Source organism: Aricia agestis, chromosome 10, assembly GCF_905147365.1.
Source record: "Aricia agestis chromosome 10, ilAriAges1.1, whole genome shotgun sequence".
NCBI classification, from domain to species: Eukaryota; Metazoa; Arthropoda; class Insecta; order Lepidoptera; family Lycaenidae; genus Aricia; species Aricia agestis.
In genome coordinates, this window is record NC_056415.1 from 10546250 (window position 1) to 11699682 (window position 1153433).

At 36.2% G+C, this 1153433-nt stretch overlaps 24 protein-coding genes, 3 long non-coding RNA genes and 1 other non-coding gene across 51 annotated transcripts; 16 read left to right on the forward strand and 12 right to left on the reverse strand.

Moving 5' to 3' along the window:
* Positions 1-5797: 5797 nt before the first annotated feature.
* Positions 5798-47875, reverse strand: LOC121731303 (PDZ and LIM domain protein Zasp). 11 transcript variants are annotated; one of them, XM_042120680.1, is made up of 16 exons: positions 47696-47875; positions 30787-30891; positions 19232-19383; positions 18562-18736; positions 18217-18347; positions 17493-17584; positions 16000-16333; positions 15267-15455; positions 14817-14907; positions 14166-14313; positions 12194-12901; positions 9832-9970; positions 7737-7923; positions 7531-7651; positions 7165-7280; positions 5798-6007 (listed from the first exon to the last, which is right to left on the reverse strand). In XM_042120680.1, exons 2-16 carry the CDS (start codon positions 30889-30891, stop codon positions 5930-5932), a joined length of 2766 nt encoding a protein of 921 aa, XP_041976614.1. In that variant the 5' UTR covers positions 47696-47875; the 3' UTR covers positions 5798-5929. The 11 variants fall into 11 exon arrangements, with proteins under 11 accessions (XP_041976614.1, XP_041976608.1, XP_041976612.1 ...); XM_042120674.1 differs by having other exon boundaries at positions 9832-10774; XM_042120678.1 differs by having other exon boundaries at positions 12182-12901.
* Positions 47876-49654: 1779 nt separating this feature from the next.
* Positions 49655-61441, reverse strand: LOC121731040 (translocation protein SEC63 homolog). Its single transcript, XM_042120359.1, has 12 exons — positions 61226-61441; positions 60657-60988; positions 59558-59728; positions 58713-58919; positions 56698-56926; positions 56010-56303; positions 55629-55755; positions 55207-55442; positions 54569-54768; positions 52288-52453; positions 51155-51276; positions 49655-49810 (listed from the first exon to the last, which is right to left on the reverse strand). The coding sequence occupies exons 1-12, from the start codon at positions 61347-61349 to the stop codon at positions 49757-49759; spliced, it is 2262 nt and encodes a 753-aa protein (XP_041976293.1). The 5' UTR covers positions 61350-61441; the 3' UTR covers positions 49655-49756.
* Positions 61442-62327: 886 nt separating this feature from the next.
* Positions 62328-63620, forward strand: LOC121730912 (iron-sulfur cluster assembly 1 homolog, mitochondrial). Of its 2 annotated transcripts, XM_042120124.1 has the most exons (4): positions 62340-62446; positions 62573-62864; positions 62951-63228; positions 63507-63620. In XM_042120124.1, exons 2-3 carry the CDS (start codon positions 62573-62575, stop codon positions 63052-63054), a joined length of 396 nt encoding a protein of 131 aa, XP_041976058.1. In that variant the 5' UTR covers positions 62340-62446; the 3' UTR covers positions 63055-63228; positions 63507-63620. The 2 variants fall into 2 exon arrangements, with proteins under 2 accessions (XP_041976059.1, XP_041976058.1); XM_042120125.1 differs by lacking the exon at positions 63507-63620 and having other exon boundaries at positions 62328-62433; positions 62556-62864; positions 62951-63204.
* Positions 63621-73706: 10086 nt separating this feature from the next.
* Positions 73707-82780, forward strand: LOC121730896 (polyadenylate-binding protein-interacting protein 1-like). Its single transcript, XM_042120103.1, has 8 exons — positions 73707-74028; positions 74327-74547; positions 75037-75189; positions 75322-75540; positions 76296-76400; positions 79780-79948; positions 81980-82100; positions 82286-82780. The coding sequence occupies exons 1-8, from the start codon at positions 73914-73916 to the stop codon at positions 82374-82376; spliced, it is 1194 nt and encodes a 397-aa protein (XP_041976037.1). The 5' UTR covers positions 73707-73913; the 3' UTR covers positions 82377-82780.
* A 4280-nt stretch (positions 82781-87060) lies between these two features.
* Positions 87061-100939, reverse strand: LOC121730897 (D-2-hydroxyglutarate dehydrogenase, mitochondrial). Its single transcript, XM_042120104.1, has 9 exons — positions 100733-100939; positions 100438-100585; positions 100152-100349; positions 99823-100016; positions 92515-92683; positions 92153-92282; positions 90641-90797; positions 89237-89402; positions 87061-87713 (listed from the first exon to the last, which is right to left on the reverse strand). Exons 1-9 carry the CDS (start codon positions 100829-100831, stop codon positions 87454-87456), a joined length of 1521 nt encoding a protein of 506 aa, XP_041976038.1. The 5' UTR covers positions 100832-100939; the 3' UTR covers positions 87061-87453.
* A 1260-nt stretch (positions 100940-102199) lies between these two features.
* On the forward strand, positions 102200-103868 carry LOC121731281 (ribosome biogenesis protein BRX1 homolog). The gene is made up of 5 exons (XM_042120650.1): positions 102200-102381; positions 102458-102734; positions 102926-103209; positions 103285-103522; positions 103654-103868. Exons 1-5 carry the CDS (start codon positions 102265-102267, stop codon positions 103848-103850), a joined length of 1113 nt encoding a protein of 370 aa, XP_041976584.1. The 5' UTR covers positions 102200-102264; the 3' UTR covers positions 103851-103868.
* Positions 103869-105900: 2032 nt separating this feature from the next.
* On the reverse strand, positions 105901-120437 carry LOC121731278 (choline transporter-like 1). Of its 5 annotated transcripts, none has more exons than XM_042120647.1 (12): positions 120110-120337; positions 119487-120021; positions 119207-119379; positions 119020-119079; positions 118768-118935; positions 116159-116267; positions 111385-111532; positions 110939-111079; positions 110485-110647; positions 109930-110151; positions 109263-109402; positions 105901-106253 (listed from the first exon to the last, which is right to left on the reverse strand). In XM_042120647.1, exons 1-12 carry the CDS (start codon positions 120212-120214, stop codon positions 106250-106252), a joined length of 1968 nt encoding a protein of 655 aa, XP_041976581.1. In that variant the 5' UTR covers positions 120215-120337; the 3' UTR covers positions 105901-106249. The 5 variants fall into 5 exon arrangements, with proteins under 5 accessions (XP_041976581.1, XP_041976580.1, XP_041976579.1 ...); XM_042120646.1 differs by having other exon boundaries at positions 105901-106256; XM_042120645.1 differs by having other exon boundaries at positions 109243-109402.
* Positions 116575-121278, forward strand: LOC121731286 (39S ribosomal protein L55, mitochondrial). The gene is made up of 3 exons (XM_042120655.1): positions 116575-116579; positions 120693-120888; positions 121132-121278. Exons 2-3 carry the CDS (start codon positions 120697-120699, stop codon positions 121273-121275), a joined length of 336 nt encoding a protein of 111 aa, XP_041976589.1. The 5' UTR covers positions 116575-116579; positions 120693-120696; the 3' UTR covers positions 121276-121278.
* Positions 121279-122952: 1674 nt separating this feature from the next.
* Positions 122953-130075, forward strand: LOC121731285 (holocytochrome c-type synthase). Its single transcript, XM_042120654.1, has 5 exons — positions 122953-122998; positions 123103-123334; positions 128841-129077; positions 129176-129300; positions 129611-130075. The coding sequence occupies exons 2-5, from the start codon at positions 123167-123169 to the stop codon at positions 129846-129848; spliced, it is 768 nt and encodes a 255-aa protein (XP_041976588.1). The 5' UTR covers positions 122953-122998; positions 123103-123166; the 3' UTR covers positions 129849-130075.
* Positions 130076-130271: 196 nt separating this feature from the next.
* Positions 130272-135977, reverse strand: LOC121731283 (BRISC and BRCA1-A complex member 2-like). Of its 2 annotated transcripts, XM_042120652.1 has the most exons (8): positions 135899-135977; positions 135714-135810; positions 135333-135631; positions 134007-134182; positions 133059-133181; positions 131392-131455; positions 131119-131272; positions 130272-130853 (listed from the first exon to the last, which is right to left on the reverse strand). In XM_042120652.1, exons 2-8 carry the CDS (start codon positions 135784-135786, stop codon positions 130645-130647), a joined length of 1098 nt encoding a protein of 365 aa, XP_041976586.1. In that variant the 5' UTR covers positions 135787-135810; positions 135899-135977; the 3' UTR covers positions 130272-130644. The 2 variants fall into 2 exon arrangements, with proteins under 2 accessions (XP_041976586.1, XP_041976585.1); XM_042120651.1 differs by lacking the exon at positions 135899-135977 and having other exon boundaries at positions 135714-135874.
* Positions 135978-137711: 1734 nt separating this feature from the next.
* On the forward strand, positions 137712-144035 carry LOC121731284 (uncharacterized protein YJR142W). The gene is made up of 7 exons (XM_042120653.1): positions 137712-137905; positions 137986-138083; positions 138154-138294; positions 138628-138805; positions 140538-140673; positions 142558-142787; positions 143326-144035. Exons 1-7 carry the CDS (start codon positions 137821-137823, stop codon positions 143442-143444), a joined length of 987 nt encoding a protein of 328 aa, XP_041976587.1. The 5' UTR covers positions 137712-137820; the 3' UTR covers positions 143445-144035.
* A 4115-nt stretch (positions 144036-148150) lies between these two features.
* Positions 148151-155257, reverse strand: LOC121731280 (methionine aminopeptidase 2). Its single transcript, XM_042120648.1, has 8 exons — positions 155064-155257; positions 154733-154903; positions 154352-154512; positions 151535-151709; positions 151238-151446; positions 150896-150986; positions 150444-150618; positions 148151-148546 (listed from the first exon to the last, which is right to left on the reverse strand). The coding sequence occupies exons 1-8, from the start codon at positions 155200-155202 to the stop codon at positions 148294-148296; spliced, it is 1374 nt and encodes a 457-aa protein (XP_041976582.1). The 5' UTR covers positions 155203-155257; the 3' UTR covers positions 148151-148293.
* A 90777-nt stretch (positions 155258-246034) lies between these two features.
* Positions 246035-254984, forward strand: LOC121731206. The gene is made up of 4 exons (XM_042120561.1): positions 246035-246390; positions 249494-249662; positions 254796-254922; positions 254967-254984. The coding sequence occupies exons 1-4, from the start codon at positions 246249-246251 to the stop codon at positions 254982-254984; spliced, it is 456 nt and encodes a 151-aa protein (XP_041976495.1). The 5' UTR covers positions 246035-246248.
* Positions 254985-343862: 88878 nt separating this feature from the next.
* LOC121730977 (cAMP-specific 3',5'-cyclic phosphodiesterase) lies at positions 343863-817958 on the forward strand. 7 transcript variants are annotated; one of them, XM_042120243.1, is made up of 11 exons: positions 343863-343993; positions 361926-362328; positions 690289-690480; positions 696905-696940; positions 737903-738004; positions 746143-746204; positions 754350-754462; positions 795396-795489; positions 815817-815926; positions 816203-817339; positions 817615-817958. In XM_042120243.1, the coding sequence occupies exons 2-11, from the start codon at positions 362240-362242 to the stop codon at positions 817675-817677; spliced, it is 1998 nt and encodes a 665-aa protein (XP_041976177.1). In that variant the 5' UTR covers positions 343863-343993; positions 361926-362239; the 3' UTR covers positions 817678-817958. The 7 variants fall into 7 exon arrangements, with proteins under 7 accessions (XP_041976177.1, XP_041976174.1, XP_041976173.1 ...); XM_042120240.1 differs by lacking the exons at positions 343863-343993; positions 361926-362328 and adding exons at positions 456426-456548; positions 516611-516773; XM_042120239.1 differs by lacking the exons at positions 343863-343993; positions 361926-362328 and adding exons at positions 542534-542714; positions 550109-550361.
* LOC121730984 lies at positions 529983-531556 on the reverse strand. Of its 2 annotated transcripts, none has more exons than XR_006036174.1 (3): positions 531499-531556; positions 530353-530510; positions 529983-530271 (listed from the first exon to the last, which is right to left on the reverse strand). It is a non-coding gene; the product is annotated as an uncharacterized LOC121730984 (long non-coding RNA). The 2 variants fall into 2 exon arrangements; XR_006036175.1 differs by lacking the exon at positions 531499-531556 and adding an exon at positions 530923-531008.
* Positions 530266-533887, forward strand: LOC121730976. The gene is made up of 2 exons (XM_042120236.1): positions 530266-532332; positions 533248-533887. The coding sequence occupies exons 1-2, from the start codon at positions 530361-530363 to the stop codon at positions 533646-533648; spliced, it is 2373 nt and encodes a 790-aa protein (XP_041976170.1). The 5' UTR covers positions 530266-530360; the 3' UTR covers positions 533649-533887.
* LOC121730982 lies at positions 614967-616399 on the forward strand. The gene is made up of 3 exons (XM_042120247.1): positions 614967-615126; positions 615652-616060; positions 616238-616399. Exon 2 carries the CDS (start codon positions 615672-615674, stop codon positions 616053-616055), a length of 384 nt encoding a protein of 127 aa, XP_041976181.1. The 5' UTR covers positions 614967-615126; positions 615652-615671; the 3' UTR covers positions 616056-616060; positions 616238-616399.
* LOC121730981 lies at positions 616375-617159 on the forward strand. The gene has a single exon (XM_042120245.1). The coding sequence runs from the start codon at positions 616405-616407 to the stop codon at positions 617131-617133; it is 729 nt and encodes a 242-aa protein (XP_041976179.1). The 5' UTR covers positions 616375-616404; the 3' UTR covers positions 617134-617159.
* Positions 817959-818336: 378 nt separating the features above from the next.
* Positions 818337-819750, reverse strand: LOC121730983. The gene is made up of 2 exons (XR_006036173.1): positions 818593-819750; positions 818337-818439 (listed from the first exon to the last, which is right to left on the reverse strand). It is a non-coding gene; the product is annotated as an uncharacterized LOC121730983 (long non-coding RNA).
* Positions 819751-824931: 5181 nt separating this feature from the next.
* Positions 824932-831359, reverse strand: LOC121730980 (U2 small nuclear ribonucleoprotein A'). The gene is made up of 6 exons (XM_042120244.1): positions 831149-831359; positions 830902-831049; positions 830426-830590; positions 827674-827858; positions 825475-825624; positions 824932-825120 (listed from the first exon to the last, which is right to left on the reverse strand). Exons 1-6 carry the CDS (start codon positions 831228-831230, stop codon positions 825074-825076), a joined length of 777 nt encoding a protein of 258 aa, XP_041976178.1. The 5' UTR covers positions 831231-831359; the 3' UTR covers positions 824932-825073.
* Positions 831360-836310: 4951 nt separating this feature from the next.
* On the forward strand, positions 836311-837306 carry LOC121730829 (NADH dehydrogenase [ubiquinone] 1 beta subcomplex subunit 7). Its single transcript, XM_042120004.1, has 3 exons — positions 836311-836569; positions 836711-836879; positions 837173-837306. Exons 1-3 carry the CDS (start codon positions 836461-836463, stop codon positions 837249-837251), a joined length of 357 nt encoding a protein of 118 aa, XP_041975938.1. The 5' UTR covers positions 836311-836460; the 3' UTR covers positions 837252-837306.
* A 2098-nt stretch (positions 837307-839404) lies between these two features.
* LOC121730827 lies at positions 839405-864321 on the forward strand. The gene is made up of 22 exons (XM_042120002.1): positions 839405-840607; positions 841141-841293; positions 841469-841581; positions 841875-842022; positions 842364-842502; positions 844493-844623; positions 845110-845313; positions 845827-845970; positions 848284-848445; positions 849092-849218; positions 849804-849938; positions 850475-850682; positions 851308-851473; positions 854573-854734; positions 855046-856756; positions 856887-857085; positions 857485-857668; positions 859153-859331; positions 860381-860574; positions 860726-860920; positions 861008-862342; positions 863100-864321. Exons 1-22 carry the CDS (start codon positions 839831-839833, stop codon positions 863261-863263), a joined length of 6930 nt encoding a protein of 2309 aa, XP_041975936.1. The 5' UTR covers positions 839405-839830; the 3' UTR covers positions 863264-864321.
* A 2640-nt stretch (positions 864322-866961) lies between these two features.
* On the forward strand, positions 866962-880616 carry LOC121730828. Its single transcript, XM_042120003.1, has 5 exons — positions 866962-867060; positions 874881-875774; positions 879447-879522; positions 879857-880001; positions 880326-880616. Exons 1-5 carry the CDS (start codon positions 867025-867027, stop codon positions 880483-880485), a joined length of 1311 nt encoding a protein of 436 aa, XP_041975937.1. The 5' UTR covers positions 866962-867024; the 3' UTR covers positions 880486-880616.
* A 2191-nt stretch (positions 880617-882807) lies between these two features.
* LOC121730934 (deoxyribose-phosphate aldolase) lies at positions 882808-886284 on the reverse strand. Its single transcript, XM_042120160.1, has 6 exons — positions 886170-886284; positions 885830-886023; positions 885024-885150; positions 884498-884727; positions 883784-883930; positions 882808-883004 (listed from the first exon to the last, which is right to left on the reverse strand). Exons 1-6 carry the CDS (start codon positions 886189-886191, stop codon positions 882822-882824), a joined length of 903 nt encoding a protein of 300 aa, XP_041976094.1. The 5' UTR covers positions 886192-886284; the 3' UTR covers positions 882808-882821.
* A 29722-nt stretch (positions 886285-916006) lies between these two features.
* On the forward strand, positions 916007-916078 carry Trnad-guc. Its single transcript has one exon. It is a non-coding gene; the product is annotated as a tRNA-Asp (tRNA).
* Positions 916079-963291: 47213 nt separating this feature from the next.
* On the forward strand, positions 963292-965424 carry LOC121731208. The gene is made up of 3 exons (XM_042120562.1): positions 963292-963550; positions 964918-965169; positions 965417-965424. Exons 1-3 carry the CDS (start codon positions 963292-963294, stop codon positions 965422-965424), a joined length of 519 nt encoding a protein of 172 aa, XP_041976496.1.
* Positions 965425-1006787: 41363 nt separating this feature from the next.
* Positions 1006788-1106451, reverse strand: LOC121731272. The gene is made up of 7 exons (XM_042120636.1): positions 1106246-1106451; positions 1071858-1071995; positions 1034434-1034642; positions 1030604-1030739; positions 1010671-1010804; positions 1008982-1009384; positions 1006788-1007401 (listed from the first exon to the last, which is right to left on the reverse strand). The coding sequence occupies exons 2-7, from the start codon at positions 1071949-1071951 to the stop codon at positions 1007343-1007345; spliced, it is 1035 nt and encodes a 344-aa protein (XP_041976570.1). The 5' UTR covers positions 1071952-1071995; positions 1106246-1106451; the 3' UTR covers positions 1006788-1007342.
* Positions 1014158-1025013, reverse strand: LOC121731273. The gene is made up of 3 exons (XR_006036203.1): positions 1024876-1025013; positions 1022129-1022130; positions 1014158-1014167 (listed from the first exon to the last, which is right to left on the reverse strand). It is a non-coding gene; the product is annotated as an uncharacterized LOC121731273 (long non-coding RNA).
* Positions 1106452-1153433: the final 46982 nt, after the last annotated feature.

Genomic DNA, 1153433 nt, shown 5'->3' on the forward strand with positions numbered 1-1153433 from the left:
AAAAAAAATATCTGTACCTATGAATTCTTTCTGAATGCTTATCATTTTATAAAGATTTTTTTAAGTCTGAAAGTTATTATTATTTAATGCTACAAATTTCCTATGTGGTAGCATTTTCAAGCATCCAAGGTACATGATTCTGCTCTGTTGTGGAGCTAATAGATTCAGAATATTTGACAAAATGATTTGTCTGTTAGTGGTTAGGGCCCTAGTCCCCTTTTTTTTTCATGCAGAGAAATGCTGTGACGCATTGGGCCCTAGCCCCTAGGAGACAGCGACTTTTTGTAGTGATACAAATGCGCGACTGCATCGCTAAAAATGCTTGTGAGAGTAATAATAATTATTAGTTGCATTTTCAACGCGCTAAGGGGGCAAACAAGCAAACGGGTCACCAGATGGAAAGCAACCTCCGTCGCCCATAGACACTCGCAGCATCAGAAGAGCTGCAGGTGCATTACCGGCCTTTTAAGAGGGAATAGGGTAGGAAGGAAATAGAATGATGCAGACTATGGTGTGCGGCGAGACGGGCGAGGAGGCTGCCGTGACGCTCGGTGTTCCCACCGGATCGGTATGCGGTCCCCACGGGTATATCATCCACGTCAATAGTGTGGCTAATGTTCTAAAAATATCACAGAGGCTAAAAACAATGTACAACAAGATTTTGAAAATATCACTAAGTGGGCGCATGATAATGGAATAGGGATGATGACAAGGTCAAAGATTAGTGAATTTTGTTAATAAAATAAAGAAATCACGGTAAAAAAATAAGTGTTCCCAAAATTTCAGCTTGATATCATTTGTATTTTTTTTTGTTATGCGCCTTCAAAGTTGAATATTCAAGTCGATTTTTTTTTCAATTAAATTTCTTAATATTTGTATACAATTCGATAACTTATGCAACTAAAAGCAACTTTTGTTATGAAACCACTTTCATAAACGCAATATTTAATATACCTGTCGAACAAAGTTGTCTCCCGATGCGTACAAACTACGAAAGACTGACGTCATACTTTCGTAGCACTTTGTATGGAGCGTTTCGGGCAGGTCTTTTATTTTTATCTTTATGAGATACCTATTTGAATTGTCATATCTTGGTGAATTTTTAAGCTATCAGAGTCATTATTTCAATGATGTTTCTATTTTTAAGTGTCTTTCAATTACCGATAAGAAAAAAAAATAGTCATCATGCCTATTATACTTAGACCCAGTTTCATCAAGCAATGTTAAATAAATACTTAACGGCTTGGTAAATCAGTTAACGGCCTGTTAGAACTATCGAGCGTTCCACCATACGCTAATGTCATGTCAAATCGCCTAACACGGTGTTAAATTTTAATTCCTGCTGGGGAGGTCCGTTAAATATATAACAGGCCGTTATAATAGTCAAAACAACAACTTTTTAAAGACAATATCCAATATCAATAAAAGAATCTGTTTTTACTTTTGAGTGTTGCCGCCATGTTTCTCCACATCCTTACATATTATTTATTATTTTTCATGTTATGCATAATTATTTATTTTCATTTTGTCAAAAATTCAGCCCTCGGATTTTCTTTGACATTGCAAATACACTGACTTGTATCAAAATTACCAAGCCGAAATAAGTAAATAAAAGTTTGTATCATGATTCATGTTTTCAGCTTTGACAGATCATAATTATTAACCTGGTAAATTAAGAAGAACTATTATAGCGTAACAAATGTATGCGATCAGTGATATTTTAATTTGGTCGCATTATCTACTATTATACTACTATGGAAGAAAGTGACACATTGCAGCATACATGTCGTGATAATCTTGTACATTGCAATTTCGTCGCCTTATAACAAGAATGAACGAATTGATATATTTTGTTCACTCGTTGTTCACTTAACATTGCATTTACTAATCCGCTGTTAAATTTTTACTGTGGGACATAAGTATTTTAACAGTCTGTTTAACTTTCCAAGGTCCGTTAAGTAATGCCTTGTTAGGATTTAACAAACAGAGGTTGGTGAAATTGGGTCTTAACCTATCAAAAACTAAATGCATGCATATACGCTCACCCTATAATCGTTCGGCCAAAATGATACAGCTGCATGATATTGCTATCGTGGGTCACACATAATATGAGTGCTTACATAGCAATAAAATTAATTGTTCTTGTCGAACTATAGAATATGTTAACAGATTTAAATATTTAGGACTTTACGTTGATATAAATTTTAGTTGGATAACGCATGTAAATGAAATATGTAATAAACTTAGGTCATTACTAGGAAGATTTTAACTAAGCAAAATAGTCAGTAAACATACATTATTAGTTATTTATCACGCTCTAGCTGAGTCATTAGTGAACTATGGTCTTATTGTTTATGGCCGTACTTTCAACACACATTTAAGTAACATTAAAAATTTACAAGTTAGACTCAATAAATATTAAATCTAATCATTAAATATTAAAAGGCGGGAAACTATTTTAAGCCACTTTTGTATTTTGATTTGGAATAAACGTTTAAAAAAATATATATGGGAGGGTAGGGAAGGGAAAAGGGTAGGGTATTGGGCCTCCGGTAAACTCATTCACTCTGCGAAACACAGTGCAAGCGCTGTTTCACGCCGGTTTTCTGTGAGCCCGTTGTATTTCTCCGCTCGAGCCGGCCCATTCGTGTCTAAGCATGGCTCTCCCACGTCACAATGTAGCAACACAAACGCGCTACCGTGTCGGGCGATGGCGGTGACAAAACGGAGGGACTAGACTAGGGAGACGGTTCTAAGGTATTTTTATGCCGTTATTTACTGAATCGCGTTTGTAAAGAAAACTTACCGGGCAAGTGTAGACACCTTAATCTTCCCAGTTCAAACATACATAATATTCGACTATGTTCAATCGCAGCTTCCCGACAAGTGTCGGATATGCTATACGCAACTTATCTGGCAGATACTTCATCTGTCAGATAAGTTGTGGATAGCATATGCGAAACTTATCAGGCTTGTTGAGTATCAGTCGAATAAAACAAAGAAAATCCAAATGAGTGGAAACAGCAGCTATAGTGCGTCAAGAAAGTGAAGATTTTTTTTTAATTTCTTCACTTTCTTGACGCACTATAGCTGCTGTTATATGCTGTATAGTGGCAACATCGTAGTGTTATCCCTTTTTAGGGTTCCGTAGCCAAATGGCAAAATGGTACCCTTATAGATTAGTCATGTCTGTCTGTCTGTTAGTCCGTATGTCACAGCCACTTTTCTCCGAAACTAGAAGAGCTATACTATTGAAACTTTGTAATTAGATGTAATCTGTGAACCGCTTTAAGATTTTGATACAAAAATGGAAAAAATATTAAAACTTTTAGGGGTCCCCACTCCCCATAGATACAACTGAAACAAAAATAAAAAAAAAATCATCTAACCTATGCATGTGGGGTATCTATGGATATATCTTTAAAAATCATAGCGACTGACCGAACTTTCGGTTTCGGCCAGTTTCGGCCAAACAATCTAGTTTCGGCCTTAGTTTCGGTTTCGGCCAAAATACAGCCGAAACTTTCGGCCCCGCCGAAACTCATGCGTCGTTCGGTAAACTTCACAGTTAAATCGTGCTTGCTTGCCAACGAGGCCCCGGCAAAAACACAATTTTTGCCTAGTTTCGCTCTGTCGACTCGCACTTGACCGATTTTTTTTGTTTATTGATTTTTCCCTACGCTTACGTACAATTACCGAGCTGAATTCTAAATTTCAGCCTTCTAGGTCATCTGGAACTGGGTTAGAATTTTGATCTATAGGTCAGTCAGTGATAAAAATGTAGATTTTCGGACGTTAATATCTTAACAACCGTTAGAGCTGTGTTTATAAAATTTAGAGCATATATATTTAACTCGCATGTCTCATTATATGAGCCGAAACGTTTATGTGAAATAATTTCTGAACTATGAGGGGGTCAAAAGTAGCTGCAAATGGTTCGTGTAGTATTTACACACGGTGCTGCTCGCCACTTGCGAGCACTGCTTGTCTGCCAAGCCAAGGCTTGCTTAACATAATGCATTTTATTTTTCAAGAGGTATTTATAAAATCTATCACTGATTATTATGTATTATTATCGGATGTGGGTACTCTTTTGGTTATTAGATGTAACTTAATGAAACATTAATATAAGATAAAATATTTATTTAAGCTCACATTATTAGGTATAATCTTACGCATAACTATTTGTGGTTACAATAGTAATATAATAAAATAAATAATAATAATCAATTTTAATATAAAAGCATAATACATTAGAGTGCTGTATGCACAGTATTGTCAAAAGGGAATTACATACTCAGCATTTGTAGGTTTTTGTATTATAATATTATTACTTAACATAAACAACAAGTAGTATTACTTAACTTTAAAACAGATCTTGCCATAGTTTGGTGCACCAATATGTAATTTAATTCATTTGTTTCATTATTATATCTGTTATTGTTAGTGACAGTATATAAAAACATTCCGAAAGCTGTATACAAAGCCTTAAATCAAATTAGAGGTGTATCACATCATTGCAAGTAAATTGTAGTAAAAGCACCAAATTGTTAATCATAGTATTTAATGTAAAACGTGGTTATCAGTGCACTTATTATATTTACACCTATTTAAAGTTGCTAATTGCAAAAAGACGTCTACAAAACATTTTGTAAGAAATTTATTGGGACTGGATACAAAGTAACGAATTCACTTCGACAAAGATGACTAGTAAATAGATTTTAAATCAATTTTCTTATAATTAATTTATATTTTGTTATTTCTTTTTAAGTATTGATAAATAAGATTATATACAATTAGAAAGAAACATAATATGGCCGCATGATAATGCATTGGCATGTTGCTGAGGACTTCCTTTATCCCCCTCTTGCCTTTGACACTGTTTTTTGCAATTAAATTGTTGTCGTTTCTCGTTTCATCAACAGTTTTTATTTCAGAATTGTTTAAATAATGGTAACTCTCGACAGGTTTGTCAGCTCTTAATTCTAAACTGCAAGTATCATCTTTCCACAGATCGTTAGCTTTCGAGACATTTATTTCTTTTGTACCCCATTTAACTTCATAGGTTTGCTTTTCCGAACATTTATTTATACTTTCCTGTAAGTAGCTATCTATCTTGGATAACTTTTCTTGAACATCAGAATTAACTAGTGGACTATGGCTCCTTCTTAAGAAATCGACTCCCCTATTATCATCAAAGATACTGTCGTTAAGTTGTAGCACGTTATTATTTGGAATCGATAGATTTTCCTGGACGTTTAACGAAGGACTGTGGCTTTGTCTCGTCAGATTGATTCCCAAAACAGTTTTTTCTTTAGCTGGTGAAAACTGTGATGTTAGATTATGATTTTTTACAGATACCTGTGGACTCTGACTTCTTTTAGGCAAACCAATTTCATCGACACTTTTGTTTTCATTGAGATTTAGGAAATTGTCTTTACATACGGAATTCACGATCTTATAACTGGTTAAATCTTCATAGTTGTTTTTAATAAAAGACACCGGCTTAAACGTTTCCTTTTGTATTGAAGGTTCTTTCACATTTATCGCATCTAGATCTAATGGGACTGGTGTGAATTTGACTTTAATTACGTCTTCATACTGTATTGTTTCCGTTTTGATTATGTCGTTTATGTAGTCGACGTTTCCTGACGAAGCGTGGCCTTCAAAAACAGACGGTGACTCAGTCACGTCGTGTCGAGCCGAACTATGAACTCTGTCCACGGTTACTTTACTTAGTAACTTGCCATCTACACTTTTTATATCAGAAAGCATCTCTCCATCGAAGTGGAGGGGTGTTTCTAATTTTCTAGTCCTTTGTGGTGAAGGGGAGTCGATTTTAGGTTTGGCACTCGGAGTAATAGGAATAGGTCGAAATACTTTTGTAGTGTAAACAGTGTCAGTATTATAGAAAAATTCTTCGGGAGTTTTAGCGTGCGTGAGCTTTACAGAAGGGTCGGCCTCCTTTGGCAAAGAAGCTTTGTCCTTCGAGGTTCTTTTTGCACACCTGAAAAAATTAACAAAAATCCTGTACTAACATTAAATTATCAAAACAAAAAGTTTAAATGAATTTTAGTGATTTAACACAGGGCTACGAACTAAAAAGTAAAAACAACAGCGATTTTAAATTCTGCTACTGTTTATTTAACGTTATTAATTTCAAATGGAATGGTCCATTTCGCTATGTGAAATTTTGGATATATAAAAGAGATTCATCGTCTAGCTAGAGAGTTAGGGCTAGATTCTAGCCCCTAATCATAAAAATAATTAAAGCTAAATAAATCTACTTTCGTCATACAGGTTACTTTTGAAACATAGATTGACAGTGAGGAAAATGTTTCGATTTAAATATTTAAATATTTTGTGTGATTAGGGGATTACTGAATTCAAAGTCAAAACAGAATACTATTGAATTAGGTATTTAGGAAAGTGTATGGTTCTTTTAATCTTTTGATAAAGCTTTTTACATAAATGTAATAAGATTTTCAGACATACGAACGGGTTTAGTGTTTGTAGGAATCATACACTTTTGTTTAATAGGTTGTAAAGTATAATTACTATATAATATTATAATTTATATCATTGAACATAAAATAGCCAAAACAATCTCAATCATAATAAACGTATACGGTATAAACAAATACATCAAATATGTTTATACAAAACCAAGCATCTAAATAGATTAATCAACGTCTACTACTTCTACAGGAATCCACCCCAGTTTTTTGGGGGGTCAGTATATACAAATCAGTGGGAGGAGTTAATAAGTTTATAGTAACACACTCATTAGTTAATTTATGGGAAAACGATCACAATTTGGCAGCGTATGACGAGCTTCTTGAAGAATATTGTTTATTGTAAGATAATTTAGGCTCAAACTTTACTTTTGATAGACAAATTGGAGATAAAATTTAAAATCGTAAAGTACAAAGTCTAATTGTAAAGAATTTAGAAAAAGTATGTGACTAAAAAGAAATGTGCTAAACGGCAGTATCACGAATTTCGCATGATTTTAATTGTGTTTGTGCATTCTGCAATTTTCAGATATAAATCGCTATGGATATGATATTTATGCGATTAAAGAGAATGAAAAGTGAACAGGGGATAGTTTTGACCATTTTATGTCTGTACTTATGTTGTATTTAGGGCTCGCATCATACGCACCGTGCAGTTGAAGCACTGACTGTGGTAGTTATTGTTGAGCGCCTCGACCCACCTGTCGCCAGCCTCCACGGGGAAGCCACAAGCGAAACATTTGGTCGTGAACAACTCGTTCCAATCTGAAATTGTATGTATCATCATCATCATCATTATCATTATTATAAGTAGGTACCTTAGTTTCTGCGGTTGTTCTGATACCATTAAATGGGTCCCAGATATTATAATAATATTATGATCTATTAAAATACATAGTATATAAAAATGTTTTATATAAGTAGAAATGCCTGCAGAAAAAAGGGAAAAGTATTGTAGTTTTAAAAAAAGAATCGTTCGGGCAAATCTAACTGTATTAACTATTATTTCACTTACCAGCCTCGCAGTACGGTAGGCCATCTTCTAAGAAAAATGTGTTGTTGCCAAACACCTTTCCACAGTAGACACAGATAAAGCACTCAGGGTGATAATGCTTACCGATGGCGTTCAAGCAATCCTAGAAAATGAAATAATAAACAGTAGTATGTAGAAGCAAAGGATATCAAACAACAAAATTATAAAATATATAATGCAAGACGCACCCCTTTAATTTTTGCGTGGCATTTGTCGCAAGCCGGAGCAATATACTGTTCGAAACAATATTCGCAGTAGAGTTGACCATTCTCCTCGACAAATCCGATATCTTGTAATGGACGCCTGCATGTAGCATTGACGCAAATGAAGTGTTCAGGGCACCAAATACGACCCAGAGCTGTTATGAATGGACCCCTATAAAGAAAATATACTTTAAAATCTTCTGTATCGAATTTAAAGCAAGTCATAAAATAATTACGCAAATCACAACTCACATTTGCATTATGATAAAATACAGTATAATCTGTATTTTAGGAGCCTTTCCGCCGTACTCAGAGACATTTAATTACGATTAACCATCAATTTAATGAAGAGTTTGACAGATAATGTATGGAGCTTATGTCAAATTTTTAAATTAATTACATTTAAGTAATTAATGTTCCACTCTGAGTGCGGCAGTAAGTATCATCGATTAATCTTGATTACGCAATACGCAATTATTTTATGCTTGCAACAAATTGACGTTCAACAATTTAAACGGTTGTCGTTCAATTTGTTATTTAAACTCAACGAATGCAACAAATCAAAACATGCGGGATGCACTTTGGCTTAAGTGTAATTTATGTTATATGTATAATGTATATGTACTATATACTTAAATGTTGTTACCTTTGTATAGCTTTGTCGCATTTGTGACAAACTGGGTAGTGCCCATCAGTAACATCGCCCGAAGTCATTGTGCTTAAGGGCCTTGAAATAATTCGAGAGTCTCTTCTTCCATCATTGTTTCTTATATTTTTTTTATCACGACGTCTGACTACCACTTCTTCATCTTTGGAATTATTAATTAAACCGTTGGGACTGATTTTATCATGATCTTGTTTAGATATAGAATCAATAGTATTTTCGCTGGTATTGTTACCTATTGATTGTACTGCCTTGTATGAGTAAAGGGTATTATCATATAAATTATTAGGAAGTGTCGGTTTCTCCTCTCCATTATTTTCGATTTTCTTCAAATTATTATTATTGGATAGACCATTACTTTTGTTATCCTTACTTAAACCGTTTTCTTTTGATGGAAGGGACTCCAAAGACTCATTACTATTCGTAAATATTTTCCTTTTACTAATGTTGTTAATGCTATTGTTATCAGTGCTTAAATCTGATTTGAGAATATTCCGGGATAAACTTTCATTTAAGAAGGGCGAATTTTCGAATAATTTCTTCTTCCTTAAACTGTTTGTGGGTGGAGTTTCTGTCTTTCCTTTATTGGAATCATCACTAGAATATTCACTGCTACTACTTTTTCCCTTCGATCCATTAAAATTGTATGAACCGTTATCACTTATCTTTGTGTTTACATCCGCATTGTGTGACATTATATTGAGTGAGTGATTATATGGTGGGTGTGAATTTGGAGTACTTGAAGCTTGGAATGTAGGTACTGGCGTTGTGGGTAGTGGGGGTGGTACTGGCGTGTAAGAAGAATGATTGTTGGTCGTTTGGTTTAATGTGACATTATTTATAATCTGATTTATCGGCACCGGAGCAGGATTTGCTCCACCATATGTGTTGCTTTTATCAAAAGATTTATTGAATGAGCGGTTAAGCGTATTTTCTCTGCTGATTTCGGCTGATGTAGCATTGTCTGAGTTGAGAGGATGTTTTGTAACTACTGTGTCTTGAATTTTGTCTGCCATAGATTGAATATGGTCGGCGGGTTTTATTTTTCTTTGTATGCCAATCTCATATCCATTTAATGCCATTTTGGCCATTTTTCTTATGAGTCTTTCTTCTGCTGGACTTTTGAAGTCTGTTCGTTGTGGACTGCCGTTATTTTGTTCATTAGCTGTTAGAAAACAAAACAACAAAAATAAACAAACTGTTAATCTAGAAAACTCAACAAAAGCAGTTAAACATTTTAGTGCAAATGCAACAGTACAAAAATAAAGTTTTATCATAATATGTAATTTGTATTCACAAACAACAATACGCATAATAAGAAATTTTAGTATAGAATAATTTGAACTACGCGTTTAACGAGTCAACCTATAGTCATGCATCACACAAAACGACAATCATGCCCTAACACAAAATCACCTAATATTTCCATTGCAAGATCCGCAAAGTGGTACACGAGATCCGGGCAGGGCCGCTTTATTTAATATTCCCCTTCCACGTCTAGGAGCCGTTGATACACCAAAGTTTTTGCCCCGTGGAGTAACTCCTACACTGGAACCTGTCGACGGGGTAGGATCACACACTGGATCTTGGTTAGCACCAGAATTCAAAGGGTTTGTTTGATACATATCAGACTGTGTAATAGAACTTGCAACATTTTTATTAGTAGTATTAGAACATACATTCTGTTTAGGGAATGCCGTACTACTAATTGATTGTGAAGGGTAAACTTCCTTAGTATTAATAAAAGATGGCTGAATGTTAGATTCGATTGGTTGATATGAGCCAGAAGGTTGTGGGCCTTTTCTAATTTCTATTACTTTTGCTGATTGTTTCCGTTCGAATTCCTCAAAAGTCTTTTGAGTCCTTTGAACGGTGGTGTTTCCATATTCGGACACATTTTGTGATTCCATTTGCCTTTGAGCATAATTTTGTTTATACATAGAGTTCTCTTTGATACTCATATCTTTTTGATTATATCTTTCCGTTTGGTAACCAACATTCGAAAGCCGTTCTTCTTTTACAATAGACGGTTGAGAAGTAGGAAAATTCATAGAGTTCGCAACATTGACATTCATCAAATTACTTTGTCTATTTGTTGTTGCCTGTTGCTGCACTTGGTTAAACAAATTTGAGTTTGCTTCCTTAATACGAGGAGCTTGAGCTTTTAATCCTGATGGTCCTTGTGCCGGCGAACGAGACCTTGGTTTGGGCGTTGGTGATCTACTGCCTTCATCACTAGATGGATTATAAGTGTAGGTATCGGGTGCCAGGTGCTCAACAGTAATCAAGTTCATTTGGTAGTGCGGTATTATAGGCGCTGGTTTGTTAATTAAACTTGGAGTAGTAGGTCGACTTCGAGCTGGGGAAATTCGTAATGTTGAGTCATCTATTACTGGTTGGAACGTCATTGTGATTGGCGTGTCTTTGTGCTTATATTGAGGATGGGGTGTATACTCCAAAGGTGTTTTAATCTGTTCTGTTTTAATCTGTGGTATTTTTGAAAACTGGGGCGTTGGAGCATATGTTGGGGTTTCTTTAAATTTTGGTTCCACCGATTTTTCTCGTGGTTTACCCGGAGGTTCTGTGCTCGGGGTTACTGGTCTTTGAGGAATAGCTGGTGCATTAAACATTTCTGGAGTTACTCCTCGTTGTGATGGTAGTAATTCAAAGTTTTGTTGGTAGGGTGGAATACTATCTGGTCTGTGCAATCCAGATTTTGATCTAACAGCAGCGGATGTAAGTCTTTCTTTTTTGTCTAACCTTTCGAAATAATTCTGTGCTGATTTGACTGAAGAAAAACCGTGTGTAGTTAAACCAGATGTTGAAAAATTGGATTGTTCCACAAAATTTGATTGCATCGTTTCACAATTTCTATAAGAATATTGTTGCGATTTTTGGTAACTAGAACTAGACTGTTCTTTGCAAATTGACTTGATGTTTATTTGTTCTGAAAGTTTATCTGGTTGTGATGGGAAAGCTTGCTTAGAAACAGGCTTAAAAGCAGATACCTCCGAATTTATTTGGAAAGTGCTTGACTGTTCTGCTTGCTGATGAGAATAGGTTTTTTCATATTGATCAATACATATCTGAGCAGAACTTTGTGTTGCCAATGGGCGAATTATTTCACTTAATGTCTTAGAAACATCTGAATTCTGTACAGTTGATGATTGACTCTCATTTAGACCGAACACAAATGGACTAAATGGACGGTCTGGAGCAATGGTAAGTGCATCTTTTAATGATCCTCGTTCAGCAGTAAAACTTTTTACAGGTGTGAATGGTCTATCAGGTGCAGTTGTTAGTGCGTCTGCCAATAAGGAGCCCTCTACATGTGATGTATTGCTAATGAGTTTTGGTTCTACATTGATTTTGAAATCGGATGGAATATATGGAGTTGTTTCAAGGGGTAATTCTATCAAATCAATTGTTTCAGGTGGATTATATGTTTTGATTGGGGGAATTGGTGATACAGGGCGTTTAGGTAATTCGAATTTCAATTTTGGCAAAACCACAATTTCCTTTTCATTTTCATCACTTTGCTCTTGCTTTACTGGATTCGATTGGAGGTCAGATGAAATCTCCGTACTTTGTGGAGGTAAATTAATTGAAGCCATGATTGGTGCAGGATGAGGTAACGGTGAATATGGTCTATCAGGTGCAGTCGTTAACGCGTCCACTAATGATAGCGATGCGTTGTTAGAGTTTGATATTACGATATCATCACGTTTGATTTCGGTACTTGCAGTAGTTTGATTAATTTCCTCACTTTTTTCAGCACCTTGATTGGTTGTGTTAGTATCGCGTAGACCCTCGTTTTGAATCGAAACTGTTTCTTCTTTTTGAGCCAGCAACAAATTAGAATTAGTGTTTTCGCTTTTTTGTTGGGTAGATCTTTGCTGTTCTTCATTGTAATTACTTGTTTCTTCTTTTTTGACTTGCGATTGCTTTGTTTCTGCGCATTGCTCCATCTGGTTAGAACTTTCTTCTATAGTTTTCTGAATGTCAGACTTGATAGAACTTATTGTTTGATCATTTGGTTTCTTTGCTTCCTGCGCAGTTACATTTGTTTGATAAACAGCAACGCTTTGACTTTCCGAAGCAGCCTGCTGTGAAAAACTTTGAACAGTACAGCTAGATGATTGTTCAACTTTTTGAGATTGTTTACTTTCAACAATAGATTCAACTTTCGATGTTGTAGCTGCTGCTTTCGACATACTGGCAGCAGAGAATGATAAATTTGAAGAAAATTCTGATGTACTCTGCGATGTCGAGGTTGCAGAAACTTGAGCAACAGATTTTAGCTGTTCGCTTGCTGCTTGAGATGAAGATGTATTGCGTGCTTGCAATAATAAAGATTCCGTTGGGACTTTCGATGACAAATCAGTAGTTGTCGCTGGTTTACAGGTATTCGGTATATTTTCTTGTGTTGATGGCTCATCTTCAGGGGGATTTGGAGGGGGCCACACAATGCTTTTAACATTTTTGGCTGTTAGTAGTATTAGGTAAATAAGGTTGCGAGTAGGGAAAGAAAAACAATGAAGCAGATTAGTATTTTTTTAAACGGCTAAAATATTTATAACTTTTGCACTTTAAAATTATACAATCAAATAACCAATACGAATCTCAAAATGGCTGACTTCAGACAATATACTTCTCAGTCAAATTCAGTGCTTATGATGCGTAGCAGTTATTATACGTATTAAAAGCACATGATCATAAAATGTGCGAAAATGCAATTCAGTGATTAATTAATTATTCATTAACTAACACAGTCCATTGAAAAACTATAATCTTAAGATTTAATTAACAACGGACGGAGCAAATAACAGCTATTTATAAAGCTAAGCGCTAAAACAATTTTCTTTTATACCCTTAAACGTTTTATTTATTACCTTTATTAAGAAATGAAACTGGGGCCTCTGTCAAAATAAATATTCTTATTACATATTTTGTAATTTTTGTCATTATGTATATCGTTTATATTTCCATGTTAAGCAAATATTTTAATAGTCAATGATTTTAGTAATTTACTGGTATTTTTATAAAAATATACTAGTCGTATTATAATGAATTTCCTCTGCTCTATTCTACGTTATGTTAAAGTTAAATTGTCTAACATATAAATGTACGCCAAAGCCTCAAATTAATTAGATTATTAGCTCTTTACTCGTTGTAAACACCTTAAAAACTCTTGTAGATTAATATTACATGATGCATGACTACAAGACTACTTACATTAAGAAATACAATGATATTATGTCCTGCTATGTTTATCATTCAGTCTCAGTCCTATATAACACCTTTTTGTTTCCTTTAATTAAATTACTGATACATACTGTTTTTTGGACTACATTACTCTATTTATTAATTCTTTGCATTACATCATATTATGATGACATGTTAAAATATGTAGGTCCTATAATTTTAAATAATAAATATTATATTATTTTATGTACTAAAATCTAAAACTACAGCGTTATTCAAAGACTCGCACTTCGAAACTTGGTATGAATTCCTTATAATATACTTTTCTTGTACATACTAGTACCAGTCCAAAAGGAGAATAACATCGTTTGATATACAGTAGCAAATAAACTCTGTCGGTTGTTACAAATAATGATTATAGCGACGACATCCTAATAAGCTATCCAAAAATTACTAGAACATTACAAAACAGGCCCTACAAAAATGAAATAGAAAAAATAAATAAATTTAAAGTTCCTATTATAAAGCAAAAGTGACCCGCTTACTTGGCGCGAAAGGCATATGTGGGGCGGCGGTGGGCGCGTTGACGGGCCTCGCTGGTGATACGGGGCCGGAGCGTGGTGACAGCGACGGCGAATATGCCGAGCCGATAGATGAGCCAAACGGCTTCGGTCCCGACAGGTTGCTAGATGGCTGCAAAAATATCTTTGATGCAGTACCCAACCAGACTTTAGGCACCTTTGAAAGATAGCGCCGCTCTTGTAGAGCATTGTTTTTGTCATTGAGAGCACACCAGAGATGTGTTGCGAGAAATTTGTTTTTAAGATCCAATAGAATCGCTGCGCTGAATGTTGTCAGGCAAAAGAAGCGTTTCTATTGGTTCTCAAAAACACATTCCTCGCAAGTCGCAACACATCTCTGGTGAAAACGCAGCCTAAAGAGTGGCGAGTGGTAGACTGCTTAGTTGCAGTAATGACTAACGATGTTTCATGTTTGACACGGACGATGCAATACATGTTCGCGTGCAAATGACGTCCCTTTAGGCATTTAGGCACTAATGTAGCCGTTTTTATCAATGGCAACTATGATAGCCGCCAGCAACATTAATTATTCTCAACGGAGTTTGAAGTAGAGAACAACAGCCAGAAATGATACGGCATGATTAATAGTATTATATTTCATTCTTCAAAACTTACGCTGAATAAGGATGAGGAACCGTTGGTATAGTTGTTGGTAGCGAGCGGCGGTAGTGGGGTGGAGTAGGTATTGGTTGGAATACGTCCACCGCTGAAAAATATATTAAAAACATTAAGTCCGTGTTATGGTGTTACGTTTAAATATATAAAGGTCAAAAATATTTAAAATAATTATCTTAGGGCCTGTTTCACCGCTTCCTGATAAGCCTACCCACCACTTAATTTGACAGATGGAGTATGGTAAATCTGTCAAATAACCCTATCGGGCACCTTATCAGGAAGCGGTGAAACAGGCCATTAGGATCCTATTTTATTATAAATGCAAATTGAATGCGCCTCGAAAGTTTTTTTATCGTGTAAGTATGGGCGCAAAGTCGCAAATAATTATCAATGACTAAAAAAGATATAGTGGTGGCGGTTAGTCGACAAAATAGTATAAAAAATATTTACGGTGGCACGGTGACTGGCTCCAAATTAAGTGCTGGCGGGTTCTGGCGAGCCACGAGCTTAGCGTGTATGTCGCAGTACAGCTTGCCGTTTATGTTGTAGTAGCCCTGATTCTTAAGCGAGGTGCCACACGTCGAACATTTGAAGCATTCCACGTGTAAATTCTTATCCTTGATACGCACGAAAACGCCACTGCACAGAAGTAAAATGTGTGTTAGGTGGCATTCATAATATAGAAATAGAAACGAGCAAAATTAATGTATTTTGAATCGATACAGGAAATATAAAACATGACCTTGAAATACAATATCGATGGCATGAACCTAGATCTACGAACATTCATGCTTACCATAACTGTGTAACATATTTTTGCCAAGCGGTAAATCGGTACACGGTTCAATTAATTATATTACAGTACAGTGAATTGATGACATGCTGATGAGAGTTATTAGTATCGTGCGCTACTACACAGTGATTTGTGAGTGGTCGTAGGACGTATTTCATTATGTAACAGCGCGGCGATCCATGGCTAGTCGCAGCCATCGACCGTATAAAATTATCTGATTAATGATCTACATTTTCCATGTCGACTCTACTGAGAGACGTATATCATGCGGTATTTCGTCGTCTGTGAATTTCGAATATGTACAAAGAATGCCTCACAATAATAAACTACTAGTGATCTACACATTCGGACACGGTCGCAAACACTTCAGGCACGGCGGGCGCGTCTTACACGATGTAGCGGTAACACTCGTCGCAGTGGGGCGTGTCCTTGACGACGGGCAGGGCGGAGTCGGGCGGGGGCTGAGCGGGCGCGCCCAGGGCGATGCGGCCGTCGGGCAGCACCTGGTGGCAGCCTACGGGGATGCTGGGCCGGTGCGGTGGCTCCGGCGCCAGGCGCTCGGGCTCGGGCTGCGGCGTCTGCGTGCCCGTGGTTGCGCGCGGCACCGCCGGCTGCGGGGCGGTCTCCACGCGCGGGGTGCGCGACCGCGAGCGGTGCGAGCGCAGCAGGCTGCTCGGCGTCCCCGCCCGAGCCACGCTCGCACGCGAGTAAAATGGATTCGGCTCTGTCGTCACACCCTAACGCTTTACCCCGCTGATACTGTATAGTAGTATTGCGGATCCCAAGAATATCTTAGAATTTGCAATCATCTCACGCAGATTGAGCAAAATATAAATTGTTTAATAACAATTGATAAATTTCTCCCCGGCAAATATTGGAGTACCACTGCATTGAAGTCGACGAAGAGTAGAATGTAGATTGTAGATCTACCTTGCGTCATCAATCTCTCGACATTCGTCGACGGCATTTACTTCTAAATGTAGTGACAATCCAATTTTTGCTCGATGGTCTCTTAAAATTACAATATTATCATTTATCACAGAATGCATCAAGGACTTACAAGGTTCACATGTTCAGTTCATTGGGTAACATTATAACATATATTTTTTTTTGGATTCAGGTATAAAAATAAATGTCGTAACGTATATCAGGGGGTAAAGGTGTTAGCAAAAGGTACCGCGCAGATTAGACCGGGGGCGCATGCCATTTCCCTAAACAATTTGGAACCGCGAGTGTTTGCGACCGTGTCGGGCGGTAGTCGTCCGACTTACGTGATGAGTCTCTCGCACTCCTCGCAAATGTTTTGTCCGGGTGGCAGGCCGCCCGTGTTGTTGATGGGCGCATCGGGCCGCGTGACGGGCGCGGACACGTGTCGCAAACCGCTAACACCGCTAACCGGTGTCGTAGACATCGGCGGGACTTCGGCTACATGCCAATTAGGTTCTGATTAATACTGAGCTCGTTGTTGACCACAATTTTAGCAAGTAACACTGGTTCAAATTTAACCATTAACTACCTATTGTAAGTGTTATAAAACGTGATTTCCCTATATCAAAGGATTGTAGTGAATATATACAGTGAAAAGTTCATAACACATGACGTAACAGATGAATATTGGAACATTTTTAGAGAATCTGGGAATAACACCCACACACGCAATAACATGATTTATTTATTTGATTTCGGATTTAAGTTTTGTGTCAGTTATCATCAGAGGCACTTTTAGATTTTTCGTATTCGGGACATCTTTATATGTCTCTAAACATAGATCAGTCACTATCTCAAAAATCTCTTATATTCTTAGCCAATACAAATCATGTAGTAGAAGATGGTTGCGTGTGTGGGCAACAATATTCGGATAGTATAAATTGCGTATCTTATACCTGGCTCAGGATCGTTTTCAGCTTCTTGTAGCACCTTGAATACGGCACTCTTTTCTGCGTCGTACGTTTTTTCATTCTTTTTGAAATTAACTCTGTAAACATATTTGAAGTAAATTAGTGTCTTATGCCTTTTAATTACCTTCTAATAGCATTGTAGATTTCTTAACGTGTTTACATCTACTATAATAATAATTCGTGGCAGTGATGAGTGAATACATAAACTCCTGATAAACACAACCAAAACTACATTCCCTTGAACATTCAGAGTTAGCCAGCTACCTGTAAACAGGTGTTGCGTTTGATTTTTGAATGCTTGAACTGTTTTTTGAGTACACATACAGTAACATACGTTTATGTAAAGTCAGCAGTAATAATCGTAAAGTAATTTATTAAGAATTATTCGTAAACATTTACAATTAAAAAAACTCTTTCCACAGAGATTTAACTATTCTTAAACATAATATATGTTCTCATTCCCTAAGCAGTCAACAAATTACGTAATTATGCTTCATAATGCTCTTAAGAAATCAAAATGCAGATGCATATTATTGTTCAGGCACAAGCAATAACTTGGAACATGACTAACGATTTTTATTAGAATTTACGTCAAGATGCGTAAACAAGGATAGAGCTTCATTTCCATTTCGTTTCAAAATCTCGTATGTGTTAGTTCTCGTATCTATCGCAATATTGTTTATTGATACCAGCTTAATGAAATATTTACCCCAATACTCCGCCAGCTAACACCTCGGTTTGGGCGGAGAGTGTCTCGGCGATGGTCTTGTCACTGTACATGTTGACTGGCGTGTTGTACTGTTTGTTCACAATGCTCTTCACCGAGTCGCTTCCATTCATCTGTAAATCGAATTGCGACCTATTTTTAAGAACCAAACATTGAAAATCCGAATCTTAGAAGTTAGATAAATTGTCAAAGCGTTAGCATATTTCTAATCCTATTAAGGCTCAGGGACCAGGGTGTAGTTCCCTTTTTCGGGATCATTTTTTCAAAGATTATTATTTCTTGGTTTGTTCAATAATAAGTATTTGGAAACAGACGTATATTGCTTACATAGCCGAATGGTTTGGCAACGTTGTTGTGCCCAGATCCGAAGGCTCGGGATGGTTGTGGGGTGGCCTTCAACGACGTGGATGTTACTGGCACAGGGCTAGCACCGAGAGGACGCGAACCTGGCCTGGGGAGGCTACCAGTGGGAGTCACGCTAGGCCTCCATGTACTACCGCCGCTAAAAAGAAAGAGAGTTTCAAGTGTTTTAAAGCATTTAACCTGCCAAGGAGCCAAGGACTTTATTTCCAGAGATATAAAGCGAAGAAAATTCGTAGAAAAGTATAACTTAAACAAGAAAATGTTTTATTACGAAGATATATTGCTGTTGACCTAGACCATGGTTTATAAATTGTTTCAACTAGCACAAGTAACCTGATTGAATACGCTTACATAATGTTGCCTGGGACCATATATGTAAAGTGATGGTGTAACCAGTATTCCGTGATTCTTGATTAACTTATTGTCGATGTAGTTACTCAGTAAATAGAAGATTGAAGGTTATTGATATTCAAGGTTGTGGTAGTATTTCTAAGTTTTACGATCTGTTTCTTCTTTTCTCTTCTAACGGGTGTTGTATCCTTAGATAAATTTATAGGCATCTCCGTCATTTGGTCGGTTTATGGTTTGTCAACCAAATGATATCTGGCAATTTCTCTGATACTACTATATTTACCGTTGCACGGTGAGCTCGAGCATAGGCCCTGCGGCACGGATGGTGTCCTGGGCCTCTTGGTGCCGCAGTGTGTACACATCGGTGTTGTTGACGCGGATCAGCGCATCGCCCGCCTGCAGACCGGCGCGCTCTGCTGCGCTGCCACCGTTTACCTGGGAAATAACAATCGTAATTCATGATACGAGTTTAACCATTGGATTTCAAGGTTCATGAATTACCTCGTCTTTGATGTTGTATGTTTAGCCATTTTTTAAGGTTTTCATATTTTATTTCTAAATATTAACTCAAGATGCTACGAGTATGAGCGGTTAAGCTCGCGTAAGTCCCAACTGAGTAGTATTGCAAGAATTGAGGATTCTATACATTTTTGTAGTAATGTAAGCTATAATTTGACCATATTCAATGGTCACTCGTACTTTTCTTGACAATTGAGCTATACAGCAACTATTTTCTCTCCTAAATTAAAATTGAATTTTACTAGCTCAATAAGGCCATATTATGAGTTCGTGACTTCTCTTTGGTTTGGTTTGTTTACATAGCACGGTATTCATAGCAGTTATTGTAACTTATGCTGAAATCTTGATTACAATCGTAATTGGTAAGCTAAAATTGCACGTCGTGTGCGGTCCATATATAATAAATGGAAATAAGTTTATCATGGTTTATTTGAATATAATGTACCGTTTTAATATATTCTACATTTTCCGTATTAGTCATTAGGATAATATTCTGTTATTTATGGTAAAATTAAAATTATCATCAATATGACATTTAAAGCTACAAACAATATGAATATATTCATTTAGGACAATTTTGAGAACTATAAGGTTAATTCTATGTCTCATTTGCTTCCTAAGATGCCTTTCTGTATTACTTATTGTTTTTATCCTTTTTCGGCTGATATTGCATTTTGTTTCTTTTATTAATATATTTTAATTATTTGATATGAAACGGCACAACCGGTGCTACCAGTTTGCTGCCTTTATGTCTATTTTTGTATGATTTGTTTTTGTCGCTAGTTAGACGTATGCTCTTAATTCGTGGAACTACACTATACTTGGTGGTGACCTAATCCTTTGTTTTATTTATGAGGAAATTTTACCGTGTGCGTAAAGCTGCAACTGAAGGAAAGTCACCGTTGTTTGTTACGTATCAAAATTAAGAAGCAGTTTCAATCCTAATATTATGTACTTCTCCATCTCTAGTTCTATTAAGTAATACTATTATGAACTTATAATTCCTCCTAAAATTGTGCAACTGCTAAAAGAATTTAAGAACGCTAATGCGCAGATCGATCTAAATCGAGCGGCATCTCTAGTTAGGTCCAGGTATTTTTAGTCAGCATTCCTAGACGCAGGTACACTTTAGTTCGGAATGCGAAACGGCTGCAGGGAGCGGAAGGAAGAAGAGATGACGTCACGGTCACAATGAGATCAGCGCGAGCCACGTGTCTGGACGAGAGGATCCACTCGTTTTCAAACGACATAACTCGTATAACGACAACGCGTCCATCGAAAGTAAAACCATTTCTAGTACTAGAGAGTAGAGACAAAAGTAGCAATGGTGGAAATATAAAATGATTAGATGTCCCGCGCGGCTTCGCCCGCGTAAATTAGGAATTTTACAGGAACCGTACATTTTCCCATAAAAAATAGCTTATGTCCCTACTCCCTTCACTTGGTCTACTCTATATCTGTGCTTAATATTGCCATAAAAATTGCTCCGGTAGTTGGTAATTTCTTATATTTCCTCCGTTTTTCCCACATTTTCCTGAGTTTCTTCGGTCCTATTAGTCTTAGCGTGATAATATTTAGCCTATAGTCTTACTCGATAAATGAGCTATTTAACACTGAAATAAGTTTTAAATCAGACCTGTAGTTCCTGAGATTAACACGTTCAAGCAAATCAAAAGCTTCAGGTTTATTATATTAGGTAGGTGTTGATTTTTTAATTATCGCTTGACAAACTCGAGTCTCGATCTAAAAGACTATGAAAATTACCAATAACAGGGTCATTATGGGCTCATAAGTCATAACCATGGGACGATGCATGGTATAATATGGTAGTGATGATGATTAATGTAATTTGCATAGTAGCATATGCTTCCCGTTCTTAAAACAACGCCGAAACTCCCAAACTTGTATCTATAAAGAATCAGGAGTTCTCTCAGCACCTTCCGAACCACGGTATACCAGGTATACCTCGGTGCAAAATCTTACTTGTTGGTAGCATATGCTTAGAATACTTCTGACGAATCCGAAGTCACCACATGTTTCCCTATAAATTTTGAGGAGTTCCCTCGATTACTTATGGATCCTTCATCAGACTTTTGTGAATATAATACCAAATTGGGATGATACCCTATATACCAAAAGAAAAATTTTGAAAATCAGTTAACAAACGGCGGAGTAATCGTTGAACATAAGAAAACGAACATAACACCTCCCCCATTTTGAAAGTCGGTTAAAATTGTAGCCTATGTGTTATTCTGATGTATGAGCTATATTATTGTAAAGTTTCATTAAAATCCGTTCAGTAGTTTTTGCGTGAAAGAGTAACAAACATCCATACATCCACACATCCATACATCCATACATCTATACATCCAAACAAACTTTCGCCTTTATAATATTATAAGTAGGATATGCAAGAAACTACCATCAATATTAAATCATTTAAAAAAAATACATTTGAGTCCGGACTTACACAAATTACTTCTATTGCCATATCTGTCTTAATAAAGATATCAATTAATTTGCTTTTGAACCTGAAGAACGACACGAATTAAGTTTGCTAATTATTCTTGTACATCAACAAAGTTATTATTTGATTGATTATTATATTTTATATAAGGCGCTTCGGTTAGCTCTTTCGTTAGCTTATCTACAGTAAACATGAAATAATAATAATATATTGTAGAGAAGCGACCTCACCACAGTAAACTGTACTTAAGTGACACATACCTGCTGTTTTAGGTCAAATTATTATCTCCTTTGTTTCACAGTCACATTAAGACCTAAATTTTAATACCGGTATAGCAACACAAGGACAACTAAAAAGGTGTGCATACCGGTTTTTAATAGATACTCAGTTCTTTCCACTACGTTACGTGTCTTATCACTAAAGTGAACATACGCCTTCCACATTTATATGCTCCCCTTCCTATCTGTCAGCTGTCGAGAATTTAATGTTTCTGCCAACAGTAAAACTCGCATAGCCTTCCTTCGGACACTCGTTGGCAGTGACCTCGCTTGCCATCTACCCTCTGTACTTAAGACTTGGCATTGTGATATGTAATACATATTCTCATATTATACTCAATATACTAAAGATTGTGTATTGAAGTACTATTTTTGTCGTATAATAATTTATTTCCGTTTCATAGCCTCATGCCAAGGGATGATTCAGTGCAAATCAAAGTCTTTACTAAGTCTAAACGTCACGAAATATAGAGTTATGCTCTACCAACAACATATGCGTAGGTAACCATTAGCAGAATTTGCGAAAATATCACATAGTGATCGAAACTCTCATTTTAAAACCCCTCATCACAATACGTGTCTAAAAATAACAACAAGTATACAAAGAACTTATGTCATTTATCTACACATCAATGAAAGTAAAGTTGAAAATATTTCATTTTTTGTCGTATGGCAATGCCCTTAGCCTGCGCGTGCGCAGTCTATACAAGGCAGTGGAAATACAAGAACGGGAGATTAATGCAGGCCCGCCTGCCGGCTGAGGTCGCGCCATATATTTTTTATTTACTGTTTACTCCTTTTTTAAGTATTGAGTTCTCTAAAGCGCACGAGCCACAAACGATAATGTTATTTACAGCATTCTTAAAACACAGGAACGTGCAAGTTGGGCGACATTGTTAATGAGCATATGTTATTATTTATTAATTAAAACGTGTGTCAATGAAAATACATGCAATGTGTGTCAACTACACTTGCATGCATTTTCATTGAATTTTAAAAGTGCTAAGGTCTAGGTAAACGAGGGTTCAAGTCAAGTATTTAGTTAAGATCCTCCATAATATAAGTAAGTCCTCGATAGTCTAAATAAGTCTCCGGTCTAGACTCTAGAGTCTAGAGTTTAGACTCAAGAATTAAGATACTCAAGATGACGGTTTAAGTGCTTTCATGGTTATTGCTGTTAATGTTCCAAAGATGTTAAGTACACCAATGCAAAAGGAATTAAAGGAACAGACGCCATGCAAGTTATAACGGTTGTATTAAAAGTACTGAGAACGAAGGTAAATATAATTGTCATGCAATATGATAAATTAATTGCATAGTGATTTATTGCTTTGGAGATATTGACACTGATAATTTAGGAGCACGGCAATATTGTTCGAGACTGGAGCTACTATATAGATTTTAGATAATTGCTTTTGGATCTTTTATGCATAACTAACGATATTGGTAATATTTGTACTGACTTGTAGAGATCTCTGTATATTCTAGATAAGAAAATTTCAACAAGGAATAAAAAGTGAAAAAAAATTATGTCCTACATCCCTACATGCAATCACTAAGTACTCATAAATAAAATAAAATTGAGACTAGTAGATACTGCTTATAGATTCCCAAAAACGTCTAAACTTCCGCGTTTATATGACGTGAACTTGATATTATATGAACTAAGTACCCACAAGTAAACGAAGCTTACTTTTTCCGTGAGAACCACGTTGTAACTAGTGATTCATCTTTTATTTATTACAGATGAAAAACTAGCTTAATAGATGCAATTAAATTCTGTATTTGCACATAATAGAGTTTTAGTGTCAATGATTTAACCTCTGCAAAAGAATATTTACAAGACTGTAAAAACGAACGCTACGAATGCTACGATAGACACTATTGATACAAAAACACGCACAGTTAAATATATGACAAAAAAAAATTGGATTAGGTTTCAAGTTCCATGCATGTGGGGAAAAGTGTAGAGGGGCCAGAAGGATAATGTGCCTACATAATTAAAACTTAAGAACCCTAACACTGAATTGCAATGAAGAGTATTGTATTACGCAAGTAGACCGAACAAGAAGGGTGGAAACGATGAAACGAGAAGTGGGGTTAAGTTAAGTCTCAAATTGAACACAGGTACGAAACCAAAAGTGTGGAATTATTGGGTTCTGAATCAAACGCTTTAGAATGATCAGAAAACTATATTACAATATAAATAAATAAATAGTTAAATATAAGTAGATATTTACCTGTCAAATCGAATGCCAAATACCTCAAGATACATTACCAGAGCGAGATAAGAAAGAACTCAAGTAATTTGTTTCACCCACCCAAATAATTAGAAAATGCCAATGACGATAATCCACGGAACGTTGTCGCCGTGCAACGCTCCAATTTCAAAACAAATCCCTTCCAGTACGTGACTCAGATTGTGCTCCGAACGACAAACCCGACTGGTTGCGCAACTCCTGTTTGGCCAGTTAGATTAATAAGAGTGAATCTGACTCCTAAAGTCGGGAAACGGACCAGCATTCGGATAACGATAAACCTAATTTTAACGGATCTAGATTAAATATTCTGAACAACCTGGTGCACCAAATGGATCCAGGTTATGTTCATAAACATTCAAATCTAGTTAACTCGATGGATTCATAAAATTTAATGATCCATCTTTATTTATGGTACATCGCTAATCGTCCAACAACGGTCTATCAAGACCAGATCACGACTTTTGGCCCATATTGCTACTTCTTTCTATATTGTTTTTCTTATAGGAAGTGAATTTCTTAAAAAAAAACAATCTTAAAAATATTTTAAGCTTACCGACCTAAAAACGTAAATCAACAGTTAACTTGGCCAAGAAGTGTTTGACTGGATTTCCCAAACCGCTTTTTTGCGCGGCAAGGCTGAAAACTATCTTATATTTTCAAGATATCGTTTTAATTTTTGATTTTAAAAGTAAAACGTAACGCTTATAATTTGGGCCTATCCTTATTTTTTTTAAAATTATTATTATTTTCCAAGAAAATAAACATAAATAGGCGATTTCCAATTTTGGTGGCTTGTCGCGGACCTATTTTACTCAATATCTAGACCGATTAACAGAAAACTTGATACTGGATTAGATTTTTATGTAGTCGTTTTATATAGTTGACTCTTCATAATATGTGAATTTTATTGTACTAACTTCTGTAGTTCAGTTTTTATGACACAATTTAGGTCCGTCGCGGAGAATTTTTAAACTTTGGTGGGATTTACGAAACGTTGTTTCTACAAAATACCATTGATCCTTTAAGCATAAAAAATACGTCATTTACTTCATTTAGCCACACGCTTACCAGTTTAGGAGGTGGCTGTGGGCTGGGTCGTACCAGTTTCCAGCCAGAAATGAAAGAAAACCGTTTTATCACAAAACCCCCGATTTTATGCAATTCTGGTGTACTTAAATTATCCTACCTATCTATCCTATCGGTAGAGTTTTGGTTGGTTTATAGTTAAGTTAATGTGCTATAACTTTAGTGCACGTAGTTTTTTTTTTTTAAGATTATTTTTCAAGCGAATTCCAATTTTGGTGGGTAAGAGGGTGTGTAAAACATTATTTTTACAAAATATCATTGATTCTTGAAGCATAAAAAATACGCCATTCACTTCATTCTGTCACAAGCTAACTCGTCTAGGTGGTGGTTGTCGTACCAGTTTCCCGTAAACACCTAATCCCCAATTTTGGTGGAAACAAAGATTTCCACCAAAATTATATAAAAAATGCTAGTTGTTGAAATCCACTCGTTTACTGTTACGTATGATTTTAAAAATATTGTTTTTCATCTAGATTAGGTTTTGGCATTTAAGCATAATTTAAATTAATGTATGAATACATAATAATATTAAAATTTTAAGCAATATATTTTGTTCCTTAGATCTCTTTCTCACGTACACTCTTGTATTAAGTTTTACTTTTTGGCAAAATGAGCTCACTCATTTTGCCAAAAAGTAAAATGTTCGATACGTTAGAATTTTTTCATGCTTGAGTTTTCTTGCTTAGAATATTTGAAATTAACGAAGTGCATAATTATATCACGTGCGTATCTTCCGTCCATGACTCCATGAGACGTAAACCGCGTAACTAGAGCTCAGCTGTTGCTACCTTGAAGCCAATATACTTAAGCAATAAGCATGCATGATTTGATAGAGATTTTCTTGAACTGTGTCAGTCTTTCCATGTAAAAATTTTATACAAGTTAAGATTGTGAGTTCCGATTCTACCATGTAACAAGAAATCAAAGTTTAGGAGAGATAATGCTCCAGTAGATCTACGCTTAATAGCAATTTAACTAAATAAGCCATTCCGCTACTAATAGACGCATTATCATAAGTGTTACTGTTCGTAAATATGGGTGAGTGAACTCCTAAATTTGTTGAGGTTAATTACCTTGCTAGAAATAAAATGTTAACACGTGATAACTAGCAGAACTGCACAATTTTTATAAAATCTACTAGATGTTTGTCCTAGAAATATCAGATATAGAATATTAATATTTGGTAAGATTGATTGTTTATGATAGCCAAAGAGCAATAAAAATAAAATATAGATTTTTAAAGTGAGCAATGCAATGATAGCCTCAGTGCATAACAGATTTTGTGATAAGAGTTAAGACTCGATATCCAGATCATACGCCCGTCATGGGAATGACTTTTGCCTTAATGATGGGTTTGAAGATAGATATAATTATTTAGAAATCTTTTCTGTCCACTTGAAGTAATTTACATGCATGTGGTGTTGTTATTAATGTATTAGGTAGTCTAGCCTGAATATGAAAACATAAAAACGCAGCAAATTCTTCAGTTGATTACCCTCAATGGTCAGGTAATTCGAGACATCAGCAGTCTTTTTTAGAGATGTGCCGATCATGACTTTGGCCGACTAGCCGACTAGCCGATTAGTCGGCTGTAAAGAAGCCGACTAATCGGCCGACTAGTCGGCCAAGCCCATCATGGTTTCGGAAGTTTCCGTAACGCTTTTTTACTGCTGTTTCGCGGGAAACTCGCACACGCCGCCTGCAAACGTACGTTACTTTAATGTAATTTCAATAATAGCAAAAAAGTAAAAAGCCGATTCGGCACAAAGCGCTGACTATTCGCCGACTACAAAAGTGGCCAGATAGTCGGCTTTACCGACTAGTCGACACATCTTTTTTTAAATTGAACATCATATTTTAATTTAAACTAACATTTAGGGAAACGCTGACACAGAAATTATTAGTGACTAGGTAATTTAGTTTCTGTTTTTTTTGTGCAAAAAATAGGTTTTGATCACTTTTGATAAACAAAAGATTTTGAAACCTCTGTAACACTTATTTAAAATATTCGAGTTAACAGTCTTCAGCTGACGCGTTTAGCAATTACTTTGTCCGATAAAAACTGAAACGATGACGCCTTCTGTTTCCATTGTAATTGTAAATTCAAAGATACTTAATTATATTTAGAAAAAACATTAATAATAATAGATATTGATAGTCCGCAAACAAGGTCAGCGTTATTTGTTTTATGCACAGAAATGGATATAAACACACCGGCAAAATTAGAGGAACATAACAAAATTTTAATTTTTTTTTTAATTGTTCACTGATTTTTATATATTTATTTATTTATTTACTAATTGATTATTAAAAAATAAATTTTATATAAATTTAGGGCATAAAAACGTGAAAAATAGAAAAAATCAACAAAAATAAAAAAAATAAGAAAATCTTTGAAATTTCAGTAGTAAGTTTTTAAGATAAATTCTTCATTTTTATTAAAGAAATGCCATGTTAAAAGCGTGTCATGCTGGTGTAATCTCAAAATCAATGCTGGTGTAAAATCAAAATCTCAAGAGGGCCTGGATACGCCATTCCATGCTTGCATTTTAATTGTCAATCATTTCCTGTGGGATATTCTCCTACTTCTCCAATAGCGCCAACTCGAGCTCCTGGACACATTTTGGAGCTGGAGTTTTAACTCGTACCGTTCACCCATTGATGTGCCACACGTCTTCAATCGGATCCACATCCGTAGACCACGCTGGCCATCTATGGCTACGCCAGCATCGTTTAGGTAATAATGCCCGATTTTCTTACTCTATGGACGCACATAAAATTGAAATTACTACCTAAAACTGTGTAAAAGGCAGACCATGCAGTTCCAAGATGTCGGTGCTATAGCTCTGTATTGTCAAAGTACCATCATCTATAATCATCAGCTCCATGCGGGCTCCAAATCATATGCAACTCCAAACCATTACGAAGCCTGCATCATAGGCCACTGTTTCCGGTAAGTTTGATGGCCTGTAGCTTTCTAGATAATTTATCCACATTCTTTATCGCCTGTCAATATTGTATTGACAGAATTTGCTCCCATCACTGTACAGCACAAGATTTCACTCACTTGTCTAATTTTGATGTTCACGCGCAAATCTTAGCCTGGCTCTTCGGTGTCCTGTCTCAAGTTTTGGTGCCCTTGCTGGCACTTTTGAGTTTAATTTAACTTCTTTGAGTCTTCTTCTTACTGTACAATCACTTACACGTTCATCTTGGACCTGTTCCGACAGGTTTCGTGTCTACATAGCAGTTTGAGGTCGATTTCTTAAGTTTTGTTTCCTTACAAAATGGTCATCCTGAACCATTGTCACCCGATATCTGCCTTGTTCTCGTCTCCGAACGTAAGATCCAGTCTCTCTGAAGCGTTGAAAGTTACGATGAACCACGGAAGCCGACACACCTGGCCTGACTGACCGAACGGTAGGTGTGACCTTTCTCTATCGTGGTCACAGCTCTAGCTGTCGCAGATGCTGGGAAATCACTAATTTTGTATCTAAGCAATGTGTTCTTCCAAAAACCAAACAATCAAATGAGTTGAGCATACCTTGCACCCCGCTAAAGCGCCATTCTTATCAGGAACACTTACAACGTCAATAATCGAAAAACACTTATTAGGGCATAATTGCTATAAAAACCTGTCAACTTGCCAGTTTTGTTTAATATTTTATTTCTTGAATGAGCTTAGAAGCTATAAAAAAGGCTTTCATACAGCCCGGCCCACTTGAGTTCAAGTTTTGGCCCTTTTTACCAATGTTCCGCTAATTTTGCCAGTGTGTGTAGTTTTATGCCAAGAAACTGAAAGTTTCACGAAAAGCTCCTGATGAAAATAATGTTAAATCAGTATTTGTGAATATTGTGATTAAAAATATTGCATTTTGTTCTTATTATATTATTGAATCAAATAGCAACGGAGATAAAGAAAAAAAATGATCTAGCAGCAACACAGACAGCGTAGAAATGAATACTGAACATTATAAATGATGATGAGTTTCGAAACAACTTTAACGAGGCCGTCTAACAGTTAATGAGAGGTAAAAGCTTTATCCGATAACTAATCATCCGTTTGCGCATTGAAAAAAACGTGACAAATGTTAATTACTCGACTCCTTATCCTTCAACTGCACGAATGCCAACAACAACAGACGCTGAGTACGTTGCATGATAAAAACTCGTGGACTAGAACGTTAAATACGTTAACGGGTAAAACAAAATCAAAGTAAAACATCGATTTCTACTGCTCTATCCTCGTGATTATTTTCTGCTGGTACTTTAGCGATTTCAACTTGTTAACATTGCAAATATGATTTTAATTCCTAAAGAAAACTATAATATATTTGAAGTGTATACGCAAAAAGCGTCGCGTCGCTCGTCTCATTGCTTCAGGAATTTTTATTATAATATATCAAAGGTTAATTGAGTCGTTCAGTTTTTTGTCCAACGAAATGCAACACACCGGAGTGTATTGGCTGTGGTCGCAAGAGAGGTCGATACTCGATTGCCTGGCAAGAGTGGGCGTATTGAATAGGTACATGGACAACAAAAAACTTTTAAATAACTGTTAATATTTAAATTTCAAATGTAACGGATTCAAACCTCATTGTACTGCTCACAGTTTAACCTAACAATCTATTTGTTTTAGAGTTCTGACACCAAACAAACATAAAAGTTTATATAATAGCTCCCACACCGGTTTCGGTAACGTTGGCCGGTTTTGAAACCAGGCCAGCTACGCAGGAGTAATTTTATAGTGCCCAAGTGTGTGCGTAATACACAAGAGCACTCTCTATTCCTTTACTCTCATAACCCAGTGGGACGGAAGACCGACACGACCGGCGAGAGATGAGGCGCAGGACCGAATTTTTACATGCCCATCCGACGCATGGATCATCTTACTTGTCAGACAATCAGGTGATCAGCCTACTCATATATTATATAGCCTGTATATACATTTTATATAAGTATAAACTTTTCTTGAACCATTACAGTTAATCAGATTATTTTAATGTAGTGGACTAGGTTAAAAAAATGAGGGGATAATGAATTTCAAACTTCTTATTTTAAAATTATATGACAGGAAAAGACAGTTATAAACCTAATTTTTAGTTGACACAAAAAGTTGCAATCTGTGAGGTATTAAAGATCCGAAATATATCGTTACAAAAAACGTTACGTACGTAAACAAAAATAAACTTTAGGTAATGTACAAAAGTATTTGTAAATATCTTACCTTTTGGACAACTAGAGGTGTGCCAAAATCTTTTCCGCCCTGCAACCGGAAGCCGAGAGGTTGCTGGTCAGATTTGTTTAACCGCACAGTTAATAACTGTGCCATCTGAAATAAAAAAGTAGAGATTATTAGCAATTTCAAAATATAACTTAATACAACTGGTGATCCTAAAATAGAATAGAGATTAACAGAAACAAAATTAGGTCATCCTATGGCTTTATAAACATCCTCGTCCATATTTTCCTCTATGAGAGCGACCAAGTGTAATTATAACCTGGATTACACTTGCGCCGAAGCATAAGACAAGTCTGGCATTTGATTGACCTAATTGAACATTTATTTTCTCTCTCAAAGATTCACTGACCGCACTCACTAAACATTCGGACACTGTGATATATTTTATCTCATCCGAGATCTAACTTCGAATCAAAAGACATTAGTGAAAGGAGGCTAAGAGCTTTCGTTTTTTAGTACAGGGAATAAACAATAACTAATCATTTATCAGTTTTCACAAACTAGATTTCTCTTCGCTTTATACGAAATTTCATTAGGCAGGTTGGTACCGATAAAATCTACAATCGATGAACATTTCAAATGGTTTTAATTCTATTGTTCGAATATTATAATATTTACACATAGAACCTTTACTACTATTAAGACCCGACTTTCTTCTTTATCTAAGAGAACCGAATATGTACCTGCTAATAATAAAATAAGTTTCTACTATTTAGACTCATAATACAGTGTATATCATATTAAGGCGGGGATTAATCTCAATCAAAAACGATAACCTTGCACACAACCAAAGACCAAGCGTATACGCATCGCAATAAGATTTATTTTAGCTTAGCATAAAACTGTAGGTTCTCGGGCGGATCTTCTCTATTTTTCATGTTTTTTTTTAAATATCTTTGGAAATAAATATTAAGAAACAAAATTGTTCGGTTAAAGAATTTTTAATATAAATTTGCTAACAATTTATTCAAATAAAATGTACAATTATCCTAGTTAATACTTATATTTCGATGAAATAGAGTTTTTTCGGAGGTAAGTTTGTAAATTAATTACAGCCAAAGTGTTACGTTTTATTAAAAATGTTTATGGTTAAAGGTATTTTGAATATTGTGCTTTAAATCTCATATTTTTTAACACTTCGTTATTATATAGGAACTAGGTCAACCGGGAGTCACGGAATAACAAATTGGGGTTTATCCTCGCCTTAAGGGGTTTTATAATATTATACTCTTAAAATTTTAACTTATATTACAATATGTTTCATTTTGTAACTTTGAACTACAACGGTCAATAAGTTCACCACTCCATCGAGGCATTGTGAATAGTTTATTCACCTTAAAAGCTGAGCGTCTTTAATATTATAATCCTTATACTTTTTTGATTGACATCGCATAGCTCGGTGAATAATATAAAAACATCGCAACCAATGCTGCTTGATCGCTTGATGTCAATATTCCATAAGCTTTTCAATGTGCTACATCAATGTAAAATAAATCATTAACAAAGAACTCTAACAATTTTACAGATTCACTGAAGTACGCTTGCTAGGATTTTTCTGTATTATCCGGTGGCTTTAAAATCAAAATTAACGCACTCTTGGCGTCATAGTTTTGTGTTAATGTGATAATATATTTTTTACAATCGTATGAATTTATAAAGATATTCGTCTTATTAAAGTTATTCAATATTTTTATCATTGACAACGTACCGTACTTGGGATTACCAATGAGTCCTATTGATACAAATCTAATAGGACTTTCGAAAAAGGGTACTTCAAATTATTGTTGAGACTTCATTGCATACAATGTGAGTTTGCATTTCAATGCATCATAAACAACGTAGCGCCACACCGCTCCAGTCGGTCACACGTTGCTGACTATATCGTACACGCACCGTCTGCAACCTCAGACTGATGATATTCAATCTTCATTTCGCCAAATTATATGTCCTGGATCGCTTTATCTGCTTTGCTCCTTTAAAACATTATGTATTGCCTTTAGATCTCTATTACATATGTATCCCCATTTTGGTTCTCCATCTTTTCAGTGGTTTTACATGCGTGTACTTGTGTAATAATTCCATATCCTCGTAATGTTGTATTATATTGATAACGATGTTTAGATAAGTACGTCTTTTACCTTTCTCTACCAATATAAAATTTCAATGGGTATTTAGTATTTACTATATTTTATCAATTATTATTATCAACGTTAACTACTCGAAGCTTTTGTCCTAGGCAGATTTTATGTTTTAATAAGCTAAAATAAAATGTTTTATTATAATATTTTCAAATTATTTATTTTTTCCAATCCATAAACTATCAAACAACTTTTAACACGTCTAAATACTAATTATGAAATTATGATAGTTGTTATCGTCCTTGTATTAATCTTTGTCATTACAGGAGGAAATTTATTCCAAAATTCTTATGACACGTACATTTTCATGTAACCTTTCGTAGAAGTAGTTTATGGACTCATTGGATTTTAAATGATTATTATTAGTCATACGTAAATCGGTGACGTCATATTATGAGTGAGTAATCTGTAAAAACTGCGGCCGCGTCCAGTCGACCATCCAAATATTGGAGATGTTTTTACTTTTTTTTCGTCCTTATCAAGAAACGGATAGGTGTATTTAATTAGGTATGGAACAAACTCGATACGCAGCTGGTAGGTGTAACTGATGAGGCAGAATTCATTTCCTTAATAAAAGATTGCTATCTGAAGCTCTTCATAAATAAACACATCATCACAATATAATATTAAATGATAAGTCTTAATGCATTGTTGACCATAGAATAATGGATGCATGCGGAAATATAAACAGAAGCACGTGCAGAGGCTTCGATAACGACGGCTGGGATAAATCAGCGTTTGCACAGATGGGTTTTCTATCATGTACCAGTTAGACGGGCTATCAATAACCTCGATTTAGCTCGGTCCATGTCTACGCCATTATCGAAGCTATTGATCGATATTGTTCTAATGCTACCAGTATAATATTATTCGCTGAATATTTACGGTAATCTCTATTACCTACCTAAGCATGAAGATAGTTAACCATATTGTATTAAGTAAATATTCTAAGAACTTTATTGCAGGATCCTATTAAATCTGCTACTTCAACTGAAATATTTGTATAGTTGATATGAATTCTAACCATTATATTATTACATACATGCAATGCAAGAACTTTTTAGTTATTTATGCAAAGAAAATAATCTCAATTTGGTTCTTAATGTGGAGTAAGTAGTATCCAAACAAAATTCAAATAACGAACATGTTTTCTAAAGAATTCTATTTTAAGATTGCTAAGCAACTAACAACTTTACTCTTAAAATTTTATTTTCCGGTTATTTTTATGCCAGATTCGATCGCTGGTGAAAATTAAATTGGCTGATAATTACAAGGCGATAAAAATAACAGTATTTAAAAGCTCTCGAACGCTTCGGGAAACCAAATTCTTTAGCGATTCTGCTACAATTATATTTTGCAATAATTTAACCCATTTTATGGACGCGTCTACACTACGTGTGGCATTGGCAGAACACCTCAAAGTTAATGTCGACTGTGCTTATCTGAAAATAGATTTTTTGGCAAGCAGTAACGAAGAATACATACTACCGACGAGTTTAGCTCGACCAAATTATTTAACAGTAGGCGTCAAAAAGTGTTCACACCTAATAGTTAAACATCTTAGATATTAGGTGTTTGATAAACTAAAACAAATTATTAATTGTGCTTTTATTAGAAACTAACTTTAACTAGCTTGTGTCCATTTTTGTTAATGGCACAAGGAATTTTTTAATACTTTCCAGTGGCTACTGGCTGTGTCAGTGGTATGTACGATTCGTGGAAATATTATATCAGCAAAAACTTTATTACCATACGAAACCGTTCCACAAACCTATTTAAAATTTTAAATGCATGAAATATTTGAAATGTTTATAGTGCTGATGTCACTACGTCTATTTAGTTATTTAAACAGCTGCGTCCTTTGAGCAAACAAAACGAAATTTGATTCTACAGGCGATGTTTTGGAACGCCTTTCACTAATAGCTGGGATAAACCCATTACTCGCTACATTCGGTTGCGTATGGTACTACAAACCTATATCGAATGCCAGAGTCCGGCTGGATGTCGCAATCGCTGGCGTCTGTTGCATGTAAAGGTAACTGAGACGTGGCGCCACTCAAATTAGTAAATTCGCCCCTGCGATATGATCGGTGCACAAAGTATGTAATCTTCGAAGTCATGAATAATGGCCGATCGATCTTTATGCAACGAGCCACGTGCGTGAACTGAATTCCGTGAAATGTAAATTAAGTTCCAAAGAAATAAATGCAATCGATTAAAATTTACTTGGCGTTGCATCTACGGCTTCTATAACGGCCTACCATCTCTGAGCCAAGAATCACCTGAAACAACTACTTTTTTCCAAACTTTAATGTAGTGTATTCACAACTTTTTTGTATAGTACCTACCCAAATTAAAATCATAACATTGGTTTTAGGTATATTCCTAAATAAGGGTATAACAAAACAAAATGATAACACTTTAGGGTTCGTATGTTCTTCAAATACAGTTTACTGTAAAAGTAGTAGCGCTGAAAGAGTTACTAATTTGATTTATATGTTTGTATGAGAAAAGCCCTAATGTCACGAATTTGCCCATTCAAAATTAAAAAGGTAACTATTTCAGCGCTGCTTCTTTCACAGTCAACTCTGTACAAGGAACACATACAAACCCTAAAGTATTGTTATTTTGTTTTGTTATTCCCTGTATATTTTCTTATGATTCATAAAATAATTAATGGGCATCCCACTAAGCTGCTAAATGTTTCTTTACGTACATATTTGTTTTAATGACGCAATCATAAGGTGTTGCATTCCTTAAGCATATATCCTGACAAACCAAACAATGACCTTTTTGAATTTTATCACAGTTAACCCAAACTTATTGGAAACTAATATTGACTTATGTAGGTTATTGACTCTTGGCTGTTTACTTGTTAGAGATTATTGGCATTGCAAATTGATATTTTTTTCTGATAGTGAGCTAGCTTTTTAACCGACTCCCAAAAAGGAGGAGGTTATAATAATTATGTTCGTCTGTTTATATATATATATATATATTTTTTGTATGTTCAACCGTCAACGATCACTTCGCCTTTTCAAGATTTTTTCGCTATTGTATCGGGTTTAATCCGAATTTGTTACCATATTCATAAAAAAGGTGACTTGATGGAATTCCTCGCTATTTATACTGAAAACCCCATTTATCTGGATGATATTGTGATTTCGATTCATCTGAAGTACATATTTCAAAAGGAAACTTATAGTGATTTTGGATATAAAATGAAGTATTCCAAGTAAATCTTACCAAAAAGTCATATTTTGCACCAAGATGTACCATGGTTCGAAGGTGATTATAGATACATATTTGGGGGTATCGACGTTGTTTTAAGAATTGAAGGCATATGCTAATAGTACATTAGATTAATCATCATCATCGTCACTATCCTTACATCTTGCAACATCACATTATGAGTCTTTTATTAGTATTATTAGTGTTTTTCATAGTTTTTTTTACATCGAGACAGATATCTTTGATCATTATCCCGCTGTTTGTGGATCGATTTGGAAAAGTTTTGTTTTTGTATAGGGTATAATCCGAATTTGGTATAATTATTATTTATTACGAGGGTGATGATCCTATGATGGTATCTATTATACAGGGTGTAACAAAAATAAGTGATAATACTTTAGGGTATGTTGTATGAGCAATCAAGGGAAATACTTGAAATTTATAAAAACACAATGGTGGTTAAGATGTTACAAATAAGTGTTTCATAATAAATTTCAGCATCGCTTAGATAACTGCACGCATTTATCACAATTTCGCTTACAGTAATCTAATGTGAATAGTCAATAGTTAGCTTTCGTAGTGGTTATCTACGCATAAAGCCGTGGTCGTGTAGATAACTAAAAAGAGTAAAATTATTATTTTTTAACAAAAAATAATATTTTTACTCTTTTTTAGCCGGTACTGACTTTTATTTCATATTTTTTAGAATATATTATAGTTTTTTCCTTGGAAGTCGGGTTAAATTTTTTGCTAACAAATAATCGTTAGATACAGTTGTCAGTTACGACTTACGACCAAAATTTTGCGTTGTTGGTTTTCCAGCAATTCTACGTCATATTTTTAATAGTAGGTTCTTATATATGAAATTGGCGTTTTGTATGGGAAGAATATAAATTCTTATTTTTTTGTATGATATAAGTATTTGTATATTTTCAGGAGCGCCTTAGAACAGGTTTTAAAAAAGTCTTGTTAGGCTGGGGAGACAAGGGTATTGTTGTCGGCAATAAAAAGCTTACAAACCTTCGCTTTGCCGATGATATAGTTCTGTTTCGCGTCAGCCCAAACCCTACAGTCAATGTTGAAAGACCTCAATACGGCAGCCCTTGAGGCGGGACTTCAAATGAACCAATCGAAGACGAAGATCATGTCAAATAGCGCGAAACGTAAGGTGGAGGTAGAAGGACATGAGATACACTATGTCGACGAGTACGTTTACTTAGGCCAAATTACATCTTTCAAGAACAGGCAAGATAAGGAAGTAGACCAACGTATTGAAAAAGCATGGAAAAGCTTTTGTTTTATGAAAGATCTTATAAAAGGGCACCTTCCGCTTTGCCTAAAACGTAAGCTCGTGGACATGTGTATCTTGCCTATTCTGACCTACGGCGCCCAATCATGGACTTTGACAGTTTCAGAGAAGTCCCGACTCGGAGTCTGCCAACGAGCTATGGAACTCAGCATCCTAAGTGTAAAAAGGATCGACCGCGTCCGAAATACCACTCTGCGTTCCCAAACGAAGCTCATTGATGTAGGCAGAAAGGCAGCTAGCCTAAAGTGGAGCTGGGCAGGGCACGTCTCCCGTATGCACCCGGACAGGTGGGCGCGTTTAATTTCGGAGTGGCTACCGACTGGTCAGCGTAATAGAGATTAGAGGCCGACCCAAAAAAAGGTGGCGCGACGAATTGGATGCGTTCGACAAAGAGTGGCCAGTAACATCACAAGATCGCCAATTATGGAATAAAAGAGGGGAGGCCTTTGCCCAGCAGTGGGACACATTGGGTCCATAATAATAATAATAATAAGTATTTAATTACCTAATCAAAGTATGTACCATTGTTATCGATGCATTTTTGCCATCTTAAGGGTAGTTCGTTGATCCCTTTACTAAAAATAATCGGCCAAGTGCGAGTCGGAATCGAGCACGAAGGTTCCGTACCGGTATAGAGCGAAAGTAGACAAAAATTGTGGTTTTTGTATGGGAGCCCACCTTAAATATTTATTTTAGTTTAATTTTATTATTAATTATTAAAGTACAAATATAATTAAGGACTTTGTGAAAATTTCAAGTGCTTAACTGTTACCATTATTGATTACGAGCATGTATGGGAGCCCCCTTTAAATATTTAATTTATTTTGTTTTTAGTATTTGTTGTTATAGCGGAAACAGATATACACAATCTGTGAAAATTTCAGAAGTCTAGCTATAGCGGTTCTTCAGTTACAGCCTGGAGATACACATACAGACGGACAGAATCGAAGTCTTAGTAATAGGGTCCCATTTATACCCCTTGGGTACGGAACCCTAAAAACGGAGGGACGAGAGTTAATAAATTCTTTGAATGCGTTTTTTTTTTTTTATAATTATAAAATTGGGGCCGTCTATTTTTTTGTTATTTTATTATTTAGATTTTTCGCACCAAGGATAATTGAAATAATAGTATGAATTTTAATTAATTGTGGTCCATCACGCCATGGACACTTTTTTTTTTATTATTATTATTATATTTTTTTTAATATATATGTATATATATATATATATATATATATATATATATATATATATATATATATATATATATATATATATATTTATTGCTTTATAAATTGCATAATAATAATATTAATGTTTTGAACGGTAAAGTCCCAGTCGGTGTGGCGAACAGTAGATCCGACATTTTCCGATTTCCTTAGATTTTATGCTGCTCCACCCTTTGCCTTCAGATGTTGTGACATTGGCTTGGTGGAGAGGGGTCACTCAAGCTGGGTGGAGTTTCTAGGTTGTTAAAAAGATATCGTTCTGTGTCGAATCTACCCGCCATGTGGCTTAGGACTTTATCGTTCCTGTCTTTTATAGCCATTTTTATATTATAATCTTTTATGTGTTCGGTTGACACCTCCGTGGCTCTTTTTATGAAGCTTGCCACAGCGTCTCCATCAGTGTCAGTGTAATAGACACAGGTGTTAGTGTGCCGGGATATAGCTACAACTGCATGAGGAACGCTGTCATGGATTGCCAGCTTTCGGGACTTGGTCTGTATGATGATCACCGAAGGACTCGTTAATCCCTGAGCTTCATGGATTGTGAGGACGCGAGAGTCCGTTCCCGATCCATAGCCTGTATTAGTGAGGGCTGCTTTCTCCTCTTGTGTGTGGACAAGATACAGGGTATTTAGATCGGTTTTAGGTATTCTCGCTCCTGTATACTTCATTAGCTTCAGGGACCGCACAATTTCCTTCGATGAATAGATGTTATTATAGACCATGTTTAAGGCGTATGCCACATCCATAGGGCTCCTGTGTGTGCAAGACAACTCCTGGGTGATGCTGGTTACCAGGTTTGGACGAGTGTAATTAAGTTTAAAGAGGTTTTCACGCTCTATAAACGGAAGTTGGTTAATATCTCCAATGAGGATGACATCGTTGGCGCCTGTTAACTGATTCGCCATGACGATTGAGCCGAAATGGTTCATGAGGGCCTCGTCAACTATCAACCTTTTGTAGGTTCTTTGAATGCGGTTTGGACTGCCACATCAGAGTTGAACTTTTTCCTTGTAGGAAGTTAGGTATCCAAATTCCGAAAAAATGGTAATCTGTTAGAGCAAGGTCCAGGGAGTACGGTGGATGTCGCAGACATTCCAATTGCAGCTCCTCCAGTTTTGCGGGCGTCTGTTGTGCAGTGTGTGGTCTAGCGTTGTCCTGAAGCAGCAGTGGCCTAGAGCGATTGACCAGCCTTGGTTGTTTAGCAGCTAGTTCTTCCATTGTAGTTTGCAGTTGCTGACAATACATATCTGCCGTAACCGTTTGGCCAGATTTTAGAAAGCTGTAGTGAACGACACCGGCACTAGTCCACCAAACACTCACAAGTAACTTTTTATGAGTCAATTTTCGCTTAGGGCAGGATTTGGCTGATTCTCCAGGGGACAGCCATTGCGACGAACGCTTCCGATTATCGTAATGGATCCATTTTTCAACACAAGTAATGATCCGATTTAAAATCCCTTCATTATTGTGTCGGTTGAGCAATGTAACGCAGCAGCAACCTTTCAAGTTTTTTTATCTTCCCAATTTGCTTCAAGTGGATTAAAGCAGTTTTATCACTTAAACCGAAGCCTGCTGCTAACTCTGAAGTGGTTTCGATGGATCAGCTTCCACAATAGTCTTTAATTCTTCATTATTTATTTTGGTCTCGGGTCGTCCACGGGGCTTGTCGTCGATGTCGCCAGAACGAAAACGTTGGAACCAAAACCGTACCGTGTTTTCTTTTGCGACACCAGCGCCATACACATTGTTAATTCTTCGAGCTACTTCTGCAGCACTCGTGCCACGGTAGAACTCATATATTCGTATTTCGTTAGTTTTGATTATTCGTAGTATTTCGTAAATAAAGCGATATTTAAATTTTTCCATTGTGCGATATGAACGACTTCAAAAGAAAAATAATCAAGAAAAAACAAATGAATGACTGTTTTGGAAACTCAAATGTACCAAATAAATGAATACATAAATTGGAATTTAGATTTCTTAACCATAGAGGATATATTTGAGATCAAAGTGGCATGTATAACAAAACGCCAATTTCATATAATATAAGGACCTAATATTTTTATACGAGATGCAATATTATGATTAATATTAATTGAAAACAACTAAACACTAACATATTCCTGCTTTAGTTTTTGTTTGACTTGTATTAGAGCAGCTGTGGATGTTTAAAGAGGTAAGACTCAAAATAACATTTGGCTATTGCTTGAAAGAGTTTGAAGAAGACTTTACTAAGGGGTTCATAAAATGGCATTATAAAATCAAATATAGGTATTTTATAATGAATGCTTGTCCGAAAATTGTTGACAATGGCCTGACACAGGATGAAATTATATTTTCTTCAGTTTATACTTCTCCTAGGCCAACGTTATCATGGCCTCGGAATTATTTTTGAAGACGTGGGCGGAAACGTAAACTTGGCACTTCTCTACGCGACACGACGTCCGCGTCTCTCGAGGCATGCGTCGTTCGAAGCGAAAAAATTCAGATGCAAGCTGAAAAATCTTATGAGAAGTTATATAATTCCGTAATAATGTCAATAACCCCCAAATTAAACGTATGAAACCTTGATGAGAAGTAATATATATATAGAGAAGTTATGAAATTTCTGGCGAACCGCCAAAATAACAGTCAGATCTAAGATGCCCCTCAAAACATAACCTCACTGATAAGTACTAAAGTTTGTGTTGAATATTTATGACGTTGATAATACTATTAGAGTAAGAGCCTGCGATGGCTCCTTCCTCCGTTTCGTAAAGCTGAAAGTTTACCTGTTTGTGGCCTTTACAGGGGTAAGAACGACCAGCAACTATGGAGTTTCGGTCGCGGTTACTTTAGGAGGTATCCAGTTCTGAAGCTCTACTTGATCTTCCATAAAGATTCAGAACTTCAGAACTCCCACTGGTAGCGTAGATTTGTTCAAATCTACGCTACCAGTGGGAGCGTCAAGTTGCATCAAGCTGTCAAATGTCTGTTTTGAATCCAAACCATAAAGTTATATATTAACTAGCGGAATAGCGGAATAGAGCAACAATCTCGAGCTGTCCAACGAAACCAAAATTGGTTTTCATCTATGTGAAAAATATGTGTACGTATACACTTACACAAGCATGGGTGATTGAACATGAATTCTATGAGATTAAATTGTCGACGTGCGGCACGTGCCGACTGGACGTCAAAAAAAGAATGCTGCTGTCATGTATCACACGTCTCTTTTTAACACGCAGTGTTACTGATAGTGACATCTCTCTTGCTCAGGCCTTTGTTTCTCTATTCCGCTGGGTATAATAACTTTGTGATCAAAACACACATTTGACAAGTAGACGCTACCGCTTCGCAGTCGCCTGGTCGCGTAGGTTTGAACAAAGCAGCTCAATATCATAGCTTATATTCTTCGCGGTAAGTGGAGGAATCTCGTCTTCCAGTTCCGGACATTTTTCACAGCTGCCAGTCACCCTTAAACTTTTTTAAAGTATTAGACTTTGAGGGTGTCTAGCAGTGGGAAGCAAGTGTCAAAAATGTCCGCCACTGGAAGACGAGATTCCTCCACTTACCGCGAAGAATATAAGTTATGAAATTGAGCTTTACTCTTTCTGGAAGGTCAGGTAGACCTTCAGAACAATGGCAATAAATATATACGTGGGAGAGCCATGCTTCGGCACGAATGGGCCGGCTCGACCGGAGAAATACCACGGGCTCACAGAAAACCGGCGTGAAACAGCGCTTGCGCTGTACGTTTCGCCGAGTGAGTGAGTTTACCGGAGGCCCAATCCCCTACCCTATTCCCTTCCCTACCCTCCCCTATTACCCTATTCCCTCCCCTCCCCTATTACCCTATTCCCTCTTAAAAGGCCGGCAACGCACTTGCAGCTCTTCTGATGCTGCGAGTGTCCATGGGCGACGAAAGTTGCTTTCCATCAGGTGACCCGTGTGCTCGTTTGCCCCCTTATTTCATAAAAAAAAATATCCCAGGATAATATTATAGAGGTCAGGTAGACCTTTAGAACAATGAAAATATTATTTTGTAAAAGAACCTCAAGATCACACTAACATTTAAACACTATCAAAACACAATAACACGAAGCTTGAAATCGACTGAAGTAATGAAAACTTGCATGTTTATAACATTTTCCTGCAACTTGTTTATAGGGAAAAGTGAAAACTTCCTTTTTGCTGGTAATGAAATCGTTAAAGGTTTACAAAAATAAAACAAAATTCAGCCAGACCGACAAAAATAAAGGTTGCTGGCAAGGTAAAACAACGAGGACGGTGACAATTGATTACGTTTAATTGGCTCTAAAGAATTTGTTATGCCATGTGTGTTTTAATGGTACTAAACGGTTTACAGTCCATACAAGTGTAAACCTAGAAATCGGCGGTCATGATTCACGTTTTAAATACACCAGAAATCCCACAAAGTGACTAGCACACAGATTCATCCTTCGATCGTGGATTCTTGGAAATCTATTGTTATTCTATTGCCATGACGTGAGAGAGTCATGCTTCGGCACGAATGGGCCGGCTCGACCGGAGAAATACCACGGGCTCACAGAAAACCGGCGTGAAACAACGCTTGCGCTGTACGTTTCGCCGAGTGAGTGAGTTTACCGGAGGCCCAATCCCCTACCCTTTTCCCTTTCCTACACTCCCCAATTTCCTTTTCTACCCTCCCCTATTCCCTTCCCTACCCTCCCCTATTACCCTATTCTCTCTTAAAAGGCCGGCAACGCACCTGCAGCTCTTCTGATGCTGCGAGTGTCCATAGGCGACGGAAGTCGCTTTCCATTAGGTGTCCCGTTTGCTCGTTTGCCCCCTTATTTCATAAAAAAAAATGTGTCTCGCTCAACGGTGAGCTTATGAGGCTTGATCGGTTATAGGTTAAAATCACAAATATACTTATAGTTTATCGTTCATTATAATGTTCTTTACATTTTTGTTTACTTTTAAACACAGATAGGTAAGTACCTGTATTTAAACATTAATATTATACAGTTTACTTGCACAATAAACTGTATGCTTGAACGCTTACAGTTACTAAGTAAATCTCCTAAAATATGTCCGAACGTATGGTCAAGACTTTTTTGCTGTACTTATCATACTTACTCGACCCATAAGTTTTCTTGCTGCAATCTTAAAAATATTTTAATGCTGCCATAAACATGCTTTAAGGCTTTGTAAGTAACAATGCTCATATTGTTCCAGACGAAGTCTTGGCTTACGACCTAAGAATGAGTAAACGGATGTGCACGATTGATCCCGGTGCCATATTGGCATGTTTATGAATGGCACGTTCAGCCTCGTCTGTATCCAATTCACCCACTGACATCATTTCTGTGTAATCTACAATATATGGACCATAAATTCTGGAGCTGCCAATCCTTAAATATCCTTTTGAGAGTTTCCTCAACCAAAAGAACTATCGGCAAAATTAATTATCAGCGACTCCTGGCTAGCGGTTTATTCTACATCAAAATCGGGCACTATTTTTTCTTCTTGCAAAATATTTGTTGACCTGAGAGATAAATATTATTATACTATTATTAAATATATTTTAGACGGTATTGCTTTTAATGAACATTTATAGCCACTGTGTTCCGTATTGGAATTTGATTGTTTGTTTTGTTTTGCTTATCTCGACCATGAATCTATTTCGCTGTTGTAGTTCTAAGTTTCTAAACAGATTTATAGACCTCTGGACCTGTTTTAGATAAATATACTTTATCTCATATTAGGCAAAATTCTAAAACTATTAGTCAATATACCTTTAGATTATTCAGCCTTTAGTTAGTATTGCATTCGGTTCCTCGTATTGATTAATGTTGTGTTACCAGATACACGCTAAACGCAACAGTATGTTATCAAAAGTGACTCACGTTCTATAAACTGCTTCATAGTCCATACACTATAGATGACTGATAGTAAAACTACAAAAACACAACCAATTGTGGATGTTTAAACTTTAACCCACAACCTTGTATGCTATCTTAATAAATTCAAATCGATTTCTCGCATTCCCCTCGTCACGTCTAAACGTTTGTTTTTTGGATTATTGATGTCGTTATGACGAAACATTGAAGCATTTTAATGATGTATCAAATTCATCAGTCAGTACTTAACCGGTTTTGTTCATTTGTATTTATTATACAAAATTGTTATCAATATTAAGGTATGTTTTGCTTTATATAAAGCTATGAAGGTCGTCTATGTACTCTATGTAAACGAATACTCCTTGAACAATTTGATCCACAATGCGCTGTTAAACTTAATTGTATGAATATGAGCAAGTAAGTCTGTTCTAGTTCCTTTGTTTTCATCGTCTAGCTTGTAGTCTAAATATTGTACACACTGGTATTGTTGACCCACTAACAGTGTGTCATGTATATTTTGATGACTAATAGGAATCCTTTATGTAAGCTTCATTATTCATATTATAATACGCTTATAGCCTAATCAATAGCAATTTGTTTTCCAGGGAAGGTTCTATAATGTTTGGGATCCAATAAGTATAACATTTAACGATACATTAGTATTAATATTTTTCTGGAGACCAGTTTTACATCTTGCAGATATGGATATTTTTTTACATCTCATTTTGTCACGTCCGTCTAAATCGTTTAACCTTTCCGTTAGTGCTAGAACTCAAAAAGAAGAAAGATGACATAAGTATTTTGTGTACAAATTTACTACGCCAATGAAGTTGTAAAACTATATTTTTTTGAGTACTTACCATATTTTGGTCATTTAAGTATTTATTTATTTTAACCTCGGTGAGACTGTCAAGATTCGGGTTTCTTATATTTTCACTTGATATATTTTACTTATTTTTAATTAAAGGCTAAATTCTTAATAGTTCTCGGCAATCTTATTTTTTTCCATAAAATTGACAGACAATAATATTTATTATTATAGTGTCTGACTACTGCATACGGAAAACGACTATAGTTACTTGCAAAACTTAGAAACATGGTCGAATTTAAGTACTTCATTAGCGACACCGTGTACTTTATATAAGTATTAAAAGTCGAGTAAAGTTTTATTCGTAATCCCAAGAATTTAGGTCAAATTAAAGAAATTAAAGATAGAATATTCAAAAGGCTTTATGGGCTTTATCAATTTGTAATGTATTCTAAAGCTAGTTATGTAAATCGTAAGGAGATGGGACAAAACTTTCACCTTTTAAAGTTCTTAGCCGGTAATACGTTGAAAATTACAGGAAATCGCTTTAATATTGACCACTTTTAGATGTTTTATCATAATGTGATTATGTTTATTACATAAGTCGTGAATCATCCGATTTAACTCATTTGGTTTACAAATTGCAATATATTTGCATTTCTGTGTCAGGTCAATTTTATAAATATTCTTTTCCTTGGCCAATAAAAGCTGTATGATCATCGTTTTGGTCTCAATTTAACACCTGTAAAAATATTCCAATATTTCCAATTGACGGAATAAATCAGTAGGTAATTTTTACCAGTACTAGGTACCAGCCTTCATTCACTTTTAACAGCAATTTTCCAAACATTGTTTATATTTCGCCTGGAGCTGTGAAAAGCTGGATGCTTTTCCATAGGCGGCTTCTCGGTGGGCCTTTCTCTGAAGTCTCTAATCACAATTCTCAACATGTTTGCCTATAAAACTCAACAACGCAATAAGGAGTTTGTCCATTATCAATGCAATTAGCATACAGATAAACTGATCTGCACACTTTATGGAACCGGCTTCAGAGTGCCGCATCATTTACTTTACACAAGCATCTCTTTGTAAAATTTGCATTTCCTTTTTCCTTATCACGGCGTATTTGTAGTCAACAAAGGATAATGTTTCACGCTGTTTACTCGGTCGTGATCCTTTGTAAATGCAATCCATCATCAATTAAAAAGTCTTCATTTCTTTTAACTTGGACCTCTACTTTCTTATCATCGCATAGTGTCGGTTAAATCAATTGAAGCCTTTTTTCTGCTTCTCTAATAAAAACGTTGCTTTGAAGGTTTCATGTTTTTACAAGACGAAAGGTTTTGAAAGTAGGATCATTTTAAAATTCCCTTCGGTTTGGGCCGTTGCACTCTGCCTTCGGACCCGTCTAACCGGCCCATTATCAGTACGCGGTTCGATTCATCGCGCCAGCCTTGTAGCCTGTGGGTATTGCTGGGATCACCGAAGCGACTCCCCGCACCAGGGTATAAACATCAAGGATCACATTGGATTCACTCTCCATAATAATAATTTTAGGTCCGAATACAAGACGTGAATATTACTCGGTATTTAAAATAACTCCGCGTTTATTGGACTGACCAAGAACTGTCTAGACCAGATTGTGATTTAGGTTATGAACCATTGCAATAAGTTAATAAATCAAGTTCAAGGTCATATTTATTGTTTTCTCGGCTAAAACAATACGTCCCACACTTAGATTGAACATTTTGTGATTCTTTTTTCTTCTGGTATTTCTTTATTTTAAAAGCTCTTCAGTACCTACTAAGAGATAGAAGAATAACAAATTGGATTACATCATAATGTTTTTCATTAGATACCTACCTACTGTTCGTGAATGCTGAAACGAGGAAAACATCCTTTGGAGAAACCTTAGTAAGTACTTAATAAATAATAATTATAAAAATAAATGTTCTTAAAGATAAGTACAGCTAGGTAGTAGATTTAATAATATTTCAATTTACCAAGTTCCTCGTAACTATTTGCCGTCATCAGCGCATATCATAAAATTTTTACTTTTCAGTAATTTGCAAATTGCAAATGCGCTTTTTCCTGCTATTGTCATTAAAATATCCTGAATATTAGATATATACTAAAACCAGTGAGTAGGTATAATGTTCACACTGAACTAGAACAAAATCTTATTTTAGCGCGTTACCAACGAGCGCTATCGATTCCGAGAAACAGCTGTTTATTTTAAAACTACGATGCTGTAATACAATATGCGCAAGCAAAATCCTCGTCGAGGTAAATAATATTTTAATACTCACATTGGAAGTCGGTTTTTAGTCGATCGGGAGAGATTCTTCAATCGGCACTGTCAATCACTGGTTCAAAACACGGCGCGCTATCGTTTCCAAATAGGCGATCGCGCTCGCGGTGTATTTTTAGAGCGGTAATACGACACCGGGCGCGGGCGTCGGTCGTGAGTCGTGCGGATGCGGCGAGTGACGGCGCGCGATTGCGGCCGCGAGCGCGCGCGCTCGCACTGTCCCTCCCCCCGCGCCCCGCCCACCCCCGCCGCCTGCCTGCGCCCGCGCAGCCTCCAAAGGACGATACCCTCGGCCTCGGACCTCGGTACATCTCCACCGACATCCCTTTGTATAGTTGAGCACAATACACGACTTATTTTCAGGGAACTTTAAACTTTTAACGTCTTGCAAGTGGCAACGTGGCTATTATAGTTTTTTTTAATGACTTAGAACATAATATTAATTAAGACACTGATTATGGGAGAGTTAAGTCTTTATTATAATCAGATTTTGACCTAAATCCCACCCTAATTCTTTATCCCTAGAAAAATTGAAACTGGATCTACACATAATTAGGTTAATTTTCTTGGTGATTTTACCATGAAATATGTTATGTACGGTGTACCTATATAAATAAAAGAACATAACATAATATTATACACAGTATAAAATCAGCATATGCTTAATAAATAATTTATGCTGATTTTATATTAAGTAACAGCTGTGGTCAACCTTTTAGTACCTCAGTTACACAAGTTCCTAAGTACGGAGTGTAAAGGAGCGGACTACGTTTGAAACCTTTCAAGCAGTGTGACCATAATATGTGGCAGGTTCCTGCCATTTTGACAGGATTGGCGTCTTATTTTGGTCTATGGCATGATCGGTTGACGTTTTAAAAACTTGGCAGGTTTTGGCAGATTTGGGGTATGAAAAATAAATGTTATTATTGCATCTTAAATTTCCGACAATGGCAACCCATAGATAATTTTTGGGGTGCAATAAACAAAATGCGAAATTCTAACGGACAGTTGAAATATGCAAATATTTAAAATGTTTCAAAGGGATTGTTATGCTTGCCAATGTCCAACGCTTCATGTGAAAGATCAAAGAATGTTCTCCCAAATCAATTTAATCAAGACAAAAACTCGGAACCGTTTTATAAACAAACGAGCTTTTGCCCGCGGCTTCGCTCGCGTTAAGAAGTATTATTATATACAAACTTTTATCCCCTATTTGAACCCCTTGGGGTTGGAATTTATCAAAATCCTTTCTTAGCGGATGCCTACGTCGTAACAACTACCCGCATGCCAAATTTCAGCCCGATCCGTCCAGTGGTTTGGGCTGTGCGTTAATAGATCACTATGTCAATCAGTCAGTCACCTTTGAGTTTTATATATATATAGATATGTTGCATTACCTTCAAATCTACAAAAGAAATCTTGAATCGCATGAACAAATCTAAGTATGTATAAAGATGAAGAAATGGAAGAATATGATGCGAATAAAAAATTGCAATACTTATTGTCTGTCAAGAAAGTGAAGAAATTAAAAAGTGGCAACATCGTAGTGTCATGCCTTTTTTCTTAGATTGATTTGAAAGGGATGACACTACGATGTTGCCATTTTTTAATTTCTTCACTTTCTTGACAGACTATATTATATAATATATGTGTATCACAGACTATATGGAACTCCGGAGTATTATAAGTGTTTTGTGATATTATATATTTTTACTTTTCATACTTTAAAACAACAGTAAATAAAGTTGGAAGTATTTAGGCATTTTTTACTACAGGATTTGGCAGCTTTTTGACCAAAGTAAGGCAGGATCTGTAATTTAAATATGGTCACGCCGCTTTCAAGCACTTTGATTTGACTTTCCTTCTAGGGACATTTCATCAATGAAGTCCAACATCTCAGATGGTGCAAGAATATTGGGTTGTATATGCTACTGCATGTACCAATAAAAGAAATAACTAAATATAAAAGTTACTATATTCATCTTGCTTTCAAACCATACAACAACAGTATTTCAAGTACACCACATTAAAAACTCTATAAAAATAAATTAGTTTCAATTTATTCCTCTTCCACCAATTCATCGTCTGTAGTAAATTCACTTTCGTTGCCCCCCTGAAACAAATAGGAGTTGTTTTATTTTTTGAACATCTTTTTCATAAAATTTTTGGGAGTTTGGAAGTACTAGTAACTGATGCCCGGTTTCTAACCGACGAAAATTAATAATTACTTAACGCCTCTAGTCCACCGACGCTGCGAACTGCGAAATATGAATCTTCAAAACCAATGCGAAACAGGAATAGAGCGAGATGCAAAATAACGCGTTGTCGTGTGGCGGATGCGACAGTAAATCGGTTCGCCGCTGTTTCGTAGTTCGCAGCGTCGGTGGACTAGGGGCGTAAATGTGATGAAGAATTTGACATAAGCCCGTACATTAACAGTCAAACTCTTTATTTCCAGGTTTGGTTAGGACAATGCAGGCTGATCATCTGATTGTCTGACAATTAAGAGGATACCACAGCGGCTAGAGAAATGAAAAAAAAGTACGTGTAATATCTATAGCTGTCTCCCTTACCTCAAGCCTATACCGCAGAACGCGATAGAGACAACTGCAGAAAATCCAGAAAATCAACGATTCGTTGTCCCCTGATTCCTTCTCCAAAACTTAACCGATTTAAGTACTTTTTTCATTAAAGATTAAAAAAAGGCTTGAGCTGTGTTCCTATGTTTTGCTTTTTTTGTATAATCTATCCAAATCTGTTTTCTGGACGTTTGAACACAGTGGAAAATTTGGCCATTTTTTTGGGTTTTTGAACGTTCATATCTTATTTAATAATTAAATTATGAAAAAAAAGAAAACATAGGGACATTGTATTAGTGGCCGTAGATATTCAGGAAAAAAATTATAACTCTACTAGCATTATCCAGGGAGGAAACAGGGGACAACGTTTGTATGGAAAAAATGGCGGTGTGGAATCCTCTTAAGATGATCCATGCGTCGAAGGGGGGGCATGTGAAAAGTCGGTCCTGAGCCTGATCTCTCGCCAGTCGTGTCGGTCCGTCCCACTGGGTTATGAGATTAAAGGAATAGAGAGTGCTCTTGTGTACTGCGCACACACTTGGGCACTATAAAATTACTCCTGCTTAACTGGCCTGATTTCAATGAAACCGGCGACCGTCACCGAAACCGGTGTGGGAGTTATTATTATACGTAAATCCAGGGCTGCTGCTAGCACGAGTTCGGCGGGGCTAAAATGGTCACATTTAGCAATTCCTCTCAATAAATTCAGCAAATGAATTGTCAAAACTGTGAAACTGACAAATGTCAAATCAGTACAAAAATACAGAAATGAATTGCAATCAGAGTTGCATTATGCGATTTTAGAAAAATGAATCATATTATGATTCATATCATGATTCTTCAAAGCAACCATTTTAGCCCCGCTGCTTGTGTGTTACCTGGTCGTCGTTTTCGGAGTCCGTGTCGCTGAGGTCCCACTGCGGGTGCTCCGCCGGCACTGCTGCTGCCTCTTTCACGTCCAGCTTCATGTCCTGTTGCTGGTCCATGCCGATGTACGAATCTGTACAATACATTTTATTTAAAATCAGCGGCCATACTCCCGAAACTGCTACCTTAGTCCCAACAGAATCAGAATCGAATCGAGAACCGAATCAGCTCGAGCTGTCAGTAGCAGCTCGACTTGGAACTAATTCGATCTCAACGGATTTTCCATCTCGTGACAGCTATCAAAGCGCACGATCTTGCTGCGGCTCAATTTGGAACTAATCAGACTCGTAAATCAAATTGGTATCAGTTTCGGGGGTAAAACGCTAGTGTAGATGTCGGGAGTACCAAAACTACCAAATCCTAAGATATCTGTTTGTTCTTTCTAGACAAAATTTGTATGCAAAAGTTACAGTATGATGGCATATTGATAGAAAGCTATGTTTAGCTCAGTCAACAAAGTAGTTGTAGAATGCGTGAGCGGGAACCTAAGCAATTTCTGCAGGGACTTATTCAGGGTGGTTAGGGACAAAATATACTAAAAGTCCTGACGTCTAGGAGGTGAGGGAGGGAGGGGGGGGGGGGATATTTCCTAATTCCACCGGGGAGGGAAAATAATACCATAGCGGACAAAAGCTAGTACCATCAAGGAAATTGATTCATAGGCAGTTGATAAACCTACGTCATTTGGTCGGATTATATCAAATCAATATTAATAATTGTGATCGGTCGGATAGGTTTGAATGGTGCAACCCTGCATCTTCATCCACACCGGCTCCACAGTCCCCGATATTCTGTGGACGCATACTAAGTACTCACATACGGTTTTGCTCAATCCAGCAATCACGTAGAGTAAAAACCACGGCTCGAGCTTTCGTCCACACATTCAGCATTGCTCGATACTTTTACTCCAGGTCGAAGGAAATTACATATACTTAATTCCATGGAGCCGGCTCGATGCGAGCTTTCGAGCTGTGAGTTTTACGGTCCACACGGTGGTTATTGCTCGATTTGGAGTAAAACTATCAAGTAAAACCGTATGTGAGTACTTAGCAGTGGTAAATTAAGGTGACAAAAGCTAACATACCTGATCTGAGACAACACGCCAGCGTGTAGACTCCGGGCCAGCGCGGCGCCGTGAACCGCAGCTGCAGCTCGGCGGTGGCGGCGAGCGCGGTGACCGCCGCCGGCGCCGTCAGCAGCGTGTGCGACTTGCGGTCGCAGATGTAGCACCACCAGTACTCCTGCTTGTCCTGGGAATTTACGGAGGAATTGAGTAGATGTTTGAAACGACTGAAGACTTAAAAAGCTCCGCCCGGTGTAAGGTTTCAGTCCCGAAATCAGCGGGCAGCTAGTTATCTAGTCTATCATCTAGTACACCGCGCGGCGAGCGTCTTTCGACGCATGTCCATGTAAATCTATCCTTTGGAACGCGCCGCCGCCGCTCCCGCCCTGCTGCCTGCTGATTTCGAGATTGAAGCCTAAGACTGGCCATAGACAGACCGCATATTGCGGACATGTCCGTGTAGATCGCCGCGCGGCAAATCGGTTTCGACTGCAAAATACGGTCCGTCCATACTCCATGGCCCGCCAGACAGATGTTTAACACGACTACGGACTAACCGCCGTACTCAGAGACATTTAATTATGATTAAGCTTCAATTTAATGAAGAGTTTGACACATAATGTATGGGGCTTATGTCAAAAATTTGAATTAATTACATTAAAGTAATTAATGTTCCACTCTGAGTGCGGCAGTAAGATTCAACGAAGCTCCGCCTGGTATAAGTTCCTAGATTTTAGCAACGCTTTTTGTACTGTTGACCCCGATATTTTGCTGGCTATGCTTAAAGATGTATTTGGCTCAGATAAGGAGATCGCGTGGTTTAGGAGCTACCTCGTCGGCAGACAGCAATGCGTCCGCGTAGATGGTAAAGACTGGGTTGTGTGATGTAGATGTCGGATTGCCACAAGGCGGAGTCCTCTCCCCCCTACTCTTTTCGATTTTTATAAATTTTATAACACCTCTGCTCTCATGTCAGTTCCATTTATACGCAGATGACCTTCAAATCTACTCCCAAGCTGAGGTTACTGAAATTGATGCCCTTATCCGCAAAATCAACGAAAATCTTACTACAATTTTTAATTGAATTTTTAATTGAAGCATATCTCATGGACTTACTATTAACCCAATAAAATCTCAGGCCATAATCATTGGCAGCACTAAGCAACTAGATAAACTCAAACATCTTACAGTTCCTCAAATCGTTTTGAATAATGTAGCCTTAAATATAACCAGTGTCGTCAAGAACCTTGGCTCCGCTTATATTTAATTAAGAAGTTACAATCTATACTTTTTCTAAAATATATTTGTGCAATTTAGATTTAAATATACCAATCGAGTCAGAGTGTCGTATGTCAGATGGTAGTGAGTTCCAAAGAGTTGTGGCCTTAACGGTAAAAGAATTATAATAGTAACCAGATCGAGCAAGAGGTGTTTCCAAAATATTATCCCTATCAGAGCGTAGGCAAAAATTATGACTAGCACCTAGAAATTTAAAGCGTTCCTTAAGATAAATTGGTGCACGAGGGTCATACAGAACTTTGTAAAGGAGAGTGAGAATGTGCTCCTCGCGCCGTAATTTGATGGGTAACCACTTAAGTTTTCGTCTGTATTCGGTAACATGATCAAACTTGCGCAACTTTGGATCCGTTGGAGTTGATTGATCAGTTTCTCACTGAGATCAATAAGGCAGACGTCTGCATAATCAATTATTGATAAGAGAAGTGATTGGGCAAGTTCGATTTTGCTTGTAATCGGTAAGAAATTTTTTAACCATTGGACGACTACGTTCAGTGGACGGCAGTAGGCTGATGATGAAGTCAAAGTATGAAATCCTTTCTATTTCTGTTAGCTACCACTATCAAGATTTTTCGCAGATAAAAACGTTGTTCGTCTTATTAAAATAAAGTTACTCACAAAAATTATATTTAAAAAATTTGTTCTAGGGCTATACTATAAGTCGGGTAATGTAAAAAATCTCATTAGGGCTTATGTTATCATAATATTAAGCACACATAACGTTTTTTTTTAGCCGCACTGCGTTGCGACTAACAGTACTGACGTTTCTAGTCGCGTAGCGATGTTGCCGCGTAATAATATTGGCTGTAATGAAAGTGTTTGAAATTCTATTTGCCACCAGGTGCCGCTTTGTAGCCTTGGAGTCTATCGTGTCAAATAGGCATATTATCGAGACACATGACAGCTATATCGTGACAGCAGTTTGACACACACAAGAACAGTTTGAGAAACTCCAACAGCTTCCAAACTTCTCAATCCTTCAACATTCAACATAACAAACACTCACCAAGGGGAAGTAGGGACAGTGCACGGGGTGTGAGCTCTTGGACCGTCCCTCGAGCCGCTCCCGCTTCTGTATCCTCTTCTGAAACTTGTCCCACTGGTCGTCGTCGTCCTCGTCCGCCGGGGACGACTTGTCGCGGGACTCCTCGTCGGAGCCCTCGCTGTTGGAGCCTGACGCGTTCGATTCGTCCTCCGAGTCTGAGCCTGAATGACATTTTAAAATCCGAATGAGAATACTGTTTAATTTGATTGGAGAACAGATAGATTTGAATTCCTTTTATGTATATTGTGTTATCATATCTATAGTGGCGCACAAGCGAATGAGAATATTTTATATTACAATTTTGCTAACTGGTAACACATGTGACATGACCAACAAAACGTATTTTAATTACTTGTAAACATACTTCAAAAATAAAACGATAAGGCCAACTTGGTCAATGATTTAGAATGAAAGTCTTGCAGATTGAAAAAAGTACCATCAAAAAAATTGATTCATAGGCAGTTGATGGACCTATGTCATTTGGTCTGATCATGATAGTTCAATGTAAGTTGACATCTGTCGGCTGAGATTGACATAACGCGACGAAATTACGTAGGTCCCCCATCTGCCTATGAATCAACTTCTCTGATAGTACTTACCTTCATCCTCCTTTTTCTTTTCTTTATTTTTTTTCTGCTCGGGCGTGGCTGTGGGAGCGGGAGCGGCGGGCGCGGCCGGCGCTTTCGCCACTTGTTTTGCCGCCGGTTTTTTCGCCTTCTTAGACGTCTGTTTTTTATTCTGCTTCATCCAAACCGGCCGTTTGAACTGGTCTTTTTTATCCTTATCATTCTTATCATTTTCAGCTTTTTCTTCCTTATCTCCTTCTTCATTGTCTCTGAAAAATGTTTATAAAACATATAATATAATAAGACATATAATATTATAACACATTATTTTGTTTTTATGCACTTTAATCTTAAATTTTTAAATGAAAACTTCTTTTTATTTGAACTAAGTAAGCCTTTTACTTAGTTCAAATAAAAAGAAGTTAATAAAATAATGATTTAAGTTCTTGAGTCACTTTATATTATCTTTTTCTTTAATTGATGTATCTCCAAACAGCTCTTTCATGTTGGTTCTCTTGAGAAAAACTGTCACTGTGACTATTGCACCTGCCGTTACTACTGTAGAGTTCTCGTCGTCAATAACTGAAATTAGAACATATTATAATTAAAAAAAATTGAATATTTTATAATTAATTTACAGGAAGTATACATAATATTATAAAGCATCCATCCATTAAACCGTCCATAACCCTAAGTTTACTCAGCAAAACTAAAGGAGGCAATATTGTATAATATCAGCTACTAATAAGTAATAACTTTATCTTTTATTTTTGACGAGCGACAGACGACAGTAAACACTATACTAGTAGCAACATTGCAGAGTTTTGGATTATTACCTTCTGTATTGACTTGGAAGTGTATGTACGGCATAGTCCCTAAAACCTTCATGACATCTTCATATTGTTTGTCGTTGAGGAACCGCATCATTTGTCTTCTCTCCTCTCCCGGGAGTTGGGCTAACTGTAACAACGACTTGATGTGTTTCTTGCGGTTTATAAAGTATTTCAAGTGATCTTCTGTGATGTATGGTAACTGTAGTAGTGGTGATTTGTACTCCCAAAGTCCTTGTACTATCATTGGTGACATTTTCATACAATTTTCAATTGTCTCTATAGTAGGTAAACGAGGGACTGAAAAAGAAAATGAATTATGAAAATATTCGTCGTGTAATATGTTCGTCTTCGCCCAAACGGCGGAACCGATTCTGCTGAAATTTGGTATGGAAATACTTTGAGTACCGAGAAAGGACATATGATACATTTTATCCCGAAAAAATGAACGGTTCCGGCGCGATAAACGAATTTTGGCGCAACGGAGTTGCGGGCGTCATGTATTTAAAATAATGTTAATGATATTTTCATGTATGCTGCTTTACATAATCTAAAATTATAAGCATAATGTGTATGTATTAAAATATAATAGACAAGACAAGACTAATAAAGATAAGCAAGTAATGTGACACTATAATAGTGTGTAGCTTAAATAAAATATAATTAAAATGTAATTCATTGTTATATAACTTACTTCTTCTAGCATATGCGAGAGCAATCAACTGATTAACACAGTTGACCATTTCGACTATGAGGTCGGGGCAACGAGACACAATGTACCGTCTGTCAACTTCCAAAGTGTCTTGCGGTAGTTTCATCCTGGACAGATGTGCATGAAGGAGAGCCCTCGCCTTTATACTGTAGGGACGACATAGGGGCTGTTCCTTATTTTTCTCACCGAGGTTTGGTAGATCTCGTAGTAACTGTGATACAAGAACTCTCATAAGAAAGAACAAAAAAATGGATTAAGCAAACTAAAGATAAATTATTTCATAGAACATTGATAGCTTTAGGGCGATTCCGCTATTATATTCCGCTATTTACTCTAAATCACTATCTCGAAGTTGAATTTCATTACATAATATTGACTGTAGAACATAAGTTTCTATTTCGGTGCAAAAAAAAAACAACAATTTTGAAATAGTTTTCAAACATTATTAAAGGAAAATTGCCATGGTTACACCCGCGATAAAAAAGGTACAAAAGTTTAGTTTTCTCGCTAAAATTTGTTGTTAATAATTTAAAACTTTGTGAAAGGAAGGAGAAATGTGAGGGAAATTAGAATTAATCATTGGAACAAACTATTTTATTATTTTTAATAAAAAAAAACAGAACCTTTAAAGTGGTTGCGCCCGTGATTGAAGCAGTACAATTGGAAATGCAACAAATTATGTTTTGACTATTGTAGTGATTTTCGTCTTATTTAATATTATTAAGGTAAACAATAACGTTAGATTATATTTGTTATTAATACTTTACATGTAATTACAAGATTTATAAAAATTTGAATAGAGTCACATCGTGTTTTATATTTTTCGAAATATTTCATGTATTACTTGATAGATGTTTTAAAATGAGGATTAAATTCTTTTATTTTTAAATATTTTAGAAGAAATGCTACAAACGACAGGAAAAATCATAAATATTTAATAATTTTCTTTGAAAAAAATATTTTTACTTATAATTCTCCCCTATTCTTTTAAATTATAAATATAAATTTCAATCAAAGGTGTGCTGTAGTTCGGTTTTATAACAATACATCAAAAAAGGTTTGCTTAAGTTACATTATTTAATTGCTTTTAGTGATTTAGATGATTTCTTTTCTCAGATCGATAAATGACTGATAGTTAACAAATAATAAAATTTTAAACAGTATTATTACAATTTACTAATAATATTATGTATTGCATATCAAAAATGTAGAAATTAGTCGCAGACTTATGAATAAATTCAATTTCTTTAGACTCGTTGCGTCCGCGATATTCTGATGTTGCACCCGCGATCGTGAAAATTGTTAATAATTCCTAATACTAATTACTTAAATTAATTGTATCTAGTTAAATCATTTCTTTGCCTTATACACTTTTGAAGTATGGGTTAATAAATTACTAAAAGTTGCACAATTAGCAGTATTCTCAAATGAACTCGTCCGAGTTCTTAATAGAGGACCAATTTGGTTGCACCCGCGATAGTACTTCAAACATGTTTTGTGGCTTTTCTTAGATTTAATGTCAGTTTTCATTTACAATTTATGATTGAACTAGTTAAAATGTATCCCTTCAAAAGATAATTTATTAATAAATGTGTTTTATTTTGTTCGTACGTTCGTACGTAGGACACTTTAAGTGCGTCAAAATGTTGCACCCGCGATAATGGAATCGCCCTTTAGCAATAAATTTTAAATCAATTATATAATGCATTTGGGTGCAAGAATGCACACACAAACACACACACACACACATAAACATACACACATGAAACTTACGACAACCCAATCATTTTAAACTCTCCAATGGAATTTTTAATGGAACATAGTCTGGTACCCGTAACACAAGTCCTTCAGGTACTTAGAACGGGGCCAGACTGACGTGGTGTGAAGCGTCCATAATTTAATTTAATTAAATTTTAAAGATTGATTAATACCAAAAACACTTTTATACTACAGTGCATATCCATTATCCATACTTTATATAAATATTTACAACTTACCATAGGGACTTCATCATTATCAGTTATCCTTTCGATCACTTCAGAATTATGTCTGCGATCAAACTCACAAGAAGCTGCCAATATCATTAGCGCCCTTTTCAGTGGCATTGAAGGTGTTTTATGACAAAAGTAGAAGTACATCTGTGTTGTATCCAACAAAACTTGTTCTCCAGAAAATCTAATAGATCTGTACCACCACATACCAACCTGAAAAAAAATATGTAGAATTAAATAAATAATCGGCCAAGTGCGGGTTGGATTCGCGCACGAATGGTTCTGTACCATTATAGATGAAAAATAGTAAAAAATGTGTTTTTGTATGGGAGCCCCCCTTAATTATTTATATTTTATTATTAATTATTAACCCGTCGATTGTGGAAAAACGAAACACAATAGAATTTCTATTGTGTCAGTATTTTCTGTACATTTCAAATACCTACCTGTTGTCATCATTGATAACGAGCAAAAATTTTTTGAAAAATCATGTTTGCTGTAGCCTCCCTTAAATATTTATTTTGTTTTTATTATTTGTTGTTATAGCGGCAACAGAAATACATAATCTATGAAAATTTCAATTCTCTAGCTATTATATAGACGGACGGACAGACATTGTAGTCTTAGTAATAGGGTCCCGTTTTTATCCTTTGGGTACGGAACCCTTAAAACTAAAACAGCCATACTGCACACAACACAGAAGCAATGAAATAAGTAATTTGGGAAAGTCAGAGAAATTTATTCATACACATACAAATATATCTTATGAAAGAATATTTTATCATAATATTATTTGTTACCTATAAGTTATTTTTAATATATTGTTATTATTGTATTATTTAAATACTTACAGCTGTTGGTAAAGCCACCATAAACACAAGAGCGTACAGCCCAAGTACCCAAACACTGTTTTCTTTCTCTACAATCCAACTAGGTAAAGCTATTCCAAAACTCATAGCGCCAGGTCCATCTGGGTTACCATATTTTTCCCAGTTTCTTCGAGCTTCTTCATCTGTTAAAGCCTACAAAAATATTGTATAAAGTAAATATATCCACACTAATATTAATCTCCCTATTTGTATGTTTGTTACATCTTCATTCTGAAAATGCTGAATCGATTTGGACAGAGAGATACTTTTAATCCTGGGAATGGACATTTACCTCGGCATAACTATGTTTTGCTGAGGTAAAGTGTATGGATACCACACATTAATAAAATTATATAAAAATCTAATAAAAGTTTAAATAATATAATCAGTCTTTATTAATATGATGTATGATATATATATATGAATACAAATTAGGTTTTGTAAAATAATATTGCTGCTTGAACTATCAGATACTATTTCAATTGCACCAAACCAAAACAGTAAGAGAAAGTATCTAATACATATTGTATGATGTATGCCACACATGGTGTCTGACTCCCACTTTTGTTTTATTGACATTGAAAAATATAATTAGTGGTACACTCACACACACAGACAAATTTAAATAATTTCATCAATTTAAATAATTTCATAAATCCTAACTATGTTTTGCTGAGGTAAAGTGTATGGATACCACACATTAATAAAATTATATAAAAATCTAATAAAAGTTTAAATAATATAATCAGTCTTTATTAATATGATGTATGATATATATATATATATATATATGAATACGAATTAGGTTTTGTAAAATAATATTGCTGCTTGAACTATCAGATACTATTTCAATTGCACCAAGCCAAAACAGTAAGAGAAAGTATCTAATACATGTATGATGTATGCCACACATGGTGTCTGACTCCCACTTTTTGTTTTATTGACATTGAAAAATATAATTAGTGGTACACTCACACACACAGACAAATTTAAATAATTTCATCAATTCAGTTAATAATAATAATATAGTAAAGTACAATATGTATTGATTTCAAAAACTTAATTGTATTATATAACTTACTTGATATGCTTTGGTAAGTCTCATAAATGCTTTTTCGTCCCCTGTCTCTTTGTCAGGATGGAGGATTAAAGATTGCTTTCTGTAAGACTTCTTAATTTCAGCTTGCGTAGAACCAGGGGGCAGCCCCAAAATTTCATATGGATCAAAGTTGGACATTTCATAGTCAAACTGAGACACTTTAACAGCCAAGAATCCAAGTAGCACCCATCCAGATATAATTGCCAGCATGATAAAGAAATTTTTCACCTTTTTGTAAGGTTGTGACTGCTCTATTATTATTTGTTTTTGCTTGCATGGTGGACATTGACATTGTTCTGCTAACTTTTGGGGATCTGAAAGTGAGATATTACTTAAGGGTAAGCTTTAGTCCGTAAACAACTTATAGTAAAATAAATCTTACAAGCACTAAAATCTAAATCATAACCAAAAAACTTTCTCAATTAAACGACACTCAACACAAAACACTTAATTAAAAGGTACCGTAGTAAAAAATCTTATTCAGACTTTTATAAGTTCCCGCTTTTGGGAAAAATACAGTTTATATAAAAAGGGGAAAACATAAAACTCACCTTCTTTCCTTTTTCGTGGCCAATAATAAAATGTCGCCGGGACTAATATTAAAGCGAGGAATGATAGAACAAAGTAAAAGAATGTGGAACCACTTTCATCGTATTCAAACTTTTGTCCACCCATTGTTATAATTTAAATCGCAACTTACATTACTTTAACTTGTTGAGAAAATCATTAAAACCGATAATACGAACATGAACAACGAATAGCCTGACGTGTCAATAAATGTCAACTTTGTTTTTTTTGTGGTATATTTATTTATAGCTATGGACAAACGTGTGGTAATCCTTAATGAAAAATAAATTATAAAGCGCCTAATCTACACGGTTTCAAATTGTAATGTTTACTGATAGCAATGACTTTTTGAGATTTAATTTCTAAAGATTTTGAGATCGTTATTTTTCAGATTTTTTTGTTTTTTTTTTGTGCTGATGACAGATTGTAGATGACTGCTGTCAAGTGTCAGTGTCAATCAAAATGTCATTAATTTTTTTTCTTATAATCATTAGATATTCGCTATCGTGCACAATTAGACTGGGTTGCACCAACTAACGTTGACTTTAACCTTAACTATAACCGGAAAAATTGACAGATGTCGTATGAGAATATGGGGTGTTTGGACGCCATATTTAACTTTAACTATAACCACGCCTCTGGTGCAACCCAACCTTAGTAGGTAGCCGTGTTCGTTTCATTTTTTTCGCAGTTTGGCAGCTGACTGTCAACTTCATAATTGAGTGTCATGTTCAATAACATCTTATCAGTTCAGACAGAAATTGTTAGGATTTTATTGAACATGACACTCAATTATGATGTAATATCCAGAAACATGCTCTTAATTGTGTTCCCTCTAAAACTCCATCGAAAGTTTTAGTAAAGCGTCTGCCACTTTACCGAAACGACCGACTTGACTTCTTGACCATATTGACTTTATACTAATTCAACGTTGACTAGACTTTAGAGTTGAGACCTGACTGATTTGACGATTTAGAAAAAAATTTATTATAGAATATTGTTTTCCCGCCATAATACCTATTATACTCGACACTGGCCATGGTTATCCGAAGTGCCATTATAAGAAAATAATGACATTTTGATTGACACTGACACTTGACAGCAGTCATCTACAATCTGTCATCAGCATAAAAAAACGAAAAAAATCTGAAAAATAATGATCTCAAAATCTTTAGAAAAATCTCAAAAAGTCATTACAAATTAAGGTAAAATTAACATTGCTATCAGTAAACATTACAATCATAATGTGTTTGTTATAATAATTATGTAATAGCCTTATATGCAAGTACTAGAATGAGTCGCAATTACAGTTTTATTTTTCAATATTTTAGATGGCTACCAAAACTATAGCAAGTGCTACAGTAAGAGCCGTTAAAAAGCGCGTCTTACCATCTAGGGCTGCTTTGGTTCTAACACCATCAGCTGTACAAAAAGTCAAGGAAATTATGGCCAAGGATGATGCAAAAGGTTTCATAGGATTGAAAGTTGGAGTAAGACAGAGGGGCTGCAATGGACTCTCATACACATTAGATTATGCTAAAACGAAGGATAAACTAGATGAAGAAGTTAAACAAGATGGAGTCACTATAATAATAGATAAAAAAGCGCAACTAACATTACTTGGTATATAAATTTATATTATGTTTTCATCTGTCATTGGTCATTCTTATATATAAATATTTAATTCAAAATATATTTTATCTTTCCAGGTACTGAAATGGACTTTGTTGAAAACAAATTATCTGCAGAATTTGTATTTAATAATCCAAACATTAAAGGAACTTGTGGCTGTGGAGAATCATTTAGTATATAAATATAATCTGATTTTAGAATTTGCTATGTAATAACACTTTTATTAGCTTAGCACAAAGGCTTATGAAATTGTGCAGCTTAAAAATTCTAGTAAAAATGATTATTTGTGAAAAGACAAAATACAGAGGTTTCTTAATACCTGTCACTGGTATTAGTGTTATAATTTTATAATATAGTTCATGGCTATGAATAATAAAAACTATGGAAATGTAACTCCCATACCTCAACCGTTTTGAATTTGGTTCTTTTTTGCACACTTAAATATGACAATAGCTACAAAACACTATCATTCAAATTTAGGGAATAAAGCCGTTGACAGTAATTGTCACTTGTATAAAACACAAAATTCTGTACCAAATACATGCATTAAGTATGTATGGGTCACATTTTGTAGACTCGTGGACAACATTTTTGACACAGTTACTATTCCTTAGTTTATATTATTATTTGTAGGTTCATGGTCATATTTAAAGAATATTGAAAAAAATATTTTATCATAGGTACTTAGGTTTGTGTTGTTTAGCTTTTTAAAATTTATTTAGTTAATAAATATGTAAATAAAGTTAATTATTGTTGTTTTATTTTCCTAATGTATTACTTTTAAATACTACAGACTCTCCAAAATATATTTCGGAGTTATTAACAAAAAATGTAATACTTTTTTTTTTTTGCAACTTACTTTCTTTTTAACTTTTGCGCTTCCGATACATTTTTTTAAACGTCGTACTTCACAGCTTTATCTCTAAATTTCGCCATTTCTACTTCTCGCTTAGACCAGCGGTCGGCAAACTTTTTGCAGGCAAGGGCCACAAAGTGGCAAAACAAACTAAGGTCGCAGACCTCAAACTCGTATTAACCCTAGAAGCTCACTATACCTACACATAATGAAGGGAAGAAGTTTGTAATAAAATAACACAAACAGCTACGTTCTTAAGAGGCAATTACTACTGGCAATATTAGAAAACACTGTTTTTCATACCTACGTCATAATATAACTTAATCATAACCACTGAACTGACCTCCATTATTGTTTAATGGAGGTCGTGATCATAACACATTCACGGGCCGCAAGTAAGACGTTCGCGGGCCGCGTGTTGCCGACCGCTGGCTTAGACTAATAGACCAATTTGGTCTAAATGCTTTATAAATATTACAAAGCTCGAATCTTATATCTTTAAACGAACAATTCTTGTATAAAAACAGTAAAGAAAGTATCCGGCTAATCGTTAAACCGCCGCATTACAAAACGGCCCGGTTGTTTAAAACAGCTAGCCGTAATGTAATACGGCGGATTATACAATTCGCCTGCGACACATATATTACTTCTGCGAGGCCAATCAGCGTCGCGTTGGTCGGGCGCATCGACGCGAATTCGCACGGATGCGCGCGCCTTTTTCAATTGACAGTGGTAATATAGTGCGTTACAACTTTAGAGTTAAGGTTGAATTTCTTATATTCAGTTTTAATAATTCGCTTCGGTGCGCTTCGACTCTGCGCTAGTATAAATTGGCCCTTTAGGCTATTAATAGCTAGGCTACCAAACTAAAGATGATAATATGATATTTTATTTTACGTTCACTTCCCCAACAGTATCCATCTCGAAAATCACGAAGCCTTCTCTCATACGATTATTAAAACGAGACCATCAGTTGACGATTGGAGAAGAGCTTCCGTGATCTTTAAGCCTGACCGAGTCACTTGGGCAATTGACAGTTTCAAGCCTTACAAGACCGGCGGCGAGGATAATATATTGTTACGGTACATGGTATACGGACACGTGGTGCGCAATTACATACTCGAACCTTCTAGGAAGGTCCAATGTTTGTTTACGTGCTTACCCTTTATTTGTTAGCGTGTTTGAATTTAGACCTTATGACTGAGTCCATAAGGTCTAAATTAAATTCAACTTACTGCACTTATCGCAGGGACGGCAGTTTTATTGTGGTACATTCCCGGGCCTCCTAGAAATTTCCCACGGTTGTTTACTTGTTTGCGTGAATCGGGAAATTTCTGGAATTCGTCTCGCCATATAAAAAGAGCCGCAGGCGCGCCCGGCTAGTCAGTTCAATCAGAGCGATCTTCAAGGCGACATCAAGTGATCAATAGTGAGTGAACCAGTGAAACCTGCGACTTGGCTACGACCTAGGACAGTGATAGTGCTTAGTGATTGGACCTAGTGATTAGTGTTTGGACTTAGTGCTAAGTGTTGTGACCTAGTGTTTAGTGCAGTGTTAATAAAGTCTTCAAGAGAGTCATCAGGTCTTTCTCTCCAAATCCTCGAACCCTAGCACGTAACAACTGGTGTCAGAAGTGCGATTTGGAGATGCCATTGACTCCGAGAGAGGACTTCAAGGGGAGTGTCAGGACAAGGGCGCAGCGAGCTGCTGCCATTGACTCCGAGAGAGGAGTTGCGGAGGCCACACCCACTGGGGACCAAGCTCCGCCCACTGGCTCCGCCCACCGGGACACGCCCACTGGCCACGCCCCTCAGGCTCCGCCCACTTTGGGCGTGGCCACGCCCACTAGCTCCGCCCACCGGGACCCGCCCACTGACCACGCCCCTCAGGCCCCGCCCACTTCGGCCGTGGCCACGCCCACTCAGGCCACGCCCACTGGCTCCGCCCACCAGGCCACGCCCACTGGCTCCGCCCACTGGGCCCCGCCTGCTCAGGCTCCGTCGACCACCTCCATCCATCCTGCCACGCCCGTTGTTTCTGCAACCCCTCAAATGGCTCCTCAATTGGAAAGCATAATTGAGTTAATTCAGGCTTTGCAAGATTCTCAAAGGGCAATGATGGAGGCACAAGACCGCAGGTTCGGCGCTTTGCAAGAGTCACAAGAGCAACAAAAGGACCTCCAAGAGAAAGCGCTTCTGGCTATAAAGGATGTCAGTGACACAGTGACTACGCTTCGTAAAGATGTCGACGTAATCGACGAACGAGTTACCGGGCTAGGATTGGATATGGAAAATGTGAAAACCAACATCACCGAACTACAGAAGAAAGTAGTGCGCCTGGAAACCACAGGAGTCGCGACGTGTAGTGGAAATTCTGGAGTGGCACATGGGCCAAGAGTAAAAGTGCCACCATACGACGGTACTACTTCCTGGAACGCTTATCGTCAGCAATTCCAGACGGTTGCTTCTGCCAACGGATGGACTGACGAACAATGCCTGACCGCTCTTACTGTCGCGCTCAGAGGGCAAGCCTTGTCAGTCCTGGAAGCACATACAGGAAATGGGTTCAAAGACCTAATGGAGGCCCTTGAATCCAGATACGGGGAGCGACACCTGGAGCACGTGTTCCGTGCTCAACTTCGTGACAGAGTCCAACGCTCAGTAGAGGGACTACAACAATGGGCGTTGGAAATTGAAAAACTGGTCAAGAAGGCACACCCAGGAGCCGATTCCAAGATGATCGACACGAATATTGTACAAGCATTTGTCGACGGAATCAGGGACCTAGAGGTCAGAGCTGCAGTGAGGCTACGTCATCACACCTCGCTAAAGGAAGCATTGGCGCATGCTTTAGAGGTCGAGGCTGTTCGGCGTGATATACGGCAGACCCATAAGATTCACGAGGTGTCTGAGGAAGTCAAGGAGGTTAAGGCTCCTACGAAGAAGAATTTTGGAGTCATGTGCTACAAGTGTGGCGAGAGGGGCCATCTTCAGCTCAACTGCCCGCAGAAGGAGACTCAGATGGCAAGAATGAAAAGACTCGAAGAACGCATTGAACAAATAGAGCAGCGGAAAGGAACTTCGTCCCCTGTCCGGGATCAGGGAAACGAATAAAAGCCAGGACTGAGGGGCGAGTACTGGCTGACGCGGAGGAAGCCCCGATAACTGTTATCTCCCAAGCATGCAGCGGGAATAGTCTTGTGATTCAGGGGACTATTAACAGGACGGATTGCAAAATGACTCTAGACACAGGAGCCTCTAGAACGATAGTGAACCCAAATCTGGTAAAAACCGCAAGAAGGCACAAGAGGAGAATTAACTGTCGGCTCCTTACTGCCTCCGGTCAGCCAATACCCGTCCTGGGAGAAATGTCAGTTACGATTAATGTAGGGGGATCCTCATACCCTCATGACGTTATCGTGGCTGAGATTATGGATGATTGCATCTTGGGTTTGGATTTCATGAAGAAGCACAACTGTAGAATTAATGTCGCTGACGGAGTTTTCAAGTGTGGTGAAGAAGAAATTTTCATCCTTGGAGGCACCTGCGGGAAAGTTGAATGTGTAAAGAAAGTCATAATACCTGGACGTGCGGAAGCTCGGGTGCTGGTGAAACTACCGCCAGCTGGAAAGAAGAAGTCAAACAGATGCGTGTTAATCGAAGACACACCTACCAAGACATCAGCGCAAAAATTGATGACGGCAAGAACCCTTGTTAGTGGAAGCAGTAACGCTGTGGTCAGAGTTTTGAATCTTGGTGATCGCGAGATCTGCTTGAACAAAGGTGACGTCATTGGAAAGTGCGAGGAAGTTGTCTGGATGAGAAAGTGTAATTCGATCACAGGCTCAGACTCAGCAAACACCGGCAACTATGGAATAGTGACTGAGCTACTCGATGACTGCAAGAGTAATCTGACTTATTCGCAGAGCATGAAAGCTAAGAAGTTTTTACAACGCCACGCGAATATCTTCTCCAGTCAGGAAGGCGACCTTGGAAGAACGTCGATGGTTCAGCACAGGATAGATACCGGAAGCGAGAACCCAATTCGTCAACGAGCAAGACGGATACCCATTGCAAAGGAAAAAGAAGTTGAAGGCCTTTTGGAGGACATGAGAAGGCATAAGATCATTGAACCGTCTGCAAGTCCGTGGTGCTCACCGGTTGTATTAGTGAAGAAGAAAGATGGCAGTACAAGATTTTGTGTGGACTACAGACGTCTCAATGATGTCACCAAGAAGGACAGTTATCCATTACCTCGAATTGACGACACTCTGGATACCTTGAGTGGCATGAAATGGTTCTCGACCCTGGACCTGAAATCTGGATACTGGCAGGTGGAAATTCATCCAAAAGACAAAGAGAAGACAGCTTTCTCCACCGGTAAAGGTTTATGGCAGTTTAACGTCATGCCCTTTGGATTGTGCAACGCACCTGCCACATTTGAGCGACTCATGGAGTGTGTACTGGCAGGCTTAGTTGGAGAGGCTTGCTTAGTCTACTTGGACGACGTCATCATTGTTGGCCGCGACTTCGAAGACCATTTGCGAAACTTAGAACGAGTTTTCGCCAAAATAGAGGGAGCCAAATTAAAGTTGAATCCGAAAAAGTGTCGTTTATTCAGGAGTAAGGTGAACTATCTCGGCCATGTTATCTCCAGTGATGGAATTCAGACGGACCCGGAGAAACTAGAAGCAGTCCAAAATTGGCCAACCCCTAAGAACAAAACCGAAGTGCGGGCATTTCTCGGCCTATGCTCCTACTACAGGCGTTTTGTTAAGGGATTCTCAGAGATAGCCAAGCCATTACATCGGCTGACAGAAGATAAACGACAGTTTATTTGGGACGAGACTTCCGAAGATTCTTTTCAGAAACTAAAGAAACATCTGTGTGAAACACCAATCCTGGGGTATCCACAACCTGAAGGTCAGTTTATAGTCGACACGGACGCAAGCAACACGGCCATTGGAGGGGTGTTATCTCAAAAACAGGGTGAAAGAGAAGTTGTAATTGCATATTTCAGCAAATCTTTATCTAAGCCAGAGAGAAACTACTGTGTGACAAGAAGAGAACTCTTGGCTGTCGTAAAGACGCTACAACATTTCAGTAAGTACCTCATCGGCAGACACTTTTTACTGCGAACTGATCACGCAGCCTTGAAGTGGCTACTACAATTCAAGAACCCAGAAGGCCAAGTAGCTCGATGGATTGAACAACTCCAGGAGTATGACTTCAAGACGGAACATCGCAGCGGAAAGGCACATGGGAATGCCGACGCACTTTCGCGAAGGCCGTGTTCGGAGGACTGCAAACATTGTGTTAAGCAGGAATCTAATGAAGTAACATTAAAGTTAACGAAAACAAGTCCTTTGGGCCCATGGGAGAATGATGCTATGAGGGAGGCTCAAGAAACAGATGACGACCTTCGGCACATCATCACATGGAAGAAACGGGGTGATGAAAAACCAATCTGGAGTGAGGTTGCACCCACTGGCGCTGTCACTAAGGCGTACTGGGCGCAATGGGACAGTCTAATTCTTCAAAATGGAATACTTTACCGGAAATGGGAGAAGACTAACGGTAGAGAGTTCCATCTTCAGATAGTGGTCCCAAGAACGAGAGTACCGGATGTTCTCCGTGAAATGCATGATGGCGTATCAGGAGGTCATTTAGGAGTAAAGAGGACGTTAACAAAAGTGCGAGAACGATTCTACTGGTTGCATTGTCGAGACGATGTACAGGATTGGTGCCGCAAATGCACTACTTGCGCTGCAGTGAAGGGACCACAGACAAGGAGCCGTGGGAGCCTGCGCTTGTATAACGTTGGCGCACCGTGGGAACGAATCGCAGTTGACGTAGCTGGGCCATTTCCCGTGACGGAATCGGGAAACAAGTATTTTATGGTCGTCATGGATTACTTCACCAAATGGCCCGAAGTGTTCGCCATACCAAACCAAGAAGCTACAACAGTCGCTTCTAAATTAGTCGAAGAAGTGATATCTCGGTTTGGTGTGCCTCTGGAAATCCATTCTGATCAGGGCAGGAATTTCGAATCGCAGGTCTTCCAGGAAGTGTGCATAATTTTGGGAATGCATAAAACGAGGACCACCGCGTACCATCCACAGTCTGATGGAATGGTTGAGAGATTTAACCAGACCCTTGAGAGGCATTTGGCGAAATTGGTAGATGACAAACAAAAGGACTGGGACAAGTATATACCGCTCTTCCTTCTGTCGTACCGTACCGCCGAGCATGAGAGCATAAAAGCTACCCCGGCGTATGTCAATTACGGTAGAGAACTGCGAGTACCAGTAGACCTCTTGACAGGAGGGTCACCGGAGGAACCGAAGACCGTACCAGATTATGTCTGCGATTTAAGGGAAAAGATGCGCTATATACACGCCATGGTTCGGGAAAATGGGTTACAGTCAAGTGAGAACATGAAGACCAGATACGACCGGAAATCGAATACAAGCGGCTTCGAAGAAGGGTCACTGGTGTGGCTGCATAACCCAACTCGCCGAAAAGGCAAATCTCCAAAGTTGCAGACCAAGTGGGACGGCCCATACAAAGTGGTTACCCGATTGAATGATGTGACTTACAGGATTCAAAAGCAACCAAGAGGGACATTCAAAGTGGTACACATAGACCGTCTGGCGCGTTACCATGGCAGTAACAATGATGCTCGGGACGAGCATCTCTAAGAGGGGAGTAGTGTTACGGTACATGGTATACGGACACGTGGTGCGCAATTACATACTCGAACCTTCTAGGAAGGTCCAATGTTTGTTTACGTGCTTACCCTTTATTTGTTAGCGTGTTTGAATTTAGACCTTATGACTGAGTCCATAAGGTCTAAATTAAATTCAACTTACTGCACTTATCGCAGGGACGGCAGTTTTATTGTGGTACATTCCCGGGCCTCCTAGAAATTTCCCACGGTTGTTTACTTGTTTGCGTGAATCGGGAAATTTCTGGAATTCGTCTCGCCATATAAAAAGAGCCGCAGGCGCGCCCGGCTAGTCAGTTCAATCAGAGCGATCTTCAAGGCGACATCAAGTGATCAATAGTGAGTGAACCAGTGAAACCTGCGACTTGGCTACGACCTAGGACAGTGATAGTGCTTAGTGATTGGACCTAGTGATTAGTGTTTGGACTTAGTGCTAAGTGTTGTGACCTAGTGTTTAGTGCAGTGTTAATAAAGTCTTCAAGAGAGTCATCAGGTCTTTCTCTCCAAATCCTCGAACCCTAGCACGTAACAATATTTCCGGCCCTCCTACAACAGGGCAAGGACATTATCCTTCCTATGCTACTGAAAATATTCAGAGCAAGCTTTGCGTGGGGCTACATCCCATTGGCATGGACAAAGGTAAGGGTGTCCTACATACCCAAAAGTGGGGACAGAGACAAAGCTCTACCAAAGTCATACAGACCAATTAGCCTCACTTCTTTCATGCTTAAAACAATGGAGAAGGTGGTCAACCTACACATAAGGGACACCTATCTCACTAAAATGCCGCTGCATGAAAGACAACATGCCTACCAAAAAGGCAAATCTACCGAGACGGCCCTAATGGACTTGGTAGATCGGATTGATAGAGCAATTGAAGATAAAGAGATTGCGTTATGTGTCTTTCTCGATATTGAAGGCGCATTCGACAACACTTCAACCGGCTCTATCACAAATGGCCTGGCTTCAAAGAATATAGATCCAACAACTAGGAAATGGATCAAAGCCACGCTCGACAATAGGGTAGCCTCATCGACTATTATGGACCTGACACTCAAAATCAGGCTGACACAAGGTTGCCCACAAGGAGGTGTGCTGTCACCCCTGGAATGGTCCCTGGTAGTGGATGAGCTACTAAGGGAACTGAACCTCATAGGTTACTACGCTCAAGGGTACGCTGACGACCTGGCGATTATGGTGGTGGGAAAATGCGCATCGGTGGTCGCTGGGTTGATGCAGTCAGCACTAAGAGTCGTCGAGAATTGGTGCCAAAGGGTCAAGCTAACAGTAAATGCTGATAAGACGGTCTTGATACCTTTCACCAAAAAGAGGAAGTTGGAGGGACTAAGACCCCCAACACTCTTTGGGAAAACTATTAAGTTTGCGGGTGATGTCAAATATCTAGGAGTAATCCTAGACAAAGGACTCACTTGGAATAAGCACATCGAGTATATTACGAAAAAGGCTAGATGTGCTCTGGGTTCCTGTTGGAAGCTTGTCAGCTCTAAATGGGGTATTCGGCCGAAGGCAATGCTATGGCTATATACAGCCGTAGTGAGACCGATTACCACATATGGCTGCGCAGTGTGGCATAAAAAGGCTGAACAAGTAAACTGTCACAAAAGACTAAATAGTGTACAGTCGAGACTGGCATGTCTAATAATCACGGGTGCACTCTCGTCAACACCCACCGCTTCCCTCGAGGCCCTGATCAACTTAACTCCGCTTCCTCTGCTTGTTCAGATGGAGGCCAAAAAGGTGGCTCTCAGGGCCAGGACGGCGGGTGGGACGAATTGGGTCTCCACCCCATTTCGACAGCTGGAACAGTCTCTCAGTGACTCACCTATCATGGCCATGCCATCAGATGCCATGATCAAGGTGTATAGCTTTTCGAAGCAGTACCAGGTTTTTATACCTTCCAGGGAGGACTGGGAAAGGAAAAATCCAATCGATGTCCGCCCTAGCGACATAGTTTGGTTCACGGATGGATCAAGGAAAGACAACCGTGCGGGAGCCGGAATCTACGGAGGCAGGCCACCAAAAGGCAAATACGCCTGCTTGGGGGAGTTTGCGACCGTGTTTCAGGCTGAAGTCTTCGCTATCCTCGGTGGTTCACTAGAAAGCCTGGAGATGGCCCTAGTTAATAAAAACGTTTTTATCTTCTCCGATAGTCAAGCTGCACTTAAAGCACTGACTGCCGCAGAAGTCTCGTCCAAATTAGTTCTGGAATGCATTGAGACGTTAAACATGCTGGGAAGGAACAACAACATCCGCCTAGTATGGGTCCCGGGCCACAGCAACGTCCCCGGCAATGAAACCGCTGACGAGCTGGCTAGGCTTGGGGCCGAGAGTCTCATATATGGTCCAGAACCATTCTGTGGTATAACTCCCAGTACCACAAAGCAAGTGCTCAAGGAATGGGGTCACAGACTATGCAGGAAGCAATGGGCTGAGACCCCTGGCCTTGAACACTCCAAGGCCTAATTCCTGACTTCAACAAGAAACAATCAGAATTAGTGCTCACCTTGGGTAGGAACCAATTAAAAATCCTTACCAGAAGCCTAACTGGGCACTGCAAGCTCAACAAACACCTGAACAGAATGGGTATTTGTAACATAATGACTTGCAGATTCTGTGAGGAGGAGGATGAAACACCTATTCACCTTCTCCTCGACTGCCCTGCTCTACTACAGAGCAGGAACAGGCACCTTGGTCGCCACGAATACTCGTCCACAGAGGAAATTCGTGGCACCAACCCCAACCATATCGTTCAATTTATGAGCAGTATAGGGTTGGGGATGATACTCTAGTGCGAAGGAGTCACAATAGATCCTCATGGGTCGCAGTGACGTCAGGGCTACAGAGACCTGCCTTCTTTAAAAAAAAAAAAAAAAAAATGATATTTTAACCTTACGAAATTTCATTGATCTCTTCGATGAGATGAGTTATTTTCAAATGTGAGATTCGAGCAAGATTCGAGTCATTCGACCGCTCGCGCTATTCTGCAGTCGGCAGTCTGTCTGCAACATCAAATCCCATATTTCTTTAAAAAAAACGAATTTATATTATGAAAGTCGACACGACACGACATGATGCTGCATCTCTTTCTCAAAATGTATGTACTCCGGTAAGGTTAGGTTGGCATTTCTTGTGATTATAGCCCTTATGCCCTTGTGATAAAGACCTTGTCAGAGACAAATTATTTATCTCGATTATGACATTATCGTTTTTCTCTTTTACACAATCTACCTATCTCACAAAAATAACATGGAGGTGTAGCTGTGATGACTTGATGAGAAACGTTTACAAAGAAATCAAGTTTTGTCGTTGTTTACGTGTCTTTTGATATTATAATAAACGTCCACCACATTCGTAGTGCGGTTCATAACTCAGTTTATGGAATTTCAGCATAATCGCTATAAAAGAAAGTATATTTGTGTCGTAACTTTCATTTGATATGAATAACGGGGAGGTCGGAGGATCCAGAGGTAGAGGACGCGGCTGGAAACATCCTGAAAATAACCAGCCGCGCGAGCTGCGGCGACCCAAAAATGTCACCGATGAAGTTAAAGGTATCGTCTAAATAGCTTTTAACGTATTAACCTTATCTTTTCATAGAAAGCCGACAGATGTAAATAACTATGAAAACTTGTTTTTTTTGTTAGCTATTTTCAGGTGAAAGTTAGGATTTAATTCATGATGACGTAGCTGTTTAACGACAGAAAGTACACTGCCAGCCCAATAACTTGCTGGCAATGTTTTAGATATCATTATAATTAAAAAGTATAAAAAAGAGAAAGCTGAAATGTGGTCGCCAAAAATTGATGTGTGCTGCATAAAATTATATAATATAACCTCATATTGTTGTAGTTGAGCCAGTTAAGTCCAATCTATCAGCGGAAGCCAAGGAATGGTATCCCCCAAACTATGTCCCACCACAACAAGGAGTTACCTACTCATCAGATTCAACACAATACAGAGTGCCTCGCTTCTCCGTACAAGATAGAATTCTGAAGGCCCAAGACCAAAATTCATTTAATTTCGATGAGATGAATTATTCCATTGATGAAATGTCTAATTCTTATCTAAGGGTGAGTAGAAAATATGAAATTTTGGTTATTAAATAATAATATATGAATAATACATTGTGTATAGTACATTAGGACCTTGCTGTTTTTTTTTTTTTATGAAATAATAAATATAAAGCAAACGGATCACCTGATGGAAAGCAACTTCCGTCGCCCATGGACACTCGCAGCATCAGAAGAGCTGCAGGTCCGTTGCCAGCCTTTTAAGAGGTAATAGGGGAGGGTAGGGATGGGATTTGGGAAGGGAAGGGAATAGGGGAGGGTAGCTAAGGGAAACGGGTAGGGGATTGGGCCTCCGGTAAACTCACTCACTCGGCGAAACACAGCGCAAGCGCTGTTTTACGCTGGTTTTCTGTGAGAACGTGGTATTTCTCTGGTCGAGCCGGCCCATTCGTGCCGAAGCATGGCTCTCCCACGTATAAATCTCCCATGTATATAATTTTATATGGTAAGAATAGAATATAATATTAAAAATATTTTTATGTTCAACAGGAAAATATTGGCAACCTTATTAATGTAATGTGTGAAATAACATTAGATCCTGGGAAATTTGATCAACTGTGTGGTCAAATTGTGGATGCCTTTGCTTCAACCCTCAATGACGTTAGCTACACTAAGCCTCTGGTTGAGGCTATTGTCAACCAGGCAAGTTTTCATATCTTATCTATCAAATCAATTTCATATAAATAAAATAACATATTGACATTCATAAAGTTGTTTTAAATGCAATAGTAAATTGTAAACTGATTTTTTATTAAATTTTTTATCTGTTTACAGTCTATAGCTGAATCTAATTTCCGCTATAATGGAGCTCGTCTCTGTTCCATTTACGACTCACTTGACATAGCAGAAGAATCTACTTTCCGTGCATGCCTACTCGAGAGATGTTCAGCGGAGGAGCACAAAATAATATCTGGTATTGAGACTTCTGAAGAGAACATGCGAGGGTTTGCCATGTTCCTGGCAGAAATTTACACACAGCTTGAAGATAATCAGGTATTTACAATATTCATATTATGTATAGAGATTAACATAACTGTCAACTCTGGAATAAACTGTCACCAGCGGTGTATACAAACCTTCAAGAAGAGAGTGTCCCTCTTAAAAGGTCGGCAATGCACCTGCAGCTCTAATATTGCAACTTGCGAGCGTCCATGGGCAACGGTAGTTGCTTATCCATCAGGTGACCTATTTGCTCATTTACAGGGGGCAATTATTTTTATTTTATAAAAAAAAGTACACCTGCTTGATTTCATAGAGTTTCCTCAGAATTGAGAGAATGAGATGCCTAGTTAACTTCTGCCTGCAAGTGTCTAAACACACTAGGCCGAAGTTACGCGGCGTAAATTCCGCATGATTACGCCCGCAATGTATTTTAAATTACCGATGACACACTATTCCGTGCGTTGGACATTGCGGGACAAGGCGTAATCATGCGGAATTTACGCCGCGTAACTTCGGCTCACACTTATACTTGTTGTTATTATAACATACTTACATATCAGTGCAAGAGATAATATTATGTAAAATGATTATTATTATCATCTTTTAATACATAATATATTATGTAACTATTGTACTTTCTTGTCTCTTTTTTTGGTAGTCAATTAATACAAAATTGATATTATTAGCCTGTCAAGCAATTTTTCTAATGCTTCAGGAATGGGCAAAACAATTTGTTACTATTATAGTGTCTGTATACATGTAAATCTATTTATTAGTATGCTGTAACTAATTTTTTACTTTTACAGGGTGGAAGAATAAAATCTTTGGGGGAGAGCCTTTGTAAAGTATTATCTCATCTTTTGGATACAAACAAGGAAGTTAACATTAAATCTGTTTGTCAACTACTTAAAGTGAGTAATATAATATTTTGTCTTATATATTTCTTACAATTTCGTATTTCGTATTTAGGCAAGTGATTCCACTTTTCAATTATCTTGGCCTAATCTGACCTATGTGGAAAAAAAACCGGCCAAGTGCGTGTCGGGCCACGCGCTATTAGGGTTCCGTAGTACCGCTAGTTTTTATTTTATTTTTGTTTAGTCGATGAATGTACATTTATAACGTGTTTTACATTACTAACAACATCATCTCAGTTACTTTCAAAGGAAGTTGAACAAAAACTTACTTTATACTTTGCCGAATATTTTTTTTTTTAGTTGATTGACTATTATTATTTATTACTCAATAAAATATGAAGTCTTCTTAGCCGTGATAATTTTCCTTTTAAATTCAGCATATTTCCTACTCCCGTGAAATTTTTTCACATTTCCAGAAGCTATAGTTTAGATCGTTGAAGAAGGGGACACTGGACTCTAACGATTTTTTCCACTTTAAAACTTAATATTTCACAAACGGATCCCTAAATCGGAAAATGATCTATGAATACTCATAATATTTTTAAAAAACCTATCCAACGACACCCCACACGATGGGGTGGACGCGAAAAAAAATTCATCCCCACTTGATGTATAGGGAAGGTACCATAAAAAAATATATTTTTAAGATTTCGTGTTCCATTTTGTCGGCATCATTAATATGTGCATTCATGCCAAATTACAGCTTTGTAGGTCCTACAGTCTGTGCAAAACCGCGGACAGACAGACGGACAGACGGACGGACAGACTGAAACTATAAGGGTTACTTGTTGACTATGGAACCCTAAAAAGGCCTTAAAACAAGTGTGCTACTGCAAAGTGTTCTGCGATGTTTTCTTTTAATTTACAATATTTCAATAATAATTATGTACTTAAGGGTTTCACACACAGAGCAGTTAATGTATATTAATATAGATTACATCCCGGAATGTATAGCTTTAAATTATCCTAATGTATCACACACACAACAGGTACCAGATCCTTACATTTCAATGGTACCGCTTGACGCACTTTTCAGCTGCTAAGGTGTTATACAGGCTGTTCTTATTTTTAATGTTGTAATACTATGGACCCGTCGAGTTATAGGTCTACCAGGATCTGATGGCAAAGGATGGCAGATTTTCAAAAAATATCCTTGATCATTGGAGAAATTTTTATATTTGCATGTTTCACACACAGAATCAGCCGCTATTCTTAAGGAAAAAAATGGATCAAAATGTTTTATTCTAATTACCCAGGTATTGCTAGAGTCAATTTCTTTTCTCACTTTTTGCCATCAGAGTAGACCTATACTTGTTATTAGATTTACTAGATAACTCATCAGAAGATAATTCGGATTGTGATTTTGATGCGCGCATTGTTACATGTGTCAAAAACAGAACGATGTGGATTGAAGATTTGATTGAAAATATAGGCTCTGGGGGACAGACTGCCTGCAGTGCCTGCTGTGAAGTGATGTGCTGAGGTGGTAACACTGTGTGTCTCTGTCTATCATACATACATACATAAAATATGTATATTGTATATAATACTAGCGACCCGCCCCCGCTTCGCACGGGTATAAAATATATATATCCCTATTGTCACTGAAAAAATTATTAAAATCGATTCAGTAGTTTTGATTTTTATTAAAATTACTACCCGATTCCCGCATTAATGACCGGTACCGCTGCGAAAGCTACGTCCCGCAATTTTTAAATCTGTAATTTCTTCGGAAATATTTAAATCATATGCTGTAAAGGGCTATATAGATCTATATTAAATCAAAAATGTATTTAAAGTATTTAATTGAATAAGGATTAATGCCGTATTGGTTAAAATCGCTTCGAAAATTAGCCATTATTTGTAGGAAAAAGTAAATGACAAAAAAATGTTATTGTGGGATAACCGTCGCGAAGTTTTCTGTAGACATTGGCCGTGTTCGTCGGCGTATTTTTGGACAAACCTTTTATTGCGCATGTCCAAAAGATTTCATGGCAACGCCATAACAAGTTGCTGGTCAAGTCGTAAACAACGTCTTAATTGTTTATTCATGATTAGAATAATAAAAGCTAAACATAATTTATACATAAGACAAAATTGTCTAACAGCCGCACAAATAATTTATTTAACACTATGATAGTGTTTGATTATTTTATTTTGGAAAATATGGATATGGATTACTTGGAAAAATTTAAAAATTTAATTGTTTTTTTTTATGAAATAAGAGGGCAAACGAGCAAACGGGTCACCTGATGGAAAGCAACTTCCGTCACCCATGGACACTCGTAGCATCAGAAGAGATGCAGGTGCGTTGCCGGCCTTTTAAGAGGGAATAGGGTAACAGGGGAGGGTAGGGATGGGAAGGGAAGGAAATAGGGGAAGGTAGGGAAGGGAATAGGGTAGGGGATTGGGCCTCCGGTAAACTCACTCACTCGGTGAAACACAGCGCAAGCGCTGTTTCACGCCGGTTTTCTGTGAGAGCGTAGTATTTCTCCGGTCGAGCCGGCCCATTCGTGCCGAAGCATGGCTCTCCCACTGGTTTGTTCATTGCAACGCCACCAACAAATTGCAATTGGGTTAAATGTCAAGTCGTAAACAGTTGTCGTTGCCATGGCATGACATGATTTGGACATGCGCAATAACTAGGTTTTGCAGCGAATGCGCTAAAAATTACGCCGACGAACACGGCCATACTCAGTACATTATTTTGATAAATCTCGTAGGGTTCTGCCTGTGTTTACATCAGATTAGAAACCTCAAAAATAACAGTATTTCTCCACTATTTAAAGATTGTTATTATACTTATAAACCTTCCTCTTTAATCGCTCTATCTATTAAAGAAAATGGCATCAAAATCCGTAACTTTTTAAGATTAAAGGAAACAAAGGGACATGAGGATAGAAAAAGCGACTTTGTTTTATACTATGTAGTGATAATCACATAAATTTTTGAACATTATAATATGAAGATAAGAGATGTATAGTAATACACGGAAATGTATTGAGATGTATTTAGATGTATCAAAATATAAATGTATAGTTTCATATAGCTCTGTATCAGATACGAAGATGTAAAAATATACATTATAGCTGCTGTCGCGTGTGGTCTCCTGACGATTTCTCTAGAAAGATGTATCAAGATGCTGTAATGCTGCTCTGTGTGTGAAACCCTCATCAAATAGATCTGCATTACATAGGTCTCACCATTAATGCCTTTTACCCATAATAGATTTTTTAAATAGATATAACCCATAATGCCTTTATAAAAAAAGTGCCTGTGCCTGTATCTTGTGAGTTGTGATGTGTGAGACAATTAATCAGGCGTCGGTGTATTTACCGTAAGTAGCAATCAGTTGATCATCCTGTCATTGCAGTTGTCGGGTCTAGCGTTGGACGCGGACTGCCCGCTGGCGATGCAGGCGGCGTTCGAGCGGCTCAAGCGGTGCGAGATGCCGTGCGTGCGCGGCGTGCTGGCGCTCCGGGCCGCGCGGTGGGGGCTCACTGACTCCGCGCCCCGCGTGTCGCCCCATCACAATCATCACGGTAAGAGGAAATAAAAAAAATGAGAGGTGTCAAGAGACACCCGGATTCCAGTTAATTATTTGTTATGTTATATGTACCATCGAGGAAATTGATTCCTAGGCAGGTGACAGACCAACATCATTTGGTCGGATCATGTCAATTCAATGTTAACTGTGATCTGTCGGCTGGGTTTGACGTAACGCGACCAAACTACGTAGGTCCCCCATCTGACTAAGAATCAACTTCTCTGATAGTAGAAAAACCTGTATACACTAAAAAAAAGCGAGAGAGAGACAGAGAGAGAAAAACGCGCTAGCACACGGCTTACAACTATCATTTTTGCTATAACGTGATGGTTTTCTCATTATTCAGGCTAACTCACGTTCCGAAATTGAAACGAAAGCAAACCAAAGTTTAAACTTAATTTCGGACTGGGGCCACCGCAACCGCTTAAATTTTGCCGCGCATAAAACCTACCAAATACTCTTGAAGGGATCCCTCTTGTCGACACCCAGCATTAAACTTAACAATGTTAACGTTAAACGCAAGCAGTCGCTCTGTTATCTCGGGTTTTACTTAGAAAATAAACTTTCGGTTTTAGATCATATTATTCAGACCGGTGAGAAAGCTAAACGTAACTTTTATTCATTTACCAAAATTTCCACTTCAATATGGGGTCCATCATTTAAAACTCTCAAACTAATTTACTCAGCGACATTCCTAGGTACTATATGCTACGGGGCTCCCGTGTGGGCTGACCGAGCAACTATTGGTGCGGCTCGTCGCAAATTATTACAAAGCCAACGTCTTGCTCTCATATTCCTGTGTAAAGCTTACAGAACCACAAGTACCGAAGCTTTACCTGTACTAGCCGGAGTCTTACCCGTAGACCTTGAAATACAGCGTCGTGCGACTATGTACTACCACAATAAAAACATTACTAGCCCGGACTTTTTAAACGCTCGCGATAAACCAAAAATTGCTAGATTGTTTGAACCCTTAGATGATTCAGTACGTTTCCTATTGTCCGAATGGCAAACGCGTTGGGATAACTCCACAAAAGGTCGCCACCTTTATAACTTTTTTCCAGATATACGTCAACGGCTATCCAAACTCTGGATGGATATTGATCATTGCGTATCTCAATTCCTGACCGGTCATGGTAATTTTAAAGCGAAACTCTATGGATTTAAATTAGTAGAATCACCCATGTGCGAGTGCTCGACCGAAGGCAACATGTTTGAACAAACCGCCCATCATGTTCTCTGGGAGTGTAACCTCTGGCATAACGAAAGATCTATAATGCTTAATAACATACTTTGTAAATCTGGAGTCCTATATTACGATCTCGTAGACAGCGCAAGGAACTTCCGTGCCTTTAAGCGTTTTTGTCATATTTTCTCTCTCATGGTTGTAAAATGGCAGCCATTTTAGTTTTTCTCGGGCTTTCACACTAATCTGACCAGAACTGCTCTTGTAAATATCCTATGAAGATAAAAAAAGGTCTCATTTGATAGCTAAATTTGTGGACTACGCTTACACGGCAATATGTTATAAATTTCGTGGAATTAAACATAGAAAAACCCAAGTTTAAGAAAAAAAAATGTGTATTTTTTATTAATGGCTTTTTGTAAAAAATCTAGCACATTAAACTGGTTCTTTTGTATTTTTAAAAGATAGAGGAAGTTTTCATCTTCTTAAATTCTTTTACTTCAATGTTTTAAGTCAGATAGTTTAGAAGTTATAACGATTTTCTTATGATGAGGTGGTCAGATTAGTATGAAGCCAGAGATTTTTTTTTTTTAAATTGGAGAAAATTGACACTAATATAAGCCATACATCATGAGTTCAATTTTTTTCTCCCACTTTGAGACTTGTATACAAGAATTGCTCGTTTAAAGATATAAGATAAATAAAAACGCATAGTTTGATGCATTAAATAAACTCTACAACTTGACATCGACCATGAGGCAGAATTTTGACACTGCACGAAAATTGTAAGAAACCACTAAGAAACATTATAAACCTGGAAATAAATATTCTATTCTACAGGAATGTCATCTAACGGAGAGTCAGAGAGTGTATACCTGGAAGATGGACAAGTGCTTACTGCGGAGGAGGCTGCCTTCCTTGATACCAACCTTAAGGATAAACCTTATTACAAAGAGGAAGTGTATGTATAAATTACTTTCTTTTCCTTCACATAAAAGTTTATAACATGAGCATGTAATATATGATAACTGTGCACGTACAATGAGAATAATAAATATTGTTATTGCAAATATTTATTTTATATTACCTTTTACATAAAATTTAATCATTGTCTGAATTGTTTCATTAAGTTTTTATATTTTTCAGTGCTGAAATAGATGACGAATGGGAGATGGATGATGAAATGCAAGATGGCTTCTATGAATTCCTTCTGATGTCTAACCAGATCAAACGATAACCAACGAATGATACGTAGTAAACCAAATAGCTAAAGCTGGTCACTTGAGTTTACATATACAATGGCATGAGAAAATTACAAAAAAAATATAAAATGTTAATAAAATTTAAAAAGATTATAACATGACATGTGTCGGTGTTTAAAGTGCTTGTGTGAGTACATGGAGGTCACTAGATAAGTTAGAGGAATATATCCATATCTTCGCTCTAAGAATAGTGAAGTGGAATGACTTAAACAACAGAATGGGCCACGACAGCATCTATAGTATCAAGTCTGTGCTCGTGAGGGATAATTATTATTTTTAAACAAATTTGGAAAGTACACAGTCTTTTTTTCTGAGAATACGCTACAGATATTATTAGCCCCAATTTCACCAACGTCTGTTAGTGTTAACAGCTTGTTAAAATGTCATGTCTTCTCTTTCATTCATAAGAAAAACGAAAGAGGTAACGTGATACTAATTCAAGCGTTAACTTTAACAGTCGTTGGTGAAATTGGGGCTAAGTCTCTCATATTAAGCACAAGCCATAACTGAAAAAAAAAATGCATATTATTGTTTATTTGGCCTATATCATCATTTTCGGATAGAAGTGTCTAAAAACGTCAAACATTTGCCCTGTAATTATAGCTAGCATGCATAATGTAGACTTAATGTAAACAAAATATGTAGAAAGTAACATCAATTATAATAAAAAAAGAAGAAAAAAGACAAATATTTCATAGGATTTCGTTGGTGCTCTCAACAGTGCTTCTATAGATTAACAAAATTGCATAAAACCTACGCCGTAGCATAAAACGAAACAATTTATAATGCATAGTAATAGAAAATAATGTATGTAGTATTTTAATATTTTTTCACCTCCAATCAACCATTTTTAATATCCATAACATAGGACCTACATTTTTACCAAAAGGTGTTGATCCGTAATACAGTAATACCAATTTATATGTTTATTATGTCCAAATACTTATATATCTTATACCCCCTTACTAATAACAATTGTTATACACTGGATAATTAGATATATTATACGATGAGAGAGGCTTTTGCTTACGTATCAGACACGTTTGTGTCAAAAACATTGTATTAGGTACAGCTTTATTATTAGTAAGGGGAGTATTAAAATTCATCTTGTCCCATTACCCATAAGTAATTCAGTTACATATTAAAATTGTAGTTATTTTCGTACCACTAATAGACATTGATTTGTTCATCCTATTGAAACAAATATTTGTTTTAAAAATTAAATTTCTTCTGATTTATTCATAAGTCTTAGGCTCTGTCCCCATCAGACACGGCGCGGCGCCGGCACCGTGTTACGGCACGACGCCGCCACCGTGATACGGTATGGCGCCGCACCGTGTCACGGTGCCGCGTACGGTGCGTCCCTATTCAGTCAATATTTGCGCTCGAACGAGAGTGCTTGTCTGGATAATGGATATGGATCGCGAAAAAATTATTCTCTTGTTACTAAGACGAAGATTGAAAAAGAATCATTAAATATTTTTTGAAGTCGGTTAAAAAGAAACCGAGGAAATTTGATCTATTATTTATTATAGATAAAAATTCCTCGGTATACATGATAATATTTGCATTACGCGACTTTGATATGTATTTTCATATTATGCCTCGTTTAAGTTTGGACACAAATTTTGTTCGGAAGTTTCACCAGAATAAGAGCGCGCGGTGCACCGTACACGGCACCGTGTCACGGTGCGGCGCCGTACCGTATCACGGTGGCGGCGCCGTGCCGTGTCTGATGGGGACGCAGCCTTATATATGTCCGTTTGTTGTCTAGCATTGATGTTGAACAAAACCAATTAGCACCACTGTGTGAAAAATGTTCTGTGAATATTATTATTATTAGTTTTACTTTTTTATTTTTTTAGTGACGTGTCACGTGACTGATTGATGCAATTATTACCAGCCATTACAAAAGGGACGTTTTGTGTCTATATTGTTAATAATATTATAATAATTGTAGCTTATTTAGTTTAACTGAGAGAAAAAAAAATATAAAACTTATAAACCCTAAAAATAAACTCTGTCCAATCAAAGTTCCAAAGTTGTTTGTTTGTTTGAATATTGTCTTGATCTCAATGTTTTTTAAACACCTGTAACTTACTTTTTCATATTATTTATAGAAATTACAATTCACAATTAAGAACTATAGATACAGATGCTAAGTACCTGTTTTATTTTTTCGACCCTCTAAGTCTTATGTATGACGTTCACAAATTGTAATGTGTTTAAATGTAAAATTTTATTCTATTGTTATCAAAACGAATTTCTTGGCTTCCATACTGGTGATATGTAACTATGTCCTATGGTGATATATAGATGTCAACTATATTTTCAATATTCACTGACATTTTATATTGACGATACGTTAACTGTACGGTTTTATCTTTCGAGATAGTAAGGTGAAAATTATATTATGATCGTTAAACACTGAAATATTTTAAAATGTGTCGTTTGTCCGTAATTGATCAAATTTTATTAGTTTAAAAAGTACATTCTTTGATATTTAAAATATTAAATACTCGTGCTGAACGCACGTGGCGTTTTTTTGGCGCGGTGATAGTAGTAGCCGCCTAAAAACTCGTGATTGGCGCATAAAGTTAATATACCTAGCGGAATAGAGCAACAATCTCGACCTGTCAAACGAAACCGAAATTGGTTTACATCTATGTTTAAAAATATGTGTACGTATACACTTACACGAGCATGATTGAACATTAATTATTCTATGAGATTAAATTGTCAACGTGCGGCACGTGCCGACTGCCGACTGGACGTCAAAAAAGAGTTCTGCTGTCATGTATCACACGTCTCTTTTTACCACACAGTGTTACTGATAGTGACATCTCGCTTGCTCAGACCTTTGTTTCTCTTAGTATATTAACTTTATGGACTGGCGCCACCTAGTTGTTTTATGTCACTCATAGTCTAACTGCTGCACTCAGAGCTAAGCCCCATATATTATCTGTCAAGCTCTTCATTAAATTGAAGTTTAATCACCAAGTGTCTTTGAGTGCGGCCGAAACTGAGAAGTCAGTTAATGTTAATTTAAAAAATCTTTTACACCGTACAGTTTCTAAAAATAGTTACGTCGCCCTAGGAAATAAGAATGCCTTCAAAAGATGGCGCGTCTTACGCTATATTTTCATAGCGTTTTTGACCGCAACTTACTAATGAAACTACAGAGGATGAAGCGTGGTCTACGTAAAAATATTTAGTTTTATGCGGGCACTTCACATGGCTATTTGCATTTGCGTATTTGATGTATTCGCCAAACGATCACCATGTGTAGACGGTATGTTTGACAAAGTATTGGCCTTATTTCAGCCCATTTGACAAATATGACCAATATCAAATACACTATCCATACCTTAGTCGGTTTTCAAAATAAACCAGTGCTGTCAACTTGACAACAGACGGTATTTTTAAATTTCAGATGATTTTCAGCAAATTTTCATTCATTTTCAGTGTTGTATCGTGAGCGGAAAACAACATTTTGTATCCTTTTTGGAAATTAGTGGTCCAATTTTTTGTAATAAATATTCGAAGTCTATAACTGACATCCGACATTGTATTGGTGAACACAAACCTGATTTAAAAATTCTGGATCGAATATTTGCAAGTTTGCTATTTGACGGCCATGTGTGGAAGGTCGTATTGGCCTTTATTTGCTTGTTTGCGTATTCGTCAATAATGTAGCCAAATACAACAAATAGCCAATAGTAAATACATATAGCCATGTGAAGTGCCAGCATTACATAATATAAATATTTTTGCCACTCACTGGATATGGAGCGAGAGTATTCACTTCCATCCTACGTATTCAAAACTTGTGATATAGAGGATAACCTAATATGAAGATTGAAGATAAATTCATAGAGATATAACAACGCATGTTGTTGTTAAATTATGAAATCCATCTTCTATGAAAATAAATCACTAAAAATTCCCTGTGCCCTAGGTACGTAAGAAACAGTGTTTCATAAACCCAAATACTACAGGACTTATTTATGTAAACGAACATACATTACATGATCAAAATATTACTTTTTTAGTTTTTTTTTTCACCTAAATGCCTGATAAGAATTGAGAAATGATAATAAAAATCCTACATTCCGAGCAAAAGGCATTTGAAAAACTGTTTGTATTTATTCAACTCAATATAATATGACGTCTTATTATTTTCTGAACATTTCTCTCTAGACTTAACTTATTACCAAAATAATTTTGTTACATATTTTTGTTTTTGTCGGTTGGACTAGTGTGCGAATGTGAAATAGTTTGTAGTGTAACAGAAGCGACAAATCGAGCTGGCCATTTTCAGACTTAACCAGTCAACTTGTTTTTAGACGACGCAATGTAATAAGACATAAGTGTACAATAGGATAAAAAATTTCCTGGAAATGTAGCAGCAGCTTGATTTGTCGTCATGAGACCTAATTGCAATAAAAGTAATGTATTTTAATAAATCGAATAAACATTTTTCCCACAATTGTCAACGATGCAATAACAATTTTTGAATATTTATGTAATAATATCGTATTTATTCATGCAATTAGGCGAATGTTTATAATATTCCATTGTATTTTTGTTGCAGTGATATTATGAATGTTATAAGAATAAATGGATATTTTAATAAAAGTCATTTAAATAAATTGCTGTTTTATTTCAAACGATTATGTTACAACGATATAAAAATATTAAAAGTCTTCAAATAGAATAACAGGTTTAAGATAATATTTACAAGTCAGGTACTTACCACTTATAGCTGCTATACTCAACCTGTGGCCCGTCGAGACTATCAGTGGCCCGCGTAAATCGATAATTTTGAACAACATATTATTTCTTTTACCTCTAAATAAATAATTAATTAAAACTCTAATACCCCTAAATAAAAAAATAATTGCGGCACGTAACTCCAAGACTAAAAAAAATTTGTGGCCTGTATAAAAAAAGGTTGAGTACCGCTGCCTTATAGAGAATATCAACAATAATAAATATTATTCTTAGATATAATAAATTCATGTCGCGTTCGGTCTGTCGACGTTTTCTAGCTTAGCTCGGATCGGGCAATACTTTGTACGGGTTTAGTATACCGTTGGGATCCATAACACGTTTCATATCTCTCATGAGCTGCAGGGAAGTTTGGTCCTTGCTGTAGTGAATGTACTGGGGTTTTCTGAAGCCGACCCCGTGCTCGGCACTAATAGAACCCTTGTGTTTAGATACCTCCTCGAATATGAACGGTTCCAGTAAACCGTACACCTCCTTGCTGTACTCCGGCACAACTACGTTGATGTGAATGTTGCCATCGCCTGAAAAATTAAATAATCATTTTTGGACCATTAATTTTGTAAGGTTTATTAAAATTTACTCTGCAGTAAAGCACACGTATAATATTTTATAGTATTTTTACATCTAAGGGCCAACGCTAAAACACGGGCGGGCGCGGGCGCACGCGTCGGAAGACCGCCGCGGGCCACGAATCCGCGAGCATCTCATTTAGCGCTGCTAGTATAATTTTTATTTCGAGCGTGTACAGTTGTGTCGAGTAGATTACCATGGATTATTTACTACTTAATTAATTATTTAGCAAAAAGATGTCAACGGAAACAACGTCGATTGCGAAAAGCAGCGTGCACCATACCTATGGTACACAGATTATAAATATTTCCCTGTTCTGAGGTATGGTACATACTACAATATGTATGAAATCGTATGAGGTAAGCCTCACTACGCGGCAGCGACGCTACGCAGTACGCGATACAAAACATCAGTTCTATGAAATGTGAATTGTGAAGTGTCGCGTCGCGCGCTGCAGCGTACTGTCGCTTAGAGCGGCCTCGCCGTTAAATTGTTATGACTTAATATGGTATTAGTATTGTGGAAATAAATTCATAGGCATATGGCTTACCTACTATAATTTGATCACGTTATGTCAAACCCAGCCGACAGAACACAAGATGTAGGTCCGCCACCTGCCTATGAATCAACTTATGTGATTGTACAGTGTACACGCTGGACTGAATTTAACATGATTGAATTGATAGAGTTAAATGATAAATGAGACCGCAACGCGACGCGTAGATGCATTTCTAAGGACCAACACACACGTACCCATAAAGTTAATATACCTAGCGGAATAGAGCAACAATCTCGAGCTGTCAAATGAAACCGAAATTGGTTTCATCTGTGTGTAAAAATATGTGTAGGTATACACTCACACAAGCATGATTGAACATGATTTCTATGAGATTAAATTGTCAACGTGCGGCACGTGCCGACTGGATGTCAAAAAAAGAGTGCTGTTGTCATGTATCACACGTCTCTTTTTACCACGCAGTGTTACTGATAGTGACATCTCTCTTGCACAGGCCTTTGTTTCTCTATTCCGCTAGGTATACTTTATGCACGTACCACAACCACACCACGTGGTCGGGGCTCGGGCGTATATTTCGTATTGTAAATGAACTGGACTATTCATACGTACCACATTTTGCAGTCGTTCGGCCGGCCACTAGTTCGCTGGTTTTTGCGATGTGGTCGGTATCACACACGCGGTCGATAACGATTGTAAAATGTGGAACTTGTGAAAAGACCTATTCATATACAATACAAAACATACGCCCGACCACGTGGTGTGGTTGTGGTACGTGTGAGTTGGTCCTTAATTTGTATGGATTTGACAGATTTTAAGGCGTCTCACTCTCGTCTCACGCAATTGAGATCTGTCAAATCAGTAAAAATTTAGAAATGCATCCACGCGCCGCGTTGCACTTTGAATTGCAGACCTATAGAGTGCTTGGAGGTGTGTTAGAGGACGAAATAGTTTACTCACCAACATGCCCATATCCGTACACCTTGCAGTCAACAGCTCGCAGGCGGCGGCGCAGCACGTGGACCAGCTCGTAGTAGCTCCGCAGCGGCACAGACACGTCGTACTTGAACATGTACCCGCCATGCAGCGCCGCGCCCGCTATGCTCTCGCGGATGTTCCATATCGACTGACAAACAAAAACACATAGATTTAGGCCCAATTTCACGAAAGTATGTTAGTGTTAACCAGCTTGTTAAAATGTCATGTCTTCTCTTTCATTCATATGAAAAACGAGAGAGGATATTAATTCGATCGTTAACTTTAACAGACGTTAGTGAAATTGGGTCCAAGGCCCAAGCATTAAGGTCAGCGTTGCCAGACGTCCCGATTTTGGCGGGACGTCCCGATTTTTTCATCAAAATTAAATGTCCCGCGCGGGACAGGCTCAGTGATCAGTCCCGTTTTTCGGGGAAAGCCCGAACGTACGTGCAGCGTGCTGAGAAAGAAAGGAGCGTAATGAAGATAAGAGTGTGGGAGGTAGAGGGGTGGATTTTCTTTGGCTACTTTTGCTATCGATTGTCCCGTAAACGTTATATAACGCAAATAAAATGATAAAAATTCAAAAAAACTTTCGATTTTATACCTTTTTTTACTTTGTCCCGCTTTTGTATGGAGAATCCCGCTTTATCACTCAAAAAGTTCCAAAGTCCCGATTTTACCGTACTTACCAAACAACTCAACAAACATACCTACTCTCGAAAACCATATCTCTTCTTCTGGTACAGTCCGGTAAAAGATATAAGGCATAGTTGACACGGTAAGAGTATGACATAGATATAACGCGCTTCGCATACCTACTGCGTGCCGCATCGTATAAAAAAAACCGGCCGGACCGGACCGAAGTTAGACTCGCCCGTGAACGGTTCCGCAGCAGCAATAAGGTTTATTTCTATGAAATTAAAAGGTTTTTGATTTATTTTTATATTTCAGTCGATTTAATGAAAGTTAAAGTAAGGTTTACCATTTACCATTTATATTGTACGTATAAGAAAAACTACATACTTGCTAGATCCTGTTCAAACCAATTTTCGTTGGTAGTTTTTTATAGTAATGTAGGTACATCATATATTTTCTTTAGAATTATCATGTCCCTACTTTAGAAGTTACAGGGGGGGGACACATTTTACCACTTTGGACGAGTATCTCTCGCAAACTATTCTGGTTAGAAAAAAATTATATTAGAAACCTCAATATCATTTTTGAAGACCCCACACGCAAAGGTTAGATGAAAAAAAATATATAGGAGAGAAGTGACTGTGACATACGGACGGACAGACAGACAGACATGACAAATCTATAAGGGTTCCGTTTTTTTGCCATTTGGCTACGGAACCCTAAAAATCTGCTCAGTTAGCAGCACTGTACCTTCATTTTAGTTTCCTCGGCAGTGACAGTGCCGTCGACGATGAGGCCGCTGTCCATCTCGCGCGACAGGAATCGCGACAGTTTGTCGCTGTCGTGCTCTTCGTCGCTACCGTGTGTCTCTATTAACACGTAAAACGGGTATTCGCCAATCGGATTCCTAGAAAACAATTAAAATAGAATAGAAAATTCTTTATCTGTACAAAAACTAAACTAAATGACAGTATAAAATATGGTGAGACCGCACTAGGCGACATTACGCTGCAGCGGAGCGACGCGACAGATCACGGCCAAAAATTATTTGTTGTACATAACAACGTAAACTGTAGTCTGTACTACACGCAGCGGCGCTACGCGTAACGGGATACAGATAATAATTATAATATAGGCTCAGAGGAATTATACTATAGGTCAGTTCTATGAAATTTCAAGTGTCGCGTCGCTTTGCTGCAGCGCAGTGTCGCTTAGGCCACGGCCCCGAATTTTGCAGGCAGCGGGGCGGGAGCGGCAGCGTCGCGGGAATCCGTCTTGTACCTACGCCAAACTTGGTACTACTAATATATATTTTGTGGCCAAACGCCGCTTACGGCGCCGCTGCCTTCTAGGCCAGTTCCATATAAATATATACATGGGAACGCCGCTCCCGCGCCGCCGCCTCCACCGCCCCGCTGCCCGCTGATTTTGATGCTGAGGCCCAAGTGCGGCCTCGTAGATGCGGCCAAAGTAGATGATTTGAGGCTAGACAGATTAGCCAGATTGTCGATCACAGTTTCAGCGTAAATAGCAATTGAAATTCCTGACACTAAAGACTCTCTCCGGTCTCAGCTCTTGAATAATAAATCATCTTAATTATTAATTACCATCTTTTTTCCTCCGTTTCAGAAATGTTTATTATTAGATATGGTTATCTGTAAGTATTGTTTGCAAAAACTTTTGCACACCAAACATAGTAAACCTTATCAAAATCTTTACATAATATAATATACTTAATTGTTATTCGTTTCCATAACATTCCTTTAACTACAAGTAGATTATACCTTCATAATAAAATCATTTATTGCGAAATGCAGAGTATAGGGCTCAAAAGTTTTTGAGCCCTATTACAATGCAATATAGAGAAGGTCAAAACGTGATAGTTACATCGGTAATCTATTATAATGTATCATGTATGTACCTTTTTGACGTGGGAGAGCCATGCTTCGGCACGAATGGGCCGGCTCGACCGGAGAAATACCACGTCCTCACAGAAAACCGGCGTGAAACAGCGCTTGCACTGTGTTTCGCCTAGTGAGTGAGTTTACCGGAGGCCCAATCCCCTACCCTCCCCTATTTCCTTCCTCACCCTCCCCTGTAATTCCCTTCCCTACCCTCCCCTGTTACCCCTTAAAAGGCCGGCAACGCACCTGCAGCTCTCCTGATGCTGCGAGTGTCCATGGGCGATGGAAGTTGCTTTCCATCAGGTGACCCGGTTGCTCGTTTGCCCCCTTATTTCATTTAAAAAAAAAACCTACTTACGTCAATTTTAGGTTTTTTACTGTCGTGCCTATGGACAAGCTATCGGCCATTTCAAAGGCCGACAGTATTTCTCCAAGAGACGACTTCGCGCTTTTATACAGTTGAAGAACCGAGTCGAAACTCTCGACACCTGAAATTATTAAGTCATCTTAAATATGTATTTAGTTAAGTACATACAAATACAAATTTTTTATTGGCTACATTGGCAACAAAAGTTTTGTAAAGTATAATAATTCGTGTGGGTAACTGAGACAATTGTATGCCCCGCGCAAACATCTGAAATGATTACTTATAGAAAGACTGTTTGCTTCGTATGAGATTGTAACCAAAAAATAATTACTTACCAAAAAATAATTACTTACCAAAAAATCCTAGATTAACCGACTTGGGTAAAGATGGACATTGTATGGCCACCTTAGTTACAACACCTAAGGTGCCTTCCGATCCTATAAATAGATGTTTCAAGTGATAACCTGTATTGTCTTTCTTCAGAGTTCGAAGGCAATCTATTATTGATCCATCTGCTTTTACCTAAAAATTAGTAATACTATTGCCTTGAGAGCTTTATAAGTTTAAAACATATATTCATAATCAATTTATAATATATTATACTAGCTGTTGCCCGCGACTTCGTCTGCGTGGACTTTAGTTTATAGCGCGCAGTGTCAACAAAATTTGTGTCAAATTTAAAAACTTTTTAAAACCCTGGTAAGTGGTACCCCTCTTAGGGACGCGCTACACCGGAATGGCAGCGCTGAAAGTGCTCGCCTCGCCGCTGCCATTCCGGTGTAGCGCGGCCCTTAATTAATCAAAATACCCAAAAAAAGCTGTGCAGTGTGCACATAATATATACTAATATTATAAATGCGAAAGTATCTCTGTCTGTCTGTCTGTCTGTCAGTCTCGCTTTCACGCCAAACGCCAAAACTACCGAACCGATTGTAATGAAATTTTGTATACAGATAGTCTAAAGCCTGAGAATAGACATAGGCTACTTTTTTACTGGAAAAAAGGGTTGTCAGGGGGTGAAAATGCGTAAATTTGTTCAAATTAAGTTAGTTCCAAAAATTCATAATAGATGGCGCCGTGCGTCTTCTACATCGCGCTGACGCTTGCTCAAAAGTCTTTCTATAAGAGGTGGTATCATCTTACATTTAAGTTTCGATTTTTTTCGATTGTTATATCTATTCTACGGTATTAAATAACTCAGTACTTTATCTGTGCAGTGACGTAACCTTAAACCTATCAATGATAAATAGTTTATGGGTAAAGTTGTGTAATTGGGGGCTAAATAAGCTTTAGAATTTGGCATAAAATATAAAATTTAATATAAAAAAATGAAATACTTATTGTGTGCACACTGCACAGCTGTATTGATTTAAGGGGTACCAGGGTTTTTTTATAAAAGCTTTTGACACCAATTTTGTTGACATCGCGCTTTATAAACTGAAGTCCACGCGGACGAAGTCGCGGGCAACAGCTAGTAACTAATAAGTATGATTAGTTCTATGTTACAATGAAGTAAAAAATAAAACGCCATCTGTTGAATCGTATTAGAACTAAAATGTTCATTGCATCGATATTTATTTATTTATTTATTTATTTAATATTGGAAAACCAACAGCTTACAATTTTACTTAAATAGTTAAATTATAGATAAAACAAGAAGCCAATGACAGGTTTTCACCATTAACAAAGATAATCTAGCAAACAAACATGATTTTTTAACACAACAAACAAAATTCTGTGTAACTATAATTATATACTAAGGTTACAAAGTACAATGATGTTTAAGAGAATAGAATATAGAATAGAACAGTAATTATAAATCAATAGAAAATATTAATCGAAGAAGTTAAGGTTCAGTTTGTCTCTTGCATTCTTGGTCCGCAATGTATAAGGATCGAAAGAGAATTTTTTACAGACATTATTAAATTCAATGCTAGCTCGCACTAGACAGGAGTTACGTCTATAGTTAGAATTATAACATGGGATAGCTAGTGGTGGATTAAATCTACGTGGTCTAGTTGGTACATAAAAGTTTACTTTGCTGAGAAGGTCAGGACAGTCAATTTCGTTGTTAATTAATTTTAGAATGAATATGAAATCAGAAATGTACCGACGATTAAACAAAGTTTGAATGTGAAATTTTTTACAAAGGTTAAGGTAGTTATCTGAATTATAGTATATTTTAAGTCTGTAGCATAGGTATCTCATAAATCGCCTTTGTATATTCTCGATCCGTGTAATATATTTATCATAGCACGGGTTCCATACCTGACAGGCATATTCCAAATGGGGTCTGACGTAGGTGCAATACAGAATTTTGAGGGTTTTAGCATTTTTGAAGGGGGAGCTTAGTCTCATTATAAAACCTAGTGCTTTTGAGGCCTTCGCAATTATATGATCAACATGTGTATCAAACATTAGTTTAGTGTCATGATAAACACCTAGGTCACGTACAATATTAGTTCTTTGTATAGCGAAGCCCTTTAGATAATAGGTCGTCAGGAAAATATTAGTTTTTCTACTGTAGGTGATTAGTAGGCATTTTTGTGGGTTAAGATCTAAACGATTGTTATAACAATACTGGTCCAGACGGAGTAAATCAGCTTGTAACGCTTCAGCATCTTCGACGGAAGAAATAGGATAGAAAATTTTCATGTCGTCGGCAAAGTAAAGAGTGAAGGCATGTTTAAAACAAATATCGATATCGTTAATGAAGATGATGAAAAGAAGTGGACCTAATAGAGAGCCCTGTGGGACGCCACTAGGGATGGGAACCCAGCTAGACATGTAATTATTCACCACTACTGCCTGCGAACGATTTTCAAGGTAAGAACAGAACCACCTAAAAAGATCACCTCTGATGCCAATATTGTAAAGTTTAGTTTTAAGAATAGTGTGATCTATACGATCAAATGCCTTACTGTAATCAGTATAAACTACATCGACTTGATTACCTTCATCCATGTTCTGTGTTATAAAGTCGTTTAGGAGCACTAGATTTGAAACAGTAGACCTGCCAGTTAAAAAGCCATGCTGTGATTTACTGAAGACACTGCTTAAAGATGTATAAACTTGCCTGTAAACAATACGCTCCAAGACCTTCGCTAATGTACATAGCTTGGAAATTGGTCTATAATTCTCAATCTCAGTTTTGGATCCTTTTTTATGCACTGGAGTAATATAGGCCAATTTCCAAATTCTAGGGACTGTGCAAGATGTGATAGATTTAATAAAGAGTAGTGATACTGGTAGTGATATCGTTTCATAGCATTTGATTAAAAACTTAGGGGAAAGATTATCTGGTCCGGCAGATTTATTGGGATCAAGGTGCCTTAGCTGATTCTTAACAGAATCAAGTGTAATTTTAATTGAGTTAATATGTGAAGCGGACTCAGCATGGTTGATGCTTGCATATCCATCACTGTGACTAAGAATACCTAGATTTAGAAAAGATAACTGAAAGTGCTGAGAGAATGATTCGCAAATGGATTCACCGGATGAAACAATAGCACCATTCAAAGTCAGACTATTTGGGAGTATGTTAGACTTAGATCTGTGCTTGATATAATTCCAGAAATGCTTTGGATTATTTTTAATCGCCGATTCGGTACTTTGAATGTAGCCATTGTAGCACTCGGTTTCTAATTTTTTTACCCTAGTACGTAAAAGTTTAAAGGTTAATTGGTCCGATACCCTACCATATAATTTGAATTTATGAAGAAATTTATATTTTTGTTTAATCAGGCGCTTTAGTGCAGGAGTGAACCAGACTGGATAAGAGCTATGCTTCAATTTCTTAAGTGGGATATGTTTGTTTTGAATATTCTCAATACTTTCGTAGAAGAATGACACTGCATCTTCTAAACTCCTATGATTCAGTTCACATGGCCAGTTAATCAGGGATATTTCGTTATTGATTTTCTCGAAGTCTCCTTTGGTAAAATCATAGCGCATGGTATCAGCTGACTTTAAATACGATTTAATAGATAGGGGCACTTCTATGTTCAAAGCAGGGTGGTAGGTATCTAGCGGGACGAGGGGATCGAGACATTCACGGACGGAAACCTTGTCATTACATAAGACAAGGTCAAGTATTTTATTTTGTTTATTTCGTATGCCGTTATATTGATTAAGTGACAATATTTGAATTTCATTCAATAACAAGCATTCATCATTATTTGGAGCAGATAAATTGCTAGAACAGTAACAATCGACAGAGCTGTTATATACCCAATTAATTCCACTCAAGTTAAAATCGCCAATAACCAAAAAATTGTCAAGGGGACATTTAGCAACTGAGTCATTCAGCTTGATTAGAAAATTAGATAGTTGGTCCGAGAATGATCTAAGAAGCCCGAGTTTACACAAATACACAACACAAATATGTAACCTAATCGATCGGGAGCTACTCAGGTGATTACCACGCATGCTAATAGTAATCCAAAGGTCTTCCGCCGTCGAATGAAAAGTAGGTGCAGGTGCAGCCGATACATACCTTCGTACCGCAATCAACACCCCTCCGCCGCGCGCCTGGCCGGTCGTAACATAATCACGGTCTCGTCTCCACACTATATACTCATCACTAAAAAGTTCACAGTCTAGGAAATTATCAGTTAGCCACGTTTCTGTGAGTATAATTAAGTCGTACGTATTAAGATTTAACTGGCGATAAAATTCTATAGACTTAGTACGGAGCCCACGTACATTTTGGTAGTAGATGTTTAAATTATTCAAGCCGTCGTTACCCATGTCAATAAACAGAAATGTAATTATACGTATAGAAAAACACTAAATAGATATTAACAGGGTGAAATAGTATCGTAAATAGCAAGAATGGTAAACTGCTTACGCACGAGTCGCGATCACTGATAAGTAAAGACAATAGTACCGGCATAACGGAGTGAGCGAGCGAGATGGATTTACACGGGCAGTACTCAAGCGCGAGTGAGACAAACGTCTGTATTATATCGCGACCGTAGAAAACTAGATCATTATCAGAGATATTATAGTAAACATATATTAAATAAACTAATAGACCACGTAAATTTTTATTTTTTTGAGGTTTTATGTTGACAAAAACAATTATAGTGTTAGATAGGAACAAATGCTCAACAAAAGCTGTGCGAGCTAACAATATGGATGGGCGGTAGGCTAAATTGTAAACAAGAATGCAAGGGGTGCGCAACCTTTTTATACTATCACTGCAATTAAATAAAATTAAAATGAAATTTAGTTCACAATTATTACAGTACTGAGTGGTAAAAACAATAACTTTAGTAAGGTAACAAGTATTTACTCCAGTTTTTTTAAATCTAGTTCTGATCTTACAAGGATGACGCGTGACTCGGGATTTTTTCTTAAAAAAATCTTACACCCCTTGACCCAAGTGAAAGCGTAGCCTTTCTCCTTCGCCAGCAACTTTGTTTTATTCAGCAGTAGCTTGTTGTCCAAGGTCAGATGGTCGTTAATGAAAATTCTGCCGGTTCCATGCAGGTTTAGATCCCCCGGTGACAAATTACATTTCTTCGCTGCCGCAACAAAATCCTCCTTTAAATATCTATTATGAAGGGCCACGATGACTGGTTTAGGTAATTTATCGTTAGATGAAGGAATCCTGGCAACGTAATTAATCTGCTCTTTAGAGATAGGGCATTTAATAAATTTGCCAATGTTTGTGACTATCGTAAATAGGTTTTCAGATGAGGTCATAGGGAGACCTTTTATCTCGATATTATTTAGGCGCGAACGTTGTTCATTCTCACGTACAGTGCGTTCGAGACCGTCGATCCGCTGCTGGAGTGACTTGACTTCGTCGTTAGTTTTGAGAAGACCTTGAACCTCTTTCTCTAGTTTACAGATTTTATCCGTCGTAGACTCAAACATTTGATGTATAAAGTCAACCGACGTTTTGAGTTCGACCAGCTCAGATCTCAGGGAGGCAAGATCTGCTAGATCGGACTTGATTGACTTAATATCGGAGACCAATTCAGGAAGGGCCGCCATTTGAATACTTATACGTCTAATATCCTTCAAGACACCATCGAGATCAGAAGGAACTGGTGAAGAGGGGCTGGATCCACCTCCGACCGGAGCAAGAGTCTGCGTCGATCCCTTATTTTTACAAGATATACACTTCCAGTTATTTTTACGTTCTCCGAGCTTACGATAGCCTGATTCTGTAATCCCAGAACACCGGAAATCGAACCTATTCTTGCAGGTCGAACATTGCGGACCATCGATAAACTCAACATCACATTGGCTGCACTTAAACATCTTGCACTAATACGGATATTATAAAGACACAACAGAAAGAAGGTTATGCGCCCCTGACGTTCGGGACAACCGATACGCGTACACGAGTGCTCTGTTTGCTTGCGAAACGCAGACTGATATATTTCTGGATTTTTTATAATATTATACATAAAATATATTTAAGTAAAAAATAAAACGCCATCTGTTTTCATATATTAGAATTAAAATGTTGATTGCATTGATATATTTTCTGGATGGAATATAGGCCAACACTTGAACTCCTATATTATAGAGCGCCTTCTGTCATCAACTTGTCACATATATTAGAAATGCAGTAGGAGTTCTATAAGATAAGATAGATTATTATTATACCAAGTGATAATATTATTAAACATAATATTCTGACGTATTAAAAACTATAAACAAAAACATAATAACTAATAAGTATGATTAGTTCTATGTTAAAATGAAGTAAAAAATAAAACGCCATCTGTTGAATCGTATTAGAACTAAAATGTTCATTGCATCAATATATTCCTGGATTTTTTATAATATTATACATGAAATATATTTAAGATTTTTGAAATTTTATTTTAATACACATCCAAGACCCAGGAACATTTAAAACTTTCTGTTCCGCCTGCGGGACTCGAACCCAGGACCCCCGGGATGAGCGCTGGCCACGTGTAATGCGAATTCATTTTCATCGATATTTTCATGGAAATAAGATATTTTCCCACATCAAAATGTAGCCTATGTCCTTTCTCAGACTCTAGAATAACTGTGTACAAAATTTCATTGCAATCGGTTCAGTAGTTTTGGCGTGAAAGCGAGACAGACAGACAGAGATACTTTCGCATTTATAATATTAGTATGGATTCATAATAATAGTACACTTCTATCTGCAGCTGTCTCAATCAAAGTCAAGTCAAATCTCAATCCTATCTCTCTCTGTAAGGCTGCTGGAAGAGATTTCTATTAGAAATAAGCAGATCCTTTGTGTCATTTTATTGTGTATATTGTCCATATTGTAATTGTTTCTTGTGCACAGTAAATTATTGAATAAATAAAAATAAATATAAAGGATGTGTGTTTGTTATTTTTGTAGTTTTACTACACACTTACACAGACATATTTGATAGACAAAATTGTAAAAATTAGATAAACCAATAGAATTAATAGCATAACTTATTGGAATTTTGAATACTTATTTAAGTTATTATAATTAAATTAATGGAAGTTCATTCCGTCATTTAGTCATTTGTATTATAATAACATTCAACCATGTTAAGTTCGTGAACTCCTTATTTATTATACATTATCGACAGCAAAAAAGGAATCAAGCAATCTGGGTGCGCGGTAGTGCCCCCGCCAAGGGGAGCCAAGCGAAGCACAAGGGTTTTACTTACGGCCTCTACACCTAGTACAGTGCCTTGCAGATTCCCATACCGCAAGAGTCTTATGCCTCCAGCATTGGTGCTGATGTTACCACCAATTTGGCATGATCCTTTGGCACCAAGGTCTAATGGCATTATAAGATTTCGTTCTCGAGCATAATTATCTAGATTTTCCAGTATACAGCCAGCCTCACATACAAGAGCACCTTAAAAATTTAAATGAAATTGAAAAATAATGTTCATATTATCTCTCTTTAAATAATCTGTATAATTAAACTATTTGATTAGAAGTTATGTATTCTTTGTCATTATCTACCATTGATATATTGTCTAGAAATTACCTGAAAGTTCATCAACACTGATAATTTTGTTCATTAACATAAAATTAATGATGACTTCATCAAATACAGGCACCGAGCCTCCCACAAGTCCCGTGTTTCCACCCTGAGGGCAGACAGCTAGTCGACGCTCATTACAATACTTCAAAATCTGGGATACCTCTTCTGTTGTTTTTGGTTTTAAAACCACTTTCGATTGACCTTTAGGAAATTAAATAATAATATTTTTCTTTCATGCAAATACTTATAACATCTAAAATACAAAAATAAATTATATTATGTTATTTACCTCTGCAGTTTTTTATCCAATCAATATTATAAGGGAGAAGTTCAGACTCATCAGTCAGTACCCTTTCCTTGCTTATAAGTGATTGAAAGAATTTAACATCATCGTTTTTTAAAACTCCAAATTCCTTTCTTTTAACGCCATACTTTTCCTAAATTCAAATATGTACAAAAGAAACATTATGCTTTTTATCTAAGTTAAAACATTTTATATGTTAAAACAACATAATACAGTTAAATCGCTGTTATTATTAGTACATAGATAAAGAGAGTGTAAGTATAGAAAATAAAAATCTTACCGAAGAAAGTTGAGGCAGTGTTGAAAGTGTACGATTTAATTTATTTAATGTACATGTTTTAGTAATGTAAGGTGTAGAGAATAAATACCTAAACAACATTTCTGCTTAATATTATTGCTGCAAGATATTAGTTAAGCTTATTAAAAATAAATATTTCAAAATACAAAACCAACTTTTTATTCGTGTGCGTTGGCGCGTTGGCGTATCAGCAATTTATTTTCGTTTTGTTTTGACATAAAAATGATAAGACTTATCAGTGACAGCTGACAGCAGATTTTTTTTTTCTTCTTATAACGGCACTTCGTGGCCAGTGGCCATGGCCAGTGTCGAGTTTAATATTATTGCGGGAAAACAATATTCTTTAATACAACTTTTTTCTATATTATCGTCAGGTCAGTCAGGTCTAAAGTCTAGTCAAAGTCTAAGTATAAAGTCAATACAGTCAAGAAGTATAGTCGGTCGATTCAGTAAAGTGGTAGACGCTTTACTGAAACTTTCGATGGAGTTTTGGAGGGAACACAAAAGAACAAGTTTCTGGTTTTTAAATCACTTTCCCACGCTTGTGCACAATAACGAATATCTAATGGATGGTTAATATTAACCAATATTACACATTAAAAACCCAGGTAACACAATTTTAGGAAAATAATATAAAAACACAACATCACTCTTTCACATTCTCCGCAAAACCAGCAGATATTTTTATAATCGATACGGACCATGGAATTAATATGTACTGTACATATTAATTCCATGATACGGACTAAAAGAGCCCATTCACGGCAGGCCACCGTGCGGCGGCCGGCGTCACGCGCCGCGCCGGCTTATGTAGGATGGTGTTGGTGTTTCGCTTCCGTGTTGCAGGCCTGCACGGCGGCCTGCAACACCCAGACCCAAGCTCCGCCCACCACTTGCAGTGTAGTTCGACGCCCTGTGTGGCGGACTGCCGTGTAGAAAGCAGTCTGTCAGTCAGTCTCTGGAGTGAGGAGCGTGAATGTGGTTGCAGGACTGCATTCATTTTGTTGACACTTGACAGCAAAGAGAATAATGACAACTTAAATTGTTCCCTGATTTTCCTAAAATTGTGTTAATGGGGTTTTTAATGTCTTATATTGGTAGGCTATTAACCATAAGATATTCGTTATCGTGCACAAGTGTAGGAAAGTGATGCAATATCCGAAAGTTTCAGTGAAGCTTTAGCACTTTATTGAATCGACCGACTTGACTCCTTAACTCTATTGACTATTTACTTCGACTTTGACTAGACTTTTGACCAGACGATATAAAGAAACGATTCTGAAAATTGTATGCAACAATACTGTTTTCCCGCCATAAATTATAATGCTTGACACTGGCCATGGTTAAATAGCCGATGTGCCATAAAAAGAAAAAAAAACTTGTCCACTTTTGATAGCTTGTCAAAGCACCTGTTTGGCATCTGTCAAACACACCATACTAGTTATCTGTGAAACACGCGTTGACCATCATCCACGTGTGTTACAAATTTGGTGTATGTTCTAATAATTTAAAAAATGGTTAAAATTAAGAAAGAAAAAAAGAAAAGAAATGAACCAGTAGTACCAGCAAAAGATGAGAATGTTGTGCAACTTCCACCGATCCGAATGTCCGATGATCCAACGCCAAAACAGGCAAGTTTTCAAAACTCATGTTTATTTTGTATTAGGATGTGGTAAAGGATATGTTTTTATATTTGTGACTCTCCAGGTTAAATGGATTAATCGTCAACGAGTGCTGGTCTTCGCGGCCCGTGGCATAAACCACAGACATCGGCATTTAATGGAGGACTTGAAAAAACTAATGCCCCATCACAAAAGTGAATCTAAAATGGAAAGAAGCAAAAACTTATATGTTGTTAACGAAATCAGTGAAATGAAGAACTGCAATAAATGCATTTTATTCGAAGGAAGAAAGATGCGGGATCTATATCTTTGGATGGCTAATATCCCTAATGGTCCTAGTGCAAAATTTCTAGTAGAGAACAGTAAGTATACTGTTCTGTCTAAGTAATTAATTTTTATTAATGATTGGGCCGAACTGTTGACTTACCTACCTCTATTTATAACTTTTCTCAAGTTATAAGTGTTACTTACAACTTCAAAATGTACCTAATTAATTAACTAATAATCTAACATTAATCTGATTACTTACATAGTGTTATATTTTTTATTTCAGTTTACACAATGGGAGAGCTTAAAATGACTGGTAACTGCTTGAGAGGCTCAAGACCTTTGTTATCATTTGATCCACAATTCACCAAAGACCCACATCTTACTCTTTTGAAAGAGCTTCTGACTCAAATTTTTGGTGTACCTAAGCACCATCCCAAGAGCCAGCCATTCTTTGACCATGTCTATGCTTTTATGATTCTCGATAATAGGATTTGGTTCAGAAACTACCAAATTCTATCTGAAGATGGTGCTCTTGCTGAAATTGGTCCAAGATTTGTACTTAACCCAGTAAGTTGTTTGTGTGTTATATAATGTTAATTTTTTATTGTTTTTACATCATTTGACATTCATTTTTATTACCAGGTGAAAATATTTTCTGGTTCATTTGGTGGTGTAACATTATGGGAAAACCCTAAGTATGTGAGCCCAGCTAAACTAAGACAGGCCTTCTCCAAAAAAGCTGGAAGCAAGTATGAGAGAAGAATCGAAAAGAAAGTTATGAGCGAAGCAACAAGACCTGAGACTGGCTATCCCGACATAGAGGGAAGTGATTTCTTCAAAGGAGACCCAATTCAGAAAGCAGAGGATGTTGTTATTAAAGGTTGGTAAATTTTCTTTTGTAGTTTATAATTTAATAACCCCACATGTAAATAGATTGTCTGTACTGTTATATTGTCACTTACACTCTTTACTGAAAACCTAACCTAGCTCAACCTTTATTAAAATTTTTAGAGGAACTTATGGAAGAAGAGGACGAGGGAGTAGATGAAAATGAGAAACCTGCAAAAGGCATTAAGAAACCCAAGAGTAAACCTGAATTTGCTATCAGAAGGAAACAACTGAAAGCAAAAAGCAAAGCCATTTCAGATCAAATAAAGAAGAGAAAGCAAATAAAAACCATAAAAGGCAAAAAACCTGTAAAGAAATAATTATATTTTAGATACAATAAATACACAATTTAAAGGTAAAATATTTTTATTTCACAATGAAAGCATAAAGACATTTGTAGAAAAAATACAATGGAAGATTAATTTCATGAGGTAGTAGATATGAAAGCACTCGGAAACTATTTGATAATACAAATAATAACATTCAAAAAGTCTATTGAATGTGAAATATAAAAATTATTTTATGATTGCATGGAAATTCAAAATACTAATAATTGTTCTGCTTATAACCTAGAAAATATAAAATTATACAAATAATTAGTGTTACTTTTTCATTATGAAAGTACAAAACGCATCAAATGTGTGTCAGTCCAATATAAATGTGCAATAGCACCTAGTATTTATTATAAATTAAACTTATTAATAACGTATTTTTATAGTGGACGTATAAAATTTTGAGAATACTTATTCTTAGGACAGAAAATTTTTGAGACTCTAAAATTGAGATGTGTATTTCCTAATGTTTTATTATCACATGAAATAAGTGCTGGAAATAATAAAATTTCATAAACGCATCAATATAATTTTTCATTAAATTCAAAACATCTATGCTAAAATTCAAATTATAGTGTTTGAGAATGTAAAAAAATACTTGAAAGTATGTGATGAAAAAAGTCTTCCCCACCTAGATGCATTAAGTATTATTGTTATAACTTAAAATGTTGGGATAAAGTTTAGGCTGAATGTCATATTATGTTTCAGAAAATTATCAGCAAGAATCTGAAATCATAACAGATTACATCATAAGTAGAAGTAAGCCTCACAAAGCAGAAATAACATTAATATAACAGATATTCAAACGACACTTAGATTTTTGTGCTTTTTCAATACGTAAGTAAATTAACGATTACATTTAATGGAACAACATAGTGTTTAATGTTTAGGTTTAGTATAAATAGTTAACTATTTTAAATACATTCATAATCATAGGTATAAATGCTCTATTAAAATAGCTGTGTTAAAAAAGCAATAACCAAAAATATGCCCCAACACACTCAATTTATAGCTTTTGTATTATACAGCTATCGTTATTGATTACAAAAACAGATCATAATTAACAAAAAAATCAATAATTGCCTTTTAATATAGCAAAAATGCGGTGGTATTAAAGGTAAAGCAAACACATTTGTACTTATAAAGTAAAAATTATCGTCGTTGCGCCTGCCAAATCTTGTAGTTGTTTTTAGCATAAAGTTAATATACCTAGCGGAACAGAGAAACAAAGGCCTGAGCAAGAGAGATGTCACTATCAGTAACACTGCGTGGTTAAAAAAGACGTGTGATACGTGACACCAGCACTCTTTTTTTGACGTGCAGTCGGCACATGCCGCACGTTGACAATTTAATCTCATAGAATTGATGTTCAATCATGCTTGTGTAAGTGTATACGTAAACAAATTTTTCACACAGATGAAAACCAATTTCGGTTTTGTTGCTCAAGCTCGAGATTGTTGCTCAGTGCTCGATGCCGCTAGGTATAGTGTGTGTACCAAAAATAAGTGATAATACTTTAGGGTGTGTTCGTGTTCCTTGTAGAGAGTTCACTGTGAAAGTAGCAGCTCTGAAAAACTAAACAATTTTTTCACTTTTGTATGGGCAAGGGCCCGAGAGTCACGAGTTTCCCCATACAAAAGTGAAAAAAAAATTTGGTCTTTCAGCGCTGCTACTTTCACATTGAACTCACTACAAGGAACACGTACACACCCTAAAGTATTATCACTTATTTTTGTTACACCCTGTATATTAACTTTATGGTTTTTAGTCAAATTTTCAGAATAGACAATCAACTATTTTATTGAATGATTGATGGATTTATCAATAAATTAAAGGTCTTAGTTCATACATAATAAGATTTGCCACCATACTGCATTTTTAAAATTGACTAAAAACACATATTATACCCCAGTAGAGTTAGATTTTTTAAAAATTACTTATAGTCAGATTTTTTTTTACACCAGTATTTAGAAGAGGTCACAAATAGCTAAAATTCAAAAACTCGACCAAATTTTTAATTTTAAGCTATTCATGACCCCCCCTAAACATAGGTGCAAAAAAAAAAATTCTGACTATAATTAATTTCAGATTCCCACTAGGCTGAACTAACCTTACTGGGCTAGTAATATATACAGGATTTGGCAGGCGCAACGACGTTATGTCACATGATTCTTATGACTTAATGTAACTTCTCAAAAGAGATAAAATTAGTATTCTTTTTTAATTATTATTTGAGCTATTTGGACAATAGTCTCTATAAAATATAAATACCTAAAGCAAAATAATGTCTACAGTCAGCGTAAAGCAAGTCAAAAATACTTAAAGACTATTAAGAAATTATTCTAAAAGGTGCATAAGGTTATTATGGCAGGATTCCATTTCGAAAATTACCTGTGAATAAAAAAAAATGTAAGTGCTACCAGTGTAAAATTATTCTATGAGTGTATAGGCCGCGCAAATTACTCATCTGCCAATGCGTTGTGGACTCTGACGGTGAATTATTGTTATTAGTATACAAAATATTATGTAAGCAAGAAAAGTATGGTTCATTATTATTATAGTTTGTGCGTTCTAAAATGATATGCGTGACACATTATAATTGACAATAGTAGGGAAGTTTCCTAACAAAAATTCATAATTTAAAAATTAAAACCGACTTCCAAGGTAAAAACAATAAATTATATGAACTAAAAAGTATTAAATAATTTATTCTATCTAATAGTGCCTTTTTCCGAATTCGGCTAAAAATCAACTATTTCTGGGAGGCAATTCTCAGGATGTTCCCTTGATTACTCATGGTTCTCATCATCAGGTCACCACTTTGTGAAAATGGGACCAAATTGGAGTGAAACCTCATACAATAAAACAAAAATTTCGAAAACAAACGGCGAAGTAATCGTTGAACATACACAAATAAAAAAATAAAGAAAAATATCCACAGCCGAACATAATATAACCTCCTCCTGTTTGTTGGAAGTCGGTTAAAAATATCGAATCACTTCGTAAAGGAATTGCAATCGAAATTATCGATTTCGTACTGACATTTCAGTGGTGCCGGCGATTAAGATGGCCGCCCTTTTTTATCGGTTTGATTTCGATTCAACAGTGTCAATCTCTATTGACATAGGTTCCGTTTCATGCATGTTACATTTTTCAAATGTTTTCGTAACAATAATTTTATACTCCTATTTCACAGTTAATATTATCATTTTATATTAATAATTAATAAGTTAGCATTTAGCAACTTTTCATTTATATTCATTCGGGAAACATTTGTTTTTGTAGATGGAATATAATTTATAACATTTTGATTTTTTTCTTTTCTTGTAAAAAAAATCCGTAGCAAGGAATATGAGAACTGTCACCCATATCATCATAAAACGCACAAACTATAGTATATTATAAGCAATTAGGGGGGTATTACATTATCATTTATATATGATCATAACTATGATCATATATAGGATCCAATATATATGATCATTTGATAATATCTGTATATTACATTATCATATTTCATTGATCCAATTTACGTCATATGTGGTTTCAATAGCCAATGGAGAGCGCTAACGCTGACAGGTATTGACGTCAGGGTTACTAGATCTCAGAGAATTCGATTTGTCAAAAGACATCGTCATTTTTATTATGGCTTGTTTTTTGTTATTTCAGCAAGATTATCCAAGTATATAATTAGAAAAATAATGACATTACATTATTTGAAACATATTAACGAACAATAAATTAAAAACTCTTTTTTATATTAAATAACTGGCAACACCTATTTCTATGACCGTATTGGATCCAATCTCTCAGCAAATGTCAAAAATCTTTGATCAAGGAAGAAATGAATCATGTCTATATTACATTATCCAAGATCATTGACTCAATGATCTCGGATCGAATATATATGATAATCTAATATCCCCCTTAGACAGTAACATGTTATTGGTTGTTACTGTACATGCAGTATGACTTAGTTTCATTGAGAGATCTTAATGTTGTGCACGGCGTATATCATGATTCATGCAGTAACAATTATGAAATGTTGTGTGAGGGTGACCCTGGTGACCGTGCGAAAAAATCAAAGGTGTTAGGTGGATATACAAAAATAGATGACGCGACGTATAGTTCAAGGGTGGTTTCAAACAGATAATAAAAAGTGGAATGACTCGACAAAAAATTATAATAAGAAAAGTGAAGTGTTCCATCACTCCGCTGCAGTGTAGTTACCGCGCCTTTGAAATGTGAGCATTTTGTTTTAGAAATTCGTCATCGTCATTCTCTAAAGTGCTCTTTTATAATTTTGGACGTGGTGGTAATATGGACGTCCGCGGTAAAACGATAACATAGGGAAGTAAAATGTATGGAAATATTGAAGACGCTTTTAAATTTCCGTCGACGATAACTTTTTAACGTGCACGTTACAGGACATCACGACGTTTATAAACACTCTTCTGAACCGCACAAAACGTCCGCGGTGCGTAAAATCAAAAGGGCATTTAACGTACCCAACGTTTTATCGTGGAAGTCGGCGTCCACGATAACGTAACGCCCAGAATTATAAAAGCTCACAAACAAAATATCACATGCGATTGATGAAAGGGAAAATATTATTTTCAAATTAATTTTCGTTTTCACCAACCACCTCTTATCGTTAAGTGGGGAGTCATTTAAGTGTTTAGAGGTCATTTGGGTGTCTCGAATAGCCTTTCAAATTATGTTACATAAGTCGATGTGAATAGCACCAGGATATGTTTAGTATGTGACACATCTATTTACTTGCCTTTTTAGTTGATGTAAGATGGACAAACTACAGACCCTCTTAATACCCACACTTGTAATTTTACCAAGTATTTTAGGTCCTAAGGTCTGCGGGGCTAAAATGGTCGCTTTGAAGAATCATGATATGAATCATAATATGATTCATTTTTCTAAAATCGCAAAATGCAACTCTGCTTGCAATTCATTTATGTATTTTTGTACTGATTTGACATTTGTCAGTTTGACAGTTTTGACAATTCATTTGCTGAATTGATTGAGAGGAATTGCTAAATGTGACCATTTTAGCCCGGCTGAAGTGACAAGTATGTATAAGTTAAAATGTAATCATCATCAACATCTTTTAAGACAAAAATGCTGTTTCCTTAGCTCAGGGGTTCCCAAAGTGTGCGCCGCAGAAAGTAAAGAATGGCGCCGTGAGTAGATCCTCCATGATTATCCGAAACCACAAATATTATCATGAAAGGTGCTATTTATTTTGACTGTATCATTTTCAAATAGCTATCGCCGTGGGCTAAAAAATATTGGGAACCCTTGCCTTAGCTAGAAACTTAGGGAGTAGTTGGTGAAAACCAAATTTGGTTTTACGGTCAGTTGTTACTTGTCAGTAAAATCTAGTACTTGTTAAGGTCCTCCATTTCGGCGTCATTCGGCGTTCGCTTGTGTCCGCCGAGCTCGGCCAGGCGCGAGTGCTGCCACTGCCCGTCGCTGTTCATGTTGCGGTCCTCGCACACGCATAGGAATAGCGAGTCCACCACCATCTGAAATGCAATATCAGGGGTGCTATTCTCTTGCCTCGAATTTCGAGCGCAGGCTGTCCCTTTTGCGCGCATGCTGTGTCTCTAGTGTCAGGCGGCAGCCTGAGATCGAAGCGACAATCAAGGTATAAATAAGGAACTCGGAACACAGGTTGGAAAACACTGTTATAGACTAAGCAGTGGTACTCAAACTTTTTTATATGGGCCAAGAACACGTTTTGGTCCTGATGTCGCGGGCCGCAACCATTAGGGTTAAAAAATAACGTTTTTCAAAATTATTGATTTAAAAGTGTAAAAATTTTCACGACTATTACGACGACTTTGCACTATTCTTCAAGTAGGTGTGAATTTCAAAATGGTTTAACTTCACGCGGGCCACTGTTAAAGACTCCTTGTAGAGGATCTATTAAGCCGTAATTTTATTACCTAATTTTTTTAAATCTATTTTTAAAGGGGTTTGATCATTTAGTGATTAAGTCTTATAACCTATTTATAACTTAAAATATATATCAAAATATTGGAATGCCAACCTCATACAGTGACAGTATACAGTGGGCAATGAAGAACGAGAAGATACATATCACTAATGTGGGTACAGCGAAGAAGTGGAGATTGGAGTTTCTCTTGAGCAGTATGAGGCCGATGCTGCCAGTCACAGCTGTCACTATACACTTGCCGAGAAACAGTATGAAATCTCCCACACTGTTGATGGTAGCTACTTGTAACGCATTGTTCACTATAGTACTGAATGCCTGAAAATAGTTTCATGTTGTTAATTGAAGTATGAGTGCCCTATCAGAGAACATTTGGCCTATGTAATTTGGTCGAGTAATGTCAAGTTCGTGCCTACAGATAACTTACATTAACTTGACATTACCCGACCACATAATATAGATCCTTCATCTGCTTATAAATAATTTTCTACATGCACATTATGACGAAGCTCAAAGGGACGTGCCGCTTTTTCCACACATGTTTAATGTACGCTCACTCGCGCTGCGCTTGTCATAATGTGTGCGTATCTAAAGAGTTAAGACTTAAGAATGTAAAAGCGTATATAAATTATTATAAACATAAAATAATACCTTAGCAGCCGCCTTGCAAAAGTGCACTCGCTCAATAGTGATAATTGTGTACGCATTGTGATTGAGGTAACGTATGAACTTCTCCAGGCAGTAGAAGCAACATATGCCGCATTTGAGGCCGCACTTCGCACAATCAGAGCCTTTCTCCGCCCGCGCTGATAATCTGAAAAAGACCGATATTAGTGTCTGTTCGTCTTAACCGTTTAAGCGTGACGCTGAACCAATTATGATAAAATTTGACATGGTAATACTTTGAGTCGCGGGAAAGGGCACAGGATGGATTTATTCCAATAAATATACGGTTACTGCACGGTAAACGAATTTCGAAAAAACGAAATTGCGGAAAACATTTAATACGTAATATTTCCATCCTAAGCTTATGTTTTGTGTAAAAATATTATACTCGTAGTATGTGTAATGTGACTTACAAGACAATATCATTGCTATGACTTACTTCGCGTGTAAGTAGGTCAGGATGAGACGTGGTATCTTGAACAGCGTAATCAGGAACGAGCCTTTGGCTACGGAACCCAAATGGTACTTTAGTAGTTTGCCGATTGAGTACATCACTGGTGATGGATGTGAATTTGGCCCTCTGAAAAAGAATTGTCAAAATACAACATTGCATCGTTAAGTATCAAACACAGTACAAAGTCTTGTATGTAGTGTACATACTGACAATAATAATGTTTAACATTTAAACGGATTATATTTCAAATTGAAAAAGCATGAAGCAGTGAGTACTATTTGGTATTCTGTCTGTCTGTAACAGCTTATCTACTCTTTAACCGCTGAACCGATTTTGATGAAATTTTGTGTAAAGATACTTTGTTACTGGGGACATAGGATAGTTAAGTTAAACTCAATATCGCATTGCTAGCAAACTTGTTAATCTCTCACCTGAAGTACCAATGCGAGACAGCCCCAGCTATGGTCATCTGTTGGCATCCAAGTATGAACTCGCTGCCCCATATCAGAGAGATGAGGCACATCCACCACATACTCTTCACCCACACCGGGTCGAACTCAATACGCTCCAAAAAGTGTTCTAAAATCAAAAAATACAAATAGAGAACATTTTTTTTATTCAACCACAAATAGCAAGCGATTCTTATTCGTACGTAAAAGGAACATACTCATTTCTATGAGTATGTTCCTTTTACGCACGCACAACTTTTTATAAAATAGTTCCGAGAATATGAAAGGGCAATGCGCAGTGGTCGATTTTTATCAGATCTAGGGTGCTTGCGCTAGAATACACAACACACACGCTTTAGTGTAAATCGCGATCAAAAGGTGATACGTTATTGGCAGCAATTATATTATTACGTTCTTGTAGTAGCTGACTGCTGATGAAAGTAAATTGCTATTCAAATGTCACTTACTTTGAGATAAAGTATATTTATAACTAGGTAGGGCTAAATCAATGGATGTTTCATATTGTGTTTTTTAAGTTTAGTTTTATGTTGTACAAATAAAGTATTTTCTATTATATTCTATTTTATCCAGATACAAATTATACATCATATATATACTTAATATTATAATTCTACAGAGTTTGTTTGTTTGTTTGAACGCGCTAATCTCAGGAAGTACTGGTCCGATTTGAAAAATTCTTTTATTGTTAGATAGCCTATTTATCGAGGAAGGCTATAGGCTATATTTTATCACGCTAATATTAATAGGAGCGAAGAAATAGAGGAAAATGTGGAAAAAACGGGGAAATTATATGAAAGGGCTTATTTGAACGCGCTAATCTCAGGAACGACTAATCCGATTTGAAAAATTCTTTCAGTGTTAAATAGCCCATTTATCGAGGAAGGCTATAGGTTATATTTTATCACGCTAAGTCTAATAGAAGCGAAGAAATAGAGGAAATTGTGGAAAAAACGGGGGAAATCATATGAAAGGGCTTATTTGAACGCGCTAATCTCAGAAACTACTGGTCCGATTTGAAAAATTCTTTAAATGTTAGATAGCTCATTTATTGAGGAAGGCCATAGGCTATTTTTTTATCATGCTGAGACTAATAAAAGCGAAGAAATAGAGGAAAATGTAGAAAAATCGGGGGAAATTATATGAAAGGGCTTATTTGAACGCGCTAATCTCAGGAACTACTGATCAGAATTGAAAAATTCTTTCATTGTAAGATAACCCATTTATCGAGAAAGGCTATAAGTTATATTTTATTTCGCTAGAACTAATAAAACCGAAGAAATAGAGGAAAATGTGGAAAAAAAGGGGGAAATTATATGAAAGGGCTTATTTGATCGCGCTAATCTCAGGAACTACTGATCGGATTTGAAAAATTCTTTCAGTGTTAGGTAGCCCATTTATTGAGGAAGGCAATAGGCTATATTTTATCACGCTAAGACTAAAAGGAGCGAAGAAATAGAGGAAAATGTGGAAAAAACGGGGGAAATTATATGAAATTTGATGAATTATGTGAAATCTTAAGAACTACTAGAGCAATTTTTATGTTATTTGGCTAACATGAAGAATAGACCACGTGAAGGGACATAGGCTATTTTTTGCGGAACAATGTACGGTTGCGTGAAATTCCTAAATTACGCAAACGAAGCCGCGCGCGACATCTTTATGTAATAAAATTGTAGGAAATTCAATTCTGTACATTGAATATTTTTGTACAATAAATAATACTTGGGATGTGTCATGTGATCTACTATGCTAACGCGGACGAAGTCGCGGGCAACAGCTAGTTTTGTAATAAAAACTTATAAACGAGTTTGCCACATCTATTAATCCAATTTCAAGTAATTAGGCTAAAAGCTTTGCTAGTTTATTTTAATATATTAAGTTCAAAGACTGTATAAATGTGACACAGTAAATTTGTCATATCATGGTCCATGAGTCAGCAACCATCTCTAAATAGTATAAAACAAAGTCGCTTTCCGCTGTCTGTATGTATGTATGTATGCTTAGATCTTTAAAACTACTCAACGGATTTTGATGCGGTTTTTTTTAATAGATTGAGTGTTTCAAGAGGAAGGTTTATATGTATAACATATGCATAATATGGTAGAGAAACACTGATAATTTTAGAGGTTTCTAATGTTATGTCGTAAATAAATTCATTTTTTTGCGTTTATATTGCAAACGCTGGCTAAACCCTACGAGATAGATCAAAATAATGTACTACAGTATTGTACGCCTTAATAAGGTAAACAAAAAAGTCCGCGATGGTATATGTCTATTTCTTAGGGATAACTCACAATAGCCATTTTTGTTCTTTACTTTTTACGAAAAATAATGGCTTATTTACGAAGCGATTTTAACAATTTACAACATTAACCCTTATCCAAATAAACATATTTGGAAGCTAAGACATTAAATGTAGATTATAATTGTCTTTTACACTATACAATTTCAATCAATACTTTAGAAGTTTTCAAACGTATAAACTTACGCGGAATCAAAAAATATGTCGCGCGGCGGCGGCCGAGGGACATAGCGGTTACGGCGGAACCGGCCGGGGGCTCTCATAAGCTTCGGGCTTATGTTATTGTAGTAGATAGTGTATTTCGTCATTGTGTGGTTGTGCAGACGGTAACGCAGAGGAGCAACCACAGCGCTTTCTTTCAGATATTCATTGTTTCTGGTTCTTTGGTTTCTGAATTGTCGATAAAAATATATTTGACTTGGTTAGAAAAACGGACTTTTGTTTTTGCTTTGCGATTGGGTTATTTGTTGCTTTGTGGGTATTACTATACGATCATGCCTGGAAGACGTCGTCGTTCGAACATAGGTCGTAGTATAGTGAATTCCAAAAGAGCACGTTCAGTAAGAGATGAAGAATCGTCAACGGAACGTGAGACTCGCCTCAGCCAGAATAGTGATAGAAATCGGATACAGAGAGAAAGAGAATCGTCTGTAGAGCGTGAGGCTCGCCTCAGTCGGAAAAATGATAGAATTCGGATACAGAGAGAAAGAGAATCGTCTGTAGAGCATGAGGCTCGCCTCAGTCGGAAAAATGATAGAATTCGGATACAGAGAGAAAGAGAATCGTCTGTAGAGCGTGAGGCTCGCCTCAGCCAGAATAGTGATAGAAATCGAATACAGAGAGAAAGAGAATCGTCTGTAGAGCGTGAGGCTCGCCTCAGCCAGAATAGTGATAGAAATCGAATACAGAGAGAAAGAGAATCACCTGTAGAGCGTGAGGCTCGCCTCAGCCAGGATAGGGATAGGCATCGAATACAGAGGGCAAGAAAATCATCCGCACAGACACATAGCAACACCGAACAAAACGAACAACCAAACAGCCACAGACCCGAGAGAGTAACTAATTCATGGGTAAATAAAGAAAATTCTGCCAATTTTTGCGAAACTTTTATCGTTTACACAGCACAATAGGAAAAATCACCCGATTTTGAAACATTCTTCATTGGTGCTCCGCTTCTATTGGTCTTAGCGTGATAATATATTATAGGCTACATCCTACTAATATTATAAAGGCGAAAGTTTGTTTGGATATATGGATGTGTGGATGTATGGATGTTTGTTACTCTTTCACGCAAAAACTACTGAACGGATTTTAATGAAACTTTACAATAATATAGCTTATACATCAGAATAACACATAGGCTACAATTTTAACCGACTTTCAACATGGGGGAGGTGTTATGTTCGTTTTCTTATATTCAACGATTACTCCGCCGTATGTTACCCGATTTTTATATTCACAAAAAAGGTGATCTGATGAAGGATCCATAAGTAATCGAGGGAACTCCTCAAAACTTATAGGGAAACGTGTGGTGACTTCGGTTTCGTGAGAAGTATTCTAAGCATATGCTACCAACAAGTAAGATTTTGCACCGAGATATACCTGGTATACCGTGGTTCGGAAGGTGCTGAGAGAACTCCTGATTCTTTATAGATACAAGTTTGGGAGTTTCGGCGTTGTTTTAAGAACAGGAACCATATGCTACTATGCAAATTACATTCATCATCATCATCATCATCATCACTACCATATTATACCATTTCATAGTCTTTTAGATCGAGACTCGAGTTTGTCAAGCGATAATTAAAAAAAAATCTTTATTTTATTTCTAAAAATAGTTTGACGACCTCTGTGGCTCAGTGGTGAGCGCGTTGGTAGCTCAAGCCGGAGGTTGCGGGTTCAAATCCCGCCGACGGAACAAAAAGTTTTCAAAGTTCCTGGGTCATGGATGTGTATTAAATATGTGTATCATATAATTAAAATCTTAAATATATGTATAGTATAAAAGTATTAAATATATTTCCGTTGTCTGGTACCTGTAACACAAGTCCATCAGGTACTTACCACGGGGCCAGACTGACGTGGTGTGAAGCGTCCATAGATAAAAAAAATCTATACCTCCCTAATATAATAACATTGAAGAGTATGTTTGCTTGGACGCGTCAATCTCAGGAACTACAGGTCCGATTTAAAAACTTATCTCAGTGTTAGATTGATCATTTATCGAGTAAGACTATAGGCTATATTATATAATATATTATCACGCTAAGACTAATACGACCGAAGAAACTCAGGAAAATGCGGGAAAAACGGGGAAAATATTTTTTATGGGAAAATGTACGGTTTCTGTAAAATTCCTAATTTACGCGGGCGAAGCCGCGCGGGACATCTAGTAATATTATAATTATATATACATTTAATTATTGTACTTACTTTGTGTTGCATTTTGTGTTTGGATGCCGTTATTATTAGGAAGAGTGCCATTTATAATAAAATTCGTCTTATACGGTATACCAGGATAATTAGCTGTAGCTAAACATACCTAAAAACAGATTCTGATGAGAAATAAGAACAATGGAATATTTAGATTAAAATCTAAAATATGTTATGGTAAAAATTATAATCTTGAAAATATTTTGTGTAGTCAAAGTTATACACCAGGGGTCGGCAAGTAATTTTTGGTGGGGTCCGGATACTGTGGGAAAATTTTTACGAGGTCCAGAAAAATAAAATACACTTGTCCTGTGTCGCTTAAAAATATTATTTTAATTAATAAAAGTATATTTATACATATATACCTTATCTACGTATTAATTGATATTTGGTATACAATACTGTATATGAATATTTCGCGGTCCGAGATTCGACCTTTCGGCATTCGCGGTTCGCCTGTTGCCTACCGCTGTTATACACAACCAACAACCAGGGTTGCCAGATTGGGCGACAAGTAGCCAATTGGGCTATTTTGCGGTCCCCGGCGGCTACAAAAAATTTGGAATGGCGACTTATCGCCTGTTGGGCGACACGGTTTTTTACTTATCGCCTATTGGGCTACTGCCTACTATTGTATTTTCGTGAACGCGGCCATAATATCAACGAACGCAGCGATGCGTTGTCTATGCGCGGCCACTTCCACTCATAATCTGTGGTTCGCCGCGTGGGTGGCTGACGGCTGTTGAATATCATTCTGTTCAGGAGCAGAGAGAAGCAGTAGATATCATAGATAATACATATTATATATACTGAGTAGATACTAGATATGTTGGATCGTAATTTGCTCGACACCATCCAACTTTTTGCAGCAGATGACGATTAATATGCATAAAAGATTTTTTATTTGTAAATACATAATTTTAAAATAAATACATAATATGAATTATAGATTTTCATTGCTAAATATCACTTTTATAGTTGAAAAAAAAAACGCCAAAAATAAAAATAACTGGTTACCACTAATACAAATTTACAAGTAAGTATCCAATTAAACCAATAATCTTATGTTATATACATATACGCTTCTTGAATTAAACGAAGCAAGTCACCTTAAAACATTGATTAAATTACATGTAAATGTCGTAGGATGATTTGATAAATCCGTGTTTTCGCGAAATCCCTAGAATTTTCGCGAAAATTCTAGGGATTTCGCGAAAACACGGATTTATCAAATCATCCTACGACATAAATACATAACTCTAATGTAATAGAACAGTAGCATGCAGCATGATAATAATATTATTCATACGTTTTATTGACATTACGTTTAATTACCGTGTTTTTTTTTTATTGGGCTACTTTGGGCTATCTTTTTATCGCGAAGTGGCGATTTGACCGGTCTTTGATCTGGCAACCCTGCCAACAACTAGGTTATTTTATACTTCCTACCTTTGCTAGCCGTAACTTGTATGTTATGAGTTATGTTAGTGACCATTTCCAGAAGATATTATATTAGTGTAAACAAGTTACAACAACATATTATGAGTAAATAATGATCTATAGTAATATTTAAAATGCGGTAATATAATATTATACATTACAGTATTACAGTACAATATTAATGTAATTGCCTATTATGAAATAAATTAATGTTATAATATACCTATATATAGATAGCCTGATAAGACTTCTAGCGCGGATTATACTGCCATTTGTTATACTTTTATTACTTATAAAAATTGTGTTTGACCGTCAAGACCACATTCTGGCCAAATATTTAATTGTAATTTTTGTTTTCCATTGCCGAGTGACAATATGTAGGTCGTAGTTATTTTACATTGTACATTCTTATCTGCAACTCAGGCATTTAACGTAATGACATAACGACACGATATCGCGCACGTACATGAGATCATCGCTACGCGGGTACAGGGGATATGACTAATACAATAAATACATGTCTCCAATGAACATTAAATTTTAGAATATTTTGTAAGGCTACAAAAAAGTAGTCGGGTCAATATCTTCCATAACACTATAAATACGAAAGTGTTTGTCCGTCTATTTAAGAAAGAAATACGTAGCACCTCCATTGTGGGTATTGCAGACACAATAGATTTTCAATTGTTATACAGCAGCCGGCTGCCGCTTGGGGATTGATAGGTTAATGCTACATAAATTAAATAAAGTGGTTCGGCACAAACCTATCTTTTCCCTAAGTAAGGGGTTCCCAAACTGAGCACCGCAGCGCCCTGATGCCCCGTGGAAGGGCAAAAGGGGCGCCGTGAGTCGAAATCATTATCCGACGACCACAAATGTTATAAAATAAAATTATATTATGAATTATACAAAGCAGGATTAAATATTTATTATTATTTACCTGCTTAACCTAACTATAATAATCATTGATGGTACTGTTCAACATGAAAAAAATGTTTATGTATCTTTTTGTAATATCTAGGTAAAGAACCATGATAAAATATTGAACTTGTAACTGTACCGCAGGCTAAAAAAGATTGGGAACCCCTGCCCTAAGTAGTAACAGAAACAACCTGTTCTGCTATTAGTTTTAGGTTATCATCTTAGCATCATGAAAAATAAGTACTTACCACAACTGTAGACCAAAATGCAAAGAAAATCACCAGGAAGAAGAATGTGATAATAGGTTGTAGAAAGAGAGCCGGTATTGAGCCTAAACAATGAGCTGTTTCCTTAAATAGTGCAGCCAAAAATGACACACGACTTCTCATCACAAATACCAACAGCAATAAAATAATCTGTAATAGTATATTTGTATTAACAACCTTCTGCGCACAATTATATTCCACAGAATATGTATGGTAAAGATATTATAAGCTCACCGTTATGATTGTAGCAATAATTGAGTACCACAAAAATGCCTTTTCATTTTTCAATGATTCCTGAAAATTGTAATGTGATTTAATAATAAGTTCATTCTGCATCTATCTATTTTATTCTATTTTATTTGTGAGAAAGAAATACATTTAGAGACCTTCGATCATTAAAAATTTCAAAATAAATACTTACAGCTAAAAATATTGTTGTGTCGGTAAAATCTTTCTGCTTTGTCCTCAACTCATAATATGTATACCATAGCAGGCCTGTACCAACTACACTCGCTATTGATACTACTATCATGAATATCCATGATACTAGTGAAGCCAGCAGATGTAATATTGAAACCATTATCAAGGAAAAAACTAGAAATAGTACACAATTTAAAAACATTATTTCAAATTCAAAAATTAACAACAAGAACCACAATTTACTTCTCAAACTAAAACTACTCTTGTAGAGATATACTTACTAAAGGCTATAATAACACATATAATCATTTCTTTCCAAGAAGAGTATAAATCTGATAGCATTTGTTCAACAGTATCCCAACTGTTCAGCAGATTGTAGAAGTCTTTGAACACTTTTTGAGTGACATCCTTAGCTGATCTTGGAAAGCATCTATTTAAAAGTGGAAAGGACTCGTATACTGGTATAGTGGGACATGGTCCATAAGAACCATGCAAGTCTTTAGTATTATACACACTGTTCAGATTAGTTTCATAAGTACATAAGTTGGAGCCAGTCTCCTTGTAGAAATTCTGTAGGTCCGACAAGGTTTCCATGTTCTTGTTGGGACACTGCTTCACGCATATTTTGAGAGATCTTCTTAGTTCTTTCACATCCATAAAGAAAAGGTAAGATTTGTCCACAGTACTTATTCCAGATGATGGATGCTCAATCAATTTTTTATTGCTCTTGACTCCACAGGTATTACCGAAAGAATCGAATCCATTTATAAGGCGTTGAGGATTTCCATACATGAATGATATTATTGCAACAATGAGCTGAAAAAAAATTAAACTTAGAAATTTTTAACCAAATTAAATGTAACCAAACTATAATAATATAACTAAGGTGAAAGGATAATCATACCATTAAAATCCAAAAAATTATGTACAGAACTAGCCATAAAACATCTGTACATCCTTTTCGAGGGGTTTCATTTTGTGGAGAAATTTCACTCTGCGTGCAGCCCATTTTTTATATTTGGTATGCTTTACGTTTATAATTGTTAGAAATGTGACATTATTCTGTAACAAAAGCTCGGGGTTATTAAAAATAAAGTACTAATTCTAGAAAAACACTGCACTACTGAATCAAAATAAATGATTTGTTTACTGAAAATTGATGATCAGAAATACTTTAGGTAGTCCACAGAATACAAATGACTTTTCCCAACCTTTAATCACTCGACAGTCGACACTGGCAATAGTTTTAGTCGTCATAATTTAAAAAAAAAAAAAGGAGGCGTAGATTACTTAACAGATAACAGATGAAACTTGATAAATGACAGTAGTATCCCTAAGTAGTCTGTGATGACAGTATACAAATCCTATAAGCCACTCTGACATTGGCAACTAACCGAGGCGGCCATTTTTAAAAGAAGAAGAAGAATATAAAGTTACCGAGTTTTACTTTTAGGTTAAAATTTCATATATCCGTAAACTAATTTTAGTAAAATGTTTAATAATTTGCTTTCTGTTAATAAAATAGTACACAATTTAAACTTTGTTCGATTTATAAATAATAATGTTACAAGTATCACTAAAATCCATAGGGAGATTTATACCAGGATGTATCCAACAAAAGTGGTATTATCTAATGGTGCCTCCATAAACATAAGGTATCATGAGCCAAGGAAAATAATAAGAGTACGTACTATGCTATATTCACAACATTTTCTTTCATAATGCACCATGTAAATACACTTCACATTTGAGGTACCGTAAATAGCATAGAAGACCTTTATAAAGTTTGTATTTATAAGAATATTTTTATCTTTAACCTAGTCATAGAAATGTATAGAATTAGGTGCAGTTATAGTTAGTAACATTTGTTAATTTGTTTATAAATTAATATTAAACTTAATGCAATCAATTATTATTTATTTTTAGCTGCCTTTGAATATGAGTCTTCTGTCTGAAGAGGAAAGAAAGCTTCGTCTAGAAAAACGAAAGCCTAAAAGAAAAATTAAAGTGTCTGACACTTTGGAGGATAATTTCAACGCAAAGAAATATTTAAAGTATATTAAAAAATAGTTTAACTTGTATTAAATACAAGTTAAACTATTTTTTAATAATAAATTTTATGATGTAGCATAATTTAGTGATTAAATAAAAAAATACTATAACATTAAACACTTGAGTATTAAAATGAAAAATATATATATAAATAGTTATAATTAAGAAATATGCTATACTAGCTATGCCTCATATGTACTTATTTATTTTTTTGGAAGAAATCTGTCTTCACACCTAAATTGATTGTGTTGAAATTAGTAGGCGTAGCCAGGATTCTATATAGGAGGGAAAGGTGATGTAAAAAGTAAGTAGGGAGATTGAATGCCTTTCCTCTCACCCTGCAACTCCGCTCCATGTTTAGGTATGAAACTCGTGAGCATTACATTCAAAGATTCAAAGATTTTATTTGCAAACTAATAAGCGATTATAGGGGGGAGAGCAGCTGCCCCCCCTGCCCGTACCTCGCTACGTCCATGGAGATACTTTGTGTGCCAGGAAACTGGAAAGGACATAGGATACTTTTCATCAACACATTCAAGGCGCAACATAGTTGTGGGCAACAACAAGTAGTATATTATAAATTATAATATACTTGTGGTATATGCGTGGCTGCCACAAAGGAAGATATACCGACGTCCCGAGCGTCACGAGTTTCCCCATACAAAAGTAAAAAAAAATTTGGTCTTTCAGCGCTGCTACTTTCACAGTGAACTCTCTACAAGGAACACGTACACACCCTAAAGTATTATCACTTATTTTTGTTACACACTGTATACGACAGCTGAGATGTATCACATGGGCTCCGGCCTGACCGAGAATAACACCTCGCTCGGTCGGAAGATCTTCCTTTGTGGCAGCCACGTATTATTCCCACATTGGTGACCCTCGACAGAACACGCCTCCTTCATCATCATCACTCCCCCCAAGGAACACTCTCTACAAGGAACACCTACACACCCTAAAGTATTATCACTTATTTTTGTTACAACCTGTATATACCGACGCGCTCAGAAAACTTCGATAGCGCGATGCAGGAATGTTAGGCGAATTGTGGGTACCGCCACATACTTAATGACTTGTAGGTGGATCTTTAATCCACACAGTCTGCAGGGTAGGTTCCGTCTCAACTCCCAAGTCCCAATTCCCAACACCCAGCCTCAGAGTCTACTAATAAGGTTTTGTCAAACGTGAATTCTGAAGTAGGTATAGGTACACTATACAGTATATTTATTACTACTTTAGATAATATGTTTGTCTATCTGTCTGTTACATTTACTCACTCAAACCGCTAAAATGATTATCCCGAAAAAATGTACAGTTCCCGCGCGATAAATAATTTTGGCGCACAGCGCAACAGAGTTGCGGACATCATTTATAGGCTCTAATAACTACAGTTATCCCAATCCCCCTTTGCCGCACCAACCTGTACGGTATACCATAGACAAAGTATTATAGTCTATACTACCTCAATGCGGTATACCGTACCCTACACCGTACGGTCTAATAATATTATCTTGCTTCACTGTTCCAAGTTCCATGAGGTCCTAGATATACTTCATACTTGATACTCCATGCCGCCGTCACGTCCACCGAATGCCGATGCGCTTGCCGCTTTTTTGGTTCTCAGAGGAAAAAAATAGACTTGTCAGTTCACACTTCTGACAGCTGACTTGTCAATCCGCCATATTTTAGAATCTGTCATACGACACAGCATATTTATGAAAAAGTTCTTGTAACTTTGGTATGAAATTTGTTTTTAATTGTTTGATATATAATTAATTATCTTTAATTTTTAAGAAAACATTGTCTTGGTAATTATTGTGAGGTTTTAATTCATTGTTTCAGAATTTAAAATGAGTAGTGTACACGCCTAACCTTGTCAACTTACGTAAGGTAATCTAACGCAAAAATGGGAAACACAGTGACTGCAGAATCTCTCCATCCCCAAGTAACCGGTAATAATGAGAACCCACCACCTGAGTGTCCGATGCATAATAAAAATGCCCAAAAGGAAGAGGTTAAGAAACCACCCTCCGAATGTCCAGTCAGTGATAACAACATTAATCCTTATAACATGGTATGTAGTGTTTTGATTTTTAACTGCTTATTTCTCGGAATAAAGTATTCGATTGTCCGGGACTTAATATACAATAAATAAATTTCATGAAAATTGGTTCAACAGTTTGAGTAAACAGACAGAAAAACTTTCGCATTTATGATAATTGATAATAGTAATATAAAATTATTGCTTTTACCGAAACTTGGTTAAATGCTAACATTTCTAGTCAAGAAATCTTTGATAGTAGGTATATAGTAGTAAAGACAGACAATGTACCAATAGAATAAAAAAAAGATGGAGGTGGTGTTTTGCTTGCAATGGATAAGGAAATCCCTTCAGTTCGTGTATAAAAATGGGAAACTGATGATGAAAATCTGTGGATAAAAGTTGAATTAACAGTAGGCAAAACTATTAAAAAAATAGCGATTTGCATAGTATATTTACCACCACCAGTTAAATTAGAAACATTAACTCGGTTCTTAAATAGTATAGAAAAGGTAATCAAACAGATGACATCATAATTCTTGGTGACTTTAATCTGTCTTTCATAAACTGGTCTAAAAGTGCTGTCAACCAAAACATCATGATCCCATCTAATTATAGTTCACCTCTAGGACAGAACTTTGTTGACTTTATTTCAGCTAATAACTTACACCAAATTAATAGTAAGTATAAGCAATAGTGATATGAAATTTTTAGATTTAATACTATGTAATGTTCTTAACGCAATAATTGTATATAGACCCTTAGGCGATCTGCGTAAAATTTATAAAAACCATCCAAACCTATTACTAAGTGTTAATTATAATAATCAGATTAGTTCATATCTCCGTCCAAAGACTAATGTAAAGCTTAATTACCGTAAAGCTGACTATAGTTTAATATCACGTGATCTCAATAATGTTAACTGGTATAATATGCTATCAAAATGTAACTGTGTTGACGATACTGTTACTGAACTGTATAAGGTGATAAAAGAAGTCATCGAAGATCATATTCCCAAGCATAAGGTTAAAAGTAATAGGACACCCGTTTGGTTTAGCAGTAATCTGTGCAAGCTTTTAGCTGAGAAAGATGAACTCCGTAAGAGATTTCTTAAATATGGTAACCCCCGAGACAAAATTGAATTCGATCTACTACGCTCTAGATGTCATAAATTATATAATAAATGCTATTCGGAATACATAAATAAAATTGAATCCCAGATACCGAGTAATCCAAAGGCTTTTTGGAGCTTTATAAAAAATAAACGTGGTGGTCATTCGACAATACCTGCAGAAATGCATTTAAATACTGTAGTAGCTAAGTCTGGCGAAAATATTGTAGAATTATTTGCTCAACATTTTTGCTCGGTATTCAATAAAGATGTATCACCTAACACAACAATGGATACATCTGGCACTATCTCATATAAAACTATGTCAACCATTAAATTAACTGAAAGTGAAGTTTTGGCCACCATTAAAAAACCGACCATCTAAAAGGAGCAGGACCAGACTCAATCCCTCCACTATTTGTCAAACGCTGCGGGAAAGGCTTAGCTCAACCTCTCACCATGATATTTAATCGCTCACTAGAAGAAGGTAAATTTCCCCAAGAATGGAAAAAGGCCCGAATTGTACCTGTTTATAAGAAGGGGAATCAATCAGATGTATGCAACTACAGGCCTATTTCCATACTTTCTTGTTTTTCAAAATTATTTGAAGCTGCAATACTTCCAACAATCACTTCTTTCACTGAGCCTAATTTAACAGATCATCAACATGGTTTTCGAAACGGACGTTCCACTGTAACTAATCTTGTGCCATTTGTTTCCGATTTATGTGAGCGTGTAGATAATGGTGAAGAAATTGATGCGATATATACTGATTTTAGCAGCGCGTTTGACAAGGTGAATCATCGTCAGCTAATACAAAAACTCAGGAATTTTGGCTTTACGGGTTCTCTCTTGGATTGGTTTAAATCATATCTCCCGAATCGACCGCAAAATGTCGTTGTGAATGGTTTTGTGTCGCGTACGTATTGCGCAGATTCAGGCGTTCCACAAGGTTCCCATTTGGGTCCAAAGCTATTTTTACTATTTATTAATGATATTACATCCCGAATAAAATACTGTCTGAAATCTTTATATGCAGATGACTTGAAAATATATAAAATTATAAAAAATAGTAGTGACGTTGCTCAAGTCCAAAAAGATCTAAACGAAATAAAATCTTGGTGTGAGGGCATTTTCAAAAAAACGTGTACCCTTGCAAAAATATGTCTATATTTTTTAAGGTCATTTATTTACCTTTATTTGAATGTCATATACAAGGACAAATATTGAACTAATGGAATAAGTTAAAAAGAACGCTGAAAACGTTATATTATTCTGATATTATTGAAACAAAATCGAATTTTCGACGAAACATGTTCCGTTGTGCGACTAAATGTAAAATATAATTTAATACAAAAAAATACAGCAATAAATGGATTTCTTCGTTAATTTAATCTAGTGAAATGCATATTTAATTGTTTATTAAAAAAAAAATTTATAATTTCAAGGATCAACAAGAGTAGCAATTATTTTTAATCCATAGTGTGACTATGTGACCTACCCACTAGGTTATTTTTCATTTTTTTACATGAGTAAGTAATATTTAACATATATAAAGAAGTTTTTATAACACAAAAACCTTTAATTTAAACATTTTTATTGTTACACTACTTATAAAAGTAAAAAATTCTTTGATTTCATAGATTTAACTTCATTAATTAGAGGGACGAACAACTCATAATCATAAAGATGTGTTCACATGTCTACGAATTCCTAAGTTATTAATGACATCGGATTATATGCACGATCAAAGTGCCGAAATATCCATGCAAATATGCACGAAAAATGGTCGAAATATGCACAAAATATGCACAATCTAAAGTCGCTTAATATTAAAATTTATTATTTTTTTGAAGACTTTTCCGGTAGTGACATTAATAAAAGCGCCAATTTTTATAATTACATAAAGTCCAGGATTTTTAATTTCTTGAAATAAAGACTTTTTATTTATTTATTATACGCCAATAATAATTTCCTACCAACATTTTCCGATTGCAATCTTAATGCCCATGGAAGTTAAACTACCGAAATATGCACTATCAACGAAAAATTGCCAAAATATGCACTATCGCCTAAAAAGTGACATTATATGCATTTGCATATGCAAGTATGCAAATGCATATAATCTGATGTCTAGTTATTATAAATCTGCAAATATCAACGACACAAAATGATTTTCAACTTTACTGATAGAAAAGTAGTGGAAATAAAATCAAAGTTATTAAAAAAAATAAAACTTTTAGGTACTTAAATTTTAAATAGTATATTTGTTATTGTTAAGTAAAGTCGACGCCTTTATAATTTGGCTGTAGCGATATCGATTTTTCTCAGCAATGACTAAAGCTAAGAAATTAAAGTTCATTGTCAGTATTTAATCAATCAATCAAAAGTCACTTAATATTAAAATTTATAATTTTTCTTAAGACTTTTCCGGTAGTGACATTAATAAAAGCGCCAATTTTTATAATTTCATAAAATCAAAATATTTGTACGTTAATCGTACCAGTTTAAAAATCACCAATTTTCTTAATAAAATCTGTGAATTAAAAAATAATTTATTTAAAATGTGAACTAAGCCTTATGCTTTCCGCCTGTTGTGACTTGTCCGTTCCATTATATGTGACCATACGAAAAGTCACAAGTCGGAAGTCACGTAATATTACTTTCTTTTACTTTTAAAGTGTTTGTAAATAACCGATAATAGTTATCAAAATTTCATTTTTTTTACTAAATACTAAGCTAATTTTGCAACGTGTTAACAGTAAAAACAGTTGGAGAAAGTATAATAATGCTTACAAAATATGGTCACTTATCTGAACAAATAAACCGTTCCTGAAGAACCATCCAGCCTGCGTCCGCGTCTTGTAGCAGATTTTTAACTACTAAATTCAAATTGAAGTTTCTCGATGTACAATGAAATATAGTGCTATCATTTAGTGCCGAAAATATTTTTGTAGTATGTTTATAAAACTAAAAAAAACGGTCACTAAACCGAACATTCCGGCCGGGTTGTTTTTTCATGATTATAATTTTAATTAATTTGTAGTTAAATTATGTTAGATTTTTCAATAACAAGACATTCAATTGATACATTAAGTATTTAAGAATCTAACATATGTTTTTTTAAGTAACTTACTTTAAGAAAAAAAATAGTTATTAAAGATTTTGTTACAACTTCTGGGAAGGGGACAGGTGAATTTAATAGGTTTCGGTACTTAAAAATCCTTATAAATCTCATACTAAATAAAATTTTATACAAACGTGAATGTATTTTAATAAAAGAAAACTTGTTTTTGCTCCTACATTAAAATTACAAAATGTTAGTATGTAATTTTTTACAAATAATCTGTAGCGAAGTCAAGGGACAAGGTAAAAACCAGGGGTACACATTTTTTTGAAAATGCCCGTGACTCTAATAACATGATGCTCAACGTTAATAAATGCTTCCATATAAAATTTTCACGAAAAATAAAACCACTTGCTTCTGAGTATAAAATTGATGGCTCTATTGTAAAAGGGGTTGATGAAATTAAAGATCTCGGTGTAATCTTAGATAACAAATTAAAATTCATCAAACATTATGATAACATTGTAGCAAAATCCGCTCGTATGCTCGGCTTTGTTAAGAGAAACTCTAAAAATTTTAAGCAACCCAAAACTAAAATCATGTTATATAACGGACTCGTCCGTAGCCACCTTGAATATGGTAGCATAGTCTGGAGTCCATAATACGTAGTGCATTCTCAAAGGATCGAAAACATACAGCGGGCTTTTACTAGATACCTAGCTTACGGCAGTAGCGGATTTTCACATAGGCAACCATACGAGCAACGTCTGAATAAATTCGATATGGTCACCTTACGGAATAGAAGAATATTACTTGACTTGTGCTTTCTGTATAAAATTATCCACTGTAAGGTCATATGTAACAGTCTGCATGATCGTATAACCTTAAACATACCATACAAATATCCTAGAAATAAAATAACTAAGACATTTTATATTCCTCCCTGCAAAACTAATCTTGGGTTACAATCTCCGATGACTAAAATATTTGCTCAATATAATAAATAAATAAATAGTATTATTGATCTCGATGTATACCATGATAAATATTTTGACTTTACGAAAAAGTTAAGAGACTCATTTGTTTAAGTTTATATTATTTTATTTAATTAAAAATTTTGATGAATAATAATTACATAATATTATTGTTATTAATGCTATGTACACCGTAGTTGTTGTATGCATTAGATCATATAATACAAATTGTTATTTTAGTTTTAAGTAAAAAATGTATGCGATGTGGTTGTACTTTATCAATAAATGAGTATAAATAATTAATAAAAAAAAACTTACATTAGTTTGTATAATATTTTAGTTTATTTTGATGGACAATACTTTCTTTTATAATTATAATTATTATAGATGCCACCTGCTAATCAACAACCTGCACCTGATCAACCATTTCCTCTTCCAACTCAAAGACAAGTGTCAACAATACCCAGAGCCATGCCTGATGGTTCTACAGAGTTTTGGGTATATCCAAGTCAGCAGATGTTCTGGAATGCTATGCTTCGTAAGGGATGGAGATGGAATGATGATCAAATTAAACCCAAAGACATGGAAGACATTATCAGAATACACAATGCAAATAATGAGCAAGTATGTATTTTAATAAGCACTAAAAAATCAGACTAAAACTTCACAGTTAGCTAGCTTTTCCAACATGTTTTTTTTTTATATATTTTTTTTTATTTAAGGCTTGGCAAGAAGTCCTGAAGTGGGAAGCTCTACATGCAAAGGAATGTGGTCACCCAAGGCTCAAGAGTTTTGGTGGGAAAGCCTCTGATTACAGTCCAAGAGCTAAAATGCGCTCTTGGCTTGGGTAAGTCATTAATTTAGCAATATTTCAACATTATGATGGAAGCATTGAGAAAGTTCCAATAAATACACAGTAATGAGAAGTAAACAGAGAAGTTGATTTCTAGGCAGATGGCGGATCTAAGTAATTTGGTTGCGTTAAGTCAAGCCCAACCAACCAATCACAGCTAACCTTGAATTGACATAAGCAGAACAAATGACTTAGGTCCGTCAACAGCTTAGGAATCAATTTCCTCGATGGTACAATAAGTATTTGAATAAGTACAGAATGATACAAGTATCTGAGATTAATCATTATAATTATTGTTTTGCAGATATGAGCTCCCCTTTGACCGCCACGACTGGATTGTGGACAGATGTGGCAAAGATGTACGCTACATCATTGATTACTATGATGGAGGTGAAGTGGACAACAAATACCAATTTGCCTTGCTTGATGTCAGACCAGCGCTTGATTCTTTTGAAAACTGGTGGGATAGAATGAAGGTCATGTACATGAGATATCGCTATGAAATTGTGGGCGAAAAGGATGGAAGTAAATTAACCAACTGAATACAAATTTTACTTATATTCTTAGTTATTAGACATGTTAAATTAGTCCCCTTGAATTTTAAATTATTGATAATGTAACCAACTCAATGTTGTGTGGGGTTCTTCTGTCGACAGTCAGTGTCACCGCAGCAACTCTTTGTGATTGTTTTACTTAATTATTGATAAAGTATTATTGTTGACTATTAGGTTATAAAGATAACTAAATTAAAGGCAATATGTTGAAAGTTTATCCTTATTATGTAGGTCTGACCATTGTCTCATTATGTGCATTATAAATTAACCCTTCGATCGTGGAAAAACGAGACACAATAGAATTTCTATTGTGTCTCCATCACCGGTGACCGTATAGGGCTTGATGAATTAAAAAGTTAAATATAAGGTCACACTACTTTGTGTACTAACTGAAGTAATAAAACAGTCAGGTTCATTTAATCTTAGTTTTATTTTAAAAATCCTACCATAGCTGTAAGTGACAAAGTAAACAAAACCATTTATTTTAATAACTTGGTAAATTAATATGAAAATAAACCCGAATCATAATTAATGAATTTAATTTCGTAAATTTGAGTGTTAGTGTTTGGTTGCTATTGCCATATTTAACTGTGCGATAAGGAACCAAATTAAAAATGGTTGAAGTATGGGAGACTTTATGTTTCTTTACTTTTTATGATGTGACATGTACTTGACTACTTAAATATGAATAATTGAAACAAAAACAATTTAACATACTTTTTATCTATAGTATAATAGCATAATATCTTGTAATATGTTTGAAATTTTAAACTGGTATTAATGTTTAATTATCTATATCCAAAAGAGGTTGTGTTGATGTACCTTTGCACTCAGTCTTGAATATTTCAACTTGTTGTGCAATGTAACCTTCAAAGTTGTTGTATGGACAGCTTGGTAATACTTTTGTTCTGGGTTTTCTATAGGGGTAATTAGAGGTGCAATGATAAACAGATCGCAGTGTAAGCACGGGAGGTTTATCTGGAAATTGAAGACCTGTAAAAATATACAAATATATTAGTCGGTTCGCACTAACACCACACTGCTACAAATGATTTTAAATTTACAATGCACAATTTTAGTATCTCTTCATGGATTTATCTCAAAAAAACAACAGTGTTGCTGTGGGTTTTTATTCTAACACATTTTGTTGAGATTCTATAGTACTAGACGTGATGTAATAATAATAATTTTTTAAATTTTTATTTTCTAATTAATTTGAAAATATTCACTAAAAGTATTATAAAGGTTTTAAGCTTACCAATATCAATCTGTAAAATCCAGTGGAAATCATTCATTTCAAACAATAAAGCTACACTACTAGCATCATGCTCAAGTATAGCACCCTCATATTTTACAATTATCTGTGCCAGCAATTCCCTCTTCAGTTTATCATTATTTAGTAGATCTTGGACCTAGAATTCAAATTTAATTAAATAATATTTGAGAATTGAATTAAATACATATAAGTATAACATTTGAAAAAAAAAATAAAGAAAACCTTTTTACATTTATAATTTATACTTAAATTTACCTTTTTATTTAGTATTTCTGTAACCAAGGGCACATAATCCATGAGTACACCATTTTGATGCATTCTGAAAAAAAATATTGCATAAATAGTGCTAAATGCTTTCTAAACTATTAAGTAAACTAGAGATCGCCCAATGGTCGAAATTCGACCTTACTTGCAACGACATTAAGACTACTATGTACCTACCTATATTTTGTAAAAAAAATATTGACTTCATCATAGTTTTTTTCAATTCTTGTCTCTGGGACTAAGTGATCTCAGACTGGCCGTTTAAGCATTGTCTAATAGTAGAAAATAAAAAAACAATAATCCATTTTCAATGAGGGATTTTCCTATATTTTTAATTTGATTGTCAAACAGTTTCCATTTTAGTAACTAGATGGCGTATAGGTAGACAACTATCGGTAATACCAGGGAATACCATCAATAATTGCTACAAAACTGGGCAAAATAATGTAAAACTTGATACATTTCAACTTGAAAAAGACGCAATAATATTCCAATGAATAAAGTTATTATAACGATGTTTTAGCTAAAATTCACGGAAGAAATAGCCCTATTTACCGAAATTCACACCAAATGTCACAGGAATTATACATTTTGGTTTTGACAACATCTTACCTGCACTTGTGCAAGATAACGGATATTTAATGGCTAATATTTGACCAATAATGAATATCAAAAACCCAAATAACATAATTTGGGAAAAAATAACAAAAACCACACCAACAATAAAAAGTAGAAGAAGTTTGAAAGTGACATGCCCGCCACAACTCTTTCAGTTGTCAAGTTTCAGTTTGACAAATTTTTATTATGTCAGCGTGTTCCTAAACTATTACCAGTGTACTGGCCTAATCGCTTAGGCCAATGATCGCTTAGGTTTAAGATATTTTGATTTATGTCACACTTGACAGTACACTGATATTTTTTGGAAACACAACCCAAATGTAGTCAGTGATGCCAACCTGCAGATAATTTCAGATCGGTGAGGAACCAATAGAAAATCTAGAAGTATCTATCCTTACGCCATCTAGTTAAGATTGTTAAAATTAAAATTAAAAAATTTAAATGAAAATCCCTCATTTGTCAACTTGTTGTCAACAGATTTTAACCATAAATAAAAGAGTATAATTCGTATGTTTAGGCTTGTCACTCAAAAATCTGTCATCTTTTTAGTAGTAGTGTCGTAGTATGTGTAACGTTTTATTTGTTTAAAATATACAGTGTGTAACAAAAACTAGTGATAATTCTTTAGGGTGTGTACATGTTCCTTGTAGAGAGTTCACTGTGAAAGTAGCAGCTCTGAAAGACGAACATTTTTTTTCACTTTTGTATGGGCAAGGGCCCGAGCGTCACGAGTTTCCCCATACAAAAGTAAAAAAAAAATGTTGGTTGCCTGCCACTTTCACAGTGAACTCTCTACAAGGAACACGTACACACCCTAAAGTATTATCACTTGTTTTTGTTACACCCTGTATATGATAAAGGCATAATTTTAAAATAATATAACTGTGCGAAATTTCATGCACCTACGTTTCCCCATTTTTCGTAAAAAGGGTTACAAAGTTTTTCTCTCACGTATTAATATACGTGTTATATTAGTATACGTATTAGTATACCTAAAAAAATCTTAAATAAAAACCAAAATACCTTAATGAATTACTTACGGTGGTAAAGTTATGTTGCCAAGAACTTTGGTAAGGAATGGTGATAAAATCAACTCTGCATTTGTTGAATTAGGATAGCGAACAAGTAGCAGCGCTGTATCAATACCAGGATTTTCATTGATTCTAAAAAGAAATCCTTGAGTAAATATCATTGTTGTGCTTGCTGAACCCTCTATGTGGTTTTAGTCAAATTTTTCAGGGGTAAACAATAAACTATTTTATTTAATGATGGTTGGACTTATCAATAAATTAAAAATGCAGTATGGCGGCAAATCTTATCATGTACAAGCTTTTGCCCGCGGTTTCGCTCGCGTTAGGAAGTATTATATATACAAACTTTCATCCCCTATTTTAACCCCTTGGGGTTGGAATTTATGAAAATCCTTTCTTAGCGGATGCCTACGTCGTAACATCTACCTGCATACAAAATTTCAGCCCAATCCGTCCAGTGGTTTGGGCTGTGCGTTGATAGATCACCATGTCAGTCAGTCACCTTTTAGTTTTATATATATAGATGAACTAAGATCTTTAATTTATTGTTAAATCCATCAATCATTCAATGAAATAGTTTATTGTCTACCCCTGAAAATTTGACTAAAAAAACAGCATTTGGCAGGCGCAACAAGGATATACTTGAAGATAATAATAATATGACACTTTAAGGGTCAAGTCAAATGAGCGTAATTTGTGAATTGTGAGTTACAGAATTTCTGCCGCATAAATATAAAAAAAAAAAAATATGAGTCACAAAATTACGCTCATGTGAATCAAACAGGGCTTTTGTATGAACTGAATGCAGCAGAATTCTGCCGAAACCGAAATCCTGCGACTCAAACTCACAAATTACGCTTGTTTGGCTTTGCTCTAATAGTTTAGGTGACTTCATAGTCAACTTGAGAAATTGGTTAGAAAAGGTAAAACATATAAGTGGCAAAACAGACATCTTACCCATCATTATAGATTTCAGGTAGTCTGGATGTATCCACTTTAAGTTTAATGAGGAACTCAACTGTGTGATTGCCAACAAACACTTCAACATCTTCTTCCGTTGTAAGTGCATTGCCTAATAAAGCATTGTACTCAAATGATGCTCTAGAATTTGGGTCTTCATTTAATTTTTTTACCTAAAAATATTTAATTCATAAAATATAATATTTAAAAATATATATTGTTACGGTACATGGTATGCGGCCACGTGGTGCCATCTAGCGACAAACCAGCGAAACTTACCGAGGGAGCACAGGCAACATAAATCCCCTACTCAATACTGGATGGCAGGAGGTGCGCAAGTACATACTCGAACCTTCTAGAAAGGTTCAATGTTTGTTTACGTGTTTACCGTTTATTTGTTTGCGTGTTTACGTGTTTTAATTTAGAGTTTATGACTGAGTCCATAAGGTCTAAATTAAATTTGCTAAAAAATTCAACTTACTGCACTTATCGTAAGGACGGCAGTTTTATTGTGGTACATGCTCGAGCCTCCGAGAAAGTTCCCACGGTTGTTTACTTGTTTACGTGAATCGGGAACTTTCTGGAATTCGTCTCGCCATATAAAAAGCCGCAGGCAAGCCCGGCGAGTTCAGTTCAATCTGAGCGATCTTCGAGGCGACAACAAGTGATCAATAGTGAGTGAACCAGTGAAACCTACGACTTGGTTACGACCTAGGACAGTGATAGTGCTTAGTGATTGGACCTAGTGATTATTGTTTGGACTTAGTGCTAAGTGTTGAGACCTAGTGTTTAGTGCAGTGTTAATAAAGTCTTCAAGAGAGTCACCAGGTCTTTCTCTCCAAATCCTCGAACCCTAGCACCTAACAATATTTTATAATTATTAAATTAACTTGATATTTCAATAATAATCCTGCACAAAGGCCCATAGTTCTAAAGTTCTAAACAAGCTGTAACTGAAAAGCTCTATGTATTTTAATATTCATAGATTAATAAATTATTGGTCAGGTATAGTAGGTAAGGTAATAAGGTAAGGTAGGTAGGTGTTTTAATATTCATCCATACTAATATTATAAATGCGAAAGTGTGTCTGTCTGTCTGTTACCTCTTCACGCTCAAACCGTTGAACCAATTTTGCTGAAATTTGGCATGGATATACTTTATATGGAGGAGTTTTTATCCCGGAAAAATTTATGTTTCCCGGTTGATAAACGAATTTTGGCGCAACGGAGTTGCGGGTGTTATCTAGTAGATTACTAATTTATTTGTCAGGTATAAAAATATTTGCATTGTATGATACTAGGATAGTTAATTATTTAATATTACCTGATATGTTTTGTAGAAACATATTAACTCTGTCAATACATTGTTTAAACTCCTCAAGTTACTAGGATTCCATTGTGCTAGGCTTGGTAGACTTTTTTCAATAAAATCCTCGTCGACGTTACTAAAGAAACTATCATCGTCAAAACGAAAATCCGGAGCAAACCATGGCACAGACGAGTCAAATATTACTTCCCATTTTAATTTCCTTGAGCAATATGGTAGTAAGAGGCGAAATTGGTTATGGTTACCTTTTGAGTTGCTTCCAATTTTTTCTATTTCAATTTTTGACTTGCACAATCCTGAAATGATTGTCTTAGGGAATAATTATCTGCTACCAAGTAATTTTAAGTTCTATTTTGATTGTTATGCCATTTTACTCACCGAGTCGCAAGTCTGTGTATATTGTTTCAACATAAGGGCGAAATGCTATAGAAATATCGTCCACCTCAGTCATGATGAAGATTGAAGCTTGAAGAATGAAGGCCCACTTGAGGGTATTAAACCTTTATGAAAAAAAAAAATGAGTTGTGATTTTGTAATCAAATTAACAATAAAATTATATTAACTATTAAGTAGTGAGCCTTTCCAAAAATCAATCACGAAAGAACGACAATGGTTTTAACTTTTATTAAAATTTTAACTTGTGCAATTTATAAAAACAAAAATAATAATTTTTTTCTTCTTCTTCTTATTTAATTTTTGACAATAACGTTAGAACTTTTTCTTTTTGTTTTTTTTTTTTAGTAGCAGTCTAGTCCCAAGGTATACCAAGTAGGGTGAACATTAAGTGATTGGACAGTTCATAGTACTAGTCATTGGACAGAGCACAAAAATACTATTTATTATGGTTGCTTTAAAAACTACCTGTTTTTCTTTAAAATCAGGCATTCAAACAGGCAAAACAGGCAGTTTTTAAAGCAACCTTTATATAATACAGGATTATTTTTTCACCGGTACAATAAAGCCCGTCACAGACTTAGCTATAATATACAATGTGTCCCGACACCGGTGTCCGATCCTTGGCTCTCAAATTTTCTCTCTCTCTCACGGTTGTACAATGGCAGCCATCTAAGTTTTTCTCGGGCTTTCACAGTAATCTGACCAGTACTTGTCATGTAAATGTCCTATGAACATAAAAAAGGTCTCATTTGATAGCTTAACTCGTGAACTACGCTTACACAGGCAAAATGTTATAAATTTCGTGGAATTAAACATAGAAAAACCCATAAACTTATAATATATTGTCGAAGTTTATGGAAAAACCAAAGTTTCAGAAAAAAAATTGTGTATTTTTTAATTAATGGCTTTTTGTGAAAAATTTAACGTATTAAACTAGTTCTTTTTTGTTTTATAAAGATAGAGGAGGTTTTCATCTTAAATAAATTCTTTACTAGAATGCTTTAAGTCAGATAGTTTAGAAGTTATTACGATTTTCATAATGAAGTGTAGGTCAGATTAGTATTATTAAGTCAGAGAATATTTTTTTTGCAAAAATTGGAGAGTACTCGCAGAGTTACTTATTAGACTTCTGTATTTTTTAATAGTAATATAAGGTGTGATCTAACTGGGCCACTCAGGTTTTTTAGAAAAACTTAATAGGCTACTTGACCAACTTTTTTTCTTCATGCTAATCGCTTCTTAATCATTAATTTTCATAAAAAAAACTAATATTTTAATATTTTACACAGTAGAAAGTTAAAAACCCATAAAAATGTTGATTGAAAAATATGCCTTATAGATGGCGCCGAAAACACTGTCCGCCATAGTGTGCCATCATACGTTTTGTATTTTAATTTTTAAACTCTCTTAAACAGACGGGACTCCCGTCTGTCACGGAAGCTCCATACAGGGCCATGGACTGAAGGACCCCTGTATAGAGCCGCCGACAAGTTGACCCAGGACCCCTTAAGTTGGACAGGAGGCGTCCAAGGGCCGCGGCCGTCTTCTTCAATCGGGGACTGGTCACGTCCTACTCGGCGGCCTGCAACACCATTCACCACAAACTATATAGAATGCTAACGCATCCATTCACTATCCTGCTAAGCCAGCGGACTGCACGGCAGTCCTGCCGTGAATGGGCACTTGCCCCTTTGATGGTCCCAGGTCCCTATAGCGAGTAGCGACGCGCGACGCGACGCCATGATGAACTTTAGCGTTTTAGCGCGAAATGTTAAAACGAACTTTAAAGAGTGGTTTTTTCAATTTAAATAAGAATACAGTATTTTTTTTTTATATTTTAGGCATCTGTCAAATAAATACCTACATATTTTTCTAAAAATGTGTTGTGGCTTGTGGCAATAACTGTCATAAGTCATGACACTGAGATTTGTAAGTAAAAAAAATAACCGACTTTTGACAAATCAATTCCAATTTGTCAAAATAAATTTTATGGCCAAAAAAATTACAGAATTTTTGTACAACAATAAATAGGTGTCATCTTAAAATTTAAAAGCAATTACAAATTTTAATCATAAGTGTGAACCTAAATATGAAAGATATGACCTCCACAACCAAAAATACCGTTTCCGAGTTAATTCAACTAGCGAGAAAATTCAATTGTTTTTATTTACAAGGTGCGTTTTATTAGAAATTTGACGCGACCTCGCAATGTTTTCTTTAGTATACTAATTTGACCAACTATGCATGATTTTAGGAATTCATCAAGGAATTTGCAAGCCGTTCTTAGTTGCTGGTCATCAAGTAGGCCTCATCAGACCTGACGTTCTGAAGCACTTGCATCGATTTCCGGAGGTAAGTATTGGCGACGCATATAAGTTCTTATTGTTAAGTCATTAATATTAATAAACGTGGTTCTGAACAGGTTTTTAGGATAACTGGCAAATATGTTGAACTTAATCCTGCATTTAGGGACTACCAACAAAGAACAAGTAAAGTTGCTGAAGTCTTGCAAAGTCTTCGAAAGGAAAATGAAATATGCGCTTTGAAAGGCTGGAGAGATGAGGTATGTCAACTTAGTAAACTTAGCAAAACATATAATTAACTGTTTTATTATTTAAAAGTGTGTACTCTGAGTATGTGCTCTGTGGAATTATTTTATGATAGTCAGGAGCAACCCCACACTGCCTATAGCTCCACAAACTTCAGAACTAAATTTATGATTATTCTTTATCATACCATTTCATAGAAACTTATCAATTACAATTTCTGTACATATGCTTCTAAAGAAAGCCGTAACAACATACAATGCTTAACAATACTAGACTATATTGACCATAATATTATAATATGGAATTAAAAATAAAGAATTTGCTGACACATTATTATATATTTCCAGTGTTTTGAAGTCAGCACACCATTTTGTCATGAAAGTCTTCTGGAAATGGACAGAAGTGCAGTCTGCCTTTTTGGTATTAGAAATTACGGAGTCAGTATTAATGGTTATCTGTTTCACCCAGCAAAAGGTTTATGTATTTGGTTGCAGCAAAGAAGTTTTACAAAACAGACTTGGCCAGGTAAGTAAAAATAATATATTTTATGTAAGTATATTAAATACTAAAGTTGAAGGCTTTGTATTAGGTTTTAGGTTTCAAAACATGTTCAATGAAAGGATATTTGTATATTTTTTGTTGTGTTGACCTTTGAAACGTGTAAATTTCGCGTGTAGTATTCTAATCCCATTGTCGCGTCAGCATCGTGTGAAAACACTTGAGGGGCGCAAGTATTATAATTTTTTTATCATACTTACACACAGATAGATAATGTAATCACAACATTAAATAATTGCACATGTAACTGTTCCCTCTTGTTATTGATACATCCAGTTATTATCTGTAAGAGGTAAATATAAGAATCAAATTTTGCACTCAGTCAATAAAGTTTCCATGGCATTTTTATACATCCGCGAGGTTTATCATTAAGATGCACACGCATCGTTTTGTCGCCGTTATCAATGTGTTTGTAAAAATGTATCCCATTGCTCCAACTTCTTTTCCTACTCCTTTACTGTTCATGCAGTCAGATTGTGGAATTCCCTTCCCCATGCCATCCGTGATAGTCCTACTATTACTGTCTTTAAAAGACGCTTGAAAGAGCACTACCTCAATTCTGAATCCAGCCATGATTATTAAATATACATATAGAATGTATTTATTTATAGTATATTAAACTTAATTTATATAGTTTATGATATAGTATACATATTGTATTATAATATAGTAAGTATGTTATTATTATTATTTTAATTTAGTTGTATATTTCATTTGTGTTTATCTGTGCACACCCTATTTGATGTTTTCTGATCAAATTTCTCTTCTTAGGTCTGCTGGAAGAAATCTCTTTAGAGATAAGCAGTAGGTACCTGTTGTGTCGTCTTTCTTTATAAGTATAACTTGTTACATGTTTTTTGTGTGCAATAAACGGTTAAATAAAAAAAAAAATAATGTAATCATAACCAGTTATTTATTCAACATAGAAATTCTGTTACATTACTCCCAAAGTGTGCGCATAGAAATTTTCGTAATTTTTCGGCAACGGTCGTATTTCCCGAGCGTCGGAAGACGTCGCTGCAAGCGCTGTTTTAAACTTAACTTTAAGAAAAACAGCGCTTTGCAGCGAAGTAGAGGCGCCTGACGTTGCTTGGACGTTACCATGGTAACGCCGCGATGGCTTCTCGGTGACCGGCGACAGCGGACTGTCACCGGCTATATGATATTTACTTCTATTTCCTTTGAACAAGGTGCAAAATGCAAGTTTCATAGATTCGGGTGTTTTCGTGATTACGACAATTAGCGAAGATTTCTATGCACATTATTAATTTGGTAGTACTTACTGTACTTTATTAATTCACAAAGAATTCAAATCTATATTATACAAAAAATTGTATATTGATCTCTCGCTAGATTCTATTTTACTCGCACAAGATAAAGTTGCTATCGCGCTATTGAATTACAATAATTGGGATAGCAACATATTCATACGCTAGTAAAATTGATCTAGCCATAGTTTATTGTAACCATGTACTTTGTGCCTATCCTCTTAATGATGAAAAGACTTCGAGATATATTTAAAAGATGATGTGTTAGTTATAATATTTTCGTCCTTGTCTTTTAAGCCTCTTTTCGTACTCGACAGAGACAAAACACCGTATGTGTAAAGCATCTGCAAAATCCTTGTTTACACAGACAATTTTCATTATTTTTAATTTTTATTTCTTGGAATGATTCTTGATTCTTTAACAAATTATAGGAAAATGGGATTGTTTCGTGAGCGGTGGTCTGGCAGTAGGGTACGGGATAATGGAGACTGCTATAAAGGAAGTGGCCGAGGAGGCTTCAGTGGTCGGAGATTTGGCCAAGAAACTTGTTCCAGCTGGATGCGTTAGGTTTGTAATTTCATGGGTGTTTTTTATCGGCGGATTAATTAAACAGTTGTTAGGGTCCATTTCGCCTATTACAAAATATTTATGCTTAGTTATTTGCTTAGCCCCAAGGACATGAAAACCATAAGTCTGACTGAGAAAGGGTTTGGATTCGAAAATTTCCCATTGCAAGTTATAAACACTCGCCGCGTTTACCAATGAGTAATGACGGTGCGGTAAATTTAAGAATCCCGAGACCAACGGGATCGTCAAAAACACGCTAATACTGCTTTGGCTATATAGTATATACCACTAGCCACACATGACTGGCACAGCATAGTCTAAGCGATAAGTTGAGAATGGCAAAATATAGAGATAAGGGTCATAAAAATACGTGCGTTAGCTCATTAGATTCGGGAAGACGTCTAGAAAAATGTATCGGAAGCGTGTATTAGCACACAAAAATTGCAAAATTTATAAGCAAATTAGGTTGCAAAAAAAAGGTATTATGTTTTTTGTTAAAAACTCCGAAACTATTAACATTTAAGAAATTTAAAAAAAAAATCTTAAAGAAGAGGAAATTTCCATAAGAAAATCCCAACTCCCGGAATTCTATCTCTATTATTTATAATTTTAATTTAACGCTGAAAGTAAGCCTCCGCGCGGCATTTTTAGGTAGCGCGCGTGGCTTCAAAACCGAGCACGTCACACTGATTATTTTTTTAAAGGTATTAAATATTAATTTAAAATTTTCAAAAACTTATGGTGTATTCCGAACACTTCAAAGAATTTGCTTCTGTTGGGAATTTAACTTAAAGTTAATTTTTCAACTAATTAGACAAATGTTAACTAACGAAATTTTTTCGAACTTCCGTCCTCATTGTACTTTAAAGAAAACGTTTAAATAATTTTCGTAAAATTTTTCACTTCGTGGAGCCCTTGATATAAACATATTAACAAGATCACGCCATAAAAGTTAAAAAAATTTAATACTTTGTTTATAATCATTTTTTAACTTGAACAAAAAACTAGAAATCCACGTAATATTGTCAAAAAAAGTTGTTTCATTTATTATCACGTAATTGATTTCATATCAATGAAGGACAAGTAAAAAAAACAAAATCCGCCATTTGATAATAAAAAAATTATAAACCAATGGACTATTTCGATGCTTTTAAAAATTTTTTTTCTTACCTTTATTCTCTTGAAAATATTATGATTTTTAGAAACAAAAATTTTTCTTAATAACAATTTTTTATTGTTTATATTCGTTGTTTAAATTATTATTTTACAAAAAAATTTCCTCTTAAAAATCATGATTGATCGTCTTCCATATACTTAATATTTTCATATAAAATTATTTTTTATGAAAATATTATACGTATTTTTTACGCACGTATTTTTATGACCCTTATCTCTATATTTCGCCATTCTCAACTTATCGCTCAGACTAGCAGTCTTAGGTCCAATTTCACCAACCTCTGTAAAAGTTATGCTCGAATTAGTATCACGTTACCTCTCGTTTTTCATACTAATGAAAGAGAAGATATTAACACAACAGACGTTGGTGAAATCGGGTCTTAGTGTCTAAACACACCATGCCGAAGATACGCGGCCGAAGTTCCGAAATTACGTCGCGTTATATCGTATGAGTAGCGCATTGCTGAAGTACTCATGCCGAACTTCGGCCGCGTATTTTCGGCCTAGTGTTTAGACACTTAGGACCTGTTTCATTTCACCACTTTCTGATTAAGTTGAGAATAGGCTAATTCACAAGTCACAACTTTTTTGACAGATTCTCCATACTTGATCTGTCAAGTTTATTGGTGGATAGCCTATTCGTTACTTATCAGGAAGTGGTGAAACAGGACCTTAGTATTAAGAAATATGTATTTTAAACCTTCCCAGCTTCTACTTTGAGAGTGAACGAGGTCTGTTCCCGAATACGGAGTATGTATACGACTTGGAGATTCCCCTGGACTTCGTGCCTCAGAACGCTGATGGTGAAGTGGAGACGTTTGAGTTGCTGACTGCTGACGAGTGTGTGCAGCGAGCTCTGTCGCCCCACTTCAAGACAACTAGCGCACCAGTGCTACTCGACTTCCTCATCCGCAGGGGATACATCAATCCTGAAAATGGTAAGCTTGTTGTACACCTGAAAAGGTTTATATTATGGATATCTTTCACGAAAAAGTACACAATGAATTTTGATGAAAGGAGCATGTAGTAAAATGTCTACCTAGCCATTCTCTTTTTATTAATACATAATATAAAAGTTTAGGCTACATATCGTCGACATGAGATTGGTTTTGAACACGTCACACACACTAAATAACAGTTGTTCATAGAGGTGTAGGTTTTTAAATTTTATGGGTTAAAACCCCAAACCGTTATAATCTTTGGATATAACAAACAAGTGTTACTAGTTTATCTCGTTGAAAAGTTTGACACTTCAGTACTGCCATATGGCTCAATATTATAATAATTGAATTATTATTCCACCAGCTTTTCATGTTATGTGTTTCGATATCGTGACTGTGACGTGATGTTTAATGTTTTCAAATTATGCGAATTGTTCAACTAGTGTTATGTTATGACTTATGAGTATCAATCGTCGATGTTTTAATTTCTTTTTTTAAATTTTAATCGAAATTAAATGACATACAAAATTTTCAGAATCAAACTACAGACACCTAGTGGAGTTACTGCATGTGCCGCTGCAGTCTATCTACAACAAGAGTCACTCAGATTTTGTATCTAACGGAGATTTCTTAGAAAACAAGTTAAATGAATAATGTACTGCTTACTTTGTAGACACCTTAACAGTTTGTGTTATTTGTTTTAAAGACATAATATACTTCTTGAAAAGTATGTTTCGAATTACTTATTTACTCGTAAGTCGTAGCCAATATTTTGAACTGCTGTTTGAAAAGTTATGTTAAAATTATTATTGGACCAAAAACATTTTTGTGATTGTGGATATTGATAGTGTTAAAAGCGGAGGGAAAATACGAAATCATGATAGAATTGTTTGTTTATCTTGTAGGGCTTTAAATTATGTTGTGTTTGTTGTGTGATACTTTTAAAATCTAAATTTTAATGATGGACTTTTTTGTCTGACTGCGCCAGGCGGATTAGTATTATTTTTTTGTAAAAAGTTTCATCCTATGATTATGTAATAACCAATGCTTCAATCGATCATACATGATATATCATATTATTACCAGTTTCATTTCAGCAAATTGTAAGACTTCTTACAGACGAACGGCACGTGTCGGCGGCACGCGTCAGCGGCAGTCGACGGCACGTATCCGCGGCAGTCGATGGCAGTCAACAGTTCATGACGCTTGCAGGGGGCCTACCACGACGTTTCCCAAAACTATTATGTTTCCAGAACACTTTGTTGTAAGGCTACAATAACATTACCGTACTCACTTTTCAAATATAATTTTACTTATAAACAGTAAAAAATCTAAAACATCGTTATATCCGCTGTGAAATATCAACTTTTTTAAGATCGCTAGTTTGACGATAAAGTAATATTGGTCATCTGTCAAACGGATTATCGACTAGCCTAGTAAATGAAAGAGGTGTGTGGATGGAAAAGTCAAAAGCAGTAATTTTGACTTAGGAACTTTGTTTGGACTAATTATGAGATAAACATACTGGCTAGTCGGTAATCCGTACGCTGCCGATATAGTGGACGTACTGTGAAAAAGTTATCCGTTTGATGCAAGACGTTCGTTGCGTACGATACCGACCTGTGGACGCTTACCTTTACGCGGTTAGTCACAACTGCAAGCGTGATAAACTGTCGACGGTTGCCGTCGACTGCCGCCAACACGTGCCGTAGACTGCCCCCGGCACGTGCCGTTCGTCTGTAAGCGCTCTAAGGTGCAATTCAGTTTATGACTATAGGCCTAACGAATAAAACTAGTGCGTAGCGAACTTAGTATTAACCGAGTATTTGTATCGTTTACTTTATTTTAAAATTGACCAAGTGCTAATATATCGTAAATTAATATTAGGAAATTTGCAAGTTTTCACGATAGTTTAGCTAGGATTGTTTAATTTCTGTGATACTTTACCAGTTGTATATTATGTGGAATTTGTATATTTATCGTCTAAGACGAACCGGGATTCTTTTAATGTTCAGCTGGAATGCGAATTCCCGCAGATTACTTCCATAGTGTAAAACGGCAACGATCTAGTCATATGATTTGTATTGTAGTTGTTGTCGGTAACTCATTAAAATTCAATTCAAGTATGAATAATAAGTTTACTAATACTACTACTTATAACCTACTCTTTAACTCATCAATAACGGCGGTTCCCAATATTTGATCTATCTCTGGTTTGGCCCTACTAGAGATAGGAATAGCTCACATTAGACATTAGAGACATATATTTTATGTCAATTGTGAGCTATTACTATCTCTAGTAGGGCAAAACCAGAGATAGATCAAATATTGGGAACGGCCGTAAGATAATTTATGTACCATCGAGGAAGTTGATTCCTATGCAATTGACAGACCAACGTTATTTGGTCGAATATGTCAATTCAATGTTAATTGTGATCTGTCAGCTGGGTTTGACGTAACGCAACTAAACTACTTAGGTCCCCGATTTGCATAGAAATCAACTTCTCTGATAGTACAAACTGGATTCAAAGTAATCACTATTTATGGAAAGTTCAAACATGAGCAGTGCCTAAGTTCTTCCCAAAATAAGGTCATGTAAAACATTAGTTTTTATTAAAATTATTTTAATGCGAATACATAGTCTAAGAAAATTAGTTCCAAAATCGTCGATCAGACCAAACAATTCCTGTAGTTCTGAAAGTTGGTACAGTTATTCATAAAGGTGTCCAGATGAAGATACTAAAAGTAAGAGGAAAAGAGGAACACGAGCCGGCGGTGGGGGAGGAGGGGAAAGGTCTTTTTTCAAGGTTTTTGCTTGTGACTCGAAAATTATTTATATTCTATTTAGTGACTTCTACATTAATTATCTCCATTAAATTTACTATAGATTATAGAACAGCGGGCATTAAGTGTAGTCTTATCTGTAACGGCTGCTTGTAAAACGATTAAGCTTCTTATTTTTATCACCTTTAATACTCTGTATTTCCTAAAGTAATGATCATACAGTAAAAATGGTTTAGACGTAATTTATAGGAAATTTAATGTAGAAGTCACTAAATAGATATTATAAATAATTTTCAAGTCACAAGCAAAAGCCTTGAAAAAGAGACCTTTCCCCCCTCCCCCACCGCCGGCTCGTGTCCCTCCCTCGGGGACTTTTAGTATATTCATCAGGACACCTTTAGGAATAACTGTAGCAACTTTCAAAACTACAAGAATTCCTTAATTTTCTCAGACTTACACAATTTAAGAAAAAATCGTTGATTTTTCATGTCACTATTTACTATGTTTAAACGCACAAATTTATGAAATTATAATTGTCGTCATGCTAATAAAATTAACTGTACTCTCTTTAATTTATGATATTGAAATGGGATATTGTTAAAATCTATTTAGCTTATAGTTTCGTAATTTAATGCTTACAAAATCTCAATGCTTTGTAAATATACATTTATGTTTTTATCAATTCCATTGCTAGTATAATTAACAAGTGTGCAGAGGAATTTAGAATAATTGTAACTTGTATCATATTCTTCCATACGACATTGCAGTCTAATTCGAGTGCTATAAATAAAGAAGTGTAAGAAATTTCAGTTAAAATGCCTATATTATTAATGATTAATAGGCATTTTGCCTATTTACGTATACAAAATGTAATGCCTAGAGTTAGATCGCTTAGGGTAGTGTTGGATTACTTAATACGCTAGTGATATTTTAGGTCGTAATAGTTTTATATGTTTTTATGATATCGCAGTAGGTATCGGCGAGAGATTTCAACATTCAATATTTTATTAAATTAGATAATGTAAAGTCACTTCTATAATATTATTTATATTGGCAACCTTTTTTCGGGATCTTATTGAAAAAAAAAATAATAAAAATTATTAAAATACAATGTATTTATTTAACTGATCCTGTACTTTTGTGAGTTTAGAAACAAATGAACAAGAATAAAACTGGGGTAAGTGTCCACATTACTTGTCTTTACAATGCAACACATTACTATTTTTAAGCAGATTAACTGTACTGTATGGATAAGGGATAACAACATGTGGACACTTTCCATTAACAAATTATGTAATACGTGAAATGTAAATAATTCCTAAGAAAGTAAATGTTGAGTAATTCTATGAATTTATTTTGGCTGTTTTGAAACTTTAAATTTCACAAACGATATGACCTAACTATGGCTCTGCAATTTATTGCAGTATCAAGCACATTCGTAAAAATAAAGTTAGTTTTATTTGCTTTGAAAGCTAAATTTAACAATACAGTATAGTAATACATGAATATAAAACCATTTGTTCTTTAACAGAATAAATCAACACTTTTATTGGTATTGAAAAAATATAGCCCGATCAATCTGAGCAGGACAAGCACCCATTACCTGATACGGTTGTCGTACATTTTGCGAAAATATACCGAGAGCTGAAAAAAGGCGATCCTTTGAAACTTCAAAATATTTGAACTGGCACAAACAAAATATTCAAAGCAAAATTTTTGGTTACATAAATAATTACATAACATTAGCCATCACGGCAGCATACCAAAGTTAGCATTTTATTGTGACTGCAAGTAGGTAAGCGTTTATTGTACGTAAGAGCGAAAAGCTATCATACCGCCAATCAACTGGAATATATTAAAATAATATATTGTTATGAAAGTTATTCAACAGTATTGCCAGTTTTATCACTTTTCTATAACGAGACGCGCGTTAGGACTTAAAAGTTTTAACCCTTCATTCATACAAAAATATTTTTTTATTAAACATTTCACTTGCTTGTAGTGACCTAAATACATTAAGCTTGTATACTTTTAATCCTTACGGCTTGTACTTAAAGATCTTAGCGTCGAACTGCTAGATGTGTAACATCAAAATTGAAAACATGAGTGGATGAAGCGGTTTTTTTTTGTATAAATGGAGGCTTTAGGGCCGGGAAAATGATTTAAAATTATAAAAAGTTGATTCCTTGTATCTTAATACATATAACTCAAAGCCCAAAGGTGACTGACTGACTGCCTGAAATAGTGATCTATCAAAGCATAGCCCAAACAGTGGGCAGATTGAGTTGAAATTTGGCATGCAGGTAGATGTTATGACGTAGGTATCCGCTAAGAAAGGATTTTGATCAATTCTACACCCAAGGGGATGAACTAGGGGATGAAAGTTTGTATGAAACTTTGTCAATTTAAAACCGTTCGGGCTGCGACTTACCTAATTATTAATAATACTTCTTAATGCGAGCGAAGCCGCGGGCAATAGCTAGTAGCTTATATATTCGGCAGATGAAGTAAGTTACAAAGTTTGTTTAAATTATGAGAGAAAAATGAGTAATTAGAGCAATTACTCATTTTTTCTCTCTATGTTGTAAAATGTTAGTTACACGGTTCATCAACTCATGTCTTCAATTATTAACTCTTGTACTCTCTTTTCTGGTACGATCAATGTTAGTTTATCATAACAGACAAAACAAACTTGTATGAAGGAAGAGTTGATGGCTACTTAATAATCATCGCCACGGGAGACGACCTCCTTGCATGTGGGTCGAAGGAGGATGGTGTGCTCGAACTGCGCCGTGTACGAGCCCTTAATATCGCAAAGGGGTGGGTAAGGGTCGACTACGCCCTTATCGCAGAGATCTTTGAGGGCCATGGCGTAGCGCGAGGCCCCAGCACGCTCCAACCAGCGCTTGCAGAATGCCAGTGTACCAAAGTTCTTGTTGATCAGGTTCAGCAGTTGCTTGGATGATTGCAATCTGTAATTTTTGTCATGATGTTTAATGCCAACATTAATACACACACTGGCAAAATTAGCGGAACATTGGTAAAAAGGGCCAAAACTTGAACTCAAGTGGGCCGGGCTGTCTGAAAGCCTTTTTTATAGTTTCTAAGCTCATTCAAGAAATAAAATATTGAACAAAACTGGCAAGTTGACAGGTTTTTATAGCAATTATATAATAAGTGTTTTTCGATTATTGACGTTGTAAGTGTTCCTGATAAGAATGGCGTTTTAGCAGGGTGCAAGGTATGCTCAGCTCATTTGATTGTTTGGTTTTTGGAAGAACACATTGCTTAGATACAAAATTAGTGATCTCCCAGCATCTGCGACAGCTAGAGCTGTAACCACGATAGAGAAAGGTCACACCTACCGTTCGGTCAGTCAGGCCAGGTGTGTCGGCTTCCGTGGTTCATCGTAACTTTCAACGCTTCAAAGAGACTGGATCTTACGTTCGGAGACGAGAACAAGGCAGATATCGGGTGACAATGGTTCAGGATGACCATTTTGTAAGGAAACAAAACTTAAGAAATCGACCTCAAACTGCTATGCAGACACGAAACCTGTCGTAACAGGTCCAAGATGAACGTGTAAATGATTGTACAGTAAGAAGAAGACTCAAAGACGTTAAATTAAACTCAAAAGTGCCAGCAAGGGCACCAAAACTTGAGACAGGACACCGAAGAGCCAGGCTAAGATTTGCACGTGAACATCAAAATTAGACAAGTGAGTGAAATCTTATGCTGTACAGTGATGGGAGCAAATTCTGTGTACATTGTATTGACAGGCGATAAAGAATGTGGATAAATCATAAGGAAAGCTACAGGCCATCAAACTTACCGGAAACGGTGGCCTATGATGCAGGCTTCGTAATGGTTTGGAGTTGCATATGATTTGGAGCCCGCATGGAGCTGATGATTATAGATGATGGTACTTTGACAATACAGAGCTATAGCACCGACATCCTGGAACTGCATGGTGTGCCTTTTACACAGTTTTAGGTAGTAATTTCAATTTTATGTGCGTCCATAGAGTAAGAAAATCGGCCATTATTACCTAAACGATGCTGGCGTAGCCCAAGTGGAGAGGCCAGCGTGGTCTACGGATGTGGATCCGATTGAAGACGTGTGGCATATCAATGGGTGAACGGTACGAGTTAAAACTTCAGCTCCAAAATGTGTCCAGGAGCTCGAGTTGGCGCTACTGGAGGAGTAGGAGAATATCCCACAGGAAATGATTGACAATTAAAATGCAAGCATGGAATGGCGTATCCAGGCCCTCTTGAGATCCATAGAAGGCATTACACCAGCATTACGCGCTTTTAACATGGCATTTCTTTAATAAAAATGGAGAATTTATCTTAAAAACTTACTACTGAAATTTCAAAGATTTTCTTAATTTTTTGATTTTTGCTGATTTTTTTCTATTTTTCACGTTTTTATGCCCTAAATTTATATAAAATTTATTTTTTAATAATCAATTAGTAAATAAATAAATAAATATATAAAAATCAGTGCACAATTTAAAAAAAAATGAAAATTTTGTTATGTTCCTCTAATTTTGCCGGTGTGTTTATATTTTAATGAATAATAATGTTGTTTGTGTGTGTTGGAATTAGATTAGGCCATAATATGATTCTAGGAAACAAATGTCAAACAAGGAAATTCAACAACCTGTAATAAGAAAATTCTGTGTGACTAACTACACTCTCTCGCTGTTGTGTTTATGGCTTATTTTAATGAAAATTTGCAACAATATATATAAATTATGGCTACATTAAAATTACAATATATAATATGCTAATTTTTCGTTTCTAGTTATATGTATGGTAAAACCTCGCAAGTCACATTACTGTCACAAATGTTGGGTAAACATACCTTAAAGGCACGAAGGGTTGTTCAAAGTTCTTCATGTAGTGTGAGCAGTCCATGTCATCATGCACCTGACCCCGGCCAGTGGAGCCGAACGTCTCGATGGCGTAGAACTCGTTCTCCTCCATGCGGGTGGTCTCCCCACCCTTAACGATAGGCACGGTCTTGCCAGCATGGATGCCTGGATGGAGGTTATTATTTTATACGTAACAACTTTATTTTTATCACCCCCGGATGGTAAATGTAGGAACAGCAGGACATTACAATTTTATTACCCGGATAGCTAATGGAGACCGGAAAGGAGTTACTATGTTACCATACAAATCCTTACTAGATGACTACTTTTTTACAATACATATATACCCAAACATTTATTTTGTGACTCTAATATTTACTGACATCTTTAGTAACATAGTAATAGCAAACATGGTGACCATTACCATGCATTGAATACTTACGGTAGGGTCCAATGGAGTGTCCATTTAGATTACGTATAGGCTTCACTTGATAAACATTTCCATCTAATTCAACTTCATGCGATTCCATCACCTAAAAAATACATAAAAATGTCTCATTAAACACTTTATGGAATTATAATTATTTCTTAATCCATAAATCAATACACAATATAATAAACAGATAAAGAAATATCTATAATTCTACTTAACTGATTTCTTTTACCAATGTATAGCTAAGATTTCCCTAAATGGGATTCTGATGTATGTACCATGGGCAGAGCCGGAGCGGGCCAGTAATTGGTAGATATCTGTCCATAAAAACCAAAACTTATAAAAACCCACCTCCTGTACTGCAGCACCGACGTCACATAACCTCACATCAACACCAGAAGCCTTGATACCAGCCTCGGTGGCCTCCTGAACACCCTTAACCAGAGGGTCATAGCGAGGGTTAAAGTGCAGTGTGAAAGCACAATCAATGATTCGTCCATTTATGTGAGTGCCAAAGTCAATCTTTACAACGTCGTCATAGTTCAAAACAGTGTCGTCACCTAAAACCAGTGTTGTCAAGATTAAATTGATTAAAAAATTTTGTAGCTTTGTACTAATCTTAAATTAAGATGTCATAATATTATTTACCAGTGTTTGGTGTGTAATGTGCAGCACAATGATTACGACTGCAGCCAGTTGGGAAAGCAAGACCAGCTTTGAGTCCGTCTTCACCAATGAGACGCCTTGCAGTTGATTCCAACTCTTCACATATTTGAATCATAGACATTCCAGGTTTGATCCAGTTGCGCATATGTTTACGAGTCTGTAAAATTGTATATTACAATCAGTATGAAAATACAATTAAGTATGTAGTTTATACAAAAAGTTTAGCAATACACATTTAGGGGGGGTATTACATTATCATTTATATTGGATCATTTGATCATATCTGCATATTACATTATCATATTTCATTGATCCTATTTTACGTCATATGTGGTTTCAATAACCAATGGAGAGCGCTAACGATGACAGGTATTGACGTCAGGGTTACTAGATCTCAGAGAATTCGATTTGTCAAAAAACATCGTCATTTTTAATATGGCTTGTTTTTTGTTATTTCAGCAAGATTATCCAAGTATATAATTAGAAAAATAATTACATTACATTATATGAAACATATTAACGAACAATAAATTAAAAACTCTTTTTTATATTAAATAACTGGCAACACCTATTTCTATGACCGTATCGGATCCAATCTCTCAGCAAATGTCAAAAATCTATGATCAAGGAAGAAATGAATCATATGTCTATATTACATTATCCAATATCATTGACTCAATGATCTCGGATCCAATATATATGATAATCTAATATCCCCCTAAGGGGACGGAGGAGACGAAAAATCGGAAAATTTTCTATTTTCTTGAATTTTAAATGGGCATTAGTATAATGAATGCGAGAGTAGAACACCCGCGTGTCAATTCGAAATAGTTTTGATGCTACGAGCTACCAAAGTTCAGCGTGTTTTTGGCGGCCCGGAAGGGAAAAATCCATATTTCTCCAAAACTTTTACGTAATAAATAAAATTTTGTATACCACCTGAAAGCATATTAAATAAGGCATATTTCAAGCTTTTTTCCTGATTCGCCGTATCAATATTTTACTAACAATATAATAATTTTCATTTTTAGCTTTTTATTTTTTTTATCCAAAACTAAACAAAAGATGCAATCGAAAATATGGAAAAATTAAAGGTATACAAGCATTCTATACGCTTGTATTATTTGTAGTCTTTTTGTTTTCGCGTGACCACCTTGATTTTTTTAAATAAATACTAGAAATAATGTGACTATTTCTATTGCATTATTGACAGCCATCCATTGAAAGACGTATGGTGGCAGCCCTAGCGTAGGATTACACGATCAAATATCTCCATTTGCAAACGGATCTTACAGGTGATTTTTTTTGTGCGTATAGAATGCTTGTATACCTTTAATTTGTCGATAATTTCGATTGCATCTTTTGTTTGGTTTTGGATTAAAAAAATAAAAACCTAAAAATGAAAACTATTTTATTGTAGGTAAAATATCGACACAGCAGACAGGAAAAAAGCTTGTAATATACCTTATTTAATAGGCTTTCAGGTGGAATACAAAATTTTATTTATTATGTAAAAATTTTGGAGGTATATGGATTTTTCGCTTCCGGGCCGCAAAAAAACGCTAAACTTTGGTAGCTCGTAGCATCAAAACTATTTTGAATTGACACGCGGGTGTTCTACTCTCGCATTAATTATACTAATGCCCATTCAAAATTGAAGAAAATAGAAAATTTCCGATTTTTCGTCTCCTCCGTACACTGTGTAATGTAATATGTAGATATGATCAAATGATCATATATATTGGATCCTATATATGATCATAGAAATGATCCAATATAAATGATAATGTAATACCCCCCTTACACATGAGCCTTGAGCCATTTAATGTTGTTTCTTAAAAGATTTAGTGCTTAATAATACACCTACTTATTAAAACCAAATGAATTTTATAATTTACTTAGATGTATGCTAACACTGTTGGTATTTAAGTTTTTTTAGTGCTATTAATTTAGTCCAGCTGAAAATAGCTGAAAAGTGTTCCAAAAAATATGTAAGTATCTGTGTTGCAGCGCCTAAATCTTTTAATGTCAATTTAGTTTTTTATTTCTTAAAATCATATTTGCTATGTCATTTTTACAGGTGTTTTAATTATTTTTGCTAATAGGGATGATGACAAGGTCAAAGATTAGCGAATTTTGTTAATAAAATAAAGAAATCACGGTAAAAAATAAGTGTTCCCAAAATTTCAGCTTGATAGCATTTGTATTTTTTTTGTTATGCGCCTTCAAAGTTGTATATTCAAGTCGAATTTTTTTTTCAATTACATTTCTTAATATTTGTATACAATTCAATAACTTATGCACTTTTGTTATTAAACCACTTTCATAAACGCAATATTTAATATACATGTCGAACAAAGTTGTCTCCCGATGCGTACAAACTACGAAAGACTGATGTCATACTTTCGTAGCACTTTGTATGGGGTGTTTCGGGCAGCTCTTTTTATGAGATATTTGAATTGTCATATCTTGGTGAATTTTTAAGCTATCCGAGTCATTCTTTCAACAATGTTTCTATTTTTTAAGTGTCTTTCAATTACTGATAAGAAAAAAAATAGTCATCATGCCTATTGGTAGGCGGTAGGCAACATCTTGTTTTCGTCCATTCTCTTTTGCACTGTAAAGCTGTTCACTTGTTACAAAACTAATATATGTACAAAAGTTCTTCTAAATTACATTTTATTCAGTATCCTCAAAATAGGATCAAAATTAACAAAATCCAGTTTCAACATGAAACAATCTGAAACTTATTAGTTTATTGAAAAGGTTAATTAATATCCTCCAATAAAAATCATTCACCTGTCTATGAGCTTCAGCAGCATGTCTTATCTCCTGATAGATGTCTTGATGCATTCTATCCAAAGCTCTCTTCTCTTCACTTGAGAAGCGGTCTTTAGCAGTCCTCTCATCAATGCCCTCTGCTGGTCCATGTTCCATAATCTGGCCCTCCGGGAAGTTGCCTAGAATGTTTTTTCCCATTTAGAATAAAATTAAAGGTACCTAATATTTTTAAAAGTATTACTATTGACCTTAAGGAAGAGAGCATATTGTTCCCTTTTAAAAGGCCAGCAACGCACCTGCAGCTCTTCTAATGTTGGGGGTGTCCATGGGCAACTATGCGTTTGGGCTCTTATTTTGTATAAAAAAATATTTTTGAGTTGTTGGAAACAAAATTCTTACCATCTGGGAAAAGTTCGGCAATTGGTATGGTTGGAGGATCAGTCTGCTGGACACCTTTACCACCTTTTTTATTTTTCTTCTTTTTCTTATCTCCAGAACTTTCTTCTATAGTCAAAGACTGCGTCTTTTCAGCTACTTCAGATTGGGAATTTGTGGTACTTTCTGTTCCCGCTAAAATCATACAGCATGTTGGTTAAGTTGAAACAAACAATGTAATTGCAACAGTAAACACTTTTTAAAGAAGCTGTAACACGAAACAATAAATATCTTATTATTTACGATTATAAATCGGTATTTTCCGCATTATTCGTCTTCATCAAGTTAACCTAACCTGCCTTCTTCTTCTTTTTTTTCTTTTTCTTCTTCTTGGCTGGATCTTTGACTTCTGAATCTTCAACCCCATCTAACTCCTCCTGTTCGTCATTTTCCACTTCATTATTCTCAATTATTTCGTTTTTAATATCAGCCATGATATCAAAAATTATAAAAATAAATTCTCAAACGTCAAAAGTCTGCATGCGACTATTTTTTTTTTGGCTTTTTGGCAGTTGGCAGTTTGGCACTGACACCGGGGGTGTACTTTGCCACACACAAGGTAATATTCTTCTTATGGTGGCACTTCACATGGCTATTGGTATAATATTTAAAATATTTTGCTATTGGCTATACTTTGCATTTGGCTAAATTATTGACGTATGCAGTAAACAAGCAAATAAAGGCAAATACGGCCTTGCATATGGTGGCACTTCACATAATATTAAGTATTTGCGTATTTGATGTATTCGCCAAACAATCACCATGTGTAGACGGTATGTATGAACGCGCTAATCTCAAGAACTGGTCCGATTTGAAACATTTTTTCAGTGTTTGATAGCCCATTTATCGAGGAAGGCTATATGGTATATTTTATCACGCAAAGACTAATAGGATTGAAAAAATAAAGGACAATGTGGAAAAAACGGGGGGAAATTATTTGAAAGGGCTTACTAGCTACTTTTTTTAAAAAGATTTAATGACCTGGTAACGAGACCTTTAAGCCAAGTCTTTTTAAAGGGTTTTTAATTTATGTTATTTAGCAATAATTATTTAGCTGTTATTCGGCACAGATAAGAAGTAGACCACGTGAAGGATCATAGGCTATTTTTGTGGACTAATTTGTCTGTGGAATATCTAATTTACGCAGGCGAAGCCGCGCGATATCACGAGGTATTACACTAGACATTTTTTTTTCAGATTTTGCTAAGTATAAATGTGCATGCATTAGTACACTGGTCACTATACAGTATAGTTGATGCGTTTATGATTAGTTTAGTGCATAGGTTCTCAACGTAGGCGATAAAGCCCCCTTGTGGGCGTTTGAGACTTTCGGGGGGGCAGTAGAAGATCCAGAAAAAATTAGGGGACATTGAGATGGTGCAGATGGGGCGCGGGTAGATTAAAAAATATAGTCTAAAAAGGCAAAATAATACACGCTAATCACGTACCTACAAAAGTAAAATAAAAATTAATTTGTAGGTATTGTAATCATTTACTTATATCACGTCAAAGAATTCTATTTAAACATGATTTAAACTGAGGAAGTCTTTGTATCACGTGTACACGTATTTTGGCAGAATGAGCAATGGATTAAATGGCAATAGCTGTTTTAAATTCGCCACAGATTGTAGATAAAATTAAGATGGGGGCATAGAGTACCTATACATTATAGCAAGCTATAGAGTGCTTCTAACAAGGTAAGAACTGTAAGCACGAGTGTGAACATAATCTATACTAATATTATAAATGCGAAAGTATCTCTGTCTGTCTGTCTGTCTCGCTTTCACGACAAAGCTACTGAACCTACTAAAGCCTGAGAAAGGACAAAGGCTACTTTTTAACTGGAAAAAGGGGTTGTAAGGGGGTGAAAATGCGTAAATTTGTTCAAATTAAGTTAGTTCTAAAAACTCATAACAGATGGCGCCAAGAGTCGCCTAGATCGCCCTATCGCTTGCTCATATGTATTTCTATAAGAGGTGGTACCATGTTGAACTAAGTTTCTCGATTCTTTCGATTGTTATACACGTTATTAATTAACTAGCTGTTGCCCGCGACTTCGTCCGCGTTAGCATAGTAGACCACGTCACAAGTATTATTGTACAAAAATATTCAATATACAGAATTGACCTTCCTTATAATATTTAGATGTTCCGCGCGGCTTCACCCGCGTAATTTAGGAATTTCACGCCACCGTACATTTTTCCGCAAAAAATATCCTATGTCCCTTTACGTTGTCTATTCTTCATGTTTGCCAAATAACATAAAAATTGCTCCAGTAGTTCTTAACATAATAAGCAATTTCATATAATTTTCCCCGTTTTTTCCACATTTCCTCTATTTCTTCACTCCTATTAGTGTTAGCGTAATAATATATAGCTTATAGCCTTCTTCGATAAATGAGCTATCTAACACTGAAATAATTTTTCAAATCGGAGCAGTAGTTCCTGAGATTTGCGCGTTCAAATAAGCCGTTTCAAATAATTTCTCCCCGTTTTTTTCACATTTTCCTCTATTTCTTAGCTTTTATTCGTTTTAGCGTGATAAAATAAAGCCTGTAGCCTTTCTCGATAAATAAGCTATCTATCACTGAAAGAATTTTTCAAATTGGACCAGTAGTTCTTGAGATTAGCGCGTTCAAATAAGCCCTTTCAAATAATTTCCCTCGTTTTTTCCACTCTTTTCTCTATTTCTTAGCTCCTATTAATACTGGCATGATATTTGGCCGAAATGTGGTTATTTCCCCGGACACCTCTTTTAAACAGTATTTACGATAACGTCTTGCCAATTTTTGCTTTTCCAACAAGAATTTGTAAAAATCTGACTAACTCAAGTCCGTGCAAGAAACCGTGTGTATGCTTAGCGAGTTTTTATCTTTCGTTTATTGCTGCATGACTTAAAAGTTAAAAAACCCGGACACTTTTCAAAAACCCGGCCGAACGCACCCCGGACGCCCTTCAAAATAGGACAAATCCGGGGAAACCCGGACGGATGGCAACCCTAGGTAAAGCTAAAGTTGTGTAACGCAGCTAAGTTGTGTAAACTGTAAAGCTAAATAAGCTTTAAAATTTGGTATGAAAAGTTTAATTAAAAAAAAAAATATTATGTGCACACTACACGGCTGTTTTGGGTATTTTGATTTAACGGGTACCAGGGTTTTAAAAAGCTTTTGACACCAATTTTGTTGACACCGCGCGCTATAAACTGAAGTCCACGCGGGTCGCGGACGAAGTCGCGGGCAATAGCTAGTTTTCCTATAAGCGTCAAACGATGGCGCATGGAACATCACTAGACATGCGTTATACGTTTGACAAGTATCTATTATAGATCTTCTGCTTACGATCGGCACAATGGGGAACGAGCGATGGGCGCGTTCTATAGCTTGCTAATGTATACTCTAAGGATTTGGGGGACGGGACGAGCAAACGGGTCATCAGATCATGGAAAGCAACTTCCGTCGCCTTTTAAGAGGGAATAGGGTAATAGGGGAGGGTAGGGATGGGAAGGGAATAGGAGAGGGTAGGGAAGGGAATAGGGTAGGGTATTGGGCCTCCGGTAAACTCACTCACTCGGCGAAACACAGCGCAAGCGCTGTTTCACACCGGTTTTCTGTGAGAACGTGGTATTTCTTCGGTCGAGCCGACCCTTTCGTGCCGAAGCATGGCTCTTCCACGTATACTTCCGGAAAAACAAATAAAATAAGAAAAAAAAACTTTGAACACAAATACTTAGCTGCGGTTTAGGCAAATTCTGAAATAGCTTAATGTATAGTATGATAAAATTACCACTTTACATGCCATAACACCACTTGTTCAAATATGTAATATTGGGCGATAAAATTGATCGTCTAGGCCCTAGACGAAATCTAAATCCAGTCTAAATCCAGCCTAAGCAGGGCCCTAGACTCTAGGCTGGATTTATATTATGCTTCCGCGCGAACGCCCTGTTTGACCACGTTTGAGCTACACCGAGAGATCACAAGCAAATGAATGTAACTGTTAAAAACCGGTCAAGTGCGAGTCGGGCCGCGCGCAACATAGGGATCCGTAGTACCGCTAGTTTTTTTTAAATTTTTTGTATAGTCTATGAATGTACCATCGAGGAAGTTGATTCCTATGCAATTGACAGACCAACGGTATTTGGTCGAATAAGTCAATTCGATGTTAATAGTGATCTGTCAGCTGGGTTTGACGTAACGCAACCAAACTACTTAGGTCCCCGATTTGCATAGGAATCGACTTCTCTGATAGTACATTTATAAAGTGTTTTACACTACTATCAACATCATTTCAGTTACGTTCAAAGGAATTTGAAAGAAAAGTTTCTACTTCGCCGAATACTTAATTTTTTTAGTTGGTCGATTATTATTTGTTACTCAATAACTTATGAAGTTTTCTTAGCCGTGACAATTTCCTTTTAAATTCAGCATATTCCCTACTCCAGAACTTTAACGTTTTTTTCGGCTTTGAAACTCCATATTTCACAAATGGATCGGAAAATGATCTATCCGCCGTACTCAGAGACATTAAGTTATGATTAACCTTCAATTAAATGAAGAGTTTGACAGATAATGTACGGAGCTTAAGTTAAAATTTTGAATTAATTACATTTAAGTAATTTGTGTTCCACTCTGAGTACGGCAGTTAGAATACTAGTTATATTTTTAAAAAACCTATCCAACGACACGAAAAAATATATCATCCCCGCTTGATGTGTACCAAGGTGGAGGGTACCATAAAAATATTTTTATATACATATTTTATATAAGTACCATTTTGTCGACATCATTAATATGTACATAATGTCGAATTACAGTTACATTTGTAGTTCCTAACTCTATAATATAGTCTCTGAGTAAAACCGCGGACAGACAGACGAATAGACAGACGGACAGACAGACAGACAGACGGACGGACAGGTGGACAGACAGACCGCAATTATAAGGGTTCCTTGTTGACTACAGAACCTTAAAAACGGAAAAAATAGTAGAGCACTATGAAAGATATTAATTTTTAATTCTCGTTCAAAATGAATAGATATTTATTATCACTTGAAACGCGAAACAGATGTCTCTTAGCGCTACCGTTGAACTAATTATTAAGATGCGCGAATGAGTCCTTAGGATACAAGGGTAGGATGTTTATCGCAAATTAAAATTCAGTCCCCTCGAGATTTGCTACGAGTATTTTCTGCGTTATAATATTAGGTTGGGGAAAAAGTTTCTTCGCATTTTATATAAAAAATCAAAAGGTTTTTTTATAAAGTTTATTTACAACTGACTAAAGTACGTAGGTGCCATTTTGTTTGATAATTTTTTCTTATTTTCCTGTTCTGAAACTTTTTGCTATCTTGTTGGTAGGGACATGATCCAATTGCTATAAATATTTTGGGGCTTCTGATGAAAAAACTGCGACAAGTGGTTTTGGCTCTTGTGATGTCAACCTGACACTGCCTAAGGAATTCTGCAGCGACCGAAACAGGTGGAAATCTGAAGGTGCAAGGCCAGGACTATACGGCGGATGCATTAACACCTCCCAGACAAACTCCCGTAATTTTTGCTGAGTGGCTAAAGATGTGTGAGGTCTAGCGTTATCATGGGGAAAAACCACACCCCTTCTGTTGATTAATTCCGGCCGCTTTCTCTCAACTTCTTGCTTTAATCTCATCAGTTATTCGCAGTACAGTTCAGAATCGATGGTCCTGCCAGACGGTAACAGCTCATAGTGAATAATGCCCTTCCAATCCCACCACACACACAGCATCGCCTTGTTGCAAGTTAACCCGGGTTTCGCTACAGTCTGTGAAGCCTGAGCGGCCTTTGACCATGATCTTTTTCGCACGTTCTTGTCGTACGTGATCCACTTTTCATGACCAGTTATCAGCTTCTTCAAAAATGGTTAGGTTTCATTACGTCGTAAAGAATCACAAATGAGTACACGGTTCATTAGGTTTCTTTCAATGAGCTCATGAGGCACCCAAATATCGAGGTTTTTTGTGTACCCAGCTTTTTTCAAATGCGCCAAAACCGTTTTGTTGTCAGTCCCCAGTTCTTCAGCTACATTGAATCTACTAATAAGCCGATTATGCTCCACTTTTTAAAAAATGGCATCAGTTTCGACAAGAGCGACGTGCATCTTTGATATCAAAATTTTCGGATGGAAAACGCTGAGCAGCTTCCCATATATGCGCTACTTTCACAGATACTGCATTAGGTCCATAAACATCACAATTTTTTTTCGCGGCGTGTGTTGCATTTTCACCTTTTTTGTAATAAAATTTTAATGTATCGAACTTCTTCATTATAATCACTCATTTTAACAATAAGAAAAACAAATGAAAATCTCACATTTACCTAATTTTAATTAGAAATTGTCTTCTGTAAAATTAAAACTTTTTAATGATATCTAAATCAACCAGATACAATTGGTATAGCCCAAGAGATTTTATGACAAGTTCATACATACTATAATGCGAAAAGACTTTTTCCCCAACCTATTACAAATATAAAGTCTTTCATATGCCAGGTGAAAAAAGGACGACGCGGAATCATCGCCAAGTTAGTTTTTTCTTAATCTATATATTATACTAGTCTTATATATAAAAATGGATTTTCAAATGTGTTAGTCGCGCTAAAGCTCGAAAATGGCTGAACGGATTGGGCTAATTTTAGTCTTAAAATATTCGTAGAAGTCCAGGGAAGGTTTTAAAGTGACACGAAGTTCACCGGGACAGCTAGTATTATATAAAAATGGATTTTCAAATGTGTTAGTAATGCTAAAACTCGAAAACGGCTGAACGGATTGGACTGATTTTAGTCTTAAAACATTCGTAGAAGTCCAGGGAAGGTTTTAAAGTGACACGAAGTTCACCGGGACAGCTAGTATTATATAAAAATGGATTTTCAAATGTGTTAGTAATGCTAAAACTCGAAAACGGCTGAACGGATTGGACTGATTTTAGTCTTAAAATATTCGTAGAAGTCCAGGGAAGGTTTTGAAGTGACACGAAGTCCACCGGGGCAGCTAGTAACTCGATAATTAATAAATAACATTTTAAAAATCCGCCAGGTCAGTGTTTCAATGATAGAATTTTATACAATACTGTATTGACTTAACATATTAACTTAGTTTAATGCACGGTTATGGCAATATATGAAAAATTCGCGAAAATTAGATGCATCTTTGTGATTTTTATCTATCGAGACGTGTTTTCGCTCAGATCTAATTTTTGGAAATATAATGCTGTATCTATGTTTAGAAAATGAAACAATTCGGGGCTTATTAACATATATTAACATAGAAAATAATTTCAAGTATAAAAATAAATTATAAAATCGACAATATTGGGTTAGTTAATACATTGTAAAAAGAAATACTTCCTTTTACAAATAGCGTGATCGTAACGCACCGTGTTTACAAAAGCACGAGTGTGTACAATGTACATAGCTACAAGTTTGTATACACGGCGCGGAAGGTGTTCGAAGTTGGCATGGCAGTCGTTCGCCGCGGGTCCGCCGGTCGGCACGGTCGCGCTACGCCACCTCTACGAGCTACGCCGCGTAGCCACTTTGTTTATAACGTTACTATTCAAATTAAAAAACTAACCGCAGTATTTGAGATACAGTGCGTGTTTCACTACTTATGTTTACTTCGTGATACAAGGTGATAAAGAGTTTGTACAGTGATAATATATCTGGGTATCATTATTTATTTTGTCAACTGCGGATACAGTCAAAGGTGAGAATAAATTTTCGGTTGTCGAAATATTAAGGTTTGATGGTTTGTTTGGTTGGTACATTTGTTTGTCACGACGTATCGATTACAAAATGTACAGTGGTCAAATGCGTATTTCCTAAAAATACCTTCAAAAGTTTAATGTTTGTCCGTTATATTCAATACTGTGTAGGTAAGTACGTCTACTGAATATAATAAACTGTACAATGTATTTTATATTTAGTAAAGGCAGTTTTTATTGTAACCTTAGGGCCTGTTTCACCACTTTCTAATAAAGTGCCTAATAGGCTATTCACAACTTTTTTGACAGATTCTCCATACTTGATCTGTCAAGTTAATTGGTGGATAGCCTTATCAGAAAGTGGTGAAGCAGGCTCTTAGTGTTAAAAATGTTTTAGATACTCGACAAAGCAAACCAGGGGCCTTACTCCCGAAACTGGTGCCTTACTCCCGAAACTGATATCGATTACGATTTTCGATTTCAACGGTTTTTTTACATTTTTAGACATATTTTAGATGTCATCGACATAGTGTAAAACTTGCGGTTCAAAGAAGAATTATGGATTTTAAACAACAGTTATCATATGTTATCGCGATGTGTATAATGAAGTTTATTATTATTATCTTTATACATATATTGAGTTTTCCGGAGGTGTCTAGCTGAAAAAGTTTGTTAGTGGACTTATCCTAAAACCTTTCTGTGGAAGTTGATTACAACTTTATGTAACTTTTTGTGACTTTATACATACTATTTCTTTTGCTTTAGTTTAATTAACTTTTTCACGTGTTCGTTATCTTGGGTTTGTCACCGGTTGCAGTGCCACTACTGTAAACTGTTGCCTTTGCTTAAGAGGGTGACTAACCCAGAAAATCAAACATCGTCCTTCTCTCTTCACACTCAAGCCCGTCTTTCATATGCCAGGTGAAAAAGAACGACGCGGATTCATCGCCAAATTAGTTTTTCCTCAATAACTCGATAAATATACAACATTTTAAAAATCCGCTAGGTCGGTTTCTCAATGATAGAATTTTATACAATGTGTTAAAATATTAATTTAGTTCAATGCACGGTTATGGCAATAAATGAAAAATTCGTGAAAATTAGATGCATCTCTGTGATTTTTTTCTATCGAGAAAATTTTAAGATATCATGTTTTTGCTCAGATTGAATTCTTGGAAATATAATGTACGAGCTTTTGCCCGCGGCTTCGCTCGTGTTAAGAAGTATTATTATATACAATCTTTCATCCCCTATTTGAACCCCTTGGGGTTGGAATTTATCAAAATCCTTTCTTAGCGGATGCCTACGTCATAACATCTACCTGCATGCCAAATTTCAGCTCGATCCGTCCAGTGGTTTGGGCTGTGCGTTGATAGATCACTATGTCAATCAGTCAGTCAGTCACCTTTGAGTTTTATATATATAGATTGTTATATGTAATTTTAGAAAATGAAACAATTCGGTGCCTATTTTTAAGTATAAAAATGAATTATACAATCAAAAATTTTGGGTTGGTAGCCCCCTTAATTAACTTAATGGCATGTCGCCCCGATAGGAAAATTGTGTCGCCTTGCTGTGTCACTCAAATGCCGTTTAACCGGTATAGATTTTGGCTCTACCCTATAAAGTTAATATACCTAGCGGAATAGAGAAACAAAGGCCTGAGCAAGAGAGATGCCACTATCAGTAACACTGCGTGGTAAAAAGAGACGTGTGATACATGACAGCAGCACTCTTTTTTTGACGTCCAGTCGGCACGTGCCGTACGTTGATTTAATCTCATAGAATTCATGTTCAATCATGCTTGTGTAAGTGTATACGTAAACATATTTTTCACACAGATGAAAACCAATTTTGGTTACGTTTGACAGCTCGAGATTGTTGCTCTGTTCCGCTCGGTATATTAACTTTATGCTCTACCCCTAAGCGTTGAAAATCCCATGTAAGTACTTGTATTTTCCAGATTTAGAGAGTATTATCGTCTATGAGTCGTTATGATATAAATTGTCCTGCGATATTATAAATTATATTCTGTATGTTAGAAAAAAATACCTGAGTCTGGGTAGCCCGTTTTTTACGAGAAAAAGATATTCGCAGAAACCGTACTATTGTTTTTAAACTTAAAATAATATGTATATTATTTTTAGTTTGTATTGCACTATTCTTATTATTAGTTGTTCTTCTCCGTGAAATATGTATTATCTGTATATGCCCTTTTCTCGATCAAAATATTTGAAAGTTTCACCAAAAATACTGACTTGAACAGTAATTATGCACCCTAAATAATGCGAATTCAGCATACTATTTAAAGTTATTTGCGAAACTGTTTTACTGAACGAATAACTATTATTAAAATAGTATATCTAACAATTCCTTAGTTCAACAAACATACTACAACTTTTTAAAGGAAAACCATCACCTAAATTACTTTTAGGAACATCATTTATTCTAAATAAAACCCAATTTAATCATAAATTGTTATGTTTGTATAATTAAGAACACATAAAAATCATCAAGTGCTAATTTAACATGGACTAAACTTTGCATAGTGAATGGAAACTCAGTTTATAAACAATAATAATAAACAATCGGCAAAGAGCGAGTCGGATTCGCGCACAAAGGGTTCCTTACCGATATATTGCAAAATAGGGGTTGACAAGCTACTAAAGAAAAAAAAAAAAGAAAAAAACAACTGGCTTCAATTATGACACGACGGAGCGCCGCTACGCGGGGTTCCTACTTCTGGTGGGTTCACAAAAAATAACCACGATGGCTAAGGCGGGATAGCTCCCGCCTTAGCCATCTAACCTAACCCAATCAAGTCGATCAATTATTTAAGAATCATTAAGAAATTTATTAACCCATACAATTACAATATAGTAGTGAATTTTGATAATTTTTCTTAATTTTTAATTTTTATCAAATATATAGTTTTGAAATGATAAAATCTTTCAATTATCTCATCATAATTACCAAAAATCTTTGTCGCTAATACAGAAATCGATCAAGATATCTCTGTGGTCGCTAAAGAGTAAAGAGCGAGCACAGAGGCCCCAACATATTTTTCAGTAAAACAGAGAAACAAAAAGAAAATAAAGTTAGGTTAAAAATATTTTAGTTGCACGATTTATCAATTTGTAGACTTGTTTTGATAATAGAAATTGATTTTATTGTGGTGCACCTTTCGATATCGTTTTTAGAAATTCCGTTGTAAGATTGTCCAATTTAGAGTGCAAGTTAGTATTTTTGATAAACAATTAAAATTTTAGTTTTACAAATAATATATTTGATGTATGAACCATATTTTTGGTGTGAATTCGGTAATAAAGGTCGTCTCGTTTTGTATGATGTTTAAGTTTTTTTTGAAGGACATGTTCAGTTAATCAATTGTTTTTTTTTTTGATCAGCGTTAGTTTTTCTGGTATGCATTCAGTTAATTAGCGGGGTTAAGGTAGTGTGCTAAAAAATTATTCTGATGTGCATTTAATAATATCCCTTAACTAATTAATTAAAATATTATTGTAATAAGCATATTCTGTGTTAACAAGCTTATACTCGTAGTAATTATAATGTTTTCTCGCGTGGTGAACTTTCTAAGGTGTACCAGACAAACCTTGCAGGTTTAAGGTACATTCTCAAATAGATATAAGTTAGAATTGTATTACTTAAATAAATAAAATAATAAAATACTTTTTTCGCAATAAATGCCCCAGTAGTTTTGGAGTCTATTGCAATCAAACAATAAATGTTTTAACTTTTTAATAATAAAAAATAATATTGTATGAAGCATACAATTTTTGATTTATTAATCGTTAGTAGCTTCTAGTCTTTTGCTTCTAGATAGTTACTAATCCTCTTATTTATAAGTATCGTGCAGTAAACCGTGCATTACTAAGAATAATAATATGATTGATATACAATAACATTATGTATCCACGTTATTATAAGCTGTGGAAATAGTAGGTGTTTATAATGTATGAGGCAATGTGCTAGAAAAATTAAGTACTTAAGCTAGAATAAACAACGGTACATACCTATTAACATTATTATATTCTACCAGGTGTCTACCTAGCCCAAAGAAGTAAATAGTTCTTTTGATTAAAGTGATGAGACAGCAAACATATTATGCTCGAATGGAATTAAATGATGTTTATAAAGGACAATGAGTGCCCGTCCTGTCCTATGTAGACCGAATGACACAATAAATTTGGCACTCAACGGGGCACAAATCTACTCTACGTCGAATGTCTACGTTATTGCCAGTAAAAAGGCTAAAAGCTAAGAGACTGAAGGTACCGCTAAAATGCACTCTCAACATTATTGCTAACTTTTATTCTATCAAAAGTGTTGTAAGTCGATTTATTCCTTCTATCATCTTCAGTATAATTCGAAGGATTTTTGGTGTAAGCCTTGATATTATAGTGCTACGCAAACTTGCCAATAAAAGCTTAGTAGTTGTTGCGAGCAATAAGGTTGAGCTGGAATTCGTTTATCGCGTAACAGTGCATTTTTCCGAGAAAACTGTCCTATATCCTTACCCGAGACTTGAAAGTTTCACAATAAATTATTGCAAATCTATAATGTATTTTCCTGTTTGTTTTGTAATTTTCAGTATAATGATTGATGACTTTTTTTTAACCTAAATGTTAATAATAAGAACCTCAGTCCTATGCCAAATATTTTCTTAACTGGTTCAAGAGTCAAGAAGTCACAGATTACATCGCGGCTAAAAGCAAAGTTTTGTCGCGATATGATTGTGTCAAATGTTGAGGCTGTTGCGGCTTAGTGAGAAGGAAAACGAGCGGCGCATTATATTAGCTGACCCGCAATCAACTACCCCAATGACAATATATTATGCGGCAAATTCATACACATCTGAACCTCGTACGACACGATATTAATTATTGTAATCGTAGGTACCTGCATCCTCTACTTGATTGCTATTCGTATATTTGGATACAAAACAATATAGGAAAATATTTTGGACTCTATATTTACACGGAAGTATGTTAATAATTTGTTGGATACTAAATGTTTACAGATTTGTTTTTAATGGAGTCACATTTTATTCAATAGAACGATACCCCATGTGTAACCAGGTCGGGGTCACAAAGCTGATAGGGTAACAAAACATAATGTTTCACGATGAACAACAGTTCATACTTCATAGTACTATGTTTTAGGCAGTAGGCCGACTTAGAAGTATCCTCTGTACGTTTGACGTAGGTCGTAGTCATAAATTTAATATACCTAGCGGAATAGAGAAACAAAGGCAAGCGAGATGTCAATATCAGTAACACTGTGTGGTAAAAAGAGACGTGTGATACATGACAGCAGAACTCTTTTTTTGACATCCAGTAGGCACTTATAGGCACGTTGACAGTTTAATCTCATAGAATTCATGTTCAATCATGCTTGTGTAAGTGTACATACGACATACGTACACATATTTTACACACAAATGTACTTAAATCAATTTCGCTTTCGTTTGACAACTCGAGATTGTTGCTCTATTCCGCTAGGTATGTTAACTTTATGGTCGTAGAATGTCATATCGGCCGGCGCGCGCCGATTCTGCGTTGCTCAGCCGCGCCCGTTCATACTTCATGGCATGCTACAGCCATGGACGCCGGCAGAAATAATTTCCAAGGGGTGCAGATTTTTGTTTTCTTTCTTTTCATTTTACTTTTTACGAAAAACAGTGACTGTCTATTTACGTCAACAGAATACATTTAGTGCCGAAACATTACGAACCATAATATTTGTACGGCATGGTAAAATGATTTCCAATAGACGGCTTTTTATTTCAATAATACCTGTTGATCCCGAGATTCCCAAGGGGTGCAAGTGCACCACCTGGCACCCCCCTGCCGGCGCCCATGGCTACAGCGGTACTCGCACCGATTCGCCAGTTTGTTTGAAGTCGGCTGGTTCGTTCTATCTATCATGCCTAAAACATACTATAATAATATAATATCTATGGACGCTTCACACCACGTCAGTCTGGTCTTGTGTTATGTACCTGAAGGACTTGTGTTACGGGTACCAGATAACGGAAAGATATTTAATACTTTTATACTATACATAATACATATATTTAAGATTTTTATTGTATTATACACATATTTAATAAACATCCATGACCCAGGAACTTAAAAAACTTTTTGTTCCGTTGGCGGGATTCGAACCCGCGACCCCCGGCTTGAGCTACCGACAGCCCAGCAACTGAGCCACAGAGATCGTCAACCATGAACTGTTATTCATCGTGAAATGTGTTTTAGGTTATGTTTTATCTGCTGAGTCATCGACAACGCAGACATACGAGCACGTCGAAGTTTACAGGCCAGCGGGTTAGGTTCCAATCAGATAATACAACAAAGCTCGTGTATTCAAATTTTAGAGGATTAGCAAGGCAGATTACAAGGTAGATTACATTGTGATGTATCAGTCGTTATAGCTACTAAGGTTCACTCGGCGTAACTGGGCGGTTGCGGTCATTGACTCCCTGTCAAAAACTTGTCATTTTATATATAAACCGCGATCGACAATAACAGATGTTGTCAATCGCGGCTCTGTATAGAAAATGACAAGTTTTTGACAGGGAGTCAATGACCGCTATCGCCCAGTTACGCCGAGTGAATCTTAGTAATGTTAGTATTAGTGGAAGCTGTAACGACTGATCTTAGATCTATCTACAATCAGCTTACTACTTTCTAGTAGTAAGCTGATTGTAGATAGATCTAGTTTCTTAGTTTTTGCATTATACTTAATATTATAATTTGTTACACAAATTCTTGGTATTTTTTTCCAAAAAAGTTATTCTGACGTAATAAATCAATTAAATATCGTAGTTTTTATTATTCGTAGATATCGAGGTTATAAGATATTAAATTATTGTACTAGGTACATATTATGGGAAGTTTTAACAGGTTGTGTTTATATCTTTGTTAATTAAGATAATATTCACACAAACGTCATTTATTAGCAAGGATCAGCGAATGATTTTTCGTTAGCAGCCATGTTTGTGTAGCAACGTTAGGCCTTGTGAGAGTCTGTGTGACCATTTAGTACTTTTATTAGCTAGATATAAAAAAAAACCACTTAATTCTGTTCCTGAAATATATTGCAATATTGAATATGTTATGCTTCACCCTTAGACACGTTTTAAATACAAATACCTACAAGCATAATTAATTATCATTCTCTTCAAATCACATCGACTTATATAAACTAGAGATCGCCCAATGGTCGAAATTCGACCTTACTTGCAACGAGATTAGGACTACTACCTATATTTTGTAAAAAATATTGACTTCATCATAGTTTTTTTCAATTCTTGTCTCTGGGACTCGGCTGATCTCAGACTGGCCGTTTAAGCATTGTCTAATAGTATCTAAAATTAAATAAAAAAAAACAATAATCCATTTTCAATTTGTCAACTTGTTGTCAACAGACTTCAACCATAAATAAAAGAGTATAATTCGTATGTATAGGCATTGTCACTCAAAAATCTGTCATTTTTCCTAGTAGTAGTGTCGTAGTGTGTGTAACGTTTTATTTGTTAAAAATATATATGATAAAAGTATTTTTTTTACGTCCGTGGATAAAAGCATAATTTTAAAATAACATTAGATAGATGCACTCTTTCACCATATAAACTATAAATGTGCGAAATTTCATGCACCTACGTTTCCCCATTTTTCGTAAAAAGGGTTACAAAGTTTTTCTCTCACGTATTAATATATAGATGTTATAAATACTTACTGCATTTCTAAGCAATAATATTAGGAAAGGAACAGCTCTTCGTTTCCCTTTAAAACTTGTTCATAAAAGAAAAGTAAAGAAAACTATAAATCAACACTGAAATAAACTTTATGTTTGATGAATAACTTTAAGCTGGAAATGGTCATGGTGTACCACCATTACAACATAACACCTATAAATTAGTCATGAAAAATTACTATAATTTATTAGTTAGCGTGTTGCCTTATCTGAAAATGTTTAAGGAATAATGGAAAAGTACAAAGTTATTTGGAAAATTTTCTCCATCATACAATTTTTTTAAGTGGTTATATTTTGTATGTTTATGTGTGTTGCATAATTATAATTATATCTAGCCAGTGGTGTGGAAGGCTGTAATTTTATATGTTAATTTGAGCTAATTTTAACATTTTTACCCTTATAATGTACGAGCTTTCGCCCGCGGCTTCGCTCGCGTTAAGAGGTATACAAATATATACAAACTTTCGAAAGTTTGTATATATGGTTGGAATTTATTAAAATCCTTTCTTAGCGGATGCCTACGCCATAACATCTACCTGCATGCCAAATTTCAGCCCGATCCGGCCAGTGGTTTGGGCTGTGCGTTGATAGATCACTATGTCAATCAGTCAGTCACCTTTGAGTATTATATATACAGATAGTGGTTAATAATACATATTTTAAAGTTTAAACATTTATTTTCAAAGCTCTTCTGGGTAAAATTTGTAGAGTATGTTACTCATTACTTTTGATGATAAACATCACAATTATTATTTAGCGTGTGTCATAGTATCAAATAATAGTTTTAATATATTCAAAAACATGTAGATACGTGAAATTAAAATTTTATTTGTGACATTTAATTTATTTTGATCAAGGCTAAAATATTATATTACGTACCTGTCACCCACGTAAAATTTTAAAGGAAAAGCAGTATACTATGTCCTTTCCCGAGTCTCTCTCCATGTATCTCCATGCCAAATTTTAGCAAAATCGGTTCAGCGGTTGGGGCGTGAAGAGGTAACAGATAGACAGACAGACAGACACACTTTCGCATTTATAATATTAGTAAGTAGGTAAGTATGGATATCTAATAGTATAAATATTGCTAATCTAATAGTATAAAAGAACATATTACGTGAAAACGGTTTGGCTCGTCTGTTACTGCTCTGCATTTCAACCCAAACTTTTAAACCCAAACGTAATTTGCATTCATTACTGCCGGCCACTAGATTATGATCACCATAGTCCTACGTGAGCCTTGACTTCTGACCTACCGTATACGTTTTAAAGCGATTCCTATCGACCGCCACCTATTGTGCCATGGACAATAGCTTAGCAAAAATTGGCTTCAACAAGTGCGAGCGCCTTTACTGATAATGTTATGTTTTGTCCTTGTGTGTAAAGCGACTTTTTAGAGCTCCGTAGCCAAATTCCAAAAATCGGAACCCTTATAGATTCTTCATGTCTGTTTGTCCGTTCGTCCGTCCGTCCGTCCGTCTGTCTATCCGTCCGTCCGTCCGTCGGTCCGTCGGTCCGTCGGTCCGTCCGTCCGTCTGTTTGTCTGTCTGTCTCTCTGTCGTAAAGTAGGGGCATGATAAGTCTAAAAAAATATATACGATGTACATTACTATAAAAATTACCAACGAAAATTAGTTTGAACGAGATCTAGCAAGAAGTTTTTTTTATACATCATAAATGGTAAACCTTCATTTAACTTTCATTAAATCGACTGAAATATAAAAATAAACCAAAAACCTTTTAATTTCATAAAAATAAACCTTTTTGCTGCTGCGGAACCCTACATGGGCGAATCCAACTTGCAATTGGCAGATTTTTTAGCGTAGGGGCACAAACATTTGTATGACATTTTAGATATAAGACGTGTCCATACAAAGTGTGAAACTTTTAATTATTTTTATGTTTTATTAAGAATTATTCAAATATTTTCATTCTTTACAGTTAAAAAGTATAAAAGTATATATAAAATAGAAGTTGAATAAAGCTATGGTATAATTTTACACATTTTTTTCACGACATCTAAACGCACCTGCGCCATAACGTTTGCAAAATGCGAAGGGTTCCCACAATAGGATTGTTATCGGTTTCGCCAAAAGTATTATAGGACCTTAATGTTATATAAATCGATAGTTAAGTAGTGAAAATTCGGTATATGACATTTCTGGAGTGATTTTCCTCAATCGACCGTTATCTTCTTCTATTAGTTAATGATCACGTTTATAGGTCGCGAGGAAAGAGGAAATGCATAGAGTTTCTACAACATAATATTTGGAGAAAGTCCACTCGGTTCGTCGCCATTCATTAGGCAGCCAAGTTGTCTTTGAGGTCGGAGCTTCCTAATTACTTTTTAATGTTCCTAGTAAAGATCACTTAAAATACAGTTCAATACGGCCTATCAAGAAGGTCTGTTTCGGGAACTAAAGAGATTTTCATTAATTGATCCAAATTTTAACATTGTCAAATTGTTTTAAAGTGAAATTTATAATGTAGTTATGATTGAATTTGTGAAGCGACGACACGAATTCAGCGTGTAATAGAACATGTGAGCACTCTCGCCGGCTCGGGGCCGCCGAAATCCATCACACCAGCGTTACCCACTTCACTGAATACCGCTTAATCTGTGAAGCTAAATTGTTTAGATCCATCTAAAATAATTTAAGGTTGAACAAGTACTTGAATAAATTACTCACCCATTAGAGTGTAGTATTATATAAAAGAAGTGCGGTCGCAGCAAGACATTTAAAAGCCTGTCGTCAGATTTGGGGGAGTGAACACTGAACATACGTTTTGTGCCTATTGTTATTCGAAACCCCCGTCCCGAATAATAATAGGTACAAAATGAGTCGTATGTCGAATATCATTATATTTTGGATTTACTCTATTAATTAGCAAGTCTTTGTTGGTAAATCTATGTAAGCAAAGTCATCAGTATTGTGCCTAGTCATAACGTGGATTTTAGGGGGCCATGTCCCCTGCCCCTCGGATCGAGCCTGTAGGTAGTGTTGCCAGGTGTCCCGATTTGCGCGGGATGTCCCGATTTTCAAGGGTCTCGGGACGCGTCCCGATTTATACCTAATCGGGACGCCAAATGTGAATAAATCAAAAAGTGAAAAAGAAAATCATAAAAAAAAAATTAAGTAGGTAGGTGCGTAGTTTTTAATTTTTTACTCATCACATCACTATTTCAAATTCAAAATGGCATCAGCTTCACGTCACTTTGCATTGCATGAACGAGAGAGCGTAATGTAATGGATAAGAGTGAGAGAGTTGAGACGTGTGTATGCATTGCGAACGTCACTCAATCAATCGGTCAATACTCAATTCGGTCGGTCGGTCGGTCATTCGGCAATCTGCATTCTTGCATTTCGTTAACGTTTTAAAATGGTTTTGTGCCTTTTGTGTGTCTTTAGATTAGAATATTATAAAATAGTAAATAAAAAATTTGGACAACGATTAATTATAGGTATACGACTTTACGACTTTATTTTTTAATTTTCACTAATACAGCAAGCAAGACTGACTACTTGTTTTAGAATAAAGACATATTTGATATAGATAATATAAAACTAAACTTGCACTATTAATATAGAATGCAATAAATTAAACCCTAATTTAAAAACACGTTGTATTTTTGTTTGTCCCGATCTGCAACCCTAAATCCCGATTTTCTTGACCTCATGTACCGACTGAAAACAAATCGGACCTGGCAACACTACCTGTAGGCCTACTACGAAACCGTTCTTTGACTCAAACAATTGAACGAGAATGCCGCGTCTTGCTCTAACAACGTCATTTCACGTTTGTTAGAGTAGGACGCGCCATTTTCGTTCGATTGTTTGAGTCTCAAAACAGTTTCATGGTACGACCCCTGAAAAGAACTGTAGTATTATAATTCAAGCACTAAAGCATTTAATTCAGTGATTCTTTTAACAAAAATTTGAAATGGCTACATTAAGAAGATTCTCAAGTTTACGAACGGAAATCAGAATATTTTTTTATAATTATCTGAGTCTCAATTATCATATTTTCTGCTTTTTGAATTGTAATAAGATCAGAATGATATTATTTATGTTGTAATTGATATTGTACGATGCATAATAAAGTGATGGTAGATTCCGGTTTAATTGCATGTCATTGTTTTCGTCTCTTTTGTTACAATCTGCATCCTCCTTTATAAAAAATGAGCACGTAAGTACGATGAACGTTCACTAATTAAGTATCAAGATATTTTTTCGTTTTTGTTTATAAATTAACGTTGAAATATGCAAACAGGAACCTGTCATGCCCAGGTTTTTACCAGGTTAGGTATTTAGGTAGAGATATGAAGAAATATATAATAACTAGCTGTTGCCCGCGACTTCGTCCGCGTGGACTTCAGTTTATAGCGCGCGATGTCAACAATATTGGTGTCAAAAGCTTTTATAAAAAAAACCCTGGTCCCCTTAAATCAAAACAGCTGTGCAGTGTGCACATAATATTTCATTTTTTAAAATTAAACTTTATATATTATGCCAAATTTTAAAGCTTATTTAGCCCCCCAATTACACAACTTTACCCATAAACTATTTATCATTGATAGGTTTAATGTTACGTCACTGTATATAATATAAAGTACTGACTTATTAAATAACGTAAAATAGTAATAGCAATCGAAAAAAATCGAAACTCGAATGTGTAATGATACCAGCTCTTATAGAAAGATATTGGGCAAGTGTTAGCGCAATGTAAGAGACTTAATTTGAACAAATTTTCGTATTTTCACCCCCTTACAACCCTTTTTTCCAGTAAAAAAATATATATATATATACACAGCCGAACATATAACCTCCTCCTTTTTGGAAGTCGGCTAAAAAGTAGCCTATGTCCTTTAGACTATCTGTATACAAAATTTCATTACAATCGGTTCGGTAGTTTTGGCGTGAAAGCGAGACAGATAGACAGACAGACAGAGATACTTTCGCATTAATGATATTAGTATACATAACAATCGAAAAAAAAATCGAAACCAGAATGTATAATGATACCACATCTTATAGAAAGATGTTGGGCAAGCGTTAGCGCGATGTAAGAGACGCACGGCGCCATCTAGTATGAATTTCCAGAACTAACTTAATTTGAACAAATTTTCTTATTTTCACCCCCTTACAACCCTTTTTTCCGGTAAAAAAGTAGCCTATGTCCTTTCTCAGGCTTTAGACTATGTAGTATCTGTATACAAAATTTCATTACAATCGGTTCGGAAAGCGAGACAGACAGACAGACAGAGATACTTTCGCATTTATAATATTAGTATAGATAACCTGTGTATTAGTGGTATCTCTGAGGGTTAAAAATGTGTTTTAACCCTTGTCGTATAGTAAACATAACGTCACGAACTATACCGTATGTTATTATTAATACCGAATATAACAGTATAACAGTATAATTAATAAAGTAAAAAGTATTTGATTTATTGAATAAAAGTTTTATTTATAACATCGAGTCTATAAAAGGTTCTCTGAAGTCAATACATTTGGTGGAGCTCGTTTTATAAGTTAATTGGGATCGAAGTCGCGAACTCTACGAAATGAACTCGTAAAATGTTGGACCCTTCGTTTGATTGCTGTCTAACTAGCTACTAAGGGTGGGTTGCACCAGAGGCGTGGTTAAAGTTAAAGTTATGGTCAAAGTTATGGTTATAGTTTAGGCTAACTTTAACTTTAACCTTAACTTTGACTACAGAATTTGACATAATATGACAGCTGCTCCGACAAGGCTTGAAATGAACTTGGGCGGGGGCACTGCTGGTAAAGGAGAACTGTCAAAAATGGCGTTTTTTGTATGATGACAGCGTTAGTTCCTTTTTTCGCCACGTTTATTTAAAGCCTAGTCGAGCTCAAGGTTATGGTTTAATATAGCGTCCATTTTTGACTTTAACCAAAGATTAGTCATTTTGCATTCTAGTTATAGTTAAAGTTAGAGTTATAGCTAAAGCAAGTTGGTGCAACTTAAAGGACTAAAATAAACCGTGCGAGTGGATTTTAAATCTGTCTGGTTTCATTAAAGTAAGTCTTGCAGTAAAATAGCTGAGTTAGGTTTTTAGACAGGCAGCCGCAGCGCTTGTAGTATGCTAATGTCGGGGCGTCGCAATGTCACAGCGAGGGAGCATTCAGGACTCAGAAGACATCATTATGTTTAAATTATTTACTCTCTTTCAATTGATTTTTATTTTTATTCACTAGTGAAAAGGACACATTGATACATAGGACATTACTAGTTTATCAAAGTTGATGTTTAAGTAATAGTTAATTAAGTAATCATTAAAATATGGTATAGTTTGTATCGATATGAAGTAATTGTTAAATACAGTTCAGCCGTAAGACTAGTATCCCGTGACTTAGGACAAAACAGACTGTTATCTAGGATATACACGCAGTCGATCTTTTTTTTTTTTTCTGCGTTTACATATTCTTTTGCCTATTTCTTAGTTATTAGTATGTATTATGTAATAAGCTAAAACACGCGTTTCTTTATCTGCGGAAAATCCCAAAACAATAGTAAAATACATTTAACTTTTATCTTTTTCTATAAACATAAAGCACATCATTGTATCGAGTTAAGTTGAGGTTATTAGAGTGTACATTGTAATTATTTAAATGAATAGAATAGGCTTTGTATTTGAGTGGTCGTAGTAAGTGAGGTATGTACCAGTAATTACTATAATATGTAACCGCTCAGCCTTGGGAGCGACGCTATCAAATTAATTAGCTGTATTATATTCGTGACTTGACAGATCGCTCCTAAAATACTGGTTGTTTTCGTACAAAATATATAGTCTGAAGACCTCCTGATGGTTGGCGCAGTTATTTTACGCTGCTTCAGATTTTAAATAAGTAAATAAAAAAAACTTGAGAGGTGTCAAGGGACACCCGAATGGGACGAAATTATTTTTTATATTCAAAAAAACCTGTATACATATACACTAAAAAAATATTAAAAAAACGCCATCTATTAACGCCCAGGAATACTTACTATCAACGCCCTCTGCCCCTAACATGCAGGTTCTAATAAAAAGTGTCAAATCAATATAAAATATCGTTCAGTCTAGCCTTCAGATTTACGCCGAACGCGCGATAAGGAACTTCGTTCCAATAAAATATTTTTTTATTCAAAATGGGTATCATGATACACTTTTTGAAAGTCGTAGAAAGAACGAAGAAATTACGATGCCTACCACCAGTTAGGGAACTAACCCGGCGAGAAGAACCGGCGTAAGAAACTCGAACGGGGCCATCTTTTACTAAAAAATGGAAAATTACAAATTTAAAATAAAATAATATAACAATGTTATGGCTCACAGCTATGTAACAAAAATAAAAGTAAAGTAACTTGCATGGAGCCACCCTATTCCCAAGGTGTGCTGACTGCTGTCCTCGATGAAATCATTGACTTTATAATACGCTTTAGCACACAAACGTTCTTTAACTGCCTTAGTATCTTATTTACCCCATGAAATAAGATCACGGTATTCTTGTGTTTAGTTTTTGTCTCTATTTCATATTATTGTAAATAAAATATGTTTCATTTAATTTAGATTGAATTATAAAAATACAGAACCAATTTAAAGCAATCTTCGTTGGGGCGTTACTTGAGTTATGTTGTGAGATTTGCAGTTATAGAACGTATGTCTGCATAATATAGTTTAAATTCAATCCTAGAACCAAAACACTCATATTATACGCTTATAAGATGGCGCACGTGCGAATTATGTCCTGAGCTTTAATCCTTAATATTAGGTCGCATCCAAACATCGCCCAGATTGTCTACATAATGTATTGTGTGCGTGCTTCTATCCCGAACTCATGTTGTATCGGCGACTCATGGCACAATAAATAAAACCTCTATTGCCCCATATTTGTGTACCTGCATACTCCTGCCGATTGGGTCGACAGCAAATATACCTTATAAAGTTATAACTTTTATTAGTATTGCTCGAATATTGCTGTTCATATTGAATATGGAGTAGGGTTGTCGCCATCGAACGGCTAGATAATAATTAATATGCAGCGGAGCGATAAAATGTTTATTGCAAATAAAACCGACCTAACATAAAAGGTTACGAGATAATTGATAACTCGGCAATAGAATTTAATAGAGTCATCGCAAAATGAGCTTCACAGTTGTGTCAGATTTTGCGTCGTGTTCTTCCCCGTTGTTTGAGAAGGGGACATCCGGTGGATCGATTGATGGAAACCCTAATCACTCTGGCTCGTGAGGCATACAGATAATTTCGTGACTAAAACCTTTTTATTCGCAAACTCTCGTGAGTATTATGAAAACGGTTAAACACTATACACTTTACCCAAATTGGATTAATTATAACGTAGTAGGTGCGCGGTGTCTGTGTGCCCTTATTTAATACCGGCTTTCAATTAATTTACTGAAAAGCATGTAATCACTTACAAGAAGTTAAATCAAAATGTATTATTTAACATTAAAATTGCCCAATAGTTACGTTTGCTTAGGTTTGCTTAATGAAATAGGTTAGTTATTCTTCTTTGATAGAAGATAGAGCCTAGTTTACAAAATATTATATAAAATAACGAGCTTTTGCCCGCGGCTTCGCTCGCATTAAAAAGTATGTAATATATAAAATTCTCGTGTCGCAGTTTTCGTTGCCATACTCCTCCGAAACTCGATTCTCATGAAATTTTGTGAGCATATTGAGTAGGTCTGAGAATCGGCCAACATCTTTTTTTCATACCAAATATTATTTATATGGCAAAAAAACATTTGCCGGGACAGCTAGTTATTATATACAAACTTTCATCCCCTATTTAAGCCCCTTGGGGTTGGAATTTATCAAAATCCTTTCTTAGCGGATGCCTACGTCATAACATCTACCCGCATGCCAAATTTCAGCCCGATCCGTCCAGTGGTTTGGGCTGTGCGTTGATAGATCACTATGTCAATCAGTCAGTCAGTCACCTTTGAGTTTTATATATATAAGATATGCCTAGCTTATAAATGCTGATAGAATCGGTGAAAATATAATAAGGAAGATTATTTTATAACTAAGAGCTGCAGGTGCGTTGCCGGCCTTCTAAGGGGTAATAGGGGAGGGTAGGGAAGGGAATAGGGGAGGGTACGGAAAGGAATAGGGGAGGGTACGGAAGGAAATAGGGGAGGGTAGGGAAAGGAAAAGGGTAGGGGATTGGGCCTCCGGTAAACTCACTTACTCGGCGAAACACAGAGGAAGCGCTGTTTCACGCCGGTTTTCTGTGAGGACGTAGTATTTCTCCGGTCGAGCCGGCCCATTCGTGCCGAAGCATGGCTCTCCCACGTCAGAGATTCTAATGTCTTACGGACCTACCTGACAAACAGCATATTATACAGTGTGTAACAAAAATAAGTGATAATACTTCAGGGTGTGTACGTGCTCCTTATAGAGAGTTCACTGTGAAAGTAGCAGCGCTGAAAGACGACTTTTTTTTTTCACTTTTGTATGGGCAAGGGCCCGAGTTTGTTACACACTGTATATTCTGAGATTTGCTGATTAATCAGCGAGTTGAATTTCAGTTTTAGATATATACCCCTAGATTAACTTCTGAGTTCTGATATAAAAACATACAGTGAGATGTAAAATCAACCGTTTTGCAGTGTTTACTTTTCACAGCATTTTGTCGGTTGTGTGACGAAGGTCTGACAGAGCGTGTTGCGAGACAAAGCTCAAACTTTACCTCAGATACATTAAATTGTATAAAAGTATGTTTGAAACTCCATTGTGGGTCAGAGGGGGCACCTTCGAGACCTAGATATGCTTTCAGATACGAGTAGATGTTATTATAATACATCGACGCGATGTTATAAACAAAACAAGAGAAGTTATTATATTTTAATGTGGTATTTCAAAGAGCCATAAATCATTATTCATATACATATACACATTACTCTGTGTGAAATGATTTTTCGTAAAATCCTTACAGATTTAAGTGATAAAAAATATTATGTCCTTATCCGGGACTTACGGTTAACGCGTAGAGAAATAACCTATAGTCACTATTTTGCTTTGTTTCATTGTTTATCAAATGATAAACAATGAAACAAAGCAAATATGTAGGAATAGAAATAATAAAATTATTATTTCTATTCCTACAATAGTATGCATGAAACGTATGTAAAAATCCTCCTCGCCCCGTTATAAACTGTACGTTATGCATAAATTTGAAGCAAGAGGCTTATGTGGCACGATCGGCCCTCAGCCGTGGTCTAGTGCCTGTAGTATGTATAGATTCTTATACCGCACTACGTATACGTCCTTATACGCACGAACAACGCTCGTTAGCTATAGGGTTAATGCCTTTATATTTCCCGTATTATGCCTAATCATTCACGAATGGATATTGTAATAGAAGAATAGGGAAATAGGAGTTAGCCTAATTCCTATTGGCTACGTTTACATTCTCATAAAAATTAAAAAAGTTTTACTTTGAATTTTATATCTTGTAATATCTATGTGGTCGCTCTCAAACCCCAGGAACTTGTGATTTCCTCTATTACTGTCTACTACTATACATCGTTTCGATTCTTTTTTGATCTTTGACATAGATATACTAAATTAAATATTTTACCAGTAATTTAGTAATCTATATATTATATAAAACTCAAAGGTGACTGACTAACATGGTGATCTATCAACGCACAGCCCAAACCACTGGACGGATCAGGCTGAAATTTGGCATGCAGGTAGATGTTATGACGTAGGCATCCGCTAAGAAAGGATTTTGATAAATTCTAACCCCAAAGGATTAAAATAGGGGATGAAAGTTAGTAATAAATAATAATACTTCTTAACGCGAGCGAAGCCGCAGGCAAAAGCTTGTATAATATAAAATAATGTAATTGAACTTTGGCAATAATAATAATTTGCATGCCTCAGATAGGTTAGAATAAGTTTTACCTCCTGTATAATTCAAAATCAAAATCAAAAAAAAATCAAAAAATCTTTATTTTCATTAAATTTACATATTTGCAATGTGGTGGAGTTCTCCTTTTAAGTAGAACTTGTATTAGGAGAGACCCGCTCTATCGGTCTAACATGAATTACATTATGACATTACAGTGATTTATGCTTGTTCCATAATAATTGATTTTTTATCTAAGATATAAAGGCCTAGTATAAATTAAAGTTTCAAATGTGTGTGTGTGTGTGTGTGTGTGTGTGTGTGTGTGTGTGTGTGTGTGTGTGTGTGTGTGTGTGTGTGTGTGGTGTGTGCATTTTAGTGCTCTATTTATTTGTGTTACAGGTGTTGTAATAATAAAGGTATACTTATATATTTTATTTTTCAATATTATGTATAATTGTAATCTGTAACATCTTAATTACTTACTTAATCTGCAAATAAATGATTTGATTTGATCTTAATGTAGACATACTTCATTTAAAAGGTATATAAAGTATCTAATGTCACTTTATGTATTGCTAACTATTATTATTATTGCTAACTAACTTTATTGCGCGTGCAAATATTTAGCACATTAATGTATTATAGATTAACTTGGGTAGAATATATCTTACAATGAATAATTTAAATTTAGATTAAAATAAATTTAAACTGAGTTTAGCAGTACTAATATTATACTTTCGACAACTAGATATTGAATACAATAGATTTAACATAAAGTGATTAAGACGTCTGATTGTTTTAAGCCACCAACAGATCTAGACCTATAATGATATTTATAAATTCTATTTCAATCTGGAACCTTCTTGAGAGCAGTCTGCTATTAGGGTAAACTCACTGAGGGTCTTATTTAACAAGTAGGCACTCCCGCCCTTAGTTTTCTTAGATAAATATTGAATTTCAGTGATACTCTACAAAGATCCAATTTTCGGCAGAGAATATTGAGTTATACAAGAGGGCGTTAGGAAAACATAGCAATATACGTATTAAGTACTTAAATACGGTTACAAGGTAATTGTAGTGTCAGTGACCTCAGTGGCTAGCTTTGCAGTTATGGAATTCCGCTTTTTTCTATGGTGTGTACGTTTGCAATTACTGATGAATTCATTTTTTTTATGAAATAAGGGGGCAAACTAGCAAACGGGTCACCTGATGGAAAGCAACTTCCGTTGCCCATGGACACTCGCAGCATCAGAAGAGCTGCAGGTGCGTTGCCGGCCTTTTAAGAGGGAATAGGGTAATAGGAGAGAGTAGGGATGGGAAGGGAAGGAAATAGGGGAGGTAGGGAAGGAAATAGGGTAGGGGATTGGGCCTTCGGTAAACTCTCCATTGTTTGTGCTAACCCTGAATCCATCACTATCAGAAATTTCGTCCAAAAAGCTGGTTATGCAAAATTGCTGTTCATAGACGCGTTTCTGACTGTCTGTCAAAGGCTTGAAATATAGAGGTAACTTGTTAGTTGTTATTATTCTGTAGTATTGGTTTATTGCCAGTACACTGCAGTCCATATAAGTACGCCGACATAATGCCGACATATGCGTCCGTGTCGCGCTGAAACGGCCCTTCCTATTATACAATCCCCCCTAATATAAAACTTAAGTTACAGAAGAAATTGCAACAAACATAAAATTATAATGTTCGCTAAAATCTCAACAGTCCTCTCAGCGGACAATAAACGATCGGAAAACGTCCATGTTAATGGGTTTATGTCTGTGGGTTTTTATAAGGACGTCTGTCGTAAACATAACGACGCCGCTCAAAAGTGCCGCTAAGTAGCAGCAGGGCGGGTAGGGGAGGTGGAAAATCTACAAAACATTCAAAATTACTCATGAAATACGTGTGATATAGAAATGTCAAATAATTGTCTCGTACATTCTACCTCTCAGTGTGTCTCTCACATCACCTTTATTCCGACTACATAAGGATTATTCTTATAAAAACGTTGATGTAAAAGTCTAAACAGAAAGTAAGAAAAATACTATTTAAACTCGTTCTCAAGCGACTCAATCTAATCTACTCATTATATAAAATCGCACAGGATTTAATGCTTCAATCGGAAAAAAATACATGAGTTGAATTTTCGTTATATCTAAGGTTGACCGAGTAAGGATGTAAAAGAGGATTGATACGGTCGTTACGTGGTGACACGTTTGTACTACCCTCATAGTTAGGGAGCCCATGGAGGGATATTGTGACATTCTCAGGCGCTTCAGATTAAACTTGTACTAAGTCAAGTCCAAATGTCTTCAGTAATCATGGTATAAAAATAACAAATAAAACACAAATTCTTTATTGTGCGCTACTTTTTTTTTTTGCCTTATAAATATTTTTATCCATTAGACTTCTCAGATATTAATTTATCTTCGACAGGTTATGGTTCGGTCCTAGTTTTCGTAAATTTAATGATAGATTATAAAACAACAATTATTTTTCTAGCATTTTGATTTTAACATAGCCTCAAATCTTAGCACTAAAAATGCATATACTATGCTTTTTTCATATGAACTTGTCTATAAAACCTACTAAGTCTCTACAACATTAATTGAGCATGTGCACGAACGGCATTCTGGGATTCCCTACAATCATCCTCACGCCAACCCTCCGACCCTCTTAACCATAAAATATGCACTGCCCCATCATTTCCTCAATGTAAATTCAATAACTGCTTAATAGGATGCCCGAAATGAGGTTTACTACAATTAATTACTGATCAATTAATTAATAATAACCGGTTTTAAAACTTTAGGGTTTAAATAAAATTGGAGTAAGTAAGTACATAGTATTATAGTAAGCAGATAGTAAATTATTAGTATTATATTATGTAACCAGTTGTTGCCGATAACTTTCGATTCGATTATAGTGCTGTAATTGAACATTTTCCGTTACAATCTATTTTATATCTTCGGGACTTAAAGCACTCCCAAATTTAATCAAAATCAGTTCAGCGTTTAAGCGTGAGGAAATAAGATACAGTCAGCTGATAGACAATCAAACAAACAAATAGTGAGATACTCGTATACACTTTCGCATTAATAATATTACTATGAATTTTATCTGTAAAGTAATCAGTTCGTTGTTTATGATATTATATTTTATACTATTCAAATAATTTTTATGATAAAAGCAAATAAACTCAATTTATTACCAGCATCGTTTATTACGTTCGTTTTCCGTTATTGGTTTACAACTGCGGATTGTTTATTTCTCATTTCCGTTAAGAAAATACATCATTCAATGTAATTATAACAGCCAAAATTAACTCCGAACTATTCGAGATATTCAAGCGTTGAATAATAAAAGATGCCGAATATTTTGAGTGTCGCGGTATTAGTTGCGAAATCCTCCGGATATGTTTTGATGAAAACACCAATTTCTGGAAAGAATGAGTACTGAAAAGTTATATTTTATTCTTGAGTTATTGATAACTGTATGAATAATTCATTATTACAATGAAAAATGTAAAAATAACCTGAGTTATGTGGATATGTATGCGGGTATATATAATGGCATTCACATTGGCGTGACCGTGCCCCATTGTGGCATGCAACCGACAGCAGGCAGCCGGCACCGAGTCTGGACATTTGGACACGCAAATTGACTTCCAATTGCAGTTTCAACTTAACATGAACGGAATGGATTTTGTATTAAACTCGATCGTTACGGTTTTCCGTTTTATAGTTAGATTTGTGACTATAATATGAATAAATGCTTACATGTTAATGATGCTAGACATTAAATATTATGTTATTGGGAGATTGAGATTTGCTCGGAGTGCCAAGAAAAAACAAAACATAATTTAAGAAATGCGCCATCTCGGTACCAGCAATAAAAATAGCCAAATCGTTTTTTCTTTCCCAAAAACATAATAGGTATTATGTATTAATAGAAGTATCACCGTGGCTGAAAAATGGAGTAAGCATCTAGTTTAAGGTATGTGTTTGTTTTTGAGAAAAATGTCTAAATAGCGCTTCTTCAACCTAGAGGCTTGAAATCAACGAGAATTCATTTACTAACTAACATTTTGGTCAAGATTTCAGAATCACCAGAGACCAAATTGACTCAAACTGAAATGGAGACCGAATACCTTAATAGAACCAACGTTGATATGGGGGTTGACAAGATACCCATCCGTTTTTTGTTATTCAATTGAATTTTGGTGAAACTCTTAACAGATTCGCATGATATCTACATAATTACGGAAAACGAAACGAAACGAAGAATTAGTTAAGCTGAGACCGCACAGGACATTAAGTATAATGCAATGGAGCTACACGACGCCTAACATCCAAATATTCATTGGCTAAACATTTTAACGAAAAAAAAAACTAGTTTAAAGTATATTTACTCGTCACCTTTAAATTGTCCTCTTTCCAACAAAAAACAATTATCAAAATCGATTAGTAAGCGACAAAATTGTCCATGAACAAACAATGAAAAAGCATATTATATACGGTCAAATTAACGAACTGTCAACAGCAGTATTTCCGGACCTATACGATCTGCAAACCTTCAAGAAGAGAGCGTATTCTCTCTTAAAGGGCCGGCAACGCACCTGCAGCTCTTCTGATGTTGCCAGTGTCCATGGGCGACGGTAGTTGCTTTCCATCAGGTGACCCGTTTGCTCGTTTGCCCCCTTATTTCATAAAAAATATATGAAACCTTCATTGTGGAGGCCAGTTTAAAATTATGTGAGTCACGCCGCAATATACGGTAACGGAACTGCACGACGCGGTACTCAACGTTAACGGTTAAACTCTGGTCTCTGAAGTATCGTGTCTCTTAACTGCTATGTAGTTACGGCTAGTGCGGTTTCACCTTTAGCAGTTATTTGTGTTTTAATTATAATTCCTTAGTTATATTATAAAGCTGAAGAATTTGTTTGTTTGCTTGAACGCGCAAACCACAGGAACTTTTTGTGTTGGATAGTCTATTTATCAAGGAAGGGTTTAGGTCAGCTATCCCCAACCCGCGGCCAGTTAAACCATTTTAAAATTAGTGAAAGACGTGAAATTTCTTCCACTTTTAAATCGTTAATTTTGTAGAACGTTATTTTTTAACCCTAAAAAAATTTGTTGCGGTCCGTGACACCAAGACCAAGACATGTTCGTGGCTCGTATGAAAAAAAGGTTGGTAACCAATATGAGCAAAAAATCTGAGGAAAATGTGAAAAACGGCGAAAATTATTTGAAGGTCATATCAACTCATATCTCATGAACTACTGGAGCAATTTTTATGTTATTTGGCACTGAGTAGAGTAGAGCACGTGGAGGGACAAAGGCTATTTTTCGCTGGAATATGTACGGTGTCCGTGAAAATCCTATTTTACGCGGGCGGAGCCGCGCAGAACGTCTAGTATATTAACAATTGCCTCACTTTAATTAACTTAATGAAATACCGTTAAAATGATATCCCGTAACAATAAAAGCCATATCGGTGCTCTCAATAGCCGATGTTGTACATTTATGTTTTAATGAAGAGGATTATTTCTAAAACTCATTAACCCAGAAAATATATTCGACGTTCATAGAACAAAGTTTAAAATTTCATGTAATGAGGGATTAAAATACTGTATAATTTGTCGGCCGTAAACACATATTTTCCGCACACAGTTTCCGATTATTTTTTCCAAATTAGTTTTCTGTATTCGGAAATCCAAATGCATAGAATCAGTGGAAAATACATTAACTGGCTTCGCTTTTTTCCGGACGGAAAATATTCCGCACGTACATTTCAAGTGCAAGCCGGCGCTTTCACGCGTGAAATAAACGAACGTTTGTCCTAGTATCATGGAATTCCGAATGCGGAAAACTAATTCGGAATTCGAATACACTCATTTTGTACAACAGATTTCCTAATAACAAATAATTAGCTTTACATTTCTTTCCCTTTCGAATCATGTACCATTAGAAAAGTTTATAACTTAATCTTATATTAGTATAGATATATAATATCTATGTAATTTGTTTTGTCAAACCTAGCCGGTGGATCACGACTAACCCTACCTATTAACGTAGGTCCACTATCTTTTTTCTTTAATTTCTCTTTTTTCTTTTATGGTAGCACCGAATACATAAATACTACGTATGTTCTCTATAGTCTGTACTATAATTCTTAACCGCTACGTTTATTAGCTAATTACCTAACTACAATTATTTTCCTCAGTAGTTTCTGACTTACTACAAGGTGATTTTTTGAACGCTCATTTATTTTGTAGTCGTTGAACAATATGTTGAAAGTTTTATGAAAATTGGTATCGCGCTTAGAGCGTGAAATTGCCCACTCGTGATCGCGCAAAGAATGTAATAAATATAACACTTTTAGCGATACGCGGAATTTTACTTTACGACAGAATTTGTGACACATAAACAAGTTATTAGTCTTCTGGCTCCTATTTTACTGACTCGTGTTACCCTGCACCTGACAGCTATCTCAATATATTGAGAAGGAGACCTGAATATTAAGAGCTTTTATTGGTTTAGTTTACAGTATTGATAACATTAGGTAGGTACCATCAAAGAAGTTTATTTTTAGGCATATTATGTCTTACTTAAGTTATTTGGTTGGAAGTCACGTCAATTAATTACTATAATCTGTCAGCTGGATTTGATAATGATGATATAATAATAATAATAAGAATATCTATGGACGCTTCACACCACGTCAGTCTGGCCCCATGGTAAGTACCTGAAGGACTATATATATATGCTATATAGTTCGATCAAATGAATAAATTTCACTGGTAGTATAATGTACTTTTCACATTTCTTTAGTTTTCATGTGACCGTGAAAACTAAAGTAAAATTCATGTACCATCTAGTGTCGAATATGCATAATTTAAAAATTGAAAGAGCAGACCGTTTTACGTTGCAAACAAACTTTTCGTATAAGTGTAGCCACAAATAATAAGCTACTTGAGGTCAAGTTTTGTCAATTTCATTGAACAAATGCATATTTCTAGTAGAACTTGACCTAGAAAACTGAATTTCACCTTATCATCAATATGATTGATAAATAAAGTCGATTTGAAAATATGATTTTATATTTTTTTATTTGTACTGACGAAAATGGTTTTGCGGTTCTTCCGATTTGGATGTGACGTCATCACACTAGTAATTAAATATTTTTTATTTAACGCGCTCGTTATAATTATGTAAGTTTATCTGTACATAAATAATAATAATAATAAGCCTAGAAAGATTTGTAAAATATATCCCACCAAAAACATTTTCATGTAAAAATGTTGCCAAGATGAGAACATAATAATTTTATAGTTCGTCGTGTCAAAAAGTAGTGAGATCTCATGTAGAGCCAAGTTTCTAACCTTATATACTCAGCCCTAAATCTAAAAACCTTAATTTTACACTAAAGCGCGGCAAAATATTTGATATTAATATTATAATATTCACCCCCACGAGGAGAATCTAAAAACTCTACACATTAGTTAAAATCGGTGGCCTGGCCATACGTTTCTTCTGTCTGTCTCTAGGCTGTAACTCAAGAACGGTAATAGGTAGAGAGTTGAAATTTTCACAAATTATGTATATCTATTGCCGTTGTAACAACAAATACTAAAAATAAAATAAAAGTAATATTAAAGGGGGGCTCCCATACAAAAAACACAAATTTTTTACTAATTTTGCTCTATAATGGTACGGATATAGGTTAAGTTGGGTTTGATAATTTTTTTGTTGTTTTAGTACTAATATCATGTTACATACCAAATTTCAGCTTTCTAAGACTTCAGGAAGTACCCTAACAGTTTTGATGATCGGTGAGTCAGTGACCAAATTGTGGGTTTTTGGACACCTATAAAATCTATATAATAATAATAGCTACGATATTCAAACTTTGCGCATTTAATAACTATACCCATGTCACTATATCTTAAAAATTTCAACTATCTGGCATTATTCAAACCAAAGTTACGAGGGTTCAAAAATACGACGAAACGTTTCGAGAAAAGGTAGGTAGTGCCCTTGCGCGCTTCGCTTGGCTCATCTTGGCGGGGGCACTCCCGTGCCCCCAGATTTTCTTGAATAATTCTAATAAAACATCAGTTTTATATACTATCTCCATTTACTGTAGTTGGGAAATGAAATGGCCAAAACTTTTCTCCAAATGTTTTCAAGATTACAAATGATTTCTCATTTCTTATTTAATTAATTATTTTCTAATTTTTTGGCACTTCTAGTCTCGTACGTTTAGCACATTAAAATTTTCAACAAACAAAGTATAAAATACAAGAAATATGACGTCACACTATGGCGGACAGTGTTTTCGGCACCATTTAAAAGGCATATTTTTCAATCAACATTTTTATTAGTTTCTACTGTTAAAAATATTAAAATATAAGTTTTTTTTGTGAAATTGACTGACTAAGAAGCGATTAGCATGAAGGAAAAAGTAGGTCAAGTAGCCTATTGTTACATGTTTTTATCTGAATTTCTATCAAACTCTATTTTCATTTAAATTTTCCAAACCTTTTTAGAATTGACAAAAGCTTTCAATGAATGAGCAACATAAAGTAAAGCGAGGAATGTACCGATCCTTTGAATTCGCGTGACTTGGCTGCATGTTCTACGGCAATGCAGCTGTATCCTATTTATATTGGAGTAACGATATTACACGGCTAAGTTTTCATAAAACCTGCAATAACTAATGATATAATTCGATTTTGTAGATTCTAAGTTTTCAGTATTAACTTAATTAAAGAAAATTTTAATATGTACCAGGCTTCACCTAATCTATTCAAAATTGTCTTAGGTTACACATTTAATCTGAAACAAAATATGTTTTGTGTTTTTTTATTCTAAAACTAAATACAATAATCATAAAAATACAAATCCACACTGATTTCGGTTTTTGGTTTCAAAATTTCGGTCGCGGCTGGTTTAATTGAAACTGATATAAAATTCGACGCATCTAAAAAAAATTGAGTTAAAATTTGATGATAACTGATTGGGCACAATACAGGGGAATTATCTTAACTCTGAGAATATCGACAAATTATAACAAAATAATTTTGTACCGAAACGATTTAAACGTGTTATACAAATAAAACAATATTTGAATATCACTGTTGATCAAATAGTGGTTTCTACCACTGGAAAATTTTCGTGTATTAACACTAATTGATTGCACACAAACACTATCATACAATTATACGTGTAAGCCCTTAAAATTAATCAAGGAAAATAGGAACCAGTTTTACGGGCACGTGATACTGCATTGTTTTACTACTTTTAGCTAACTAAAATTACGCTATTATGCTGGGCCAATGCGGCCTAGTATGAAAATATACAATGTTTCTCTCCAACTTTTGAAAAAAAATTTTTTTCTCTGGCTTCATACTAATCTGACCTATACTTCATAGAAAAATCGTTATAGCTTCTAAACTATATGACTTAGGCCATTGAAGTAAATAATTTATTTAAGATGAAAACCTCCTCTATTTTTAAAATAAAAAAAAACAATTTAATGTGCTAGATTTTTCACAAAAAGCTATTAATTAAAAAATGCACAATTTTTTTTCTTAAACTTTGGTTTTTCTATGTTTGATTCCACGATATTTATAACATATTGCCTGTGCAAGCGTAGTCCACAAGTTTAGCTATCAAATGAGACCTTTTATATCTTCATAGGATATTTACATGAGAAGTACTGGTCAGATTAGTGTGAACGCCCGAGAAAAATTAAAATGGCTGCCATTTTACAACCGTGAGAGAGAGAAAAAATTTGAGAGCCAATTTGTCGATAAAATATGCCATATTAAAGGATTGGACACCGGTGTCGGGACACATTGTATAATATTGCATCTAAGACTTCTTTGTTTTACCGTAAGATGTGGTAATGATGGAAGATGTGGCTTGAGTGCCTTAAAAGGAAGATCTTCCGACCGAGCAAGAAGTTGTTATCACAAAGTCAATATACCTAGCGGAATACAGCAACAATCTCGAGCTGTCAAACGTAACCAAAATTGGTTTTCACCTGTGTGAAAAATATGTGTACGTATACACTTACACAATCATGATTGAACATGATTTCTATGAGATTAAATTGTCGACATGCGGCACGTGCAGACTGGACGCCAAAAAAAGAGTCTCTTTTTTTGAAGAGACGTGTGATACATGAGTATCACACGTCTCTTTTTACCACGCAGTGTTACTGATAGTGACATCTCTCTTGCTCAGACCTTTGTTTCTCTATTCCGCTAGGTATATTAACTTTATGGTTGTTATTTAGACGTAGTCATGACTCATGACAACTCCTTTCATAACCTCTAAACAAACTTCGATAGCGTCATTCAGAATTGCGCCCTGTTCGATCCGCATTTCATGTAATGAAAATTAGATGTTCTCCAATTATCACCACCCGATAAGCACACAAAATATCAACAAAATCCTTCCCACTTGTTTTGTCGTTTGACAACAAACGCTGCGCTATTAGAATTTATATTGCGTTATATACGTGTAATAAATGAGTACATGACGATATCGGTCTAATTCTGATGTGTTATTAGGGCTCATATTGGCCGATAAGCTTATTACATTTGACAATAAAAGACGTAATATTCGATACTCTCCTGGATTAATAAGTTTCTATTACGTTATACAATTTCTGGGGATTCGCCGATGGACACAATGGAGTCGATGTTCTTAATTATCAATCATAGCCACGTTACTATAGGGCAGGGGTCGGCAAGTAATTTTTGGTGGGGTCCGCATACTGTGGGAAATTTTTTACGAGGTCCAGAAAAACACACTTGTCCTGTGTAGCTAAATGCGTATACCTTATCTATGTATTAACTGATACTTGGTATAAAATATAAGTACATTACAATATTTCGCGGTCCGAGATTCGACCTTTCGCGGTCCGCATACGGACCGCGGTCCGCCTGTTGCCTACCGCTGCTATAGGGATTCTATCGTTTTGTGTACCCAAAACTTGGTTGCTTACCACCAGATAATATTATACTCACCTGCAAAAGAAACATCAGCATGCTCCACACACATTTAGTATTGACTTTTTATATTCTTCTTATGTTTGGGGAACATACTAGTAATGTCTTGACATTATGAATTAAATGAAATACAGATTATGAATCCAGATAGCCATTTTGAAGTTTGTGGCTGGCTTAATACTTGTACTTACCGAAGTTTTTAACTTAATAACTTGTAGATTTAAATAAAACCTTTGACGTGATTTGTCGGCTTTAGACGAGTTTTACAATGGTAATTAATTTTTTTTTCTTCAATATAACAATATATTCATAGTTTAAACATGTTAGACTGTTATTTAAATTTTACTTGCTAAATACAATATAGTTAAAAAGTTGGCAAATTCTTAACCGAGAGAAACAGTTTTAATTAATATCGAACAATACATTGACCACGAAAGGTTTCCTAGAAGAACAAACTCTAATAAAGAGAAGCAACAATTATTAAGTTTTTCTTGATACTGTTTTTGGGTAATACAATAAAAAGCGCTCAACCATTATTATTCTAGTTCGGAAAGTCTCGTTTGTAAGATAAGGTTTCACGACCCTAAAAGTTTTAGTTTGTTACAAACGTGGAGGACTCGGTTGACAAAATGTATTTTTTTTTGTTTCTTGCAAGATGTTTGCAAAGATATTATCAATACTGAATAGTTTAATATATCGTTTTGGTTCACAATTAATCATTATTAATAAAAACTTTTGAGTGAAACTTGATGTTATTATAAATTTTAGTAATTAAATTATTGTTCTTTTAACATTTATAACTAATTGTCCTTGTATGTCATTAAAGTATCTAATAATCATTGTACTCATATCACGAAGAAAGTATTAGTAAAGAATTTGGGGCCAAAGAGCCCTTGCCGCTTATAGACTAGCACGAGTCGGTGCATGAGTACCGAAAACTATTCCACCTCAATTTTTTTATGCGATCCTTTTCAAATTGCCCTCCTGATGATATAAATGCATGTTGCCATGGCGCAACCCGGTGCCATATTGTTTAAACAAACATTGTTTGCACAAATGCAAGGAATTGTTATTTTTCAACCGGACAATTTTTTTAAATATTTTTTATTGATATACCAATAAAAAAGGTCCTATGACTTTTCACGATAAAGTTAATATAGCCATGGCAACATGCATTTATATCATCAGGAGGGCAATTTGAAGAGGATCGTATAAAAAAATTGAGGTGGAATAGTTTTCGGTACTCATGCGCCGACTCGTGCTAGTCTATTATGCCTTCATCACAATTCACGATCCGTGTCTACGAACTTCGTAGCACTCTCGTAGACCTAAGCTACCGCGTAGCGCTACGAAGCTACGTGGCGGTCGTTTGCTTTGGCTAGCGAGGTTAGTGACCCCATGTGCTGGCCTCGGTTTTATAATTTATAGTCGTTCGTAATGTCTATGGATGATAATATCGTTATGAATGTTTGCTTAAAATTGATGAGTTTTATATGTATTTTTTGATAGAGCATGTTTATTAAGGTCTCTTTAAAAATATTGTATAATGTATAAGCTTATATTGCGCCCTAACATTGATTTTGTAACTTTTTATTGATAAATAGAGGATTAAAAAAATACATTCCTTAAAAAAATTGTATACTATTTAAAAAAGTTAAATTGAATTATATTCAAAAATATTTCAAAATATCAAAATCTTATTTCTATTCGTGTCAAATGAAAACAAATAAATAGATTTGGTAAAGCTATGCATCATGGATCAGGCGTGTGGATCAATCGGATTTTGAAATGAAAAATGGTCTTTGAATGTGTGGAATTCTCTCGCCATAGATCCCCGGCTGGCGTCAGAAAGGATGGAGGAATTTCAAATGCCGTTCGGGATTTTTGCTTTGCTGGATAAATGTCGCGAGACACAATAAAGACTTTTGAAATGTATTTAAATGTATAAATATTTCGTATCAATATCAAAATTATTGAATTAAATAAAAGTTTATTCAATAATGTTGATATTGATACGAATTATTGTACCTAAAGGCACATAATAATATGGTATTTCTAGGCTATATAATAATGCAGATTGTATTATGCAGCACCTCATCAGTTTTTATAGATCATGTTATAATATAATATATTAAAATAATTTATCTATTATATAAAAATAAGTCGGGTTTTCCTTCCTGACGCTATAACTCCAGAACGCAAGAACCGATTTCCACGGTTTTACATTCGTTGGAAAGGTCTTGAGCTCCGTGAGGTCCATAGAAAAAAAATTCAGAAAAAACTTCAAGAGAAAGGCAGGAAAACAGGGAAAATCATTTTATGGCAAAACAACGTTTGCCGGGACAGCTAGTCGTAACGTATAATGTTTTCGAATTAAAAATCTTTTCTGATAACGTTACGAAAACGTAGCTATAAATAATTGATCCCGCAGGTCTAACACTTCTCTATTAAATTAGTGACAAGTGGGAAGTATGATGAGATTGGCGCGATGGTGTCCGCTTTTTGTTGTAACGGTGCGAGCTCAACAAAGGTGTGCTCTATTTGCATTTATATTGACTCCACAAGAAAGCGCCGCAGAATTAAAATAAATTAGACGTCGTACAACGTGCATATTTTTGGGGTTGAGTACTTTATGCGTAGTAACTGGGCCATCCTTTTATGTTTATTACGCGTTTTAAAATCTGAATATATTGTGCACGGATTACCTGTTTTATATTACTTTTTTTTCATATATTCTAGTAAGCAAATTAAGTTAACTTGCTTATAATAAGGTCAAGTGCTTCGAGGTCTTTGTAACATTCATTGGATGAAGTTTTAGCTGGCTGAAAAGTAGCGCTGCGTTGCGCGATGCCGAGATTTCGATTTTACATATCTGCGACAAGTATACATCACCATAAAGCTTAGAACAAACCTACGCGTCAGTGACGGAGCGTCAAGTTGCGTCAAGTTGTCAAATGTGTTTTTTGTATACAAAACACACATTTGACAACTTGACGCTCCGTTTCGCAGTCGCCTGGTCGCGTAGGTTTGGCCTAAGCTTTAATATTCACCGTGTCTCTTTTTGGTATGACCTGTCCCTTACTTTTTTAAATTTTGTACAAAATATGTTTTTTTAATTTAAGCTTCCATATGTGCCTACCGCCTACGAGCATATAATGTGATGTAGAATGGATCAATCTCCAGTTGATTATACACTGATTCATGGCCGCAAGCGGTGATGACATTTTCATTATTAAACCCCAGTCACAGGACTCCGTGACCGACACTGATAACAGAATACCAAATTTCGTGTTCCATTCAATTAAATTGAGATCAACGAAAAAGTATTATGAAAACATTAATTACTAAATAAGGATTTAAGTTACTAAACGATGGCCGCAAGTTCGTTACGCAGAAATTCGTTTATCGCATAAAGTTATTATACCTAACGGAATAGAGCAACAATCTCGAGCTGTCAAACGAAATCGAAATTGATTTACGTCTGTATGTAAACATTTGTTTACGTATACACTTACACAAGCATCTTTCTAAGAGATTAAATTGTCAACGTGCCGATAAGTGCCGACTGGACGTCAAACATAATATGAAAAAAATTTGTTCTGCTGTCATGTATCACACGTCTCTTTTTACCACGCAGTGTTACTGATAGTGAAATCTCTCTTGCTCAAGCCTTTGTTTCTCTTTTCCGCTAGGTATATTAACTTAATGGTTTATCGCGCAGGAACCGTACATTTTCGGGATTGAAACTATTTTGTATCCTTTACCAGGACTCAATATATGTTTTTTATTATATATAGTATGGATTTATAATACAATCTTTATCGCAAAATCGTCTTTAAATGCCTTTGCCACGTTTGATATCTCTTATGGACTAATCATTTAAGTAGTCCATAAGAAATATTAAACGTGGCAAAAATAATTAGGTACATACATTTATGTGTACTTAATGATTTTTAATTTATTTAACGAATGGCTGACGGTTGTACATAGGAATTTGAAATATAATAGTAATAAAGCTTCATTAGTTAGAAGCTACAAGTTAAGCGTAATGTAACAGGTTTTTGGTATTACACGGCAGAAGAAAAACAGCAGCAGCCCTAATTATGAAATACGGTAAATAAATACATTTACGTTTCCATTTTATTTTCCAGCCCAAACATTTTTCAATTTATGTTCCGCTAATATAGCGTAGTTATTATATAAACGTAATGATTTGATTTTTCATTAAAAATGGTAGATTTTAAAAGTTTTTAGGGGCGTTATGCACTTTGTGGACTTTGTGGGATAGATAAAATAGTTAAACAAGCGTCAGGATACGTCGTCACGTGACCTGAACTAAAATTCGTAAGAAGAAGGAGGTTTTTTCTTCAGTTACTAAAACATAATTATATTTGAATTTGGGGTGCGAACCTTTGTGGCATATCTAGCCGCCGGCCATCTTGATTTTTTCCGAGCACGATAAAAGTGGTATATTATTTGGATAGAGGACACTTATATAAACAAAAAATGTTATAGTCATACGTGGGAGAGCCATGCTTCGGCACGAATGGGCCGGCTCGACCGCAGAAATACCACGTTCTCACAGAAAACCGGCGTGAAACAGCACTTGCGCTGTGTTTCGCCGAGTGAGTGAGTTTACCGGAGGCCCAATTCCCTACCCCATTCCCTTCCCTACCCTACCCTATTCCCTTCCCTTCCCTTCCCTACCCTACCCTATTCCCTTCCCTTCCCTTCCCTACCCTCTCCTATTACCCTATGCCCTCATATATATATATATATATATATATATATATATATATATATATATATATATATATATATATATATATATATATATATATATATTTTTTTTTTTTTTTGTATTTAGTGTACTTAGTGCAGAAAAAACTACCTACACTAAGTACACCTGAAGATGATTAATTTCGAAACCGGTCGTGTAATTTGTTAATAATTTCTTAATATAGTGGAAAAAGTGCACGCAAATATTGTTTTATTAGTGTTCAATATATATATATATATATATATATATATATATATATATATATTTATATATATATTATATATAATATGGTATCCTAAGGTGTCACGTTTCCGAGATATTTAGAAGTACAGAGTACACAAATGGCGATATTTACTTCCAAATATCTCGGAAATGTGACGCTTTAGGATACCATGTTAACGAGTATATAACATTTTTTGTTTATATAAGTGTCCTCTATCCAAATATACCACTTTTATCGTGCTCGGAAAAAATCGAAATGGCCGGCGGCTAGATATGCCAGGCTCCATACAAAAATGTTCGAACCCCATACGTTATATTTTTTTATAGTAATAAACAACTTGAAAGAAAAGTCTGCATAAATAATATTTTATTACACTCATATTTCAGTGCAATATCTGTGAAAGGTCAAGTTTTATTGCTTGCTTAGTGGCTTTTGGCACAGTCACTTTCAAGACATCACTACTTTGAGTCAACTAATAATTTCCAAGCACTTTTTCACACACTTTTACCAGAGCTTTTACCTCGATTCTGCTATAATAATCCAATATAATGCTCCGAATAATATTTTTTTTATGGATTTTTTTGGAGTTTGATCAGAAAGCGTTTTTACGTTGATTTGATATGGTATACAGGGTGTAACAAAAATAAGTGATAATACTTTAGGGGGTTTACATGTTCCATGTAGAGAGTTCACTGTGAAAGTAGCAGCGCTGAAAGACCAAATTTTTTTTTCACTTTTGTATGGGGAAACTCGTGACGCTCGGGCCCCTTGCCCATACAAAAGTGAAAAAATTTTTTCGTCTTTCAGCGCTGCTAATTTCACAGTGAACTCTCTACAAGGAACACGTACACACCCTAAAGTATTATCACTTATTTAATATTTTTGTTATAACACACTGTATATTGTAGTTTTATTATGCTGAGACAGTAATAAGGTAGGCTGATCACCTGATTGTCTGACAAGTAAGATGATCCATGCGTCGGATGGGCATGTAAAAAGTCGGTCCTGCGCCTGATCTCTCGCCAGTCGTGTCGGTCTTCCGTCCCACTGGGTTATGAGAGTAAAGGAATAGAGAGTGCTCTTGTGTACTGCGCACACACTTGGGCACTTTAAAATTACTCCTGCGTAGCTGGCCTGGTTCCAATTAAACCGGCCACCGTCACCGAAACCGGTGTGGGAGCTATTATTATATAAGGTATTTTTATTATAGTCGAAGCTGTATTCTGTCGAAATGTTGGATTTAAACATGATTAGAGTAGTACTAGAACATAAAGTTTAAGTATTTTTAAAGTTATACAATGTAATACAATGTAACTTAATGTACAATGTAACTTAATGTAAATAAATCTTAATGATTATTACGGTGGTTTGAATAAACTCAATATTTAATTTAATTGTTTGTAAGTCTCAAGACGTCTATTGACGTGGTGTAGATACAATATGGAAGTTAAAGGATTAAATGTTTCAAAACATGTCGTTGATAGAAATTAATTTGCGAGTTTAATAACGCATCGGGTACTTGGCCGGGGGAGAGAGGGAGGTATGTATGACGACCTCTGTGGCTCAGTGATGAGCGCGTTGGTAGCTCAAGCCGGAGGTCGCGGGTTTGAATCCCGCCGACGGAACAAAAAGTTTCCAATGTTCCCGGGTCTGGATGTGTATTAAATATGTGTATGATATAATAAAAAATCTTAAATATATGTATAGTATAAAAGTATTAAATATATTTCCGTTGTCTGGTACCTGTAACACAAGTCCTTTAGGTACTTAGCACGGGGCCAGACTGACGTGGTGTGAAGCGTCCATAGATATTATATTATTATTATATTATATATTATGTTCCTTGGTCTACCGCTACACCGCCTGACATGTATGGGTTCTTACATTTTAATTTAGTGTTTATGGTTTACTATTTTTACGGCTGCCTAAAGCAAATTGTTGCATTAAAGGGGGGTGAGCCAAAATCTTTTCGTTTTCGCTTCGTTATAGAATCGCCGATCAAAATGTATGGAATTGACATAAGACGAGTCGAACGTCAACGTCATATTAAAGAACCCTTATGTCAATTCCATACATTTTCATCGGCGATTCTATAACGAAGCGAAAACGAAAAGATTTTGGCTCACCCCCCAGGAATGTCGGTTGAAGTGATGACGAAACAGTTGTAGGCATATATACTTTTTAGGTAGAAGGGCCATAAGAATTCTCCCGCAGTCTTTCCAATTTTTTATTAGTAGTATAGTTTCGAATTCATTGTAAATGTACAATTAAGAGTACATTCAAATTCATAACTGCATATAAAATGCGAAGTAAAAATTCGTAGCGAGTATTAAACTTTTAACCTCAACCCGACAAAAAGAAACCTTATTAAAAGGCTAATAGGATTAAAACCGATTGTCACACAACGTAATAAAACCGCCGGTGAAACGGTTAAGGCTCCGACTGCATTAGGGGTAATCCTACGCGCCCGCCTGCATAAAATGCCCGGCTCGACTAATATGCACTTTGATAAAATGGCTTAGTGAGCGCAGATAGTTGGAAAAAGCTGTTAAAAGTTATTTCTAATTACATTTTCCACTATTTCTTGTACATTTCTAAGGTGTTCATCATTTCAAGTTTCATCATCATCATTATCATATCAGCCTATAGTCGTCCACTGCTGGAAATAGGCCCTGCCTATGTCCAGCAGTGGACGACTATAGGCTGATATTGCTTGCTGAGCTTTTTAGTGTACCTAGCTTTTTTCAAATGCGCCAAAACCGTTTTGTGGTCAATTCCCAGTTCTTCAGCTACATCGTAACTACTAATATGGCGATCTTGCTCCACGTTTTCAAAAATGGCATCAGTTTTGGGCGACCAGAGCGAGGTGCATCTTGGGGTATGAAGATTTTGGCCGACCTACTTTCGCTAAATGTGTTTTTTCGCGTTGCAATATCTTAAATTGGTAAAACTTTAGCAGCTCAAATCTTCGAAATGTGACACCTTACGCGGTTTTGTCCAAGATTATTTTTTGTTTGTATTGATGTTAGCTATCCATTTTTGAAAAAAATATTCGTGAACACGAAAAAACACATTTAGCGGACAGTAGGTCGGCCAGGCTCCATACAAAAATCTTCATACCCCTTTCCGGATTGAAAACGCTTAAACCAAATTTGCGCTACTCTCACAGATACTGCATTAGGTCCATAAATATCACAAACTTTTTCGCGGCTTGTGTTGCATTTTACCTGTTTTGTCATAAAATTTTAAAATGTATCGAATTTATTCATTAGAATCACTCATATTAACAATAAGGGCCAACCCTCACTTACCACAACCACACGACAACCACACGACGTGGTCGGGCGTATATTTCGTATTGTAAATGAACTGGACCATTCACACGTACCATAACCGCTCAAACTTATATTGAAAAGTTTTCGTGATAATAATAATTATTGTAACCGGCATCCTCAGGATGTGGACTCTACGAACAACGTCCGTTAAGTCTTGCTACGGTGTTGTGGCGAAACGCGCGTCGAGGTTTTCAACCTGCATGGTGGTGAGGGGCCTTGCACGGATTTGCCAACATTATTGCTTGTGTGGTGGTGGTGTTTGCAAGTTCTTGCATGCGAGTGTACGCATAGGCAGTGTGGGAGGAGGGAGGTGCTGTACGCATGCCTATGCGTACACTCACTTATTTACTTAAAGGTGGAAGTTGTTTTCGCGGAATATTGCTAAAAATAATAACAAACTAAATTTAGACCGTTATTATTTCATTTCCCGCTCGCCATTGTAAATAGCATAGACTTCGACAGTATATATTAAGTCTATGGTAAATAGATAGGAGTAGAATGAGGTAATATTTTTTTCGTGGGTATTTAACTTTTTTTTTCAAATGACCTCACTTTGTAATAGCCAGAATCGGCAGTTAAAAAAAACATAAATTAATAAAGCCGAAAAAAAATTTAAGAGTGGGTTGCACCAGAGGCGTGGTTATATTTACAGTTATGGCTAACTTAACTTTTATCTTAACTTTGACCACAGAATTTGACAGATGTCTGAATTTGAGTTTTTTTCTTTTGTTAAGGCTACAGTTAATGGAGTTGAGAGTATAAAAATGAATGACTTATGACAAAACTGTGCGCCATAGTTACGATTATTATTCATTACGGTTACAATAATTATTATTATCACGAAAACTTTTCAATATAAGTTTGAGCGGTTTTGGTTATCGTTAAATAAGGCGTCCATTATTGACTTTAACCAAAGATTTTGCGTTGTAGTTATATTTTAAGTTACAGTTATGGACCATAACTGTAACTTAAAATATAACTACAACGCAAAATCTTTGGTTAAAGTCAATAATGGACGCCTTATTTAACGATAACCAAAACCGCTCAAACTTATATTGAAAACTTATGGTGCAACCCACCCTAAGGGTTATTTTAGTGAGTATATTGTCTCCGTCATCACACTCTTAGGTAGGCGATTCACGCAGGAGCAATTCAAAAGAAGAAGTATTCCTTGTTCTATAGTCTATCGACATGTCAATTATAGCATACTTATTAGAAAATGTGGGTATTTGATAAAAAAATATTTGTTTTTGTGTCAAATTGAATTTGGAAAGTGTCATCATAGTGTTTTTATTTTTACAAATACGTGATAATTCGGCTATTATGGATATATGTTGTCGATTCAAAACCCTTATTTTATTTAGATCTACTTGTTATTATGCCAAAAATACCGAATATTCGTAACAAACAGGTAAGAACATTTTGTATGGGGAAAATTAAATTGTCGTTATTGGCATATAACTTGCAACTTTTTCATTATTTCTCATCTTTAAACCCTTCCCTGGACTTCTACGAGCATTTTAAGTCTAAAATCCGCCTAATCCGTTCAGCCGTTTTTGAGTTTTAGCGCGACTAACACATTTGAAAATCCATTTTTATATATATAGATTATATGAGTATGATAACATCATAATAATTATATTGGCATCTTATTCGTTCATATCAAGAATTTATTATGATTTATGATCAATCGTAATGAGCAAATATTATTTCGAGTTTTTCATAGAAAACTTTTTGGAGAGCCTCACAACTTCTTCGGTATTGAAAAGTATTATTAGAATTGGCTTTTACAAAGTTCCTAATAATTTAATGATCTTGTTGTTAGAATTACTAAGAATAATATTGATACTCAAAAAATACAAATTTCTTTCCGAGTAAATCCTTATCCTATTCGTTTTAAAATAAAAATAAATAAAAATTGTTTTATTTCCGAATAGATTTGTAACAAATACTTTCAGAACGTTGATGCTAATGGTGCCTACCACCGGTTCGGGAACTATCCCGGCGAGAAGAACCGGCGTAAGAAACTCGCACGGGGTCCCACTTTTTACCAAAAAAGTGAGAAAAAAATTATTCTTTTTTAAAATAAAATTTACAATTCTAACTTAAAATTATACAATGTCAACATCCATACATAATTGTAAGTCATAATATAATAATTTAGAAGTAGCCTTGCAAGGAGCCATCCTACTCCCAAGATGTGCCATCGTTTATGAAATCATTGACCTTGTAATAGGCTTTGGCACACAAACGTTCTTTGACTACTTTTTTAAATTTATTAAACGAAAAATTTTGAACGTTTTCTGGGATTTTATTGTACAGGCGTATACATTGACCTTTAAATGATTTACTAACTTTACTAAGTCTGATCATCGGCAAATCCAGCTTGTGCTTATTTCTGGTGTTCCTACAATGAATGTCACTTTTAGCTTTAAATTTACTTATATTTTTTCTAACATATATTACATTATCCAAAATGTATTGAGAAGCAACAGTTAGAATACCAATTTCTTTAAATTTATCTCTCAGAGATTCAAAAGAAGACATTTTATAAATAGAGCGTATGGCTCGCTTCTGCAGCACAAATATTGTATTAATGTCGGCAGCGTTTCCCCATAAAAGGATTCCATATGCCATTCTACTATGAAAATAACTAAAATATACTAATCGTGCCGTGTCTTCATCAGAAATTTCTCTGATTTTTCTGACTGCATATGCCGCAGAACTGAGCCTACCTGCAAGATTAACAATATGAGGACCCCACTGTAATTTACTATCAAGTGTTATACCTAAGAATACAGTGGTGTCTACCAAATTCATCTTCTCATCATTCAATAGTACATTGGTTTGGACTTGCCTAACATTGGGCAAAGTGAACTTTACACATTTAGTTTTACTGGAATTTAAAAGTAAGTTATTAGCATTAAACCAATGTACTATTTTTGAGAGAGCACTGTTTACCTCGTCGTAATTTGACTGTTGTCGCTTCACTTTAAAAATAAGTGAAGTGTCATCAGCAAAAAGTACTATCTCATTATCATTTTCCTTAACAAGTTACAATTTTACTATCGCAACTTCTGTCCTAAATCAAAATTAAGCCACAGAATGGTAACTATTTATGTGTTCAGCCTATGGGTACCGGGGTACTTAGCCAACTTTCATAACTTAAAGCGAAGTAAAACAATAAGACAAAAAGCAATATTTAATGTGGAGTTTGAAATAAGAAGTTACCGACAAGTATTCGAAAGTTCATAGTGTACGTAAGTATTTTTAAAGTATTTTAACTTCGATTTCAAAATAGAATGCTGCAAGTTATCTGTACTCAAAATTATGTTATATATACGTAACAAACGGCTAAAAGAAATACCCCAAAGATAAAATGCGAAAGTATGAAAAAAGATTGCTAATCATATTAATTCGCCTCTACTATCAGACCAATCTTGAGAGCTTATTATGACATGATTTATCGCTAAAATAGCTGATTATTATGATTAAAGGCTCTATTCAGAAATATTAAATGTCAACTTTTATGACGTGAATAATGGATGAGCGCTTTCTGCATACTTTTGATAAGTAATTGAAACCGTAAATAGGTGGGGCGTTTCCAAAGATTGATTTGGTTATTTAAAATAATGATGCCTGTAACAAATATACAAATCGATTAACTCATATTTATATTAATTTTGTGAATTTACCCATCTAAGACGTACAGCTTTTTCTATTAAAATTTCCTTAATTTACTTTGGCATTCAGGAAATATTATGTTTTCTATTGTTAAACAACAAATGAATATCAACAATAGGTTTTACGGCATTCATGAAAAATTATTGTCTTCCGAATAAAAGGGTAGCGCTAGACGTCTTTAAAAACCTTTTTTTTAAGCATTAGGGACGACTCAATAAACGCTGAAAGGGTGTGAGGGACGGCGGGAAAATGTTAATTGTGACAGTGACGCAGATGACAGAAATGACAACGAGTTACGAGGCGTCTTGGCATGTCATGGCGTGACACGGCGCCGAAACCCCGTCACGATGTCTGTTCAAAACAACAACACTTTATTAGTTTCATAACACAATAATTGTATTCTCAGATATTGTGAATCTATTTTGACACGAGTAGTATTTGAGTTTTGATTTATGATTCATATTGTTAGCGTGGGAATCTTCTAATGATAAGCGGACTGTATTTGACGTGTATATTTTGATATTTCTATATAAGTTAAGTCTATGTAAGTATAAGCAATTGGTAACGACTAGCTGTCGAGTCGGCCCGATGAAGAGTGGTAGCTGCGCCCGCGCAGCGTGAGGTGAAAGGGGTCCGCGAGCCGCGCCCCGCGCGCCCCGCCAGGGCCCGCTAAGGCCGCGAACACAGTCGCGCTGTTGTTTGCGCTAAGGGCGCGAACACATATGATGAAAAAAAGGCTTTGCTTGGTTCAATACTGCGTAGGGTTCTTCTTTGTCTTCTTTAGCCTTGCTAGGTTACATTTACGAAATAATATACCTATTACTTATTATGTATAAATAATAAACCATTAGACAGGGTGAATATTTCTTTCGTTTATATACTTTATAGTAGATTGATTCGAAGTAGCAGTTGAAAAAAATAAATATTATAATTTCGTGCAAATTCTGAGAAAGGGATAAAATTTATTTAATACTTTTTATTAGTTCATTGTTGAGAATAATCTTAATGTTTTTACCTTGGAAGTTGGATTCATATTTATAATAATAACAGAAAAAAATTAGGTAGGACTAAAAAAGTGAAGTGTTATAGAAAATAGGAAACGATATTGATTTCGAATATAAAGCCCTATAAGCTCACAGAAATAATGTCGTGATCCGTTACATGATGGGTTTAGAAATTTGATATCTTATAACGAATATATTTTGTAATTTGAGAGTTTAAATACATTTTCCAACTATCATAAATATCATTATATGCCGCCAATATTTTATTTATGAAACTGTTTCCTATTAGTCCATTGAAATAAATATAATCTTTCACAATAAAATACAAGTGCAAAACAACACATTAAAAGCTCATTCCTATGCGATATGAAAGGTCACCCTTTATAAAAACGTTTCGTTGTAGAACAGGATTTATTTCAAACTCATCCGTCAGCGCCACGTGTGTCCGAGCACCTGCAATTAAAGCCTCTTAAAGAGATTTCCACCTTTGTTTCCCTCCAGCTCTCCCCTGAGTAGCTGGTAATGACACAAACTTTCATTTGCAGCGGTCGGCGTACCCAGCGGAACAAGTATTTCATAATCCATTTGTTTTAAAAGTGAAGAATATAATTCATAAAGTAAAGTTATTCATATAGTAATAAGTGAAGAATAATTGTGCTTTTGACACCGATTTTCCTCAACTCGATCCTTTCTTTTTTTAGGGTTTCGTACCCAAAGGGTAAAAACGGGACCCTATTACTGAGACTTCGATGTCTGTCCGTCTGTCTGGGCTGTAACTCAAGAACCGCTATAGCTAGAATTCTGAAATTTTCACAGATTATGTATATCTATTGCCGCTTTAACTATAAATACTGCAAAAAAAATAAAATTAAGCCAAAAAAAACCAGTTTTTTTTGCTCTATATCAATAATAGCAACAGGTAGGTACTTGAGTTTTTCGCAAAGTCCTTAGTTTTATGTGTATTTTAATATTTTATAATAACATTAAAATAAAATAAAAAATTAAGGGGGGCTCCCATAAAAAAAAAACACAGTTTTTAGCCTAATTTTGCTCTATTATAAGCATTGAGATACTTGGCGTCAACATATCGAGCGAAGTCTAGTTCCGATATCATCTTGAGGGTAAGGCCAAATTAGCCTCGAAGAAGCTTGGCGTTCTTAACAGAGCGAGACAGTACTTCAGCCCGGACCAACATGGAATATTGTTCTCATCTCTGGGCAGGGGCGCCAAAATACCAACGGCTCCCTCTGGATCCAACGAAGGGCCGCTCGAATTCTTGACTGCCTTAGTGTTTCAAACAGCTTGGACCCCCTGGAATTACGCCGAGATGTAGCTTCACTCTGCATCTTCTATCGGTTGTATCACGGGGAGTGCTCTGAGAAATTGTTCGGAATCATACCACCTGCAACTTTTCGCTATCGTCCCACGCGAAAAACATACCATCCTCATCACCTTGATGAGTGGCAGTCTTCCACAGTGCGTTTTTCGCGTAACTTTCTGCCGCGCACTGTAAAACTCTGGAATGAACTGTCACCAGCAGTATTTCCGGACCGATACGACCTGCAAACCTTCAAGAAAAGAGCCTATTCCCTCTTAAAAGGCCGGCAACGCACCTGCAGCTCTTTTGATGTTGCGAGTGTCCATGGGTGACGGTAGTTGCTTACCATCAGGTGACCCGTTCGCTCGTTTGACCCCTTATTTAATAAAAAAAAAAATGGTACGGAACCATTCGTGCGCGAGTCCGACTCGCACTTGGCCAATTTTTTCTACTTGCCATTTTATGTCTCTTCTTTACAAATATTTCTTAGTTTTCGTTTGAGTTGGATAGGCTTCGAATCTATTAAAGTCTTGTTGAGCATTTTACTTTAGATAGCTTTTGAAAATATTTTTAAACTTTCAGAACTTTCGCACTTCTTCCGTTTGCGGTCACTTAGTCAGCACCGACCCGTTATTTCGTAGCTTTTGGATGCCTTAATAATTTGGACTGCAATATTGATTTCACATAAATATTTAATATTAAGCTCTTTTATTACCTACGTTATTTATAATGAAAGGCGTCAAGTCGAATTTCGTAACGAACAATGTAAAAGTAATAATTGAACATTGTTACTGGAACGGATAAGTTTTACGGCGAAGTTATAAAACGAAAGTTACTAATTGTGAGCCACTGTAAATAATTAATCCGACGTTGAATTTCCACTGTCACGTGCTTCGATTGTATTATACAGGTATTTTTTTTATCTCTTTTTATTTAGGGATTTTAGCACACATAGTGGCTATGTCAATCCCATCTTGTTTATAAATCAACTTAACACTTTTATTATAAGAAGTTATCTTATAATAAAAGTGTTGTATCAAAACTAAGTGATAATAATACTTTACGATGTGTATGAGTCCCCCGTATAAAGTTCACCGGGAAAGTAGCAGCGCTGAAACAGTAATTTTAAAAATATCCATACCCTTACTAAAATTATAAATGCGAAAGTGTGTCTGTCTGTCGGTCCGTCTGTCTGTCTGTCTGTTACCTCTTCACGCCCAAACCGCTGAGCCGATTTTGTTGAAATTTGGTATGGATATACCTACTTGAAGTCCTAGGAAAGGGGACATAGGATACTTTTCGTCCCGGAAACTGTACCATTACCGTGCGATAAACGAGTTTTGACGAAACTTCATACGTATACGAACGGGCGTCATCTAGTAATAGGAGTTTAATAAGAAAAAATACCGCAAGCTTTAAACTAAATTCAGTTCCTCTGTAACTTTTGCAATATTAAAGCGAATTGATAAACCCAAGTATTGGGCGCACAATGCACATAATAAAGTAAATAGGACCCAATTTTATCCACGAACAAATGATTAGCTTGACTAATTGCCCGTCGACTTTCAAAATTATCCGGCAGATAAAATGAATACTTGTTTGCCGAAAGCCTTATAGACGCTGTCACGCCATTCCTGTATAATTACTAGCAAGGGGAAGTATCGACCGAAGTACGTCGTATAAATTGTGAACTCGTACGAGCCACTCAAAACCGCGATCACGACGGCTCACTCTGCGGCCTCAAACATAAACAACTCCCCAATAAAATCTCCACAAACGTCCGTGTTAAATTGCATTTTATGTGGGTCGCTATTAAACATTTTTGTATCATAAAATAGAAGGAGATTAAACTCGGGCTCACTTAGGGATGAGTAACGCTAAATGTTTACAAAAACTACGAAGATCGTTTCAGCAAATTGTGAATTTCGTTTGTTTATTTTAACTTTTATCAAATACCTATATGTAGGTAAGTGTAATAGATATTTGATAAATGTTAAAATAAATAGTAATCACAATACCAAAGAGTTTTCAGTAAAATGAGAGCCTTTTACAACCAAGTTAGTTCTCGTAATTTTAACGTAATGGTACTTTTCACATCATTCTGTCCGAACTTCTGAGAACATTGTTAAGACAAAACATAACAGGGAGGAAAGGTTTCAAACTTTGTCCTTTAATTTGATACCATGATTGCCGACCCTTATTTCGGCGAACTTTCAACAAAATACTACGTATTTACCTCGGGATAAATCCGTCAAAGAGGATTAGAAATCTCCTGTGTATCGCTTAATGTGAAAATAGCATTACAAAGGTAGTTTATTTTTTGCTTCCCCAAAAATACAAAGAAAGTTTTTGTCGTTACTGAAAACTACGAGACAGATAATATATCTCTGTCACGGAGGAGCCGGAATACACTATCATCTGCAAATATGTTTAATATTTCGGGAAGACAATAATATCATCTCACTCGATACGTCGACCCAGTTTACCCAATTAAAGATATACAGACTTATGCTTTTAGCTGTTTTTAGCCTTGCTCGAGGTTCAGCTTGCTAAGGTGTACTCGGGGAATCGAGACAGTAGCGGTCATTAACTACCTGTCAAAAAACTTGTCACTTTCTATATACAGTACTCCCAAATGCATGGAAATTTTCGCTAATTGTCGTAATCACGAAAACACCCGAATCTACGAAACGTAAGAGCCCCAAACAATGCATATTTTGCATTTTGCACCTTGTTAATAGGAAATAGAAGTAAATATCATATAGCCGGTAGTTGCCTGCTGTCGCCGGTCCGTCAATAAGTGCTATAACTCACCGGGAAGCCATCGCGGCGTTACCATGGCAACGTCGAACGAAAGCGCTGTTTTTCTTAAAGTTAAGTTTAAAACAGCGCTTGCAGCGACGTCTTCCGACGCTCGGGAAATACGATCGTTGCCGTAAAATTACGAAAATTTCTATGCGCATTATCACTTTGGGAGCACTGTACCGCGATGAAGTGTCAGATGTTCCTAGTCTAACCGCCGTATTCAGAGACATATTTTAATTATAATTAACCTCCAATTTAATGAAGAGTTTGACAGATAATGTATAAGGCTTATGTCAAAATTTTATAAATTAATTACATTTAAGTAATTAATGTTTCACTCTGAGTGCGGCAGTAAGGGCGATATCGTATTTTGCATACTCGATGTGAACTGAATAATATGAAGCATATCACTTCAAACTCATAAAAAGTTGGAGATTATCTATTATTTATATTCTAAGAGTTACCAAGAGGTTTTCCGATGAATCTGTAATAATCTGCGTCTTTATAAGAGGCCAATTTTATTCTTAAATATTCTAAATACAGTGCGAGCATTTTTCATTTAGTGCCTAGACTAAAAAGGTCAATGGCAGCTACCGCCATGTTTCACCGAGCACAGTATAACAGTTTCTTTATTTCGCATTTTACATTTATGTAATAGAAATGAACTAATTAAAAACTTTTTAAATTGTCGTTTCTTGTTTTTCGCGCTACAAGCAAAGGATATTAAGGGTCTGTTTCACCACTTCCTGATAAGAATATCCACAATTAACTTGACAGATCAAGTATGAAGAATCTATCAAAAAGGTTGTGAATAGCTTATTAGGCACTTTATCAGAAAGTGGTGAAACAGGCCCCCAGAATTCTATGCTTGCGAGTATTTTTACAAATTAATATTGAACTCTAGAAACGTCTTTTCCGACTAAATTTTTTTGGGCTGATGCTAAAACATCTTGATACAAGATTTTTAAAAATGTTACGTCTTTAATAAGCACGAAATAATTATAGAAATATTTTGTAATTTGCTCCTTTTACTTATATCAGATCAAGCTCATATTTCCAGCTGAATAGAATTCGTAGCAGCAGCTATTTTGAGGTAATTAATATTATTACGGATATTATGCTATCTGAATAGCATTTAATCAGATGTGATAAATAGATGAGCGAGGTATCTACGCAATACGTTATATATACATAGTACGTGCTATATGTGTAGTGCAGATTGCTTATGTACCATCGGAGAAATTCTTTCATGTAACCTATGTAATTTGGTTGGGTTACTGTTATTCGCAACTTGTTGACAGGGCTAGACAACTTGACCAAATTACATTATAATTTAAAAAAAAATCCTATCCTTAGTACAGGTTCCCTAGAACAATTTTTTTCCTATCAATCAAATCAAAATATTAAATCCTTTCTATCTCTGTCAGCTACCACTTTCGAGAATTTTCGCAGAGGAAATTGTAGTTCGTCTTATCAAAATGAAGTTACTCACGAAAAATTTGCTTGATAGAAATAAAAAAGAAATTGATCTAGGGAACCCGGACTATTGGTAAAGAGTCGAAAATGTAAATTACGTCCTACTTTATAAAGTAACTGAATGTTCAGCACAAACTTCAGAGATTCGCAGCTCAGCAAATATTTGGCGTGCGACTCTCATGTGGTAATCAAATATGAAATAAGCAAACACGTCTTCTAAAAAAGGAAGATGCTACATACAAAATGCTCTCCTTCAAAAGTATGAGTTGCCACTTGGCAGGTTCCCTATAATTTCACTTATTAAATGCTTTCAGAGGCCTGTAAGAATTATAGAGATTACTGAGTATTAAATACTCAGTAATCTTTATTCAATTTTTTTTTCTGTGAGTCATCAGTCAATTATTGACTGATGACTCACAGAAAAATAATTGAATGTATGCTAATGACTGACTTCTAAGATTTTTCGACAGAATTAGTTTATTTATTCCACGAAGATATTGTTCGGCAAATGTTTTAAAAAGTACTAGTGGATAGATCTAATTTCTGTCAAAAAACTCCTGGAACCGACTATAAGTACTTAACTCTGTTGCGAGTCAGTAAATAGAGCCTGTTAAACATATAATTTCGTTAAAACAATTAAACATAATTATTTATGTTCATTTCTTTTGTTCCTTGCTAGCTCAAGTAAATTGTGGCACGGTGAATAGAAATCTAAAGTCACCGCAGCATTTAAAATGTAAATAGTTCGCGGAACAAGTTCAATTGAATTCACGTGCGGATTATTGTGCCGGCCGGCTCGACCGCAGAAATACCACGTTCTCACAGAAAACCGGCGTGAAACAGCACTTGCGCTGTGTTTCGCCGAGTGAGTGAGTTTACCGGAGGCCCAATTCCCTACCCCATTCCCTTCCCTACCCTACCCTATTCCCTTCCCTTCCCTTCCCTACCCTACCCTATTCCCTTCCCTTCCCTTCCCTACCCTCTCCTATTACCCTATGCCCTCATATATATATATATATATATATATATATATATATATATATATATATATATATATATATATATATATATATATATATATATATATATATATATATATATATATATTTTGTATTTAGTGTACTTAGTGCAGAAAAAACTACCTACACTAAGTACACCTGAAGATGATTAATTTCGAAACCGGTCGTGTAATTTGTTAATAATTTCTTAATATAGTGGAAAAAGTGCACGCAAATATTGTTTTATTAGTGTTCAATATATATATATATATATATATATATATATATATTTATATATATATTATATATAATATGGTATCCTAAGGTGTCACGTTTCCGAGATATTTAGAAGTACAGAGTACACAAATGGCGATATTTACTTCCAAATATCTCGGAAATGTGACGCTTTAGGATACCATGTTAACGAGTATATAACATTTTTTGTTTATATAAGTGTCCTCTATCCAAATATACCACTTTTATCGTGCTCGGAAAAAATCGAAATGGCCGGCGGCTAGATATGCCAGGCTCCATACAAAAATGTTCGAACCCCATACGTTATATTTTTTTATAGTAATAAACAACTTGAAAGAAAAGTCTGCATAAATAATATTTTATTACACTCATATTTCAGTGCAATATCTGTGAAAGGTCAAGTTTTATTGCTTGCTTAGTGGCTTTTGGCACAGTCACTTTCAAGACATCACTACTTTGAGTCAACTAATAATTTCCAAGCACTTTTTCACACACTTTTACCAGAGCTTTTACCTCGATTCTGCTATAATAATCCAATATAATGCTCCGAATAATATTTTTTTTATGGATTTTTTTGGAGTTTGATCAGAAAGCGTTTTTACGTTGATTTGATATGGTATACAGGGTGTAACAAAAATAAGTGATAATACTTTAGGGGGTTTACATGTTCCATGTAGAGAGTTCACTGTGAAAGTAGCAGCGCTGAAAGACCAAATTTTTTTTTCACTTTTGTATGGGGAAACTCGTGACGCTCGGGCCCCTTGCCCATACAAAAGTGAAAAAATTTTTTCGTCTTTCAGCGCTGCTAATTTCACAGTGAACTCTCTACAAGGAACACGTACACACCCTAAAGTATTATCACTTATTTAATATTTTTGTTATAACACACTGTATATTGTAGTTTTATTATGCTGAGACAGTAATAAGGTAGGCTGATCACCTGATTGTCTGACAAGTAAGATGATCCATGCGTCGGATGGGCATGTAAAAAGTCGGTCCTGCGCCTGATCTCTCGCCAGTCGTGTCGGTCTTCCGTCCCACTGGGTTATGAGAGTAAAGGAATAGAGAGTGCTCTTGTGTACTGCGCACACACTTGGGCACTTTAAAATTACTCCTGCGTAGCTGGCCTGGTTCCAATTAAACCGGCCACCGTCACCGAAACCGGTGTGGGAGCTATTATTATATAAGGTATTTTTATTATAGTCGAAGCTGTATTCTGTCGAAATGTTGGATTTAAACATGATTAGAGTAGTACTAGAACATAAAGTTTAAGTATTTTTAAAGTTATACAATGTAATACAATGTAACTTAATGTACAATGTAACTTAATGTAAATAAATCTTAATGATTATTACGGTGGTTTGAATAAACTCAATATTTAATTTAATTGTTTGTAAGTCTCAAGACGTCTATTGACGTGGTGTAGATACAATATGGAAGTTAAAGGATTAAATGTTTCAAAACATGTCGTTGATAGAAATTAATTTGCGAGTTTAATAACGCATCGGGTACTTGGCCGGGGGAGAGAGGGAGGTATGTATGACGACCTCTGTGGCTCAGTGATGAGCGCGTTGGTAGCTCAAGCCGGAGGTCGCGGGTTTGAATCCCGCCGACGGAACAAAAAGTTTCCAATGTTCCCGGGTCTGGATGTGTATTAAATATGTGTATGATATAATAAAAAATCTTAAATATATGTATAGTATAAAAGTATTAAATATATTTCCGTTGTCTGGTACCTGTAACACAAGTCCTTTAGGTACTTAGCACGGGGCCAGACTGACGTGGTGTGAAGCGTCCATAGATATTATATTATTATTATATTATATATTATGTTCCTTGGTCTACCGCTACACCGCCTGACATGTATGGGTTCTTACATTTTAATTTAGTGTTTATGGTTTACTATTTTTACGGCTGCCTAAAGCAAATTGTTGCATTAAAGGGGGGTGAGCCAAAATCTTTTCGTTTTCGCTTCGTTATAGAATCGCCGATCAAAATGTATGGAATTGACATAAGACGAGTCGAACGTCAACGTCATATTAAAGAACCCTTATGTCAATTCCATACATTTTCATCGGCGATTCTATAACGAAGCGAAAACGAAAAGATTTTGGCTCACCCCCCAGGAATGTCGGTTGAAGTGATGACGAAACAGTTGTAGGCATATATACTTTTTAGGTAGAAGGGCCATAAGAATTCTCCCGCAGTCTTTCCAATTTTTTATTAGTAGTATAGTTTCGAATTCATTGTAAATGTACAATTAAGAGTACATTCAAATTCATAACTGCATATAAAATGCGAAGTAAAAATTCGTAGCGAGTATTAAACTTTTAACCTCAACCCGACAAAAAGAAACCTTATTAAAAGGCTAATAGGATTAAAACCGATTGTCACACAACGTAATAAAACCGCCGGTGAAACGGTTAAGGCTCCGACTGCATTAGGGGTAATCCTACGCGCCCGCCTGCATAAAATGCCCGGCTCGACTAATATGCACTTTGATAAAATGGCTTAGTGAGCGCAGATAGTTGGAAAAAGCTGTTAAAAGTTATTTCTAATTACATTTTCCACTATTTCTTGTACATTTCTAAGGTGTTCATCATTTCAAGTTTCATCATCATCATTATCATATCAGCCTATAGTCGTCCACTGCTGGAAATAGGCCCTGCCTATGTCCAGCAGTGGACGACTATAGGCTGATATTGCTTGCTGAGCTTTTTAGTGTACCTAGCTTTTTTCAAATGCGCCAAAACCGTTTTGTGGTCAATTCCCAGTTCTTCAGCTACATCGTAACTACTAATATGGCGATCTTGCTCCACGTTTTCAAAAATGGCATCAGTTTTGGGCGACCAGAGCGAGGTGCATCTTGGGGTATGAAGATTTTGGCCGACCTACTTTCGCTAAATGTGTTTTTTCGCGTTGCAATATCTTAAATTGGTAAAACTTTAGCAGCTCAAATCTTCGAAATGTGACACCTTACGCGGTTTTGTCCAAGATTATTTTTTGTTTGTATTGATGTTAGCTATCCATTTTTGAAAAAAATATTCGTGAACACGAAAAAACACATTTAGCGGACAGTAGGTCGGCCAGGCTCCATACAAAAATCTTCATACCCCTTTCCGGATTGAAAACGCTTAAACCAAATTTGCGCTACTCTCACAGATACTGCATTAGGTCCATAAATATCACAAACTTTTTCGCGGCTTGTGTTGCATTTTACCTGTTTTGTCATAAAATTTTAAAATGTATCGAATTTATTCATTAGAATCACTCATATTAACAATAAGGGCCAACCCTCACTTACCACAACCACACGACAACCACACGACGTGGTCGGGCGTATATTTCGTATTGTAAATGAACTGGACCATTCACACGTACCATAACCGCTCAAACTTATATTGAAAAGTTTTCGTGATAATAATAATTATTGTAACCGGCATCCTCAGGATGTGGACTCTACGAACAACGTCCGTTAAGTCTTGCTACGGTGTTGTGGCGAAACGCGCGTCGAGGTTTTCAACCTGCATGGTGGTGAGGGGCCTTGCACGGATTTGCCAACATTATTGCTTGTGTGGTGGTGGTGTTTGCAAGTTCTTGCATGCGAGTGTACGCATAGGCAGTGTGGGAGGAGGGAGGTGCTGTACGCATGCCTATGCGTACACTCACTTATTTACTTAAAGGTGGAAGTTGTTTTCGCGGAATATTGCTAAAAATAATAACAAACTAAATTTAGACCGTTATTATTTCATTTCCCGCTCGCCATTGTAAATAGCATAGACTTCGACAGTATATATTAAGTCTATGGTAAATAGATAGGAGTAGAATGAGGTAATATTTTTTTCGTGGGTATTTAACTTTTTTTTTCAAATGACCTCACTTTGTAATAGCCAGAATCGGCAGTTAAAAAAAACATAAATTAATAAAGCCGAAAAAAAATTTAAGAGTGGGTTGCACCAGAGGCGTGGTTATATTTACAGTTATGGCTAACTTAACTTTTATCTTAACTTTGACCACAGAATTTGACAGATGTCTGAATTTGAGTTTTTTTCTTTTGTTAAGGCTACAGTTAATGGAGTTGAGAGTATAAAAATGAATGACTTATGACAAAACTGTGCGCCATAGTTACGATTATTATTCATTACGGTTACAATAATTATTATTATCACGAAAACTTTTCAATATAAGTTTGAGCGGTTTTGGTTATCGTTAAATAAGGCGTCCATTATTGACTTTAACCAAAGATTTTGCGTTGTAGTTATATTTTAAGTTACAGTTATGGACCATAACTGTAACTTAAAATATAACTACAACGCAAAATCTTTGGTTAAAGTCAATAATGGACGCCTTATTTAACGATAACCAAAACCGCTCAAACTTATATTGAAAACTTATGGTGCAACCCACCCTAAGGGTTATTTTAGTGAGTATATTGTCTCCGTCATCACACTCTTAGGTAGGCGATTCACGCAGGAGCAATTCAAAAGAAGAAGTATTCCTTGTTCTATAGTCTATCGACATGTCAATTATAGCATACTTATTAGAAAATGTGGGTATTTGATAAAAAAATATTTGTTTTTGTGTCAAATTGAATTTGGAAAGTGTCATCATAGTGTTTTTATTTTTACAAATACGTGATAATTCGGCTATTATGGATATATGTTGTCGATTCAAAACCCTTATTTTATTTAGATCTACTTGTTATTATGCCAAAAATACCGAATATTCGTAACAAACAGGTAAGAACATTTTGTATGGGGAAAATTAAATTGTCGTTATTGGCATATAACTTGCAACTTTTTCATTATTTCTCATCTTTAAACCCTTCCCTGGACTTCTACGAGCATTTTAAGTCTAAAATCCGCCTAATCCGTTCAGCCGTTTTTGAGTTTTAGCGCGACTAACACATTTGAAAATCCATTTTTATATATATAGATTATATGAGTATGATAACATCATAATAATTATATTGGCATCTTATTCGTTCATATCAAGAATTTATTATGATTTATGATCAATCGTAATGAGCAAATATTATTTCGAGTTTTTCATAGAAAACTTTTTGGAGAGCCTCACAACTTCTTCGGTATTGAAAAGTATTATTAGAATTGGCTTTTACAAAGTTCCTAATAATTTAATGATCTTGTTGTTAGAATTACTAAGAATAATATTGATACTCAAAAAATACAAATTTCTTTCCGAGTAAATCCTTATCCTATTCGTTTTAAAATAAAAATAAATAAAAATTGTTTTATTTCCGAATAGATTTGTAACAAATACTTTCAGAACGTTGATGCTAATGGTGCCTACCACCGGTTCGGGAACTATCCCGGCGAGAAGAACCGGCGTAAGAAACTCGCACGGGGTCCCACTTTTTACCAAAAAAGTGAGAAAAAAATTATTCTTTTTTAAAATAAAATTTACAATTCTAACTTAAAATTATACAATGTCAACATCCATACATAATTGTAAGTCATAATATAATAATTTAGAAGTAGCCTTGCAAGGAGCCATCCTACTCCCAAGATGTGCCATCGTTTATGAAATCATTGACCTTGTAATAGGCTTTGGCACACAAACGTTCTTTGACTACTTTTTTAAATTTATTAAACGAAAAATTTTGAACGTTTTCTGGGATTTTATTGTACAGGCGTATACATTGACCTTTAAATGATTTACTAACTTTACTAAGTCTGATCATCGGCAAATCCAGCTTGTGCTTATTTCTGGTGTTCCTACAATGAATGTCACTTTTAGCTTTAAATTTACTTATATTTTTTCTAACATATATTACATTATCCAAAATGTATTGAGAAGCAACAGTTAGAATACCAATTTCTTTAAATTTATCTCTCAGAGATTCAAAAGAAGACATTTTATAAATAGAGCGTATGGCTCGCTTCTGCAGCACAAATATTGTATTAATGTCGGCAGCGTTTCCCCATAAAAGGATTCCATATGCCATTCTACTATGAAAATAACTAAAATATACTAATCGTGCCGTGTCTTCATCAGAAATTTCTCTGATTTTTCTGACTGCATATGCCGCAGAACTGAGCCTACCTGCAAGATTAACAATATGAGGACCCCACTGTAATTTACTATCAAGTGTTATACCTAAGAATACAGTGGTGTCTACCAAATTCATCTTCTCATCATTCAATAGTACATTGGTTTGGACTTGCCTAACATTGGGCAAAGTGAACTTTACACATTTAGTTTTACTGGAATTTAAAAGTAAGTTATTAGCATTAAACCAATGTACTATTTTTGAGAGAGCACTGTTTACCTCGTCGTAATTTGACTGTTGTCGCTTCACTTTAAAAATAAGTGAAGTGTCATCAGCAAAAAGTACTATCTCATTATCATTTTCCTTAACAAGTTACAATTTTACTATCGCAACTTCTGTCCTAAATCAAAATTAAGCCACAGAATGGTAACTATTTATGTGTTCAGCCTATGGGTACCGGGGTACTTAGCCAACTTTCATAACTTAAAGCGAAGTAAAACAATAAGACAAAAAGCAATATTTAATGTGGAGTTTGAAATAAGAAGTTACCGACAAGTATTCGAAAGTTCATAGTGTACGTAAGTATTTTTAAAGTATTTTAACTTCGATTTCAAAATAGAATGCTGCAAGTTATCTGTACTCAAAATTATGTTATATATACGTAACAAACGGCTAAAAGAAATACCCCAAAGATAAAATGCGAAAGTATGAAAAAAGATTGCTAATCATATTAATTCGCCTCTACTATCAGACCAATCTTGAGAGCTTATTATGACATGATTTATCGCTAAAATAGCTGATTATTATGATTAAAGGCTCTATTCAGAAATATTAAATGTCAACTTTTATGACGTGAATAATGGATGAGCGCTTTCTGCATACTTTTGATAAGTAATTGAAACCGTAAATAGGTGGGGCGTTTCCAAAGATTGATTTGGTTATTTAAAATAATGATGCCTGTAACAAATATACAAATCGATTAACTCATATTTATATTAATTTTGTGAATTTACCCATCTAAGACGTACAGCTTTTTCTATTAAAATTTCCTTAATTTACTTTGGCATTCAGGAAATATTATGTTTTCTATTGTTAAACAACAAATGAATATCAACAATAGGTTTTACGGCATTCATGAAAAATTATTGTCTTCCGAATAAAAGGGTAGCGCTAGACGTCTTTAAAAACCTTTTTTTTAAGCATTAGGGACGACTCAATAAACGCTGAAAGGGTGTGAGGGACGGCGGGAAAATGTTAATTGTGACAGTGACGCAGATGACAGAAATGACAACGAGTTACGAGGCGTCTTGGCATGTCATGGCGTGACACGGCGCCGAAACCCCGTCACGATGTCTGTTCAAAACAACAACACTTTATTAGTTTCATAACACAATAATTGTATTCTCAGATATTGTGAATCTATTTTGACACGAGTAGTATTTGAGTTTTGATTTATGATTCATATTGTTAGCGTGGGAATCTTCTAATGATAAGCGGACTGTATTTGACGTGTATATTTTGATATTTCTATATAAGTTAAGTCTATGTAAGTATAAGCAATTGGTAACGACTAGCTGTCGAGTCGGCCCGATGAAGAGTGGTAGCTGCGCCCGCGCAGCGTGAGGTGAAAGGGGTCCGCGAGCCGCGCCCCGCGCGCCCCGCCAGGGCCCGCTAAGGCCGCGAACACAGTCGCGCTGTTGTTTGCGCTAAGGGCGCGAACACATATGATGAAAAAAAGGCTTTGCTTGGTTCAATACTGCGTAGGGTTCTTCTTTGTCTTCTTTAGCCTTGCTAGGTTACATTTACGAAATAATATACCTATTACTTATTATGTATAAATAATAAACCATTAGACAGGGTGAATATTTCTTTCGTTTATATACTTTATAGTAGATTGATTCGAAGTAGCAGTTGAAAAAAATAAATATTATAATTTCGTGCAAATTCTGAGAAAGGGATAAAATTTATTTAATACTTTTTATTAGTTCATTGTTGAGAATAATCTTAATGTTTTTACCTTGGAAGTTGGATTCATATTTATAATAATAACAGAAAAAAATTAGGTAGGACTAAAAAAGTGAAGTGTTATAGAAAATAGGAAACGATATTGATTTCGAATATAAAGCCCTATAAGCTCACAGAAATAATGTCGTGATCCGTTACATGATGGGTTTAGAAATTTGATATCTTATAACGAATATATTTTGTAATTTGAGAGTTTAAATACATTTTCCAACTATCATAAATATCATTATATGCCGCCAATATTTTATTTATGAAACTGTTTCCTATTAGTCCATTGAAATAAATATAATCTTTCACAATAAAATACAAGTGCAAAACAACACATTAAAAGCTCATTCCTATGCGATATGAAAGGTCACCCTTTATAAAAACGTTTCGTTGTAGAACAGGATTTATTTCAAACTCATCCGTCAGCGCCACGTGTGTCCGAGCACCTGCAATTAAAGCCTCTTAAAGAGATTTCCACCTTTGTTTCCCTCCAGCTCTCCCCTGAGTAGCTGGTAATGACACAAACTTTCATTTGCAGCGGTCGGCGTACCCAGCGGAACAAGTATTTCATAATCCATTTGTTTTAAAAGTGAAGAATATAATTCATAAAGTAAAGTTATTCATATAGTAATAAGTGAAGAATAATTGTGCTTTTGACACCGATTTTCCTCAACTCGATCCTTTCTTTTTTTAGGGTTTCGTACCCAAAGGGTAAAAACGGGACCCTATTACTGAGACTTCGATGTCTGTCCGTCTGTCTGGGCTGTAACTCAAGAACCGCTATAGCTAGAATTCTGAAATTTTCACAGATTATGTATATCTATTGCCGCTTTAACTATAAATACTGCAAAAAAAATAAAATTAAGCCAAAAAAAACCAGTTTTTTTTGCTCTATATCAATAATAGCAACAGGTAGGTACTTGAGTTTTTCGCAAAGTCCTTAGTTTTATGTGTATTTTAATATTTTATAATAACATTAAAATAAAATAAAAAATTAAGGGGGGCTCCCATAAAAAAAAAACACAGTTTTTAGCCTAATTTTGCTCTATTATAAGCATTGAGATACTTGGCGTCAACATATCGAGCGAAGTCTAGTTCCGATATCATCTTGAGGGTAAGGCCAAATTAGCCTCGAAGAAGCTTGGCGTTCTTAACAGAGCGAGACAGTACTTCAGCCCGGACCAACATGGAATATTGTTCTCATCTCTGGGCAGGGGCGCCAAAATACCAACGGCTCCCTCTGGATCCAACGAAGGGCCGCTCGAATTCTTGACTGCCTTAGTGTTTCAAACAGCTTGGACCCCCTGGAATTACGCCGAGATGTAGCTTCACTCTGCATCTTCTATCGGTTGTATCACGGGGAGTGCTCTGAGAAATTGTTCGGAATCATACCACCTGCAACTTTTCGCTATCGTCCCACGCGAAAAACATACCATCCTCATCACCTTGATGAGTGGCAGTCTTCCACAGTGCGTTTTTCGCGTAACTTTCTGCCGCGCACTGTAAAACTCTGGAATGAACTGTCACCAGCAGTATTTCCGGACCGATACGACCTGCAAACCTTCAAGAAAAGAGCCTATTCCCTCTTAAAAGGCCGGCAACGCACCTGCAGCTCTTTTGATGTTGCGAGTGTCCATGGGTGACGGTAGTTGCTTACCATCAGGTGACCCGTTCGCTCGTTTGACCCCTTATTTAATAAAAAAAAAAATGGTACGGAACCATTCGTGCGCGAGTCCGACTCGCACTTGGCCAATTTTTTCTACTTGCCATTTTATGTCTCTTCTTTACAAATATTTCTTAGTTTTCGTTTGAGTTGGATAGGCTTCGAATCTATTAAAGTCTTGTTGAGCATTTTACTTTAGATAGCTTTTGAAAATATTTTTAAACTTTCAGAACTTTCGCACTTCTTCCGTTTGCGGTCACTTAGTCAGCACCGACCCGTTATTTCGTAGCTTTTGGATGCCTTAATAATTTGGACTGCAATATTGATTTCACATAAATATTTAATATTAAGCTCTTTTATTACCTACGTTATTTATAATGAAAGGCGTCAAGTCGAATTTCGTAACGAACAATGTAAAAGTAATAATTGAACATTGTTACTGGAACGGATAAGTTTTACGGCGAAGTTATAAAACGAAAGTTACTAATTGTGAGCCACTGTAAATAATTAATCCGACGTTGAATTTCCACTGTCACGTGCTTCGATTGTATTATACAGGTATTTTTTTTATCTCTTTTTATTTAGGGATTTTAGCACACATAGTGGCTATGTCAATCCCATCTTGTTTATAAATCAACTTAACACTTTTATTATAAGAAGTTATCTTATAATAAAAGTGTTGTATCAAAACTAAGTGATAATAATACTTTACGATGTGTATGAGTCCCCCGTATAAAGTTCACCGGGAAAGTAGCAGCGCTGAAACAGTAATTTTAAAAATATCCATACCCTTACTAAAATTATAAATGCGAAAGTGTGTCTGTCTGTCGGTCCGTCTGTCTGTCTGTCTGTTACATCTTCACGCCCAAACCGCTGAGCCGATTTTGTTGAAATTTGGTATGGATATACCTACTTGAAGTCCTAGGAAAGGGGACATAGGATACTTTTCGTCCCGGAAACTGTACCATTACCGTGCGATAAACGAGTTTTGACGAAACTTCATACGTATACGAACGGGCGTCATCTAGTAATAGGAGTTTAATAAGAAAAAATACCGCAAGCTAAATTCAGTTCCTCTGTAACTTTTGCAATATTAAAGCGAATTGATAAACCCAAGTATTGGGCGCACAATGCACATAATAAAGTAAATAGGACCCAATTTTATCCACGAACAAATGATTAGCTTGACTAATTGCCCGTCGACTTTCAAAATTATCCGGCAGATAAAATGAATACTTGTTTGCCGAAAGCCTTATAGACGCTGTCACGCCATTCCTGTATAATTACTAGCAAGGGGAAGTATCGACCGAAGTACGTCGTATAAATTGTGAACTCGTACGAGCCACTCAAAACCGCGATCACGACGGCTCACTCTGCGGCCTCAAACATAAACAACTCCCCGATAAAATCTCCACAAACGTCCGTGTTAAATTGCATTTTATGTGGGTCGCTATTAAACATTTTTGTATCATAAAATAGAAGGAGATTAAACTCGGGCTCACTTAGGGATGAGTAACGCTAAATGTTTACAAAAACTACGAAGATCGTTTCAGCAAATTGTGAATTTCGTTTGTTTATTTTAACTTTTATCAAATACCTATATGTAGGTAAGTGTAATAGATATTTGATAAATGTTAAAATAAATAGTAATCACAATACCAAAGAGTTTTCAGTAAAATGAGAGCCTTTTACAACCAAGTTAGTTCTCGTAATTTTAACGTAATGGTACTTTTCACATCATTCTGTCCGAACTTCTGAGAACATTGTTAAGACAAAACATAACAGGGAGGAAAGGTTTCAAACTTTGTCCTTTAATTTGATACCATGATTGCCGACCCTTATTTCGGCGAACTTTCAACAAAATACTACGTATTTACCTCGGGATAAATCCGTCAAAGAGGATTAGAAATCTCCTGTGTATCGCTTAATGTGAAAGTAGCATTACAAAGGTAGTTTATTTTTTGCTTCTCCAAAAATACAAAGAAACTTTTTATCGTTACTGAAAACTACGGAACAGATAATACATCTCTGTCACGGAGGAGCCGGAATACACTATCATCTGCAAATACGTTTAATATTTCGGGAAAACAATATCTCGCTCGATACCTCGACCCAGTTTACCCAATTAAAGATATACAGACTTATGCTTTTAGCCTTGCTCGAGCTTCAGCTTGCTAAAGTATACTCGGGGAATCGAGACAGTAGCGGTCATTAACTACCTGTCAAAAAACTTGTCACTTCTATGTTATACAGTACTCCCAAACGCATGGAAAATTTCGCTAATTGTCGTAATCACGAAAACACCCGAATCTATGAAACGTATGAGCCCCAAACAATGCATATTTTGCATTTTGCACCATGTTCAAAGGAAATAGAAGTAAATATCATATAGCCGGTGGCTGTCCGCTCTCGCCGGACCGTCAATAATGCTATAACTCACCGGGAAGCCATCGTGGCGTTACCATGGTAATATTCAAGCAACGTCAGGCGCCTCTACGTCACTACCAAGCGCTGTTTTTCTTAAAGTTAAGTCTAAAACAGCGCTCGCAGCGACGTCTTCCGACGCTCGGGAAATACGATCGTTGCCGAAAAATTACGAAAATTTCTATGCGCATTATCACTTTGGGAGCACTGTAAAACCGCGATTGACAATGAAGTGTCAGTTTAACCGCCGTACTCAGAGTCATTTAATTATGATGATTAACCTCCAATTTAATGAAGAGTTTGAAAAGACAGATAATGTATAAGGCTTATGTCAAAATTTTAATAGCTTATTTTTTTTATTTTATTTTATTAAGATAACTACAACCTTAGAACTAACTATTTAAATATACAATGTATAGTTAACTAGAAGGTCAATTAAAGTTACCTACTTAAATACAGCTTAAATACTAAACTAAAGCTTAAACCGACTTAATTAGAGTATCTAAGTATAAGCACACATCATTTTAAAACATCTAATTACTATTACATAAATTTAACTAATACAATGTACTTAAACAAAGAAATAATATAAGAGAGGGTAGAGAAGAAAAAAAAAAAAGAACTTAGATTGCCTCACTACCATTTCATGGAATGTTGCGTTGAGGTAAGATACGGTTTAGTCACACTACAATACATACTTATTATGTTATAGATAATAATATAGAAACTATTACAACCAAAAATAACTTTGATTCCATTTACACTAATTAACATTACTTATATAACTTTCTAGCAGCAATAGGTATATCACATGCAAAGTCATAAAATAATACTCAAAATAAATTAAGATGAAATTAATGACCGCTCTCACCAGATAAAATGTTTTTTATTTTGTTCATAAAAGATTTTTTATTTCCAACAAAAATGTCAACTTCAGAAAAGTATTTATTGTAACTTTTTGCAACTCTTGTAAGTACAGCATTTTGGCCATAAGATGTACGATGCGAAGGCACACTAAGCATAGGGGTGTTTCTCGTGCGATAAATTGGTGTGTTAAATGTTATTTGTGCAAGCAATTCTGGGCAGTTTATACGCCCTCGCAGTATATCAAAGAGTAGGCTCATATTCATTAGAGAACGTCTATCCTCAAGAGATAGTAGGTCATAAGTCCGGCAGTTGTCTGTGTAGTTGGTAACTTTATTTTTAATTCTGAAATTTATATATTTTACAAATTTCTTTTGGATTCTTTCAATTTTGCTGATGTGGACAGCATAATAGGGTTGCCACACTTGACAAGCATACTCTAATATACTCCTGACATATGCGTAATAAAGTACTTTTAAACTAAGAATATGATTGAATGGTTTGCAAGTTCTTATAATAAAACCTAAGTTTTTGTAGGATTTACTTACTATCGAGTCAATGTGTTCAACCATATTCATTTTAGAATCAAATAAAACACCTAGGTCCTTTACTATGTTAACTCGTTTTATAGGAACACCATTAAACATGTAATTGTAAATTATAGGTAATTTCTTACGACTAAAAGATATGCATTGGCATTTACTTACGTTCACGGAGATTTTATTTTGTTGATAGTAATTGTATATTCTGTTTAAATCGTCTTGTAGTTTCTCACTTTTTTAAGTAATTAATGTTTCACTCTGAGTGCGGCAGCAAGGGCGATATCGTATTTTGTATACTCGATGTGAACTGAATAATATGAAGCATATCATTTCAAACTCATAAAAAGTTGGAGTTACCAAGAAGTTTTCCGATGAATCTGTAGTAATCTGTGTCTTTATAAGAAGTCAATTTTATTCTTAAATATTCTAAATAGAGTGCGAGCATTTTTCATTTAGCGCCTAGACTAAAAAGGTCAATGACAGCTATCGCCATGTTTCACCGAGCACAGTATAACAGTTTCTTTATATCGCATTTTACATTGTGTAATAGAAATGAACTAATTAAAAACTTTTTAAATTGTCGTTTCTTGTTTTTCGCGCTACAAGCAAATGATATAGAATTTTATGCTTGTGAGTATTTCTACAAATGTTAAATGCTAGAAACGTCTTTTCCGTCTTTTGGGCTGACGCTAAAATATCTTGATGCAAGATTTTTAAATGTTACGTCTTTAATAAACACGAAATAATTAATACGAAAAGTCTATTAAATCTTATTATATATTTTGTAATTTGCTCCTTTTGCTTGATCCGATATAAGTATCGGATCAAGCTCATATGTTCAGCTGAATAGAATTCGTAGCAGGAGCTATTTTGAGGTAATTAATATTATTACGGATATTATGCTATCTGAATAGCATCTAATCAGATGTGATAAACAGATGAGCGAGGTATCTACGCAATATATTATACGTGCTATATGTGTAGTGCAGATTGCTTATGTACCATCGGACAAATTCTTTCATGTAACGCAGATTAACCTATGCAATTTGGTTGGGTTACTGTTGTTGACAGGGCTAGAAAACTTGACCAAATTACGGTCTCCATCTGTCTATGAATCAATCCTATCCTTAGTACAGGTTCCCTAGAACAATTTTTTTCCCATGAATCAAATCAAAAGATTAAATCCTTTCTATCTCTGTTAGCTACCACTTTCGAGAATTTTCGCAAAAGAAATTGTTGTTCGTCTTATCAAAATAAAGCTACTCACGAAAAATTTGCTTGATAGTAATAAAAAAGAAATTGATCTAGGGAACCCGGACTATTGGTAAAGAGTCGAAAATGTAAATTACGTCCTACTTTATAAAGTAACTGAACGTTCAGCACAAACTTCAGAGATTCGCAGCTCAGCAAATATTTGGCGTGCGACTCTCATGTGGTAATCAAATATGAAATAAGCAAACACGTCTTCTAAAAAAGGAAGATGCTACATACAAAATGCTCACCTTCAAAAGTATGAGTTGCCACTTGGCAGGTTCCCTATAATTTCACTTATTAAATGCTTTCAGAGGCCTGTAAGAATTATAGAGATTACTGAGTATTAAATACTCAATAATCTTTATTCAATTTTTTTTTCTGTGAGTCATCAGTCAATTATTGACTGATGACTAACAGAAAAATAATTGAATGTATGCTAATGACTGACTTCTAAGATTTTTCGACAGAATTAGTTTATTTATTCCACGAAGATATTGTTCGGCAAATGTTTTAAAAAGTGCTAGTGGATAGATCTAATTTCTGTCAAAAAACTCCTGGAACCGACTATAAGTACTTAACTCTGTTTCGAGTCAGTAAATACAGCCTGTTAAACATATAATTTCGTTAAAACAATTAAACATAATTATTTATGTTCATTTCTTTTGTTCTTTGCTAGCTCAAGTAAATTGTGGCACGGTGAATAGAAATCTAGAGTCACCGCAGCATTTAAAATGTAAATAGTTCGCGGAACAAGTTCAATTGAATTCACGTGCGGATTATTGTGTCTGGCAATAAAGGCTCTATTGTATGCCACAGCCATGCCACCGTCACCGGTGATTAAGCCTCGGGAAATCGCATAGAATCGGTTAGAAAAATGTCGGATCGCATTTTAGGGTTGTGTTTTTGTAATTCAATTACATAAGCGCTACATCCATGTTGTACATTTGATATTGCGATAATAACGTTTAGATTTTAGATTTTTATAAACCCGCTGACAGAGCGAACAAAAATGACCAAGATTGCTGCAAACCATGTCGGCCAATTTGTTTTTCATATAGTTACAGCTACGTAATCGTTACGTTATCGAATGTCAAATATGGGAGCCCGGAGCTGTGAAAACTATCGTATAATAGGGAACTTACATAAAGGGCGGAACAGAGGGCACTACTAACACATGCAGTAAATAATCCAACCGGATTATTTACTGCATGTGCTATAGATAGAGCATACTGTACATAACTGTAGATAGAGCATGCTGAAATAAAATAGCTATATTTTAAACACAATTAAAGGTGCTGAAGTTATAGCATCAATAATTATAATTCTGGCAGCTGACATCTTTTACTTCAGTTACCTTCTCTCCAGTAATACCTTAAAAGAAGCTTGTAAGAGTTTCCTTACAGAGTCACACAGAAGCTTTAAAATACACTTTGTAATTAAATTTGTTTTAATGTGTAAGACATTATCAGTATTTTTCCTATTTATTGGAAAAGTTTTAAAATAAAAAGTAATTATCATTTCGTGAAATATTGATAAAATATATTTTAATAAGCTTATCATATTTAAAGGTAGGGAAATATTTTGATGCTTGGAGCATAATTAATTGACTTTGAACCTTAATACTGGTACTAGTCCGGGTTCCGCAAAACAATTATTTTTTAAATTACTATGAAGCTAATTTTTTGTGAGTAGCTTCATTTTGATAATACGAACATCAATTTTATTTGCGAAAAACCTTGAAAGTGGTAGCTAACAGAGATAGAAAGGATAATGCTTTGATTTGATGTTTACGAGACGTTAAACTTACGCCTGATGATGATTTGTTTCGAAACCGGTCGTGTAATTTGTTAAAAGTTGTAATAATATCTTAATATAGTGGAAAAAGTGCACGAAAAGTTGTGTTTTATTAGTGTTCAATATGAATTTCCACCAAGAACCGACAGTACAATCAATAACATACAATAACTAATAGTTTAATACTTTCAGCTAGTACCCACATTCATTATTGTGCTACTTATAGTATAGAGAACTTATTTTCACTATCTGTAAAAATAACTTGATTTATAAGCGCATTATATTTTTAAGTTGTGAAACTCAATAACAGCCGCCTTACAGACGGAACGTCACAAAGGTTATTTTTAATCTGTCCTCATTACGACGTTTATAAATCATCGAACCTTCCGCTAAAGGAAGTGAAATAAAAAAGCGCTTAAACTGGTCTTAAAATTTGTGAAATATGTTGAAAGTTTTATGTCCCGCAGGAGGCTTTAATGGGAGGTGGTGCCCAATTTACTTAATACACCTCCGATGTCGTAAACGTTGTGTTCGCTGTAACAAGCAATACTTCACCGGCACATTTGTATATCAGACGGCTATAAGGTAAACTAATGTAGTAAAGACTTACGCCGCACTCATAGACATAAAGTTATTACTTATGTAGTTATTTAAGAGTGACAGAAACATTTGAACCAGATAACAGAACCTTTATGAATATGAATGTTATGATAAATATGAATTACTAGATGACCCGGTGAACTTCGTATCACTTCTCTGCTTTATGAACCTTCCCTGGACTTCTACAAACAACTATTTCGAGACTAAAATCAGCCAAATCTGTTCAGCTATTCTCATTTATCAATATATAATTTTAGATTATATATTGATAAATGGAATAAAATTAAATATTGATAAATTAAATTCATGAATGCATGAATTTAAGAAGTTTCCTGCATGAGGTATGCAGGAAACTTCTATAGGTCCCATGATCAAATTGCTACCTTGGTAATCGTAGCACCTGCAGCGTGGTCAGAAAAGGGACGTCTAAAAAATTTAGATAGCTTATGTCGAGGGGTATCCGAATCACCTCAAAGTAGGTAGGTAGGTAGGTAGGTAGGCGGTCGGCGCGGCGGCGTGCGCCACCAAAGAAACACCACTCCGCTAACCTTCGCGCGCGCGGTGTCCATACGTTGGGTACCTAATTAAGCTACATTTACTCAGTGATCAATTGATTTTTTTTCCATCTAATATACGTATAGCCAAATATCACGTCCTCAAGTATTGAATATGTCTAACCAGTCACGCAGCACTTGTACATAATATTATTGTATTATATAATACGAGCTTTTGCCCGCGGCTTCGCTCGCGTTAAGTAGTATTTTTTTTTTTATGAAATAAGGGGGCAAACGAGCAAACGGGTCACCTGATGGAAAGCAACTTCCGTCGCCCATGGACACTCGCAGCATCAGAAGAGCTGCATGTGCGTTGCCGGCCTTTTAAGAGGGAATAGGGTAATAGGGGAGGGTAGGGAAGGGAAGGGAATAGGGGAGGGTAGGAAAGGGAATAGGGTAGGGGATTGGGCCTCCGGTAAACTCACTCACTCGGTGAAACACAGCGCAAGCGCTGTTTCACGCCGGTTTTCTGTGAGAACGTGGTATTTATCCGGTCGAACTGGCCCATTCGTGCCAAAGCATGGCTCTCCCACGTATAAAAAATATATACAAATTTTCATCCCCTATTTGAACCTTGGTGTTAGAATTTATCAAAATCCTTTCTTAGCGGATGCCTACGTCATAACATCTACCTGCATGCCAAATTTCAGCCCGATCCGTCCAGTGGTTTGGGCTCTCCGTTGATAGATCACTATGTCAATCAGTCAGTCAGTCACCTTTGAGTTTTATATATATAGATTATGCTCTGTCTATTTTAATTATTTTGCAAGAGGGTAATATATTCTATTTCTATTAATTTAATGTTCCATAAAAGCTGGTCATTATATTATGCTCTTGAGTACAATGGATAGTTTAGACACAATGTAGTAAGAAATAGGGGTGAGTAGAATTCAATAAACCAACATTGTTGTAAATGGCCACATACAAAGATGCTTGTGCTGGACGAAACGAAAATAATATTCCTAGCGTTCATTTTCTAAAACCTTTGCATAATATTTTAAATTTAGTATCAGAAAATCCTTTAGCAGATTGGTAGATTCGGTGCATCCATGTGGAGATGATGTTCGTTGTGTATAATAAGTTGTTATATTATCACAGGTATTACAGGTAAAGTGATTTTTCATTTTGTGGCCCGTGGCCAATATTGAAACGAATGCTGTTGCATACAAAAGACTCCGCTCTTATGACAATGTAACCCAAGTGGAAGATCGGGGCCTGTTCGTATCGCTTGAGGTAAGGAGGTATGACAGATTTACAGGTAACCATATTTTTTCGGCGTTGATTTAGGGCACCAATTTTCTTAATGTATGAGGTGGCTCCCACTGGTAGATATTAATTTTGGGACACATCGCCGAAATAATTTTCGTTGTCTACGTAATTCATCGTAAGTCCTAAGCGACATTATATTACTACGGACTTAAGAGATTTTCTGTAAAAGTAATTCAAAAGAGCTAAGTCTCTTTATTGTGTAAGAAGAAGTGAGTTTACTCGGAGCAAACACGTGTATACAGGACAAAGACCACGAAATATAGGAAGAAACTAGCTGTCCCGGCAAATATTGTTTTGCCGTATAAAATATTTCGATTTTCGCCCTGGATATTATTATATTGAAGTGACTAAATAAGTTTGTCACCATGGCAACGTCCATCGCTATCCCGTCACACAAACAATGGTCGCCGTCAGTCTCGAGTTGTAATAATTTACTATTATTTATTCAACAACTGCACTTATCAATATAAAAAGTAGATGTTGTCCGATTCTTATCCTAGCCGATATGTTCCTTAAGATTAACGAAAATGGGTCGAGCCGTTTCAGAGGAGTTCACGCATCCCGTGACACGAGCATTTTATATACCTATTAGATTATAGGAAATTAAAGACATTTATTTATGGTATCTATTAGAAGCATGTGAAAGTTTATAATATGTGGGTACATGGTTGAATACTTGTTATTCTTTTGTCCAAAATCTATTCAGACGTTGATAAAAGGCATAAGAGTAGTTTCGGACTGTGAATTAAAATACTTATTGCAGGCTCAATGGGATGCTGTATTTGTTACGCGGATAGGTTGATATTATAATAGGAAATATTTACGTTATGTTAAATAAATGAAAAACTAAACAATATTTTGTTCATTAAATTAGCGAAAAAAAGACAGGAAAGAAAATTGTACACTTTATTACTAAATTATATGGATCACACACTTTGGAAGTGTAGGAACTAATGGACAAAGTTTTATAGCTATCAGACAGTGTATCATCCACTCATGTTGAATACAAACAAAGTTACGCATCTGTGTTTTACATATTATAGAAGGTCTATTTTAGAAAAAGTACAAAAACACAATATAAAAGCATAGATCTCAGAATATTTTAAGTGTTATGTGATATTTCCTAAGCACGCAGATTGGCACCTACAATGAGTAATGTATACTTAGATTTCCTTTTTTGGTACATATATTCAGCGTATTATATTCACTAGCGGTTGCCCCCGGCTCCGCCCGCGTGGATGTAGGTTACCGCTGCAAAAAGCCTACCCAGAAAAGACTTTAATTTCACCATAATTTCAAAACCAAACTTCCAATTTTAATCATTCAAAGACCAATTAATATTATCGACATAAACTGTACTTAATGATGAAATAATTTATTTTGATAAGGATTAATAGCATGGGTAAAATAAATGCGTTTAAAAATAATCAAAAAAAAATCAACATTTTTAAAATAAAAAAAAGGTTATTTTGCCTCACTCGACATAGATAAGTGTAGTCTGTTGCGGTTTTGTAGGTATTTATAAGATCTACAATTATATACAACATTTTATGGTTCTATCTTTTATAGTTTAGGCAGCGTGCGCAAAATAAGTAACTTTTCTGGTTGATTTTTTACACCTTGCGTCCGAAAAACCCAAATATCTTACGAAACCCTATTTTTTTCCAAAATAAAATGTATCCTATGTTCAGCAGAAATAATGTAGGATTCCAATGGTAAAAGAATTTTTCAAATCGGTCCAATAGTTTCGGAGCCTATTCAATTCAAACAAACAAACAAAAAATCAAATCTTTCCCCTTTATAATATTAGTATAGAGTGTAGATTAGTGTAGATTAACCCATCAAGCACCAAAAGCTCACTGGTGAGCGAGACACAATAGAATAACAATAGATTTCCAAGAATCCACGATCGAAGGATTAATATGTCCGTGAACCAATCGAAGTACTCGTATGTACCAAAAATGCCCTCGCTTTTAGCGCAGATTCAGTTCTGCGTTTACACGCAAGGATTTATGTTTTTTTAATAGGAGTATGTTCTAGTTTTTTTCTTACACCTAGTTTTTTTTCTTACACCTAGATAATAAAATAGTGTTAAAATGTTCGCATCGCCGTTATCAAGTTAGTGAGCTCATAAATGTTGACGTGTGTGAGGCCACGGTGTTAATCGAGTGATAAATTGTTTAGTCTCTTATTAAATTAACGGGAGGTAGCTTGTTAGGGTCTAAAGTAAACGATGTATCTTTATTCAGGCTAACAATTTATACATAAGTACTAGTAGTTGTAGAGTATATAGACTCGATGTGTAACTTATAAGGCAGACCCTACGTGGCCTTACCTAATATAATATAGTAATTTATTTTAAAAAAGCTACGAATGACAAAAACTATAAAAATATAATATTGTTTGTTTAGATTGAATACGCACAGAAAGTACTACACTGATATTGAAAAAATTTGCCACATATATAGAGTAAGACATTGAGAAGATAGGTGTAGGTATGTAATATTTTGTCGCGGAAAATTTACAGTTACCATATAATTCTATTTGTAAGTACAAAGCCAGGAAAACCTCTAGTAGTGAATACTTGTATCAAATTAAGCAAACCCCAAAGTAAGTTCACAAAGGAGTTTTTACGTGATTACCTTCATATATCGTATTAAAGGTAAATAAGTACTGATTTCGAATCGACCTTTGCCTGAATTGAAAAAGGTTTGGTACGCAAGAAAGTATGAACTTATGCGTAAAGATTATTTTATTAAGGTAATAGGGTTTCGGGCGCCATTATGGATCGATGCGCATGGTAATGGGTTAGGTGCTACAGGTGTGAAAATATTAACTTTCGGGCCGAGACGATAAATCGTCACCGTGTTGAGTCATTCTACATTAAGGCGGCGTTTCCACTAAAGCGGAGCGGAGCTTAGCGGTGCCGAATTGACCAATCACCATGCCCGAAATCTTCGCTGTCATTTCGCTGGAATAGCACAATGGGGATTGTCCATTTTTTTTAAATTTTGCTCATTACAAAAACATTTCGAGGAATAAGGTCAGTGATCATTTTTCTGTATATAAACGAAAAAAATACCCAATAGTTACTTATATTTTTGAACAAATATGTTTAAACTTTGTTTGACCTTCAATGGCGTTAAATTAGCAATAAATTCGACCAACATTACGTTTCGAACTTTTGGTAAGCTCTCGTATCAGCTTTCACATAATGAGAACTTGCATTTGACGAACCAGCCATTATAAATAAGATTGAAAGAAAAAACATACTGCAGGGGTCAATTATTGGCCGCCGATGATGACGTCAGAGCGAAACTTTAAACATTTATTGAGAAAAAACTAGCCAATGAATTTCAAAATTATTTAATTTATATTCTTAAAATACCCTATTTTAACGAAAAAAAAATATCAAAAGTACATGTGACTTTTTTTGGACAATGCCCATTGGTCAATTCGGGCACCGCTAAGCTCCGCTCCGCTTCAGTGGAAACGCAGCCTTATCGAAGGCATCAATTGAATTTCACGATATACGTTACCCTGATGTACCATCAGAGAAATTGGTTCATTTGCAAATGGCAACCCACGTATTTTGGTCAGGTTATGCTCAGCCGACAGAATGGGAATAGACGTGGGAGAGCCATGCTTCGGCACGAATGGGTCGGCTCGACCGGAGAAATACCACGTCCTCACAGAAAACTGGCGTGAAACAGCGCTTGCGCTGTGTTTTGCCTTTTCCCTTCCCTACCCTCCCTTATTCCGTTCCCTTTCCATCCCTACCTTCCCCTATTACCCTATTCCCTCTTAAAAGGCCGGCAACGCACCTGCAGCTCTTCTGATGCTGCGAGTGTCCATGGGCGACGGAAGTTGCTTTCCATCAGGTGACCCGTTTGCTCGTTTGCCCCCTTATTTCATAAAAAAAAAAATACGACTAACATTGACTAGACGTAACCCGACCAGATTAGTAGATCCACTGTTTGTCTTTGTATACTTTTTTTTTATTGGTACATAGCGAACATAATTGATTAAAATGCTCCAATTAATTATTATAATAATTATATCTTAAAGTTAATCATTCAGTTTTCCCTAATGTGAGCCAAACACATGAAAATTCTTAGCATTAAACCTTTAGAACTTAACTCTCATACGAAACCTTAATCCTCATACGAAAATCATTAATACTTATATAAATTGCTAGCAATAACCAAAAAGTAATCATACAAAAATGTTTCGTATTTCGGCATCACTGACGTCGGACACGGGGTTTTTGTTCCGATAACTATAATATTGACTATTGTTTTCGCTGAAAGCCTCCATCAAGTCAACCAGGACCTGACCAAAAATCAATGTAATCCATTTAACAAAACAAATTTTCGCGTCAATTCACATATTTCACTGTTAAGCTGTGATGTGGAGTTGAACCTTTTTCGTTTGTAGATATTTTCTTAGCACACATTCTGAAATTTCAGTCGCCTTTGACATAAAGAAAACTCTAGTGCGACGGCCCAAACAAGATTAATTCGTTGGGTGTAAATATTATCGCCTCTTTAATATAGGATTACAGCATGTAATGTAGTCCATTCTGCTACATAATATGATTATATCGGTAGTAGCAACTAATGAGCCATTATACATGAAATAAAATGCAACGACAGCAGCTTATATTATAATGTTACGTGTTATAAAAGGGGCACAAAAATTCATAGCAATATAGAAGTCAAAGGTAACTCTTTCCAGCGCTGTTACCTTCTTATATTATAAGAGACACATACACTCTAAAGAATAGCCCACTTAGTTCTGTTCCACTCTACCTGTAACTGCACTACTTCGACACAAGGATAGACTCCTGCGTATCAATGACCGAGCTTATTATTTATATTATTATTTATAATTACTAGCTATTTGACCGAGCTTAGCTCGGTATTCAATAAAACACGAATAAAATGACATTTCCTAAAAATGATTCCTAGCTAGATCGAGTTATCGCTCCCGAAACCCTCTATATACCGTACTAAATTTCATGAAAATCATTGAAGCCGATTCCGAGATTCCAATTATAAAATTTATATATATATATATATATATAAGAATTGCTCGTTTAAAGATATAAGATATTAATTATATCAATTTATCAATCTATATATATAAAACTCAAAGGTGACTGACTGACTGATTGACGTAGTGATCTATCAACGCACAGCCCAAACCACTAGACGGATCGGGCTGAAATTTGGCATGAAGGTAGATGGTATGACGTAGGCATCCGCTAAGAAAGGATTTTGATAAATTCCAACCCCAAGGGGTTCAAACAGGGGATGAAAGTTTGTATATAATAATACTTCTTAAGGCGAGCGAAGCCGCGGACAAAAGCTCGTATCTAATATACGTTAATAATATTCCAGAAAGAGGCAGTGTAATTTTTTTTCTATAGGTAAGTACATAATATTATAGAATTACAATAGATATTATAGAAGTACGGTCTACACGGAACTTGTAGGCAAGCTAATTTAAAGGATAATAATAAGCGCGCTACTGCGATTGCATCAAGGTGGAGTCGCGACGCAATATAATCACGGATTATGGAACTTCTCCGCCTTTTAATGTCACCCGGATTAGACGGGAATATTAAAAATACATTAGGAGACATTCACACAAAAAAGTTGAGCGATTACTTCATAATGATTGACAAAGTATTTTGAAGTACTATCTCCATGTTCTGTATCTTTTCATGTTTAACTCCCATAAAAATTGTTGCATATAATATATTATTGAATGTTGGAATTTATTCCGATTGCCTGCTTGTCTCTTGGAAGTCACATAACTTAATGGAACTTACATAGTGCACGCTCCTTAAAATATCTTAATTAGCACGAGGGTACTATATTACATTGATTGACTGTTTGAAAAGTTGCCGTAAGACCTAAAAGAGTACAGAAATAGTGATGTAAGCGTCATATCAGGTAAATAGTGTATAATACGTACGTTTACATCATCGTGTGAGTGAATGTAGCAGAATGAAGTGATCAAACACTCACAATGTAAGTCAGCATTTGTCGGCTGACGGCCAACGAGTGCTCAGTAAATTGTGGAGGCATTCTATTTGTCGCTTACATGAAAACGCTCGTGTTCAATCCACTTGTCGCTTAATACATTCTCTACATCAGACGCTTTAAATACTCAATAGTGACTTATACAAGCTTTTTCCCGTGGCTTAGTAAGCGTAAAATACGCCTTTCGCTTCCACTTCCGCTCCCTCCTCCGCTCTCGTCTCCACTTAAAAAAAGACCAATTTAAATTATTAAATAAAAAAAGACGAGACAATTCGACCGATACATTTAAGCAATATAAAGTTGAAAAATAAAAAAGCATTACAAGCAGGGATGTTAGACGGCCACTTGGAAATCCTTGTATCGAGCTGGCTGAAAACTGGTATCGGAGACAGAAAACTGGTACGCCTGTGCTACGCTCCGGCGCTGCGAACACTGATAGACAAATTGTGTCGGAAGTGGCATCCCAGTGAAAAATAATATTTTAATTTCGTATACTGTTAATAGAGGACAGTAATCATCGAATGCACGGAAGAAATATCATTTTAAACATTTTATATGTTTACAATTTACTTACTTATTTTATTTTCTTTTTCAAAACTTTATTAAAATGGCTGCAGTTTTTGAACCCACCGCTAAAATAAAAGAAAACGCTCTTATTATTTTTTTATCAGTTTTACCTAATGTAAAAAACCTACTAGGTCTCCATGACGCTCGAGTGACTACAAAATTAGCACCTTCCCCTCCCCTACTAACATATTACGCTGATCTCACTGCTTAGTGCTTCCTAGAGTAGAATGTAAGAGCCAATTTATTTACGTGTTCCATTTTCCATTCCTAGCGACCTTTAAAGCGCCAACAACAATACATTCTAGTGTTCAATGTAATCTACCCTTCGTACCATTTCTCAGTACATTAAAAATTGCGGAGTGATTTCAATGCGACATTACAAATGACGTTGGCGGCACCTCCGACGCCGTGCCTCGGGTATAAATCACCTCTTTGTACCTCCTCCGCACAGCTGATGTATTAGAACATAGTAAAGGCAAAATAAATCTAAACCATACTACTATTAATACCAATTAAACTGGGTTTATTTTGCCGCAAAATAAACGCGAAACATTGTCCTTTTTCACTAGCTGTTGTCCGAAACTTCGTCCGCGTCAGCAAAATGTGATAAAAAAGGAAATGAAAAAGAGAGAAATTTTCCCCTTCCTTACCCAAATAGTAAAAATAGGAAATTGTTAAGTAGTTGATCTGATCACTTTTCATGAACCTAAACTTAAAGATAAAAACGCCAGTACTGTATAGAAAATCTTAAGGATAACGAATAAGAGTAAAATTATTATTTTTAAACAAAAATTGAAACCGACTTCCAATTTGACAATTGATTGAAATTGGGCCTCCGGTAAACTCACTCACTCGGCGAAACACAGCGCAAGCGCTGTTTCACGCCGGTTTTCTGTGAGAACGTGGTATTTATCCGGTCGAGCCGGCCCATTCGCACCGAAGCAAGGCTCTCCCACGTATAAAACTATAAAATATTCATTATATTATGTTGGTTTAATGGGGAGTGTTATTGTTACGACTATTGTAGTTTACCCGTTATAGTTGTAGCTATTCGTACAATTCTGTGTGCTGCAGTTAGCTCTAAATGCCTCTGGAAAGAATATTTATTATTCACTCTATGGGTTTCCGCGGTCAATATAGAAATTTCTGGTTTCCCCGTCGGAATTTTATATGAGGATTACGTTAAGGAGTTTAATACTATAATCTTAATATGTATTGTAATGATTTATATTGAACGTTTTAATAAAACTTGTTAAGTTCTTACTTAGTATCTTGACATACACAAGTTACAATGTTTCCATTGAAAAGCATTAGAGAGTATTAAAAGTCTTGAATAACTATACATTGAGCGGTATTTATTCGAACAGAGTTTCACCTTACACGTCTCAAAGTTATTTACAGAATGAATCAATCAATGCAATATGGCTGGCTTTTATACCATTTTACACAAAAGAAACGAACTGCCGTTGACAATTCAAATATAGTAAAATAATTAAAAATGCCTAAGAATAAGTTAAATACATAGTTCTAAATATTAATTAATGTACTTCCCATATTTAAGATAATTATTTACTTAAATATGAGAAGAGGAAGTTATAACTGAAGTAAATAATCCTTCCGCCATTTATAACTAACTATTTGTCAAAATCAGGTACCTTACTTATCACTATTTAAAATATAATAATCACTTATTAAAATTATATATTATATAAACATAATATACCGATTTAAATAAATAAATATAATATCATATAGCTTGTCCATTGACATCCGCTAACAAAAGTTATATGCAACATCATAATCCGTACCTTACCTAAAAATTATTTCGTTGAACCTGCCAATGTTATTACCTGTTTCTGTAGTAAACAATAAGACGTCATAATATTAACCTCTATTACTTAATAATATTATAATAAGTACTTGTATTACTTGAGAGTTGAAGAAGCTGCTACGAGTGCCCTCTACGAGTCTACGCCGTAGAGTGACAGCCTACGCCGTAGACTCGTAGATAACTAATTTATAGTAAACGTCTACAATGCCAATAAAATGTATTCGATATTCGTTATTTTATTTTTATTTATTAGTATGGCACCCACATTTCTGTTTAAGTTTAGTTTTAGTAACACGATTGTTCCTAATATATACAGTGTGTTAGTGTAAACACCGTTATCCTTGAAACCATCAAATGAGCCCGTCAAAATGAACAACAACAACTTTTGCTATGACAACAATGCTGGGAATTCAAAAAAGAAATGCTGTCTTCATACCCATACAAATTGCCGATCCGGGCATCCGTATGGGTATGAAAACGGCATTTTTTTGAGTTCCCAGCATTGTTCTCAAAGAAAAAGTTGTTCATTTTGACGAGCTCATTTAATGGTTTCAAGGATAACGGTGTTTACACTAACATCTTGCATAAATTATAAGGTGTAACGAAATTAAATGAACATACTTTAAGGTTTGTACGTGTTCCTTGTAGAGGAACACTGTGAAAATAGCAGCGCTGGAAGAGTAACTTTTTTACTTTCGTATGGGAAAATTCATGACGCTGGGGCGCTTGCCCATACAAAAGTGAAAAAAAATCTTTCAGCGTTACTGCTTTCACAATGAACTCTATATAAAGGATAAATACAATTATCACTTATATTATCACTTTTTTTTTATGAGAATAAGGGTGCAAACGAGCAAACGGGTCACCTGATGGAAAGCAACTTCCGTCGCCCATGGACACTCGCAGCATCAGAAGAGCTGCAAGTGCGTTGCCGGCCTCTTCAGAGGGAATAGGGTAAAAGGGGAGGGTAGGGAATAAAAGGAAAGGGAATAGAGAGGGTAGGGAAGGGAATAGGGTAGGGGATTGTGCCTCCGGTAAACTCACTCACTCGGCGAAACACAAGCGCTGTTTCACGCCGGTTTTCTGTGAGAACGTGGTATTTCTCCGGTCGAGCCGGCCCATTAGTGCCAAAGTATGGCTCTCCCACGTATAAATCTCACTTAGTTTTGTTACACCTTGTATAGATAACAATAAAGTAAGTTCAATCTATTTATCGATGGCTAAGCGGATCGAATGATCTTTAACGCAATTGGTCGCGTCCCGTCGTTGATTACTTTGAGTCACTCAACTAAAGTGTTTGTGTACGCGTTGGAGGAACTTTATTAGCGTGATCACACCCTCGTTATAAGCGCGTGTTTTTATTGCTATGGCATTTTGATTCATTAGTATCGGGAACACACAACATGATGTCTATTAATACTTTTAACAGTCCTATTAAGGTCAGTACATTGCAACGCGTCAAGGTGATTTAATGCATTTATGATCGAATTAAAATAAATTGATATTGGTAATTCATTAAAACACCTAAAATTCTATTAAATATTAAATAATCTCATTAAGGTCAGGTTTATATTGCAACGTGGCAATGCTTTGCATTTTTAAATGAGTTATTCAGAATTGGAATAGGCAGCTAACGCGTAGTCACACTCTGCCAGTTCAACGTATGTCTTATTAGCTTTGTCGACACTGTGCCTTTTTCTATTGGTCAAGGGCATGCGTTATAGCGCAGTCAACAGCGAACGTGAGGCATACCCGCGACGCATGCTCTCTGACCGTATCCAAAAAACAAAAATGACAATAGCTTTGTCCACACTGTGCCTTTTTCTGTTCGTCAAGGGCATGCGTTATTACTTATAGCGCAGTCAACAGCGAACGTGAGGCATGCCCGCGACGCATGCCCTCTGACCGCATCCAAAACTTCAAAAATGACAATATTGGCGTTGCGTTCCTTGACGCATTCAATTATTGAATGCGCCAATATGAAAGTTGATGACGAAAATTGAAGATGAAAGTGCACAGTGTGGACATAACTATTATGCACTTAAGTGAATTCAATTCATGAAATGATGATTTAAAGAATGCATTATACCTCAGCTCGTTGCAAAATAAACCGACCCTTAGTTGACAAAATTTAAACATAAACTCCTGGATCTCTAATATTAAGAGAGAGCTCAAAGTGTGAAGTAATAAGGATGTGTTAAATCCTTTGCCTACGTAAACAACCATGCTGTTGCATCGCTCCTACGTTTCAAAGTTCCGTTTTAACATTTACCGTAGCATAATCGCTTGGAAGAGGCGTCGGAGAGTTGTAGTCATCAATATTATAGAGCCCAAGTTTCAAAATCCCCCAACTTGGGCGCTTGGAAGTTTTAAATGCTGTTGAATTAATCTATTATGTCGTCCCGGGGTGGAACTATCGAAAATTGTTTTAGGAAGCACTTAATACTTATTTATAGGTGACTAGATGTTTTCCGCAAAATTAGTTCAGGCAGAAATTTGTTTATCGCGCACCAATCACATGTTGTTCCATCTTTTATCCTTTCCCGGGGCTCTCGGCTCCTCTCTCTCCGTACGGATAAGGGACTTAAATGTGAAAAGGAATCAGAACTACGGTTAGATAGATACAGTTTCGCATTTATAATATTATGGAAAAGATATAATATTCTTAGAAAGATTCAGCGGGAATCATTAAAACAAATACACATTTGCCATACGGCCTTTTATTATCTTACAACTAATAACAATCTAAACGAAAACTAATGCTCTAAAACTAAACTAACAAATTAATAAATTAATAAAATATTTATCAAGCAACAAAATAACACAAATTAACAAGATGGCTACTAATTTAGGAATTGACTACTCAATCGGGCAGAGTTTCCCCTTACCAAAGCGCCTTACCGAAAAAGAGGGAGTTAAATGATCATGCAACGACTTATATAGGCGCTTTTCCCCACAGTGCTGTCATCAGTAAATTGGTGTTGCCATCCTTGCTGCAGGGTGGCCACTATGCTAACAATATTGTTATTTTAATTTCTGATTGTCTTCTTCAGTTTTGTCCAATAGGCTTGTCAGAAACTATTAACTTAATTTACAAAACATTTACTTGTAATTTGTAGCCTTCAATACTATAATTAAATTATATTTACTCAGCAACAATGTATAATATATAAATAAACGACGACCAAACATTAGCAACCATTTAACACATAACTAAATTATTATTTTTATGACTTATGAAATAATCCTTGAATAAAAAGACAACTTTATATTTCCATCGTATAATAAAATAGGAAAATTATTGCAAAAGACGCCGAGCAGTTCCCGGGAGAGTGGGTAATTGGAGGTAAACACAAAGGCCGGGGTCAATGACCCCGGCACGCGAACTGCACCGCGTTTTTTGGTTCGTTAAACTACTTTTTTGTGGCGTAGCATTCTATTGTATAAGGCCAAACCGGCACAAATTCTTGCTGAATACTTTTACATATTTACCATTTTTCATGAAAATTGGGCTTCGTGTAAATTAGTTTCCTGTTATAATAAAGTATAGTTTCACGTTATGGATTAAAAAAAGTTTAGTAGTTTATGATTCTATTTTTTTTATACAGAACATCTTTAAGTCTGAACTGAGCTTATCTCAGTAGGCGTTTTCTAGATTCTACGTAGTCTACGGCGTAGAGCGTGTACAATGTATAGAGTGACCAGTTTAAGCGCGACGTTCGTAGCATATTAAATGTATGCTACGAGAGTCACGCTTTAAGTGATCAGAGTATAGTAACAATACCTCTCGATTTTGGTGTCAGGTTTGTTTCATATGAAACCACGCCCGACATTACCGCTTTATACCACTTGAGTGCTCAGATATTAAGACCAGGACCAGTAGTGTTAGCACGGCGACCAGCGGAAATGCGAAAGTATGGACAAACTGTGGAAATAAACCTAAGGTGCCGTTCCGATCTTTTTTCGTTCCGAAAAATTCAATTAAAATGCCACTTTATGACAGACTATAGTCACAAACTGTGGAGATAAACTTAAGGTGCCGTTCTGATCTTTTTTAGTTCCGAATAATTCAATTAAAAAGCCACTTTATGACAGACTATAGTTCTAAAAATTCAAATAATATCCTACATTATGACATATACTATAGTGTGTCATAAAGTGGCATTTTAATTGAAATTTTCGGAACGAAAAAAGATCGGAACGGCACCTTAGGTTTATTTCCACAGTTTGTCCATACTTTCGCATTTCCGCTGGTCGCCGTGCTAACACTACAGTTCCCAAACTTTGTCTACTGCCCACTTTAAGAGCAAATTGTGTTTTAGCGCCCCTTTGTTTCAATTTAAAATGCATTCCGATGAAATACATCACCCATAAGCCTCTATACAACACCTCAATTTTTTTAAGGGGCCCTTTAGACCTTCAGCGCCAACAGGGGGGCGTTATCGTCCACGTTGGGAAATACTGCTCTAGACTTTGGAGTATAGTGTGTTTGCACGATTTACATACGTACACGTTCACCTCACTAGCCACCGCAATCTAACTTAATAGACATTGCATTTACTTCAATTTCGAAAATTTTGGTTCTTAGACTAGCCAACTTCCATTCCTAATGTACGAATTTAGTTACCTAAGTACCTGGTTTTATGATGTGAAAACGTTAAACATTTATATTTGATAACATAAATGCAGTTTACTTTATGCGATTATAAATTCAACAGCAATATTATGTTAATGATATTTAAATCAGTGCGATTAACATTGTTAACGCTATAATCAATTCAATATCTTATTTTGCCTCAGGCAATACAAATGGAAATTAAGCGTTTAGCAAAATCAGTTTAGGCTGAAACAAGACTGAATTTGGCAATGGCTAGAAACAAAACAAAATTGAAAGATCATACTTTACAATTTTCATTGACATTTAAATGTTTAATGCCATTATATGTAACACTGCGCCTCGTTTTGGCGTGACCTGACCCCTAAATTACATCTTGTGGGTGTAAAACTGCATCGTTAGTCCCATAGTAAGCTCCATTTTCTATCAAATATCAAACAATATAAAAAACCACGACTATCGAAACTCAAGGTTTTTGTGGACAAGATTTTACTACTTTTCCGCATAGTATTAAAATATAATGGCCTGGATTGCCATACAATAAGGCTTCAACTTAAAAGAAAAATAAAGTATCTTCCTCCATAGCCTAACAATTTCTTTAAATCAGACAATCGATGGATATCTACTGAGGCGAACATAACTTCTCCTTACAAGGAGACAGGGTGGAGGAGGCAAATGCAGGGAACTTACTTTGCCAATTAAACTTGAGCGAGGCCATTTTGCTTCAGTGCATTGCGACTTGCGGTGCGTTGTGTCGTTGGTACGGAATATGGGCTAAGCAAAACTGCGATATAGCATCGTAAATATGTATATTGGTGTTCAAATATTGTTTTCGTGATACGACGTCGACACAGCAACGCGGTATTGTGGCTTGGCCTTAACGCAATGTATGCCCGGACGACGCGCGTCGAATGGAAGTCTTCCTATGACATAACATAAGACATAAGGTTGTCGGATAGTAAAAACCGACAGTCACTTTAAAAAAAAAAAAAAAAAAAAGGGCTTCATGACATGCAGTCTTTAATCTAGTCGGTTTTTATTCTATAGCTATTAAACAATAAAGACAACTTTAGTTGACAACTTAGGTCAACAGTGGCAACAATTGGTAAACAAAAAAAAAATGATAGTCCCCAAGACGGCGACAACGCAACGCGTCAAAACACCGCGTCTGACGCACCGCGACAGAGCAATGTGGCTCTCACCGGTAAAGACTGTACGCGGATGCCGGGAATTGCACCATAAACAACAAATTACACCAGATAAAGGATAACATTGTGCTTGACCAAGTTTAGAATCGGCTGCAGAACTCGAAAACCACCTAATAAAAGTAAAAAAAAAAAACAATGGATTGCACCCTAGGATGCGGATTACAGAAGTAAAAAAAATAGCAGAAAGTGTGAGATAATATTACCTTCTCTCAACTCTTTTTACCTCTTACGAATTTAAGGTCAAGTCACGTGCTCTGACGCGAGTTTAACAAAAAATGCATAACGCTGTTGAAAACTTTTAAGCTTAAATATATATTTATTTGTAAGACTTATAATAATTGTAATGCTCTAAAGTTAAATGTACTTATTGCGTTTTTTAATCAATTTTTCATTGTTACAGGTGCACTGTTCATCGATTTGGACCTACAATGGATTGAAGTGATATTAGTGACAAATGAAATGTGACAGAGTGTTGGTATTAGTATACTTGGAAGCTCAAACAGCGGTAGGTGACAGACGGGCGAAGGCTGTGAATAGGCAGATAGATGATACGAAATGTGACAGTGCTACAATACTATGCTAACTGCTAAGTAGTAGTAAATGTAGTGACAAGTAGGTAGGAGAAGTGACTAGGGACAATCGAATTTTTGATGTGTCGTGTTGTTATGGTACCAGTGACTATTAAAATGAAACTATAGGTGGTGGTGGTAAAGAAGTACAAATAGGGTCGGTGAAACTCGTGACGGTGGTAGAGATATAGTGGTGTTACGGTGATACGGTGGTACTATTCTACCATCAGCAATTAGGGACTGTGCTAAGTGAAACTCTGACGGTGCTAAGTGGTACTGTGGTATAGTGGTACTCTGGGACTACCACTGGGATACAGTGGTATAGCGGTGGTGCTCTGGAACTGCCATCACCGACAGTGATGTCGGCGTGCGTGGTGGAGGAGGGTCGGGAGGAGGGGGGTGGCGTGGACGAGGTGCCGGAGCGGCCGCGTCGGGAGGTGCTGCTCAGCGCGCGGGGCCGCCGCGCCTGCTCCGAGCAGGGCCCGCATGCGCCGCATCTACGTGAGTATAATGCTAGAATATATGATATACAAGGTGTTTCCCTTATACAATAGAGATCAGTCTGAAAGTAAAAGAAAGAAAGCAGCGCCGAAAGAGCATTTTTTTGGGTGATTTGTATGGGCAAGCACTCGGGCGTCATGAATTTTTTTATACAAATGTGAAAAAAGTTACTCTTTCAGTGCTGCTACTTTCACAGCGAACTCTATATACCCATAGACACTCTACAGTATTATCACTTAGTTTTGTAACATCCTGTAGTTAAAACCATGAGGCAAAACTTTAAATATTCTATTTCTTCGCATCCGCTGTTTATTTTTGTCGATGAAAAAAACTTGTGTGCAACGAATACTGAGTACTGATTATGTTCGTACTGCGCGGTTCCAAATCCTTAGCAAACGGGTAGCATAACTTTTGAAACGTTCGTAAATCGTAGCACGTTTCACGAATTTTACTATAGATATAAAATTCCCTCTATAAATATTAAGTGAGATAATATTATATTTCATACTAGAAATCACAAGTAATTTCACCAAAAACTGTGTATAACAACAATTTTTTGTTAATTTTCCGTCTAGATCCATATTATGACTTAGTGTAATAAATAGATAGATCCCTTAATTTCTACTTAGCTAAATAAACAGGCGAACTTGCTTGTTGAAAATAAATGCCTGAAATTGAATACAAGAAGGTAACCACTGGAATAATAGAGTATATTAGACACTGTTGTTCATCGTCTTATTGAATTGTTGTAGTAACTAGGACTGGCATAATTGGAGTTTTATGGCAGTATTAAAGAGCAGTTCCGTGTCGCCCTTCACAGATAAATTATCGCGCACTACTGATTTACGAATATTGCATTGTATGGTCGCTGACAGAGTCCATGTACCATAATTAGGTCTAATAACCACAGAAACACGGGATAAAAGTGATAAACCGTGTTTTTCGCTAAATTTACAATCATTATATTGGCTAAACAGCCTTGTCATTAATACGCTCAACATTCTGTAAATTTATAATATGTAGGTGTAGGTGTACTGGGCACGCTTTAATTTGAGAGTCAAATTATTGAGCTCTCTTTCTGCACTGTTAAACATTTGAATCCTAGACTTTATTTATCCTAATATATATTAAATATTAATTAATTTCAAGGATAACGAACAACTTAGTAATTAAAATGTTGTATATAAAATTACACATAAATAATTGCCGTAAGTTTCTGTCAAACGTTTACAACATTAATTTATAACTAAGTTGTAGGAAAAAATATTGAGGTGGTATAAGTGCTAAACATTTTATTTTTGAATAATTTCCTGATACAGTATTTTCTGAAACTGATTAGTTCTGCCATGAATTCAATATACATTTTATATACCATAGAATACTATAATTATAAAATAACAAAGCTAACTAGTCTATCGTTAGTATACAATGTGTCCCGACACCGGTGTCCGATCCTTTTCTGCCAGTTTACAATTACAGTGAGGAAGAGAAAAAAATTGAGAGCCAATTTGTCAATTAAATATGCCATACACACTGACCTCTGTATTATAGAGGTCAGTGGCATACATCATAACATTAAACGATCGGGCACCGGTGTTGGGACACATTGTATAAGAGGGTTTATAACAATACCTAGTTACTAATCTAACACTGATTTAGATAACATACTCAGTACTCACACCTAATATTTACAGGAAGTATGTACCTGGTTCTCATTAATGATGTTATTATGTCCTCGTGAGTGTTGATCAGTACACATAATAATAGATGACAATGTAATTGCACCGTGTGCTAGTATGTTGTGTATTTAATTAAAAACTCCACACTTAAAGCACGCTGAAGAAAATTATAGTTCCATAAAATAAAATATAATATTATACAAAATACAAAAGGAAACGATACTGTATTAAATTGTTTTTATTGCAGAGTAATAAAACAAAGTATTATTATTCATGTGTTGTATCTTTATGGACAGCTTTTTGAATACGTAATGTTTTACAATGTTTTAAATAGAGGCTTATCACGCAAACTCAGGGTTTAAAATTAAAATGTTTGCTTTAAATTACTGGCTTATATTTTATACGTTGACATTGAATTTATTTTATCATATGTTCCATAGTAACACTCTTAGTATATAATAGTCAATTTAAATGTACATTTTTTCTTCACTAAGTTATAGTGACCACATTTTCGGTGAAAAGTTGCTCGCAGTGTCGCTCGTCCCCGAGCGACCCTTTTCGCCCTAAAATGTTTCGTCGGCTTAAGTGTTCTGTTAATTTATTTGAGGTCAATTAATATCTCATGAAAATATATTACGACGGTCAGAATTTGGTACAAAAATGCGCGTAAATCTTCCAAGGAGATTAATCTTTGTGGAATCAATGTTTCATGGTTAGGCGTTCTTTGTGCATAGAGGTAATTTATGTAAAGTTACCTTTTCGTTATTGAATCGTTTAATTCTGGAAGTAGAGTAAAAACTTTGGTTAGGTTTAACGGAATAGAATAGTTACTGCATTATTTTGTAACCAATTCGGAAATAAAGCATACCTAATATTTAATTTCATGTAGTAGACTGTAGAGGTTATATAAGAAGCTAAATGTCGAAACTATCGGGTTGTTTAAATCAAGTAGATAATATATTATTCATGTGCCAGTCACATGGATACAAAATATGTAAATTCCGGTCCTTCCCAGCGCAGTCATAAACCGTAGAACTCTTTCGTCAAGACAGCGACGTCAGCACATTATTTCAGTCCAGTAAGTACGTTGGAAGTGTCAGCTACTTTACATAAATATACTGCCTCACCCCGATTCTGTCTGTTGCCGATTTTAGTGTCTGCCATACACGCTACGGTCTACCGGAGAGGTCCACCTGTTTGCACTGCGCAGGTAGACCGGAATGTGTGTGGGCTTATGCCTTATTTTCGACATAATATTATTACAAATGAGCAAAATAACATTATATTATATTTTCTTTAAGGGTTAACTTACACCCAGACTAGCGCGGTTCTGGATTTGCATCCGTAGCAGGAGTCTGTTTATATACCACAGTAATTATTTGCCTTCAGTCCTCTAAAGTAGTTTCTTGTATTTCAATCCACAGAGTCACACGGGACGTCGCACCTATGGGGCTCTAACAGCTCCAAGAAGGGCTGGAGTCGCAAGCGCACGTCGGCGCCGCAGATGGGCAACACGCAGGGCTCCATGCCGCGCCTCGGCCTCGTGCTGCGCTCGCGCCGCAGCTGGCCCGTCGCACCGCAGTCGTATCGCAGGTCAGTCACTTCGGCCACCACCAGTAGGTACACTGCAAACTGCGAAAAACCTATAAACTCTACTGCTTTCCGGACCAATACGACCTGCAGAAGAAAGCGTATTTAATCTTGAATGGCTCTTCTAATATTGCGAGTGTCCATGGGTGACGGTAGTTGTTTTCCATCAGGTGACCTGTTTGCCGGTTTGCCCCCTTTTTTATAAAAAAAAGGGCTGAAAGAATTATTTTTCGCGGTTCGCACCGTCAGTGTACTAACAGCATAAATGCGGTTTTGCCCTACGTCCAATCCGAACTTGAGATTAACGCATGACGGAGAGAAGTGAGGTTTACGAGTAGAATTCCCGATAAGTGCGTGAGTTATCATAGAAATAGTTCTGCATCTACTCCGTACCGTATTTTTACGGATTCATTACGGACGTAGTGCGAAATCGCTCTTACTATTTTTTATCAAAGCATACTTAGGCCGGTATAAATATAGTCAGTACTCAAGATGCATCTCGGTCTCAAGACGCGGTTCGGCTCTATGATTGGTCCAAATTTTGACAGTCAACCAATCACAGAGCCTGAACCGTGTCTTGAGACCGAGATGCATCTTGAGTACCGACTATTGATACCGGCCTTAGATGGGAATAGAATAAAGTGGGAGGCGTAGGATAGCCATGCTTCGGCACGAATGGGCCGGCTCGACCGGATAAATACCACGTTCTCACAGAAAACCGGCGTGAAACAGCGCTTGCGCTGTGCTTCCCTCCGCCTATTACCCTATTCCCTCTTAAAAGGTCAGAAACGCACCTGCAGCTCTTCTGATGCTGCGAGTGTCCATGGGCGACGGAAGTTGCTTTCCATCAGGTGACCCGTTTGCTCGTTTGCCCCCTTATTTCATTAAAAAAAAAAACAAGTGAAATTGTCGTTATTTCGTACTTTCGGTAAGACTAACATGAATGCTCAACACTTTTAAAACTATTTTGGCCTCGTGCCTTGCCGTACCGAAGGCACGATATTTACCTCTAATTTTTAGTCATGCGAACTCGTCTGGTAAAGTTTTTAATAATATATGTAGTCTATTTCGTTCTTTAATGAACAGTAGAAGTATTTAAAGCATATGTTAGAAACTACTCAAAAACCTTCAGAAAAGTTTGTAAAGCTGCTAAAGCCCTATATATAAAAAATAAAATTAAAAACTCTAAAAATAAAATCAAAACAACATGGCAGGTAATAGCGGGTGAGACTGGAAATGTCACCTGTCGTAGCTCTGATTTTGAACTATACTTTGAAAATAAAAAGATTACTAATGATCAAGAAGTTGCGACGGTCTTTGAAAAGTTTTTTGCTGACATTCCGGTCTCAACGACAAAAAATTTAAATTCTTCGTCTGAAGCTGCCGAAAAGCTACTCAGAGACAATGTAAAGGAATGTGATGTCAATTTTAAGTTTAGAGAAATTAACCCCAGAGATATTATTGATACCTTTAAATTGTTGAGTATCAAAAATACTGCTGATCTCTGGGGCATGTCCACAAAAATTATTAAATCAATAATTGACATCGTAGCTCCTCATTTAGCAATGATTTTCAATGACTGTATAAAAAATGGTGTTTTTTACCTGACTTAATGAAGCATAGCAAGATTGTTCCTTTATTCAAAGCCGGAACTAAATCGGATCCCACGAATTTCAGGCCTATATCAATTCTACCGACCTTTAGTAAAATATTTGAAAAAATTATTTTAAAACAATTACTAGTACATTTTAATTCTAATAATTTATTACATGATAATCAATACGGATTTACTAAGGGTCGATCCACAACGGATGCTGGTATAGGACTCCTTTGCAGTATTTTTGAGGCTTGGGAGGAGTCGCAGGATGCCTTAGGTGTTTTTTGCGATCTCTCCAAAGCCTTCGATTGTGTTGAGCATGCTACATTGATCAGGAAATTGCGCCACTACGGAATTAAAGACTCTGCTCTCAGCCTTTTGACTTCTTACCTTAAAAATAGGACTCAAAGGGTTGAGGTTAATAGTAAAAGGTCCAAAGGAACCAAAATAGAATTAGGTGTCCCACAGGGATCTATATTAGGCCCATTTCTTTTTCTCATCTATATAAATGACTTACCTTATCTAGTTAAGGATAATAATAATGAGATAGTGCTTTTTGCTGATGACACTTCACTTATTTTTAAAGTGAAGCGACAACAGTCGAACTACGACGAGGTAAACAGTGCTCTCTCAAAAATAGTACATTGGTTTAATGTTAATAACTTACTTTTAAATTCTAGTAAAACAAAATGTATAAAGTTTACTTTGCCCAATGTTAGGCAAGTCCAAACCAATGTAGTATTAAATGATGAGAAGATGAATTTGGTAGACAACACTGTATTCTTAGGTATTACACTTGATAGTAAATTACAGTGGGGTCCTCACATTGTTAATCTTGCAGGTAGGCTCAGTTCTGCAGCATATGCAGTCAGAAAAATTAGGGAAATTTCTGACGAAGATACGGCACGATTAGTATATTTTAGTTATTTTCATAGTAGGATGTCATATGGAATCCTTTTATGGGGAAACGCTGCCGACATTAATACAATATTTGTGCTGCAGAAGCGAGCCATACGTTCTATTTATAAAATGTCTGCTTTAGAATCTCTGAGAGATAAATTTAAAGAAATTGGTATTCTAACTGTTGCTTCTCAATACATTTTGGATAATGTAATATATGTTAGAAAAAATATAAGTAAATTTAAAGTTAAAAGTGACATTCACTCTAGGAATACTAGAAATAAGCACAAGCTAGATATGCCGGTGATCAGACTTAGTAAAGTCAGTAAATCTTTTAAAGGTCAATGTATACGCCTTTACAAGAAAATCCCAGAAAACGTTCAAAATCTTTCCATTAATAAATTTAAAAAAGTAGTTAAAGAACGTTTGTGTGCCAAAGCCTATTATAAGGTCAATGATTTCATAAACGATGGCACACCTTGGGAGTAGGATGGCTTCTTGCAAGGCTACTTCTTCATTATTATAGGACTTACAATTATGTATGTGGATATTGTATATAATATTTAGTTACAAAATTGTAAACTTTATTTTAAAAGATTAATTTTTTTCTCACTTTTTTTGGTAAAAAAGTGGGCCCCGTGCGAGTTTCTTACGCCGGTTCTTCTCGCCGGGTTAGTTCCCGAACCGGTGGTAGGCATCATGTAGGACTTTCTGAAAACATTTATTTTAAATTTATTCAGAAATAAAACAATTTTGATTTGATTTGATTTGATTTGAAGTACAAACTTTTTTCCATCCAATGAATCTATGAATAAATTAGGAGCCTATATTACATTTGCGAATTGTGAAGAACTTTTTTTAATCTAATTAAATAATTTACATTGAAAGGTACAAATTACTGAAACAGGCTGTTTTTGAATTGAAAAATATCATACAATTTTATAAAGAACCTGATTATTGCCGTAACTTACAGAAAAAGTGTAATAAAGTTATTAAATAATGTTAACAGGTTAAATGTTAAATTAATTAAGTTCAAAGTTGTTAAATGTGCAAAGATACAGAGTATAGTATAATATTATAATACATATTAATTAACTACAGGTACATTTGTCACCTCCCGACTATTTTAATAATATTAAATAAGTTTTAAGATATATTTTGTACTGTAAATCACTAAAAATAAAAATCAAAGTGTTAGAAACTATTGCAACTCTTCAACCCTTAGCAGTATTTGTTTAAAACTGTGTAATTTTGGAAACTAAAGTTCAAGCCAAGTGCAACTGTCAACGTCTGGACGAGTTCAAATTGGAGCTGGATTATTCTCGAGGACTGCCTAATCCCGGGGAGTATTGCTTTTAATTTTCATAGCAATTAGTCACCTTTTACAATTTCAACAACTACAAATCCACTTTACACCGCTCACACCCGTGAGCTACGTCCAAAATCACACTTGGCATAGTTTATTTCTCTCTTGGCTTGACGACTAGTGGAAGCGAAGTTGTAGATAAAAACAACAAGCCCAGACAAAACCAAAACTAATATTACTATACATACATTATACAAGCAAAAGGACATCCTCAATTATATTTAAAAATAAAGTTTCAAACCTTGATTTGTACAGTTATATTCAGGTTTAATAACTACTATTTAATCTGTCTATACTGTCTTCCATACTTTGTTCTTTGCTTATTCTTTATTATTAATCTTAAATCTTGCCTTTCAAATCTTTTGCTAACCTTTTCCCTCTAAAATTGACTGTACATGAGTTAAACTGAAATATTGAGGCTGGCTTTTGCATTGAAAGTAAAAGGTGATTTACACTATTTACAATAAAGCCGGTTAAGCCCTAACATATTATATTATAACTCATTTCAGTGCTCGGGGATGGATAGTAAAATGATGACTCGCTCGGCCGTGGCCCGTCGCACCGAGGAGCAACTTCGAGTAACCCTCATAGAATTAAAGCAATATAAAGAACAATGCCAAATGCTGTTAAGGGAAAGAGATGATAACGAAAAAGAAATAGAATCAGTAATACAAAAAAATCAGGATCTAAAATTAGAACTCAATAAGTTAAGTCTTGACTACGAGGACATTCTTACGAAAAACATTGAGTTACAGAATATTGTTGACGGCTTTGACCAATGCAGAGAGGAATATGAAGACTTTCTCAAGACCTCGGCTAACCTCAAAATCAAGCTGAGTAATGCCGAAGACTACATCTTAAAACTAGAAGAACAAATTCATGCTCAAAATTCCACCCAAACCCAAATCTTATATAATGAGCTTATTTGTGATAAAAGCAACTCTGCTTCTAACACTAAATCTTGTCAAAACATTTCTACAATTGATTTAACTAGTGATGATACCTTACCAATATGTACATTGAATAGTAAGAGGAAATTAAAGAAATATATTAAAATCAAAAAGTGTATTAAAAATTATTGTAAACTTTCAAAGAAAAATAAAAAATGTTTAAATAATTTATCAAAAGTTATAAATGAAAACAAACTCTTGAATAATAACTTACTAAAGTGTAATTTTGACATAGAGCAAATAAAATGTAACTATGAGGCTGATGTATGTAACCTACAGCAAGAAATTTCGATACTTCTTGACTCTTTGGATAATTTAAACAGAAAATATGCTTTGTCACAACAAGAAACGCAGAGGCATATATCAGCGATGAATGATTTACTTGAAGTGACTCGTTATAATGAGGAACGGGTTTACTCTTTATTGAGAGTCAACGGTTCCTCAGACAAAGTAAATCATTCTGTTTTGAATAGTATAACTGATATATGTTCCAGGCAGAAGGTACATACTGAATGCCCACAAATTGCTTTGTTCAGTGATGAATTAGGTAAGGACTTAGGTATTTATTTAAATAGGATGTGTATTGGACAATCATTTTCCAATTTCTGTATGCCTGGAGCTACTTATAGTGAAATAATGTGCAGGGCTTTGGCTATGACTTATTGTCCGAATACAACATTAATAGTTTTAGTTGGGAGGAAGGGAAAATTAAACAAAAAACAAATGACCGAATTTCTAGATAAATTATTTATTATTGAAAATATTAATAATGTTATCTTGTTTACTTTTCCCTATATACAAATGTTGCCAAAGAGATATAATAAAGAAAACTATTCTAGGTATCAACTGAACAGCCTAATGTATACTGCTGTAAATAATAATTGTATCATTTTAAATGACTCACATAAGCAATGTCAGGTTGTAGACATTAATAATTTAGATTTTAAGTTATCCACCATGACAAGAGATAAGTACTTCTTATCTAATTTTTATAAAAGACGAATAGCCAGGTTGCTATTTAACTTTTTAGATTTTAAACAAGCCAAGTGTTTGGCTTCAGAGACTACTGCTTCTATTGAGCAGAATTATACTAGTCATAATATTAACGAATTGGAATATGTTCCAAATATTTATTTAAATTAGATAATAAGACAATGGAGGACATCTCTTGCGGAAATAAATTTAGTATTGAAAATCCTACCAATAATTTGTTAGACTCAAATATATTAAGTAAGAATAAATGTAATTTGATTAATCTGGTGCATCAAAATTTACAAGGTATGGTAGGTAAAGAACTTGAAATTGAGTTATTTTTAAAGGAATTTAACATTGATATTATTTGTATATCTGAACACTGGTTCAGACAATATGAACTCACTTTCAATTTCAATAACCACCAGATAGCTAGTTCGTTCAGTAGAGAAAATGCCATTAGAGGCGGCTCTTTAATATTAATTAGAAATAATTTAAAATTTAAGGAACGTAAAGATATTGTGAGTCTCTCTATTGAACGAACAATTGAAGTAGCTTGCATAGAGCTAAGTCATCTTATTATTGTGGGTGTATACAGGCCTCCTTCAGGGTTATTTGATACCTTTGAACAAACTATGGAACAAATACTGTCAAAAATATGTGCATCTAACAAAAGGGTTATTATATGTGGAGACTTTAATATTAATTTATTGGATTTAAATTCCACAACTGTTAGATTCACATCTTTATTTAAATCATATAACCTTTGCAATTTGTTTCATGAACCTACAAGAGTCTGTGAGACCACAGCTACTTGTATTGATAACATATTTACAAATCTCATTCCCGATAAAAAAGAAATAATTAATAAGTTAAGCTCTGATCACTGTGGACAGTTAGCATCATTTAATGTCAATTGCGATAATAACGTAAAGGATAATCTTGTGTTTGTTCCTGTGACTACAAAACGTATTGAGCAATTTAGAAGTAAATTAAATTCAAATATTCAGTCATTGGGTAGATCAAATAGCTCAGATGAAGCTTTTAATAATTTGTTTAAGGTAATAAGAACACAATTTAATACAGTATTTACTTCTAAAACAGTTAGAAACGATAATAAAAAAACCAGATTTATTGAATGGGCAACTAAAGGAATTAAAATAAGTAGGCAAAGATTATATGAATTATATGATGAGAGGTGTAGCAACAGTAGTGAATCATTTAAAGCATATGTTAAAAATTATTCTAAAACCTTCAGAAAAGTTTGTAAAGCTGCTAAGGCTCTATATATCAAAAATAAAATTAAAAATTCTAAAAATAAAATCAAAACTACATGGAAGGTTATATCTGGTGAGACTGGAAACGTCACCTGTCGTAACACTGATTTTGAATTATACTTTGAAAATAAAAAGATTACAAATAATCTCGAAGTTGCGACGGTTTTTGAAAAGTTTTTTGCTGACATTCCGGTCTCAACTACAAAAAATCTAAATTCCTCACCAGAAGCTGCTGAAAAGCTACTCAGAGACAATGTAAAGGAATGTGATGTCAATTTCAAGTTTAGGGAAATTAGCCCTAGAGATATTATTGATACCTTTAAATTGTTGAATATTAAAAATACTACTGATCTCTGGGGCATGTCTACAAAAATTATTAAATCGATAATTGACATCATAGCTCCTCATCTGGCAATAATTTTCAATGACTGCATTAAGAGTGGTGTTTTTCCTGACTTAATGAAGCACAGTAAGGTCGTACCTTTATTTAAAGCGGGAATTAAATCAGATCCGACTAATTACCGGCCTATTTCGATTTTACCGACTCTTAGTAAAATATTTGAAAAAATAATTTTACAGCAATTACTGTTACATTTTAATTTAAATAATTTATTACACAATAACCAATACGGTTTTACTAAGGGTCGTTCCACAACGGATGCTGGTATAGGTCTTCTTTGTAGCATATTTGAAGCTTGGGAGGAGTCACAGGATGCCTTAGGTATTTTTTGTGACCTCTCTAAGGCATTTGACTGTGTCGAGCATGCTACTTTAGTCAAAAAATTGCACCACTATGGCATAAGGGACTCAGCACTCAGCCTTTTGACTTCTTACCTCAAAAATAGGACTCAAAGGGTTGAAGTTAATAGTAAAAGATCCAATGGGACCAAAATAGAATTAGGTGTACCACAGGGATCCATTTTAGGACCATTTCTTTTTCTCATCTACATTAATGACTTACCTTATCTAGTTAAGGATAATGAGATAGTACTTTTTGCTGATGACACTTCACTTATTTTTAAAGTGAAGCGACGGTAGTCAAATTACGACGAGGTAAATAGTGCTCTCTCAAAAATAGTACATTGGTTTAATGTTAATAACTTACTTTTAAACTCTAAGAAAACCAAATGTTTAAAATTTACTTTGCCCAATGTTAGGCAAGTTCAAACCAATTTACTATTAAATGATGAGAAAATGAATTTGGTGGACTCCACTGTATTCTTAGGCATTACATTAGATAGTAAATTACAGTGGGGTCCTCATATTGCTAATCTTGCAGGTAAGCTCAGTTCTGCAGCATATGCAGTCAGAAAAATTAGGGAAATTTCTGATGAAGACACGGCAAGACTAGTTTATTTTAGTTATTTTCACAGTAGAATGTCTTATGGTATCTTTTTATGGGGAAACGCTGCCGACATCAATACAATTTTTGTGCTGCAGAAGCGAGCTATACGCTCAATTTATAAAATGTCAGCTTTTGAATCTCTGAGAGAAAAGTTTAAAGAAATTGGTATTCTAACTGTTGCTTCTCAATACATTTTGGATAATGTATTGTATGTTAGAAAGAATTTAACTAAATTTAAAACTAAAAGTGATAGTCACGGTAGAAACACTAGAAATAGGCACAAGCTGGAAATACCAGTGATCAGACTTAGCAAAATAAGTAAATCTTTTAAAGGTCAATGTATACGCCTTTACAATAAAATCCCGGAAAACGTTCAAAATCTATCAATTAATAAATTTAAAAAAGTAATTAAAGAACGTTTGTGTGCCAAAGCCTACTATACGGTCAAAGATTTCCTAAACGATAGCACATCTTGGGAGTAGGATGGCTGCTTGCAAGGCTGCTTCTACATTTATTATATGTGACTTACAATTGTGTATTCATATTGTATAGATTAAGTTATTTACATTGTAAATTTTATTTTTTTAAAAGACAAATTTTCCACTTTTTTACTAAAAAGTGGCCCCGTGCGAGTTTCTTACGCCGGTTCTTCTCGCCGGGTTAGTTCCCGAACCGGTGGTAGGCAACATGTAGTTCAACATTCTGAAAATATTTGATTCAAATTTATTCAGAAATAAAACAATTTTTTATTTTTATTTTTTTTATTTTTTATATATGGGTAGTGCAGCGAAGGGCAAAGGGCATATTATAATATCTACTAGTTATAAGCCGAGCTTTGTGAGACTTGACTGACTGATAATAACACATCTACATATAAATAAAAAATTACTTCGTTAAAGCACAAATCAATAGACGTGATAGTTTTTCCGTAAAGTGTACCACAAAATGTAAAGATTGTGGGATATTAGTACTAGGGCTGGCTTCGCTCGCCCTGACTAGTGCGTTAAATTATCGTGAAAATTAAGCCATACTAAAATAGTATGTTATTGGAGTGTGGCTTGATTTTGGCGTTAAAGAAATAAATTATGATTATTTTGCGACGTATTTACCTCTTTCATAGATAATATTCGCTGCCCTACTCTCGTCATTTTCCATTAAACTTAGGCAGCTTTCTAAGTTTTAACCCTTGTGTCTCGACCAGTTTCAGTCTCTGGGGAACCAAAGCAACTTAGAGGACATTGTGACATAACTTTTATCTATTGGCAGGTCTTAAAATATATGGATTATAATATTTTCAAAAAACAACTTTTGCATCATTTTCAGTAATTTGTTATGACTCTTTCAATTTTAACTTACAACTTATTACAGTAGGCTTGCTTAGCGCTGATTGTAAAGCTTTGGGCTCAAATAGTATATAATATGCAACGATATTACCAGGTAGTCAATTTATTCTGCCGTATATAAAGCGCATTTTCATGGGTTGTTGGCCAAAAATATAGGTTCGCCAGTCGGATTTTAAAGCTTTCACAAATTCGAGCGCACGCGGTCTCATATGAATAAACTCATGTTATTTTCATGTAATAAAACCGATTACAATTTTTGTATTTGCGATTTTAGGAAATATTTTTAAATGCTGCTACTTTATTTCAAGATTTAGTTTGTCAGAATTTAAAAAAAAAAATGTGTTGGATTATTTAATATACTTAACAGATTTTCTCCAAATTTATCGATAGTGAAATCGAAACAACCATTTATTTAAATCAGTATTCAGTATCGAACTAAGAATTTACTTTATATGATGCAGTTTTAGAATAAACTCGTATTTTACTAAACTGAATTAAAATAAAATTCATTACAAAGAATCAAAGAAAGCGAAAGGAATTACTCGGGAAACCGATTGTAGATTTAATGTTTCCCCTCACATTTGTGCTGTCTATTTTTATCGCGATCAAATTTACTTACCAAGCTCGTACCTACTGAAATATTCTGAGGGGTCAGCTATTTTACTGATCGATTCACTAATAAATATTTAAACACGTTAAATACGAGTGTATCACCATAAGTACGTAAATGCTTTGCGTTAACATATCAAGCGAAGTCCAGTTGCGATACCATATAGAGCAGTGATCCCCAACCTTTTTTTCATACGGGCCACAAACATGTTTTGGTCTAGGTGTCGCAGGCCGCAACAAAAATTTTTTAGGGTTAAAAATAGCATTCTTCAAAATTAACGATTTAAGTGGGAAAAATTTAACGACTATCACGTACACTTTACGTTATTTTGTCGGTGGGCGTGAATTCCAAAATTGTTTAACATCACGCGGGCCACAAATACGGTCCTGGCGGGCCGCAGGTTGGGGATAGCGGATCTAGAGGGTAAGGCCAAGTTAGCCTCGAAGAAGCTTGGTGTTCTTAACAGAGCGAGACAGTATTTCAGTCCGGACCAACGACTATAACTCTACAAGGCGCAGTTTCGGCCTCATATGGAATACTCTTGTCATCTCTGGGCAGGGGGGCCAATTACCAACTGCTCCCTCTGGATCGTATCCAACGAAGAGCCGCTCGAATTGTTGACTGCCATAGTGTTTCAAACAGCTTGGGCCCCTTGGAATTACGCCGAGATGTAGCTTCACTCTGCATCCTCTATCGGTTGTATCACGGGGAGTGCTCTGAGGAATTGTTCGGAATCATACCACCTGCAACTTTTCGCCATCGCCCCACTCGAAAAACATACCACACCTTGATGAGTGGCAGTCTTCCACAGTGCGTTTTTCGCGTAACTTTCTGCCGCGCACTGTAAAACTCTGGAACGAACTGTCACCAGCAGTATTTCCGGACCTATACTTACGACCTGCACACCTTCAAGAAGAGAGCGTATTCCTTCTTAAAAGGCCGGCAACGCACCTGCAGCTCTTCTGATGTTGCGAGTGTCCATGGGCGACGGTAGTTGCTTTCCATCAGGTGACCCGTTAGCTCGTACGTATTATTTCATAAAAAATAGTAGTTGCAACGCTTCGAGTACAGTAAGACAAACATTTAATATAATTTCAAACGTTATGGAACTAAACAACATAAATATTTCAACGTGGAATAAGCGGATAATGCAAAGCTTCATTTCAAGTTCCGCAACATAAAAATGCTTCAGGGAGATTTGGACCATAAAAACGTATCAACAGAACGATTGTGGTTAGAGCTGCTCTGCCAGGTCGGAATGCCAATGTTCAGATTCCGTAATAAAACTATATCGTAGGCTTTTGGTGGATAAAACTTTGTTTGTATAAAGGAGTGAGCACACTGAGACGGGCCGTGCCGGGGCTCAGCGTGCCGGGGCGCATCGCAAAAATCCGCCTCCATACAATTTGTATGGAAGTGGATGCGCGTATCGCACACTGTGCCTGGGCGCATCGGCGCGGATTTTTGCTCCGCGGATTTCCGTAATGCGACACGGCCCGACAAAACTCGCTACGCCCCGGCAAGACCCGCTGCGCCCCGGCAAGCCTCGGCTCAAAATCCGTCAATGCGTTGCGCGCCGACCCGCCCCGGCACGCCCCGGCACAGTGAGCGTTAAAATCCGTCAATGCGATGCGACCCGACCCGGGAATAGTGTGCTATAACTCATTTTGCGCTGCGCTGCGCCCCGACCTGCTCCGGCACGCCCTGGCACGCGCCGACAAAGTGTGCGCGAACCTTTATTCTGTAATTAACTTTGTTTATATTATGTGTATGACTTAGTACAATAGCTTACCTAGTCTAATACCTAACTTGGACTAATACAAGTGAATAACTCTGAATATAATTAATTAACTTAATCGTGATGAGCTTAGAAGTCCAAACCACATCTTCTGAGACACGCCAACGCTTGCGAAATGTAATTAGTAATTACACGCGTACTAAATTCATACAATACATGCATATATTTGCAAACCAATTTATTCTATACAGTTAATAAGCATACAAAAATATAGCCTAGAATATTTATAGAAGAGAGATAACAGACACTAGGCAGACAGCCAGAAGTTGCGGTAGGTTATATCGTACCCGCAACTCTGCCTCAAGCGATGAGTGGAGCACCATGGGGTTTTAGTGGGTAGCAGGAGTCCCACATACCCCGGCCGATATCCCCAATTTGCCGGGGATGCGTAAAGCATTTCCCCATGTTAAAAAAGGCAGACAGCCAGAATACATTACGCTTGTACATTTTTAACAATAAAAGTTAACTATTATAGGCGTGCGGTGTAAGTTACAAGTCTCCAAACAATTTATTCAAGGTATTTACAAAGTTTTTCAATCTATCGCTTTCTTATTTCAAATTACGTATGTATTAATATTAAACGTTTATTTATGATATATCTCAACTTATTTCGATCTCGTTAAGTTGGTTTTCAAGTAATCTCTTGCGTATAAACCAATTTATTCTCGAGTAACAAGTTGGCTTTAACAAGTTTTTGATACTTTATTTTTTAAGTTAAAGTTTTTTAATATATTTTTTGGAGTCGTTTATTGAAGTGATTTTGTTATATTTGAGGCACAATGAATTCTGGGTCTGAATTTTTATTGCTTATGATTCGAAAAAACTAGCGACTTATGGCTTGCTTTATTACTACTACCTAGATTTCAAAGTACTCACTCAATAGTCAATAGTCAATACTTACTTTAAAGTCCTATTTTGCAAAATAACCAAAAAGCGATTTCGTAGATGAAAATACATCGCAAAATGAAGTGCCTATTATGATGAAGGTTTTAATTTAATGAAGTTAATTAATCTGATGGGCATCGACATTGATTGCGCTTCTCAATCTGCCGGGAATAGCCTCGTCAACGGGCCGCTAATGTTTATTTTAATCACTCGATTTCACTACTTTACGAGAACTACGTCGCTTTCAATTTATTACTATTAAGGTAAGTTCAGACTATGACCCAACGCGATGCGTTTGGATGAAGTTTAACTTGATAATTTTGTATAGCTTTTATCGTGGACTGTGAGCGCGCCGACCGAATATAATGTAACGAAAATAAACCTAACACCCACTCCGACTGACACAGCGGTGCGGCGGTGAAAGCTGTGCATCTTCTAACGTCGTCTAAGTTCGGCAGACTTCGGCACGATGTTTGTGTGCGGGCGACTAGACGTATGAGTGTAGACTAGCTGCTAACTGCAATAGCTTTACCGCGGCAATGCCCGAATGCGACACGAATTTTATTTAATTTTTTACTACATAATATAGGCCCCTCACAGATCGGGCAACTCAATATTCTAATTCTTAGTGAAAGTGTAGTTCAAACAGTGCTATTTTTCTCATGTAGCAGTGTTGGGACTTCCTAAAATATGACGAAGTGAATACATAAACAAATCTTCATAATGGGGCAAAAACTCTACATTCTACATATCGAATACGCAAAAAAGGGAAAACAAAAAGTTTTTACAAGGAAATATAAAGTGGGAATGATTTTTCCCGTGGCGACGTATTGTGGACGAGCTGTCGACGAACCTACGATGAATTCATAGCTATTAAATGATATTAATCCTTACGCCCTTGTTACAAGGTCCTATTGGCTGTAACATAATTTTGAACAGAATGTATGTTTTGTTTGGAGAGCCCTTCACACCCGAGACCCTACACGCACTTGAGTTTTTCTATATTTGTAACTAGGATTCTGCGATTTCTTGCGCGAGATGGACGGAAAAATCAATTATGTATCTTAGTAAGTATTAAAACTAATGTTTATATCTTCTTATATGAAAATAAAATCTAAGGAGTTTTCTAGATTAACCTGGTCTACCCCGTTAGTAAATACTAGCTACTAAATACTAGGTAAATACCTAACGTGAAATCTTAGGGTTGCTTCAGACCGCAACGCAACGCGTAGTTCATTTCTTTTATATGGATTTGATTTGATTTGATTGCAAGACGTTTCACGCAATTGAAATCTGTCAAATCCATACAAATTTATGCCGCGCCGCGCCTCGCCTCGTCGCGTTGCGGTCTGAATTGACCCTTATACTTACTTCGACTTTTTTCATATTATAATAACATTGTTAAAAATTAAAATATCTTAAATTCTTCTCTACAATTTGATTTTTATAAAAACTCATTAAATAGTTTGCCTCGAGGCTCGAGACGGCCTAAAACTTTCGCATTTCAACTTAAATAAGAATTTAACACGCCTCATCGTTAATGATAACAATGTTTACTTGAAAAAATTACAAGCCTTTTTTGAAATATTCAAGATTTTCAAGCGAGATTTTCAGCATAAGATATTCTGAATTAGAATGTTTAGCGATATTATCGCGAGCTATAAACTTCGTAGAAATGTGCTAAATACAGCAACGTATTACAAAGTAAACAATACGGATGTGCTACACACAGCATCTCTTTGTAGTTTGAAGTTGATTGTTTAGTAGTTTATGTGTATTAAACAAGCCACTTTTGTTTTATAGCTTGCTGCGTTTGATATTTTCAACCTGTTAGGCTACGCATAACTTTGAAACGAGCATGAGAACAATAATCATTATAACATGTCGTAAACCGGAGCAGATTTATTATATTTATATTGACAGCTAATAGCAGCAATCAATGAGGTATCACCACGTGATCGCAATGTACCAATAACAACATGTCCGATGACTGATGTACCAAAAACGCGTCGCGCGCGCACCCGCCTTGCTTGTACTTCACCCCACCAAAGAAATCTTTCTCCTTCAATTTTTGATCGGCGATCCTAATATGTCTGGTTTAAATTATAGTTGTTACCTGCGGCCTATAATAGGCATATATTTTGTTTCACAGTTTGCTACCTCTTATACGTTGAACCTGCTACTTTCCCTCGCTTGAAATTAAACTGTTTGTGTCAGTGTTGTTGCTTATTCTCTGAGTGAATGCTCTTTTATTGTTCGCCCCACATTTTTATAATGATTAAAGTATTTTCTTTTTTAATCTAGAAACGGAGCGCTGCAGATTCAATTTAGACTTGTAATTGAAATGAGCTGCTTTTAATATAATACCTGGATCATCATAATAACGAGTAAGTTGCTAATATTTTTAAATTGATTTTGTTATTATTTTAAGCAATATTCCGCGAAATAAACCTCAACCTTTAAGTAAATGAGTGAGTTTATGCATAGGCATGCGTACAGCACCTCCCTTCTTTCCCACACTGCCTATGCATACACTCGCATGCAAGAACTTGCAAACACCACCATCACACAAGCAATAATGCAGTTGGCAAATCCGTGCAAGGCCCCTCACCACCATGCAGGTTGAAAACCTCGACGCGCGTTTCGCCCCAACACCGGAGCATCCTCTGCTCTCGCCATCTCGGAGTGGACTCTACGAACAACGTCCGTCAAGTCAGGTTTTCAACCTGTAGGTTTATTTCCAGAATATTGCTTAAAATAATAACAAACTAAATTTAAATATATGGATTTCCGCAAAGTAACGCCTGATTCTATTAACTATGCTAATATTTTGTTTAGTTTTATAATTTGCATTGTCTTCTGTTTCGATACGTGAGCAGACAATAGGTGTATGAAAATGTAGACGTTATATCGAGAATTCAAAATATTGTTTTGTTAGAGCGGTGGCTGAGAAGACACCTTTTTGGGTCAGTGGGTGCGAATGTATTCTTAGCGTCAACAATAATAACGTGAGTTTATTTTACGACTTAGCATATGATAGGTAATAATATCATCACATGAAGGTGAACCATAAGAAACAACCTTAAAAATAAATGATTAAATCACGAGTGTATAAAAATATGAATCACAATAAACACGGCGCCAAATCTTACAAATACTTGAATCACGAAGAAAATTTGTGGCGTTTCTATGATTTGATTCCTTAGAAAATTGGTACGACGATAAATCTTTGCTTTCCCTGCTCTAGAACATGCCGGAGAAGTATAGTGCGTCAAGAAAGTGAAGAAATTAAAAAGTGGCAACATCGTAGTGTCATCCTTTTTTTGGGTTCTGTAGCCAAATGGCAAAATACGGAACCTTTATAGATTCGTCATGTCTGTCTGTCTGTCTGTCCGTCCGTATGTCACAGCCACTTTTCTCCGAAACTATAAGAGCTATACTACTGAAACTTAGTAAGTAGATATAATGTGTGAACCGCTTTAATATTTTGGTACAAAAATGGAAAAAATTATCAAAACATTTAGGGGTCCCCATAGATACAAATGACACAAAAAAAAATTTTTTTTTCATCAATCCTGTGCGTGTGGGGTATCTATGGATAGGTCTTCAAAAATTATATTGAGGTTTTTAATATTATTTTTTTCTAACCTAAATAGTTTGCGAGAGAGTCTCCTCCAAAGTGGTAAAATGTGTGTCCCCCCCCCTTTAACTTCTAAAGTAAGGGCATGATAAGTCTAAAAAATATATATGATGTACATTACTACAAAAACTACCAACGAAAATTGGTTTGAGCGAGATCTAGCCAGTAGTTTTTTTTATACGTCATAAATGGTAAACCTTAATTTGACTTTCATTAAATCAACTGAAATATGAAAATAAATCAAAAACCTCTTAATTTCATAAAAATATACCTTATTGCTGCTGCGGAACCCTTCATGGGCGAGTCCAATTCGCACTTGGCCGGTTTTTTTCTTAGATTGATTTGAAAGGGATGACACTACGATGTTGCCACTTATTAATTTCTTCACTTTCTTGACGCACTGTATACAACGAATCTACCATCACACGAAAAATATACCTTGTCACAGTCGGGCACCCCCGACTCCAAATTACATCAAAGGGTTACAATTACTGGTTTGTTAATTGTTTACCGCTGTCAATCCTGGCGACACAGAAAATAGTGGTGGGTAAACACCAAGATTTTTTGTTGTTCTAGCGTATTTTTTGTGCACTATTAAATTTTAATAATTAAAATTCATGGCGACACAGGAGAGATGGGCAAATATACGCTACAACAAGAGAAAGTAAGTAGTAGTGCCTAAAATTTCCACTCGTAGTATAGCAAACGCAATCGTATTCTATTTCCTAGTGGACTGGCGAGCGGCGGAAATTGGCGGAGTATCGAGGCCGCCTCCAATCTGTCACACGTTCGCTTCTGCCGCTCAACCCTTGCACTTTCTATCTAAAATATTATGCTTGCTAATTATGGAATATTCTAGAACGAATTCCTCGAAATTCGAATAATCTAGTCACTATTAATAGATCTGTGCGTCATTACACAGAATTTTTTTTTGGAAAGCTTGTCTTGTTTATCGCTTACGAATTTAACACTATTTTGTTATAAATTAAACACTATCTTGTTTCCATGAATGAAAGAGAACTTTTTAAAATACTATCTCTTGGGTTTTAGATACATCCTGTGTATACTCTCTGGAGCATTTTTTTTTTAAGAAATAAGGGGGCAAACGAGCAAACGGGTCACCTGATGGGAAGCAACTTCCATCGCCCATGGACACTCGCAGCATCAGAAGAGCTGCAAGTGCGTTGCCGGCCTTTTAAGAGGGAAAAGGGTAATAGGGGAGGGTAGGGAAGGGAATAGGGTAGGGGTTAGGGGATTGGGCCTCCGGTAAACTCACTCACTCGGCGATACACAGCGCAAGCGCTGTTTCACGCCGGTTGTCTGTGAGAACGTGGTATTTATCCGGTCGAGCCGGCCCATTCGTGCCGAAGCATGGCTCTCCCACGTATGATAATAAGGTCTGGAATATTAATTTATTTTATGTGGAGTGTTACACCTCGTACTTCTTAGTAACAAGGCCACTTAGCCCATATTACGCCCCTTTGTTAAATTTTTAGTTAATTTGTGTAGTTTAAAATATAAACGTTTTTAAATTTTTACATGTTTGTAGGTCGTTAGTTATATTGTAAGGTCACATGCATTGTTAATTTGAGCCATATATTCGTGATGTTGTTTTCGTTTAAACATAATGAAAATGTGAAATTTTCCAGTGTTTTTTTTACATGAGCATGCTGCTCATGTAAAAACAACACTGGAAAATTTCACTAGCAATAATTGAAAGGTTTTCACTTTTCCTAATGGAAAATGTTCCACAAAACCTGTGTCGAGCTGAAACATAGAGCTTTGCTGTGTGTTCTGAATTCAAATTGAGTTAGTCAAGAATTTCCTACCTGCGAACTAATTCTGAGTCAAATCTAGTCGGATTGTGTGGTCGAGCTGTGCACGCCATGACTTAAGTACCTACTCGTAAATATAGAACACCTCACTACAATTTAATATAATAATATATACGGGCCTGTCCACATCTCCACGTCACGACGTCGTCAACGTGGAACGGTGCGATAACGTGGCACGGTACGTTGACGTGACGTGCAAATTTATGTTAACGTTACGTAAGGGCCTGTCCACATGACGGGGAGATGTGGACAGGCCCTAAGCTCATCAGCTTTACACAAGACAATCTTAGATATTTATTTATCTTGTGACCGTCAAACTTGTGAACCGTTTTCGCAAATGTAACAATTTGTAATATAATATATAATCACAAATTCTCTGCTTGGTTGATAAAAAAAATCGCTTGGGGTCCATTTTAAGAAATTATATGACTTTTGCAGTCCACACATTAAACAAAAAAAAATATTTTATAAACAAAGGTAATTACAGTATTTATTTACATATCAATGAGAAAAGTTACAATTTTTGTTGCTTGTTTAGAGTGAAATTGGTGCAAGCTATTGTTCATCAGTGAAGTTTATTTATAGCCATTTGGTGACCCCTGCTCTACATTATATCCACTTCTTTAGATAACTCTTGAAATTCACCTTAACGTAAAATAAAAATATCGTCCATTTATTGTACAAAAGCTCAAGGAAAGTCGACGAAATTGCCCCATCGAATTCAAAGCAAAGATGCCAACGTTTCCCATAAAAATGACGAAACTCTATGAATCAATCAAGAAACGCGCGCAGTAAAAACACGACGCTATTTGTTAGAACGAAAAATATATTTCACGGCATCACTTCCATGATTAAAAACAACACCATGTGCTTCTGTTCGATGTAACTTTTTAAAATTTCAGCTGTAAATATTTGCGCAGAATCATGCGCTGTTTTATGAGCTGCTGTATATTAGTAATCGAAGGCTGCTGTAAAAAATAATTTGGAGTACACCTGTGCAGTGGCGGGACAATACCTAAATTTCATGTGGGCGGTAAATGTTTTGCGAGGCCCCCTGATGGATGACGGCATTTTGTTGAAAGAAATAATTTTTTGATATTCAATTTTTTATTTATATAAAAATATGAGTATCAAAACTCGGAAATCCTAATAAAATCCTTGTGGTACAAGGTCGTGGTCCCATGGACCGCGAGACCGTAAGGGGTGGCCCACCACGTCCATGCCTTCTTACGTCGCCTCTACACCTGTGGCATCGATGAGCGAGGCAGGATATATCGGCAGTCATTTTCTAAAAAAATACCAACGTGATCCATCATTTTCTAAGTAACTATTTACCTAATCAATCAGCAAATCTATATTGCTACGCTTAAGAAATATAGGTTTCTCTGAAAGCAAAAAGTTAATGATATTCCTAAACAAGAAAATGTACTGTGCGGAGGTATGACGAGTTGTTATTTATTAAGATAGATGTTTGATCCTTCTTGTAAACTTTGGTAGACAATCAGATTAATTGAAAAGTTTGAGAAGCGGTTCCGATCATTATAAATCCAAACTATTCCTTTCTCCAAAAAAAAGATAAAACTTGACTTTATATATACTATAAACAATGTGCCTTTGAATAAAGTAAACCTAATCCGGGACTTAGGGTTGATGTTAGATTCTTCTCTGCATTTTGATACACATATTGACAATATAATTAACAAAGCCTATCGCATGTACGGTTTCATACAAAGGTCCACCCGTGACTTTGTGAGACCATCGACACTATTGCTGCTATACAAGACCCTAATTAGATCACAATTAGAATACGCTATACCCGTTTGGAATCCTCTTTACGTCAAATATTCCGATAGAATAGAGTTAGTACAAAAAAAATGCCTGCGCACCATATTTTTTAAATGTAAACAATCTAAATTGCCATATAATGAGCTGTTAGACCATTTCAAACTTTTAAGCCTAAAATCCAGACGTACACTTCTTGATATCATGATGCTACATGGTTTATGTAATAATAAATATGACTGCTCTGATATCACCAATCAGATCTGCTTCTCGGTGCCGAGAACAATTTATCAGAGAAAAGCGCGACAATTTCAGTTATTCTTCACTAAAACGTGCAAGACTAATGCTGGTCTCCGTATCCCCCTACGTCGTCTTGTTGATACATACAACAAATACTTCACTAATATTGATATTTTTGCCCTTTCTGATAGTTTAAAATTTAAAAAACAAGCCATGGAGACATTGATCAAATTAGCGTCTGAAAATGAACTCTAACTTATTTACTTATTGAAAATTTTGTTTTATTTTACATGTAGTTTTTTTTTTTTTTTTTACAATGTACATTTTTATTCTGTGTTATACTTTTTTGTTTTTTAACTTTACATTGAAAATATCCTTTGTTTTAATTCTTTTTATTATCTTTAATTTAATGTGTTATTGCTTTTTGTAGTTTAGTATCTAGTCTTACTGTCACATATTTTTATCCATATATACGCTGTGCTTTCCGTTTTTAATATGCGAACAATGGTGTGGGTTATGTGTTTACCATTTCTAAACCATAGGTAATTGTAATAACTAAGTTTTAACATGTAACTGTTTATTGTTCCTAATAAAGAAAATAAAAAAAAAAATAATTATAAGTTTGAGAACTGCGCTAAAAAGTTACAGGCGAACACAACTTTCTATTGAGTTAGGTATTATATTGGTTAATATTGCTAATTTTATGAATAATATAATTTTAAAAATTACAGCATAGGACTTGGGACTTAGAAGTTCGAGTTATTCTTAAAACGTGTGAATATAGTACGGGAGCCCCAGAACATTTTTTTTTAATACTATCAAGCAAATTTATTTGAGTAGCTTCATTTTGATAAGACAAAAAACATTTTATCTGCGAGAAATCTTGAAAGTGGTAGCTAACAGAAATAGAAAGGATTTCATACTTTGACTTGATGGTCCTAAAATATGGATTCTTCTATTTGTAGGACAATCATGTTACTCCATTATATAATTAAGTTTTAACCTATCAATATACAAACAATTTGCTTGTTAGGGTTCCGTTTTAGGGTTCAGTAGTCAACCAAGTTTTGTTAATTATTATAGAACCCTATAACGGAACACTAACGAACAGATTTTTTGTATATTGATAGATTAGTAGTCCGTAATATTGTCCTACAAATAATATTTTAGTACCATAAATTCAAAGTATAAAATCCTTTCTATCTATGTTAGCTACCACTTTCGATATTTTTCGCTTGAATTAAAAATGTTGTTCGTCTTATCAAAATGAAGCTACTCACAAAAAATTTGCTTGATAGTAATAAAAAAAATGTTCTGGGGCTCCCGTACTGTATCTAGGAAAGTATTTAGATTATTAAATACTTTCCTAATAATTTAAGATTTAAGTAAGTAAAACTTACTTAGTAAAAAAAATTACCGTGAAAAATATAATAATATTAAGCGTAGTATTAAGCATAAAGGAAACCTGTAACGTAATTCGCATTGAAAATCATTAATATAATCAAGAACTGAGAATGGGAAATGGTTTTTCTTTTTAATTAGTTTTAGCGCCATCTTTGTTATTGCGTCTGAACTAATACGCTCCCTGGTCAGCGTGTAAAGTTACCTTTGTTTATAGATGACAGCTACACATGCGAGTTAGAACTTAGAAAGATAGCTAAAAGATGGCACTACAATCGCATATTTGAAATAGTAAGTCTGGGTTTGAAAACAATACATTTTAAATATTATACTTTTTACGTTCAGCCTACTTGCTTCAAATCGTACTATAAATTATAATAGCTGGTATAGGCATAATATTTGGAAAACATTTTGATGCTTAGGATTTGCGTCACAGATATCAGAAACAGTTGGTTTAATATCTCTATGATTTGCGTAGTCAGATCGTGGTCAGAAAAATAGAAATAAGAGGGCCCTGAAGAGAGAAGCCCGTAGCACGAGCTACACTTGCGCTACGAGATAAGTCCGGCGTTGAATATAATATACAAGGTGTAACAATACTAACTGATAGTTCTTTATGGTGTGTATGAGTCCACTATATTCAGATGAATGTCAAATTAGCGCTGATATATTTTTTTCAACTTTTGTATGGGAAAATTCCTGACGACTGAAGAGCTGCTAGTTGCTACCTTCACAGTAAACTATATATTAAAGGGGACACGTACACACCCTGAAGTATTATCACTTGGTTTTGTTACACCCTGTAATCTGTATAGCATTAATTATTATATTTGATCAAAACTTGAATCAGTTTAATAAAACTCAGCTCATAGACCACGGTTATTCATAGGCAGTTGACGGATCTACGTCGTTTGGTCGGATTATGTCAATTTAAAGCAAGTCGTGATCTGTAGCTGGGTTTGGCATAACTCGATCAAACTACGTCCGTCATCTGCCTATGAATCAACTTCTCTGATAGTACATTTAAATACAAATACGTAATAATTATATACTAGCTATTTGACCGAGCTTTGCTCGGTATTCGACAAAACACGAATAAAATGACATTTTCTAAAAATAATTCCTAGCTAGATCGATTTATCGCCCCCGAAACCTCCTGTATACTAAATTTCATGAAAGTCGTTGGAGCCGATTCCGAGATTCCAATTTTATATATTATATACAAGAATTGCTCGTTTAAAGATATAAGATATAGTAAATTTATCAAAAGAAAATGATAAATGGTTCATTAGTAGTAACTGGAAGCTTAGGATTACCACAATACTTACTCAAAGTTGTGCCGTCCTTTGATTAATAAATTCATGAATTTATTAGCTTAGTCGTAGAAACCATTTTAGATTCTAAATTAAATGACAATTAAAGCTGGAAACAGATTTAAATTTAATTAATATTTAAGGGAATTCGTTAAGGGAATTCGTAAATAACAACTACATTTTAAATTATATTTTGTAAGGGACATTTCATTCGTTATTCTTTATAGGTGTACCTCAATGTGTATAGGCAGAGTAGACAGAATGATATGTCTATTGTGGTATAGGTGTAAACGACCACTTCTAGTCTTACACGGACTGACACAAGGAGTAATGGAGAGAATAAACCTCGCATGATATATCGTCGCACGTAGTTCAAGCTCGCAATACCGTGTAAGATTCTCAGTCACATTTAATTGATTTAGATGAAACATAAATTAATGAATGAATAAAAAAAATGGGGAATAGTGAAATTTAATGTTTTAAAGAATTGTGCGCAGAGGCATGCCAAATAACAAAGAGAGAACTAACGAGCAAAAAAAATGAGAGGTGGCAAGGGACACCCGAATGGAACGAAGTTATTTCTATGTTCAGAAAACCTGTATACGTATACACCACTGACCTCCATTATACAAGTACGCTGGACTGATGATACCCTTTGAAATGACAGCTATTTTTTGTGCCCATTTGAAGCGGAATCATTCCCATCTCCCCCATTATTAGGGATAGGAACTAAATTTGACGTAAAAATGACGTTTGAAAGTCGCCATCATGTCGCCATATTGGCGCTGAAAGCAGTAGTGGGAGTATTTGGAACTAATACTAGTGATGTACAACTGTCTTTTCTATTATCGATGAAATGTTTCCAGATTCAGATAATGTCGACCATTAGGACAAAAATATTAAATTGAATAATACAAACGCTACATATTTGTAGTAAAGATTACAGACTTCCTCTCCGTAATTTAGATAGGCGTAATAAATTAACAACGATTTCATACGTAGATAACGTGAAGTAGCAGTACCTATCTATAATCCATTTATTTTTAGCAGTTAGCACTATGAAAAACTAAAAACAAAACTGAAGATAAGCTTCTAACGAAAACTATGTTGTATTGTATTTTCTAATTTCATTTCTAATATTATCAAAGTAGTGCTACAGTGTATCGTATTAAAGCTGAACAAAGCTGAATAAGTGTTCTGTGTGATTAGACCCTAACTAATCTCATCATATCCATACTAATTATATTATAAAGCGGAAGAGTTTGTTTGTTTGAACGCTCGAGCTCTAATTTCAGGAACTGCTGGTCCAATTTGAACAATTATTTCAGTGTTAGACAGCCCATTTTATATATTTTATCACGCTGAGACTAATAGGAGCTAAGAAATAGAGGCAAATGTGGAAAAAGCGGGGGAATGTATAACGTGAAGGATTATATAGGCTATTTTTTGTGGACCAATTTGTCTGTGTAATTAGATATTTACGTGGGAGAAGCCGCGCAGAAAGTCTAGTAATAATATAAAAGTTCCTTATTTATTTATGGATCTAGCATGCCAATTTTTATCGATTTACTTTATCTCATTTGATTCTCGCCATTTTGGCGCTGATTGCAGAAGTGCGAGGGAAATTAACTAATTGGATAATGCGATCCATATATAAATATAGAACGTTTGAATACATTTTTTTATTGGGGTGGAGTAGGTAAGGTATTGATAAATAATGAAAATATATGTGCGATACTTTAACATTATATTTTATTAGTTACCGTTACACAGTTACAGTCTGTCAAGAAAGAGTAGACGCTGAAATAAATTTTCCAAACATAATCACGATCAAATGGTAGTTTTGCGCCTTGTATTTTCACAGAGAACGTTTCAAATAGTAACGGCAAGCGGTAGTAGCAATTTTCGGATGCCAACCAGGCTTTTTAATTTTTTTCAACCATAATTCCAGTCTTCCTTCGTCAGACGGAAACCTGTCAATGAGGGATTTTCATTTATATTTTTTAATTTTAATTTTAACAATCTTAACTAGATGGCGTAAGGATAGACAGATTTTCTATTGGTTCCTCACCGATCTGAAATTATCTGCAGGTTGGCATCACTGACTACATATGGGTTGTGTTTCCAAAAAATATCAGTGTACTGTCAAGTGTGACATAAATGAAAATATCTTAAATCTAAGCGATCATTGGCCTAAGCGATTAGGCCAGTACACTGGTAATAGTTTAGGAACACGCTATCGCTGACATAATAAAAACTTGTCAAACTAAAACTTGACAACTGAAAGAGTTTTGGCGGGCATGCCACTTTCAAACTTCTTCTACTTTTTATTGTTGGTGTGGTTTTTATTATTTTTTCCCAAATGGTGGTTTTTGGGTTTTTGATATTCATTATTGGTAAAATATTAGCCATTAAGTATCCGTTATCTTGCACAAGTGCAGGTAAGATGTTGTCAAAACCAAAATGTATAATTCAGGAATTATACATTTTGTATTTTTTTACCGATATTTACCTATTTACGGATATTCACACCAAATGTCACAGGGACATTTGGTGTGAATATCGGTAAATAGGGCTATTTCGTTATAATAACTTTATTATCCTATTCATTGGAATATTATTGCGTCTTTTTCAAGTTGAAATGTATCAAGTTTTACATTCTTTTGCCCAGTTTTGTGGCAATTTTTGATGGTATTCCCTGGTATTACCGATAGTTTTCTACCCATACGCCATCTAGTTACTAAAATGGAAACTGTTTGACATCAAATTAAAAATATAGGAAAATCCCTCATTATTTTAAGAGCATAATATGTATTTGATAAAAAAATCCGTTATCGGAGATTTTAATACAATTATTATAGATATCGATAAGTTTTATCGACAGAAAACTCCAGCACTATTGAATTTTATTGTTTATCAAAAATCGGTAAAACAAAGGTAAATATGTGGTGAATACGGTATAATAAGTTTAGTGCCACATTTTTAAGTGCCTATATTATCAATAAAAGTTTAATATCGTAGAAATGAGCTGTTAAAATCACTTACTTGCGAAATGTAACCCCACATCCCTTTTTGTAACGTGTTTTACATAACATACACCCTTTCATAGTTTAACCATAGAGGAATTAAATGTTTAACTATGATTTATGAACTACCACCACTTATATATATATATACTAGCTGTTGCCCGCGACTTCGTCCGCGTGGTCTTCAGTTTATAGCGCGCGATGTCAACAAAATTGGTGTCAAAAGCTTTTATAAAAAAAACCCTGGTACCCCTTAAATCAATACAGCTGTGCAGTGTGCAAACAATAAGTACTTCATTTTTGTATGTTAAACTTTATATATTATGCCAAATTTTAAAGCTTATTTAGCCCCCCAATTACACAACTTTACCCATAAACTATTTATCATTGATAGGTTTAGCCCCAATTTCACCAACGTCTGTTGGTGTTAACAGCTTGTTAAAATATCCTGTCTTCTCTTTCATTCATATCAAAAACGAAACAGCTAACGTGATACTAATTCGAGCATTAACTTTAACAGTCGTTGGTGAAATTTGGTCTTAAGGTTACGTCACTGCCTGCACAGATAAAGTACTGAGTTATTTAATACCGTAGAATAGATATAACAATCGAAAAAAATCGAGACTTAAATGTAAGATGATACCACCTCTTATAGAAAGACTTTTGAGCAAGCGTCAGCGCGATGTAGAAGACGCACGGCGCCATCTATTATGAATTTTTTCAACAAATTTACGACCCTTACAACCCTTTTTTCCAGTAAAAAAGTAGCCTATGTCCTTTCTCAGGCTTTAGACTATCAGTATACAAAATTTCATTACAATCGGTTCGGTAGTTTTGGCGTTTGGCGTGAAAGCGAGACTGACAGACAGACAGACAGACAGAGATACTTTCGCATTCATAATATTAGTACAGATTATGTGCACACTGCACAGCTGTTTTTGGGTATTTTGATTAATTAAGGGCCGCGCTACACCGGAATGGCAGCGGCGAGGCGAGCACTTTCAGCGCTGCCATTCCGGTGTAGCGCGCTGCGCGGCCCTAAGAGGGGTACCACTTACCAGGGTTTTAAAAAGTTTTTAAATTTGACACAAATTTTGTTGACACCGCGCGCTATAAACTAAAGTCCACGCGGACGAAGTCGCGGGCAACAGCTAGTTATGAATAAAAACAATAATATATAATAAAGTAGGTATGATTAGTTCTGTTATAATAATGAAGTAAAAAAAAAAAGCGCCATCTGTTTTCATATATAAGAATTAAAATGTAAAAATATTTTCTGGATGGAATATAGGCCAACACAACACACTCGAACTCCTTAGAAATGCAGTAGGAGTTCTATAAGATAAGATAGATTGATTATTATTATAGCAAGTGATAATATTATTAAACATAATATTCTAACGTATTAAAAACTATAAACAAAAACATAATAACTAATAAGTATGATTAGTTCTATGTTACAACGAAGTAAAAAAAAGCGCCATCTGTTGAATCGTATTAGAACTAAAATGTTCATTGCATCGCGTCGATATATTTCTGGATTTTTATAATATTATACATAAAATATATTTAAGATTTTTGAAATGTTATTTTAATACACATCCAAGACCCAGGAACATTGAAAACTTTTTGTTCCGCCTGCGGGACTCGAACCCAGGACCCCCGGGATGAGCGCTGGCCACGCGCAATGCGAAGTAATTTTCATCGATATTTTCATGGAAATAAGATATTTTCCCACATCAAAATGTAGCCTATGTCCTTTCTCAGACTCTAGAATAACTGTGTACAAAATTTCATTGCAATCGGTTCAGTAGTTTTGGCGTGAAAGCGAGACAGACAGACAGACAGACAGACAGACAGACAGACAGACAGAGATACTTTCGCATTTATAATATTAGTATAGATATATATATATATATACAGTGTGTAACAAAAATAAGTGATAATACTTTAGGGTGTGTACGTGTTCCTTGTAGAGAGTTCACTGTGAAAGTAGCAGTATATATATATATATATATATATACAGGGTGTAACAAAAATAAGTTACCCGCGACTTCGTCCGCGTCAGCAAAATGTTAAATACATAGGTAAAAAATAAAAAAGTAAAAACAATGTCCTCTTCCTTTTTGGAAGTCGGTTAAAAAGTAGCCTAAGTTACTTCTTATTACATCAGCTATCTGCCAATTAAAGTCCCGTCAAAATCAGTCCAGCCATTTCGGAGATTAGCCGGAACAAACAGACAAACATACAGACAGACATTGTTATTTTGGTGTAAGTACCGTATAAATATTCATATGCATGTAGTAAAAAACGGTTATTTTAATATTACAAACAGACACTCCAATTTTATTTATATGTATAGATATACATGTATAGATTTCCGCGCGGCTTCGCTTGCGTAATTTAGGAATTTCACGCAACCGCACATTTTTCCGCCAAAAATAGCCTATGCCCCTTCACGTGGTCTATTCTTCATGTTTGCCAAATAACATAAAAAATTGCTTTAGTAGTTCTTAAGATAATAAGCAATTACATATATTTTCCCCCGTTTTTTCCACATTTTCCTCTACTTCTTCGCTTTTATTAGTTTTAGCGTGATAAAATATAGCCTATAACCTTCCTCGATAAATAGGATATCTAACACTGAAAGAATTTTTCAAATCGGACCAGAAGTTCCTGAGATTAGCGCGTTCAAATAAGCCGTTTCATATAATTTCCCCCGTTTTTACCACATTTTACTCTATTTCTTCGCTCATATTAGTCTTAACGTGATAAAATATAGCCTATAGCCTTCCTCGATAAATGGACTATCTAACAGTAAAAGAATTTTTCAAATCGGACCAGTAGTTCTTGAGATTAGTGCGTTCAAACAAACAAACAAACAAACAAACTCTGCAGAATTATAATATTAGTATAGATAGCGTGATAAAATATAGCCTATAGCCTTCCCCAATAAATGGCCTATCTAACACTGAAATAATTTTTCAAATCGGACCAGAAGTTCCTGAGATTAGCGCGTTCAAATAAGCCGTTTCATATAATTTCCCCCGTTTTTACCACATTTTCCTCTATTTCTTCGCTCCTATTAGTCTTAGCGTGATAATATATAACCTATAGCCTTCCTCGATAAATGGACTATCCAACAGTAAAATAATTTTTCAAATCGGACCAGTAGTTCCTGAGATTAGTGCGTTCAAACAAATAAACAAACAAACTCTGCAGAATTATAATATTATTATATTAGTATAGATATTACCTAATCGCGTAAAACCTTTTAAAACACTTTAAAACACGAAAACAATTCGAACGATTAAGCCATAGAGAATTAAAATAAATACATGGTTACCAATGGCTACGTCAAATTTAGTTCTCGGTCCTAATAATAGGGGCGCTGATTCCGCTTCAAATGGCACAAAAAAAAGTGGGTATCATAGATCCAGCGTACTTGTATAATGGAGATCAGTGGTATACACTCAAAAAAATTATGAAAAACGCCGTCTATTGACGCCCAGGAATACTAACAACGCGTCGCTATTTATTCTCAAAAACACCATCTAGTTGACGCACAGGAATACTATCAACGCCCTCCTGCTGAAGGACGCAGGTACTAATAAAAAAGTGTCGAGGTCAAACAGCCTCCTTTAGCAATGCCGAACGCGCCATAAGGAACTTCGTTCCAAAAAGAACATAATATAATATATTATACGCTCGAATCAAAAAACCTCTTCCTTTTTGAAAGTCGGTTAAACGTATAATATTTTTTATCTTTTACGATTTAAACTTTCTTGGGTATTCGGCGGTAAAACAAAGTTTTAACATACCTAAGGGCCATTTTCAATATGATTTTACTGTACTGCATCAAACACGCAGCTTGTTAAGTTTTTTCAGTGAAATCATTTCGAAAGGTAGCTACTAAATATACACAAATTGAAATACAAATACACGTGATATATCCAAACTCCACTAATGAGAAAGCAAAAGCGAATATTTGGAGATAATGAGTTGGACACGATGTTCGGTATTCCCCTGTGACTCGTATTGGTTCAATTAATTCCGGAATGAATATTGCTTCGGTCCGGATTAAATGAATCCGGAAAAACCTCGACAAATATGTACCAATACTCTAAAACGGAAATCTATCCATCTGCCATCGAAACGGAGAAAAACTCCAGTTTTTTTGTATATTGGGCTTAGCTTTTACCACTAGCGTTTATAAGTGGGAGAGCCATGCTTCGGCACGAATGGGCCGGCTCGACCGGAGAAATACCACGTTCTCACAGAAAACCGGCGTGAAACAGCGCTTGCGCTGTGTTTCGCCGAGTGAGTGAGTTTACCGGAGGCCCAATCCCCTCCCCTATTCCCTTCCCATCCCTACCCTCCCCTATTACCCTATTCCCTCTTAAAAGGCCGGCAACGCACCTGCAGCTCTTCTGATGCTGCGAGTGTCCATCGGCGACGGAAGTTGCTTTACATCAGGTGACCCGTTTGCTTGTTTGCCCCCTTATTTCATTAAAAAAAAACTAGCGTTGTATAGGGAAATCCGGTTTACCAACTTTGAGGTTGTGTACTGAGATTTTTAAATTAAGTAAGCCTTTAGTAATTGACCACTATGATAACTTCACTCTGCCAGACTGTAAGTTATACCCGATGAGAGTTAACTTTATGGTTCGTATTATTCAGTAATGGTTTTATTTATTGTTTTGATGGTACTATGGAAATAAATTTCTAATAAAGCTCTAACTCTCAGCTTACATTGCAAACAGTGATGCGATGTTAAAGCCATTAAAAATTGGTATACATTGGGCAGCAAGTCTGTCGATATAATGTAAAGTAAATAAAGTTCAGTTAAAAATCACTTGTAACGTAAACTGTTCCTTAGGGTTAGTTTACATTACACTAAACATCTAAAGAGTTTTTATTGCTCCACCGATGTGCCCTAATCTATTGTTTCTCCGAGTAACAGCATTGTTCTGGAATATGAGACGAAATCAGCAATTTTAGTGGTAATGAGGGTAGTTGGACATTAACGTGGATCGGTAACATTATGTTCTCACTGTGGACTGTGGGCGGACCCCGTGATAAATGCATATATCCTGAGCTAATGGCTAATGACCTGACGTTATCACCTAGTATACTAAGCGTTATTGGTAGTACGAAAATTTATAGAACGCTTTATTAAAGCTCTTTAGAAGTAAATAGAGAGTGGATGTATGCTTGATTTCTTGTAAGGCAAAATGTAATGAATGGATTTTGACCAAACTTGCTAATGTAGTAAGTTCTATTTTTTAGCCGTCAAAAGTAAAGCGTTGCTGTGGGATTATGACGTATCATTAGCTTTTGCCTACGGTAGATTAATCTAGCTTATTTATAGAATTAATTAAACTTCATTGGCAATCTGGCAATAGACTTTCAAATTATTTCGCCTTTAGTATGTCAAAGCTGTAAACCATTTATTCATTCGATAAAGCTTTTAAAAATATATTGGCAGTAACGTAAACACTAACTTTAATATAAGTAGCTAAAAATTTCCTTCCAGAAAACGAAATTTCGTATCTTCTTCTAAAACTGTCTAGGTATTCTACAAGTAACCTATATCTAGAGTAAGTTTACGACTAGATAGCTCGGACTTCGGAGCGGTCTAAATTGCCGTCGCGGAGTTCAGTGGCCGTCCTCAACTGCGGTCGTTTCGTTTTATTGCCCACATCTATTTTACACAAAGAATTTTTAATATCCCAAACCCATAATTTGAACGATTATACTTAAATCTCTACTAATGATATTATAAATGTGAAAGTAAGTTTGCTACGCTTTCACGGGAAAGCTACACTCAACCGATCAAAATGAAATTTTTTATTTAGCATGTTTCTGGAGGTATTGTATTAGCAGTGGCTAGAAATGCTTTATATTTAAAAAAAAATAACGAAAAATAAAAAAAAATAAGAAAGAATTTCTTTAAAATTACATCCTAAGGGGGTATAATAGGGAATAAAGGTTTACGTCCCAGGATTCGTAATAGGCCTAATTTTTTATCATGCTAATCGTTTGACATCATCCCTTTTCACAAAAATACAAATACAATCGGCCAAGTGTGAGTTGGACTCGAGCACGAAGGGTTCCTTACCATTATAGAGCAAAAATAGGTAAAAAATGTGTTTTTTGTGTGGGAGGCCTTCGTTATTTATTTTATTTAAATTTTATTATTAATTATTAAAGTATAAATACAATAATTGAGTATTTTGTGAACATTTCAAGTGCACATGTGTGGCCATTATTGACATCGAGCAAAAGCAAAAAAAACGTTACGTACGTTTGTCGTATGGGAGCCCCCTTAAATATTTAATTTATTTTGTTTTTAGTATTTGCTGTTATAGCGCCTACAGATATACACAATCTGTGAAAATTTCAGAAAAACCTGGAGACAGACGGACAGACAGACGGACAGACAGACGAACAGACAGACATCGAAGTCTTGTAATAAGGTCCCGTTTTTATGAGTTTGGTTTTGAGGTAGTGTAACGTCATGGAGACGTCAAAATATCGTAATCGGAAGTACCGTAAAAGCGTTTTCGTGAGTGCAAATTAAAAAAGTATAAAATCAAATCGACTTTATTTATCAATCATATATTTTATGATAAGTGTAAATTACGATTTTTTAGGCCAAGTTTTACTAGAAATATGCATATTTTCTTCAATGAAATTCAATAAGAGTCAAGTAGCCTATTAGATAAGGCAGCAGAAAAATAGCGGGAATGGATTAAAACCGTCAAAGAGCTCTATATTCGAGTAAACGATTTTTTTGACATTTGACCCCGACTCCCTGGTAACTGGCTAGAGTTTATAACCCTAAAAGTCCTGCAAAACTTTCCCAATATTTCGGTATTTGTATCACTTTATTCACTGTATGGAATTATTAATATTCTCGTCCTATTATTCGCTTAATAAACAATGAACCCGACAAGACTTTATAATCATATCGTTGCCTGCCGCCTGGCTTAGCAGCCTCATGAATTTTCAATATTCAACGGTTTTATTATAAGACAGCCAATAATCCACCAGGCCCGAAGCACGTGCCTGCACTGAGGGCAATGCAATTTGTATGGGGAAAGTGTCGTCTCCCGAGACAGTTTTCAGTCGATATGACATGCTCCACCTCATAACATCTTGTAATTGAATTCGCCTGTTTTATATTCTTTGTGTTAGCAGATGTTTTCTCAGCATTTTTTATTTGTATGTTATGTAAAATGCAGTTAAGGTTGCACACAAAACAGATTTTTTTTTTATGTTGAAAATTGATGATTTTATAATTCATTTTTATACTTGAAAATAAGCCTCGAATTGTTTCAATTTTCTAAACATAGATACTACATTATATTTCCAAGAATTCGATCTGAGCAAAAACACGATATAATCTTAAAATTTTCTCGATAGAAAAAAATCACAAAAATGCATCTAATTTTCACGAATTTTTCATATACATATTGCCATAACCGTGCATTAAACTAAGTTAAAATTTTAACATATTGTAGTAAATTCTATCATTGAGACACTGACCTGGCAGATTTTTAAAATGTTGTATGTATTTATCGAGTTTTTAAGAAAAACGAGTATTCCCGCGTCGTCCTTTATCACCTGGCATATGAAAGACGGGCGTGAGTGTGAAGAGAGAGGGACGATGTTTGATTTTTTGGGTTAGTCGCACTCTTAAGATTATCATTTTTTTCAACAAATCTGAAGTGCAACAAAAATAAAGCGCTTGAACTTACCTCTTATTTTCTATATAATTATTTCCATCTTATTTAGCAGTCGGTGTAAACAAAGTTTTCAGGTTGTAGGTTAATATTATGCTAAACAGTATATGATATATCACTGCATATGACCTTAACTTTGACATAAAAGCTAAAGCTCGCGTTAAGCCTTATGAAATATAAACTTTTTCGACAAAAGCGCAAATCTATAATATCAAAGCTCTAAAGTTTAAGCCTTTGAGCACAGACTTTTTCCGCTCGGAAAATCGGAAAAAGGCGCACGAGTTTGGAGAGGGAATGGAAATCACTGAATATTTAGATCATTTTGAATATTTTATATTATGAAGTAAAAATAACATTTATCACGTTTTAAGTAAAATTTTATTTTATAGGACTTTCTGATTAGCAATACTAGTAATGTGCAATGTTTAAATGGAAACAAATGAAATAAAAAAATATGGTGAACTTAATATTATTAGAACTCAATTTAACGGAAGACCTTTGTTCCTCGAAAATAATTACACAACGAATTAGAATAAAATAACAGTTGAAGGTAAAATTGAGAACATGATGAGTGATGAACACACAGCAGATGTTACGCTGACCGACCTCAAAACCATCTTAAAAATAGCTTCAAGAGTTACCATAATAACCAACCTCAACACATAATATGCAAGTTCTAACACAATATACAATAACGATATAGTTTTTCTCTAATTATTTAATTAAAGTAGATCAGGGGTTCCCAACCTTTTTTTGTCTACTGCCCACTTTGAGAAAAAATATGTTTTAGATTTTTCAATTTGAAATGCATCCAGATGCCATTTTCCCCATACCATTTTTTCAATTTGAAATGCATCAGATGAAATAAATCACCCCCCCCTAAGCCTCTACACAACGCCCCCATTTTTTTTCTGGGTCCCACACCGCCTTCAGACCTTCAGCGCCCACAAGGGGGAGTTATCGCCCACTTTGGTAAGGGCTGAACTAGATGAATACTTACATTAAAAAAACGAAAGAGTGCCGATCTGTCTGTCTGTCTAAAACTCTCTGTTACGTCTTCACGCTTCAAGCCCTTTACCCTATTCCCTCTTAAAAGGCCCGCAACGCACCTGCAGCTCTTCTGATGCTGCGAGTGTCCATGGGCGACGGAAGTTGCTTTCCATCAGGTGACCCGTTTGCTCGTTTGTTCCCTTATTTCATAAAAAAAACGCTTCAAGCACGTAACCGATTATGATGAGATTAGGTATGAAAAACTCCAAGTCCCTAGAAAAGACATAAGTTTTTATCTCGCAAAATGTACGGTTTCCGTGCGATAAACAAAGTTCTACGCAACGAAATTGCAGAGTAATGTATAGTTCCTCACATAACACTAACATTCGGTGCTATCATACATTCAGCCAGTTGATTAAAATTTTAAAAGGTCCCCAGATTAACTTCAGAGGGTTGAGTTTGATTCATTAAAGTGTTCTCAATTTTCCTACTACAACCAATTATAACATCACCTGACTAATCCTGGCCTTGGGAATTGTAGCCTAAAATAATCAGGTTAGTTATTAAAAAGTAAAATATAATTTCGTTATTTCGGCGAGACCTTTATGTAAGGGCTTAATTTCGTAAACAGATTAAAATGTGACCTACGCATGCGGGTACTCTTTTGCTCATAAAGAGAATAATATAATTTGGGTTGTGTATAAAATGTCTGCGTTCAGAATCTACATTACTGTGAAGGGGCCGTGACCGAAACATTTTTGAATTGTGTTAGTACTGCAGTACATCATCAGCGCATGACTTATACTATCAGAGAGGTAGATTCATAGGCAGATTGCGGATTAGTCCCACCAAACGACGCAAGTCCGTCAACTGCCTATGAATCAATTTTTTCGATGGTAGTCTGTCAAGAAAGTCATGACAGGCGGGAAAATTTTTAAATGAAATAAAAAACATGAGAACTTTATTAATTCGAGATAAAAATGTGCAAGGAGACAATATTTAAAATGTAATAAGCGTTCTCTGTGAAAATACAAAGAAAAAAAATACACCTTTTAAGGATGTATATAAGGTCCAATTCCGTAGTACATCCAATTAAATTACGAAAGTACTAAATCTGTAAAAAAATTGACAACCAGACACTTATTATTAATTATAACGATTTCTTATAATAGATTTTTAAAGAACTATTCGATATTTAATTATTATTGAAAAAAATGATGTAATTTGACTACCACAAATGGCGGCCTAGAGCTCGGCAAGACACAACTTTAAATGAACGTGGTGAAAAAAGGAACTAACGCTGCCATCATACAAAAACGACATTTTTGACAGCTCTTGTTTACCAGCAGCGCCGCGCTCACGTCCATTTATAGCTTTGTCGCACCCTTCGAAGGAAAGTTTTCATAAATTTCAATTTGAAATATTTCTTCAGAATTACCGGTGAACCCACTTTTTTTTGGGCTTAAAAAATCACAAATCGTACAAAGAAATTTCAAATTTAGGTCAGAATCTTTGAATTTATAAATGTTATATATACATCCTTAAGCGTGATTACGTATAGAAAATTTTTCCGCCTGTCATGACTTTCTTGACAGGCTATACATACAATTCATTCATTATAGGAGAACGCCCGTTGGTATGCTCAAAGAGAGTTAAGTGACACGTCCATTGTCCAATCATCTTCTTCTTCCTACTTCGTAAATTATAAAGACTTAGGGCCTGTTTCACCACTCTCTGATAAAGTGCCTAATAGGCTATTCACAACTTTTTTGACAGATTCTCCATACTAGATCTGTCAAGTTAATTGGTGGATAGCCTTATCAGGAAGTGGTAAAACTGGCCCTAAAACAATGAACTATCGAATACCAAATAAACAGTTCGATCATAGCAATTATTATCAACGAAGCCCCGACTTGTAACCCCGAGAAGTTCAAGCATCTAAATCAGGGATCCGCAAACTTATTTTGTCTACTGCCCATTTTGTAAAAAAAATATGTTTTAGCGCCCCCTTGTTTCAATTTTAAATGCATCCAGATGAAATAGATCACCTTTCAAGCCTCTACACAATGCCTCTATTTTTTCTGAGTCCCACACCGCCCTTTAGACCTCCAGCGCCCACAAGGGGGCGTTATCGCCCACTTTGGGAAAGATTGATCTAAATTAAGGAATCGAAGTTTTCGAGGTTACATAAAGGAGAATAGGAAAAAAAAAATGAAATTTGTTACAAGTTACCAACTCGTTAGACAGTACGCTCCGAGCTCAGGAATTTTTTGATTCTTTGTTTGTCCAGAATGTACTTGTACAACTTATTTTCATATAAAAATATTTAACTTGGACTAAAAATATTTTCGAACAAGTTGGGGCCTCGGGTGTATTTAATAGGGCATAATATTATCTTTTGAAATATTGAAAAAACATTTAACTACCAAAAAATGAAAACGAGATAATGTAGCGACAGAGGGTGTAATTTGTAGAGTCGGGTACGGTTTTAATAATTAAAAAAAAAATGAAAAATATAGGTAAACTTGTAATCTTAATTGTTTCTTTACTCGATAAAAGCGAGTGTAAATAAAACTTTACGTACCGACGGAATCGACCGGTTTGCGCACATAAAAATATTTTTATGGCGCGCTATAACATCTTCTGAAATTACGAAATCAATTTGGTGGGCTTTAAAAATCTTTGTCGTATGCTAATGTTTCAAATATCGACATTGCATCTATTTTAAGCACGTGAAAAGTGGGTTGGGGAGGTCTCGCGCGATGGGGCGGGGGTTCGCGCGGGGGGTCACGCGGGGTCGGACCCCCGGGGGGCGGGGGGGTCGACATTCAACAGGCTACGGTCGATACGCGGCGCCGAGCGCAGCGCCACGCGCCCGTGTCATTGCCACATCTGCCGAGTGCTGCCATGTGCTGCGGTAAGCTGCCATGTGCTGACTGCTGGCCCGCGGCAAAGCAAGTTTTTTACCCGCCAGGAGGTAATGCTTTTTCAGCGGAGAGCGGGCTCTAGTAACTTATCGGCATCAAGAGTTATCCACACATTTGTAAACGTGATGAATATGTTACAACACTCAGATTTTGGGCTTACTTGGGCAAGTTTAAATTTAACAGGTTATTAATAAGTATTCTAAGGAGTATGGTTATTAATTATTAATACTGGCAACATGAAAAATATATTCGATCTTTATATTTTGAGTTAAACATTAGCCAATATAACAGTCCAACCGCTATAGAAACAAATCACTAATGATTACGAAATCACACAAATCTTTTTGTATAGTTTTCACTTCGAAGTGAAGAGGCTCGTAATATGGTGTTTGGGGAAGGATTTTTCGAACGATGGCTCCGAATGTACGTGGCGGGTGTCAGGGATAAACCGCCACTTAAGTGTAATCTATAGTTCGCCCCAGACATGTCTACGACTAAACCCTGTATTAAATTCAACGGCCCAAGTTAAGTTATAAGGACTAAAAAGTTATTTCCATAAAGGTGAAGTAATACTTTACTAAAAAGTATTTGGAAACTTTAATACTGTATTAAAATTTTATGAGTTATGACTTAAATATTAACTAATATATCGGTACACCAATATAGCTAAAGTTACAAAGTAAATATCTATATATCTATACGTCTATACATATAAATAAAATTGAGGTGTCTGTTTGTAATATTGAAAGAACCGTTTCTTACTACATGTATATGAATGTACTTACGATACATATACCAAAATAGTATTTTTTACAATTTTTGTCTGTCTGTATGTCTGTCTGTTTGTTCCGGCTAATCTCCGAAACGGCTGGGGCGATTTTGACGGGACATTTTTTGGCAGATAGCTGATGTAATAAGGAGTAACTTAGGCTACTTTTTAACTGACTTTCAATAAAGGAGGAGGATATATTTTATTTTTTTATGTATTTTGTTCGGAAAAATTCTCTCTTTTTTTTTATCTTCGTCATCACATTTTGCTGACGCGGATGAAGTCGCGGGCAACAGCTAGTTCCAAATAAACCTCAGGGAGTTAATTAATATATAATAAGCTTGGATAGAGTATGTAACGTGTTTCCATATAAGAAAATTAGGCATCAAATATTTCATTATTCGCCCTTTACCGCGTAAATAAAGTTATTTACTTAATAGCGCTCAGCGTTTAATGTAATAATGTTCAAATAAGAACATTTAAACACCGAAAATGTGAGATTATGAAGTACGTTTCGCGATGAGGTAACATATTCGTTCTCTTTTCCATTTTATTTGCAAACTTTGCTTTAAGCGTTTATCATTAATTATTATCTTCTATAATATAAAAATGAGTAGCTGAATGTGTTGCTAAGCGCAAAACTCGAGAACGGCTGAACGGATTGGGCTAATTTTAGTCTTAAAATATTCGTAGAAGTCCAGGGAAGGTTTTTAAGTGACACGAAGTTCACCGGGACAGCTAGTCTAATATATAAAAATAAGTCGAGTTGTCTTTCCTGACGCTATAACTCTAGAACGCACGAACCGATTTCCACGGTTTCACATTCGTTGAAGAGGTCTCGGGCTCCATGAGGTCTATAGAAATTTATACGTGGGAGAGCCATGCTTCCGCACGAATGGGTCGGCTCAACCGGAGAAATACCACGTTCTCACAGAAAACCGGCGTGAAACAGCGCTTGCGCTGTGTTTCGGCGAGTGAGTGAGTTTACCGGAGGCCCAATCCCCTATCCCTTCCCTACCCTCCCCTATTCTCTTCCCTTCCCATCCCTACCCTCCCCTATCACCCTATTCCCTCTTAAAAGGTCGGCAACGCACCTGCAGCTCTCCTGATGCTGCGAGTGTCCATGGGCGACGGAAGTTGCTTTCCATCAGGTGACCCGTTTGCTCGTTTGCCCCCTTATTTCATAAAAAAAAATCTAACAGGGAAAATCATTTTATGGCAAAACAACGTTTGCCGGGACAGCTAGTGAATTATAAATAAAAGTACTCGTATTAGTATGACATTAAAATAACTCTAGCATAAAATATAATACTATGAAATCAGTAGAATATTAGTGCAGCAGACTAATGCTGAGTTGGAATCCATTTTTGGCGTCACTCAATATAATGTTGCGTTATTTTTGTTTTTTCGATCATTTTTTGACTTGACTTATTCTTATTCCTAGAAATCTCAACAAAACATAGCTTATTTTAAGGATAGAGTGGTTAAATATATTTAGATACAATTTTATACTGCAGATAGTTTTTACAGTTATTGGATAATTCTAAAATGGAGTTTCCAATTGAAAAGGCAGCTAGAAGGCGTGGAGGCCTGAGCGGGTCGCCGGGAAAGGCTAATCTAATTTTAAGGACATCCGCGCAGTAATCGCGGGCTAATTTTTATCGCCGGAGGGGAAAAGGGGTTATAGTGCTCATTATCCAATTCTATCCCATCTTACTTTCTTTAATAGACGTTTGCTTGAAGAAAGAACTTACCGACGTACTTAGAGACATTTAATTATGATTTAACTTCAATTAAATGAAGAGTTTCACAGACAATTTTGAACCCGTCGATCGTGGAAAAACGAGACACAATAGAATTTCTATTGTGTCTCGGTCACCGGTGACCGTATGAGGCTTGATGAATTAATTACATTTAATTAGAATTTAAGTAATTAATGTTCCACTCTGAGTGTGACAATAAATCTACCGTAATTGAGATATTCTTCTTGTAATCTTAATTTACGTTGCTACATACTATATATTATAAAATACTAAATGGCCGAATTGCACTTAGCCTAGGTCTACATCACGTTTATACAAAAATTAAAGTTATAAACAACTAGATGACGCCCGCAACTCCGTTGCGCCGAAACCCGATTATCGCGCAGGGACCGTGCATTTTTCTAGGACGAAAAATATTCTATGTCCTTTCCCGGGACTCAAAGTATCCCCACACCAAATTTCAGCCAAATCGGTTCAGCGGTTTGGGCGTGAAGAGGTAACAGACAGACAGACAGACACACTTTCGAATTTATAATATTAGTATGGAAGTATGGATGAATATAATTTGCCTTTCTAACGTCTAGGACAATACTTTGTATAATCATAACGTTCGTCATCTATATATACAGTTTATCTATTAGTAAGGGGAAAAATATTCGCTATATCTATTCAAGCAAGCGACAAAGTAACGTTTTCCTCAAAGGCTTTCACACCGTACAAGCGAATCGATCAACTTGTATAGGTCGGCAATAATCTATTGCTGATACTTTTACGGATCTAATTCATCATAGGGCAGAAGCAGACAGGTGGAAGCACTCGTAAAGTTCAGCACTTAAGGGATTGCCTTACGTTTCCTTATTTGTATTGAGTAAGTAATCCGTCTACATTGTTCAACGTCTTACCGAATAGCCACTTTTCATTTCTTTCTCAGATTTCATTAGTCAAAAGATTCCGAATACTGTAAGTGGTTTCGGCGAACGTAACTGCTCTGAATTTTAAATAGTTGTTTCAGCTTTTTACACTTTGGATTTGAAGATTTTAAATCACTGACACAAATTGATTTATTTTTTAATCAAGATCCAAATTGCATTGCGTTATTCAGTATGCGTGGTTTTTTTAAATTTTAACAAAAAAACCGACTTCGAACAGTAATTTCTTAACATGGAACCGCCTGTGAAGTATCTTTTTTTTTTTTTTGAAAAACCTTCTCCTTTTTTGAAGTCAGTAAAAAATTAACTACACATATTTTGGACGCATGATATAAAGACATAACTAAGCAGTAGTTTTTACTTTAGTTCAAAAAGTAAGGTATTGGATATCATTGACGGTTATATATTCTTATGTTGTTGGGAAATATCTTGCAATATGTTTCAATGTCCATTGTGGTATCGAGCAGGCATCGGTCAGGAGATATAAAGTCTACGTGTATTAGTTTTACAGAACGTACTACATTGTATCGTAACAAATGGTATTGCTCTGCGAAGACGGAAAATCGATACGATGAGCTGGTTTCTCACGGATACGTCTAGTAAATCTATAGTAGACTTTTATGGCTACACTAAAATATCCCAAGCTTTTATTGACGTTTATGTTACATTTATTATATTGGATGTGCTTTACTTTGAATACACAATGTTTTCGATGCCTAACAACTAACAAGTGATAGCTTCTCTCGACTTGAGACGTTTATTAATAAGAGAATATTATGCAACATAATGAAGTATGCTGGGGCTTGGGAAATTAAATAATACCCACAAAATATTTCTTATTTACTTTGCCCATAGCCTATTCCTTTGGGTACGCTACACAATTATCGGGATGATGACAAGGTCAAAGATTAGCGAATTTTATTTGTTTATAAAATAAAGAAATCACGGTAAAAAATAAGTGTTCCCAAAATTTCAGCTTGATAGCATTTGTATTTTTTTGTTATATGCGCCTTCAAAGTTGGATATTCAAGTCGATTTTTTTTTCAATTAAATTTCTTAATATTTGTATACAATTCGATAACTTATGCAATTAAAAGCAACTTTTGTAAAAAAACCACTTTCATAAACGCAATATTTAATATACCTGTCGAACAAAGTTGTCTCCCGATACGTACAAACTACGAAAGACTGACGTCATACTTTCGTAGCACTTTGTATGGAGCGTTTCGGGCAGGTCTTTTTTATGAGATATTTGAATAGTCATATCTTGGTGAATTTTTAAGCTATCAGAGTCATTATTTCAACGATGTTTCTATTTTTTAAGTGTCTTTCAATTACCGATAAGCAAAAAAAATAGTCATCATGCCTATTGACATTTTTTAGCTGCAAATAAACGTTTATTCTATTCTATTCTACATTACTTACGATAAAGTTATTTTATAAAACCGTAATATATCGAGTTATTTATATACGCAATATTTGATCCTCTTGTAATAGCAGCCAGAATCGATATTATTACCGCTAGATCCTACTAATATTATAAAGGCGAAAGTTTGTTTGGATGTATGGATGTTTGTTACTCTTTCACGCAAAAACTACTGAACGGATTTTAATGAAACTTTACAATAATATAGCTTATACATCAGAATAACACATAGGCTACAATTTTAACCGACTTTCGAAATGGATATGTTATGTTCGTTTTTTTATCGTCAACGATTACTCCGCCGTTTGTGAATTCCAATTTGGTACCATATGCATAAAAGCGTTGACCGGATATGCTACTATGCAAATTACCTTCATCTTAATCATCATCACTACTATAAACCATTATAGAACCATGTGTCGTCCCGTTTTGACTCTATTATTGGTACTTTCATAGTCTTTTATGATATATCACTTAAACCACAGGTAACACCGCGGGGCACAGCTAGTACTCTATATTCAAGCTCTAAAATCTATTATTCTGCTGTAACATTCCGTTGGGATAGTATTCGATACCGTAATTCAAAACAGTTACACAGCTCACCACGTCCGCCCTAACAAAAGGCTTTTGCATTCACATCCGAACAATGTATTCCCTACAAATTGGTATACAAAGATATATACAACTGCATACATTAAATGTATCACTATTAACCGGTATTGCGATAGCCATAAGGTCGAAATGAACCCAACCGATTGCTGAAGTAGGTACGAGAGCCTGCGAACACAAAATAAAAGGAATATTAGCACGAAGTTGGTAGCACTAATAGGAAACGAGTTATTTTACGTCACAGTATTTTTGCTCGCAGTAATATAATATTTTAAGTCTCCTCTTAGCATCGGACACTTTTCATCTTGATGTCTTTCAGCTGATTAAATTTTGTCTTTTTACTCCAACTTTAAAGTTTTGGATTTGTTGTAGAAAATTGTTCGTGATGTTTAATTTGTATTAGATACGTTTTGTATTAATTAATGTGTGGGTCAAGAAATGGGAAATTAAGTTTGAAGCAAATTAGAAAAAATCCTTAAACAATAATTTGTAGCAACGATTACCCGTTTCAATTAAAACATTAAAACATGCATAAATTAACAGAGCACCTTCCATCATAGAATTTCCTGAAAGTGAGACTTCGTGTTACAAGTACTCGTGTATTATTTTTCGGTCCTTCGATCGTTTTGATCGAAGTTTGAGCGTAACGATAGTAGGCTTTGATGTGACAGCCCGTCCAATAGCGTTTCTTTGCCATATAAAGTATTTCGCCCGTATTATTTTATTGAAGTGACTAAATTTATACGTGGGAGAGCCATACTTCGGCACGAATGGGCCGGCTCGACCGGAGAAATACCACGTTCTCACAGAAAACCGGCGTGAAACAGCGCTTGCGCTGTGTTTCGCCGAGTGAGTGAGTTTACCGGAGGCCCAATCCCCTACCCTATTCCCTTCCCTACCCTCCCCTATCCCCTTTCCTTTCCTACCCTCCCCTATTACCCTATTCCCTCTTAAAAGGCTGGCAACGCACCTGCAGCTCTTCTGATGCTGCGAGTGTCCATGGGCGACGGAAGTTGATTTCCATCAGGTGACCCGTTTGCTCGTTTGCCCCCTTATTTCATAAAAAAAATAAAATAAGTATGTCACCATGGCAATGTCCATCGCTATCCCGTCGCACAAAGAATGGTCGCCGTCAGTCTCGTGTTGTAATAATTTACTATTATTTATTCAACAAATGCACTTATCAATATAAAAATTACCCAGTAGCCAATTCTCAGACCCACTGAATATGCATATAAAATTTGGTTAAAATCAGTAAAGCCGTTTCGGAGGAGTACGCGGCCTAACATTGTGACACGAGAATTTTATATATAAGAGATTACATCTAGGAAGAATAAAATGATAGTTTTATACGATTTTATAAAACGAAGTCTTTCGAAGCAGCAATTTATTTGTGCACAAAGACAAGTTTCATCTTTCGAAAGTCAGATTCTGAAGGCTTTTAAACGTGACCTTATTAGTATAAAGGCAGCAAATTTTACTGATGGATAGGAATCGAATAAGTGATAAACCTGATTTGTAAAAACAGACCTACACGTAGTCGTTAAAAAGAGATCCCTATCATTCAGTATTCGGTAAAAGTGAAATTATACAATTTGTTAAGTAAAATCGTCGTCACAACTTAATGTAAAATGTAAAATAATTGCGAAATGAAAACAGCACCATAAAATTGTTCACAAGTAAGCGACAGACAGCAGGAAAAGATACGAGTCTATCGGAGCTTGTTTCGAGCTTGTCTATACATTTTATCATCGCATAATGATTCCCGTTACAAAAGAATCTGACGCAATATAGCGTTATTTTATTCGGCAATTCTAAATCATCATTTTCTGTGGACGGGAAAAATGTGTGTAAAGACCCATTACAATAGGCGATGAAAATCAATCTCGAACCTCTCTCCCGAAATTATGGCTCCATTGTTGCAAGCTGTAGATAATTTCTAATATTTTTAACGTAATATATTTTATGAATTAGTAAATTTTTGGAGCTTTCAGAAGTAAGGTTTCGTCATAAAAATGAGTGTTATACACTTAAGTAGAGATAAGTATTTCGTAGCACGTAGCTCCGTAGCCGTAGCAAAGTGTGCTACGGGATCTCGTAGCACAGGGGGCAGGGGCTTCAATAAAGTTAACTTAAGGTCGTCCCCCGAGCAAACGACCTTGACCATACATTTGCCGCGATGCCGAGACCGCACCAACACCCTATTTTTTTACTTATCTTAGTTCATAATTGACTTAAAACAATTAAAACGTGGAATATGTAGTTTATGATATCGTCGATCTATTGGCGTGCGTAGGGTGATGTTGAATGTATGCTTGAATTTTAATAAATTGGTTTTACTTTGGAAGCTGATATCATGAGTATTTATAAACAAAAATAGGAAAGGAATGTTCGTATACTGAAGATTATTGGCGTATGTTTATTATAATTTTGTAGCTTTCAAATTATGAGTTATTAAGCTCTAAAAAGCGGTAAATTACGGCATCTCCGTAGGGGGACCGCCTTAAGAATAAGAAAAATTAACGTTTGCTACCCGGCTGCTACTAATACTGAAAATAATAATAATAATATATTTTTTTATTTGCACATTAAAACATAGCTCAATACAAATATTATAAAAATAAAGGATTTGCGCAAATTGGCGGTCTTACCGCTGCTAGCGGTTTCTTCCAGACAACCAGCAGCTCAGATAAAAATATGACATACGATAAGAACAGTACATCACTTAAAATTAAAAATAACCTTAAAGTATTATGAATTTATAATCAATATTATAATACATAACTATATTAATTTCTTTCATAAAATCATACATAATAAAATATAATAATTTACTTAATATATAAAATAAAATAAACTACACAACATAATATAAGTATACAGATAATATAAGTACATGAATTAATAGAAGAATAGAAATAGAAGTAAAAACCACTGAAAGGGAGACAAAAATAAAAGGATTACAATGAAGGGGCAAGGCTTAAGTAATATTCTTTTAATTGTTTCTTGAAAATATTGATTGATTTAGACTTTTGGATGGTTTCGGGTAGTGAATTCCAAAGGCGATTAGCGGAAATGGTGAAAGAAGAGTCATAGAAAGAGGTTTTATGAGAAGGAAAATATTACCCATCTGCCAAGAAGGAGGGTTGTTTTTCGAGTGTATGTGTTCTTGATACATTTTATCATTTAAGAGTTGAAAGATTTTTGTTCTTAAAAAGTTCTTATTTCAAGTTAACTTTTACTATAACTAATATTTTTATCACGCCACTGTACGCTAACAGTAAAACACCTCTACGGCAGCAGAGTAGCCTAATCACCACAAGATTTAGAGATAAAATAAAGTTTAACGGGTCGGGTCCAGCGAAGTGCGGACAGGACGAAACTAGCCGTTATATAAATAGCGTGACCTCAAATTGCCTGGGCCGAACGGACGGACGCCCACACTTTTACATATATATTTTCCTATTACATAAATTAGCGATTGCACAGCTGATGATATTTAAAGAGCACAGAGATTTAAACGGGCTGTTATTTAGGATTTTATTTGGTTTAATTAGTTACGTAAGTTGTTTCAAAATGCGTTGTTGCCTCTCACCTATAATTAATCATAACATAATGTTTAATACTTGTTTTACCCGCAATTTTTTTAATTCTGAAACCAACATTAGTCGAATCGATCCAAGTGCCTTCTTAAATCTATACATCTATACATATAAATAAAATTGGAGTGTCTGTTTGTAATATTGAAAGAACCGTTTTTTACTACATGCATATGAATGTACATACGGTACATATACCAAAATAGCACTTTTTACAATTTTTGTCTGTCTGTATGTCTGTCTGTTTGTTCCGGTTAATCTCTGAAACGGCTGGGGCAATTCTAACGGGACTTTTTGGCAGATAGCAGATATAATAAGGAGTAACTTAGGCTACCTTTTAATCGACTTTCAATAAAGGAGGAGGATATATTTTAAATTTTTATATTTGTTCATACATATTTTGTAATTCCAACTTTCTAGCTAGCGCGATGCTTGAGATATATCATTATTGCCGCGGACGAAGTCGCGGGCAACAGCTAGTACATAATATAGTTTTAAATTCCTTTCCTTTCTTAAAATTCTTGAAAGACACGTTAGCCCATGACGGACTTATCCATACTATATACTATAAGTACTATAATAATATAATTAATGCGAAAGTATGTCTGTCTGTTACCTCTAACAGTAACTAAGTCCTAACCTAATCTAACCTAACCTAACCGCTGAACCGATTTTGCTGAAATTTGGTATGGATATACTTTAAGTCCCGGGGAATGACATAGGGTACTTTTTATTCTGGAAAAATGTACGGTTCCCGCTCGTTAAACTAATTTCGGCGCAACGAACGAAAAAGAGATGGATATATAATTCGTTTATGATTGACAAAAATCTGTTGTGCATACTATAAACAGCTATAGTGGTAGCAATGATAGTTATCCACGAAAACCCAACGCGAAGAGGACCATACATATAACTTAGATATTGTGTCCAATATCAAAACATATTAAAACTATAAACATGAAATAAAACGATGGCCAACTTTGACCGCAGTAAAAATATTTAGAGTGGACACTTAAACATTTTACAACAGACATTATGTTGTTACGTTAAACTTTATCACCCTAAACTGTAGTTAAATATCAACACTCGTCTCTCTTTCATTTTTTAATAAGCCAGACAAAGCAATTAAAACTTTGATGAACGTTAAAAAACATAATTTTAGGGAATTGCGCTAGCGGCTAGAAGAAGGTACATACGTTTTTCGAGTATTGTACTCGGCGAAACATGGCAGTAGCGGTCATTGACTCCCTGTCAAAAACTTGTCATTTTCTATTTAAACCGCGATTGACAATGAAGTGTCAGATGTTGTCAATCAAATTAAGAAAAAAGTCAATGGCTTTGTATAGAAAATGACAAGTTTTTGACAGGGAGTCAATGACCGCTACCGCCATGTTTCGCCGAGTACAGTATATTATAGTTTAATAACAAAACATTAGTCTGGATAGTGGATGTACAATGTACATATTATGCGTCCGCCCGAACGCGCGGTTTGGCGACATCACCTGGTAATTACAAGCAAATGTATACTTTATAGATTTATTTAAATAGCAGCTTGATATAATAGGTTGAAACACTACGGATTTTTGTCCCGGAGCACTTTAATAAATCCCGACGTTTCGGCTGCTTTACAGCGGCCGTGGTCACATAGGTTGAAACACTTACGGATCTTTGTCGCGGAGCACTTTTATTAATCCCGACGTTTCGGCTGCTTTACAGCGGCCGTGGTCACCGTGGTATTAATCATATTAATCCAGTCCTATGTTTTTAATTAATTACATGACTCGTTTACTTATGCTTTACGTCTTAATAAAACCTTGTTCAAGGAACTTTGTTAACGAAACTAAAACAAGAATATCGAAGCCCAAGGACTCCTTGTATAATCAATATTATCATGCATTATTAAGGTGGCGAGAGCTTTTTGTCCCAAGGACTAACTTTTATATTAAAATTTAACAATTAGTTGAACATCACTAAAATATATTGTATGCTGATGAAACATTTCTATGAAATGGCTAGCTACTGAAACTTTCTATGAAATGGCTACTTGAATATTCGATTAAATATTCAATAATGTCTTTAATTGTATGGCAAAAAGGTCGCTGAACGCTAAACTATAAGAAGGTCTCATATACATGTGTTTTGTTTATAAATAAAATATGTTTCATGTTCAGTCGATTTGGTATGACTTCGTGCGTGAAAAAGGAAATCTCGGAGGAACCGTGTGGAACTCTATATGGTTGTGTTAAATTACATAAAAAAACTGGTGCTATTTCCTGTAAGGGTCGGTTCACAATGCAATGTGATGAAGTGATGTAACGCGCTGCCATTCAAAACTTAACTTTATTTACATAAAAAGACGCACATTGATTTGACCGGCTTGCCATCCGCGGTGTAGGTCTACCTATTTTGAATGGCTCGTTTAAAAATGCATCGCATCTCCTCACGTCACGTTGGGAAGATTGGGAAACGTGGAAAAATTTAAAAAAGGACGATGTTGCCACATTGTCCTAATCCATCCTCTAAGGAGCCAATATACAATGCAAACATGCAACATCAGAGTTCAAAGCCATACTTCCATACTAATTTTATAAATGCGAAAGTGTATCTGTCTGTTTGTCCGTCTGTCTATTTGTTACCTCTTCATTAAGCCGCTGAATCGGATTTGCTGAAATTTGGCATTTTGGCCTTGAGTCCCGGGTATGGACAAAGGATAATTTTTATGCCGGAAAAGTGTACGGCTCCAGCACGATAAACAAATTTTAGCGCAATGGAGTTGCTGGCGTCCTCTAACTTATAAGTTAACTTAGTTGATGAAGATTACAAAAAATATTTTCTTAATAGTTATATAGACCTTTGTACTGAAAAATTAGTAATATGATGTAAATTTCATTAATCGTCGTCGAGAGAGCACACAATTACCTAAACAATCGCTTGTGTTTATATCCTCTTGTTTTTATCGTCGAGACATCGTAAAAGTCTATTTAACGGCATTTGTTACGCCATTACATTACCTGGAGATTGCAATTGAGCGCTTAGGAATACAAATATGTTATTTTGACCAAGTTTATAAAAACAAACTAGCTGTGCCCCGCGGTGCTATACGCTGCTAAAAAAATAGTATGGTTTCCGATAAGACGTTTTTCCGCAGTAAAATTTAGTCTTTGTGTTAGTCCAGAATGTCAGCTAACTAAACCATACAAAATTTCATCAAAATCACTTCAACCATCTATACTCCACTCGGGCTAACTTGTCGCTAGCGGTCATTGACTCCCTGTCAAAAACTTGTCATTTTCCATATAAAACCACAATTGACAATATCTGACACTTCATTGTCAATCGCGGTTTATATGGAAAATGACAAGTTTTTGACAGGGTGTCAATGACCGCTAGCGACAAGTTAGCCCGAGTGGAGTATAGATGTGAAAAAGTTATAATATAAGTATGATGATATTTTGTAAAAGGCATGTATGGCTAATGATAAATAAATACTACAGTATTATATTAATACTAAAGTATAAATACTACAGTTGACAGTACCTATTTATTAACCTTTAAGAATAAACCTGGAGCTTGCAACAGAAACACGTTTACGAATACATCCTACTAATATTATAAAGGCGAAAGTTTGTTTGGATGTATGGATGTGTGGATGTATGGATGTTTGTTACTCTTTCACGCAAAAACTACTGAACGGATTTTAATGAAACTTTACAATAATATAGCTTATACATCAGAATAACACATAGGCTACAATTTTAACCGACTTTCAAAATGGGGGAGGTGTTATGTTCGTTTTCTTTTTTCAAAATTTTTCTTTTGGTAGGTATCATCCCAATTTGGTATTATATTCACGTGTGTGGTGGTGATCTGATGAAGGATCCATAAGTAATCGAGATCGTGAGAAGTATGCTAAGCATATGCTACCAACAAGTAAGATTTTGCACCGAGCTATACCTGGTATACCGTGGTTCGGAAGGTGCTGAGAGAACTCCTGATTCTTTATAGATACAAGTTTGGGAGTTTCGGCGTTGTTTTAAGAACAGAAAGCATATGCTACTATGCAAATTACATTCATCATCATCATCATCACTACCATATTATACCATTTCATAGTCTTTTAGATCGAGACTCGAGTTTGTCAAGCGATAATTTAAAAAAATCTATACCTACCTAATATTATAAACCTGAAGAGTATGTTTGCTTGAACGCGTGAATCTCAGGAACTACAGGTCCGATTTAAAAACTTATCTCAGTGTTAGATAGATTATTTATCGAGTAAGACTATAGGCTATATTATATTATCACGCTAAGACTAATATGACCGAAGAAACTCAGGAAAATGTGGGAAAAACGGGGGAAATATTTTTTATGGGAAAATGTACGTTTTCTGTAAAATTCCTAATTTACGCGGGCGAAGCCGCGCGGGAAATCTAGTATTTTATAATGCCATCAATATTTATTTTTATCATAAGACATTAGTAAATTACATTTTGGCTCAAAGATAAACGAATATAACAGGTATATTGCTACCTATTAACGATGGTAAAGAAAGAAATTGCAAAGTAAATAATATAAAATATTAAAACAGGGAGTTTCATTGTATAATGTACCTATAAGTATAAGCTTTCAATTAAATACATCGAGCTTAAAAAACCTCTAAAAAGATAAATGTGAATGATTTTCTTGAAAGGAATTTTATCGCGTACCCTTTGGGCTTTATCTATGAAAAGAAATATTTACAATCTTAGATTGGATCAGGTGGGACCACCACTTTTGCTTTTATACAATTTAAAATGTTGGTTCTCTGTTTACTACTATTTGAGGCTTTTAAAAATATTTTATCTATATTTTATATATTGCTGCGTCAATGTCGGCGCTATGAAATTCTAGAACACGTATCGTAACTTAATATATAAAGAAACTTATAAACAATCAGAATCCAATAAAGAAAAACGAAATGGTTACATTAATTTAAAACATACAAAACATAGTGGTTGTGCACTTAACTTAATTATAATATATTATATACTTTTATTAATTAGTTAATTAAAGCTCTCAAATTATACTCTTGGTCTGTGTTGTGTGTGAAGTTATGAACTCCCCCGCGTAGTTCAGTTTATGGGAGTTTCTGCTCATTCAGTTAGTGGTACCAAAATTCAATATAAAACGCATATCTCTGATTGGTTTGCGTCTGAGTTGCCGTGTACTGACGGAATATAAGAATTTTCTCGGCCTGTTTTACCGGTTCGCTTGCTAATGGCGATCGAGGAGGAGGAGGATATTTGGTACCGTGCCGCCATTTTGTTGCCGTGGCTGCCGTTGGAGTCGACCTACCTGCTAGAGCCTGGCCGACGTTTCAACCGTTTTCCGATTTCGTTCCCCGTTCTACAGCCAGGAGAGTTCCTACTTGGGTTTAAAAGGTATACGACCTTTTCTCCTCTTTTAAACTAAAGAAGCTCACACTCTCACTTTTCTCTCTCTCTCTCAAGGGCAATAATTTTATTAAATAATATATTTCGTCATTATTTTTATTCGTAATCATAAGTGTCTCTGGCTTTTATTTGATATCTTTAGGCGCACAGGGACCTATCCCGTGACATTTGATAATTTTCCTAAGAAAGACTTGTATTTCAGCGTGTTGTCCATAATAAACGCTGTAGTATGTGGATTTGTTTGTGACTCTACTTTTGAACTCTTTTATGTGGCCGGCCGAAGACTGCTTCATGAATCTGAAATGCACGTACTTTGCTTGCATCTACTTTAGCGGAGCCCTGGTTGTCTACGTAACAGGTTAGTGGAGTTTTCATGCTAATACGCGGGACAAGTTTGGGATTTGAGAGCTTAGTCAGTAAATTTACGGAAGGTTCGAATTAAAAATCTTTTAAGATCCCGCCTGGTGAAGGCTATTTACACGCCTTGCCATTCCACATAGAATATTTAATTAAGATATTTAAATTGAGATTAAATTAATAGAATATTGAACTATTTAAAAAAACATCTCAGAGACGTTATAAAGTGGTCGCCTCGAGTCATAATATATTATTATCCAAAGGCGGGCCGATTAGACGTCCCTCCAGCCTGACCCGAATTCCGCCGTCATAAATAATTCATCGTGTAAATATTGAATGTATACTTTCATATACTAACATATTTATGTATTTTATGACATATTACGCTCCGTATGTTGCGATCTAAAATAATATCTCACAACGAATAGAGATATTATGATAAAACGCTTTGTTTCGTCTGAAGACACGAATCTTGTTGAATTAATTTTCACAAGGAAGATTTTCGAGAATATTTCTGTTTTGGTTTCCTTGTAGTGGGATCGGCATGGCTATTAAGCCTATTAAAGTGTTAGACAAAAACCTTTATTTAGTATTCGTCGTTTAAAACAAAATAACAAAGCGATTTACGCCATTTTGATCATTACGGCAAAGTAAAATACGTTAAGAGGGCGATTAACCCTGAAAATCAAACATCGTCCTTCTCTTTTCACACTCACGCCCGTCTTTCATATGCCAGGTGAAAAAGAACGATGCGGATTCATCGCCAAATTAGTTTTTTCTTAATAACTAGATAAATATACAACATTTTTTAAAATCCGCTAGGTAGATCTCTCAATGATAGAATTTTATACAATGTGTTAAAATATTAACTTAGTTCAATGCACGGTTATGGCAATAAATGAAAAATTCGTGAATATTAGATGCATCTTTGTGATTTTTTTCTATCGAGAAAATTTTAAGATATCGTGTTTTTGCTCAGATCGAATTCTCGGAAATATAATTTAGTATCTAATTTTAGAAAATGGAACAATTCGGGGCTAATTTTCAAGTATAAAAATGAATTATAAAATCGACACTTTAGGGTTAGTCGCCCCCTTAATAAAACTGTAACCCGATAACTCAAACCATAACCTTTGTTTACCCTGTCTCTTTTATGAAAATCGGATCAGAAGGTCAGATGCTTCGGTAACATTCATTCATATATTATACAAATACAGCCAAAATCACTTTTGATTCACCGTAGTCGGATGATTTTTTTTTAAATCGTTTTCGTAGTAAGAAGTAACTCTTAATTTTTTCGCAACCAAAACTATCTTTTGTCCTTTTCCAGTACAGACTGTATACATCTATGTATCATGCTTTCACATTTATAGCATTAGGATGTATAAACAATAATTAATTTGCAATTGGGTCAATTCATGAGAATAGTTATTCAGTGAACGTAGCAAGAAACCAGCCTTTGTCTACTCCTAATGACCCCCTCATTAGTTGTTCCATAATGTTACCTCTCGTTAGGCTTAAGAATACAACTTCCTTCGCCAACATTAATGAGACAATCCTTATTATGAATAGACAGACTAGTATTAAATCAATTTTCAGTGAAGATAAGCTTGTTTATTATATTTTTTTACTCAAGTTACTTGAGACAGAAAGTGTGACTTCCATTATAAAATATTTTATTCTATTTTAGGCTTAATAAATTAATATAGCTGTTTCGATGACCGACGTTGTCTTTATTTTTAATTAGCTTATGATATTCTCTCTTGGAGAAGAGAGATTAAACGTTTCTACAAATACATTATTTTCGAAAAGACCACTCTCACTTACTATAAATTTAAAGGTTGTCTGGCAGAAACTGCTGCTAGCAGTAAGACCGCCTATTTGGACATATTTTTTCTTTATTGTGTTTTTTAAGCTTTAAGTTGTACAAATAAAGTATTTTCTATTCTATTCTAAATATAAATCGAGATAAAACTTATTAGCGTGATGTGTTGTTAAAATATTGACGAAATTCATTTTCTTTTCGTTTTATCGACGGCAGAGATTACGTGGCGCGGTCTTAACTGTTATTATTCATACATGCTTGTTATAGAGTATAAACCAATGATTTCTAAAGTAAGGATGAAGCCTTCGAAACTTTGTTTATAAACTATCATCGGCCTTAAAGATTAAAGATTACGGAGACTTCTTTGTCCTGTCATGAGTCATATCAAGTCTCATTGTAGATGGCAAGTCATAATATGGCCCCAATAAGATACATGTATACTATCAGAGAAGTTGATTCCTAGGCAGACCTAAGTAATTTGGTCGCGTTAAGTCAATCCCATCCGACCAATCACAGCTAACATTGAATTTACATTTTAGTCGACCACATGACGTCCGTCAACTGCCTAGTAATCAATTTCCTTGATGGTACATAATACATAATATATTAACGATGAGACAGTACCTGTCTTTACTTTAGTAATAAGTCTACAACAGCGTGAATTCGAGCCATGCTTAGTTTAAGACAGAATTACTTTTATACTCAAATCTTATTTATACATAAGCTGGGATCTTGTAGGTTTTTTATTGTGTCGATATAAAATGAACGTTTCCCACCTTTTTTGCCTTTTTTATTCGAAATTTGTGGGATTTGACTTATGTTTGATATGTGTGGGATTTTACTTATGTTTGATATATATTCTAATGTTCTAAGTAGATAATAGTATAATATAAGTATTATACGCGTAAGCTTAAGCTTACGCGTAAATTAAGAATGCTGCAGCATAGGCTCTTAAGAGCCTATGCTGCAGCATTCTTCATAACTCTATTCCTATCACCTTTCATTTTATATGTATACTTATATCCTACATTTTAAAGATTGTCATCTACAATAATACACATGCTAGGACCAGTAATGCTGAAATAGCTGGCTTAAAAATTGAAAATATGTTCCATGCCATTCCTGAAATTCTTATTTTACTGGACCACTAAAGTAAATAATAGTCCGTCAATGGTACGAATAGAAATACTTACATTTGTATTGAAAAAAATATACACATTTTAATTCCATTTATTAATAACATTTTCAAGACTTTCAATCACCAAGTTTCTTCGTGTTAAGGTGCGATGTCGAACTTCGCCATATTTTCTCGTTGAAAGAGTTCCCGTGGCACATACTCTACGACAAACTTATTATAAAGTTTTGTAGTTCGTTGTTTCAGATTTGACCCAAATGGCTTTGAAAGTTGTCGACATATTATCACAAAATATATTTTATTAAAAATATGAAGGCAAGATATGTTTGTTTTGTTTTAAGTAAACAAGTACACCTTTAGACAATGACTTGTTCTATTTATGTTATGGTGTCAAAAGTACATTTTTATTATAATATTTAACATAATATAGATAAACTTATTAATAAGAGCTTGCTAATTGCTATACGAATTACTTAAATGACAAAGTTACAGTCTCTAGATTTATGTCAATTCAATACCGTATCAACAATAGTATTGGAGGCGTTAAGGCGGGATTATAGGCCACTGACGTTTTAGAATTTGAGGCAAACTAGCTCAATGTTGACTAGGTTCCGAAATAAAACTCAGCCTACTGACCATTGCTCAAGACGTCAAATTACGGCGCTGTACTATTGTACAGCCAGAATCCTGGGATATATTTGTGAACATACTCTATGATAGACAATCAGCCTCTGACGGACAGATTTTACTTATGTCATTATAAAATCAAATCGTTGCTTTTGTAAAATAACAAATCGTTCGAATTTGTGATCTAAACTACTTATTTTTATTATTATTATTATTTATCAAAAACGAAGCTGACCAGGACCTTCGAAATCATAATTTAAACATTTTTGTGTAAAAATATTTTTTCCTGCATTTATTTTCGCTGAATTCTAGTCGAAATAAAATTTTGAAAGTATCATTCTTTATTATTCTTTTTTTAGTAGTAAATGGATTTAAATCAAAATTCTAAGCTGTCAGGAACCTTGGTAAGGAACGTAACAAAGCTACAAAAATGTTTAAATGCCTATAATTACTTCTGGTCAAAGTTCTAGTGAAAATAAAAACATGAAATTTCACTAATCCTCGTTGTATACGGCCTTAAATAAACAACGCAGCTTATTTATTTTCCACCCATCAACGTGTTTGGCCACCCGCTGACCTTATAAAAATGTATTATACGGGACTGTAAGTCATGAGGCGCCTAAGGTTCAGGGCACAGCAGCCTCTATAGACAAGAAGGCAAGAGCTATTATGCCCTGAGCCGTAGGTGCCCCAACTTGCCCCACCATCCCCTACCTTTGTGGCTTCGAGCAGCCTTATTGTGAAATATTTATTCTATTCGTTGAGATTGTTGTTCTATTGATCTTATTTTTTCAGGTAAGTGCGGGGGATCATCCGGCGGCCCGGTAAATATGTAAATTATTGTTTGGTAAAAATTGGTTTTATACATTATGGTGTGCATAATTTTTATGTAAATATTAGCACAAAGTTTTCTTTCTTTCTTATGTTTGTTTGTACGAAAATCAGAATTTATTTCGGTCCGAGTCTCTTTCGTTACCCGGACGTTTTTGCTAGTTAACGCTTAACGAATTCGCGAAAAATTTCGTTACTGTGTTTTTAAGAATCAAAGTTTTAGGATGATTACAAAAGTTTTTATTGTGATGTTTCGAAATTCTAAGGATTGAAATGCTAAATCTATTAAAATGACTCATCAAAATAGCCTCAGCAAAATTTTGTTTAATGAAAAAATAAATTACGGTAACTTTCACATTGCTACAGTAATTTATTTTACTTCCTTTTCATTTTCACTTAGATATTCGGGAAGTTTGTAAACGATGTCCCTTAAAGTGAAATTTCGCTTTTTATGTGTGAAGTTTTTACCGCTTTAAATTAAAGCAGTGTGGACTGGAAGTTCTGTCTGTAAAGTTCGTGAATGTTGAGGTATTTATAAAGTGATCAGCTTTTTATGTCACCCGTCGGAAATTAATTCCTTCAGAGCAGTGTTTCCCAACCTTTTTCAGCCACGGACCCCCAGAAAACACAGTTTTCACGGACCCCCTTTATAAAATAAACAGCAAAAAAATCGGATTACGTATGGTCCAGAGATGACACCGCGGACCCCCAAACATATACTCGCGGACCTTCAGGGTCTGCGGACCACAGGTTGGGAAACACTGCAGTTTAGAGCTCTCAGAATTTGTGCTATCATCTATTTAATTAGTTTTCCAATTTTCACGAAAGTGCTGGGAGGTAATAAATGAACCGCTTTAGTGTTCAGGCCACGATTATTGAAGGAGCTTTTGTTGTTTTGGGTGAGTACTGTATGTTACCTTTACCTTTATTTTCTTAGGTACGTACATTTTAAAGCAACAAATACATAAGTTAACTTATACAATAATAAGTGAATACCAAAAATGGTAGATAATGCTTTAGTAAACATAACCTTTTACTGTTTGCTGAGGATGAAAGGTTGAAAATGTGAAATATTCATATTATTATTAGGAAATTAATTTCTTTGAGTTAGCAAGGAAATAATGGTTCGAATGTAGAGTCGTAAGAATAGTACCCTGTGCTATGTCCATTAAGATTTTGCGTAAATTTTTAGAGCGTAGGCTTGTTAAAAAAAGCGATGGTCCAAAAAAAAACACGAGTTGCTTCAAGGAATTGGGTTGGGAAATCACCAGGCGCATGCGCTTGTAATGTAACGTTACAGAGTCGGGCATTATCATGCGCTCCTTTTAATGATAGAGTGTGTAACATCTTGATACAACTTGTAATATCAACTGGCTAAGGAATGTTCAAAGTCGAATGTTACATTACACGCGAATGCTCGTCAGTTAGGGAGGTAGTATTGCATTGTAATACTCAAAAACTAATCTATAATATTATAATGTTACATTACAAGTGAATGCTCGCAGTGAGGGAGCACCTTTACATAATTTACCCCACTGAAAAAATTATGCTCATATCCATGGGGTATAAGAGTTATAGGCTAACTAACACTTATGCCCGTTGCAGACGATGCGCAGTAGCTTGCGCAAGTACTAATACTAAGCATATATTTTCATCGTGTGAACGCATTTTGCTTAGTGAAAGTGCGATACGTTTGAACGCTGGCGCAAGTACCTGCGCAAATACTCGCGCAAGCTACTGTGCATCGTCTGCAACGGGCATTAGTTAGCCTATAACTCTTATACCCCATCTGGGAAAATCATGAGTAACTTATCATTTTAACCAGTTTTTTCGACAGCGATATATTAATAATAACTACTAATTATAGGACAATAATTACATTTTTGGACCATCACTCAATATATTATTACCTCGATCGTGGAAAAACCAGACACAATAGCTGACCTATTGTTATCGTGGTCGCATGTGACCGCTTGGGAGTTGAAGCATTATGACGAAATTCGAAATAACGCAATATCAAGCCACCTTCTTTTAATGTTTATTACACAATATCAACGTAAGAGCCAATAAAAAAAAACCTTAGGATCTAGATTTTCAAACTTGAAATTGCCTCGAGAAAGAGTGTTCAAACGTCAAGTAACGTTTAGCGAGTTATATGAGTCAAAGGTATTTGTGGATTATCCCGAGGAATTGAAATGCCCGGAGACTTCGTTTCACAAGATTCGCAGACAACGGGATTTCCGACGAGTATAAGGCTGCGTTTCCACCAGAAATGTGTTGCGAGGAATGTGTTTTTGAGAACCATAGGTGGAAACGCAGCCATAGGCCGTCTGTTCACCGCCGCTGTCGCCGGCTGCGAACTATAATACTATTCTGGGTTGATAAAATGCCACTTTATGAACTAGGCTAGGTTTCATTTTCTCTGCGGTCGTGTATGACGCTTTTCCCATAGTTCCATCTTTAGCAGTTGGGGATTATTATTAGTGGGTAGTGCCGGGTGTCAATCTTACGTCCGCCCCGGGGAGTCCCACATACCTTGGTGGTCCTCCTCAGGCCCGCCCGCAACGCAAACAAAAAAGGTTTCATTTTCTTTCTTTTTGGTCTAGCGACCCATGCCGTTTCTGCAGTAGGGCTTTTATCAGCCCAAAATTATCTCGTCCCGTCCTGAGAACGATCTCCTGAGACGAGAAGGTCCGGCGACGGCGGCAGTGGATAAACAGCTTTACCGGACTGCGAATATGGCCGTCGCAAACTCTGAAAAGCTCAATTTTCAGTTTGCTGATGAGAATATGAAACGTTTGGAAATCCTAATCACAGCTGCTGACAGGAATTGAGTGCACTCGAAAAAAATTCGACTATAAAAATTTCGTCGCAATCTCGGGCTCTATTTTTGTTTTAACTGTTTGTTAAATTTAACCTTTATCTACTCAATATAATAATAATGTTAAGTCGATACATTTAGTTATTTTTTTTATTGAAAAACGTTTAAAAACATTATTGCTTTTAGATTATGTACTATTTTGAAGCTTTAAAATATTATATTTATTACTTATTATGATTTGGTAACCAGCTATTTTAATTAAAAAAATAAATTGATGAAGTTTTTCACCAAGAGAGTTAGTATAATATAAAAATTGCAGTTACATTATCATAACGTACCTAAATATGAAGTAGTTCTAGATAATATTGTGTAGTCTTAACTTTTAACTATTATTTTTAATTAAATCGCTACGAAGTACTCGAAGCTTCAACTAACATTGGCGCTGCGGAGCTTTTGTAGACAAAACAAAAGCAATATTGAAGACATGAGTGGATGAAGATGGGGAACTAACAATTTCAAAACTGACGTTTTTTTTGGGTACAAAAAACATCAGTAGGCTTTAGGTCCAGAAAAAATAACTTAAAAATCAGCTAAGTGCGAGTTCGACTCGCCCCTGAAGGCTTCCGCAGCAGCAATAAGGTTTATTTTTATGAAATGAAAATGTATTTGATTTATTGTTATACTAGATGATGCCCGCAACGGAGCGCCAAAATTCGTTTATCGCGCGAGAACCGTACATTTTTCCGGGATAAAAAGTATCCTATATCCTTTCCCGGGACTCGAAAGTATTTCCATGCCAAATTTCAGCGAAATCGGTTCGGCGGTTTGAGCGTGAAGAGGTAACAGACAGACAGACAAACAGGCAGACATAATATTAGTATGGATTTCAGTTGATTTAATGAAACTTAAATAAAGCTTTACTTTACTTTTATTTTTAATGAAGAATCAATTTTTTTGTAAACTTTCATAAAAAGTCATAGAACAAAAGTTGTTCAGAATGGGGGTCATTCGGCTTCCTATGTGTCTCGCATGCGTACGACGAGATATCTCACTCTCGAGTGTAGTCAAAACTACTCTGTTTTGACTAAGAGTAGTTGACATATCTATATATTAATACGTGAGAGAAAAACTTTGTAACCCTTTTTACGAAAAATGGGGAAACGTAGGTGCATGAAATTTCGCACAGTTATAGTTTATATGGTGAAGGAGTGCATCGGGCTAATATTATTTTAAAATTATGCTTTTATCATATATATTTTTAACAAATAAAACGTTACACACAGTACGACACTACTACAAGAACAATATTTAAAAAGTAATTACAACATTTGAAAATAGAACTCTTTGGTTGAAGAATACATTTTGTTCCATGTGACTGTCAATTATTTTTCCATTGTGGCGTCATTTTGAAAATTGCGTGTCTTCATTTGCCATGGATTTAACGCGTGAACATTTTCGTGCAATGATTTACTACGATTTTCGGCGTGGGCTAAATCAACAACAGTGCTTTATTCAACTCACCGCAACTTTTGGAGATGAAGCACCATCAAAAACCACTGTTTATCACTGGTACAGTGAGTTTAATCGTGGACGGTCTATGCTCACGGATGAAAATAGAGAAGGTCGCCCAAAAACAGCTGTTGTCCCACAAAATATAGATGCTGTGCGGGAACTAATAATACGTGATCGTCATGTTACATATCGCGAGATAGAGGCGTCCTTAGGCATAAGTATGACGAGCATACATAAGATATTACACGAAAATTTGGCTGTAAAAAAATATGTTCGCGTTGGATTCCGCACAACTTGACAATCGATCAAAAACGGGCTCGTGTCGATTGGTGCAAAAAAATGATAAAAAAATACAACCGTGGTACGTCAAAAGCCGTTTATAATATCTACATAGGTGATGAATCTTGGATCTATGCATATGACCCCGAAACTAAACAACAGTCAACGGTGTGGGTGTTCCAAGATGAGCCGAAACCAACAAAAGTTACTCGTGCAAAAAGTACTTTGAAGCAAATGGTCGCCTGTTTTTTTGGAATTAATGGACATGTGGCTATAGTGCCATTAGAGAATCGTAAAACGGTTAATTCTGAATGGTATACGACCATTTGTTTACCAGAAGTCTTTGAAGAAATAAGAAAGGACAACCGACAACGCAGAATCATATTACATCACGACAATGCTAGCTGTCACACCTCAGCTGAAACAACTCAGTTTTTGGAGGGTCAAAAGATCGAATTGACTGGTCATCCGCCGTACAGCCCTGATTTGGCACCTAACGATTTCTTTTTATTTCCATACGCGAAGAACAAATTACGTGGTCAACGTTTTTCGAGCCGCGAAGAGGCTGTTGATGCGTTCAAAATGCACGTTTTGGAGATACCTCAATCAGAATGGAAAAAGTGCTATGAAAATTGGTTCCAGCGTATGCAAAAGAGTGTCGATCATCGCGGCGAATATTTTGAAAAGCAATAAAACCATATTAAATGATATATGTTTGTTTCTTTTTTTAATTCCGGATACATAAATAGCAGCCCTCGTACTAGGAAAAATGACAGATTTTTGAGTGACAAGCCTATACATACGAATTATACTCTTTTATTTATGGTTGTCTGTTGACAACAAGTTGACAAATCGAAAATGGATTATTGTTTTTTTTATTTAAATTTAGATACTATTAGACAATGCTTAAACGGCCAGTCTGAGATCAGCTGAGTCCCAGAGACAAGAATTGAAAAAAACTATGATGAAGACAATATTTTTTACAAAATATAGGTAGTAGTCCTAATGTCGTTGCGAGTAAGGTCGAATTTCGACCATCGGGCGATCTCTACTAATAGTAGTTAGTTGATTAGTAAGAGTTTGAAATTGAACTGTCAATTTTATTTTATAAAGTTAGTTTTTAAATCGATCTATTGAAAGCAATCTGTTACATACTGTGTAGTATAAGTAGAATATCATTGCTGTGTAGTAATATTTTCTCAAAACAATTTTGTATAATTTCGAGTTTTTGAACTCCCAGTATTATAATAATAATGGACGCAGTAGACAAAGCATTTATCATCATAATATTATTTCTGAAGAGGGTCCCGTCTCCAGGGGCATCAGAGGCGAGTAAACAAAAGTATTTCTGTCATAAACAAAATTAATCGTCTAAAAGAAAATAAATGAAAGTTTAAATATTCTTATACTGGCGTGTCCCACCCACGAACAGTATATATTTATAACTAGATTTTGTCAGTGGGCAGAACCTATTATTACATCATCCTACGGAAATACTGTATTTTTCAGGATAAAAGATATACAGTGTGTTAGTGCAAAACAACGTTATCCTTGAAACCATCAAATGAGCCGTCAAAATGAACAACTTTTTCTATGAGAAAAATGCTGGGAACTCAAAAAAAATGCCGTCATCATACCCATACGGATGCCCGGATCAGCAATTTGTATGGGTTATGAAGACGGATTTTTTTGAGTTCCCAACATTGTTCTCATAGAAAAAGTTGTTCATATTGACCATTTGATGGTTTCAAGGACGGCGTTTACACTGACATCTTGTATTTTGTTAAATATCTAGTCTATATTTTTGATATTTTGATATATTATATACCTTTGATAATTTTATTAGTGTATCGTCACAATAGGTATCGTGATTTTAAGACAATTTTCAAGATTTAAAAGCTTGGGTTATACAAAACTACTGAAATATAAGTTTGATTAATATTATTTATTATCTAAGACTAAAGGACGCGCGTGTCAGAAATGGCTTAGGGCTTCAAAATAAAAGTATTGTATAAATCATAAACACCAGTAATAAGACTGGATTTATTACACTAGTAAATACAATACAAACACTTTAATACTTTACAAGTACAATTCACTAAGCTTTTCCTCATTTTCATAAGCAATCGAAACAACTTTTCTGAAAAACCAATTCTTAAGCTGAAAAGAACAGATATTAGCACTTTGATTTTAGCCAAAAGGCCTACTAGCGTTTAAACCAATAAAATACTTTAAATACTTAACTTATAACGATCTTTGTTCGAAGTACTGCCAATTCACATTGACAGGAGGCAGAGTGACAAGGCTTACGGCAAGAGAGAGAGTGAGCCCTCTCCATCAGACAACCCGCCTTATATACAATACCAATGACGTGTAACTCCGCCCCGCGTCTGACTACCCAGGATTTGCATCTAATATCATAAACACAATGATTTGTAGTTACAATCATCCTGGAAATCATCATAAATCAAGTATTCAATTATTAGATTTTTAATTAAATCATTTACTTTTTGTAACAAAAGTTTCATAACCGGAAACCTCAATTAATATTGTCTGTTTAAAGATAAAATGTTATAATATTATCATTAAATTATTAAATAAGGACCATTGTTACCATAAATAATTATTTCTTTTAAGACTATTATTCTATTATTGAAATAATAGCCATTCATATTCATAAATATGTTCAAAAACGGATAATATCTCACACGCGCAACTCCGTTGCGCCAAAATTTGTTTATTGCGCCGGAACCGTACATTTTTCCGGGATAAAAACTATCCTATGTCCATTCCCAGGACTCAAGTTATTTCCATACCAAATTTCAGCAAAGTCGGTTCAGCGGTTTAAGCGTGAAGAGGTAACAGACAGACAGATAGACAAACACACTTTCGAATTTATAATATTATATTAATATATTAATTATAAATCAACAACGTGTAAAGTAATGAATCACGTAAGAAATTAGTTTTACTTAGAGGGAGAGTCCGGTACATTCGCAACCCCGACACGTAGAGCCTATATTAATTATTTCAGCCGTGACCAGCAACGAATAGCGGTATAAAACTTACTCAGCTTTCTTTAAGAGGATTCCACACCGCCATTTTTCCCATACAAACGCTGTCCCCTGTTTCCTCCCTGGATAATGCTAGTAGAGTTATAATTTTTTTCCTGAATATCTACGGCCACTAATACAATGTCCCTATGTTTTCCTTTTTTTCATAATTTAATTATTAAATAAGATATGAACGTTCAAAAACCCAAAAAAATGGCCAGATTTTCCACTGTGTTCAAACGTCCAGAAAACAGATTTGGATAGATTATACAAAAAAAGCAAAACATAGGAACACAGCTCAAGCCTTTTTTTAATCTTTAATGAAAAAAGTACTTAAATCGGTTAAGTTTTGGAGAAGGAATCAGGGGACAACGAATCGTTGATTTTCTGGATTTTCTGCAGTTGTCTCTATCGCGTTCTGCGGTATAGGCTTGAGGTAAGGGAGACAGCTATAGATATTACACGTACTTTTTTTTCATTTCTCTAGCTGCTGTGGTATCCTCTTAATAACATACAATGAACCACTAAAGTTATAAGGAATTTGTTTCTTGCTTTTTAGCATCGAAACATACTTGCATTACTTTTAGGTGAAGTTTTGTAGGTACATATACAAAAGGTGATGCAGGAAGGACAATATCTCCTGCGGGTGAACCAAGATCTTTTCTTCATCGTTTCTTTATAGAATCGCCGATCAAATTACAGATTAAGAAAATCCTAGACTTCGGATTCGTGATTTTAACATTAACTCTTTCTTAAAATTAATATTTTTGATTTCTTAATTATGTTGCGCTTAACTGTACTTAAAGGAATATGTAATAATAGAAATGTTTACACTGCGGTTCGAATCCACTAATTCAAAAAAGTTCTTCTCTGTTTCGAACCGCGGTATCAATCGGGCAATTCTAAAAAAATTCTTCGCTGTTTTGAACCGCGGTTCGAAAATCTGTGGTGTGAACCAGCGAGAGGTCCAAATTTTAATAATTTTGAGGTTCCAAGAAGTAATTAGGTACAAACCTCGTTATCAGGTCGATACTTTCAGAACATAAAGCTGCTATTACTTAGTTAATCAAAGTTGTATAACACATTTTTTAAGAACTGATTATCATTTTTGGTTTTTATCACTAATATGAATGAATTTTAGGTCTTTACGAATGAATCTTTAATCGGATTGCGTCTAGAGTATTGAGTAATCTGTTTAGTTCGTAATCACCACGATCCAAAGGTAGAATTATCCCTAACCCAAAGGACTAGTCCACAAAGAGCGGTATAAAAATAACCCATATTCAAATATTTACATTTTGATGTCAAACGGGCCTAATCTCTTTAGAAGCATTATACTGTGCTAGTTTCTATTATTCGTAGTACTGTGATTTTTTTTCATTTCAATACACGTTAAATACATTCTATAAAAATAACTAAAGTTAAATACCTGCAGGTAGCAAAGGTCTTGAAATCTTCGGTTGGCTGAAATCAAACTCATTTTCTCATTCCAACAAAATAAAGACAACGAGATTTCAAAACTTATTTGTGATTCAATTTCATAGAAAAAAAAACTGTTTATGACAAATTTCGAGATAAATTCCCTTAACAACAATAAAGTATGACTACTTACTACTTATTTGCCCACACCTTTGTCCCGGCATGCCGAGTTTTATTTTATTATCGAAAAACAATAAATTCTTGTAACTCTCAAAAATACGTCCGAGGCGTTCAATTTAGGGATGGCTTTATTAAAATGAGATGAGGCCGGCTTTTTCGTGAACGATGACAAAAGTTTGTATAAAACCGTCGCCATTTGTAACACCGGCGATGAGGCACACCTGTTACCGCCGATAACACCAGCGCCACACGAATGAAAATTAAACCAAATAATATACAGCCAACCGAATATTATATTAAGCCAACCGAATATATAAGCTACTTCATAATATTTTATAATAAACCCTTAGCAGTCAGGCTATTGAGTGTTTCATAAAGTCTTCAATATTGTAGATTCAAAGACTTTAAACTTTATATTTTGTATGCCAATAAATATGCAAACTCCTTCCAAGTTCCTTACGAAAGCAAACTTATTTGGATGAATATGTTATAAACAGATAAGAGATTTTTATGCCATTATGACGATGAAATAAAAATTTAAGTATTACATGAAAAGCAGAGACGAAATATACGAAAACTAGTCTTTATCGACCAATTATTAAAACTGCTCGTTTTCTACTCAGCTAACGCAATATTCATACGCATTACCCATACGTTATCAAAATTTATGGTTTGACCCTTAAAGGATATCCCTTTTAAATTCCGTTTTCATACAAGCTAAAGGAAATCGGAAATATTTTACGTATTACTATTTTAAGTATAACGAATATCACACACGTAATTTAGGTTTGCAAAACTTTTCTTATGACCCAATTTCACCAATGACTGAAAGTTAGTGCTCAAATTAGTATTACATTAACTCTTTCGTTTTTCATATAATAATAATAGGTATAATAATAATAATAATATCTATGGACGCTTCACACCACGTCAGTCTGGCCCCATGCTAAGTACCTGAAGGACTTATGTTACGGGTACCAGACATATACAATATATATTTAATATTTATATTATACTAGATGTCCCGCGCGGCTTCGCTCGCGTAAATTAGAAATTTTACAAAAACCGTACATTTTTCCATAAAAACTTATTTCCCCCGTTTTTCCTACACTTCCTGAGTTTCTTCGGTCGTATTAGTCTTAGCGTGATAATATAATATAGCCTATAGTCTTACTCGATAAATGATCGAATCTAACTCTGAGATAAGTTTTTAAATCGGACCTGTGACTCTTCAGGTTTATAATATTAGGTAGGTATAGATTTTTTAATTATCGCTTGACAAACTCGAGTCTCGATCTAAAAGACTATGAAATGGTATAATATGGTAGTGATGATGATGATGATGAATGTAATTTGCATAGTAGCATATCCTTTCTGTTCTTAAAACAACGCTGAAACTCCCAAACTTGTATCTATAAAGAATCAGGAGTTCTCTCAGCACCTACCGAACCACGGTATACCAGGTATAGCTCGGTGCAAAATCTTACTTGTTGGTAGCATATGCTTAGAATACTTCTCACGAAACCGAAGTCACCACATGTTTCCCTATAAGTTTTGAGGAGTTCCCTCGATTACTTATGGATCCTTCATCAGATCACCACTTTTGTGAATATAATACCAAATTGGGATGATACCCTATATACCAAAAGAAAAAAATTTGAAAATCGGTTAACAAACGGCGGAGTAATCGTTGAATATAAGAAAACGAACATAACACCTCCCCCATTTTGAAAGTCGGTTAAAATTGTAGCCTATGTGTTATTCTGATGTATATATTAAGCTATATTATTGTAAAGTTTCATTAAAATCCGTTCAGTAGTTTTTGCGTGAAAGAGTAACAAACATCCAAACATCCACACATGCACACATCCACACATCCATACATCCATACATCCAAACAAACTTTCGCCTTTATAATATTAGTAGGATTACACGTAATATTTAATACACATCCATGACTCAGGAACTTTGAAAACTTTTTGGTTCCTCGGCGGGATTCGAACCCGCGACCCCGGGCTTGAGCTACCAACAGCCCACCAACTGAGTCACAGAGGTCGTGGAAATGAAATAGAAGACATGACATTTTAACTGGCTGTTAACACTAACAGACTAGGTGAAATTGGGCTTTAACATCCCTTGGAATTTTTAATTAGGAACGGTTTTGCTCCTTCATATTAAATTTACTATCAAAAATATTTTCAATATTACAGTGAGAGCCGCTTAAAAATTACGTTGAATAAAACCCACGCAATAAATTCCACTGAGAATGCTAATGGTGGACGAAAAATTGAAACTCCATACTTTATTAGGTTTTATATTTTGAGCAAAGTAAAATCATTTTATTTCCATACAGCGGTATCTTTCGTTTTTATCTATTTCGGCCGTTCCCAATATTTGATCTATCTCTGGTTTTGCCCTACTAGAGATAGGAATAGCTCACATTAGACAATTTTATGTCAATTGTGAGCTATTCCTATCTCTAGTAGGGCAAAACCAGAGATAGATCAAATATTGGGAACGGCCGTTAGTGTTTTAGGCATTTCCCAAAGACCTTTGGCATATTATACGTAGGTAGAATTTGGTGTCTCATTCTTGTAACATAATCTGCTCAGCAATTTTAGGTCAAATATTTGGGTTTCAGTTCAACGATTTTATTTGGCTGTAATATTTAAGGGTACATACTGCGTACGTGTGCACTAAGTTGAGCTCTGAATATTTATATTTCCTGAAATAACGTAATGTAGGATTAAAAAAAGTACCGTACAGTCACTACACCGTAACTTTCTGCCGCGCACTGTAAAACTCTGGAACAAACTGTCACCAGCAGTATTTCCGGACCTATACGACCTGCAAACCTTCAAGAAAAGAGCGTATTCCCTCTTAAAAGGCCGGCAACGCACCTGCAACTCTTCTGATGTTGCGAGTGTCCATGGGCGACGGTAGTTGCTTTCCATCAGGCGACCCGTTTGCTCGTTTGCCCCCTTATTTCATAAAAAAAAGTCAGTACAGTCAGTAGTGACGTAGTAATGAAAACTTTATCAAAATTACTTTCTTAAAGTTTGACGCTAAAAATGCTTTAAGAAATTGCTGCTTATTAACGTCAATAAACTAAATATGAATAACACAAAACATTTAGTACACACAATAAAACAAAACATCTAAATCCGTCCTCTTTGTCTTTAAAAGAAAGCTAAAGCTTTAATTGAAAAACCGGGCATAAGCCAGTTTGAGAATAAAAGTGAAATAGTACATTAAATTATAACTTAAGTAGTGCTACCGCATAAATGAACCGCAGTAAAATAAATCTTGAAAGAAAAACTCATTTGCGCCAGAAAAGTACATTAGAGGTTGGTTCGGCTTAAAATAACTCCGACATTATGCGCTGATTTTTATTTTATTAATCCTTTTGAAAATTTTATTTATGCTCCAGACGTGACAAAATTTAATCAGTAAGTAAGTACTGGGGGTCTACAGTGTCTTACTATTTAAGTAATAATAGTTATACGCTGCGTATAACTATACAAAGTTATTAAGGATTCTCTGGACCCTGGGGTATTAACCTGGTTATTTCGCTTTTGCAACACGTTACCAGTTTTGTTTGAGTTGCCACTTGCCACCTTTGTGTACATAACATACATAATGTATCTGTCTGTCCATCTGTCTGTCTGTGTGTTACCTCTTCACGGCCAAACCACTGAAGCGATTTTCTGAAAGGTATGGAGATACTTTGAGTCCCAGAGAGGGTCATAAAAAATATACGATACTTTTTATGCAGGAAAAATGTTCGGTCACCGCGCGTTAAACGAATTTTGGCGCAACGAAGTTGCGGGCATCATCTGGTTTACAATAAGCTATAAGCTATGTCCACACTATGCGTTTTCGTCTTCAATTTTCGTCATCTTCTTTCATTCAACATTCGTTTTTGGCGCATTCAATAATTGAATGCGTCAACGCAACGCCAACTATCATTTTAATAACAAAGCAAAAGTAACAAAACGGTCAGAGGTCATGCCTCGTGGGCATGCCTCACATTCGCTGTTGACTGCGCTATAACGCATACCCTTGCTTGACGAACAGAAAAAGGTAACCGTAATAAGCAGGTGATCAGCTGATCTAATCGTGTAATCCACTTTGACGGCGATCGTCTCGGTCGATCGGCCGGACGCGTGATGACAACTTAATCAGCTGCCTAGGCCCATCGCCTTCGCCCACTCATTGTTAACTAGAGATTAATTTTCCTTAAAGGCTTCAGGCTGAATTTCTGTCTAGAAAAAATGGTAAATACTAGAAATTAGCTTTGGGTTACATGTATTTCTGTTATATTGGTAAGTAGGTAGGTAAAGATTTGAAATTATTTGCTCAGGTCGTAAACCATAATGTGCATTGTGTTAAAGGAAACGACATGGATAGGTACTGATTTTGAGTGTATCAATTAGTGTGCCAATTAAGCTAATTTTTAACAAAACAGTATGTTTTTGATAAAGATTAATTAAGTAATTTTAATTTAAAATCCTATTAAATAATTTAATTTTCTACACTGTTTAAAATTCGGAAAAACCGGAATAGCGATGTTGAAATAAAAGCTGTGTAAAATAACAGTTATTATGACATTTCACTGTGAAATAAAATCGGTCGTTGAAACAACTCGAATTACTCGAACGTCCTCTTTATTTGGGACACTCAAATGAATTCGAGTATATTTCGGTTGTATTTAAAAAATATATCTAACTTGTCGAATTTACTACACAAAATATGACAATATTAGTTTAGGGCGAAGCCAAACGAGCGTAATTTGTGAGTTGTGAGTCGCACAATTTCGGCTTGCAGAAATTCTGCTGCATTCAGTTTCATACAAAAGTCATGTTTGATTCACACGAGCGTAATTTTGTGAGTCATGATTTGTATGAAAAGATACTCACGCGACTGAAATTCTGCGACTCACGACTCACAAAATTACGCTCGTTTAGCTTCACTCTTAAACATTTACTATTAGTTAAATTAAATTACTGATATTCTGATATTTTAAAAATAAGTTTTGACACTTCTGTTATGATTTATGTATTGTAGAGTTGGTTTCATAAATAGAGTTCTAAATTATTTTTTATTAATTATTTTTAATAACTTTAAAATTAAATAATAATAATATAGCACTAATTTAATTTAAAATTAAATAATAATATTATAATATTTTTATAGATTGTTTAATAAATTTTAGAGTTCTATAATATTATTACTTAATATTATAGAACTCCAAAATTTATGAAACAAACTCAACAATAAATAAATCATAACACTTAAGTTTTTCAGTAAACGGAACTTTATATTATAAAGGAAAAAAGCTAAAAGAAAAAGAAGAAAGCTAAAAGAAAAAGAGAAAGAATTTCATTTATTTTATATATAGTAACTCGTATTTTTTAAGATGTTTGTATCAAACGCTAGAATATACACATAACATTTTATTATTACTGTTATTATCATACTTTATTAGGTTCTACACGAAAACAGAGGAATGAACATGGAATTAATATTATAAAAGGGCACTAATATTGTTGGAGGTGCGATAGATGTACTATCAGAGAAGTTGGTTCCTTAGGATTTAGGAAGAAGGGGGACCTAAATAACTTGGTCGCGTTATGTCAAACCCAGCCGACAGATCACGTCATTTAACATTGAATTGATATCATCCGACCAAATGACGTGGGAGAGCCATGCTTCGGCATGAATAAGCCGGCTCGATCGGAGAAATACCACAGGCTCACAGAAAACCGGCGTGAAACAGCGCTTGCGCTGTGTTTCGCCGAGTGAGTGAGTTTACCGGAGGCCCAATCCCCTACCCTTATCCCTCCCCTATTCCCTTCCCTATCCTCCGCTATTAACCTATTTCCTCTTAAAAGGTCGGCAACGCACCTGCAGCTCTCCTGATGCTGCGAATGTCCATGGGCGACGGAAGTTGCTTTCCATCAGGTGACCCATTTGCTCGTTTGCCCTCTTATTTCATTAAAAAAAAAAAGACGTTGCGTTGGTCTGTCAACTGCCTAGGAATCAATTTCCTGGATGGTAATATGATATGAATGTTGATTTTTTTGCATCACTTTCGTATTTTTTCCTTCCCTGAACTTCTACTTACAAGAATTAACCAAACCGGGTGTATTGTTTGTAAAATCTATTTAGTAGTTTATGTGTGATGATTGTTGAACTTGTAGATTTTGTAAGTATTTTAGTACTCTACCATGTCCGCATGGGTACCGTAAAACGGGGTGACTAGAAATTCCAGGGTAGCGAGAAACATAAGTAGAAAAAAACTTAACGTAGTTTTTTCTACATTGAAAACACATAAGGTACATAATCTTTTAATGAAAACCAATATGGCTACCTAAATAGAATAAATTATTATTGCGTGTTGCATAAAGACGATCTAAAAGTAGATTAAATCTAATATTAACCAAATCGATGTTCGGTTTCATTAATTCTTGGCCCTAATCCATACAATCCGGTCAAGTTTAAAGAAAGATCGGTGTATAAATATCGCAACGTCCACGTTGGTAGACATTTTCTTAGTGAAACATTTTCCTTACATCCACAACGAAATAGTTGGGAGCTTGGGGATTAAGAAAACCAAACCTATATTTGGTCGGAAAATACTCAACTGATTTTGATGAATGATATTGATGTGAACAAGGAATAGTATAGGACATTATAAAAACACGCAGAAAGTTGCTGACAACAGCATTATTAATAAGATATCAACAATTTGGGGTTAGTTTTTTAAATATTAAGCATTTTACCTTACTTTTAAATTAAATTTAAAGTCTTTTTTTTATATAAAGGTTATAATAGTACTGGTAAATTAATTTCTAATTGACGACAAAATTCATTTTCTAGGAATTCCAATCGTCGGAGCGGAACGTGCTTCTGAGTTAAATTCCGAATATGCAAAATCTCGTCTTTATTCTTAAAAGTGTTCATGATCCGAAGTCAGACGGGACCGTACCACGAAACCGCTTTGAAACTCAAACAGTCGTACGAGAATATCGCGTCCTACTCTAACAAACGTGAAATTAAGTTGTTAGAGCAGGACGCGGCATTCTCATTCGATTGTTTGAGTCTCAAAACGGTTTCATAGTAGGCCCACAGAGGCGTTACGTTAATTTTATTATTCGATACGCTCGATATTGATTTGATTTGAGCCAAGAATCTCTCATCGCAGTTTCGGCGCTTCTATTTTGGTTCTTTTTAATTCCTTACATCTAATCCAAAGTCTCATGTACGCTATACGTACGCTCAAAACCGTGAATAAAACTTATTGGAATCTTCATTGTGATTTCTAGCTGCACAGGGCTGGGTTACATTAATTAATGTTGTGTTTCGGAGTGCTCTATTGCACCTTCATATTGCAGAAATCGTTAAGTGGTTGCGGCCTCGGTAGCCAATTTCAGATTCAAAATCTTAAAAGGTGTTAAAAATTTCACACAGAAGAAGGGAACAACTACGTTGTATACGTCTGAAAATATTTTTACGTGGGAGAGCCATGCTTCGGCAAGAATGGGCCGCCGGCTTGACAGAAGAAATACCACGTTCTCACAGAAAACCGGCGTGAAACAGCGCTTACGCTGTGTTTCGCCGAGTGAGTGAGTTTACCGGAGGCCCAATCCCCTACCCTATTCCCTTCCCTACCCTCCACTATTCCCTTCCCTTCCCATCCCTACCCTCCCCTATTACCCTAATCCCTCTTAAAAGGCCGGCAACGCACCTGCAGCTCTTCTGAAGCTGCGAGTGTCCATGGGCGACGGAAGTTGCTTTCCACCAGGTGACCCGTTTGCTCGTTTGCCCCATTATTTCATAAAAAAAAAACAAAAAAAAATATTATGTTTTATCCATCGCTCTTAATGCTGTACAGTTATTTAGTAAAAGTCAGTAAACACGTGCTATATTTTCTTTCCATTACCGCGTTCAGTGGGTTAAGATAGCCAATTAGCTGAAGGTTGGATGGCAGTCGTTATAGAGCTGGTTAGAAACGCTTTAGCTTTTACTACCTTTGTATACTGTTGAGAAAGAGAGAAATAATAATTATGTCAGTCATTCTACAAATCTACTGATTGTAGCTGTAGTTTTGTTCTGTTCTAAAACAGTCTAATCCATATTAATAATAGCTGTAGTTGTTCCGTTTTTACCACTCTTAAAACAATCTACTAATCCATAATCTTCATCTTAATCTATATATTCTTATATATAAAAATGGATTTTCTAATGTGTTAGTTGCGCTAAAGCTCGAAAACGGCTGAACGGATTGGGCTGATTTTAGTCTTAAAATATTTGTAGAAATCCAGGGAAGGTTTTAAAGTGACACGAAGTTCACCGGGACAGCTAGTCTTATATATAAAAATGGATTTCCAAATGTGTTAGTCGCGCTAAAACTCGAAAACGGCTGAACGGATCGTCTGATTTTAGTCTTAAAATATTCGTAGAAGTCCAGGGAAGGTTTTAAAGTGACACGAAGTTCAGCGGGACAGCTAGTATATATATAAAAATGATTTTACAATTGTGTTAGTAACGCTATAACTCGATAACGGCTGAACCGATTCTGTTAATTTTAGTCTTAAAATAAACCTTGAAGTCCAGGAAAGGTTTTTAGGTGACACGAAGTTCATCGGGACAGCTAGTATTATATAAAAATAAGTCGGGTTCGGTAGTTCCCGAACCGGTGGTAGGCAACGTAGTTTCTTCGTTCGACTTTCAAAAAGTGTATCATGATACCCATTTTGAATAAAAAGATATTTTATTTTATTTTATACTTCCTGACGCTATAACTCTAGAACGCACGAACCGATTTCCACGATTTTGCATTCGTTGGAAAGGTCTCGGTCTCCGTGATGTCTATGGAAAAAAAATCAGAAAAAACTTCAAGAGAAAAGCAGGAAAACAGGGAAAATCATTTTATGGCAAAAGTTGTTTTGCCGGGACAGCTAGTAATAAATAAGTTTAGATAACCAAAGTGGTAATTGATCAGTGCCCAACTTCCCGGGATAAATGTCTAAAAGGATCAGCACTTTCATAAAAATGTAGTAAAAACTTAAAACATTAGCAATACAGTATCTATTAGGTAAGAACTTTAGTTTTTACTACACCTATCTAGTTAACAGTAAAAGCAAGTTTTAAATAGTAATAATGGCATTCTAGCTGTTATCTACTAGACTACAGCTAGGCTCCCAGTAAGATAAGATAATATATTTATTAATTAAGCACTCGATCGCGGCTGTTTGCTTGCTGATATTATGTTCAAATAAGGGAAGATACATGGAGTTATTTTATTGATTTCTTACAATGCGTCGCTACATATTTTACATTTTGTATTTCTTGTATTGCAAAGCATACAATTTTTTCGAAACTGCAACAGTATATTGGCCTGATTATGGCTGTGATTTGGCTTCGAAGTCTTCAAATAGAACTGGCTAATATTGGGTAATAATAAATACATCCTTTTTCTTGGGTGAAACACTTTCTAACGTATATTACCTACGTCGTTACCCGTTGTTTATGCCGCTAAAATCTTTGCCCTCCAAGAATACGTTACATATGATACGTAGAATATTTGAACAGAAGCATAATAATATGACACATATTAACTATACTTCTGTTCGGTTTCTTTAATCTCAAATACCCACTCAACTTGAATAGCAATGATCGAAGTCTGTGAAGTTGTGTCTTATCACCTTATCTTTGTAGTGTGTTCATTGACCTTTATTATGTGCCTTTCGAAAAAGGAGGTAGTTATTCGCACATTTTAATTCGTCATAATATCAACGTTTAAAAAACAGTTGCTAAGAAAAACGCGTGAGACAAAAATGAATACAATGGACGGACGGAACGGATTGTTAATTAACATGTTATATTTTATTGAAGTAGAGCGTTTCAACAATGAAAAATAAAAAAGAGCAAATACGACACGTCGCCAGTTGTCAGTCGGAGCGACGTATTGTCACGGGTGAAACGGAGACGCTGATGAAACGTTCACGGTCACACGGGGAGTCAAAGCCACGCTCGATAGTGAATTGTTGGAAGTGCAGGCTAGCACGTCCAACACACGGACACCTGACCGGCAAGATGCACGCTCATCCATCCCCCGGGGTCCCAAAACAAAGTAAACCGAAATTAAAATAGAGGGTTCAAGGGTTAAAATCGTAGCTATGTAGCGCTATGTTCGTCCTGCTCGCTCGAAGCTCTAGGCTGTTGTGCGCAGCGCGCGGCTCCAGTCGCGGTCTGCCGGCCGTCGCGACGCTAGGGGCCGCCGTCGCCCGCCGCCGCGCGCGTGTCGTGTGCCACTCGAGATGCAGTGAGTTACTGTGACAGTAATCTGTGTCGTGTTCCCGCCGGGACCCACGGCCACGGTCAGTCCGGGCCCCCCCCGGGCCCCCCTCCGACCCGAAGCGGTGGAGCATCCCCGAGATGCGATGTGATGTGGTTCGATAGGGGCTATACGGTTGCAGCACGCGGCTGATCTTCGCGATAACCGAGATAACGTAATCTGATAATCACGTGGTAAAAACATTCATTAGCACTACGATAGTTTACTCACGGAATACGCCGCGCGAAGGTTACACGAAAACTCGATACAGTACCGTAAGGTGCTCCATCACGTCTCTCCCGATCGCTGAAAAATACTGAAAATTTAACTATAACCACACGTTTATAGTTAAAATATACTATAAGTGGTCGGCTACTTGTTGAATGTTTGCAAACATTATTGATTCGTCCGTCCACCAAATCGTCTAATAGTACCATGATTGGGCAGAATACACCGCGTACTACGGTGTAATATAATATCTTATATCGCCCGACGTGCTTTCGGATAGTGAATTCTTTATGTCACAAAGATTATGCAATGCGACGTATAAAGGCGTAAACGAGAGACACTGTGGAATTATGAGAGATTAAAGGAGAAGTTTTATTTTAGTAGCAGAACGTTTATTTGTAAAGTGTATATTTGACTACTTTATAATATACAATCCTCAAACGTTATACTCGATGTTACGTCTAACACGAGACATTTACTTTTTTTCCATTACTGTTTATTTCTGTTGTAGACGAATCTATCTGATTGTAGCGTAGACAAATCAAAGGTTTTCTTCCCCTAACCGAGCAAGTGTTGTTTAACATAATGATAACTGAATTTATCATATTAAATAATTATTATTATCTGTAATTTAATGCTTAGCAGGTAGCTGTTCACACTGCATTTTATTATGGATTAAACGTAACGATAAAACAATACATTTTGTTAGTTTATTTTCACGAAACGTGGAAAAGTTGAACAATTTCGACAGTGATAAATAATTATTTCAAAATTGCACAAATTGTTCGTAATACAATTTGCCATAATTTCATATTTAATAATCACATGCGAAATACTAAAACCACATATTTTCATATAAGTTTCATGCAGTCGAATGATTAATTTTGAAATTAATTTTAAATAGCCCTATATAATTTGATTTTATCAAAAAATATATTGCAATTTTGATAAAATGTCCACGTTAGTCAGTTGCCCAAAAAACTAATATTTTTCTGAAAGAAAAATCTTATTTTTCTGAGATTTAAAATATTTCTACACCAAAAACCGATTTAGCGGGAAGACGTAACAGACATAAAGAAACACTATCGCAATATATTATGTATGCTAGTCTGTAAGGTATTTATAATATGGGCCAAGATGCCTGAAATAAATGGCAAATAAATAAATAATATTAGTAAAAATATGAAGGCTCTCTCACACTATACAAGCTTACGTGCAAGTTTCACGTTTCAGCTTGCGTGTGACCTTGAAATACAGAACTTGCAATAACTGACGTGTACCGTCATACCGTCATGCAAGCACTTGCATAATGCACTTTGAGTTTATACTAGTGGCAGTATCAACATCAATTAGTGAGGAACACCTTGACTCAGTCACCTTTGTCTATTAAGCCAAGACGTCCGTGTCTCCACATATTTGCATTTAGACACCGCGTAGATTACTCCCAGTATATCGCCTTTGTCCGATAAATGGTTGAATGTAATTGGATTTGATATTGGGAATAGCTTACATAATAATATTATGGAGGATACTATGAGATTTAGTACAGAGACGGAACTATTTCTAGATTTTGATGGCAAATATTAGGACCAGGGATTTTGCAATAAAATACATAATAATTAAAGCTTGCCAGCCGAGCTTAGAAATATTGTAAAGTCGTTCACCCACTTTCAATTTTACTGCAGAGCAACGTGTATGAGGGGTCTAAATTTCAGGTATAAGATTAAGCCCCTCAAACACTCTGTGAATACTAAACGTTTTTTAATCAAATTAAAGGCCTTTTTCTTAACACATTTTTTTTATTAAAGACGGTTTTCTACATTTATAATGGCTTAGCATGGAGATTGGGGTTGGAATACTACGGCTCAAGTGTGGCTGACGATGAAGGCATCGATTTTCAGCTGAAGAACAACTTGAACTGGCTGCACGGGCGAGAGTCTTGCACTCGTTAATTTAGGTGTATAAGTGCTATTGTTAGAGAAATTCCAGTAAAAACGTTGTATTTATTCGATTGTTTATAAAGAAGTTCTGTATTTGTTTTGAAGTATAAACGTGAAGAGATTTAGGTATAGATTAACTAAGACTTTTTGTACTAACTAAGCCTTTAAATCCGTTGTGGATGATTTATACAGTACTTTCCAAAGCGAAGTAACCACTCCTCAAATACTGTAGTGCCTGGGACAAGATTTTTAAATGTCCGTATGGTTGCCCAAGCGCATACGGCATTCTCGCAACATAGTCTAGTCCAGAGGAAAGAACTAGTCAATACGTCTGGGACCAACTATGTGCGGGTTTCCTCACGATGTTTTCCTTCACCGTACAAGCGGCCGTAATTATGTACTTGATATCAGAAAATGTCTCATAGGTACACGCCTCCACCCTGGTTCGAACCTGCGCCCTCTAGGAGTGCGAACCGAAGGTCTACCCATTAGGCCACGGACGCTCTCTTTCTTTTTTGTACTGAATAATGTGTAAATTAGAACTGATAAAATAAATTGCCTATTTCATAACTGATTTAGTTACTTATATTGTAGGTTTTCACATCAGGTTTTCTCAATTTGGTAAGTGTATTCCATCATACTGTCGCCACAGACAAAAGTGACTTTTTGACAAGCCCCTATTAAACTTCCATTAAAAATCTTTCAGTAAGCGTTAAAAAAGTCGATGTTTATTGCTTGATGCTACAGAACACGAATAAGGGTTATTTCGTATTCTGTAGCATCAAGCAATGAACAGACAATACAATATTTCTTTCTCCAAATTACCATTGTGTTATAAATAAAGCTTCTTTATTTCAATGCAAAAATATTCGTAAAGTTTCCGTAAATTAGTGTTGCTATATTCCGTTACAAAGTCATGATTCAAAAGCAAAAGTTCGGCCTGTACGTTCGTTGCGCCGCATTTTCGAGTTTACGTAACTTTTAAGCTCAAAAATACGGTAATACCGAAATATAGGAATTTAAAAAAGCTTATTACCTAGCTAGTAGTTATGGAAGGCTCTTATTACATCATTATGACATATCTCTGCGGGGTCTCTGTTTTATGTTGGCAAAACTTACCACTTTGCTTCACTACACATATGAACATCTTTATTATATTTGTTACTTGCTTACTTACTCATCTACGCATACTCACACTGTATATAGTCATAACAAAAATATGTTACAAAAGGATATGCATACTAGACTATCATCATACTGGACCAGACGACACATAATGTGATGATGGTCCTAATATCAGTCTTAAAGACATAAAAGCAGCGGTACCAATATAATACTCGTCTTTACGTTGTGTTTTTAATTTCAATACCATGAGAGTATCTACTGTACGATTATTTTAATACATATACTGTGGTAGAGCATTGTATGTAAACCTGTATATATTATACATCTGGAGACAGAACGAAGCCAAATCGTTAAGGGGCTACACGCGTAGCACGTGGTACTTCAAACCTCCTCATACGGAGCTAAGTTGGTTTCGTGAGAAGCCATTAAGGCATTTCCAATTTACTTAAGGCTGAGCTTAGACTGTGTAGGCTAAGTGTTGGATTCGATCTTTCGTAATGCGTCTTAAATACCATTAGTACTTTAGGACACAGTGAAATTAATCCATTGATCTAATGACCTATCACTAGTATATATTGATCACAGAAATATTGATATCTTGTTTTCACACACACCTAAGTTGAGCCGGACACCACAATGTCTGAAAGGGTGAATGACCTGATTTCTCTGTATCTAGCGACCAGACTCAACTTTGTTAATTTCATTGGCTATTGCCGTGCTAGGCAATAATTAAAAGAAGCCAAATCGAAACGGTAAAGAAAATCTATGTAAAAGATTTTATGGGGTAGCTTTATGTTTGTAAGGAACCTTCCGAGTGAGAATTGACCTTTATTCAGCTTCTTAAATGTTATACGATCGCTTCCTCCCTTCTCACAATTCAATTATTTTTTATGGTTTGTTTTTGATTACTTTATATTGTATGTAAGTACGTCACACAACTTACAAAACTCATTTTAAGTGTGTTCGATACAAAAAAATATTATAATATTGTAAAAACTGTAGTGCTTAATATCATTTTGTTGTATAGAAAAATGGTTAAAAATAAAATTAAAACAATGAGCATAATTTAAATAATAGTACAGACGAGTAAATAATTAATTAAGTATGATGTTTTCACGCCCTTAATACGTAATTGAATTTAATTTACAATAAAATGTTAAAAAACTACCCTAAAACTATACGTAACTTTATACGTGGGAGAGCGATGCTTCGGCACGAATGGGCCGGCTCGACCGGAGAAATACCACGTACTCACAGAAAACCGGCGTGAAACAGCGCTTGCGCTGTGTTTCGCCGAGTGAGTGAGTTTACCGGAGGCCCAATCCCCTACCCTATTCCCTTCCCTACCCTCCCCTACTCCCTTCCCTTTCCATTCCTACCCTCCCCTATTACCCTACTCCCTCTTAAAAGTCCGGCAACGCACCTGCAGCTCTTTTGATACTGCGAGTGTCCATGGGCTACGGAAGTTGCTTTCCATCAGGTGACCCGTTTTCTCGTTTGCCTCCTTATTTTATTTAAAAAAAAACTGCTATATTTATAGTACTGCTATATAATACTAACGTTAGAGTAAATATCTAATCTCTCTTTTTGTATCTGACCTGAAGAGCCGACACAGCAGTCCGTTAGTTTTGTTAAAATTTTAACGGTGACCTAATTTTCGGTAGCTTGGGATTCTGGATTGAAAAACATTTTTAGTTATTTATGGTTTTAGTGTAGTTTAGTACAGTTTCGTTTCGTTCACACAAAACGACTTTTATTTTACTTGTTACTATGAACTGAAATATGCCTAAGTACAGTCATAGACCACACGTTGAAAACGACTAATGGCCTATCGCCTCCTATCATTTACAGGTGAAGATGTCGCTAATGCGCTCAGTAAAAGGATAACTTATAATAGGCCAAAGACTGAAAAATTACACTTGCCCGGCTAACAAAAAGTCCGCCAAAGACAAGTTCAGAATTAGGTTACGCAACAAAATCGTCCTTAAATCACATAACATGCTCAAATCAGTGCACGTCACGATGTTTGTCACCGGTACAACCGACTATTACCTAGTTAGAGTCGACAGGCACAAAAACCGCTCAATTGAGCCTCGCGACCGCTAAATAAGAAGTAATTGATGGCATGCTCACGCTATTGGTCGGCTGGCCCATACGCGGACCGATCTATTAGCTATTGTACTGACTATAATAGACCAGATTGTGCTGGATCAAAATGTATTGGCATTTCCATTAGTAGCTCATAATTTAGTAGAGAAATTGATTCATCGGCGGATCTTATTTGGTCGGATTCAAATAACCTAATTTTTTTTTCAAGTAAAAGCAGACTCATAGTAACAAACTCAAATTAAGTAGAAAGTGTCAGGTAATAAGGGTATGTGGAATGTGGATAGCACATCTCCACGTCACGACGTCGTCAACGTGGAACGGTGCGGTAACGTGGCACGGTATGTTGACGTGACGTGCAAATTTACGTTAACGTAACGTAAGGGCCTGTCCACATCTCCACGTCACGACGTAGTCAACGTGGAACGGTGCGGTAACGTGGCACGGTATAGTTGACATGACATGTAAATTTACGTCAACGTAACGTAACGTCGTGACGTGGAAATGTGGACAGGCCCTTAGTTTGTCGTTATCTGGGCTTGACATAACCCCAAATTAGATTCACCATCTGCCTAAATCATTTTTGCGACAGTGAATTCATTACTTTCAAACATAGAGAAATATCCTAACAGTCCTTTTTGACCATTTACATGCTGTTAACCTTAAACATACTATCGATTTCATCAAAGGTCATTTCAGTTAAGCTGCAAAAATTAATATTTCTTACTATACACTTAGTACAATGTTAATAGCAATATAATAAATATAAGCATAATATTGTATCTATCTGTTAAGTTACAGGGCGCCGGCAAAAATAATTTCTAGGGGGTGCAGATTTTAGTTTTCTTTTTTTCTTTCAACACTGATTGTCTATTTACGACAACAGAATATAACATTTAGTGCCGAAACATTACGAACTATCTTTGCACGGCATGGTAATAGGGTTACAGTCGGCTTTTTATTTTAATAATTCCTGTTGATCCCGAGATTCCCAAGGGGTGCAAGTGCACCACCTGGCACCCCCCTGCCGGCGCCCATGTTAAGAAAGATACAAAACAACCACGCGTAAGCACTAAACACCAAACTATGTTACTAGAATACTACATAATATTCTACTTCGAATTTTGGGGAATAGGTTAGCTTTTATCCTGGAAAAATTAAATAGTAGCCAGAAACTTCTGCCCCCGATGCACGATCATCGGAAAGTTCTCACGTAAAAAGTTCTCATATTCTGTCAGTATCACAGCGATTCATAAACTTTCCGTCGCGGGAATGAATCCCAAACCAAAGAGAATAAGTGACACTAGTTTTTTGTGGTAATAAGTGCTACGGTATATAATATAGCCTTGGTTATTCATCGCTGTCAGTATCAACAGAGTAGACAGAAGTATAGAGTATGCCGACGTAGAACTGATGTTGAAATTTTTAAATTTGACGTATTATGACGAAAATTGTCGCTAGGGTTGTTAAATTGTTACCTACGAATTAAAAAATATGAAATATTCGATGGACGTGTTCCTCTTTGGTCGTATTGTTGTTTTTGTTTTGGCACATGCGATTAAAATTGTCAGAATCCAAATTTGAAATCTTTATTTCAAATATTTAAAAATAAATTATATCAGCCAGCGCGAGGCACAATCCGTTCATAATCCTAGTGAAACCCGACGAATTTGACAGATATTGAAACCTGTCCGTTTCTTTGCAGTCGAACTACTGGTAGTTATGTCTATTGTGGTATCAAGATAAACTATGGGAAAATAATTGTCTCCAAATTTTCCAGCACCTCTTAATTTAATGAAAAAAATTTTTAAGACTAAGATTAGTCATTCCATACAAAAAAAAAATTTTTTTTTTGTATGGAATGACTAATCTTAGTCTTAAAATTTTTTTTGTTTCAGCTGCGTTTTAATCAACGAATGATTTTGAGTATTTCATTGAATATTAAAAATGTGCTACTCATTAAAAAAACTTGATACAAAACACTACTTACATTCGAGAAATCCAGTAAAAACTTCGAAAAAAGTACAAGTTATAGCAACATACATTAAATAACGCACAATATTGAAAAACCGAAAAGATACTAATCGCCCACAGACTATATAGTAATATTTGTCATTCAGAATGTAGCCAATATATCAAAGATCGTACCTAATGAAACTTCTTTGTACAAAAGTTCTCTGTATGTCAGCGAAATACGTTACATAATTGAATAAAGTTATTATATTCAGTGTGAGTGATTTCAGTTGTTGCAGTCCTTTGAAAAACCAAAGTTTACCCAGACAGTGCGTGCTAAGCGATTGGCTTTTGCTAAAATGCATAAGCATTGGACTATTAAGAATACTGGAAAGATGAAAACAAGTTATTTTAATTAAATTTTTTTTAATGATGAGGTAAAAGGCGTAACAGTAATATGACCCAATTGATTCAGATCCTCTAGGACAATTCACAGTTTGTTCACCGCAGGTGACTTGAAAATTTTGATGAAAGCTGTGTTGTTGAACGAGTGAAACCTTTTTCGTCGGTTACGATATGACGCGAGATTGGCCCAAAGGGGAATGGTCGATTACATTTGGTTGAAGGAAGCATGCGTCAAGAACAATACCTGCGAGTTTCGCAAACTCCTCTCCATCAACATCCTAGCTGAATAGTATCCAGGCGGCACCTGCATAATTACACACTAAAAAACACTTGCAAAAAAAAAGCCTTTTTTTTGTCTTGTTCACTATAAAAAGATTATGATAAGTCATAAGGCTAAAAAATTATTAACTTTTTTATAGAGAACAAGACACAAAAAAGGTTTTTTTTTGCAAGTGTTTTTTTTAGTTTTTTGCGATACTTTGGCCACCGACGGTATATAAACATAATATTATATTAATTATAATATTATTATAACGCCTGAATATAGCGTAAGACGTCGTAAGACCATAGCTTGATTGATCATTAGGTCAAAAACATTTTGTCTGAATTAATAAATAATAAAGTCTGCACTGCACATAATAAATCATAACAATTTTCATTCGAATAAATAGAGTTATTTCAAGTAAATTAAACTTCGAATAATATCGCTATCGTAACAAAGTTTGATTTATTACTGTAATTAATAATTCATCAAAGTTTAATGCAGGAGATTAATAAAATGCAGATTAATTAAAAACTCTCACTCGCATTTCAATTATTGGAGATCCGATGGCAGTTTATTTCGACAATTTATCCAAGCATCGTTTTTCGGCATGTTCCTCGATTGTAGCGAATTTACCATCGCGATTCGCGATCTTATCATGTCAAAATGTTGATTGAAATATCGTGATCTACAGATTGACATATTTTATTTTTATAATTTATCTTATACGAGTGAAAATAATGGATGTTTTTCAGAATATTTCCTTCAAAACTATCTGTAATTAGTATGTGAAAAATGTATCTTTTCTATTAAACTATGAGTAGAAATACTTCATTACCCTTTTTAAATTAAAATAGTTCTAAAGTTATAACTCTCCCGGGTGAAATTGGGGACAAAGTTTGGGTATTGATAACGCAAACAAAGGTGGCTACAGTTAAAGTTACGTTATTAGATAAGCCGTTATACGTCGCTCTAATTGTCAAATAATATCTGCCTTTAGTTGCGTTTGAATACGGCATTGTCTCTGAATCTAAAGTTACAATTTTCTGCTATTATAACTAATGTTATAAACGAATGAATTATACGGACAAAATTTATTTTACGTATCAATAATAAACCTAACCAATGACTCTACCTAGGTAGCACTGGGCAAACAAAATGTTATGATGATGAAAGGACTGACGAAATATTATGATAATAGATTAATATCTGGAGGCTGTTGTTCCTACCAGGTCCATGTTGTGGTTCAGATTCACTTAATTGGTTCCATGTTGGGTATAATAAAGACTAACATCGTCTGTGATCCCGATGAACTCTAAGGCCTTGTGTACAAATCTGCGGATCGATGTGATGAGAATTCTCAGGGAACTGATAAGCAAATAACAAAATTGCGATCCTATTTTGTGGCGAGATGGCGCAGACTCTTCGAAATCTTTTATGATAGTATGTCGTATGTGTCATGAATTGTTAGGTATATTATGCGGGGTATTTTAGATTCAAAATATGCTTCTGCATTACAAAAATATGGCAAAAATTATTAAATATAAAAAGTCCGTACCTGTTCGCGTCGCCTTTTTCTACGTGCTTTATGTACGAACCTTTACATTATAGTCGGCGATCCGACGCTCAATAAGACACGTTTTTAATGAAAACTTACAACAAGCCATTCGTAATTGGATGGAGACAGAAACATTTTATATTTAATTTTATTAACTTTCCTCTGGAAAGTTCCATTCTTTTTTCATATCAAATCAAACAAAGCACTTTGTAGAGCATTGAACAAAAAACATTTTATCCATCAAATGATAATAATAGGAAATGTTTTTTTTTTCTAAATATTAAATACTTATTCAGCGATCGGCATACATCTTTGCCGTGCGATAGCAGGACGGAGCTATGACTTTCTATCCTACAAATAATAAAAACTAAGGAAACGTAACTCTCATACCATTACCGTTTTAAATTTGGTTCCTTTCGAAATGTCATGTCAGTCATACCGCTCAAGGCCATTTAAAGGTACAATTCCGTGCATTGTACCTTAAATATTGCAAATGTATTGAAAATGTGTACTAGGTACACATTTTTGACAAGTATTGTAGAGCATGTTTTTTGACGGAGTTACTTTTCCTTTTTATTATTCGTAGATTCTATTCTATGCCACACCGGCGACCTAATCTTTCTCCTTTAAATTTTCGATCAGATGACGTGTCGCCTGACACGATTTGAAAATTTTTACCCATTCCAAAAAAGTGTGCAACAACCGCTTAATAAGTTTCCACTTCAAAAAGAATAATGGACGTAGTAAATATATATTATTTTTTTTTATGAAATAAGGGGGCAAACGAGCACACGGGTCACCTGATGGAAAGCAACTTCCGTCGCCCATGGACACACGCAGCATCAGAAGAGCTGCAGGTGCGTTGCCGGCCTTTTAAGAGGGAATAGGATAATAGGGGAGGGTAGGGATGGGAAGGGTAGGGAAAAGGGAAGGGAATTGGGCCTCCGGTAAACTCACTCACTCGGCGAAACACAGCGCAAGCACTGTTTCACGCCGGTTTTCTGTGAGAACGTGGTATTTCTCCGGTCGAGCCGGCCCATTCGTGCCGAAGCATGGCTCTCCCACATATTAGCCCGTTGCCGGTCACTATGATATATGGAGGTGCTTTGACTGTGCTTTCGAATCTCCGATGCGTATCTATCGAAAATCTCTGTTTTGCATATAGATGGGAAACCCTAAGGTCAGGCCAAGATATATGTTCTGCCGAGTTGGGAACCTTGTTACGATGTAGATAGCCTGTGGTTACTCTTGAATATTTATGAAATCTCTTTATTTAGAGCGTTCGTGGCCTAATGGCTAGACCTTTGGTTCGCACTCGTAGAGGCTGCAGTTTCGATCCCGGGTGGAGGCGCCGTGTGCCAATGACACATTTTCAGTACATAAAACGGACGCTCGTACGGTGAAGGAAAACATCGTGAGGAAACCCGCACATAACGTTGATCCCACACGTATTGACTAGTTCCATGTTGATAGATATTATTAATTAGAGGACTTTATTTTGCATTGCACACCATTTTAATATGGTAGAATGAAGGATTCAATTGTATAATATATAGAATTAAGACCAACCTGTACTTCATTCTGGCAATAAATGAATTATGAATTATGAGTTCTTTCCTCTGCAGTAGGCCGACTATGCGCGATTGTCGTATGCTTGGGCAACCATACGGACATTTAAATCTTTTCCTATGCATTACAGTATTAGTGGAGTGGTTATTTCGCTCTGAAAACACTGTATAAATCATCCACAACGGAAGCGAATACCTAGTTTATTATAAATACTAATAAATATTCTTTATTGTGCACACGCTAAGAAGATTTGCAGAAATAATTGGGTTCTCGCTAAAGAACTATATCCAAGCATATAATTATGGTATTAAATAGAGGTAAGTAGTTAGTACATAATAATTACAAAGTATCTAATTCTCTCAGCCAAATTATTCAGCGATTTGAAATGACTTGAACGTTGATAACATATAGACATACTTGCGCATATACCATCGAAGAACCATACAACATAAGACATTGACTCATAGGCAGATGCGAACCTACATTATTTGGTCAGTATAATATGTCAACTCAATATGATTCGAGATCTTTTCTCTGGGTTTGACATAACGCGTCAAAATCACGTAGGTCCGCCATCTCAATACGAATAAATTCCTCTGATAGTACAATATCAGTACGGATCGCTAGAGTCGAATGACGTTGGTAGCTACAGTAACAAAGAAGATAAAAAAATTGAGAAAACACCAAAAAAGTAAATCCCATGTTGTTTGACGTAAATCCATTTGAGGAGTATGTAATTATGTCGCAATCATTATTTACTTGTTGAACAAATAATTGACGTAATTTACACAATCATGCACAGTCAATTACATCTCATATTATCTGTAATATGTATTAAAGTAAACTACGAGTTAATATAATTTTGTAGTATTTTTATATGTAAGTATTTAGAAAATGTGCACGCTAACAGTATTCAGATTTTACATATTTACAAAATAAAATCTCTCGGAAATTTAGGTCATTGACTTCACAGCTGACTCTTTGATTTTTATAATACGAATTCAGTCCATTTTCATCTATTGTCAATTGAAAGCTGGTAAAAGGCACAGTATAGCAATATTAGTTAGGGATATGTCATATTGCTATACTGTGTAAGAGGTCAATAGCCTTCGCAATTTGTGAGAATTAAATGTTATGTCATTTTGAAAGTTTTTATCAAGTTTGTAGTTTTACTCATATACAGTTTAATAATTTATAATTTATGATAGTATTTTACTCCCAAAAACGTCTTGACATAGCAAAACATCGGCGTCAAACTTCAGCAATTGATTTTGTAAGGCTATAAATATTTAGCCTATGAAGCAGTGTTTATCGGGAAGTTATTAATAAAATCGGCCCGTCACGATCAATGGGCTGACGGGCCGCGTAATGAAAACCCTGTAACGGATTATGGCCAGTTTGCGCCAAGTTTTACATTTTGATTAATGAAATACCTCTGTATAGAAGGCTGATGTAATACACATCAATCTTAATTATAATAGAACCGCTCCCTTATTTTAATTTAATTTAGGTGTCGCAGGTCGCACGCTGGGAAGCAATTTATTTAGTGCCGAAGATTTCAAATTTAGGATAGGCTACGACTTAGATACGTGATATTATACGTTTGAGGTTAAGTCATAATACGCCAAAAAACCACCCCAAAGTTGGTGACACGTTTTTGGTGTGTTTGATTGTGTCTATGGTCGCTTAATCCCACTAATCCTACTAATATTATAAAGGCGAAAGTTTGTTTGGATGTATGGATGTGTGGATGTATGGATGTTTGTTACTCTTTCACGCAAAAAATACTGAACGGATTTTAATGAAACCTTACAATAATATAGCTTATACATCAGATTAACACATAGGCTACAATTTTAACCGACTTTCAAAATGGGGGAGGTGTTATGTTCGTTTTCTTATATTCAATGATTACTCCGCCGTTTGTTAACTGATTTTCAAATTTTTTCTTTTTTTATAATAAGGTAATATCCGAATTTGGTATTGTATTCACAAAAGTGATGATCTGATGAAGAATCCATAAGTAATCGAGGGAACTCCTCAAAATTTATAGGGAAACATGTGGTGACTTCGGTTTCGTGAGAAGTATTCTAAGCATATGCTACCAACAAGTACGATTTTGCACCGAGATATACCTGGTATACCGTCGTTCGGAAGGTGCTGAGAGAACTCCTGATTCTTTATAGATACAAGTTTGGGAGTTTCGGCGTTGTTTTAAGAACAGAAAGCATAATATGCTACTTTGCAAATTACATTCATCATCATCATCATCATCACTACCATATTATACCATTTCATAGTCTTTTAGATCGAGACTCGAGTTTGTCAAGCGATAATTAAAAAAAATCTATACCTACCTAATATTATAAACCTGAAGAGTATGTTTGCTTGAACGCGTCAATCTCAGGAACTACAGGTCCTATTTAAAAACTTATCTCAGTGTTAGATAGATCATTTATCGAGTAAGACTATATATGGCTATATTATATAATACGACCGAAGAAACTCAGGAAAATGTGGGAAAAACGGGAGAAATATTTTTTATGGGAAAATTTACGGTTTCTGTAAATTTCCTAATTTACGCGGGCGAAGCCGCGCGGGACATCTAGTCTTATAACTTAAATAATATAATATATTAGTCGCTTATTCTTTAGACCTTTTAAGAAGGAGACTAATCCTTTAAATAGAAGCAACATTTAAACTTACATTTGCGACAGCTGATTAGAGAGCGAAGTAAAAAAGTTTTAATTTTTAAACGGTTTTCACTACTAAAGTTGGCGTTGACTAATGGTTGTATAACAGCTGTCAAAATTTATGGTTCTACTAATTATAATTTCATAAATAACAGTTCTTTTTTAAAAAGTTAAAATGTAAAAGGCGCATCAGAAGCCTAAGCGCTTTAACATCTTTGTATGAAACAAATTGGAGTAAGTAGATTTTTTAAGTGGAAAAGTTGCTGTCGTGGAAGCAGATTATAATATAATACACCCCGTATTTTGTAAAGACTTTGTCTGTAGGAATAAAAAATCACCTTTTATTATGAAAGGGGTACGAACATTTTTATACGGAGCCTGGCCGACCTACTGTCCGCCATTGTATTTTTCCGCGTTCACGAATATTTTTTTTAAAAATGGATAGCTAACATCAATACAAACAAAAAATAATCTTGGAAAAAAACCGCGTAAAGTCACATTTCGAAGATTTGAGCTGCCAAAGTTGCAATAAGTATCTTAATTTGAAAAAAATATTCGTGAACGCGAAAAAACACAATAGCGGACAAGTAGGTCGGCCAAAATCTTCATGCCCCTTTTCACAGATTTTTTTACTTTTAAATTATTCAGCAGACAACTACTACCTTAAAATAAATTTTGACTATTAATTTATCATCCGATCGCCTTCAGAGCAGCTCTCGTTAGCCCCACGCAGCGACGATTTATTTGACTGCTACGATGTGAAATAATGATTTACTACGTTAATGTGCTTTGCATTTAAATCTATTCGTTAATTTTACTTTGACGTTTATGTTATTGTTTATTGAAAACATATTAATGAAGTTAATACAACAAAATAATAATACACAAAGCAAATCTAAGGCTCGATTGAATATATCGTTACATTGCTTTAGCGCAGGGGTTCCCGAACTTATTTTGTCTTTGACAGCAAATTATGTTTTAGCGCCCCCTTTGTTTCAATTAACCCCATCAACTCCCAATCAAATTCTACCGCGATAACAATAGATTTCCAAGAATCCGCGATCGAGGGATTAAAATGCATCCAGATGAAATAAATGACCCCCCAAGCCTCTACACAACGCCCCCATTTTTTTCTGGGTCCCACAACGCCCTTAAGACCTTCAGCGCCCACAGGGCGTGCGTTATCGCCCACTTTGGGAAAGACTGCTCTAGCATAGCAACCAAACCGCTCGTTGGCGCGGACATATATAAATGAAACCTAAGCTGAAACTCGATAGCGATGTGCGAGCTTTTATTTTTTAAGTTGGCGCAAAAGTGTCCCCATAATTTATTATCTCGCCGGTATTTCAACTATGCCTGAACAATTTACCAATTTACTATCGCTAGAAGACATAAACAAACTTTATTTCCCTCCGTAGAGAACGTTTTCTGGCGAAATTTGTTTTCGTCGCTTGGATTAACAAACCATAAAATCTAATATGATTTTGCATTTCTGAAAATTATGAGACATTAAATACATCTTAATATATAAAAATCCAGTGTCATGATGTATGTTCCCAATGAACTCTTCACCAAGTCAACCATGAAAGTTATCATTTTATTATAGGTTAGTTTTTATTTCGATTAATTATCCTAATATCTTATGATTAAGTAACAATAAAACAAAATGTGGCAGATCATTTTAGTAACGGTGATTTTGCTGTCGAATTGATTTTTTTAATTATTTATTCATGCCCATGTATACAAAGTCCTTCAGCGGCTTCAGCCGTATACAATCTATTACATTACCAATGCCCGCAATATCAAATAATTCAAGATATAGAAAAGTTAATTAAAGATAACGGTTAGCAGCACCTGTACGTGTGACTGGTACTATTTTCGACATTTATAATTCTACGAGAGACGCGAAGTACACTGGCTCCGAGCCAAATATCGAGCATCATCTTTTCGTCACAATACTAATGCACTTTGATGTATGATTAACAAAAATATACACAGTCATCGTAGTCAACACTGTTGATGGTTATCAAACATTTCGAGCTACTTATACACAACGGTTAGTAAATTGCTTTCCGTCGCATCCGGCTTCATGATACACGTAATAGTTTTCCTTTGAAATGGTTACGCAATTTTGCTGTAACTGCCAGTATAATGTTTACTATTTATTACTAATTAGATGGTTGCTTTTGGAAGTTTATATCTCTACCTAAATGTATGTTGGTTTTATCGCTTGCGCTGTGTTTCGCCGAGTGAGTGAGTTTACCGGAGGCCCAATCCCCTACCCTATTCCCTTCCCTATTCCCTTCCCTACCCTCCCCTATTTCATTCCCTTCCCTTCCCTTCCCTACCCTCCCCTATTTCATTCCCTTCCCTTCCCTTCCCTTCCCTACCCTCCCCTATTACCCTATTCCCTCTTAAAAGGCTGGCAACGCACCTGCAGCTCTTCTGATGCTGCGAGTGTCCATGGGCGACGGAAGTTGCTTTCCATCAGGTGACCCGTTTGCTCGTTTGCCCCCTTATTTCATATAAAAAAGATATTTAGCAACATTACTTTGCCTATGGGATAATAATGACCCAGGTAACGTAGCATTCTTTTGAGGGTTAACTTTTATTATTAAATTCATACACCTTTTTCAGATAGCAACCGCGGTGCTGTTTCAGTAATCAGCGAAATAGGATTGACCTTTATGTTTTACGTAAAGAATATTATTTTAATTAACGTAATCTACAAACTAAATAAATTACCTGCCAGCTGTAGGACGGTGAAGAAGCAAGCGGTACATTATAATTTCATTGTTAAACACGTTTATAAAGTTTTACAGCTCTAGTACCCAGCGTTTGTTAATGTTATCAGGCTTATTGTGGCTATCTAGATTGCGATATCATCCATTAAGTTGACGTTTAAACTTTAAAGCGGAAAATAGTTGTAAAACAGAATACCTTCAAAAGGTCTGCAATGGCGTGGCTGAATTTCAAACTATTAGCGAAGCAGGGACAAAGGGAGATTTACTGCTTCAAACTTTTTCGGATTTTTTCTCTTACCGTATAGCTCCTATTGAATTCGCAACCACTAAGCATTTTATTCAAATATATTGTTTTTTACTTTAGAATTTCATGACTTTTAATTTCTAAAGAAATGCGAGACTCTATCAATTTTCTACTTTCTTACAACTTGGACTGACCTTAAACATTTCTGAGACTGACCTCGGGATTATATTCTTTCATGTGCCAATGGAACTAGGTGATGCTTACAATAAAGTGTTTGTGTGAGTTGAAAGTGTTAGTGAAGTGCAAAAGTGGAGGATGCCAGTGAGCCCGAGTGTCGCGCGTTTGCTAGCAGGGTGCGTTGGCTAGCAGAGCGCATCGACTAGCGGGGTTTCTGGCTAGCGGAAAGTTGTCTAGCGGGAAGCTTGCTAGCGGGGAGTTGGCTAGCGCGGAGTTTTGACTAGCGGGGCTCGTTGGCTAGCGGGACACGTTGGCTAGCGAGGCGCGTTGGCTAGCGGGGCGCGGACGGCGTCAAGGTGGTTGGAGGAGGGGTGTTCCGTTGCTGCGTGCCCTGGTGCGGGGCGCGCGCGGCGGTGCCCGATGACGCCGACTATGCCCTGAAAGACTCCAGCCCTCCACTCAGCCACAAAGAATACGGTAAGTTTTATCTCTGTTTACACCAATTTTACAGCGGTTTCTTGAATTTTATATTCCTACAAGTCTGCCATTATTGTATATTTTATAGATAATTTCAAACTCAAGGAACCGCGATAAAATTTGCAGTAGTATCTAGTTTATATTATGTTACATATTATGCATATTCAGTTCAACGAGCAACGCTATTCGCCTGTATACCATGATAATTACATGACAAACTGACGTGGATCACAGCCAAACGTGCGTTAATATGCGCTAATAGTCGCAAAACCGTCTATTCTACGTTATTAAACGTACGCTCGCGTTATGCATACGTATGTCTTAATTTGACGCGTATGGTTAACTAAACATAATTAAAATTAACGTCGTTGTCCTAAAAGAGAATAGCATTTGTGCACTCTAGTAGATAGAGCAAAATTAAAAGTTCATATCAATTGTTTTATTTATTTTTATTTGATTTTACTTCCGCCATAAAACATGACCTTGACGTTTTAGTATAGGTACAAAAGATTTTTTGATGCATTCGACGCAAACCTCATACCTGCATCACAGAATACATAATTAGTATACCTGCATTCTAATTTCGAACATCCTATGGTTGCAGTGCTAGTATATTATACATATCTCCGATAGCATTCTAATGTTTTAAAGGATGGACTCAAAATTAAGGCACCTCTTCACAATGGTCCATGCTGATTGCATGGCCCTCACAGGCCGACGCCATTGTGTAGACGGGGTAATGGTGCATGATGGCGGACGATGTAAACACCAAGTGATCGTGGTCTACAGTTGACCATGGAGTGGGCCATCATGGGCCACTGCGTACTGGGGGCTTTAGAATACACAAATAAAAAATTTGAATTATCATCATTACGTTTTTAAAAAACGAAAGTGGCCATGACATGATTACTATATAAGCGATGTTTATGAGCTGTTGCGGAATTTTATTTTCCTTTAACCCATTAACTGAACTGGGAAATATCTGGAGCAGCAAATATTTATCATCGATAGTGTTAGATGAAGCCGCGGTTTATTTACAGAGTGTATTAACGATATTGTTAGTGGTTAGTTGTGCTAGTTAAATTATGACAGAGTGATGTAATTAGGAGTCGCACAATACACGATTAATGATCATTTTGGGGACTAAATGTTGCTAATACAATTTAATATTTGCTTATAATATTTAGAGAGTTGAAATGAGAGTATAATGAAATGAGAGTTAAAGATTTTAGAATGAACGAAGAGTCAGAATACCTCTAATAAAAAAATCAAAATGGACTCTTAAAACTAAAAGGAAATTGAAATTTTTCTTTTTTAATATAATGATAATAAAAATATTGAATAAACCCCCAAGCGGTCAAATCAAATACTTATGTTACAGAGATAATTTATTAATCGCATTAGTTGCTAATTACTATTCACAAATTCAAATACGCACAAGAATCGTACATATTATCCTAATGTAGACTGGGACTTCAAAGTTATTCGTACCAAAATTTGGTGTACCAGACATACGTGGAAATTCATATTGATATCTTACATTTCCCGCTCACTAAAAGATAAAATTCATAAAACAAGCTACACTGTCTAATGCTGAATAAATATTTTACCTGGAAACCGCTCTACGAATTATGGAATGGATATAATGGTAAAGAGATTGCAGTAGCTTAATGCGAGGTATATTGCGTTAAACGTCGGAGCGGTGCGGCCGGGCGAGTGCATCATACCTCCATTTAATTGCTTTCTAACGAGGTTCATTATAAAAATACTCAACTTCCATTAGAGATCGACGGTTTTAGCTTAGATGATTTCGATAATTTTCACACTAAAGCAGTCAAAAATGTTTGAGATTTTATTTGGAGATGCCTTGTACTATTAAATACTTAGTTAACGATGGCGTCTTGACTAGAACGAGTACTATTATATTTTCTGTGCTAGAACCCTGTTAGATGTGTTGCTCTTTGTTTCAAAACAACGGACAGCATCTGAACTGAATTAAGATCGCTCCTATTGATGGGTGTATATTAAGTTTTCAGATTTTAATTAAGAGTGAATTATAGAAAAGTAGTTTTTTGCACACCTTTATTTAATAATGGTTAATTATTATATTTCTAATGAAAATTATGATAAGCTACATATTATAATATTATAGAACTGTGCTTGATGTATGATGCATTAATAGAGGCATAACCTCCTTGAATTAAGCGGGAATGTGAAGCTGCACTTTGCAGTGATGTCTCTACTTTGACGTGGTCTATGGATCTCTGAGGTTCATAAATCTAGTATATTATAGGTTTAATACTATCTAATTGGGCTAAGAAGCTTTTGAACTATTTATACAACAACAGTAATATTGAAGCATGATTATATTGTAATGTTTAAACATACTCTCCTCCTCCTCATATTTTCTCCCCCTCTATACAGTCTACAGCTATCCTCCAGACTTAATTAATAGCCTTAAAATAATATTATACTTAAATAAATAAAAAATCGACATTAAAACTGCCACCTAAAGCCAGATCTGCAAAATATGATGAAAAACCAGACAATCACGTTTATGGGCTTATAAATCTTCGTTAATACAATTTAACCGGAAAACTTGTGGACTGTGTCAATGTGTGGATTGTGGAAGAAAACTGAAAATATAAATTCAGTTGAATATTTTAATTCTTGAAGTGTTTTTGAATATAATTCAAATATTTTAAGTACTTAGCGTTTTAATTACAGCTTATTAAAACGAACATTTTAATAAATATCACGTTATAAAAATATATAACTTCATGGCTTAATGCATCATTCACAACCAATAAAGATAATAATGATGCACAACTCACAAGTAAAATATTATCCACACAATATTATAAATTATTTAGATATTTTTAGGGTTCCGTACCCAAAGGGTAAAAACGGGACCCTATTACTAAGACTTCAATGTCTGTCCGTCCTTCTCCTTCTATCCTTAATAATTATATTTGTACTTTAATAATTAATAATAAAATTAAAATAAAGTAAATATTTAAGGGGGCTCCCACACAAAAAACACATTTTTTTGTGTACTTTCACTCTGTACTTACCGGTACGGAACCCTTCGTGAGCATCTGACTCGCACTTGGCCAATTATTTAAATATCGAAATCTACAGAAAAATATCAATACAATTTTTTGATGTTACAAATAAATATTTTAAGTGTTCTTAATTGATGTAAATCTGTCTTATTCGATCTCTACACAATGTACCCACGATGGACAAATCTAGGCGACCACAAAGGGTAGGACTTAGGAAGAAGGGATATTCGTCTGTGATTTGCCATACTATGCCCAACGTGTACATCAAATCTTACAACTCAAAACAAATTGTCCTGTTAATGATTTTGTAGCAATCTGCTTAGCAACTTTCTGCCCTATTGCCTTGCGCGCAGACACCGAAGAATCTTCACCGTAATTCCACTGCCGTTCCAACTTAAATACTGGTCCCATAATACGGGCTCGGAATACTAAGCTGAAATTTTAGTCGCTGAGATGAATTTCTACATTCTGTTGCTCGTGTCGTGGAGTTCGGGATTCCGGTTTAGTTTAGTGAAATAATCCGTAAAATAAACACGTTAATTTTAGCGAGGAAGTCAAGAGATTTTGTGGCTTTTATGGTTAATTTATACCCCTCTTACTTTGATAGGCTGGATAGCTTTTATCCTTGTCGGATAAGTTGAAATAGTAGCTCGATAGACAAGGACAAAACATTGGAAGTATGTGAGACGGAAATTTGAGGAAAACCACACACGTTATAGTTGGGGAGGGGAAGAGGGGATTTCGGAAGAAGTTCGAGCGTGTCAGATTATGCTTGTATAGGCTTCCGACATATTGTGTCTAGTTATCATGGTATAGAAATCATATTTCTTACGTGGTGGGTTAATTTTTTTTAATATTGAAATGTCATCAACAATAAAGAAAAATCTGTCAGATTAAGATAGGGGATGTTTAGTATACCCGAAAGAAGCTTCCATATAAAGCACTGATGATTCAAAGGTTAGGCAAGCCTGTAAATTTTGAAATATAAAAAATAAAGCTTCATATTTTCTTAACTAAGTTTCGCAGATATTTTCTGAATATATTTTCTATAGCAATTTTCTGAATATATTTTATATTTCAAAACTTTAAAATGGCCGCAGTTTCTGAACCCACCGCTAAAATAAAAACGCTCTTATTTTTTTTATCAGCTTCACCTAATGTAAAAAACCTATTAGGTCTTCATGACGTTCGAGTGACTATAACACAAATAGCACCCTCCCCTACTATTAAGCATGTTTACTGTGCTGATGAATGTACCACTTACTAGCACTTACAAATAATACGATAGACACTGCTAGCTGAACTACACTTAATCTTACAAAGAGGAAAACTTCGTTTGCATCAAAAGACTCCGGAATCATCAGGCAGATTTTTATTGATTATAAAAATCAATTAAATTAAAATTAAATGTATGGGAACCGAGCTACCGGGGCATGGAGTTGCACCCAATGCTCCAACAACTGGGAGTCCCATCTTCTACTCCACACACTCAGGAGTCTGTTTGGACTGTCCCGTACACGCGACCAAAGCGAGGCACATCGCTTACGAATAATTGTTTGGAAGCAGTCTATATGTGCCTCGGCAAACATGGTTGAGGCGCTACAGTAACGCGGCAGGCCAAACAGCATTCTCAATATATTATTATATTGCACTCGGAGCGTGCTAAGTGAACGCTGCGTAAATCTGACCCATAGGCCACACGTGTAGAATGACTGACAATATGCTCTGAAAAGTGTCATTTTGGCTTCCCTGCTACATCGTGCGAACCTACGTGCCAACATATTACCGCGCACACAAAGCGCTCTACGCTCCCTCTCTATGTCATCCGTATCTGACAGTGACCCAGTGACCCAGATATTTAAATCGGTCGACTCTTTTCAGCTGCACGCCGCCAAGAGTCACAGGAGGTACACTTCTGTGACTCCTGTCAGCGCCAGCACTGAAGACCATAAATTCGCTCTTGTTAGCGTTATATCTGAGCCCATGGTCCACCGCATACTCCTCACAGATACGGAGAAGCCTGCGTAAGGCACTGATAGATGGACTCAACAGCACCATATCATCTGCGTAACTGATATTATTAATACAAACGCCGTCTACATGACATCCTATAAAAGTGCTGTTGAGCTCACTTATCAGCCGATTCATGTACAGATTGAAGAGGCGGGACGAGCTTAACCCCCCCTGTCTCACCCCACACTCCAACCCAAAGCACTCCAGCCCATTTAACACGGTTTTTCTGATTGCTGTACCAATATTTAAATAAACCAACCAGTTCTTTGGGCAGAGTAGTCTCATCGGCTAGTTTTTGCCACAGCTTTTTATAAGACACTAAGTCAAATGCCTTCGACAAGTCCAAGAAGCAGGCGTACCGGAGTTTTCCTAGATGTGTAATACTGCACAGTCTGCTTGAGACAATAAATGACACTTTCTGTGGATAGGCCCAGCTGAAACCCAAATTGTGACTCATGGATATCTATATGCCGTTCCAGCCGTTTGTCAAGCAGGCTGTCCAGTATTTTAGCAGTCACAGTAGCCAGTGATATCGGCCTATAATTGGACATGTCGGAGGCATCCCCTGTCTTATTTTTCATATTGGGCACAACAACAGTAGACATCAAAGTCTGTGGCAGGTACTGATGACTAACACACAAACTGAAAAACATAGCAAGCACTCGAGGCAAGTGTATACCAGCATGCCTCAAATGCTCCACACTGAGGCCACCGTGCCCCGGCGACTTGCATATTATTAATAATGGAGGCCACCTCTTTTGCACTGAATTGTACATTTACGTCGGACGTAGCACGAGGGCCCCAATCTGGATGCTCGGTATTCTCAGCTATAGGGGAAGTTAACCTAAAATGCTGTTGAAAAGCACACGCTATACCAACAGTATCGTGTATACCCGCCACACACACAGGAAGACTCGGCTTCGGATTTAGCCTGTTTGTATTTTTCCAGAACTTGGAAAAAAAATTATCAGCATGATTTTTTGCAATAATATCCATTTTAATCTATAAGGCATTATCCTGACAAAACTTCAATTTCGCTTTAAAATCTTTCTGGTTTCACACATATTATTATTTAAAAAACCATGTCTAGGCTTACCAAAAGATACCCAGGACTGGAACCAAAGCCGAGCCTGCCTATGTGCACCACTAACATGCTTATTACAACCTGTTATGTACTTATATTTTTTATGATATTTACCCCTATAACATTGCTTCGCGGAATCCTTTAATATACATACAACGTTGGCATACAGTTTATCTAAAATTAATCTATGTTTAACATTCATACATATATTATCTGCACATTTACAAAGTTCGACAGGAAAGTCAATAAGTCGTAACCTATCATTACACGCTTCATTATACTATATTTATCTCTCTCGCCCCATATAACTTTGTTACATGTCACGCAGGGGGCTTCAATTTTAGTATTACATTTATATTACACTCTATAAGCAAAGGAAAATGGTCTGACCAGAAAACATTATATAACACTGAAACTATTAACTATTGTTTGCCGTGCGGCACTGGTTACAACACAATGATCGAGCCATCGTCTGCACCCGTGCACTTCGCTCACCAATGTATAAGAGTCCCTAGGTAAAACATCTAAATCGGCGCATGACCATGATTATTCAGTACAAAAGTTAATAAGTTCTCGAGAAAACAACTCACTGCATTAAAGTCCCCAAGGACGTAAACATATTCCATATTGCATGTTTCAATATTATTTTGAAATTATGCTTTTATCATACATTTTTTTAACAAATAAAACATTACACACACTACAACACACACACATGAGAAATTACAGATTTTTGAGTGACAAGCGTTAAATACATACGAATTATACTCTTTTATTTATGGTTGAAGTCTGTTGACAACAAGGTGACAAATGAAAATGGATTATAGTTTTATTTTTTGAATTTTAGCTACTATTAGACAATGCTTACACGGCCAGTCTGAGATCAGCTGAGTCCCAGAGACAAGAGTTGAAAAAAATACGATAAAGTCAATACTTTTTTACAAAATATAGGTAGTAGTCCCAATGTCGTTGAAACTAAGGTCGAATTTCGACCACTGGGCGATCTCTAGTTATTTTTAAGACATATTTTTTCTTTTTTTCAAATTCAAAATTTTATTTGCAACCAAGTACTTACATATATAAATCAACATACATCGACGAAATATACAACTTATGCCTTGTTCGGGCGTTTGCAAAACAATTACAAAATTATAATTTTAATAATTATTATTCAAGTAAGTATATTCTTATTTTTATGGTATTCTAAATTATTAAACGAAATTATCTTGTACATTAGTATTATCACAGCGGTATTATATTATCATAAAATATTAATAATACCTACTTAATATATTTTATGAACTTAACTTATACTCAAATTAATACTAAAATATTCTTCTAATGAGTAGAAGCAGTGTTTTATTAGATACTAGATTTCCCGCGCGGCTTCGCCCGCGTAAATTAGGAATTTCACAGAAACCGTACATTTTCGAATAAAAATAGCTATAAATACTCCTTTCACGTGGTCTACTCTATATAAGTGCCAAATATTGCTATCAAAATTGCTCCAGTAGTTCGTGAGATAAACCCTTTATAATATTTTCTTCGTTTTTACCACATTTTCCTGAGTTTCTTCGGTCGTATTAGTCTTAGCGTGATAATATAATAAAGCCTTACTCGATAAATGAGATATCTAACCCTGAAATAAGTTTTTAAATCGGACCTGTAGTTCCTGAGATTAGCGCATTCAAGTAAACATACTCTTCAGGTTTATAATATTATAAGTATCGATTTTTTTTAATTATCGCTTGACAAACTCGAGCCTCGATCTAAAAGACTATGAAAAGGCTCATAATCATGGGACGATGCATGGTATAATATTATGGTAGTGATGATGATGATGATGAATGTACTTATGCATGGTAGCATATGCTTTCCGTTCTTAAAACAACGCCGAAACTCCCAAACTTGTATCTATAAAGAATCAGGAGTTTTCTCAGCACCTTCCGAACCACGGTATACCAGGTGTACCTCGGTGCAAAATCTTACTTGTTTGTAGCATAATATACTTAGAATACTTCTCACGAAACCGAAGTCACCACATGTTTCCCCATAAATTTTGAGGAGTTCCCTCGATTACTTATGGATCCTTCATCAGATCACCACTTTTGTGAATATAATACCAAATTGGGATGATACCCTACATACCAAAAGAAAAATTTTGAAAATCGGTTAACAAACGGCGGAGTAATCGTTGAATATAAGAAAACGAACATAACACCTCCCCCATTTTGAAAGTCGGTTAAAATTGTAGCCTATGTGTTATTTCTGATGTATAAGCTATATTCTTGTAAAGTTTCATCAAAATCCGTTCAGTAGTTTTTGCGTGAAAGAGTAACAAACATCCATACATCCACACATCCATACATCTATACATCTAAACAAACTTTCGCCTTTATAATAATTATTAGTAGGATGTGTTTAGTTTTCTTTTGAACGAGGGTAATTTATTTTCTTTTTTTAGGAAATCTGGTAATTTATTGTAAATTTTGACGGACATTTAATAGGGACTTTCGTTAAGCATTTTTATTCTAGAGTAGGGTATGTGTAATTTGTTTTTGTGTCTAGTATTGATGTTGTGAGTCTCTTCTATTTTTGTGAAATAGTCTTTATTTTTAAAAACAAATAAACAAATATCCTGGATGTATATGGAAGGGAGTGTTAGAAGGTTATATTTTAAATTCCTGCGACAGTTAATAAAGTCAAATAATGACAGACTGGCCGTGTAATAATTATTATTGTCTAACAGTATTTAAGATTCAATACTTAAAAAAATCTTTTTTCAATTTAACAAAAGACTTCAACCATAAATAAAAGAGTACAATTCGTGTATATAGGCTTGTCTATCGAAATCTCCTAGTGTGTGTGTTGTAGTGTGTGTAATATTTTATTTGTCAAAAAATGCATGATAAAAGCATAATTTCAAAATAATATTAGCTCGATGCACTCCTTCACCTATAATTACTGTACAAAATTTCAATCACCTACGTTGCCGCATTTTATGTCAAAAGGGATCCAAAGTTTTTCGCTCGCGTATTAATAAATATATATATTTATTATTTTGGCACTAATGAAAAGTAGACTTGAGACTAGAAAGGTTGCTTTACTTTTGTATAACGGCAGAATATAATGTGTGACAATATCAAACCATTAAGCTTAACTTCTAAAGATGTAGAATAAGTAATAACAGTACATACTTTGTATAAAATTATTTTGTCCTTACGACCATAAACCTCTTGAAATAGGTTGTATAAAATATCTCTCAATATCTCTCTAAATACTCTAAGTACTTGTTTCACTTCACACGCCGTTCGCGGTGCAGCAATAATAAAATTTGATTGAACAACCTAAAGGTTTCAGAAGAACAAACATCTCATTACGACGAAATGTATATTAATTAACGTATCGTTTATTCGTAATATAAATTAGTGGTATAGAGCGCGACTCTCGACTCGGAGGTCGTGGGTTCGATTCCCGCGTTGGAAACATGTTATTTCCGAGATTGGTTAGGACAATGCAAGCTGATCACCTGATTGTCTGACAAGTAAGATGATCCATGCGTCGGATGGACATGTAAAAAGTCGGTCCTGCGCCTGATCTCTCGCCAGTCGTGTCGGTCTTCCGTCCCACTGGGTTATGATAAAGGAATAGAGAGTGCTGGCACTATAAAAATAATTACTCCTGGTTTCAATGAAACCGGCCACCGTCAGGGAAACCGGTGTGGGAGCTATTATAGGAAACCAGAACGCAGATTACTTGAAATAATCAACGTAAACCACAGCATACGTCATATTATTAGTAAACTGAAACAAATAATGTGTGTCCTTAGCTTATTCTTAGTTAATTGTTATTAGCTGTTCTGTCGCATTTGCCATACCAGCTAATTGAGGTAATTGAAAAATTGAATTCGGCCTCCAATAGACCATGTTTTATTCAAATTAGTTTACTGCCTAATATATTGAATAAATGTGGTTCGGGTAACCAATTGATAAACTAGAATGTACCAAATTTAAAAATGATTATGCAATGTAAATACAATTAATACTTTAATTATAATATGTACCATCGAGGAAGTTGATTCCTATGCAATTGACAGACCAACGTTATTTGGTCGAATATGTCAATTCAATGTTAATTGTGATCTGTCAGCTGGGTTTGACGTAACGCAACCAAACTACTTAGGTCCCCGATTTACATAGGAATCAACATGTCTGATAGTACGTGCAATTACAAACATGTAAATGAGGGTAGAGGGGTATAATATACGTCTATAATGACGTCGATTGTGCATACTACAGCTTATAGACTGAGAGCCAGCGACAGCTCAAAGTTTTCCTGTTTATTTCCTGTATAGAGGTAAGAGCTGTGACCAGCAAATATTGAATTTGAGTCGCAGTTATTTTAGAAGCTTTTATAAAATGACAAAAGTCGGACGGCAATGGCCCAAGAGCTAGCGACAACCAAACTTTGATGAAACACCATGATTGCTATTGAGAAACCATAGTTTTTCATTATGACCGAACGTAAATGGGTCCTAACGTTGAACTTACTCGTCCGCTAACTGAAACACTATAGGGCGTGGTTTAAATTAAATCAAATATTGACGGAAGTGGATCGATCGCTGCGTTACTTAAATTTGTGTTTTACGTGACACAGCTCACCGGCACGACACACCTCATTTTAAAACATAATTGAGTTTTAAGGTGCATTTACTTTAAAAGTTTTCATTAAGTTCTTTCAAATTCGATTAAAAATCTACATTTTTAACTTAAAAGCAGGGTTCGGGTGATTATGCATTCCCAAGTAGTGTAATAAATAGAAAGCAGAAGAAAGAGAAGAATAAGTAAGGAAGTTATAGGAACTAGGAGCCAAAGGCTAACAACCTAACTAGATTTTTGCGTCCCAAATTAGCCTGTGCGTTAATTAATTCTTCTTAAAACACCAGACTTCAGAGAATAGAAAAGAAGAAAATTTTATTCTGTAGGACTAAACATTTTTCTTTCGACGACCTCTGTGGCTCAGTTGGTGGGCTGTTGGTAGCTCTAGCTGGGGGTCACGGGTTCGAATCCCGCCGACGGAACAAAAAGTTTTCAAAGTTCCTGGGTCATGGATGTGTATTAAATATTATGTGTATCATATAATAAAAATCTTAAATATAATATGTATAAAAAAATTAAATATAAAAGTATTAAATATACATATTTCCGTGGTCTGGTACCCGTAACACAAGTCTTTCGGGTACTTAGCACGGGGCCAGACTGACGTGGTGTGAAGCGTCCATAGATATTATTATTATTATTTTTGAGAAAAAATTTTAAGAATTGCGTCAGTATCATGTTATAAAAGGAAATTGTGTTTAAAAGTAAATTTAAATTTTACGATTTTCAACCCTCTACAGCTAAGGTGGAGAAAATTGGGTCTAACTTTACATGTTTTGTATTGAGTACTTTTCTAACAAAATAATACCAACATGAAATCTTTATATTGACTCAAAATTGTAGTAACTAGATAAATAGAAAAACTACATAAAAATGTGTCTCGATAAAGCTTTAATTAATACTTAATTTAATAATTTTGTTAAGTATCATCACAAAGTGACAGGTTTGATTCTTAAAGTAAATAGTACCTACTTGTTTAAAGAAGTATATAGTTAGCAATTCTCTACAGTCCATACTAATAAACTAACTTCACAATTAAATATTTTAATAATAATGAATTAAAAAGAGGAAAAGGTTGTTTATTTGCAGCTACAAGTCAAACGCTAGTTTAAAAATGAGATAATAATGATGATTAATGTATGGTGACTTAACAGGGAATTAAGAGACTGCTTTGTATCAATTGAAAATGTACGGTTCCGACAGGGTTCTAAATCTAATATTATGTTCGTCGAAGCAGCGGTAAACATTACATTCTCAAACATTTTATTCGCAAATAATTTACTAACTGTTCAAAACTTTTGTTAAAATATCATTACGTAACCATAATGCTAGATAAATTATATAGTTTGTTAAAATGCTGTTCATAATTTAATTATTTAATATTAATTAATATAAATTATTAATCCGTGTGGTAACGAGTTTAGTATTTGGGATAATCCGTGAACCACACTGTCCCACAGCACTATTTTAGTTTGCGCCTTGCGGTTTGTCCCTTTACGTTGAGTTTGCTTTACTTTCAGTGATTTGGTATCAGGATATCATTATAATGTTAAAATCTATTAAAATATTAATTCATCAATCGGTCACCGGTGACCGAGACACAATAGATATTCTATTGTGTCTCGTTTTTCCACGATAGACGGTTTTAAAGCATAAGTACACGTAAAAGTGACTCTGTTGTTATGTTAAATCTGCACTTCTTAACCACCAAACCGATTTACATTAAATTTGAACTTTGAGTGTCGGAAAAGTAAATTATAATAATTATTATGATAGTTTGAATCAAAACGTACATTAACTTCTCGATGAACGATTCAGTGTGATCAAATTTCCGGGCAAGTTAAATACAATAAAACATTTTTTGTTATTTGCTAACAAAATCAAGGGAATCGAAATTCGCAAGGCCCTTCTGAAGTTCCAAGTTCAAAGTTATAAACGGAGGTAATCAAATATCAGAAATCAAGTCCGTTTATAAGATTATATATTACCATGATAACAAAGGGGTAGGTCAAAAAGTAAATGAAAGTATTATATTTTTCTTATTTAAAAACGACGTACTGGTCATACTTGCAGATTAAATTATAAATTTAATTTCTTACGTTAACGCGAATATTGTTTAATGTTTATAGTTTTAAGCACTTAAGGATTTTGTTGTGGAGCACTTTGAAACCCCGTTAAGTCGGAAAAGTCAGAAATAAGAAAAGTGCTCCGAAAACAAAATTCGTAACTTCGTAAGTGCTCAAAACTCTGATTAATTACCTTTACCGCGGTGTTACTTGTTAGTACTTAGTACAGAATACAGATTCACATAATATGTACTTGATACTACGTTTCGAATCATTTTGTTCTAATTGTAAGCAAAGCCCAGTTTATTGGCATCTATCAAATTTATTAATTGCGCAATAAACAAAAAATATTCAGAAAGTGTTAAATAATTATTACATTTTTCACACCCGAATTTCTACGTCATTATAACAAACATTGTTCAAAATAACATCTGCCGGATCGTAGTACAAGATGAACTGAAACAGTATACTTACCCCGTAGGCAGTACAAATAACACGAAGTTCAAGAGTTTGAGCGTTGCATTATACGAAGGATTAAAAGGATAAACGACCAACTCCTCAGTCTATACATTATTGACGGTTTCCTGACAACCTTGAAAGTTTTAATCGTACTTTAATTATGTTCGTCGTGGCGGTTTAAATAATATTATAATTAAAGACGTCAGTGAATGAAGCGGGTAACTAGAATTTTGCAACATAAGGACTATAACTCATTTTTTCCTTATACTTTGAACAAATCTTATAACTTATCTACTTCAGATGAAGTAGATAAGTTATAAGGTTTGATTCAGATGTATTAGCTAGATGGCTAATGTATCTGAATTCTGAGTCCACATTGTTATTTCAAACAATTTTACCAGTCCTAAAGCTTCCATTTTTATGCTAAAAATGGCAATTTTTCAATTGTTAGTTATCAACTTCATCCACTTACGTCTTCAATACATTTCTTATTTAAAAGGAGATTTTATTGCATTGAATAGTTCATTATTATGTAAGAAAATAAATTGCCTATTGTTTTTTTAAAGCAGAATTGTTTTAAAATGTGGATTCAAGAAGGTATGGCAAGATCTAAAAATAAAGTGCAAGCCAAATGAGACTTTTCTCTCATAATATTCTTATTATGCGCAGAACTTAAGTGGCTTCTGCTTTTTATAGATTTTGAAATCCTTATTTTAAGATCAATTTTAATCTCTGAATTGCTTTTGTCATTATACTTACCTTACAAGTATAATTCAGTTTCGTTGGGTCCATTTGTTTATCGTGCGGGGACCGTAAAGTTTTTCGGGATAAAAAGTATATAAGTAAGGCTTGAAGAGGTAACACACAGACAGACAAACACACTTTCGCATTTATAATATTAATATGAATGTTGGTAATTAGTTATTACAATAGAGTGATTTTCCTCTTTCGATCCCGGAAAAGTCACGGCCGGCAGTAGCCGATTGGGAATCGGCACTAAAATTGAATAGCAGTAAGATGTACGTTAGGCCAGTCACGTTTACTGCACTGTGTGAAGCAACATGTTTAGAATGTGTCTAGTATTTTTGACAGAAACAATTTCAAGAGATTGGAATACCCCAACGTGGGCCATGATACAGAACCATGATTACCACCGGGTTTGAAAGCAATAACATGCACAATTGAAGTCGATTCGTGGATAATTATGTTCGCTATTGCTTGTTATCCATCATTGGCAAATCTGAAGATGCCGCATACGACAAACAAATATTTGTATCTCTGACATTTTTCTCAATTAGGAATGGTTAAATACATATGGTTTCGTTTCGTATTGTTTCGTTTTCCTGAATGTAAATAGTAAACGTTGACAACTTGACACCCGAATATAATTTGTATGGAGCTGGTCTAGACGCGACGTCGCGGGTAATTGTGCGAGAACTCGCGAGTTGTTCTACGCTACAGAAGCGTGCTTATTTACATTACTACACGATTGTGTCGAATATTGCTTACCGTGTATAGTAGAAATTTTAACGTCAAAGTGTATTTAACCCATAAATCCCCAAGCGGCAGCCGGCTGCAGCATAACAATTGAAAATCGATTGTGTTCTGTGATACCTACGATAGATATGTAAAGATGCCCATTCTATTTTAGAAATTTCGTCTAGATGTCCGTAATTTTGATGTATTGAAAGCCGTTTACCACGTAGCTTAGGAATTCTAAATTTTTCAGAGATAGAAACTGTTCTGTGTCCACTCTCGGAACTAAAAGTATCTCTATGTATTTAAATTTTATCAAAATGGGTTAGATTAGCGATGTAGCAGATAGACACACTTTCGCATATTAAGTAATTATCTATATTCGATAATTCTGTATCGTAGTCATCAGATTTAAAGGATCTCAAATTTCATTAATTTTCAAATCGCAGTCGCCTAAAGCGACAGCAAGTATTCTAAAACTTTTGGCATTATGGACTTTGAATATGCCGTAAAACTTAAAACAATCCTTTGAAATCAAGATTTTCTAAGAATACGAATTTTAAATTTGGATTAAGTCGTTGTTCGAATAGAGAATGTGATATAATCATCATTATTATTATAATATTATCTGCCCATCCTATAGTAACTCTACAAGGCGCAGGATCGGCCTCATATGGAATATTGTTCTCATCTCTGGGCAGGGGCGCCAAAATACCAACTGCTCTCTGGATCGTATCCAACGAAGGGCCGCTCGAATTGTTGACTGCCATAGTGTTTCAAACAGCTTGGACCCCCTGGAATTACGCCGAGATGTAGCTTCACTCTGCATCCTCTATCGGTTGTATCACGGGGAGTGCTCTGAGGAATTGTTCGGAATCATACCACCTGCAACTTCTCGCTATCGTCCCACGCGAAAAACATACCATCCTCATCACCTTGATGAGTGGCAGTCTTCCACAGTGCGTTTTTCGCGTAACTTTCTGCCGCGCACTGTAAAACTCTGGAACGAACAGACTGTAACCAGCAGTATTTCCGGACCTATACTTACGACCTGCAAACCTTCAAGAAAAGAGGGTTTTCCGTCTTAAAAGGCCGGCAACGCACCTGCAGCTCTTCTGATGTTGCGAGTGTCCATGGGCGACGGTAGTTGCTTACCATCAGGTGACCCGTTTGCTCGTTTGCCCCCTTATTAAATAAAAAAAAACTTTCTAACCAAACCCACTATTTTTACGTACAGTTAAACTTTTTATTATTTCCTATGATTAACTACTTATTAATCTTGTTTATTATTATAGGTGTCATATTACTACTTACCTATATAATATTATTGTTAAATTCTTGTCGTCTATGGGCCTTCTGCCAAAAAAATATTTTTTGCCTCATTTGTTTCTTCATCATAATACAGTATATATCAAAGTATCAAACAAATTATAAGACAACGAAATGAGCAAAATGTAGACCAATTTTCCGCACCTCCGTCACAACCACAGATATAAATCAAGATAGAACGGCGACGTGCGTGCGTTGCTATTGTTACGTGCTAGGGTTCGAAGGATTTGGAGAGAAAGACCTGCTGACTCTCTTGAAGACTTTACTCACTAAGTCTAGATCACACAAGCACACACTAGGTCACAACACTTAGCACTAAGTCCAAACACTAATCACTAGGTCCAATCACTAAGCACTATCACTGTCCTAGGTCGTAGCCAAGTCGAAGGTTTCACTGGTTCACTCACTATTGATCACTTGTTGTCACTCCGAAATCGCCTTGATGATCGCTCGAACCGAACTGAACTGCCGGGCCGTCCCCTGCGGCTTTTTATATGGCGAGACGAATTCCAGAAAGTTCCCGATTCACGTAAACAAGTAAACAAGTGGAACTTTCTAGAAGGCTCGAGCATGTACCACCTAGCGCCATCTAGTTTCGAGTAGGGGATTTATGTGTAGTGTGTCCCCTGATCAGTTTCGCTGGTTTGCCGCTAGATGGCACTACATGTCCGTATACCGTGTACCGTAACACTATGGAATCGATCGTGTCAATTTTTGTTTTGCTTTTAGTTAGAATAAATAACTTACTCGTGGCAAGAAATACCTCCTTTTGACCGATTCACTTTCGTACTTCTGTTTTTACAATTAGACATTGCACAATGAGGCATTTTTGCACAACCACTCCGGTGTAATCAAGTCGAGACGTGCGCGCTGACTAAATGAACGTTCAACAATTAATCTTGCTCACTTGTGCAAGATGAAACACGCGTACTCAACTCGATTAGCCGTTCTATCTTGATTTATTTCTGTGGTCACAACTCACAGAAGCAATTACTACTTTAAAATGGCGGATTATTAAGGGGGATTCCGAAATTGTGAGGTAAAATGAAATACAGTATCGTTTCCACTTCGAAACACTCGGTAGAATGCGGATATTATTTATTAAAGCAGTACGCAAGATGGGGACGGAATACGTAATGGCTACTCATTAATTTTGAATAATCTGCGTCGTTTGTTTATTGTTGCATCTGTGCATCCAACACGCTCGTATTAATCTTGCAATTACATTAATCGGTGTTGTATTAATCTCGGTTAAAGCCGATAGACAGGCGTTAACAGGTTTGTATTACATATTACTATAGGAGTGAGCACACTGAGACGGGCCGTGCCGGGACTCAGCGTGCCGGAGCTCATCGCAAAAATCCGCCTCCATACAATTTGTATAGAAGCGGATGCGCGTATCGCACACTATGTCGGGGCGCAGCGGATTTCCGCTTCCATACAAATTGTATGGAGCATGCTGAGCCCCGGCACGGCCCGTCTCAGTATGCTCACTCCTACGAACACTAACACATTGATTATCATGGTATACTTTGGCGTAAAACTTGCCGTTAGGACAAACGCTCACTTGATATACGACAGCCTTAATAAAGATTATTGCGAGGCGAAACCCATGCGATACTAATAAATATTATGTATAGCGATATTCTGCCATGTCTCAGGCAAAAATACAATAACTTCTGTTGACAATTGATTTTAGTTGATTTTACACTTTTTTGACATGGTATATTTCGGTGTATGTCCATCATTTACGTAGTTGACACTTAACGTTGTTGTTTCCAGTCGCACCAGAGCCCCTAATAAACTCCCCCCGTCCGATCGGGCAGCAGTCGCCTCTCCCCGGCATCGAGGAGGAGGACGACTCGGACTGGCCGCTCGAGGACGCGACCGACGCGACCCTCACCCCGTCCTACAAGAGCACCCGCAGCAGCACCGACACCGCCTACACGTCCTCCCGAAGCTCCGGCAAGAAGCGCTTCGGCAGCCCCTCCTCCGTCAAGATATGCGTTTCCGCCGCGGCCCGGAAGTCTAACAAGGCCCGCAAGCGTGGCGCGGCCGCGCCGTCCGCCGGCCCGGACGAGCCGGCGTCCGGCAAGATGCAGGCCGAGCAGGGCAGCATCGGCGAGCTGCAGAAGTACCACGGCCGATACCTCAAGAGCCGCCGACACACCCTCGCTAATGTCCGGTGAGTTCATCTTACACCCGATTTTATTTTAGAGAGAGAATATACTAATAATTTATTTTACAAAAATTTACATAATATTACTATCTATATATATAAAACTCAAAGGTGCCTGACTGATTGATTGACATAGTGATCTATCAACGCACAGCCCAAACCACTGGACGGATCGGGCTGAAATTTGGCATGCAAGTAGATGTTATGACGTAGGCATCCGCTAAGAAAGGATTTTGATAAATTCCAACCCCAAGGGGTTCAAACGAGAGAATATACGTGGGAGAGCCATGCTTCGGCACGAATGGGCCGGCTCGACCGGATAAATACCACGTTCTCACAGAAAACCGGCGTGAATCAGCGCTTGCGCTGTGTTTCGCCGAGTGAGTGAGTTTACCGGAGGCCCAATCCCCTAACCCCTACCCTATTCCCTTCCCTACCCTCAACTATTCCCTTCCCTTCCCTACCCTCCCCTATTACCCTATTTTCTCTTAAAAGGTCGGCAACGCACTTGCAGCTCTTCTGATGCTGCGAGTGTCCATGGGCGACGGAAGTTGCTTTCCATCAGGTGACCCGTTTGCTCGTTTGCCCCCTTATTTCATAAAAAAAAAAAATAGGGGATGAAAGTTTGTATATAATAATACTTCTTGACGCGAGCGAAGCCGCGGGCAAAAGCTCGTTATTCATAGGTTTATAATAAATCCTCACGCTAAGCGTAGCCTGTAGGTCATACAAGACATATCAGCTCTAATGATACATTTTGATTGTAGTGCAATGCGGGACTATGGACTTTCAGAAATGCATAAAGTATTTGAATGTCTTATCACAAATGGAATAGAAATATATATATTTACTAGCTGTCCCGGCAAACATTGTTTTGCCATATAATTTTTTTTGTATGAAAAATAGATGTTGGCCGATTCTCAGACCTACTCAACATGCTCACAAAATTTCATGAGAATCGGTTAAGCCGTTTCGGAGGAGTATGGCAACGAAAACTGTGACACGAGAATTTTATATATTAGATTTTTATTTTATTTTACTCTGAGAACTCTTACAAACTAGCAAATAATTATAAGAAAAACTATTATGAGTTTATAACAAACATACATCTAATTACAAGCCTCTACACGTAAATTATAAAGACAGTGCAAGTCAATGTTTCTTATTATAAGGAAAAAATAACTTAAGAGGAGTCCACACCGCCCTTTTTTCCATACAAACGTTGTCCCCTGTTTCCTCCCTGGATACTGCCAGTAGACTAATAATTATTTTCCTGAATATCCACGGCCACTTGTACAATGTCCCTATGTTTTCTTTTTTTCATAATTTAATTATTAAATAAGAAACGTTCAAAAACCCAAAAAATGGCCAGATTTTCTGCTGAAGAAAACAGATTTGGCTAGATTATACAAAAAAAAACATAGGAACACAGCTCAAGCCTTTATTTAATGTTAAATGGAGAAGGAATCAGAGGACAACGAATCGTTGATTTTCTGCAGTTATCTCTACTGCGTTCTGCGGTATAGGCTTGAGGTAAGGGAGACAGCTATAGATATTACACGTACTTTTTTTCATTTCTCTAGCCCCTGGTGTATCCTCTTAAGTTACTCTTTTTACTATAAATTGGTCAGGATATTACATCAAAGACATCGTTGATTATATTCAAATTTCAAAGCAACACGATACCACTTTGCAATGCTATCTGTCTTTATAATAATACAAAGTTTTTCATGTCCCAAATGTACTAAATTTATTCCATACGTAGTTTGTAGTACAATCTTGTCATATAATACAATAACTGTACACCAATCAAACGTACGTCGTAATTTCAGATATACATAATGTACATTGTATATAGTATATACTATAGTATATACTATATACAATGTACATTATGTATATCTGATATATAATACAGATAATCACGTACAAAATTGATCATTAGATTGGAATCTCGTCTATGTATGACTATGTAATGACAGTGAGCTCTAATAACTTTGATGATTTACTGTCGTGACATTTTGAGCCTTATCCTCATAGTAATAGAGGCGAAATGCGCCGGTTCTAAGTGGGTTTGCTGGGGTTACCACTATGACCGCTGATCGAGATAGTCAAGGCAACTCTATTGTGGGGCCGTTTATTGATAGAGGCTATTGTTTTGACGTCCACAGCACATATAGGGGGTTTCGGGGGCGATAAATCGATCTAGCTAGGAATCATTTCTAGAAAATGTCATCATTTTCATCGGATACCGAGCAAAGCTCGGTCACACAGCTAGTAAATAGATAAATGACGACCGCAATTCCGTTGTGCTGAAATTGGATTATCACGCGTGAATCGTACCCTTTTCCGCAATGAAAACTATCCATTGTCCTTTCCCGTCTTCCGAAGTATCTCCATATGAAATTTCATCTAAAGCGGTTCAGCCGTTCGGACGGTAACAGACAGAGAGATTGACACACTTTCGCATTTATAATATTATTAGTACCTAAGTATAACCACAATAGACATAACTACCAGTAGTTCGACTGCAAAGAAACGGACAGGTTTCAATATCTGTCAAATTTGTCGGGTTTCACTAGGATTATGAACGGAATGTGCCTCGCGCTGGCTGATATAATTTATTTTTAAATATTTAAAATAAAGATTTCAAAATTGGATTCTGACAATTTTAATCGCATGTGCCAAAACACAAACAACAATACTACCAAAGAGGAACACGTCCAGCGAATATGTCATAGTTTTAAATTCGTAGGTAACAATTTAACAACCCTAGCGACGATTCTCGTCATAATACGTCAAATTTAAAAATTTCATCATCAGTTCTAAGTCGGTATACTCTATAATTCTGTCTACTCTGGTATAACTCTTTTGGGCTTCAGAACACATTCACACGAATAAGGGTTGTCGATGTATTATAATTTATATTATATTATTTTATTTTAATTTGCCACCAGAGGGACGGTAGAGTCTTTCGTGTCAAATGTTGTGTCAGACAGACATATGACAGGTATACCGTGACATGTGTAAGTTATTTCGTGACATTTTAAACATTCGCATTGCATTATAATTAAAACTTTTTAATCGGGACTTAGCGCGACTATCTAGTAGTAATGCTACTACGAGTACATACTTTTTGACGTCGAGAAAAAGTATGTACTCGTAGTAGCATTACACAGTGTATTTTTTGTCCAAAAAATTGGCCATGCCGTTTTTATTACTTAATTTTATAGGATTTATGATTATAAATGCAGGACGAGAACACCCGACTGCCCATTTCATATAGAAGACTGCAAATTAGTACTTGAAAAAAAATTCTATGGTTTCCAGAAAAAATATAGAAACAGCTATAGCTCAAAAGTTTGATGTTCTTTTAAGATTTTATAAATTGATCTAAATAGTGTCTTAAAAGCCCTACGATAACGAAACACATCCAGGCTTTATTTGTTCAAGATAACGTATTTATGACTGATTTTGTAAATTTATGTTTTAATTTTTTTAACGCCATGTCTTTTCATATTTGGATTTGAAACTAACACTGAAATATTCTTTTTATTGTTACTTATAACCCAAAAAAAAGGGATCTAAATGTGGCGGGGCACTGGAGTTATTCAATTTTATATTATTTTTGATAGGGTTGTTACCGTATAGTTAGTTGAATAATATTTGAAGTACTTAGGTGTTTATATTATGCAGTATCCTCATATTTCTAATGAAGTTCATAACTTCAACAAAACAAATGTAAGTCATTTTTATTACTTACTAGCTACTGCCCGCGACTCCGCCCGCGTGGAAATTCATTATGTTATCCACAGTTTACATTTTCTTCGCGTTATACTTTACTACTCTGTTCCCCTTTGCTTCACTGCTGTTCCACTCTTTAATATTGAGTTTTGAAGTCAGTCAAAAAATCTAACATAGTAACATGCCATGAATATACTTAAATAATATAATAATACTTAAATAATATAAGTATAAATATATTGTCTTGTTTGCATGTACTAGTCGAAAAACTGTGTGTTTGGTAGAGTATTATTTCAGGAATTTCAAGTGAAAACATAGTGTTATTCAATTACCTAGCGGTTCCGCGCGGCTTCGCTCGCGTGACATTCAATTTCTCTGGACCTTAATTTGATCGTTTTGGTATCACAAACAGACACTTATTTTTTTAATACTAAAGATTTATTTTTGTCCAATGAAAGTCTGATAATTTTTAATATTTTCTTTACTTACAAATTATTATCAGGCGTCGTTGTAAATACCTAATATTTTACTTGTTATAATACGTTACCCAATAAAATTATTTTAAAATGTTCATTTTTTTAATTGGAACCCGGTGACACCCGGTTCACGTGACGTTTTAGGACCAGAATAAAATCCGAAACCGAACCCGGTCTACACCGGCTACCTATTAAACAATAAATTTCCGGTTATACTTAAATCTATATGAGACCATTTTATACCGGAAATATAATTATAAAAGATTTTAAATGTCTCACCATGTGTACATTAGAAAAGTTTTAATTTGTTAAAAAAATCCAAGTTAGAATATTATATTGTAGGATTCAAATTAATATGAAAACTGCAAAGCTTTTGTAATTTAGCATTTTGCTTTACTGAAGTATTTTTATATTTAAAAACTAAAATAAAAGTAACCGTTTTAAGCTTTCGCGTTGCATTATAATTAAAACTTACTAATCGGGTCTTACTACTAGAATAATAAGTCACGTTAAGTCCCGATTAATAAGTTTTGAAAAGTAGCCGTTTTGGCAGAGTAGACAGAATGATAGAGTATGTCGACTTAGAACTGATGTTGAAATTTTTAAATTTGACGTATTATGACGAAAATCGTCGCTAGGGTTGTTAACTTGTTACCTACGAATTTAAAACTATGACATATTCGCTGGACGTGTTCCTCTTTGGTCGTATTGTTGTTTGTGTTTTGGCACATGCGATTAAAATTGTCAGAATCCAATTTTGAAATCTTTATTTTAAATATTTAAAAATAAATTATTATCAGCCAGCGCGAGGCACATTCCGTTCATAATCCTAGTGAAACCCGACGAATTTGACAGATATTGAAACCTGTCCGTTTCTTTGCAGTCGAACTACTGGTCGTTATGTCTATTGTGGCAGCGCTGAGTCGACGCAACGCGCCGTGTGGACTGGCTCAGGGCTCTCACGACTACACAAAATATATTCTTTACAATGAGGGATGTTTGGCGCTATATAGCCGTAGAGTCTCTCGTGTCAATTATTGTCGTAACTCGTATGAAACAGCTGTCATAATATGTTTAAAACTTTTTAATCGGGACTTAACGCGACTATCTAGTAGTAATGCACAGTGTATTTTTTGTCCAAAAAATTGGCCATGCCTTTTTTTGGGAATCTCATACAGAAATGTTATGTAAATAATTTATTAGCATAAATAAATTATATCAGCCAGCGCGAGGCACAATCCATTGATTGTGCCTCGCGCTGGCTGATATAATTTATTTTTAAATATTTAAAATAAAGATTTCAAAATTGGATTCTGAAAATTTAATTTGCATGTGCCAAAACACAAACAACAAAACGACCAAAGAGGAACACGTCCATCGAATATGTCATATTTTTTAATTCGTAGGTAACAAGTTAACAGCCCTAGCGACGATTTTCGTCATAATACGTCAAATTTAAAAATTTCAACATCAGTTCTAAGTCGGCATACTCTATCATTCTGTCTACTCTGGCGCTGCCGTTGCGTTGTTATACATACAAATATGAAATAACCAAGGTGTTCACACGGAGCGCTGCGTCGCGACAGCAGCGTGCAACGCACACATGACGGACAGCAGCAACCGAGACGAAGCGGGAGGAGGTGTTGACGTTAAAACTGCTTCGTAATTAACGTTGCGATGACGCAGTGCCCGTGTTATCGGCTATGCGTCGAACGGCAGCGCTGCGTCGACGCAACGCTGATGCAACGCGCCATGTGGACTGGCTCTAACGCGCGACAACAGTGGTGCGTTTGCGCCGAACATACGGCTATAATCCCATAGTAATAGGTGGGTAATGGTTATTAAAATTATTTCTCGTTTCGAACGTTAGGATAGGATAAGGCATCGTCGACCGAAGGCTACACACGAGCTACGTAAAAGTTGCAAGGATATTGTTTAAGTTTTCCTGTACCTTTGCCGTAATAACGTTAAAGTAGGTTACAGAGGTTAAGTAATAATTTAGTTTACGTTAATAATTTTTTATTAATTTTCATTTCATGTTAACGAGAATTACAAATAAACATATTTCCCGCCGATCGTTACAGTTAAATAAGAATTCGGTATAAAATCAAAGTCATTTATTTTATGCTATAATAAAATGTTCTGGAATAATCCGCGTTTGAACCCTATTTATAAATTCGCTTAGTGAAGCGACTTCGCTCTTTTTAAAGGTTTTATGTTGGGAGTGAATCGATATCTTCTACTAGGGCTGTCAATTGTAAATATACGGTATAAATATTGCAAAAATTTGGGATACTTGAGTGAAATATTACGTTTTCGCAGATATCTGTATTTTATTTTTTGTAAATTATATTGCGTTTTCTCTCTTTTTATGCTACATTTATTTTGGAAATAATATTAAATATTTTTATTAATTGGACGAATCGAAATTATGTGCTTTGCTTCTTTAAACCATACGTGGGAGAGCCATGCTTCGGCACGAATGGGCCGGCTTGACCGGAGAAATACCACGTTCTCACAGAAAACCGGCGTGAAACATCGCTTGCGCTGTGTTTCGCTGAGTGAGTGAGTTTACCGGAGGCCCAATTCCCTTTCCTATCCTCCGCTATTCCTTTCCCTTCCCATCCCTACCCTCCCCTATTACCCTATTCCCTCTTAAAAGGCCGGCAACGCACCTGCAGCTCTTCTGATGCTGCGAGTGTCCATGGGCGACGGAAGGTGCTTTCCATCACGTGACCCGTTTGCTCGTTTGCGTTTGCGTTTATCTCATTAAAAAAAAAGGAAAAAAAAAGAAAAAAAAACCTATCTGTATGATTTAGCTGAATATCTATAAAAAGTGAAGTCCCGACAACGTAACTTGAATACTTCTAAGGGCCGGCTTACATTATCTTAGTGTTTAGCAAAGTGCTTTAGAATAGTAATTTAGTTGAAATAATATTAAAACGCTACTTGCTTTAGTACAGATCTATCATCTATATTTAGTACAGAGCACTAAATCGCTTAAAGAACTTGGCTTTTAAGTTGTACTTAAATATTATGTACTTACTCTCCTAAACACTAAGATAATGTAAGTCGGGTCTAAAGGAGGAGTGAGCACACTGAGACAGGCCGTGCCGGGGCTCAGCGTGCCGGGGCTCATCGCAAAAATCCGCCTCCATACAATTTGTATGGAAGCGGATGCGTGTATCGCACTGCATTGTGTCGGGGCGCAGCGGATTTCCGCTTCCATACAAATTGTATGGAGGCGGATTTTTGCGATGAGCCCCGGCACGCTGAGCCCCGGCACGGCCCGTCTCAGTGTGCTCACTCCTTTAAGCCCCTAGCGGACGGCCGGAGACGCCCTTGTAACTGGTACACATCCGAAGAATCCCGGATGGATGCCAGCCCTAACCTCATACCTACATCCCGTTCAAGTTTATTTTGCTACCGAGATTCTTTGTCTGGCCCTTATGTCATCCGTATAAAGTTCTGTAAGAGGTTTAACAATTTTAGAAACGACTGTACCCAAGTCAATATCTGCTTAAGAGGGTTTTCAGGGTTTTCTCTCTTCATGGACTTTAGCAACATTGATTAAATGCTAAAAGGGACGAAAAGGCTAAAAAGATTGTAAGTACTTAAAATAGCTCTGAGGCCCACTTGAGAGTATTTGGGTTTAAGTTAACCCTTGGTTAATCATGATATTTAACCCTAGCTAACTTTAAATTAGATCTGCGAATCAGAATCAATTGAAGTGCATAGACCTACCTATAGTGTCACAAAAACTAAAAAGGTATGTTAGTGAGCTGATAATGTTTTTTTTTTATGAAATAAACGAGCAAACGAGCAAACGGGTCACCTGATGGAAAGCAACTTCCGTCGCCCATGGACACTCGCAGCATCAGAATAGCTGCAGGTGCGTTGCCGGCCTTTTAAAAATCCCTTATTTCCTACCCTACCCTATTCCCTTCCCTTCCCATCCCTACCCTTCCCTATTCCCTCTTAAAAGGCCGGCAACGCACCTGCAGCTCTTCTGATGCTGCGAGTGTCCATGGGCGACGGAAGTTGCTTTCCATCAGGTGACCCGTTTGCTCCCTTATATCATTAAAAAAAAAAAAAAGAGGGAATAGGGTAATAGGGGAAGGTCGGGACTAGGGATGGAAAGGGAACGGAATAAGGGAGGATAGGGAAGGGAATAGGGTAGGGGATTGGGCCTCCGGTAAACTCACTCACTCGGCGAAACACAGCGCAAGCGCTGTTTCACGCCGGTTTTCTGTGAGGACGTGGTATTTCTCCGGTTGAGCCGGCCCATTCGTGCCGAAGCGTGGCTCTCCCACGTCAAAAATGTATGGTATGTAAGGTGAGTTATAAATTTTAATCATCTTCGATAAGTCAGTTTTCAAAACGAAATAAGTTAGCCCATTCGGGAGCTACATACATGACCCGACTACCTAATATATAACTACTAAGTTTTAGTTAAAATATAAAAGTATGAAGCAGGCAAAATGTGCCTTATGAGGACTATCCTAAGTGCGTTTCTTAGTTCAACTTCTAAGTTCTAAGTGCAAGTTGGACTAACAAGTTATGAAAGGACATTTAGCTTTATTTGTGTTGGCAACTTTAACTTGGTACTTTAACACACCTGCTTATGCTCGATTAGGCTCTATTCTAATTTCTTAATGCTTTATTCTTTTAAGAACTTAAAATAACTGTTTTGATTTCTTAATGTTAAATTAAACGTTGACGACCTCTGTGGCTCAGTGGTGAGCGCGTTGGTAACTCAAGCCGGGGGTCGCGGATTCGAATCCCGCCGACGGAACAAAAAGTTTTCAATGTTCCCGGGTCTGGATGTCCGGTATTAAATATGTGTATGATATAATAAAAATCTCAAATATATGTATAGTATAAAAGTATTAAATATATTTCCGTTGTCTGGTACCTGTAACACAAGTCCTTTAGGTACTTAGCACGGGGCCAGACTGACGTGGTGTGAAGCGTCCATAGATATATTATATTATATATATTAAAGGGCCGAGTGAACTTCGTATCATTTCCCTCCCAACATATTGTCTTACCGTACAAACCCTGGATACCTGGACTTCCACAAATATTTCAAGACCAAAATTATTCAAATCGATTTAGGCTTTTTCGAGTTTTAGCGAGACCACAGAATAGATGATAGTACAAGGCGAGACTAAAAAAATAAAAATTCAAGGCGAGATTTATGATTTTTTTAATCTCTACAGTTTTGGTCAATACTCAATACTCTCAAGAGAATCTGATTGTACGCTGTTTAACTTTACGTCTTGTCTATCTAGGAGCGGCATCTCGTTACCATAAACTATCGCATTATGACTTTTTATACGTGGGAGAGCCATGCTTCGGCACGAATGGGCCGGCCGGCAATACCACGTTCTCACAGAAAACCGGCTTGCTAAAACAGCGCTTGCGCTGTGTTTCGCCGAGTGAGTGAGTTTACCGGAGGCCCAATCCCCTACCCTATTCCCTTCCCTACCCTCCCCTATTCCCTTCCTTCCCTAACCTCCCCTATTACCCTATTCCCTCTTAAAAGGCCGGCAACGCACCTGCAGCTGACGCTGCGAGTGTCCATGGGCGACGGAAGTTGCTTTCCATCAGGTGACCCGTTTGCTCGTTTGCCCCCTTATTTCATTAAAAAAAAGAACTGTAACCTAGCTTTTGTTCACTATTGTAAACCCTTTAACCGCCGAGCTTAAAATAAAATATATACATTAAATATATTATTAAAGAGCATTTTATAGAGGAGGCATCATACTTACGCTTAACCCGTCGTTCGTGGGAAAACGAGACACAATAGATATTCTATTGTGTCTCGTTCACCGGTGAGCGTATGGGGCTTGATGAATTAAGGAGAATAAAAGTACCAAAGTATTATGTTTTTACGTAATTTGTACTTTTATAGCATACTAGTACATGCCCGCAACTCCGTTGCACCAATATTCGTTTATCGGCCTGGAACCGTGCATTTTCCGGGATAAAAAGTATCCTATGTTCTTTACCGGGACTGAAAGTACTTATCTTCATATCAAACTTCAGAAATATTGGTTCAGCGGTTCAGGCGTGATCAGAGATAACTGACAAACAGACAGACACACTTTCGTATTTATAATATTAGTATTTAGTATGGAATATGGATATGGATAGTATAATATGGATTTTAGATTACTCCTTGGTAATAAATAATAATAATTAAGAACGAAGTAAGTTGAAACAATAAAACTCATTAGCGACGAACGAGGAAGCGACGTCAGGAACTCAGAATCGGTCGAGTGGACTTTATCTGCTCCATTTTCCTCCTGCACTCTAGTTGTGCCAATACCGGGACAAATCTACACCGAAATACAAGATACAACGGAAATCCTTTCCTTTAACAACCTCATTGTGAACGTGAGAACTTGACAAAGTTACATTTATTATTATTATAAAGAATTAAAAGTGTATTGTTTAATAATTGTAACATTTGACGTGTTTATAAAGTTTTCACGGCAATATCGGTTTTCCAAAAGTGTGTGACTTGTGTTACTGATGTGTGGGTTATTTTGAGGCACATCAAAATCAGAATGCCGCCACAATAGACATAACTACCAGTAGTTCGACTGCAAAGAAACGGACAGGTTTCAATATCTGTCAAATTCGTCGGGTTTCACTATGATTATGAACGGATTGTGCCTCGCGCTAGCTGATATAATTTATTTTTAAATATTTAAAATAAAGATTTCAAAATTGGATTCTGACAATTTTAATCGCATGTGCCAAAACACAAACAACAATACGACCAAAGAGGAACACGTCCATCGAATATGTCATATTTTTAAATTCATAGGTAACAAGTTAACAACCCTAGCGATAATTTTCGTCATAATACGTCAAATTTAAAAATTTCAACATCAGTTCCAAGTCGGCATACTCTATCATTCTGTCTGCTCTGATGCCGCCGATTGCCGCCTTAGGCCCTTTTCACATACATACGGTAGTACATAGTAGAAATGTAATGAGCTCATACACAATATCACCGTCGCCGCGCCGTGCCATGTGAAAGCTGTCTAAGTAGCACATACATTAATTCTACTTTGTACGACACGGCGACCGTGCTGCAACCGTATGCATGTGAAAAGGGCCCTATGGCCGCCATGTTGTAAATTGTCATTTGTTAGTGACAGTTTCACACTCGAACTAAGCACGTACTGTGATCCCAGTATCGTTTTGCAGGTGGCCGAAATGAAAACCTCTAATTTCATTTTGAATGACAAATCAGCAGCTTTGGAGAGTTGCTTCTTGATAAAAAATATGTAATTTGCAGTAGCTGTTGAATCCAGATGAATGTTATAAACTATGTCCACACTATACGCTTTCGCCTTCAATTTACGTCATTTTCTTTCATTCAACTTTCGTACTGATGTTGTTCATAATAATATGTAATGATAATATAATTTTCCATTTGAGTCTCTACATTATTTTAAAGCTTCATATTTCGTCTTTAAAATCTAATTTAAGAAGCTACAAAATAGCCATTTCTTTATATTTCACATACCTACATTTTAATTTACTTATTAGAAAATATTTAGTCCATTCGTTATTATAACGATATCAGTTTTTTAGGTTTCCGTGCACAAAGGGTAAAAACGGGACCCTATTAATGTGACTTCGTTGTCTGTCTGTCCGTCTGTCTGTCTCTAGGCTGTATCTCAAAACCCGCTATAGCTAGATTTCTGAAATTTTCACAGATTGTGTATTTCTGTTGCCGCTATAATAACAAATACTAAAACCAAAATAAACTTAAAAATTAAGAGGGGCTCCCATACAACAAAATATGTGATTTTTTTGGCTTTTTTGCTCTATATCAGTAATGGTAACAAGTAGGCACTTGCATTTTTTACAAAATACTCAATTATATGTGTACTTTAATAATAATTGGAAAATAAAAATTAAGTAAATATTAAGGGTGGCTCCCATGCAAAAAACACAATTTTTGCCTACTTGCGCGGTACGGAACCATTCGTGCGCGAGTCCGACTCGCACTTGGCCTATTATTCTTTGCTTTTACTGAAAACATGTAAATAAATAAATAAGTCCTTTGAAAAGATATTAATGTGAATTAGTTACTAAACGTAGTGGGGAATGACAACCATAAGGGTTTGTGTATAGAGCGGTAGAGAAACAGTGTCGGCAACACCCAAAACACACTATGCCAACCCAAAGCGACCACTGAAAATACAAAGAACAGGCAAAATAGAGAAGTTTCATTTTATTAAAGACTGTGGTGGCTTGGTTTTGGCTATAGATGATATAGATTAAAGATAGCTATCCATAGATATGGATTGAATCTATAATATTATTATTTTTTTTTTTTATTTTTTTTTTTAAATTAGGGGGCAAACGAGCAAACGGGTCACCTGATGGAAAGCAACTTCCGTCGCCCATGGACACTCGCAGCATCAGAAGAGCTGCAAGTGCGTTGCCGGCCTTTTAAGAGGGATCCACACCGCCGTTTTTCCATACAAACGCTGTCCGCTGTTTCCTCCCTGGATAGTACCGGTAGAGTTCTGATTTTTTTCCTGAATATCTATGGTCACTAATACAATGTCCCTATGTCTTCTTTTTTTTCATAATTTAATTATTAAAAAAGATATGAACGTTCAAAAACCCAAAAAAATGGCCAGATTTTTCTCCGTGTTCAAACACGTATAAAACAAAACTGGCTAGAATATACCAAAAAAGTAAAACATAGGAACACAGCTCAAGCCTTCCTTTAATTGTTAATGAAAAAATTACTTAAATCGGTTAAGTTTTGGAGAAGGAATCAGAGGACAACGAATCGATGATTTTCTTTTATTTTATTAGAACTTTTGTCGTGTTGTCTCTATCGCGCTCTGCGGTGGGAGACTTGAGATTGGTGAGACAGCCATACATTTTCAAAATACCTATTTTGAATTTCTCTCGCCCCTGGTGTATCCTCTTAAGAGGGAATAGGGTAATAGGGGAGGGTAGGGAAGGGAAGGGAAGGGAATAGTTGAGGGTAGGGAAGGGAATAGGGTAGGGGTTAGGGGATTGGGCCTCCGGTAAACTCACTCACTCGGCGAAACACAGCGCAAGCGCTGTTTCACGCCGGTTTTCTGTGAGAACGTGGTTTTTATCCGGTCGAGCCGGCCCATTCGTGCCGAAGCATGGCTCTCCCACGTATAAGTTTAGTAATTAGTATGGATAAATAGATATTTATCCATATGAATATTATAAATTCGAAAATGTGTCTGTCTTTTTGTCTTTTACCTCTTGACGCCCAAACCACTAAACCGATTTTGCTGAAATTTGGTATGGATATACTCAGAGTCCTGGGAAAGGACATACTTGTTATACCTGAAAAATGTACCGTTACGCGTGACAAACGAATTTTTGCGCAACTAAATTGAGGGCATCGGCTGGCGTCCACAAATTACGCGAGGTGTTTTTTAAAATTTTCTGACTCCCCTTCCCCCCTGGTGAGATTTCGTGAGATTTTATTCAACCCCCTCCCCCACCCCCCAATCTCACGTGAGATTTTTTTTGTGGGTTTCTTACGTAAACGCGTTGGATTGTTTGACAGTAGATGTATGACGTATAATGTGTAACTCTGATTGACAGTTGAATGGTAGTTTTTTTTATGAAATAAGGGGGCAAACGAGCAAACGGGTCACCTGATGGAAAGCAACTTCCGTCGCCCATGGACACTCGCAGCATCAGAAGAGCTGCAGGTGCGTTGCCGGCCTTTTAAGAGGGAACAAAATAGGGTAGGGATGGGAAGGGAAGCGAATAGGGGAGGGTAGGGGATTGGGCCTCCGGTAAACTCACTCACTCGGCGAAACACAGCGCAAGCGCTGTTTCACGCCGGTTTTCTGTGAGAACGTGGTATTTCTCCGGTCGAGCCGGCCCATTTGTGCCGAAGCATGGCTCTCCCACGTAAGAATAGAGTAGACGCAGTACACACCATTTTAAGTACAATTTTGATTTGGTAGCACCATAAATTAATATTTAATTACTAGTTTACACATACTTAAAGTTTAATTAATTATTTCGTAGTAAAACTGCATTAAATATTTAGGCGTGTCAACCTAATTTAACCGGTCGTCCGCCGCGCCCGACGAAGTCACCCGAATGACGTCGACGTGTCCTTGACAAACCTGTAATAGGTTTGTCAAGGACTAAACCCTGAACGAGTTGAACGAATCATTACAGTATCGACTACGAATATTATTATATCACTGCTCCGAATTTATTTGACTGCGTCAGAGTAGACAGAATGATAGAGTATGCCGACTTAGAACTGATGTTGAAATTTTTAAATATGACGTATTATGGCGAAAATCGTCGCTAGGGTTGTTAACTTGTTACCTACGAATTTAAAAATATAACATATTCGATGGACGTGTTCCTCCGTGGTCGTATTGTTGTTTGTGTTTTCGCACATGCGATTAAAATTGTCAGAATCCAATTTTAAAAATCTTTATTTTAAATATTTAAAAATAAATTATATCAGCCAGCGCGAGGCACAATCCGTTCATAATCCTAGTGAAACCCGACGAATTTGACAGATATTGAAACCTGTCCGGTTCTTTGCAGTTGAACTACTGGTAGTTGTCTATTGTGACTGCGTCGGCCGTCGCACGCTCCTTCCTGGGTCAACTTCAATTCAACGCTGCGGCTGTGAGGAAGAACAGTACCTCCAGCGTCCCAGCTTCACACGAATATTCCAGGAGAGTAGCCCTAGGGTCCATAAGTGACAGTCGCGTAGGAACTTTACCACGACCTTATAAATTTTGTGTCTCCCCTACCGGCCATGTTTAATTTGTATTTTTTTTTTTATTATACTTAATTGTTATCTGGACACCGAACTTTATAAACCCTGTGGCGGAGGTATTCCTTCCAGACCGGTTTTCAGTGACGGTGAAGTTTCATTGAAACCAAACCAGTTACGCAGGAGTAATTTTATTGTATTGTATTGTACTGTACACAAGAGCTGCTCTCTATTCAGTCAAAACGTCATAACCCAGACCCCAGTGGGACGGACGACCGACACGACTGGTGAAAGATCAAGCGGAGGACCGACTTTTTACATACCCATCCGAATCATCATCTTACTTGTCAGACAATCAGATGATCACTTGCATTGTCCTTACCAAAATAATTTAAAAAATAATTGGCCGATACTTTACTGTACTCGGCGAAACATGACGGTAGCGGTCATTGACTCCCTGTAAAAAACTTGTCATTTTCTATATAAACCGCGATTGACAATGGGCTAGGAACATTTGACACTTCATTGTCAATCGCGGTTCATATAGAAAGTGACAAGTTTTGGACAGGGAGTCAATGACCGCTACCGCCATGTTTCGCTGAGTACAGTATACTTATAAATGGGCGTATTATACACCTACAATCGATTTCCGTAATCAATCGATTCTGAAAATGTTGACGTACTATTTAACTAATAATTGAACAACCACTCTACATAAGGTATAACGAAACATAGTGATAATACCTTAGGTTGTGTACGTATCTCTTAAATAGAGTTTACTGTAAAAATAGTGGCGCTAAAAGAGAAAAAAATGTGCAAGCGCCTCAGTGTCATGAATTTTCCCACGCAAAAGTAAAAAAAAAAGCTCTCTCATCGCTGCTACTTTCACGGTCACTCTATACAGGTGACCCATACACATCCCAAAGTATTAGCACATAAATTGTTACACCATATAAGTTATAACCACTAAACTTATAACAATATTAGGAGTTAGATCAAACGGAACGACAAGATACGAAACGTTACGTGACGATGCGTTAAAACGACACAAAATGAAAATGTTACATAGCGTGACGCCCCTTGAAATTTCTATTGCTTGTTACGTCGTGTCGCATCTCATTACGTTAATATTTTATATCACTACTTTCGGTGTAAATTGTCCATAAAAAAGCACTTTAGCTAAACTCCACTCGGGCTAACTTGTCGCTAGCGGTCATTGACTCCCTGTCAAAAACTTGTCATTTTCCATTTAAAACCACGATTGACAATATCTGACATTTTATTGTTAATCGCGGTTTATATGGAAAATGGCAGGTTTTGACAGGGGGTCAATGACCGCTGGCGACAAGTTAGCCCGAGTGGAGTTTACATTATTTGCTTCTGTAAAAGATGCTTCATAATAATCTGTAAATAATAAACAGAACGATCTAAATAAAGAAAGCAACACATCTATCAGAACGTTAGAAGCAAAGCGTGGATGATTGGATGGACCGAAAAACTTGGTCGTTACGTGTCTGTTCACCTGTCCGGAACAATCGGCTCTGACAGGTTGTGAGTGATTCCCTGTTGCTCCCAGTTGCTCCCTGTTGCTCTCTGTTGCTCCCAGTTCCCTCCCTTGATAAAAATAGGATCGGCTTAACGCAACATCCCTATTTATTTTATAGCGATACTTTACGACTGACACAAACAATTTCTTTTTTATTATGGTTTTTGAGACGCCAAAACAATGAGCCTTTAAGTTATTTTTTTTTGAAAATTCACAGCCAAGTTGCGTCTTTTGGAGACCGTTATATAGGATTATAATATATAATTACATATAAGTTAAATTCATAACTAAATACAGCTATAAATAAGAAGTAGATGGAATAATGCTTTTCAAAAAAGGTAGCATAGCAAAAGAAAATAAGGGCAAACGATCAAACGGATCACATGATCGAAAGCGATAACAATCGCCACTGTCATCCGTAATACGAAAGCTACACTTAGTGCTAGCGAAGCTTCTTTTACGGTGGCAATCACAGTATAGGTCTATTCTTAGCCCGTCATCGCGTGGCCATTTTGTGCTTATTTTCATACAAGTAGTGTGCGTTTATTTTCTGGAATATTTCTATTTGTCAATTATTTCGAAGCACATTATGATACAGGAAAGATAGTCAATTAGTTAATGATATCGATAAACTATAGTTCAAGTGATGAGTATCCGTAAACACAAGTAAAAAGCTATGCAATTTTTATACCCAATTTATTAATTCATGTGACATTTTTAGCACTAATGCCTTATATAGCACAAATAAGGGATTCATAAACTTATAAATTATCTTTTTAGCTTACAAAAATACCGATTGAAAAGCCCAAAAAACGTTGTTCAAAACTTACGTATTTAATGTTAAATCCACGTGTTTGAGGCATTCTTTGACCATTCTTTTGGTTTATTATTTAGCGGAACCACAAAACTCATCAATATCTAGCATTAAATGTTCACTAAAAACCTTTATTAATACTTTTATTACATGAAATATGCAGACCGACTCCTTTGTTATGTCCTAGTAAGTAGGACCATAACATTACACGCTTTTGACGCTTATACACCGATATAAGGCTCTCTCCAGTATATAGTACCTCAATGAAATGACTATTTAATGAAGAATTTGACAGTTTATGTATGGGGCTTATGTCAAAGCTTTATACCAGCACAGATAAATAACTAAATACGTCTCTAAGTTTTTTTTAATGAAATAACCCCGGCAAACGAGCAAACGGGTCATGGAAAGAGGAGTCCACACCGCCGTTTTTCCATACAAACGTTGTCCCCTGTTTCCTCCCTGGATAATGCCGGTAGAGTTATAATTTTTTTCCTGAATATTTATGGCCACTATTAGCATGTTCCTATGTTTACTTTTTAAAAGATAAGAACGTCGAAAAACCCAAAAAATGGCCAGATTTTCCTCTTGTGTTCAAACACCTAGAAAACAAAACTGGCTAAAATATACAAAAAAAGTAAAACATAGGAACACAGCTCAAGCCTTGCTTTAATTCTTAATGAAAAAATTACTTAAATCGGTTAAGTTTTGGAGAAGGAATCAGCGGACAACGAATCGAAGATTTTCTGTTCTTTTATTGGAACTTTTGTCGTGTTGTCTCTATTGCGCTCTGTGGTGGGAGACTTGAGATTGGTGAGACAGCAATACATTTTCAAATACCTATTTTCAATTTCTCTCGCCCCTGGTGTATCCTCTTAAGAGGGAATAGAGTAATAGGGGAGGGTAGGGAAGGGAATAGAGGAGGGTAGGGAAGGAAATAGGAGGGAGTAGAAAAGGGAAAAGGGTAGGGGATTGGGCCTAACACAGCGCAAGCGCTGTTTCACGCCGGTTTTCTGTGAGCACGTGGTAATTCTCCGGTTGAGCCGGCCCATTCGTGCCGAAGCATGGCTCTCCCACGTCAAGTGCGGTTATACTTAGGATAATACTAAGTAAGTAAATAATAAATTTGCTCTCTCGTAATATTTTTAAAAGAAAAGCCTAAAGATGGCAAGTTGGCGCCCCTAGAGGATGGCGCCCGTGTGCATTGCACACATTGCACATATGGTAGCGGGGGCCCTGATTCCCTTATCATGTATGTTGTACCATAGATGCAAGATACCACGTCTTACCTTGGAACCCTTCCGTTGGGTTAACATCTTAGTGGTCCCTTGCCTATCTTATGGAAGCGATCTATAGTAATTGGGATAAAGTGAAATGTTATATTTATTTATAGGACTATCCGAAGCTGAAAGAAAATAAACTTAAGAGGTGTCAAGGGACACCCGAATGGAACGAAGTTATTCAAAAAACATGTCATACATATTATACACTCAAAAAAATATTTCAAAATCAGGAATACTATTAAAGCCCAGGGATACTAACAACGCGTCGGTTTATTCTCAAAAAACGCTATCTAGTTGACGCATAGGAATACTATCAACGCCCTCTGCCATGCAGGTACTAAAAAAAAGTGTCGAGGTCAAATATCGTTCTGTTTAGCCTATCTAGCCTTTACGCCGAACGCGCGAGGAACTTTGTTTCAATTTTTTTTGCTGCTGTAATAATGTATATTAGTCTTACGTGGATTATTTTCATAAACGCAATAACTTATGCTAAGTACTCACATACGGTTTTTCTCGATCGAGCAACAACGTCAAGCAAAACCCGCGGCTTTTCGGCGGCTTTTTTGCGGCGTTCAAACATTCAGCATTGCTCGGTAGTTTTACTCTAAATCTATATATTTAATTCCATCAAGCCGGCTCGATACGAGCCTTCGAGCTGTGACTTTTGCGGTCCACGCAGTAATTATTACTCGATTTGGAGTAAAACTATGGAGCATAATATAGGCATTAATTACGACATGAGATGTTGGTACACGACGAAAATGTATAGTGTTAACTTCAAAAATGCAAAATGTTTACTTGCGTTTTCATTGTTGTATTTTGTTTGGATTAAACAATTCCTTTTCGAATTTTATGTCGATACTAAAGATCGTAAAAAAGTTCATAGGAATTTATTAAACTATTGTTATAAAATATGTTTTAAACACGTGTAGAGCGTTATATTTAGTATCTATAAACAGAGTATAACACCTCGTAAAGCACATCATAAATTCCAGCCACAAGTTAATACTGTTACAATGTTCATAATCCGAGCATTATTATGATCATGTTGTAATATAAGTACCTAGGGAAGATGAAAACAGCAACCTACAGGATATTGCTTCACGAAGATATACTAACTGAACTTGTTTTCGGTACTATTTTGGTATTTTTTCGCTCATGCCTTAAGGGGGCGACTAACCCTAAAGTGTCGGTTTTATAATTCATTTTATACTTACTTGAAAATAAGCCCTGAATTGTTTCATTTTCTAAAATTAGATACTACATTATATTTCCGAGAATTCGATCTGAGCAAAAACACGATATCTTAAAATTGTCTCGATAGTAAAAAATCACAAAGATGCATCTAATTTTCACAAATTTTTTATTTATTGCCATAACCGTGCACGGTGCATTGAACTAAGTTAATATTTTAACACATTGTATAAAATTCTATCATTAAGAGGTCGACCTAGCGGATTTTTAAAATGTTGTATATTTATCGAGTTATTGAGAAAAAACCAATTTGGCGATGAATTCGCGTCGTCCTTTTTCACATGGCATATGAAAGACGGGCGTGAGTGTAAAGAGAGAAGGACGATGTTTGATTTTTTGGGTTAGTCGCCCTCTTAAGGCGACGCGTTGATAATTTGGCTGTAGCGATATCGATTTTTCAAAGCAAGCAATGACTAAAGGTAAAAAATATAGTTCATTGTGAGTATTCATCATGTCTTTGTCTTTAAATTATCCATAGCATAACACGATTGGTCAACTTTTATAACACAGAGTAATCAATCAAAAAGACCTCTGTAAAAAAGGGATTCTAATTTTGCCAATAGAGGAGAGTGATTTAAGCTTCCAAAATTTGTACATAGATTGGTTCAAGCATACACTTTTATTTGCTTATAGCTTGCATGAAATATATTCATATGGGTTTTAAATTATGCGACCTAAACCATTTTGTCGAGTACGCACTTTCCATTCCTTGCTGTTCCATTTCTTGTTTTCAAAACAAGCAATCTAAAACATATCCAGCACAGTTTTTAACTTTACTAACGCACCTTAATCAAACTAACTACCATATACTTAAAATTTCTTCGTGCGAATACGGCTGTGTGGAGTCTTAACGATTTCTGAACCAAGTTTTTTTGGTCAGTTTTCCCGGCGGCAGTATTAAATAGGCAGGCATAAGTAGTATATTTTCTCTTGTCGCTCCCAGAAAAACTTGGTATTTTTAATTTGGATGAAACTTATTTCTTCTACAGTTTTAATACCTTTGACTTTAAATCTTATATCTTTAAACGAGCAATTCTTGTATGTATATAATTGGAATCTCGGAATCCGCCCCAACGATTTTCATGAAATTTAGTATATAGGGGGTTTCGGGGGCGATAAATTGATCTAGCTAGGAATCGTTTTTAGAAAATGTCATTTTATCGAATACCGAGCAAAGCTCGGTCAAATAGCTAGTGTAATATGTTACAAAATGTTTGTTATGGATACCTCGAAAATTGCCAGTAGAAAAATAAAATCGAGTTTCATAAAATTTTCTACAAAATTGTTTACCATTGTGTCATCTCATCAATCATTTTAGTCTGAACCTATTTTCCACGTTTCCGCTTGCGCAGCATAATTCACAGAATCACTCCGCCGACACTCTACAATTCATGTATATTTGAAACCCGGAACTGTAAAAATGTGCTTGAAGCATCCAATTTCAACCGGTGCTTGAAAAATTTTGTATGAAATAATAATTTACTTTATAGAATAAAATAAATTCGCTATTTTCACCGTATATTTTGTGGATTTTCTGGTTATTCTTTGTAAAGTTTTATAAGCAACTTAACACGTAAACTTTTATATTTATCTCCAAGGTTTAAAACAAATACACAGATAAACTCGTAAAACAAAATCGGAGGTGGATGCTCTAAAGTGGAATAAAATTGTAAGATAGAGCGTGCATTTGCCAAGTGTATCAGGTGCAGGCAAACGGAGTCAATGGCACTATTTACGCGGATATCGCGAGATATTCGTTCACGATGTTATACGCCGATGCTCTTTATATCGTATCCCGAGGAGCGTTCGATGTAAGTGTTCGATGCATGTGTTACTGTTTATCGATTTCGCTTTTAGTTTTGACGGTGTATTGTGAACGAATTTAGATTTATTGTCTTCGTTTATCAAGTAAATTGCTCTGTTAACTTTGAAACCTAAGTCAATACGGTTAGAGTTAGTAATTGTAACCAATTATTATAATTCCCGATAGTTCCCAAACTACATAAAAACTAAAAAGTAATTATTTTTATGTAGTTTTGTAAAAAATGTATGGCTTTGCTTTTATTGTCTGTTATTATCATAGAAGACTAGATGACGCCTGCAACTAGGTTGCGCCAAAATTCGTTCATCGCGCGGGAACCGTACATTTTTCCGGGATGAAAACTATCCTATGTCCTTTCTCGGGACTCAAAGTATCTTAATGCCAAATTTCAGCAAAATCGGTTCAGCGGTTCGAGCGCGAAGAGGTAACAGGCAGACGGACAGACAGACTGACACACTTTCGCATTTATAATATTAGTATGGGAGTATGGATTATGATAACACATTACAGAATAACTATAACAATGACAAAAAATAATTTGCCTTTCATGAATTAGGTACAATCTATATATATAAAACTCAAAGGTGACTGACTGACTGATTGACATAGTGATCTATCAACGCACAGCCCAAACCACTGGACGGATCGGGCTGAAATTTTGCATGCAGGTAGATGTTATGACGTAGGCATCCGCTAAGAAAGGATTGTGATAAATTCCAACACCAAGGGGTTCAAATAGGGGATGAAAGTTAGTATATAAGAATTATATATATAAAACTCAAAGGTGACTGACTGACTGATTGACATAGTGATCTATCAACGCACAGCCCAAACCACTAAACGGATCGGGCTGAAATTTGGCATGCAGGTAGATGTTATGACGTAGGCATCCGCTAAGAAAGGATTGTAATAAATTCCAACACCAAGGGGTTCAAATAGGGGATGAAAGTTAGTATATAAGAATACTTCTTAACGCGAGCGAAGCCGCGGGCAAAAGCTCGTATATTATAAATGAATACAATATTACGTACAATTAATTCATCCAATATACGAGTATTATAGTATCTCTTCTTTTATTATCACTATAACAATTAATTAAACGTTATATTTTTGTGATTTTGATTTAATGGTATTGCATTAAAATAATCTCTAGATATTACTAAAACGAAAAGTTGCTGCTAATTTTTAATTCATTTCTACCGAGGAAAATGTTTTTCCTAAAGCACTTTCATGTGTCAAATAAGAAATCAGATTAGGCCTTATTTTTTGTGTGAGTAAACTCACAACTCCTTGCCAAAAGCGGTTAGATAAGAATAATATTAAATAGAGTTGTTTTTATATAAAATTGTTGTGCTTCCCTGAATTTTCCAGTCGTTTTACTACAAAGTAAGAAAAATTGTAACTTTGTTTTTATCGAATTTTATTTTGCAAAGTTTATGTAAGGAAGCCGTATTGAATTACAAAAGTTGTTTCAAACATCGTAAACATTTAAAAGTCACAAAATAGAAATAAAACAGCGATAAACGAAACAGAGCCTTCGTCGGATACAGCCAGATGAGACTAGAAGAAGCTTTAAGTTTAAAGATAAGCTATATAAGCTTATCTTATACTTACTAAACTAACTTAATATGTTTGTATAAGATAAGCAATGTTGCTAACTAATATCAGTACCTATTCAGGGGGTGAGCCAAAATCTTTTCGTTTTCGCTTCGTTATAGAATCGCCGATGAAAATTTATAGAATTGACATAAGCGTTCGTTAATATGACGTTGACGTTCGACTCGTCTTATGTCAATTCCATTACATTTTGATCGGCGATTGTATAGCGAAGCGAAAACGAAAAAGATTCAGCTAAATGGCCTGATCTTATATATTATATAACATCTGAATAGGTTCTGATATAAGTTATAGCAACATATTTTATTAAATCTTACTGGTTCTTCAGGTGCTTATCATAGTAACCTCTTTACTGATAAAAAGATTCACACTGTGAATTAATTTTTGTTCTAGCTATAAAATATTACGTCAGCTGACAAGTGACACGATGTTTCTAACCGTCTAACGTATCAGACGTGAGCAAAACTTTTTTTTTAAATCTTTTGTTCACGTCTGATGTCCACTTTGTTAATCTTTAATTACTTAAGCTTTAATTTAATGTACATTTTCATAGTATAAACTTCATACATTTTCTGTTAAACTCTGAAATTAAAGTTAAGTATTAACTTAAATTATGTATTCATTGAAAGTCCCAGATTGAGTGACTGTTCTTAGAAGCTCAGCTCTAAACTCATGCAGAATCTTTACGGGTTTGCTCAAGCCAATGTTTGGATTTACACAATACAAAATATGATTGTTCGAACGGCCGGTTTCAAAAATAGAGTGTTTTCAATAAATTAGAATTTATGTCCGTTTCCAGACAGCCGGCGCAGTGATGTAAACGTGCGGTGTAACTCTGTGTTTACACAACACAACAGTCAGTGGCTTGTAGCTACTTTTGGAGTCCGCCGTCTGCGTCGCGTCGCTACGACAGTCGCTCATAGCGTACCACTACTAGGATAATAATATACTATACTGCAACGTTTTCACGCGGAAAGTATCAGGTAGACAAACGAAATGTTTTGTTCGACGTTTCACGTTAGGGTCTAAACACTGAATTACGCCGGCGTAAATTCCGCCGCGTTTACGCCGCGTTTAAATTGCATACAAATTACGGGCCGAATACGAGGGGTGACACACTATTACGTCGCGTTTTGTATGCGTTTGACATTTGCGGCGGAAAAAACGCCGGCGTAATTCAGCCTAGTGTGTTTAGACACTTAGACAACTTTTCAGTCAATATGACGTGTGCGACATGTCAGATTTTGGTCAAATCGTTTTTAGTAAGTATGTGCTAGTGGCGCCCTCTCCGCTCTGACCTTTGCGACCTATTAATGTTATTGCTACAACAATATGACATTCCCATTTCCCACACTGGTATCGATGATCTAGCCAGTGTGGTTTGCAAGAATAAAATACTGTGCTCAATTATGAACACAGTATAGTAGACCACTTGCTCTCCTTTTTACTATCACTAGAATGGATAATCCGACCCAACCAGCTAGTGATCAGGTACGGATCATCTTTCGTAGCTGATTATATCAGGTGATCACTGATCGATATTGGAAACAATAGTTATTTATTTTGTAGACGTACTAACGCGAACGTGGAAATCTAAATTACGACCTTTATATTCTAAAGCACTTCACAAATAAACAATTGTCGCTACCGCTCTTGTCGTATTTCGTGACCATACTTCAGAGTTCAGCGGAGCTAAAATGGTCGCTTGGGAGAATCACACTAAGAATCATAATATGATTCTTTTTTTTTAAATCGCAAAATGCAAGTCTGCTTGCAATTTATGTCTACAACTCGACAAGTATTTAAATGAACGTGTCGAAAAAAGGAACTAACGCTGCCATCATACAAAAACGTAATTTTTGACAGTTCTCCTTTACGAGCAGCGCCAGCGCCCACGTTCATATATTTTAACCTTGTCGCACTGTAGTAATTCGTACTAATTTGACATTTGTCAGTTTGACAGTTTTGACAATTTATTTGCTGAATTGATTGAGAGGAATTGCTAAATGTGACCATTTTAGCCCCGTTGATACAATTCACGGATAATAATCTACATTATAATATACAAAATTTTATGTTCCATAATACTAGGACGGCCTTAGTGATAATAATATCAATAAGGCCGTCCTAGTATTAAGGGGTCAATCTATGACATATAGCTTTGTCATAGATTATAATATCACTAATTTGGATATTCGCCATCATTATTTAATGCAATTTAATGAAATCCAATGTAAGAAAGGAACAGACACATTTTTGCAAATTTACAACATTAGTATGTTTTTTAATACCCAACAGGTAACCAACAACCTGAAAAGGTTACGTTGGTAAAGTAATTTAAACATTCTTGAATTAACATAAACTTTAAATTTAAGATTCATGTTTTAGCTTCATTTATGTATAAGTCCCCTGGCCATCTAATTAAAGTTTTTGACAAATGCCCAAAGTGAAGCCTTCCTCCACGAAACGGCGGATGTTTGATAGACCCTACCTAATGGGAACCCTTATATTTTGATCAAGTTTCCCTTTTTTAGCCAAATAAGAAATTTATTTACAAGTAAATGTACTTGGGTCGTTAAATTTTTATGCCTCGTGGGAGATCCTCCTGTCAATAAAATATTATAACTTCCTTCTCACCGTTTTAGTCCATTGAAATGTTACAATTTTAGGACCGAATATTGCATTTATTAGACGACACAATTTTATTTTTGGGATATGTTGGAGGGGTCAATAGAAGCTTAACCTCAAGTTTGTGGGGTCGCCACCCTTATCCCCTGGCAGCCATCTTGAAAAAAGGGGTGACAACACTATTTTCGTGATATCTAGGAAACTATACGTGTTACAAAAAATTTGTAAAAACATAATTAGTTGTAAATTATTTTTCCTACCAAATTGTTTTTTGTTTTTTAACTTTTTACCTTAAAAGTCTCCCTTATTCCTCTTTTTAAGAATCTAATAAATCAAAATATATTTTTTACTACCTACATACCTACGGTTAAGCTTAGACAATTAACGCTCATTAAAATACATGTTTTTAATAATAATAATAAGGACTTTAACGTTCACCTGATAAATAACTTCTATATATTTTTAAACTGCACAATTCAAACTCGGAAATGTAGAGACTCAAAGATTCTTAAAATCACATTTAACCAAACAGATTGTGAGCGTTCATTACGGTTAAACGAAGCGACTAAATTGGATTTTGAAACTTTTTAATTCGATTCCGTATCATATTTTAATTCTATTTTCTGAGAATATAAATGCGGACTATTTCATGAAACCCGTAATTTAATGCAATAGTATTTGTATGGTACTTAATATTTAATATGATTGTCCATTATGTTATGTTCTTTTAATATTATAATACTAGCTGACCCAGCAAACGTTGTTTTGCCATATAAAGTATTTCGCCCATATTATTTTATTGAAGTGACTAAATAAGTATCACCATGGCAATGTCCATCGCTATCCCGTCGCACAAACAATGGTCGCCGTCGGTCTCGAGTTGTAATAATTTACTATTTTTTATCAAAAGAATGCACTTATTAATAAAAAAGTAGCCAGTAGCCGATTCTCAGACCTATTTAATATGCGTATAAAATTTGATAAAAATCAGTAAAGCCGTTTCAGAGGAGTACGGTAACTAACATTGTGACACGAGAATTTTATATATAAGATAAGATGGATATCCTTACTATACTACTTAGGTCCGATTCGACCAAACTTGAAGTTACACGAGTATATCATGAGAATAATTTTACTCTTTTAATTTACTCTACTCGTTTGCATTTTATTACCAAGTTACTAAAAGAGTATGAAATAAAATGTCAATTATAGTTCACAATGCACTGACCTCTATAATACACTGGACAGGCCGTACAAAATGACAGCTATTTCTTATGCCGATTTGAAGCGCCGCGGTGAGCGTACTGTGAACTAATTACATAGAAAATGACAACCGCCATTTGCAAAATAGTAGTTCCAAGTACACTCACTACTGCTTTCACATAGCAATCAGCGCCAATATGGCGACTTTTAAATAGGAATATTTTATTGATAGCGATCGTTTGACACCCTGTTGTGCAACTATCCTCAGTTTAATATTTACTCCACCAAAATAGCCCGTGTAAATAAGAAATTTTTTCCGCCTGTCATGACTTTCTTGACGGACTATATTATGTCTGTTTATAATTTTACGTCACCAAATCGGGAAAATACCTGGATAATTTTACATATTATCATAATGAGGGAAATTACAGCAGACTAGATCACGCCCGCAACTCCGTTGCAGCAAAATTAGTTTATCACGCGGGAACCATACACTTTTCAGCGATAAAAAGTATCATATCCTTTCTCAGGATTCAAAGTGTCTTCATACCAAATTTCAGCAAAATATGTTCGGCGGTTTGGGCGTGAAGAGGTAACAGATAGACTGACTGACACACTTTCGCATTTATAATATTATTATTAGCATTGAAGTATGGCTAATAATACATGTTAGAAATAATAGGAAATTAGACGTGACATACTTAATATATCAAATATTACAGAGCGAAACAGGAACAATGCTTCATGAAAGTTTAATTACAATAAAACATTTCTAACATCGAAATTAAATTTTAATAATATCTCCGTCCTCCATTCGTGTTGGGGGATTTAAAGTATTTAATGCTGCGGAAGCCATTTTGTTTTTATTCTCTATTCCTTTTATCATTGAAATAAAAGCCAAGAAAGCAAATAAAACATCTCGTAATAACATTTTAAGTATCTTATATACGTAATTTGGTTGTAACAAGTTTCTAATAAACATTTTCCATTTAACCATTACAAATCTTTATGCGCTCCCTAGACGGTAATAATTCAGCATGACATGCATTTACGTGACAGTATTCATTATTGCATGACATGACGATCGCGAAACGATCATGCGTGCACATGCACATATTGCAGGACGAAATATACAACAACTTGTCAATCAATGTAAAGCACGTAGTTTGCATGTCATTCGCATCAATCAATATAATAATCGATCATGCGTGCATGACAGCACGTAACGCATGCTGGATGATCGTCTAGGGTCCCTATAAGGTGATTACAAGACCTGTAGACGTGTCGTTAACAAATAATTTTCCACGATCGACATCATTTCTGTGTGCTAGATATAGCTTCGCAATCATGGTGACAATCATGGTTATTTATCATGAGTTAAAGCCCTAAATAGAAGCGAGATTTTATGTAGAGCCAGAGCAGTCATTTCATCTGTCTTAATATAATCTCATAAACAGGCTCATATGATATTGTTCCGTCATAAAATAAAACATTCCTTTGGCAGCAAGCGTGCGAAGTTTACATACATGAACTCCGTTTGAATTCATTTCGACCTGAACATATAAACTAAACCTGGAAAATGTTGCTATTATGAAATATATTGAAATATCAAGCATTAATCGCCCAGTAAGTAAATACAATTGACTTAAAATAATATTTTGTTTTTATTATGCCAATAAAATGCTAAAAATGAATCAAAATACAGTAAGTATAAAGAGTGTGTGCTTAGAACTAGTACATAATGAAGAATATCTAAAATAGAGTTGGAGAAGTCAAACATGCGACAGTCATTTTAGTTCCTAGAAAACGTAAAAAGATACAATGTTGCATATTTACACAGCAATAAAGTGGTAGACGCTTCATTTACTTTAGTTTGAAGTGCGCAAGAAGCACCCAGTAAACATTATACTAGTTATGAACTCTAATAGCATAATCAGTATCTTGATTTAATACTACTTATACTATATGAAAGCATTTCAAGTACATCTGCAAAATGCCGTCAGCGGTTTTGGCTTGAATAAATATTTATTCACGCCACTTATATTATCTAATATTAGTATGTATTATACAACATAATATATTTAGGATATATCTATACATAATATAAAACTCAAATGTGACTGACATGGTGATCTATCAACGCACAGCCCAAACCACTGGACGGATCGGGCTGAAATTTTGCATGCAGGTAGATGATATGACGTAGGCATACGCTTAGAAAGGATTTTGATCAATTCTACCTCCAGGGGGTTAAAATAGGGGATGAAAGTTTGTATATAACAAAAAGCTCGTGTTGTATAATCCTCTCTAATTTATTTTATCTTTTCCATTAAAAATATTACCCATTTGCATACAGAGTCGACGGGTGAAATTTAGATCTGTGTGTATTGCCTTTATCATAATATATTACATGGTATATTAGTGATCGAAGATTACAGGTCCTAATTGTGTATAATCTGGCTTTGAACTACGTAATTGGGTACTAATTGCAAAATTGCTCGTAAATCGCACCGTAGCTAAGTAGATTAAACTCAATCCATTAATTTTGAGCAATTACATTTACGGAAATCAAATGAACATATTTTTGGATGCATACTATCTATATTTGTTAATAAACAGTTCACGTTTAAACCACCGATTTGTATGAAATTAAGTATGAAGATATTTTAAGACATAAGTCCTGAAAAATTAATTATTTAATAGTGACAAAAAGTACAGTTATCGAATATATAATATTCAACGGAGTGAACAGTAGTAGGTATCAAGTAGAAAATAATATTATATGTAAGGAATTCTTGACTTAGGTTTTTTGTTTTCATGTCATTTATCTTAATTCCTTGACACCTTCATCGTGGGTATCGCAGACACAATAGATTTTCAATTGTTATGCGGCAGCTGCCGCTTGGGGATTAATGCGTTAAACAATAAACGTTAAAAAGTAATTTATAAATCAAATAAAAGTCATTAAAAGCGTTATTTTGTTTTATTTGTATTGTTTTAATATGGCTATTTTATTATAGATCGCTTTTATAGATATCAAAGAAACGAATCGTGGCATGTAATTGTAGGGCAACACGCCATTAATTGTTGGACACTTTGTTAAAAATCGATGAAATACACATTACACGTACCAAACTAATACATTTAATAACTTACTAGCTTTTGCCCGCGGCTTCGCTCGCGTGAAATTCGAAAATCGTGTACAATACGAATATTCTTGCAAATCTCCTTAAGAAACATGATGTTTTTCCAAGACCAAAAGTAGCCTATGTTACTCTCTATCCTTTCAACTAAGTCGATGCCAAAAATCAAGTCAATTGGTTGCTTCGTTAGGCTGCGAAGAAAGGACAAACAAACAAATACACATTTTTAATATTAGTATGGATAGCTGTTTCCCGCCACTTCGTAGGCGTTACCATAGTATAATAACGGAAATGGATAATTCTCTCCTTTTTATGGTCCCTTACTCAAATGGTAAAAAACGGAACCCGAGTACAAAGATATAATATCAGCCTGTCCGTCTGTCCATATCCAGGCAAAGCCTCCCTCATATTAATCAAATGACGCTCGAAATCTGTATGTTTCACATGTTTCACAATTAATTAATAACTTAGTTTGTTCCTAAGGAATAAGAATTAAAACTCAACACTAACGACGCAACATGTTTTTGCTTGGCAACATTACCAGGAGGGGGGGGGGGGGGGGGGGGGGAATGGGTGGGCGCAGCCGCCCCCCAAGTACCGGCCGGGGGCAAAGCCTCCCGCATGTTAATCAAACGACACTCAAAATCTGTATGTTTACTTTTGGTTAGATTAATTTCACTTTTAATAAATAACCTTTGAGAATTAATACTCAACACTAACGACGCAACGTGATTTTGGCGGCGCAGATGCTAAGTTTGAATAAGGCATATATATCTGCAAAAACCGTATTCAAATCGGATCAGTAGTTTTCGTGTTAAAGAAGAAAGTTTTATACAAAATCTTGCCCCCTCTTTTGTCCCCTTAGAGGGGTGAGGGGAAAAATTTTATACACCAGATGTTAAATTGGAAAATACAGTTAATAATATGAAGTTAGTCCATTGAAGAAAAAAGTTTAATACAAAATTTGACCCCCTCTTTGGTCCCCTTAGAGGGGTGAGGGGGGAAAAATTTATATACCAGATGTTAAGTTGGAAGAAGATAAATATATCTGCGAAAACCGTATTCAAATCGGATCAGTAGTGTTCGTGTTAAAGAAAAAAGTTTGGTACAAAATCTTACCCCCTCTTTTGACCCCTTGGAGAGGTGGGGGGAAAAATTTTTGTAAACCAGATATTAAGTTGGGAGAAGACAAATATATCTGCGAAAACCGCATTCAAATCGGATCAGTAGTTTTCGTGTGATGCTGGAACAAACATACAGACAGACAGACAGACAGACAGACAGACAGACAGACAGACAGACAGACAGACAAAAAACTAACCACAGTTTTGGCTTCTATAGCGATGTAGTAACAGCCCCCCGCTTATTATTTTTTGGATATCTTTAATGTACAGAATTGTCATTTCTACAGTTTTATTATATGTATAGATTAGATAACCAAAACATTCAATAACTTATAATATGAGAGGTATATACAATATATTATAGAGAGACCTATAATGCATAAAATACTTTAATGAACTATATTAGGATTAGGACATCATAGCCTATGCCGTGATCAATAGTTATTCTTTAACGTTTAAAATATTATCTGCGTTCGTCAAATTTAGTGGTTTCGGATGAAATTCATAAGAAAATTCAAGTTCAAACCGTTATAATATAATACAAGGGTTTCATATATGAAGTAGAATAAGACAGCCCATAATAATATAGTTTCCGCTAAATTCTAATGTTCCAAGTTCAGAAATAGATGCTAGTGCAGCTGTTAGACAACGAAAACCTTTTAGTTGCGCCATTAAAGGTTTGTTGATGTCCACATAATGACTCTAATGGACTTCCCCGTAATACACATTTCACATTGTTTTATTACTTTTCTTAGGATCAACAAAAATAAAATGTCTAAGTGACGTTTTATTACCGAGGTCCCGAAGGACGTGGCAACTTTTCCGCTACCGAAATTCGAATATTAAAGATTTTTTTACGATTTTTGGGTTTTCGGTTTCGCGTATTCAAATAAATTGATGCTACCCTTGAGATTACTCTTCGATTAGGCTTTTTGATATTTCTTTTGCCGTTAGCCGCCGCCGCCGCCTCACATGAGTCGGCTTGTGGTTTCGAAAGTTTAATTCTGTTTAAGAATTATATTTATCCACTCACCAGTCACCAACCACCAGCCAAAGTTCTGTATTAGTCGGGTCTTTGTTGTTTGAAACCTAAGCAAGGAGCAAAACAAAGCAAAAGCATGAATCGTTTCCTATGTGATAAAATAATATTTTGCAAAAAGTAGTCAATAGAAATAGGTATAATTTTAATAAAATCTTACAATATCAGCAAGTATATATTATAATATAATTTGATAAACTAGTAATTAATTCAAGAGAAAAAGAATGGGTGGAGTGAGAAACGAATGCTTTTAATTTACGAGGCAATCTTCACGGCTTTCGGAGACAGATTTACGATCACTAAACCTCAAACGCACTACATCACCGGCTACACCTTGCCAGAATATGACCAGCCTGATTCTAGTTACTCGCATCTCGGTTCCGCATTCCCGTAATCGCAAAAAGACGAAACTATTTCCCAGACCGTGCTTGTACGGCTGGGAATTTGCTGGCCAGGAGAATACACGAAAAAGTGGTACTGTCACAGAAATAAATCTAGATCCATTTCTGTGGGTACTGTTATGAATACTATAAATATATTTTACAGCAGCTACATTTAAAATATAAAATAAAATAAAATAAAATTTGCCTTTATTGCTGTAAACTTATAAAACATTATTTTACTATAACTTAATCTCATTTTAACTAAACATTTATTATACTTAAATTATTCTAAGTTTAACGGCGTTCGGGTGATTTCTTTTTTTTTTTTTTGCAACAGCTTGTCTTTCGACATAGGCCTCCTCCAAAGATTTCCATTTTTCTCTGTCCTTTGCAACTCTGATCCATTCTGTACCAGCTACCTTTTTCAGATCGTCTTCCCATCTTTTCGTTTGTCCACCTTTGCTTCTTTTACCGTCTCTTGGATACCACTCTGTTATTATACGGGTCCATTTCTCTTGCCTTTCTCTTAACATATGCCCTGTTCATCGCCATTTTAGTGTTCTATATACAGAATGTGCCTGTTTGAATTGTGTTCTGTTTTTTATGTGTGTTAGTTTTACTTTGTCTCTTCTATTGACTCCAATGATATTCCTTTCTATACTATTTTGGCAGACGCTTAGTTTATTTGCTTGGTTTTTTGTTAATGACCATGTTTGGCTACCATATGTTAAGCAGGGCAGGATACAGGTGTTGTAAACTTTTCTTTTAGCTTTCATAGGCATGTCTCTGTCCTTCATAACTTCGCTAAGCGACCAGTATCTCTTCCAAGTGTTGGCAATCCTTCTATCTATTTCTTTATCCATAGTTTTGTTGGGCGATATTAGTTGTCCTAAGTAGATGTACTCGTTAACATATTCTATTTTCTGCATATTTACTATGATTTCATGTGTTTTTGAGGAGTTAGTCATGGCTTTCGTCTTGCTGATATTCATTGACAGCCCCGCCTTCGCGCTCTGATCTGATAACTGTTGTAGCATGAGTTGTAGCTTTCTTGGACACTCGGAGAACAGTATCAGATCGTCTGCAAAGCGCAGATGACTTAATTTTTCTCCATTAATATTGAGACCATTCTCATCCCAATCTAGGTTTTGAAATATCCTTTCCAGGACTGCCGAGAATAGTTTGGGTGAAATAGGGTCGCCTTGACGGACGCCTCGCTCTATGGGGAATTCTTCGCCGGTTTTCTCCAATCTCACTTGTGCTGTGCTTCTAGAGTATATATTCCTCAAAGTTCTTATATATTTCAGCTGTATTCCCTGACTGTTTAAGGCTTCCCAGATGTAAGCGTGTTCTAACGAGTATGTTGTAACATTTAAAATAAAATATTGTAAATAGGTTGTAAAAAGGTCTACCTGGTAGATAAGGATTGTGGTGATAATAATGATGATGCTTGTTTGTTTACATACGACAATTTCTTAGTCGGCACGAAATGGTAGCAAAACAAGTGATAAAAACTTTTTTCATTACTAGTCATGGGTCATTTCTTTGGCTATGCAAAATAAAACAGATTAATCGGATATCATAATAATAATCAGGTATTATCAATCTTTCACTGTTGTAAATGGTAAGTGATTAAAGAAAGGAGTGCTATTTGTAACGAGGAAAGACCCTAAGAATGTTAAATAAAATTAACTGCCAGCAATAATGAGTATTTTTTTTATTTGGTATTCAATTTTTTTCACGGATAGAGAAAACTATGACTTGTGTCCCAACTAATCTCGTTACATAAATCGGTGGAACTACAATCTACAAGGCTCTCGGGACGTACATGTGTGTATAGTTGTTCCCTTGTGAGTTGTGACCTATTTGTACATGGGTATCGGCCGTTATTCATTCTCCACTCACACTCATTCATACTTTGCGAAAAACGTTGCGGCGTCAGAAATGTGTTTTCCGCGGGAGAAGGATATGACGTGGAAGCAATATACAGGGTGTTACAAAAATAAGTGATAATACTTAAGGTTGTGTACGTGTTCCTTGTAGAGAGTTCACTGTGAAAGTAGCAGCGCTGAAAGACCAAATTTTTTTTTTCACTTTTGTATGGGGAAACTCGTGACGCTCGGGCCCTTGCCCATACAAAAGTGAAAAAAAAATTTCCTCTCTAAGCGCTGCTACGTTCACAGTGAACTCTCTACAAGGAACACGTACACACCCTAAAGTATTATCACTTATTTTTGTTACACACTGTATAAATCAAAATCATAAGCAGCTTTGTTTCACAAAATATCAATGCGAAAACCCACAAAAATGGTATACTTTGGCCACTTTTATATTTTTCTTTGTTTATCCCATAAAGTTAATATACTTAGCGGAATAGAGCAACAATCTCGAGCTGTCAAACGAAACCAAAATTGGTTTTCATCTATGTGAAAAATATGTGTACGTATACACTTACACAAGCATGATTGCACATGAATTTTACGAGATTAAATTATCAACGTGCGGCACGTACCGACTGGACGTCAAAAAAAGAGTGCTGCTGTCATGTATCACACGTCTCTTTTTACCACGCAGTGTTACTGATAGTGACATCTCTCTTGCTCAGCCCTTTGTTTCTCTATTCCGCTAGGTATATTAACTTTATAGTTTATCCCAGTTTTGGAGTCCAAAATTACAACTGCTACGAATTTAAAATACCTGACTTATTGTTATGAAAGTAAAGTCGTATCTCCACTGACGTACTCATATAATAAAGAAACAGGTCTTCCTATGCACACTTCATTCTTAAACGGTTTCAAGGCTTAACTCAGTATAGTCAAAACACCACCAGGCCTAGCATGGTCACCATAGGAGCGGTTTCTTTCTACGGAAGAATAGACAAAGTGACAGTTGGACAAAGGGAATCCGCCATTTTATCACTAAAATCTGTCAGTATGTCGATTCTTTCCTAGAAACGGGAAAGAATCGACATACTGACAGTTGACGTTGTTATGCACGCCTGCAGGTATATCTATGGACACAACATTATTTTAGCGATGTTTAATACTTAACTCTTCAGGGTCTCTTTTAGGGCTATTTCCTCTATAATGATAGAAGTGATTTATACGTGGGAAAGCCATGCTTCAGCACGAATGGGCCGGCTCGACCGGAGAAATACCACGTTCTCACAGAAAACCGGCGTGAAACAGCGCTTGCGCTGTGTTTCGCCGAGTGAGTGAGTTTACCGGAGGCCCAATCCCCTACCCTATTCCCTTCCCTACCCTCCACTATTCCCTTCCCTCTCCTATACCCTTCCCTTCCCATCCCTACCCTCCACTATTACCCTATTCCCTCTGAAAAGGCCGGCAACGCACCTGCAGCTCTTCTGATGCTGCGAGTGTCCATGGGCGACGGAAGTTGCTTTGCATCAGGTGACCCGTTTGCTCGTTTGCCCCCTTATTTCATAAAAAAAAGAAATAGCCTCATAATATTATGAGAGACGTGAGTCATAAGTCATGACTCGTGACACGCAAACGTAAGATATTACATACTAAACCTTTCTTCAGCTTTTTTTGTTTTGCTCCTAAATTAGACATAATATTATTTTTAATAGTAGGAATACTAGAATAGCAATCGCCTTGACTTTCTTGGCAGACGGTCGGGTGATGTAGATTGTAGAGTGCACTATCTTTGTATCAACGCCGTATCGTTCGCGTAGTAAACAGTCATCTCAAACAACACTACACTATATATTGTGATGAGTATAAACAATTTGTGCAAGAACATTGTACTGTGATTGCACTGATACAATTTCGGGCAAAGTCTTTATAGACAAAGTATTATAACCGAACCGAGAAAGCTCAAAAGACGAAATTGGTAGCACCACGCGAGCAAACGTAATATTAAAATTAGTTTTGTATGTTTATTATGTCTAGATAAACTCTTCAACTTCTGCGTTTTTTAAGCCAGGCGTTCTTATCATTCACCACCTGCTAACTACCTACTAGGGTGAAGCCAAACGAGCGTAATTAGTTAGTTGTGAGTCGCAGAATTTCGGTCGCGTAAATATCTTTTCATACAATTCATGACTCACAAAATTACGCTCGTGCGAATCAAACATGACTTTTGAAACTGAATGCAGCAGAATTTCTGCCAGTCGAAATTCTGCGAAGACATGACTTTTGTATGAAACTGAATGCAGCAGAATTTCTGCAAGCCGAAATTCTGCGACTCATAACTAACGAATTACGCTCGTTTGGCTTTACCCATAGAGTCTCAACCGTAGAGGTCCTAGCTAACGTAAATAAACGTCCTTATTTCTCATAAACATAATACATAATATATAACTATTAACATCACAAATAATTCTGCCATTAGTGTTTACGTGAGAAGGAAACATTTTTGTCATAATTAATACCCACGTGTCTGGAAATATCACATTTACGCCCCAAGTCACATGCCGACGAAAATTGGTGAAATGCGAGGTATTTATTGGTGCTCGCCAAGAATTCGCTGTGAAAATTGTTAGCAGACTGGTGCTTTACTACTTACCTCAATACGTTATATGTAGGAGAAAAATAAAAGAAACATAAAATATATAAAACAAAAAATATATTTAAATAACAACTACATCACAAATAAACAAAATATGTATAATATACTTCGTTATGCATAATTATCATAAATTAATTATTACCATTATTAATTTATTATTATAAACATAAAACAACTTACCAGATATAGTTACAGGTTATTCTAAAGATAGTTCAGAGCAACGTCTTGCCGTGCCCAAAATCAGACAAGTTCTGATCTGTCGATAATAAGTAATCCCCTTTTTATAAACTTGTGAGTATAGAAAGGGAAGAGAACCGAGTGGGGGAGAGGTGTGTTCGTCTATGACGTATTGACAACTGACTATCCATCAACTGTCAACTGACTGTCCAAATGTCAATTGACTATTCAGCAACTAATAACTGACCATCTAACAAAAACTATTGCGGGAGCAATCATTTAAAAATTAAAATTAAAAATATTTCTTATTCTCCCACATAATATATTTTAGTACTTATTCCCAAATAACAATAAATAAAGTTTCACAGTACCGGTGTTAGGTATGTAAGGGTACTAAGGGCCTTCACCACTTTCTGATAAAGTGCCGAATAGGCAATCCACAACTTTTTTAACGGATTCTCCATATTTGATCCGTCAAGTTAATTGGTGGATAGCCTATTCGTCATTTATCAGGAAGTGGTGAAACAGGCCCTTAGACTAATAACATAAATGCAAAAGTCTCAATCTACCTGTCTTTTCGTTTGTCTGTCTTTCTATTACCTCAATAAGCTGAACTGATCTTGGTGAAATATTTAAGTATTGGACAGAAAAAAGTTCCGGACAATATCTAGGTGAACCTTAAACTAGGCCTTTACATCCGTTGTGGATGATTTATACAGTATTTTTTCAGAGCGAAGTAACCACTCCTCAAATACTGTAGTGCCTGGGACAAGATTTTTAAATGTCCGTATGGTTGCCCAAGCGCATACGGCATTCTCGCAACATAGTCGGCCTAGTCCAGAGGAAAGAACTAGTCAATACGTCTGGGACCAACTATGTGCAGGGTTTCCTCACGATGTTTTCCTTCACCGTACGAGCGTCCGTATTATGTACTTGAGATCAGAAAATGTCTCATAGGTACACGCCTCCACCCGGGTTTGAACCTGCACCCTCTAAGAGTGCGAACCAAAGGTCTACCCAATAGGCCACGGACGCTCTAGTAGTTGAACCTAAGTAACGTTTAAGTTATTTCACTTTCGGTAGACATCACGATGAAAACTGGTTTGTTCATAACGCTTTACCTACCTTTTCATTAATTATTCACTACAATCTACATTTCATCAACATGAGCAAAGCCTGATGAATAATAATAATTGTTCGTGGTATTCGACATTGGTAAAGTATGGTAAAATACGCGGACCTGTTGCTACCAGTGTCGTATGTCTCTGATATAACATGTGTGTAGTATTTTATAGAATTGGACGAGTATATTTTGCCATTTTATATTTACACACTATAGTACCAGTCAACTCTTTGTGAAATTATTTTAAGCCAATAAATAATGAGGACAACAATAAGACATCGGTTTCAATACGAGTCAATACAAATGACGAAATCCATACAACACTCGCACAATAGGCCAGCCCTGACAAAGGAATTTATTAATAGCGAGGAGGGGTAAGGAGAAAATTCATTTTGTGACTGAAAATATAAAAAATAATATAAACGGCCATGTGCGACTCCAACTAGAGCAATAAGGGTTCTTTACTAGGTATTTCGTGAACATTTCAAAATTTCAAGCTTACCCGTTTCCGTTATTGATTTCATTTGAGCAAAACATAATTAAGTAAGTAAACATTTTAACTGCCTAGCTATCGGGCTTCCTGGCCTGGTGACAGGCAGACAGCGAGGTCTTTTACCTTGTTTTTACCCAACGGAACCCTATAAAATATCCTTTAAGTAAACAGGCAGCAGTGGCAGCATCATGAAAAATTGTCTTTCTAAATCGTTTGCTTTTCAGAAATAAATTATATTATTATATGGAATATGGATTAATGGCATACAACGTGACCTGCATTTGCCACACTGTAACATTATGGCAAAAGATTTTCCTACTACTAGATATTATTGAAATTAGTTAATCGCGCGGGAACCGTACGTTTTGATAGGATGTAAAGTTATAGTCTTACGTATAGGTTCCACGAAAAATATTTAATCAAAATCAGGTCAGCTCCTAAGCATGCAAGGGAATGGGAGCAGACATAAATACTTTTTTATTTAAGTATTAACTAGATATATATATATATATATATATATATATATATATATATATATATATATATATATACACAAGAACTGCTCGTTTAAGAGGATACCACAGCGGCTAGAGAAATGAAAAAAAAGTACGTGTAATATCTATAGCTGTCTCCCTTACCTCAAGCCTATACCGCAGAACGCGATAGAGACAACTGCAGAAAATCCAGAAAAAGAACGATTCGTTGTCCCCTGATTCCTTCTCCAAAACTTAACCGATTTAAGTACTTTTTTCATTAAAGATTAAAAAAAGGCTTGAGCTGTGTTCCTATGTTTTGCTTTTTTTGTATAATCTATCCAAATCTGTTTTCTGGACGTTTGAACACAGTGGAAAATCTGGCCATTTTTTTGGGTTTTTGAACGTTCATATCTTATTTAATAATTAAATTATGAAAAAAAAGAAAACATAGGGACATTGTATTAGTGGCCGTAGATATTCAGGAAAAAAATTATAACTCTACTAGCATTATCCAGGGAGGAAACAGGGGACAACGTTTGTATGGAAAAAATGGCGGTGTGGAATCCTCTTAAAGATATAAGATATAATAAGATATTTTATTCCATACAGAAAATCAAGTTAGATTATATTTAAGCAGCGTTGTTTTACCCCATCTGAGCTCTTACTGTTAAGTACTTTGTTTATTTATAGGGCCAAAGCGAAGTTTATAAATGTCAATTTCTATATTGGTTCAGTCTGCTCTGTGGTAAAGGGATAAGAAGAGAATATTTTAAGCTTATTATTTTCCTCGTCTACAGGAGACGAATATTCACGTTTTCTTGTTTACGACACCTGTATTTATAAAATTTCACCCACGGGCCACGAGCAACAGAAATAAAATGTAATCAGAGAAAATGATAACAAATGATTATTATCACGATTTAAAATGCCTACGCAATAAGTTACTTTATTGGCTATAAACCAAATCTTGGCGCGGGTTCAGACGAATTAATTGTGTGAAAAGGCACGTGAGCGAAATTTTACATTTCGGCGCCACAGTATTACAATAATGATTTAGATTAATTAAATTGAGCTAAAATGTAATGTATATGATGTAGCTTCACTCTGCATCCTCTATCGGTTGTATTACGGGGAGTGCTCTGTTCGGAATCATACCACCTGCAACTTTTTGCTATCGTCTCACGCGAAAAACATAGTACCATCCTCATCACCTTGATGAGTGGCAGTCTTCCACAGTGCGTTTTTCGCGTAACTTTCTGCCGCGCACTGTAAAACTCTGGAACGAACTGTCACCAGCAGTATTTCCGGACCTATACGACCTGCAAACCTTCAAGAAAAGAGCGTATTCCCTCTTAAAAGGCCGGCAACGCACCTGCAGCTCTTCTGATGTTGCGAGTGTCCATGGGCGACGGCAGTTGCTTACCATCAGGTGACCCGTTTGCTCGTTTGCCCCCTTATTTAATAAAAAAATAAAATAATAATAATAATTATATTATAATACTATTGTACAGCAAATTTTTGTAGCACCTGCTTACCCAGAGTGTGAACAGCTAACATAACACAATCATACAGACAGACAGACTGAACCGCTTTCAACTAATATTAGTATAAATGATATAACACCAAACTACACCAGATAATATTTCATGAGTTTTATTTGTCCATCTGTCACAATCTCTCTAGCGGTCGGCTAGAGCTGAAACATCAGCGGGGACAAAATGGTCGCTTTGTATAATCATAATATTATGAATCGTAATATGATTCATTTTCTTAAAATTGCAAAATGGTTACTCTGCTTGCAATTCATATCTACAGATCGACAAGGCTTTGTATGAACGTGGCGAAAAAATTAACTAACGCTGCCATCATACAAAAACATTATTTTTGACAGTTGTCCTTTACGTGCAGTGCTCAGGTTCATAAAAAGCCTTGTCGATCTGTAGTAATTCGTACTAATTTGACACATGTCAGTTTGACAGTTTTGACAATTCATTTGCTGAATTGATTGAGAGGGATTGCTAAATGCAACCATTTTTGCCCCGCTGAAATAAGAAAAGTGCGATGTCGAACATAAGAAATCATTACCTTTTATGATAGAGCTAATTACAGTGAATGAAATACCGAACAAAAAGCCAGCGAGCTAATCGCGAGCGGAATTGCTACGTTCGATGAATGGTTGCGCTCTACTGGCTGCACATAGCTTGTTGCGGATGACAACCGCGCGCTCAAAATATATTACGTGGAAAATCTATGCTATTTAATCTTTGTTCGATCATTTCTGAAGATTTTTATGAGGTATGAGATTAATAATTCGAAGTGTCTAGTCGTCCGATTACCGGATGAATAAAATAAATCTTAGGCTGTTGCTAGTGGTCCGGTAATCGGATGATTTTTTTTTTTAATTCATCCGGTAATCGGACGACTAAGATTTATTTTATTCATCCGATTACCGGACGACTAGCAACAGCCTTAATAATTATTGACTTTGACGACACCTGTTCATACTTTTCAGTCGGAAATTCAGGATACCTGGGCCAACGTTTTTGATCTATATCGTAAGATAGATATAAGTTTTTCCTAACCAATAAAGAAGTTATTTACAAATTGTATACCATCATGTTTTACCACATTGCACATACCACTGTTTTCATTATTAAGTGACTATAATTTCTATTACAATACTAATCTTATATCTTTAAACGAGCAATTCTTGTATATATATAATATATTATAATTGGAATCTTGGGATCCGCTCCAAAGATTTTCATGAAATTTAGGGGGTTTCGGGGGCGATAAATCGATCTAGCTAGTAATCATTTTTAGAAAATGTCATTTTAGTAGTGTCTTATCGATTCATACCGAGCAAAGCTCAGTCAAATAGTTGTATGTAATTTCTACACGATGAGCAATGATAAAAACTTGCACTTAGCACTCTGAGGGCAGTATTGTTACTGCTCACAGTAAGGACTTATATAATCTCTTATTTGTATAAAATCGAGTCGTGCCCTAAAGGAAAACAGTAGTGAATAAATCGACTATATTACCAAGCTCGTGTTTATGTACTTACGGTGAGAAACGACAAAACCTCACACCCTCCGCTCTGAAATGCGCAAAATTTGAATAAACGTATCATGTGAGGTTCGGGTTTATAACGCTATAAAGTAAAAGATTTTAACGTAAGATATAATCTTAATATTGCAAGAACTATCTTCAATGTAAAACTTAGTCTTAGCATCAAAGATCATATTTTAACTTGGTAGTTAATATGCAACACAATATTCACCTGCAAAAGTTAGGTCATTATGTATGGGCGCGTCGTGGTTGAGTTCGTTATGAGCGTTATATCTGACAGGAAACTGCCGTGTACGGTGTATGGTTCTGATAAATGTATCACTATCACTTACTTATACATATTATTATAAAAAACAAAGTCGCTATTTCCCTCATGTCTCTTTGTTCCCTTTAATCTTTAAAACTACGCAACGGATTTTGATGGTTTTCTTTAATAGATAGAGTGATTAAAGAGGAAGGTTTATAAGTATAATAACATTAATTAAATAGAGGAGAAATGCTGTTAATGGAACTTGGCTTGATACTCTACCGCGTGTCTAGATGATGAATGTATCACTATCACTACATACTATTATAAAACAAAATCGCTTTTTTCCCTCATGTCCCTTTGTTCCCTTTAATCTTTAAAACTACGCAACGGATTTTGATGCGGTTTTCTTAAATAGATAGAGTGATTAAAGAGGAAGGTTTAAAAGTATAATAACATTCATTAAATAAACGAGAAATACTGTTAATTTTGGGGTTTCTAATGTGATGTCGTAAATAATTACATTTTTTTCCCGCTTACATTACAAACGCAGGCTGAACCCTACAGGATTTATCAAAATAATGTACTAAGTATTGTACACTATAAAAAGGTCTACGGAAAACTCCGTGATGGTATTTGACAATCTCTTATGGATATCCCACAATAACATTTTTTTGTCATTTACTTTTATCGGTACTTACTTCAAATAATAGCAAATTTTCGAAGCGATTTTAACCAATGCGGCAATAATCCTTATTCAATTAAATATGTACTTTAAATAGGTACATTATTGATTTAATATAGATCTATATTAAATCAATAATGTACCCTTTACAGCATATGATTTAAATGAATATTTTCGAAATTATTACATATTAAAAAATTGCGGGACGTAGCTTTTGCGGCGGTACCGACTAATGCGGTCCACGGGTCGTTAAATGTATATAATTAAAAACTACTGAATCGATTTTAATAATTTCTTCAGTGGTGCATTTGTTATTACATAAAATATATAATAACATAGGCTATAATATATTTTATGTATTAACAAATATAGTAGAAAAGTACGCAAGAAATCATTTCGAACAATCTAGAGAGATAAAAACTATTTTTTGCTGAGAGGATTTAACTACTATAAAAGTATTATAATATTTTAAATGTCTACAATTTTTTATTGTTTGGGGCAATTTAGCTTATGACAAAATAATGTTTGTCGGGTCAGCTAGCAAATTTTACTATAAACCACTAAATTTGGTATCGTATCTACTCCGTAGTACACGTAGTTAAATGTCGTTCATAACAAAACTCGCTCAATGTGGACTGATTCTGAAATCTGAGGGTGTTGGAACTCGGACGTCATTACGTTAAATAGCAATTAGTATATTTCTTCATAAATTGCTTTTGATATATCGCCTGCGATTTGTTCATGCCCAATTATTCAAACGCCAGATAAATTTCACGTTCAAGAAATATTCAAAACTAATTTATCATAGTTTATTTTTCAGGCATGCAATCTGCATGCATCTGCAAAATGTATCGTTAACTAATACATGAATTTTCATCACACGTTTATTATACAAAATATACAATTTATTTTAAAATAAAATGCTTTTCAACTATCCGATACTGTTTAATTAATATTTTTCAAAGCATTATTATAATTGTTTTTCATCAAAATGCTTCATGTTTCATTGCTTTTAACATCCGGTATCCCAGATTCAATAAAACATTTTCCACATTTTATTCTAAATTTACAATAAAGTGTGGAAAATGTTTTATTGAATTTGGGATACCGGAAAAGGAGAGACTCTATTAGGAGAGTACCACAATACATGAGCCCACTTACTAATAAACGCTGTATAAGCTTTGAATAGTTATACAGTGTTTTGTCTTCTTTAATCCAATTAAAAATGTCACTTGTGTGACAGGAACAAAACACTGTATAACTATTCAAAGCTCATACATTATACAACGTTTATTAGTAAGGGGGTACGTGATGAAATATTATATCGTTTAAGTACCTAAAAACTTTACTACGTAGCAAATCTTATACATAATACCAACAATCAAATTCATTTATTTTACAACTTACATAGAACGTTGTTTCCAATAATGTTATTTCGATGTAAACATATTGACAGTTTACGTTATAACCCCTCGGGAATTGATGGTCTGATTGATGTCCCCGTACGTAACGTACAATTAATTGATCGGAGCGATCAAACACCTCCCATTACCCATTTAAGTAGCATTTATCCCTTTAAACTAGATGACGCCCGCAACTCCGTTGTGCCTAAATTCTTTTATCGCGCGGGAACCGTATATAACCGTATTATTCTTTTTCTGAAATAAAAAGTATCCTATGGCCTGTGACTCCTGTCTATACTCTATATACGTGGGAGAGCCATGCTTCGGCACGAATGGGCCGGCTCGACCGGAGAAATACCACGTTCTCACAAAAAACCGGCGTGAAACAGCGCTTGCGCTGTGTTTCGCCGAGTGAGTGAGTTTACCGGAGGCCCAATCCCCTATTCCCTACCCTACCCTATTCCCTACCCTACCCTATTCCCTTCCCTTCCCATCCCTACCCTTCCCTATTCCCTCTTAAAAGGCCGGCAACGCACCTGCAGCTCTTCTGATGCTGCGAGTGTCCATGGGCGACTGAAGTTGCTTTCCATCAGGTGACCCGTTTGCTCCTTGCCCCCTTATCTCATAAAAAAAAATAGTCTATATTATAACTATCTTCATACGTATATAAATCTCTTTAACTCTGGAATGAACTGTCACCAGCAGTATTTCCGGACCAATAAGAATTACGATCTGCAAACCTTAAGAAGAGAGTCCCTCTTAAAAGGCCGGCAACGCACCAGCAGCTCTTATAATGTTGCGAGTGTCCAGAGGCGACGTTTTTTGCTTTCCATCAGGTGACCCATTATTAAGTACGTAAACTACAATTTTCCGACAACTTTTACAGTTGTATAAGAAAAAAATAACAGGCAGACAAACTCTCTTTGAAAATATTATTATTATTTGAAAGTTGCGCCTTTTTTGTTTCATTTCGATGTAGTACTGCAGCACTAAGAGACATTTGATTAAAGTGATGATGATTAAAGTTCAATTTAATGAAGAATTTGACAAAATTAATAATGTATGTGGGCTTATGTTAAAATCTTCGTTTAATTCCAGTTAAGAGGGCGACTAACCCAAAAAATCAAACATCGTCCTTCTCTCTTCACACTCACGCCCGTCTTTCATATGTCAGGTGAAAAAGAACGACGCGGATTCATCGCCAAATTAGTTTTTTCTCAATAACTCGATAAATATACAACATTTTAAAAATCCGCTAAGTCGATCTCTCAATGATAGAATTTTACACAATGTGTTAAAATATTAACTTAGGTCAATGCATGGTTGTGGCAATAAATGAAAAATTCGTGAAAATTAGATGCATCTTTGTGATTTTTTCTATCGAGAAAATTTTAAGATATCGTGTTTTTGCTCAGATCGAATTCTCAGAAATATAATGTAGTATCTAATTTTAGAAAATGAAACAATTCGGGGCTTATTTTCAAGTATAAAAATGAATTATAAAATAGACACTTTAGGGTTACTCGCCCCCTTAAGTATCTAATAAATCGTTTCTGAGTGCGGCAGCAATTAGTCTTATAAAGTTTAGGTTTTAACTTTGCTATAATCGATCGCCTAATATGCTATGGGCACTAAACGTCTATGTAATGTGTCCTTGTTATCCCGAGAGGGACAATTTGTGGGAGTTAGGGTAACTCCATTTGACCTCGCAACTATCAGTCTGAAAGCACAGTTTAAATTATACACAGTACACCACCTTAATATTATATTTTCGATTTAAATTCGAATACGGAGACGGGGCTAGTTTTGTGCGTTCCTGTGTCTGTACACGAGTCCGGTCACTTACTGCGGCGCAGCGTCCCAAATTGAGTCTTGGACTCTGACACAAGCACACGCCATTTTTTCCGATCTTGTGCGATATATTGTCATGTTTCAGCTAGCAACGTCCTTTTCTACGTCATCCCTCCAGCTTATCTAGGGCGGCCCACCACTCGGCGGCCGGTCTCTTGCCCCACGAGTCCCGTCGGTTCAACCTCTCTATACATAAGTACCTTTACGCACCAAACCTAACTCTTATCTGGGATTGATTTCAATATCATGGGTAAGTTACACTACTGTATGTATTCGTATTGTTTTGAAAGTTACATATCCCCTTCGATAAATACTAAACTAATAACTAAACTAATATCAAGTTTTTAGCCCTTCGATTTGCCACTGTAAGATATTGGTTTACTATATTAATATGTTGTTACATTAATTATTGGGATAAAGGAATCATGTATGAATAATGTGTATGAAAAAAAAAAAGATTGGATGCAGTAGGTATTTAGTTACTTTATTGCATCACTTTATGTATTACAAATCTATATCTATATCTTTATATATAAAAATGGATTTTCAAATGTGTTAGTCGCGCTCGAAAACGGCTGGACGGATTGGGCTGATTTTAGTCTTAAAATATTCGTAGAAGTTAAGGGAAGGTTTTAAAGTGACACGAAGTTCACCGGGACAGCTAGTATTATATAAAACTCAAAGGTGACTGACTGACATGGTGATCTATCAACGCGCAGCCCAAACCACTGGACCGATCGGGCTGAAATTTGGCATGCAGGTAGATAATATTATGACGTAGGCATCCGCTAAGAAAGGATTTTGATCAATTCCACCTCCAAGGGGTTAAATAGGGGATGAAAGTTTGTATATAATAATACTTCTTAACGCGAGCGAAGCCGCGGGCAAAATCTCGTTCAAAATATAACAAAAGTAAAATGTATTATTTGTATTAAATTAATTATTTAAATCTTAATTTAAATTAGCTTTATTTAAATCTTATAGATTATAGTCATAATCTATAAGATTTAAATAAAGGTCAATATATAATATGTTTCATGGACAATAAATCATGATCTTGTCATTTTTAATGATAAATCTGATTGACTAAATTAGAAAAAAATATTTGTCAGTCCCCTATATTGTCAAAGTCAACGTTTACCAACTTTGTCGTGTTTCCGAACACCAGTTTAATCCCTTCTGATTTATCTAGTCTTATACCCATGTTATACTAATAGAGTTACATAAATAAGAACATAAACAATGCCTTGTTTACTGTCGTTGATTATAAGAAATAAAATTATTATTTGTGTTTCTGTTGTTCTTTGATACTCATACTCAATCATCTTATTTCAGTTGATCTTGACTGCCAAGCCAATATGACTGATCCGGCTTATATAACCAACGCCTTTCTTAGTTTGCATAATATTATATTTTAAGCTTTCAATCCACACGCAAAATGAAGTATTTCGAGAAAAACTCTACATCGCGTCCTATAACAGTTGTCACCTACATAAAAGTAATTAAAATTCTTTCGGGACAATTTATTCAATTTTCCGAAAAATTCTTTGTTTTATTAAGAGGGTCCAAGCAGAATTCGCGTACAATGATTTTGTCAAAAATGTGCTTTTGGCGGGAAACGTAATTACGTGGGAGGACAGACGTCATCGTGGCGCTCAAAGATAGGCCTTATTATGACTGACAATAAATTTCCCTCAGCACGTAATGAGCTTAGATGAATATTTTAACCATTACTTTATTTATATTGTGGCTGCTACGGCCGTCTCGTAAGTTGAAGGATTTTAATTTTTTGTTCATGTATAATTTTACTTTTGATCTTGCTTATAAGCTGCTCAGGGAATGTGATTGCCTCAAAGGAAGATCTTCGAACCGAGCGAGGTACTATGCCATAGTAAAAGAACTATGCTCATTGCTCAACCCTCAGGCGGAATTTTCATTTCAGAAGTTGTATCGTCCCACCGATCTTAGGAACTTCGATAGCGCACAGGATTCTCTTATAGTTTGGTCCACTACACCGCCAAAATAATAGAGGAATGCAGAACAAACTTGTTCAAGTGTCTTTTTTTTCAGTCAAAAGGCTGTTTCAACATGTAGGGCAAAGGCAGCAAGAAGGATTAATTAGTCTTATTCTTCGTTTAGTAAGGCCAAATGAATCGTATAATATTTAACATACAGTTCATGTTATGGTTAATATTTTTTTAATCCTGATAAATTTTTCTTGCACTAAAACAAACCGAAGTTTTCTTTCCTCTTCAACTACTAAACGCATATTTGTGAGTAAAACAAAGATCTTACAGATCAAGAATTCAACGAAAAAAGCAAAAAAAACTATTTTCAATCAGCGTAAAACTTGTGAGAAGTTAGCGAGTTATTCCAGGCACGCTTGTAGATGCCTCCAGGAGTTTGTATTCATTAGGGGAAATCAAAGAACCCATTACAACATTAGTGAACAAATCCTCTACTTAGTCGAATATTTGAACCGAAGAAAAATTAAACTTCCTTTTGTTAAGTGAGCAAAAATTTACTCGCTAGTAAAATATTCATTCTTTTTATTATAGGTAAGGAAAGTAGATATTGTCTGCTTCATCTTCTTCATCTATTTATTATTATTATTAACAGCCGTTAGTGTCCCACTGTTGGGCAAAGGCCTCCCCTGCCTCTTTCCACGTGTCTCTATTCTTCGCTGTATTTGGCCACTCTTTGTCTGCAGCGTCTAGCTCGTGACGCCACCTTTTCTTAGGTCTACCCCTGTTTCGCCGACCGTTAGGTTGCCACTCCGTAGCTAGACGCGCCCATCTGTCCGGGTGCATGCGGGCGACGTGTTCTGCCCAGTTCCATTTTAAGCCAGCCGCTTTCCTGCCCACGTCCATAAGCCTCGTTTTGGAGCGCAGAGTAGTGTTTCGGATACGATCCATCCTTTTGACACCTAAGATGCTGCGCTCCATAGCTCGTTGACAAACTCCGAGCCGGGACTTCTGTAAGTCGGTCAAGGACCAAGACTGAACACCGTAGGTTAGGACGGGCAAGATGCACATATCGACGAGTTTACGTTTGAGGCACAGTGGAAGATCCCCTTTCATGAGTTCTTTCATGGACCAAAAGCTTTTCCACGCCTTCTCAATTCTTTGGTTTATTTCCTTGTCCTGTCTATTATTAAAAGATGTTATTTGACCCAAATATACGTACTCGTCGACATAATGCATATCATACCCATCTACCTCGACCCTACGTTCCGTGCTATTAGTCATGATCTTTTTTGAACTAAGTTAATATTTTAACACATTGTGTAAAATTCTATTCTTGAGAGATCGACCTAGCGGATTTTTAAAATGTTGTATATTTATCGAGTTATTGAGAAAAAACTAATTTGGCGATGAATCCGCGTCGTTCTTCTTCACCTGACATATGAAAGACGGGCGTGAGTGTGATTCTCTCTTCACACTCACGCCTGTCTTTCATATGGACGATGTTTGATTTTTGGGGTTAGTCGCCCTCTTAATATTAACATGACGGACCGTCGTTGTTTATGGATACTTCGCCTATACAAACAAAAAAGTTTTAAACGAAAAATAAAACTTTGCATTGTGATTAAAATGTGTACACTCCCAACGTCGACTGAAGTAATTACACAAAATAAACATCAAACAGTACAATACCCAGACAAGTTTAATTTACGTGCGTATGATAATATTCGCTAACTAACTACCGCTGACTACCTCAGACTACCGCCATCTAGCGGCCTGCTTCGACGTCTGTTCGTCTGATACATCGTGATTCAGATACGCTCCGATTTGCAGGATGGCTTGACCCTTTTTGCTAATTTACTTACGCAAGTTTCGATAGTGAAATTAGAAGTCAAAAATGTTTGAGATTTGACATAACACATCGCTAAGTGTCATGGCGCTTGCGTTAATATATCAAATCCGGTACATATATTTTGACATCTAACTATCAAAACTGGCAAAATATTATGTTCTTTGACTAAACACTCTGGACAACAGAAATCACGCTAATGTGTGCGCGCGCCCGATTTAGGCTAATACTTACATAAGAATTAAGTGTCCGGGTGCCATCGCAATTATCATACAACGCAATTCGATTACAATTTAGTATGTAAATATTGTAATCGTTCATACTTTTGGTATGTAAATATTTTGCAGAGAATATACAGTGTGTTTGTGAAATTGCCGATCCGGGCATCCGTATGGGTATGAAGACGGCATTTTTTTTGAGTTCCCAGCATTGTTCTCATAGAAAAAGTTGTTCATTTTGACGGTCTCATTTGATGGTTTCAAGGATAACGGTGTTTACACAAACACACTGTATACATTGAATATAAACAGGAACCTAGGCAATTACGATCTCAAGCTGAATAATAACTCAAATATGGTAAATATTCTCGTATGGGAAATTATCTTGGTATTACGTTTGTATGAGAATTGCGATGGCACCCGGACTCTTAACAGCATGAAATCTACTGTGCATTCTAAATTCTATATTATATAAAATCTATATTATGGTAATTAGCATTCATAAAATATATGTTTGCAACTGCAATCAAGCATATTAACCTGGAGTTTAATATGCTTGATTGCAGCTGCAAACATATAACTTTACAAAAGTCTCAACAGGTCAAGGTAAAGGTTTTATATTTTAACTGCAACATAAGGGTGCGTCAGTAAATTCAAATAAAATACGTTTGGTTTGAACAACTCAGGCTAATCACGTTGAAGTATCAGAGAAGTTGAATCACGACTTTTGACGAATTGATTGATTGACGATTTATTAAGTTGACACAATCAGGCCAAATGACTTAGGCCTATGAATAAATTTCTTGGATGGTACAACTTACTCATAAGTTCTTCCAGATTTAAATTATTTTATTTCAATAAAAAAGGAAAGTAGAGAAGTCACCTCTGGGTCGTCTGGATGATCACTAAACTGGTACCTCAACTACAAATATTTATTGAATACTTTTTGTCTGCACTTTTCATATTTCCAATTTTACAAAATATGCTTTAACTAACCTCCTAAAGTGGTCTTATGGCTTTTAAGAGTTTTAAGTGAACGCCGAATACCGATTGTTCATAGCCCATGATAGGCCACTGCAGGCCATAGTGTAGAGGTAGGGTTAGAATTTAAACAAACTATTACTCAAACTACAGGCTTCTATCCGAACTGTTGTTTGATCTGAAATTGTTGATGTTTTTTTTTTTTTTTTATTAAATAAGGGGGCAAACGAGCAAACGGGTCACCTGATGGTAAGCAACTACCGTCGCCAATGGACACTCGCAACATCAGAAGAGCTGCAGGTGCGTTTCCAGCCTTTTAAGAGGGAATACGCTCTTTTCTTGAAGGTTTATCGAAGTAATCTACTCTGGATTGGTTTCTACGGTGATCTTCAACAATATATTTTTATTATACTCTGAAGTCTGAACACTAGAAAATCTATTTATCTATATATAAGAAAATCTATATATAAAAATGGATTTTCAATTGTGTTAGTAACGCTAAAACTCGAAAACGGCTGAATGGATTGGGCTAATTTTAGTCTTAAAATACTCGTAGAAGCCCAGGGAAGGTTTTAAAGTGACACGAAGTTCACCGGGACAGCGAATATTTAAATGCCATTTTATGAGACGGGCTTTGAGGGCATTATTAACGAACTGCACTCAGTTTATGAAATTTCCGGCAACTCTGGACGGACGCTCGCTAATTTGTATTGAAGTGGCGGGTACCCGGTTTTAATACTGTTAACTGCTAAGTGAAAATTACGGATAACTATAGGTCTACCAGGATCTGATGGCAAAAAGTGAGAAAAGAAATTGACTCTATCAATACCGGGGTGATTGGAATAAAGTATTTTGATCATTTTTTGTCCATAAAGCGCTTGATTCTGTGTGTGATTAATGCAAATATACAAAATTATCCAATGATCAAGGATATTTTTTGAAAATCTACCATCCAAATTTGTCATTAGATCCTGGTAGACCTTTAGTGGAGTTACTAGCAAGAGCGAAATGATATTCTATAAGGATGCATTTTTTGAAATTAGAACTAACGCCACCATCTTGCAGGTTTGACATAATATTCTGTTCCACTTTTTATTATGACCCAGGGGAAACCCTCTGAGTGCCCCGGGTCGGGGATGTGCCTCAGTTAGACTGCCTTCACATTCAGTCGCGAGCCTGAATCCTGATTTTACTTTTAATCCAAAATTATTATTAACACTATAATGTAACGTATACGACTCAGTCCGGATTGTTTCAAACAGCAAATAAGCTTTCTCTACAAGCAATAGTCAAACGACTATTTTTTGTAGGTTCCGTATTAATTTTAGTATAGCAGTCGCGCGGCTGCCGCACTACTTGCGACTTTAAATATTGTGAAGGCAGCCTTAGCTGAAGCACCCCGGGGGTACGTGGGACTGGCCGACGAGAAGCGCTGAACCTACCTAAAACCTATAATGGGCATTGTCCAAAAAAAATCACATGTACTTTTTATTTTTTTTTTCGTTAAAATAGGGTATTTAAAGAATGTAAATTCAATAATTTTGAAATTCATTGGCTAGATTTTTCTCAATAAATTTTTAAAGTTTCGCTCTGACGTCATCATCGGCCGCCAATTGACCTCTGCATATGTTTTAAATTTCCTTTCAATCTTATTTATAATGGCTGGTTCGTCAAATGCAAGTTCTCATTATGTGAAAGCTGATACGAGAAGCTTACCAAAAGTTCGAAACGTAATGTTGGTCGAATTTATTGCTAATTTAACGCCATTGAAGGTCAAACGAAGGTTAAACGTATTTGTTCAAAAATATAAGTAACTAATGGGTATTTTTTTCGTTTATATACAGAAAAACGATCACTGACAAAATTCCTCGAAATGTTTTTGTAATGAGCAAAATTAAAAAAAAATGGACAATCCCCATTTGTCATCAGCAGATGTCCTAGATCACATCATCACACACATCAGCTGTTTCAATTATACCTGTCAATGTTATCCAAGTATTATTTTGCATGTGGTTGACGACTATTGTTCCTTTCATGTGTTATTTGAAGTGTCAGATAAAATTATTTTGAATCCACTCCCCCTGACAACCGCTTAAACGATCCTCATCGCAATTATTTTTACAAAAATAATGACCCGTATCTGGACACTCTTGTACTATCAGAGAAGTTGTTCATAGGCAGATGGCGGACCTACGTAGTTTGGTCGAGTTATGTCAAACCCAGCCGAAAGATCACGACTTACATTGAATTTACATAATCCGACGAAATGACGCAGATCCGTTAACTGACAATGAATCAATAGCATTCAATGGTATCACAATTCAAATGTATAATCAAATGGCACAATATTATTATGATTGACGTTTAAGGGTGGACGCTAGACCTATATCTGTGTCAATTAGCGATCATTTCAGCCGCTGACCGCTGTACTCCACCGCCCATTGAACCACTTCGCTGGCCATATAATACACCGAGCAATTTTCAAGCATTTTGTGCGTCCATCATGATTTATAGAAAATTTAATTAAAACTCAGCCATTTTTCGTTGACGATCAATCACGCGTAATTAATTTGTCCGACACGCAAAAGTAATGCGAAATAATAAATGCTGGAAGGATATTATGTTGTGATTTATTTTGAAACTAGCTGTTTTCGAGAGTCCATTCGAAGGCGGATTTACGATATGTTGAGATTAAAAATAAACTTTATGGACAGTTTACGAGCTATCGGTCTATCACATCCGCGATCCCATGTGAACTATCGATCTTTATCTAAGTAATAAATATTGATCATGGATTATACATCTGTGTTTTAGATATTTTATTAAATAATACGTATTGATGATAAGATTAATAAAGACAAGTTACAGCTTAATACCAAAGTTGTCAAATAGGGGTGGATAGTCGGACAGAGTGAAATTATAACGGTAAAAATTATAACGGTTTATTATATAACGAGTTTTTGCCCGCGGCTTTGCTCGCGTTAAGAAGTATTATTATATACAAACTTTCATCCCTATTTTAACCCCTTGGAGGTAGAATTAATCAAAATCCTTTCTCAGCGGATCTCAGCCTTTGTCATATCATCTACCTGCATGCCAAATTTCAGCTCGATCGGTCCAGTGGTTTGGGCTGTGCGTTGATAGATCACCATGTCAGTCAGTCACCTTTGAGTTTTATATATATAGATTTTAATGGTAAACGGTATAAATTATAATTGTTCGACGATCTCTGTGGCTCAATTGGTTGAGTGTGTGGCAGCTCATGCCGGGGGTCGCGGGTTCGAATCCCGCCGACGGAACAAAAAGCTTTCAATGTTCCCGGGTCTGGATGTGTATTAAATATGTGTATGATATAAAAAAAATCTTAAATATATGTAAAGTATAAAAGTATTAAATATATTTCCGTTGTCTGGTACCTGTAACACAAGTCCTTCAGGTACTTAGCACGGGGCCAGACTGACGTGGTTTGAAGCATCCATAGATATTATTTATTATTATTTATTTATTTAATTACTACGGAACCTACAAACAATAGTCGTTTGACTATTGTTTGTAGAGAAAGCTTATTTGCTGTTTGAAACAATCCGGACTAAGATAACAGTAGGTATTATTATTCACGACGTGGCTGAAGACAAAATTGATACTTTGATAAAAGCTTTTTTGTGTTGCTTCGAAGGCGGTCCAAATTATGTATTGATTGTCATTTTCAGGGTCGCGCGATTAAGGAAATGAAAACTATAGTTAATGTACTTTCTACATTGTAATTTTCAACATTATTCAGTTGTCAGTGTATATAGTCAGTCAATAAAGCAAATTAGGTACTGCGTGTTAACAATGGGTGTCTTTCGCTGGTTTTTACTTTTATAGAAATTAGCTGCAGTTTTTTGGACTATGTCTTTACGCCTGTTTTTTTCACTGCTGAACGTAATTCTCCCCAACGATGGCCGATTATCCTAAAACTTGCAACAGCGACTATGTAACTCGTATACTTGTAACTTTTGCCAAACAACACAATAATAATATGTGATGCCTGTTGCATAGCTGTCGCAGGCTACGTAATCACCCTGTCGATTTTGGGCAATCCATCTAGCTATAGAGTATAATATAGCGTATTACTATAATATTGTATCTTTAGTAGGAAGCTCTGCTCCTATCCTTGCTTATTACTCAACCTTACTCTAGGCATGTCCTTCTGCAGGCCTTTTTTTATCCCGTGGTAGTAGTTATTGGAGATTCGCATAGCGACGCCTTCGCACTCTCGTCCTATGCTGGCGGAGCGGAATGGAGGATGGGTCATTCTCTCTGTTCCGCTCCGCGACCTCTTTTTGTGAAAGGACGGTTTCACAGAAGGAGACCGCCGCCTGCCAGGCCTCAGAGCTCTCGAGCATGCAGCGAACCATCCTCGGGAGCGAGAAGTTCCTTCTGCAGGCCCGGTCACCCCGGTCATAGGCATTACCGACCTACTTCCATATCGGCGTATTAACCCAGCTATAATTATTAAATGAGCAATGTCAGTTATGTTCCCAAAACATTATGTTATCATGCCCGCGTTCCATTTGATGATAAAAACGATCAAAACACTCAAAATGCCTCCTATTTAGAGCTTTTTGGTTGTTTTTAACATTAACTAGAACGCGGGGAATATGTACTATCGAGAAAATTGATTCCTAAGCAGTTGACAGACCAACGTCATTTGGTCGGACCATGTCAATTCAATGTTCATTGTTATCTGTCGGCTGGGTTTCAAGTAACGCAACCAAACTAGGTCCTCCTGCCCCCATCTGCCTAGGAATAACCCTCTCTGATAGTACCATCAAAAAAAATTATTTATAGGCAGTTGACGGACCTAAATAATTTGGTCACGTTAAGTCAAACCCACCCGACAGATCGCAGCTAACATTGAATCGCCAACCAATGGAATCGCTTCATTGACGTGAGCTTGCCATGACATCGCTCAGCGCGGCGATGCTATTGGGTCTTAAAAACACATTCCTCGCAACACATCTCTGGTTGAAACGCAGCCTTAAAGCCGGCTAAATGTCGTCGGTCCCTCATCTGCCTAGGTTCAACTTCTCTACCGATACGACCTGCAAACCTTCAAGAAAAGAGCGTATTCCCTCTTAAAAGGCCGGCAACGCACCTGCAGCTCTTCTGATGTTGCGAGTGTCCATGGCGACGGTAGTTGCTTACCATCAGGTGACCCGTTTGCTCGTTTGCCCCCTTATTTAATAAATAAAATAAAAAATCTCTGATAGTACATGTAATATTGTCATATATTTTTATCTCTCAGAAGCACCTGCGAACATTTCAATTTCCTTAACTACTTACCTACATAATATTTCCATGAACTCCTCGGTGTCCACTGAAGTGGCTTGCCCGCTGTATTTTATTGGCTGTAAAAAATTTACATAAAGCTTCGGTACGAAACTCCTGGCAATTTTGTAATTTAATCGCTAGTTTTACGAAGTGCATTCGGGTAAAATAATTAAATTGAAGAAGATAATAATTTATATTTTGTTTTGTTTCAGTACGTTTCTAAAATTAGTTTATCCTTCTTTTCAGGTAAGAACGTGGTTTTTGTATCCTATGAAGTAAAGTTCTTCTATTCTAATGGAATATGTAAGTACTCAACATTCAGTTTACCTAATTCTTCCGTATATCAAGATTCAAGGAGAAAAGGCCATTGTAAAAGGATGTATCTATATCTTTTACAGCCAATTAATTATAGTTTATATTATTAAAATTAAAATAAAAATACCATTGAGGGCATGTTTAAATTTTTATTTTAGCAGCGCCATCTATGAGATGAACGGTGTAACTCTAAGATACGCTACATTGCTAAAACTACGAACCTAGCTCAGCTACGGGACACGCTAGTTTAGAAAAGCTTTCTCATAGATGTCGCTTTTGAGATAAATTAATGATAGGACAAAAATACAAAAATTTAAAAAGCCTTTAATAAGTCCAATTTCAAACAAAACCGGATTAGTTCAGTAGTAGTAGTAGATGTAGTAGTTGTTACTAGTTTTTTAGCCACCGTGTAAATTTGTTCGCCAGCTCCTCATTTTTAAAGATGTGTTGCTTTATGCTTACTTTTAAAAATGTTCCTGTTTAAATCTAAACTACAAAATGTCAAATCTTTGGTAAAGGACGCCATATTTAACGATAACCAAAACCGGTCATACTATCCATTTTTTTTGTAAAAATGTACTAAGTATCTATGGCTCAAAGTGTTATTGTTACTTAAAATAATATAACAAATATTTTTCCTGTTGATTTTTACGGATAATTCAAGTTTTATACTCTCAATCCCATTAACTATAGCTTTAATAAAAAATAAATGCAACAGAATATAATTATCTGTCAAATTATGTGCCCAAATTTAAGTTAGCCTTAACTATAACCATAACTTTGACCATAACTGTAACTATAACCACGTCTGTGGTACAACCCACTCTTAACTAAGTAGGTTTGGAAGAAGATCCAACTAGTATCATTATAAATCTATATTCTAATGGAACAGATGGCGTGGAGACGGTTTGTTGGAAGTTGGAATACATCCAAATTCCAAGCATTCGCAATTACCTTGTATGAACATGTTAGTATTACGATTTGTGCCAGATAACATTATTACATCTAATAGTTGGGGAGGGGAAGAGGGGATTTCGGGATAAGCTCGAGCGTGTCAGATTAAGCTTGTATAGACTATAGGCTTCCTACATGTGTCTAGTTATCATGGTATAGAAATCAGATTTCCACCATGTGAGAATTCAATAGGTATTTAAAAAAAATGTGATATTTGTTTTAAATATTGAAATGTCATCGGATCTGTCAGATTAAGATAGGAGATGTTTAGTATAGCCCAAATAAGCTTCCATATCACAATAGACATAACTACCAGTAGTTCGACTGCAAAGAAACGGACAGGTTTCAATATCTGTCAAATTCGTCGGGTTTCACTAGGATTATGAACGGATTGTGCCTCGCGCTGAAGATTTCAAAATTAGATTCTGACAATTTTAATCGCATGTGCCAAACACAAACAACAATACGACCAAAGAGGAACACGTCCATCGAATATTTCATATTTTTAAATTCGTAGGTAACAAGTTAACAACCCTAGCGACGATTTTCGTCATAATACGTCAAATTTAAAAATTTCAACATCAGTTCTAAGTCGGTATCTATATATGACGTTGCCAGAATAACTTGAAAATTTAACCACGTGAGCGGGATAACCCTTGCTGGATTCCGTATCATCACATCAGCCTTCCATTTTCCTCCTAAAAATGAGCCGTTTGAAATTTTAGTTTATTTTGTATACGAGAAAAACAACCTTTCTTTTTTTCCTGGGGGCAGACCCCAAGCATCTAATTACTTGTCAAATTTTACCCAAATCGGTAACATACCTATTATAAACATACAGACACAAAATAATATTAGTATGGAGGTTGAGAATGTGTATTTTCACAAATTTAATTTATTCATTTAAAATATACTAAATATAGATTTACAAAAATGCAAAAAAGGCTTTGAAATCCAACATTTAAAAATGGAATTCAGAAAATAAAAGTTTCATCATGGGCGGAAGCATAAAAGATAATTTAGACAGTCTCAAATGTAGACTCTACTGGTTTCTTTAAAGTTTTTGTTTACTAAAACAATTTGCTGTTGTTTTGCTCTTTCCAAACTTATACGTAATTTTATTTTTACTTTGTTTAAAAGGTATGACTGTACCTACGTACATGTAAGTTTAAAAACAATTTAATGTATTTTTTAAGATAAAAAAAATTACAAGTTGAAATTAAGAATAGTTAGTTGATGATACCAGCAAAATTTGCTGGCACCACATTTAATATAATAACTAGTTCGCGCATATTTAGCGCGGGAACTAAATATATTACTTACATAAAAAAATTCATTTCCCGCGACTTTAGTATTAACAGAAAGACAGACATACACACTTTTGAAAATGTAATATTAGCGTGTGGAATTTGGACCATAGCTAGGAACATTACTTTCACAATTACCACAAACAGAACAGATGTTCTTATTAGGGTACCGTATTAAACAATCCAAAAGGTAGTTTGGTACAGAAATGTAATTAGGTTGGCAATATGTACTCGTACTAAGAACTCATGCGTTTGTATCAGCCTGCTCTAATTGCTCGTAACTGAAATAATTTACTATTACTGTCTATAAGTATCAATAATAATCAGACAAGTGCGCGAGTCGGACTCGCGCACGAAGGATTCCATAGGTACCATTATAATAGCAAAATTAGGCCAAAAATTGTGTTTTTTGTATAGGAGCCCCCCTTATTTTTTATTTTATTTGAATATTATTATTAAATATTAAAGTACACCTTACACATAACTAAGGACTCTGAGAAAAATTGAAGTAAGTACCTGTTACCATATAGAGCAAAAAAGGCCAAAATCACGTTTGTTATAATTTATGGAAGCCCCCTTTAATATTAATTTTATTTTGTTTTTAGTATTTGTTGTTTTGCGGCAACAGATACACATAATCTATGAAAATTTTAACCCCCTAGCTATTACCGTTCTTGAGTTACAGCCTGGAGACAGACAGACAGACTGACAGACGGACAAACGGACTGCCGGACAGACAACGAAGTCTTAGGAATAGGGTCCCGTTTTTACCTTTTTGGGTACGGAACCCGAAAAATGAATTTCAATTTTCAATTTCTTAGTGTCGCTATAAGTCGAGAACAGCTGAACCGATTTGGCTTAATTTAGTATTCAAATATTTGTGGACGTCCAGGAAGGGTTTATACAGGGTGTAACAAAAATAAGTGATAATACTTTAGGGTGTATACGTATTCCTTGTAGAGAGTTCACTGTGAAAGTAGCAGCGCTGAAAGACGAAAAAATTTTTTCACTTTTGTATGGGCAAGCGCCTGAGCGTCACGAGATTCCCCATACAAAAGTGAAAGAAAATTTTTGTCTTTCAGCGCTGCTATTTTCACGGTGAACTCTGTAAAAGAAGCACGTACACACCCTAAAGTATTATCACTTATTTTTGTTACACCCTGTATACGGTGAGAAAATTTAGGAGTGATACCACAGAATAGATAATAGTACAAGTAATACAAAGTTCTTGAATCTCGATCACGGGTCATCTAGTTAGTATAACAATAATAATAAATGCAATCTGTTATTCATTTCATATCAGGAAGTATAAGAAATTATAGAAATAAAATGAAATTAACCTAAGTAAAATTAGCGGGGCTCCGTCACAATTTCTATAAAAACAATATTTTTTTATCAAAATAAGGGGGCAAACAAGATAACGGGTCACCATATGGAAAGCAACCACCGTTGCCCATGGACACTCGCAACATCAGAAGAGCTGCAGGTGGGTTGCCGGCCTTTTAAGAGGGAATACGCGCTCTTTTCTTGAAGGCTTGTATTTTATTGGTCGTACAGGTCCGGAAATACTAATTATTAGTTCAGGTATTCGAAATTTATTATATTATTATAGCAGTCGCTTTTGGTAGATATTATAAGTGATCAGAAAAGTCGTTATTGGTTGGTCGCGATTAAACAGTGGTCGGTAACGTGTTATTTATATGCCTGTACTAGAGAAACTTGGCGACAACAGTCAAGCAGCAGCACTCAAAGATATTTAATGATGATTCAAACTTCAATTAAGGCTGTATTCCCAGAAACAGACGATTTTCAAGATTTAAAAGTGACAGTAGACACAAAAATATGGTAATTTAAATTCTGAAAAAATACATGTGCTAGTTAAGGATCTAACACAGTAGAATTTATATTCCATTACACAACATCATGAACTTCACTCGATAGAAAAAAATCTCAAAATTACCTCTTCTTTTAACGAAATTGCCATACTATGTCCAAATATTCGGAATTTTCAGATAATTTTTGCACTGAATTATAGACAACGAATATATCTAGGGCGTTTCGTTTTTTTGACTCAATTTAATTGATGTATGAAAAACGACGATCAAAAAACTATAAATAACGCTTTCAGTCACACACTTCTTCGCTTCTTTAAACGAAATTGCCATACTAATTTGGGATTTTTTTCTATCGACTGAAGTTCATGATATTGTGTAATGGAATATAAATTCCACTGTGTTAGATCCTTAACTAACACATATATTTTTTTTTAGAATTTAAATTACTATATTTTTGTGTCTACTGTCACTTTTAAATATTGGAAATCGTCCGTTTCTGGGAATACAGGCCCTTAAAAAAGATTTTGACAGATATTGTATGGGACTTATTTCAAAATCTTCATTTCATTACAGTTAAATAATAAGCATACGTCTCTGTGCGGCAGTTAAAGCTGTGCGTAAAAAATGCCGAATTTAAAATAAAACAACAGCTGCTTCTTCGTAAGCTAATATTTTATATTAATAATTAAACATAAACGGTCTTTACGTTCGGCACCGTAAATAAAGGCTTTTGGGCTGAACGTGAATGCAGGGCGCCCAGTCCGGGCGGGGTTACGTAACCGGGCAGCGGTCGATACGCGGCATTTGACAATCATCTCATTGGGGACCTCGATTTTGGGGACCGAAATCGAGGTTTTAATTTTAAAATAGATTTAAAATGTATTTAAATTATTATTTCTAGCTTTATACCGCACTATCTGTGATGTCAATGATTGCGTGTGTGTGAAATGCGAGGAGGCCGCAAAGGAAGATCTTCCGACGAGCGAGTTGGTATGCCCGGTCAGGCCGAAGCCCACGTTTCACATTTATACGTGGGAGAGCCATGCTTCGGCACGAATGGGCCGGCTCGACCGGAGAAATACCACGTTCTCACAGAAAACCGGCGTGAAACAGCGCTTGCGCTGTGTTTCGCCGAGTGAGTGAGTTTACCGGAGGCCCAATCCCCTACCCTATTCCCTTCCCTACCCTCCCCTACTCCCTTCCCTTTCCATCCCAACCCTCCCCTATTACCCTATTCCCTCTTAAAAGGCCGGCAACGCACCTGCAGCTCTTCTGATGCTGCGAGTGTCCATGGGCGACGGAAGTTGCTTTCCATCAGGTGACCCGTTTGCTCGTTTGCCCCCTTATGTCATAAAAAAAAAAACGTGATACATTTCAGCTGTTGTGTATTATATACCGACGCACTTAGAAAACTTCGATAGCGTGATGCAGGAATGTGGCGCTAATTGTGGGTACCGCCACATCACTCCCCCGAAGACCAGAGGTAAAATTTTGAAGTCTTGTCGCTTGAGTCGCCAGTGCCAGAGATCCAGTGAGTCGCAACTGTTGCAGTGAGTCTCAGTACGTCGGAACCGTGAAGCTGCTGCACGGGATCTAGCGAGTCGGATAGCTGCCGTGTGGGACCGATGCTACGTGTGGCCAGGAGAGATGTGCTCTGCTTGCTGACCGGTGTGAGAAACCCCGATGATGCCGATGAGTGGTCACCCAGGCCGCGGTACATTGCGGCTAGTGGACGAGGTACCCATGAGGCGATGCTGGCTGGCGCGGTGCGGAGGGGTGGGGAGTGATGATGATGAAGATGGCGTGCTATGTCGGGGGTCACCAATGTGGGAACCGCGTGGAGGCCGCAAAGGAAGATCTTCCACAATACAAACAATACATGGATTCTACTAACAATGTAGAGTTAACATTCTATCTTTGTCCACCTACAAAGTACTTATCGACAGTTTGTCTATACTTTGTAGGTGGACAAAGATAGAATGTTAACTCTACATTGTAAAATATCCACAGAATCTTTTGTCTTCACATTTTTTCAACATAGTCTACCTAAAAATTAAATTTAGTTTAGGAAATAATATAATATATTATTATTCTTATTATTATTATTATGTAATAATTTAAACACGGTAGAAATATTATCCAACCGTAATATTTTGTTTGATAGCATAATGGACTGTTAGTAATATACGTACTCTTTGGTAAAAAATTACTGAGTTAAAAGTTAAAACTTCTCTAACTATTGTTTTGTTTACTCAGCATGAGATGTAAAATCGTAATTCTAATTTCAAGCTTAATTTAGTTTACGTTAGATTAAGGTTAACTATGCTAGATTTTCTTACTTTAAAAAAGTGTTATCACGTCAGAGCAAAGTTAATTTAAACTACAAACATACATTTGAAATTAAGGTCACGTAAGAAAACTTGACATTTTAAGCTTAGCGAAAAATTTTTCTTGCAGAAAATCTTATCTACCAACTAGCGACCCTAAACTAAATACACCATCTGCCGCACTTCAGATACGAATATTAATTAGTATTACTTAATTATTATAATTATATGAAAATTGTGGCATAATTAAGCCTCATACCTTATCTGTTAAAGTTCAAACTCTTCACAAAATTGAAGTTTAATCATCATAAAATGGCTTTATGGCGGCCTTTCGGCGGCGGATCTCTAAAATATTCACCCTTTTTTACTTAGCTGTAGTCGGATAAAAAGAAAGTTTCATTCAATAAGTTTGTAAGTTTCAGCGAGTTGGTCTGTAATTGTCGTGGAGGAGTGCCAAGCAATTTAGTTTGAAGACGGTCCCGGGGGTTCTCGCCGCCTAGATATTGCCCGCTACGAGTCCTTTAGATAACATTACAGATTTGCATATTATTATCGAACTGTCGATTACATTAGGGCTATTTGCGAATTATCTGTATTAGTTGTAGGGTAGGTTGTAGGTGATTCGTTCGTTTTGTTAAAGAGGTTGAGCATTATTTTTCACATATCACACAAAAATTACTTAAACAATTATGGTATTGTTATTCAACAATGAGAAGGCTATAAGCCCATTTAACATACGGGCTATTTTTCGTCATCATCATCAAAAGTACGAGTAAAATATAATGATTTTCTGTTTAACCTAAAACAAAGTGGATACAAGTACGAGCCTTGGGTCAGCTCGTATCTTGTATATAATATAATGAGCATCTCTGTAAACAAGCTTAGTCATATTTTTATTAATATTACCTACATCGACTTAATAAAGAACAAAAAAATGATAAAGAAAAATAAGAAAACAAAGAAAAAGATTTTATCTCAGAGTAATCTCGAAAAATGCTCAATTTGCTCTTATAGTTTGATGACAAGTCTAATACGCGAAAAAAACCCCAGCGAAAAAATTAGAAGGAGAAAAATAAGTGCCTAATTTATTTTTCTGTTATCTTTTTTCTTAAATCTTATAAAATATTTACTAATTTTGTATTTTTTTATTGAAGCGTAATAATATAATTTAGGAATCTCTTTACATTCATAGCCACTTTTAGTGCCACAGAAAGAAAGATGAAAATTTTAAATTCTTATCTTTTGGATGGCAGGATCAAATTCATATCACGATCCTAATGCTAATATATTTTATCTCCTTACTATTCCAAACAAAGTTAAATTAAGACTGTGGATGGAAAATTCGATACTTTATCAGCTGCTTGCGAATTTTCCATCCACAGCATAAGGCTGCCTTGCCACCAGAGTTGAGCGGAGCTATGTCGCGAGGAATGTGTTTTTGAAAACTAATAGAATCACTTCATTGACATGACTTTGCCATGACATCGCTCAGCTCGGCGATGCTATTGGTTCTCAAAAACACATTCCTCGCAACACAGCTCCGCTCAGCTCTGGTGGACAGTGAGCACTGAGCACACACTGACACTAAAAATAGTTTTTATAATGTTAACGCTTCTTTTCAGAATTCTGAATACTGATTGGTGACAACGTTTAAAATAATAACAGTGAGATGAAGCATGCCACAGAGTTCATGGCAAGACAACGCATGCCGGATCAGTAACGGTTAAAACTTAAAATGCAGAATTCGTTTGCAGCGAATGGTAATTGCTATACATATCCAATTATCCATACTTATATTATAAATGCGAAAGTGTGTCTGTCTGTCTGTCCGTCTGTATCTTACCTCTTCACGCCCAAACCGCTGAATCGATTTTGATGAAATTCGGTATGGAGATACTTTTAGTCCCGGGAAAGGAGATAGGAATCGTATGTCCGGGACTAAATCTAATCTAATCTAACTAAATCCTATGATAGGATACCTACGAATAATAAAAACTATAGGATACATTTTATACCGGAAAATGTACGGTTCCCACGCGATAAACGAATTTTGGCGCAACGGAGTTGCGGGCGTCATCTAGATAGGCATATTTGCATAGCAGAGATACGCTGCAAACATTCATTAGCCAACGACAGAGCGCTTTATGGACTACAAGTCCCGGAAAATGCAGAATTAATTAATTTATAATACGAGCTGCCGAAATTAAATCCAATCTGGATTTACTAAATTACCACTCAGCTTGAACATTGCCGGATGTGTTAATTAAATCAAATTGTTACATAATGACACCATTCATCTTAGTTTGAGTTTGGTTAGTTATAGTTTAGGTGACCACATGGTTTGACGACAGTTTGGGGACGTCAAATTATTATCATCAATTATAGCTATGTCCAATTATTATTGTCCACACTACGCGCTTTCGTCTTAAATTTTCGTCACCTTCTTTATTCAACTTTAGTTTTGGCGCATTTAGGGAATGCAATCCCGCATAATTTCAATCCCAGTATTTGCGGGACTGAACCATCACAATCCCGCTGGATCCCGGTATTTGCGAGATCCCGCAGGGTGGACTTAAACTTTTAAAATAAATCGTTATAATGACTTTACTTGATAGAACTTCTTTTATTCTTAGAAACATAAATAAAACAACAAATAAGACACTTTTTTAACAAGGGTTTATTAATACTTCGGACTTTAGATATAAAAATATTAAATAATGAATAACTAAACTTTTCTTGAAAATGACTACGTAAAAAAATTGTTAAAAAAAACTAAAAGACACTTTTTAACCATCTTATATATAAAAGTATGTTAAAAATGTAAATGTATTAATTGTGTCGTCTGCCAAACGGCTCCTGATATTCAACACAAGGTAGCCAGCAGCTGAAAAAGTTTGCTCAGCTTCCACGCTGGTTGGTACAATTGTCATTTAAAGTGAATTATAGGTGAATTGATGGTAAATTGCTTAGTGGGCTGCCTGTAGCCAGTTCACGCACTCCCGCGCGCAGCGTTACACATATGAATTACGCTTTTTGTAATCCCGCCAGTCCCGCGGGATCCCGCTAAATTTTCGACCGGGATTAGTCCCGCAAAATGCATGCGGGGATCCCGGTATTTCGAGATCCCGGTATCCTGGTATTGCATTCCCTAGGCGCATTCAATAATTGAATGCGTCAACAAACGCAACGCCAACATTGTTATTTTTGTTTTTTGGATACGGTCAGAGAACATATTAATATGTTTTTAGTCTCTTAAATAATTTTCTACATTCAGACATTTTGTGAACGATTAGGTATATCTTACGCAAATATAAAAGCATCTTAAACAAAACCAGCTCGATAGTTTATAGAAAAACTAATATCCGATCAGAAATTGCTTTCTGCACTGGTGTTAGCATTTGTACTCGAGTAAACTTGAGCCACATGAGTTTTCAATATTATCTCGACCGACTATAATAATTATATCATACAACAATACCGTTTTATAATTTCTAAAGTGTCAAAGTAAATGCGATGAGACATTGACCCTCTCAATTATTTTCATAGACCCATCTTTAAGGCGACGCCTTGATAATTTGGCTGTAGCGGTATCGATTTTTCTCAGCAATGACTAAAGCTAAGAAATTAAAGTTCATTGTCAGTATTCATCATGTCTTTGTCTTTAAATTACCCCTACCATAACACTATTGGTCAACTTCTATAACACAGAATAATCAATCAAAAAGACCTCTGTAAAAAATGGGATTCCTATTTAGCCAACAAAGGAGAGTGATTTAAGCTTCCAAAATTAGTACATAAATTGGTTCAAGCATACACTTTAATTTGCCTATAGCTTATATAAAATGTATTTATGGTTTTTAATTTACGCGACAAAAACCATTTTGTCGCTTACGCCCTTTCCATTTTTGCTGAATAAAAATTGCCCATCTAAAACATATCCAACATGGTTTTTTACTTTAACGCGGCGTCATCTTAATTAACCCTCTCAATTATTTTCGTAGATCTTGCTGTACTTAAGTTTCTTGAATTGAATTGATCTTTATAGCAATTTTTTAATCAAGCAATATTCATTGTTGATTAATTTAGTATTAAATAGGTAATATCACTAATACCAAAACAATTTAGAAAAGAGTACAAGGCGATACAAAATTAAATATGAAGTGGCGTTACGTCATATTGTGCCAGTTTTGTCTGCTTTTAATATCAATTAGTCGTTTCTCGTCTCATCTCGTATATGTGTGAACTACCCAGTACCCTCAGGCTATTATAATAGTAGGCACTTCCAAATCTCAGATTTCCAGTTGTAGCAGACGGGCAGGCCGCAAACCGCAATAGCTGAAGTATCACTTTCAGAACTTGGGCCTCATACGAGTATACGTAATTGAATGTTACGACATGGGCCCCAATTCTCGTACATCGAATGTCCCTTCGATCTCAGTTACTCGTACGAATATTCAAGACATCGACAATTTAACTACATCTGAGTAACTAGTAATTTAAAGAGATAAACCAGTCTTCAAAATTGCTCGGGGAATAAAAGTCCCGTTCTCAAAAACTACAGAACCGATTTTGATTAAAATTTGCAGTATACCTTAAGTTGAACAATACCTAGTACTGAATACAACAAAAAAAGAATTACTTAAATCGGACTTGTAGTTCCGGGGATATACAAACACAAACGTAAAAACATACGTACAATGTACATATATACATATTTATTACACTTTTAAAATTTGGAACATTAATTGTTCAGACATTGATATAGACTAACATAATATCCGAAAACTATAGTATAGGTGCTGCCTGTTGGTTAGACAGGATGGCCTCGAGGAGGATAGTTTGGGTTCAAAATAACATTCGAGTAGTGAGGATCAAGGCCCTAGTAGAGTAGACTTGTTATTAATAACAACTCCGAGAGCTCTGAATGTATCACGTATGAATACAATAGTAAATCAGGGGCGATGAACTACTTTATGGCGCTATGAAATTACAAAGTACATAATAATATACTTACTATATTATTTTACATTATTATTAAGTACTTTGAGTTTGTAAGTTTGGCACTTACCGAATATTATGGCACTATTTTAGTAATAATAATTATTTATAAGTACTTCTAGATCATTTTCAAGAATGTTTTTACTTGGAAATCGGTTTTTAAATTTTTGTAAAAGAAATATTATAAATATTTTCGCTGTGAATACAACAAACTAAATAACCGCCTACACGTGTGAGTTTTCCAGTTCAGTTTAGTAACACGCTATATGTGGTTTGTCCGAGTCTCAGTAATAACATTAGGTGTACAAGTAATTCTGTTTTACAGGCACACAGGGTGGAATAAATGTACGCTGCTTCTTTCTGTGTAAACAAGTTACAACAATCACATCACACTAATGTAATAAAGGCGTTTGTGACTGTGTACGTTTCTTCACGTCTAAACGGTTGGGGCGATTTTAATAAAACTCTGGATGTCACAATTTACTTTCCTCGCAGGTCACAGCTAGTTAGGATATTTATAACGATTTTACTAAACACAAAATGTTGCTTGCATCTTTGCACAAAATGGATACTATTTATCTCATATTTTTCGGGGATATAAATTACGTTATAGGGATTAAAGACTCAATTAGTGAATGCAGTCATTCTCTTGTTTTCGCGAGATCTCGGCCTCATCGGCCTCAGCGAGATTGATCTCGGTCGAAAAAAATATGAGATCCCGCAAGATTAACGAGATTGTACGAGAGCAGATAGAAACGTTATAAATAAAACGTTTAGCAGACGATTCTTTGGACAGTGTTTCTTAAGCTGGGTGTAGTCATTATCAAGCTGTAACTGTAACCTTTGTATGCACTGTAACTGGTGGAGTTCCTAACGGCTATAGTTTCATAGCGCGCTAGTTTTGACGCTACGTTATAACGAATGACGACAATGATCGAACGAAAATCGCACGCGATCGGCAGAGAGCGGGCGGCGCCGTACTAGGTCAGTGACCGCGTGATATCTTATAATATTATTTATAATAGCGCAGAGTCGAAGCGAATTCCCAAAAACTGAACACAAAAAAATTCAACCTTAACTCGAGAGCATAACGCACACATTACTTCTGCGAGGCCAATCAGCATTGGTCGGGCGCATCCACGCGAATTCGCGCGGATCGCGCGACTTTTTAAATTCTCGTGCTCGGGCCACACTAACGAGAAACGCCGTTAATTATCGCGTTAATTCTAAAACATGTTATAGCGTTATCGCCTTTACATGCCACTAATTAAAGGCGATAATGCTTTAACAAGTTTTAGCATTATCGCGATAATTAACGGCATTTCCGTTAGTGTGGCCCGAGCATAAGAAGTAATAAAGTGCGTTAACGCTTTGGAGTTAAGGTTGAATTTGTAATGTTCAGTTTTATTAATTCGCTTCGATGCGCTTCGTTTCTGCAGTAGTATAAATTGACCCTAACTTATTAAACGTAGCTTAGCGTCTTATGCATAGATTTATAGCGCGCGCTATTCGTTGTGAAGAAATAGCGCGCTACTTTTTTTTAAGCTATACGTTATATTAACCACTACTAACTGTAACCATAAAACATAGTGTGTACGTTTGTTCGCTTACTTACTGCGAGAGATACGCGTGCGCGTGCGGTTTGCCTCGATCTCATGTTTACAGCGTAGTACTACGTACTTACTTATTTTTTGTATCCACGTAACTGTAACAGACAAAAAGATGAACAAACAGACAACAAACTGATAACATTTCACACATCTAATATTGTTTTTTATTGATTTTGGGTTAAAAATATTAACACCATTTCAATTATTTTCATTTTTAGGGTTCCGTACCCAAAGGGTAAAAACGGACCCTATTACCAAGACTTCGTTGTCTGTCCGTCTGTCTGTCTATCTGTCTGTCTATCTGTCTATCTCTCTGTCGCCAGGCTGTATCTCAAAAACCGCTATAGCTAGACTTCTGAAATTTTCACAGATTGTGTACCTATATCTGTTGCCGCTATAACACTAAATACTAAAAACAAAATAATATAAATAGTTAAGGGGGGCTCCCATACAACAAACCTGATTTTTTTGGCCTTTTTTGCTCGTAATCAATAATGATAAGAGGTAGGCACTTGAAATTTTTATAAAGGCCTTAAATATAATTATATGTACATACAAAAACACAATTTTTGGCTTATTTTTTCTCTATAACGGTACGGAACCCTTCGTACGCGAGTCCGACTCGTACTTGGCCGATTATTTATTACATAGCCTTGCCTATTATTTATTGTTTTAGCAATCATACCCATACATCAATATTAATTAATCAAATAAACTTCAACAAATATATCGCCTCTGTTTGGATAATCCACAGACATCGTTGGGATGGCAAATTGATTGTTTATAAATATTCGTCGAAATCGTTACAATAACGCGTTAATCATCATTAATTTTGTGCTAGCGCTGGTAACGAAATATTATTTGCCAGGACTTGGCCAGGACATAATTGAATAATTCAATGATGATAGTTTCAATAATTGTAATGTTTATTGAGGTAATTTAAATTTCACATAGTAAATTTAAATAAACATGTAGAATGGAGAATTGATAATAATTAATGATTTGGCTACAAAGATTTAAGAGCCCATATGACCCTAACTTGACTACATACTTTAACCTAGATCTCAAAATCTGTAAGGTCTAGAAAACTGATTTTTTGACACAAGTAACTTCAGTTCATAAAGATTAAATGCTCAAGACGAAAACACGATTACTCAAAAAATGCTCGATAGTTTCTTTTTTACAAAAAACCTTGTTTTAGACACATTTTTGCTTGGATCTTCGAAGTTCGCTGTCTTTTCTTTAATATTTTTTAATATCTAAAAAGGTATTGATAAAACCTAAATTTGCTCAAAACACTTTTTTCATAATCATTATAGTTCGTCTTTTATTCAAGTAAAACTAACTCGGCGATGATTCCGCGCCGTCCTTTTTCACCTGGCATATGAAAGACGGGCGTGAGTGTGAAGAGAGAAGGACGATGTTTGATTTTTAGAGTCAGGTGAGCTCTTAAGGCACCCATGAAATGGAATCGTTTATTTTGGATAAGCTTGGATATAAAAAATCATACATAACAATCGCGCCATTAAATTGAGTGTCATAATTCAAATGTCAAAATGGACCCAAAAACAAAAGCACTGCAGTAGTTCCACTTTTGGCCACGCCTTTTGCATCTATATGCCATAATATTATGTACTTATTTATATTTTTGGGACTTATTTTAAAAGAAGATTGCATACATTTTTAGGGTTCCGTACACGGGACCCTATTACTGAGACTTCGATGTCTGTCTGTCTGTCTGTCCGTCTGTCTCCAGGCTGTAACGCAAGAACGGTAATAGCTAGAGAGTTGAAATTTTTACAGATTGTGTATTTCTATTGCTGCTATAACAACAAATACTAAAAACAAAATAAAATTAATATTTTAGGGGGGGCTCCCATACAACAAACGTGATTTTTTTTTAATTTTTTGCTCAGTATCAATGATGACAACGAAAAAAGCACATTTTTTTCTCATTTTTCTCTATAGTGGTACGGAACCCTTCATGTGCGAGGCCAACTTGGCCGATTTTTTATTCGATGGCGAAACGAAAACATATTACAAAATTGATCGTGCTTGGGCTTCGGTAATCATACCGTCTTACGGCAGTTTACTAATAACTCATTCTTTATCTGGTCTTAACGTCATGTTAGTAACTTCAACCGTAGTTAGGATTTGCCCGTAGTTAGAAGTTGGCTGTAGTTTCTAAATAACTTGGGCCAAGTTGCTGCAAGTCCACACAAAGGAATTCCTCTGATTTTTGTTACAAACTTAGATTGTTTGAGAATGCTAGATGTGTAGGAGTTTTAGCACTTAATACTTATAGGTTTGCACTAGTTGTAGGATATTTTACCCAGTAATTATTTATTAATTATAATGAGCATAAGTTCCATGAAAAGTATATACACAATGGCCACCAGTAGAAATGCGAAAGTATAGATAAACTGTGTTTTTTTTAAATGAAATAAGGGGGCAAACGAGCAAACGGATCACCTGATGGAAAGCAACTTCCGTCGCCCATGGACTGTATATAAACTTAAAGTGCCGTTCCGATCTTTATTCGTTCCGAAAAATTGATTTAAAATGCCACTTTATGACAGACTTTAGTCCTAAAAATTCAAATAATATTTTACTTTATAACATATACTATAGTCTGTCATAAAGTGCCATTTTAATTGAATATTTCTCGGTCGCGATTGGCCGCGGTAAATATCGGAACGGCACCTTAAGTTTATGTCCACAGTTTGTCTATACTTTCGCATTTATACTGGTGGCCATGCTAGGGCTACTGTAGTTTTAATAATTGGAATATTATATAAAATTATTGCCACGAAAGTTTTGCCTGCTCCCATTTTAAATTTGATATCCAGTATCGTTACGATTCTTTGGCTCTACCGAAACTCTTGCTTACCTCTCTGTAGTTAGGTTTGAATGATCGATCTGACTATAACTTTGGAACCAATCATGGGATGTTAAAACACTATCGACAAATGTTCTTATTCGCAAAACTACTTTCGCGTTATCGATGGGAAATTGTACTTTAATCTACACCTGTCTATCTCGGCTTTGTACGAGATGCGGGCTGGAGAGTTCCACCTGACAAAGGACTTGCCTCAAAAACATGTATTCGGCGATAATATCTTCGTTGACTCTATCTAGAGAATCTACCATGTGTTTTGTATTCAATTTATTTACAAAGAAGAGAGATTTTTAGTTTAGTTCATTCGTTAGATTTTTTGTACTCCGCGGCGAAGCAAAGTTTGCTTCACCGCGCTCTGGTTCTACGCTACCAAAGCGGTAGCGTAGAACCAGAGCACTGCGAAGCATTAACGTCATTAAGGAAATTCCCATAATTATTCCAACATTGTAACATATTTGGCCTTTTAATAAAAAGAGTCTAAAACGTTCGGAATGTTAACTTATACAATGTAGCAACGCAAAATAACAAAATGAACATCGTCTTCGCCAATTACGTTTTATTAATTAGTTTCTTTGACGAATGTTTCCGATATAACAGGGGCGGAAGGAAAGTTTTGACATGGCGGTGAGAATTCGTGATTAGACGAGGGTCACGACTCACGTATGCCAAAAGGCTCGATGTGGACGACTTTGAAATTTCAATTATAATAAGTCTCTTGTTGCCGAACTACATTTCGTTCGGCAACAAGATACAGTTTATAATTCAAATTATATTTGGGCGCTGTTAAGCAAATTTGTGTACCATACCACAAAAAAAATTACGTATTGAGTTATGAATACAGTAATGTTTTAGATGATTATCATTTAGAACAAGACTGCATTCATAACTCAACATTTTTTGTGGGTATAATAAACAAAAGCTTTTATAAACGTAGGATTAGCACTCGACTAAAGAAGATTCCAGAAAATGCTTAGAAATATGATTTTAATTCTGACTTCTAGTTATGATCTAAATAGAGGCAATACTCTTATGCGACTCCTCCGCTTTGGCCAGTGATGGAAAATATAATCACAAACTATTGTTTGTGAATATTTTATATTGTGTTAATTGTTAATCGAAGAGCATAAAATTCGTCGACGTCGATTGCATACTGACTACTGTAAGATGATAAGCTGCGTAAAGATGCGCAAGAGGGGCCTTTAAGAAGTAAGGATAAGACTCGGGAGACAACTCAAAATAACTCGTCTTAGCGGGGGCACTTCCGTGCTCCCAGGACCCAGATTAAATCGGTGAACTTTTTTCATAAGCCTGAAAAGAATATCACTAACCGAATTCCGAGTTTTGAACGTGCGAAATCGTGAGTTTTATGGAAGCTTTCAGGCAAGTGGTCCGTTGCGAACTTGGCCGATTTATTACCTTACGCGGTTGGCATTTTGCCACCTTAAAGGTTCACTTACATCATTCAAGGTCCCACTTTAATAGATGTACAAACACTGAAGCGAAGAGAAGTCTTTGCACTAAAACTCGCAGCATAAAATTGACATAATTTAGTATAATTAATATACTTCAAGGATAGAAAGATATATCATTGAAATTGCATCAAAGGATACAAAGAACAAAGACAGAAGTAAACTAGTCTTTAAATTAAAATGGGGATAATTTTCTCTGATTCTGTAGACAGCGCTTTTTGTGCAGCGGTTACGTCACGCGGCGCGCGGTCGATCGTGGCCCGTGGGGCGCACACTCAGCGAAACTCAACTTTTTAATACTCCCTTTGTTTCGAGTACGCTGTTGCTCTTTACAGAAGATTGTATCATACAATGTACTAGAAGGAAGCACTTTCGATAACATCTGTCGACTACTTTGTCTGACGTTGGAAATTATGAAAACTTCGTTTTACTATAAATTTTTGTAGCACTTCATAGGCTGAATATGATTTACGGTGGCGAAGTGGTAGGGTTCCGAGTCTGTGATAATAGGCATTTCAAATTTTAAAGCCTTTTTATACTGTCAATAAAATATGATACATATTATATTGCCTACATAACTGTAATAGTTCATACGTTAGAGAGCTAATAAATATATAGTGATTTCGTAAATTGCGCTCTATATCCTAGAGCCAGATGCTTGATATTTATTTTTTGGCAGCTGGAAGTTATCTATCCACTTGTGCTTTTGATTGACTATCATCATAAAATTAATTAAACAGCTGTTGAAAACTAATAAAACACAACTTTTTTTTTAAGTCGTTAAAAATATAAACTCCTGTAAAAAAAAAGAAAAATATCCGGTATTAGTCATTAGACGAAAAAAGTTCCACAATAATTAATTGTTTTGAGTAAAACTACATTTATATTACTGATTATTATTTTTGTTATGATTTTAAAACATGTATTAACTATTAACAATAGATAATTATGAGAGTGACGTATTGAATGCGGATCTCATGTTACGCAGCGATTATTGAAGAATATGACGTGCTTTGAATTAATTAATTAGATTATTAAATGTACCTCACTTCAAGCAACATTAATACTACTTCGTTTTTTCTTCTACTTGGATCTGGATTCTAGTCCGTTTCCTATTAAACTAAAAAACCAATGTGGAAATAAGTATTGAGAACAGAAAGCATTAATTCATCACCTTCAAAGTCATGATGTTGAGCTAGTGAAGCTTACAACTACATAAAACACTAGCTGATCCGACAACAGACGATTTTCTGTTTTGAAGTATTGTACTATCAGAGAAGTTGATTCCTAGGCAGATGGGGGACCTACAGTTTGGTCGCGTTACGTCAAACCCAGCCGACAGATCACAATTAATATCTTTTTGATGTTTGATAGGGACTGACACCGACTGGAGTCGGTGGAGGGAGAGTGGATTGGACAAGGAATTATGCTGCATTAATGTAGCATTAAATAGTGGAATTGGAGTATCGATGCCAATAAATTAATGTCTGCTACTAACCGGTTTGGGCGATGAGCTACCACAAAAGAATTTCCTTGTCTATAAAAAGTGGTTATTTGTTATCATTTATTTCTGACTCACTGTTTATTAAGACAGTTTACTTCTTATCAGCATAACTGGAAACTGGAGTCTGGCATACTATGGCACACTGACTGAAAACTATCTTACACCTATCTGTTTATAATTATTGTCTTATTTCCAATAAAAAATAAAGAAAATTCATCATCATCAAAAATCATAGACGATTTTAACAGTCTGCCTAAGAGTTACTTTCCTCTTCTATGTTTCTATGAGAAATGCCTTAACATCATGACATTTTCCATACAATAATACGCAAAAATTATACTTTTTCAGCTCTACTACTTTCACAGTGATCTCTACATTAAGGGATATACGAGTATAAACGTCCTAAAGTAATTTATTATCACTTTTTTGTACCCTGTATTTGATGGCCAAAATTTGACACAATATTCTTGCAGAAGCAAATTGTATTTTCGTGCATAAACTAAACAGTAAACATACGGTACAAATACCCAGATATTAATTTCAGTCTTGTGTAGTTAGAGCTGCACAAACACAATGCATATTTCTGACTTGTACACTGCACACTGTAGTTTGAAGATTCCAATTTCAATTTGAACGTTCTATGAAAGCTTCTGAAAACGTTTCTATTAATATATTTTTGTTTCTATCATAGGGAAGTAGTCAGCTCGAAACGCAAATAATTCAAAAGGGCAAGCCTGTTAGTATTTGTTATAACTTTGTTTTGAAACTCGGCCTAGTTTCGAGTTTCGACTGAAGATTGTGGTGATCAACTTTGGCCAACAATTTTGGTCTTCAATCTTGGTCAAAACACCAAAGTATTTGCAAGTGTGACTTTTGAGAAACCATTGGCGACAGCAATCGCTTACTACCAGGCGCTGCTGAAGCTCGTTTCATGATCCCCATCTTCTAAAAAACTTGATGACTTACCGAACTTCAAGGTGATTTTGCAAAGCATAATAAATTATATTGTATTGTATCAAATCTTTTCTTGTACGCAAAGCGCATAATATTAAGCTAAAGAGCAAAGATATGGCAAAAAGTATATTAATGTAGGGATGTGCTCGGAATTCCCAAAGGTTTTATATTGGGTCATACATAACACATAAGCCGGGTATCCGGGTAACAATTTAAAGCGACCCGTCACCCGTCACCCGCCGCTGTAATAAAAGATTCAGAGATATATATTTTAAAGAACGCCGTTAGACTTTGTGAGGAGCTTACAGTAATGGCACAAGCGAAGGAATACAGTAGACAATTTTGTAGTCCGCCTGAATCGGCGCACGCACACGAGGGCACACAAAACTGCGTTGCAGCGTCGCATCGTAAAAATCTGCGACGCCGCAGAACGCATCGTGGAAATTTCCGATGCGACAGCGCATCGTATAGAGTACTTAAGAGGATACCACACCGCCATTTTTTCCATACAAACGTTGTCCCCTGTTTTCTCCCTGGATAATCCTAGTAGAGTTATAATTTTTTTCCTGAATATCTACGGCTACTAATACAATGTCCCTATGTTTTCTTTTTTTTCATAATTTAATTATTAAATAAGATATGAACGTTCAAAAACTTAAAAAAATGGCCAGATTTTCCGCTGTGTTCAAACGTCCAGAAAACAGATTTGGCTAGATTATACAAAAAAAAGCAAAACATAGGAACACAGCTCAAGCCTTTTTTTAATCTTTAATGAAAAAAGTACTTAAATCGGTTAAGTTTTGGAGAAGGAATCAGGGGACAACGAATCGTTGATTTTCTGGATTTTCTGCAGTTGTCTCTATCGCGTTCTGCGGTATAGGCTTGAGGTAAGGGAGACAGCTATAGATATTACACGTACTTTTTTTTAATTTCTCTAGCCCCTGTTGTATCCTCTTAATACTTATCTTGAGGCTCGTACACAAAACTGCGATACAACGTCGCACATGCGATACATTTGCGAATTTTTAAAATGTTTACGATATTGGAATGTTTTTGCCTCAGATATTTGCGATGCGACATCGCATCGTAGTTCTGTGTACGAGCCCTTGCTTATCGTACATTGTCGTATCCGATGAAATTTTTGCGTTGCGAGTTGCGACATCGCATCGCATTTCTGTGCGATGTTGTTTTTGCGATACGACGCGATGCCGCAACACAGTATTGTCAATTGTGGGCCTGGCCTGGCCCATAGGTGTGATTGGAGATAACTTGATACAGAAAACTGTTCACTGTTTAGCGATTGTATACATGCCTTGAGCGGCTTTGATTTCTAATTAGTAATTAATTTAGATTTTGGACACTTCATAACGTACTTGTTTTATTGCATGTAATTAATTATTACTAATTATAATATCCCTTTTCCTTAACATGTCACATATTAAACCTGAAATTATACAAATATCTAATTTTAATGTTTATGAGGTAGGTATGTAATGCAGAAGCATAACAAATGACTTACTTATATATTATACTAATTTGTTTGCAACCTTATCAAAATGAAAATAATTTACAAACAATTGAACTCATCGTCAAGTGCAAAATATATGCATACGTAGTTGACCTACGTAGCTTTTGGGTAGTCCAATTATTGCTTTATTTGATCAATTCAACGGATTAACTTTATTACAGCTGGCCCAAATTAAAAGCCAGATAGGAGTAGTAAATGTTTTATTGGCATGAAAGTGCTTTATTACATGAGCTTCATCCTATCTCACAACCAGAGGCCACAAGTTAAATGCTATTAGCCTTGGCACTTTAGTCATGATTTATGAAAAGCTGTTAAATTTTTTTATTGATCATTTAACATGATACGTGGGAGAGCCATGCTTCGGCACGAGTGGGCCGGCCGGTGTTTGGTGGCACTTGGTTGATATTGTCATTTAGTTTTGACATGCGTTGATGCAAAACTGCAAAATATGTTATAAGTTAACTAAGTCCCACTGAAACGCCTAAACTAGGTACCTACTGACTTTGATGAATGAGGTGTCAGTACGCATTCGTTATGATGACCGCGAATGGAACTAGGCATTTTCGTATTTTCCCATATTTGTTAAAATACCTAAAATCACTTTTGTTTGTCTTCGAAACAGCACCTACATAGAATTCTATTAATAAAATTAAAAATGTTTTTTTTTCAGGTAAGTAAGGAGATGTTACAGCTGAACTTATATGCAAAGTGTAAGTATATGAAAAACGTATTTTTTTATAAAAAAATCTGCGACTGGCCTAAATATTTTTCACAACTAAATTTGTAATGGTAATTGGTATAATATAATGTTCGGTGAAAAGTAACATACATACAAATCAACATACATCTCAAAACTCTTTTATACTGTATCGTATAATAGAAGATTTTTGACACGTCTTCTTCTAAACAACGGATTACGGAGCAATGGAAGTGTCTAAAGGAGGATTGAGCCTTGCTCGATAAGCTCTCAGCTCTCAGTGTACAATACGAGGGTATGAGCATGTTTAATACTTGATGATCTTCAATACCAAAGGAGATGGTAAAGAAATAATGTTCGAACGCCCAAAACATATTATTACCACCATTTTTGACATTGTAAGGCCGGCCATAGACGGACCGTATCTTGCAGTCCGACACTGACTGCAAAATGCGGTAACCTTATTTGTTTTGTAGGTACCTTACCACCTTAACGCCTCCGTGGTCTAGTGGTTAGAGTCTCGCTCTCGACTCCGGAGGTCGTGGGTTCGAATACCACGTTGGAAACATGTTATTTCCAAGTTTGGTTAGGATAATGCAGGCTGATCACCTGATTGTCTGATCCATGCGTCGGATGGGCATGTAAAAAGTCGGTCCTGCGCCTGATCTCTCGCCAGTCGTGTTGGTCTTCCGTCCCACTGGGTTATGAGAGTAAAGGAATAGAGAGTGCTCTTGTGTACTGCGCACACACTTGGGCACTATAAAATTACTCCTGCGTACCTGGTCTGGTTTCAATGAAACCTGCCACCGTCGGTGTGGGGAGTATTATTATTATTATTATTACCTTACCAAAAAGTTTAGTACCAAGTACTAATACCACCAACCAACCACCAAATTTTGGCTTTGGTAAGGTTCTTTTGTATGGAATATGAACAGGTAATAAATAAATATGATACAGTAAAATAGGTAAGGGCTTGTTTAGATATTTTATTGCAGACCTCCTAAAAAGAACTGTGTGTGTAAACTTACAATAAATAAATAAATAAAGTAAAATAAGTATAAGATAAGCACCAAGTTATTTTACTCTAGTACCTTAAGACATTTTAGTATCTGAGTGAAACATTAATTTCTTTTTATCATCTTTGCAGACTTATTTTTTTGCGGCTCCTATTATGGGACCTCTATAGTTCAGAAGGAAAGGGACATTTTTTTTAATTTTATTATGTTTAAGGTTTTCTATATTTGTTAACAGGAAGGATTTACAATTACATATTGTTATGTTATGTTTTAGTCCAAATTCTTGCATCCTTGCAGATTACAATCTTTAGTTTTCAAAACCTAATCTTAAATGTGAAAGAATAGGGCAACACTAGAATTCCTGTCGGAAAATAGAACGAACATCGAAGTACGCTAGCAATATCAAGGAAATTGCAGACAAAGCTGGGATACATAACGAGGGTAATCGGCACGCTAGCTGTGCGATTTCGAAATACAGCAGTCAGTACCATCCACTTAGCTAATGGTATTAAAATGGATCAATTTTACAATGATCTAATTGAGACCACCCATAAAGTATAATAAGTACGTCACACGATTGTCATGATTTCATTATAATATTACTAGCTGTGCCTCGCGATGTTATCCGCGGTTTAAGTGATAATATTATATTATAATAAAATACTATTAAAAGTACCAAGAATAGGGTCAAAACGGGACGATACATGGTTTTATAATGGTTTATGGTAGTGACGACGATGATGATGACGAATGTAAATTGCATAGTACCCCAAACTTGTATCTGGGAGATTACGTGGGAGAGCCATGCTTCGGCACGAATGGGCCGGCTCGACCGGAGAAATACCACGTTCTCACAGAAAACCGGCGTGAAACAGCGCTTGCGCTGTGTTTCGCTGAGTGAGTGAGTTTACCGGAGGCCCAATTCCCTTTCCTATCCTTCCCTATTCCTTTCCCTTCCCATCCCTACCCTCCCCTATTACCTCTTAAAAGGCCGGCAACGCACCTGCAGCTCTGCTCTGCTGCGAGTGTCCATGGGCGACGGATGTTGCTTTCCATCAGATGACCCGTTTGCTCGTTTGCCCCCTTCTTTCATAAAAAAAAAAATCTATGTATAAAGAGTCAGGAGTTCTCTTAGTACCTTCCGAACCATGGTATACTTTGGTGCAAAATCTTACTTGTTGGTAGCATAATATGCTTAGAATACTGCTCACGAAATCGAAGTCACCTCATGTTTCCATATAATTCCCTCGATTTCTTATGGATCCCTTCATCAGGTCACCACTGTTATGACTTATGAATATGGTACTAAATTAGTATAACCTGTACACCAAAAGAAAAATTTTGAAAATCTGTTCACAAACGGGGAGTCATCGTTGAACATAAAAAAACGAACATAACACCTCCTCCATTTTGAAAGTCGGTTAAAATTGTAGCCTATGTGTTATTCTGATGTATATTGTATGAGCTATATCCACGGAGCTAATACTATTAGCTCCGTGGCTATATTATCACTGTAAAGTTTCATTAAAATCCGTTTAGTAGTTTTTGCGTGAAAGAGTAACAAACATCCATATACATCCAAACTTTCGCCTTTATAATATTAGTAGTAGGATAGTAGGATATTGTTCATTTCCCATACATTTTTGATATTTATCTTCCTTGTCGAATCTAGCGAAAGCAATATTATGTTATAAGACTGAGCTCTATTGATATAGTATTAGCGAACTGAAACACAAATATTATTTTGCAGCAAAATTCTTTACCTATGCGTTTCTGAAAGTATGTCACTTTAAAAAATCAAAATTTCGTATTACTTTTTTATCAATTAAGATAATAATTATTTACGCTACATTTTACTTTTCAAAGCCTGCTGGTTCGCTTGTCTTTTTCAGTAATGCAGCTTTTTCAATAAGCCAGACAAATAGACTTTATAATATCTTGATGTAGAGTATAGTAAGGGGTAATTGTATTCAATAACCTATACGATTATTGTAAACAGCAATACTACTCAATTAAAGTTCGATACATACAGGGAAGTGAAGTATTAATGATAATTATTTGTACTTTGTAAAATGTCTAGGTCACGGCAAACTTTATCTTTACTTTCACTTAAACAGAAAATAACTTTTATATTTTGCTCCCAATTTTTTATAATCCTATACAAGATGTTAGTGTGAACAGCGTTATCCTTGAATCCATCAAATGAGCCCGTCAACATGAACAACTTTTTCTATGAGAACAATGCTGGGAACTCAAAAAAATCTGTCTTCATACCCATACAAATTGCCGATCCGGGCATCCGTATGGGTATGAAGACGGCATTGTTCTCAATTCTTATAGAAAAAGTTGTTCATTTTGACGGGCTCATTTGATGGTTTCGAGGATAACGGTGTTTACACAAACACACTGTATATTTTATCCATCTGTCCGTCTGTAATCTTTTGAAGCTAAATCACTGAATCTATATTAACGTACGGTGTATAATTTTATAAGGAAGCTTTAATACAACGTTATCGGTATTTTGGTAATAATGCATAATATTTATTATATTACGTATAATCAAATACATAATATTATTACATACGTCATACATGCATAGAGTCAGATAATGAAGCAGTTTTTCCGATTTTATTACCATGCCATAAGGTTCAAAATTCAAACCTGTATGTTGCGTTTCACAGCCAACAGTGGACCGGTTGGACCGACACAAATCGGATAATAACCGCTCGTTAACGAATGATTAGACTCACAATCTCATTACCATCGCCATGTTAGGTTATATTGGCTTATTCATAAGGGGCTAGAAGTAGCAGATTAGCTGGGATGGAAAAACTACGTTAGTCGTAGACTGCAGCTAGTTAGCGACTGAGTTATTTTTTTATTTTTTGGCTAGACTTCAGCTTTAATAATATTAGTATGTATGTAAAATGCAACTCAATCCGTTTGTTTTTATGGAATAAGATAACGTGTACGTCATCGTCAATTACAAGGTAACGTTTTAGCAAACGATCCGAGTTTTTGTACGACGATATTGTTCTGTATTTTGTACAAAGGCTGAAATAATGCCCGAAGAAAAACACTTTAAAGTGTAGAAACACCTTTTGTGTTTAAAAGCGTTCGCCTCAAGCTAGACACAATAACAAATGCAGTTATTTTAATTGTCGTCAAAAATGAATCGGTTTCAACTTCTTTTTGTTGTATAGATGGTAGAATTAGAAAGTTAATGTGGGGTGTTTTACCAAGAGTATTATGGTAGAATTAGAAATAAATAAAATAAGAATAAAATGGTAGACACACTAGACATATTGAGGGAATTAGGAAGATAGTACACTGCACAGGATGTTCTTTGGAGTATTAAAACTTTCATGGGTGAATTATAAGTCGAGTATTAAAATAAAATTTAATATGGTGTCAACTTTACCCCTTATGAAAATGATAATATTATTTTTTTATGAAATATCATGGACTTCTTTTTCAAGTAAGAAAGTTTTTGATAAAAGTTGATTACGTTCAAGAAAATAATATAACTCTTGATTTTTAACCGACTTCCAAAAAGGAGGAGCTGTGGTTCGGCTGTGGAGATTTTTTGGATATCACTGTATTATATTTTTTTAGTATTCGTTGTTATACTGTGTTCGCGCGGATGATGTCGCGGGCAACAGCTAATCTATAATATGAATATTCATATTGCCTTCGACAGCAAAATAAGCAATATATTTACAATCTACTTATCTAATTGCTTACTCAACTCAAATGTCTTAACATATTAGGTAAGGCAATAAGTTTTTGCTATCGAGCAAATATCCCAGTTTTTGCTGGCATTGCAACAGACCGGCCTTGACGTCATGACAGACAGACAGACAGATCTACGGCCTACATAAATATACAAGCCGTGATTAAATCTAAGGTGTTTGAAAGAACAAATGTCATAAAACGCACGGAGGAGGTCGTAAAATACACATCGGATTTCTTTGAATCAGTAGCTAGTGTTTGCTTTGGGCGTATTTTCGGAATGGATTTTATCCGCCAAACGTTTTATTTTGACATGTATTTTTTAGCAGATGTGTTGAATATCATTAGCAAGTAATACTGAGAATATTGCTTGTTGGTGCTATTTAAAAGTTTTGTTTATTGTATTTTCCACCCCACATCTTCACTGCACTTCTAGTGAGCCTAGACTCGAGAGTGTTATTGACAGCTGTGTTGTGTGTTGTGACTTGTGACCACCAACAAGTCTACAGTTATTACATATTTTTATACTGTTACCTTGTACTAATATGTATTCTATGCCATCCCCTGAGCAAACGACCTTGACCATATATTTGCCGCGTTGCCGAGATCGCACCAAAATCCTATTTTTTTACTTATCTTAGTTCAAAATTGACCTAAAAATTCAAACAGCAAATATTGTAGTTAATGAAATTGTCCATCTATTCGGGTGTGTTTCAACTTTCAAATAAACGTAATTTGCAAATACTAGGGAGATACTGAATGTATGCTTGAATTTACAGCTAGAATTTGGGACAGCTAGTCTTATCTTATATATAAAAATGGATTTTCAAATGTGTTAGTCGCGCTAAAACTCGAAAACGGCTGAACGGATTGGGCTGATTTTGGTCTTAAAATCTTCGTAGAAGTCCAGGGAAGGTTTTAAAGTGACACGAAGTTCACCGGGACAGCTAGTTATATATAAAAATGGATTTTCAAATGTGTTAGTCGCGCTAAAACTCGAAAACGGCTGAACGGATTGGGCTGATTTTAGTTTTAAAATATTCGTAGAAGTCCAGGGAAGGTTTTAAAGTGACACGAAGTTCACCGGGACAGCTAGTTTTTATTATAATTTTGTAGCTTTCGAATTATGAGTTAATAAGACTCTAAGGTTGGGTTGATGGAAAGCAACTTCCGTCGCCCATGGACACTCGCAGCATCAGAAGAGCTGCAACTGCGTTGCCGGCCTTTTAAGAGGGAATAGGGGAGGGTAGGGAAGGGAATAGGGTACGGGATTGGGCCTCCGGTAAACTCACTCACTCGGCGAAACACAGCGCAAGCGCTGTTTCACGCCGGTTTTCTTTGAGAACGTGGTATTTCTCCGGTCGAGCCGGCCCATTCATGCCGAAGCATGGCTCTCCCACGTATGAACGTGGGAGAGCCACGTGGGTTGCACCAGAGTCGTGGTTAATGTTAAAGTTATGGTTGTAGTTAAGGCAAATTTAACTTTAACTTTAACCTTAACTTTGACCGGAGAAATTGACAGATGACAGCCGCTGGTCCAACAAGGTTATAAATGCACGTGGGCGGTGCGCTGCTGGTAAAGGAGAACTATCAAAAATGGCGTTTTTGTATGATGATAGCGTTAGTTCCTTCTTTCGCCACGTGCATTTAAAACCTTGTCGTGCTCTATGGTTATGGTTAAATAATAAGGCGTCTTGATGGCGTCCATTTTTAACTTTAACCAAAGATTTGACATTTTGCATTGTAGTTAAAGTTGAAGTTACAATTATAGTTAAAGTTAGTTGGTGCAACCCAACCTAAAAACGGTAAATTTGGCATCTCCTTAGGGGTAGCGTCTTAACTTTAAGATAACGATGAACCTTCTGACTGCGAATGCTATATTGGGAAACGCGAACTGCTTTTATATGATGAAAAGCAGCAGACTTTTTATGAACCACTTTCTAGAATATCCTAACATAATAGCGGCTTGAAAATATTGAAAAAAAAAAAAGTGTAAAAATATGTAGACGGTACGATAAAACTCGCTATCTTTATGCCTACGAAATCATAAAAAGCCTGTAAAATTATATGGCTAGACATTCTGCTGATTCATTACCCCGACGTGTGAATATCTATATTACGTTTTTTATATTTTAATTTTATGTATTACATAACATACCTAAACAAACATTACCATGAGCAATTAATTATTATTTATTGATATAATAAGGACATGAATATAAAAAAAATGATTCTAGAATGTATAATTAATTAGTTTATAAATAACAATGCTAACGGCATAGATTGCATAAACTTACTTCGAGGTATTTCTAGAAACTTAGAACTCCATACTAATAGTATAAAACTAGGTATTTGATTATATTATAGATTATAAGAAAGTATTTTCTTAAAATCTATTCAGAAATAAAACTATTTTTTTTTTTAATTATTTTATTGTGGTGTGCGATGCAGCGCCATGACATCAGCTGTGAATTCGTAATTTCACAGAAAAGGGCCGCAGAGCGGAACAGGGAGGAAGATCCACCCTCCATTCGGCTCAGGATACAGATTTCGGTAGAACAAAAGAGCAGAGATGTGGTTTTAAAAAGTTCTAAGACTTTGTCTAAAGGGGTTTTGGGTGTATATGGGAACCTTCTCAGCAGTCCCGGTGCCGATGAAAATGCTTCAGTTGGCCTAAGTTCCCTTATTTTGTTGGAAATCCTATCCCTTATGTGGTAGACCAGCCAATCGAGGTGGGCTTCTTGTGTTAGATAGTTTCAGGACACTATCCGTTATACGGCTGATGGCAAATGTTTTTAGTGGGTTGGCATGGTACCTACTACTCGTCCACTTATGAATGATAGAAAAAAAAATTGTTACGTTTTCTTGCTTTGAATTATAAGGATTAATGATTAAAATTTTGTTTTTAGTTAAAATTAAAATTCCAACTTTTCACTAAGTGAGCATTATTAATTTTTATTTAGTTGAAAATTAACTAAGCATACTTATAACCCTTTTTATTTCTTCAGATTTTATGCGAAAACTAACTAAATGCACTTAACAAGCAATAAAATTACACTTTTGAGAGAAACGTTAAGGGCGAAAAGTAGCTAAAGTAGTTTTTATTGAATATTTATTATAAAAATACATTTAAATTCATTAAAAATTATTGTTTAAGTAACTTTGGTATACCATCCAAGCAATAGCAAAAAGAAAAAGTTTATATCTCTCAACAGAAATCTGCAGGAATTTTTTGAATATTTTAAAACTTTAAACGCTCATATCTCAAAATGATGAAAAAGCTATCTGGAGAATTTTAGCTCTACGGGGACGTTAGGGTGCTTTTTATCTCGGAAAAATGTACGGTTTCCGCACGGGTTTTGGCGCAACGGAGTTACGGGCGTCATCTAGTAATATTATAATATCAAAAGGTATGGAAAATGATAATAGCCGATTGATAGCAGAAGCAAAGCTTCCTCAGCAAATCTATTTGAACTATTAAACCTTTGACGGAATACCGATAAAAATGATTGCCTTTCCGTCGTCCTTGCTTTACCGAGATAATCCTTGAAGATTTATTACAGAACAGTTTTTAATGACATATTAGGGGTCATCCATAAATTACGTAAAACATTTCCTTTTCCTTTATCTAGGGCAGGGTTTCTCAAACTTTCGGATCCACGAACCCCTGTTACAATTTCCAGGTAACAGCGAACCCCTGACTAACTAATGAAAACACATGAAGTGCCAAAAGAGTGCCGCGCATGCCTATGCCTGATCTTGTCGCGAACCCCCTGCCATCGAATGGCGAACCCATAGGGGTTCGCCAGCCCCACTTTGAGAAACCTTGATCTAGGGCAATTACTCAGTGCGTAACTGCATAACATTATATGCTTTTATGCTCCATACTTTTTTTTTAATGAACATTAGTGGTATGTTTTTAAGTGCCGAAAGTCGGAAGAACTTTGCTATAATAATATTTTTATGAAGTTTTGTGCTTCGATTTGCCGTTTCCATGTTTTTCTTTCTAAACTTATTATTTATCTGTTTGGTAGCCGCATAATATTATCTCCTTGCACATCATTTTCGTTTTGTCTAGTATTATAATATATTTACTTAACACCTTTAAAATAATAAAAAGTCAAAGAACCTCAACAATAAAGATTGTAAAAAGTAAGGTATTTGATATTAAAATGTGTTTTCATATACAACGAGAACACGGCTGCGTCTGGCTTCGTTCTTAATGCATATAAAACATGCTGAATAGCGATCTTTAGTCACACATCTCGGCTACATTATGGGGGAAATGTAAGACATGAGGCCTCTCTAAGCTGGCCAATCATGATGGACAAATACTGTCGAATATGAACGCTAGAGAGGCATATTTGTCTTTTATTGCTCATTTAAGAGATAATATTATCGTTTAGATACTCTTAACTCTTTGGTTAAACACTGAGTTTTTTAAACCCTCAAGTAATATCGTGATTTTTGTTACAAAACTAACACCGTGGGGTAAAATTTTACCCCACATCACAGAACATGGATCTAGTTAGAACCGCCATGTCGCTCCAATTTGTATGAACACGAGCGTGTCACTTTTTTCATACCTACTGTGACGTCACAAGAGCGCTTTAGTGATGGGAATACCCGTACGCGCGGAATCGATTCGAAGTCATCGCCGCGCCCCGTCTCTTTGGCCACTTTAATAGGTATATCGATTTTTTAATCGATTATTATTCGAGTTAATATACAGAGGAATGATAAATCTAAAGATACGTGCTTGCCAGGACAGCTAGTAATATATTATATTATTCTAAACTAAATCACTAAACAGGAACATAAATACATCTATACATCTATATACATATAAATAAAATTGGAGTGTCTGTTTGTAGTATTGAAAGAACCGTTTTTTACTAGATGCATATGAATGTATATAGGGTACATACACTAAAACAACATTTTTTACAATTTTTGTCTGTATGTCTGTCTGTCTGTCTGTCTGTCAGTTTGTTCCGGCTAGTCTCTGAAATGGCTGGAGCGATTTTGACGGGACTTTTTTTGGCACATAGCTGATGTAGTAAGGCATAACTTAGGCTACTTTTTAACCGACTTCCGATGTAGACCGATTTCCAAAATTATTTTGTTGTTGTATGAGATGTAGCCCGAATTTAGTAACATGATCACAAAAGTGATGTTCTGATGATGCAATCCATAGGACAGGACTCCTTAAAATTTATATGGAAACATATAGTGATTTTACGTTTTTCTGAAGGATTCTAAGTTTGAGAACGCGATGGCACGCGAAGTACATACACATGGCAATTCTAACTATATCCATTTCTGTGCCCCACATAAAAAATGATATACTTAATGGTTAAAAAACCAATATATTTATGATCAATTTATATATTAGCATATTATAAATCTATAGATAAATATAAAAAAGCATATTATAAATCTATTAATAAGCAAAAATCAACATTTGTTTAAGAAAATATCTTTGTTTTTCTAATTATGGAAAAAAGTATTTTCTTCTACAAAATTCTTAATTATAACAGTAAGAACGGTATAGCTTGACTTTCTTAAATATTTTTGAATTGGATATTGTTGGATAACTAATAAAAATTCAATCATAAATCTTGTACTTAATAAAATAAACAAAAAAAAATGTCAACTACTTTTCGGCAACAAAAATGTTGCAAAACTATATACGTGTTGAACACCGTGGGGTAAAAACTTACTCCATAGGTCTACACATTTCAAACGGATGACTTTTAGTCTACTACGAGTCCACTACCCTTTAATTAAAATGTGCGCTATACTGAGAATACTTAAAAGGAATTAATTAATGTACTTTCAATAGAAAAAATATTATAGCAGTTTTTATGCGAGTGGGGTAAAAAATTACCCACGATGTTACTTGAGGGTTAATAAAGTGTTTGTATTTGACTTGTGTTTGACCTCCATTCATAGAATGGCAGACAAAAAATTATAATCTGATATGTGTAATGTGAAGTCGTTTTTTTTTTATTTATTAAATAAGCAAACGAGCAAACGGGTCACCTGATGGTAAGCAACTACCGTCGCCCATGGACGCTCGCAACATCAGATGAGCTGCAGGTGCGTTGTCGGCCTTTTAAGGGGGAATACGCTCTTTTCTTGAAGGTTTGCAGGTCGTATCGGTCTGGAAATACTGCTGGTGACAGTTCATTCCAGAGTTTTACAGTGCGCGGCAGAAAGCTACGCGATAAACGCACTGTGGAAGACTGCCACTCATCAAGGTCATCACCTTGATGACCTTGATGAGTATGGTATGTTTTTCGCGTGGGACGATAGCGAAAAGTTGCAGGTGGTATGATTCCGAACAATTCCTCAGAGCACTCCCCGTGATACAACCGATAGAGGATGCAGAGTGAAGCTACATCTCGGCGTAATTCCAAGGGGTCCAAGCTGTTTGAAACACTATGGCAGTCAACAATTCGAGCAGCCCTTCGTTGGATACGATCCAGAGGGAGCAGTTGGTATTTTGGCGCCCCTGCCCAGAGATGAGAACAATATTCCATAGCCGAACCTGCGCCTTGTAGAGTTGTAGGCGTTGGTCCGGACTGAAGTACTGTCTCGCTCTGTTAAGTACACCAAGCTTCTTCGAGGCTAATTTGGCCTTACCCTCAAGATGATATCGGAACTGGACTTCGCTCGATATGTTGACGCCAAGTATCTCAATGCTAGGGGAGATGGTTAAAGATGTGCCCTCGAAACGAGGATAAACGACCATTGGTGACTTTTTAGTGGTGAACGCGCAGACTTGTGTCTTGGTGGGGTTGAATTGGACTAAGTTACGTCTACCCCATTCAGATACCTTCTCCAATGAATTCTCCACCTTAGACACAAGTTCATTTCGACTCTCAGTGACATTTTGCCGAGAAATATTAGGGGAGCCGATATATACAGCATCACCTGTACTATCATCCGCATAGCAATGAATGCCGTTGGTTTGTAACATGTCATTGATATGCAGTATGAATAGAGTAGGCGATAGCACACAGCCCTGAGGGACACCAGCATTAACAGACTGAGTTTCCGAGCATTCACCGTCAACTACGACTTTTATGCTTCTGTCTGCTAAGAAACTAGTGACCCACTTACATAATTCCTCGGGCAGCTCGTATGATGGAAGCATTGATAGCAGCGCTTTATGCCAAACCCGATCAAAGGCCTTCGCAATGTCCAAACTAACAGCCAATGCCTCTCCCTTCGACTCAATTGCCTGAGCCCAACGATGAGTCAGGTATGCCAAGAGATCACCAGCCGAGCGGCCCTTACGGAACCCGTATTGTTTGTCGCTTAGCAATCCCTGGCCGTCCAAGTATCGAAGAAGCTGGCTATTGATAATGGATTCCATTATCTTCGAGAAGAGAGAGGTTATAGCGATTGGTCTGTAGTTGGAAGGATTTGAGCGGTCACCTTTTTTGGGGATCGGGTGCACCAAGGCTGTCTTCCAGGAAGCCGGGACGATGCCATTGGAATAGGAGAGCCGAAAAAGACGCGTCAAGACCGGAGCCAACTCTGGAGCACACTTTTTCAACACAATAGGCGGGATTCCGTCAGACCCACTCGACTTTTGGATATCAAAGGAACAGAGGGCTTTTCGCACTGAGCGCTGATGAAACCGAATATCCGACATGATGCTCGTGCATCGCGGTATGGTCGGCGGTTTCTGCCACCCATTATCCAGGGTCGAGTTTGACGCAAAGAGCTTGCCCAGAAGATCGGCTTTGTCCTTTACGTTTGGGCCAATGATCCATTTCCTACGTGTAGGGATGGTAGGGTTGGCTTGCAGAAATTTCCTTCAATAGCTTTAGCCAGAGACCAGAATGCACGGGTTCCCGAGGGGAGGCACTTAAGTCTCTTGCCAATTCTATTGACGTGCTGTTGCTTTGCCCAAGTAATCTCTTTCTTGAGGGACCTAGAGGCAAGGTTGTACTCCTTTTTATATGTGCTGGTATTTAAATCCCGAGCATATTGGAATTATGAACCAAACCAGGGACGAAATCTGCCGCCAGTTGGCACTACAGAGGTCGGAATGAAAAGTTCCATCCCCCGCATCACCACATCGGCAACAGAGTTGGCAGTGTTGTCGGGATCATCCGGCGAGAAGCACACGTGCCCCCAAGGATAGGATGCAAAAAACGACCGCATCCCATCCCAGTCTGTTGACTTGCAGTGCCACACACGACGGTATTTAACAGCGCGCTGTCTTAACACCGTCGTAAGTGGCACAGAACTCCTTACAAGGTAATGATCCGATGAACCAAGTGGTGCGGTTACGGATATTTGGTAGCCGTCAGGATTTGAAGTCAGTAGGAGGTCCAATAAGGAAGGATTCTGACCATCCACATCTAGGATTCGCGTAGGCGTAGTAACAGGTTGTGTTAAGTCGTTCGCAAGGGCAAAGTTGCAGACAGATCTCCCCGCATGATCAGTTTTACTGGAATTGAGCCAGTCGGCGTGATCTCTGCGGATGGGATCTGCTGCTACACAAAATCTGAAGCAGCTTGCAGCAGCTCCAAGAGTCGGTCCGTCTCGGGGTCACCACTATGGGACCTATATAGGCACGCATAGACGCGAGGGTGGTCGTCGCAATCTATGCGGAGCCATAAGTTTGATAGGTCCATGACCTCAAGATTGCTAAGGCGGCGAGAGCTGATATCATCTCTGATATACACACACACTCCAGCTTTGGGTAGAAAGGAGTGCTCGAGGTAATACCCTGGGTGGGAAAGGTATGATGTGTCACTCGGAGATGATATCTGCGTCTCGGTTAAAAAGAGCAAAGCCGGCTTTGTCGTCTCAAGGTGGTAATGGACAGCATTAAGGTTGGATTGTCATCCCCTGATATTACAAAAGTCCATGTTTAATATCGAGGGGGGTGCCTTTGTGTGTTTGCTCTTGCCCCGAGCAGATTGGAGCGCAGTTTTGCCCTCCCCAGAATACGAGGGGCGGCCTGGACGTCCACGTTCAGTTCCAGGAGTTCCTGAGCCTGGACGTCCAGAGAGGGATTCTCCAACGCAGTTGGTACCCTCCTGGGGTAACAAATTGTTTTTCAACCGCGGCGTTTCTAGGGGGGTAGGGGATTGGGCCTCCGGTAAACTCACTCACTCGGCGAAACACAGCGCAAGCGCTGTTTCAAGCCGATTTTCTGTGAGGCCGTGGTATTTCTTCGGTCGAGCCGGCCCATTCGTGCCGAAGCATGGCTCTCCCACGGCCAAATGGCTCTCCTACGTACTTGTAGTTAAGTAATAGTAAAGTTTTACAACTACTTATGGAGTTACTAATAATAACTTACTAGAGTTACTACGTAAGACGTACTACTAGTTACTACAGTATCAACATGGTATAACTTATCAAACTTTACATATACATAGTTGCTTATAAAGCATTCATTGTTGCACGTTATCCGCCAACTAAAATATGCACATAATTTTATCAGCGCGATAAACGTAGTCGATTCGAGCTACTACGCGAACTGGCATCCGCGGGGGCGTACATACCGCAGCCGTAATAAGTTATAAGCGCGTGTGATAGGTCATAACGTCAAAATAATGGCACCGGGAACGTCTGTTTATAACGGACGGGGGATGATTCAGGTCGGCGCTTCGCTCGCATGATCAGCGCCGCTCGCCGCGCGGCAGCCACACCGACGCGGACGAGCGGTCTGCGCTGCGAGGCTGACAGTCCTCCCGTAACCGCGACTGAGCGCGCGCTGCCCCGCGCGCGGTGCGACGCCGCACTTGCGATGTTACACACGATAACGGAATAAAATAGCCGAGTGGTTTTATTATTTCGAATAAGGTAGTGTACAGTGTATGTGTAAAATTCCGAAACCTTGAAGCTGTGACATACGTTTTTTGTGCGTTTTTTATCGGCATTTTACGGTAATTACGGTGGCTGCGTGTGTTTACGTTCAGTTTTAAATCAGGAAGTGGCGTGTTAACGTGTGTATTGTTTTCGTATATGAGAATGTTTATTATTAAAATGTTGCTAGTGACGAGGATTAAAATTTCTTGTTTACGTACGTTCAAGCTATCGACCTTGGATTAAACGCTATTTATAAACAATTTACTTTTATCGATAAGTACGAAAACCTGTTTTTTATATCCAGCAGTCGTACGTCGATAAAAACGACAAAAAAAAACTGGCGAATGCACTCGTTGCACTTCGCTTCGAAGGTGGTAAAGTTGGAGTAAGTTATCTAAGTAATCTGCAGTAGTCTGGCAAACAAGGTCTATCGGAGGATCAACACGGCATACACTCGAACAGATAAACCGCTACAAAATAACTGGTAATTCGCTATTCACCGGTTGCGACTCTTATCGGTTATCAGTTATCACATAATGCGTTCTAAGTAGGTACCCTCGATTAATAAAAAAAATATTTTTATTAATCGAGGAAAAATAAATCAACAATTTATGTTAAATAAAAATAATATTTTTAAAAGATAAAACCGACTTCAAATTTGTACGTAATTGAGAATTAAAATTGCGTATCTCATAAACTACCAAACTGATTTCGACGAAACTTACTATATTCCCTAAGTTGGACAATACCTAGTACAACAAAAAAATAATTACTTAAATCGGACTTGTAGTTCCAGAGATATGCGAACACAAACATAAAAACATACATAGTACACTTACACGTACCACGTACATACACTTTTGAAATTTGGCACATTTGCTCAGATGCTGATATAAAGTAACATATACGAAAAATGTTCTGGGAATGTGCATTTCTGGGAATATTACATACTTAAGCATCGAATTGATAACCTCCTTTTACATTTTTTGCACAGCTACGTGTATCAGAAAAGGTAAACATGAATAATTAGCGCCAACATAATATATGAATCGACAACCTCAAAGTTATGAAATTTTTCTTTAAGTACCTAAGCAGGCAAAGAAATATTGTAAATTAATGGAAATTATGTTTAATACTCATGAAAACATTCAAAAACTTAATAAGTACTTTAAACAGTTACTTTAAAGTTTAATGTCAATAAGTAGTTATAATAGATAATAATGTAAGATTATAACCATTATCTATTCAAAATAACCGTAAGTATGTACTTGAACAGTCAACATAAGAAGCATATCGACGCTAATTTCTTGACAATATTTAAAACTATATATTTTGTATAATGTATTTATCTATCTTTGTAATTAATTCTTACTTTCAATAAAGTTATAATAGTCAATAGTTAAACGTTTTTGTTAGAAACAGTGGGCCTTTAACTACTAAGCAACGAAATAAGAACTCAAAACTCGTGGCTATTCTAAAAATACAACATATTTTATAATACAATTCTACACTCTAGAAATACTTACCTACTGAAAAGGGCTTAAAATCTTATATCTTTCAACGAGCAATTCTTGTATATATATAATTGGAATCTCGGAATCGGCTCCAACGATTTTCATGAAATTTAGTATATAGGGGGTTTCGGGGGCGATAAATCGAACTAGCTAGGAATCATTTCTAGAAAATGTCATTTTCATCGGATACCGAGCAAAGCTTGGTCAAACAGCTAGTATTCTTTAAATAAGAATCTGGGGTTCTTTAAAAGGGTTTGTCTTAAATAGTTTGTTTGCTGTTTTATTAACGTTATCCAATCAAAAACGTTTGTGAATAAATAAACTCCGGTTAAAAACCCTCAAAAACTAGACAAGAAAACCTTTTCTTACATTTTACTTTACTAGGCAACGCTCTCGTTGTAAAAGTTAAAACACAGACTCCACACTGACCTACTATTATGAAATTGTCACACTACTGCGATGGCTCTGAATTGTGCATGGTTACTACACTATTGCGATGGCTCTGAATTGTGCATGGTTACTTACTTTCCGAATATTGTATTAATTACTATAGTTGACCCGGCAAATATTGTTTTGCCATGTACCTTATTAGGCGAAAGTGTGTATGGGCACTACTAATATATATTCTGTGGTATGGGGCGAAGGTATCTCAAGTCCCGAAAAAGTCTTCTTTATAAAAACATAGCACATAATAATTATTTTATATAACACAGGGTGTAACAAAAGTTAGTGATAATATTTTAGGGTTTGTATATTATGTTCCTTATAGAGAGTTCACTGTGAAAGTAGCAGTGCTGAAAGATTTTTTTTTCTGATTTGTATGGGCAAGCGCCCTAGTATAGCGTCACGAGTTTTCCCATACAAAAGTGATAAAAAAATTTGATCTAAAGAGCGCTGCTTTTTTTTACAGTGAACTCTATACACGGGACTCAAACACACCCTAAAGTATTATCACTTAGTTTTGTTACAACCTGTATATATAAATCTAATATATAAAAATAAGTCGGGTTTTCCTTCTTGACGCTATAACTCCAGAACGCATGATCCGATTTCCACGGTTTTGCATTCGTCTCTCGGTAAGGTCTCGGGCTCCGTGAGGTCTATCGAAAAAAAAATCTGAAAAAACTTCAAGAGAAAAGCAGGAAAACAGGGAAAATTATTTTATGGCAAAACAACGTTTGCCGGGACAGCTAGTCTATAATAATGCCTACCGTACATTTAGCCTTTTTAAATAGGAAAACCTACCTTTTCATATTTCAGTCGGTTTTATATTCAGCTGGTTTTATTTATTTTTCTCTCTTGTTATAAGATTGAAAAATAGAAGCAGACTCGAATTTCCCGCGACGCGAGTATTACCTACGCTAAAGCTTGAGCTTTCGCATGTAGGCTATATTTTAGCAGTAACATATCGACGGTGGAAAGGCAAAAGTTACCAAGCGACATATAGCTATTTTTACAGGAGAGCCGTTTAAAAATTCGTTTTTTCTTTAAAAAATCGTAGAAAATTAGCTATTAGAGATATTTTAAAAAATCCAACGGATTTTTAAAGTATTTTAATGTCTTTATTAATTGGTTTATTAAAAAAAAGGTATTTCTGCATACTTAGCGTAGAAGTGGCGTTTGGTAACAATTTACCTAAATTTAGAAGCAGGTAAAAGTTACCAACCGACAAAAACGTTTTATCTTTCAATCTAGTAAATATATCTAAATATATATTTTTTTTCCAAATGGTTCGAAGCAAAAAGGGATAAGTAGAGATTTTTTTTTAATTGAACAAGCAAAGGGGTCTAAATTTCATAATATTCCATTACTATATCAAGCAACGTTTACTATACGACAAATAAAATTCTGTTAGTGTAAGTAATTATTTACCTGCCGCCAAATAAATTTGAGCTAAAACACAAAAGTTTTTACTTTTTAGACTCAGGGAGGAAATTTGCTCAGTATAGTTATGCAGCAATCGAAAATAACTGAAGTTAAACTGTTGAAGAAAAACCTATCAAGTATACAATATTTGAAATATGCCTTTGAATAAATGATTTTCAAACAAATAATTGAAGCCGAGTTCCTCGGTAAAAACAATATTCAGTATTCCAATGAACCATAACTTACTTACCGACATCTAAAATGTATGAAGATATATAGTTTAGGCTTAGGCCAATCGTAAAAATCGGCCAAGTGTGAGTTTGACTCGTGCACATCTCGAAGGGTTCCGTACCATTATAGAGCAAAATTTGACTAAAATAGGTTTTTTTGTATGGGATTATTTATCTATTTTATTTTAATTTTATTATTAATTATAAAAGTATAAATACAATTGAGTATTTTGTGAACATTTCAAGTGTTTCAATTCAATTCTTCCATGTCTTCAGTTACTCTTACAAAATAAAACTATGATAATTATTCGCTGACAAAGCAATTAAAAAATATATTATTGGTCTTTTTGTAAACTTAGTCATAACAACTAATAGATGACATCACAGAAAACGAATATCACTAATAGTAGACACCAATATGTACTAATAGTTGACATAGAACATTACATTACATTTAATATTTTTCCTATTATTAGGTCTTTATTTGCCGTTTTTCAAAAGATTTCATTTACTTCATCATAGTAACTACATGCATATAAAATATTATCCACGTTGTCTCCAGATTCTATCCATTCTTCTCCCATGCTAAAACTATCTTTCCTTTTAATTTTATTTTTCATATATTTTTTCCTAGTAAATTTATTTTCAGTCTTTAGTCTCCATGCTTCTCTTGCCTCTTCTTTTTCTTCTTTCTTTTCTCAGCTCTCCTTTTTCTTCGTTTTACTGCTAAAAAACTAAAGCAATCGATTTTTAGATCAGTACAAGGTCTAATATGTCCATTTTTAGGTACAGTAGTTCTAATTTGTTAGTTTGTTAATAGAATTATATTTTCAGAGAATAGTGATGATATTTGCAGTAGAATAAACTACAAAATAACTTTAGTATGTATTGCAAAATGATGATATGAGTTCCATGTCATCTATTAGGTTTTTTACATTTTCAAGTACTAACAGTAGACACCCTTTATATTTTTTAAATTTTTAGGGAAAATGGATAAAAAATCATAAATAAACATTAGTTAGTGTAAACAACATGACCATTAATCCAATGAAATCAATAGAAATTACAAAAAATCAAATAAATGTATTCAAAACTTACGTGCAAAATTTCGCCTTCCTTAACCTATTTGCTAAGAAATTGCCGAGCGCGTGTTGACGCGGTCACATTATTTACGAAAACTGATCCCATTTTAAAATTTTGTTCCCGAAGGCATCCCTAGTACATTTTTTCACGTCAACAGATAGCTTGAGAAGCTTATAAAATTTACAGTGTTGAGAAAAAATTTGAGTAATTCTTATTTTTATGGTATTTTTGTCGTAAGTGTCATCTATTAGTTCCGAGTCTACTTTTAGTGCTTTTACCTTAACTTATTTTGACGCCGTGTCGCTTGGTAACTTTGCCTTTCCACCGTCGATATTATTGACAGTTTGAAATATTAGTGTTCTTGTGTTGCAACCCAAGCAGAATTGGTTGTATACCTACTGTAGTCACATATTTTAGGTTTAAAATGTGTTGTATCAAAAAGTTTTGATAATAATATAATACCTACCTCTATATTCTTTGGTGCTCCTGTGTGTAATTTATAGTTCATCATCAACTGAGCGGAAGTTGATGATGATGGACTATAATAAATAAGAACACTCTCGATCATGTCAGCTTTCAAACAAAAAAGTATAGTTGACATAAATGTTTTAGTGTATGAAAAACCCACTATGTGAAGAAGTTTAGGCAAAAAACCATGAGTAAAGCTGAGCTCTAGACGCTTAGAAGGTCATTGACCTCGTACTGAACACATAACAGCTGATTACATAACATTTTCAATAAAACATTTTATCAGTATAATATAAGCCACTTGTTTTCTACATGTCTTTGTATATGAAACCCACTGAAATAAGAGTGCTTAGTCAAAACTTCCTTTGCTAGTATCGAATATCGATGGCGTAGTTAGGTGTCAGAAATGTATGGGATTTGACATAACACATAGTGCCATGACGCTTTGCAATGCTTTATGTCATATCTCATACACTTTGACTTAATGAAACTTTGTTATCGAAAGTGGAAAAATATGCATTTTATCTTACTACAAGACACAAGTGAACTACTTGCGACGAGTATACTTTTAACTTTATTGAAAGTTGCATTGTTATCGAATGACAATAATAAAATGAAATTTCTAAAACTCTGTTTTTAGAAATGCAGTAGATGTACCAGCTATAATATTATTTTAACATACTTATACTTCAAGTAAACAATAATAATAACATGATTTATGATACCAATTAAACATTCTCATAATATAATATTAATAGGTACAATGAATAATTTTATAAAATATTTTCCCACTCATAGTAAAGGATTCTGTATTTCGTAAAATATTGAAGTTAGGCCGCTATCAGAAAGCCGATTTTCGATACCTAATATGAACTTGTATTATATTAGTCTTATAAGTTAACTGAAATGATTTTGTGATCTACCACTGTCATATTACACATAATATTATTTAAATTTCTTTGACGTAACGTCTACACTCTACAGTCTACATAAAATATTTTAAAGTTTTCAAAATATTATTGAAGCTGTTTTTAACATTTCAAAAACTACTAAAAATAATTGTAACTTGCAAAGATAAATATAAATCTTGAGTCTTCTTTAAAATGTTCACCTTCCCACTGCACCGTTCCACGTCTAAGTCAGGCAGTGATGAGAGCTTTTACACCACCATGTCTACTGTCAAAATAAATACTTCGAATACACAATTTCTATGCATTCGCGGCAAAACCTACAGACTAAAGTACAGTTTGGCAGTACCTGCAGGTACTACCTACCAGCGTTGCTGGCAGAGGAGAACTGTCAAAAATGGCGTTTTTGTATAATGACAGCGTTAGTTCCTTTTTTCGCCACGTTCATTTAAAACCTTGTCGAGCTCAAGGTTATCGTTAAATATGGCGTCCGTTATTGACCATAACCAAAGATTTGACTTTTTATATTTAAACTGTTGTTTTTTTTACTTATTATTAAGCTAGTTTTTATTGTAATTTAGTTTTATTGTATTAGTTTATGGTTTTAATAAATAAATAAGTAATAGTTAAAGTTACAGTTATACTTAAAGTAAGTTATAAGTAGTTAAAGCAACCCACCCTTAGTAAAATAAGTTGTGGATTTCTTATTTTTGAACAACATTTTGTACAATTTATTATGTATTGTGTAAGCTGATGTTGTATAGTTTCATGGCAGTTTTAGCTTCATATTTTATAACAAACTTCAGAGAGACATAAGATGATGAATATTATTTTTAAATAATTTTGTAATTTTGCAATTTTAGAATGTTGCAAGTAGGTATAAAGTTTTGTTTTCGACTATTGTTTGCACCGTAATATAGGCTTTCATAGTAGGTATCTTGACTTCTAGTTCTTAAAGTAGGATACTTTGAGACCTAGACGCCAATATAACAAATTTCATCTAGAACAATTCACCGGCTTAAGCGATAAGAGATAACAGACAGACAAATGGACAGGTACACTTCCGCAGCACTAATATAATAAAATGAGGATGGATTCTCATTAGGGTATAATTCAATTGTGCTGAACATGACACTACAAAACACCTGGAATTTACAAACCATAGAATCATATTCCTTAACGAGTGTGTAATTTTGTTTCTGTAATTTATTGTTTGTGGCACTAATTGGCAAATTAGGAAGACAAAACAGAGGGTCTAGACAAGTGGCAAACGATTATCGTAAACGCCAACAAAATGTACATATGGGATTTGACATTCGCTAGCGAAGCGATGACTTATGTCAAGTCGCATACATTCTGTTGGCGTTTACGATAATCGCTTGCCAGTTGCCACTTGTCTAGTAGGGCTGCCCTAGTTGACAAGTGGCAAGCGATTATCGTAAACGCTAACAATATGTTTGCGATTTGACATAAGTCATCGCTTCGCTAGCGAATACTAATGTCAAATCCCATTATACATACATTTTGTGACGTTGGCGTTGGCGTTTACGATAATCGCTTGACAGGGTCTGGCCTCCTAGACAAGTGGCAAAACGCTAACGCTAGCGCTAACGCTACAAAATTTATGCGATTTGACATAAGTCATCGCTTCGCTAGTGAATACTAATGTCAAATCCAACAGAAAAAGGTTGGTCCGCCATCTGCCATTAAACTAGTTTCTCTGGTATAATAATCTTTGCAGTTTGGTCTCTATTAATTGGGGTACATATAAACAACACATGAGCTCAGGGCCTGTAGCCAAGAACATGTGTTAGCTAATAAGTATCTACTTAAGGCCATCCCCTGAGAAACGAACTTGACCTTACAATTGCTGCGTTGCCGAGGACGCGCCAAAATCCTATTTTTTTTTTACTTATCTTAGTTCAAAATTGACCTAAAAAAATTTAAACGTCCAGTATGTAGTTAATGAAATTTTCGATCAATTGTCGTGTGTTTCAAATAACCGTAATTTGTCAATAGGATATACTGAATGTATGCTTGAATTTAAATAAATTGGTATTGCTTTGGAAGCTGATATTTGAGTATAAAAAAAAAAACAAAAATAGGAAATTAATAACTATGGAAGGAACGTTATGACTGAAGATTATTGCTGTATTTTTATTATAATTTTGTAGCTTTCAAATTATGAGTTAATAAGGCTCTAAAAACGGTAAATTACTGCATCACCGTAGGGGGAGCGTCTTAACAGTCAAACGCAGAACCTGTAACTTACGGACACTGAAACTGGAGATAATGTTGCACAATTTCGTCAAACAATTTCGTCTAATGTCCCCGTCTGCACTAAACAACAGTTTCAGTTAACTCCGCAATACACATTTGTCCTCGATTTAAATTCCAACTAATGTGATGGTAAGCAAAATGACACAAGTTTGTGAATCGTTGCTAGCGAGCGTTTTATAACTTTTGACGTTAAGACAAATAGGCGTAATTTCTGTTTGTGTCTGTTTTGAGTATTCGTCAATTATTATAAGTTGTCATTTAATAATTTAAGGTACTCATATTCAAAATGGCGAGACGAGGCAAGAAATTTTATACAACTCTTGGCATTTTATACTGTTTTCTGCCTAGATTCGCCGATGAGACTAAAAATGATTACACCTACTGAGATTTGACGTAAGTAATTTAATTAGATAGCAAGTGGCAACTGGCATGATTTTCTTTTACGATTAGTAATCCAGAAATTATTTTCTATTTATAGTGAACTAAATTCTGTAAACAAGCCAAAATCACCACTCTAATGTAATCAAGTACTTCTTAGGCATCCATTACACGCGCATGCAAGTCAGTTGCGGCAGTCAATTCCGTCAACCATGAATTATGTTTGACTGATGGACTGACGAATGGTTTTAGACGGTCACTCAATTCTCTTCAGTTTTATGCCAGTCAAAGCCAAATTTTTCAAAGGTAAGTTTCTAATTTTTTTCCAATTTTGTCAGATGTGACAACACTCACTCAAAATTCGTGACTGATGGTTGCATGAAGCAAAAATCAAAATATCCAGATGTTCGTCAATCAACTTCAACCGTCTGTCACGCTCTTACACGGTAGGTTATCCATCAGTTACAGCCATGACTGTGGTAAAACTGACAGAAAAACCTACCGTGTAATGGATGCCTAATATTTTATAACATAATATTACCTGTTCTTAATAAAGCTTTGTTGCTTTTTCTCTACGGGGCTTGCAGAAGGGACGTAACTTGTGTAAAAAGGCAGAGGCAACAACTTGCCATCAGATATATTAGGAACCACATAACACCAGGCACTGTGGTGTACACCACGGTAATAAGCCTGAGTGGTATCCTTTTCAACAATAGACATAACAATACACTACTCGTATGGCTGACCCTAATGGCGGCTCTCGACATAGGCGAACGCGTTGGCCAACGCGTCTGCAGACGCGTTGGCCCAATGTGTAGAACGGGCGTTCGCGCGTTGGCCGTAGGTATTTAGACGTTGGCCAACGCGCGAACGCCCGTTCTACACATTGGGCCAACGCGTCTGCAGACGCGTTGGCCAACGCGTTCGCCTATGTCGAGAGCCGCCATTAGGCACTATGGGGATGTCCCCATTGTTTACATCCTTATGTTATGCATACGTCCTGCTGTCTTATCACCGTGTCTCATTAATTATTCCTTCTTTTTATTTTCTCTTTTTTATAATTTTGTGTCTTTTGCGTATGTGATGTTTAATTTCCTTCTTTGTATTGTAACGTGTAATTTATTATTGTAGTGTAATGCTGTGTCATACTGTTGAATAAACGTTATTATTATTATTATTATAGATATTATTCATTTTGCTCTTTAGCTGGTTCCATTTCATACAAACAGTAAATTCGCATGTTTCGACGACCAGATCTCGGAGGGCATTGACGTCAATCCGTTCAAACATTCTGCACGACATCAACGACGATGACAGTTGAAAATTGCAATGTAAAAAATGGATGGATGGACGCACCGTCAATGTATCTTAAATATCATTAAATGAGCAATTCTTGTATATATTATATAATTGGAATCTCGGAATTGGCTCCAACGACTTTCGTGAAATTTAGTGGGGGTGATAAATCGATCTAGCTATGAATAATTTTAAGAAAACGTGTGTTTTATCGAATACCGAGCTAAGCTCGGTCAAATAGCTAGTGATTGGTCTAGGTCTCGGGTATCACAAGACTAAGGACTAGGTAACTAAAACATACATGATGCAGCTGACAGAGCGTGTCGTCGCGGTATGTGGCTCACGAGTCACGAGTCACGACACACCTGGCTGGCTCCCGTTTTTCTGTAATTGAATGCTTAGAAACTGGGTCCAGTACGTTTCCAAATATGAATTCTATTTTAGAAGTGAAGGACTGATAAACAATGCAGGTGAGACTGCAAAAGATGGTTTTGTTATTACGCTTGATACTTTTGAGTTCTCTTAAACCTGCAGAGTATTTAAGTAGTACCGACTAAATTAACAACTTTGTTTTGACAAAGTAATCAAGACGGAACAGGATGAAACAAACAAATTATTATAATATTTAGCAATGCATAGATCTAAAATATTCTCTTGAATCTCTTGAATCCCCAAGCGGCACCGGGCTATCGCCATGGGCGTACAGCTGCCCCCCCCCCCCCCTGGATCCTGTTGACGTCCCTACTAAGTATCTTATGTAGTACTTTTATAGAAGAAATTATATAATTACTAGATGTCCCGCGCGGCTTCGCCCGCGTAAATTAGGAATTTCACAGAAACCGTACATTTTCGAATAAAAATAGCTATAAATACTCCTGTCACGTGGTCTACTCTATATAAGTGCCAAATATTGCTATAAAAGTTGCTCCAGTAGTTCGTGAGATGAACCCTTTCTAATATTTTCCCCGTTTTTACCACATTTTCAGGAGTTTCTTCGGTCGTATTAGTCTTAGCGTGATAATATAATATAATATAATATAGCCTATAGCCTTACTCGATAAATGAGATATCTAACACTGAAATAAGTTTTTAAATCGGACCTGTAGTTCCTGAGATTAGCGCATTCAAGCAAACATTCTCTTCAGGTTTATAATATTAAGTATAGATTTTTTTAAATTATCGCTTGACAAACTCGAGCCTCGATCTAAAAGACTATGAAAAGGCTCATAATCATGGGACGATGAATGGTATAATATTATGGTAGTGATTATGATGAATGTAATCTGCATAGTAGCATATGCTTTCCGTTCTTAAAACCACGCCGAAACTCCCAAACTTGTATCTTTAAAGAATCAGGAGTTCACTCAGCACCTTCCGAACCATGGTATACCAGGTATACCTCGGTGCAAAATCTTACTTGTTTGTAGCATATGCTTAGAATACTTCTCACGAAACCGAAGTCACCACATGTTTCCCCATAAATTTTGAGGAGTTCCCTCGATTAATTATGGATCCTTCATCAGATCATCACTTTTATGAATATAATATTAAATTGGGATGATACCCTACATACCAAAATAATTTTTTTGAAAATCGGTTAACAAACAGCGGAGTAATCGTTGAACATAAGAAAACGAACATAACAACTTCCCCATTTTGAAAGTCGGTTAAAATTGTAGCCTATGTGTTATTCTGATGTATAAGCTATATTATTGTAAAGTTTCATTAAAATCCGTTCAGTCGTTTTTGCGTAAAAGAGTAACAAACATCCATACATCCACACATCCATACATCTATACATCCATACATCCAAACAAACTTTCGCCTTTATAATATTAGTAGGATATCTATACTATTTGTTTGTTTGTTCTCAAAAACTACTGGACCGATTTTAAAAATTCTTTCACCATTTGAAAGCTACATTATTTACGAGTAACATAGGCTACTTTTTATTTTGGAAAATATAGGGTTCCGTAAGATATTTTGGTTTTTCTGACACAAGGTGAAAAAAATCAACCAGAAAATTTAGTTATTTTGCGTACGCTGCCTAAACTTTAAAAGATAGAACCATACAATGTTCAAAGTAAATGTAGATCTTATAAATATCTACAAAAATGTCCGCGACACACTATACCTATCTATGTCGATTGAGGCACAACAACCATTTTTTTATTTAAAAATCTTGATTTTTTTGTGGACTACATTTAAACGCATTTATTTTACTCATGCTGAGAATCCTTATCAAAATAAATTATTTCATCACTAAGTACAGTTTGTGTAGATAATTTTTTGTCTTTGAATGATTAAAATTGGACGTTTGGTTTAGAAGTTATGGTGAAATTAAAAATTGCGATTTACGCCCGTTTCGAAGTGGGCGCTAAGTACCAACTACCAAGGCGCGCAGTACTAGCGAAGATTATGACCGGCCCTGCAGCTGGTGAATTAGTTCATATACTTACCAAGAATACCAATGATCCCTACTGATATTACCTATAAGTACCCTTCAAAAGGCTCCAATTTCCTGTAAAAAAATCTTTTGCACTAACGATAAATAAATCCCAGGGTCAAACATTCAAATTAGTAGGAATAGATTTACGATTATTATTTTTTAACAAAAAATTGAACCCGACTTCCAAGGAAAAGACAATATTCTTAAAATGACCTAAAAATATGAAATAATTCTAATTATTCATTAGTGCCTTTTTCAAAATTCGACTAAATCTCAACGAATTCTGTACTATAATTTCCATCGTTTGAAGTAATAGTACCAATAATTGGGTCATAATGTGATGACCCATGGTGTAATTATGGTTGTGATTATAATGATGAATCAAATTGATGTGTTGACTTATGCTTCCAGTTGTTTAAATAACGCCGAATCCCCGAACCTGTATCTATAAGGATTCAATAGTTCTGTTCGGTACCTTCAGATTCAGGGCATAACCCGGTACGAAGTCTTACTTTTTGGTAGCATTCACCTCAAATGCTTCAGAAAAAATCGAAATCACTATATGTTTCCATACAAATTTCAAGGAGTCCTCTCGATTCCTCATGGATGCCATCATCAGATCACCGCTTTTGTGAACATGGTACCAAATTTGAATTCAACCCTGTACAACGACAAAAGAATCATGAAAATCGGTCAACAAACGGTGAAGTTATAACCTCCTCCTTTTTGGAAGTCGGTTAAAAATAATGTTTTACGTATGGGCACAGAATATAATATATTATTAGTAGGTATGGGTAACTTTACATTGCCCTATTACGAGTCGGGGCTCCCGACCATCAGTATATTTTGTTACAAAAATAACTAAACGTCAAATGTTGTTTATAGAGAAGCTATACAATAATCGCTTTAGTTATCTATCCTAAAACAACGGGTTGCACTCCGGGACTACCGTCAGAAGTGAAAACTTATTAATTATTATTAATTACATTTAAATATTCTCATCTTTAACAACTTTAACATCCACAGAAAGATAATCTTACAGCCTGCGGATAATGACTGCGACGTCGATGTTAATGTCGGTGTTTGTGAATTGACCTGGGAATCATTTTGCTGACCGTGTCTTTCCTGGGTAGGCTTTTTGCAAATTGCAGCGGTAACTGACATCTACGCGAGCGGAGCCGCGGGCGACCGCTAGTCGCTTATAAAAGGTATGAGCGATTCTTTCACAGAAGACGTAATAACTCGATTTGCCGAAGACCCTCGAAAATTACTTTTAAAAAAGACAACAAATTGCCGCTGGCAGAGAACCTGGGTACACCCATGGCTATCGTATTACAATTGAAAATCTATTGTGTCTGCGATTCCCACGATCAAAGTATTACGTCTCTCTAGTCTAAATATTAAGATCTTCCGGGCCCTTCTTTGAAGTTTTAAAATTAATAATAATTGTACCAAAACAGAAGCAAGCCTAAAAAACGTCTTAATTTTGATCATAATAACAATTGTGTAGTAAAGTACCGTTAACTCGCTGATTATAATTTATTTAGACACAATGATAATTTATTCCCACGTAATATTTATTACTACCCGTTTCCCGTAAATTCGTTGCAAACATTTGGTTTATCGCATAAAATCGCACAATTTTACGCAATAAAATTACTATACTACGAGTATGTACTTGCCCAAGATAACAAGAAGAGAAAACCTACAGATGGATAAAAATACTTATTGCAATTTACAAATTACAATATTCGTTCAGTGAGAATTTAAGTATCTGCTTTATTTAAATTAATCTTTAGGCTTTCTCAAACAATTATGTAGATGAGCAAAACTTTTAAAGTAAGTAAGTACCGTACCTACGTATATAATATCATAATATTCCAAATAGATTCCAAATAGTAAAATACTTAAAATATCATAATATTACTTATAGATGTTAAATATAATAATACTTAATAATATTATGATGTTGTCGATGGTTATTTGTGATATTTAAAAAATACAACATGGTAACTATACTGTACTCGGCGAAACATGGCGGTAGCGGTCATTGACCCCCTGTCAAAAACTTGTAATTTTCTATACAAAGCCGCGATTGACAACATTTGACACTTCATCGTTAATCGCGGTTTATATAGAAAATGACAAGTTTTTGACAGGGAGTCAATGACCGGTACCGCCATGTTTCGCCGAGTACAGTATAGATAGGTATTTTAATTAAGTGAAAATAGTTCTTTTTATTATTCTGTATACCTAATATCATAAAACTTGTACAAAGAGCAACTACCAACATACCAACAATTTTTATAATTTAATGATGTTGTGGTAATAAAAAATATTTTTTAATTAACTACATAATATAACAATATTTGTTGTGACTTAACATCTTATTTGATTAAATTAAAAAATATGTTATTTAATTATAATTAATCTTGTTATTAGTTATTACTTAAAAACTCATAGTATTTGTTTAAATTATTATTATTATAAGATACCTACTTAATAAGTCATAGAGAAAAAGTATCATAATCTGTACTAGGTATTTAAAATATTTAACCACCTTTTGGACTATTTTTTAAGCTTCTAAACTGATTAATTGGAACAGTTTGATACAGATACACAAACTGATATCACTAATACAGGTTAAATATCTGCGACCCCGCTTAATTCACTAATCAATCCAATCATTATTAATTAGGTAGGTATTAGGTATTATTGAAGATCAATCCACATGCTGTGAAAAGGGTGGAGTAGATGTTGTTTTTTGCAAGGTACGAAAAAGAGGGCAGAAGTTACAATTAATATTTCATATAAAAAATCCGCCTGAAAAGTACTTTCAGACTATATTCAGAGCCATACGGACAGGCTACATAATTTCGACAGACTTTGACAAGCCCAACCGACATATGACATATTTTAACATCAACTTGACATAGGTCGTGTTCGTCGCATAAAGTTAATATTCCGCTAGGTATGTTAACTTTATGGTTCGTCGGCGTAATTTTTAGCGCATGCACTGCAAAACCTTTTATTGTGCATGTGCAATTGTGATATTTGGCAATCATAGATGCCCCTCTACACGTTCGTATCAGCTTGTATTGTTAAATCATGGACCGTCAAACACTATTCGAACTCTTCAGCTAGCGAAACACCGCAAGCGACAAACATTACTCCTTGTTGCGCAGTTGAGTAAAATTCAGCGTACTTTAGCAAGAATTGACATCATTTCGAGATAAAAGTTAAGTTAAGCTTTGAAGCAGCGCTTAAGTTCGTAGCTTAATTAAATTCCTCCAGTAGTACTTACCTGATATTAGCATTTGGACTAGAAGAAAGTTAAAATAGTAATAATACTCCCCACACCGGTTTCGGTGACGGTGGCCGGTTTCATTGAAACCAGACCAGGTACGCAGGAGTACTTTTATAGTGCCTAAGTGTGTGCGCAGTACACAAGAGCACTCTCTATTCCTTTACTCTCATAACCCAGTGGGACGGAAGACCGACACGACTGGCGAGAGATCAGGCGCAGGACCGACTTTTTACATGCCCATCCGGCGCATGGATCATCTTACTTGTCAGACAATCAGGTGATCAGCCTGCATTGTCCTAACCAAACTTGGAAATAACATGTTTCCAACGCGGGATTCGAACCCACGATCTCCGGAGTCGAGAGCGACGCTCTAACCACTAGACCACGGAGGCGCGTTAAAATAGTATACCTTGCGTGAATAGTAGAGTAAGTTGGCAGCATAATATTATAGCTAACCTACGTTCCCAATAATTTTTTTTCTTCCTAATTTTTTGAAATATTTTAATCATTTATAGAAATTAAATAGATATAGGTACTTACTTAGGTCTATTCGGGTGATTGGTATTGCAAATCATGTTATAATATTATTATCTATATAAAATAATATAGTTTTATGATTTAGTTTTTTTAATAATAGACAAATTGTAAGGAATTTGTATAAAAGTTAATTAAAGACTAGTCTGTAGCTGTTAGACTAGTGGCACAGAATATATTATTATAATAGTATGCTAGTAGAGAGGTTTAATCCAAGTACAATCTAACAATACCGTATGTGTTTTCCAATACCGTTTTGAACAACAATTTTTAACGATGTGTGTAAAAGTGAAACGAAAAAGAACGTTTTGTGGAACGCTCATCAGCCGCGTGGATTATGTCAAGCCGTAAACCCTGTGTGGATCATTTCGGGTTATGCCGGAAACAATAAAAATTGTGTTGTAGCCAGATATATTCTTGTGATTTTTTACTGGGATCTTCAAACTACGAATCAGTAGGCCTACTACGAAACCGTTTTGAGACTCAAACAATTGAACGGGAATGCCGCGTCCTGCTCTAACAACGTCATTTCACGTTTATTAGAGCAGGACGCGGCATTCTCGTACGATTGTTTGAGTCTCAAAACAGTTTCGTGGTACGGCCCCAGGCCTAAAGGTGACTTTCCGATCCTTGCGGCAAGCGACCACGACCGACAAGAATTCAAATAAAATACTACTTAATCTATACATATAATAAAACTGTAGAAATGACAATTCTGTACATTAAAGATATCCAAAAAATATTAAGCGGGGGCTGTTACTACATCGCTATAGAAGCCAAAACTGTGGTTAGTTTTTTGTCTGTCTGTCTGTCTGTCTGTCTGTATGTTTGTTCCAGCATCACACGAAAACTACTGATCCGATTTGAATGCGGTATTCGCAGATATATTTGTCTTCTCCCTACTTAACATCTGGTGTACAAAAATTTTTCTCACCACCTCTCCAAGGGGTCAAAAGAGGGGGTAAGATTTTGTACCAAACTTTTTTCTTTAACACGAAAACTACTGATCCGATTTGAATACGGTTTTCGCAGATATATTTATCTTCTTCCAACTTAACATCTGGTGTATAAATTTTTTCCCCCCTCACCCCTCTTAGGGGACCAAAGAGGGGGTCAAATTTTGTATCAAACTTTTTTCTTCAATGGACTCACTTCATATTATTAACTGTATTTTCCAATTTAACATCTGGTGTATAAAATTTTTCCCCCACCCCTTTAAGGGGGCCGAAGAGGGGGTCAGATATTGTATCAAACTTTTTTCTTGAATAAACTTACATCATATTATAAACTGTATTTTCCAATTTAATATCTGGTGCATAAAATTTTTCCCCTCACCCCTCTAAGGGGACAAAAGAGGGGGCAAGATTTTGTATAAAACTTTTTTCTTTAACACGAAAACTACTGATCCGATTTGAATACGGTTTTTGCAGATATATATGCCTTATTCAAACTTAGCATCTGTGCCGCCCCAATTCCCCCCCCCCCATCCCCCCCCCCGCCCCCCCAAACTAAACCAAAACTAAACATACAGATTTTGCGTGTCGTTTGATTAACATGCGGGAGGTTTTGCCTCCGGCCGGTACTTGGGGTTTCTGCGCCCCCCCATACCCCCCCCCCCCTCCTGGTAATGTTGCCAAGCAAAAACATGTTGCGTTGTTAGTGTTGAGTTTTAATTCTTATTCCTTAGGAACAAACTAAGTTATTAATTAATAGTGAAACATACAGATTTCGAGTGTCATTTGATTAATATGATAGCTTTGCCTGGATATGGATAGACGGACAGGCTGATATTATATCTTTGTACTCGGGTTCCGTTTTTTACCATTTGAGTAAGGGATCATAAAAAGGAGAGAATTATCCATTTCCGTTATTATACTATGGTAACGCCTACGAAGTCGCGGGAAACAGCTATCCATACTGATATTATAAATGCGAAAGTGTATTTGTTTGTTTGTCCTTTCTTCGCAGCCTAACGAAGCAACCAATTGACTTGATTTTTGGCATCGACTTAGTTGTAAGGATAGAGAGTAACATAGGCTACTTTTGGTCTTGGAAGAACATCATGTTTCTAAAGGAGATTTGCAAGAATATTCGTATTGTACACGATTTTCGAATTTCACGCGAGCGAAGCCGCGGGCAAAAGCTAGTGACCTAATAATTATAAGTCACAGGTTTCATTTTCTACGGACATTGGTCTTGAGGTTCCCAAACTCCTTTGTTTCGTGGCCCACTTTTAAGGTGTTGGCATACTGCGGACCCCTGTAACATGCCCCCCCCCCCCCCCCCCTCTGCAAAGCTAATCCATGAAACTTGCTATTATTTTAAGTAAGTAACAGTTGCTGTGCTTTTCAACAAATTATCCGCCTATGCCAGGGATGGCGAACCAAATGGCACTCAACACGAAATTTTCAGCACGTCTTTGATCGCAAAATTATTATAGTGATTAGGGGCATTACATTTTTTAATACTCGCGATTATAAAGAAAAATATTATTTAATGGCACATCTATGACATCGCTTGAGAAATTATTCAGAAAAGTGGCACGTTTCCACGATATAGAGCCGGACGGGGAGCACCTGGACCACTCTAGCGACCTATGCCGCCGCTGCTTTGTAGTGACGTAGAGCAAAATGGAACCTATACCCTAGTACCCTATAACATAGTGACATTTTGTTTGAATTTTTGTCCGTTGCGGTGGCTTGCCGCAAGGATCGAACGATCACCTTTACGCATCGTACTCGCTGGCAGTAGGTACTTACAAATTGCTGATGGGTTTTTGGGTTTGACGCAGGCACATCAAGAAAATGCTGACGTTCTCGAATCCGATGCAGACACTGACCTCCATTATACAAGTACGCTGGACTTATGATACCCTTTGAAATGACAGCTATTTTTTGTGCCTATTTGAAGCGGTATCAGCGCCCCCAATGCGGGGGGAGGGAACTAAATCTGACGTAAAAATGACGTTTGAAAGTCGCTATATTGGCGCTGATAGCAGTAGTAGGAGTACTTGGAACTAATACTAGTTTCTACAACCAACAGCGACTAAGCGGCCATTTGCAAGTTACGTCAGATTTAGTTCTCTTCCTCCGCATTGGAGGCGCTGATTCCGCTTCAAATAGGCACAAAAAACAGTTGGGTATCATAAGTCCAACGTACTTGTATAATGGAGGTAAGTGGATGCAGTGGACTCCCTGCTTTTTTTAATGTTGTGGAATTTTATCAATGTTTTTAAAAATAAATTATCTTCTACAGTGTGTAACAAAAATAAGTGATAATACTTTAGGGTGTGTACGTGTTCCTTGTAGAGAGTTCACTGTGAAAGTAGCAGTTCTGAAAAATATTTTTTTTTTTCACTTTTGTATGGGCAAGGGCCCGAGAGTCACGAGTTTCCTCATACAAAAGTGAAAAAAAAATTTGGTCTTTCAGCGCTGCTACTTTCACAGTGAACTCTCTACAAGGAACACGTACACATCCTGAAGTATTATCACTTATTATTGTTACACCCTGTATAAATATCTTCTAGCTTTTATCTTACGGTTTCGCATAATTGTAACGTAATTTGACGATACAATTAGATGTAATAACACAATTACAGATAATGATTGAGCGTCGAAGTGCCGACATAATTGTTCAACACAATGGAAACAAGCCTATTATTTACGATCGACGATCGCAACATGTCCGCTTCGGCTAAAAATGTTTTACCTACGTCCAGAAAATTCCCTGATGAAAAGAGCTAATTTTAGGTACAGGGGCAATTTTTTGGGTTTTTAGTCGGCTAAAGAAGTTTAAGTTGGTACCATCCATGACAAAAAAGGTAGTAGAAGTAGTGTTATTAGTTACATATTAGTTTAATATTTACATATTACATTAATTTTTTTACACGCGCGCACGCGTCTTGTTAGCAGCATTTTGTGTGAAACTAATGAACAACGTAAAAAAAATTTTATAGTACCTAGGTACCTGTTCCAAAGTTTTTAAATATTTGTCCTGGCAGTGATAATTTTAGTTAATACCTAATTTAATAATAATTACTAAGTATGTTTTAACAGTTAATATTATATTGTCTTCGTATATTAATACGTATTAAATACTACCGTATACTTTTGGTAATTCTTATATTATTATCTTTACGATAAATCAACATTTAACGTAGTACAATATTATGCCTCTCTGTTAATTTAAAGTTACGGGAACGGCGTAATGGTAGAAAGCTTTTAAAATGAGACTACTTTGGAAAAAGATTACGAACTCAAGTAGGCAGTTTGTTCCCATTAGACAGGCTCGAGTCTCGAGAACAAATCCAGTTTGCTGTAAATAATAGTTACAACTTACACATGTACAAAACACATAAAACAATACTGCACCTTTTTGCTTTACGACTGCGCTTAAATTGTTAACAATTTTATAAATAGCCCCATTAGCGAAACCATTAACGACATTGTGCCATTAAAACTTTATGGTTCTGCGGTGTATGTAGTTTCACTTTCAGGTACACTTTTTTAACTGTTTTAATTTAATTTTTATGAGAATTTTCATACCCAAAGCATGTGGGGACATCAAATAATACTTAATACACGAATATCATTAAAAATTTAATAAGTTTTCTTTAGTTTCTTAATAATATAAAGGAGGTAGCGAAGGCATGTGTTTTTTGTGGCTGTTTTCTTTTCATGTTATAAGGTGAACTGATGATGTCTGCAATCTCGAGATATAACATTTTAAAATAGTTACGTAAAAACGAAGTCGCGGGCAAATTATAGTTATATTTTACACGAGTCCCGAACTCCCGATATATTGCTGATGCTTCCCTTCGTTTTTCATTTCGCAAACGGTTACTTCATTCTGTATGCATCATCTAGCGATATGCGCCGTCTCATTGGGACTAAGTGGTTTCCATCACTTTGCCAAATTGCCCTCCCTTTCGTTTGAAAATGGAATTAGAGTCCACGTAAGTTGTTCACTATAGTTCAAATGAAATATGATGTAACCAGCGGTCATTGTCCTTTCTAGTCTAGGAGCGATGAGTAAAATACTCACAATGCATTCTGTGAGCTTGAACAAAAAGTTTTACAAACAAGCACATATTTAATTAATATATGGGGTCAATGATCGCTACCGCCTAGATTGGCCTTGTACACTATACTCAAACTATACATTTACTAGAAAAATCAGGTTAAAACAATTGTAAAAATGCATGTTATTCGCATCGTCCACGTCATTATAAAAAATAGTATTTATTCTAAAAAATATTTTTTAAGTCTATGAATACTTAATGGCATGGAAGATAACAGCACTGGGAAAAAGAAAAACTTTTATACGCAAATCTTTGTTCGTGAAAAGTTTGAATTTTGTTTTGAGAAAGTTTTGTTATTTCTGAATTAGCTGTTGTTGTTTTGTTATTGATGATTTTTTCAGTTTTTTAAAAACATGAATTTTGAATTAAATTAATATAAAGCGCTCAGCTCGTCAGGGCGAGCAAAGCGAGCCCTAGTATATCCCACAATCTGTACATTTTGTGGTAAACTTTACGGAAAAACTATCACGTCTATTGATTTGTGCTTTAATATAGTAATTTTTATTTATATGTAGATGTGTTATCATCAGTCAGTTAAGGTTTTTTTATATGTTCTAGATGTGTCATCATCAGTTAGTCAAGGTGTGACGACGCGAGTCCTCACTCGGGTTTTAGCTAGTCAGTTATAATAACAACTTACCCTTGTAACTGCTTTAAATCGTTTAGATGTATACTGAATTTGGAAAATCGGTATGGTAAGGCGTAGGCGAATTCACAAACTACCATATTACACAATATAGCGAAAAGTGGTGAAAGATGCATTATTCGTTTTCTAGCTGGGAATCGAAGCGACTGAATTTGAATGTTTTTTGATTTTGGAATGTTCGTTCCTTGAAATGTGTCACGCGTTTGCGCGTTGTATAAGTTACAAAATAACGAAGGTTTGGCACTTGTCGGTTCCTGGCCTAATATATGAGCAGCGGCAAGACAGCGGCCCATGATAACGGAAATTACACAATTAAAGAGAATCCCTCGGCGACGACCCGGTTAGAAGTACAGTACATAATATATAATATCTTGGCATATTATGTCAAAAATTATTTTGCATAAGATGGGTAATGGAAAAATTTCCAAAAGAAAAGAAAAAAGAAAAATTTCCAATATATTTTTCCAATTTTTCAAATATTTTTCCAAGTTGAAATAGATCAACCAAGATTAGAAAATAAAACAAGATAACATTTTATTTATTCTTTTTCTTGGAAACTTCTATGATTTGTTGCATAAGCCGGCACTTAGACGATCAATTGTATTGTGCAATATCACGCTTCAATTTTATTGAACAGTTTATTGACAATTAGTAGATTAAAGGCGCGCGATGTACAATATCAACCCTAGACGGTCAATAATATTACGCAATACGTGATATGGCGCAATAAAATTGCTCGTCTAGTAGGGGCCGCTAAGATTATAGCGTTCATCACCGGTATTACTAAAGTCGCGTTAGATTTTTTCTGAAATTAATAATTATAAAAAGTTTTTTTTGCGCTAGTGTTTAGAAGAGGTCATAAATAGCTCAAATTCAAAAACTCAACCAAATCCGACGGGTGCGTTAGCCGCCATATTGGTTTGAAGGTTTTTGAAAATAGTTAATGAAATAATGAGGATTTTTGACCACATCTTCATTATTTTTATTTTTTCTTACAAACATGATAAGAATGTTGCAAATTTAATTCTCTACAAGTTTGATTCTTATACATTTTTACGGAAGTAATTGCAAAAAACAAGTCAAAGTAAAAATATAATTTCGCCTGTATGACCTGTATCTCGATTATCATCAAAAGAAAAAATTACAAAATCATTATCATGCGTGGTGTGAAGCGTCCATAGATATTATATTATTATCATTCAATTTCCTCCAACTTTGATTCTTATGATTTTTTTCAGCACTTAATCAATATTTAACACTTTTCGCACTAACGCTGGGTTGCACCTCCAGGCGCCGTTCTTTTACGTGGTATCCCTAACATGACCAAATATTTTTTTTGTCAGAGCGGGACAGTTACAGAATTTTGTCCTTGCATAATTTACAAGAAATCATTATAGGGTTCCGTACCCAAAAAGTTAATAATTGGCCAGTACGAGTCGGACTCGCGCACAGAGGGTTCCGTACCGTTTATGAGCAAAATTAGGCAAAAAAATGTATTTTTAATTTTAATTTTATTATCAACTATTAAAGTACTGATACTATCTATACTAATATTATAAATGCGAAAGTGTGTCTATCTGTCTATCCGTCTGTCTGTCTATCTGTCTGTCTGTCATGTCTGTTACCTCTTCACGCTCAAACCACTGAACCGATTTCGCTGAAATTTGGCATGGAGATACTTTGAGTCCCGGGAAAGGACATAGGATACTTTTTATCCCGGAAAATGTACGGTTCCCGAGCGATAAACAAATTTTGGAGCAATGGAGTTGCGGACATCATCTAGTTAAGTATATTTTGTAAATATTTCAAGTGCCTACGTGTAGCCATTATTGATATAGAGCAAAAAATGCCAAAAAAATCTAGTTTGTTGTATGGGACCCTTAAATATTATATTTGATTTATTTTGTTTTTATAAAATACATAATCCGTCAAAATTCCAACTCTCTAGCTATCACTGTTCTTGAGATACACCCTGGAAACAGACAGACGGACAGACAGACAGACGGACAGACAGACATCAAAGTCTTAGTAATAGGGTCCCGTTTTTACCCTTTGGGTACAAACCCTAAAATGGGACCCACCCTATTATTAAGACTTCACTGTCTGTTCATCTGTCTGTCTCCAGGCTGTATCTCAAGAACAGTGATTTCATTTCCCTTGCCCAAATTTTTCCTAACAAAATAAATTTAACATTTGATGGGGCTTCCATTTAACAAACACGATTTTATTGGCCTTATTTCCTCTAAGTAAATGCAAAAAGCTGCACTAAAACATTTGAAATATTCATAAAATATTTTACTGCATTTAATAATAAAATTAAAATAAAATAAATATTTAGGGTTATTTTGTTAGCTCCCATACAAAAATCACAAATTTTTGCCTATCTTTGCTTTATAATGGTACGGAACCCTTCGTGAGCGAGTCCGACTCGCACTTGGCCAGTTTTTCAGGCCAGGGTCTAATCTATGATCAGAAATATCCAGTTGTATCCAGTCGCTTGGGTCCCGGACTCCCGGTACATTTAAATCGTGTTGTATGAAGTATGTTTTAATTTTTTGTTAAAAATAATAATTCAAATAATATTTTGGAGTCGCGTCGGTAGAGCTGATGGTAGAAATTGCTTCATGGGCAGATAGAGCAGATGGGCAGATACCTTCATTATTTGGTCGGGTTATATCAATGGTGGGCCTGAGTTTCACATAACACAACTAAATTATGGACATATACCTAATACTTACCTACTGTTTGGATTGAAACTTGTGGAACGTACATTTTTTTCCACTTTATCGTCTTTGCTCATTTTACGCTCAAATCGTATCGAATATCGCATTTTCCGTACATTCCAGTATTTCGATACTTTTATACATACTGATAAGATTCGTACCGTATTTATAAACTCATTTCTATAAAGTACGGCGCGCAGTAAAAAGTCAGTCACGTACGGCTAACGTTGCTCCGATTCGATCCACATAAGCCTCCTCCTCCTCGACTCATGAATAAAAACCACACATAATTTCATTACGATCACACGGTATAATGGCTTTTTGTAATAAAATATCGAATAATATTCCAATAATACGATATTGGATTGTAGTTACGATTGGAATATTAATAAAAGTGTTCGATTCGGTGAAAGCGTATTTGTACAAAAAGAAATTGTAATACATATTAAACGGGTAGGTAACTCGATATGGTAATGTAACCAAATATTGGAGAACTAACTTGGAGACAAACAAAACTTTGCCGCTAAATAACTGAACATCAAACACGTTCGGCGATTTTGCGAAATCTAAGCAATTACTTTAGTTGTTCTACGGTGGACCGCATTGAAACGCTAATGAATATACTTACCTAAATGAGAACATAATATTTACCTGTAGGCTTATAAAGACACAATTTATCTAGGTACCAAATTTATGTGTCCATAATTATGGGAATTTTAAGACATGTAATAATATTCTTTCTTGGATGTAATAAAGTATCATATGGTTTCTAACTTTAAGCGAATTTTTATGACTGCAGTTAGTTTCACATAATATCTATTACTGGACGTTCCGCCCTTATAAATAAAGAATTGCGCTGGAACCCTACATTTTCCTCCAAAACAGTAGCTGCTACTGCTTATGTTATTCTAGAAAATCGAGTAGTTCGTGAGATGAGTGCGTTAAAAAACGGCTTCTCAGCTTTATAATATCAGTACAGATACTTTGCTAATGAAGTACATAAGGTAAATCCTTCAAGCGAGTTATGCAACTAATGCAATTAGGACAGACAACGCAAACTTCAGTGTTAGTAAGTCCGTCGCCGAACCGATCGCGTTACCATCAGTGATCCTCTTACATAAAACCCTCTACGTCTAAAATTTTGTAATAAGAGGGCTCATTAAATCTTCTTTTGTTTATACTTTAAGGGCCTTTGTCGGTGGAGCTTTTACCTTTTTTCTCTTTCCTTTAGCCCTATAATTTAGAGATTTAGGGAATGCCCTAATCTTTTAATCTCGAGATACACGTAGTTTTTATTTTATCTTTTCTCATTCATTTTCCCATTTATTTTTCTTTTAATGATGTTATCCTGAACAGTTCGGTGTGTCCTGTGAAAACCTGTTTTTAACGTAGGTACTTTACTACTTATACTCATTTGCTACGCTTTGTTATTTAATCGTCGATAACAAGTGCTTGTTAAAAATTATTGTGACAAAAACAAGAGAATTTACTCATACGCGTATGCGAAAACCACGTGACAAACGTCTAAAATTAATTCAACAAGTACAAGCAAATAAATTGACTCTCAAGTTGACATATTGACTAACAAATTTAGTTTTGTCGCTTTCGTATTTTAATGGCATCAAATTAGATCGTGCCAAGGCAATTCCTGATATATAAATCCAATTTGTACGTGAATTTCTTTAGGTGTGCCATGTGTCGTATGTAGAGATGTTTGTTTATAGAGCATTGCTAATTGATAAAAGCTATTATCGCAGTCTAATTAGTTGATACGTTGCTATTATAATACTAGCTGTTTGACCGAGCTTTGCTCGGTATCCGATGAAAATGACATTTTCTAGAAATGATTCCTAGCTAGATCGATTTATCGCCCCCGAAACCCCCTATAAAGTAAATTTCATGAAAATCGTTGGAGCCGATTCCGAGATTCCAATTATATATATATATATATATATATATATATATATATATATATACAAGAATTGCTCGTTTAAAGATATAAGATACTAGATGACGCCCGCAACTCCGTTGCGCTAAAACTCGTTTATCGCGCGGGAACCGTACATTTTTCTGAGATAAAAAGTATCCTAATTCCTTTCCCGGTACTCAAAGTATCTCCATACCGAATTTCGACAAAATCGGTTCTGCGATTTAGGCGTGAAGAGGTAACAGACAGACAGACACTACTTAAGTTCGGACATATCATTCAAAGCCTATTTTTTATGCCGGATGACCGGAGTCCGGACGTCGCATAGATAAACATTTTGGCCATTGCACTATGCGTACTCTTTCATATTTTGTGCACGAAATGGTACGTTTCGGCTCACGTGATTTTTACAAGAAAATTTTAAATTACATACATAATATAATTAACATTTTCGTGTGCGAGTGGATAATTAATTAAATATCTAATTTATTTAAATAAATAATTAAAGATCTAATTTATTTATTAATTAAGTCTTACTATGCAGCGAGTACTCGTGTTTTTTTACACTGAAGCACAAAATATATGGTACACATATTGTTTAGGTACAAAATATAACTGGGCATTTGTGTATCATTCTAGGTACAAAGAATTACGTATTGAGTTATGAATGCAGTCATGTTCTTTAGAAATTAGATTACTTAAAACAAGACTGTAAGTATTCATAACTCAACAAAAAAAATGTGGGTTTATAGACAAATGCAGCGACCAACCATAATTTGAAAGCTCAGATTATCTGTAGAAAAATATACTTCGATAAATAATCTGGGAGCACGGCAGTGCTCCAGCCAAGCTTTTTAGCAAAGGCACGGCCGTAGCATACTTTTCTCGAAGCGGTTCGCGACTTTTTCACACCGCCTTTACCTTCGATGTTAACAAAGCTAGCTTAAAACTAGCTTAACCTCCAAATTACATAACATTTCGATAAATAGTTTAATAGTTACGGATCTCAGAACAGGAAAATAAGGAGAAGTGTTATGTAGCGCCGTTTATATGGAAACCTATGTTATGTCGCCGACTTCAATGACACTATTATTGTCAGCATAGTGTCAACGGTACACGGTCTAGTGATGTCCGGTCTATCTACGGCGTCGATTAATTATTATTACGACGATATGGATGTATTTTGGTAGGTATTTAAATACTATTAAAAGAATGAAAGTGATAAATAATTAATATTACAGTCTAACAAAAACAACTTAAAGGCCGAAAGGGGTCATCAAGGAATCATCCATGATTACGAAAAACTTTTACTATGACAATTTTTAAAGTGTAAATGAATAATTGTATTTATACTTTAACAATTAATAATAAAATTAAAATAAACTAAAAGTATAAAATACTCCATTGTATTTATACTTTAACAATTAATAATAAAATTAAAATAAACTAAATAATTAGGGATTCGTACAAAAACACATTATTTTGCTCTATTATGATAAGGAAACTTTCGTGCGCGAGACCAACTAAAATACTAGGACAGAAATAGGACTAAAAGCAATGAAGGTAATACAAATCATTCTTCAAAGATGCACTAATTATTGTAAGTTATTATATGAGTAAGCATTAAGCACCACTTATCTTTCGACTATAAAATAAAACTTCCGCATATTTATAATAAATTTAGACCTTCCGCGCGGCTTCACCCCCGTAAATTAGGAATTTCAAAGACAAATTAGCCCAAAAAAATAGCCTATGATCCTTCATGTGGTCTACTTTTTATTTATGCCAAAAAACATAAAAATTTCTGGATGGTGCGTGAGATAAGCCTGAACTAAGTCTGAAAGAATACTTCAAAATTTCAAATCGGACTAGTAGTTTCTGAGATTAGCGCGTTCAAGCAAACAAACTCTTCAGCTTTATAATATTAGTGTTATAGATAATAACGCAACCGTATAAAAAATGTCGATACAAATATCGATACCAAAATCTGCATCACACCACATCACTAGTGCCTTAGTTTGATAGTTCACGGAACATTTTTCGTGAAGAATATTTTTTGTGAAGATTAATTGATTTTTAAATTAAAAAGTCGTATAAATTACAGTTGGCTGTGATAGGTGATCCCGCTATTTTTAAAATTCATAGTATCGCTGCAATTTTTGTAGGTAATTATAGCACAAGTCAGCATTTTGCTCACAATTTACGGCGTAGTGAAAACGTGTAAGCCGTGGAGTGATTGACATACGACTGACAATTTGTGCCCATATGAGCAGGATTTGGCGACATGTGACACGCTCTATAACATATCTCTTACTTCTAAAATCTGTGGTTACGTATGATCAAAGTTACTACATTTTGTCACTCACTGACTGACAGATCATCAAAATTCTAAGGTACTTCTAGCAGACTTAGAACCTTGAAATTTGGCAACAAGATAAGTTGTTATCCACAATGAAAGGAAAAATTATGACACTGGCCAAGAGCGAGTCGGACTGGCGTACATAGGGTTCCGTACCGTAAATTTGTATGGGAGCCCCCCTTAACTCACAAGTTTATGTACTTTTTATGACTTCTTATTAAAGTTGAAATACAATTAAGTATTTTCTGAAATTTTCAAAAACCTTACTTTAACTTAACTTAACTTAACCATTATGGATATAGAGCAAAAAAGGGCAAAAAACGTGTTTGTTGTATGAGACCCCGATTAATCATTTATTTTATTTTAGTTGGACTATTAGCTTTCATAGCGACAACAAAAATACATAATTTGTAAAAAATTAAAATATCTAGCTATTGCGGTTCTCGAAATCTAGCCTCGTGACACACGGACGGACGACAGACAGACAGCGAAGTCTAGACTCATTAGGAATTGGCTCCCGTTTTCATCCTTTGGGCAAGAAAACCTAAAAACTGAAAAGTATAATATAACTTTATTAAATAAAAGAAAATATTTTTATGTTTGTGGCTTTGCAAGAACATTAAAAATGAGTCTCGACTTCATAATAATTATTTTACGTACAAATGGAAAAATAGTGTTAACAAAGTTAACAATGAAACTATGATAATTAAATTCGATTAAAATATAAATGAAATCAGAACTGCGAATTACGATGTACACTCCATACTCGCTCGATAGATGGTGTAGCACTCCCTTTATATCGCGGTATCGCTTGTTTGCGGAGTATAATTATTATGGTTTAAAAAAATCCGGAATAGGTCGTAATACTCAATCGAAAGTAACATCAGTGCACGAATAGCCTCCTGAAAGTTCAAAAGTTGTTGGGCTATCGTCATAGAATTTGTACTTTGTAGAAGTACCTACCTGTTATCATCAATTAATTTTACGACCTAGAATATATACCTAGGGATAGAGAATGGGTGCTAAGCTAAGTACAGAAAAGTTTGAACGTGACCTGAAAAGAAAATAAACCTCAAAAAAAGAAATGAAATCCCACCAAAACATTAAATGTAAAAAGGAGCCAAGCAAAATATTGGCTTGGCAATGAGCACTAGAGAAATAATCAGCGACTGATTGGATTTATTGGGTACCATCGTCCACATGCGTCGTTACATACTAAAAACACTTTACGCTTGCCGTTTGTGTAAGTATGAACTACCCCAAATATGAAGTTTTATATTTGCTTTTCTTGTGCTCATTGCCGAGCCACTATAATAATTATAAAATAAAGAAAACTATTAATATATTCACTTAATGTTGATTTAAATTACAAAATAAGTTGAAGGCTTGGCTTGAATGTGATCTGAAAACTTTTTTCGATAGGTATATTGCATGGCTATGCAATATTTTGCTTGGCTCCTTTTTACATTTAATGTTTTGGTGGGATAATAATATTATTCTGTAAGTTGGCAGGATTTTTGTAATTGTAGTAAATACAGAAGCAAAACAATAACTTTATGAGTTATTGTTAATTTTGCTAAAACTATGTTGTTTTGTGTGTGTTAACTTGTTTTGTGTAAAACTAAAATTTTACTGTTTCTGTACGTGTACAATGTACATATGTATATAAAGTAAGTAGTTTTTTATATAAAATAAAAGTTGTTTTGTGTAATAAACAATATTACAATATAATAATTTTGGTTTTCAATTACTTTATGCAAATTACAGTAATTCGGATATCTTAAGAAATGTGTTATAAATTATTAACATTTTTTAACTGAACCGAATGACCCCGTCTTTAAAAAACAATTTAAAATATTAATATAATGGAATTTAATACAATTTATTGGTGTGAATTAGCATACACACAAAATTTTTAATAAGTCATAACTCATAATAATAAGTATTTATTTGAAGAACAACTTGCGTTTATTGTATTAATCTTCTTATATATAAAATTCTCGTGTCACAATGTTCGTTCCCGTACTCCTCCGAAACAGCTTGACCGATTCTCATGAAATTTTGTGAGCATATTAAGTAGGTCTGAGAATCGGCCAACATCTATTTTTCATACCCCTGTAATAAGGGTTGTTCACATTATTAAAAATGATGTATATGGCAAAACAACGTTTGCCGGGTCAGCTAGTAAAGTTATAATATTTATTACTTATTGATATCTTACATCTTAGTAAGTAATTGAAGCAAAACAAAAATACTAAAAATGAACACTCGCTATTAGTTGCATCAAATTATAAGTACTTAAGAGCCCATATGACCCTAACTTGACTACATACATTAACCTAGATCTCAAAATCTGTAAGGTCTAGAAAACCTATTTTTTGACACAAGTAACTTTAGTTCATAAAGATTAAATGCTCAAGACGAAAACACGATTACTCAAAAAATGCTCGATAGTATCTTTTTTACAAAAAACCTTGTTTTAGACACATTTTTGCTTGGATCTTCGAAGTTTGCTGTCTTTTCTTTAATATTTTTCAATATCTAAAAAGGTATTGATAAAACCTAAATTTGCTCAAAACACTTTTTTCATAATCATTATAGTTCGTCTTTTATTCAAGTAAAACTAACTCGGCGATGATTCCGCGCCGTCTTTTTTCACCTGGCATATGAAAGACGGGCGTGAGTGTGAAGAGAGAAGGACGATGTTTGATTTTTAGAGTCAGGTGAGCTCTTAAGTAAATAATTAAAGTCTCGAACTATAAAATAAAGTTAAACAAAAGTCACAAAACCGTCCGCTTCCCGTGCGATTAACGATTTTCGGCGCAAAGTTACACTGTGGGCGATAACAAACTTGCATTTTATAATAATTCTTGTGACGTATTATAATGTTTGTCCTCGACACCACCCATTATGGCAAGAGATGAGTCGACAATCGGATGAACACCGAGCACGTATGGCGCCCACACCAAATATACCAACTGCGAATAGACACTAAATATGCACTAATTGTTTTAAGTTTGTTTATAAGTGTAACAAAGAATTGTATTCATGTCCGACACCCAATACTGTATTTACGGTAATTTTTGCCGACTTCCAAAAAGGAGGAGGTTATACGTTCGGCTGTATGTATCTTTTTTTTTGTATGTTCAACGATAACTCAGCCGTTTGTGATCCGATTTTCAAAATTCTTTTTGTGTTGTATAGGGTTTAACTTGAATTTGGTACCATGTTCACAAAAGTGGTAATCTGATGATGGAATCCTGGAGGAATCGAGGGGACTTCTTGAAATTTGTATGGAAACATATGGTGATTTTGGTTTAATGAGAAGCATCCTAAGCATATGCTATCAAAAAGTAAGATTTTGCACCAAGTTATACCCTGGATCCGAAGGTACCCCACAGAACTTTTGAATCCTTATAGATACAGGTTCGGAGATTTCGGCGTTGTTTAAACAACTGAAAGCATAAGCCAACACATAAATTTATTTGATCATCATCATCAAAATCATAATTATGCCATGGGTCATCACATTATGACCCAATTATTGATGCTTTTCGTGATATTTTGCATCGAAGCAGATGTTGTTGATGATTATTTCGCTGTTTGTGGACCGATTTTCAAAATTCTTGTGTTGTTGTATAGGGTATAATCTTGATTTTGTATAATAATTACGAAAGTGGTGAGCTGATGATGGGATCTATGAGCAATCGAGGGAAATCCTTGAAATTTATCAAAAGACTCATAGTGGTTAAAATGTTGTTTCTAGAAACTTAAACATATGTTACGAATAAGAGAAAGTTCATACGAAGATGTCTCTTGGTCCAAAGGCACTGAACCTTTAAAGATAAAAGTTTTAAAATTGCAGCATCGCTAAGATAACTGCAAGCATTTACCACAATTTCGCTTGCAGTAACATAATGTGAATGTGAAGTTAACACTCGTAGTGGTTATTTACGCATAAAGCCTTATCTTGTAAATAACTAAAAATAGTGAAATTATTATTTTTAACAAAAAATTAAAACCGACTTCCAAGGTAAAAACAATAATAATATGAACTAAAAAGTATTAAATAACTTTTACTCTATAATAATGCCTTTTTCAGAATTCGTCTAAATCTCAACTATTTCTGTACATACTACTGTCATCATTACTTTGAAGTCGGTACCAGTCCCAAAAGCTTCAGATCTTCTGACATTGACTGAACTCACGATAAAATTTAAGCTGGTACCGACTTCAAATAATGAAGACTGTAGTATGTACAGAATAGTTGAGATTTAGACGAATTCTGAAAAAGGCACTATTATAGAGTAAAAGTTATCTAATACTTTTTAGTTCATATCGACGGTGGAAAGGCAAAAGTTACCAAGCGACATATAGCTATTTTTACAGGAGAGCCGTTTAAAGTTTAATTTTTTCTTTAAAAAGTCGTAGAAAATTAGCTATTAGAGATATTTTTAAAAATTCAACGGATTTTTAAAGTACTTTAACGCCTTTATTAATTGGTTTTAAAAAAAAAGGTATTTCTGTATACTTAGCGTAGAAGTGGCGTTTGGTTACAATTTACCTAAATTTAGAAGCAGGTAAAAGTTACCAACCGACAAAAACGTTTTATCTTTCAATCTAGTAAAGATATCTAAATATATATTTTTTTCCAAATGGTTCGAAGCAAAAAGGGTTAAGTAGAGATTTTTATTATTTGAACAAGCAAAGGGGTCTAAATTTCATAATATTCCATTATTATAACAAGCAATGTTTACCATACGATAAAAAAAATTATGTTAGTGTAAGTAATTATTTACCTGCCGCCAAATAAATTTGAGCTAGAACTCAAAAGTTTTTACTTTTTAGTGAGGAAATTTGCTCAGTATAGTTATGCTGCAATCGAAAATAACTGAAGTTAAACTGTTGAAGAAAAACCTATCAAGTATACAATATTTGAAATATGCCTTTGAATAAATAATTTTCAAACAAATAATTGAATCAGAGTTCCTCGGTAAAAACAATATTCAGTATTCCAATGAACCGTTACTTACTTACCGACTTCTAAAATGTATGAAGATTGAGTACAGATAATATAGTTTAGGCTTAGTCCAATCGTAAAAATCGGCCAAGTGTGAGTTTGACTCGTGCACAACTCGAAGGGTTCCGTACCATTATAGAGCAAAAATAGGCTAAAATAGGGTTTTTCGTATGGGATTATTAATCTATTTTAGTTTAATTTTATTATAAATTATAAAAGTATAAATACAATTGAGTATTTTGTGAACATTTCAAGTGCCTAGCTATTGCCATTATATGATAATATTGTGATGTACTAACATAGTTTTAAGTCTCAATTATATTTACTAACACTATGGATTTTTTGTTGTGATCCGAAATAAAAAGTTATTATTATTATTGATATCTAGCAAAAAAGGCCAAAAAATCAGGTTTGTTGTATGGTAAAATATTTTTTTTTAGAATTTGTTGTTACAGCGGCAACGGAAATACACTATCTGTAAAAATTACAGATGTCTAGCTGTAGCCGTTCTTGAGATACAGACCGGAGACAGACAGACAGACATCGAAGTTTTAGTAATAGGGTCCCGTTTTACCCTTTGGGTACGGAACCCTAAGAAAGCGCTAGCTACTATAAAATAAGAATTATGTAACACTTTTTAGTTTATTCATAAGAATATTAATTTTGTTTTTGCCAAGGAAGTCAGTTCCAATTTTTTGTTTGAAAATAATTTATTTTTCTCTTATTTACGGCTAGTCAAGAAGGAACCCTTATAGTTTCGGTCTGTCCATCTGTCTCCGTCTGTCCGCGGTTCTTCTCAGAGACTATAAGGCCTACAAAGCTGTAATTCGGCATAAATGTACATTGTACTTACATCTTAATCAATCCGACCAAATGGTAAGTATATAAAACCTTTAAATTTTTTGTGGTACCTTCGATGCACATTAAGCGGGGGTGATTTATTTTTTCCCCACCGTGTGGATTGTCGTTGGATAGGTTTTTTAAAAATATTATGAGTATTCAAAGACAATTTTCCGATTTAGGGATCCATTTGTGAAATATGAAGTTTTAAAATGGAACAAATCTTCAGAGTCTAATGTCCCCCCCTTCTACCAGCTAAACGGTTGCTTCTGGAAATGTCAAAAACTTCACGGGGGTAAGAAATATGCTGAATTTAAAAGGAAAACTATCACGGCTAAGAAGACATTCATGAGTTATTGAGTAATAGTCGATCAATTAAAAAAAATGTATTCATAGAAGTATAAAGGAAATTTTCGTTCAAACTTCAAATTCCTTTGATTATAACTGAGATGATGTTGTTAGTAATGTAAAACACGTTATAAATGTACATTCATTAAAGTGGCTGTGACATACGGACGGACAGACAGACAGACAGACAGACAGACAGACACGACGAATCTATAAGGGTTCCGTTTTTTACCATTTGGCTACGGAACCCTAAAAATAGAAAAATAGAAGTGTTACAAATAAAAAAAAAACAAGATAAAATTGTTCGATACATCAGACGTGGTAATAATTATTTTAGTGCAAAAATATGACGTCCACTTAAGTTATAAAAAATTATTTTACCTGTAGATTTGTATTTATAGCTTATAAATAAAAAAAAATACACTCGTCTCGGTATATATATAAATAACCTATAAGAAACGGCGACCGTTAGCCGCAGTAACTTGATGTTTGATTGAAAAATAGATTACCCAAAATAAGAGACGTCAGCCTTTTAATTTTTTAATCTTACAGAATTTATGTCCTTGATGCTTTATATATACGCATTGTTCACGACGATCAGCCCAGTCGCTTAGAAGTTACGAGGGTGCCCTTATCATCCCCTCGTGAGTCTCGAAGGTCCCTTCAAATCATACTAGCACGTACACAAAATATTAACGACTAGATGTTCCGCGCGGCTTCGCCCGCGTAATTTAGGAATGTCATGGAAACCGTACATTTTTCCGCAAAAAATTAAACCTATGTCCTATAGGTTTCATTTTTATATTCTTCATGTGTGCCAAATAACATAAAAATTGCTCCAGTGCGTTCAAATAAGCCCTTTCAAATAATTTCCCCCATTTTTTCCACACTTTCCTCTATTTCTTCGCTCCTATTAATTTTAGCGTGATAAAATATAGCCTATAGCCTTTCACAATAGTAGGCTATCTAACACTGAAAAAAATTTTCTAATCAGACCAGTAGTTCCTGAGGTTAGCGCGTTTAAATAAACCATTTCAAATAATTTATCCCGTTTTTTCCACACTTTCCTCTATTTTTTCGCTCTTATTAGTTCTAGCGCGATAAAAAATAGCCTATAGCCTTCCTTGATAAACAGGCTATCTATCGCTGAAAGAATTTTTCAAATAATTTCTCCCCGTTTTTTCCACACTTTCCTCTATTTCTTCGCTCCTATTAGTATTAGCGTGATAAAATATAGCCTATAGCCTTTCCCGATAAATGGGCTTTCTAACACTGAAATAATTTTTCAAATTGGACCAGCAGTTCCTGAGATTAGCGCATTCAAACAAACAAACAAACTCTTCCCAATTAGAATATTAAGTATAGATAAATAAATGAATAGGTATTTTTATTATAATATATAGGAAAATTCTTTGACTATGAAATTATATTTTATCGAAGTATTTTGTCGCGATCTGCCTTTCGAGAGAGAAATCTCGCCAATAACTTTTTAACGTATCAGTCAGAGTAGGTAAAATATAACAGAAGAATATGGTGTTCATTGAAGGAATGAACGAAGACTTCCCAAAATAATGCAATTAGTAATTTTTAATGGAAGCCGGCCACATTTGTTTTATACAAACTACCAGCTTCCATCGACCACGGACGTACATTTTTGGCGAAATGGACGTACCTTTAAGATTACTTTTACAAAAATGTACTACCATTATTCTATACAACGTACTTCGCTAAAGTTTAACGGTCTTAACACAAAAGATCAAAACATCTAATGAACAGTTCTTTTGAGACCATTATGTGTTGATTTTTTTTCTAATCAACTGTTCAACAGGTGTTTAAATCTTTTGTGGTAAGACCGTAAGTATTTTATCGTCAAAACAATGTTCCAAATTCAAAATGTAGTAAATGCAAAGTAAGTTTTTTCTGACAATGTTGCAATTTATACGGCTTAACAAAGCGCGTCTCGGCGTTTATTACCCGAAGACCCTAAACTGCTCTAAAGGGACCCGGACACATTAAACCGTTCATTAAGGATCGTTTAAATCCCCTTTTAATGTCCCAGAAGCCTCGGTTACACGATACAGTTAAATGTTCATACGGCGCAAACAATTTTTGTTGACTTAGGAGACTTTTAAAATAAATTGTACATTAATCCATTGAATTCTCATTACATAGTTATGGTATAGGCCAGGGGTCATCAAATGGCGGACCGCGGTCCTCATCCGGACCGCCGACTCATTGTGTCTGGACCAAGTACCTATATTCGAAGATGAACTTCTTCAAAAATAAATTTCGGTCTCGACTTACCGATGAACATCTTCAGGATTTAATGTCAATAGCATGCACTAATTTCACTCCAAACAAGCAACAAAAATAAATATTTTTTTACAAAATGTGTGGACCGCGAAGGTCTTTTCATTTCTTAAAACGGGCCCCGAGCGTAACTAATTGGTGGTGGAGGCTATAGCTAATATTTTAAGAGGGCGACTAACCCCAAAAATCAAACATCTTCTCTCTTCACACTCACGCCCGTCTTTCATATGCCAGGTGAAAAAGAACGACGTGGATTCATCGCCAACTAATTATAGAGACTTTTATTACTACTCAATTTTTATTTAGATACATTCATATTATACAAACTAAACACCACAGAAAAACATATTAAGTAATATTCACTATTTTCACAGCTATTTTGTAACATTATAATGAATTTATTGTTCTGAAATTAAGTTATACATTTTGCATTTTAAATTACTCATGATATTATTGCTGCAATAAATTACCAAGGTCGTAATTAATATTTTTTTACATAATATTATAACAAATAAACATATCTACTGGCTATTAAAGCGATGACGGGTCAAAATTTAAATAAAAAACAGCTATATTAAGCTACAATCGTTTCGATCCAAGCTTTTAAATTAGAATTGTATAAGAAAGTATGTAATATATTATATACATACGTCATACGTTATATACATACGTTTTATACGTGAGAGAGCCATGCTTCGGCACGAATGGGCCGGCTCGACCGGAGAAATACCACATTCTCACAGAAAACCGGCGCGAAACAGCGCTTACGCTGTGTTTCGTCGAGTGAGTGTGTTTACCGGAGGCCCAATCCTCTACCCTATTCCCTTCCCTTTCCTACCCTCCCCTATTACCCTAATCCCTCTTAAAAGGCTGGCAGCGCACCTGCAGCTCTTCTGATGCTGCGAGTGTCCATGGGCGACGGAAGTTGCTTACCATCAGGTGACCCATTTGCTCGTTTGCCCCCTTATTTTCATTATAAAAATACTGGAAGTATATTTTTTTAAAACATGATTATTGTAGCTTAATTTCAGACACTACTTTAATGTACTTAATTTTATTTTTTGTGTTAAAAAAAGTACTATTCTTCAGAGTTCATCTTGTTCCAAAATTGGAAAAACCTGGTGGCTTCCTGCGGCTTGGATATCAGGTCAGCTATGTTATGATCTGCAAAATAAAAAAATATTATTTAATACCTCGATCGTGGGAATCGCAGACACAATAGATTTTCAATTGTTAAAAGGCAGCCGGGTGCCGCTTGGGGTATTCTGTTTCTTACTGTATTTACAACGGACGTCAATGTATACACTATACCAGAGGTTCCCAAACTTATTTTGTCTTCTGCCCACTTTGAGAAAAAAAATATGTTTTAGCGCCCTCTTTGTTTCAATTTATAATGCATTCAGATGAAATAAATCACCCGCCAAGCCTCTACACAACGCCCCATTTTTTTCTGGGTCCCATACCCCCCTTTAGACCTTCAGCGCCCACAAGGGGGCGTTATCGCCCACTTTGGGAAAGGCTGCACTATACAGTGTGTAACAAAACATATTATAGTGATAATTAATACGGGTGTATAATTATTTCCCTCGTTTAAAAATCACTGTGAAAGTAACAGCGCTGAAATGATTTTAGACTTCTATGATTCATCGAAAAACGCCCAACGTTTTTTCATACAAAATTAAAAAAGAAGTAAATTTTCTTACAGTGTTTCTATTTTTTAAACTGAAGTCTTCATGCGGGACGCACACTCAACATTAAGTGCTATTATCACTTTGTATTGTTACACTCAGTGTAAGGTTCAGAACAGTTTAAAGTAGTAATTGTTAATTGTCAAAGTTATCTCAAAGTTTTAACCTTACTAAAAACAAACACAGAATAGAGAAATTAAAGAACGGTAAGATAATTTCGCTAATTTTGTTATTCAAATAATTCTATCACTTCAAACGTTAGAATGGCCAAAAAATATGTAGAGAAATTATTTGCAGCATATTATTAATCTTATCTATATTATAACAATACGTGAGAGAAAAACTTTGTATCCCTTTGGACGAAAAATGGGGAAACGTAGGTGATTGAAATTTTGCACAGTTATAGTATATAATTATGGTGAAGGAGTGCATCGAGCTAATATTATTTTGAAATTATGCTTTTATCATACATGTTTTTAACAAATATGTAAAACATAACACACACTACAACACACACACACATAGGAAAGATGACAGATTTTTGAGTGACAAGCGACGAATTATACGAATTATACTCTTTTATATTTTATGGTTGAAGTCTGTTGACAACAAGTTGAAAAATTGAAAACAGATTATAGTTTTTTTTATTAAATCTGAGATACTATTATACAATGCTTACAAGTTACACGGCCCGTCTGAGATCAGCTAAGTCCCAGAGACAGGAGTTAAAAAAATAATCAGCCAAGTGCGAGTCGGACTCGCGCACGAAGGGTTCCGTACCATTATAGAGCAAAATTAGGCCAAAATTTGTGTTTTTTGTATGGGAGCCCCCCTTAAATTATTATTTTATTTAAATATTATTATTAAATATTAAAGAACACATAAGACTAAGGATTGTGTGAAAAATTCAAGTACCTACCTGTGGCTTTTATTGATATAGAGCAAAAAAGGCCAAAAAAATCACGTTTGTTGTATCGGAGCCCCCATTAAATATTAATTTTATTTTGTTGTATTTGTATTTGTTGTTATAGCGGCAACAGATATACACAATCTGTGAAAATTTCAACTCTCTACCTATTACCGTTCTTGAGTTACAGCCTGGAGACTTACAGACGTTTATACGTGGGAGAGCCATGCTTCGGCACGAATGGGCCGGCTCGACCGGAGAAATACCACATTCTCACAGAAAACCGGCGCGAAACAGCGCTTACGCTGTGTTTCGTCGAGTGAGTGTGTTTACCAGAGGCCCAATCCTCTACCCTATTCCCTTCCCTACCCTCCCCTATTCCCTTCCCTTTCCTACCCTCCCTAATCCCTCTTAAAAGGCTGGCAACGCACCTGCAGCTCTTCTGATGTTGCGAGTGTCTATGGGCGACGGAAGTTGCTTTCCATCAGGTGACCCGTTTGCTCGTTTGCCCCCTTATTTCATAAAAAAAAGACAGACAGACGGACAGATAACGAAGTCTTAGTAATAGGGTCCCGTTTTTACCCTTTGGTACGGAACCCTAAAAAAGATAAAGTCAGTATGTGTACTTTAATATTTAATAATAAAAAATATTAAAATATAATAAAAAATTAAGGGGGGCTCCCATACAAAAACACAATCTTTGACCTGATTTTGCTCTATAATGGTACGGAACCCTTCGCGCGCGAGTACGACTCGCACTTGGCCGAATATTTTATTATTAAACATAGATGTGACAGGACGTGAAGCTATAAGCTGTAAGATGATAATAATTACTTGCATTACCACAGAATATAATATATTAGTAGTGCATTAAACTATAATATTCACTATTTTTATTTTTACTTACGCAGAAATTTCGTCTCAGTCTTCAGTGTTTGTGTCTGTAATTCAGTTTCATTCTTATTGGGTTTTAAATGTCTTAAATATCGCAGGTAATAGCGACATTCATTTTTGTAATGTCCTTTCCTCCCGCAATGGTGACATTTCATGCTGGTTCTCTTATTCAGTTTCTTGTTGTTGAGTTTATTTATTCCTCGTAGATTTTTAAAAACCCTCTTAAAATTGCTTTTTTCGGGCGCTGCGCTTCGCTTATGAATTTTGTTTTGAGAATTCGTATGCAATTCATTCTTAAGTTCTGCTTCGCGATCTAGTAGGCGCATTTTTACAGAAGTAAGCGTAATTTCATCTTCTGGGAGTACGTCGATTGTTGTCAATACACTGTCGTAAGCAGGTGGAAGAGTGAGGAACAGATGGACAACTTTATCTACCTCTGACATACTTCTACCAGCGCTCACCAGCTCAGACATTACAAGGTCGAACTGCATCAAATGTGTGTTCAAATCTTGGTCTTCGTCGAGTCTTAAGCTACCTAGCTTCTTTTTAACGACAACTAGTTTAGCGATACTTTTTCTCTCGAAAATGTTATCGAGCGCTGAAATAATCTGCCTCGAGAAAGATTCCGGTTTTACAAGACTCAAGTAAGCGTCAGAAAGGTATTCGATTATGACATTTTTGGCTGTGACTTCGGCTTTGTTCCATTGCTCGTCGGGTGTAGGAGGAACTGCTTTGTCAATAACTTCTATCACATCCAATTCGCTCAAGAGACTTCGTATTCTAAATTTCCAAATGCTATAATTTTCACCTGCAAACACTTGAATATTTCTATTGGTATTTTGCATAGTCACTTTTTTATTTTTTAAATTCTCACAAACTAAATAAACCACAAACGTAATAACGTCTATCTTAATCCCGTTTAAACAAGAAAAGTTTACTTAATGTTGCGCTTTCACTCAGCAAACACAGACGTACGTCTCAACTCTCCCGAGGGAAGCAGAGAAATAAACAATCTTTGTTGTAAAAGTATGAGTAAACTGAAAAAAAATACTTCGCGATAGAAATAGGCTATTATTTAAAGGGACCATAACGTTTTATGGCTTTGGGCTTATAAAGTGCCATTGAGAAACTCTTACAATTGTTTTTTAGACAATTAAGCCGCCAATCCATCGCAGCGCACGGAGAAAATATTATAATGTGACTATGTCCACTGCAACCCACGGACACGCTACGCACGAATTGACTCACGTAGCTTGCTCGAATATGGTCCACACGTAACTCAACGCTGGCCACGCTACGCATGCTGTGCAGGGGATACACGGAAGCGTGTACATAGTATTCAAAACTGTGCTGCGCCACAGTTGTACATAGTCGTGGCCGTGTGCATAGCGTGTGCTGCTGTGGAAACGTTGACCCACGTAGTCAAACTAATAAATCCGTGCGCCGCGCGCAGCGTGGCCGTGCACAGCGTGCGCCACGGTGGAATGGCGGCTTAACTTCACCATGCAGGATTAAGTATTAACATCTGGCAACCAAATGACTGTTAACGTGCTTACTGTTTTATGGAATTTGGCAGCTTCAAACTGCAAAATAATTTAGTTAGATTTGCCACTCAAATTTAACTTCCCCATAAACTTTTACAACGATACGCAATATTAGATTATAATGAAATTATAATATTAAAATATTGTGTTAATGTTTGTTGAGGATGTAAATTAGTGTACACTGTGTACAATTACTGTACACTGTACATTATATATTTTCGTTGTATTACATAGAGGAAGTTAATTGTTTACTCTTCAAGCTCATTTTTGTGGAATTTTGTGGAAACAACAAATTAAATGAATTCTTTGTTTTATGATTATACCCTGTCAATTATTAAAAATTATTTTACTTTTTACTTTTGCAGTGGTCTTCTTATAATTTTTTTTTTTTTTTTTTACCAACCTTATTATTATTTAGCGCAAGTTAATCTATACTAAGTATACAAATTTTATTGTTCTAAATTTAAGTCAACTTTTAAGTTCTTGCCATGCAGAGCTTAATTTTCACTTTGCTTTAGTTACTATTTATATTTATTAGTGGAAACTTGTTATTGGCTCTCAGTTTTGTAATAGTTTTAGTTATAGTTACTATTATGTAGCTGTAAGTTTTCCTAAGAAAATAAAAATAAAAAATAAAATAAATAAAAATTATTGTCTTCGGGATATGGGGCCGTTTGTGTTGTGTTGTGTGCGGTATTTTGGGGGAATATGGAATTGGGGATGATCATAGCGAAAGCCGAGAATTATTATAACGAGAATGAAATATCAAATAAGTCGGTCGTGTCACGTACTTGTGGGGTTTCATGAAACCAGTAACGTTATTATGTATGACCTAAAATATCGAGTTATTATCTAATACTAAAAACCGAGCTTTGTGTGGCTCGCATCGTTTTTCTGCGTGATAATAAACTAAGTAATAGTCTTTAGGGCAGTTTATTTTTTATATTTTTGGGATTCCGTACCCAAAGGGTAAAAATGGGACCCTATTACCAGTATTATAGTACTCTGTGCTATTACGAAGACTTCGATGTCTATCCGTCTGTCTGTCTGTGTGTCTCCAGTCTGTAACTCAAGAACCGCTATAGCCAGCCTTCTGAATTTTTCACAGATTGTGTATATCTGTTGCCGCTATAACAACAAATACTAAAAACAAAATAAATTAAATATTATACGTGGGAGAGCCATGTTTCTGCACGAATGGGCCGGCTTGACCGGAGAAATACCACGTTCTCACAGAAAACCGGCGTGAAACAGCGCTTGCGCTGTGTTTCGCCGAATGAGTGAGTTTACCGGAGGCCCAATCCCCTAACCTATTCCCTTCCCTACCCTCCCATATTCCCTTCCCTTCCCATCCCTACCCTCCCCTATTACCCTATTCCCTCTTAAAGGTCGGCAACGCACCTGCAGCTCTTCTGATGCTGCGAGTGTCCATGGGCGACTGAAGTTGCTTTCCATCAGGTGACCCGTTTGCTCGTTTGCCCCCTTATTTCATAAAAAAGGGGGGGTTATATATAAATTACTATGATATAGCACACATAAATGGGCGTGATAGTTTTTCCGTAAAGTGAACCAAAAAAGTGATCAGGTAATGGGATATACTAGGGCTTGCTAGTTGTTTGCTCGCCCATAATCAGGGCGATTGCGGCGGCGAAATTGTGACGTATTTACGCAATCTCTTTTAATGAGAATTAGTAAGTTCAAAGTATAGTGAACAAGATATAGTTAATTATTACTTAATTCATAATATTTTTTATTTTATTTCATTTCATCCCCTTGTCGCAAAGGAAGTTTAGGGCCTGTTTCACCACTTTCTGATAAAGTGCCTAATAGGCTATTCACAACTTTTTTGACAGATTCTCCATACTTTATCTGTCAAGTTAGGTGGTGGATAGCCTATTCGGCACTTATCAGGAAGTGATGAAACAGGCCCTTTCATTTTATCAGCCATGTAAAACTTTGTATTATTTTTATACTGTACCAAATGTCGCGTATTTGCTATGTTTAAAAAAAATAGATTTAATATGTTAATGCATTGGAAAGTAGCATATCTCACACTGAATAAAGTTAGTTAACAAATTAGTTTACAGCGTCGAAGAGCTAGGAGCAACTGATGCCGATATAAATAGTGTTACGTGCTAGGGTTCGAGGATTTGGAGAGAAAGACCTGGTGACTCTCTTGAAGACTTTATTAACACTGCACTAAACACTAGGTCACAACACTTAGCACTAAGTCCAAACACTAATCACTAGGTCCAATCACTAAGCACTATCACTGTCCTAGGTCGTAGCCAAGTCGCAGGTTTCACTGGTTCACTCACTATTGATCACTTGATGTCGCCTTGAAGATCGCTCTGATTGAACTGAATTGCCGGGCCTGCCTGCGGCTCTTTTTATATGGCGAGACGAATTCCAGAAATTTCCCGATTTCACGTAAACAAGTAAACAACCGTGGGAAATTTCTAGTAGGCTCGGGCATGTGCCACAATAAAACTGTCGTCCTTGCGATAAGTGCAGTAAGTTGAATTTAATTTAGACCTTATGGACTCAGTCATAAGGTCTAAATTCAAACACGCTAACAAATAAAGGGTAAGCACGTAAACAAACATTGGACCTTTTTAGAAGGTTCGAGTATGTACTTGCGCACCACGTGTCCGTATACCATGTACCGTAACACTACTCCCCTCTTAGAGATGCTCGTCCCGAGCATCATTGTTACTGCCATGGTAACGCGCCAGACGGTCTATGTGTACCACTTTGAATGTCCCTCTTGGTTGCTTTTGAATCCTGTAAGTCACGTCATTCAATCGGGTAACCACTTTGTATGGGCCGTCCCACTTGGTCTGCAACTTTGGAGATTTGCCTTTTCGGCGAGTTGGGTTATGCAGCCACACCAGTGACCCTTCTTCGAAGCCGCTTGTATTCGATTTCCGGTCGTATCTGGTCTTCATGTTCTCACTTGACTGTAACCCATTTTCCCGAACCATGGCGTGTATATAACGCATCTTTTCCCTTAAATCGCAGACATAATCTGGTACGGTCTTTGGTTCTTCCGGTGATCCTCCTGTCAAAAGGTCTACTGGTACTCGTAGTTCTCTACCGTAATTGACATACGCCGGGGTAGCTTTTATGCTCTCATGCTCGGCGGTACGGTACGACAGAAGGAAGAGCGGTATATACTTGTCCCAGTCCTTTTGTTTGTCATCTACCAATTTCGCCAAATGCCTCTCAAGGGTCTGGTTAAATCTCTCAACCATTCCATCAGACTGTGGATGGTACGCGGTGGTCCTCGTTTTATGCATTCCCAAAATTCTGCACACTTCCTGGAAGACCTGCGATTCGAAATTCCTGCCCTGATCGGAATGGATTTCTAGAGGCACACCAAAACGAGATATTACTTCTTCGACTAGCTTAGAAGCAACTGTTGTAGCTTCCTGGTTTGGTATGGCGAACACTTCGGGCCATTTGGTGAAGTAATCCATGACAACCATGAAATACTTGTTCCCCGATTCCGTCGCGGGAAATGGCCCAGCTACGTCAACTGCAATTCGTTCCCACGGTGCGCCAACGTTATACAACCGCAGGTTCCCACGGCTCCTGGTCTGTGGTCCCTTCACTGCAGCGCAAGTAGTACATTTGCGGCACCACTCCTGCACATCATCTCGGCAATGCAACCAGTAGAATCGTTCTCGCACTTTTGTTAACGTCCTCTTTACTCCTAGATGACCTCCTGATACGCCATCATGCATTTCACGGAGAACATCCGGTACTCTCGTTCTTGGGACAACTATCTGAAGATGGAACTCTCTGCCGTTGGTCTTCTCCCATTTCCGGTAGAGTATTCCATTTTGAAGTATCAGACTGTCCCATTGCGCCCAGTACGCCTTAGTGACAGCGCCAGTGGGTGCAACCTCACTCCAGATTGGTTTTTCATCACCCCGTTTCTTCCATGTAATGATGTGCCGAAGGTCGTCATCTGTTTCTTGAGCCTCCCTCATAGCATCATTCTCCCATGGGCCCAAAGGACTTGTTTTCGTTAACTTTAATGTTACTTCATTAGATTCCTGCTTAACACAATGTTTGCAGTCTTCCGAACACGGCCTTCGCGAAAGTGCGTCGGCATTCCCATGTGCCTTTCCGCTGCGGTGTTCCGTCTTGAAGTCATACTCCTGGAGTTGTTCAATCCATCGAGCTACTTGGCCTTCTGGGTTCTTGAATTGTAGTAGCCACTTCAAGGCTGCGTGATCAGTTCGCAGTAAAAAGTGTCTGCCGATGAGATACTTGCTGAAATGTTGTAGCGTCTTTACGACAGCCAAGAGTTCTCTTCTTGTCACACAGTAGTTTCTCTCTGGCTTAGATAAAGATTTGCTGAAATATGCAATTACAACTTCTCTTTCACCCTGTTTTTGAGATAACACCCCTCCAATGGCCGTGTTGCTTGCGTCCGTGTCGACTATAAACTGACCTTCAGGTTGTGGATACCCCAGGATTGGTGTTTCACACAGATGTTTCTTTAGTTTCTGAAAAGAATCTTCGGAAGTCTCGTCCCAAATAAACTGTCGTTTATCTTCTGTCAGCCGATGTAATGGCTTGGCTATCTCTGAGAATCCCTTAACAAAACGCCTGTAGTAGGAGCATAGGCCGAGAAATGCCCGCACTTCGGTTTTGTTCTTAGGGGTTGGCCAATTTTGGACTGCTTCTAGTTTCTCCGGGTCCGTCTGAATGCCATCACTGGAGATAACATGGCCGAGATAGTTCACCTTACTCCTGAATAAACGACACTTTTTCGGATTCAACTTTAACTTGGCCCCCTCTATTTTGGCGAAAACTCGTTCTAAGTTTCGCAAATGGTCCTCGAAGTCGCGGCCAACAATGATGACGTCGTCCAAGTAGACTAAGCAAGCCTCTCCAACTAAGCCTGCCAGTACACACTCCATGAGTCGCTCAAATGTGGCAGGTGCGTTGCACAATCCAAAGGGCATGACGTTAAACTGCCATAAACCTTTACCGGTGGAGAAAGCTGTCTTCTCTTTGTCTTTTGGATGAATTTCCACCTGCCAGTATCCAGATTTCAGGTCCAGGGTCGAGAACCATTTCATGCCACTCAAGGTATCCAGAGTGTCGTCAATTCGAGGTAATGGATAACTGTCCTTCTTGGTGACATCATTGAGACGTCTGTAGTCCACACAAAATCTTGTGCTGCCATCTTTCTTCTTCACTAATACAACCGGTGAGCACCACGGACTTGCAGACGGTTCAATGATCTTATGCCTTCTCATGTCCTCCAAAAGGCCTTCAACTTCTTTTTCCTTTGCAATGGGTATCCGTCTTGCTCGTTGACGAATTGGGTTCTCGCTTCCGGTATCTATCCTGTGCTGAACCATCGACGTTCTTCCAAGGTCGCCTTCCTGACTGGAGAAGATATTCGCGTGGCGTTGTAAAAACTTCTTGGCTTTCATGCCCTGCGAATAAGTCAGATTACTCTTGCAGTCATCGAGTAGCTCAGTCACTATTCCATAGTTGCTGGTGTTTGCTGAGCCTGAGCCTGTGATCGAACTACACTTTCTCATCCAGACAACTTCCTCGCACTTTCCAATGACGTCACCTTTGTTCAAGCAGATCTCGCGATCAGCAAGATTCAAAACCCTGACCACAGCGTTACTGCTTCCACTAACAAGGGTTCTCGCCGTCATCAGTTTTTGCGCTGATGTCTTGGTAGGTGTGTCTTCGATCAACACGCATCTATTTAACTTCTTCTTTCCAGCGGGCGGTAGTTTCACCAGCACTCTAGCTTCCGCTCGTCCAGGTATTATGACTTTCTTTACACATTCAACTTTCCCGCAGGTGCCTCCAAGGATGAAAATTTCTTCTTCACCACACTTGAAAACTCCGTCAGCGACATTAATTCTACAGTTGTGCTTCTTCATGAAATCCAAACCCAAGATGCAATCATCCATAATCTCAGCCACGATAACGTCATGAGGGTATGAGAACTCCCCCACATTCATCGTAACTGACATTTCTCCCAGGACGGGTATTGGCTGACCGGAGGCGGTAAGAAGCCGACAGTTAATTCTCCTCTTGTGCCTCCTTGCGGCTTTTATCAAATTTGGGTTCACTATTGTTCTAGAGGCTCCTGTGTCTAGAGTCATTTTGCAATCCGTACCGTTAATAGTCCCCTGAATCACCAGACTATTCCCGCTGCTTGCTTGGGAGACAACCGTTATTGGGGCTTCCTCCGTGTCAGCCAGCACTCGCCCCTTAGTCCTGGCTTTTATTCGTTTCCCTGCTCCCGGGCAGGGGACGAAGCCCCTTGCTTCTTCAGCTCCTCCATTTGTTCCTCGAGCCTTTTCATTCTTGCCATCTGGGTCTCCTTCTGCGGGCAGTTGAGCTGGAGATGGCCCCTCTCGCCGCACTTGTAGCACATGGCTCCAAAACTTTTCTTCGTGGGAGCCTTGACCTCCTTGACTTCCTCAGAGACCTCGTGGATCTTATGGGTCTGTCGTATGTCACGGCGAACAGCCTCGACTTCCAAAGCATGCGCCAATGCTTCCTTAAGCGAGGTGTGGTGACGAAGCCTCACTGCAGCTCTGACCTCCAGATCCCTGATTCCGTCGACAAATGCTTGCACAATATTGGAGTCGACCATCTTGGCGTCAGCTCCTGGGTGTGCCTTCTTGACGAGTTTTTCAATTTCCAACGCCCATTGTTGTAATCCTTCTCCTGAGCGTTGGACTCTGTCACGCAGTTGGGCACGAAACACGTGCTCCAGGTGTCGCTCCCCGTATCTGGATTCAAGGGCCTCCATCAGGTCTTTGAACCCATTTCCTGTATGTGCTTCCAGGACCGACAAGGCTTGCCCTCTGAGCGCGACAGTGAGTGCGGTCAGGCATTGTTCGTCAGACCATCCGTTGGCAGAAGCAACAGTCTGGAATTGCTGACGGTAAGCGTTCCAAGAAGTAGTGCCGTCGTATGGCGGTACTTTTACTCGTGGCCCGTGTGCCACTCCGGAAGTTCCACTACACGTCGCGACTCCTGTGGTTTCCAGGCGCACTACTTTTTTTTGTAGTTCAGTGAGGCCAGTTTTCACATTTTCCACATCAACCCCTAACCCGGTAACTCGTTCGTCGATTACGTCGACATCTTTACGAAGCTTAGTCACCGTGTCACTGACATCCTTTATAGCTAAAAGCGCTTTCTCTTGGAGGTCCTTTTGTTGCTCTTGTGACTCTTGCAAAGCGCCGAGCTTGCGGTCTTGTGACTCTTGCAAAGCGCCAAGCTTGCGGTCTTGGGCCTCCATCATTGCCCTTTGAGAATCTTTCAACGCCTGACTTTCAGCTTTTTGAGACTCCTGCAAAGCCTGAATTAATTCAATTATGCTTTCCAATTGAAGGGCCATTTGAGGGGCCGTAGAAACTACGGGCGTAGCAGGATAGATGGAACTAGTCGACGGGGCCTGAGCAGGCGGGGCCCAGTGGGCGGCGCCAGTGGGCGTGGTCTGAGTGGGCGGGGCCTGGTGGGCGGAGCCAGTGGGCGTGGCCACGCCCAAAGTGGGCGGAGCCTGAGGGGCGTGGCCAGTGGGCGTGTCCCGGTGGGCGGAGCCAGTGGGCGTGGCTTCGCCCAAAGTGGGCGGAGCCTGGTGGGCGTGGTCAGTGGGTGGAGCCAGGTGGGCGGGGCCAGTGAGTGGGACCTGTCCCTCAGTGGGCGGAGCTTGGTCCCCAGTGGGTATGGCCTCCGCAACTCCCCTCTCGGAGTCAATGGCAGCAGCTCGCTGCGCCCTTGTCCTGACACTCCCCTTGAAGTCCTCTCTCGGAGTCAATGGCATCTCCAAATCGCACTTCTGACACCAGTTGTTACGTGCTAGGGTTCGAGGATTTGGAGAGAAAGACCTGGTGACTCTCTTGAAGACTTTATTAACACTGCACTAAACACTAGGTCACAACACTTAGCACTAAGTCCAAACACTAATCACTAGGTCCAATCACTAAGCACTATCACTGTCCTAGGTCGTAGCCAAGTCGCAGGTTTCACTGGTTCACTCACTATTGATCACTTGATGTCGCCTTGAAGATCGCTCTGATTGAACTGAATTGCCGGGCCTGCCTGCGGCTCTTTTTATATGGCGAGACGAATTCCAGAAATTTCCCGATTTCACGTAAACAAGTAAACAACCGTGGGAAATTTCTAGTAGGCTCGGGCATGTGCCACAATAAAACTGTCGTCCTTGCGATAAGTGCAGTAAGTTGAATTTAATTTAGACCTTATGGACTCAGTCATAAGGTCTAAATTCAAACACGCTAACAAATAAAGGGTAAGCACGTAAACAAACATTGGACCTTTTTAGAAGGTTCGAGTATGTACTTGCGCACCACGTGTCCGTATACCATGTACCGTAACAATAGGTTAACGGTAGTTAAAGGATATAGGTTGGCTGATCAAAGCGAAGGCCTTGATCGACACGCGAGCTTTTAATTCATTTAGCGATTAATTCAATTATTTGCTTCTTTATTCGTTAAGCCTTTTTTTACATGGGGAAATGCTTTGCGCATCCCCGGCGGTTGGGGACATCGGCCGGGGTATGTGGGACTCTCCGAGGACTACTAAAACCCCATGGTGCTCCACTCCCCGCCTACGCACAGTCACTGGCACGATTAACCCACCGCAACTCTACCAGCCGGGCTAGCATGGCCACTAGTAGAAATGCGAAAGTATGGACAAACTGTGGACATAAACTTAAGGTGCCGTTCCGATCTTTACCGCGGCTAATCACGACCGACAAAAATTCAATTAAAATGCCACTTTATGACAGACTATAATATATGTCATAAAATAGGATATTATTTGAATTTTTAGGGATATAGTCTGTCATAAAGTGGCATTTTAATTGAATTTTTCGGAACGCAAAAAGATCGGAACTTCACCTTAAGTTTATCTCCACAGTTTGTCCATACTTTTGCATTTCTACTGGTGGCCGTGCTAGCCCGGCAGTTATTCGTCAAGCCTAGATTGCATAAGGCTTCAAGCTAAGCGCATGAAATACTAGATGGCGCCCGCAACTCCTTTGCGCCTAAAATAGTTTATCGCGCGGTATTACATTTTTCCGGAATAAAAGTAAATTCTATGTCCTTTCCCGGGACTCAAAGTATCTCCATGCCTTTTAGCAAAATCAGTTCAGTGGTTTGGGCGTGAAGAGGTAACAGACAGACAGACATACACACTTTCGCATTTATTATATTAGTAATTAGTAAGTATGGATGTTATAAATTGGAAAGTGTGTCTGACTGTTAAGAGCGCACCTGACGCTAACTTGACTACCTACTTTATCCCAGATCTCAATCTGTAAGATCTAGAAAACTGATTTTTTGACACAAGTAACTTCAGTTCATGAAGATTAAATGCTCAAGACGAAAACACGAATACTGAAAAAATGCTCGATAGTATCTTTTTTACAAAAAACCTATTTTTAGACACATTTTTGCTTCGATCTTCGAAGTTTGCTGTCTTTACTTTAATATTTTTTAATATCTAAAAAGGTATGAAACCTAGATTTGCTCAAAACACTTTTTTCATAATCATTATACTTAGTTCGTCTTTTATTCTAGTAAAACTAACTCGGCGATGATTCCGCGCCGTCCTTTTTCACCTGGCATATGAAAAAGACGGTCGTGAGTGTGAAGAGAGAAGGACGATGTTAGATTTTTAGAGTCAGGAGAGCTCTTAACTCTTCTCACTAATGGAAATTTTGGACCCTAGGAAATATAATAGTACCTATAGAAAAATTCGATTTTCGATGCAACAGAGTTGCAGATATCAAATATTGCTAAATAGTTAGATCACAAATCCTTTGTCTGTATGTAAATAATGTTCTACACGTGCTTGTAAAAATATTCATCAGGTTACTTAGGTTTTCGGGTACCTTGAAATGTAAAAACTTACTAACTTTTTTTTTAACAAGTAGATTTGTTAGGAATAAGGGTTATTTAGGGTATCGAAGTTGTACAAGTTCACCTTCAATACAGTCTTAGGGGCGATGAAACAGTGAAACGAATTTATCCGAGGCGAGTTTCTTGCGAATAGTTTGTTTCGTTGAATAAACTTTTGGGACAGCTTGAAGGTTTTATTGGGTTTTTGGAAACGAGTCCGGGATTATTAGTTTAACACGTTTAAGGGGACAGAAGATCTCATGAATAAGTAATTTATGTACAATAAGTTGGTACTCTGTTCTTGTGCTTGTTTTTGCGAGATCGCCGACTACCGAATACATAAATGATGATCCGTGTCCTCGCTCTTTTTCTTCAAATAACAAACGATTTCTATCTATTTTTTTATGAAACTGATAATAGAACATAGTTATTAATTTTATTGAAAGTAGTATGTATAATAATATCTGCTCAGTGAGCGGAAAAATAGCTCACAACGCGTAATGGGGATTGTCCATTTTTTTTATTTTGTTCATTACAAAAACATTTGGAGGAATAAGGTCAGTGATCGTTTTTCTGTGTATAAACGAAAAAAATCCCCATTAGTTACTTATATTTTTGAACAAATATGTTTAACCTTTGTTTGACCTTCAATGGCGTTAAATTAGCAATAAATTCGACCAACATTACGTTTCGAACTTTTGGTAAGCTTCTCGTATCAGCTTTCACATAATGAGAACTTGCATTTGACGAACCAGCCATTATAAATAAGATTGAAAGGAAATTTAAAACATACTGCAGAGGTCAATTGTCCGCCGATGATGACGTCAGAGCGAAACTTTAAAAATTTATTGAGAAAGAACTAGCCAACGAATTTCAAAATTATTTAATTTATATTCTTAAAATATCCTATTTAAACGAAAAAAAATATATATATGTGATTTTTTTTGGACAATGCCCATTATTGTGGTCACAGTGGAACAGCCATGACGCGAAATTTGCGTTGTGGCTCTAATGACAACGTCCACGACGCAATGAGTTTCTAAAATACTAGAGTAGCAATGTCTTACAAAAGATTCTCAGAAATGCGTAACCACTTTTTTGTTCAAAAGACAATGTCAAGTCATATATTCGTTATGTCATTATGTATGTGAGATATGCCTGCAGGCATCTTCGAAGTGGCAACGCGTTGCTACCGTAAACTTCCAATCTTACGTTACGTTAGTAACATAGAATATCATTGCCACGACGCGTTCTAGCAATCTCAAAAAGACCATCAAAAGAAGACGACTGCGCTTGAGGGTTGAGCGTCTGCGGTCTCGCCACAAAATTAACTTTAGTTTCTTTGTGGTGAGAGTACCGACGAATCTTCTTTGGACCTTTGAGGCGCCGGAATTCTGGCCGATGGATGTGGTCTACCGGAGGTTTCGGGGGAGACTCCAGAACGAAGCGCGTCACGTAGCCGTCAACACGAGACAAAGTGTAGTTTTAAGTATATAATAATAATATGTATGTTAGTCTGTAAGGTAAATGTATTATGGGCCTAGATGCCTGAAATAAATGGTCAAATAAAAAAAATACATTAACGCACTAAATTGATAAATAAAAATATTAATGGTTACTAGAAAAACAGTATAAATATTATTTTCGTTTTGGAACTTTGCAGAATTAAAAAACTTTTCATACTTACTTAAAAAATCGGTTATCGGTTCCAAAGTGCTTCAGCACTTTCGCACTTTTGTTTTTAATTTTTAGACTTTAGAGTAACTGTCATAAATAAAGATGCTCATCATAATCATACAGGAGTGCAATTATATAATTCTGCAAATAATTAATGCACTCCACTCTATTTCTCTACGTTCTTGAATATTCTGCAAAGTCTCAAAACGTTATAATCAATATTGACTCTATTTCTTTCGTTTTTTTTTCGTCCCTCGTGTTCTGAGTGTTGAAATGGAAATAATATTTATTTTCCAAAACAAACAAGGACTTATACAAAATGTATTATTTAACCAAATATATTGTGCTCATCCCCTATAGGCTATAACCTTTAGGTTCTTACGTGAAATTGCCTGTTAAGCCTGAGCATGTGACGTGGAAGACAAGTTATTTAATTAGTCGCACGAACAACGAAGCGCCTTCTGTTTTTATATCGCATGCGGCCCGGCGCGCAGCGTGCGTGTTCGGTTTACGTCAGGCGCACGCTAAGGCCGCGATTACGCCCCGCCTCTGACATTGACAGCTGTGCTAAGGTCGCGTTCGCTAATATCGAACAATCGCCGATTGCCCTTAATTTTATAGCCGATACTATAAGGAAAAGTTGCCCTTACGATTGTAGCCGTAACTGGGAAGGAAAAACGATTGTTTACGTTACAGTACAACGACTTTGTGGGTAAATTAGCCGTACGTGATGTGATACTATGTAGTATTGTAACATAGCGTATGTAAGCGTGACGAATAACGTGTAGCCATTACAAATTATTTGCACAAAATAATCTATCGATTATACTCGTACTATATTATGTTATGTCTAGACTCCAGCTAGTAAAAGCTACAAACTTACTATGTACGTTGCTTCAAAGTTAATAATTAAACTTTTTTTTATAGTTACGCCTACAATAAAACCCGTACATTTCCTATAAAAAAGTTCGTGTTGTAACTTTTTAAATCACCATACTAACTCTTGAAATATGTGTCAACAATGAGCGATCAACATTTTTGCGTTTGAAAAAGTTGTACAGTAGTTGGAGAGCGGCCAAAAATTTAGAATTTACTTTCGCATTGTCCCTTTCAGCACGGGCCACGGATAACATCTGTTCGCAGATATTGATATTTGAGTTTTTGTGTGGAGAAATATTCACAAAAGATTAGAAGTCCTATAGATAGAAGCATGAAGCCATACGTTGGCCCTGGTCATGTATTGTAAGAATTGTTAGGTAATATTGTGGTTCACCACGAAGGGTTTCTTTGCTATTAAGGTGACGCCGCGTTAAAATAAAAAACCGTGTTGGATACGTTTTAGATTGCTTGTTTTCTATGAGAGGCCGGCCCAGCCTTTCATAGAAAACAAGCAATGAACAGCAAAAAATGGAAAGGGCGTAAACGACAAAATCGTTTTTGTCGCGTAATTTAAAAACCATAAATACATTTCATATAAGCTATGGGCAATTTAAGTGTATGCTTGAACCAATCTATGTACAAATTTTGGAAGCTTAAATCACTCTCCTCTGTTGGCAAAATAGGAATCCCTTTTTTACAGAGGTCTTTTTGATTGATTATACTGTGTTAAAAAAGTTTACCAATCGGGTTATGCTATGGGTAATTCAAAGACAAAGACATGATGAATACTGACAATGAACTTTAATTTATTAGCTTTAGTCATTGCTGAGAAAAATCGACATCACTACAGCCAAATTATCAAGGCGTCGCCTTATAGTATAGTTTGTTTTTATGTTTATACATATTATTATTTAAAATGCACATTGATTGTATGGTTTCGTAGCACATAGAACACTAATCGGCCATACTTCCTTAGTAAGTAAACCTATTACTATCACGTTTCTATCGTGAACATCTCCAAAAGTTGATAAATTTAATGTATGAAAGTTTCATGATAGCAGTAACAATTAGCAATTTTAATCAGAGTCCATGTCTCCATTGCGCCCTAATACCGTACAATTATTCATTAAAACATAAATTACCGGAAACGGCGCTTTATCGCCGCGATAAAATATTATTGGTTGACGCCCAGTATCTTTAATAATGCCAATTTGCTTTTACGACGGTGAAGTAAAACGTCCAACTAGGCAGGGTCTTCTATTAGGCTTCGAGCCAACAGATGTGGAAATATCCGGCTAATTTATGGGGGTGATTTCGTATACAACCTTTGGACTTATGCTACTTCTGCTTTTGGCGTAAAATGTGCCACAATTGCGCTGCGTCTTTGTAGAGAATAAAGATTTATAGAGAAAACCTACTTTGGTACTTAAGGGCCTTTTCTTATAATAGAATATCATAGCTTAAGGGTTATATCGAGTCTATGATTAGCTCTACCATAAGTTTAAAGCTATAGTATTTTTCGATACTTGAAACCGACTACCGTAAATTTTAGTATGGCAAATTTTACAGCGCCTCTAGCGGTCATTTGAGGAACTATAATCGCCATACTAAATATTTACGTAGTCGGTATCGAGTATCGATAAATACTATAGCTTTAAACTTATGGTAGAGCTACAGCCTGTTAGCTACGCTTAACGTAAGCGGCTAAATCAAGTAGACATCTTATGACCTTCTATAATGATATAGATTAAAGATTTATATCTTTAATCTATATCATTATAGAAGAGGTCTATATAGATACCTCTTTTCTACAAACTAAGACTCTTTTGTGCTAAGAGTGACTGATGTCATAAAACTTATAGAAACACCTTTGTTTAACGTAGAACACTAGACAATTTCTATAAAGGGGTTCGAAAATTTTTGTATGGAGCCTGGCATATATACTATCTAGCGGCCGCTAGAAAATCAAAATGGCCGGCGGGCCATTTTGATTTTTTTCACGTTTTCTAGATATTTGGAAATATCTCGGAAACGTCACACTTTAGGATACCATGTTACATAACATTTTTTGTTTGTATAAGTGTACTCTATCCAAATATACCACTTTTATTGTGCTCGGAAATTTTGAAAAAAAAAATCAAGATGGCCTATGCCACAAAGGTTCGTACCCCTTTCTTTATCGTCGACGACATTGTATGTCTATTGCCGATATGTTATTGCTTTTATCGTCCCTAGATATAAATAACAATACTACATTCAGAACAATAAAAAAAGGTCGTTAAAGCATTACTTTATTGAATCATGGCATCCCGCAAAGATTACAAAAAGGTCGCGCGTTTACAGAAACACTTGAAAAAGTTCACCATGCCGACATATAAAGCTACTTGTGTTTGTGCGACCTCTTTATCCATTACTCAGACAGGTGGGGCGAAACAATATTCGTGTCCTTGCCCTTCCCCGACCATCGATAACCCTTGACATATTTATTTTATAGCCCGTGGCTCCGTAAACCATGCACCCTTTACTCCGCTAGTTGTATTATTACCGTCGGAGAAATTGATTCATAACATTATGTTGTTGGGGGATACACTTAATTTGGTCGAATTTTGGTTAAAGCTAGTCGACATAATATTACTAATATAACAACTTACAATTAACATTCTTGACTTGCAATGGGTTCCTGGACATGTTGGTAGGTATATTAGAGGTAACGTGGAGGCAGATCGGTTGGCAAAATTAGGTATACTACAGGCTGATTAGCTGTCGACAAGATTATTCCGAAATTTTAACTTTATTCTAAACCTGCAATAATTACTGTAGTGTATTGATAAATAAAGATGGACACGCGTACTTAGGTAGTAGGGGTGCTTGGAGTGGTCGCTCGACTTCGGTCTGGTGATCACTTCTTCACCAGCCATCACCAGAGTACTAGTGTTCAGTTACATGTAATATTCTGTGTCCAATTCACTCGCCCAGACTTTGTACATACTGTACAATTACGAGCAGTTGAATTTCGCCGGACCGCCCCCTGCACACTATCCGAAATATCCTTCCGGCGAGTTCGAGCTCACTCGGCTCAGTACAAAATGTAAGAGACAGCGCGGACGTTCAACTGTTTCCGATCAGAAATTTCGGACAATGTGCGGCCGCCGGCCGGGCTAACACGTCTTGTTGATGGAATGTGTCAAGTATCGGGACCAAAGATTGGCAGTTTTTGAAAAATAATAATTTTAATCTTTATGCGATGGGGCTCGTCACTCGTGCAATCCATTCTTTCTAAACCAACTTCCGAAGAAGCCAATTCGTTTTTCCGTATTTATGCTAATATCGATTATACAGTGTACATTTAAATATATATATTTATATTTATTTATATATTTGCCAAGCGTTTGACAGACACACAACACACAGCATAATAATAATACTCATATAATATATTACATAAACTAGTGTAAATTTAAGTAAAGGATAGCACCCGTTTCAAACCTTATTTCCGTAGTGACAGCTGCAGATCTTTGCATAAAAATATTATAAAATCGTGCCCACCCGATCTATTCTGTAGGCGTTTTGTTACGGGAAACTAAATTAACTTTACGATGAATTTACGATATTTATAAATAAAGCCTTTGAATCCTTATAATACTTTAGAATACGGCAAAGTTTAATAAGGAGGTAGGTATTAAAGGTTTATTTTGCTAATAAACTTAAAATTCAAAGGTCTCAACCGTCTGTAACGAGACAGTATTTTAGGATTAATGTCATTCTACATTGTCTCAAATACTCGTTGTCTGAACTGTCCCAAACAAGAGTTTAATCCACGCGCTAACTTCATTCATCATTGCAAGATTAATCATCAAATCCTCCTGGCTAAGCCATTCAATAATTCGCTAAATTATTTATAGCTATTATGGATAGGTAGGGTTTTCTTCTATTGAAATGTAGGTAATATCAATCAATAAATAACTATGTATACAATTAAACGGTAATAAAAGCAAGTTAACGATATTCTGCACTATAGACCGCCACGAGTGTATAACTATAGTTTGTGCGTTTTAAGATGATATGGGTGACAGTTTTCATGTTCCTTGCTACGGGTTTTTTTTACAAGAAAACAAAAAAAATCTAAATGTAATAAATTATATTCCATCTACAAAAACAAATGTTTCCTATAATTGTAAATGAATAAAAATGAAAAGATGCTAAATAGGCAGTAAATGTATAGCGATATGCTAATCTCCTTTTCAACCTCTTTTCTTGGTTCGGTTTTAACAGAAGGTTTAAAAGTGGTAAACCTGAGGTATCTGCGCTAAGTACTTACTTTACAAGAAATTCGGACATGCAGAAATTCTGCAAGAGTGTTTAACACCATGTCACCACTCACCAGTCACTGTAATTTAAGTATTCACAGCATGTCGCATGAGCAATATAACTATTTTAATTACACATTCCAATGTGCACGTTTCGGAACGTTTATTTGGGAAGTCCTATAAATTACCAAAATAACATACAAACTGCAGTTTGTCTTGAAAGTTGTCATAGCGAATAATTTATTTCAATTGTTTTGTGAAACTTCCTGTCACTATAAATTATATTTTTATACCCGTGTTTATTATAGGCTTTTATCGCGGATTTTGAGCGCAGCGACCGATTCAAGATATTCCGTAACGAAAATAAACCTAACACCCCCCACTCGGTCCGGCGTTGCCTCACTTGCCGTGCATCCTTTAACGTGTTTATGAGTGTGCGACTAGACGTATGCGAATTATAATGGCATAAGTTAAACTCACAAACAAATAAAATCACAATATGAGATTCTAATAAAATACTTAAATACTTTTAATGAAAAAATTACATACAAAAGCACTAAATTGGATACGGATACGTCCTTACTTTAAATACTTAAAAACGCACAAAAAACATATGTCCTCTTCAAAATCGAACAATAAAACCACTCGGCTCTCCAACTCAATGCTCTCTGCAGGTGATAATGGAAGTGATGTGTGTGATGGTATGATGAGTCGCCACCTGCGGGTGCCAGAGGTGCGGGTGTGCGGGGCGGACGAGGACGAGGACAAGCCGCCGCTGCCGCCCTTCGCCCTCACCCTAGCATCGATACCGAGGCGGAGACACTCCTGGATTTGTAGGTAAGTACGTTGTTCATTCGCACAAGAGGGCCAGACCAGTTGCAATTTGACCGACCCGTACGATGTGTGTCTTCAGGTGTGCCCGACAGTTTAACGAGGACTATAAACAGGACGAACACGTTCTAGAAACAATTAACGCAAGATCTTATCGGAAATGTTTTTTTTTAATAAAAGTTATTGCGTATTCCTTGCTAATAAAATGCATATTTTCTGTATTATGTTAAAGTACCAACTACCAACTCAGTTTTAGTCGCGGGGCAAACCGGGACATATTAAGACTGTTCTCTATCACTGAAAAATACGTACGGTTTTCCGTAAATCCATAAATATAAGAAAGATAATCTTGTAATTAAATATATCTTCTTGTTATCTCGATACATCTTCCCAAAAGAAATATAAAAAGTATTCTCATTGTCTGGCCAAAATTCCATTTCCACACAAAAGCAAATTCAGCCGCCGGAACTAGTTAAGAGGTACGGCCTTACTGCGAAACATTGAGCTCTGAAATCTTGGAAAAAGTGTTCCTTTCTCCTTTAAACAAAAATTACTTTTCTCTACAGCTGAAACATAATGGAATTAAGACTTGGTCACGTAAGTACTTACTAGCTGTTTGACCGAGCTTTGCTCGGTATCATCGCCCCCAAAACCCCCTATATACTAAATTTCATGATATATATATATATATATATATATATATATATATATATATATATATATATATATATATATATATATATATATATATATATATATATATATATATATATATATATATATATATATATATATATATATATATATATACAAGAATTGCTCGTTTAAAGATATAAGATTTAGTTAAGATATTTCATTGTGTAGTTTTGGTGAATTTTATTTTATTTTTCAGAGAGAAATATCCTTGTATATAAGGATATATTTCTCTGAAAAATAAAATAAATAAAACACTATACCTATATCCAGTTAAAGCTTCCAGTTAAAAAAAAAAAACTAAAATATTTGTATTTTCACATACTTACAGATTAGGTAGAGTAGAGATGTAGGTACACTATATTGCCAGCGTAATCACATATTTTATACAAATTAATTATTAAAACAATAAGGGCCGATTCACACCGAAATTGCAGCGCAGCGGCAGGCATTTTCAATGTCATATGATTTTAAACTTTATCTTCATTATTGTAATACGAGTACATAGTATCGCTTAAAAACTTGGAAATTCTCGCGGCGCGATTTCTCAAGCGATACTACGTATTACAATAATGAAGATAAAGTTTAAAATCATATGACACTGAAAATGCTCGTCGCTGCGCTGCCATGCCGGTGTGAATTGTGATTCGGCCTACTATAGGCCGTTCTTCCACTGCCGCCGTTACCGAGGACGAAATTATTTTGGGCCGATAAATTGCCACATTACGAGTATGATGTCATAAAGTCTAGTAGATCCTAGGTAGGCTTTAGCTTTAATTTTGCTCTACTCCACTACAAAGCAGCGATGGCATTGTCCGTTGACCAATGTCGACAGAAAATGAAACCTATAATGGCATTTATCGACCCAAAATAATATCGCTCCCGGTGACACTCCGGCGACTGTGTGGCAGTGGACAAAATATGACCTTACGATTACGCGGATTTCGAATGTTCCTGCTTACCCCTCAAAAATCAATATCAAACTGTTTTATTTCTGAATACATTTAAAATAAATATTTTCGGAATGTCTGCATGGTGCCTACCACCAGTTCGAGAACTAACCCCGGCGAAAAGAACCGGTGTAAGAAACTCGCACGGGGCCCACTTTTTACCAAAAAAGTGAAAAAAAATCTTTTTAAAATGAAGTTTACAATTTTGTAACTACAATGTCAACATACATAATTGTTAGTCTTATAATAATATAGAAGTAGCATCAGTTCCTATTACTTACTAGTTACGTAGCAGCTTTACGCCTGAAGTTTATTTCGTAGCAAACTACGAAATAAACTTCAGGCGTAAAGCCAAATAAAAGGCACTGACTGTTGTCCCCTCAGAACAAGAAAATTCTAAAATCTGTGGTTGCCCCCGACTTCATCGCGACAATACATCAAAGAAAAGTAGTTCTCCCCGTTTTTTCACATTTTCCCAATATTTCTATGTAAAACACTATAATATTGATTATGAACGTAAGTCGGACTGGCAGATATTAAAATAAGTTGTGTTTAACCGTAAGTTTTCAAACCTAAAAAAATAAAATAGGTAGGATTACCGAAATCATTAGCATTACTCTCCCATCTGGCTTTTCCTTAGTCAGCCAAAAGAGATTTAAGTACTTTTCTTATATTATTCTAACTCAGATAGACCACTTATCAAAGTCAGTTTAAGATTCGTAAGCATTTCATGCGGTCGATAGAGCTGAGCTGTGGAATTGGTTTCCCGAGCGATCTATACCGAGCCGTGCTTCGCTTACAACTCGAAAAGAAGAATCTTTTCAATCTTGAGACCGCAAGCCTTTAAGTAAAACTGTGTACGTCGTAACTTGGACTTGTCTTGCGGTCTGCGTGGCTGATCTAATTGAAATCAATTCATTTTATTCTAGTTAACTAAGCAGAATACTTCTGAATGAGCCTAATTTTTATGGACATTATTGAGATTATAAATAGAATATTCATTAATTATTATATTTCGTTTTTCGCCAGAAGTCTCAACATTGCTTTAGATATTTTTCAAAAATTATTCTCTAACAAGTTTTAATTTTTTGTGGTAAAACACGCATGACCAACTTTCCTCCAAAAAATGTGTTGAATGAAATACGTCTACTTGTCTCATCTAATTAGTAAGAACAGTGATAAGTGTTTCAGTTGTCGAGTTTACAGCCAATACAATTTTTTACCAAAACATTTGCTAAGTATGTCAAGGTGAGAATCTGAATGCGACTGAAAACGAAACGGAATCTAAAATTATAACACGATATTATCAACCATAACGGTTAGATTTTGTTTAAATGATTTATGAGAAAGAAACTAATTTTAGCAGCTTTTGTTTAAAAATATTAACGTATGTTAAGGGCCTGTTTCACCACTTCCTGATAAGTGACAAATAGGCTGTCCACCAATTAACTTGACAGATCAAGTATGGAGAATCTGTCAAAAAAGTTGTGAATAGCCTATTCGGCACTGTAGTGTATGCACTTAGTATATAATATAACTATCATAATAGTTATAACACGGTCTCGTGCTCATGGTATGTGGAGGGGGCACACATCAATACAGCGAGAGCCATGGGCGAGGGCGGATGTGTGCCGGAGACCTGCCAGTATCGTGTGTTACCGAGCCTGTGTAGTTATGGGACATAAGTAAATAATCCAGTACATCACAGGCACTTTCTCAGAAAGTAGTGAAACAGGCCCCAAATGTTCTTTTTTAAACGATGAAACTTCTACAGGAGAACTCGTTAGGGAAAATAGGTTTTCCAGAGCACACTATTTAGTTTTATTTTCTACAGCTGTTGTCCCTGAGGTATTTTTCAGAGGGTATCGACAGCTGAGCTTTTTACTGATTCCTGACGAGAAACAACAACGTATCTGAGCCCGTACCACGAAACGGTTTCGAGACTCAAACAATCGTAAGAGAATGTTGCATCCTACTCTAACAAACGTGAAATGACGTTGTTTGAAATCAATCTCAAGATAATAATATGAATACACTAAGGCCGATATAAATAGATATTATACGTGGGAGAGCCATGCTTCGGCACGAATGGGTCGGCTCTACCGGAGAAATACCACGTTCTCATAGAAAACCGGCGTGAAACAGCGCTTGTGCTGTGTTTCGCCGAGTGAGTGAGTTTACCGGAGGCCCAATCCCTAAACTATTCCCTTCCCTACCCTCCCCTATTACCCTATTCCCTCTTAAAAGGCCGGCAACGCACCTGCAGCTCTTCTGATGCTGCGAGTGTCCATGGGCGACGGAAGTTGCTTTCCATCAGGTGACCCGTTTGCTCGTTTGCCCCCTTATTTCATAAAAAAAAAAAAATAGTAAGTACTCATGATACATCTCGGTCTCAAGAGGCTCTGTGATTGGTTGGCTATCAAATTTTGGACCGATCACAGAGCCGAACCGCGTCTTGAGACCGGGTCGCATCCTAAGTACTGACTTTTTATACCGGCATTAGTAATACATAATATTGTCAGCTTTTACATTATTAGGCTTGACTAATCCCAGCTTATTGGCCAGAAGTCTGATGTAAATAAGCATTATGTTGTGTTTTCTTATTTAATAGGTAGTGGGAATTCCTTTTACCGACTGACTAGAGTACTGACTAAAAACATCAAAATAAAAGAAACCTCGAAAACCCTCGTCAATACTTAATTATTCTTATCAAAGTATCTTACCCACACAAAATATATTATAGGCAATGTTGTGTTTACAAATCAAACGTTGTTTATTATACCATTTGTCCTTGTTAACGTAACATATGAAAAGGCAATAAGCCGTGTTCAATAAACGAGGCCCTTTCTTGTAAAAGAAATCGGGACCGAAATGTATGCGGTAGGTACATATCTCCTTTATTAATATAAATGAACTATGTGGGCTCTTTAACACGCTTTTATTAGCTTGGGCTGTATGTATGTAACGGAATCTTTGAGGACGATTTTTACCTATCTCGTTGCAATAATTTGTTAAAATTTTGTTTTATTTTTTTAAAGCGTGTTTTTTAGCTTTTTTAAACTATTATTTATTCTTATTCTCCTGCTTCAGGACTTATTGGCACGGGTTTGAATAGCTGGTCGGATTTGAGCTTTTGGGTGTGATTATTAGTTTCGTTCTTGTCGTGGGAGTGGAACAATTATGTTCAGTTTTGGTCAATTTAAGTTAGTTCGATTGTGGGTCTTAAGGATGTAAAATTGCATACTATCTGAAATAATTTAAGTTCTTGCCTCAATAGTCTGACAACGTAAATGAATCCGATAAGGCAATTTAGTATGAAAAAATCGACTACTTAACACGTTCAGACCGGGGTGTACCACCGGTGGAGCACGGAGTACTCGCTGACAGGGCGGGGTGTACCACCGGTGGCCACATCACATCTGACTTTTAATGTACTAAGAAATTCGTGCCGCCTTGAAAGAGAGTATTGTAATTACCGTTCCCGCCCTGTAAAATCGACAAAGTTTCATAGTGTAGCTCAGGAGATGGATATCATTTCGGGAAGTCAAAAAAACAGGATTGAAAAATTGTACCTATTTATTAGGAACAAAATATGACAAAATCACGATAAATGGTACGAAATGCAAATTATTTATGCTGGATCACATTGAAAAAATGTCCATTTACAGGAAAACTAAATCAAACATGAAAAAAAAATAAAGACACTAGCTGTTGCCCGCGACTTCGTCCGCGTGGACTTTACAGTCGTTCCCGTACATCGATTGAGTCGAGTCGCTTACGCGCATATCAGAAAAGTATACTGTGTGGGAATCGCACATTTTTGCGGGACAAAAAAACATTCCTTGTCCCAGATTCAAATTAGTATCTCGCGATAAAATATAGCCTATAGCCTTTCTCGATAAATAGACTATCTAACACTGAAAGAATTTTTCATATCGGACCAGTAGTTCCTGAGATTAGCGCATTCAATTAAGCCCTTTCAAATAATTTCCCCAATTTTTTCCACATTTTTCTCTTTTTCTTCGCTCTCATTAGACTTAGCGTAATAAAATATAGTTTATAGCCTTTCTCGATAAATGGGCTATCTAACACTGAAAGAATTTTTCAAAACGGACATTAGTTCCTGAGATTAGCGGGTTCAAATAAGCCCTTTCAAATAATTTCCTCAATTTTTTCCACATTTTTCTCTATTTCTTCGCTCTCATTAGTCTTAGCGTGATAAAATATAGTCTAGCCTTTCTCGATAAATAGGCTATCTAACACTGAAAGAATTTTTCAAATCGGACCAGTAGTTCCTGAGATTAGCGCGTTCAAACAAACAAACAAACTCTTCCGCTTTATAATATTAGTATATATTGATGGTACAGAACGAAAATTATTTTTGATGAATCGTGTTGAAACAATCCAAACACATTGGTTTGTTATCACATGCAGAGCAAAAACTATTCACGCGTTTTGATTTTTTTCTAGCCATAGCCGCAGATTCGGTTGTTGTAATACGGTCATGACAAGGGCCTGTATCTCTTTCGGGTATTTCTAAGCATTCCTTCGGTTTTCGCTTACTTATGTTTTGGCTTCCGTTGAACAATCGGCTCACCTTCCTCTTCGGCGTCATCGGATTGATTATCATTGCTAGACTTGCTAATCATCTCTTTTATAATTTGTTCCCGGAATTCTAAAATAAGTACTTATTTTCTTTCCTTCTCAAAATTTCTGGTGAATAACCTAAGCATTTACTTACATTGTGCCACAAACAATCTCGATGGTACGTTTGCGGTACCACTTTAGGGTTTTTCTAAGGCTGATATAATACTAAGCCATCTGATCTGATACATCCACGCGTGATGAGTGATGAGACAAAACAATAATTGACCTATTATAGGATTATTAGATCGTTAGAAAGAGAGAGAATGCATAATCGTTGGCCGTGGCCACCGGTTGCGCACCCCGCCCGGCAGGTCTGTTGGTTTATGGGGCGGTGGTGTACCACCGGTGGCCATGTGAAGATTTGGCCCGTTTGGATACCACATCAGTTCATGAGGTCCCGGTCTGAACGTGTTAAAACTTTCAATGATGAAACTCTCGATCAATAGAAGGTCGGCGATCTGTAACCACATTAATCTTATACTGCCTAAAGGTTGTATGATTCGTTTTTGTGCCATTTCCCATTAGTTGTTGTAGGGGCGTATATTTCACCGGGACGCAAATGTCACATAAATTTGCTCAACTAGAACCTAATCTTTGAGTTGGCCCTACCCGTTTATTATGTCATAGCTATAAATCTTTACACTTCCTAACTTGAAACGAAATTTTACTCTTGAACAGAGCGGTTCTTTATAATTTATGATTAGGTATGAAAAATATGGCTGGAGCTAGGCTCGAGCATTCAATGGCATCTACAAAAACTTTTAATTTTTTCCTATTTTATATAATACGAGCTTTTGCCCGCGGCTTCGCTCGCGTTAAGAAGTATTATTATTTATTATATACAAACTTTCATGCCCTATTTTAACCCCTTGGGATTGAAATTTATCAAAATCCTTTCTTAACGGATGCCTACGTTATAACATCTACCTGCGTGCAAAATTTCAGCCCGATCCGTCCAGTGGTTTGGGCTGTGCGTTGATAGATCACTATGTCAATCAGTCAGTCAGTCACCTTTGAGTTTTATATATATACTACCTATCCCGGTGAACTTCGTGTCACTTTAAAACCTTCCCTGGACTTCTACGAATATTTTAAGATTAAAATCAGCCCAATCCATCCAGCCGTTTTCGAGTTTTAGCGCGACTAACACAATTGAAAATCCATTTATATATATATATATAAATGTATATATATATATATATATATATATATATATATATATATATATATATATATATATATATATATATATATAGATATATAGAAAGGAAACACTCCAAATTGGTATGGATTCTACGGATTCTATTGATAAAAGATTAATTAGAATTCTTCTTTTTCAGGTAAGTGCTACCTCAGACTCAGAGTATTAGCAGCTGGCGTGGACGTTCCGTAAGGTAAAATATTCATTTCACATTCACTTTGGCGAAATTCAGGGCCGGATTTAACCTAATAGCCTGCTAGCACACGTTGTTCGTGCTATGGGCGTCACTGTAGTGTCTCTAACTCAGGAGCGTACAATTATTTTCAAACATAGTTAACGGCTTTTTATTATGTACGAGAGAAATAGATTAACTGTAACACAACTTTTATACGTGGGAGAGCCATGCTTCGGCACGAATGGGCCGGCTCGACCGGAGAAATACCACGTTCTCACAGAAAACCGGCGTGAAACAGTGCTTGCGCTGTGTTTCGCCGAGTGAGTGAGTTTACCGGAGGCCCAATTCCCTTTCCTATCCTCCCCTTTTCCCTTCCCTTCCCATCCCTACCCTCCCCTATTATCCTATTCCCTCTTAAAAGGCCGGCAACGCACCTGCAGCTCTTCTGATGCTGCGAGTGTCCATGGGCGACGGAAGATGCTTTCCATCACGTGACCCGTTTGCTCGTTTGCCCTCTTATTTCATAAAAAAAAAACAGATTTTTATTTGTTTGGGTTATATTAAGTCAACGTTAGTCACGATATGGTCACGATCAATTGGCTAAGTTTGACATTAACCGAGCACATTAGCCCTACTCATAAAGTTAATATACCTAGCGGAATAGAGAAACAAAAGCCTGAGCAAGAGAGATGTCACTATCAGTAACACTGCGTGGTAAAAAGTACTTCTATCGCGTGCATTTATCTATTAATGAGAGTTGCGATGGAACCTGATATTTATTCACTCCCAATAATTAATTCAACGTTTATATAACACCTAGGATGTAAATATAAAGTCAGTGAAAGATGAGGTTAAAATTGCAACTAACATTTTTATGATACAATGTTTTCACGTTCCTACGTGAAAACATTACGCAGTCTTTTCAAAAGGCCAAAAGGCCAAGAGGCGTCTAATGACTTTAACACGTTCAGACCGGGACCTCATGAACTGGTATATGGTATCCAAACGGGGCAAATCTTCATGTGACCACCGGTGGTACATCACCGCCCCATAAATCGAAAGACCTGCCGGGCGGGGTGCGCCACCGGTAGACACAGCCAACGATTATGCATGAATAATTATGCATTATCTCTCTTTCTAACGATCTCACAATCCTATAATAGGTCAATTGTTTTGTCTCATCACTCATCACGCGTGGATATGTATCAGATCAGATGGCTTCGTACTATACCAGCCTTAGAAAAACCCTAAAGTGGTACCGCAAACTTATCACCGAAATTGTTATTAAATGCTTGGCTGAAGTTTGGAGAAGAAAAGAAACTAAGTATTTTAGAATTCTGGGAACAAATTATAAAAGAGATGATTAGCAAGTCTCGCACTGATAATCGACCCGATGACGCTGCAGAGGAAGGTGAGCCGATTGTTCAACGGAAGCCAAAACATAAGTCAGAGAAAACCGAAGGAATGCTTAGAAATACCCGAAAGAGATGCAGGCCTTGTTACGACCGTATTACAACAACCGAATCTGCGGCTATGGCTAGAAAAAAATCAAAACGCGTGAATACTTTTTGCTCTGCATGTGACTCATCAAAAATAATTTTCGTCTTGTACTATCAATGTCTTTATAATTTTTTTCATGTTTGATTTAGTTTTCCTATAAATAAACATTTTTTTAATTTGATCCAGTAGAAATAATTTGCATTTCGTACCATTTATCGTGATTTTGTCATATTTTGTTTCTAATAAGTAGGTGTAATTTTTCAATCCTGTTTTTTTTTACTTCCCGAAATAATATCCATCTCCTGAGCTACACTATGAAATTTTGTCGATTTTACAGGGCGGGAACGGTAATTACAATACTCTCTTTCAAGGCGGCACGAATTTCTTAGTACATTAAAAGTCAGGTGTGATGTGGCCACTGGTGGTACACCCCGCCCTGTCAGCGAGTACTCCGTGCTTCACCGGTGGTACACCCCGGTCTGAACGTGTTAAGATAATTAGGATAAAAAGCGAGTAAGTAAATTAGCTCTATTTTCTAACGTAAAGATTATTTTATTACGTAAAACAGTTGAATGTAATCAAAGAAACGCCGAAAATATGAAGTGCTAAAAGTTCATGTCAAATGTAAATAAAAGAATGTTAATGAAATTTCATCCGTCCTGATTGTCAGCTATCTTAATGTAATCTAGTTAAAAGGTTTTTTATGGTCAATACCCTCGGCTGAGGGCATCGTTACTTATGTGATTGTTTGTTGTCAGCCTATTTATTTTATTGCTTTTTCGTTGTCTGGTGTCGTCATGATCACTTTTGGGCGAGATAAGTGCCACGATCAAAGAAATTGGTTCATAATATTATGCTGATGGCGCACCGACACCGTAAGATGGTCGGGTTATGTCATCCGACACATCTCGACTGATATATTTTGTACTTGGATTATGTAGTACGGTATGCTGTATGACTAGTGTCTACCCGACCAATTAACGTAGGCTCGCCATCTACCTATGAATCAATTCCTCTATAGTAGATACATATTTTATCTCACTCAAAATTGTTACACGTCTTGTCTACATTATAGACCTGGATCCCAAAAGGATAAGACATAACTTACTTTCAAATGGATGAAACCATAGGTTCTTGGTAGTGCCTCGTGTACTTAGAATACCTGCGAATTTGTGTAGCTCTAGGTGTGACACCTGGTCAGTTACCAGGTAACAAAGTTGACTAAAAATGAGTCTTACTTTACTTCTTTTCAAATGGCTAATATTTATATATAATTTGTAGATTATTATTCTGAACTAGTATAATGTAGTGTAAGTGTATCAAAACTATTATCAGACGTTTTAAAAAATAACACACCTAGAGCTACACAAATTCGCAGATATTCTAAGTACACGAGGCACTACCAAGAACCTATGGTTTCATCCATTTGAAAGTAAGTTATGTCTTATCCTTTTGGGATCCAGGTCTATTATAAATTAAGTACTAATACGTTTCAATTCATCGATGTGAATTTGTAGCCTTCAAATTACAAAAGCTCTGTACTGCCGCTTTAAAACATAGCAGGTTTAGTGTAATATGACCCCTATATTCATTTATTACAATGTTATGTGCTACAAGCAATCATGTATTAAAATATCTTATTACAAGCACACTAAATTGGATCTCTGTTAATTTAATTTTTAAATCGATGTAAATTAGATATTTAATTTGAAATTCCAGTAAACGCTGAAACTGAAAAGTCTCTGTTCAATAATATATCATCCGATGGTCGATAACGCCATCTAGCGAAAGAGTGGCGTAACGGAAGCAGTGACGTGAACCCCGCGCAGTTTGCAGCAGCGTGACGTCGACACCCGCATCGCCGCGCCGCATCTGGGGCAACTTCACTCCCTTTCACCGCTGAACGCGTAATGGTTGCTAATATAACTGTCCTCACGTTAATAAATCATTAATTTTGTAATTTTTCGTACAATAAACGTAGTAATCAACAAGTCAATAAAGAACTTCATTGAAGAGTTCCTCCTGCTCCCGAACAAGTTTGGTCCTTCGAGCCGGATACAAGATACAAAGAGCCAGGCGGCAACGTGGAGCGTTACTTTGGAGAAGAGGATTATCCAGTCCAGGATTGTCGTCAAGTCGCATCCGGTCAGGTTACAAAACCCTTTTTCCCCATCCTTATCCAATATTTGCGTTAATATTGTTATTTTTTCCGTCTTAGTTGCGGTATTCCGCGGCGCCGGTGCCGCGTCAGGGCGTGGCTGAGCGGGAAACTGTAAGTACTTTTGCTTCCTATAACTTTCAAAATGAGTGACGATGAATTTAATGCGTTAGAACCTCCCCAGGGGCCTATGAAAACAAATGAAAGGGCTAAATCTCCTCGCTTAGGTATTAGCACAACCTCAAATAAACGTCTCGCTGATTTAAAAAAGCAGCGAGGTACGCTAAAAGGACGGCTTACGTTATTTGAGAAGTATATTTCGAAATTAGACAAATTAACACTAAATTTAAATATGAAAACAGAATTAGATTTACGAATTCAGTCAGCTTACAATTTGTTCCAAAGTTTCAATGATATTCAATGTGAAATGGAACAATTCATTGATGAAACCGATTTACCTACTCAATTAGAATATCGGGAGTCATTCGAACAACAATATTTCTCCATTATGGCTGAAGCGAAGTGCATGATAAATTCTAAAGATAGTGAACGAAACCAAGTTCCTTGTCAAGTTTTACATAATCCTGTGTCGGCAATTAAGTTACCAGAAATTAAACTACCAGCATTTGACGGTGCGTATGATCAGTGGTTGGAGTATAGAAATTCATATCTCACCATGATACATAATCGTAAAGATCTCAATGATATACAGAAATTCCACTATTTAAAATCATCTCTTAGTGGTACTGCCTCTCAAGTTATAACGGCGTTGGAATTTACTGCGGAAAACTACTTACATGCATGGGAGCTTATCGAAAATAGGTTTCACAACAATCGGTTATTAGTGCAAAATCACGTTAAAGCTTTGTTTACTGTCCAGGCTCTTCAAAGTGAATCATATATTCAAATTAGAAAATTGATAGACTCAACATTACGTAATTTGCGTGCACTAAAATCACTGAACGAGCGGACGGATACATGGGACACGCTAATTGTCTATCTTGTTGTATCTAAACTTGATCAGTCAACTGAACGCGAATGGGAAACTTATAAAGGTACTCTCGTGTCTAAGAATGATTCAAATAACATTAAATTAAATGATCTGTTAGAATTTTTAAGAAACCGTGCGGATATGTTAGAAATGATTAAGTCTAGTAATAATAAAGGTATTTCTACAATTAAGCATAATTACAGTGATACAAATAAGTTAAATTCTAATTTTAATAAAAAATATATAAGTAAATCAAATCACATAAACTCGCAACCTGTCACACATTCATACGTTTCTAATTCAAGTTCTAATAAACATAACTCCGAAAATAATAAATCTAGGCGTAATTGTGTTAATTGCGGTGGAGATCATTATTTATACTCATGTCCAAAATTCTTAAATTTGTCTGTGCAAGATAGGAATATAATTGTGAAAAATAAAGGACTTTGTCAAAATTGTATTCGTTCTAATAGTCACTCAATAAGCGAGTGTTCGTACGGCCCATGTAAAATATGTAAAAATAATCATAATACATTACTTCATAATAATAACAGCGATAGCGTAGGTAAAGCTGCATCTACGTCGACTATTTTGCATCCGTCGGCGAGCGTAAACAAATCAGCTGATGCGCAGGGCCTACGGTCCGAGCGCAATGTACTTACGTGTAGTGCCGCTGTGCAACCGGTTTTGTTATCAACGGCACTTATAGATGTTCCCGATATAAATAATTGTTATCATACAGTTAAAGCACTCCTCGATAATGGGAGTCAAAATTGTTTTATTACAGAATCGTTATGTAATCGTTTACAATTACCTATTATACAGTCCACAATTCATATTTCAGGTGTAGGACAAAGCGTTTCAAAAAGTTCTCACACTTGTAAAATAAATATTCGTTCAAAAGTTAATGATTTTAATACTAATATTCAATGTTGGGTTCTTCCTCGTATAACATCGAAGTTACCTTCGTTAGACGTTCACTGTAAATGTATACAGATTCCTAAACATGTTTCGCTCGCGGACCCTACGTTTAGCGTTTCGTCGGACATTGATATATTGTTAGGAGCGGACATATTTTGGGATCTTTTAAATAATAATAAGATTAAAATTAGCAGTGGTCCATATTTGTACGATTCCAAATTAGGATGGATCATCTCTGGCCCTCTTCATATTAATAAGTCGTTTAAACCTGAAAAAGTTCAATGTAATTTAGTTCAAATAAATAATCAATTGCAAAAATTTTGGGAGTTAGAAGAATTGACTGACTTACCAAATATCATGTCGAATGATGATCGTTATTGTGAGAAGTTATTTACAGAGACTACTAAACGTGACGAGTTTGGTAGATTTTTCGTTCGTATTCCTTTAAAGGAGTCACCCGAATTGTTAGGGGACTCGTACACTATGGCAAAAAATCGTTTTTTATGCCTGGAAAGAAAGTTAGATCGTTTACCTAACTATAAAAAGCTTTATTTTGAATTTATGCGGGAATATGAGGCACTCGGTCATATGACTCCAGTTGCATCAAAGGATATCCCGGATATACTAAGTAAACCGCATTATATCTTGCCTCATCATGGTGTTTACCGAGAGGATAGTGTCACTACTAAATTGCGTGTTGTGTTCGACGCGAGCGCGAATACGTCTAATAATAAATCATTAAATAATATACAACATGTAGGTCCACCGTTACAAAATGATATTTTGTCTATATTACTTAGATTTAGGCAGTATAAATATGTAGTGTGTAGCGACATCCAGAAGATGTACAGACAGATATTTGTTGAACAGGATCAACGTGTCCTGCAATTAATATTATGGCGGGAAGGTCGAGATTTACCTTTGCAATTGTATAAGTTGAACACAGTTACGTATGGTACTGCGTCGGCTCCTTTTCTAAGTATGCGTTGCTTACAACAATTGGCTTTAGAATGTGATGATGATTTAGTAGCCAGGACTATTAAGGATAATTTTTACGTAGATGACCTTTTTACAGGATCCGACGACCTTGACTCGTTATTACAGTTGTGTAATAAAATATCTGCAACTTTAAAAAAGGGTTGTTTCCCGTTACATAAATGGACTTTTAGTCATGACGTTTCTGCTGATAAGTGTAAAGACCTAAATGTCGGTGAACATCGCTTGTCAAAAACGTTAGGGTTAGGTTGGTGTACAAAAAATGATGAATTTTATTTTACAACTAAAATCTCACATAATGATACAGTAGTTACAAAGCGTTTAATATTATCGACAATTTCACAAGTATATGATCCTTTAGGTTTACTCGCACCTGCGGTAATAACAGCTAAATTATTGTTACAAAAGCTATGGTTACATAAACTAGATTGGGATGACGAAGTTCCTAAAAATATTACGAATGCATGGCAAGGCTTTCTTTCAGATTTAAAATATTTACGCGATATTAAAATACCTCGTTACGTGGTTCGCGGTAATTATATAGAACTTCATATTTTTACCGATGCGTCGCAAAGTGCCTACGGTGCGTGCGCGTACGTTAGATCGTGCCACAATGATTGTGAAACTACTGTACCTATTTCTGTGCATTTGTTGTGCGCTAAAAGTAAGTTGGCGCCGATAAAGACTGTTAGTATTCCCAGGTTAGAGCTATGCGGAGCTTTAATAGGTGCGAAATTGTATTGTAAAATAAAAAAGTCTTTATGTTTAAATTTTAATAAGGTTTATTTTTGGACTGACTCAACAATCGTGCTGGGGTGGCTTCGTATGTCACCTCATCTACTAAAAACGTTTGTACAAAATAGAGTCGTCGAAATTAATGAATTGACCGGTGATACCATCTGGCGGCATGTTAAGGGCACGGAAAATTCAGCTGATATCATAACGAGAGGTTCTACATTAGACACATTAAAGTATGATAATAATAATAACTGGTGGTGTGGCTCTACGTTTTTACGAGAACCTGTGGCTAAGTGGCCAATTTTTAATACTAATATTGAATCGTTATCTATTGATTTACCCGAAACTAAGCCTGATACAATTAATTTACATTCCATTCAAATTACTTCATTGATTGATTTTGAACGATTTTCGTCATTTATTCGTTTGCAAAGAAGTTGTGCATATTTATTGCGTTTTATAAATAACGCGCGAGTAAATACGCGCGGCAGTATAGGTTCGCGTTTAACCGGTCCGTTATCAGTAGACGAGCTGCAGCGGTCGCTCGATGCATTGACGCGGCTCGTTCAACAAGAATGTTTTAGTGAGCAATATCGTGAGTTAAAAAATAAAATACCGTTGAATAGTAATAAAAATAACAATAAAACTAATAAATTATTATATAAACAAATATCAGGCTTAAATATATTTTTAGATAAGTTTAATATAATTCGTATAGGTGGAAGGTTATCTAACGCGGTTGGATTTAATTATGAAAAGAAACACCCGGTATTGTTAAGTAATAAACATCGTTTCTCGAGGTTATTGTGTGAATATGAACACAAACGACTCCTTCACGCTGGACCTCAACTTTTAGTGTATTCTATGCGTGAAAAGTGGTGGATTTTAGGAGCTCGTAATTTGGCTAGACAGGTAGTACATAACTGTGTCATATGTAAACGAATGAAAGGGAGAACGTTGACTCCTCTCATGGGTAACTTACCTACTGAGCGACTGGAGCCCAGCTTCCCATTCATACAGTGTGGAGTTGACTATGGGGGCCCATTGTTCATACTGGATCGCAAAGGCAGAGGTGCTAAATTAATTAAAGCATATATTTGTCTATTTATATGTTTTACGACTAGAGCAATACATTTAGAATTAGTAGGTAGCTTGAGCACGCAGGATTATATTTTAGCATTAAATCGTTTTATAGCACGACGCGGAAAGCCGTACCAAATATTTTCAGACAACGGGAAAAATTTTGTGGGTGCTGAAAAAGAATTGGCAGCAATTTTTAATAAAACTAAAGATATTTCTGATTTTCTAACTAATAACCAAATTCGTTTAACATTCATACCCCCCTATAGTCCTCATTTTGGTGGGTTATGGGAGGCAGGAGTCAAGTCCTGCAAGTACCATTTGAGACGCGTACTCGGTAATGCTAAATTAACACGCGAGGAGTTTGAAACAGTATTAACGCAAATAGAAGCTGTTCTGAACTCCCGCCCTTTATCCCCTCTGTCCTCAGATTCTGACGATTTCCTCCCACTCACTCCAGCACACTTCCTGATCGGTCGACCGCTGACTGCGCCTGCCTGCGAGAACCTCACGACGATCGAGCCTACGAGACTGGGACGCTACGAACGTGTGGAGCAAATTAGACAACACTTTTGGCAACGATGGTCTAAAGAATATGTTTCAGAGCTCCAGCAACGAACAAAATGGAAGGACAACAATGAGGACATCACACCTAATATCTTGGTCCTTATCAAAGAGGATAATACTCCACCACTCAACTGGAAATTGGGACGAGTAACAGAAGTATTCCCCGGGACTGATGGAGTATCCCGTGTAGCTGAAATACGTACAGCGCACGGTATTATACGACGGTCTTTCTCGAAGATCTGCCCGCTGCCTGTACAACTGTGAAGACGAATATGTTGGAAGATCCTGGTTCTTCCAAGGCGGCCGGTATGTTCAATAATATATCATCCGATGGTCGATAACGCCATCTAGCGAAAGAGTGGCGTAACGGAAGCAGTGACGTGAACCCCGCGCAGTTTGCAGCAGCGTGACGTCGACACCCGCATCGCCGCGCCGCATCTGGGGCAACTTCACTCCCTTTCACCGCTGAACGCGTAATGGTTGCTAATATAACTGTCCTCACGTTAATAAATCATTAATTTTGTAATTTTTCGTACAATAAACGTAGTAATCAACAAGTCAATAAAGAACTTCATTGAAGAGTTCCTCCTGCTCCCGAACAGTCTCTAAAATAATGATAGGGACGCCATGACGACATAACATTTAAAACGTTGAACTTTATCTGTCGTACTGACTCTGAATTTTAAATGAGCAGACACTTCTTAAGTTTAAAAAGAGCGCTTAAAAGTACCAGGGGACAACGCGATGTCATTGACATTTCGTTAAAGTTTTTTATTAGGTTTAAATAAAAAATATAATAATATTATACGAAAAGTCCATCCTATACATATAAAGTTTGATATAAAGCCATCGATCAATCTGTAAGATTGTTTATTCGCGAGCGTTGCTGTTAGTAACTGCCGCACTCAGAGTGGAACATTAATTTCTTAAATATAATTAATTCAAAATTTTGAGATAAGCTCCATACATTATCTGTCAAACTCTTCATTAAATTGAAGGTTAATCATAGTTAAATGTCTCTGAGTACAGATGGGTAATGGAAAAATTTCCGAAAGAAAAGAAAAAAGAAAAATTTCCAATATATTTTTCCAATTTTTCAAATATTTTTCCAAGTTGAAATGTCAACCAAGATTAGAAAATAAAACAAGATTAGAAATTTATACTATATGAAATAATGAATTCGGAGTCATTCCGACTATACCTATGTAGTTTTGTGACATGCCTCATAGTTTTTTTTTTATAATTTGAGGCTGTCTATGGGCTGTCCGCCCATATCCTTTGTTATGTTATTTTGTTTTTCCTCATAGTTTAGACTTCGGACCATCGCTTCACAATAGTCCTCGAATAGGTGCATATAACGCATAAATGACATTGCTGCTGCCTGTTCCCCTAATTAACGCCTGAAACGTATTACGTTCACGTTTCAGCCTCTGATAATACGGGCATACCATTGTCATAAATTGACGACAATGTTGAAGAGCATAATTTTAAAAATATGCAGATCGACAATGCTAGAGAGCGATGGACGCGTAATTTTAAAGGTATTCAAAATTGCATATTGTGGTTATTTATGTGACATAATACGAATTGAGTTTTACTGAAATTGCATCGAGCTAGCACAATATTCTCATTGAAACGCTCAACACAAATGAAGACATGATGAAGTAGGTAACTAATATTTTACAACATATCAATTACTATGTTTTCCTTCTAATTTGAACAAACCTTGTAACTTACCTACTTCATCATTGAGCTAATAAACCTAGTTATATATAGAATCCACACTTTTTTATTGGAATGTAGTTCCTTATCGCGCGTTGCGACAGGGGTCTAGACCGAAAAAGTTGTAACGATGCTTTTTTATGAGTACCTGCATGGTATGGGAAGAGGGCGTTGATAGTATTCCTGTACGTCAACGTTTTTGAGAATAAAGTACAGCAACGCGTTGTTAGTATTCCTGGGTGTCTGTAGATTGCTTTATTTAATATTATTATTTTTAAGTGTATATTTTGTACATACAGGTTTTTTGAACATAAGAAATAACTTCGTTCCATTCGGGTGTCCCTTGACACCTCTCAAGTTTTATTTTATTCCTTTTTATTTTTTCAGTCTTAAAGTCTCCATTTATACAAAAAAATTACACGTTTCACATTGTTACTTACCCACTTCTTCCACTTACGTCTTCAATTCTCAATTTTCCAAACTATGTCATCGACTCATTCTCGTTATGCTAATATGATATAACAATTTATGAGTGAGTCGTGTCAGATTTGAATGGATGTTTTCAGCTGCTAGTTATAATTGCTATAACAATTGTAACTGCTGAATATGCATGAGAGCGGAGTTTGTCATTAGTAACACAATAGTCGCGCGTTTATCTCGCGCTATACAGAGATAGCTTTGTGATATACGAATGTCATATGAACAAAATGGAGTGGATTTTCCACTTGTTTTGTCTCGGGCGTCTTTATCTCATATATTAGTACGTGACGAAAAACCTCGGTTCTTCTGCGCATCGAAGAAAATTCTTCAGCGTTTCGTATAACGAATCACTAGGAACTGCAAATAGTATAAAAGGATTCGGCCAATGAAAATTGATCATGTTTTTATGTATCAACACCACCCAGTTCAAGCTGACATATTTTTCGGCAATGTCAATAGCAATTCTGTAAAATGCTAATAGGCAATGTGAAATTGTCAATTTGGCGCTACTAAGCGGGGCATGTTGAACCAAAATAATCGTTGGCTTTTACGCACGTACGTAATAGCCCTCCCAAGCACCTGTACCAGCGAGCTCGGTTACATAAGCATTGATTTTGGGAGCCCTTAATAAAATCTGACAGCCTAACAAATACACCGGCTGGTATCGACGCCCATTAAGGTGTGTACGCAATACGCGTCGGTGGGGAAGGAAAATGTGTTTTCAAATGAGTAGGGTTTTAGAGGAGAGATGTTGGATATAGCTAGATTTTATCGCCTAGAAATTACGCATTTACTAGAAAAAATTGAAGACGTGAGTGGACGAATTGGGCAAGAACAATTTGAAAATTGACGTTTTTTTTATTCATAAATCGAGGCTTTAGGACCGAAAAAAATATTATATGTAATAAAAAAATTTATTGTATGGATAGTCTGATATAATATTAGCCAGATGAATAGTTGAAGTAGGTTACAAGGTTTGTAAAATTATAAATGGAAAAAAGAGTGTACGCGATTCCGCGTCTTTAGAGTCTACACTACATTCTTACTTTTTTATTTTTTAATGGGTAAAAAACACAAGCAATGCAGCCTACGTCAAGTCACGTCTTCCGGTGGTGTCATCGGTCAAGACTGGAACGTCAACGTCTCATCACTTCACATCCGACCATGGCCATAGACGCAATATTTTTTCTTCTACAAACGTAATAATCTTATTTATTTTATATTTTGCATCTAACATCTATATTATACAGTCCACAAGTCCAAGTATTAACACAAACAAACAGTAATTATTGCCCTTATAAAATGTTAGTTATCAACTTCATCCACTCACATTTTCAATTATATAAATAACTTTTTTTATTACTTATTTATATTTTTAACTCTGCCACTTTTCGTACGCTTGGTGGTTTAGATTCGATGTTTAGCTTCACCAGTCTCGTAGTGCGTACGATTTCAGCTGTGGCCCCAAACGCTGGGCGAGCGGAAAACGCGCCCATTCGGAACATGAAAAGGCCTGTACTTATAATAATGTCAAACGACCATGCTAAATTATGGTGAATTACCCCGAAACCGTAGCTTGAATGAATGAACGGGATAGAGAGAAATTTATTACTGCGTAAAGATACAAAATTTTGAAAAAAAAAAAGAAATTATAGTCTATGTCACCCGTGGCATCGTAACTAATATTATATTGGCACCCCAATTTGTTAAAATCGGGTCAGTAAGTAATTTATTAACTGCTACTTACGAGGACACACACTCGTGCATACAACGTACATAGACTGAAAAAATCATATTTTGGCTTCGCTGTTAAACAAAAAAATCGTAGCAAGTAAAGAGATATCTTTAGTATCGAATTTTGGTGTTTATCGCTATTAGGGTGAAGCCAAACGAGCGTAATTTGTGAGTTGTGAGTCGCACAATTTCGGCTGGCAGAAATTCTGCTGCATTCAGTTTCATACAAAAGCCCTGTTTGATTCACACGAGCGTAATTTTGGGAGTCATGATTTGTATGAAAAGATATTTATGCGGCAGAAATTCTGCGACTCACGAATTTACGCTCGTTTTTTACCCTTCATCTCAAACTGTTATCACCCTCAAAACAATGATATGTAAACACTAAAATATTCAAGTGGAATTGTTGTAAATATTGGGAAATTGTCCAATCTGTGATGGAGGAAACAGCAGTTATTTGCCAATTACAGCTTCGTTCGTCAAACACGGTCGGCGCTAATAGACGTATATCGCCGTATACGGTATATGCGAGGGTTCGCAAAATTATGGCACGTGCCACAAATGGCATACACCATCTTTCGCGTAAAAGACACGCCTTACCAATTTTCAATTTTTGCACTAATAAAATTGAAATGATTTTAAACGGGCTGTGAAGTTATAAATCCGACATTATATCTGCTTTATCCCGGGGCACCAAATCTTCAAGTATGCATTGGAAACACAAATAAAAATAAAGTTATTTGATGTGCCATCAATCTATGACCTCACTAAAGATTTCTCTAATAAAATGGCACGTTCGTATTTCGGCTTTCCTGTAATGTACTGATGTGAACTGCTTGACGGAGCCAATTGGAACTTTCAATTATGTTAAATATCTGAAACGGTTATGGTATTTGTCTTTAAGAGATAGCGTTTGCTATAGAATATAAAAATATGTACTGAAAACGGTATTATTATAAGAATTTTTTTTTTAATGATATAAGGGGGCAAACGAGTAAACGGGTCACCTGATAGAAAGCAACTTCCGTCGCCCATGGACACTCGCAGCATCAAAAGAGCTGCAAGTGCGTTGCCGGCCTTTTAAGAGGGAATAGGGTAATAGGGGAGGGTAGGGAAGGGAAGGGAATAGTTGAGGGTAGGGAAGGGAATAGGGTAGGGGTTAGGGGATTGGGCCTCCGGTAAACTCACTCACTCGGCGAAACACAGCGCAAGCGCTGTTTCACGCCGGTTTTCTGTGAGAACGTGCTATTTATCCGGTCGAGCCGGCCCATTCGCGCCGAAGCATGGCTCTCCCACGTATAAAGCACCTAATGATAACACTATCACGATAATAATCGTTCAAATTATTTCAACAAATGTTCCGAATAAAAATTATAAAATTGAGAGACTTAGGGCCTGTTTCACCACTTCCTGATAAGGCTATCCACCAATTAACTTGACAGATCAAATATGGAGAATCTGTCAAAAAAGTTGTGAATAGCCTATGAGGCACTTTATCAGAAAGTGGTGAAACAGGCCCTTACAAGATTACTTTTAGATTCACTATCAAAAATTGTGCTTCCGATTTGCAATAATTGTTGCAAGCCAACATACTAGACTTATTTTTGAAAATATACGTTTGCCCACTTGGTAAAGCGATGTAAACAAAAACTACTTATTTATCTTCATTTGTTTGTTCTCATTGATGGCAACTTTGTCATTACAATGTCTCGTCAAAACCCGATGACAATTTTATTTTAAAGTGCAATAATGTTGCCAAGTTTTATTACAATAAACATTACCGACGCGACGTGATACATACACTTTCAGTAAACATCAGAGTTGTTACTTGTGAAAACAAACGTTGATATTTCTATTATTTCGCTTGGACAGTCTCCGTAATGCCAAGGGCAGGATACTGGACAAACATAATCACTATACAGAAAGCTGATACCCCGACAATATTATTTACGAAATAAGTCTGTAGCAAACTATACAATCCATAGCTGGTGTCCTATTAATTACACCTTAGATTTTTGTTTTTAAATTAATTGTAAATATTACCATGAACAGGACTTTCTGTATGAAGTCTTGAAGTGGCAATAATTAGGTGTTACTTTAATGTAATTCGGCCTCATCACGATGGATCATGATGATCAAATGCAATTATGCATGCAATTATGATGTAAAAGGGTCTTAACTTTTAACAAAGATATTATAATGTTACTAGACGTTCCGCGCGGCTTCGCCCGCGTAAATTAGATATTTCACAGACAAATCATTTCTCAAAAATAGCCTATGGTCCTTCACGTGGACTATTTTATTATTTGTGCCAAATAATAGAAAAAAATCTCAGTATAGTTCGTAAGATAAGCCCTTTAAAAAAATTCCCCCGGTTTTTCCACGTTTTCCTCTATTTCTTCACTCCTATTAGTCTTATCGTAATAAAATGTAACTTATAGCCTTCCTCGCTAAATAGGCTATCTAACACTGAAAGAATTTTTCAAATCGGACCAGTACTTCCTGAGATTAGCGCGTTAAAATAAGCTCTTTCAAACAATTTTCCCCCGTTTTTTTCCACATTTTCCTCTATTTCTTCGCTCCTATTAGTCTTAGCGTGATAAATGGGCTATCCAACAGTAAAATAATTTTTCAAATCGGACCAGTAGTTCCTGACATTATCGCGTTCAAACAAACAAACTCTGCAGAATTATAATATTAGTATAGATAAGTAATATTTTTGTCTAGATTATCTTTCTTATCTCAAAGACATTAAACGAATTAATTACATACTCAATAAATGTAAGCAGGTGCTCATAACAATATGATAGATAATATTATTAGACAAATATTTCGCGTGTATCTAGGACGTATTCCCTGGATATCATCACCGTTATTTTGTTATTGGAAAACTTGTTATTCGTGACAGTTTGCAAATATATTTGGATGGAATACTTATTCCATTTCAGTAGTAGTATTTATTGTGAAACTATAAAAATATACTTGACGAAATTTTAGTAGTCATAAGAATAGACGTTAAATTCCTTTTGAAGAATCTTCGGGAAGGAAATATTCTAAAATAGAATTTTGTGACTGTAGAATTCTAATGCAAATTGTCGGTGAAATATGATTTGGAACACTCAGGTGTGAGATCTCGTGTTATTTATTGAGGGAAACTGCTAAAACTGAAGTTTAGGACAGTGCGACATATTTGAAACTCTGCCACAGGTTATTTTGGTCGACGCCTGCGCGTAAACACCGCTCGTTAGATATTATTATTTCTTTATAGTTTATAATCATAAGATTCGATATAAATAGTCGGATACCTATAGAATCATAGAATATTCCGGTTCAATAGTCTTTATTGTGAGGCCAAGTGAAACAGACTATCGAATGTCATAGACATAATATTTACTTTTCATCTTTCTTGCATTATTTACCAAGTCTTTACAAAGATATGTAGGAGCTAATCTAGGTCCATAAGTCTTTACTTAGTAAATATCCAAAATGCTAGACTTGCTGGTTGCAAGTCTAGTATTTTATATAATTAATAGCACAACTTGTGTTATAGTTATGGATTATATCTACAGCAGCAGCTGCTGAGTTGCTAAATTGATAAGATGTGCTATAATAAGTCACTGTTCAATGACGTTGTATTCTGTTATTCCTTTATGTATTATAATATAAAGTAACAAATAAACAGTATAATAAGTTGATAGCATTAGTTCTCGAACTAATTATAGTGGCGTCCCTCTGTCGTCACGGTTCATCTGCGCGGCCTAATGGATCCCCGATCTCCCCGATCCAGTCATATTTCATATCTTCTATAATATACTCGAAGACTCACCATTAATCTAGGAGCGGCCGTCTTGGATTTTTTCGAGTTCGTCTTTTTTAAGTATTTTTTTCACTAAAACTACTTGTACTGTTATCTATTCTGTGCTAAAACGCAAAAATTAAAACTGTACCTTATAAACTAATAGCAATTTGTACTCTTACTGCTGCACTCAGAGATGATTAATAATAACTTAATTATTGTCATTAAATGAGGATTTTGACATAGGCCCCATACTTTATCTGTCAAACTCTTCATTAAATTAATAATTAATGTCTCTAAATGCGGCGGTTGGTTGGTAACGTACAGTTTTAATATTTTTTATAAGGTTACAACCTATATTATTATCTCTTAATATCAAATTAGGAAAAAATCTTCAAACATAATCTTCAATCTTCGCATTATATTATGTTTGTATATCCAAGCAACGCGTACCATATTGAAAATAATGTAAAGAAGTATATTTAGTACATAGGGGGTTTCGGGGGTGATAAATCGATCTAGCTAGGAATCATTTCTAGAAAATGTCATTTTCATCGGATACCGAGCAAAGCTCGGTCAAACAGCTAGTAATCTATATGAGCCAAAACTATGACATAAAATTATGATATCCAAATGGTTAACAACTATAATTTTAGCTCGGTGTTTTGAAGTTTTATGGCTTGATCTCGTGTCACGGGTTATCTTGTTTGCTGTGTATATTGTGTGATACGAGACTGCTCTCATTTTGATACACTAATCCGCTTACATCGAGATGTGGATTAAACTCCATTTTTAGGTCGCATTCGACGAAGATTAAAAATTCTATCTCGTATTCCAGTTAATTAAGTCAATTTAACTTTTTGCTCTTACGAAGATTTGGATTTGAATAAATTATGGTAGATGTAAATTCAAATCAAAGTATTCGAATCGAATTTCAATTGGAAATTGTGGACATAATTATAATGGTTTTTTACCTCTAACATGCAGTGGTATCGGCAAAGTCCAAACTTACTTTTTTTTTAGTTTTCTTGGGTTTCCCAATTTGAAAACAGAAAAATAACAAGTGAATCATGACTAATAGCCGAAACTGCGTAAATGCCGTTCAATTTATCTTGCACAGACATTTACAAGACAACAAGAGTTTTCGTTCGGAATTTCGCAACGGTGTATTTTCAATACTTTTGTTTGAGACGAGTTGCCTTTGAGTCAGAAAATTGATGAGTGACGTTGAGCGAGTGTCACAGAGACGTTCAAAATAGACACGGCATGGAAGAGCATGATCATATTTTATATCCCAATTTTGAGCCATTTCAGGGCTGTTTGAGGTACGACTTTGGCATACAATATGGTGCAATTAAAAAAAAACTGTCAAATATCTGACTTGCCGTGTCCTGAATTCTGAAGTCTTTACACTCGGAGTGTCATCTTTTCCTTCAGTGTTCCACGTGCGAACCGGCCGCGGCGCGAGGCGAGAGAGTCGCGTGCGCATCCTCCGACGAATATAACGTTCGAAATTAAAACATTTCGTGTGGAGTGCTGGAATTTCGAATTTGGAATTTGTGTTATTGTGCAGTGCTTGTGGACGTGTTAATTTAAATGTACGTTGAGTAAAGTAGCAATGAACAAAAGTGGCGCCATTTTCAGTCGACATATTTTCAGTGAAATCTGTAGTGTTTGAAAGTAAAGGTATTATTAACATATAGATAACAGAGAGGCAGTAGAATAATAATATTATTTGTAGTTCACAAAAAATATCTTTATTGACATAGACACTTCATGTTTTTGGTACTCGTAAATATGAGTGTTTGTAACCTTTCACTATATACCTCACTTATATAAGTAAAACTTCGTTACTACTACGCGTTCGTATTTACTTTTACAGTTAACATTTAGAAGTTAAACGGTTCATGTTAAAAACATGACTTGCGTAGTAAGAAACCATCACAAAGAAAGTGTTTGGCTTGATGAAAAATAGGTTAGGAAGAAATATCTTGTGTGTTTATCATAAACGGAAATAAACGAATGAAAATAGATCATTTTAAGCTCCGTCGTTTTTGTTTTTCTTTTTTTGATGCTTTCTCTTCCGTATGATATAAATTAAAAAACATAAGATTAGTAGGGTAGTAAGAAGATAAGTATATAGTAGAAAAATTATAAATATATAGTAGAAAAATGAATATAGTACATGAAATAGAGTACTATAATAGTACTCTATTTTATGTACTAAGTATGTAATTTTTTCTACTTCTACTCTACATTGCACTAAGTATAAAGTTCCTCTTGTTAGATATCATAAGATTATTATTCGTTAAATCTATATAACAAACTGTTACACTGTACTGCACAAGCAATGTAAATTGTATCTCCATTACCTTACCTTAGTGACCGATTAGCTAAAAGCAGAGCTTTGTGAGGTCTCGCTCTGCTGCTTTACTTGACTGACATGATGAGAACACATCTACATTATATTATAAATAAAAAATAGTATGTAAAAGCGCAAATCGATAGGCGTGATAGTTTTTCCGTGAAGTGTACCACAAAATGCTAAAGTTCTGGGATATACTAGGGCTCGCTTCGCTCACCCCGATGAGCTACGTATAAACAGAGAAATTGATTTATAGGCAGACCGCAGACCTATGTTAGTTGGTCGGGTTATCTCAAGTCAATGTTAGTCGAGAATCGAGATATATAGGATTCCGCCGGGGTTGATATAGCCCTACCCGATAACGTAGGTCCGGCATCTGCCTGTGAACAAATTATAATAACTAGTTATTTGACGGTTTCATTGTAGTTTATCAGCTCGGTATTCGATAAAACACGAATAAAATTACATTTTCTAAAAATGATTCCTAGCTAGATCGATTTATCGCCCCCGAAACCCCCTATATACTAAATTTCGTGAAAATCGTTGATATATATATACAAGAATTGCTCGTTTAAAGATATAAGATATGATAGTAAATCCCTACCCACTTTATGAACTTTTAACTATTTTATTCTTTCTAAAGTATTTAAATAAAAGCTAGTTTTCAAAAAGTTTTTTGCTTATAATTTATTCTACTACATTGTCCTACTAACATTGATTTAGCGAGCGCTGCTGCTTTGTAGAGGCGTAGAGCAAAATGAAACCCGTGGCCTAGGATTTTAAAGTCGCGGTCGCTTGCCGCGACAATCGGAAACTCACCTTTATTGTTCAAATTACTTACACATAAAGATTTATGTTCTTGATAATATCATGAATTCGAAATTTTATGATTGCAATTAAAATTACGTTCACCTAAACATTGCTCGTCTGATTTAGTCGTTAAATATAATAATATTTATTAGATGCTCATAATACAGAGAGTTAAATTCGTTATAATTTTATTCAGGGATAAAAATGAAAACTTTATTAATTGTTTTGTACCTGTAATTGTTAATTGAAATAAAATCTAAAGTTCTATCTGTTTTTTTTCCTGGTTTAACAAACGATAAGAATCTATTCGATTCCGTCCTTTTAGTCTGAAAATTTTGATGTTTTACTTAAATTTTCTTGTTCCTTATGATAAAGGATAAAAATGAAAACTTTATCAATTGTTTTGTACCTGTAATTGTTAATTGAAACAAAATCTAAAGTTCTGTCGTCTCGTGGTTTTAATTTTTTTTCCTGGTTTAACAAATGATAAGAATCTATTCGATTCCGTCCTTTTAGTCTGATGTTTTACTTAAATTTTCTTGTTCCTTTCCGAAATGTAATTGAACTTTTTTGTTACCGCGGTCAAACGATGTTGGAATTATAAGGCTGTTTTTACCCTATTTCCCCAGGCTGTAAAGGACTCTACACATGCTTTCTCTCCTCAACAAATGAAAAGAGAAATCTAAAATCTTCTGTCAAACTTTAGGTTCATGATTAACATAAAATAAGAATGATTTTAGTCTGACGTGTAAGCCTATGTATCCATCCGTATTCCGTTTATATTTTTTAATTTTCAAAATGTTTGTGCCCTAATCATAATAATATACACGTCGTGATAAACGCTAGAATTTGTATATTACATACGCCTCACATTCAAAATACACTTTCCCAATGATACAAATCAGCTCTTACACTTTTTATAAAAAAATAATAATTTGATCGTGTGTAATGGCGTGTAGGGACTTATTTATATTTTTGATGCGCACAAAAGGGACGACAAGTTTGTATTATAATATGCGACCCTTCCACATACAGTCTTATTATTATCAATAGCAAGCACGTGCTGCTTCTTGTAAAAAACCTTGTTTTATATTATTTGTTCATTTCAGAAAAAATAACGTTTTTATTCGTTAAAAAAGAAAACAAAAGTAACAGAAATTTACATTTGTTTTTTTTTCATGACGTTAAGATATCATCAGCCTTTGCCTTGGCTTCTTCTATCATGAAAATTTTAGCTTTAAATATACAAAGTAAAATTAACTACATATATTGTGCACTACGAAAATGTAACTTTCTAATCCTTCATTTTATTCCAATATCTTGATACTTGTAAAATGTAGGTGTTGAAATTGGAATCGTATATTATTAAGTAGGTTTATATTACTTTTGAATATTATATTTTAATCCAAATCTTTTGATATTAATTATCTTGTAGCTTACGATTATTTTAGATAGATGGCATTGATACCTCAATTTCTGAAAAATTTCGTTTAGTAACGGTATTACTTTAAAGATGCGATTTGTAAAATATATGTGTGGAGAAGTATAAATATTATGTAGGTTCTATATTAGCATAGACCCGAGTCTAGATTCCGAAACGAGGTCTCAAAATATCGATCTGGATCCCGGACTACAATGACGTCACTCGCTCGGTTTCGTTCGGAAACTAATTTCCATTTGGACCTTGAGTTGTATTTGTGATAATGGCTACAATTAATAAATAAAAAGGTTACAACGATATTAGATGTGAATGCCGTCCAACTCGGCAGCTGTCGCGGTTGGTTTCTGGATGGATGTCAATGACTGATTTGAGAGCTACTTTATTAAAGAGGTCATCATTCTTGGATCTATGTGGCACGTAAAAATGATTATTTCCCTTAAATATCTTTTTCAAATTTTGTTCTCATAGTAGAATAAAACAAACATTACGTTTAAAACGAACTGAGTTACCATAAATAAATAACTGAAAATAATAGTGCTCCGTGAGATATGAGATACTTATATCAATTTAGACGTCAATATCTTGATGTTCATAGTTTAAAAATCGAACCTTATAAAATCATGTCCCGGACGCTACAGTATTTGTTTGAAGTCTGGTTGCTTCGTTCGTAAAATATTGTACAAACCATCCACAACGGATGCAAAGGCCTGAGTTTTAAAATCAGATTATCTTTCTTTGCTGAATCAACGAATAGAAATTACCTATAGTTTCTCCGTTGCAGTAAGAATAAAACGTACTTATACAATGTTTATCTCTTGGATAAAATTCATCCTAAGGATAGGACATCTAAATAAAATTGATGCTTTCACGTCAATTTCAATGTCCAAATATTAGATGCTGAAACAATAGTAAGTACCAATATAAAGGAGTAAGTTTCAAAGCTTTCTGGAAATGTAAATAGCCTACTTTTTAAATTAAGATTTAGATAAATGTTTGAATTAAAGGAATGTTCAAACTGAATTCTTTTGTGAAACTGCGAATTTAAAAAGTATTTTGTGTTTCTTTAATAAAGAGGTTTGTTTACACTCTCGGCTAAGTTACTGTAGGCTTACTAATGGAATAGTGGAAACCCCTGCAGTACATCTTACAGTCATAACTATGAACTACAAGAGACGCAATTGTCCATCGTATATTATTATAATCTTTCAACGCATTCTGACTGGTCAAAAGTCAAAACTCCATAAGTCAGTCATTTAACTTTAGTTTAAAGTACGCGAGAGGACTAATAAAGTAGTGTTAGTTACTAAAATAAAAGAATCCGACATTATTTTGGCTACATATGGAATCCGTAAACCTACGTAAACAAAATAATATCTAACAATTTGCTTGTCAATATCGTTATTTGAAATACATAGTAATAGACGCTACTGTACTAGTTAAAATATTAACTAGTAGCAAAACGCATAAAGCTTGCTTCGTGACGTGTTTGCACCCTATGTAGCGTCAAATAATACATAATAATGTATTATGTGACGCTACATAGGCTGCAAACACGTCACGAAGCAAGCTTTATGCGTGTGGTCAAGTGTTGTAAGTCGCAGAATACCAATATTATCGAATGCGCACATCGAATATTTCTAGATCATGAGAAAATGCAGTATCATAAATCATAATAAGTATGTATATAATATCTATATAATAAAAAGTGAGCGAAAAACTTTGGACCCGACGAAAAATGCGGAAACGTAGGTGATTGAAATATTGCACAGTTATAGTTTATAATATGGTGAAGGAGTGCATCGAACTAATATTATTTTGAAATTATGGTTTGATCATACATTTTTTAACAAATAAAACATTACAACTACAATATGCACACTACCATCTTTTTGAATGACAAGCCTATACATACGAATTATACTCTTTTGTTTATGGTTGTAGTCTGTTGTCAAATTAAAAATGGACTGTTGTTTTTTTTTTATTATATCTGAAATAGTCAATACTTTAAACGGGGAGCCAAAAGAAGAAGATAATTCAATTTAAGATCGAATTTGGCGATCGATGGCAAAACATTGGACGATCTCTAGTATAAATTAAACTGTCCAGAAGACCAAATTGATTTTTCTTAAACTTAGGTACTTGTGGAGTCGCCATATCAAACATTAACGGCCGTTCCCAATATTCAATCTATCTCTGGTTTGACATACAACCGATCGCAGCTAACATGGAATTGAGATAAAATATATGTCTCTAATGTCTAATGTGTGCTATTCCTATCTCTAGTAAGGCAAAACCAGAGATAGATCAAATATTGTGAACGGCCGTTAGAGTCAATTCAGTCAGTAGATAGATGCATTTCTAAATTCGTATTGAATTGACAGATTGCAGGTATGACGTATCATGCAATTGAAATCTGTCAAAACCATACAAATTTATTATTTAAATTATAAATGCATTTACGTGTCGTATGATATTCTGCTGTGTAGTTATTACAAATATAGGATTGTAGACGGCGTCAAATATGCTATTTTATATCTACACATTCCTAATGCGCTTATTTTTCATATCAGTCTTACTAAAACAAATTCTAAAGTACAATTCCATTTGTTTTCAAGAGAGCCCAGCTCTACATGCTCTATTTTGGTCTATTTTCACCAAAATGCGAGGAAGCTTCGTGAGACGTCCTTCCTGCGGCGTCTTCCGAGCTGTGTAATTATTGTACACCCCCGGCGTCTGTGAATTACTACAAAGTGTGATGTAGAGCGGCGTAAATCGACGTAACCGAGCGTACAGACGAAGATCTTGATTATTAGAGTATTTAGATCTACTAGGTATAAATACTACACTTTTCACTCTATTACTATCTATTTATCAAAACATGAATTGTAAATTAATTGGTCTCGCTAAAACTCAAGAACGGCTAAACCCGTTTTACTAATTTTAGTCTTGAAATATTCGTGGAAATTCAGGGAATTATACGGTAGAAAATTTATGTGTCAAGCGTCGCGTTCACAGGTCATCTAGTATGTAAATAGTTCCAAAATATTAACATAAAAGAATATGAATAATAACTTATTTTACTTATTTCTTGTTTACAAAATTTACTAATAACTTATACAACACTTACGATCGTAGCTAGAGATATTGAATGACAACTTGAATTTTATTTAATTACTTTGTTTTTTAATTAGGGTGAAGCCAAACGAGCGCAATTTGTGAGTTTTGAGTCGCAGAATTTCGGCTGGCAGAAATTCTACTGCATTCAATTTCATACAAAAGTCCTGTTTGATTCACACGAGCGTAATTTTGTGAGTCATAAGTTGTGTGAAAAGATATTCACGCGACCGAAATTCTGCGACTCACGACTCATAAAATCACGTTCGTTTGGCTTCACGGTTTACCCTTAATCTTCTGTCAAATCTAATATATAAAAATAAGTCACGGTTTCCTTCCCGACGCTATAACTCCAGAACGCACGAACCGATTTCCACCGTTTTGCATTCGTTGGAAAGGTCTCCGGCTCTGTAAGGTTTATAGAAAAAAAAACCAGAAAAAACTTCAAGAGAAAGCAGGAAAACAGGGAAAATCATTTTATGGCAAAACAACATGTGCCGGGGCAACTAGTTCTTTATAAAATTTAAATTAAGTTGTCTCTTACTATATTTTTATGTATCATGAATAAACTAAAGGGATTTACTTCAGGTTTAAATTTTAATACATAAATACAATGGTCTCTGTTAACGTTAATTAGACTTTAGTAGAGATAGATAACGTTTGTTCTCACATCGATAGTATCCATAATGCTAAATTAATAACTGGTTGGCTCGTTTCTGGAACAAACAAAAGATGATACATCTCAGATCGATAAGCCTTTCCTTTGAAGTACGTCTAAACAAAATACTTTTCTTTGTTTAACCACTGTTATACGCTCTTTGTTATTCATGTAATATAAATAAAGTACTATTTTCTTGAAATCAGGTCAAAAGCGTTATATTTTTGATATACAGATAAAACGAGAGCGCTATATTTCACGGCCTAGCTCATAGTGTAACGTTGTTATTATGACAGCGAACTTTAGATGTAGTCGATTTCAATTTTCAGGGAAATCCTCCTACATCTAGCATAATTTATTATTATAATCTGTACAATACAAAATATACATCAACAAAATATAATATAATGGCTTATTTGTTTTACAAGAGTAGGCTATAAAGTATGTAGAGCTCAGTTTAAGGACTTTGATATTAATAAGGTAACAAAGTAATAGGACGTCGGTATTAGTAGTTATTTACGACCGCTAAAATAGTATTTGGAATTAGTAAATCAAAAATTAACTTCTTCAATTGCTACTTTACTCAAGTCACCAAATATTTTAGACACCAAAAAGTGAGAACCAAAAGTTGAGTGACCGAAAATGTAGCGCCAAGAACTCAAAAAAATAGTGGTGACATCTACACGAGAACTGTCGAATCGCTGAAACATGTTGCCGATTGCTGAGTCGGAAGATGGCGCCACTGCGACACCGGCGGCAAGCGCCAACCGCCACCGTCGACGGGACCGGCTCGTGACGGCTGAAGTTCGCGCCCTTCGACGACGGCGGGGTTGGACAGTCGTCGGCTCTGAAACTAGGTGAGTACGGGGTTCCGGAAAATGCCGTTAGATGGCGCTTTTACGGATTGTGTGATTGACAGCAATTTTTAATTGATATAAATGCCGATTTAAAATCAGGCGTTCTATAATTTAAGAAACAGGCAGTTTTTAAAGCAACATTAATCCATAACAGTGTTTTTGTGCTCTGTCCAATGACTAGTACTGTCCAATCACTGGTCATTTCACCCTACAGTAAATGATCTAAAAATACGTGATTTATGGTAGGTATTTAATTGAATTTTTTTAGCCTGAATTAGATAAAATATATTAGGTTCGACACCGAATTGTTGGCACTTTAAGAGTTCAGAGATCATTGCCATTGCAGAAATCATTGCCATTCCCAGTATTTTCAAAGGAAAATCTCAGGTGCCAATAATATGACTGTAAGGTTGTTGACATTATCGTGTGAATAAACTTAGTTTCACGTGCAAACAACATAATTAATAATTATTTTAAAACAAGCTCTAAAGCTGCATTCGCTTTATTTGCACCGAATCTCAATTGTTTTGCTAAGCTAATGAATAAAACGGAGATATACGGGTACGAGTTTAAAGTGTAAACATTGTTATCTAAATGTTTAACCTAAAATACTAACTCTATTTCGCCTCCTGGGAATCTAAATTTTCGTATACATTGTACGTAGCAACCCAAGCTGAACAGTAAATTAAAACAATACAGAATCAAAATTCACTTTAGGGTGCATTCACATTTATTTACCTTTTTAATAATGTACTCTACCTCTATTATGGAGTACTCATTACACGTAGTATAAGTTAGGTACATAGGTTTATAGACAGAACTAAGTTATATCTGGATCGGGTTATCTCTAGCTGATTTTAGTTAGGTTCCCAATAATCTGAAACCAGACTTAATTATGTATGACAGCATCTACAAAATAATATAATTAGTCATGCGGTCAATCTTTTAAGCGGTCAGTTTTGTTATTTGTGTTGTATTACAATTTACATTACATAGTTTGCGGTTTATACGTGGGAGAGCCATGCTTCGGCATGAATGGGCCGGCTCGATCGGAGAAATACCACGTTCTCACAGAAAACCGGCGTGAAACACCGCTTGCACTGTGTTTCGCCGAGTGAGTGAGTTTACCTACTATCCCCTATTCCCTTCCCTACCCTCCCCTATTACCCTATTCCTACTTAAAAGGCCGGCAACACACTTGCATCTCTACTGATGCTGCGAGTGTCCATGGGCGACGGAAGTTGCTTTCCATCAGGTGACCCGTTTGCTCGTTTGCCCCCTTATTTCACAAAAAGGGCGTTCTGACTGAGTCAGAATTGCTCCTGTGTGACTGACCGCTCGAACGTTAAATGCGAACGCAGAACGCTTGAACGCGTTATCGCTCTCTGTCTAATAGGTCCCTATGTAAATAAGTTACAAACCAAGACTGAACTTCATTAATCAACCCACTGAACTTCCTTACCTTGAATATTCAGGTTGTTAAACAAAAGAATGTAACTTTATATAATAAGTAATAATCTGTTTCATTGAAATCGCTATAACGTTGTAATATTTTGCCAAGAAAAGTAATGCGAAAAGTAGACCTACGTCATATTTTGTCTGGTATGGCCCGGGGGGTAAGGACTTTGTGGAATATTGTCGGAAATGTTTAATCAAAATATTGTCCTTTTGTGTTTGATCAATGTTACCTTTTTTTTCTAAATATAGAATGTGAATTACGTTTTATGATCATGTTTATCACTTAAAGAGTTTTTAAGGATTGTGATTTTATAATCGTCGCAAGCGCCATGTGACTTAGCTTAGCGTTGTCTTATCTCATACATTTTTGGTTCCTGACTTCGCTTTTGTAATTGTCAAATGTTATTCTAAGTACCCTAGATCTTTAGCTTGCATGTCTTTGCTTAGGTAAAACGACAAGGTTTGAAATAAAAATTATTAAACATTTTTGTTTTGTAACTTCGCCATCGAGCCATGTGTTGGCTCCACAGATGATAATCTGTTATTAATGTAAATTAATTTTGACATTATCTATGCAATACAGTTCGACAAGGCTTTAAATGAATATGTCAATGATGTGAATGGGCCGCGCCGCTGGTAAAGGAGGCCTGTCAAAAATGACGTTATTGTATGATAGAAGCAATGATAGAAGCGTTAGTTCCTTTTCTCGCCACGTTCTTAAACAGCCTTGTCGAACTGTACCTATACCTATATTATATAATAAGCGCTAAACAATACATGCATCCTCTATAGTCAAGGAGCCCGGCACTCAATACATAATATACGCAATTGCGTATCTGATACCTGAGGCATGTTGCTAACTGGATTACAAGCCCGTGTGACGCGTAAATGACTTATTGACAGACAATCTGCCGCTCCTGTATTACGTTAACCAGAATTGACAGGAACGCTTTGGTATTTACTTCTATAGTTAGATGTTACACCCATAGACTTAATATATACTGTAGCATTATAGGTTTATGGTTACACCTATGTGAATGTAAGCTAAGACAAAGCAAAGTCAAAATTTCGAGCTCAACTGACTTCCTAATGCTAAGTACTCACATACGGTTTTGCTCGATATTTTTACTCCAAATCGAGTAATAACCACCGTGTGGACCACAAAACTGACAGCTCGAAGGCTCGCTTCGAGCCGGCTCGATGGAATTAAATATATCAAATATGTTATTTCCTTCGATTCGGAGTAAAACTATCGAGTAAAACCGTATGTGAGCACTTAGCATTAAGACATACTTAAGGCTCTATATCGGCATAAAAGTGGGGCAGTTATAATTAGGACCTTATAGACCTTTCATTCAATACTTCCACAATATTTCATTAAATACAAGTATGTATTCTTAAACCGATGAATCGATTTTGATTAAAACATTTCACAGATCTTATGAGTCCCCAGAAGAGAATAAAATTTGTTTTTAACACAAAAATACTGTTTTTTCTTTAAATTAAATAATGGGTAACCTGATGGAAAGCAACTTCCGTCGCCCATGGACACTCACAACATCAGAAGAGCTGCAGGTGCGTTGCCGGCCTTTTAAGAGAGAATAGGGGAGGAAGGATATAGGGAAGGGTAGGGAAGGGAATAGGGTAGGGGATTGGGCCTCCGGTAAACTCACTCACTCGGCGAAACACATTGCAAGCGCTGTTTCACGCCGGTTTTCTGTGAGCCCGTGGTATTTCTCCAGTCGAGCCGGACCATTCGTGGCTCTACCAGATAAAGCATGGCTAAGGTTTTTGCGTGATAGATAATTTTCCCGGTTGAATGTTGGTCACATAACACATTAAATTAACAGATTTTGGCCGTACTCAGAGATATTTATTGATGATTAAAGATAAATTGTATGGAGTTTATGTCAAAATCTTCATTTAATTACGGTGCTGTAATTGATCTTCGTCTCTGAGTGTGGCAGTTAGAAAACTGTCATGCTTCGATAAGTACGTAGTTTATACCAATTTAATCTGTTTCCAAGAAATGAAATGGCCGTCCTTGTGTGGTGTTTGCTCTAGCCAGTGCTCTTGTTACCTTGTGGCGAGTGCCGACTAATATATTACAAAGCAAGAGGCCTTGAGCCTTCCGCATTTCACAGATACTATCCTACCTTTTACCTATTAAAACAGTTTGTTACGTAACTATACCTTTACATAAAACATTGCTAATAAATTGTATTACCAGTCGGTCGGTTGGATATTCTTACACTTCGATATGATGTTAGTGCAGTCTTGGTATAATACAACTACAAAACGGTATTCTTATAATACCACCGTGAAATAACGTATGATTGGTCAAAACTCCAAAAATATACAATTTTTGGAGTTTTGACCAAACTGGATCAAAGTCATATTATATGCAGTTACCCACTATATAACTATTAACTTAAAGAAGTCTAGTATTTTTAAATTTAAGTAGGGTTAAGTTAATGCTTAAACTTAATGTGAGCGCTGGTAACAAATCACAAAAGTGAACCGCCCCGTACATGACGACTAATTACTGCTCGACGGGCAACAATTCTTAAGTGAAATATTACTTTAATTAGTTTAGTGTTGTACTTAACATACAACTATTACTGTTGTACATAAATTCCAGCTTATTTGAGAATGGTGTGCTAAAGCTTAAGGCATATAAATAAAACATTTATATGGGGTAAATAACCACAATAAACTACCTTTATGGGTTTGTGTTATTATGATCATTGGCCACTGATAAAAGAACAAATTTTTATAAAAACCATTGTTTGTTTATAGGTCATGCATTGATCAATGATTACAAAATAGAGTCACGTTTCCATCTTTACAGCTGTTAAACCCGAGGGGAAAGCATAAGTACTACATAATCGTAATAATATTAAGGCCCCCACATACGGGAAGGTCGATCGGTGGTTCATATACTGATCACAGGCCGACCTGACCGTACAGCATGACTGGTGAGTGGTGAGACACGTTCAATACTCGAGGATGTGTAAAAAAATTCTGAGGTTTTTCGATTGGATTTTCATCTATCACTGGCGGTTTTGATTGGCTGTAAACGTCAAAAAGTTAATCGGTCAAACGCTCTTGTGAATAAAATAAGTCCTGAAAGCCTCAAAAACCAAGCATAAGCTGCGTTTCCACCAGAGATGTGTGCGAGGAATGTGTTTTGAGAACCAATAAAATCGCTTCATTGACGTGAGCTTGCCATCACATCGCTCAGCGCGGCGATGCTATTGGTTCTTAAAAACACATTCCTCGCAACACCTCTCTGGTGGAAACGCAGCCTAAGTGACAAGGCGCTTGCAATGGCTTGTCAAATACATTATTGATGTCTAACTTCGCTGTGGAAACTTCCAAACGTAATTTGACTAAGTACACAGGCTTTACGAACAAAGTCGCAGTAGAGAGCCAGTGTTACACTCTGACCTTTTATGTAACACCGCTATTTATAGTCCTGTCTCAACTCTACCAAAGGTCACGTGTTCTAATCATTTACTCCTTATGCCAAATAAAGTACCTGAGACGGAAAACATATTTTAATTAACCTCCTATTTGTGAATTTTTTCGGCATTATTGGGTAACAGCCTTTTTATAACAGGTAATTTAATAAATAGGACAGTAAAGGACAGCCTTTTGGAAACTTATACTTCATTTTGACTGATTTTAAAAGCGTAATTTTAACAGCTATGTAGCAAAAGCCTCCGTAACAACTTGGTTTGGACTTTTTGTACTGACATAGAGTTGACTACGGCAATGGATAGGCTACTTTTTACCCGACTGCCAGAAGGGTTATGTGTTAGCGCGTATCTTGTATGTTTGTAATTAACTAATTACTATAGCCACGTTATACGTTTCTGTGCAAATTTGGGCACACGAAGTCGTGGGCAATATTTGCTTGTTAGTTTAAGTTTTATTTGTGACTATGACTTAACGTAATAAACAACCAAAGTTTCTTATGTTTTTCCCTTAATTACCTTTTTATTCAGCCAACAATTTTATTACAAACATAGAAAGATACTTTAGTGCTGTCATTTCCAAGTTTTTATTTGCAAAAACTAATTTTCAGGAAATTAAAAAATAAAAATTGTAGTTTTTAAAAGTTGTTAAGTAGTTATGAATACATTAGCGCCACGAACGGCAGGCGCAATTTGTCGAGGGCTTACACTCATAAATTGGACTTAGTGTTGGAAAATTCTAGATTTTCCACTCTGTATGACCTATAACATTTAGTTTGAAATTAATTTTTATATACATAAATTAAAATAATTTATCTAAATGGCAAAATATGCAAACATAATAACGCCTAAGCTACTTTAATTTTAACACAAAAATTATTTAAAGTCTTTTTTTAAATAAAGGCATATCATGTTAGTCATGTTAGTATATCATGTTAGTATATAAGTATATTTAAAAATAACAGGTTGTCTGTCCCATGGTTCGGCCATAATAGAATATTAATATGATGTATATAAAGCGCCGAGAACTCTTTTTAGTCACCCTAGTAATTTAGGGTGTGTGTGTGTGTCCCTTAAACAGAATTCACTGTAAAAGTAGCAGCGCTGAAAAGGCATTTTTTGTGATTTCTATGAGCAAGCGCCCCCGCGTCATGAATTTGCCTAAACAAAAGCAAAAAAAAAAAACTCTTTCAGCGCTGCTACTTTCACAGTGAACTCTATACAAGCGACCCCTTCACACCCTAAAGTATTATCACTTAGTTTTGTTACACCCTGTTTATGTGGTTTCTTCCTGAAAACCATTGTACCGTCGTAGAAATTGATTCGTAGGCAGTTGACGGACCTACGTCATTTGGTTGGGCTATGTCAATTTAATATCAGTCGAAATCATGATCTGTCGGCTGGGTTTGACAAAACGCGACCAAATTACGTTGGTCCGCCATCTGCCTATGAATCAACTTATCTGATAGACATTTTCTGTTCGCTTCTTTTAATTGCTTCAAGTGGCTGGAGTGAGCTGGTGAGACGAGGGTAAATATATCCGGAGGAATTCATGAGTCACGCGGTGTTCAGGTGACAGACCGCTCTGGCAGGCTGCCCGCTGCCCATACGGTTATAGTCTCTCGCTCCACATCGTGTATTTCCGGGATCGCGGCTCCATATTTTTATTGGCTGGTCAAATTGAGGGTCCTTTGATAGGTAATATGCATCCATACTTATATTAAAAATGCGAAAATTTGTTTGTCTGTTACCTCTTCACGCCCAAACCGCTGAACCAATTTTAATGGTTGGTACGGAGATACTTTGAGTCCCGGGGAAGGACATAAGATACTTTTTATCCCGAAAAAATGTCTGACTAGTAAGATGTTGCGTAAAACTGCGCCTTCCATTTCTAGCTAACAGTCTTTAGAGTTGTTTGCGGACTAGGTATTATAGGCTTGGCAGGAAGGAGTGCAGTGTTCGATTCGTAGGTCTCTTCGGTAGTTTGAGGAGTAACCGTGGCGGGTATGCACGCTAGGGGCACATAAATAAATAAATAAATAAAATATATTTTTATTCAAAATGGGTATCATAAAGATACTTTTTGAAAGTCGTAGGAAGATTTTTTTAGAAGGTTAGTTCCCGAACCGGTGTTAGGCATTGTGTAGACTTTCAGAAAATAAGTATAGTTTATATACAGCCAATTGGCTATGTATAAACTATACTCAAAAAATTATTCTAAAAAAAAAGTAGAATCTACGATGCCTACCACCGGTTCGGGAACTAACCCAGCGAGAAGAACCGGCGTAAGAGGCACACTATTTGTAAATCAGTGGCATGGACGTAAAAATGATCAGTGGTAAGACGAGCTTATTGGAAGATCGCACGACGATGTCATTTGTGTGGTTGTCAAGTATCATAATAATATTATTATGTTGGTTTTATTTCGTATACTATCGTTATTATTTTACTTTCCTCGCAAACCTCACTAAATTATATTCTCTCGCAAATATAGCCTTTGAAATATTCATGTTTGAATTTTTAGTAGGTATTCAAGTAAAAATATTTCCAATAAATATACATTTTCTTTGACGCCTCAGTCGTAAAGGGGAAAACCTAAGCTTATCGTGTTAAATACAAGTAAAAATTTGTCCAGAAATTATTGTAATAAATGGTTACGGTGAGTTTGACCGATACGATGTTGTCGTGTGTAACTGACCTCGCCTCTTTATTTAACCAAGTATAAAAAAAACGGCCAAGTGCGAGTCGGACTCGCGCACGAAGAGTTCCGTACTGTTATAGAGCGAAAGTAGGGAAAAATTGTGTTTTTGTATGGGAGCCTTAATTATTTATTTAATTTTTATTATTAAATATTAAAGTACACATATAATTGAGGATTTTCTAAAAATTTCATGTGTCTACATATTGTTGCCATTGAGGTTGCCACTATGGATTACGAGCCAAAAGGCCAAAATAATTACGTTTGTTGTATGGGAGCCCTTCTTAAATATTAACTTTATTTTGTTTTTAGTATTTATTGTTATAGCGGCACCAGAAATACATTATTTGTAAAAAAAAATTAAAAGTCTAACTATAGCGGTTCTTGAGATACAGCCTGGAGACAGACAAATAGATGGACAGACAGACGGACAGTATATTATAGTCTAATAGGGTAAGATTGTAAAATATTCTTACCTCAGTTCACAGTGGAATAAGACGATAATATGCAACTTGGCGTTGAAGAAGTACAACATTTGAAATAATAATGTGAAATGGTACAGCTGTTGACATCAGCGGTTGTGACTTATTAGTTATCGTCTCGTCTCGTTTCTGTGTGAGCATACCCTAAGAAATAACTTTTAATATTTATTACATACTGTTTGTTGGATACTAATAATATTATTGGTTACACATTTAACATAACATAATTCGAACTATTCTATCCGCCAAATATCCCTGAAAGCATTTTAGGGCAGGTAGGGTACTGTATTAAATTAACAACTCCCAAAAATACCCAAAAGTTAAGCTCACCTTAACTGAAAGTATGCGAACCTTACCGATTAAATAACTATTTTGTAACCATTTTTAATTTTCTAGAAAGGCATTTCTATTACTACCAATAGCCGTTTGTTATCTTATCAAAATTGAAGAATTTTGCGATTCTGTAAATAATCCCTTTACTAGCAAAAATACCTTCTACAAAATATAAGTCCATATATTTTAAACGATTTGAATTCAATCGAATAAAACCGAACAATTTATTAAATAAAAGCGGTAAGGTGTATTAATTGCGTAAACATTTGAATATTCCGTTAAAACGGTACAAACGATCGTTTGACCTAGTTCTGAGGTCGCCCACTGGACACACGTTTCATAAGCACAATTATTAGTTGTTCAACAAATTTTTCCAAAATTCACCCAAGAAAACATCAAAATAATTAATTAACAACTAAACGGAGAATATATTAACAACTTATTAAACGCTTTTGAAAGTTTTTTGTATTTTTTATTCTGAAAACTGCCTACGGCTTACGAACAAAAATCACAGTTTAAGTCTTGTGAAAAAATACGAACATCTTGAAAAACATATTATTATATGTACTAAGTATTTTCCTTGTATTATAGGTACGCCTTATTTACGATTTGTGAGATTCTTGACAAGAGTTTATCCATTCGATAGCACCTCTGACTGGGTAACGTCAAACAGTTAAAACCAATCAGCAATGCTATTGAAAACATAAGCCCCTGTCAACAGACCACAGAATCATGGGCATTATTCGAATAAAAGTAATGGCTGTATAAAACGTTTTATGAACATTAATTTAACGACTATATACAGGGTATTTGATATCACATTCAGTTATAATATGTAAAAATGTAGAAGACAATTTTTCCCTTTATTTATTATCGGGATGATTATTTTCGGTGCAACAAAATTCGTTTGTCGCGCGGGGTTTTGGGGCTTGATTAAATATAACTTAAGCTGTTCTCTGTTGAATGCTGGCGATGATGCTTATTAATTACAATGCTGCCAAACAGACACATGTCCACACGCGATTAATTAGTGGACATCCAAGCGCCGCGCCGCTGTTAGTCAATAACTATATAATACCGTTAATTATTAGCATAAATTAATGAGTTTTTAATGTCATTGTCATTATTAAGATTAAGTTAAATCCTCATTATGTATTTTAATTATTTATGAATTAATAAATATAATTAATTATGTTAAAACTAGATGTTCCGCGCGGCTTCGCCCGCGTAATTTAGGAATGTCACGGAAACCGTACATTTTTCCGCAAAAAAAGAAACCTATATCCTTTCACGTGGTCTATTCTTCATGTGTGCCAAATAACATAAAAATTTCTCCAGTAGTAGTCTTAAGATAATAAGCAATTTTAAATATTTTCCTCCATTTTTTTTCCACATTTTTCTCTATTTCTTCGCTCTTATTAGTCTTAGTGTGATAAAATATAGCCTATAGCCTTCCTCGATAAATGAGCTATCGAACACTGAAAGAATTGTTCAAATTGGATCAGCAGTTCCTGAGATTTGCGCGTTCAAATAAGCCCTTTCAAATAATTTCCCCCTATTTTTCCACACTTTCCTCTATTTATTCGCTCTTATTAGTCTTAGTTCTTATTATAATCAATATTAGCGTGATAAAATATAACCTCTTCCTTGATAAATGGTCTATCTAACACTGAAAGATTTTTTCAAATCGGACCGGTAGTTCCTGAGATTAGCGCGTTCAAAGAAACAAACAAACTAACAAACTTTTCCGCTTTATAATATTAGTATAGATAAACAATGTGCTGCAAACATTTAGCTTATGTCTGTTTAAATCATTTAATGATGAATGTATGTAGATTCAGTTTTTGGAAAAATGGATTATAACGACATCTGAATTTTATTGATTCTATTTGTAACCCAGGTACATAAGTAAGAACACAGAAAATACGTATGTAACCATAAAATCAATGGATGCTAGTTTAATGATGAAAAATGATAGCTGGGCTGGTTCAGGGCTGATGTCTCTGTGATTGATGGCCGCTGATTATCAAGTGCACATGATTTATCATCCAGAATATACACCACTAATTGCATGCATGGTGTATACTGTATAATGGTGCGATTAGTTAGGTCACTACAGTAATACTAACTTATTAGGTATAAGAATTTTTGTTATGAAGGCTCGGTTTGGCCGCTACATCGCGAGATCATAAGCGATTTTATATAAACTAGAGATTGCCCAATGCTTGAAATTCGACCTTAAATTTAATTATCTTCCTTTGGCTCCCCGTTTAGAGTATTGACTATTTCAGATTTAATAAAAAAAACAATCCATTTTTAATTAGACAACAGACTTCAACCAAAACAGAAGAGTATAATTCGTATGTTTAGGCTTGTCATTCAAAAAGATGGTAGTGTGCACATTGTAGTGTGTGTAAGGTTTTATTTGTTAAAAAAAAATGTATGATAAAAGCATAATTTCAAAATAATATTAGTTCGATGCACTCCTTCACCATATAAACTATAACTGTGCAAAACTTCATTCACCTACGTTTCCGCATTTTTCGCTCGAGTATTAATATTATAATATATTATGATAGCGGATAGCGGTACGACCACTATTAACATAAATCGTAATGCTAAGTACTCACATACGGTTTTGCTCGATCGAGCAATAACGTCGAGCAAAACCCGCGGCTCGTGATTTCGCCCACACATTCAGCATTGCTCGATAATTTTATTCTAAATTGATATATTTAATTCCATTAAGCCGGCTCGATGCGAGCCTTCGAGCTGTCAGTTTTGCGGTCCACACAGTAATTAGTACTCGATTTGAAGTAAAACTATCGAGCAAAACCGCATGTGAGTACTTAGACTTACATACAATTGCTACACGGTGTAGCGGCCAAACCACTCGTTCGCGCGGATGCAAATAAATCGAGCCTAAGAAAAAAAAAATTTGAATGCAATTATATACTATACGACTGATGGGAAGTCCTAAAGCAGCCTTTCCCAAAGTGGGCGATAACACCCCAGTGGGACCCAGAAAAAAAACGGGGGGTTGTGTAGAGGCTTGGGGAGTGATTTGTAATTTCATTTCATCTGGATGCATTTAAAATTGAAACAATGGGGGGCGCTAAAAATATTTTTTCTCAAAGTGGGCAGAGACATGAAATAAGTTTTGGAACCCCTGTCCTAAAGGGTCAGGGAGTGTAAGGACCAAGAACGCAGATACAATATCCTTTGCTGTCCCACTGCTAGGCTAAGACCTCTCGGCCCTCCAAAGGTTTTTCAGTATGCTCGCCCTAAACGAAGTAAGTTAATCGTAGCAAAATGTAACCTATTCCTTGAATTATCGGTTAAGATTATTATAAAATTTCAATATTCTACATTATATTATACCTAAAGTTATTGGTTTAGCTAAAATCTGCAGCCAAGCCATGGTCAAAGTAATATTACTTTCACCGGGAAGACTAGTATCGGAAAAGCTATAATAGCTTGGGCAATATCCGATTAGAGTTCAAATTATCTTCTACGTGTTTTATCAGTATCTTATACAGGAATTACGCTAGCAAAATAAAATACCTTAATTATATTAAACAGACATTAGCATAAGAGTATAATATATACTAATATATACAGGATGTAACAAAATTTAGTGATAATACTTTAAGGTGTGTACGTGTTCCTTGTAAAGACTTCACTGTGAAAAAAGCAGCGCTGAAAAACCAATTTTTTTACTTTTGTGTGGGCAAGCGCCCCAGCGTCACAAGTTTCCCATACAAAAGTGAAAAAAGTGGTCTTTCAGCGCTGCTATTTTCACAGTGAATTCTATATAGGGGACACATACACTCCCTTAAGAGGATACAACAGGGGCTAGAGAAATGAAAAAAAAGTACGTGTAATATCTATAGCTGTCTCCCTTACCTCAAGCCTATACCGCAGAACGCGATAGAGACAACTGCAGAAAATCCAGAAAATCAACGATTTGTTGTCCCCTGATTCCTTCTCCAAAACTTAACCGATTTAAGTACTTTTTTCATTAAAGATTAAAAAAAGGCTTGAGCTGTGTTCCTATGTTTTGCTTTTTTTGTATAATCTATCCAAATCTGTTTTCTGGACGTTTGAACACAGTGGAAAATCTGGCCATTTTTTTGGGTTTTTGAACGTTAATATCTTATTTAATAATTAAATTATGAAAAAAAAAGAAAACATAGGGACATTGTATTAGTGGCCGTAGATATTCAGGAAAAAAATTATAACTCTACTAGCATTATCCAGGGAGGAAACAGGGGACAACGTTTGTATGGAAAAAAGGGCGGTGTGGAATCCTCTTAAGTATAATCACTTAGTTTTGTTACACCTTGTATAACAAGCGGGAAAATAGTTTTTACTGGTAGTTGTGTATAATATGTATTATGACCGGACCGCAAACAATTGGCAAACTGAAAGTGTACATTTTCCCCAATTATCACACAAAATTGATTGATTATCGTTTTTGTACGTTTGTGTGCGTGTGCGTGTGCGCGTGTGTGCGCGTGTGAGAGTGTTTGCGTGTGTTTGTGTTTGCTATGTGCAGTAAAAACATACTTCTTCATGCAATTTAAACGTAAATTTTGTGTTGTCCATTATGATGTTAGTTCGTCCTTACATGGCGCTGCGGGCTCCAAATTCCAATTACTTTGAGCTTGTTAATTGTTATATTGAACTTACCGTATTGAAAATGTTTGCCGCCACTAGCATACGGAAAATGGTGTAAGCTTATAGTCACAGCCCTTTTAGGAAAGTATAATGGTTATATTTTTACTGCAGTCAAAAACATATCCTGCTTACTTATTTTGGAACTTATTTTTGGCAATACAATGTGTAAAGGTTACAAATGTAAGTTTTGACTATTTTATAGCAAACATTTATTGACTTTATACCTTTTGCCGGAAACGCACTTTGGATTCGGTATTGCGGTAATCGTTCTTTTTAAGTTTTTGCTCATATTTTGCCCCTTTTCAAAATAAAACTTTAAGCAAAAAGCCACGACGTCACGAAGACGAAATCGTTAAATGTATGTGAGAAGATCAGCAAAATTTTATCGAAAAACACAAGGACTGACATTGAAGTTGTTTTCTCTTCCGGGAGAGGCGTCAAAGGCAATTTGAATACCGCCGGCCCTCTGATTAACCCACTAACGCCCGTTCCAAATATTGACCTTTCCTTTGTTTAGAATTAAAAGAAAGGTCAATATAGATTATAGAGTCATGTCAGTGAATAGATTAACCCCTTATTCATAATATAAGGATCTACACAAACGAAGCTCAATACTCAGTGTGGATATTTTTATTAGTAAAATAAAAGGTAAAATAATTTTCTTTGGCATCGTCAATACTTTAATAGTTCATCAAAAATTTAAAACATGCATAAAACATTTTGCCCAACTTCGTGCGCCCGAAGTTATCGCCCGGGAACCGGACGCTTTTCCGGGATAAAATCTATCCAGCAACATATAATCCTATGGGATTTAGTATATTTGTTTATCCAACTATATTTAAGAATAAGAATAAGAACATTTTTATTTTGTCACCACACAACACAATATGTAAAACACAATACATACACATATTTCTGAGATTCGCTTTCTTTCAAATAAAAAAGTAAAATATAGTCAACTTTAGCACAGTCGGAACTTCTAAGCTAGGAACATAGAATAGCACATTCCAGAAGCTAAGCTCTGATGGCACAATGCGAGATCGGTATGTCGCAGCCATTTTGGATTTCTGGGACCGTACGGAGATGCTATGGATTCCAGATCGAGATAATAGACAAATTATTTCATTAAAGATTCCCATTACACAACACACATAGTGTCTTTAATGCAGAATGTACCTCTATAGCAGCGCGCTCAGAAACATTTGATACTTGATTACATATATGTATATTATACTGGATGTAATATATATGACTTTATCTTAAAATGACTACTTAGTCTTGAAGTTAGTAGGCATTAAATGCTCCTGAGTGCGATCGTAAAAAAAGGTCCAAATACCTTACTATCAACTTTCATGTCAATGGCATAAAAGCAGAATTGAAAATTAAGTTTGAAAGCAGCAAAAGCTCACAACGGTATAGTGTTGTGTGCTTTAGCAGCTTTAAAGTCTTTCATACGGTAATGGGATTACCATTAAACCAGGCACTTGAATTAATTTAAAAGTATGAATTCTCAAAATAGATTTGCTAATTTTTCTAAAAGTAGTTCATCGTTTTATCTAGCTAACCCTGGTTTTCTCAACCTTGCGTAAGTTTGAATACGAGAGGTTAGTAAGACGTAAGAATACAAGATAGTAAGGAAAAAGAGTCCTTCAGTATACTGCGCACACACAGGTAAAGACATCAAAACAATTTGATTCTCAGAAAGCTTTACTAAAATCACGTGATATCATCAATACCGTTATAAGCTACCGAAAATTTACATATTATATATAAAATTCTCGTGTCACAATGTTAGGCCGCGTACTCGTCCGAAACGGCTGTACTGATTTTAACCAAATTTTATATGCATATTCAGTGGGTCTGAGAATCGGCTACTGGGTACTTTATATATTGATAAGTGCATTTGTTGAATAAAATATAATAGTAAATTATTACAACTCGAGACGGACGTTGCCATGGTGACATACTTATTGAGTCACTTCAATAGAATAATACGGGCGAAATACTTTATATGGCAAAGAAACGTTTGCAGGCACAGCTATTTTTCGTATAAGTTTAAGCCAAGTTAGATAAGTTATCAATAAAGCGCTTCCGAATGTACGTTCGCTGGAAATCTGAAATATCAATATTGGACGAATATTCAATTCATTTGGACGCTGGTTCCACACTCGTAGTATGAAAACTTTTAGTTTAAAAACTGGTTTAAAACGAACGTCGGCAAAAATGTCAAACAACTTTAAAACATTAAAGTTATTTCGTTTAGCTTGTATGTTAACTTTTTGTTTAGGTCAAATTGTTAATTGGTTCTGTTTAGGCGCAGCGCAAACGACTGACTATCCGTGACGCACTTTTTAGTCCGTGGAAATAGAACGTATGCAATAATTATATGCAGTAACGCACACGTTCGCGATGCGCGTCGTGTGCGTTACTGCATAATATAATAGAAATGATGATAAGGTCAAAGATTAGCGAATTTTGTTAATAAAATAAAAAAATCAGGGAAAAAAATAAGTGTTCCCAAAATTTCAGCTTGATAGCATTTGTATTTTTTTTGTTATGCGCCTTCAAAGTTGGATATTCAAGTCGATTTTTTTTTCAATTAAATTTCTTAATATTTGTATACAATTCGATAGCTTCTGCAATTAAAAGCAACTTTTGTTACGAAACCACTTTCATAAACGCAATATTTAATATACCTGTCGAACAAAGGTGTCTCCCGATGCATACAAAAAAATATACGTGGGAGAGCCATGCTTCGGCACGAATGGGCCGGCTCGACCGGATAAATACCACGTTCTCACAGAAAACCGGGGTGAAACAGCGCTTGCGCTGTGTTTCGCCGAGTGAGTGAGTTTACCGGAGGCCCAATCCCCTACCCTTTTCCCTTCCCTACCCTCCCCTATTCCCTTCCCGTCCCATCCCTACACTCCCCTATTACCCGATTCCCTCTTAAAAGGCCGGCAACGCACCTGCAGCTCTTCTGATGCTGCGAGTGTCCATGGGCGACGCGGAAGTTGCTTTCCATCAGGTGACCCGTTTGCTCGTTTGTCCCCTTATTTCATAAAAAAAACTACGAAATACTGACGTCATACTTTCGTAGCACTTTGTATGGAGCGTTTCGGGCAGGTCTTTTTTATGAGATATTTGAATTGTCATATCTTGGTGAATTTTTAAGCTATCAGAGTCATTCTTTCAACGATGTTTCTATTTTTTAAGTGTTTTTCAATTACCGATAAGAAACAAAAATAGTCATCATGCCTATTGCACACGTTCTATTTCCACGGACTAAAAAGTGCGTCACGGATAGTCTGTCGTCTGCGTTGCGCCTTATTATTACTGTATAAACTAAACATATTTACACACGCATGTCAACATAATATTATTCCAATATCGTTACTGAATTGAATATTTCTTTGATAGAAGCTGAATGGAATATTTCGTTGATTGCTTATTATGTAAATTGTGCCATGGGAGACTTGATTTACAAGTAACGTTTTTGCTCTGTTAACTTAAATACACATAACATACATAATATTACTTATGTAAGCCATGAAACGTTACAGTTTACCGGAGAGGTCCACCTGTGCAGGTATGCCTGCGCAGGTAGACCGGAATGTGTGTGGGAATAGACCTGTGCAGTTTTTTGGACCTGCGCAGGCGACCAGGTCCCACATGCATTCCGGTCTACCTGCGCGGGCATACCTGCACAGGTGGACCCCTCCGGTAGACCGTAGCATATATGGCAGCCAGCAACCAAAACATTCATTTTAATGATCAATTATAATAATTATTTATTTATTATATGAAATTTAAGATACATTTCCTATATTTTAGACAAATCCACATATTTTTGTGAAATAGCCTTACATTTTATTTTTTTCGTCTTAAATATCTACCTAATGTGATTCATTACATCGCATTAAGTAGATATTTATGTTCCTCTCAACTGAGGAGCTCAGTTAATCTAAAACTTTTTTAAATTCAAGTATATACTTAGTATTTAAACTCATAATAATTGAGAAACTACTCTAACTCAAAGCACAGTAAGTAGGTTCCGCTCTCAGCGACTATTATTCATCTGAGTTTATACTATTACACTAACTATGTTGCCACTCGAGCTTTTACTCAAACTAACATAATTGAATAGCTATTGCATACAGAATTATTATTTTAAATTATAATATTTATAAATTCTTTATTTGCATTAAAAAAACAATATAAAATAACAAAAACAAAAAACAACATTATTATGATAGGTTGAAATTATAATATGGATTTCAATACAATGATGAGACTCTACGAAAATATTTTGATTTTTTTAGCTGCATTAGATCTGCGATTGTTAATTTCTATGTTGAAGTTAAAAATAAAAAATATATAGAATTAGAAATAGGGTACTTTAAATGAAAAATGTACGGTTAGCACGTTGTATCCGATAGTTCAGCTTCAAGGTGCAACGAAACTGCGGGCTACGTCTATAAAGTATAAACGATAATAATTAATATTCTTTCGCGGACTATTTCGGTGATTCCATTATCGCGGGTGCAACATTTTGACGCACTTAAAGCGTCCTACTGACAAAATAAAACATATTTGTTAATAAATTATCTTTTGAAGGGATACATTTTAACTAGTTTAATCATGATTTGTAAATGAAAACTGTAATTAAATCTAAGAAAAGCTACAAAATATGTTTGAAGTACTATCGCGGGTGCAACCAAATCGGCCCTCCATTAAGAACTCGGGCGAGTTCATTTGAGAATACTGTTAATTGTGAAACTTTTAGTAATTTATTAACCTATATTTCAAAAGTGTATAAGACAAAGAAATGATTTAACTAGATACAATTAATTTAATTTATTAGTACTAGGAATTATTAACAATTTCCTCGAACGCGGGTGCAACATCAGAATATCGCGGGTGCAACAAGTCTAAATAAATTGAATTTACTCATAAGTCTGCGACTAATTTCTACATTTTTGATATGCCAAACATAATATTATTAGTAAGTTGTAATAATACTACTTTAAATTTTGTTATTTTTTTATTATCAGTCATTTATCGATCTGAGAAAATAAATCGTCTAAATCACTAAAAACAATTTGATAATGTAACTTAAGAAAACGTTTTTCGATGTATTGCTATAAAACCGAACTACAGCAAACATTGAATTCAAAATTAATATCTATAATTTAAAAGAATATGGGAAAATTATAAGTAAAAATATTTTTTTCAAAGACAAATATTAAATATATATGATTTTTATGTCATTTGTAGCATGTCTTCTAAAATGTTTAAAAATAAAATTAGATTAATCATCATTTGAAACATCTGTTAAGTAATATATGAAATATATCTAAAAATATAAAACACGATGTGACTCATTGAAATTTTTATAAATCTTGTAATTACATGAAAAGTATTGATAACAAATATAATTTAACGTTATTGTTTACTTTAATAATATTAAATATGACGAAAGTTACTAGAATAGTCAAAACATAAATTGTTGCTTTTGCAATTGTACTGCTTCGATCGCGGGTGCAACCACTTTCAAGGTACTGTTTTTTCATTAAAAACCATAAAATAGTTTATTCCAATGATTAATTCCTATTTCCCTCTCAATTCTCCTTACTTTTACAAAGTTTTAAATTATTAACAATTTATTTTAGCGAGAAAACTAAACTTTTGTACCTTTTTTATCGCGGGTGCAACAATGGCAACTTTTGTTTAATAATATTTGAAAACTAATTCAAAATTGTTGATTTTTTTTGCGCAGAAATATAAACTTATGTTATACAGTCAATATTATGTAGTGAAATTCAACTTCGAGCTAGTGATTTGTAGTCAAAAATAATCATGTGAGGCATATACAGTTTTTCTCGCGCCGTACGATGATATCACTTCAGAATGTTATAAATCATTCAAATGTAAATTTTTACTGATAAAAGTTCTTTTGCTAGTAAATATACATCTTTTTATATTCATTAAAAAAATGTAACAAATGCTGTAATTTAAAAATTCGTGTCGAGGGTCGTCCCTAGCGGAATCGCCCATTTACAACTATACCACACTAGAGAACTATAACACCTCCGTGGTCTAGTGGTATAGAGCGAGGCTCTTGACTCGGAGGTCATGGGTTCGATTCCCGCGTTGGAAACATGCTATTTCCAAGTTTGGTTACGACAATGCAGGCTGATCACCTGATTTTCTGACAAGTAAGATGACCCATGCGTCGGATGGGCATGTAAAAAGTCGGTCCTGCGCCTGATCTCTCGCCAGTCGTGTCGGTCCGTCCCATTGGGTTATGAGAGTAAAGGAATAGAGTGTGCTCTTGTGTAGTGCGCACACACTTGGGCACTATAAAATTACTCCTGCATAGCTGGCCTGGTTTCAATGAAACCGGCCACCGTCACCGAAACCGGTATTATTATATACTAGATGACCCGCTGTACTTCGTATCATTTCCCTCCTAACCTTCCCTGGACTTCCACGAGCATTTCAAGAATAAATTCAGCCAAATCGGTTCAGCCAGAGTTTTACCAGGACTAATAAAATTTAAAAATTATTTTAATTTTTAAATTTTTATGTAAGTAATACCATTTGTCAAAAACTACAGATAGTGTTTAATGACGTCACTATGTGATTGACGACGTCTTAGGTCCCTTATCTTCGCTATGAAGAGCTTTCAACCGTGAACAGTGACAAAACCCTCGGAGGATAAATCTTCACCCTTTATTTCCACGTCACGTATTTGTTTTTAGTTTTCCACTATCTGAAATAGATAATATACGATCCAAATCAGTTACTTCAAAAGGTATCCTTTTCTGCTACTGTAACATAATATCTTAATGTACGTTCATAGTTTCTGTTTTCTATATCTTCTCGGTAATTTTACAATAAACATTGAGTGATTTTGTTTTTAAGAATAAAACCAAAAAATAGCCTGACTACAAAAATATATTGTTAACGAAACATTTATAACGTAATATGACATTTATAAGGATTTTGCCATTTGATTGAATCTGTAATTAAGAATATAAAAATAAAGACTATTTTGAATATTATACTACTATACAAAAACATACTGGAACCATAATATAAGTAATGGAGGATATTCGTAGAATGTCGTAGAGGCTCGTAGGCCGGCGTAGAGCGGCGTAGCCTTATCATACCTTGCTACGAGCAAGCGGCCACATGAGAAATATTCTCACTACTATTTTTATAGCATATTTTTTTAAGAATAATTTATAATTATTTATTGGTTTTTTTAATAATTTTGTACATTAATGGCCCATCGGTTTAGATTTCTAGACAGTCTTAGGTTCGATTTCTGTATTCAGAGAAACCTTAAAACAGTGCAATTGAATTATTTTTTATATATTTATGTAGAATAATTAGAGATAGAAATATAATATCATGGTGGTTCTATTATACCGAAAGGCTTTAACATAGTTCAAGTTTACTTTATCCGTCTCTAACAACCGTACTAAGCGCCTCGGGGAAGGTTCTTTTCTCATAGATCTAAGGTCTACTCACCCTTTACAAGCAATTTAGTATACAGTAAGCTTTAGCGGCAGCCCCAACATCATCCTGAAAATACTCAGTGATAAGCTGGACAGCCCCCTCCTGAAGCACTGGGTCCATGCACACGTGCATGTATCCGGTGCACCAGAGGGTGGCAAATATTTAAATTAATAACATTCATTTCCTACTAGTTTAAGAATTTTCCTATGGGTTATATTTTACCTGAAATAAACGTATTTTATTTTATTTTTATTTTTATTTTTTAAGTAGACTATTTTCTGTTTCAATATCTGTTGGATACCCATAGAAGTTTGCAAAATAATATTTCAACCACAATAGTTTGAATACTAAGCGACGCGCTTATCAGAATCTCTAAATATTTATATCGTTTACAATAAATATAAACATTAAACAGCTTTAAACAAAATAAACTTGTTATAAATTTAATTAATACAGTCGGTACTTCCATACTTATACTGTAAAGTGTGTAACAGATAGCGTTTTTCCTTTGCGTTTAATCCATGGAATCAAATAATAATTGGCAATATCCTTAAATGTTATATTGTATAGATATACATAGTACCACCAAAGGACATAATATTATGATATTTCTAGCTTTAAAAATATTATAAAAAGCTCTCGTGCGACATTTCCCTATTTATAACTTTTGTATTTTGCTAGTTTCAGGTAACGTCTAGTTCTACATAATAGTTTATCACTACATAGAATAAAACAAAGTCGCATTTTCTGTACCTATGTCCCTTTGAATGCTTAAATCTTTAAAACTATACAACGTATTTTAATGTGAGTTTTTTTAATAGATAGAATGATTGAAGAGGAAGGTTTTTATGTATACTAACATCCACTAAATAGAGGAGAAATACTGTTATCCGGACTGGAAGGCGAGAGCGGCGGTTCTCCCTATAGCACAGGGGGGGCCAACCGGTCGATCGCGATCAACCTATCGATCGCGACTGTTAGTCCAGTCGATCGGAGCCAGGCAAAAATATAAAAAAAAATTACATTATCGTGCACTAAACTATGCTATTTCATTTAAGATTTCAAGAAGTATGTACTTGGTAGATCGCACAGGGTTTCGTTAGCAAACAGCTGTAGAAATTAGGTCTAATCAAGTTCAGCGATCCGTCGCGTATACCACTATTGGAGCTCTCTAGCGAGGAAAATAACAACACGTGTAGAAATAAAATAAATATATGTAAAAATGTAAAAACTAAATACTTAAGTAAAAATGTAATGTAAGAATTTAGACAGAAATCTTCATGTTAAAGGGAAAGGGGAATTGTTTTATTCCAAATTTAATGCGTGCGGGCCACGGGCAGTAATAAATACTTAAATCAAAAGTACTGGATCGATTGTAATTTTTTTTCAGTGAGTGACACAGGCTATATTCTATTTTATACCCGTGCGAAGCCGGGGCGGGTGGACAGTTACATCATGTAAAAGTTCTTGACGATAAAATTATACATAATATTTAATATGCGATAGTACGTGATAACTGTGAAACGCTTGTATCTTAATTTCAAGCCGGTTTTCTAGAATGCCATTTCTAATATCGTATTCATATGTTGTCTACTTATATCAAAATACGTTATTAGAATTCATTTTAATATTATGGAACATTTTTATGTGTCACAATGTTAGTTACCGCACTCCTCCGATACGGCTTTACTGATTTTTACCAAATTGTATAATGCATATTATATTCAGTAGGTCTGAGAATCTGCTACTGGGTTCTTTTTATATTGATAAGTGCATTTGTTTAGTAAATAATAGTAAATTATTACAACTCGAGACTGACGGCGACCAATTTTTGTGCGACGGGATCGCGATGGACTTTACCATTGTACCATAATTATTTAGTCACTTCAATAAAATAATATGGGCGAAATACTTTATATGGCAAAACAACATTGCCGGGACAGCTAGTTGTATATAATATATTGTTGTTTAAGCTATTTAACCGTTATTTGATAAAAATATTATTATTATTTGCAGTATTAACTGCCGCACTCAGAGACGAATATTTAGAATTACTTAACTGTAATAATTAAATGAAATAATAAAATAAAATTATTGATATGAGCCACATACATTATCTGCGAAACTCTTCATTAAATTAAAGTTTAATTATCATTTAATGTATCTGACCGCTGCAAGAGTATAACATAAGCCCGCATAGATTTTCAGACGGAACCCTATTACTAAGACTTCGATGTCTGTCTGTCTGTCTGTCCGTCTTTCAGCTGTCCGTCTGTCTGTCTCCAGGCTATATCTCAAGAACCGCTATAGCTAGACTTCTGAAATTTTCGCAGATTGTATTTGTTGCCGCTATAACAATAAATACTGAAAACAAAATAAAAGTAATATTTAAGGGGGCTCCCATACAACAAACGTGATTTTTTCGGCCACTTTCGCTCTATATTAATAATGGCAAGAGGTAGGTACTTGAATTTTTCACACCGTCTTTTGTTATATGTGTACTTTAATATTTATTAATAATATTAAAACAAAATAAAAATTTAAGGCTGGCTCCCAAACAAAAAACACAATTTTTTGCCTATTTTTGCTCTGTATCGGTACGGAACCCTTAGTGCGCGAGTCCGACTCGCACTTGGCCGATTTTTATAGAAGTATATTTTAGTAAACTCATATTAAAGGTAATATCTCTGAACTCTGCGCGGCTTAAGGGATTATTGAGCATCGCAAAGGGCAGCCTATAATAACGTCTTTGGTATTCTATAAGGAACGTTTTATATCTCGGATATCTCCACTTGTGAGCGCTTTTACACCTAGCTCATCTACACTATACAGCCACGGAGTATATAAATATACCTAAACGACCCATTTACACTCGTCGAGACTATAGGTTAAAGTTCATGTTTTACATTATTCAAATGCAGTAAAGTTCAATAACATAATTTACTAGATGCCCCAATGAACTATGTGTCACTTATAAACCGTCTCTTGACTTCCATGATTATTCTAAGACTAAAATTAGCCAAATCGGTTCTGCTATTCTCAAGTTATAGGGAGACTAACAAAATTAAGTCTACATTTATTAAATAGAAGGAGGTTTAATAAATCTTGTGTTACTTAATTTCTCATTGCTCAAGTAACAATAATAATAAATATCGTTGGTTTTCAGTTTCGCCACGCTCCAAAAAAGCGTATAAAGCTGTAAGGGATAATTTATACTAGTGCAGAGTTGAAGCGCATCTAGGCGAATTATTAAAACTGAACATTTTAAATTCAACCTTAACTCCAAAGCGTTAACGCTCTTTATTACTTCTCAGAAAGGCGCGCGCATCCGTGCGATTCGCGTGGATGCGCGGCATGCGCCCGACCAACGATGATTGGCCTCGCAGAAGTAATGTATGCGTTATGCTCTCGAGTTAAGGTTGAATTTTCTGTGTTTAGTTTTTGGGAATTCGCTTCGCTTCCACTCTGCGCTATGATAAATTGATTCAACATCCATACTAATATTAAATACAAGAGTGCGTCTGCCTGTCTGTCTGGTACCTCTTAACACCCAAACCGCTATACAGATTTTGCTAAAATATGGTAAGGAGATACTTTGTGTACGGTTTCCGTGCGATAAATAAATTTTGGCGCAACGGAATGGGGATTGTCCATTTTTTTTTTAATTTTGCTCATTACAAAAACATTTCGAGGAATAAGGTCAGTGATCGTTTTTCTGTATATAAACGAAAAAATTACCCATTAGTTACTTATATTTTTGAACAAATACGTTTAACCTTTGTTTGACCTTCAATGGCGTTAAATTAGCAATAAATTCGACCAACATCACGTTTCGAACTTTTGGTAAGCTTCTCGTATCAGCTTTCACATAATGAGAACTTGCATTTGACAAACCAGCCATTATAAATAAGATTGAAAGGAAATTTAAAACATATGCAGAGGTCAATTGGCGGCCGATGATGACGTCAGAGCGAAACTTTAAAAATTTATTGAGAAAAAACTAGCCAATGAATTTCAAAATTATTTAATTTATATTCTTAAAATACTCTATTTTAACGAAAAAAAATATAAAAGTACATGTGATTTTTTTTTGGACAATGCCCATTGCTATTGCTCTAACTCTCCATTTATATACGAAATAATAGAGTTCATAAATATATTGGTAAGTACAAAATAGTACTAGGTTTGAACACTGCTTCGACGATAATGAGTTCTTTCGAAAAATCGTTACATTTTCATGTTTTGTGCGTTACTCAATCATGCGTCACTCTTTGTGCCTGCCAAATTCCCTGAATATTCGCTATTTATTTTGAAAGGTGACAAAGGTAGACGAGCAGTCTAATCCCAAAAGTATACACCATTAACCTACTGTCAAGCCGAAATATTGTTATATTTTTACTCCGTCATATTCTACCCTTTATTTACATGAACTCGGAAAGATATGTTTTAATCAAAATATTTCTTAATCTTAGATGACCAATGCTTGTTTTTACCAACCGCCTCCTAACGCCAAGGTGTTCCCTGGCGGCCCTTACATTTCCTGCAAGATTTTTGAGTCACTAATTTTTGTACGTATATCCATAAGGACTTCCGTGAACCATGAGTTCTTTCAAAAACGTGTTTGTTTTAAGAAATACATGACCCTAAATGACGGAATCTTTGCATATGCATGCTTAATGCACAATATGCTATCGAGGAAATTGATTCCCAGGCAGTTGATAGACCGTCGTATATCACGCATTTCCCGTAGTCCCACCTTCAGGAGCAGGAACACCGTTGGGGTTTTAGTGGGTAGGCCCGGGTGCGTCTTCCGTCCGCCCCAGGGAGTCCCACATACCTCGGTGGTCCTCCCCAGGCCCCGAGGATGCGTAAAAGCATTCCCCCAACGAAAAAAAAAAAAAAATGGCAGTTGATAGACCAACGTCATTTGGTCGGATCATAATTCAATGTTAATTGTGATCTGTCGGCTAGGTTTGACATAACGCGACCAAACTGTGTAGGTCCCCCATCTGCCTAGGAATCAACTTCTCTGATAGTACATACACAATATTAATATGCTTTGTGTTAACTAAGCCTGAAATTAAAAATAATTTAAAATTTTGCACACCTTTAAGATCTTCCATTTACCTTATTATAAGATGGTTTTAGCCATAAAACAATTTGGCATTATATTATAAAGGTATAAGAAAAAAACTTCAAAGAATGAAAAAGTTTAAGAACTTTTGCATACACTTTGTGCGAGAAACTCTCATCTGCCATCTCTCAAGTAAAGGAGCTCCACTTTACAAAAGACAGGGCCACTGAGCACACATAGTATAATGCCTTCGGAACTGCAATATTTACAGGTGAACAACATATTGCTAAAGATCTAATATCGATTGCAATATTAGTTAAAGTAATATATTATGCCATTATACAGTCTGTTAGTGTGAACACCGTTATCCTTGAAACCATCAAAATGAGCCCGTCAAAATGAACAACTTTTTCTATGAAAATAATGCTGGGAACTCAAAAAAAATGACGTCTTCATACCCATACGGATGCCCGAATCGGCAATTTGTGTTTACACTAACATCTTCTAGTGATAGTAATGATATTATGTGCCAGATGGTAACATCATTAGGCCTACTCGATTTTCCAATCGTTTTCATCGTGCACAATGCCGAACAGTGAGCGAGTAAATTGAAATTAAACGCCAATACGGGAACAATTACACATTTAAGGGATTTAAATCGTTATCGCAGCGAAATGCATAGTTGTGTATGGCCGATAAGCGCAGGGCGCGCGGCAGCGGCATCACCCATCGGCGGCAGTCACACCGCGAGAGCTCTGGCGGGCAGACGCGCGCGGCGCCCGCTGTGCCCACTGTGCCACCGTGCCACCACCGGCCTGACCTAGCACCAGGTAAATACCAGGGACAACAACACCACACTTCTCGATCAACCCGAAAATCACATCACTTTATTTACAAAACATCGCTACCCATTATATCGGACGTGTTTCATTGTTTCGGTAATTAGCTAAGCGTCACGATAATGTGATGAAGATGGATGTGCGAATTGTAAAACATCTCGATCTTATCGGGACCTTGAGAAGAGCTCCGAATTGATCTACTTATCGGACTAATACGGCGCTATCATCATCGCAGCTTAATAACATGATCATAAAAGATGTCGATTGTCAAATGAGATCTTGTTTCCGCCGAGTTATCTGTATTTAACCAAACATGACATAAAACGGATTAAGATGAGAGGATATGATGGATGTACCCTCAAAACATGGAGCGGTAATAGAGAAGCAAATAGAAAAGCAGGAAATCGAGGTACTATACAAAACCTGTGCCAAAATTGATGGCGTTACGAGAGAGGACGTGGAAGGACCATAAAATTTAAGGCTGACAGAAAATTTGAGACAATTTATCGATAACAAAGGACGATTGGATCTACTAAATATTATGAAGATAGTTGTTATTGTTCGAATGAAACACCTGTGTTGTCTTTACCGAAGGTGTGCACTGTAGGTTACGGAGTAATGAATGGATTTAAATAAATACCAGGTAATGTAGGCGTAAACGGTCACGTTTTAATTGTTAACATTCTACTGTATTCCACTCATAAATATAACATCAGCTATACCAAGCTATACTAGCTATACCGAGGAACAAGCAATACACGCAATTAAATAAACTTATTGCGATATCACAAAAAACTTTCAAACTTTTTGTCAATTTAATACTTACTAGCTATTCGACCGAGCTTTGCTCGGTATTCGATAAAACACAAATAAAATGACATTTTCTAAATACTAAATTTTATGAAAATCGTTGGAGCCGATTCTGAGATTTCAATTATATACCTATATACATACATACAAGAATTGCTCGTTTAAAGTTATAAGATTTAAAACACGTTTAGCAATCAAAAACTCTGCGCAGTTTTGCTAGCTACAACTAAAAAAATTGATAAGCCATAATCACTTCAAACTTGCCAATGATCTACAGCGGGGCTAAAATAGTCGCTGTGAAGAATCATGATATGAATCATAATATGATTCATTTTTCTAAGATCGCAAAATGCAACTCTGCTCGCAATTCATTTCTGTATTTTTGTACTGATTTGACATTTGCCAGTTTGACAATTTTGACAATTCATTAGCTGAATTGATTGAAAGGAATTGCTAAATGTGACCATTTTAGCCCGGCTGATCCAATTATCTTCGTAAACTCGATTGCTGCAATAAATTACTCACTAGTATCTTTAGGAAGTACGTCTATAATCAATACATAATCGCCAAAGTAATTTTGGATGGCGTTTTGGCAGAGCTGGTGATGACGTCACTTATTTCCTATTACAGCACTAATTACTCGTTACATCTCTATTCCAAATTATTCAGCTCATTGAATAACATTGTAGACGCTTTTAAAAGTTTTGCATCTGCTTAGAGCAGATCCAAATTGTTGGTACAGTTTGGTTTCTGTGCTGAATGGTTTTCTTCAAAACTTGAATAAGTTTATGTTTTAACTTTATGATATTTACATCTGCTTATTTTTTAATTCATTAAATTAAATAATTAAGTTTCATACAAGTTTCTATTGTGACTAAACATTCCTTAAGATATATTTTTTAATATTTTTCCTGGTAGAGATGTTCAATATTATAATATGATCTACTGCAAAATTATGCTCAGCAGTAATACTGTTAATAATTTAATTAACCTTCCTTAACGTTTATAACTTGCTTGTGTAGTAATAACTTCGCAAGCGTAATAAATTCCGTCAATATAATATTTAGTGTATAGTTTATACGGCCATAAAACAACGTGGGTTCAAATTTAATTACCTTAACTTTACAGCAATATTCAAAAACAAAAACTGACGATCTCAGAACTAAGAATATGTAGGGCGTAACAAAACTAAGTGACTTACTTTAGGATGTGTATGGGTCCCTCTATAGAGTTCGCTGTGAAAGTAGCAGCGCTAAATGAGTAACATTTTTCAATGCTTTGGATTGGGAAACTTCATAACGTCGAGGCGCTTGTCCATACAAATGTCAAAAAAATTGCTCTATCAGCGCTGCTTCTTCTACAGTAAAGTCTATACACACCCTAAAGTATTATTATCACTCAGTTTTCTTACACCCTGTATAATTCTGTACCTAAGATTATAATATTATTATATATTAATATATTAAATATCAATCTAAGATGCAGATATTCTTATTACAAATTATAATTAACACAATATGAGCAAGGTTACTGCAATTACAAATAATAATAACCACTTTGAATAGCATAATAGTATTTTATTACTATCATAAGACTTAGATCATGCATATTTGCCTACGACAATAATTAACTTGACATAATAGACACACAGCTTGTCACAAAATTTTATACAAATTTTGAATTGTAAATTCGTGGCTTTTGACATAATAATACTATCGCAATATCTTTTATTTATTTATTTCCTTATGGAACAGACCTAATGAATCATCATAAAAGTGGTTGAATATTTTAATAAAATATGTAAGTATTTCTAAAGTTGGGCACAGAAAATACATTAATCTATTCAGTTCTGAAACTTTTAACACCATTTCGTCACTATTTTACTTGCGCCTGAATAATGTTCCAATGTACATTTGTAAGATACCTGTTTATTGGTATATTTCAACTGAAGCTTACATATTAATGGCTTCGCGTTTAATGTTTATAAAAAGTTGAAACTGTTTACAAAATCGTTTTGTCTCATTCTGTTAAATGAAGTTTACAATGGTTTTTGAAATCTTTGATGCTTAAAAGTTTCACATAAAACATTTGTATTTAGAACTAAATTAGCTGTATAAAAGTATTTAAATTTTACTTCATTTTCTTTTTGAATTGAATAAAAGAGAGTGAACAACGCTAATTATAAACATAGTCACACTACTTATAGCTAGAAATTACCTAAAAAAAATATCTATAAAACTAAAATTTTCTATTAAAAAATTATACACTTTCCTTGCACTTATTCCACTTTATTTTAATATTTTTATTACAAAATTGGTAAATACACGACCGGTTTAACCGAAATAAAGTGGAATAAGTGCAAGGAAAGTGTATAATTATTTAATTGAAGATGAATTTCCACCAAGAAGTGACAGTACATTCAATATCATATCTGAAATGTTCTAGTGTACATATTTTTAATTAGTAATAAAAAGGTGAAAATTAATAGGCTCTAGGTATATTATAGGAGTTAATAGCTACCAGCTGCTGTACCAGGTACCTAAAACCTATATGTAAGTATATACCCATACCCATATATAATGTTAGTTACAAGAAACTGCACTATATTTTCGAGTTTATTCTTACAGAAAAAAACAATAATAATCCATATTTTGTCCGTAACAAGTTATGAACTAAAATAAGATGTTGAACTTACGTTTAGGTATAAACGTCCACTTTTTACGTTACCAACATCTTCTTTTATTTCATAACTTGTTATGGACAAAATATGGATTATTATTGTTTTTTTTTCCTTACTCCTTAACTCAGTGGCCCGCGGGCCATAGGTTGAGTATAGCTGCCGTAACTACGAACAAACTAATAGAAGTAGATATTGTTGAAGACGTTTTTGTAACTGTGTCGTGGTTAGCCTGCCATTAAAATGTACAAATGATGGTGGATACTTCAAGTTGACGTAAACAGCCTCCTCTCGCGTTAACGATCACAGCATGTACACTTAACTACCACTCCAACTCCTTTATCTGTCCAATTGATTTTTATTTCCTACCTTTTTATTTCCTCTATTTCTGTCCAAGTGCCCATATTTAACGATTCCGTTTGATGCGTTTATAATTGAAAACAATGAAGAGTTTTTTAACTTACTTTGTACTTCCCGATATAATATTATAATGACTTGTGGCTTATGGCGTATTTTTAAATGTAATATTACATGTTTATAATTTCTTTTAAGAGCAATATAATATAAAATTTCATGAAAGCAGGGGAGGATGTAATAAATAATAATAAGGAATAGACATCGCAATTAACTTATTGCCTCATTGCATTTCCCATAGAATTAGAACGTATTTTGATATCGTTGGCATTTCCACGCTGAGCACACGTCTATTTTGATGTGTTGAGGAAAATTGGGCTTCTGATTTAGCGAATCTAATCGCGTAGTAAGCAGTTATTTGCATAGTTAAGCCAATGTTAACAGCACAAAATCAACGCTCGAATATGTATCTAACTATATATAATATTATGTTTGACTGAAAAATATCGTAGCCCCAAAACGCACTGCTTACGATTTTTCATGCATTTCGCGCTAATAAAAGTCGAGAACGGCTGATTCGATTTAACTAATTTGAGTTTTGAAATGTTTGTGGAAGCCCAGGATGGTTTATATTAGCAGGGAAGTCGTACGAGGTCCACCGGATCATCTAGTTAGAAATAAGCTCCTGAAATCACAATTCACAAAAACACCTTTTTCCGAAGCCTCAATTTCCATAATTCACATTTGACAGGTCATTTCTAATGTATTGGGGTTAGGCGATACCAACTATTGTGGGCGTTCATTTTACAAATTGATGGGGCGCCATTTAAGAGGCTTAGGTAAGGTCATGGACGTAATTTCATCGGGGTTCATATACATAAGCCTGCCCGTTCGCTCCGGCCTCCAACGTACAACTTGTGCATCTAATATGAACCTGGTCTTACTGACTCACATTTGTTTCTGAAACTTGCAATCTTATTCTATAGATATTACTTTTATTTATACAGATAGGGAAGTTTCATAGAAAAGCTGGTTAGTAGTTGACGGTTTCAAAATATAAGAGGTAAAAGTTGATAGGAACTCTACGGTTAGGTCATGAATTTGCACGTATTAACCTAAACAGTTTCTTAAGAAAAAGCTGTACTGTTCGACCAAATACAATATCCATTTGGTCAGGCTAAAGCGCATTATTTGGTAACTAGCATATTAGTGTTGATAGTGTAGATTAGCTAAGATACACATAGATACGTCCCATAATTACTCTTAAATTTTAAAGTTAATTATTGATGCTTAGTTTGGTCAAATCTTGAAGTCGCTCTCTTTAAGGCGAGGATAAACCCCAATTTGTTATTCCGTGACTCCCGGTTTACCTAGTTCCAATATAATAACGAAGTGTTAAAAATATGAGATATAAAGCACAATATTCAAAATACCTTAAACCATAAACATTTTAATAAAACGAAATACTTTGGCTGTAATTAATTTACAAACTCACCTCCGATAAAAATCTATTTCATCGAAATATAAGTATTAACTAGGATAATTATACATTTTATATGAATAAATTGTTAGTAATTCTATATTTAAATGTCCTTAACCGGACAATTTTGTTTCTTAATGCTTATTTCCAAAGATATTAAAAAAAAAACATGAAAAATAGAGAAGATCCGCCCGAGTAACTACAGTTTTATGCTAAGCTAAAATGAATGTTATTGCAATGCGTATACGCTTGTTTTTCGGTTGTGTGCAAGGTTATCGTTTTGGATTGAGATTAGTCCCCGCCTTAAGGCTCTCTATTCGTAATGTGCTAGAATCAAGTGAAAGCATTGAAGCAATAAAATTTCTGCTCACTGCGTCTCAACATTGCGCTAGCTGAGTACTAAAGCTTAGCAGTTGAATGCGAATAGGCAATTGTAAGGTACCTAATGATATCGATCTTATATCATTAATTCAAACCACACCAACTGTCACAAAGCAATGGAAGCCATCGTTTAGAATGTAGATAGAAAACTGACAACCTGAATTGCTCCTTTTGTTTCGTAGAAGCTTTTAAAAATTTCTATCATATTTCAATTTTCGAATCTCATCAAGATTCGAAAATTGAAATATGAAAGATTTTTTTTTCAGATTGTTAAGCCCGTCACAGACTTAGCTATAATATAATTAGTTTTGTAGCTAGGCATATTACTATATATTTTCTATACTAATTTTCGCGTGACCGCACACTCAGCTATAATATAATATATTTCTGGTAGGTAGCTACTATAATATATATTATAGTACGGTATATTAATATATATTATAGCTAAGTCTGTGACGGGCTTTATTGGTTATGTGAGATACTTTGAGAGAGAAAAGTACATGATTGAATAGATTTATCACGCAAAGTAGTGCGGTTGAATTGAATTTGATTTTAATTTGATTACAACTTTGAACTTACAATAATTACAATTTTTAAGTTTCTATTTTGAGAGATTGGAAGGTAAAGGATAAATCTCTTATATATATAAAACTCAAAGGTGACTGACTGACTGATTGACATAGTGATCTATCAACGCACAGCCCAAACCACTGGACGGATCGGGCTGAAATTTGGCATGCGGGTAGATGTTATGACGTAGGCATCCGCTAAGAAAGAATTTTGATCAATTCCAACCCCAAGGGGTTCAAATAGGGGATGAAAGTTTGTATATAATAATACTTCTTAACGCGAGCGAAGCCGCGGGCAAAAGCTCGTCTAATATATAAAAATAAGTCGGGTTTTCCTTCCTGACGCTATAACTCCAGAACACAAGAACCGATTTCCATGGCTTTGCATTCCTTGGAAAGGTCTCGGCCTCCGTGAGATCTATAGAAAAAAAATCAGGAAAAACTTCAAGAGAAAAGCAGGAAAACGGGGAAAATAATTTTATGGCAAAACAACGTTTGCCGGGACAGCTAGTATTTTATAAACTTATAAATAATATTTTTATAATACATTACAAAATAATATACATTACATACAAGACATTACAAAATATACGTAGTAGCCAGTAGGTAGATAGCTACAATTAAGAGTATATCATACAACCTTGTAAACATTTCTTTTGTGATCCCGTGAAACAAATATATTTTGTAAAAATATTCTCATAAAAATTTCGTACATAATAAAGAAAAACAAAATATTAATAACGACTTAATTTTTTTTGGTACGCGTTAAAGATGAAACAACAGCCTTACTAACGCTGTTTTCTTTAATAGAGAACAAAATATTAATAATGGTATTTAAAATAAAATAAAAAATTTGCTCGTTTTCATAAATAGAGTCGTAAATTCATAAAACATTTAAATTATAAGCTATATGCTTTTATTTACGACTAGTTAAGACTAGCATATACAATCTGGATTAAATGGACCAATATTCTATTTTTTTGTTTCAATCAGAAAAAAATACGTGATATTTGCCAAGCCTCCCCCCTATTACAAACTAACCTAACCTAAACTAAAAAAAATCGATGTAATAATAATATATAAATGATTATATTTAATCTGTGCGGATATTATTGGTTACCAAATTATATTTCGCTGTTATAAGCGAAATATAATTATGACGATCATTATATTCTCTTTTATAACATTTTGGATATATTTAAGCAAATCTTTAGTTCTCGTGACTACAGACTGCTCGAAATCAACAAAGAATACGCAATCTATAAATACATTGAATCCTCGTAATGTCGGGATTGTGCTAGGATGGTATAGGATAGAACAATTGGGTTTATCCGCTACTATATAGTGTATAGTTATACCACAATAGATAGAACTAACCAGTACGCCGACTTCAAACAAACTGAATAATCGGGGCGGGTACCGCTGCTATCCACTGTAAGGTTAAGTTCACACGGTACAATCCTGCACGTTCTTTTTACGTTTTTTGCAGTATACGTCTTAACGAATAAATAGTGGCGCAAATAATGTATATAGAACCATTCACACGTCGATTGTACTGCACGATTTGTTGCATTACAATCGGCGTATGAATGTTGAGACTTGAGACGTAAACTGCAAAGAAACGTGCCGGACAATGCCGTGTGAAGCTACTTAAACATGCTACGATGCTATGAATGGCCGCGCAACGCATTTTCAAGGCGCGCGCCGACCATAAAGTTAATATACCTAGCGGAATAGAGAAACAAAGGCCTGAGCAAGAGAAATGTCACTATCAGTAACACTGCGTGGTAAAAAGAGACGTGTGATACATGGACAGCAACACTCTTTTTTTGACGTCCAGTCGGCACGTCGCGCACGTTGACAATTTAATCTCATAGAAATCATGTTCAATCATGCTTGTGTAAGTGTATACGTACACATATTTTTACACACAGATGAAACCAATTTCAGTTTTGTTTGACAGCTCGAGATTGTTGCTCTATTCCGCTAGGTATATTAACTTTATGGCGCCGACCGATATGAAATACCACGTCAAACGTATTTTCGAGAACTCTTCGAAGTCGGCCTACTAGTTCGTTCTGTCCATAGCAGTTATACTGTGTCGGTATAGAGTATTGTTATAGAGTATCTGTGGAACAAAGGGAAATCTGAACGAGCGACGTATGCTAAATCTATCTGCAAACGTCTTATGTAAATTTTACTCTGCATTCCGAAAAGGATTACGAGTTGTCGGTATTAATTATTGTTAGTGACAAGTTTTATAGATTTTATGTAAGCAACAAAACTGCTCTTATTTTATCTTATCTTATATCTTTAAATCAGCAATTCTTGTATATAAATATATAATTGGAATCTCGGAATCGGCTCCAACGATTTTAATGAAATTTAGTATATAGGGGGTTTCGGAGGCGATAAATCGATCTAGCTAGGAATCATATTTAGAAAATGTCATTTTATTTGTGTTTTATCGAATACCGAGCAAAGCTCGGTCAAACAGCTAGTGATTATTAAGCTAAAAAATATTTTTATACAAAACATCAATGTTATAACAGCAACATATTTTATACGTGGGAGAGCCATGCTTCGGCACGAATGGGCCGGCTCGACCGGATAAATACCACGTTCTCACAGAAAACCGGCGTGAAACAGCGCTTGCGCTGTGTTTCGCCGAGTGAGTGAGTTTACCGGAGGCCCAATCCCCTAACCCCTACCCTATTCCCTTCCCTACCCTCCCCTATTACCCTATTCCCTCTTAAAAGACCGGCAACGCACTTGCAGCTCTTCTGATGCTGCGACTGTTCATGGGCGACGGAAGTTGCTTTCCATCAGGTGACCCGTTTGCTCGTTTGCCCCCTTATTTCATTAAAAAAAAAAAAAAAAAAAAAAAAAACATCCACAACGTACTCGTTATAACATTGATGTTATTCTTCGTAGATAAACTTAAAATGTAGATTTTTTCGAGATGTCCCAAAATTAGAACAATAAAATATATTTCAGTTGAAACAATAAGTGCCCACACATCAGATGGTGAAACCCACTTAGCTGGTAATCCACTCGCCACCTGTTCGGCCGTTACAATATCTCAAATGGATGCCAAATCCATTATCATTTGGGCTGGCGTATTTTCTGCTGCAAGTACGTACAATACGTGAGAGAGCCATGCTTCGGCACGAATGGGCCGGCTCGACCGTAGAAATACCACGCTCTCACAGAAAACCGGCGTGAAACAGCGCTTGCGCTGTGTTTCGCCGAGTGAGTAAGTTTACCGGAGGCCCAATTCCCCTACCATATTCCATTCCCTACCCTCCCCTATTCCCTTCCCTTTCCTACCCTCCACTATTACCCTATTCCCTCTTAAAAGGTCGGCAACGCACCTGCAGCTCTTCTGATGCTGCGAGTGTCCATGGGCGACGGAAGTTGCTTTCCATCAGGTGACCCGTTTGCTCGTTTGCCCCCTTATTTCATAAAAAAAAGTGTGCCATTAGGAGAGCGGTGTCGTGGAAAACCGTTGTAAAATTAAAAATGTAAAAGTAGCAGATATATAAAGTTAGTGATTAAAATACTCACAGCACTTTAAATACTTAGCTTCGGTTGCATCTGTACAGTGTACAGAATATTTAACAGTTTTTTTTTACAATTTATTTTGCTGCAAAAATGCATTATATAATAAGTATTTTATATTATATTCTATACCTCATACCACACAACAAATAATATTAACGGACTCATGAAAATGACAGTAAAGTCCCACTTGATATTAAAATGCGAAAATTTGTTTCCACGAGTATAAAATTTTGTTGCTCTTCGAAAGGATTTATTGCATGCCCCGCACGGCATTTATTCTCGTTTTGTTAAATTATGTTGCGACGGTTTATAAGCTGTGGGTGAAAAACCTAAAAACGACTGAAAACTCTAAAGGTATTCAGTTGGAAAAATCGATTCAGTGAGGCCAAAAGAAAAACAACGACGAAAATATATTTTACGTTTATAAAATGATTAAAACAATATATTTTAGACACGGAACCAGAAGTATGGTATTCATATTTAATTTACATAAATGTCACATCAAAAAATATGCATAAAAACTCGATACTAAATGTGACTATTTACTTCAAAGATGGCGCCAATAAATAAATTTAAGCAGTCTCATTAGGCCACGGTTCAAGGCAAATACTATTACTAGCAAATGACATTCAAAATCACTTGCTACTAGCATATTTAAGATACTTACTTTGTAATTTGTGGTAATATTTTTAAAAACAACATCTTCCTCTTCTTCTTCTTTTTGATAATGGCTCCTTGGTGAGTTGCCAATGTCAGAGTGAGTGGCAAACACTCTGTATTGAAGAGGGTCTAAATAACTTGATAAAGCCCGCAACGCTAAGTCGTTTTGCGCGCGGGAACCGTATATTTTTTCGGGATAAAATGTATCCTAGGTCCTTTCCCAGGACTCAAAGTATCCCCATTCCAAATTTCAGCAAAATCGGTTCATCGGCTTAGGCGTGAAAATGTAACAGACAGACAGACCGACAAACTTTTTCATTTATAATATTAGCATGGATTGGAATTTGTCCGGTTGTCGCAAACTTAAAAAGATTATACTATTAGAACTACGCAAAGTACTCGTCACGAAGTCAGTTTTTGTTTTAATATGTGGCGGTACCCACAATTCGCCTAACATTCCTGCATCGCGCTATCGAAGTTTCGGGGAACGGCAAGATATATACAACGTCTGAAATGACGTCAGTGGGCCTCGGCCTGACCGAGCATGCTATCTCGCTCGGTCGGAAGATCTTCCTTTTCGGCCGCCACTAACAACGTTAAATTGGTGACCACCGACAAGAACATACATCCTTCTGGACATCAATCATCATCAACACTCCCCGCCCATCCGCACCACGTCAGCAGACATCAAGCATAACCGAGTCGCCTCGACCATAAGCCGCGTTAGGATTCCGCGCCGGTCGGACCCGCGTCTGGCTTGAACGGGCCAGCCATATGCTACAACGACCGGTCAGCAAGCCGAGCACGGGGTCCTTCTCCTGGTCATTGCACGCGTAGCTTCGGCCCACACCTGACAACACAAGCGCATCGAAGAATACCACAGGTCTTCGGGGGGGAGTGATGTGGCGGTACCCACAATTCGCCTAACATTCCTGCATCGCGCTATCGAAGTTTCGGAGAACGGCAAGATATATACAACGTCTGAAATGACGTCAGTGGGCTTCGGCCTGACCGAGCATGCTATCTCGCTCGGTTGGAAGATCTTCCTTTTCGGCCGCCACTAACAACGTTAAAAATACATTGTCATGTTTTTTATGTCTTGCTAAGGCATTTCATAGAACTATTTCGCACTGCTCTATAATTCTATATTTGTCAAAGGTGCGAATTGAATAAGAATATTTTTTATATAATTAGTGTAATCAACAAAAAATACTGCTGCATATTATTACAAAATAATTTTATATACCGAGTTTGTTATGAAAAGAAGGTGATTATTCAGATGTTGTTGTGGCCTAACTGTATAATTTTCATTTGCATAACGACCTCTGGCGGCGTCAATTGAAAGTTCAGAGTAACTACTTTAATGTTCCGGAAGTATTCATATTTTTCCTTAAGAAAATATTTCATAATATTATTAAGGACATTAATATCTGACCAAAGTCCTCTGTACACACAAAATAAATATCCCACTGGGAGTTTTGCCAGGAATGTGAAAGAGTGATGTTGTGTTTTTGTGATATTTTCCCAAAAATTGTGTTAACTGGTTTTTTAAAGTATAATATTGATATTAACCATTAGACGTTCCTTATTGTGCACAAGTGTAGGAAAGTGATGCAATATCCAGAAACGTGCTATTGTGTTCCCTCCAAAACTCCCTCGAAAGTATCAGTAAAGCGTCTACGACTTTACTGAATCGACCGACTTGACTTCTTGACTGTATTATCCAAAGATAACCATAATATATACGTGAACTTTAGATAGAGTCAAAAAGTTATTGTAAAATTATAAGTTCACAAACAAACTTTGGAAAGGGAACTAGTAAACTCTTCAAAGACCCTCGTTGTAATTCGTGCAATACGTGGTGACTGGTGACTGGTGACTGGCGTAGTTCAACAACTCGGATATTAATTATAGTCACGTCGCGCTCAACTTCTGTAACTCCAAGATTGAAATGTCACTTCGATATTCAATGCTAGTTTGTGCCCCAATTTCGTTGCGCAGAAGCTTGCCTATTGCGCGAAAACCGTACATTTTTCCGGGATGAAAAGTATTACTTGTGACTCAAAAGGGTATAAAAACGGCATTTTTTTGAGTTAGGAACTCAAAAAAAATGCCGTTTTTATACCCAAGACCCATACGGATGCCCGGATCGGCAATTTGTATGGGTATTCCCAGCATTGTTCTCATAGAAAAAGTTGTTCATTTTGACGGGCTCTTTTGATGGTTTCAAGGATAACGGTGTTTACACAACACACCTTTCATCAAAATCGGTTCAACGGTTTAAGTGTGAAGAGCTAACAGACAGACAGACACTCTTTCGCGTTTACATTATTAGTAGGGAAATGGCTACGTCGCAACTTCTGTAGTTGAAATGTCACTTCGATATTCAGAATTCGTATCGAAAAATTCCTTTACCGAACTACGAGTAGTTAGCGTTAATCGTTTGGATGGAAACTTTTCGGCTTTTTCACATCACTGCTTCTAAATAAACTTTTCGATTGAATAAAGTATAAGCCGTATTTGTACACAAGTTTTAAGTAGCTTAAACTTTTATTGGAATTCTAGAGAAAACATCTCCGTAACACGTTTCTCCTCTGTTTACTGGGCTACAGTAAATATTTTCATACTACAGTTTCTTGTTTTCCGCGTAGGATTGCATATTTAGTGTAAAGAATTATCCGATTGCGTCAAGCCCAACGAGGGTGTCAGTTGTCGGGTTTGATATGCGTCACGATTGCGCAGAATTTGCGTGTTACGCTTTCGTTTTCATCACTATTTTTTATCAGTGAGTTTCTGTTATTAGGTTACAACTTACACTGTAAACTCATCACAAAAACGACAGAATACAATTATTTTTCCTATTGTTTGCAAACTACGCAAAACGATGTAATAACAAAAAATATTGTACCCTATTCAAATTGAATCGAACCTCGTTTTTGTACTTTGGCAAACTAATTAACACAAATTCTAAAACCACTGAATTCTGATATCGAAGCTTTCTGACCGAATAATTAATAGTTAGTTATGAAGATAGTGGACTTCGGCCTAACGAAGCATACGAAGATGTTAGTAGAAGAATAATAGGAGAAAAAAAACTAAAGAATAAGCTTGGTCGGAAATGCCTTGGATCTCCCACTATTAATGAATTAAGCCACCTTACATGGATTAAAGAGAATAATATTGTAATGACTAATGAGTAGTATATTATAATATACCCATAATCTTGAATTGATCTCTATGCAGCAGTTATTAGGCACTTTATCCGACATCGAAAATTACAAGATTAGGCCCGTATCATAAATATATTATGATAAGGTTTTGATATTGATTATTACGACACGGCTTAACGTGATTTTGTACGCAACTCAGACCTTCCTACGTCTCGGAAGGTTTTATTCTTCATAGCATTACTGATAAATATTGACCTTTTCTTCGCGTATTTGTCGGTAAATTGATAACGCGCAATCCATACTAATATTATAAATGCGAAAGTATCTCTGTCTGTCTGTCTGTCTGTCTTGCTTTCACGCCAAAACTACTGAACCGATTGCAATGATTTTTTGTATACAGTTATTCTAGAGTCTGAGAAAGGACATAGGCTACATTTGATGATTTGTGATGTGGGAAAATATCTTATTTCCATGAAAATATCGATGAAAATGAATTCGCATTGCGCGTGGCCAGCGCTCATCCCGGGGGTCCTGGGTTCGAGTCCCGCAGGCGGAACAAAAAGTTTTCAATGTTCCTGGGTCTTGGATGTGTATTAAAATAAAATTTCAAAAATCTTAAACATATTTTATGTATAATACTAGCTGTTGCCCGCGACTTCGTCCGCGTGGACTTCAGTTTATAGCGCGCGATGTCAACAAAATTGGTGTCAAAAGCTTTTATAAAAAAACCCTGGTACCCCTTAAATCAATACAGCTGTGCAGTGTGCACACAATAAGTATTTCATTTTTTTTATATTAAAATTTATATTTTATGCCAAATTTTAAAGCTTATTTAGCCCTCCAATTACACAACTTTACCCATAAACTATTTATCATTGATAGATTTAAGGTTACGTCACTGCACAGATAAAGTACTGACTTATTTAATACCGTAGAATAGATATAAAAATCGAAAAAAATCGAAACTTATATGTAAGATGATACCACGTCTTATAGAAAGACTTTTGAGCAAGCGTCAGCGCGATGTAGAAGACGCACGGCGCCATCTATTATGAATTGTTGGAACTAACTTAATTTGAACAAATTTACGCATTTTCACCCCCGTAAGATGATACCACGTCTTATAGAAAGACTTTTGAGCAAGCGTCAGCGCGATGTAGAAGACGCACGGCGCCATCTATTATGAATTGTTGGAACTAACTTAATTTGAACAAATTTACGCATTTTCACCCCCTTACAACCCTTTTTTCCAGTAAAAAAGTAGCCTATGTCCTTTCTCAGGCTTTAGACTATCTGTATACAAAATTTAATTACAATCGGTTCGGTAGTTTTGGCGTTTGGCGTGAAAGCGAGACTGACAGACAGACAGACAGACATACAGAGATACTTTTGGCGTTTGGCGTGAAAGCGAGACTGACAGACAGACAGAGATACTTTCGCATTTATAATATTAGTATAGATTATGTGCACACTGCACAGCTGTTTTTGGGTATTTTGATTAATTAAGGGCCGCGCTACACTGGAATAGCAGCGGCGAGGCGAGCACTTTCAGCGCTGCCATTCCGGTGTAGCGCGGCCCTAAGAGGGGTACCACTTACCAGGGTTTTAAAAAGTTTTTAAATTTGACACACATTTTGTTGACACCGCGCGCTATAAACTAAAGTCCACGCGGACGAAGTCGCGGGCAACAGCTAGTTCATAAATAATTGTATGCCGCACCAAATAAACAGTTTACTTTATGGCGTTAAGATAAAGTTAGATAGACGCTACATAGGTACCAATTTCCTTTCTGTTCACTAAAATTTTAGTTCTTGAATTTTTAATACTTAGGTGCTTTACACAAAAAAGACTATGTTAAATAAGCAAAGGTTTATAAACTGCTTTAGCAGAAGAAATAGCAACTTTTCAAATCCTTTGATTTCTAAAACTACTCTTTAATTACTTCCCTTATTAGGAGTGTTTTTAGGGTTCCGTGCTCAAATGGTAAACACTGGACCCTATTTTTGATGTCTGTCTGTCCGTCTGTCTATCTCCAGGCTGTATCTCAGGAACGGCTATAGCTAGACTTCTGAAAATCTCACAAAATATTATTATATCTGTTGCCGCTATAACAACATAACAGTGGCGAAGAGTCCATATAACCCGATTCCCGTCGGCTTCCCTTTTGGAAAATCGAATCTATGGGCCAAATACATTTTTATCTAATAAATATTTTACATACTTAAAAAACTTTGAATTCACTAAACGCCTACAAAATTTTATATGCAATAAATTTTTCTCTCACTTGAAATAGTTTGAATTAATAATTAATCGCCTACAAATTTATATAGGCAATGCAACGTGCAGGCCATCTCCGATAGAAGCCGATAAATTAGCGGGTTATTTCTTCATACAACGATATTTCATAGTAAGCATCTGTCCTTTTCATTCCTATGAACTGATCGTCATGTTCTGTCTCGTTCTACCACGCGCCAATATACTCGGAAATAAGCCGATACTCGGCGAGTTATTACGGAGAAAGGTTAATTAGCAACGCACAAGTGCGAGCGAGAAAGATGAACTTCATGAAGTAAAATTGTTATGAGTCAAATGGCGGATGAGTGTTTGTAAACAACTTGTTTGTTTTGTGTTTAAATGTCGAATGTTATTTGTTTTAGCGTTAAGAAGAGTGCAGTGTCGCGAATTTAAATTAATTTGTATTGTGATTTGTTAATTGTGACTCGTACAGCTGAGACTGTTGTCTGACAGATTATTTGCTGTCGAAGGAAACTTCGTTTTCCAAACTTAGTTTTGAATGACCGTATGTGCCGTCAGTCGTCACGCATACAACTTTACTCAGAAGGCATTTTTCAAAGGCATCATTATCAAACTTGAAACTCGAACATTGTTGAACATCAGTGCTGAGCGTTTTGGTAAGTAGATTTTTTACTCCGGCTTGCCTTCCGAAAATATTCACCCTTCGCCACTGCAACATAATATACTAAAAACAAAATAAAATTATCATTTAAGGGGGGCTCCTATACAAGAAACCATAAACTTCATATATTCCGCTAGGTATATTAACTTCATGCAAGAAACGTGATGATTTTTTTAAACTTTTTTGCTCAATAAGGGCAATTTTTACAAAATCCTTAATTAAGTACATTTGTAATTTAATAATTAATGATAAAATTAAAATAAAATAAATAATATAAACGGCTCCCATACAAAAAAAAATAACACAATTTTTTGCCTACTTTCGCTCTGTAACGGTCCGGAACCCTTTGTCCGCGAGTACGACTCGCACTTGACCGATTTTTAATATAATATCAGCTAAAGTGTTTTATCCGTAACTAGCCAACCAAAACTATAAGACCCGTATAATACGTCATAACCGGGGCATTGTATCGATCACGCCGCCGTGAGCCTGTCAAAAATACATCCGGATCTTAATCCAAGTTTAACATGACCCGGAAAATTCACATCTTATTAATGTTTATTTTATTATGCCTTTACCAATGTCTGTTATATTTGGCTTATCCATATTTAACGTGTGCTTCATTCTCAAAATATGCGCCACAATGTAATTTTATCCTCGTTTTTGGGTGTTCCGTTTCGCTCTGTAATGATACATGCCGTAACTAATAAAATGTTTTATGTAGATGTAGTTTCTTTCAATTACTTAATAGAAACTATGTTTTTCTAAAGCTAAGTAGGTACTCACATACGGTTTTGCTCGATCGAGCAATAACGTCGAGCAAAACCGCATGTGAGTACTTAGCATTATAGAAGGAGATTTTGGAAGCACAATAATATGTAGCTTCTCTATATTGAACGATAATAATAGATGAATAATATGTGCGGCTACTGCCTATGATCAACCTCAAATATTGTAACAGCTGCAAAATTGTGGTTTTCTATCATATAATACAATGTGAAAAAGCCTATAAAAACACATAATTGAAACCATTACATTATTTAGTACGTTTTCAATAGAGAACTTTTTGTTTGTGAAACAGTCGCTTACAAAGAAAAACTATATTTTTAGGATAAACTTGAAACAAAGTGCAATTTAACGCGGTCGTGTTGGCAAAGTGTTGGTGATTTCGAAGAGAAAGGAAAGTTTTCCTCGAGATTCGCTGAAGTATTCTTGTAAGAGCGGATTTGTGCTTATGGTAATTGCAAGTTTTTCGAGTTTTTTTTATTTTCTTCTTTACCATTTTCAGTGACTTTGCAATCTTGCGAACCAAGTAAATTAGGTTTATTATTTAAATTAGGTAAATTAGTCTTCAAATTTCCCAAAATTAAGTTGTAATTTGTAATTACTCATACGGTCCGGGTCAAAATAGTTTTCATCTCAATGTATACGAGCTAGCCTAAAAACGTTACAAGTTATGCATTCATGGATCGTATACGTACAAACTCAACCTGAAATAGTCATAAATTCATCGGCTGTATACGTCATTACATTTATGGACCGTGCATGTATAAACCCAACCTGAAAAAGTTATTTTACCGACCGTACCTATAAATATAAATAAAAATGAATTTTAAATTTTGCTAGTCTCGCTAATTTCCTAATTTTAGTCTTGAAATATTTGTAGAAGTCCAAGGAAGGTTTATATTAGAAGGCAAGTGATACGATGTTCACCGGGTCATCTATAGTAAAACAATATTGAATGGTACGTTCCATCTTAAAATACTATTCTTCTTAAATACAGATAGAAACAGACGTGGAAGAGCTATGCTTTGGCACGAATGGGCCGGCTCGACCGGAGATATCCCAACAAACATTTGACTGGTCGCCGCAACGTGCCAACTCTAACTTTTGATCGTATAAGCTGGTTGCCGCAACGTCGCTAAAACGTCGACATCACCAAGAAAAGGCCCATTTTACACGACTCAATGGCGTATACAAGTCCTGTAGCCGTCGCATAACTTACTTTTTGGCCGTAAAGAAGTCATGTAGGGCATTTTTTGTCGGGAAGTGGTCGTGAAGAAGTCGTGAAGAAGTCGTGTAGCGCACTTTTTGTCGCGTTGTAGCGGTTTTCACCGCTGCTTCACGACATTCAATTGAGTAACTGTACGAAACTTGGTTGTAAAAGTGACTGGATAGTACCTATATTAAATTAATGAAATGCTGTCGGGAAGAAACTGACTGTCAAATTTATTGTTGGATGTAGTCTCAGCCATTTTATTTATTCTGTTGTGTGTTTACTTCGAAACTCAAGTTCAAGGGCTGTTGATCTGATGGGAAATAAATTTTATCGAGTTTTACGTGCTAGTTTTAAGTAAATAATAAATGCGCCAGTGAGATTTTTAAAATAAATGATATATCATTTAGTATTTTTAAAGAAAGTGCAAACAGTTACCTCTATACGATTCAAAGTGCAAAACGAGACTCCTAGATAACTTCTACACAACACGCGCTGTGTCAATTCGCATAAACATTCCGCCATAGAATCGAGTTTAGGGTTCAGTTAAGTTATTAACAAGAGCCTAAAACCTTATCAATCTTTCTATACAGTTATTAGTTGATCAATGAGTAAAGAAATCAATCGTGATACAATGGATATTGATAAGTTTTTAAATAAATTAGATTTCATTACATTGATACGTATGAATTTAAAATGGCCATGGAAATCTACACATTTTGTACGCGCTGATCGGTGTTTTGGTTGCGGATTTTATACCAATAGTGCCGAATACCCTGCACATTTTATGCTAACTAAGGAAACTGTTCAATACATGATAAATTTTGATTTTTTCTGGTGTCCGAGTTGCGCTTTGTTTGCCATATACGATCATTACCCAGACGATGAATGTGATTTCTGTAATAATAAGCACTATCTGAGCTTGGATTACAATTAAGTTGCACGGAACTACTCTGCACGGAACTACTCTGCACAGAACTACTCTGCACAGAACTTATAAAATTTTGTACGGAACCATCTCCAGTTGTATTATAATTAGCTTGCCATGTACCTATATTCGATATGATGCAATTAGAGGAAAGGAATGATGCATAGTTCTTTTTTACTTTTCTCTTAAAGTTTCCGCTCTTTTTTACACTAGCCCAGCTTTTTCTATCCATCACAACTACGTTAAATTATTTTTACAAAGAAACAAATGAATGGCGGTGATTGTAGACTTTGGTGAATTTTTTAACTCTTATACTACATTCCGTCACGTAAAGGTCGTAAAGAGGGGTTCAAATTCACTGAATGACGTGTAAGAGTATTTTATAAAACTCTAATACTATTGTCGTGTAAAGGTAGTATTCGCAACACTAATACGATGAAGGTCAGCGTAAAAGTCGCATAGACGTTTCTTATACCACCACACTGGTTACACGACTGAATGTAGTGTAATAGTCGTATAAATCAGTCGTAAAGACGTTTCTACGACGTTCTTACACGACAACTAGTCGTATAACTATTGGAGGCGCTATGTCGGGTAACAGCATAAAACGACTTCTTTGCGACGTTTAGACAACTATGAATCGCGTAATTTCTTCTTACTCGACTGAAATGTTTGTTGGGATATACCACGTTCCCACAGAAAACCGGCGTGAAACAGCGCTTGCGCTGTGTTTCGCCGAGTGAGTGAGTTTACCGGAGGACCAATCCCCTACCCTATTCCCTTCCCTACCTTCCCCTATTCCCTTCCCTTCCCTCCCCTATAACCCTATTCCCTCTTAAAAGGCCGGCAACGCACCTGCAGCTATTCTGATGCTGCGAGTGTCCATGGGCGACGGAAGGTGCTTTCCATCAGGTGACCCGTTTGCTCGTTTGCCCCTTATTTCATAAAAAAAAGACCTAGCCTGAAAGACATTTGTAGTCTTATACGTATAACTCGAACCTGAAAAAGTAGTTTTTCCGACCGTATAAATACAGTTGTACATTTAAGCTCACGGCCACTGAATTGATGGTTTCGAATTGTCACGTCGTCGCAATACGCCGCGGCCACCGAATTTATCATGTAAATTACTCTACCACGCCATTTAACTCATTTCATTACATAATTTAACTTGATTGGACGTTGTATTAAAACGTATTATGTGCAGCAATGTTGATTGTTGAATTTTAATAGTATTTAGTATTTACTTGCTTAATATTATCAGTGCGAAAGTGTATCTGTCTGTCTGTTACCTCTTCACATCCAAACCGCTGAACAGATTTTGCTAGGTATCGAGATACTTGGAGTCCCGGGAATGTACATAATGTACCGATGGCGATCGCCTAGTAGACTATAATTATTGTTCCATTTTATACCATCAAAATATTTTAAATGGTATTAATTTTATATTCTTAAATCATACCTTAGGCATTTGCTCATAATTGCCTAATGTATGATTGAGATCGGGAGGAGATCGGTCATCTTGGCGTTCATTGAGAGAGGCCTATGTCCAGCAGTGGACGACTATAGGCTGATATGATGATGATGAATCATACCTTAACGTTTTATAAATAAGTACAATTTTATGCAATAATTTATGGAAATTACAATTCCATACCATTTATGTAAATGACTGTGGACCAAACAGTTAGCGGTAAAAATGTGGCAATATCCACTACTCGCTTTCGTAGCTACGGGTTACTAAATAGTTAACCAAACAATGTCTTCGGTACTTGCATACTCTATTGTAGTGTTACGATGTTAGTCTGTAACGATGTTACGAGCAACATGCATCCATGAAATATGGTTATGACTTGCGATAGACACACTTATAGCTCGACTACACTCATGCGACTTTCAGCAAACGTCTTATCTATGAACATCTTCAAATAGTCTACATACTATTAACCTATACAGTTCAAAATCTTAAACACTAATAATGTTTTAGATCACTATCGTACCTTGAGATTTAATAATATGATAAATAATAATATTATTCTAAAATAAAATACAACATAATTTAATTTTAGAGAATGGAAATTTGTGATACTTATAAATAAATCGTACCTCCGCAGCCCGTAATTTGTTTGCCTCCGCTCGAAAACGTCGGAAATAATGCGACAATTGATTTATGATTGTTCGGAAAATTTCAAAATAATAATAATTTAAGTCACGTTTTGGTATTGATTTCGATGATAAAATTAAAGACGTCTTCATAAAAGCTTCGTTCAGTTTTCCTTTGTAAGAAAAGAAAAAGACAGTTAGAAAATTGTGTACTTATTATATTTTTACATTTTATATTATACGAGCTTTTGCCCGCGGCTTCGCTTGCGTAAAGAAGTATTATTATATACAAACTTTCATCCCCTATTTGAACCCCTTGGGGTTGGAATTTATCAAAATCCTTTCTTAGCGGATGCATACGTCATAACATCTACCTGCATACCAAATTTCAGCCCGATCCGTCCAGTGGTTTGGGCTGTACGTTGATAGATCACTATGTCAATCAGTCAGTCACCTTCGAGTTTTATAAATATAGATTAATCGAGTCTTTCTTTAATCGAGATTCGTGATCTCCTTATTTACGCGCAACGTCCTACTTATTCTGAATTTAATGAATTCATAAAAATATTAGTAACTTAATTAAATAATAAATTACATATTAGCGCGTCGAGACTTAACTGTAAGGCTGTTTAGTGTTTACACATGGCGCCGCAGCGGCAGCGTTTTTCGCCGCCGCGGCGGGATCATGGCTCCGACTAGTCTCGTTTGTTTCTTGAAAACTGCGGCACCGCTCGCCGCCACCGCCACCGGCGGCGGTGGTGTAAAAACCCTAACAAACTGTTCCATATTTTTGCTAATGAAGTTTTCTGTTCTATTCTTTCCTAAAAATCGGAAATACTAATTCGTTCTGCAAGACAGAACGTGTAACGGGGATGTATGAGTCAGTTGTAACAGAAATAAAACCCGTGGGTAGTTTCACTCTCTACAAATCACGTACTATTGTTGTGACTAGCATCATAATTTATCAATATAACTATATCCGAAATGGTATTTCTTCGTATTCCGAACTATTTCCATATCTCCGCCATTTTCGTGACTGTTTATCGGATGTTTTCGGATTACTTTGTAACGTCTTACTCACGCTATAAGCTGGCGAATTATATATAATTCATATAATATTATGTATTGTGTTAATTAGGATTGGAATTACTTACATAGGGAAGAAATGGTATAATACTTGAGTGGTATTAATTTATTTAATATTAATATTAATAATAGTTAATACGCTAAGCAATTAAAAAATTAGAAACTAGGGAAATTACTTACGAGAATAATTGTGTGTACAAGGGAATATAAAATTCGTAGCGGATAGAGTAAAGGAAGAAAATAATATACAAGACATGACGGTTTGTACCACTCACACTATCAAGTGCTTTATTTTACTTTACTGTAAAAACGTATTGCGGAATTCAAAGTTCAAATTACATAATGGATCATAAGCCAATTACGTTCGCTGGCGAATATTCAGTTAATACTTATTATAGTCTTGAAATCGTAAAATTTAATAAGCAATGAAATCATAATTTAATGGTCTACTGATTACTACTTTAGACTTTAGAGTTTCAGGCTTTTCGAGAATTTTCTCTGAAAAAAAATCGTACTGAAAAAAAAGAACTGTTACCAGCAGTATTTCCGGATCAATACGACCTGAAAACCTTCAAGAAGAGAGCGTATTCCCTCATAAAAGACCAGCAACGCACGTGCAGCTCTTCTTATGTTGCGAGTGTCCATGGGCGACGGTAGTTGCTCTCGATCAGGTGACCGGTTTGCTCGTTTACCCACTTATTATGCATTGCTGCGGCCAGCCTTGTTTCGTGGAGACTTGTCCTTCGCCTATCATTTTAATTTCGTATCGTATCGTGGCGCTTCGTCTCCTTGCGACCCTTAGGGTCAATTTATTATAGCGCAGAGTCGAAGCGAAGCGAAGCGAACTCCCAAAAACTGAACACAGAAAATTCAACCTTAACTCCAGAGCGTAACGCATACATTACTTCTGCGAGGCAAATCAGCGTTGGTCGCGCGCATCCACGCGAATTCCCGCGGATGCGCGCGCCTTTTTAAATTCTCAGAAGTAATAAAGTGCGTTAACGCTGTGGAGTTAAGATTGAATTTGTAATGTTCAGTTTTAATAATTTCGCTTCGCTTCGCTTCGACTCTGCACTAGTATAAATTGACCCATAGTCTTCAATTATTATTAATTTCGACGTGAGTCACTTTTCTGTTGAATATTTCAGGTCTCGGGGTTAAACGTTTGACGTTAACCGAAATATATTTTGATCATAAGTTGACCTTATTCGGTGAGGGCTGCTCAGTAACGAACTTCGATCCGCACCTAACGTGTAATTTGATTTCAATCACTCATGTTTTAAGATCAAGGTTCAAAGTTAATCCAAGATTACGAAATATGGAAATTTTCATAAAATTCGTACAAGGTTAAATTGTACAGAATGTCACGAAACTTTTTTGTGATTGGTATGGGCAAGCACCCCAGCATGAATTTGCCAATACAATAGCTAAAAAAAGTTACTCTTTCAGCACTGCTACAGTGCACACATCCTAAAGTATTATATCACTTAGTTTTGTTACGCCCTGTAGATATAAATAGCCAATAGGAAATGTGTCTGTCACTTTGTCACCACTTCACGTACGCTTAGTGACTTCGCCATAATATCCCACTGATCCTTACAAATAACAACGCATCGATTTGAACGACCGGACAGCGGTCTATAATGTGGACCGTTTAATTCACGGCCCATAATACCTCCCTTGGGCCACTTAACTCATAAAAAATGCCATTAATCAAATGAACGTCGAAAACATATATACGGTATACGTCCAAAATTAATTTTTTGTACAAATAAGTTACTATTTTATTGTCAAATCAATAAGGCGAGTAAAGTTCTATACTTTACATTATACTAATCTTTTTATATTTTAACGCCACACATTGAATAAATAGTTTTGTGAATAGGATTCTCCTTATCAATAGAACCATATTATTATTATAAGTTACTCTCTTAACGTTATAATAAATAACTTAAAGAATTCATGAATAAGAATTAACACGTCTTGTACTCTACATTCTTATTCATGACCAAAATTTTACAAGTCTTATGCCAAATCGTGAAGAGGTTACAAACAGACATAGTTTCGCATTTAATAATTATTAGGAAGAAGGATTCCACCTAGGCATCACCTACTACATAGTATCTACAACGTTATATTAATTAACCAAAAAAAGGAAAATATATACGGTCGAATTGAGAACCCTCCTCCTTGGAAGGCGGTTAAAAGTTGAAATTATTTACATCATCACTATAATTTATCGCTAGTGTTAAAACGTTTAGCCGTTTCGATTCGGCGCGTGTGCTCAGTCGGCATGTGAATTATTGATAAGCAGCACAAAGGATTGTCGCCGGTGCAGTCCGCTTCACTCTGATACCGCCAGTCCCCTGCACGGTGCTCATAGAGGCAAATTAGGTAAAAATAGAAGATTAAGACCTAAATACTAATAGTTTATTAACCATAATAATGTTTCAGCTCCTAAGCGAAACCTATCTGACATAACAAGTGAGCTAGTAGTAGGTAAGCATGCAAATATAATAGGCTTGTCCTTATACTCGTATGTAATTAAATTTTCCAGTCTTTAAACTCTAGAGCAAGGGTGGCCAACATGCGGCCCGCCGTCTGTTACCTTGTGGCCCGCGGAGCCGAGAACATTTTTTTAAGTAAAAAAAGTTAATACTAAAATTACCTAATCATACCTACTGTAAAAAGAAAACAAACTTATTTTATTTTACTTTTAAAATCGACACATGCTTTATCTACATAAAGTGGGTCTGACTTTAAAATAACGTAACTGTAACTAAGTTCTAATAGGAAAAAATAGTATTCGATTTTGACTGTGCGGAGACTTATCTGGCCGTCTGGCGCGCACTACGAGTATACATAAAATTTGGTAGTGCGGCCCGGGGTAAAATTCTACTTCCGAATTTTGGCTCAAGTGTCGAAAAGGTTGGCCACACTTGCTCTTGAAAATCACGATATTTGGTCTCTGCAAAGCATTTGTGTAAAAGCACCACAAAAATGCTTTTTGAATTATGATTGCAGTCTTGTTTTAAATGATCTAAAGAATATGACTGCATTTATGACTCAATACCAATTTTTTTGCGGGTTGAATTCAAATGCTTATTAGCATTCATTTATTAAGTGCTGAAAATACATTTCCAAAGTATTTTAACACTGTGTACGATATCTGGATCGCGAGTAAATTTAACTTTTAAATTCCATAAAGCATCATGAATATGTAAAATAGTTATGAAGTAACGACACTCCACTGCTGTCAAAGCAATCGCTTCGAAATACTTAAATTACACGAATTGAATGAAAATTGATATTTTTAGCTTCATTTTTCGGGACTTCGAATGACATTAGATCAGCTATATAAAAATAATAATAATAATATCTATGGACGCTTCCCACCACGTCAGTCTGGCCCCGTGCTAAGTTCCTGAAGGACTTGTGTTACGGGTACCAGACAACGGAAATATATTTAATACTTTTATACTATACATATATTTAAGATTTTTATTTTATGATACACATATTTAATACACATCCATGACCCAGGAACTTTGAAAACTTTTTTGTTCCGTCGGCGGGATTCGAACCCGCGACCCCTGGCTTGAGCTACCAACAGCCCACCAACTGAGCCACAGAGGTCGTCATGTAAAAATCTTCTACATATATATTTTTTGATCAATTGCGTGAGACGTCTTGAAAATCTGTTAAATACATAAGTACAAATTTAGAAATGCATCTACGCGTCGCGTCGCGGTCTGAATAGGCCCTTAGGCGTATAGTACTTACTTCAATACTTTGCTGCATATAAAAGTATCTCTTTGTATTAAAACAGATAAAGCGAATAATTATTACATATTTATATTTTATATGTAAAAATAAGCACATGGTTTTAATAATTAACTAAATTAATGTCTCGTATATTTAAAGTTAATGAAACTGAGTAAGCAAACGGGCCGGCCATTTTGTGCACAAAATGTATGTTGTGTTTTAGAGTAAAATTTGTAGAGCGTGCCTAATTGTTACAAGGGGTCCGAGGACGGGCTACGTTCCGCTTAAATATGACATAATATTACATTTAATACTGTACTAAATAATTATACAGTAAAAAAATCTAAGTAATATGTATTCGCGATTATTCGGACCATCACATTCACCGCAAAATTTACCTATCTCTTAATAATTTCTTAATAAACATTGATTTTCTTAGTTATATTATAGATTTTAACAAAGACATTATCTACTTAACATAATATTATGTACCGAGCCCACTTTTCTTCATTTATTGGATACCTAACATCAACAATTAGTCCGGTTAATCGCGTTTCTACTGTAATAATATACTTTGAGTCCCGGGAAAGGACATAGGATAGTTTTTATCCCGGAAAAATGTATGGTTCCCGCGCGATATACGAATTTTGTCGCAGCGGAGTTGCGGGCGTCATCTAGTTACACATAATTTATAGCTTGAAAATAGTTTCTTTGGGAAATGAGAGATCCTTAAAATTAAACATAACAAAAATTAATAACATACCTCTAAAATCGTGTATTTTAAAGCAACTCTACACTTTTTTTGGGCTGACTTTGTAGTGAGTAAAAAAAGTATAGTATTTTGAGTTGACTTAACGCACATCTAAGCATTTAGCCAGACGTTTCTTTAACTATAGAAAGTAAGATCTTAATTAAAATGTTATTATTTAGCCAGAAATATTTATGCAAAACTTTGAAATTCAGTTACTCACTCAATGAATAAAACCTACTAAAGTTAGAAAAATCAACTTACAACAATAATAACAAGGTATTTTCCTAATTATAATATCGAAGTTATTTTAATGAAATGTATTCAAAATGGAGTATTTTGTTTTTAAAAGAAATAGTGGGATCGTTATTTTAATATTTTAGGTCAAGCGTGTTCTCTATATGAAATTATTTGAATGGGGTTTTCAGAACCAATTAACTATATGGCCACAATATTATGAAAAGCAGCGAGCGAGGTAGCTCACCAAAATTCTCTTTTGTTGGGGTTTTAACAATACGTTCAGTAGCTTTTGCCTCCGGCTCTTTATACCTTGGAAATATAGTAGATATTTTCCTGAGATAGAGTTTATTTTTCAGAACAAATAGCCTATCTGTTGATGCTCAGCTTTACCTGAAATGATTCCTTTCAAGAAAGAGTTCAAACTTTAAAAATATCTATCCATCCCCACATATTGTACATAAATTCTAAAACAGTTAGAGATAGACAAGTTAGTCGTATTATTGTCGCTTGTACCTATTTTATTATTACTTTTAACAATTTTATGATGTACTTAATAAAACACTAGAATATGTTGCAAAAATCGTCCCATCCACTTTTTCGGAAAGAAACAAAAAGCACTCTCTATTCCTTTACTCTCATAACCCCGTGGGACGGAAGACCGACACGACTGGCGAGAGATCGCGCGCAGGACCGACTTTTTACATGCCCATCCGACGCATGGATCATCTTACTTGTCAGACAATCAATCAGGTGATCAGCCTGCATTGTCCTAACCAAACTTGGAAATAACATGTTTCCTACGCGGGAATCGAACCCACGACCTCAGAGTCAAGAGCCGCGCTCTATACCACTAGTTGACCACGGAGGCGTTAATATTAGGATTGTGCATTTATAAATTTCAGTTTAAAATAGTGTGAATTTTCTAGTACTACATTCTCGTTCCTCGAAGGTTTGTATTGTACATTGTACAGCTATAATGTACAATGTACATACGTTTCATTGTTTTCCGAAAAAGCTTATCGATTAAACTAGATACTATCAGGCTTCAAGGTAAGACGTGGCGTGCATGACGCCATTACTGTTATGATCGCCCATGTACCACTGTATTTCGCACTGTAATACTGACGATAAACTTGGCTACGACTTAATTACGTACGCGAAGTTATTCCAATCAATTATTATTTTTAGAAAAGGATAGGAGTATAAAGGTAAAGAACGACATGGAAGAATCAATTACCATTCCAATATAGTCTAGGCGATAAATTTTATTGTGCAATATCACGTATTGTGCAATATTATTGACCGTCTAGGGTTAGTATTGAACGCGCCCGCCTTTTTAATCTTATTGTCTAATAAGTTCCTCAATAAAATATTGTTCAATATTATTGTAGGTCTAGCGTCTTAAGAATATAGACTTCCACGTAAAAAGAAATGTAAAAAAAATGCATAATATGTCACATATTATCTGCGGTTAAATTGGGCCAGAAATTGAGTCGAAATGAGGGCACAAACTTACATAAATAGTCTGCAAAAATCATTGGCTTTTCCTTTAACTTTCCTGTAGTCGGATAAAATGAGAAATAAACTATTTTCTATAGAAAATAGTTCAGATACTCAGTCATTGAAAGTTATCGTATATTTTATGACAAGAAAATATTCTGCCACATGCATCTATAACCTTTTGAACGATAGCTTGCTCAGATAGACTGTATTCCATTGAGAGAGGCACTGTCTATTCAATACGATTTAAAAATAGCATAATATTATGTTGTATTGAAAATTGTTTCTGAAAGTTTTCCGCTAAAGAACACAGGTGGATATTTCGTTGGCTATTCTCTTAGTGTCGTCACAATTCGTTAAGATTTAGATTGTTCCCAATCCCAATTGACCCGACTACCACCTGCGCGATGTGTTGACGCGTAAAACCATTAGAGATTCTAAAAAACAAGAATCGGGATCCTAAAACAAACGTTCGTCAAAACAAACAATGAGAGCGAGGCGTAAGGAACAGGAATTTTAAATACAAAGGAAAATTTTCTGTAACAATACCTCGGAGGCTGTAGGACAAGTTCGCGAGCGCTTTGTAATCGCTCCAATTTACTTAATCCATATTATTTATGTTTAAATGAAACGGTTTTGAAATAGACTGACAATACTAAATAGCTGCGAATATGTTTACGTCCAAGAGTTTACTACGTGAGATTAATAAGCTTAATTTAACATCAGTTTCTTGCTCCGAGTTGAAATTATTTTTTGTGTTTCTTAAGATTTCCAAATTCCAATGGATTAAAGTAGTAAAGTTTTCTAGACACTATAGGATTTTAAAAACCTTTTTTAAATTTCAAATTTAGCTTATTTCTGTTTTAACTTTTATTACATTAAAGTCATAAGAAACCATTTATGAAACTACTAGCATACTTAGTGTTACTTTTTCAGTACTTTCGAGACCTTATAAATGTTAACCCTGCACTGATAAGGTTGTCATGGCAATACCTGGTTCATGTATGACACGGCCATGGGTGGTTCCGTCGGGCGTCCTTCTACATAATGTAAATATCGCGACGTACGGTGCAGGCGCTATCTATGCATCGACAAGAAACCTTGCGTGCTCGCTTCACTACACGTACCGTAATTAAAACTTTAACAGCGGCATTCTAGGGGTTTTCATTCGTTTTACAAGAGAATTTTAATCTTTGCTATTATATATTTATTTATATATTGTCAACGACAGCCGTTTTTTAATTGGTTCGCCACATATTCCAACTCGCCGTATATCTCCAGGATCGGCAGCGGTATTCAATAACGAAAACCCTTTGACATTATCTCAGGGAGCCCGAGGGGATGCCATGGGATCCGCAAATAAATTAATCAGAATAAAACAGGAGTAGAGAGTACCTAAACTAACCTAAGACTGCACAGTCTTAGGTTAGTATAGGTTGTTTAGGTTGCATTCTTTTAATTAATGAGCTTTTGCCCGCGGCTTCGCTCGCGTTTGTATATAATAATACTTCTTGTATTATTATATACAAACTTTCATCCTCTATTTTAACCCCATGGGGTTTGAATTTATCAAAATCCTTCCTTAGCGGATGCCTACGTCATAACATCTACCCGCATGCTAAATTTCAGCCCGATCCGCCCAGTGGTTTGGGCTGTGCGTTGATAGATCACCATGTCAGTCAGTCACCTTTGAGTTTTATATAAGAAGATCTGCAAACGATCGTAGAGGAAATAAATGAGAATAATTAAAATGAGACTCGATTTTCAATATATTCAATTAGAATTAACTAGCTCATTTTCTCTAGGGTGCATTTATCTAAGCTTTCTGCTCTGAATACTAACAGTTCGACACCACTGGAGTTTCAGCCGGGATTAATGAAAATCCAGGAATGAACTTCATTCTATAAGTTTCTAACTATAATTAACTGGAATAATTATGTTTAACTCGGTCCAAGTTGATTATTTGTCTCAAGGGAAACAAACTTATGAATGACTGTGAATCGGTTTAATGCTTAGATTTAAAGAATTTTATTTAACGGGTATATTTAACGGATAATATTTTCAACAGCAATGTTGCTTAGCTGACGTAAGCCAATTACAAGCGCTTAGATAAACTCTTGAAAAAAAATACTGGGCAGACATTGGATTTACATTAATTCTTTTTATAACGTTGGTTAATTTTAAATTTTAATCTTTCAATTTTAAGAACCTTACACATTGTTGCGAAGTGGGCCAACCTAAAAATGCAGTTTTAAAGATTAAACCGTTTTGTAGGGTTTTTTATTGCCTTCTTTATGTCTTGTCAGATAAGATACGTGGGTGTTTTGTGTAACTGTGGGCAGACAATCAGCCAGCTATTCGCACACATCATACATATTTGAATAGAAACTATTCATTGTATATTTATTACCATTAAAACAGTTTTGGATCAGTTAGAAAACTTTCCGTCCCTAAAAAGGTTATCCGAAACCCTCCAGAGGCAGCCTTCCTTACCTACGGCAAAATTCTTAATGGAAAAGTGCTTCAAGTTAATATATAAAGTTAATATATAAAATATTATCTATCATGTGTTTTAGCTTATCTATTCTACAATATAAGACGAAAGTGTCGGTATAACTGTTATTTATCTAATCCCGCCATGCCGCTAAACCGATTTTACGCAACACACTACGTGCTACTACTTTGAGTTCCCAAGAAAGACATACGGCAGTTTTTATCATACATTTTTACCTCTTTACTGCTACTCTATGATAGATTAGCAGTATAGAGGTAAAAATGTATGATCTATGAAATGGTAAAAATGTAAAACTATGTAACTTACGGTAAAGTTGAAGTTTAATATTTAATTCAAAATAGGACATCAATACGCTTTTTGTACGAAGATTCTACGATGAAGTAACAATACTGATGTGGTAAATGTCTTTATACAAAACTCTACAATATATTTTTTTGTTTTGTTTATTCGAAACAAGATGACGCCTCGCGTTGCGATAAACTTTGGTTATCGCGTGGTAGCCGTACATTTTTTCCCGATAAAAGTATCTAATGTTCTTTCCCAGGACTTAAAGTATCTCAATATAATAAATTCAAAATAATAAATTCATAATATTATTTCAATTATCCTTGGTGCGAAAAATCTAAATAATAAAATAACAAAAAAAGGATATGGACGAACAGTCTATAGACGGCCCCAATTTTATAACAAAAAAAAAAAAAAAAAAGTATCTCAATACTGAATTTCAGTTAAATCGGTTCAGCGGTTTGGGCATGGGCAGACAGACAGACGCACTTTCGAATTTATAATATTAGTATCGATATGGATAAATTAATGATTTAAGCCCCATAAGAGTGACCGGTGATCGTGACAACAATAGAATACAATAGAAATTCCAAGAATCCGCGATCGAAGGATAGTGAATAACATTGCGTAAGTTCTGTTATTATAATAAGCTCTAATAATGTTACCGCTATCAGCACATTTATTAACATGAAGCACAACAGTGTCTGGGTCTTATCGCGATAAATAATACAACTTTATTGAAAATGTTGATATTATGTATGCTACATAGGCTCGTAGGTGTGTTATTATAATAATGTTTGTGTAATAAGTTAATAACATTTATTTATGTTTGTGTTATAAAGAGCAAAGGTTTGTTTGTTTACGTGTAATAGACATGTTTTCTGTTGTTGTTAGCTGCAATACTTATACCTGTACTCTTTTAAACTCCCCCATAGGACAGGCTTTGCTTAGTTTGGGGGACTGTTAATTGTAAAACCCTTTGTAAACATTGTAAACATTATGGTCAATAAACTATTTGTATTTGTATGTTGGTCGACATTACTGGGCTGATTTGGTAAAGTTTGGCAAACATGAGTTGGCAACGTTGAAGGACAGACAGACTACTTATTACGGGAACATTTAGTTTCTATGCTTGTCTATGTTATGGCGCGTCATTAAGTTACTTCTTCAGCGCTGCTACTTTTTTACGGTAAACTCTGTATAAGGGACATTCAGATACACATTCCACTCAAGAGTATTCTCTCACTTATTTATGTGACACGTTGTAGAGGAGGAGAAGACAAGAATTGAAAATCTGTTGGGCTGTGGCAATACAACGACTTTCAGACAGCGTAAGCGCCTAAAACTGACGTAGTTGCCAGACGCTCCAAAGCGTTTTGTTACACTTAAAATAAATAAGTACTATTTTCTATATTTTCGTAAAGAGGTCAATATTATGTTTCATACTTTGGCGTCTTACCTACAGACTTTGAAACTTTCATTTAACTTAAGAGTTACCGAAGAAATTTTCATTAAAATCGGCCAAGCTTAGACTTATTACAGGATATTTTTATGCAGCAAATACACAGTTTTTAACGTTTTCCACGTTCGCTAGTTCTCAAGGCAAAAACCTAGTAAATACTATTTTCTTAAACTACGCTGTAAACTTTATATTTTACCTTAAAATAAACCTGGCCCTTTGAATGCTTCCTTAATCAACGCCGCGTCTTCATAATTAATGTACGATTAAGTAAAGAATTCTTTACAAGATCCTCCGAGATTTAATTAGTTACTCCCTTGTTAAGCGGACAATTATATTCTCTACCTTCGGGCTATTAGTCTTGTTTCATACCAAACAAAGTATATTAACTTTTTAAACCAAATACTTTTTTCAAACCAAACAAGGTATTTCTTTTTAAACCAAAGTATTTCTCCAAACCAGACGAAGTATTTCTTTCTGGTAGAACTTTCTACTTTAAGTAATAAGATAATCTTTAGCTTAGATTAAGAAAGACATTAGAGCAATTTCCTCGCGATGACTGAGCGTTTCAGTGCATTTGAATACTGCCGGTCATTCTTCTATAATATTTTATGTATGTGAGACCTTTAAGGTATACTCAGAAATAGAGAGTGGTTTATTAGGGCGGTAACATGATTTGAAGTAGTAAAAACTTTCCGTATTTTAAGTGGAAATCTTTAAAATACTATGATTGATGAAATGTTTAAAACCACGCAAAACTTTATAATTTATACTGAAGTGATTCAGACCATAAACCTACGAATAATAAAAACTAAGGAAAAGTAACTCCGTCAAAAAACATGCTCCACAATACTTGTCAAAAAAGTGTCTTAGGTACACTGCAATATTTAGGTGACCTTGAGCGGTACTAGGCTGACGTTACATGACAGATCAAAAGGAAACCAAATTTAAAACGGTAATAGTATAGGAGTTACGATTCCTTAGTTTTTATTGTTCGTAGCCATAAACAGTATTATTATTTTCTATTATTGAAACAGGTGTCACGCTGAAATTGTAAAAATAGTTATCGCATTTCAAGGTCATTTCTAGACAATTATTAAAGACGTTCACTGAAGTGACCGGAATGTTGAGGCGAGACACCGATACAGGTGGTATTTTCGTACAAGTGGGTCACCGGTGTTTGGATATTGTTACACAAATATGTAAAGGTTAAACAAGCAAGTGTAACTCGTGTGTTAGCGAGTTGACTTTAAGCGATATAGTGATCTTAGCATGTTAGTCTAGGACTAATAAAAACTCATAATGAAAAATGAAAAACTAAAATTGTGCGGCCTCTATTGAAAGTGAGGCCGATTTGTTTACACGCGCTTTCGCACACATATGCATAAAACTATGCTGCTTCTCGCTTACGTGATTGGTCGGCTGGATGTGCAGTAGCATTTGACTCACACATACACGAAAAAGTGACCTCAATTTGTTGTCTGTTTCTTATTATCAACAATTTCTTTTTCTTCTTAAGAGGATTCCACACCGCCATTTTTTCCATACAAACGTTGTCCCCTGTTTCCTCCCTGGATAATGCTAGTAGAGTTATAATTTTTTTCCTGAATATCTACGGCCACTAATACAATGTCCCTATATTTTCTTTTTTTTCATAATTTAATTATTAAATAAGATATGAACGTTCAAAAACCCAAAAAAATGGCCAGATTTTCCACTGTGTTCAAACGTCCAGAAAACAGATTTGGATAGATTATACAAAAAAAGCAAAACATAGGAACACAGCTCAAGCCTTTTTTTAATCTTTAATGAAAAAAGTACTTAAATCGGTTAAGTTTTGGAGAAGGAATCAGGGGACAACGAATCGTTGATTTTCTGGATTTTCTGCAGTTGTCTCTATCGCGTTCTGCGGTATAGGCTTGAGGTAAGGGAGATAGCTATAGATATTACACGTACTTTTTTTTCATTTCTCTAGCCGCTGTGGTATCCTCTTAAGTAGGTTGGGTTTGATTCAATTAAATAAGTTTCTGTCTTCCCTCTTGATTAATAATAATTAAGTTACAAGGATTCTACTAGTTGATCCTTTGCAATGTGAAACCAAAACGCGATTCAATATTATAAAATCACTGAACAGTAAAATCATTCCAGAATTGCAAGAAACTTTTGCCTTGCACACCGCAAAACGTAAAAAGTGCAGCATTTTAAAAAGGTAGAGGTCGTCTTGCTTTGAGTACACCTAATGCCTATCTCCCCACTTTGAGACCACTCGGGCCGAGAGCGCATCTTATTGAGGAGATTGCGCCTGCAATACGATAAAGTTGGAATACCTCAAGAGTCTTATTTAATAAATCTGACTGTCGTCTTAAAAATACACATTGAAGAGAAATATTAAAAACTTCTCGGTTTCAATAAGATGAAAATGTTGTTTTATGGTCTTTGTCTATTTTCCCTGTCATTTATTAACGGTTGAATTCGTTTGCTCAAGTTTCCTATAATTCCAAGTATTTGGAACTTTAATATATTACTATTATTTTGTTGAATGTTTAAAGGAATGATGTAACAGTCGATTATTATAATTTTGAAAGAAGGTAGCGTTCGAGTAATCTAATCTAAAAAAATAATATCCTTTTAAAAGTATGTTCTATAAAAAATTATAAAAAAATGAAAGGAAAAACTTAATAAAAATGTTTTACGCAAAGTTATTAAATATAACATTATTTAAAAAGTTAAGAATTTCCCGATTCCGCCTCTCTTCTTACATAATAATATATCATGTTTAACATGGCCTACTATACTCGTTTCTTTATAAAAATATATTTAAAACAACTCAACACAAAAGAGCCATTTTCCTCCATATTATCCTCAATATTCGTACAAGGCATGTTATAGAAATTCGCTTAAGCTTGATAATAATTTGCTATGAAATTCAATACATCATTATTAAGTATTGATTTTCAGGATAATGTGTAGTTGAGTTTAAACGATTTTTTTTTTTTATGAAATAAGGGGGCAAACGAGCAAACGGGTCACCTGATGGAAAGCAACTTCCGTCGCCCATGGACACTCGCAGCATCAGAAGAGCTGCGGGTGCGTTGCCGGCCTTTTAAGAGGGAATAGGGTAATAGGGGAGGGTAGGAATGGGAAGGGGAGGGAATAGGGGAGGGTAGGGAAGCAAATAGGGTAGGGGATTGGGCCTCCGGTAAACTCACTCACTCGGCGAAACACAGCGCAAGCGCTGTTTCACGCCGGTTTTCTGTGAGAACGTGGTATTTCTCCGGTCGAGCCGGCCCATTCGTGCCGAAGCATGGCTCTCCCACGTTAACTTTTCAGTTTGACTCAAGCTTTTTGAGTTTGAATTGAAGAGATAGCCTGATATCTGTAAAGTTTATCGTATTATATTATATCCTTAAATTATCATAAGTACAGATCGCCCAATGGTCGAAATTCGACCTTAATTTCAACGACATTAGGACTACTACCAATATTTTGTAAAAAAATATTGACATTATCTTATTTTTACACATTTATCATACTTTTAGACATTATCGTAGTGTGTGTAATGTTTTATTTATTAAAAAAATGTATGATAAAAACAAAATTTCAAAATAATATTAGCTCTATGCACTCCTTCACCATATAAACTATAACTGTACAAAATTTCATTCACTTACGTTTCCCCATTTTTCCTCAAAAGGGATACAAAGTTTTTGGCTCACGTATTAATATAAACCTAAAATGTACGGTTTATAACATTATGGATATAATATCCACTAAAATTGTCCTTCCGAAGTTCGTAAAAATTTTAAGGTTTTTTTTTTTAATCTTTATTTAATGAGCTTATTCAATAATGAACAAAGGTTACATTCTAGAAATGCGTCAAAAAATTAACACATTTCTTGGAATGCAAAAATGGTTCAGATTCTTATCCAACGTCTTGTTTATCGTGAGATTCATCGTCTCCTGACGTACGCCATCTATTTTCGGCGTGCAGTGCTCCTTTCACGAATTGGCCTTTCAGTTGGTCTTATTGGAATTCCGATCGCATTTGTCTCCTCATGCCTGAACTCTGTAATGGCTATAACGTTGCTTGAAATGTCCTACGGTATTAGCACTCAGAGATTTAATGATTGCAGTAAGCTGTTACCACAGTATTCTATCTAAATCCCACTCGTAATAACCTGCACAACTTTATAAACGTCTATGTTTGGTAGTTTTAAGAAAAAAACTTAAGAGGATAGAAAAAGAACAAAAAGAAAGGAGAGTGAGACAGAAAGAGAAACACGCGCTACCGCACGGCTTGCAACTATAGCATTTTTGCTCTAGTTGTAATATACCGACACATTTGTGTCATTTGTCGTTAACTTTTTCCGTCTAGCCCCCTTTCCTAACGCGCGATAAGGAATTTCGTTCCAACTGCTAAATGGATTTCAAATAAAGCTGGCATGAAAGTAGTTTAAGCTACTTTAAAGCTGGTTTTACTTTATGATCTACGTACTTAAAAGACCAATCAAAATACAAATTAAACTTTACTTTATTTAAGTAAATTATGATTAAACTATTACTCCATTATTAGTCACAATAACGTAGGAAGTTCATAATGTGTCACGGGAGGTAAAGTCTCCTGTGACGCACAAATTAAAAATATGACGAAATATCTTATTAATGTATGATTAGAAGCTTTTGCAATTAATCAAAGATGATGAACTACCTCATTAGTCATAGGTCTAGGGAGTCTTGTACCAAAATTCATGTCAAACTCAATATTAATCGAATAAATTGCCAAGACAGATGATGCGTTATTTTGGCCAAAACGCGAGCGCAGACGCATACCTACATACATACCGCGCCGCCCACGCGAAGCTCCGGACTAAAACAAAGCAAGAACTCCTCGCGGCGTCAGTTCACTCGCGAACTTTCTGTAAGAAACATCTGCGATTCACACAAAAATCACACACAGTGCAGTTTACTTGTGATCCCATACTCCTTGCCAGGTAAATATTTATAATAAGGTTTTAATAAGTTTTCGTGCTTTACATTAGTATATATTTGTGATTTGAAAAACTTTTTAAGGTTACATTAGAAACTGAAACGTGCTTTGGAAAATTCGTTGTTCAGTTTGGTTTTAATGTATTTGAAATTATAAAATATTAATTTTTATACCATACTGTTTTATAGTTACTAATTTTTTGTTCTCGGTACTTAACAAAGGTTATTTTACCGTTTTTAGGGTTCCGTATTAGTAATTGAAAGCTAGTGACATTTTCAATCAACTATTGATAATAGTAACTGCAAAATCACTTCAAATTTTAAATTTAATTAAAATTCTGTAGCGAAAAAGCGACTATAATGTAACCTCAGAATAGAGCGAACTGTTAAAATTTTAATACAGCTGGCGGATCGCCAATAATAATGACTTTCATTAAAGAATCTATTCGCATCACTTTTCTTTGTTTATTCTAGAAATTCAATATTACCCGAAAACTTTTAAAAGTAAGAATCACCTTGGATTGTTTTAGATAATTAATTAAACACAAAGATGTCCGAGAGCAACGTACTCGAGCCCGGCCAGCAGCTCGTCAAAAAAACGATGGACAACCTCATCCAACAGAAGACCAACGAGAAAGTCACCATCGAGGCCCGACAAGAGTTCAGCGAGTCCTACGAGGAGTCCTACGAGGAGGAGTTCGAGGAAGAGACGTACATCGACGAGCACGGGAACAAGACCACCAAGACCAAGGAGTCCAGCAGCGAGAGCAGCGAGCACACCAAGAGCGCCGACGTCAAGGTCAAAGCCACCGGCCTCAACGCCGAGCAGATGAAGGCGCTCACGGACTGCGCCAACCAGGCCGGCCAGCTCGCGCTCGACTCCAAGCCCGCGCTCGACTCTAAGCCCGCGATCGACTCCAAGCCCGCCAACTAAATATTGTAATTATACATTTTCATGTTCCACTACCGACTGTAACACGACATTCTGTGTCGACACACGTGATACACGGGTTGCTCGAGAACATCATACATTCGCAACACAATCGTTCATCACTATTATTTTTAATACTATCAGCTGAAATTCGATTTATTCACCGTGCGAATTCGTTGTTCCAGGTCATGTGAAACGAATGAAAGTGTCAAAAGGGTGATAAGACTGTGTCCAGTGTTCCTCTGTTTAAATCTATATTTTATAATTGTAAAGCTACGCAGTAAACGTACGAGTATGATGTGCATCTTATAGTGTCGTGCCCGGAAAGTGATAAACCCTAGTCGAATCAAAAATGGAGGAGGAGGAGGACGAGCGGAAGCCACGGCGCCCGAACCTGGCCGCCTTCAGCAGCCTCAACGCCAAGGCCGTCCACTCCTCGCTGGAGGAGAGCTGCGTCCGGACGCAGGCCTCCTCGGAGTCCACCGACGTCAACACGTGCTCCAGCGTGTCGGCCGCGCAGTACAGCGACCGCAGCTTCGTGTCCAAGGCGAGCACGTTCTCCCGCAGCGGCACCTCCAGCTCCAGCCAGGAGGAGGGCGAGGTGGCGCAGACGACGGTGTCCACCAACCGGTACCTGTCGGCCACGCGCGTCGAGTCGGCGCGCTCCATGGAGTGTCTCCGGCCGAAGGACACGTCGCCCGCGCGGCCGGCCAGCTCGTGCACGTCGGTGCGCGTCCACCGTAGCTCGTTCCTGACGGCCAGCGAGCGCGACGTGCGCGAGTCGCGCGGGCCGCCAGCGCGCCGCGCGCTGTCGGGCGAGGACATGGGCAATGCGGAGAAGCGGCGCGGCCTGTTCGCCGGCTCCGAGCGGCGCGCGCTGCAGCAGCTCAGCCTGCCGCCGCCCGAGCGCCGCCTCACCATCCTCAGCCCGCACAGCCCACTGGCCACCGCCGAGCTGCAGTGGCCGTCCCCGCCTGGCATTCGGGGCCGCCGGAAGAAGGGGATGGTCCTCCCGAAGCTCATCCTCCCGCGGAGCGACTCGGACGGTTCGGAAGTATTTTTCGAAAGGTGCATTTTTTAAATTATATTATATCGTTAAGATTGTAATTAAGTTTTATTTTTCGTTTAAAGTTTATACTACACGAGATCGCTTTTAATTTTAACAATGTTTACCTTCCGACTGAAAATAAACGAGCCCGCATGAAGCCGCGGCCGACGCGAGCGACGCACGAGCTACACCCGAGCGAAGATAAACAAGAGACGTCGTCGCTGCTGTAAAAATTCTCTATTTGTTTCTGACAAACTTTTCGTTTGCGATAGCAAAGCAGATTTATCACATAAAAATTTAGTAAATTCTCGCAACTTTGAAATACTTCCTGGGCATATCAGCATATTTACGAGGCTATGCACCAACATCAGCCCCGTGCCAAAACTTCATCACCATTAAACACACAAAGTGATTTAAACATGGCAATTAAGCATAACGCCACCAAGTATGGTGTTGTCCTACATTCTAAATGCGGCATCCATTTCAAGACACAATTTCGCTAACGGGTCCCTCTTCAGTGTGTTCACTTAACGCGAGAATAGCTGTCATTTGAAGAAAACTCGCACGTATGAAATGAATGCCAGGAGCAACGTGTCTGCCATCAGAGAACGGTATACTTTATATTATGCTCGTACGAAAAACTACTATTAAATAATAACATAATTCTCAGGAGAAGGCGAAAAGCTCTCCGTACTGTCGTGGTAGTACATGGTCTTAGCACGACCTGAGATGATAGACAGACCACAGCGTATCTACATTATAATAATATGCAATATGAATCTACATTTTGCATATTATTATATTAATATTGGTATTTCTATTGCTCATTTTATTAGCTATTGTACTTTATGCACATATAGCAAGTGGAGGTAATATTTTGATTGATTAAATACCTAGTTTTATAATTTGTTAGCAAACTAATAATTAAATATTATTTCTTTTAAATTCCTAGAAAGATAAGAAATACTAAAAATTTAGACAAAATCGCAATCCAACGTAATTTGATTAGGTTATTTCAAGACCTCACCCTATCATGCTGTCATAGAATGAATTTCTTTAAGAGCTTCTTTAAGAGTACTTGTAATCTCTTTGAAAAATCAATAAGTACCTATTTCTGTAATCTTCATCCTAGCATTATAAACCCCAATACGTTAACTTCAAAACCTATTTCTGAACTCGACTTCGGCACAAAAACCTTCGGGAGCTGAAATTGATATGAGGATCTATTTCGCGCATGAGTGATAAATTTTCATAAGTAGGACATTACAATATTATCAATTATGTATTAACTATCTTATCTACCTGTCGAGCTTACAACATATTGATAAGATATTTAAATCATAGTAAACATCCCGCTAGCTTCCGATAGTTTTCTAAAAGTTTTTTGTGGAGGATTTTATTTGAAAGTGGTAGCTGACAGAGATAGAAAGGATTTAATATTTTGATTTGATAGTCCTAAAGTTATGGTCCTATAGTTCTATTTGTAGGACAATGTTACTCCTAAATTCTATCTATTAACGATACAAAAAAATATCTAATCAACCAAAATATAAAATCAAAATATTACATCCTTTTTATTTCTGTTAGCTACCACTTTAAAGATATTTCGCAGATAAAAATGTTGTTCGTCTTATCAAAATGAAGCTACTCACGAAAAATTAGCTTGATAGTAATCGAAAAAAATTATTCTAGAGAACCCTGACTATATTGCTTTAGTGTTGACAAATTAATAAATCAGATAAGGATAGCGCAAATATTGATGTAATGCCAAAATTGCGCTATGATTCACTGTTGAATGTTGATTCACCATCGTATCTTGGCTGCTGTAGCCGTTTTTTCAGAAATTGCGCCAAAGTAATCAATATCAGTCGTGTGTATTGTTCGCAGTGGTCACTCATTCGGAACGTAGATTGTTGACTAAACAGTCATTAATCAGTCTAGTACAGCTTTCTCAGTTTCAACAATGTCATTGAACTAGTTGTACTATTTGTATTTGGAATTTTCCTACACGCATTTGGAGCCTGATCCACAAAGCGTTATTCGAATTGGATACGAATTTTCAGCGCGCGACAGCCAATGAATTCGCATCTAAGCGTTCACTAGCCAATAACAGCGCGGTAAGTTTCCGAATCTAAGACGAAAGGAAATTGTGAATCACCCTGCTTAAATTCTATGTTTCAAAAGAAACTGGGAAATTCTAAGCTCTATTTTTTTTTGGTTTCTCATGAAATGTGCTGAGTCCCGGGAGGCAGAAATTCAAAGCATAAAACCTTCGCTTTCAGACTAAAACGTTATAAATAGGTAATTACACAAGATTTTGCTTAGTCACAAGTCTAGTTGAAGAAAAAGGTGAAATATCGGTAAGTATATAAAGACTTGTTTTTTAAAAAAAAATCTATGAACGAGCTTATAATAAATAATATATATTGTCAATGAAGATTATTATTTAAATTTCTTAACAGATATTTTTTTCAAGTACAAGTAAAATGCTTTTCATTTGTTTAAAAAAAACTACCTACTCTGAAAAAGAAGATATCATCATAATATACGTCATAATATTAATACGCGAACGAAAAACTTTGTAACCCTTTTTACGAAAAATGGGGATACGTAGGTGCATGAAATTTTGCACAGTTATAGTTTATATGGTGAAGAAGTGCATCGAACTAATATTATTTTGAAATTATGCTTTTATCATAAAAATTTTTAACAAATAAAACATTACACACACTACAACACACCTACATGAGAAATGACAGATTTTTGAGTGACAAGCCTATACATACGAATTACACTCTTTTATTTATGGTTGAAGTCTGTTGACAACAGGTTGACAAATTGAAAATGGATTATAGTTTTTTTTATTGAAAGATACTATTAGACAATGCTTACATGGCCAGTCTGAGATCAGCTTAGTCCCAGAGACAAGAGTTGAAAAAAAAAAATGATAAAGTCAACATTTTTTACAAAATATAGGTTCCTAAATGTGTTGTTGAAACTAAGGTCGAATTTCGACCATTGGGCGATCTCTAGTCCTCTTAATTATGTCTACCATTTGACATGCACTTCACATACCTATTTTAACACACACACTATGTGTACACACACACACACACACACACACACACACACACCTGGATGCTCCTGTAGCACGCTGGTTACAAAATGCAACGAAACAAATACTTGGAACCTTAATTAAGAGGGTTAAATACGGTAAGGTTGATATTTCAGTTCACTTGTTATTAAGGCACTGGCGTCATGCCTTGTATGGCTAGAAGTTAGTTCGCTACTAGTTCACTAATTTGAATAGTTGTATGTTGCGAGACCTGGATTCATAATAACGTGCAGAAACTTCAGTATAAAGACTTCTTGACTGTATTTCAAAAGTATGTGAGCTAACGAAATATCTCATAAAAAGTTATTTAGCAGTTTTGTATCAAAGAAGTATTATTACCAAATATTTCCACCTTTTGAGAAAAGTTTCTCAGAATGAATCGTGAATTGTTTGACAGAAAATTTATGGAGCTTATGTGAAAACTTTCATTGAATTAAAATTAAATGATTATTAAATGTACCTGAGTGCGGTGCTTAGATATTATGAGTAATGCGGCTGTCAGACATTAAAATTAAATAGAAAAACAATTTAGCAAGCATATCTACTCATTTAATTATTGTGCTTAAGTTTCACGATACAGAGAACTTCAAATTACATTCAACACCTAAAATTACCCCTCAAATGTCGTGTCATATTAGGCAAAACTTATAATTAATGTAAAAACTGTGTAGCTCTTGTATTTAATTTAATATTCCATAACATTTCTCAACACACGTTGTTATAATCACAATAATTTGAGGAAGTTATTAGAAACTTTCTATTTCGAAAATAAGTAAAGGCCTGCAACGCACCTTCAGCTCTTTTGATGTGGCGAGTGTCCATGGGCGGCGGTGGATGGTTTCCATCAGGTGACCCGTTTGCCCCCTAATTTTAAAAAAAAAGTGAAGTGCAAAAAATTGGCTTTATTATGCCTAGTTTCTAAAGTTTTTTAATAGGAGTTTGTGTGTTCAACAGCTTTGTTGATTGGTAGATTTCAATTGTGGTGGTGGTGTTATTGATTTCAATAACACCAAAATGTACCACTTTTGAAGCAAATAAAGAAATATGAACATGAATATGAATTAAAAAAAGCGGCCAAGTGCGAGTTGGACTCGCCCATGAAGGGTTCCGCAGCAGTAATAAGGTTTATTTTAATGAAGTTAGAAGGTTTTTGATTTATTTTTATATTTCAGTTGATTTAATGAAAATTAATTTAAGGTTTACCATTTATGACGTATAAAAAAAACTACTTGCTAGATATCGTTCAAACCAATTTTCGTTGGTAGTTTTTATAGTAATGTACATCATATATTATTTTTAGACATATCATGCCCCTACTTTAGAAGTTAGAGGGGGGGGGGGACACACATTTTAACACTTTGGAAGAGTCTCTCTCGCAAACTATTCAAGTTAGAAAAAAATGACATGAGAAACCTCAATATGATTTTTGAAGACCTATCCATAGATACCCCACACGTATAGGTTAGATGAAAAAATTTTTTTTTTGTTTCAGTTGTACCTATGGGGACCCCTAAAAGTTTTTAATATTATTTCCATTTTTGTATCAAAATCTTAATGCGGTTTACAGACTACATCTACTTACCGATTTTCAATAGTATAGCTCTTATAGTTTCGGAGGAAAGTGGCTGTGACATACGGACGGACAGACAGTTTTTTGCCATTTGGCTACGGAACCCTAATAAAAAACAAACTTCAGGATCGTTTTTACTAAGCAAAGGATAGTAAGACAACGTACAATGTGAAACAGGTGCATTGCAGTTAGCTTATTAAATCTACTTTCTGTAACTTGATAAGACCATTGTCGGTACCTACTGCTGATTTAAAAAAAAACTCTTTTGTATTTCCCAATTTATTTTAAAATCCCTAATTTTATGTAAAATGTAGGAAACCTTTTCCCGATTAGAAGTCTGTGTAAACACGGGACCCACGGCCTGTGGTCTCTACACCTACTCATTTGCCTAAAAGCCGGTCTAAAAAAATTCAAATTTCGCGATATTTTTAACCCAACCCATTTCCAATATTGACTCTGATTTAATTACTCTATAGCTCCGTATAAAATGGCCTATTTATTTTACAATTTCGATGACCTGCATTCGATTTTAATTCAGTGAAAAAACTATTTAGTATTTTTATTAACATTGTACTTCTACAATATTTAGTTATATTGTTACTGTAAGCTTATACCTCTCTATTTACGCCTATTTTAATTAAGTATTTGCACGTAGTATTTTCGGAAAACTGCTCCGATTCACAGAAATATTAGTTATTTAAGTTTTCCTTTATTTCAACTACGAAATAAAGACAGTCTTTCAAGTATTACTATGAGTTAAATGTACAAAAACGTTAAATTTACCAACGAATTTGTTTAACCACCTAAAACATTCTTAAGCAAATTACAGGTCATTTTTAAAGTATAAAGTTAAATCGAGGAAGCAATTCCGATAGTCCCGAGATAAGGGCGAACTCCGGTGACCTACAAACCCCCTCCCTTATCACTTCAATCACTGATAAGGACTTTGCTGTTAATTTAAGTAAAATTAAAAAGTTCGGGCTTACGTCATTCGTCTAGACGAGAGTTTTGGGAAAATGTTAGTTATGAGTGTTTATTAATGTCTAACCGCCGTCACAGTACGAGTATAGCAATATGACATATCTAATATTGCTATACTGTGCCGCCGTACTTAGAGATATTTGATTATGATTAACTTTTAACTAAATGAATTTTGACAGATATTATGTATGGAGCTTATGTCAAAATTTTGAATTAATTTAAGGGGTATGAAGATTTTGGTCGACCTACTGTTCGCTATTGCAACTTTGGCAGCTCAAATCTTCGAAATGTGATACTTTACGCGGTTTTGTCCAAGATTATGTTTTGTTTGTATTGATGTTAGCTATCCATTCTTTGAAAAAAATATTCGTGAACGCGGGAAAACACGTTTTATACGTGGGAGAGCCATGCTTCGGCACGAATGGGCCGGCTCGACCGGAGAAATACCACGTTCTCACAGAAAACGGGCGTGAAACAGCGCTTGTGCTGTGTTTCGCCGAGTGAGTGAGTTTACCGGAGGCCCAATCCTCTACCCTATTTCCTTCCCTACCCTCCCCTATTCCCTTCCCTTCCCATCCCTACCCTCCCTTATTACCCTTACCCTATTCCCTCTTAAAAGGACGGCAACGCACCTGCAGCTCTTCTGATGCTGCGAGTGTCCATGGGCGACGGAAGTTGCTTTCCATCAGGTGACTCGTTTGCTCGTTTGCCCCCTTATTTCATAAAAAAAAAAACAATAGCGGACAGTAGTAGGTCGGCCAGGCTCTATATAAAAACTGAGTGCGGCTAGCAAACACAAAAGTCTGGTTGATTCCGCAATCTATAATAATATAGGGTCATTTGTTTTTACCACCTTGCCCTTAAATTATTAGGTTTTTTACTTATGGTAAAAAAAGTAATGTTTTTTTTCATACCATTTATAAGTGTATTATAGTAGGTATTCATACGATTTTTAAGTGTAGTTATAGGTAAATAGATTTTAATATCGGCAACGTCCCCGCAACAAATGCTATGTAATTGTATTGTTGGATGGTGTTTTTGGTGTCAGTTGTTTTAATATGACCTACTATTTCTACATCCTTTAAAAACACTTATAATAAATTCTATATTGAGAGCTACTACGACCGAAATTGTTAGGTTACAATATTGGTCTTAAAAAGACACTTTTACATAAACAAAAAAATCTACAGAAACAGGCCTGGACGGTAAATTTTAAACCGGAAATAGCGTTATCACTCGAAAAAATGTCACACCCTCCTCGTGATGTGACACATCATCCAGCTTGGGATAACGGGCGGATGTAACTAACTTTTCTGACATGAGTTTCCTTGTCTGAAGACTGAGACACAAAGGAAAATATTCTTTTGGAAATCGGTATACGAATTCTTCTTTGTTGCTCATTTATTATGATGATGATCATTTTCCAAACCACAATATCCCTTTACCTACTTTTGGTCCCTTTTTTATCATATCGATAATTACAAATTAATATTCCTCCTATCTAAATGTAAAAATTTAAATAACCTTTGCCTGTAATAGTAATATTATTACCTAAGCTATCCTACCCCAATCCTAAATAAATGTAAAGGTTTAACCCCCATATTAATTATCTAACTGTTTTTCAGGTATCAAATACCAAAATTTTAAAATTGTTTCAAGTTTTTTCTTCGTTTTGTTAATTTTATTTCATTATTTGACTCGGGCAGAATGTTGCAAAAAGGGATGGTTTGCCATAATTAAAAGAAAAGAAAAAAAACGGTCTCAAAATGGTAGTTATTTTATTTATTTTACGGTAAATATTTTTGAGATACATTTCAGATCCAAAGTATTTATCTTGTCATCCATGATTGATTAAGGGTGTACGTTACGTGACTGACGAATACGTTAATCTTAATCTTCTATTACACATATTATATACAGGGTGTAACAAATCTAAGTGATTATACTTAAGGGTGTATAATAGCTTATAAATATTTATGAATTCTTGGTAACCTTAGTCTCAGGTGTAATATGATATGCCGATATTAAGTAGCTACACAAGCAAACTAATTACTATTGGAGAAATTTACTTTCAGGAAAATTACGGATCTCCTTAATTTGGTCGGAATATTATAATTATGATATGCCGATATGAAGTAGCTACACAAGCAAACTAATTACTATTAGAGAAATATACTCTCAGGCAAATTACGGATCTCCTTAATTTGGTCGGAATATCTTAGGTTTTTACGTAAGGAACCCCCTCTTATCAAAGCTATAATATATACGCCCATGACCGGCCGACAAATTACGAGTGCAATCATGATTGACTTGGCATAATGCAACCAAATAACGAACGTCCTTCGTGTGTCTAATTAATTATTATTAGGTACCTACAACTCTTGTGATACAATGAAGATTTTGAACATATGAATATAAATAATGTATAATGTTATGTGGCTATGAGGCAGACGTTTTCTTTTGGAATGCTAATAAAAATTATCCATTGGCCTTTTCCTCTGGTATTTCAATATAAAATTGACTTTATGAAACGTTATTCAATTCCTTATTTTATAAGGAAAATGATAAAATTCTTCTCTTCGTTCTTTTATTAATTGTTATCAATCTTATAATATACTCTAGCTCTTAATGTGCTTTATAAAAGATAGCTTGATATAATATACTAAACTGAGCTCATTTGAACAGTTAGCGAACAGACGGTAAATAAAAGTTTAGTGAAAGAAATAACCAAGCGTGAAAATCCGTATTAACTCTGCTTTGAAAAAAAATATCTTATAAAATCCTTACTCGTATTATAAAATATGTGAATGTAGAAAAGTTTATTATTTCCCTACATTCACATTTCTCTTACGTGTAAACCACTGAATTAATTTGGGTGTTTGGTACAGAGTTACTTTAACTGTGAATATTCGTACCGAGATAGGCACAAAGGTAGATTTTGTTCCGGAAAAAATTACAGCGCTACAAACGAATTTCAGCAAAAATAGTGGGACTTTTAGGATCAGGAATATAACTCGTAATACCAAGGATAATAGATGGGATGTTGTTGATCTAGATTTTTTTTGTTTTCTTGTAAAAAAAAACCCGTAGCAAGGAATATGAAAACTGTCACCCATATCATCTTAAAACGCACAAACTATAGCGATTACTTATGTCAAACCGCAAACATTTTACGGACGTTCCCAATATTTGATCTATCTTTGGTTTTGCCCTACTAGAGATAGGAATAGCTCACAATTGACATAAAATATATGTCTCTAATGTCTTATCTGAGCTATTCCTATCGCTAGTAGGGCAAAACCAGAGATAGATCAAATATTGGGAACGGCCGTTAATAACTAATTTCGTCATCTTTTTTAACGAAAGATAGTTTGTCTAAGGGGCCTGGTTCATTTCATAAATAAAAATATATGGTATCAATACGCTGCTTCTTGTTCCACATAACAATAATTAATGATCACGTACAAAGAATGTTCCTTAGATTTACTGCGTAAGTATCACACATGCATTTTATAATGCTAAAATAATAAACCTTTTATAGGGACTAGCTTATATGGTATTCGTCCAAATAAAGGGTCTAAGATAAATTATTAAACTGGAAAACCATGGCATACTTAATTTTTCTAACGAAAATTAGCCAGGCGCCTAAGTATTTTGAAACAACTGATTTTATATTAAATATACTTTAGTATTCGTAGCTTTAGTATGAAACGGCTGATTTTAATTAACTATGGCACAAACCACAGTACTAAATAAAACTGAGTATGTGACAACTGAGTTGTTTACGGATAATGTTAGTTGTCATAATATTTCATTCAGGTACTTACCTATTTTAAGCTATTCTTGTCAACGTTGAACAATAATTGCACACAATACAGACACACATACAATCTTTTACACACCCACACAAACACGAGTCCTAGTAAATTAGAAAAGAGAAATTTCACTGAACATTTTCTTTCCCGACTATCCTATTAATTATTTAGTAATTAGCTTACCTGTGTCCACTGGCCGACTGGCCGACTGTACTCCGATGGACTTTATTCTGCCTTTTCAGTCACTTGAAGCTGTCCTACGCCATGTTAGAGAAGGTAATTGGATGCAATTTCTTATTCAGATTTTCCGATGTAGGTCACGGATTTTCTCCTTTTTTAAATTTCAACAGCACATAAAATTACATTCGAAACGAGAATTTCATTGCAATGCTTAATCGTATTCTGCTTAAAGTTAAAGTCGGTTTTAAATATTCTGCGTTGGTTTTAAACTCTAAGTGAAATGTGGAATTCGCTGTAACAGTTTATAATAAAGGATTCGCACATATTATATAGTATAATAATAATATAAACCTACTACTAGCTTCTACCATATTATTCTTGGAAAGATTATTATATTATATAGATTATTATCGATAGACTGTGGTAAGTTACCACATGGGTAGTTCAATTACCACTAGTAACTGAAATACCCATGATATCATTAAGTAAAAAATAAAAATTGAGAAACTTTTAAATTCAACAATGCTGATTGAATTTTACATTTTAATCTTTATTCATACCTTATCTCGAAATTCAGTTACGGAAAATATTTTTGCAACTGTAAAAATGACAAATCAAACGACTCTCGGTGAATTTTGTTCGTGCAATTTTTAGGGAAGAGAATACATATTTTTTCATTGTAAAAAACCACATTACTTGCAAAGAAAATAAAGTACGATATAATTTAGAAAACGGGAAATTAAACATTGAAAGTTCCTCTCGACGCCATTTTTAATCTGAAAGTGGGAGCTGGATAATGCGGTTAGGTATAGAAAAGATTTTCAATTTGGAGAATAAACGAACTGGAGGAAACAGGCTGTATTTTACGAGACCAACGCAAACATTAAATTTTATTACAGAGTCGGATTCACTGTAATAAGTATCTTGTTTTTTCAACGTTTTTAAATAAATAAAGCTTGATAAAATAGACTGCGTCAACTTTATCTGATCTGATATATATTTTATTTGATCCTGCGTAAATGAAACATATTTGGCGACTGCACAATAGCAATAGCCGAATTTGATAGTGTTTTTTTTTATGAAATAAGGGGGCAAATGAGCAAACGGGTCACCTGATGGAAAGCAACATGTCGCCCATGGACACTCGCACTATCAGAAGAGCTGCAAGGGCGTTGCCGGCCTTTTAAGAGGGAATAGGGTAATAGAGGAGGGAAGGTAAGGGAATAGGGTAGGGGATTGGGCTTTCGGTAAACTCACTCACTCGGCGAAACACAGCGCAAGCGCTGTTTCACGCCGGTTTTCTGTGAAAACGTGGTATTTCTCCGCTCGAGCCAGCCTATTCGTGCCGAAGCACGGCTCTCCCACGTATATTACACGTAATTGTTTGGAAATATTACAAGTTAATACGAGTATAAATAAGAGGCACCTTGCTCGTATCCTATTATATCAGTATTAAATAAAAACGTTTTTAATGCATACCTATAATAAATTATAAAAAGTAGGAAATTTTGTAAGCAGACTTTTCATGGTTAATAGGCAATAAAGTGTCAAATTGAGATCTGTTTGATTTAAATTTAGTTTATTGACCATAAAGTGTCCGCTTATAAATAAAGTTTTAGTAATTTTTTATGACAGTCGTATTTTATTTTTAACAACTACATTTTTCCTCCAAAAATACATTATTTTAAATAGTAAGTAATCTATTCGATGGTGCAGTCATAGTATTTTTATCGCACTTGGTTTATCACAAAACTAAATATAAAAGTGTTAGGTTAGTTTAGTTAAAAAAAGTTCAATACCAAAAATTGCAAATAGAAACTTTACAATAAACCGATACAATATTGCAAAAACACCAACGTTTTTCTGTATTTTTCTTTCACCTCTTTGTGGTATAAATATTGCGAAATTTTGCGTGAAAATTGAAAGGAAAATAGTATTTTGTGGAATATTTGTTTTATTATTGTAACAAAGGGATAATGAGCCAGTTGTAAAAGTAGTTACCTTGATAATACACCCCGGGGGGCTGCGGTCAAACCCTCAGGCTATTTCTTAGATGTCTGCAGCCTTTTGTCTTTATTATCTCTATTATAATAAGGCAATATGCGAGAGTAAATATACATTTTACTATCTTAGTAATCCTTAATCAAGAAAAGAGAAAATATGTGGACTTAAAATCCTTTCAGAAATAGAAATTGCGAAAGAAAAGTATATATTAATATTGTATTTTGTTATTTTGTAACTAACATAAAACTGGATTTTAAACTAATCTATACTTAATATTATAAATACGAAAATATGTATGTCTTTTACCTCTTCACGCCAAACCGCTAATTCAATTTTACTGAAATTTGGTATGGTGATACTTACGTCTTACGTCCTGGGAAAGGACATAGGATACTTTTCACCCAGAAAAATCTACGGTTCCCGTGCGATAAACAAAATTTGGCGCAATGGAGTTACGGGCATCATCTAGTAAGACTATAATAGTAAAAATTAATCTTACTATGATCATAAAATCAATACTTCACCGGGGCTAGGATTTACTAAAGCTTCCACCCCGCAGCTTTCGTTCTAAGATTTTGACGTGTCCCCGGAGCTTTCTAAGATGTTCAATAATGTGTTTGCTTCACAAAGCTCCAACAAGACTGATCCTAAGACTTTAATCTCGAAACTATTCAACACTATCAAAGAGGTAACATTCAAGTATTTTTTTGTAAGTCAAAGCAACCAAAGCAACCGTAAGAGAAACTCTTTTCCCTTTTTTGAGCCAGCAGAGATTGTCGTCAGATGCCCAACAGTCACTAAAATATTCCGTAATAATAGAAGCGCTCTCTACAAATAGATTTCAACTGAGAGTTGTTAGTCACCGATATGAAAATAAAGAACATCATAATCATAATATTTATAAATAGAGTATTCGTTAAACCCACAACATTTTACTAGTTTAGTGACCTACTAAATGTTATTAATAAAATACATAAATACATAAACACAAAGTTTTTGAGTTGATGGATTATTAGAGTGCCGACTGTTTTAGCTGGTACCAAAATTACCAAAATAGTTTATCGCTTTTCAGCGATACTACTTTACTGTACGGTTTTTCAACCGTACAGTTTTTCGGAATAAAAACTATTCTATGTCTCATCCTTAGCCTCAAACTATATCTATACTTAGATTCAACAAAATCTGTTGGTTTAAGCGAGAAGAGTTCACCGACAGACAGACAGACGGACAGACACATTAGTTATTAATTTATGATTAGCCACAATTTTTTTTTCAGATTTCAGATTCAGATTCAGAAAAGTTTTTTTTTGTGAATATTCAGTTTGATTGGCTTAAGTAGTGAATGCGGTGTGAATATCTTATTTTGTTACGTAATGGCGGCCAGCAAATAGCTAAACAACATTTTGTGACCCCGGGGGAAACACCTTTTACATTTTTAAAACGATAGGCCCACGGCGTTAAGCCGGGAAATTGTGGACCCAAAAACACACATAACCTCTAAATTTTGTCATACAATATTAGTTAGATTCATAGACTTATTTATATACTGTCGGTTGGATTCATATAGCCTTTTATTAAAGAACTCAAAAGACAATTAACAAAAATTGAATTATTATAAAAGTCGATCTGTTTTCACGTCTCAATCGCTGAGCCCATATATTTTTCGTAAAATTGAAAATTCAGTATTATGATAATATTTTAGTTCCCGAAAAAGGACACAGAATGTTTTTTTTTTGTGACAAAAAGTAACTGCCTGTAAAACTTATAGGCCACGTATAGTTTAATAGCAATAATAATGAATCACCCTGTTGGAAATAAAAGATGTCTTCTAAAACAAGATTGTGGCAATTTTGCTACGGTCGGCTACAGCCTTGCTACGGTCGGCTGCAGCCTTGCTACGACAACGGCTACGAAGCTACGAGTAATATGAACTTGAAGCAATAATTTTTACAAGAGTTCGCCCAATGGTCGAAATTCGACCTTAAATTTAATTATCTTCTTTTGGTTCCCCGTTTAAAGTATTGACTATTTCAGATTTAAGCAAATATAGTTTTATATTAAGATTTAATTTTCCTTTTAAGCAAACAGTCTAGATGTAACCCGCAACTTCATTCGCGTAGTATATTGTCTTATCTAACTCCATACCAATTTTATCCAAATCAGTCAAATAAAAAAAAACAACATGTTTCTTACGCCGGTTCTTCTCGCCGGGATAGTTCCCGAACCGGTGGTAGGCACCATTAGCATCAACGTTCTGAAAGTATTTGTTACAAATCTATTCGGAAATAAAACATTTTTTTTTTATATTTATTTATTATAATAGTATGTGTAATGTTTTATTTATTGAAATAATGTATTATAAAAGCATAATTTAAAAAAAATATTAGCTCGATGCATTCCTTCTCCATACAAACTAACAACTGTGCGAAATTTCATGCTCCTTTTTTTCCGCATTTTTCGTAAAAAGGGTTCCAAAGTTTTTCGCTCGCGTATAAATATATAGATAATACCTGTATTATTGTTATTTAATGAATTTAATTGTTTTTGAAGATGTTTTTTTCATTATTGATTTAAAAAGTGTAAAATTGCGAATACGAATTAGAATTTTTTTAGAAATAATTGAACAAAAAATTGTTTATCCAGGCAACATCGGATAGGTAGGTAGTTCTGACTGTTTGGGTGAACAGTGTGAATAGACAGACACGTCATTAATTTTAGCAGCTATGGATCCATTTTTCTTATATTGCTTGCTAAAGCAATATGCCAGTACGGTATTTGATAATTCGTATAAACAGTAATATCCCGCTAAATAGAAAAATTCTTGAGCCATTGTGGCGCTTGCGAGCAATTTTCCCGCGCGAACAACAATGGGCAAGTTGTTTACGTGTGAAGCGTGCCCAGTGTGCACACGTCTTTGTGAGCTTTAGGGTCAATTCAGACCGCAAGGCGCAACAGGTCGGGGCGTTTAAAAGTATGGATTTGACAGATTTCAATTGCCTGAGACGTCTTGAGAATCTGCCAAATACATATAAATTTATAATCAATGCATCTACGCGTCGCGTTGCGGTATGATTAACCCTTGGCTATAAGCGTGAGTTCGAAGAGCAGCGCTTTGAAGAGCGATTCAAAATACTTTTTTTTTGTTTTTCTTCGTGTTACATTGTTATTACGAATTATTAATAACTAGCTTTTGCCCGCGGCTTCGCCCGCGTTAAGAAGTATTATTATATACAAACTTCCATCCCCTATTTTAACACCTTGGAGGTAGAATTGATCAAAATCCTTTCTTAGTGAATACCTACATCACAACATCTACCTGCATGCCAAATTTCAGGCCGATCGGTCCAGTGGTTTGGGCGTGCGTTGATACATCACCATGTCAGTCAGTCACCTTTGAGTTTTATATAAGTATATAAGAATAAATAAAAAACATTATATAAATATCTATAAGAACAACAAGTCTTTTTAAGTTTTTTGGTCTTGTTCACGATAGAGAAATTCCAATTTCTTAGCGCTTAGAATTGAAATTTTCATTCTCACCAAGAATTCAATTAAGTTGTTGCCTAGAGTCTAGACGATAAGAATAATTATATTATTATTACCAAATAAAAGTACCTACATAGATGTGTAATATATATTAATATGTATGTCAATCGCTTTTAGAAATGACCTGTCAGCCCAAAAGACAAAAGCTTTTTGCTCTAAAAAAGCTTTTGAAACTAAAAGGGATAGTAATTTACGGATGCTTTAATATATATTATTGTGTATTACAATAAAATTAACTAATCTTTTTTTTCTTTGTTTTCAGGTAAGCTACATAATGAACATCAAAGTCGCGCTGAAAGTTGGTATAAGAAAGTATAAATATTTTTAATTTATTTCGTATCTGAAATTCAAAAGAAAAATAATTTTAATATTCACAGGGGAAACTCGCGATTGTTTACAACTTCTTATTTTTGTTGGAAATTTGGACAAAACGAGAGCTCGCAACACTTTATCAAGTTGTTTCAATAAACCTTAACTTATTTGTGTGCTTTATTCACAAAATAATGAAAACAATAACTCACCTATAGAGGTGTTATTCCACAGGGTTTTTTTTTTATTTCTTTTTTGTTTTATAGGCAGGGTTCCCTAGAACGATTTTTTTTATTACTATCAAGCTAATTTTTTGTGAGCAGCTTCATTTTGATAAGACGAACAACATTTTTATCTCGGACGGATTTCATACTTTGATTTGATGGTCCTAAAATATGGATTGTTCTATTTGTAGGACAATATTACTTTTAAATTATGTACAAATCTATATATTATACATAAAACTCAAAGGTGACTGACTGACATGGTGATCTATCAACGCACAGCCCAAACCACTGGACCGATCGGGCTGAAATTTGGCATGCAGGTAGACATTATGACGTAGGCATCCGCTAAGAAAGGATTTTGATCAATTCCACCTCCAAGGGGTTAAAATAGGGAATGAAAGTTTGTATAATATAATATTACTTCTTAACGCGAGCGAGGCCGCGGGCAGAAGCTCGTTATAAATGCAGTTCACATACTACATCTACTTACCAAGTTTCAATAGTGTAGCTCTTTTAGTTTCGGAGAAAAGTGGCTGTGACATACGGACGGACAGACAGACAGACAGACATGAAGAATCTATTAGGGTTCCGTTTTTTGCCATTTGGCTACGGAACCCTAAAAAGCAGGGTTGTCTGCGGTGGCTCTCATAATTCATAAGCATACTCAGATTTGAAATTATCACTATTATCCCATTGTCTTTACGACAATACACATGAATGTCGAAGCCAAATCTAGGTAAATCCCACATACGCCGAAAGAAATACCTCCTCATTGAATTTTATTATCGCTTAGACCTTTTTATGTACACATAAATCCATTTTGAGGTCCTCACTGAGGGTATAAAGACAATAGCAGCGTTTTACCCTAAAATAAAACGCTTATTAAATACTTACCTTATTTGAAGCATAATAATTGAGATAGGCACTTCCGTTTCCGCAGATTTTACCTCCTTTTCTTTCCTGAATGTTGGTAGCTCTGTCAACCTTGGCGCCATCATCGAGCAGGTAGAGGGAGAATTCCCGCTCGACTATGATCATTGAGTCGAAATTACACCAGGCAGAAATAAAGTTATGCTTCAAATAAGGTAAGTATTTAATAAGCGTTTTATTTCAGGGTAAAACGCTGCTATTAAACACTTGACCGTTATTTGAAGCATAATAATTGAGACGTGTTTGTTATCGCCTGGTGATGTGACAAAATAAAAGTAAGACGCCAATGTGAAAAGAAAATATAACAATATAAAATAGTAATTCCTTGTGGGAATACTTCTAAAACTTTATAAATGAATATATAGGTGATATAAGAGTGATGGAATAGAAAATCCAGTGTTCAAACACTTTTTTACACAATTATTACACCAAAAACTGATTGACAAATCAAAAATACAACTTTTAAAAGCTTTGATATGGACATAATGAAATCAACTAAAGGAACAAAATAATTTCTTAAATCGTTAGAATTAGATTAAAGTACTAGTTTTTTGTACCGATTTTCAATAACGGCCCCAAAAGTATTTCATGAATGGATACAATGTCTATCCAACTTTCAGCCATAGCTGAGTGGACATTACCTGGTGGTGCAGTTGTCTCAGACAAGTTAGTTTTGATACCGCCAGCTAAAGGCGGCAGATGGTTTTCCTCGCAAACTCGTAAATAAATTGCACATTTAGCTTCGCTAATCGCTACGCCTGCGATGAAAAAAGTGATTACAGCATTTAAGCCAGTAAACAGCAAGGTTGCTTTTACTGGGATTGCTTAAAATCTTCCAGCTAGATTGCCTAGAATCAGAACTGTTCGTTTTAGTTATGACTAAATAAATTAATCACATTAAGAATTTTAAACCACTGTATTCTTACAGTGTGTAAGATCATGTATACGTCTGCCCGACGAAAACAAAAGCAAAATATCTGTATGTCTAGAAAATACAAATACATTACTTGCGTCAACTGGCGTCAACAGTATAAGACTTCAATAAGTTTTTAATTTATGTTGTACAAGCTTTTTCAATGCAATAGATTTTAACATGTTTTACCAAACCGTAAGAACTTAAAGGGCCAGAAATCTCTGTATCAGACATGGAAGATATCTACTTATGTAAGAAAATAGTGTTATAAGAGAGCTTAATCTATTAAAAATAGATAAGCTAAGAATTTTGCAAGGACTGTGGCCGTCGGCTTGTAAGCATCATAGCATCACATCTGTGAAACTTACACCAGGATAACCATCTATACCAGGCAACTTTATAAGTTTTGAGAGTAGAAGGTCGCCATGATAATAACAATAATTTTATATGGTTATCATCTCAGCCTCAGAAATTTTACAATTTTACGACCACCCCCACATTTCTATACTTCCAGGGTCATTTCCTGATTTTTGGAAGAGGGACCCCCGCTGAAATGTCGATTGTGTATTTCTCCAGATCGCGAATCGTATACGGTGCTGCTATTGCACTCGACTTGAGATCTGCCCGCCAAAATACTCGTTCCCAGCGTGGAACCACTAGGAGATAAATTCTTTGAGCCTGATTTAGGTGAGCCAGGACTTTGGGTATTAATTAAACACCTAGGCTAGGGGGTACTCCTGAGAAAAGGCATCGTGATATAAACCTGCTTGATCGGTCAAGTCGAGAGTTACATAATTAGTCACTACATGAGCTTCGGCGGAAGCAAATAGATCGGTCACACAAGTAAGCCGCATTTTCTGATCTTCTCCGTGCAAGAAGTTAACAGATTTGGGAATGATCCAATAACTCGAAAAATCTGAATAGTTATGTCCATCAGGGCATCTGACCTGGTGCGACCTTCGTCCCAAATATAGGTTATAACTGTTCGATTGTCGCTCTGCCAAAGAACTGTCGAGCGAGTGAGAGTCTGGTGCTGACTGCTGACCTCGGAGAAGCAGAGCGCTAGAAGCTCTTTCTGATTGTAATGCATGAAATTTTCTTATGCTGACCATGTCCCCGTTAAGAAAAGGGGGTCGAGTTGAGCACCCCAAGCTAGGTCCGACGCATCTGTTGCCAAGCAGTGCGATGGTGGGCCCCAATGAATGGAAGTTGATAGATGATGACTTTGCAACCACCACCGAAGATCGTCGCTAAACGTAACGCTTGTCTTGGTAGAGAGCAGCGATTCGGAAATGCGGACTTATCCAAGTCTATGAGAAGAGACAAGAGAGCTCGGTAATGTAGCCTTCGGTACTATGAAACTGGCGAAGTTCAGGAGACCGAGGATGCTCTGCAAGGTCTTTAGATCTACCAGACTCTTTGTCAGGACTCAGGACTGGTAAAATCTTTTGATGAATTTTAGACATTTTCTCGCCTGGAAGTAGCTTTTCGTTTTGAAACGTGTTCCAACGAACACCTAGAAATACCAGGTCTTATTGAGGCGTAAGTAAAGCCTTTGAAGCAAAATGTGGACATGCTTCTGTAGGATGATTTTGTTTTCATAAGCAATAAGATAATCGTCCTAATAAACGATGATACGCAGAACTTGCTCTCTGAGGGTTTGTATAACACAATTGGTCAGGGAAGCAGGTGACCGGACAGTAAGCAAGTAATTTGCAGCAACTGTCCCTTGTATACAGACGTAGGAGCCGTCAGTGCGATGGAGCGACTGTCAGGTAAAATAAGCTTGGGATAGGTATATTTTGCAAAGCCAATCGTCGGGTTGCAAAACAAAACTGTCATTAGTTGAACATTTATGAGCCCGAATGGCTGAGTCAAAACATAATCGATTAGAGTGGAAAGATTGAAAATAGGACGGCAGGACCCGTCGACCTTAGGGACCAGAAACATTGTCGAAATAAAACTTGGCAAGGGGCTGGCAACTTCTAATACACCCTGGAATATCATTTGTCGAATTTGGAGATGCATATCTTCCGACTCTGTGGTAGAAAAATGATTTTGGTTTAATTTTGGAATGAACCGAGGTGGTTTCTCCATGAATGGTATGCGGTACCCTTTTAGAATCTTTATAATAATAACCTGGAGCATCTAGGCACTGCCAACGAGAAACGGCGGTAAAACTTCAAAGTTTGACCCGCTCTGATTTTTTGATTGTCAGTACTAACGTTTTTTGGCATTCCCGAGATCCCCGAGATTCCCGAGATCCGAAAGGGAAGCGGCATATTCACGGGTACTTTTGCCGTGGAAGTTCCCTCAGTTGTCCAATCGAGCTCCTCTCGAGTGAAAGGAACTTCGTGCATTGCCAGGCATTGACCGTGGTTCAAAATTATTTCTTTGTCCCCGTGGGGTACGATTGTATGAACAGCCTTGCGCAGGCTGGTGATCATGGGAAATGTGCGAGCTAGCACAACATCCATGAGACATACCCTGCGCGGGTATATAATTCTTAATCTGCCTCTGCGGGGGTAGGCTAAGCTCTCGAGTGAAAAGAACTTCGTGCATTGCTAGGCATTGACCGTGGTTCAAAATTTATTGTTTGTCCCTGCGGGGGACGATTGTAAGAACAACCTTGCGCAGACTGGTGAGCATGGGAAATGTGCGAGCTAGCACAACATCCATGAGACATACCCTGCGCGGATATATAACTCTTAGCCTGCACCTGCGGGGGGCGGCGAGTCAATCTGTTGCTCTAGAACCCGCTTGCGCAGCGGCAGCAACATAATTCTGACTATTCGCAACAAAGGTTTTGCGAGCTCCCTCAGTATTTTCGAGTAGTGACACCAGCAACTCGGAATTAACTTAGATAAAATGATTGCCAGAACTGGGTCATGAACGAAATTGATAATTGCATTGCGTCTCATTTGAAAACCTCATAGATCTCAAAGCCCAGCTCAGACCACAAATTAATTGAAGTAACTCTGACGTTGTGATACAAATCCTTAACGGTTTCATTTAACCTTTAGGGGTCAAGCTTGAAACGTGTGACCATTGTAACAATTTCTTAAGAGCAGATTTCAATGCTCCGCGCTGCATAAGTACGCAATATAATAATGCCGCGTATAATTTGTGCACGTGAGTTTTTTTTTGAAAATCTAAATATTTAAGCTCATCATTGACCTCTAAATCAACAAAAACTAGTATATGATTATAAAATTCTTGAACTTCAGAATAACAAACTTCTGACCATTCGTTATTATGTTGAATATTTATTTAATATAGCCAAAACCCCCAAAAGAGAAGTTTTCGTAACGGACGTTTCTTTAAGTTTTGTTTCAATTTCAAAAACAAGATTCGGTTATAAAGAATTGCTAACGGTCGTTTCATTTTCATTTGATTTGCTATACAATTCCCGACTGACATTATCGATGACCTTGAAAAATAGATCGGTTTTCGTAAAAATAATTAACCTTTTTCTTAAGTTCATTAACCTCTTGAGTTAATTTAGCTAAAGGGTGGTGGTCTGTATTTGCTCCCCCCCCTTTTTGTGGCGGCGGCGCCTCGATTTACGTTTGCTGTGTGAAGTAGAAGTCGATGACGAGCTCGAATCATTTGTTCAACTACTACTACTAGATGACCTTGCACGAGAACAAGGCCTTTTTTATTAACCACATTAGTGGGTAGTTTCAAATCTAACGTTAGCTGGTGTCACTACCGAATCATGAACAAATTAACATTCGTTATTCATTATTAATAGCTACCTTAACCTAGGAAAGAACACAAACACAAGAACTTAACTAGAAAATTAATATTTAAAAATTTTAATGTAGTATTTAAATGTATATTCGTTACTAAAGTAACGATACGAACGATAAAATCGTTATTAATATGAAATGTTCATCTTTTCTAAAGAAAAAATGTATAAAAATATAACTTACGTGAATTACCAAAACCTTGAAAAACGGTAAAAACACAACACTGAAATTATTTCACTTTATTATACTACCGACATTCAGGAAAGAAAAGGAGGTAAAATCTGCGGAAACGGAAGTGCCTATCTCAATTATTATGCTTCAAATAACGGTCAAGTGTTTAATAATATTATAAGAATAAAAACTGTTAAATTAAAAACAATAAGGAATACGCTTTATTACGAATATTAAATTGGGTTTTAAAAAAATAAACGAAAATAAAACTAATGAAGTTCATGTTCATCAAAGTTTTAAGTTACATAATCATAAAGCTCATACTGATAACGATGATAAATGAATAACTGAATATTATGTTAACAATTTCCCAAACCGCCAATACACGTTAAAAGTTAAAACAACTATAACTACGTACAGAGTTTCATTGTGCTCGAACTTTTGTCTACTTCAGCTTTTGTGGTGTCGAATTTTGAGAGTAAAATGGATACGTTAATAATTTTTTACTCTTTTGCAGAACATTTTGAGCGTGGGAGAGTACACGAATAGGATTTTTTGGACAAATATGATGCATTTATGCGACGTGAAATATTTTCGTTGTGTTCCACAGTCCACCAAAATAAGCGAAGATAGTGAAAAACTGAAAAACAGAGTATAGTAAAGGTTCCATAGTATCTTAATATGTTATATTTATTTTATAGACCAAAGGATTCTTTATCATCTATTGCTTTTCCGAAATTATTCTTAAATCTATATCTTCTCTTATATATAAAAATGGATTTTCGAATGTGTTAGTCGCGCTAAAACTCGAAAACGGCTGAACGGATTGGGCTGATTTTAGTCTTAAAATATTCGTAGAACTCCAGGGAAGGTTTTAAAGTGACACGAGGTTCACCGGGATAGCTAGTTAATGAATATAATTTTTAATGTGAAATTGTGCGATTGCTTATTATCTTTTTATTCTTCAGTGATATAAGATAAAAGTTATTGGCGATCATTCAGATCCCAGAAAAGAACATATATACTAGATGACGCCTGCAACTCCGTTGCACCAAAATTCGTTTATCGAGCGGGAACCGTACATTTTCCGGGATAAAAACTATCCTATGCCCTTTCTCGGGACTCAAAATATCTTCATGCCAAATTTCAGCAAAATCGGTTCAGCGGTTTGAGCGTGAAGAGGTAACAGGCAGACAGACAGACAGACAGACTTTCACTTTTATAATATTAGTATGGAAGTATGGATTAACACAAGTTCCGCTCGAATTTCGATACGAACGAAGTTATGTTCTTGTTTTTGAGACAAATATCGAAAAGCGCACACCACTTCAATCAGTTTCTATTAAAATGAAGAGAATGTCCAATCGGGTGATAAGTAATTATTTTCAAGACATTTCACAAAGGGAAAGGGTCGCAGGACATCATAAATATTTCACATTTCTCTGACGCAATTTGAACATTTTAGGACTTACTTGAGCACGGTAATATTTATTCAAATTAAATTCCACTACTTTAAATGCTAAAATTTAGTGGTCTTAAGTTTTGTTTTTTTGGTATATTTGTAGATTTTTTTGGGGTTAAGCGAACATTACTAGTAATTGAAAATCATATTTTTGTTAGGTGAATAATTGTTAATCGCGGGGAAACATTTTTTCGGCACTTAAAGTATAACTATAAGAGAATAGTAACTTGAAAATTATCTGATAGACAGGGACTTTCGAGGTACTATTATTAAGATACTTACTATTTTTTTTGTTATATTTTATGTTAGTAATAATTAAAACTAAAATTAAATAAAGACTAATGTTCGTGGCATTAGGCTGGGTCTAACATGGCAGCATTAGGCGCCGTATAACAAATCGCCCCGTGGAATGGCGGTAGTAAATAATCCTGGTGGATAAACACGAATTGCACCTGAAATTCCACTGGTATTTCGTTTTCAGTTAGTTTTAGTGAGATTCAGGGAATTTATACTCCTCCTTTGTGTGGTTAGTAATTTAAATAGATTTAGGATACCTCTCTGGATCTGGATTACCGTGTTAGTGCCGGATTTATATTTTCTATGAGTGTAGGTCACTTTATTTTCGTCGCCCCGATGTACGAAATACTAGGACTATAGGACGCTGCCGCCCTTACCGCGGCCTATGCAGCCTATTTCTATATCCAGGGCTAGTCCTGGTCTTCTTATATATTATTTTTATGTACCTTAAATAAAACGTTACAAAATAACATTGAAAACATGAAATACAAAACAAAGACTTATGATGATCTGAAACTGTCTAAAGTTTTCTGACAGGAGTTTCTATCCAATCAACGCCAATCGTTAACTAGTGTGGTTAATTGGTCAGCCAATCGATCAATATTAATTTTGACGTCAGCTAATCAAAATCTTGTGTAAATTATAAATAATAAACTCTCAGAATATTTAAAACATTCTGAGAAACTGATAACTAAACATTTAAACAACCATTCACATGCCTATTGCCTGTAGTTTCAACCATAAAGTTTATAATTATACCTAGCGGAAAACTTATGGTTTCAACATGCAATGACACAATGGCTTACAAATCATAAAGTTTCGTACATTAATTGTTAGCGGCTATATGATCTAAATTCAAATACTATGTAGGCATTTACCACAGGAATTCGGTAAAGTATGGTCTATAGCCAGACCATCACCACACACACATAATAATATGTCCTCTCCATACTTGATGACGCCCGCAACTGGGTTGTGCCGAAATTTGTTTATCGCGCGGGAACCGTACATTTCTCCGGGATAAAAAGTATCCTTATGCTGCGTTTCCATGCTTGCCAAAGCTTAGCAAGCATCCACAAGGCACAAGCGTCCACAAATCTCGCATAGCATTTGGAAGTCGTTTACACGTTGCGTCAGTGTATTAACGTACATCCAACTTGTGTCGGCTATTACGTTTGGTTTAACCTTTCACAGCGGCTACTAAGCTGTCGCAAGCGCTTGCCGCAAGCGCCCTTTGACCTCTGTCCAAAAACCGACACTACCCCGGATCGGATACATCATACAAGCGTCCACAAGCTCACGCAAGCCAAGCCAGATACTCTCTTTACACGCTTGTGCTTATGGACGCTGGTCAAGCCTTGGCAAGCATAGAAACGCAGCATTAGATGTCCTTTCCCGGGACTTGAAGTATCTCCTGCATACTATACACTCCATGACCCTGACCCAGCATAATCGGTTCGGTTGGGCATGAAGAGACATCAGCTGCCTGTAATTTGACAGACAAACACAATTTCGCATTTACATTATTAGTATGGATAATAAATTGGTCTTTTTTACTTTATTACCAACTCAAGCAATGTACTATCGAGTGCAGATTAAATCTTTACCCCAAATACACTAATAACTATAACAAGCGCTTTTTATTGTTTTCATAAATTATGCATAAATAAGCTTGGCTGAAGCACTGCAATTATGCCTCATAAAGATTATATTCGTTCTGAAACGATGCCACTTGGAATAAGAACAGCATAAAAACGCTAAGCAGAAAAAAGCTGAAGTACAAAAAAATATTTTGATTGCCTTCATTTAATTAGGTACTTATTTATAATTACTTAATTCACAAAATTGTATTTCAAAAACAAAAATTTTTCATAGTTGGTGAGCCATTGGGCCATTGGGTAGGGCAGGCCATTCTTTTATATTTTATATAATATAGCTTTATTTTACTAATCAAGTTAATAGACAAATGATAACAAAATTGGGCAATTTTCAATAAACTGGGTACATTAATAATATAATAGTATTATCTATTGATCAATCACTATCACACTATAGATTTACTAACGAGCGCTTTTCATCAAATCAACAAACCTGATTAATGCATAACTTTAGGTAGGTAATTGTCGTTAATAATAATAATTACGTACAATAAAAAAACCTAGATAATATTCTTAACCACAATTATATTTTAACTAGGTAGGTACAAATTCTGGTAGAGTTCCGGTAGGTTATATCGTACCCGCAACTCTGCCTTAAGCGATGAGTGGAGCACCATGGGGTTTTAGTGGGTAGCAGGAGTCCCGCATACCCCGGCCGATATCCCTAATTTGCCGGGGATGCGTAAAGCATTTCCCCATGTTACAAAAAAAAAGGTAGGTACAAATTACAATTCATGCCACAAATTAGGTAGGTACTATCAGAGAAGTTGATTCCTAGGCAGTTGACAGACCAATGTCATTTGGTCGGATCATGTCAATTCAATGTTAATGGTTGACGTAACGCGACCAAACTACGTAGGTCCGTCGTCTGCCTAGGAATCAATTTATCTGATAGTACATGAAACTTAGGGCCTGTTTCACCACTTTCTGATAAAGTGCCAAATAGGCTATTCCAAACTTTTTTGACAGATTCTCCATACTCTAACTGTCAAATTAAATGGTGGATAGCCTATTCGGCACTTAACAGGCCCTTTATGTTGCAACTTTGTATGCGCAAAATTTAGTTTATCACGCGGACACCGTACATTTTTCCTATTACGATAATTTATAATTGTCCTATTTGAAGTATCTCCATTCTATACTGTTTATAAAAATTGGTTTAACGATTCTATTTTAGGAGTTACAGACGAACAAATGTATTGCATTTGTAGATAAGTTAAAATATGTAGGTACAATAAATAAACCTGGTAAATGATACTAAAACGATTTGCAGAATGGCCAACCATTAGTGGGTAATGAAATTGAGGTCGCACGCGTTCATATAACAAACGAATTACTATCGCCGACAAATCTATACTAATATTATAAAGCGGAAGAGTTTGTTAGTTTGTTCGTTTGAACGCGCTAAACTCAGGAACTACTGGTAATAATAATAATAATAAACATTTATTCAACATGTAAACACATTACACCACATTACAAAACAGAACATAGCAAAACAAAAAACAGAGAAAAAAAAACAATCAGACGGACATTATAATACACATTTTTAATATCTATCTGGGTACAAAACACAATGTAGTGTAATGCGAATGCTGCCGAAAAGGACCCCACTCAGGTGATGATCGCGGTATAGTACCTACACCGCGATCCCTGGTGTTCTGTGGAGCCTTGTTGTCGTTCGCTCGACAGATGCACACTGGCGTGCAAACTAATTAAGTAGAATAAAATAGTATATATAACAATCTACCAATTTGAAAAATTCTTTCAGTGTTAGATAACCCATTTATCGAGGAAGGCTATATTTTATCACGCTAAAACTAATAGGAGCGAAGAAATAGAGGAAAGTGTGGAAAAAACGAAGAAATTTATCCGGAGCATGGCTCTACCACGTATTTCACAAGCAATTGTATGTAAATGACAGCGCGACCGCGCCGCTCTTTAAATAAATCGTTACAATATTACGATCTGATTGTGATCTCGCGGCCAAACCGCGGACTATAAATCGATTCTAAACGCAAAATTATTTAATACAAAAAACAAAATCAGTTCATTCTATCATTATTCATCATAGTAATCAGCCATAAACCATGCGAGTAATCGCTTTCGCCTGAACAACGCAATGTCACTGCGAGCCATTTCGACCTTAATACATCGTAATATGGTTCAAAAGTTCACCGGATCCGTCCGACTTCATAAATAATACAAAAGCCGTGTCTTATCCGTCGTCTTCATTTTTTTACAGCCGAGTAATTTATAAATGAGGCATTAAAAATTCTTATGGACCAAGAGCCTGAGACGGCCAGACCTTCCTCCGAAACTCCATAGTTGCTGGTCGTTCTTACCTCCGTAAAGGTCACAAACAGGTAAACTTTTTTTAAACGTGGGAGAGCCATGCTTCGGCACTAATGGGCCGGCTCGACCGGAGAAATACCACGTTCTCACAGAAAACGGGTGTGAAACAGCGCTTGTGCTGTGTTTCGCCGAGTGAGTGAGTTTACCGGAGGCGCAATCCCCCACCCTATTCCCTTCCCTACCCTTCCCTATTCCTTTCCCGTCCCATCGCTACCCTCCCTTATTACCCTATTCCCTCTTAAAAGGCCGGCAACGCACCTGCAGCCCTTCTGATGCTGCGAGTGTCCATGGGCGACGGAAGTTGCTTTCCATCAGGTGACCCGTTTGCTCGTTTGCCCCCTTATTTCATAAAAAAAAACTTTCAGCTTTCCTAAACTGAGGAAGGTCTGGCCGTCGCAGGCTCTTACTCTATTAAGACCGCACTCGGATACATTGAATGATTACTTATCTTTAATTTAATGAAGATTTTGACATAAGTAAGAAAATGTATGCATTTTCTGTCAAACTCTTTCATTTAATTAAGTATTAATAATTACATATCGACGGTGGAAAGGCAAAAGTTACCAAGCGACATATAGCTATTTTTACAGGAGAGCCGTTTATAGATTATTTTTTTCTTTAAAAAATCGTAGAAAATTAGCTATTAGAGATATTTTAAAAAAATCCAACGGATTTTTAAAGTATTTTAATGCCTTTATTAATTGATTTATTAAAAAAATGTATTTCTGTATACTTAGCGTAGAAGTGGCGTTTGATTACAATTTACCTAAATTTTGAAGCAGGTAAAAGTTACCAACCGACAAAAACGTTTTATCTTTCAATTTAGTAAAGATATCTAAATATATATATTTTTCCAAATGGTTCGAAGCAAAAAGGGTTAAGTAGAGATTATTTTTATTAATTGAACAAGCAAAGGGGTCTAAATTTCATAATATTCCATTATTATAACAAGCAACGTTTACTATACGACAAATAAAATTCTGTTAGTGTAAGTAATTATTTACTTGCCGCCAAATAAATTTGAGCTAAAACTCAAAAGTTTTTACTTTTTAGACTCAGGGAGGAAATTTGCTCAGTATAGTTATGCTGCAATCGAAAATAACTGAAGTTAAACTGTTGAAGAAAAACCTATCAAGTATACAATATTTGAAATATCCCTTTGAATAAATCATTTTCAAACAAATAATAATTGAATCCGAGTTCCTCGGTAAAAACAATATTCAGTATTCCAATGAACCGTAACTTACTTACCGACTTCTAAAATGTATGAAGATTGAGTACAAATAATATAGTTTAGGCTTAGTCCAATCGTTAAAATCGGCCAAGTGTGAGTTTGACTCGTGCACAACTTGAAGGGTTCCGTACCATTATAGAGCAAAAATAGGCTAAAATAGGTTTTTTTGTATGGCATTATTTATCTTTTTCATTTTAAATTTATTATTAATTATAAAAGTATAAATACAATTGAGTATTTTGTGAAAATTTCAAGTGCCTATCTGTTGCCATTATTGATATCTAGCAAAAAATGCCAAAAAATCAGGTTTGTTGTATGGGTTTTTTTTTTAGAATTTGTTGTTACAGCGGCAACGGAGATACACTATCTGTAAAAATTACAGATGTCTAGCTGTAGCCGTTCTTGTGATACAGACTGGAGACAGACAGACAGACATCGAAGTTTTTACCCTTTGGGTACGGAACCCTAAAAAGGCACTACTATAAAATAAGAATTATGTAACACTTTTTAGTTTATTCATAAGAATATTCATTTTGTTTTTAACCCCCGACAAAAAAGAGGGGTGTTATAAGTTTGACGTGTCTGTCTGTCTGTCTGTATGTCTGTCTGTTTGTCTGTGTGTGTATCAGATGTCCGTGGCATCATAGCATCCAAACGGGTGGACCGATTTTGATCTAGTTTTTTTTGTTTGAAAGCTGACATGATCGAGAGTGTTCTTAGCTATAATTTATCATCATCAGCCTGATCGGTGCTGGACAATCAGGGTTTATCTGGTTCATGTAAGGCCGTTAGCAACTTGTAGTCGTTAGATGGGTTTTATATTTCATTCTAGTTCGTGACATTTGTGAATATACAATATACGTATACACATAATAATGGAAAGTTGAGCTGGTGCTGCAGCATCACCTGGTAATTAATAGGATATCCAATTACTCGCCAACGTAGAGCAGAGGTTTCGTGTTTGGGCTCATTTTAATTGCGACAACCAGTAAGAAGTAGATAAAGTATAAACAGTAAATATTTACATGCTGCTGCTGCAGCATCACCTGGATTCTATAGGAACCGAGCTTCGTATGAACCCAAAGTGGAGGTTTCATGTTTGGGCTTATATTAACGGCATCATCGAAAAGGACATTGATAGATGGTAATCATGAGAATATGATTCTGTTGATAGGAATTATTCCGCACAATATAACCAACACAAGTGTAAAAAGTATGAAATAAAATTTAATTAAGAAATTTAAAAAAAACCCCGCCAAAACAACTTTAAAAAGTAATGAAATAATATTTACTGCCTTTAAGTTCAAATAATTCCTAAATTGTGTAAAGTAATATTTTAGTCCATAATTGTTGTCAAGGTGTGTCGGGGGACCGCTAATGTAGATGTTTGATTTCACATAACAAGTTTTAGGATCAATTCACAGCGATCTGAATCGAGATAGGTAATCAGCGACTTGGCGGTTGTAGGTTGTAGTTTACTTGGCGGTCCCCCGACACACCGTGACAACAATTATGGACTAAAATATTACTTTACACAAGTTAGGAATTATTTGAACTAAAAGGCAGTAAATATTATTTCATTACTTTTTAAAGTTGTTTTGGCGGGGGTTTTTTTAAATTTCTTAATGTTCTTGGAATTGCCAAGGAAGTCAGTTCCAATTTTGAAAATAATTTATTTTTCTCTTTTTTACGGCTAGTCAACAAGTAACCCTTATAGTTTCGGTCTGTCCGTCTGTCTGTCCATCTATCTGTCCATCTGTCTGTTCGTCTGTCTGTCCGTCTGTCTTTCCGCGGTTTTCCTCAGAGACTATAAGGCCCACAAAGCTGTAATTCGGCATAAACGTACATCTTAATCAAAGCGACAAAATGGTAAGTACCTATATAAAACTTTTAATTTTTTTGTGGTACCTTCGATACACATTAAGCGGGGGTGATTTTTTTTTTTAAATCATTTTCCGATTTCGGGGTCCATTTGTGAAATATGAAGTTCTAAAGTGGAAAAATACGTTAGGTTCTGTACAGCACCTTCGGAACCAAGGTACCTATACATTTTTGCAGAATGCTACTTTTTGGTAGTACATAACATGTTTGAAATCCTTCAGAAAAAGTCAAAATCACTACAGCAATACCCCTGTACATGTTTCCTTACAAATTTTAAGAAGTTGCCTCGATTCATCGTGGATCGCATCATCAGATCACAACTTTTGTGAAGGTACCAACTTTCAACTATGTCCTATACAACAACAGAAGTATCTTAAAAATCTGTCTACAAATAGTGGAGTTATCAGCGAACAAACATAACTAAATAAAGAACATACTATCGAATTGAGAACCCTCCTCTTTTTTTAGAAGTCGGTTCAAAATAAAAAGACGATTCTCTTCACTAATTCGTTTATTTTATAATCAACTTTTGCTACGGAATCAGTAAAATATTTGGTATGAGTTGATTAAAAAATTAATATCAGAACTTACCACATCGTGCATCGGTAAGTTCTTATAAACAGAAAACTCAAAAAATCAAATTAGCTTGAAAATAATAATTTTAATAGATACCAACTGTCGTATCGCACAAAACAGTAGTAAAGAAATGCGCGAGAGCGCGCACGCTGGTTGCCTAAGCGACAGTGAAACTACGACTGATCGAAAAAACCGTTACTATCCACCATAATAGGTATGATTTACAGCGGGGACAAGCGACAACGCGTCAAGTGTTTGTTTGGGCTAACCACAATTAAAAATAAATAATTATTTCAGCAATTGGTATCTAAGTAACAAAATTTATAAATAAAACGGCAGGTAAAAGGTTACCAAGCGCCACATATTACCTTAGTTTCGGCGAGTAATATTTACTATATCGAATTTTTGATATGATTACGGTTTGTTAAAAAATACTTAACGACAGAAAAAATATCTCAAGGGTTTGTAAAATAGTCCGAAATACCATAAATAAATAAATGTATTATAGGTAAAACGTCCCAAGTACCTAATTGATACCATCTGCATCAGTGGAAAGCCAAAAATTACCAAGTAAAAAAAGAAACATGTAGATATTACCAAATGCCTACTTTTAAAAAGGTGTCAAAAAGTTGTCGCTTGGTCGCCGAAAATAAGAAAAATACCCGTTTCCACGGAGTTCCTAAGCGACATCAAAAGTACTCGTAGAGACATGGGACTAAGACCAATCGATAGAGAAAAATTCGCTGATTCCGAATATATAAATAACTAATTTTGACCCCTAGTGTCGCTTGGTAACTTTTGCCTTTCCACCGTCGATATTATTATCTAATTGTTGCCGTTAGGCTTCTATCATTGTGTACCTACAATGAAAGAGATCAGCTCCTTGACACCAAGAATCATTGTAATAGTATAAGTAATAATTAATATTTTCACTACAGATTACAATTAATAATAATTATTATCAGGTAAAAAAAATCCAAACAAAACGTAATTAGGTAAATAAGAACCTATGTTCCTATTGAACTACAACAAAAAAAAATGCCTCTCTTGCCTCAACTAAGCCTAAAGCAATAATTATTTTCCTTCGGGGTTCGTAAATTATGACGTGTCGGTCTATTTATAATGACCCCACGATCAGGGAAGGTCAAGGAAAATGCAGGGGTCGGAATAACATAAGCCAGCAAACTTTTCAATAATCCCTTATGGGGGCGACTAACCCTAAAGTGTCGATTTTATAATTCATTTTTATACTTGAAAATAAGCCCCGAATTGTTTCACTTTCTAAAATTAGATACTATATTATATTTCCGAGAATTTGATCTGAGCAAAAACACGATATCTTAAAATTTTCTCGATAAAAAAAAATCACAAAGATCTAATTTTCACGAATTTTTCATTGAACTAAGTTAATATTTTAACACATTGTATAAAATTCTATCATTGAGAGATCGACCTAGCGGATTTTTTAAATGTTGTATATTTATCGAGTTATTGAGAAAAAACTAATTTGGCGATGAATCCGCGTCGTTCTTTTTCACCTGGGATATGAAAGACGGGCGTGAGTATGAAGAGAGAAGGACGATATTTGATTTTTGGGGTTAGTCGCCCTCTTAATATCGTTTAATTTTCTTAGAAATCAAAATATCGCAATACACCGTCAGACATTTAGAAGTTGATCTGATTTATAATGTCTATTATACTAGAAGAAATACTAATATAATATTATTTAATGCGAAAGTGTGTCTGTCTGTCTGTTACCTCTTTAATTCTTATTATAATAAAATCTTTAATTATTATTTTTAAATCAATAGAAAATACGAACGAAAGGCGAAAGTGAGTTTGTATGCTTGTCACTTCTTCACATCTAAACGGCTGGAGCGATTTTAATAAAATTTGCTATGGAGGTAGTTGATAGTTGATACCCTATAATCTAAATTAACACATAGGCTACTTTTTACTGCGGGAAAGTATTACAATTATTTATTTTCTCTAATAAACAGCTGGTACCACCGCGGTCCGCGGGGCACAGCAGCTAGTGTAAAAATATAATTCTCAATTTTGAAAATAGAAATATTACAAATACAGATGGCTTTCAGCGCCATCTGTATTTGTAAAGTGGTAACTGGTGCAACATAGAAACTGAAACGCTCACGAAACGTTTGCCAACAGCTGCTTTTCAGGCCACGCCTCACACCTAATAGTTTGTGAAAATTCCGCTAGATGGCGCCGAAAGGCAGAATTAAAGATTTTAATTCATTGATATGCTATCAGAGAAGTTGATTCACACGCAGATGGTGGACTAAAGTAATTTGGTCACATTATGTCAAACCCAGCCGACAGATCACGGCTAATATTAAATTGACATAACTCGACCAAATCAATTTCTTCCATGGTGACCATGGTACATTGCAATTTGCAAGTTTGACGTAATGATCAATAATAACTAGTTTTATGATAATTATAATCAGTAATATATGATGAGTCCATATTATAGCGTTTATCTATTTCATAATATCAAATTAGTGTATTATGAAACTATGTTAGATAATAATTATGTATGAGTAGGTACAATAAATTTTATTACTATTTAATACTATACTTACTTAAATATATTTTTTTTTTTAAGTTTTATTAGTAAGTATACTTAAATATAGAAGCTGGGGCTTCTAATATTTTTCCATGTTTCATTAAACCCTTAAATCAATACTTTAAAACTTAAAAATAATACAGACATTTAAATAAGAACGATTTTGGAATTTTGGAATCTGGTGAATAAATTAATGAAGCGTCTTTCCCGGAGCGCATAGGCGGTCGGTGCTTCTAATTAAAACGTTTCATTTTATTAAATATTATAGAAAAATATTAATTTAACAAAAGCGAGGATAGGAAAAAATATATTATACTTATATCCACAGCCGAACGTATAACCTCCTCCTTATTGGAAGTCGACTAAAAAAAGAATGAATGAATATAGATTTGGATGTAGAAATGATGAATGTCGATTTGGATGATAGTAATGCTAAGTACTCACTACTGCGGTTTTGCTCGATAGTTTTACTCCAAATCGAGTAATAATTACTATTTGGACCGCAAAACTGACAGCTCGAAGGCTCGAATCGAGCCGCTCGATAGCCGGCTTGATGGAATTAAATATATCGATTTAGAGTAAAACTATCGAGCAATGCTGAATGTGTGGACGAAATCCCGAGCCGCGGGTTTTGCTCGACGTTATGACTCGATCGAGCAAAACCTTATGTGAGTACTTAGCATAAGAAAAAAAAACAATTTTTCATTGGATCAAAATTAATTAGACAGTTCAGTTAAGATTAATAGTATTTTTTTATGTCTTTGAGAACTCAGTTTATGAAGAAGCTCAACAAAGCATCAATGGTAGTAAAAGATCGATCTTAGAATACAAGCTTATATAACTATTCCTCGAAATCGAACTAACTCCCAAATTCCAATGCAAAGCAAATCATAAATCCTATACAAATAACATTTACCTTTGACTTTTGTGACTGAACGTGAATTAAGCCATATTGAATGGATAGTGAATATTTGCAAGCTCAGTCTAGATGTCTTAACGCAATGCAATTTGATAGACAGGCTGGTTTAGCCCGGCCGCACATTGTCCGAATTCTGATCAGAAACAGTTGAATTTCGCCGGACCGCCACCCCGCACACCATCCGAAATATCCTTCCGGCGAGTTCGAGCTCACTCGGTTCAGTACAAAATGTAAGAGACAGCGCGGACGTTCAACTGTTTCTGATCAGAAATTTCGGACAATGTGCGGTCGGGCTTAATGTCACTTAAACGAGCCATAAGGAGCTAAAGCGCATTTAACAATCTCTGCTCGCGCATAATATTATCTCATCTCCTACCGCGGCTGCCACGTGCCAATTAGTTCTTGAACCGTAGAACAATTCCTTATAGTAAATTTTACCGTCACAAGTAATTGAAAAGGTATTTTTTATAGAGCAGTTCACAATAAACGAGGTAGGCACTTAAACATTCTACTACAAAGGCATAAACTAAAAACTAGTTAATACCTTACTATGTAAAAGTTCAAAGTTATCTTACTCTGAAGCTTCACAAATCAACCCCTATGTCGCTGACATTAAGGACCTGGCAGAAGTAAAATATCCCCGAATCATACAAGGAAGTGAACAAAGTAAGGAAGCTAGGACACGTCGTACATTTTATATCGGGCGGTGAACGTCCGCCCCGCCCATTGACGTCATAGCTCCTACGTCATCACTCACCGCCCCTCCCTCCCTCCGCCCCCTGCAACCCCTCGCCGTCCCCCGCTTCAGTTTCAAGGCTCGGCTCGACGTATTTCAAATTTCATTTTATGATCGTCTTTTATATTTTATGTTTAAAACTTTTTAATTAATTCTGCTTTATTTATTGGTTTCATGCATTTGGAATTGACGTGATTAATGCTGCCACAGGGCCTTAGCCTTTGGGTTTAAATATAATGTAGGTAACACCTATAGTACTTTAACACTGTAAAAGCGTATTTACTACTACGAAGTATTTTACATTTTTTTAGTTAAATTAACTAGACACTTAGGGTGGGTTGCACCAACTTACTTTAGCTATAACTTTAACTATAACTACTATGTAAAATGTCAAATTTTTGGTTAAAGTAAAAAATGGACGCCATATTTAACCATAACCTTGAGATGGACAACGCTTTGAATGAACGTGGCGAAAAAAGGAACTAACGTTGTCATCATACAAAAACGCAATTTTTGACAGTTCTCCTTTACCAGCAGCTCCCCGCCCACGTTCATTTCAAGCCTTGTCGGACTAGCTATCATCTGTCAAATTCTGTGGTCAAAGTTAAAGTTAAAGTTAGCCTTAACTATAACCATAACTTTGACCATAACTTTGACTTCAACCACGCCTCTGGTGCAACCCACCCTTAAGATATCTAAGTTAAGATATTATGTTCCTGCAGACAGGTGTCGTGTAAGTGGTGCTTAACACTAGAAAGACCGGAGCGGTCAAATATTAGCGGATATTTTCGTTACCGTTGCGTGAAATTCGTTTTCCTCTCGTGACATTTAATAATTTTCGATAGTTTAAATTGAGATAACGTGTTTTTAATGATTGCTCAATAATTATAAGTTTTAAATAACAATCTACCTAGAAAGACCGCAGCGGTCAATTGACCGCTTGAATAAAATTTCTAAAGGAAGTGAGTTTTTCTTGCAAGTTTTATTTTTCTTTAAAATTTTTTATTATTTTTATATTTTGTTTGTGTATTTTATTTGAAATTTGATTTAAAATTTATAAAAAACTTGACTGAAATAGACTTGTCAATGACTCATAGGACATAAGTGGGATAAATACTTTTATTTACATAAATAGTCTAAAAATTCACATTTTCATATGTGAAAATAATGGTAATATATTTACAAATATAGTATGTGCACAAATAAAACCTTTTGCCTTGCCTGTTTTGATATTGTAGCGTATTTCAAGTTTTTTGCCTAATGAAACCCTGTTTTTTGAAAATTATCAACGTTACTACAAAAATCTGTGTCAATTTTCATAGTATTGTTGCCTGAGTTGACCTAACACAGCCAGGGTTTATTAGTAGTTCGAATTTCAATAAAATATTTATGCTGGGTTAATTTAATTTTTTGTTTTACCAACACAAACGAAGCAAATAACAAACTAAAGGTTGCGAAATTTTAGTTATATGAAAATATGATAAAAATTGTTATATTTATGCTAATTTCAAGTATGTTTCATTTCTAAAGCATATTTTCGTACTTTTTTAGCTTTAGTGATAAAAGATTTTTATATTGGGACCAAAAATACGACACGAAAAAATAATAGTTTTGTCCTCCAATAGGGTATTTTCATCAAGATATTCATGGCTTCTAGACGTGAATTACTGTACATAAGAGTAACTTTACCATTCTATTGCTAAAATGAGAAAATATAAAATCTGAAAAAATGGTGTTTTATGCTCAAATACAGGAACAAAACCAATGTCATTATACCGGTAGCAGGTCTATTGATTGATAATTTTCTTGAATATTTGTACTATAATTTAATTTAGTTACATTTATAAATAATTAAATGATCAATAAAATGCAAAAGCAAGGTAGTAAGACACACAAAAAATGTAAAAACATACGATGGGTCATTTGACCGCTCTTGGTCTTTCTAGGAAGTTCAGAATTCCGGTCTTTCTAGTGTCAAGAGTCCACTTGAGCTGTGAGTAGCGACACTCGATACTCCCCGGAACCAATACTTGATGTGTACACTGTAATTAACCTCATTTTTTACTCTTTAATTTATACAGAGTGTAACAAAAATGAGTAACAACACCTTAGGGTGTGTACGTGTTCCTTGTAGAGCGTTCACTGTGAAAGTAGCAGCGCTGAAAGATCAAATTTTTTTTTCATTTTTGTATGGGGAAACTCGTGACGCTTGGACCCTTGCCCATACAAAAGTGAAAAAAAAATGTCGTCTTTCAGAGCTGCTACTTTAACAGTGAACTCTCTACAAGGAACACGTACACATCCTAAAGTATTGTCACTTATTTTTGTTACACACTGTATATTTGATAAAATATTATTGACTAGATAATGATGATGCCCACAACCCACTTCCGCCAAAAATCGCTTATCGCGCGGGATTCGTACAATTTTCCGGGATAAAAGTAGCCTATGTCCTCCCCCGACTCAAAGTATCTACATTATGTAACCACTGAACTGATATTGCTGAGGTATGAATTATGATACCTCAGCAATATCAGTTCAGTAATACACTTGTTAATTCTTAATATTATGTTTGCTGCTTATGCGATTTCCTAATAAGTAATATTTTTTTACAACTAATTATGTCACAATCCTAATAACACTTGTTATAGTAATCTTTAGTCAAAATGCCTCCACTTCCATTAATTCGATGACCAAGGAGATGAGATAACAGTAACGGTTAACTTTGTCAAAGCTTGGTGAAACCGGAACAAAAATGGCATCCTAACGCCTTTCCATGTCGGTCCATGGTGAACAAATACGAGTAATTACGAAGTTATTAAGACCGACGTCAATTGGTCCCGAGCCTGTAGCCAAGACGTTTTCTTTATTGCTTCTTTAAAGAATCGCCGATCACAATGTTTGGAATTGACATTAGACGAGTCGAACGCTTTTGTCAATTCCATACATTTTGATCGGCGATTCTATAGAGAAGCGATAAACAAAACGTCTTGGTTAAAGGGCCTGTTAGGTACATACATCTCAATCATGGTTATCCATTATAGCCCAACGTGGAGAGGAGCTTTTAATATAGTAAAATATTAAAATATAGTCTCTAATGCACCTGTAAACGTAAATATGGCACGTAGCAGTACCTCGCTCATGTCAAGGTCTAGGCGGCTGGCGTCAGATGAGATGTGAGGTCGCTGGCAACAGGGATATCATCATCATTATCACAATCATTAGTCATTACTCATTATTGGACATCGTAATATAATATACATATATTTGCATATGCAAATGCATTGATGAATGAAATGAGTAATGGCATTTTTGGGCGATAGTGCATATTTTGGCAATTTTTCATTTATAGTGCATATTTAGGTAGTTGTATGCCCTCGTAGTCTCCAAACTAGCTATTATAAATTCATAATACACACCGAGGCCACGTAACAGTAATACGAAGACTCGCGCAGACCGCTATAGGTACAATGTCGTCTATCGTTAGAGAAACAAAATGTTTCTTTGTAGTTGGCAACGTTAGAAAAAAAATACTTATTATAAAGTTATAGGTACCTAATGAACTTCCATGGGCACTAAGATTGCAATCGGAAAATGTTGGTAGAAAATAATTCGTAATATTAACTGTCATAAGAAATAAAAAATCTAGGATTAGATGGAATGATGAAAATTGGCGCAATTATTAACGGCACCAAAAACTATTGAGAATTCTAATATATTTTTCTATACAGTGAACAATGGAACAATACTGCCAAATTGACTGTGATTACTCGCAAACAGACTTATTCCTAAAAAATCCTTAAATTTCTTAAATTCCTCGGGTCTCCAGGAACACTTACATAATAAAATGATTCTGTTATCCTTTTAGTAAATAAACAAAGATAACTATATAGGAATATAATACACACACAACAAAATAGGAAAGAAATAAAGGAAGAATTTGAAGACAAATATGAGGATGTGGCGCCTACTGAACCGTAGGATAGTCCTAGTAACTAGAATTTAACAAACAAATATTTATTACTACTTAAAAATGTCTACACACTAATCTTACACAATCACTGATCTCCACAATAGGATTCCCTGTGTCGGGGAGACCAGTCTCTTCCATCATACACATATACACTAGATACAATATACAGATATGAGAGTCGTTTAAAGTTATCTTACTTATTTTAACCTCCTTACAAACATTAAAAATTTATCCGATCTACGAAAAATAGACGACGATCTCCGCTTAGTTGCAGGCCCATGTTGGATGCGAGTAGCAGGAGATCGGTCATCTTGGCGTTCATTGAGAGAGGCCTATGTCCAGCAGTGGACGACTATAGGCTGATATGATGACGAAAAATAGCTTTCAGAAAAGGCTGTTATATGATTTGTATTCATAAATACTGAATTTGATGAGAACTCTCCTGCCAAAGCGATAATATGCTACGGTGGCCATTCGTTTCAGATGCATAATTTGGATCCGTCGCAAATGAATAGCCATGAACCAGTTTTCTAAGAAAGCAAAATATATTCAAGATACGTCCTGAGCATCATCATCGACCTTATTTACAAACATATCTTGAGAATTCTTTCAAATTAGCTCTGATTTTTCGTTTTAGATACACGCATTCTAAACGAAACACCATGAAATCCGGTTACCTCTATATCGAAAAGCTCAAAAATCGATTGGGTCCCTAAGCGGATTTGAGGTCTCGAGGTGTAGGGCCCTCGTCGGGTACGGGCAGCGCGCAGGCGCGGGGCTGCCACGCGCTGACGTCACGGCAGTCCCCCAGCCAGTGCTGCCGCGACCCGCGGGCTGTCACAACTGACACCGGACCCCAGTACCCTGGTGGTACACACGAGCTTCCGATTGCCAATACGTGCATGACAGTGCTGACATCACTAAGTATATATAGAGTAGAGATAGAGAGAGTAGTTGTAGTATTTTGTATCTCTATTACGAGCGCTTTCTACGCATGCTAGCTTTCACTTGACATTCTAAAGTTCTAGTTCTTAGTTTTGATACTTAGTTCTTGTAGTACATTTTTTTCTTTTGATCTCACTAGTTTTTTTACTATTTTACAACGTAAATAATGCTTGTTCTTTTTTATCATTCAAAGTAACAAACAATACACATAGGAGGGAAAACATAATGCAGTTTTGTCTTCACCCTACACATTAACAAAGTGACATGTAGAGAGAATATGGTGACTTTACCAAACTACTCATTCATAATATACATAGTTTTGATATACAAACAAGATATAAACAAAAATGCTACAGAACATCTTTCATATCTAAGCGTTGTTTTAATTTAGGCTAGAGGTTATAGTACTTAAGGCCATCCCCTGAGCAAACGACGTTGACCATACATTTGCCGCGTTGCCGAGATCGCACTAAAATCCTATTTTATTACTTATCTTAGTTCAAAATTGACCTAAAAAAATACAAATGGCAAATATGTAGGTAATGAAATAGTCGATCTTTTGGCGTGTGTTTCAAATAAACGTACTTAATTTGTAAATACTAGGGAGCTGATACTGAATGTATACTTGAATTTAAATAAATTGGTATTACTTTGGAAGCTGATATCATGAGTATAATAAACAAAAATAGGAAATTAATAAAGGATAAAGAAAGGTTCATATGCTAAAGATTATTGCTGTATTTTTATTATAATTTTGTAACTTTCAAATTATGAGTTAATAAGACTCTAAAAACGGGAGCCTCCGTAGGGTAGCATAGCTTAGGCATCTCCGTAGGGGAGCGCCTTAAAAGATAAAATAAAATATAGCTAGTACAGATCTATTAATTTGATGTAGAATTTATGTAACGAATTGATTAATTTCTTAACTCTTTCCAAGAATATATTCTGACAGAGATCATTAATGATGACCTCTTTTCTTCAGAATTCAAGAAAGATTTTCCGTGGAATTCACTTCTTTAGGAATTTCCAATTAGGCGCTGATTACAAAAACCCCTCTTTACCATAATACATTTGAATATTATGCATTTACTTTGGGTTTTCCATCTTTAAATTAAGCTTATAGGCTTATGACGCGCCACATCTCAAAAGTTTAATTAACTATAGACATGAGCATCAACCCATGGACTTGTATTCCGACTTTTATATTTTAATCCAACATTAATACAGTATTAATCTAGTTAGTGTCATTTTAATTACCTACAAAAAAAGTATTCTCATTTATCCTTTTTGGAGTTTTGGCCAATCAAAACATGTTTGACGATGGTCTATCTAATAAATCTATATATTTTTATCATTTCCAAAGCTATGCATATTAACAAAACTGGATTGTTGTAAGACTAATAGCTGAATATACTATAACTGATGAACTATAATATGCTACACCTTCACAATCTATCTATATATATAAAACTCAAAGGTGACTGACTGACATAGTGATCTATCAACGCACAGCCCAAACCACTGGACCGATCGGGCTGAAATTTGGCATGCAGGTAGATATTATGACGTAGGCACCCGCTAAGAAAGGGTTTTGATCAATTCCACCTCCAAGGGGTTAAAATAGGGGATGAAAATTTGTATATAATAATACTTCTTAACGCGAGCGAAGCCGCGGGCAAAATCTCGTATATTATATACTCCTAATATAAAATATATTCCTGTAAATAAGTATGTAATATTTAAAAGTATTTTTTCTTTTGTGAAGATTTTGCCTTCGTTGCGCAAAAGGTAATCCGGATGCAAACCTATATTTTTCAACGCGTTTTTCCGCGTTCTACTACGCAATTCTGAAAGATCCTGCTATCCGTTCTTATATCCATACTTCCATACTAATATTATAAATGCGAAAGTGTGTCTATCTGTCACCTCTTCGCAATAAAGCCGCTGAACCAACCGATTTTGATTATTTTTGGTATGCATTATTAGATTAATACTGTATTAAGCTTTTTAGGGTACTTGGTGTCCCGGAAAGGACATATTAGGATAATTTTTACAACTGAAAATGTACGGTTCCCACGCGATAAACTAATTTCGCCGCAACAGGGTTGCGGGCGTCATCTAAGACCTAAATAATTTGGTCAAAAATATTTTTGGTCTCATGAAGGGGAAAGCCATCAAAATATATAAAGCCATAAGCTTAGTGGCGACTATAAAGGTGTATCCCACTTTATAGGTTCATAATGTTTGGCTCTAAAAAATATTGTCAATATTGTTGGCCAAGATAAGGGTCAGTTAACCTTTTTTTACATTTGCCTTTACCACAGAATATATAATATATAATATGCCTTAACTATAAAAAAAGTTAAATATAATGACACTGCATATTATTCTTTTTTTCCGTAGTCAACTCTTTAACTATAAAGTTTGAACTTTGAACCCTAGCTTCTTTACCGGAAAAGCCGATGAAAATTGAAAAACGAAAATGGAACGTAGCTGTTTGTTTTGGTCTTCCCATACACTCTACATGACCTAGGTCTCGCAGGTTCCTACAAATCTAGGTCTCTGCTAGTATCAGAGGTAATGAACACTGATAATAATCCACTATAATGACGTTTTCAAGTAGACATTCAATGCTCACCTTATTGTAATACTTACTTAAAACTATTTAAATCAGATTTAATACACCTAAATTTAATAATATTATAATGCTGCTAGTTTGTATACACTCTTATGATTTGGAATTCCCGATTCCGAATACAGCACAAAATTAAAATGAGTAAAATGTAAATATTAAATAATGTAACAATCCATTAATTTGGAAAAAAATATAGTTAAGTTCATATAAAATTGGAATTAAACAGCCTAGGCCCTAGGCCTTTTTGCCTAGACTTTTTTTTCATAAAATACGGAGGCAACTACCGTCGTCCATGGAAACTTGCAACATCTGAAGAGCTGCAGGTGCGTTACCGGCCTTTAACCCGTCAATCGTGGAAAAACGAGACAGAATAGAATTTCTATTGTATCTCGGTCACCGGTGACCGTTGGGTTGGGGCTTGTTGAATTAAATAATGAATACGCTCTCAATTCAGCCTTATTATAATATATCAGATATGAAAATAAAATTATTTAAAACTACTCGGCCCAATCTTTTTAAAATGAATGCAGAACAGAGCAGACACTACCTAAATTACCTTTTAGCTGTTAAACAAACTTATTAAAAAGTGAGCAGAGATTAGCTCCGAACTTAAGTTACGTTAAGCTTGAAAAGCTTCATTTTGCTGCGCTTTTAATATAACGGAAGATACTAACACCTTTATTGACATAAAGCTATGCGATTTTTTATTCCTTGTAGAGTTTCCTTAGCAGTTTTTTATATCGTGTGACGAAACAAAGTAACAATACTTTAGGCTGCGTAAAGTGTATGTTTCCCCTTTATAGAGTTCAACGCTAAAGATTGTTTTTTTTTGTGATTTGTATAGGCAAGCTCCCTAGCCTCATAAAGCACATACAAAGGTTAAAAAAGTTAGTCTTTGAGCGCTGCTACTTTCACAGAGAACACAAGTACAGGAGACCCAAACACACCCTAGTATTACTTTTTACCCTGTATAAGAGAAAAGTATATTTCGCAGTGCCCCAAAATTAGATGCATAGCTCCAGAAATCCAGAAAATTCTACAGAAAAAGCCTCTAAGTTCTAAAGGACCTTTTTCAAAACTATTCGTTATAAATCATAATATACCTAAGCGATTGTAAAATAGACCATAAAAGCATTTAGGAAGACATTGTACTGCATAATATTATCTAAAGATAGTTTAGTAACTAGTATAGTCGTAAATCGTTTAATATAATATGTACCACAGAATACATAATTAGTACCTTACGGTATATATGTACTACAATGAAACACTATGAAAATTTCGTAGTTTGTTTTAAATTTTGGAGTATCAGAACTACAAAGTATCTTTTACTATCGTAAGCTTCAAGGTTTAGTAGCTTTAAAATGACTATGTTACATTGTTATGTTAAGTGGTCTAGGTACCTAAGCATAACAATGTTACGGTTAGGTACCTAGAGCATTGCCTATCTGTATTATATACATAGGTACTTTCCTACTTCTTATTACAAAATATTCAAAAAAGTTATACAGTGTGTTATTGTAAACACCGTTATCTTTGAAACCATCAAATGAGCCCGTCAAAATGCTCAACTTTTTCTATGAGAACAATGCTGGGATTTAAAAAAAAAGCCATCTTCATACCCATACGGATGCCCGGATCGGCAATTTGTATAGGTACGAAGACGGATTTTTTTGAGTTCCCAGCATTGTTCTCATAAAAAAAGTTGTTCATTTTGAGGGGCTCATTTGATGGTTTCAAGGATAACGGTGTTTACACTAACATCTTGTATATTATAGTTACTTAATTCATAGAAATTATTTTTGATATAAGTATAATAAATTATAATATTATATTATAGAAATCCTAAATAGGCTAGACACTATTATTGCAACAAAATATGCTGTTTATATCGAATTTGTTTTTATCTGCACGCCGGCATCGACTACTTAATTTTTTTTTGTAGACTTTCTGTAGAAACCATGTATTTCTTTCCACTAGGTATAATAGGAGAAGCAATATTCATGCGAAATGTAACACTTGCTTATTTTTTCCATCTCATAGACATCAGACAAAAACAATATTAATAATTAAACTAGGAAAACAATAAAATCCACGTGTGTCAGTAAGAAAGTTGATTATGATTAACTAGGCTATTGTCTATTGATTTGAATAATGGTACAGTATTTTCTGGGATATTCCTCTCCTAAATGACATACACATTAGCATATGCCACATTCCCACAGCTCTATACAGATTACAGGGTGTAACAAAACTAAGTGATAATACTAATTTAGGGTTTGTATGTGTCCCTATGCGCTCTAAAACGGATTGGGCGGATCACGTTGGCCGTATGCATTTCGACCGCTGGGCAACTGGGCAAGGATCTCAAGACCTGGTACCTGAAGATGGACGCCGCTGCCGTGGCCCGCCTAGAAAAAGATGACGTGATGAGCTGGAGGCACACCAGCCAGGCTGACCAGCGGTGGCGCAGGAGAGAGACAGATGGAAGTCTTTGGGGAAGGCCTTTGCCCAGCTGTGGGACAGTTTAGGCTCATAATAATAATAATAATGTGTCCCTTGTATAGAATTCACTGTGAAAGTAGCAGCACTGAAAGACCAAATTTTTTTTTCACTTTTGTATGGGAAAGCTCGTAACGCTGGGACGATTGCCCATACAAAAGTAAAAAAAAATGGTCTTTCATCGCTGCTACTTTCACAACGAACTCTCTACAAGGTACACATACACACCCTAATATTATCGCTTAGTTTTGTTAGACCCTCTATACGCCATTTCCCACAGAGGTCGTCTTAGCATCTCGAAGAGAATGACCTCCTTATCTGCCTGAGAAATAATGCGACAGCGTCCCTAGCTAAATACATGGTTTTCCATATACATTGCTTTTGAAAAGGGGCTGTGTATGTAGAGGAATGGAACGTACATAAGCCTTTATTCATCCAAAGCTGCTGCGTTACTCTTCTTAAAATTATATTTAACACACAAGAATATGCTTATTTCAAAAGAGAAAAATTAAACTAGAGTAGTCTACTCTGAAACAGAGACGACCTCTGAATCAAGTTAAAAAAATCAATCAATAATCGCTATCTTAAAAATGCAGACCCACATGATCTGCTCTCGGTGAGAACTGAGAACACTTATAACGAGCAGGTTTAACAACTTTCAAAGATCAATACACAATTTGCCTCTTAGCACTTATGCACCTGTAACTTAAAGGTCATTGAAAATCATTAAGAGGGCGACTAACCCCAAAAACCAAACATCGCCCTTCCCTCTTCACACTCACGCCCGTCTTTCATATGCCAGGTGAAAAAGAACGACGCGGATTCATCGCCAAATAAGTTTTTTCTCAATAACTCGATAAATATACAACATTTTAAAAATCCGCTAAGTCGATCTCTCAATGATAGAATTTTATATAATGCGTTAAAATATTAACTTAGTTCAATGCACGGTTATGGCAATAAATGAAAAATTCTTCAAAATTGGATGCATCTTTCTGACTTTTTTCTATCGAGAAAATTTTAAGATATCGTGTTTTTGCTCAGATCTAATTCTCGGAAATATAATGTAGTATCTATTTTAGAAAATGAAACAATTCGGGGCTTATTTTCAAGTATAAAAATGAATTATAAAATCGACACTTTATGGTTAGTCGCCCCCTTAAGTAATCATTTTATTGCTGTGCAAAGTTTATTTACTACTCAGGAAAACCTGTATAAGATGATAATCGTCTTATAAAATCACTTGTACCTCCTTAGCCATAAATAATTATGGCTAAAGAGGTACAAGTGATTTTATAAGACGATTATCATTTTAACCATTGGTTTATATTTTATAACCTTATCCGTTTGTAGCATAAAGTTAATATATTCCGCTAGGTATATTAAACTTTATGGTTTGTAGTAACACCACAGATTACTAAATAGTTACTATGTTAGTACTGAGGCCGTAGCCAAAATCCCTTTCGTTAAAAACGGTGACAAAATTTGTTATCAAAATGTATGGGATTTGACATTAATCTACTAATTCGAAAGCGAAATGTCATTTAGCGATGACTTATGTCAAACCGCATACATTTTGATAAAGAATTTCATCTTCGTTTTTAACGAAAGATACTTTGTCTAAGGGGGCAGGTACAATGTTCTTGTTCACTTAAAATTCAACCCTTTTTTTAATGTGTTTAATTGTTTTTTCATCAATTCATCCTTTTTTTAATATTGTGTTTACTTGTTAAAAGTGTAGAAACTAGACAAGTAGAGACTGACTTAGTTGCTTTTTATAAAGTTTTTTTTTCTTTCATATTAATTCTACGTAGTAGTTGCTATCCTTAGTTTTGATGCACGTATACCAAAGCTAAATAATTTAATTACAAAACTTTATTTAATAAGTGCCGAAAGATCTAATTTATTTTAACTTGAACCAAAAGAAAACTCTTCAAAAGATACAAACAAAGAATGTTAAACTCCACAGAAATACCAAACAACTTTTGCCGTTAAATTGGGATCTTCTAAATAAAATCGGAAGCTCGTTTGATACAAACCAATATGTAATTGTAACAATAAATCTTACGTAGAACTCCAGTAAACATAAAACTGCTGAAGACAATAACAGTGCTTCAAAAGTCAATGAACGTACTGTAAGTTAAACTTCGAAACTGATGAGTAAGTGAAGACGGTGTTTAAACTTAGCATTCGATGAACATAATAAGTGTGGACCGCGAACAATTGAAAGTGTAAAAATTTCGAAGCCGATACCGCGTGTACACAGTGCTTAAAACTTCGAAGTGAATGAACGTGACAAAAATAAATAATGAATAAACTTTGAAAATTAAAGTTAATGAATGTAACCAGTTCAGTAAACTTTGAAGTGAATGAAATGAAAATTAAGGACAGTGTCTTCGAATGAACAACTGAAGATAGTGAATTCGAAGTCGATGAGTGTGCCGACTTCAGCCAGTGTATAAACTTGTAGATGAGTGTGCCGACTTCAGCCAGTGTATAAACTTCGAAGTCGATGCGTGTGCCGACTTCAGCCAGTGTATAAACTTGTAGATGAGTGTACCGACTTCAGCCAGTGTATAAACTTCGAAGTCGATGAGTGTGCTGACTTCAGCCAGTGTATAAACTAGTAGATGAGTGTACCGACTTCAGCCAGTGTATAAACTTCGAAGTGGAGGTGATGAAGTTATGACAATGCGAGCGAGTGAAGTGATGCTGGGGGCGTGAGGAAGGCGCGCTGGGCGGCGGGGGTTCCCGGCAAGTCGGTTGTGATGCGATGGGCCAGGACTGGTGCTTCCGACGCAAGAGGAAGCGCAGCAGTCAAGATGACACCCAACCGCATCACACCCGGTAAATCTATTCTTAGCTGACCCGGTAAACGTTGCTTTTCCATATAAATTATGTCTAGTATCAATATAAAATGTAGATAAAAATCTATTCTCAGGCCTAACGAATTTACATAGAAAATTTAATTAAAATCGGTTGAGCCGTTTTGGAGAAGTTAGCGCATAAACACTGTGACATGAGATTTTATACAGTGTGTTAGTGTAAGCACCGTTATCCTTGAAACCATCAAATGAGCCCGTCAAAATGAACAACTTTTTCTATGAGAACAATGCTGGGAACTCAAAAAAAATGCCGTCCGCTCGAACCCATACAGATGCCCGGATCGGCAATTTGTATCTATGGGCACAGAATAGATTTAACAGTTGCTATTGGTATGAAGACGGATTTTTTTTGTGTTCCCAGCATTGTTCTCATAGAAAAAGTTGTTCATTTTGACGGGCTCATTTGATGGTTTCAAGGATAACGGTGTCTACACTAACATCTTGTATTATATACGGTCTAGCACTTCATAGGATGTGTTTACATTAAGGTGTGTGTATATAAGTATATTGTGTCGCTTGTATAGAGTTCACTGTAAGAATGGCAGCACTGCAAGAGTTCCCTCAGTAGGAACTCTTGCAGTGCAGCTGCCATATTGAGTTCAATAAGGGATACATAGTACACATCATAAAGTATTATCATTTATGATACACCCTGTATTTTATAAGAATCTGTCTAAGTGCCTAGTACAGCTGCGACAAGTTATAAATCTCATACTTGTCGCAAACCTTTACGTTTTATTTCATTGAGAAATTAAGTATACTCTCACTGTTTTTACTTATTCTACATAGGTATAGCTTTGTCATACTGACCAATACTGACCAAAGTATATTTACCGATACACAAAAAATATTACTCTTTAACTAAGGCGTTTAAACGACAGCCAAAATCGGCATAAACGCGTAAGCATACCTTAATTATATAAATGGCATGTGAAATCTGGTTGCACCTGCAAAATCGAAAGCAATGCGACTTGGGGTGTAAAAATTTACGATCACACCTTTTATGGCCGACCTGACACCACCTGCTCGACTGCTCATGGCTGTTACCGTCAAATTGTAAATACCGTTAGATTGTAATATCGCTAAGTATTTTATTGTAAGATGTGTCGTCTTTTGGTGAATTTAAATTGATTTCGTGTTTAAAATACTCGTAAGTAACAGTTTTAGTTTGGATATCTGTATTTAAAGTTATCATAGACGTAGTATTAGCCTTAATTTAAAACTTTAACATGTAGATGTTAAAGTTTTAAATTAAGTTCGGTGCTTGGGATTAACTCAACTTTTTTTTAAAATGAAATAAGGGGGCAAACGAGCAAACGGGTCACCTGATGGAAAACAATTTCCGTCGCCCATGGACACCCGCAGCATCAGAAGAGCTGCAAGTGCGTTGCCGGCCTTTTAAGAGGAAATAGGGTAATAGGGGAGGGTAGGGAAGGGAAGGGAATAGGATAGGGGATTGGGCCTCCGGTAAACTCACTCACTCGGCGAAACACAGCGCAAGCGCTGTTTCACGCCGGTTTTCTGTGAGAACGTGGTATTTCTCCGGTCGAGCCGGCCCATTCGTGCCGAAGCTTGGCTCTCCCACGTATAAATTGCTATTTTATTATCATTGCAACTGGATTTATTTAAACACAGATCCACGAAAATTTTATACATTTAATAGGGTGTACGCAAAAGTCGGAACGGAGAAGATACTAGCACATACAGTAATTAATCCGACCAACCTGACATGTTGCACACGTCATCTATACTAATAAATAATAATATTATTAATTCGAAAGTGTGCCCGCTTGTTCGTCTGTCGGCCTATCTGTTACCTCTTCACGCTTTAAACAACGCTGAACCGATTTTGCTGAAATTTGGTATGGAGACACTTGAGGCCCAGGAGAATATAATATGATACTTTTTATCTCGGAAAAATTTTGTTCCCACGTGACAAACGAATTTCACACAACGGACGGCGGGCGTCATCTAGTGTCAGAATATTGACAGAAACGTTATCAAACGCCAAACAAAACTTTTTGTTAACTTTCTACTGTTTATGCCGGTGCTGCCGCGGCCGCGTGAAAACATTGCAATCCTACTAGTCCTACTAATATTATAAAGGCGAAAGTTTGTTTGGATGTATGGATGTATGGATGTGTGGATGTATGGATGTTTGTTACTCTTTCACTCAAAAAGTACTGAACGGATTTTAATGAAACTTTACAATAATATAGCTTATACATCAGAATAACACATCATCATCATCATATCAGCCTATAGATTATATATATTCTAAATGTGAAAACGTGTAAATGGTGTCTAGATTTTATACAGCCTTCTATAAATTAAAAAACACTGTATGTTTTCCAAATAAATAAAAATAAAATAAATAAAAAATAAAATAAATAGTCGTCCACTGCTGGACATAGGCCTCTCTCAATGAACGCCAAGATGATCTCCTGCTACTCGCATCCAACATGGGCCTGCAACTAAGCGGAGATCGTCGTCCCACCTAGTTGGAGGTCGACCTACACCCCGATTTCTTAGCCTTGGTCTTCATTCCAGAGTAAGTTTATTCCAGCGATCGTCTGTTCTTTGAGCTACGTGACCAGCCTAGTTCCACTTCAGCGTACTGATTCTCTGCACTATGTCGGTGACTTTAGTTCTTTGACGAATTGTTTCATTTCGAAGCTTATCCGCCAAAGAAACTCCGAGCATAGCGCGTTCCATAGCACGCTGAGCGACGGAAAACTTACGAGCTAGCCCTGCTGTAAAAGGCCAGGTTTCCGCCCCGTAGGTCATAACGGGAAGCACGCATTGATCGAAGACTTTCGTCTTCAAGCTCTGCGGAATATGCGACGTGAGAATGTGGCTTAGCTTCCTGAATGCTGCCCAACCCAACTGTATCCTCCTATCGGTTTCTCTCTCGAAGTTATGTCTACCTACCTGCAGTATGTGCCCCAAATAGACATATTCCGTTACGACTTCGAGAAAGACACAGTTAACTGCAACCGGTCTCGGGAGAATATGTTCGTTGAACATGACTTTCGTCTTGTCCAAGTTCATCCCGAGACCGATCCGCCGGGAAGATTCATTTAGGTCGTTCAACATTTCCTGCAAGTTCTCCAACGATTCTGCCAATATGACGATATCGTCAGCGAAACGAAGGTGTGAGAGGTACTTGCCATTAACGTTTATGCCACGTCCTTTCCAGTTTAGGATCTTGAAGGCGTCCTCTAACGCATTTGTGAACAGTTTCGGGGAAATAATATCCCCCTGTCTCACTCCTCGATGCAAATAGATTGGCCTTGTTGTGGCCTCCTGTACTCGGACAGACATAGACGCGGCATTATATAGATCTTTCAAAACTTCGACATAATAACGCCAATCGACTTGACATCGTTGCAGGGCTTCCAGAACAGCCCAGGTCTCAACAGAGTCAAAAGCCTTCAAAGGCAAGGCACAATGGCTGCCTGTACTCATGTGACTTTTGTACAACTTGCCTTAAGGTGTGAATATGGTCTATGGTGCTAAAGCCTCTGCGAAACCCAGCCTGCTCTGGTGGCTGGCATTCGCCAAGTTTATTGGATAGGCGATTCGTAATGATCCTAGAAAACAACTTATATATGTGACTCAAAAGCGAGATGGGTCTATAATTTTTAAGAAGGGTGTTATCGCCCTTCTTAAAAAAGAGAACCACCTCGCTTTTAAGCCACCCTTCGGGGGAAACTCCCCGTTGAAGGACAAAATTAAAGACTTTACGAAGCTCTCTCAAGACGGGTTCGCCTCCCGCTCTGAGAAGTTCGATCGTAATTCCGTCCCTCCCCGGGGCCTTTCCTCCTTTAAGTTGTTTCAGAGCCAATCCGATTTCGCCTATACTGACGTCAGGAAGCTCGCCAGAAAGATGCCGGGTGAGTTTGGCACGCGGGTCGTCATCACGAGGATCAGGTTGCGAAACATGTGAAGCATACAAGCGGCTATAGAAATTCTCGATCTCGGACAGAACCCCCCCTCGTGAGGAAACGATTTGGCCACAGCTATTCTTCACCTTCGTCAGATGACTCCTCGCGAGGCGCCTTACGAAAACTTTAGACCCTCTATTCCGCTCAATCGCTTCCGTGATTTCCAGCGTATTCGATCGGCGAAGATCTCTACGTATAAGTTTCCGTATTCGCCTCGAGAGAAGTTTTACATCTGACGAACCCGAGTCCGTGTTTTCCCTCCGTTCCCTCATAAGTTTGAGTGACTCATCCGAAAGTTTGGATTTCCTGCCCGCATGCTTGGGCCTGCAAAACCTTTCACCTTCGACCCGTATGCTCTCCACAATTGCATTTAAAGCCTCGTCAACGTCCATTGTAGTTTCCGAGATGTTAAGAGCGTCGAACCTATTTCGTCAAAGAATAACACATAGGCTACAATTTTAACCGACTTTCAAAATGGGGGAGGTATTATGTTCGTTTTCTTATATTCAACGATTACTCCGCCGTTTGTTAACCGATTTTCCAAATTTTTCTTTTGGTATATAGAGTATCATCCCAATTTGGTATTATATTCACAAAAGTGGTAATCTGATGAAGGATCCATAAGTAATCGAGGGAAGTCCTCAAAACTTATAGGGAAACATGTGGTGACTTCGGTTTCGTAAGAAGTATTCTAAGCATATGCTACCAACAAGTAAGATTTTGCACCGAGATATAGCTGGTATACCGTGGTTCGGAAGGTGCTGAGAGAACTCCTGATTCTTTATAGATACAAGTTTGGGAGTTTCGGCGTTGTTTTAAGAACAGAAAGCATATGCAAATTACATTCATCATCATCATCATTACTACCATATTATACCATTTCATAGTCTTTTAGATCGAGACTTGAGTTTGTCAAGCGATATTTAAAAAGAATCTATACCTACCGAATATTATAAACCTGACGAGTTTGTTTGCTTGAACGCGTCAATCTCAGGAACTACTCTCAGGTCCGATTTAAAAACTTATCTCAGTGTTAGATAGGTCATTTATCAAGTAAGACTTATAGGCTATATTATATTATCACGCTAAGACTAATACGACCGAAGAAACTCATATAAATGTGGGAAAAACGGGGGAAATATTTTTTATGGGAAAATGTACGGTAAAACTGTGTGTTTTTCAAACACGATGAATCGACAATCACCAAAGCAATCAATTACATAATATTATTACAAGCTAACGTTATTTACAATTTCACGTAAAGGAGATGTAAAAGATTTCTTATGTATAAGAATAAGGATTAATGCCATATTGGTTAAAATCGCTTCGAAAATAAGTAAATGACAATGTTATTAATAATATGTGCAGCAGTGACGCTTACGAGCGAAGTGGAACCCTCAATACAGGTTTTGCATAAACCTTCTTTTTTAGTCCTTGCTTCTGCTCATAGATGGCGTTATATAGGCTACATGCAGTTTTACGTCAAAGCAATTTCTAGGTTTAAGTACTCAAATGAAAATCATAGTTAAACCTAAAATCTTCGAAACAGTTAAATTGACACAAAAGTAAACAAAAATGCATAATGATATTAAAATTTTCTCCCTAAATTAAGACTCAATCGGTGACAAGAATTAAGTGATGATGATGATGATTATAATCACAGTAATCGCATTTCACATAAAAACAAATGCCTGTATTATGTATTGTATGTAAAATTTATTATTTAATACAAAGGTAGCATGGCTAGTACGTGTATAAAAATACTTTGGAGCGTGACCGTGAGCGCTACGTAGGTCTACGTGGCGTGACGTAGGCTTTATTACCTAAGACAAGACGCATATCGGCTTTTCTAGAGTTTTACGTTTTACTGTGCAATAGAAGGGGGTTATGTTTTTCACATTATGCACTATTACTATCAGAAAAGTTGATGCATATGCAGATGGCGACCTTTGTAACTAGGTAATTTGGTCGCGTACTTGACTCATATCCCATAGATCTCATTGCATTGACAGAAGTAATTCGACCAAATGACATAGGTCCGACAACTGCCTAAGACTCAATTTCTTCGATGGTACATCGCTGCAGATATACAACTTGTCGTTTTGTGCTCAAATACTTCTCAAATCATTAATTCGTCAATCCTTACAATTATTACTTCTTGGACGATTTCTTTTTTTTAATATACTTACTTAATTGTGATCCATGAACATGTCGAGATAGGAACAGATGGTTCAGAGTGAATTAATGTATTTACATATTTAAAACACAACTGGCGTAAATCTGAGCCTGACGATGATGAACTGATGCTACGAACTTACCCTGGGATCAGTTAAATTCTATTAGTATTTAACGAAGATTAAGTAAACTAAAACCTGGTTGTTCAGTAGATCTACGTAGATCTTAGGCCCGTATAAATAGTCACTACTTAAGATGCGACGGTCTCAAGACGCGATTCGGCTCTGTGATTGGTCCAAATTTTGACAGCCAACCAATCACAAAGCCTGAACCGTGTCTTGAGACCGAGATGCATCTTGAGTACTGACTATTTATACGGGCCCTAGTTTGTGGATTAAGCATAAGTATAATTATTATGACGTAAGTATATCAAATAAAGGAATATTCCCTGAGAGGATACCTCAGGGAATAGTGTGCGTGTCGTAGCACTCGCAGCCCGTCTACGACTTAATCTATATTATAACGACGCAAAACTGAAATAAGTAGTTTGTTTTCGATCGATACCTACTAGCGTAGTAGATCAAAAATATATTATAATAGAGGCTGTTTTCAATAACAGTGATGTGTATACACTCAGTATTTTAGTTTTTTTATTATTCTATGTGTAAGGGTCAATTCAGACCGCAACGCGACGCGTAGATGCATTTCTAAATTTGTATGGATTTGACAGATGTGCATTTTGTCAATCTGTCAATTCAGTACCAAATTATAAATGCATCTACACGTCGCGTTGCATGTCTGAATTGCCCCTAATTCTTATCTTATATCTTTAAACGAGCAATTCTTGTATATCTATATCTATACTAATATTATAAATACGAAAGTATATCTGTCTGTATGTCTGTCTGTCTATCTGTCTCGCTTTCGCGCCGAAACTACCGAACCGATTGTAATGAAATTTTGTATACAAATAGTCTAAAGCCTGAGAAAGGACATAGGCTACTTTTTAAAATGAAATATTATGTGCACACTGCATAGCTGTTTTGATTTAAGGGGTACCAGGTTTTTTTTAATAAGTAAAAGCTTTTGACACCAATTTTGTTGACATCGCGCGCTATAAACTGAAGTCAACAGCTAGTATATATATAATTGGAATCTCGGAATCGGCTCCAACGAATTTCATGAAATTTAGTATATAGGGGGTTTCGGGGGCGATAAATCGATCTAGCTAGGAATCATTTTTAGAAAAAGTCATTTTATTCGTGTTTTATTGAATACCGAGCAAAGCTCGGTCAATTAGTTAGTTTTATATAATATGGAATGCGTTTGAATGCATCAGTTGGAAGCACTTGTCCATCTCACGAGCTATTTACACCTATAATTGCCCAGCATCATCAAGGTTGAATAGACGCACCACTAGCAATTAGCCTTAATACCATATTTTAACCGTCTTGACGTCTCCGCGAGACTAGCAAGGATAACATGGCCCGAAGCATGCCTTTGAATGTGTTTGAATTAATTACCCTTGAGGTAGCTGATAACTTTGTAGAGGATTTGAAATTGGTGCTATATTTCGATGCTTATTCGATGGATGAAATTTTCATATGATTGCTCCATAAACTTTACAATGTTCTTCTCCAGTAAGCCGTTTCCTAATGTAAATAAATCCTTGCAATTTCATTCTGTGTAATTCCGAAGGATGGAAAAATAAAGGACATTTCGAAAAATGTAATTTATTTTTACATTAATTCTGTTCAGTTATCGGAGCAGGATAAATTGATTAGTCGTTTAAGCATTCAAATTCCCCTAACCTAAAAATATAAAATCAAAAACAGTTCACTTGATTCGCAGCTAGCTTCGGGGCAATTACGTGACCTACAAATGAACGCACAATTTCTGCTGAACGGAAAATAGTCCTTCGGGCCGCGGAACAAGGCTTCGCCGGCTCCCATCTAGATAGGACTTGCGTCGTTTCCTACACGGGGGTTGCGTGCCGGCTCACGCATGCGGGTTGTACTTTTCGACCCCCTGGCAAAATGGCGGCGCAAACATGGCCGCCCCTGCGCCGCAGGATGCCTGACAGTTTACCGCTCTTCAAAACAAAAATAAATCGCGTAGCGTGCGAGCCCTCCGCGACCGTTCAGACGCGCAGGGCCGAGCCGGGGTCCGCCGGCGGAGGCTGGCAGGCGACGTGCCGCGAGCTGGGCCCGTGCAACAAGTGATACCGTCGGGACTGTCGACACCCGGACGTCGATGCGACCGCGGCCCGCATAAATATAGAACGTGCCCTTTCGTGCGACTTGCGAGCGGCGAGCGGCGCGGGTGAGCCGGGTGAGCCGGCAGCCGGCGCGCCGCGGGGTGACGTCGGCCGCCCGCGTCCCGCGCCCGCTACGTCAACAGTGACACGCCGACCGCGATATCAACACGCGATCGCTCCGGGCGCCGCGCGAGGTCGGCCGCGTATCGCGAGCGAAGTCGGCGAATCGAGTCGATCTGATATGATAAAACGAGCGATCGTACAAAAGATGCACCGTCGCCCTCGTGCGTCCAGTAGCGGTCGCGATCGCGCGAGTGCTGTCCGTTAGCCGTCGCCGCGAGTTTGATGCTTTCGTTTTCCACGTGGCCCGGTGTGGGGCGCGAGCATGGCGACGTGAGCCGGGACGCGGGGGCGCGGGGGGCTGAGCGCCATGGTGACGATACTGTACTCGGTGTGGCTGGCGGCGCGCTGGGCGTTCGCGGCGGGCGCGCGGCCCCCGGGCTCCCCCGAGGCGGAGGAGGCGCCGGCGCTGCCGCTGATGCGGTCGGCGCGCGCCTTCAGCGACCTGTCCACCCTCAGCACGACCACCTCCAGCTCGAGCCAGACGAGCCCCGGGGATCACTCCAAGAGGTCGCGGCCTCTTGGCCTATCGCACCAGCTGCGACGCACCACTCTACATGTGACGAGGATCCACGCTCGCGTCGTGCGTCGTAATTACCACCGCAATTAGGCGCGTTTTAATAAATATAATATGACGAAACGTTTTATATACGTTTACGATCAGCCGTAAAGTAGAAATTTAATTTATTTCTCGATAATAAGACAACTCGAGAGGGCGGGCGCCGCTAATTAATGTGCCGTTTCGGCTTATTTGTTTCATATAATTTTCTTATATGAGGTACGATGTTCTATTTATACGTCTTCTCGATGGATACACGTACTTTATTCTTCACGGACGCTTATTTACAAAACGTTAGGTAGGTATAAACTAGAACAAGTAGTTTGCTGTTTATAATTTACGTATCTGGCAATATCAGAACCAATATAACGTTTGTTTCTTGTTAGCACTTTTAGAAAAGTTTTAAGAAGGCTAGCGCTTACTAACGAATTATAACCATTCATATGGAACATCATTTCATAAGGTATAAACATAAGGTATAATAATATAATATATAATTATTTAGTTATATTGTTAATAACTGCCGATAATTTCAAATATGAAGCAAACACAATAATTCAAGTAATCAATACCCATTAATTAGGTCACAGATAACAAAAAAACTTGGAAACTCCGTCATTATTATTCCCATTGAAACGTTATATTGAAAATATATAATAAGTCTTTGTTCGATTATTGGCTCGACGTGTAACATCAATTTTAATCTGTTCAATTCGGTATTGTTTGTTGTTACGTGTAACATCAATTTTAATCTGTTCAATTCGGTATTGTTTGTTAATTAACATGCCTTTTACGGTTGCTTGAAGTTAGTAACCATCACAATCGTGTACAATTTCTTATCATCATCTTAGTTTCCTTCTTATTATAAATAATAGATGTTCTTTACAAATCAGTAAATAAAATATAGATAGGAATATAATATACTTTTCTCATTGTTGTGAGAGCTTTTCATCATATGAAAAACGAATGTTATTGAAAAGCTTGGGCCTTTTTGTATACGATCCTTTAGATTAAATCGAATTTAATAAGAATGATGGTGATGAAAAGCATGATGATGATGATGTTACATTACCCAGATTTATCACGCGATCCAACAATTGCGTCTCAAAAGGTCTTTACTATCACTTTCACGTTTTCGTCATCAGTTCTCATACAATGTACGTTTCAAAACATAATATTTTTTTTTTATGAAAGAAGGGGGCAAACGAGCAAACGGGTCACCTGATGGAAAGCAACTTCCGTCGCCCATGGACACTCGTAGCATCAGAAGAGCTGCAGGTGCGTTGCCGGCCTTTTAAGAAGGAATAGGGTAATAGGGGAGGGTAGGGATGGGTAGGGAAGGGAATAGGGGAGGTCAGGGAAGGGAATTGGGCCTCCGGTAAACTCACTCACTCGGCGAAACACAGCGCAAGCGCTGTTTCACGCCGGTTTTCTGTGAGAACGTTGTATTTCTCCGGTCGAACCGGCCCATTCGTGCCGAAGCATGGCTCTCCCACGTATAAATATAGAGTTAGATCTTCTATAACATTATTTTAAATACCTATCGTCTATGTTTATAGCTGTTTATCTTAAGATAGTCGACATAACTTCTTCATTAGAAGTAGAGTTCACATTTCTTCTTACTTAAAAAGGAAAGAAAGAGGAAATTAATAAAATATTACAATATCACTCTGAGACAAGTGAATACTCTGGCTAGTGTATAGATGTTAAGCAAGAAACATCATAATTTCTAAACATAAATCTAATTCAATCTACGCAAAAAGTCATAAAATATTTTATGTTGATTTCATTTAGGCGCCCTTCTATTTCGTCTCTAACAATTTAGAAACATAATAAAAACTTATATCCAAAAGGAGAGAATTGATTTGGAAACAATTAACACTTTGTAAAGAAGAGGACATTTCATTGTCTCTGAAAAATTTCATTCACTCATTTTATTGCGTAATCGCTTTTTGTTCCCGGGCGAAGTGTTCGTCGGGAAATGAAGTGAGGAGCAGCGAGATTAGGACTATTTGTTCATTCCTCGCACAAAAATAGAAACGTTATTGATACCTACATAATTGAAATTGCTTTTCATTGGTACTGGAAAAAGGGGGCAGTTCCACCAGACATCAACTATGGTGTGAAACAATTCGAACGTTGTTGGTCTTTATGGGGCATTAGTTAGTAACTAGGCATTAGCATAGGTTCATCATATTATTTTCCATATTTTAATTCTACGTTTTGTATAAATGGTGCGCGAAAAAGAAAATTACACGGACTCGTACATCTTCCTGCGGTATACACTCTTTCCCGTAGGCTATATGTCTGTATCTTATAATCAGTCATATTTTTTAACCCATTCGACTTAAACAGAAAAAACCTTTGCTCTTTCTTATATCAATTGTTAAAATAAAGCTGTGACGACAATTGTAAAAATTATCGCTTAGATGTTTATCAATTTTAATCAGATTGTAGATGTAGGTTGATAGCAAATAAATATGAGTTGTTGATAATAATACAACAGCACTATTTTAACAATATTATCTACAGTTATATACTGTAACTAGTGTTATCACTGATAACATGTATCGATAAATAAACGGAAACAGAAAACTATTTGAAATGTTAAAATTACAAAATATTATAGTAAAACTACGTTTAACTTAGGGTGAAGCCAGACGAGCGTAATTTTGTGAGTCGTTAGTCGCAGAATTTCTGCCGCGTAAATATCTTTTCATACAAATCATGACTCACAAAATTACCCTCACATGAAACTGAAACATGTATGAAACTGAATGCAGCAGAATTTCTGCCAGCCAAAATTCTGCGACTCACAACTCACAAATTACGTTCGTTTGGCTTTGGCCCTTAAGGTGTGCCTTTGCAATAATTTCTCGCTATTTTGTACCCTTTGCTTATTTTGTCCCGAATTGATTAAGTTCCCGAACATATTAATTCTGTTTGATCTGTCCAAACCAGTAACTCTGTTACCGGTTCCCCTACAATGAGATTTCATCGACTCGACATAACTTGATTAACATTAGGTACAAAGTATAGTACATTTAGGGAAACGAAGTAAACGCTCTGCTATTTAATTACAAGTTTGTAATAGCGGCATTTCCTTAATATTTTTTGGTGGTTCTAATATTACTGTTGCGTTTTCGGTGTAAGGACTAAAACTACATTTTATATGAAATTCGCAGAGAAAACTTAGTGAAAATGCCAAATGAAAGCGGAAAATGAATGAATGAAGAAATGAATTCTCAATACTTGATTAGATATAGGATAGTCGATACTATCGCTCGTACATACCTCGTAATACCTAAACTACGCGCTATCGATGTGGTTTCTTGCTGCTTGCATACTCGGTAATAAAAAAATATAATTCGCGAACGATCCTCAGTATGACATGTAGAGTGGTGTGTAATGGCAACACCATAGTAATTGACAACACCATGTTTTATGGCAATTGGCATGGCATGGCGGTGGTCGTGACTGAACGCTCTGGCAGCAGGTGGAGCGATGCGCCGCGGCGGTGGAGCGCGCGGGGCTCCACACGGAAACCGCTACGTAGGCCGCTGTCGTCTGCCAGGAGACGGACTACTGGCAGGTTAGCCATAAATTATGGAGATCGCCATGGGATTTTTCGTGTGTTTTATTTACAGTGTAATTATAAATTCTCTTTTCATACATTCTAATCGTACGACCATTATAAATTATTCTCATTATATTGTCACTCATAGGCATTGGGTGCGAATGATTTGTAGGCCTGCGTTATTCGGTTTTTGGTAAGCCACTGTCTTGTCTTGACAAACCCTGACCAAATAACGTAGGTCGATCGATTTTTCTTTAATACACAAAATAATATTTTTACAATTATTTTGTTTACGTTTAAAATTGAAATATAAACCCTTGCAACAAATAAAAAACTTGCACTATACAGAACGGTTTTATAGACCTTTCTGTTTAAGTAGTGCAAGAATCGAGTTTCCAAGTTTCTCGGCAAACGTCAGAATTATCTTTTTCAACAAACTTGTAAGCTACTTATTACTTCAAGTGCATAATAAAAACCAGTACTTGCAATTTAAATAGTATTTTAAACAGGTTCATAATCATCATCTATATAATATTCTATCTATAAAAATAAATTTTAAAAGTCAGTCTCGCTTAAACTCGAAAACGGCTGAACTGATTTGGCTAATTTTAGTCTTGAAATGTTTGTGGAAGACAGGGACATTTCAAGACTATTTCTTTCCTCCTAATATAAAAGGGTTTATATAATCAACTAGTTCAGGGTCATATTCTAGTAATTTATGAAAATACAGATCTTTCATCCATTTTATATTTAATCAAGATTTTCCGATGAAAGTGGTAGACCACCGCATTTTAATCATAATTATAATATTTCCACAAACAATGTGGTCTATGCACATGCATATCGCGGCTTGCGGTTTAGTTCCCTTATGGCCGGAACCACAATATACGTCACCGGCAAAACAAACTAAGATGGAACACGAGTGGACACTTGTCACTGTAAACACAGTAGGTACAGTAAAAACTCCATTATCCGACCCTCAGTTATACGGATCCGCGATTATCCAGAACCGAAAAATGCATCTCCTTATAATACGAGCTTTTGCCCGCGGCTTCGCTCGCGTTAAGAAGTATTATTATATACAAACCTTCATCCCCTATTTGAACCCCTTGGCGTTGGAATTTATCAAAATCCTTTCTTATCGGATGCCTACGTCATAACATCTACCTGTATGCCAAATTTCAGCCCGATCCGTCCAGTGGTTTGGGCTGTGCGTTGATAGCCTTTTAGCACCTTTGAGTTTTATATATCCATACTAATATTATAAATGCGAAAGTATCTCTGTCTGTCTGTCTGTCTGTCTGTCTCGCTTTCACGCCAAAACTACTGAACCGATTGCAATGAAATTTTGTACACAGTTATTCTAGAGTCTGAGAAAGGACATAGGCTACATTTTGATGTGGGAAAATATCTTATTTCCATGAAAATATCGATGAAAATGAATTCGCATTGCGCGTGGCCAGCGCTCATCCCGGGGGTCCTGGGTTCGAGTCCCGCAGGCGGAACAAAAAGTTTTCAATGTTCCTGGGTCTTGGATGTGTATTAAAATAAAATTTCAAAAATCTTAAATATATTTTATGTATAATATTATAAAAAATCCAGAAATATATCGATGCAATGAACATTTTAGTTCTAATACGATACAACAGATGGCGTTTTATTTTTTACTTCATTGTAACATAGAACTAATCATACTTATTAGTTATTATGTTTTTGTTTATAGTTTTTAATACGTTAGAATATTATGTTTAATAATATTATCACTTGGTATAATAATAATCAATATATCTTATCTTATAGAACTCCTACTGCATTTCTAATATATGTGACAAGTTGACAACAGAAGGCGCTCTAAAATAAAGGAGTTCGAAAGTGTACCGTGTTGGCCTATATTCCATCCAGAAAATATATCAATGCAATCAACATTTTAATTCTAATATATGAAAACAGATGGCGTTTTATTTTTTACTTAAATATATTTTATGTATAATATTATAAAAAATCCAGAAATATATCGATGCAATGAACATTTTAGTTCTAATACGATTCAACAGATGGCGTTTTATTATTTACTTCATTGTAACATAGAACTAATCATACTTATTAGTTACTAGCTGTTACCCGCGACTTCGTCCGCGTGGACTTTAGTTTATAAAGCGCTATGTCAACAAAATTGGTGTCAAAAGCTTTTATAAAAAAATCCTGGTACCCCTTAAATCAATACAGCTGTGCAGTGTGCACACAATAAGTATTTTTTTTTAATATTAAACTTTATATTTTATGCCAAATTTAGCCCCCCAATTACACAACTTTACCCATAAACTATTTATTGTTGATAGGTTTAAGGTTACGTCACTGCACAAATAAAGTACTGAGTTATTTAATACCGTAGAATAGATATAACAATCGAAAAAAATCGAAACTTAAATGTAAGATGATACCACCTCTTATAGAAAGACTTTAGAGTCAGCCAGCGCGATGTAGAAGACGCACGGCGCCATCTATTATGAATTTTTGGAACTAACTTAATTTGAACAAATTTACGCATTTTCACCCCCTGACAACCCTTTTTCCAGTAAAAAAGTAGCCTATGTCCTTTCTCAGGCTTTAGACTATCTGTATACAAAATTTCATTACAATCGGTTCGGTAGTTTTGGCGTTTGGCGTGAAGGCGAGACTGACAGACAGACAGACAGACAGAGATACTTTCGCATTTATAATATTAGTATAGATTATGTGCACACTGCACAGCTGTTTTTGGGTATTTTGATTAATTAAGGGCCGCGCTACACCGGAATGGCAGCGGCGAGGCGAGCACTTTCAGCGCTGCCATTCCGGTGTAGCGCGGCCCTAAGAGGGGTACCACTTACCAGGGTTTTAAAAAGTTTTTAAATTTGACACAAATTTTGTTGACACCGCGCGCTATAAACTAAAGTCCACGCGGACGAAGTCGCGGGCAATAGCTAGTATAGATTATAAATGCGAAAGTGTGTCTGTATGTCTGTCTGTTACCTCTTCGAGCCTAAAACACTTAACTGATTTGCTAAAATTTGATATGGAGTCCCGGCAAAGGACTTATGATACTTTTTCTCCCGGAAAAATGTACAAGTCCTTCGCAATAAACGAATTTTGGCGAGCACTCCGCTGCGGGCGTCTAGTTTCTTAAGAGGATACACCAGGGGCGAGAGAAATTGAAAATAGGTATTTGAAAATGTATTGCTATCTCACCAATCTCAAGTCTCCCACCGCAGAGCGCGATACGAGTAGAGACAGTACGACAAAAGTTCTAATAAAAGAACAGAAAATCTTCGATTCGTTGTCCGCTGATTCCTTCTCCAAAACTTAAGCGATTTTAGTACTTTTTTCGTTAAGAATTAAAGCAAGACTTGAACTGTGTTCCTATGTTTTTTTTTTTGTATATTCTAGCCAGTTTTGTTTTCTGGGTGTTTGAACACAGAGGAAAATCTGGCCATTTTTTTTACGACACAACACACAACACGAATTATTCTGAACTATAATATATCTGCACCGAACCCGATGTTTTTCATACACTCAATTATCCGGATTTTTTATTATCCGAATGCCTCACGAGTCACGACAACAATTAGTCAGCAGGTTATTGGAGTACTGTATATCAATAAACAAGGATAAAACAATAAGAGAATATTTTAGGATGTAAATCTACTGTGATGGTAGCAAGTTAGCAACGGAATAGTCAGGTAGGAAATTAGCAACGGAATAGCGGAATCACTTTTGACTCCATTGAGAATATAACATAATATCACTCATTTTCCCATTTTAAAAAGTGACTCTTTCAACGCTGCTACTTTAACAGTCAATTCTTTAAAAGGGACAAACACACACCCTAATGTAATAATATATTATTAGTTAGTTTCGTTAATCGCTTTGCCTCATACAGCGACCACATACTCGTAGCCTCCCACCACTGACTCATTAATTAGTACGATATTTTATTTAGTTTCTAAGTAATCAAAGACAAGATGAATCCCGTATCACGTGCGTTTAAAACTTATCTATATGATACGAATTTTATTTCAAGTTGTCCACTGTATCAATCCATATTTACTAATATTATTAATTTTAATTAATGCCAAAGTGTGTCTGTATCCTCTTCACGCCCAAACCGCTGAACCGAATTTGCTGGGTATGTAAAATAATAAATGTAAAATAATTATTTAAGGATTATTCTCAATTCCACCAAGGGAAAATAAATTAAGGTTCGACTTACACAGAAACGTTCGGTGTGACCTGACCATAAGGCAATATATATTATTATCCAATTAAAATGAATATTAATGTGTTTTCTTTGTAATGAGAACTGTGTTTATCGTAAAAACATTGGCAAATTGAGATATTGTTTATATAACAATTACCTGAAAATAACTGTGATTCCAGAATAAAATTAAGCACTTTATCAACATCTATATCATAACAACGAATTCGAAATAATAATAATAATTAATAATAATAATAATTTATTTATTTTCTCCCAAAAATTACAGTGTAGTAATTTGTGGGAGACTTGGAGCCCAAACTAAGCCGAAGCCTGTATATTTGAAATGTGAAGAACTTGTTTTCTAAGATGATGTAATATACTGTAAAATCGGTGACCCCTTATAAAAATACTAGACGACGCCCGCTACTCCTTTGCGCAAAAATTAGTTTATCGCGGGGGAACCGTAAATTTTTCCGGGATAAAAAATCCTATGTCCTTTCCCGGGACTCAAAGTATCTCCATAATATCAAATTGCAGCAAAACCGGTTCAGCAGTTAGGGCGTGAAGAGGTAACAGACAGACAGACACACTTATGCATTTATAATATTATTATGACACGTAACATAAGCCATTACAATCGTGTAGAGAGGAATATTCATAATAATATGATTGCCCACGATCGGCGTCCATTACACGGTAGGTTTCGCTGTCAGTTTTACCCAGTTAATATACCTAGCGGAATAGAGAAACAAAGGCCTGAGCAAGAGAGATGTCACTCAGATCAGTAACACTGCGTGGTAAAAAGAGACGTGTGAATTGTGATACATCATACAAGACAGCGGCACTCTTTTTTTGACGTCCAATATTTAACGTGCCGCACGTTGACAATTTAATCTCATAGAAATCATGTTCAATCATGCTTGTGTAAGTGTATACGTACACATAATAATATTTTTACACACAGATGAAACCAATTTCGGTTTCGTTTGACAGCTCAAGATTGTTGCTCTATTTCGCTAGGGTATATTAACTTTATGGTTTTACCACAGTCATGGCTGTGAGTTTTGAATAACCTGCCGTGTATTGCAATGACTGATGGTTGCATGAAATTGATTGACAGTTATCTGGATATTTTGGTTTTTCCGTCATGCAACCATAAGCCATGACTTTTGAGTAAACGTTTAGCATTTCGTTAATCACACGTCAGTCAGTCAGTCGTCCATAATTATCTTGCGTGAACACGTGTATTCTTTGTGAAGTTTTGCATATGACTGACAATCAGTCAGAATGTGTAATGTGGAATTAATTCCAACACTCACCAACAGTTAAACGAAAGTCATGATTGATGGAATTGACTGACCAGGGCATGACCGTCTAATGGAAGCCTTAGTACCAAATACCAGCTTCGCAATCTTGGTTATCAGAATCAGACTCAGAATCATTTATTTCAGGAAATTGGTACATTAAAGGTGTTATCATATTATTTATAGACATATTGTGTATCACAATTTCAGCCTTTGGGCGTAGAAATATTAAAAATTAAAATAATATCTATCTATCATAGCCCAGCGACCTTCGTATTAAGTCAGAATAGGCCGTTATTTCCAAGATTTGAAAAAAATCAGTTCTCGTTATGAAACAAGTAGTTGTCATAAGCTAAGACTTAAGAGCTAGTTATTGTAAGCGATCATAGTAAACTAACGATTATGACTATGGAACTATTAGTACGTGCTATTATCGTGAGTAGTGTGTACCATCTACAAAGCTGCTGCTCGACCAGGCATATAATGGAAATTGTTTAGCACTTTCCATCATAAAATTTTGCATCAAAAAAAAAAGGAAATTGTTGCATCATAAATACGTGAATTACGTAGATCTATACACTTTACGATGGACGTGGTCACGTTTTCTGTGTATAGTTTTTGACGTCATATTGCAGAAGCAAAGTATTGAATGTGGTCGAATGAAATAAAAAAATATATAACTATAAGAATAGCTGTAAGTAATTTATGTTTTTTGTCATTTAACAATAAAAATCTTACTTGTCTCAAGGTGCAAAGCGATAAATTCTGGAAAAGGATAATACATATTAGATATGTTCCATAGCTTAGATGAATTAAATTTAATACTTTATTTCGCAAGCAAATTAGTAATATAGTTAAGAAACCATCAAACATCCTGGACTAATGTCTGTCTGACTGTTACCTCTTCACGCCCAAACCACTGCACCAATTTTACTAAAATTTGGCATGTAGATAATTTTTAATTCCAGGTCGTAGGATACTTAATATCCCCGGAAAAATGTACGGTTCCTTCGCTATAAACGAATTGTGACGCAAAGGACTTATGGGCGTCATCTAATATTTTTGTAATGCATCGATAATAATAGTAGAGGCAATATAAGATAATAATTATTGCCATACCCATATTACATTTTCTAAATAATTTCTGCAAAGCGATTATATGTAAACATGTAGAGACATGTACCTAAAATGTGTATTAAATGCAATAGCAAATTATGATAAAATCATTAACTAAAAATTAACTAAAAAAAGAGTACGGATTTTAGTATTTGTTAAAGGTTGACCACCTTTAACAAATACTAAAATCCGTACTCTACAATTTGTGTAGTACATATAGCGACCTCTGTAGGATAAAGGCCGCACTACTCAAGGTGCTCTAACGAGTACTCTACGTACAGGCTTGTACTATTATCTATTCTGTGGTACAGGTTACGTTCGTATAGATGTCTCTGTTATAGAAGATTAGATAAATAACTCTAGGTAGAGTTATTTTCACCTGTTTATTGGAAAATTTTAAAGATGGCATTGTAATGTCAAAGTCTATCTGACTGATCTGATTATGAAATAGAATTCTTAAATTCTTAAGTAGGCATAGTATTCTCATATAGTACCTCAATGATTCACATTGTTTGTTTACGTCGCGTATTGAATGTCGACATGCAACCAACACAATCGTCAATGACATGTCAGTTTGGAAACATATTAATTACAAAACACAAACTATTTTTTTTCGATCGAAAAATGAAAAACCAAGTTTCATATAAAACAATTTCATATACATGTATATGAAATTGTTTTATATATATTTGTTACCAACAGCTATTACTATTCTATTTTCGCCACAATAATGGCACCAATAATAATAACAAGTTTAGTATATTTACCGTAAAATGCAAATACAAATAGACAATGGGTTGTATTGTATAGTGTAAAGTGGCCACTATTCTGTCAGTCTCTTTTGTGAAACTTTCGTAAACAAAACAAGGTTTCATCATAAACGCTATATTATAATAACAATACGAAGATGAATTTCATTTAAATGTATTATTTGGCCTGTAGTGTGATGTGGCCTACTCCTATGTTAAGACTTTAAACTATAAAATATGTCTTACAATTATAGTGACTGACAAAATAGAGTTTTAGCCTGAGATGTTAACTGTAAATTGTAATTTATGTCACTTTTTACATTTATGTATACTTTTTTACTTGTAGCTACGCTTCGTCTAACAATCCTTTTATTTATTTATTTTATTTTTTGCCCACAGGGTTCGTAGTTCGTAGTTCCATATTCAATTATTATGACTAATAAGTAATAAGTTTCAATATCTACGGCATAAGACAGTTCTACATGAGCACGAAAATATGTGGGAGAGCCATGCTTCGGCACGAATGGGCCGGCTCGACGGAGAAATACCACGTTCTCACAGAAAAGCGGCGTGAAACAGCGCTTGCGCTGTGTTTCGCCGAGTGAGTGAGTTTACCGGAGGCCCAGTTCCCTTCCCTATCCTCCCCTTTTCCCTTCCCTTCCCATCCCTACCCTCCACTTTATCCTATTCCCTCTTAAAAGGCCGGCAACGCACCTGCAGCTCTTCTGATGCTGCGAGTGTCCATGGGCGACGGAAGTTGCTTTCCATCAGGTGACCCGTTTGCTCGTTTGCCCCCTTTTTTCATAAAAAAAGGTCTCTACATTTAGGAATCGTGAATTATGTATCACGGCACCTATTAGAGGGCGCTACATTAAAACAATTATAAGTCTCTAACATGAAATATAATTTAGTCAGTACTTAGGACGCGCGTAGACTAAAAGTTATTTATTATTAAAATACCTTAAGATGGGGATGAAAGGACTCCATCAGCTGTTTGTTATGAGTGTTAGTTTACACTTACTAGACGACGCCCGTAACTCCGTTGCACCAAAATTCGTTTATCACGCGGGAATTGTAAGTTTTTCTGGGATAAGAGTATATCGTATGTCTTTTCCTGGACTCAAAGTATATCTATACCCAATTTCAGCAAAATCGCTTCAGCGGTTTTGGCGTGAAGAGGTGACAGACAGACAGATTTCGCATTAATAATATTAGTATATATATGAAACTAATCAAAACTTTTCCCTTTAAATTATAGTTCAAAAACAACTCACATTATAAGGTATAATATATCGACGGTCCCTACGTATAAAAGGTCATGTCCAAAATAGCAAAAATTTTATTGCCTCGTGCACTTCCATATAATGAGACGCATATTCCTACATTATAATATTTTTTTTCTATCACAAGTAATTCCAAAGATAAAAAGACGTAAATGACGACAAGTTGGGAGTTTTATTAGATTTTACTGTGGTAGATGCGGACATCTATACTTACCGTCTTGTACCGCGTTGGAAATTACGCACCGTCTCGCGACATGTCGTAGATGTCCGTTTCCACCTCTAAGGTAGAGAATTATTTATAGACTTGTTATCATTTACGTTCAGTTATTATGAGTTATTTGTTTGTTTTCAGTGGGACTAGTGCCACACATTCAATCAAATTTTAACCAATATGAATATTTAAATGTTATAAATAATCAGTGACGTGAAATAATAGCTGCAACGGAGGCTGAGGCTTCTTTTCATGATGAACAACCATCAGAGCCTTACCGGTATGGATATAGTGCAAAAAAATCGCGTTTGTTGTTCGAGGCCCCACAATAATCATTAATTTTATTTTGATTTTAATATATTTCTTAAGGCGCCAACAAAAAAACGTAATTTGGTGAAAATTTCTACTATTGCGGTTCTTGAGATGAACCTCGGCGATAGACCGACGGACCACATATAGAAAGCGAAGTTTGATAGGTTCCCATTTTCAATTATGAAGCACGGAAACCTAAAAGCTTAAAAATATTATATTATGTTACTTTATTTAAAAAAATAAAATACAATATCTTTATGTTTGCGGCTTTGCAAGAACATTGAGTATGAGTTTCGACTGCATATTTGTTTTGCGAAGTTAAAAAGCGTTAAATTGTTTATGTATTAAATGAAATGTTATTTATTTTATTTAAAACAGTTAATAAATAATGGAACATTAATTAAAAAACTATAAATAACACTCCTTGTTCGCTCGATAGACAAACTAACGACGGTAAAATAAGCCCTTTCAAATAATCTTCTCTGTTTTTTCAATTTTCTTCTGTTTCCTTATTCGTATTTATCTTAGCGTGAAAATTTATAGCCTATAACCTTCCTGGATAAATGAGCTATCTAACACTAAAAGAATTTTCAAAATCGGACTAGTAATTCCTGCGATTAGGGCGTTCAAACAAACAAACTCTTCAGCTCAATAATATTAGAATAGATAAGATGTTCTGTGGTCAATTTGGTAGTCACCAATTGGAATGAAACACTATTTTGTTCCTGTGTGGAACGTGTAAGATAATTATATCGATGCAGCTCTGTATTCAATGGTACTGCTCAAAATTACGACCTTCATAATTATATTCTAAAGAGTCAGTAAAAGCTGAATATAATAATCGACTCAGAATTATATTTTACCGTCCAGACTTGTCCACTGTAGAAGTTATAACGAAGCCTCAAAGAATTTATTCATGTAAGATGCAATAATAGTCTAAGGTCGTCAATGGTCACCTAGGGAAGGGAAATTGGAAAGAAATTGACCTTGCTCAAGACATATCCGAAAAGACCAAGAAGAAGAAATTATGTTTTTGTCCCTTTAGTGAAAACAGAATTAGTTAATAAATTGATACTAAAATTTGTAGACTTTTGAAATATATACAGTTTAACTTATCAAATAGTCACATTTCATTAGAATTTTTCATTTTGGACCTATAGTTGTTGATGACGTGTCCTTTTATTCGTTCATTATAACATAGAAAAAACTTTTTAAGTTAGCAGCGTATAAAAAGATATGTCTGTATTTTTAGTTTTTCTTACTAAAGAGCCAGAATTTATACTACTCATACATTATAAACTTATAAATTATGACAAATCATTTTATAAAGTGCTGAATGAATGTAGGACCTAATATAATATTTTTATTCTTTCAACGTAAAAACGGACATGTACGACTTAACCGTTTTTACGCTGACAATTCAAGACTAAAGTCTTGAATTTTTCAGCGTAAAAACGGTCATCTTGTAATTTTGGCGAAAATATTGAAAATATTTAAAATTATGTTATATCATTAAACGGCCTACATTAAGCTTTACAAATCAACCAAAAACATTGTGTTAATGTTTTATGATAATTTACAGTAACAGTTTGAATCTTAAAAACGCTCTCCTGTAAACCACTACTTTTGACGTGTCGCTTTATACGTAGGGAACTAGGGACCTTCGCGTCGATATGTTAATTTAAATTTTAACATCCGCATCCAGTCCTAGCATGACATTTATTTACTAAGGGTGGGTTACACCAACTTACTTTAACTATAACTTTAACTATAACTAAATGTCAATTGAACTGTCAAATCTTTTGTTAAAGTCAATGATGGACGCCATATTTGACGATAACCTTAACTTTAACTATAGCAACGCCTTGTAACCCACCATTAGTCTTCACTCTTCATACAAGTAATTCTCAAAAAAGTCTCGAAAACTAATATTTTTAAAAGTTAAGTTAGGAATTATTTTTGATTTCAAAGCAAAATTAAGAATATGTATCTACTCAAAAAGCTTGGTATTTATTTTATTTAGTTTCTTCTGCAATGTTACTATTTTCACAACTTAGTAATTTCCACGGAGCATTAATTTTTAAGAGCCTATGCTATCCCGTAGAGTATACCTTTTAAAATTAAATTTTTATCTTCAAGTAGCCCTTAGGCAAGATAAACTCTATCTTCCGATGGCAATTGAACGTGAAACTACTTTAATAATGTCAATTCTACAATAAATATAATTATTACAATAGAAGTCGGTCATAATATGAAACTGGAGAGTATTATCTGAGTTATGACAGTGTTGTTCACAATATTGACAATACCGCAGAGACAAAGTTAGTTCATTGTATTACGACTTACCTCACTCGCTATCGATATAGATACGATATAAATCATACTATAGTTAAGTACTCACATACGGTTTTGCACGATAGTTTAACTCCAAATCGAGCAATAACCACCGTGTGGACCGCAAAACTGACAGCTCGAAGGCTCGCTTCGAGCCGGCTCGATGGAATTAAATATGCCAAATATGTCATTTCCTTCGATTCGGAGTAAAACTATCGAGCAAAACCGTATGTGAGTACTTAGCATAATATTACTTGTACTATTATCTATTCTGTGCTAATATTATAAATGCGAAAGTCCGTTTGTTTGTTTGTTTTGTTTTCACGCCCTAATCGCTTAACCGATTTTGCTGAAATTTTGGTATGGCGATACTTTGAGTCCCCGGAATGGACATAAGATACTATTTATCCCTGAAAACGTGCGGTTCCCGCGTAATAAACGAATTTTGACGCAACGGAGTTGCGGGCGTCATCTACTCCAATATAAGGTAGCGACATCGTGTAGGAAAATTTCTTACGGCAAAATTATAAAACGATGATTCTATTTAGGTATCGAGGAATCGATTGCATTCGAATCGAGTTAGTGTTTTGGATATTTAAATAGGTATTCGAATTCGTTTTTGATATATATACTATACAATTAAGCCTACCAATCAGCTCGTTTTGTCAAAATTCCACTTTATATCATCGTCCGTGATTCTTTAACTTTTAAAACAAAATTATGTCGTCTAAAAAATGTATTTGCCATAAAAAAAATCAAACATACCAATCAGCTCGATTTGTCCAAATTCCACTCATCATCGTCCGTGATTCTTTAACTTGTTTATTAATCTATATTCTTTTGTTTCAGCTTCGATGTGGAAAACGGCGGGCCGGGGGCGGCGGGCGGGGCGCGCTCCCCGCTCGAGGGGGGCTCCCCCTCCACCGCCCTGGTCCTCCAAGCCTTGCCGCAGCGCCGCGAGTCCTTCCTCTATAGATCCGATTCCGACTTCGAAATGTCACCCAAGTCGATGTCCCGAAATAGCTCGATCGCTAGTGAAAGGTAAATAACGATTGCCCGGTGCAAAAGTGATATGGATTTTTGTGTCACTTAATGGTTTCGTTTTAACTTTTAAGTCACTTGTGCACTGAAAGATGTACTAAGTATGATAATATTAAGATACGATTAGTACTCTATTGTGATTTTTGTCCCCATATTATGTATTATAATTTTCCATTGTTACTTTTTTTCGTGTTTGGTTACTCTTGTCTATTTTAGAGCTGACTATCCTAACTAAGAGCAAAGAATTAGGCAGTAGTCTATTGGAAGAGCTAGATAGACTGTTGATTTTATCATTTATAACTTAGGTATTTATATTTTGTTATATCAAATAAGTTTGAAAGTTAAATATTAAATAAGGTAAGCAGAGCTCAATGAAATTCGAAGATTAACAACTTTTGCTTAGAGACACTTTTAATTACTTTGACATTGAGTTAATAATTATTTTATCAATTTCGAACTAAGTCAACAACTTCGATTATTATTATAATGATAATAGTGTGGGAATAAAAATCACAGTAGCATTATAATTATAAATATAATTATATTGTTTCAAGGCGTAGAAAATTTTCTGCTACATATCTGAAAAACATGTAAATAATTTTATGTAATGATTTCATAAACAATAACGTGTTTCCTTGTATATAATCTGTACACAGTTTTATGTCACATCAAGAGACAATATTATTAGAGCATATTACAAAATATAATATGTATTCCCCAAAACATATGACACAAAATGCTATTTACATGTAGGTATGCATTTAATGGTACTAAAACGTATTTAATAATATTAAATACGTTTTCTTTTTTAACGTCGATAGTGCTTTATACTAATCAGAGGCCGTAGCCAAAGTCCCTTTCGTTAAAAACGATAATATCAAAATGTATGGGATTTGACATTAGTAATCGAAATGTCATTTGAAATGTCAAGCAAGCGAAATGTCATTTAGCGATGACTTATGTCAAACCGCATACATTTTGATAATGAACTTGGTCATCGTTTTTACAGAAAGATATATCTCTAGGCCACAGGGTACATTCTGTATGGTTTAGCACTCGTGACAGACATTTATGCAATGTGATTTCCGTCTTTTAACTATATACTAGCTTTTCCCGTGATTATTCGACACAGTACTCCACAGAAACTTTTTTTTGAATCACCAATTGTATTGCCATCGAAATTCCAAATATTTAAAACCATTCAACAGTTTTTACATTAAAGCTTGTCATTTATCAACATCCTCACAAACCTACATATTAATAATATTAGAGTAGGATCATGAAACATTGAATTCATGTATCCACACTTCCATACTTACTTATATAAATGCGAAAGTGTGTCTGTCTGTCCGTCCGTCCGTCCGTCTGTCTGTCTGTCTGTGTTACCTCTTCACGCTTAAAGCGCTGAACCGATTTTGCTGAAAAGCATGGGGATACTTTGAGTCCCGGGAAAGGACATAGGATAGTTTTTATCCCGGAAAAATGTACGGTTCCCGCGCGATAAACTATTTTTGGCACAACGGAGTTGCGGGAATCATCTAGTATTGTATGAATACTACAGATTGTAATCACAGGTGTGTAAGCGGAAAATTGATAAGTTCGACACAGCAAAGATTTGAATTTTCATAATTAACTAATACGTTTTACTTCGTTTAGCACCAATAGAAATTAAAAACACAAACTCACAATATTATATTACTAAATGTATTACAATACTAGAGATGACACCCGAAACTCCGTTGCGCGAATTTTTATCGCGCGAGTACCGGGATTTTTCCGGGATAAAAAGTATTTTCTGTCCTTTCCCGGGACTCAAAGTACACCATACCTAGCAGCAAAATCGGTTCAGCGGTTTGGGCGCGAAGAGATAACAGACAGACAGACAGACACACTATCGCATTTATAATATTAGTATAGTATGGATATGGATAATGTACAGTATTATAATATTGGATATATTGTAATAAACTATTGCACGCAAGTCGCAACATCGTTGCGCCAATTATCGTGCGAGATCTCTACATTTTATAGAAAACTATTCTATGTTCTTTTACGGGACTCATCAGGTATCAACATACTTATTTCTCGTAAAGGATAGACAGACAAACACAATCGCATTTATTTTGATGTAGATTGTATCAGTATGATAGTATGGATGGAAGCTCCAATTAACAATACTTGTACAAAATAAAAAAAAAACATTTACAATTTAGATTCACACACGTGAAATCCCTGCTGCTTTTTCCAATCCAAGAAGCATCTTACTATATCATTTTCCAAATTACATTAAGGTATGACGAAGTCGCACAAAATCATTATTTTCTCTTAAACATCTAACTTTATCATTATCCAAATTACATTTATGTGTAGCGTCGGACGAAGTCACACAAAATCATTATTGTAAACATAAAAGTCGTTAAAAACACTCGAAATTCTCAGGTAAACATTTTCGTACAATATTCCGGGAATCATAGCTTTGCGAAAACACGCCCGGTGTCAATAACAATTTAGAAGATTGCCCTTTTATAATACTCTTAACAAACAAATTCTTTATTTCCATTTTCCCCACTTTCATTTGGAAGACAAAGTACTGTTTTATGTGGATTATATTTTGGCATTAGCAAAATTTCCGTTTTAGAACACGTTCAAATCGTTTAAAGTAGCTTAAAAAAGATGTTGGTTCTGAACATTTTAATTGCACAATGTACATATTTACCCACTTTCTAATTATTGTACATATTATAGTCAAATAAATTCTAATACGTTACAAAAGTGGTTTAATAGACAAGGACCTACCCAGCAAAATTCAATTTCAACAACAGAGTTTTTACGAGTTATTATAAAATATGCTTTCACCTCATTCGATTTTATACAAAATATTTTACATTTCGTGCTTGCATTCTGTGACGTCACAGCGCTATTAGCACAGTTAATAGCTTGTCTCAATCAGCCCGCTCATTATACGTCGGAAACACTGCATTCCAGTACACCGATTCTTCTATATTATTGCAACATCAATGCAGTTTAATTTTTTGGCAATCCAATCCGTTTTTTTTATGAAATAAGGGGGCATACGAGCAAACGGGTCACCTGATGGAAAGCAATTTCCGTCGCCCATGGACACTCGCAGCATCAGAAGAGCTGCAGGTGCGTTGTCGGCCTTTTAAGAGGGAATAGGGTAATAGGGGATGGTAGGGATGGGAAGGGATGGGAATAGGGGAGGGTAGGAAAGGGAATAGGGTAGGGGATTGGGCCTCCGGTAAACTCACTCACTCGGCAAAATACAGCGCAAGCGCTGTTTCACGCCGGTTTTCTGTGAGAACGAGGTATTTCTCCGGTCGAGCCGGCCTATTCGTGCCGAAGCATGGCTCTCCCACGTCTCAAACTAATTTCAAACTAACAAAATAGTAGTTCACGATAACGTGAAATGACGAAGTATACAAGGTATAAATAAACAAAGTGATAATTTATTTCAGGGTCTGTATGTGTCCCTTAATCCTTATATTGTTTCCACTGGGAAAGTAGCACTGAAGCATGATAGAGCAAATTTTTGTTGTGATTTGTATGGACAAGCACCCCAGCGTCATGAATTTGACCATACAAAAGTTTAAAAAAGTTACTTTTTCACCACGGTTACTTGCACAGTGGCCTTTATACAAGGGACTCATACACACACTATAGTACGATCATCATCTGTTTTGATACACCCTGTAATCTGTATACGCTTGACTGTCGTATTCAGAATACAATTTTGCTGTTCGATCGGAAACGGATCGAAGGAGAACCGAAGCTGCATCAATGTTGCAATGAAGTTGTAGAATCAAGGCATGCCATTGCTGCATAGTTATTATTCGATCCTTTACATTTTTAATTTTTACACAGTAAATTTTGTTGGCAAGAAAACAAGACTATACAGTAGCTAGGTGTATATGTCTTGTATATTGCCATTATATACGAGATGTTACCCGGATCCTAGCTCGCGCAAAAATTCTGTTATCTTAAGGGGGCGACTAACCCAAAATTGTTGATTTTATAATAATTCATTTTTATACTTGAAAATAAGCCACGAATTGTTTCATTTTCTAAACATAGATACATTATATTTCCAAGAATTTGATTTGAGCGAAAACACGATACTTTTCTTAAAATTTTCTCCATAAAAAAACAATCATAAAAATGCATCTAATTTTCACGAATTCTTCATATTTTCCTAATATGAAGAATTCGTGAAAATTAGATTAGATTGCCGCAACCATGCATTAAACAAAGTCAATATTTTAAGACATTGTATAAAAATCTATCATTGAGAGTTGAGACACTGACCTGGCGGATTTTTTTAATGTTGTATATTTATTGAGTTATTAACAAAAAACTAACTTGGTGATGATTGATTCTGCGTCGTCCTTTTTCACCTGGCATATGAAAGACGGGCGTGAGTGTGAAGACAGAAGGATGATGTTTGATTTTTTGCGTTAGTCGCCCTCTAAAGGCCCATACGTGGTGGCCGTTCAAATACGATTGGACTTATCGTTTGCCGATCTGGGTGGATTCATTTACTTATTCCATTTGCATTCCCATGAGCGTGCACGAGCCTGGTAACCCGACACATGAGACATCGCTGTATGAATATACTGTTTTTCTTGTTCAATTATAATAATCATCAAAGGCGCATTTTTTCCAACGCGGATACTACCTAGGTTGGTGGAAACGCACAGAAAGATTATACTTCCTTAAACACATAACTGACCGTCATTACGTGGCGAAAACGAAATTAGCCAACTCTAAATAGAGTTACGTAACTTGTTAAGTTATAACGAGGAAAGCCAACGAATAGAACACGATTCTCATACGGCTGACAGCCCGGGACCCTCGTCATTACAATCGAAATGCTTTCCTTACCCGAAATACCGAAATTATACAACATAAATGGGCTTATTATGTTATCATAAGCAAGACACAATATGATACTATATAATAATAATTAAATTTTTATTTTCTGGTAAAACGTATAATTTTTTGTTGTTCCAAATTTTTTCGGCCTAATATTTCACTTCAAGTGAAACAACTTTGACAATTTGTCTGAACACAAATTGTATCGTTAGAAAAATGAAGCATTCATTCGTATGAATACTCACTCAACTGAATCGTCTTACGTCTAATAACATCATCACTATGGTTTTAATTCATAACATAATATATTATGTACGAGTAACACTTAATTGTATCACGATTACAAAATATTATTTAAAAATCAACTGTACATATTTTACCAAAAATTACAACACATTAGACAGCCTACACCTATACAATAGGAATGGTTAGGACTACAATATAAGTACAGTAATATAAATGATCAAACGAACTTACTAAGTGAAGTTCGATCATTATTATATGAGTCGCTTCATTCGAAGATATACATTTTATGTGTGGGAATAATAATTATTAATAATTAATAGTAGAATAATTTTTAAGGATTGTATTAATTAAGTGGTACATAACTATAACCCGGTAAAAAGGGTGTAAACAAAGAAATGTCAAATTGTAATTATAATAATATGAGGTAAAAAAACCATTCCTTATAATAAACTACTTATACTATCCTAAAAATCATAAAAAAGCCTTGACAGAAAAAAACCGCATTTTCACCAACTCATCGAAATGAAATGTGATCAATGTTTGACAGTTCTTTGTCTTTCACCAAAAGGTAGACGCTTAACTGGTAATGGTATAGCATGCGTGTAAGGTAGACTTAACCCCAATGTGTTGTGTTGTTTACAAAATGGCGCACATGCATAACGGCATCCATGCTACGCCGCACTCCAAAGTTGCAATAGAAACCAAAAATCGTATAAACTTTACTAAGATCCAGTTTAAACTTTAATCTTAATTAAGATAATATTATACAATATATTTTTTACAGATTGATGAATTTGTAATAGCTGTATTTGTTGTAAAAATATTTTTAAACGCTTTGGTGAATTATACACTTGTTAATTTAAATCTCATCAGCAGCAGCTGTAATCACTGTACAAGAAAAACTTAGGTTAATTTGCACCAGGTTAGATTATTCTTAAACGTTTGTCAGAACTTATGCCTCCTCTTTTCTAAATATGATAGAGAACAAGAATAGAGAGGTAATGTGTTAATTTCACAAAATTTTAAGTTTATTGTTAAGATTCAGTTATAGTCGATCCATGCTATACTCCAAGATAAAAGTAACACAATTTATCTATGAATTATATCATCTAGAAAACGGAAGTTCTCATTTTAAGATTTAATAAAAGCAATTTTCTTTTGGTTTCTATTGTAACACACTGTACACTCCTGCACACTCGGTGTGGCTAACTGTGGCTAACCCAGAACTAACCGCTAACGGATGACGTGGGTTTCTATCTTTCTTTTCCATATTTTTAATTGCTTACAGATTCAAGGAGGTGGAGGCGGCTCAGTTGGATCGAGCGTACGTATGCACTTGCCTAGCTTGTATATTTAGTTGCATGATTCCTTCTCGGTGTTTGCATGCTTAGTCATAGTTAACCAGGTGGGTTTTGGTTTTTGGTGAGCCAAGATGGTGAAAACTGACCACTATCATGTTGTGATGATATCGCCAATTGGATATATGGTGGTATCAACCGTGAAAGTAAAATAAAACGGAAAACGGATAAAAGGTAATAAACCTTCTTGCCTCACCTAACTCCTAGATATTTAAGGAATATCATTTATTTTCATCTTGGGTTTGGACTTAAACTAGGTTTATTTATTTTGGCGATTATTCATCGTTTAAGTGGACTTGTTGACAGTATAACCACTGTTTACACTATCGTGCACTACGTTTACGTGTTAGTGGTTTTATTTTATGAGTCTTTTGAAATTTTGAATTTGATACATACCTAGTTTTTAAACTAATCTCATTGTTAGTTCTTAGATGACTAGATTTTTATACCTTTCGTAATAGTGTTTTTTTTAACTACTTCTATATTATTAGAAATTATCACTAATGAATCCACTCTAGCGTATGAAGGTAGGAAATGAATATATTTTGATCATTTAGATATACATATTTTTTCGACGGATCAAAATAAACGTAAAAATTCTAATAACGATTCATAAACAAATCGGAATGAGGCAAACAATTTTAATTTCGACGTTCAGACATGGGTAACGTATTTCCCCATAGACCCTTCGAAGGGTTTATCTGGAAGGTCAATAAACGTGACATGTTTGCCCTGCGTTGGTTTGGCTCTTTATATAATAATATAAAAACGAGCTTTTGCCCGCGGCTTCGCTCGCGTTAAGAAGTATTATTATATACAAACTTTCATCCCCTATTTGAACCCCTTGGTGTTGGAATTTATCAAAATCTTTTCTTAGCGGATGCCTACGGCATAAAATCTACCTGCATGCCAAATTTCAGCCCGATCCGTCCAGTGGTTTGGGCTGTGCGTTGATAGATCACTAGGTCAATCAGTCAGTCACCTTTGAGTTTTATATATATAGATATAAAAGAAGTTTAAGGAAATATTTTCGGCGATAGAGAATTTCTTCGGTTAGAAAGTGATAGGTCAATCTAAAGCCTATTCAATCGATATCGCGGTATCGACTAGATTTCAATGTCTTTTCTCGGTTCTTGAAGCTTTTTGATAGCACCATACCTACCTTCATTTATCTAATACTTCTATCTTAACTATATAAAGATCACTTCCATGCTTTTAAATAAAAAGATTAATGAGAGAATCAAAACCGATACTTACTAAAATAATAATTTAAAGCAAAACTTCAATGCTACGAAAGTCGAGATAAACTCTGAACGGAGATTCGGTGATAATGATGATGATGATGGTATTGACCAAGTAATACGTTTATTCAACTAGGAATTAGGAAGGTCGGGAAATTGTACAGATAAGGAAAAAGTACCGTTGTATTGTCTTAAGACAATTATCTCATTTGTAAATATTGAGTTGCGTTTGCCTTTCCTCCAAGCCCTTGTAGGTCGATTCTGCAGAATAGGCATGATGACTATTTTTTTTTCTTATTGGTAATTGAAAGATCCTTAAAAAATAGAAACATCGCTGAAAGAATTACTCTGATAGCTTAAAAAATCACCAAGATATGACAATTCAAACATCTCATAAAATAGACCGGCCCGAAACGCTCCATACAAAGTGCTACGAAAGACTGACGTCACTCTTTCGTAGTTTGTACGCATCGGGAGAGAACTTTGTTTGATAGGTATATTAAATATTGCGTTTATGAAAGTGTTTTTTTAACAAAAGTAGCATTTATTAATTAAGTAATTGCATAAGTTATCGAATAGTATACAAATATTAAGAAATTTAATCAAAAAAAAATCGACTTGATTATCCAACTTTGAAGGCGCATAACAAAAAAAATACAAATGCTATCGAACTGAAATTTTGGGAACACTTATTTTTTACCGTGATTTCTTTATTTTATTAACAAAATTCGCTAATCTTTGACCTTGTCATCATCCCTATTATCTTACTACAGTTACGATAGTATTACGTTTTGGTAGCGTACATTTTTCGGGGATAAAAAGTATCCTATGTCCTGTCCCAGGCCTCAAAGTATCTTCATACCAAAAAGCAAAAAAGGTTCAGTGGTTTGAGCGTAAAGAGGTAACAGACAGACAGACAGACACACTTTCGTGTTTATAATATTAGTATGGTTTAGGACACATACAATGAGTATTTAAAAACTACGCCTTAATACGGTAATATCTTAAAGGCATCTGATAGCTATGTCCACATTATGCAATTTCATCTTCAATTTTCGTCATCTTCTTTTTAGTCAACTTTCGTTTGGCATATTCAATAATTGAATGCGTTAAAATCCACCTGTGTTGAAAGAAAAGTGTCATAGCGAGCGCTACGATTTCAACGCGCGTCACGGGCATGCGGCATGCCTCACGTTCGCTGTTGACTGCGCTATAACGTATGCCCTTGATGAACAAAAAAAGGCACAGTATGGACAAAGCTATCAGGATACTTACAATTTATAAATAATGTAACGCCCACTTTATAATATCTAAAGTATAATGATGCTTGGGGAGTAATCCTTAATCTTACATGAAGGCTGTCGCCCACCGCCGCTGGGTATTTAGTGTGATCTTAGTTTAGGATAATTACCCTTAAAGCCTTTAATCGCCTACATTTTAGGCCTTACAAAACTTTCTCCTAAAACATTCTGATATAATCTATGGTAGAACGTATAATTTGTGATAGAAAATATTGATATTGTATTCACATGAAAAAATATGGGTATGATAGAACGCATCTTACTTTTTTTTTGTTTTGATAGTACAAAAAGTATACACCATTGAAAGGTGGCTAAACGTTAAAGGAAAATCCTTCTTTTAGAAAAGTGGCTTAAAATCAAAAAGGCAGTCAAATAGATTTGTAGGTATCACTCACATAATTTTTGCTACCTATAGGTAGAGATAGGTTCGTGATATTAAAACTTGCGACGCAAATTATACTAAAACGCACCTTCCAGAAATAAGAAAGTCAAGTATTTGAATATTAAAGTTCTGAACCTACTGGGTTACAGATTTTTTTTTTTTAAGAGCCTATGCAGTCCCACTGCTGGGCAAAGGCCTCCCCCAAGTCCTTCCATTCATCCCGATCCATCGCCACCGTCGGCCAACCTGGCTTGTATGTGTCAAGTTCATCGCGCCATCTTTTGCGAGGTCGACCGCGGCGGCGTCGTCCATCATCAGGTACCCAGTCTGTGGCGAACTTTGCCCAGAACAGAATATTACGATTAGATATTTTTATCGCGAATAAGTATCCTTCTTGTCGATGACGATAACGCAAAGTGCTACTGCATGTTGGTATTACGTAAATGAGTTACTACGTTATGATAAATATTAATCAATAAATCCATAAAATTGCAAAATTATCAAAAATTAAAAGAATTGTGTCCATCTGTAAACTCAAAGTGCTTTGACTAAACCTATAGCATAATGTTTTACTGTAATAGCTGCATTTGAAATGACTTTATGTAATAATTATTAATTAAATGAAACCCGGTAAATATGATAAGCTTTTATCGGTACTACGAGCGTTTGTCGAAATGAACGGATATAAATTTTAGTCCACTTTAAAACCCGTGCTACAATGTTGAACTCTACTCGAAGATTAAATCGCCCCCCGGGGTCAAATACCAAACGTCAAAGGTCGCGGGCCTCCCATATTAGTAATCGTACCACGTGAAAAGTAATTTACAATTCAATATACGACAACAATTTTTGAATAGCTGATTGAAAATTATCGGCGACGTATGAAATTGCTCGCGAGGCATAAAGTAGAGTCGATTAAAGTGCGTTAACATAAACAATAGGTAAGCGCAAACTAATGGTCTTGTGATCTTAAATTAATGGCTTTATACAATTAGTGCCCACTAAATAAACGGTTGAACTCCTTAGACGTCATTGAGCTCCTTTAATTTTTAATTAACAAGACTAGCTAGAAGCTACGTAGCGACGTCTTCACCTGGGCTCCTGAAACATGCCCATTCTCGATTTCCACGTCGAACATTGATTACCGGCGCCCACCTTCGCCAGTTTCTATTAGCGCCAAATTTATCCTCGGGTGTCGTCGCGCCGCTTCGGCGGTGGCCGGGCTCGCGAGCGGGACGCCCCGCGCGGAGATCCGGCCCATTGACAGTCCGCGCGCCGCGCCGGCCGCATGTCTCTCTGACACATAACCCCGCACTGAAACCCCCCCACGATGTGACTGTATGGTGCCGGCGTGAATCAGTTACGCGAAGGCCCGTCGATACCGGTCGGACCGGATTTATGCACTTAGTTCAGTCGACGTGAAATTCCACGCATTGTTGACACGTTGAGATACAAATATTTAATTGTTGAAATTGTTGCAATCGATATCGTAGTGTACACAAACAGTAGTGACGTCGAAAGGTCGATGAGTGTAAGGATGTTGCGTGTACCCATTGCGGCGGGTGTACTGTGGATTCGTCGCGACCGTGACATTGGGCACGCAATGTAGAGCGGTTTCCGACATGCATCGCTCGGAATCGCAGTCGGACCGGCTGGGCGCCGGCGGGGCCTTCATCGGCAAGAGCTCGTCCTCCGAGCACAGCATGGCCACCGGCGTCTCCAGCGGCGGGACCCTCCCCCGCACCCTCAGCACCTCAGTCCTGAGGATCAAGAACCGATCGACCTTTTGGGATAAGTTCTGGGATGAACGCACGAGGCGCGACGCGTAAGTATCTTTACGATACGCTGTTGGTGGCTGTGTCATTGAAACCAAGCCAGCTAGTTAATACTAAGTCATATAGTACACTCTGTGTAGTATTAGATGAGGGACAGGCAACGGTACTATAATTACTATAATGATCTTTGTGTCCTGACGTCACTTAACGCTCAATTTAAATCATAACCCGCATAATGTAATTTATTAAATGAACACCATCTAGGAGAAAAACTACAGAAAACAGTTGCTCTACGTTCCCTTCCCATTACTATTGTATTATGTATCATAAAGATTTTCGTACCTACCAAAGAATTAATGGCCTGTAATGTACAGCTATCGAAAAATCGTCTTCGTACAAATTTAACAACCCCTCAGCGTTCTCATAAGAATTTACATATTACATTCATTACAGAAAGAATTTCATGCATGAGATTTAATATTCGTTTCATCAAGCTCCTATCGGGAATCTCATCAGCTAAAGACCTTCCTGGAAATTCCGGGAAATCAATAAAAACCATTATGTGGTAAGGAGCTTTACATGTGATTCAAAGAACACCATACAAAATTATTAAAATAAATAAACATTACACGAGTATCACCGATGTCGCCATTCGAAATCAAACGTGCGAGCTTTTATTGTGCTTTCAGCGTCAAAAGCCTAACACTGTCGTACGCACTTAGCTGTGACCCCCCGCGGCTTTCCACTTGTACCTAATTGAAAATATGTGTCGAAGCTCATTGGAAGCTGTATAAATATTTCGAATGGAAGCATTTTCTGCGCAAATGCGTGGGTGGGTAATAATCGGCTAGACTCTAACAAAAGCTTTTAGCTAATTACGAAAGCTCTACAATTTTTAATCTCTTCTGCAAACAATATTTTAAACTGATTTCTTTGATTTTCGATGTGTATTTTCTTCGCTCAAGTCAACGATGTATCAATAAAGAAATTATTAATATTTCATATGAAAATATTTTAAGCAGTCTCTAAGCTTTTATGTCGTAAGATAATAAACGGGAAAGCTTTTTAATGGACGGTTAAAGAATGGTACTTTACGTCATCGACATAAAATAATAACTTTTCAATAAACACATAATATATTTATCAACTTATTAGACTTGAGTTTAAAATATGTTTTGTGAATTTTTACTAGAAAATTTTAATTATAGAAAAGTCGAAATCTTTTTTACAAAATATTTATTTGCTATTCCCACTTAGTAACAAGATATTAATTTCCCTGTAATTAAATGATCATTAAACCAACAGTACTGTGTATAGCTTTATGACCAGTTTAACCAAAAACATCAATTTCCTGTCATATATTTTTAGGGCCAGAAAAGGGCTGAAAACAACACACAACATATTATTATCTTCCGCAACTTTATAACTCAATGTGACGTCATAATTAATCTATATATATAAAACTCAAAGGTGACTGACTGATTGACATAGTGATCTATCAACGCACAGCCCAAACCACTGGACGGATTGGGCTGAAATTTGGCATGCAGGTAGATGTTATAACGTAGGCATCCGCTAAGAAAGGATTTTGATAAATTCCAACCCCAAGGGGTTCAAATAGGGGATGAAAGTTTGTATATAATAATACTTCTTAACGCGAGCGAAGCCGCGGGCAAAAGCTCGTAGCCCTATAAGGGGGATTATGGATATAGAGCAAAAAAGAGCAAAAAAACGTGTTTGTTGTATGAGACAACCGATTAATCATTTATTTTATTTTAGTTGGACTATTAGCTTTTATAGCAACAACAAAAGTAGGTACATAATTTGTAAAAAATTAAAATATCTAGCTATTGCGGTTCTCGAGATCTAGCCTCGTGACACACGGACGGATGACAGACAGACAGAGAAGTCTACACTCATTAGGAATAGGCTCCAGTTTTCATCCTTTGTGCAAGAAAACCTAAAAACTGAAAAGTATAATATAATTTCTGTAAATAAAAGAAAAGATTTTTATGTTTGTGGCTTTGCAAGAACATTAAAAATGAGTTTCGACTTCATAATAATTATTTTACGTACGAAAGGAAAAATAGTGGTAACAAAATTAACAATTAAACTATGATAATTAAATTCGATTAAAATATAAATGAAATCAGAACTGCGAATTACGATGTACACTCCTCATACTCGCTCGATAGATGGTGTAGCACTCCCTTTATATCGCGGTATTGCTTGTTTGCGGAGTATTATTATTATGGTTTAAAAAAATCCGGGATAGGTCGTAATACTCAATCGAAAGTAACATCGGTGCACGAATAACCTCCTGAAAGTTCAAAAGTTGTCATAAAACTTGTACTTTGTAGAAGTACCTACCTGTTATTATCAATTAATTTTATGACCTAGAATATAAATACCTAGAGATAGAGAATGTGTAAGTACAGAAAAGTTTAACCTGGAAAAGAAAAGAAAACTTAAAAAAGAAATGAAATCCCACCAAAACATTAAATGTAAAAAGGAGCCAAGCAAAATATTGCATAGCCATGCAATATATCTATCGTAAAAAGTTTTCAGATCACATTCAAGCCAAGCCTTCAACTTATTTTGTAATTTAAATCAACATTCAGTGAATTTATCAATAGTTTTTTTTATTTTATAATTATTATAGTGGCTTGGCAATGAGCACTAGAGAAATAATCAGCGACTTTAGCGGCGGCGGATTTATTGGGTACCATCGTCCACATGCGTCGTTACATACTAAAAAACACTTTACCCTTGCCGTTTGTGTATGTATGAACTATCCCAAATATGAAGTTTTATATTTGTTTTTCTTGTGCTCATTGCCGAGCCACTATTATAATTATAAAATAAAGAAAACGATTGATAAATTCACTAAATGTTGATTTAAATTACAAAATAAGTTGAAGGCTTGGCTTGAATGTGATCTAAAAACTTTTTACGATAGATATATTGCATGGCTATGCAATATTTTGCTTGGCTCCTTTTTACATTTAATGTTTTGGTGGGATTAAGGTCATTCTCTAATTTTTTCGAAAGAAAATAATTTCGTTCATACTTTGACGTTATACTGACTGTCAAACAATCCAACGCGTAAAGTTTACGTAAGATTGTAAGAAACCTGCATTTAGCCTCCCTTGCAACCCCCCTGGGTGGGGGAGGGGGTTGAATAAAATCTTACGAAATCTCACCAGGGCTGCAGGCGGGTCAGAAAATTAAAAAAAAACACCTCACGTAATTTGTGCCTCCTAATCCGCTGGTATAAATCATATCCATAACAAAATTTTACAAGCAGCTAATCAAATTTTACAACTTAAAACAAAACCGATTTATCTTACCCCCTCGCCTTCTCTCCTCGCTTTTCTTAAGCATAATGGATTAGTTTCACTAATATTGTTATTTATTTGAAAGGAAAATTATTATGGAAGTTATTATGGAACACTAAGTTTAATCTGATATTTAGCAATACTTAGGATTAGGATTGCTCTCTATTCTCTGAAAAAAAAACTCTACATACTGTGTCTCTCATTTTGGTGGGTATTATAGAATCTCATTTTGGTGGGTCAAATGGATAAAATTAGGATAAATATTTCAATTGGATGAAATTGTGGACGTAAGTAAATTCTTCCAAAGAAACTTGTACAAAATGCGCATATTGTATGTATGAAATATTTGAATTAAACAGTTGCTTCATTTTTAAAAACACTGTAGAGTTTTTAAAAATGAAGCAACTTATTTCAATCGAATTCAATGAAACTCAATTTATATAACCCAATTGTAGCTTAGAACAAACAGAAAATATAATTTGAAGGTTCTTAAATTCTATTTTCTACTTGTATTTAAGGTGATAAATTTCTAAAATGTATCGAACTCTGTCGAAAACGTTCGTAAAAATTTAATTTATGCTCGAGGTGACGACCTTTCTTTACAAATCTGAGAATTTAACCAATATTGAGTGAGAGATATTAGAATGAAGTCAGTATTTCTTTTTAATAATTCCATTGTCTGCTCTTGAATATCAAAGTGACTCAATAAATTCCGATATAGAATTAAACATTGTGCCCTCAATGTTTAAAGTGCTTTGAAAATGTTTTTAAATGTCATAGGACAGATAAGTTATCATCGTGATTTGCCACAATTTCACCTTTAATTTTGTATTTCAGAATTATATTTTTAGTTAGTTATTTTTAAATAGAAAAGAAATTGATAATGGAATAAAAAAATAATATTATGTACCATCGAGGAAATTGATTCCTATGCAATTGGCAGACCAACGTTATTTGGCCGAATATGTCAATTCAATGTTAAAATATGTGATCTGTCAGCTGGGTTTGACGTAAGGCAACCAAACTACTTAGGACCCCGATTTGCATAGGAATCAACTTCTCTGATAGTACAACTATAATTTTTGAAGCTGTCCTACATGACGTTCTGAAAGTGAATTTTTTAAACTAAATTTTGCATTTATATGAAACGTAATTAGCTTATAAATAAAGCCGTTATAATACTTAATTTATCAAACAATAATTGTTTTATCTCTGAAGTCTATTTTTTCCAAACATAATCTGCACAGGGATTAAGCTCTTAAGCGAGATGTTACAGTTGAGAGTGGGATTATAGTTTATGAACTACAAAATGCAAGGTTAAGTAGGACCTTATAACCGGAAAACATTTACATAAGGTAAAGTTAAACCCTCGTTAAACCCATTACTGTTATTTTGGACATAATGTAATCCAAAGCTTATGTGAAAACGTTTATTTTAAAAAATCAGGTAATCCTGCAAACTCTCATATAAACTGGGTAGATTTCCTAGGCTCAGCTAGGTACGTAGGTTGCTATCAGTTATCACGTTGTGTTTTGTCATGTCTTGAGAGTCTCTTATTTTAGGTGGTGTTTGATAATTCAACTGTCTCTGACCCTCAATTTCTAAAAGGCTCATTAAATTGTTGTTATCTATCATACAGTTCAAATTCTGCCGTCAAATCAATTTTTTCTCAATTAATTTATTTTCACAATGAGTAGATTATATAACAAAAGATACTTCTACCCACATTTGACAAATTAATTGTCGCCATTGGATGCCACAGGTAGGAGAGGTGCGACAATGGAAGTCGTTTCTCATTCACATGTATCCGTCCGCCCACACCGCCCAAAATAGCCCCTGCAGCTACATTGCACAGGTTTCGTCGCTCGATAATAGATATATCATTTAATATATCCGAAGATAATTTATCCCTCAAGAGTGAACCGGAAATAATAAAAATATATGTAACGTAAATCCTATCTACATTTTAATTCTACCTCTATGGTACATAGTTAAAAATGTCTAAATGAAAGCAACGCGGTATAGGTTTGCAATCGGCTATAATGCTATAAAATTAAATGTCGTGTGTAAATAAATAACTGCCATTGCCATTGTTAAAGTATTTTTTTTTTGCTTACAATAAAATGAATCGAAGCTTGAAAACGGTTTACATAAGCTCATGATTTGATTCTAACATGCGAAAACATTGTGTCGTTTAACCATGTTTGTGAGTTTGCGAAACATAGTAAGCGTCAGTATACATCGTAGTTAACTGGATGTTCTGGGAAACTCCAATAAAACTTAGTATATCAGAAAAATGGCGTCCTACATAGCGCAATGAAATTATCCAATTAATTAGTGCATGTTTTGAATATTATACGTAATTGCTTTACCTAGTGTCTGCGTGGGAAGGTAATTGAAAACACGTGCCGGTGCAGGGCCTAACTATAAATATCTCTGTTATTGAGAGAGAGCAGATATCGTTTATCAGTATGAATAAAATTGTGGATCTATACACATCTATAATCGGCTTACCGCCCACACGGTCTCTATATTTTCTAAGATGCTTGATAAGATTTAAGCTGGATATACACGAGCCGTTTATGAGTCCAACTCGTGTTTGCACTCCAAAATTGTTTCTGGTGATAGTTTTTATACGGTCCAATAATATAGAAACTTATTTTATTTGAATAGATGCACTCCTGTGCGACTAAAACAATTTCCATATAAGAAGATTCAGTCCTTTTATTTGGATTGCGAGGCGTGTATTAGAAAATTAAAGCTATAGATATAAAAATAGTTAAGTTTGTCAGATTTTCTTTTTTTTCTAAATAATAGGAAAATAAAACCATTTAAATTTCTAAATTCATTATTTATTTCATTAAGAGTCTTATACCCAAATTATTATTTTATTATTTAAATTATTTCCAACTCTTAATTAATACAAATAATAATATAATAATCAAACTTTTAAAATAAACCGTTTACTTATTTGCTTATACAATATAAACTTAAAACATAGCAACAAGTATCTAAATTAATCTAAATTAATAGAAAATAACAGTAAAGTACAATACTTAACTTATTTCTCTGGTTGCTCCTGTCTCTCGACGCAAACTGAACTTTTTCACTATTGACTCTCGTTTTTATACCATCCAAACGGATATTAACAGTTGACAGTCTCAATATTAAATAATTTCAGAATCAATAAAATATTTCCGGTATTCTACCGGAAATATTTTATTCCGGAAGTATTTTTAACAATACTATAAAAACTAATAAATATATCGGTAAAATATAAAAATATTTTATAATAATAATCTAATTTTATGTATATTAAATAAATTATTAAAATAATAATTAACTTTAGTAAAACATTAATCAGGCTAGCGGAAATATTTTATACCGGAAGTATTTTAAAACAATTTGTAAAACCTGGTAGAGAAATGAAACAGCTTAGTGAAATAATGCCACTTTAGATTTAACATTAATTAGACTAATCAAAATTATTATTCTTTACATTTACATTTAAATTTCTAACTGTAAATAAATTATTTCCGCTAACGTTTTAAAATATGGTTTTAGTACATAAATGTATTTATCATATTATTACTTTAATAATTATTTAACACGTGCATCTAATCCAAATGGATAGCTCGGGGTTTTATATTTTTGTCCAATGTTCAATTTAATATAGTATATTATATTATGTATCCACTAAAATGAAAGAAACAAAATATTTAACCACTTTCATTCAACCGTATTTCAAAGATTATAGTGATATGAGTATTGTTATTATCTGGTATTTACATTCTGTATGTCCTGCGTCTCGTCTAGACCTCAGAGATAATACTGTGTCTAGAGTCTAGACAGCTCTAGACACATCATAGATTAATTGACAAACTTTTGGAGGTGACAGTATTGTTTGTTTATACTCAAAAGTCAATGTTAATTTAAGCCATCGGTTTTAATAGCTCGCAGGTATTTCCAAAAGTTTAATTATTATTAAGTATTCGAAATAATTTGTCGCTCTTAATACCTTTTTGCGATCGAAAACTGAAGTGCTAATTAAAGTAACTACATCTACAAGGATCTCAATGTTATGGGGGTGTGGATCCAAGCAACTGTCACTTAAAATGACACCAGCGCTCGTTTTTTTTTTTTTTTTTTTTTTGCTGAAGGCAGGTCAAGTAGTCCTGATGTCACTGCGACCCTTGAGGATCTATTGTGACTCCTTGGCATTAGAGTACCGTCCCCAACCCATTGCTGCTCATAAATTGAACGATGTGGTTGGGGTTGGTGCCACGAATTTCCTCGGTGGATGTGTATTCGTAGCAACCAAGGTGTCTGTTCCTGCTCTGTAGTAGAGCAGGGCAGTCAAGGAGAAGGTGTATGGGTGTTTCATCCTCCTCCTCGCAGAATCTGCAAGTCATTGAGCTACTAATACCTATTCTGTTAAGGTGCTTATTGAGCTTGCAGTGCCCAGTTAGGCTTCTGGTAAGGATTCTTAATTGATTCCTACCCATGGTGAGCACTATTCCTGACAGTTTCTTGTTGAAGCCAGAAATTAGTGCCTTAGAGTGTTCAAGGCCAGGGGTCTCAACCCATTGCTTCCTGCTCAGTTTGCGAACCCATTCCTCGAGCACTTGCTTTGTGGTACTGGGAGATATTCCACAGACTGGTTCTGGGCCATATATGAGACTCTCAGCCCCAAGCCTAGCCAGTTCGTCCGCGGTTTCGTTACCGGGGACGTTACTGTGGCCCGGGACCCATACTAGGCGTATTTTGTTGTCCTTTCCTAGCATGTTCAACGTCTCAATGCATTCCAGAACCAATTTTGACGAAACTTCTGCAGCAGTCAGTGCTTTAAGTGCAGCTTGACTATCATAGAAGATAAAAATATTTTTGTTAACTAGTGCCATCTCTACGCTTTCTAGTAAGCAACCGATGATTGCGAAGACCTCAGCCTGAAACACGGTCGCAAACTCCCCCAAACTGGCATGTTTGCCTCTTGGGGGCCTGCCTCCGTAGAATCCGGCTCCCATGGCATCGTACAATGTGGTGGTAATTAGCCGCACGACAAAACATCCTTTGGGAGCTCTACATATTATAACTACAGCTAATAACATGATCCATGCGATTCAAAATCTGTCACTGTCACTTTTGACGAAATGACAAGATCTGTATGTTTTCAAAAAGAAGAAGAAGAAGGACTGTATGATTGACCTTTATCGTCATTTTCATATGCAATTTATTAAAGGAAAACAAAATAATTTGACTACGACAGTTGGTCGTAATTGGTGTTGCGTAAACCTATTGGCCAACCGCAAATTATTTATATAATTAACTTGCCTTGTGGTTGCTAGTCTGGAGCTGTGTATGCATTAACCACAAGTTATAGTTATTAGGGTATCTGGCTAAGGCCCAATTTCACCAACGTCTGTTAGTGTTAACACCTTGTTAAAGTGTCATGTCTTCTCTTTCATTCAAATGAAAAACGAAAGAGGTAACGTGATTCTAATGTCTAATTGGAGCATTAACTTTAACAGTCGTTGGTGAAATTGGTACTTAGGCTCGATGTATAATATGTGTACGCTCACTACGCGCGAATGAGCGGTTGGTGGTTATTGCTTGTGATCTCGCGCATTAGTGTCTAAACACACTAGGCCGAAGAAACGCGGCCGAAGTTCGGCATGATTACGCCTGCAATGTATTTTAAATTTTAGATGACACACCATACCGAAATTACGTCGCGTTATATTGTATGCGTAGCGCATTGCTGGCGTAATCATGCTGAACTTCGGCCGCGTATTTTCGTCCTAGTGTGCTTAGACACTTAATTGTATTGTACGTTACACACCATTACTCGTGTTCTCGCGGTGTAGCGGCCAAACCGCTTGTTTGTGCGGACACAGTTCAATCCAGTCTTATGTTAACTGTGATATAAGAGCCAAACCTATCCATTCTCTGCTTTAGCCTGTAATATTTATTACATATAGAATATACATAATATTACAAGAGGTTTTCAGTAAATCTGTATCATGCGCAAAATGAAATGATGCGTAGTTGACTGTATTTGTGCTTATCAAAATCGGCCCAGCACTTATATGAAGCCTATTCGATGCAAACGAACAGCGTTTTCCCTATATACATAAACCTATAGGTTTTTTTTATAAAATAAGGGGCAAATGAGCAAACGTGTCGCCTGATGGAAAGCAACTTCCGTCGCCCATGGACACTCGCAACATCAGAAGAGCAGTTTACTGCAGGTGCGTCGCAGTTCTTTTAAGGGTTGATTCAGACCACAACGCGACGCGTAGATGCATTTCTAAATTTATATGGATTTGACAGATTCGCCAGATGTCTTACGCAATTGAAATCTGTCAAATCCATACAAATGTATGCCGCGCCGCGCCTCGCCTCGTCGCGTTGCGGTCTGAATTGACCCTTAGAGGGAATAGTGTAATAGGATAGGGGAGGATAGGGAAGGGAATAAGGTAGGGGATTGGGCCTCCGGTAAATTCACTCACTTGGCGAAACCCAGGGCAAGCGCTGTTTCACGACGGTTTTCGTGAGCCTGTGGTAATTATCTGGTCGAGCCGGCCCATTCGTGCCGAATTATGGCTCTCCCACGGTAAAATTAGATGTTTGTGTTAAAAGTTCTTTTAATCAACAGTTCAAAGAACAATACAAAAAATACAAATATACTTTATTGTGCACAAAAGTTACAATTAAACTTAAAGATAAACAACAATATTCATTAATCAGACATGTACACAAAGGCGGCCTTATTACTTTGAATTTCTTCCAGGCCAGAACCAGAAAATGTTATCAATTATTTTAATAAAAATCAAAATATGTATGTACAATCAAAATTATTGATGTGTAGTTACAAACATGTAAACAGTCCTATCATTTTAGTTGAATGCAATTCAAGTACGCGATGCCCTAAATGCATGAATTGAAACACCGAAAGCCATATCTTATCATATCACAGTATGTAAACACGTAGCGTAGTAATTTAGTAATGTTATCTATGATAATATTATTGTGGCTCACGATTTCTCGTAATTGTACATGCGCACATTGCGGCCTTTTTATACAAATAGCCAAACGACCTAAGGCTGAATTTATCCGCTAGAAGTTAGAATGCGCGGTTTGGCGGCTGCACCGCGAGATGACAATATCAAAATATGTGTCTACCATACCAGATACAATTTGAAAAAAATATCCTTGATCATTGGATAAAATTTTATATTTCCATGTTTCACATACAGAATCAGCCGCTAAACAACGATATCAAAATTCTTAGATACGACGTATGCCGTCAAAACTGTAGCAATGTTTTTGCATGCAAAATGTGTATCGAGAAAATATTGTCGTCCTTTTTTGTCTTACAGTAATATCATATACTTACTACTTTCTCTTTCGCTCATTTTACGCTTCGCTTTGATTTTTCTCTTAAAATGGAAGACAATAATTTAAATATTAATAAAATCTTAGTACTTAATTACGTGTGAAATATTGCACCTTTGGCTTTATTTGTATTCCTCGTTTTGTTACTGCACTGTCGGAAGGCACATGACGGTATTCTGGAGCGAATTGTAGCGAAAAAAAAGGCGATAATTAATGAATTAAACACGTCCGGCTGTTACCGCGTCCTAAGGCACACTGCTCTCAGATGAGTGAGCTCACTCTTTTCGAGAGTGACACATTTTCGCGCTGACGATTGTATGGAATGCCTTTTCTAACGTTCTATGCCGCTAAAAGGACAAAAAAGGATCAAAATGTTTTAAGTATTCCAATTAATACCCCGGTATTACTAGAGTCAATTTCTTTTCTCACTTTTTGCCATCAGATTCTGGTAGACCTATACATACATATTTTGCTTCTGTTCTCGCGGTGTAACGGGCAAACTGCGCGTTCGTGCTGCGGCGTATAAATCCAGCCTAAGTGATCACCTGACCTAGGTAATCGCTATGGACTATGGTAGTGTCGGTCGGTAGGTGGATGGTAATCTTACTCTAAATCTCGTGACCACCCAAAAATTTCAGGCTTCAAACGTGAACTTGAACTTGAGAATCCATACTTAATACTTTATAGTATAAATGCGACGGTGTGTCTGTCTGTTTGTCCGTCTGTCTGTCTGTCTGTCTGTCTGTCTGTCTGTTACCTCTTCACGCCCAAACCGCTGAACCGATTTAGCTGAAATTTGGCATGGAGAGATTCCCGGAAAAGGACATATGTACGTTTGTCACATCAAAATGCACGCTTCCTGCGCGATAAACGAGTTTTGGCGCAACGGAGTTGCGAGCATTATCTAGTATCTTATAAATGCAATAGACATGGCATATCAATGCAAAACACTTGGTCATCTGAAAGGCCCCAGTTGGGGTTTGTTTAGGTCTATTTTGACGTAGATGGTGTAAGTATCGTGAACATACAGTACTTTCAGTAAGACAACAGCACAATGAGTGAAGAAAATATTTAGCGCTTATGACTTTGTCTTACCGAAGATGCGAATTATTTCGCAGTCAATATTTGTCGTGGCCTATCCTATCCTCGACATCTTGAGAGCTTGTTATTTTAAATACCATTTGGCTATTAGTATAATCATTTTAGTAATTGAGCTCTTTGTAAACATCTCGGGCTTTTGTCAAACTTAATTTTCTTTGTGATGAAAATTTTATGGTTGTTATTATATTCCGAAAGAAAAGCACTCTTACTACTAGAAAAAACGAGGCTGAAAATTTTATTCAATTTAGATTAATATTATTATAGTATAATATTATACTTTATAATACTCAATAAACATAAGCCCACGTTTATAGTGTAGAAATAAATCACCTTAATGAATATTACATGTAGAGGTAGGTGCATAATATATTCAAATAATAGTACAGCAATCTGCAAAGCGTTAAACGTCAACTATGCACAATCTTCTTGCAGCTCTGCCCTAGTAGACAAGTGGCAAGCGATTATCGTAAACGCTAACAAAATATATGCGAATTGACATAAGTCATCGCTTCGCTAGCGAATACTAATGTCAAGTCCCATATATATATATAGTATCCCATATATCCCATATATATAGTCCCAGATAATAAGTCTGGCTGTGGCTGAATCTTATTCTTGCGTTATATTGTAAAGCGTTAAAACCCATTGGAATTAAGACCTCTTTCTTTTTGAGGGTCGGTTAAAAAGTCCACGCCTTCGGACTATAGAAACGCACTCTATGTCAAAATAATAAAATGTACTTAAGCACATTAAGGCTATGCGCAACATATACATATATTTCATAGCCTGTGGTACCCAAGGGAGACAACTATATTGCTTTTACACTGTCGTCTGTGTATAATATTATGTTGCTTCGGTTCTGAATGTCATATTTAAATTTTGCTCTAGTTTTCATCATGTCAAAGCCATGTTGTGAGAAACTTTCAATGCAGTTTAATTATTATAGTTATGCGTATGTTGAGGTAGGTTAGGTACAGGTTATATTAAAACTTATAAAGGAACCTATTTCGATAACATTTTGGGCTAAAATATTATGTCGGCCACAAAAGGACCTCATTTATTATATTCCTAGTTTATTATATTACAGTTTGGCGCTTGGAAAATAAATTTCCTACGTCATTTGAAAAAAAATATCAGAAGTATAAAGTACGTAAGGTCAAGGGCGGAAACGGAAGCCTTAAGGGGAATAATCTTATTACCCTCCCCCCTCCTCCGTGTATCCGCCATATTCTAGTCGCGAGGAAATTATTTTTCTTTAGATTTCTAGATTTCTTCATGTACTTCAATGATTATAAAGTTGATAAAAATATTGATATATTAATAGTAAGTGATTACGAGTAATGCTCTATTTTAACTAAGCATAAGTTTAATTTACCTAATTCTTAATGATAACGAAATGTTATTAATAAGCAATTTATCAGCATTTTATTTGAAGCGACGTCATTAAAGCTTTCTACACGGCTTAAAATATGTTATAACAATCACAATATAGCTTTTTTTTATGAAATAAGGGGGCAAACGAGCAAACGGGTCACCTGATGGAAAGCAACTTCCGTCGCCCATGGACACTCGCAGCATCAGAAGAGCTGCAGGTGCATTGCCGGCCTTTTAAGAGGGAATAGGGTAATAGGGGAGGGTAGGGATGGGAAGGGAATAGGGGAGGGTAGGGAAGGGAATAGGGTAGGGGATTGGGCCTCCGGCAAACTCACTCGGCGAAACACAGCGCTAGCGCTGTTTCACGCCGGTTTTCTGTGAGAACGTGGTATTTCTCCGGTCGAGCCGGCCCATTCGTGCCGAAGCATGACTCTCCCACGTATTTACAATAAAAGCTATTTACAAGTAATAAGGCAATAGCGTTTCCCAAGGGAAATGTTTTTTCCATCTTCCACTATTTATTCTTCCGACTTATGAAAGCAAAACATTACTTCTATGGTGAGTTATTATAACGTTTATTAAAATAAACAGCCAGTTTACATGTTAATTAAAACATATTTTCAAGACTTTGATGACAGTAACAATAATTGACAAAAATAAGGTATTTGTAATGAATGAATCTTGTCAAAGAAATAGTACACGTATAAATCGTATAATATGTTTACTAAGCTACGAATAATAAAAACTAAGGAAACGTAACTCCCATACTTCAACCGTTTTAAATTTGGTTCCTTTTCGCACACTAAAATATGGCTATTGCCTATATTTTACACCTATAAAATGTCTACAAAAAGTAATCGATGCTACGTTATGTCTTCTTTACTCCGTCTCAAACGTATATGGGCTAAAAGATGGTTGTTGCGGTAACCATTTTTTATCCTTTACCCGTGCAAAGCCGGGCGTATCACTACTAAAGTAGGTATATAGGCACAGAATATATATTAATATAGGTAGTTTTGTCACGGATATTCTGCGTGAAACAGAATACAGGCAATTTGCGAAGGCTGGGAATATCCGATACCGGGATCATCCCCGCTACGTTTTATATTTGTCACCTCACACTTGTATTACGGATTTAGAATCATTTTTCCCCGGGCAAGTTTTCTTTTATAATTCAAAGGAGCAAGGATTCTAAGAGCCGTAGAATGTAGATTCTAAAGTGTAGGTGAAACTTTTAAGTTTGTCTAAAATGGTTTGTAGAGAATGTTACCTTTTAAGTTACGGTACCACAACATCCGAAACTTATATTAAAAATATGTAAACTGTGTATGAAAAAATAAAATAAAAACATCTTTATTAAACATACAAGGACAGAGCACAGCCAGAGCTTTTAACACAGAAGAATAACAACAAATTGACATGACAAATTAACATACAACTTTGAACTACTTAAAACTAATGGGTGTTCGGTTATGGCTGTGCAATGCACACATTTTGGTTGTGTTCCCGCAGTAAAATATGGTAAAATAATTCTATCTTAGTAGTACAATAATTATAGATGTGTGAAGTTTTTTTTTTTCAAATCATAAACAAAATTGAGCCGGGTAACTGCCGCTCGTGCCTATCGGTATAAAGTTGCCACGTACGACATACATTTTTTTTTAAATAACTTGCATGATTCGATGTACCTACTAATATAAGTAAATCGTTCTGCTGCGTGAAGAAAACCACTAAAATGTCACGTTGTAGAGATATTGGTAAATATAATAGTATAATATATATTGAGTTTCAGGATATAGGTTGGATAGTTTTATTCCGAAAAATATTGTGCTTCCCACGCGGTAGGAGATAACATCCCAACGTATTTGCGGAAAGCATATTATTTGTAATCTACCTACACGTAATTATTGTAAGGTGGATATAAAATAATAATATATTAGATCCAGGCTAACATTTTCTCCGGAAATAATAATTAGAAGATGTCGTCGTTGTTATGTCTTTTGAGGTCTCATTAGTCGCATAAGATGAGAGGAGGTTTTTCATGATCTCATTCTTTAACACTCGAGTCGTTTGCGTCATGCCAATTCAGCCGCTGTCGAAATATCGAGAACCACTCTGAAGTTCTTAAAAAATCGCGTAAATGTCGACCGAAGGTATTATGATTTAGATTCATAACACAAATCACTAAAAGTGAACATGGTCGGATGGACAGATGAACTTATTATAAAAATCTGCCCTACTCATTGGTTTGTGCGTTTCACTAGGTTATGAAGGTAATTGAACAGAGAGTAGTCTTTGTGTATTGCGCACACACTTGGGCAACATAAAAGAGTCCTGGTGGCTTGGTTTCGAAGTAACTAGCCACTATACCGAAGTATAGGAGCTTGAATCCTACTTGTAATTTTAAATACAAGTATTATTATATATCAACTGTCCTATTGTTCTGTCAGTTGTTGACCAATTTAATCTTTTGAAGTTGCAATCAAATTGTTAATTTGATTTTTTATTTTTTTGTGTGCTAATAAAGGCGGCCTTTTAGCCGCAGCATCCTTCGTTTATATTTGAAATGAGAATGACCAGGCTACATCAAACACTTCACTGTGTACTGAGCCTTGCCACGCGTATCGATTTTCTAGAATATTAAATTGCAGTTTACTCAGGACTTTTTCATGGAAACGCAGCAATGAACTTGAATTATCCAGTTCATCGTCATAAAAGCTGGTTATTTTTTTTATGTTTTGATCTAAGACTTCGGGTGTCTTTATACTATCCGGAATTTTCCATTCACTCCGAATAGATCACTTTATTAAAGGGCTACGGCTATTTATTTGCGACTATTCGCTACTCTAAGGGACGATTTCACCAAAGAAATGGAACGTGTTCAGTGCACACTAAAACAGTTCTAAATGTATAAACGCGTTTATAACACTGAATTCCATTTCACCAACTAAGGGCGCGTTCAGACGTACGCGTTTTCGTCGCATGCGGATTCAGTTTGCAAGTTTTCCTAAAAGGTGCAGCAGAAAGCGTGTAGAAAACACAGAGAAAACTAAAAACGCACACACCTGAACGCACCGTAAAAAATGTGTAATATGTTGTCAACGAAATTTAAACAAAATAGATGGAGATTAGGTGTATTTTGCAACAGTTCAGCATAGCATCATCTCAAGTTGGATTCGCCTAGATAGGAAAAGGTTGAGTATCTTTAACGTAGTATTGTAAGGTTTTCGGGAACGACAGCATCTATTATTGCCTTGAGCGCAGATAATTATTTTGGACCATTTCAATTGCGTTACTATATTTTTTATAATACGGGTTCCGAATTGCCACAGCATAGGTACATTATTCAAGTTGCGACCGAACAATATAATATTGATCCCTCAACGAAATAATTGGCAGAAAGGTAGGAGTAGGATTAAGGTATTAATGCGATGACGAAAAGATTTTGTGTAACCAACTAAACTGACATACTTCTCGATAGAGATTTGTATTCCTCCCCATGCGGTACACACCGTTCGTAGTTATTTTGCCTGTAACCTAGCTTTTATACCAACGACATAAGGATCATTCGTAAGTACTTTCAGTAAATAAGGTCAAAATAGATACAGGTTATATTCGTCCCTATCATAAAATATCACATGATAAATGATTGGATCGTATATTATATCCATTTCCAAAGAAATGAACCGCGAATATACATCCTTCCGATTTACATTTTGCCACAAAACGGTGTAATTTATACGTAAAAAAAATAATGTGAATCTAGATAGGTAGTATACCTATCTAGATTCACATTATATATTTTTTTTATATTGGATTTTATTTCATGAAATTTTGTTGTGATAGGAGACTACCTAGATTAAGAATCACAAGTTGATTATAATATTGTAAACTCATTAAGCCAGGCTTAGCATTTCATCAGTTGAAATGCAATAGAAAAGAGTTTATTTACAAAATATGACCGTTTATTTACGAAGCCGGGCTCTACAAGGAAAGACATCATTATAAACTCGACGTTCAAAAAGAGAACTTTAAAATGCTGAATTTAAATAATATTATGTAAGTATTTTAAATTTTGATTTTGATATTAGGGACAAAATGATGAAAATGCAGATTTCATTTTTATATTACTTTATGTACTCTTAATCTTCTGTAGAAAATAAAGATCTATTCTTAAGATATCCATGCTAAGCATGCAGTAATTCAGGTGCTCAAAAAAAAACCTCCACATATGCATGCAGATACTACCAAAACCATTATTACTATTTCGTTAGATCTTAAGTATAGATCCAAAATCGGATGACTTTAATTACGGGAAATCCGCTTCGAAATTTCAATTCAAATAATTTGACCCGATATTTTGTTTGGGATCTGAGAAAGGAAAGACAATATTTTGTGTAATAAAATCTTTTTTGTATGGCCTCCTTTATCGTACTTACGTTTCGATGTATAGACAGAAACCCAGAAGGTATCGAGGGACTACCTTGGCTATTATTAGAGATGCTAACCGTAATATAAGGAAGAGTATATGTGTCGTGTTTGCTTCACGAGTCTACAAAATGAGATACCAAATACATGCACACTTTCTGCATGTATTCGGTACACAATTTTATGTATTATACAAGTGACAATTATTGTCAACGGTTTTATTTCGTGAGATAAATCCCTTACTTACGTCCCCATTTCATAGAATTGTAGTTCGACTTTAAGCAATATTAACGTCATCCATTAAAGTTTGCTTTAAGATAATTCTATTTTGCTATTTGATAGAATCAGAACTAAATCGATACTGCATTAATGCTGGATTGACGCCTTCGTGGTCCAGCAGCTTAGAGCACGTGGCTCTTGACTTGGAGGTTGTGGGTTCGAATCCCGCGTTGGAAACATCTTATTTCCAAGTTTGGTTACAGGCGATGCAGGCTGATCACCTGATTGTCTGACAAGAAAGATGATCCATGCGACGGATGGGCATATAAAAAGTCGATCCTGCGCCTGATCTCTCGCCAGTCGTGTCGGTCGTCCGTCCCTCTGGGTTATGAGATTAAAGGAATAGAGAGTGTTCTTATACTGCGTACACACTTAGGCACTATAAAATTACTCCTGCGTAACTGACCTGGTTTCAATGAATCCAGCCACCGTCACCGAAACGGGTGTGGGAGTTATTAATGCTGGATTAAAGTTGTGGAATTATTGGGTACACGTTTCACTAATCTGTGGTACAAGTGAATTTCCTCGTCCTACGAATATCAAAGCGTAGAGCCTGAATTATAGTCGGCGAGCCCCGAATGTTGTGTCTGCTATTGGCATGTCGTACGGCGGTAAATAGTTTCACGGGACCCGGGAGATAGACACCTCATTTTACTGAAAATTGAGGTCTTTAGCACGTTTGCACTAAAGTTGGACCGTTGATACCAGAATTATTTATGTATGTTTTAGTTGTACTCGTGACGTTACTCTTATACTCTACACGTTTTTTTATAGATTACTTGTTTTAAAATCTTTTCATCATAAAATAAATAGTAGACCGTATAAAAAGAAAATAAAAATCCTTTATTTCATAGACGATCATTACATCATCACCATAATAATTAACATATTTAATTAATAAGAATTAAACTAATTTATCATCTAATAAATAAAAATAAATGAATATTTTACAAAAGTATATAAAAAAACTTTTATTTCACGTTCTACAAAAGTAGTAGAGGCGTAGTTATAGTTAAGGTTAAGACTTAAGACTTAAGCTTAAGTCTTAAGTCTTAACCTAGGTTGTCGTCAAATATGGCGTCCATTATGGACTTTTACTAGGGTATTGACAGTTCATTTGACATTTTGTTATGGTTAAAGTTAAAGTTATAGTTAAAGTAAGTTGGTGCAACCCGCCCTAAATATTAAAAAAAATAAGATAAAACGAAGTATCTTAAAGTTTTACGTTTTACACGTAATTAAAGTTACAACTTACGTGAGAGAGTCATGCTTCGGCACGAATAGGCCGGCTCGACCGGATAAATACCACGTTCTCACAGAAAACCGGCGTGAAACAGCGCTTGCGCTGTGTTTCGCCGAGTGAGTGAGTTTACCGGAGGCCCAATCCCCTTTCCTACCCTCCCCTATTCCCTTCCCTTCCCTACCCTCCCCTATTACCCTATTCCCTCTTAAAAGGCCGGCAACGCACATGCAGCTCTTCTGATGCTGCGAGTGTCCATGGGCGACGGAAGTTGCTTTCCATCAGGTGACCCGTTTGCTCGTTTGCCCCCTTATTTCATAAAAACTTACAACTATGTTAAATGTTTCACACTTAGAGAATTCATATTCGTTGAAGTTGAAGCATTTTGATAGTACTCGTAGTTGCAAAGTATGCGTCGATCGAGTTTCACATTAATCTGTTCAATAGTTATCAACTTGTTACAAAGTTACAGTGATACTAACTTACCTATAAGTTATACATACCTACTTAATACTTAATCGACTTGTTACAAAGTTACAGTGACACTAACTTACCTAGAACTTACACCTACCTACTTATGTTTAGAATGAAGTTTGTTTGCATTGAGTAGGCTCAGAGACTACATCGATTTTGAAGAAAGGCACATAATATTATTATTATTGGTAATTTACGGAGATTGAGCTAACTTGTTTTTTTAGACGAAAAATGTTTGGATACCGTGATCCGTGGGACAACAAATTTTGTTCTATGTTTTGTGACATCTTATATATAAAATTCTCGTGTCACAATATTATTTACCGTACTCCTCCGAAACGGCTTTACTGATTTTTACCAAATTGTATACGCATATTCAGTAGGTCTGAGAATCGGTTACTGGCTACTTTTTATATTGATAAGTGCATTTGTTGAATAAATAATAGTAAATTATTACAACTCGAGGCGACCATTGTTTGTGCGACGGGATAGCGATGGACGTTGGCATGGTGACATACTTATTTAGTCACTTCAATAAAATGATACGGGCGAAATACTTACTTTATATGGCAGAACAACATTTGCTTTAAACTTTTGATAAAGTTGAATTAATTTGTAATAATAATTTAACAATTATTTAGCCTTTACAAAAGTTTATATTGGTAATAAAATGTTTTCATACTCAGTCACACAATAGATTTCATACGAAATGTGTATGACGTTCGCCAATATGACAATATAAAGCGAATTATTCTGGAATCGCTTCATTTACACTCCATTATGCACTTTTACGACTTCATTATCTCTCTTTACGACGACACAATGTCAATGAATTCAAAATATTATGACTTTAAACTTCATTTTATAGTCGAGTTTTGTAGAGACATAGCAAAGATGACTTAAAAATTACATTTTCTTCTTGATAGTTCAAGATAATAAAGCCTCGATGTAACTCGTGTTCTAAATTAAGGAACACCTAATGATTCTCAAACTTAGTTATAAGCAGTGTTTTTCAACCTGTGGGTCGGAAGTCGGGGAGGTCCTGAGGAGAGGTCAAGAGAACTACATAATATTATTTCAGTAAAAAGCCAAAAAGGTTAATAATTAAAAAGCAAAGGTAGCGAAATATTTTTTTATACCTGGGGGTCATATCTGAAAACAGGTTGAAATACACTGGTTTTAAGCAATGCCTATTTTGATCCCGAGGAGTTAGCCATGACGAAACTCTTGGAAACCGCTCGGTATATAGCCTTTGGCTGTAAGATACCGAATACTGGCAAAAGTGTTTTTTGTTGTTCATTCAGTAAACTCCGCCTACGCGGTACTAATTACCTTCAGTCGTTTCTGGAGCGAACCCTTTAAAGTGCTCGAATTGGAAATATAAATTACAAGATAAACGAGTAATGTCTTGATGTAATTTTTAAGTAAAATAATATTATAATTTTAAATATCAAATGTTAGGAACATTTGGTATCTATTTTTTTTTTATTTCTCAATTACGTTCGACTGGAATTCGTTTATCGGAAACAGTTTGTTTTTCCAGGACAAGGACTATTCTATTTCTTTCCCCGGAACTCAATCTTTATCCCAATTTCATCACAAACATGTAAGTGGTTTTAGCATAAAATGGTAACAGATAGTAGCCGGGTTGCGCCTATAATTTCATACAGTTTCAGGATTCATTAGAAAGATTTTAAGGCAACTTGAAAGTGCCTTGAACGTCAACCACCCCCAAACCACCACACTGAAAATATTCACAGCTGAACAAAATTATAACCTCCTCCTTTTTGGAAGTCGGTTAAAAATAGAATAACGTCGTGTAATTTAATAGTATATAGTCGAAGCTGTTAAAAGGCGATAAGGCCACCAGCCAAGCGTTTGATTCCACACGTCCGACATATAAAAACATTATACTCTAACGTTATAGCCCTATAAAATGGATTAAAGCTGCGCTCGCAGAGCGATTTTGTATATCTGTTACGCTCAAAGATCGAAAACGATCAGTGACCGGAAAAACAGCTCACAAGTCACAACGCGTTGAGATCTCGCGAATAGCATATCGCTATTCGCTATTTGATCTTTCTGTGATTTCCACTACGCATCGTGCGCGTTTTCATTAGAGAACACGAATTGCGCCATGTGGATGTTTTACTGTGACCACAACGCGCTGCGAGTTATTTTTTCGCTCGCTGAGCGTTTTCGATCTTTGAGCGTAACATACACGTACTGTACACGCGCGGCACCATAAAATATTTGCAACAGATAGCGGTTATTGTGCAATATCTGCTGGCAAAATATGTCTGTTGCATAGCTGTTAAAAACAGCTCTTCTGTTGTTGCGAGTGTCCATGGGCGACGGTAGTTGCTTTCCATCACCGACCCGTTTGCTCGTTTGCCCCCTTATTTCATTAAAAAAAAACTTACAAGATAGATACAAACCCTGGCGTTTGACAACGTGATTGAAAATTCTCTATATTCTTCATGTTCATCTTACGGAGTACATTAAAAAATTACTAGCAGTGAATTAGCTTTGTGTTGTTAAAGATACCAGTAACAAATGTCTTATATAAGATTTCTTATCTAAATAAGGTAAAAGCACTAATGGTAGACTCGGAACTAATAGAAGACACTTATGACAAAAATACCATAAAAATAAGAATTGAATGACAGCATCGTTATAGAAGTAAATAGTAAATAGTTAGTACGTAAGTCAGGTTTAGCTTAGTGTGAACGCGGCCTAACACCGCATTCATATTGCCCCACAAGATTCAATTTAGATTCGAAGTCGGTACGTGATTTGGCACCTGTGCTCGTAATTAACGGCATAATTAAAATTTATTAACAAACACCACATATTTAACCCTTATGTAATACCGTAATCTCACCTACTTAATTAATATCTAAGATTATAATAATATTAATTTATAATTAGGTCCCTTTATTACGGAGTTAATACGCTTTTATTCTAACCTACTGAGGGGTTAGTGCGAGTTTTATTCGATCATACGCATCGAGCGCGTAAACGCGAATTTATATGGGATCAAAGCAGTATCCACGTTAGCCAGTAGATGGCGCTGCTCTGGTCCCATATAAATTCGCGTTTACGTGCTCGATGCGTATGATCGAATAAAACTCGCACTAACCTTTCTGGTTAGAATAAAAGCGTATCACGAACTCACTGGTTTTAGACCTCAGTATTATACGGGGAGTCGATACATCTGATCCTGGTGAGACTGACGCAGGCCGACATGACCTGAGTACAGACGCATTTCTTGCATTCTCATATAACATATTTTTTTTATATATTTATTTACCATTTAAAACAATACACTTTACAAAACATTACATAAAATATTATCAAGAAACTGCAAAGGCCTATTAGACGATATTACAATTTACAAGTAAGCAGCAAACACACACCGATCAGGTTGACCTGCGATCAATCCAACCCGATCAATCCGCCTCCCCGTAGGGGGTCTTTATTCTGAAGAAAAATTACGAAAGTTTTATTGTCCGTAACATACATTATTTAATGCCAAACGTCCAACCTCTAGCTAAAGAATATTTTCCTCTGATGTAGTTTTTCTATTTTTCAAATGAAATGCGGCCTTACAAATGCCAGGTTTCGACCCGAGTGAAAGGTTCTGAGGGCCTTAGCCCTTTGTGATGCTTTGTTGAGATTTTTTTTAATCTTGTGAAACTTTTTTGCGGCTTGATGCTGGGCACTTGTGTTTGTTGTAGAAATACGCCTTATTAGTAGGTACAAATACATACTTCGAAATCAATACTATAGTCTATAATGTATGTTGAATCGACCCATGTTTCTTACATTCATGAATAATGCCCAAAGGCTAAATAGTTGAATGGATTTGAATACTTGGCATACAATTTGTTTATATCTGGATAAGATACAATTACGTTATCTTGGCAATTGTGCGGCTTCCATGGCTTCTTATCTACAACTAGAGGTAGATTTAATAGTTACAGGTAAAGATGGGAAAATTTCGCATTTTGGGTTTTTAATGAATATAGACATTTTGCTCATCTCTAGTCACAGGTAATTTTAAGCCGTAAACATAGACAGGGGCATTGACTCCGTGGGTGTTTTGGAGTTCGGGAATCCATAACAAGTAAACAGTGGGTGCCGAGCACTCCTTAGAATAGACGTCAAGAAACAGATCAATAATAATCGCTTTTCAGGGATGGGCGTTTCATTTATGTTTATCAAACATTGTAACAACTTATGCCTTGCCGTGCCATGGGTACCCTATAAAACAATGTGTCTCGGGAAGTGAGTATCTTGCGACAAATAAGCAACAGGTATTTGACAGCAGATTTTGTGCAATATGCATCTTGTATTTGACAGCAGATTTCGTGCAATATGCCTGTTGCTTATCTGTTTACCTGTCGCAAGATCGATCGATCTACGGGAGACAGATAGCTTATATAGCCATTACAGGAGCAGAAGTAATTATTTCATGTTGCGAATTCGCAATTACAACACAAACGGACATCGGACAAAGGATGCGACATAATAGCGGGAGACAAGAGGCAATCGAGGGACGAGTGGCTCATAAAACACTCACAAATATCACCGGTACACTCCGAGTTAGGGCTCCCACACATGACTGCGAATATGGCTCGTATTGGAGTGATCTGCGGCAAAATATTCCAAAAAAAAAACTTGAGAGATGTCAAGGGACACCCGAATGGAACGAAGTTATTTCTTATGTTCAAAAAACCTGTATACATATTATACACTAAAAAAAATTATCTTACTATCAACGCCCTCTGCCCCTAACATGCAGGTACTAATAAAAAGTGTCGAGGTCAAATCAAGGTCAAATATCGTTCTGTCTAGCCTTCAGATTTACGCCGAACGTGCGATAAGGAACTTCGTTCCAAAAACCGCCGATTTCGGCGATGCCATGCCGCAAGTTGCAACGCTGTTATATGTTTAAGTCCAAGTGCGCGCACGTGCGTGGGAAATAATAGTTTTTAAGTCACGGAAAAAATCACGAGTTTTTCGTTACTAAATCAACGACGATATACTAATATGCAAATTGCAAACACACAGTCTCAAACTGAGAATCAATTTTTGAAATACAATAAATGCGTACTTAAAAAAGATTATATTTTCTAAGCTGCTATAAAAATAAATTATTATAGCAGTTTACATAAGCATTTTCATAACAGCAGCTAGGTATGAGGCAATGCAAAAATAAGTGAGTCATTTCATTCATAACACTCATACAAATATCGTTTTGGCCTAATTTTACAAGCGTGACTTTCTAGTTTCAAGTTCTTCTTCTTCTTCTTAAAAATTGTTAGAAAAGTAATTACGAACAAAATATCCACGGGTATAGACAGAGCAAAGTACTTTTTATTATTCTCGTCTTGTGTTTCTAACTTTGTATATTTTGCTCTTCGGTAAAACCAAATTAGAAATCTAAGATTAGAACACGTAATTACACACGGGGGAAAAATTTAATACAGAATAACTTTTAAAATAAACATTACCATAGTCCTTGAAGTTAATTTTCTCGCGTCTTCCTATGTATATTATGTTACGCTCAAAGACCGAAAACGTTCAGTGAGCAAAAAAATAGCTCTCAACGCGATGTGGTCTCAGTGAAACAGCCACGACGCGTTCTGGCAATTACAAAAATACCATAACGCGAAATTCGTGTCGTTCTTGATTGATTAATCGTCCGTAGGTATGGAAGATTATATTTGTATTACCACGCGTATTATAAAATATTTTTTCTTATACTAAATCACTGCATAACGTGTTTATCATTATTATTTATAAAATATCCATAGTTCCATACTATCCGTACTGCTCACTGAGCGTTTTCGGTCTTTGAGCGTATACATTATCCTACGTATAATGTGAGGAACCATACTTTGTGAGAGCAATGTTTAGTCTTTACAATGTACATTTTCAATAATTTTGTACATGCTCTGCTAAGCTTAAGGCTCTTACACATTTACTAGCAGCATGATAAATCCTGCTTAAAGGTTTTTGCTATTGCTGATTGATTTATGTTATGTAAATTTGACATTTCATGTAGGCACCTACGATTACAATTGTGCCGAAATAGGTATACAATGTATTGAATGGATATCGCATAACGTATTAACGTAATTCAATCATCCCAAAATACTCATTTGATTGATTGCTGCGGTTGATCTAACTGAAGGACCCACTTAACATTATCATAAAGGAGTATCGGTACCTAATAATTTAATTAAAAATAAAATTATGTAATTTGTTTTTATTATAATAATTATACAATTTACAAACTTCTAATTATACACATCAGAAAGTTTAATTAGAAAATAAAAATTAGCCATAACAAATTATACCTGACTTTTTATTCGGGCGTTACTGGTTTTACGCCTTCCTTTGCTAAAGATAAGAAAGTCCGAGCCCATTTTGTTATAAATTGTTATCATAATAACTGGACCTACATGGAATAAATACAGACTATAACTTTCCTTGTAAAAACTATACATTTTTTTAGAAAAGGGGGTTGTATAATAGTAATATAATAATAATAATATTAAGAAACCTTTGTATATTATAAAAGGAAATTTCAGGTAGGACGTACTTTTATAAGCTAATAATAATTGTAATCCTTCAAGTAGAACCTCGTAATTCTTAAAGGATTATTTCACTAAATACTTTGATGGGAAAGGGGAAACCCACTATTCTTAGCAATGTAGAGAAGCCATAACAATATCGGCTGTGGACTCCTTTGTCTATGACGACGATGGTAAAACTTATGTTAGAATATAATTTAATTTATTGTTACAGCTATTATTTCTCTTGTATGGACTATTTATTAGTACAGAATATGGGCATATTTAGTCTAGATATTAATTGTGTACATATAATATTATGTAGAATTTAATAATTTGACGTAGGACAATTATATTAGATTTTTCTTAATTAAAATATGTAGATTATTAAATAGAGATTATATACAATAATTAAGAAAATAAAATTTTGACATCTATAACTTTCCTAATTATTATTGTAAGACGTTAGACGACTTGAAAACAAAGTGTCAACTGCCAATTATCTTATCAATTATTTCGTCATCAATATTTATCGATGAATCTTGACGTTTATTTTATTATCTGTCGTTTGTCAAATTGCAAGTTAAAAAAATCGGCCAAGTGCAAGTCGAGCTCGCGCACGAAGGGTTCCATACCGATACAGTGCAAAAATAGGCTAAAATTGTGTATTTACAGACAGACGGACAGACAACGAAGTCTTAGTAATAGGGTCCAGTTTTTACCCTTCGGGTACGGAACCCTGGAAAGCGACAGACATACTGAATGTGTTCTGCTATTTAATTTTATACTGCTAAGTAGGTACCGAAAGTTTGTACAAAATGATCTAAACTTGATAAAAAAATAAAAATATACAGTGAGTTTGTGTAAACACCGTTATCCTTGAAACCATCAAATGAGACCGTCAAAATGAACAACTTTTTCTATGAGATGATTTCTTTTTCTATAGGAACTCAAAGAAATCCGTCTTCACCCATACAAATTACCGATCCGGGCATCCGTATGAGTAAGACGGCATTTTTTTTTTGAGTTCCCAGCATTGTTCTCATAAAAAAAGTTGTACATTGTGACGGTCTCATTTGATGGTTTCAAGAATAACGGTGTTTACACAAACACACTGCATACAGCTGAATATAAAATCTCCCCCTTCTTTTGGAAGTCGGTTAAAACCCCGCAACTTCCTTGCCTCTGGTCTCTGCTTGCGTCAAAGTTCGTTTATCGTGCACTAAACAAATTTTATTTCAATTTACAAACTATCATATATTATGTCCCATTACCGGGACTGAAATTGTCTACAAACTCATCAAAATCGGTTGAATTATTACTTGATGATTAAACAGAGTATTTGTATGGACCAATTCATGACGCTGAGGCACTTGCCCATACAAAACTCAAAAAAATTGCTCGTTCAGAGCAGCTGCTACATGCACAGTGGAAGTGTGATCACTTAGGTTTGTTACACCCTTATTTTGATTACAATATCTGTGACAATATTATGAAGTCCCAAAAGTTGTATTTTGTCAGAATCCCATTAGTTTTGGTAGAGCGGAGTTTAATCGAACGCGTCGTATCGCAGTGTATAATTGCCGTAAATTGATATTCGGCTCGCGTCCCGCACCAAATAATGCGGTTTCGTACTAAACATTAATTATATTTCATAGAGTATTATTAATATGAACACTGTTTAGATACGTAATACGATTATGTCAAATAAATTAATATTTTACCACTAGTTTCGGCTTTAGCCGGAATCCGGGAGGACGCTAATTTTTCAGCAGAAAAACTATCTTATAATACAAGATGTTAGTGTAAACACCGTTTTTCTTGAAACCATCAAATGAGCCCGTCAAAATGAACAACTTTTTTTATGAGAACAATGCTGGGAACTCAAAAAATCCGTCTTCATACCCATACAAATTGCCGATCCGGGCATCCGTATGGATATGAAGCGGCTTTTTTTTGGAGTTCCCAGCAATTAGTAATTAGTATCTATATTATGTCCTTTTGGGGCTCCAAGTTCCTCTATATATATCTTATACAACATTTTATAAAAACTGGCTGAGCTGTTTCAGTGTGAAGAAGTAACAGATCGATATAGTGACTGTTAGAGCGACAGACAAACGGAAGGATATAGAAGGAATCTGAATTTTTATTCGACTTAAACTGAAGCTATGACTTGTTATTAAAACAATCAAGATTATTCGATAGGAATTGGGAAAGTTCAACCTTACAAGTTCCAATGAAACGACAAACATAAACATAATTTTAATTTTATCAAGAAAGAAACAGAATATTTGTCACATTTTAATCAATTTTAATTAGCGGAGTGTCAAAATTCGCGTGACCGGGCACCGATCCAGCACAGTCATCGCATTGTCAGTCGCTTGCTGTGTCACGTGGTGTGACGTCATAGTAACTGTTACGTAACGGTGACGACAGGACCCGCCCACTTGTAAATATTTAGTCATTTAGTTAATAACGTTTAGTCATGCTATGTTGCGCGTATCGTATGCAATCAAAGATAAACGTATTCAAAAAGTAATGTATGCAAAAGCTGCAACTTCTACATCTATTTCTATTCATCTATAAATACCTATTTTATTCCAACTTAGACTTTTGTTTGGTTTCAAAGATTTTGTGACAGGAGTTTGTCTTTTGAATACCGCTTTTGATTAATCAAAGCTTTAACCAATCAACAACCAGTGACGTAACTATAGGGTAGCAAAAAAAGGATATGGGTGCAGAGCCCATAGACGGCCTCAAATTAAATAAATTAAAAAAAATAAAAAAAACTTTAGGGTAGCAGGGCTGGCAAAATGCCACGGGCCCCCGACCCAAAAGGGCCCCGGCCCAAGGGGCCGTGAGGTCAGAAATTTTTTAATACATTGTTTTATTATTAACGTGACGATTTTTACTGATAAGGCCCCATCAATTTGCCACGGGCCCGGATGTTATGGTTACGCCACTGTCAACAACGTGGTTAATTATATAATCTTCTGTCAAAAAACTTCAGAGACCGGACACGGAAAAGTATTCAATGGACTTTGGAGTAACCACAAACCACGTTACACGTAATAGTGGTGAAATGCGTCACGCCTATTTCATTTCCTTCCTTCGTAACGTTACTATCTCTACTGCTTGATTAATGAATATTAATAGGCGGGTCCACACCAAGCGAGCCGCCTCGGCCGCGGCCCGCCTCGGCCGCGGCCCGCCTCGGCCGCGGCCCGCCTCGGCCGCGGCCCGCCTCGGCCGCGGCCCGCCTCGGCCGCGGCCCGCCTCGGCCGCGGCCCGCCTCGGCCGCGGCCCGCCTCGGCCGCGGCCCGCCTCGGCCGCGGCCCGCCTCGGCCGCGGCCCGCCTCGCGCGGCATGCGCCGTACGCTCGCTTGGTGTGGACGTTGTTCGCCCGAGGCGGGCGCATGCTCACGCTTGGGCGAGCGCGCGCGCGGCTGAGCCGAGCGGTGTCGGTTTTTTTGAATGCTCAAAGGCGCCTCAGTCGTTTGCCGCGCGCAGTGTGGACGTCACATGTTTTGGTACCATCGTGTCTTTGTGCTCAACGCGGCTCAGGCTGTTCGAGCGAGGCAACCTTGCTGTGTACGCCCGTCCGCCTCGCCCTCGGCAAGCATGCCTCGGCCGCGGCTGCTCGCTTGCCGCGCGCGGCGGGCCTCGGCCGCGGCGGTTCGCTTGGTGTGGACCCGCCTAATAATAAATCCATAACTAATATAATAAATGCGAAAGTGTGTCTGTATATTACCTCTTCACGCCCAAATCGATTTTGTTGGTGGTATGAAGATACTTTGAGTCCTTCGAGTTTGATCGGAGTAGCGATAACTCATAACTCATAAGGATCCTATTAAAAAAGAAAATGTAAATTACCAAAAACATTTTTGACATTAATCAATTTTTTCTTTTAAATTTAACAATAACAGCATACTTCGTTAAACTCAAACATATCCATAACTAATTACTAAGGTATTACCTAAGGTATATAGTACAACAAGACTTTAAATTCCGGAATTTGTTATATTTCCGATATTTCGGTCAGAAGTCGTGTCCCACTTCCGCAGCACCATGGCAACCCTAATTTGTGAATCGGAGGGGAATTTTCGTGAACTTTACCCATTTTGAGCCGCGAGAACGAAACAGCTTTTACTTACTGGATATAAAATATTTTAATATGATTTCAAAACTTAAATTATTTTAACTAAAAGCTATTAGTAATAATTAATAATAATAATAATATCTATGGACGCTTCACACCACGTCAGTCTGGCCCCGTTCTAAGTACCTGAAGGACTTGTGTTACAGGTACCAGACAACGGAAATATATTCAATACTTTTATACTATACATAATATATTTAAGATTTTTTTATATGATACACACATTTAATACACATCCATGACCCAGGAACTTTTGAAAACTTTTTGTTCCGTCGGCGGGATTCGAACCCGCGACCCTCGGCTTAAGCTACCAACGTGCTTAACCATTGAGCCACAGAGGTCGTAGTAACTTCGTTGTGCCGAAAATCTTGTATCTCGCGGCCACAGTACATTTTTTCGGGCTATAACTTCCTTCCTTTCTCCTCCCTTCCTCGGGACTCTATGTTATAGTAAAGAGATACTACAAAAATAGAGGTAATATTGAAATCGGTTTGACTGTTAAAGCGTGATAGGTGCGTGCTCCGACAACGATGACCGAAAAACCGACAGATAGACAGACAGACAGTAATTTCGCGTTTATGATTTTAGTAACGATTCGTTATATACACATATCGTCCTATAGGTATTCATTATGTAGATTGAAACATTTAAATTCGTTTAGAAATAAGAGCTTTTATTTGCAATCTAAATTATGCATAGAATACTTTGAGCGGTCCCAATGCTTAGTCAAAATGTTTATCATTTAGGCGGATATTATTAACGAATAAAATAATCCTAGTTCATGAATCTATCACTTAAGCTGATAAGTCTGTACATAATAGGGTAGTTCCGGTGGTAGGCCTCATGTAGACATGACGTTCTAAAAGTGTTAACTTTGTTAACCTACTTTAAAATATATTTTTCATTTCATTTCATTTTATACACACTACACAGGTGTAACAAAACATATTGATAATATTATAATATTACTTTAGGGTGTGAATGTGTTCCTTATAATAAAAAGGGATAGTATTATTTGCTGATGATACATCTCTTACATTCAATATCAAACGGCTTAATGCGTGTTATGACGAAGTAAATAATGCTCTCTCAAAGATTGTACATTGGTTTAGTGTTAATAATCTTTTACTTAATAGTAAAAAAACAAAATGTATTAAATTCAAATTGCCCAATGTAAGGCAAACGGAAACCAATGTGCTTTTAAATGGTGATGTTATGGAGCTAGTGGATACAGCTGTATTTTTAGGTATTACACTAGACTCCAAGCTTCAGTGGGGCCCTCATATTGCTGGGTTGGCCGACAGACTCAGTTCAGCAGCATATGCAGTAAGTAAGATTAGACAATTTTCAGATGAAACAACAGCACGTCTAGTGTATTTTAGTTACTTTCATAGTATTATGTCCTACGGCATTTTGCTGTGGGGCAATGCTGCAGATATAAATACAATTTTTGTGCTGCAGAAGCGAGCTGTGCGGGCAATCTACAAGTTGGCCCGTAATACTTCACTTAGAGAAAAATTTAAGGAAACTGGAATCTTAACTGTTGCTTCTCAATATGTCCTATCAAATGTATTATATGTTAAAAAGAATATATATCAATTCACGAAAAAATGTGATACCCATGGGAGAAATACTCGTAATAAACATAAGCTTGAAATTCCGGTGACTAGACTTACTAAAGTCAAAAATTCTTTTAGAGGTCAATGTATACGCCTTTATAATAAGATCCCAGAAATCGTTCAAAATCTCTCAATTAATAGATTTAAAAAAGTTGTTAAAGAACGTTTGTGTACCAAAGCGTACTATAAAGTTACTGATTTCATGAATGATAGTACACCATGGGAATAAGGTCGCCCCCTGCAGAGCTGTTTCATTATAATATGTATAATAATTGTACACTCGTTGTATTTTATTTAGTCATAATGACACTGTTATTTTATAATATATTTTTTGTAATTTTCCATCTTTTTAGAAAAAGATGGCCCCGTGCGAGTTTCTTACGCCGGTTCTTCTCGCCGGGTTAGTTCCCGAACCGGTGGTAGGCATCTGTGTAGCCCCGACGTTCAGAGAATATTTGAAAAAATTTATTCTGAATAAAAAATTTTGAGTTTGAGTTTGAGTTTTTAAATAGGCACTATGGAATTCATAATATTATATTAAATGACTTAGTTTTGTTACACTCTATATACAAGTCAAAAAGAAAATAGGTGCGTCAAGATTATGCGTGACTACGAGTATGGGCCTGTCCAGTGTCCACATCTCCACGTCACGACGTCGTCAACGTGGAACGGTGCGGTAACGTAGCACGGTACCTTGACGTGACGTGTAAATTTACGTCAACGTAACGTAAAAATGCACGTATTTTTTATTCTCTTTCTCCGTTTTTAACAATAGCAAAAACAGAATACGTATTGTGCGGTCCACATCTAGATCAAGAGTGAAGAATGTAGCAGTTTTACAAGGCATGGCGAAGTACAATGTTGCTATATTGTGATGTGCATTTTACTTTACGTTAACGTAAATTTGCACGTCACGTCAACGTACCGTAATAATAATAATAATAGTGAAGATGGTGGACAGGCCCTAAGACCATGACATAATGTGTATGTACAATGTACATAGATATCATATGATTTATGTCACGAGTCACGAGTCACGACATACGAATTCTATGCGATCCATCCCGGGATCTCTTCTAGTCACTCGCTAATCCACAACCAAGAACCAAGACTGTTTAACATTCAAGCTTCTCGATAGAAGCTTCAATGTTAAACTGTCTTGGTCCGATGACCAAACAGATCCTGAAACGCGCTATCGCAGTTTCTGTGATCGACGGATTTTTTTATAAGGCTATATACTATATAATATGCTGTGGGATGTGGAAAACAACAAGCTATCCTATAGCTTAGAGAGAAAAGGTATGCTTAGAAGCCTTAAAGGAAAATTGCGACCGATCGAAGTGATATGCTTGGTTATTGATTCTACATACTAAAGCATATAGCCTTAATCCTTATACATAATATTTCCTAGTCATAAAACAGTCACTATTTCCTTTATGCAGCTGGTGCATATTTATGTCGTTTATGAGAATTAATAGGTATTTATTCTCATAAACGAATATAGAATATTCCCCTCCCATTCATTCTCCTTAAGCAAAAGCTCTCATATATTTAATACACCTACAACATTAGCATAACGGTATTACTATTTTTATATTCATATTTTTCTCATGAATAATAATATATTATACAACAATACCTAGCGTCCGTGTCTCTGAAATTGCTTGCCTCATATTTTAGCACTTTAGGTAAACAAGGCTGGGTCGCCTAATTATACAGGTGGCTCTTAGACTAGGTTAGAACAGTGTTTCTCAAACTTTGCGGTACGTGGGTATATACCTAACATATATCAAACTAGAAATCTGTGAGTTATTGAAAAATGTTACATATTTGTCAAGTTTATCATATGAAAACTTGGCACACAACTTTACAGGTGTTATGTAACTTAAAAAAAATATAATGTTACAAACAACTCTTTTAGATAAGTTATAACTTACCAAGTTTAACGTATGAAAGTTAATCCTGGTAAGTGACTAACTATAAAACGACACATCGTGTTGTAAAAATTTGTTTGATATGCTACTTGCATACATAAAGTTTATCTTACTGCAAGGTTTTTAACCGAGTTAAAAACTATTCGTTTTTAGGGTTCCGTACCCAAAGGGTAAAAATGGGACCCTATTACTGAGACTTCGATGTCTGTCCGTCTGTCCGTCTGTCTCCAGGCTATAACTCAAGAAGGGTTACTACCCAGCTAGTGAGTTGAAATTTTAAATTATATTTAGTAGATACAATGTATTTGTTAACTTCTGTTTTATAATAACGAGCATTCCGAGCATTACATGAGCATTCTATAAAGTTTGGGAAGCGCTGTTCAGGAGTGTTTTGAAATGTGGCCTCATAAAATCCCCTAGGGCGACGTAAATTTACGTTCTATTGTGTTTTTATTGGGCGGCCGATGCGGGACCGGGCCCTTTAGCCAAGACATTTTCTTTATCGCTTCTTTATAGAATCGCTGATCAAAGTGTATTGAATTGACATAGATAAAATTAAGTCGACATTCGACTCATGTTGCACATTTTGATCGGCGGTTATAAAGAAGCGATAAAGAAAAGGTTTTGGATAGGGGCTCTGTACGTACCCATAAAATATACTCCTAGCCTCAAAAGGCACAGACGTTCCCGCAATACAAATTGACCCTTTTAAAATTTATTGAACATGCTTAATTCTTTCCCTTTTTTGACCTTAGTATTAATTTTTGGAATTTCTCGAAAAGGTCACCAATCATTAAAAGTCAAAGCTTCGTTGAGCTTTTCTATTTACGGTATGAATATATTTTATTCCTTTTCTAGTCTTTGCAGAATGAAACACAAAAGTTATTCATTTTCATTCTGCTATGATTGATCTTATATTTATCTGAATATAAGATCAATTATAGCAGAATGAAAATGAATCCACTTTTGTGTATAATTCATTAGATCTTTTTCTATGGAATAGATACCATAGAAAAAGATCTTAGTATCTGCTCAGCTTGAGTAGTGGAACATAGTTTCGTGTAAACTCTGCTTTACAATTAATGTGACTCACATGAGTATAAAAATACAGGTATTTCACAAAAAGTTGAGCATGTTAGTCACAAGTACATTTTATTTGAAAATGGCTCATCTACTTTCCTACTTAAAAAATGGTTGTCATACAAATGTGCTTACTTTGAAGTTAAACAGTTGTTTTTAAGTAAAAAGTTGTTTTCTAACAAAGTATAACTATAACGAGTGTATTGATTTTATTATTAAGAGCAAGGAAAGCGCCATATTAGTTAAACGAAAAATATATAAACAAATAAACAATGTCAATAAATCATCGCTACAGTATAATATCATATTTGAGTATGATAATATTACCATAACAATTATGCCACCACGGCTCACAGATTGAGATTTATATATCAATATATTATCATCATCACTATGAGGTCAGCATGTTTTTTTTTGTCTGTGGTACATAAGTCCTTACTTAAATCAAATAATAATTAATTTTCAAATTAGATTGTATTAAATAAGATTGACGGAAATCCGTCTATAGAATTTAACTATACGTCTATAGTACTATCACAGAAGTTGATTCCTATGCAAATCGGGGACCTAAGTAGTTTGGTTGCGTTACGTCAAACCCAGCTGACAGATCACTATTAACATTGAATTGACATATTCGACCAAATAACGTTGGTCCGTCAACTGCCTAGGAATCAATTTCCTCGATGGTACATTGAAGTCACAATAATGTTGTGCAGAAAATTGCTAATACAACACGACACAACACAACGGAAGGTAGGTAGAAGCTTACAGCTACGTCTTCGTAGCATTACCGACTGCCAAATGTATGAACGCTGCGCTGTCATCATTTCCATATTCACTTACGGGAAGCAGGAGTATTTGACAGCTGAGTAAACGAAACCTTTTCGAATTTGCATTGCACAGTAATGGAAATGCATGGGAGCTGTCATGACTTTTACAGCTAAACATTTTGAAACGTTGTTATGGAATGAACCTGCTTATCCCACTGAAAACATTCGATTACGTAGCTGTCACTCCTACCCCATGTTGTTCATTTTAATACCAATGGCTGAACATACGATATTTATTTTTCTTAGAGAATGTTTCACCACTCGCTGATAAAGTTAAGTGTCAAGTTAAATGGTGGATAGCCTATCCGGCACTTCATCAGGAAGTGGTGAAACAGGCCCTTAGTATACAATATTTATTTATAAAGAGATTTTAATATTGCCTTTTTGTTTCCAGCCACGGGGAAGACCTAATCGTGACGCCGTTCGCGCAGGTGCTGGCGAGCCTGCGGAGCGTGCGCAACAACTTCCTCTCTCTCACCAACGTGCCGGCGTCCAAGTTAGTATACTGTTCTACAATATATTATGTAGCCTTATAAGTTAAATCAGACCGCAACTCGACTCGTATATGCATTTTTAAAGTATGGATTTTACAGATTTGCAAGCCGTCTCGCGCAATTGAAATATGTCCATTCAGTACAGAAATGCATCTACGCGTCACGTTGCGGTCTGAATTTACCCTAAGTCGGGAATAAAAGTGCCTTATAACTTTTTTTTTTTATATAAGATAAGGGGGCAAACGAGCAAACGGGTCACCTGATGGAAAGCAACATTCCGTCGCCCATGGACACTCGCAGCATCAGAAGAGCTGCAGGTGCGTTGCCGGCCTTTTAAGAGGGAATAGGGTAATAAGGGAGGGTAGGGATGGGAAGGGAAGGGAATAGGTTAGGATAGGAAAGGGAATTGGGCTTCCGGTAAACTCACTCACTCGGCGAAACACAGCGCAAGCGCTGTTTCACGCCGGTTTTCTGTGAGAACGTGGTATTTCTCCGGTCGAGCCGGCCCATTCGTGCCGAAGCATGGCTCTCCCACGTATAAATTCCGTTGCGAAAACGCATTGGTTGCGGTCGCTTGATTATAGGCAGTTTGATCGCGGGGAAAACGCGGCGGATTTACAAAGGACTTGCGGATCTCGCTATATGTGACTCGCAACCGCTCAGCCCGCAAACCGCTAGCATGATAAAACCCTAAGGCCCAGAATTCGGAAAATTCGGAACACTGAAAATAGAATCTTGCGCTTATACAATAGAATTGAAAATCAAAACTCAAATGTTTTGGAAAAGTTTGTATTTTGTTTGCGTTGCCACTGGAACTGCGTTGCGGGGGAGGTTTTTAAAATCCAATTGAATCGCTGTGCCGAGCGTGGCTATGCAAATGTAGCGATGTGGCGTTTCTATTGGATCTTACAAAACAGATTTATCGCGAGTCGCGACGCTTCGGTGACAACGCATCCTTAATATTTTATACGAGACTAGCTGTTCCGGTGAACTTCGTGTCACTTTAAAACCTTCCCTGGACTTCTATGAATATTTTAAGACTAAAATTAGCCCAATTTGTTCAGCCGTTTTCGAGTTTTAGCGTCACTAACACAATTGAAAATCCATTTTTAGATATAATGTAGATTATTGTATCAGCCCAGTTTTTATGCATGAAGCTTAACAGCAGCAAACGACAATCACCGATTTCTAAAAACTTCTACGAATGGGGATTGTCCATTTTTTTTTTAATTTTGCTCATTACAAAAACATTTCGAGGAATATGGTCAGTGATCGTTTTTCTGTATATAAACGAAAAAAATACCCATTAGTTACTTATATTTTTGAACAAATATGTTTAACCTTTGTTTGACCTTCAATGGCGTTAAATTAGCAATAAATTCGACCAACATTAATCACGTTTATAACTTTTGGTAAGCTTCTCGTATCAGTTTTCACATAATGAGAACTTGCATTTGACGAACCAGCCATTATAAATAAGATTGAAAGGAAAAAACATACTGCAGAGGTCAATTATTGGCCGCCGATGATGACGTCATAGCGAAACTTTAAAATTTATTGAGAAAAAACTAGCCAATGAATTTCAAAATTATTTAATTTATATTCTTAAAATGCCCTATTTTAACGAAAAAAAATATAAAAAGTACATGTGATTTTTTTTGGACAATGCCCATTTCCCTCTGTAGTTTACGACATGAAGAATGTCGTATCTCTGATTTCTATGAACTTCTACGAATTTCCCTCCGTAGTTTACGACATGAAGAATGTCGTAAACTAGAATGCTAGAAAACACAGAATTCCATAGAATCCAGAAGTTTCGCTGTGACACGTCGATTGCTGAAGTTTCATGTTATCAGCTACCAATAGGTAAAGGTCGGAGCTGAGAGGACTACTAGCTCATACAGTAAATCCAACCGAAATATCAACACAGGGCCTCCGCTACCATATGTGCAATGTGTGCAATGCACACTGGCGCCATCCTCTAGGGTCGCCAAATCGCCATCTTTAGGGGCGCCAAAACCAAGGACCCAAAAAATTTCCTAAAGGGGCGCCAAAATCCTTTTTTTTTGCACACAGGCGCCAGTAGCCCTTACGGGGGCCCTGTATCTACAGAAACGTTGTCAAACGTCGAACAAAAGTTTTTCTTTACAGTATTATATACTATTTGTACCTTTATACGATTTGCAGTATCCAAAAGCAGTTTAGCATAGCTTTACAAGAGACTTTGAAAGTACAATTATGTACGTAATGACCTTATTTTAATGACTCCCTTAATAAATCCGGCCATAATTGAGAACTTGTCACGTTCTACGTTGTAATTATTCGCTCCTCGAAACCCTCTGATGTTCGCTTTGTGTCGGAGATTATCCCCTCAGATATTCCGGAGATCGTGTATTTCACGCACGACTGTACGTTTTCATTATTTTTCTAAGGAACGACACGAAATTTTTCTGTACGAGGGAAATATTACATGTCATTTAGAGTGAGGCCACACTCCGTTGCGTACGTAACGTCGACGGAACGATTAACGCATTGTATGCCACAGATCCGTTGCGAAAACGCATTATATGAGACGGTGACAGCGCAACTCGTTTTTAAGTATTTACTGCAGGGGTTCCCAATCTTTTTCAGCCTGCGGCGCACTTACAGGTCGCAATATTTTGTCACGGCACCCTACTATACCTAGCTATCTGAAAAAAATACATGAATAAACACCTTTAATGATATTATAGTGAGGTTAAGCAGGTAAAAGATAATAAACAAATATTTAATCATCTACCTGCTATAGATAATTTAATATATACGTGGGAGAGCCATGCTTCGGCACAAATGGGCCGGCTCGACCGGAGAAATACCACGTTCTCACAGAAAACCGACGTGAAACAGCGCTTGCGCTGTGTTTCGCCGAGTGAGTGAGTTTACCAGAGGCCCTATCCCTGACCCTATTCCCTGTCCTCCCCTATTCCCTTCCCTTCCCTTCCCATCCCTACCCTATTCCCTCTTAAAAGGCCGGCAACGCACCTGCAGCTCTTCTGATGCTACGAGTGTCCATGGGCGACGGAAGTTGCTTCTTTCCATCAGGTAACCCGTTTGCTCGTTTGCCCCCTTATCTCATAAAAAAAAAAACTGGTTTCGGCCTCTTCGAATAATGATGGAGGATCGACTCACGGGCCACGGCGCCCCTTTCGCCTTTCCAGGGCGCACCAGGGCGCCGCGGCGCACACTTTGGGAACCCTTGATTTACTGCCATTTCACCTTCGACGACGGAATTTATCAATATAATGATGTAAAGGGTGTGTGTGGGCAGCAAAAAAAAAGTATCTAATAATACTTTGGGGTGTGAATGTGTATCTTAATTAGAGTTTTCTTTAAAATCAGCAGCGCTGAAAGAGATTTTTTTTGCGATGCGCAAGCGCGCCGGCGAGGGCGTCATTAATTTGCCCATTTAAAAGTTAAAAAAGTTACTCTTTCAGCGCTAGCGCTGCTATTCCTACACTCAGCTCTATACGTATTATCATATTAATTTTGTTACAACCTACATCTTAAAATATTATGTATTTGAAGGCAGCCGCAACGCCCCAAAACGCAATGCCTCACAATGTGGCCTCGCTCTCATGCGATGAAAAATTTCCTTGTCACTTCGCTCGCATCAATAATAATATCTGTACCATCGTCATAATGACTTGAACTTGTATTGTTCTTTTGTGCTGCCAGAACATTAACTGACAAAACTTAAAAGTTACACAATTCATATTTTAATTCGCGCAAGCAAGTGAAAAATGTTTACAAGTCGAAAAAATATGAGAGTCTTCAGTGCAGGATGCTTCGATTGCTTCAATATACAGGTTGTAACAAAAACAAGTGATAATACTTTAGGGTGTGTACGTGTTCCTTGTAGAGAGTTCACTGTGAAAGTAGCAGCGCTGAAAGACGAATTTTTTTTCACTTTTGTATGGGCAAGGGCCCGAGCGTCACGAGTTTCCCCATACAAAAGTAAAAAAAAATGTTGGTCTTTCAGCGCTGCTACTTTCACAGTGAAATCTCTACAAGGAACACATACACACCCTAAAGTATTATCACTTATTTTTGTTACACCCTGTATATGTTGTCGGCTGTTAATCAATACAAAAATATAATATTTTATTCATTATTTTTAAAGGGGTTTGATCACTAGTTCACAAAAACCCCCTATTACCTTCATGAAATGTACTTTCCATTTTGTAGAGAAAATGTAGAGTTAATATGTCAGTCAGGATTTGCAACGCATTGATTACGGTGGCGGATTTAGGTTAACAGGCGACCACTAGTGCAATTATGGCCACTGAAATATAGTCTAATTCTTTGGCTTTATCGGGTACACAGGCTACAACACATTTAGTGCCCTTGGGACTATATATACTCGGTTTCAATTTATATAATACTACCACTTTAAATATCACATAACCGTGCGATAAAGAAATATTACATTGTACGATGGCACATATTTTATTTGATCGAGTTTAATATTTTTGTTTACTTTTCATGAGGTGAATTGAAACGTAGTATAAACGTAATACATTTTGGGCAACATGGTATAATATTACAAAATAAACAACGCAAAAGTAACTAAATATGTGTAAATGTTTGGAACAAAATCGTTAAAATTTAAATTATAGACATTAATATTCCAAGTCAGCGAACTGCAGTAAAAAAAGATGTCAATTACATTTGTGTAAAAAGTAACTTGTAAAACCGGTTTTTTGTATAAATAAATCAATAATCAAATACACAGTTGTCATTTTCCTCAACAAATCAATAATGGTATTTTAATCATTGAGTTTATTACTGTGAATAGGGCTGCCAGATGTAAAAACTGCGCGATCTTATCGGTAGCTCTGAAAAATCGTATTCTGTAGTAGGCTCAATATAAAAAGATCGTACATAAAAAAAAACTTTAATTAAAAATATTCATAATTTTTTTAAAACGGGTTTATTTGATTTCAAACTAAAAAGTAAAACACGAAGTAAACTTAGCATTCAGCAGCGAGATGCGAGTTGCGACTGGCAATAACAAGTTTATATACCTTTGGTTTATACTTTCTATCAAACATTAGAAAGAGTGTAAGTACCGAAGTAATGCAAGCAATCCCAAATTTAATTCGAAAATATTAAAGGTTAAAATCAAATATACTTGTCGCCCTGGGGTAATTGGAGTGAACATGTTTATTTATGGTAAAAATTTTGTAAGGTCACATTACACTGTATATAATTTCAAGATTTACACATATAATTCATAAGCACCTAAAAAGTCGTATGTTTTGTGTACGATCGTAATCTTACAAGTTACAATCGTACAATAGTAAATTTTACAAATAATCGTACGAGTACGATTTAAATCGTACATATGGCAGCCCTGACTGTCTGTCTGTCTGTGATGTATGTTGCTGTTATCGTCTCGTTCAGTTTTCCTCAACAAAGTAAGACGTTTACTATTAATATGATATATTGTTAACATTAATAGTATAATTGCGGTAAAAAAAATTGTTTAACTATGCATTGATTTATATTTAATGGCTAAATTTCTACAGCCATCATCTATCGAAACTCGTTCGATTATTATCCTCAATTTCAAATCATATTTTGTATGTAAATAGAAACAAAGCTACTAAGCATGTGGCGCTAATTGTGCCGCCACAGTAACATAACTTACTAAAGGCCAGTTTCACCACTTCCTGAGAAGTGCTGGATAGGCCATCCACCACTTAACTTGACAGATAAAGTATGGAGAATTTGTCAAAAAAGTTGTGGAGAGCCTATCCGGCACTTTATCAGGAAATTGTGAAACAGGTACCCTTAGCCTACATTGCTACCTATTAGGGCTTTTTAGGTTCAGACTCTATTGATACAGAGTACTCCGTCTAGTGACAGGTGGTGGATAGAAAAAAGTCGGAAGATAGTCAGTCAGTTTTAGAAAATAGGAGTCCATAAGTCCGCGCTTCGTGTGAGTTAGGTCTGCGTCCCAGCGGCAAATTTAATATAGGAAACCCTCATTTAACTGACTACTCTCTGAGCAACAATGTACAATAACACATTGATTTGATCAAGTTTATTCGTTTACAATTATTCTGTTTACACTTATACGAATTGAAACGTAGTGTGATGTATGCCAATTCCGTTGTTTACAAGCGTGAAGCGACTGAGCGGAGCAAATGAACATTAATCACTCATCTCAATGTCTTCATTGTCACTAAATCACATCCCATGGCGTTTATTGTCCTCCAATAATTCTGTCCTCGCGTCAGTAAACGACGCAGATTTCCTAGGATTTGAGACTAGTTTATTTATAAAAATGATCGTATTTTATTTTAATTAAAATATATTATAAGACCTATGATCGTCATTTTGTACTTAACCAACGCCATCGTAGTTACCTTTTTCCCGAAAGGGTCTAAGCTACTGGTCTGGTTAAGACCGTGGTAGTTTAATCGTAGCTATAACTAGTCTGCTGCTAGTTGGTTTGGAGATAAACAATGAGGGGGCATGGCCCTCCCTTAAAAGTAGTTACCTGTAAAGCTAGGTATATTACGGTCTACGCTTTTAAGAGTTGATTAATTCTTCTCAAAACGTCCTTTAATGGCTTTTGGTTTTAGTTTTAGATGTCCAGTGTCCACGCATTCCAATATGTAGTGCCATCCTTACATCAAAATTCAAAGCGTTCACTGGCAGAACCAAATAAAAGATCCCTCGTGTGGCTGTCGATGCGGAATTCAAACCGATTCCGAAATTCCGAAAAAACGTCGAAAGTTCCGAATTGTTTCGGAACAGAATATAAATGTTCGTTGCATTTTTTGAAAGTATGCCAATTTCGACATCCTTTTTTAGTGTTACAAATGTAAAGGTGCGTCCAGATTTAACGTGACATTTCAAACGCGTATTTAGTTACTGTAGGTGTAAAGATTTTATATGGTACATACTAAGACCGTGTGTCCGGACTCTATCACACTAACCTAGACGTTCCTTTGCATTTTTAAAAGTAAAAAGGTCACTAAATTTGGCTTTCTACTAAAGGTGCCACTTCTTAATGGTCCATGCTGGCCCACTAAAAGCCATCGCCATTGTGTAGACATGCGATACTGACATGGCCATCGTCCACCATCATACATCACTGTGAACAATGACGATGGCTTGTAGTGGGCCAGCGATCAACATAGAGTATAGACCATTGTGAAGAGGAGGAGACCCTAATATAAAAAAATTGCAAAGATTATTTTGATAAATTCCAGAGGTAAAAAAGGCGTTTACGTTCATATCGGAATCTCTCCGCTGCGTTAAAGAAGCAATACGCATAATCAAGATTATTACGCGTCTTCCGCCGCACTTTTGTTACATTACCGAGGGGAGTGATAAGAAATTTCATTATTCCGGTCTCACGGCTCCGCCAGACGTAATTTTACGCCATTATTACAATCCGCACGTACATTTTATAGCGGTTTGTAGGACGTTTCCATACGTTTCAATGTTTTAAAATATTTCGTGACTCTAACACGGGGCTTAATTGTTTTGGTAAGCTATTTACGATCAGTGTGTAAGAAATTATAAACCTTTTATGTGTTGTTCGTTGAGATGTTTATCCGCTATGCGTTGTTATTTTTTGCGGTCTCTTAAAATGTGCGCATTTGAACAACTCTAATTTATGTGAAAAAGATAAACAAAAAATATTGTTGATTATTAAAGCTTTCTTAATTTTTATCAGTATTTGAAAAAGTAGTATCAATAATGGTTTTCTAACGTGAACCCGGAATAAGCTGAGTCTGCGGAACTAGTATGAAGCTATTCTCTGAATTAGCTCTTCGGTTCCGTTGGCTGAGCTGTAATTTCCGGTGCGGATCCTTTCTCACCACTGATTTTATGTCAACTGCAAAAGAAAATTTATTCTCAACTTCTCGCAGTTCGATCTTTTTGTTTACTTGTTTTTGTATTTGCTTCTCCAAGTCAATAATACTCACAGCAAGAGTCGAAAACACTTTCAGCAGAGATGACAGATAACTTGTAACTTGTTTCTGCCTAACAAAAAAACAAGGAAATAAGTATGTGTCTAAGGTTGTCAAAATACCTGTGACAATATCTAATCAATACTAAAAAGATCATCGTTGTTTTTCAGATCCAGAAGATCGTCTGGTGCTGCCGCCGTTACGCCGCAACCAAAAAACTACAATCCTGGAGGTAAGAATGAAATTAAAAATAAACAAAACTAAAAACTTTTGCAAACCCCTGAATTATCGATAAGGGTAGGATTACGATGTTTTAAAAAAGAATTTAGGAAGAAGTTTACTTCTTATGTAGAGATTACAAACTTTTGAAAGTAACCAAAGTTAACATTGTAACATAGGCCGTCTGTATATTTAGCTATATACTCGTAATATGTAAATGGGGCTCCGGACGACATGGGTTCAAACGTGGGTACAAAAATTTTGACTTGATCAATAAGGGCATTTTTCGATTCGGTCCGCATGTGGCTTGCAACATGTTCTTGGCCGCGCGCATGTTGCCCGCATGGGCCGCATGACAATATGAATAACATCTATAAAATGATAGGATGAGGGCAACTTACATGCGGACTAGGGCCTAGAGACAAGTGTCAAGCGATTATCGTAAACGCCAACAAAATGTATAGGATTTGACATTAGTATTCGCTAGCGAAGTGATGACTTATGTCAAATCGCGTATTGTGAATGTGTATATTGTGAATCAAGGCCCAGCCCTGTCTAGTAGGGCTGGGCCTTGATTCACAATGCGCAATTCGACTCGGATTCGGAAACTTCATAGCGTGACATACAATAAACGCTCGCCGTGCTAGGCATTCACGGTATAGTGAATGCCTAGCACGGCGTTGAATGACTATCGCGCGCGGGCGATGACACGAGTGCGCTACGCCATTGCTACGAGAGTGCTACGGCCTACGCCATCTTGTGAAACTTCACCTTTTACTTAATATTAAAATATTTGTACGGCGAATAGCTATAAAATTTATTGTTCTTGTCTAGCACTGTGGATAAAATAACACAGATAAATATAGCGGACCTTGAATAGTAAACTTATATACTGCGGGAATTATAATATTAATAAGAGGTTAAGATCTTTATTTCCGTCGGGCTTAAAAAAAACCAAAAAGTATTCAATAGAAAATGTAAGTAATTTTGTACTTTTTCTAGGGGGATCGTTTATTATGTGATGGTCATAAATTGCATTAACTTGTGTCGTATAACATATAGTCCCTTTAGGGATTTGCTGTCTTCGCTCAATTATCGCTTTTCGCTTGAGCACAGTTCATACTTTCAGATACAACATATACTTAGCTTGTTATTGTGGTCTAGTGGTTAGAGCGTCGCTCTCGACTCCGGAAGTCGTGGGTTCGAATCACGCGTTGGAAACATGTTATTTCCAAGTTTGGTTAGGACAATGCAGGCTGATCACCTGATTGTCTGACAAGTAAGATGATCCATGCGTCGGATGGGCATGTAAAAAGTCGGTCCTGCGCCTGATCTCTCGCCAGTCGTGTCGGTCTTCCGTCCCACTGGGTTATGAGAGTAAAAGAATATAGAGTGCTCTTGTGTACTGCGCACACACTTGGGCACTATAAAATTACTCCTGCGTACCTGGTCTGGTTTCAATGAAACCGGCCACCGTCACCGAAACCGGTGTGGGGAGTATTATTATTATTATTGTCGACAAAGCTTCAGAGCAATATGATCCTTATTGCTTCTATCGATTTCTCGATGAAAAAGTTCTCTGTTTTACAACGCAAGGATTGAGTTAGCATACATTAGGGTGGGAACACCTGCGACTGAGTTTTCACGTGACTGAAATACACAATAAAGTATACATTTCACTTTGCAATAATTGAGCTGAAATCTACGAAAAATAAAAACTAGAAATAAAATAACCTATTATAACGTTATCAGGGAATACAAACAAATCGAATAAAGGTCATAGAATAACCAAATAAAACTTTTTTAAATAACATTGGATTTTCTATTTATTTACATAGTATAGTTAAATTTCGAAGAACGAAAGCAAACATTTTAGACCTTTGATTATACCCGACTGCGTTTAGGGGAGAGTTATGTTTTTCTTGTGTATGTTATATTTTTCATTACTTTAGCACACTAAATTAACGTCATGTCGTGTGAGTGACACAGGGTACTATCGGAGAAATCCATTCATAGGTGGTTAACAGACCTACGTCAGTTGGTCGGATTATGTCAATTTAATGATAGCTGTGACCTGTCGGCTGGGTTTGACACAACGCGACCGATTATATCTGCCTATGAATTAACTTCTCTGATAGTACATTTTTTTTTTAATTATTTGTTCATGTTATTCAGAAAAAAATCTGAGGAAGGTCGGCTTAAAATAAAAAGAAGTTACTGGAAACTGATTGTGGTTATCTATATCGTAATCCCTTTCGTTTGATAAAAATCCGCTGATTTCAAATTTAGTTCAAATATTTTTTTCTCAAACTGCGCATTACTTTTGTGGTGCGCAATTTAAATAAAACTTGTAAACTCGGTATCGAACCGCACGCAATGGTTAAGGAAATTCCTACTTCCAACATAAACATTTTAGTTGAAAAATTGTGTAAGAGCTTAATAAAAATTGTTTGATATTCGATTTTGCCCGCAACACGGCAACATTGTCTTACACACAGTACCTACTAGTATTATTGTTACGTTATACTTATGGCCTTTCCAAAGGACAGAAGTATATCCATAATTATTTTTGATTTGATTTTAAACAGCAACTTTCGTTATAGTACCACAGAGTACTATAATACTGGTACTACTGTTCTCGTACTAATATTTTTACGGATAACTATCTTATTTTTCTTCGGGCACAAAGTTTAAAAACAGTTATGCTTAAAAAAGTATATGATAGGCAGGCACAAAACTCACATTACTACAACTAATAAGGTAATTACGTAGTACTGCATACGTCTTTAGGTCCTAATTCTAAACTTCGTCCATTCGATCTTCTTTCTCCTTATAACTGTTTAATTCCTACACTTGCATACTAGATGGCGTTGCAATGTCTAAGTTTATTATTGTTACACAGATGTCTTTGTTTACTTTAATTATTATTAATAAACTTTGTCAACAAACATGAATAAGGTCAATGCCTTGTTTTTGATATTCGTACTTAATTAGTACCTATGTTTTGAGCATAATTATTATTATTTTAAAATTTATTGAAAGTTAAAACCTAATCTATTGTTATTCTATTGTTATCGCGGTCGAATTCGACCGCTTGGGAGGCCCCACACATTAACAGGTCGCCGGCAAGCCGTCGCCTGACAGTTAATCGGAAAAGACCACAGACTCACAGATCCTCTGACGATTTTGTAGATTTTGTATAGACGGTCAATGACTGTCAGGAAGCCTGCCGACCAGAGCCTGCAGGCGGACTGTTAATGTGTGGGACCCTTAACACTCAATATGATCCCTAATGTAACCACCTGTAACCTTGTGGTTCATCATTGTCTCCAATAATGCACACTTGAGTTTAGCCGGGAATGTGAAAGAGTGATGTTGTGTTTTAGTATTATTTTTCTAAAATAACTGTGTTAACTGGGTTTTTAATGTGTGATATTGGTAGAATGTTAACCATTAGATATTCGTTATCGTGCACAAGTGTAGGCAAATGCTGCAATTTACCGAAACGTATTTTTTTGTGTTCCCTCCAAAACTCCGTCAAAAGTTTCAGTAAAGCATCTTTACTCCTTGATTGTTTTGACTTTTACTTAGATTTTGACTAGACTTTAGACCTGACGAATGACGATATAGTGAAACGATGATTAAAATTATTGGAAGAAGAAAATTTTAGGTTTTCCAGCCATATTTTACTTGATACTGGTCATGGCTGGTTTAAAAGCCGAGCGCCATAATAAGAAAAAATGCACATTTTTCCTTGTACAGATCGACAATGGCTTTAAATGAACGTGGCGAGAAAAGAAACCAACGCTTCTGTCATACAAAAACGTCATTTTTGACATGCGTTTGATAGTTCTCCTTTACCAGCAGCGCCCCGTCCACGTTCATTTAAAGCCTTGGAGCACTTTTAGTACTCCTTATTTTTAAAGACAAAAATATTTGTCGTTTTCATATCTCAGTGATGATGATTTCCACAATCATATAAAGTTGTGTGTGTTTGTTTTTAGCGTAGGCAAATTTAGCGCCATACTGTATATTAAGGTCCTCTGGAAATGTTTCCTAAGTCGTGACAACATGATTGTCACATTTCATTGCCTTCGGTTGTTTCATGTTTGACAGTCTGACAGTCTGACGGGTTCCTTTGGTGCTCTGGCACGAGACGCGTTTGAAGTGTTTTCAATCATGTGACTGATTTTTTGTGGTTTTTTACTTATGTGCTTTTTGTGGATCTCGGTTTCGAGTGGTCATTTAATTTTGGGAGTTTGTAACGGTAATTATTCATATTTTCTGTGATGTTTTTTTTGCGTGTACATTTTAATACTTCGTTACGACGTTATGTATATTATGTTATAACTTAAATCTTTTTAATATAATAATTTATTGCTCGGTTAAGTTATAATATATACTTTTCGGCTATAGGCTATAGGTATTAAGCAAAAAAGCTTTATTCTATTAAAAATAACGTTATATAGATCCATTAAGTAGGCAAAAAAGCATACAACCAAGACCTATAAAAACATACAAACAATCTACATTTAATGCAAAAGTGAACAATATTTAAACTGAATCGTCATTAAGTCTCGATAATTAGGTAATTAAAAATGTACAATTCAAACTCACGTCGTACCTGTAATTACACTGTACAAACGGAGCCCGATCAAAGCTAACACAGTCTCGAGCTGTTTGAGACTCGAATTAATTTATCGACTCCGAACCAATCGTACGTAACCCGTAATTAACAAAAAACGAACCTAAATCTACAAATCGAATTGTCTTAATGTTCATTTATTTTTATTTAATATGTGCTTATTTTATTAATTAATTTTCCTGTCCATTTGTCTGTCAATTCTTTTCATGCTGAAATTACGAAACCGATTTACTTATATGAAATTTGGTATGGAAATATATACTTTGAAATTTGAATACTGGAAACGGATATTGGATAGTTTTATCTTGGAAAAATTTACGGTTCCCGTGCGATAAAATTAATTTGGAAAGTTTTGGGAAACATCTGGTGTATACCTATAATGTAGTTCTACTAGAAGCACATAGCAATATTAGTAGTACCAACTAGAAGTAAATAAAATCATGTGGGAGTTCAATTAACTATTTAGTAGCGCCATCTTTTATTAAGAAGTAAAATTAATACCTTACCTACCAATTTTTGTCACTCCTCACCATGAAGACTGTAATTTAGGGATAAAATGGTCTCGTGACTGTACAATTTGTAATGTAGAGAGAGTAAAACACAGAATATTGTTATATCACTCAACACCACCACTCGGGCTCGTAGCTGATAGAAGAAGTGATGGTCAGACCGAAGTCGAGCGACCACCACTACTCTCCTTACTACCTACCCATGTAGGCGGGGCATATCTTTATTCATCAATACAGTGACAGCATTCCTAGTCATAATTACAATAGCTAAAACTTTATTAACACGTGTGCTGAGTGCTGTCGGTCACAACTCACAAGTGACAAAAAACTTAACCCTCAGAGAATTACACGTGTAACTAGACTTTAATAATGAAGGAAATTTACAGTGGCGAGATAAAGATAAAGAAAAGTGTTATCTTTCACCGCCTGTGAAATTGCACGTTGCAGGTGTTACGTAATTCATGTCGACAGCCGAGTTATCCCCACGTGAGCGTGATTCATCGTTATCGATTGTCGATGTCGACAGTCACAACACTAATGCATCATGTCGATTGTCGATATAGTGTTGTGACAACAGTAAAAACTCAAACAGCAATCACTTATGATTGCTGTTTGAGTTTTATCGATATCCGAAGTTGTTGAATTTGCCTTTCATTTTTTAAGAACCTCACATACGGTTTCGGCATTTACTGAATATTTTACCTGCGGTTATTTGAAGAAAAATTTCGTGATCGGGTATTTGAATGAAAGGTTAATTATTCTTTGAATGTATTATAAAATATCTTATGATCAGAAACCGAAAAATAACCCGTCTGATATCAGATTCAAAATTATCATTCTTTGTTGATAACTATGTCACAATTAAAACAAATAAATAAAAAACTTTTTAAGTGTTCGTAGGGCATTTTTGCATTTAAATATAGTTTTTTATGAGGCATTAAATTATTAAGCATATAAATTTGTTTGGGAAAAGCCTGCGTGCAATATTGAAGTAGGACATTTTAATTAGAAAAAACCATGTGTAAAATCCGTCCAAGATTAAATCACTTTAGATTGCAATCAATAAATTTGAGGATCTTCGATTTGGGAAGCCCAGCAAGATTAACTAACATGAGTGATGTTGATCATTTTAATCGGCATAATAATATTTACTTTATGTTTAACGTTGATTAGGTAGTTACGTACATTATACTGTGGAAACTGTTTTTTTTTAATAAAACCTCTTAAAAACCTTTTCCGCGAGTCGGAATTGAAGACTATGCAGATCCTTTCAGTCATGCTCGTAAAAAAATCTACCCGCAACTAAATAAAAGACAAGAAAGACTCGCATTCCACCAAAAGATTTCAGTCTTGACAATACTGCAGTCAGTTCTTTTCTGATGTTTGGGATTAGATCCAAAGACTTTTCACTATGTTACAGACTTACAGTGACACGGGCAGAGTAGGCTGAAACGTGGGAGAGCCATGTTAAACGTGGGAGAGCCATGCTTCGGCATGAATGGGCCGGCTCGACCAGATAAATACCACGTTCTCACAGAAAACCGGCGTGAAACAGCGCTTGCGCTGTGCTTCGCCGAGTGAGTGAGTTTATCGGAGGCCCAATCCCCTACCCTATTCCATTCCCTACCCTCCCCTATTACCGTATTCCCTCTTAAAAGGCCGGCATCGCACCTGCAGGTCTTCTGATGCTGCGAGTGTCCATGGGGTGACCCGTTTGCTCGTTTGCCGCCTTATTTCATAAAAAAAGGCTACCAATAAAAGTATTGAGGAGATATCATTTCAGGGATTAGACAAAATAGAGATTAGCAATCATCACAGTCATATAATGGCAGGCGGCAGGCGCATATCTGTTTACTTAAGGTCAAGTAACGCACGCTACACGTGACGTACAGTATCACGGCTTCCGAGCGTGCGGTAACTGTTATCGGCTATTTATTTCACAAATCACACTTAACACTTTGACATTAATACTTTGACTCCTGCCGAATTGCGTGTGGCCGATGATGACGCTGATGCACTTAACAATATGTTCAATATTTTCTTGTCAAGGTCATAATGATTTGAATGTGCCTAAAAGCTTAAACGGAATCGCGATTTATTGCACCCCGCTTTTGGAAGATCTTTCTTTGTCACATAATATCGTATCCAACGAAGGGCCGCTCGAATTGTTTACTGCCATTAGTCATAGTGTTTCAAACAGCTTGGACCCCTTGGAATTACGCCGAGATTTAGCTTCACTCTGCATCCTCTATCGGTTGTATCACGGAGAGTGCTCTGTGGAATTGTTCGGAATCATTCCTGCAACTTTTCGCCATCGTCCCACGCAAAAAATATACCATCCTCATCAGTCATCGCCTTTATAAGTGGCAGTCTTCCACCGTGCGTTTCTCGCGTAACTTTCTGCCGCGCACTGTAAAACTGTGGAACAAACTGTCACCGGCAGTATTTCCGGACCTATACGACCTACAAACCTTCAAGAAAAGAGCGTATTCCCTCTTAAAAGGCCGGCAACGCACCTGCAGCTCTTCTGATGTTGCGAGTGTCCATGGGCGACGGTAGTTGCTTTCTATCAGGCGACCCGTTTGCCCCCTTATTTCATAAAAAAATCATAATATTACATAGTACATACAACCGTATATAAAGCATTATTTCGATGTAAAAGTTATGACATTAACCTTCTACCTTAAACTTTCAAACGTTTTATAATGATTTATTAACTGTAATAATATTATGTACCATCTAAGAAATTGATTCATGGTAGTTGACGGACCTACGACATTTGGTTGGATTATGTCAACTGACTAGGGCTGGGTTTGACAAAACGCGACCAAAATATTATGTAGGTCCGCCATCTGCCTTTGAATCAACTTCTCTGATAGTACATTAAACAATATAGACATATCTGTATAAAGTAGTTATAGCAGACCACTGCCACCACGTCAATACTACAAAAAGAAGTAAAAACAATCAACAAACATTATATAATTTTCCCATTCTCTTCCAGACGAAGCCTACATGAAGCTCGCGCTGGAGACCGTGGAGGAGCTGGACTGGTGCCTGGACCAGCTCGAGACCATACAGACGCACCGCTCCGTCTCCGACATGGCTTCGCTGAAGGTCAGTGCTTTTAAGTTTTACTACGTGAACCGCGAGGCCAATTCTCATACCTTGAATATTAGCTCCGTGCTTATCACTCCTTGCCAGGTTCGGCCGCAGGGAACTCGCGGCGGATTCGCAGCAGATTCGCGACGAATTCGCGGCGCTACCGTTCCTTCCGCAAACCGATAGTGTGATAATGCCCTAAAAGATATTGAGCTGGCCTGCAGGCTTAGCATGGCTACAGTAGAAATACGAAAGAATAGAAACGCTGACAGTTTGTTAATCCATCACTTTGTCTTCTTTACCGTAAGAATACTTTCTATAGTGGCCATTCTAATCCTACTGGTGCATAGGCGTTGCCACAGCGCAACAAACATTAAATGTTTTATTAATATTAATAATTATGATGCTTGATCAAAAAGAATTCCAAATTATACCTACGTCATCTATCAGATACATTTATTTTTATTACATCTAAAGAATAACGACAAAGGCGGCAGTAAATTACTGTCACTACAAAATAGTACTTCCTACATAAGCTATGTATAGTCTTAAGCAAGTTAATACCAAGTGACTTGTTCCTCTGCTCGCAAAATGTGGCTTTACTGGCACAAATCCGCCAGCAAGATTTTCTAACGGATTACTATTTTAGGGTTGGTTAACTAGCTGTTAGAGCTATAATGATAAATAAAATATGCTTATTAATATAACAGCTGGGTTAAATAAAACTTGATGATATAACTGAAAACGTTTATGGAACATAAATCATTATATTTGTTAAATTGTTATTAGGTTTTTAGTGAAACTAAATTCCAAATGGAAATTTGATTTCTGGAATATTTTCAATGGCCTTTAGACTTCAGCTGTTTCTAATTATTATTATTTAATGTTATTACCATAATAGTGTAATAATATTCATAAGTCATAACCCTAAAACCTTATAGTAAAGTTTAAATTAATAACACGCTAAAGACTTTCAAACACTCGACGTATTTTAATATATTTAGTAGATATAGGTAATGCAAGTCATATTTTATGCATTCTTTGATGTTTTGAGCTGCACATTTCATTGCCTGCGATTTATAATACGCGTTTAAAATTCCGAATATTCATTTTAATAAAAATTCCAACGTCTACTTTAAAATCGTTCTGAAGAAAATAAGAATTAAGCGTACCTACCTAACTGACACATTAGAATTCAATATAAGTATCATTTAAGAAATACATGTAGTATTTTTAGGTATCGTAATCTTTAGTTTATTCAATGCATTCTACAATTCAACTAAAAACCTATTCTTATTTAGAATAGGTTTTCTTTTTAGTTGAATCGTAGAATGCATTGATTTCTAATTCTATCCGTCTTAAACCACGTACTGAGTTAGTAACATTGACCAATCTGTGCTTAAACCATGTTTAAGCCGGTTAGAATTCTCAAGTCACGTATAACATACTTATATTATTCTTACAATGTTATATAATTGGTAACTGGTACATTACGTATAGCAACTTTGTGTCAAGGCCTAACTGAAATCGTATCCGCAACGCTTATCACATATCACTTGAGCTGATAATAATTACATATTGATTGATTACGAGTGCGGGGTGAGTGAAATCGGCTTCCGTTTTCTATCTTTCATGAATCATGACAGATTAATAAGCATTACGGATTTAGAAATTACGAGTTTAGAAATGCAAATTTTAGTATATTATCAGGAGTATTTTTAATGAGTTAATTTTTAATTATTCATAAGCGTTATTATGGTAAACATATTCAAAAGGTACGGGCTATTAGTTATTACTTAGTAAAAAAAATGGGTTCGTTATTTAGCGGTTCGCGTAAAGATAGACTACACAGTACACACCTGTGTACTGTGTAGTCTATCTTTACGCGAACCGCTACAAGCACCTGCTTGTACTATTGTCTATTCTGTGACACAGACAGGAACCAGCGCTGCAGTCATTCTTTGAGCTCAAACTAGGCTCGTCATTTCTCAAGTATTTTATCCTTAAGTGAGAATTTGGTAGCTATCAATATTGTAATTCTAGAATAGACTATAAGGTGTAATGTTATACAATTTTGTAAATAAACACTGCACAGTTCTCAGTAGCTAATCGTGTAAATCAGACTGGCCTGATACATCTATCTTATCTAAGTATGTACATCAATTCGCATGTAAAAATTACTATCGGTAGCAAACATGTTATTAATATCCTATCTTCGATACGGATCTTATTTAATTGATGATTTACGACGATACAAACTTTTGAAGAAAAAAAATTGTAGCGCTGTGCACTTTTTGGATGGGTACAAAATTTTAACTCGCGTGAGGGTAGATCTGGTTCTACTCGTAGTTTATTCTGATTGTAAAACCGAAGGAGTGTGGACCGCTTGTCATATAAACGCTTGGCGAAAATGTAAACCTACTGTACTTTTTCATTTTAACTTCTTAATCGGCACTCTCGTTGTTTCTTCACTTGTGTTGTAACTATATAACAGGGGTCACCAAATAGCGGACCGCGGTCCGCATCCGGACCGCCGACCTATTGTGTGCGGACCAAGCATTTTCGAAGATTCGTTAAAATAACTTTCGGTCTCGACTTACTAATGAATAATAATATAGCTTGCACCAATATTGCACTCCAAACTTCAGAGAGATAATTAGCTACAAAAAGTGACACTTTTCATTAATCATAAAGTAAATAAATTCCGTAATCACCTTTGTTTAATTTTTCTTAATGTGTGGACCGCGAAAGTAATTTCATTTCTTAAAATGGACCCCGAGCGAAGCTAATAATTGGTGACCCCTGCTATATAAGATCTACTGTTGTACTAAAGTCTCAATTATTGTCTACTTACGAACGTTATTCCCTAGTGCTTTACCAAAGGAAACTGTCTTATGTCTCGAGATTTCGACATGTTGTATGCAGGCAGGCAGGTGGGGTGGGTCATACCAGGCAAGACCCACCCCACAATGGGCTGAACCCACCCCAGGATCAATCGGCTTTTAAGACTTCGCTGTCCATTGCATCTCATGGGCCTGGGCCCCCTAGAAAGTGGACCTGTACACGCCAGTGTTACAAATTACAATATTGAGAGCCGTCTGAAAGTAAGTACGGTCTGAACTCTGAAACCACTTTTGGGACTGAGCATTTCCCATCAGAATCTATACAGATTCTACGACCACTTTGTCATTTGTATGTATTAAGATTCAGATGGGAATTTAAGTACTTTGTCTCCTGTATATACATACGAGTATGCGGATTGCAGAGTATGCGGGCAATTTCAGAAAAACGTGTACAGGGTATAATAATAATAATAATAAATTGTTTATTGAGAGCTTCTAAGGCCCAAATTGTTAGTAACAAATATCTCAAAAACTAGGTTAGTGGGTAGTATTTTATAAGTTTTGAGTGACATTTATTTTCTAACTAGAACCCTTAAATGGTGTTCTAGTATCGGCGAGTCGTATTTTTCAGCCAGCATCTTTAGAATACCATTGGTACTCGATCGCAGTCTGCTCAGCAAGGATTGTGATGTCTTTTTTCTTATGATTGCATAAAAGTCATCAGTATGCTCATTTGCAAACATACCCGACGCTGGGCAGAATCGTGGCAGTCCCAACAGTATAAAATTTCATTATAATTTTTATGTCAATTTTTTCTTTTTTTCTATAATGTAATAGGAAATATAGTTTATTATACAAAAAAAAAACAAAAAAGAAAGCAGAATTTAAAGCATTTTCCTGATAATATCAAAAATGACCGTAGAAAAAGTCACCCAACGGAGGTCACATAATGCCTGCTTGCTGTTTTAAATTAACCATCTTATTTAGCACTAATACATTTTTGGTATCAAATACTATACAAGTTTTGCAATGTGTAAACAATAACAATAATCAAAGAAAAGTGATTAATAACAGTAAAACTTGGTCACATACCTGAACAAAGAAATTGAAACACCTGCACTTCAACAACATTTCCGCGCTTTTCACTAGTTAGTTTGCCAGTAAAAACAAAAAGACGTACATATCGATGAAGAACATACGTTGTTTTGCCAGATCGTGCCGAATAATTTCTAGTATTAGAAGAATTTTTGCAAAAACGAGCGGTCACAAAGCAGAATCTTCCGCAAGACTAAAATTTTCGTTTTAAATTCAAATTAATTTTTAAAAGAAATAACATATAAAAATATATAATTGATACTTTCAACTTATACATTTGACTTTTGAGATTTTAAATTATGTATAGAAATCACTTCCAATACTGGATATTTTTAAAAATCAATCATTGTCTCATCTTAGTTGGGAAGGGGACAAGTATATTTGATGGTTTTCAATACTTTAAAACCTTCGTAAGTTTTTTATTTAGTAAAGTAACAACAATACGACAATTTATATTTGTATTTAAACATATACTTTTTTCACTTAAATTAATATATTCTGTTAAAAGTTATTTATCTCAACAAAATAAATTTCTCGACTCGAAACTCGACTTTGTTAATTTACACATTTTTTTTGAAAATGCCCATGCACGAGAAACAAAGTTCTTAAGAGGATACACCTGGGGCGAGAGAAATCTAAAATAGGTAAGTATTTGAAAATGTATTGCTGTCTCACCAATCTCAAGTCTCCCACGATACAACACGACAAAAGTTCTAATAAAAAAACACAAACTCTTCGATTCGTTGTCCGCTGATTCCTTCTCCAAAACTTAACCGATTTAAGTACTTTTTACCCGACTGCTTTCATTAAGAATTAAAGCAAGACTTGAGCTGTGTTCCTATGTTTTACTTTTTTTGTATATTTTAGCCAGTTTTGTTTTCTGGGTGTTTGAACACGGGGGAAAATCTGGCCATTTTTTTTCCGTTTTTGGACGTTCTTATCTTTTTGAATAATAAAATTATGAAAAAAAAGAAAACATAGGGACGTGCTAATGGTGGCCATAGATATTCAGGAAAAAAATCATAACTCTACCAGCATTATTCAGGGAGGAAACAGGGAACAACGTTTGTATGGAAAAACGGTGGTGTTGACTCCTCTTAAATTCCCATCTGAATCTTAATACATAGATGACAAAGTGGTCTTTATTACGCACTTGACTCTTGATGTTTTAAATAGGCTACGTCTTTAACTCCTTAATAGTGACCCAATTAAGACGTCCCGATCTATTTTTGTCGTGTCCTTAATGAAGGAATGCGCTACGTACTGTAGATGCACAATGTAAATAGTATACAGTAAACCATATCTACATTAAACCACACGAATTGTCTGCACGCACACATAGCGAGATTCCAGATAACCTTAAGTACTAATCGATAAAGGATTATCATTTATCATACAGTAAGTATCAATTCACTCGGCATTTTAAATCATCATACAAGTTTGGAGCAGGCAGCACGATACCGTAGTTAAGTTGGCATGTCTGGAAATTAATTTTTATCTTCTTGTTTTGTAAAAAAAGTTCCGCTTTAAATGAGTCATTTATAAAAGCATCGCATATCGATACGTTGCAATATAAACTTAACCTAGGAAACAATCAATGCGGCGTCATTGCAGGTATAATTATATTGTCTCTATGTTGAGCGAGTTTGATTGTTAGGCTGAGTCTACTGTATGTATATTAATTTCTAGTATGTTAGAGGCGTAGATGCGCAAGTCAGGGCCATAGGCTGCGCTACAACAGTCACGTAGGCCGGGGGAGGCGCCCTTGTCATTGAAACCGGTCAAATGTTTAAAAAACAACACATTATGATGATTAATGATATACATTTTACGCTATGTAAATAAACCGTAAATATGTTTTGGAATGTTTTCCTCTTGCTCTGAACTGTGTGAAAATGAACGAGTGTTCTGAAAGTTAGAAAGATTAGTGTTATTCAAATTTACTGTCATGTCGGTGTGAAATTCTAAATAAGTATGTGTTTAAAATTTCACACCGACATGACTTGAGGTCAATTCTACTAAATTGTACAACATTATTCATTTTGGTTCCTTATTCAATGTTGTGAAGTTGACTAATTTAGAACTATCCGACTACAATTTTTTCGTCAAATATCAATCCAACTTTTATGAAATTGGAACTCAACCGGAACTTTTCATTTTACTGTAAAAATAGAACAAATGGCTAACAAAACCTTCACGTACTCGTAGTTATCTTATCGAGTCCATAGCATAAAGTTAATATACCTAGCGGAATAGAGCAACAATCTCGAGCTGTCAAACGAAACCGAAATTGGTTTTCATCTGTGTGAAAAATATGTGTACGTATACACTTACACAAGCATGATTGAATATGAATTCTATGAGATTAAATTGTCAACGTGCGACACGAGTGGACGTAAAAAAAAGAGTGCTGCTGTCATGCATCACACGTCTCTTTTTACCACGCAGTGTTACTGATAGTGACATCTCTCTTGCTCAGGCCTTTGTTTCTCTATTCCGCTAGGTATATGTATTAACTTTATGGTCCATAGACTAGTTCGGTAGTAAGTCATCTAATTGACAGCTATTTAATGTATAGAGGCCAATAGCCGGACTATTACCTAATAGACGAAATTGTGTCATTATCTAGTTGAGAGTGATGAACCTCGCCGTCTCTGTGGACCATAATTCGTGCTGATATATTAATGTATCTGTATTCTGTATACAGAGTGTAACAAAACTAACTGATAATACTTTAGGTTGTGTAATCTGTATGTGCCCCTGTATAGAGCTAACTGTGACAGGCGCTGAAATTTTTTTTGTGATTTGTATGGGCAAGCGCCCGAGCGTCAGGAATTTTCCCATACAAAAGTAAAAAAAGTTACTCTTTCGACACACCCTAAAGTGTTATCACTTAATTTTGTTATACCCTATATTCAGTCTAAGGACTGTAAGTAAGAACCAGATGATTATCTAACAGTCGCACTCAAAGACATTTTATGATTAGAATCTTATATCTTTAAACGAGCAATTCTTGTATATATATATATATATATATATATATAATAAGAATATATATATAATTGGAATCTCGGAATCGGCTCCAACGATTTTCATGAAATTTAGTATATAGGTGGTTTCGGGGGCGATAAATCGATCTAGCTAGGTATTATTTTTATAAAATGTATTTTTATTCGTGTTTTATCGATAATCGATAAACTGAAAAATATGACTCTTCCCGACATCTATTGGCGAATAATAATACTATTTTCATATTTAGTGAGCAACTAATTGCTTTAACGACACAACAACAGCTAAAGCTATTCCAGCAGATGGCGTGGTTAAGTAACATGAAGTCAATGAGTGTTTGCTATACCGAGCTAAGCTCGGTCATCCAGGTACTTTTAATTTAATGAAGGATTTGACTTAATGAATGTGTGGAGTTGATCTCCGTTTAATTTAAAACTTCAACACTCGCCCTTTTTGCTTACATGGGACTCTGTTATTACTGGAACGACCTAATTTCAAATTTGGAACTGATATTATAAAGTACTAAATAATACCCGCAACTCTGTTGCTCCGAAAATCGTTTATCGCGCGGGAACCGTACATTGTTCCGGGATAAAAGTAGCCTATGTCCTTTCCCGGGACTCAAAGTATCTACATACCTTTCACGAAAATTGGTTCAGCGGTTTGGCAGTGAAGAGGTAACAGACAGACATACATACAGACTCTTTTTCGCATTTATAATATTTTTAAAATGGATAGTATCATAGTATGGATAGACTTCGGTAAATAGCAAAGGCTTCTTTGTACTATTTGAGTAAATTTCACGGTTTCTGTAAAAAAGTGTTATTATTTCAATACGGAACTACTGAAGATCTCAAGTAAGTGAGTAACAGAAACCTAATTTTATTTTACTTTGTCCACCCAAAGACAAAGAAATTAGTAATTATACATTTCCCAGATATGTGGTGAAACGTTAACATAGTCACTATAGTGACTTATCATCGTGGAATTCTTTATGCCTATTTATTTATATAATATAATAATATAATATGTCACATTTTTGCGCGATGAAATCATTATAGAAGTTAGGTATTTACCTAACTATACTAGGTAGGTAGGTAGGTACTTTATTGCTCAAACTAAATTAGGTACAATCATGTTACTAAAGCTGGCTTAAAAACTTAAAAAAAAACTCATTTGTTGCAATAAATAAAAATACAAAACAATACTGCTTGACCTTTATGTCATGTGTTTATGCCCCAATATATTGTAATGTAACTCTTTCTTAGTAATGATAAAAATATTATTTTTATGAAAAAAATACAAAGTTGTTTTACTAAAATGCAAAGTAACCGCAGACGCTTTATCTTTGGAACTTTGAACTATAAAAATCAAAAATTAAAAAAAAAATTAAAATAATGTTCGCTGAGATTAACTTTCAGTCACTGGTTTAAAAAAATCGGCCAAGTACGAGTCGGACTCGCGACGGACTCGGACGAAGGGTACCGGTATAGAGCGAAAGTAGGCAAAAATTGTGTTTCTTGTATGTGAGCCCCCCTTAAATATTTACTTAATTAAAATTTTATTAATAATTATTAAAGTACAAATACAATTAAGGATTTTGTGAAAATTTCAAATGCCTAGCTGTTACCATTATTGATTACGAGCGAAAAAACCAAAAAAATCACGTTTGTTGTATGGGAATAAATATTAATTGTATTGCGTTTTAGTAAGTATTTGTTGTTATAGCGGCAACAGAAATACACAATCTGTGAAGATTTCAAAAGTCTAGCTATGGCGGTTCTTGAGTTACAGCCTGGAGACAGACGGACAGACCGACATACGTATCTACAGACATCGAAGTCTCAGTAATAGGGTCCCATTTTTACTCTTTGGGTACGGAACCCTAAAAACCTACAATTTTCAGATAAGTAAATAGATAATTTCTATTTTGCTTTCTGTGATCGCATTTTCTGTCTTTACTGATTACTATTTACTACCCAATGTAGTGCGTGAAAAATTAAGTACTTACCTACTAAAACAAATACAGTTGCGATCAACGAGTATAATATTACCTATACCAATTTTATATATTACTCTTTTTTTTTAATTAAATAAGGGGGCAAATGAGCAAACGGGTCACCTGATGGAAAGCAACTTCCGTCGCCCATGGACACTCGCAGCATCAGAAGAGCTGCAGGTGCGTTGCCGGCCTTTTAAGAGGGAATAGGGTAATAGAGGAGGATTGGGATGGGAAGGGAAGGGAATAGGGGAGGGTAGGGAAGGCAAAAGGGTAGGGGATTGGGCCTCCGGTAAACTCACTCACTTGGCGAAACACAGCGCAAGCGCTGTTTCACGTCGGTTTTCTGGGAGAACGTGGTATTTCTCCGGGCGAGCCGGCCCATTCGTGCCGGAGCATGGCTCTCCCACGTCTAAACTCTTTGATTACGGTATCGCAACTGCATATTTTTGTTTTGGTACTTAATTTTTTACACACTCTACATTGGGTGGTGTAAATTAGGTTTCGAAAACTAAAAGGGGTGTAAGTATTTAAAAAAATAGTGTTTTATCCGTTAACGAGGTTTTTCAATCGGTTGGAATAAATATTTTTTCCGGATGGCTCGTCGGTTGGGCGCCATGTTGATTTATTTTACTTTTGTAACGATTCATATTCGCGAGTCCTCCATTTTTCACGTGTGATGTGTCGTCCATCTTAATTGGAACACAGTGGACGTCAAAAGAGTTCTCTATTTTCAATGGCTTCGTTAATTTTTGCAATTCGAGTATTCAAGTGAATTCGTCCGATATACTTTTCAATAAATTCCCAATTATTGTTAAATAAAACCTTTTGAACCAATGATATTGTATGAAAATTTGAACGTATTAAAAACAAAAGAGACACTTAAAAAAATTATTATAAAATTAAGTATACAATGTTATATATTTTATAATACAAAATTTTATTCTTCTATACTATCTATTTGGTACTTTGATACTTGGGATTTCCGAGAAAGGTCATAGGATAGATTTTCTTTGTATAAAAATACTGCTACCGCGCTATAGGTTTATGCTCGAAGAAATTGCGACCAACATTTAGTTTAATGTTTATAGTATTTCATCTATACTTAATATTATAATTGGGAAGAGTTTGTTTGTTTGTTTGTTTGTTTGAACGCGCTAATCTCAGGAACTACTGGTCCGATTTGAAAAATTCTTTCAGTTTTAGATAGACCATTGATCGAGGAAGGTTATAAGCTATATTTTATCACGCTAAGACTAATAGGAGCGAAGAAATAGAGGAAAATGTGGAAAAAACGTGGGAAATTATATGAAAGGACATATTTGAACGCGCTAATCTCAGGAACTACTTATCCGATTTGAAATATTATTTAAATGTAAGATAGCCCATTCATCGAGGTAGGCTATATTTTATCACGCTAGGACTAATAGAAGCGAAGAAATAGAGGAAAATGTGGAGAAAACGGGGGAAATTATATGAAATGGCTTATTTGAACGCGCTAATCTCAGGAACTACTCATCCGATTTGAAAAAGTCTTTCAATGTTAGATAGCCCATTTATCGAGGTAGGCTATAAGCTATATTTTATCACGCTAAGACTAATAGAAATTAAGAAATAGAGGAAAATGTGGAAAAAACGTGGGAAATTACATGAAAGGGCTTATTTAAACGCGCTAATCTCAGGAACTACTGGTCCGATTTAAAAAAATATTTCAGTGTTAGATAGCCCATTTGTCGAGGAAGGCTATAAGTTATATTTTATCACGCTAAGACTAATAAGAGCGAAGAAATAGATGAAAATGTGGAAAAAACGGGAGAAATTATATGGAATTGCTTATTATCTTATGAACTACTGGAGCAATTTTTATGTTATTTGGCAATTATTTGGGAGCTGTGTCACAGTTTTCACTAGTACAGTTCCCAACGCTAAAATCACTGATCTCGTATTGAAATTAAATATGCCTTATTTATAAGCTTATCAATGTATATGATTTGAAATAAATAAACTATTATATTATTATTATTAAACTATTATATTTAAAAAAAAAAAAAAACATGAAGAATAAACCACGTGAAGGGACATAGGCTATTTTTTTGCTGCAAAATGTACGGTTGCGTGAAATTCCTAAATTACGCAAGCGAAGCCGTGCGGAACATCTATATATAATAAAATCGTAGGAAAGTCAATTCTGTATACTTATTGAATATTTTTGTACAATAAATAATACTTGGGATGTGATCTACTATGCTAACGCGGACGAAGTCGCGGGCAATAGCTAGTATTCTTATAATCTTATCTTATATCTTTAAACGAGCAATTCTTGTATATATATATATATATATATATATATATATATATATATATATATATATATATATATATATATATATATATATATATATATATATATATATATATATAAATATATATATATATAAATATATATATATATAAATATATAATTGGAATCTCGGAATCCGCTCCAACGATTTTCATGAAATTTAGTATATAGGGGGTTTCGGAAGCGATAAATCGAGGGATCATTTGTAGAAAATGTCATTTTATTCGTGTTTTATCGAATACCGAGCAAAGCTCGGTCAAATAGCTAGTATTATATTATACTTATATAGGAATACCCATCTACGTAGGAAAACGTGAGTCTTTTATCAAAGAAAGTAATGATGTCATGCAGTTTTGTCTGAAATGATATAGACAAAGAATTTTATGAGTTTTCCTCGTGAAAATAGCGACTATGATGTGGTTTTGTAAACAAAGTTGCGATAATATACATTCTTCTCAGAATTTCATTGCGAGATTCTTAACGGGAACCACCTGATGAGATGAGATGTGATTCTATGACTATTATTTTTATCTAAACATTGATTGATCTTGAAAGATAAAGCTGCTAAATTCAACGCATTACACAATTGAGTGGCCGCCCTGACAGTATAATATAGGCAGTATAAAATATATTTATTTAAAAAAATAACACAAACATTAAAAAATATTTTTAAGAAGCCCAGTTGCGTAGGTATAGTCTAGTCTAATATAATTAAAATTAGCAATCAGCTTAATTCACAGCCCAAAAATGTAGGAGTCGATCCTATTAGGCAAATACATAAAAATCATTTTCTCCTTACAATATTAGTATAATAAAACCGGCCAAGTGCGAGTTGGACTCGCCCATGAAGGGTTCCGCAGCAGCAATAAGGTTTATTTTTATGAAATTAAAAAGTTTTTGATATATTTTTATTTTTCAGTTGATTTAATGAAAGTTAATTTAAGGTTTACCATTTATGACGTATAACAAAAAGTACTTGCTAGATCTCGTTCAAACCAATTTTCGTTGGTAGTTTTTATAGTAATGTACATCATATTATATTTTTTGTAGACTTATCATGCCCCTGCTCTAGCTCTTATAGTTTCGGAGAAAACGGACGGACAGACGGACAGACAGACATGTCGAATCTATAAGGGTTCAGTTTTTGTCATTTGGCTACGGAACCCTAAAAATGAAATAATTATTAGAAGTAGGTATTAGGTTTGTTTTTCTCTTCGACAGAGATATCTCTCGTTTAATCATCTCTAGCCAAAGTCTTAGTTTATTTTTGAACGAGTCATTGAACTAATTAAGACTACAATATCAATCATGATACTAGCGGCCGAGTTCTCGCGACTCTGACAATTAAACCATGCCCTTGACAAAAAATAAATATTTAAAAATACATTTTTAAGGTTTTCTATTTATATATCACTGATATTTTGTATTAAAATTCGAGTATTACGTATTTATTTAGTTATATAATTGCACAAATGAGTGTATTATTGTTTAATTCAAACATTAAAATTATAATTATTTGCATGCTTACCTATTACCTTACTTGAAAGTTGAAAGTATGAAAAAGAAGCATCTGTCCATCTTGTGCTTAAGTTTTCTTTAAAACTTAACCCGCTCAAAGTGAAATAAAACCTTCATTTATAAGTGAAATTTTCTAATGGCATACAACATTATGATTTTCTTTTTTTTTTGTTATGATACCTACTCATCTACTACGTAGTTGTTTTGAATAAATTAATTTTGATTTGTAAACATGTTTTGAAATCCAACTAATTAAATATACACTACAAATAGAAAAATGTTGCATATATTATAATATTATGTATTTGGTGCTACACATTACAAATTAGCAGAAAAACTTACTATATTTTAGTCTGACAAACATTTTTCACAGAATACTTACTAGGAAACATAATGCATGAAGAGAGAAAAGACAAGCAGACTTTTGCGTTCATAGTAATAATATTATAAGTTACTAAAAAGGTAAATTATTGTACAAGTAATTTTTGCATTATGCTAGAGTCAAGACCAAGATAATAATGTGAGTAATTAACAAGTGAAAGTAGAAATCAAGAAGAAAACATCTACTTAATTACCTAATTACTTATATAAATTAATTTATTATTCATACAGATTCAGATTTCAGTGGCTCATTACTGATTAAAATACTTTGCGTTGCCTCGTCACGTTACAATGTGAAGTGAGTCTAACTCGTCAACTTTGCGTAGTTATATACTTGATAATGTTGCATTACGTATTGTAAATTGTAATCATCATGCATTAAATAATAATTATATAATATGTGTGCAGTGAGTGCAATATAACCTTAATTGAAATATTATGTAAGGTAGGTTCAGGTATAGGTAACGTACACTTTATTATTTTTGGGTAGAAAATGAATATTTTTGAATAACCTAGACACAATTTTTATTGACATTTAGAACTTTTTTTGTCTCTGATAAAACCATAATTGTATTAAAAATATAAGAATTTCTATAAAAAATATAGAAAACATCTACCTACGAATAATAAAAACTAGTTTTTATTATTCGTAGGAAAACATGTAATTTCTGAAACAAATATTTTATTAAGAAGGGCCTATATTCAACCGTAACGGAACTGTTAATTGGAACAATAACTTAAGCACTCTCAAATTATACTTAATATTGGCTCATCTTGGCGGGGCCACTCCCGTGCCCCCAGATCCCTGAAAAACAATACTGGCTGGGGTGATTCACAAATCCCGTTCAATTCGAATTCGGAATCATACCGCCTTGTGAATTGTGATTGGTCAACGCTAGCCGCGGTGGGTGAGCCTGTTGCGAACGGAAGTTGTAAAAATCGAATCGAGCTGTGGTTTTATAAAGGGTCTTTTCGACCATAGCGGAACTATTAAGTGGAATAACTTAAGGTTACTACTGCCTTACATTTAATTTGGAGTTTGTTGAACAATCGGTGAGGGACCGGCAGCAACTCGAGATTAAAGTCTAAACTTGGGTCGTTATGCTGAAGGTCACTGAGTTCGGAAGGGTTGGGTCTGTCTTATTTAGCGATTACACAGCCGACTTGGAAAGTTTAAAGAGTTTTTTAGTTATTTAGCTGTTGCCTGTCAATCTCACCTTTAGATTTCTTAGGGCCATGCTATCCACAACTTATTTGACAGATTCTTCATACTCTATCTGTCAAGTTAAGTGGTGGATACCCTATGCGGCACTTATCAGGAAATTCACCATTTCCTCAGCAGCCTCTTAGGGTTTTAGTTTAAAATCAACATAAGGATAGTAAATAGTTATATCATTTCCTTTAAAGACTGATAACTTCTCGAACCCTTTTTTTAGGGTTCCGTACCCAAAGGGTAAAACGGGACCCTATTACTAAGACTTTGATATCTGTCCGTCTGTTCGTCTGTCCATCTGTCTGTCTCCAGGCTGTATCTCAAGAGCCGCTATAGCTAGACTTCTGAAATTTTCACAGATTGTGTATATTCGTTGCCGCTATACAACAAATACTAAAAACAAAATAAAATTATATTTAATTGCTCGTAATCAATAATGGTAACAGGTAGGCACTTGAAATGCTCACAAAGTCCTTAATTATATGTGTAATTTAATAATAATCAATATAATTAAAATAAAATAAATATGTAAGGGGGGTTCCCATACAAAAAATTCAATTTCTGCCAACTTTCGCTCAATAATGGTACGGAACCCTTCGTGCGCAAGTCAGACTCGCACTTGGCCGATTTTTCCACTTTATATTTTGTAGGCCGTACGTTGTAAGATGTCGGCCTATCTCCTACCCTGAAAATGTTAAAATCGCTGCAATCAAACGCTTTTGGGTGCTTATTTCTCCCAAAAAGTAAACTTTGATTTGGGTTTTCCTTTAACAAGAATCGGAAAAGAAAACGTGTTTTGTATCATAATAATATTAATACTCTGCCCAGCGTTGGCGATGTGATATAAAGTAATAGGGTCAGGGTAACCTATCCTGTTTAGTACGGTCCTAGCCTACTTTCCCCTATCTGTTAATTTAGCTTAGTCGTACTTTGCAAATAAATGTATGCTAATGGATAGTATATGGTATTCTCTTTGCCTTGTTGATAAGGCTTTGTGGTAGGACTTTATATATTCAATTGAACCTTTAAACAGCTAAGAAATCGGGCATTAGTATTTTCTACGTCTAAAATTCTCAATTTGCCGAAAACTTCTAAAAACTGAAAATATGTTGCTCTGAAGATCATTAGATCATAGAGATTACTCTATCTTAAATACACTAACATTTCATTGCATACAGAAAAACATAGAGCTCAAACCGAAATCGTTTTTCCTTTCTCAAAAACATACATGCCAAAGATAAAACTTGCAGCAGTTACCAAAAAATCGATATGCCTCTATAAATAAACATAATTATCGCTGTTTAAGAATATTACATTCAATTACTAATTGTCTACAATTCAAACATTATATCGTTCGATAGCGATTAGCATAGCTGAGTGAGGTGAGCCCGACGCGGCCGGGGACCGTCGCGTCAGGGACCGACGGGGTGGGACGACCTAGAGGCGCGAGTGTGACGTGCGAGTCGGCCTCACCGCAAGGCCAATACATCTACAATTGCACGGTTATCTAGTTGTTGTTTCACGTGAGCTCATCTAAGCTAGTGTGTTATTAGAACGAAGTTCCTTATCGCGCGTTGCGAAAGGGGGCTAGACGCTTCGATCACTAATATACTAGTGATCGAAGGCTAGACGGAAAAAATTAAGACCAAAAGTTGTAACGACATTTTTTGCTATTTAGATTCTAAATCGATTTGAGTTGGATTATGAATGCTTTGTAGAGACTGATTCTATAAAAGTAGAGATTTCTTCTTGACAGAAAAAATCCCGTTGTCTCTGGATTCTAAATTTGGATTCTATTGACTTAATTTGGATCCTAACTTTTGGAGAATTTGTAGAGACTGATTTCATAAAAATAGAGCTTTTGTTTTAACTTTAAACGAAACAGAAGAAAGCTCGTGCAACCTCCACTATTCAAGACATGTAGATAAGAAATAGGGACTTTATTCTATAATATTATAAATTGAGGTAATTTAAACGGTTGATGTCGTATTATTTGAAATGGTCTAAATAATTTTAAAGGGCTCGACAGAGTATAACTGATATAACTAAAGGTACAATCTAGAATTTCAACTTAAAGATTCCTTTTAGAAGCCTTTATTCTTTTTATGAACACTTTTACTATATTTATGAAGGGCCAGTCTTAGATTTATTCGCCCTCCACTAAGGTTAAATCAGTTCTACGACGTATTTTATCGTAATCTGACCTAGGGCAAGTATGTTACGGTGCAGTCAACAATAGCAAGACTAAAGTGTAGTAAAACTGCGTAGTGCGTGATTATCATTTCTCGTTTGAACTGGTTCAAACTGTAGATGCATAAAGTGTGCATTTTTTTTCCTAGCCTTTGCTGTCCCACTTCTGGGCAAATGCTAGGATAAAATTGCAAAAGATTAAAGTGGTATCCGAAAGAAGATTGGTTTTTGGCTGAAACCGAATTCGATTAGTCGGTAATCACCACAACCTTCGATTGAAGCCAAAAGTCGCAATTATCTATGCAGCGAGTTAAAAAATGTAAATTCACTGTGTCAAAATCTATCAGAGATAGAGTCTGATGAAACGGACGGACAAGCAAACAGCTTATTCAACCGGTACTATATATGGAACCGTTTAAAGTAATTATAGTGATAATTCTATCATCACTATTACTTTAAACGGTATGAGACATCAGACATATTAAAGAGACATAATATTGAGGTAAAATTAAATACGTGACAAGTGGCTACCGACAACTGTTCGGAGATCGTAAAAACGCGAAGTCCTTTCTCGTGCGCGTGTTTTAGCACGTTTAACCACATTCTGCGGTGTATAAAGATGTTATCGCCTCATTAATCACGATAATGACACACCTGAGTGCTTATGTGGTGTAGCAGGTAGCTGTGACGTACACGTACGTCACTCGCTACTTGTTCCTGCACACTGTTGCGTCATACGTTTAATGTAGTAGACATGGCATTTTCTAGAGATATTTGACATTTAAGGTAATCTAAGTTCGCCTTTTTACTGACTGTTTTCTTGTTGTTATTGAATTGGAAAACTACACTCCACGTATTACGTAAAGGGGCAATGCATTGTAGATATTTTACCATTTCAAATTTTTCTTCTCTTTTTCTTCAGAATCCTATTAGTTCTTTGAATATATTATGCACAATGAATTACACTGCAAGTAATAAATATACTAAAAACTGTATTCAATTCAGATGAATATAACCCAGGTAACAGTAGAGCTGCGAAAACTTTCTGGGACTTTTCCTACGAACGCGTAAATTTATAGACGCTTTAAACTGAAAACGACTTACGCACACAGTCGGTATCTCAAATAGAAAGTTTGCATGGTAACATTTAAAATATACATTGTCTAGAGATTAGTTTATCTGATTCTACGGTAGTTCAACGACTCCTTTTACTTCAGGAAAAGTTTAGCAGTAACATAATATTATATTCTTTTGATTTTGGCCTCTTTTTAGACAACTATTTCACCTTTCACAACAGATTATGAGATGAACTGCGGAGCTAAAATAGTCGCTTTGAAGAATCATGATATGAATCATATTATGATTCATTTTTCTAAAATAGCAAAATGCAACTCTGCTTGCAATTCATTTATGTATTTTTGTACTGACTTGACATTTGTCAGTTTGACAGTTCTGACAATTCATTTGCTGAATTGATTGAGAGGAATTGCTAAATGTGGCCATTTTAGCCCCGCTGCTCAACGCTCATTTATGATTTTTCTCCACTAAACATATACAATTGTTCTATCTTATATCCTCTATATATAGTGTTTCGGTCACGTTCGCGTACTAGGATACATATTACATACTCGGATGATTTCGTCTCGTTAGAACCGTACCAAAATCTTTAGTTTGTAACTTTTAATACACTTAAATTGTCCGCCCCACGGGTTACGATTTATGAGAGTAAAGGAAAATTCAAAGATTCAAAGACTTTATTAGCATCCAAGTGAGAATGCTCCTGTGTGACTGGTCAGTTTTAAATAAAACCGGCCACTGTACCCGAAACCGATGCGGTAGTTATTATATGCTTAAACCAAAATGTGTTAAGAGTAATTTGATTTATCAAAAAAATACTGGGTCACGGACGACGGGTGGTAAATAACTTACGTAAAAATTATTTTTATCTAATCTGTACTTTTTATGATCCATGTGCGCTTTATATTTGATTACGTATGCTGTCATAGCAACAGCCAGATTCTAATGCCCGCTACACACGTTTATGTAGAAATAGAAAATTATTGATCACATGACGCCCGCAACTCCATACATTTTCCGGGATAAAAAGTATCTACATAGGATATCTTTTCCGGGACTTAAGATATCTCCATACCAAATTTCAGCAAAATCAATTCAGTTGTTTAGGCGTAAAGAGGTTATAGACAGACAGATAGACATTTTCGCATTGCTACTTTTCGCATTTATAATGGTATGAATAAAAGTATTTTAACTGTACTGTAGGAGTACTGCACAACAACTGTAAAAAAGACTTTTTACTGCTTACAGCAGCTGTTTCCAAGAAGACCAATTAATTATAAAATATGTATTTCTACCATTTGAATCGTGTTGTGTTAAAAAAACATATTACATAACAATATACATAAACAGGTATATAAGTAGCATAATTATTGTATGACTAAGTAATTACTAATTATAATAAATAGATATTTCAACTAATTAAATAGCTACAGTATATACAAAATATTCATGCCATAGAGTAATAATAATTTATTGGCACAATTTCGCCAGGTTCACTTCACTCCACTTGACAAGGGTTGGTACCAGAAAACGATCAATTTCCATAAACGTCTACCGCACATAACATACCCGAATAAGTTTAGTCCAAGCCCGAATAGAGGATCTATGTTATTTGGTCGGGCTATGTGAAGTTAGTCTTAGGGGCCTGTCAGATACAGAGCGGTCGTTCAAGCAGTCAGTTTTGCGTTTTTTTTTTACGTCTTTGTGTTGTACTATTACGTTACATAGATATATTCACACAGGGGGCATTCTGACCGCGTCAGAATTGCTCCTGTGTGACTGACCGCTCGAACGTTGAATGCGAACGCAGAACGCTTAAACGCGTGACCGCTCTCTGCCTGATAGGTCCCATAGACATAATCGCTTGGTTTAACATAACACAACCAAATCAGGTAGATCATGTACAGGTGCATTAATTTTTCTGCTTTAATATTTTTTTATTGAGCGTTTTTGGTGGCTTTAAGTCGTTATCTACATCTGCGATTACGATACTCATTCGTCAGGTTGTTTGCCATGTCAACGATCCTTAATCAAATCATGAGCCTACGAATTCGCAGCTACGATTTTTGCTCAAATCCGCTATGTATATTTTAGTAAGAAAGATTATGTAACAAGATTGTTTTAAGAAATCTGACTGCAGGATGATAGAGCCATGCTTTGGCACGAAGGAGCCGGCTCGACCGAAATACCACGGGCTCACAGAAAACCGGCGTGAAACAGCGCTTGCGCTGTGTTTCGCTGAGTGAGTGAGTTACCGGAGGCCCAATCCCCTACCCTATTCCCTTCCCTACCCTTCCCTATTCCCTTCCTTACCCTCCCCTTTTCCCTCTTAAAAGGCCGGAAACGCACCTGCAGCTCTTCTGATGCTGCGAGTGTCCATGGGCGACGGAAGTTGCTTTCCATCAGGTGACCCGTTTGCTCGTTTGCCCCCTTATTTCATAAAATGGTAACGGTACAAAATAAAAGTAGAGTGTTATTAGAAGTAAGTATAGAAGTTCTACTATTAGAACAATAAAAAATATATGATTTTTCCATAAAATAAGTCGATTTTTCCTCTCTAGTTGTTACTAATAATATGTATTGTACGTGTCTCTAGGCAAAATAGATTTCTACGGTGGTCGTGCTACGCGTGCAAGAACAAAAAACATTGATCTTGTCCTATAATAACATTCAGGAGTTATACATTACTAGCTGTTGCCCGCGACTTCGTCCGCGTGGACTTTAGTTTATAGCGCGCGGTGTCAACAAAATGTGTGTCTTTAAAAACTTTTTAAAACCCTGGTAAGTGGTACCCCTCTTAGGGCCGCGCTACACCGGAATGGCAGCGCTGAAAGTGCTCGCCTCGCCGCTGTCATTCCGGTGTAGCGCGGCCCTTAATCAAAATACCCAAAAACAGCTGTGCAGTGTGCACATAATCTATACTAATATTATAAATGCGAAAGTATCTCTGTCTGTCTGTCTGTCTGTCAGTCTCGCTTTCACGCCAAACGCCAAAAGTATCTCTGTATGTCTGTCTGTCAGTCTCGCTTTCACGCCAAACGCCAAAACTACCGAACCGATTGTAATGAAATTTTGTATACAGATAGTCTAAAGCCTGAGAAAGGACATAGGCTACTTTTTTACTGGAAAAAAGGGTTGTAAGGGGGTGAAAATGCGTAAATTTGTTCAAATTAAGTTAGTTCCAACAATTCATAATAGATGGCGCCGTGCGTCTTCTACAGCGCGCTGACGCTTGCTCAAAAGTCTTTCTATAAGACGTGGTATCATCTTACATTTAAGTTTCGATTTTTTTCGATTGTTATATCTATTCTACGGTATTAAATAAGTCAGTACTTTATCTGTGCAGTGACGTAACCTTAAATCTATCAATGATAAATAGTTTATGGGTAAAGTTGTGTAATTGGAGGGCTAAATAAGCTTTAAAATTTGGCATAAAATATAAAGTTTAATATAAAAAAATGAAATACTTATCGTGTGCACACTGCACAGCTGTATTGATTTAAGGGGTACCAGGGTTTTTTTATAAAAGCTTTTGACACCAATTTTGTTGACATCACGCGCTATAAACTGAAGTCCACGCGGACGAAGTCGCGGGCAACAGCTAGTTATAGTATAAATGTACCAACAAAATATAACAATGACGAATAAAATACAATGCGATGACCTAACTAAAGAAAACCAAAAACGAAAAAAACTTAATGCACAATTTTGTAATCAATTTGAAGCAAATACCAATGAATTTCTATCGGAAAAAATTCAATTTCGCATACGTGTGTCACAATAGTCTGCCCTCACGTGTCTGCCCGTTCGGGTAGACACACTTGGACATGTTTCCCCCACCTAAAGCACGCGGCGCGGCGGCCGGCGAGTCGCAACTCGCAACCACAGAATACAAATTACTCACGGTCCACGGAGGAGGTCGCAAGTCGTAACTCGCAGACCAAACATTTTCGGTTTGGTAGCTTTCGCGTAAAAGCGAAGGTAATCCCGCGGCACGCTAAATTGTTTGTTTTAAAATTAAAACAATGATACCTATATATACTTACGTGAAATTTAAAACAATGAAAATTGGACACCAACTTTAAAATTTAAATAAACAAAGTTGGTGTCCATTTCAAAGCTTCATAAAACCTTTGACAAAATTTCGTTATAACCAGGGTCAAAATATACCAAGGGATAGTATATAGAAAGTATCTCTGTCTGTCTGTCAGTCTCGCTTTCACGCCAAAACTATTGAACCGATTGTAATGAAATTTTGTACACAGATAGTCCAAAGTCTGAGAAAGGACATAGGACATAGACTTTTTAACTGAAAAAAGGGGTTGTTTATGCGTACATTTATTTAATTCATGAAGCCCCAAGCGGCCACATCCGGCCGCGATAACAATAGATAAGCTATTATTGTGTCTCGTTTTTCCGCGATCGAAAATTTCAAAAATTCATAATGAGATGGCGCTAAGAGACCCTACATCGCGCTAGATAGCGCTACTCAAGCGTGTTTCTATATGAGATGGTACCATCTGAATGTATTTTTTTCGATTCTTTCGATTGTTATACACGTTTATTAATAACTCACTACTCATTTGGCATAAATAAAGTTTAATTTAAAATAATGAAATATTATGTGCACCCTGCACAGCTATTTTTGGGTATTTTGAATAATTATTAAGGGGTTACCACTCACCAGGGTTTTAATTTTTTTTTAATTTGACACCAATTTTGTTGACACCGCGCGCTATTAAACTGAAGTCCACGCGAACGAAGTCGCGGGCAACAGCTAGTTATGAATAAAAACATATTATAATAAAGTATGATTAGTTCTGTTACAATAAAGTGAAATATAAAACGCCATCTGTTTTCCTATATTAGAACTAAAATGTTCATTGCATTGATATTTCTGAATGAAATATAGGCTAACACGGTACACTCCGCGTTATCTGGAAATGCAGTAGGAATAGATAAGATAGATTATACCAAGTGATAATATTATTAAACATAATATTCTAACGTATTAAAAATTATAAAAAAAAAACATTAAGTATGATTAATTCTATATTACAATGAAGTAAAACATAAAACGCCATCTGTTGTCATATATCAGAACTAAAATGTTCATTGCATCGATAAATTATATTTCTGCATGGAATAATAGGCCAACATGGTACACGTACTCCTTTATTTTAGAACGCCATCTGGTTTCATATTTTGAAACAGCAGTAGGAATTCATTTTATCGTTATTTTCATGGAAATGAGATATTTTCCAGCATCAAAATGTAGCCTATGTCCTTTCTCAGGCTTTAGACTATCTGTGTACAAAATTTCATTACAATCGGTTCAGTAGTTTTGGCGTGAAAGCGAGACAGACAGACAGACAGACAGACAGAGATACTTTCGCATTTATAATATTAGTTTTTGGCGTGAAAGTGAGACAGACAGACAGACAGACAGACAGAGATACTTTCGCATTTATAATATTAGTATGGATTAGTATAGAAGTATAGATACATAAAATATATTTAAGTAAAAAATAAAACGCCATCTGTTGAATCGTATTAGAACTAAAATAAAATAAAACGCCATCTGTTGAATCGTATTAGAACTAAATTGCATCGATATATTTCTGGATTTTTTATAATATTATACATAAAATATATTTAAGATTTTTGAAATATTATTTTAATACACATCCAAGACCCAGGAACATTGAAAACTTGTTCCGCCTGCGGGACTCGAACCCAGGACCCCCGGGATGAGCGCTGGCCTGCGCAATGCGAATAAATTTTCATCGATATTTTCATGGAAATAAGATATTTTCCCACATCAAAATGTAGCCTATGTCCTTTCTCAGACTCTAGAATAACTGTGTACAAAATTTCATTGCAATCGGTTCAGTAGTTTTGGCGTGAAAGCAAGACAGACAGACAGACAGACAGACAGAGATACTTTCGCATTTATAATATTAGTATGGATTTATTTATTAATCTACGCGTATTTTATTCTAATCTCAAATCGATTTACGTTGAATTCCTAATTCACGAATTATAACTGGAAATTCATTCAATAAGCGTTTACATGTGAATGAAACGCAATAAACAAATGAACACTACGCTATATTTATTTTCACAGCCACATGAAAGAGGAGTTCGTTGAAATTCGCTTTCATATTTTAAACATCTTTTTATTCCCTCCGACTTTTTCTACAAAATTGCGCTTACGCACATCTGTATGTATCTTGGGGCCATACCACGAAACCGTTTTGAGACTCAAACAAACGAATCAGAATGCCGCGTCCTTTTTTTTTAATTAGAGCAGGACGCGGCATTCCGATTCGATCGTTTGAGTCTCAAAACGGTTTCGCTGTAGGCCTCCTGAATTCTGAATAGCTATGTCCACACCATGTCCACACTATGCAATTTCATCTTCAATTTTCGTCATCATCTTTTTATTCAACTTTCGTTTGGCATATTCAATAATTGAATGCGTCAAAATCCACCCGCGTTGGAAAGAAAAGTGTCAATGCGTCGCGGGCATACCTCACGTGCGATGTTGACTGCGCTATAACGCATGCCCTTGATGAACAAAAAAACGAACAGTGTAGACAAAGCTAATCTAATAAGTATTTGAATCGTACATTAATACAGCTTCGATTCGTTTTCGATGCAGTCTCGTTACAGTGAAACGACGCAACTAATATTTAAAAAAAACTTCATCAGACGCGCTTTAGTGGGTCAAAACTCTAAAAAATAGTTGTTTTAAAAATATTTGTTGCACGTATAGAATAATTATACTAAATTAAACTTTTATTTTCCTTTTATAATATTATCACAATCAGTCATGATTCTTTGAAAGAAGGAAATGATACTTACAGGATAATGATGCAAAGCTTTCGTTGAAATTGTATCCGCCTTTATCACGGAGAGATAAACATTCAAATTGAAGTGTTTACCTATGTTTATTACGTCGTGAGGCTCCCGTCCCTTTCAGTCAACTTCTTGGTGGTAAAATGTCATAAATATTAAAGTATATTTTATTACACATCAAGTAAGTGTTCATTGATTTTCACCAAAATCGGTTCAGTGGTTTGGGCTTGAAAAGGTAACAGACAGACAGACACACTTTCGCATTTATAATATTAGTAAATCCGCATTTTTTATATTATACAGGTATAGGGCGAAACACTGATTTTTAATCAAACTATCATCATAGATGACCGTCCATTGTGACAAATTTCGCAGGTACCCACTTACCTACATTTTTAAACGGGATAAAAATATGTCCTTTCCCGGTACTTAAAGTACCAAATTTCAGTAAAATCGGTCCAGCGATTTGGGCGTGAAGAGGAAATAGACAGACAGACACTTCGCTCTTATAATATCACAAGTATGACAGTATGACGTATTTTCTTCGACTTCATAATAATTGACATCATGCATGACACCGTTACACTTTGTAACGTAATATAGAACATGTTCTACAATACGTTACAAAGTGTAACGGCCGTTCCCAATATTTGATCTATCTCTGGTTTTGCCCTACTAGAGATAGGAATAGCTCACAATTGACATAAAATATATGTCTCTAATGTCTAATGTGAGTTATTCCTATCTCTAGTAGGGCCAAACCAGAGATAGATCAAATATTGGGAACTGCCGTAAGTGGTTTATATTTAAACGTTGATAGATATGCATACTCACAAAATTACGCAAGCCTATAAATCTTTAATCGGGAGTATTCGTGTAACAAAAATATTGTTTACGTCTTGATAGTTGATAAAGCGGAGATACAATATAATCACGTACGATACAACTAATATGGCAAAACAAAGACATTGCCAATTATTGAAACCAACATGTTGCGTATTACTAGTTGTACTCTAGACATAGACCAGCTATACTCAACCTGCGGCCCGCCGAAGTCTTATGACTCGCCGGGCTTTTATGGTCCGCATGAAAGTTAAACATAGAATAGTTTTAAGATGACTGGGAAATTGAATATTTTGTTGTGCCTAACAAAACAGTGCAGCTGCACTGTCATGAAAGCCGTAAAAAATTCAAGACGTGAGTGCAAGAACACGATAACTAACATTTTGGCACATACGGACATTTACTCATTTTTTCCTTATAATTTTAATAAACCTTGTAACCTATCTACACGTTAGCTACACCTAGCTAATATATCTGCCTACACATTTAATGCACAGTTTTTTTATTTCAAATAATTTTTCCGGTCCTAAAGTCTCCATCTATGCAAAAAATCGGCAAGTTTTTTACTGTTACTTATTGTGTTCATCCACTCACGTCTTCATTATGATTGTTATTTTTCACCCCAAAATTTATTTTGGTTGCGCCCCATGGGCCACGACACCAAGGGTAAAACGTGTTTGTGGTAAAAAAGGTTGATTACCACTGTAGTAGACAATCCATCATATGACACGTCTAGTCACCTGAATATGTCATGGCCAACTTGTTTCACTTTATCTCCGCAACCGTTTTCTAATGTAGATGAAAACACCATTGCGAGTAGGACTCGCGCACGAAGGATTTCGTATTTAAAGCACTAAATTTCCGAGGTTTTTGACAGAAGTTTATCCTTTCAATAGCGATGTTGATAGGTTAACTTTTTCACGTTTGCCAACCAAAATCCTCTTGTCAGAAAATTTCAGAAACCAGACTTAGGGCTGCGTTTCCACCGGAGATGAGCTAAGATGCGTTGCGAGGAATGTGTTTTACAAGAACCAATAGAATCGTTGCGCTAAACGTGGTCTGGCAAATGAAGCGTTTCTATTGGTTCGCACAAACACATTCTTCGCAACGCTTAGCTCAGCCCCGGTGAAAACTGAAAACGTAGCCTAAGACATGACATATTTTGTTGGATGACAGCCTTCCTATTATCTATTTTTGGGAATAACTACTGCAACAGGAAAATATACTTACTATTGAGTATTTTTTATCTGTCTAGCTATAATAAATAAGAAAAAAATATAGACCGATTACAGCCAGACTGACAGAAAAGAAAAGTCTTGGTGAAGTCTTGTTTTTATCCTATGGATACAATTTACAAACACCTAAAAACTGGTTGCACATACCCACTTTTCAAGTAGGTTATGAGATAATATTATGTCTTGTCACGTTATGCAAATACATGCAAAAATTCTAGTCTATAGTCAAGCTGAAGTTGATTGCCCGACTACGAACGACAAAATTCAAAGATAATAATTAATATCCTTCTGGCCTTGGTAAGCAATATTATATCTGACACAAAATCTTAATAACAAAACTATTTTGTTAAGGATCAAATCCTGTTTAGTCACATACGTATTACATTTTTAGAATCTGCTTTATGGAAATATACAACACCTCAAGCGACTTTGTTTTATAATGTGTATAGAAATACATACTTATTATAAAACAAAGTCGCTTTTTTCCCTCATGTCCCTTTGTTCCCTTTAATCTTTAAAACTACGCAACGGATTTTGCGTAGTTTTAAAGATTAAATTGATAGATGATTCTTTCAGTGTTAGATAGCCCATTTATCGAGGAAGGCTATATTTTATCACGCTAAGACTAATAGGACCGAAGAAATAGAGGAAAATGTGGAAAAAACGGGGAAAATTATTTGAAAGGGGTACCTAACTTGAACACGCTAATCTCAGGACCTACTGGTCCGATTTGAAAAATTCTTTAAGTGTTAGATAGCCCATTTATTGAGGAAGGCTATAGGCTATATTTTATCACGCTAAGACTAATAGGAGAATGTGGAAAAAAACGGGGGAAATTATTTGAAAGGGCTTATCTCGCGAACTACTGGAGCAATTTTTATGTTATTTGGCACAGATAAGAAGTAGACCACATGAAGCATCATAGGCTATCGATTTTAATCATTTTTTCAGTGGCTATATATTTTATACCCGTGCGACGCCAGGGCCGGTCGCTAGTTGTCTTTAAACTATAAAGCATCTTGTTGTTTTCAAAAAAGATAAAATACATCTCCAATGCTAGATAATATTATATCAATAGTGTCAATGTAAACCCAGTAATATTTCAAATCAAAACCACATTTTCAGGTTTAAAATCGTGTATTAGGTTTTTTGTGTTCTTGCGTAGGTAACCTAAAAACGCCGTTATAAAAACATCATAAATCTCAATTCTTTATCACTAAATATAACACTGGAATAAATCAAGTTATACCATAAATTAGGGATTTGTAAGAACTTTTATAAGTTTAAAGTTTTTTAAGCTGTAGTTTTGAAAATTATTGGCAGATATAGGTAAATTCGTTGCGCAGGATCCATACATTTTGTGCTATGTGTTATCGCGGGATTAAAAATATCATAATTAAAGTTCATCATAATTGGTTCATCGACATAAGTGTGAAGAGGTCAGAGGTCAGAGGATACAGGAAAACAGACTTTCTCATTCATAATATTAGTAAGTATGGTTAACCTGATTTCTGCGGACTGCGGTGTTAGTCTAAAAACTAATCAGGCAGTTTTCTGTAAAATGATTCATGGAGTACCTACTTATGTAAAGTGGGTACATGTCACCTGTGTCTGACTCACTGGGTTTTACATGTTGCATTAAAATTTAAAACTGCTACAGCAAAAAGACAATTAAGTTTAAAGGTCAATGTGAAGACCGTTAGTGCCTTCGAATCTTTATACCGATCGCGATATAAAAAATACTGTGTACCGGATACGGTGATCTACCAACGTATCGCACGTTGGATCACTTTACTAATCTACCACTTATTAACCCATCAATACCCAAGCGGCACACGGCTGTCGCATAACAATAATTGAAAATTTATTGTGTCTGCGGTTCCTACGACCGAGGTAGGAACCGCAGAACCAGTAGGGTTAAGAAAAACACCCAAACAATAATTGTGGTTTTCGCTTTTGTCTTAAATTGTGGCTTTACCTATCATAAGCTCAAAGATTAGTAAAAGCAGGTAAATAGAAGAAACATTTAGAACAATAAATAGATCAAACACAATTCGTTTTCCTCAATGCGATCATAATGTCACAACGCTTCCGAGAAAAAGCGACACTCGCGCGCATGTTTTTCCTTTCATTTAACGACTTTTCCCGATGATTGATTCTTGTTCCGAAGCTTGACGTCTTTCTCCGAAAGCCATGAATCACTCTAGATGTAGGTAACCTCGTATTCCGACAGACATTTAAACTGAAATACATTTTTAACGGCGTTTTCTCGCTAAACATTGTTGCCAGTAAAAAGATGAAATGTTTTTGTTGTAAATTATTGGAAACTGGATTTTAAGTGCACGATTGATCACGATTCACAGAACAATGGGCATAAATAAAATAAAGCTTGTTTGTTTCGACAACAGCTGTACTGATCGATTGGGATAACACTTTGAAAATTGGATTAAGTCAACGGCCTTTTTTGGCTTAAATCTCCGGTACTCGGACCTTTTCACTATGTACGTTATTTCACACACGTTTTCAGGGAGAATCTAATACCTATCCAGTTGAGCCAGACAGCACATTAGTAGATAACTCTCCCATGCCAAAGATTTAAGGGGGACTTAATAAAAATATTTTTGCTCCTCTTTTAAGCTATTCCATGTTGCTGTCATTGCATAACATCTAAGGATAGTTTTATCCCGGAAAAACTACCGTTAAATGAATTTTGGCGCAAATCCTGCAAGCAATCTATTGGTATAATAGTCCATAGTAATATTATAAATGCGATAGTGTGTCTGTCTGTCTGTTATCTCTTCACGCCTAAACTGCTGAACAGATTTTGGGTATGAAGATAATTTGAGTCCCGGGAAGGATACTTTTCATCCTTGAAAATATACAGCCCCCGCACGACAAACGAATTTAGGCGGAACGGAGTCGCGGGAGTTATCTAGTGCTTATTATCTTTGTGGTTCGAATAGCGTTCAACAATAAAAGTGAATGGTTGAATTAGCGACACTTAAGATTACGTAAATTTTTCCACTCGACTAAGAATAGACTGGAAGATTACTTTCAGCTTTAGTGGTTTGTCCGAGTACTTTTAGTGGTTGATGACATGCAGATCTAAATATACTTTACCGTTGTTTGATAACCATAAAATGGGTTCGTGTGTAGAAAGAGAATAATATCTTTCTTTGGACTTTATGTAGTGTGTTGAAGTCCGTGTGGTGTGCTTGAAGTGGACATAGGCTGCGAGTGTCCATGGGTGACGGAAGTTGCTTTACATCAGGTGACCCGTTTGCTCGTTTGCCCCCTTATTTAATAAAAAAAGGCATGTTACGAAACAGCTATTGTACAATTTATGAAGAGAGTTAATTTAAGTTTAGTAGGCTGAGCATGGTCACCATAGAAGCGGTTTCTTTCTACGAAAGAATAGACAAAGTAACAGTTAGCCAATTTATCAATAAAATCTGTCAGTATGTCCATTCTTTCCCGTTTCTAATGTTGTTATGCAGCCTGCAGATGTAGCAGCTCCTTTATTATTTAAACGACTGCATTCTGGGTTCAAAGAACTGCATAATATTCGCATCCACATTATGTTTATACTTTACAAAAAATTTTATGAAGCGTTAATATCATTATTAGATGTTTTTTTAGATATCATGTGTGTGATATCATATTTTGAATACTAAATTCTTTTTAATGTAACATAAAATTTGAAATGCGTGCCTTCTAAGATGTTTCGTAATCGCCGACCTTAAAATATTACAAGTATTATGCAAGTATCCAAGAACTCTCAGTGGAAAATTGTTAAATTATTTTAAATATTTTAATCATTGATCAACCTCTGCTTTGACATAGAATGTCTTCCGTGAGACAACATTTAAACATAATTATCAATGTGACTACAGATATATTATTTTAATTAATCGTGGAATAACGAGACACAATAGCTTATCTATTGTTATCGCGGCCGGATGCGGCCGCTTAGGTCTTCATGAATTAACGTGTAAATTAATAATTTTTAGTTACCATAATATTTTGTTTCCCTTTGTCTTCCTATTAGTACACTGTATAGTATCAATATAATAATATTATATTGATACTATACATGTATATTTTATAGTCATATTATGACCATAAAATATACCTACAGCTAAACCTAATCCTTAAAGACCAAAATTATTTAAAATCGAAGTCTAATTAAGTCTTTAAACTGCAGTAAGACCCACAAAAAAGGTTATCAATATTATAACCATAAAAGGTCCGAAGACTATCCTTATAGTCTTTTAAGCTTTAAAACCACAATTCCTTATAAAGAATGTTAATCTTGTGGTTCGTACAGTTTAAAGACTGTATAAGACTATAGTCTTATACAGTCTTTGAACTGTACGACCCACAAGAGGTCATCAAAATAGAACCATAAAAGGACCACACTAGCGTTAAACCTTTGGGGTGATAGGGCAAAAGAAAAGTCTTCTTTACATAATCACACCACTAATTTTATTAAACGTGTTCAGTATTCCGTGCAACAGTTCTAAATTGGTACATTACAATTCACAAAAGTCCACAAAAGTTGTTAACGTACTTGTTTCACTAATCACTTTCAAAATCTGTAACGACTGTCTATGTGTATCATTATTATTGTTCTGTGACGCCAAGCCAAGACGTGACGCCAAGCGTGGCAGTATTGCCAACATAATAATTGCAGATGGCCAACATTAAACAAATTATCTAGTGTTGCTATCTATACATTATAAAACTTAAACTACAGTTGCGACAGAGTCGCCACACCACCCCCCCCCCCACGGAGAAAGGTAACCCGACGAAATTGAAAGGTTACTATTAATAATTAAGCATAATAATCGTCGAACTTTTTAAAACGTACACGTCTGCCAGACCTTGTGGTGTACGGCTATTTAGGCTGATTTGTGTTTGGAGATGGTGCTAATTTATTTGTGGAAGATGTAGGAACAGAAACTGCTGTGTTTGGAGATGGTTGCTGAGATATCGGAGAAGTCGGTGGTGAAGAATCTAAAGTTGGAGAATTGTCGACATAGGCTGGTTTATGTCTGTCGACGCTGACAACAACGGTCTTGCCCTTAACATCAATGGTGATAGTTTTGCCGTCAGTGGCCCGTTCAAGGACTTGATAAGGACCATTGTAAGGGGGCTGTAAGGGGCGACGGACAGTATCGTCTCGCAAAAATACGTGCGAAGAAGTAGCCAAGTCTTTAAAAATAAATGTAGATGGAACCGAGTGTCGTGAAGCTGGAACGGGTCGGATGGATGCCATGTGGCTCCGGAGTTTCACCACAAAGTCGGCAGGGTCCTCGAATTTGTTCGATTCAGCCACTGGAACCAGTATTTCTCCAGGAAGACGAAGGGTTTCACCGTAAACCATTTCAGCAGCTGTGGCCTTCAAGTCTTCTTTGAAAGCCGAGCCTATTCCAAGTAAGACGAGCGGAAGAGCCTTGATCCAGGAATTGCCATGGCACATTAGGGATGCCTTTAATTGGCGGTGGACGCGCTCTATCATTCCGTTGGCGCTCGGATGGAAGGTCGTTGTACGAATGCGTTTCGCAGCGAAATTCTGCAAGAGACGACAGAACAGGTCGGACTCAAACTGAGTACCGCGATCCGTGGTTATAATCGACGGAATGCCGAAACGAGGTATCCACTCCCTTGTAAAAATGTCAACAACTTCTTCGGCTGTGATGGTACGCATAGGCCAGACTTCAGGTCACCTAGTAACCCGTTCGATTGCTGTAAGGCAGTAGCGATACTCAGAGCAAATCGGTAACGGTCCAATAATATCCATATGGATGTGAGAGAACCGACCGGATGGAGTGTCGAAGGTGCCTAAGGGAGCAGAAACATGTCTAGATATCTTACAACGCTGACAAGCTTCGCAAGTGCGGGCCCACTCTCTACAATCTTTGTTTATGGAGGGCCACACGTAACGGTCAGCTACGAGACGAGCTGAGCCCCTAATGCTAGGATGACTCAGGTTATGTAGTTTGTTGAATATCGTGCGACGCAAGTCACGGGGTACATACGGCCGAGGCTTGCCGGTCGCAAGATCGCAAAACAGGGAGTAGCCTGTGCCAGGTACGCGTAATTTTACCAAATTAAGACTAGAATTGCCAAGTAATTGGGTCAACTCCTCGTCTGCTCCTTGGGAAGCGGCAAGAGCCTCATATTCTTGCTCTAAGGAAATGGCTTCTACCCGAGACATTGCGTCAGCGACAATATTGTCCTCGCCTCGTATATATTTAATGTCCGTCGTAAACTGACTAATAAAAGACAGTTGGTTAAGTTGTGGTGGGGGAAGCTTCTCGTGACGTTGTACGAAAGCGTACAGCAATGGCTTGTGGTCAGTGAAAATTGTCACGTGTTGGACTTCCACAACGTGTCGAAAATGCTGTACACTTTCGTACACGGCCAAAAGTTCGCGGTAATAAGCCGGCCACTCACACTGTTTAGGGGTCAACTTCTTGCTAAAGAAAGCAAGTGGGACCCAATTTCCGTTAACCAACTGTTGGAGGCAAGCACCGACATGAAGGCTTGATGCATCGGTAAACAAACCTAAGGGTGCATCAGCAACAGGATGGTGAAGGATTGTCGCGTCTGAAAGGCTTTTCTTACAGTCCTCGAAATTCTTCAGCAGTTCAGGCGTCCAGGGATATGGTTTGGAACCCTTACTCTTGGTAGCGGCCAAAGTCTCGATAAGCGGAGCCTGAAATTTTGCGGCGTCAGGGATAAAACGCCTGTAGTAATTGAGCATGCCAAGAAACCTGCGCATTCCTTGGGCATCCTCAGGAGGCTTAAAATCTATCAGGGCCTGAATACGGTCCTGGGGTGGGCGCGTGCCATCGGCGCATATGGAATAGCCGAGGAACACTACCTCGCTGGCGCCAAGGACGCACTTGGACGGGTTTAAAATCACTCCATATTCTTGGAGGCGTCCAAACAGAGTGCGTAGGTGCTTCTTGTGAGTATCCTCGTCTGGTGAAAAGACCAAAATATCATCGATGTATGGAAAACAGAAATCGAGACCCCGTGTGACCTCATCGATAAATCTCTGAAAGGTCTGACCAGCATTACGAAGACCAAAGGTCATGTAAGGAAATTCGAAGAGGCCAAACGGAGTCACGATGGCCGTCTTCGGAATATCGTCCTTAAAGACGGGAATCTGATGATAGGCTTTCCAGGTCGAGGGTATTGAAAATTTTGGCACCAGAAAGATTGTGCGTAAAATCATTGATGTGACGAACCGGATACTTGTCCGGGACAGTCCTGGCATTCAAGCCCCGGTAGTCGCCACAAGGTCGCCACAAGCCATCCTTCTTGAGCACCATCTGCAAAGAAGCGGCCCAGTCACTTTTAGATGGCCTTGTGATCCCGCATTTCATCATGTCCTCAAACTCCTTTTTGGCAGAAATAAGTTTGTGTGGAGCCAAACGGCGAGGACGATACGATACAGGAGGACCATCAGTAGTTTGGATGAAATGGACGGTGTTGTGCTTCACAACTCGGGGTAAGCCAGGAGGACGTGTGATCTCAGGAAACTCAGCGAGCACCTGTGTAAAAACTGAGTCGTTGCAGGCTACAGCCTTGACACTGTCCTGTGAAACCTGAGCCGTGACAGCAGACACAAATAATTTAGAATTCCCGTCGACAAGACGCTTGAGTCGGCAATCTGGCAAAAGGTTATAGTAACTAAGAAAGTCAGAACCAATGATAGGAGTACTAACGTCAGCGATGACAAAATTCCAATGGAAGTCGCGACGAAGGCCCAAGTTCAGATGCATGGAAATACTTCCGTACGTCTTGATTGAGCTACCGTTCGCAGCGCTGAGGTTGTACTCATTATCAGTAAACCGACCTTTAAGAAGCCGCCGAGGGAAACAGCAGAGGTCTGAGCCAGTGTCGATGAGGTACTGGTGCTTAGACTTCTGATCAGTGACAAAGAGTCTAGTCTGGCGGCTGGGTTGGTAACAATCAGTGGCCGCCTCTACTGACTGTTGCTGCCATTTCCCTGCGGCGCTGACCAGCTGCAAGGTTGGATGCATTTGGCTGCCTTGGTGTTGAATTTTTTATGGTACCAACACATTTTTACGGGAGCACCAGGTGTCGAAGTGCGAGAGCGACGACCAGCAGATGCGTTGCGGCTGCGTGAACATCCAGACCTCTGGTGAGTTAAGGAAGCAACCTGCTTACTAAGCTCGTCAACCCTTGCCAGAAGTGTGTCAAACACAGTAGAAGAAAATGATGAAGCCGGCGAAGAGCAAGAAAAAACTTTGCATGGCCCGGCAATCTCGATGATCTTGTCGGCCAGGTCTGCCAGTTTCTCTAGAGTCAGGTCAGTCTGTGAGACCAAAATAGCCTGTACTTGCTGGGGTAGGCGTCTCATCCACAACTGTCTCAGAATGCTCTCGTCTGTGAGGGCATTGATCGAGAGGGAGCGGAGGTGCCGAAGAAACTGAGAGGGTTTCCTGTCGCCTAGTTCTTCCTCTCCGACAAGTTGGCGTACCCGTTGTTCTTCGGACATTGAAAGACGTCGGATTAATTCCTCCTTCAGTTTCAAGTACTTGGTACCGTCGGTTGGAGGAGCAGTGATAATATCATCCAGCTCTCCAGCTAATTTCTGGTCGAGCTGCGAAATGATGTAATTGAACATCGTGGTATCGGATTTGATTCCAGAGAGCTCAAATTGAGCCTCTACTTGAGCAAACCAAACTTTAGGCTTGTTCGGCCAAAATGGAGGGAGCTTCATGGAGACTTTGCAAATTTCCGGTTTGTTTTGGCGTTCTAGCCGTTGCTGTAAAGCTGCCTTCTCGGCCTCCAAACGAAGAATGATATCTTGAGGAGTTTCAGCCATTGTTAGTAATTATTAGAAACCACAACCAAAGATCACAGACATGCAGTGCAGAAAAACAAAACCAAATGAACCCAAAATTAGTTTTTAAAAATTTGGTGTGGCAACGCTGATACAAAAATATAGTTAGTAAGTAAGTATAAGTAGCTATAAGTTACACCAATAAACAATTTTTCAAAAAAGAGTAACACCTTTGGAGAAAAAAAAATAAAATTAAGTTTTACAATTAGGTTTACCAAATTATGTTAAAAATAAATAAATAATAATAATAATATCCAAAACCACTGGCAAACTTGCCTGTTAATATAGTTAGCGGGTAAGGCAAACAAAATGTAATATTTACAGCGAAACAGTGTAAAAACAAAACTTATCACCCGGTTTCTGAAAGGCTGATCAACACTAAAATTAACTAATCGCCTGTTAAATCTCTTGTCAAGTAACAATTGGGTTGCTAGAAGCACGGTTAGTTAGTTTAATTTGATCAGCGCGTCAGTTGATGGTAGATGTTCAATTTGACTCGAGAATGATATGTCAACCGCCATTTTAGGTTTCCGAATCGCTTGTCAAGCCGTGATCATAGATTAAAGGTTTGTCAAAAGCTGTGTCAACTAATCGGTAATTGCGGGTGAATTAACTAATGAATTCAATTTATTTTTTATGTGAATCTACATTTTCTCTTTGAAACTACGTTACTATAAGGTTCGTAAACACATTTATTATGAAGTTTTAATAAAAATTCGTAAGAAATACGTTGATTATGCAAATAAACTGTTTATTTGCAGTACTCGTTTTATTTGAAAAAAATGTATATTATAATCAATTTCATTTCTATAATGAAGAAGAATTTAGGATTCGATATCGTCTGAAAAATTGAAATTCGGAATTCTGACAAATGAACAAATCGCATGTCAAATCAAAATGATCACAGATTAGTTAATTTTCGTCTGATCAATGTTTCAAAAAGTATCAGATTTGAAATTCCCAGAACATTTTTGAGACAGTCTGTAATACCTTCTTTTGACATTTAATTTGCATTTTTGATAGTTAATAGTGAAACAATGAACGAAAATAAACAAATCGCTAGTCAAATTAAAAATGATCATAGATTAGTTAATTTTCGGCTGATTAATGTATCAGAAACTCAAACTGATTTGACATCCATGCTAAATTAACAGCAGTGTTAGTTGATCAGTGATTTGACAGACCTTTCAGAAACCGGGGGTTAGTTTGTGAAATATCCGAAAACCAAAACATAATATAAATCAGGCAAAAACCACGAAAACACACAACAAATTAAGGTAGAAAGCGTACCCTCACCGAAATGCGGCAAATAATGAGGAAAAATATGAGTATAACGTTAGAAAACAAAAGTTAGTTTCGAGCTATAACAACTCCGATAATAATTCGTTAAATAAGTAAAATATCAAAAAAAGCTTACCGAAATAATGTTGTTGTAACTTAAAACTGAATACTCACTGTAATTTCCTAAAAAAACATAATTAAAAGTGAAAACAGAAGTCGAAAAACACTTTGCACTTTTTCACGAGTGTTTGTTTACGTTTTCGAGTCTTTGACAGATGTCAGACGTCAGATAGGATGACAGACGTCAGATAGGATGACAGACGTACCGATGCCGTCGATTGCCGAGGAGAAAGTTTCAATAGACACCGAAAGATGGCGCGACCAGTCTGAAACTTCCTGAATGCTTCACAGATTTTTTTCCAAATTCTGCTGAGAATGACTGGATTGATGTGTTTCAGCTAGGAAAACGTAGAACTTTGCAGAAAATTAATTTCTCGAGTCAAATGCCTTGGAAATTCCGGTGAAATGGTCCTGTTTGCGTCGGCGAAAATTGGCTTCGCCCGCACGTTTTACAGCTAACGCCGAGGCACGGAGTGTAGCGGGCAGGTGTAGTTCCTGTTCCCGAAGTCCGAATGGAAGCGTCGTGTGTAGCAATTGAGCCAGGAGTTAGGTATCACCAGTGCCGGAAAAGTAGGCTTGACTAACGAAGGCGGTCACCACTTTGGGGTGATAGGGCAAAAGAAAAGTCTTCTTTACATAATCACACCACTAATTTTATTAAACGTGTTCAGTATTCCGTGCAACAGTTCTAAATTGGTACATTACAATTCACAAAAGTCCACAAAAGTTGTTAACGTACTTGTTTCACTAATCACTTTCAAAATCTGTAACGACTGTCTATGTGTATCATTATTATTGTTCTGTGACGCCAAGCCAAGACGTGACGCCAAGCGTGGCAGTATTGCCAACATAATAATTGCAGATGGCCAACATTAAACAAATTATCTAGTGTTGCTATCTATACATTATAAAACTTAAACTACAGTTGCGACAGAGTCGCCACAAACCGAAGCCTTCAAAACCACAATTAAAATAACGATTCGTAGTCCAAGTGCCATTAGATGGTTATCGTTTATGTAACATTGCGCCCGCATCTCGCGATATCATCAACGACCCGCAAGATGGTTATCGGACAACCTCGCGACTTCCTACACACAGGGATAAAACAGAAATGTGTCAAGGTAGGATAGTGAAGTGTAATTAGTGTATCGCCAGCTTACTGACGATTCAGTAAGGCTGAAATTATATGCGTATATAAAACCAACCTTACATACACTATCATTAAAATATTATAATAATAGCTTCCACACCGGTTTCAGTGACGGTGGCCGGTTTCATTGAAACCAGGCCAGCTACGCAGGAGTAATTTTATAGTGCCCAAGTGTGTGCGCAGTAAAGAAGAGCACTCTCTATTCTTTTACTCTCATAACCCAGTGGGGGCACCTCTCATAACGCGGGAATCGAACCCATGACCTCCGAGTCAAGAGGCGCGCTCTATACCACTAAACCACAGAGGCGTTACAAAATATTATAATATGTATTAGATAATTCATAATAATAGATATTGCCGAAACTAGTTTGCGTGAAACTGCACATTTTCTTTGAAGAACACTGAACAGCTATTCTGTGTAGGTATACGCGACCCAAAATATTCTCATACCAAACATCATCAAAAGCAAGCACTTTAGCAATTTTTATATATGATGAATATTATAGCAAAGACAGTATTAGAATAAACGCCTGACAACTGACCAGCCACACTGTGAAAAACGTGGAATCGGGAATAAGCGTTTGTAATTTAGGCTGATAGTAGGAAGCTACAAATAAGGAGAAAAATGTTAGTCATTTCATTAAAACTTTAGTTATACAACCGTAATGTGGATAAACCCATAGGAACAATGGAACGCTTTGAAAACTTTTTCATGACGTCACAGGTTCATTGAAAATGGAAAATGGACTAACAAAACCAATTGTTATTGTGTTTTCCCGTACAAACTGTAGACCGGATGCGATATTCAGGGTAAAGATAGGACATTAACAATAATATTATTACCTTAATACCTAGGACTGTTGACATTATCCAATGTTTACATGAACGAGAACGAGGATCCTGCGTGATGCTCGTTGTTTTGTTAGCCCATTATCGGTATTATAGCTAAATGGTGTCCATGATCACCGGAATTTTACTGAGGCCGTCGCTTACACGTACGGTTACGGTTAATCGAAGGTACGGTTACACGGTCAGTCTGGCATCAGTTCAGTCCATCAGTCTGAGACTGACGCGGACGCCAGAATGATGACCGGCAAGTACACAATAAAAAATGATCAGTCCGTCAATCAAATGGTTACACGATCATTCTCTCGTCAGTCTGGACCAGAGTGACGGACTGAACTGATGCCAGACTGACCGTATAACCTATGTCTAATAGGTAAATGGTCACAGCACAATCAACTCGGAAAGGGATCGTCACCGTATCGCCTTCGCCTCGCCGTCAACCAGGCGTCAACCAGGCATAAACCTAACGTATGCGCGTTTTGACAAAGCGTATCAGTAGCGCCTAGGTACGTCAACTCGGCTACGGCTAGGCGACGACGCCTCGCCTACGGCTCGCCGACCGTTGTCCCCTTCCGAGACGAGGCGATTATAGTCCGTCAAGAAAGTAAAGAAATTAAACAGTGGCAACATCATATATTGATTTGAAAGGGATGACACTATGATGTTGCCACTTTTTAATTTCTTCACTTTCTTGACAGACTATACGTTACGGTTCCGCTTAGTGTGCGTTGCAGTAGGGAGTTTCATACAAACAATATTGAACGGCTCGAGGCGATACGGTGCCGATCGTTTTCCGAGTTGATATGTGTGCTGTGACCTAAAGAATGGTCTCGATCATTTCAGCACTTTTGGAGGGCGGATTTTACTTATTCCTTTCTCTCTCGCAACGTCTGCAGTCCCAGAGACATAGTACCTTACTCTCCCTGGCAACGCCGAGAGTCTTCTCTCACTCCGACTTAAGTACTAACTTTCGATCGTGTCCAACATTTTTATACCCATCACAAAAAAGTGCACAACGTCTGTACCGAAGGCCCTTTTACTTCAAATTTAACGGAAATCCGTTTTAATTTATCAAGCCCCATACGGTCACCGGCGACCGAGGCACAATAGAAATTCTATTGTGTCTCGTTTTTCCACGATCGACGAGTTAAATTCGTTTTTTTTTTTTTATATATTAATTTTATATTCAATTAATATTACATAATATTCGAATGTTCGAGTGAGGCATCAAGGACAAAAGGATACCTATAATAAAGTTGACTATCGTAATATAATATTTCATATTCATTTTCCTCACTTCTCTTTGTCCAAATTGATAGTTGCATAACGCAGTTTGCAATGTCCACTTAAGCCAATTAAAAGGACGTCTCACAACGAGACGAGCTAGATTTAAACCAGATTAAACCAGCAACCACAATAGCCTGCCCAGCTGAAATTAAGCCGATGCAGGCTGGTTCAAACAAATTTTCCCAGTGATATCTGAAAACCAGTACTTATGACAAAAGAAACTGTATCTTTTATAAACATAATATTAAGCATAATGAGGTTTGTACTGGTGAAAATAAATGTACCATAGAGTAAATATACATTTTCCTTAGTCTATGATATCAATAAAGCAAAACCTCAATGAAATTCAGACGGAAATTCGTAGCAACTTTCGTAGAAGCTTTCACAATTCGGACGTCATAGAAACTTTTCGCTAGAAACACGTCACCCCAATGAATTACGGACATGCGCAGGTTTCCCTCGAATTACACGTAAACCGCACTCCTTCAGTGCTGAAATACAAAGGGAAGAAGTTTCATAACAGCTGATTCAAACGGCAAACGGCACGCGTCGATGACGTAGGCCTAGCGCCGCCCGCAAGGCGCAATGCTTCACTGTACTTCAGTTCACTGATAGCGCTCACGACTAGCGGACGTTTCTTGTGTTTTTTATTTGGAATTCTTTTTTTGAAAGTGAAATGCGTGTGTGCGATAAGACGAGCGTGCAGTACCCGCCTAAGTGGCTGAAGCGCCACGCGACGAAGATGGCCAACTCACTCGAGCTTCTGCATTTTCAGTTCAAACGGATGCTGAACAAGGAGCTAAGTCACTTCTCGGAGTCAAGCAAGTCCGGCAACCAGATCTCGGAGTACATCTGTTCTACTTTCTTGGGTATGTGTTTTTTTTTTATATTGCATGTATAGATTATGGATACATACGTATGGAACTTCTAAGTTCTAAAGTTGGATAAGTTAACGTGGCAATGTATGGTCTGTCAAAAAAGTGAAGAAATTAAAAAGTGGCAACATCGTAGTGTTATCCCTTTCAAATCAATCTAAGAAAAAAGGGATGACAGTACGATGTTGCCACTTTTTAATTTCTTCGCTTTTTTGATAGACTATAACAATTTGCAAATATTTGTGCAACAATATAGTTTTCTCAATCTCACGTCCGCCATATTATATATACTTTGAATTATAGGTATTTAGTAGTTTTAGGGCCTATTTTACCGCTTTCTGATAAAATGCCTAATAGGCTATTCACAACTTTTTAGACATAATATTCTCCATACTTGATCTGTCAAGTTAATTGGTGGATAGCCTTATCAGGAAGTGGTGAAACAGGCCCTTAGGGTTCTAGGTATTTAGTTGAAAATTTATTAAGGATTTTGTATTTACAATATTTCCTTTAAAGAGATATACAACACCAAAAAGACATAGCTAGGTAATGTTTTCAGAGGGTCATCTAATCTAACTGAAGAGTGAATAATAATGTATAACGGTTTGTTGTTATTACATACTAGAACAGTAGTAGGTATATTGTCACAGTATACTATACTGTTCCAGTACAGTAGTATACTGTGTTTGAACAGTAGCAAATTGTCAAAGTGGATAAACAGTAGTTTATCCATAGGACAATATTATGTTCGATAATAATTTTTCACGGATAAAGTATATAGACATTAGACACGTCTACATTTACTACTAAACATTTTTCTAATTTTACAGTATTTATTAGAAGGTTATGTTACAGTAATTTTCACCCCCTTCATTAACCCTCTTCGCTACGCGTTTCGTAGCGATACCAGTCAAATGATAGGTTACCGAGGTCAATAAAATGTGATAAATGTTAATGACTTGTTAACGTAATATTGTGTTAAAAAATAATAAATGAGATAATGAATCACCTATTAAGATTTAAGAGATATTTTTAACGCGTTCCTAAGAAAATCGTACCGAATTGAAATATAATTTTAGCCTAAGCATGGCCAGTAACGTGATTCTTATTATAAATAGCTGACCAGGCAAACATTGTTTTGCCATATAGATTATTTGTAGTTGTAATGTAGTTCTTTATTTGTAAAGAATATATTACATACATACAGACAGACAGACAGACAGACAGACAAACAGGCAGACAGAGAGAGAATTTATACACCAGATGTTAAGTTGGATCAAGGCAAATAATTATACTTATCTGCGAAAACCACATTCAAAATCAGTAGTTTTCGTGTGATGCTGGAACAAATATACAGACAGACAGACAGACCAAAAAACTAACCACATTTTTGGCTTCTATAGAGATGTAGTGACACCCCCAGCTTATTATTTTTTGAATATTTTTAATGTAAGTACAGAATTTTCATTTCTACAGTTATTAGTTATAAATGATGTATGTATTGTATTATGTATATAGATAATAGATATGTAGGTATAAAGATTTTTGTGTATTTAGTATTTCATGTAATGCCTTAAGATATTTCATAGATATTTCAATCATAATGTTAATGGAAAAACTTTGTCAAGATTTAAAAACTCCCGTTAATCTAAAATGCATAATTTCGGAGCAAAAACGTGCATTAGAGCTATTCAGAAATAACTCCGAATATTTTTGGCTTTATCTTCGTGAAAATTATAATATTTAAGCGTTACTCAAGGGTATAAATACCCTTGATTAACTCTTAAATATAATTTTTAAGAGTTTTTGGCCAAAATAAATTTATTAATCCATGTAATTAACAATATATAGCCTTCAAATATGATCCTTATAAACATAAGCAGAAGAATAAGATTATGCCAAAATATAAACACCAAGATGGATACAAATTGCGATTCAATGCGGGAAAATTTTTGGCAACAAAATACTAGCGTAACTTCGGGACTAGGGAAGGGACAACGTCAATATTTAACAGTTATTAGTACAGTCTAAACAAGAATTTGCTTTATTAAGTATTCCAATTTTAAATTCTTTCAGACAGGGCCTTTGGGCACAGAATATAATTATGATAGTGTTACGTGCTAGGGTTCGAGGATTTGGAGAGAAAGACCTGGTGACTCTCTTGAAGACTTTATTAACACTGCACTAAACACTAGGTCACAACACTTAGCACTAAGTCCAAACACTAATCACTAGGTCCAATCACTAAGCACTATCACTGTCCTAGGTCGTAGCCAAGACGAAGGTTTCACTGGTTCACTCGCTATTGATCACTTGTTGTCACTCCGAAATCGCCTTGATGATCGCTCGAACCAAACTGACTCGCCGGGCCTGCCTGCGGCTTTTTATATGGCGAGACGAATTCCAGAAAGTTCCCGATTCACGTAAACAAGTAAACAACCGTGGGAACTTTCTAGGAGGCTCGAGCATGTACCACAATAAAACTGCCGTCCTTACGATAAGTGCAGTAAGTTGAATTTAGACCTTATGGACTCAGTCATAAGGTCTAAATTAAAACACGTAAACACGCAAACAAATAAACGGTAAACACGTAAACAAACATTGGACCTTTCTAGAAGGATCGAGTATGTACTTGCGCACCTCATGCCATCTAGTATTGAGTAGGGGATTTATGTTGCCTGTGCTCCCTCGGTAAGTTTCGCTGGTTTGTCGCTAGATGGCACCACGTGTCCGTATACCATGTACCGTAACAATAGTACTGTTTAAGAGTCCGTATACGAAATTTTGCCGAAATTAGAACAAAACAAATTGTGCTAAAAAACACGATTCAAAACAACCTAAATCTCACATTATATTACTCGCCGCAAGGCTAATGTGAGATTAAGGTTGTTTTGAATCGTGTTTTTTGACACAATTTGCTTTTCTTTTTTTTCTTTTTTCTCGAATTGGATAGAATTTTATCTATAGATTATTTCTGTCGTTTTCTTTTTATGAATTACAGCTCCAAGTTGCCGAAATTAACAGCAATTTTTCTCAAAAATTTTGCCGAGTTACATATTTTTTTACTCAACTATTTCATATTAAAGTGGTAAAAAGTAATTCCAACATTGAATAGACGACTTTCTCAACAGTACATTGTATTTTTTTTAAAACCGTTAAGACGTCAATACAATCCATAAACAGGTGATATTCTAAACCTTTTACAGCAAAAATCACAAAACTGTCGCGGGTTTGAGTTGGATTATTTAAAAATACTTAAAAAACAAAAATCTAGCTCCAACATTAGATTATAATTGAAATGATCTTACATGTTGGGCATTAAAACTTATAGAAATACTGTATTTTAACTGTTAAATCAAGTCTGTTAATCAGCGAAAGCGAAAAAAAAAAGAAGCGACAAATTAAATAATAAACGTAAAGATTTAACTTAGGGCCTGTTTCACCACTTCCTGATGATAAAGTGGCGGATAGGCTATCCACAACTTTTTTGACAGATTCTCCATACTCCATCTTGTGTTTAGTGTGTTTAACTTAGTAGTGTAGAAACTTATGAAGGACAGAAACTAGTCCATTCCATGGTCAGGCCAGGGCTACTTGAATAAGTTAACACGAAGAATACTTAAATATTCATGAAATATAAATCCTAATGTACTAAGTAATAAAAAATTGATTCATAGGCAGAATTGGGACCCAAGTAATTTGGTCGTATTAATATTGTCTTATCTTATCTTCTTATCTATCTTAATATATATATTTCTTGTGTGCGTGTGTATGTGACTGAACTCCTCCTAAACGACTGGACCAATTTTGATGAAATTTTTTGTGTGTGTTCGTGGAGATTCGAGAATGGTTTAGATTTACAGTTTGGTCTACTGGAAAATGTTTTTTCAATTAATTTCTTATTTATAAGGAGTTGTTGATTTTGGAATGTTTTACATTAGATCCGGCGGACGGCGCTATCATCGCATTCAATATTATTCTATTTCAATTTTAGTTTGTCCTGACAGATGGTGCTACGATTAATTTGAAAAAAATTTTGTTATTCAATTCATGTGCTGATAAAAATATTAAATAAATAACACATAGGCTACAATTTTAACCGACTTTCAAAATGGGGGAGGTGTTATGTTCGTTTTCTTATATTCAACGATTACTCCGCCGTTTGTTAACCGATTTTCAAAATTTTTCTTTTGGTATATAGGGTATCATCTCAATTTGGTATTATATTCAGAAAAGTGGTGATCTGATGAAGGATCCATAAGTAATCGAGGGAACTCCTCAAAACTTATAGGGAAACATATGGTGACTTCGGTTTCGTGAGAAGTATTCTAAGCATATGCTACCAACAAGTAAGATTTTGCACCGAGATATACCTGGTATACCGTGGTTCGGAAGGTGCTGAGAGAATTCCTGATTCTTTATAGATACAAGTTTGGGAGTTTCGGCGTTGTTTTAAGAACAGAAAGCATATGCTACTATGCAAATTACATTCTTCATCATCATCATCATTATCATCACTACCATATTATACCATTTCATAGTCTTTTAGATCGAGACTCGAGTTTGTCAAGCGATAATTAAAAAAAATCTATATCTACCTAATATTATAAACCAGAAGAGTATGTTTGCTTGAACGCGTCAATCTCAGAAACTACAGGTCCGATTTAAAAACTTATCTCAGTGTTAGATAGATCATTTATCGAGTAAGACTCATAATTTATCGAGAAGGTTATATGATATTATTACTCTAAGACTAATACGACAGAAGAAACTCAGGAAAATGTGGGAAAAACGGGGGAAATATTTTTTATGGGAAAATGTACCTACGGATTCTGTAAAATTTCTAATTTACGCGGGCGAAGCCGCGCGGGACATCTAGTATGTATATAAAAATGGTTATTCAATTGTGTTAGTAACGCTAAAACTCGAAAACGGCTGAACGGATTGGGCTAATTTTAGTCTTAAAATATTCGTAGAAGTCCAGGGAAGGTTTTAAAGTGACACGAAGTTCACTGGGACAGCTAGTTATAAATAAAAATGAATATAAAATTTTGTTAGCCTTATTAAAACTCAATAACGGCTGAACCGATTTGGCTAATTTTAGTGTTGAAATATTCGTGGAAGTCCAGGGAAAGATTAGGATAAAAGTTATACGAAGTTCAACGAGTCATCTAGTTACAGCTAAAATTGACTTGACATAACCTGATAGCAACGTAGCTTAGGTTCGTCATGTGCCTATAATTCAATTTCGTTGATGGTTTACAGACAGGGGCTCATCAATAAATGAGAGCGAATAAATTAAGCTTTTGTACACAAAAAGCTTTATTGAAAAATTCGGTCATCCGATTGCGGCGGAACTTTTGCAATTCGCAGCTTTCGCTTTTTGGGTCAACGAGTTCACAACTTTTTACGATCAAATTAATTGCGATAAAATATACAATAATTAATTGATGTGTTGCAGAAGTGACGAGATTAAATTTTTAAGTTAGAGTTAAATCTGGGTAAAATGTTTGTACTTAGTGTAAGTGTTTGTAGTAAGTATTATATAGTATTATGTAACTTAAGACAACGATCTTAATAATAATTGTTAACCCATCAAGCCCCATAAGCTCACCGGTGAGCGAGACACAATAGAACAACAATACATTTCCAAGAATACACGATCGAAGGATTGATTAAGAAAATAGTAAGATGTTTTAGGTAACGTTCACTAAAAGTTAGGGACTTTTAGTTTAAAGATAATTTAAAAAACCCCGTAACCGGACTATTTAAAAAAAAGTACAAAAAATAATATAATAATGTATGAGCCTATGTTGTCAACCGTGGCATCATTACTGAATTATGACTGCAAAGTCTGCCAATAATATCATTATGAAAATCACAACCCTTCCTTTTGGCTGTAGTCGGATAAAAATATAAAAAAGTAAAGCTTACTGTGACTCGTACGGACATCTAAGTCAGCTGGTAAAATAATTAATGATATGAGTCATTATCACACAAATCTGTAGTAGATGTCATGATATGGTAGTAGTGACGTCATGTCCACGTCACAGCGATAAGCCAGTATGGATCCGACTCACGAAATGTTCACGCAACTGACGATGTTTCCACGAAAAATTGGAAAAGTTTATTTAGAAAATGGTCCTGCATTTAATGTAATAATTAATTATAGTATTCTAGTATATAGCACAATTGTTTATATTTTTAAACAATGTCACCTTTTTTTTGATGCGCAGGGGAAACCCATCATGGGTGCCCCGGGTTGGGGATGTGCCTCAGTTAGCTAAAGCACCCCGAGGTATGTGGGACTCTTACCCACTAAAACCACCTGCGGTTTGCCTTCAGCCGTATACGGAGGGATGTCCTGGATCTGCCTAACACAGGACTCGAAAACAAACAATGTAGTCACCTAACTCAATGGCTCCCGATCTTTTTCAGCCTACGGTGCAGTTACACATCGCAATATTTTGTGATTCGTCACGGTGCCCTACTCTACGAGTACATAGCTATTAGAAAAAGATACATAAATGTTTATCTTTAATGATTATAGTTGGGTTAAGAAGGTAAATGATAATTAACAAATACTTAAATAAAAGTACAAAACCTTTTTATATAAAAAATTGAGTATATTTTTTCTCTCAACAAAATCAATGTTTAAGATGGCCTTTTAAATTAAGAATTAAAAAAAAACAATGTCCTTGTGTCATCCATCAGGGGGCCTCGCAAAATATATCTTGCCCACATCAAATTTAGGTCTTGCCTCGCCACTGGCTGGCTGGCAAGCTTGAAGCTGACTGGCTTGGTTCATTTATTATTGCAAAATATTTTTTTAACACAAGAATAAATTGAGATACAGATATTTTTTTATGTAAGGGTGCAAACGAGCAAGCGGGTCACATGATAGAAAGCAACTTCCGTCGCCCATGGACACTCGGAGCATCAGAAGAGCTGCAGGTGCGTTGCGGGCCTTTTAAGAGGGAATAGGGTAATAGGGGAAGGTAGGGAAGGAAATAGGGGAGGGTAGGGAAGGGAAAACTCGCTGACTCGGCGAAACACAGCGCCAGCGCTGTTTCACACCGGTTTTCTGTGAGCCCGTGGTATTTCTCCGGTCGAGCCGGCCCATTCGTGCCGAAGCATGGCTCTCCCACGTTACAAAAATAATAAATTCAAATGGGTAATGAGAAAAGTTGTAGCGTGGAAATACCAATTTCGTAGGCCTACTATGAAACCGTTTTGAGAATCAAACAATCGGACGAGAATGCCACGTCCTGCTCTAACAACGTCATTTCACGTTTGTAAGAGTAGGACGTAACATTCTCGTACGATTGTTTGAGTCTCAAAACGGTTTCGTGGTACGGCCCCTGGATACAAAAGCTCAAAGTATTGTCAGATATCGGTCGAATAATTTTACTGCACGATTAAAAGAATGGGGATATTAAATACTTTCTTTTGTCTTCTTTTCTTTTGCTTTCACATTGAAAAGAAAGTATAAAAGTGATAATGCATTGTGGAACGAGAAAGCAGAAATGGATAAAAGCATTTATGTTTCAAATAAAATTCTTTTAATTTTCGTGCAGTTTAGAACACTGGTACAGTCTATAAATTCTATTATGTGTATAAATTGTATTACAATTTACATTACATAATTCTTTTGTTAATAACATATTTCTTGCGCGAAACAAATTATAAGTATTTTATATACAGTTAAAAATAGATTAGGAATATTTTAATATGTATGCTATAATAATAATTTTATTTTTAAACTTCAAAGCTAAGGAAAATTTTCAAACGGAATTTTTAAATTCTCTAAGAACTGTAGGTAGGTCTCTAACACCCACTTTAGTCTTATAGTTAAAAACACGTGGATTAATAAAATAAATAAACTCTCATCTTTTAGGCATCCATTACACGATTATACAAGCGACAGTCAATTCCGTCAATCATGAATTATGTTTCACTGATGGTGACTGATGCACTGACGAATGGTATTAGACGGTCACTCAATTCTTTTCAGTTTTATGTCAGTCAAAGCCAAAATTTTCAAAGGTACGTTTCTAATTTTATTCCTATTTTGTCAGATGTGACAACACTCACACAAAATTCGTGACTGATGGCTGCATGAAGCAAAAATCAAGATATCCAGATTTTCGTCAATCAACTTCATGCAACCGTCTGTCACGCTCTTACAGGTTGTCCATCAGTTACAGCCATGACTGTGGTAAAACTGACAGCAAAACCACGGTAGGTAATGGATGCCTTACGATAAGATAGAATTAATATTTGGGTTTAAAATTTGAACCAAACCGCATTGAACCAAAAACACATTAAAAAGTTTTTTTTTTTTTTAACTAAAAATTACTGGCCATCTGTTCTTGACCGTGAATCGTGATCCCCCAATGCCACTAACATCCTCAAAGTTAATCAATAACACAGAACACTATACAGAAGAAATCCCGGCCTTGGTTCGACATCAAATTGGGCTCGAGATTATTTTCTGAAAACACTTCAAACGGACCATGTTTTTCGTCGCCGGTATCAGATAATTTTGACAGGCGGTGAGGAAAATATTTTATACTTACTGCGTAGATAAGATGAACTAGCTGTCCAGTTGCTATTTATAATCCTTTTAAAGTTAAATAAGGTATAAGGCGCCCAGTAGTCTAATGTTGCGAGTGTCCATGGGCGACGGTAGTTGCTTTCCATCAGGTGACCCGTTTGCTCGTTTGCCCTCTTATTTTGTATTAAAAAAACTGGCTAAGTGCATGTCAGGCTACGAGCAATATAGGGTTCCGTAGTTCCGCTAGTTTTTTTAATTTTTGTATGGTCAATGAATGTACATTTATAACGTGTTTTACACTACTAACAACATCATCTCAGTTAGGTACTTTCAAAGGAATTTGAACGAAAAGTTCCTTTATACTTCGCCGAATACATTTTTTTTACTTGATCGACTATTACTCAATAACTTATGAATTCTTCTTAGCCGTGATAGTTTTCCTTTTATACAATGTGTCCCGACACCGGTGTCCGATCCTTTACTGTCATGATCTATGGCATATTTCATCGACAAATTGGCTCTCAAATTTTCTCTCTCTCTCACGGTTGTAAATTTTGAGTTTTTCTCAGGTTTTCACACTAATCTGACCAGTACTTCTCATGTAAATATCCTATGAAGATAAAAAAGGTTTCATTTGATAGCTTAACTTGTGGACTACGCTTACACAGGCAATATGTTATAAATTTCGTGGAATTAAACCTAGAAAAACCAAAGTTTCAGAAAAAAAATTGTGTATTTTTTAATCAATGGCTTTTTATGAAAAATCTGACGCATTAAACTGGTTCTTTTTTGTTTTATAAAGATAGAGGAGGTTTTCATCTTGAATAAATTCTTTACTTGAATGCTCTAAGTCAGATAGTTTCTTTTTACCACGCAGTGTTACTGATAGTGACATCTCTATTCCGCTAGGTATATCAACTTTATGGTCATTACATTGTTGGATAGAAATTAATTGAAGCTTGTTTCGATCACTTTCTATACGATTATGCTATATTCTACATATACGTCACACGGACAGCAGACGACGTGATAGCCTCTCCAGTAACCTCTCATTGCACACTTCCTGTTATCATGGACATAAGTACTCTCTAGTCTATTTATATTTTATGGGTCTAGAATCTGAATTGCTGAGTCTATTGTCTCATATTGCGCTATACGACATTATTCGTTAGAAGAAGAGGAATAAGCAAAGATTGGCTTGAATATGCTCGTAAGTTACCGTTCATTTTACATATAGTCCCTGTTATTAGTTATTACGGATAATAAAAAAGAAGAAAAAAATATATAATGTACTATGACTTTATATAATACTTATAGTATTACTTTACAGTTTTATATCACGAAAATGGATTGAACTGGATGCCAAATTCCTAAACGGCTTCACTGATTTTTACCAAATTTTATATATTATTTAGTGCATTTGATGAATAAATAATAGTAAATTAATACAAGTCAAGATTGACGGCGACCATTATTTGTACGACGGGATAGCGATAGACGTTGCCATGGTGCCCTCACTTATATTTTAGTCTCTTCAATAGAATATTATGGGCCAAATCCTACTTATCCTACTTCCTACTAATATTATAAAGGCGAAAGTTTGTTTGGATGTATGGATGTATGGATGTGTGGATGTATGGATGTTTGTTACTCTTTTACGCAAAAACTACAGAACGGATTTTAATGAAACTTTACAATAATATAGCTTATACATCAGAATAACACATAGGCTACAATTTTAACCGACTTTCAAAATGGGGGAGGTGTTATGTTCGTTTTCTTATATTCAACGATTACTCCGCCGTTTGTTAACCGATTTTCAAAATTTTTCTTTTGGTATATAGGGTATCATCCGAATTTGGTATTATATTCACAAAAGTGGTGATCTGATGAAGGATCGAGGGAACTCCTCAAAACTTATAGAGAAACATGTGGTGACTTCGGTTTCGTGAGAAGTATTATAAGCATATGCTACCAAAAAGTATGATTTTGCACCGAGATATATCTGGTATACCGTGGTTCGGAAGGTGCTGAGAGAACTCCTGATTCTGTATAGATATAAGTTTGGGAGTTTCGGCGTTGTTTTAAGAACAGAAAGCATATGCTACTATGCAAATTACATTCATCATCATCATCATCATCATCATCATCACTACCATATTATACCATTTCATAGTCTCTTAGATCGAGACTCGAGTTTGTCAAGCGATAATTTAAAAAAATCTATACCTACCTAATATTATAAACCTGAAGAGTATGTTTGCTTAAACGCGTCAATCTCAGGAACTACAGGTCTGATTTAAAAACTTATCTCAGTGTTAGATAGATCATTTATCGACTAAGACTATAGGCTATATTATATTAACACGCTAAGACTAATATGACCGAAAAAACTCAGGAAAATGTGGGAAATATTTTTTATGGGAAAATGTACGGTTTCTGTAAAATTCCTAATTTACGCGGGCGAAGCCGCGCGGGACATCTAGTAAGTACTTTATATTGCAAAACAACATTTGCCGGGACAGCTAGTTATTGATAATAATATACAAACTGCAAAAGCGCTAATGTTTTTGTTTACGTCTGACGTACGCGGTACGAGCATATAACGAAAGTGGAGGAATTTGTTTAACTTTTCGCATAATAAACGGTTTTGACGAGCTCCAGACTGGCTTGAGGCGGCCATTACTTTTGCCAATTAACTTGTTTACAACTCTATGGCGCCTCGTTAGAATTCAGAACATTTTTTTTTAATTTTGCTATAGAAAAAGTAATTTGCGTGCCTAATGGTGAACAATTTGCATGGATTTGTATGACACGTTTTTGCAATTTACTGTGTAATCTTGTTAATGCCCATACCAATTTTAAATAAGTAATTTTAGATAACACCGTGCACAATCTTCCTCGTGTTCTAACTCGTGGTATTTTAACAGTAGGAAAAAGTTTACATAACTTAAATTAGGAATGCAGTCATATTAAGATATAAATCGTGTTAAAATCTGATCACTGATGGCAAAAAGTGAGAAAGTGAATTGACTCTAGCAATACCGGGGTGATTGGAATAAAACAGTTTGATCCTTTTTTCTGATTCTGTGTGTGAAACATGCTTTGGAAACATCCAATTTGCAAATAAATAATTTTATCCAATGATTAAGGATATTTTTTGAAATCTGCTGTCAAAAGCCATCAGATTCTGTAAGACCAATATAATAGTCCTATACATAGTATAAATATTTAATTCTTGAAAGCAGTGGCGCTGGTGGTCTTAGAGGTGGCAAATAGGGCAATCGCCCGCCAAAAAAAATGTAAGTATGAAATTATTGACGCTAAAGTATCTTAATGCCTATATTGCTTGTGACAAGATATTATTTGCGGAAATGTCAAATGGCCATGCAAAATGTTTGCTCGGAACCTTTGTTGAAACTTGAACTAGAAAAATTTTCACTCGCCAAAAAGAAAATTATGCCAAAGTTATACTTATTAGATTATCTAGGCTACATCTTTTCGATTAGATATAAATCGGCATATAACTGAATTTACGTAGATAACCTCAATAAAAAAGAGGGCGCGTCCTACATACCATAATATATTTGAAATTCGAGAGATGTATATAATACCGTGGATTTATTAAGAAAAGTTCGCGCGGAAAATAGGCGCCATCTTGCTTTTAAATTAGAACGCGCTAAAATGGATTTTTATGTACCGGACGCCTGCAGTTGTTTGCCTAAATAAAAATTAAAAATGTTAAGTACTTTTAATTAGTACTTACAAAAGTTTTTAGGTACTTATTTAATTTGTTATATTAGATGTAGAGTGTAGATATACAGGTTAACTTATCATATTACATAGCTAAAAGATATTATGTCTTAAAGGTGCTTTAAAAAAATATACAAAAGAATATTTCTGAAATGCCTGTGAGTATTTATATTACTTATTAGTTATTACTTACGAGGTAAAAAAACTCAAAGTATAATATGAAATTCGCAGAACTCAAAGAGACAGAAAAAACGCTGTATTATAAAGTGTAATGAGTTTAATTTATATAAGTACACACTATCATTAGGTACTATGTAACTATATGTATACAATATTAAACATTATAATATTCTTCGTGATTTTTCGCTTCTATCAAATATAAGTTAGTAATAATGTAATAATTAAACCAAAGAACTGTAGAAAGTTATTTCATTAACATATTCCACGTCATGTGTAGGTAATTAAAATATTATTAATTATTATTACGAGACGGACCTCTCTGACCTGTGGGTTGCTTTTCTCGGTGTATCTGTCTTCAAAGATATCATTATTTCACAGTAAATAACACTCATCTAGACGACGGGTAATCTGAATATTCTCGACAAATAGTCGCGCATATTGTTCTGCGTATTGCGTAGTTGTCAGAAGAAATTGTGCTTAAGGCCATCCCCCAGACATTTGACGCGTTGCCGAGATCACACAAAAATTTTAGTTCAAAATTGATGTAAGTATAAAGAATTGAAAACGGGGAATATGTAGATAATGAAATTATCTATCTATTGTCGTGTGTTTCAAATAAACGTAATTTGTAAATACTAGGGAGATGCTGAAAGTATGCTTCAATTTTAATAAATTGGTATTACTTTGAAAGCTAATATCATGAGTAAGTATAATAAACAAAAATAGAAATTTAAAACGGGGAAAGGAATGTTGATATACTTAAGTACTGAAGATTATTGCTGTATTTTTATTATAACTTTGCAGCTTTCAAATTATGAGTTTATAAGGCTCTAAATACTGTGAATTACGGAATCTCCACAGGGGAAGGGCCTTAACACTAGAAAGACCGAAATTCTGAACTTCCTAGAAAGACCAAGAGCGGTCAAATGACCCGTCGTATGTTTTAAACTTTTTTGTGTGTCTTATTATTTTACTTTTGCATTTTATTGATCATGTAATTATTTATAAATGTAACTTAATTAAATTTTAGAACAAATATTTAAGAAAATAATTTAAAAAGCATTTTATAGACCTACTACTGATATAATTGACATTATAATAACTCCCACAAGACTTATTGGTTTTGTTAATGCATTTGAGCATATACATTTTATATTTTCTCATTTTGGCATACAACGGTAAAATTACTTGAATGTAAAGTAAATCATGCCAAGAAACCATGAGCATATTGGTGAAAATACTCTATTGGAGGTCAAAAATATATTTTTCAGTATCATATTTTTGGTCACATCGTAAAAATCTATTATCACTAAAGCTAAAAAAGTATAAAAATATGCTATAGAAATAAAATGTATTTAAAATTAGCATAAAATAACAATTTATATATTTATTTTCATTTACATAACTACAATTCGTAACCTTTTGTTTGTTATTTGTTTTGTTTGTGTAGGTAAACCAAAAAATAACATAAACTTAGCATAAATATTTTATTTTAATTTGAAACAACCAATAAACCCTGGCTGTGTCAGGGCAAGTCAGGCAACAATACTACGAAAATCTACGCTGATATTTGTAATAACGTTGATGCTTTTCAATAAACAGGGTGTCACTAGGCAAAAATCTTGAAATACGCTACAATGCCAAATCAGGCAAGGCAAAATATTTTATTACATTTGCAAATATATTCCCAATATGTTAACTTATCAAAATAGGAAATTTTAGACCATTTACATAAATAAAAGTATTTATCCCAGTTTTTGTTCTATGAGTCATTCAAAAGTCTATTTCAGTTGAGTATTTTATAAATTTTAAATCAAATTTCAAATATAATATACAAAAAAGCCGTAAATAATAATTAAACATGAAAGAAAAATAAAACAAGCAAGAAAAACCAATTTTCTTTAGAAATTGTATTCAAGCGGTCAATTGACCGCTGCGGTCTTTCTAGGTAGGTTTTAATATAAAACTTATAATTAGTGAGCTATCATTAAAACATTTTGCCACAATTTAAACAATAAAAAATTATTAAATCTCACGAAAGGAAAACGAATTTCATGCAACGGTAACAAAAATATCGCAAATTAAAAACGAAAATGCGGTCATTTGACCGCTCCGGTCTTTCTAGTGTTAACGGTTAATATCAATCTCCTAGCTCCTGCAGTCATGAAAGCAACCCTCCTCATATTCATGAGGAGGGTTGCATTGCTAGAATACAAAACGGTTTGACATCGTAAGGAAAAACTTGTTGGAACCCTACGTCTTGTTGTGTAGTAGCCAGTAGGTAATTTTAGGTACCGTATAGGTAAGGTAAGGCACAGATAATGTAGAAAGGCTACTTGACTTGTTACCAAGTGTGTTCTAATTCTAAATTCAATAAATTGTTACAGCTTTTCTTATAACGTAATCTTGGAAAAATCTAGTGATATACTTAAAAGTTATATGAAATACTTAATTATTATACCTACGACCATTTTTTCTTGACATTATTTAAAACAGTAAGTACATAACCTATTTAAAACAGTACCTACATAACCTATTTAAAACACCTGAGTTCATAAAACAATAATGAAACGAATTATGTAATATTAACAAAAACGTTGACCTAAAAACATACAAATTAATCAAACACAGAACACTCGACGAACACCTACTGCTTAACCTACTTTCTATATTTTTAAATCAATAAATACCGAATGTAATGATAAAATTTACCTGTAACGAACCAATATTGATTACCAATGTAATTGATTAACAAAATAAAGTCCCAATGGTCTAAATTTAAATTTTGTTAAATTACAAAAAAAATATTTTTTAAGGTTGTAAACATGGCTTCGTAGCTTCGATCAAATATTCCCGTAGTGACGTCTCAAAAATTTTAATTATGCAGAAATCGCGCTATTTTTCTCATATTTTTAAATAATAATATGGCTTGGCACGCAATCCCCAAGTATTTCTTCTTCTTTTAAAAAATGGCCGCCTCGGTGAGTTGCCAATATTTAGAGATGTTCCGATCATGACTTTGGCCGACTAGCCGACTAGCCGATTAGTCAGTTGCATAGAAGCCGACTAATCGGCCGACTAGTCGGCCAACCGATCATGGTTTCAGATGTTTTCGTAACGATTTGTTTACTGCTGATTCGCGGGTAAATCGCATACACAGCCTGCGAACGTGTCGGATCGTGTTTTGGTTATATTGACGTCATGATATAAAGCGGTAAAGCTATGCAATAGCTTTACCACGGCAGTCTCCGAGTGCCACACGTATTTTTTTATTATAATGTTTAGAATGAAGAAGATATTATGTTGTTATTTAAAAATGTCACAGATATTTATTTACAAGCAAGTAATTTCAAAAACAATTCACTTAATTTCAAAATAATCAAGGTTTTTCTTAAATATAATATAAATAATAGTAAAATAATAAAAATCCGGATAGTCGGCGCTTTTTGCCGACTATTCGCCGACTAGTCGCCGACTACAAAAGTGGCCGGATAATCGGCTTTACCGACTAGTCGGCACATCTCTAATTTTATTGCATTGCCCTGCCTTCTTACGTAGGTGTAGCCTGCAGTAGCTAAGCTAAAGCTTTTTAAAGTCAAAAAGATTGAAAGAAGACGTGAGTAGAAGAAAAGATAAGTAGGTAGTTAAGGGGAGGTTATTCCTAAATTAGCAGGTCGATGTCTGTCAGTGCGAATATCGACGTAAATAACATTAAAATAACATTCATATCAGTGCGCCTTGTACAGTGGCGGTTACGACGCTCGCCGCGTCCATGATAGGGCGAAATAGGAGAAAAAACCTTTTTACTCAGATAAAAAATAGTACATTTCCCTGTAAAATTTTAATAGTAATCGAACTATCTAAATTATTTTTGATTGAGTCCCTGTAAGTCCTATAAAACTCAAAATGTTTTTAAAATCGAGGTTGTTTCGGTTTTTTTTTTATCGAGTAAAATTATCTGTATTGTGTTTCTAACCATAAAGGTCACTAGTTAAAAGATGTATCTATAAGGTGAGGTGGGGTAAGTCAAACATAGTTTGCTGTTGGACGGCATAAATCGAATTTTCTGACTAAACTGTTTGGCCTATCTTTGAGTTGACAATGACGTACTTACGACAAATACTTATGTTTTTATAAAATAATTAATAAATTCCAGTTGACGTGTTTTAGGCTTGTATAATTTAAAAAAATGTAAGTAGTTAAAACTGCTAGTCTTGCCCCAGGAAATGGGGTAAGACTAACAGTAGCAAAATTTTGTATAAGATAAAGACTTTCTGCACTTTCCAAAACAAAATATTACTTCTTCAAATATTTTCAATAAAATTTTAATTCTATTACCTTGGAATAAGGTTCAGTTTTGGAGTATTTCTTTATTATAACAATTTGGGGTAAGACTAACATACTATCGCAAACAGAGGTTTTAAACCTTTGGGTGTTAATTCGTTTTGCTTTGTTTTATTTAAAACAAATCTTTATACAACGTGTTAATGAAATAACCGAAACTGAAAAAAACCGTTTTATATTTAATGAAACTGATCAACTTTGCTTTCTTTTTTTAAAACAAAAAAAAAATACTTCTCCATATAAAATTAAAAGTTCGATTAGACAATTTGTATGGAGAAGTTAATTTTTTTAAGAGGATTTGGGAAAGTTGTTCAGTTTTACTAACTGAACAAATGCTTTTCTCAATTTCAGTTATTCCGTTAACTCGTTGTAAGTATATAAAAAAAATATATATTTCCCTTGGTCCAAATATAAACACAACGGCTGAACCGTTGTGTTTATATGGACTTTATCTATCCTTAATTTTATTTCAGCCAATTAAAAAAAAATTGATCGGAGCAAAATATACACTCGAAGTTTTTTTTTCATCAAAATTGGTTCAATGGTTTTGGCATGAATGAGTAACAGACAGACAGACAGACATACTTTCATTAAAATTGTAAAGAAATATATAAATCAAGTGGAAAAAGTGCATGATTGTATATTTATTACTGTGAGACAGACTTTCACATTCACATCGCCACTTTTGTGATCTTTATAATCTATGTACCCAAAATGAAAACAAAACCTTAACTGAATGGTTAATTACATCTGATTTCGGGAAAGACTAACGTACGTTTGTCTTACCCCAAGGAAACTGATAGTCTTACCCCACTTGAATGTATTAAAGTTATGTTTTTGTTTCGTTGAAAATTCAAGTTATTCGTTTGTTTTACTGAAAATCAATCTAATCTTATAAAAGCGAATATTAATATTATGGTACTTAACATCAGAACACTTCAATTTATTCACTTTTTATTGGCAAAATGTACACACATGTAGAGACCCAACAACTTACCGAAAAGTTGAAAACGTCTGAGTAATTTCATTTTGTTATATTGGCAATATGGTTGAGTATCGGCGACATGTTAGAGTTGAGTTGAGACCTTTTTCGACTTAACTGTTTTACCGACATCCTGGCATTGGGAAATATGCTATACATATCGAGATAATTGCAAGTGTTATTCTTGCCCCGGTGATAGTCTTACCCCACCTCACCTTACATGTATATATTTTTCAGTTTTTTTTTTATTGACGCTTTCTTTAAAAATTACTCATTCTAGAAACGTGAATTTGGAATAACCTAGCCTTAATAGTAAAAATGCCGTTGACTAAATGGAGACTTTAGGGCCGGAAAAAATATTTTTAAAAAACTGTGCATATTGTGTGTACAGCTATATAGTATAATACTTCCCACACCGGTTTCGGTGACGGTGGCCAGTTTCATTGAATCCAGAGGCCGTAGCCAAAGTCCTTTTCGTTAAAAGCGATGACGAAATTCGTTATCAAAATGTATGGGATTTGATATTAGACTTCGCAAGCGAAATGTCATTTAGCGATGACTTATGTCAAACCGCATACATTTTGATAACGAATTTCGTCATCGTTTTTAACGAAAGATACTTTGTCTAAGGCCTGTTACGCAGGAGTAATGTTATAGTGGCCAAGTGTGTGCGCAGTACACAAGAGCTGCACTCTCATAACCCAGCGGGTCGGAAGACCGACACGACTAGCGGACCGACTTTTTATATGCCCATCCGACGCATGGATCATCTTACTTGTCAGACAATCGGGTGATCAGCCGGCATTGTCCTCACCAAACTTGGAAATAACCGAGTCGAGAGCCACGCTCTAATAAACCACTGGACCACGGAGGCGTTCAATAAAATATATTAGGTAGGTGATGAAGTAGATAAGTTACAGTTAAGTTTGTTCAAATTATAGTGGAAAAAATGAGTATGTCCATGGTCCGTAGACCGTATGTTACAAAATGTTAGTTAAGTATAGTTTTCATCCACTCACGTCTTCTTACGATAAAACACATTTCATAAGACACAGCGAAACGCAACGGTAGGATATTATAATATCGGATATATAGGATATATTATATATCCTATATATCCGATATTACCTTTGAGTTTTATATAATATATGATATATAGGTATAAGTTTTATATATATCATATATAAAACTCAAAGGTGACTTGACTGATTGACATAGTAATCTATCAACGCACAGCCCAAACCACTGGACGGATCGGGCTGAAATTTGGCATGCAGGTAGATGTTATGACGTAGGCATCCGCTAATAAAGGATATTGATAAATTCCAACCCCAAGGGGTTCAAATAGGGGATGAAAGTTTGTATATAATAATACTTTTCAACGCGAGCGAAGCCGCGGGCAAAAGCTCGTATAGGATAAAATACAACATCTGTTTCCCGTATATTGAAAATTGATAAACAGCTTTATCCACACTGTGCCTTTTTCTGTTCGTCAAGGGCATGCGTTATAACTTATAGCGCAGTCAACAGCGAACGTGAGGCATGCCCGTGACGCATGCCCTCTGACCGTATCCAACACTTTCGCTTTGTTATTAAAAATGACAGTTGCCGTTGCGTTTGTTGAGCCAAAACGAAAGTTGAATAAAAGAAGATGACGAATATTGAAGACGAAAGCGCATAGTGCGGACATAGCTAACGAATAACGTTATGTCATCTTGAACATCGAGAGTACACTTCCGAGTCATTACGAACGCGTAGGAAAGGTTTATGCATATTCTCTAACTTCAGTGATATAACGGAGTTGCGAAAATTTAATGCAACTCTACTTCCATAAACTCGAAGTTGGGCAACAAAATTTGTTCAAAATGATGATAATATCGCTCCTAGCCCCCAAATGTGGAGTTATGCTAATGTTTGTTTAATTTATTGTAACAGCCCCGGATTTATAAATAGGGCGTTAAACCTAGGCAGCGTCCATAGATGCCTCTATGGACGCTGCCCTACAGATATGAGTAGTGGGTACATAACATATGGTGTGGGGGAAATGAAGTGGCCTACTCTCGTAAAAATTATAATTTTGGATTGTAAATTATTGTGACATCGATTATTATAAATAGCGCGATAGGCAGATACGTAAGACCCACTATTATAAACTGATAAAGTTTTTTTTTTATCTATAACATTTTACTTTTTAGTTGTACCAAACTATTGTATGGCAGACTGTGAGACGACATAGCATGTGTCGGTATCATATTACTTATTATATTATTGTTGTTTGACCTCGTATGTATTTTTTTATCTCGCAAGATAGATTTATTTACATAGTGGTTTATGTTTATTTTACGTTCAAGGCATTTCATTATTGTTATTGCCACTTGAATAATAATATAATAATTACGCGAATAAATATAAACAAAAACATAAAGGAATGAACTAAAGTTTAGTAAGATTCGAATGAAGTAACTATCCAAACAGTTTTATTTACTTTTTTTTCTTTTTCAACAGACAAACAGCAGGAGCTTGACATACCGTCTCTGCAAGTGGACGAGACTACAGAGAGGACAAAGAAAAAGGAAAAGACGCGATATGGCGGACCCGTGGGAACTATGTCACAAGTACGTACCGTTTTTATTCCATTTAATACTTTGATAATAAGGTTTTTTTGGCATGTCGTTTTCCCTAAATGCATTATTAAAATGTCGTCGAAAAATGTGACCATGAAGAAATAAATCATTTCAAAATATTTGCAAGCGCATTCCCGTATCTCGTGCCAAATAAATATCTCTTTGAAGTTTTAAAACATATTAAGTATGTAAACTAAATGATACGCTCGTATCAAAGCACACAAATATTACAAGTACGATAAGACTAAAGAAAGCGCACGTTTCCAGATATCTGGCGTGAAGCGGACCCTGACGCACACGAACAGCTTCACGGGCGAGCGCGTGCCGCGGTACGGCGTGGAGACGCCGCACGAGGAGGAGCTTGGCGCGCTGTTGGGCGAGCTCGACCGCTGGGGCATCGACATCTTCCGCATCGGTGACCTGTCCGGCGGCCGCCCGCTCACCGCCGTCGCCTACGCCGCCTTCACCTCCCGCGAGCTGCTCGCCACGCTCCAGATCCCGCCGCGGACCTTCCTCGCCTTTGCTGTCACCCTCGAGGAGCACTACATCCGCGACAACCCCTTCCACAACTCCCTGCACGCCGCCGACGTGGCGCAGTCCACGCACGTGCTGCTCAACACGGCCGCGCTCGACGCCGTCTTCACGCCGCTCGAGGTGTGCGCCGCGCTGTTCGCCGCGTGCGTGCACGACGTCGACCACCCCGGCCTCACCAACCAGTTCCTCGTCAACTCGAGCTCGGAGCTCGCGCTCATGTACAACGACGAGTCCGTGCTCGAAAACCACCACCTCGCGGTCGCCTTCAAGCTGCTGCAGAACGACGGCTGCGACATCTTCGTCAATCTCCACAAGAAGCAGCGGCAGACGCTGCGCAAGATGGTCATCGACATGGTGCTGTCGACCGACATGTCCAAGCACATGAGCCTGCTCGCCGACCTCAAGACGATGGTGGAGACGAAGAAGGTGGCCGGCAGTGGCGTGCTTCTGCTGGACAACTACACGGATAGGATACAGGTGCTGGAGAACCTCGTGCACTGCGCCGACCTCAGCAACCCGACGAAGCCGCTGCCTCTGTACAAGCGGTGGGTGAGCCTGCTGATGGAGGAGTTCTTCCAGCAGGGCGACCGCGAGCGGGAGCAGGGCATGGACATCAGCCCGATGTGCGACCGCCAGAACGCGACTATAGAGAAGTCGCAGGTCGGGTTCATCGACTACATCGTGCACCCGCTGTGGGAGACGTGGGCGGACCTGGTGCACCCCGACGCGCAGGACATCCTCGACACGCTGGAGGAGAACCGCGACTACTACCAGAGCATGATCCCGCCCTCGCCGCCGCCCGCGCCCGCCACGCACTCTGGCGCGCACTCGGCCGCCGACGACGACAGACCCGAACAAATTAGATTTCAAGTGAGTACTTCGTTGTGTTTTCCCCGCAACTAAATAATGGGCATAGCTAGTGTTAAAACCCCACCAAATAAGTTACATGCGATCACATCTTATTCGATAACGCAGAACAATTATTATAATCTGTTTCAATAAAACTTTAAATGCGTACCAAACAGCTCACCTAAGAATATCACAAGAACTGAATAACCCATTGAAGACTAATACCGACATCACAGTTCACAACAATTATTAAAAGAGAATAGTTGGGACTAATTTCCCCGTTTCCTCGTTTCCAGGTAACGCTCGAGGAGGGCGAAGGCTCGGAGGAGTGCGAGGGCGAGGGCGACGGTGGGATGTGACGGAAACTACTGGGAATATGCAAGAAACTCTCAGAGAAGATGCAGGTGTGGTGGAAGCTCTGGCAGTAGCCCGCAGCCGGCAGAGTGGCGAGACTTCCCGACTCCTGGAAACTTAGCGTGACCACAGTAGAACGCAGAAGGCAGAATCTAGAGACACAGGTCTATCGGTCTGTCGCTTCGCCCGAAAGAGAAAATCTATCGTGGCCATGCTAAGCCGTTGGATACTAATTGTTGACGCTTACGTCGGAATGGAACGATCCGTTGCATCGTCACGTTTCGACGACTCCCTATATTTTGTGATGATCACGCAATGTTGTATAGTTACCTAATGATATAATATGTCCCTCCAACGACCTAACACTCGGTCGCGTAGTTTCGTTTGTCTAACCAAAGATGTTCGAATTATGTTCACTTTCGATATCCGTGAGTAGTCTTCGATTCGTAAAGTTAACGTCGTTTAGATAGATTTAGTCGCCTCCATCGATGTCGAGCCGACTAAGTAAGTATATTGAAAACGCTTATTAATTGGTATGAAAGGGTAATTTATAATGTCATATCATCCACGTTTCTCATATTTAATACGGGTTTGCGATAGTGTTATTCACCAAATCGTAGGTATTAACATGATAGGTATCCTATGTATAATATTTTAAGGTAAATTTTTGAAAACGCCTTTCGAGAGTTGTCGTGTCTTTCCGAACGGCGGCCGTCGTTCGTTCGTCGTGCCGCCGTCCCGTCGGATAGAGCTTCTCGTTTCGTAGCCTGGCCTTGTACCATGAAACTGTTTTGAGACTCAAACAATCGTACGAGAATGTTGCGTCCTACTCTTACAAACGTGAAATGACGTTGTTAGAGCAGGACGCGACATTCTCGTCCGATTGTTTGAGTCTCAAAACGGTTTCGTAGTAGGCCTACTGTAGCGCCTCATCTCGTCGCGAATCGCTGGCGATTCGGTTCACCCTTTAGAGTATCTAATGTATATTATGAATTTGTTTTTATACAATTTTTCCTAAGCTCGAGAGAATATTAATTATATTTAGATATTTGTGATAACTAACCGCTTGAGATCTTGATTACGGTTGACTTAACATGCATGGTTTATACTAATTTTCGTCTTTTCGGACAATATTTCGCTCGAATAAGTTGCAAATCGTCCGAGCCCGGGGCCTGCAATACCTGAAAACTCGTAGCACAATAATAATCATTCACTCATTTATTTGTAACTCATTTCAAAGTACCCACTACCCAGTAGTATATTACGTATCATACGGCGTCCAGACTTGCGACGCAAAGTCTTGGGGAAGTGACTAGTGAGTCTATGGTAGGAAGTCTCGCGTAAAAGCGAGCACTCAAGACGCGTTCACAAAGCTTCGCGACAAGAGTCTGGACGCTAAAATCTCGTCTTTGCCTAGAATGAGTTGATCTCCAGACCGAGCCTGAGATTTTGTCGTTTGATGCTCTCATCGATCGGTGTTGTTTATATGTACATTGTCTATATCGGGGTAGTTTGTGACGCGGCAGTTATCTTGTGCAGCTAATTTCACTGCGTATACTCCCTGTACCTTTGAATTTGTGTTCGACGCATATTTGTATAGGTACTCTAGTTTCGAGAGCTGGTCTCTGTTTGCGCTGAACTGTCGTTTTTTTTTTTTGCTTTTCATCGTTGAAATACCTCACCGAAAGTATTATATTTTGAAATCATCCGCTCCATCGTTCATCTGTATAGAATGAAGGTCCAATGTACATTGTTTTTGTAGGTATATTAAGAAATTTCGGCGACCGTTGATGAGTATAAATATGTACGCGATGTTGCCAGGTCTATAATGTTTAAAAGCATAGATTAAAATTAATGTGTCGGATGAGGACAAAAAATGAAAGCGCTTATAATATCTTAAATAAATTGTGTGTAATAGAATCATTACGCTTAGAGACGTTTGTGTTATATACAGAGTATGTATGTAAATTACCTTGATTAATATTTGTACCTACTATTAGATCTGTGCTATGTACCTACATGTATTATCGTACGTCGTCTCTATAATACTTTCTCAGATATTTTTATATACATTTTACATAGGTTTAAAGAGGGACATTTAATTTTAAATTTAAATAAAATAGCTTGAATCTTCTCCTGTTACTTTAATAATTATAATAGATCGTTAAAATATATGAATCGGTGTCATTGAGATATAACCGTTAAATGATAATTCACATCTGAGGAGTAATATAGATGCGAGTGTAAAATTTTAGCCAAATTTATAGGCTTTGTAAACACCGATTATACCTTAACAAACTTATGTGTAACTAGCTTGTATTACGACGGTTTGAAGTATGAATATCGTATTATTGGTGTACACTACATTAGTACGACGTGCTGTATATATACGTTGAGTTGTATTCTCCTGCGTTGTATTCAGTGACGACACCTAGCTAACAACCAAAGAAAATTAATTTCATAAATTTTTCTATGGACATCTGGAATGTCGTTTTTTTATTCGAATACTTAAGATTTGTTGTAAGTATCACCGATAATCTTCAGTGTCATATATGTTTGTCAGTATGAACTAACTGCATACCTAGTTTGATATCGAGTTGGATTGTGCAATGCTGGACATTTGCATAACTTATTATTTATGTTTAAAAATAAATAATAGCTTGTAATAGTTTAAAGTAATGTTTGAGTTGAATTAAAGAATATTAATGTATTTAGAATAAAAAAATTGAAACTCATTCACATCTTTTATTTACATCCCTGTAGGCTGCTAAGAAACTGCTTGCTGTCTTGACGAGAAATAACTAACTAGGTAACTAACGCTTGCTTAGTGCATTAGGTATTTACCTTCCTACAGACAGTGGCGGGGCAACAACTAAATTTTATGTAGGCGAGATGAGATATATTTTGCGAGGCCCCCTGATAGATTTACTTACAAAAAGAGTAAGTATAAAAATATTGTGGGTAGACGTGAAAATTTTGTTTGGTACCAGGAGATCAGAACAGACATGAAGTTTAAATATTATTATGCGTAGTTGATTAAGTAACGTTTTACTGAGTTGACATTTTTAAATTTGAGGGTAGACGCACGAAGCTAAAACAAAGGGTAGACGTGAAAATGTTCGTTTAGTACCAGGAGCACAGAACAGACGTGAAGTTTAGATAAATATGCGTAGTATGAAGCTTTCCTTTTACTATTTTGACATTTTAAATTTGAGGGTAGAAGCGAAAAATATTCGTTTGGTACCAGGAGACCAGAATAAACATGAAGTTTTTAGGTTGGGTTGCACCGGAGGCGTGGTTAAAGTTAAAGTTATGGTTATAGTTAGGGCTAAATTTAACTTTAATTTTGACCGGAGAAATTGACAGATGACAGCTGGTCCAACAAGGTTATAAATGAACGTGGGCGGGGGCGCTGCTGGTAAAGAACTGTCAAAAATGGCGTTTTTGTATGATGACAGCGTTAGTTCCTTTTTTCGCCACGTGCATTTAAAACCTTGTCGAGCTCTATGGTTATGGTTAAATATGGCGTCTTGATGGCGTCCATTTTTAACTTTAACCAAAGATTTGACATTTTGCATTGTAGTTACAGTTATAGTTAAAGTAATAAGTTGGTGCAACCCACCCTAAACCGTCCAGAGCCCAATTAATATCGCTTTTAGTATGATAAGTATATAAGGTTTTCCCTCGCACAGCTCAGGGGCTAAATAATATGGAGTTCCGATAACAGTTGATGTCTTCTTTGCTTAAAATTAAAATAACGAATGGCCGCACTCAGAGAGATTTCAAGATTACTTTAATATTTTAACGGAGATTTTATTTGTCAAAATCTCCGTTAAAATATCCTGAGCCCGTAGTAGGTAAGCCTGGAAGAAGCTTGGTGTTCTTAACAGAGCGAGACAGTAGCTATTTCAGTCCGGAGTCCGGACCAACGCCTACAACTTAGAAAGCGCAGGTTCGTCCTCATATGGAATTTTGTTCTCATCTCTGGGCAGGAGCGCTAAAATACCAACTGCTTCCTCTGGATCACTTCCAACGATGGACCGCTCGAATTATTGACTGCCATAGTGCCCATAGTGTTTCAAACAGGCTGGACGGTGGACCCCTTACAATAATTACGCTGAGATGTATAATCACTCTGCATCCTCTATCGGTTTTACCACGGGGAGTGCAGCTCTGAGGAATTGTTCAGAATACCTCCTGCAACTTTTCGCCATCGCCGCACGTGAAAAATATACCATCCTCATCACCTTGATGAACTTCAGGGAACGAACTGTCACCTGCTGGTATTTCCGGACCAATGCGACCTGCAAACCTTCAAGAAGAGAGCGTATTCCCTCTTAAAAGGCCGACACCTGCAGCTCTTCTGTGCTCGCTCGAGTGTCCATGGGCGACGGTAGTAATCATTAGTAATTGCTTTCCATCAGGTGACCCGTTTGCCCGTTTGCCCCTTATGTCTTAAAAATAAATTACTGCCAAACTCTTCATAAAGTTAAAGTAGTATTTGTGAAATCTTTTAATAAAATCCATTTTAAAACATTGTGAAAGCTTGTAAATCAAAGAACCACTTTTTTCTCTTTTGTGTTTGATCGTCGTAACTACCCCCTGCAATATTCCATAATATCATATTTATAATAATTTAATAATGTTGAGGGTAGAATGAATGTCTGTGAGCGCCATCTATTGTTGTAAAACTTGTTCATTTACTTATCGCTAGGTAGCGCTTTATTAGTACCTACTTAGTTTTTTACCTGTTGTGTATGGCAAGTTGCCACTACCCTCAAAATTATTAAATTATTTTAATATTATGGAATATTGCAAAGGGTAGTTAGATTTTTTGTATTTAGTAGATATCGATCAAAAGCAACAGAGAAAAAGTGGTTCTTTGATTGACAAGCTTTTATTACAATGTTTTTAAATGGATTTTATTAAAAGATTTCACAAATACAATTTGAAGATTATAAAAACAATAGGAAAAGGAACCTACGGGTACGTCTTTACTCTTTAATGAAAACCGATATTATATAGACTCTGATAACTAACACCTAAGTCCTAACTTTTAAAAATGTTTATAGGAATGTGTACTTATGTGAAAAGAAGAAAAATGGAGGCTTAACTATAATAAAAGACATAGAATTAAACAATAAAATTCAGAATCATAAAAAGGTATTGAATGATCATTTGATTGCTTACCTAGTTATTTAGAATTTTCAAAGAAACTGTTTAACTATAGTCTATCAGTAAATAACTTACATATAAATCTTTTAAATCCCTCAGCTAACTTACCTAATTTGTTAGTGCATTTCTTTTTTCCGATATACTTAACAAATATTATATTAGCTGTGATATTAGTAACACAAGATAACAAATTGTTATAATTAAGTAACATTTATTTTGCCTAACCGGTGGTAGGCACCGTAGCTAATATTAACATTCTGAAAGTATTTCCTTAAAATCTACTCAGAAATAAAACATTTTTTTTTTTTTTTTTAATTTTCCTACGGACATTGTCTTTTAACGATTAACTTTTCCCAGGATATTGCAAATGAAGTAAAGATATTATCGGCGTTGAAACATCCCAATATAATAAAGTTCTACAAATACTATTACATTGACAAGTATGTGATGATATCTATGGAGTATGCGACAAACGGTAGTCTAGCCGAATACATGTTTGATCTGTGTCCTAAGTTTCTGGAGCAACAGGTACGGTATGCTATACTTATACCCTGTTACTAATAAAGCTTTACATTGTTTTATCCTGGTATGACACATTTAAATGTACTCGTATGTACCTAGTAGTTCTCGCTATGAGGTAGTTAGGTGTCTTAAGCCATGAGATAGGTACAATAAATAACAGTATGTTAAAAATTAATATGAAATTTTGTTGTGACTCGTTTAGTTGTTTAGACTATAGTAGAAGTTTATACTTAACTAGCCTTGAACATAACGCGAATAAGTACATTGTGTCAATATTTATTATTTTCTAGATAATAATGAATTATTATTTATTTTAGGAGATACTTTTATACTTCTGCCAAATATTATTGGGGGTAGACTACCTGCATAAATTAAATATAATCCATCGTGACCTGAAAGCTGAAAATATTCTACTGACTGGCAAGAATGGAGTGCTTGTAAAAATTGGAGACTTTGGAATATCAAAAATGTTAGCAAGGTGAAGATAAATGACGTAGCAAGTAGCAACATCTTTATCATTTAATTATTACAGACGATTAACTTACTTTTATTTTAATGACAAGTGTGAGAGAAAATATATGAAGTTTTTGTCGAATTCTTCATCGTAAGAGTTCCTCCTCTGTATCAATATCAATTTAATTATTATTATACAATGATATTATATGAAAAATTGTTATTATATCTTAAAACGATATACGGCACACAGGGCCGCACAGGGACATTCAATATTTTTATTAATGAAGAGTTTGACAGTAAATGAATGGGAGCTTAGAATATAATTTTAACAAACGATATTTCAGTGCAAAGAAGACATCTACTGTTATCGGAACTCCATATTATTTAGCCCCTGAGCTGTGCGAGGGAAAACCGTACGATACTAAAAGCGATATTTGGGCTCTGGGCTGTTTATTGTATGAATTATGCACCCACAAACGAGCATTCGAGTCTGAGGTAATTTTTAGTTAATTGACTATAACCTATTCGTGTTAAGTTTGCAATAGATCATTCATCAATGCAAATGTCAAAGTTTATCAATGACCCGAAAGTCGTATACACGCGTGCTTACCAGTTACCTGCCGGCAGCTACGCTTTTTCAGCAACTGAGATTTGATTAGTTTAATATTTTGTATTACGATGCTTGATACTTACTATTAATTTTCTTAATTTAAAATGTTTGTTTTTTTAGACTCTAGTCGGCTTAGTAAAAGCGATTACCAGTGGAAGTGTACATCCAATTGACTCAAGCATTTACGACCGAGGCATCCAGGATTGTATAGACAGCATGCTATCAGTGTTGCCAGAAAAGAGGCCCGCTGTTACCGAACTAATGGCAAACAAAACTCTACTACCAATGATGTACACTGTGTGTTTAGACGCTGGCAACGACAATTTTCTATATTCAATTAAGACTGGACAACCTATAAATGTGATATGAATTATTAATGAATCTAATAAATGAAATAAAAAAAATAATTTATTAATAAAACTTTATTTGATTTTGACCTAATCGCTTCCAAGAAATAAGAAAATATTTCTTGTGTGTAGTGTAGTATCTGCTTTTTAGTAGATTCTGTTCTTACCAGCTTAAAAATAATTAAAGTTGTAGTAAACCGTTCTTACAGCTAAATATCTTAAGACTCACACTCGACTGACTCTAAAACTCAAGATCAAGGAATATCTGTTCTTCCAGCGAGGTGACAACAGTTATTGCCCATTTGTCTGATCAGTCTCCATTTCTTCGTACTCCTCTTCTGAAAATATAGGATCATAAAAAGTAATTAGTAAGTTATTTATACACGCATGTTCTTTCGAAAACATTGTAAATCTAATAAAACCCAGTACAAACATTAATGAAAGCCTAATATTGTGTGAAATGTATCTAAAAAGGTACCTTTCGCTGACTGATTTTTATAATCTTAACTAAAGAATAATCGGTATTGCGCTTTCCACATTCACAGTTATTAGAATGTATAATGTAACAGCAATCTATGTGGAAAGACAAAATCCAAACAAACCAGATTTTTCGTGGTACATATCAATCCAAGTCCAATTATGCTGAAAAATTATGTTGAAATAGACCCTTAAAGTAATGAGTCCTATCTTACGTTGTCCTGTTTGCTGGTTGGCTGGTTGTAGAGGTTTTTGTCCAGGGATCTGCCCCGACTGGAGCATTCTCGTTAGGCGCTCAACTTCATGTAGTGATGAAGCATTCTTAATAGCCTCGCGTATCTTATGTATCTCTTGAGGTGTGAGATCTAGAAGAGACAGGAGGGATAATTAGGTAAATAAATTAATTTATTATTTTTAAATAAACCAGGAAGCCAGGAAGCAAGCAGTCAGATAACCAGCCAGTATGTAATTAGAACAATTTTTTTTTTCAGAATTTCAATAATCATCTATAAGTGCCATGGTCGAGAACGTTAGAAAAGGCATTCCATACAATCGTCAGCTCTAAAATGTGTCACCCTCGAAATGAGTGAGCTCACTCATCTGAGAGCAGTGTGCCTTAGGACGCGGTAATAGCCGGACGTGTTTAATTCATTAATTACCGCGTGGTTTTTCGCTACTTTTCGCTCCAGAATGCCGTCATGTGCCTTCCGACAGTGCAGTAACAAAACGAGGAATACAAATAAAGCCAAAGGTGTAATATTTCACACGTAATTACTAAGATTTTATTAATATTTAAATTATTGTCTTCCATTTTAAGAGAAAAATCACAGCGAAGCGTAAAATGAGCGAAAGAGAAAGTAGTATATGATATTAGTGTAAGACAAAAAAGGACAACAATATTTTCTCGATTCGATTAAAGCGTAAAATGAGCGAAAGAGAAAGTAGTATATGCTATTACTGTAAGACAAAAAAGGACGACAATATTTTCTCGATATACATTTTGCATGCAAAAACATTGCTACAGTTTTGACGGCATACGTCATATCTAAGTATTTTGACATCGTTGTGGTCGTCAAATTGCGGCGTCAAATTGTAGATGTGTGGCCCACGATAAAGTAAATTATTTCAATAGTCAAATATACCAGACAATGGTTAAAATTACGGCATATTTAACGATAAACATAACCAGCCAATTTTGGATGGTTATCGTTAATGTTCAGTTAACAAATGTCATAATAATAACCTAATCCAGTTGTTTTATGGTGTGGTGCAACTCACTCATAGGGCCTGATTACACCTACCGAGTAGACCACCTATCGACCAATAAAATTGGCCGAGAGTACTGTCTCGTTTACTGTACTCGGTAGGTGTAAAAAAGGCATTAGTGCGGAACCACTCTTGGAGCGCCCTTCACGTATTCTGTGGCCCGGTGCTGACAGTAAGTAACGACCGCTGATCTACTACTTAACACGTTCGCTGCGTTATAAGGCTTAAAGTGCGGAGGCGAGAAACGGCGAACTTCCCCTGGTGCGGGGGCTGTATAATGAGTATTTTTGTATGTTAAATTGTTACTTCATAAAGCATTAAAATCATGCTAAGGTCTTTCGACCTGATAACGCACTGATTGATATTTTTTTCCATTCCTTGCGGGTAACGGGTCGAAAGACCCGTTATAGATCACTGGGTCGATCCACCCCTTTCCGCACTGGTATAGGTAATTGAATTGTTTACTTCATATTAGTGTTGTGACGTAATTATCGGGAGTGGTACGGTAGTGCATTTACACAGTCATTTGTTTACGTTTTGAGATATTTTATTGGTCTTAAATCATTAATAATACCTTGGCCAAATAAACAATGTAGAAAAATGCTTGAATAATTGTTTCAGCAAGGAAGAAATCGTGAAAGTGAACGTTCTGATATAGATTATTTGAAAAATGACAAAAAAAAATAAGTCACAGCAAAATCCTTACTGGCCTGTTATTTTTTCAAAATAACAGGCCAGATATTTATGTTTCTTCAATAAATGATATTAAAAACAATATGTCGATAACTTGTTTCCCATCACCAAAACTCCCTTAAATAAACCTACAATTCAGTGAGGTATCGGGTTACAAGACCTTACATATATTTTTGCATGTATCTCTCAAGTAAATAGTAGGAATCCAGGGCGAAGCCAGCACTATGAACACTAACTCTTCTACGATCGATATTGATCGGTGGATTTCCAAATTTTTAAGTTTTCGCATAGTTACAGTAAGGTATCGGTCGATACCTTACTGGGTCAATAAGCCCTATACCGTAGCGGCGGAGAGTTTAAGTATAAGGCGAATCGGCCTGATTACGCACCATATAAAACACCGTCTCTTTTAGTCCCGCAGCGAAGGTGTTAATAAATACATACATAATACTTACTGGTAACTTTAGGATCAGGCATGTTCCCTCCAGGTACAAAGGTTTTGGCTTTTTTGCTAATTTCCTTCTGTAGTTCTTTCCCTTTCTTACTCTTGAATAGTGTATTAGCTTCCTCTCTTTCCTTTTGTTTTATTTTTCTGAAGTCCAGTAATCTAAGTTCAGGCAGTTTGAATGCCACATAAGCTCTGAAAATTTTGATATATATGTTCTGAATTAATGCTTCAACTCCCAAGAGGCCACAGCCACGAGAACAATAGATTTCCAAGAATCCGCGATCGAAGGATTAATACAGATACAAGTAAAAAGTGATCTAAACTAAACAGATGCTATAATCATAAAAAAGCTAGTCTTTTACAATCATACTGGCTATAAAAAAACTCTTTTTTTTCCACAGAAAGACACTTTGTTACAAACAATTTCAATTAATCAGAATTGAATCAGAATCAGAATTTACTTATTGCTACAAACAATTGAAATAGAAACAGGTGCCAGGAGAGAGGAAAAATTTAGCTCTAGAGCTACATTTTTCCATCCGTCCTCAATCCATCAATCAATCCATTGATTCTAGAGTTAGATTTGTTTGTAAAGAAATGCGAAAATTTGTCTGTCGACTGTCTGCTGTTCACACTCAAACCCCTTTTTTTTTTTAAAGAAGGCAGGTCGCTGTAGCCCTGACGTCACTGCGACCCATGAGGATCTATTGTGACTCCTTCGTACTAGAGTATCATCCCCAACCCAATACTGCTCATAAATTGAACGATATGGTTGGGGTTGGTGCCACGAATTTCCTCTGTGGACGAGTATTCGTGGCGACCAAGGTGCCTGTTCCTGCTCTGTAGTAGAGCAGGGCAGTCGAGGAGAAGGTGAATAGGTGTTTCATCCTCCTCCTCACAGAATCTGCAAGTTGTTATGTTACAAATACCCATTCTGTTTAGGTGTTTGTTGAGCTTGCAGTGCCCAGTTAGGCTTCTGGTAAGGATTCTTAATTGGTTCCTACCCAAGGTGAGCACTAATTCTGACTGTTTCTTGTTGAAGTCAGGAATTAGTGCCTTGGAGTTTTCAAGGCCAGGGGTCTCCGCCCATTGCTTCCTGCATAGTCTGTGACCCCATTCCTTGAGCACTTGCTTTGTGGTACTGGGAGTTATACCACAGACTCATTCCGGACCATATATGAGACTCTCGGCCCCAAGCCTAGCCAGTTCGTCTGCGGTTTCATTGCCGGGGACGTTGCTGTGGCCCGGGACCCATACTAGGCGGATGTTGTTGTTCCTTCCTAGCATGTTTAACGTCTCAACGCATTCTAGAACTAATTTGGACGAGACTTCTGCGGCAGTCAGTGCTTTAAGTGTGGCTTGACTATCGGAGAAGATAAAAACGTTTTTATTAACTAGGGCCATCTCCAGGCTTTCTAGTGAACAACCGAGGATAGCGAAGACTTCAGCCTGAAACACGGTCGCAAACTTCCCCAAACTGGCGTATTTGCCTTTTGGTGGCCTGCCCCCGTAGAATCCGGCTCCCGCACGTTTGTCTTTCCTTGATCCATCCGTGAACCAAACTATGTCGCTAGGGCGGACATCGATTGGGATTTTTCTTTCCCAGTCCTCCCTGGAAGGTATAAAAACCTGGTACTGCTTCGAAAAGCTATACACCTTGCTCATGGCATCTGATGGCATGGCCATGATAGGTGATTCACTGAGAGACTGTTCCAGCTGTCGAAATGGGGTGGAGACCCAATTCGTCCTACCCGCCGTCCTGGCCCTGAGAGCCACCTTTTTGGCCTCCATCTGAACAAGCAGAGGAAGCGGAGTTAAGTTGATCAGGGCCTCGAGGGAAGCGGTGGGTGTTGACGAGAGTGCACCCGTGATTATTAGACATGCCAGTCTCTGTACACTGTTTAGTCTTTTATTACAGTTTCATTGTTCAGCCTTTTTATGCCACACTGCGCAGCCATATGTGGTAATCGGTCTCACTACGGCTGTATATAGCCATAGCATTGCCTTCGGCCGAATACCCCATTTAGAGCTGACAAGCTTCCAACAGGGACCCAGAGCACATCTAGCCTTTTTCGTAATATACTCGATGTGCTTATTCCAAGTGAGTCCTTTGTCTAGGATTACTCCTAGATATTTGACATCACCCGCAAACTTAATAGTTTTCCCGAAGAGTGTTGGGGGTCTTAGTCCCTCCAACTTCCTCTTTTTGGTGAAAGGTATCAAGACCGTCTTATCAGCGTTTACTGTTAGCTTGACCCTTTGGCACCAATCCTCGACGACTCTTAGTGCTGACTGCATCAACCCAGCGATCACTGATGCGCATTTTCCCACCACCATAATCGCCAGGTCGTCAGCGTACCCTTGAGCATAGTAACCTATGAGGTTCAGTTCCCTTAGTAGCTCATCCACTACCAGGGACCATTCCAGGGGTAACAGCACACCTCCTTGTGGGCAACCTTGTGTCAGCCTGATTTTGAGTGTCAGATCCATAATAGTCGATGAGGCTACCCTATTGTCGAGCGTGGCTTTGATCCATTTCCTAGTTGTTGGATCTATATTCTTTGAAGCCAGGCCATTTGTGATAGAGCTACTCAAACCCCTAAACCGATTTTTATGAATTTGGTATGGGGATACTTTGTGTCCCGGGAAAGAACATTGGATACTTTTTATCCAGGAAAAATGTATGGTTTCTGCTCGATACAATTTTGGTGCAATAAATCAACTACATAGTCATAAAGTCAAGAATATGTTGTTGTTACCTGTAATGATTTTTGTTGGCCACGGGATTGTGCATTAATGAAAGTGTCCTCAGTTTAGGTAGTGTTGCCAACGGATCAAGATCACCCAGCTCCGTGATATTGTTGTTTGTCAATATAAGTGACTCCAAATTGGGTAAATACTGTTCCAGGTTCTCTCCGATACGGCTGTTAAAGAAATACAGTAGATAAGTTCTATAAGAGAGTAAATCCTTTCTTCTAAATACTAGTTTGTTAGTCAAATGAAATAAAATAAAATTGTATGTGAAGATATAAAGTGACTGGAACAACCAAATTACTAAAAGTATTTTGTTGAATTTCTATATGATGGTCCTTTAGGATCTGAAGTAGTACATAGATTAATTTTTATCATGAGAAAGTGTCATTAGAAAAAGTTGCCCGCTGTTCCAACAGAGTTAAAGATGCAATAGTATTTTTGCTGTTGGAAGAGCAAGTAGATAAACAATAAAACTACTTACACGATCCTATTGTTATTTAAAAGTAAACATTTTAGTCTCTTCAGTAATGGAAAGCCATCTAGTTTTCGAATATCGTTATCAGAAAAGTCGATAGTATCAAACTGATCTAAGGTAGCTCCCATATTTTCGATCTGTGGTATCTTGTAACCTACAAATAAATAAAATTAACGCAATAAAATCTCTATTAATAGCTGAGGAAATGTGATTAAGGCGCCAAGAAATAAGTATTTTATGGAAACAAGCTAACCTCTAAGATCTAATTCGCGATCTCTACAGGGGTTCATGTACTGCATAGAGTTCTGTATAAGTTCAACCGTAAGCTTAACCATTTTGATTTACTATACTTTATCTCCTTATTATTAAGTAATAAACAATATTTTCACGTTAATCTAGTTTTTAAACTAAACTCATACGCCGCGTTCACAAATGACAACTCACAACATACACATTTCACAACCATGATTTTTTTTTTAATTCGTCCCGGTCGGGACAGGCAAAGGGAGCATTGCCCATACAGCCATTTCTATAATCTATGTTCACAAACATGAAACAACTATACTTCGCCTTCTTCTTATTTCGTTTTTTTTTATTTGTGGACGCAGGGTGCGGTGCAAGGAATTTAGAGTCAAGCTTGACTCTAAATTCCTTGGTGCGGTGATTAGGTTATTGCCCATTGCCCCAGACTCCAGACCTAAGTCCAGACCTAATCACCTAAACATTTCACTTGTAGGTTCTAGAATCTAGATCGTTATTTGCTGACTAGAGTCTGGACTTTACAACTGAGATAAAAAACATTGCTATGTATATAAAGATACATAGGTATTTCTTGTTACTGTACGTCCATGCGGTATCGGCCGTATTCCGTAATATATCACGTACCGTATATCATTACAAGAAATATTGCTTTAAACCAGGGCTTCATAACGTTATCGAATTTCAGAAAAAAAAACGTTACATACCGTTATTTTCATAATGGTAGCCAGATAACGGTATTTTTTAACGATATCTAGTAACATAACGAAAAAATACCGTTATAAAAATATTGACACAACTGGTTACTACGCCTACGCGAATCCCAAATGTGGATGGTCAGAATCCTTCCTTGTTGGACCTCCTGCTGACTTCAAATCCTGACGGCTACCAAATATCCGTAACCGCACCACTTGGTTCATCGGATCATTGCCTTGTTAGGAGTTCTGTGCCACTTACGACGGTGATAAGACAGCGTTTTGTTAAATACCGTCGTGTGTGGCACTTCAAGTCAGCAGACTGGGATGGGATGCGGTCGTTTTTTGCATCTGATCCTTGGGGGCACGTGTGCTTCTCGCCGGATGATCCCGACAACACTGCCAACTCTGTTGCCGATGTGGTGATGCAGGGGATGGAACTTTTCATTCCGACTTCTGTAGTGCCAATTGGCGGCAGATTTCGCCCCTGGTTTGATTCATCCCCCAAAAAAGCTTCTCGCCGAAAGCAGGAGGCTTACCAATCCTGGGCCAACGTAGTGTCTGCTCGGGATTTAAATAGGTACCAGCACATACAAAAAGGAGTACAACCTTGCCTCTAGGTCCCTCAAGAACTTACTCGGGCAAAGCAACAGCACGTCAATAGAATTGGCAAGAGACTTAAGCGCCTCCCCTCGGGAACCCGTGCATTCTGGTCTCTGGCCAAAGCTATTGAAGGAAATTTCTGCAAGCCAACCCTACCATCCCTACACGATCCCCAAAAAAGGTGATCGCTCAAATCCTTCCAACTACAGACCAATCGCTATAACTTCTCTCTTCTCGAAGTTAATGGAATCGATTATCAATAGCCAGCTTCTTCGATACTTGGACGGCCAAGGATTACAAAGCGACAAACAACATGAGTTCCGTAAGGGTCGCTCGGCTGGTGATCTCTTGACATACCTGACTCATCGTTGGGCTCAGGCAATTGAGTCGAAGGGAGAGGCATTGGCTGTTAGTTTGGACATTGCGAAGGCCTTTGATCGGGTTTGGCATAAAGCGCTGCTATCAAAGCTTCCATCATACGGGCTGCCTGAGAAATTATGTAAGTGGGTCACTAGTTTCTTAGCAGACAAAAGCATAAAGGTCGTAGTTGACGGCGAATGCTTGGAAACTCAGTCTGTTGATGCTGGTGTCCCTCAGGGCTGTGTGCTATCACCTACTCTATTCATACTGCATATGAATGACATGCAGGCAGGGGCGCCAAAATACCAACTGCTCCCTCTGGATTGTATCCAACGAATGGCCGCTCGAATTATTGACTGCCACAGTGTTTCAAACAGCTTGGACCCCTTGGAATTACGCCGAGATGTAGCTTCACTCTGCATCCTCTATCGGTTGTATCACGGGGAGTGCTCTGAGGAATTGTTCGGAATCATACCACCTGCAACTTTTCGCTATCGTCCCACGCGAAAAACATACCATCCTCATCACCTTGATGAGTGGCAGTCTTCCACACTGCGTTTTTCGCGTAACTATCTGCGGCGCACTGTAAAACTCTAAAATTAACTGTCACCAGCAGTATTTCCGGACCTATATGACCTGCAAACCTTCAAGAAAAGAGCGTATGCCTTCTTAAAAGGCTGGCAACGCACCTGCAGCTCTTCTGATGTTGCGAGTGTCTGTGGGATACGCGTGGCCACCACAAAGGAAGATCTTCCGACCGAGCGAGGTGTTATGCTCGGTCAGGCCGGAGCCCACGTGATATATATCAGCTGTCGTATATATACCGACGCGCTCAGAAAACTTCGATAGCGCGATGCAGGAATGTTAGGCGAATTGTGGGTACCGCCACATCACTCCCCCCCGAAGACCGGAGGTCGAATCTTGAAGTGCTTGAGTCGCCAGTGCCAGTGAGTTCCAGTGAGTCGGAACTGTTGCAGTGAGTCCCAGTGGGTCGGAACTGTAAGCTGCTGCACGGGATCCAGTGAGTCGGATAAGCTGCCGTGCTGGGCCGATGCTATGTGCTGACCAGGAGAGATGTGCTCTGCTTGCTGACCGGTCGGTGTAGTGAGAAAGCCCGATGATGCCGATGCGGAGTCGCCCAGGCCGCGGTACATTGCGGCTAGTGGACGAGGTACCCGATGAGGCGATGCTGGCTGGCGCGGTGCGGAGGGGCGGAGAGTGATGATGATGATGAGAAGGAGGCGTGTTCTGTCGAGGGTCACCAATGTAAGAACTGATTGTTAGTTCCTTACGTTACAGGTCCATAAATGAAATACAGAGTCCAGAAATACTTTTTCGTTTATTCACCACATCTTAGCCATTGTCACAATTATTCACAAGTTATTTCACAATAATTAAGTTCAATACAATTTATTATCGCCAGAATACCGCAAGAACATCAAAACGTAAAGAAAACTCAAAACATCAAAACTAACGTCAACATTTGAAACCCAAGCTTTCGCGCACCTTTATTTTTAATTTCGACTAAATATGTACCATGAAGTTCCTACATAAGGAGGATGCATGCATGATAGTTGCAGGAGCTGCCACATCACTCCCCTGCCGAGACCGGTTCACGGTCGATAGTGTTTTGGAAAACGTACGTGTCTACCGCTTCGCGTGACCTTTTCTTTTTCAGGTGCTGCTGGGACAACTGGCTTGGATGGAGTGGTTGCTGCTGCTGGAATGACCGATTTCGCTGGAGCGAATGTTTTTGGGATAAGTATATCGCTCTTTGCGCTATCTTTGCTTGGCAGGTAAGCTGGTTTGATTCTGTCTATTGTGACTGTCATCTCCTTACCTTGCACAAGTAGGTTGAACGTCTTGGGACTTCTGGTCAAAACTTTGTAGGGCCCTGTGTATGGTGATTGTAATGGACGCTTTTCAGGACCTCGGCGCAGAAAAACATATTCTGAAGACCATATGTCTTTTGGAATATAGAAAACGCGATTTAAAGCGTGATTCGAAGCTGGTGTTGGTGCAAGGCAAGTGAAACATTTTCGTAGTCGTTCTACGTAGTCTGACTGATCCAGTACCAATGCAGTTGATGGGGCGAAAAACTCTCCAGGTAACCTCAATGGTTCGCCATAGAGTAGTTCTGCTGCGGATGCTTTTATGTCTTCCTTCCAGGCTGCTCTCATTCCAAGTAGGACCCATGGCAGTGCCTCTGACCAATCTGCCGTATTGTGACAGACCAAAGCTGCTTTCAGCTGTCGATGTAGCCGCTCCACCATTCCATTGCACTGTGGATGGTATGCTGTGGTGGGGCGATGTTCGGCACCTATTATTTCGGCTAGGCGCTTGAAGAGCTGTGACTGAAACTGCTGACCTCGATCTGTCGTGATGGTGGCGGGGCATCCGAATCGTGATACCCATCCGGAGACGAAGGTTTGTGCGCACGTCTCGGCTGTGATGTCAGCTATTGGGTAGACCTCGGGCCAGCGTGTGTAGCGGTCTATGGCGGTCAAACAGTACCTGTAACCATTAGAATAAGGTAGTGGTCCTATTAAGTCGATGTGGACTTGGGAAAAGCGTTGGGAAGGAATTGGGAAAGAGGATAAAGGAGAGGATGTGTGGCGGGTTATTTTAGAAATCTGGCAATCCGTGCATTCTTTTGCCCATCTACGGCAATCCTTTTGCATTCCAGACCATACAAATCTTTCTCCGACCAGTTTTGCAGATGCTGATGATCCAGGATGACCCAGCTCATGTATTTTTGAGAAGATTTGCTTCCGGTATTTTGGTGTTATGTATGGCCGGATTCTCCCTATAGAAACGTCACAGTATACATCATTGTGTTTTTCAAAGATTAGAGCTGTTGCAGTCTTCAGCAGATTTTGTAATGGGCGACGTAGTTGCTTACAATCAGTGACCCGTTGGCTCGTTAGCCCCCTTATTTAATTAAAAAAACCGGTAAATATAATGATATTTTCTGGTATCACGTATCAGGTATGCGACGTTGCCAGCTCGACGTGCACCAAATATCACTCGCAGCATTCACAAACTACTACTGCGATTTGGCCTATTACACCATCAATATTATCACGGAATCGTAATTTTTTTTTCGTGATTAACGCGTGTAATATGCCCCAATAACATCTAAAAGTATCGATATTATTGTACCGAAATAAAATATCAATAACAGTACCTATAAAATATATACCGGTATACACCCAAATACCGGTATTTATATCGATATCCGTACCGATACCAAAAAAATATCACTTCTCTTCCAGTCCCTGCTTGTGAATCGCGTGATTCTAGAATCATGATAATATTGATGCGTGTAATACCTGCCATTGAGGTTATAGCCCGGATTCAGACACTACGATGTTCAATGTTGCCACTTTTTTGACAGACTATAGGTATAGATTAAATATATATTTAATCTGTGCTTTTAGAAATGAATTTAATTGACAGTAATTGTCATATTTTAAAAAAAGAAGAAAAAGAAGATCATTTTTTATCTGACAGGTGTAAAAAAATCTTGAAAATTGGATTATTTTTACCGTTTCCGATCCGAAATCGGAAATTGTTTGGGGTAGCGTTTGGGTAAAAGCGATAGAGGGAATACTACATAGAAAGTAGATACCCACTATAAGCATCCAAAATGGGTAACTTTCTCGCTACCCATTATACCCGTGATATAGGGCTGCAGATGGATGATAAACCAACTTTTGGTGCACAAGATGGATTTTCGTTCAATCGCCAAGAGCGAGGTATTAACCTACACTGTCTAGTTTATTATTAACACATGCCTAGCCATCAAATACCTAAGTTATAACAAATTGCTTCCAATAAAGAATTAGTTACATAACATTTAACAATGATGTTATTGTTAAGAACATCATCTTTTTCAGAAATGATTGCCAAGGAGGAGGATCTTATATCTGCTAGAATACCACCTAAATTTAGAGACTACTGCGCCCATCATCTTCTTGATTATCAAGTATGCCGTTACAAGAACATGCCTTTGTTATATCGGTGTGCACATGAGAGACATACTTATTTGAATTGTGAACACCAAGAGTGAGTAAAAATTGATTACAAAAAAAAGGAAGTTACAAAATATAATATAGTTGTGTCCAGGCAATATTTTGCTGTAATATTGCTTATGGATTTACAATATTAGTTATACTGAAGATAGTATTGATCTTTATTCAATAAGAAAACATAAAATATACATATTAACCCATTGATCGTGGAATAACGAGACACAATAGCTTATCTATTGTTATCGTGGCCGGATGCGGCCGCTTAGGGCTTCATGAATTAATATAGTTTTAACAACCTAACATACCTACTTATATTTTTTATTGCAGCTATGTGCTACGTATGAAAGAATTTGAGAGGGAGCGTCGTCTGAGAATCCGTGAACAGCGTTTAGTTGGAGTTGCATAAATATTGAACATTGTAAAAATTATTAAATAGATTGTTTTAATAGAACCTATTATTATATGTGTTTATCATAATTAATTAAGGTACCATCGAGAAAGTTGATTCCTATGCAATTGACAGACCAACGTTATTTTGTCGAATATGTCAATTCAATGTTAATTGTAATCTGTCAGCTGGGTTTGACGTAACGCAACCAAACTACTTAGTCCCCGATTTGCATAGGAATCAACTTCTCTGATAGTAGGTACATAACTCTTATTATTATCCTGCTATAAGACCTCTTTAACCCTCCGTGCACCACGTGAATAAAAGTTACACCGTGCACCACGTGGGGTTTGTCAAACCCCAAGACTTATCTGGGCAAGAAATGCGTAATTTGTATTTATTTGCTCATTTTATTTCAAATAACTGTTTTTTATATATTCAATTGTAATATAAAACGATACTTACTGAGATAACTCCAATTTTTAATCCTTTACACCCAAAAATGAAAATTTAGTAATCTTTTACCAAGTAAAACATAGACTCTTTTTTGGTGAGCTCCCACAGTTGAAAAATTACCTTTTATTTCCCGTACTGCTTTAAAATTATAAAACTAACTATATAAGGAATACAAATTGAATAATATTAACTTAATATAATCAGTCTACGCGATATTCAGGCAAGTTGAAATTAGTACCTACATTTCTTACAATGGAAGTGGGCACGGCAAATTGGTCCATTATTGTGCTCACAACCGTATTTGAGTTTTCAATTTATGTTCCTGATACAATTGAACACATCTTTATTGATTTTGATAATTTTGCTGGTAGTCCAGGGGCTGCTTTGCCAAGAAATGCGTGAAACCGCTTATAAGAACCTCTCAGTATCCATGGTTTATATCTTTGCGATTTTCAAATCTTCTTCTATAAAAGTCATACTTAATTTATTCATAAACCTGTTCACGAATGCTTATTTAATCGAAATGAATTCAAATATACGCGAAAAATAGATTTTTTCACATTTCACAATATTCTGTCTATACAACTTTTTAACGATGTCCTGAACTACGTGGGGTTTGTGGGACCCCAGCACACTTTGTGCATGTTTGTTCGTTGCATCGGTGAAGAAAATCCTAAACTGCACCCGCTAAACGGTAAGGTAACGTCTTAATTCCAGCTACATAAAGCGTCAAAAAAATCACACGAATTTTTAAAAAAGTAATGAAATTTTTTGTACGTCTGGGGTTTGTCAGACCCCACGTGGTGCACGGAGGGTTAATCCGAACCCTGATAATTGACCCCCATTCGGGTTCATAAAACATTCAGATTATAATACAGTATTCTTTAAATATAAAACAAATATTAGTAAGGAAATTAAAATATTCTGACATGTACCAAGGTATACTGTATAAGCCTGTGTTTTGAAACCTGTGTGATTTGTGAGTCCTCAAGTGACCCCCTAGCACAAGGCATCTGCGGTCGCGGTCGCCAGAGGTCGAGAGAACAATTTCAATAAATATCAATGTTTGGTCAGTCAGGTAACGTTAATTCATCAAGCCCCATACGGTCAAGTCAGTCAGTTTACAAAGTTATAAAATATAATTATCACAGCTGTAGTCACGGACATAAAAAAAATATTTTTTTTACGTCCGTGGCTGTAGACGCTGTAGTTACTAGTTTATCAGGGACTTATAAGTAAGTAGGCATAAGTAGGTACCTATACGTTTTTAAGAGAGAATCTCGGGGAACCCAACGTAAAAAGTCCTTCTTTTCAGCTAAGCCTTTTGCTTTGTTTTTGGGAGGGTCATAACTTATAATCAAGAAATTTTTAGCTTCTTGGTCATAATCTTGATTCATAATAATTTATATCGAGGCGGTAAATGGTAATCGCGCATCGAAGCACAAGTAGTCCATAGACAATCACTATCATCACAAATGACAATCAGCACGATACAAATGTTACCAGCTATAAAATTAATTGCTTAGTTAATTTTTACCTAATTGTTGTCAAACACGAAGAACGTTTTTTGATTGAAAGCAATTGAGAACCTCTATTCAAAGTGTAGAGAAAGTTTGTTACCTTGATATTCAAATCTCGACTTTAATGACTTTATCGTTGTAGGTTGCGAAAAGACATTTTCTCAAAACGTCTAACAATTTTTGTAAACACGCTTGTCGAATACACAAATTATATGTACAATAGACGAATGCTATTTATTGCGGAAGTAATGGCTTCCTAAAATTTTAATTGCATTTATTTAATCCGTAAACTCTTAATAATTGTGAATTATTCACTAAAATAAACATTCACGGAAAGGATACAATCGAACACGAGTGATTGCAGTTGATATTTGTGTCATTTTGCTTCCTACTTTTTGTGATTTATACCGCGATCTGAACATCTTTACACAATGAAGAGTCTCTAAAGTTTTATCGGTATTTACACTTTCATTCAACTACTGTTGTTTTTACTCGTAACTCGAATCATTTTTAAAACGTTTCCTACGTGAACGGCTGCAAAAATGAACGAAATGATAGCCGCGGATATCGTGCAGTGCAATATATCTCTAGTGTAATTCTTTGGATGAAGTCGATAGCAGAATGTCTGTGAGAAAGATAATAGCCGAGGGAGTGGAGGACGGGGAGGAGGAGTCGAGCGAGGAGATGATAGACAGCGACGATGACGACGAAACTATCGCGAGGATACAGCGCGCACACTATGCCCAGGCCGCCGCGATGAACCCGCGCCGGCGGTCCACCACCCGGCCCAGGCCCATGAGTCAGAAACGGAAGATGGAGGCCGTCAAGAGCTTCCACGACTTCACCAAGAAACTAAAGAAGGACACGGGCATAAGGATACAAAGTTTAATGGGAAACAATATTTTAGATTTAAGTGATTATTCTAGTGAAGACAATAAAACTGATAGTGATGGTCTGTCGGACGAGGAGTTTACGGTGAATCCTAGTGCGGTCCAGGAGTTGAACGAGGAGAATGAGAGTTACATAGACCCTGAGACTGGGGACATAGTTGGAGGTAAAAAAGGTGAAGTACCCGAAACTGAACCTACGGTGAAGTGTGAGGTGCCTGAGGAACCAGAAGACGAGGAAGCTAAAGTGTTAACTATAAATGACCTCATTAACGAGGACGACTTGGACTTAACAAAAAATGTTGAGATATCCGAAGTGGAGAAAAGTGAGTTGTGTTCTGAAGAAAACGCAGAGGAACTTTTAGATATAAAACAGGAGGAGAACAGTCAAGAGTTTGATGTGACGGAGAAGCTAAAGGAAATGGGTGAAATTAGTGTTAAGCCTCTTAAAACAGAAGGTGAGGATGAGAATGCACAAAGTAGTAAAGCGGCAGAAGAGGGAGATGATGAGGTAAGAACACTGTCATTATAATATTCTTGGAACTTTAAAAATTTTGTAAATTACTAAATTATTAAAGTAAGGTAGAAAATATCAAACCAAATTGATATAATTTCTTAGTTAAAAAAATCATAAATAGTAATCATAGTATCAATGATTTATTTGCAATAGAAAATAATCTTTACAGTACATAATCATTTTGTTTACAAGTTGTAGTCCACCAGATTCTGGTCACATTATTTTAAAGGATGTTCTCTATTTAAGTTAACCATCAAATCACACTTTAAGAGCAGGCTGCCAAATTTTGCTGTGTTTTCTAATAAGTATTACAATCCCGGAAGACAATTGACTTAAATGAAATTGAGATTTATTTAATCATCATATATTTATCTCATATTTGCCTAACAGAAAACACGATTCACTTATTTTGACTCTAATATGGTAAAAAATATTGACCTTGTGGTCTGTAATTATAGGTAGGTATTAATTATTATAAAATATTGAACTACAGCCATATGATTCAATGTAAATTGTATTAATTTCAGAAAAAACAATCAAATACCAGTGCACTGAATGTGAGACGGAACATTAGGGAAGTCATGGATGAGAAAAATCTAGATGCCTCAACTCTGGCTGCACAAAGACAGGAGTCCGAACGTCTTGCCAGAGTCCAGGAGCAGCAAAGGATTATCAGAGAGGTAAGTAAATTTTTGTATTTCTCTGTCTACCTAACCTCCGCAAAGCCAGAGGACAGAGGCTTGAGAGAGAACTTTTAAGTAATTTATTTCCATTGCATGTAAAAAGTGAAAATATTCTAATTCTTCTTGTTAAATTGGTTTATAAAATATTGTTACTTGTGTTTTCAATCAACAGGTGCAAAGACAGATAGCTATAAATAGACAAAACAAAATCCATCAAAAGACACTCTCCCTTCTCCAAGGGGGTTCCTCAATTTTGAAGAAGGCTGGGGCTGGACAAAAACTAAAGTAAGTACTAAGTATTACCATTATGTAGTATATAATATGCTGTACCATGGAAGAAATTGATTCATAGTCAGATGGTGGGCCTATGTCATGTGGTTGGGTTATGTCAATTTAATGTTAGCCATGATAGGTGAGTAGCTTTGCTATGTGCCTATGAATAAACTTTTCTGATACATCATCGACAAATTTTTCACACAATTGAATCTAATTAGTAACTACAGTACAACCTTTTTAGTTTCTCATACTGTTGTCTAATAAAATGAGTGAATGGTTAATTAATTCATACTTTATTTCAGCTTACCAAACACAGTATTAGTTAAATTGCCATCTGGGGAGACGAAGAAAACATCTATGAAACAGGGCCAGCTGGAAGTGACTAAGGTGTCCAAGCCTCAACCATCAGGATCAAGTCCGAAGACTGGTAAAACTGACTCAAAGCGAGAGGTAAATAGAACACGATGTTATAAACAAAGAGAAAGGATCATTTTCAGAAATGTATTCAGGCGATGTGGTATCTGTTGTACCTAGCCTGTTATATTTGTCGTAGCTTACCTACAAAAATATTTTTTTTTTACAAATTACGCTATTTCGTTACAAAGCCATTCTATCATTATTTACATCTGCCTGCTACTTATTGTAAGGTTTACTTTTGCAAGACTGTTAAAGTTAAAGATCAAAACATATCTCTCTTTTTTGTATTTAAAGAATGTATGTTTTGACAAAGACAGACTGGTGTAACGGTCCTTGTAATAAGTATTCATACTAAAGTAATACACTGATTTTAGGTAGTGGAAATAGTAGACGTAATAAGCAGTAGCGGGGAGGAATCTTCGTCGTCATCTTCAGATTCAGATGATTGTATAATGTTGTCCGATTCAGAAGTTCCGCCAAGTCCCGAAGCTGATGACGATCCTAGCAATTCTGGTAAATATAACTTCTCGCATTTTGTGATAAAAAGGAGTATCTACTATCAGAGAAGTTGATTCCCAGGCAGATGGGGGACCTAAGTAATTTGGTCGCGTTAAGTCCAACCCATCCGACCGATCGCAGTGTATCAGCTGCGATCAGCAAATATATATACTTGCCTAGTAAGTAGTACCTACTTATTCCCTAAATACAGAATCACTGAATACACTGTGGTGTAATACAGGCTAAGGATGTTTTGGCATGTAGATGACATTTTCATAAGGGCGAGAATTTTACCATATTATTATATATGTCGCAGGCGGATTGTATATTTAGCCGTATTACATTACGGCTAGCCGTTTTAAAAAACGGCGCGGTTTTGTAATGCGGCGTGTCGACGTTTAGCCGGATTAAATGCGGCTGAATAAAAAACCGCCGGAATGCATTCGGCGCTATACCTACGTTATTCAATACGGCTAGCCGTAATGTAATAAGACATAAGAAGTGTTTCTTATGTCATTGGTTAGAGACTAGTCGCCTTTTTGACAGTTTTAGTTTCGTAATGCGTTTCTTAACACTCGTGGCGCTGCCCGTGTCACAGATTAATATATGAGAAGTAATTAAATTTAGTGTATGCCATTTAAAAATTTGGATTGCAAGAAATAACAGTTAATAAATCATTTTGTCAGCATACAAAGATTTTGTTAGCAATAATTAAAATCAGGCTGCAATTCGTGTTCTGTAAATAATCATGACAATGGTCAGCAATTTAAATACATAACTGGCAGCGAGTTTTATTATGTATCTGCAAAATAAACAGTCACTCGGCAGAATAATTACTTGGTCGGCAAGATTATACATTCGGTCAGCAGAGAAAACATTTCAGTATTTTATTTCATTTCATTATTAATTAATTTATTTTATTAATTAATAAAGACTTAACAGAAGGCCTACTTACCACGGATACCGAAGCGGGGGGACGGGGGGTGCAGCCCCCCCGAAAGGGGGGCTCAGGGGGCCCCCATCAAAATAAAAACAAACACAATCCAGAAAGTCCAAAAGTAGGTTAGGTTAGGTTAGAACTTAGACCACAACACAGAGGGAGTCGAGCGAGCGAAGCGAGCGTGCTGCGGCAGCAGCCGGCGATCGTCATAAAACAAAAGATAAATCCAGAATTTTTTGCTTATTCTCTGAGTGCTTACCAAAATTTAATGAAGGCCACTCATTGCAGCATTGTTTTATTTTGCAATTTTGTTTTTTTTTAAAACGGCTAGCCGTAATGTAATACGGCTAAATATACAATGTGCCTGCGACATATATACAAAACTAGCGACTCGCCCCGGCGTCGCACGGGTATAAAATACTTATATAGCCACTGAAAAAATGATTAAAATCGATAGCCTATGATCCTTCACATGGTCTACATCTTATCTGTGCCAAATAACATAAAAATTGCTCCAGTAGTTCGCGAGATAAGCCCTTTCAAATAATTTCCCCCGTTTTTTCCACATTCTCCTATTAGTCTTAGCGTGATAAAATATAGCCTTCCTCAATAAATGGGCTATGAAAGAATTTTTCAAATCGGAAAAGTAGTTCCTGAAATTAGCGCGTTCAAGTTAGCCCTTTCAAATAATTTTCCCCTCCTTTTCCACATTTTCCTCTATTTCTTCGATCCTATTAATCTTAGCCTGATAAAATATAACCTATAGCCTTCCTCGATAACTGGGATATCTGACACTGAAAGAATCATCAAAATCCGTTGCGTAGTTTTAAAGATTAAAGAGAACAAAGGGACATGAGGGAAAAAAAAAGCGACTTTGTTTTATAATATGTATAGATGACACACGGATGTGCTTGACACCAGGGCAGCCGTCTCTCAAATGACACTTTACAAGATAGCGGCGTTAGTTCTAAGTTTGAATTAACATCCTTCTACGTTGTCTAGAGGATACAAGGCCATTGTAAGTAATATTTTGTTAATTTAAGACTAATTTGTAAATTATTTCAGGTCTCCATGTGAATGATGCTTATAACGTACCTGATGAGCAAGGCAGAGTTCTAATAAACATTGGTCATTCGGAAAAGGAAGAGGACATTTTCCTGGCGCCACAGATTGCGCGAGTTATAAAACCACATCAGGTAAAATTATCAAGTAACAAAATTACCTTTCTCTTTTGACACTCCCAGTGTTGCCAAATTTAATGCTTTCGCTGTAGTAAGTGTCAAATGTCTAAGGGTCAGTTCAGACTGCTACGCAACGCAGCGTGCCGATAGTTTATCAGCGGATTCACACGAAGGTGAATCTTCTCTTTGAAAGTATTTTTCAGTCTCCTTTTGTTTTGTTATTTTCGTGAAGAGTAATTGTCAAAATGTGATTGAACGTTTACTCATTAATGCGCACTGATTAGCCTATACTGTTCTAGTCGAGCAGCCTTTCGTTTGGTAATGTTTAGGTACGAACGTGATATGATAATTATTTTACTGCGTCGCTGCAGCGGCAATGCAACTTTTCTTGTGATGACGCCATACAACACACAGCAATGTCCTTGCTTCACCTTCTCTTAGGCAGTCCACGGTTTTTAAATTAATTGATAAGTTAATGTGATATGTCTTTAATTCTTTCAGATTGGTGGCGTGAGGTTTTTGTTTGACAACATAATTGAGTCCGTCGACCGATTCTCAACGTCAACTGGATTTGGTTGCATCTTAGCCCATTCAATGGGTCTAGGCAAGACATTACAGATTGTATGCTTCTGTGACATATTCCTACGGCATACAAACTCGAAAACTGTCCTGTGTATAATGCCTATAAATACTCTACAAAACTGGGTAAGTACTTTCCATTACTTGAGAAAGAGAGCTTGTTTTACTCACAAAAATAATATTATATAGTTACGCATATTCACCGAGACAGGGTACTAATACTTTCGTGCACAAGCGAAAGATACATAAGACTATATAAATGAACTTATTTCTTTCTGTCTGTAGTGTATTGATAAATAAAGACGGCCGCCTACTAATGGTAGGGCTGGGAAGAGATGGTCGCCAGACGTGAGAGCTGTCGCTCACTTCTTCACCAGCCGTCGTCGAGAGTAGAGTGTTGAGTTATACAGTAATATGTGTTTAATTCACTCGCCCAGCCAATGGGTACACTGTCTACAGCTGTTTACTTATTGTATGTTTTTGTCTTATGAACACTTATACTTACCTATCACCACTTATGATAGCCTTGTAGTAGTTTGCATTTAGGGCTGAAAAAAAAAGTTTTTGGTGTTTAAATGTATGATTGTTGCACCTGATGTTTTCCATTACAACCGTACATTTTGCATCATGTGTTCACAGGTGGCTGAATTCAACATGTGGTTGCCAGTGGATGCTACAAACAGTCCCCTGGCGGCGCACGGCGAAGTCAGGCCAAGGAACTTCCCCATATACGTGTTGAATGATAGCCACAAAACGCTGCAGATGAGAGCTAAAGTTGTTAAGGTATTGTAAAACTTTCTACATATATGTATTCAATTACTCAGACATCGTAAAGATTCCGATCTTCACAGCAGGCGACCACGACTGACAGAAATAAAAAATAAAAAAAACCGGCCAAGTGCGAGTCGGACTCGCGCACCGAGGGTTCCGACAGCTTAAAGGTATTATAGACATGAGTATTTGGTATGAATTTCAATTTAATACCTCTACGCGTTTATGAGGAAATGGGTAGTAAGTTTAAAATTATTAAAAAATATATATTATGTGATGTAACTAAAAATTTATGGTTTTCGTAATTTTTCCTTTATCTATGCTATAAGACGTTGCTTCGTACCAAATTTCAAGATTCTGAGTTCACGGGAAGCACCCTGTAGGTTTTGATTCCCTTGCAAGTGTCGAAAATTTGCGGCATAAACGGCTGTATCTTTTGATTGCGTTGGCTTAGAAGTTTGATTTTTTCACAGCTTCAAGGGACAGTAGACCTGAGTAATTGATATAAATTTCAGCTTCATACCTCCACGCGTTCCTGAGAAAAAGGGTCTTGACAGACGGACAGACGGACAACAAAGTGATCCTATAAGGGTTCCGTTTTTTCCTTTTGAGGTACGGAACCCTAAAAATACCACTTTATGAACTATAGGCTATAGGCAGGCCTGTCTCACTCATGCGCGTAGGTATCGAACTGTAAGTACCACCAGCGGGTGGCAAATCATTAGGGACTCACAAGCGAGCGGTGACGCACGCGCAATATTTTTCGTCGTGTATCTAACTGTTCACTGATCATAGAGGAATTTAATTCATGATACTGATTTAACCGCTGTGACAAAATTGTTATAAATCTTATAAAAATGAACAATTAAAAAAGGCCAATGAAATATGTATTTGAATAACGTATTTAAATACAAATAGTAGATAAAAACTATACAAACATAGCAAATAAACTAATTTCATACAAAGAAACACACAAACTACACAGAAATAAACACAAGTTACCATGTTTAAGTTGTAAAAGTTTCCTGCACTATAATGGAATATATTATAAAACTACTATATAAAATATAGGTTGGATTACTAAAATTTTATATTACTATAAAAAGGTTTGCTATTCGTACCAATAGTAATTAAAAAAGATTATTTTGTTTTCTAAACCGAAGCGAAAACCTTGATTTCGTCAGAAAAGGTACGAGTTATGCGATGGAAAGAGAGTGGACAAGTAGGTAAATATAATTGTAGGCACCCAGCTCTGCGCGGCCGGAATTTGAACTTTATAGTATCGTAGCATGAGTCGTTATTTCCTTAAACGGGTTTCGCTAGTGGGAATTCTGTTGGTACTACTAATATATATTCTGTGCTATAGGTTTCATTTTCTACCGACATTGGTCTAGCGACCGACGCCGCCATTGCTTTGCAGTGGCGTAGATCAATAAGCAGGCGTTAAAAACAGTTTTCATTTTTATCTACGCTGTCGAAAATTTCGTCTTCGACTTGACTGAGGCTCTTCTGTTACATTCGAACCCGAAAATGTATCATCGAGTTGATACCTAGGCAGCTGACAGACCAACATCATTTGGTCGGATCATGTCAATTCAATGTTAATTGTGACCTATCAAACCCACCCGTTTGATGTAACGCGACCAAACTACGTAGGTCCCCCATATGGGGGGATAGGCATATGCCTAGGAATTCCTATGCAATTGACAGACCAACATTGTTTGGTCGAATATGTCAATTCAATGTTAATAATTGTGATCTGTCAGCTGGGTTTGACGTAACGCAACCAAACTACTTACGTTCTTTTTGACGTGGGAGAGCCATGCTTCGGCACGAATGGGCCGGCTCGACCGGAGAAATACCACGTCCTCACAGAAAACCGGCGTGAAACAGCGCTTGCGCTGTGTTTCGCCGAGTGAGTGAGTTTACCGGAGGCCCAATCCCCTACCCTATTCCCTTCCCTACCCTCCCCTATTCCCTTCCCATCCCTACCCTCCCCTTACCTATTAACCTATTCCCTCTTAAAAGGCCGGCAAGGCACCTGCAGCTCTTCTGATGCCGCGAGTGTCCATGGGCGACGGAAGTTGCTTTCCATCAGGTGACCCGTTTGCTCGTTTGCCCCCTTATTTCATTAAAAAAAAAGGGCCCCGATTTGCATAGGAATCAACTTCTCTGATAGTACTTACTCAAAATTGGCATTAATAGCCCTCAGGTGAAAGAGGCCAGTAGTAAAAGGGAAAATGGATACGAATTTCTGCGGGTTCTGTGCTGTCTGCATTTGAAAATAGAAAATTTAACAAGCAATAAAAAAAAAACTATTTTCAGGAGTGGAGCTCCACAGGCGGTGTCCTTATGATAGGATATGAATTATACAGACTACTCAGTATGAAAAAGGACAAAAAACCTCGTAAGAAAAAGAAACCCGACGCAAAAGCTGAGGCCGAAAAGGAAGAGAAGAAAGAAAAAGTGGAAGGCGATGAAATATCGGTAACATTCTTTTCAGAATCTAAAAGTTGTTTTTAAATTTAGTATTAAACAAAAACTTATAGAAATAATGTTATTATAGTTTGTGCGTTTTATGATGATATGCGTGACACATTTTAATTGACAATAGTTGGGAAGTTACCTAACAAAAATTAATCGATAGTTTAAAAATATCGAATCACTTCGTAAAGGAATTGCAATCGAAATTATCGATTTCGTACTGACATTTCAGTGGTGCCGGCGATTTAAGATGGCCGCCCTTTTTTATCGATTTGATTTCGATTCAACCGAGTCAATCTCTATTGACATAAGTTCCATTTCATGCATATGACATTTTTCAAATGTTTTCGTAACAATAATTTTATACTCCTATTTCACAGTTAATATTTATAATTTTTATTAATAAGTTAGAATTTAGCATCTTTTCATTTTTATTCATTTACAATTATAGGAAATATTTGTTTTTGTAGATGGAATATAATTTATTACATTTTGATTTTTTTTGTTTTCTTGTAAAAAAAACCCGTAGCAAGGAACATGAAACCTGTCACCCATATCAACTTAGAACGCACAAACTATAGTTTAAAAAAGCAGAGTTACAAAACAGCTATTGCTTTTGCCAGTTGTCACAGATTTGTTTTATTTTTAGCCAACAGACCCAAATTTACCGAAACCTGTCGAAGATAGAAAAGATTTAGGAGACCTTTTGCCTAAACCAGAAGATATTGATAAGAAAGAGGACGCGCCAACAGATGAGGAGAAGAAGCTTTTAGATGGTAATTACATATTTAACTTTAGTCTCAGGATATATATTTTTTATTGATGTTTTTTTTTTATGAAATAAGGGGGCAAACGAGCAAACGGATCACCTGATGGAAAGCAACTTCTGTCGCCCATGGACACTCGCAGCATCAGAAGAGCTGCATGTGCGTTGCCGGCCTTTTAAGAGGGAATAGGGTAATAGGGGAGGGTAGGGAAGGGAAGGGAATAGGGGAGGGTAGGAAAGGGAATAGGGTAGGGGATTGAGCCTCCGGTAAACTCACTCACTCGGCGAAACACAGCGCAAGCGCTGTTTCACGCCGGTGTTCTGTGAGAACGTGGTATTTATCCGGTCGAGCCGGCCCATTCGTGCCGAAGCATGGCTCTCCCACGTATATGTCTCTTGTTTTCTTGTCAAAAATATTTTTTCTGCTATTATGAGTCTTGAAATTTTGATAGTTACTTATCTTTAAAGCAAAAAAGTCGTTATGTACGTTCCAACGTTTAAAATTATGCGTGCATTCCTACTCTCTATGCTACTCCTACCTCGAATCCGTAGCATTAAAGATTTTTCTTGATTGGCAATTGTTATGTTTTTTCAGAAATGTATGAAGCTCTAGTTCGTCCTGGGCCAGATTTAGTAATCTGTGATGAAGGTCACAGAATTAAGAACTCGCATTCAAACATATCATATGCTTTAAAACAAATGAGAACCAAACGACGTATCGTTTTAACTGGTAAGTAGTTTTATATTCCTAATTTGTTGCAGAATAATACTGAATATGAAAGTTGTGTAAAGATATTTGTGTCCACAATGAAACATATTATACATAATTTAGCTTAAACGTAAGATGTCGTATTGAGGATGTATGGTGGCAAGGTCCAAAAATGATCACATGAGTGCTATCTTCATTTAGGCAGAAGCCCACTGTCGTTATTTCCGATGTTGTACTATCAGAGAAGTGGATTTCTACGGAGATGGCAGACCTAAGTAATTTGGTCGCATTAAGTCAAACCCATCCGACCGATCACAGCTACCACTGAATTGACATAAGCCAACCATATGACCTAGGTCTGTCAACTGCCTAGGAATCAATTTCCTCGATGGTACAATATGTTCGCCGACTTTGAACTTTGCTATCGCGATTTAGAATCGTGTTGTGGTCCGCTGCCGGTGAAGTCGCTGACGAAAGCTAGTACTTAAGTGTATTCCGCTATGATGTCGTGAAGACTATGTTGTGATAGTCTTACTAATCAACATTTTTTTTTCAAGGTTATCCGCTACAAAACAATCTCCTTGAATACTGGTGTATGGTGGACTTCGTCCGTCCCAACTACCTGGGTAGCAAGACGGAGTTCTGTAACATGTTCGAGCGGCCGATACAGAACGGACAGTGTATTGACTCGACGCCACAAGATATCCGGCTTATGCGATACCGCGCGCATGTGCTGCACTCGCTGCTTGTGGGATTCGTGCAAAGGTGAGGCTGGATAGTCAATTGACTTACACCTTATTAATAAAAGTATGACACAATGTGTTGTGTCACAAACAAAATAATATAAGCTACACAACAGTTTGATTTTATGCGTTGAAAGACTTTTCGACACATCAGACAATGACGCAATGTTGCATAGTGTGTCAGTTGTATAAATATTTTTATTTTTTATTAGTATCTCTTTGCCATCTCTATCTATTCTATTCTACTGTATCTATTGTGTTCTAATATCTATCTACTGTAAAGATAAACAGTACTGAAATTGCCATAGCGTTCAGCAATAATGCAGCATAAAAGTGACTCTACCACCAATAAAAAATAGTATGCTAATGGTTTTTGCAAAATCAAAATCTATTATAACGCTGCACAGCTGGTTGTGCTTTAATTGGCCAATACTTTTGCGGCCGCGCGTCTAAAACTATACATTGTACAGCTACAGTCTACGAATAATAAAAACAGCAGTATAGTAACTGTTTCGGCACGAGCATGACTTGTTTTACCAAGTTCTTATGATATAGTTATCATAAAAACTTGGTAAAACAAGTCAGAAGAGGTAGTACTCTAAAGATGCTTACTTCTTACTTAAAAGTAATTATATGATTGCTTACAGACGATCCCACGCAGTGCTTCAATCAACACTGCCACAGAAGGAGGAATATGTGCTGTTGGTGCGTATGACGCCACTCCAGCGTCAACTGTACAATAGATTCATGAACGAAGTCGTGCGGGCCGCGAACGTACCTAATCCGCTGAAAGCGTTCGCTATTTGTTGCAAGGTAAGAGCCAAAAGCCTAGCCGTAGGTGGACCTGGAATTCTCCGGACGAAACGACAAAAATGAAGTAGACTTCATAATGTACATACAACAATTCAAAAAACATTTCAAATCTCGAAGTATTAAATAAGGTTAACTTTTCTTCCGACCACAGACTTTTGCGAGCATCCTTTGATCAGGTACACCAAAACTAAGTCGAAAAAACTTCAAACTAACTTCAAAATCATTATAAACTAAAAGCGAAAAAACAAATTATTTAAAAGCACTTGAAACAAACTTGTCTACCCAAAGTGAAATACTAGAAAAAACTCAAGATATCCAGACATACATTCTTGAAAAAATCATCATCTCTAGTCTCAATACGAAAATGGAAAATAACAACAGAGAACATAAAATATTTAAAAAAGAAACACTAGATTTGATATCCAAACGAACGGAATTAAAGTCTATGAAAAATAAAACTAAAGAATAAAAAAAAGAACTAAAATCTCTTTATAAGAAAACTAATAAGGCGATTAGAGAAAACTATCAGAATTACAGAAAGACAACTATAGAGAAAAACTTGACAAAATTTAGAAGAGCTAAACGGGCCTACAAAGAATTGAGCACACATAAAAACTGGATTCAAAACCTCAGCCAAAAACAAAAAGGAACCAAATCACGACAAGAAATAATTTAATGCGCAACAGCCTACTATAGAGAGCTTTACAAAAACCTGCCGGATACTAACAACCTAACAGAGACTATGAATAACGAGCTTGAAAAGGAAAATAAAAATGACGGAATTTCAGAAAAAGAATTATTAAAGCACATCACAAAATTAAATTCAGAAAAAAGTCCTGGCCCAGACAATATCAGTAACGAAGCCTTAAAAGTGGGAGCTCCACTGCTTTTCACATTCTTGACTAGACTGTTTAATATGGTAATTATTTCTGGAACTGTTCCGTATCAATGGTGCAAGTCTGAAATTGTCCTGCTGTATAAAAAAGGAGATCCAAGAGATATCAGTAACTATAGGCCGATCAGTTTATTATCCAGCATCTACAAACTTTTCTCATCACTGTTGTTAAGCAGAATAGCAGACAAAATTGACCTTATGCAGCCAGTAGAACAAGCCGGCTTTCGCTCCAGTTTTTCAACAATAGACCATATTCATACAATTTCACAACTTTTAGAAAAATGCAAAGAATTTAATCATCCTCTATATATAGGGTTTGTGGACTATCTTAAGGCATTTGATAGCATCACTCACTGCTCCATTTGGGAAGCATTAACATCTTGCAATATAAACTACTGCTATACAAAAGTGATCCAAAACATCTACTCAAACAGTAAAAGTTCAATACGATTGGTAAACAAAGGGGAAGAAATTAATATAGAAAGAGGTGTGAGGCAAGGGGACCCACTCTCTCATAAACTTTTTATAGCAGTTCTGGAAATGATATTTCAAAAATTGGACTGGAAATCTAATGGTATATTGATTGGCAATAGACAACTAAGCAACATAAGATTTGCAAACGATATTGCACTTTTTGCCAACTCGTCTTCAGAACTTGAGCAAATGATGCAAACTTTGAAAAAAGTTGGCTTGCACATGAACGCCAGTAAAACTAAGGCTTTAACAAACAGTCTGCAGAGACCTATACAAATAGATGGGCACCAGATCCAATATGTAAAGGAATATGTCTATCTAGGGAAACAAATTTCCTTCAACAGCGATAGTAATAAACAAGAAATTGAAAGAAGAATTAGAAGCTCATGGAACAAGTTTTGGTCACACAAAGAAATCTTAAAAGGATATTATAATTTAGAGCTGAAAAAGACGGTAATGGATGTCTGTATTTTGCCTTGCCTTACCTATGGTAGCCAAACATGGGTGTACACTAATAAGGCCAGAAACAGATTGCTTACTACACAACACGCCATGGAAAGAAGTATGCTAAGGCTAAGGAGGATACATAAAGTTAGCAACAAAACCATTAGAGAAAGGACGAAGGTTACAGACGTTCTCAAACATGCTCTAAAAATGAAATGGCGATGGGCAGGACATGTAGCCAGGGTCCCAGACCAAAGATGGACTTTCAAAATCACAAAATGGAGAGGCCCCCCAGGGAACAGACATCGGGGCAGACCAAAAATGAGGTGGATGGACGACATTGCCAAAGTGGCAGGCACAAACTGGCTAGAGAAAGCAAAGGATAGACAGGTTTGGAATGAGATGGAGGAGGCATATACCCGGATGGGGTCAACTACAATAACTTTTACTAACATAGTCTAAGAAATATACTAACTCAAAATAGGTTGTAAGCAAATCAAATTGTATAAGTCTTGAATAAATATGCTTTATTATTATTATAAGAGCCAAATGCTGCATTTGGGTGGTATAATAATAGCTCCCACACCGGTTTCGGTGACGGTGGCCGGTTTCATTGAAACCAGGCCAGCTACGCAGGAGTAACTTTATAGTGCCCAAATGTGTGCGCAGTACACAAGAGCACTCTCTTTTCCTTTACTCTCATTAGTCATAACCCAGTGGGACGGAAGACCGACACGACCGGCGAGAGACCGACACATCCGACGCATGGATCATCTTACTTAGTTACTTGTCAGACAATCAGGTGATCAGCTGCATTGTCCTAACCAAACTTGAAAATAACATGTTTCCAACGCGGGAATCGAACCCACGACCTCCGAGTCAAGAGCCGCGCTCTATACCACTAGACTACGGAGACGTTATTTGGGTGGTATCAATATAGTAGTAGAGCTGTTTTATGAAAAAGCGTAATATGTGCGGTTTTTAAAAACAGTTTTGTTGTATGGGAGCCCCCCTTAAATATTTAATTTATTTTGTTTTTAGTATATTTCGTTGATAACAACAACAGAAATACATAATCTGTGAAAATTTCAACTCTCTAGCTATTACCGTTCTTGAGTTACAGCCTGGAGACAGACATACGGACGTCGAAGTCTCAGTAAAAGGGTCCCGTTTTTACCCTTTGGGTACGGAACCCTAAAAACATAACTTGTTGCTTGTGAATTGAAAATCAGACCGAGGATAAGCAGCACAAGAGAAACATTTTTAAGTTTTGTGGTTTTTTTCAGATATGGAATCATCCAGATGTTTTGTACAAGTTTCTCAAAAAGAGGAGCGAAGCTAACGCCGCTATTGAAGAAGACTTGGATCTGGATGAAATTAGAGGCGTAACTAAAGCGGGAAGGCCGAAAAGTACGAGAACGCCGGGAAAAAGGGGACCGAAACCCAAGGTACGTAGGAACTTAAATATGGCTATGCTACAATATTGCTAACATAACCTATAATAACATCTAGTACGAAAGGACATTTTTCTGTCTGTTATCACTTCATACTTAAACGGCTGAACCACTTTTAGTGAATTTTACATTTAAAACAGGAATTAAAGTGCATTATCATCATACTAAAGACACTTATACTTTAAAGTCCTGGGAAAGTTCACAGAATACCTTTTTATCCCGTAAAATAGATGTTTGGCGCACCTATTTTTTGTATATTTTCATAAGGATGTTTTGTACGTTTATAATGTTAAATTTTTTTGTAGGGTAAGAAGCCAGCAGCAACCATATCGCCAACTACGACAGGTCAAGCGCAGCCTCGTGTAGAGCAACCATTCAACAGCATGGGGTACAATGGCCCAGCCAATGGTCCCTACGGTTCGACTCCAAACACGTTCAGACCGGACCAAGCTATGGCGCCCTATAGATACCCGCCGTATCAAAACTCCGCATCTGATTTCTTCCCACCTAACCAAGAGTTTAACCAGCAATACGGTAATAACTACTATCAGCAGCAGCCAAATCAATTTCCTAACAATGCCGTGTCCAACTATCCAAATGAATACCCTCAGAATCCAGGGCAAAGCTACAATCAAGGTTACTGGGATAATGGAAACTACTATGGCAATTCGAACTACTATAACAACCCACAGTATGGAAACAATCAGACGCCGCAAGATTTCGGTGCGACCCCACCTAGTTATAATAGCAGTCAACAGTTTCCGCCAAATTATAATGCTACAGGTGCTCAACAGTTCCCGAGCAACGCGTTGGCTCCTTACACGAATAATCAAGATGGCTATGGCAATCAAAGCGCCCCACCATATAGAGGCCAGTTTCCGAATACACCAGATTACTCCCAATATTCTACACCAAATAATACACCTACCACGGCTTTCCCAAGTAATCAAGGACAAGATTACAGAAATGAGCCATTCCAGACACCATTTACGGGCACAAACGCGTACGAAGCTAATCCTTCCACTTCTTATAATCAATTTGGAAACCAACCGCCCGGTTATACGAATTACACAAATGACATGCCTCCACAGCATCCACAGAGCGTTCCTAATCATAATCCTATCAAAAATGAGATGACCAACTTTCCATCAACAATTAAACCTGAAACTAACGAAACCAATGTCAACCAGTTTGGTCATCCATATAACTATCCGCAAAACGCGGCTTCTTACCCGGCGAATACTGGTGAGAGTACCAACACTTTCGGCCCTCAATACCCATCGTGTTTGCCACAATTAGAAACGAAGCAACCTTTGGGAAGCGCCGGAAGTCCATTACCGACTTGGCCGCTGACAGAATCTCTCAAAACTGAACTAGACAAAATAAAGGCTGAAGACAAAATCGAAATGAAATCTGAATCTGACGGTGAGGTGAAGATAGAAGATTTAGATACGAAAAAGATTGTCAAGGACAATCTAGCTAAGGATGCTAGCAAAGACAAAAGTGTAACACCGACTCCAGAAACTAAGCAAGACGATCCGCTCAAAGCGGAAAATGCTTCGGATCTGGACGATGGAAAGAAAGGCCGACGAAAAGCGAAGTCCAAAGAAGACAAGACAAAGGTTGACAAATCCAAACCTAAACCGAAACCTAAGCCGAAAGGCAGAAAAGATCGAAAAACGTCGAAAGAAAAGAGTAATGAAAACTCAGAATCTGAGGAAAGTGACAAAGAAGAAAAAATGACGAAAGAAGAAGAATTGGCGTTGACCAAGAAGAATGAAGAAATGACCTATGACTGGGCTATGGAACTATTGAAGGATTATATTCCCGGTATGATAGAGAATTCATCGAAGATGGAATTATTCTTTTATATCTTAAACGAAAGCATAAAGTTAGGAGACAGGTTACTATTGTTCAGCCAAAGTTTGTTCACATTGAATCTCATAGAAGATTTTCTAGAAAGAAATTATATACCAGGAACTAATTGTCTTTGGGAACGAAATGTCTCTTATTACCGTAAGTAATTCTTTTTGTAATAATATAGAATCTGCTTTCTAATTTTGAATGAAAAAAAATCTGACGTTTTGTAGATCTATTTATTTTAAGTTTTTGTCGAACTTGTTGTTCCTATATCTATCTCTTTCAGGCCTAGATGGCTCCACCCATGCGTTAGAGCGAGAGAAACTGATAAACGAGTTCAACGCGAACCCTCATGTACATTTGTTCCTGGTGTCCACCCGCGCCGGCTCTCTCGGTATAAACCTTGTTGGTGCGAACAGAGTAATAGTGTTCGATGCCAGTTGGAACCCTTGTCACGATACTCAAGCGGTGTGCCGTGTTTACAGGTAACTTAACATCTATGTGCATAAAATCGAAAGATGTCTGATCTATGTATCACATATTAAAAATAATTCTGATAAGTAACTGCTGCACTCAAAGTGGAACATTATAGTCGGGGCATTTTAATAGGCCACATTTGACAGTTCATCAAAATTGCAGAACGTAACCTTGTAGCGACGTGCATAAAAAAAAATTATTTTCGTTTTGTTATAACTGCACAATTGATTTACTTTTTTTAATTACGATTACATATTTATTGTAAATATGACCGATACGAATTATTTAACGATTTGCTTCCAATGATAAACAATTCTAAACGTAATAAACAAATTCTGATCTTCATAATTGTACGTCGTTACAATGTTACGTCAGCTGGCCTTACTATATACTAACTTATTTCTCAGATACGGACAGAAGAAACCATGCTTCGTATACCGATTCGTCATGGACTGTTGTCTCGAGAAGAAAATATACGATCGCCAGATAAACAAACAGGGAATGGCGGACAGAGTAGTGGATGAGTGTAATCCAGACGCCGTACTTTCTATGAAAGAAATCACTAATCTCTGCTTCGATAATGATGAGAAGGTAACTTTACTGTTCTTTTTGTCCTCGGCTGAAAGTTATTTAAATATTTTGACTATAGACTTTACTTTTCAATTCTAAATTACATCAATCTTTTTTTTTTTTATGAAATAAGGGGGCAAACGAGCAAACGGGTCACCTGATGAAAAGCAACTTCCGTCGCCCATGGACACTCGCAGCATCAGAAGAGCTGTAAGTGCGTTGCCGGCCTTTTAAGAGAGAATAGGGTAATAAGGGAGGGTAGGGAAGGGAAGGGAATAGGGGAGGGTAGGGAAGGGAATAGGGTAGGGGATTGGGCCTCTGGTAAACTCACTCACTCGGCGAAACACAGCCCAAGCGCTGTTTCACGCCGGTTTTCTGTGAGAACGTCGTATTTCTCCGGTCGAGCCGGCCCATTCGTGCCGAAGCATGGCTCTCCCACGTAAAAATCTTGATCAATCTTCAAAAATTTTGCCGCATTTTAAAGTTGCTTGCATGTAGGCAGACTAGAGTCTGAAAGACTACTTTTTCTTAATCTAAAATAGCGAACTAAGACCCAATTTCACCAACCTCTGTTTGTTAAATCCTAACAAGGCATTACTTAACGGACCTTTGGAAAATTAAACAGACTGCTAAAATACTTAGTCCCACAGTAAAAATTTAACAGCGGATTAGTAAATACAACGTTAAGTGAACAACAAGTGAATAACATTCAATTCGTTCGTTCTTGTTATAAGGCGACGAAATTGCAATGTACAAGTTTAATGCGACATGTTTGCTGCAATGTGTCATTTTCACCTTATTCGTATAATTCGTCATCTGGTAGATAATGCGACCAAATTAAAATATCACTGATCGCATACATTTGTTACACTACAATAGTTCTTTTTAATTTACCAGGTTAATAATTATGATCTGTCAAAGCTGAAAACATGAATCATGATACAAACTTTTATTTACTTATTTCGGCTTGGTAATTTTGATACAAATCAGTGTATTTGCAATGTCAAGGAAAATCTGAGGGCTGAATTTTTGACAAAATGAAAATAAATAATTATGCATAACATGAAAAATAATAAATAATATGTAAGGATGTGGCGAAACATGGCGGCAACCCCAAAAGTCAAAACAGATTATTTTATTGATATTGGATATTGTCTTTAAAAAGTTGTTGTTTTGACTGTGTATTATAACGGCCTGGGCCTCTATCATGAGCTCTTAAATCCATTCTTTTTACGTCCTTATCTGACTGTATAAGGACGTAAAGTGAATGGATTTAAGAGCTCATGATAGAGGTCCGGTTATATATTTAGCGGACCTCCCCAGCAGGAATTAAAATTTAACATCGTGTTAGGCGATTTGACATGACATTAGCGTATGGTGGAACGCTCGATAACTCTAACAGGCCGTTAACTGATTTAACAAGCCGTTATTTATTTAACATTGCTTGATGAAACTGGGTCTAAGTTTTTAACATTTGCTTAATCGTGTATTCTATTATTTTCTAGGATTTGGAGCCTAAAGATCTGACTGAACACAAAGACAAATATTTAGACATGTTAATGCAGGGTATAATAACGTTACACAGCAGGCTATTGAGCAAAGAGCCATTCCAACACGAGTCATTGCTAGTTGATAGAAAGGAAAAGAAATTGTCTAGCGCCGAAAAGAGGCTAGCTCAGAGAGGGTAAGTTTTCTTAGTAGTATTACAGATGCTTCGATAAAAAATGGTTATGCAGCGAATAATTATTCAAGCTACGCTGTCTTTGTCATGTAACATTTCCAAAATGCCTACCAAAGACAAGTAGACCTTGTATTTGTCTAATTTCTGTGTAATTATGACTATTACTAACAGCGTTAGTATAATATGTGTAGTTGCCGGCTTAGGCTACTTTTTTGAAAAATAACAATGTCTTTATGGAGTAGTGATTTAACTTGTTGAAGGTAGCTATACTCGGCGCGGCGAACCTTGATCCCTATGACACTGACAGTTAATAACATTGTAGTGGCGTCACCATTAAATTAGGATCATATTGGAGGCGTCTAAAAATGCCATTTAATAATTTACGTATACGTCCTGCAAAACTTACGTCGTCTGACATTTAACGATTATGTAAGTTTTGCAGGACGTAAACGTAAATTCAGATTGAGATAATTTCTTGTAAATGTTAAGAATTGTTAAAAGTTACAACGGAATATCATTGTTATAGCATACACTTGCGTAAAATTATTAAATGGCATTTTTAGAGCCTCCAATATGATCCTAATTTAATGGTGACGCCACTACAATGTTATTAACTGTCAGTGTCATAGGGATCAAGGTTCGCCGCGCCGAGTATAGTATAGACCTATTGAATGTTTTTTCGTCCTACGTCAAAATGTTTACATCCATATACAGGCTATACCAAAACTAAGTGAAAATACTTTAGGGTGTGTATAAGGCTCTTGTATTGATTTCACTGTGAATGTACGGTCTGCGCTGAAAAATTATTTTTTTAACTTTTGTATGGCCAAAGCTCGATCATACTTTTCACATAAAAAAAATTAGGTCTTTGAGCCCTGCTACTTTCACAGTGATCACAGTGATACAAGGGACCCTAAGAGACAACCCTAAAGTATTATCACCTTATTTTTGTTACATCTGTATATCACATAACGTGATGTTGAGCATGTCATGTGACGATTGTGCTAAATATTCGTGTGTGTTGATTGTTAATTGAACAAAACATTCATCAGATACGAGCTAGAGAAGAAGGCGGCTGCAACTCCAAAGGCGACGCCAGCTTACCGCACTGTGCGCGCCGCCGACGGCAGCCTCGTACAGCGGCCCGTCGCCAGCGTGCGGCCCATGCAGCACGGCGCACGCTGGATACCCGCCGACGTGTGGCGGCGGCAGGGCATGACGGCGCAGGAGATGACGCTGCCGCTAGGTAAGTTATAATTTTAACCCTTAACAATAAAAGGGGTGTTATTAATTTCTCTATTACACTACAAAAAAAAACTATGTATGTATAATTGTATACACAGATTTTTTTTTAATTATAAAACAGAAGTAACGTGATTTTTCTATAAATGATGCAGATGTCGTGATACCAACTAACTCGGCTGAGAAAACGAATATAGTCCTCAAAGCTGGCCAGCGGGTTATGGTATTGAAGTCACCCAAAGGAATCTACATGCAGTTGGAGTCTGGGAAGATCATTGCTATAAAAACTTCTTTGAAGAATTTGGGACAAAAAGCTTTAGACGCTAAGGACAGTCCTATTGGAAAGAAAGGTATTTTAGTCTATAATTAATTAGTCTTTAATAACTTATCAGCAAAATAATTTATTTTAAATTGAATTCAAAATATTATTGTTTCAGTTTTAGGCAATCGACCGTCTACTGCAAACATTCCTGGGTCACTGAAAAATAATTCTGCTATCACAATTACATCTAAGAGTACTCCTAGGCCAGGTTTCCACAGAATCATAGGCAGATCTCCGATGGGACAGAAAATATCTAGACCCATGATCCCGGGACAGAAGATCGCCGAAATAAGAAATAGACTGGGCGAGATGAGAGCGTACTCGATGCGCGGCAAAATGAACCCAGGTAATCGAATAATGCGACCCAATTTGCCTGGATCACTCAGCATCACTAGAGTACCAAAAGACGGTAGAAAACTCGACCCGAGCAGAGCGATTAAAATTGAACCGGAGGAAGAAGCCCAGGTTTTGGACAGTGATGATGAAGCCGAAGAACCTAAAGCTGAAGATGATAAGAAAGATGATGAAAAGAAAAAAGACGACGAAAATAAAGCAGATGACGAAAACAAATCTGACGATGAAAAGAAGTCAGACAATAAGAAAGATCCAGCTAAAGTGAATGACGCCGGTAGTAGTCGAGCAGATAGTACTAGAAGTTCCACAGAAAATCAAAGCGATTCGTCCGAATCTGGTAGAAACGACGATACTGAGCCTATAGTTTTGACAACGGAGGAAAAGTTACCGTCAGAAGAAACTTTAGAGAACAAGTCAGCACCAGATAGAGTAACAGAAAATAAGGAAATGCCTACAAACCTCAACCTGACCAAGCTAGGTGACGATTTGCCAATGAACCTTGTTAGTCGCGGTGATAGTAAGATCAATCTGCTGAAAAATTACAGACATCAGAGGCCCGGGGGAAGAGTGCCTACTGAGTCTAGTTTGAGCCAGCTAGAGAAGACCGCTAGCGCGCTAAACAAAGAAGGAATACCTGATTTCAGAAAGAACTTGGACGACATAACCCAGTCCTACTCTCCAAGCGCAGAGGAGAAGACCAGTAGCTCTTCTCGCAAGAAAAGATCGCCCAAGAAGATAGAAAACGTCGAATCTCAAGACAAGAAAGTCAACCCTAATATGTCTCACAGTGTGTCTAGTATGCTCAATTCGAAACCGGCACTGGCTGATCCGGTAGCCAACAACCTCTTGACTCCGAGTCCGCAGCCACACAATCACGGCAGTATGCCGGGGCTTCCTATGGATAATCACTCGCTGGACTTTAGCCTGGGATCCACTAATCGTCAGACTATAGCGCCGAGCATACACAGTGGTTTGATGACGGGTGGTACCGTGAGCAACAAAGTGCCGCCTGTGATGCAGCCGCAGAGTACTCTGCCGCCCGCTCAGGCGTACCCCGCTAATCCTACACCAGAAGCCGCGTATGGACAGTACCCTGGTAAGTTTTATATTTAATTTTGTTTTTAGAATTGCTTCACATTTGCAGTTTAGTTCATTTCACACGTTTATAAAACTTTCCTAAGACTAAGTGCTTGTTCAGACACAGCGAGAACCGCTCGCAGCTTATTGCAAAGGCGTTGTATCACAACTTTAGACGTGGGAGAGCCATGCTTCGGCACGAATGGGCCGGCTCGACCGGAGAAATACCACGTTCTCAGAAAACCGGCGTGAAACAGCGCTTGCACTGTGTTTCGCCGAGTGAATGAGTTTACCGGAGGCCCAATCCCCTTCCCCACCCTCCCTTATTCCTTTCCCTTCCCATCCCTACCCACCCCTATTACCCTATTCCCTCTTAAAAAGCCGGCAACGCACCTGCAGCAGCAGTGTCCATGGGCGACGGAAGTTGCTTTCCATCAGGTGACCCGTTTGCTCGTTTGCCCCCTTATGTCATAAAAAAAATAACTTTCACACTAGCCGCTCGGTTTCTACACGGAAACGCGCGGTTCCCGCTGTGTCTGAACAAGCACATACTGTATCGATTGTGCCCAGGCCTTGTACCATGAAACTGTTTTGAGACTCAAACAATCAGACGAGAATGTTGCGTCCTACTCTAACAAACGTGAAAATGCCGTCGTTAGAGAAGGAGGCGGCATTCTCGTCCGATTGTTTGAGTCTCAAAACAGTTTCGTAGTAGGCCTACAGTTTCGGACGTTTTTTGACGGGACACAGTTAAAATTCATCAATATTAATTTCAGGTTACGGCATGAGCTACCCGTACCCAAGCGCGCCGTACTACGGCGGTTACGGAGCCCCGCCCTACTACGGGGCGGGGTATGCGCCGGGCCCCGCCCCGCCGCCCGCACCCTTCGCGCCCGCCCCGCCCTCCGATCGGTACCTCCCACCGGAGCAGCACTGGTAGAACACCAGTCCCAAGAAATGACTCAGATATTGTACTCGGCCTTTGTGTATCAGTCTTTAGTTCGTTTGAAAGAAGTATAAACTTTTTGAAAGTATGAATCGAGAGTCAGAAAAAATACAGTTCTCGAGTTTATCCACAAAAGACTAGACTTAAATTCTAATGAAAAAACTCTGTACCATACTCGGTATACATAACAAGTTTCAAATGATCTAAATAGTTGGATGCATAGGGAGAGCTAAGTTTTTAGTTACATTAGAAAACGTTAAATGACACAAGGTGGACTGAATAAGAAACCAGTTCAAAATATTACAAAGCTCCAAGAAGTGTGATTTTTGTGAGGGTCAGGAAGAGAGTGGAATGACGTTCCAAATGTTTTTAGTTCCTATTTTTGCCACCGGGCGGCGACACAAAGACTTACGGTGACGTCATTTTTAATATTGGAATGTCGTTTCACATAAAAGTGACCGACTCTCGTATGCCCGGTTTTTAGAGATTTTTGACAGAAGTTTATCTCTTGGTAGCGCTTTTGATTGGCTAACGTCTAAACATTAACCAATGAACATAGCTGCTGAGTGGATAAACATCACAAACCGAGCAATAATCCTCCCGGCCTGATACTTAAACGCTACTTAAAATTAAGGACTCCTAACTTACAGGCTGTCTGATTCGTAAAATGACAACTCAGCAAGTTACTTGAGTGATAGTTAATTTTAATAGCTTTTCTGTATTCGGCGGTTAGAGTTTAAATATGCCATCTACGACGCTGTTCGCGTTAGCATTTTATAACTGGGTACACAATATCAATTTTTTTAGTTATATTTTTTACAAAATTAAAGTTTTTTTTAATAATAGAAAATACTTCCATCAAATGCTCATAGTCTTATTCTGAACTTTTGAATCTTTTTCTTTATTTCTCGAATACATAAGCTATGATTTTTAATCAGAAATCTGTAAGAACATTAAAATGTTTTAGATATTTAGAAACTATAATGAACTCATTGGTAAGCAAACTTGCAAAATTTCGGAATAAATCATTAACAATACAACAGTTTCAGTCACAAAACTATTACTTTATACTTAATATTAATAAAATATATAATATCCTTTATTTTTACATTCATTATTTTACTTGATATACTTATATTTCATTTGTAGATTTTCTTTTTACTATTTTAATGAATTTGATCGATGATTAACGTTGTGATGAAAATGCACGGCTAGTCAAAAACTAATAGGAACTAAACAAATGAAATGCCAACTAAACACGTTCAATGTTTGTACTGAACGCCGAACCGAAACGGGATAAAAATTATAAACTACAAGATCCCCTAACTTTATCACAGCTGGAATACCTATATAACCTTTTTGTTCTAATTAATATTCATGATTTTAGTTAAATAATACATTTCATTGTATGTAAGCTTTGTTCGAAAATACACAGCCTACAAATAATAATGTAACTCGAATGTAAATATTTCATTATTTTCTACTATAACTTTGCCATGTATCATAAGTTCCGTGTTTGAGATTGTAATGTTCGGACGTCGCCGTCTTTTTGTAATTCGCTTCCCAGTAATGTAGGTACTCGTATTATTTATGTTAAGTTTCGTTCGAATAAGACTTACGACAGTCTTCAATTCATATTGTAGTACTTATTTAAAATATGAACAAATGTGCAACCTACTTTAAAAAGGAGGTTCTATAATCTATGGACTGCATTTCGGCGTGTGCTTGTGTATGGAATGCGAGTGAGAACATTGGAGGTTTCCAATACTTTTGGCTATGTTTATTCTGTTGGATGTGATAAATGCTATGTAGAATAAGTGTAGTTTAAGGAGTATTTATCGTTTAGACTTGCTTAGATAGATATATAATAGAGTAACATAGTTTTTTCGGTTGTCATTTAATCATACAAAACTGCGTTAAATGAGTAGACTTATCGTAATACATTAATCGTATGGAACCTATTTATCTTATAGATGTACCCCCTTACTAATAAACGCTGTATAAGCTTTGAATACAGTGTTTTGTCTTCTTCAATCCAATTAAAAATGTCACTTGTGTGACAGGAACAAAACACTGTATAACTATTCAAAGCTTATACAACGTTTATTAGTAAGGGGGATTATGTTATGTCATCGCCAACTTTGCGATATGTGATCAGAGTCAAGAGTGCAAAACGAATCATTGTTTTCTTCTACCGTCTTCGTACGATATTAGCTATTTTCGTAGCGGCCAAACTAAGTCCTTTACTCGTACTTTTGACAGCTTAATGTAAATTTGAGTTGGAGGATTCCATCGAATTTTGAAGGTATGAAATTTTTAAGAATTTCTTTGTTTTTCAGAATGATTTTCTTATATTTTAGAAACTTTGTAACTTTTATTCGTTTTAGACTATTATTTGTGATACGATTCGATTAGACTTTAATTTTTGATTGAATATACATGTTTAGATGGTAAATTCTATAAGAATTTCGTCGACGAATTCTCTAACTGAATGTTGTCCTGTGTACAGATGTCATTGAAGTCATAATATGTGCATTGTGCATCATACATATTGCATTTTGAATAGTATTGTACCGGCAATATCTAATAAAGAACATAACAAAATGTATACTGTTTTTGTCTACCTACCTCAGGGTCAATTCAGACTGCAACGCGATGAGGCGAGGCGCGGCGCGGCATAAATTTGTATGCATTTGACAGATTTCAATTACGTGAGACGTCTTGCGAATCTGTCAAATCCATATAAAAGAAATGCATCTACGCGTCGCGTTGCGGTCTGAATCAACCCTTAGGGTGAGGCCAAACGAACGTAAACGGCAGGAATTCTGCTGCATTCAGTTTCATAGAATATTCCTACTTCATTCCATACTATTCATTCACACGGGCGTAATTTTGTGAGCCATGATTAGTATGAAACATAATTAACGCGATCGATATTTAACTCACAAAATTACGCTCGTTTGGCTTCACCCTTACTGTAAAAAGTAATAATAAATAATAATTGGCCTGTTATGCCAGTATGCCAAAAGCAAAAAAAAAACAAACCTTATGCAAAAACTACCTTGGGATCTGCATCGTGACTAATTTTTCTTGTGAAGGTTTTTATAGAAATTAATAAAACAGGAAAAATCGATGTAAGTTATTAAGTACGTACGTGAGATTATTATTTGATCTTGTAATTTATAAAAACAAGTCATTATTTTTAATCTACTTATCCAAATAATTTACCGTATCATAAAACGTTAACAGTGATACTGTAAAGAATACGCAATTAATAATTTAAAAACATTTTTTGGATTATAATTTTTAAATACCGTAACAACTAACAACCGTGCGCTCTTAGGTCATAAATTGTACAAAACAAGTAAATTATTGTCAGTAAATTGGTAAATTAGGCATAGTTTACCATTAGTTTGTCAATAGTCTAGCTGCTATCAGAATTAATTATTACTAAAATATCTAATTCACCATCTATTACAGAACTAGTATCTAGTTTAGGTAACCCAAATTATATTTTTCAGCAATTATTAATGGCACCTTGTAACGCGCCAATCGCTCTGATAATTATTATGTGCACCACAAACATTATCTAACGTACAAAACAATGAGATCCAGGCTCCATTTCCTCAGGTGAATTGACCGAGTATAAAACAGAAGCGTGACCGCACTGCGCGCTCATTGCTAAGACCGCCGCCAATCGAGCGGCAAAAAGTGGTGTAAAAAGTTCCGTTGAGAGTGAAAACTTGTGAACCAAGATGCATCATCTTCGCATCGCATCGAATTTATTAATTGTAAGTGATTTTTTTATAGGTGTATGTGAGAAAACCTGATAGGGTGGAGGTGTTGGAATAAAAATTAAGTGGTTTGAAACTAATTAGGTAATAATAATAATATACACGTGCAGTGGGTACCGTGAATCGTATGTGCTTTGGAAAACCTACTTAGAAAAACTCAGGCAATTATTTTAATTAAATCACAAGATTTTATTTTATAATTATATATTCTATTATATACATCTACTAGCTGCCCGGTGAACTTCGTGTCACTTTAAAACCACCCCGGGACTTCTACGAATATTTTAAGACTAAAATCAGCCCAATCCGTCCAGCCGTTTTTGAGTTTTAGCGCGACTAACACATTTGAAAATCCATTTTTATATATATAGATTTAATGTTTTCATGTTCTACATCTCTTTAAAATTGAGCATGAACTAGGTTTAAACAGGACTTATTTTCACAATATTTTCAATGAATAATCTAATAAGCACAAAAGCACTTTTTCGCCGACATCCAAAATAACTGTATTTTAAAAAGATGAAACCGAATTCAAAATTGTATCTCCTTATCTCCAAAACTACTGAACTGATTTTGATGAAACTTGCACTATTCCCTTAGTTGAAAAATACCTTGAACAAAAAAGAATGACTGAAATCGGAATGATAATTCCAGATATATCCGAACACAAACATAAAAACATACATACGTCATACATACATACTTACACTTTTAAAATTTGGCACATTTGTTCAGAAGCTGATATAGACTAACATATTATACGAAAATTGGGCAGCTCTGGGAATATTACATAGGTAGGTACATGCTACATATTGTTACGTGCTAGGGCTCGAGGATTTGGAGAGAAAGACCTGGTGACTCTCTTGAAGACTTTATTAACACTGCACTAAACACTAAGTCTAGGTCACACAAGCACACACTTGGTCACAACACTTAGCACTAAGTCCAAACACTAATCACTAGGTCCAATCACTAAGCACTATCACTGTCCTAGGTCGTAGCCAAGTCGCAGGTTTCACTGGTTCACTCACTATTGATCACTTGTTGTCGCCTCGAAGATCGCTCAGATCGAACTGAATTGCCGGGCCTGCCTGCGGCTTTTTATATGGCGAGACGAATTCCAGAAAGTTCCCGATTCACGTAAACAAGTAAGCAAGTATGGGAATTTTCTAGGAGGCTCGAGCATGTACCACCTAGCGCCAACTAGTTTCGAGTAGGGGATTTATGTGTAGTGTGTCCCCCTGATCAGTTTCGCTGGTTTGCCGCTAGATGGCACCACATGTCCGTATACCGTGTACCGTAACAATATTAGGTACGTGTCGAATTGATAACCTCCTTTTTTGAAGTCGGTTAAAAAAGGAGGAGGTTCTATGTTCGGCTGTGGATATTATTTGTTTAAATGCGTTTCAATTATATTTTCAATCACTCGATTGGTTTTATTGGTTTATAACTACTATAATTGTTAATTAAGTACTTGCATTAATAGGTAAAATATTTTCTTCGTGCGCTTTCCAGCAGTTCCTAAATAATAATCCATATCTACTACTATAGCTACCTAAATTTTAATATCTACCCACACCCACTCTTTGTTTATGTTCTTCATAAGTTGATAATAATATAGATACGTATGGATTTACTAGCTCAGCTAAAATAAAGAAATAATAATAGAGCTAAATAAATCATTTGCTACTTTTCTCGATATAATTTATGCAAAGAACCGCAGAAAGTTTGTACAAACTAGAAAGTTAATTACTTAAGTAGATAATATTTATAACAAAATATATCTTATAAATACTATCTGTAAAACTATGCTATATATGTTACCATGAGGTATTCAAACAAACATTATACCTACTTACTTAAAATTTTGTGACCTGCCTATTTTTTTTACTATACTTACAAACAAAACAAGTGATAATACCTACTTAAAGGTTGTGTATGGGACCTTTCATAGAGTTCGATGTGAAAGTAGCAGCGCTAAAAGAGTAAGTTTTTTAACTTCTGTATAGGAAATAGGAATATTCATGACGCAGGGACGCTTGCCCATACAAATTACAAAATATTGCTCTTTCAGCGCTGCCACTTTCATTATGACTTCTACATACGGAACACAAAAACACCTTAGCTGTGTAACTTTATTATCACTTTTTGTTACACCTTGTAGAACTACTTTAGCAATCTGCGGTACCATAAACAATAAAACCACTGGCTTTCTTGATCTATCGTAAACCATAATAAGGCTATGATAAAGCAATCAATCAATTTCCTTACTAGCTGAATATTATGTAAAAGAGTCCGAGGAAAGTTAATTATAAAGTTATTACGCGCGGTGCCGTAAGCCCGCACCCTGGTGTTACAACATGGGAAGTACATTCACGGTTCTGCATTTGATTCATTTTCTTACACTTTTTCCTAGGACTGATAAGTTTGGATTGAATAACAGAATAAATTATTCATTTTATATTATGCAGGATGTAACGTACACTTCCTAAAGTGTGAAACATAGTAACTTCTACTATGTTTCACCCTGTGCAGCACCCTGTGCATTTATAATAATAGTAACTCCCACACCGATTTCGGTGACGGTGGCCGGTTTCATTGAAATCGGGCCAGTTGCGCGGGTGTAATTTTATAGCGCCCAAGTGTGTGTGCAGTGCACAAGAGCACTCTCTATTCTTTTTACTCTCATTGTAACCCAGTGGGACGGAAGACCGATACGACTGGCGCAGGACCGACTTTTTATCTACTCGAATAACAAAATGGCCAAGCCACCGATTTTGACTAATGTGTAGAGTTTTTAGATTCTCCTCGTGCAGCTGACACATTATAATTTTTATTATCAAATATCCGCGCTTTAGTGTAAAATTAAGGTTTTTAGATTTAAGGCTGAGTATGTAAGGTTGGAAACTTGGCTCTACATGAGATCTCACTACTTTTTGACACGAGTCACGACGAACTATAATATTATGTTCTCATCTTGGCAACATTTTCACATCAAAATGTTTTTGGTGGGATAATTATTATGCCCACCGACGCATGGATCATCTTACTATGTCAGACAATCAGGTGATCAGTCTGCATTGTCCTAACTTGTAAATAACATGTTTCCAACGCGGGATTCAAACTCATGACCTCCTGAGTCGGAGAGAGAGCCACGCTCTAACCACTAGACCACGGAGGTAGTTTGCAGTTATAGCTATTTGCGTAGTAACTTCCTTCTGACTTCTGAGGTAGTAAGTAACGGACCACGTGTTTTGAATAGTTCAAATCAATGTCGTTTTGAATGATAAAAGTAACATTGTAGGTTTTGCAACAGTTTTATCTTATTTAAATTGATTATTGAAGAAATGCAAAATGTTATTATTTCGATGATCGATCCCAAACATAACACAAAATGAAACTAACCTGAAAGTTGAAAACCCTAACGCACCCTAACGCAGTCTAAGGACAAGTCTTTTTTTCAAGTTCAAGTATTTAAAGGCAAGGTGAATGACACTATGAACCGTAATTGGACAAGTTCGAGCGGTTATCGGCGTTATCTCGAAAGAAATTTGTGGCCATGTCGTAGTTCATTAGTTGCACTTTCATTTAGATAACTCTCTCATTTTGAATAGGGAAGGTTAAACATTTTCTAGAAGTTATACAATTTATCTATTTGAAAACTTTATTATAATGGATAGGTAATGCCAGTTCCAAAGATGAAATCTGTGTTGCTAAGTACCTACTCACATACGGTTTTGCTCGATAGTTTTACTCCAAATCGAGCAATAACCACCGTGTGGACCGCCAAAACTAACAGCTCGAAGGCTCGCTTCGAGCCGGCTCGATGGAATTAAATATGTCAAATATGTCATTTCCTTCGATTCGGAGTAAAACTATCGAGCAAAACCGTATGTGACTTCGATCACTAGTATGTGAGTACTGAGTACTTGACAAGATAGCTCGGGCATGTTTGTAAGGCATGGCAGTGTTTGTAAGGGTGTTTCACCTGCTTGTTTTCAACGAAAAGTCGCAATCAAATATCGATTTGAATAAAACTGTAGTATTTGTTGTAGAGTTTGATTCCCATTCTATAAAACTACTTTCTTATGCTTGTTGGCAGTGGCAGTGGCAGGCATTTGGCACGTTATAAAGATGTATGAGACAAGTTCAATAACCCCAAACAACCGAATTCATATTTTTGGTTTCAACTTTCAGCTTTAGCCCTAATTTCACCAAAGACTGTTAAAGTTAACGCTCGAATTAGTATCACGTCACCTCTTTCGTTTTTCTTATGAGTGAAAGAGAAGACATTACATTTTAACAAGCTGTTAACACTAACAGACGTTGGTGAAATTGGGGCTTAGGCCTATACGTCCTATTTATATCGGTCTTGAAGTAAACAGGGAGGTGCAACATCTTTTGAAACATTTTATAAACTTGCCAAGGGTTAATTCCCAAGTCGCCTCTAGCAATCTACTCTATTGCCAAAGACTACGTTGCGATAGGAGTGCATAACATTTTAACGCACCAGCCTCGCCATATAAGGGCATAAAGGCTATGTAGAGTGCATCATAAAAATACCGCCTCTATCTATAACAGTGGTACTCAACCTTTTTTAATATGAGATACAAATTTTTTTATGTCTCAGTGTTGAACCAAACTTTATTAGGGTTTAAAAGCAACGTTCTTTAAAATTAACGATTTAATAGTGGAACACGAGACTTTCACGACGAGTTTGCACTATTCTGCCGGAGGACGTAAATTTCAAAATGGTTTAACATCACGCGGGCCACTGATAAAGTCCCGACGGGCCGCAGGTTGAGTATAGCTCATCTATAACTACTTTCATTTTCATCTCGCGGCTGACTTACTAGGGCATCAAACACATTAGACCTAGGTCTATACGCAGGTGATATAAGGTAAAAACTGAAAGTGGCACAACTAGTATTCTAGGATGCATGTAGAAAGTGTTATCCGTTTTTATATCGCTACGGTCGGTTAGGCTTTTTTGCTGTTACAACTCAGGATGAACGGTTCAAATCGCTCGAAGTATTTTTTCCACTACAATTTTTTTATAATCGTTTTGTCTTTACATAACATAAATTGCTTGTTAGTATCTATTATTATGGCGTGTAAAGAGTTACTTCCTATTGTAGAATCTGAATTCTGAACAAATAACAAACTAGACACTGAGACAGCTAATAGTTTTTAACCGACTTCCAAAAAGGAGGAGGTTATGTGTTCGTCTGTATTTTTTTTTTGTATGTTCCACCATAACTTCGCCGTTTGTGGACCGATTTTCATGATTTTTTTGTTGTTGTACAGGGTTGAATCCGAATTTGGTACCATGTTCATAAAAGTGGTGATCTGATGATGGGATCCATGAGGAATCGAGGGGACTTCTTAAAATTTGTATGAAAACATATGGTGATTTCGATTTTTTCTGAAGCATTCGAGGTAAATGTTACCAAAAAGTAAGACTTCGCACCAGGTTATATCCTGGATCCGACGGTACCGAACAGAATTTTTGAATCCTTATAGATACAGGTTCGGGGATTTCGGCGTTGTTTAAACAACTGAAAGCATAAGCCAACACATCAATTTGATTGATCATCATCATCACAATCATAATTATACCATGGGTCATCACACTAAGACCTAATTGTTGGTACTTTTCATGATATTTACATCGGAGCAGATGTTTTCGATGATTATTTCGATGTTTGTGGACCGATTTTCAAAATTCTCGTATTGTTGTATAGGATATAATCTTAATTTTGTATGACAATTACGAAAGTGGTGAGCTGATGATGGGATCTATGAGCAATCGAGGGAAATCCTTGAAATTTATCAAAACACTCATAGTGGTTAAAATGTTGTTCCTAGTAACTTAAACATATGTTACGAATAAGAGAAATTTCATACGAAGGTGTCTCTTGATCCAAAGGCACTGAACAGAACTCCTGAACCTTTAAAGATGAAAATTTGGAAATTGCAGCATCGCTTAGATAAGTCCAAGCATTTACCACAATTTTGCTTACAGTAATATAATATGGATAGTTAATATTCGTAGTAGTTATCTACGCATAAAGCCTTGTCTTGTAGATAACTAAAAACAGTGAAAGGCCTTTGCCCAGCAGTGGGACAGTATAGGCTATTTAAAAAATCATAAAATAGGGTATCCAGGGCTGAAAAGCAAAATTAAGTTCCTACATTATTAACCAGCATTATACATGATTTTGATAATTATTTTGTTCTTTTAAAGTATATTATTATACCACTTTGGAACTACGGTTACTAAGTTGGCAATTTGATAATGATATCCATGTGTTATATAGGGAGCTCCTCAAATTTTATAAGGAAACATAATAATATAGTGGTTTCCATTTAGTCAGAAGTATTCTAAGCATACGCTACCAAGTAAGATTTTGCCACGGGTATATACCATGGTATTCGAAAGTGCTTAGAGAACTTCTAACTCTTTGGTTTCATTGTTGTTTTAAGAACTGAAAGCATAATAATATGCTACTATGTAATTTTTATTCAACGTATTTCAAGTTTAAGTACTTACAGTTAATAGATGTGATAGTTTCATACGTAAATTATATGACACTTATGTATTTACTATTATATAAATAACTAAAAAGAATGAAATTATTATTTTTTAACAAAAAATTAAAACCGACTTCCAAGGTAAAAACAATAAGAATACCAGCTAATTGAACCATGACTTTAGTCAATGTCAGAATATCTGAAATATTTGGGACTGGTGCCGACTTCAAAGTAATGAAGACTATAATATGTACAGAAATAGTTGGGATTTTGACGAATTCTGGAAAAGGCACTATTAGAGAAAGAATTATTTAATACTTTTTAGTTAATATTCTTATTGTTTTTACCTTGGAAGTCGGTTTTAATTTTTTGTTAAAAAATAATAATAGGTAGTAGTTTTATGTGTGTTTGCTACGGACTTTGACTTTCATAGAACCCTACGTATTTTATTTTTGTATGGCACCATCATTTAAGCCAACAATAGATACTCATACCAAATAACTGAATAAAACGTTTTGAAGAACCTTTAAAAAAAAAACGCACTACGCGACGTAAGTACGTATTGGCGCAAAAACACTTAGGGCCTGTTTCACCACTTTCTAATAAAGCGCCGAATAGGCTGTTCACAACTTTTTTGACAGATTCTCCATACTTGATCTATCAAGATAATTGGTGGATAGCCTATTCGTCGCTTATCAGGAAGTGTAGCAACAGGCCCTTAGCACTGTAATTTTACACTTACATTTACTAACAATTTATTTCTGATCGATCTTTTTCAAATACTAATCACAACGCCTACGATTGCCTCACACTGAACTCTCGGTTTCGTTTCGGAAATGAATTGTGTAGTTTTTTCATCGAGTTTTCGGACGACTGCGGTGGCCCACTTTCCGGCATTACGTGATAGGACGCAACGAGTGTTTGACTGTCAGATATCGTTTATTTTCCGTACCAGTAACCATTCGTATTGACACAATTTCGGCGACGCGTCGGTTAAATAGTGCCGAACGAAATGTCTGCTTTATTGATTTGATTGTTTTTTGCCATATAAATTAATTTCTGAAAACATTTTGGGTATTGATTTCGAACTTCTATTATTGTGCGAACAGAGGAATGTCGGAATAGAGAGAAGAATATCAGAAACCATTGCCTGTTTTAAAAAATAATACTTATAACTTAATATATACTTTATATTTACTTTATTTAAAGTAACAACAACGCACAATATTTCAAAGATTCTTCACTCACGCTACCATGATCTGTATATTATTTTTTTGTTTCAGATTTCATCGATTGCCATATCAGTATTATCAATTAAGGTGCCAGTGGACAACCCTCCAGAACAGGCTGAAGCCACAGACATATTACCCATCAAAGTAGAGGATGAGGGTCCAAAGACCCCAGTGTATTACTTACCTAACGATGGAACCAGTGACTCCTTCCTTATACCGCCTCACCAGCTCGAAGAAATCGAGGTGGCAGCTCCATTGGAGACCCCCGCCACTTATCTACTACCACCAGCTCCAGGGAAGCACATAGACTACTATTATAGAGGAGAGGAGCCCGAACAGACTGACTGGTATCCTATACCTGTGAACAAAAACCCAGAAGCGCAGGCGCCGACGGATAAAAGTGAAGACAGGAGTAGAAATGGAAAGATCCTAAAAGGAGAATTACCTTCGAGGAGTCTCCTTCCACCGACAGCTAATGCACAAAACGATTACATAATCCTAACGCCATCTGTGGAGTTAGAACTGCCTAACGAGAACATAGACAAACCGATGATTCTACAGGAGATACCGAATAAAGTCTTCCATAAAAAGGTGCCACATATTCATCCCAAGATTGTGCCAGCGCCGTATTTCATGCCGAAGCAAAAGTATTACCCGACGAAGTTGTATCCGAAGAAGGTGGTGAAGGAGTTCAGGCCTATACCGATACCTATAAGTCAGTATGCGGAAGGAGTGGACACGGTGCCAATGGCGCGGCCGGTCAAGCCGTTCCGACCAGCTGTAGCAGTGGAGGGACAGTACGAGGGTCTGCAGCCTCCCCAGGACCAGCAAGTGTACTCGTATGAGACTCCTCAGCCTCCTCAAGATAAGCAGGTGTACTCGTACGAGAAGGCTGAGAATCAAAGGAAACTGCAGAGCGAAATCGACGGCTCCGAGGAGCAAAAGGTACAAACATATTTTTTTATAGATAAAATAGGATGCAGTTAAAGGTTATTAATTAATCTGTAACTGAACCGTAATTTTTAGTAAGTATATTATGTTTGTAGCCCCTACAAATAAAATGATCCATGTTGCGTATAGTTACATGATATTCCATTACAGTTCTTCAGTTTTAGTGTCTAAACGATCTATAACTAAAGTCACTTTCTTTTCGTATCAGACAAGAATTTAGTGTCTAAACACACCATGCCGAAGTTCCGCGGCGGAAGTTCGGCATGATTACGTCAGCAATGTCAAACGCATACAATATAACGAGACGTAATTTCGGCATAGTGTATCATCGGTAATTTAAAATACATAATTGCAGGCGGAATCATGCCGAACTGGAAGTTCGGCATGGTGTGTTTAGACACTAAATTCTTGTCTGATACGTAAGAAAAGTGGCTTTAGTTATAGATCGTTTTATTGGTAAAGAAATTATTTTGTAATAAGTTTTTTTCATTAACACAAAGTCATTATATAGACATATTATGAATTTATGACTTTGTGGTAAGTAAAACAGTTTTCTAAACTATTGTAATTTCAATAGGCCTTATTTTTGACCGACTTCCAAAAAGGAGGAGGTAATACGTTCGGCTGTATGTATTTATTTTTATTTTTTTATGTATGTTCAACGATTACTCAGCCGTTTGTAGTCAGATTTACAAAATTCTTTTTGTGTTGTATAGGGTTTGACTCGATTTGGTACCATGTTCATAAAAGTGGTGACCTGATTTATATGGAAACATATGGTGATTTCGATTTTTTCTGAAGTGTTTCAGGCAATACTACCAAAAAGTAAGATTTTGCACCAGGATGTATCCTGGTTCTGAAGCTACCCAACAGAACATTTGAATCCTTATAGATACAAGTTCGAGGATTTTGGCTTTATTTAAACTACTCCAAGCAAAAGCCAATGAATTCTACATTATTTCTGCTAAACATAGGCAACATTTTATTTTAGAAAAAAATGTGTTTCCTAAGATATTTGGGTTTTTCGGACGCCAGGTGTAAAATCAACCAGAAAAGTTACTTATTTTGCGTACGCTGCCGAAACTATAAAAGATAGAACCATAAAATGTTCTAAGTAATTGTAGATCTTATAAATATCTATAAAAAAGTCCGCGACACACTATACTTATCTATGTCGAGTGAGGCACAATAACCATTTTTTTATTTAAAAATCTTGAATTTTTTTGGACTACATTTAAACGCATTTATTTTACTTATGCTATTAATCCTTATGAAAATAAATTATTTCATCACTAAGTACAGTTTATGTAGATAACATTTGGTCCTTGAATGATTAAAATTGGACGTTTAGTTTTGAAATTATAGCGAAATTAAAATATTGAGCGTCACCAAGCGGGGGTTCGCGTGTTGGAGGAAGACAATATGTGCAGCGTGTCAACGCGCAACGATATCAAAATACTAATTCTATGCAGTGTGCACTATATTATGCATCCCTTCGGATGACTGCGTCCGCGTCGTCGATGTCAGTGTTGGAGTCTGTGAATTGATCTGGGAATCATTTTGCTGACCGAGTCTTTCCTGGGTAGGCTTTTTGCAGCCGTAACCGACATCCACGCGGGCGGAGCCGCGGGCGACCGCTAGTAATAATATGTACAACTCTAAGACACAGAATATATATATATTAGTTGTACCAATCTAAGACAACAAGCTATAAGTAATATAGCCTTGTGGTCTCTCATAGGTAACTAAAAAGGGTAAAATTATTATTTTTTAACAAAAAATTTAAACCGACTTCCAAGGTAAAAACAAAAGTAATATTCTTAAAAATAATCTAAAAATAATCAAATAATTCTTATTCCTTATTATAGTGCCGTCTTCAGACTTCGCCTAAACCTCAACTATTTCAGTACCTACTCAATCTTCATGCTTTTGAAGTCGGTACCAGCTTACCTTAATTACAATCCAAAATATATCTTGTTAAGTACTATTTTATAAGCAACCGCCTGTACAAGGTGCTGAGTTTGTATATTGTATACTATACTTGGATGCTAATAAAGTCTTTGAATCTTTGAATCTACCTTAGCGTAAGTTCTATGTCAAGGATCTCGGAACTTTTCCGGGCTGGTAGCGACTTCAAAAGTACGAAGATTGAGTACAGAAATAGTTGAGGTTTAGGCGAAGTCTGAAGACGGCACTATAATAAGGAATAAGAATTATTTGATTCTTTTTAGATTATTTTTAAGAATATTACTTTTGTTTAAATTTTTTGTTAAAAAATAATAATATACTTACTTAAAACCATAAAATTAACAGGCTATAGAGGTCATGGTAAGCAATGTCCGTAACATAATCCGTAAAGTTATAATAAATAAAATTGTTGTAAACATTTGGAAACTTCAAAGCAATATCTGTAACTAAATAGATCGATACGGGTATCTACAGTGTTAATAGCATGACAAAATGTACCTTCAACATTTCGTTTCGCCCAATGAATAGACTGGAAAATAAATAAACACTTCCCAAGGGCAGTAATTTGCTCTGCTTGAAAATAAATATGTTTTAACTGAAATAATTAATCATATCAGGATATCACCAGGTTGATTATGCTTAAACTTAACATTAACCCATCACTCCCCAAGCTTCACCCGGCTGTCGCATAACAATTGAAAATCTAAGGTAAGCCTGTAGAGACATTTTAAAATATAGAAAAAAAAAACTTCATATTTTCCTAATTAAGCTTTGCAGATATTTTATGTTGCACTCAACTAAATAATTTAGTTTAAGTACTTAAAAAAGCAATTTTCTAAATATATTTTCTTTTTCTTAAACTAACTTTACTTACTAACTTTAAAATGGCTGCAGTTTCTGATCCCTAAACGCTAAAATAAAAAAAAAATCGCTCTTATTTTTTTGATTAGTCTTGCCTAATCTAAAAAACCTACAAGGTCTCCATGACGCTCGAGTACCTAATTACACGAATAGCACTCTCCCCTTCTCTACTATATGATGTTTTCATGAAATCAAAGGCGTATTGACTTGTCAAAATATTTCGTTCATTAACATTAATGATTTTTGCCAACTACATTAGAATTTGTTGATTTGTTTAAAATAATAAGGGCGTTTCACCACTTCTTGATAATTGCCGGATAGGCTATCCACAACCATAAAGTTAATATACCTAGCGGAATAGAGAAACAAAGGCCTGAGCAAGAGAGATGTTACTATCAGTAACACTGCGTGGTAAAAAGAGACGTGATACATGACAGCAGCACTCTTTTTTTGACGTCCAGTCGGCACGTGCCGCACGTTGACAATTTAATCTCATAGAAATCATGTTCAATCATGCTTGTGTAAATGTATACGTACACATACTTTTACACACAGATGAAACCAATTTCGGTTACGTTTGACAGCTCGAGATTGTTGCTCTATTCCGCTAGGTATATTAACTGTGTGTCCAAAACTTAACTTTACATATAGAGTACCTATGGAGCATCTGTCAAATAAGTGGTGGATAGCCTATCCGGCACCTTATCAGGAAGTGGTGAAATAGGCCCTAAATAATTATGATGTATTTCGATCTCTAGAGGCCAAAAACACAACTTCAATTCAATTTGCCGGGGCGTCGAATTGTGTACCGTATCTTAATAATCGTTATTTTTTTAGATCATGGCTAACGAAGACTACGAGGATCCTCCGAGGGAGCAGGAGGCTTCGGAAACTAACTTTGGACATCCTGGACGTAGGTATTTTATTACTCAAGAATTGAATTAATCTTATGGGGGATATATTGTATACTAGACAAAGTCCGAAATTAAGTTGTCCCAAATGAGTGATGTCGTTTATTATACGGAAACGGGAAGCCATTTTTTCAGGATTCAAACTATGTTATTTATTCCAACGAGACATATTATAGTGTCTACATAACTAGAATAGAACTAAAATAGTCCAGTCATTCAATATGCATTACATTATTCATAGCAAGCTTATGGTGTCAAAAGTAACACTTAGAAAAGTAGCTTCCGAGGACATGCATTAATGATGCTTGATAACATAATTTTTAAATCGTATTCCAGGTAACGCGTACCCCGCCCCGCTGAAGCAGGCGCCCCCCGTGGCCCCCGCGAAGTACGCCTCTGCTAACGGCGAGCGCACCGAGTTCCGCATGCACGGCATGAAGGGCCCCCACAGCTACCAGTTTGGATACGACACTGGCAAGGGGTAAACCAATAGACCTTCTGCGATATGGATGCATATAAATTTTTCCTCGTCCAAACTTAACAACAAACCTTCAAATCGACCATTGTCAAGGAACAACGGTTGCTTTGGCCATCAATCGTTCATCTAAAAAATCTTCTCAACCGAAACTTACATCTATAGATCTATTTCTATCACCCAGCAAAAACCATAAAATCCGGTAACGATATCTATCTCTTTCTATAGCCCAGTAAGAAGCATTAATTCCAGTAACTATTTCTATCTCTTTCTAACACCCAGCAAAACCATAAAATCCGGTAACTATATCTATCTCTTTCTAACACGCAGTAAAAACCGTCAATTCCGGTACGAAGAGCGAGACAACGACGGCAACGTGAAGGGGCACTACGGCTACGTGGACAAGTTCGGCAAACTGAGGGTAGTCAACTACGACGCCGACCAAAATGGCTTCCGAGCTGAGGCGCCGATTGAGAAGGAATCTCGTTAGAAGAGACTGATTTGGAAGTCGAGAGCAATTTTAAGATGAATGGACGAAATTTGAAAGGGCAATCTGGATGTGTGGACAATATGTACTCAATAATGTATATTCAGAGAAGTAATTGATTCACAGGCAGATTGTTGATATTATATGTAATTTGGTCGAGTTTTGTCAAACCCAGCCGACAGATCACGAATTACATTGAATTAAGAGGATACACCAAGGGCGAGAGAAATTGAAAATAGGTATTTGAAAATGTATTGCTGTCTCACCAATCTCAAGTCTCCCACCGCAGAGCGTGATAGAGACAACACGACAAAAGTTCTAATAAAAGAACAGAAAATCTTCGATTCGTTGTCCGCTGATTTCTTCTCCAAAACTTAACCGATTTAAGTATTTCTATTTCTCATTAAGAATTAAAGCAAGGCTTGAGCTGTGTTCCTATGTTTTATTTTTTTTTGTATATTTTAGCCAGTATTGTTTTCTGGGTGCTTGAACACAGACGAAAATCTAGCCATATTTTTGGGTTTTTGGACGTTGTTATCTTTTTTAATAATAAAATTGTGAAAAAAAAAGAAAACATAGGGACATGCTAATAGTGGCCATAGATATTCAGGAAAAAAATCATAACTCTACCGGCATTATCCAGGGAGGAAACAGGGGACAACGTTTGTATGAAAAAACGGCAGTGTGGACTCCTCTTAATTAAACCGACCAAATGATGTAGGTCCGTCAACTGCCTATGAATCAATTTCTTAGATAGTACTTACAATATCAAAAACGTACATTAGCTGCCAATAGCGTCTTACAGTAAGATAGCGATCTACCAATTATAACTATGGTCCGTCTCATCACTGATCTACCAATAGCGAGTCGCCGTTCAACGAATTTTCGACAAGCGATTTTTAAGTTGTGTCGTGTGGCCTTTACCAAGATATGCTTTGGATATTCAGTTGCTATTATTTACCTTTTAAAGTCAATAACATTCCATGACAATAAGTATACCATGCAGATTGTATGTGCACCGCAGACTCGATCACACAAAAAGTGTCGATCTCCCTTATGATAATTTTTACAAATCTCATAGAAATAACATTTGTTAAAAATTACCATAAAGCTTTGTTAACTTATAATTTGTAACGCATTATTTGTGTTATTAGCATTTTCCGATTTCTAGAAATGACCATCGACCAGCCTACAGCTAGTTTAAATTAAAAAGGAATTTACTCATACTATGTGACCACTTTTTGCCATTTTTCAGCCTTCCTTTCGGAAATATCTATGTTATATTATGTCAAGACTCCTTCATGACATACATAAATATGTATTCGAAACAGGTATATTTCTAAATAGAATACATAGCGTGGGTATGTTCTCTAATAATGAGTAAGATAGAGTAGTACAAAATATGTAATATATAAAAAATATTGTAATTATTTTTGTTGTAAAGGTATAAGTAGTTATTTATGTATGTAATGTTGCCCGATTTAGTATTTTCTAAACATATTTGATAAGCTTATTTAAGTTAAATTATCTATAGAAATAAAAGCGATTTTAAATTATCTTTTTTATTAAAAATAAATGCGTATAAAATATTATATAACTATGGCAAATTGAACAATTTGAGATTTCTAATATAATCCTTTGGTAACAAAAACACTTATCCTTATAACAGAATAAAAATAATATTATATAACAGCTTAAATTTTATGTCATTTTTATATACAATTTTGGGGATATTACCTAATAAGGCTCACTAAATTATGTGTTTAAAGACTTTCAAATTTTGTTTTAAAAATATATGAAACATGTCTGATTGTATTTATGAATATCTTTTAGGTAGCATTTACATGGACAAAAGTCTACCTATCTACTTACTTACCTATTTAACGTCTACGTAAGAGCCAGTCCAGACGGCGCGTTGCGTCGACGCAGCGCTGCCGTTTAACGTATAGCCGGCCACACGGGCGCTGCGTCATCGCAGCGTTATTAATGAAGCAGTCTTAACGTCCCGCTTCGTCTCGGTGGCTGCTGTCCGTCATGTGTGCGTTGCGCGCTGCTGTCGCTACGCAGCGCGCCGTGTGAACACCTTGGTTATTTGTATGTAAAACAAAGCAACGGCAACGCTGCGTCGATGCAACGCGCCGTGTGGACTTGCTCTTAGAATATGAATATAAAGATGTAGAAAAATAATTACTATCAGAGAAATCAATTCAGCGGCAAATGTACATCCCTACATTATTTGATCATGCTATACCACCAGTGTATTGGGCTTTAATAGCCCTACCAAATCATATAGGTCTGCAATCTGTGTATAAACCATATTCGGTAATAGCATAAAGATACTAACATATGGCTTGTAAGGCAAGTTTGTCCAACTCTTTCTCAATTTCCCCCAGTAAGCTCGACGCTCCGATGCGAAACAGTGTCGGACTTAGCCACTCAACGCCCAGCTCTGTGTAGACCAGAACAAGCCAGTTCACAGCGTCCCTAGCCGTTTTGATACCGCCGGCTGGTTTCAGTCCAATCTGAAAATTGACAATAAAAATATGACTATAGGGCACAAAAACAAACATAAAATCTCAACATTTTTATGGAATATGTGGCTCTTTATTTTGATTACAGTGTATAATGGTTTATAATTATGTGTATTAAATAATAAGCTCTGTAACATTTTGTATTTAATTGAAATCATGCAGAAATTTGAACATTGCTATAACAGAATACGTGCGCAAGTGAGACAAGCAGTTATATAACTGCTTGTCTCACTCGCATATATTCTATCTTGATTCGACAAATAATATTTATAAGTAATAATAATAACGTTTAACACCACATACTACAATAATAAATTACATGTTACAATACAATATCTAAAGAAAAATTAAAACATCACAATATATGCAAAAGACACAAAATTATATAAAAAAGAAAATTAAAAGGAATAGGAATAATTCATGAGACAGTAATATGCATAACATAAGGACATAAACTATGGGGACATCCCCATAGTGCATAAGGGTACATTGTTGTCTATTGTCGAAAAGGATACCACTCAGGCTTATTACTGTGGTGTACACCACAGTGCCTGGTGTTACAAATACGCGACAAGAGTGCATTTTTATATTTTCGGTTACAAATAAAAGAGACAGACAGATATTGCTAGGTTATACAAATTTTCAAGTGTTTCCTGACCAGACTGTTACACCAAAAGAATAGTAACTTTTTGCGACAAGTAACAAACAACAAACTTACACCTTTATACCATTATTGTGATAATAAATAGGAAGTACTAAGTATATTTTACCTTTTTGCCAGTCAACTCGTAATAATGTCTTATAGCTCGACACATAACCAGTCCAATTGGTAGAGTTGCATTGACTGCCTCCTTCCCTGTTGATGTCTTTATGAAATCTGCACCAGCATACATAGCTACCATTGAAGCATTGTATACCTGTAAAATGTTTGAGTTTTTTGTTTATCTCATTTTTTTAAAGACTTAAGTGCCAAAATAAATGAGTTTTATTGGAAAATGTGCTTGATAGACAAGGAGAAACCATTAGTGTGCTTTAAATTTACTAAACATGACAGCAGAGGTCAAAAGGTCTGAATATCATCATTATTGTTGAATAATATTATTTTGTTCTTGGCATTCTATAAAAACAGAGATAAAATTATAAAGATAAAGCTGTAAGTTTATTATCTTTTAGTGTAGGGCCATTATCATAATTATTGATTGTTATATTATTTTTGCCTTTTCAAACTTAAGCCACTGAACAGATTTAGACGAAATGAGATATTAGAAGTCCTGTCCTAAATGAGCTACAAATTAATATTTCATACTTTTATTTTTTCAGTCAGTGTCGGCTGACAGAGACAAAACAACCTTAAAATTTAGTAGTTTCGTTATTATGTGAAACAGTCATTGCTAGATTTTTAGGTGTTTATGAGATTATAATAATTATACTCTATAAAAACATATTTATGTTATCATGAGAAATAATAAAAAAGCTTAACTTACATTTTCATAAGTTCCCAGCTCTCCCACTCCCAAAATAACCTTTAAATGTGCTGTACCACATGCTTTCTTCATCTCTATTACCTCTTCATACAACTTGTTCCATTGGCCAGTTAGAACCAAACTACGATCCAAGACAACATCAATTTCAGTAGCCCCTTTTGATACGGCAAACTTAACCTCTTGCAATCTTGTTTCTAGTGGATATAAACCGGATGGGAAACCCGTTGCAACTGGAAACATTATTAAAGGGTTAAATCTACAAATTCTTACTTTGTTTGTTGGAGTCTTGTTTCTGAATTTAGGATTGTAATGATGTAATACCTATTTGGTAGAAGTTAAAAAAATGGACTTTTTTCTAACTAAAATTAGGGACAACTTATTCAATTACCTTACACTAAGGCATCATAAGTATACTGGTGTCATGATACAAAAGTTTGACCAAACTAGCATAGGCCTGTAGTCAAGCATATTGACCACAGAGTACAGGCCTATGCAGAAACTAATATCAGAATCCATTAAAAGTTACCTGAGGCAATTTGAATTTCATCTAATAAGTCCATTCTCTTTATAGCCTGAAAAGCATCCTCCACTCTATTTGGATATACACATACTGCAGCAGTCTTGATACTTTTATTGTTGATTGGGTTTGCTGCCTAAAAAGAAAAATGTCTTACATTAAATAATCGGCCAAGTGCGAGTCGGACTCGCGCACGAAGGGTTATGTACCGGTAGGTATAGAGCGAAAGTAGACAATTTTTTAAATTTTTTGTATGGGCTTCCATACAAAAAATATCCCTTATTATTATTATAATTATTGAAATTACATTATAGAAAAACCTTGAATATTTATAATGTGATATATATCACACTTCATAAGTCTTACACATTGTAAAATTAAATGAAGTGTTTCTGAAATTACTTGCTAGTAAGTAAAGAAATATTTTTTGATATAGTTTTTAATAACAAATTAGGTAAGTATGTATTTTAGATCAAGATTGTATGTATGTGAATGTACGTGTAAGTAAACATAACACGATCCGATACCTTCGCAGGCGGCATGTGTGACTTACCCGCAAATCAGCAGTAAAAAAAGTGTTACAGAAACTTCCAAAACCATGATTGGTTTGGCCGACTAGTTGGCCGATTAGTCGGCTTCTTTGCAGCCGACTAATTGGCTAGTCGGCCGAAGACATGATCGGCACACCTCTAGTTATTTTTCATTTTAATAAGCACTCAGGCTTAAGAATCTGCCTACAGCCTACCACAGAATAGCTGCAAATTCAAAAACTTTGAAGAATGATGATAGTGTTTTGTATTAGTCCAGATGTTTACCTTTATGCACAGTCTTGTTACATTTGACTTTGTATCGTCACCAGAGAGTGTAGTCAGATCAATAACAGATACAGCTTTGAGTAGCCACTCTTTATAAAGTACAGGTTGGGTAACTGTGTTCTTCTTTAGTATCCTCTGAATTTGCGTCTCAATGCTATTTCTGTCTAGGTGCGTGTCAATAAAGGGAACTTGAGCTGAAAGGAAAATGAAAAATAATTATTGTTTCGTTAAGCTAATAGTACTTTCAGTAGGAAGCTGCCTAAACATAATAAGACAGACGTTAGAAAAACCTATACCCTTGCAACGCAATGTACTGTTATCAAAATATATTTAAACTTACCTATACCGCTAGCTTTAACCATTTTGTTTTTTGCTATATAAACAATTAAAAACAAAAAAAATAAAAATATATGTTTCTTTCTACCACGCAAACTGCAAACTTGCAAAGAAACTTTTTCAAAAATAAGTCAAAAATTTTTGACAGGCAGCTGATAGTCAACTGTCATTTGTCAAATGTCAATGTCCCTCTACAGTCTTTTTTTTTTTATGAAATAAGAGGGCAAACGAGCAAACGGGGCACCTGATGGAAAGCAACTTCCGTCGCCCATGGACACTCGCAGCAACAGAAGAGCTGCAGGTGCGTTGCCGGCCTTTTAAGAGGGAATAGGGTAATAGGGGAGGGTAGGGATGAGAAGGGAATTGGGGAGGGTAGGGAAGGGAATAGGGTAGGGGATTGGGCCTCCGGTAAACTCACTCACTCGGCGAAACACAGCCGGTTTTCTGTGAGAACGTGGTGGAATCATTCGTGCCGAAGCATGGCTCTCCCACGTATAAAACTAGTCTACCACTGACCTCTTTATTACACTGTACAGGCGATCACTATCAATAAAATATTCCTATTTGAAAGTCGCCATATTGGCGCTGATTGCTATGTGAAAGCTGTAGTGAGTGAACTTGGAGCTACTATTTTGCAAATGGCGGTTGTCATTTTCTATATAAATTAGTTCACAGTACGCTCACCGCAGCGCTTCAAATCGGCATAAGAAATAGCTGTCATTTTATACGGCATAGCATTGAGGTATACTATAATACTTTATCTATGCTGCATAGCCTGTCCCATTGAGGTACTATAGACTGGAGAGAGCCTTATATCGGTGTATAAGCGTCAAAAGCGTGTAATGTTATGTCCTACTTACTAGGACATAACAAAGGAGTCGGTCTGCATATTTCATGTAATAAAAGTGTTAATAAAGGTTTTTAGTGAACATTTAATGCTAGATATTGTTGAGTTTTGTGGTTCCGCTAAATAATAAACCATAAGAATGGTCAAAGAATGCCTCAAACACGTGAATTTAACATTAAATACGTAAGTTTTGAACGACGTTTTTTGGGCTTTTCAATCGGTATTTCTGTAAGATAAAAATATAATTTATAAGTTTATTCATCCCTTAATCGTGCTATATAAGCCATTAGTGCTAAAAATGTCACATCAATTAAGAATTTAGCTATATAAATTGCATAGCTTTTTACGTGTGTTTACTGATTCTCATCACTTGAACTATAATTACCGATATCATGAACTAATTGACTTTCTTTCCTGTATCATAATGTGATTCGAAATAATCTACAAATAGAAATATTCAAGAAAATAAACGCACACTACTTGTATGAAAATAAGCACAAAATGGCCACGCGATGACGCGGACGGGCTAAGATACAGATGGGTAATGGAAAAAATTCCGAAAGAAAAGAAAAGAAAAAAGAAAAATTTCCAATATATTTTTCCAATTTTTCAAATATTTTTCCAAATTGAAATGTCAACCAAGATTACGTATCCAACAATTCCGTACTCAAAGGGTAAAAACGGGACCCTATTACTGAGACTTCGATGTCTGTCCGTCTGTTCGTCTGTCTCCAGGCTGTAACTCAAGAACGGTAATAGCTAGAGAGTTGAATTTTTTTACAGATTATGTATTTCTGTTGCCGCTATAACAACACACACTATAAACAAAACAAATTAAATATTTAAGGAGGGCTCCCATACAACAAACGTGATTTTTCAAACATTTTTGCAAAGAAAAATAAATAGTTAAAAAACTCTTTAAATGACGGCGCGTAGTTGTACAGTTCGACAAGGCTTTCAAATATGAATATGTCAATGATGTCAATGGGCGCTGCTGGTAAAGAACTGTCTAAAATAGCGTTTTTGTATGATAGAAGCGTTAGTTCTTTTTCTCGCCACGTTCATATACAACCTTGTCGAACTGTATGTTATAATATGTACTTGGATTACAAACATAAAATATTAGGTACCAAACCTTCACCTTTAAAAGTCGAATATATAAATTGAGATTATAATTATAATTTATTTTTCAAATTTGTGTATCGGCACTGGAACCTAGCGCTTTACGCGTTATCACCAGCTCCCATTTTGAGTGCCAGTGCCGGCAGTCGTTGTTTTATATCTCGGCTGCCGGCAGTATACTTACCGTAGTTCCCATTACTGATATTTTTGGGAGCCGGCGCCGGCAGCGGAGGCACTCCCAAAAGTATTATGATATTTTATGATATTATGTATTTAATTTAAGAATAAAATAGAATATACTATGTGTGTTGTTTACTTTCAACGTTTACTTTCAATGTAGCAATGTAAGGGCTGATTTACCAGATTGATTTTACCTGAGTAATAAATAAGTAACTTTTTAATGTGTTATGTGTATATTATTTACCCCTATAAGAACCTCATGTCATAAGTCATAACATATCCGACGAATGACGATTGAAAAATCATTCCAAACGAAAATGTGTATCTACTTTTCAATCGTCACCTTTTTTGCCAATTAAAATTTATGATACCTAATTTGAATTACAAAATCTGTCAAAGTTGCATATTATTTATTTCTTATAGAAACTCAGGTAAAATAACTCGAATGGACTAAACTATCGATAGCAAAATACTATACTATCGATAGTAAAATATACATCACTAGCACACGCACACATTGACAGATCAAAAATGGTCACGCATTTTCGGGTTGTCAGGTGGTCTATACGACAGTATATTATAAGTTTATGGTTTTTCGCATAGACATAATATATGGTTTTTCGTATCTTTTGTTTCACTTATCTGTCAAATTTGTCAATGTTTGTAATTTTGAATTTGAAAATTGTTCGGAAGAGATTTAAGGCCAGCCGCAAATTGTCCGAAATTTCTGATCAGAAACATATGAACTGCCATCCGATCGAGTACTCTGGTGTTTCGTCCCAACCAAGGTGTTTGGGCCCAGTGGGCCCAATCACCAGATAATAACAGATATGAATTTTTAACATTTTTTTCATCTGGCGATTGGTCACAAGTATTTATTTTTTATGACTTTTGGGCTTATGTCCGTAGGGCTAGCAAAATAGTTGTAGATTTGATTAAAAAACAAAATAATTGCTTTGTATGAAAGCATTTATTATACACTGAATTAAATAATTTGATATTTAAAGAAAAGTAATAAGTAATAATTGCTATAAATAATGCTAAAATATAAAACAAAGACTATATATAAAAAACTAAATCTAAGTCAGAGGCTGCGGGCAATGTACCCAAGAGGCTGGCAGCATTACCTCGCTGTATCGCAAGGCTGATACGTTGGCCGAGGTAAGCGCCAGCTCTGGGATCGTTAGTTATCTCAACCAGTCTTTGGGATAACTCTCTGAACATTTGTTTGGCACCAGGGCCCCACGGACCCAGGGTTTCAACCCCGAAAGGTACAAAAAAGTAATCATTCCCCAGTGCTTCATATTTTCTTCTTTTGTTTGTCTCTGCTTGTGCCGCCGCAGCTCCCGCTTCCCTTGTTGTGGCCGTTACATGTGACGCCGCTAACGTGTCCACGCAGGTGGCGTCCCAAACAAGAGGCCTCCCGCGGCTCCATGGAACGAGCGTCATTCCGTCGGGCCTTTTGCCGTCGTCACGTGCGATACCGTTCGGCTCGAGAGTGGCCGGCACGTTGACAGAGGCAAGGGCCCTGCGGATCACGTCGTTCAAGGAAGCATGGCGGGACTGGCGGCCGGCGCTGCGTCGACAAGACAGACCGTGGTGACCCTGGCGGTCTACTGCGGCGCCGCAGTGGCAGCGGTGGGGTTCGCTGATATTAGCTCCTAGTCGCAAACTGAATGATAAGTTGAATGTATGATTGTCTAACAGTGTTCCGGTATTGGATGATGGGTAAGCCTGTAGCCAATAACCTGATTCCGGCTCAGCGGACGCCAGGAGACGCGCGCGATCTGTAGTGGACGATGAACTTAGGATCTCTGACTGTGCCAATTTTATTAGGGGTTCATCCCAATTCTTTTGGATGTTGGGGTTGACAGGAACGTCACTGGGACAAATACGTTTCCAAGCGTTGATCGCCTCAGTTAGTGATACAATGCCTATGTTTCCAAAAGAATTGGTGATGATTTGAATGAAGAGAGGATGGATGCTGTGAGCTGAAGAAAGGAAGGCGGGAAGAGACACGCTGGACACACTTCTAAGACCCAAGCCACCAAAACGAATCGGGAGAGTAGCTTGGGCCCAGGAGGTGTCAGAGATTTGGCAGTTAAAAATATTCATTACTGTGTCTTTTAAAATGGTGTCTAAATGGGAAAGAAGGTTGGGATACTCCCATAGAGGGCAGCACCTCAGGACATATGTAAATTGGGGCACAAACAAACAAAACCGAATTATTTGGTAAGCCATATGGGATTTTATTGCGACGAGTTTGCCAGAAGACTCTACGAATTTTTGTTTTTGTTCCGAAACGTAAGGCTCAAAACCGTCGTTGAAAATGGGGGCACCTAAAAGGCGGAGGGATTCTTTACTGAGAATTTTGATACTAGGGGCCAAATTGTTAAATTCAGACATTATTACGTCGTGCGGCTGTGCGATTGGGCTATTGAGAAAAAGCTCACATTTGGAGAAATTTAAATCCAAATCTATTGATTTAAATTTCTCTATTAATAACTGCAAATCGTGGAGAACTGTAGCCGGGTCTCCACCGAGGGTGCCATCATCCAAATAGGTACTTATATATATTTTTTTTTGTAAGAGAACGACTAATTAATTAATTAATTTTATAAAAGTAAGTTTAATTCAATTACGCGCCGTTGTTGTGGCAGAATGTTAAAACTATAAGTATTTAATAAAACCTTATATCAACAACATTCTGGCAATAAAGACATTTGAATTTGAAAATGAAAAATATTTTGTATCACGTAAGTGCTATGGCAACTTTATGCATATAGGCGCGAGCGGCTATAGCCCGGCCGAATTTTATTTATGATTTGAATACAAAAAAAAACCTTCCCAAGTCTATCGTACAACTAAAATAGAATCATTTTACTGTGGGAAAACAACCATTAAAAATTTCACGCAGTACCTATTAGAGCAGGTATTTTTTAAAAACTTGACTCAACGCAGTATGTGTAGGTATTAATAATAATAATAATAATATAAGTTTTAAGGTGTTAGATATTTTTGAGTGTTAGATATGTTTCGGATCAGAAATTTCGGACAATGTGCGGCTGGGCTTAATCGGCATAGTCTCTTCTAACAATAATTATATCTGACTTAAATAAATATTAAATAAGTTATTATTTATGTAATTAATTATTATTATTTTGAATACTTAATATTTCCTGTTACTGCGGTGTTGGAATAATTAGTAAAATGAAAACTCGTATATCCATGTTAGATATTTTTTAAAATTACAAAACAATATTATGGTTATAACTGATTATTTTTGTGTGTGTTTTTGTGCCTACTTCAAAATTTCTTGCCAAAAAATAAGGAATCATAAAAGTGGGACCAATCGCCAGATGATAAAATGTTAAAAATTCATATCTGGTCATTGGGCCCACTGGGCCTAAAACCTTGGGACGAAACACCAGAGTACTCATCCGATCGACGTCATCTGACACATAATGTCAGATGCCTGCCGGAACGCACTCTGCTCATAAATTTTGTATCTGACGTCCGGTCCGGTTGAGTTGTCAGATGCCGTCTATCGGATGGCAGAAATTTTTGATTGCGTTCCGGCGGGCGTCTGACATTATGTGTCAGATGACTCAGATGACGTCGATCGGATGTCAGTTCAAATGTTTCTGACGGATCGCGCTCTCTCTTACATTTTGTACTGAGCCGAGTGAGCTCGAACTCGCCGGAAGGAAATTTCGGATAGTGTGCGGTGTGGCGGTCCGGCCGACGTTCAAATGTTTCGTATTAGAAATTTCGGACAATGTGCGGCCGGGCAAAGGCCCATCACTGCAGGACTGCCGTGCAGTCCTGCCGTGAATGGGCCCTTTTAAGCCGGAAAATAGTATGGACATAACATATTATCTGTATAAGTAGAATATCATTGAGGAAAGATATAATAATTTTCAAAATATTTAACTTTCAATGTTTCAACTTTTAATTTCGCCAAGGGACCATCCATAAAGTTAATTTAAATATCATTATACCATACCATAAAATTGTGTGCGATTGTCATGATTTTTAGACCCCCCTTCCCCCTTGTCACATTGTGAGACCTAGTGTTTACAATTTTACATTTTTACAATTTTACATCTAAAAATTAGAACCACCTCAATAATTTCAATTTCGCCATTCAATTAATTCATTTTAAAATATTGTGATGTCATATAACTCAGAACTCCTCCCTCCTCCTTGTCACACCGTGACACCATGTCATACTTCGTCAAACCCCTCCCCCCTCTTTAGGTGTGACATACTATATGAATGGTCCCTAATCATAATGCAAATGACAGACAAACAGAGATGGGAAACGATTCCTAAATAGGGCCTCGATCAAGATACCCTCTCGGTACGGATCTCTAAAAATCCATTATTGTTTATTTGACTTTACGTATTAATTTTACCTCGTTCACATTGAAATATTAGCTAATAAAGGTAATTAAACTCGAAAACAATAAGGAAAAGTTGACTGGTGGCGAAATTATTACCGAGTCGGCCCGACTTAAACTCCACTTAAGTTAATGGAATTTATACAATTCAAGTGTCCAGTGCCGTTATAAAATGCTTTGAATGTCGGCGGTCGCAAAGTTTGCTTTTAAGGTCAAATTATATTGTAACTTGAAACGTTTTCATTAGAACTCCGCAGACCCTTTAACGGGAAAAATTTATAAAAATAATTAATTGATTTTTAAACTTAATAACGTTAAGCGATTTGTATCAAAAAGTGCAGCTAGATTTTCTGAAACCACGGTAAAAATAAAAGCTTTTACTATTAATGACACTATTTTTACGCTACTCTACTTTTCGGCTGACTGTCAAACTGTAACCAGACGCAGAACCAGACTATCGAACTTGGTTCGGACCGGACCACGAACATGGTGCGTCCCGAACCAAGTACAATCGTGTGTTGCATGGTTCAGCGGATATTATTATTATGTTTGCGTAACGCATTCCTAATACTCACGGGCAATAAAATCCCGGACTTACAAAGAGAAGGCAAGCGTGGAGCCGGAGCCAACACGCAAAGGCCCCGTTCACAGTTTTTAACCGACTTCAAAAAATGAGGTTATCAATTCGACGCGTATGTAAGTATTGTGATATTTCCAGAACTGCCCGTTTTCGTATATGTTAGTCTATATCAGTGTCTGAACTCTGAACAAATGTGCCAAATTTCAATTGTGTATGTAAGTATGTATGCATATTTTTATGTTTGTGTTCGCATATCTCTGGAACTACCAGTCCAATTTCAGTAATTCTTTTTTGTTTTACTAGGTATTGTTCAACTTAGGGAGTAGTGCAAGTTTCATCAAAATCGGTTCAGTAGTTTTAAAGATAGAGAGTTTTAATCCTCAATTACGTACAATTTTGAAGTCGGTTTTATCTTTTTAAAATACACTTAATCGTGACACTAGCCGGCGACTCTCCCTGTCCGCACTGTGTGAGAAAGTACGTCCAAGGAGAGTCAGGACTATAAACTATTGCAGTTAATGGATACTAGAAATGATACCGGGCTATGGGGGTGAGGTGCTAGTGAATTGGGTAACTGGGACTATGGAAGGCAGTGGCGGATTTACAAATTTGCCGCCTGTAGGCTATTCAATTTATGCCGCCCCTATATGACCTTTGAAATTCAATACGTTAGTTTAGTTCACAATCATATCCCACCAAAAACATTTTTTGAAAATTTTAGCTGAAACGTCCACACAAGTTTTCACCCTGTGCGGTAGCAAAACGGGAAAGCCTTTAATCTTTTTCACAGGGTAAACCGTAAACCTTAAAATGTGGTCGTCTCGGCAATATTTTACAAGAAATGTTTTTGGTTGGATTTTTTATTTCGGTAAGATAAAAATTGGGCTAAATTTGCCGCCCCTCTAAATCTGCCGCCCTAGGCTCCAGCCTATTGGTAAATCCGCCACTGATGGCGTCTGCCGTTTGCCGATATAACGTGGAGAACTTGGCTCAGAGTCAGGGCTGGATTTATATTGTTTATGAGTAAAGGCCATTAATTTGCCTCCTCTATGTACGAACTCTGCCGCCATCCTCGGACGCGTCCTAGGGGGTGCCGCCCCCAATAGGATGTCATAGGACGCTGCCGCCAATAGGCCATGGCCTATACTGCCTTTACGTAAATCCAGAGCTGCTAGGAGTGCACGTTGCACCATGTCCGGGTCTAACCTGAACCAAGTTCTATCGTCTGTTTTCTCATTCACGTGACATGCATGATGTAATATACGAAAAAGTTTGAGGCGATGTAATAAAATTTTCATTTTAAAAACTAAGTAGGTAAGTATAATATACTTAGTTTTTAGATGGACATAATATTATGTCCCTCTATACGTTCGTAATAACATATATTGAGCCATCATGGGTTACGGGACTACTTCCCATTTAACTAAAGTTCAACTTCGGAGTGGAATGTGTTGGAAATTTGTATTGCATATACGGCTACGGAACTTGCAATACTCAGTGTTCAGTGCACGGATGCAACAATATTGGAACAGATTCATCATCATCAATTACAATAAGTCACTAATGGTAGTGCAATCGAAATTAACATAATGCACGATTAAATGATTTTATTATGATTACTAAAAATATATACCCAATAAATATATACCCAAACTAAAAATATATACTAAAAATATATACCCAAATAATTCTACAGTTACAAATTAAGGTATGCTCATAATATCTTCTCATGTCATATCTTTAAATTGTACTGTCTATCGCACTGTCGCGCTGCGTGAGTCGCGTGACGCATCGCATAACGTCGTGTCTGGGTGTAAACTTACTTGTTATGATTTTCAGTACCAAAAGCCGGACCCGAGTTAATTCTTGTAGCTATATTTAAAGTAGCTAGTTTTATGAACTACATTATACTCTCAATCCTCTTCTCTCTGTTACTTCTTCACGCCCAAACCGCTGAACCGATTTTGCTGTAATTTGATACCTACGGATATACTTTGAGCTCCGGGAAAGGACATAGCCCATAGGATATTTTTGCCTCGGAAAAAATGTGCGGTACCCATGCGATAAACGTATTTTGGCGCAACGGTTTTGCGGGCGTCATCTAGTATTTATAAAAGGAATGAAGTGCAAACGTTATTTTCATGGACGTACTTAAGGTCGGATGGAAAGAGCGCTAAGTAAGTTTATTTGCTCCGAGATCGTTAGGGCGATGGCGACATTAGGTGTATAGTTCACAGTTATTTTGCCTCTACAGAATCCTTATGTCAACGGCGTAAGAACTTTTATGGTAACTGATGTGAAATAATACAATCTAAGTTTTATATAGCTTTAACAAAACAGAACAGTAGAATCGTGTTGGCGATGGACAACGAAACCTTAACCACACCGTTTCCACACAAAAACTAGCTGTCTATGTGTAATTTTTTTCGTTGTTACTGTTTTTTAGGGCCTGAGCCCCAAGCCAACACATTTCCTTCATCGCTTCTTTCTAGACTCGACGATCAAAAATGTACAGACTGACATAAACCTTCGATGAAATGAAGTCGAGAGAATCATGCCATGTCAATTTCATACATTATGATCGGCGATTCTATAAATAAATGAATAAGAGAACGACGTGTTGGCTGGGGGCTCTGACTACACCTACCGAGTAGAGTGCGAGACAGTGCTCTCGGCCGAGTACATCCATAATAAACTTGACCGAGACCACTGTCTTACCACTGTCTCGCCACTGTACTCGTTAGATGTAATGCTAGGTATGCACGAAGACACTGACACGCGACAGAAATGTCGACACTAAGGTTCTGTCGCCATCAGATACGGCGCGGCGCCGGCACCGTGTTACGGCACGACGCCACCACCGTGATACGGTACGGCGCCGCACCGTGTCACGGTGCCGCGTACGGTGCGTCCCTATTCAGTCGATATTTGCGCTCGAACGAAAGTGCTTGTCTGGATAATGGATATGGATCGCGAAAAAATTATTCTCTTGTTGTTACTAAGACGAAGATTGAAAAAGAATCATTAAATATTTTTTGAAGTCGGTTAAAAAGAAACCGAGGAAATTTTATCTATTATTTGTTATAGATAAAATTTCCTCGGTATAAATATTTGCATTACGCGACTTTGATATGTATTTTCATATTATGCCTCGTTTAAGTTTGGACACAAATTTTGTTCGGAAGTTTCACCAGAATAGGGGCGCGCGGTGCACCGTACACGGCACAGTGTCACGATGCGGCGCCGTACCGTATCACGGTGGCGGCGTCGTGCCGTAACACGGTGGCGGCGCCGTGCCGTGTCTGATGGGACAGAGCCTAAGGTTCACTCGGCGAAACATGGCGGTAGCGGTCATTCCCCATTCACTCCCTGTCAAAAACTTGTCATTTTCTAAATAAACCGCGATTGACAATGAAGTGTCAGATGTTGTCAATCGCGACTTTGTATAGAAAATGACAAGTTTTTTTGACAGGGAGTCAATGACCGCTACCGTCAAGTTTCGCCGAGTGAACCTTAGTGTCGATTGCGTCCAAACTACATCTGCAACTATTAACTAACTGTCGCGGCAGTGCACACACACATATTTCCATGCGCATTATCACTTTGGGACCACTGTCCCAAAGTGATAATGCGCATGGAAATTTTCGTAATTTTTCGGCAACGGTCGTATTTCCCGAGCGTCGGAAGACGTCGCTGCAAGCGCTGTTTTAAAATTAACTTTAAGAAAAACAGCGCTTTGCAGCGACGTAGAGGCGCCTGACATTGCTTGGACGTTACGTTATGCCATTATGGTATGCCGCGATGGCTTCCCGGCACTTATTGACGGACTGGCGACAGCGGACAGCCACCGGCTGTATGATATTTACTTCTATTTTATTTGAGCAAGGTGCAAAATGCAAGTTTCATAGGTTCGGGTTTTCGTGATTACGACAATAAGCGAAGATTTCCATGCGCATTATTAATTTGCGAGTACTGTACATTCCATAAATGTGGGAGAGCCATGCTTCGGCACGAATGGGCCGGCTCGACCGGAGAAATACCACGTTCTCACAGAAAACCGGCGTGAAATAGCGCTTGCGCTGTGTTTTGCCGAGTGAGTGAGTTTACCGGAGGCCAAATCCCCTACCCTTTCCCTTCCCTACCCTCCCCTATTGCATTCCCTTCCCTACCCTCCCCTATTACCCTATTCCCTCTTAAAAGGTCGGCAACGCACCTGCAGCTCTTCTCATGCTGCGAGTGTCCATGGGCGACGGAAGTTGCTTTCCATCAGGTGACCCGTTTGCTCGTTTGCCCCCTTATTTCATAAAAAAAATCCATGTATACGCTGAGTGTTTAGGGTCTGGTGTCGTCGTGTATCCTAACCATAAGGCCCTAAAAACAGTAACACCGGAAGACTCGCTCGCTAGTTTTTGTGCGAGAACGGTGTCAAAATCCAGCGCATTCAAAGAACGCGTGGCCCCAAACTGCAAACTACGGCGGAACCGGCGCATGTAATATATCAGAGAAATGGGTCAAAGTAAATTTTGTTCCAGTTCCGTTATTTATTTCCAAGTCGAACGTGAAATTTGTGACGTGTTTACAAACAAGTGGCCGGGAAATTTTTCAAATTGCGGGATATTTTTCACATTCCAATTTAACATCTGGTTGCGTGGGTTAATTAACGATTCATATTCAATTTTATGTGATGGCTTTTAAAATTCATAGTGTGCATTCGGAAATAACTACTGCCAAAAACCCCGAAGTTTCTTATATAGTATATTTTTGTATCACAGGAACTGTCCTTTTCGAGGTTTAAAGGTATTTTAGATAATATCGAAATTACTTATAGTACGTGCTTCGTAATATGTGTGAAGAGACAAGAGACAGACAGACGGATAGATAGAATTTCGCATTAAAAAGTACGGATTTTACGTAATAGCTTTATCATTTATATTATACAGTGTTTTAATAAATAATAAGAAGTCTGACACAATATTAAAGCCCCTCACAGACTTAGCTATAATATATATTAATATACCGTACTATAATATGTATTACAGCAGCTACCAGAAATATATATTATAGTTGAGTGTGCGGTCACGCAAAAATTAGTATAGAAAATATATAGTAATATGCCTAGCTATAAAAATATGAATATATAATATTATAGCTAAGTCTGTGACGGGCTTTATACTGTTTTTCTTATGCTAAGTAACTATATACTCGCGCCGCATAGGACGCGTGGCGTAGCACGTTGGTGTGCTACGTTTGAAATGTTCGCGTAGACATGCTACGAAAGTTCGATCTACGACGTAGCAGTTTTACAACCATAATGGCCGCACTCTACCCAGAGACATTCAATGATGATTAAGAGGATACACCAGGGGCGAGAGAAATTGAAAATAGGTATTTGAAAATGTATTGCTGTCTCACCAATCACAAGTCTCCCACCGCAGAGCGCGTTAGAGACAACACGACAAAAGTTCTAATAAAAAAACGGAAAATCTTCGATTCGTCGTCCGCTGATTCCTTCTCCAAAACTTAACCGATTTAAGTACTTTTTTCATTAAGAATTAAAGCAAGGCTTGAGCTGGGTTCCTATGTTTTATTTTTATTGTATATTTTAGCCAGTTTTGTTTTCTGGGTGTTTAAACACAGAGGAAAATCTGGCCATTTTTTTGGGTTTTTGGACGTTCTTATCTTTTTTAATAATAAAATTATAAAGAAAAAGAAAACATAGGGACATGCTAATAGTGGCCATAGATATTCAGGAAAAAAATCATAACTCTACCGGCATTATCCAGGGAGGAAACAGGGGAAAACGTTTGTATTTAAAAAACGGCGGTGTGGACTCCTCTTAAACTTCAATAAAAAAAAAAACTTTGATAGTTAATGTATGGGGCTTATGTCAAAATCTTCATTAATTAATTTTAGATAAGTAACAATTAATATTCTTTTCTGAGTGCGGCAGTAAGTGCCTTAAACTTAGGCCCATGTTTACATATCGCCCTCAATCTTTTTACTCCTACTCAATAACAATTTTAAAGTTCTTTAAAAGATCTAAGGACTAAGCATGCAATATATTACATAAGGACATTAATGCAGACAACGAGAAGCGCTTATCTTTACTCTATATAGGCTATAGACAGGGTGCCAGCAGAAAAAAAAATCCAAGGGGTGCAGATTTTTGTTTTCTTTCTTTTCTTGTCTTTTTACTTATTACGAACAACAGTGACTGTCTATTTACGTCAACAGAATACATTTAGTGCCGAAATATTACGAACTATCGTTGTACGGCATGGTGAATTATTGGTGATAGAATTAGAGACGGCTTTTTATTTCAATAATTCCTGTTGATCCCGAGATTCCCAAGGGGTGCAAGTGCACCACCTGGCACCCCCCTGCCAGCGCCCATGGCTATAGAGAGTATACCTATAGTAGTAAAATACCACGAAAACAGTGGTTCAGTAAATTAAAAGTCGTAATAGTATTAAGAAATAAAACCGCCTAGCTCGAGTTTAAACTAGTTATAACCAATTAATAACTAGCAGGTTCAATCAAGTTGTGTACAATTTTCATTCGTTAGTTCCTCAAATTGAATATTAAGTTGTTGGGTCGAGCAAACTCCGAGTAATAAGATTCTGAGTAGTGAGCTATAAACCCTGGAACATCCCGGGAGGATTCATCAGGCATTCCTTGTGGAGTACTACAGGGTTCTTAGCTCCGTCCGTCAGTTTTATCATGTCGCTTTTGTAATTTGTAATTCTGATATGATGTCGAAAATCCTCTTACTAGTAATATTTACATGTTCAATGTTCATAATACGAGGGTTTTTGTTATTAACAAACGAATAACTAACGTCTGCTTGTCTCTGTCTGGCACGTAGAAACATCATAATATGACAGATAGAGATAGCAGACCTTGAAAAGTAACACTTAAGTCTTGGTTAGGTTAGCTAACTTAGGTTGTGCCACATTGTCTACACGAGTTGTGTACGTTACGGTTACGGGTTAAAGACAATAATTTATCAGAATTGGAAACTTTTGATGTAATGAAATAAATAAATAATAAATACATAGTAAGTATTATTACAGACAACATCTAGAAACCAACAGAGAAAAAGTTTAATAAGAATGGCGGACTTTAACTTTATTTTGTATGTAAGCATAAACTTTACGACAGTATATAAATAAGTCTATGTATGTAAGTATATTATATTCGTAATAAACTCTAAGAAACACTACTATCTTCTACAAAATGATATACTTAAAATCATACATATACTTACTTAAAATCATACATAATATACCTGTTATATCTATTTAGCTTTGAGATATATTTAAATCTAGAACGTTCGTTAAAGATCTTTATAATATTTCTGTAACAAAAGACCAACATGCACCGGTGGCCTCCTATTTATGCGTTGTTGACACGCTTCATCAAGTGTAGTCTTTTCATACCTCAGCACTAGCTCTCTGAATAGTTATGCTACGTATATAATTATGCAAGAAGAATATTTTATGCTCTATTTCAGATTATTAAAATGAAAGAATAAAATTGCTTGTTAGTAGGTTCTCCACGCCGTTAATAAATTTTACTGAGCTTACCAGTTATCACCTCACACAAGGATAAAGTAATCAAATATTACTAGTAAAAATTAACTAACAGATATTTTGTGTATATTGATCTACTGCGTTGCAATAAAGATGTTTATAATATCATAATCTCTTATAGCACATACCATCCATGCGAAGAAAGATTAATTTTATTTCTAAACATAAACATAAAAATTAATATCCGTAGTTGAGTTTTAATACTTCGTATATCAAAGTTTCAAATATCATTTCTAAACCTCCGATACTATCTTCATTTATACCTTTGAAAGTCCAACTTCAAGTTACAAGTGCCTAAGAGATTTACAATACACCCAAATGGGTAAACACAAAACCTATAAACACGTTAATATTTCACCCGAGTTATCGAAACCACAGTTACGGTAGATTTAAGATCGGAAGTTGGGGAGTTAAAATCTTTAGTGTTTGAACAAAAGTTAGAGTATTTTGCACTAACTCACAGCTGGATAATTAAGTTTCCTAAACTGTTGTCTGAAAAGAGTTTGGTCGGCGCAGACTGGCTACTTTTAAGTGGTCGCCTCAGCTACTTTGTCTTCGAGTTATTAATGTAGAAAGCGGGGACCGCTATGATTTTTTTATATTTTATTTCAAGCAAGAGTAGCGTTGGCTAATCGCTCGTCTGCGCATATTACTATGTACAGGTTCAAAGAACTATTCGAGATTTTGATGTGTTAAAGAATAATTTTGATTACGAGATATTATTGTTTTAAGGTGTAAAAATTTTACGGTCAAAGTTTTCAGTTAGTTTGATAGTGAAATTAACAATTTGAGTTTCAATTCCCATGTAATATGTCTGTAGTTCTGTACCCACTCTACAGATTAGTTAATTCCATTAAATAATTCAACACGTGACAGACTGACACACGTTAAATGGTTATACGAAATAATGAGTCTTTTATTCAGGTGCTCCAGCAAATGTACGCTTTAAAAGATTAAGCATTAGCTTAATCTTTTAAATACTGTTTCAAAGAACAATGCTGAGTGCTGAAAGTCTCCGACTTCTTCCTTCCTTCGCTGACAACTGACAAGTTTTATCTTATCTTTAAAATCATAGTTTTATCTTATGTTGAAGTCACAAAATGTTATGTTACTTCGTTATTTAGATTATAGTATGGTTTTTGTTGAATACATTTTTGTAGCTCAATAAAATTATTACTTTTGCGTTACAAGAAGTGTCTGATATCCTCGAGAGGATAAAACGCTCTTGGCTAATACAATATAATATGCAGAGCCCAGGCTCTGCATATGTATTAGCATTTAGCCAAGAGCGTTTTGTTATAAGTCATTATATGGAAACCTATTAATCTTTTCTATCGGACGGTTCGTGTAATCTATAGTATAATAAATATAACTCAATCAATATAACTCAACTCAATTACAAAACTATCACTCACACATGTACAGGTACACAGATTATTTGCACAACTTTAGACAATATTATTGCTGTTGGATATGTAAGAAAGTTTAAGCTAAACAAAAGGTCTTTTCGATAAATCCACCAACGCCGAGTCGCGTCTCTGGAGTGCAAATACACGAAGTTACAACAAGTTTCGTCACAAGACGTTCATTACCTCAGTTTTACGTCGCAAATGTACAATACTTACCAACACAAACCAAGAACAAACAACTGAATAGAACGGATTTAGGAAAACGTAGAAGGAACAGAATCGCTGGGTTAATAAAAAAAAATATAGAGTCTTAGAACCAAGACCATATTTTATAGTACATAATCCGAACTATCTTAGTTTGGATTCTGTACTATAAAATATGGTCTTGGTTTTTACCTGACGAAAATAATATATAATAATAATGTTTCCGAACGTAACTTTTTATGGTTATATGGTTACAAATAACCGTTTATGGATAATTTTTTACGACACTTTATAGTTTATAGTTTATACTTTACTATTTCTAATAACTGATGTGATTAAGTGATCGCCATCAAAGCATGCCTAATATTAGGTAGAAAGACTGGACCTCTGTATGACACCTATTGTATTGTAATGGTACTTTCTGCAAATAAACAATTTTTATTCTTATTCTTAACACTAACTTACATTATATGCAGCACCTCTGTAATTTTTTTAAGCTACTGCATAGCTTTTATCGCGGGCTTTGAGCGCGGCGAGAAAATCCGTAACGAAAAAACCTAACCCTCTGACCGTTGCCGTGCATCATTTATCGTGCTTGCTACTAGACGTATGCAAATTATAATTGCATAAGTTGGTAAAAAAAGGTATGCAATTGCTAATATGCTTTACCGTAGAGTCTCCGAGTGCCACACGTATTTTTTTGTCGTTTGAGTTGTTTGAGTGCAGACGTATCGCCTCCGTGGTCTGGTGGTATAGAGCGCGGCTCTTGACTCGGGGGTCGAAGGTTCGATTCCCACGTTGGAAACATGTTATTTCCAAGTTTCATAATCAGGTGATCAGCCTGCATTGTCCTAAACAATGCAGGCTGATCACCTGATTGTCTAACAAGTAAGATGATCGCTGCGTCGGATGGGCATGTAAAAAGTCGGTCCTGCGCCTGATCTCTCGCCGGTCGTGTCGGTCTTCCGTCCCACCGGATCATGAGAGTAAAGGAATAGAGAGTGCTCTTGTGTACTGCGCACACACTTGGGCACTATAAAAATTACTCCTGCGTAGCTGGCCTGGTTTCAATGAAACCGGCCACCGTCACCGAAACCGGTGTGGGAGCTATTATTATTATATTTTTTTGTTCTCTACTACCGGCATCTACGATGACTTATCGCGCACTCGTAAAACATAGACTATGGAAAAAGCATCTCATCACACCGCGTCATATTATGATTTGTATTAACTCGTAGGTACATTCATCTGAATCCCTCTGCAGGATAATCTCTGAAGCTGCGAGTGGAATCGGGAACTCATTAGCAAGTTGAACAACAATGTTGCAAGTCACCGTTGGAACTAAGAGCAGAACCCGCCTGTAATTTATCCATTATAGTTCCCTCTCACCACTGCCTTAATGCACGGTAATGAGCGCCTAATTGTTCTTTTGATCATCACACATCAGTCTGTAGTATAATAATATAATGCTCGGTGTAATGTTATGCTAATGTGTATGCTAATGTTTAGATTGATGTGGTGTCGATAGCATCGTTTTGTTAGCCAAAAGTTATTCTCTGCTCTATACAGGGTGTAACAAAACAAAGTGATACATTAAGGGTGTATGTGTCCCATGTATAGAGTTTACTGTGAAAATAACAGCACTGATGAGCATTTTTTGTGATTTGTATGAGCAGGCGCCCCAGCGTCATGACTTTCCCATACGAAAGTTAAAAAAATCACTCTTTCAGAGCTGCTTGCTGCTGCAACTTTCACAGTGGACTCATACAAACCCTAAAATATTATCACTTAGTTTTGTTATACAGTGTGTAACAAAAATAAGTGATAATACTTTAGGATGTGTACGAGTTCCTTGTAGAGAATTCACTGTGAAAGTAGCAGCTCTGAAAGACGAAAAAAATATTTTTCACTTTTGTATGGGCAAGGGCCCGAGCATCACGAGTTTCCCCATACAAAAGTAAAAAAAATTGTTGGTCTTTCCGCGCTGCTACTTTCACAGTGAACTCTCTACAAGGAACACGTACACACCCTAAACTATTATCACTTATTTTTGTTACACCCTGTATATGTACGTATTCGATGGTATAATTTATGTTTCAGAGCTTTTTTGACTTGATTTATCTATTCACTAATGCTTTTGATTGGCCAACGTAAATATCCAATGAATTAATAACGCTATTGAATCGATAAACTCATGTCAAAGAACCCCAAAACTGGTTAACCTGAAAAACTATCTAGAACTACATACACCTAACCATAATACTAAAATTCAAGTTCAATTCACCCAAAAATATAATATGACGATTCCCAAAAGCTGTTAAGATCGGGGTATAAATTAAACACGCTGGTAATACATTGAAAAGAACACCCCACATAATTATATTGTCATATTGTAGTGTTCTTATCCGATCGATCTAAAATTTTGTTTATTGTGTATTGTCATGCGATTTCGTGTTTAATTCAAAAACAAAACGATATTAAAACCTAGGAAAACTGTCTCGTTTAAATGAAAGTCATTATTTTCTAGGTATGTCGAGTATAAAAGCGACATGCCACTCACTGATATTTTATTATGAAATCTTAGAAATCATAACATCAATTATTTTAGAACTAGGCAATTGCTCAGGCAAATGTAAAAATCTGCTTAGAAGGCATTTAACGAAACTCCATCCCTTACACTATTGACAGACAAACAAAGCAAAATAAGATAAGTTATGCGTTATGTAAAATAAAATAAAAAAGTGTGTCTCTCTATCCCTATGTCTGTCTGTCTGTCTATCTGTCTCCTCACGCCCAAACGGCTGAACCGATTTTGCTGAGTATAGAGATACATCAATATAATATTACTTGTTTATAGAATTACTAGATGACGCCCGCAACTCCGTTACGCCAAAATCCGTTTATCGCACAGGAACCGAACATTTTTCAGGGATACATAATATTATAATATTATGCCCATTCGCGAGACTCGCAGAACCAAATTTTAGAAAAGTCGGTTTAGCGGTTTGAGCGTGAAGAGGTAACAGACAGTACGACACACTTTTGATAAATGTAATACATACTAATATTATAAATGAGAAAGTGTGTCTGTCTGTCTGTCTGTTACCTCTTCACGCCCAAACCACTGGACCGATTTTGCTGAAATTTGGCATGGAGATACTTTGAGTGCCGGGAAAGGATAGGATACTTTTTATCCCGAAAAAAATTACGTTTCCGCCGCGATAAACGAGTTTTGGCGCAACGGAGTTGCGGGCGCCATCCAGTGGTATTATAGTATGTATGTCGCAGCCGACTGGTTTAAATAGCCGTTCAATCAAACAGCTAGCCTTTTGACTGAACAACGCCATACAATCACACGGCTATACATCGTTTAGCCGACTTGTTGACTACAACGTTCAACACTACAGCTAGACGACGCTTAGCCAACTGGTCTGTTTTTGTTTTGGCGGGGGGCTGTGCCTTCCGAGCCCCCCTTTTATTTAAAGGCGGTCGCCGGGTGCTGCCGCAGCACGCTCGCTGCGCTCGCTCGGCTTCCTCTGTGTTGTGGTCTAAGTTCTAACCTAACCTAACCAACTTTTGGACTTTCGGGATTGTGTTTGTTTTTGTTTTGACGGGGGGCTGTGCCCCCCGAACCCCCCTTTCGGGTGAGGCTGCGTCCATCCATTTCATAATCCCGTAATTTCTCCTCGAATATTTGTTGAAATTTTAATTCACTCGTATGTGCCTCGACAATTTTTGTCTCTTTAATAACACTTGTAACTTTTATTAACTACTTTCTTTCCGAAAAACAACCACAAACACCAACAAACACCTGCTAGTTGACGCCATATTGTAAATAAAACGCACCTAGCGCCGCAGCGATGCGCGCTGAACTACTTCAATTAGACGGCGGCTTTTGAATCAGCTGTAGTGTTGAACGTTTTGAGCGACTAAAATATTCAATAGAAAAGCTAGACGTGTGATTGAATGGCGTTGTTCAGTCAAAGGGCTAGCTGTTTGATTGAACGGCCATTTAAACCAGTCGGCTGCGACATGGATATTGGATTTATAGAAGACGAGCTTTTGCCCGCGGCTTCGCTCGCGTTAAGAAGTATTATTATATACAAATTTTAATCCCCTATTTGAACCCAATTTGGGGTTGGAATTTATCAAAATCCTTTCTTAGCGGATGCCTACGTCATAATATCTACCTGCATACCAAATTTCAGCCCGATCCGTCCAGTGGTTTGGGCTGTGCGTTGATAGATCACTATGTGAATCAGTCAGTCACCTTTGAGTTTTATATATATATATATAGACGTTTTTGCAACTACGTTAAAGGTAGTCCATCCGTGTTCGGTTCAAAGTTATGATATAAAGGATAATGGTGCGAGTGGTGCGACACATGTGTCTCAAAACGTTTTCCGACGCAGCCGTCCAACTTTTACGAACATACCTTTGTTTGTTCAACTTTTAACCTTGTTCGGAGTTTACGCAACAAAAATCGTTATTTGCTATAAATGGCTCAAAAGTTAAAATGAAAACTCTAACACGGTGTGAATTATTGTTTTGCAACAGTTAAAACAATTTTCAATTATTAGTGTTGCACGAAATAGTAGTATTATTGTATTATTGTGTTTTTATTTGGAAGACAATCATGGTTCTAGCTTGATAATAGCCATTTGCACTTGGGTTGTAAGGTTAAGCTTATTTGGGGGTTAAAGTTTTAACATAAAACTTGAATTGTCTAAATCCTTTATGATTGGAAAAACGGAGAACTTAAAGCAAACCTCTCCAAACACTATCCGGCTTTACCCGAGATCCGGTGCGCGATATTTATTCAATGAACGAATCTCTTTCATAATAAGGAGCTTATCTAAAAAAGCCAATATCATAAAAGGGAAATTTGCGAGGTTTTGCATGACGTACCTCGCGCCGTGTTGAAAAATATATTCCCAAAGTTTGGTTAATAAGATGGATATGATTGGGATTTGGGATATGCGGCGATATTTCAGGTAAAAGGTGGATAACGTGTACGCGCAATTTTCCTGATACTTTTCGTGTTTTTTTCCCGTAATCGTCAAAAGTTATTTTTGAGCCGGAAAGCTTTAGAGAGAAACCGCATAATATACTTACATAATATACATAGTGTTACAAAACTAAGTGATAATACATTCGGGTGTATGGATTCCTTGCATAAAGTTTGTTGTGAAAATGTGCAGCGCTGAAACTTTTTTTTAATTTGTATAATATCGTATGGGAAAATTCATGTCGTTGGGGCGCTTGCCCTTACATATAAAAAATACTATTTCAGCGCTGCTACTTTCACTTGAACTCAATATATACGGACGGAGCGTTTGTTGAAAGATCATGTATTCGAGAGAGAGGACCACAGATTATACATAGACTATATGCGTTCATTATAGAATATAAAATAATATCTATATATATAAAAATCAATTGCTGTTCGTTAGTCTCGCTAAAACTCGAGAACGGCTGAACGGATTTATCTTATCTTGGTCTTGAATTATTCGTGGAGGTCTAGGGAAGGTTTAAAAGGTGAGAAAAATTTTGGATGTGTGGCGGTACCCACAAATCGCCTAATATTCCTGCATCGCGCTATCGAAGTTTTCTGAGCGCGTCGGTATATATACGACAGCTGAAATGTATCACGTGGGCTTCGGCCTGACCGAGCATAACACCTCGCTCGGTCGGAAGATCTTCCTTTAGCGTCGCCACGCATTATCCCACAGATGTATAGATGCATGGATGTATATGTAGATGTATGGATGTTTTTTACTCTTTCACGCAAAAACTACTGAACGGATTTTAATGAAACTTTACAATAATATAGCTTAAACATCATAATAACACATAGGCTACAATTTTAACCGACTTTCAAAATGGGGGAGGTGTTATGTTCGTTTTCTTATGTTCAACGATTACTCCGTCGTTTGTTAACCGATTTTCAAAATTTTTCTTTTGGGTATTGTAGTGTTTGAACTGGCAACCCGAAATTAAAAAAATAAACTGTCTTGTTTCTGATCTCAAACTGGTGTTTACTTTATTGGCGACGAGGAGATAAATTAGTGTTCAATAGTGCATAATGACGGCTAATATTGCGAATATCGTGTTTCCGGGTGTATTTAACCCAAAAACTGATAAGTGGCGGGACTATAAAGAACAATTGATGTGCGCGCTCGACGCCGCTGGCGTGGGTCAAGATAACCTCAACAAAGGACGATCATTGTTTTTATCTCAGTGCGGAAGGGACACATATGCCTTAATTGCGTCATTATTAGTGCCAAAAAGACCGGTTGACGTGGATTTAATTGAAATATTCAATATTCTCGACAAGTTTTACCATCCCGAAGTGAACGAGATTCTCGAGGCGGGAAAATTTCACAAACGTCAACAAGAACATGGTGAAAGCTTACAAGACTTTGTAGCAGCTATTAATTCTCTGAGTGCAAAGTGTAATTTCTCGGATTTAAAACAGGCTTACACGCAATTGAAAGTAGATGAAGAAACAGCAAAACTATTAACCTGGAACACACATATTGGCTTAATGAAGGTAAATCGACTAGCTTTTGGAGTCAGTGCAGCACCGGCCATCTTTCAACGAGTAATGTCTTCTGCATTAGCTGGTATGGAGGGCGTAGCATGTCTGTTAGACGACATAGCTATTACTGGTGCCACGAAAGAAGAACACGATGGAAGATTGCGTCAGGTCTTGAAGAAGCTGCAAGAGTTGGGACTTAGACTAAATATTAAAAAGTGTGTGTTTGCTGCCAATAGTATCACATTTTTGGGACATATGATTGATGCTGATGGTCTTCATCCTTCACCTGCTAAAGTCAAAGAGATCCTAGAGAAACCAGCTCCAACTAATAGAGAGACCTTAAGAGCCTTTTTGGGTTTGTATAATTTTTATGAAAAATTTCTACCCGACAAGAGTACAGTTCTAGAACCACTGTATCGGCTGTTGGAATCAAAAAGACCTTGGACATGGGGTGACAAAGAACATACAGCATTTAATGAAGCAAAGAGGTTGCTGTCATCGGATCTTACCTTGGTTGGATATGACCTAAATAAAGAAATACTACTCATTTGTGATTCCAGTGAATATGGACTAGGAGCGATTATTGCTCACATTATGGAAGATGGTGGGCTGCAAAGACGCCATATAGATCAGATCCTGGCACGGCCAAATAGAGTAGAGCCTTCCGAACATCCAAGAGAGTCAGGAGCAGAAGAAAGCTCTGAGGATGACCTTACTCCAATCATCATTCCACCACCTGAATTATGGCCAGATATGAGTGGAATTCCCAATACTGACTAAGTCTAAATTGTGTTTAATTGTTGGTTTTCTTATATTAAGTTATTCTAACTTTAAGTGGTTAAGTTTATCTTTGGATTAAACTTAGACTCAAGCTTTAAATGCTTGATACTGATTAAAATGTTTGCAAGACGGATATAAGTGTTATTGTGATTTTGTTACATAAGCTTATGATGTTAATTTCAGTTAAGTATTATTTTATCAAACATATGTGTATGTTCAACTTATTCATTAATTCTATAATATTATGTTGCAAATTAAATAAGTGCTTAAATATGTTTCTATAATAGAAATTATCCTAAGTGCTGTTATAGGTATAGACTACTTAATTGTTAACATGAGGGAAAGGTATGTAGTGTTTGAACTGGCAACCCGAAATTAAAAAAATAAACTGTCTTGTTTCTGATCTCAAACTGGTGTTTACTTTAGGTATCATCATAAATATAGGGTATCATCCCAATTCGGTATTATATTCACAAAAGTGGTGATCTGATGAAGGATCCATAAGTAAACGAGGGAACTCCTCAAAAATTATAGGGAAATATGTGGTGACTTCGGTTTCGTGAGAAGTATTCTAAGCATATGCTACCAACAAGTAAGATTTTGAACCGAGGTATACCTGGTATACCGTGGTTCGGAAGGTGCTGAGAGAACTCCTGATTCTTTATAGATACAAGTTTGGGAGTTTCGGCGTTGTTTTAAGAACGGAAAGCATATGCTTCTATGCAAATTACATTCATCATCAACATCGTCATCATCATCACTACCATATTATACCATGTTATTGGTAAGTACTTTTCATAGTCTTTTAGATCGAGACTCGAGTTTGTCAAGCGATAATTTAATAAAATCTATACCTACCTAATATTATAAACCTGAAGAGTATGTTTGCTTGAACGGAATCGGAGGAACTACAGATCCGATTTAAAAACTTATTTCAGTGTTAGATAGCTCATTTATCGAGTAAGAACTAAGACTATAGGCTAAGACTAATACGACCGAAGAAACTCAGGAAAATGTGGGGAAAACGGGGGAAATATTAGAAATTACGAACTACTGGAGCAATTTTTATGGCAATATTTGGCACAGATATAGAGTAGACCAAGTGAAGGGAGTAGGGACATAAGAGCTATTTTTATGGGAAAATGTACGGTTTCCGTAAAATTCCTAATTTACGCGGGCGAAGCCGCGCGGGACATCTAGTATATATATATATATATATATATATATATATATATATATATATATATATATATATATATATATATATATATATATATATATATATTATATATATATATATATGTATTATGTACACTCTAACATTAGGGTTACACGGTTAGTCTGGCATCCGTTCAGTCCATCAGTCTCATCCAGACTGACGAGAGAATGATCGAGATGATTGACGGACTGATACTTTTTTTACTATGTACTTTCCGGCTATCATTCTGGCATCCGTGTCAGTCTCAGACTGATGGACTGAACTGATACCAGTAACCAGACTGATGGTGTAACCCTAGTCTAAATGTCATGCTGTTAATTACTTCTATTATGTTTGGAATGTCACAGTGGCCGTGTTTGTGCATTTAATTTTAATTTTAATTTTTAGCGCATTCGCTGCAAAACCTAGTTATTGCGCATGTCCAAATCATGTCATGCCATGGCAACGACAACTGTTTACGACTTGACATTTAACCCAATTGCAATTTGTTGGTGGCGTTGCAATGAACAAACCAGTGGGAGAGCCATGCTTTGGCACGAATGGGCCGGCTCGACTGGAGAAATACCACGCTCTCACAGAAAACCGGCGTAAGACAGCGCTTGCGCTGTGTTTCACCGAGTGAGTGAGTTTACCGGAGGCCCAATCCCCTACCCTATTCCCTTCCCTACCTTCCCCTATTCCCTTCCCTTCCCATCCCTACCCTCCCCTGTTACCCTATTCCCTCTTAAAAGGCCGGCGACGCACCTGCAGCATCTCTGCTGATGCTACGAGTGTTAATTAAATGTTTAAATTTTTCCAAGTGATCCATATCCATATTTTCCAAAATAAAATAATCAAACACTATCATAGTGTTAAATAAATTATTTGTGCGGCTGTTACACAATTCAGGCTTATGTATTTATGTTAAGCTTTTATTATTTTAATCATGTATAAACAATTAAGACGTTGTTTACGACTTGACCAGCAACTTGTTATGGCGTTGCCATGACATCTTTTGGACATGCGCAATAAAAGGTTTGTCCAAAAATACGCCGACGAACACGGCCAGTAATTTTAACATATAAAGCATCGATATCCAGTAAATTGGACAGAATCTAGTATTAAATGCGACATAAATACGTGTGCAGTATCAATCCGTTCCGTGCGCCTAGTGCGGCGACCGCAAATGAATTTCGGTTTAGGCTGCACGTTTATGGGATCAGCCTGCTATATTTCCTACATGGAAATGTCACCTTTATAGGGAACGTGCAGAAACTATAGGTAGTAGCGTCAAGTAGATAATATAATACATAATATTATGTTTCTTTGTACTATCAGAGAAGTTGATTCATAATCAGCCTAGTGCAGACATCAAAGAAACTCGGCACTAAAACGTCTGTAATCTTAAAATAATATAATGTACCTGTAAAAATATTTTGTAGCAGATGTATTGTTGTTTTCAATAAATTATTATTATTATAATCATAGGCAGATGGCGGACCTGCGTAATTTGGTCGCGTTATGTCAAACCCAGCCGACAGATCACAGCTAACCAAGAAGCAGCTAACATTGAAATGACATAATACGACCAATTATTGACGAATATGAATCAATTTCCTCGATGGTACAAGAGAACGTACAGAACTTTATGGCTGGGCAAATAAAATTATTGGTACATTTCTTTGGGATAAAAAGTAGCCTATGTCCTTTTCCGCGACTTAAAGTAGGTATTCCCATACAAAATTTCAGTAAAATCGGTTCAGCTGTTTGGACGTGAAGAGGTAACAGACAGACTTACACACGGACAGACAGTCAAACAGACACACTTTCACGTTAATAATAATAAATATGGATATTAGAATGGAAGTGTGGATTTTTGGCAAGATGGAAATTAATATCTTTCACTTATTGATATCTATATATTAATACGTGAGCCAAAAACTTTGTATCCCTTTTGAAGAAAAATGGGGAAACGTAGGTGAATGAAATTTTGCACAGTTATAGTTTATATGGTTAAGGAGTGCATCAAGCTAATATTATTTTGATATTATGCTTTTATCATACATTTTTTTAACAAATAAAACATTACACACACTACAACACACACAAGGAAAAATGACAGATTTTTGAGTGACAAGCCTATACATACGAATTGTATTCTTTTATTTATGGTTGAAGTCTGTTGACAAAAAGGTGACAAATTGAAAATGGATTATAGTTTTTTTTATTGAATCTTAGATGCTTTTAGACAATGCTTACACAGCCAGTCTGAGATCAGCTGAGTCCCAAAGACAAGAGTTGAAAAAAATATGATAAAGTCTATATTTTTTTTTTTAAATATTGACATATAATATTGATATATAGGTAGTTCTAATGTCGTTTAAACTAAGGTCGAATTTCGACCATTGGGCGATCTCTAGTTTAGATTAATGATTTTCTACCTAGAAGCTTTGCTAAATAATAAATAGAATGTTTACCAAAGCCAAGTATTTGCTAGTGCAAACGCGGTTAGATGTGGAATATATTAGAAAGAACTCGTCCGCCCTACTTTACAAACCGCGTTGACCGCAAAGCTCGAAATATCTTCGTTCGTCACTACCGTATTCGCATCTGATACTAAAACCACCATACTTTTTACGTACAACACTAAATTGAACTTGTATTTGATTGATAACTATAGAACAACAAGTATAATAATACAGAAAACAACAAAAAGGTTCTGATGTACCTACCCATTTTTTTATATGATATTATATTATTATACTAGCTGTCCGGGCAAATGTTGTTTTGCTTTATAAAGTCAATGAGTTTCTAAATAGTAAAGTAACATAGAATATCATTGTATAAAGCACTAAAGTATTTCGCCCATATTATTTTATTGAAGTGACTAAATAAGTATGTCACCATGGCAACGTCCATCGCGGCTATCCCGTCGCACAAACAATGGTCGCCGTCAGTCTCGAGTATTAATAATTATAGGGGTTGGTGATATAAAAGTAAGTTTTTTTTTTTAAATGAAATAAGGGGGCAAACGAGCAAACGGGTCACCTGATGGAAAGCAACTTCCGTCGCCCATTGACACTCGCAGCATCAGAAGAGCTGCAAGTGCGTTGCCGGCCCTTTAAGAGGGAATAGGGTAATAGGGGAGGGTAGGGAAGGGAAGGTAGGGAAGGAAGGGAAGGGAATAGTTGAGGGTAGGGAAGGGAATAGGGTAGGGGTTTGGGGATTGGGCCTCCGGTAAACTCACTCACTCGGCGAAACACAGCGCAAGCGCTGTTTCACGCCGGTTTTCTGTGAGAACGTGGTATTTATCCGGTCGAGCCGGCCCATTCGTGCCGAAGCATGGCTCTCCCACGTATAAAAGGGTTTTATGTAATTTTTGAATGCCACATTATAAAAAAATACAAAATATAAATAAATTTGTCCATACAAAAGTAAAAAAGTTGCGCTGCTTCTTTCACAGCTTGAACTATACATATACAGGGCACTCATATTAAACCCCCTTAAGTATTATCATTGTTTTGTTATACTCTGTATTTATTTTATATTTTTCAAAGTTTATTACAAAAAACATATTTTTTAAAGCTGTCTGTAACTAAAAGGCAAAGTATCATGTCGTCCATTAAAAATCTTCGTAACAAACAAGTTACTTAGCTAATTTTATTAGAGGGCTGTAAAAAATATTGCTTAACTTTTTCTTTGTTTTTAGCTTAATTTAATTTTCTTTTAAAAGTCGAAAGGTAATGAATTGTGACTGTAAATAATATATGTAATTATCGGTAATTACGTACTTCAATTATTAATATCAAGATAATTGTTTTGCATAAAAAAATAAATCATTACCACATCTAGAACCTGTAATAAATATTAAGATTTCAGTATCGATATTATGTAGGAAATTTAACTTTAATCAGGGCGAGCGAAGCGAGCCCTAGTATGTCCCAGAACCTGTAAATTTTGTGGTACACTTTACGGAAAAACTATCACTCCTTTGTGTTTTTACGCGAGCCCTCACAAAACTCGGCTTTTAGCTAGTTTATAAAATTTTGGTGTCGCGGTGTTTGTTGTAATATTTTTTATATGATTTAGATGAAAATTTGTATACTTATCCCGCGATAAATCTATCCAGATCTGAGTAGACCAATATCTATGTTTCCTACCCGCTATAATTTATATGACGACCGTTGTTTAAAGTTTAAACATTTGCCCGGTCATCTTATCCATACTAATATTTTAAATGCGAAAGTGTGTCTGTCTGTGTATAACCTCTTCACGCCGAAACTGCTGAACCGATTTTTCTGAGTATCGAGATACTTTGAGTCCCGGGATAGGACATAAGATACTTTTTATCCCGGAAAAATGTACGGTTCCCGCGCGATGAACGAATTTTGTAGCAACGGAGTTGCGGGTGTCATCTACTTAGTATTCAATATAATACCAAATCTGGACGTTGCTCTTGTATAGATTGAATCCATTCTACTAAGAAGGTATCTCATACTTTAGCCACGAAAGACTTTCAATTTTTCATTATTATCTCAAGTTCCGTTCTGAGGGTACATCTCGCTAGCAAATTGACCCTTGAGCTTTCTAGGGCTAAGATTTATATGTTCCTTTGTAACCAAAAATATATTTGATATTTTAAAATCAACCTGAACATTAGAGGACAATGCAACTCAGACAAAGAAGACGCGGTGTTTAAAATATTTTTTGTTTTATTTGAAAAGCACTTGCATACTCGTAATATTATTATTTTGTTTCAATGAATATTACATTAATAACTATTATTAATATTTTAAATCTCTTGGTAACGTGTTTTTTGTTGCGTCATAAAGACTAGGTTACTTACAAATAGCAATATTATACTTTAGTATTATGGATCATAATATTATTATTTATTAAGATAATTATTATTAATAGTAGGTAGTTATGGTTGTAGGTAGTAATATGTAAATGTGAAATCTTAAATTTAGCTCTCGTGAGTCACGTCTTCGGTAGTATAGTGGTCAGTATCCCCGCCTGTCACGCGGGAGACCGGGGTTCGATTCCCCGCCGGAGAGAACTTTTTACCCGACTACGATAAATAAAGGTAATGATTTTAATAGGCAGTGTCACATTGTTTATTTTTCCATTGCAGCGTCTAAGCTACTGAAACCATCAGGCTAATGCTCTAAGCTACTGAAGTACTGACCAAATTTTAATAAATGGGCTGTCAAAATTATTAAACATTCGAACAATGGCTGTCATCATTAAAATTTAAAATGGATCGGTTTTATACGGAAAAATATGAGTAATAATTTAACACGTTATCCTTTGGAAACGCATTACGCAACCTTAAAAATATCAGCGTTTTTGCCTATAATAATAAATAATACAATTTAGTGTATTAATAAGAGTAAGAAATACACTGGCACTGACCCATTAATTTGGTAGAGTTTTAATACTGATACGATATACTGATTTTGACATGGGAGAGCCATGCTTCGGCACGAATGGGCCGGCTCGACCGGAGAAATACCACGGGCTCACAGAAAAAGGGGGGGGAAACAGCGCTTGTGCTGTGATTCGCCGAGTGAGTGAGTTTACCGGAGGCCCAATCCCCTACCCTTTTCCCTTCAATACCCTCTCCTATTTCCTTCCCTACCCTCCCCTTTTGCCCTATTCCCTCTTAAAAGGCCGGCTACGTACCTGAAGCTCTTCTGATGCTGCTAGTGTCCATAGGCGACGGAAGTTGCTTTCCATCAGGTGACCCGTTTTCTCGTTCGCCCCCTTTTTCATAAAAAAAAATACTGATCTCTCCTTCTATCCTTAATTGTTATTATTTGATATCAACAAATGCACTTGTCAATAAAATAAGTGCCCAGTAGCCGATTCTCAGACCCACTGAATATGCATAATATAAAAGGTTAAAATCAGTAAAGCCGTTTCGGTGGAGTACGCGGCCTAACATTGTGACACGTGAATTTTATATATAAGATATCGTATGCTGTATATTATTTTTTGGTATTGGTATATTTATTAATCTCAAATATGGTATTCTCATAATAATTATACCTTATGCACGTAAAACACGCACACGTATAATGAGAGCTGTTTTGAAAGTTTATTTATGCGAAAACCCCAAAGCATCGGATTAAAAATTTGACCCAGTTAATGTTCAGTAATTAGGGATCAGTGCAACGGCACATAATCCCTCTACCGTTCTTAATTTATTGCGGCCCCGAAACTTTGTTCAAATATTTTTGGAGATTTTTAGTTTTTTAGTTTGCACGCCGATAGTTTAGCACCCCTTCCTAAATAATAATTTTCCAAGTTGTTTTCGGTATGCCCCAATTCTAATTTTAAAATTAATAGAACAAAATATTATTTAATACTCTTTAATATACAGGGTGTAATAAAACTATGTGAAAATACTTTAGGGTGTGTATGGGTACGCTATATAGAGTTCGCTGTGATAGTAGCAGCTGAAAAAGTAACTTTATTATTATTTTGTTTGGGAATTCATGACTTTGGGGCACTTGCTCATACAAATCACAAAGAATTGCTTTTTCAGTGGTGCCACTTTCTCGGTGACCTCTATTATAAGGGACACAATACAGTACACACCCTGAAGTGTTATCACCTAGTTCTGTTACACCATTTTGCAATTTTAACCATATTATTTCTCTTTCTCTCTTAAATATTAAAAAGAGAGAGATAACATTCAATCCACGATATACTTTAACCCAGGCTAGTGGGCTCGATCAACCAATTCCCAATTTTAATAGCAAAATGTAGTTTATTCTCGGCTAAAACGCAACTACATATTTACTATATCTTGTTATAAAAGGGCTGACGAGCCCCGTAGCCATGATTCATTTCAATTCGCTTTTAAATCATGATTCATTTCAATTCGCTTTTAAAGTGTTGTACAAAGAATTAACAACGACGTGTGTACCTTATTCCTATAGTGATAAAGTTCAAAATACCCAGCGCTAATTAAGGTTAGTTTGGTTAATCTGTTTCACATAAAGGCGCAATGTGCGGGTCGTTAATGAGCCCCCCGAGTGCGGACTGCGGCCCCCGCTTCCGCAAGTTTGGCGGAAGTGACGTCAATAATTTAAAATTAATAAATTGCTATCGGGAAACTCGTAGTCGTTCAGGCTAAGAACATTTCAAACAAAAGTTATTAATAAAAAATATTAATAATATAACAAGCCTTCTTAGCCAACAGTCAACACCTTTTCTTTATCGCCGGTAAAAATGCATGGGATGAGGGTTGTTGAAATTCTATTTGCCACCGTGCCGCGATGTAGCTAGGCAAGGTCTATCGTGTCAAACTGCTTTAAAAACGGGAAAATGGCCCACCGGCCACCACATACTGATATTGTCAAACTGTTGTCACATGTCACGATATAGCTGTCACATGTCACGATATAGCAGTCATGTGTCACGAAATAGCTGTCATGTATCACGATAGACACGATTTGGCACGATAGACCTGACGGCTACATCGCGGCACGGTGGCAAATAGAATTTCAACAACCCTCATTGATATGAGTTATGACATGAAGCGAATATCGACTTTTTAACCGACTTCTAAAAAACGAGGTGGTTATATATTCGGCTGTGGATTTTTTTTTATGAATTATGCTCTATTTTTAACCGGAGACCAATCCCCTCCCCTACTCCCTTCCCTTCCCATCCCTATCCTCCCCTATTACCCTATTTCCTCTTAAAAGGCCGGCAACGCACCTGCAGCTCTTCTGATGCTGCGAGTGTAAATAGGCGACGGAAGTTGCTTTCCATCAGATGACCCGTTTTGCTTGTATGCCCCCTTATTTCATAAAAAAATGCTTATGTCGATTCCATACATTTTTGATCGCCGATTCTATAAAGGAAACATGGTAGCTAACACTTTTGTAGTTTGTTCCGGATGTTGCCTTTATTATTTATAAATTTTATAAAGCCGCTTTATAGGTGACGCACAACTTAAAGATCGCTTGACTAAAGTGAGGAAGACACAGTAAAAAAAGAAAAGACTTTTAGGTCTCTTTGGTGAAGCGAGGGGTGAGCGGGGCGGGCGCTTGTACGGGGGCGCGCTATTGGTAGATCAGTTATTGTGACATGTTATTGACGGTTGTACCTTTGAAGAAATTGATTCGTAAGTAGTTGGTCGGATTATGTCAATTCAATTTCATGATTTGTCTGTGTTTCACATAACGCTGCCAAATTACGTAGATCTTCTTCTACTCTTATAGTAGTTTGTAGATATTGCACATAATATGCACTTGTTGCCCATCCGTTTTCACCAAGCGATCTTAAGGCTGCGCTTCCACCAGAGATGTGTTGCTAGGAATGTGTTTTTAAGATCCAATAGAATCGCTGCGCTGAGCGAGGTCACGTCAATGAAGCGATTCTATTGGTTCTCAAAAACACATTCCTCGCAACACATCTCTGGTGGAAACGCAACCTAAAGTGCTTGATAGACGTACGAACTTAAAGTACGCGGGTTTTAAGGCGCTGTGGTTGTTGCAACTACGTAAAATGGGTTTTTTAAATAATGTTTTTTGTAAAGGAAATGTCATTATTTAAGTATAAAAAAGTACCGTATTAAAATTGAGAAAACTTCCTATACGCAAAGGTATAGGAAATTCACAATTTGAATTTTCTACACACAGTCAGTACACAATTTGAAAAATCCTGTCGATAGAAAAAAATCTCAAAGATGACTGTTATAACGCTGTTTTTCATAATTAAATAATTTCATGGCTAAATTTCATGAAAACACACTTTCTAGAACACAAAAAATGTAGTACATTTGTCGTAAGCCGTAACCCAACCTAAACGATTTGATATAAGTATTTGATTTGAGTAATATCAAAAACAAAAGGTTTTTTCTCCTATTTCCTATTATCAAGGCTCGCGGCGAGCGCGTAACCGGCACTGCACAAGGCGCGCTGATATGAATGTTATTTTTATGTCCTTTACGTCGATATTCGTACTGACAGATATCGACCTGCTAATTTTAGTTACTACTGGGCCTTAAGTGCGCAAACTTACTCGGCTCGCATCGGTGACACACGAGAATCGCTCATACTGGACCATGCCCCCAGGCTCGCGGCTCGCGGCTCGGGGCTCGCGGCTCTTTGTCGCGTCATAAGCTGTCGTCGAGCCATAAGTGCGCGTACCTACTTACTCGCACGTCTGTCACCCCTTTGAGGCTGTGTGCACGCTGTGCAGCCCCATACGTCTTGCGAAGTACTAACTCCATACTTTTGACTGCCCGTCAGAAGTTCAGAACAAAGTACAAACTACACTTGCAAATTTAACGAAGTTATTAATATCTTGCGACTGGACAATTTTATTTAATTTGAGTTTTACGTTACATTTTTATATTTTAATTGTACAATTTTATTTCGCCCGAGGTCGCCTCTATTGGAATAATTACAAAACTAATTAACAAAGGAATAACAGGTTGAAAATACTCTCATTTCGGTGATATGAAATGTTATAATATGAGCACTAATTCTGCTTTCATTATGCGCGGGAGAATAGAGGTTGTTTGACAATTTTTCGCTGGCCGTATTCCGCGTGTAAAAAATAAGTAATATAATAGTAAACAGTAGTCTATATGTAACACAGTCAGAATCTGTGTTACATATAGACGGCACACATAAGCGCAATTTCAGTAAACCGGGTGCCTTACTCCCGAAACTGATTGACTCCGTATTGAGAGCTTGATTGCAACGATGCGGCAGAATTATCCTACTACACATGTTTTTATTGTGATGTTACATAATGATCCAACTTTCGGGTTACGGTTGCGAAGTTTTCGTATTCGGAATTAACTGAACGGATTGTAGTGTTGAGACGACTGGATCTATTGGTCTGTTCAAGACTAGAACGAAACATTCGCTTTCGCTTGTTTAGATTAGAGAAGTCAGAATTCAGAAACGAATATTATTGTATACGGTACTTACCTTAAAGATGTATGAGTATTATTACTCATACATCTTTAAGGTAATCCTATGATTATGAACAAGTAAAAGACTAAAAGTGGCTCTGTGAGTGTTTCTCAGGCTGGTTTTTCTCGCCGGGTTAGTTCACGTACCGTTGGTAGGCCTCATGTTTTTTTTTTATGAAGGCAGGTCGCTGTAGCCCTGACGTCACTGCGACCCAAAAGGATCTATTGTGACTCTGTGGGTTAGTTCCCGAACCGTTGGTAGGTACTACGTTCTAAAAGTGTAAATTTTTAACTGATTAGAAATAAATTTTGTTTCATATCATTATTCGATGTTAATTAGATATACCGTATTATAATTATCACTTTTCAATTATTTTATCTCCGAGTTTCCAAGAATCATAAAATATGATATCGATATCGTCATAAGGGTCATTATGAAAGGTAAAATCACTTCGCACTGAAGTATGAATACATTTTCCCGAATAAAAGGCCTCATCGCAACCAATTTGCACCATTACTCGGAAATGAATTTTTAATTTAAGTAAAGATTAATCACGAACGTGTTGGCTGCCGCTTGTTGATATGTTACAAGATATAATATTATCATCTTGTAATAATTGGAATCTTCTGAAAATTTGTATGGACTAATATTATAAGTTGCGAAAGTGGGTATGACTGTCTGTTACCTCTTCACGCCCAAACCGCTGAGCCGATTTTGCTGAAACATTGTATGGATTAATATGACTTATTTTGGTTTGGTGAAGTTAACTCTTAGGGTAAAATTTAAAGTGCATACTTTTGGTTTTCAAATTATTCTTGGAATTGTTTATTCACTTAAATACTAAAAAGTCATTTGCGAGAGACAAAAATCACGTATTACAGCTGTTATGATAATAATTATGGGAACATTTCATCAAAATCCGAACATTAAGCACACAAACTGTCGCCTTTATTACCAGCGAGATAAGTTAACACTAGCACGTACATTACCACTAAATAATCATCACCACTCACCGGAAGTATTTTTTAAGAAAATAGAAAAAGTTGAGATCAGTTTTTTGAAAAATGTTACGTAGCCCGTGCCCGTCTCCGGGGACTTTGACTAATGTACTACTAGTGAGATTACACAGCAAATTGCGAGGGTTATTCATTTAAAATTCTCTATTCAGCCTGATTTGAGGGACCGTTTGCTCAGCCAAGTGTGAGTTCATTCTGTGGTATGACATAGGTTTTTATGGTTCAACTACAAAAGCTTTTAGTAGTTGGCATAGTTGATGTAAACATTGGCAGTGGCGAAGGCTGCTTTCTTTATAAAAACCCTAGAAAAGGTAAGTATTTTTATATATTTAAATATTTGATATGAAAAAAAAACCGATGTTTAAATACTTAGTTAACATCGCTAAAGACGTTTTAATCTATACTAATATTATAAAGAGGTAAACTTTGTTTGTATAATTGTAATGAATAGGCTCAAAAACTACTGGACCGATTTTTAAAATTCTTTCACCATTCGATAGCTACACTATCCACGAGTAACACATAAGCAAAATTTTATTTAGGAAAAAATTGGTTTCCGTAAGATATTTGGGTTTTTCGGAGACATCCATACTTTACTTACTAATATTATAAATGTGAAAGTGTGTCTGTTTGTCTGTCTGTCTGTTACCTCTTCACGCCCAAGCCGCTGAACCGATTTTGCTGAAATTTGGTATGGAGATACTTTGAGACCCGGGAAAGGACATAGGATACTTTTTATCCCGGAAAAATGTACGGTTACTGCGCGATAAACTGATTTTGGCGCAACGGAGTTGCGGGCGTCATATAGTTTTCAATAAAGTCTTTAGATTTAGCAAAAAATTTTTCAATGTTACACACTGCGACTCTACATAATGTTTTTATGCTACTATTTTGTGTGAAAAGAATCTCTCCTTATTTTTCGCTCTTTTCAGGTCTAATAAATCATCAGTATGTATCTACGCCTATGAACAGATTATAGTATTTTAACGTAGGTACTCCATTTACAATTACACAAAAACCTTAATTCATAATTTGCAATTCCTGCTGCAGTTACAAATTCTGGGGAACGGAACAAGTTTTCAAATATTGCGGGTAATAAAAAGCAGATGAAATATTATTACACACTACTTGTATGCACAAGTGCTTGCACCGGGTATGTTTTCATTTTGTTTTAAGCCGCTGCTTACACTTTCTGCTTATTTAATGATAGCTCTACTATATAGTAGGATATACGTGGGAGAGCCATGCTTCAGCACGAATGGGCCGGCTCGACCGGAGAAATACCACGTTGTCACAGAAAACCGGCGTGAAACAGCGCTTGCGCTGTGTTTCGCCGAGTGAGTGAGTTTACCGGAGGCCCAATCCCTTACCCTATTCCCTTCCCTACCCTTCCCTATTCCCTTCCCTTCCCATCCCTACCCTCCCCTATTACCCTATTCCCTCTTAAAAGGCCGGCAACGCACCTGCAGCTCTTCTGATGCTGCGAGTGTCCATGGGCGACGGAAGTTGCTTTCCATCAGGTGACCCGTTTGCTCGTTTGCCCCCTTATTTCATTCCTCTACAACCTTCGTGTTGTAGTGACAACCGGTCGGATCAGATAAGGTTTTGGTTTATAAGATTAGTCAAACGTTTTCGGCTTCGACCAGAAATCTTCTATAATAGTTCATAAAATCCTACACGAAATATTGTAGTTTATAGCTATGACGTCACAACATAAACAATGATAAATCTCGTTCAGTCAATTTATTTCCGTTGAGGTGTGCCGCTGCCGAGCGACGGATTTTTATTTTAAAGGAAATTTCTTAGGAGCTCACTATTTTCGCGGTAAATTGGAGATAATCCAAGGAGTAATTTAAAAACTAAGAACATCATAAATGTACTAAAGTACAGATTATAATTAGTATTTTTAAAAATATTGAGGTTTAAATACGTAGTAGAAGTAAAATAATATATTTATTGAAAAAAATTACAGGTAAGTATTCAAATGGTGGGTAAGTTTTAACCACGTAGGTACTTTCTGAAAAGAGTACCCCCCTAATTATTTAACCACACTATATTATTAATTATTATATTATGTAACAGACGTTATTATTATATTATTGTATACTTATTATGTTAATATTATCTGCAAGCAATTTTTTAACGGACAAGGGCAAAACATTAAAAAACTACAAGGCTCAGTACAATACTCCGTGTGGATCTTTGACGACCACTGTGGCTCAATTGGTTGAGTGTGTACTGTGTGGCAGCTTAAGCCGGAGGTAGCTGGTTCGAATCCCGCCGATGGAACAAAACGTTTTCAATGTTCCCGGGTCTGGATGTGTATTAAAGTATATAAAAATCTTAAATAATTGTCTAGTATAACAGTATTAAATATATTTCCGTTGTCTGGTACCCGTAACACCAGTCCTTCAGCACGGGGCTAGACTGACGTGGTGTGAAGCGTCCATAGATATAGTATAGTAACTATTTATTCCTAAATATTATATTATACTAGATGACGCCCGCAACTCCGTTGCGCCAAAATTCGTTTTTCGCGCGGGAAGCATACATTTTCCGGGATAAAATTATCCTATATCCTTTCCCGGGACTTCAAGCTCTATACCAAATTTCAGCAAAATCGGTTCAGCGGTTTGGGCGTGAAGAGGTAACAGATAGAGAGACATATTTTTGCATAATATAATCTATATTAGTAAGGATTCATCCTCCATTCCTGCATATAACTGGCATATAAAAGTTGAAGGCAAATTGCTACTACAATGTTTGGTAGCGAACTATCCTCGCAGCGGATTAAGCAGCTTAAACTCGGTAAGCTCTTTACAAGATCAATACATTCATTATTAAATTCAGGAACCCGAATAACGGAGTGCTCGAATCAGAATATTTAAGTACGTTTTAGAAGTGTTATAATTGAAGACACGAGTGGATGAGCCGGGTAAGTAACATTTTACTACATAATAGCAATTACTCATTTTTCCTTATAACACACCTTGTGAGTTGTGACTTGCCTTTATCATCTGGCTTAAATGTTTAGATTTACGTAGAATCCACATTCACATCACACAGTCATTTCAAATCATTTTACGGTCTCCATTGATGCAAAAAACTATAGTTTTAAAATTGTTATTTAACTCCATTGTTTCGGAAATTGGTTCTAAATTATAAGGCTAGTGCTTTGGAGGCTGATTCCATAGACCATTAAATATAGTTCTCAAGATCCACTCAAGGGTCCCTTATAAAATTGAACACACTGTAGTTGTGTAGACCTATTAAAATAACTCTTTGATATATTATAAGGTGCTTATATAATAGTATTACAATTCTCGATTGTTTTATTTATTTTATTTTATTTATTTATTTAAATCAGGCTACGTAGTTTTAGAGTGTGTGTGTGTTGTTTCTCGGTTGTTCTGTATTGTCAGTATATACAGTCTGTCGCCCTTACTTAAATACATAATATTTAAGTGATTACTTAATATATAAAGCTCTTGACATAATCATGAAATCAATGTTGTGTGAAGCGCCCTGACGTGGTGTGAAGCGTCCATAGATATTATTATTATTAAAAAAAAAATGTTGAGTAATCAAATTCACGGCCGGATACGAATTTACCTGTAAAACTATTCTAAGTATTATAATAGTGCCAATTAGACCACCTTGTAGTACAAAAGTGTCTTCTGGCAATTTTCCAGAATTGACCAATTTTAGTTGGGCAGTTCGGATGCGACATAAAAATGCGCAAGCCGTGCATGAAGAATTTAAATAAATTCGCATTTTATGCATTCATCACGGATGTTTTGATAAAAGGAAAGTTTTCATTCGCAAAGAAAGTTTCACGTATAAATTACAATATGAGGTCTCGGGAGAATTGGAAACTAGTGCAGGGGAAGATAAAAACTGGACAGAATACCGTGCAGTTTAATTTATTTTTAGCTTAATAATATTCTATTATAATTTCATACGTTATTCATATTTTTAGTTTAGTTCATTAGCAACGCAACACATGAAATAAATATTACATTTTAGTCTCGCTTCGGCCAGAGCGCCATTCAGCGAGACCAATCGTCTATGGTCAGGTACATATTATTTTATTTTTTGTGAAACTTTCACAAGTTTTTTAGACCTTTTCAATATTGTGCCACAGTAAGTGCAAAATTATCAGTCAGATTAGGCGTCGACACTAGCGAATAATGCAATTTGCAACGTATGATCCTATTGCTCTAGTTTCATGATTATCTAGATAGCTAGTATGAACTGAGTGAATATTCAGAATATGAGAAGTAAGTTGCTTACTTATTATCACTATTATCACTAACCGAGGATTGAAAGCTTTAAGCGAAGAGGGTATTTATTTATTTATTTGTTTGGCCCTTGCAGAATACCAGTGCAGCGGGCTAGCTTGCTGCGTATAGCTGAGCTGGGGCCAATTTTGACATCACATAATATATACAAATGTAGCTTAGGGCTTTTCTTTTTATTATTATTTTTTTCTTCTGTTTTGTGTATGTTGTGTGTTGACAAAATAAATATATTCTTCTTCTTATTCTTATTTATTTATTATAGATATACCAACACATTGCGGCAACGTTCATAATTAAAGTCTACTATGATAAGATCTAACGCAATAGTCTATTACAGGTATATACAGCTTAAACAAAGATTCTTCGTATTTAAGATAAAAGAAAATTAAAAACTTAAGAGTAAATTCATGCTTAAAAATTAACCCTATTTATTTAATGCTATATTATATTGTTGAAGCCTGTAAGTATTCAATCTGGGCCTCTGCAATAAAAAAATTAAAAAACCTGTAAAATGAAAAACCAACCTTATGTCTACATGATAACATTCTATAAATCTCTGGCAAAACCAGCACAGAATAATTTGAAGACATGGGTAGATGAATTGGATAACTAACAATTTATAACATAAGTCATAAGGGCAATTACTAATGTTTTCCCTGACTATCATTTGAACAAATTTTGTAACTTACCTACTACTACTACTTCATCACCTGGCTAAGATATCTGGCTATACATAAAATCACTTTCTTTATATTAATTCAAATAATTTTCCTGGCCCTAAATCGTCCACGAAAAAAAAAACGATTATCTCCAAATTGTTACTTACCCACATACTTTCCGACTAACAACTTATATAATTATTACCTATACATTCTGTCTACTCTGCCTATACTGTCCCAACTCTGATATGAGGTATATACCTCAAATAACAATTATTAATATCTTACATCTCGACCTATCATTTACGTGGTCCACAATTACGGTTAACGGCGAAAACATAAAATCTTGTATCAATTAACCAGCAAAACAAAAAAATGTTTTACAATAGCATGTTCCAATTGTTCTATATCGGGTGTGCATACACCAATCCGGAATATTCTCCTTTGTCAGTGGCTAATTGCATTTGATATGCAAGTCGGGACGAAGTGATCACGCATACTATATGTGTACTTCATTTACAAGAATAGCTGAGCGGTGTTTGCATAGGCTCTGTCTTCTGATTCCAAAGATATTGATAACGACTTAGACTATATACTGGGCAGTATTTCTAGGATAAATTACAGGTATAGTCTCTCGTTCTTAGGCGATCTTATCTATTGGCGAATAATAATACTATTTTGTGAGCAACTAATTGTTTTAACAACACAACAACAGCTAAAGCAATTCCAGCAGATGGCGTTGTTAAGTAACACGAAGTCAATGAGTGATTGCTATACCGAGCAAAGCTCGGTCATCCAGGTACTAATTAATAAAGATAAGGCACGTTATTCATAAAATAGTCTCAAATAATAAAACCACAACATAATAGGACATATTACGAGTACAGCAATGTTTTCACGCTAGAGTCAGCGACATCATAGACACTAAATAAAAAGTTTTGTTCGACGTTTGACAACTTTTCTGTCAATTTTGTGCAACATGTCGGATTTTGGTCGGATTATTTACTGTATGTGCGAGTAGCGCCCTCTCTTCTAACCCTTGCGTAACCTATTGTCAAGCCCAGCCAACACAGCCGACTATCACGACTGACATTGACTTGACACAATATAAACAAATAATATATACAGCTTGGCAAAAGAGTCTGGTGCGAACATAAAGTTAACATACCTAGCGGAATAGAGCAACAATCTCGAGCTGTCAAACGAAACCAAAATTGGTTTTCATCTGTGTGATAAATATGTGTACGTATGCACTTACACAAGCATGATTGAGCATGAATTCTATGAGATTAAATTGTCAACGTGCGGCACGTGCCGACTGGACGTCAAAAAAAGAGTGCTGCTGTCATGTATCACACGTCTCTTTTTACCACGCAGTGTTACTGATAGTGACATCTCTCTTGCTCAGGCCTTTGTTTCTCTATTCCGCTAGGTATATTAACTTTATGGGTGCGAAAGAAAAACCGCCCTATTTTAAAACGCACTCTTTTTTGCCAAGCTCTAGGTCAGTCTGCCTAAGGAATATGTTTTCTGATGACATGAAAATGGTTTTTCATACGGAAGCCTAGCATGTCTAAAGAGTGGATTTAATTCGAATTTCCAGTGCGATCCTAAATAGCTTGTATTTTTGTGGCTGTTTTGTCGAGCAACCGCAACTGACGGCTGCCAATCAGCGCGAACAGCATGGAGCTAACAACTCCGCCTTTTTAAACTCTACTTTCCATGGTAATTGTTAATTACTATGCATTTTCAATCGAAATTGACTTGTCTGTATGCAAAATTGGATGTTTTTCAGCAGTTCGAAGTAACTTTTAACTACAATAATATAATAAAGTGAGTTCCTGACATGGGCGGACGTGACGAACTTTAAAAGTTTCAAGAGTAAACTTATACTGAGTCCTAAATAAAAAGTGAAAACACTCTTATCAAGTTTTTATTTGCGTTAACATATTTTTTCAGGACTTACTAATTAATTTTAATATGTAATTTTAATACAAAATCTACATCTATCTATATATATATAAAAATGGAGTTTCAATTGTGTTAGTAACGCTAAAACTCGAAAACGGCTGAACGGATTGGGCTAATTTTAGTCTTAAAATATTCGTAGAAGTCCAGGGAAGGTTTTAAAGTGACACGAAGTTCACCGGGACAGCTAGTTTGATATCAATTTCAAAAGCCCATTCGATGTCGGAAAGGTTTTATTTTGGGTAGTTCTTAAAAAAAATGAATATGCGGTTTTAGTGTTTATTAAAATTTAGCTTGAATCTTAGCGTTTGTGCCAACTTTTGTAGTTTTGATTTTCTTCTAATACGCTTTTTCCAAAAATTTAACCTATATAATTATAATGACAGAAAGATATGATTATATAATTATAATCATATCTGTTAATCAAGCAGCTCCTTCTTGACAAAAAAAACAGCTGAACATCACAATAGGTACTTATCGGCCTACATAACGTGTGTGTAGCACAAAAATGCACTTTTAGCGCTGACTACTTTCACAGTAAACTCTATATTATAAGGAACTCATACATACCCTAATAATATCACTTAGTTTTGTTATACATTGTATATTTAGTTATATTCTACGTTATACCAGTGATAACAAATATCAGTTTTCGCTGCACTAAGAGCAGTAAATGGGGTGGGTGTTCCTGACGTGTCCGCCAGATGGTAAGCCGTGAGTTATGACGCACGGTAAGTGAACCAATCAATATATCCCAAATATATAGCAAGATCGTGGCACAATCCATTATTTGACAGTCGTTTTATAAAAATTGTAACAAAAAAGTGATAATATTTTGGGTGTATATTTGCCCCGTATAATATAATATTATAGCCTTTCACACATGTTTCGGTGATCGAACTCTCGAACCCACGACTTCCAAGTCCACGCTCTAAACCACTGGACCAAGAAGGCGTTATTTTTTAAAAAAAATTATACGTGGGAGAGCCATGCTTCGGCACGAATGGGCCGGCTCGACCGGATAAATACCACGTTCTCACAGAAAACCGACGTGAAACAGCGCTTGCGCTGTGTTTCGCCGAGTGAGTGAGTTTACCGGAGGCCCAATCCCCTAACCCCTACCCTATTCCCTTCCCTACCCTCAACTATTCCCTTCCCTTCCCTTCCCTACCCTCCCCTATTACCCTATTCCCTCTTAAAAGGCCGGCAACGCACTTGCAGCTCTTCTGATGCTGCGAGTGTCCATGGGCGACGGAAGTTGCTTTCCATCAGGTGACCCGTTTGCTCGTTTGCCCCCTTATTTCATAAAAAAAAAAAAAAAGAAAAAAAAGGGAGGCGTTATATAGAGTTCTCTTTGAAAGAGTTTTTGACATTCCATCCGAGTGAAGATGATTATCCAAGAAATCGTGGAAAAATAATTCTTTATAGTTGAGTAAGCGAGTATTAAGGAGGACTCCATAATAGTTCTTGACTGTACTTGCTAAGCGATTGAGTGAGCAACTAGGTATTATTCTCTGAAAATTAACTACTCTATCTTACCTCTATTGCTCCTTATTTTGTTTGGAAGCTGGTAATTACTTAGTAACAAACACTTGTTACTAAAATAATGTCTTCATTCTGTTAACTTTCAAAACAATAGACTAACACTGAAACTAAAAACGATAGCGAAGATATATTATAATTTGATTAATTTCCCTGTAACTTTTTCAATATGGACAACACATTTATATTTAGCTGCGAAAACTATCCAGTACTTTCTGAACTGAACGATATAACTACAAATTTTGGACTTTGCAAACTAATATAGGTACTTTCATTAAATACTACTTTCAGAATAAAGTCAGGCTACCGCAGAAAATGTAACTTTTGATTGAACGAATCATGTAGATTAATAAGTTATGATTAAACTAAAACCAAAGCCTTCTACTACTCGTACATTATTATCTAATAATTCTACTACTATTACTTAGAAAACAGAAATTACTTGTAAGTACTTAGAAATATATTATATTAATTTAAATACCCAGCACACAGTAGGAACAATTACAGCAATAAGCTGTAGACAATAGGCACTTTTCGCAATGCGCCCTAATGCTGCGGCGAGAGACCTTACTTCAAGTATGATTGGCTCTTGAGGCTGCATGAGCACTTAACATCAGGCGCGCCGCGCGACGCATTCAGCATTTTCAGAATGAAGAAACTTTCGACAGATCTTATTATGAAGTTCTGAAACTAACTCACGTTTGAGATTTGAGAGTGAAACTTTATGGAAATTATAGGATATTGGCATTTTTAGGGTTCCGTACCCAAAGAGTAAAAACGGAACCCTATTGGCTATCTATATATATATATATATATATATATATATATATATATATATATATATATATATATAGTTTGTTTGTTTCAACGCGCTAATCTCAGGAACTACTGGTCCGATTTGAAAACATCTTTCAGTGTTAGATAGCCCATTTGTCGAGGAAGGCTATAGGCTATATTTTATCACGCTAATACTAATAGGAGTGAAGAAATAGAGGAAAGTGTGAAAAAAACGGGGGGAAATTATTTGAAGGGACTTATTTGAACGCGCTAATCTCAGGAACTACTGGTCCGATTTGAAAAATTCTTTCAGTGTTAGATAGGCCATTTGTTGAGGAAGGCTTTAGGTTATATTTTATCAAGTTAAGATAAAAGGAGCGAAGAAATAGAGGAAAGTGTGGAAAAAATGGGGGAAATTATTTGAAAGGGCTTATTTGAACGCGCTAATCTCAGGAACTACTGGTCCGATTTGAAACAATCTTTTAGTGTTCCGATAAACAAAAGGTTGACTGAAAGAGATTGCTTGTTAGCAATAAGTTCGCCTTTTGTGTATCATCAGAACATGTTGTCATATGTAATATGACTTTTATTTTGTACTAGCTGACCCGGCGAACTTCGTACCGCCTAACAGTCAATGAATGTCGTGTTACTTTTTAGCTAAACTAATTTAGGCTTTGATGAACGTAAAACAATGATACAAAATAATATATTTATATAGATAGAAACAAAAAAGTATTTTATTATGATGAATGATAGTGAAAACATACATACAGAATGATAATAAAAATAAATAAAAAATAATAATTCAGTACTTCAAACTCATGTCAGAAAAAAATGATTGAAAACTATGTTGTGCAGATTGGTAAAAAAAAAACTCGAATTAATTCATTAATAGGATTTTCAATCAAGCACTTTGTGGTAAACGACATTCTTTATTTTTTGGTCAGGCGCAAGAACAAATAAAGCGGATGGTTTGCCGACACGTGAGCATGCCACGTACAATTGACCATGAGAAAAACATGCATTTTCTAGATTGAGGCCACAAATAGTCAAGGATTAGCCCTGTGATTTGTTGATCGTCATGGGGAAGGCGTGAATAAATCTTAGGTATTAATACAATACAATAAATCTTAGGTATTATTTTCGGGAATTAAAAATTAAATAATTAATAAATAATTTTCGAAAATTAATGTCTAAAACAAACAAATATTTACAAAAAATAAATTTCTGAACGCACACGTGATGTCTTCAGAAAAAAATAAAGTTGTGGCTTAAAGGTCTCAGCAACCAGGCCATAAGCTCCAAAAAAAAAATAATAGTTGTTACACTATTTGACGGAATTGGACAACAAATGTTTGACATGTAATAAACAAATCAGCATCTATTGAAATGATTAAGTATTCATTACACATATCGAGTTTTCATTGTTTTTAAGATGTATTCTGCTATTCGGGACGGAAACAAATCCAACAAATCAAAAACCATGGCAATCGGTTCAGCCGTTCTCGAGTTATAAGTGTTGTAACAAACACGACTTTCTTTTATATATATAGATTTTATGGTGTGCAATAAAGTGTTATTGTATTGTATTGTATTGTTAGGTAGCCCATTTATCGAGGAAGGCTATAAGCTTCATTATATCACGCTAAGACTAATAGAAGCATAGACATAGAGGAAAATGTGGAAAAAAAACGGAGGAATTTATTTAAAAAAGGACATAGTTTCTTTTTTTTGCGGAAAAATGTACGGTTTCCGTGACATTCCTAAATTACGCGGGCGAATGTTCCGTCGGTCTGTCTCCACTCTCCAGGCTGTATCTCAAGAACGATGATGATGAGAAGGTTGAAATGTCACGATTATATATTTCTGTTGCCGCTATAACAACAAATACTAAAAACAAAATAAATAAAATAATATTAACGGGGGCTCAGATACAACAAACGTGATTTTTTTTTGGATTTTTTGCTCTATACATATAGTCGCTACAAGTAAGCACTTGAAATGTTCCTAAAATACTTCATTGTATATTTTGTACTTTAGTATTAATTAATAAATTTAATTTAATATAAATTAATAATAAAATTGAATTAAAATTGAAACCCTCAGTACGCGAGTTCGACTCGCACTTGACCGATTTTTAAAACAAAATAAATATTTATGATGTTAATAAGTAGTGTTTGAATAAAATAATGATTCTTTTTGACTTTTTTCAACGTTAATGATTTTTTAAAAGCTTTTATTTAACTTGCTCTGTATGTATGTAAGTATGTATGTTACGGTGAAATTTTGGAACTCAATTTTAAGGTAGATGTATTTTTAGTTTTCTTAACACCAAACTAAAGCAATCATCCCGAATGGAAAACAAAGTATGAGATATAAAACATCTCGTACATCTAAAACATGTCCAATCTGGGGCAAGAGTTTCAAAGACGCCGAACCGCCCGCCCTCGCCGCTCGCCGCCCCACCGTCTGACATATTTGTATGCCTGCAAACAATATATCTTTTAAGTTTGACGACAAGTTTTCGTTAAGTTAAATTATTTTTTCAAACTTACCGACACCTTTTTAGACCTTTTTCTCTTCATAATGGATAACAAGAATAAGGTGATTTGGTAAACTTTGTGAATGTAAATGGACTGAGCGTAATATTTATGTATAACTAGCTGACCCGGCGAACTTCGTACCGCCTAACAGTCAATTGAATGTCGTGTTACTTTTTAGCTGAACTAATTTAGGCTTTGATGAACGTAAAACAATGATACAAAATAATATACTTATTTATATAGATAGAAAATAAAAAGTATTTTATTATGATGAATGATGATGAAAACATACATACAGAATGAGAATAAGAATAAAAAATAATAATTAAGTACTTCAAACTCATGTCAGAAAAAAATTATTGAAAACTATGTTGTGCAGATTGGGAAAAAAAATAAAACTCGTATTAATTCAATATCCGAAATATAATAAAAAGGCCCATTCACTGCAGGACTGCCGTGCTGTCCTGCCGTGAATGGGCCCTTTAACAGTGCCTGAACTTTCGAGACATAGACAATAGCTCAAAGAGTATATAACCACTACGTATGAATAGCTTATCAAGAAAAATCATAGACAACCTATAAAAAGAAAATTACACTTTTGTTAACCTGTAGATTTTTTTTCCTCAATCTTATAACCTTTACGAATTGATTTTTTATTCCCTAAATTCCGTTCCTTTCCGATGATTTTATGTTTTTACTGTAGAATAAATCTTAGGTATTATTTTCGGGAATTAAAAATTAAATAATTAATAAATAATTTTCGAAAATTAATGTCTAAAACAAACAAATATAACAGTACCTGAACTTTGTAGACATTTTACGAAAAATAAATTTCTGAACGCGCACATTTCAGAAAAAAATAAAGTTGTGGCTTAAATGTCTCAGCAACCAGGCCATGAGCTCCAAAAAAATAAATATTTGTTACACTATTTGACAGGATTGGACAACAAATGTTTGACATGTAATAAACAAATCAGCATCTATTGAAATGATTAAGTATTCATTACACATATCGAGTTTTCATTGTTTTAAAGATGTATTCTGCTATTCGGGACGGAAACAAATCCAACAAATCAAAAACCATGGCAATCGGTCCAGCCGTTCTCGAGTTATAAGTGTTGTAACAAACACGACTTTCTTTTATATATATATATATATATAGATATGTATAATATTTGACATCTGTATACAACAGAATGAATTTCGGAAATGGTAGGTGAATTCTGAAATTATAGGAGATGCTTATAATTAATTAGATTTTCAGAAAGATAGTTTCTCTAGCTGGTAATCTTACCCACTCATTTAAAAACACACCCTTTGTTTACTTGAAATATTGTTTTATAGTAAGTATTAGTTTTGCCCATATTATTTCATTAAAGACATATAAGTGACTAAATACTTATTTAGCACCATGGCAACGTCCATCGCTATCCCATCGCACAAACAATGGTCGCCGTCAGTCTCGAGTTGTAATAATTTACTATTAGGTATTTATTCAATAAATGCATTTATCAATATAAAAAGTAGCCAGTAGCCGATTCTCAGACTTACTGAATATGCGTATAAATAATAATATAATATAATATCTATGGACGCTTCACACCACGTCAGTCTGGCCCCGTGCTAAGTACCTAAAGGTCTTGTGTTACAGGTACCAGACAACGGAAATATATTTAATACTCTTATACTATACATATATTTAAGATTTTTATTATATCATACACATATTTAATACACATCCAGACCCGGGAACATTGAAAACTTTTTGTTCCGTCGGCGGGATTCGAACCCGCGACCCCCGGCTTGAGCTACCGACGCGCTCACCACTGAGCCACAGAGGTCGTCAAAATAAAATTTGGTTAAAATTAGTAAAGCCGTTTCGGAGGAGTACGCGGCCTAACATTGTGACACGAGAATTTTATAGCAATTAAAAAAATGCATGAGATTCGTTTCCAACAATTTAGATACATAATATTTTGTTATCATGAATAACCATGAAGGTAAATAATATCTACATAGTTATTTTAGGAATTTATTATTATTTGAGGAACATTCCGCAAGCTTAGGTACCCCGTGCCAAACTATTAGGGGGCTTTCCATTCTTACTCCAACACGACCATAGTCAACGACGACGGTATTTTTATTTTTATTGAGTAAGTAAGATAAAAAGGACTCTGTGCGTATGTATGTATTAATCTAGAGCGTATATTGCTATTATGTCACGTTAAAATCGTTTCAGTATTTTTCTACTCTGAATCATGAAAAGAAAAAAGCAAAGTTTGAAAATGAGACATTGGCATTGATTCCAACCTACCCGATGAGCACACTTAGTTTTATCAAAATTGGCCTTACCCTTTCAGATAATTTCATATAATATTATTAGGAGAAATTAATAAAAGTCCGAATAATTCTAAAACCAGCATAAAAAACAATAGGCTGTAATCCTAGTGCGTATGCGTCCCTAGTACATGGAAATACGTTAAACATTATCCCAATAAATTATTATTCGACCATTAACATATCCTACGGCAGAATTTATACTCAATACCTAAGGTACACTTTTTTGACACGTATTGTGGAGCATGTTTTTTGACGGAGTTACTTTTCCTTAGTTTTTATTATTCGTAGTATTCGGAGCGTGCGAAGTGGGTGGAGGGGGTAATCGGAACGTGCACGTCAGTAGTGACATATTTTAAAAGAAGTTTTAAGTGGTTTTAGGGGCATGTGTCAAAAAATAAACAACAAGAGTTTGTTTATTTTGTAAATATTAAAGCAAATAAAATATATATAGAACAATAATTAATGGTATTTGGGTTATATTTAGTTAAAAACTACTTGTGGAAAATGGTTTTGAGTGTGTAAAACACCCAATAAGTTTCAAGGCCCAATCTATACTAAAAGGAAATAAATTGGTGTTAGCAGGACATGTAAGGGATGTAGAAGAGCTAAGAACTAATGGCAATGTTATTTAATTCGAGCCAATATAATTCGCCGAACATCGGTGACTTTAGCACCCTATGAAACAAGTTCAAACGTAAGTAGGTACTCAACCAACCAAAAAACGTAACTAAACATTTGGATAAAGCAAGTCTAAACATTTTTATTCATTCTTACAGATAGATAATAATGATCGGCCATCGGGTTGTTGCTGGAGTAAAATGCAGCTGCGTTTATAACCAGCTGCTGCTTAACGGCCGTTCCCAATATTTGATCTATCTCTGTTACTGATTTTTGTTACTGATTAATCAGTAACAAAAATACGAACAATACTTTATACTTGAAAAAAATAAATGTGATGTTTTTAAAAATCTTGTTTTTATTTATTTTTTACAACATTAATACTCTTGAAGAAAATCGGAGTCTGTAAATTTACCAAAACACTGCAAACATTCTTCATGTTTCTGAGTTAGGTACACTTTCAATCAATGAGTTTCTAAAATAGTAACATAGAATATCATTGCTTTCACTATGGATTCTTACTCGAGCAATATCATAAGTCCTTTCGGTTTCCTCTTGAGAGTACTCGTTTTATTTTGCTCAAAATGGGGACATAATAATTTTTACTTTTTTACTCCTTTCATCTAAAACTTGCTAACTTAAAAACCTTTTTCATTCAATACTCTATCTCCAGCTTCTAAAAGATCAGTTAAACCAGAAGTAGTATCTGGTTTATCGTCATTTGTGAGTCACTATTTCTTCCACCTGATAGGTACTTTGGATTTAAATGAAATATTCTATGAAACTATCACTGCAAGTTTTGTCCAGAGAAAGAGAGACCATGGTGATCCATCATTCATCAACACTAAAATAATAGTTAGATACTCAATTAATATCTTTATAAAATGCAACTCAAATAAAATTGACTTGATAATGCAATTTTAGGTTATATCGAATCACATACTTTTTCATTTTTACAGCAGCTATCCATTTATATCTGATCTAATTTCCTAGTGGATTTAGGAAAAACATTAAATTTGTATACTGACTACCTATTTCTGCTGTTATTTTTGCAGTCTACGATACAAAAATAATTAAGACCAATTTCTAAAAATTTCAAAACAAGATTGACATGTTTGATTGACTATTAGCTGAGCCCCTTTGGTTGCATATTTTTGCCGCGGCAAGCGTGGCAATCGCTTTCTTTACCCCCTCCACCCACTTCGCACGCTCCGAAGAGAAAGCGATTGCCGCGCTTGCCGCGGCAAAAATATGCAAAAAAATAGGCTCAGCTAATAGTCAAACAAACTTCATTAATTCCTCTTACAATACGGAGTTGTATTACGAAAATTGTCAACTAGTACAGAATGGGGTAGACACTGCGAAGACGGTGGTGTAAATTGATTACGTCGCTACGTGGCTTGTCTACGAAGCTTTTTCTTAATGCACAAAGAAAGAAGGAAAATAGTATTTGTTTGGTATAAAAATATTTTACAAAAATATCGACGCTATAAGCTATAAGCAAATTCAGTACCAAAATTACAGTTTAAAAGTAACACCAAATTGATTCTTATTCAGAAATGGCGAGAATGAATTTGTATTGTTTTCAGCAGGTTTTCCAAGACAATAGTAAGTGTGTATTCATTGTATAAGTATTGTGTTAATTATTGTACCTACTACCTATAGTCTGAGCTTACTTTGATAAAAGTATAAAGTGTGAGCTTATTTTGATCTTAGTATCGCCATTATGGTATTGCTAACGGCTATGAGATTTATTTACATAAATTTTTAAACTAATAACTTACTTTAATTTAGAGTATTAATTCCCTGACTGTAGACTATAGTACAATTTGATACTTTCTTGCCTATTAATACAATCTGTAGTAAGAAAGTATCAAATTCATGAGAAATTATTCTAAATGTTAACCAATGAAGTATACAAAACTTGAATCAGAATTTCATCCCTCCCCAAGGCCTTGTAAATCATAATAACTAATAAAATAATTAAACCAAAACTTCCCAGGGCTACCAAACTTCTAAAACACTTCCCCTTTGGAACAGGCGGGAAAGTTTCGCATAGAAAAACTTAAGAAGAAAATGTTGCTTTGAAATATCTTTTCTTTATAAATGGTAAATAATTCAAATAGTTTGAAAGTTTTTTCTTTTCCTTTATTTTCTCCATGAACCTACATTTCTATGAAATGAATGTTTCATAAAACTGTGTATAATTTTCTGTTGTGTAAGGTTTTTCAATTAGAAACCTATATTATTTTTTTACTTTCTACACCTAAATGTTTTTTGTGTAATAACTAATAAGACTTTTATTAAAATAAAATATGACGTGTACTCTTGCGTGTATGTGTGTGTAATCATGTGACAGCTTCTAAATCAATCTTTTCGACTAAGTGTGATTGATGATTCATTTCGAGTAACAGATTACACATCCCGTAATTGTGTTTGGAAAATAAAATATGTAACGTGCCTTCAAGAAACGAAAATGTTTTGGATTAAGAATATTTCATAACGATTAATCAAAATTAAATAGTTTTTTTTTAATTAAATAAGGGGGCAAACGAGCAAACGGGTCACCTGATGGTAAGCAACTACCGTCGCCCATGGACACTCGCAACATCAGAAGAGCTGCAGGTGCGTTGCCGGCCTTTTAAGAGGGAATACGCTCTTTTCTTGAAGGTTTGCAGGTCGTATTACAGTTCATTCCAGAGTTTTACAGTGCGCGGCAGAAAGTTACGCGAAAAACGCACTGTGGAAGACTGCCACTCATCAAGGTGATGAGGATGGTATGTTTTTCACGTGGGACGATAGCGAAAAGTTGCAGGTGGTATGATTCCGAACAATTCCTCAGAGCACTCCCCGTGATACAACCGATAGAGGATGCAGAGTGAAGCTACATCTCGGCGTAATTCCAAGGGGCCCAAGCTGTTTGAAACACTATGGCAGTCAACAATTCGAGCAGCCCTTCGTTGGATACGATCCAGAGGGAGCAGTTGGTATTTTGGCGCCCCTGCCCAGAGATGAGAACAATATTCCGAAATAGGCCGAACCTGTGCCTTGAAGAGTTGTAGGCGTTGGTCCGGACTGAAGTACTGTCTCGCTCTGCTAAGAACACCAAACTTCTTCGAGGATCGGGTGCACCAAGGGCGCACAATAGGCGGGATTCTGTCAGGCCCACTCGACTTTTGGATATCAAGGAAACAGAGGCCTTTTCGCACTGAGTGCTGATGAAACCGAATATCCGACATGATGCTCGTGCATCGCAGTATGGTCGGCGGTTTCTGCCCTCCGTCATCCAGGGTCGAGTTTGACGCAAAGAGCTTGTCCATACACACACACTCCAGCTTTGGGTAGAAAGGAGTGCCCGAGGTGATACCCTGGGTGGGAAAGGTATGATGTGTCACTCGGAGATGATATCTGCGTCTCGGTTAAAAAGAGCAAAGCCAGCTTTGCCGTCTCAAGGTGGTAATGGGCGGCATTAAGGTTGGAGTGTAATCCCCTGATATTACAAAAGTCCATGTTTAATATCGAGGGGGGTGCCTTTGTGTGTTTGCTCTTGCCCCAAGCAGATTGGAGCGCAGTTTTGCCCTCCCTAGAATACGAGGGGCAGCCCGGACGTTCACGTTCAGTTCCAGGAGTTCCTGAGCATGGACGTCCAGAGAGGGATTCTCCAATGCAGTTGGTACCCTACTGGGGTAAGGTAAGCGCTGTTTCACGCCGGTTTTCTGTAAGGCCGTGGTATTTCTCCAAAATTGTGGTATTTGTGTGGCCATAATCCTATTTTTACAACCTATCTTCCTATTTAACTAACTTTGGGGTGAATTTTTGTAAAATCCTTTATAATTGATGCTTACATCATAAAAGCGTAATCGTAATCGTAATCGTTCCGTATCTACGAAATTTCAAGTATCTAACTTTAAGTTTTTAGCCTTTGCGTATACAACATAAAATACGATTGAAAATAGTGATCTATATGTTTAAAAATATAAATATTAAATATATACATTAAATATACTGTTGAGGACAGCGGCCTCGCACCCGATAAACACATAGTGAGTGCATACAGACTTGTTAACAGTGAAATATGAAAATAAACTCAGTGCAAAATAAGTGTTTTTCAAAATAAACTTTAGAAGTGAACTGTGATAAATCATGGATAAATCTGTGGCTCCCTAAGAGGTAAAAAGTTGTTATTTTTATAAAGTAGAACGTTAACTAATAAGTACCAGAAAATTAGTGTCTGAAAAATAAATAGTTCGGAAAATATTAGGAAAAATGTGTTAAAAAACGATGTAAATTGTATTAACTTTTATCTTCGCCTAGCTATAACTACGTTAAATATAAGTGTTAATATTTAGAATAAGTTGATTATTGTGGAACGATAAATAAAGAATTTCCCGAAATGCGTTTCAATTACCTTGGCTCATGGCAAAATAAGGAAAATAGCCGCTTCCGATAGTGAAAATAAGACTGAAGAGACGTGCGAATCGGAGCGGCTCTCTCTACGGCATTGCCGCGGGCGGGTACCCCGGAGGGGGCTTCTATACGGCATTGCCGCGGTCGGGTACCTCAGAGGGGCTTTCTATACGGCATTGCCTTGAGCCAGGTAAGCGAGATGCGTTTCGGGGCCAATGTTCTCCTCGACGACTCGTGTATTATTTACGCCCCCGCTCAGCAAGATATACCGGTGTAGCCTTGGAATCTTCGAGTCCGATCCGAGCCAGCGGCGAAACCTATGGGCGAATACAGTCTCAAACATATACACTACCTTTTTATTCATTGGTCGTTAGATCGTATTAAGCAGCAATAACAAGATGACTTATCTTGATGGGAAGAAAAAAAAGTTTTGTAGCAATCTATAAAGCATGTGAAAGTTGGCAGCCCTGGCTTAAGATTAGATCAGGAGTTCGCGAGTGCAGCCCACCGCTGAACATAAAACTTTAATGAGTTTTGTCTCTTGTTATCTTAAGACCGGTTCCAAACTTTTAGGTATATTTATTGGACCCTACTTTGAATCCTCGCGATACCCGTTTGAAACAAAATGTTCTATATTGTCGCATACATGATACAACTTGCTCAGAAAGTTTTTAGGTCTCTTTGCAAGAGACATGTTTTTTAGGGAATAACATAAAAAATGGAATAAAATTATTTTTAATGTGCCTACAAAAGAATATCTTTTATTTCATTCTGTATAAAATAAGTAATAAAAATTATTATGAATTTCAATACGAGTAGGTAATTCTTTTTAATTGTATATCGAATGAATTTCTTTAATTTTTTATTTTAATAAACAAAAATATGTTTATTTAAATAAGATATTAAAGAAATTTGTTATTATTTATAGTATGGTATTATTATTTATAGTATAGTAATAAAATAGGTGATATAAAGTGTAATTATTAATAATTCGATAATTAACAATTAAGTACTTATTGTACTTTCTTCTGTTAGTCTTATTGACTTAGACTGTGAGGTCGTGGATAGATTAAATAAATGAAATTCACTTTTATATTGCGCTTTATTTAGGTTAAGCGCATTCGGTAAGGCACGTCTATACTCCGAGGAGTAAAGGAGAGAAGGTGTAAAATATTTAACAGTAAAATAAACTGTGACCTGCAGGGTGAACAAAAAAACGTTCCCATGCCAAATGTGAACCTGACCATTTAAACTAAAAGCAGCCTATAATAAATTATAGTTTTATGGCTTTGGTAACATTGTGTACCCTTGTTTTAAGAATTATTAGTCGTTTATTAAACTTCACACAATTTCTTGACAGCAAGGTTAACATGTGGCCTGTGGGACTCAAATGGTACTTCACTTTCTCAGAACCTAAATCTTTCAATACGATATCAAAAGACAGGAATTTTTGTATTCGAATTTAAGTAAATTCGACACGCCCCCTCAAAAATTAATGTCTTTTGAATTAAATTCAAAAGTAATATAAACCTAAAATAAAATTGCCTAAATCTCAAAACAATAAAAATAATTTAAATTAAGTATAATTTAAAATTACATTGAGTAATACCTAATTGACGAACCTTCCGTGCACTTTAACCTTGAAATCCGGGGAGATACAAAATGATCCAACATTCATTGCTAGGATGAGGGAAACCCCAGAAAAACCTCACCAGATCATTAAATAATTAATTACTATTAGTATTTATTGAAACATTATAAAACATTATTCTTCCACATTCGTGTCCCGCAGGTCGCGGAACCTGGCTGCTGGCAACGGCTCGGTCAGCATGTCCACGATCAGGTTATCTGTTGAAATATATTTCAAAATTATTGTCTTATTCACACATTATTCTCGGGAGAAGTGATATTTAACGTCTATATGTTTGTAACTCTTGTAACTCAATGGATTATATTTTGCAATAATAATACATCCATTATTATCTCTTCGTACCTCTATATTAATAAAGGTTCTTTAATTTCAATATTAATGCTAGTAGCTGAAGTCCTTAACCACAGAGCCTCTTTAACGGCTTCATACAGAACCATAATATATTCGGCTTCTGTCGACGAGACTGCTACTGAAACTTGCCTCTTAGAGTTCACAAACATACAACATACTTATTGTACATTCATACATACAACATAAATAATAAAAACTGTTGTAGTTTCTCTAAGTGAGTTATCACTTCCTCCCTAATTTGAATTGACATAATATCCCGTAAATAAATTATCAATTAGTTTATCTGTATAATATTATTAATTTCAGATTTGATGTACTTTCTAAATATCTAAGCAAATACTCTTTTTAAACAAGTCAATTGTTATATGTTATTTCTTGTCCATGTGTCTAAGGTCCAAAATCCAAATATAATCAAGTACATACCATTAAGTACATAAGGCAACCAACACTTCGACATGATGCATTACATAATAATAATTATCTCATCAGATTCCAATGCTTCGAAGTTAACTTTCATTTCTAAAAGTAGCAAGTATGGATTAAAATCCATCATATTAAACTTGTTTAATTTTGCTATTATATTATATTATTATGTACTCTGGTCCTAGTTATCCTGATACCTCAGAAAAGTCTTATTTCTTTCATGTCAACCATCGAAAATTTTATTAATCCAATATTGTTCAAAGATATTCATTGCTCTTTCATTTTTCGTGCAAATAACTACATCGTCAACATATAAAATAACATTTATACTGTGGGACATCTGTCCCTTAGTTAGTATACAGTACACACAATTGTCGGCTCCCATACTTGTATTACCTATTCGAATATTTTCGAACCAGCATCTAGCGGCTTATTTTTAGCCATTTAGTGCTACATTGAGTTTACAGACTTTATTTTACATACTCAATACTCAATCCTCCCTCGAGAACTGCCATGAACATATTATTTTATATAAAATAAAATATTTTTAATATAATAAATTATTATTTTACTCTGTTTACTTAGCCACAGAATACATAATATTAGTACAAACTTAGCCTCAGTGTATTATTGTTGTTGTACTGAAGAAAAGTATGAATTTACTATCAATATGTTCACTATTTCTATTTTAGTTTGGTACCATAAAAAAATCTAAGTGGCTACTCTGACTTGTATAGCATTGTTTACAAAATTACAATAATTGTTTCTATTGTTTTGTTCATTGTAATTTGTAAGGGGCACTTGACGAACTAGGATTTGACATTTCTTTACCTGAGTGTACATTTATTGGATTAAATTTAAATTCGACTTAAGAAAGCTTTTCTCATTTAGGGTCACATCGCTTATTACCAAGTCCTTTTAATTTTCCACATCATAAACTCTATAATATACCCATTTGGTTCATACCCCAATAATGGCTTTAGATGATTTTTTTTCATCGAATTTGTTTCTACCGGTTTTACATGCACATATACAGTTGAACCAAACACTTTTAGGTATTTAATTTGGGGTTTCTTATTGTGCCACATTTCATAAGGTATTTTATTTACCTTCAATGACTTTATTGGTGTCATATTTATAAAATACGTTGCAGTTAACTCAGCATCGTCTCATAACACTTTTTTTTTATTAAGCACCAGATGTCATTGTTCGCGCCTTTTCTGTAATAGTTCCATTACAGAAAAGTACCTTTCTTTCAGATATTATGCCATTAAACTGTGGAGTTCATGGTATTGCGAGATAATTACTTTCATACCCTTTAACACATTTTGTTGGACCATTTTGATTATAACTATTAACGCAATAAAAAAATTTAACTATTTTATGTTTTATCTAGCTTCACCTCTTTTTCGACAAAATCTTTAATTCAATCATTGCAAGCATATCGGATTTGTGTCTTATAAGATATGTTGCGCAATAAAGAGTAAAATCACCAATAAAATAGAACAGAATATAATTGTCATTATTTACAGAAGGTGGTATCATTAGCCCACAAACATCTGACTGAATATTAAATGTTCTTTCATTTCTGTAACGGTAGTCTGGCTTGTTAGCTGTAAATAAGCATGCTTCACACTGCATACATTTTGATTTGCCCATAATAATTATGACCTAATCGTTGATATTTATGATCAAGATTATAGACAGGCTTGCAGACTTCCGGAACGTTTAATCAAGTTTATACGTACCTTGAATTCCAGAGTAAACAGGTTGTTTACGGTCTTACCGGACATCACGGGCTTACCGTGGCAGTACACCATTACCCCATCGTCACCAATGGTCACGGAGTATCCGGCTTGTTGCATCTTGGTAACGGACAGCAAGTTGCACGGGACATCAGGACTGTACAGCACGTTTTCTATCTTTCCTTCGATACCCAAGTTGCTCGTAACAGAGATTGATCCAATCTTCGACGTGGAGATGAATGTTTCATTTTTCGCCACTGATATTTTGATTGGTGTTGTAAGTGTGCGAAAGTAGCTTGCTATATCTTCTCGATTCGTGATATGATCGGATGCTCCAGAGTCCAATAAGAATATAATTTTATCTTGCTTATATTCTGTTTGCATTATGGCTCCTGCCATAAAAACAAAACTCGATGTAGTCGGCGATGATTGAATTGTGTCAACACTTGTTGCATGAGCAGTGTTAATTGTTGTCTGGGTATTATTTGGTTTAGTCTTCATAACACGTAGGTAGTAGCGACATTCATTTTTGTAATGTCCCTTTTTCTTGCAGTAATGGCATATCACAACTTTCTTCTTATTAGATATCATGTTATTGTCGAATTTCGGCTTCTTATATTCTATTCTTCGAGGATTCTTCATAACTGGTCTTCGTTGGAAGTCTTCGTGTTGCAGATGATTATTTTTAATTTGAGCATGAATAATTTTTCCGCTTGTGTCTAGTTTCTCGTTGTTTAGTTTAATTTCGTGGTCGAGGAGTCGCATCTTCAGGAAGTTGAGCGTAATATCGTCTTCTGAGAGTGTTTCGATTGCGGTGACAATACCGTCATAGGCAGGCGGAAGAGTCAGCAATAGTTGAGATACCTTATCTCCCTCCATCACAGTTGCGCCAGAAGTCGCTAGCTCGGATATTAAAATATCAAAATGCATAAAATGTTGATTCAAGGTGGTATCTCCTTGGAGTATCATATTTAATAACTTCTTTCTGGTTGACAGCTGTTTAGCCGTACTTTTTCTCTCGAAAATGTTGTCTAGTGTAGACAGTATTTCCCTCGACGTTGACTCTTGTCCCACGTGACTGATATAGGCATCGGACAGGTATTCAATGATAACGTTTTTAGCTGTCTGCTCGGCTCTCTTCCACTTGTTGTCAGGTGTAACCGGAACTGGCTTCTCAATAACGTAAATCACGTCTAGGTCACTTAAAAGGCTTCGGATTCTGAATTTCCAGATGTTGTAATTTTCTCCGATGAAAATCGGAATATTTCTCTTGGTCTTCTTTTTCTCCATTTTGTTGTTTTTTTAAAAGTTCGAATTTCACAATCACTTTTAGTTCAAAAACTATTTTAACTTTTATTTAATCACTGCGTTGACTGGGCCACCATAACCTGTTAGTCTTATTGACTTAGACTGTGAGGTCGTGGATAGATTAAATAAATGAAATTCACTTTTATATTGCGCTTTATTTAGGTTAAGCGCATTCGGTAAGGCACGTCTATACTCCGAGGAGTAAAGGAGAGAAGGTGTAAAATATTTAACAGTAAAATAAACTGTGACCTGCAGGGTGAACAAAAAACGTTCCCATGCCAAATGTGAACCTGACCATTTAAACTAAAAGCAGCCTATAATAAATTATAGTTTTATGGCTTTGGTAACATTGTGTACCCTTGTTTTAAGAATTATTAGTCGTTTATTAAACTTCACACAATTTCTTGACAGCAAGGTTAACATGTGGCCTGTGGGACTCAAATGGTACTTCACTTTCTCAGAACCTAAATCTTTCAATACGATATCAAAAGACAGGAATTTTTGTATTCGAATTTAAGTAAATTCGACATCTTCTAACTTTTAATTACAATACTGATACAAATAAATCAAAAATACAACTGATACCTTACATGAGTGACAGGACTTTTAAGCCCTAGTGGCTGTAAGTGAATAGTAATAAATTCCAACCTAAAAAAACGACCCATAACTCAACGAACAATTACTCCTTTGGGTTGCAGCGAGTCGTAGCGTTGCTTCAATCTATCGACGTACCTAGTAAAGGTTTTTTAATTTCTTCGCATCGACGCAACTCAAAGGACATACACTACGTTATTCGGTATTCCTTTGCAACGCAACCCCCCGAAGCAATGTGGCCGTTGGCCTCGCTCTAACAGAGCCTCAAGCTGCCATAATGTTAGCCGGCGAATTGTGCTAGCAATTTGCGAACTGTGATAGTAAATTGCGAATGGTGATAGTAAATTGTTGAAGTTCAGGTGCAGCCCGAACAAAGGCCCGGCCAAACGCCGACCAATTGCTCTTTTCAATTTCAAATTTTCCTCTCCAACGAGTTCCGCTATTTATCTTTGTGGTTTCGCGCGGTGTCTGCAAAATGTTTTTACACCGATTTAAGAAGTAATATGAGTTCCTAGTATATTATATTGCATCTTTTTGAGATGTTTTAGGACTTTTTTACCAGGTTTATAAATTATGTCCAAATAAAGACTCTATTCTACTTAGAGATGTTTTAGGACTTTTTTACCAGGTTTATAAATTGTGTCCAAATAAAAGACTCAATTCTCCTTAAGTCCTAAGTACTCATTTTGCTCCTTTAGATTTAAGTGACTGGAAACGGTTTTTAGGGTTCCGTACCCAAAGGGAAAAACGGAATATTACTAAGACTTCGTTGTCTGTCTGCCTCCAGGCTGTATCTCAAGAACCGCTATAGCTAGACTTCTGAAATTTTCACAGATTGTTGCCGCTTGGGCTATAACAACAAATACTGAAAACAAAATAAAATTAATATTTAAGGGCCCATACACCAAACGTGATTTTTTTCGGCCTCTTTTGCTCTATATCAATAATGGCAAGAGCTACGGCACTTGAATTTTTCACACATTCTTTTGTTATAAGTATGTGTACTTCAATGTTTATAATATCTAATATTAAAATAAAATAAAAATTTGAGGGGGCTCCCATACAAAAAAAAAACGCAATTTTTAGCATATTTTTGCTTTGTATCGGTACGGAATCCTTTGTGCGCGAGTCCAACTCGCACTTGGCCGATTTGTTACAAAATCGTTTAAAAAAACCCGGCCAAGTGCCAGTTGGACTCGCCCATGAAGGATTCCGCAGCAGCAATAAGATTTATTTCTATGAAATTAAAAGGTTTTTGATTTATTTTTATATTTCAGTTGATTTAATGAAAGTTAAATTAAGGTTTACCATTTATGACGTATAAAAAAGCTACTTGCTAGATCTCGTTCAAACCCATTTTAGTTGGTAGTTTTTATTGTAATGTATATTATATATTGTTTTTAGAACTATCATGCCCCTACTTTAGAAGTTAGAGGGGGACACACACACATTTTACCACTTTGGAAGACCCCTCTTTTTAGTAATTGTTCCATTTTTGAATCAAAATCTTAATACGGTTCACAGACTACATCTACTTACCAAGTTTCAATCGCGAGTCCGACTCGCACTTGGCTGATTTTTGGATTTATTATTTTATTTTATTATATTTGGTAATTATTTTAATTTATTTTATTTAAATATTCATTTTATGATATTATTTGGAATGCTGTGAATAGAAAATGGGTATATTTATTTTATTGATACAGGTTACTGGAGACAGACAGACGGACAGACAGACATCGAAGTCTTAGTAATAGGGTCCCGTTTTTGCCCTTTGGGTACGGAACCCTAAAAAAAACATGTAAGCGGCGTCACGCTACTTGCCGTTTCGATATTTTGTTGTTGCGTCCCGTTTCCTTAATATTATAATGATTGTTGATTGAGCGTCCAGCTCAATCATTTTTAAATATTATGTCATTAGGTAAATTATTCATTAATAGCACATTGTGCATTAGTGGCGGGTAATTCGCCATAATTATAGAGCTTAACTGCAATCTACTATTGAAGTGTGTAATGTCAATATAATATGTATTAGATTTGAATTACTAACTATTTACCTAAAAAAATTTAGTTTGTTATTATTTTTAGCAATATTCCGCGAAAACGTTTTCGCGGAATATTGCTAAAAATAATAACAAACTAAATTTAAACTATGGATTTCCGCAAAGTAACGCCTGATTCCATTAACTAACTATTTACCTGCCGACGGGCACATAATATGGTATGCACATTGAATAACAACTGGGCTAGGGCTTTTATTTACTATGTGAATAATACAGGTTGTGACAAAATAAAGTGATAAATAAACTTTAGGATGTGTGTGCAGTGTGCCCCTTTTGTACAGTTCACTGTAAAAGCCGCTATACTTAAATATATTGTTTTGTGATTTGTATGGGCAAGCGCCCCAGTGTCATAAGTTTGCTTATACAAAAGTTTAAAAAAAGTTAGTCTTTCAGCGCTGCTACTTTCACATTGAACTCACCCTAATGAATTATCATCTCGTTTTGTTACCCTTACAATATAATATTTTCACTCATAATGTATGATGCCAAATATTACAGTACAATATGAAAATGGTTGTAGGTATAGTAGATAGCAGGGCTTTGTACTTGTCTCATACATTGGAAAAGTACGGTTCCGCGGGATAAAGTAATTTCATTATAACGAATTTATCGTACGTCTAGTATAGTGGACGATAAGGTATAATAACAATTTTATTCTTTTAAAAGGACGCCAAACAGGATCAAGCTATCAGGTGAGGATCACGCTGCACTTATGTCGTATTTTGCTTTGAAAACCACTAGCTAGATTTTTCTCCTTTATCTTTAGCACTTGAATAAAAAAGTATAAAAACTTCATATTGCTTCATAATTATTTGTAAGAAAAACAGAAAGTTTAGTAAATTATTCAGAAAAGACAGTATAATATACTTACTATGAGTATCTAAGATTAAATTTAATGACTACCAAATAAACGAAAAGTATTTTATCAAACGTATAGTTGGTAAGGCAATTTTAATAGTACGTGATCCTGATCAGACTAAAGCCCACGAGGCTACGCCCTACGTCTCACGTAGCAAGAGACAAGTTTATTAATTCGAGCCTTAGTGCTATAACGATAAGAGCGAATAGTGGTTAACACCGTACTCGTAAGGTGATGTTTTAATTCCCCACAATGTTCACATTATCCAGGATGTGTTTTGTTTAATAGGAATTTTGTTAGAGACTGTCTTCGCTTATACAATAGAAATGTAAACAGTATACCTATTTTTATAAAAAAACAGCTCAAATTGGACACACACACAAAACTCTGGTTGTTTCAGAACAGCGATTTCAAGTAACTTATGCTAAAGATTTTACATATCTAAATATTATTTCAGGTAACAAAGCTCTGGTTGTTTCGGAACAGCGATTTCAGGTAACTTATGAGAACAAAGGGTATGCTAAGATGACAAGCGCTTAACGCGCGTTGTGATAACGCGGAATTGAATTCGTGAAAACGCTCCTCTACATTTTAATGTGTACGGACTGAATAAAATGTAATTGTACGCGCGTCATCAAATCGCGCATAATATCATCTGAATATATTATCCTTTGCAAATATCACATCGCGTGCGTTAGCCTTGTGTCTATGTTCAGAGAGTTTAATTTGGCCAAGTTACTCTACTGGATATATTCATATTGTGCTCATAATGTAACTCGTATACAGAAATTAATTACCTTGATTCAAAGTTCCGCGTAAGTTTATTCTGTTGTAAGTTGTGTTAGGGAGTTGTGTTTATAATTCGCGGTTGAGTTCCTAACCGGTGCTTTGTTGTCATCCACCCCTTGATATTTACACTGTATGAGGGTAACGTGTTTATCATAAGTATGATATGGTAGATTATGTAGCTGGGCTACTTTGTGATAGATGTAGCTTTTATTCTATGTATCGTAATTACTTACTTTTGCCTGTATTATGTATAACAGTCTTTCAAACAATGAAGACAAAGCTTACTATATTTTTATCTTCAAATAGCATCTTTGTGTATTAACTTTGCTCTGTATAGGTAAAGTAGTGTCGATTTCCCCCGTTTCCCTATGTAGGTAATCATACCTACATAGGTAGACCATCAGGTCTTTAAAACTACGCAATGGATTTTGCACCGGTTGCTACAGTCTAAAGTTTGAACAAAATATACCCTTTGGGTCTAGAGCAGGGGTCGGCAAGTAATTTTAGGTGGGGTCCGGATACTGTGGGAAAATTTTAACGATGTCCAGAAAAAAACACACTTGTCATATGTAGCTTAGAAAATATTATTTTAATTAATAAAGGTATTGAGTATACCTTATCTATGTATTAATTGGTACTTGGTATAAAATACATTTCAATATTTCGCGGTCCGAGATTCGACCTTTCGCGGTCCGCCTGTTGCCTACCGCTGGTCTAGTTTCGACTTTAGTCACAAAATTTTGTACTAATTATGACTTAAACTTCTATGAATATTATTGACTCGCCTCGTGGGTTGGACCAAAGTAATAAAATATAGAATAATCTATGCCGATTTCACAAAATGAAATTGAAAAATTAAACAAGCCTTTCTTATATTGTAGCCGCAGCCAGATTAATAGTGCCACTAGAAATCAATAACTATTTGTATAGAAGTGAAAACTCATTACCTTGTAACGACCGCTACCTATAGACCTCTGACCCCGACCTCAGTAGCCATCTTGTAAAATGTCACTGTTTCCCGCCATTCGCCAACCACGTATTCTAAACATGAAATTTAATCATACGTAAGGGCGCGTAATAACATTGTCATTTTGTATGAATTTCGTTATTAAAATATAATAAACTTATATTAAACGGCTAATGTAACAACGTAAATGCGTAAAGGCATGTCTAAATTATTATGAGGTATACTTTGAGTTAAAGTTGATAATATCAACTTCAACTCAAAAACAAAATTAACGCGGCTGTCGCATAGCAATTGAAAATCTATTGTGTCTGCGATTCCCACGATCGAGGTATTAAAAGTAATATCAACTTGATATTACTTTAATTAAAGTTGTTTTTAGTTTGTCTCCATTTCAATTCATTAAAATATCTCACCCTACTATAGTTTGTGCGTTTGATGATATGCGTGACACATTATAATTGACAATAGTTGGGAAGTTACCTAATAAAAATTAATCGATCGTTTAAAAATATCGAATCACTTCGTAAAGGAATTGCAATCGAAATTATCGATTTCGTACTGACATTTCAGTGGTGCCGGCGATTTACGATGGCCGCCCTTTTTTATCGATTTGATTTCGATTCTACAGAGTCAATCTCTATTGACATAATTTATAATTTTTATTAATAAGTTAGCATTTAGCATCTTTTCATTTTTATTCATTTACAATTATAGGAAACATTTGTTTTTGTAGATGGAATATAAATTATTAAATTTTGATTTTTTTTGTTTTCTTTCTTCTGTAAAAAAAACCCTTAGCAAGGAACATGAAAACTGTCACCCATATCATCTTAGAACGCGCAAAATATAATATGAAAACTTTACAGTACGTACATATAGCTTTATAGTATTACCAGCTGTTCCGGCAAACCTTTTTTGCCATATAAAATATTCCGCCCATATTATTTTATTGAAATGACTAAATAAGTATGTCACCATGGCAACGTCTATCGCTATCCCGTCGCACAAACAATGATGGCCGTCAGTCTCGACTCTCGAGTTGCAATAATTTACTATTATTTATTCAACAAATGCTAAGTGCATTTGTTGATAAAAAGTAGATGTTGTCCGATTCTCAACCCTAGCCGATATGCTCGCTAAGATTCACAAAAATCGGTCGAGCCGTTTCAGAGGAGTTCAATTACGCACACCGTGACGCGAGAATTTTATATACTAGTTTAAGGTGCAATACTTTTATTCACTTTACTTATGCACTTAAAATACAGGTGTGGCTCACTAATAACTATAATTAGGTATAATAACAACAAAGTACACAATCAAGTAGTGCAGCTTACGCTCGCGCGTCCCGACTGGCGCGGGGGTGCCGCGCTCGCCGGTGCATTCCAGAACGCTTCACCCCGCGGTGCCCCTTGACCTCGAGCCCCGATGCAACAAGATCGACTCGATTCGGCGGGCGTCGTTACAACTATTATTACGCGCACATACAAACAATAATAATAATTAACACACGCGCTACAAACTCCCCCTCTAGTTCGAACTAGCGTCCCGCGTTCGGACTAGCACTTACGAGGTCGCCCCCGCTTACGTTTGACCCTAACAGGTGCTTCTAATTTGCCAACGTATGGCGTCAATTGTGACACGTGGTAACGTCCAATGCCTTCTAGAAGATACGTCGTGGGACTAACTACTTCACTGATACGATAGGGACCGTCTCTCTTCGGAATAAACTTAACAGACTGCCCGGATCCGACACTGTTCGGTCCGTGAGTGTTTAAGAGGACTAAACTACCTACCTCGTAATCCGGTGGTGCTCTCCTACCTTTATCGGCGTACTTCTTCTGGATGGACTGGGCACGCTCGTGAACCTCTCGCGCGTCTACGAGTGCTGTCGACAACCTGCGTAAGTATGGAGTAACATTAGGAACGAAATTATCGTTTTCCACAATAGCTCTCATATCTGATATCACGTCGGAAGGAGCTCGCAGCTCTCTTCCGAAGGTAAGGAATGACGGGGTAGAACCGGTGCTCGCCGTCGTTGCCGTGTTCATCGCAAACCTAATTGCGGGCAGGTGTTCGTCCCAGGAGCCGTGATCTCTCCCCACTAGGATAGCAAGCTGCGGCTTTAGGTCGCGGTTCTTCCTCTCTACGGGATTCGCCTCGGGATGATATAGAGGGGTCAGCGACTGTTTGATGCCGAAGGTGTGGCAAACTTGCTGCATCACCTCAGCGACAAACTGCACTCCATTATCGCTAATCATCCTCCGTGGTACTCCGAATCTCAAGAATACCTCGCTTACCAGGGCAGCGGCACATTCCACGCTGGTGGCGTTCTCCAGGGCAAACAGCTCTGTCCATCGGGAACAGACATCCTCCACTATCAAAATCCAGCGGTTGCCTTTAGCTGTTCTCGGCAAAGGCCCAAACAAATCAACAGCGATGACCTCAAAGCGTCGGTTTGTCGCAGGCGTTTGGAGCAAGCCGGCAGGCTTCCTGTTATCTGCCTTGTAGCGTTGGCACGCAGTACATCCTTTTATATAATTGGTAACGTATGTTCTCATACCCATCCAAAAGTACCGGGTCCTGATGCGTTGAAGGGTTCTCTCCACTCCGAAATGGCCTGCTGTGGGTGCGTCGTGAAACTCGGCGAGCACCTGCTCTCTCTCGTGTGCTGGAATCACAAGGCAAGCAGTATCAGCGTCATCGGCTTCGGGGGTACATCTATACAATACACCATCTGACATCAGATACCCTTTTTCTGACCAATTCCTCCCCCTAAAGGGATCGTCGGTGGCCTCTAAATCTTCGATAATGTTCTTCAAGTCGGTATCTTTAAGCTGGCTCTCACGCACCTCTGCAGGAGTCTTGTGCGGTATGTCTACAGTGACAAAGCACACCTCGCAACTTTCTGCTCCACCGTTGCAACAGGGAGGGCGACTGAGAGTGTCTGCTATGACATTCACTCTACCAGGAGTATACTGTATCTGCAGGTTGTATGACTGCAGCGTCAGGGCCCACCTTGCTAGGCGGCCACTCGGTGTCTTTAAGCTCATCAGCCAGCGCAAGGGCTGATGGTCAGATTTAACAATTACCTCTGAACCTTCTATATAACCTCTGAACTTCGTCACAGCCCACACGACCGCCAAAGCTTCTCTTTCCGTGGTTGAGTAGTTTCTCTCCGCAGGTTGTAGCAGTCTGCTGGCGTACTCCACGGGCCGTTCGTCGGGGCCCTCCCCCTGCATCAGGACAGCTCCGAGGCAGTAGCCGCTACTGTCAGTCCTGAGGGAAAAAGGTTTAGCTTCATCAGCTTGTCGAAGAATAGGGGCAGTGACTAAAAGTCTTTTAATATGATCAAATGCAGCTTGCTGGCCATCAGTCCATTTCCAGGTACTACTCTTCTTTAAGAGGTCAGTCAACGGCTTAGCCAAGGCAGCATAGTTGGGTACAAAACGTCGGAACCAGCTCGACGTCGCCAAAAATCCTTTGAGCTGCTTCTCGTTCTTTGGAGCAGGCATTTCAGCAATAGCTGCAGTCTTATCCGGGTCAACGTGTAAACCGCCAGGAACAATAATATGGCCAAGGAATTTTACTGAGTCTCTGGCGAAACAACTCTTCTCACGGTTGACTCGCAGGTTGAACACCTCCAGCCTCCTGAAGACAGCTTCCAGGTCTTCCAGGTGCTGTTTGAAATCTGGGGACAAGACGATGAGGTCGTCGAGGTATCCTAAAATTGTCACGGGTCTGTTTCCACGTGGGCTCTGCGATATCTCGGTCCCGTCGGTCTCATCTGTCACAATCGGTACGCTCAGGTTTGACTTAAACTGATCGATTAATCTCTGGAACGTAGCGCCTGAGTTGCGGAGGCCCATCGGCATCCTCTTGAACCGGTAAGTACCAGCTGGTGTTATAAATGCTGTCTTGTCCTTGTCCTCATCGTAGACACTTACTTGAAAATATCCAGAGCGGAGGTCGAGGGTGGTCATGTAACTAGTGGTCTTAGCAGCGTGCAGTACGTCTTCTATGCGCGGCAGCGGGTATCGGTCCGGTTCCGTCACGGCATTGAGCTTCCGGTAGTCCACGCATAGTCGTACGCCGCCATCTTTCTTAGTGACCAGTACGACGTTTGCCGCCCAGGGCGACTCGCACTCCTCAATCACGTCTGCTTCCAGCAGCTTCTCCAGCTCGTTATTTAATAATTCACGTTTACCTTGTGACAAGCGGTACGGTGGTGAAGCTATAGGCTCCTGTCTCTCATCGACCCGAATGCGGTGAGACGCGTAGCTGGTCGGCGGTCCCCGGTCGGCAAACCGCTCAGCTTGACTGATGATCAGCTGGTTGAGCTGGGTCCTCTGAGCTGTCGACAGCTGCGTCGCTTCGTCGTTCCTCAACATCAGAGTGTTCTCTTCCAGCGTCAGCTGCATAGTCGAGGTGTAGCCGGCGTTAACTCGCGCTTCCCCCTTGAAGAATTGGAACTTCGCTCCAGGTGCGTCTGAAAGATGCCAACATTCGTTTTTCAGGTCGAGTAATATACCTGCCTGCACAATGAAATCTTGCCCTAGAAGGGTCCTATTATTAGCTTCCGGTATTACTAAAAACTTAGTCGTAAACTCACGATTATTAAGATAAACTTTAGTCTCGCATAATAATACGTTGCTCACCTGTCGTGTCCCGTCGGCGAGACCAATCGTACGACGAACTTGCTTAAAACTTACTCCGTTGTTCAATAATATTTTATAAAGTCCTGGGCTGGCCAAGGACTCGGTGGCGCCGGTATCCAGCACAGCGACACCAACCTGCGAAAACACTTTAATCTTTATAACCGCGCGCGCCACCCCGGCGTCGCGCGTAACGGCCGTTTGAAAACTTACTAGAGATGGACGATATACATCGATTTATTTAAAACACTCGATGTATAGTAACGATGCATCGTATAAACCGATGTATTGTTAATACTTCAACATCGAATATATATCGATGTTTTTCATTCGATACATCGACCAAGCAAATTAGGAATGAGTATACTATGAGTGAAACGAAACGTTATAATCAGTGCTGCCAATATAACAAACGCGCCTATCAGTTATTATAGGCTGAATTGGCTATGTTTCCATTGCCGCGGAGCCGGTATAGCAAAATTAAAAGTATTTAAATTAAACCAACAAAACAAAACAACAATATGGCCGAGTTTTTGGAAGAACGTGAAAGAGTGATGTTGTGTTTTTATATTATTTTCCTAAAATTGTGTTATCTGGGTTTTTAATGTGTAATATTGGTAGGACATTAACCATTAAATATTCATTATCGTGCACAAGTGTGGGAAAGTGATGTAATAACCAGAAACGTGCTTTTTTGTGTTCCCTCCAAAACTCCATCAAAAGTTTCAGTAAAGCGTCCTACCACTTTACTGAATCGACCGACTTGACTTCTTGACTGTATTGACTTTATACTTAGACTTTGACTAGACTTTAGACCTGACTGACCTGACGATAATATAGAAAAAATTGTATAAAGAATATTGTTTTCCCGCCATAATATTATACTCGACACTGGCCATGGTTATAGCCGAAGTGCCATTATATGAAAAAAAAAAAAAAAAACAATATGGCCGACCGAGTCTCTGCTGTGGAAACGTGTGTTGTGTTTTAATACGATACAAGTGTTTGCTTTGTTTGAAACTAAAAAGAAACTTTGATTTATCAACAGGTATGTGTATTAATAAACAGAATAATGTATTTAGTGATAATGGGTTCGAAATTTTACTGGTAATATCACATTGTTTTGTTGTCAAAAAGTAGAAAGTAATTACTTATGTTGAAAATATTTTACGTTTTACTGCGCGTGCATATAACTAATTAACATATAAAAGAGAAGATTACGTTACGAAGTTTGCATTAATTTCGCAATGTAATACGATTTGATTGGAAGGTTATATTTTTACCCTGAAATACTACCTACCGTAGTGATTCCAAGTTATCGATACTATATTATCGATTATGATGCGGCATAAACATATTTGTATTTTACTAGGCAGTTAATAGGTATTATTATAAATACCCCGTAAACCGTGCTATAAAGTATTATTTTTTTAACTTTCAGTTATAATGGGACCCAAGAAAAAAAGTTCAGTTTGGCAGTTCTTTAACAAAATTGATGATAAGAAAACGAAATGCAAACTATGTCAAAAGGAAATTAAGTCTGCTGGAAATACTACGAACTTAATTGGGCACGTTCGTAATGTTCATAAGGCTGCTTATCTTGAAATTCAGCCAAAACAAAATACATTAAATGCAGAAGAAATATCGAATCCTCTAAATACCAAGGTAACGCCTAACGATAACATTGATGATGGTTTACTTCAATCTGAACCGATTCCTAGTACAAGTGGCAGTGGCAATAAAAGATCCTGTGAGCCGTTACCGAAAACCGTAAATGAAACTATTGATTTAGACTTAGAAGAAAACGTTACCCCTTTAAAACGCCAAAAAACAATACAGGCCGCCTTTAAAGATATTTCTTCTTACTCAGAATCTGGACAGAAGACAAGGAAACTGAACAACTGTTTATTATTCATGATTTGCAAAGACCATCAGCCTTTCTCAATTGTTGAAAACGAAGGCTTCAGAACTCTAATGAAAACAGTTGCTCCTCAATATAAACTCCCGAGTAGAACAACTCTAAGACGCTGGCTGGACGATAAATATGAAGTAATTTCAGAGACAATTAAAAAAATGCTATCCTCTATAGAAGATATAACCCTAACAACGGATATTTGGTCGGATACCTTAAATATGAAAAGTTTTTTGGGCATCACAGCGCATTTCGGAATAGACATTGAACTATACTCAATCACTTTAGGCGTGTACGAATTGGATGAAAGACATACATCAGATTATCTTTCTGAAATTCTCTTAAAGGTATGCCAAGACTGGAAAATAGACCAAGAGAATGTAACGGCTGTTGTTACTGACAACGCAGCCAATATAGTAAAGGCGATCGAATTAGCGTTCGGTAGAAGGAAACATATCCCATGTTTTGCCCATACTTTGAATTTGGTAGCTGAAGGCACAATGATGTGTACTGAGTGGAGAAACATTGTTTCTAAAGTAAAAACAATAGTGACTTGGTTTAAACAGAGTTGCGTAGCTAGTGACGAGTTACGTAAAGCCACTGCTGCGGCTATGGAGTCTCCTGCTGGGGTAAAATTAATACAAAGCGTGGATACTCGTTGGAACAGTACATACTATATGTTACAAAGATTTCTAGAACTCCGCAGTGTCATAAATGATATTCTCTTCCGCCACCCCAGAGCACCTGCAATGCTCAGTGCATCGGATATATCTACTGTATCGTCTGTCATCGTGGTGTTGCGACCCTTGGAAGCGGCTACAAAAGAAATTTCGGGTGATAAATACTGCACAAGTAGTAAAATTATTCCCTTAGTTCGTTGCATGCTCTCTAAAATAACTTCAGCTGTTATAGAAGATCCCGTAGCGAAGGAGGTGCAAAAACTTGCTATTAATGAAATAAATAAAAGAATGGGTTCTATAGAACATGTGAGTGCTCTTGCTATCGCAAGTATTCTAGATCCACGGTTCAAAAGAATACATTTCAATGATGCAATAGCTTGTTCGAATGCTGTTTCGAAAATTAAGGATATAATGAAGAAGAATTTGCAAAGCAATGAAGAACCTGAGTCAGATTCTGATAAATCTGATAAAAATGAAGAGGTCTTTTCATTATGGACTGATCACCATAAGTTAGTGCATCGTAACTGGAAAATTAACAAATCTGAAGATGTTTTGTCTGACGAACTTTCAGTTTATCTCAGAAGTCCTGTTGGAAGACTGAACGAAAATCCGTTAGAAATCTGGAGGGATTATAAAATACAATTCCCGAAGCTGTACAAAATAGCTTTCAAGTATTTGACAATAGTTGGCACGTCAGTACCTTCAGAAAGACTTTTTTCACAGGCAGGGCTAGTTTTGACTGAACGAAGGAACCGATTGAAGGGGAAAAGATTAAGTAAACTTTTATTTTTACATAGCATTGACAAAAAATATTGGAATATGTAAAAAAAAATGTGTTGGCTGTGTGATTTTGAATTTGAATAAATATATTTCCTGCTTTTATTAATACATATTTTTGTTTTAATTAAGGCCTAACCTAACCTAAAATACGTCATGGCGAAAACAATCGATGTTTAAGAAACATCGATGTATTTCTCAATACATCGTATTACCATCGATGTGACCGGTCGATGCATTACATCGAAAAAAACATCGATGTATATTTTAAATGTCCATCCCTAAAACTTACTTGATGGTCGGTCGAAGCGGTGCTCCTGCACGTCGGGCACTTGGAGCGAATCACACCTTCTTTACCACAACCATAACAAGAAATCGGTTTAGCTTTCACCTCGTCGGCATTGGGCGTTACGTTGCGTCTACATTCGTCGGTGGTATGACCAATTCTCCTACACGACGCGCAACGCGTTCTAACACGTTTAGACACGATATTATTTTTACTATCCGCATTACTAACGGTATTAGAATAAACATCGGCAACGGGCGCCTTTGGTACAAACTTACCCCCATCCGCGTTTAACGGGTTAACATTATAAACAGAGTGCCGTACATATCTAGCGCGCTCTAACAAACAATCTATGCTATCTATATTCTCGCGCGGCACGTACTTCCTAATACTATCACTTAACAGTCCATAAATTATGTCTATCTTCATTTTTTCGGGAACCTCGTACGGGAGTCGAGCGAAGTGGGCACGGATCTTCGACACGAAGGAATCGACGTGCTCGTCCTCTTGTTCTCGGGCGAAAATCTCGCGAAATATCCAATGGGCGGGACGTGGTGCGCCGAACATGTTACGTAGCCTTTTTATTGCGTCGTCCCACGTTTGTACGGTGGCTTTTATGCCTTGCCACCATACCGCAGCCTCTCCCGTTAGCAGCATAGGCATACCACGGAGCGCGATGTGGTCCGGTACATTCGCACACTCTTTGTACGTAACTATGTTATCGATAAATGCTTCTACGGCGTCGGCGTCGTTTTTCTTTCCGTCGAAGCGGGCGGTGCACGCGACGAAATTTCCTACCGTTGCTGTCGCCGGAGTCGGGGCGGGTGCTGCTTGTGTCTGTGACTGAAGACTTTGGATCACGCCGCTTAGAAGTGCGGTGAACTGGGCTTCTGACAATGTGGCGCCGGTATTCACGGGCGCGGGTGCCGCCATGTTAGCGTCAGTTTCTTCTGCACTCGCGTTTTCTTGTTGTCGCGTTTTCGGCATTTTTGTGGTCCGGCCACAAGTTGGGCGCAATTTTTAAGGTGCAATACTTTTATTCACTTTACTTATGCACTTAAAATACAGGTGTGGCTCACTAATAACTATAATTAGGTATAATAACAACAAAGTACACAATCAAGTAGTGCAGCTTACGCTCGCGCGTCCCGACTGGCGCGGGGGTGCCGCGCTCGCCGGTGCATTCCAGAACGCTTCACCCCGCGGTGCCCCTTGACCTCGAGCCCCGATGCAACAAGATCGACTCGATTCGGCGGGCGTCGTTACAACTATTATTACGCGCACATACAAACAATAATAATAATTAACACACGCGCTACACTAGATAGATTTATTTACTATAAAGTAACATGATGTTTTGTCATAATCTTATAGGTAAGATAAAAAATTGACATGATAGATTGTACCAATATTAAACTGTTCTGTGTCTTCCAGGCAAACTGCATGAAAAACCAAAGTGTAATGCTATTAGTACTCATATTATGCTAAGTACTCACATACGGTTTAGCTCGATAGTTTTACTCCAAATCGAGCAATAACCGCCAAAACTGGAAGTAAATATTATGTCTGTCGACGCATCACATCATCGACGTCACACGCACACACGCAGGGCTTACGTAGGCCTGCGCCCGGGCTGCGCGGCGCGCCCCCTTCACTCGATATTGGACCACCGCCGGTGTGCGCATGTCAAAGTGTCATACTTTAAAGTATCAATAAATCGTATTGAGTCTAAATCAGGTTTCATTCATCACCATCATCGAGGCACCTTCCAGTAGACGGCTCCAGGCTCCAGCCCCAACATTGATCCTTCTCCCGGACGTGCAGTGAACCAGCAGGGACAGTTTTGGGTTCGGATGCAGGATAGTGCCGTTAACAAAATTCCCGGATTGCAGCATTGCGAACAGGCAAGTGGCGAACTGGTCAGATAATCTCAAGTAAGCCAATTTTCCTTACTTATTAACAATCCCGATTCTGCCGCGTCATTTGTGTCAGTGCTGTGATTATTATCAATATTTTAGCTACCTATTGCTATAAATTAAGGCTACCTATTGCCGTTTAAATAACATTACCACAAATATATTTTTATCTATTGAATACCAATAAAATATTTGATAGATTTTTATGATTCAATTTTTATTAAAATAAAATAAAATAAAAATAAAAAATGTTTTATTTCTGAGTAAATTTGAATCAAATTTTTTCAGAATGTCTACCTGATGCCTACCACCGGTTCGGGAACTACCCCGGCGAGAAGAACCGGCGTAAGAAACTCGCACGGGTTCCACTTTTTACCAAAAAAGTGAGAGAAAAATTATTCTTTTAAAATAAAGTTTACAATTTTGTAACTTAATATTATATACAATGTCAACATACATAATTGTAAGTCATAATATAATAATGTAGAAGTAGCCTTGCAAGAAGCCATCCTACTCCCAAGATGTGCCATCTTCTATGAAATCATTGACCTTATAATAAGCTTTGGCACACAAACGCTCTTTGACTACTTTTTTAAATTTAAATTTCTATTATTCTATTTTATATTCTATTTTATATTCTATTATTTATCGAGTACCTATAAATATTCGGTAGATACTAGAAAATTACATATAATAAAGTAATTAACCAATTAATTACCCATTATTTACAATTATTTACAAGTTTACATCAAACATACTTAAACCTATTTTACTAACTATTCTATTTACTTATATACTACCTATATATTAAGTATTTACATAATCAAATTATCCAGTTCAACCTAAAAAGTGCATAAATATCATCATTTGTTTTTGCGCAATCGCAAAAACAAATCGGGTATTCATACAAAGTGTCGTACGATCGGCCGCTCGTGAGCCGGTTCTAGAAAAGTTATACAGGACGCATTCTAAACAACGGTGCGCGCTTTTACAGTAAATACTCGTTGTTACTATCTTTAGTTTATTTTCGTATTTCGGTGAATTCCGATCACTATGGCCGACGAACAGGCTTTAATTAAAAAAAGAGGGACCTTAAAAGGTCGATTGACATTATTCTCTAATTATATTAATAGTTTGCCTGCTCATTTGAGTAACGAAATTAAGTTAGAAATCGAAGTACGAATGTCAAAATTGGAACCATTATTCGATAGTTACAATGAGGTTCAGGAACAAATAGAAACTATTAGTACTAATGTCGCCGAGCAGCAAAAAGAGCGCGACCTGTTTGAGGGCATATACTTTAAGACCATGGCGCTAGCTAAGTCGAAGTTAGGTGTAGTGGCGGAGCAACAGCACAACTGTAGCTGTGATACCGACGGCACCCACAAGGCGCACGGAGCTACTGTCAAACTACCTATCATTCAGTTAGCCAAGTTCGACGGTGCTTACAATTCATGGCTAGAGTTTCGAGACACATACCTATCTTTAATTCACGATAATCCCGATTTAAGTCCGATTAATAAATTCCATTATTTACGCTCGTCGTTAGAAGGCAGCGCATTATTAGTAATAAAATCAATTGAATTCTCTTCGACCAAAAAACCGGGCATCCTACGAAAAAGTGTCAACTAAGGGCTTGCAAACAATGCAATAAAAGGCACAATAGTTTAATTTGTCCCGATATACCGAGCGGCGACGGATCGAACCCGCGCGCCGGCGAAGTAGTGTTATCGTGCGGTGTTGCATCGGCTCAAGCGCTGTTATCTACGGCTCGTGTTAATGTGCGCGCTGCGACGGGGAGCAGCCGGCGTGTGCGCCTTATCCTAGACTCGGGAAGTACCGGACATTTCTGTACACAGCGATTATGTAAACAACTCCAGTTGCCTACTAGAAATGTAACGACAACAATTAACGGGTTGAATAAAAGCGTATCTGTTGCGAAGGAATGTTGCGACATTACTATTCAATCGCTTCATTCTAATTACAGTAAAACGATTACGTGTGTTATTATTTCAGAAATTACGAACCCTTGGCCGAGTTCTCCTATAGATAAAAACGCAATTAAAATTCCGAGTAACATAACTTTAGCAGATCCGCAGTTTTATTTACCATCTAATATCGACATTTTAATAGGCAACGGAATATTATGGGAATTCATTGAGTCGGAACAGATTAAATTAAATAATCAGAATATTATTTTACAAAAATCAAAATTAGGTTGGTTTTTAACTGGATCAATACAACATAGCTCATCAATATATTGCAATTTTTCAGATTCTCAAATTCTTACCGATCAATTAGCTAAGTTTTGGGAATTAGATTCAATCATTACAAATAAACAATTACAGTGGTCTCCTGAGGAGATCGAATGTGAAAATTCGTTTGTGCAAAATACGTCTCGCCTACCTAATGGCAGATTTTTAGTCACGATTCCATTAAAGCATAGTCCAGATGTTTTAGGCGATTCATACAAAATGGCTAAAATTAGATTTTTACAGCTAGAGAAAAAATTACAAACTAACTTACAATTAAAAAATCAGTATAAAAATTTTATTCAAGAATATATTAATTTGGGTCACATGAGACTATCAAAACATGTGAACAGTGACCAAATAAAATATTTTGCTCCACACCACGGTGTAGAACGCCCTACTAGTTCTACTACGTCATTAAGGGTCGTTTTCGATTGTTCTATGAAATCATCTTCCGGTTATTCATTTAATGAGTTACAAATGGTCGGCCCGACGATACAAGATGATCTTTTCTCAATATTATTGCGCTTTCGTCAACATAATATCGTCATTACAGCTGACGTCACTAAAATGTATAGGCAGGTCGAAGTTAATGAGTCACAAAGACCCCTTCAACAAATACTGTGGCGCGACGAGCCTAGCGAACCTCTGCGGGCCTACGAGCTAAACACGGTAACGTACGGCACTGCTTCGGCTCCATTCTTAGCGATACGGTGTCTCAAGCAGTTAGCCGACGAATGTACCGACCCGCTGATTCAAGAGGTGATCTCTAAAGACTTCTACGTCGATGACGTCATCACAGGCGCTAGTAACATCTCTCAGGCTCTTCACATTTATACAGGAGTGACCAAGCAACTTGCTAGTGGGTGTTTCCCTTTGCGTAAGTGGTGTTCGAACGATAAAAATGTGCTATCACAAATTAAAAACCTTTCAAACGACAACATAACAATTGATCGCTTAGATTTATGTCCGAATGATGTTTCAAAAACATTAGGTATAAACTGGGATCATAAGTCAGACGAAATTTGTTTTAATATAAATTTAAAAACTTGTAGCAAAATAACCAAAAGAAATATTTTGTCTACTATATCTCAACTTTTTGACCCACTGGGCCTGGTCACCCCTTCTATATTAGAAGCAAAAATAACCCTACAAAAACTATGGTTATGTAAGTTGTCGTGGGACGATCCAGTACCCGAAGCTACACGTACAGCTTGGTATAAGTTCATTTCGTCATTATCAGAATTAAATAATTTAAGAATCCCCAGACACGCTCTTCGTTCGAATTACAATAACCTACAATTGCATATATTTACGGACGCTTCCGAAGACGCATACGGAGCGTGCGCATATTTACGGTCTGTTGACGATAGTGGCGAAGTAAACGTGACGCTCTTGTGTTCAAAAAATAAAGTTTCGCCTCTGAAACCGCAAACACTCCCGCGTCTAGAACTTTGCGGCGCATTACTAGGAGCGAGACTCGGTATCAAGATCGTTGAATCATTGCGACTCACTATAGATAATATTTTTTATTGGTGCGACTCCACCATCGTTTTAGGCTGGCTTAACACAACTACTAATAGACTGCAGACATTTGTACGTAACAGAATAGGAGAAATACAGTCCATTTCAAACATTAGGTCGTGGAATTATGTTCCAACATATTTAAATTCAGCGGACTATCTAACGCGTAAAACCAGCCCTGATGTGTTAATCAGCTGTGAGCAATGGTGGAAAGGCCCGCATTTTTTACAGTCCACCGAGTCATCGTGGCCTACATTTGATTTTAAAAACAATAATTTAATTTTACCAGAACTAAAACAAGAAGTAACATTAACAATAGCTCAATCAGATGAATCGGTATTTCCATTTGTTAAATTTTCTAGTTATTCCCGAATGCAAAGAACCATGGCTTATATCCTACGTTTTATTTACAATTTAAAAAATAATAAAAATAAAATAACAGGCCCTTTACAAGTATCTGAAATTAAAAACGCTATTTACAAGTTAATTAGTATATCACAGAAGCAATCATTTCCTATAGAGTACGAACAGTTAAAATCAAATAAAACTTTAAAAAGTACTTGCTCAATTTTATCTCTTAATCCATTTTTTGATCATAAATTAGATGTAATAAGAGTCGGGGGACGACTTCTAAATTCACAGTATGATTATAATAAAAAACACCCATTTCTCATTCATAAAAATCATATATTTTCTAAGCTTTTATTTCAAAATGAACACAAAATTTTAATGCATACCGGACCGCAACAATTACTTTACTCCACTCGTCAAAACTATTGGACGATTGGTGGGCGAGATCTGGCTAGGCATGTGTATCGAAACTGCACCATTTGTAGGCGATTTCGTGCTGACAGTACTATACCTATAATGGGAAATATTCCCAAAGAAAGATTTAGTGCAAGCGACGTCGGTTATCCCTTCCAATACACATCTACTGATTATTGTGGTCCTATTATGATTGCTAATAAAGAAGGGCGAGGATGTCGCTTAATAAAATCATATATTTGCGTCTTTGTATGCTTTACCACTAAAGCCATACACTTGGAATTAGTTAGCGACATGTCCACTACAAAATTTATTTTAGCCTTAAAAAGGTTCATATCGCGTAGAGGCAAACCATCATACATGTATTGCGATAATGGTTCGAATTTTGTTGGAGCTAATAATGAGATTAAAAAAATGATATCTACAGACGGAGACAAAATAGTTGATATTTTTGCACAAGAATCCATAAAATTTAGTTTCTCGCCTCCCCGGTCTCCCCATTTTGGTGGACTTCATGAATCAGGTGTAAAATCTACTAAAAATCATTTGAAACGTGCAATTGGTAACTTAAATTTAACATACGAGCAACTGTACACAGCCCTGACGCAAATTGAGGCAATACTTAACTCGCGTCCTCTTACCCCAATGTCATCAAATCCCGAAGACCTACTTCCCCTTACCCCAGGCCATTTCCTAATTGGCAGACAAATCACGTCATTACCAGAGCCAGACTTAGCCGAAATTCCATTGCATCGCCTCGATCGTTACCAAAGAATCGAAAGAGTACGTCAACAATTCTGGTCAAGATGGCACAAAGAATATATTTCGGAGCTCCAAATTCGCACCAAGTGGAAACAATCTCATGGGTCGCTCTGCAAAGGAGATCTCGTACTTATCAAAGATGACCACCTGCCTCCAATGAAATGGCACTTGGGACGAATCATAACCATTTATCCGGGATCTGATGGAGTAACACGAGTGGCTGACATCAAGACATCGTCAGGGACAGTCCGACGCTCATTCTCAAAAATTTGTCCTCTTCCAAAACCTGAACAAGATTGAAGCGAGGCTTCAATGAGGGCCGGCATGTCGACGCATCACATCATCGACGTCACACGCACACACGCAGGGCTTACGTAGGCCTGCGCCCGGGCTGCGCGGCGCGCCCCCTTCACTCGATATTGGACCACCGCCGGTGTGCGCATGTCAAAGTGTCATACTTTAAAGTATCAATAAATCGTATTGAGTCTAAATCAGGTTTCATTCATCACCATCATCGAGGCACCTTCCAGTAGACGGCTCCAGGCTCCAGCCCCAACAATGTCAAATATGTCATTTCCTTCGATTCGGAGTACAACTATCGAGCAAATCTGTATGTGAGTACTTAGCATTATACGGTTTTGCTCGATAGCTTTACTCCAAATCGAGCAATAACCACCGTGTGGACCGCAAAAGCCGGCTCGATGGAATTAAATATTATGTCACATATTATGTCATTTGACATTTCCTTCGATTCGGAGAAACTATCGATAATCGAGCAAAACCGTATTTGAGTACTTAGCATAAGTATGATCATCATTATAATAATTATTAAACTCAAAGGAAATCCGATTGCAATTATCGAAACAAAATAGTAACCTAACCTAACCTAATAAAAAAAATTCTCAACAGTAACTCGGTGCTTACAAGATTTCATAATCCATGAGTTCACCCACTAACTTTAAAGTTACATGATGTGGTAAAATTCAATATACTGAAAACCTATTGTTTCGTTCGATTTTAAAACCAACATTTTCATAGTAACAAAATACCGAAGCGCGTAGCAGAAAATATTCTGAAATCTTTTACATTTTAATAGGTAAGAAAGGTGAAGACGTTATAATGAAAATAGGTGCTATATTTTTATATGAATTTCGTTAGGACTAAGGAGTAAGGAACAAAAAGATCTCATCTACATTTTGCCTTTTGTTTGAATCAGACGGAAGCTTACCTTTCCGCCTTAGATATTTCCTTCATTTCCTCGGCCCGGCTAAAACAGCCTAACTCCCAATTAAACGAAGTTTAGGCAAATCTGTTTCATGAAATTAGCTTCGTGTTTACTCATTTTTGACACGACGGGCAAGCTAAAATCGGCCAAGTGCGAGTCACACTCGCGCACGAAGGGTTCCGTACCGTTATAGAGCGAAAGTAGGGAAAACATTGTGTTTTTTGTATGGGATCTCTATTTATTTTACTTTAATTTTATTAATGAATATTAAAGTACACATACAGTTGAGGATATTGTAAAAATTTCAAGTTTCTACATGTTGCCATTATGGATTATGAGCCAAAAAGGCCAAAAATTGTTTGTTGTATGGGAGCCCCCCTTAAATATTAACTTTATTTTGTTTTTAGTATTTTTTGTTATAGCAGCACCAAAAATACGCAATCTGTGAAAATTTCAGAAGTCTAGCTAAAGCGGTTCTTGATATACAGCCTGGAGGTAGACAGACAGATGGACAGACAGACGAACAGACAGACGGACAGACAGATGGACAGACAGACGGACAGACATACGGACAGACAGACGGACAGACAGACGGACAGACAGACAGACGGACAGACAGACTGGCAGACGGACAGACATACGAACATACAGACGGACAGACATCGAAGTGACAGTAATAGGGTCCCGTTTTTACCCTTTGGGTACGGAACCCTAAAAAAATACAACAATTGCACTTTAATTGGAATGAAATCAATTAAATAGGCATTTAATACTTTACTGAATTTAATCCATACCCATACAGAATAAAATAAATGCGAAACTGTGACTGACGGCCTGTCTGTCCGTTATCACTTCACGTCCAAACCGCTTTACCGATTTTGCTGAAATTTGGTATGGAGATACTTTGAGTCCCGGGAAAGGACATAGTATACTTGTTATCCCGGAAAAATGTGAGGTTCTTGCGCGAGAACTGAATTTTGGCGCAACGGAGTTGCGGGCGTCATTGATGACGTCCGCAACTCCTTTTTATTAAATCTATATATATAAAAATGGATTTTCAATTGTGTTAGTAACGCTAAAACTCGAAAACGGCTGAACGGATTGGGCTAATTTTAGTCTTAAAATATTCGTAGAAGTCCAGGGAAGGTTTTAAAGTGACACAAAGTTCACCGGGACAGCTAGTTATAGATAATTTAATAAAAAAGTTTTATAGTTTAATAAAAAAGTTGTGTTTACAAATGAAATATCTAAAGCCAGTGAGTTCTACAATAATGGAATATTTTTACTTTATTATTGAAGATGATATTATTTTTATAACATGTTACATTCAATTTGTTATCTGCACATTCAGCATGACGACTGCTAATAGAAGCTCCTTTTGTTACTCGGTGGAGGGGCAAAATGATATCAATCATTTAGTCCCTCCACCGAGTAAACTTTATCGTTCTGTCGTTTATTATGTTCTTCCGTAGAAATAATGATTTGGGTGAATTTCCCAAAAAAAGTGGACAGGTTGAAATTCACCTATTTGTCAATAAGTGATCGTAAGATATTTTGTAAGGCTGGCTTCTCATGGCGTGTGATATCACAAGCCGCGCCGCGCCGAGCCAGATATTACAAGCGAGCACGAGGCACAGGCGAGCACGAGCCACCCCTTCACACGGCGCGTGGCTCGAGCGGGCGCGGCGCGGCTTGCGATAATATGCGCCGTGAGAAGGCACCATAAGACAGTGATTATATTTCACAGTCTCTCTCAAAATGTCAAAATGTCCAGGGTATTCGTTTAATACATTATTTATCTATAAGGTTTGGGTAAAAGCTTTCGAGAATTGACGTTTAAAACAATCCAAACTTCCATATATACATACTAATATTACTTTTTTGTTACCTTTTCACGCCCAAACCACTGAACCGATTTTGCTGAAAGGTATAGAGATACTTTAGGTCCCGGAAAAGGACATAGGATACTTTTTATCCTAGAAAATGTACGGTTTCCACGCCATAAACGAATTTTGCCTCAACAGAATTGCAGGCGTCATCTAGTTCTAAATAGGGTCATTTCGCCTATTCGCGTCCATTTAGTGCAGTTGGCAAGTTTGATGGCGAAAATAATAATGTCCCAACATTCATTTCTATGAAAAAATTATGTTATGTGATCAATATATTAGTCTATTTTAAGATTAACTTTCAGTTTTACTCGAAGCATCTTATGTTACATTTTTAAATAGATAAATTTCAGAATAAGGCGTTTTACCCACTTTGCGTCCACAAAATCCTAATTGCGTCCACCCGTGGACCATTTAGCGTCCACCAGCTTAGAAAAGGAATATAGGGGTGATATTTTAAGAAAATAAAAAAAGATTGTATTTTAACAATTTCTTTATTTCAGAGTATTAAAAATCAACATTATTATCATAATAAAGAATCTCAAAAAAATAATCAAAATCTTCTCAACATTGAACTTAAAAATATATATTTTAACAATTATTTCTTTATTTCAGAATGTAATTAAGTAAACTGTAATAAAAATCAACATTATTATCATAATAAAGAATCTCAAAAAAATAATCAAAATCTTCTCAACATTGAACTTAAAAATATATAAGGTACCTAAGTAGTAGGACTAATAGGTAAAAAAAAACAAAAATTTTTCAAACCACTTTTGACCTGGGCGATCTTTAAAATTATTTTTAAACTTCCCATCTCGAATTATTTTCTGAACAGTATTCAACAATTCTTGCTTTTTCACTGGAAATCCACATTTGGAAATATCAAGAAGCCATTCAACTACTTTTTTTTCACCATCTACTCCTAGCGCTGGTTCTGGTCCAGGTTTCTTTACTCCATCTGGTCTGCGCCCACTGATTTTATCCAATATTGTGGTCTTGGGAATAGCATATTCTTTACATATTTGTCTTACCGATTTATTCTTCTCTCGAATTTCATTTAACGCTTTCTTTAAATCGTCTTCTGTGTATGTTCTCCTTTCCTTCTTCTTTCTTTTCTCCGAAGAACTCATCTTAAATAGAAAAAAAAGAATAAAAGAACTCATTTTATTTAAAAATACAATTTTTAAACGTATTTTTAATAAAAAATATACAATAATATAATAATAAACAATACATTTCATAATTATTATTTTCACATGCAAGTCAACATGCAAATATTTAACGAAAATAGTGGACGCAATTTGGTTTATGTATCATCCCCTGTAGGTATAGTTTGCGTCCACAGGTGGACGCAAAGTAGAAATTTTGTGAATTCGATGTAGTAATTCGCGTCCACCTTATTTCAGTCGTTAAATATAAAAAACATAAGCAAATTCATAATAAATATTATTCCTTTTTACATTATAATAGTCTACAAACAACTATGTAACCTAATTTTCACTTAAAACAATAAAAAACTTACCATCGAACGCGCCGCTGCACACTATTTTTTTTGTCGCGCGAGCGCGCGCACATGCTCCCTTGTTGAACAGCCGAGGCTAACTATTTCTTCTAAACGGTTTTGGTTTGGCGCACGGACCTTTTGTCCATGTGAGGGTACCTCGTATACATTGACGTATTAGCGGGAATGACTTTTCGTTTGATTGGTGTGTTAGTTTACTTATTTTCGGGATTTTAAAAAGGAAGATCCGCAAAATGGACGCGAATTGGTCTATGGACGCGAAAGGGCGAACTTACCCTATATCATATTTTAACAAATTTAACAATACACGTATTATGTAAAATAATAAACTAATATAAACTATATTAAATAATAAATAATAAACTAATCTTTTTATCTACACTAATATTATAAATGCGAAATCAATATATATAAAATTTGATTTTCAATTGTGTTAGTAACGCTAAAACTCGTAAACGGCTGAACGGATTGGGCTAATTTTAGTCTTAAAATATTCGTAGAAGTCCAGGGAAGGTTTTAAAGTGACACGAAGTGAACCGGGACAGCTAGTCTTATATATAAAAATGGATTTTCAAATGTGTTAGTCGCGCTAAAACTCGAAAACGGCTGAACGGATTGGGCTGATTTTAGTCTTAAAATATTCTTAGAAGTCCAGGGAAGGTTTGAAAGTGACACGAAGTTCACCGGGACAGCTAGTAATATTATATAAAATTCTTGTGACACAATGTTAGGCCGCGTACTCCTCCGAAACGGCTTTACTGATTTTAACCAAATTTATAATGCATATTCGGTGGGTCTGAGAATCGGCTACTGGGTACTTTTTATATTGATATGTGCATTTGTTGAATAAATAATAGTAAATTATTACAACTCGAGACTGACGGCGACCATTGTGCGACGGGATAGCGATCGACGTTGCCATGGTGACATACTTATTTAGTCACTTCAATAAAATAATACGTGTGAAATACTTTATATTGCAAAACAACTTTGCCGGGACAGCTAGTATAAAATAAAATAATAAATAATAAACTAGTGAATGCCTATGTGTAAGTACAGCACCTGCCTCCTCTCCCACACTGCCTCTCGCATACAAGAACCTGCAAACACCACCACCATACAAGCAATAATGTTAGCAAATTCGTGTAAGGCCACCTCACCACCATGCAGGTTGAAAACCTCGACGCGTGTCTCGCCCCAACACCGGAGCATCCTCAGGACGTGGACTCTACGAACAACGTCCGTCAAGACTTAAGTCTTTATCAGGTTGAGGTTTATTTCGCGGAATATTGCTAAAAATAATAACATGCTAAATTTTAATCTATGGATTTCAGCAAAGTAACGCCTGATTCTATTAAATAAATAAAGTAGTAATCTAGTTTGCGAAACAAATTACGATTGTGTAGAAGCGACAATAGGCGTTTGGGAGGGAATGAAATGATAACAGCCTACGTCTGAACACGCAAATAGACTATGCAAAGTAGTTACCGTATTATACCTATTTCCTTCACGTAATTGAAACTTGCTTTACATCGACAAAACTTGCCATTTCTCCTGTGATACCTTACTAATAAATTATATTAATATGATGTAAAGAGGCTATTCATATTCCTTTCTTTGCTTTAAAGGTGGTACATTTTGGTGTTACAGCTATAATATTATTTTTGGTGTCACAGTAATTTATTGTTATACAATATTTTGACCTTAAAAGTAGGCAAAAAATGTTGCCCCAACAAGAATATTTCGGCATAAACAAAAGTACGCTCTATGTTAAAAAATCGGTCAAGTGCGAGTCAGACTCGCGCACTAATGGTTCCGTACCCGTATAGAATGAAAGTAGACAAAATTATTTAAGTAATTAAGTTAATTATTAAAGTAAAAATATAATTTTGTGAACATTTCAAGTGCAAGAAAGGCAAAAAAAAAACATGTTTCTTGTATGGGAGCCCCCTTAAATATTAACTTTATTTTTAGTACAGTTTATTTGTTGTTACAGCGGCAACAGCTGATATTATTTTTACTATATACGATACGAACCACAGACATAGATCATGATAGATACCGCATGTGTATGTACTTCGCGTGCTATTTCGCGCTCCCAAACAACGAGCAATGCTCGTCTTTCGAAAGTCTGTTCTTTAGTCTGCTATCGAAATCGGACGTCCATCGAAATTTTAAAAATGCTTAAATGCCTAAAAGTGCCGTATTGAGCTGTAGAAATTCAAATAGAAACGTAGGCTTAGATAATGGGCACTTTTCTTATCATCGGTACGACACAGTAGCTATAAAAAAGTGGCACGCTCGTTTTTATATAAATGGAGCGACATGCGGTAAGTAAGCATCTTGATCTATGTCTGTGATACAAACACTTATTTTTACTAAACATACGATCAATTTATAAACCTTGCAGCACTGAACACACATTGTTTTAGCCCATTGTTTGTATGACGTTGAGATAGGCGAGCTTATTGTTGCCACTTTGTACTTTAAAGCAAAAATATTTGCCTCTATGTAAAATGTTTTATGTAAACTGACATGTTTGAAACGTAGGTAACACAAGCCTTGATCGTTCCTAAAATCATTCCAAAAATGTAACTTTATGAATAGTATTTTGAAATGGATATTTTACTACAACTTTTGTTTCATTTAAATAGTACATTACGCACCTAGGGCAGGAAAATAAGAAATGTCTCAGATCACACCACAGAACCGGTGGTAGGCCCCAGTAGCAACAACGTTCGGAAAACGTTTGAAAAAACTTAATCTGAATAAAAATTTTTGACTTTGACTTTGACATGTAATTGTTGGCCGTCAACAAACATGTGATCTGAGGCTTTCTAAATTTTACTGCCCGTGGACCATGGTGCGTATACTATTTTTCTCATCGACGGAGGCGGAAAACGGCAACATCGGTAAGCTCAGCGCGGCGGGAAGAAAATTGACGTTTTCCGCCCGGAGGTGAGAAAAATTTCTGAGGCCGCCTCCTCAATCAACACCTCAAAAAAATCTGTTCCCCGCGTTGTCTCCCCGCGTTCCATTTGATGTTAAAAACGATCAAAACGCTCAAAAAAGGGGGCATTTTGAGCGTTTTGATCGTTTTTAACATCTGGGCAAATTGGAATGGAACGCGGGGCAGTCATTAGAACTTACCATTACCATTACACTATATTTCTCCCTCCCACCAAGTCATTCCGTCTCTTTTACTCGACAATTTTCTCTGCTTACCCCCATCAGTCAGTTCTATAAGGAACATAGTTCCAATTATAAACGCTTCATCTCCTTTTGTGATTTATGGCTATTAGCTACAAACGTTCGCGATTTTACGAGTAATAAAATGGGGTAGATTGAAAACGATTCTGCTCCGAACGCGGATAAATTATATGTAACGAATAACGATACATTTTATTGTAATTGGTATAGAATTTCACAGTTTATATGTAACATATTAAACATATTATTATTAAACAACATAATATAATTATGTAGATCGATTTATGTTAAAAACATTAAGTATTCTTAACAATTTTATATTAAAACCATAAACTAATACAATAAAACTAAATTACAATAAAAACTAGCGTAATAATAAGTAGTAGTATTCTTTAATTTTAAGATATCGTGTTTTCGCCGAAGCCCGGAACCAGGGCTTGTACCACGAAACCGTTTTGAGAATCAAACAATCGAACGGGAATGCCGCGTCCTACTCTTACTTACAAACGTGAAATGACGTTGTTAGAGCAGGACGCGGCATTATCGCCCGATTTTTTGAGTCTCAAAACGGTTTCGTAGTAGGCCTACAGATCCTCGGAAAAATAATGTATATTTACTCGTATGTTAAAGAATTGAAACAGTTCGTGACTTATAACCAAATACAGAAATTAATTATAACGTCAACAATGGCTTCATTCGTTTAAATATTATATATTTAATATTAGGAATACTATTTAACAAGGCCTTTGCATCCATTGTGGATGATTTGTACAGTATTTTCAGAGTGAAATCACCATTCTTCGAATACTGTAGACTGTAGTGCCTGGAACAAGATTTAAATGTCCGTATGGTTACCCAAGCGCATACGGAATTCTCGCAACATCGGCCTAGTCCGGAACAATGAGCAGGTTTGGGACCAACCATATTATGCGGGTTTCCCCACGATGTTTTCCTTCACAGTACGAATGACTGTGATTTATGTGAACACTATTTATAGCATCTTATTATAATAACAATTGAATATGTCAATAGAACTACCAAATATAAACGCTAGATATTATGGTGATTGGTGTGTCACGTGAACAAGTAATAACCGATTACCGGCGACGTCTCCATCCGACCCTACGGCGCGCGGCGGCCTGCTATCGATAGATCGTTTCGATCTTTCATAAACTTTGGTATGAACTTGTTACTTATGGGGGTTTCTTTTATTAGCTTTCAAATAATACGTTAACACACACCACTAAGACTTGACAGTCACCCACAAGTTCCGAACCTTCACAAACATGTACGATCACAGACATAGATCACAACCATAATGGTACGAACCCCGCTCGTTATCGCTAGTGATTGTCCATCATTTTAAGGGTTCCGTACTTAAAGGGTAAACACCCAAGGTATTACTAAGACTTCGATGTCTGTCCGTCTGCAGTCTGTCTGTCTCCAGGCTGTAACTCAAGAACCGCTATAGCTAGACTTATGAAATTTTCACAGATTTTGTATATCTGTTGCCGCTATAACAACAAAATACTAAAAACCAAATAAAGTTAATATTGAACGGGGCAAAAAAGGACAAAAAGTCAAGTTTATTGTAAGGAATACAACAAACGTGATTTTTTGTCCTTTTTTGCTCGATAACGGCAACAGGTAGGCACTTGAAATTGTCACAAAATCTTTATCTATATGTGTACTTTGATAATTAATAAGAAAATGAAAATAAAATTAAAATTGAAGGGTAGCACCCATACAAGAAACACAATTTTTGGCCTATTTTTTGTTCTATAGCGGTACGGAACCCTTCATACGCGAATCCAAACTCGAACTAGTTTTTTTTTTGCATGACTATCAGTGTTTGATTTGGGTAGTTTAGAAGACCTTTCCTTGAGCCTTGAGGAAAATAAACATTCTTCACAACGTTTTAAATGCTGACTTTTGATGCGTGCAATTATGTGACTCGTAGCGGGGGGCATTTTTATACAAGTTATATGACCCGTCACCGTCACCCGTCGGGTGCGAATTGTATGCGTCCGCACGAACGCGCGGTTTGGCGGATACGAGACGCGAGATCACAGGCAATTAATGTATGTAAAAATGCATCCCGCCCCGTTTACACCCCGTCACATTATGCGCGAAGCTTTAAGCTGATCGCACGTATTATTTTGACAGCACCGGACGCGCCGTACGCATCGCACGCACCGCATAAAGCTTAGAACAAACCTACGCGTCAGTGACGGAGCGTCAAGTTGCGTCAAGTTGTCAAATGTGTTTTTGTATACAAAACACACATTTGACAACTTGACGCTCCGCTTCGCAGTCGCCTGGTCGCGTAGGTTTGGCCTAAGCTTAATACTACGAAATGCGGCGCGTGCGTGCGGACGAATGTGCGAGATTACACAACATGATATTATTTTCATACAACGAATTCTAAATGCGGCACTTTCGCGTGCATGCTGATAAAATATGTGCGATCATCTTTACAGTTTAAGTTCAGAGTGCATCGGGTTATTTGAGTGCAATTAACGAATTATGAATAAATGGGTCGTGTCTTTTGAGCGGCATTTCGGGTCCTTATTAAATTTGAACCCGTGACCTATAAATGGAAGCGGTGACCGCTCCGAACATTTCATCATGCATTAATGAGTAGCCCTCCTACATTCTATTCATCATCAATCATCATCAACGATCATTCGATCATGGGACTGGAAGCTTTTCTTCACCACGTAGTATAATATATTCTTATCTTACATACTTAATATATAAATATATTACTTATATAAAAATTCTCATGTCGCGGTGTTTATTGCTTATCTGCCTCCGAAATCGCTGGACAAATGATGATGGGCAAAAATGTATGGGCTCTGGTATAGGGCTCAACAAGAATGGATTGTATATTTTTAGGAAGGTATACCCATGATCACCCATGATCAAGAAGGTATGACCAATAGGGCGCTGGTCAAGATTCGTTGTACTTTTTGAGTAAAGCCACGTTAAAAGTGACATCAGCGCTTGTACCATCGAGGAAGTTGATTCCTATGCAATTGACAGATCAACGTTATTTGGTCAAATATGTCAATTCAATGTTAATTGTGATCTGTCAGCTGGGTTTGACGTAACGCAACCAAACTACTTAGGTCCCCGATTTGCATAGGAATCAACTTCTCTGATAGTACATTTCATGCGATAAAAACATGAAAAATCTGCATCAATTAACTTATCGCGAAATATTTTCAAATATTTGACAGCGTTGTTTTATTAAGTCATCATGAAATGGTAAAAAACAAATATCAAATAATAATTGGAGAGGGCTACCATTACAAAATCGATATCAATTTAATAATTCAGTCAACAAAGCTATTACATTTCCACTTCGATTTCCCAATTTTTCCAATGAACTCATAATATAATATTTAGAGCTATTTTGACTGATTTGTATCACAAAAACGTTGTCAAATGTCGAACAAAGATTTTTGGTCAACTGTCTATGCTGGTGCTGCACTCTTGCGTCAAAACCTTGCAGTAATATAACCTAACGAGCTTTTGCCCGCGGCTTCGCTCGCGTTAAGCAGTATTATTACATACAAACTTGAAACTTTCATATCCTATTTTAACCCCTTGGAGGTAGAATTGATTAAAATCCTTTCTTAACGGATGCCTACGTCATAACATCTACCTGCATGCCAAATTTCAGCCCGTTCGGTCCAGTGGTTTGGGCTGTGCGTTGATAGATCACCATGTCAGTCATCTTTGAGTTTTATTTAATAGATATAGATATATAGATAAGCAGTGAAAGCTCAAAGCATAGCTAAAACCTACTTAAATATTAGTAAAGAATGACCCATCAAATAAACTTCCGTACAGAGTACCCCAAGTTTCTCTTCGTCTTGATAATACTAAGACTGGAAGTATCGGACTTACCCGGAAAGTATTGGCACTTGAACACGCCCGAAGTCTAATAGACACTTCACGGTTAATCCGGGTAAAATGCGGTCTGCGGCATCGATACTTGCAATATAGTGTAGCTGAGTTAACACTTACGAGTAGCTGTTACTAAAAAGACGTGCATCTTTTGATACTACTATGAACGTTAATTATATTTGTACCTGGATGAACGAGCTTTGCTCTATATAGCAAACACTCATTGACTTCGTGTAACTTAATAACGCCATATTCTGCTGGTCGTTAAAACAATAATTAGTTGCTCACAAAATAGTATTATTATACGCCAATAGGTGTCAGGAAGAGTCATATTTTTCAGTTTATCGATTATCAATATCAAAATTGTGAATCAAAATTTCAACAAATATTCGAGGAGAAATTACGGGATTATGAAATACATCACCAAGGTATTTATTGCAATTCCATAAATAATAAATCAGCTATAATTATTGTATGTGCTAAATATGTTCAAAATTAGTTAGAATACAGTTTTTTCAGCCCTCCCGAAAGGGGGGTTCGGGGGGCACAGCCCCCCGCCAAAACAAAAACAAACACAATCCAGAAAGTCCAAAAGTTGGTTAGGTTAGGTTAGAACTTAGACCACAATTACACAGAGGGAGCCAAGCGAGCGCAGCGAGCGTGCTGCGGCAGCAGCCGGCGACCATCATCAAATAAAAGGGGGGGCTTGGGGGGCGCACCCCCCGCTAAAACAAAAACAAACACAATCCAGAAAGTCCAAAAGTAGGTTAGGTTATCACCCTAGTTAATTTGCCATTAAACCAGTTGGCTAAGCGTCGTCTAGCTGTAGTGTTGAACGTTGTAGTCAATAAGTCGACTAAACGACGTAAAGCCGTGTGATTGAATGGCGTTGTTCAGTCAAAGGGCTAGCTGTTTGATTGAACGGCTATTTAAACCAGTCGGCTGCGACATATATATGGATTAACAATCAATAGAACAAGTTTCTTTAGACATTTTCACTTTCTTATAAGGGTGTGCTGTGCATATTATGTAAATTTGTCAGCAACGAGAACAAATATAAAATTATTACTCTACGCCTCGTAGGAATTTATCAGTTAACAATTAAAATGCAAATAGGAACCCATCGGGAACGGGACTAGAAGATAATGTGTTTGAAGAACTAACAAGTTAAGTTCAAAATTAGTTAGAATACACAATTCAGTTCTCAGTCATACGTCAAAAAGGAAGCACGTACATCTATTACGAGTATTTTTTTAATTTACCCTTAATTGTAAAAAAAAAAAAAAAAAAAAGTATAAAAATGGCTAAATGTTTTAAATGTAACAAGATTTTTACTAAAAAAACGCCTATCCTGGAGTGCAGCCGGTGTCAGAAAGTGGTACATGCTTCTTCACTATGTACCGGGTTGAGTGCTAAACAACTAGCATCTGTCAAAGCCGCTGAAAACCTGGAGTGGACCTGCAATGAGTGCAACTTAAATTCCTCGCGTAGAAAGTCCTTTATCACACCTATGGACCACGATGAAGAGGAAGACGAGGATGAGGCCCAACAAACCTGCGGTCTAGACATGAAGCAACTACTTCAAGACATTAAAAAAGAGGTTAGAAATATAGTGACACAAGAAATAAGATCAATCGCTACCTCACTGTCCTTTTGCAGTGACAAAATCGATGACTTCTCGGAGACCATGGAAGCTCTAACGGATAAAATAAAAGAAATGGAGAGAAAAATAACCCACCTCGAAGATCAAAATAAATCCTACATGCTTAGAACAGCCAGCCTGGAACAGCGCAACATGGAACTTGAACAACAGCTGCTGAGTGATAAGGTTGAGATATCAGGTATCCCTGACTCCAATGACACTGAATTGTCTAGCCTGATTGAAAGCATTTTTACAAAACTCGGAACACCAAAGGAGGAAGTAATATCTATCAAACGACTTCCACCACGGAAATCTGGACCAGGATCAATTATTGTCAAAATTAAAAACGAAACTGCCCGAAAATGCCTGCTCACTTCAGCCCGCAAAACAAATATTGTCGTGAAAGATATCTTATCTAGCTTTCCAGAATCATCAGCAAAGGAAAAAATATATGTGAGGGAAGCGTTAACCCCCTATACAAAAAACCTTCTATGGCAAACAAAAATAGACCTTAAAAATAGCTTTAAATTCATATGGATTCGAGATGGAAAAGTGTTTGCTCGCAAAGACGAAAACTCTAAAATTTTTAAAATCAGAAACAAGACAGATATTCAAAACATTTTTCCCTTGCCAAGAAAATCTGCAAAGCTAGGTAACTAATACTTATTTTATCTCTTGATTAATATGTGTAGCATGCAATATCATTAACGTAAAAACAAGTTGTCCCTCACTACTATGGATTCTAATTCTTATAACGTTACTGAATTAATTAATTGTCAAGATTATTTAGATTTTAAAAACTTATTACCATGTAGTAAACAAAATGTCAACTTTGTGCATGTTAATATTAGGTCCTTAGTTAAATACTTTCCTCACCTTGAATACTTAATTCATACGTCTCATTCATATATTGATATTCTAATTGTTACCGAAGCTAACATCTCCGAAAACATCATGTCGCTGTATCAAATTAAAGGTTATACTATGTATGCAGAACTAAGGAAATGTCGTAGAGGAGGCAGTATAATCATATATGTTAAGAACCGATGGAAATTCACACGTTACAAATCAAACACTATTCACTGTGAAAGCCTTTTAGGTACTATAACTTGTTCTAATTACAGCGCGGTGCTCTGTGCGGTGTACAGACCGCCAAATTCAGATAAAAAACTATTCATTAAAGAAATAGGCAAACTGCTCAACCGGTTTACCAACACTGACTTGATCTTTTTGGGAGATGTTAACATAAATTTAAAGCTGAACAGTAACATTCAGCATTTGTATCTAAACATGCTTAGCGGGCTCGGTCTCTCGTGCGGGATCTCGGAATACACTAGAATAGAAACACGAAATAATACTGTAACGAAAAGTTGTATTGACCACATTTTTATAAGGTCACGCACGAGAGACGTTTACACGGCCGCTCTTTGCACTGTACTAGCTGATCACAGAGTCATTGCAGCGTCGATAATGGGCAGTAGTATACAGGATGCTCCAGAGTATGTCACTCGTATAAATAATAAAAAAGTTCGAAATCTTCTGCAGCAGGTCGATTGGAAAGAGGTCGAGAATATGCACTGTGCTAATAGTATTTATCAATTTTTGTATGATAAGTTCAATGATTGTTATAACAACTCGAAGTACCAAATTAAAGTTAACAGCACTAATCGTAATAATAAAAAGTGGATAAAAACCGATATTTTAAACTTAATAAAGAAGAGGGATAACTTATATGCACAATGGATTAAGGATACGGGGAATAAATATCTAAAACTAATGTATAATAAAACAAGAAATAAATGTAACAAAATTATTAATAAAAGAAAAAACGAGTACTATAAGACCGAAATTATGAAATGTAAATTTGATTCTCGAAAATTATGGCAAATAATCAATAATATTATGGGCAAAACATCTAGGTCTATAGATAAAATAATCACTAAGGCATTTAATAATGAAGATAGTTCACGAGCAATAGCAAATAAATTTTCCAATCACTTTAAATCATGCGTAAAATTGATTGTGCCTAAGTGTTCCCAAAACATTTTAAACAAACAGAACTACTGTGATCATGCCAATATATCTATGCGCTTACCGAAAGCCACTAATAAAGACGTCCTTAAAATTATTAAAAGTATTAATCCGAACAAGGCACCGGGAAATGATAACATTAGGGCTATCGACGTAATAAACCTCTCAGATCGTATTACGAATGCCATAACACACCTTTTAAATGTTTCTATTTCTACTGGGATGTACCCAAGGGCATTAAAAACTGGTATTATACGACCAATTCATAAAGGTGGCAGTAGCCAAGACTGTGAACAGTATCGACCTATAACTATTTTGCCAGTTCTTGATAAAATAATTGAAAAGTACGTTGGGAGCAAAATTCAATCCTTCTACTCCTCAAATAATATTTTATCTAAGAGACAATATGGCTTTCAACCTGGGAAAAGCACTACACTATTATTGTCCAGATTTGCTGACGATGTTAACGCTCACTTAAATGCAAAGAAACATGTTATTCTACTATTTATAGACTACAGTAAGGCTTTTGATACATTACGGCATGACTTACTTATTGAAAGATTAGAAGATAGTGGGGTTCGAGGTAAGCTGCTGAACTGGTGCAAAGATTACCTAAAGAATCGAAGCTACAAAGTTAAAGTAGCGAACTCACTTAGTGATAGGGTTTATGTACAGGAAGGCACAGCACAGGGATCGGTCATCGGACCACTCCACTATCTGGCCTATGTAAATAATGTGATTAACATTGTGAAACACTCTACCGTCTATCAATTCGCCGATGATACTTGCCTAATGGTAGCGCATGAAGACCTAGCATTGGCTGAATCTTGCATTCAATCCGACTTTGACGCAATTTGCAAATGGTCTCACGACTCTGGGTTAGTAATAAATACTAAAAAAACCAAATTCATTCATGTCAGGTCGAGTCATATGCAAAATTCTTTTCAAGCTAATTCATTAAAAATCATAGCCCACGGTCACTCTTGTCTTCACCTCGAAACACCTAACTGTAACGTTGACTGTAACACAATTGAGCAAGTTTTGGAACACACTTATCTTGGATTAACTATAGATCACAAGTTTAACTGGGAAAGCCATGTTAATAAAGTGTGCACAAAGCTACGAAACATAATGGCCAACTTTTACATTATTAAAAACAAGCTTACTTTTAATACACTCTTGACCATGTATAAAGCCCTGGTTGAAAGCATTGTGTCTTATGGTCTCAGTACGTACGGCCGAACATATAAAACTTACCTGGATAAAATTTATAATTTACAATACAGATTTCTAAAAATTATAACACCGCTAAAAGTTAAAACTAAATTTGATAACCCTTCTAAATTATTTAAATACTGTAATGTGCTACCTATACATCTAAAAGTCCAATACCAACTTCTAATGGAACAGTACTTCCGAGACGATATTCAAATAATAAAAAAACACGAAATTACCACTAGAAGCGTATCCAATAAAAAACTCGAGACGCCAAAATTTAATAATCAGTATGGCAAAAGAACTTCCCAATACATGATATCTCATTTAATAAACAACCTGCCTATAAAGATTAAAGAGGATATAAATAAATCAAATTTAAAGAAGTCACTCAAAACTTACTTTGCGGATATGGAGCACCCTATATAATACTCATTAAGCAAACTTGTTTACATTGTCAGCAGTCTATCTGCCGCGCTGCGCGCCGTGGCGTGAGCGCGGAGTTGACTGTACGATGGATCGCTCAGTGAATATTACCTATGTTGTTTCTAATTGTTATATTGTTATGTCATTTGTACAATTTAGCTTATACGGAATATCGTCAAATATTATGTTAGTACGTAGTATAATGTTTGTCTTCCTTTTGTGGCTCTGTTATCTTTAAAACAAGAGAACCTCTATATTGTCTACACAACTCGGCTACGGGTTAAAGACAATATTTTGTCAGAATTGTAATTTTACATTTTATGAAATAAATAAATAAAATAAAAAATAAAAAAAAAGTTCAATTCAGTTTAATTAAGTTCTTTTGATTAAATTCATTTTAGTTAACAGTTTATACGGAGTTGAATTTCCCAGCGGACCCGGCCTTAACCCACACATGCGACGTATGTGCCACATGAATTGTGAATTGACCCTTATAAATTGATTAGAAAATATCGAACACTAGAAGGTTCCGTTGCGCAAAAAATCGTTTATCACGCGGTAGCCGTACATTTTTCGGGATAAAAAGTATCCTATGACCTTTTCCGGGACTCAAAGTATCTCCATACCGAATTGCGGCAAAATCGGTTTCGCAGTTTGGGCGTAAAGAGATAATAGACATACATTTTCGCATTTATAAAAATATTATATTAGTAATGATTCTCAGGGTAAGGACACACCGAGATGTAGTACACGCATTGCAATCGTTCCGTTATGATAGGTACCGCACTTGTAAGGTTAGCATTAGCTTAATATTATAAAATGTATGCAAGTGTGTGTGTTTTGTCTGTCTGTTACCTCTTCACGCTTAAAACGCTTAACCGATTTTTAAAATTTGGTATGGAGATACTTCGTTCGAGTCTTGGGAAAGGACATAGAAATTAGAATACGTTTTATAACTGAAAAAATGCTATTAGAGAGTTTGAAGATAGTTTAATGTCTAAACAGATATTATAAGACACTATTAAAAAAGTAGAAATCTAATATATAAATTATGTACTTATATAAAATTCTCGTGTCACAGTGTTTGTGTGCGAACTCCTGCAAAATGGCTCAACCGATTTTAATGAAATTTTGTATATACCATCGAGGAAATTGATTCCTATGCAGTTGACGGACTTACTTTTTATTTTGATACTAGAAAATATAATTTATATGGCAAAACATCGTTCGCTGGGCCAGCCAGAATACCTGTATAATTGCACTATTCTTAAGAACTTTCGTACAAGAAATTGCGGGAAACACTTTGTAAGTAAAAATATTATGTAGATCATATGCTTCAGAGTTCAGGATAACAAGTAGGTAAACAAGGTGCTCTGGAGAACTTACGGAAATATATTTTTCCGGGAATTCGTTCTCTACAAGTTATTTCATATTTGACTTCATGACTGTTTTATTGCTCGTTCATTTTAATTGATTGATAAGGGTCGACGTTTTATACGAATTATTTTTCTCGCAAGTCATTATCGTACGACATGGACCTATTAGGTATAGGAGTAAATATAACATTTTGTTATCAATTTAGGATGTAGGAGTATTTTTAACACGATTTTATTAGCTCGGGCTGTGTGTATGTATCTTTTTTTTTGTACCTAACGGAATCTTTGAGCACGATTTTTACCTGTCTCCAGTAGTCTAATTAATTCGAAACTTTGCATACTTATTAAGAGCCAATGACAATGCAATAATAATTTATCAGAATGTTATTTTTTTTAATAAGTGTGTATTTTTTAAACTAAGTATTAATAGCAAAAATTTCAGGTCTTTTGATATTATTTATTTTGGCTAAATGGTGGTTTACCACGGCGATTTTGTGAAGAACAATTTGCCCTGTTCCCGTGCCACAAACGAATTTGCGAGCAACATCTGATGGGTTATGATTTTATGAATTTGATATCATAGTTGTACTGAATTTTGTACTAAAAATGAAATTTGATAAAAATTCGTACCTTATGGTACAAATTCCTATCAAAATAATTAATAGACATCGATGTATATCGTTCTGTAATAGGCCAGCCTGCGACATGTCAACTTTATCACTTATTTGAACGTTCCTAATCATTATGATAAATGGCTCGTCTGCTTTGAATAATCTATATTCATGTGAACAAAGCTGTCTCAAACGAGACACTCGATACGAGCATTTGGGAAAATCGTCATGATCAGACCTCTGAGTCTTGTTTTCAAGACCAATAAAAGAAAACATATTTTATGTGAAAATCCACTTAGTATTTTGCTATGAGAATATAAATTAATCCATTTTTTTAAGGCCACGCCTTGATAATTTGGCTGTAGCGATATCGATTTTTCTCAGCAATGACTAAAGCTAAGAAATTATAGTTTGTTGTCAGTATTCATCATGTCTTTGTCTTCGAATTACCCATAGCATAACAGGATTGGTCAACTTTTATAACACATAATAATCAATCAAAAAGACCTCTGTAAAAAAAGAGATTCCTATTTTGCCAATAGAAGAGAGTGATTTAAGCTTCCAAAATTTGTACAAAAATTGGTTGAAGCATACACTTTAATTTGCCCATAGCTTATAATATAAAATGTATTTATGGTTTTTATATTACGCAACAAAAACCATTTTGTCGCTACGCCCTTTCCATTTTTTGCTGTTCCATTGCTTGTTTTCTATGAAAACAATCAATCTAAAGCATATCCAACACGGTTTTTTACTTTAACGCGGCGTCACCTTAAAGTGCGCTCTTCGACAAAGTTCAGGCTCGATATGTGCGTCCGCGCGAATGGGGATTGGCTGCTACACCTCGAGATCACAAGCAATTATGTAACCAAGCACAAAAGTATGTAACCGCTAGTTCGCTCCTACTTATAATGCGATGCCACAATCGCCCTCAATTATGTTACTTATTTAGGATGTTACATATTATTTTATATTATTTATATATTTAAATCTAGGCCCATATTATATATATCTTATAGAATAACATACATAACATTTATACTAAAACTAATAGCACTAAATACGTTTTGTCTGCGACGTGGGGCGCGACGTGTTCGGATACATAATAACCTTTCATTAATTTTTATTGATTCTTGCCTTAGAAATAACTTAAAAGTACCGCGTTTACAAATGAAACGAAAGTTACTAAAATCTATCCGGTCATACTCTTCACTCTTGTGACAAAAGCATTTAATATATTTAAATTGATCATTCAAAACTTATTTTTATTGAAATGTTTGTTTATCTTCTGTACTTTTACGATATTTAAATTGAAACAAAGTTTAAAATTCTACAGCGTCCTTATAATTATTTAGGTTAAGTGTCGATATTGTTGAAATCTCCGGGAGATAAGCTAGGTTCAATTTATCTAGATCCCGTTACTGGGGACGAGATTATCCGGACACAGTTTTATGTTGCACTGGGGAAATACAAATTGGAAGTAAAAATACTTCATTTTTAAATATCAAGGTAATTTTTGAAGCCTTTTCTTAGAAAAGTGTATTTTTAATTTACAGTACATTAAAGGTGAGTGGATGTTCGTTTAAGTGTTTTACTTTTTTATATTATATTCGGTAGTATGTTTATTATTTACCTTGGTCACAGTGGGTAAAGGTACAAAATAAAAGATACTAACAAACCACCACCACCACGACCACCACCACCACCAGACAAGAAAACATAATTTTGTGGGACAGCATATTTTGGATAGAAACGAATTTGTACTTAATACTAATATCTCATTTAACTTTCTAGACCCTATATCCAGACCATAGAGAAAGACTATCAAACCACCTGACAAGAGAACATAATTTTGTGGGACAGCATTTGGTTAAAAACGAATTTGTACTTAACACTAATATCACATTAACTTTCTAGACGATGTATCAAGCAGATGCTTGATACTAACCGACTAAATATTCATCAAAGTATCATTTTCCGGAAACATAATAATATTATACACGTGTAATGTACGTATTTACGCGCAAAGTACTCCCAAGCAACATCTAGTTGTCTATACTAATAACTAGCTGCTTCATCGGATACCGGGCTTCGCTCGGTATCCGATGAAAGTGACATTTTCTAGAAATGATTCCTAGGTAGATCGATTTATCGCCCCCGAAACCCCCTATATACTAAATTTCATGAAAATCGTTGGAGCCGATTCCGAGATATATATATATATATATATATATATATATATATATATATATATATATATATATATATATATATATATATATATATATATATATATATATATATATATATATATATATATATATATATATATATATATATATATATATATATATATATATATATTTATACAAGAATTGCTCGTTTAAAGATATAAGATAAGATAAAAACTAAATGACCATAGCAGATCAGAAAAATCCCAACACGATCCGACCACGACCACGAGACATCGTACGACGATCACGTGATCGTTCCAGACCTCCCCTTATTAGTCGGGCTTATGAGCCGTAGTTCCCCGCGCTTTTCAAATATATTGCTTCTACGAACTGTAGAGTGAATGGACTATAAGTTCCTTACATGTAGAGATAGTTTGAGGGTTTGAGCTCATTCTCCTTTTGGACTGTCTTCTAATTCTAAAGTATTATTGCTCATTTATGTAGTGAGTAAATGTCAGAAAATTTTACAGAATTTTTCCACGTATGATATTATTTTAAATGCTAAAGAAATATGTTTCTAATAGGTAACCCCGGTGAACTCAGTATCACTTTCCTCTCAATATTTCCTGGACTTTCACGAACATTACAAGACTTAAATTATCCAAATCGGCTCAGCAGTTCTCAAGTTTTAGCGACACAAATAAAATTTGAAATTCGTTTTTATTTATATAGATATAAATAAATAGGAAAATTTCATGTGAAAAAACCAATTTACCCTACATTCCTAAAGATTTTCCTTAACTTAGTCTTAATCGCGCTAAGAAAATGTTTTGAATTCTAAATTAATCCTTTCAGCCTCTTCATTCTGCCCCTTTGGCCGTAATTAAGCTCACTGATTAATAGTTACAGATATAATATATATCCCTAGGCAACGTAAAGAATAACACAGGTCAACAATAAATTTGGTGCCTGAAAACCAAAAGCTGTTTCTGTAAGAACTTTGTACCCCGATCACATTTTTCTAAGAAATTTTCTTTCTATCAGCTCAGGTTTTTAAGATATTTCATTCCAAAGTTTCAAGAATCTAGAATTTTAGTCTATTTCAGAATCGCTTTACAACTATTGAAATAATTTATTTTCATGAATTTTGATAAAATATGTTTAGTAAATATACACAATATCTATTAATTAGATCTCAATTTAAATTGCATATTATATTTTTTTATTAAAAGAGAGTTGTAAACTAAACTTTCTTTTTTCATACAAAAATTGTTACTCCACGTAGTATGAGCTAGGTAAAGCATTTTGAAAACCGTCATAATATTGGGGAAATTAGTCATAACTCATTGAAACAAGTTACATTCTCAATAAGAAGTGTCTCCCTCTGGCATACATATTACAAAACTAATAAAAATGAATACTTTCAACAGCAATGTGATTCTGAAATGGGCTAAAATGCGAGTTTTTGAAACTTTGGAATGAAATATCTTAAAAATTTGAGCTGATAGAAAGAAAGCTTCATAGAAACATATATCGTGCACACAAAACTCTTATAGGAACTGCTATTAGTTTGCACAGGATACAAATTTTTTTCGATTTTGTTGACCTGTGTTATTGAAAGATTGTTATTAAACATTCATATTAAAATTTCTTCTCTTCTTCATAGTTTTTTATTGTTTTTGTAAGAGGCTTTTCGCACTGTTTTAATCTATTACAAAAAGTTCGAAACAGAGGGTGCTATACAGTAAATAATCTACACACGTCATATCAGAATATTGACTGCGTCTATGCTGGTGCTGCATCTATCGTGACAACATTGCAGTTATGTGGCTGATATTTAGTTGATACTGCTATAAGGTAGTTTGTGATACTTACTTTACTCCGTGTTAGAAGCAGTACTGAATCTCGCTTTTGTTTAGTTTTATAATACTCGTATTTGTCGACGCGTCAAACACGATTTAGCCTAATATTTTTTAATCTTCTTATATGTATATAAAATTCTCGTGTCACAATACGCCGGCCGCCGCGTACTCCTCCGAAACGGCTTTACTGATTTTAACCAAATTTTATATGCATATTCAGTGGGTCTGAGAATCGGCTCCTGGGTACTTATTATATTGATAAGTGCATTTGTTGAATAAATAATAGTAAATTATTACAACTCGAGACTGACGGCTACCATTGTTTGTGCGACGGGATAGCGATGGACGTTGCCATGGTGACATACTTATTTAGTCACTTCGATAACATAATGCGGGCGAAATACTTTATATGGCAAAGAAACGTTTGCCGGGACAGCTAGTTAATAAATAAATTACGTACCGACTTAGGTCGTAATCATCCTCAGCCCGTCGTGGTGCACTGCTGAACCTTCCCTTCCCCCAACGAGGGTCAACCAATCCACCCGCTGTCCTCCACCTTCTTCAAATCAAAAGAACCATTGACCGTCTGTCCTGACTTAGATAACGAAAGAAAAGAAACGAATAAAACATAACGATGATATACCTACTTTACCCAAAAACTTGAGTTTACTACTTTAGGGTAAATTACGAGGAGCCTTTTAAGAACAAAAAGTCGGCGAGCTCTGTCTTAGTCATGGTCGCATTTACGTCGTGGCACTGTAGCAACAAAAATACTTATTATGCAAAAATTATGCGGTAAGATTATGCAAGTTAAAAATTATGCAAGTAACCTTCAATAGCAGAAGCGACAAGTAATACATAATATATTTTGTGAGCGTACTGGGAATCTTATTTACTGACAAGATTCCATAAAATGGCTTTGAAATAACTAGTGACACTAATGCAAAGTAAATTATATATTACTATTGTTTTTTATAAAAAAAAAAACAAACTGAACAAGCAGCATTTGTGAGTGTTAAAATTTTGAACACTCACCCTCCGTCATAATATTATGAATTCTCAATCACTCGTGTCGTGACGAATTATAATTTTTAACTCAGCCCAAAAATATAAAACCGCTAAAGAAGTTTTTTTATGTACTAAGGGGGCAGACGAGCAAACGGGTCACCTGATGGAAAGCAACTTCCGTCGCCCATGGACACTCGCAGCATCAGAAGAGTTGCAGGTGCGTTGCCGGCCTTTTATGAGGTAATAGGGTAGGATAGGGAAGGGAAAAGGGTAGAGGATTGGGCCTCCGGTAAACTCATTCACTCGGCGAAACACAGCGCAAGCGCTGTTTCACGCCGATTTTCTGTGAGCCCGTGGTATTTATCCGGTCAAGCCGGCTCATTCGTGCCGAAGCATGACTCTCCCATGTCAAGTTTTATGTTCATTAATTGACTGAATCAAAATACGACTGTATGATGTATCAAATCATAACATAAAGTCTAAATTCTAAAGCATTAAGCAAACATAACTTTATTGGAATGTATAATTAATAGGAATATTACCTCTGCGTCATACAGCGAATGTTTGTCGAGTCCGCTCTCCAGGGGATGCTCTGGATTTCGGGCGAGCGGGGGAAATGTGGGGGTTATGGTAATTCACGCTGGGGATTTTTTTAGCCGACGTCATATCCGGTCAGTGTTGTCTGATGATACGTGGAATTTGCAAGAATTTGAATGTGCGGAGATCTGGACACATCTTGTAATTTGTTTGTCATAAATGTTTTGGATGGAAAAATTTTGTTAAAATCATCATCAGCGTCTCCAAAACTGAACGTAGGCTTCTTCCGTCTAGTTAGTTCCGTATCAATCATCCCGATCCCCACTTGTTTCAAGAATGAAACGTTAGCTTACCAAGGCTTACTTTTAGTTGTACGTTGCATAATTTTTCAAAGATGACCTTAAAAATTATTAATAAATTGAATTATTTTATGATTTCTTATATTTATTTAAAAGAAAATAACAAAACATGAAGTAAGATATTTCGTTACGCTTGTCAAAGGGCCGAAGTTTTTCTTTCGAAGGATGACCGCACTTAAATTCATTATTCGCCCAATATACCGTCGCTTCCGAAATTTCTCATTCATATTTCTTATTTACGGCGTTTGATGTTTTATGTCCAAATTATTTCGGTTTGAGGTAGCAGGAAAATGATTTTAGGTAGAATTATGTTGTGTAAAAAATAATTGTAGCTTGGTTCTATCGTCTTAAAATAGAATCACATTTTTAAACGTTACATAAATATAATATATTTTTTGCACGCTTCAATTTTATTGAACACTTTATTTAACGGTCTATACTCTACATTCTATTAAGTATATTACGCAATACATGATATTGCACAATAAAATTGATCGTCTAGGGGCCAACTAAGCTTTAGCTTCTATGATTGGATTTATAAACACATTTTTGAGGAACTGCCAATTTAAACATTGTTGTTATTGTTATGCCTGAAATTGAAATTTGACCATGACATGGTAATTGTCTGTCAAGCTGCTTATCTAACGTATTCGACAAGGATAAAACGATGATATTATAGTAGAGGAGAGGAAGGTGCTATTTTGTAGTCACTCGAGCGTCATGGAGACCTAGGTAAGAGCGTTTTTTATATAAGCGGTGGGTTGAGAAACTGCAGCCATTTTAAAGTTTTGAAAAAGAGAATATATTTAGAAAATTGCTTATGTATGTCAGTGATAAATATATTTTTGACAACAAGGACTAAATCACTTAGTTTAGTGCAAAATAAAATATCTGCGAAGCTTAGTTAGGAAAATATGAAGCTTTATTTTTTATGTTTTAAAATGTCCCTACAGGCTTACTTAACCTTTGAATCGTCAGTGCTTTATATGGAAGCTTCTTTGGGGTATACTAAACATCCCCTATTCTAATCTGAAAGATCCGATGACATTTCAATATAAAAAAAAAATATCCCACCACGTGAGAAATCTGATTTCTGTACCATGATAACTAGACACATGTTGGAAGCCAACACAAGCTTAATCTGACACGCTCGAGCTGCTCCCGAAATCCCCTCTTCCCCTCCCCAACTATTAATAAAAAGATCGACAATGTTTATAGATGTTAATCTATAAACACATTGTCGACCTTTTTATAAATATCAGTTTATTGAGTACATTTATCTATGAGTGATCAATTTTATACGTTTACTATACGTTTATGCAAGACTATCATAGATAATAATTGATCACTTCTGACAAAAGTAAGTCCATTGTTCCAATTTCGCTGGAAACGAGTTAAGGTAACTTCTCGAAGGCTACTTCATCAAAGTTAAAGTGGTAACTTGTACTGCAAGAATACGTTTTATCTGTTTAATTGAAAAGCTTAATGGGATGAAGCTTAAGTCAGGTCTGGGCGGGATTAAAAGTTGATAGAAAGGTTGAGTTCGTGGATTATTCAGTCAGGAATTAGCTAAAATAAACAAAATTATTTTTAGGATCTAATTTTAAAATACTATATACAACAATTCTACTGTACCCAAGCATTTGTAGGCCTAACAAGACAAAACATTTTTTTCTCGAGATAGTTTGGTTGTGCTTGGGTTGGATGATGATATTAATTATATAAACTATTTTTCAAAATATCAAAAATATCTCAACAAAGACAAATCTGATGATCATTATCAGTTCCTTAAGAGTTTAGACACATTCAAATAAATATCACACACAACATAAATAGTTGAGACGAAGTTGAGACTCGTACACTCATGTAAAACTTAGAATAAAATATTTCCACAGAAACCGCCGAGCGCTTACTTCCCACTCAGGCCGTTTGTCCACCGTCGTCGTCACCGGGACGTCATCAAGGGGATGACGGCGCCGATTTAGCGGTACCTACATTTAATGACGCCTTTGTGGTCCAGTGGTTTTTTTTTTTTTTTTTTTTTTTTTTTTTATTTTTTTATTTCGTCCCCCTAACATTATCAGGGCTATTTATTTTCTATTTGTCTATACATACAATCCAATTCCAATAAAAATACAAATGATTCCACTAAAATAAACAATTAAAATAAAATACAATTAAAATGTCAAATAATAAAACAACGGCACAAATATAAAACCAAAATTACAGAGACTATCCTAATATCACAATTCACAGCTTAAAATTAGATCCTAATTATTGTTATCACACAAAATACTACCGTTACGCTTATTTACTACACCCACGATTATCCTGCAAAAAGCCAGGAAGATATCCCGCTTTTTACCCCCCAGGATGGATGGCAGATTCTCACCCGTTATCGATGTGCCCAATTTCGGCTCAATATCGTATCTATTGCTAGCAAAAATTGGGCACTCGAGTAGCAGGTGAGGAACCGTCTCCTCAACTCCTGGCTGACACAGGCAGGACGGATCCTCCTTCAGCTTGAATCTGTTCAAGTAGAAGGCGAATCCGCCGTGACCGGTCAGAATCTGTGTGGTGTGGTGTGTGATGTCTATTTTCTGTACTATTTTGTATGCAGCAGCAGCGTCTGGGAAAAAGAGCTTCGTGACTCCGGCCGTCCCTCCCACTTCATATCTCCTGTTCCATTCCTCAATCGTATCCTCTCTCAAGATACGCTTGACGAATGAAACAGGACACAGATCGTAGTCAGGTTTCCTTCTCAATTTCAGCGCGGCCTCCTTGGCTAATTCGTCAACCCTCTCATTCCCTCTCAACCCTGCGTGCGCCTTAATCCAAAACAAGGAGACCTCCCGCCTCTGCAATGCAGCTTTTCGGAGAGCCGCCCTTGTTTGCACTGCCAGGGGATGAGGGGAACTAAGGGTGACCGCCTGGAGAGCCGATCTGGAATCACTAAGGATACCGACCTTTGCCATTCCACTCTTGCAGGCTATACTTACTGCTCTTTGGAGCGCTAGAAGTTCGGCTTGGTAGACGGTGCAATACGGCGACAAGGCAAGCTTGACGGCCTTTGTCTCGGCCTCGCCCATCCATACGGAGAGTGCGGCTCCGACTCGACCCTCAATCTTGCTGCCGTCCGTATAGATCCTATGGATGTGGCTATCAACCACATCGGCATACGAGTCCTCATCTACCATCCCGAACCTCAGCTCTACCTGCTCTGCCGGATGTGGGTCCTCAATCGCGGAAGCCACTCGTTCCACCTCCATGTCCCCCAATGCCGGGTATGACACTCCCTTCTTGATCTCATAAAGTCTCGATGCTTCGAGTATTCTGAGATCAAGAGGGAGTATTCCAGCCAACAGCAGCGCGGAGTTCAGAGAGACGGTCCGATATGCTTTGCAGATCTTCAAGGCAAAACTTCGTTGGACGGAGTTGAGCCTCTTTTGGACCCCCATCTTTTCCACGGTGGGTGCCCACGCTGCTGATGCATACAAAATAGTCGGTTCTATGACCGCTGTATATATAATTTTGACTACTTGGGGGTTAAGACCCCAACCTACTCTGGCTGCTCTGGCTAGCATTTTGTAGCGAACAATGGCTTTTTGGTACACGTTCTTGACATGGTGGTTAAAAGTTAGGCCGCTATCTATTGTCAATCCTAGTATTTTTATTGATTCATAATACTGGATATCAACACCCCCCATTGCGAGTCTCGGTCTATCATATTTTAGTCTCCTGGTGGAGATCAGAGCACAAGTTTTTTGTGGAGCGAAGGTTAACTTATTGTCTTTTCCCCATTTTCTAATTTTTTCAAGTACTGCGTTCGCTTTACGCTCTATTTCTATCGCAGTATCGCCATCTATCACCATCACAATGTCATCGGCAAAGGCTTGGTTAAAAATATTCATTTCCTCTAACATCCATAGCAGAGGGTCCAACAAGAGGTTCCACAGGATGGGTCCACCGATGGACCCCTGCACGCACCCCTTGTCGGTATCCCTGCTCACTTCCACACCAGCATATCTCACATTTACACTCCTTCCACTCAAGTAGCTACTGATCACCCGCCTCAGGTTCCCCGGACACCCAACTTCAGCCAACCGAACCTTTATGGCCGGCCACCAAGCACTATCGAAGGTGTCCAGTGATACCACAACAGAAATTTTCTTCTCCTCCCTCTTCTTTCTGATGTGGTTCACCAACTGGTCCAGTGGTTTAGAGCGTGGCTCTTGACTTGAGATCGTGGTTTTGATTTCCTCGTTGGAAACATGTTATTTACAACTTGTTAGGTTAGGGTTATGAGAGTTAATTTTATAGTGCCCAAGTGTGTGCGCAGTACAAAAGAGCACTCTCTATTCCTTTACTCTCATAACCTAGTTTATTTACTTAAACAAAACAAATTTACATTACAAAATAACATGGATTACAAATATTATGGCTTAATATTATTACAATTATTACAATAAGACATCGGTAGCTATTAAAGTGTAAAACTGCAGCGCAGCTACCAATGCCTCTTACAGTTGTAACAAAAACAGTACTTAACTTAAAATAACTTAAAATAATTAATATAATGTATTATATATAAATAACAGGGCTATGGCTAATTACGGCTTACAAAATGTAACAAATATGACATGACGTGATTGCCGTATGTGTTATGTATGTGTTTAGGGGTTGGGAGATTGTGGACTAAGATGGGGTAGAATATTTTAGATTCATTGGATGGAAACGAGTTTTTCTGTTTCTTCGTAATTTAATTTTTTTAGCCATTTATTTAAACACTTTTTTACTACGAATAATAAAAACTAAGGAATCGTAACTTCTATTACCGTTTTAAATTTGGTTCCTTTTGATCTGTCATGTAACGTCAGCCTAGTACCGCTCAAGGTCACCTAAATATTGCAAATGTATTGAAATGTGTACCTAAGGTACACTTTTTTGACAAGTATTGTGGAGCATGTTTTTTGACGGAGTTACTTTTCCTTAGTTTTTATTATTCGTAGCTTTTTTAGTTTGTATCTTGTTAAGGAAAATATATTTAGTATTTTATTTACTTTATTGTAGAGTATAGGGCTGAGTATTTAAAATGTCTTCTGGCTGCATCTGTATAACAAGGCAGCACCTCACAGACTTTATAGAAACGGCGTTTATTTAGGTAAGAGTTTGGGTCGTATATGAGAAGCTTGTGTTTCTTTTGTATAGTACGAAGAATGTACAACTGTCTCGCTGATAATACTTGGCACATCGTAAAAAGATCTACAGTTGGGAAGAACAGCGGCTTTTTAGCGAGAACCTTCAAAACTGCTCTTTGTCCACGCTCAACTCTAAGCATTGTAGTCTTGTGTACGGCACCCCAAACTAATATACAGTATCTTATATGAGACTGCCCTAACGCTAGATAAATCATGATCAGGGTTTGGAAATCAATGGCAGTTCTTCGTTTCCTAAAAACTTATGTTAATTTCCTTAGATGTGCGGCGACAGAGTTGATGTGGGGCTTCCAACGCCGGTTATTATCGATGATTACTCCCAGATATTTGATGGACTCTACACGTTCGAGTGCAGCACAGTTACATTTTGAGGTTGGAATCGAACTGTAACAATTATGGGCGTAGATATCAATAGGGATTTTTGGTTGACTGGCTTTGGTATATGAAAAGGTGATAAATTTAGTTTTTCTTACATTCAATGTTAAGGTGTTTTCAACCAACCAGTGCATGACAAGTTTTAATGCTGTCTCAGCATTGCGACGAGTACTGTTCCAATCTTCTCCGTCCACTATAAGAACTGTATCAACAATGTATGTATGTAACAATTTTACAATGAGACGGTGGTAGTTGACACAGCTCATTTACGTATATTAGAAAGAGAGTTGTCTCAGCACACTACCCTGAGGGACGCCGACGCTGACAGTATATTCTTTGCTTATGTGCATGCCTATTTTAACTAGCTGCTTACGGTTGGTTGAGTAGCTTTTAAATAGCTGTAGAGCCAAGCCACGAACACCAATATGTTCTAATTTAATTAACAGTGCAGGAATCGAGACAGTGTTACGATTTAGAAGGTGACTGTATAATTCTGCTCTCAATCTTGCTGCCGTCCGTATAGATCCTATGGATGTGGCTATCAACCACATCGGCATACGAGTCCTCATCTACCATCCCGAACCTCAGCTCTACCTGCTCTGCCGGATGTGGGTCCTCAATCGCGGAAGCCACTCGTTCCACCTCCATGTCCCCCAATGCCGGGTATGACACTCCCTTCTTGATCTCATAAAGTCTCGATGCTTCGAGTATTCTGAGATCAAGAGGGAGTATTCCAGCCAACAGCAGCGCGGAGTTCAGAGAGACGGTCCGATATGCTTTGCAGATCTTCAAGGCAAAACTTCGTTGGACGGAGTTGAGCCTCTTTTGGACCCCCATCTTTTCCACGGTGGGTGCCCACGCTGCTGATGCATACAAAATAGTCGGTTCTATGACCGCTGTATATATAATTTTGACTACTTGGGGGTTAAGACCCCAACCTACTCTGGCTGCTCTGGCTAGCATTTTGTAGCGAACAATGGCTTTTTGGTACACGTTCTTGACATGGTGGTTAAAAGTTAGGCCGCTATCTATTGTCAATCCTAGTATTTTTATTGATTCATAATACTGGATATCAACACCCCCCATTGCGAGTCTCGGTCTATCATATTTTAGTCTCCTGGTGGAGATCAGAGCACAAGTTTTTTGTGGAGCGAAGGTTAACTTATTGTCTTTTCCCCATTTTCTAATTTTTTCAAGTACTGCGTTCGCTTTACGCTCTATTTCTATCGCAGTATCGCCATCTATCACCATCACAATGTCATCGGCAAAGGCTTGGTTAAAAATATTCATTTCCTCTAACATCCATAGCAGAGGGTCCAACAAGAGGTTCCACAGGATGGGTCCACCGATGGACCCCTGCACGCACCCCTTGTCGGTATCCCTGCTCACTTCCACACCAGCATATCTCACATTTACACTCCTTCCACTCAAGTAGCTACTGATCACCCGCCTCAGGTTCCCCGGACACCCAACTTCAGCCAACCGAACCTTTATGGCCGGCCACCAAGCACTATCGAAGGTGTCCAGTGATACCACAACAGAAATTTTCTTCTCCTCCCTCTTCTTTCTGATGTGGTTCACCAACTGGTCCAGTGGTTTAGAGCGTGGCTCTTGACTTGAGATCGTGGTTTTGATTTCCTCGTTGGAAACATGTTATTTACAACTTGTTAGGTTAGGGTTATGAGAGTTAATTTTATAGTGCCCAAGTGTGTGCGCAGTACAAAAGAGCACTCTCTATTCCTTTACTCTCATAACCTAGTTTATTTACTTAAACAAAACAAATTTACATTACAAAATAACATGGATTACAAATATTATGGCTTAATATTATTACAATTATTACAATAAGACATCGGTAGCTATTAAAGTGTAAAACTGCAGCGCAGCTACCAATGCCTCTTACAGTTGTAACAAAAACAGTACTTAACTTAAAATAACTTAAAATAATTAATATAATGTATTATATATAAATAACAGGGCTATGGCTAATTACGGCTTACAAAATGTAACAAATATGACATGACGTGATTGCCGTATGTGTTATGTATGTGTTTAGGGGTTGGGAGATTGTGGACTAAGATGGGGTAGAATATTTTAGATTCATTGGATGGAAACGAGTTTTTCTGTTTCTTCGTAATTTAATTTTTTTAGCCATTTATTTAAACACTTTTTTACTACGAATAATAAAAACTAAGGAATCGTAACTTCTATTACCGTTTTAAATTTGGTTCCTTTTGATCTGTCATGTAACGTCAGCCTAGTACCGCTCAAGGTCACCTAAATATTGCAAATGTATTGAAATGTGTACCTAAGGTACACTTTTTTGACAAGTATTGTGGAGCATGTTTTTTGACGGAGTTACTTTTCCTTAGTTTTTATTATTCGTAGCTTTTTTAGTTTGTATCTTGTTAAGGAAAATATATTTAGTATTTTATTTACTTTATTGTAGAGTATAGGGCTGAGTATTTAAAATGTCTTCTGGCTGCATCTGTATAACAAGGCAGCACCTCACAGACTTTATAGAAACGGCGTTTATTTAGGTAAGAGTTTGGGTCGTATATGAGAAGCTTGTGTTTCTTTTGTATAGTACGAAGAATGTACAACTGTCTCGCTGATAATACTTGGCACATCGTAAAAAGATCTACAGTTGGGAAGAACAGCGGCTTTTTAGCGAGAACCTTCAAAACTGCTCTTTGTCCACGCTCAACTCTAAGCATTGTAGTCTTGTGTACGGCACCCCAAACTAATATACAGTATCTTATATGAGACTGCCCTAACGCTAGATAAATCATGATCAGGGTTTGGAAATCAATGGCAGTTCTTCGTTTCCTAAAAACTTATGTTAATTTCCTTAGATGTGCGGCGACAGAGTTGATGTGGGGCTTCCAACGCCGGTTATTATCGATGATTACTCCCAGATATTTGATGGACTCTACACGTTCGAGTGCAGCACAGTTACATTTTGAGGTTGGAATCGAACTGTAACAATTATGGGCGTAGATATCAATAGGGATTTTTGGTTGACTGGCTTTGGTATATGAAAAAGTGATAAATTTAGTTTTTCTTACATTCAATGTTAAGGTGTTTTCAACCAACCAGTGCATGACAAGTTTTAATGCTGTCTCAGCATTGCGACGAGTACTGTTCCAATCTTCTCCGTCCACTATAAGAACTGTATCAACAATGTATGTATGTAACAATTTTACAATGAGACGGTGGTAGTTGACACAGCTCATTTACGTATATTAGAAAGAGAGTTGTCTCAGCACACTACCCTGAGGGACGCCGACGCTGACAGTATATTCTTTGCTTATGTGCATGCCTATTTTAACTAGCTGCTTACGGTTGGTTGAGTAGCTTTTAAATAGCTGTAGAGCCAAGCCACGAACACCAATATGTTCTAATTTAATTAACAGTGCAGGAATCGAGACAGTGTTACGATTTAGAAGGTGACTGTATAATTCTGATTCTCTTATATTAGATGCCAGTTTATCGCCTATATTTGCAAAATACTCGTTTACTGAATTAACTGATTGGGATGGGTCTTTACAACAGTTCAACAGCACCGAAGGCGATTGTTTAACCTGATTTAAGTTTGCAACTTGTTTAATTAATTGCCACGTATCATTAGTACTACTTTTTGCTTTCTGAAATTCAAGGCGATCATAGTCACACTTGACTTTTTTAAGGAGATTGTTGCAAAAATTTCGGTAATGGGCAAATACAACTTTTTTAACCGTATTAAGAGGGTCGTCCTTATAGGCAAGATACAGTTTATCTCTGTGCCTTATGCATCGCAGAAGTCCTAGTGTCATAACCTCAGTCATAACCAAGTGGGACGGAAGACCGACACGACCAGCGAGAGATTAGGCGCAGGACCGATCTTACTTGTCAGACAATCAGGTGATCAGCCTGCATTGTCCTAACCAAACTTGGAAATAACATGTTTCCAACGCGGGAATCGAACCCACGACCTCCGAGTCAAGAGCCGCGCTCTATACCACTAGACCACGGAGCCGTCGATATTATTACATACATTTACTATAATAGCAGTCTGACTACCACTACGCTTAGGTGACGGGCGTGCCGTGGACATACGGCCATAGTGAATGTATGTATTGCTTGATCGGCGCCGTCAGCCATTCTCAGTGACGTGCCGTTGACGGCGGCGGTGAACAAAAGGCCTCAGAGTAACGGATCCCGGATTTATTTTAGCGAACATTTTAAAATACCATTTTTTCAACGCGCCCAGTAATCGTCGGCTGTTTCTTTTTAGGTTTTAATGGAAAACGTTATTGCCCTCTTTTAATGTTTTCTTCCCAGTTTGAAAGTATTCAAAGAGCTTTAAAGTTACTTAGTCAAAGCTAATGGTACGTTTGAGTTTTCCGATTTAACCCTAATGGTTCCGTGGTTAACGTTCTACTGATAGAGCATTTTGAAAGTTAAAAAAAGTAAGTATGCAACTTTCCAATTTAAACCTACAAAAACATAGACAAAACAGTACAATTTTGTGTTTACAAAGCTAAAAATTCATAAAGTAGACTGTGAAATACTATAAGCAGTTCGAAAGTATTAAAAAATGTAAATCTTATATCTTTAAACGAGCAATTCTTGTATATATGTATATATATAACTGGAGTCTCGGAATCGGCTCCAACGATTTTCATGAAATTTAGTATATAGGGGGTTTCGGGGGCGATAAATCGATCTAGCTAGGAATCATTTTTAGAAAATGTCATTTTATTCGTGTTTTATCGAATACCGAGCAAAGCTCGGTCAAATAGCTAGTTGATAAATGGTAAGTAACTTCAGGGCCCCCGTAAGGGCTACTGGCGCCTGTGTGCAGAAAAAGGATTTTGGCGCCCCTTTAGGCAAATTTTTCGAGTCCTTGGTTTTGGCCCCTAAAGATGGTGATTTGGCGCGCCTAGAGGATGGCGCCCGTGTGCATTGCACACATTGCACATAATATGGTAGCGGGGGCCCTGAGTAACTTCATAATGACAGTATTATTATTTAAAGTAAACATATTGTCAAGGACGTAGCTTTTAGCCTTCTGCGCAGAACTGTTATCAGTAATTTTTCAAATCGTAAAGGGAAAGAAATAAATTCTAATAACAAAAAGAATACAGCAGAATTGAGAGTGTATCTACAGACGCATGAAATACCCTAATATTTATCGTGCTTTTTATTACAGCTATTACCGAATAATTGCCGCCGGGGTTCCTAAATTCCTTGACCTAAGTCGGACATAGGCTATATTTCACGCTAACGAGACAAGATGTGGAGATAGCAGGCTTCCCGGACGCAATTTGAATATGGCCCACGTGAGGCGTGGGTCAGGAGTTGGGCCTTCATACATCAAACCTGATTTATTCGGAAGCCGGGTTTAAACTTGTTTGGCATATTGGAGAAAATCCGTTATAAATTAGTTTGTCCAATATACGCACAAGGTGAACGCAGATCACATTTAACACTTCATATAACATATTTTATTTAATTGTATGTTATGAATTTGATAAAACAAATTAATTTATTTAACGTTAAAAAATATACTTTACTAGATGACGCCCGCAACTCCGTTGCGCCAAAACTCGATTATCGCGCGAGAACCGTACATTTTTCCGGGACAAAAAGTATCCTATGTCATTTCCCGAGACTCAAAGTATTTTCATGCCTAATTTCAGCAAAATCGGTTCAACGGTTTGGGCGTGAAGAGTTAACAAACAGACATACTTTCACATTTATAATATTATAGTATGGATATTGATTAGTATGGATTTTAATTTTCTTAAAATTATAGCGTATCAATAAATTAACTTAGGCAAATCAATAAAGCACGCTTGTCACTATTTTCACGAAAAGCTCGGAAAAGCGTAAATAGCTCGACAGCAAACTCGACAGACGATGGACAGATGGAAAAGGCAAGCGACGGCAATGTCCGTGTCAAAATGCTCACATTACACACGACACATCTCATTACCACATTCAGTCTTCAATCCGCGTCTGAATTTGCCAAATTTGGTTTTCATGAAGTTTCTCATCCAAATGACTTTTTTTATCATTTTCATGCACAACGATATTAAATATTTTATAGTACGCATAAAATGTCAGCCAACGCTATCGTAAATTTATAATGCTACCATAAAAATGCTCCAAATTTAGACGAGTCAGGAAACCGTACCTTTTGATACCCTTACAGATGGTTCTGATATTATTTATCACCCATTAGGGAAGGCATTTGTTTGACTAAAACCACTTATTTATAGACTAAAAACATTATATTATATTTTACTCGTATTTCGCGGCCGATCCACGCCTGTGATATTGCATATTAAAAATTATTAAATTGTACTTTTCGTGACTATGTTATGCATACCTTTTTTACTCGTATTTTGCGGTCCCCCACGCTCGTAATTGGCCAATTTTAAATATTTAACCTCTACATTTGAATTAATAATTTTGCCATAACGCCACTAACAAAAGTTTAATGCAAGGAAAAGTTTAATAAAATTGATTTTAATAAAAATATCTGAGATGACTTTTAAAACGAATGAAAACATTATCTGTAGAAGTAACCGCGTTCGCGGTAAATATTTTAAAATTTAAATTTTAATCTCACATTTTTTCATTCACGGTCCTTATAAAAGTATTGCTATCCTTTGTAATGAATAATGAAAATATTCATAGACATACCCTGGTTTTTAATACTCTGATACGTAGTACTGGATTTTTTTTCTGAAAAAATAATTAAAAAACAAAAGGTTGTCGAAATAAAAAAGCCTGGTAGAAATATCAACATTTTTATTCTATTTCTTAGTATTTGATCTCCTATTATTTACATTAAATTTTAAAACCTTTGACACATGTTTAACGTTTTTTATTTTCGTTAAGTAGAGATAGAGACATCTATTCACCAAATAAATATAAAATCAATTATCAGTAGGTAATCTACTCGTATTTAAAATAGATTTTAACTTAAGTTAATGCAAATAACGAATGCATGCCTCTGTATTTGATTCATAAATTTTATTTTATACAATTACATCATAATACTTATACTACTATTTACACAAACATACAATCATAGTAATAAATTGTAGATTTTTTCGTAAATGGAAAACTACCTAATTGCATAAAAAAAAGTTTACTTTTAGTAAATCATCCGTAGATTTTGAATTTATAGAGTTATCCCTAAGTTATTCATATAATATTATAATTTAAATATAACTAAGATTGTTTCTCTTTCATAATGAACTTGACAAAGGTAGGAAGAGGATCTTGAGAAACGGTCTTTCTTTCTTTATGCCTTGATAAGTACAACCCGGTCAAAAAATCTGTTGACTAGGCTGGTTATTTTTAATGAATACAATATTTGTTAAAACAAAGATCTAAACTCTTTCTTTGAAGCCAAAATTTGTTACAAGCTTTTTGAAAATGTATTCCATCATCAACGATGATAACATTACAAAAAAATAAATTTAAATTATTAGGTATCATTCTCATATTTTTAAATTTCTTAACTAAGGGGTCAGTCTTTATTAAGATTATTTTTAAATAACTTATAGAATAGCACAAAACTTTCAGAAACAGAGCTAAAGTTATTAGATAGCTATATTACATTGAATTCCTAAAATGAAAATGGTAAAAATATTTTATGAGCTTACTTTATTCTTACGTAATTCGTTTACTTGGCTATTTGACCAATGACATCTTTATGATGAGAATAATGAGATATGTTAGACAAGTTTGTACAATCAGGGGTCCTATTCTCAGCCTGGAAATTCACTTCGATCGCAGGCTGTCATGTCATTAAACACATTCGAGTTATTAGTATAGGGCATAGGCGCCCAGTGGGATGATTCACAATTCCCGTTTGACTTCGTAAAACTACCAGTGCCGCTGTTTTGGGCACAGCAAGTGTATTGTATGTCACGGGAAGTTCCAGCTCTTTGACATCGTGAATCAGACCCCAAATGTCGGTAAATGTGAACAATATGGCGCCTACTACACGTATACCTAGACCTACAATAGTGTTTTGGCGCCTTGATGATTTTGACAAAAAGGCGAGAGTGTGTAACAACCACAGCTGAAAGTAACAACATTAGTTATAATTGTCCACGCGCCAAAACAGCCTTGTGCCAAGCATCGCGCGACTTGCCATGTCACGCATACAATAATAATAATATAATAATAACACTGTAATAAGTACCGTCACGTTTTTTCACAATTTACAGTCTGTCAAAAACGTCATGAAATTAAAAAGTGGCAACATCGTAGTGTCATCCCTTTTTTCTTAGATTGATTTGAAAGGAATGACAATACGATGTTGCCACTTTTTAATTTCATGACTTTTTTGACAGACTGTAAGCTATTGCACTTTTCGCCAATATCCTTTTTCGTTATCTCTATCGTTAAGGTTTTTGTACCAAGTATTTATATTTTTTTTCTAATTAATTGTTATGACATATTGATGCATGTTGTAGGCGCCAACTCAAATCAATTTATCTACAACAGTAATGAGTTCTTATGTTTACGAAAATTAAATTTTTTCAAACACTTACCGTCTTATTAATAAACGAAGAAATAAACAGAACTAATGTCTGTCAAATTGATATTTCAACCTAAAATGCTAAGTACTCGCATCGAGCCGGCTTGATGGAATTAAATTATAACTATCGAGCAATGCTGAATGAGTGGACGAAATCCCGAGCCACGGGTTTTGCTCGACGTTATTGCTCGATCGAGCGAAACCGTATGTGAGTACTTAGTATAAGACAAAGACACAAGACCAGAGACTCTTATTAATGAGGCCGTTAAGGATTTTGTCTTGGTGCTCTTTTTCCCGTCTGCCTATTGCCTGTCTCAGCCTATTTCTAGCGGCTATGATTACGGAACGGATACGGTGATTGGCCAAGAACTACTGGAAGGTACATGAAACGCCAGGAATAAAAAAAAGTGTGGCACTCGAGGACTGCCGCGGTAAAACTTTTGCATAGCATTTTTTATCAATTTATGCCATTATAATTAGCATAAGTCTAGTCGCACGCGTTTGCCGGTCGAAGTGGGGGTGTTAGGTTTTTTCGTTAGAGAATTTTTTGATTCGGTCACTGTGCTCAAAGCCCGCGATAAATCTATGCAATAGATTAAAAATCCACGATCAAATCCCTAACACTTTGTTTGTATATGATTTTTTCTGGTACATTGGAAAAGTTTCTTAAAGTACAAAGACAACAGACCTTGACCTTTACGTTTATATTTTTATCAGTAAGGACTAAGAAAGTAAGTGTTTCAAACAACGAAATGAGTTATTTACAATGACATAAAATATTGTAATGAACTACCGTATTCTATACAAGAATAGTACCACTGCTGCACATAGATGGTCACTGCTTACGCCTGAAACAAACAGACATACATGAATGAAATGAATTTAAAAATAGTAACGTTATAAATGCAAAAGTCAGTATAATTCAACATTTACCGATTTAGATAAAAGTTACAAATATTTTTTATAAAATTATTAAATAAGCAGACTTGGAAAAATACTTGGTATTAAGAGGGCGACTAACCCAAAAAATCAAACATCGTCCTTCTCTCTTCACACTCACGCCCGTCTTTCATATGCCGGGTGAAAAAGGACGACGCGGATTCATCGCCAAATTAGTTTTTTCTCAATAACTCGATAAATATACATTTTAAAAATCCGCTAGGTCGATCTCTCAATGATAGAATTTTATACAATGTGTTAAAATATTAACTTAGTTAAATGCACGGTTATCGCAATAAATGAAAAATTCGTGAAAATTAGATACATCTTTGCGATTTTTTTCTATCGAGAAAATTTTAAGATATTGTGTTTTTGTTCAGATTGGATTCTCGGAAATATAATGTAGTATCTAATTTTAGAAAATAAAACAATTCGGGGCTTCTTTTCAAGTATAAAAATGAATTATAAAATCGACACTTTAGGGTTAGTCGCCCCCTTAATGCATTTTCTTTCAAACTTTTTCGTTTTCCAAATCATGAGGCGAACTCATAAAAAGAAATCATGTACGACAAAGTTTCTATGTTCCAGAATTTCCAATTTCGTATGCTGTATAATTTTCATTAGCATTGTAATAAAAAAGACTAAGAAAATTAAGAAAAAAGGTTGAGAAAGCCTGATAGATTTACGCCCTGTCAAACTTGGCGCTGAACAAACAACTTGGTCACGTTTTCTTAGAAAAGAAAATTAATAATAATATAACTACGTTTTCTGTTTTTTTATTCCAGAGTTGAAAAAATCGAATATTTCATATTATTATACTCAAACAAAAATGACATTTACTGGATTAGAGATGGGGTAAAAACTGCTTATTTTATCTATTAAAAGTTCAGATTTCAGTTCAACTGTAGCTGTAAACTACGAAACCCTACTTGTTAATTATAATGGTACTTGTGTCTAGGAGCATTGCAGGTTTCAGGTAACAAGTAGATCATCCATTATTGTATTGTGTGGTTTACGACCACTTAATAGAGTACTATTATAACGTAGAAGTAGTTAAGTATTATGTATTAAAAAGTAGTTTTTACTAATAAGCTATAAGTAGGTATGAGTTTTGTTATTCATCGCTTGCACTTTTAACAACAGAAAAGTGACTGCAGATAACTTATTATCAACAAAATAAAAGGTTGGAACAAAACTCTTTACTATTAACGTAGCAAACAAAAATGTACAAAAACTTAATACCTACATAGTACCTACCATTATTTATATAACGAATAAAGATAGGCTATTTCAAATGTAATGTAATGTAATGGAACTTTTATAAAATAAACTGCAATAAGCTTAATTTTTGTGAAACTACTAAGTATTTAGAACCTGGAATGTTCAATAAAAATAAATTTAATCAAAAAGACACTAATTCAAAGTGACTTTAAATTAGTGCACTAATTGTATACGCGCAGTGACACACTTCAGTTCCAATATCACTCACCGTGTGCGGAATTGCGGACGCCGAGCACAGACGCAACTTCGGGCTGCTCCATATCGAAGATGAGTTCAGCGCGCGCCGCGTACAGGTTGTATATGCTGGCTATACACGTCAACCGAAGGCTGCCTCGCTCGAACGCCTCGTGGCGCACCACGAACGACACTTCCCCCACAGAGACCTCCCGGTTGCCGGAGTCCCGATCCTCGGCCTTCACGTCCTTCGACGGCCGCCTGATCTCGTCCCTGTGCGTGTTGATGTACGTCTCGTCTAGATACTGGATGTTGTTGTCCTCGTGGAATATGTTGAAGTCTTCCTCCGCTTGCTCCGTTGTGGTGGTGTCGGGTCTCGGCGGCGGATCCCACTTGAACCACTCGGGCAGCTCGTGGCCGAAATATTCGATGTCGATCTGGAAAAAATATTATAATATAAACGCGAAAGTTTGTCTGTCTGTTTGTTACCTTCACGCCCAAACCACTAAACTGATTTTGAAGAGGCGAGGCGAGCAGAGAAATCGCCGCCGCCAGCGGCCGCAAGAAGTAACGAGCGGCCACGAGTGTCCACGGGCGGCCGTAGATTTCTCAAGCGATACTACGTATTATAATAATGAAGATAAAGTTTAAAATCATATGACACTGAAACTGCTCGCCTCGCCTCTGCCATTACGGTGTGAATTGAGCCTCAGAGTCCCGGGAAAGGACAAAGGAAGTATCTATCCTAAATAAAAATCCTATAAAGAGTACTTTATCCCAGAAAAATGTCCGGTTTCCCAGCGATAAACGAATGTTGGCGCAACGGAGTTGAGGGCGTCCTGTGGGGAATAATATAGTATAGCTGATGCGACAGATAAATGGGTGGGTCGGTAAAAGCTAATGTAGCTAGCTGTGTGTGATTAATGGCGCGCCGAGGTCGGAGACAAAAACGGGCGCGCAGTCGGCCTCCAATCTATTGTTTCATCTTGACATGGGCCCGTGTTTACTTCTTTCGAGCCGACTATTTACTCGTCAATAAGGTATTTGGTGAAGTTTCTTTTTATAGCCGTATTCTGTTTAGGTGGAAATGGCGCTTTCATCCGTTTGACCTTATCTATTGCTTTGATATGAACGTTTCTTAGAAGCTGAATAAATATTATATTTTTCTCAATAAGCTTATTATTGAGAAGGAAATCGATCTGGAGATTGATAAAAGGCTGTATTTGTATTAACTTGTTTGTCAAGTTTAATATAATGGCAAACATCTTTTCTCGCAGCACTGGTATGTTGTAAGAAACTTTTTATAGAATTTTAGGAATATGATAATTAAGAAGCAGCATTTGATTGCATTGCTGAAAATGCTGCTTCTTAATTATTAGAGGCCAAAAACTCTTTAGGTTTCATTTTCTACCGACATTGGTCTAACGACCGATGCGATATTTATTAGTCTGTGCCCATGCCGTCGCTGCTTAGAGCAAAATGAAACTTATAACCTAGGTCAATAAGTAGCATTTTATTTGATTTTTTGTCGGTCGCGGTCGCTCGCCGCTTTGATCGAAACGGTACGTTTAGACAGGGTTTTCGTGGTTGGCCACTGTCAAACCTAGCCAAAAAATTTACAGGAAATGCAGAATTGCAGCATGGCCAATGCTTGGTGGGAATGATATATGGAGGGTCAGTTTAAAATACAGAACCTTGAAAAACTCCAGGTTGTCAATAGTACCTCATGACCGTTAAGAGCGAATGTGAGATTGGCGGGCGGGTGCGAGGGCGGCGCGGCGCAGGTGGCCCGGAGCGTCGAGCCCACGCCGTACCACGACCGGTCCGACACCAGCTTCGGCGCCCAATCAGGCGGCTCTGGAACAAAATAATAAGTTTTATAATGGTACAGGGAATAGTTAAGATTTGCTTGTCTTTTTCTGGCAAATTGGTAACGTTTTATGACAGTGCGGACAGCTGCGCAGCTGCGTAAGCATCTCTGTTAGTAGGGTGCCTAGAATGTTTATCCTTTGTTTTAATTCATTTTGATGTAAATGCCAACAAAAGCCATTAGGTGACCATAGTATTTCTAATTTAATTAAAATTGTAATTTTCCATTTTTTTAGTAAAAGATGGCCCCGTGCGAGTTTCTTACGCTGGTTCTTCTCGGCGGGGTAGTTCCCGAACCGGTGGTAGGCAACGTAGTTTCTAGCTTTCGACTTTTAAAAAGTGTATCATGATACCCATTTTTATTTATTTATTTAATTCATTTAAAAGTCAGATTAAAAAATATATCAAAACGTGCCATAATATATTATACAGTACAGTAGTCTCTAGAACAGTGTTTTTCAACCTTTTTTATAATTCGACCCCCTTGAAATGAAAAAATATTCTTCCATTAGTATATAATTTTTTTGATGAAATAGTTTTCTCAAACACTCTACACTACACTCTAGAATATCCCTAAAGAAAAAATATGTTAGATATTTTAAATCAGAGAATCGCACTAACTATCGTACTTTACTATATTTACACATATTATCCATGTCTATCTGTCTGTTACCTCTTCACGCCTAAATCACAGAACTGATTTTGCTGAAATTTAGTGTGGAGATACTTTGAGTCCCGGGAAAGGACATAGGATAATTTTATCTCGGAAAAATGTACGGTTCCGGCGTGATAAACGAATTTTGGCGCAACGGAGTTGCGTGCGTCATCTAGTATTGAATAAGGTCATATTTTAACAAAGCAATTAGGTAATTGCTTTGTTATATAGACATGGTATCAGTATATAATATAGACTCTCATAATAATATGGTACTGAGGTCCGTAGTTGTAAATGGCGGTGTGTGGTGACAGAGATTGATTGAAAGACACCGCGCTGTGTAAGCGCACCGTGTGATTCTCGCTGATTAGACTACTGTGTGTAGGGTTGCCAAATTAACTTAATGGTTTTGCTGCCTGAAATGGTGAGCTTCTAAACGCTCAAGTCTTCATGATTTTGGTAAGCAAAGATGGCCTGTGCCTGTAGACAAGTGGCAAAGCGCTAACGCTAGCGCTACAAAATGTATGCGATTTGACATAAGTCAATCATTCATAGCTTCGCTAGCGAATACTAATATCAAATCCTGGATACATTCTGTAGCGCTAGCGTTAGCGTTAGCGTTAGCGTTAGCGTTTTGCCACTTGTCTACGGGGGCTGTACATTAGCAATCTACGTTTAACATCTTCAAATCTTCATTTGCGTGCTTCAATTTAAAAGTTTAAATGATATAATATGATAAAGTATACACCTAAACAATAAACATACCATCTTACAATTATCTATTTTAGCAAGAAAAACGCGTTCGACTTCAGGACTTCAGCAAAATCAAAATATATTATTAGTGCAATGCACTGACTGCTGACATTTGGTAAATTCCTCCGTCTTATACTATAGGTTGTGTACATTTAAAAAAATATTTTCCTATTTTATTTTCGTGCATAGCCCGACTGTAAGTACCATATACACTGATAGCCCTATCCAGTTATGCCATTATACTGGGTAAAATCAATTCCTTGTACGAGCAGTTCGGAGTCCAAAGCCATTTGTCATATGCGTGGAGCTCTGCTCGGCTGAGCTGTGACACCGCAAATGAGTGCCTATTGTAATCTACCGCCCGACCCCATCTTGTTTCCTATCCTATATAATTTCCATCGAACTATTGATTTCGTGGTTTTGAAATGATATGACGTTGCTAGAAACTTCGCATTGTTGACTTGTGTTGATTTGAGTGTAAATCAATAGCTATGTCCACACTATGCAATTTCATATTCAATTTTCGTCATCATCTTTTTGTTCAACTTTCGTTTGGCATATTAAATAATTGAATGCGTCAAAGTCCACCCGCGTCGGAAAGAAAGCGTCGCGGGGATGCGTCACGTGCGATGTTGACCACGCTATAACGCATGCCCTTGATGAACAAAAAAAGGCACAGTGTGGACAAAGCTATTTTAGAAAATGTCATTTTCATCGAATACCGAGCTAAGCTCGGTCAAATAGCTAGTTGTATATTATCGAAAGATATATTATGATATGCATTTATTAAAAAAAAATAACTTAGCATCGAACAAAATTAACAAAGTATAGAAATAAATTTAATATTCTTCGTAGCAGTACTACGTTATGCTTAATTATAATAATTGCTACGAAAAGGTAATATACAAAATAGGGATACTAGAAGTATTCCTTCCTTTATTATCTATTAGGTTTTATTTCAAAATGTAGCCTATTTTATTACAAAAATAATTAATTATAATGATTGCTCGGCGGAAAGCAAACACTAGTGATTTTCTGGGCGTTATTTTTTTAAACAATTAAGCTATCGGGGGCCGAGCGAGGATGGCGGGCTGGCTGAATATTTTACTACGAAATAATTGAATTTATGTGTTCGGAATTTTAAAATCTTCGGAATTGCTCGGAATTTCAAGTACTATTTTTGGTTGCTTTTAGGAATAATTGAATAGATAACAGATTGTGCAGGTATTAAAAGTGTTTTATTTCAAGTGATATTGAAACTGAACCTGGTATGGACTAGAGAAAATATTTATCACATTTGACAGCCGATAGATTGTTTATTGTTTGAAATTCTTTATACGCTACTTTACGCGATTTTGTTCGCATTAAAATTTCCAAGGATAATGTATCATTTCGAGATTATTAGTAGTCTATGAGAGCTTATAGGTACTACTATCGTACCAAATTTCTTCGATCAAATTTCTCAGTATTTTTTATTAAGTAACAAACACACATACACACACACAATATATTCACTAACATACACTTTATAATATTAGTAAGGTACTTGTACACTGAAAATTATAACTTTTAATCAAATTACGTATACTTATAGAAATTTGATTTAAAAATAAATGGATGTTCCATTTATTTTTCCTAACATCCTAAAATCATTTGCTTCACACTTAAAACTGAAATGTGTTGTACACTCTCAGTTTTAGTTTTCAAGGCTTACCCGAGCCAAATCTTAGCATCTAAAGCTATTAGAGAACGTTCCAAAGTTGTTAGCAGAATACATTTAAACTCTACATTGTACTTGGATTCGCGTGCTTCAAATGTAATTTTGTAGGATATTAGTTCAAGTTCGTAAGTTTCCCTTTAAAACAAATTTATTACATCCTATGTTCCTTTCCGCTGCTTGTTACATAATTATTTCTAAATCCATACAAAAAAAAACTTGAGAGCTGTCAAGGGACACCCGAATCACAATAGACATAACTACCAGTAGTTCGACTGCAAAGAAACGGACAGGTTTCAATATCTGTCATATTCGTCGGGTTTCACTAGGATTATGAACGGATTGTGCCTCGCGCTGGCTGATATAATTTATTTTTAAATATTTAAAATAAAGATTTCAAAATTGGATTTTGACAATTTTAATCGCATGTGCCAAAACACAAACAACAATACAACCAAAGAGGAACACGTCCAGCGAATATGTCATATTTTTAAATTCATAGGTAACAAGTTAACAACCCTAGCGACGATTTTCGTCATAATACGTCAAATTTAAAAATTTCAACATCAGTTCTAAGTCGGCATACTCTAGCATTCTGTCTACTCTGCCCGAATGGAACGAATTTATTTCTTATGTTAAAAAAACCTGTATATAATATTATTATATAGTATATACATTATACACTCAAAAAAATATTTAAAAAACGCCATCTATTGACTCCCAGGAATACTAACAACGCATCGCTGTTTATTCTCAAAAAACGCCATCTAGTTGACGCACAGGAATACTATCAACGCCCTCTGCCCCTACCATGGAGATTGGAGGTACTAATAAAAAGTGTCGAGGTCAAATATCGTTCTGTCTAGCCTCTTTTACGCCAAACGCGCGACAAAGAGCTTCGTTCCTATAAATAAATGTCTGTATCCTCGAAACGGTGAATTAGGATACTTTTTATTACAGGAAAATTGCCACGATTGATGGATTTCAGCGTGAATGAAGTTACGCTACTTGGTTATATAGTTCATATTCATACTAACATTATAAATGCGAAAGTGTGTCTGGGTGTCTGTCTGTTACATCTTCACGCCTAAACCATAGAGCTGATTTCACTGAAGTTCAGTATTGGGATATTTTGAATCCCAGGATAAATGTACGGTTACCGCGCGATAAACGAATTTTGGCGAAACGGAGTTGTGGGTGTAGTCTAGTTTGTAATATTTTATGTAGGTAAAATGCCTATACAGACAGTTTAAAAAGTAACTGCTACACAAATTAAACCTCATACAAACACATTACACCACCTAAAAACCACGTCGTGACGTATCAAACACATCATAATAATTTTTTTCGATATGTTTGATACGTCACGACGTGGTTTTTAGATGGTGAAATAGAACATTTTCGACGATTTTCTACAGCTAAGAATTAATATAAGCGATGTTTATTAACACTTGTGTTACGTTGTGTCGAACATCGTAACTTCGGCTTTATAATCATTCGGCTTCGGCTATCAAACCATTATGCTGGAAGCTAAGTTGGGCGTGCTCGATGTAATAAAATCACCGACTCGACATGCCGTAAACTTGTGCAATCTATGTTATAATAACTTCACAATGATTTAATATTGAATCGTGAGCAGGGTGAGTTAAGGAAATTATTATGTAAGTATAATAATAAAATATCTGTATTATATATTGATATTCACCAGTTAGACCAATCTCAAAATTGTGTCTCCTTGTTTGTTTATGTCAATGCAGGCAAACATTTTAAAAAAATGTCGATCAAGCGCCTGGTTTCCTGTCAGACGCGATGGCCCATCCGTCCCTCTGAACTGTGACAGTAAAAACATCGTCCTTGTGCAATACTTGGATAAATTCTATTACAGTACGACGTCGGCTACCAACATCGAAATTAGTGTGAAAGCTATTAGTGTTAGCTAATAAAAAATCGTACAAAAAGGAACAACAAAATCACTGTTTTTTTTTTGTTTTACTTAAAACCAGACATCACATTTTAAATTTTGTGTGACACCTGTAACCGAGGAGCCGGAGGGGGTCTAAAAATCATGACAATAGTGTGACGTACTTTATGAATTGTCCCTTAACATTTTTCTTATATTTAAACACAGTATCATAAACGATTGTTATATGGAATAACAATGTAAAGTCAAAACGAAATAATTGTGGTTTTGTAACAAAACTCGTGAAATTACTACCTCTCATTTTACTCGTTTTGTAATCTGCCCTCGTTGGAAATTTGTGAATAGAGATCAAAAATTGTTTAGATACTATCATCATCACTACAAAAGATTAGATAAACGAGCGTAATTTGTGAGTTGTGAGTCGCGGAATTTCGGTCGCGTAAATATCTTTTCTGAATACAAATCATGACTCACAAAATAACGCTCGTGTGAATAAAACAGGACCTTTGTATGAAACTGAATGCAGCAGATTGCAGAATTTCTGCCAGCCGGAATTCTGCGACTTACAACTCATATTTTTTTTGTTTGGCTTCACCTTAGAAGTGTTTTAAGTTTAACGCTAAAATTAAAATATAAGGTAACATAAAATATTTTTTTGTGCTATCTTGAAAGAAATGCTTTACGACATAACTCTAAGAAGAAAGTCTATACGAAATTAAGTTTTTACAATATTAATGCTCAAAGTAGAATATGTCATAATGTAAAATTTGGATTGTGTACTGCTTTCTTTAAATATTGGATAAAGATGTCGGGAAAAATACAATAAATATATGTCGCCGCGGAGGTTCCTGTCTGATTGGGACTCTTTATTTTATGATTAGAAAAATTATTATAATGTGATTATAATCATGAATTATTGTTAAAATGTGTAATACGTCGTTATTAGAACGATTGATATGCGTTTTATGATTTATTGTAAGCCCGGAAGATATTTTAACTTCCGGGGTATTTATTAAAATTATTATTTAACGATAATTTCATAGTTTGCCAATATAAGATTATTCTAATGTAATTAAAACTAGTTTTCCATGCCAATCAAACTTTTAAATAATTTCTTTAAACATTGTCACTAAAATTACGACGTATTTTGGTTGTGAATTAATTACTTCCGGTTTTATTTACTTCGTAATAATTTAATGTGAATTTTGGTAAATTACAAAATAAATAAGCTAATTAATTTTAACGTTATTTAATAATTTTACAATTATTTAATGTTCTGATAACATGATTTTCAAGAGTGACGTAATTACTTGTGGTAGGGCAAACAAGTAGGGATGATGCTTATAAAAAGACGTGTTCTGAGCGTGGAGCTCATTCTACTGTGAATTTGCGGTGAATAAACATTGTAAGTACAATCTGTCAGTTTAAATAAATGAAAATGATTTTATCACTTTGTTTCCTTTTCACTTTTAAGTTTTAATTTATTTTGCTCTTTAAGTTTTAGTATTTTTAATGATTTGAAATTGTTTTGTTGTTTATAAACGAAATTTATTGCTTTTAGTGAGAAATCAATAGCTTTGATGAAATTAAACATTCAGATCTCATAATAAGTGAATTAATTATTATTATTATTTTTGTAACGCCCTCTCTGATTTTCGATATATATATTATATAAGAAAAAAATTACACAACTTTTTTTACACAGGCATCATCTATCGATCCTAAAATCTGTAAGAAAATTAATAATGCATACTTGTGTGAGGCTTGTGTTACAAACAATAATTTTGAAATAAGGGACATGGCGGCATGGCGTAGCGAATAATAATTGATATCGACGGGTTTTCCATATTGAGATTTTTTCGGAGCCCATTCGGATGGACACAAGTACACGCAGACACTGATAGACAGTTAGAAACGCGAAACATATTATATAACATCCCACTTTTTTGTCGGCAATTATAACAACCTGATAATAATAATAATAATAATAATGATTGCTTACTTAACACATTACCAAGCTACACCTTATATACAGAGTGTAACAAAACTAAGTGATTATACTTTAAGGTGTGTATGTGTCCTTTATCTCTATATTTTATATTCACTGTGAAAGAAGCAGCACTGAAAGATATTTTTTTTGTGATTTGTATTGGCATTTGGCAAGCGCCCTCGTGTCATGACTTTTCCATACAAAGGTGAAAAAAAGTTACTCCTTCAGCGCTTCTACTTTTATACACCCTAAAGTATTATCACTTAGTTTTGTTACAGCCTGTATTTGCTTAGAACACAAAAAGTCATAAAATTGTTGACTAAGAACAAAATCGTTTAACTGTGCGATGGACTTTTTATCTTGATTTGTAATGATTGGGCCGTCGCTGGCCTGAGCCCCTCTTAATGGAGTCGTAGATCAAATTTCATGGAATCCCTTTGAGGTGGAGCTAAGTGGTTTACACTGCGCGCGTTATCGCATTAGAAGTTTATTCCACTTAGTACCGGATAGCCGGATCCGCTAGCCGGATCTGATCGGTGTGCTTAGCCAATTTCAATATTAGACCTAGCCGGATTGACTAGCCTGATGGATAACTCAAACTAAAGCTAACATACAGATAACATTGGTTAAAGCGTCCGCTTTTGGCCATTCATACTATGAATTATCTTTTCAAATAAGATCCTTAAAATACGTCATTACGAGTACTATAAGTTTCAAAAAGCATGTTCTTTTATTAATGTGATGTAGACTTTGTTGGTATAAGGGTAGCAAAGTTCGAATAACTTCGAATGAACTGTGATTGGTGACCGTAGTTTAAGTGCCATATTATAACAGCATTGACCTGAAAGCACCATAGACTAATTTGTCCAAGGCTCAAAGTCTCAAACAAACCTCTACCTTTTTTTTTTTCGTATAACGGGTTCCAAATGAATGGGCTGATTTTGATAAAACTGTAAATGTTCGTAAACTGACGCATTTTATGCAACTTACCATCGTAGATTACGGGTTTGCTTTATTTTACGGGTTACCTGCTTTTTAGGGTTCAGTACCCAAAGCATAAAAACGGGACCCTATTACTGAGACTTCGATGTCTGTCCGTCTGTCTCCAGGCTGTAACTCAAGAACGGTAATAGCTAGACAGTTGAAATTTTCACAGATTATGTATTGCTGTTGCCGCTATAACAACAAATACGAAAAAACAAAATAAATTAAATATTTAAGGGGGGCTCCCATACAACAAACGTGATTTTCCAAATATTTTTTGTTTGGTATCAATGATGACAACAGGCAGGCACTTGAAATTTTCACAAAAGCCTTAATTATATGTGTACTTTAATAAATAGTAATAATATTTAAATAAAATAAATATTTAAGGGGGGCTCCCATACAAAAAAACACAGTTTTTGGTCTATTTTTGCTCTATAACGGTGCGGAACCCTTCGTGCACGAGTCCGACTCGCACTTGGCCGATTATTTATTCATCGTCATTCTGAAGGTCGACTTTTGGCCGTAGCCGAAATGGAATAATACGCTGAATCCGGAATTAATACTTTAAGGGCCTGTTTCACCACTTCCCGATAAGTGCCGGATAGGCTATCTACAACTTATACGACAGATACAGTATGGAGTATCTGTCAGATAAGTTGTGGATAGCCTATCCGGTACTAATCAGGAAGTGGTGAAACATACCTTAAATCAAGTATAAAACATCTGGTATAGTATGTCGGTTGTGTAATCCCAGCTCGAGCTCTCATACTCGTCTGTGATAGCATGGACATGAATTTTAATTAATTCTAATACGAGTTTGCGGATAAGCCAAACTGTATACAACTGAATTAATGTATCTGTTCCGCAGTAAATCATAATTTATTTAGTATATTAGAATAATTAATAACTTTAATAGTAATAGAAATATGGAGGCGTATCAGTCTCTCTATTATTCCCCCACAATTAAATTGATGAGTTATAATTAAAATATTTGATTAGGATCAAACTTATAGGAATAGAGGATAAAATAATAATAATCATTATACATTGAAAATATCGGTGAAAAGATTCGGTCAAACAAGAAGATAAATGTTTCGCGGAAACCATACCTACATTTTCCTGCACTAAAACTAGCTGTGTCCAGCAAAATGTCATAAATAATTTATACCTCCGTGAATTTTTTCACATTTCCAGAAGCAACAGATAAGCTGGTAGAAGGGGGGGACACTGGACTCTTAGGATTTTTTTTCACTTTAAAACTTTATATTTCACAAATGGATCCCTAAATCGGAAAATGGTCTTTAAATACTCATAATATTTTTAAAAAATCCAACGATACCCCACATGGTGGGGTGGACGAGGAAAAAATAAATCACCCCCGCTTGATGTATATGGGAGGTACCACAAAAAAAATAAGATTTTAAATACCATTTTGTCGGTGTCATTAAGATGTACATTCATGCCGAATTACAGCTTTGTAAGCCTTATAGTCTCTGAGAAAAACTGCGGACAGACAGACGGACAGACAGACGGACAGACAGACAGACGGACAGACAGATAGACGGACGGACAGACCGAAACTATATGGGTTCCTTGTTGACTACGGAACCCTAAAAGTTGCTCCATTAACAACAACGCCCAAATGCAAACAGACAAACTTCACCTCTTTATTATATAACTTTTGATAAGTTACAATAAATAAACGCTACAAGTTAGATACGATATTAGACATACAATATAATATTGTTAGCAAGACTCCGACATTGGCTCTGGCAACAGCCGGTAGTGACTAGTGACAAAAGATACAAACTTTTGTTTGGCTCTTTTGTTACCAAATAAAATCGATTTCGTATTTTAATACAAGATATTGATATTGTGTAAAACTTAACCACATCGAAACATGTTAAGGAAACGTGCAGCGTTTTTGTTTTGATTCGTTTAACGCACACAAATTACAATGACTAGACAACAAAACACTGACACTCCCTCAGTGCATCTTTCGTTAGCTTTATCCACACTGTACCTTTTTCTGTTCGTCACGGGCATGCGTTATAGCGCAATCAACAGCGAACGTCAGGCATGCCCGCGACGCATGCCATCTGACCGTATCCAAAAAAACAAAAATGACAATGTTGGCGTTACGTTCGTTGACGTATTCAATTATTGAATGCGTCAAAACGAAAGTTGAATGAAAGAAGATGACGAAAATTGAAGACGAAAGTGTTAGCGGATGTCAATGGACAAGCTACATGATATTATATTTATTTATTTAAATCAGTATATTATGTTAGTCACTATATATAATTTTAATAAGTGATTATTATATTTTAAATATAAGTAAGGTACTTGATTTTGACAATTAGTTAGATATAAATGGGCGGGAGGATTATTTACTTCCGTTATAACTTCCTCTTCTCATATTTTCTAAAATATGAGAAGTACATTAATTAATATTTAGAATTATGAACTTAACTTATTCTTAGCCATTCTTAATTTTAATGTATTTCTTTATGATTTTGCTATATTTGAATTGTCAACGGATGTTCGTTTCTTTTGTGTAAAATGGTATAAAAGCCAGCCATATTGCATTGATTGATTCATTCTGTAATTAACTTCGAGACATGTAAGGTGAAACTCTGCTCGAATAAATATCGCTCAATGTATAATTCAAGACTTTTACTATTCTCTAACAAAAGCGCATAATGTGGCCATAGCTATTGCGATTGATATCACCAAGGTCGTTTTCCATGACACTTCACAATCTGCGCGCCGAACGACGTCATATTTATGTCGTAGTCAAGGAATTTTTCAAATGATACCAGCCCTAGTAGACAAGTGGCAAGCAATTATCGTAAACGCTAACAAAATGTATGCGATTTGACATAAGTCATCGCTTCGCTAGCGAATACTAATGTCAAATCCCATACATTTTGCATTCCCATACGTTAGCGCTTACGATAATTGCTTGCCGCTTGTCTATAGGCCCTCAGTGTCATACCCGTGAAAAAGCTACTGCAGCAGCCCATAATAACGGGCTACTGCGGTAGCCTTTTCGCGGAATCCTTATTTTCACGTTACGCTTCTTTAGCATTATATTTCGATGCTTATCCGAATATGTTTTTGACAGTATAAATTGTCTTTTATTGCCAAATATTTGCTTGTATCGTCTGTGTACTTTTCGGCGCTTGTTTTATTAAACGGCTGATATAAAATATATATAAAACGGCCATAACGTGTCGCCTGTCATTGTCGATTTCTATTTAACACGCTTTCAGGGCGATCACGTCACGCCTGTCGCTTCGGCATTTTAATTTCCAATTCAATTTCCAAGTGCGAGCCAAACTAGCCTCTATACCATCGTAATAAGGGTCAAATGACGTTATTTATATTTCAACAGCGGACAATTTTATATTTTAATATGATTTTTCATTCTGTGGTGCCGCTATTTTAACCTCGTATCAATAGTCCTTAACGATACTTTTAATATCTAGTTTTATTGTGGTTGTACCTAGTGTAATAGCCATATTTGATTTCTATGTTTATTGTTTAGTCATTAGGAGCTCAGATGAAAATAAATTGATGTATTGATCGTTCGCGGTGAAGCTAACTATTTATAAATACTAAATTTATACTCAGAAGTACTATTATTTTACTTGATCCAATTCTATCTCGTAAATATTATCTCAAACTTTTTAAACAAAAACATACCACGGGCTGTACTAATTGACATTGTGATCTATCAACGCACAGCCCAAACCACTGGACAGATCAGGCTGAAATTTGGCATGCAGGTAGATGTTATGGCGTAGGCATCCGCTAAGAAAGGATTTTGATAAATACCAACCCCAAGGGCTTCAAATAGGGGATGAAAGTTTGTATATAATAATACTTCTAAACGCGAGCGAAGCCGCGGGCAAAAGCTCGTTGGTGTATAAAAGTATAGCAATCTAATAATACAAATATTATAACACTGTCTGTTTCGAATTTATGTTTCAGCCATCGAAATACTCGTACTGTATGGAAGAGTAACTGAGTCAAAAATGCTTCCGCGATAAGACTGGCGTACTTTCAGTTGTCATAGTCGGGTCCGTTATGTAATTTTCGTTATTGTAACTACGTGTTTGTGACAGTAACTGCATGGAGCTATACATTGTGTAACAAAACAAAGTGGTAATACTTTAGGTATCCCTTGCATAGTTTTTTTATGGAATAAGGGGGCAAACGAGCAAACGGGTCACCTGATGGAAAACAACTTCCATCGGCCATGGACACTCGCAACATCAAAAGTGCTGCAGGTGCATTGCCGGCCTTTTAAGAGGGAATAGGGTAATAGGGTAGGGGAGGGCAAGGAAGGGAATAGGGAAGGGTCCGGTAGGGAAGGGTCCGGTAGGGGCCTCCGGTAAACTCATTCACTTGGCGAAACACAGCGCAAGCGCTGTTTCACGCCGGTTTTCTGTGAGCCCGTGGTATTTATCCGGTCAACCCAGCCCATTCGTTCCGAAGCATGGCTCTAAGCTTCGGCACGAATGGCTAAGTACCGCTAATTTCATTGTGAAATTAGCAGTACTCAAAGAGTAAAATTTTGTAACTTTTGAATGGGGAAATTCAAAACGTTCGTGCGCTTGCCCGTATACAGGGTGTAACAAAAGTAATAATAGTTAAGGGTGTGTACGTGTTTGTTGTAGAGAGTTCACTGTAAAAATAGCAGCGCTGAAAGACCAATTTTTATTCATTTTTGTATGGGGAAACTCGTGAGTCGTGACGCTGGGGCGCTTGCCCATACAAAAGTGAAAAAAAAATTGGTCTTTCAGCGCTGCTACTTTCGCAGCGAACTCTCTACAAGGAACACATACATACCCTAAAGTATTATCACCTTTTTTTTATTAAACCCTGTGTATAAACAGTAGATGTGAGTTATCGTTCTATTGAATGTTATTTCGATGTTTCGAGCGTTTCGTCGAGGCTCGATAAAGTGCCGGCAGGTGAAGTTTATAAAAACATTTCACTCTAATACCGGGGCGGGCGTAATCGACACGTTTGCGCCGTTCTGTTAGTGTTCGGCTTATCGGTAAATAGAGCGAGCCTACAATAAAACTGAATGAAGAGATTCGAAATTTTTACATGTCACGTACACTTTTTGGCGGCAAAATGTAAAATAAGTCCAGAGTCTTATCGGGGTTTAATCTTAAAGGAAAAATATTTTAGCCTTCCTTTCAATCTTGTATGTAGTATATCATCATCATAATATTAATACGCGAACGAAAAACTTTGTAACCCTTTTTACGAAAAATGGGGAAACGTAGGTGCATGAAATTTTGCACAGTTATAGTTTATAATATGGTGAAGGAGTGCATCGAACTAATATTATTTTGAAATTATGCTTTTCTCATACATTTTTTTAACAAATAAAACATTACACACACTACAACTCACACACATGAGAAATGACAGATTTTTGAGTGACAATCCTATACATACGAATTATACTCTTTTATTTATGGTTGAAGTCTGTTGACAACAAGTTGACAAGTTGACAAATTGAAAATGGATAATAGTTTTTTTATTGAATCTAAGATACTATTAGACAATGCTTACACGGCCAGTCTGAGATCAGCTAAGTCCCGGAGACAAGAGTTGAAAAAAAATTGATAATGTCAATATTTTTTACAAAATATAGGTAGGTAGTAGTCCTAGTAGTAGAACTAAGGTCGAATTTCGACCATTGAGCGATCTCTAGTTTAGTAAAAAGCGCCATGAATTTACCAAGAAATGGTAATGAAATGGTTATACTTTGCGAAGATACAAAGGTAGCGTTTTACACCACAGGTTCCCTTAAGAATTTATTGTGTAACAATAAAGACAAATATAATATCACAGACAGCAGTGGTATATACAAACTTACCTGCGATACATGTAGTGGAGTATATATAGGCCAAACAGGTAGAAAATTTAAAATAAGAATCAAAGAACATCTAACAGCATGGAAGAAGAAAACGGATAGATCCACATTTGCCGAACACTTAAATACCAATGGACATCACTTCGATCCCGATAAAAACATCGAATATCTACATGTATTGCCGAAAAGCAGGAAGATGGATGCATTAGAAGCACTGGAAATAAACAAACACAAGAAATATGGGAACCTTTTAAATGATCAGACATGCCTCTCAAATTCGGTACTATTACAAGACATTTAAAATTTATTTTAGGACATTATTTTACATTTGACATTAATTAATTTAGTTATTAGAGATTTTATAAACTGACATTGGCATTACTATGACATGTTTTTTATCAATTTATTATTTTCTGACATTATTGACTTATTTAAAGATTGACGTATTTTTATGAATTGTTATTATTATTGTATTATTACTTATGGTTATATGACATTTAATTGATTTGCTGATATTTTTAAAGTAATTATTGTTTTTAGTTTATCAATGTTATAGGTATACATTTAAAATTTAATTTGTGATTTTTGGTAGAAAATATTGTTTATGGTATAAAAATTTTACTGCATGGTAGGAAAAATTTGTGGTGCTGACAACCCATTTTTTGTTTACAAATTTTTTAAAAATTTAAAATTACCTGCAGTACACCTGATGATGATTTTTTCGAAACCGGTCGTGTATTTAACAATTTTGTAATAAATATATTAAAATAAAGTGGAATAAGTGCAAGGAAAGTGTATAATTATTTAATATTGTTATACTTTGCTACGCTGCCGTAGCAATGTGCTGTAGAGGAGTGCTACGAACTGCTACGAATGCTACGCCGTAGAGGCTGGCGTTTACGCACTGCGTTGCAGATAATAATATTACACTGTCGTAGTTTATAACTATTTAAATTATACCTTACTATATGATAAAATAAAATAAATCGTACATAATATTGGTAACAGTTAGATAACGATTTGATAAATGACTAATAATAATAATAGCTCCCACACCGGTTTCGGTGACGGTGGCCGGTTTCATTGAAACCAGACCAGCTACGCAGGAGTAATTTTATAGTGCCCAAGTGTGTGCACAGTACACAAGAGCACTCTCTATTCCTTTACTCTCATAACCCAGTGGGACGGTAGACCGACACGACCGGCGAAAGATCGGGCGCAGGACCGACTTTTTACATGCCCATCCGACGCATGGATCATCTTACTTGTCAGACAATCAGGTGATCAGCCTGCATCGTCCTAACCAAACTTGGAAATAAGATGTTTCCGACGCGGGAATCGAACCCACGACCTCCGAGTCAAGAGCCACGCTCTATACCACTAGACCACGGAGGCGTTAGTCAATATACGTTAGGTATATTGACTAATATACCTAACGTAAACATTATGAAAGGTATAAATGAAATTTTATTCTTATCCTTTACACTTCTATAATAATTTGATCTTACCAATATAATATTAGAACGTATTACGATTACGAAAAGTATTACATAGAAACCATTTCTGCGTTTTGAATAACTTTAATAATGCATCAATTTAGCCATACTTTTGTGAAATATCTCTCGAATACTCAAGGCGCAATTAAAGATGTTGTTCATTTTACGGCTTTTAGGCTAATGACGTCACTTACAGCGTTCATAAAATTTAACATGGCGTTTTATAGCGCATTGTATAAAAAAAAGAAAGAATACATAAAATCAAAATTACGCGTCCAAAAGACATCTGGAGTGATGAATAATAATTTGCCTAAAATGACAAAACATTGATGGCAAATTAATTGCGCCGAGATTATTTGTCGTGGTAACCGTACGTTTAACCGGGATAAAAACTTTTTGACATGGGAGAGCCATGCTTCGGCACGAATGGGCCGTCCGGACCGGAGAAATACCAGGTTCTCACAGAAAACCGGCGTGAAACAGCGCTTGCGCTGTGTTTCGCCGAGTGAGTGAGTTTACCGGCGGCCCAATCCCCTACCCTATTCCCTTCCCTACCCTCCCCTATTCCCTTCCCTTCCCATCCCTACCCTCCCCTATTTACCCTATTCCCTCTTAAAAGGCCGGCAACGCACCTGCATCTCTTCTGATGCTGCGAGTGTCCATGGGCGACGGAAGTTGCTTTCCCTCAGGTGACCCGTTTGCTCGTTTGCCCCCTTGTTTCATAAAAAAAAAACTATATATGTCCCACACTTAAAATATTTCTATATCAAATTTTGATAATATCCTTTAATATGTTTTACTAAGGAGGTTACAGACAGGCAGACACATTTTATTATGTAGTATGGTTTGTACATAGTAGTAATTCACTTTTTTGCTTATTTTGATAGTCGCGGTTCGTGAATACATTGTAATTTACTGTAAATGTGTCCTACAAACCGGTAAAGACGCAGTGCCAGCCAAGAACTTTGGCATGACTCGACCGGGCGCGGCGCGAGCCAAGTACGATGAAATTGAAAATACGAACGTTGCCTGTAAAAATACTAGCACAAACTATTAGGGCCAACCCACACGTACCACAACCACATGACAACAACCACACCACAATCACACCACGTGGTCGGGCGTATATTTCGTATTGTAAATGAACTGCGGGGCTAAAATGGTCACATTTAGCAATTCCTCTCAATCAATTCGGCAAATGAATTGTCAAAACTGTCAAACTGACAAATGTCAAATCAGTACAAAAATACAGAAATGAATTGCAAGCAGAGTTGCATTTTGCGATTTTAGAAAAAATGAATCATATTATGATTCATATCATGATTCTTCAAAGCGACCATTTTAGCCTCGCTGGACTATTCACACGTACGGCGTTCCACATTTTAAAGTCGTTGCCGACCACTTGCGTGATACCGACCACATCGCAACCACAAGCGAACTAGTGGCCGACCACGTCGCAACCACAACGTTGTGTTGATGCAATGATAGTGCGCGCACACCGCCCGCGCTTTCCCCTCCTCCGTTTCATTAACTTTTGTACGTAACCACATCGCAACTACTGGCGACAACGCAACCACGTCGACATATTGTCGGTGCCACAACGCAACTACAAAAAGCTGCAGCGACAGCATTGAGACGTAACCACTGCTTGACGGCATTTTGTCGTTGCGACGTGGTGTGGGTTGGCCCTTATACTTTACTAGATGACGCCTACAACTCCGTTCGCCTAAACTCATTTATCGCGCCGTACATTTTTCCGGGACAAAAAGTATCCTATGTCCTTTCCCGGGACTCAAAGTATCTATACCCAGCAAAATCGGTTCAGCGGTTGAGGCGCGTAGAGGCAACTGCAGACAGACAGACAAACAGAGTATTACTTATTATACTTCTTATTAATGTCGATAGAGTTTTTCGCTTAAAATACTGGAAGCCTAGTCTAGTAATACTCTAGACTAATAAATTATTTAAAACACCACCCCGTGTAAGGTATACGGTTCTCGCGGGACTCGTTAGGGTGTGGAGATGTCAAATTTACTTTCAAGGCTAAATCTAGTATTTTATTTAAGCTTAGTTTCAAACTTATTAGGGCCAGTTCACACCGAAAGGAAGTAAAACGCAAATTCGCGAATGGCATTAGTCATTACTTATTATCAACATGGTTCACTCCCTCTAATTTATTTTTATTTTAAACCAGTAAGATACGGATACGACAGTAGTATAAAAAATATGAATTATAATTTTATTAATTACTAGCTGTCCCAGCAAACGTTTCTTTGCCATAAGTATAAAGTATTTCACCCATATTATTTTATTGAAGTGACTAAATAAGTATGTCACCATGGCAACGTCCATCGCTATCCCGTCTCACAAACAATGGTCGCCGTCAGTCTCGAGTTGTAATAATTTACTATTATTCATTCAACAAATGCACTTATAAAATTCAACAAATGCAAATATAAAAAGTACCCAGTAGCCGATTCTCAGACCCACTATAAAATTTGGTTAAAATCAGTAAAGCCGTTTCGGAGGAGTACGTGGCGGCGCGGCCTAACATTGTGACACGAGAATATTATACATTAGATTAACAGTTACCCAAACTAATGTTATAGATGGGAAAGTACGTTTATCTGTCTGTCTGTTACCTCTTCACGCCCAAACAGCTAAACCGATTTCGCTGAAATTTTGCATGAAGATACTTACAGTTCCGGGAAAGGACATAGAATACTTTGTTCTCGGAAAATGTACGGTTCCAGCGCGATATACAAATTTTGCCGCAACGGAGTTGCGGGCGTCATCTAGTCACTAATAATTAATAAAGTATTTTTGTCGCATGATAAATGTGGGTAGAAAAAGAAAAAAAGCATTTAACAAACCTCACTAATGTATCGAACATATTTTATAGTAAATAACACTAAATACCACCATTAGCTAGCGAGCGACGGGATATTTATGATAATTGATGATACTGCGATAACCACATAAAAGTAATACAGAAATATTAGGGTAGGGGAAAATAATGTTAACCGACTATTTCCATCAGTATCGGGAATACTGTTATTTACAAATAATATTTTTGTTAGTATACAAGACTTTCATAAAACAATAAACGATCACAATTCGATAAGGTCTTAGAACGAGGCCACGTAGACGCGTTGTGATGCGTCGAACGACATCGCAGCGTCGACTTTCCAACGTTTGAAAATATTTTTGTTGGCATTTGTCAAGATGGCGCAGCTTGTCTACAGGTAGGGCCAATTCAGACCGCAACGTGACGCGTAGATGCATTTCTAAACTTGTATGGATTTGACAGATTTGCATGTAGTCTCACGCAATAATTGAAATCAGTCAATTCAATACAAATTTAGAAATGCATTTACGCGTCGCATTGCGTTATGATTGAATTGTAGACAAATGTGAACTCTCTACGCTGTTACCATCTGTAAGTTGTGTTGTCGTTATATTATTTGGTTTTGACGACGTAACTTTATGGCCTCACACTGAAGGAAACATTATGGGCGAAAGAATTAGGTAATAGGTACCCATTGTTTACCAAACACCAATAATTTCGGAATAATGTGGTTTTTGCATGTTCGGGCATAAATGGGTGATTTATGATGTGTATTGTGTATGTTGTGTTAAAATAAACATTTGACTTGGGCTCGGTCGACTTATGTCTATGTGTAAAAGAGCTTTAAAAATATGTAAAACTCCTAACCATTGAATATTATTGTTGTCTGTAACATGCGTACTGTACACAGATTTTAGAAGTAAGTATTGTATAACCCGAGCGTGAGATGTCAGGTGACATAAATTATACAATGTGTCCCAGTACCGGTGTCCGATCCTTTGATGGTATTAAATATGTCATTTTTCCTGACCTTTTTTATGTTCATAAGAAATTTACATGAGAAGTATTGATCAAATTAGTAGAAGAGCCCGTGTAAAAAATAAAATTGACGAAAATTTTTAACCGTGAGACATAGAAAAAAACTTATGTTGGCTGCCAAAATAATGTTTTTCGTAATCTTACGACTTTGACACGACTATTATAATATTATGATCTAATGTGTGTTAATATGTTACAATAATAATATGTATAATATTATGTACCACCTGTAACTATTGCAATAACGATGAATGTCCTTAGTCTTCTGTTTTAAGATTTTTTTTGCAGTACACCCTTCATAAAATTATGTTTTGATCCTAGAGAACGGGCGACTTTTTAACCTCGCCATGGTCGATTAAGGGTCTATTCAGACCGCAACGCTACGTGACGCGCGTCTTGTAAATCTGTCAAATCCATACTTTAGAAATGCATTTACGTGTCGCGTTGCGGTCTGAATTAACCCTAATAAAGGTGGTCACTCACCGGCGACCTCTAGCGGCGCGGAGCGTATCTCTGTGTGGAAGGTCGGCGCGTCGGCGGACACCTCGCAGCGAAACCGCCCCGCCAGCGCCGGCGTCGCGTCCTGTAGTACCACGCGCCGCGCGCCCGACCGCGATATCTGTGTGAAAGTACATTTTTTTTAAATCTTTATTTAAATAAAGGGCTTTAGCCATACATGGCATGCTAGCCCCATCGTATCTTATAGCTATGATTAACAATAATTCATTGAATATCCTATACAAACACACTGCCATCACTTGCAGGAAAGTACATTATATTATCTTTAATCTTTAATAAAAAATTTTTCACTTTTGTATGGGGAAACTCGTGACGCACGGGCCCTTGCCCATACAAAAGTGAAAAAAAATGTTCGTCTTTCAGAGCTGCTACTTTCACAGTGAACTCTCTACAAGGAACATGTACACACCCTAAAGTATTATCACTAGTTTTTGTTACACACTGTATATATATATATATATATATATATATATATATATATATATATATATATATATAGCTCGGTCATCCAGGTACTAATATTTTATATGAGACGACCAAGTGTGATTCGTATCACTAAACTCCTAAATATTCTCACTGTATAAAAGTTCCCTGGAGTTCCACGAATATTTCAAGTGCAAAATTGGCAAATCAGTTTAGCCATCCTCGACTTTTAGCGAGACTAACAAAATTGAAATCCCTTTTTATTTATATTTTTAGATTACATATATTTTTAGATTGGAGAAGATTAACATTGGAATCTATTATTATTTAAAATTATCAAAGTACAAAGCGTTTGCGTTCATACAAATATACATTCTGTAAAATTCGTGTTGGCATTATCTGGGATTATAATAAGCCAATGCTATTAAAGCATCCTGTTAATTCGTAGAGGTTGCATTCAGACGTAAGCATCAGAAATATTTTTAAAATGCTCGTATCAAAGAATGTATGGCTATAAATAAATAAATAAAATAAAATGTCTTTATTTCAGGTATCAAAGACCCATAACATGTAAAAATTTCATTAATTTAGCATCACATAAAAATTCAAAAATCCACAATTAAAATTACCAATAATCTAGTTCATGCATTATAATTATGATAAAATAAACTTAAATGAAATTAAATTGATTAAAGGTCATAAATAAAATTCAACTGAATAAATTAAACGAAATTAATAAATAGATTAAATTAAATTAATAAATAATAATTCATTGTTTATAAAATTAAAATCAGTTGTTAGGTGTATAAAATTAAAATATTTACTAAAATAACATTAAAAAAAAATATATATATATATCCTGGATTTCTTATATCTAAAAAGAAACATATTTTACGTCAAAGAGTGATGCCACGACTGCCTCCATACCAGACATGTTTATCACAACAGTGCTTGGTGTAGGGGCAATCGAGTCTGTCAGCTATCATGGCTAAGACATTGTTGGAGTTAGCCCGCACTCTGCGCACGAGGGACGCGCAACGTTTGCGTATAGTAGCATAAAAGCAGTCGGTTCGCGCCTCGGCAAACATACCAGAGGCTATAGTGAGTCTTTAAGGTCTAAAGGCTTTATCACACTGTCGGCATGATATGAGTAACGGTTGCATGGCGTCCATATATAAATAAATTTATTATGTTATCACTGCGAATTCGCCGCTTGTTCACATCAACAGAGTAGACAGAATGATAGAGTATGCCGACGTAGAACTGATGTTGAAATTTTTAAATTTGACGTATTATGACGAAAATCGTCGCTAGGGTTGTTAACTTATTACCTACGAATTTAAAACTATGACATATTCGATAGACGTGTTCCTCTTTGGTCGTATTGTTGTTTGTGTTTTGGCACATGCGATTAAAATTGACAGAATCTAATTTTGAAATCTTTATTTTAAATATTTAAAAATAAATTATATCAGCCAGCGCGAGGCATATTCCGTTCATAATCCTAATGAAACCCGACGAATTTGACAGATATTGAAACCTGTCCGTCTTTTTGCAGTCTAACTACTGGTCGTTATGTCTATTGTGACATCAAACCGCCTATGTAGTTTTATCTATTGACCACCGCAAAATCTCATTGGCTACTAATTGCCAATGTAATAAGGACGCTTAAAACTGCACGTTCAAAAACATTGACATTATTTTTATGCGAAATAATCAACACCCCAGTGATATGACACACATATTAAGTGATAATTTTATTTAGTCTGGTCGTATATTTTACTACTTAGTAATAAAACAACACAAATGGAGGCTTTATAAAATAATATACCCTCAAGCTATAAAACAAAATACGTATTTTTGTTTAAGTATTTCGTTTATACTGGGGATATAATAAAACCTATTATTTTAAGGTTTATTCCTTGATTATAACATTATGATTAGGTATAATAAGTATTTTACAATTAGATATAAAACCATTTAGATATACGATTATAATTGAAATGTGTTTTCCTAAGATCGTTTGTTTGACGGTAAAATCGACTATTATAATAATTTTGCTTGGAAATGATGTAGTAGATACATATCTACGAATACACATAGCGGAACAATATAGCAAAAAAATACAGCGAAAAGTTGTCATTGTGTATGTTTGTTAAATACAAAACTTACTTTAAGGATTTCCATCAGGTACAGTAGTTTAGACTTTGCACATAGCATTTTTTTTTATTTTTTTTATGAAATAAGGGGTCAAACTAGCAAACGGGTCACCTGATGGAAAGCAACATCCGTCGCCCATGGACACTCGCAGCATCAGAAGAGCTGCAAGTGCGTTGCCGGCCTTTTAAGAGGGAATAGGGTAATAGGGGAGGGTAGGGATGGTAATGGAAGGGAATAGGGGAGGATAGGGAAGGGAATAGGGTAGGGGATTGGGCCTCCGGTAAACTCACTCACTCGGCGAAACACAGTGCAAACGCTGTTTCACGCCGATTTTCTGTGAGAACGTGGTATTTCTCCGGTCGAGCCGGCCCATTCGTGCCGAAGCATGGCTCTCCCACGTTTAAATTTTATAGCATTTGCAACACATACGAAAGCATAAATACGAAAGTGTGTCTGTCTGTCTTGAGTAGGTAATTTGAGTCCCGAGAAGGAAAGGATATAGGATACTTTTTATTCCGAAAAATGTACGGTTCTCGCGTGATAAACAAGTTTGCGGGAGTCTTCTAGTATCTAAATAAATGGCGTTCTTACTTTATTATAACGCAGAACTATTGTCACAACAACATGTTAATTCTTAATTTACACAAAACTAACAACAGCAACTTTAAGTTAGTATGACCATAGAATGTACAGGGTGTAACAAAACTAAGTGATAATAATACTTAAGGGTGTGAAATTGAGTCCCCTGTATTAGAGCCCATACAAACATATTTGCCCATACAAAAGTTACAGAAAAGTCTTTCAGCGCTGCTACTTTCACAGTGGACCCTATACAGGGGACTCATACACACCCTAAAGTACTTATTATCCCATAGTTTTGTTCCCCAATCCTTGTTTCTAGTTATGCCATAGAGTTATCAATTCTTATAGGTCAGTGGTCCCCAACCTTTTTTTCATGCGGGACACAAACATGTTTTGGTCTTGGTGTCGCGGGCCGCAACAAAAATTTTTTAGGGTTAAAAAATAACATTCTTCAAAATTAAGGATTTAGAAATGGAAACAATTTAACGACTATCACGTAGACTTTAGGTTATTTTGCCGGTGGGCATGAATTTCAAAATTGTTTAATATCACGCGAGCCACAAATAAAGTCCCGGCGGGCCGCGAGTTGGGGATAGCGGTTATAGGCGATAGAAAAACGTTATACTCACATCAACCTCTATCCCGGGCAGCGGGAACACTCTCGTATGTGGGAGCTCCTTCGGTATATACCTGTAGAACTCCTCCCTCCCCCTGTACCACTTCACGCTGTATAGAGCCTCCTCGTCCTCCAGCTGCCAGGAGCACTCCAGCGTCACTGTCTCCCCGACTAGCACAGCGTTTGGCACGTTTATCTCTAAGTTGTGGAGGCCTCGGACACCTGTTGAAAAGAGTTACATTAGTTTCTCTCACTTTGATATCGGTGGTGTGTGTGTGCGTGGTCTCATAATGTATACAGGTGATTGCCATGTAGCATGTTCGTCTTCTGTTTTTCATAATTGACGATACTGTTGTTGAATTGTGATTGCAAAATGTTTATTGGTCGCCTATCATTATCTGTGTATAGGTCTTTTTAATTTATATTAGACTTAAATAGTACGTTATTACAAACATTACGAGATAAAACAAAATGTAATCAATTTTACAAGAATATTAAAATTTAATAAATACAATTCGTATCAGCAAAATGTATAATATCTTTACGAAAATATTTTCGATGATGTTGCGTATGACATTTTTAATTTTAAAAGTCCTCGGGACACCCTCGCCCTAAATATTCTATAAAATGTCGGAGCCGAAAAGTAATTCGCGTAACATGAAACGGTTGAACGAGTAAAAGCGAAAACTGCCACTGAGTAATATCTTTCCGCTTAAATATTTAATACGTTTTGTCATTTCGCAATAGCCGCTCACTTGGAACTCGGCCGTAAATAAAGTTTGGTAAAAGGAATTAAAACTGTTACTGTTTTACAATTGAAATTATAATCGCGCCGGGAATTTTAGAGTATTAAAAATTCTGCATAATTGTAATTGAATAAAAACTTATTTGAATTGATAATAACTTTAATTGTTGATATTAGCATAGCTGAAACTTTTACGATTTTTCGCCGCTTGTAATTAAAGCTTTATGTCACATAAAAGCTGTTAAAAAGCTTATGCGTCTACTTATCTTCTATCTATATGTATATAAAACTCAAAGGTGACTGACTGATTGACATAGTGATCTATCAACGCACAGCCCAAACCACTGGTCGGATCGGGCTGAAATTTGGCATGCAAGTAGGTGTTATGACGTTGGCATCCGCTAAGAAAGGATTTTGATAAATTCCAACTCAAGTTCAAATAGGGGATGAAAGTTTGTATATAATAATACTTCTTAACGCGAGCGAAGCCGCGGGCAAAAGCTCGTTTTAATATAAATTAAAAGCCTTCACGTTTATCTATGACGTATAAGCATGATTGCCAACATGATTGCAAAGCTGTCTATAGCAGTCACGATCGTCGTCGTAGCTGGGCAATCATAGATCAATTTGGATTGTATGGCGCTATGTAGCCGTCAGGTCTATCCTGTCAATTGTCGTGTCAAACAGCTGTCGTAAGTCACGAAATAGCTTCCACATGTCACGATATAGCTGTCATATTATGTCTGTCTAATACGACATTGGACACGATTGACATGACGGCTACATAGCGCCATACAACCCGCATTGCAAATTGCAATCGTTCGTATTTGTCCATCATGGCCAACGTGAAGAAGCGGCATAATGTAATAATTTTTAGTGCCCCAAAACAGATTCAATATGAGAATTTATTATCATTTATGTATTCCGGCGGTTGAATTATTTATAATATAATTTCCTGACCTTTGTATTCTGTTATCGAAGTTTGCGGTCAAATGACTAGACTGAATAGTAATGTAATCTCTTTGTGGCGAGGGGAACCCTAACTTAATCATCGGTGGGTACTTAGGAAAATGTAAATAAAGTAAAACTGAACAGTGAACACCCCTTAATATTGAAATATTTAAACGGAAAATTTAATAAAAGCTATACAAGAGCCTTTAGCTAAAACATCTTGGCGGAAGGGCCAGGTCTGCTAGTCCTTTAAAATATTGTCAAGTCACATGACAGACAAAAACAACCGACCTTGAATATTTATACTGTGTAAATATTATTATCTATATTATAATTTATTGTAGTTACTTTTTTACTAGACTACTAGTAATTCGATTTAAAAAATTGCGCAAGCTATCAGTGTTGCCGCGTGAAAAAGGGATTTTAATTTTTCTCCGTGGCGCTTATGTGCCAAATTTCACAAAAATAGGTCTAATTTAGAAGTCGGTTCAACACAAAAATAATATAAATCTTCTCTTCTAACATTCTTTTAAAAATAAGGAATAATATATTTTATTACACGATACAAAAGCTCATACAACTTTTCTTATTAAACTATAAGCGCACTACTTCAAATAAGTTTTTCTTTCTAAATGCCATGTGCAATATTTAAAGAAAAAACTTGGCTTGAAACTTTATGAAGCAAGCGTTCTAATGCTTCATTATAAAATGTTGCGCGCAATAAATTTGTTTTAGACATTTTAATCTACCCTGAGAAATAAAAGCTTGATAAATGACGGTACTTCCATCTAGCGTGTTGCCTTGTATTGAGGACTGTGTGTCCTCAATTAGCGTGATTCTTTGACCTTCTGTCTCCCCAAAAGTCTAATTTATGTTGTTTACTTGTATCGTGCGACTTCTCAGTGTTGGCCAATGATGGGCAATGACTAATGAGCGATCGCGAACGTGTAAAGGGGCATATTCGTATCTAATGATCGAAGTCGATTGTTCTATCAGAGAAACTGTAGATGGCGAACCTGCGTAATTTAGTCGGGATGTGTCAAACGCAGTTGAAAGATCACGACTTGCATATTAGACTCGACATATAGACATGGCCCGTATAACGTAGGTGCGCAATCTACCTATGACTCAATATCCCTGATGGTATATTCATAGAAGTTGATTCCTTGACAGATGGTGGACCTACATAATTTGGTCGCGTTACGTCAAACGTAGCCGTCGGGTCACGAATGATATTGAATTGACATAATCCGACCAAATGACGTAGGTCGGCAATCTGCCTATGACTCAATTTCCCTGCTGGTACATAGTGTAGACAGCTGACAGTTGAGCAATCATGGTCAGGGCTTTTAACGTATAAAATATAATCCTAATACGTAAACAGCGCCCTTTTAAATTAAAAAGCCACGCGTGAAATATATTCCGTTACACAAATATTTATACAAATATTCAAATATTCCAGTGAAAATCTGAATGTCGCCATTACAATTCACTCTGTCACCCCGGCGACACCGAAGTTAATGTTCACCAAAAAACTGAGTGATCCCGCAGGCTTAATATATACAATCGTAAAGTACAAAACATGTTAAGGCTTTCACAAACGAAATACCGCGAATTATTTCTGCCTGTTGATGACATAGTCCATTTCGAATTGAAATCGCCTTAGATGTAGGTAACTACTAACTGCGAAGTTTTATTTTTTTATTTTGACTAGATGACGCTCGCGGCTCTGTTTCGACCGTACATTTATCCGGGACTCAAAGTATCTCCAATCGAAATTTTAGTAACATCAAAGGAGCGGTTTCGGCATGAGGAGGTAACAGACAGACAGAGATGTCACTTTCGAATTTATCAGGGCGAGCGAGGCGAGTCCCAGTATATCCCACAACCTGAGCATTTTTGTGGTACACTTTACGGAAAATCTATCACGCCTATTGATGTATGCTTTAACATAGTAATTTTTATTTATATGTAGATGTGTTATCATCGGTCACTCAAGGTTTGGTTACTATGAAATTATTAATAAAAACTGCCTTATAGATTATTACCACGCAGAAAAACGATGCGAGCCCTCACAAAGCTCGGCTTTTAGCTAGTAATATTAGTGTAGTATGGATAGGTATTGCACCCATTACTATTCTTGACCTTCCCCAAATCTCGTGTGATCCTCCCGAAAATGTCAGGCTACGACCGCGCCTGGTGTCTGAAGACTGTCATACTTACCCATAGAAAGAGGGAAAGTGTTTGACGGTATTTACTTCTCTATTTCTCTGAAGTTATACCTCTACAATTCATCGCTGCAAGGCTGTCACGTGGACCGAGAATTAGAAAAGGCGAGAAGTTGAGCGCACGTTTCAGCTCTACTTCACATTTTTCCCGTATTAACTTTATTTTCGTAACTTTATACTCGCAGTATTTCCGGACCAATACGACCTGCGAAACCTTCAAGAGCGTGTTCCCTCTTAAAAGACCCGCCACCAGTAACTCTTCTGATGTTGAGTGTCCAAGAGCGACGGTAGTTTGCTTTCCATGGTAAGTTTGCCCCCTAATTCATACAACAAAACTTTATTTTTAGGGTCTCTGTCCGGTCTGTAAGTCTATGGTATGTAATCGTCCGCTCCCCTGGCACCTCCCGCTAATACGCGACACGGATTGGCTCGGGGTTTGTCGCCGGAATAACAAAATGTTTATTCAAATTCATCCTAAACAAACGTGCGAAGGTAAAATTGAATTAGTTTTCGTTGTTACCACTTTTAAAGGCTTTGATGTTGATATTTATATTTAAAATCAGCAATCGATTTTATATTGTTATATTTTAAATTATTTTTTATATCTTTTTCACTGGTGAATATAATCAATTGTTTTGAACATTTGACTATATTATAATTTATACCTAATCTTCTCCTTTAAGCACCTCTTATAGTAAATACTAGCTGTCCCGGTGAACTTCGTGTCACAGCCTGCCTAGCATACGCCAACGAGATATCTCACTCTACATGTTTTCTCGATGTTTGATGGTTTGTCTCTTCATCTCTTTTGACCCTAGCCTGACAAACATTATTTCTCGCGTAGATCTATCATCGAAATAACACATTTTCATAGAGTTTTGTCGAGATGATGTCGAGATTTTGACATTATGAGACGAGTAGTTTTTAATTATCTCGAGAGTGATATATCTCGTTGGCCGTATGCTAGGCAGGCAGGTCACTTTAAAACCTTCCCTGGACTTCTACGAATATTTTAAGACTAAAATCAGCCCAATCCGTTCAGCCGTTTACGAGTTTTAGCGCGACTACCACATTTGAAAATCCATTTTTATATATAAAATTACTATTTTTGTAGTATGCATCTTATATTATATTATCTTTCTCTTGCAATATTTGAGCATTAACCAATATAAACCATTATAAATTTATTATGTACTATCAAAGAAGTTGATTCATAGGCAGCTGGGGGACCTACGTAGTTTAGTCGCGTTACACCAAACCCAGCCGACAGATCACAGTTAACATTGAATTGACATGATCCGACCAAATGACGTTGGTCTATCAGCTGCCTAGGAATCAATTTCCTAGATGGTACATAATATAACATATTAAGCTAAAGCTAAGTTCCATAAATACAGAAAAGAGTTCTCAAACGCGGCCAACTTTGACAAAAACACGTGCAAAAGTTTTCTCATAAAAATGTGAATCGATAAAGTAATTAATCAAAGTAAATTCACTGAAACTTAGTCTAGATATAAAGGGACTTTAATCCCTGCAGATTTACTACTACATTAGTCACTGGAAGTTTGCTATCTCTTAAGCGATTAAGCGAAATGTAAGGGCTTTTTCTAAATAAGGTTTGGCGCGAAAGTGTTTACAAAAACTACACTGTAATACTTATTTGTTTGTCTTATTTTACTGTTACTATTTTAGGAACTAGAAATTGGAGGAATTTTTAGACAGTAACATGCAGCTGGATAGCTAGGTATGTCAGGTAGTTAAGAATAAATGTATTTGGTAATTTTTAGCTTTAAACTATACCTATAAGGTACTTATAGTTTAAATCTGAAATACGTGTATTGAGAGCACTCATCATAAAATTCATCACAGCAGACATATTTAGAGTTATTTATTTTTCAAATTAGAAGAAACAGCTTACAGATTACTCAAATAAGCTCTAAAACTAGCTAAGTTCAACAGCTTCACACGTAAAACCCGCATTTTCAGATGTAGTATGGCAGGCGCGTTCGGCATTCCACTACAATGACTTAGACAGGCATTGTTGTCGCATACCCCGGCCCAGGTCACATAATACGCGAACGACGCGCCATCACAATAATACCTACAAAAGATGTAATTTGTACAAAAGATGTTAATTCTGTAACACATGAGCCTTTTCAAAAGGTGTCCCGTTTCATACGAGCATTGTGACAATGGATTTAAAGTGCTATTAAGCCGTGGAATAAATGAATTAAGCCATTTATGGTGGTTTTTTATTAAAATGTGTATCAATTATTATTTTTTAACTTGTTACTATGGAAAAATTGGAACTATGAATGACACTTACGGCGCTTAAAAAAATCAAAGTTTATAATCATAGTTAATAATAGTTAATAAAATGGTTAAATAAATAAAAGGTCTTTTTTTCAGGCATATATAAGTATGTACCCATAACACGCAGAAATTTTAAAAATAATATGTAAAATTAAAATAAAATAACATTGACAATGTAAAGGGGTGTCCAGTCATAAAATCATTTCTTGTTCTGGTTCATGTGAACAGAGATCCACCGCACGTACATTCGATTATTGTAGTAGTTGTCAGAGATAGCCGCGAGTATCTTAAAGTTATCTTCGTAAAAACATACATGTTCGTCATAAAATAATACCTTTAAAAGGTCTTACAGCAGCTTTAAACTTCTTCAAAATAAGTGTACCTATATTGAAGCTTAAAAGCCCTTAAAATATATTTAAAATTTTTATATACCTACGTTTAAGTGGCTAACATTTATTGAGAATTCAATACTTATTTCTGATATTTTCACTTAAGCTTTTCTCCAAACTTGTTCATGTCGCAATAATGCTTACAAAATATCAAACACGCATTTTCACAAAGAAAAGAAGTATAAAATATCTATTAAACGTTAGCGCCTTAAAAGTTTATCGCTCCTGTTAATATCGGTAGTCTGCATTAAATTGTTTTCGCATAAAATATCAATTGAACAAAACACGGCGTTGTTCAGACTCTGAATCCGATGTAATCTTAGGCTGAGAGCAAAGAAAAGCACTTTTATCATTGATTTATCGGGACAACCGAAGTCCTGGTGGAATATAAAAGAAAATAATCTGCGAATTTATCTTTTAAGGTACACAATTCGTTTATGATATTTATGAAGAAGGAATTGAAATGCAAATCTATCTTCCTGTCTCGAGGTTATTGTGTACAAACTTCCCCCGGGACCCGCTTACACATTTTTTGGGCCGAACTGAAAACATACTTTTTAAATATTTGATGAGGCTAAGGTCACGGCTATCCATCTTAAGATATAGGCTGTAAAGTGCTACAGGAGAGTCTACATAAAACGTAGTCGAAGAGCACAGCGGGGCTAAAATGGTCGCTTTAAAGAATCATGATATGAATCATAATTCTGCAAAGAATTGTAAAATATAGAAAAAAAATGAGAATGTCTATCTATATACAGTGTGTAACAAAAATAAGTGATAATACTTTAGGGTGTGTACGTGTTCCTTGTAGAGAGTTCACTGTGAAAATAGCAGCGCTGAAAGACGAAAAATTTTTTTCACTTTTGTATGGGCAAGGGCCCGAGCGTCACGCTTCTACATACAAAAGTGAAAAAAAAATTTGGTCTTTCAGCGCTGCTACTTTCACAGTGAACTCTCTACAAGGAACACGTACACACCCTAAATTTTATCACTTATTTTTGTTACACCCTGTATATATAAAACTCAAAGGTGACTGACTGATTGACATAGTGATCTATCAACGCACAGCCCAAACTACTGGACGGATCGGGCTAAAATTTGGCATGCAGGTAGATGTTATAACGTAGGCATCCGCTAAGAAAGGATTTTGATCAATTCCAACCCCAAGGGGTTGAAATAGGGGATGAAAGTTTGTACATAATAATACTTCTTAGCGCGAGCGAAGCCGCGGGCAAAAGCTCGTAATTCTATATAATCTGTATAATGGTCAAAATGTTTATCTGTGTCTGTGGTTCTGTGATCACTGATCTGTCATTGTTGTCAAATGGAAAATAAAATTCGTAATTTGTTCCATGGAATATTTTATTCAGAAAAATAGTGTCCATAACACTGCAAAAAGGCCCGCATTCTGCCTTATTATGATTCATTTTTTTTAAATCGCAAAATACAACTCTGCTTGCAATTCATTTTTGTATTTTTGTACTGATTTGACATTTGTCAGTTTGACAGTTTTGACAATTCATTAGCTGAATTGATTGAGAGGAATTGCTAAATGTGACCATTTTAGCCCCGCAGGAATAAAGTTATAGGTGAATTTTACATCGAAGCGACCTACTCAGCGACTAATATGTAAATATTTAACGATCAAAATTTGAATAACAATCTTATTTGAATTCTGTACATGTACCCGTTATTACAATTTCAGAGTTTAATTTTACTTTCATAATACGAGTACATAAACTACTACATTAATTGCTGGTACCATTCAACAGAATCTAATGTGACTTCGTTTTAATTCAATAAAATTTCTACTACGAAAATATGGAAACGTTACCAAATAAATATGATGTCGTTGTGCATAAGAAATACCTAAGTCACTCTGTAAACCGGTTTTGTGTAGGTATTTATCCTGAGCGTGGTATTTTATGTCACTCCTACGTTCAAAAATATGTGTACAATGTTACATGATGATCAGTTGAGTAGTTTACAGTGAAAACGATACATGAACTACGGTGTCCTCTTAAAATAAATAAAATATTATAATCTTACATTCAAAATTATAATATTAGTAGGTATCACATTTTGATTTGTAGCACTGTTATACTAGCCCAATAGCTTTGTCCACACTGTGCCTTTTTCTGTTCGTCAAGGGCATGCGTTATAGCGCAGTCAACAGCGAACGTGAGGCATGTCCGCGACCCATGCCCTCTGACCGTATCCAAAACTTCAAAAATGACAATATTGGCGTTGCGCTCCTTGACGCATTCAATTATTGAATGCGCCAATTTGAAAGTTGATGACGAAAATTAAAGATGAAAGTGCACAGTGTGGACATAGCTAATATAGGTCCAGGCCACAGCAATGCGTTGCGTTATCGCGTCGCAAAAAAATGTCGTACAGCAATGTGATTATATTGTAGTTTTCACTACTTTTATCGTAGATGTTACGATGTGAGACTACAACGAACTGTTGTGGCCTAGCCCATGATTAGCTCTATGTACGCTTAGATCAAAGTAAACTAAAACGAATCGTACCAGACTAAGGCCCTTTTCATGTGAAAAGGGCCTTAGTCTGGTATGATTCGTTACCACAACCATATGCATGTGCATATGGTTGCGGTACGGCCGCCGTGCCGTACAAAGTAGAAATGTATGAGGTACTTAGACAGCTTTCACATGGCACGGCTTAGTCGCGCATACATTTCTACTTTGTACGGCATGGCAACCGTGCCGCAAGCGTATGCATGTGAAAAAGGCCTTAGGGCCCTAAGGCCCTTTTCACATGCATACGCTTGTTTCACTACTTCCTGATAAGTTCCGAATAGGCTATTCATCACTTAGCTTGACAGATATAGTACGGATAATCTGTCAAAAAAGTTGTGCATAGCCTATTCGGCACTTTATCAGAAAGTGGTGAAACAGACCCTGAGTAACGTGAGGCTTTGATTATCGACAGTACGGAAAGTACAAAGCGATGGGGCAAGTCTCCAATCACTAAAGTCACTTAACCGTCAGAATACTTAGCCGGGATTAGCCTGGCCGGTGCTTTATCGGCTTCGCTCTACGCAGAATGCGAGCCGACCCAAATCCGAGACAATTTTGACTCCACGTCAAAACTATTAAGCAAACACTTTGGTACAGTTTGGACGTTAATTTGTGTAACTTTCCAGTACCTCTACTTGGAGGGTGTGATCACAGATTACGAAACGGAGTAATGGTATAATGTCTAAAGGCACAAGTTGGAAGCCGGCTACATGAAGTTGCAGCAGACGACGTGTCGTCGCTACACGCCATTTCTATGTATTTCTTATAAAGTAAATAGCGGAATAGGTACATATATTAACTTTATGGTATTTCTATGAATGTGTCGCTAGCTTCGTGTCACTAAATGCAATTGCTAGCTGCGCAGGTTATTTAATAGAAATACATACAAACCAGTAGTGTCACGACGACACGTCGTCTGCGGTTGCTTCATGTCGTCCGCTGCCGTCCGGCACTTTCTCGCGGTATTTGTTTGCCTCCGAAACGACTGGATCGATAAAGATAATACACATCTTTACGTGTGTGAATTAGACGGTAGCTCCATGAATCGGCTAACATTGGCAAACCAGGATTTGCCGGTTCAGGTAGTCTAATATATAAAATTAATCACTTTTCCGTTGGTCAATGGAAATTCCAGTTTCGCGCGAGAAACTGCACGGTCTCTTAGGTATTTTATTCGCGTACGAAGTGTCCTGGAACAGCAGGTATGATAAATAGGCGGTGCGAGTACTAAAGTCATTGACGAATTAAAAAACAGGACGCAAAAACAAACCCGACAATCTGGCAAAAACCCAGCCGGTCGAAACTTATTTAAAATATTCATGGGCGAAACTTTCTGGATGGATTTTGGGTAAAAAATTGATGAAATCACCGGAGCAACAAATCAAAGCTGTATGAAATTGTGTTACATAAAAATCCGAATCTGATGATAGATCGAATGGGACTCTTATTAAAATTTCTCCAATAAAGTATAAACCCTCGGCCGGATTGTCAGGAAGAGCTTCGGGTGGGTTAAAGATTAATATTTTTTGTAAAGAAATCGAATTTCGTAAATCTCGCTTTTCTGTGTACATATAAAGATGGACAAAAGGTCATACTTATAGCATATTATATAATATGCTTATAGATGCTCCTGCAAAAAGCATCTGCCACAAGTCGTATTACTTGAGCGTGGACACCTAACTTATGTAGTTATATCACTACTTAAAATATATAATAAGCTCATGCGGCTAAGTGTTGTTTTATCAAATATTATATATATTTTGTCAGCTTAATTGATGTGAAAATTATATCCTATCAACCATCCTATCAACGTGAAATTTTGGCGATGAAAGCAAATAATGCATTATCAGCTTAGCGTGAACAATTGACAGAGTACGTATCATCATAGAGGAATAAATATGGCTGGTCTCTGGTATTATCTAATATCAGTTTTCGGCTACTCAGGCACAGATCATAATTTCCATTTATATTTTGAAAATATTCTCAAAAGAATTTGATTACAGGTGCAAAACATAGTGATTATACTTTAGGCTGCGTTTGAGTCCCCTGTTCACTGTGAAAGTAGCGGCGCTGAAATCGTATATATTTTTACTTTTGTGTGGGCAAACTCATGATGCTGGGGCGCTTGACTATGCAAAATACAAAAAAATATCCTTTCAGCGCTGCTACTTTCACAGTGAACTCTATAATTATAAGATACTTATACACCCTAAAGCAGGGGTTCCCAAACTTATTTTATCTACTGCCCATTTTGAGAGCTACACGTGGGAGAGCCATGCTTCGGCACGAATGGGCCGGCTCGACAGGAGAAATACCACGTTCTCACAGAAAGCCGGCGTGAAACAGTGACGGCGACGGAAGTTGCTTTCCATCAGGTGACCCGTTTGCTCGTTTGCCCCCTTATTTCATTAAAAAAATATATATGTTTTTAGCGCCCCCATGCATTGTTTCAATTTAAAATGCATCCAGATGACATAAATCACCCCCTAGCCACTACACAACGCCCCCGTTTTTTAATAGGTCCCACACCCCTTTAGACCTTCAGCGCCCACAAGGGGGCGTTATCGCCCACTTTGGGAAAGGCTGCCTTAAAGTATTATCACGTAGTTTTGTTACATCCTATATGCTTTGGAAATACTCGTAGAACCCGAAGTAAGTATTATAATATTTTCGACCGAACGAAGTCAGTTCGAATAATTTCCGATATATCGCGCCGATTTTTTTAAAATTAAATAAGGGGGCAAACGAGCAAACGAGTCACCTGATGGTAAGTAACTACCGTCGCCCATGGACACTCGCAAAATCAGAAGAGCTGCAGGTGCGTTGCCGGCCTTTTAAGAGGGAATACGCTCTTTTCTTGAAGGTTTGCAGGTCGTATCGGTCCGGAAATACTGCTGGTGACAGTTCATTCCAGAGTTTTACAGTGCGCGGCAGAAAGTTACGCGAAAAACGCACTGTGGAAGACTGCCACTCATCAAGGTGATGAGGATGGTATGTTTTTCGCGTGGGACGATAGCGAAAAGTTGCAGGTGGTATGATTCCGAACAATTCCTCAGAGCACTCCCCGTGATACAACCGATAGAGGATGCAGAGTGAAGCTACATCTCGGCGTAATTCCAGGGGGTCCAAGCTGTTTGAAACACTATGGGAGTCAACAATTCGAGCAGCCCTTCGTTGGATACGATCCAGAGGAAGCAGTTGGTATTTTGGAGCCCCTGCCCAGAGATGAGAACAATATTCCATATGAGGCCGAACCTGCGCCTTGTAGAATTGTAGGCGTTGGTCCGGACTGAAGTACTGTCTCGCTCTGTTAAGAACGCCAAGCTTCTTCGAGGCTAATTTGGCCTTACCCTCAAGATGATATCGGAACTGGACTTCGCTCGATATGTTGACGCCAAGTATTTCAATGCTAGGGGAGATGGTTAAAGATGTGCCCTCGAAACGAGGATAAACGACCATTGGTGACTTTTTAGTGGTGAACGCGCAGACTTGTGTCTTGGTGGGGTTGAATTGGACTAAGTTACGTCTACCCCATTCAGAGACCTTCTCCAATGAATTCTCCACCTTAGACACAAGTTCGTTTCGACTCTCAGTGACATTTTGCCGAGAAATATTAGGGGAGCCGGTATATACAGCATCACCTGTACTATCATCCGCATAGCAATGAATGCCGTTGGTTTGTAACATGTCATTGATATGCAGTATGAATAGAGTAGGCGATTGCACACAGCCCTGAGGGACACCAGCATTAACAGACTGAGTTTCCGAGCATTCGCCGTCAACTACGACCTTTATGTTTCTGTCTGCTAAGAAACTAGTGACCCACTTACATAATTTCTCGGGTAGCCCGTATGATGGAAGCTTTGATAGCAGCGCTTTATGCCAAACCCGATCAAGGGCCTTCGCAATGTCCAAACTAACAGCCAATGCCTCTCCCTTCGACTCAATTGCCTGAGCCCAACGATGAGTCAGGTATGCCAAGAGATCATCAGCCGAGCGACCCTTACGGAACCCGTATTGTTTATCGCTTAGCAATCCCTGGCCTCGCCAAGTATCGAAGAAGCTGGCTATTGATAATGGATTCCATTATCTTCGAGAAGAGAGAGGTTAAAGCGATTGGTCTGTAGTTGGAAGGATTTGAGCGGTCACCTTTTTTGGGGATCGGGTGCACCAAGGCTGTCTTCCAGGAAGCCGGGACGATGCCAGTGGAATAAGAGAGCCGAAAAAGACGCGTCAAGACCGGAGCCAACTCTGGAGCACACTTTTTCAACACAATAGGCGGGATGCCGTCAGGCCCACTCGACTTTTGGATATCAAGGGAACAGAGGGCTTTTCGCACTGAGCGCTGAAGAAACCGAATATCCGACATGATGCTCGTGCATCGCGGTATGGTCGGCAGTTTCTGTCCCCCGTCATCCAGAGTCGAGTTTGACGCAAAGAGCTTGCCCAGAAGATCGGCTTTGTCCTTTGCGTCCTGGGCCAACGATTCATTTCCTACGTGTAGGGATGGTAGGGTTGGCTTGCAGAAATTTCCTTCAATAGCTTTGGCCAGAGACCAGAATGCACGGGTTCCCGAGGGGAGGCACTCAAGTCTCTTGCCAATTCTATTGACGTGCTGTTGCTTTGCCCGAGTAATCTCTTTCTTGAGGGACCTAGAGAAAAGGTTGTACTCCTTTTTATATGTGCTGGTATTTTTATATGTATGTTTTATATGTTGCCGATCATAGCGCGATTCAGGATTGTGTCCTATACTATCTGCTAGTACCAGTACGTAACTGTAATTGTTCGTACTAACCCCGAATTCACGTAATTATAATATTAGGTTACATTTGCAAGCACATCCGAGTTTCAACATTAATGTTATTAACAGAAGAGCTCCGTGATTGCGTTTGTTTGCCGATTTGTATGTTAATAACCTCCGAAATCTCTGTTCGAGCTATATGGTGATATTATACAGGCTATATGAGATATACCGTGGACTGTCTTTTACGAATATAATCTTGGAATATGATTAGAAATAGCACTGCCATGAAAAAAAAATTAAATACCTACGTAGACGTATAAATACTGTAGTAAGTGATAAAAAGTAACAAGGATTTACGTAGCTATTTGAATCTTTGCGAAGCATTTAATTAAAACTAAGTTCTTTTCAGTACGAACAAAGTCCAATAAAACAATTTCAACTAAATTGGTTCAGTCTTATGTGAAGAAGTAGGAGAATGGAATGTATAGATAATAATGAATATACAATCATAAGCACGCTTCCACGTTCCTAAAATATACCCGAATTAAAATATTTAAAACAGTTAATTTAAATGGAGAAATATTTTAGGCATATAAACCTCAAAAATGTCCTTTCAACCTTTATCACAGCCAACGTTGTTTGAGAGGATGTTGTTATCCTGCTGAGGAAAAACTTGTATTTGATATTATAATATTTCATTACGTAATACATTATACAGAGTGTAACAAAACTGACTAAACTAACTAAACTACTTAAGTGATAATATTTTAGGGTGTGTACAGAGTTCGCTGTGAAAGTGCAACGCTAAAAAAGTAACTTTTTTTCTACTTTTGTATGGGAAAATTCGTGACGCTCGGGTGCTTGCCCATACAAATTACATAAAAAATATGCTCTTTTAGCGTTGCTACTTTCACAGTGAACTCTATATGGAGACATATATAAACCCTAAGCTCTAAAATATTATCACTTAGTTTTGTTGCACCTTAAAATATTTATATTTTAAACTTCAGTTTAAAATATAAGTTTAAGGGCCTGCTAAATCACTTCCTGAGAAGTGCCATATAGGCTATCCACAATTTATCTTACAGATTATCTATACTCTATCTGTCAGGTTAAGTTGCGGAAAGTCTATCCGGCACTTATCAGGAAGTGGTGAAACAGCCCCTTAACATTTTAACAGTTTGTTTCAACGCGCTAGCCTCAGGAACTGCTGGTTCGAATTAAAAAAATATATTTTCTTGCTTGATAAGCCATTTATCAAGGAAGTCGTAAGGCTATAATATTATAACATCACGCTGCGATAAATAGGAGTGAAAAATCATAGGAAAATGAATGCAACGGTCAAAATTAAACTAACCTCTGAACGGCTAGTTCTAATTGTTTTTTTTTTTTTGTTTTATAGGTAATTTAAAGAAGACGTCTAACATCAAATAGGAGTGAAAAATCGGTGGAAAACGTAGAAAAACGGGCAAAAATTCCTTATGTGTTGACGCAGACGAAGTCGCGGGCTACAGTTATAAAATAAATTAGATATTTTATAGTAAATACTCATACATTTTTACAGACGCTATTTCTAAGAAACCTGAAATGAAAATAGTTTTTGCCGACCGTGTAGGTACTATATTTAACTAAGAGACATCAAAGGAAACTTAGAAATATTCAGAAACGGAGATTTTCCACTTTCCGTGTTTGAAAATTCACTAATTGCATCGTCAAAGCTTATTTTATCTACCGTAAACAGTCGTTACCAACTGTCTTCTCCAAAAACATTAAGGGAGACATCAAATATAATATTCTTTGCGATTCTAGAAACTTACATTGTCGTTAACGTAAAGTATTTTATTTTTACTTGTTTTGTGAAGTGTCCTAACATCCGGTTACAAAAGAAATTGTGATATAAATTTAAAAAAAATAATGTTTATATGTAAAACATAAATATTTAATTAGATCTTAACACTTTACATTTAATACCTTCCGCTTTTTTGGAATTTTATTATTGAGAATCCCAACGTCCATTAGCAAAATAAGTGCGGTGGCAATATCATGACTAATTCATTTTTAATTTTTCACTGGGTTTTCTAAAAATGTTATCCGAATATTTTGAACCAGAGTAAAACTCAAGTATGGGTCATACATGTGACCAAGAAAAAACCGTTTAAACTTTAACTCCCAAGAAACCTATCGACTCAATGATTGTGCATTGTCAACTGTATTTCCGTGTATTTTATAATCGTTTTTCTGATCATACAGACCATAATACGGACATAAGTATGGTACTTAATAACCCTGAAGTAGGTACAGATAATCTCAACACGACTTGTTGACGATCAACAGAAATTCCGATACTTATAGGTACTTAAGCATAATATTATAGAAAAAGATGGTATTGACCCTATAAAGAGCTCTCTACTCTCTTTGCAATATTTAGAACTTTTTTCTTTCAATACCTCGATCGATCGTGGGAATCGCAGACACAATAGATTTTCAATTGTTATGCGACAACCGGGTGCCGCTTGGGTATTGATGGGTTAACCGTTAATGCGGAAAAACCGGATGCGAGTATCGCACACTGTGTCGGGGCGCAGCGGATTTCCGCTTCCATACAAATTGTATGGAGGCGGATTTTTGCGATGAGCCCCGGCACGCTGAGCCCCGGCACGACCCGTCTCAGTGTGCTCACTCCTTTAATGGTATCTTGCAGCGAGAGGCTATGTGGTCGCTGGTATCTTGAGACGAAACGACAAATCATTAGGTCTTTAAATCATCGTTCGCTAATCGCTATGATGCAAATCGTTTATTTTTCAAACATATTTCTCAATGAAACAAATAATGTCATCGACATTGTCGTCAATTTATTTTTAATCAATATAATACGATCAAATTAATAAAATCAGCGGAAATATTTCGTGTAGTTTTGAAAATCGCTACAGTTATTCCTTGTGATATCCAGATGAACATGTCAAAAGTCCTCAAGGGTGGGGGGTGAGCTAAGAGTGTAGTGGGGGGTCAAAGGACCCTTTTTTTAGGTTTTTGCTCATAAGTAAAAAACCTGCACAAATAGCATTACGGTTACTTCTAAGAAAATTTTCTACATAAAATTTCCTCTAAATTATGTCCTATAAATTTTTTTGTACGGTCGATACTTTAGGAACTACAGGGGGGGTCAAATTCCTCAAAAGTGCGAATCTCGAAAATAACACGCATCGAACGTCCGAGACTAAGAAAACAACTTATTCTGATTCAAATACCTGCTATTCACAGATAATTATTTGTCCTAGCTGCTATTATTACAAAACGTTAGACTAGTCACCATGGAATTAGGAAGTACTATACAGCTGGAAGGCTTACTTCATCATTTTGAAATATTAAAATGAACCTTACTTCCATGTGCTAAAGTATTATTTTTATTAACTAATATCTCCTTATAGTAGCGAGCACGAGCGAGAAATCGATTTTCTTGGTTTGTCCCTTTCGCACAATTGCCATGTAAAATATACGATAATACATTGGTAGTAAATTGAAAAAAGCATTTTTCGTAGAAAACGATAAAATAAGGCATAAATATTATATAAACGACATGTTTTAATACTGCGCTTTCCTGCTTTAGTTTAATATTATTTAATTTCAATAATTGTTATTAAACTGAGCTTCTCAGTTGTGCGATTTTCTTTTAAAATGTCTTAAGATTTACACATAGGCAAGAAGCATGGTTACACTAGTTTGAAAGGGACAGACCAAGATTAATGACCTCTCGCTCGTCGCATGCTTAATGCACAGTAAGCTTTCCAGCTGTACGAAGTTCTTACTAATTCCATGCTAGTCACTCTTTCCACACGTTTTGTATGTGTGCGTAATATCGAAGAGCTACGAGCGATAGGGACGACGCTATACGTAAGCAGTGCAAATGCTTCTCTTTCCTTTCTTACCTGGCGCGACACAACTTCAGCTATTTACAGGAAAGGCAAAGTGTCAGTTGTTAAGCTATTTGATCAAAAACCAAAAATCAAGGATATTGCCGCCATCTTCTACAATCCAACATCAACATCTGAAGAAATAGCAGAGTCAGGAGAAAGGATGTTTTTGACGATGTATCGTGCAGCCACTGATCAGCTTGATCTTAACAGACATCGATACTCAGTTTTTGTCAAATCCAGCACCAAATCCAAACCAGATCTTTCCTCTCTCCCACTTACAAAAGGATCAGCAAAATTTCACTCATTCCGAGTGTTCCACCAAGTACAAGAGTGGTTAGGTAACGCACTGCCTCCTGAAATGTGGGGATGGAAGCGAGGAGCTGATGGAAACCTCGAGCCTGTTACCACTCATGATCCTCCAGCTCCTGACACCGTGCTGAAGTCAATATTTTGTCGCTGCAAAAGTGATTGCACTGGTAATTGTGGATGCCGAAAAGCTGGTATCACGTGCAGTCTAGTATGCAACGGCTGCTTGGGTTCGTGTACAAATGGCGTACCTGTAGATTTGGTATATAGAAGGTGAAGATGATGATGATGTAGTAGAAGAAAATTATTGATTTAATTAAGACTGTCTAATTATTATTTTCTAGTTTTGAATACATTTTGAAAACATACCAATTTTATTTTATTTATTAAACCGTCTCATTTTTTATACCTATATAAAGTTGAACACTCTGTAACTTCTAAAGTATCGACCATACAAAAAAAATTATAGGATCAAATTTAAAGGAAATTTTATGTAGAATGTTTTCCTAGAAGTAACCGTTACGCTATTTGTGCAGGTTTTAGACTTATGAGCTAAAATCTAAAAAAAGGGTCCTTTGACCCCCCCCTACACCTTTAGCTCACCCCCCACCCTTGGGGATTTTCGATATGTTTATCTGGATATCTCAAGGAATAACTGTAGCGATTTTCAAAACTACACGAATTATTTCCGCTGATCGTCCATTTTCGGCTTAATTTTCTTAGGCTAATACGAATTATTTTACATATTTCCTATAACTTTAGTTTAATAGCACAATAGTCTTTTTATAAATATTCCGTTATTTTCTAAAGAAAAACATAAGATTGTCGCAAAACCATTAGCAAATTACTATTATGAAAACCTCATTTTGCATCTCAATACAAAATACACTATGATTACGAGTACGTCTTTAACGTGATGGAGCGACGATCAATCACGGGAGTACTTTGGTTTTACTATTCAGAGCTGTTTTATCTCTCGGGACCTCTATTATAACGACATAGGGTTCAATCTCGGAGGAATTTAGAAGTAGAATGAGTTTGAACGGTGTTTATATTGATAGGTTCAGAGTTTCGTAGCTAGGCCCTGTCAGTTCGCAACACTCAGAGTGAGCGATGACAAAGCCAGTGGAAAGTCGTTAGGTGGGGTTGCTTTAATTATGTGTTAATACATTAAAACCTAGAGAATGTTCGAGATGGAATGTCTGTGTTTAGTTATAAGCGGGGCTAAAATGGTAACATTTAGCAATTCCTCTCAATCAATTCAGCAAATGAATTGTCAAAACTGTCAAACTGACAAATGTCAAATTAGTACGGATTACTAGACATGAATTGCAAGCATTTTTACGTGGGAGATAAGCAATTTTTACGTGGGAGAGCCATGCTTCGGCACGAATGGACCGGCTCGACCGGAAAAATACCACGTTCTCACAGAAAACCGGCGTGAAACAGCGCTTGGGCTGTGTTTCGCCGAGTGAGTGAATTTATCGGAGGCCCAATCCCCTTCCCTATTCCCTTCCCTACCCTCCCCTATTCCCTTCCCTTCCCTTCCCTACCCTCCCCTATTCCCTTCCCTACCCTCCCCTATTCCCTTCCCTTCCCTTCCCTTCCCTACCCTCCCCTATTCCCTTCCCTTTCCTACCCTCCCCTATTACCCTATTCCCTCTTAAAAGGCCGGCAACGCATTTGCAGCTCCTTGATGAGAACACCATTTATGATGACACCGTCTTCAATATCTTCAAGAGCTCTGCTTGTTATTGATTCCGAGTATACATTGAACAAGTCCGGGTAAAGGGGACACCCCTGTCAAACACCACATTCTGAAACAGTTATGGGATCAGTATTCTCACCATCTACTCTAACAGTTGTTATTTGGTTCCAATAGAGATTGCTAATAATTTGTATATCTTTGCCATCCAGTCCAATGTCATGAAGAAGTTCAATGAGGATTTCGTGTTTGACTCGGTCAAATGCCTTTTCATAGTCAACGAAACTAAGGTATACATCTTGTTGCATGTCTCTACACTTTTGGACCAATACATTAAGAGCAAACTGAGCTTCTCTCGTACCCGTACCAGAACGAAAACCAAACTGGCTCTTCTGATGCTGCAAGTGTCCATGGGCAACGGAAGTTGCTTTCCATCAGGTGACCCAGACAAAAAAGCAGACTTGCATTTTGTGATTTAAAAAAATGGATCATATAATGATTCATTATATGATTCTCCAAAACGACCATTTTAGCCCCGCAGTACTTTACAGAGCAAATTCTATTAGACGGCGAATAAAGCAAAAAATCAAACATCGTCCTTCTCTCTTCACACTTACGCCCGTCTTTCATATGCCAGGTGAAAAAGGACGACGCGGAATCAGCGTGAAGAGGACAGACATAATATAGCGTCAATTTATAGTGTTGCTGGTAAAGATTCATTTCTGGAAATTAATCGGACACGGCAAACTTGAGAAAATTGTTTATTTAATTAGTACTTATATTGTTTCATAATTTAAAGAAATATTTTAAAGAAACATATTTATCAATGAAACGACCTTTCCTGGATTTTATCGTAGGTATATTATCAGTTATCACTTTGGAGAAATACTTTATAATTAGCAATACTAACGAATATAATATGACAATAATACAGAAAGAAAAAAAAAACTGTATTATTGCACCATTCGCTAATGTTGCTAATATTTAACAATATCCCCAAAGTGATAAGTGATAAAATCAAGGAAAGGCTCGATTTTCGGTATTTTGTTGTTTTCTCATACATTTCTTTTAAATATGATTTAACAATATAATTATTATAATAAAACACTTTTCTTAAGTTTATTATACGATTATAACTTTCCAGAAGTTACTTGGAACACTATATAAATTGATAAAAAATACGTAACTCAGTTTTTTGATGTTACATAAACACTTGTTGAGACTTACCTAAGTATGTGAGTAAGTTACATACCTACTGAGTAATATTTGCCTTTAAAAAACATTTGATATTGTACATTCGTATCATGAATTCTTTTTGGTTTATCGTTTTTTTATACCGTGCTGCGTTTAAATGGTTTAGCTCGAAATCCATGTCTGGTTTAAAATCTGATATTTTGTGTTTGAAGTTTGAAAATACCGGATATTTACACACACTTTTTCCGCTAAAATTCAACAACTATTGGCTACGTTAAAGCGTTTACGTAAATTTAGATACACACCACCATAGGGGAAATAACTTAACTATCTACATACCTACAATTAATGTAAAAGGGCCGCTTTATCTCCATTTGTTCAATATTTTTTAAAGATATAAAACGTCGTCAAAATTTACATCGTAATGAAATATTTATAATATTTATTCTCAGTAATGCCATTTACTATGAATGCATTTCTAATTTCTATGTACGATGGTATATTAAACTAAAACGATCTTAGCAACTGTTATAGCACCTGTTAGCAACTGTAACCGTTCAGTTTGATGATTAGATGCCTCAGGGCAAATTGTAAGACGCGAGCGCCCGTCAGTTTCAGCCAATATATTGACAGGCAAATTATTAACCTAATATTATATAAACATGTAAATACAAAACCCTCATGCTACATTTTCTCTGCTTTTGGTCATATTATAGTATAAAACTAATCGCTAAATGTGTGTGTAAGCGCTAATCTCGAGAACGGCTGAACTGATTTAGGTAATTTTGTTCGGGCCCGCTAGCTTATAATTTGTCAAAATGTCATGCATACTCTAAAACTAACTACGAGACAAACTTGACAATTGTATTTGTTCTACAATTTTCTTGAGTAACATTACAGTGTTAAAAAAATCCTACTGTTTAAAATATATATATATTACAATGTTAAGCTTGGACTATATATATAGTCCAAGCATCACCAACCGTAAAGGACTTGCGGCCAAACATAGAACTTGAGCACCCTGGTTCGTAACTCAACAGAGAGAGAGCGGCTTGTGAGTATTTTGTTCATTTTCATGAATGTTGCCCTCGCTATCTCTATACGGGCACGGATCTCAGTCTCTGATTCCCAGCTTTCTGTTACCCAGGAACCCAAGTATTTGTACTTATCCACTCTTGTCAGCAAGGTGTTGTCCACTTTAATTATTGTATTTTGAGGGTTATTACTTATAGTCATTATTTTTGTTTTTGAAGCGTTCATCCTCAAACCTGCTTTATGGGATTCATTCGCTAGTCTAGTGATAATACGCTGAAGACCTTCCTTGGATGTTGCAATAAGAACCGTATCGTTAGCGTATCGAATGTTATTGATGAGAACACCATTTATAATGACACCGTCTTCAATATCTTCAAGAGCTCTGCTTGTTATTGATTACGAGTATACATTGAACAAGTCCGGGGAAAGGGGACACCCCTGTCGAACACCACATTCTACAGCTATGGGATCAGTATTCTCACCATCTACTCTAACAGTCGGAACGAATGGGCCGGCTCGACCGAAATACCTCCCCATCCCTACCCTCCCCTATTACCCTATTCACTCTTAAAAGGCCGGCAACGCACCTGCAGCTCTTCTGATGCTGCGAGTGCCCATGGGTGACGGAAGTTGCTTTCCATCAGGTGACCCGTTTGCTCGTTTGCCCCCTTCTTTCATAAAAAAAACTGACCCGTCTATAAGTTTTTTTTAATGTTTGTTCGCAAGTTACTTCGTCGTTTATGAATCGATTTAGATGATTCTTTTTTTCTTGCAAAGGGTACATTTTGAAGATGGTCACATTATAAGGAAATATTGTAAGTCGTTTTTTTCTTTACAATAATTATTCTGACACTTCTGTGCCATTCCACAGTCTATGACCATAACAGGTAGAAGTTCGATGTTCTGTTGAAAAACAACGTCAAGCTGAAATACGGCTTCGTATTGTCCGGCGCGGGTTTTGTTTTATTATTTTACCATTTATATTCCTAACATAGGATCACTAACAAACGTAGTTGTATTGACTTTCATAATATATTATGACCATTAAAAAAGACTAAGTACTTACCGTACTGAAAATAATTTCAAAGTTCTACTAAAATACATATATACCTAGTGTATCAAGTATGGTTGAAGTGGTTCAAGTGGATAACTTACAATTTGATAATCTTCGTTTTTTGCATTAACGGAGGCTTTAGGACCCGAAAAATGATTATGAATTATTAAAAATGGATTTAGATAATAAAGTAGGTAAGTTACAATGTTTGTTCAAAATATAATGGAAAAACGAGTAATTTATGTCATAAAATTCGTTTTAAAATTAAACTGCAAGGCTTAGGAATTGCAATGTGTCACTCCGAGAATTCTTCGTGGGTGGTCTAATACTTCTAAATATAATTGGTCTAAAGCTGTGTAGACAAATAATAATATAGCTTTTGTAACTATCAATATATCAATTGAAATATAAGCAAAATCGGATCAAGGGCTAAATTTTAATTTTTAATTCTACGGATGACCCAACATTTTGTCAATCAGCGACAGCCAGACATTCAGTCATTTAATAATAATCGGCCAAGTGCGAGTCGGACTCGCGCACCGGTTCCGTACCGGTATAGAGCGAAAGTAGACAAAAATTGTGTTTTTTGTATGAGAACCCCCCTTAAATATTTACTTTTATTTAATTTTATTATTAATTATTAAAGTAACAATATAATTAAGTGTTTGTGAAAATTTCAAGTGCCTAGCTGTTACCATTATTGATTACGAGCTAAAAGGCCAAAAAAACACGTTTCTTGTATGGGAGCCCCCTTAAAAATTTATTTTATTTTATTTTTAGTATTTGTTGTTATAGCAGCAACAGATATACATAATCTGTTAAAATTTCAGATGTCTAGCGTTCTTGAGTTACAGCCTGGAGACAGACAGACGGGCGCACAGACGGACAGACAACGAAGTCTTAGTAATAGGTTCCCGTTTTTACCCTTTGGGTACGGAACCCTAAAAACTGAAAGTTCTCCTGTATATAATAATAATAACTCCCCCACCGGGTGACAGTGGCCGATTTTATTGAAACTAAAGTCAGTTACGCAGGAGTAATTTTATAGTGCCCAAGTGTGTGCGCAGTACACAATAGCACTCTCTATTCCTTTTACTCTCATTACCCAGTGTGACGGAAGACCGACACGACTGGCGAGAGATCAGGCGCAGGACCGACTTTTTACATGTGGGCATGTAAAAAGTCGGTCGCATTTTTTAATACCTTAAATAGCCTGAGAATTTGTGGGTGGTATTTATTCATTGAACTCGAATTAACATTTGGTGCTTAAATATAATATTATAAGACGAGCTTTTGCCCGCGGCTTCGCTCGCGTTAAGAAGTATTATTATATACAAACTTTCATCCCCTATTTTAACCCCTTGGGGTTAGAATTTATCAAAATCCTTTCTTAGCGGATGCCTACGTCATAACATCTACCTGCATGCCAAATTTCAGCCCGATCCGTCCAGTGGTTTGGGCTGTGCGTTGATAGATCACTATGTCAATCAGTCAGTCAGTCATCTTTGAGTTTTATATATTATACGAGCTTTTGCCCGCGGCTTCGCTTGCGTTAAGAAGTATTATTATATTATACAAACTTTCATCCCCTATTTGAACTCCTTGGAGGTGGAATTGATCAAAATCCTTTCTTAGCGGATGCCTACGTCACAACATCTACCTGCATGCCAAATTTCAGCCCGATCCGTCAGTCACCTTTGAGTTTATATAGATATTATGTGTTTATTAACATTGTGACACGAGAATTTTATATATAAGATATTGTGTTTATTTATTTTCTTTTCCCATTCAAAGATAATGATAATTATTATGAGGATAGAATTGACGTTGTCCGCACCTTCGCTTATCGCGTGGGAGCCGTAATTTTTTCCGGAAAATAAAAGGATCCTATGTCCTGTCTCAGGGCATTATTTTCTTCGTATAAACTTGTACTATTATATTCTATTCTTTGGTATAACATGTATTGTTATTTATAGTTTAACATGTCTTCGTAGTAAAATGTATTAGCGCGTGGTCAAAATTTACCAAAAACTGTCGGCATCAAACCGGAAATATTTTTGACTTCGTCCAAAATTATTTTTTTAATTTGAACAATAATTTCATGAAGTATAAAAAGGACGATGTGGCTATTGGAGGTATAATATCTTGAAGTAAAGTTACTTTGGTAATTTATTTTATTATTATTGCAGAATATAAAGATACACATAAAAGATATAAAACTATATCGCTGTCGTTTTACAGATTTAGAATTCTATGAATGGTAGATTTAAATTGATTGGAAACTGGATACAGATTGAATCAAATCGAACCAATCGACAGGCCAAATAAGTTCCAATAGTGAATAGATATTTAAGGTCCCCACATACGTTTAGGGACTTGCAGGCCGATAACGACCGGACCGTCACGCACACGGAAATGTACATTCTACAATGTCAGGTCGGCCTGATATCAGTCCGAAAGGATACTTTTAGATTCGACATCCTGCATAATTTTATATTATAAATGCGAAAGTGTGTATGTCTCTCTGTCTGTTGCCTCTTCACGCCTACACTGCTGAACCGATTTTTCGTAATCAGGTATAGACATACTTTGAGTCCCGAAAAAAGAACATAGGATAAATTTTATCCCGAAAAAATGTACGGTGCCAACGCGATATATCAATTTTGGCGCAACGGAGTTGCGGGCGTTATCTAGTTCTGTATATTCTCGAGTCTCGACCGACTTAAATAGGATTATCACAGTAGATGCGACTATCCAGGCTGGGCTATAGACCTAGCGATTACTAGATACAGTTGAATTTCTATTGCGAATGCATTAATGGAGTGTGAATGGAACCAAATTATTGCAGTAACTTACGAATGCAGTAGGATGATACTACTTCATTAGTAAATTTATTAAACGTGCAAAACGTAATTATTGAGATAAGAAGTATTAATAGCCATAGACGTGAAAGTGTGTCTACCTTTTACCTCTTTGCTCTTAAACACATCAGACTTTGATGAAAATTGATAAGGAACACATAAAATACCTAGGAAAGGCATAGGTACAATAGTTATTTTCCTCGAAATTAATGTATAAACCAGCTAATAAATCAAATAAGGCACAACGAAATTACGGGCAACATCTATATAGGTAATTCTAATAAGTAATAAGTAATAAAACATGTTTTAAACAATTTTATATTTATAGGCAGGTATCGTTGTACGACGTCAATTTGTAACGGTTATCAAGCACGTCCGTTTCAATATTGGAAACGTTACAGATAAAAATAGTGCAAAGGGAAAAGTCTCTAAAATTAAACGCTCGTTTCCTTTAAACTGAGCACACTTTACGTCGTGTGAAAAACACGAAAGGTTAATTAAAAGCTAACCTTTTCTTTTTTCGCACGGGAAAATAATATTTGTCTCGTGTTTCAGCCTTAGTAAAGTTCAAACGGTGAATCGAGGAACAAAACTTCACAAAAAATATCAAAATTAGTAATAAATTCTGTGCCTCGTTATTTTGATTTAAGTTGACTAACTAGCTGATATTGTTACGAATTTTGCCCTGAATTTCAGACATCGTAAAAAATTGCTAGCGTAAGTATATTTTAGGAAAACGTTGACACTAAATAAAAGTTAAGCCATCTTTTTGGCACACGATTTACAGGCTAAAAGGTACAGGAATAATATTATATTACACATGGTGCTGCTCGGCAGTTCTGTTATGCTGGAACTTGGCTTGACACGCTACCGCGTGTCTTTATAGTATAATATGTATTTTCAAATACAAGTTATTTAAAAATACAACAAGATATATTTAGACCAACCATAAAATATAAGTGGGGATAAAACATATAAATACATTTCACCCGTTTTCACGTGAAAGAGCATTTGTGATAAAATGTGAAAGGAATGTCAAGATTTCAGTCCCTAACCCTTTGTGAGGTCAGATATCGCGCGTGTCGCTAAGCCTATTTACTATTTACACGCGCGGGAGGCGATGTAATTTGATTATGGAACAAAAGTTACCGCTACACGTAGTATTATTTTTATACCGTTAGGGTCAAACCATACTAGCGGAGAGAGAACACATAAGTAAAAAAGAAAAAGACTTAGGGGCTGTTTCACCACTTACTGATAGAAGTACCGGATAGGCTATCCACAACTTATCTGATAAATAGAGTATGGAGTATCTGTCAGATAAGTTGTGGATAGGCTAGCCGGTACTTGTCAGTAATTGGTGAAAGATAGATTCGCGCAAATAATTGTACATAGTTTTAAGCACTTACGGATTTTAGTGCGGAGCTTTTTCTTTATCGAAAATAAATCCGTCTCTCAAAATCCCAAAGTCTCTGAAAGGCCTTTTTTTATGAAATAAGGGGGCAATAGAGCAAACGGGTCACCTGATGGGAAGCAACTTCCGTCGCCCATGGACACTCGCAGCATCGGAAGAGCTGCAAGTGCGTTGCCGGCCTTTTAAGAGGGAATAGGGAGGGTAGGGAAGGGAAGGGAATAGGGGAGGGTAGGGAAGGGAATAGGGTAGGGGATTGGGCCTCCGGTAAACTTACTCACTCGGCGAAACACAGCGCAAGCGCTGTTTCACGCCGGTTTTCTGAGAGAACGTGGTATTTCTACGGTCGAGCCGGCCCATTCGTGGCACGCATGGCTCTCCCACGTATATCCATGCTTCATCTGTCAGATAAGTTGAGGATAGCCTATCTAGCACTTATCAGGAAGTGGTAAAATGGGTTTATTCTTCTCTATATCCATTATCCACGATGGGTGAATTTGCGACTGAGAAATGAGAATGACGTTTTGACTGTGCGCTAGTACGAACTGGACCTAATATAATTTTTATTTCGTTAGACCCGATGCTGGTTGCGAGTCGCCCCGGGCAAAATGAGATGCCTTCGCCCAATTGCGAGAATATTTCATTTTATCTCATTACTTTTGGAGTTGGTCTAAGTGTGTTCGTTTATTGCTTTGCTTTATTATATCTTGTCGCCTGATGGACTGACCTAGATATTGTGCTCAATGATTTTTTCCGTTTCGAACAAGAAGCGAAATAGGTTCAGTTGAAAACAGATCTAGTATAATGTTATCATCTATTGTAATTGCCTACTAATACAGTCAAAAAGTGTAATGACGTATGCCTTTGACTACGCGGGCCTAGACAAGCGGCAAGCGATTATCGTAAACGCCAACGTCAACGCCACAAAATGTATGGGATTTGACATTACCTACTCATTAGTATTCGCTAGCGAAGCGATGACTGACAAATCGCATACATTTTGTTAGCGTTTACGATAATCGCTTGCCACTTGTCTACTAGAGATGTTGTAAGCTTTGGCAGTAGCAATTGCAGTGGCAAAGGTAGAAATAGTAAGAATATTAAAGCAATTGTGGCGGTACCCACAATTCGCCTAACATTCCTGCATCGCGCTATCGAAGTTTTCTGAGCGCGTCGGTATATATACGACAGCTGAGATGTATCACGTGGGCTTCGGCCTGACCGAGCATAACACCTCGCTCGGTCGGAAGATCTCTGTTTGGCCACCACATATCCCCACATTGGTGACCCTCGACAGAGCACGCCTCCTTCATCATCATCACTCCTCGCCCCTCCGCACCGCGCCAGCCAGCACTGCCTCATCGGGTACCTCGTCCACTAGCCGCAATGTACCGCGGCCTGAGCGACTCCGCATCGGCATCATCGGGCTTTCTCACTACACCGACCGGTCAGCAAGCAGAGCACATCTCTCCTGGTCAGCACGTAGCATCGGCCCCGCACGGCAACTATCCGACTCACTGGATCCCGGCAGCAGCTTACAGTTCCGACTCACTGGGACTCACTGCAACAGTTCCGACTCACTGGAACTCACTGGCATTGGCAACTCAAGCGACAAGACTTCAAGATTCGACCTCCGGTCTTCGGGGGGGAGTGATGTGGCGGTACCCACAATTCGCCTAACATTCCTGCATCGCGCTATCGAAGTTTTCTGAGCGCGTCGGTATATATACGACAGTTGAGATGTATTCACGTGGACTTCGGCCTGACCGAGCATAACACCTCGCTCGGTCGGAAGGTCTTCCTTTGGCCGCCACGCTTATTCCCACACAATTATAGATGACACTCCGTTGCGCCAAAACTCATTTATCGCGCGGGAACCGTACATTTTCCCGGGACAAAAAGTATGTCCTTTCCCGAGACTCAAAGTACATATTTATCTTCATACCAAATTTCAGCAAAATTGGTTTAGAGGTTTGGGCGTGAAGTGGTAACAGACAGACAGACAGACACACTTCCGCATTTATAGTATTATAGTAAGTAAGTATGGATTAACATTTCGTTTAACATTTTTGCTATGTTTACCTAATATTCATAAAAAAGTTTCAGCATTGCAAATGAGCTATTTACAGCGAGTCCCAAAGTTTTAAGGAGCTGAAGAAACAAAGACATGAAACAATTGAATGCAATTGTAGCTAAACTTTGCGAAAACTATTTTGTCGTTAATTAAAAGTGTATTGTGAAGTTCGCTCGTTGTTTGCGTTTACAAGAAGTTTTCATTTTCGTTGAATTTGCAAAATAAATCTAATAATTATTTATTAATTATTATTGAGATGAAATAACCCAACCAAATGATGTAAGTCCGTCTTTTGACTATGAATCAATTTCTTTGATGGTGCAAACGTGTGTTCCTAACTTTTCGCAAGATAGATTATCGTCCTGTGGATTTTCTAATTTATTATGCCCAAATCTTACAATTACCATGTGATGACGAACCAAAAATATGTACTTACAGGGTTTAACAAAACTAAGCAATAATACTTTAAGGTGTGTATTCTGTAGTCTGTAGTTCACTGTAAAAGTAGCAGCACTGAATGGCATTTTTTTTTGTGATTTGTATGCAAGCGCTCCAGTGCCACGAGTTTTCCCATACAAAAGTGAAAAAAAATGTTCTTTCAGCGCTGCTACTTTTACAGTGAACTCTATACACGGGACTCATACACACCCTAAAGACTTGAGACGATTGAGCTATCAGCTGTTTCTTCTCATTTAATTCTTTTAGGTCCCTGTCCCCAGATATCAGATTAACGATGGTCCCTATAAATTCCTGCAATCCATAAATGAAATCCTTCTTTATATTTCGTGATACGACATCAGAATCAATGGGAAAACTTTGATCGCTGCACTAAAGCAAAAATAGGAGTAGAGTTTGCTGATGAAATTTGGACCTCGTACTAGCGTATATAAAGCCTTTTTCGTATATATTAGTAAAATTTCACTTTCAGTTTTTTCTACGAGAAAAGCAAAAGCATCTAAAGTTTTTTTTTCTTGAATATTATTAATTTTAACTTTAATTATTTAGAGGTATCCAAAATATAGAGAATTTACTGCGGCCGTAAACATTCACTCAGAGGCATTTAATGGTGATTTAACTTAATGAAGAGTTTGACAGATAGTATTTTAAATTTGACAAACAATAAATTTAATGAAGAGTTTGTCAGACGATGCATCGTTGGGCTCATGTCAAAATCTTGATTGAATACTTAGATATACATTATACATCATAAAGTATATACCATACCCACGACCTCCGAGTCAAGAGCCACGCTCTAGTGGTTTAGAGTGTGGCTCTTGACTCGGAGGTCGTGGGTTCGATTCCCGCGTTGGAAACATATTATTTCCAAGTTTGGTTAGGACGATGCAGGCTGATCACCTGATTGTCTGACAAGTAAGATGATCCATGCGTCGGATGTTCATGTAAAAAGTCGGTCCTGCGCCTGATCTCTCGCCAGTCGTGTCGGTCTTCCGACCCACTGGGTTATGAGAGTGAAAGGAATAGAGAGTGCTCTTGTGTACTGCGCACACACTTGGGCACTATAAAATTACTCCTGCGTAACAGGCCTGGTTTCAATGAAACTGGCCACCGTCACCGAAACCGGTGTGGGGAGTATTATTATTTATTATACATCATAAATGTAAGTAATTAATATTCATGTCTGAGTGCGTCACATAAGTTTAGGTTTTGTTATTGTATAACATATTTTGTTTAAAAATAATAATTTATATCCGTTGTACTCTACCCGCATCACAATTTTTACGACACTATCTTCGGGATCAGACTTATCTATATTTAATTTTAGTCTAACCTTCTATATGTTTACTGTATTATGACTTTTACCTTTTCGCAAAAGTGTCAACTAATGGAAAATAAGTTTGGTATCGTAACTGACCGAAGTCGCATTAAACGCGAAACATATGAGGCTAGCATACGTCTACATGCTTAGCATACCTACATGCTTAGAAAAAATAAAAATAATAAACTTAATAATAATTAACTTTAATAAAGCCTAGAAATAACAGTAATAGGAAGATTTCCAAAAGACATTAAACTATGTTAGAACGGTAAATAGCCAATTATACACAAACGGTAAACATGGTAGTAAATATTAATCTTAGTATTATCTAGGAATTTTAGTGAAGACAATTTGACGAAGAAATGTAATTACTGAAAGTTGGAGAATGTAGTGTTTATTTGTTTGGAAAGTAATAGATTTTCGGAATATTCGGGGTATTTCAATAACGGTCGACCCAGTCATTATCGATGAAACGAGCTTTGCAGCTAAGAGCGATATTGTTCCGTTGTGATACCGCAGTAGCATCGCTGCGGTGATACAATAATGCGTTGCGTTGTCGTCGGACATCGCTTTTAAAGGTCACAGCTCACATATCAACTCGGAAAGAGATCGGCACTGAATCGCCTTGATCCGTTCAATATTGTTTGTATGAAACTCCCCACTGCAACGGACACTACGGATGCGATCAGACGTGCGCGTGTTCTACTATAGCGTATGGGAAAACACGCGCGCAGCACGCGCTGAACCCGCGCAGAGCCCGCGCGCGTATTTTCCTATACGCTATAGTACAACCCGCACAGAACCCGCGCACATCTGATCGCGCCCTAAGCGGAACCGTAACCGCCTCGGAAGGAGACAGCGGTCGGCGAGCCGTAAGCGAGGCGTCGCCTAGCCGTAGCCGAGTTGATACTGGCGCTACTGATACGCTTTGGTTATGACGCCTGGTTGACGCCTGGTTGACCATAATGCAACGACGATCGGGCGACAAATGGGAACTGTGGGGGTTGCGCTGTCACCGTCTTGTGTTACGTTACGAGCGACGCCGCAACGCATCATATTCGTAGCGACGTCGCAAAGGAGCAGTGTACACTCGCTTTAATATTGTTACGTATCGAATATCTAAATTCATTACTGAGTGTTTGAGGTTCATGTTTAATGGTTCGGTCCAGACTCCAGAGTATTTAAGTATTTCATACATTACATAACGGTCGCGGTATTGACGCAACTGTTACTCGATTGATACGTTAAATAATATATAAATAATTACAAGTTATATTATGATTTCTGTTTCTCTTTTTTAGGGTTCCGTAGTCAATAAGTAACCCTTATAGTTTCGGTCTGTCCGTCTGTCTGTCTGTCTGTCCGCGGTTTTGCTCAGAGACTATAAGACCTACAAAGCTGTGTTTGGCAGGAATGCACATATTAATGATGCCGACAAAATGGTACATGAAATCTTAAAATAATATATATTTTTTCATCAACAACACATCAAGCGGGGATGAATTTTTTTTCGCGTCCACCCCATCGTGTGGATAGGTTTTTAAAAATATTATGAGTATTCATATATCATTTTCCGATTTATTTTCAGTTAAAACTCAAAAATAGACACATCGCTTTTAAATATTATGTTTATTATGAACGTTTTTACGAGTTTTGTACAATAGGCTAACCTACAGAAAATAAAAGAGGACAGAATGAAATTGTAATCATTTTCCCACTCCGATTTTTCCTCGCGATTAATTCTATGATGTTATATTAACATAAATTTCACAATGTAGATATTAAATCAACGAAACGTTCCGATTTAGCTATAAACATGTAATTTCGACGACGTAACATAGTGCATAGTCAAATGCGAAATAATGTGTGGTACGTGACGCGCATACATAAATTTCAATTGTATATTGTATACAGACAACGATTACAATTGTATACATTTGTATTCAGGACAGGGCGGATGAAATAGTTTTATATCTGACTTTAACTAAGCAACTACGAAATTTACGGAACCGCCATTGTGGTTTACGTAAAACTCGATAGTTTATTTGCGAGTTATACTATTATAGTAGAGGAGACCGTGGGAGATCGATCTTCACCGATTCCACCGACCGACAGACGTATTTTTTATCAAGTATAATTTTTAAACAAATATGCCTATAATTACTTGCCTATCTAAAAGTGCTCATGGCTATTTTTAATTAAATTAACTTTAATATATATTTTTTATCACTTTCATTCTTTTGATAACCAAATGAATTTTATTTCACCGTTAGTTTTTAACACACACAATAATATGCCTTAGTTATAGGCTTGCCTACTTATTGATGTGTATAGCTACCTGGCAAGCCGATGTGAACGGGTAAGTCCAATATAGGTGACTCCATCGTTCTGCTTACCTATCGAAAGTTATATCAAATTTTAGATTATTTTATTACAAAATCAGTCATATAGATTTTCCTGCAAAAATCATACTTAAAGTACTGTTGCCTAGCTAAAAAATAGCCATGACCACTTTTAGATAGGCAAGTAATTATAGGCATATTTGTTTATAAATTATATTTGATAAGAAAATGTATCATCTGGTTATCAGATCGGTGAAGGTCGGTCTTCCACCGGCTCTTGGACCATAAATTGTTGGTATGCGGATACACAACGATATTTTGAAAAACGGGTGAAATTTTCCCTAATTTCAAGCGTGAATACTACCGTAACTATAGTTTGAGCTTAGAGGTTTTGTCGAATATAAAAATCCTTCTCTTCTTCTTCTCTGGCCCTAATGCTTTTCGTATAGCATCATAATTATTGTAGGTACAAAAAATTGAATATTTATAAGAAGACATGGATGCTTCAAGGGTAACATTTTCAACAAAATTCTGTGTAATTTAAATGTAGGTTTTTCGTTTAAAATTATAATGTTTATTTCAGTTCATAATGTCATAATACAGAGGTTTTTTTCATAACTCACAAGTTATTTTCGGAAGAAAAAATACAAGATGAGACTGAAAGGATGTCACCTTGGCAATTTAACGATTGACTCTGTACAGTGTACAGCCCTCGGTATTAATCTCTTACGTCTCTACACTGAACACACAATGATTTATTATCGTATTTCATTCTACAAAACACGTGTATGAAAGGCAATTACAAAATAATTCAGTCCATTTTTCATCTCTCTTTGAAGACCATTTTTGTACTCAGTTGTATTTTTTCGTATGTTTCGGGAATAACGTGAAAATGTGTTGCTAAAGTAATTTGTGGGTATATTATGTAAGCTGGATCAAAATACCGTCACACACCTAGATGACCTCTAGGTCAATATATTTTCTTAGAAACCCTCTAGGGTTTCTAAGAAAATATATTTTATGAATGTCTACTGTTTATAGAAGTAGGCATTACCATTTTACAGGAAATAATTATAAAACTTATTTTAGATTTATTGTTTAGCTCTATTCCTCTAGTGTAGGTGCACAAAACAAATACGTGAATTTTAGGTGGAACCTTACAGAAAACCACGAATGTAACGAAAAATGACATTCCGTCATTATCCATTTTATTTTACCATCGCATTAAAACATAAGTCCTCCTGGTAAAGACTACTTCGAATTTAGTATGTTATGAATTTAGAAAGTTTTGGAGTTTAGTCCCTGTGCGCTGGGGGCGCATAAAGCGCTCTCGCAAATGCACCATTAGAGAACTTGATCTCATTGGCAGATGGCGGACCTACGTAATTTGGTCGGGTTATGTCAAGTCGACATCAGCTGACGACTAAATATGTCGGCATGGCTATTACCCGGCTTAATAACGTAAGTCCACTCACAGCCTAAAGTAAAATTTCTGTAAAGGTACAATTACAATATACAATAAAATTTCCTTATAATATCAAAATTTAAGTGCGAAACGGACATTATTCTTGATAAAGCATAATATAATAGGGACATACAAATAGTATGCTAACAATGCGGGTGTCGGCGAATGCAGATGTTCGGAGTTGTCAACGGGGAATTTTGTCGGCATAACGAGGACTAATATTACAACGCTCACAAATTATTCATTTGCATTTAATGCATTTGAATTTTGCATTCGTGTGTGAAATAATTAAACACTCTGTTATCTCGTTGGTATCGTCAAATTTAATTCCATCCGTTCTAAAATTAGACGGTTTATGTTTTGTTTAGCTAATTTTAAACGGTTATAAAATACCGTTTTAATTGAAATGAAGCCTCTACGATTAGTTTCTTTGAGGCTTCATCGTACAATTTATAAGAAACGTTCGTATTAAGGCCATCCCCCGAGCAAACGACCATAAGTACATTTGACGCGTTGCCGAGATCGCACAAAAATCTTTTTTTTTTACTTAACTTAGTTCAAAATTGATCTAAAAAAAAAATAAAAACGCGGAATATGTAGTTAATGAAATTGTCTATCTATTGTCGTGTGTTTCAAATAAACGTAATTTGTAAATACTAGAGATCGCCCAATGGTCGAAATTCGACCTTACTTGCAACGACATTAGGACTACTACCTATATTTTGTAAAAAATATTGACTTCATCATGGTTTTTTTTTATTCTTGTCTCTGGGACTCAGATGATCTCAGACTGGCCGTTTAAGCATTGTCTAATAGTATCTAAAATTAAATAAAAAAAAAATAATCCATTTTCAATTTGTCAACTTGTTGTCAGCAGACTTCAACCATAAACAAAAGAGTATAATTCGTATGTATAGGCTTGTCACTCAAAAATCTGTCATTTTTCCTAGTAGTAGTGTCGTAGTGTGTGTAACGTTTTATTTGTTAAAAATATATATGTTAAAAGCATAATTTTAAAATAATATTAGCTTGATGCACTCCTTCACCATATAAACTATAACTGTGCGAAATTTCATGCACCTACGTTTCCCCATTTTTCGTAAAAAGGGTTACAAAGTTTTTCTCTCACGTATTAATATATAGATAGGGAGATGCTGAAAGTATGCTTCAATTTGAATAAATTGGTATCACTTTGAAAGCTAATATCAAGAGTACCTATAATAAACAAAAATAGAAAATTTAAAACGGGGAAAGGAATGTTGATATACGGAAGATTATTGCTGATTTTTATTATAACTTTGTAGCTTTCAAATTATGAGTTTATAAGGCTCTAAATACGGTAAATTATGGAATCTCCGTAGAAGAAAGGCCTTTCAAAACAAGTTTGTGAATTAATACCGTCACATATTTAATTTAAATAGTACCTACCCTAGATAAACTAATATTATGTTTTATTTAGTTAGGTAAATGACATCCCATGTATTTCACTTAGCGGTTCAGTTAAAAACCGGTGTCATGTGTCCAACATAGGTGGCATGACATGACCTAAGCCGAACTGAACCCTTTTTTGGACACATCTAGGCACAATTCGTTAAACAATTATACTAGTTTGTATGTACTGCTTATATTATAATTGTGTCCTGTGTGTACTAAAAATAAAAAAATTTCTTTCTTTCTTACCAGGCGACAAGTCATTGTTACCTGATAAAAACCAGTTTTGAAGAACTTGAGAATAAGAATATTTCGTTAGCAAAAATAATATCATCAGTATATTTCGTTCTATAAAAATGTACAAAACAAGAACCTTGAAAAAACATAGGTAGCCTTTTCGCCGGCGAATAAATAGCAGTATTTGTTAGAGTGAAGAATAAAACGGATGGAGAGCATATTGACTCACCGGTAAGAACTCTCATGATAGTTTGAAGAGGGCGCGCTTGTAAAACAGCTGTAGGTAAATAGCACGGAAATTGTACATTTTCTACAACCTTCTATTTTTGTACACGTAATTACAAAATATATGTATCTTTTTGCAATTTTCTTTTTGTGGTGGCCGCTAAAAACATGGAATTGTCAGATTAAGCAATGTTTGGTGGCACTTTAGGTTATACTTCGTGACAATTGAGGGACAAGTATTGTGTTGTTAAAGGAGTACACACAAGGACTCACAAAAATCGCTACTAAGCTACGCACGCCAAAATAATAATGTCTTTCAACGTACCTTCAACCATGAAAATAATAATGTTTGCAGTCGTGTTTGTAGCTCACTGAAGTACGTATTTCAGAACTATTGTGTTGTACCAATCTTAGACACTTCGAAAACTCGATTCACGTTGCGCTGTTTGTTACAAATAAACCTATTTTTTTTAGAAAAGGAACTTAGACTTACCCATTCCCCAAAAGGCCGTGGCGACGAAGGCCACGAAGACGCGGCTCGCCGTCGACAGGACGACCTCCATGCCACCCGACACTCGTGGCCCCATCGCTCAGTGCACACACACTATAGTTCGCCACACACACATAATGCCTGGAAAGAGAAAAATGAACTTAAAAAGAGCACTATGTAAACGCTTCGGGCTATTTGTAATAAATAGAGTAAGAGCCTGCGATGTCCAGACCTTCCTTCGATTCGTAAAGCTGAAACTTTAACTGTTTGTGGTCTTTACAGAGACCTAAGAACGACCAGCAACTATGGAGTTTCGGTCGCAGTTACTATAGAAGGTATACAGTTCTGAAAATCTACCTAACCTTCCAGAAAGAAAACTCCATAGTTGCTGGTCGTTCTTACCTCTGTAAAGGTCACAAACAGGTAAAGTTTCAGCTTTACGAAACAAAGAAAGGTCTGGCCATCGCAGGCTCTTGGTCTTTGTTTGTAATCTCGCAGTGTAGCCACCAAACCGCGCGTTCAGACAGACGCATTTAATAGTTAGGGAGGGGAAGATGGGATTTCACGACAAGCTCGAGCGTGTCAGATTAAGCTTGGCTTCCGCCATGTGTTTAGTTATTATGGTATAGAAATCAGATTTCTCACGTAGTGGGAAAGAGTTATTTTCGAATATTGAAATGTCAACGGACCTGTCAGATTAAGATAGTGGATGTTTAGTATACCCCAAAAAAAGCTTCCATATAAACCACTGACGATTCAAAGGTTATGTCCTGTAGGGACATTTTAAAATATTAAAAAATAAAGCTTCATATTTATAACTAAACTTCGCAGATATTTTATGTTGCACTAAACTAAATGATTTAGTCCTTGTTTTCTAAAATCTTGTTATAATTTACGTATTATAAGCGATTTTCTGAATATATTTTCTTTTTCATAACTTGAAAATGGCTGCAGTTTCTGAACCCACCGCTAAAATAAAAAACGCTCTTATTACTCCTTTTATCAGTTTTACCTAATATTTATAACCTACTACACCTAGTAGGACTACACAATTAGAACCCTGGGCTACAAATACTATAAATCCAGCCTAAAGGATCTGTTGAAATAATCCATTATCCCCACTAGTATTATGAATGCGAAAATGTATATCTGTTATCCCTTCACGTTTAAACTGATGAACAGATTTTGATGATTCTATTTTCAAGTGAGTTATCTCGGGAAATTAAAAACTGAGTGTATGTTTGTGTTTGCCTGTGGAATAGTAGCTCACGACGCGCAAACGAAAAAAGAAAGTTTTGTTGTTACAGCAATGCCTTGAACGAGTGTGTTCTTACTTAGTACCCGCTATTTGTCAATATTAGGAGACTGTTGGAAAGCTGATGTAAGAAGTTAGTATACTTATAGTATTATCGTATAAAGATACATTGTGTCACGTTACACATAAATTATTATTATCATCGTAATTTAAGACTTTATACCTAGGTAACCTACCGGTATAATAAAAGAAAGGGGTTAAGTCTATAACCACACAATATGACCATATAAATGAAAGAATAACCTTTTATGCACGTTACAAAGTACACTTATGGGCTTACATAAGTAAGTGCTGAACCTAGTAGTGCAATTTCATTGCAACGTAGTACTCGACTTGAATAAAGGTTACTTCCTTAGTCGACACTTACTCCCTTTAGGCCGTTTGTCCACCGCCGTATACGAGAACGAGATTATTTTGGGTCGATAAAATGCCACTTTATGACCTAGGGCCTAGGCCTAGGCTATAGTTTTCATCTAACGGCATTGCTCCAGCGAATCATGCCGCCGCTGCTTTGTAGTGGCGTAGAGCAAAATGAAAATATCTATTAGCTTTGTCCACATTGTGCATTTTTCTGTTCATCAAGGGCATGCCTTATACCGCAGTCAACAGCGAAGGTGTGGCATGCCCGTAACGTGCGTCAAAATCCACCCGCGTTGAAAGAAAAGTGTCATCGCGCGCTATGATTTCAACGCGCGTTACGGGCATGCCTCACGTTCGCTGTTGACAGCGCTATAAGGCATGACCTTGACACAGTATAGCAATATTAGTATATGTCATATTGCTATACTGTGACCTTGATGAACAGAAAAGGCACAATGTGGACAAAGCTAGGTATGTCATAAAGTGGCATTTTCGACCCAAAATAATCTCGTTCTCGGTGACGGCCCGGCGACGACAGTAGTGGACAAAAGCCGTTACCGATATCCAATTTTATACAGCCGGTAAACGATAAATTTCAGCACTCACAGAATTTCCTAGAGAGTATGCAGATTTTTATTTCATTCAAACTATTTTATGGAACGATTAAATTTTATTTTTCCTTCGGGAATTTATTGTAAACCTATGCTTCTCTAGTATTAAAATTCATTTTGTGCCGGAACCGCCAAGGTGGGAAAATAAATTACGAAAATGTGGAATTGAAAATAACCGAACTATTTCTCTATTGTCTATACTCTATAGATAGTTATCTATTTTGAGCACATTTTGAGGGATCCAAAAATTTTAAATCATAATAATTAATCAATGGAACTACAAAAACAGATGATATTACATATTATATTTCAACAAATAACATCTCCATCGTGGGTATCGCAGAAACAATAGATTTTCAATTGTTATGCGGCAGCCGGCTGGCGCTTGGGGATATAACATTTTTTTCAAATTATTGATTTTGTACCAAATATGCTAATGCAGCCGCAAGATGCGATATACAAGATGCTGGTCTCTCATGCCTGGCACATCAGAAAAGTCACATGAATTACAATTGAATTTAGTTATTATTTTTAACATAGTAATATAACGTAGTATTGTACGTGGGAGAGCCATGCTTCGGCACGAATGGGCCGGCTCGACCGGAGAAATACCACGTACTCACAGAAAACCGGCGTGAAACAGCGCTTGCGCTGTGTTTCGCCGAGTGAGTGAGTTTACCGGAGGCCCAATCCCCTACCCTATTCCCTTCCCAACCCTCCCCTATTCCTTTCCCTTCTCTAAACTCCCCTATTACCCTATTAAAAAAATAGTTCTAAAGGCCGGCAACGCACCTGCAGCTCTTCTGATGCTGAGCGTGTCCATGGGCGACGGAAGTTGCTTTTCATCAGGTGACCCATTTGCCCCCTATTTTATATTACAAAAAAAAATAACAAGATTCCGCGAAATAAACCTCAACCTTTAAGTTGATCAGTCCCTATGCGTACACTCGCATGCAAGAACCTGCACCACCACACAAGCAAAAATGTTGGCAAATCTGTGCAAGGCCCTCACCACCATGCAGGTTGAACACCTCGACGCGCGTTTCGTCCCAATACCGGAGCATCCTCAGGATGTTGACTCTACGAACAACGTCCGTCCAGTGCCGCCACCGGCCAAATCACCGCCTTTTATACCCAATCGAGCCCCGCTACTACTACTATCCCCACTACCCTCACCAGTACCCCGAACATATTAATAAGCGGCGACCGAACATAATAATAACAAACTAAATTTTAAGCTATGGACTTCAAAACAAAGTAACGCCTGATTCTATTAACAATACAATTGAACCTTGAATTGAAAGCTTCCTTAATATCTTTATTACTCCATAAGTCCTTGACTGCGAGTGGCGATGAAAGGCAGCCGGCGTTGATGCCATCTCATTGTCCCACTGTCCTGCACTTTATGGAGGCCTGGTCTCTCTGTTATTACTCCGATGCACACGTTAAACCAATATAAGATATACTAAGCCCCAATTTCACCAACGACTGTTAAAGTTAACGCCGGAATTAGTATCACGTTACCTCTTTCGATTTTCATATGAATGAAAGAGAAGACATTACATTTCAACAAGCTGTTAACACTAACAGACGTCGGAGAAATTGGGGCTTAATCTGTATTTACTATATTAAAGTTAAGTAATAACCTGGCCAGGAAAAGATGGCGCGACGGGTGGACACGTACCAAATAAGCTGACAAACGGTAGCGCAGGAGCGAAAAAAATGGAAGGCACTGGAGGTGACTTTAGCCCAGCAGTAAAACAGCATAGGCTAATTAAAAAATAACTAAAATGTGTGTGTAAGTGCGGCCTAAAGTTCGCAAGGCCTCGACTGCGAATGCCGAGTCGAGATGAAAGACAGCCGGCGTTGATGCCATCTCATTGTGTCAATGTACCAGCCAGGCTGGCCAACGGTGGAGCAGGAGCGAAAAAAATGGAAAGCACTGGACAACATAGGCTCATAAAAAAAAGAAACTAAAAATAAAGATGAAAGACAGCCGGCGTTGATGCCATCTCATTGTATCAATGTACCAGCCAGGCTGGCCAACGGTGGAGCAGGAGTGAAAAAAATGGAAAGCACTGGACAACATAGGCTCATAAAAAAAAGAAACTAAAAATAAAGATGAAAGACAGCCGACGTTGATGCCATCTCATTGTATCAATGTACCAGCCAGGCTGGCCAACGGTGGCGCAGGAGCGAAAAAAATGGAAAGCATTGGACAACATAGGCTCATAAAAAAAAGTAACTAAAAATAAAGATGAAAGACAGCTGGCGTTGATGCCATCTCATTGTATTAATGTACCAGCCAGGCTGGCCTACAGTGGCGCAGGAGCGAAAAAAATGGAAAGCACTGGACAACATAGGCTCATAAAAAAAAGTAACTAAAATATGTGTGTTTAAGTGCGGCCTAAAGTTCGCAAGGCCTCGACTGCGAGTGGCGACTTGCGAGTCGAGATGAAAGACAACCGGCGTTGATGCCATCTCATTGTCCCATTGTCCTGCACTTTATGGAGCCCTGGTCTCTCCCTTATCGCTCCGACACAGACGTTAAACCCACGCCCTTTTTATTCATACAATACAGATTAACTATATTGAATCCCTTTTTGTGACTGTTAGTTCTTTATAATTGGAACTGATAACGTCAGTGAATTAAAGAGCCTGTAGCTACTAGCTAGCGGTGAATGGTATCTTTATTAAGCCCCCTGAATAAAAAGTTGCTAACTAATATGTACGGTACGTACTATTTGCTGTGTTAATTTTGTCATTTGTAAGAGAGTATGTATGCAGATTGCAGACGTATCTATACTTATCTATACTTTAATATTATAAACCGGAAGAGTTTGTTTGTTTGAACGCGCTAATCTCAGGAACTACTGGTCCGATTTGAAAACTTCTTTCACTTTTAGATAGCCTTTTTATCGAGGAAGGCTATATTTTATCACGCTAAGACTAAATCAGGCAAAACATGTACCTATCAATGTTTGTAACATCTAATTTCACCATGTTTTGTGCGAATAAAGGAATTTGAATTTGAATTATATACCTAGTAGTTTTTGTTCCGCATTTATTTACCGAGATAATCTAGACCAGCCATTCTCTAAGTGTGCTCCACGGAGCTCTGGGGCTACGCGAGCGATATATTAATTGTTGTTAGAAATGCCATCAGATACCTGCATGGAGACAACTCATTCAAAGATGAAACGAATGAAGAGTTCGTCAAAAATTTCGCAAAGGGATTTTAAGAAGTAACCTTTTTGATAGACCCCCCAAAAAGTTTGAGAACCGCTGCTCTAGACACTAGAGTCTAGACAGTAAACCATCTAATTCTAGCAGCTAAGTCATACAGATTCGTCGCATCAGACAGCGCAAGAGCGGTATATTTTCATATAAAACGCGGTCTCTCCGCGACGAATAAAAAGGATAATGGCCAATATTTCCTCTGCTCAGCGACCACATCATAGCTATTTGTAGGGATTTCATTGAAGTCGATATTCTTTATTTGTCATCGCAAACGCCAGTAAATGTCTACGAAATAAATAAATTAGGTGTCGTACCCTGGCCTCGGTACAAAAATAGTTTTATTTTGACAAAGAAAAAATGTAGGCTCAGGTTTGTGTGTGGGGTCAATAATTCACACCGAAATGGCGATCATTTTCAGTGTCATAATATTATGATATTAAACTAATTTATCTTCATTATTGCCATACATTAGTATCGCTTGAGAATTCGCGGCCGCCGGCGGCCGCGGGCGGCTGTGAGACTTTCCAAGTTTTTCAAACGATACTACATATTACAGTAATGAAGATATAGTTTAAAATCATATGACACTGAAAATGCTCGCCACTGCGCTGCCATTTCAGTATGAATTGACCCCTATAATAGTGTTTGCATTTCTCCTTCGTATGCCTAATAGAAAACGACGGGTTACAATCGGCCCCCGGGAGTGCCGGTACAAGCTAATACGAAACAGCAGGAGGAGACACGCCGTCTAATTGAAAACTAAATGACAATCAAAAATATTCCACATAATATTAAAAGCACTGCCTTTTGATATCTAGTGTCAGAACTGGAAAAAAGACTTCCTTTTTACCCAGCGACCACATAACCCAATGTGGTCGCTGTTTTTACCCGACTGCCAGGAGGGTTATGTGTTTGGCGCGTATCTTGTATGTTTGTAATATTCTTTTTGATATTTCCATCGTTATTCTCACAGTAAACATGAATCTAACGATATCAAGCCATTCAGGCTGCATTCTAATCATATATAACCCTCATTCTGACACAGTTGGGTAAAAAGGGAAAAGTGTTTTTCATATTATTAGTTCCATTAGCACTTGGCCTCATATTACTCGTCAATCACCGTGACGTCATAAGATCTCTCGGCCCATCATCACCCTTTTATCATTTGCTAAACGGCGCTGGCTGAAACGGGTCGCGACCCGACCCTAATGGAATAACCCTATTATTGACACACATGTGTCATCGCGTTCGGATTGAGTTACAACTTACATAATACATAGCTTAAAACTACACACAAACATACTTTTTATGGCCCTGTTTGTGATCCAAACTAGAGTCAAAACATCATGTTCATGTAAAAATATATTTTATTTAGGTACCAGTGGTATCTTTTGTATTTAGATTTGACATTGGGAACTAGCAGAATGAGGGATTTTAATAGCGTTTTCGGCATCTAGAACTGCCCCGGGGTAGGGTAAGCCGAATGGATACGAAAATAGCCGAAGTTTCAATTACTACTTAAACTACGTATTACTAGTACTAAAGTCTAAGTGCTTCATGGTTCACCGGATTTGTTCGAATATTTCCGTATCCATTCGGCCTGCCCTGCCTGCCCTGCCCCGGGGCAGTTGTAGATGCCGAAAACGTGCCGAAAACTATGTAAACAAACGACACGACAGTTGACACAAAATGCCGTAGCTAATTAGATGTTATTATGTGCTGCTACATGTTCGTATAATTAATTTTTTTTTTAATCGGGACTTAACGCGACTTATTTAAGTAGTAATGCTACTACGAGTACATACTTTTTTTCGACGTTTCGGCCGTGTTGCAACGGCCGTGGTCACGAGGGGACTCCTAAATAAAAGGCACCTTGTGTATAAACGTAGGCCCACGAGATAACGCCAACACAATTTGTAACCAAAATTTAATATCGGAAACCACAGTCAATATTTATCGTCGACCGCACCGGCCGACGTACATAAACAATTGCGACCATATTCCAGAAACGACAACCTAATTAATATCACTTTGATTCTTCACTTATCTATTACCAGATCTAAGAAAGCGATGCGGCTTGCCAAGTTTCGTTGGCACGAACAAAAAGTTTTTGCATTGAGCAAACCGAACAGGCAGAAGACGTGAGGTACCAGTAAAACCAACAATATACAGTAGTGTGACTCAGGCGTGTCCTTGAAATCAATCCCGCTTAGCATAGGTACAAGTTAGGCGCATAAGTGCATTGTAGTGCTCTCTTAAGTTATCTGAAATTGCGATTATGTGTGCATACGCTAAGACGGTAGATGGAGCAGACAAGACAAGTATTAGAGTGGAGATCACGCTTAGGCAAAAGTAGTGTAGTTGAACTAGGACGTCCTGCGATACGGTGTACCGACGATTTAAAGAAAGTGGCTGGCAGCGGATGGATGAGGGCTGCCCAAGATCGGGATGGTTGGCGCTCATTAGGGGAGGCCTACGTTCAGCAGTGAACGGCAATAGGCTGATTATGATGATGATGATGTGCATACGCTGATTCGTCCGATCCGGTATGAAAATGGACTACTGTATAGTAATTATACTGTGGTTTCGACTACCGCACACATAAGGGAGACGGAGTATGGTAATACGGTCACGTACCGCACGCGGGCTGAAAGACTATGTTGCGAATGTCGTCAAACCAAAGTGGCAAGGCCTCCGCAATAAAACTTATTATGCAGCTATGAAGGATATAAAAGACAAATTGGGGACAACCCGGACTATTCCCGACATTTGCATTTTATTCTGAAACAAAATACCTAGGAGCTAGGAGAATCTCGTGTCTGTATTTTCATTTTGGGTGACCTAGATTTTTTTATTGTAAAAATTACGTATTACAACGCGCCACGTGATCAGAAAGTTCATGTACAAACCTAACTGAATATGTCTATTTATATCATATCAAAAAAACTATCTATAAAGTTCACTCAGCTGTTTATCCACATCATACAATAAATAGTCTAATCGTTGTAGGTCAACTTTGGTAAAAATATTTTAAATTATATTTCGGCGCTCATTTCAACAAAATTAAATAAACCTTGCCAAGTCTAATCTAACAGAATTTCTCACAAAACACGTATGACATTTTAATAAAGGCGTAAAAATGAAATTTATTGCGTTATCATACGCTTATTTACTGGCATACTTTTACGATCGTATTATGATACAGTGAAATTGTCGCATAAATTTAATAACAAAGTCACAATGGTAAATTGAAAAAGTTATTCATGTGCTCGCCCTACTCAGATTCTCGAAGATAAAATGCTTATTTCTTTTTATAATTCTAGTATGTGAAGAGTTTAATTCGATGAATATATTACGACGTGGCGGGAGCTCGCTGAATTATAAACCTGCGAGGCTCAGGTGTAACAATTTTCAGGTGTAAAAAGTATGGTTTATGGCGCGGTTTCCTAGCCCTGTCACGACTCACGAACGAGTTGTAAAGTCACAGTAATTTAATTAAATATTTCGCGAGAAACATAATTCCTTGCTGTAAATAAATAAGCAGATCAATTGTTGTTTTCTACGAAAGCGGGATTTTAGCAAATTTTAGTCAGAACCTGACAGAAATGCCAACATTTATAAGAAATAATGATCACATATTGGACCACATCAAGAAACAAGAAAGAAGAAGTACTTTGAAAAAGCGCAGGTTTTAAATTATAAAAAAGTTTGCAAAATGAAATATGAAGCACACAATTTGATTATGGACCTAAACTGGCAACATTATTGCGTCGTAATATTGTTTGGCGAACTCATTATTTTTAGTGGCGGAGAAAATAACTTTGCATTTCCTAGCGCGCGACAGGCCCACGATCGCGACAATCCTAAGGTGAGACCGCACCAAGCGACATTACGCTGCAGTGGAGCGACGCGACACGTCACGGCGAAATATTCTTTGTTCTCCTCCGCTAGTCGTATTGCTTATGTCTGAGGGTCGTAACCTCCTCCTTCTATGACCTTCCTTCTTATGATGGTACGATCTTTACCTATCTTCGACCACTCGAAGAGCGTCGTAAACAGTGGACGCGTGGTACGGTCGGTCAGTCGACTGAGTGGTACGGATTTGATTTGACCAATGCATGGGGCTGCGACGCTCTAAAATATTCTTTGTATGAAACCGCAGCAAAGCCGCACAACGCGGCAGCAGCACTACGCGACACGAAACGTCAGAACTGTTGAACGTGAAGTGCCGCGTGGCTCCACGTACTGTCGCTTCGTGCAGTATCGCCTTAACATTGTATTTATATTGAAATATACTTTAAGTACTCCAAACGACACCATTGTGGGTAAATTGCCGTCGCAGAGCCAAAGATAAGGCTTCGATCAATCCCCCGCTCCCGTGCCTATTGTAACCAGAATTAATAGTTTTCGGATGGTCTCAATTTTATAAGGGCACTTAAGTAGCTCCAAACACAATATTGTCTCGGAGTTTGAGGTTGTAGCCAGCTCAAAGCTTTAAAAGGGAATGGAGTGGTTTAATAAATAGCTATGACGGTTTTAACGATAAAATGGGCTGTTGGATCGGTAAGAATCTGATTCCGGTAAATGGCTAACCCAAATTTTTGTTTCCACTATGTCATGTTTAAAGTTACACTTTTAATTTTAAGATACACTTAGATAATATCTATATTAATTGTTCAGTTTATAATTGTAGTAAATTGAAAAGGTTCAAAAACTTTACATTTTTATATGTGTGTATTATGTCATTTTACATGTTTTGTAAACAAAGAGCAAAAAGCGATCAAAAATGTAAAATGCGCTTTAAAACTTATAATAGCTACAGACATTACAGAGTACATATTTTTCTTTGATATAGTTAAAGAATTTTTCAATTCTCAGAAGTAAATATAATTTTCATTATTTTCATTTTATTACGTGCTAAAATTTCCCAAAATGTTTTTCAATAATCCCGTTTCTACCGCCAAGCCAGCCATGACAGCCAATGCACATAAATTAAAAGTAAAGTAATAAAAGTTTTCATGTCAAGATATAAAAGAAAGTTATATCGAAGGTCAGTTTTTATTCTTTTACCATAATAATCGTATTACAATTTTCTTCGAACGCTCAAAACATAACTTTTGTGGCTAACTTTTTTACGGCAAATTTAATATTTTTAGTTTATAATCTGAGAAAAAAAAAACCTTCTAAACAATAATTCACCAATACATCATATAAATGCAGAACTAAACTTTGGCACGAAGAGGCCGGCTGATCTGAGTCAATACTACCTTACTAATATACTACCTAGGGCCTTGCGGAAAACCGACCTAAAACAACGCCGGGGATTATAAGGACTAGGAATGCAATTTCTAACACGTCTCACACTATCTCTTCTATTATTGCGTGTGTCTATGGGTGGCAGTAATAGCATCAGGTGATCAGTCTGCTTATTTCTTATAGTTCATGAAATAGAAAATCTAAAAGCAATTCAGCTTTTACGTCAAAACATGGTATTTCGTAAAAACAAACCCGAAAAACTTTAAAAGAAATGTTTTAGGTTGTCTGTCTGTCATATTGTTTACTCGGCCGAAGAAATCGCTATGACTTAGCCGTTATTAAGCCGGCGTTGTGTCGCAATGCGCTGTTCCACAAAATGCTCTATTGACACATCTATTTTCGAATATTAACATAGATCGCTGAGAATTAAGCCGGTCCAAATTATTGTTCATCGACGCACGATTTCGGCTTAGAAGCTAATGGCAGCTAGCACGGCGGACAAGTCTGATAACGCGTGGTTGACCATAGGTTCTGCAAGTACATTTTATTTTATTTATTTAAGGAAAACTTACTGCTCGATTACAAGTTTCATATTGATAAATGTAATACAAGGCCAATTAAAAGGTTTCACAGAGAGAATGCAACGTGAAATAATTTAGGAGCACTAGGATCTTTACGAACCTATTTCAAAAGAAGATTTAGGTATATGAATGTGTTCTGCTACTGAAAGAGCAGCGGACCTAAAATGGTCACATTTTGCAATTCCTCTCAAATCAATTCAGAAAATGAATTGTCCAAACTTTCAAACTGACAATTTATGTCGAATTTAATAAGTACGAATTGTGGGAATAATATTGTGAATTGTAAGCAGAGTGATCATTTTGCGATTAAAAAAAAATGATATAATCATGTTAAGATTCATAATATTATGATTCTCCAAACCGACCATTTTAGCCCCGCAGTCCATAACATCCGACATTTTGATAAAATTTCCCAGGTGTAAGATAGTTTTCTATGTTACATATTATTATCGTTCCCGCACGATAAACAGCTTCGGCAGCACACAGTTTTTGTACGGCAACAACTTTGTCGATACACCGAATACAAGGTCTGCTTATCTTAGTACAAGTTGTTATATTATTTTCAGGACTTTCTTTCTCTATATCAACGGAACCCTAAAAAGCCGCCAACGATTATCGCTATTAGGAGCTTATGGTTAATTTTTCGGCTGGCGGTTATTATGATTTGTAGGCTATTACGTGAAGGATTACACTTTTTATCTTCTACCCTAGCTACTAGCCGCGTTCTACGGCAATTTACGATTTTATCCGTAAATTTTACTAGCTCTAAGCCCCGACTTAGCGAATAGAAGGTAGGTAAGGTTAAATTTCTTTGTGCTAGACCAACTAATTCAAAATATTTTCCAGAATTATTGTACTGTAATATTAAAGCAAGAAAAAAAATCATGCAGAGGTTTTTACCCAAAAGGCGGTAAAGCACATAGCTTCTCGCTCGCACGCGTACAAAATTACAGTAATTATTACAGTTCACACATGGAAATCCATACTTCCATACGAGTATTTCATACTAGTTATATCCATACTATAATTAGTATGCTAATGAAAGTGTGTCTGTCTGTCAGTCTGTTACATCTTCACGCCCAAACCGTTGAACCGATTTTGCTAAAATTCGGTATGGAGATACTTTGAGTCCCAGGAAAGGACTAGGGTACTTTTTATCCCGGAAAAATGTATGGTTGTCGCGTGATAAACGAATTTTGTCGCAATGAAGTTGCGGGCGTCATATACTTAGTAATATTAAAAATGTGAAAGTTAGTCTATCTGTCTGTTACCTCTTCATGGTCAAACCGCTTAACCGATATTGATGAAATTTGATATAGAAAAACTTTGAGTCCCAGGAAAGTACATAAGATACTTTTTTATAATGGAATAATGGAATTATACTTAACCTATCAAAAACTAAATGCATGCATATACGCTCACCCTATAATCGTTCGGCCAAAATGATACAGCTGCATGATATTGCTATCGTGGGTCACACATATGAGTGCTTACATAACAATAAAATTAATTGTTCTTGTCGAACTATAGAATATGTTAACACATATAAATATTTAGGACTTTACGTTCATGTAAATTTTAGTTGGATAACGCATGTAAACGAAATCTGTAATAAACTTAGGTCATTATTAGGAAGATTCTATTATCTAAGCAAAATAGTCAGTAAACATACATTATTAGTTGTTTATCACGCTCTAGCTGAGTCATTAGTAAACTATGGTCTTATTGTTTATGGCCGTACTTTCAACACACATTTAAGTAACATTAAAAATTTACAAGTTAGACTCATTAAATATTTAGTAAGCAAAACAGAAAAACTTGAATGTAGCAAAAATTATGATTTATTATTTAAAAAATTTAATTTATTACCAGTACATAAAAAAGTTGAGTATTTAATAAGTATTGATCATTATTACGAAAAAAACTATAAAGAAACAGTTACACATACGCATAATACTAGAAAAAATACTTGTGGAATGCTAGTCCAACCACAAATTACTAATTACTATGGTGAAAGGACGAACAAATATCTAATACCCAAAATTTTTAACAGACTTCTTTTGTTGAATCAAAATCCTAATGTTAGTGTTAACATGCTGAAAAAGAACTTAAAAACTATGTTATTAGAGGAACTATAGTAAATATTATGTAAAAAATATATGAAAAATAGCACTTGCTGCCGCACTAAAAGTGGAACATTTTTTACTTAAATGTGATTAATTCAAAAATGTTATATATGCCCCTGGATACATTGTCCGTCAAGGTCTTCATTAAATGTTTAATGAAGAGCTGTGTTTAATGAAGAGCTTGACAGACAAACCTATTATAACTATTATTAATCTTCATATGAAGGTTAATAATAATTAAATGTCTCTGAGTATATGACGGTTAGATTCTAAAAACATTTTATTTGATTTTTTTGTGTTTATCGATTATGGTTGAAAATATAATATATCTTTGTTTATCTTTGCTTTGTTGTAACAGGATAACGAGATAAATAGATGCTGTTAATTATTTGTATAATAATATGCGATTAGAAAACTTAAGAAATATAAATGTATAAGTACTAAAATATTAGATTATAGAAATACGGTTTGAAGAGTATTATATAATTTAGTTTTAGTGATATAGATTAGTATTGATAAATTAACAAAATGTTAAGAGCGCGTACCTGCCAATAAACTTTTTAGTTTGGCGGGAAATTATTTTAAGCCACTTTTGTATTTTGGATTTGGAATAAACGTAATTAAAAAAAAAACGTAATTATCCCGGAGATTGGTACGGTTCCCCGCGATAAACTAATTTTGGCGCAACGGAGTTGCGGGCGTCATCTAGTTATAATATCGTGCAAAATCAGCCCGGCCGTTATCTAATAACGAGCTAATGTACTTACATGTGGCAATCGATTTTGTACGTGTAAATTAACACAGAATTAGTTTAACTAATGAGGGCACACAGGCTGAGTGTGCAAAACATACTCGTAGCTTTTTAGTGTCCTATAAATATTTTGTGTAGCGTGTACCGCCGATACTAACAACATTTATTATTATCACCTTACGCAAAGGGTTTTTAAGATACCTATAATTGGAGCCCCCAAACTTTTGTGCTAAATAGTTGAAAATGACGTTATATTCTCTACTGCTTAAATTTTCATGAGGTGTTGGCAAAGAGTTTAAGAAGAAAGTTTATATCCTCAATTATTCCGTACAGAGCCGGGTGTGCCGAATGAACCAAACAACTAACGAGTTATATTTAACTTATAACATAAGGGCAATTACCCATTTTTTCCCTTATAATTTGAACAAACCTTGTAAGTTGTAACTTACCTACTTCATCATCTGGCTACACATAAAAATCCACAATTATTGATTTCAAACTATCATTCTCCCGGGAAAATTTAGCTTTAGGGCCGGCCCTAAATTCTCCACTTACCTGCTTCATCCACTAACGTCTTTTCTCTTACTAAAATCTAAAATGATAAAATATTATAAATAACAAATATTATGCTTTTAAAATCCTTTAGCAAATCATCGCTAGCGAAACCTACTCAATCTCAGAAATGGTTCTTGAGGTTAAGACGAAAATATTCCAAGACCTAGAATCTTGATTTATTTCGGGTCTAAAAACCGATATGTCAGTCTTATCTTGAGGAATTTCTTTTTATATGGAAAGTCTCCAACATTTGAGTGTATGATTTAGGAAGGTTTTTATATGGATGTTTGTATTCTAGTCAGTATGTAAATAAAGTTATGGAGAAGAAAACTTTATGTCTTTAAATTTAAATTTTGTCTGACTGCGCCAGACGATGTTTTACAAGTGTCTGTATTTATTTGCAGCATCTAAAGCTTAAGCCGCTTGTTGTATTTAGGCTTCAGAGGTATGATAATATTTATCTTCGTCGTAAAAGTGATACTGAATATAGTGGTTGCATCGCTGTTAGTTTCGTTAGGTGTTTCTTTTTTGGGATGAGTATTTATCATAAACTAGCTGTCCCGGTGAACTTCGTGTCACTTTAAAACCTTCCCTGGACTTCTACGAATATTTTAAGACTAAAATCAGCTCAATCCGTTCAGCCGTTTTGGAGTTTTAGCGCGACTAACACATTTGAAAATCCATTTTTATATATAAGATAGGTACTCATCCCGAAAAAGACATGTGACCTGATAGTACGGGAGCCCTTGAACATTTATTTTGATTAAGTACTATCAAGCTCATTTTTTGTGAGTAGCTTATAAGACGAACAACATTTTTATTTGCGAAAAATCTTGAAAGTGAAAAAAAGAAACTTGATTGACTACGGAACCCTAACAAGCTGATTTTTTTGTATATTGATAGGTTAATAGTTATACAATTTAAGAGTAACATTGTCCTAAAAATAGAACAATCCATATTTTAGGACCATCAAATCAAAGTATGAAAAATGTTCTTCGTCTTATCAAAATGAGGCTACTCACAAAAAATTTGCTTGAAGTAATAAAAAAAATGTTCTAGGGCTCCCGTACTATGATTGATTCCTAAGAGGGAAAACGTTTATACTAGCCGGGGTTGCAGGAGAGTAAGTAATATCTACCTATGTTTCCTCGCGGAGAAAATGTAACCAGCTGTTTTGTTTAATTTTCATCTCTGCCGTCACTTACGGAGTGCATTTAGATTGTATTTGCTTTCTAGGGTTCCGTACCCAAAGGGTAAAAACGGGACCCTATTACTGAGATTTTAAAGTCTGTCCCTTTGTCTATCTAGCTGTCCCCAGGCTGTATCTTAACTTTTTGCCTACACTCGCTCTACAACATAACGTTACGGTTGTTACGGACCCCTTTGTTTGGGATTCCGGCTCGCACTTGGCTTTTTTTTCTTGGGAATCCAAATCATTAAAGCTTAGAAATGAAGCTACTAATACTCTGGCTTAAAATACATGAACAGTGTCTAATAAATTGAAAAAGCATTAGACGTGTATCTCTTGTGAGTTAGGCTGCGTTTTCACGAGAGATGTGTTGCTAGGAATGTGTTTTTAAGATCCAATAGAATCGCTGCGCTGAGCGAGGTCACGTCAATGAAGCGATTCTATTGGTTCTCAAAAACATCTCTGTAGCCCTAGCATGGCCACCAGTAGAAATGCGAAAGTATGGACAAACTGTGGAGATAAACTTAAGGTAGCGTTCCGATCTTTTTTCGTTCCCAAAAATTCAATTACAATGCCACTTTATGACAGACTATAGTCCTAAAAATTCAAATAATATCCTACTCTATGACATATACTATAGTCTGTCATAAAGTGGCATTTTAATTGAATTTTTGTCGGTCGCGATTGGCCGCGGTAAAGATCGGATCGGCACCTTTAGTTTATGTCCACAGTTTGTCTATATTTTCGCATTTCTACTGGTGGCCGTGCTAGGGCTACTGGTGGAAACACGGCCTTAGAGCGGTCGTTCTTAAAAGGACCGATTTTCTACAACACAAAGACGGTGGCAAAACATAGCTTTAATAAACACGGAAATGATACGAGCTTAAACACTGAAGACCCATCATCTCGTTGCGAATGTGGGCCGCGGTGCGACGCCGCAAAACGTGTTCCATTGCGCTTTGTGCTCTCCCATTGTTCACAGATCCGCCCTTAGACTGGAAGTGGTTTGGATACTCCAAATATTTACAACTCTCGCAAACATCTAATGAATTTCGCGAGGGTTTTCAACTTTGGGTTTTAATTAACACTACATTATGGACCGGCCTGAACAGCGAACTATTTCAAGGATTTTCCAACTAGTTGTAGTATGTTGTTACAAAATGAGCAAGTGAGTCTGAAAAATCGAAATGCGACTTGGATTCACGTGTGAAGGGTTCCGTACCATTTATTGATATTCAGCAAAAATAGAAAATTAATGGCGTTTTTATGACGTGCGTATGTACCTAAAATATTTATTTTATTTTAATTATTATTACTAACCCACTGCTGAGCAAAGGCCTCCCCTCTTTCCTTCCATACGTGTATATACTGTATTTCATAATAATTAATGTTAGTAGTTATTATTATTCTAAAGTTTATAGGTAAATCACGATTATCGTGATACAGTGACTTTGTGTACGGACTTAGCATTAAAAATGTCAATCAAATTAATAAATACATAGACGAATTAACATAATTAATTAAATTATATTCTATAACTTTAATTATTATGCGTTTAGCTATTTATTATTGTATAAGCTTTGGGCACGAAATTATGTAAATTATACAATTTAGGTACGTAAATTGTATAATAATTTTCATTCCGTCCACTGGCATTTTCGCGGGTCGCTAAGGGTTAAGGGAAAAACGCAATATCGAGATTCTAATAAATATACAAAAATAACAAATCGAATACTTAATATGCTCGCGATTATATTACATTTTATCTAACAGGGAATTTGTTAAATACGTCTTGACTCTTGGAGCTTTGAGTTAACTATACTCAAAGCTAAAAACTTCTGGTTGGTCCGTATACTCTTGTTAGAGTGAGTTGCACCAACTTACTTTAATTGTAACAAAATGTCAAATCAACTGTAAAATTTTAACAATGGCTACAAAAACGCCATATTTAACGATATACGTACAATTTTGTTTGGTTATCGTTAATATTAAATTTGACATAAGGCTCACAGTGTTGTCAGGTGTTGCCTTGACAAATATTTTTTCCCGTCAATAAGGAAAATTCATGTTTAGGGTTCCGTGCCCAAAAGGTAAAAACGGGACCCTATTACTAAGACTTCGATGTCTGCCCGTCTGTGTGTCTCCTGCCTGCCTAGCATACGCCAACGAGATATCTCACTCTCGAGATTCTTCGATCTATTAGAAAAACTATTCGTCTCATAATGTCAAAATCTCGACATTATCTCGACAAAACTCTATAAAAATGTGTTATTTCGATGATAGATCTACGCGAGAAAAAATGTTTGTCACGCTAGGGTCAACAGAGATGAAGAGACAAACCATCAAACATCGAGAAAACATGTAGAGTGAGATATCTCGTTGACGTATGCTAGGCAGGCTGGTTGTAACTCAAGAACTACTATAGCTAGACTTCTGAAATTTTCAGAGATTGTGTATATATCTGTTGCCGCTGTAATAAAAAATACTAAATACAAAATAAATTAAATATTTAATCCCATACAACAAACGTGATTTTTTTGCTATTTGGTATGGAAATACATAGGTAGGCACTTGAAATATTCACGAAATACTCAGTTTTAGTCGTACTTTATTAATTTATAATAAAATTTAACTAAATGTAAATAATTAACGGCCCATTTAAAAACACAATATTCAGCCTCGAGTCCAACTCGCACTTATCCGATTTTATTATACTCTTAACCCTATTAACCTTAACTGTTAACAATAAAATCATAGTTATTGCTAAAATTAACCTTAACTGCTACTATAACAACGCCTGTGGTGGTGCACCACAGGCGTACAACCCACTCTTAGTCTAAGTTAGTCTTTTCACTTTTATTTGACTATAACTATTTTGTTCTTTTATATGAAACAGACTGATTGAACAAGAAACGAAGCTGCATTAATCCATACCTAACATTATAAATACGAAAGTGTGTCTGTCTGTTACCTCTTTACGCCCAAACCGCCAAAGTTAAGGTTAGTTAGCTGTTTCGTATTTTTTTTTTATGAAATAAGGGGCACCGAGCAAACGGGTCACCTGATGGAAAGCAACTACTATCGCCCATGGACACTCGCAACATCAGAAGAGCTGCAGGTGCGTTGCCGGCCTTTTAAGAGGGAATACGCTCTCTTCTTGAAGGTTTGCAGGTCGTATAGGTCCGGAAATACTAGGTACTGGTGACAGTTCGTTCCAGAGTTTTACAGTGCGCGGCAGAAAGTTACGCGAAAACTGCACAGTGGAATATGTATGGAGATTCTTTGAGTTCTGGAAAAGGACATTAGATACTTTTTATTCCGGAAAAATGTACGGTTCCTTCCTAGTTAGAGGTGCGTCCAAGTTGTAAGCGTCATATAGTGATGTAACCTACGAATAATAAAAACTAGATGTAACTAAGTAGACATCATATAATTAATATAATCTCATGCCGGGATTATGATTTATGCTATTACCGCGATCTTTAGTCAACGTTTACTATTAACTTATCACGTTGACAGCTGTTTAGTTATCATATCGATTTATTACTCGTTAAACATATTAATAGCTTTATTTTAGATTTTATAATGTACAGTTAAAGGAACTATAATGTAACTTGAAGGGGTTATATCAAGTCCAGCTAGCAGATCAAAATTGATATTGACTTGACATAACCTGACCAAATTACGTAGGTTCACCATCAACAGCTTTTGAATCAATCTCTGATTATTTATTGAACATGCAATAAACATGATTACTGTCAAAGTATTGAGGTTGTTCTAGCACTAGTTGAATGTGCTTTATTTACTTAGTTACTTGTATCTACTTATTTAAATAAATCGGCCAAGTGCGAGTCGGACTCGCGCACGAAGGGTTCCGTACCACTTAAGAGCAATAATAGGCAAAAAAAATATTTTTATATGGGAGCCCCCTTAAATATTTGATTTATTTTGTTTTTAGGGTTCCATACCCAAAGGGTAAAAACCGGACCCTATTACTGAGACTTCTATGTCTGTCTGTCTGTATGTCATGTGCTGTATCTCAAAAACCGCTATAGCAAGACCTCTGAAATTTTCACAGATTGTATATAATATTTTCTGTTGCCGCTATAATTACAAATAACTACTAAAAATAAAACAAAATTTAAGGGGGCTCCCATACAACAAACGTGATTTTTTGGCCTTTTTTGCTCGTAATCAATAATGGCAACAGGTAGGTACTTTAACTTTTGCAAATCCTTTGGTTATGTATGTATTTTAATAATTAATAATAATATTAAAATAAAATAAAGAAAGAACAACAAATACAAAAAACACAATTTTTGGCCTAGTTTTGCTCTATAATGGACGGGACCCTTCTTGCGCGAGTTCAACTCGCACTTAGGCGATTATTATTAGTATTTGTTGTTATAGCGGCAACAGAAATACATAAAAAAGACGGGTTGCACTCCGGGAGTGCCGGCAGAAGTGAAAACTTGATTATTAACGTTGTGCATTATTTTTTCAACCCATTTTTTATGAAAATCGATTTTTAAAAAATCGTTTTTTTTAATTAATCGAAACCCTTACAATCGATTAAACTTTTAACCCATTTTTTATGAAAATTGATTTTTAAAATCGATTTTTTTAATTAATCGAAACCCTTACAATTTTTTAACCCATTTTTTATGAAAATTGATTTTTAAAAAATCGAATTTTTAATTAATCGAAACCCTTACAATCAATTAAATTTTTAACCCATTTTTTATGAAAATCGTTTTTTTTTTATTAATAGAAACCCTTACAATCGATTAAAAAATATCGACAATCGAAAAAAAACAATCGATTGTTCGATTAATCGATTTCGATGTTACAGCACTACTCTCCAACGGTCTTACGGTTTTTCGATCAGCACGAGAATCTGACGCGAGTTTCACAGTTTTTACCCATCCCACAAAAGTGCTCAACGCCGCTAAAGAAGTGTTCACTTCAATAATCTGTGAAAATTTCAGAGCTCTAGCTATTTTCGTTCTTGAGATACAGCCTGGAGACAGACAGACATCGAAGTCTTACAGTAATAGGTCCCATTTTTACCCTTTTGGGTACGGAACCCTAAAATCATCCCTAAAATCGATCTGAAACTGAAGCGATACAGCTTCATCTTTGATGACGCGAATTGGCCCTTTTTCACCATTCAGCTACTACAGGCGAGCACACGAGCTATCGACGGTCCTTGATATTAATAGTCCTTCAAAGACCGGCAAAATAAAAGCCTTTGCCAGTTCGCCACGTGCGATGCCCGAGCCTGATAAAACACGTAGAAAACTTGAGTAAAAGTAGGCCTACGTGAAAAGTAATATTGATGTGTCTCGTTGAAAGAAAATTCTTGTAAATTTAATTATATAGGTTTATATCTGATAACTTTTAGCCCCCAAAAAGCAGAGTGTAATCATGTAATAAGTTTGTCATGTACGTTTGTCTGTCTGTGTGTATGGGTGTGTCTCTTTGTGGCATTGTAGCATCTAAAAATGTGCTGATTTTGATTTAGTTTTTTTTTTCAAAGCCGCTACAGGTATCACTGCTGGAAAATTGAGGGTTTTTTTATTTCTTAATATTTGATAGGTTGTTTTATTTTCAGCTGTTTGTTGGGTAAAGCGAAACTAAGCTGCATAATATTGTATTTGAATTGTATTATGTATAGAATACTAAAGTTCCAAATACAAACGACAATATTTATTATTTGTATCTGTTAAGTGAAGCTTATAGTCACACTAATTACATTTTCGGCTTTCATTACGGGGAATTACCTCAATCTTATACCAGAGTTTCTCAAGGGGCAATATTTCCGTCACGGGGACCGCAAATACAGGTTGAAGGCGCTCGCTAACAAAATAGTTTATTTACAGTTCATGGAAATATTCCGTCCCGAAGCGACCCGCTTGTCCATCCTGGGGATTAATGTAAATAATAAATTAAGAATAAGGGCCTGTTTCACCACTTCCTGATAAGGCTGTCCACCAATTAACTTGACAGATCAAGTATGGAGAACCTGTCAAAAAAGTTGTGAATAGCCTATTAGGCACTTTATCAGAAAGTGGTGAAACAGTATATTCTGTATTTCATTGTTATTAGTTACTTATCAAGGAGATAATGAGATCAATGAGATTTTTTAACTATGAAGCAGAATATGAGCACTCATACCGGTGTAACAAAACTAACTGATACTTTAGGGGTGTATGTGTTCCTGACATGGAGTTCACTGTGAAAGTTGCAGCGCTGAAAGAGTAACTTTTTTTCACTTTTGTATGGGAACATGCATGACGGTGAGGCACTTGCCTATACAAATCAGAAAAAATAATCTGCTCTTTCTGTACTGCAACTTTTACAGTGAACTCTATATCAGGAACACATACAGCACTTAAGTATTATCACTTAGTTTTGTTACACTCTGTATTATAATAAAGTTGTGCCATATTATTAAAGGTATATTTAGCAGAATCTAATCTGCGAAATTTCATTTCTCGTTTTAAATGTGTTACCGTCATGTAAGAAAGCATATTATATCTTCTCGAAAAATACTACTCTGAGGTTGTTTTCGGCATTCATTGAGGAAAAATACTACACCTTATTCGTGTGATTTTTTTGTTGTAGCCTGAGTCTCTAAATCTGTGGATAATAAATATTACAAAAATATTATTTTAACCACGCTATAAATATTACAAGATCAGCTGTGTAAAGTGTCGTGTGGTATTTTTGTTCCGGAAAACGTATCGCTCGTTTCACCACGGCCTGGGGAGTGGGGAGACATAAGAGAATTGCACTTTGAATATATTGCTAATTAAAGTAAGTGCCTTCTTTCACGTAGAGTTACGGGCCAGCTCGATGTAAATTGGTGTGTCGTTCGGACATAAAAACTCTAATTAACTTACTCCATACAGTTTCGTTAAAGACTCTTTAAATGCCACTTTGGGAAGTAATTATTTCATTGTGTTCTTTTTAAATGTCAATTTTTAAATGTGCTGAATTTTAAATACACCAATTTTAGAATGAAAAGTTCAGGTTAGTATATATATTTTTTTTTAATTTAAATCCTTTTAATTCATTTTTAAAATACGGCCGATTTTTTGTATTCTCTATCAATCTTAAATTCACCTTCACAGAATAAAGACAGCTTTTTTAGCTGTCACAAAACGTAAGGAAAACTGTTTTAGTTGTAGCTATTATAATCTTCTCAATCTGTTATAAAAAAAAGGTAGGTACAGCCTAAACCATTTGTATAGTGTGGTTGGTGGCTTTGATCTATAATATCATGGAGTATGGACCCAAGTCGACCGAAGTGACCCAGCCTCAAACTGATTAGTTTTCAACTTCATAATCTCGGATTATGATCCGGCTGAATCTATAGTTTCAGTCGATTCATTCAATCAGTCGTTACATCTAATGAAATGCCTTTGCAAAAATTTTATATCACTTTAGTCTTCTTCTTTTCCTATCGCATCTAGTTTGGAAGTAAAAAACTAAAACTTTTGTGATCACATGATTGTCTGACAAGAAAGATGATCCATGTGGTAGCCTAGTAAAAAGTCGGTCTCTCTTGCCAATCATTCCAATACTACTTCTAGACTTAGGGGCTGTTTTACCACTTCCTGATAAGTGCCGGATAGGCTATCCACAACTTAACTTGACAGATAGAGTATGGAGTATCTGTCAGATAAGTTTTGGATCGCCTATACAGCACTTAACAGAAAGTGGTGAAACAGGCACTTATTGTTTTAATATTATGAGCTGTATACATACAGTAATAATATTATAGGGCCGTATTATTATTTATTATACAATAACAATACAGGGTGGCAAAACCAGAGATAGATCAAATATTGGGAACGGCCGTTAATGATACCATTTACGGTCCGACAATCATTCTATTAAAGACATACCATAACATAATAATACCATTCGGTATTTGTAACAAAAATAATAATGATGCGGCGGACAGATCACAATTGACATCGAATGGACATGATTCGACCAAATGGTGTTGGTCTGACAACTGCCTAGGAATCAATTTCCTCGATGGTACACAAGCTTATTTTCGACAACTTGTTTTCACGTGGACGACGTCTCAGCTAAAATGTTCTCCATTTCTTATGAAATGTAGCTGTCCCTTGGGCTGACTCCTAACTTGTTTGATTTTATTTATCCTAATAACGATTTATGGGAGGATATTATCCGACTTTCGTGAGTTACAACTTCGTGATGGAGTTATCCAAGTAATATTGCTCTGAATTTAGATAAAACCTTTTTTGAGGCTATGATCCGAATTCCAGTAGCTCGCGATGTATAATGAAATAATTTAACGAATTATTAATTATTTCACAAGTTACAACATTACATCATATTGTATCATTATGTTCATTAATGATAAATATTATTTAATATATTAAATATTTATTTGTGTATCCAAAAAACGCATATTATTATTTGATCAATTAATTTAAAATGTAATATTTTCGTTTCCGAATATCAACAAATGGAATCACAAATTATTTTTAGTATTAGGTAGTACTGTAATTTATTAAATACTAGCTGTCCCGGCAAATTTTGTATTTCCATAAAATTATTTTCCCTGTTTTCCTTGTTTTTCTCTTGAAGTTTTTTCTGATTTTTTTCTATACAGCTCACGGAGCCCGAGACCTTGCCAACGAATGCAAAGCTGTGGAAATCGGTACGTGCATTCTGGAGTAATAGCGTCAGGAAGGAAAAACCGACTTATTTTTATATATTAGATATTTTCTCTTGCTTTAATTACTGTGAGGGGAAAGTTGCTAGCTTACTAAATACAGTTATAGTTTTTAAATCTTTCTAACCACTAGTCTGTAAGCAGTAAAGAAATATTTATGTTATTATTATAGCACAATATAAATAATAAACTGTATAGATTGTTCGAATCGGGCGCACACATAATGGCATAAATATTAATTTCAGATTATCTATATATTAATACGCAAGCGAAAAACTTTGTATCCCTTTTGACGAAAAATGCGGAAACGTAGGTGAATGAAATTTTGCACAGTTATAGTTTATATGGTGAAGGAGTGCATCGAGCTAATATTATTTTGAAATTATGCTTTTATCACACATTTTTTTAACAAATAAAACATTACACACACTACAATACGCACACTCAAGAAGATGACAGATTTTTGAGTGACAAACCTATACATACGAATTATACTCTTTTATTTATGGTTTAAGTTTATTGACAACAAGTTGACAAATTGAAAATGGATTAAGTATAGTTTTTTTTTTTATTGAATCTTAGATACACGGCCAGTCTGAGATCAGCTGAGTCCCAGAGACGAGAGTTGAAAAAAAATATGATAAAGTAGGATAAAGTCAAAATTTTTTTTACAAATCAAATTAAAAGTAGTCCTAATGTCGTTGAAACTAAGGTCGAATTTCGACCATTGGGCGATCTCTAGTATAACTTAAAGTACCAAACTTATAATAATTTACCTGTATGTTAAAAAACTTTGGTTTTATGGACACGGCTACTTAGCCATGTAATTTTATGGAAATACAACGTTTGCCGGAAATGTAATTACAAATTAGTTTAATGGTGGTCATAATTTATTCGTTATGATATTATAGGTCCTAATCATAATCATCAAAATATAATTGGAATCTCGGAATCGGCTCCAACCATTTTTATGAAATTTAGTATATAGGGGGTTTCGGGGGCGATAAATCGATCTAGCTAGGAATCATGCTCAGAAAATGTCTTTTTATTCGTGTTTTATCGATAATCGATAAACTGAAAAATATGACTCTTCCTGACATCTATTGGCGAATAATAATACTTTTTTTTTTTTTTTTTTTTTTATTAAATAAGGGGGCAAACGAGCAAACGGGTCACCTGATGCTAAGCAACTACCGTCGCCCATGGACACTCGCAACATCAGAAGAGCTGCAGGTGCGTTGCCGGCCTTTTAAGAGGGTATACGCTCTTTTCTTGAAGGTTTGCAGGTCGTATCGGTCCGGAAATACTGCTGGTGACAGCCCATTCCAGAGTTTTACAGTGCGCGGCAGAAAGTTACAGTTGTTAGCAACTAATTATTTTAACGACCAGCAGATGGCGTTATTAAGTAACACGAAGTCAATGAGTGTTTGCTATACAGAGCTAAGCTCGGTCATCCAGGTACTGTACCTTTAATAAGCAAGATTACTGTTGAGACAGGTAATCTTACCTACATAATAATTCTTGTATTATTTATTATAGGTCTACCAGGATCTGATGGCAAATTTTGATGGCAGATTTTCAAAAAAATTTCCTTGATCATTGGATATTTTTTTATATTTGCATATTTCACACACAAGGCCCCACAGAACACCAGGGATCGCGGTATAGGTATTATAACGTGATAACCACCTGAGTGGGGTCCTTTTTGGTGGAATTCGCATTACACTGCATTGTATTTTGTAACTATTTACCCAAATAGACACTAATATATTATACTATGTCCGTCTGTTTATTAATTTTATGTTATTTTTGTTTCTGTGTTATTTCTATATACTTATTGTTTTTTTTCTTTTTGTTTGTAAAATGTTTATTGTAATGTGGTGTAATGTGTATGTACCGAATAAACGCTTATTATTATTATTATATTATACATAATCAGCTGCTATAAGGAAAAAAAAAGGATCAAAATGTTTTATTCTAATTACCCCGGTATTGCTGGAGTCAATATCTTTTCTCAACTTTTGCCATCAGATCCCGGTAAATTTATAATAATACATTATGAATTGTGTATTATGGAATAAGACATGACCTTGAATTCTTTGTGTATCTACCTACTTATTATTTGTAAATCCAACTACAGTATTATTATTTTTAACAAAAAATTAAAACCGACTTCCAGGGTAAAAACAATAATAATTTATGAACAAAAAAGTGTTAAATAATTCTTACTCTTTAATGTGCCTTATGCATAACTCTCCTAAACCTCAACTATTTCTAAGTACACAATCTTCATTATTTTGAAGACGGTACCAGCTAAGAATGCTGAGTTCTATGACAATTTTTTTTAAATATTTAAGACTGGTACCGACTTCAAAATAATGAAGATTGTGTACTAAGAAATAGTTGAGGTTTAGGAGAGTATGCTTTTAGTTCTTAAACCAACTCCGAAACCCCCAAACTTGTATTTATAAGGAATCCGGAGTTCTCTTAGCACCTTCGGAACCATCGGTATATCTTATTGCAAAATCTTGCTTTTTAGTAGCATATGCTTAGGATACTTCTTAAAAAATTGAAATCACTATATGTTTTCATATCAATTTTGAGGAGTTCCCTCGATTACTCATGGATGTATGGTGGAATGGTGGTGATGATGATGATGATTAATGAAATTTGCATAGTAGTATATGCTTTGAGTTCTTAAGACAACGCCGAAACCCCCAAACATGTATCTATAAGGAGAAAGGAGTTCTGTTCACCACCTTCGAACCATGGTATATCCTGGTGCAAAATCTTACTTTTTAGTAACATATGACTAGAATACTTCATATGAAACCAAAAAAATCATATGTTTCCATTTGAATTTTGAGGAGTTCCCTCGATTACTCATGGATCCCATCATCAGGTCACCACTTTTCTGAACATTGTACCAAATTGAAGTAATACCCTATACAACAAAACAAAAATTTTGAAAATCGATTCACAGACGGCGGAGTAATCGTTGAACATACATTAAAAAAAAACATATCCACAGCCGAATGTATAAACTCCTCGTTTTTGGAAGTCTGTTAAAAATAGCTTTGTACGAGTCGGAATCTCTATCATTGATACACAGACGGACGGACAGACTCTCTTCCTTAGATCTTATAAGAAAGGTCTTGGATAGGTACTATCAAAAACTGATTTATAGGCAGACGATGTTAAGTTGGTCGGGCTAAAATCAAAATAACGCAGCTGCCGCCATCTGCTTATCAATTAATTTCTTTGATAGCACTATCAGAGAAGTTGATTAATAGGCAGATGGGAGACCTACGTAATTTGGTCGCGTAATGTCATACCCTGCTGACAGGTCACAATTAATATGGAATTGACATAATACGACCAAATGACGTAGGTCCGTCAACTGCCACAATTAATGACATCAATACATTTATTTGATAGATAAAATTATATCTTCATTTTTCTAAGTACTGAACACTAAAATGAAAACAGCTAAACACACAATTTCCTATGCACTGATCAATACTGCAAGTAAATATAATATTGTATTGTTTACCTAACTTCCTGTAAATGCAGGTTTAAGTTCTCGGGATCCGTAGCCACGGGGGAACTCCAAAAGCGATCCATCGTCCACGTCCGACTTTAAACACATTTTGTTGTTAACAAAGCTATTTTGCACGATATTCGAAATAATAGAGGTGAGAATGTGCATTTTGGAATTTAGTTAGATCGAGTTTCGGACAAAATTATTCAAAAAACATATTATTTAACAGGTTTGTGATTACCACTTATTTCGTTACTTGAGGTATAGCACGTCAGGTTTGCCTCTTTACACACAAAACACGAAACGGTACGAGACGAGACCGCAGAAATGCATAATAGCAATAAGTCAACAAATTACGCGTCGTTTCGTCTTTTTTCGGTGTAAACTCAGAACTGTCCCTATGGTATTTATAGGATTTTGAAATAGGAGAGAAAAGCATCGATGATTTTTTATTACCTAAAGTTTGTTAAATTTAATGTAGGTAAGTAATTTAATCCACGTCGTTAAATCACTTTACGGTTTAAGTAGCACAATCTTTGCGTAGACCCTACGGTCACACAATATTTTAAATTTATAACACCACAGCAACGACCTATGTCTACACATAGGACGTTGCTGTGGTGTTATAAATTTAAAATATTGTGTGTAAAGGGCAGACAGGTTCACAGCCCGCCTCGTAAGTTAATTAAAACATAACAGCAGTCTCGGTTACTCTGGCTCACAAGAAATATTTTAAATAGTTCCATTATACTCCCAGTAATGCTACGAGAGAATCTTTGTCACAATGTTCAAGAACATTATATATTTTAAGGGATATTTGTAAAAAAACTATACTTAACGAAAATGTGAAAGTATTTTTTCCATTTTCCAACCCAACATAAGCTGGCGTCATTTAGGGTGGTTTGCAACAGAGGCCTAGTTATAGTTAAGGTTAAATTTATCGTCAAATATGGTGTCCATTATGGACTTTTACTGGGGATTTGACAGTTCATTTGACATATTTTGGTTATGGTTAAAGTTAAAGTTATAGTTAAAGTAAGTTGGTGCAACCCACCCTAATGCTAAGTACTCACATACAGTTTTGCTCGATAGTTTTACTCCAAATCGAGCAATAACCACCATGTGGACCGCAAAACTGACAGCTCGAAGGCTCGCATGTCCAATATGTCATGTACTTCGAATCGGAGTAAAACTATCGAGCAAAGCCGTATGTGAGTACTTAGCATTAGCTGTTATTAGATAACATCAACTTCTTAAATAAACTTGACGAAATCACACCTAACACTATTACGTTATTAGACCAATCACACCAAACACTCATTTAATACCCCACCTGATTGGTTTTTCCAACTCTCTTCAAAAGACGATGTCACGGTAGCTCATTACGCCAGCTTATTTTGTGTTGGCTTTAACAATCTTCTTCCAAAATGGAATTGAGTAGGGATCCAAAAAACGATCGTGTTTGGAAATCCAACATAAACATTTTAACTTCTACTGCTTATAAGTTATTGACTATACTTACTTCAAATATGGTCTTACGGCCGCACTAGGAGGGAATAAATTGTTGCTTTAGTCTCTATTAACAATTATGAGTTTGATAGAAAATGTATATATGGAATTGATATGAAAATCTTCATGAAATTAATGACGTTGACACTGTTTAAAAATCTAAGGTATTATGATGGGAATGATTAATTCACATATTATTTAGGTATTTCAAATGAGTCAGCATTTAGCAACGTTTTGTGTGAACCTCATACATTTTTTTTAAATATTGAAAGCATTTTTTTTTAAGAAATCCTACTAATAATAATAATAGCTCCCTCACCGGTTTCGGTGACGGTGGCCGGTTTCATTGAAACCAGGCCAGCTATGCAGGAGTAATTTTATAGTGCCTAAGTGTGCGCACAGTACACAAGAGCACTCTCTATTCCTTTACTCTCATAACCCAGTGGGACGGAAGACCGACACCACCGGCGAGAGATCAGGCGCAGGACCGACTTTTTACATGCACATCTTGTCAGACAATCAGGTGATCAGCCTGCACTGTCCTAACCAAACTTGGAAATAATATGTTTCCAACGCGGGAATCGAATCCACGACCTCCGAGTCAAGAGCCGCGCTCTATACCACTAGACCACGGAGGCGTTAATATTATGGCGATGGCGATACTGTTGCATGTAAGCACACTGACCATACAATTTCTGAAGTTGGGTACTGAACGTTACGATGTGTAACGTATGTAATAATCGTACCCGTAGTACCCGTATCACGACGTACGGTACTGACTGCACGAATGCTCGCCGTGTAATACGTTACATTACACCTCGTAACGTTGGTCAGTACCCACCTTTACAACACAAGTCTATAAGGTGATGAGCTGATGATGATGCACGAGACGCGTGATAGTCAGGAGACGGGCAGGTGATAATCGAATGTCCGCGCCGGGCAGACCCTCGGCAAACGTTATTACCGGGCCTCGTGAACCCATTCCCAAACACTTTGACGCATTCTCGAGGCCTTTGTTTGGCTATCACCGTGTATCAATATTCGATATAGACTATGATCCGTATCTATTTTAGTGTGACATAAATGATAAAGTGTAACATCTTTACTTCCATACTTTTTTTTATTAATATAAAAAATGCGAAAGTCTGTCTGTCTATCTGTCCGTCTGTCTGCCTGTTACCTCTTCACGCCCAAACCGCAGAACCGACTTTGCTGAAATTTGGCATGAAGATAATTTATACGTGGGAGAGCCATGCTTCGGCACGAATGGGCCGGCTCGACCGGATAAATACCACGTTTTCACAGAAAACCGGCGTGAAACAGCGCTTGCGCTGTGTTTCGCCGAGTAAGTGAGTTTACCGGAGGCCCAATCCCCTAACCCCTACCCTATTCCCTTCCCTACCCTCAACTATTCCCTTCCCTTCCCTACCCTCCCCTATTACCCTATTCCCTATTAAAAAGGTCGGCAACGCACTTGCAGCTCTTCTGATGCTGCGAGTGTCCATGGGCGATGGAAGTTGCTTTCCATCAGGTGACCCGTTTGCTCGTTTGCCCCCTTATTTCATAAAAAAAAATGAAGAGACTTTGAGTCCCGGGAAAGGACACAGGATCCTTTTTGTCTTAGAAAAATGTACGGCTCGCACGCGAATAACGAGTTTTGGTGCATCGGAATTGCGGGCGTCATCTAGCCTTTCATATTCGGTCGCTGTTAATAATAATAATAATAATAGCTCCCACACCGGTTTCGGTGACGGTGGCCGGTTTCATTGAAACCAGGCCAGCTACGCAGGAGTAATTTTATAGTGCCCAAGTGTGTGCGCAGTACACAAGAGCACTCTTTTTTTTATGAAATAAGGGGGCAAACGAGCAAATGGGTCACCTGATGGAAAGCAACTTCCGTCGCCCATGGACACTCGCAGCATCAGAAGAGCTGCAGGTGCGTTGCCGGCCTTTTAGAGGGAATAGGGTAATAAAGGAGGGTAGGGATGGAAGGGAAGGGAATAGGAGAGGGTAGGGAAGGGAATAGGGTAGTGGATTGGGCCGGTAAACTCACTCACTCGGCGAAACACAGCGCAGGCGCTGTTTCACGCCGGTTTTCTGTGAGAACGTGGTATTTCTCCGGTCGAGCCGGCCCATTCGTGCCGAAGCATGGCTCTCCCACGTATAAATTCCTTTACTCTCATAACCCAGTGGGACGGACGACCGACACGACTGGCGAGAGATCAGGCGCAGGACCGACTTTTTACATGCCCATCCGACGCATGGATCATCTTACTTGTCAGACAATCAGGTGATCAGCCTGCATTGTCCTAACCAAACTTGGAAATAACATGTTTCCAACGCGAGAATCGAACCCACGACCTCCGAGTCAAGAGCCGCGCTCTATACCACTAGACCACGGAGGCGTTGGTGTTGAGTTATGATGCAGTCTTGTTTTTAAATGATCTAAAGAACATGACTGCATTTTTTAATTCAATACGTAATTTTTTTGTGGGATAATACACAAATGGTAAACAGCGTCCATTTAAAAATGCGACAGTGTAACTGCTCCATATTAAAACTTAGATTGAAATGAAAACTTAAATTTAATACTATAAATGCTAAACTTAAAGTGTTACTATTTTTATATCGTATACTAGATGTCCCGCGCGGCTTCGCCCGCGTAAATTTGGAATTTTACGGAAAACGTACATTTTCCCATAAAAATAGCTCTTATGTCCCTACTCCCTTCACTTGGTCTACTCTATATCTGTGCCAAATATTGCCATAAAAATTGCTCCAGTAGTTCGTAATTTCTAATATTTCCCCCGTTTTTCCCACATTTTCCTGAGTTTCTTCGGTCGTATTAGTCTTAGCCTATAGTCTTAGTTCTTACTCGATAAATGAGCTATCTAACACTGAAATAAGTTTTTAAATCGGATCTGTAGTTCCTCCGATTCCGTTCAAGCAAACATACTTTTCAGGTTTATAATATTAGGTAGGTATAGATTTTTTAAAATTATCGCTTGACAAACTCGAGTCTCGATCTAAAAGACTATGAAAAGTACTTACCAATAACATGGTATAATATGGTAGTGATGATGATGACGATGTTGATGATGAATGTAATTTGCATAGAAGCATATGCTTTCCGTTCTTAAAACAACGCCGAAACTCCCAAACTTGTATCTATAAAGAATCAGGAGTTCTCTCAGCACCTTCCGAACCACGGTATACCAGGTATACCTCGGTTCAAAATCTTACTTGTTGGTAGCATATGCTTAGAATACTTCTCACGAAACCGAAGTCACCACATATTTCCCTATAATTTTTGAGGAGTTCCCTCGTTTACTTATGGATCCTTCATCAGATCACCACTTTTGTGAATATAATACCGAATTGGGATGATACCCTATATTTATGATGATACCCAAAAGAAAAATTTTGAAAATCGGTTAACAAACGACGGAGTAATCGTTGAACATAAGAAAACGAACATAACACCTCCCCCATTTTGAAAGTCGGTTAAAATTGTAGCCTATGTGTTATTATGATGTTTAAGCTATATTATTGTAAAGTTTCATTAAAATCCGTTCAGTAGTTTTTGCGTGAAAGAGTAACAAACATCCATACATCTACATATACATCCATGCATCTATACATCTGTGGGATAATGCGTGGCGACGCTAAAGGAAGATCTTCCGACCGAGCGAGGTGTTATGCTCGGTCAGGCCGAAGCCCACGTGATACATTTCAGCTGTCGTATATATACCGACGCGCTCAGAAAACTTCGATAGCGCGATGCAGGAATATTAGGCGATTTGTGTGTACCGCCACACATCCAAAATTTTTCTCACCTTTTAAACCTTCCCTAGACCTCCACGAATAATTCAAGACCAAGATAAGATAAATCCGTTCAGCCGTTCTCGAGTTTTAGCGAGACTAACGAACAGCAATTGATTTTTATATATATAGATTATGCTAAAAATTGTAACTCAACTCGAACTAGCTTGAGCGTGAAGTCACATTTACGCTAAAAGCGACTTACATAAAAATTTATATGTATCAGAAATTCACTTTTCAGGAAAGGGGATATAGTAGTTTTGGGCATCGTAAACGTACGGTTCCCGCACGATAAAGACTTTATGTGCAAGCGAAGTTGCCGGCGATACCTAGTGTCTCTAAATCTAGCAATGTAGCTCCTAAAGTGATCAAAATATGATCGGAAATCACTAGATTTCCGACGCAAACTGTTTAATAAACGTCAAAAATTTAAGGATCCTATGTGTATAAGTTATCCTGTGATATCATGTTATCCCAAAATATGGATAAACCGTTACTATTTTCTTATGAAAAAATATTATTAATGAATTTATATTATAATGCTATAATTAAGTATTAATCGTACTCGTAATTTTATTATTCTTTTCGTATAGTATTTTTTATTTATTCAATTAATCAATATTATTATTATCATTGTGTGTAAATTATTACCAGTATCACATTAAAATCGCGAAAAATTTAACATCTTACATTTCTTGTCTAAAGTTTTTTATAACAGAAGAACTGCTACCCAAAAGTTTAAATTCAATAGTTTTAGATACTCAAAACACTTAAAGAGTTACAAAATATCTCAAAATTAAAAAAAAATTATTAACTTACCTCAACTTGTAAAAAAAAGTCACAACTTATTCAAACTTCAAATACTGTACTTTTTCACTTAACACTGTAAAAGTTTTCCACCACTGAACAGAGTTACCGAAAACTTTCAGGAGTTCATAACATTTTTTCAACTTTATTAAATTTATTGCCGGCCTAATTATATTTTGACAGTTCGTAACACGGCGAGTGACCGCGCGGCGCGTCGGTCTCGCGGCACGGGCGATACTGCGCTCCGCCGCCCGCCCGAGCCGCCCTAGCCGCCCTAGCCGCCCAGACCGCCCTCCTAGATTGTGGCCCTAGCGAACATTAATTACCATCAACTCGGTCTGATTAAACCCGGAGGAATTATCCGGATTGACAAAATTAACTTTTAACTTAGATTTATATCGCGGCTCCAGACAATGCACGCTAAGACGTGTTCGACTTATCAAAACTTCTCCATTAGCATCTCGAGTTTAGTTCGAGTTTTAGTGGATACTTGGATTTAGCTCTCGATGTAATTTTGCGAGAGTGTATAAGCTATTTATGGTAAAAGGATTAAACGGGCAGTGGGATTGTAGGTGTATGGTGAATTATTGATGCCGACCGGACAGCTTAGCTACTTAGTTCTCGGCTTATAATATTAGTTAAACTTTTCAATTCAATAGATTTGAGTGAGTATAGAATTAAATGATAATATTAATCACTATTATTGCCTATTTACACTATGTTTATGGACAGTGTCTTACACTTAACTTAGATAAAATTCGGAAGTTATGTTTTTTTTGTATTTTAACGATAGAGTTTTTAGCCAAATATTGCATCGCCACTTACATTAACGGGCTCTCAATCACTGTCCGCGCCATTCTGCCAAGAGATAGTGACAGATTTAGGGGACCCGGACAGTGGCGGATTTACCAATAGGCTAAGTAGGCTGGAGCCTAGGGCGGCAGATTTAGAGGGGCGGCAAATTCAGCCCCATTTATCTGACAGAAATAAAAAATCCCATCAAAAATTGTGAACTAAACTAACGTATTGAATTTCAAAGGTCAGTTATAGAGGCGGCAAAAATTGAATAGCCTACAGGCGGCAAATTTGTAAATCCGCCACTGGACCCGGAACTAGAGGTATTTGTAAATTCTTCGTAGCTTCGACGCATGCTGAATTACTTCCCCGCATTGAGGCTGTGTGACAGCATGCGATCAATCATCAATGTTACATTCGAGACCTGAGAATAGGGATGATGACAAGGTCAAAGATTAGAGAGTTTTATTATTAAAATAAAGAAATAACGGTAAAAAATAAGTGTTTCCCAGCTTGATATTCAAGTCGTTTTTTTTTTTATTAAATTTCTTAATATTGGTATATCGAATGGCGATAACTTATGTAATTTATTATTTAAAGCAACTTTTGTTATGAACCACTTTCATAAACGCAATAATTAATATAGCTCGAACAAAAATCTCTCGCGGTGCCTACAAGCAACTCTAAGGTGACGTCATAATTGACTAGTATTTTGTATGGAGCATTTCGGGCAGGTGTTTGAATTGTCATATATTTGTGAATTTTTAAGCTATCAGAATCATTCTTTCACCGATGGTTCTATTTTTTAAGGATCTTACAATTACCAATAAAAAAAATAGTCATCATGTTATTGGGCCCGTGAGTTGAACAGTTGATGTTGTCGCAGATTACAGAAAATCTGTTGAAATTGATATGAAGGGGGCAAACGAGCAAACGGGTCACCTGATGGAAAGCAACTTCCGTCGCCCATGGACACTCGCAGCATCAGAAGAGCTGCATGTGCGTTGCCGGCCTTTTAAGAGGGAATAGGGTAATAGGGGATGGTAGGGAAGGGAAGGGAATAGGGGAGGGTAGGAATGGGAATAGGGTAGGGGATTGGGCCTCCGGTAAACTCACTCACTCGGCGAAACACAGCGCAAGCGCTGTTTCACGCCGGTTTTCTGTGAGAACGTGGTATTTATCCGGTCGAGCCGGCCCATTCGTGCCGAAGCATGGCTCTCCCACGTATAAAGTGTTCACACCAATACGTCAAGACTGTGTGTAATATATATATGTGGGATAATTATTAATTTAGTATTAACTTTTTAATTTGTATTCTATTGTCTATGTACAGCAGCCCGGATAGGTGATGACTTGGCAGAGGTGACACTTGTCAGATGTGAGAGAGTTGTCAGTGGTAAAAGCAAAATGAATGAGATGTTTTGTTGGATTGTTATAGAAAAATAAAGTTAGTGAGAATTTTAAAACGTTTTTGCATTGGATTGAGCCTTATCCCACATCTTTTTGGGGGCTCGTCCGGGATGGACTAAAATCTGATGTGAAATGGAAGACGCAAGACGGATTAAGTTAGATAAAGAATTCTATTAAAATGGTAGCTTTTGGGAATTTGGATTAAAGATTTATTCTTGAAGACGAAAGACTAAATGACCCCAGATAAGCCATCATTTTGCACGACTACCAGAAGAAGACGCAATTTAAATAGAGATTCTAGTTTGAAGAGTTCTAGCTTTATTGTAACAATGCCACCGAAAAAAGATGATAAACACGAAACCGAAGACGAAGAAGAAATAGAATGTGAGGTAACGATTTCGTTCAAGGATTTAGAAAAGTCTATGACTATTTTTACCGGAGATGACACATATCCTATTGAGACTTTTATTGATGAGTTTGAAGATACTGCGCAGATTATGAAATGGACAAAAGTCGAAAAACTGATCTATGCGAAGCGACTGTTAGATGGAACAGCAAAGTTGTTTTTACGTTCTTTGGGAAGAGTTAAAGATTATTCCAGTCTTAAGAAGGCACTTAAAGAAGAGTTTGGACCAAAGATCAACAGTGCAGTAGTACATAAAAAGCTTGCTTCTCGTAAGATGAAAAATGACGAGACATATCAGCAGTACTTCTTGTCTATGAAAGAGTTGGCGCTTCACGGCAAGGTCGAAGATGCTGCTCTAATTGAGTATGTGATAGATGGTATTCGTGACCTGGATGCAAATAAAGTTATTTTATATGGCGCCTCGGATATCAAAGAATTTCGCAAAAAGTTGGAAATCTACAGCGAATTCCAAAAGAAGATTTCTAATAAGCCTGCAAACTTTACTAGTGATGTCCAACCATCTAGAAACACATCATTTGGAAAGAAGAATAGCGTCCATAGATGCTACAACTGCGGAGACGTAGATCACGTCTCATCCAACTGCTCAAAAGGAGTCAAGTGTTTTAAATGCAATGACTTTGGACATAAAGCTACTGAATGTTCCAAACCGGCGAAGACACTAAACATTCAAAGTAAAAACGATGACGAGAAAGTTCCTTACAAGAAGATAAAGATTAACGGCCAAGACGCTTTAGCTCTGATTGACACCGGAAGTGACATTAACCTTATTACGAAATCGCAATTCGAGAAAATTAAAGAAAATGTAAAAGACTACAAAAATAAAACAACGTGCATAACTGGTATAGCAAAGAACGAAGTTTATACAGAAGGTATGTTTGTAGCTAATGTTCAGATTGATCAATGTTACGCAGATATCAAGTTTCACGTAGTCCAAGACAATGAGATACCAGTTAATATCATAATAGGTAATCCCATTTTACACGACTTTAAAGTTTGTTTCACTCCAGAAGGAATTTTTATGGAAAAGATGAGTCACCTTACGCTTTTAGTAGAAGAAAATGACGAAGACGATGCTGATAAGCAAATGGGTGAAACAGACAACGCTGCTAAGAAACTGGACCAGCAAATATGGGGTTCCGAAGATAAAGAGAACCCTGAAGAGCAGAATAAAAAAGGTAAGGAAGAACGAGGTAAAGGTGAGAGCACTGGAGGAAAAGAGATGGGTGCAAAAGAACAAGAGAAAGGGACAGACGATGGTTCGGATGGTAAAGATAAAAAGAAACAGAAAGATATCAACGAAATGGAGGATGATAATGACGGTGAAACAGAAACGGAAAATCTATTCGACATTGACGTCATGAAAGATGACAAACCTGAAGAACAAGACGATAAAAATGAAGAAGACAAAGAAAAAGACAACAAGAACGGTCTAGAAGTTTCCAGTGATGAAGAAGATGGTGGTGATAATACAGAACAGCAGGATAACGAAAATCAAGAAGCAGAAGACGGCCCAGAGAAAGAATCTAAAGACGAAGCGGAAAATGACGATGAAGAAGGTGACAATGAGAATATTGCACTTTATACGATAACTACCGGAAAGCCAAGAGGCAATGGACAAGTAGAGCGTATACACCAAATCATTATAGCTGTATTAAGCAAATTAAGTGCTGATGACCCTAATAAATGGTATCGCCATGTCTCTAACGTTCAAAGATGCCTAAATGGAACATACCAAAGAGCTATTAAAACGACGCCGTTTGAGTTACTTTTTGGTACTAAAATGAAGGATAAAGATATAGAACTCCAAAAGTTGATAGATGAAGAAGAGATAGACATTTTCAACGAAAAAAGACAAGTACTTAGACAGAAAGCCAAAGAATCTATAAGAAAAATGCAGGAAGAGAATATGAAATCATTTAATAAGAAGCGAAAAGAAGCCAATGTGTATAAACCAGGCGACTTAGTCGCGATAAAGAGAACCCAATTTGCACAAGGAAGTAAACTATTACCCAAATACTTAGGACCTTACGAGATTATAAAAAGTAACAAAAACGATCGCTATTCTGTAAGAAAGATTGGCAATGGCGAAGGTCCGTTTAATACAACTTCTTCAGCTGATTTCATGAAGCCCTGGGTCGCACAGGAAGATGATTCATCTGAGGCAGATGAATAGCAGGATGACCGTGTGGGATAATTATTAATTTAGTATTAACTTTTTAATTTGTATTCTATTGTCTATGTACAGCAGCCCGGATAGGTGATGACTTGGCAGAGGTGACACTTGTCAGATGTGAGAGAGTTGTCAGTGGTAAAAGCAAAATGAATGAGATGTTTTGTTGGAAATAAAGTTAGTGAGAATTTTAAAACGTTTTTGCATTGGATTGAGCCTTATCCCACATATATATATAAAACTCAAAGGTGACAGACTGACATGGTGATCTATCAACGCACAGCCCAAACCACTGGACCGATTGGGCTGAAATTTGCCATGCAGCTAGATATTATGACGTAGGCATCCGCTAAGAAAGGCTTTTGATCAATTCCACCTCCAAGGGGTTAAAATAGGGGATGAAAGTTTGTATATAATAATACTTCTTAACGCGAGCGAAGCCGTGAAAAGCTCGTGCATAATAAAATACAAATTTTCAATTTCATTGCCTGATGCCGCATTTCAAGTTTGTAAACTTTATTTGAGGTACAGAATTAAACGTACATGGCACTACAACGTAAGATATAGTTTGACATAAGTATTAGGTAAACTGTTGAGGTATAAGGTAAACATCAAGAGCAAAATAAAATATAATATCTCAAAGAATCGCCATCGATACCTTTTCATATGAACATTGAACACACATATTGAATGTTAAACATATCGTATTCTAGCTTTTCCCAAGTAAAATATTGAAGATCATTTCTGAATAAAAAAATGTTAGATGCGAGGAGAGCTTAGTGAATCCCTTATAACATAAGATAGTAACCAAATTTTATAATAAATGAAACATATTATAATAAAATTAAATTCTATTTTATTGTAGTCTAACCACCTAAACCTGACTAAAGGCATAAACTATGTTATAATATGAGACTTGTCAAGAACAAAGAGCTGTGTACTTAAATAATCCAACGTCTGATGGGTTTCGTTAATAGGTAAAAGACTGGTTCAAACAAGAAACAAAATAACTAATATACAATATTATTGGGGCACAATGTAAAGCAGATACTTATTGTGTTACAAATTTGTTCAACAAAATATTAGCATGTACATCTATTTAACGTCTTTTTACGGGCAAAATATACATTTGTGTTAAGAAGTCATTGAGAATTAGCAATTCCAAAGAGGCGACACGTGTCGGCCGCGACTTACATAATTAGGGAGCTTTGATATCAGCTGGCAAAGGGTTGACCCTCCTTCTCGGCCTTTCAGAGGTCATAAAGAAAGGGATTCTCGTTAGCGTATGTAAATTACCCAATTTTTTATATGCTGATAATAATTATTGTAATGTTTTCCCTAAGGGATCGTTTACGTGACATTTGGAAGTGTAGTTTGACCTTAGTTGGTTCAATGTTCAAACGAGCAACTTTAGCATCGATTATATCATTTTATACTTTTGTCTTGTTTAATTTTGAGATCTATTTGGATTTACCAATTAATTGTTTGCATGAAGTTAATAAATTACGGACCGTTTGTTTACGCAAATAAATATTCATAATTATAAATAAATAAATAAATAGTTAATAAAGACACTACTTACTACTTTGATAAATATCAATTAATCAAAGATCGGCGAAATAAAATATCTGCGTAGATAAGTCCTATAGTATGAAAAATAATAAAAATGTATAGTTCCTACCATATTGAACTAACATTTTAACTTAGTATCTTGTATATATTTATTAGTTGTAGTTTATTACATAATGATTATCAATATTGTTGCTTTACTTAAATATTAGTTTCAGATCAAATCCTATTAGAACGTTCGCTCTTCGTTTATATTTTTTACCAGGCACGGCGTCTCGAATGCGACTTAGAAACCAAAGCACTCTACATTACTCCACAAGTCAAGTTATAGTTCGTTTTTCTTTCCCATGCCACGTCGACACGGCCATAACGTCGAGTACTCTCGATCGAGTCTGAGCACTGTCTAGTTCTGAACGAGAAATGCAATAAGACGACACAAAAGTAGACATTCAGTAGCTGAGTAAGTAAGCTTGTTCAGTGATTGTTAAGAATAGTAGTAGTTGTAGTAGACTTTTAGGGTTATTTCACATTCGATGTCGCGTGGCGTTTAAATGCATTTTAAATGAGCTATTCAAATTTGACATAGGCAGCCCAACGCGAGCGGTAAGTCAATTAAATATGTATTTACTTGTGTGGTAAATAAAGTTTAATTTTAAATGGCTTATTTTAAAATCGGAGCGTCTCTTCGCGTTCCAATGTGAACTAATCCTTAATGTCGTAAAAAATGAGAAGCAGTATTTTAAGTTGTACTCAGAATAACATTGTAAAAAACGCTATTATTACGTTAAAGGGAAAATGTTTTTGATGAAACCTTTGTGATCTTTACATAGCCCCAACTTGTCCTTAGAGGCAACGCTGAGTGACTCCACGTGTATTTATTTTACAGCAAATTAAATGTATTATTATTGTATGAATGTATATTATTCTATACGTCTCCATTTTCTTAGAAATATGCGAAGAAAAATAGTGTAGTTTATTTAATATTAAGACTATTTTCGCAGTCGTTAAGATTTATTGGTGATCTTAAGCGGCAGCTTTGCGTAAATGTATGCTGATTGCTGTAGAGCTACTGTGGGATATCCGAAAATAGATGACGCTACACTGATACATATGTATGAGTTACTGATTCATTAACATTCTAGCTGTAGAGTGTAGGAGGAACGCCTTGTCATATTTTGAACACGTTCAGAAAACAATTTGACAGATCAGAGCGACACGTTAATAAGTGGCGACTACACCATGAAATAAGATAACTTGACTGTTTATAACAAAAGTGAATCGTTTGTGAAATAATTACGATTGAGAATGTGACCAATAAGAGAGAGAAAGATTATATTGAAGTCTATATTGAAGATCTCTGAAAATGATATTATGCTCTGTTTAATAGAAAAATTCTGCAGTGGACTTGAAACGGCCACAACGCGACGTCACATTTGAGACATTCAGGTAAGGTATTAGCAGCTGACATCATCATATAATAATAATATTAATACGCGAACGAAAAACTTTGTAACCCTTTTTACGAAAAATGGGGAAACGTAGGTGCATGCAAGTTTACACAGTTATAGTTTATATGGTGAAGGAGTGCATCGAACTAATATTATTTTGAAATTATGCTTTTATCATACATTTTTTAACAAATAAAACATTACACACACTACAACACACACACACAAAAGAGAAATGACAGATTTTTGAGTGACAAGCCTATACATCTGAATTATATTCTTTTATTTATGGTTGAAGTCTGTTGACAACAAGTTGACAAATTGAAAATGGAATAGTTTTTTTATTGAATCTAAAATACTATTAGACAATGCTTGTACACGGCCAGTCTGAGATCGGCTAAGTCCCAGAGACAAGAGAAAAAAAATGATAAAGTCAATATTTATTACAAAATATAGGTATTATAGTCCTAATGTCGTTGAAATTAAGGTCGAATTTCGACCATTAGGCGATTTCTAGTATAATATAATGTATGTAATATATTATGCTATATTAGTTGCTTAGTGCTTGCGAAGAAGTCGGTAAGTTGAATTGTTGACTTTAACATATACAATTTAAGTTTTTTAGCATTAAATACAAAATAAATAGTTGCCAAAGAGTATTTCTTTGGCGACCCTAAGTTTACAAGCGTTCATACGAATAGCGAATAACAAACCCATTAAAAGAGAAGTCCTTAAAACTTTAATCGAGATTATGTAGCAATTTAAAGTACGAGCGAAGTTATGACAGACGTCAATAAAACAGTAACTTGCAATAAATTTACTATTAAGTGCAGATAGAGTAAGAGCCAGCGACAGCCAGAGTCTCATCATTTTATAAATGCTGAAAGTTTACCTACTTGTGACCCCTATAGGCAGAGGTAAAAACCACCAACATCGGAGTTTCGGTCACTTTGGGAGTTATTTAGTTCTGTCGGTCTTCCTTACCTTGGATGAATTATGAAGCTCTATTTGTTATCATATTTTTTTCGGGATAACTGTAAGAATCTCATCTTTTGCTGCCGGATAGTGGCTTCCGACTGCCAGATCACCTCGAGGTGAATTTTTAAAAATAACGCTAGATTTACACGGGTCAATTTTAGTCGCGCGGCAAGTCACCAGTCGAATTGCCTGTCCAAGCCGAATCGCCACCCCATTTACACATTCTACAAAAATCGCCTTTGCTGCTCGAGGTCTGCGCTGGCTACCGTGCCGACAAACTATGTATTTGCAACAAGCAATCGCTTGCGACTGAGCGTTTGCACGGTCGATTTTAGTCACCAGCCGCAAGCACCCGCATGCGGCGTAGACGAATTGTCATTTAAACGGTCGATTTTCGCCGTGCGGCGTAAATCGTGCGACTTTAGTCACCCGTGTAAATCCAGCATAAAGGGTATCTGGCAGTGGGAAACTTTTAGCTTTTCTAAAATGACGAAAGTCTGGCTTTCGCTGGCTCTTGGTCCGAGTGCGCTGGTAGCTACAATCACGGCTTTTAATATGTCAATTATGCTCTATCTCCAAAATAGCAGCGGCTTTTGTCGGCACAAAACTAATGGGCTATTCCTTACCACTATTTACATAATAACCCGCCTAGTTACGGATTTTAGCGCCGGCGACTGCGACGGAATACCACGCTAATATAAACATTGTGAGCTTGTGACTACGGTTTCGATCCGACCTCTGCCACTTTTCCGTTGTACTGTTTTCAGATATTTCATAGCTTTTATCGCGGGCTTTGATCGTGGCGATCGAATCAAGAAATTCCGTAACAAAACATTTTGTCTAACGTCATTTCAGTTCGGCAGATTTCGGCTCGTCGTGTGGTGCTCGCCGCACCGACCAGCACAGCGGCGTTGCCAAGCTTCAGCATGGTGTTCGTGTGCGCGCGACTAGACGTATGCGAATTATAATTTCATAAATTGATAAAAAATATGCACTATCTTTACTCAGTAAATTTACTTTCAGGTCCCGAGTGCCAGACGTGTTTTTTTTTCAAAAAGATTACGGACAGAGTTCAGGAGTAGAGGATAGAGAGAAATATTTGTTGAGATGCGACTTCACATTATAACGTGACGAGGCAATGTTTCGTTTTAAACATTATTTGGTAGGTACATGAGAACTGACTTAGCTGTGATTCTCTGGTCTTTGGATCTAAACACGCGGTAGCGTGTCAAGCCAAGTTCCAGCATAACAAAACTGGCGAGCAGCACCGTGTGTGATATTACACGAACCACACATCTCTTGAAAATTGTGTCGTGGGTCTTGTCATTCCATGACAAAATAATTTGTCAGCAGCATACGCGCCGTACGCGTCGAACGCACTAGAGGTGTTCCTAACGGCTATATTTTCAAAGCACGCTATATGGAATATGCTAAATTTTTCAAGCGTGCTATTTTTGACGCTACGTTATGAACGCACCGCATAGTACACAAAATTCGGCGCGTAAGCTGCGGACGAATGTGCGAGGTTTTAGTTCACATCATTTCATACAACGAATTCTAAAATGAGGCACGTTCGGCGCGTGCGTGCTGATTAATATGCAATCACCTTAAAAGTGTTGAAATTAAAAAGTCATATTCACAATTTTATTATTATCTTACCTGGACAGTGGACATACCTTTAGATAAATAAATAAAATAAAAAACTCTTTATTCAAACAAACAAAATAGATCAATTTACACATGTTACAAAAACAGAAATAGTTTGAATTGGCGGCCTTACTGCTGGAAGCAGTCTCTACCAGGCAACCATAAAATATAACTAAAAATATTTAAAATAAAAATAAGATAAGATACTATTAGTATATAAATAATAGATACATTGTAAGAACCAACTTATTTCACATTTGTTTTACTCTGCAGATTTGTTGTAATAGTTTTTGCGCGATTTGCATGCTAAACGATGCCACTCTCGATCGCAGCTCGGTAAAAAAAGTTAGTAAATAAAGCCCTTTCCGTTCCTGTACTAGAGTGTACCTTTGTACGGTGTGTAACAGAACAAACTGATAATACTTTAGGGCGTTTGTGTAACCCCATATATATTATAGAGCTTACTGGAAAACTTGTAGCGCCGAAAGTGTTATTTATTTTTATTTTTGTATGGACAAATTTATGACGTTGCGGCATTCTTCATAAAAACATAGAAGCCAAAACTCAAAAGTAATTCCTTTAGCGCTACTACTTTCACATTAAACTCTAAAAGAGGCAAATCTAATATATAAAATTCTCGTGTCACAGTTTTCGTTGCCATACTCCTCCGAAACGGCTTGACCGATTCTCATGAAATTTTGTGAGCATGTTGAGTAGGTCTGAGAATCGGCCAACATTTATTTTTTATACAAAAAAAAATTAAAAAATATATGGCAAAACAACGTTTGCCGGGACAGCTAGTATACATATAATTTACTAGATGACGCCCGCAACTCCGTTGCGCCAAAACTCGATTATCGCGCTGGAACCGTACATTTTTCCGGGACAAAAAGTATCCTATATCCTTTCCCGGGACTCAAAGTATCTCTATGCTAAATTTCAGCAAAATCGGTTCAGCGGTTTGGGCGAGAAGAGGTAACAGACAGACAGACAGACGGACAGACAGACAGACAGACACACTTTAGCATTTGTTATAATAGTATGGATTTACCCTAACGTATAATTATCACTTTGTTTTGTTACATTCTGTGTATTCCACAGTCATTTGTCATCAATTTTATTGTTATACACAGTTATACGTATATTTTAAACTCATCCCGGCATTTGTCACTTAACCCCACTTAATCTTGTCCGATATTTTTTCGTCGTTTTAAATTTAATGCTTGATATCCGCTATCACACTCAGAGCTCCGTTTAATTAGTTTTTTCCTGTCCCCTTCCCGGGATGCGAGATAAAAATAAATAAGTATCATCGTTGAATTCTTTATGAGTAAACGGACATAGACGAGGTGTAAATTCGGTTTGAAATTCCGTCTCCTTTAATTGAAAAAATATGAAACAGTATCATGGATACGACATTTAATGTGAAACCTTATAAAATAATATATTTTATTACTAAGGCTTTTTCAAATCGGACCAGTAGTTCTAGAGATTAGCGCATTCAAATAAGCTCTATCAAATAATTTCCCCCATTTTTTCCACATTTTCCTCTATTTCTTCGCTCCCATTAGTCTTACCGTAATAAAATATAGTCTTTCTCGATAAATGGACTATCTAAAACTGAAAGAATTTTTCAAATCAGACCAGTACTTCCTGAAATTAGTGCGTTCAAATAAGCCATTTCAAATAATTTCTCCCGTTTTTTCCACACTTTCCTCTATTTCTTCGCTCCTATTAGTCTTAGCGCGATAAAATATAGCTTACTGCCTTTCTTAATAAATAGGCTATTTAACAATGAAAGAATTTTTCAAATCGGACCAGTGGTTCCTGAGATTAGCGCGTTCAAATAAGCCCTTTCAAATAATTTCCCCCCCGTTTTTTCCACACTTTCCTCTATTTCTTCGCTTCTATTAGTATAAGCGTGATAAAATATAGCCTATAGCCTTCCTCGATAAATGGGCTATCTAACACTGAAAGAATTTTTCAAATCGGACCAGTAGTACCTGAGATTAGCGCGTTCAAACAAACAAACAAACAAACAAACTAACAAACTCTTCCGCTTTATAATATTAGTATAGATAATATTAGTATGGAAGTATGGATGAAGTCATCAAAACGCGTAAAACCGCGAGCTTCCTTCCATGTGCCTGCTTGAGCACTGAACACCGACTACGAACACTGTTCACACACCATACCGCTGTGGCACAGAGTGTTTATACTGTTTCATGTTTGCGTTATTTTAATACGTAAATATTAGCATACATAATGTAAAGAAGGCATAATATTGTTAATATTTTTATTTGCTAAGTAAACTATTCTGCAACTCTATATACATAATATTTTTTGATCTGTATATAATTATATAAAACTCAAAGGTGACTGACTGACTGACTGATTGACATAGTGATCTATCAACGCACAGCCCAAACCACTGGACGGATCGGACTGAAATTTAGCATGCAGGTAGATGTTATGACGTAGGCATCCGCTAAGAAAGGATTTTGATAAATTCCAACCCCAAGGGGTTCAAATAGGGGATGAAAGTTTGTATATAATAATACTTCTTAACGCGAGCGAAGCCGCGGGCAAAAGCTCGTTAATTTATATAAGTGTTCTTAATAGAGGGAGATAGTATTTCAGTCCGGACCAACGCCTACAACTCTACAAGGCGCAGGTTGGGCCTCATATGGAATATTGTTAGATCATCTCTGGGCAGGGCACCAAAATACCAACTGCTCCCTCTGTGTCGTATGACGTATCCAACGAAGGGCCGCTCGAATTGTTAACTGCTATAGTGTTCCAAACAGCTTGGACCCTTTGGAATTACGCCGAGATGTAGCTTCACTCTTCATCCTCTATCGGTTGTATCACGGGGAATGCTTTGAGGAATAGTTAGGAATCATACCTCCTGCAACTTTTCGCCATCGTCGCACGCAGAAAATATACCATCCTCATTACCTTCATGAGTGGCAGACGGCAGTCTTCCACCGTGCGTTTTTCAAATCAAATAAAATCATTTATTTGCAGAACAAGTTTTTCGCGTAATTTTCTGCCGCGCGCTGTAAAACTCTGGAACGAACTATCACCAGCAGTATTTCCGGACCTATACGACCTGCAAACCTTCAAGAAGAGAGCGTATTCTCTCTTAAAAGGCCAGCAACGCACCTGCAGCTCTTCTGATTTTGCGAGTGTCCATGGGCGACGGTAGCTTCTATCCATCAGGTGACCCGTTTACTCGTTTGCCCCTTAATTCATTAAACAAATTTTACGTCAAAACTCTAAGTTTTCTGTTTGAGTACTCTCAATAAATACTGTTTTACTTTTTAAATAACTAGTAAAAGCAACATTTTCACAAAAATTTTACAGTATTAAATAAATTAGCACAAAGATATACTGTATCTCAAAAATTAGTTTCAAAGTTTTCATAAAAATCAGTTAAGCGCTTCAAGCTTTAGCTGATGAGTCATGACTCATGAGTCATGAGACAGACACTTTCAAATTTACAAAAAATAAAGAATTTTTACGACGAAGGATAAGTTGTAAGAGCCAAATGCTGACGTTAAACTTTGTCCGTAACTACTGACTCGGAACCACGTTTCATTCATTGAGACCACAACGCGACGCGAATTTCTAAATTTATACTGAATTAACAGATTTCAATTGCGTGAGGCGTCTTGCAAATCTGTCATGGCAGCTGTACACATGCACGGCCGAGGCACAATAGACATAACTACCAGTAGTTCGACTGCAAAGAAACGGATAGGTGCCTTACTCCCGAAAGTGATATCAACTTGATACGAGTCTGATTTCGATTTCGTTTTTGATGTCATTGTAACGCGTAGGAATTCCGGAACAAAATCGTATCAAAATCGAGATGTTGACATGGCGTCTTGTCAACGTCGTTATGGCAACGTTGTATTGTTATTTAAAATTACGAATTTACGGTTACGAAAAATATGAAATATTATGTAATGTTTGTGTTTTTTTGTCATACCATAAAAATACATTTCCTTAGAAACATTAGATGTGCTCATTTTCTACTTTAGTGGGTTTAAAATGGTTATTTTCGTTAAGGAACATCTTGACATTAAACAAATATGTAAATTCTCTTTTGTAGTTACACTTAGGGTTGCCATCACTCAAATTGCCTTGGCCGGTCAGGCACGACAAAATTCCCGGACATTTGGCCGAAATGTGGTTATTTCCCCGGACACCTCTTAAAAAGTATAAATTACATTTTACAATTACGTTTTGCCAATTTTTGCTAAAACATCTTCCTTTTCCAATTACAAGAATTTGTTAAAATCTGATCCTTGAAATCGTACTTTTTGATTAAAGAAGAAACCGTGTGTATGCTTAGCAAGGTTTTATCTTTCGTTTGTTGTTGCATGACTAAAAAGTTGGATTTCTTTCGACAAAAGTGTCCGGATTTCACCCGGACACTTTTCAACAAAAGCCGGATGGTCCCCGGACGCCCTTCAAACTAGGACAAATCCGGGGAAACCCGGACGGATGGCAACCCTAGTTACACTTAACATTGTCATAAGTACCTATACATATTCTAATATATTTTGTAGACATCAAAAGTTAGTTTTTATTTGGACAATAATGGTCCGTCCGACACACCTTACTTATTTATACGTGGGAGAGCCATGCTTCGCCACGATTGGGCCGGCTCGACGTTCTCACAGAAAACCGGCGTGAAACAGCGCTTGCGCTGTGTTTCGCCGAGTGAGTGAGTTTACCGGAGGCCCAATTCCCTTCCCTATCCTCCCCTATTCCCTTCCCTTCCCATCCCTACCCTCCCCTATTCCCTCTTAAAAGGCCGGCAACGCACCTGCAGCTCTTCTGATGCTGCGAGTGTCCATGGGCGACGGAAGTTGCTTTCCATCAGGTGACCCGTTTGCTCGTTTGCCCCCTTCTTTCATAAAAAAAAAACTATAAATGTTGTTGAGATTCCTGGAAGAAAATCCAGGAATCGCAAAAGGGTACATGCGGGCGAGCCAAGCTAAGCACGATACCAAACTTAAATGGGACCGTATAGCTGTAGAGATACATTGGAGGTGCCATCAATCACATTAAAAAAGCTTGCAGGCGAGCTATATTATTATGTTAAAATAATAATGAATTAATATTTATTATCAACAAAAAATAAAGCGACACCATACCAATCGATACCATAGTGACCCTAAAAACGATTACATTACCTAACTCGGCAACAATCGATCTCAATCTATGTCGATGCCTCTGTTGCTACCGTGAAATTTGACGTTTGTAAACGATCTAAAATTAGATTCTCAGACAATTTTGTTTCTCGCGAGCACCTAAGATTTCGATTTGGCGAATGTTTCGATGCTGATTAGTTCCAAATTGAGCCACATCCCGATCGTGCGCTAGCACAGCTGTCAGGAATAGTAAAATCCATTGAGGTTGAATTAGGGTCCCTATAAAGTTTCAAACCGATCCGCAGCACGATCGTGCGCTATTTTAGATGTCTAAAGCATGTCTAAAGTGTCAAAAACCGTTGAAATCGAAAATCGAAATCGGTATCAGTTTCGGGAGTAAGCCTGTTTCAATATCTGTCAAATTCGTCGGGTTTCACTAGGATTATGAACGGAATGTGCCTCGCGCTGGCTGATATAATTTATTTTTAAATATTTAAAATAAAGATTTCAAAATTGAATTCTGACAATTTTAATCGAATATGCCAAAACACAAACAACAATACGACCAAAGAGGAACACGTTCAGCGAATATGTCATAGTTTTAAATTCGTAGGTAACAATTTAGCAACCCTAGCGACGATTTTCGTCATAATACGTCAAATTTAAAAATTTCAACATCAGTTCTACGTCGGCATCTCTATACTTCTGTCTACTCTGGCCGAGGATCTCGGTCGAGTGTGTACAGCCGTCATCAAATTGGCGAGCGCGGGATATTTTGACAACCTAATGTCAAATGAAAAATTGACGTCTCTCCTTGCCGCCTTTATAAACTTCATTCCTCAATCCTCTCTCTGTCAAAAAAAAAAAAGTTCTAAAACTTTCCATATTGTAACTTTTATGTTAAATGTTAATAAACCTGTTGAAATATTACTTTTTGTCTTAATTAAAGCACCAAAACTGTCAGGAGTCAGCATTTCTGCAATCAAGTTCGCAAGTCGCCTCCATGCTCAATGCTCATGATCCATCTCAAATCTCGATTCTGATCATCACAAGGCCATCAGCGTCCCCAACACCGGTTTTCCAATACTCGCGGCACGCATGTGACCGACAAAAGTTCAAATGTTTATCAACTATATAAATAGTTTTAATAAATATGATATTTTTTTTTAAATAACGTTGAAAATTTTCCCACAATAATAATATATTCAATATTTTTATAATCTGGCAACAAAAACAATAGATTAAACACCCCGATGTTTACTCACGTTACGTGTATTATTTATTTATGAGCTAATAATGGCCGCTTTAAGTATACAAAGCTGGAGTTGAAATGTCTGTGAATAACAAATCGTGAACATAAGCCCCTGAAATCTTTTAATGCGACAGACATATTGGGGCTTTGTTTCAAAATATTAAGTTAAAACTTGTCATAGTGAATACAATAAATAAATAATGCAGTTTTAACTAAGAAATTGGCGACAGGAGAGAAAACACGTGGTGCACGATCCGCTCTAATATAGACCTCACTTCACATTTGTATTAAGAGTTTAGTAAAAAAAACACTTCAATTGTTTTCAAAATAGGTATGATGCATTTTTATTAAACTTATAAGGGACATTCACATTGGAAACAGCCCGATGAAACAATGTTTATCTTCTGACGAAATTTCAATAGGTCATTTGAAAAAGCATCGTGTTTCAATGTGACCTAACCCTAATAATTAATATAATTCACGGTCGAGGGAATGTATCCCAATGTGTTAAATAAAATATAAACTTTTAACTTCATCAACAATAACAGATTCCTTGAAATAACATTTTAAACTTTCGCGTTGCATTATAATGAAACTTTTTAATCAGGACTTAACGCGATTTATTTAAGTAGTAATGCTACTACGAGTACATACTTTTTCCTTGAAGTCTTTGGAACCTGCGCCCAATCAGTATAATACAGTAGGACGCGTTTATTTAAACATCTATTTATATTTATTTTAATCGTAATAATATACTTACTGTATTACGCGTCCGTCCTGAAAAACTATAGCAGGTATATCTATATACTATATAATATTATAATTATATAGTATATAGATTTTATACGTGGGAGAGCCATGCTTCGGCACGAATGGGCCGGCTCGACCGGATAAATACCACGTTCTCACAGAAAACCGGCGTGAAACAGCGCTTGCGCTGTGTTTCGCCGAGTGAGTGAGTTTACCGGAGGCCCAATCCCCTACCCTATTCCCTTTCCTACCCTCCCCTATTCCCTTCCCTTCCCTACCCTCCCCTATTCCCTCTTAAAAGGCCGGCAACGCACATGCAGCTCTTCTGATGCTGCGAGTATCCATGGGCGGCGGAAGTTACTTTCTATCAGGTGACCCGTTAGCTCGTCGCTTATATTATATGTTTGACCGCGCTAATCTTAGGAACTACTGATCCGATTTGAAAAATTATTTCAGTGTTTGATAGCTCATTTATCGAGGTAAGCTATAGGCTATATATTATCATGCTAAGACTAATATAGCGAAGATACAAAGGAAAATGTAAAAATAACGGGAAAAAAATAACGGGGAAAAATATTTTAAACGAATCTTATTTCACGAACTACTGGAGCAATTTTATCTTATTTGGCACAGATATGGAGTAGACCACGTGAACCATAGGCTATTTATTTGCGGGAAATGTACGGTTTCCATGTTTTCCTTATTTACGCGGGCGAAGCCGCGCGGAATGTCTAGTTATTTATAAGTTTTAATGCCTCTAAGTTCAGGCGATTGTAAAATTTCCTTTAAAATAACAACCCCACAAAACAATATTAGGCGACGAAATAGAAACAAAATCTCTTTTGTTTCAAAATTGATTTTAGAAACATATCTTACATTCTTTATACAAAGGCCAGTCGGCGAGCGAGCGGCTTTCCAGGGTTTTCTTCTGAAATACAACGGTAACTAACTGCGTGGCTTGAAACGTGTATTACACACGAATAGGGCTGCCACAATTCTAGTTAAAATCATACATTGTTTTTTTAATACCCTGACCGACTAACTGCAGTATTTCGAATTTGCTTATCATGAAAATCTTCCTATGTAATACGTTTTATTCGCCTTTTTTCTAAAAGTCTAAGCTCAATTTGCCCGGCTTTCAGATTCGAAAATGTGGCAACCCTATAACACAAATCCCCGGTTTCTGTGGATTTAGTTGGAACAAACTACGCCGCTGCCTTCGCAAATATCATGTATGCACGAATCACATCGCAACCTCACACTGCAGTATTATTATTGACCGACCACGCATAATATATTCCATCAATATATACTGAAAGCGCTTTGCAGGATTCGATCTTGACTCTCATGCTTTCTGTAAATGGAAGAAATTTCTCAACACGAGGATTTAGTTTTTTTTTATAGACTCAGGACTATAATATATGCTGGTTAGTCTGCTATAACGTTATTTCGAATAAAAATAGGATGTTGGCAGATTGGCCGACAGGACAAGTTCCCAAAATTACAATTAAATCTATCCAGTTTTGAAAATCAAAAGTCGAGTTAAGAAACGAACATCGCAACACAAGAATTTTCGATCTTCTTCTTATATATAAAACTCTCGTGTCATAATGTTAGTCACAGTACGCCTCCGAAACGGCTTTACTTATTTTTACCAAATTTTATATGCATATTCAGTAGGTCTGAGGATCGGCTACTGGGTACTTTTTATATTGATAAGTGCATTTATTCAATAAATAATAGCAAATATTACAACTCGAGACTGACGGCGACCATTGTTTGTGCGACGGGATAGCCGAGATGGTCGTTGCCATGGTGACATACTTATTTAGTCACTTCAATAAAATAATATGGGCGAATTTATAAAGCAAAACAACATTTGCCGGGACAGCTAGTAATAAATATTGATGTAGATGATTTGAACGCCTTCCATAAGCATAACAATTGCTGTTTCAAACGTCTTAACTCTTATCACATTTTGCATAAAATAGAAAAAACTTTTTACATCTCATACATAAGATTTTCAACAAGTTTCTCAATTTGGGAGAAGGTTGAGTTTTATGTGTCTCCGGGGATCCCAAATCGTTTTGCCTACAAAGTATTATTTCATATAACACTCCCCTCGCGCTCAATTTCTTTCGGCGTAATAGTTTCCAATTTATTGTAAATTGTCGTATCAAGATGAATATTATGTTTTGTGGATTCTGGAAATATTTTTTCCTCATACTTACTAGCTTAAGCTTTACAGCCCCCCTAGACAAGTGGCAAAACGCTAACGCTAGCGCTCGCTAACGCTACAAAATGTATGCGATTTGACATAAGTCATCGCTTCACTAGCGAATACTAATGTCAAATCCAAACATTTTGTAGCGTTAGCGAGCGCTAGCGTTAGCGTTTTGCCACTTGTCTAGGGTTATCAACTTATTACTAAAATATTGTTTAATTAATGCTTACTATTTTAGTTGCTATCTAATAATAATCAATTTTAATACCTAAGAGCTTTTGATTTTCGTTCGACGTTTAAAAATACGGAACCCTAAAAAACTAAAGAACCCAAAAATATGCAGCTTCATAGAAATAAAACCGAGTTACTTTTCCCCCAAACCTTACATGCATTTTTTTAAAACTTGCAGCTGTTGCAGAAAATCCAATCAAATATTAATATACAACACGAGCCGTTATAGGAGGAGGGAAAAATAAGGGTAATTTTCATTTTACACGAGTAAAAGTATATTGGTGAAACTTTATATGTTTTCTAATTGTTATTCAAACTTTTGTTCACTGTGCTATTTCGAACCGTAAAAGGGTTTAGAAACTGAAGTTGAAACAATTTCTTCCTCTACACGTCGAGGTACAAAGGACGAACAAAATTCTAAATTATTTATGGTCACTAGCACTTAATTATATTTCAATATAACATGTTTCTCTCATTAGGAAGTTTACTGATTAAGAGTTACTGTTTCTGTTCTGGTTTATTTTTTTTTTGTATTCTTACCTACTTCTATTTATTTTAAACTAGCTATTTGACCGAGCTATGCTCGGTATTCGATAAAACACGCATAAAATGACATTTTCTAAAAATCATTCCTAGCTAGATCGATTTATCGCCCCCGAAACCCCCTATAAGAGCTGCAGGTGCGTTGCCGGCCTTTTAAGAGGGAATAGGGGAGGGTAGGGATGGGACGGGAAGGGAATAGGGGAGGGTAGGGAAGGGAAAAGGGTAGGGGATTGGGCCTCCGGTAAATTCACTCACTCGGCGAAACACAGCGCAAGCGCTGTTTCACGCCGGTTTTATGTGAGAACGTGGTATTTCTCCGGTCGAGCCGGCCCATTCGTGCCGAAGGCTCTCTCACTTATATATTTATATATATACAAGAATTGCTCGTTTAAAGATATAAGATAAGTAATTAATTGAATTTATACAATTTAAAATTATAAGGAAAGTTAGCGTTGTTTCTAATATTCGGACTGTTATTATTTTCTACGGATCTAGATTATTGTTAGCATCAATTTAGTAATATAGAGCGCCTTCACATTACGTCGCAAGCGTCGCAAGAGAATGGCGCGGCTGCAGCGCTGCTGCCGCAGTGCTTGCGACGTAATGTGAAGGCAGCTATAATCCGACTATAACATCAATATGCAATCGGTTCACCGCACATTCCTACTGCAACTCCTGTGTCACCAGGACCAACATACGTTATTAGTTATTACTAACCATAAAAAGCTTTTGATCTCAGAGGTACCCAAGGAACTTAAATCTCTTGTTACCTGGAACGAAATTTATAACAAAAAATATAAGAGGAGCAGAAGAGTGTACAAAGGCACTTAGAATACTTCTCACGAAACCGAAGTTACCACATGTTTCCATATAAATTTTGAGGAGTTCCCTCGATTACATATGGATCTCTTCATCAAGTCACCACTTTTGTGAACATGGCACCAAATTGGGATTATATCCTATTACACCAAAAGATTTTTTTTTTTAAATCGGTTCACAAACGGCGGAGTAATCGTTGAGCATAAAAAAAACGAACATAACACCTTCTCCATTTCGAGTGTAATGAAGATAGTGTGGGAGGTAGAGAGGTGGATTTCCTTTGGCTACTTTAAGTACCGTAAACCTTATTTAAACACAAATTAAAAAGATATAGATGATTTTATACCTTTTTTTACTTTGTCCCGCTTTTGATTGAAGAATCCCGCTTTTTCACTCAAAAAGTTCCAATGTCCCGACATGGCACAAAAAAAATCTGGCAACGCTGCTAAGCGTGTTTACACACGGCGCCGCGCCGTGTGAAAAGGGTACAAGAATGAGTAAGCAGCGGCGCCGCGCCGCCGCGGTGGCGCGGGCGGTGCCGCGGCCGCTGCCGCTGCGGCGCGTGTGTAAACACGCTTAGGTTCGCCATCTTCCTATGAATCAACTTCTTTGATACTGAATACTTTACTGGAAACGACTGTACCTAGGAAATGCCCTTGTAGTACCTATCCTCATCCCGTCAGCGTTTATTCACTCCCTAACTATACTTACCTCGTTTCCATTTGTTCATCTCGTTGCGAAATATTTCACTTTTATTGTTCATTTTGTCGCGCGATAAAATAAATACGGCGTACCTTTCTAGTTTGAGTTTCGCGCAAACCGAGAGTTGGAGTAATAGCTAAATACGTGAGTGGATCAAGTGGATAACTAATAATTTATAACATCAGAGCAACTATACATTGTTTCCCTTATAATTAAAATAAACTCTGTAACTTACCCACTTCATCATCATTGACGACCTCTGTGGCTCAGTTGGTGGCGCATTGGTAGCGCAAGTGGGGGTCGCGGGTTCGAATACCACCGACGGAACAAAAGTTTTCAATATTCCTGCGTCTTGGATGTAAATTAAATATATTATGTATAAAAGTATTAAACATATTTGTCCCCTGTATCACCCGTAATACGAGTCCTTCGGGTACTTACTTAGCACGGGGCCAGACTGACGTGGTGTGAAGCGTCCATAGATATTATTATTATTATTATATCTGGCTTCTTTCTAATAATATATCTTACTATCATGGGCGTACCCAGGTTATGAGCCAGGGGGGGGGCCAAATTACCCAGGTTCTGGGCCAGGGGGTGGGCAAATCAGATTTTTCATAAGCTAAGTGTTTATAAAGAATAAAAAATTAATAATAATCTTATATATAAAAATGGATTTTCAAATGTGTTAGTCGCGCTAAAACTCAAAATTTTAGTATTAAATTGGGCTGATTTTAGTATTAAAATATTCGTAGAAGTCCAGGGAAGGTTATAAAGTGACACGAAGTTCACCGGGACAGCTAGTAAAATTATAAAAAGTACTAGATAATATACTTAGTAGGGACGTCAACATGATCCAGGGGGGGGGGGGGCATCTGCCCCCCCCTGCCCCCCACTCGGTACGCCCGTGCTTACTATACATAAAATCTACATTTATTTTAAATCATTCTCCTCCTAAGGCCTCCATTTATGAAAAAAAAACCATAAATTTTTTAATTGTTAGCTACCCACTTTATCCTTACGTCCTCAACTGTGTTTGAATTTCGTTCTATTCAGTCGGTTCCCAAAATATGGATGATATCCAGGTGCGTTGATTAACGACGGGAAACTGAATCGTCTGTCCCATATTCAGGATATGGTAAAGTTTAATTCGGTTATACGTAAATATTCTAGGCTTTGAGTTCTATCCAGATATAATCCGTCCTTCTATAGACGCTATGTCAAATATTATTTTGATCGACATAAAATAACCAAAGGCACCCTGAGATATCAAAGGGTTTTTGTGGTTGGATACCGCTGTCGATCCTGTCGACACAGGAGATACAGATGGTGATATTATTATGTAGTGTACTGTTGGGCCAAACGCCCGTTTAAAAATATAACGAAAACAATTTAATTGGAACAATTTAATGTGACACTATATATATTTTCTTCATTGCGCGGATATTGTCTACGGTCCAAGAAGCATGTTTTGGAACTGCCATATGCATATTAATTATAACCTGTTTCTTATGTCAATGATTACAACAGAATCTTTTTTTTTCAGTTTTTTATACCTAATAATAATTATTACTGTGGGGGACAGCTTGCGCTAATTCCCCGTAGATCGCCTAGGTCAGCGTTTCTTGAAGAGATGAGGGTGATGATGATGATGATTACTTGATGAGGAGATGAATTTAAACACTTTTTCAGTCTTGTTCCAGGTAGCAAGCACACATTAGTTCCGAAGCTGGGCAACGTTGGAGAGCGAGTGTCGTACTATGGCGGCCGACCCATATTTATATCGGCCCCGGTACCCAGCTTCCAGAACATTCCATGCCTCACCCCGTTGGAAGGAAAATTTATTGTATTTCCATGAAAATTACATTATTTTACAAAATATACATTTGTTTTACTTGTACAATTCTCTTAGCTATAATTTTACATAATAAACATGTTCGTGCCGACCTCCGTAACCGAAATAATCGCAAAAATCTATTTTTCCTATATTTATACTACCTCGCCGCCCCCCGACATAAGAGTCGCCTCTGGCTGTCCCTCTCGCACGGGACTTCCTTGTCTGGGACAAGAATAGCCCGCTCGAGATGTATACTATCTCCCTCACTTTTCGGTTACAGAAATCGGCACTACCACACTGGCTCTAAACCCATCCCATTGAATGGCACTATTTTTCACTGTACACTGATTTTTCACTAAAATGTCCTTAGTCCATACACTTATTTACTGTCTGTCGTGCACAATTACAAACCACCTGTAAAAATATAAAAATACCTACTAAGGTACCTAATTAAAATAATATAAATAAAAAAAATAAAAAAAGCTATCAAATTTTAATGTTACACTCCGGATATATCTGATTCAAAAATCAAATAAATAGTTATTACGTATAATATTGGTTGTAAGAGAAAATATTATCATGCTACGGGTTGTCGATATCGTTTCATACAGGAAGATTGTGTAATGCTACCCCAGCGCTTATTCCAGTTTCCTGAGAGCCACCGCTATTTCCTCTTGCCGCTTATACGACATTACTGAAAACGACATTCGACCAGTTTAACGTGCTCTTGTAAAATTACACATTTAAAATCAAAAGAGGTTTAAATATAATTATATTCGAAACCTCCTGGTTTCGACTGTTTATTTGGCTCCTATATTTGTCTAGTCAGTAGTCACACATACCAAGTTGGCATAAACTATGATTGTGACTTATTTTGGACCATCTAGGTATATCTTATATATAAAAATGGATATCCAAGTGTGTTAGTCGCACTAAAACTCGAAAACGGCTGAACGGATTGGGCTGATTTTAGTCTTAAAAAATTCGTAGTAGTCTAGGGGAGGTTTTAAAGTGACCTGTGACACGAAGTTCACCGGAACAGCTAGTAATTTAATAAAAATAAACAAGGGCACATAGTATCAGTAGGCTTTTTCTTTGTCTTATATTATAGGAAGTCACATAAAAGTCGATAGTCATTGTATACTTTGTTAATTAAAACAAGACAGTGAACTGGAAGGGCAAGATTATAATGGCTCCTTTGATATATTCTATTTGGTGTAACAATTATGATCTATGAACTTATACTATGTCAATAAACTAATATAATATAAAAGACATTTAAAATTTTATGAATTTTATATTCTATGGTTCTATAGGAAATAAGAAAATAATTATTTTAATAGTATTCAGGGTCCTATATTTAAAAATTAAAACCATTCCATCTTTCGAATATAATATTAACTTATCTTGCGAATTATTCAGGCGAGAATTTTCCGATTGTGTCTAAATACAAAGCGAATTGTACGCGTGGGATGCTTAAATAATTTTTAATGTTAAAATGTCAATTTTAAAAAATGTTTATATAATATTACAACATAAGTAATGCCTTTTTGATAAGGGTTCAATGGTAAAAAACCCTTTTCATTTTGTGCAAACATCGTTTTCCTTGTAGGTTGTTGTAAATATTAATTTATTGTGCCACTGAATTAAATTTTTCTTTTGTCGTCCGTAAATAAATGGCCCTATTTCAATCATATTGTCTAAATGGTACACCAAAATATACACATCAAGAACGTCTATCTAGATACATATTATTTGTATTTTATGAAATCTATAATATACTAATACGGGAACGAGAAACTTTGCATCCCTTTTGACGAAAAATGCGAAAACGTAGGTGAATAAAATTTTGCAGTTATAGTTTATATGGTGAAGAAGTGCATCGAGCTAATATTATTTTGAAATTATGCTTTTATCATAATTTTTTTAACAAACAAAACATTACACACACTACAATGTGCACACTACCATCTTTTTTAATGACAAGCCTATAACATACCTAGATATACCTCTTTTGTTTATGGTTGAAGTCTGTTGTGAAATTAAAAATGGATTATTGTTTTTTTTTATTAAATTTGAAATAGTCAATACTTTAAACGGGGAGACAAAAGAAGAAAATAATAAAATTTTTACGTTGAATTTCAACCATTGGGCGATCTCTAGTATCTAAAAATCTATCAGGAATTTTTTAAGTGATTAGTCGGAGAATGGTAGATTATTTTATGGTTTTTTACCATACATAAAAAACTTCTTCGGATTTTTCCACAGACATAGATCAAGGTGACATAGATCTCGATCTATGTCTGTGGATTTTTCTTACATCTGTCTTTTTATCCTATCCAACATAGATGACCAACATCTATCAAATCATTATTTTACAAAAAAATACCATAATATTTTAAGCCAGAAATAAAATATTTTACAAATGAGATATTAGGATATTATTTTTTTGATTTTGTGGTCAAAAATCTTAACAATTTTATAGGTAAATTCAAAATTTAAAGAAACATCTACACTCAAACAAATAAACTCTTTGCTAATCATAACGTTTTTCTTTAAAATTTCTAAATTCGTTAGTGATAGGAACTACTATAATTTTGTTATACTATATTATGTATTCAGTACAACATTAAACAAACTCCATTGGACCTATTCGCAGCTTTTTCGGAGCAAACGTTACTCTAAACTTTTCGAATAAATAACAAAGTTAATAAATTAATTTATAGGCTAGAGGAAAAGTTTATCGGTAGACAAGGAAATATTGCTTAGTTATAAACTTAATGGATTTATTTCCTCTCTTGAAAGCTTTTTAAAGGGGCCGCGTGTCAAATGTAAACAACATTCTTTTTAGCCTCTGGTTAGTAATATTAATTGGCTTGAAATACAAAAGATTTAAGAAAAGTAATAGCTTGTATTTAATAGGCTCTAAATATGTTGAGCAAGAGGGAAGGAGGATACTTTTTATCGCAAGAAAATCATTGAAATGTAGGATTACAATACAATATTATAATTATTATTATGCTTTCTTGAGAGTGAAATTAACAGTCAAAGGATTCGTTACACTTTTAACCTCACAGCGAATGTTGAATAGGTGTTATTGATGAAGATCGAAGTTCAACATAGAAGGTATGGAAAGGTACATAATTAAGTGTCAATCAAATAAATGATGACCTGAGGCACAAGTCCAAATAACACAGTAAACCATCATCACTATCCAAACTGGCATACGCACATGGCACAGTAAATCGCACACATAGGCATGATTTCAGACTTAATACAAAACAATGCAGTGTAGCATGTGCGTTAAACTTATCCCTGTGTTGAACAACATAGATTTCAAGGACAAGGTTGAGTTACAATAGTATATGTATTCATAATGTGCTTGAGGACTGAGGCAGGACGTGTACAGTAGTTTATTTACATTCAGAGGTTTTGGTTGTCAGGATGATCGTTGTTTATCGGTGTCTACGAAAGCGGGCAACAGTTATATTGATCAAATAACTGTTGCCCGCTCTCGTAGACACCGCGTCCCACGGTAACTCTGTATCTTAGGGGATAATGCAGCATTATGTGTTTAAGAGCAATTACGCCGTTCACGCTCAATTTGGCTTAAAATTGTACTTTTCAAACTCGAAAAAATCATCAACCACTTTCTTTATAAAAATGTTGATTGCTTATTTTTATAGGAAACTTCACTGTCTTCACTTCAGTAGGGAAAAAAATATGATTTATAGAGTATTTGTACATAAAATGTCGATTACCTTAACAGAGGTTTAATTCCGTTTTAGTATCAGTTTCGAAGCTTAAAATTTACGAAACCAGCGATAGATTTAATTAGAAAAAAAATAATTTAAACCTATTGACAAGCGAAATTTAAAATACTAAGGTGGTTTTAATTTTAGATATAAATTTGCGACGTCACACTAGGGAGAGGCAATTATTAAAGTGAGGCGAACAAAATACTCACAAGCCGCTCTCTCTCTGTTGAGTTATGAACCAGGGCCCGTACCACGAAACGGTTTTGAGACTCAAACAATCGGACGAGAAAGCCACGTTCTGCTCTAACAACGTAATTTCTCGTTTGTTAGAGTAGGACGTGGCATTCTCGTACGATTGTTTGAGTCTCAAAACCGTTTCGTGGTACGGGCCCAGGGCCCAGGGTGCTCAAGTGCTGTGTTTGGCCGCAAGTCCTTTACGGTTGTGAAGCTTGGACTATGAAAGAAGACCTAAGAAAAAAATTGGAAGCATTTGAGATGGTGACGTACCGGCGAATGCTGCGGATAAAATGGAAGGACAAAGTTACAAACGCAGAAGTACTCAAACGTATGCGTAAAAAACTTAGTGGAACTTGTTCGTACCATCAAGCAAAGAAAAGTCGCGTATCTGGGCCATATTATCTTCAGGAACAAACAGTACAAGCTTTTTCAAACCATAATGATGGGAAAGTTTGCCGGAAAACGAAAACCAGGGAGGGAGACGCAAAACATCTTGGCTGAGGAATATCCGAGAATGGACAGGGATAAAGTCTATTGAAGAACTTTTCAGACTCGCTTTGGACAACGAAAAGTTTCGGAGCATGACTGCCAACCTTCAGTAATTGCAGAGGCACTGGAAGAAGAAGACTGCGGAGAGGGGTCTCACCAATGTGACTATCTGTGACAAGGAAAGGGGAGGGAGAGTATAAAATTATAATTCTGTCTACTCTGATAAAATCATGAAAATCGTGTGACGTTCTTTATGGATGGTTCCTAGTGACGGGAAACATTTTATCCCAGCAATATCGAATAGGCTGATATCGGACGTCGAACAAAAGGAACGTGCTCAATCCCGGCATCCCGTAATCCTCATTAAATATTCCCGACAATGCGTCTTTCAGTTCTGATTGAATACAATTGTCTCCCGCCTAATATCCCGCCCGATTAGTATTATAATGTTATTTCGGGAATGGAAATTTGAAGACGTGAGTGGATGAAGTGGGTAACTGAAATTTTACAACATGAGAGCAATCACTTATTTTTAACCGACTTCAAAAAAGGAGGTTATCAATTCGGCGAGTGTGTATGTAATATTTCCAAAACTGCCCAGTTTTCGTATATGTTAGTATATATCAGCGTCTGAACAAATGTTCCAAATTTCAAAAGTGTATGTTGTATGTATGTATGTTTTTGTTTGTGTTTGCATATCTCCGGAACTACAAGTCCGATTCAAGTGATTCTTTTTTTTGTTGTACTAGGTTTGTTCAACTTAGGGAATAGTGCAAGTTTCATCAAAATTATATAATTGTTTTGGAGACAGGAAGATTTAATTCTCAATTACGTACAATTTTGAAGTCGGTTTTATCTTTTTAAAATAGTTATTATTTCCCTTATAATAATTCGTACTTCATAATTTTGCCAATGTAACATCTAGATATATGTAATACAGAATCCACACTTTTTGATTTCAAATCATTTTTGCGGTCCTAAAGCCTCCATTTACGCAAAAAAAACATTATTTTAAAATTGTTAGTTATTCACTTAATCCAATCATGTCTTCGAATTCAATATGGCTAACCGGATGATCTAAATTACGATTACGATTAATGTATGTTAGTTGTAAGTCTTCGTGGTAATGTTTTGATAAATTAACGCCAAGCCAAACCACGTGTTGGATATCAATTAAGAGTTTTTGAAGCGTTGTATATTTTAATAAAATAATATGAAAGTGTGGCTTTTATTTAAAGTAAAAAATAAAAATAAATGTTTAACTGAAAGTGTAATCTAGGTTATTATTGCCAGAGACCTTTTTTGTTGATACTTGATTATTCATTTTACGACAACATACGAGCCAACCGTAAATTTTTCGTATGTGCAATAAATCATCCTTATCTTGAATCGCTTAATCTATGCCCTAAAATCGCATTAAAATGAGTAGTTAAAAAACTAAAATATATCCTACCCTTACCATAATATAACTATGTCCACACTATGCGCTTTCGTCTTCAATTTTCATCATCTTCTTTCATTCAACTTTCAATTATCATTCAATAATTGAATGCGTCAACGAACGCAACGCCAACTGACAATTTTAATAACAAAGCGAAAGTTTTGGATACGGTCAGAGGGCATGCGTCGCGGGCATGCCTCACGTTCGCCGTTGACTGCGCTATAACGCATGCCCTTGACGAACAGAAAAAGGCACAGTGTGGACAAAGCTTTTGAATTTCAAATGTTTCCATTTAAAAAGCAACTATGCACATAAATAAAACGGCTAATGAAAAATAAATATTGGTCTCCACGTGAGTGACACTTAATATATTCAGGAGAATGGCTGAAGTGTCACGGGCGGTGTCGTCATATTAAGACCGCGGACAGCTGCGCTACCGGATACACTAAAATACACCACAGGTGCTCGTTATATCCATGTATCCTACTTGCTTTAATTAGACACTTGTTTGGACTAATGATGTATCGCGTACTAAGCGCTTAATGTTTTTGAATGGATATTTGGGGATATTTTTAAACGATTTCAATAATGGAGGATTCTATGTTCGGCTGTTGATGAATTTAAGTTTCGTGTCACCTCAAGAGTATTAGAGTAAGAGCCCGCGAGAGCCAGACCTTCCTTCGTTTCGTAAAGCTAAAAGTTTACCTGTTTGTGATCTTTACAGAGATAGGAACGACCAGCAACTATGGAGTTTCGGTCGCGGTTACTTTAGGAGGTATCCAGTTCTGAACGTCTACCTGACTTTCGAAAAAGCGTATAGCTCAATTTTATAGCTTTAAATATTCTTCGCGGCTTCAAAAATGTCCGGCACTGGAAGACGAGATTCCTCCACTTATCGCAAAGAATATAAGCTATGAAATTGAGCTTTACTCCTTCTCGAAGGTCATGTAGACCTTCAGAACTGGATACCTCCTAAAGTAACCGCGACCGAAACTCCTTAGTTGCTGGTCGTTCTTACCTCTGTAATGGTCACAAACATGCAAATTTTCAAGGCTGGTACCGCCGAGATTTTGTTGTGTGCCGTACTTGGCAACACATTGATACTCACCTCACAGAAAACCGGCGTGAAACAGCGCTTCCGCTGTGTTTCGCCGAGTAAGTGAGTTTACCGGAGGCCCAATCCCCTACCCTTTTCCTTTCCCTACCCTCCCCTATTTCCTTCCGTACCCTCCCCTATTCCCTTCCCTATTTCCCTTCTCTATTTCATAAAAATAAATTCCCTTCCCTATTTCATAAAAATAAAAATAAAAACCATGGCGCACACATACGAGCCGCGCGCGGTGCCTTTGTATGAAGATAACTTACTTCCCCTCCTTTTACTATGACAGGACTGCTGCGTCAATTTCCATCAAAACTCAAAATAAAATCCATGCAGAACATAGGGTCGCGTCAAAATGTACGGTTCCTGCGAGATTTTACGTACCATCCGTACGATAAAATCCATACTAATATGTATATCTGTCTGTCTGTCTATTACCACGCCCAAACCACTGAAACGATATTTCTGAAATTCAGTATAGAGACACATTTGAATCCCGGGGGAGGACATAGGACACTTTTTATCCCGGAAAAATGTACGTTCCCTACGCGATAGACCAATTCTGGCGCAACGGAGTTGCGGGCGTCATCTTGAGAATAAGCTAGAATCAAAGTTACAACACGCGCTCCCACGTACCGAGATGGGGTCGCGTCGCGTGTGTCAGGGGCGTGACGAGTCTAGTTATAGCTGGCACGTTCGTGACAGATGTCCGTACGTCACTTCCCGCCAGCCACTCGCATTGGATGAAAGTAAAGCTGCCAACTTCTATACTTGGATTAGATCATTGGAGTAAAATGTCTAGACTCTAGACTTATTTAAGTTATATCGTGTTTTATTAGAAACGTTGGGAGTTGATGGTTGATTCTTAAAGTAAGAAATGTAGTCAAATTCGATAACCGTATAATAGGCAATAGTTAAAACTAATTACTAACACTTTTACTAACTTAGTGTAAGAAAAATTATTATTATTAATTATTTAATATCTGGTGTAACAGAATCAATACCTATTTAAATTAGTACCCACCTCTGTTTCGCAGGAATAATAATGTTGAATATAATAATATTGAACAATAACTTGACAATAAGATTGAAAGGCAATAATAAAAGTTGAATTTCAATTCAGTCAATAATATTGCACAATGCATGGTATTGTACAATAAAATTGATCGTCTAGGGACCCAGTAAGCTTATAGCTAAGTCGTTAATAGTTATACTTCAGCAAGAAAAACCTTATCGTATGAGTAAGCGCGGATAATAGACATACGGGTATATTGTTACAAGTTAACAGCGCAACGTAAATAATATGTCATACAGTAGACCAGAGGCCGTAGCCAAAGTTAATTTCGTTAAAAACGCTTCGCAAGTGAAATGTAATTTAGCGATGACTTATGTCAAACCGCATATTATATTTTGATAACGAATTTCGTCATTGTTTTTAACGAAAGATACCAACTTTGAGGGCCTGAGGCCTCTTAGAAAAAGTATATTTGATAGATGACAAAATTCGTTATCAAAAAGTATGCGGTTTGACACAAGTCATCGCTAAATGACATTTCGCTTGCGAAGACTAATCGTCATTGAAGTTCTAACACCACGTAAGTCACTTTTTGCCTATTTTGACCTTTTGAAGCAATTCGCTAGACAATCGGAAGATGTGTCGTTTTAGCCAATCGGAACACGTGTCATTTATTATAATATTATGTACTGTGTTCCCATTCTTCCCACAAATTTTGTCGAAAGAACAACATAATATCACACACGCATCAAAGTCTCTACCTTGAGTCTTAACCTCGTTAACTTCAAGTACACGGCCGAATTACCCTACTGTATTACATTTGTATTGTTTTAGCAGTGTTCAGTTGAGCGTACGCCTCCCTAATCTGTCACTCCCTGTAGACAGTGGCGCAGGTGTTGATTATAAATCTTGCTGTAGGCTTTTCTGTTGGAGTAATATTATATTCGGTATCAGATCTATTAGGTAATAAGCGAATGTTTGCCTTATAACATCTGGGATCTGTATGACTTATTACCGATATCAATTATCAAGTTTTTAGCGAAAAATGGAGCTTTCACACGATCTTGTACAATAGTTTTTTTTTTTTTTAATTGACTCTATTAAGGTGAGACTCTATTAAGATGAGAGTAGTATTGACTGCAGTAGCGGAAATACACGACACATCCCATCCTATGTTACTGTAGTGTCGTGCGGCGTGCCGTAGGTCCTTCACGCATAGTGCGACTTGGTTCATATTTAAAATTATGTTCTAGTGTCTAAACAAACTAGGCCGAAAATACGCGGCCGAAGTTCGGCATGATTACGTCTGCAATGCGCTTCGCATACAATATATTAAGTGGGAGAGCCATGCGTGGGAGACACTAATGGGCCGGCTCGACCAGAGAAATACCACGTTCTCACAGAAAACCGGCGTGAAACAGCGCTTGCGTTGTGTTTCGCCGAGTGAGTGAGTTTACCGGAGGCCCAATCCCTTACACTCAAATTTCAGTTGAAAACATGATATAATTCCACGGTGGCTTTAATATGTAGGTGTTACAATATTTAATGGATACAGAATAGATTGCGTCACTGACTGCGAACGCCTCAGTAATAATTATTAATCTTTAATTAATCGAACGCACAGCTGGGATCGATTGGGACCATTATCGCAACTGCGATCTTTCTACGGGAAACGCCACAGAAATTTTATAACGTGTTTTATACCACTAACAACATCATCTCAGTTATGTTCAAAGGAATTTGAACATAAAGTTCCTATATCTTCGCCAAATACATTTTTTTTAGTTGATCGATTACAACTCAAAAACTTATGAAGTCTTCTTAGCCGTGATAGTTTTCCTTTTAAATTCAGCATATTTTCTACTCCAGTGAATTTTATCACATTTCCAGAAGCAAGCGTTTAGCTGGTTGAAGGGGGGGACACTGGACTCTAACGATTTTTTCACTTTAAAACTTGATATTTCACAAACGGATCCCTAAATCGGAAAATGATCTATGATTTCTCATAATATTTTTAAAAAACCTATCCAACAACACCCCACACGATAAGGTGGACGCGAAAAAAAAATCATCCCCGCTTGATGTGGGACTAGGGAATAAGGTAAGTACCATAATTTTTTTTTTAAGATTTCATGCACCATTTTGTCGGCATCATTAACATTCATGCCAAATTACAGCTTTGTAGGTCCTATATAGTCTCTGAGCAAAATCGCGGATAGACAGACGAACGGACGGACATACGGACGGACAGACCGAAACTATAAGGGTTCCTTGTTGACTACGGAACCCTAAAAATCCAGCGACGACCGTCGACGCGTGCTGTTCGTCTTAGCCTTAGGTCAAGTTGCATTTGATGAGTTAACTACGACAGAAGTAGCGCTAACAGAGTAGCTTTTTAACTTTTGTATGGGCAGCGTCATTGTCAGCGACGCTGGGGCGTTTGCCCATGCAAATCACAACAATCATGACATGCAAAGCGTCACTTTCACACTGAACTCTTTTTATTAGGTACATACACCCTACAGTTAACAGTATTATCACTTTATTTTGTTACAGCCTGTATACAAAACAGCTTGATTTAATTTCAGAATTCAGAATCAATGTCAGGCTTAAGCCCCACTGGGTCGAGTCTCGTGGGCAATTATTATTGTATGTGTAATCGGTCCTTACCTCCTTACTAGTGATGTAACGAATGTTGGACAGCGAATGCGATTGCGAATATTTATCTTCAACATTCGCGAATGCGAATGCGAATATTTTAAAATTTCAAAAAAAAGCGCTCGTAAAATGTTCGATAGGTTTGACGTTTCGTGTCGGCCATGTTTAAATTGAACATAGCCGAACCGATATTGCTTATAGTCTGTCAAGAAAGTGAAGAAATTAAAAAGTGGCAACATCGTAGTGTCACCCCTTTTTTCTTAGATTGATTTGAAATTGAAGACACTACGATGTTGCCACTTTTTAATTTCTTCACTTTCTTGACAGACTATAATTGAATGAATTTAGTCACAGAAAGTTCATTCTAAAAGTTTTATTTTGTTTTGAGATTAGTTTTATGTTTTATGTTTCAAGTAATTGTTTAGTTTTTTAGTAAATAGAAATTATAAACTTTATTTAAAAATGATAGTAAAGTAATAATATACTACTAAATGAATGCAAACCATACATAGTATACCAACAAGGCTGATTAATGTTAGATTTGATAAGATCTCTGAAGTTATTTTTTCATAAATGACTAATGAGGCTTTAATTAAGAATGTAGAAGTATGATTTAATAAAAAAATCCAAGTATAACACTTGTATTATTATATTATTTCAAATGCATGCTTTTTGATTATTAAAACATTCTCTGAATATTCGCATATTTTTTGCGAATGCGAATGCGAATATTGAAAAATACGCGGATATTCGCGAATGCGAATGCGAAGGCGAATATCCGTTACATCACTACTCCTTACACGTGGAATACGTAATGACTCATGTCATGTTATAGGATTGGTTACATTCTATTTGGTATGCTTCACAGACGCTTGCTTAAGCCTTACCTTAATAATTTATTAAATTTTGTTACTTATGCTTTCTTTGTTTTACTGCAGAGTTTAAAATATTGAGACAAACTACTCAAAATTAAAAAGATATTTAAAACGAACGGATAACTGAAACAGGCGTTAGTGAAACTAGATATTATTGTGTCAACCCAAACCATTTATACATGCTTAGTAATAAGGCCGCCTTCGTGTAACTTCTTTATATTATGATATTATTATTTTAAACTTTGTCTTTGGATTTTCAAATGTATTAGTCGCGCTAATACTTTAAAACGGCTGGACGGATTGGGCTGATTTTAGTCTTAACATTTTCGTAGAAGTCCAGGGAAGGTTTTAAGTGACACGAAGTTCACCGGGACAGCTAGTAAAGTATAATAATATTTTTATTTCATTTTCGTAGCTAACTATTAAGGTTAAACCACACTTAGTGCGACACGACACGACGCAACACTTCACCTACATAGAACTGACGTTTTACCGTGTCGCACTAATGCGGTAAAACCTTTATACCTAAAGTTAAGTGAGTATACGAAAAAGCCTTCAAAAGTTATGATTTATTACAGGTAAATACAAACGTAATATATTTATCTGCAGTATTCAAATATCGTTCGAAGTCAAAGTTATTTATCGAAAGTAGCTCGTAACATTTTATGGCCGTCCTACACTTGCTGCAGATGTACTTTGGGTTTAAAATGTTTTATAGCGAGCCACACTGCTCTATTGCATTGCGTCATCACAACGTTAACGTTGCGTTGCTGTACATCGTTTAATATTATAAATTTTCAATAATAATTATTATTACTTAAGCCACAATAAAGCGTTGCGTCGTCGGATGCGATATATATCAACGGTGTGACAGTGACGGAACAAAACTGTATGAAGGAGGATTACAACATTATGGGTAAATACTGTTGTCGCCGCCTTTGTAGCTATATCCCGGCACACTAACACCTGTGTCTATTACACTGACACTGATGGAGACGCTGTGGCAAGCTTCATAAAAAGAGCCACGGAGGTGTCAACCGAACACATAAAAGATTATAACATAAAAATGGCTATAAAAGACAGGAACGATAAAGTCCTAAGCCACATAGCGGGTAGATTCGACACAGAATGATATCTCTTTAACACCCTAGAAACTCCACCCGGCTTGAGTGATCCCTCTCCACCAATCCAATGTCACAACATCTAAAGGCAAAGGGTGGAGCAGCATTAAATGTAAGGAAAAAAAAAATAATTTTTTTTTTTTTTTTGAGTGATCCCTCTCCACCAATCCAATGTCACAACATCTAAAGGCAAAGGGTGGAGCAGCATTAAATGTAAGGAAATAATATGTAATTGTCCATGTCCAAAAAATATATATATAAGTGTCCATGGCGTGATGGACTACAATTAATTAAAATTTATAATATTATTTCAATTATCCTTGGCGCGAAAAATGTAAATAATAAAATAACAAAAAAAGGATATGGACGAACAGTCCATAGACGGCCCCAATTTTAATAATAAAAAAAAATACTGTTGTCGCTGAGCATTCCATGATGCGAACGCAATAGAGTAGACTGCAACGGCCGGCGTACTCTTTCGTTGAGATGCCGCACCGCAACTCAACGGAGCAACGTGGCTTCACTCATACATGTAGTCATATTTTTCTTCCGATTTGAGACATTTAACGAGAGACAAAGACGAATTTAAATTAACGGACGACAATGTAATCTAAGAAACTACCTCTATTTACAAGACCAAGTTGGTTAATTGGTGTAAGAAATAATGTTTCTTGGAATATTAATCAAGGCATACATAGCTGTAACCGTTATACTACCTTTTGATCATAAAATATATATTATTATGTCATGGGTATTGGGTATAGCCATTAACCATTATGATTTTCAAGAGACTCTATAGACGTAATATTAGTATAGGTATTTTTATTACTATTTTTATTACGTAATTTTGTGAAGACAAAACCCTTTCTTTATATTTACGTAACGCATAAACTATTAATAGAGGTGAGGTTTTTAATTTGTAACGAATAGGCTCTTTAACTTCTGGACCGATTTCGATGCAATTTCTCAGAAATATACAGAAGAGCATGGGCGAGGACATGAGCTGGCTTTTATAGCAGGGAAGGGTTCCCATGAGATTTCATTTTGTGCGAGCGCTGACACGGTCGCAGGAAGAGAACGTCTAATAACAATTTTATATTCAAGTTTTAAAGAAACAGGTTAATCTTTCCAATGTTTATTTTATAAAATAAATAAAAAAGCTATTTTTAGAAACTAATACTTAAAATTGTTTTTATTGCTGATAACAATAATATAGATTGTCTAGTTAGAATAGTTGAGGTTTGTAGGTATTATATAAGTAAATACATATTATTATCTATACAACTAAATAGCTTAACAATTTACTAAACGATTTTGCCTCATAGTTTATAATAATTATACTATACTGAATACACTTAAATACAACGTGTCCCGACACCATTGTCCGAGCTTTCAATATTGTTACGATGTGTGGAATATTTTATTGAAAAATCGGCTGTAATTTTCTCTAACGTTTGTAATTTTATTAAATTATTGTGATTCATGAGAGCCCAAAACAAAAACTAAAATGGCTGTGATTTTACAACCGCGATTGAACAAAAAAGAAAAGATTTGAGAGCCAATTTCTCGATAAAATATGCCATCTATACTAATATTATAAATGCGAAAGTATCTCTGTCTGTCTGTCTCGCTTTCACGCCAAAACTACAGAACCGATTGTAATGAAATTTTGTATACAGATAGTCTAAAGCCTGAAAAAGGACATAGGCTACTTTTTTACTGGAAAAAAGCGTTGTAAGGGGGTGAAAATGCGTAAATTTGTTCAAATTAAGCTTGTTCCAAAATCCATAATAGATGGCGCCGTGCGTCTCCTACAGCGCGCTAACGCTTGCTCAAAAGTCTTTCTATAAGAGGTGGTATCAATATTTGTTTTCTTTCGATTGTTATTTCTTTTTTACGTTATTTAATAACTCAATACTTTATCTATGCAGTGACGTCACCTTAAACCTATCAATGATAAATAGTTTATGGGTAAAGTTGTGTAATTGGGGGGCTAAATAAGCTTAAAAATTTAGCATAAAATATAAAGTTTAATAATTAATTAAAAGAAGTGAAATATTATGTGCACACTGCGCAGCTGTTTTGATTTAAAGGGTACAAGCGTTTTTTTTTTATAAAAGCTTTTTACAACCAATTTTGTTGACATCGCGCGCTATAAACTGAAGTCCACGTGGACGAAGTCGCGGGCAACAGCTAGTATTACATAATGCTATTAAAGGACTAGTGTCGGGACACATTGTATACAACCTTTTTGGAACAAAATGTAAAATACAAAAATTGAACTGAAAGAAAACTGCTGGCGAACGCTAGTTAGCACTTAATAATTCCTTATAATGTTTCGTATATTAATAACAATTTGGTGAAATGTGTAATAAATAAGACGCTTTGTGGGTGTCCTTTTATAATAGCCGCACTTAATAAACTGATGTGATTACATTTTACAATTTTAGCTGCTACTTAATATTCAAAATTGCTCGGTTACAATTTCAACCTTTTGCACATCGAAATAGAGTTTCAGTTACAATGTTTTCGGGGTTAGATAGCAAGGTGTGCATCTTTAGAGCTAATAAAATGTACGTCTACTTTATGAAATGACTCTCAAGAGAATATTTTGTGGGAAAATCGTATATGGTCGGATTTATATGGGTAACGTTCGGGAATGTTTACATAGAGAAGATCAATACGGTTCTACGCTAGTTGTGTTATGTGGCTTCGTATATTTAAAGGCTGGATGTTGTCTCAACTCCTGAAGCGCGAATTTTGTCGTAAAAAAATTACAGTTATTTTCGAGGACAGAGTATCTACATAAATAAATATTTTTAATGGTTCAGCGGTTAAAAGTCCAGAAGTAACATATAGATACTCACTTTCATTATTCTAGTATGACTGCGACTTTACAAGTAGTCAATATACTTTTTTTTATGAAATAAGGGGGCAAAGGAGCAAACGGATCACCTGATGGAAAGCAACTACCGTCGCCCATGGCGTGCCCTTTATTAAACTTTTGGCTAATCTAGTAGATAGATGAATTCTGCCTTACGTAAGCTTTTTTTACTCTTATTATTACGCGCTTGCATGGAAAAAACTACCGCAACAACTACAGACAGAACTTACACGCTGTTATGGGGTTCAAGCTTGACCTGGTTAAGAGCTAACTTTGACGATAGAACATCCCTTTATATTACAAAAATATTATAACTAGACTTAAATTTTTACTTCTTCACCAAAGATGTAAAGGAGCATAAAATATATTATATTAATATGGTCCCACAAGAATATCGTTATGAATTAACGTCGTGAATCACCTCCGAAAATACACTCGAATCTAATGAATCACTTGAACGGAGATTCAGTGAAAGGAAGTTTTGGAACGTGTTTATGATTTAGTTAATGTTTAGTTCACCCCTGTGTATAATAAGTTGATTAATGCCCAGGCAGCGGCTGTCCCACATAGTTTACACACTTCATCTTTTTAGTCCACCGACCCCTTTCATGTGTTTCATTTTTTATTCACTCCATGTGTGGGTATAAATAGTATTTATTATTTTGTGTAACGTAAATATTCTCGTATTAATCCTAACACCGCGTGTACGTGATACGAATAAAGATATCCTTGTCTGAATGTTATTTTCAATGATAGAGCTTCCATAATATATTTTTGCTTTACACCTGACCTGACAAAGGTCTGTAATCCATAATATTTACATAAATAAATAAATAAAAAATGTTTTATTTCTGAGTGAATTTGAATCAATTTTTTTCAGAATGTCTACCTGATGCCTACCACCGGTTCGGGAACTACCCCGGCGAGAAGAACCGGCGTAAGAAACTCGCACGGGTTCCACTTTTTGCCAAAAAAGTGAGAGAAAAATTATTCTTTTAAAATAAAGTTTACAATTTTGTAACTTAATATGCTTACAATTTTGTAACATAAACTATAATATGTTTTGTTGTTTAGACTTTTCGGGTAATAAACTTCTCAAATACTAAATATAGATATAATATTTTGCACAGAAAATAATATAAATTTGATAAATCCGTTTTATGCATACAAGGGTACGTCATCAATTTCATGTGTTTTAATTTTTTGTTTACAATTTAGAAAAAAACGCCGTACAAGCACAGAATATATATTAGTAGTACCAAGTACAAGTATATTGTCAGGTTGTTGGATTACTGTCTACAATAAAGAATTATACATTTTACAGTTTCATATTATTTTAAATTAAATTGTTTCTATATTCAGAATGGAATGTATACAAAACATAATATTCATTAACCTTTTGAAATATTATGCTCATTAAAGCTGTGTGAATCAGATAATTATAACGGAGCACATTTTCGGTTTTGCTCAATGAAGTAGAGTTGATTGATAAGAGTGAAGTTTTTGTTGATCGTTCCCACTGTATCATAAACCTATAATGCTAGTATATATTTAGTCTATGCACTGTATTAACTGTCTCATCTATCGAAGTAAAATAAAACCACAATGCTGTTGCGTTGCCATTTTTACCGGTGCCGTGTAGACCTTTACAAACATAATATTATTAATTTATATCTCATAGATGCGCTGCGGTATCGACGTGCAACGACGTTGTAATATATCGTTATACATCGTTAGACAGGAGAAGTGCGTCGCCGCAACGCACCTATGACGCATGCAATGCTTCCGTTCCGATGAGACAACGTTCACAACTTGAAGTAGTGTAGAGTCTCTTTTTTTTTTTTTTCTTACTATTGTAAAGCAAGAAAAATAAATTCTCTCGCCCTAATTCCATTAAATTAAATGAAACGAAGCTGAGGTTTCACAGATATCATACTTTTTTTACGTCCGTGATTAACACAATCCGAAAATAATTGCTGAATTTTGATTCTCTATTATCCCACTTAGTTATATTCAATTTAAATTATTTAATTAATTTTGTTAATGTATCAGCGGGTCTAAAATGGTCGCTTAGTTGTATCATACAATGAATCATTTACGATTCATTTTTAAACTTCTCGTAACGTGCAATTAATTTAATGATTCTTACTAAGCAATTCATTTGTTTCACATTTTTCTATGAAAAGTCGTAAAAATGGTCCAATAAATCCGAATTGCTTTTATGTCAAATAGCAGAATCATCAAATGTTACTAATAAACGTCATCTTTGATCTTAGAACTATTCTTATGTCGTAATACATTATAGAAATTGTTTAACTAAAGAAATTTAAAATTACAAAGTCGGTTTCAAAACTTTGAAGTTTGTATACAAACATGACTAAAGTAAAAAATGTTGCCAGCATATAGCATGGCTTCATAACGTTATCGATTACTAGAAAAATTACCGTTACGTACCGTTATTTTTATAAGGGTAGCTTAACGATATTTTGAATGATATCTAGTAGGTAACATAATATTTAAATATAGTTTAAAAAATGCCGTTATTATTACCGGTAAAAATATCGTTATTTTCTGGTATTCGACGTTGCCAGTTCGACGCGACACATTTCGTTAATATTCATACAAGTCTGTGGGTAACATTTTTAGACACCTATAAATAGTAAGTATATTTTTCGCGTGGGGCGATGGCGAAAAGTTGCAGGAGGTATGATTCCGAACAATTCCTCAGAGCACTCCCCGTGATACAACTGATAGAGGATGCAGAGTGAAGCTACATATAGCCCGCCTTAAATATTTAATTTATTTTGTTTTTAGTATTTAGTATTATAGCGGCAATAGAAATACATAATGTCAGAAAAACAGATGGATGAGCGCATTGGCAGCTCAAGCCGGAAGTCGCGGGTTCGAATCCCGCCGACGGAATAAAAAAAATATTTTTTTTAGTATCTTTATTTATAAAAAAATATAGATATTTTAAAAGAGCCAAAAACTAAAAGAGTTAAGAAAGCTTTAATAAATGTCATTTCCGATTAAAATTAATCAGCGACATCTTTGGGAGAATTTTGCAGTTTGTGAACGTGTTTTAAAAACAGTCTACTAGATGGTGCATTTATTTATTGTATTTTTTATTTGTTAGGCTAATTTGATACACTCAACGCCATCTATCGTTCAGATGAGAACTAAAAACTGCAGACACGCTGTTTTTATGGGATTCAAGAGTCTTATGTATAATTAGTCTGTGGTGTGATGGTAGTGATGATGATGATGATGAATGTAATTTACATAGTAGCATAATAATATGCTTTCTTTGTAAAACAACGCCGGAACCCCTAAACTTTTATCTATAAGGAATCCGGAGTTCTCTTAGTATCTTCGGAACCATAGCATACCTTGGTGCAAAATCTTACTTTTTGGCAGCATAGGATACTTCTCTTTAAATCAAAATCACCATATTATGTTTTCATATAATTAATAATTTCAAGTATCGGTTAAATTTTCATATTGTTATATCATATATGGGCATAGATGCCCTTGCGGCAGTAACGTTACGAAAATATAACGATATTTGAAGATTATGGTGAAATTATTAAACAACATTTTTTTTTAGTTATAAAATGATTTTAATGAACAAATATATAATAAATGTACAGTTTAATACATAAAATATAACAATTATATCAAATATTTCGTGGATCATTCATAAAATCATAAATAAATGTAGAAAAAAACCGGTCATGTTCGTTTTTATGTTTTTCAGAATGGCAATACAGTTTCAATTATGAATCTGCTAATGAATTGAATAACCATTGACGTAGGACGTTATTTTACAAAATTAGATGAATCACCGACGATATTGCTCGTAATATCGTCGCTGAATTGATTGAGAGGAATTGCTAAAAGTTACCATTTTAGCCCCGCAGGAAGTAGAAACTGATTATAATGAATTGGTTTCCGATTCCTGAAAAACTTAGTAAGTACTTAATAGACAAATAATTTTTCAAAATAATTCAGTAAGTATAAAATATTTTATTTTCATCATCAGAATTCAGATATTATGTTGGCCGAAGAGCCTCCGAAATTTTGGGCCTTTTGTAGGAATCTGGTAGGAATCAAGAATCATACTTGTATTTGTCAGAGAAGTTGATTCCTAGGCAGATGACAGACCTAAGTAATGTCGCGTTATGTTGAATACACAGCCGACAGCTGATCACAACTAACATTGAAATGGCACATTCCGGCCAAATGACGTAGGTCCGTCAACTGCATAGCTGAATCAATTAATTCTTTGATGGTATTATAACTTAAGTGATAAAAATAATGCAGCATTTGGGACTGCTGCTGCAGCTGCTGCGGTCAAGCTATTGCATAGCATTTCTTATTAACTTATGCAATTATAATTCGCATACGTCTGGTCGCACACACACAAACACCGTGCCGAAGTCTGGCAGCACCGACCGCTGTGCCGGTCGGAGTGAAAGTATTCGGTTTTATTCGTTACGAATTTCTTGATTCGGTCGCCGTGCTCAAATTCAGCTATAAAAGCTATGTACCTAATAACTTAAAAAAAACTGACGCAATCGATAGAAGGGTACAAATTTAAGCGTAAAATTTCTGGAATCTGGATAAATTAATCTGCTTACTTTGTATTTATTCGAGCGTTAACGTTTCTAATAAGACATAAAATAATGTCTAATTGCTATAGGTATTTATTAATCCTTGTTCCTATTTCAGGCAATTATAACCGAAATGATTTACATTAACTGCGGCCGCAGCACCGCCAGCTGCGCAGGAGTTGTTTATGAAACGCAAGTGTGCTGTATTAATATCCATCCGTGCATCCAGAATATATGTGTGAGAAAGGAAGAATGCAGGAATTGATAATTTACTTATACGTGACTAGGATTATTTTAAGTTTATCTTATAAAATGCTGGCTTTTCTTGTGTACAGCTACATACACAATAACATATAGAGTTCGCTTCTAACTACTTTAGTATGAGAAAATACACAAATAATGACACTTTAGGACTTCATACTATAAAGAAAATTGGCTATGTTATCATTCATCATCCAATAAATTAGTATGTATTTTTGAATTACCACGTATCATAAAAATATTCTAGTCAATAGGGAATTACCAGATTGTGGTACTACTTAGCTTCATTCTACACTCTACAGTCTACAGTTTGCAGTCTACACGTGTATCGGCACATCTGCAGCTGTATCCTGACACGTTAATGATCAAGACACCTCGTTAGCGACAGCACACCTGTGCAGCTGTGTAAAGACTCTAAATACTCTTGTCTGACGCCCTTTGGTACTTGCTGGTAAGCTTATTATCTCTCTAGCAATTAAAGTACTTGTACTACTATCTATTCTGTGATTAAAGTACCAGTGAGTTCAATTATTGCCTAATTAGATTAGCACGGAGCGTACCGTGATTAGCTGGTCTTGATCGTTCTAAATGTTTTACATGGGGAAATAAAATCCCAACAAAAACCAAGATGGCTGTGAAAAGTAAAAAAAATATACAAGGTGTAACAAAACTAAGTGATAATACTCCAGGGTGTGTACGTGTTTCTTGTTGAGTATTCACTGCGCAAGTAGCAGTGCTGAAAGACCAATTTTTTTTTCACTTTTGTATGGGCAAGCGCCCCAGCGTCATGAGTTTCCCCATACAATACCATACAAAAGTGAAAAAAATTGGTCTTTCAGCGCTGCCACTTTCACAGTGAATTCTCTACAAGGAACACGTATACACACTTAGTTTTGTTATACCCTGTATAGTGTCAAAAAATTTTACTTTTAAATATATAAGATGATACTAAGAAATAGTTCTTAATATTATGATTGTTGGTAAGAAATAGTAGGTAGTAGAGATGAGTCTCTCTCTCTCTCTCTACACATATAAAAGAAAAAGGCAAAGAACTAGAAATAATATCGCAGACGTTTTGTTCTAATTATGTAGGATGTACTAAGTTGTAAATACTATTTGACGCTTTGTCTGAAAAAATAAACTTTAAAAGATGTCGTTCAATTCCTTCTCTACATTATTGAGATGATATGAGACGGGCTAAAACCCACTCAAATCCAGTATTTCGTTCATTTTTCTTCTCGGATCCATGGAAGAAGCGATTTGTATGCTAATTGAAACAAGGAGCATAATTCGGAACAAATTACATTCAAATGAAGATAAATCCTATGGAAGTCCTCGGTTGAAATAAATAATTAAAAATGTTAATGAGACAACTCATTGTTAATGAACAGTCTGTATAATATATAAAACTCAAAGGTGACTGACTGACATGGTGATCTATCAACGCACAGCCCAAACCACTGGACGGATCGGGCTGAAATTTGGCATGCAGGTAGATGTTATGACGTAGGCATCCGCTAAGACAGGATTTTGATAAATTCCAACCCCAAAGGATTTAAATAGGCGATGAAAATTTGTATATAATAATACTTCTTAACGCGAGCGAAGCCGCGGGCAAAAGCTCGTATAATATATAACTGCAATGTTTTCACGCTAGAGGCAGCATCAGCATAGACCACAGATTATAGAAGTAAGAGATATGTTATGGAGCGTGGCACATGTCGCCAATTCCTGCTCATATGAGCAAAAATTGTCAGTCGTTTGTCAATCACTCCACGGCTTACACGTTTTCACTACGCCGTAAATTGTGAACAAAATGCTGACTTGTGCTATAATTACTACAAAAATTGCAGCGATACTGTGAATTTCAAAAATAGCGGGATCACCTATCACAGCCAACTGTAATTTATACGACTTTTTAATTTAAAAATCTAATTCTTCTTCACGAAAAATATTCTTCACGCAAAATGTTCCGTGAACTATCAAACTAAGGCACTAGTGATGTGGTGTGATGCAGATTTTGGTATCGATATTTTTATCGACATTTTTTATGCGGTTGCGTTATTATCTACACTAATATTATAAAGCTGAAGAGTTCGTTTGTTTGAACGCGCTAATCTCAGTCCCATTTGAAATTTTGAAATATTCTTTCACTTATAATTATAACAATAATATGGAATAGATAAACATTTTTAATATCAAAGTTTCTGGGCACCGTATATATTTCACATTTCGGAATATTTAACATTTGCAAAATTTCCAAGGAAATTAATTTCTTCTATTTAAAAGTTTTATCTTTTAAGTATAGACACAGAATAGATAAAAGTATGGAGATACTTTGAGTCCCGGGAAAGGACATAGGATCCCGGAAAAATGTACGGTTCCCGCGCGGTAAACGAATTTTGGCGCAACGGAGTTGCGGACGTCATTTAGTTGTATAATAACTAATAAGGAAGAAGTCGTGTTTATTTGACCCTTCTGTGCAAGATTTCCCCACAGAGCTTCGCCGCATGCCGTCTGTACCTACGAGTAATGTTTTTGTGAAATTGTGATCATAATAACTTGAATTCCAGAATGTAAATGTAGATGTTTTCTTTCTACTTTTCATCTCCTTGTTAATGTTTATACTATAATGTTGAAAAAAGCTATTGTAAATAATTACCTACCGATCTAAAAGAATGTTTAAATGATGAAAATGGATGTATTACAACTCTGACATTTTTGAAAACAATTTATGAATACTTTAAGTTTTCTTTAATGCATTCTTTGTTGTGGTCGCTAA

Excerpts from the sequence above, each read along its gene's own strand:
- LOC121730982 (XM_042120247.1), top strand. The coding sequence starts at position 615,672 with ATGTCCGAGAGCAACGTACTCGAGCCCGGCCAGCAGCTCGTCAAAAAA.
- LOC121731208 (XM_042120562.1), top strand. The coding sequence starts at position 963,292 with ATGTCAAAATTGGAACCATTATTCGATAGTTACAATGAGGTTCAGGAA. Across the intron at positions 963,551-964,917 it reads TCAGTTAGCCAAGTTCGACG|CTGACGTCACTAAAATGTAT; the intron begins GTGCTTACAATT and ends TCGTCATTACAG.
- LOC121730934 (XM_042120160.1), bottom strand. The coding sequence starts at position 886,191 with ATGGTTAAAGCTAGCGGTATAG. Across the intron at positions 886,024-886,169 it reads GGTTAAAGCTAGCGGTATAG|CTCAAGTTCCCTTTATTGAC; the intron begins GTAAGTTTAAAT and ends TTTTCCTTTCAG. Across the intron at positions 883,005-883,783 it reads ACGAGTTGACTGGCAAAAAG|ATTGGACTGAAACCAGCCGG; the intron begins GTAAAATATACT and ends GTCAATTTTCAG.
- LOC121730829 (XM_042120004.1), top strand. The coding sequence starts at position 836,461 with ATGGGTAACTTTCTCGCTACCCATTATACCCGTGATATAGGGCTGCAG. Across the intron at positions 836,570-836,710 it reads GTTCAATCGCCAAGAGCGAG|AAATGATTGCCAAGGAGGAG; the intron begins GTATTAACCTAC and ends CATCTTTTTCAG. Across the intron at positions 836,880-837,172 it reads TTGAATTGTGAACACCAAGA|CTATGTGCTACGTATGAAAG; the intron begins GTGAGTAAAAAT and ends TTTTTATTGCAG.
- LOC121731272 (XM_042120636.1), bottom strand. The coding sequence starts at position 1,071,951 with ATGGGGCCACGAGTGTCGGGTGGCATGGAGGTCGTCCTGTCGACGGCG. Across the intron at positions 1,034,643-1,071,857 it reads CACGGCCTTTTGGGGAATGG|GTGTCCGAGGCCTCCACAAC; the intron begins GTAAGTCTAAGT and ends TCTTTTCAACAG. Across the intron at positions 1,007,402-1,008,981 it reads CGTCCGCAATTCCGCACACG|GCGTAAGCAGTGACCATCTA; the intron begins GTGAGTGATATT and ends TGTTTGTTTCAG.
- LOC121730976 (XM_042120236.1), top strand. The coding sequence starts at position 530,361 with ATGTCGAATGATGATCGTTATTGTGAGAAGTTATTTACAGAGACTACT. Across the intron at positions 532,333-533,247 it reads ATGTTTTAGTGAGCAATATC|ATTCTGACGATTTCCTCCCA; the intron begins GTGAGTTAAAAA and ends CTCTGTCCTCAG.
- LOC121730912 (XM_042120125.1), top strand. The coding sequence starts at position 62,573 with ATGGCTACCAAAACTATAGCAAGTGCTACAGTAAGAGCCGTTAAAAAG. Across the intron at positions 62,865-62,950 it reads AGCGCAACTAACATTACTTG|GTACTGAAATGGACTTTGTT; the intron begins GTATATAAATTT and ends TTATCTTTCCAG.
- LOC121731286 (XM_042120655.1), top strand. The coding sequence starts at position 120,697 with ATGTTTAATAATTTGCTTTCTGTTAATAAAATAGTACACAATTTAAAC. Across the intron at positions 120,889-121,131 it reads AGCCAAGGAAAATAATAAGA|CTGCCTTTGAATATGAGTCT; the intron begins GTACGTACTATG and ends ATTTATTTTTAG.
- LOC121731281 (XM_042120650.1), top strand. The coding sequence starts at position 102,265 with ATGGTTAAAATTAAGAAAGAAAAAAAGAAAAGAAATGAACCAGTAGTA. Across the intron at positions 102,735-102,925 it reads AAAATTTCTAGTAGAGAACA|TTTACACAATGGGAGAGCTT; the intron begins GTAAGTATACTG and ends TTTTTATTTCAG. Across the intron at positions 103,523-103,653 it reads AGAGGATGTTGTTATTAAAG|AGGAACTTATGGAAGAAGAG; the intron begins GTTGGTAAATTT and ends TAAAATTTTTAG.
- LOC121730981 (XM_042120245.1), top strand. The coding sequence starts at position 616,405 with ATGGAGGAGGAGGAGGACGAGCGGAAGCCACGGCGCCCGAACCTGGCC.
- LOC121730828 (XM_042120003.1), top strand. The coding sequence starts at position 867,025 with ATGCATCATCTTCGCATCGCATCGAATTTATTAATT. Across the intron at positions 867,061-874,880 it reads TCGCATCGAATTTATTAATT|ATTTCATCGATTGCCATATC; the intron begins GTAAGTGATTTT and ends TTTTTGTTTCAG. Across the intron at positions 880,002-880,325 it reads GGATACGACACTGGCAAGGG|TAAAAACCGTCAATTCCGGT; the intron begins GTAAACCAATAG and ends TCTAACACGCAG.
- LOC121731278 (XM_042120646.1), bottom strand. The coding sequence starts at position 120,214 with ATGGGCTGCACGCAGAGTGAAATTTCTCCACAAAATGAAACCCCTCGA. Across the intron at positions 111,533-116,158 it reads AACACAAAATGCAACACAAA|AACACTTTTTGGAGCGTATT; the intron begins GTAAGTACAATA and ends TTTTGATTTTAG. Across the intron at positions 111,080-111,384 it reads GTCTCGCATTGGTACTTCAG|AGGGCCAAATTCACATCCAT; the intron begins GTGAGAGATTAA and ends ATTCTTTTTCAG.
- LOC121730980 (XM_042120244.1), bottom strand. The coding sequence starts at position 831,230 with ATGGTTAAGCTTACGGTTGAACTTATACAGAACTCTATGCAGTACATG. Across the intron at positions 831,050-831,148 it reads TCGCGAATTAGATCTTAGAG|GTTACAAGATACCACAGATC; the intron begins GTTAGCTTGTTT and ends ATTTATTTGTAG. Across the intron at positions 830,591-830,901 it reads TTAAATAACAATAGGATCGT|CCGTATCGGAGAGAACCTGG; the intron begins GTAAGTAGTTTT and ends TTTCTTTAACAG.
- LOC121731283 (XM_042120652.1), bottom strand. The coding sequence starts at position 135,786 with ATGACTGAGGTGGACGATATTTCTATAGCATTTCGCCCTTATGTTGAA. Across the intron at positions 133,182-134,006 it reads CCTGAAATCTATAATGATGG|AATCAATGAAAATCCTGGTA; the intron begins GTAAGATGTCTG and ends ATTTCTTTTTAG. Across the intron at positions 130,854-131,118 it reads GATTTTACAGATTGATATTG|GTCTTCAATTTCCAGATAAA; the intron begins GTAAGCTTAAAA and ends ATATTTTTACAG.
- LOC121731206 (XM_042120561.1), top strand. The coding sequence starts at position 246,249 with ATGTCGGCGTGCGTGGTGGAGGAGGGTCGGGAGGAGGGGGGTGGCGTG. Across the intron at positions 246,391-249,493 it reads CCCGCATGCGCCGCATCTAC|AGTCACACGGGACGTCGCAC; the intron begins GTGAGTATAATG and ends TTCAATCCACAG. Across the intron at positions 249,663-254,795 it reads GCACCGCAGTCGTATCGCAG|AAAATATGCTTTGTCACAAC; the intron begins GTCAGTCACTTC and ends TAATTTAAACAG.
- LOC121731303 (XM_042120672.1), bottom strand. The coding sequence starts at position 30,891 with ATGGCACAGTTATTAACTGTGCGGTTAAACAAATCTGACCAGCAACCT. Across the intron at positions 14,908-15,266 it reads GAGCCAGTCACCGTGCCACC|CGGTGGACGTATTCCAACCA; the intron begins GTAAATATTTTT and ends TATATTTTTCAG. Across the intron at positions 12,902-14,165 it reads ACATATGCCTTTCGCGCCAA|CCAAAAATGTTAAAAGCATT; the intron begins GTAAGCGGGTCA and ends TACTACTAACAG.
- LOC121730977 (XM_042120237.1), top strand. The coding sequence starts at position 674,068 with ATGGTGACGATACTGTACTCGGTGTGGCTGGCGGCGCGCTGGGCGTTC. Across the intron at positions 690,481-696,904 it reads AGCTCGATCGCTAGTGAAAG|ATTCAAGGAGGTGGAGGCGG; the intron begins GTAAATAACGAT and ends AATTGCTTACAG. Across the intron at positions 696,941-737,902 it reads GCGGCTCAGTTGGATCGAGC|CCACGGGGAAGACCTAATCG; the intron begins GTACGTATGCAC and ends TTTTGTTTCCAG.
- LOC121730897 (XM_042120104.1), bottom strand. The coding sequence starts at position 100,831 with ATGTTGTTTAGGTATTTATTCTCTACACCTTACATTACTAAAACATGT. Across the intron at positions 100,017-100,151 it reads CAGTGTTGATGAACTTTCAG|GTGCTCTTGTATGTGAGGCT; the intron begins GTAATTTCTAGA and ends TAAATTTTTAAG. Across the intron at positions 89,403-90,640 it reads CCGAGGAAACTAAAATGAAG|TCGATATGGAACATCCGCGA; the intron begins GTACAGTGCTGC and ends TTTGTTTGTCAG.
- LOC121731285 (XM_042120654.1), top strand. The coding sequence starts at position 123,167 with ATGGGAAACACAGTGACTGCAGAATCTCTCCATCCCCAAGTAACCGGT. Across the intron at positions 129,078-129,175 it reads ACAATGCAAATAATGAGCAA|GCTTGGCAAGAAGTCCTGAA; the intron begins GTATGTATTTTA and ends TTTTTATTTAAG. Across the intron at positions 129,301-129,610 it reads AAAATGCGCTCTTGGCTTGG|ATATGAGCTCCCCTTTGACC; the intron begins GTAAGTCATTAA and ends ATTGTTTTGCAG.
- LOC121731280 (XM_042120648.1), bottom strand. The coding sequence starts at position 155,202 with ATGGCTGATATTAAAAACGAAATAATTGAGAATAATGAAGTGGAAAAT. Across the intron at positions 151,710-154,351 it reads CTGCTGAAGCTCATAGACAG|ACTCGTAAACATATGCGCAA; the intron begins GTGAATGATTTT and ends ACAATTTTACAG. Across the intron at positions 150,987-151,237 it reads TCGGTGCTGCAGTACAGGAG|GTGATGGAATCGCATGAAGT; the intron begins GTGGGTTTTTAT and ends TGTATTTTTTAG.
- LOC121730896 (XM_042120103.1), top strand. The coding sequence starts at position 73,914 with ATGAATAACGGGGAGGTCGGAGGATCCAGAGGTAGAGGACGCGGCTGG. Across the intron at positions 76,401-79,779 it reads CTGTTTGTCAACTACTTAAA|TTGTCGGGTCTAGCGTTGGA; the intron begins GTGAGTAATATA and ends CTGTCATTGCAG. Across the intron at positions 82,101-82,285 it reads CCTTATTACAAAGAGGAAGT|TGCTGAAATAGATGACGAAT; the intron begins GTATGTATAAAT and ends TATATTTTTCAG.
- LOC121730827 (XM_042120002.1), top strand. The coding sequence starts at position 839,831 with ATGTCTGTGAGAAAGATAATAGCCGAGGGAGTGGAGGACGGGGAGGAG. Across the intron at positions 857,669-859,152 it reads GCTTCGATAATGATGAGAAG|GATTTGGAGCCTAAAGATCT; the intron begins GTAACTTTACTG and ends ATTATTTTCTAG. Across the intron at positions 859,332-860,380 it reads AAGAGGCTAGCTCAGAGAGG|ATACGAGCTAGAGAAGAAGG; the intron begins GTAAGTTTTCTT and ends AACATTCATCAG.
- LOC121731284 (XM_042120653.1), top strand. The coding sequence starts at position 137,821 with ATGAAAGATATGACCTCCACAACCAAAAATACCGTTTCCGAGTTAATT. Across the intron at positions 138,806-140,537 it reads TACAAAACAGACTTGGCCAG|GAAAATGGGATTGTTTCGTG; the intron begins GTAAGTAAAAAT and ends AACAAATTATAG. Across the intron at positions 140,674-142,557 it reads GTTCCAGCTGGATGCGTTAG|CTTCTACTTTGAGAGTGAAC; the intron begins GTTTGTAATTTC and ends AAACCTTCCCAG.
- LOC121731040 (XM_042120359.1), bottom strand. The coding sequence starts at position 61,349 with ATGGGTGGACAAAAGTTTGAATACGATGAAAGTGGTTCCACATTCTTT. Across the intron at positions 56,927-58,712 it reads ATAATGATGAAGTCCCTATG|TTACTACGAGATCTACCAAA; the intron begins GTAAGTTGTAAA and ends CTTGTATCACAG. Across the intron at positions 51,277-52,287 it reads GGCGTGTTGTCTCAGATCAG|ATTCGTACATCGGCATGGAC; the intron begins GTATGTTAGCTT and ends TGTATTGTACAG.